General features: G+C 47.8%; 4 protein-coding genes, 1 long non-coding RNA gene and 1 pseudogene across 13 annotated transcripts; 3 read left to right on the top strand and 3 right to left on the bottom strand.

Moving 5' to 3' along the window:
* Window positions 1-85,978: 85,978 nt before the first annotated feature.
* On the bottom strand, window positions 85,979-203,329 carry LOC140427466 (nuclear factor NF-kappa-B p105 subunit-like). The gene is made up of 13 exons (XM_072512988.1): window positions 203,219-203,329; window positions 189,906-189,996; window positions 168,593-168,633; window positions 154,615-154,713; window positions 143,467-143,615; window positions 133,321-133,484; window positions 123,550-123,708; window positions 122,052-122,156; window positions 119,352-119,443; window positions 113,222-113,360; window positions 92,844-92,915; window positions 91,185-91,317; window positions 85,979-87,162 (listed from the first exon to the last, which is right to left on the bottom strand). The coding sequence occupies exons 2-13, from the start codon at window positions 189,994-189,996 to the stop codon at window positions 87,144-87,146; spliced, it is 1,263 nt and encodes a 420-aa protein (XP_072369089.1). The 5' UTR covers window positions 203,219-203,329; the 3' UTR covers window positions 85,979-87,143.
* Window positions 203,330-238,702: 35,373 nt separating this feature from the next.
* Window positions 238,703-292,378, bottom strand: LOC140426931 (uncharacterized). Its single transcript, XR_011948347.1, has 3 exons — window positions 292,281-292,378; window positions 246,713-246,776; window positions 238,703-239,204 (listed from the first exon to the last, which is right to left on the bottom strand). It is a non-coding gene; the product is annotated as an uncharacterized lncRNA (long non-coding RNA).
* Window positions 292,379-292,596: 218 nt separating this feature from the next.
* LOC140426929 (protein phosphatase 3 catalytic subunit alpha-like) lies at window positions 292,597-896,179 on the top strand. 5 transcript variants are annotated; one of them, XM_072512223.1, is made up of 16 exons: window positions 292,597-292,824; window positions 507,524-507,658; window positions 523,324-523,404; window positions 595,784-595,984; window positions 714,502-714,626; window positions 736,030-736,141; window positions 751,484-751,629; window positions 757,308-757,447; window positions 810,386-810,463; window positions 812,277-812,371; window positions 822,580-822,705; window positions 830,845-830,922; window positions 838,851-838,935; window positions 844,152-844,249; window positions 893,056-893,103; window positions 894,560-896,179. In XM_072512223.1, the coding sequence occupies exons 1-16, from the start codon at window positions 292,770-292,772 to the stop codon at window positions 894,742-894,744; spliced, it is 1,788 nt and encodes a 595-aa protein (XP_072368324.1). In that variant the 5' UTR covers window positions 292,597-292,769; the 3' UTR covers window positions 894,745-896,179. The 5 variants fall into 5 exon arrangements, with proteins under 5 accessions (XP_072368324.1, XP_072368325.1, XP_072368327.1 ...); XM_072512224.1 differs by lacking the exon at window positions 893,056-893,103; XM_072512226.1 differs by lacking the exon at window positions 507,524-507,658 and having other exon boundaries at window positions 292,598-292,824.
* Window positions 685,846-712,533, bottom strand: LOC140427235 (large ribosomal subunit protein uL2m-like; annotated as a pseudogene).
* Window positions 896,180-931,904: 35,725 nt separating the features above from the next.
* Window positions 931,905-1,015,113, top strand: sting1 (stimulator of interferon response cGAMP interactor 1). 2 transcript variants are annotated; one of them, XM_072512228.1, is made up of 7 exons: window positions 931,905-932,174; window positions 946,540-946,766; window positions 956,989-957,181; window positions 957,856-957,964; window positions 994,223-994,461; window positions 994,749-994,935; window positions 1,014,417-1,015,113. In XM_072512228.1, the coding sequence occupies exons 1-7, from the start codon at window positions 932,019-932,021 to the stop codon at window positions 1,014,599-1,014,601; spliced, it is 1,296 nt and encodes a 431-aa protein (XP_072368329.1). In that variant the 5' UTR covers window positions 931,905-932,018; the 3' UTR covers window positions 1,014,602-1,015,113. The 2 variants fall into 2 exon arrangements, with proteins under 2 accessions (XP_072368329.1, XP_072368330.1); XM_072512229.1 differs by lacking the exon at window positions 931,905-932,174 and adding an exon at window positions 932,667-932,682.
* Window positions 1,015,114-1,037,804: 22,691 nt separating this feature from the next.
* LOC140427465 (uncharacterized) lies at window positions 1,037,805-1,088,738 on the top strand. 4 transcript variants are annotated; one of them, XM_072512984.1, is made up of 10 exons: window positions 1,037,807-1,038,105; window positions 1,059,882-1,059,998; window positions 1,061,294-1,061,398; window positions 1,073,047-1,073,145; window positions 1,075,922-1,075,996; window positions 1,086,364-1,086,465; window positions 1,086,848-1,086,884; window positions 1,086,998-1,087,065; window positions 1,087,165-1,087,218; window positions 1,088,565-1,088,738. In XM_072512984.1, the coding sequence occupies exons 1-10, from the start codon at window positions 1,037,958-1,037,960 to the stop codon at window positions 1,088,606-1,088,608; spliced, it is 849 nt and encodes a 282-aa protein (XP_072369085.1). In that variant the 5' UTR covers window positions 1,037,807-1,037,957; the 3' UTR covers window positions 1,088,609-1,088,738. The 4 variants fall into 4 exon arrangements, with proteins under 4 accessions (XP_072369087.1, XP_072369085.1, XP_072369088.1 ...); XM_072512983.1 differs by having other exon boundaries at window positions 1,037,809-1,038,105; window positions 1,087,165-1,087,259; XM_072512986.1 differs by lacking the exon at window positions 1,086,364-1,086,465 and having other exon boundaries at window positions 1,037,805-1,038,105; window positions 1,087,165-1,087,259.
* The last annotated feature ends 3,586 nt before the right edge of the window (window positions 1,088,739-1,092,324 follow it).

Here is a 1,092,324-nt window from a genome sequence, read left to right as displayed (position 1 = left end):
CCCATTCTGACCATCCATTCAAATTCTGCCTCTACCTTAGGTTTGATGGCATCATCATTGACTTAGCCATTAAGCATCTTGCCTGACTTTCTTCCTTGATCTTCAGCTTTACTGAGCTATCCTTCATGCTTCGCAGCTCATCATTGAAGACAGTGGCATGGTTCTTTAAGATTTAGAGTAGGCCTGATTTGGAATCTGTCATGAGATTTACTTCGGCCCAATTTAATCTGATCTTTTCCAGCCAAGTTCTTCCCATTAGTGCCAGATGATGTCCTTTGACTATGTGCAAGGACAAGTCTGTCATATGCCCATTTAATTGTACTATTACAATACGGCCCCTCAACGGAACCACTTTTCTCCAGTTTAGGTTCTTAACACTATCTTCGAGGGTTCCAGAGCAATATGTCAGAGCTTTTCTTGGGGCAGCTGTCTCTGGCACCAGTGAGACAGTGCCCCAGTATCCACCTCCGTCTCCATCAACTGACCATCCAGTAATGGAGTGACCCAATAACGGTTTGTTGCACATATGTAGATACATACATAGAAGATAGGAGCAGGAGAAGGTCTTTTGGCCCTTCGAGCCTGCTCCGCCATTTATCATGATCATGGCTGATCATCCAACTCAGTAGCCTAATCCTGCTTTCTCCCGATAGCCTTTGATCCCATTCTCCCCAAGTGAGACATCTAGCTGCCTCTTGAATATATTCAATGATTTAGCATCAACTACTTCCTGTGGTAATGAATTCCACAGGCTCACCACTCTTTGGATGAAGAAATGTCTCCTCATCTCTGTACAAAATGGTTTACCCTGAATCCTCAGACTGTGACTCCTGGTTCTAGGCACACCCATCATTGGTAACACCTTCCCTGCATCTACCCTGTCTAGTCCTGTTAGAATTTTATAAGTCTCTATGAGATCCCCCCTCATTCTTCTGAACTCCAGCAAGAATAATCCTAACCTAATCAATCTCTCCTCATATGACAGAACCGTCATCCCTGGTATCAGTCTGGTAAATCTTTGCTGCACTCACTCGAGAGCAAAAACACCCTTCCTCAGAGAAGGAGACGAAAACTGCACACAATACGCCAGGTGTGGCCTCACCAAGGCCCTGTATAATTGCAGCAACACTTCCCTGCTTCTACACTCGAAACCTCGGGCAATGAAGGCCAACATACCATTAGCCTTCTTTACCACCTGCTGCACCTACATGCTTACCTTCACTGACTGGCAGCATTAGCAATAGCAAATACATTTAATGACAATTTGACTTCAGACTGTGAATCGAGTTTCATCTCACGTGCTTTTTGTACCATTTGGACAATTTTTTCTTGAATCATCTTGCCATTTGTTTTATTTGGCTCTTGCTTTCTCCAACTTTTGCCTGAAACGTGTATCTTTTTCCAACAAGTGTGTGTAAAGTGGCCCGAAGGTCATCCACAGGCCGGCGCGAGTTGGCGCATGTGCGGGTGTGCCAGCATGTGCTGGCGTCATCCCAGCGTATGCGCAGGGAGGTTCTTCCCTGCGCCGGCCATGGCGGATCGTTACACCGGCCAGCGGGGAGAGAAAGAGTACACCCACGGCACAGGCCCGCCCGCGGATCGATGGGCCCCAATCGTGGGCCAGGCCACTGTGGAACCCCCCCCCCCCCCGCCGGGGCCAGATCCCCCCGCTCACCCCCCCCCCCCCCCCCCATTCCCCCCCCCCCGGGACTCCGCAGGCCACCCGCAGAGCCAGGTCCCGCCGTTACGGACCTGGTATAATGCACGCCGGCGGGACCGGCCGAAAACGGGTGGCCATTCGGAAGGCGGAGAATCGCCTGGGGGGGGGCGCTGCCAACGGCCCCCGACCGGCACGACGCAATTCCCGCCCCCGCCAAGCTGTTCCAGTACAGCTGCAAGACTGACACCTGCCTGACAATATGGAAAACTGGTCAGGTACATCCTGTCCACAAAAACAGGAGAAATCCAGTCCAGTTAACCACCGCTTTATTGGTTTACACTCAATCAATAGCATTATGGTGTAAGTTATCACTGACAGTAGGAATAACAACAAAAGGGATTTTGGTAGGAATAACAGCAAAAGGGATTTGGTAGGAATAACAGCAAAAGGGATTATTATTTAAATGATAAAATATTAAAACATGCTGCTGTGCAGAGAGACCTGGGTGTGCCAGTGCATGAGTCGCAAAAAGTTGGTTTACAGGTGCAACAGGTGATTAAGAAGGCAAATGGAGTTTTGTCCTTCATTGCTAGAGGGATGGAGTTTAAGACTAGGGAGATAATGCTGCAATTGTATAAGGTGTTAGTGAGGCCACACTTGGAGTATTGTGTTCAGTTTTGGTCTCCTTACCTGAGAAAGGACGTACTGGTGCTGGAGGGTGTGCAGAGGAGATTCACTAGGTTAATCCCAGAGCTGAAGGGGTTGGCTTACGAGGAGAGGTTGAGTATACTGGGACTGTACACGTTGGAATTTAGAAGGATGCGGGGGGATCTTACAGAAACATATAAAATTATGAAGGGAATAGGTAGGATAGATGCAGGCAGGTTGTTTCCACTGGCGGGTGAAAGCAGAACTAGGGGGCATAGCCTCAAAATAAGGGAAAGTATTTTTAGGACTGAGCCTAGAAGGAACTTCTTCACCCAAAGGGTTTTGAATCTATGGAATTCCCTGCCCAGTGAAGCAGTTGAGGCTCTTTCATAAAATGTTTTTAAGATAAAGATAGATAGTTTTTTGAAGAATAAAGGGATTAAGGATGTTGGTGTTCGGGCCGGTAAATGGAGCTGAGACAACAAAAGATCAGCCATGATCTCATTGAATGGCGGAGCAAGCTCGAGGGGCCAGATGGCCTACTACTGCTCCTAGTTCTTATGTTCTTATGACAGTGTATTATGTGACATTTACTCAGCAATAACCTGCTCACCGACATTCAGTTTAGGGTCCACAAGGTGCACTTAACTTCAGACCTCTTTAAAACCTTGGTTTAACATAGGAAGGGGAGCTAAATTCCAGAGGTGAGGTGAGAGTAGCGGCTTTTGACATCAAGACAGCATTTGACTGAGAGTGGCATCAAGGAGCTCCAGCAAAATTGAAGTCAATGGGAATCGAGGGGAAACTGTCCACTAAATGGTGACATATCTATAACACGGTGCATGGTTGTGGTAATTGGAGGTCAATCATCTCAGTCCAAATACTGTCCTAGGGCCAAGCTTCTGCTGTAGATCATCAACGACCTTCCCTTCCTCATAAGGTTAGTAATGTGGGGGGGGGGGGGGGGGCGGGCGGCACAGTGGCACAGTGCTTAGCACTGCTGCCTCACAGCGCCGAGGACCCGGGTTCATTTTTTAAATTTATTCAAGAGATGTGGGGGTGGCAGACTGGGCCAGCATTTATTGCCCATTCCTAATTGCCCTTGAGGGGGCAATAAATGGTCAACCACGTTGCTGTGGATCGGGAGTCACATGTAGACCAGACCCAGATAAGGAGGGCAGATTTCCTTCCTATAGGGCATTAGTGAATCATAATAATAATAAAATAATCTTTATTGTCACAAATAGACTTACATTGCAATGAAGTTACTGTGAAAAGGCCCTAGTCGCCACATTCCAGCACCTATTCGGGTACACAGAGGGAGAATTCAGAGTGTCCAATTCACCTAACAGCACGTCTTTCAGGACTTGTGGGAGGAAACCAGAGCACCCGGAGGAAACCCACGTGGACACAGGGAGAACGTGCAGTCTCTGCACAGACAGTGACCCAGCCGGGATCGAACCTGGGATCCTGGAGCTGTGAAGCCACAGTGCTAACCAGCTACCGTGCTGCCCTCAGATGGGTTCAGGTGGGTTTTATGACAATCAACAATGGCTTTATGGTCATCATTCGATTTTTAATTCCCAATTTTAATTGAATTAAAATGTTGCCATCTGTTGTGGTGGGATTTGAACCTGGATCCCCAGAGCATTACTCTGGGTCTCTGGTTTACTCGTCCAGTGACAATACCACTTTGCCACCGCCTCCCCATTCGTCCCAAGCTCCGTGTCACTGTCCGTGTGGCGTTTGCACATTCTCCATGTGTCTGTGTGGTTTCACCCCCAGAACCCAAAGATGTGCAGGGTAGTTGTATTGGCCACACTAAATTGCCCCTTCATAAAAAATAAAGTTGGGAATGGGGATGTTCCCTAATGATTACACACTATTCACTATAATTTTCAGATACTGAAGCAGTCCATGTTTATGTGCAGCAAGACCTGGACAACATTCATGCTTGAGCTGATGTGTCGTTAAAATGTTACTTGCCACTTAAGTGTCAGACAATGACCATCTCCAGCACAAAAGAGTGTAACCATCTCCCCTTGACATTCAATGGCATTACCATTGCTCAATACTCCACTATGAACAACCTGCGGGCTTTCATTGACCAACAACATAACTGGGCCAGCCACGTGAAGCATGCCAGATGCTGGGAATTCTACAACATATAATAAAGCATGTTCACCACCTACAAGGTACAAGTATGAAGTGCAATGGAATACTCTCCAGTTGCCTGGATGAGTGTAGTTTCAACCACATTCAAGCTCGATATAATTTAGTACAAAGCAGTCCAGCTCATCTGCAACATATTTACCACCTTAAAAATTCACTCCATTTGATAAGGCACCACAATAAATGTTATTGTGGAAAATAAAACCTCATGGTGTAGGGGGTAACATATTGGCATGGATAGAAGATTGGCTAGCTAACAAGAAATGGAGAGTTGCCATAAATGGGTATTTCTCTGGTTCGCAGGATTTTGCCCTTCTGCAAGGGTTACAAGAATGGTATAGTTGCTATTAGAGTAACACATGTTGCTTTCTCAGGATTACAGAACATTGGCTTTTTCACAACTCTATCGGTCAATATCTACCATCGTGTCAGCTGGGCCGAATTGCTTCGGCAACAGCCTAGGGGCAACAGTGTACAAGTTTTCTAGCCAGCACTATTGCCTTCCACTAATTTTGCTGAATCCATGAGAGTCCTCAAGGAGGAACCAGAATATGGAAAGTAACCTTTTGGATTTACTTTTTAAAAATACATTTAGAGTACCCAATTCATTTTTTCCAATTAAGGGTCAATTTAGTGTGGCCAATCCACCTACCCTGCACACTTTGGGTTGTGGGGCCGAAACCCATACAAACACGGGGAGAATATGCAAATTCAACATGGACAGTGACCCAGAGCGGGGATTGAACCTGGAACCTCGGCGCCTTGAGGCAGCAGTGCTAGCCACTGTGCTTCCGTGCTGTCCTGACCTTTTGGATTTACAAGTCCATTCATAAAGTTGAGACTTGGGTGAGAAAATAACTCAAGGCAATTGTTATGTTTGCCATTAAATGAATCACTCATCAAATTGGCACTTGAGTCTGCAGTATGGTTTCATAGCTGCCTTTGAGTACATATTGTCAGTACATAGCTGACATAGAAGCTGGCTGAATAGTTTCAATGTTCTTTAATGCAACGCGAAGAGCGTGATGAATGGTGGAACAAGGACTTAATACAAAGTAACTTTGTGTAAGGTTTTAGGTAAGATGAATGAAATGATCATTGAAATCACTGAGCAGTTTATATTTTTTGCTGCAGGGGCTGAGGTGGTCCATCTATTCTGATTCCTCGCCTTCACCCTGGCTGAACTCGTCCAACAAAGGCTGCCGCTGTTGCTGTACTTCCTCCAAATGCCAGCCTTCTGTATGTCAAGCTGCAGGATGCAGCAATGAGGAAAATCTTCTGTTTACTGTAGTGTGCTCAAATATGACCCTGATGGTCTCACAGTTTTGCCTGTATGATGCAAGTCGTGGTCTGGTTCCAAAAGGGTTTTGGGTTCTGAATTTGTAGGGGCTGTGCCTTTTCCCCCAGAAACAATACCTTCACGCCCCTGGACTGGTTAAATATTGGGGGATAACTGAGTACCATAGAAATATTAGTACACTGGGGAGGGAATGCACTGTCAGAGGTGCTGCCTTTGAGATGAGAAGTTAAACCAAGGCTCCATCTGCTCTATCATGTGGATGTAAAACATCTATGACACTATTTTAAAGACGAGCAGGGAAGCTATCCCTGGTGTCCAATATTTATCCCTGAATCAATATTACTAAAAATATATTATCTGGTCATTATCACATTACTGTTTGTGGGAGATTGCTGTGCACATATTAGCTGCTGCATTTCCTAGAACAATTATAATGTTGACTTACAAAATTACCTAATTGACTGTAATGTGAGTTGGAACATCCTTAAAAGTGCTATATAAATGCAAGCCTTTATTTTTAATTTTTTTATCATGCCCTGGACACAAGGAAGCTAGCCATTATTTCAAGCTCCTTACCATTAGAATTAAAGTACAATGCCTTTGTTGACCTTGGCAGACTGACAACTCGGCAATCAAGAGCGTGCTGCCGACTGCGTACAGGAAATGTCCCCTTGTAGACCAAGCTTGTGGCAAAAGGTTACTTACAAAAACCTGGCACAGCAGGAAATCAGGGGGAAAATCTCCGTAATCGGCGCGATGTCCGCCGACCGGCGCCAAAAACGGCGCAAATCAGTCCGGCATCGCGCCGCCCCTAAGGTGCGGAATCCTCCGCAACTTGAGCGGCCGAGCCCTAACATTGAGGGGCTAGGCCCGCGCCGGACTGATTTCCGCCCCGCCAGCTGGCGGGAAAGGCCTTTGGTACCCCGCCAGCTGGCGCGGATATGACATTGCCAGGCGGAGCATTCGCGGGAGCGTTAGCGGCCGCTCACGGCATCCCCGTGCAGGCACAATGGAGGGGGTCTCTTCCGCCTCCGCCATGGTGGAGACCATGGCGAAGGCGGAAGGAAAAGAGTGCCCCCATGGCACAGGCCCGCCCGCGGATCGGTGGGCCCCGATCGCGGGCCAGGCCACCGTGGGGGCACCCCCGGGGCCAGATCACTCCGCGCCCCCCCCAGGACCCCGGAGCCCGCCCGCGCCGCCTTGTCCCGCCGGTAAGAGAGGTGTTTAATCCACGCCGGCGGGACAGGCATTCCAGCAGCGGGACTCCGGCCCATCCGGGCCGGTGCGGAGAATTCGGCAACCGGCGGGGGCGGGATTCACGCCAGCCCCTGGCGATTTTCCGACCTGGCGGGGAGTCGGAGAATCTCGCCCCAGATTCAGAGGGTTTGGGGAGCTCCACATGATGTAAATGTCTATTCTTGACCATTCATTGCCTTCCTTTGCTCTTTATCCCTCTAACTCCTCTTAAACCTCCACTGGGTTTAGTGCATGTGAATTAGTTTTAACGGCCTCTGCCTGTTAGTTTAGATCCCCATCCTGAACCATGTCCTTTGTTGGTTAATTCTGGAAAAGATTTGGATCGGGTCTACTTTCAATCTTCATTTCACATTCCTGTACCGATATGAACATCAAGGCCTCACTTCTCTACTGGATTATTGGGCAGTACATCTCAACGACTGTCTTGGGATCTGCGTTTTGCCATATTTTAATTAAAATAACACTGATCAGTTTATGGCCCTTCGCCTACTGCTGCTGTGACTGGGGGACCTTTCTCCTGCTGTGCCTGTGACTGGTCACTTGTTATACTGGTTTTTCAGCTTCAGCCTGTGCCTGGGCACAAACTTACCTGGGCTGAAGTACAAACCTCTGCTGCTTCTGTTTAGATCCCAGATGGTGTTACTACAGGACAGTCAGTGAAAGCCCGTTTGACAGATCCTAGCTTTTATCTTTTGTTTAGAGACATGGATGAACAGAGTCTCAGAACTGTCGATTAACTCTTAACAAAAGAATAAAACATTTATCAAACAAGAGGAGATTAACTATAATATACTCCAGCCCCTGGACTTTCAAGGTCCAGGCCCCCAGTGGAAGTCTGCTTAATCCATCTCAGGCAACAGGGCATGAAAGACAGCAGACTGCCTTAACCTCAACGGTAGATCCTGGGCAGATGCCTAGGTGAAATGTGAGGGTTAGGAAGTGTAAGAAACTGTAGGCACCTAGTGGGGACAGGTGAACAGAGGCACTAGTTAAGATAGGTCACCACTATAAAAAAACTCATGTAAATAAACATCATTTTTTTTACCAGCTGATCCTCCACCCTACTATTTCATGGTGCCATGCTCCGCAATACCCTCCACACACTCAGTGCTTCATCCCTGTGCAGTGTGAGAGTGACAGCACTATGTCTCTCCCCCTCCCACACCGATAACTCAGTGAAGATGTGTTGCTGCTGGTCAAGGCACTGAAGTAGCATGTTGAGCAGTCCAATCGCCTGACCGACCAGCACACATATTGAAGCATGAGCCTCATTGTAGCGAGTTTCTGCCTCAGTTTGTGGCCTCTGCACTGGCGTCAACAGCCACCTCCTTAGTGGGTATCTCTTGTTCCTGAAGAACCATCCCTCCAGACCAGGGGTTCCCAACCTTTTCAGTAACACAACACTCTTCAACGAGACAAGCTACAATGACACGTCACATCCACTTTTTTTCAGCTGGCTGGATTGCTCATAAACATAATTAAGTAGTGAACCGACAGTGGCCAATCAGATACATGTGTCCTATATCCATGGAGATGAAACGTTGGCACTTACATTTTTGGTGGGTTTTGTGAGGGCAGAGAGAGAGAGTTCAGGGAGAGATTGTGGAGGGAGAGAAAGTGGAGAAATAATAGAGGGAGGTGTGAAGGTAGAGAGTGGAGAGGGTATGTTCAAGGAGAATGTGGAGGGAGAGAGTGAGTGTAGAGAGAGAGTGAGTAATGGGAGAGAGGGTGGAGGGAGAGAGTGACTGGAGATAGGAGTGCAGGATCAGAGGATTTCAGTGGTGGTGTGTTTATGGGAGCTGTTGAAGGGAGTTTGGCGTAAGCACTTTACTTATTCACAGATCTGCTAACGAATGGGATGCATTTATAAAACATCTTTAAAGCAAGTAACCACTGGTGGTTGTGCCATTAACTACATCGGCCTTAGATATGAAATTCTCTCACTAAATCTCACCTGCACTGTACTTCTCTTTCCTCCCTTAAGATGCTCCTTAAAAGCTACCACTTTGACCAAATTTCTGGCCATCTGCCTTCATATCTTCTTGTGTAGCTCAATGTCATACTTTGCTGTATAATGCTGCTGTGAAGAACTGGGGGACATTTTGTTCCATTTGCCACGGGTACCGAGGTACAGTGAAAAGTACTGTTCTGATTGCAGCTCAATATATTTTCTTCCCACTCCTTTGCCATGAATTGTTACCTCTGGAGGTCCCAAAATCTATCCTTAGCCCATTTTTCAATACATGCAATCGCTTGGTGACAGCATCCGAAAACATATTGTCACGTTTCACATGCATATTAATCATAGATGTTTACAGTGTAGAAGGAGGCCATTCGGCCCATGGAGTCTACACCGGCCCTTGAATGAGCACCCTACCCAAATCCACACCTCCACCCTTCCCCCGTATCTCAGTAACCCCACCTAACCATTGGACACTATGAGGCAATTTAGCGTGGCCAATCCACCTAACCCACGCATCTTTGGACTGTGAAGGAAACCGGAACACCCGGAGGAAAACCACCCAGACACGGGGAGGACGTGCAGACTCCACACAGACAGTGACCAAAGCCAGGAATCGAACCCGGGTCCCTGGCACTGTGAAGCAACAGTTCTAACAACTACCATGCCTGGCTAAAGATAGCCAGTTCTATTTTACCACTATTGTTCTCAACCCTCTACTGCTTTGTTACACTATTTTACCAACATTCGGTATTAAATATTGAAAAGACCCACAAGGGAGGTATTTTGGCACAGTGGATAGTGTCCCTGCCTCTGAGCCAGAGGCTCTGGGTTCTGGGCACATTCCAGAACTTGATGGCCAAGGAAAGTGTGTTCATAATGCAGCCAAACTGGTTGAGTGTCAACTCGTAAATCCCTCCAATGTATGCCAATGATTGGCTCTGTTGGATGGTCGATTGGTGTGGGTCAGATTGGCCTGGACAGCATGTGGTTCAGTCCCCATTCCAGCTGGGTTGGATTTGGGGCCTCCCTCCTTGCCCTACCCAGGGTGTAGATCATAATGCTGTGGACCTGCCTTCAGGCAGAGAATTGAAGCATAGGAATGTTTCCTATTTTACCCTCTGTAAATTTGAACTCATTGAATACCCTTCTCTCCACATCCTAAATACTTCAAGTTTCATTCACTCATCATCTCCATACTTGCTGCCAGTCTCACTTGATTTAAAAATTCATAGCCTTGTGTTGTAACCCACATGCAACCCACAGGGTTGGGCCTATTAGGCTCCCCATGAGTCTTGTGGAGTGTGGTGAATGGAACTACTGTTAATTCACCAGTGCACTGTGATATCATGTTACTCCTGTATCGTGTTACATGTGTTTAGCACTGTGGGCTCCACCTATGGGCCATTGTACGGCTTCACCCACAGGGGGATATGTCGGGGCATGTACGGGCTCGCCCATGGCTCCACCCCTTACAGGAAGTATAAAGGCAGCTGACCTGCGGGGCCGCATTCATTGTTGTACCGGTCACAGACAGGCTCAGTTGTAAGCTGATTAAAACCACGGTTTACTTCTCAACGTGTCTCTCAGTGAATTGATGGTCGCATCAATTTACTCAGCTTAAAATACTACTGTGGAATCAGCCCTCAAACCTGATAGACTGGAACTCGATCCACAGGCCGCGGAGGCGAGATAAATTTTTCCGCACTGGCTTTGATGCTTCAAGGCCTATCTTGCTGCGTCGTCTCCGCCATCCGTCACGGACGAACAGAAACTGAGTCTTCTCCACGCACAGGTGAGCCATCGTATTTCTGTCCAGCTCGACGGCGCTGCGTCCTATACAGAGGCCCTCGCACTACTCGAACGCATATATGTACGGCACGTGAACGAGGTCTACGCGCCACACATCTTCACCACTCGCCGCTAGCGCCCCGCAGGGGGAGTCGCTAGATGACTACCTACGCGACCTCAAAGCCCTTGTGCGCAACTGTAACTACCAGGCTATTACGGCCCCTCAGCATATGGAGCTCGCTATCCGAGACATTTACGTGGCGGGGGTCCGATCGAACTTTGTAAGACAGCGCCTGCTCGAAAAAGGGGCCCACGACCTGGAGGACACGGTAACACTAGCTACCTCTCTGGAGGACGCGTTTCAGAGCCTTACTGCGTTCCCCGCCGATCACGCGACCCCCTCGTGGGCCCCCAACCAGAGACTACCCCAGGCTTGTGCCACGCGGCCGCCCGCCCAATTTAGGGGGCTGCCCTCCTATTTTTGCGGTCAGTCCCAACACCCCTGACAGCACTGCCCAGCCCGCAACGTGAACTGTAGTAACTGCATGTGAAAAGGACACTTTGCCAAGGTCTGCCTGGCCAGGTCTAAAAATTCGAACTCACAGACCCGATCCACAGACCCTCAGGCCCGCAGATCCTGCAAAGTGGCAGTGTGTCTGCCAACTCCGCCTCCGCACAACACGTGCGACTCATGGGGGCCGCCATTTTGGCCAACCTCCCCCACACGGCCGGCCACGTGCGCTCCATGGGGGCCGCCATCTTGGACGCCATCATCCTCTCCGCCCGCCACGCTCGACCAACGGGGGCCGCCATCTTGGCCGACATCTGCTACACCGTCCGAGGTGTATGAATGACATGGACAGCAGCCATCGCGGGGCCGCCCCAGCACCTCCGATCACGCCGCCGGCTACCCACACCTCAGCGCGGTCACCCTGGACCAGTCGCGACCGAAGCACCTCCGGAACTCCATGATGGCCGTCCGGGTAAACGGGTACGAGACGCCTTGCCTTTTCGACTCCGGGAGCACAGAGAGCTTCATTCACCCGGACATAGTAAGATGTTGTTCGCTCGCAATCTTCCTGACGCGACAAACTATCTCCCTCGCCTCTGAGTCGCACTCGGTGCAAATCCAAAGGTGCACTATTGCAACCCTAGCGATCCAGGGCACTGAGTACGCTAATTATAAACTATATGTGCTCCCAGACCTCTGCGCTCCTCTCCTCTTAGGACTCAATTTTCAGTGCAACCTCAGGAGCCTAACTCTTAAATTCAGGGGGCCCTGCCCCCGCTCACCATATGTAGCCTTACAACCCTAAAAATCGACCCTCCCCCCACTCTTTGCGAACCTCACCGCCGATTGTAAGCCAATAGCCACCAGAAGCAGGCGGTATAGTATGCAGGACAGGACGTTCATTCGGTCCGAGGTCCAGCGTCTCTTGCGGGAAGGGGTCATAGAAGCCAGCAATAGCCCCTGGAGAGCTCAGGTGGTGGTCGTCAAGACTGTGGAAAAGTTCCGGATGGTGGTTGATTACAGCCAGACCATTAACCGCTTTATGCAACTCGATGCGTACCCCCTTCCCCGGATTGCAGACATGGTAAATAAGATCGCGCACTACCGCGTGTTCTCTACGGTAGATCTGAGGTCTGCATGTCACCAGCTCCCAATCCTCCACTACACGGCGTTTGAGGCAGATGGCCGCCTTTTCCATTTCCTCCGGGTCCCCTTTGGCGTCACAAACGGGGTTTTGGTGTTCCAATGAGCAATGGACCGAATGGTGGACCAGGACGGGCTGCGGGCCACGTTTCCGTACTTGGACAATGTAACCATATGCGGCCATGATCAGCAGGACCACGACGCCAACCTCCACCGATTTCTCCAAACCGCCCAAAAACTCAACCTCACCTACAACAAGGAGAAATGCGTTTTCCGCACAACCAGGCTAGCCATCCTCACCTACGTCGTGGAAAACGGGGTCCTAGGGCCCGACCCTGACCGTATGCGCCCTCTCCTCCAATTCTTTCTCCCTCACTGCCCCAAGGCCCTGAAGAGGTGCCTTGGATTTTTCTCCTATTGCGCCCAGTGGATCCCCCAGTATGCGGACAAAGCCCGTCCACTATTTAAGGCCACCATTTTTCCACTGGCAACCGAGGCTCGCCAGGCCTTCAACTGCATCAAGGAGGACATCGCCAAAGCTGCAATGCGCACGGTGGACGAGTCCGCCCCCTTCCAGGTGGAGAGCGATGCCTCAGAGGTCGCTCTCGCCGCCACTCTCAACCAAGCAGGCAGACGGTAGCGTTCTTTTCCCGCACCCTCACCACCTCTGAAATTCGACACTCCTCGGTCGAAAAAGAAGCCCAAGCCATCGTGGAAGCCGTATGGCACTGGAGGCACTACCTCGCTGGCAAGAGGTTTACCCTCATCACCGAACAATGATCGGTTGCCTTCATGTTTGACAATACGCAGCGGGGCAAGATCAAAAATGACAAGATTTTGAGGTGGAGGATCGAACTCTCCACCTATAATTATGATATAGTATATCGTCCTGGGACGCTCAACGAGCCCCCAGATGCCCTGTCCCGCGGCACATGCGCCAGCGCGCAAGATGACCGATTACGTGCTATCCATGATGACCTCTGCCACCCGGGGGTCACCCGGCCCGCCCATTACATCAAGGCCCGCAACCTGCTCGACTCCATCGAGGAGGTCAAAGCTGTAACCAGACACTGCCAAATCTGTGCGGAGTGTAAACCGCACTTCTATCGACCAGATAAGGCCCACCTGGTAAAGGCGTCCCGGCCCTTTGAACGCCTTAGTATCGATTTCAAAGGGCCCCTCCCACCAATAATCGCAACACATACTTCCTGAATATCATAGACGAGTTCTCCCGTTTTCCGTTCGCCATTCCCTGCCCCGATATGACCACTCCCACAGTCATCAAAGCCCTGCAAAGTGTCTTCACCCTGTTCGGTTTCCCCAGCTATGTCCACAGCGACAGGGGCTTGTCGTTCCTGAGCGACGAATTGCGTCAGTACCTGCTCAGTAAGGGCATTGCCTCGAGCAGGACTACCATCGATAACCCCAGGGGAAACGGGCAGGTGGAGAGGGAGAACGCGACGGTCTGGAAGACCGTCCACTGACCCTACGGTCCAGAAATCTCCCGTTTTCTCACTGGCAGGAGGTCCTCCCCGATGCGCTCCACTCTATTAGGTCCCTCCTTTGCACAGCCACAAACCAGACCCCTCATGACCGCTTGTTTGTTTTCCCGAGGGGAGCTACATCAGGGGCCTCGCTTCCGCCCTGGCTGATGACACCGGGTCCAGTCCTCCTCCGAAAACATGTTCGGAGCCATAAGACCGACCCCCTGGTAGAGAGGATCCAGCTCCTGCACTCCAACCCACACTATGCGTATATCAGACACCCCGTTGGCCGGCGGGATACCGTCTCCCTCCGGGACCTGGCGCCCACAGGCTCCGACACCACGACCACTACTGCATCCCCCACACTAGGTCTCGTCCAACCTCCTATGTTCAGCGCCCCTACCCCTTTCCAACCTCCCATGTTCAGCGCCCCTACCCCGATATGGTTCTCGCGCTCCCTCCCACCCGCCGCACCGGTCCACAGGAATGAAGCTCCGGAAGAGCCGCTCCAGGAGTCCACGCCTGTGCCTGCTCCGGGCCCAGCTCCACAGCCACCCAAAACGGCTGCAACACCAGTGCTTCGGCGGTCGCAACATACGATCCGGGCACCAGACTGACTGAATCTGTAAACCCGTCACCCCTGCCGGACTTCATTTTTTAAACAGGGGGTGAATGTGGTGAATGGAACTACTGTTAATTCACCAGTGCACTGTGATATCATGTTACTGCTGTATCGTGTTATGTTATGTGTTTAACCCTGTGGGCTCCACCTATGGGCCATTGTACGGCTTCACCCACAACGGGATATGTTGGGGCATGTACGGGCTCGCCCATGGCTCCACCCCTTACAGGAAGTATAAAGGCAGCTGACCTGCGGGGCCACATTCATTGTTGTACCGGTCACAGGCAGGCTCAGTTGTAAGCTGATTAAAACTACGGTTTACTTCTCAACATGTCTCTCAGTGAATTGATGGTCGCATCATGGAGTACGAGCTTCCCCGCTGCGGGTAGTGCCTCCTCATCAGCGGGAGAGGAAATCAGAGTATATAAAGCTGGCCCGAGTGTGAGTCGGTGCAGGTAGTCACATCCTGTATACATAGTCTTTCTGTATCTCTGCAAATAAACCTTTCATTCCCAACACTTCCCGTGTGGCTGCTTCTGCGAACTCAATACTGCCAATGAGGATTAAGTGGAGCTGCAGACATTGCCATTTTCGCTATACCCAGCCACCTCTCCATGGACCTCTGGAGGACAGTTCACTCGCTATCACGATGCTGCACTTCGGGAATCTAGATGCATTTGATGCAGGTATTGAAGATTGGTCCCAATGTGCCGAGCGGATCTGCTATTTTCTTCGGGCCAACGCCATTGTCGGGAATGAGTGCCAGCTAGACCGTCATCCTCTTGATGGCCGCTGGGGTGCCCACCTTTAGTATGATAAAGAGTCTGACATAACCCACACCCCAGATTCAAAGTAATTCGTGGATCTGGCAGCGCTAGTGGCAGATCATTACAATCCCAAGCCGTCGGTAACCATCCAGCGCGACCGCTTCAATATGGCCAAGAGTACCCCTGGAGAGTCCAAAGCAGAATTCTTGACACATCTCAGGAAGCTTGCAGAATTCTGTGAATATGGTGCCACCCTCTCCTAAATGTTGTGGGATAGATTGGTCTGAGGTGTGAATAACACAGCAACCCACCGTACGTTGCTCACCAAGCCATAGCTGGACCTCAAATGGGCCGTGGAAATCACTCTGTAGTGAGAAAGTACAGAGCAGGGTGTACAGGAATTATAAAAGATGAAAGTTTTCAACTTGGTGCGTATCACCCTCGGTTTGTGGCGCCCCCTCGGCCGGGTAACCCCGATTCTCCACCGTGGGCAGGAGTCCACCGGGGGTCGTGCCTGAGGACCCCGACGACCAGGCGGGTTCCCTCCCTCCCCATGCGGAAGAGGAAGACCCTGAGTGCTGTGCGATGGGTGGTCGGAGAGGCCACAGGGAGTGACGCCCGTAGGATGGTCCAGCCGCCTGCCTCTCCACTAGAATTGGCCACCCACCCCATTCCCATGCTGGTTGAAGAGCCCACGGATCATTGTCTTCAGTTGAATTATGTTGCATCCCCCAATGTCGCCCCCATTGGGGTCACAGTTCAGCTCATTGGCCACCCATTGCTAATGGAGTTAGACACAGGTGCCGTCATCTCAGTTGTCGGAAGGCATGCTTCTGAAAGGCTCAGGTTGGGAGTCTAGCTCCTGTCACTGTGGGACACCGAGGCTCAGATGGCCATGTACACCGGAGAACCACAGCAGTCCACTTGCTTGTCCCTGATTGTGATGAAAGGTGACCACTCCAATTTGCTAGGTCATGATTGGCTACAATGCCTCTGCATTGATTGGCAGAAGGTTTTCCAAATGGGCTCAGAAGGCCTCAACGTGGTCTTGGTGAAGTACCCCAAAGTTTTCTAGACCGGGCTGGTGACGATCGGCGGCGCAATGGCAAAGACCCCCTTGGACCCTGCAGCGCAACCGAGGTATTTTCGTGCTCACTTAGTTCATGCAGACGAGTGGAGAACGCCATACGCGCTGTCCCATATCACCCGGCTTCGAGAGGGTTGGCTGAAAGAGCGGTCCAGACGTTCAAACGTGGCATAAGCAAGCAGATCTTGGGCCCCTTGGCACACACTTGGCGCTTCCTTTTCTGTTGCCAGTCCACGCCGCCACAGGCATGGCACTGGCAAAACCTCTCATGGGACATCAACTTTGAACTTGCCTCAGCCAGGCATTGAACGATATCGGCGGGAAGGTACTCCATGGACTGGAACAGCTGGAGCGTTGCTCTGTCGAGCATGCCCCACCCAGACGATTTAGACCAGATGACATGATCCATGTGCACAACTTCGGAGATGGCGCCTGATTTGTTATGTTGTAGGTGTAACATAAGCGGCTTCCTTGTGGTGCACTTGACAAACGAAGTTTCAGACGTGGAGATAACTTCAACACGTTTATTAAACTATTTATACTTCTATTACTCGGGTTCAACACTACTGCTAATCCTACTATAGCTACCCGGACTGACTAACCAGTTGCTGCAATCCACGTGGTGGGTGTAATATTGAATCAACCCTGTGTCTCTACTCACTGACTGTCTCCACTGGAAAGAGGCCGATCATGTGTGTGGTGTCCTTTATATATGGGTTAGTGTAATGCCCCCCTGTGGTCGCGTCACCTCCTTGTGTATCGTGAAAGTCTATTGGTCCTGTCCTATCTAACTGATCTATTGGTTGAGTGTGTGTGTGTGATGTTTCTGGTGCTCCCTCTAGTGTCTAGTTAGCCTACATGCATTTACATTGATGCACATCACCACATCCCCCCTTTTTTATATGTTCATATTTTCTGTACACTTTAAGAAAATTGAACAAAGAACAGGTTGATAAGGGAAGGTATAGTGATTAAACAATTAGTCCAAATCAGTCGTGTGAGTCAAAAAACCATCAATCATCATGGTCAAATGTCTCTCTTGGTTATGAACGCCATCAACGTCCCTGTGCCACAGGAACCAAGAAGTGGTCAAATCACTTCACTGTCTGATTTGGAGTCTTTTTCTTTTTTCGATGTTAGTGATGGTGCTGTCGGATGGCATTTTGTTATTGATGAGGTGTTGACGTTGAAGAGGTGCCATTTGTTGAAGTTGGATAAGATTGTACATACTGGTTCTGGCCACATGCTGTGCAGGAAGGGTGATCCTGCTGAGAACCTTTGAAGCTTGTCGAATTGGAAACAGAATTGCTGCTGGCATAAATATCTGGTGATGGTGTGAAACTAGAATCTTGCATCTGATAGGAATATGCCCTCTGGCCAGGCTGTGGTGCAGCAAATCCTGGGCTGTAACTAAGGCATCCAGTCTGTAGTGCAGATTGCGCTTGCGGTAGTCCTCCTTCGGTCTTGATTCCATTAGTGGGCAATCTGTAGTGCTGGCCTGTTTGAGAATATGCTGCATAGTCTGCTGCATGCCTGAATACTGGGTGTGTCCAGCATGAGCTGTCATTGGCTGCACTGCTGGTGTGGAAAAAATGTGTGGATATTGCTGTGGTGAATATTGGTGTGTTCCTCTTGGACTGTAGCCGCTGCTTGTTATTACTGACCCAGTGTAATTGTTAAGTGATCCATGTCCTGTCGTTGTGGCATCTGCTGTCACCCTGAGCGTGCCATCACTGAGGTTGCGGCACTCCCTGTCTGGAGTAAAGTCCGGCTTACGTGAATCAGAGGCGGCGTTTGGTTGCTCCCCATCTGGAGTCTGGTCTGTTTTAACTGAGTCAGTTTTGGTTTGTTGATGCTCCCCGTCCGGAGTCTTAGCAGGTTCACTCTAGTCAGCTGAGATTTCTTGAAGCTGCACGTCTGGAGTCGGAACATGCAGGAATGCATTGACTTGTGGAGAGGTTCGAGCGAATGAGGGTGGAAGTATCATGGTGTCACCGGAGTCACCAGTGGTCTCACAGTGATCGTCAAATGCCTCTGTACACACTAGCTGAGGTCTGTCACTTTGCACATCTTGCATGGGAAGTGGGATGCTGTCGTCACTCGTCTCACATGCCGTGGGTAGATCCTCAGTAGCTGCTTGTTGTTCACTTGGGTTGGGTAAATTTTCAGAGTCTTCATCTGGTGGCGCAAACAATGTGGGTGGACTGTCATTGTCTTGCTGTTGCCCTTCATTTGGGCTTGGACTGTCATTGTCTCTTTGTTCTTCACTGTAGCATGATAGACCACCATGGTCGTCCTGCTGTGCACTGGAGCGTGGTAGACTGTCATAGTCATCTTGCTGTTAACTTGAGCATGGCAGACTTGCATCGTCTGCTGCTAGTTGGTCAGAGGAGGTTGCTAGATCCTCATGGTCTTGTTCCTGCAAGGACTACGCAACAGAGTCTTTCGTTGCTTCTATCATGGAGGCTGTCCACGAGCTCGCTGCGGAGGCTTGTGACACTGGAGTCACGTCTTGTTCGTGCAAGGACTGCGGTGTGGAGTCTTGCATGTCTTCCTTCGTAGAGTCGGGAACCCTGAGCCGTGCGTGGACCACGCTCTGTGTGGTAGCAGGCCGCTCTCTGTGGGCTTGTACTGCTCGCTGTCTCTTGGTTTCAGGCTGCAGCATCATCCTGCACTCACGAGTTGGGATGTCATATCTGCTGGGCTGAAGATCCTCAAATCCGAAGAACGAATCCGCGTCTGCGTCGGATTCAATACGGGAGTCGCCAATGTGCAACACGTCTAGTTGCGGTTCGGATTTGGTAATGGGGTAGCCTCCCAAGGTGAAAGGTTCATCTGAATCGTTGTCTTCTCGGACCATATTATCACTGTTTGCGTCGGAGCTGGCACTGGGCTCGCGAGGTCCAGAGAAAATGTAAAGGTCGGTATCGAAGTATTCAAGGTCGGAATCATCGGTTTGCACGTTGGTAACTGCTTGTTGCAGGGTTCTTCGGAGGTTAATTTCATTCCCTGGTTCAATGTGAGGCATTGTGCTGTCATACCAGGTGAAGGAAGGTTGTTTTGCAGCTTTAAAAGATTTTTTCTTTGATTTTGGACCTTTCCCCTTTAAATGGGCGTGGTCCGGGGCCTCTGATGTCATGATGCATGTGACGTAGCACGTAACAAGCGATTGCGCATGCGCAGATCGCTGTTCCTTTACTGATGGCCGTTTTCGCAATCGCGCATGCGTGGCTTCTCGCGCATGCGCAAATGGACCTTCCCGTTCTGCGCGCTTCTTGCGCGACTACGCAAGTGCAGTCCCTTTAGAAAGATGGCCGCCGACCAAAATTATTCCCTGCTCCGGGATTTTGGCCTCGAGGTGAGTACTGGCGCTTCCCTTACCTTTTCTTGCTGGCTGGAGTGTGGTTTCCTCACAGTATTTGCCGAATTTGTCCAGGACTGCCTGGAAGTCGCTCCTGTTTTGCCCCTTGGAGACCTTGAATTTTTAAAAGATTTCTTCTGCTCTGGCACCGGCAATGGTGAGGAGAAGCTCTATCTTTTCAGGATCGGCCACTTCTTCTAGTTCGGCTGCCACCTGGAAGATTTCAAACTTTTGCCGGGATGCCCGCCAGTTTTTGCGGAGATCGCCGTGGCACTGGAGCTGCCACGGAAACCGGATCTCGAACATCTTGCCTGGGTATCGTTGCTGGTTGTCGCTGTACGCTGAGGTATGGCTATCTGGATTGAACCAGTTCACTTCTGGTACCATGATTTGTTATGTTGTAGGTGTAACATAAGCGGCTTCCTTGTGGTGCACTTGACAAAGGAAGTTTCAGACGTGGAGATAACTTCAACACGTTTATTAAACTATTTACCCTTCTATTACTCGGGTTCGACACTACTGCTAATCCTACTATAGCTACCCAGACTGACTAACCAGTCTGCTACAATCCACGTGATGGGAGTGATATTGAATCAACCCTGTATCTGTACTCACTGACTGTCTCCACTGGAAAGAGGCAGATCATGTGCGTGGTGTCCTTTATATATGGGTTGGTGTAATGCCCCCCTGTGGTCGTGTCACCTCCTTGTGTATCATGAATGTCTATTGGTCCTGTCCTATCTAACTGACCTATTGGTTGAATGTGTGTGTGTGATGTTTCTGGTGCTCCCTCTAGTGTCTAGTTAGCCTACATGCATTTACATTGATGCACACCACCACAGCGCTAAGTGGGTTCCTGGCACTATTATTTGGCAGACCGGGCATGTGTTGCATGTGCAGGACTGGATAGCGAAGAGGCACCTCGATAACTTCCGTGGTAGGAGCCCTGTGATGTGCAATCCTCTTTTGGAGGAACCGGCACAACCCCAGGCTGCCTCATTGACGGCGACACAAGGCGCCAACCCACTGGGGACTTGACATCGAGATGCAGGATGCGGAGAATTCTGACTCTGCAATGGAAGTTCCGTTGCCGGACTTTTCTGATGAGGAATCTTCCGACGACCAACCGCTGACGGTTGTGCCGCTGCAATGGTCGACGAGAAAGCGTTGGTCGCCAGCTCGCTATACGCTGCCTGGCCCTGCTCCACCGATGCCCGAGAGGCAGCCACGGGCTAAGAGGTGCAGGCCTCCTCTTCCTCCTCCTTTGACGGACTAGTTTTCGGACTTTGGGAGGAGATAAACGTTGTAACCTATATGGGACCCACGGGGCTGTGCCATCTAGGCACCCTGTGAGTCTTGTGGAGTACGAGCTTCCCCGCTAAGGGGCAGAGCACCCTCATTTAGGGCAGCACGGTAGGACAAGTGGCTAGCACTGTGGTTTCACAGCACCAGGATCCCAGGTTTGTTTCCCCACTGGGTCACTGTCTGTGCGGAGTCTGCACGTTCTCCCCGTGTGTGCGTGGGTTTCCTCCTGGTGCTCCGGTTTCCTCCCACAGTCCAAAGGCGTGCAGGTTAGGTGGATTGGCCATGCTAAATTTACCCTAAGTGTCCAAAAAGGTTAGGAGGGGTTGTTGGGTTACGGGGATAGGGTGGAAGTGAGGGCTGAAGTGGGTCGGTGCAAATTCGATGGGCCGAATGGCCTCTTTCTGCACTGTATGTTCTATGTTCTATTAGCGGGAGAGGAAAGCAGAGTATATAAACTCGGCTCGAGAGTGGGCCAGTGTGGGTAGTCCCTCTGGGACCTGTGAACATGGACTTTCCATATCTCTGTGGATAAATCTTTTGTTCCCAACGCTTCCCACGTGGCTGCTTTTGTGAACTCAATACCTTGTATTCAAACCCCTCAGTTACCTTGCCCCTCCCGATCATTGTAACATCCTGCAGCCCTCTAACACTTTGAGATCCAAGTACTTCTCCAATTCTGGACTTTCATACATCAGCATTAGCAGCCTAGACTTCAGTTGCCTTGGCCCGAAGGTCTGGAATTCCCTCCCTAAATCTGGTCACCTCTCAGTCTCCTGATTTAAGATGGTCCTTAAAACCACTGAGCTGTGGTAATATCTCCTTCTGTAGCTTGGTGTCAAGTTATATTTCATAGCAGTCCTGTAGTGGTGGTTTTTTATAAATTTAGATTTTAAATTTTTCTCCAATTAAGGGGCAATTTAGCGTGGCCAATCCACCTATCCTGCACATCTTTGGGTTGTGGGGGTGAAACTGATGCAGACATGGGGAGAATATGCAAACTCCACACGGACAGTGGCCCAGGGCCGAGATTGAACCTGGGAACTTGGCGCCATGAGGCAGCAGTGCTAACCATTGCGCCACCGTGCTTCCCGAGCGCACCTTTTAAATAGCACTTCTAGAAGGCCTGCCAGTCAAATTCTGCAAGTTATTTTTAGTCAGTTGGGTGCGTATAGGGCTTCCAGAGATTTGCATTAGCATCCCAGGGTCCGAAGGGGGGGACCTCTGCCAGGCCAGGAGGCGGACAACACGGGTGAGCAGCCGATGGGCCGTGGGGTCAGGGTGTGCTCCCCATGGGACTGGGGCACCCAAGCATGACTGCCATTGCCGCAGCCTCCACGGCAGCTATCTTGCTGTGCACCCCACTGACTGCCCACTTTGGCCCCGGTTGTGCAGAGTGACACCGGCCATATGGGTGCCCCCACACCACCACCCCCGCACCCCAGCTCCCATCCTACACCCCACCACTCCCTCACCCCACCCCGACCCTCCCCCCACCATCCCATCCCTCACCCTCCGCTGTACAAACTCTCCTCCCCCCCCCCCCCCCCCCAAACCGGTCGGCACCTGCAGGTGGGGCAGCAAACGGCCCACCCAAGGACAATGTCCACAGTAGCCTCTGCAGAAGGGGGCTGGACAGGGGCCGCGGAGACTGCCGCTAGCATGGGTAGCATCAGCCAACGGTGCCCCTGGCAGCAGGGACGGGCACCAAGGCCTGAGGCCCCCTCAGTGCCAAGCACCAATGGGGCCATGGGGGGTGGGAAGAGCAGCAAAAGGAACAGCCAGGGATGAGTGCGGGGATGGGGGAGAGGGGGGATGGGGGAAAGGGACATGCGGAGGCAGGGTCGGCAGTGCAGACCGGGGCCACTGTGTAGCCTAGTGGTCAGCGTTACGCACCATGCTAACATGCCTGACTGTCACTTCCTGCAGACAATGGACTTGGGAATTCAACCAGAAATGGCGGCCTTTATCCTAGTCACTGCAGCCCAGGGGGATGCAATGAGACTGAGTGAGCTGGAGCTCGATGGGGCCCTGCAGCAGCAGTGCCTGCCCCAGAGAAACAGGAGCCAACCGGCGAGGGTGGAGAGCCGGTCGCCCAACAGGCCGAGGAGGAGGAGGTGGGAAGGGGCCGCCGGACCATTGAAGAGTCCATCTGAGCAGGGGGTCAGTGCGACATATCTATCAGATCAAGGTGACGCTCACCTTGACCTTTTACGCCACAAGGTCCTTCCAGTGGGGACCTGTCCTGAAGCTCACAGACTTCAGTGCACAGGTGCATCTATGTCATCACAATACATCAAATTCAATGTGGACTGAGCACACCAGGATGCCCAGGCAGCAGGGTTCGCCGTTATTGCCGAGATGCTCCAGGTCCAGGGGGTGTTCGACGGGATGCATGTCGCCCTACGAGTACTGGCCCATGACAGGACAGTCTTCACAAATCGAAAGGGATTCCACTCAATGAACTTGCAGCTGGCATGTGACCATAATCTGCACATCATGCACGTCTGCACCCAATACCTGGGCAGTGTGCACAACACCTTCTTCCTGCCACACTCAATGGTTCCTGAGCTCTTTGAGACGCCCTCCCTGGTTGGGGGGTTGGCTCCTGGATGACAGGGGTTATCTTCTGTGGTCGTGGCTGATGATACCTATAAGGAGGCCTCACTCTGACGCGGAGACCGCTACTACGACGCCAATGCGACCACCAGGAGCATGACCGAGCGGTGCTTTGGCATCCTGAAGATGTGGTTCAGGTGCCTGGGCTGTATATATATGAGGAGAATAAAGCCAGGCCTTATCCGACGAGGAGGATGCAGAGGAGGGAGAGGATGGGCAGGGCATGTGGCCCAGGGATGCACGGAAGACCACAAAACGTGTGCGCCAGGGCCAACACGAACGGGATGTTCGGATCGCCTCTAGGTTTACCAACTAGGGGGCTTGGTCAGCGGCAAAGACATCCCATCCCACCCCCACATCCTTCCCAACCGACCACCTCCTCCCATGAACACCCTCCCTGTGCAGCCCCACCTTTTGCAAGCCCCTCCATGATTCATACCTGCCTCACAATGGGGTGCGGGTCCTGGGTTGGCAGGTGTGGTCCATGGGATTGAGGAGGATGACAACCCGCTCTGCAATGAGCTCTGGTGCTCCGTACCTTTTGACTACGTCCAACTCCTGCCCACGGTAGCACTTTCCACCTGGGTGACCCCTGCATGCGAGCTGGCCATTCCATCACACGGTCCCACCGAACCCATGGGGTGGCGGAGGTGGGGAAGGGGTGTGGGGGGGCTGGGAGGAGAGAGGGATGGGGGTGGGACACCGGAGCAGTAGGCGCTGTCTGAACTGGGGATGCTGGGCCAAGCCCACCCCCAACGTCTGCCCATCCCCATCCCGACCTCCAGCACCCAACTGCGGCCAGACCAGAGCAGACCATCCTTCACACCCTTCTGACAGAGCACCGAGGCAAGTTGTAACGTTGTGAACATGTGTTTAATGTTAACAAGTGAAAAAATATATATATACAGCCTTGCGCCCTAGTCCCTAATGCAATCCTATATGCTGCACCCTTGCCAACTTAACTGGTGTCTACCTTTCTGGTCTTACGGGCCCTAATGCTACACCTAGGTGGATCTCCAGGCAATACATTAAGGGTGGAGGCGGCCTGCTGCGATTTCTGCCCTGTGACCTGGGTCCCCTTTGGCGGTCATCTTCAGGGGCGACTAGACCTGGTTGGGCCCGGCTACTGCTCAGGTGTTCCAGGTGGCATGGTGCCGCTCCGTTCTGCCCACTGCCCATTAGATGAGCCAGTAACAAGAGGGGGGAGTCTGGGTTGCTGTGATGTACCGACACTTCCCTGCGGGACTCACCGGCACAGACCTCCTCACCACCTTCTCCCTTGGGGTGCCCGATGGCGCCTGGGCAACTCCATGGCAAGCGGAGCTAACCTCTGAGGCTCCCCCACCACCTAGCGCTGCCAGCCCTGGTGGCTCGCACCCACCCACACCTGGGTCTCAATACTCGTGGCCATGGAGCACAGGGAGTGGACCACCTCCCATTGGGGCTGCGCCACATAGTGCTGTGCCACCACCTTCTGGTCTGTGCTACATCATCCAGTAACTGCACCACCCCCATCTGGGATTGTGCGATATCGGCCAGCACTTGGGCAATGCTGCCGATGCCCTGAACCATGGCCCGGTGTGACTGGGCCACGCTCTGGACCGTCGCTGCAATGTCCAGATGGCCCTGGTACATGGCTGCCTTTGATAGGGCAGCTCTGTCCTGGTCCTCAGCCACCGCCTGCATATCGTGATCCATGGCCATAACCTTCGCCCCCAAGGCCTCTACCGCGGATGTCAGCCATGCGTTATTGGCCTGGGTGGCATGCATGGTTGGCACCCCTCCTGCTCCTGCAAGCAGGAGCTGCAGGGGCTGGTTTAGCACAGTGGGCTAAATAGCTGGCTTGTAATGCAGAAGAAGGCCAGCAGCGCGGATTCAATTCCTGTACCAGCCTCCCCGAACAAGTGGCGGAATGTGGCAACTAGGGTTTTTTCACAGTAACTTCATTGAAGCCTACTTGTGACAATAAGCTATTATTATTAAACAGTTGGACTCTCCCAATTGCACCTGCAGGCACTGGGTGGTCGTTAACACCCCCTCGTGTAGTCCCTGGCTCTGAGACGGCATCTCCACAATCAATGGGACCGCCCTTTCCAGAAGTCTGAAACCCATCGGAATAGGTTGAGGGCCCCCGTCGCTGTTCATATCCTCCTCCTCCTTGCTCTCCTTCTGAGGTTGTGGTTGGGATCGGGGAGGCGGGGGGGGGGGGAGGGTTGCGGGGACACCAGACAGGCCCGCCTCATCGCCAGGAGATCCTGCAAGACACAAGACAAGACGTATGATTGAAGTGGTGGGTGGTGGCATGTGGTGGTGGTGGAGTGGGATGTGGTGGAGGGGGTGGTGTGGGGGTGGTGGTAGTGGTGGACAGGATTGGTGGAGAGGGGGTGTGGGAGTGGTGGTGGTTGTGGAGGGGGTGCGGGGGTAGTGGTGGAGGCAGAAGTGTGTAGGGGGGGGATTGGTGGAATGTGTGGTGACACACGTGCCATGGGGAACCACGGCACTTGCTTGCCTGATGGCGACCGCCTCCGTTACTGCTTGTCACTGGGCCCGCTGATCAGGTCCAGTGCCCACTGCTCTGCTGCGGTGAGGTGGTGGTGGTGGTGGGGGAGGGGGTGACAGAAAATGTACAGTGTTAGACAGTCAGGCGCATGCAGCACAGAGGGTGGGTAGCTGATGGCCTTCATGGCCAGGCCACCTGACCATAGCAACCTGTATGGAAGTTAGCAGGTGGTGTGGGGGGGTTTGATCGCCCTCCAGGTCGGGGGAGGGTGTTGGAGGGTGGCTCTGGTTATGGGTGTTTGGGACGGGGGTCAATGCCAGGGGCATAACAAAGAACAATGTTCTTTGTTCTTTTTTCTCACTCCGAGTACAGGGTAGCCAGACTCTCCTCCACAGCATCCAGCAGTGTCTCCAGTTCCGCGTCGGTGAAACTGGGAGCCACCCTTCTTGCTGTCACTTGTTGGCTGGGATGAGTCTGTGTGGGGAATGGAACATTAATGTGCGGCTGCAGCTTGTCAGCCTCTCGAGTGTCAATCCTGACTCCGGCGAATCGGTCACCATTTTCCATTAAGAATCGGTCGTGTTTCAAACTGAATTTCAAACAGAAAAGTCAGTGTTTTAAATGAAAAACGATTTCTTAGCAAACGTAAGGCAATGATAGAGCAATAAATAGTTAAATTAAAAAAAAGAGTAAGCAATAAAAATGACCAGCCTGTGAGAGGGTCATGAATGTGGGTGGGGAGTGTGAGTGGTGCATCCATATGTGTTTGTTAGTGCATAGTGTGAGTGAGTTGGAAACCTGAGATTCACACTCATACCGCATTCGCTCAGGGCGGGATTCTCCAATCCCGCGGTACAGTGCCCACGCCGTCGTAAACGGCGTCGCGTTTTATGACGGCGTGAACGGGCCGCTCCCACGACTAATTCTGGCCCCTCCACCGGCGCAGAACTGTGCGCCGCGGGATCCGCGTAAGTACAGTTGTGCCGGCGCCAACAAGGACTTGCACAGTGGCACCGGCACCAACGTGCGCATGCGCAGTGGCCTCCTTTAACGCGCTGGCCCCGACACATGGCGCAGGACTACAGGGGCCGGTGCATAGGAAAGGAGGCCCCCAGCCACAGAGGCCGGCCCGCCGATCGGTGGGCGCCGATCCCGGACCAGGCCACATTGGAGGCCCCCCCAGGGTCTGACCCCCCCTCCCCCCAAAGGCCGACACCCGACCTTTACACGCCGAGGTCCCACTGGCCCAGAGCAGGTTAGAACGACGCCGGCGGGACTCGGTTCTTTTCTTACGGCCGCTCTGGGCCGGAGAATTGGTGGGCCTGCCGCATAGAGCAGCCTGCGACCGGCAGCACAGCGCGATTTGCGCAGCCCGCCGGTGATTCTCCGACCTAGCGCGGGGTCGGAGAATCCTGCCCCCAGTCTCTAGCACTCACCCCAACTCACTCCCACTCAAACTGACTACCACACTCACACATACTCACACAATGGGCGGCATGGTAGCACAGTGGCGGGGCGGCACGGTAGCACAGTGGTTAGCACTGTTGCTTCACAGCGGCAGGGTCCCAGGTTCGATTCCCGGCTTGGGTCACTGTCTGTGCAGAGTCTGCACGTTCTGCCTGTGTCTGCGTGGGTTTCCTCCGGGTGCTCCGGTTCCCTCCCACAAGTCCCGAAAGACGGGCTGTTAGGTCATTTGGACATTCTGAATTCTCCCTCAGTGTACCCGAACAGCCACCGGAGTGTGGCGACGAGAGGCTTTTCACAGTAACTTCAATGCAGTGTTAATGTAAGTCTACTTGTGACAATAACATTATTATTATTACGCTCACTTGCACTCTCACTCTCACTTGGACTCTCTCTCACTCAAACACTCCAACACGAACACTCTTTTACCCTCATACTAACACACTCTCTCTCTCTTACTTAAAAGCTCGCACTCACCCACACACACATATTACGTGATTCTCCGGAATGATTTCTAAGTGCTGTAGCGAGCAGGAATGGCTGCGAGCTTCCCGGCGCTCAGCCAAGCGAGACCGGCAATGCTATTCAATGTTAATTTTCTTTGTTAAAAATAAATTTAGAGTGTTCAATTCATTTTTTCTAATTAAGGGGCAATTCAGTACGGCCAATCCATCTACCCTGCACATTTTCCGGTTGTGGGCGTGAAACCCACGCAAACACAGGGAGAATGTGCAAACTCCACATGGACAGTGACCCAGAGCCGGGATTGAACTTGGGACCTCGGCGCCGTCAGGCAGCAGTGCTAACCAATGCACCGCCATGCTGCCCTCAATGTTAATTTTCAATGTTAATTGGTCCACTTAACGAGGCCTCTCGGGCTTATCGCCACAAATGAAGGCTCGCCAGCTGATTCGCCGGGAACGTGCTCGCCAGCCCCCCGCTAATAAGGTCGAGCTGAACTTTCATCAGGTGATGAAGGAGCTGCGCTCCAAAAGCTAGTAATTCCAAATAAAACTGTTGGATTTTAACCTGGTGTTGTAAGACTTCATGGTCATCGTTAAGGTGAGAGGGGCAAGGTTTATAGATGTACGAGGCAAGTTTTTTACGCAGAGGGTAGTGGGTGCCTGGAACTCGCTACCGGAGGAGGTGGTGGAAGCAGGGACGATAGTGACATTTAAGGGGCATCTTGACAAATACATGAATAGGATGCGAATAGAGGGATATGGACCCAGGAAGTGTAGAAGATTGTAGTTTAGTCGGGCAGCATGGTCGGCACGGGCTTGGAGGGCCGAAGGGCCTGTTCCTGTGCTGTACATTTCTTTGTTCTTTGTTATACTTTTAATTCCAGATTTTTTATTGAATTCAAATCCCCCATCATTTTCACCATCTGCCATGGGGGGATTTGAATCTGGGACCCCAGAGCATTATCGTGGGTCACTGGAGTACTAGTCCAGTGACAATACCACTGCGCCACCACCATCCCCACGAGGTACATCAGGTAGAGGCAGGAAACCCCAGGCGAGACTGCAATCAAAGAACAAAGAACAATACAGCACAGGAACAGGCCCTTCGGCCCTCCAAGCCTGCGCCGACCATGGTACCTGCCTAAACTAAAACCTTATGCACTTATGGAGTCCGTTTCCTTCCATTCCCACCCGATTCATATATTTGTCTAGATGACCCTTAAATGCCTCTATCGTACCTGCCCCCTATGTCCCAAGGTGAACCCCAGGGCCCTATGGGCCCCGACTGGGAGGAGGGGGCACTGAATACCAACCTGGACTCATCCCATGGAGTGGGGATGATGGCCATCAGCTCCCCCAAATTCTACCCCTCTGATGAGGTCACGTCTCACAGCCAGCACACGGGACAGGGTGGCACGGCTGTGCATGTGCCGCCGACAAGTGAGCCGAGACCCTCTGACCCTAGAGTCTCCTGCCAGGGGCATCAAAGGCCATGGGATGGGGTAAGCAGCTGGCTGCCTCCACCTCAGATGTGCATCCTGGGGACACACCTAGATGTAATGGTAGAGCTTGGAGGGGAAAGCGCATCGAGGATCACTGAGGGCACTGGGGTGAGGGGGCTGGGGAGGGGGAGGGGGCAGCACAATCGGGAGGGTGGGGAATTGTCAAACACAATAAATTTCTTTGTGCATAACCAGTATGGTGCCTCTGTCACCTTCTTCCGCAATGCAGGCCAACTCCCAAACCCTAGGCCCATCTCCCCTTCCCCATGGAACCCACCCACCCTCCGGCCGTGGACATATTCCCGGAGCTGTGTCCCATCCCCTGAATGTTGGCTGTTGCATGTGTGGTGTTGCCTCCTGCAGTGTTCAAGCAGTTTCCATTCATCAAGGTTTGATTGGGATGCCAGGCAAAGACTCCCACATGAGTCGCTCCAGTGCCATGCTGGCCCCCTGTGAGGTGCGGGATCGCTCATCCTGGGGACCTGTTGACGACCTCATGAAGTGCGACGGCATTTACGACAGTGTCAACACTTAACCTCAGGATCAGAGAATCCCGCCCCTAATGTTTCGAGCCCAGATGACCCTTTGTCAAAGCTAAAAGACAGAGAAAGTGGGGGATATTTATACTGTGGGGTGAGGGAATGAAAGATGAGCCTAGCTACAGAAACCAAGGGAACAGAGTGCTAATAGCTACCAAGACAAAAGAGTGCTAACGGCAGTCCCCAGAGAGAACAAATGGTGCGAAAGGCAGAGAACCTAAAATCAGAGGGTAAGCTATGACTGATGTAGATGTGGGGGGAGGGGGGCTCATGGGTGGGAGAGAGGGGAAGGGAGAAAAGGAAAGGAAAGGGGGATGAGAAAAGGGGGAAATAAATATAAAGAAAGACAAGAGAGAAAGAAATGGTAAAAGACAGTTCATTGAAGTGGAATGAAAACAAAGGGGTCAAGGTGGGTTAGAGGTGGTGACAATAGGTTTCTTGTCACGTTATGGCGATACCCCGATTTTGTCTACGGGTGCCGGCTGATTGCATTGCAAACTGTTCAGCACCTAGTGTGGGTCTCGTTTTGTCCTCCTCTGCTATTCACTGGCCTCGTTTTGCTGGAGAATCACACCCACACACTCAAACTTCCATACCAGGCAGTAACCACGTCCACTTCAACGTCTCACACATGGGCCTTGCAGCAAATGTCTTCTCAAAGTGGCTCCGGCTCACTGATTCACCCTCGCCTCACTCTCCGGCTCACTGCATCACACGGACCCACTCTCCAGCTCACTGCTTCACCCGGGCCCCACTCTCCAGCTCACTGCTTCACTCGGGCCCCACTCTCCAGCTCACTGCTTTACCCAGGCTCAACTCTCCAGCTCACTGCTTCACCCTCGCCTCACCCTCCGGCTCACTGCATCACACGGAACCACTCTCCGGCTCACTGCTTCACTCGGGCCCCACTCTCCAGCTCACTGCTTTACCCAGGCTCAACTCTCCAGCTCACTGCTTCACCCGGGCCCCACTCTCCAGCTCACTGCTTCACCCTGGCCCCACCCTCCAGCTGACTGGTTCACCCTGGCCCGACCCTCCAGCTCACTGCTTCACCCTGGCCCCACTCTCCAGCTCACTGCTTCAACCTGGCCCCACTCTCCAGCTCACTGCTTCACCCTGGCCCCACTCTCCAGCTCACTGCTTCACCCTGGCCCCACTCTCCAGCTCACTGCTTCACCCTGGCCCCACTCTCCAGCTCACTGCTTCACCCTGGCCCCACTCTCCAGCTCAATGCTTCACCTGGGCTCCACTCTCCAGCTATCTGCTTCAACCTGGCCCCACTCTCCGGCTCACTGCTCACCCGAGCCTCACTCCCCGGCTCACTGCTTCACCCAGGCCCCACTCTCCAGCTCACTGCTTCACCCTGGCCCCACTCTCCAGCTCAATGCTTCACCCTGGCCCCACTCTCCAGCTCACTGCTTCACCCTGGCCCCACTCTCCAGCTCACTGCTTCACCCGGGCCCCACTCTCCAGCTCACTGCTTCACCCTGGCCCCACTCTCCAGCTCAATGCTTCACCTGGGCTCCACTCTCCAGCTCACTGCTTCAACCTGGCGCCACTCTCCGGCTCACTGCTCACCCGGGCCCCACTCTCCGGCTCACTGCTTCACCCGGGCCCCACTCTCCGGCTCACTGCTTCACCCAGGCCCCACTCGCTGGCTCACTGCTTTACCATGGCCCCACTGTCCAGCTCACTGCTTCACCCTAGCCCAACTCTTCCGCTCACTGCTTTACCATGGCCCCACTGTCCAGCTCACTGCTTCACCCTGGCCCAACTCTTCCGCTCACTGCTTCACCCTGGCCCCACTCTCCGGCTCACTGCTTCACCCTGGCCACACTCTCCAGCTCACTGCTTCACTCTGGCCACACTCTCCAGCTCACTGCTTCACCCTGGCCCAACTCTTCCGCTCACTGCTTCACCCTGGCCCCACTCTCCGGCTCACTGCTCACCCGGGCCCCACTCTCCGGCTCACTGCTTCACCCTGGCCAAACTCTCCAGCTCACTGCTTCACCCTGGCCCAACTCTTCCGCTCACTGCTTCACCCTGGCCCCACTCTCCGGCTCACTGCTCACCCGGGCCCAACTCTTCCGCTCACTGCTTCACCTTGGCCCCACTCTCCGGCTCACTGCTCACCCGGGCCCCACTCTCCGGCTCACTGCTTCACCCGGGCCCCACTCGCCATCTCACTGCTTTACCATGGCCCCACTGTCCAGCTCACTGCTTCACCCTGGCCCAACTCTTCCGCTCACTGCTTCACCCTGGTCCCACTCTCCGGCTCACTGCTTCTCCCGGGCCCCACTCTCCGGCTCACTGCTTCACCCGGGCCCCACTCGCCATCTCACTGCTTTACCATGGCCCCACTGTCCAGCTCACTGCTTCACCCTGGCCACACTCTCCAGCTCACTGCTTCACCCGGGCCCCACTCTCCATCTCACTGCTTTACCCGGGCCCCACTCTCCGGCTCACTGCTTCACCCGGGCCCCACTCTCCAGCTCACTGCTTCACTGGGTCCCCATCTCCAGCTCGCTGATTCACCTGGGCCCCACTCTCCAGCACATTGCATCACCCTGGCCTCACTCTCCAGCTCACTGCATCACCCGGGCCAAACTCTCCAGCTCACTGCTTCACCCGTTCCCCACTCGCCATCTCACTGCTTTACCATGGCCCCACTGTCCAGCTCACTGCTTCACCCTGGCCACACTCTCCAGCTCACTGCTTCACCCGGGCCCCACTCTCCATCTCACTGCTTTACCCGGGCCCCACTCTCCGGCTCACTGCTTCACCCGGGCCCCACTCTCCAGCTCACTGCTTCACTGGGTCTCCATCTCCAGCTCGCTGATTCACCTGGGCCCCACTCTCCAGCTATCTGCTTCAACCTGGCCCCACTCTCCGGCTCACTGCTCACCCGAGCCTCACTCTCCGGCTCACTGCTTCACCCAGGCCCCACTCTCCAGCTCACTGCTTCACCCTGGCCCCACTCTCCAGCTCAATGCTTCACCCTGGCCCCACTCTCCAGCTCACTGCTTCACCCTGGCCCCACTCTCCAGCTCACTGCTTCACCCGGGCCCCACTCTCCAGCTCACTGCTTCACCCTGGCCCCACTCTCCAGCTCAATGCTTCACCTGGGCTCCACTCTCCAGCTCACTGCTTCAACCTGGCGCCACTCTCCGGCTCACTGCTCACCCGGGCCCCACTCTCCGGCTCACTGCTTCACCCGGGCCCCACTCTCCGGCTCACTGCTTCACCCAGGCCCCACTCGCCGGCTCACTGCTTTACCATGGCCCCACTGTCCAGCTCACTGCTTCACCCTAGCCCAACTCTTCCGCTCACTGCTTCACCCTGGCCCCACTCTCCAGCTCACTGCTTCACCCTGGCCCCACTCTCCGGCTCACTGCTTTACCATGGCCCCACTGTCCAGCTCACTGCTTCACCCTGGCCCAACTCTTCCGCTCACTGCTTCACCCTGGCCCCACTCTCCGGCTCACTGCTTCACACTGGCCACACTCTCCAGCTCACTGCTTCACTCTGGCCACACTCTCCAGCTCACTGCTTCACCCTGGCCCAACTCTTCCGCTCACTGCTTCACCCTGGCCCCACTCTCCGGCTCACTGCTCACTCGGGCCCCACTCTCCGGCTCACTGCTTCACCCTGGCCACACTCTCCAGCTCACTGCTTCACCCTGGCCCAACTCTTCCGCTCACTGCTTCACCCTGGCCCCACTCTCCGGCTCACTGCTCACCCGGGCCCAACTCTTCCGCTCACTGCTTCACCCTGGCCCCACTCTCCGGCTCACTGCTCACCCGGGCCCCACTCTCCGGCTCACTGCTTCACCCGGGCCCCACTCGCCATCTCACTGCTTTACCATGGCACCACTGTCCAGCTCACTGCTTCACCCTGGCCCAACTCTTCCGCTCACTGCTTCACCCTGGTCCCACTCTCCGGCTCACTGCTTCTCCCGGGCCCCACTCTCCGGCTCACTGCTTCACCCGGGCCCCACTCGCCATCTCACTGCTTTACCATGGCCCCACTGTCCAGCTCACTGCTTCACCCTGGCCACACTCTCCAGCTCACTGCTTCACCCGGGCCCCACTCTCCATCTCACTGCTTTACCCGGGCCCCACTCTCCGGCTCACTGCTTCACCCGGGCCCCACTCTCCAGCTCACTGCTTCACTGGGTCCCCATCTCCAGCTCGCTGATTCACCTGGGCCCCACTCTCCAGCACATTGCATCACCCTGGCCTCACTCTCCAGCTCACTGCATCACCCTGGCCTCACTCTCCAGCTCACTGCTTCACCCGTTCCCCACTCTCCAGCTCACTGCTTTACCCTGGCCTCACTCTCCGGCTCACTGCATCACCCAGGCCCCACTCTCCAGCTCACTGCTTCACCCGCGCCCAACTCTCCAGCTCACTGCTTCACCCGGGCCCCACCCTCCAGCTCACTGCTTCACCTGGGCCCCACTCTCCAGCTCACTGCATCACCCAGGCCCCACTCTCCAGGTCACTTCTTCACCCGCGCCCAACTCTCCAGCTCACTGCTTCACCCGGGCCCCACTCTGCAGCTCACTGCATCATCCGGGCCCCACTCTGCAGCTCACTGCTTCACCCTGGCCTCACTCTCCGGCTCACTACATCACTCGGGCTCAACTCTCCAGCTCAGTTGCTTCACCCGGGCCCCACTCTCCGGCTCACTGCTTCACCCTGGCCTCACTCTCTAGCTCACTGCGCCACCCGGGACCAACTCTCCAGCTCAGTTGCTTCACCCGGGCCCCACTCTCCAGCTCACTGCTTCACCCTGGCCCCACTCTCCAGCTCACTGCGTCACCTGGGCCCCACTCTCCAGCTCATTGCATTACCCGGGCCCCACTCTCCAGCTCACTGCGTCACCCGGGCCCCACTCTCCGGCTCACTGCATCTCCCGGGCCCCACTCTCCAGCTCACTGCTTCACCCTGGCCTCACTCTCCGGCTCACTACATCACCCTGGCCCAACTCTCCAGCTCACTGCTTCACCCTGGCCCAACTCTCCAGCTCACTGCTTCACCCTGGCCCCACTCTCCGGTTCACTGCTTCACCCGGGTCCCACTCTCCAGCTCACTGCTTCACCCGGGCCCCACTCTCCGGCTCACTGCTTCACCCGGGCCCCACTCTCCAGCTCACTGCTTCACCCGGGCCCCACTCTCCGGCTCACTGCTTCACCCTGGCCAAACTCTCCAGCTCACTGCATCTCCCGGGCCCCATCCTCCAGCTCACTGCTACACCCGGGCCCCACTCTCCAGCTCACTGCTTCACCCGTTCTCAACTCTCCAGCTCACTGCTTCACCCTGGCCTCACTCTCCGGCTGACTGCATCACCCAGGCCTTACTCTCCAGCTCACTGCTTCACCCTGGCGCCACTCTCCAGCTCACTGCTTCACCCGGGCCCCACTCTGCAGCTCACTGCTTCACCTGGGCCCCACTCTCCAGCACACTGCTTCACCCGGGCCCCACTCTCCAGCTCACTGCTTCACCCTGGCCTCACTCTCCGGCTCACTACATCACCCGGGCTCAAGTCTCCAGCTCATTGCTTCACCCTGGTACCTCTCTCCGGTTCACTGCTTCACCGGGGCCCCACTCTCCAGCTCACTGCTTCACCGGGCCCCACTCTCCAGCTCACTGCTTCACCCGGGCCCCACTCTCCAGCTCACTGCTTCACCCTGGCCCCACTCTCCAGCTCACTGCGTCACCCGGGACCAACTCTCCGGCTCACTGCTTCACCCGGGCCCTACTCTGCAGCTCACTGCTTCACCCGGGCCCCACACTCCAGCTCACTGCATCACACGGGCCCAAGTCTCTGGCTCTCTGCGTCACCCGGGCCCCACTCTCCAGCTCACTGTTTCACCCGGACCCCACTCTCCGGCTCACTGCTTCACCCTGGCCTCGCACTCCAGCTCACTGCTTCACCCGGACCCCACTCTCCGGCTCACTGCTTCACCCTGGCCCCACTCTCCAGCTCACTGCTTCACCCGGGCCCCACTCTCCAGCTCACTGCATCACCCGGGCCCCACTCTCCGGCTCACTGCTTCACCCTGGCCCCACTTTCCAGCTCACTGCTTCACCCGGGCCCCACTCTCTGGCTCACTGCTTCACCTGGGCCCCACTTTCCAGCTCACTGCTTCACCCTGGCCCCATTCTCCAGTGCACTGCTTCATCCGGACCCCACTCTCCGGCTCACTGCTTCACGTGGGCCCCACTTTCCAGCTCACTGCTTCACCCGGGCCCCAATCTCCAGCTCACTGCTTCACCCTGGCCCCATTCTCCGGTTCACTGCTTCACCTGGGCCCCACTCTCCAGCTCACTGCTTCACCCGGGCCCCACTCTCCGGCTCACTGCATCATCCGGGCACAACTCTCCAGCTCACTGGTTCACCCGGGCCCCAATCTCCGGCTCACTGCTTTACCCTGGCCCCACTGTCCAGCTTTTGTAAGGGCCACGAAGAATCCAGCACGACTTTCAAGGACACAAAATAATAACGTTTATTTACTATAACAATAAATACATAACAGTAGCAGTAACTTCCCTTGCTACCTTCTCCTTCCTGCTGGTTCCTGAACTGGCCAGCTTATTTATACTAGGAGTTTCTCCGCCCCCCTCATTGGGGAAGTTCATACTCCCATAGGATTGTGGGATAGTCATTAGTCCCCAACCAATCGTAAGTAGGCAGGTTATAACATTCCTCCCCCCCAAAGTCCAAGGAATCCACCGAAGACCCTGGCGAAGGAAGGCGTTGAACCCGTTTTGCCGCAGGCCGGACGCCATTTGCACGCGGCGCTGGATCAGGCGGCGTATAACGAGACGGAGACCGGCGCTTCCGTGATGAACGGCGCAGTTGTACATCCACGGCCTGTGGACCCGAGGATTCCCCCATCTGATGTATCCTGTGTCTCCATCTCGGAGTCAGAGTCTGCTGCCTCCGTCATGTCAGCGTCTCGATCTCCATTCGGTCCCGTAACGACCTGCGCAGGCTTCGAGTGAGGCACCAGTGGAAGATTTTGAGGACTACCTTCCCTTGTCTCTGGTCTTTGCGGCTGTTGAAATGAGCTCCGGGGGCGGGGAATCTTTTGAGGGGATGATCTTCTGGACCGGACGTGGTCTACATGTTTTCGCTGGAGACGACCCTGGGCTTGCACTTGGTAAGATATAGGGCCCGTTTGGCGAACGATTACACCAGGAACCCATTGGGCACCACCAGCAAAATTCCGCACAAATACTGGGTCACCGGGCGCAAACTGCCGAATCGGACGATGCCGAGACAATCCCTGTCCCTGCTGCTCTTGTGTGCGGCGTACTTTTGCGCCAATGTCCGGGAAGACCATACTAAGGCGGGTGCGAAGTCTTCGGCCCATTAGGAGTTCTGCGGGAGCTACCCCAGTCACTGCATGGGGGCTGGTCCTGTACGTAAACAAAAAGCGAGCCAGTCTCGAGTCCATTGATCCGGAAGACTGCTTCTTTAGGCCTCTTTTGAATGTTTGCACTGCACGCTCTGCCAACCTATTTGAAGCCGGGTGGTCAGGGGCAGTGCGGATATGGCGGATGCCGTTCATCTTTGTAAACCTAGCAAACTCCTCACTCGTGAATGGAGTGCCATTATCCGTGACCAGCACCTCGGGGAGGCCATGCGTACTAAATGATAAACGCATCTTTTCAATTGTTGCGCAGGACGTTGTCCCCTGCATCTTATGTACCTCCAGCCATTTGGACTGGGCGTCAATTAGTAGAAGGAACATGGATCCCTGAAAAGGGCTTGCGAAATCTGCATGTAAGCGTGCCCAAGGCCGCCCTGGCCATTCCCAGTGATGTAGGGGCGCGGCCGGCGGAAGCTTCTGATGCTCCTGGCAAATGGAGCAGTTTTGGGCCACCTCCTCAATGTCGGTGTCGAGGCCTGGCCACCAGACATAACTCCGGGCCAACATTTTCATCTTGGTCACGCCCGGATGCCCATTGTGCAAGTCTGATAATATCAGCTCCTGGCCTTTTTCCGGGACAATCACACGCGTCCCCCAGAAGAGGATGCCGTCTTCCACGCTGAACTCTGACAGCTTGGAGGAAAATGCCCGCAACTCGCCTGGGAGCTGTCTATGCTGCCCACCACACAGGACTATGTGCCGAACCTTTGACAAGACTGGCTCCGTCTGGGTCCACTCACGGATCTGTGATGCCGTGACAGGCAAGGTGTCCATAAAATTTAGCCATGATGTACGGATAACCTCATGATGCTCCACTTCTCCAGCTTCCACCCGAAACACATTAAAGAAGCGATCCCCTATAGACAAGCGCTCCGTATACACAGGATCTGCTCAGACGAGGAGGAGCGTAACAGACATCTACAGACGTTGAAAGATGCCCTCGTACGAACGGGATATGGCACTCGACTCATCGATCGACAGTTCCAACGCGCCACAGCGAAAAACCGGACCGACCTCCTCAGAAGACAAACATGGGACACAACCGACAGAATACCCTTCGTCGTCCAGTACTTCCCCGGAGCGGAGAAACTACGTCATCTTCTTCACAGCCTTCAACACGTCATTGATGACGATGAACATCTTGCCAAGGTCATCCCCACACCCCCACTACTTGCCTTCAAACAACCGCGCAACCTCAAACGAACCATTGTTTGCAGCAAACTACCCAGTCTTCAGAACAGTGACCACGACACCACACAACCCTGTCATGGCAATCTCTGCAAGACGTGCCAGATCATCGACATGGATACCACTATTACACGTGAGAACACCACCCACCAGGTACGCGGTACATACTTGTGCGACTCGGCCAACGTTGTCTACCTCATACGCTGCAGGAAAGGATGTCCCGAAGCGTGGTACATTGGCAAGACCATGCAGACGCTGCGACAACGAATGAACGGACATTGCGCAACAATCACCAGGCAGGAATGTTCCCTTCCAGTCGGGGAACACTTCAGCAGTCAAGGGCATTCAGCCTCTGATCTCCGGGTAAGCGTTCTCCAAGGCGGCCTTCAGGACCCGCGACAATGCAGAATCGCCGAGCAGAAACTTATAGCCAAGTTCCGCACACATGAGTGCGGCCTCAACCGGGACCTGGGATTCATGTCGCATTACATTCATCCCCCACCATCTGACCTGCGAAATCCTACCAACTGTCCTGGCTTGGTACAATTCACACCTCTTTAACCTGGGGTTACCCCATTTCTGGATCTGTAAAGATTTAATCACCTGCTAATGCTCGCATTCCAAACATTGTCTGGCATCTTTGAATTTGTCTATATGTGTGTTTCTGGAACAGACCTCTTCATTCACCTGAGGAAGGAGCAGCGCTCCGAAAGCTAGTGACATCGAAACAAACCTGTTGGACTTTAACCTGGTGTTGTAAGACTTCGTACCATAAAATTTAGGGTTGCAATCACCTCACTGGTCGTGGGGGTCGACATGGGGCCGGTCGATAAAGGCAATCGGCTCAGTGCGTCAGCATTTGCTATCTGTGTACCTGGTTTGTGCTCCAGAGAATACTCATATGCAGCAAGCAACAAAGCCCAGCGCTGGATCCGTGCAGAAGCAATGGGCGGTATTGGCTTATCCTCTCTGAAGAGTCCCAGCAGGGGCTTATGATCAGTCACGATAGTGAAATGGCGGCCGTACACATACTGGTGGAAGCGTTTCACCGCGAAAACCACTGCCAGGCCCTCCTTCTCGATCTGCGCGTACTTTTTCTCCGCTGCAGTCAATGTGCGGGAGGCGAAAGCTATCGGTCGCTCGGCCCCGTTCTCCATCTTGTGGGACAGGACAGCCCCAATACCATACGGGGATGCATCACATGTGACGAGCAAAGGCTTTCCCGGATCATAGTGGGTTAGTAACCCAGACGACGACAATTGTTGCTTTACCCGCCGGAAAGCGGTTTCTTGCGGCTGACCCCAAACCCAGGTGTGATTTTTCTTTAGCAGCAGGTGCAAGGGGGCCAGCGTAGTTGCCAGATTGGGGAGGAACTTCCCGTAATAGTTTACGAGACCGAGAAAAGAACGAAGATGCGAAGTGTCAGTCGGGGTGGGGGCATGTTGAATTGCACGCACCTTCTCTGCAACGGGGTGCAGACCCTCGCGGTCCACCCGATAACCTAGGTAGAGTACTTCTTTTGCCTGAAATACGCACTTTGTGTGACGTAAACGGACTCCAGCCTCCGAAAGGCGTCTAAGGACAGCCTCCAGATTTTCCAAATGCTCTTGCTCCGACGTCCCTGTAATCAACACGTCATCTAGGTAGACAGCCACACGTGGTAAACCTCTCAAAATGCCCTCCATAACACGTTGAAAAATTGCGCAGGCAGAGGATACTCCAAAGGGCAACCGTGTATATTCATACAGGTCCCGGTGTGTGTTAATTGTTACATATGGTCGGGAGGCAGGGTCCAGCTCCAACTGCAGGTAGGCGTGACTCATATCTAATTTTGTAAATGAGAGTCCACCTGCAAGTTTCGCGTAGAGATCCTCTATGCGAGGCATTGGGTATCGGGCGAGTCGGGAAACTGTATTCACTGTAAGTTTATAGTCGCCACACAAGCGAACTGTGGCATCTGGCTTCATTACTGGTACAATTGGTGCTGCCCAGTCAGCAAAACGGACGGGCCTGATAATACCCAAACTCTCCAAACGAGTGAGCTCCCCTTCTACCTTCTCGAGCAAAGCGTAAGGCACTGGGCGCGCCCGGAAATAGCGCGGCGTGGCTCCTGGTTCAACTTGGATACGGGCTACGGCCCCTTTTATTTTCCCCAAACCAGGCTGGAATACCTCTGGGTATCGTCCTAGCACCTCAGTCAACCCTCCAGAAACTGTTTGGAGGATGTGCTGCCATTGCAACCGCAAATGGCGCAACCAGTCCCGACCCAACAGGCTGGGCCCATGGCCACGCGCTACAATAAGTGGGAAACGCCCCTCCTGGCATCCATAGACAACAGGGGTCATTGTAGTTCCTGCAATGTCCAGTGGTTCCCCCGTGTAGGTGGCCAACCTGGCCTGTGAGTCAGTTAATGTAAGGGTCTGTATACCCTGCTTGATGCGGTCGAATGTCCTCTGGGCGATCACGGAGACCGCTGCGCCAGTATCCAACTCCATCTCCAGCGGGTGGCCATTGACCTGTACTGTCACCTTAATGGGGGCCACACGGGGAGCTGCCATACAATGCAGCTGCAGGCAGTCGTCCTCCGTCTCCACGTCCTCAGGAGTGGTCGCCGCAGGTTCATCCACATGGAAGGTACGGCCTCTGGGCTGGTCCCAGTTACGGCCCCTGGGCTGGTCCCAGTTTCGGTCGGAACGACGGCGCCTCTGGCGTCCCCAGGACCGCCATCCGCGACGGGGTCGGCGCCTACAAGTCTGACACGGGCATGGCTCCTCATCCATTGGCTCTGGAGAAGGCTCCCTTCGGAGAGGAATGTCAGATGGCCACTGGCGTCGGTCTGGTCATTGCCTCGCCCAAGGTACCGCAGGAGTGCGGGGGGACGTTTTTGGGCGGAAAGGGTTGTGCCCCAAGGCATGCACTTCCATTCCCTGTAGCTCCTGTACTCCTCGCTCTGCGCTCTCTCGGGACAAGACTATTTGTATTGCCTGTTGAAAAGTCAATGTTGGCTCCGCTAACAACTTTCTCTGGGTTGCTGCATTGTTAATACCGCAAACCAAACGGTCGCGTAACATTTCTTACAAGTTCTCACCATAGTCACAGTATTCCGCAATCCCGCGTAGCCTGGATAAAAAATCGGCAAGGGATTCTCCAGGGGTCCTCTCAGCGGTATTAAACCGGTAACGCTGGACTATCGTTGACGGGGTTGGGTTAAAGTGTTGCCCCACTATATTCACAAGTTCGTCAAACGTTTTGGTGTCCGGCGCAGCTGGGTACGTAAGGCTCCTAATCACCCCAAACGTATGCGGCCCGCAGGCGGTGAGCAATACGACCACCTGGCGCTCGTTTTCAGTGATACTGTTTGCCCGGAAATAGTAACGCATCCATTGTGTGTACTGGTTCCAGCTTTCCAGCGCAGCATCAAAAACATCCAAACGTCCGTACAGAGGCATGGTATAATAGAAAACAACTTCCAACCTGTATCCAACAAAAATCGAGGGAGGTGGCTTCAGCAGTGTAGACAGCTATTCACTTTTACCTTCGTCGCCAGTTTTGTAAGGGCCACAAAGAATCCAGCACGAGTTTTAAGGATACAAAATAATAACGTTTATTTACTATAACAATATATACATAACAGTAGCAGTAACTTCCCTTGCTACCTTCTCCTTCCTGCTGGTTCCTGAACTGGCCAGCTTATTTATACTAGGAGTTTCTCCGCCCCCCTCATTGGGGACGTTCATACTCCCATAGGATTGTGGGATAGTCATTAGTCCCCAGCCAATCGTAAGTAGGCAGGTTATAACACCAGCTCACTGCTTCACCTGGGCCCCACCCTCCAGCTCACTGCTTCACCTGGGCCCCACTATCCAGCTCACTGCTTCACCCGGGCCCCACTCTCCGGCTCACTTCTTCTCCTGGGCCCCACTCTCCAGCTCACTGCTTCACCCTGGCCCCTCCCTCCAGCTCACTGCTTCACCCTGGCCCCACTCTCTGGCTCACTGCTTCACCCGGGCCCCACTCTCCAGCTCACTGCTTCACCTGTGCCCCACTCTCCAGCTCTCTGCTTCATCCGGGCCCCACTCTCCGGCTCACTGCTTCACCTGTGCCCCACTCTCCAGCTCTCTGCTTCATCCGGGCCCCACTCTCCGGCTCACTGCTTCACCCGGGCCCCACTCTCCAGCTCACTGCTTCACCCAGGCCCCACTCTCCAGCTCACTGCTTCACCCGGGCCCCACTCTCCAGCTCACTGCTTCACCCAGGCCTCACTTTCCAGCCCACTGCTTCACCCAGGTCTCACTCTCCAGCTCACTGCTTCACCCAGGCCCCACTCTCCAGCTCACTGCATCAACCGGGCCCCACTCTACAGCTCACTGCTTCACCCGGGCCCCACTCTCCAGCTCACTGCTTCATCCGGACCCCACTCTCCAGCTCACTGCTTCACCCGGGCCCCACTCTCCGGCTCACTTCTTCTCCTGGGCCCCACTCTCCAGCTCACTGCTTCACCCTGGCCCCTCCCTCCAGCTCACTGCTTCACCCTGGCCCCACTCTCTGGCTCACTGCTTCACCCGGGCCCCACTCTCCAGCTCACTGCTTCACCTGTGCCCCACTCTCCAGCTCTCTGCTTCATCCGGGCCCCACTCTCCGGCTCACTGCTTCACCTGTGCCCCACTCTCCAGCTCTCTGCTTCATCCGGGCCCCACTCTCCGGCTCACTGCTTCACCCGGGCCCCACTCTCCAGCTCACTGCTTCACCCAGGCCCCACTCTCCAGCTCACTGCTTCACCCGGGCCCCACTCTCCAGCTCACTGCTTCACCCAGGCCTCACTTTCCAGCCCACTGCTTCACCCAGGTCTCACTCTCCAGCTCACTGCTTCACCCAGGCCCCACTCTCCAGCTCACTGCATCAACCGGGCCCCACTCTACAGCTCACTGCTTCACCCGGGCCCCACTCTCCAGCTCACTGCTTCATCCGGACCCCACTCTCCAGCTCACTGCTTCACCCAGGCCTCACTTTCCAGCCCACTGCTTCACCCAGGTCTCACTCTCCAGCTCACTGCTTCACCCAGGCCCCACTCTCCAGCTCACTGCATCAACCGGGCCCCACTCTACAGCTCACTGCTTCACCCGGGCCCCACTCTCCAGCTCACTGCTTCATCCGGACCCCACTCTCCAACTCACTGCTTCACCCAGGCCTCACTCTCCAGCTCGCTGCTTCACCCAGGCCTCACTCTCCAGCTCACTGCTTCACCCAGGCCCCACTGTCCAGCTCACTGCTTCATCCGGACTCCACTCTCCAGCTCACTGCTTCACCCAGGCCCCACTGTCCAGCTCACTGCTTCACCCAGGCCTCACTCTCCAGCTCACTGCTTCATCCGGACCCCACTCTCCAGCTCACTGCTTCAACCAGGCCTCACACTCCAGCTCACTGCTTCAACCTGGCCCCACTCTGCTGCTCACTGCTGCGCCCTGGTCCCAGTCTCTTTCTCACTGCTCCACCCGGGTCCAAGTCTCCTGCTCACTGCCCCACTCTCCGGCTCACTGATTCACCAAGGCCCCACTCTCCGGCTCACTGCTTCGCCCGGGCCCCAGTCTCCTGCTCACTGCGTCACCCGGGTCCCAATCTCTGGTTCACTGCTTCACCCAGACCCCACTCTACAGCTCACTGCTTCACCCTGGGCCCTCTCTCCGGCTCACTGCTTCACCCTGCCCCACTCTCCGGCTCACAGCATCAACCGGGCCCCACTCTCCCGCTCACTGCTTAACCCGGGCCCCACTCTCCGGCTCACTGCTTCACCCTGGCCCTCCTCTCCAGCTCACTACTTAACCCAGGCCTCACTCTCCAGCTCACTGCTTCACCCGGGCCCCACTCTCCAGCTCACTGCTTCACCCGGGCCCCACTCTCCGGCTCACTGCTTCACCCTGACCCTCCTCTCCAGCTCACTGCTTCACCCGGGCCCCAATTTCCGGCTCACTGCTTCACCCTGGCCCCACTCTCCACGCTCACTGCTTCACCCAGGCCCCACTCTCCAGCTCACTGCTTCACCTGGGCCCCACTTTCCAGCTCACTGCTTCACCCTGGCCCTCCTCTCCAGCTCACTGCTTCACCCGGGCTCCACTCTCCAGCTCACTGCTTCACCCTGGCCCCAGTCTCCGGCTCACTGCTTCACCCGGGCCTCACTCTCCGGCTCACTGCTTCACCCGGGCCTCACTCTCCAGCTCACTGCTGCACCCGGGCCCCACTCTCCGGCTCACTGCTTCACCGGGGCCACAATGTACGCTTCACTGCTGCACCCGGGCCCTACTCTCCGGCTCACTGCTTCACCCAGGCCCCACTTCCGGTTCACTGCTTCACCCAGACCCCACTCTCCAGCTCACTGCTTCACCCAGGCCCCACTCTCTGGTTTACTGCTTCACCCAGACCCCACTCTCCGACTCACTGCTTCACCCTGGCCCCACTCTCCAGCTCACTGCTTCACCCAGGCCCCACTCTCTGGTTCACTGCTTCACCCAGACCCCACTCTCCGACTCACTGCTTCACCCGGGCCCCACTCTCCAGCTCACTGCTTCACCCAGGCCCCACTCTCTGGTTCACTGCTTCACCCAGACCCCACTCTCCGACTCACTGCTTCACCCTGGCCCCACTCTCCAGCTCACGGCTTCACTCAGGCCCCAGTTTCCGGCACACCACTTCACCTGGGCCCGGCCAGCAACGCTCCGCCCCCTCTGAAGTGGTGGAATCGCACTGCACGCCGCACACCATTGCAACGGCGTTGTCGCATCATTGGCTGACCTTCCCGTGCTACTCCACTCCTCCACTCCTGATGGTCTGAGTTCCAGACAGCGTAGGCCATGTGTGGTTTCTGTGGTTGGGAATCTGGCGTGGCGGTCGCGCACTCTGTCCAGCTTCGCCACACTCAGACGGGATCCGCGCCGCTGGCCAGGGGGCTTTCCAGGAGGGCTGAGTTTCTGGCGGGGAGTGGCTATGCGTGGCCAGAAGGTGGCCTGGGGGGTCGCAGATGGCTCGTCATGTCCATGCATGGCCGGCAGCATGTTTTACCGCGTGAGTGCTGCAGTTCATCGCCGTGTGCATGCATGGCCAGGGACCTGGCCATTCTCCTGCCATTATCGGCGCGGGAGCCGGGTGTTTCACCTGGCGCCGCTGCTAGCCCCTCAGTATGTAATGGAACCTACGAGGGAACAAGCGGTCCTAGATCTGGTCCTGTGTAATGAGACAGGATTGATTCAGGATCTCATAGTTAGGGATCCTCTCGGAAGGAGCGATCACAATATGGTGGAATTTAAAATACAGATGGAGGGTGAGAAGGTAAAATCAAGCACTAGTGTTTTGTGCTTAAACAAAGGAGATTACAATGGGATGAGAGAAGAACTAGCTAAGGTAGACTGGGAGCAAAGACTTTATGGTGAAACAGTTGAGGAACAGTGGAAAACCTTCCAAGTGATTTTTCACAGTGCTCAGCAAAGGTTTATACCAACAAAAAGGAAGGACGGTAAAAAGAGGGAAAATCGACCGTGGATATCTCAGGGAATAAGGGAGAGTATCAAATTGAAGGAAAAAACATACAAAGTAGCAAAGATCAGTGGGAGACTAGAGGACTGGGAAATCTTTAGGGGGCAACAGAAAGCTACTAAAAAAGCTATAAAGAAGAGTAAGATAGATTATGAGAGTAAACTTGCTCAGAATATAAAAACAGATAGTAAAAGTTTCTACAAATATATAAAACAAAAAAGAGTGGCTAAGGTAAATATTGGTCCTTTAGAGGATGAGAAGGGAGATTTAATAATGGGAGATGAGGAAATAGCTGAGGAACTGAACGGGTTTTTTGGGTCGGTCTTCACAGTGGAAGACACAAATAACATGCCAGTGACTGATGGAAATGAGGCAATGACAGGTGAGAACCTTGAGATGATTGTTATCACTAAGGGGATAGTGATGGGTAGCAAATGGGGCTAAAGGTAGACAGGTCTCCTGGCCCTGATGGAATGCATCCCAGAGTGCTAAAAGAAATGGCTAGGGAAATTGCAAATGCATTAGTGTTAATTTACCAAAATTCACTAGACTCTGGGGTGGTCCCGGCGGATTGGAAATTAGCAAACGTGACACCACTGTTTAAAAAAGGAGGTAGGCAGAAAGCGGATAATTATAGGCCAGTGAGCTTAACTTCGGTCGTGGGTAAGATGCTGGAATCTATCATCAAGGAAGAAATAGCGAGGCATCTGGATGGAAATTGTCCCATTGGGCAGACGAAGCATGGGTTCATAAAGGGCAGGTCGTGCCTAACTAATTTAGTGGAATTTTTTGAGGACATTAACAGTGCGGTAGATAACGGGGAGCCAATGGATGTGGTATATCTGGATTTCCAGAAAGCCTTTGACAAGGTGCCACACAAAAGGTTACTGCATAAGATAAAGATGCATGGCATTCAGGAGAAAGTAGTAGCATGGATAGAGGATTGGTTAATTAATAGAAAGCAAAGAGTGGGGATTAATGGGTGTTTCTCTGGTTGGCAGTCAGTAGCTAGTGGTGTCCCTCAGGGATCAGTGTTGGGCCCACAACTGTTCACAATTTACATAGATGATTTGGAGTTGGGGACCAAGGGCAATGTGTCCAAGTTTGCAGACGACACTAAGATAAGTGGTAAAGCAAAAAGTGCAGAGGATACTGGAAGTCTGCAGAGGGATTTGGATAGGCTAAGTGAATGGGCTAGGGTCTGGCAGATGGAATACAATGTTGACAAATGTGAGATTATCCATTTTGGTAGGAATAACAGCAAAAGGGATTATTATTTAAATGATAAAATATTAAAACATGCTGCTGTGCAGAGAGACCTGGGTGTGCCAGTACATGAGTCACAAAAATTTGGTTTACAGGTGCAACAGATGATTAAAAGGCAAAAGGAATTTTATCCTTCATTGCTAGAGGGATGGAGTTTAAGAATAGGGAGGTTATGCTGCAATTGTATAAGGTGTTAGTGAGGCCACACGTGGAGTATTGTGTTCAGTTTTGGTCTCCTTACTTGAGAAAGGACGTACTGGCTCTGGAGGGTGTGCAGAGGAGATTCACTAGGTTAATCCCAGAGCTGAAGGGGTTGGATTACGAGGAGAGGTTGAGTAGACTGGGACTGTACTCGTTGGAATGTAGAAGGATGAGAGGGGATCTTATAGAAACATATAAGATTATGAAGGGACTAGATAGGATAGATGCGGGCAGGTTGTTTCCACGGGCGGGTGAAAGCAGAACTCGGGGGCATAGCCTCAAAATAAGGGGAAGTAGATTTAGGACTGAGTTTAGGAGGAACTTCTTCACCCAAAGGGTTGTGAATCTATGGAATTCCTTGCCCAGTGAAGCAGTAGAGGCTCCTTCATTAAATGTTTTGAAGATAAAGATAGATAGTTTTTTTTAAGAATAAAGGGATTAAGGGTTATGGTGTTCGGGCCGGAAAGTGGAGCTGAGTCCACAAAAGATCAGCCATGATCTCATTGAATGGTGGAGCAGGCTCGAGGGGCCAGATGGCCTACTCCTGCTCCTAGTTCTTATGTTCTTATGTTCAACGGTCCCTGAATCGGTGAGGGCCGCCGGCGATTTCTTTTGTCGTAGAACTCCCACAAATTCTCCAGCACTGAGCCACTGAAATGGAGAATCCAGCCTCATGTGTTTGATTTTGTGTTGTGAAAATGAGCTGATATACCTTTGTGTTGGTTCCTATGTGGAACGGTGACATTTCCTTGTTGTTTAATGGTTTGTGTGATGTGTGGAATGTTACGTAGTTAATTTTCAAATCTTTGTTACTGTTGCCCATTTAATAAACAAAATATTCTCAAGTGGATTCTCATGGGTACACACACCATATCTCAAGTGATGATTATTGCATCGCATTTCAATCAAACTTTGAAGCCTGAATGAACAGTGTGCCTGAACTCTAGAAGTTCAGCACCATAGAGGCAGCAGCCAACAATCAAACATTCAAGAGCTGGGTTTCAGCACTGGGAATATCCTTGCGATCAAAGGGTGAGTGTGTGGGTCAGGGGTGGGCACCTGAACACTGTCTCCCCAATGTTCCCGGCAGGGGTCTAGGAAATCCTGCCATGGCTGGAGGTGAGTGTGCAGAGCGAGGTTTTCCAGCACAACTGGCTTGATGGATGGCACTTTGAAAGAAGACGGGACACATAAGGGTGGGGGAGGCTTTGGGGATTTGATGATCCAGGGTGGAAGCCCTAACTGATTGTCGGTCTCTCTCTTTCTCCAATTCCTGACTAAAATGGATGGTGGATCAACCCCGCAGAAGATGCCCTCACGCTGCTGGTGGCAGCCAGGTGGCCAGACAATGGAGAAGGCAGCAGGATTGATGCAGACTGGAGGTGGCACCCTCAGGGGCCAATGCATGCCCTGAAGAACCATCAGATCGAAGAGAAGCCCAGAGGGAGGGTGCAAGTGACAGCCCAAGGTGTACAGGCGCTGGTGGTCTTTGAAGGACATGACAGACATCATGTGCCATAGAAAACTGCGTCTCAAGAAAGAGACAATGTGGCAACAGTGCCACATCCTCACAGACATTACACCCCGTGGAGGAAGAGGACACCCGATCCCGGTGACCATGAAGGTCACCACAGCACTGAATCTCCATGCACCTGGTTCATTCCAGGGCATACGTGGGGCCTTGTGCGAAATGTTCCAAGCTACAGCCCACAAGTGAGGTCACGGATGCCCTGTCTGCCTGGGCATCAAATCATATAAACTTTGAGCTGGTCCAGGCCCACCAAGATGCCCGATTGCAGGATTCTCCAGCATCGCCAGGATGCCCCAGGTCCAGGGGGCAATAGATGGCACACCTTGTGCACACCGGACATCAGAGAGTGCCCTTCATTGACAGGAAGGGGTTCACTCCCTGAATTTTCAACTCGTTTGCGACCCCTACCTCAGAATCCTATACATGTGTGCATACTTCCCAGGGATCATGCATGACAGCTTCATCCTGGGACACTCGGAGATCCCCGGCATCTTTGAGGTCCACCCCAGGATGGCGGGTTAGCTCTTGGGGGATAAGAGATACCTGCTGAGGTCCTGGCTGATGACACAGTGTGGAAGCCGGAGACCTAGGTAGAGACTCTATATAACAAGACCCATGTTGCTACCTGTGCTGTCATTGAGCTGTGCATCCGACTGCTCAAGATGCGATTCCATTGCCTGGACTGCTCTGGTGGTGCCCTGCAGTACACCCCCACAGAGGGGTCTCTGCTTTGTGGTGATCTGCTGTGCCTTCCACTACCTCGCACAGCAGCAGGGCGACATGCTGGAGGAGGAGAAGGAGGGACCTGCAACTTTGCCTGAGGAGGAGATGGAGCCAGATCAGGAGTGGCTGGATGACAAATCCAGAGAGGAGCCACAGGAGGTGCTGGAAGATGGAGGACAGGTGGCAGCATGGATCTGGCATGCCTGGAGGACCAGGGAGGCCCTCATTGATGCCCAATTCCCGTACCAGCCCCCCCGAACAGGCGCCGGAATGTGGCGACTAGGGGCATTTCACAGTAACTTCATTTGAAGCCTACTTGTGACAATGAGCGATTTTCATTTCATTTCATTTCATTCATTGTCCGCCTGCTCACCGCCTTACCCCACAATCCCCCCTCCCTCAATGCCTCTTCCCCCCAATCCCTGCAGTGCCCCTCAATCCCTCCTTTTCCCAATCCCCCCTCCCCCCATACCTCCAGTCCCCCCAACCCATCCTTTACCGAATACCCCCTCCCCAATCTCTCCTCCCCCCAATCCCCCCTCCCTCCATTCCCCTCCTTCCCCCTCCCCCCCATTTCCCTCCTTCCTCCCACCCTTTCCCTGACCCTCCCACCGCCACCCACCAAACCACGACTACTCTGTTCCACCTTCCTAGGGTCTGAGTAACATCACCCCAGGGTGGTAGGTCTGTGTTGGCTGTCAGCAGGTCGCTGTGAGGTGAGCTCTAGTGCTCCTCAGTTTATGACAAGTCTGACTCCTATATCTCTGCTGACCGTGGGCTCACACTCACACCCATTCTCTGAACAGGGTCTGCATCGGGAGCATTTGATCTTGGACCGCTGTGCCCGGGGGGAGGGGGTTGGGGGGAGTGGAGGGCAACAGGGGGTGAGGGTGCAGGCAGGCCCGCTGTGAAGATTAACGTGACAGAGGCTTCACATGTATCGGGGTAACATGTTTTAATTGTGAACATTTGACATTTACATTTCCCTTTGCTACAGATAGCGCCCGCTCCCCCCGCCCCCCTCACCTCTGTGCCCACTCAGTGATCCTCTCTCTTCTTGATCTTTCGTGGTCTAGTGCTACGCCTAGGCCTGTCCCCAGGATGCAAATCAGAAGTGGAGACAGCCTACTTCTTTCCACACCATGTGGCATTTGATGCCTTTGGCGGACGTTCTCTGGACAGTCTGGAGCCGGAGGGTGCCAGCTAACATACCGGTGTCACTGGCATCGCTGTACCATCCTGTTCTGCCTGCTGCCCTTGAGATGCGCCGGTCTCAGGAGGTGGGGATTCGGAAGAACTGGAGACCGCCATTATCTCCTTGCTGGCAGCCTCAGGTTGGCCTCCAGTGTACCCGTAGGGCCCTGGGGACTCCAGGGGATGGAGGGGCAGCTGGAGTGTGCTCCAGAGGCCTCTGGCAGTCATGGTGGTTCCCCATTGTCTGCACCATGGTGTTGACACCCCCAGCGATGCTCCTCAGTGACTGGGAGGGAGGCGGGAAGAGGAGGAGGAGGAGGAAGAGTGTCCGGATGGCTCTGCCCCATCAGATGGATATCCTGCGAGAGAATGGACATGTGGTCAGTGAGAGGGAATGATTATATTGTCTGAAATGAACAACTCACTTGAGACAGGTCACCTTGCTGAAGGGATAGTGCATCCTCACCTCTGCGGAGCAGGCCAATCTCACTGTCAGTTACTGCTTTCTCTTTGGTCAACCCCCTATTTCCAGGGCCCCGCCTCATAGGGGGTGCTCCGCCCCCGTTTGGCTCTTTCCTGCCGATTTTGGGCTATCTTCTCCTGCGGGGACAAAGAGAGGGCATTGTGAGCCGCATGTTTGATGGTCGGGGGTCTCTAAAAGGTGGCATGTGTGGGAACCGCACCTTGACATCAAGAAGTTGTGCTGTGGGTGACGAGGTTCTGAGGAGCAAGCACAAAGATCAGATGTCGGGAGGGTGCGAGGTGTTAGTGATTTGCAGGGGGTGTGAATTTGAGGGGGGGGACGGGGAAACTGATGCCAGAAGAGAGGTGGTAATTTACCGTTGCAGATTGCTGGAGGTCATTGGTCTCCTGACATTGTATGCCGGTCCTCCTTGTCATGCTGCCCGCACTGACAGCCGCTACTACTGCCTCCCATGTGGTATTGGTGACTCTGCTGCTGGTCCTCCAACCCCCTTGGGGGAACAGGATGTCCTGTCTCACATCCACAGCGTTGAGAAGCCTGGCCAGGCCACCATCCCTCTTTTATCACTTCTCCTTTGAACCTCCATTTCTTGCTCCTTCCAAGCTAGAAATAAACACCTTACAGTCCTCTGTACGTAGAATGAGATAGACTAGCAAGAGGCCAGTGCCAAGTTTTTAAACAGCTATCCAATTAGTCCTATCCCTTCGCCAACTCTGCCAATAGTCTTGTGCAGATTTCCCTTCAAGTATTAGCCTAATTCATTTAAAGATACTTTTGAATCAAGCCGTGCAATCCCAATCACATCAACTTGCGTCAAAATAAACAGTAATCCTGGTTACTGCAATTTGTTTGTTGAAATCAGAGAGTAGACATGGTCCTGGGACTCTAATGGACCTTAAATGAAGAGTAAGAGACTTGAGACAGCCATGGGGGGCATATAGCTGTGCTGTATTGTTAATCATGGTGCTCAGCTTGTAGAATCCTAGTATTTACAGTGCAGAAGGAGGCCATTCAGCCCATCGTGTCTGCACTGGCCCTTGGAAAGAGCACCCTACCTAAACCCACACCTCCAACCAATCCACGTAACCCAGTAACCCCACCTAACCTTTTTGGACACAAAGGGCAATTTAACATGGTCAATCCACCTAACCTGCACATCTTTGGACTGTGGGAGGAAACCGGAGCACCCGGAGGAAACCCACGCAGATATGGGGAGAACGTGCAGACTCCGGACAGACAGTGACCCAAGCCGGGAATCGAACCTGGGGCACTGGAGCTGTGAAGCAACTGTGCTAACCACTGTGCAACCATGCCACCAGGGAGGGACAAGGGATGTATGCTCTGTGCTCATATGGGATACTGCACGGCTTGGTGTCCAGAGTGCTTTCAGAGTCGCTGTCCCTGGGTTTGTCTGTCTCTTTACTGAGCTGTTGATGGGATGTTGATGGTTAGGGGAGACATCTGCAGCTTGCAAAGGGGGAAATGATAATTAAAGGGGTGGGGGTGGGGGGGTTATATGTATGGCGTTCCGCTCTCCTTTATTGTAGAAACAAAAGATGAAAAGGTTGCCGCACTGTAGATTACTTAACCAGCTAGTCAGAGTTTATTACAAAGCTGTTGCTTGCTTACAGTCCCAGGTGTAAGAGAGGAAAATATCCCAAGTGTTTCTGATGGTGTCACCATGAAATCATGTGACACGCTACACTAACATGGATTGGTTTACAATACAAAATGGGGGGGAAGGGGGGGACAGTATTTGAAGCTTTCCTGGGGACGTTCTAGAAGTCCACATGGGGAAGGGCTTGTAAGGAGGGTATGAATTTCAACCACAACAATGGGAACCAATGTGGCTGGGGGAGGCCGGAGAATAATAGGAGCGAGTTCTACCTTCAAATCGTGAGGTTCCAGGCAGGTTTCTGAGACTTGGGCGGGGGAGCATCAAATTTGGGGCGAGATTCTCCGACCCCCCGCCGGGTCGGAGAACCGCCGGGGGCTGGCGTGAATCCCGCCCCCGCCGGTTGCCGAAGTCTCCGGCACCGGATATTCGGCGGGGGCGGAAATCGCGCCGCGCCGGTTGGCGGGCCCCCCCACGCGATTCTCCGGCCCGGATGGGCCGAAGTCCCGCCGCTAAAATGCCCCACAGTGGCCTGGCCTGCGATCGGGTTCTTATATACCCCTGTGGCCACTCACCCATATCCACCGTGGACAGAACTCATGAGCCTTCTAGTAACATTGGGAAGTCTTTGAGATGCTCATGAAATAGCAAAAATAAACAAACAATCTGAATCCAATTAAGTGGTCATAAAACTCAGAACAAATAAACCACCATTCAAAAACCACTTCAAAAAACATAATCCTTTTAGGAGCTCATGATCTGCCAATGAAAATAAAACTCACAGTTCCCTTGTCAGCTATATCAACATCCCCATATGATTTGAATCTATTTGTGGCATTTGCAACTCAGCCAAGCATTCATAATGAGATTCAATTGCACAACTGTCAAGAAACCTCTAGAGCTGAATACATTAAAACCTTTTGATATAGCCTGAACAGATGGTCATCTGTTCCACTGTTTCGATTGATGAACAGGTGGCTGGCCTGTCAATCAACTGAGCCAGCCATCTGTTTAGATACTTCAAAGGCTCAACAGATGGCTAAACTGTCAAATAATGTAACAACTCACAACACAGTGTGATTGGCACATTAAAATCTGAATACAGAGGAACATGTTAACCATTTGTTAAAGTACTCTAATGCATCTAAACACTTTCACAATGCTAGTCAATTTAATGGTCACGTAACTTTGATGAAGAAAATTCTAACTTAAAACATAGAACATGCAGTGCAGAAGGAGGCCATTTGGCCCATCGAGTCTGCACATCAATCACTGCATTAAAAATATATTTAAATTATTATTCAGCATTTAATTGTGACATGTGAAGCTGCTAGAGCTTTTGAAACTTCCCTGTCAAAAGGCTTCTGATCCAGAACAGGCTTTCCCATGGTACAAGACCCCTCTGACCAGGCCTGAAGCCTTCCAAAGTTGGCCTGGCTCCATGAAAATTGAGGAATTGTTGAGTTTGCGTTGTGGCCTGCACTCTTAACTGTGCACATGAAAACAGCAAACGGTTAGAACGGGGTATGGAATTCCCCCCTTAATTGCTTCCCCCCCAACCCTTTCTCCCCACACCCAACTTGTGTTTATCCACATTTAGATGGCAATATTTGGTCCAATCTGGGTTTTTTCAACATAACTGTTGAAGTCAACAACACTTACAGATAGAATTTACAGTGCAGAAGGAGGCCATTCGGCCCATCAAGTCTGCACCAGCGCTTGGAAGGAACACCCTACCCAAGCCCACACTTCCACCCTATCCCTATAATCCAGTAACCCCACCCAACACTAAGGGCAATTCTGGACACTAAGGGCAATTTAGCATGGTCAATCCACCTAACCTGCACATCTTTGGACTGTGGGGGGAAATCGGAGCGCCCGGAGGAAACACACGAACACATGGGGAGGATGTGCAGACTCCGCACAGACAGTGACCCAAGCCGGGAATCGAACCTGGGACCCTGGAGCTGTGAAGCAATTGTGCTAACCACTATGCTACCGTGCTGCCCCTTACTTAGAGTACTTAAAGTAACCAGCCTCAGCCCATAAATGTAGATAGTAAAAATATAAGTGATAGTTTTTGCTATCATCCAATATCAGTGTATATTTGTGCCAAATACAAAAATGAGGATAAAATCTGCCGCTCAGAGCGAAGTGCACAAGATGTTCCAATTGCACTCTGCTTATGCATCTAGATGCCTGTATTAGGCCAAGTGGTTCACCAGTCTGCATTTTCAGTTGTATCACTTTGCTGTACATAATTTGGCTGATGCATTTCCTTCATTGTAACACTGACGACACTTCAAAGGTACTTCATTAGCTGTGAAGTGCATTTTGGTGCCCGAGGATCTGTACTCTTGTATTCTCCCTCCTTAAAAGTTTCAGTTTCTCACCGCGTTTAAAACACAGATCCAAAATCTACTATTCTGGCTAAGTTTTGCATCATCAGTCCTACTATCTCCTGAAATGACACAGTGTCAAATTTTGTTTTGTAACCCTCCTCGGACATTTTATTAACTTATATACGCGGTATAAATGCTATATAATAGTTGTTGTTCTGTAAAGCGTAGGTCAATCTGGCCAAGTGACTGACGCAAAACATAATTTTCTGGAATTGCTTCCTGTGCAGGGATATAATACCATCTAGTGGCCAGAGTGTGTTACAGGTCAGGCATTTTTGACCAGTGATCAAAATTACTTCGGAACTCCTTTTACCGCTCTAATCTACAAGATGTGGGCTTCACTTGTGAGGCCAGCATTTTATTGTCCATTCCTAATTGCCCTTGGGTCGGTCACCTTCTTGACCTGCTGCAGCCCATGTGGTGTAGTACACTCACAGTGCTGTTAGAGAGGGAGTTCCAGGATTTTTATCTAGTAACAGTGATGAAATGGCGATATAGTTCCAAGTCAGGATGATGTTTGGCTTTGGGGTAACGTGCAGGTGGTGGTGTTCCCGTACATCAGCTGCCCTTGTTCTTCTAGATGGTAGATGTTGCAGGTTTGGGAAGAACCTTGGTGAGTTGCTGCAGTGCATTTTGTAGATGGCACACATTTATGTCATTGTGAGTCAGTGGTGGAGAAAGTGAATGTTTATGGAGCTGATGGGTGCCAATCAAGTGGGCTAGTTTGTCCTGGATGTTCCTGGTTGAGCTTCTTGAGTGTTGTTGGTGTCATGATATACAGACACACACATAATGATATACAGACAAGCAGCTAATGGATACAGAGAAGTGCAGATGCAAAGCCAGGCAGGCTGTCTACAGGCTCGGGATCAGCCAGGACATCGCGAACATGGTCCTTAACTGTGCGACCTGTTAACGCTTCCAGCCAGTGCAGAATAAGGAGACACTTCAGCAGCATGAAATCGAAACCTCTCCTTGGTCCAAGGTTGGCATCGACCTCTTTCATGCAAGTGGTCGTGTTTATGTGTTAATCATTGATTACTTTTCCAATTACCCTGAAGTCGTGAAGCTCTCAGACCTCACATCTTGGACCGTCATCAAGGCCTGTAAGGAGACATTCTCGAGGCATGGTATCCTACTCACTGTCATGAGTGACAATCGCCCGTGCTTCAGCAGCCATGAATGGTCTCTGTTTGCCCAGTCGTATCAGTTCAAACACGTCACTTCCAGCCCACACTATCCGCAGTCAAACGGAAAAGTTGAGAAAGTGGTGCACATAGTGAAGCAGCTCATCTGAAAGGCCGCGGATTCTGCGTCTGACAGTCACCTTGCGCTGCTTGCGTACAGGGCGACCCCACTGTCCACTGGCATGTCGCCGGCTCAACTCCTGAAGAACAGGGACCTGCGAACGATACTTCCAGCCATACACGTGCCCAACCTGGATCATTTCCCGGTGCTGCAACTCCGAGACCGGCAAAAACAGGGCTATGATGCTCATGCCACCAATTTGCCCGTGTTATCCCCGTCAGACAATGTTCGGGTCAAGATCCCCGAAGGAGGCTGGTCAGCTCCAGCTGTCGTTGTTCGACAGGCTGTCCCACGCTCGTATGTTGTGCGTCTGGCTGATGGTTCTGTTGTGCGATGAAACAGACGGGCACTGCGCAAAGTTGCCTGCCCGCAACCACATTCTTCTCCGTTTCCTTCTGTTGTTTTGCCACCTCCTGATACCTCGACTCATGAGGCCACCAGTCAGGTTTCAATCCCGCTCTTCAAGGCGCTGTCGTCCCCACCACCAACTGTGCAGCGGTAGACCAGGATCAGGCGCAAGCCACAGAGACTGGACTTATGAACATTTGTTCTGTTTGCTATGTTCTGTGTTCTCGCATTAGACAGCTGTTTTCACATGTACATATGTTCACATCCACTGCATGTATATATGTTAATATTGGCCTATTCTTGTAAATACGTTCATATATGTCATCCAAACATAAAAAAAAGGGGAGATGTCATGATATGCAGACACACACATATTGATATACAGACAAGCAGCTAATGGACACAGAGAACAGGACATGACCAATAAGCAGGCAGGACACTCAGGGGTGAGATCTGACTATAAAAGACTCAAGGCACTCACACTCCGCCTCTTTCCACTGATGAACATCTAGAGAGTCAGTCAAGGGTGTTGTTACAATCTCACACCTCCACCACGTGGCTTAGAGCTAGTCTGCTTCAGTCAGACAGAGTAACCACACTTAAGTTAGCAGAGAGTCGAACTCACAGAGAACTGTGCTAACTGTGTTATTAGTTCAATAAACCTGATTGAACTAACTTCAAGGTCTGGAGTATCTTTCTGATCTGAGCTGCATCCAGTTGCGGCCAGTGTTAGACCAGTGTACCTAACACGACAGTTGGAGCTGCACTCAACGGGGTAAGTGGAGGGTATTCCATTACGTTCTTAGCATGAGCCTTCTTGATGATTGACAGGTTTTGGGGAGTCAGGAGATGAGTTGTTTGCTGCAGAATTCCCAGCTGCTGACCAGCTCTTGTAGCCACAGTATTTATATGGCTGGCTCAGTTTGGTTTCTGGTCAATGGTAACCCCTCAGGATAGTAGGGGATTCAGCAAGGGTAAATAAATCCATTGAATATCAAGGGGTGATGGTTAACTTCTCTCTTATTGGAGATGGTCATTGCCTGGCACCTGTTTGGCATGTATGTCACTTGCCACCTATCTTCCCAAACCTGCATATTGTCCAGGTCTTGCTGCATATGGACACAAACTGAGGAGGTACTGACTGCTATTGAGCATTGTGCAATCATTTTCAAACATCAACCCTTATAAACTCTTGGTGGGGTGAATGCCATTGAGGAAGTAGCTGAAGGTAGTTGGGCCCAGGACACTACCCTGAGGAACTCCTGCAGTGATGTTCAGGGTCTGAGATGATTGTTCTCCAACAACCACAATAATCATCCTTTGTGCTCGTATGACTCCCACCAGTGGCGAGTTTCCCCCCCTCATTCCCAGATTTGCGACTGGTCCTTGATTCCACACTCAGTCAAATGCTTACAGGTTGAAAATTTTCATCCATTAATGTTAACAGGCAGATAATTGCAGGTTGGGGAAATGAAATAATATGTAGCTCGTGTGCACAGGAATGAAATTCGTACTGCAAAGTAATTTCATCCAATCTTCTGAGTTAGCATTTTGAACTTATAAGGCTGCAGTGGGGATTGAGTTGAAAAAAGATGATGTCGTGGCATCTTCAGATTAAAATCCTGCCACGTGTTGATGAGGGAAACATTTCTTTGTCTGATCAAAAAGTTGCCGATGGTATGTTCACAAAATAGCTGAACCAGTCAAAAATATTGTCACAAGGCTTACTTCTGAAACTTAATTTTTTAAATAAATATTGACAATTAACAATCGTAACTCTAAAGGAGCTGTTAGTTTTGGAATGGTGGTTACACTGGGAAGGTTTTTCTCTCTGCCACAGTGGAGAAGATTCTGACTGTCTGTCTGTCCCACATGTGGGCCACTACCCTTGGTCAATTTTTGGGGGGTCAGCACAATCTAAATAATTTGGTTACAGTATGTCAGTGATTTTACTCCCAGTGGATCTCACTTCAATTAGGACAGAAGGAGGTTTCTTGTGATACAAAGAACAAAAGAACAAAGAAATGTACAGCACAGGAACAGGCCCTTCGGCCCTCCAAGCCCGTGCCGACCATGCTGCCCGACTAAACTGCAATCTTCTACACTTCCTGGGTCCGTATCCCTCTATTCCCATCCTATTCATGTGTTTGTCAAGATGCCCCTTAAATGTCACTATCGTCCCTGCTTCCACCACCTCCTCCGGTAGCGAGTTCCAGGCACCCACTACCCTCTGTGTAAAAAACTTGCCTCGTACATCTACTCTAAACCTTGCCCCTCTCACCTTAAACCTATGCCCCCTAGTAATTGACCCCTCTACCCTGGGGAAAAGCCTCGGACTATCCACTCTGTCTATGCCCCTCATAGTTTTGTAGACCTCTATCAGGTCGCCCCTCAACCTCCGTCGTTCCAGTGAGAACAAACCAAGTTTATTCAACCGCTCCTCATAGCTAATGCCCTCCATACCAGGCAACATTCTGGTAAATCTCTTCTGCACCCTCTCTAAAGCCTCCACATCCTTCTGGTAGTGTGGCGACCAGAATTGAACACTATACTCCAAGTGTGGCCTAAATAAGGTTCCATACAGCTGAAACATGACTTGCCAATTCTTATACTCAATGCCCCGGCCAATGAAGGCAAGCATGCCCTATGCCTTCTTGACTACCTTCTCCACCTGTGTTGCCCCTTTCAGTGACCTGTGGACCTGTACTCCTAGATCTCTCTGACTTTCAATACTCTTGAGGGTTCTACCATTCACTGTATATTCCCTACCTGCATTAGACCTTCCAAAATGCATTACCTCACATTTGTCCAGATTAAACTCCATCTGCCATCTCTCCGCCCAAGTCGCCAGACAATCTAAATCCTGCTGTATCCTCCGACAGTCCTCAACGCTATCCGCAATTCCACCAACCCTTGTGTCGTCTGCAAACTTACTAATCAGACCAGTTACATTTTCCTCCAAATCATTTATATATACTACAAACAGCAAAGGTCCCAGCACTGATCCCTGTGGAACACCACTGGTCACAGCCCTCCAATTAGAAAAGCATCCTTCCATTGCTACTCTCTGCCTTCTATGACCTAGCCAGTTCTGTATCCACCTTGCCAGCTCACCCCGATCCTGTGTGACTTCACCTTTTGTACTAGTCTACCATGAGGGACCTTGTCAAAGGCCTTACTGAAGTCCATATAGACAACATCCACTGCCCTACCTGCATCAATCATCTTTGTGACCTCCTCAAAAAACTCTATCAAGTTAGTGAGACACAACCTCCCCTTCACAAACCATGCTGCCTCTCACTAATACGTCCATTTGCTTCCAAATGGGAGTAGATCCTGTCTCGAAGAATTCTCTCCAGTAATTTCCCTACCACTGAAGTAAGGCTCACCGGCCTGTAGTTCCCTGGATTATCCTTGCTACCCTTCTTAAACAGAGGAACAACATTGGCTATTCTCCAGTCCTCTGGGACATCACCTGAAGACAGTGAGGATCCAAAGATTTCTGTCAAGGCCTCAGCAGTTTCCTCTCCAGCCTCCTTCAGTATTCTGGGGTAGATCCCATCAGGCCCTGGGGACTTATCTACCGTAATATTTTTTAAGACGCCCAACACCTCGTCTTTTTGGATCTCAATGTGACCCAGGCTATCTACACACCCTTCCCCAGACTCAACATCTACCAATTCCTCCTCTTTGGTGAATACTGATGCAAAGTATTAATTTAGTACCTCGCCAATTTCCTCTGGCTCCACACATAGATTCCCTTGCCTATCCTTCAGTGGGCCAACCCTTTCCCTGGCTACCCTCTTGCTTTTTATGTACGTGTAAAAAGCCTTGGGATTTTCCTTAACCCTATTTGCCAATGACTTTTCGTGACCCCTTCTAGCCCTCCTGACTCCTTGCTTAAGTTCCTTCTGACTTTCCTTATATTCCACACAGGCATCGTCTGTTCCCAGCCATTTAGCTCTGACAAATTCCTCCTTTTTCTTTTTGACGTGGCCTACAATAGCTCTCGTTATCCAAGGTTCCCGAAAATTGCCGTATTTATCCTTCTTCCTCACAGGAACATGCCGGTCCTGAATTCCTTTCAACTGACACTTGAAAGCCTCCCACATGTCAGATGTTGATTTGCCATCAAACATCCACCCCCAATCTAGGTTCTTCAGTTCCCGCCTAATATTGTTATAATTAGCCTTCCCCCAATTTAGCACATTCATCCTAGGACCACTCTTATCCTTGTCCACCAGCACTTTAAAACTTACTGAATTGTGGTCACTGTTCCCGAAATGCTCCCCTACTGAAACCTCTACCACCTGGCCAGGCTCATTCCCCAATACCAGGTCCAGTACCGCCCCTTCCCTAGTTGGACTGTCTACATATTGTTTTAAGAAGCCCTCCTGGATGCTCCTTACAAACTCTGCCCCGTCTAAGCCCCTGGCACTAAGTGAGTCCCAGTCAATATTGGGGAAGTTGAAGTCTCCCATCACCACAACCCTGTTGTTTTTACTCGTTTCCAAAATCTGTCTACCTATCTGCTCCTCTATCTCCCGCTGGCTGTTGGGAGGCCTGTAGTAAACCCCCAACATTGTGACTGCACCCTTCTTATTCCTGATCCCTACCCATATAGCCTCACTGCCCTCTGAGGTGTCCTCCCGTAGTACAGCTGTGATATTCTCCCTAACCAGTAGCGCAATTCCGCCACCCCTTTTACATCCCCCTCTATCCCGCCTGAAACATCTAAATCCTGGAACGTTTAGCTGCCAATCCTGCCCTTCCCTCAACCAGGTCTCTGTAATGGCAACAACATCATAGTTCCAAGAACGAATCCAAGCTCTAAGTTCATCTGCCTTACCCGTAATACTTCTTGCATTAAAACATATGCTCTTCAGGCCACCAGACCCGCTGTGTTCAGCAACTTCTCCCTGTCTGCTCTGCCTCAGAGCCACACTGTCACTATTCCCTCGTACTCCCTCAATGCTCTCACCTTCTGACCTATTGCTCCCGTGCCCACCCCCTGCCATACATGTTTAAACCCTCCCGTGTGACACTAGCAAACCTCGCGGCCAGGATATTTATGCCTCTCCAGTTTAGATGCCTGAGGCAATGTGCCGTGGGCAGCATCATGGTGAAAAGCAATGACAATTCATTTTAAAATATTTTACTTCACATCTCCTGCCTTGTATGGTGTAATGAATCATTCTGCAGTGATTGAAACCTGGGCTCATTATTATCATGAGGCTGATATTGTAGTTCAGAGGCACAGAATCTGCTGCTAACTGTTTCTCATGCTGATCATGTGGCTTTATCATATCTTGAGTAACTCTCGTCTGACTCAGGTAGGTTATTTCAAATTGCTTTCTTAACAATATTGGATAGATTTGGATAAGAGATTGGATAGACTTTGATTGTTTTCCTTGGAACAGAGGAGACTTGATTGCGATGTAAAAAATTATGAGGGGCATAGGTGGAGTAGGTAGGAAGAAACTTTTCCCCTTGGTGGAGGGATCAATGACCAGGGGGCATAGATTTAAGGTAAATGGCAGGAAGTTTAGAGGGAAAACTTCTTTATCCAGAGGGTGGTGAGAGTGTGGAACCCGCTGCCTGAAAGGGTGGTGGAGGCAGCGACCCTCACATCATTTAAGAAGTATTTCGAGGTGCACTTATGATCCTAAGGCATGCAAGGCTATGGGCCAAGTGCTGGGTAATGGGAATTGAATAGGTAGGTGGTTGTTTTTGACTGGCGCAGACGCAATGGGCCGAAGGGCTTTTTCTGTGCTGTGTGACTCTGTGACTCGATGACATCACTACCATGTTACCATAACTATTAAGGGGAGCTGGTGGTATTGTTACTGGACTAGTAAAGCAGCGACCCAGAGTAATGCTCTGGGGACCCAGGTTCAAATCCCACCACTGTAGATAGTGAAATTTTAATTCTGGAATTAAAAATCTAAAGATGACCATGAAACCATTGTTGATTATCGTAAAAACTGGCTCTCTAATGTCCTTCAGGGTCTGGTCTACATGTGACTGCAGATCCACAGCAATGTGGTTGACTCTTAACTGCCCCCTCAAGGGCAATTAGGGATGGGTAATAAATGCTGGCACAGCCTACTAAGCCTATGTTCCATGAACAAATGTTCTACACTAACCTTGGGCGCTTCATGCATCCAATAAGATTTGGCTAATTTTCATCTGTAATGCTCATTCATATAAATTTTCAAAGACACTGGGGGAGTGCAGGGATTAGAACGGAAGTATTTTGGCATTACCTACTCTAAAAGATTTGTTGGTTACCCTTACAGAGAAACAGGCTGCAGAATTCACAAATGCAGAAGCCAAAGGCAGAATAACATCTCCCAAGGTTCAGCTTTACAAATGCTGGCAGTGTTATAGAGAAAGGTGGGTCACTTTGTAGTAGAGAGGTACTCCCCAGTCATGAGTACTGCCAAAAGAAGCTTGGACAAAAAGTTCTGAGAATATGAATGTTGTTTCATCAGTGCTCCATCCTGGGAGCAGATGAGAAAGTAATTTGCTTCACCGTGAAGGTAGTTGAGGGAAGTATGTTATCCTCCCACTGCAATAACTAGTATTACTATGACGTGCATCTATATGTCATTAATGTAGAAAAACATGTCATGGCTCTTTGCAAAGGCGTAGGAAACAATGGGATTCTGCCACAGATCTATTTCCTTACAGGCTTTAGTTACTACCTCCTTCCTGTCCACCAACCTCCTCATTTGGTTCCCATCCCCCTGCCACATTAGTTTAAACCCTCCCCAACAGCGTTAGCAAAAGCACCCCCAAGGACATTGGTTCCAGTCCGGCCCAGGTGTAGACCGTCCAATTTGTAGTAGTCCCACCTCCCCCAGAACCGGTCCCAATGTCCCAAAAATCTGAACCCCTCCCTCCTGCACCATCTCTCAAGCCACGCATTCATCCTGCCTTTTCTTTCATTTCTCCTCTGACTACCACGTGGCACTGGTAGCAATCCTGAGATTACTACCTTTGAGGTCCGACTTTTTAACTTGGCTCCTAACTCCCTAAATTCTGCTTGTAGGACCTCATCCTGTTTTTTTACCTATATCATTGGTGCCTATATGCACCACGGCAACTGGCTGTTCACCCTCCCCCTTCAGAATGTTCTGCAGCCGATCTGAGACATCCCTGACCTGTGCACCTGGGAGGCAACATACCATTCGGGAGTCTCTTTTTCGACCACAGAACCGCCTATTTACTCCCCTTACAATTGAATCCCCTATGACTATAGCATTTCCACTCTTTTTCCCGTCCTTCTGTACAGCAGAGCCAGCCACGGTGCCATGAACCTGGCTACTGCTGCCTTCCCCTGGTGAGCCATCTCCCCCAACAGTATCCAAAACAGTATACCTGTTTTGGAGGGAGATGACCGCAGGGGACACCTGCACTGCCTTCCTGCTTTTTCTCTGCCTTTTGGTCACCCATTCCCTTTCTCCCTCAGCAATCCTAATCTGTGGTGTGACCAATTCGCTAAATGTGCTAGCCACAACCTCCTCAGCATCGCAGATGCTCCAAAGTGAGTCCATCCGCAGCTCCAGAGCCATCATGGTGTCTAACAAGAGCTGCAGCTGGACACACTTCACATTAGCCACGTCCCTGAGCTCCCACATTGAGCAAGAGGAGCATAAACGATGGCTACATCAACATTCTTGGGACAAGTTCTCAGATGCTCTAGCGTGAGGGTGATGAGGTGGGGGTGGATGGGTGTGGGGGTGTGACAGTACAGAGAAACTCTGCTCCACACAATACCAAAATGTAGCTTTCTTGGATTGGAGGAACATGTAGGTTGAACGTCTGAAGAATTCATAGAATTCCTACAGTGCAGATGGAGACCATTTGGACCATCAAGTCTGCACTAACCTAGGCCCACTCCCCTGCCCTCTGCCCATAACCCCACCTGACCTGCATATCTTTGGACACTGAGGGACAATTTAGCATGACCAATCCACTTAACCTGCACACCTTTGGACTGTGGGAGGATACCGGAGCACTCGGAGGAAAACCACGCAGACACAGGGAGAAAGAGCAAACTCCACACAAACACCCAAGGTTGGAATTGAACCCAGATCTCTGACGCTGTGAGGCAACAGTGCTAACCACTGTGCCACCATGACACATGATGAGCACTTTAAAACAGAGTAATAAGGAGATGAGTAAGAGCAACACATAGTTCATGGGTGGTATGATTGGAAAGACCGGATCTGGCCATAAATTGTCTTCCTGCCCTGTGTGCACAGAATTTGGCAATGGGATTTTCATTGGTGAACACCTTCTCCCATTCATCCTGGTCTGCTCATTTTGGGGGTTTACATCCAAATGGACCCTGGAGCTTTCGCCACATTAGTTGCTCAGGTAAGGTAAAGATAAAGTCATAGTCCCAGATGACTACAGGCTGCTTTCTCTTTTGAGGGGGAGAGCTGACTGGTGGTGATTTAACCTGAGGGGCAAGGCTGAGAAGGCGGGACGGGGTCGTCATTAATAACCTCAGCCGGTACGGGAATTGAACCCTCCGCTGCTGGCTTTGCTCTGCATCACGAACCAGCTGTCTCAGGTATTCTGTTCTCAAAATAGCAATGCTCGTTGCTTACATAAAGAAATTAGGCAAAACAAATGGCAAGATAATTGGCGCATCATTTAACATGCTACAATAAATACATTTTAAAAAACATATGGGAAGAATTTTACAGTGAGCGAGCGGGTTGCGTGAACAGAAGCCAAATCCACTCAGGCCCAGCCGCGTTGCTCCTGCCGCAATTGAATGTCCTTCAGGGTGTCGGTGTTGAGGTTTCCACCCAGATCCGCTGGCCAATCAAATCTCTGGTCACAGCAACAGTAATAGGAGTCTGCCCGTGGAAATATTAAATTATTGCAACAGCATTTTGAATGAATGAATCTGCTCATTTCTGCAACGTTTAGTACTGTCTTTAGGGATGCATAAGCATCACTTTGCTTTAGTTTAGACTACAGCATGTGTTGTCGTGTTGGGTGTTCCGATACACAAACGAACCAACACGGTTGTAGATGGTACAACTCTGTTTTGTTATTCTGTACAATAACAACTGTTAACTTCTGGCTGTGGTTCGTACTTCACCAGTTAACCTGTGGACCCAGCCCTAGCACTATCTTAGAGAGGCACTCAGTACATGGTGTATGTCTGAGTGGCACGCTGTGAGCTCTGTGCTCTGAGCTACCTCCTGGTAGAATGAGCGGGAACTGTGGTGTTCCCTGTTTTATAGTGCGTGTGCTCTCACTGGTGATTGGCTGTGATGTTGCGTGTGTGTTGATTGGTCTGTCTACCTGTCCGTCAGTGTGTGTGTGATTGCACCATGATATGTTAATATAGATATCATGACATGTGTAAGCTGGGGTTTCCATGGCAATCAAGTGCGACTGGATCATTTCCAGTCTTCAGCAGTGTTTGCAGTCTCTCGGCTCACCTGGTATTCAAAGCTACATTAGAACGTGTCTTGAAATGAACACGACACTAAAAAGATAAAATACAAATATCAAGCCAACTTTCTGTGAAACTTGGATCTCATTGATAAATTTAATGATATAATGAACAGCTTTCAGTGTAAATTTCATGTAGTAGTTCAACAACAGGAGGCTGAGTGAGTTTATATTATTTTTAGAATTAATGCCTAATTGTTCTGAATAGTTGTTACCTTTAACAGGTAGATGAAAGGTGAAAGTCATGACGAAAACCTGAAATGTGAACTCTGTTTCTCTTGCTGCCTGACCTGCTGAGTTCCAGATTTCCAGGAATTTTTTGTTTTTATTTCATAATTCCAGCATTTTCAGTAATTTTCTTTGGTTCAAATGGATAAATTAAACCTCCTGGTAAACAGATGAACAATTGGTTAAGTTTTGTTTCCTGTTGTAACAGTGACTGTAATTTTAATCCAGTCTGTCCAACATGAATGTCCTACAATCTGCTCCAGAATATGCGAAATCATAGGAACATGCTGCACCCTTTGCAACCTAGCCATATAGAAACAGCTGCCGTTCTCATCGGATGAGAATCATAGAATTTACAGTGCAGAAGGAGGCCATTCAGCCCATCGAGTCTGCACCGGCCCCTGGAACGAGCACCCTACCCAAGCCCACACCTCCACCCCATCCCCATAACCCAGTAACCCCACCCAACACTAAGGGCAATTTTGGAAACTAAGGGCAATTTAGCATGGCCAATCCACCTAACCTACACAGCTTTGGACTGTGGGAGGAAACCGGAGCACCCGGAGGAAACACACGCACACATGGAAAGAAGGTGCAGACTCTGCATAGACAGTGACCCAAGCTGGGAATCGAACCTGGGACCCTGGTGCTGTGAAGCAATTGTGCTTACCACTATGCTACTGTGCTGCCCCCTAAAAATGTCATAATATCCACGCATGTATATAATGAAGTGCAGACAGGCAGTGATTGCCACACAGGATGACCAGTAAGCACACAGCATAGTGCAGCCAATCACCAGACAGGACACCACCACTTTTAAGCCAGAGGGCACTAGGTTTCCCGCTCTCTCTGGACCCAGCCACTGAGACAGTCAGAGTCCACGAGATACCACAGTGCAAACACCATGCGGTAGCAAGTGAGTCTGGTCAGGCTAGTACAAGGTCTCCAGTCAGTTCAGTATAGTGTCGACCCACTGTTAGTTCAATTGTTCAATAAAACTGCGTTGGATCTTCTACAGTGTTAGAGGTCTGTTTCTCGCATCGCTGCATCAAGTGCAGTCACCACCGAACCGACCTGCCTAACACATCAAAGAAGACCAGGGGCAAGCTGAGGAAGCAGCAAAATAAGCATGATTCTCAACACTTTGCAACAAGAGATGTACGGAATGAGTTAATTGCTCAGCAGTTCTAGAGACCTGCTCATTTCTCTGGCCTGAAAATTACACAAAACCCCTGCAGTAATAGTCTTTGATGCCTCCTTGACCATTCCCTAAATCCTCCATTAAAGAACATTGATACATTTCAGACAACTTTTATTTCAATGATATGCTGATAATGCAAACTCAAAAGATTCTATGAACATACACTCCATACCAAAATGGCAAACATGATCAAAGTCTCTTTCATACCAGCAATAATAATCACTAGGGATTATTTCTCACCCAAGTATCAACCCATAGTGCCCTTTTTATAAGAAGGTTTCTGAACTCTATTACTGCTACAAAGTTCTCCTCCACTGGTCTCAGTAAAGCTAATGGAAGGCTACATTTAATCATGTTGGTTAGTCACGTTAGGATCCAGAAAATGGTTGAGGTCAGTAACTCTGGGTTTGTAAATCTGTAATTCCCTGTCTTCGGGGCAGTCTGGTTCCAACTGACTTGTAAGCTCTATGATGTGTATCAGTTGCGGGGAAGTGCCAAAGAAGTAGATATCATAGAATCCCTACAGTGCAGAAGGAAGCCATTCGGCCCGTCGAGTCTGCACCAACTGTTTGAAAGACCACCTTTCCCAGGTTCAAACCCCGCCCTATTCCTGAAACCTTACCCTCAGGGGAAATTTATCATGGCCAATCCACCTAACTTGCACAGCTTTGGACTGTGGGAGGAAACCGGAGCACCCGGAGGAAACCCATGCCGGCACGGAGAGAATGTGAAAATTGCATGCAGTCACCCGACAGGGTCCATGGCGCTGTGAGGCAGCAGTGCTCACCACTGTGCCACCATGCCTCCCTATGCTGCTCGAATTGCAGCACTGCCACCACCATTGGACTCATCATTTCCACTGGTCTGTGGGTGGGAAAACTGCAGAAGGTGGAAACTCTCGATTTGCTTTGCTTAACCCTCCAAGATGAATATCTATCCTTGTGTGGTATTATCAGGTGTTGCAGTACCCGAGAGGCTGAAGACCATTGGTTAAACCTAGGAGTTTACCATTAACTGTTTTGTATGTAGCTCCGCCCTGACAGGCGGGGTATAAGAACCGGTGCCGTCCCAGCAGCCCTCATTCTGTACCGAAGCTGCTGGGGAACAATTCTAGTCTATTAAAGCCTTCAGTTATGTTACTACGTCGTTTTAATAGTAATTGATCGTGCATTAATTTAATAGACTACTACTTAAGCTGAAAGGATGGATCTCCGAATCAAGCCGGAGTGTCTGCAACTCAGCCCCCATGCGGAGAACTCGGTGGTGATTTTCAAGCACTGGCTGGCGTGCTTCAAAGGCTACCTCGAGACGGCCGGAGGCACAACCTCGGGGGAGCAGAAACTGCATCTCCTGCACTCAAGGGTAAGCCCTGGGATCTACACCCTCATTGAGGAGGCGGAGGACTTCGTTGCAGCGATCAAACTGTTAAAAGGACATTATATCCGCCCTGTAAATCAGGTCTACGCACGTCATCTGCTTGCAACAAGACGGCAAAGCCCCGAGGAATCATTGGAGGAGTTCTACCGTGAGCTACTGGTGCTGGGCAGAAACTGTGGCTGCCCGCAAGTTTCAGGGAGCGAGCACACGGAAGTCCTAATCCGGAATGCCTTCATAGTAGGTATGAGCTCCTCAGAGATGCGCCAGCGGCTCTTAGAAAAAGACACCCTGGGACTTAGAGAAGCACGGGCCCTGGCAGGGTCCATGGACGTTGCCTGCAGGATCGCGCAATCCTATGTGCCCGACCACGCGGGGGCCTCCTGGGCAGCGTGGCATCCCGCAGCGGCAGCCCCGCAGACTTTCCCCGTGTCCCTGCAGGCCGGTGCTGTAAGACGGCCTGCTAACTCCGTCGGGCCCCGCTGTTTCTTCTGCGGGCAGGCGAAGCACCCCCGCCAGCGCTGCCCAGCCCGCACCTCCACCTGCAAAGGGTGCGGCAAGAAGGGCCATTTTGTGGAGGTCTGCCAGGCACGAGCGGTGGCCGCGGTCTCCAGCGGCGACTCCGGACCGCCGCAGCAATCTTATCTTCGGGCCCCAGGCGTCCAGCATTCACCACCACCCCTCTATCCTATGGCCATGTGTGCCCCACAGACGCGGCCATCTTGTTCCTCGGACACTATGCTGGACGGATGGGCGCCGCCATTTTGTCCATCCCCAACCACCATGTGCGACCCATGGTAGACGCCATCTTGGATAGGGCCCCAGGACCCCAGCACGGCCGACTACACGCTGCCCGACCAAAACCCGCAACTAATTCATCTGGCCTCGGTGACTCTGGACCAAAATCGACCTCGGACACTCTCAACGGCTATGATGACGGTCTTCATCAACGGCCACGAGACGTCCTGCCTGATCGACTCTGGGAGCACGGAGAGCTTTATACACCCCGACACGGTAAGGCATGGTGTCACTAACGGGGTCTCGGTCTTCCAACGCGAGATGGACCGAATGGTTGACCGGTACGGATGGCGCGCAACGTTTCCGTATCTTGATAACGTCACCATCTGTGGCCATGACCAGGTGGACCACAACACTAACCTCCGAAAATTTCTCCAGACCGCTAAACTCCTTAATTTAACGTATAATAAGGATAAATGCGTATTTAGCACCGACCGTCTAGCCATTCTCGGCTACGTAGTGTGAAATGGAGTTATAGGCCCTGTGGCTACCTAAATTGGCCAACTCCCGATTTAAAATGGCGAACGGCAAAGGCTGATGGGAAAATCAGCCAACATAGACAGAAACCAGCAGCTGCAGGTTTGCTGTGTATTTACCTCTGCAAAGGCCAGACAACATCGATACCAGCGACCATCAGCATAACAAAGTAGCAGCCATCTGCATATTGATGAGCAATCCCCGGAAACAATAAGTAACATTTTGGACACACAAAGCAAAGCCAGACTCCTCGGCGCCAGCAGGAGCCAACACAAAGGAGGTGAACGAGTACCTCAAGACCGCCCATCGATCAGGGAACTGCTCCAGTATTGGAGAAAATCGAACCAAGCGATTGGGACAAAGTCCAATCACTTGGGACCAGGTACAGGGTCCGCCCCGAAAGGCAGGAAGCCCCTGGGGACTATAAGAGTTGAGCCCCAAGTTCAATTCGCTCTCTCTTCAGCCCTCTTCACCTCTGCGTCCTGCCCGGGTCACCCAGCAACACGAACCAACATTGACTGTGACCGGTGCCGTGACCCCCCGACAGAAGTAAGTCTTAATTCAACGCTCGCTATGAGATAGGCGCTCCTAGCTACCATTCCATACCAACTTTGAATCCCGCAGACTCAGAACCCGAACGAAAGGCCATTTGTTTCCCTGACCTGGTGGGCCAGTCCGAAGTTAAGTATAGGCCTGTTAGTTGTAGAAGTAGCTTAGACGTAGAATTTGTGCATGAGTAGCGATTACTGTGTATAATAAATGTGCTTTGATTTAAATCTTACTAATCGGTGTATTGGGTTATTGATCATTACTAGGACTTGAACCTCGTGGCGGCATCATAATGATATCTGGCGACTCGAGAGCAAAGGTAATAAAACAGAGCAATTGAACCAAGGAGAAAATCAGCAACAGCCCCGACCCTGAAAGCATGCGCCCCCTCATGGAGTTCCCCCTCCCCCACTGCCCCAAGGCCCTGAAGCGCTGCCTCGGCTTTTTCAGTTATTACGCCCAGAGGGTCCCTAACTACGCAGACAAAGCCCGTCCCCTAATCCAGTCCACAACTTTTCCCCTGTCGATGGAGGCCCGCCAGGCCTTCAGCCGCATCAAAGCAGACATTGCAAAGGCCACGATGCGCGCCATCGATGGGTCCCTCCCCTCCCAGGTTGAGAGTGATGCGTCCGACGTAGCTCTGGCTGCCACCCTCAACCAAGCGGACAGACCCGTGGCCTTCTTCTCCCGTACCCTCCATGTTTCCGAAATGCGCCATTCCTCAGTCGAAAAAGAGGCACAAGCCATAGCAGAAGCTGTGCGACATTGGAGGCATTACCTGGCCGGCAGGAGATTCACTCTCCTCACTGACCAACGGTCGGTGGCGTTCATGTTTGATAATGCACAGCGGGGCAAGATAAGAAACGACAAGATCTTGTGGTGGAGGATAGAACTCTCCACCTACAACTACGAGATCTTGTATCATCACGGGAAGCTAAACGAGCCTCCTGATGCCCTGTCCCGCGGCACATGTGTCACCGTACAAGTGAACCTCCTCCGAGCCCTCCACGAGGACCTCTACCACCCGGGGGTCACTCGCTTTTTCCACTTCATTAAGACCCGCAACCTGCCCTACTCCATTGAGGAGGTCAGGACAGCCACCAGGGACTGCCAAATCTGCACCGAGTGCAAACCGCACTTCTTTCGGCCAGAGAGGGCGCACTTGATAAAGGCTTCCCGTCCCTTTGAACGCCTCAGCATGGACTTCAAAGGCCCCCTCCCCTCCACCGACTGCAACACGTATTTCCTGAACGTGATTGACGAGTACTCCCGGCTCCCATTCGCCATCCCCTGCCCAGACATGACCGCAACCACCGTCATCAAGGCCCTCCAGGGTATCTTTACACTGTTCGGTTTCCCCGCGTACATACACAGTGATAGGGGGGTCCTCCTTCATGAGCAACGAACTGCGTCAATTCCTGCTCAACAGGGGCCTCAAGCAGGACGACCAGTTACAACCCCTGGAGAAATGGGCAGGTAGAGAGGGAGAACGGAACGGTCTGGAAGATCGTCCTACTGGCCCTACGGTCCAGGGCCCTCCCAGTCTCCAGCTGGCAAGACGTCCTCCCGGAGGCCCTCCACGCCATCTGGTCACTGCTCTGTACAACTACCAACCAGACACCTCACGAACGTCTCCTTGTTTTCCCCAGGAAGTCCTCCTCCGGGACCTCGCTCCCGACTTGGCTAGCAACACCCGGACCCATCCTGCTCTGAAAACACATGCGGGCGCACAAGTCGGACTGGTTGGTCGAGAGGGTCCACCTGCTGCACGCTAATCCCCAGTATGCCTACTGTTCCCTGACGACCGGCAAGATATGGTCTCCCTACGGGACCTGGCGCCCGCCGGAATCCCTCGCACACTCAAACCACCATCCCCACCCCCCCCCTCCACAGCACCTCACAGGAGGGTCAGCCCTCCCGCTGCTACTGCCTCGGCCCACCCACCCACCGACGCCCCCTACAGGCGCCCCCCTCTCTTGTCAACCTTTTGCTCCACCAGCGCCGTCTCGGGGTGACGAAGCTGCCATGGAGGCCGAAGCCACGCTTCCGGAGTTGCAGACGCCCGGACCCCCACCGGAATCACCACCGAGGCTCAGACGATCCAGGAGGACGGCCAGGCCACCCGACCGACTGATTGCCTCAGTATAACCGATCTGTAACTGTAAATAAACACTGAATGTATATATCTTCCACGATTGTAAATATTGTCTACAACCCTGTAAGGAGGTATCACGGTACATCCATATCTGATCATACCATGTTAAATGCAATTGTAACCACTGGCCACCACCCCCGCCAGACTCTTTTTTAACAGGGGGTGAATGTGGTATTATCAGGTATTTCAGTACCCGAGAGGCTGAAGACCATTGGTTAAACCTAGGATTTTACCATTGGCTGTTTTATATATAGCTCCGCCCTGACAGGCGGGGTATAAGAACCGGTACCGTCCCAGCCGCCCTCATTCTGTACCGAAGCTGCTGGGGAACTGTTCTAGCCTATTAAAGCCTTCAGTTATGTTACTACCTCATTTTAATAGTAATTGATCGTGCATCACCTTGTAAAGCAGAACACAGGTTTGAGCCAAAGTCTACATGGCAACCATTTAAAGTTACCACCAAAATTCCATGCTCATGGATCTAGGGCTCATCACTTCTGTTGATTTGCAGGATAGCTTACTACAGAAGATAACTAGTACTTTGAAAGCTCCTATTTATTCTGTCCACCAATTTCTCTAAGGTAGAAACCTGTCCCTGCAAGGTGGGGAGACAAGAGAAATCAAGGCAAATATTTGAGCTTTCATTAAAGCTACGAAGACTCAGAACACTGTTTTCTTTTTTGAGAGTCTGAACACAGCATCCTAAAAATGGCCATAGGCTTCAATTTAGACTGCAAAGTACTGCTGATGTCATGTAGGATGGCAGCGCGTGTTGGATGTGGACTCCTCCAAACCGACAGCCAAAGTGCTTAATCTTTCCAATACCTGGCTTTGGCCAGTCTCCTGGGCGCCATTGTTACGAGCTGACTGGGGTTGGCTGAGCAAATGCAGCTTAAGTGCTGCTCGACCTTGTTAACGGGGGGCTGGCAGCGCGGTGCTGACAAATCAGCTGGCGAGCCTTCAATTGCGACAAGAAGCCCGTGGGGCCTCGTTAAGTGGACCAATTAATATTAATTAATTCACTGGGCCGAGCATCGGGAAGCTTGCAGCAGTTGCTGCTCACTACCACACTTATAAATTTTTCCGGGGAATCGTGCCCCAAGTCTTCTATCCAGGCTGATGCCTTGGGTGGAGAGGGGGATCTCCGGTTGAGCAAGATACAACAGTAATGGAAAGTTAATTAAGGAAATGCAAAAAGCATAAATGTAAACAAGCAGAACTAAATCATTGAAAATAAAGAAGGAAAATTGAAAATGGAATGGATAGATCAAAAAGCTACTAAAATACCGGTACACAAATAATTCGACACAAGGTTAAAAGGAAGGAATTTACAAAGCTTATTTAATTGTCCTATATTACAGTCCATGAAATCTATTAACAACAATACTTTTTAATTCATTTCAGCCTCTGCCCCAAAATGAAATATTTGATTTTGGGAATTCACACATACCCAATACAATGAAATTTTGATTTAAATGTTCAAAAGAAACACTGGCGAATTTAGCAACTCACTCTTTGATTTTCTGCTGTTAAGCTGTATAAAATGCACCAAGGACTGAAAAGTTGATTCATTTAGTAGCTAGCATTTTCATGGAGTGGCAATTTTCAAGCAGCAAAAATATTCCTTCCAGATGATAGCATTAGTTCAATTAACCACTCCAAGACCACTTCAGAATGAAGTAATTTTAATCTCCCTATTATTGTGCCTTAGAAAGAATCAACAATGAAGGTAGATTTTGATCCAGTGTATTTAAATCACAAAGCTCTATAATAGTGTGTACACAGAAAATAAGATAAGAAATGTTGGCCATTCAAATGGGAATGTGAGGTGTCTGGAGAGTGAGAGGAATGATGCTCAGTCACTTTCATGCAGGTCAGGGAACCCGGAAGAAAGATGCTCATGCCACGAAGTAAAACCTGAGTTCCTTTCCCACTAATAGTCCAGCCTTTTGGCCAGGGACTAGCAGTTTAAAATTATGCCTTAAGGTTGGACAGATCACTCCTGTTAATAGAATCCTAGCCTTGCTGATGATGGAGAGTAGACTGATAGGGCGGTAATTGGCTGGGTTGGATTTGTCCTATTTCTTGTGTACAGGACACACCTGGGCAATTTTCCACATTACCTCGTAGATGCCAGTGTTGCAGCTGTACTGGAACAGCTTGGCCAGGGGTGTGGCAAGTTCTGGAGCACAAACCTTCAGACTATTGGCAGAATATCATCGGGGCCCAGAGCCTTTGCAGTATCCAGTACCTTCAGCCATTTCTTGATATCACATGGAGTCATATTAATGGAAGAAGGACATCTGTGATCCTGGGGACCACTGGAGGAGACCGAGATGGATCATCCACTCAGCACTTCTGGCTGAAGAGTTTTGTGAATGCTTCAGCCTGATGTTTGCACTGATGTACTGGGCTCCTCCATCATTGAGGATGGGGATATTTGTGGAGCCAGTTCCTCCAGTGAGTTTATTAATTGTCCGCCACCATTCACAACTGGATGTGGCAGGACTGCAGAGCTTAGATCTGATCCGTTGGTTGTGGAATCGCTTAGCTCTGTCTGTCATTTGCTGCTTATGCTATTTGGCACACAAGTAGACCTGTGCTTAGCTTCACCAGGTTGACACCTCATTTTTAGGTAACCCTGGTGTTTCTCCTGGTACGCTCTCCTGCACTCTTCAATGAACCAGGATTGATCCCCTGGCTTGGTGGTAATGGTAGAGTGGGAAATATACCGGTTGCAGATTGTGGTTGAGTACAATTCTGCTGCTGATGATGACCCACAGAGCCTCATGGATGCCCAGACTTGAGTTATTCGATCTTTTTGAGGTCTGTCCCATTTAGCATAGTGGCAGTGCCACACAACACTATGGAGGATATCCTCAATGTGAAGGTGAGACTTTGTCGCCACAAGGACTGTGTGGTGCTCACTTCTACCAATATTGTCATGGACAGATGCATCTGCAGCAGGCAGATTGGTGAGAATGAGGTCAAGTATGTTTTTCCCTCTTGTTATAACTTAACTTCACCGAACAGAATCTTTTTCAACTTCTTTCGCTTTTTTCCTTTAATTTAACTGACTTCCTGAGACATTCATTTGTCCACACTCCCTGGTTTTTGGGGCTTTCTTTTGTTCTTTTGCGCTCCGTAATTCCCTTCATTGGGCCCAGCTTTTTCTGGCTCTATCTTACAACTAATTCAAAAGTTATTTCTATCCAAGAGTGACTCCTGGTTGCCAAGCAACAGCATAGTTTTTTACCCCTATAATTATTTTATGTGGTAAATCCTTAATTAATAATAATAATCTTGATTGTCACAAGTAGGCTTACATTAACACTGCAATGAAGTTACTGTGAAAATTATAATGCAGGCGATGTTTAAAATGAAAAGAAAATCCATAGACCTGTAGGCACCTTTGTTTAAAGTGAAACAAATCTAAAGTTTTAACCCTTCCTTAGCACACAAATACAGAAACACAAACTCAGCTTAAATTTATACCTTCTTTCTAATACCCACAGTACAAATATAAATTACTTAAACAATCACTAATTCTGAACATATCACTAAAAATGATTAACTTGGTATATCTGGATCGCCCAAGGCTGGAAGCGTGAGTGTGCCTTTTCTGAATTTGATATCTTTAATGTTTTATTTGTTCTCAGACTTTCCTCAAGTATAGCATGTTTCATCATAATACTCAGTCCTAATACATCATAACTAGCATCGTCTAGTCTGAGTGCACAACCAGTTCAACTGTCCAGTCAAATATCTTTTTTCTATCTTAAATTTTCTTTATTTTTAAAAAAGAATTTAGAGTATCCAATTCTTTTTTTCTCCAATTAAGGGGCAATTAGCGTGGCCAATCTACCTATCCTGCACATCTTTGGGTTGTGGGGCTGAGACCCACGCAAACATGGAGAGAATGTGCAAATGCCATACGGCCAGTGGCCCGGGGCCAGGATCAAACCCAGGTCCTCAGTGCTATGAGGCAGCAGTGCTAACCACTGTGCCACCATTGCGCCAAGCAATCAAATATCTTAAGTGGTCTATTTATTCCTTGGATGCAAGATCCTCTTTGTGGGAGGTCCTGTATTGATTTGTTGTGATGTGACTGACATTTCTAAATTAGACTGTCGATTCAAGGTCAGTCCTGAATTTTTCTGCTTAATTTATCTTTAATTTATTCAATGGTGTGAGTGTCATTGGCTAGGTGCAACATTTATTACCTATCCCTAATTGTCACTGAGAAAGTGGTGGGGAGCTGCCTCCTTGAACCGCTGCAGTTCATGAGGTGTAGGTACACCCACAGTGCTGTTAGGGAGGAAGTTCCAGCATTTTGGCCCAACGACAGTGAAGGAATGGCAACGTATTTCCAAGTCAGGGTGGTGAGCGGCTTGAAGGGGAATCTCCAAGTGTTGGTGTCACCGATGTGTCCATTTATCCTTCTGGAAGGTAGTGGTCAGGCATTTGGCAGGAGCTGTATCAAGAGGCTTGGTGAGTTCCTGCATTGCACTATGTACATGGTGCACACTGCTGCCACTGTGCATCAGCGGTGGAGGGTGTGAATGCTTGTGAATTGGTTTCGAACAAAGCTCGGTACAACATCGAGGGCCAAAGGGCCTGTTCTGTGCTGTACTGTTCTATGTTCTATGGGGTGACAATAAAGTGGACTGCTTTGTCTTGGACAGTGTTGAGCTTTTGAGTGTTATTGTTGGTGCTGCACTCATCCAGGCCAGTGGAGAGTATTCCATCACACCCTAACGTGTGCCTATGAACAGGCTTTGGGGAATCAGGAGGTGAGTTACTGGCCACAGGATTCCTAGCCTACGACTTGCTCTTGTAGCTACAGTATTTCCTTTTGAGAGAGAGCTGACTGGTGGTGGGTGGTGATTCAACCTGAGGGTCACCACACCTCGGGTGAATCGCAAAGTTGAGAAGGTGGGGACTTCATGGATAACCTCAGGGGGTAGGGGAACTAAACTTGCGCTGTTGGCATAGCTCTGCATCGCGAACCAACCTTACAGCCAACTGAGCTAACCAATCCCACAGTATTTGTATAGCTAATCTAGTTCGATTTCTGGTTAACTGTAGCCTCCAGAATGTTGATGGTGGGGGATTCAGCGATGCTAATGCCATTAAATGTCAAGGGACAATGTTTGGATTCTCTCTTGTTGGTGATGATTATAGCCTGGCGCTTGTATGGCACGAATGTTACTTGCCAGTTATCAGCACAAGCCTGTATATTGTCCAGGTCTTGTTGCATTTGGACATGGACTACTTAATGTCTAACCCTACATATTTAAAGGCCCCAGAAGCCTGACATTCAATCTTAATATCCTTCTTTATTTTAATGTATTGTCCATTGTCTAAATTTTGCAGAACCTCCCCTCAGAACATCAACAATGGGTATAATAAAGATGTCTGTTAGTTTCTCCTTGTGATACTAATATAACATTGCTGGGTTTGCCTTTAGCTGAGTACAACCCATTTTCAGCAGGATGGACCTAACTGAGAAATACCATTCCCATGACGGATCATTTAACCCATAAACAAGCCTGTCGAATTCCCAGTTTCCCTTCTATATTGCCAACTTCTTCAGGTGGTTTCAAAGGTACTTACCTTGAAATGTTTCACTCTGCAAAAATGCAGCTTTTAAATCAATCGATTTACATCCCCAGGAATATGTTACTAAAAGAGCTAAGAAAGTCTTCATGTCCACTTTTCTTCCAATGAGGAATCCACTCTAACATGTTGATCACCAAGTCCGTTTCGGAACCCCAAGCCACTAGCCTGGTCTTGGCCTTATACGTGCCATCAGGAAGTAAGTTTTCTGTACATATCAAGCTGTGTGATAAGGCTGGCTGTCCTCTCTCTGGTGTTTCAGTGTATACACCAAATTCTTTCCAACTTTCTAACTCATTTTGTTTGTCATCCTTGAACAATATGTTTTCTAATTTGTTAGTAGCCACTAAAAGTTCCCAACCATTAGAGTTTCTGACTTCCGATGGCGCGCGCGAACGGAGCGGTCTTGTTGGAGAGAGACTCCCACCAGTCTGAGACATTTCGGCGTTTTCCGAGGGTTACCCCGTTGTTTCGCATTTGGGATTTCTTCCGCCATTGGCGCCTGAGGGACGGGCGCCAGTTCGGGCCGGTTTGGAGCCGGTGGGGAGCCCCGTGGGCGGAGGAGCAGGGGCATTGAGCCCGAAGTGAGTGGCGGGGGCGGAGCTTGGCACGAGGCGAGGCCTGAATCCAGCACAAAGGTAGAGGGGGAGCAACGCACATTGGGGGGCCCCCGCTGGAAATGGATGTTTGGGATGTTTGGAGTCCGGTCCCAGTGGAAGAGATTTTTAAAATTTTTATTTGGGGAATTTTAAACTTTAAATTCTTTTAAATTTAAACATTTTTAAAAAATTATTTTTTTATTATTATTTATTTATTTTAAGGTTGAAGAAAGAAGGAGAAAAATACTAAGTGATTAAGGGATGCCAAAACCAGCTGTGAATAAGGGAGGAAACATGGGTTCACCGTCAAATGAGAGGACCAGTAAAAGCGCTGACAAGATGGCGGATGCCGGACCGCTTTCTTGGGCCGCACTACTTACAGTGGCAAGGATGACCGAGGTGACGGCTGTGAAGCTGGAGAAGCAGTTTGCGAGGCACATGGAGGCTTTGAGGACGGAGATGGCGTTTGCACTGAGATCATTGGTGGAGGAAGCAATCGCCCCGGTGAGGGTGGATGTGGCAAAGACATCGGCCGAGATGAGAGAACAAGGCGAAAAGATGAAGGAAGTGGAGGAGGCCGTGTCGCAGCACAGCAACCAGCTCACCTCGATGGGGGACGAGCTGCGGAGGATGGTGGAGGTCAACAGAGGACTCTGAGCAAAGCTCGAGGACTTGGAGAACTGCTCGAGGCGGCACAATCTGAGAACAGTGGGCTTGCCCGAAGGGGCAGAGGGCTCAAGGCCAACAGAGTACTTTGTAAGATGTTGGCAGAGTTGATGGGGGAGGGTGAAGGCCCCTCCTGGTATGAACTGGACCGAGCTCATCGGTCGTTAAGGCCGAAACCCAAAGTAAATGAGCCGCCAAGAGCTGTAATTATCTGTTTCCATAAATACCACGTGAAGGAGAAGATGTTAAGCTGGGCGAAGCAGAAGCGGGAGGTGCCGTGGGATGGTACTAGAGTTCGGATTTACCAGGACTTAATGGTGGAGTTGGCAAAGAGACGAGCAGCATTCGACCGAGTGGAGGAGGCACTGTACAACAAGGGGCTGCGATTTGGTATGGTGTAACCGGCAAAGCTGAGGGTGACGTACAACGCCAAAGATTTTTATTTTGAAACGGTGGAGGCGGCTGAGGCATACATGAAGGCAGAAGGCTTGGGACAGAAGTGAGGAGTGGAGCTTGAAGAGGGATCGGGGAGCTGGAAAATGTCTCAATGTTATAACTTTCTTTTCACTGACCTGTATTGTAACTTACTTGACTTCACATTGTCATAGAGTTTAAGTTTTTGTTTGGTTTGATTGGCATTTTTAATCCTTTTTTTTGTTGCAACTGTTACATATTATTTTATTGCATTGTATGGGTCAGATTGATTTTCTTTTTCTTCGGGGACTGGGTGGGAGGGGACAGTATGCCTTTTGGGGGGGGGGGGCACCCCCGCTTGCTCACTAAAGTCGGTTAGTGAACGGAGATGAGGTGAGAGGAGGGCTGCAGACATTGGAGCCTGGTTAGCAGGTTTCGATGGGCGTACGAGGTGAGCAAGTGGATCGATACTGGGTGAGATTTTCTCGAGAGAAGTGCAGGAGGGGGTTCTGGGAGGCAGAAGTGGTTCGATGTTAATAATGGACAGGGACAGGTCAGGATCATGGGGCAGGGCCTGGTGGTATGATGATGGTGGATAAGAAGGGGGTGGGTGAGAGACCCCCCTGTTAGGATAGTCACGTGGAACGTGAGGGGTTTGGGAGGCCCAGTCAGGAGATCAAGGGTGCTTGCGCATCTTAAAAGTTTGAAAGCCAATGTAGCAATGCTGCAGGAGACTCACCTGAGAGTGAAGGATCAAGTGAGATTTAAAAGGGCTGGGTTAGTCATGTATTTCACTCTGGATTTGATGGAAGAGCTTGAGGGATAGCAATAATGGTCAGCAAAAGGGTACGCTTCCAGATGGAGAAGGTGGTTGCAGATAAGGGGGGTAGGTATGTGATTGTGACAGGGGCGCTGGAGGGGAAGCTAATGGCGCTGGTCAGTGTATATGGTCCCAATTGGGATGATGTGGGATTCGGGAAGAAGATGTGTGGGGCGATCCCTGACTTGGATACACACAAACTGATAGTGGGATCGAATTTTTCATGGTGGGGAAGGCGGTACTGGCTGGGGTTAAAGGGTCGGAGTACTCGGCAATTGTAATATCAGATCATGCTCCGTATTGGGTGGATATGGTACGAGAAGGGGGTGGTACAGAGACCAGGGTGGAAGTTAGATGTGGGACTGTTGGGGGACCGAGGGTTCTGTGACAAAATTGAAAAAGTAATCGAGTAATATGTAGGTTTCAACTGCACGGGGGAAGTGTTGAAGACGTTGTCTGGGAGGCTTTAAAGGCAGTGGTGAGGGGTGAGGTCATCTCGCTCAAGGCTAGGCTAGACAAAGAGGAGAGGTTTGAGTGTCAGAGGGTAATAGATGAGATGCTGGAGGGAGCTAGGAGTTATGCAGAAGATGGGGACCCAGCGAATTTGGAAAATAGGAAGGCACTCCAGGCGAACTTTGACCGACTATCTACCAAGAAGGCGGTATGCAAAATAGCCCCCCCTTCGGCCGGTTCGCACGCCCCGAACCACCCCACCACAGTGCCACAAGCCCCGAATAATGTCCCTCCTATCCGTGGATTGGCCCTCCCCCGACTGAGGCGGCACTGGACTGAGCCCGCAGCCACCACGCTGTGTTCCCGTGAGACCATGAGAGACCCACTCCATCAGGAACTCGGCCAGTCGGGGGTGGAGCATCGGGTGTGGGCCTCAGGCAATGGCCTGAGGCCGTGGATACGTGGTGTGGCGTACTCTCCGGGTATGCCGCTTTGGAAGGGTTGGAGCATCGCGAAAGTGGCGCCACCCTTGATTCTGTTGGGAATTTGGATTCTCTGGCCGTCGGCGAACGCGAATTCGGCGTTAGTGACCGGAGAGTCCAGCCCCTAGTCTCAGATATGGAGAATCCCGCCCCAAATTTACTGGGGAGCTGAACTCAGAGATCGGCCCGTTGTTTTGAAAGGGTGCCCAATCTCTAAGTGAACCTCTCCCACACACATGGGCATTACCCCACCCCAAGTGAGGACACCCCGCTATGGGGCCCCCCCTCTTCAGGCTCCCCCAAGCCCCCTTACAGCACCCACTCCCTTCCAGGATCCCCACCCATCATCCCCCAACCTCCCAAAGGCCCCCAGTTATCTGCCCTGCACATCCCCACCCTTCAAGCCCTCCTTCCACCCTCGTTCCATGGGCATGCCCTCCTCGCTCCTGACCCATGGCAGTGCCACCCTGGCACCTGGGCACTCTTGCACTCCCACCCTGGCACTCGGGCAGTGCTGCTGCTGACTTGGCAGTGCCAGTCAGGCATCTTGGCAGTGCCAGGATGGCAGTGCCAAGTGGAAGCTGGGCACTGTAAAGGTGCCCACGTTCCATAGGGAGGGTCAGGTAGCCACCCTGCTCTGACCCTGGCCACCCAGGGGTCTCCAACGGCCCGGGAGACCCCCTGGGTGCCGTTCTGCCTGGTCAACATTTGTGTGGACCAGTGCTGATTGGTGCCCTGTTCCAGCTTCGCTAGGTAGGCTGGTGGATCCCAGGAGGCCGCTGGATGCTGGGTAAGTTCGCCGAAGTTGGTTTAAAAACGGCTTCGGCATGCCGTTTGGTCCCGCCCTTTGTGGGCAGGACCCTGACTCGGAAACCTCGCAGGAGTTGGGTGAGTCTCCCTAGGCGTGAAGACTGTTGGGAAGCCCGCGAGAGGGCTCTCCTGGGATTTACGGCCGCACCGCTCTCAAGCGAGAGCGAAATGCGGCCGGTGGATTGCGCCCGTTGTTATTTTAAGGTTACGGCTTTTCCCCATTCTTGTTGTTTATTAAGTGCCAGGACATATTACAAGTTTGGAACATAGGAATTGGGAGAGAAGAAAAACAGGTCTATTTAGTTCACCATCTACAATCTTGGTAGCTTCTTGGTAAATGATAATGGTGTTGTTGCCTGACCGTGATAGTCAATATTGATTCAACAGTCCCTGACATGAGTTGACAAAATGCCCAATATGAGAAAGTTTTGGGGAGCATAGATACTTTCTGCTTGCATGCTTCACGCCCGTCACTTCTACCAGTGAAAATATGATCTGCCGGACTTAGGGGTGGGAATTCAATTCCAGGTCCAATCCACCGTTTTTAAAGTCTCCACAACTCCTTGAAAATCTGACCCAGTAGTAACCTATGTGCTCACCTGCCCACCTGAAATTGGTTTAAGGTTAAAATCTACCTGTTTCCTTCCAGCAGCCTTGGAGACAAAATGCAGGAGCATTGGTTGGTCACAAACCAGAACTAGCCTATTAGATTTTGTTCCATTTGGATGTTTGGCCTTAATTAGATTCATGTCATATGGGGCATGATCTATCAGGACGCAGCGAGGCTGGTAATTCTCGCAAGAGGCCTCTCACGAGATTTACCGGCCTCGTCACGTCTCGCAAGATCTAATGCGATCTTGCAACGTGTCATGATCTGGATCTCGTCCATTGAGGTCGGGACCCAGGTTTGAGCAGGTTTGAGCAGTTAGCCTCACTTGAATCTGTCTACACCTGATCCACCCAGTGCCCTAATGGCCTCATCTCAGAGACCCCGAGCAGGTGCCGTTTGACAATGGTTTCCACAAACATAGACCTGGTGTACTGGCACTTGGGATGTATCCCAAATGATCAGGGGCCCCTGGGTGGTTGGGCTATGGGCATGGTGGCACTATGGCATTCCCAATGCCACCTGGGCATCTTGGCACTGCCAGCCTGACACCCTGGCAATGCCTGCTGGGTGCCATGGTGCCATTCAAGCACTGCCAGGGTGCCAATGTGGCACTGCAAGGCTGACAGGAACATTGCCATGGTGCCAGGTTGGCATGCCAAGGTGCCCAGGTGGTATCATGCCTGTGCCAAGGATCGGGCCCGGGGGTGCCCTGCTCTTAAGAGGTGTGGTGCGGGGGCGGGCTCGATGACCCCTTATTGGTGAGTTGGGGCATTGGGGACCATGACACCATGGTGTGGGGTCTAGAGATTTTGTTTTTTTAATTTAGAGTACCCAATTTTTAGTTTTTCCAATGAAGGGGCAATTTTAGTGTGGCCAATCCACCGAGCCTGCACATCTTTGGGTTATGCGGGTGAAACCCACGCAAACACGGGGAGAATGTGCAAACTCCCAGAGCCGGGACCGGACCTGGGACCTCGGCGCCGTCAGACAGCAGTGCTAACCACTGTGCCACCATGCTGCCCGGTGTCTAGAGATTTTTAAATGGCACGCCAATCTCCTCCTGCACTAGCGAATGGAGCTCGTTAGTGCAGGAAATGAGGCTAAGCACGGCCTCGGTGGGGCGTCCCTTGCTGAGGCCCAGAAATGAAACAGAATCCTGTTTAATAGCGGATAGTTCTTGGCGCTACCAGTGTTGGAAACTACTGGCTAAGTGTGCTCGACACGGGACTCTGTTAAATTGTGCCTATAGTCTTTTCTAAGTGATTCAAATTGCACTTAATTTTTTGTTTTTATTTTCAAGATCTTGCTTTGTTGATATTCTGCTGTTATTTGTTTCAGATATTCAGTTTATTACTCTATCACAAAATATGTATTGTATTTCCTCTCATTATATTGATGGAGATTTCCATGCCTGTGGCCCTATACACTCTGGGGAGAAAGCATGTGGTGTCTGCCAGCACCATCGGGGCCTTCCATGTCCCGATGGACACCAAAGGAATTAGGGTGCTTTATTAACCCCTTTAATCACATTTTGATGTACTGTTTTAAGTTTCCTTTGTAATTTATTTTTGTTTAATGCAGAATTCCTCTAAGAAGCTGCCCCTCAGCTGCAAAACTTTAATTTGCCCCTTAATTAGTTTAGTTGGTTCAACCGAAAATAGTGTATACACTCAGTATATAGCTGAACGTTGACTCGTTAAATTGGACTATTCCTTTGAGGCTTTTTTCTGCTTTGCTCCACTGCAACTTTGTAGCAGTAATACATTTATGAAAGTAGGTTGTGATTTTCCTTTTCCTTTTATCATTTTAAATGATTTACCAGACAAAACATTGAAATGTTTTTCAAATTTATTTCTCCCGCTTTGAAATGTTTCATTTTCACAAAATAAACTTAAATGACAAGAAATTAGAAAATAAATAATTTACAAAGATCACTAGATTTGAAAATCATTGCAAAATGCAATATACACAATAGTAATTATAACTTTAGATTATCCAATTTCACAGTCAGTGACACTTGCCCACACGCTTTCTGTAGGCTTTTGCACTGGAACTTGCTTTGATTTAAAAATCCAGGATAAACAACTGTGCATCTCCTTAACAAACCAGATTAAAGTATCATGATGAGCAGTACAGAGTCTGAGCCAGGTGTATCAGTTAAGAATATTGAATTCAATGCCAATTGATGTACAGAAAGTGAAATAAAGAGAGGGAACTGAAGAAAAAATGAGAGAATGATAAAAAGACAGAAAGAAAAAGCGAAAGCCAACATTTAATTTAAATTTTATTTATTTCAAGTCCCAACAACAATTAAAAGCTAAAGGCATAAGACCCCACACATGTAAAAGCTAATTTTCAAAGCCAGAGAGGGTGTTTGGCAGTAATTAAGACTCATCACTCTACTGAGCATTTACTTACATAAGAGAAGACACCCCCGAGCATTTTATGGTGAATTTATTGGGTATCTATCACATAGGTATAGCAACCACATGTAGAACTACATTATTCAATACAAATTATCTTGGCAACATACTGGTATAATTAAGTCTCTGGAGCACTAGGGCAACGGACAGCAACCTCCTGATTTCTGTGTTCAACTGTGCCTGTTCATTTGGTGCAAGTTGCTGTCCGATTTACCTTTTAGTAACAGTCAGTGTAATAACAGCCGCACTATTACTTCTACTGTAAAATTCAGGCTGATGTCACAAAGTGAAATTTCAACTCATCTTTAAAGGAGAAATACCCTCCAGGTTTATGTTTCCTGGCTTATCTTGCCCAGGCATTCAGATATATTCTGCATTTATAGTTCAATATGATTATTTGAATGGTAACATCATTTTGTACAGATTAAACAAGTATACAACTCATCATAGTATATTTGGTGAAAACAGATAATTGGATTCCAGTTAGCTTTCAGAAAAAAATATAAGTTTGTTCAATGAATTTAAATAAAAAAATAAATTGAAGAAGTCTGTACAAGAATTCAGAAGGTTCTGGTACTTCCTTTGCTTTAGACAGTTCCCATGTTCAATACCCAAAACATGCTCTGAGAAATAATTAAAAATTTTTACAAACACTCACAGTGGAAAGATAAATGAAAATCATGATCATACTGTCTTCAAATATAAAACTAATTTCAACACACTTGCAAATAGTATATATTCACAGAATAAATGTTCAAGATTAATTTACTTAAATAAAGCATTTTACCTGCAAAACTACAAAGTTACATTTACAATTGAAACAATTTGGAAAAACTCTCTATCACTAAATGTGCAGAGTAATTGTCGTCATTAACTAAATCAATGTTACAGTTGAAATCACTTTGCAATTTATTTAACACTGCAATCATACTGCAAGCTTAACATTAAGTGCAAAGTTGTTCTGGATTTGCAATGATAATAAACTTGTGGGCTGCTAAGTTGACACCAAGACCAAAATGTCTCTGGCTCCAGTGTTAATTTGCATCCTGACTCCAAATTGCTTTTAGAAAATTGCAGCATTGTTGAGAAGTGAAATGACTGTGAATTGATGCTGCAATTATAATATCAATTTACCCTAAAACATCTTCCATGCTAATGCCACATTTGTACAAGATGCTATCCTTTCTGATTGCAAAAATTGAATGAACACCATTATCTAAAACTTGATAAACTGGATGATTTACAATTAATTCATTGTCATTTTCAGGGTGTAATACTTTTATTTCTTTGCAATTAACATAAAATGCAGGACTGTATACATTTTTCTGATGTCTTTCAAATGGATACTCTCGTTCAGCTCAGGTTTAATTGCCATGTGTAATGCTAAAACTAAGTAAGTATGTGACCGTTGAAATGATACAGGATACATTAAATCATGACTAGGTCTAAGAAGTGCTAATATCCCTCAACTCCTGGTATCATGTTGTGTTGGGTGCTCTGGATCCGTGGAACACATACAGGTCACCAACACTTGAAATAGTGCAACATACTCTGACTGTGGGTTAACATGATACTAGCTTTAACTAAGACCTTTGCCTTGTCCTAACCAGTCGATGCACTCAGCACATGGTGAATGTCTGTGCTGCAGGCTGTGAGCTCTGTCCTCCTAGCTAGCTGCAGCTCGAATGAGCGGGAACTCTGATGCCCCCTGTCTTTATAGTGCATGTGCTCTAACTGGTGATTAGCTGCGGTGTTGTGTGTGTTGATTGGTCTTGCTGTGTGTCCATCAGTGTGTGTGTCTGCACCATGATATACTGGTGTATATTATGACAGTAACCAGTTTAAAATTAAAATTGTGTGCAATGCCGGAATCAGAGACACAAAAACACAATTGGGCCACTGGTCACATAATTCCTGGAGAAATTTACACTAATAATCAATCTGGGATTTCCAATGTGGCAGTCCATAGCTGGACCAAGAGCTTAACCTGTCTGAATTTTAAATAGTGATTTCACCTTGTTAAAGTATCTATCTTCAAGTTACAATAATGGGTCATGAAATAAAATATTTAATTGCACAAAAGTTTATCACTGCCTAGACATAGATATATATATTGTTATACAACCAGGGAATGTTCTTTATTAATGAATTATGAAACAGCGGTCTCACCGCTGACAATGAGATTTCCCATTAAATCCACCCCATGCCATCAGGAAACCCGTGATGGGACTTTTCCTTCGGTGGGATTGGAAGATCCCGCCGGTGAGAAGTAGTGTTATTACAGCCGGAATTCTCCGTTTAGGAGACTAAGGGTGAGATCCTACGGCCTCTCTGCACCAGAAAAGCAGGTGACCAAGGCGCAGCGTGGCCATTAAAAGCTGGAAGACACTGCTCCCTGGGTCTTTCCGGGTTCGCAATGCCTTGTGGGATTCAATGCAATCTCGTGAGATGTTAAAATGTGAATCCCACCCACAAGGTACCAATTTGGGATTCAAGCCCTTAGCCTCAGACACCTGGGTCGGGTGAGTGCTGTTTGGCACTGATCCCCACAAACGGGGACCAGACAGAATGGCACTTGTGGGGGTTTCCAGTGGTTCAGAGGCCCCCAACTGCATTCTCTTTGGGAAAGGTGGTGCCCTGGCACTGCTGGTGTCACCTGGGTAGCCTGGCAGTGCCAGCTTGGCACCCTGGCAGTGACACCTGGGTGCCAGCCTGGCACTGTTAAGGTGCCCAAGTGGCATTGCCAACTAGCATCGGGTGCTTCCAGAGGGCCAGATTGACACTGCCAAGCTGGCACTTTTGCATGTGTGCGCTCAGGCTGGGGCTGCCTGGCATAGGTATTGGGAGGGAGTCCAAGGACCCTCCCTTATTGCATTCGGGCTGGGGAGGAGGTTGGGGATTCTTTCGGGGGCCTCGGAGATCGGGACGACATTTAAAAATGGAGGGCCGATCTCTCGCTACAATGAGGAGTTCTAGCGAGCGAGGCTCCCCACTGTAAAATCGGGGCTATATGTGGCCTTGGCCACGTATTTCCCGTTCAGGCCCCGTATTCAACGCGAGTGCCTAGAAACACGCGGCTAAACGTGCTCGCTCAGGGACCTTGTTACCTTTTTGGCCTATTTGTTGCCGCTGAGACTGAATTGTGTGCAATTCGCACTTCTGTTGGGGGAGCTATCGCGTATTGCGAGCAATTCCTGGCCCAGTGGGTGTTGTAATGCCTGGGGCAGGAGTTAGTGCAAAAGAGCCTGACAGCTGGAGCTGTTTTTAAGTGCTCCACTTATCACACACTCAATGCAGCCACCAAGATGGCACAGAGACCTGTACCCCGAGGTCGGGAGTCTGCGGTGGACCCACAGCTGCATGCCAGTGGGGAGCAGAGGGACACCTTCACACCCTCATCTCCAGGATGGGTCGCAGACTCAAGCCTGGATCCTGAACAGCACCTTGGAGGTAGTGGCAGAGGCATTCAGCACTGCCAGCCTCACCAGGAGGAGACAGTTGGTAATCTGTATGGGTGAGGGTCACTGGTGAGGCCTCTGCCCTGAGAGAGGCAGAGAACCAGGGTGGGTTCCAAAGGCCACGGTACAGGTGTCCTTTGGTAGGAGTGAACTCTGCTGATCCCCTGCTTCCTCTGTAGTGGGGCAGCAGTTCTGAGGAGTGCCAACAGCTGGTGGGCCCAATTGAGTCTGGCCCTTGATAAAACGGCCCTTTATTCCCTTGATAAAATAGCTGGGGTATGAGCCTGTGTGGGCTCCCAGATGACCAGAGGCTTTCTGAGCATTTAAAGGACACAGGCAGCATTCAGCACTGTGAGCAGCCAGGAGACTGCAAATACCACCAAAGATTGGCCTGGGTGGGCTCTCACATCACCAGAGGTTCTGTGAACATTCACAGGACACAATGAGCAATCAGCAGCGTGAGAAGCCAGGAGTCTGTAAGTAGCAGCAAAGAGGTGCATTTAAAACATACTGCAACAATGGTGGTCTGAGCCAGGGCACCCCGGGCCAGAGGGAGACACCCCGAGTCCACAGACTTGGCACCAAATTGTTCCCCTCTACTGCCCAGCCCAGGCAGCCTCCCCCTCTGCCACCTCCCAGCAAGCCCAACAATTAAAAAAAAAATTTAGTGTACCCAATTAATTTTTTCCAATTAAGGGCCAATTCACCTACTCTGCACATCTTTTGGGTTGTGGGGATGAAACCCATGCAAACACAGGGAGAATGTGCAAACTCCACATGGACAGTGACCCAGAGCCGGGATTGAACCTGGGACCTCGGCGCCGTGAGGCAGCAGCACTAACCACTGCGCCACCGTGCTGTCCTAAGCCCAACAATGTTTGAGGGTTTGCACTAATTTGTGTCCGTGAGACTTCTGCCTGAGAGGGGCGGAGCATCACGGAAGGGTTGAGCATGAAGTTTCCAAGCCGCTGATGGTATTGAAATCCATGCAAATATCGGTTTTGCGTGGATCAGCCGGCACAAACATCGATAACGTCACCAACGAGGGACTAGAGCATGGCGTCGGAATCAGCGCCAGCGCCGCAAAATTAAGAATCCGGGCCTACATATTTCAATGATCGTATTTGACTCTGAGCTCAATCATTACTACTTGGAACGTTCTCCAATCTGACTTACACAGTACTTACACATTATTCCTGGTTTCCTGTGTTGTTACCATGTGATTGTAAATTGCCAATGGCTTTTTTATTTCACCATAACCTTGCAGTTCAGCAGTAGGAAAATATGCTGTTATATCATTATCCACAGGAAACTGTAAACCTGCCGATATAAGACACAAATATAAGCTCAATTCATGTCTGCGCTGATAAAGAAATGCATTGTGACAAATTGTGAAATACTAAAAAATCAAGGGCAATAAAAATTATGGTCTAGCCAGCGATGCCCATGTTCCATTAAAGAATAAAATAAAGCACCTCAAACAACAACAGCAAATAAATTACATGAAAAAATTGTTGAGATACTGACGGAGAGTATCATGAGGATATTCACACATGGAAAGTTAAATCGTGTATTTATTCAACGGATCGGAGAGGTTGGGATTATTTTCCTCGGAACAAAGAAGACTTCTGGGTGACTTAATTGAGGTGTACAAAATTATGAGGGGGATGAGATAGGGTGGACAGGATAAAATTGTTTCCCTTGGTGGGGAATTCTAGAAGCAGGGACATAAATTCAAAATAAGTGGCAGAAGGTGTAGAGGGGACATAAGGAAAAATGTTTTTACGCAGAGGCTAGTGGGCTGCCCGAGTTGGTGGTGGAGGCAGAGACCCGAAACTCTTTCAAACGATACCTTAATCTGCACCTTAAGTGCTGTAAGCTACAGGGCTATGGACCGGGTGTAGGAAGGTGGGGTTAGAAAGGGCACTTGGGTGTCCTCAGGCTGGCATGGACAAGATGGGCCAAATTGTCTCCCTCTCTGCTGTAACTTCTCTCTGATTCTATGAACATAGACACACGTTTTCTAATTGAGCTCAAGACGGTTGGGAACCTCAGCTGTTTTTTTTTCCAATAATCAGGGGGAAATTAACCTCAATTTCTTGGACATATGTATTCACGGGGTTCACGCAAAGCTGGCCAATGGAATACATTGAGAGAGCAGTAACATGTTCACCCAGGGAAACAGGGAGCGTGGGGGGGTGGAGAGAAGTGAAAGACAGTGGTCAGGAATGAAGTGAAGAACACAGTTAACAATGGGAAACGGTCGGTAATGGAACAAAGAGATGGAAAGCCTGATGCAAGAGAGAGAGAGCTCCATTAGGTAAGAGAATCAGGGAGTGTGCAAAAAGAGAGTGGGCAATGAAAAAGGACAGAAGGGATATGCAAATATTATTGTGATTCGAGAAAGTGGGCGAGACTGTCCGGTGTCGTTTGTGGTGGGGCCTGTTGCGAGTGAGAGCGAAAAAGTTTGGCGTTCCAGCCAGAACTCCATTCACTTTCAGCAGCATCAGAAAATCCCAGCCATGAATGAGATAGGAAGATTTTGGCCAGTGTGAGAGAGGCAATAGACTGGGAGATTGTGAACATGTACAGCAAAACCACCCTTGAGCTTTCACAAATGGCAAAGTTCAGAGAAATCATACATTCACTTCAAGAATTAAAAAATGAGAAATTGGAACAGGGTCATAGTCACTACTGCACAAATGGTGCTTACATATCTTTACTGGGAGAAAGATTTCATAGAATTTACAGTGCAGAAGGAGGCCATTTGGCCCATCGAGTCTGCACCGGCTCTTGGAATTCATGTACAATCCATGCTATTTTACAGGTAAAACCAATGGACTCACCTGAAGCATTTTCACCTTTGTCTGGATATGAAGGTGCTTTGAAAAATCCAGGTCTTTTCAAAACGGTCATTCCTGAAAGTCAGTTAAAGCATCACTATTGTTACGAACATGCACGTCATACTTAGTATTTTGGTAAACCATTACTTCAGGTTTTGTTTATTCTTATCAGCCTGCTAAGAATAACACTTAGGGCTGGATTCTCCGGTCCCCGAGCCATGTGTTTCTCGGTGCTGTGCCGTTCACTGGAGGCGGGGTTCTCTCTTGAATGATGACATTCCAGCACCTTCTCTCCCCCCTCCCCCATAAAAAGTTCACCTTCATGTCACAAGGGGAAAACAATTATGACTGAAAAGAGCATTTGAATTTTATTGCCAATATAACAGGAACTCAGAAATTACAAGGGATTATCCTGATCTCTTGCTGTACTTTCAACAGGATTTTGTAAGAAACCCGAAACAAATGATCACATTCAGCTGCTTACACTGTTTTCCTCTGGCTCTTCCAGTCTCCCATCAGAGACCTGCTGCATAAATGAAGGCTGACAAAGTTCAAATTACATCAGTTTTAAAAAATGAAATTGATACATTATATTTGAGATATCAAAACAGGTCCAAAACTTGTACATATTCTCCTTCCCTGTGTCAGGCAGTCAGTATTGAGATGATTTTAGCTTTACAACTCAGTGAATATTTGAGAATAATTGGGAGGGATGCTCTGGTCTCCGACACTGAAATCGCGGGCGTCATTCTCCGACCCCCCGCCGGGTTGGAGAATCGCCGGGGGCTGCCGTGAATCCCGCCCCCGCCGGTTGCTGAAGTCTCTGGCACCGGATATTCGGCGGGGGCGGGAATCGAGCCGCGCCGGTTGGCGGGCCCCCCCACTCGATTCTCCGGCCCGGATGGGCCGAAGTCCCGCCGATAAATTGCCTGTCCCGCCGGCGTGGATTAAACCACCTTTTGAACAGCGGGACAAGGCGGCGTGGGCGGGCTCCGGGGTCCTGGGGAGGGCGCAGGGCGATCTGGCCCCGGGGGGTGCCCCACGGTGGCCTGGCCCGCGATCGGGGCCCACCGATCCGCGGGCAGGCCTGTGCCGTGGGGGCACTCTTTCCCTTCCGCCTCCACCACGGTCTCCACCATGGCGGAGGCGGAAGAGACTCCCTCCACTGCGCATGCGTGGGAAACTGTCAGCGGCCGCTGACGCTCCCGCGCATGTGCCGCCCGGGAATGTCATTTCCACGCCAGCCGGCGGGGCAACAAAGGCCGTTACTGCCAGCTGGCGGGGCGGAAATTCCTCCGGCGTCGTCCTAGCCCCTCAATGTTGGGTCTCGGCCCCCAAAGATGCGGAGCATTCCACACCTTTGGGGCGGCGCAATGCCCGTCTGATTGGCGCCATTTTGGGTGCCAGTCGGCGGACATCGCGCCGTTTCGGGAGAATTTCGCCCTGCGTTCGGCGATCGGCCGGGGAATCCCCGTTGGCTCCGCCCCTCCAAAATGGCGTACTCGGGGAGTATGCCGCATGCCATATGGACAGCCTCAGAATGTCACCTGAGGCACTCCCCTGATGCTCCGCCCTCAATTGGCCAAGTTCCCGACGGCGTGGGTCACTCATGCTATTTATTTTCAGGAACACGGCATGGTGACTGCGAACTGAGTCCAGCGGCGCCACAGTTAGGGGGGGGAGCCGATCCACGAGCAGGGGCCGGGCTTTAGTGGTGGCTGGGGGCACTGGTGGGGGGTGGTCCGGGGTGGCGAGCCAAAGGGGGCCACTATTTGGTAGACCGGGTCCACACGTGGCAGGCATCATAGTGCACGGCGTGGCCGCTGCAGGATGACGCCATGTGCATGCCCAGCCACGGATCCGGCAATTCTCCAGCCATATCCGCAGCTAGAGCCGGGGTCTCTACGCTGCGTGCCTGCTAGCCCCCCACCAGACGGAGGATCGGTGGAGTTTTTTCGGGCGTAAAACACCACTGTTCCCACGCCGGCGTCAACACTTAGTCTCAAAATCGGAAAATCCAGCCCATTGTCTCTTGAAAATTTAAACCGTGAAAATTCGTTAACTAGATTTCAAACATGGGTAGCATTTATTTTTTTACAAAACCTAAAACCATTGCTCGTGAATAAAAGTCTTAATTCAAAGATGGGTTACCCTTGATATCCATTTCCAACATTTTCAATTGGCACAGATAATCTCCCAATTCGTTCTTGCTGGATTTCCAGTGGTAGAAGCACATTTCCCTGTTTATTTAATTGTTCAGAATAATTAAAAAACCCAGTTTGACCCAAGAGAGCTAAACCATGTACGCAAAAACATACCTATGTCTGTCAATAATAATCTTTATTGTCACAGGTAGGTTTACATTAACACTGCAATGACATTACTGTGAAAAGCCCCTCATCACCACATTCCGGGGCCTGTTGGTGTACACTGAGGGAGAATTCAGAATGTCCAAATTACCTAACAGCATGTCTTTTGGGACTTGTGGGAGGAAACCGGAACACCCGGACGAAACCCACGCAGACACGGGGAGAACGTGCAGACTCCACACAGACAGTGACCCAAGCCGGGAATCGAACCTGGGACCCAGGCGCCGTGAAGCAACAGTGCTAACCATTGTACTACCAGGCCGCCCTGTGTGCAGGCTTCCAGCGATAGTAATTGGCCTTTCAGTCACATCCATCCACCTTTTAATTAATGCCTTTCCTTGGATTGCCACCTTTCCATGGTGGAGAGGCTTGAATGTTCCATTGATCCCGAGAGTAATGCCGTTGGGAGTCTTAAGTGCCTGGCAGGGTCACCCATAACAGTAAGACTGGAGAGGAGGGACCAGAAGAAGCACAACCCAAGACAAGTCCTCAGTGGCGGATTAGGTGAAAGATACCCGTATGGTATCAATGGCTGTGATGGTGATGAAGGCTGTAGCAGTCGGGAGATCCCCAGTCACCGAGGTTCCTTTGCCACTAGAACTGGACCTACCCTCTGTCAATGACCATGTGTCTGCCGATGTGCAACGGCATACTCACGTTAAAAGATGTCCCACACCAAGCGTCCCACACCAGGCGTCTACCTGGAGGAAACCAGCACACCCTCCACCCGGACAACCCCTGTGGCGATCGATGAGAGGTGACAGGACTTGACTGTGAGATCTGGAGGTCCCTCAATTTGGACTGGCTCATAGGCAATGGAGTTTGGTTCAGTCGTCTCGCTGTGTGGAGAGGAACAGGAGGGCGTTTCGGCAGCTTTCGTCACTGCTCACCCCGCATGGGGAAAGGTGCCCTAAAAAGAGTCTGTTCTGTCATCAACATGGCTGGAAAACCACATCCAACAATCTCATTTACCTGTGGTCAGAATATCAAAGTTAAACCAAATTTTGGAACCTGAAATGTACGAAACCTAATGAATAATGGGCAAAACAATCAAATGGAATGCAGAGCTGCCATTGTTGCCTGTGAACTCAGGCACTTCAACATTGATGTCGCTGACCTGCAAGAGACCCAAAGAGTAGGCGAAGGGCAGCTGAGGGAAGACGGCGGTGGTTATACCCTCTTCTGGAGAGGAAAACCTGAGGTTCAAACCAGAACACTTGAAATTAGTTTTGACATCAAGATCAAACACATCAACTCTCGGAGCTCCCTGTTGGCATCAACAAGTGCCTCATGACCCTCCATCTACAACCTGCCAAGAACCAGCAGGCAAAGGTTGTGAATGCCTGTGTCCCAACCCTTGATGCCAATGATAAGTCCAAAGAAGTTTTCTACTCCACCCTGGGCACCATACTCTCAAACATTCTGGAGGAAGATACGACCATCCTCCTTGGAGACTTCCACCCCAGGGTTGGAAAGAACTCCCAAGTCTGGAATGAACCATCAGAAAGGAAGGAGTTAAGAATTGCAACTACAACGGGGTTCTCCTACTCGCCAAATGCATGGAATGCCAGATTGTCATCACTAACACAGTTCCGCCATAAAGACAAGTTCAAGACTTCTTGGAGACATCGACGATCAAAGTACTGGCACACAATCGACTTTGTCATTGTCCAATCAAGACCAAAGGAATGCCGGTATCACCAAAGCAGTGCAGATGACTGCTGGACAGATCACCAGCTCATCCGCTCCTCTATATCCATCAAATTCTACCAGAAGTAGGGGAAGATGAAGAAACAGCTCAGAAAAAAGATCAATGTTGAGCAGCTTCAAGGGCCAAGCATATTAGTAAACTTCCAACAATGCCTTCACCAAAATCCCCAAAGCGTTCATTCTAATGGAGTGGAGGAAAACTGGAAAGAAATGAAAATAGCCATCATCTAAAAACTGTGAAGAAACCATCGGCTACAGGACTAGGAAATACCAAGGCTGGTTCGACAAGAATGGCCACACCTCCAAGACCTCATTGGCAAGAAGAGGAAAGCTCTCCGCACCTGGCAAAACAGCATCACCAGCAAGGCAAAAAAGAGGGCTCATCAATTAGCCAAGGTGGAGATACAAAGAAGAACTAGGGAAATCAAGAACCAATGATAGAATGAGAAAGCTAAGGAGCAGAAACTCCTCGATGACAAGCATGACACTCAAGGTTTCTTCAGTGCCACCAAGGCAATATATAGATCTAATACGCTAGGCGTCAAACCGATGCGGAGTAAGGATGAAATCCTCTCAAGAGAAAGAGGAAACATCGGCCTTTGATGGAGAGAACACTTCAAAGAACTCATAAACCGTCTTACAACCTTAGATGAGAACATGTTTGAGGCAATCCCCCAACTTTCCAATAAAGATGATCTTGGACTCCCACCAAGCATGGATGAAGCCAAAGCCACCATTAAACTCATGAAAAATGGAAAAGCCGCAGGAGTGGATGGGATTTGAACTGAGATTTTCAAACTTGGAAGAGAAAAGATCACCCGTCATCTCCATCAGCTGTTGCTGACAAACTGGGACAGGGAAGAAATTCCTGTCAACTTTGCGGATACCGTCATTGCCATCACCTTCAAGAAAGGAGACAAAGCAGACTGTGGAAACAACTGAGGAATCTCCCTACTCTCTATAGCTGGAAAGATCATTGCCCGATTCCTCGCTGGCGACATTCTCCCAGTCTCTGAAGAAATCCTTCCAGAAAGCCAGTGTGGCTTCCTACCAAACTGTGGAACAGTGAACATGATTTTCACTGCTCGGCAACTTCAAGAGAAGTGTCAAGAGCAACATCAACCACTCTACATGACCTTTGTTGATCTGACCAAGGCTTTTGAATCAGTCAATCAGGAAGAGCTATGGAGGATCCTGTCAAAAATTGGCTGTCCCGAGAAATTACTCAACATACTCCGACTCCTCCATGACAAAATATCAACGGCAGTCCTCATTGACGGAAATAAGACAGAAACCTTCAAAGTCAAGACTGGAGTCAAACAGGGATGTGTCAACCCCCCCCCACCCTTTTCTTCATCTTCATAACCACCATCCTTCACCTTGTCAAGAGCAAGCTTCCCAGTGGAGTGGACACCATATGCAGGATGGATGAAAAGCCTTTCAACCTCAACTGGTTGAAATCCAAGAAGAAAGCAACACTGATATCACTCGTGGAACTGCAGTATCTAGATGATATCGCCATCTCCACTCTCTCAGAAGACAATCCCCAAGCCGTGCTTGACACTTTCGCAGAAGCAGACCTAAGAATCGGTCTCAGGCTCAACCTCATGAAGACTCAAGTCCTTTACACACCTGCCCCAGGGCAAGATCTGGTCTCTCCCCTCAACAAGATCAACAGAGAAACCCTCCCAAATGTGGAACATTTTCCATACTTAGGGAGCCACTTCTCCTCTAAGGCTGACATTCATATAGAGATCCAACATTGCATCCAATCTATGAGCGCCTCCTTCGGACACCTAAGGCAAGAGTCTTTAATGATCATGACATATGTGCTGATACCAAGATCCTTGTGTACAAGTCGGTCGTCCTCCAAACTCTTTGGCATGTTGGGTAGCTGTCTCTCCATCCTGGGCGGCTGCCACGTATTTCGTTGCGGCATACTCAGCTGCTGCAGCTTCCTCCTCCTCAAGCAGTGCCAGCTTGTACAGCTGCAGAGCATCCTCTAGGGTTGTGGCGACTAGCAGGAAGGCCACCGTTGCTGGTTGAATTTCAATATTGGTTGTCTGCAGGGGGTGAAAGGCCGACAGGTTAGCGTGGCCCGCAACGCTGTGCCTAACCAGGTGCAACGGGCTACATGGTGGCTCTAGTTGGCACTGCGGGCTTTGCCTCTGCATTTTCCCTCCCTCCATCCCCGCACGCCTGGCCCCGTCGATGCCCGGCACTGTGGAGGCCTCTGGCATTGGTGCCTGTCCCTAGGGGTACCGTCGGCTGGAACTGCCCTTGCCAGCAGTACGCTCTGCGGCCCCCATTGGCGCCCCTGTAGGGGCTGCTATGGGCATTGCCCTGGGTGGGCCACTGGCAGGTGGTGAATTACCCCCCACCCCCAGCCCTGGCCCCCACTCCAGCCAGACTGGCCAGTGTCCAGCTCAGCAGCCCATGGTAGCGCCTCTCCATTCCTACCTCCTCTGTCTCTCCCTCATCAGCCACAATGCTGATTTCACATTTTTTAAAAGCACAAGTGAACTACGCCATCGGGAACTCGGCCCATCGGAGGAGGAGAATCGCGGAGGCTCAAGCGAATTCTGGGTCGGGCCCGCTAATAATATGCAAACGGTGTTTACTGTACGTGCGTTCCGGAACGCATTGGCGCTGCGTCGAGGTGACGGAGTATTGCAATTCGGCGACCGCCGTGATTCTGGTGTTGGAGCCGATTCTCTGCCCAATCGCATTTCACGATTTCGCCATCAGCCAATGGAGAATCCCGCCCGATGTTTCCCGCCAGAGATGAATTACCTCTGATTTGTGCTGGCGCTGGGAGCGGTGCCAAGAGGTGATTCACTATCCAATGCCATGCACATTTGTACATGGTGGGGATTGCAAGAGATTCCCTTCTGGATCCCGCTGTCAGGCCACCATTTTTAACGGGCATCCGATAGAGAGGTCCGGTGGCTCTCAGATCATTGGCCTGCAATAAGCTAATTTTCTGTTGGATAACAGTATTACTGGAAAGTGGCCTGTTGCCCCAGATCGATAGGGTATGAATGGCAAGGAAGCTGGGGGGGAGGGTGGTTTTATGGAGCGGATGGTTATGGTGGATCCATGGCGCTTTCAGAACCTAGGGGTCACATGTCTATAAGGTGTATTCAAGGATTGATTACGTTGTAGTGAACCGGGAGATTTTGGCTGGGGTGGAGGGGGCAGAGTAGGCGGGGATAGTTATCTCGGACCATGCGCCCCACTGGCTGGAGATTCGGTTTCAATCAAGACGAGAGCTGAGTCCGGGATGGAAGTTCAACTCGGGGTTGTTGGCGGATGGAGATTTTTGTGATAAGATGCGGGCAGCGATTAAGGAGTATGTGGAGTTGAATCAGAATGGGGAGGTGTCGGCGGCCATTTTTTGGGAAGCACTGAAGGCAGTGGGGTCCGGGAGAAATTAGTTTGTTTAAGGCTCGTGCGGATAGGGCAAGGAGGATGGAACATGACCGTCTAGTGAGCGAGATAGTGGAGGTGGACAGGGAGTGGACAGGGCGTTACTTGTTCGAGATTTTGGGAAGGTTTGGGTTTGGGCCGAGATTTGTGGCATGGGTGCGGATGCTGTATGTGGCACCAAAGGCGAGTGTGAGGATGAATAATATGACTTTGTGGAGCTTTGACTTACACACGGGTACGAGGCAGGGGTGCCCGCTGTTGCCGTTACTGTTTGTGCTGGCCAGAGAGTCATTGGCGATGGCTCTCAGGGAGTCGGCAGTGTGGCAGGGGATTATATGGGGACAGAGAGAGCATCGGGTGTTGCTGTATGCCGATGACCTGCTGCTGTATGTTTCGGATCCGCTGGAGTGTATGGGAAGGATTATGGGCCTGCTGGGGACGATTGGAGGGTTCTCGGGTAAAAACTGAATATAAGGAAAAACAAGGTTTTCCCAATGAATGAGCTGGGACGAAGGACAAATTTAGGGGGATGCCATTTACGGTAGTGAGGGATAGGTTTAGATATTTGGGGAAAAAAGCAAATTACTGCGAATGCTGGAATCTGAAACCAAAACTACCGGTCGTCCGGACCTATCCCAAAGGGTGTCACAGACCCAACTGGGGAGCCCGTACACCGTCAGTCCGTTCCGGTCAAGTCCGTCTGATCTGAACGGGCGCTAATGCTATGAATGGGCTCTGTCTTTTTTTAACTCAGAGTGCCCGTCTGCTGGGCTCTCTGTGGCTTTCTAGGGGCATTGCACTCTCTTGCGAAGTGTCCCAACTGTCCACAGTTGTAACACTCCTATGACTTGGGTGGGGGGCTGTTCTTTCCTTCATTCACCCATGCGGGGTTCTGGTGTGTTTTTACTGCCTGTATATCTGCGGCGGCCTGCTTTTCCTCGGGATTCTTGACTGCGGGTTCACTTTGTATAGATTGCTCCCAAGTACGGGACAATCTTTTCACTTCCCACTTCTCGTTATGGGCCTCCTCTGAGGGATCATAACTCGCGCAGGCTTTCTGTCCTGTTTCTGTGGCATGGGAGATAAGGGTGTGGGTCCATTTGGCCATGTTGTCTGGGGACAAATGGGCGCGGTCTAAGTCTCTAAAGACTGCTGCAAAGTGGATCCACAGGCGTCCAGCAAATGCTGTGGAGTGCTCGGATTTCTTTTGCCTACATTTGTTGAGGCCATCTACGGGGTCACTCCGGTTATACCCGATCGCATCCAGGATCGCGGTATGCAATTCTGCAAGGGTGCCTCCTCCTACATTCTGTGGGTCGGGAAGGGCTGCTGCTACTGAAGGGTCTAAACTTAAAACTGTGAGCTTTACATGCTCTCGCTCATCCAGGCCGTACATGGTCGCCTGATGTTTTCCTGTGGCAAAGAAATGGTGGGGGTCTGAGGTGGGGAGGAACGGTGTGATCTTATCGCACGCGTCCGGTAATTGGGTCACTGTAAAGGGGGTGGAGTATAGAAATTCTGCATCGTCCGATGTTGCTGTGCAGTGGGTGGTGACTGGGTTCATCGGAGCTTGAACTATCTGCTGTGTGGGGGGTTGGGGCACTTTCCTTTTTTGTGGCTTTCCCTGCGCACATGTTCCCTGAACATATCTCTGCGCTGTTTTGTTCAATTCTTCCCAATCAGGGCCGTCTTCCTGATCTAATTTTTCTCCAAAGGTTTCCTGGAAACATTTCTGAACTGAAAGCAGCGATTGCAGCTCTGCAATCTGCTTCCGGCACTTTGCGTGATCTAGCGTGCTTTGTGTTTGTTCTGTGGTGGCAGCATGGAGAGCTCTTAATGCTGCCTTGAGGTCACTACACTGTCTCTGTAATGCTTCTACCTGCTTTTCCGTTTCCTCACATACCAGGACTGCACGTTGCGTGTCCTGATAGGCCTTTTCATATTGAGACTGGAAGCTGCTTAGGTGTGCCAGACAAGACTGGTGTGCCCTTTTGGCATCCTCCATCTCTCCATCTTTTGCTGCCAACTTCCTTCTCAATTCCAAATTCCCCTTTTCTACCTTGCTTACATCGACCTTACTCATTCGACGCATGCCATCAACTTCTTTCCGGAGAGGCCTAACGACCTCCTCTGTGCCTCGCAATTGTGCCAAGCAGGATACGATTCCCATCGGCTTGTGAGCTTTCCCTTTGTGATATTTCCTGATCTCTTGCTCCCAAATGGGACATTGTTCCACTCTACTGCTGCTGGTCGCTGCGACTGCAAATTCCTCTGGGTTCATGAGGCGCTGCATTGCCTGCATTGCCATCTTTCCTATCTGAATGCTGCTCTTCAAATTTGGGACAGGGGTATTAATCCGAATGCTGCTCTTCAAATTGGGGACAGTGGTGTTAAGGTGGTGTTGTAAATACGGGTACGGCTTTCGCTACTTTCCGATACACAAACTTCCGACAGTTTTGTCGCAACAAAAAATCTATCAGTTTTACCTTATAGCCCTGTTAGTTAGGAGGTATGGTTCGAAGTTGGTATGGATTGGTAGCTAGGAGCGCCTGTCTCGTAGCGAGCATTGAATTAAGACTTACATTAATCGACGATCACTGCACCGGTCACGGTCAATGCTGGTTTGTGTTGCTGGGTGACCCGGGCAGGATGAGAGAGCGATTTGAACTTGGGGCTCAACTCTTATAGTCCCCAGGGGCTTCCCGTCTTTCGGGGCGGACTCTGTACCTGGTCCCAAGACTTTGTCCCAATCGCTTGGTTCGATTTTCTCCAATACTGGAGCGGTTCTCTGATCGATGGGCGGTCTTGAGGTGCTCGTTCACCTCCTTTGTGTTGGCTCCTGCTGGCGCCGAGGAGTCTGGCTTTGCTTTGTGTGTCCAAAATGTTACTTATTGTTCCCGGGGATTGCTCATCAGTATGCAGATGGTTGTTATTTTGTTATGCTGATGGCCGCTGGTATCGGTGTTGTCTGGTTTTTGTAGAGGTAAATACACAGCAAACCAGCAGCCACTGGTTTCTGTCTTGTTGGCTGACTTTCCCCATCAGCCTTTGCCGTTCGCCATTTTAAATCGGGAGCTGGCCACTTTAGGTGGCTACAAACCCTCCTTGTGATCCTAACGCGAAGCGTGAAGAATCACATAACTATGTTGCTTTCCATTCCCTGACCTGGGGGGCACTTCTTTCATGGCCTCTACACTGCCCATAACTATGCAAAATATTTTTAACTGACAATTCTAAGGGGCGCTATGTCAAACAGGGACATGCGTTACAAAACAATAAAACTGGGAACCGCTGACTATTCTTAATACACTACACTCACTTAAACATTTCATTATTCTAACTTCCTCAACCATACAAACAAAATCACAGCAGTTTATACACATTTTTCCTGGCTTGGCAGTCAAGCTCAGGATCGTACAATTTGCTCATGAAAGGTTCTTTACATTTCTTTCTTTACAATAAAATCGCAAATGAATGCTCTTTATTATAGATCGTGGGGGTCGGGGGTCTGGTTGTATCCGAAAATAGGGGATCTGATCCTATATACCGGGGTTCGAGCGCGGTAGGCTCTCCTTCTCCATTTTCTTAGACGCATAGTCTGCATGATGCAGCAGAGTATCGCCAGTATCAGTAAGATTTCTATTACATATGACAGAGAGAACCAGGTTATAAACCTGTCGCACCAAGATGGTGTGGTGTCGCTGGTGACTGGGCTCTGGGTACTGTGGGGAAGTGAAACATTAACAGCTGGGGGGGCTTGAGGTCATGGTGTTCGCGATCACTCGCAACCAAATGTCCATAAAGATAAGCCATCCGGAGGATGTCCTCATGGTGCTTCTTCTTTTCTTTTCTTTTCCGGTCCTGGAGCTTTTGGAGTTTTCTGTGGAATTAGGCATAGTGTCTGTAACTATCTTGGTTTAACATCTCGTATGATAGCCTGTCTGTCCTTTAGTGCCAATTACTCTCTTTATAATTGGTCACTATGTGTGACTCGCTCATTTTTTGTTTTCAAAAACCGAATTTTAGGACGAGACACACTTCCAAATAATGAACCAGTGTGAGCCGTCTTGCAGACTGCGCGGTTTACCATCCAAATGTTTCAGGATGTAAATAGCATGTGGTTGGCAACTTAAGGGTTACCTTAAAGAAAACAAAACTTTTTGAACTAAAATTTCCAAAATGAGGTGCGTATGGGCCGCGACGGCTAAGAGTTGGATGGAGTCCCCGGGTAGGATGGCTACCAATGCCGTGTCTCCCCTACCCGAGCGTAGTTGACCAGAGGGGGGGTTCCCAGGCAGGGTGGGTCCCAAGCCGTTTCTCCACTGCCTGAGCAACTGACAAGAACGGGCAAGAAATGTAGTCATCGTGGTGGGGCTGCCGTAGTGGTTCTTTCCTTCGAACCAGAAGGGCAGTTACGAACAGGCGTCTGGTACCTTAACAATTCTCTGCAGACAAGCTAGTTCCTCTGAACTAGTGTCTGGCCAATAGCAAATCTCTGTGGGCAAGTCCTCAGAGGTTTCGGCCGAAAAGGCGTGGGTCCGTGAATTTTCTTTTCGGTCTGACAAACAACATTTAACAAACTTACAAACAACATAAAACATGCTGCAGGTTCCATCAGAAAGGACACCACTTCTCCCAAGCGGTTCCTTTTAAAACATCATCTGGACACCTCAGTTCTCGGTTGCGAACAGGGTGGCAAAGGGGTTCTCGATTTGGGAGTCAGGCCCAAGGTCGTCATTTTCTCCCGGGTGCCAAACTCTTGGGTGTATCAGGGCTGAAAGGGCTGCATGGAGTGAGGTGGGGTCGCTCTCGTCGTTTCGGACGAGTCTGTATGAGTTGTCTCTGTGCCAATAGGTGGTGTCTAGTTGTGTGGGGACAGAATCGGGGTCGTCATGGTAGGTCGGTGGTCGGTGGTGGGGTTTGTTTAGGAAAGTAATCATGAAGGGATCACTCGGATCGTAGTCGGATTCGCTGGGTGTGGGTCCTGTTGCATGGGGATAGTAGGGAGGCGCGCTGTGGCTATCGTCCGAGTCACAGTCGCTGTCTCTGCTGCTGCAGTCTGTGGGCGTTTCGGGGCGGAGTGTATATTTCGGGGGTGGAGTCGAGGTCGAGTCCGTGGCTGGGCTGGACGTGTTGGGGATGGTAGGGTTACGTTGGCTGTGGGCGGGGTGTGGTGTGCTGCGTCGAGCATGACGTGGTGTGCGTGGTTAGACTGTGTTCCATATGCCTTCAGCTGGTTTATATGGAACCACGCAGTCTTACTCTTGGGATACTTTATTTTATGCACAGAAGGGCTTACTTTGTCCGCAATGGAGTACGGACCCGAGTATTTTGGTGACAGGAATGTGCTGGGGTTATATACGAAGAGCATGACTTGGTGTCCTATACTGTACTCAGTCGCATGCACTGTCTTGTCGAAACAAGCCTTGCTCTGTTTCTTTCTGGTGCCCAATTTTACTGCGGCTGCTCGCTGAGCCGTTTTAACATTTTCAACTAATTGCTCCACTGCTTTCTCGTGTGTGAGTGCCGTCACCTCGGGGCTGGTCAAGTCTAAACCTAACAAATATTCTGTGCCTTTCATGGGGCGTCCGGTCATGAGAGTGTGTGGGGTGTAACCTGTGGAAGTAGAAATTGTGTTACGCAAAAACATCAGCGCGAAAGGGAGGACTGAGTCCCAAGTGGTGTTGTTTTGCTGGACCATTTTTATGAGGGTGGATTTTAGGGTCCGATTCATGCGCTCCACGATACCACTCGACTGTGGGTGGTATGCTATGTGGAATTTTTGGGTGATGCCAAATATCGTGAGGACGTTCTGCATGACACGTCCCGTAAAATGGGAACCTTGGTCCGATTCAATGCTGTGGGGGAGTCCCCATCTTGTGAACATGTGGTGGGTCAAAATCATGGCTGTGGTTTTTGCAGTGTTTGTGTGGGCTGGGAATACTTCCACCCATTTCGTAAATGTGTCAATTACCACAAGTACATATTTATAGCCATTCCTGCAAGGGGGCAATGGTCCTTTCAAATCAATCTGGAGGTTAGTCCAGGGGCCATTAATGGGTCGGGTGTGGCTGAGTTGAGCCTTTTTGGCATATCTGTCCGGATTACTCTGGGCACAGATAAGACAATTCTCGATGTAGTGATTTACATCATCCTTTAAATTCGGCCACCAACAAAGCTGCTTGAGATGGGCTGTAGTGGGATCGACTCCCTGATGTCCATGACCGTCATGGAACAAACAAATCAGTTGATTCCTGTCCTTTTCAGGAACCACATAAAGGGTGTCTTTTAATACCACACCGTCATGTGTGCTCAGTGCATTCTTGAACCTCTCATAGGGTGCTGGATATTTTCCTTTTACAATCTCCCTGAGATTGCTGTCCTGCTTCTGGGCCTCCACTAGATCCTCGATCTTTGTCTGTGAGACCTGAACTGCACTCACTGGTGCGCTTTCGGGGGGTGTCCAAAAGTATCCGTGTCTGGAACCTGCCTTAGCCAGTGCATCGGCTTTCACATTTCCAGGGGGGGAGGAACGATGGTGACTACGAGCCTTGACTATCCCAAAAGTCCTGTTCTGTGCTCTCTCTAAAATGTGACGGAGCAATGGGGCTGAGGGGAGAGGTTTTCCGTCTGCAGAAACAAATCCTCTTGATTTCCACAGGGGCAGGAATTCCGTGAGGCTGTTGCAGACATAGAGGCTTTCTGAGTATATGTCTGCTGGGCTGGGGAAGGAATCTGGGTGTTCCACTATATACGCGATGGCCGCGAGCTCTGCTGCCTGCGCGCCTAAGTGGCCTGGAAGTTTTAACGATATTTCCTCAAGGGCGCGTCCTCGACATAGATACCGCAACCTGTTATGCGCTTCCCATCCAAAACTGTGGAAGATCCATCCACATAGATCTTTATGGGCTTACACGTGTCTGTGTGCTGGGGGCTCTGGGTTGAACTACCTATCTTTCTGGGGGGTGTTTTAGCAATAAAGGGGCCTGTGTTGTGGTGTGGAGAGATAATTTCACATTCATTGGGGGTCCCGGGGTACTGTAAGTTGTCGGCTAAAAAGGTGTGCCTCTTTGTCCATTTAACAGTGATGTCCCGTCCCTGCAAGAGAAGGGTCCATCTAGCTGCTCTAATCTGGCTTACTGTACCATCCTTGAGTCGTCCGTCCAGTAAAAGTTGGGTGGGGGTGTGTTCGGTGAGAATTGTGATGGGGTTCAGTCCGGTAATATATGAAAAATACTGCACTGCCCAAAATACTGCGAGCAGGTGCCTCTCACAGGCTGAAAATCCCTGCTCCACAGCATCTAAAATTCTGGAGGCGTAAGCTACGGGCCTTAACTGGTCGTGCCGTTCCTGGAGGAGCACGGCCGGAAGGGTGCGGTCTGTGGTCGCTACCTCTATAGCGTAAGGGGAAAGCGGGTCTGGAACTTGTAGTGCGGGGGCTGCTATGAGTGCCTGTTTTAAAGAGTCCACAGCATCCGTATGCTGCGGAAGCCATTCCCAGGGGGCTCCTTTCTTTAGGGGATCTGAGAGGGGTGCTGCCTTGCTGGCGAAACCGTCAATGTGGTTTCGGCAGCAGCCAACCAGTCCTAAAAACAACCGGAGGGCTGAAATATTCTGGGGACGGGGCAATTTAGCAATCGAGTCAATCCTTTTATGCTCGATCTCGCGTTTACCATGTGTGATAATTGTTCCCAAACATATCACTTTATCTTCCAAAATCTGGGCCTTTTTGGGGTTGACTTTACAACCGAATGAATGTAAGAGTTCCAGGAGTTCGGACAGAAGCTCAATGTGCTCTTCCTTGGTGTCTGTCTGCAGTAGTAGGTCGTCTACGTACTGTACCAGACATTCGGGGCGAGAGAATTTGGCTAAACCATTTGCCAGCTGTCGGTGGAAAATGGAGGGGGAGGTGTGGAAGCCTTGTGGCAGGCATGACCACGTGTACTGCTGTGCTTTAAAGGTGAAGGCAAATTTGTACTGGCACGCCTTTGCCAATGGAATGGACCAGAATCCATTACTGACATCCAAAACCGTAAAGAATCGGGAATTGAGTCCCTGCTTGAGCATGGTCTTGGGACTTGTTGCTACTGTGGGGGCTGCTGCGGGGGTGATTTTGTTGAGTTCCCGGTAATCGATGGTCAGTCACCATGATCCGTCGGGCTTTCTCACTGTCCAAATCGGGGCTTTATTAGTGGAGGCTACTGATCCAAGTACTCCCTGCTCTAATAAGCTTTCTATTACCTTGGAGATTTCTCCCTCTGCCTCTTGGGGAAATCCATACTGTTTTTGAGGTCTAGGGTCAGGTCCTGTTATTTGTACGGAGCCAGTCATCCGTCCACAGTCGCGAATGCTGCCCTGTTCTTTTGCAGAACTGCCCTAACCTGCTTGTCTGTACTAAGCGTGGTCGGGTTGAACCAAAATTCGCCTACAGCGCTAATTTCGTTCACATACTTTCCTATGTTGAGCGTTGCGGGGGCTCTTGCGGATTTTGCCATCTTCCAGACACACTGGTTGACTGGATCAAATGAAAGATTGTGGGAATTCATGAAATCGAAACCCAGAATGTGTTCTGCTGTGTGGGGCAGGTCAACTAAAACTACGGGGTGCTTGGTGGTGATGGTACCGATTTGAATGTGTACAGGGGCTGTGATGTGTCCCTGCTGTGAGTGGCCTGTAAAGCCGCTGAGGGTGATAGTGGCTGTAGTGGGCCACGTGTCCTTTTGGAACATGGAGGAGGAATTTATTGTGGTGTGGGTTGTCCCCGAATTTTTGCTGCAACTACCGGTCGTCCGGACCTATCCCAAAGGGTGTCACAGACCCAACTGGGGGAGCCCGTACACCGTCAGTCCGTTCTGGTCAAGTCCGTCTGATCTGAACGGGCGCTAACGCTATGAATGGGCTCTGTCTTTATCTTACTCAGAGTGCCCGTCTGCTGGGCTCTCTGTGGCTTTCTAGGGGCATTGCACTCTCTTGCGAAGTGTCCCAACTGTCCACAGTTGTAACACTCCTATGACTTGGGTGGGGGGGCTGTTCTTTCCTTCATTCACCCATGCGGGGTTCTGGTGTGTTTTTATTGCCTGTATATCTGCGTCGGCCTGCTTTTCCTCGGGATTCTTGACTGCGGGTTCACTTTGTATAGATTGCTCCCAAGCGTGGGACAATCTTTTCACTTCCCACTTCTCGTTATGGGCCTCCTCTGAGGGATCATAACTCGCGCAGGCTTTCTGTCCAGTTTCTGTGGCATGGGAGATAAGGGTGTGAGTCCATTTGGCCATGTTGTCTGGGGACAAATGGGCACGGTCTAAGTCTCTAAAGACTGCTGCAAAGTGGATCCACAGCCGTCCAGCAAATGCTGTGGGGTGCTCGGATTTCTTTTGCCTACATTTGTTGAAGCCATCTACGGGGTCACCCCGGTTATACCCAATCGCATCCAGGATCACGGTATGCAATTCTGCAAGGGTGCCTCCTCCTACATTCTGTGGCTCGGGAAGGGCTGCTGCTACTGAAGGGTCTAAACTTAAAACTGTGAGCTTTACATGCTCTCGCTCATCCAGGCCGTACATGGTCGCCTGATGTTTTACTGTGGCAAAGAAATGGTGGGGGTCTGAGGTGGGGAGGAATGGTGTGATCTTATCGCACGCGTCTGGTAATTGGGTCACTGTTCAGGGGGTGGAGTCTAGAAATTCTGCATCGTCCGATGTTGCTGTGCGGTGGGTGGTGACTGGGTTCATCGGAGCCTGAACTATCTGCTGTGTGGGGGGTTGGGGCACTTTCCTTTTTTGTGGCTTTCCCTGCGCACATGTTCCCTGAACATATCTCTGTGCTGTTTTGTTCAATTCTTCCCAATCAGGGCCGTCTTCCTGATCTAATTTTTCTCCAAAGGTTTCCTGGAAACCTTTCTGAACTGAAAGCAGCGATTGCAGCTCTGCAATCTGCTTCCGGCACTTTGCGTGATCTAACGTGCTTTGTCTTTGTTCTGTGGTGGCAGCATGGAGAGCTCTTAATGCTGCCTTGAGGTCACTACACTGTCTCTGTAATGCCTCTACCTGCTTTTCCGTTTCCTCACGTACCAGGACTGCACGTTGCGTGTCCTGATAGGCCTTTTCATATTGAGACTGGAAGCTGCTTAGGTGTGCCAGACAAGACTGGTGTGCCCTTTTGGCATCCTACACCTCTCCATCTTTTGCTGCCAACTTCCTTCTCAATTCCAAATTCTCCTTTTCTACCTCGCTTACATCGACCTTACTCATTCGATGCATGCCCTCAACTTCTTTCCGGAGCGTCCTAACGACCTCCTCTATGCCTCGCAATTGTGCCAAGCAGGATACGATTGCCATCGGCTTGTGAGCTTTCCCTAAGCTCTTTTTGTGGATCTCGCTCAGGTTCTCCCACCAAGTATGTCATATACTCCCGGGGCCTGATTCCTCATTGTCACAGAATTCATTCCCTTTGAGATATTTCCTGATCTCTTCCTCCCAAATGGGACATTGTCCCACTCTACTGCTGCTGGTCGCTGCGACCGCAAATTCCTCTGGGTTCATGAGGTGCTGCATTGCCTGCATTGCCATCTTTCCTATCTGAATGCTGCTCTTCAAATGTGGGACAGGGGTATTAATCCGAATGCTGCTCTTCAAATTTAGGACAGGGGTATTAAGGTGGTGCTGTAATTACGGGTACGGCTTTCGCTACTTTCCGATATACAAACTTCCGACAGTTTTGTCGCAACAAAAAATCTATCAGTTTTCCCTTATAGCCCTGTTAATTACGCATGCATACACACACTTCCGAATTATGAGTATTGATCAGAACTGCTTGAACACTTGTGGTTTTCTGTTTCCAATTGGATCTCTGATTCAAATTCTGGGTTCTCCCGGAGTGGTTTTCCACTTCTAGATCAGGTCCCGTCAGTATGTCACCAAATAATGTTGCTGATTTTCTCCTTGGTTCAACTGCTCTGTTTTATTACCTTTGCTCTCGCCAGGTATCTTTATGATACCGCCACGAGGTTCAAGTACGAGTAATGATCAATAATCCAATACACCGATTAGTGAGATTTAAATCAAAGCACATTTATTATCCACAGTAATCGCTACTCATGCACAAATTCTACATCTAAGCTACTTCTATAACTAACAGGCCTATACTTAACTTTGGACTGGCCCACCAGGTCAGGGGAACAAATGGCCTTTTTTTCGGTTCTGAGCCTGCGGGATTCGAAGTTGGTACGGATTGGTAGCTAGGAGCGCCTGTCTCGTAGCGAGCGTTGAATGAAGACTTACATTAATCGACTATCACTGCACCGGTCACGGCCAATGCTGGTTCGTGTTGCTGGGTGACCCGGGCAGGAAGAAGAGAGAGCGATTTGAACTTGGGGCTCAACTCTTATAGTCCCCAGGGGCATCCCGCCTTTCGGGGCGGACCCTGTTCCTGGTCCCAAGTGATTGGACTTTGTCCCAATCGTTTGGTTCGATTTTCTCCAATACTGGAGCGGTTCCCTGATCGATGGGCGGTCTTGAGGTGCTCGTTCACCTACATTGTGTCGGCTCCTGCTGGCGCCGAGGAGTCTGGCTTTGCTTTGTGTGTCCAAAATGTTACTTATTGTTCCTGGGGATTGCTCATCAGTATGCAGGTGGTTGTTACTTTGTTATGCTGATGGCCGCTGGTATCGATGTTGTCTGGTTTTTGCAGAGGTAAATACACAGCAAACCTGCAGCCACTGGTTTCTGTCTTGTTGGCTGACTTTCCCATCAGCCTTTGCCGTTCGCCATTTTAAATCGGGAGTTGGCCACTTTAGGTGGCTATACATGTGACTCGGGCGAGAATGAGTGGGTTCTTTCAGGGGGTACCAGATGAGTGTGAGAGGTGTGGGCGGGGGCCAGCGAATCATACACACATGTTTTGGGGTTGCGAAAAATTGTGAAGATTCTGGGCGGGAGTGTTCAGGTCTTAGCCAAGATAGTGGAGGAGGAAGTGGACCCTGACCCTTTGGTGGCAATATTGTGAGTTTCAGAGAAGCTGGAGCTCATGAAAAGGAGGAAGGCCGATGTCATGGCCTTCGCCTCTCTGAATGCACGGCAGAGAATTTTACTGGAGTGGCGGTTGGCATCGCCACTGAGGGTAGCGGCTTGGTTGGGTGACCTGTATGACTTCCTGCGGTTGGAGAAGATAAAATACGAGTTAAGGGGCTCTGCAGGGGGGTTTGAGACAAGGTAGGGGATGTTTGTGACCATGTTTGGCAAGCTGTTCACCACGGGATGGGTGGGGGGGGGGGGGGGGGGGAGCGGGGGGGGGGGGGGGGGGGGGATTTGTACAGACTGTATAGTTGATTGCTGGTAAGTGTGTTTCTTGGGGTGTTTATGTGTAGTAACCTTTTTTGATACACGTTGGTAATATAATGCATTTAAAAGAGAAATGAAAAGTCGCCAGTTAGTGTAAGACTCACCAAATCAGACACTTGGGTTCCAATTCCCAGTCTGTCTGTTACCCAAATATGTGACATTTTCTCAACAAGATTGTTCAGTAAAAAGCTAATCCATTAGTTCTAGAACCTTACTGTGATGAAATGTTCCATCTTGTAGTGAAATGCTGAAGTGTGCAACTTCTGATAACTGGTTGTTAATGAAAGCCATAGAGAGGTCATGATCTACAACAGCCAAGGAGGGTTAACAGAGCAGCTCATAAAAGGTAGAACGTTATCAGTTTAATATGGAAGCCATATAGAATTTAAACTTTATATGCTTTATAAATTACTCCATATGCTGCAATTCACAAGTAAAAATGACATAGAATGTCAAATTCTATTTACAATTTGTCGGGTATTTAATAACCGCAATTAACAATAGGGAAACAGGACTACAGCCTAAGAATACTTACTCTTCGTATGTGGGTAATATATAAATGGTTTTGGTTGACTCATTTCACCATCAGAACGTCTCCGTAACTGGACAAACACTGAGACAGGTTTTGCGATGTGAATGTCAAAATATTTTGGTGTCTTGAAAACAATAGCAAACTGAAAAACATAACAGAATTTTATAATTTGCTATATTCCCTGAGAGCAATCTAAACGTGAGCCCACATGACTATGAATAGAATCAAGAGCAAGTAGAGCACACTGATTTGAAAGGGTACTGAATCCAATTTTCCTCTAAATTTTCTATTTTCTTTCAGGCTGTTTTGTTATAGGTTCAATATCTATTGTCAAGCCTCTTGGTTTTAAGTGAAATGGTTTCTAAACCAAAGCACATTCCTAAAAATTGAATAAATGCTGGGCAATTCATCATTGATAAATCTATAGCCGACAATATGCAACAAGATATATTGGTGTTGCATTGATTAAAGGGAGAATAAATACATTCTAGGGATTTCTGCAAAACAAAGGAAATTAATATCAGTGCTACATGTGCATGAGAAAGGATAAAGATTATATTGGGACAACTATTGTTAAGAAAAACGTATTTTTGAATTATTGCAGGGATGAAGAATTTCAATTAAATGGATAGACTTAAGAAGCTGGGTTGAATTTATTAGAGCAGAGAAGGTTTTTAATTTTTTTTATTGAGGGGCAATTTAGCGCGGCCAATTCACCTACCCTGCATACCTTTGGGTTGTGGGGGTGAGACCCACGCATACACGGGGAGAATGTGCAAACTCCACACGGACAGTGACCCGCGGCAGGGATCGAACCCAGATCCTCGGCACCATGAGGCAGCAGTGCTAACCACTGCAACACCATGCCGCTGAGTGGAGAAGGTTAAGAGGAGATTTTATGGAGGTGTTTAAAATCATGAACGATTAAATAAGGAGAAATTGTTTCCAAGACTGAAGAGTTGATAACCTGATTTAAGGTGATTTGTAAAAGAATTTGAGGCGATGTAAGCAAAACCTTTTTACATAGGAGCTGCTTTAGCACACTGGGCTAAATCGCTGGCTTTGAAAGCAGACTAAGGCAGGCCAGCAGCACGGTTCAATTCCTGTGCCAGCCTCCCCGAACAGGCGCCAGAATGTGGCGACTAGGGGCTTTTCACACACTTCATTTGAAGCCTACTTGTGACAATAAGCAATATTCATTCATTCATAATAAGCATTTAGGTTTTGGAATGCACGGCCTGATAGGGTTATGGATATAGATTTAATAGTAGCCTTGAAAAGAAAATTGAATAAGTCCTTGAAGGAGAAGATAAAGCTGGGATATGGGGAGAGATCCAGGCAGTGGGGATACCTGGATTTCTCTTTGAATAGGCCTGTGAAGGAGACTTCTGAAGGCGGCCATGGTGTGATCAGTCACACACAAGGTTGCTCCTGTCTGGAGGCGTTGGTTTTGGATCTTCATACTCGATTTTTGGGGGACTCTGGTGGAAAGTTGTGAGGAGAGTGGAGGGTGATTAGTTCTCTCCTGCACTAGAATGACTGTGGGTTATCAGATCTGGTTAAAGGCAGTGAAAGGCTTGGCCCAAGAGTTGGAGGGGACTCGTGGCGCAGCACAAACTGAGAAAATGGCAGAGGGGGAAGGGTAATCGTTAATGGTGAAGCTGCCAATGGAACAGTTTATGAGTTTCATCAAGGAGGAATTTTGGCAGCAATGGAAGGCAATGCAGGAAGACCTTTGAAGGTGATTGAGGGGGCAGTTGCACCTCTTCGCCGGACCTTGATCAGGTGGGGAGGTGCTTGGAGGTGCAAGGAGCAAGGATCCAGAGGTGCAGAAGGTAGTGTCCGACCAGAGTGTCCTTACGCTGGAAGCAGAGATGGTAATCCTGGGGGATGTTAGCAAGATGCTTTGTGCGAGGGTGAAGGACAAAGAGAATCAATCTCGGCAGCAGAATCTTCATATTAGGGGCAGCACGGTGGTATAGTGGTTAGCGCTGCTGCCTCACGGCACCAAGGTCCCAGGTTCGATCCCGGCTCTGTGTCACTGTCTGTGTGGAGTTTGCACATTCACCCCGTGTTTGCGTGGGTTTTGCCCCCACAACCCAAAGATGTGCAGGGTAGGTGGACTGACCACACTAAATTGCCCCTTAATTGGAAAAAATGAATTAGGCACTCTAAATTTATAAAGAAAAAAAAACTTCATATTGTGGGCCTGCAAGAGGGAGTTGAAGGAACCAGTGCCTCGAGCTATGTCGCAAGGATGTTGGCGAGGTTGGTAGAGGATCAGGTTCTAGAGAAGGCCCTGGATGTGGACTGGGACCACAGGTCCTTGAGGCAGAAGCTGAGAGCCGGGGAGCAGCCGCAGGTAGTGATTGTGCGTATGCACAAGTTTCAGGACAAAGAAAAGATTTTGAGGTGGGCCAGGGCGAGTCAGGATTGCAGCTGGGAAAGGAATCGGGTCAGAATATACCAGGACATTGGACCTGGCCAAGAGATGGGCGGGTTTAATAAGGCCAAGGCGGCACTGTATCAGTGCAAGATCTGCTTGGGGTACTGTACCCAGCCAAACTTTCGGTAACCTTTGAGGGCCAGGAATATTATTTTGTGATGCCAGAAGAGGCGAATGACTTCATCAAGGAACATGGGTTGGGAGAGGGCTGAATGACGGACTTTGGTACCAGTTATATATATTTTCACATGTTCTTTCACTCGTTTGAGGAAATTTATCTGTTATATGTTTGCAGAAGTCACTGTGCCTTCCGAGGCCTCTTGGTGACAGGTGCATACTGTTTAATGTACCTTTTGGTACTTTTTGTACCCTTGGTACAGTTTATGGATGGTTATGCTTGCGTTTGCACAGGTCCAAAATTTTAACCTGCGGGTGGACATTTAAAAAAAATTAATAAATTTAGCGTACCCAATTCATTTTTTCCAATTAAGGGGCAATTTAGCGTGGTCAATCCACCTAGCCTGCACATCTTTGGGGAGAATGTGCAAACTCTACACGGACAGTGACCCAGAGCCGGGATCGAACCTGGGATCTAGGTGCCGTAAGGCTACAGGGCTAACTCACTGCGCCACCGTGCTGCCCTCGGGTGGACATTTTTAAAGGCCGGAAACTCTCACAACTCTGCAAACCCAACTCGGGGATGAAAATTTGGGCCCAAATTTACTGCATCAACAAAGGGCTGGATTTTCCCACCTTTATGTGGGGCAAACCCATGTCAAGCAGGCTGAAAAAGAGACAGGCAGGTCAAGCATTTGAAAGCCCCTCTCCCATTCCCATCACCAGCAATTTTACTGGTGTGGGAAAGGGGATAGTACATGAGCCTACACGCAGCATTTCTGACTGCGTGGAAGTGGTCATTTGAGATCCCTTGCAATTTCCATGGAGTGAAGGTGAAAGTAGCATATGTTCAATCAAAGAGGTTGTGAAATATGGGTAACACTACTCTGGAGTCAGGCAGGTTCAAAAGGTGTTGACAACTTCACATAATGTAATGCTGTATGATAAGTTGAACAAGTTTTTAATGTAGTGATTGATGAAAGGACCTCATAAAAGATGTGTAAATGTAAAATTGATCCGTATTGTGAAAGTGGGAAAGTCTTGTGATGCATTAGAATACATTATCCATTAGATAAAGTGCTCTACTACATTGAGCAATAGTGATATTTAGATTTGACTGAATCTGTGATTTAGTATTTGCATTGAGCGATGGCTCAGGTATTTGTCCCCCTGATATAAAGTTTGAGCACATAACAGCTCAGAAATCGATTCTCGCTTGAAAACTTGAACAGATGGCTAATCTCTTTTGATGTCTTTAAAGGATTTAACATATTCAGCTCTGGAAAGTTTTACTTAAATAGCTGTTCAATGGAAACCTATAAATAATGCTTTGCTGAGTATCAAACCCCACTGGTGAATTCATTTCAATTGGTGCTGTTGACAGTTGTCAAGGGAACTGTGAGTTTGATGGTGTTGCCAGTTTTATGACCACATAATTTTTTGAAGTGGTTTTTGAATGACTGTGTATTTATCCCAACAGTCATATGACTATTTAATGGGGTCTGTTTTTGAAGTGGTATCTAATTGATTGTTTATCTTGACAATTTTATGAGCAGTTATTATATGGCTCAATGGTTCTGTACATTGTGGAATTGTGGATACTAGGGGCGGGATTCTCCGAAATGGAGTGTTTGCGCCGTCGTGAACACCATTGAGGTTCACGATGGCACGAAACGGCCCCTATCCCGACCGATTCAGGGCCCGATAATGGGCTAGGAGCGGCGCCGCGTCATTTACACGTGCCAGGCCTTGGCGCCGTGTAAAGGCGGCGCCACATACATGACGCGGCCAGCGGCGCATAACTGGCATCACCCGCACATGCGCGGGTTGGCCGGCGCCAACCCGCGCATGCGTGGTTGCCGTCCTCTCTGAGTCCGCCCCGCAAGAAGATGTCAGACGGATCTTGCGGGGCTGCAGAAGAAAGGAGGTCCTCCTTCAGAGAGGCCGGTCCGACGATCGGTGGGCACCAATCGTGGGCCAGACCCCATTTGAGGCCCCCCCGGTGCAGGATCCCCCCTCCCCCCCCCCACAGGCCGCCCCACCCAGTGTTCCTGCGCTGTTCTCGCCAGCAGCGACCAGGTGTGGACGGCGCCGGGGGAACCCGCCGTTTTGGGCTGGCCGCTCGGCCCCTCCGGGCCTGAGAATAGCAGGGGTGTCGGAGAGTCACCATTTTGGGTGTCTCGGGCGATTCTCCGGCCTGTGCCGCGCGGAATGCGACGGGGTCGTTCTCGCCGCTTGGGAGAATCGCGGGAGGGCGTCGGACCGGCGTCGCGGGAAAATTTGGCGACCCAGGCGATTCTCCCAACCGGCGCGGGAGCGGAGAATCGCACCCTAGGTGAGTGGGCTTGTGGATTGAGGAGCATGCAGGCTGGTTGAGTGCCAATTGGGAGGAGAAGGGGTGAGCGTGGTCATGGGTATTATGGAGATGAGGGGTGAAAGACGGGGAGGAGTGGGCCTCACCATCATATTCATCTATAGAACTGGGTTAATATCCCGGTGACTGGAGGCAGGCCTTCAAATGTGCATGCCTTGGCAACCATACACCTCCATTTCTGTCTTCTTCCTGCTTCAGGAGGTGGCACCCCCAACTCCAGCCCGCCCACAAATCTGTGTGGTTAAAATACGGTGGGTGGGCAAGGTCACTCATGAGGCAGGATTGTGACATTGGGGAATGGTCAGTTATCCGATTCTCACTTCAAATGGAAAATACAGCCCAAGTCCGCCAATACAGTCCACAATTTGTTGTGTATTAAAATAAATGGTCAGAAAATTGCAAGGAACTTACATTTAATCTTTGAGATAAATCCTTCCCTATCAGCAAGCACTTGCGTTTAGATGCTAAAGAGGAAGATCTGTCTTATGACTTTACTAAAAATGATTCACCAATGACACAAGTAGTTTAAGTATTGTTAAAGTATTTGACTTTATTCTTTTAAAGACACTCAGGGAGTTTATGTGAGGAATTATAATCTAGTGAAATCTGCTAGAGATCTGCAGGTTAAGTGGATTGGTCATGATTAATGTATAGGGTTACGGGGATAGGGTGGGGAATGGGCCTAGGTAGAGTGCTCTTTTGGAGGGTCGATGCAGACTCGATAGGCCGAATGGCCTCCTTTTGCACTGGAGGGATTCTATGGAAATCTTACTCAATATTTTACTTACTCTTATTTCTTAAAATAAATTGGTTTGTCGTTTATTGCCTGCAATATACATTCTGCCAAGAGCATTACTTGCCAATCATGGAGAATAGGTGAATGAGAGTTATCTTTTATTAAATTCCAGTGTGATTATCAGCAAGATAAGGCATGGACTGTTTATCTCAGGCATGGTACCACTGAGACTACCTCACATATAAATTCATATTTCAGTTCCTTGGAAACTTGGACTTACCTGTGGAACTGATACTTTCTACTAGATGTGAAGAAAATGACTAGGGAGCTCTTGTGATTAATACCAAATTTAAAATCCATGTTACCATCCGACTAAATTGAAACTGTTTCATTTCATCTTCGTATTAATTTGAAAGAGTGTCAAGTTTTTGCCAGCGGTGAAATATTTTGAGGTATCTACCTGTCTGTGAACATCTGCAGCACCAAATTTTCCAAATGCCTCCCAAATGTGACCACTCTCATCCTCTTGGTAGAAACGTACCTGAATATCATCTGAGGAAGAAAATGTAATGATCCAAACTTTGATAATTATAAGTTCCTTTATTGTGTATTAATAAAAGGATATTGGCCCGCAATTTCTGAGCAGGCGCAATGAGGGTTGGGTTTCCGTTGCATTTGTAAATTCCCCTGCCTCAAAACTGCTGCACCTTTCTTCTGGGCCCCACCAATCCTCGTTTTGACATAAATGCACAGCACCCCTTGGGAAACGTCACCAGAGCAGAGAAGAGTCTGGGGAAGGCGGAACATGCCCCCTTTTTAATGGCACACGCTGCTGTATTGTATGTTTCGAGGTCTATTCCCAATGTTAGTAAATGCGTGAGCAGATGAGTGAGTGACTAGGTGAATGGATAGGTGGTTACATTGGGTAAGGTGGGTAAGTGGGTTAGATGAGTAAGTCGGTAGGGAGTAGGTGGGTAGGTGGGTGATTGAGCAGTTAGCTCGGGAACTAGTCAGAAGGTTGTTGTTGGTAGTTGGGTTGGGTTGGGAGGGTAGTAAGCTGGCTGGGAGCTCTGAGCAGGTCAGGGGTACTAAGCAAGTCAGGAGTAGTCGGGTGGTTTAGAAGATAGTTGAGGGCTGGTCGGCGGCGATCAGTCGGGTGGTTAGGAGGAAAAGCCAGGTCAAAGAATGGTCAGGTCGGGGGGTGGGGGTGGGGGGGGGGGGGTGTAGTTGGATGGTTGGAAAGTATAGCCAGATTGCGGGTAGTCAGGTTGGACTGGGTTTTTTTTGGGTGGTTAAGGCAGCAGTATAGTTATCGAGATGTTAGACTAGGTTTTAATCGGCCTAGCATTTCTGGGTAACTATCCAGATTAGCATGGTGGAACTATCCAACGTCTCCAACTCTAACTCATGGAGACATTCAGGGAGGTTCCTGGGGAACAGTGGAATTGCTCATAAGAAGTTTAAACTACCCTGGCATTTCCGACATAAGTCCGCATATCAGGATTTTCACCGGATCCCGAAACTCATCTTCAGCAGTACATCAGGGGCGGGATTCTCCGACCCCCCGCCGGGTCGGAGAATCGGTGGGGGCTGGCGTGAATCCCGCCCCCGCAGGTTGCCGAATTCTCCGGCACTGGATATTCGGCGGAATCGCGCTGTGCCGGTCGGCAAGCCTCCCCCCGGCGTTTCTCCGGCCCGCGATGGGCCGAAGTCACGCTGCTGGAATGCCAGTCCCGCCGGCGAGTATCAAACCACCTCTCTTACCGGCGGGACCAGGCGGCGGGGCAGGCTCCGGGGTCCTGGGGGGGCGTGGGGTGATCTGGCCCCGGGGGGTGCCCCCATGGTGGCCTGGCCCACGATCGGGGCCCACCGATCCGCGGGCGGGCCTCTGCCGTGGAGGCACTCTTTTCCCTCCACCTCGGCCACAGCCTTCACCATGGCCGACGCGGAAGAGACCCCCCCCTGCGCATGCACAGGGATGACGTCAGCAGCCGCTGACGCTCCTGCGCATGCGAGGACTTCTGCCGGCCGGCGAAATCCTTTCGGCCCCGGCTGGCGTGGCGCCAAAGGCCTTTCCCGTGCGCCAACCACTCCGGCCCGGGCCGAGCCCCTCAAGGTGAGGGCTTGGCCCCTAAAGGTGCGGAGAAATCCGCACCTGTGGGGCGGCCCGACGCCGGAGTGGTTCCCGCCACTCCATCCCGCCGGGACCCCCCGCCCCGCCGGGTAGGGGAGAATCCCGGCCCTGGTCTTTGACTATCTGGAGACTGGTTGATTTGGCCCAATGATTTGTTTGAGCTTACACATAGTAAATTAAAAATGAAGAAATAACCTGTCAAGCAATAACATTTTACAACTCTAACTAATAATCATCAGGATAAGCAGTATATAATTAGTTTTAAAGGCATAAGAAAAAATCTTAGGGCCGGAAGTTTTCCATAATTTGTCAGAGTGTCAGACTGAAAACCAGTGTGAATTTTCAGACCAGATGTTCAGCCACACTGACCGAAATAATCTGGGGGGAGGGGAAAGGGTTTACGCCATCAGTCTGGTGGGGCGGGGCCTGATAGAGTCGGTAAGGGGTGTCATCTTTAAAGGGCAACACGATCAGCGCTGAAGCCCCCCTCTTTAAAGGCGTCAACCCTTTCCCCTCCCCCTCCCACCACACATAAAAGAAACCCCATCCAATGGGGCTCCCTAGAGGGCCCTCCCCTGGCACTACCCCCAGCTGAGGTTGACACTGCCAGGTTGGCCTGGGCATGTGCCTCTTCCTCAGGGACTATACTTACCTTGGTGCCCCCAGAGGGTTCCCCTTGTCTGACTCCTATTGTTCTGAAGCTGTTGCAAACCTTGCCAATGTGACGCCCCTTGCAGCAAGGTCTGCATTTTCAGTGAGGGGGGAAATCATGTGGCGAGGAGGCCCGGTAATTATATTAAAATCCATTTATATGAGGTTTTCGCCCTTTGCAGGTGGGAACCTTGTTACGTCACCCACGCGTGGAGGGGAAAATCGGGAAAATTGATCTCATTGGCAAGAAACTTGTTTCGCAACTCTCGCAAGATTTTGCGTTCATGTCGCCATTTACGCTCACAATGAACACGGGGGCATAATTGCCTCCCTGGAGATAACTTGAAACGTTAATTAAATCATGAAATTGTTCACCTTTTTGAACTTTATCACACAGCAGAAATACTTCGTCCCCGCCCATCACACTCCCAGCTGTTTTGGCCATTCTTACTATTCGCAGACTTGTTGCATTCGGCGCTTCTATAAAAGGAAATATTTAAAGGAAACATGAAATATTTATTTTATGCAAACTGCCACTAACTTCTTTCCAGTGACGGACAAGTAACGCACCAATAAAAATGATGAAGTAACAGAAAATTAAATGTTAGTGTTTGGGGGAGGGCAGAATTTGGAGTAGAACAAGGGTTTGACAGGTTTCTATTCTGTATAAAGTCGGCAACATCAACAGAAAGCTTTATGGGCATGTCTGGGGTATTTTGCAGAGTTTTTCCCATTACACTCTTCCTAAACTCACAGGATTGCCAGCTAACATCTGGGTCTGAATAATACAGAAGGGCGGACGGCATGCCCCATGCCCGGAACCCATGTCAGTGTGAAGCCGACCGACTCCACATCAAGTGGCCCTGTAGCAATAACATGCTACGGGGCTCATTATGAAGATCCGGTGGGTCTCCAACCCCTCACTGGGGTGGAAATACAGCCCTCGGAATTGGCTGGCAGTTTCCATCAGGCCCGGCAATGCAAGGAGAATGTCAGTGGCAACTGCCAGGACTGGAGCTGAAGAGTGAACCCAAGTCCTAGGGTCCCTGGAGCAGGTAAGTACGGGGCCTTTGGCCTGAAGGGTTTGGGAGTGCTGGGGACGTGGCATTGGCAGGGTGGGGTGGAGGGACAGAGTGAGTTTAAGAGAAGAAGGGTGTAGGAAGGAAAGGGAGAGTTCAGTCTCAGGTGGGGTGCGGTGGGGGTGGGGGGATCCCGCAATCGGTAACCCCCCTCCCCAGGATACCTGCCCGCCAGGTGCATGTAAAATTCAGCTCCTGATGTGAGTCCTGTTGCAAGTCTAATAATCGTCTCACAAAGCTTCAAATTGCTTCTCAGCAGCTGAATTATCTTTAGCAGATAGGTGCTGGTATTTTATGGAGCCAAAGATTTAGAAAATGCCCCTCATATCTTTGGCTCTTTATGGGCTTCAGCCTCTACAGTCAAAGCATCAATGTGTGCTCCAATTTTTCCGCTGACTGTCAGGAAGGTGTGTCTGTTGCTGGTAGTCTTGTTGCAGTGCTTTTCTGGAGCCAAATTAGGAATTCTGGAATTTCATAAACTCACAAACAACCTGAATTTAAAAATTTTTTGCACTGTTTAAGATACTAAGAAAATTGAGTGTTGAAGAATTACTTTATTCAAAATTTGGATTTAATTTTCACAGTTCCATAACAGCCATACATTTTCTATCATGCTAAAGGTTTGATGCCATGAGTCACGACTGAAAAGCCCTGCTGTGATATTGTTTGAAGCAGCAAGGAACATTTATTATGACTGCACAGAATAATAATTTCTGATATGAAAGCATAACTTATTTATTTTATTTAAATATATACATATATCAACATATACGGTCCATTTTAAAAGTACTCACTGCTGTCATAGATGGGATCCGATATAACTGAGCTGAGCCTGCGAGTAAATTTGCCATCACTTCCTGGTAGATATGGAGTAAACATCAGCCGAATGACACTGAGATCCATGTACTTAGTCTGCTTCTGAGCTTCCCGATGGATTCTTTCTCTGTCTTCTTCTGACATCAAAACAGATTAACATGGCATTAACCCTAAACTTGCTAGGCAACACCAAGTTGTGTCACTATTATATATGAAGCAATAATTTGCTGCAGTAAGGTAACAAATGGCACCTGACATTAGTTTGACTTGTCCTTGCCCATTTAGTTGCGACCATACCTTGGGAGGGATTCTCTGTTTCAGAAACTAAGGGAGGGTTTTTCCGTCTCGCCGCACCAGCCGTCGGGATTCTCCGTTTCGCCGGCTGGTCAATGGGGCTTCCCATTGTGGGGCAGCCCCATGCCATGGGAAAACCCCTGGGTTGACGGCAAAATGGAGAATACCGACGGCGAGAACTCAGCCCTGGGTGTTGACATCGGGACTGAATCGGTGGACTTCCACGACAACTAAATTGGCGCCAGTCCAGGAGCAATTCATGATTCATTAATGGGCTAGCACTGCGCCATGATCATAGATGGGATCCGATATAACTGAGCTGAGCCTGCGAGTAACCATTGGAACTTGATCGATTCCAATGAAAAACGGTGTCCGATTCACTGGCATTGGGATTGCCACTCGAAAGGCTGACAAGCTGCAGCCGCATAATAGCACTCCACTCCCAACACACACTCATCCCAGCCAACAAGATGACCGCACAGAGACCGGCCCTCAGGTTTGCGGACACAGAGCTTGTGACCCTGCTGGACGCCGTGGGTTCCACGTGGGTGGGAAGCAGGCTGCTACCCACCGCTGTAGACTGGGCCTGGGCTCAGGTGGCAGAGGCGATGAGCGCCGTGGGCCCCACCGCCAGAATCGGACAGCAGTGGTGGATGAAGTTGTACAACTTCCTCAGGACGACCAGCGTGAGTAACCAGCATCATGCCCCTTGCACCAACTGCCATGCCACACACCTGAAATCTCCTCCCCCACCAGGAGAAGGCGGCACATAACTGCAGAGTGATAGAGAATACCCATGGGGGCCGCTGGACATGTGGCCACTCACCGTTGTGAAGCAGCGGACATTTGACCAGGTCGGTGGGCCCAGAGGGAGGGCAGTCGCGGCATCGGACAGGCAAGTGAGCCTCCGCTGAGTTGCGTTGCCCCTATGGCATGCATGGTACCTCCCCCTCACCACCTCCTTAGCACCCCAAGTCGCCCACCCCACCCCACCTCCCCTACACCACCCCATACCATCCACCTCCCTCACAACACTCCACCTATCCCACCCCACTCCACTCCTTCACACTACCCCACCCCACCCCACCCACCACCCCAAGCAGGGATCCAATCATGTCCTGTGTCTTGCAGGATAACTTGGCGATGAGGGCCCTTCTGGTGTCCCCCGACCCCAACCCCAAGTGGATCCCAGCAAGGAGTCATCAACAAATAGCCAACCCGAGACACCCGGAGCACCAGTGTGGAACGACAGTGACTTTCTGTCACAGCTGTCTCCAACAGCCTCCACCATCCCAGAGACACTCACCTCGATTGGGCATGTGAATGAAAAGGCTCCTGGGACACTATCTGGTGTGCACCGATACATGCTGCGGTACATCAAGTAGATCTAAGAATCTCCGAGGGGGTGGACAGTCGGAGGACGCCCAGACAGGTCTCAGGCTTCTGGAAAGGGGGTCCCATCGATAATGGAGATGCAGTCTCAGAGCTAGGGTCTACATGAGAGGGTGTCAGCAACAATCCAGCGACTGCAGGGGCAACTGGAGGAGTCCAATTGAGTGCAGGGGCAGAATGTTTAGCACAGTGGGCTGTTTTACCACAGTGGGCTAAGACAGCTGGCTTGTAATGCACAACAAGACGAGCAGCGCGGGTTCAATTCCCATTCCAGCCTCCCCGAACAGGTGCCAGAATGTGGCGACTAGGGGCTTTTCACAGTAAATTCATTAAAGCCTACTTGTGACAATAAGCGATTATTATTATTATTATTATTATTAGGTAACGCCCATACGTGCCACCCAAGCCGACACCGCAAGGGTGGCGCCCCAGTGGAGGCCTTGGGGGCGAAAGTGTCAGCCATGGATCTGGATATCCAAGGCCTCGGGCACTCTGTGCGGGTAGTGGTCGAGGCACAGGACCCAGGGCTGCCCTGTCACAGGCAGCTATGTACCAGGATCACCTGGACATTGCAGCGGCACTCCAGAGCTTGGCCCAGTCACGACGAGTTATCGCTGCGGAAACAACGGCATTCCCTGGGTGCTGGTTGACCAGAGTCAGTCCCAGGGGAGATGGCAGAGTCACTGAGTGATGTTGCACAGTTCAAGGGGGAGGTGACCCAGTCCCTGTGCTCCATGGCCGTGAGCATGGAGACCCTGGTTGAGACGAGAGCGGGCTTCCAGGACTGGCAGGGGGAGGCCCTAGAGTTCACTCCGGTCGCACCCCCCACCCAAGGAATAACCCGGGGCCAACCGGGCACCCTGAGGGAGGAGGAGGTGACGGGGCTCGTGCCGATGACTCCTACAGGGGAGTTGCTGGAACAGCACAGCACCTCGGTCCTTCCCCCCCTGTTCCTGGCGCATCCGATGGGCAGCGGGCAGAACAGGATGGCACCATACCACCTGGGACACCCGAGCGACTGCCGGGCCCAACCAGGCTCAGTCGCTCCAGAGGACAGCCGCAAAAGTGGACCCAGGTCATAGGGTGAGAATCGTAGCAGGCTGTCTCCACTCACCACCAGGGGATCCAACTAGACGTAGTGTTAGCGCCCGTAAGGCAGGGCAGGTAGACATCAGTTAAGTTGGCACGGATACAGGACACATGATAGCGTGAGGGGCTACGGCACAAACTGTTATAGAGATGTTCACCTGTTATGTCCCATAAGACCTGGTGTTTATCGCCCTCCTCCAGCACGTCGCCTCTCTGCTGTGCAATGTTGTGGAGGACACAGCAGGCCACCACGATGTGGGAGACTCTCCTAGCGCTATACTGGAGGGCCCCTCCAGAGCGGCCCAGGCACCTGGATGCCGATGCACCGCTCGATCATGCCATTGGTCGCTGCATGAGCCTCGCTGTAGCGGGTCTCCGCATCGGTCTGTGGCCTCCACATCAGCATCATCAACCACAACCACAGCGGATAACCCATGTCGCCCAACAGCCATCCCCTCACTTGCAGCTGGGCCTCAAAGGTGTCGGGCACCATTGAGTGTGCCGGTGTCATGTGAGAGTACGTTTAAGACATGGATATTTAAGCAATGTATCTTTAAGAAAACAGTGATGTCAGAGAGTGGGTGGATCAGCCATTTTGAAGTTTCAATTTGAAAAAGCAGCTTGTGTGTGTCTGTGTGTTTCCAGAGAGCTGCAATTTGGAGGAAAAGAGCTTGGGGAGTGTCTGTGTTTTGCAGTGAGCTGGATTTGCTGTGATGTCTGCCATGAAAGACTATCTCTGGATCATTTGGGTGATTTAAACTCATAATAGTAAAGCCTTTAACCTGATGTGATTCTGTTTAAAGGTGTTAAGTCTCTTGGAAGTTTGAAGGAACATTTGAGGAATTATTTACTGTTGCAATATTTTCGGAGTTACCTTTGAAGTAAGGGGTGTTAAGAGAGCCAATGTTTCTTTAATATGTTAAGTTGAGTTCATGGAATAAACAGTGTTTTGTGTTTAAAAGCACACGTGTCCATAATTGTAATCCCACACCTAGGGAACACGCCATGTGCTAGGAAAAGCAACAAATACATTAAAGGGGGAGGTTGGTTGAACTTCATGATACATTTTGGGGTTCTGAAAACGCCTCTCCCATAACAGCAGGATGAAGGCATTGTGCACACTGCCTGTGTATTGGGTGCAGACGTGCATGATATGCAGCTTATGGACTCACACCAGCTGCACCTTCATGGAGTGGATCCCCTTTTGGTTCATGAAGACTGGCCTGTTATGGGCCGGTGCTCGTAGGGGGACATGCATCTCATCGATCACCCCTGGGCCTGAGGCATCTTGGCAATGGTGGTGAACCCCACTGCCTGGGAATCTTGGTGGGCTCGGTTCACATTGAAGCTGATATATTGTGAGGCAGGGGATTTAGGGCCTCTGTGATGGTGGGAATGCAGCTGTGCACCAAGGTCTGTGAGATTCCGGACAGGTCCCCACATGGCACCTGGAAGGACCACGTGAAACGTTGAGGGGGATCGTCACCTTGATGGCGACAGGGAATGTGTGTCCTCCCCCATACTCCCGCGGTGCCAGGTGCGCCATGATCATGCAGACATGCTGTACAGTCCCCCTGCCCAGCCGGAGTCTTCAACGGCACGTCCGTTCCAGCAGGTCCTCGAATGACAGACGCTGCCAGTACACATAAGGCCTGATGCGGCTCCTCCTTCCCACCTCCTCCTCGGCCTGTTGGGCTGCCGGCTCTTTATCCTCACTGGCTGCCTCCTGTTCCTCTGGGCCAAGCTCTGCTGCTGCAGAGTCGTCCCTGAGCAGCTCCTGTTCCTACAGCCTCAGTGCATCCTGGCAGGCCGCGGTAATGGTGATCTTGCCAGGACACCCCGGTCTCGGGATGTCACTCTGACCCCACGACCTATCCCCTGGTCGCCCCCCCAGCCTGTCGAACAGCAGGACTGGCAGCCTACCCATGGGAACATGTCTTACCTCCTCTCTCTCTCTCAGCAGCCAAGGCGCCTGTTGCCCGATTTTTAAAACCACAAGTGAACCTCGCCATCGGTAATTCCACCTGGCAGAGGCAGAGCATCGTGGGCACCCTGGAGAATACCCTGGTCGGGCCCGTTAATGATATGCCAACATTGTGTACTGTACGTATGAAATAGAATGCATTAACTCCACTGTTGAGGCACCGGAGCATGCCATTCTGCCGGACACCTGGCGCCGGCCATGATTTTCAGTTCACGCGAGATTCTCCACCCAATCGCGCATGATTCTGGCATTGCTGGATGGAGAATCCCACCCCTAATGTTCCAATGTTCTGGAAGTGTCAGCTAATAATATTGCAGCAAGGGATACAGGGCAAGCATATCTCCATAACCAATCAAATGGAAGGATCAGGAAGCTCACAGTGCAAGGAATGAGAAGGAAAGATAAATTTGAGTGAAAATTCATGGCCAAATAAGGCATTGAAAGAAAACCAAAGAGAAGGGATGGAAGATTGGATTATGAGAGAAAAAGGAAAAATAAATTATTTTAAAATTTTACATATTTAAAATCTCTAACAACAATTAAAACCTGAAGGAATGAGACACCTCAGGCACATTAGTTAATGTTTGGTGCCAGCGAGGTTGTTTGGCAGTAAATAACATCTATTATGTCATTAAACAGGTACTCAGACCAAAATGGAGAAGAAGCCATTTAGGGGAGGCGGTGGCATCGTGGTATTGTCACTGGACTAGTAATCCAGAGATCCAAACTACTGCTCTGGGGTCACAGTTTCAAATCCTGCCACTGCAGATGGTGAAGTTTGAATTCAATAAAAATCTGGCAATGACCATGAAACCATTGTCTATTGTTGTAAAAAAAACATTTGGTTCACTAATGTCCTTTAGGGAAGGAAGTCTGCCATCCTTACCTGGTCCGTCTAGACATGACTCCAGAACCTCAGCAATGTGGCTGACGCTTAACTGCCCCTCAAGGGCAATTAGGGATGGGCAATAAATGCTGGCACGGCCTGCGGCGCCCACATCCCATGAACAAATAAAAAAATCTTAACTTTCTGTGGCAAGTTTAGTTTGTATCTACTGTGCAAGTACAGTAATTTCATTCTAATTAACACATTTCAATGGCGAGATAGACAACGACATGGAGGTTAACACCAGAATGGCACATCTCAGACAGCAACATCTGGATTTATACATTTACCAACATGTTTGCCCCACCTAAAGTTGCAGTAATAATTGTGCATAAGTAACAGTGAGTGCCATTATCTTGACTGTTATTTTGATACTAACTTACAGCCCAATGTGTTCGCATGCTGGCTATGATTGTACCACACAGCAACATTTTGCAATAATTTAAATTTAAAAGAAAATAGTGTTTTAACCTGCTGAGCAAGAGTGAAAAAATTATTTTCTACTACCATTATTGATAAAAACTGTCTTTCAGTTTCCTTGTTTACTTTTGCTGGTGACAGAGAACTAGTCAGTTTAAAAGGTGGTGGTACAACAAATTTACATTCGCCAGTGTGGATAAGATTTGCCAGAGGCTAGTCTTATCCCTGCTGCAATTTCCTCTTGACTGTTATTTGGTAATGAAGTACTGTTATCAGGAGTTGGATTCTCCGCCGCGTTGGGAGCTCAGCTACTGGCGGTGAGCGGCGGATAATCCAGCATAAAACGAGATCGGCGCCCCACATCCTGTTCACAGGCCAGACACCATGGGCTGGATTCTCCATTCCTGAGACCAAGGGCGTGATTCTCTCCCAAAATTTCTAAGTTAATGTGGGGCGGGTTTTTCTGGGAGTTTCCCGCCGGCTCTGCCAGCGAGTTTCCCACCGCTATTCGATGACACTTAGTAATTTCTTTTGGCCCCGGGGAGTTTCTCACTGGTTTAGCCCACAATACGAATATTGTTTAGCACTGGGAGCTGAACCCAGAGATCGGGCCGCCATTTTGAAACGGCGCCATGATCTCTAAGTGAGCTTGTGGGCCCCCACACCCCAAACATGGGCAATGTCACCCCACACACACATGGGCATTACCCCACACCTCCCATAAGACCATAAGACATCGGAGCAGAATTAGGCTACTTGGCCCATCAAGTCTGTTCCGCCATTCAATCATGGCTGATATTTTTCTCATCCCCATTCTTCTGCCTTCTCCCCATAACCCCTGATCCCCTCATTGATCAAACGTGAGGACACCCTGCTGGGGGTACCCCCTTCTAGGACCCCCACCCATCACCCACCCAACCTCCTAGAGGCCCCTACTTACCTGCCCTGCCCTCCCCCACCCTTCAAATTCCCCTCCACCCTCATTTATTGGGCATAGCCCCCCTTGCCTCTGGCCCTTGGCAGTGCCACCCTGGCACTTGGGCACCCTTGCACTGCTACTCTGGCACCAGGCAGTGCTTCTGCCAGCTTGGCAGTACCATCTGGGCACCATGGCAGTGCCAGGATGGCAATGCCAACATGCCAGCTGGGCAGTGCCAAGATACCCACATTCCAGGGGGAGGGTCAAGGGGCCACCCAGCACTTACCCTGACCGTGCAGGGGGTCTCCGATGGCCTGGGAGACCCCCCTAGGTGCCATTCCGCGTGGTCCACGTTTGTGTGGACCAGCATTGATCGGCTCCCGGCTGCAGCCTCCCTGGAGAGGCCAAAGAATCGAGGGAGCCCGGTGGATCCCACGCAGGTAGGTCGTAGGTAGGTTTGGAACCTACTTCCATGAGCGTCATTCGGCCACGCCCATTTGGGGACGGGTTCCGACTCCGACATTTTGCGGGACTTCAGAGAATCTCGTGAGGTGTGGAGACTGTCGGGAGGTTCGCTGTCGGGAGGCTCGCTGTCGGCCTCTCCCGGCATTCTTCGGCCGCATTGTGCTCTCACAGTACAGGATTTGATGGGTCTGTGATTGACACTCGGGAGGCTGATAAGTGCAGCCACATATACACATCACTCCCCACACACACTCATCCCAGCCAACAAGATGGCACTGGTTTTGCTGGAGCCAACAAGATGGCACTGGTTTTGTTGGAGCGCACCCATACAGCTGATGGGTCGGCTCGGGCCAGAGGGCACCTAGGTGGATGGCCTGGGTTGGGGACCCATATGACCTGTGGCCCTATGTTCACAGCGGGCTGTCAGCAGCATGCACAGCTGCATGGCTGCCTTGCAGGCTGAGACAATGGTGTTCCATGGTCAGACCCGCAAATGATATGCAAACGATGTTTCCTATGCCTGCGTTCCGGACCGCATTGACGCCGCTGTCGAGGTGACAGTGAATTGCAATTCGGCGTCAAATCTGTGCCCGCCATGATTTTGTCGCCGGAACCTATTCTCCGACCATTCGCGTTTCCCAATTTCGCTTCACTGCCAGAGTGCCAGGGTGCCACTGCCAGGGTACCAGATTGGCAGTGCCAAGGTGTCCCGGTGCTAGTGGGTGTGCCAGGGTGATACCTGCCCTTTCCTTGACCACTCAGAGTCTCCAATGGCTTGGGAGACCCCCCCCAGGCACTGTTACAACTGGTCCACGTTTGTGTGGACGAGTATTAAATGGCACCCTGACAAGCTGTCCCAAGCAGGAACATTGACTCACGGGTGCCAGTTGAATCTCGGCATCCTGGTATTTAAAGGATCCGTAAGGCTCATTTAAATATTCAGATATGGATGTCGCCCAATCACGGCAGGCGAAATGAGTCGAGTGACTTGTAAAAGGTTTTGCGCTGGGTGCGGAGTCCGATTTGGTGCTTGCACGCGATTCACCACTGCTCCCGGTATCGCGTCGGGTGCAATGGTGTCTCTGAATCGTGCCCTTAGTCATTTTTTGGGTGAATTCCGCCCACTATATCTGATTGTGACTATCGAAATTTACAACTGAGAGGCTTCCATGCAGCCAGTCAAAACTGGATTTCAAAAGTGATCATTTAGTGATTTCCTTTAGTATACACAGATGTCCATGACAAAACAACTCGCTATCTTCTGCGAAGTACAGTGGGCGTGCATTTAGATTAATGAAATGAGGAGCTCGAAACCTGACCACTGGTGTTGAAAGCAGTTACCATCAATTAACATAAACTTAAGTTTCACCCCCACAACCCAAAGATGTGCAGGTTAGGTGAATTGGCCATGCTAAATTGTCCCTGAATTGGGAAAAAATTATAATTGGCTACACTAAATTTTTTTTTTTAATATTAAAGTCTGCTTTTGGGCGCATTTAGCAGGTTGTTTCTCAGCAACTGCAGCACTGAGAGACCCCCACTATTCAACAACACTTTGCCTTTTTTTTGGCCTCGAGGATTTTCTCCCAGCCGAGTCCACACATTAGTTGATTTCTTGATGACGAGCTGACCTTGCCAACAGGAAAGGTGCCTCACAGATTGGGGCGCCATTTTGACCGGTAGTCCAGATCTTTCCTGCCCCCCCCCCCTTTCTGGCCCTACCCACTTTCTGCCCCCCACCCCCCCAAACCCCATCAACCTTGTTGAGGCTCCTGGGAAACCCCCCTCCCCCCTCCAATTGGCAAGGTCCCCCCAGGCCCAATTACTGGCAGTGCCGACATTGCACCCAGGCAGCCTGGCACTGCCAGCCTGGCACCCTGGCAGTGCCACTCTGGAACCAGGATGCCCAGATGCCATTGCCAAGGTGTCAGGCTGGCAGTGCCTGGGTGCCCAGGTGGCAAGGGGAGTGTCAGGGTACCACCCTGCCCTGTCCCCAACCCCTGTGAGACTCCCTGAGGTGTCATTACACCTGGTTCACATTTGTGTGAACTAGTACTAAACCGTGTCATGGAGAGGTCTCGCAGGTGTGGCCATTGAGTCCCGGGCGCTGGGTGAATCTGGTGTTCGGGTATTTAAATGAGTGATTAAGCTAATTTAAATATGAAAAGATGGCTCTCACCCGATTTCGGGTTCTCACGCAATTCACCTGTTGCGCCCAGATCCATGCCTAGTGCAAAGGGGTCACTGAATCATTCCCTCAAATACAGAATGAACAATACAGTCAAATAATATTAACTCACTCTGCAGCTGTTTGTGTTGCAATTCCATTTCATTTTCATTTTTTCCATCAGGAAGTGAAATATTCCCATTTTGGGTATCTGAAGTCCACGACTTAATCAGCTGTTCTTCTATAATTGCCACAACATCCTTCTTAGGGACATGAAGGATTCCAAGGTTGGGAAAGCTAACCAGAAGATATATTTTTTAGTCATCTTCACAAAGAAATTAAGTATAAAATCAGTTCACTTGAATATCCCATTACATTCTATTTTAAGTCAATAAAGAGATTTTGAAATGATAATCTCATACAAGATGTGTTACTAATTCTTGAGTGGTGCGGTGAATTTGTGCATTTCTCTTTCATCTCTAAAATGTTATTACAAATATTGATCAGGGTCTCTGGATTAACATTTCCTCAATCTACTGTCTGTAAAGGGTTTTGTTTGTTCCTGAATATTTTGCAGCAAAGGTGAGGTTAATAGCATTGAAGTGTTGGCTCAACATCTAAACTTTAATTTTGAACTTGCTTCTTCTGGAGAAGAACCTTGAAAGTTTAAGTCTAGAACATTGATTTATAAACAAAGCTATATCTGCAGTTGTGTGAAAAGAAAATGCAGTCACTGTGGAATTAACTGGAACCTTCTTTTCACACAAGAGGACAGTGAATTTTGAACAGACTGCATTAAAAAAAAGAGGTTGGAAATACACAAGTGAACATCAATGAGAAAACTGCTGCTGCAAAAGAAACTTTGCATTATGATTATTATAAAAAGACAACTCTCAGAAAACACTGCAAAGAGTACTATTTCACATCTTAAATGAGCTCATTTGTGGACAATGGGGGATTAGACCGTGTATTACAGATGGATGTTATGATGTGTAGCATGTTGTAAGTTGTAATATTTTAACTGGGATAACTGAAAGCATATCATAAGATACATACCAATTTCTTAGCCAAGAGTTTCAGCTTATCGTACATTTAGTATTTTAATTGTAAAACTAAGAAACTTATATACTAGAATATATTAATTATGGACTCAGATATTTATACCTCTCCCAAGGTAAAAAGATGCATTTCATATCTTCCTGGGGGAGAATTGCAAATATCTGATTCTGTAATTAATATATTTTAGAACATAGCTTTTAGTTTTAAATTAAAGTATTAAATATGTAAGGGCCCTTCCTGTTGATTCCCTTATTTCCCATTTCTTTTACTCTGTGGTTATCATTTTTGATCCATGGATGTTTATTGGACATATACCTTTAAGTCGAGCAGAGGGAGTGAGGAACTCAAAAGTTGCAAAATGGTACATTATGCTATGGGGATTTAGCTCCTGAACAGAAAAGCTCAGACATTTTGGCATCGGAGAGATAAGAGGGATTCGATTCGATTGGCTGGCTGGTGGCCAATGAATTGGTGAAAGGCCGTTTCCTGCTCGACAACAGGCGGCCATTGGGTCCTACCAGAGTGGTATGGTTTTCAGAGGATGCAGGAAGTTAGAGTCAGATCCTGGATGCTGACGAGGAGAGGATGTTTTCACTAGTAGGAAAAACTAGAACCAGAGGGCACAATCTCAGACTAAAGGGACAATCCTTGAAAACAGAGATGAGGAGGAACTTCTTCAGCCAGGGGGTGATGAATCTGTGGAACTCTTTGGCACAGAATGCTGTGGAAGCCAAATCACTGAGTGTCTTTAAGACAGAGATAGATAGATTCTTGATTAATAAGGGGATCAGGGGTTATAGGGAGAAGGCAGGAGAATGGGGATGAGAAAAATATCAGCCATGATTGAAAAGAGGAGCAGACTTTATGGGCCGAGTGGCCTAATTCTGCTCCTATGTCTTATGGTCTTTAAAGAATTTAAGAATTCACTATCTTCTGTGATAAGAACCCATGTTGAATACCAAAGGGCGATGACCGGTAGACAAGCAGCGATAATGGCTGACGATTATGAGCTGATCCATAAATTTAAACCTTTGTTTCGTCACCCCCATAAGTTTGAAAAGGATAGGAAGGGAGAAGTGTGTCAGGTGGTACAAGTAGTGGAAGAGGACAGTGATGGGAAGGGAGGTAGGAGAAGAGGTCGACAGTTTACAGAGTGACACTCCAGTGGTACGATTAACAAATACGGACATCTTAGAGCAATTAAAGGCCCAGTTTGCCTATTTGAAAGAAAGACAGTGGAAAGATCTAATAAAGATACAGGGAAAATATAACCAGATTTGTCGGAACACATCATGATGCACTCGGTTAGCTAATCATGATGTAGACATAGGAATCTTCGAACCAATAAAGCAACATCTGGATTGGCTGAACCCACAAAAACTGGCTCAGTTAGAAGCAGAGATCCAACATATGCGGAAGAATCACAGAACAACCTGGGGCGGGATTCTCCCCTACCCGGCGGGGCGGGGGGTTTCACCGTAATGGAGTGGCGGGAACCACTCCGCGTCGGGCCGCCCCAAAGGTGCGGATGTCTCTGCACCTTTAGGGGCCAAGCCCTCACCTTGAGGGGCTAGGCCCTCGCCGGAGTGGTAGCTGCTCCACCGGCTGGCGGGAAAGGCCTTTGGCGCCACGCCAGCTGGCGCCAAAAGGTCTTCGCTGGGTGACGCATGCGCGGGAGCGTCAGTGGCTGCTGATGTCATCCCCGCGCATGCGCAGGGGAGGGGGTCTCTTCCGCCTCCGCCATAGTGAAGACCATGGCGAAGGCTGAAGAAAAAGAGTGCCATCACGGCACAGGCCCACCGACAATCGTGGGCCCCAAACGCGGACCAGGCCACCGTGGGGGCACCCCCCGGGGCCAGATCGCCCCGCGTCACCCCCCAGAACCCTGGAGCCCGCCCGCACCGCCTTGTCCCGCCGTTCAAAAGGTGGTTTAATCCACGCCGGCGGGAGAGGGTTGACAGCGGCGGGACTTCGGCCCATCGCAGGCCGGAGAATCGCCGGGGGTGGGCCCGCCGACCGGCATGCCGCGATTCCCGCCCCCGCCGACCAGCGTGGCGCAATTCCCGCCTCCGCCAAATCTCTGGTGGCGGAGAATTCGGGACACGGCGTGGGCGGGATTCACGCCAGCCCCTGGCGATTCTCTGACCCGGTGGAGGGTCGGAGAATCGCGCCCCTGGTTTTGCATGGATTACCAGAAAATAAATGCCATCAAAAAATCACCAGCTACATTTCAACGGCTTATATACCAAGTCGTGGCTGGATTGCTGAACTGTGTGGTCTACTTGAACTGGTTTAGCACAGTGGGCTAAATCGCTGGCTTGTAATGCAGAACAAGGCCAGCAGCGCGGGTTCAATTCCCGTACCAGCCTCCCCGAACAGGCGTCGAAATGTGGCAACTAGGGGCTTTTCACAGTAACATCATTGAAGCCTACTTGTGACAATAAGTGATAATTATTATTATTAAGAGCATATGGAGCAATTGGAGGAGTTATTCAAACAACTGGAGTTGGTCAAAAGCGAGTTTGCCAAGGCTAAAATACCTATCTAGGGCATGTTGTGGGATAGGGTCGAGTGGGGCCTAGAGCAGCCAAAGTAAATGCATTATTAGATTTCCCTGCCCCCAAAACCAAATGGGAGAGTATGAAGTTCCTGGGCATGTGCAGATTCTACAGAAGATTCGTACCTAACTTCAGTACTACTTAACCAATGGCTGGGCAAACAAGCAAAAATGGTGTTGTCCTCAGACGTCCAAGTAACATTTGAGAAGATGAGGGCCATATTAATAAGTGAACCAGCAGTGCTGGCTGCCCTGAATTTTACCAAATCTTTTAGAATGGCCAAGGATGTCGGTGACTTGGGGATGGGGGCAGTGTTACTACAAGATGACGATGCAAAAATAGAGAGGCCAGTGAGATATTGTTTTTAAAAACTAAGTCCGTGCAAAGAAAGTACTCCACCATTGAAAAAGAAACCTTAGCATTGCTAGTAGCCCTTCGACACTTTGAAAAATATGTCCAGCATGACAATAAAAACAGTTTAGTTTATACAGACCACAATCTGCTTGCTTTCATACAAACGTTTAAAACCCGGAATGCAAGATTATTCTGTTTTAAGTTTATTATTACATCAGTTCAATGTTAAAATTGTACACATCCCTGGAAGGGATAATGTGATAACTGATGCTTTGTCACGAGGGTTAAGGGCTGACTAGTTACTAATGTAAAAACTGGGAAGGGAACTTGCATAATGAGGATGGATGAATGGACATATGTTTGTGATTTATGCCTTGCATACCTCATAACGAAACTTCCATGCACTGATGTTTTATTCCTTTTATGGAGGGAGGTATGGAAGGGCCCTTTCTGTTGATTCCCTTATTTCCCATTTCTTCTTCTTTGTGGTTATCATTTTGATCCATGGACATTTAATGGACATATACCGTTAAGTCGAGCAGAATAAGTGAGGAACTCAAAAGTTGCAAAATGGTACATTGTGCTATGGAGGTTTAGCTTTTGAACAGAAAAACCCAGACTTTCTGGCACCCGAGTGATCGGAGGAATTTAGTTCGATTGGCTGGTTGGTGGCCAATGGATTAGCCAAAGGCTGTATTCTGCCCAGTGACAGGCAGTGATTGGGTTGTATCCGGGTGGGGTGGTTTTTACAGGATGCAGGAGGTGAGAGTCGGATCCTGGAAGCTGAGAGGAGCAGTTGTGAGGGCCTGTCTGTCTGTCTGTCTGCCTCTCTCTCCCTCTTTCTTTCTCTCTCTCTCTCTCTCTCTCTCGATACTGCCTATCTGCTGTTTTTCTGAACAACCAGAGAGGTTTTGAGACCTGGATGAATTTACAGTGAAACCCATTACAGACTGAAGGCACAAACCTCCAACTGAAGGCCTAGATTGAAGAAAGATATACTGGAAGATGCCCATCTGAAATAAAAACTCTTATCCTTTTACTTTCATCATTACGCTCCTCTTTCTGCTCTGTGCTTGTCTGTCTTGTGTGTGTGTGTAGAGGATGGGGTGTGTTGAAGAGGAATTAGATATTAGTTAACCAGTTCCTGAATATTTAATTAGTTATTGTTATTAATAAAAATTAATTGGGTTTAAATTTACAAACCTGGTGACTGTAGTTATTGGACAGCCAAAGACCAGAGACTTTAGTTATTTTCCAAGAATTATTTGTTAATTTCAATTGAGTAGTGACTCCGGGTTATGTGAGGCTGGAATTGACCGAGCACTAGCCCAGGGTGTCGTAATAAATGTAAGATAAATGGATACACTTGGCTCAGAAATTTGTGATGCACTATCAATTATGACAAGAGGAGAGTAGAGAGTAATCAAGGCTTTATTAAGCAGAGATGTGTGGCCTCCTGCAGCTGCTACCAGAATGGGAGCAGCTCGGTGTGCACACACATTTATACTCCGCCTACTGGGCAGAGCCAGCAGGCAGGGATCTATCCCCATATCTGTAGTACAGGAGCCTTACCGTATTACCTCTAATAACAACTATTATACAATCAGTGGTGACTACCACATTCACCCCCTGTTAAAAAAGAGTCCAGTGGAGGTGTTGGAAATTTTTTTTACAGGTTTGTAAAAATTTTAAGTTTACAGTCTGGTGAAAATTTACAAATTCAGCCAGTCGGGTGCCTTGATCCTCCGCTGTGAGCGCCTCGGTCCCGGTGGTGATGCAGGTGCCGACCTGGTCGCCTGTGACTCCGGGAGCATGTTGTCCTCATCTTCATCCCCGGGAGGAACCAGTGGGAGGACGGATCATCCTGGGGCATGGGCTGTAGTGAGGTGCGCAGGGGGGAGGGTGAGTGGCGCCGGGGCAATCGGAGGGGGGGCGGTCGGGTGATAGTGGGCCATGGTTGGGGATCCAGCTGGTGCCAGGTCCCTGAGGGAGACTGTGTCCTGGCAGCTGTCGGGGTACGCCACGCAGGCGAACTGCGGGTTCGCATGAAGTAGTTGTACCCTTTCGACCAACGGGTCCGCCTTGTGGATCCGCACGTGTTTGCAGAGGAGAATGGGTCCTGGAGCTGCCAGCCACGTTGGGAGCGAAATCCCGGAAGTGGACTTCCGTAGCGGGGTGGATGAAGCTTTCCGTGCTCCCGGAGTCAAGAAGGCAAGATGTCTTGTGGCCATCAACTTTCACCGTCGTCGTCGCGGTTGCGAAGATGTGCGGCCGGGACTGATCGAGCGTGATGGAGGCGAACTGCGGCTGGTGTTGGTAGGCCCCGGACTGATTGGCGGCGGTGGCGGGCTATGAATGGCCAGATGAAGTGCCCGATGAGCAGGGGTTTTGAGGCGCCGCCCAAAATGGCGTCAAATATGGCGGCGACGACGGCGAATGTTGATGGCCACAAGACATCTTGCCTTCTGATCCGAGATAGCTTTCAAAGCAAGCTAGCCAGTGGTCGAAGGCCGACGTGGCATTGGCTGCTTGCGGGTGCAGCTGTAGGCGATCTGGCTTGATGCGTAGTTCCATCGCTGTAATATCTCTGCTTAATAAATTGATGCACTATCAATTATGACGAGATGAGAGTAGAGAGTAATCGAGGCTTTATTAAGCAGAGATGTGTGGCCTCCTGCAGCTGCTACCAGAATGGGAGCAGCTCGGTGTGCACACACATTTATACGCCACCTACTGGGCGGAGCCAGCAGGCAGGAATCTACCCCTGTACCTGTAGTACAGGAGCCTTACCGTATTTCCTCTAATAACAACTATTATATAATCAGTGGTGACTACCACAGTATGCACCGCATGTAAATGCAAATCAAACAAGCCTGGGTTGATTACATTTGAAAGATAACCTGTATTTATCTTGCAAGGTCACGGTTAGAAGTGAGAATATTAATCATTAAACATTGCTGACCCATCTCTGGACGTCCTAGTGGAACTAGCAAGTCTGCAGAGAGGGCAATAATATCCTAAGAGATGTAATTTATTAATGTGGGTGACAGAGTTGTGTTGAAGATAAAACATAGTTAATTGCATTTCTGTTTTGGAACATCCCAAAGCATGTCATGGTGCCATAGAGATGGCCTGTGGGGGTTAGAAAGTTCCTTTGTTTAATTTATCAAGGTTTCTCTTCACAGGAGGCAGTTGCAGATTTGGTCTTGTGTATGATGTAGCCCACTTAAGATTCTTGAGGGGAAAAAGAGACTGGAAGATTTGCCTAGCTTTGCAAAGGGATCTACAGTGACCCACATATTGAAAACTAGCAGTTTTGTTTTTAAATTTAGAGTACCCAATTTATTTTTACCAATTAAGGGCCAATTTAGTGAGGCCAATCCACCTAGCTTGCACATTTTTGGGTTGTGGGGGCAAAACCCATGCAAACATGGGGAGGATGTACAAACTCCACACGGACAGTGACCCAGAGCCGGGATCGAATCTGGGACCTCGGCACCATGAGGCCGCAGTGCTACCTCCTGCGCCACCGTGCTGCCCTCCGAAAACTAGCAGTTTTAATGGAGAATGCAGTGAAGCTTCAGTTTGAGATTTAAAGTTTATAGTGATGTGGTATTGAAGAAGATTGGAGGATCGTTTAGCCAAAAGCTGATGGAAGGATCCCCATGAAATGTTGTGCCTTGGAAAGCAGCTGGTTCATGGAGGAGAAATCATGGGCATACCTTTGGATTTGCCTCAGGAAAATTGAACGAATCTTCAAGATTTTGTAAGATAAGGAAACTCTTATGTGGGGGTGCGCGTGGGGCAGATAAAGATAAAATAGATTAATAGCCTACATAGTTATAAACAGTAGTGCTAAGCTAGTTGTGCTTGCTTCCTTTAATTTCTTCCATATGTACAGTAAAGTTTGTTTTGTTTAAAAACATGAAATCTTATGACGTAGATCTGTCAGTTAATCATTAAGTATTCAAACGTCTCTTTAGACTTTAATGGTCTCTAAAGGATTGTAACAGTCTGCTTTAGGGGTTTAGGCAATCTTCACCCAATTCCGTGCACTTCAAAAACTGCCCTCAATTTGACAATGCTACTCAAAGTTGTCATACGGATGACATCATTTTTAGGCATTCTAATGTGCAGCAGCGGTTCTTCTTTGTTGATGTTGAAATGTGCCACTGTGATAAAAACAGAGAAACAGTATTCTGCACCTATCATGCTGTATTTGAGCAGGAAGTGCGCAAAATGTTTCATCAGCCATTTCTTTGCAGTGATAACACTTATCCTATGCACAAACATTTAACCCTCCTGGTCTAGCAGGTATGGGGCTGGTGAGAGATTAAAATTGGGTACTTCTAAATTGTGGCCTGACGCAATTTTTAACATTGCAGTTTTTGCACCTAGGATCATAAGGTGTCCACCAGAGATACACTTTGCTGATGTCATCCGATGCTCGACACCATTTAATTCAAAATCGTGGAAACCCCACCTAACCCCTGAGGCAACTGCAAAACCTTGTGGAATTGTGAAGTAAAAGCTTTGAACCTTTATAAAAAGGGCCTCTCAGCTGTAGCTCGGTGGATTATCAGATTTTTTTTGCCATCTTCTGGCGAATTTTCTGCGTCCAGGTAATTTTTGCATGCATTGCGTGAATTCAGTTTTAAAAATCACACCCCAGGAAGGATATATTGACCTCGGAGGACATCAAAAGGATACTGGAGTTTAGAAGATTAAATTATGGATGGGCCCAGGTCGCACAAACTTGCTTTGTATGCTGTCAAGAATAGAAGATTCAGGGGTGATCTAATAAAAGTCTTTAAAATATTTAAAGGATTTATGCGATAGATGCAGAGAAACTATTTTCTCTGGTGGGGAAATCTTGAACATGGGGAGATAACCTTAAGGTTAAAGCTAAGTCATCAAGAGTGAAAGCATTCTTTCACAGAAGGAATAGTTGAAATGTGGAACTTTTTCCTCCAAAAGGCTGTGGGTGGTGGGATAATTAAGGAATTGATGAAGATAGATATTTTGTTAGCTATGGTGATTAAGGAAGATGAAGCGAAGGTGAGAGTTGAGGTGCAGATCAACTGTGATCTAAGTGAATGGCTGAAGGGGCTGAATGGCCTACTGCTGTTCTTACTGTTTCCTGGGTTTGAAATATCTTCTGATGTTCAGGAGGACAATTTTCACATCAAGGCATGTATTTGGTTCACTTTAATTAGATTTAAAGGGCCTAGTTCCCAAATCAATTTACATCTTCTAATCAAATAGCATTTTTCTAAACTGAATTTTAATAGTGTTAGAGCTCATCACTGCAGGACACTCTAGATTATTGGAAATATTTTATTATGTCTCTTTACATGAATAGGAATAGAAATTACATCATTATATACTTGTAATCATCCTCTATTCAATACTTAGAATTTTACTTCAGAGACTGTCAATTTGATCTCATTGGATACAACATTCTCTTCCAATTCAGAATACCTTAGCAAATGAAGTGCATTTGTGCTGCAGTAAAAGCTATCTTATTTGTGCCAGTTGTCAACCATTTCACTATTAGATGCTAGATTTTATTATCTCCCCTTCTACCGCTATAACAAAGCTCTAACTGTTAGTTCCTGGAAACAGTGAAGCTGTGGAATTTGTTCCAGACAGCAGGAACAGTCCAAATTGAGATTGCATTGTTGCCAGGACAATTTTTACTCTATACAGGGAACATTACCCAGAAATATTATGGAGTTTAATCTGACCTTAGTGGGGACATCATTTGGTGATAGTCTCCCTTTCCATCGACTTCATCAGAATGATAAATCAGATGTGATTTATCAGGCAGGCAGGCAATCCACTAATGACTGTTTCGTGCCCCCACCAAAGTTCAAATTCATCACAATTTTAGCCTCACCTGCTCAGTCAGAATTTCTTTAAAAAATCTTTTTATTGGCATTTTCACCATTATGTACATTGATGTTCATGTTTATTTATTGTACAGTGTAACACAAAAAGGCTTTTATCTTACCTTACTTTATTTACAGATTGCTGTTGCTTCGTTCGGCGTGTCGTCCCCCCCCCCCCTCCCCCCCCCCCCCCCCCCCCCGGGGCTTGGTCAGAATTTGACAGGTTTGGCTGTCTATCACCCTGACAAATGCAATGGAAAATTATCATTGAAAATACATCGGCTTACACAAATCTGAAGTGGTCGATACCTCTGCCAATACAGTTCTTCTATAATATTTCTCCAAACTCTATTCATAGATAAGATTGCTTGAAATAAGTTTTCAAATATTTGTATTACTTTAAACCTATATTCCTACCCGGCAGTCATATCCTCAGAGTCCATTTGAATTACACAGATGCCATTTTCACATTGTCTTCCCACGAGGCTGTGCACATGCAGAAGTGGAGGTTCATCAATGGTTACCAACTGAACCACAATTTTGGCAGGTCCAGTGTAGTTCTGGATCTATAATTGAAACAGAGGTTGGGGTTTCTGAACATTTAGAGAAATGGTACAGGGAGAGATAAAATGGAGATGAGAAGAAGCACTTCTTAACATTTTCAGGATTGGCCTGTTAAGACCATAAGACCATAAGACATAGGAGCAGTATTAGGCCACTCGGCCCATCGAGTCTGCTCTGCCATTCAATCATGGCTGATATTTTCTCATCCCCATTCTCCTGCCTTCTCCCCACAACTCCTGATCCCCTTATTAATCAAGAACCTATCTATCTCTGTCTTAAAGACACTCAGTGAATTGGCTTCCACAGCCTTCTACGGCAAAGAGTTCCACAGATTCACCACCCTCTGGCTGAAAGAATTTCTCCTCATCTCTGTTTTAAAGAATCGTCCCTTTAGTCTGAGATGGTGTTCTCTGGTTATAGTTTTTCCTACAAGTGGAAACATCCTCTCCACGTCCGTTCTATCCAGGCCTCACAGTATCTTGTACATTTCAATAAGATCCCCTCTCATCCTTCTAAACTCCAACGAGTACAGACCCAGAGTCCTCAAACGTTCCTCATACGACAAATTCTTCATTCCAGGGATTAAGTGGCAAGTAATATTCGTGCCGCAAAGGTGTCAGCCAAAGGCCACCTCCAACAAGAAATATTCTAACCATTTAACATTAAATGCCATTACCATTTTAAGCAACCCCCACTCCATCAACACCCTGGCTATTACCATTGATCAGTATCTGAAATGAACCAGCTTTATAAATTCTGTGACTGCAACAGCAGGACAGAGGCTGGGAATTCTGTGGCGAGTAACTCACCTCTTGACTTCCCAAAGCCTTGTCCACCATTGACAAGGCACAAGTCCATGGGCGTGATTCTCCACTCCCACGCCGAAGTGGCCGCGCCGTCGTGAACGCCGTCGAGGTTCACGACGGCGCGGAACGGCCCCGGTCCCGACCGATTCAGGCCCTGACAATGGGCCAGGATCAGGGCCGCGTCATCTACACGCTCCAGGCCTTGTCGCCCGCGTAAAAGCGGCGCCGCATAGATGACGCGGCCGGCGCCGCATAACGGGCGTCATCCGCGCATGCGTGGTTGCCGTCCTCTCTAAGTCCGCCCCGCAGGAAGATGGGGGACAGATCTTGCGGGGCCGCAGAAGGAAGGAGGTCCTCCTTTAGAGAGGACGGCCCGACGATCGGTGGGCACCGATGTAAGTTGTCATAGACTGCACTCCGTTTTCAGATTTTTGAATAACCTTTTATTGCAGTTTTGTTTGCATTTCAGCCCCGTGCTCCTTCTCTATGGGCACCCAGTGTAGAGACGGGTGGGAAGGGAGGAGGACCTCCTTGTGAACCTGCTCCTCAGCTTGGCCAAACTTGCCATAAATAGGTCGCGGCAGCGGGCGACCGAAGGGGTCAGCCAACTTGACCGTCTGCCCCTCTACCATGGCTACATTCGTGGCTCAGTGACCCTGGAGAGTGAGCATGCGATGCCCATGGGCACCATTCAGGCCTTCTGTGCCTGGTGGGCACCGCAGGCTCTGGGGTGTCTTATCGACATTTTCAATCAAATTTTGGTTTAATGTTTTAAGTTTCATTTTCTCATTTTGTTCAAGGTAGTAGCCCTTTAAGGAGCTGCGCCTTTTAATTTGTCTCTCAGTTTGTTTAATTTAGTTTATTTGGTTCAATCATAGAACATACAGTGCCGAAGGAGGCCATTCGGCCCATCGAGTCTGCACCGACCCACTTAATACCTCACTTCCACCCTATCCCCGGAACCCAATAACCCCTCCTAACCTTTTTGGACACTAAGGGCAATTTAGCATGGCCAATCCACTTAACCTGCACGTCTTTGGACTGTGGGAGGGAACCGGAGCACCCGGAGGAAACCCACGCATACACGGGGAGAACGTGCAGACTCCGCACAAACAGTGACCCAGCGGGGAATCGAACCTGGGACCCTAACGCTGTGAAGCCACAGTGCTATCCACTTGTGCTACCATGCTGCCCTGTACTACTGTGCTGCCCAATCAAAGTAGTCGGACTCCAGGAAGGAGTAAGGATATGAGTACCCCTCTCCATTTTGTAGCACAGTTCACAGGGGGAACGTAGCTGCAGAGTGGAGGTGGGAGGAGGGGTGATGGTGATGGGGGTTGTGCTGGGGATGAGGGAGTGGTCGGGGTATGTTGGTGTATGTTGCCATGAAGCCTGCTGTGTTTCTGTTTTAAAACCCTTTCACAGCCTGGAGAAGCACTTCACAGCCCAGATTAAATGAAAAGGCTTTTTGTTTACACAGATGCTGACTGCCCTGAGAGATTCTAGAGGAAGGCTTCTTGTCTGAAAACCTTTTACACTGCCACTAATGAATCTTCAGCCTGTGTGCCAAACAAGTGAGAATGAGTTCTCAGATAGCAGCTGCCAATGGTCTGGGGGTATGGGATGTGAGATCGTTATGTGGGGGGAAGGGAGTGAGGAGACTGAATGTTGCCAGCCTAAGGGGCTGGCTGGATGAGACACCAAGAGGAAAGGCAGGACAGTATTGATCAAGATGTGGAGATGCCGGCGGTGGACTGGGGTGAGCACAGTAAAAAGTCTTACAACACCAGGTTAAAGTCCAACAGGTTTGTTTCAAATCACTAGCTTTCAGAGCACTGCTCCTTCCTCAGGTGACTGCCCACGCCATGTGAAGGAGGCGGGCACCTGCTCCTGTGACTGTGAAGGTCAAAGCAGCCCTGAACCTTTTATGCAACAGGATTCACCAAAGATTCACTGCCTTGTCTTCATAACCCCATATCCCCTTATTAATCAAGAACCTATCTACCTCTGTCTTAAAGACACTCAGTGTCTTTGCAGAGGCAGCCAGAGACCAGGTCGAGGAGGGAGTTGGCCATGGTGGGGTGGGTGGTGACCAGGATGCAGTCAATGCATAGCATCAAGTCAGGAAGCAGGACCAAATAGACACTGATTACCAGATCTTTGCTGGCCCTCTGACCCCAATTCAGACAGAATGGATTTTTGTGCATCCAATGCGGAGGAAGAGAGGAACCGACAAAGGACAGCACAGGACCAGATTCAGCAATAGTCAGAAGGACAACAGAGGTGACAGCTGATAGTCCTACAGCTTAGGATGCCTGAAACCAGGTGCTAGTGTGACACTGAGCAATAGTATGTAACCAAATGTACCAGTTGAGTCGTAACTACTTGCAAATGTCAGAGAGGCAATGTCCAAATTGACAAGAATGTTACGGCAGATAGTCACTGACAGATGTCAGTACCTGCAGGAAGACCTAATACTCTGTGGAATGGAATGCAACTCTACACTGGTAGCTTTGAAAGCCACTGTGGCCTTGAATTTTAATGCCACCAGGTTGTTCCAGGGCTCCATGTGGAACCACACACAGATGCTTAAGGGAGTTTGCCAATATCCTGTTCAAGATGATTTTGTGAGATTTACCACAGATCCTGAGAACCAGGTCGCCAGATTTGTCGGTTCTGGCTCCATAAATGGACTTTCTCAAGTGCAAGGAGCAATTGATTGTACACATAATGCAGAGAGCTCCCTGGGAACAGCCAACAACATTCATACACCAAAAGGGGTTTCATTCCATCAATGTGCAGCTGGATTGTGACTTCCAAAAACAAATCCTGCAGGTGTGTACTTGCTTCCCAGGAGCTCTCATGACTCGTACATTCTCAATCACAACTGGGGGCACTGATATTTGCTCCTCCTGTGCAATTGCAGGGACAATGCCTCCCATGCTTCAACAAGGGCAACAGCTGAACTGCTCAGGGGGCCTGCTGTAGTATGTGCCACAGGCAGTCTCAAAGATCAATGTAGTCTTCTGCAACTTGCACAACCTCACACTGCAAAGTGGTGAGAAATTGCCAGCCAGGAAGATGGAGGAGCCAGATTCACTGTCAGACAAGGATGAAGGGGAAGAATCAGAAGACCTTGAGCTGAGGTGATCTGTGGTATGGTTCCAGCTGCGGTTGCTGCTGGGCGGAGAAACACGAGAGAGAAAGACCTGTGACACATTCATTGAATCCTGATTTTAGCCAGAGTTTCCTGCAGGATCTCTTGATATGTCAATCAAGAAATGTTTCAGTGGAAATGCCAGATTGGGTGCACTCCCCCCAGATAAACCTATCGGCCCATGACACCTTGCACCAAGCTCACCACCACCTAGAGGGCAATAAATGCTGGCCCACACAGCGATGCCCACATCGCATAAATGAAATAAAACAAAGAGAAGGGAAAAGGCTACAGGCCCTTAGCATGAACAGATCCCGATAGTTATGCTCTCGGTGGAGCTCAGTAACGTGTTTAGTTTTTTTAAACCCAGAACTTCAGGTACTTACTGAAAGAATGAAGCCACAACATTCATGGTTCAAAATAAATAAATGTTAATGCACAAAAATCAAAGATTATGAATCATAATAAAGACACACTATTTTAAATATTCAGTTATATTAAAGATAATAAAAGTACAATTTACCTTTCCTTCTACACCCATTAGACTTCCACCCCAAAGCGCAATTTAGATGCAAGGTTTACCACTTGGCCTGAGTACTGCTTCAAAGATTTGTATAAGGGTTGAGTTTTTTTGGAACTTCTGCTTACTTCTGACAAGGTTGGTCCTTCAAATCTCGTCCAACCACTCTGTGATTGCAAATTCCCCATTCAACACTGGCACTTCTAGCGTTTTAAGCATAACCACTTCACATACTCTCCGAGATCTAAAATCCTCTCTCTCTTTCACCAAAACATATAATTTCAACTGAACTTTTGTTGAGAGAGATGTTTTCTCTTCTTCAGACAGCTTGGTCAAAAACCTAAACTTCTTGAATACAGAGCCACCCCCTATAATTAACTTATGTTGACTATTTTCTCTACTATTTATCTTCCATAGAACCTGGTCACACGATCATTTACTGGAAGCTTTAACATAAATCTCTTTCAGAGAGACTTGGGGTGGAATTTTAGTTCCCGTCCCCTTGGTGGGATCTTACAGATCTGCTGAAGTCAATGGGCTTTTGAACAGCTTGTTGTATTTGCTTTTTCTTATTTTTTCATGGAGCATCCAGAGGAAACCCACGCAGACAAAGGGAGAAAGTACAAACTCCACACAGTCACCTGGAATTGAGCAGATTAATGGAATGCAGATATGTTCGCATATCCGGCAGCCACTGAATATTCTGATGCACCTAGCTCCCTATGTCGGTCACCAAGTTCTCAACATAGAAACCATGCACTCACACGCCAGAGCCATGACAGAGCCCATGGCCAAGCCTAAGCAGCTGTTCCCCTGCCTGTCTCTGCATCTCCTGCAAGTTCTTGTGGCCATTCCCATACGCCCATGATCAGCATGGGGCTCAGCATGGGCCTGGTCTCTAACAGTCCTCCGTCTGTCAGGAGCTTCAGCTGCTGCACCCTCCATCAGCTGCTGTGATGTGTCTGTGATTTGCTCACCAGTTTATGACCCTGAAAGTAATTGTGAACATGCACCCACTTAGTCACTGCCTCTGTGCTGCTGGAGAGTGCAGGGAAATTATGTATATCCTGTCATGATATTCAGGTAAACATCATGGTACAAACATACATACATACTGATGGACAGATCAACGGACCAATCAACACACACACAACACCACAGCCAATCACAGGCAAGAGCATACACGCTGCAAAACAGAGAACACGACACTTCCCGGACATTCCAGCAGGAGACAGCTCAGGGCACAGAGCTCACAGCAAGCCACTCAGACATCCACCATGTGCTGAGTACCACTCCAATATAGTATTAGGAATAGGTCCACAGATTCTAGGGTTATGATCGAACCTCAGTAACCAGGTTACCACTGTAAATAAATGTTAGTAATAAAACTGAGTTGTACCATTCGCAACCGTGTTGGTTCGTCTGTGTAGCAGAGTACCCAACACATCATAGTACCAGGAGTAACTGTGAGACCAACCTACGAATCCTCCGGAATCTGCCATCCTGCGCCATGGACACCGTCAGCACGCTGCAGCCGCTACAAGTCGCTGGAAATCTCGGCGTCAATTGGAAGCTGTTCAAACAGCGCTTCCAGCTCTTTCTGGAAGCCAACAAAAAGGAGAGCGCTTCGGACACCAGAAAGATCGCCATCCTCCTCTCCACGGCAGGTCAACACGCCATCCATGTCTACAACTCCCTGGTGTTCGCGGAAGGTGAGGACAAGACCAAGTACAAGACGGTCCTTCTCAAACTCGACCAACACTTCAACATCGAGGTCAACGAGAGTTTCGAAAGGTATCTCTTCCAGCAGCGCCTGCAGGGTAAGGATGAGCCCTTTCAGTCATTCCTTATGCATCTCCGCATCCTCGCGCAGTCCTGCGGTTACGACATCACCTCCGATTCAATGATTCGGGACCAGATTGTTTATGGGGTCACCTCGGGCACCCTACGCCAGCAGCTATTAAAAATAAAAGGCCTGTGTCACTGGTCTGGATATCGTTTGGGCACGACTCGTAGTAAGGAGGCTGAATGGTCCGCACGTCCCTGCGAGGTTGTCGGAATTGGGGAACATTGGCAGGTTGAGCTGCTCGACAGCAGGCAGCATAGTGGCCCATCTTGCCACAGCGGAGGCATTGTCGGTTTCTTGCCGGACATTGCCGCTTTAAATGTGCGGCTCCGCACCTTCAACACCCCTTTCGGCAGGTTCTGCTATAACAGAATGCCATTTGGCATCATCTCGGCATCCGAGGTCTTTCACAGGATCATGGAGCAGATGATGGAGGGCATCAAAGGGGTGCGCGTCTACATGGACGACGTCATCATCTGGTCCACCACACCACAGGAGCACATCAATCGTCTCCAGCGCGTCTTTGCACGCATACGGGAAAACGGCCTGCGCCTCAACCGAGCCAAGTGTTCTTTCGGCCAAACCGAGCTGAAGTTTCTGGGGGACCACATATCCCGGTCAGGGGTCCGCCTGGATGCAGACAAGGTGAGCGCCATTACAGCCATGCCGCAGCCGGCAGACAAGAAGGCAGTGCTACGCTTCCTAGGCATGGTCAACTTCCTGGGGAAGTTCATTCCCAACCTTGCCTCCCACACGACGGCTCTGCACCACCTAGTCAAGAAGTCCACGGAGTTCCAGTGGCTGCCCACACACCAGAAGGAATGGGGGGAGCTCAAAATTAAGCTCACCACAGTCCCGGTATTGGCGTTTTTCGACACATCTCGTGACACTAAAATTTTGACTGATGCCAGCCAGTCCGGCATTGGGGCGGTACTCCTACAGCGGGATGACACTGCGTCATGGGCCCCGGTTGCCTATGCCTCGCGTGCCATGATCCCCACAGAACAGCGCTACGCGCAGATCGAAAAGGAGTGCCTGGGTTTGCTGACCGGAATAGACAAGTTCCATGACTACGTGTGTGGTCTCCCCCAGTTTACCATTGAGACTGACCATCGCCCACTGGTCAGCATCATAAATAAGGACCTGAACAAGATGACCCCTCGCCTCCAGCGCATCCTACTTAAACTCAGGAGTTATGACTTGCAACTGGTCTACACCCCGGGAAAGGACCTTAACATTGTGGATGCCCTATCTAGAGCAGTGAGCACACCACCCGATTCGGAGGGGTTCGTCTGTCAGGTCGAAGCGCAGGTGGCCTTCACATCGGCAAATCTGCCAGCTGACGACTCAAGTCTGGCCCGTATTCGCCGGGAGACTGCAGCTGACCCCCTTCTACAACAGGTGATGCGCCACATGACGGGAGGGTGGCTCAAAGGACAGTGCCCGCAGTTCTACAATATCCGAGATGACTTGGCCGTCATTGATGGTGTCCTCCTAAAGCTGGACCGGATTGTGATTCCGCACAGCATGCACAAGCTGGTCCTCGACCAACTACACGAAGGCCATCTGGGGGTCGAGAAGTGCAGATGGAAGGCCCGAGAGGCGGTATACTGGCCGGGCATCAGTGATGACATTGCCAATATGGTGCTCAACTGCCCCACCTGCCAAAGGTTTCAACCGGCGCAACCTCCTGAGACGCTTCAGTCCCATGAGCTGGTGACGTCCCCCTGGGCGAAGGTGGGTGTGGACCTTTTTCACACGCTCGGCAGGGATACTATCCAGAGGTCATACGCCTGCACGATTTGACATCGTTCGCTGTCATAAGGGCCTGCAAAGACACCTTCGCTCGCCACGGCATTCCGATTACTGTCCTGTCGGACAATGGGCCCTGTTTTTCCAGCCAGGAATGGTCATCCTTTGCTGCTTCGTATGGCTTCACACACGTGATGTCCAGCCCTCTGCATCCCCAGTCCAATGGAAAGGCGGAGAAGGGCTCTCACATCGTCAAGCGTCTCCTCTGCAAGGCTGCTGCTGCCGGATCGAATTTCTGCCTAGCCCTGCTGGCCTATCGCTCGGCCCCACTAGCCACTGGCCTCTCACCAGCCCAGCTGTTGATGGGTCGCGCCCTCAGGACCACTGTGGAATCCATTCTGGTACCCACAACCAACCATGCTCCGGCTGCCAGAAGATGGCATATGACACACGGGCAACTGATCTTCCCGCCCTGGCGCCTGGAGACAACGTCCGCATCCACCTATCAGAAGGTGGCTGGTCAGCACCTGCGTCCGACACGTGGCTCCCCGCTCGTTCCTGGTTCGCATGCCTGTTGGATCCATTCATAGGCGCAATCGCCGGGCTCTTCGCCTACTTCCACGGTCGCTACGGGAACTTACTCCGGCACCACGCCCTCCTGTTGTTCCTGATATCGACTTTGTGGAGCTTCCTGCCACCTTCCGTCGTCGCCCGTGGCCAGGCCCATTCCTCAGCCGGTGGATCCAGACCCACCCTTGAGGCGGTCAACCCGAATTCGTCGCCCACCTACTAGACTGGACATATGAGCCTGTTAGTACATTGAACTCATAATACCACTGTGTTAATATGTTTCTGTTCTTCCTTGTCGTTACAGGAATTCGTTTTGTCGTTCAACATTTCCCCGTTCTTTGTTTATGGTACAACCTCGTTGCTATGTCGCACCCGACATCACCCCTTGTATATAGTTTAGCCCCATGTACATGCTGTAGATATTGCACACACACACATCCAGCTGCACTCAGTACACATCTCTATTTATAACCACATAGGCACATGTTCTTGTAAAAAAGAGGGGATGTCATGATATTCAGGTAAACATCATGGTACAAACATACATACATACTGATGGACAGATCAACGGACCAATCAACACACACACAACACTACAGCCAATCACAGGCAAGAGCATACACACTGCAAAACAGGGAACACGACACTTCCCGGGCATTCCAGCAGGAGACAGCTCTGGGCACCGAGCTCACAGCAAGCCACTCAGACATCCACCATGTGCCGAGTGCCACTCCAACATAGTATTAGGAATAGGTCCACAGATTCTAGGGTTATGATCGAACCTCAGTAACCAGTTTACCACTGTAAATAAATGTTAGTAATAAAACTGAGTTGTACCATTCGCAACAGTGTTGGTTTGTTTGTATAGCAGAATACCCAACACATCATATCCAATTATAATATTTCAAAATTCCCTGGACATGAGAAAGGTTCCAGTGGATTGGAAACATGCTAATTTAACACCCTTTATCAAAAAGGGAGAGAGGCAGAATGTAGGAAATTAAAGACCAGTTAATTTAACATCTGTTGCTGGGAAATTGTTAGAATCCATTATTTAAAATAAAATATTTTTATTGCCATTTTCCAACTTTAACAGTGTAACAGTTTAACATATAAAGCACATGATATTTACAAAGTAGCAGCTCAGGTGTGTCTGATATTTATAAGCCAGTTTGTGTCTTATGTACATATGTTTTTACAGGCTTTACCCGCCCTCCTTCTTCTGTTGGAGGCATGCTCTGCCTTTTTCCCCAGCTGGGGTTTTTATTCTTTGCTGTTTGGTGTTGCGGGGTGGAGATGGGGCTGCGTGGCCCTTCCCCTCCTCCCCTTGCCCCCGGTACTTCATTTTGTGCCTTCTTTGGGATCCCTTCCCACCCCCCCCCTCTGCCCCTTTCTCATGTGGGTGCCCTCCCTTGACTTTCTCTCTCTCCGTCCCGTCCCCCCTTCTTTTTCTCATCGCTGTTTGCCTCAAACAGGTCTTGGAACAGGCTGATGAATGGGCCCCATGCATTGTGGAAGCCCTCGTCCGACCCTCGGATGGTATACTTGATCTTCTCCAGGTGGATCAATTTCGCTAGGTCTGCCAGCCAGTTTGCAGCTGTGGTGGTGCTGCCGATCGGCAGCCGAACAAGATTCTATGGCGTGCGAAGGCAAAAGCCAGGGTGTCGGCCCTCTTCCCAATATGAAATTCTGTCTGGTCCGATACCCCGAAGACTGCCACTCTCGGACACGGCTCCACCCTCACTCCCATAACCTTGGACATTGCCTCGAAGAAGGCTGTCCAGAACCCGACAAGTCTGGGGCAGGCCCAGAACATGTGGGCGTGGTTGGCCGGGCCTCCCTGGCACCGTTCACAATTGTCCTTCACTGCTCATTCAATTTTAATGCAGGCCATGAGTGCACAGCACTATTCCGACAGCAGTGTACGACTCTGTTTGCAATTTTAAAGTATAAATGGGTAGTCCGTGGTATTTGCATGCTCGAACCATTTGTACAAGCAAGTGAGCAGTAAAACCAACAATTTCTAAAGGAATTTTTGGAGGCTTCTTCAAAAATAGCTTGGATCATTTTTGAGAGAATTTTTGTATGAACAGAAGTAGGAGTATCTATTCTGTGTCAAGTTCAAAATCACTTCATTGAAGGTTCTAAGTATTGTCACAATTCACAAATGTGGAAGCTTTCATTTGCTCCCAAATATCTTTGAATGTCTCACACTGTTGACAGCTTCTACTTGATGATTTACTTCACAATGAAAATTTGTAAATTGTCTTAAAACAACAAATGTTTAAATAGATTTCGAAGGTTAAGGTTGAATGTTTGATAGATCATAGTTTCTGCAAGAATCGAATACCTTCACTGTTGGATATGTTTTTTTGTTTTTTTCACTTGAGACTCCAGGTAAGCCGCCATGAGATGGTCCTTCACACCCATAACGAAAGCGGAAACCTCGCTTCAAAAGAGAAGTAAAAGGAACAGATTATTTTGTTTCTCAGTTAAAATATTTAACTGCTAATAAATATCAAACCATTTTCACTATAGGAACAGGAGTATTAAACTCCTCAAGTGCACCGTACTTTAACCTGCCTTGGTTTCATATCTCTTAATACTTTTGTTGAGCAAAACTTTATCAATCTCAGTTTTAAAACAACCTAACGTCAACAGCGCTAACATCGAAAACAGACAGGATCTGCTTGCATTGGAAAAATTAGATTTTGTACAGCAGTTGTAGGACTCTGCAATTTGGGGACAGCTCCAAATTTTCACAAATTTTTGTGCTTACAAGTAAGTGCTTCCTGATATCATCTCTGAACGGCGAGGTTCTAATTTTAAGGTTAAGACTCCATTGTTCTGTACTCGCAACAGAGGAACTATTTACTCTCTATCTGTCATATCAAATCCTTTCACCCTCTTCAATACCTCAACTGGATCACCTTTTAATCGACTCCACTCAAAGGAATACAGGCCGAGCCTATGAAACCTGTTGTAACACATTTATCATTTCTAGCCACAGTATCATTCTGTTGAGATACAAACAGAAAGTGCTGAAAAAGACAGCAGGTCTGGCACCATCTGTGGATATAGAAACAGAGTTAGCGTTTCGAGTCTAATATGACTCTTCACCATTACGTTCTGATGAAGAGACATATTGGATTTGAAATGTTGGGCGCAATTTAACGGAAATGAAATAGAGTGCTTTGTCGAACACGTTTAGGCGGGTGTTACCTGGCACTCGCAGCGCCGAGACGGACCCTGTTATCTAACGGGACTCTGTTTTTTTTCAGGGCTTCAGTTGGGAACTCCCCACCGAGGCCGGATTTAGTCCCATTTTCAATCCCCCCCCAATTATGAGGCAATTTAGCGTGGCCAATCCACCTTCGCTGCACATCTTTTGGGTTGTGGGGGGGAGCCCATACAGACACGGGAAAATATGCAAACGCCACAAGGATAGAGACCCGGGGCCAGGATTGATCCCGGATCCTCATTGCTGTGAGTCTACAGTGCTAACCACTGCGCCACCATGTCACCCTTTTTAGTTCAATTTTTAAATGGCACCCCGATCTCGAGACCCACCACCGTGACCCCTGGACCGGCCCAAAGCCCCAACCCATCTATAAGGGGGTCATTGAGCCCCCAGACCCCACCTAATAAGGTAGGGCACTTCCGGGCCTGATCCCCGGCAGGGGCAAAATGCCACCTAGGCACCTTGGCACTGGCAATCTGGCACCCTGGCAGTGCCCCTGAACATACTGGCAGGGTACCCGGGTGGCATCAGGAGGGCCAAGCTACCACCCTGCCTTGAGACCAACCATCCAGAGGCCCCCAATCCCCTGGGAGACCCCGCCAAGTGCCGTTCTGCCTGGTGCCTGGTCCCGCTCCTGGGTAACTCCAGCGAGTGCATGGGTCCCAGGTTCGATTCCCAGCTTGGGTCACTGTCTGTGCGGAGTCTGCACGCTCTCCCTGTGTCTGTGTGGGTTTCCTCCGGGTGTTCCGGTTTCCTCCCACAAGTCCTGAAAGACGTGGGGCGAGATTCTCCGACCCCGCGCCGGGTCGGAGAATCGCCGAGGGCTGGCGTGAATCCCGCCCCCGCCGGTTGCCGACGTCCCTGGCACCGGGGGGCAGGAATCACGCCGCGCCGGTTGGCGGGCCCCCACGCGCGATTCTCCGGCCCGGATGGGCCGAAGTACCACTGCTAAAATGCCTGTCCCGCCGACGTAAATTAAACCACCTACCTTACCGGCGGGACAAGGCGGTGCGGGCGGGCTCTGGGGTCCTGGGGGGGGGGGGGGGGGGGCGCGGGGCGATCTGGCCCTGGGGGGTGCCCCCACGGTGGTCTGGCCCGCGATCAGGGCCCACCGATCCGCGGGCGGGCCTGTGCCGTGGGGGCACTCTTTCTCTTCACCTCTTTCTGGTCTCCACCATGGTGGAGGCAGAAGAGACACCCTCCACTGCGCATGAGTGGGAAGCCGTCAGCGGCCGCTGAAGCTCCCGCGCATGCGGCGCCCGGAGATGTCATTTCCGCGCCAGCTGGCGGGGCACCAAAGGCCTTTTCCGCCAGCTGGAGGGGCGGAAATTCGTCCGGCGCCAACCTAGCCCCTCAAGGTTGGGGCTCGGCCCCCAAAGATGCAGAGCATTCCGCACCTTTGGGGCGGCGCGATGCCCGTCTGATTTGCGTCGTTTTGGGCGCCAGTCGGCGGACATCGCACCGTTTCCGGAGAAGTTCGCCCATGGTGTGAGGTCATTTGGACATTCTGAATTCTCCCCCTGTGTACCCGAACAGGCGCCGGAATGTGGCGACTAGGAGCTTTTCACAATAACCTCATTGCAGTGTTAATGTAAGCCTACTTGTGACAATAAAAATTATTATCATTATTATTATAGCCAGATCATTGTGGCCGAGATCCAGATCATGACGCCTCGCATGATCCTGTTAGATCTCGCGAGGCATGGTAAGCTGGGTAAATCTCGCGAGAGGCCTGCCCTGATTCGGGTGTGGTGCGGCCGTTAGATTTTGCCCATTAACTCGGTTTCTCTCTCCACAGATACTGCCAGACCTGCTGAGTTTTACCAACATTTTCTGTTGCTATTTCAGCTTTCCAGTATCCGCAGCACTTCGCTTTTATCATTCTGGTGAATCTGTGCTGCATTTTTTTTGCAGACCAATATATCCTTCCTCAGCTGTGGCATCCAGAACTGAATGCAGTACCCTATAAGTGGTCTAACTACAGCTTTACAAAACTGTTGGGTAATTTCCACCTGTTTGTATTCCGAGCCCCTTGAAGTACAGACTAACATTCATTCGTCTTCTTCGAATATCTGCCTGCTGGCCTTTATCGAATCATGGAACCCACACCGAGGATTAAATTGCCTGGCTGGTGTCACTCCAAAAGAACAACGATTACATAAAGCGGGATGGAGAATTTTCCAAAAAGGGTGCAATAACTACAAAAATAGTAAAGTCAGAATCTCCACTACTAGAGGAGTTTTCTATTCTTATTTATTTCTATATAAATACAAAATAATAAATATTCTGTTTGTTCCCAAATTCGAACCTATATCAGAAGGAGAGATACTGCCATGATGCAATTAACAGGATGACACAATCACCCAAACAATGTTTGCACCTCCGATCACTACAGCCTTGCCTGGTCAGATTTGGCACTGAAATTAAGTCAATAAATTAAGGCTCATTGAACTCCAATTTTCAGAGTTTAAAAAAAATAAATTTAGAGTACCCAATTATTTTTTTCTAATTAAGGGGCAATTTAGCATGGCCAATCCACCTTGAGTGGCTGCAACTGCTCTCTGTCTCTGTTGCTGAGTGCTGGCTGTTGCTGACTTGCCGGCAGGAAGGGGAGAGAGAGGGAATGCAGGAAGGCGACAAAGCCCACATTGGGGTGGGCGTGGCACTTGCCCAAATGGTCACTCCACCTACGCCGGTGGTGGGGCCGACCAGAGCCACCTATGCGCGGGTGGTAGCCTCCTCGGCCTCCACTGCTCCCGCAGCCCCGCCACCTTTCCGGTTGCTGACCCGAAAGCTGGGCATAAAGTGCTACGCTCACCCCACCATCACCATAGAGGCGTGCGTTCGCGCAATGGCCGGGGTCCTCGGCCATTGTGGCCGCCTCGCGAATGTACGGAAAGTTGTGCTCTTCCTGAGGGCTGAGAGGGCAGTTCACCTCGTCCTTGAAAAGGGGCTCGCGGTAGGCAGGACCTACGTGGCAGTGGACCCCCTTGAGACCACTGCCAAACGGGTCATATTGCCCAATGTCCCGCCTCCTCCTCCCCCATATCCAACTACTGGGGGATGTTTGTTCTGAGGTAGCGCTGCTCCCTCTAGGCCTTAGGACGCCCCCCTCAGGCACATCTACTCCTTCTGGCGCCAGGCTTTCATCCGCTTGGCCCGGGAGGATATATTAGAGGGGGGATTCGAGGTCTCCCATCTAGGGGAGACCTTCCTCATCTTCTGGTCTGCAGATGGCGTGCGGTGCCACGCCTGCAAGAAGGTGGGGCACATGCAGAAGAACTGCCCCGCTTCCAAAGCCACCACCGACACCAAGGTGGCTGCGAGTGGCACCGCCGACCCCTCCCCCTCCATTGGCACTACCACCCTGACCCTACAGGGGGACACCGTGCTTGCGTAGACTGGCTGGTCAGCTGCCGGAGTGGAAGAGGGAGGGTACCACCAGGCCGCAAGGCCCGAAAGAAGGCAAGGCATGGATCGGCTGCAAATACCCCCAACCCCGTCACCCTGCGCCCCAGAACCCTGGTCTGGGGCCCACCGCGGACACTCAAGCTTATCCCGGGCCCATTGACGCCTCAGCGTCGGGTACCGGGCCCGTCGTCGTTTTGACGCGGGTCAGCAAAGTGGGTGGTGGTGATGCGCGTGCTGCCAGGCCGGCGCAGAAGACGGCAACCTCTCGAACCCGGGGGCAAAGTGTTAAGGGAAGGGGGGGCGTTGCGAGAATGGAGATTTCTTCGTCGCAGGGCACGCCCCACAAGTGGCGCCACTCCTTGGAGGGGGGGGGGGAGAGAAACATCATGACCCCCCCCCCGGAACAGGGCGGGTGGCGCCCCGACCCCTGCCCCTCGACATTACACCGCACCCCAGGAAAAGATTAGACGAAGTCCATCATCTGTCGACCCCTGAGCTGTCGCAACCCCCCGAGCAGGACGCCTCAGGGCCGGGTGCGAGCGAGACCCTCGAGGGCCCGTTCCACCCGGTGCCATTTTGAACCCCAGAGGTGTTCCTTTTTACATCGCCGGAGGGCTGTGACGGCTCCCTGCCCTCAGGGTCATTGGGTGGTGGTGGCAAGGAGTGCCTCCCCTCTACATCCCAGTCTCCGATGCTGGCAGTCCCCATCTCCACCCCGGAGCTTATTCCGGAACTATCCCCGGGTCTATCCGGTGGCCCGGAATCACAAGAGGAGGGGGGATCTGAGCCGCCACCTCCCTCTGGCCTGATACAATTAGAGGAGTCTGCGAGGAACCCGTCTGTCGACGATCCGGGGGGTGGCATCGAGGCAGATCCAGGGCTGGTTGGTGGGACTGTGCTGTCCGCCACACTCAATGTGGCAGAGGACTCGGTCCCAGACGGCGACTGCCCGGAGAGGATGGTTGCTCGGTGGGGGGCACGGGGATGATTTTGGGTCCATCAGCAGCGAGACGGTGGGCTCCCTTGTGGCCCCTCATCCCCCGAGGGGATCTCGGGGATTTTCTGCATGTAAACCGCGGTCGCCAAAACTGAGTGCAGCTAGCCCTCGACCGGTGGTCGGATTTGGCGCTGCTCATCCGCTTTTCCCGCGCATTCATTAAACAGGCGGGAGACGCGGATGCTTCTGAGCAGCGCTGGCAGAAATCTTTCCTCGCCGGACTCCTGAGGGAGCAGAGGGGCCTGCGCTCCTCTGCTCCTTCTGATCCCTGAAAAGGTGAAGGTAGCACTTTACTCCTGACATGGAGGTGACCATAGCCAGCCTCAACATTAACGGCAGCAGGGACGTGCTCCGCAGGTTCCAGAACTTCTAGGTCCTCCGGGACGGGAAGTATAAGCGGTGTGCTTCCTGCAAGAAACCCACACCACTCCGGGAGACAAAGCCACATGGCTTTGAGTCACCTAACCTCACATTTAAGCGGGGTGGCTATCTTGTTGGCCCCACATTTTCAGCCAGAGATCTTGGGGGTCAAGGAGCCAGTGCCAGGCCGGTTGCTGCACTTGACCGTCCGCGAGGGGCCGAGGTACTTCACTTTGTGAGTGTCAACGCACCCCAGGCTGGCCAGCAGCAGACGACTTCCTCGAACAAGTGTCCACTCATCTTGGCACCATTGCCGCGGGCGAGTGCATCGTCCTGGAGGAGGGATTTTAATTGCACCCTTGGGACAAAGGACTGCCTTGGTACCCCATGCAGCTCTCGTGCGGAGGTGAAGTTAAGGAACCTGGTCGGGTTCTTTGACTTGGTGGACGTCTGGCGGACTCTCCATCCTGACTCAAGCGTCTTCACTTTTGTGAGGCCTGGGGTTGGAGCGTCCACAATCGACCGCCTCCACATTTCAAGGGCGTACCTGTCCCGTGTCCCGACGGCCTCTGTGCAGCAGGTGCCGTGCTTGGACCACTGTCTCGTGTGGGCGGGACTCGTCCTGTCTCGCGCTCAGTCGCGGTCTGCGTACCGGCATTTTAATAACCTGCTGCTGGAGGAGAGGACGAGCGGTTCCTGGGCTCATTTCGTCACTTCTGGACCGACTGGAGAAGGAAGCGGGGAGGCTTCCCCTCCTTGAGGCTATGGTGGGACATGGGCAAGACTCACGTGCGTACCTTCTGTCAGGGGTATGCGAGGGGGTCGACAAAGAGGCGGAAATCGAGGGTCGAGGAATTGGAAAAGGAGGTGCTCGACCTGGAGTCACGTTGGTCAGCCCGATGAAGACCTGGCCCTACGGCTGGTGCACAGAGAGAAGAAGGGTGCGCTGCGGGACTTGCAACATGTCGGGTCCCCGCACGTGTTGTGAGTGGAGCAAGATGGCGACGCCCACGGGCCGCACGTGGTCTGAGGAGAGGAAGATGGCGGCGCCCACTGGCCGCATGTGGGGGGTTGCCGAGACAATTGCGGCGATTGAGTGGGCCTGGCACACTGCAGTGAAATGTCCCTTCTTGCCACAGGCCTTGCAGAGTGCGCTCCGCGCCGCCCAGCACTGCCTGGGGTGTTTTGTCTGTCCGCAGAAGTAGCGCTTGGGTCCCCCGGGGTTGGTTGGATGCCGCACGGTGCAGGCATGGGGCTGGTTGAGGGCAGTCGCTGATGGGGTCTACAATGGGGTGGCTGCTGGCGGGGTCCACAATGCACAGGGGGGGGTGGGCCATGCGGTCGGGGGCATAAGCCTGTACGTTGCGTGAGGCGACCGCGAGCAAGAGCGCTAGTTTCTTGGTTGCCGCGAGGTCAAGCGGGGCCCTTTCTAAGAGGCGCTGGCGGATGTAGTCAGACCCTATGCCCGTAACAAATGCGTCTCTCATTAGTAGGTTCGAATGTTCAGTGGCCGAAACAGCCTGGCAGTCACAGTCTCTCACCAGGGCGAGCAGGGCACACCAGAAATCTTCCACAGACTCACCGTGAAGTTGGTGCCGCGTGGATGTGAGGTGCCTGGCGTAGATCTTATTGGTCTGCTGAGTGCAATTCTCCTTCAGTAGCGCCATGGCCTCTGCGTAGGTAGGCGCGTCCTGGACGAGGGGAAAAACGTTGGAGCTCAGCCGCGTGTACAGAACCTGGAGCTTCTGTGCTTCTGAGATTGGGTCTGGTGCAGACCCGATGTTTGCTTCAAAGCAAGCTAGCCAATGTTGCAAGTCCTTTTTGGCATTGTCTGCTTGAGGATGCAGCTGCAGGCGATCTGGCTTGATGCGGAGGTCCATCTCTGAAAAATCTCTGTATAATAAATTGATGCACTATCAATTACGACGAGACGAGAGTAGAGCGTAATCGAGGCTTTATTACACAGAGATGTGTGTACAGCAGCTTACAAAATGGCTGCTGTTCGGATAGCACATACATTTATATTCTGCCTACTGGGCAGAGCCAGCAGGCAGGGATCTACCCCCGTACCTGTAGTACAGGGGCCTTGCCGTAATACCCATATATACAATATAATACAACAGTGGTGACTACCACACGGGACCTGCAACTTGGCTGGTCCCGGGACGCGTATGTGAGGTCGCGGATCCAGATCCTTACGGACATGGACCGCCGGTCCCCCTTCTTCTACTCATTGGAAAAAAGGCTTGGGGTCCGTCAGCAGCTCCTTACGCTGCTGGCCGACGACGGGTCCCTCGTCTTGGATCTGGAGGAGGTTCAGGCCCAAATCCGAAACTTATACAGCGCTCTCTTCTCTCCGGATCCTTCCAACGAGGATGCTCGCTCGGAGGGCGCCGGTAGACTTGATACCCCTGTAAGCCTGGGGGAGCTGACCGGCATCTCGACAGCCTGTCCAGGGGCAAAACCCCAGGGCTGGACAGGCTGACCGTGGAGTTCTTCAGGGCGATCTGTGACGTCCTGGGGAGCGACTATGCGGGGGTCCTGGGGGAAAGTATCACAACCGAGGAGATTTCCCTCTCATGGCCTAGAGCCACCCATTACCTTGCTGCCAAAGAGGGGGGATCTCCACCACCTTAAAAACTGGTGTCCGTTCTCCCTCCTCAGCACGGATTACAAGATTTTCGCCAAGGCAATGAGTTTGTGCCTTGGCACCATGCTAGACCACATGATCCACCCTGACCAGTCCTACACGGTCCCGGGCCGCACAATCCATGACAATATTCATCTGGTCCGGAACCTGGTCCATCATTCCCAGAGGGCTGGCATGTTGAGCGCCTTCCTGTCCCTTGATCAGGAGAAGTCGTTTGACAGGGTGGATCATGAATATTTATTCGGGACTCTGCAAGCATTCGGGTTCGGGACACAATTTGTCGCCCGGATCCGACTTCTGTACACTGCCACAGAGCGTCTCGTTAAGGTTAACGGATCTCTGACGGCGCCCTTTCGCTTTAAGAGAGGAGTGCGTCAGGGCTGCCCTTTGTCTGGACAACTTTATTCTATTTGCGTGGAGCCTTTCCTGCGCCTCCTGCAGAGGAGGCTGTCGGGGCTGCTTCTGCACGGGCCGGGCATCGGTGTGGTCCTTTCAGCTGACGCTGATGACATGCTCCTCATGTTCATTGACCTTGCTGACCTGCGGCGGATGCGAGAATGCCAGGCTGTGTACTCTGACGCGTCCTCTGCCAGGATCAACTGGGCCAAATGTTCCGGACTCCTGTTCGGTCCGTGGCAGACGGACCCCCTCCCTGAGGAGTTCAGGCATTTCACCTGGAGCAGGACCAGCCTCCTCTATTTGGGAGTCCATCTTTGCCCGGCTGAGGAATCCTGGCCGGCTAACTGGCAGGAGCTGGAGACCAAGGTCGGCGCTCGCTTGCGACGCTGGACAGGACTGCTCCGAGTGCTGTCTTACAGGGGTCGGGTTCTCGTCATAAACCAGCTGATAGCTTTCATGTTGTGGTACTGGCTGGTCACTTTGACCCCTCCCCCTGACTTTGTCAAAAAGATCCAGAGACTGCTCGTAGAGTTCTTCTGGGACAAGAGACTGCACTGGGTCGCTGCTGAGGTTCTGGGTCTCCCGCTTAGGGAGAGCGGCCAGGAGCTGGTGTGCCTTAACACCCAGGTGGCGACCTTCTGCCTTCAGACCCTGCAACGATACCTTTACATTGAGCCGCCTCCACGATGGTGTGCCCAGGCGACAAATGTCTTCCGCCAGGTGCATGGCCTGATTTATGATGTGCAGCTCCTGTTCATAGATCTGCAGGGTCTTCGTTACCCTCTGCAGGCGCTGCCCGTCTCTTACCAGGACCTGCTTAAAGTCTGGAACACGGTTGCCTCGCGCCACAGCTCCCTCCCTGTCAGGAGTGGTGGCTGTCGTCTGGGAGCCGCTGCTCAGGAATCCACACCTTCACCAATACCATTTCGAGTGGCTGGCAGAGGAGCGAGCTGTGGCTGCCGGGGTGACCACGTTCGGAGACGTGCTGGGTGGTGGAGGAGTGGGCTGGATGACACCCTATGAGTTAGCACAACGTGCAGCGGTGGACGTCCGGCTCGCAGACAATGCCATCCGAGACCTCAAAACAGTTGTGCTCTGACCCGATGGCACTCATGGTTTGAAGGACACGCAGGTGTGTGGTGGTATCCCGTCTGGGCGAACCCCTACCTGGACGGAATTCCACATTGGTCCCTGGCCCCGAAACCTCCCTCGGGGGCTGGTGCCTCACGGAAATACCCTCCGTGCCTTTTCGCACTGCGTGGAGGGGTTTCCTGTATGGGCTGCTGCTGCACACCCTTCACCTCCTTACCCTTGCCCGTCGTCCGGACATGCCATGGCATGCCTTGTTGCCGCCCGGCGGCGGAGGTCCCTACTGGAGGTCCCTCTATGGAGAAGTCCTCCCCCTCAATCTTGGGGACCTAGGGTGGAGGGTGTTCCATGCAGCAGCGCCGTACAATCACCGATTGCACTGATTCACGGACTCCCAAGAAGCCTGCCATTTTTGCAGCGTTGTGGAGTCCGTGGACCATGTCTATGTTATATGTTTTAGGCTGCACTCCATTTTTAGTTTTCGAACCAATCTTTTGCTGGAGTTTTGTTTGCACTTCGGCCCCACGTTCCTAATCTACGGGCACCCGGTGCGGAGAGGGGCGGGGAAGGCGGAGGACCTCCTTGTGAACCTGCTCCTGGGCCTGGCGAAGCGCGCCATTTATAGGTCCAAGCAGCGGACAACCGAGCGGGTCGTCCGGCCAGACGGTCTGCTCCTCTTCCACGGCTATATTCGTGGCCGGGTGTCCCTAGGAAAGGGAGCATGCGGTGTCCACGGGCGCCATCGAGGCCTTCCGTGCTCAGTGGGCACCGCAGGGGTTGGGGTGCTTTATTGACCCCTTTAACTGCACTCTTAATTGATGTTTTTTAAGTTTCTGTTGACATTTGTTATGTTTGGGCAGTGCCCCTAACAGGAGCGACCCTTTTTTGCTTTGTCCCTCAGTTTGTTTTCCTTTCTTCTGTTTTGTTGGTGGAGCTCAAAAGAGGGGCCAATGCACCTACCCTGCACAGCTTTGGGTTGTGGGGGTGAAACCTACGCAGACACGGGGAGAATTTGCAAACTCCACACGGACAGTGACCCAGGGCCAGGATTCAAACCAGGGACCTCAGCGCAGTAGGCAGCAATGCTAACCATTGTGCCACGTGCCGCCCCCTATTTTCAGAGTTGATGCAATCAATACGCCTAAATCTTTATGCATTCCTAACAAGACCAGCACTCACTTAATTTGAACATATGAAAAGTTGTGCGTTGTGGACCTATTGTTGCATCGATGGAACATCAGCATCGAACAGATAATTAGTCCTTCTATTTAATTGAATGGTACTATTATATATTTCCTTTTAAATTATTTTGTCCTCTTCTTAGACACTCTACATTGCTCAATATTTCCCAAATTGGCTGATTCAGGGGGCTGGATTTTCAATGCTCTTGTGACGCTATTATTAACTTTAAATGGTCCAATTGGCCAGAAGTCAAGCTCAGCACTGGGAGATGGGAGCTACCTGCCTGTCGCCAGCAACAAAGGCAGGCAATAGCCATGTTGGGGGCTGCTGCTGCTACCTTGCTGATTTGAGCAAGCAGCTCCTTGGAAGGAGGCCAGGAGGTCGAAAGGAGCTATACACACCAAGATTTGACTCAGCGCTCTTGCCGGCATTCGTTAATCCCTCAAATTTCAACTCAAAGCAACAGCAGAGGAAATTTAAAATTCTCACAATGAATATTTTTCATGTTCATTTTTTCATGTCCCAGAAAAATAGTCAAGATCAAGAACTCACTGATGTGTTGGATGCTCTGGATCTGTGGAACACATACAGGCCACCAACACTTAAAATAGTGCATAACTATTTTATTAAGTTAGAAACTGTTGAACATACTTTCACTGTGGGTTAACACAATGTTAGATTAAACTAAAGACCTATGCCTGTCCTAACCAGGCTTTGCACTCAGCACATGGTGAAGATCGGTGCTGTAAACTGTAAGCTCTGTCCTTCTAGGAGGCTGCATCCCGAATGAACGGGAACTCTGATGCCCCCTGTCTTTATAGTGAGTGTGCTCTAACTGGTGATTGGCTGCGGTGTTGTGTGTGTTGATTGGTCCCGCTGTGTGTCCATCAGTGTGTGTGTATCTGCACCATGATATACTGGTGTGTATTATGACACTCACCATACATTCTGCAACCAACCTTTCTGTGATACATCATGTAGATGACAGCTACATGCTGGGCTTCTATGGCACAATCAGAACAAACTAACTTGCACAAAATTGGAAGACTAACTACCATTCTTTAATAATAAAGGGGATTCAGAGGTGAGGTGGAGGGATGAGGGAAGAATAAACATATTGGATGGAGTGGATTTAATGGGCAAAATGTTTTTGTTCTCACTTGATTTTCTTATGTTCTTGTTAACAAATTATTATTTATTAAGATAATGATTTTACTCGGTGGAGTAAGTTGTTGCCGATTTCCATACACATTATTCTGCAACATTATTGACCCAAGTGTTACATAAGGATTTATGTGTGTAGTCCTACAAACTATCAACATCCTGGTGGTTACCATTGACCAGAAACTGAACTGGAATTGGCCAATGATAAATTGCCCTTAATGTCCAAAATTGCCCTTGGTGTTGGGTGGAGGTGTTGAGTTTGGGTAGGGTGCTCTTTCCAAGAGCCGGTGCAGACTCAAAGAGCCGAATGGCCTCCTTCTGCACTGTAAATTCAATGATAATCTCTGATTAATCGAGGACAAAGGTTCGGCACAACATTGTGGGCCGAAGGGCCTGTTCTGTGCTGTATTTTCTATGTTCTATGTTCTATATAAGTATTTTTAAATTCATTTATGGCCTGAAGATGTTGCTGGTGAGGCAGAATTTATTGTCCATTCCTAATGCCCTTGGGAATGTGATGGTGAGCTGCCTTTTTGTGCCATTGCAGTACATGTGGTGTAGGTACACACACAGCACTCTTAGGGAGGGAGTTCCAGACTTTTGACCCAGTGACAGTGAAGGAACGGTCAGATATTTCTAAGTCAGGATAGTGAGTGACTTGAAGGGGAACTTCAAGATGGTGGGTTTGAAAGGTGCTGCCTAATAAGTTTTGTGAGTTCCTGCAGTGCATCTTGTGGATGGTACTCACTGCTGCCACTGTTCGTTGGTGGTGGAGGGAATGAATGTTTGTAGAAGTCGTGCCAATCACGCAAACTGCTTTGCCCTGGATGGTGTTGAGCTTCGAGTGTTGGAACTGCACTCATCCAGGCAAGTGGAGAGTATTCCATCATACTTCTAACTTATACTTTGTAGATTCTGGACAGGCTTTAGGGAGTCAGGAAGTGAGTTACTCGTCACAGGATTCCTAGCCTCTGACCTGCTGTTGTGGCCATAGTATTTTTATTACTTGTCCAGTTCAGTTTCAGATTGATGGTAACTCCTAGGATATAAATGACGGGGGAATCAACGATGGTAAAGCCATTGAATGTCAAAGGACAATGGTTGGATTTTCTCTTGTTCGAGACTATCATTGCCTGGTACTTGTGTGACACAAATGTTAATTGCTAGTACTGTGGCTACAAGGGCAGCTCATAAGCTGGGATTTATGCGGCGAGTAACTCACCTCCTGACTCCCAAATCCTGTACACATCCACAAGGCACAAGTGTGAAGTGTGAGGAAATGCTCTCTACTTGCTTGACTGGGTGCAGCTCTACCAACACTCAAGAAGCTCAACACCATCTGGGACAAAGCAGCCGACTTGAGTGACACTCCATCCGCCACCTTCACCTTCACCATTCACTCACTCCACCACCGACACAAAATGGCAGCAATCCATACAACCTGCAAAATACACTGCACCGCCTTCCAAACTAGTGACCGCTACCACCAAGAAGGACAAGGGCAGCAAATGCATGGGAACACCATGCCATAAACTATCCTGACTTGAAATATATTGTCACTCCTTCACTGTCGTTGGGTCAAAATCCTGGAACTCCCTCCATAACAACACTGTGGATGTGCCTACGCCACATGGACTGCAGAAGTACAAGAAGGTAACTCACCACCATCTTCTCAAGGGCAATCAGGTATAGATAATAAATGCTGGTGGAGCCTACAACACCCACATCCAGTGAAAGAATAAAAATAGATCCAAATAACTTATATGCATGCTTATTGAAGCATAAATATTTGCAGTTCCAGCAAATGATATTTTGCATGATTTGTTGTAGCTCACCTGTTTCGGCTGTTCAATGATTTCAATGTAAGGATCACATGCTAAATAGAAAAAAAAGGCAGTATTAGTAGTCAGTCAGCAAGTCACTGAGGTTACGAGTAAAAAGAATGGGATGCTGTTTATCTGCCTGCCCCTTCATTCACACTGAAGAAGGGGTGAAAGGCAGATAAAAGTTTGGATAAACAAAAACATATACCCAAAACAGATAAGAACCTTAATAAAGTGTTAAACTTGGTGTCTGACACCAGTATTAGGAACCTGAGCCAATTTTCAGACTCTGATGGTTAGATTGTGTGCATGCTCTGCCCACTATTCCTGGATATAGATCAGATTAAGCAGTAGTTACTAAAGATTGAATGCTCTTCTCGGTCTCACAAAACCTTGCTACTGAATGCAAAGTGTTCAGTTTCCTTGTCACTGAGATTGCGTCATCCCTCATTGAGTGCTGGCAGCTCACCAATCCCATTCAAATGAGGCCTGACCATCAAAATGGTTCCTACCTCTCACTGGAACTGTTGGAGTTGCGATCACTTTACCCACTGCTTCCTCGATACCAGGTCTTTAGGATAATTAGCACATCATTTTCTTATAATAGATTAAAATCAGACCCTACATGATTTATTTTGAACCGAATACAAAGGCTGACACAAATTCATTTAGCTAATCAATTTTCAAAACAAGTCTTCATTAAATAATATCGTATTATTATCCTGACAGCCCTAACAGACAACTCACTGACGGCAGCAGAATAAGGTGGGAAATCTGGCAAATCCCTCACAGAGCCAACACAGCTGTAAGCAATTAAAGGCGAGAGATAATCCAAAACATGGCATGTAGGGGGGTGCATTGCAATGAAATAGGATCCAGCAAGCCTTGGGTAACAGATATTTTAGAAATTATTGGGCTGGATTCTCAGTTTGGGAGACTAAGGGCACGATTTAACGGCCTCGTCGAATCAGGCGCAAATCCGCACAAACCAGTTAAGATCGCGGGAGAGGCCGAAATTGGGAACCGCGCTGGGCCCCGATCAGTTTCCGATCTAACCGGCCCCCTCCAGTTGGTGAGACCCGGATCCCGCCGCGATGGTAAGAGAATGGCAAAAATAGACATTGGACCACTGGAAAATGTGGCTGGAGAAGTAATAATACGAAACAAAGAAATGGCAGACAAACTGAATAGTTACTTTGCATCAGGTGGAAGACACCAGTGGGATGCCAGAGCTCCAGGAGAACCAGGGGCAAAGATGAGTGCAGTGATCATTACTAAGGAGAAGGTTCTGGGGAAACTGAAATGTCTGAAGATGGATAAGTCACCTGGACCGGATGGACTACACCCCAGGGTCCTAAAAGAAATGCCTGAGGAAATTGTGGAGGCATTGGTGATGATCTTTCAGGAATCGCTGGAGGCAGGAAGGGTCCCAGAGGACTGGAAAGTGGCTAATGCAACACCACTGTTTAAGAAGGGATGGAGGCAGAAGATGGGAAATTATGGGCCGGCTAGCCTGACTTCGGTCATTGGTAAGATTTTAGAGACTGTTATTAAAGATGGCGCAGCACAGTGGTGCAGTGGTTAGGACTGTTGCCTCACAGCGCCGAGGTCCCAGGTTCAATCCCGGCCCTGGGTCACTGTCCGTGTGGAGTTTGCACATTCTCCCCGTGTTTGCGTGGGTTTCGCCCCCACAACCCAAAAATGTGCAGGCTAGGTGGATTGGTCACACTAAATTGCCCCTTAATTGGAAAAAAATAATTGGATACTCTAAATTTATTTAAAAAAAAGATGAGATCGCAAAGTACTTGGAAGTGCATGGTAAAACAGGACTAAGTCAGCACGGCTCAGAAGGTAGAGTGGGGATAAAGGGGTCTTTTTCAGTATGGCAGCCGGTAACTAGTGGTGTGCCTCAGGGGTCTATGCTGGGACCAGAACTTTTCACAATATACATTAATGATCTGGAAGAAGGAACTAAAGGCACTGTTGCTAAGTTTGCAGATGATACAAAGATCTATAGAGGGACAGGTAGTATTGAGGAAGCAAGGGGGCTGCAGAAGGATTTGGACAAACTAGGAGAGTGGGCAATGAAGTGGCAAGTGAAATACAATGTGGAAAAGTGTGAGGTTATGCCCTTTGGAAGGAGGAATTTAGGCATAAGCTATTTTCTAAATAGGGAAATGCTTAGGAAATCAGAAGTACAAAGGGATTTGAGAGTCCTTGTTCACGATTCTCTTAAGATTAATGTGTAGGTTCAGTCGGCAGTTAAGAAGGCAAATGCAATGTTAGCATTCATGTCAAGAGGGCTAGAATACAAGACTAGGGACATACTTCTGAGAGTAAATAAGGCTCTGGTCAGGCCCCATTTGGAGTATTGTGAGCAGTTTTGGGCCCCGTATCTAATGAACGATGTGCTGGCCTTGGAAAGGGTCCAGAGGAGGGTCACAAGAATGATCCCTGGAATGAAGAATTTGTCATATAAGGAACGGTTGAGGACTCTGGGTCTGTATTCATTGGAGTTTAGAATGCTGAGGGGGGATCTTACTGAAACTTGCAGGATACTGCGAGGCCTGGATAGAGTGGACGTGGAGAGGATGTTTCCACTTGTAGGAAAAACTAGAACCAGAGTCCACCATCTCAGACTAAAGGGACGATTCTTTAAAACAGAGACGAGGAGGATTTTTTTCAGCCAGAGGGTGGTGAATCTATGGAACTCTTTGCCGCCGAAGGCTGTGGAGGCCAAATCACTGAGTGTATTTAAGACAGAGATAGATAGGTTCTTACTTAATAAGGGGAGCAGGGGTTATGGGGAGAAGGCAGGAGAATGGAGATGAGAAAATATCAGCCATGATTGAATGGCGGAGCAGACACGATGGGCCGAGTGGCCTAATTCTGCTCCTATGCCTGATGGTCTTATGGTCTAAACCAATAATCACCATAAAGGCCAATCTCCATCTTATTAATAGGATTGAATGGTCCTATCGAATGGTCGCCCGTGATCTAATTGGCTCTCCAGTGAGTGGTCACGTGGGTGCCCTTTAGCACACCTATTTAAAAACATGAAGCTAGCGCATGGCTGCTGTGGGGATCGGAGGAGGTGGGTAGCCATCTTTGAAATTGGGCTCTAAGCCCGGGGACACCGGGGCTGCTGCCCCAGTGCTCGGGAGGGAGCCCACAGGAGGGGGAACAGACCTGGTCAGAGGGTCGACCGCCATCGGTGGGGGTTCGACCTGCACTGGGGGGGCAAAGGGCTCTGGCCCGGGGGTGCAACATGCCACCCCCCGGATCGTGTATTCCCAGACCGTGAGGCATGGTAGCACAGTGGCTAGAACTGTTGTTTCATAGTGCCAGGGTCCCAGGTTGGATTCCCGGCTTGGGTCACTGTCTGTATGGAGTCTGCACGTTCTCCCTGTGTCTGTGTAAGGTGGGGGAGGCTTGGGATACCCAAAGGTACCGGGGTGGAAGCCATGCCGATTGTCGGTCTCTCACCCTCTCCAATTCCTTACAGATATCACAGTCTGGATGATATTGTGGATATTGCAGCTGCCCTCACAATGGCGGTGGCGTCCAGGCGGTCAGACGCCGGTGAAGGTGGCAGCAGCATCAACTCCACACCCTGGGGACCCAGCTGCCCTTCAGGCCAGGGAGCGACTCAGAGGGAAGGCGTCGCTAGTCATTTGACAAGATTTCGGACAGCATGTCCAAAGAGGGCTCCGCTTCAACAAGGGAACAGTGCGGTACTTGTGCCATGTCCTTGCGGACTTCACACAAGGGGAGGAGGAGGACCCCTGCTCCCAGTGGCTGTGAAGGTCACCACAGCCCTGAATCTTTACACCTCGGATTCATTCCAGAGCTCGTGCGGGGACTTGTGTGGCATATCCCTATCAACACACTACAAATGGATTTGTGACATCATGGATGCTCTGTTTGCCCGGGCAGCTGACTATATAAACTTTGACCTGGACCGGGATGGCCCAGGTCCAGGGGCTAATGAGACGATCTGGGAGCGCCCTTCATTAACAGGAAGTGGTTCCACTCACTGAACGTTCAACTTGTGTGCAACCGCCACCTCAAGATCAGGCACGTGCCCACACGCTTCCCAGGGAGTGTGCATGACATCTTCATACTTGGGCAGTCGGAGATCTCCAGATGCTTCGAGGGACACCCCAGGTTAACCGGTTGGTTCTTGTGGTATAAGGGTTACTCGCTGAGGTCCTGGCTTATGATGCCAGTATGGAGGCCAGAGACTGATACCAGCTTATGATGCCAGTATGGAGGCCAGAGATTCATAGTGCCAGGGCCAATGGTCAATGTGGCCACCCGGGCTGTCATTGAGCGGTGCATTGGACTGCTTAAGATGCGATTCCAATGCCTTGACCGCTCTGGTGGTGCACTGCAATACACCCACCTTATGATGGTGTGCTGTGCCCTCCACAACCTGGCACAGCAGCAGGGCGACGTGCTGGAGCTGGATGAGGAGGAAACATGCGGCCTCGTTAGAGGAGGATGAGGAGGATCCGGAACAGGAGGGCTGGAGGATGAGCCCTGGGAGGACCTGCGGGAGCAACCGGAGGACAGGAGGTGGAGGCAAGGGCTGGCATGCCAGGAGGCCCATGGAGGCCCTCATCCTCGCCCGCATCTTATAGGCCATGGGTTCATCCGTCAACTTGCCCCTTCCCCTACCCATACCTCCCTCCCGCCATCCGATACACCTCACCCTCCACCCCACCCCTCCAACCACTTCCCCACCCACCCATTCTCCCCCACCAGGAGTCGCCCTGTTCCACACCCCCCCCCCCCAGGATCTGTGTAACATCACTCCAGTGTGATGGGCCTGTGTCAGCACTGTCAGCGGGTCAATATACATGGCAGGAGGGTGATGATAACCCGCTGTGAGCTGAGCTGTGGTGCTCCTCACTCTATGCCATCATCTGACTCCTGGCTGCCTGCTGAGAGAGCGCTCAACTGCACGTGGTATGCATGTCAGGGGGAGGTGCCCAGATCTAGGATACCTTGGCAAAAGGGCTGGGGCTGGGTGAGGGTGGAAGGCAACTGGGGGAGGCGTGCAGGCCAGCTCGGTATGCGGAATAACGTGGCAGAGGCTTCATATGTCTTGTGATTTAATGGCAAACAATCACTAACAGTCCCTAGCTACCAATGGTGTCACTTCCTTCTCCCCCCCAGTGCCCTCTTAGCGATCCTGTATCTTCTTCGCCCTCCATGCTCTGCCACTACATCTAGATGTGTTGCCAGGATGCACATCAGAGGTGGGAGCAGCCCGATGCAACCCGGGTGGGGTTCCACATTACCAGAGAGTCTGAACATTTATAGGACGCAGTGAACAGTCAGCAGTGTGAGCAGCCAGGAGAATGTAGATAGCATCAAAAGAGTGCGTTTAAAGCATGTTCTGCAGCAATGGCGGTCTGAGCCAAGTCACTCCGATCCCGAGGGGGACACCCTGAGTCCACAGACTTGGCACCAAGCTATCCCCAGCTACTCCCCTAAGCTCAGGTAGCCCTCCTGCAGCAAGCCCGACAATTGTTAAGAGTTTTTGAGAGTTCTTTTACCCACTCGCTCCCCCTCAAGAGCCGTGACACCCGGACCCCGCTTGTAAAAACTTGCAGCGAGACGTTCACCTGAGGAGGAGCATCGCGGTCCAAACTGCGAATGAGATTTAAATCCATGCAAATGATGGTTGTGTATGGGCCTGCTGGCGCGGGGCACAAATTTTGTTAATGCCACCAGCGGGGGGACAGAGCATGGCGTCAGAATTGGCGGCGGGCACAAATTGTGATTTTTCACTTACGCGCTATGAAAAATGAAATGAAATGAAAATCGCTTATTGTCACAAGTAGGCTTCAAATGAAGTTACTGTGAAAAGCCCCTAGTCGCCACATTCCGGCGCCTGTTCGGGGAGGCTGTAACGGGAATCGAACCGTGCTGCTGGCCTGCCTTGGTCTGCTTTCAAAACCAGCGATTTAGCCCTGAGCTAAACAGCCCCTGTATTCTCCGCCCAATCACAATTCTCGCTGCCGGCGGTGGGAAGCGGAGAATTCAGTAGGGTGGGAATGTAATAACCCTCATGAGACCCACAGGGACACCTCAATTAATCTCTCCATGGGACTTTTGGAATGATCTTTATTAGTGTCACAAGTAGGCTCACATTAACACTGCAATAAAGTTACTGTGAAAATCCCCTAGTCATTCGGCGGTAGCCAACACTCCGGCACCTGTTCGGGTACACTGAGGGAGAATTCAGAATGCCCAATTCACCAAACAATATGAGCTCCCCCCATAGTGGGCTGAGGCCCGCCCAGCTAGGGCTCATAGATTTACCTTGTAAAAACCGACCCGGACTGGGACCGGTGTGATCGGTAATCCCAGTTGGGACTGTTAAACTGTAAACTGCGATTTGGCCTTTACTTTATGTTGGTTTATAAAGTTTACCTTCTCGGGTCTCCTGGGCTTTTATTCTGGCGATGAGGCAAACAGTGGCTGTGATTCTTGATGTCCTGACTGCACTGGAATATCCCAGTATGGGAGCGAGGTCAGCGGGATTTTGAAAATGCCACTTTTTGGAAGGCTGGAGGCCTTTGGCACAGACATAGAAAACTGGACCCGGTATACCGAACAGTTGCGATATTTCTTCCAGGCAAACGGAATTGTTTTTAAAAATATATATATTTCTATTAAGGATTTGCAGAATTTTTCATCATAAAACAGTAGCAACAATAATAACAATACAAACTAGAGTGAACATTAACATAGTGAAAAAAGAAAATATATACAACAACAATTAAATAGACATAACCCCGCGCAACTCAGTCTTCCCACACCATCCCAATGAAGCACTCACCCCAACCCCCCCCCACCACGGATTGCTGCTGCTGACATTTTAATTTTCCCCGAGAAAGTCGACGAACGGCCGCCACCTCCGAGAGAACCCTAGCGTAGATCCTCTTAAGGCAAACTTTATTTTCTCAAGGCTGAGAAACCCAGCCATGTCATTAACCCAAGTCTCTACACTCGGGGGCTTCGAATCCCTCCACATTAATAAAATCTGTCTCCGGGCTACTAGGGAGGCAAAGAACAAGACGTCGGCCTCTTTCGCCCCCTGAACTCCCGGGTCTTCTGACACTCCAAAGATCTGGACTCGGCACCACACGTGTGTTAAGCACCTTGGACATTGCCCTCGCGAACCCTTGCCAGAACTCTCTAAGCTCCAGGCATGCCCAAAACATGTGGACATGGTTTGCAGGGCTGCCCTAGCACCTCATACAACTGTCTTCTACCCCAGAAAACTTGCTCATTCTCGCTGCCATCATGTGTGCCCGGTGGACCACCTTAAATTGAATTAGACTGAGCCTGGCACATGATGAGGAGCAATTAACCCTGCCTAGGACCTCTGCCCACAGACCCGCTTCCAACTCCTCACCTAGCTCCTCCACCGGGGTTTCCTCCGCCTCCTGTAGTCCCTGGTAGATATCCAACACCTTCCCCACCCAGGTGCTGGAGACCACCCTGTCCTGTATCCTCAGTGGCGGCAGCATCGGAAAGGCCACTACCTGTTTTTTCAGGAAGGCTCGTACTTGCAGATATTCAAAGGCGTTTCCTGGCGGCAGATTAAATTTGTCCTCTAGCGCCTTCAAACTGGGAAATCTTCCGTCTATGAACAGATCTCCCATCCTTCTGATGCCTGCCCTCTGCCAGCTCTGGAACCCACCATCCAGCCTACCCGGGACAAACTTGTGGTTGTTACATATCGGGGTCCAGACCGACACTCCCTCCACCTTCTTGTACCTCCTCCACTGTCTCCAGATCCGCAGTGTCGCCACCACCACTGACCTGTGGAGTAACGGGTCGTCGAGAATGGCAAAGGAACCGTTATCAAACCCCCCCCCCACCTCCATTGCCCACTTCCTAATCATAGCTATATTGGCCGCCCAGTAGTAGTTTCAAAAGTTCGGCAGCGCCAACTCCCCCCACCCCCCGCCCACCCTGCGCTTCAACAGCGATCTCCTTACTCGCGGGGTCTTATTCGCCCACACAAAGCCCGAAATGACCCTACTCACCCGCTTAAAAAAGGCCTTAGGGATGAAGATGGGGAGGCACTGAAAGACAAACAAAAATCTGGAGAGGACAGTCATTTTCACGGTCTGCACCCTCCCTGCATGTCCCCCCTTCCATTTGCTCCACCAACCGGGTCAGGTCATCCCATTTCCTGGCCACCTGTATACCTAGGTATTGAAAACTTTTCTCTACCATCCTGAGCGGCAACTCTTTCAGTCTCTCCTCCTGCCCCTTGGCCTGGATCACAAACAACTCGCTCTTTCCCATGTTCAGTTTGTACCCAGAAAAACTACCAAAATCCCTCAGGATCCGCAGAACCTCCCCATCCCCTCCACAGGGCCCAAAATGTACAGGAGCAAATCATCCGCGTATAGCGAGACCCGATGTTCCACCCCCCCCCCCCCCGAACCAGTCCCCGCCAGTTCCTCGAGGCTCTCAGCGCCATAGCTAGCGGTTCTATAGCTAGGGCAAATAGTAACGGGGCGAGGGGACACCCCTGCCTCGTTCCCCGGTGAAGCTCGAAGTATCCCGACCTCAGCACCTCAGCCAGTTTGTACATACACTTGCTACAGGTGCCTGGTACAGCAATTTCACCCAGCCAATAAAGCCCTCACCAAACCTGAACCTCCCCAGCGTTTCCCACATGTACTCCCACTCCACCCGGTCAAAGGCTTTCTCTGCGCCCATCGCTGTTACCACCTCCGCCTCCCCTCCCTCTGAGGGCATCATAATAATAGTCAAAAGTCTCCGGACATTGGTATTGAGTTGTCTGCCTTTAACAAGCCCAGTCTGGTTTTCCTCTACCACCTCTGGGACGCAATTCTCAATTCTTGTGGCCAGAATCTTAGCTAGCAATTTGGCATCCACGTTTAAAAGCAAAATCGGCCTGTATGACCCGTAATGTTCCGGGTCCTTCCCTCGTTTAACAATGAGTGAGATCAAGGCCTGTTACATTGTTGGGGGGAGGGTTCCTTTCTCTCTAGCCTCATTGAAGGTCCTCATCAGGAGTGGGCTTAGTCTTTCTGAAAATTTCTTATAGAATTCTACCTGGTAACCGTCCGGCCCTGGGGCTTTACCCGATTGCATGCCCTCTATACCCTTGACAATCTCCTCCAATTCAATCGGGGCCCCCAGCCCCTCCACCAGGTCCTCTTCCACCTTTGGAAACCTCAACTGCTCCAAAAATTGCCTCATCCTTTCCGCTCCTGTCGGGGGATCTGACTCCTTAAAGACTCCGTTCACCCCGCCTGGATCCAAGACCATGTTACCCTCCTTATTCTTTACTCCCCCGATTTCCCTGGCCGCCTCCCTCTTTCGCAGTTGGTGTGCCAGCATTCTACTCGCTTTCTCCCCATACTCATAGACTGCCCCCCTTGCCTTCCTCACCTGTGGTCAGCAGTTCAAACTCCGCCTGCAGACTCCGCCGCTCCCTCAGTAGCCCTGCCTCGGGGGCCTCTGTGTATCTCCTGTCCACTCGGATCATCTCCTCCACCAGTCTCCCCCTCTCCACTCTTTCTCTCTTTTCCCTATGGGATCGAATTGAGACGAGCTCCCCTCTCACAACTGCCTTCAGAGCCTCCCAGATCGTTGCCGCTGCTACCTCACCCGTGTCGCTTGTTTCCAGGTAATCCTGGATGTTCCTGCTAATCCGCCCGCAAACCTCTTCATCCGCCAGCAACCCCACATCCAGTCTCCAGAGTGGGCGCTGCCCTCTCTCCTCACGAAGACGCAGGTCCACCCGGTGCGGGGCATGGTCCGAGACTGTGATTGTTGGGTATTCTGTCCCCGCCACTTTTAGGATTAATGCCCTGCTCAAGACAAAGAAGTCTATGCGGGAATAAACCTTATGAACGTGGGAGAAAAAAGAGAACTCCTTCGCTCTCGGCCGCGCGAACCTCTGGCTGACCCCATGCACCCTGCTTACGAAACTGGAATACGAATTAAGCCAGCTAGAGAGCTTGGGCATTATATGTCTGGTCCAGTTCACAGAGCGGGCAGCGCCAGTGGTCCCTGTGCTGAAGCCAGCCAAGTCTGCCCACCTGTGTGGCAATTATAAGATGACAATAAACAGGGCCTCTCACTTGGACCGGTACCTCATGCCACGAATAGAAGATCCGTACGCAAAGTTGGCCAGGGGTCACTCATTCACGAAGCTTGACGTGAGCCATGTGTAACCCCAGTTGGGGTAAGACGTGGCATAATGAAAAATTGTCACCATCAACGCTCAAAGGGTTGTACGAGTACACCCAGTTTCCATTCGAGGTGTCACAGCATGTGCGAATTTCCAGTGGATAAAGGAAAACATTGGGCTTCCCAGGGTGGCTGTCTACCAGGAAGATATGCTTGTTACAGGGACCACCGAGAAAGAACACCTGGGCAACCTGGAAGAGGTCCTCCAACGTTTCTCCGACGTGGGTGTCTGCCTGAAGAGAGACAAGTGTGTTTCCAGGTGAAAGAGGTCACATACCTTGGATACCGTACCTATAAGAATGGGCTGCACCTGGTGGAGGATAAAGGCCAGGTTATCAAGGGAACCCCGACACCTGAGAACGCAACAGAGCTGAGGTCATTTTTAGAGTTTGTCAATTATTATGGGAAGTTCATCTGAAACTGGTTACCTTGTTGGCGCCCTGCATGCACTATTAAAGAAGAACAGAAATGGGCATGGAAAACGCCGCTGGTGTAAGCATACACCAGAGTGAAACGACAATTGGTATAATTAAAACTGTTGATGCACTACAATCCGTCAAAGCCACTCGTCCTCACACGTGATGCATCTCCATATGGCATTGGGGCAGTGTTGCTCCACCAGTGGGACGATGGGATGGAACGGCCAACAGCAAATGTGTCCAGAACACTGGCCAACCCAGAGCGCCGTTATGTGCAAACTGAGAAGGAAGGACCTGCCGTGATATTTGCAGGAAATAAAATTCCACCAGTACGTCGATGGACATCATTTCATGGTGATCACAGACCTTAAGCCCTTACTTGACCTCTTTAAGGAAGACAAGATAATACCACCAAAAGCTCTGGCCAGAATCCAATGATAGGCACTACTGTTGGTGGCGTATAAGTACACTTTTGAACATCATCCATGGGCACAGATAACACATGTGGATGCCCTAAGCAAACTCCTGCTGCTTGTATGTCGTCACCATCCCTGCCAGTAGTGGACAAAGTTGTACTGACATTGAACCTTTGGGACACCCTACACGTGACAGATGCCCAAATGCAGAGGTGGACCCAAAGGGACCCTACATTGGCAAAATTGTGCCACAACGCCCTAAACGGTGGCTGCAAGGAAAACCCCTAGAGGAACTGTGGGCCTTTCTTGCAAATCAGCAAGGGCTCAGCGTGGAGGATGGCATCCTCCTGTGGGGAGCCCGTGTGGCCATCCCACGGCCAGGTCAGCAAACAATGTTGCAACATTTACATAACAGACATCTGGGTGTTTCCAAAATGAAGAGGCTCGCAAAGAGTTTTGTGTGGTGGCCAGGGCTCAACGGTGACATTGAGTGAATGGTGCAGCAATGTGCAAGTTGTCAGAAACACTAGAAGCTCCTTTCATCAGCCTCGCTCCACCCTTGGGAGTGCGTGGGGCGGCCCTGGGTGCGCTTGCATGCTGACTTCGCCGGGTCCTTCATGGGGTCAATGTTTCTGCTCCTTACAGATACCCACTCAAAGTGGATGGATGTGAACCGAATGCTTCCACCATCATAGAGAATTTGCACCAATCCTTCAGCACTCATGAAATCCCAGATGTGCTTGTCACAGTCAATGGTACCCCCATTACCAACAAGGAATTCCAGGTGTTTATGTGTGCCAATGGGGTGAAACACTTTTGAACCCATCCTGAAATGGTCTGAGCGGCAGCTCAGACGTTTAAACAGGGTATGAAGAAACAGACTGAAGGTTCCATTGAAACAAAGTTGGCACTATTTTTATTCTATTACCAAACAATGCTGCATATCATAACTGGGGTAGTGCCATCACAATTACTGATGTGCGAATGCCTCCGGACTGGCCTAAGTTTAATGTTCCTGAGCCTTGGCTGGAAGGTAGAAAGGAAGCAGGACCTCCAGAGTGTGCAACAGTGGTTTTAAACCAGGGGTAGCAGAACACGTTCGTAATTACAGGGACAGCTCCCAGGGACTATAGTGGCCAGTTTCATATGGTCAGGACTAGAGACAGACCGTGCAAAAGCATGTGGGCCATCTGAAGGACAGGGAGCCCACCCCAGAGGAAGCCACACCGGATGAATCTGTACCTCAGCACACCCTGTCTGCTGTCCTTTAGCCAGGAAGCACGTCCCACCAGGTACCTATGCCGAGGCCAGCAGAATGTGGATGACTCGGCATCAAATATGGATGCAGAATCCTCAGTGCTCTTGGAGGACATTGTAATCAAAGTCAGGCCCCCGACAGAGCCTCTTTGGTATCCTGCACGAAAAAGGTGCCCCCCCCGACACGATACACGGCCCCTGGCCCGGCCCACACCTGCTAGAAGAACAGCCATGGGTGAAACGGTAAAAGAGACCCCCTCCACAATCTGTTGGAAGGGAACATTTGGATTCGGGCGGAAGTGGGGGGGGTGGGGGGGGGTGGGTGATGTAATTGATCACCTCAACTGATCTCCCTGTGGGACTCATGGGAGCTCATGAATTCATCTTATAAAAGCCGGCCCGGCATGATCGGTAATTCCGGTTGGGGTCTTTGAGCTGTAAGCTCCATTGTGGCCTTTATTTTATGTTGGTTTATTAAATGCTGTTAAATTTACCTTCTCGGAAAACACTGAGCAGGGCCAACTCCACCTCCTCCTGCGCAAGGCTTAGCCTCATGCAGCTCAAAGTGGTGCACAGAGCACACCTGACCAGAACCTGAATGAGCAGGTTCTTCCCAGAGGTGGAGGACAAATGTGAAAGGCGCCAAGGGGCCCAGCCAACCACACCCACATGTCCCAAATGTGCGGGGTTCCGGACAGTCTTCTCCGAGGCAATGTCCAAGGTTGTGGGGTGAGGGTGAAGCCATGCCCAATAGTGGCAATCTTCGGGGTATCGGAGCAGCCAGAGCTACACATGGGGAAGAGGGCCAACGCCCTCGCTTTCGCTTCCCTAATCGCACGCCGGAGAATCCTGCTCGGCTGGCGATGAGCAGCACCACCCACAGCTGCAGACTGGCTCGCTGACCTTTCAAATTTCTCCACCTGGAGAAGATTAAGTACGCCATCCGAGGGTCAGAGGAAGGCTGCTTAAATGCATTGGGGCAGTTTGTCGGCCTGTTCCAGAACCTGTTCAAGGCCAGCAACGAGTAAAATGGGGAAACGGGAAAGATAGTAAGAAAAGGGAGAGGAAAAAGAAAAGTAGAGACGGGGAGGGGGGGGGGGGGGGGGGGGGGGGGGCGGCGGACCATACGCCGAGCCAGGGGGCGACAGAATTTAAATAGTGTAAATTAAGGGAAGGACAAGACAAACCTTTCTCCATAATACAGTAAATAAACACAGCCAGCAATGTACATAACCGTTTATAAATTTTGAAAATCACAATAAAAAGATTTAAAATAAAATTTACCTTCTCAGGCCTCCTGAGCATTTTTGTGAAAAAGGCTGTAGGCAATTGAAAATTACCCCACCCCCAAGAAGATGCTTGCACAAGTTGTTGCCATTGTCCATTTTTTGTGCCAGATTCATTTGTTTAAGTGGTGCAAATACCTTCAGTCAGAGAGGTCAATTTTCTACAAGTCTACACTGGTGTGAATTTGTACAACTTTATCCTCAGGCTGAGGGGGGAGACCAAAATTTCAGAATGCAATACTGGCTGCGTTAAAATGGGAGTTCAAGCCCCATTTATTTTTGGCTCTGTTATATTCGTGTTGGTGATGGTTTGGGCTTCTGGAGAAAAGGGCATTTAAATAAGCATAACATTATGTGAAATTATGTAAAACGTAGCAGGCAATCCTTCCCCTGCGCTTTTTGTGGTTGTTCTGTAAATGTAATATCATTACTGAGAATCAGTATACAATAGGTGCATCCAAATTCACTTCACAGCCTACTGCATTTTTTTTTAAGTGCAAAGAGTTAGTTTCTGAGAGAATATGAAAGGCAATAATTTTTAGTTTTTCACTTTTTGCATTTGGTGTGGCATACTATCACAATTTTGCATTGTACTTCACTTTCCTTTTTTCATTATCAACTGAAGCAGCCTCCACACAAGGGCAGAATGTTGATGAGAAGTCAGGGGTCTCACCGGCCAGATTGAGAGATAGTGAGGGACCCACACCGCCTCTTTCGCAGAAGGCCAGTGGTGGACCTTCCTCTGGAATCAGGTCCCCAGTGATGGAAGTCACATCTAGCAAGAGCTGTTCGGCAATCATAGACTGGCAGCTCTTATGCTTATCAGCAGCATAGAGGAGGCTATGGCTGCTTCTGGAAGAACACCCCCCAAAGTGCTGTTAAGTAATGGGTTAAGAGGCATTCCAATTAGTTCACTCATTTTATGTTAAGTATCCAATAATTGACATTGATATGTAAAGGAGCTTCAGATGGCCTTTGTGTCAGGTGATGTGATGTTAGAGTTTTTTGCAGTCTGTTGAAGTAAATTAAAGGTGTTTGTGGAAAAGGAGTAGTACCTTTGACTCTTTATACAACAGCAGCTAAACGTCTAACAAATGGTGGCAGAGAATGGTTGCTGTGTAAATGTGAAGGGTTGAAAGATGCAACTTTTCCAGACCAAACCAAGGAGTAAGTGAGAAGAAAAAAAAAGAAGATATATGGCTGAACCTAGGATAAAGATGGCTGGATCCCCCCCCCCCCCCCCCTTATTGTCTGAAAGGGGATCGTACGACCAATGGAGAAGTGCCGTAGTTATGTGGACTAAAGTAATTGCCTTGGGAAAGAGAAAACAAGGTATGGCATTGGCTCTTTCTCTACCTTATGACAGTAAAATCCAAAGCAAAGTGTTTTCTGAGCTGGAATTGGAAGAGTTAGACTCAGAAGAAGGTCTGGAGACTCTATTACGTTATATGGATAAGATTTATAAAAAGGATGATTTGTTAAGTGCAGATGAAGCATGGTCGGATTTTGATAGGTTCCGGAAAATAGAGGATTTCTCCATGGAAGACTATATAATGGAATTTGGCAGACTATATAAAAGGCTGCAGAAACACAACCTGGAATTTCCACAGTCTGTGTTGGCCTTTAAATTACTTGACTGTGCTACAATGAGCAACATGGATAGGCTCCTGGTTTTGACAGGAGTTCAGTTTGCGGATAAGGATACCTTATTCGATCAGATGACAGAAGCTATAAAAAAAGTTTCTGGGGAAATATTCGATTCCGATGGCTCTGATGACCCAAATAGGTCAGTCTGCAATAAAGCACAATATGGAAGATACACTACTAACAGGATGGTGAAATTTCACGGCTCCAAACAGGTTCCAAGACTATAGAAGAAGATTGGGACCCGGAAATTATGAAGACAGAAACCCAGTTAGAACCTACAATAGGGAGGTGAACCCCAGAAATGCCCGGGGTATGAGTGTTTAAAGCGACACATTACATGAATGAGTCAGAAGAGGAAAAAGAGAGTGACCAGAAAGAAGGCATTGTCCTTAACAAGCAGTTTTCCGCCGTTAATGAGGGTGTTGGTTACAGAATCCTTCAATTGTGCCGTATAGGACAGTGGCTGCACATCAACTGTGTGTGGAATTGACTGGTTAAAATGTTACCTGGACTCCTTGAATGCTGAAAATCGTAACAAGGTTAAGGAATTTAAAAGTTTCACAAGTTTCAGGTTTGGGATGATAATACTCTAAAGTCGCTGAAAAGAGTGGCAATCCCTTGCAATATTGCCGGAGTGAATCATTTCATTAGCACGGATGTTCCAAGTGAGATACCTTTGCTTCTGAGCAGACCGTTGACGAAGAAAGCACACATGAAACTGGATATGGAACAGGGAAGTGAGAGCTGTGAAGTTTGTAGGAAGTACAGAAGGACACCAGCACGACCGATAATAACCCAACTTTTGGCCAGAGATTTTAACAACGTTGTGGCCATGGACCTTAAGATCTGGGATAAAGCCAGTAAAATATTTATTTTGCATTTTGTGGATTTAGCAACCAGATTTAGTCAATCAACGATTGTACGAAGTAAAGAGAGTAATTCTGGATCAAATCGTGGGAAAATGGATAGGGACAGGAATGGGCCCACCGGCAAACTTCCTTACGGATAATGGGGGAGAATTTGCTAATGATGAGTTTAGGGATATGTGTGAAAACTTGAATATCACAGTTCTGAATACGGCTGCAGAAAGCCCATTTAGTAATGGTGTGTATGAAAGAAACCATGCGGTAATAGATGACATGCTCCGGAAAATGTTGGCAGATAGACCAAACTGCAAGCTAAATTCAGCTTTATCATGGGCGGTACATGCAAAGAATTCATTGTAGATGGTTGGGGGCTACAGTCCCTATCAATATGTGTGTGGTAGAAATCCTAAAATTCCGTCCATTTTGGATGACCAGCCTCCAGCTTGGGGAGGGACTACAATTAGCTCTGCCTTTGTTGAACATTTAAATGCATTACATAGCAGTAGGAAAGCTTTTTTGGAAGCAGAAGTCTCTGAAAGAATTTGCAGAGCTTTGAGGCATAATGTACACCTTTCAAATACCGTTTTTCACCAAGGAGACATAGTATACTATAAGAGAGGCAATTTTGATGAATGGAAAGGCCCAGGGAAGATGATAGGCACAGGTGGCAAAATAATTATTTTGCAACATGGCAATCAAACTGTTAGGGTGCATTCATCAAGGATAATGGGTACTGATTACAAATTTCCAAATTTAGACAGAGCAGACAGAAACGACGAGGAACCAGGGTCATCTGGTACGCATGTGTTACAGAACTATGAGGACCAGTTAACTGATATAGACAGGGTTTCTGGAGAGGAACACAATACTTCTGATGATTTAGAACAGGCCATTTTTCATAGAGGACAACTGCCAAAAGTTGGTACAAAAGTGACATACTTGCCTGAAGGGTCTAGTCAATGGCAGGATACAACTGTTATTACTAGAGCAGGGAAGGCCACTGGAAAGTATAAACATTGGTTGAATGTACAGCATTCGGGGAGGGAGTCAAGACAATGGATTGGGAACACAAAAGTTCAAAAATGGAGGGCACAGAAACGCAGTGCCTGTTCAGATAGTACATCGGATAGTGAACAGGTCCGCAGGAAAAGGTCGAGAACTACTGAAAGGACATCCCACAGCAGAAGGGAACGATCAAGCATCAAATACTAATAGGAGTAGAAGCCCACATGCACGTGAGGTTTTGGTGACTTCCAATAAGTTAGACGAAAAAGTTATCAAAGATGCCAAACAGCAAGAACTGCATAGTTGGAGTGAATTTGGGGTATGCACGGAAGTACCGGATAGGGGACAAAGAGCTCTATCCCACAGATGGATTTGCACGGAAAAGGTTCTTCCGGATGGAACTTATAAGGCAAAGATCAGGCTTGTGGCAAGGGGATTTTAAGAAAACTTAGAAGATCAGGATTTAAGGGTAGATTCACTTATGGCAGGAAAGGTTATTTTATAGATCTTCTCAGCTCTATTAAGCACACAGGCATGGGGATGCAAATGTATAGATATAAAAGCTGCCTTCTTGCAGCTCCAGAGAGACATTTTTCTCCTAAAGAAGCTGCTAACATGGAAGGGGTACTCTGGAAGTTGAACAAATGTGTATATGGATTAAATGATGCGTCTAGAGTCTGGTATTTTTCGGTAAGGTCAGTTTTGTTAAAGTGAGGCTATTGCCAATTAAAAGCAGATCTGGCACTGTTTTACTGATGCTATAAAGGAAATCTTTCTGGCATCTTTATGATGCATGTCGATGATTTTCTGTGGGGTATGATAGTGATTTTGAAGCTATTGTAATCTCTGGTTTGAGGAATTAATTCAGGGTTGGAAGCTAGGCTTCTGGTGCATTTAAATATATTGGAGTGGAAATCGGACAGACTAAGTTAGGGGCAACTTTACGTCAGCAATCTTATTTGGAAAGCATCAGCCCAACAGCAATTAGCCGTGGCCGGGTTTCACAAAAAGACGCAATGGTTTCAAACATGGAGAAAGAGCAACTGCGAAGTTTAATTGGGCCACTGAATTGGTTAGGTAGACAGACTAGACCGGATGTGAGTTTTGATGTCTTACAGTTGAGTACAAAAATGAATGATCCCAAAGTGGAAGACACAATAAGAGCAACTAAAGCATTGGTCAAACTAAAAATGCAGGAGTGTGTTTTGTACTTCCAGGTTTTAGGTGACCTTAGGCAAATTTATGTGATGGGGTTTCAAGCGCAGGATGTTTTTTAATTTTCCTTTTGGGGAACAATGGTAAATGTTGCCCTCTTGTGTGGGAAACAAAGAAAATAAGGAGAGTGGTCATAAAGCACTTTGGCTGCTGAGATGTTCAGCCTTGTCGAGGCGGTGGATATGGCCTTTTATATATCTCAGATAATGAAAGAAATTTTGGGATTAGGGGATTTGGGTAATAAACTTATTGAATGTCACATTGAAAATAAATCCCTGTGGGAAAATGTGCACTCTACAAAAAGTGCCAATGAAAAAAGGTTAATGATAGACATCGCATGTTTGAAGCAGATGTTGGACAGAGGGGAAATAACAAAAATTAAATGGGTTGACAGTAGCTATCAATTGTCAGACTGTTCTACAAAAAGAGGGGCGAGTTCACACAAACTTTTGATATTGTTGATGAAGGGCACCTGTTTCTGTGACTGTTTTTTTTCTTAAAAAAAAAGAAGGGGGGAAATTGCGTGTGTGTTTTTGAGTTTCTTGTAATTTTGTTTTCACCTAATTATTTTTTCTCCAAGGAAGGGGAGACTGTTCAGTAATGGGTTAAGAGACATTCCAATTAGTTGTCCCATTTTATGTTAAGTATCAATAATTGTCACTAATATGTAAAGTCGCTTCAGGTGGCCTTTGTGTCAGGTGATGTGATGTGAGAGTTTTGTGCAGAGTCTGTTGAAGGAAATTAAAGGTGTTTGTGGAAAAGGAGCAGTAACTTTGACTCTTTATACAACAACAGCTAAACGTCTAATAAGTGCCAGGATTGTGGTACAACCCAGGAACAGTAAGTGATGTGGTGCTGAAGTGGTTCAACTTGATTCAGGTGGAGGCGGGAAGGCAGTGGGGTATGCCTGCAAACCCCTTAAATGCATGCCATTCCTACCTCCAGGCTGCCAAAGCAAGAGTACAAGATTTCGTCCATAGTGTAGGAATTCTGTTGGCAATTGCTTTTGCCATCAGTGAGCTAGAGGGATAAAGAGAAGGAAGGCTGATGGCTTTAAGGCAGAGTGCAGAGATATCCAAGTGTGCAGGTCCCTGGAAAAGTAGGTGCTAGGAACTTGAACGGACACATTGACATCAACAGACAACTTGCAGATTGACATGCAAGTCAAACTGCATGTCAATAAGTCAATGTTTTATCCAGCTAGGTCAGTATGGAACTACAACATGAAATAAGATCCCCTTAAAATAAATGATTATGTAAATCTTCAACTGTACATTCATTTTGAAGGTATACCCCACTGAAGAATGCAAATATATGAGATTAAATGTAAAAAAAACCTATACTGTTGTTGAAGGACTTTGCATCGTTAAACAGTAAATGTACAACAGGTTGCTGGACAACATTTGTGTCATAAAATCCTGGATCAGATACCCAATATATTTTACTGTTGGATAGTCTTATCTTGCCAGATTCTTTAAATGTGCTGTTTCCTTTGCAAATGTCACCAGATTCAATGGGCAGCATTAAGCCTAATACTTAACTGCTGACAACCATGGTGCACTGATGTGCATCAAGGAGAGGTGTTCTGAAGTTGCAAACAGAACAATCCTCTTCCCACAATCTCTATGCAGTAGTACTTCCAATTTTCCATCCACAGGTGTTCTCACACTCCAGTACTTGCAATCTATTTCAAACTACTGCATTGGATTTCGGGTACCATTCAGCGGCCTTGTCATGTCCGATGTGGTGTCGGGCCGAGGCGATTGAATCTTGCAAGAGGTCTCCATCAGAAATCATGGTGCACGAAACATCTCGTGAATTTCAGTGGAATCTTGAGAGGCTTTGCGATCTGAATCTCACTAGGCTTATTTAAATATGCACTCGCTCAATTCACCTAGGGCCCGGGATTCACCGGCCTTCCCAACGAGGCCTCAACCAGGCCCCATTTCGTGCTGGTTCACAAAGTCACAAACCTGTCATGATGGCACCTGGGGGTGGGCGGGGGTTCTTGCTGGGGAGTTGAGGACCCCGGGTGGCTGGGCAATGGGCAAGGTGGTACCCTGGCACTCCCCCTGGAACCTGGGCACCTTGGCATTGCCACCCGGTCACCCCAACAGTACCAATCTGGCACTTCCAGGGTGTACGGGTGGCATTGCCAAGCTGGCTTGGGCATAGACATGGGTGCCAGGCTGGCAGTGCCAAGGTGTTCAGGTTGCATCTGCCAGAGTCGGGCTCGGGGTGGCATTGCCAATTCGAGGTGGGGGGGGGGTGGCTCAAGGACCCCAGAAGAAGTAAGTTGGGTGAAGGGGGGGGGGGGGGCGTCCTGAGGCTGCGGTGGGGGTGCTGAGGTGTTCAAAAGATCAGGACGGTGCCCTGATCAGCGAGTAGACCTCTTGCACTGAGAAGCTGAGCTCATCAGTGCAGGAAATAACTTAGAGAGTGGCCTCGACGGGAGTTCCTTGCCGGGGCCAAAGAAAACAACAAAGTGTCATTGAATGGTAGAGTCTTTCAGCTGAATCGAGCCCTTCATTTCACTTCATTTTGAACGTCACTTCTCCCTTCTCTTCCCCTAGCTTTGATAAAGGCTAACATAATACTTTAAATTCATTCTGAAGCTCTATAAAGGCTGAAATAATGTTGGCATTTACCTTTAAGTCTGCGCTTTCCCTTAGATTTCCCATATTAGCCGCATTTACCTTATTAATCAGCTGCTTGCAAAAGGTCAAAATTGCTGCTCATACTATGACTAATTATTCAAATATGTTTGCCGTAAAAAGTTGGGGACGGTCAGCTGACCTCACTGTTGGCTAAATTTGTGCCAGCATCTCGGCAGGAAGGCCTAATTTTAACCTAGTGAGGAAAATTGCCCTTAAATTTGCAGCGATATTATATTTCTTCACAAGCTAAAAACAGCAAACATGCCTTGTCATTCGGTAACAACAATAGCAGTTACTTACTGAAATGTGAAGTAGGATCTGAATAGTTCAAATCTTGACAGCTGAGAACAAAGTCTATGTCTATATTATTGTAGTGATTCATGCTCTCCATCTGGAAAAAAGTCAAACATGAAGTGATACAGATTTTCTGAGCACATTAAAGCACATTTTAGCATCCTTTTTAATACATTTGCATTAATATCAATATTAAAATGCTCGCCAATATGCGAGCTACCGAATGATCTCTGCAGGGCTTCCTCATATGATGGATTTTATCAGTTCAGTCAAGCAAAATGACAAGGCATCTAACCAGATTGAACACTTACTTTTTGATCCGTGACTCTGCATTGCTATTAGAGATGTATAGACCCTGTCGTTCCGCTTGGCCTGTTCACTGGCAATAGTTGGGCAGTCACAGTGACAAAAATAAAAGGCTCAGGCAACGGAATGAAAATCAGAACAATTAAAAGCATTTACAGTAGCCTTTAAAAGGACATGCCATGGGGTGATTGTGGACAGACTCAGTTGTTGGAAGGATCAGTGAAAGCTACACACAAGAATAACTGAAAATTAGTTTGACCAGAAGCTTGCACTGTACCTCCGACAATAAGTGCTTTGTCAGCTGTTTCTTCTCAAAATGTAACTTTACTTTATAGTTTTGCAACCAGTAGCTTTAGAGTTGCCATAGTGTCATACTATAATAGCTTACACCTAATTGGATTTAGTTGTGCAATATTTTGATGCAAGACATCACCGGAACTGTAAAAACAACTGAATGAACTGAAGATAGTTTCAAAATAAATGTACTCTAAAGGTGCTATTTATCGGAAAAAGAAAAGAGCGTGTATAGTGGGGTGTTTCCTGGTGCTTGCAGTGCCGAGAACGATCCGACTATTAAATGGGATCTCCCAATGCGACTCCCAGATCCCGCCAATGCACCAATCAACCCATTAGGGGGTCCATGAGCCCCCTCAGCCCACCTCCGAAGAGCAGGCACCCCAGGGGCCGATCCCTGGCACGGGCAAGATTACACATAGACACTGACAGCCTGGACCCACTGGCAGTGTCAGAATGGTGTTGGGTGGCACTGCCAGGGAGCCAGGCTGGCAGTGCCAAAGTTCCTGGGTGGCATCAACGGTGCCAGGGTACCACCCTGCCCATAGGCTGACTACCCGGGGGCCTCCAGTCACCTTGACAATGTCTCCTAAGTGCCTTTCCACCTAGTTCATGTTTATGGATTTTTTTTCAAAAAATATACTTTATTCATAAAATCTATACAGAACATTTCGAATTGTCTTGACTGTACATTTCCATCAGAGTTACACATTCCCTTGATTTTCTTCCATTCAATTTTGATAATATTACACACATATCACTCTTTACGTTACAATTCCTTCTTAAATATTTACATTGTCATGTTTCTTTTCTACATTGAAGTGTTGGTGGCCCAGACCGAGGGGGGTTTACACTGTTACCCGCCCCTCGGTGTACATTTGCTGGAAAGACCTTACACAGTGGTCTTTCCCCATTGCGCCTTGGCGGCAGCTGCCCCAAGCTTGAATGCGTCCCTCAGCACGTAGTCCTGGACCTTGGAATGTGCCAGTCGGCAACACTCGGTCGAGGACAATTCTTTGCACTGGAAGATCAGCAAGTTTCGGGCAGACCAAAGAGCGTCTTTCACCGAGTTGATGACCTTCCAGCAGCAGTTGATGTTTGTCTCGGTGTGTGTCCCTGGAAACAGTCGGTAGAGCACAGAGTCCTGTGTCACAGAGCTGCTCGGGATGAACCTTGACAAGTACCACAGCATCTCGTTCCAGACCTTCTTTGCAAAGGCACATTCCACAAGAAGGTGGGTGACCGTCTCATTTCCCCCACAGCCACTCCGAGGGCAGCGTGCAATGTCGCTGAGCCTTCGAGTGTACATGAAGAATCTGACAGGGAGGGCCCTGCTCACCACCAGCCAAGCTAGGTCTTGGTGCTTGTTTGAAAGTTCTGGTGATGAGGCGTTCTGCCAGATGACTCTGCCAGTCTGCTCAGGGAACCGTCCAACATCCTCCACAGTCTCCTTTTCCCTGAGGGCCTTGAGGACATTACGTGCTGACCACTGCTTCATTGCCTTGTGGTCAAAGGTGTTTTTCTTCAAAGACTTTTCCACGAGGGACAGGTGGTACGGCACGGTCCAACTACTTGGTGCGTTCCGCGGCAAAGAGGCCAGGCCCATCCTTCGTAACACCGCAGACAGGTAGAACCTCAGTATAGAACATAGAAAAATACAGCACAGAACAGGCCCTTTGGCCCACGATGTTGTGCCGAACATTTGTCCTAGATTAATCATAGATTATCATTGAATTTACAGTGCAGAAGGAGGCCACCCGGCCCATCGAGTCTGCACCGGCTCTTGGAAAGAGCACCCTACCCAAGGTCAACACCTCCACCCTATCCCCACAACCCAGCAACCCCACCCAACACTAAGGGCAATTTTGGACACTAAGAGCAATTTATCACGGCCAATCCACCTAACCTGCACATCTTTGGACTGTGGGAGGAAACCGGAGCACCCGGAGGAAACCCACGCACACACGGGGAGGACGTGCAGACTCCGCACAGACAGTGACCCAAGCCGGAATCGAACCTTGTACCCTGGAACTGTGAAGCAATTGTGCTATCCACAATGCTACCGTGCTGCCCTTAAGAACAAATTAATTTACACTATATCATTCTACCGTAATCCATGTACCTTTCCAACAGCTGCTTGAAGGTCCCTAATGTTTCTGACTCAACTACTTCCACAGGCAGTGCATTCCATGCCCCCACTACTCTCTGGGTAAAGAATCTACCTCTGACATCCCCCTTATATCTTCCACCATTCACCTTAAATTTATGTCCCCTTGTAATGGTTTGTTCCACCCGGTGAAAAAAGTCTCTGACTGTCTACTCTATCTATTCCCCTGATCATCTTATAAACCTCTATCAAGTCGCCCCTCATCCTTCTCCGTTCTAATGAGAAAAGGCCTAGCACCCTCAACCTTTCCTCGTAAGACTTACTCTCCATTCCAGGCAACATCCTGGTAAATCTCCTTTGCACCTATTCCAAAGCTTCCACATCCTTCCTAAAATGAGGCGACCAGAACTGTATACAGTACTCCAAATGTGGCCTTGCCAAAGTTTTGTACAGCTGCATCATCACCTCACGGCTCTTAAATTCAATCCCTATGTTAATGAACGCTAGCACACCATAGGCCTTCTTCACAGCTCTATCCACTTGAGTGGCAACTTTCAAAGATGTATGAACATAGACCCCAAGATCTCTCTGCACCTCCACATTGCCAAGAAATCTACCGTTAACCCTGTATTCCACATTCATATTTGTCCTTCCAAAATGGACAACCTCACACTTTTAGGGTTAAACTTCATCTGCCACTTCTCAGCCCAGCTCTGCATCCTATCTATGTCTCTTTGCAGTCGACAACAGCCCTCCTCACTATCCACAACTCCACCAATCTCCGTATTGTCTGCAAATTTACTGACCCACCCTTCAACTCCCTCATCCAAATCATTAATGAAAATCACAAACAGCAGAGGACCCAGAACTGATCCCTGCGGTACGCCACTGGTAACTGGGCTCCAGGCTGAATATTTGCCATCCACCACCACTCTCTGACTTCTATTGGTTAGCCAGTTCGTTATCCAGCTGGCCAAATTTCCCACTATCCCATGCCTCCTTACTTTCTGCAGAAGCCTACCATGGGGAACCTTATCAAATGCCTTACTAAAATCCATGTACACTACATCCACTGCTTTACCTTCATCCACATGCTTGGTCACCTCCTCAAAGAATTCAATAAGACTTGTAAGGCAAGACCTACCCCTCACAAATCCGTGCTGACTATCCCTAATCAAGCAGTGTCTTTCCAGATGCTCAGAAATCCTATCCTTCAGTACCCTTTCCATTACTTTGCCTACCACCGAAGTAAGACTAACTGGCCTGTAATTCCCAGGGTTATCCCTAATCCCATTTTTGAGCAGGGGCACGACATTCACCACTCTCCAATCCCCTGGTACCACCCCTGTTGACAGTGAGGACGAAAAGATCATTGCCAACGGTTCTGCAATTTCATCTCTTGCTTCCCATAGAATCCTTGGATATATCCCGTCAGGCCCGGGGGACTTGTCTATCCTCAAGTTTTTCAAAATGCCCAACACATCTTCCTTCCTGACAAGTATTTCCTCGAGCTTACCAGTCTGTTTCACACTGTCCTCTCCAACAATATGGCCCCTCTCATTTATAAATACTGAAGAAAAGTACTCGTTCAAGACCTCTCCTATCTCTTCAGACTCAATACACAATCTCCCGCTACTGTCCTTGATCGGACCTACCCTCGCTCTAGTCATTCTCATATTTCTCACGTATGTGCAAAAGGCCTTGGGGTTTTCCTTGATCCTACCCGCCAAAGATTTTTCATGCCATCTCTTAGCTCTCCTAATCTCTTTCTTCAGTTCCCTCCTGGCTATCCTGTATCCCTCCAGCGCCCTGTCTGAACCTTGTTTCCTCAGCCTCACATAAGTCTCCTTCTTCCTCTTAACAAGACATTCAACCTCTCTTGTCAACCATGGTTCCCTCACTCGACCATATCTTCCCTGCCTGACAGGGACATACATAGCAAGGACACGTAGTACCTGTTCCTTGAACAAGTTCCACATTTCACTTGTGTCCTTCCCTGGCAGCATATGTTCCCAACTTATGCACTTCAATTCTTGTCTGACAACATCGTATTTACCCTTCCCCCAATTGTAAACCTTGCCCTGTTGCACGCACCTATCCCTCTCCATTACTAAAGTGAAAGTCACAGAATTGTGGTCACTATCTCCAAAATGCTCCCCCACTAACAAATCTATCACTTGCCCTGGTTCATTACCACGTACCAAATCCAATATGGCCTTCCCTTTGGTCGGACAATCTACATACTGTGTTAGAAAAGCTTCCTGGACACACTGCACAAACACTACCCTATCCAAACTATTTGATCTAAAGAGTTTCCACTCAATGTTTGGGAAGTTGAAGTCACCCATGACTACTACCCTGTGACTTCTGCACCTTTCCAAAATCTGTTTCCCAATCTGTTCCTCCACATCCCTGCTACTATTTGGGGGCCTATAGAAAACGCCTAACAAGGTGACTGCTCCTTTCCTATTTCTGACTTCAACCCATACCACCTGCAGCTGTTATACTATCTCTAATTAACAATGCCACCCCCCACCTCTTTTACCACCCTCCCTAATCTTATTGAAACAGCTATAACCAGGGACCTCCAACAACCATTTCTCCCTCTCGTCTATCCAAGTACCCGTGATGGCCACCACATCGTAGTCCCAAGTACCGATCCATGCCTTAAGTTCACCTACCTTATTCCTGATGCTTCTTGCGTTGAAGTATACACACTTCAACCCATCTCTGTGCCTGCAAGTACTCTCCTTTGTCAGTGTTCCCTTCCCCACTGCCTCACTACACGCTTTGGCGTCCTGAATATCAGCTACCTTAGTTGCTGGACAAAAATCCGGTTCCCATTCCCCTGCCAAATTAAACCCTCCCGAAGAAAACCTCTCTCCCAGGATATTGGTGCCCCTCTGGTTCAGATGCAACCTGTCCTGCTTGTACAGGTCCCACCTTCCCCAGAATGCGCTCCAATTATCCAAATACCTGAAGCCCTCCCTCCTACACCATTCCTGCAGCCACGTGTTCAACTGCACTCTCTCCCTATTCCTAGCCTCGCTATCACGTGGTACCGGCAACAAACCAGAGATGACAACTCTGTCTGTCCTGGCTTTTAACTTCCAGCCTAACTCCCTAAACTCGTTTATTACCTCCACACCCCTTTTCCTACCTACGTTGTTGGTACCAATGTGCACCATGACTTCTGGCTGCTCCCCCTCCCCCTTAAGGATCCTGAAGACACGATCCGAGACATCCCTGGCCTTGGCACCCGGGAGGCAACATACCTTCCGAGAGTCTCGCTCGCGACCACAGAATCTCCTATCTATTCCCCTAACCATTGAATCTCCTACTAATATTGTAGTGACACTTGGTGTTTGCATACCGGGGGCCCACGGACAGCTTGATGCAGCTGGACACAAAGGTGGCCAACAGGATGAGGGAGGCGTTGGGTACATTCCTCCCTCCCTTCTCCAGAGGTTTGTACATTGTGTCCCTTCGGACACGGTCCATCTTGGATCTCCAGATAAATTTGAAGATGGCCCGGGTGACTGCTGTGGCGTAGGGTTGGGTAATGGGCCAGACCTGCGCCACGTACAGTAACACCGAGAGTACCTCACACCTGATGACCAGGGTTTTGCCCACAATGGAGAGGGAACGTTGCTCCCACCAGCCCAGTTTCTGTCTTACCTTGGCTATGCGCTCCTCCCAGTTTTTGGTGCACGCCCTAGCCGCTCCGAACCATATCCCCAGCACCTTCAGGTAATCTGACAGTGAAGGGGACAAAGGACCGGTCGGCCCAGTTCCCAAAGAACATGGCCTTACTCTTGCCGCGGTTTACCTTGGCTCCCGAGGCCAGTTCAAACTGGTCGCAGGCATTCAAGAGCCTGCATACAGACGCAGGATCCGAGCAGAAGACGGCGACATCATCCATGTACAGCGAGGCCTTGACTTGCATGCCTCCACTGCCTGGGATGGTCACTCCTCTTATACCTGGATCCTTCATGATGGACTCGGCAAAAGGTTCTATGCAGCACACAAACAGGGCAGAGGAGAGAGGGCAGCCCTGCCTGACTCCAGATTTGATCTGGAACTTTTCTGATTCCCACCCATTGATTGAGACTGCGCTATAGATGTTTGTGTAGAGCAGTTTGATCCAATTGCGAATTCCCTCCCCAAACCCCATTTTGGAGAGCACATCCATCATGTAGGTGTGCGATATTCTGTCAAAAGCCTTCTCCTGGTCAAGGCTGATGAGGCAGGTGTCCACCCTCCTGTCCTGCACGTAGGCGATCGTATCTCTGAGTAGCGCGAGGCTATCAGAGATCTTCCTGCCGGGTACAGTATAGGTCTGGTCATGTTTATGGATACTAGAGCTAAATGGTGCCGGCTCGGGGTCTCCAAGGCAAGTGGATTTGATCCCAGGTACTGGGTAGATCTGGCATAGACACATTCAAGTGAGGCTAACTACTCACTTGATTATACAAATCTGGGTCCCGCCCATTGTCCCTTAGACCTTGCAAGGCATAACAAGCCGGGTAAATCTCGCGAGAGGCATCTTGCGGGATTTACCGGCCCTGTCGCGTCCCGAGTTGGGTGTGGCCATTAGATAGTGCAATGTGTTGTCGTTACAAGTTTCAGAATATAATTGATAACATTTTATTCCAATCAGAATCGGATACAGAAAGAGAAATAGAGAGGAAAGAGGGAAGAAAGATTGGACGAAGAGAAAAGAAAAAATCTGACAGGAAGGAAAAGGTTAATACTTTTAAATACCTTTAAAAATCTTTAAGAAGAATTCACCACTTGCAGGAAGAGACTCAATGGTTTAAATTATTTCCTTTCTGAGACGGAGAGTTTAACCAGCATTGAATTAGCAAATATAACATTATTAAATGGATATTAACGCTGTAAAGTCTTAACCCCAACTTTCTGCAGTGTGTTCATTGAGCAATTTATGTGCAAATCCAGCAAATTCTTAAAAATAACGGGAGGTTGTGGCCTCATGGCCAGTGAATTGACCAGCATGGTATCAAAATTCATCCGTCACAGTATATCTTTCTTTCTCCGAACTTGCTGACTAACTTGTACATTAACAATAGTGTGTGTCATGAATGTACTGTTAGTTTTCCAGGAAGATTTAGCCCATTGACATTTAAAAATGATAAAACTATTTATAACATATCCAATGTGTTCTCCAAAGAGGTCTGAAGAAGAGTCATATGGACTCGAAAGTTTTAACTCTGTTTCTCTGCACAGGTGCTGCCAGACATGCTGGAATTTTCAGCATTTTTTGTTTTTAATCCTATTGAATTAGCTTGTCCATTATTGCAGAGCCAAGTAAATAATAAGGTTAAGCAGATGTGGCTGGAGCATGTGGATAACTGTGATTCACTTCTCAAATGTGCATGGGATAATGTTCAACCTTAAATCATAAGACCTTAAGACATAGGAGCAGAATTAGGCCACTCGGCCCATCGAGTCTGCTCCGCCATTCAATCTTGGCTGATATTTTTCTCATCCCCATTCTCCTGCCTTCTCCCCATAACCCCTGATCCCCTTATTAATCAAGAACCTATCTATCTCTGTCATAAAGACACTCAGTAATTTGGCCTCCATGGCCTTCTGCGGCAGAGTTCCACAGATTCCCCACCCTTTGGCTGGAGAAATTCTTCCTCATCTCAGTTTTAAAGGAGTGTCCCTTTAGTCTGAGATTGTATCCTCTTGTTCTAGTTTTTCCTACAAGTGGAAACGTCCTCTCCACATCCATCCGATCCATGCATCGCAGTATCTTCTAAGTTTCAATAAGAACCCCCCTCATCCTTCTAACTCCAACGAGCATAGATCCAGAGTCTTCAACCATTCCTCATACGACAAGATCTTCATTCCAGGGATCATTCTTGTGAACCTCCTCTGGAACCTTTCCAAGGCAAACACATCCTTCCTTAGATACTGGGTCCAAAACTGCTCACAATACTCCAAATGGGGTCTGACCAGAGCCTTATACAGCCTCAGAAGTACATCCATGCTCTTGTATTTGAGCCCTCTCGACATAAATGCTAACATTGTATTTGCTTTCATAACTGGTGACTTAACCTTAAGAGAATCGTGAACAAGGACTCTTAAGTCCTTTTGTGCTTCTGATTTCCTAAGCACTTTCCCATTTAGAAAACCTTGGTGGTAACTTGTGATAGAATATCAACAGCTTTTATAGAAGCCATCCAATTTTCAATCCACTGAAATCAATGTGGTTGATTTTGACTTTGAAGACTGTTCCAGCTGCCCCCCCAAAAAGGGAATTTGAAAAGCCTGAACCATTTGATGGTTTTGTCACTCAATGGCCTATCAGGCACTAGAAAGCAGATTATCAATTAGGAGCGTGAGATTTCCTTCAGTGCCTAAAGAAAAGGAGGTTGCACCACTTAAAGCTTCCATTGAAGTAACCGGGATCTGGCATGATTGAGAAAAGGGCTCTTGGATTTTTAATGCTTCATCTAGCTCTCAGTATTTACGGTACATCATGATGTCACGAGCATATGCATAATCCTTAGCCCCGGTTCCATCCGCAGGAAGAGATGCCATACAACCTAAAAGGAGAGTTACAGAACTGATGGAGAATCACCTTTCTTTTAGCCATAATACCTGTGGAATAGGAAGCACTGAACACACTGAAGATAGAAGCAGTGGGGTGAGGAGACTGGAGGTTTTGGTTGAGTTCCTCGAGGTTACCAATCATGAGCAATTTCAACTCCCTCATTTTAGCGACACTGCATTCATCCAGCCATGATCAAGACAGAGAGACAAATCCATGTAAGAGCACCAGAGAATGTTAACTAACACTTAAGAAAGACATAATTGGTTAACACCTGGGTGAATATGTTATTTAATGGTTGCTGTTGAAACCTTTAAAGAAATAGATCTTCTGCAACCATGTTTCAGAATTAAGTGCTTCTATATTAGCTACATAGTCTGGATTGTCACATGGGATGTGCATGAGCGATCGTCGTTACTTTGCATTTCATCTTGGGAGGTGGAAGAAATAGACAAGATGTTGAGGGAGTCAAGATGAACGTACTGCCAAGGTACCTCTTCCTGTTTAGATCCATTCCAATCTTCATCCCCAAGGCCTTTTTCCAAAACGTAGACAGTCTAATCATGGTGTTTGTGTGTGTGTGTGGGGGGGGAGCACGAGAATTTCCAAACAAACACTGCAAAGAAGGAAAGTCAAAGGGGGCTTGGCCTTACCAAACCTACAATACTACCACTGGGCAGCAATGGCAGAAAGAATGAAGAGATGGGTACAAGAACCCGACAAAGATTGGATACAAATGGAGGAGGCATCCTGTAAAGGAACGACCCTCCGGGCCCTGGCCACAGCAGCACTCCCATCCTCCTCAACAAGATAGACAACGAGCCCAGTGGTAGCGGCCATGCTGAGAACGTGGACCCAGCTGAGACAACACTTCGGGATAGCCAAAATGTCCCCCATGGCTCCCATATGCGGCAATCACAGATTCTCCCCGCCATGCTGGATACCACCTTCAAAAGATGGAGGCGGGACGGGGTACATTGACGGTCGGGGACTTCTATGTAGGGCACAGACTGGCGACACTAGACGAATTGACGAGGAAGTGGAGGCTAGCAAATAAAACACTTCCTTCGCAAAGAGACAGTAGGGTACCCCGGGGCCCCAGAAATCACACTACTAGAGGACCTGATAGGCACATGCAACGAGAAGGGGGAGCTATGTGGGAAAATATACGGACAGCTACTGGACAGAGCTCGGACTTCACTGGATGAGACCAGACAAAAATGGGAGGACGAACTGGGGATAGAGGTAGGGTGGGGACTCTGGAGTGAAGCACTGAGCAGGGTGAACTCCATCTCCTCCTGCGCAAGGCTAATGCAGCTCAAAGTGGTGCACAGACAAGAACCCGAATGAGCAGGTTCTTCCCGGAGTTGGAGGACAAATGTGAACGGTGCCAGAGGAGCCCGGCCAACCACACCCACATGCTTTGGGCTTGCCCCAAGCTTGCTGGGCTCTGGACAGCCTTCTCCGAGGCAATGTCCAAAGTTGTGGGGGTGAGGGTGAAGCCATGCCCAATAGTGGCAATCTTCGGGGTATCGGAGTAGCCAGAGTTACACATGGGGAAGGGGGCCAACGCCCTCGGAAGGAAGGTGGGGAACCACGAGAGATGAGGGGGGGCTACTCCCCTTTTTTTTCCTATTCTGTCCGGAAAATAAAATAAAAGCACAGCCGAAGCCAGGGGGGGGGGGGGGGGGGGGGGAAACAACGGGGAAGGGGAGGAACCATTGACCGATCCAGAGGGCAACGAAATACACCTAGGGTCAGTTAAACGAAGGACAAACTAAACCTCTCTGTATAATAAAAGAAATTAGCGCGGGCGAGAAAAATGTGATGTGTATATATACAACTGTTTATAAATATGGGAAATGCCAATAAAAAGATTATTTTTAAAAATGTTGAGGAAGAGTGAGTGGTCTTGGCAAGGTTGCAAGGGGAGAATCCAAGTGAATTGCTGGACAAGCAGATGGACTGTCGCAGCACAAGCTTCTGTCTGGTGCTGGTCTGCAACATCAGCATCTTCTAACTCCTCTTCTTCAGAGTTATGCAAAGCTTCTTGCTACTCCATGTCCAGGATCAGTTTGTGCTGCATATGGCAATACTGTAGAAAATGTAATATAGTACCAGTATGCACGGCACTCGGAGGACTTTATGGCAGATATATCCTTGGCCAGTTCAAGCACCTTAACCGGTGTTCAAGAATCCCAGTGACCAGCTGGATGATGGTTAGTTTCATGGCTATTAGAGTTATTGTCAGTAGAACAGCGAGGAAAGCAGTGTCAATAGTCTGGAATTTAGAAGTTACCACTTCACACCTCTCAGCCATCTGTACATTGCTTGGTCTTACTGGAAGACTGGTGCCACAGTATAATAGCACTCTGGCATCTCATTGGAAGGTACATATACATCTACTTGATTTTTATGCCTTGATTACTGACAACCTGATGGTGTAAGAAAGCCATCCTGTCCTGCATCTACAAAAATACTTAAAATCTGAATCTCTGTAAGAATTTGTATTTAACCAGAATGTTTTCAGTACAACCTAAGTCTCCATGATTGTGTGAAGTAAAGGAATTGATAACTGGAAGGTTAACTGTACACATCAGTGTACTTTTCTCCATAATATCACCTCGAATAAAAGTGGGATGACAAAGTTACAGATCTTTAATTCAGAGAGAGCTGCAAATCCAATATTATCCCGTGGTTCTGTACATTTTCTATTTTTTGCAAATGTTCAATATTAAAACATTTAGTGAAATATGTGTTATTTGCTAGAAGATGCAGACACATGTTGAACATTTAAAAATTAAAGCAGTGGATTAATTATTAAAATTTTTTTTAGAAAGCAATAAAACAGCTTTATGTTATTGGTAGGCTGCACCTCTACTAACTAAATCACTCACTTCCTAGAGTAGTGTTTACCATTTGCAGGGCAGTTACAAAGCAGAAGTGAAACCTCTGTGATAACAATCTAAGGCTTCCATCTGATCTTTAAATGACTAAAGGATTAAATGACCTTTTGCAATTTACTGATCGTGGATTTTTATGACAAAAGAACATTTATGGCAACTTAGTACCAAATACACATTTCATCCATACACACACACCGAAAAGAGTCAACTTTAGACTACTAGTCCTGGTGGCAAAGAGGCGTCTGCAATTTTGAGGCCCTGGCCTTGTTTACACTGTGCTGCAAGAAGAGCAGCAAGAAGACAAGCTGAGGTCCCAGTGGAGCTCGCCAGATTAAGGCTGACTGATGTCGGTCTGCTCAGCCAGTAGTGAGATAAGTGCAAGGGAATGATTGCGAATACTGAGGGATTTGCTCTGGGCAGCAGTGGTCCAGATTAGATTTTGTAGCTGGGAGGATCACATCTGCTTCTCCTGGTTCGACAAAAATAATTTCAAACCGACCTTTGCTAGGCCTCTGTTTCTATAACACCCATGGAACTGATCAAAAAGTGCATGCTTCTATCAGTTCTCTCCTGGAAACATCTCCTATCTATGTCACATTACCCACAGGGTTCAATATTAAAAGGGGACTACAGCTTTAAACAGGCAGGCCCTTTGACCCATCAGCTTAGAGCTCTTTCAGACAGCTGTGCTGCATGGACCAACTGTCAAAGGGGCAGAAAGTCTGGCTCCATTTTTAAGCTCATAGCCTCCTGTTATAATCAATTTTCCCATGTGAAAATCGGCCCCAACATGCATGTTTTATCTTTATGAAACCATGAATCTGCAATGACAAATGGAAAAGTAATATTGCTCCTTTTACACAAAGGTAAACTGGATCATTTGCTAGACAATATAGAAACCAAAATGACAAAAGATTCTATTATCCATGTTTAAAATTTACAACTGTTACAGAAAATCTGAAACCAAAATTCAACCTAAACAAATGTCCTCTGCCTGCATATAGATTCATAAAATACACAAATACATATCAATTAAAAGAGGAAGCAGCTTTTCATTCTGATATAATTATTTTCTGTCCTGCAGCACCTTTTGTCTATAAGCTCAGCTACAAAATTTAGACTATACCTTTAGCAAATTCCGCCGTAAAGTACAGGAACGTGCAGACTTTTACACTGGATAGACAAATTCATCCGTTGCGCAAATCCTTGAATCACTATCCATCCTAACCACCTAAGCCAAATGACAGTTATGTTCTCTGTTAAGCAAATGATTTTGCGATTTTGAAGTGTGATTGGTTGATAGGCTGACATGCTTCAGTGGCAACAAGGATATTTCTGTAGATGATGTTATCTCACAAAGACTGTAATGGGCTTTCAGGTTCATGTATAAATGTACCTATATATAAATAATTTCTCGTGCTGATTGTCATCAGAAAGAAAACAAGAAAGCGTTTAAATTTTAAAAATTACGAAGTGGAATAAATAAAATCCTTAAACATATTATTTTCAATGCTGCTTAACTGGTTTCTGTATCATCAATAGTGCTTTACATCATTACATTTTCCCTCAGTTGTCCGATTATTGTTCTCCACAATAACAAATAATGACATCACTTTGCAGCTGTCTTTCATGGCATCCAACTCCCTTTCCTGGCTGTGGTGGTATGACCCTTTTAAGGGAGCAGGCTCCAAGGACCACATGACAGGCTTGGGGGCCAATCACGCAAGAGCGGGTGAACGCCAGTGTTATAACCCCAGTGGAGGTCCCGGGATCCGGACCACACAGTTTTCCATGACCTAACCGGAATATGAACTTACCCTTTATATGAACGCCCCCCTTAAGGGCGCAGGGCTTCCCCTTAACAAGGCGAGCCACAGCTCTATAAAAACACCGACCTGGTTGCAGTTCGGGGATGGAGACCCTTAGGGGAGTGGAGGAGTATTTGGAATTGATTTGTAATAAACCTTGTTCGGTAATTTCTACTATCGGTTATGTGTCCTGCTGCTCACTGTAGATTCAACACCCAACCAATGGGGAGTTTGTGCAGAGCCCTGGGAGCAGGGCGCTGGGCAGTGTGGACCAGGCAGCTGAAGTGTAAAGACCTGTTATGTAGTGTTCTGTGCCTGTTATCTAACTGCCTTTGCCCTTCATCCAGTTTGCTACTGGAAGCTTCCAGCATATGTCTCGAGCCTCCACATTGGCGACGAGGTACAACTTTTCGCTCACAACCCACAGTCATCGTGAATTGAGGGAGGAAGGACGGAATAGTTGAGAAGCTCCAGAAAGAGTCAGAATCATTTAAATCGTGAGTGGGAATGCTTATTTGGATTTGGATTTGTTTTATTGTCACATGTACCGAGGTACAGTGAAAAGTATTGTTCTGCGTACAGGCCAGACAGATCATTCCATACATAGGACATACATAAATACACAATGTAAATACATATACACAGTCATCAGGTGAAGCATACAGGAGTGCAGTACGACTCAGCGGAGATGTGTGAAGAGATCAGATCAGTCCATAAGAGGATCATTCAGGAGTTTGGGAACAGCAGGAAAGAAGCTGATTTTGAAACTATTAGTGCGTGTTTTGTACCTCCTGCCCGATGGAAGAAGTTGGAAGAGTGAATAACCCGGGTGGGAGGGATCTTTGATTATGCTTTCCATTTTCCCATGGCAGCAGGAGGTGTAGGCAGAGTCAATGGATGGGAGGCGGGTTCACGTGATGGACTGGGCTGTGTTCATGACTCTCTGTAGTTTCTTACGGTCTTGAATCGATTGTGGCGGTATGCGAATTGCAGTGGATCAAGGCATTCTGGGAGTATGGAGTTGATGTGTCTCATGACCAACCTCTCGAAGCACTTCATATTGATCGATTTCAAGACCACCGGATGGTAGTCATTGAGGCACGTTGCCTGGTTCTTCTTTGACACCAGTATGATGGTGGTCTTCTTAAAGCAGGTGGGAACCTCGGAAGGAGTAAGGAGAGGTTGAACATGTCCGTGAACACATCCGCCAGCTGGTTGGCGCAGGATCTGAGTGCACAACCAGGAACCCCGTCAGGGTCATTGGGAAACTAGACCCAATTTACAAGAGGTTGAGTCATGGAGTCAGTACATCAAAGGGCCCCGTTTCTTCTTTAGCGTGAACGAGGTTGCAGGCAAGGACAAGCAGAAGGTGATACTCCTGACAGTTTGCGGTCCCCCATACATATAATTTGATCAGGAACCTCACGTCCTTGGAGGCACCTAACTCGACGGCCTTTGACCAGACAGTGAAATTGTTGAAAGAACATCATGACCCAAAGCCCTTGATTATCCTCCAATGTTACAGGTTTAACTCTGCAGTGAGGGACCATGAGAGTCTGTCTCAGCCTTCATAGCCCGGCATCACCAATTTGCTGAGCACTGTGAGGTTGCAACCGCGTTTAGCGACAGACTGGTTTGTGGGATCCATAACCTTAATATGCAGAAGAAGCTTCTGGCGGAGACCACAAGTACATTGGAAAAGGTGATTGAAACAGTTGAAAAAGCCGTCACTGAGCTTCAAAGCATAGCTGAAGGGGACGTTATCAAATAGGGGGAAGTAGCGCCGCTAGGTCCACAGCGGAACAACTGGTACAGGTCAGAGCCAGACATAATCCTCGGGTCAAGACTGGAGCCCAAGGAGCAGGTTGGAATAGGGGCATCAAGCTGAATCTGAAGTAGACTGCCAGTGTCGCAGGGGGGGTGGGAGGGAGGTGTGGAGGTGGGGGGGGGGGTGGGGGGGGGGGGTACCATCCCCTGGCGACTTGCCATGTTTGGGAGTTTGTGTGCTTCCATTGCAACTGTTGGGGAACATTCAGGCATGGTGCCATCTGAGGCAAAGAGCACCAATACCAAAAAAAGCAACAGCAGTAGCTGTCCTCAGCGCGACCGAACATAAAAGAACTCTGAAGAAAAGCCGGCAATTTATCGGTTAAATGCAGTCTAATGGAATAAGGTGGCTCTGATTGAAATTGTCTGAAGGAGGTATGAGGACATCTTACACAAAGAATTGGGCCAGATTATGGGCATAAAAGCCAAGATATATGTAAATCTGGATTCATCACTCCAGTTCTTCAGTACCAGACCAGTGCCATACTCATTGTATCAGAAGGTTGAAGCAGATATAAAGAGATTGGAAGAGCTGGGTATAATCAACCGGTTCAGTTTTCAGAGTGGGCGGCCCCGATAAATCCGTCCTTAAATCTGATCGGTCAATAAAGATTTGTGGGGACTATAAGCTGTCTTTAAATCAAGCTGCCCAAGCTTCCCTGAATCAAAGACCTCTACACCAGGCTGGTGGGGGGGCCTCACCTATTCAAAGTTGGACATCAATCATGACTACCTTCAACTAGAGCTGGATGAGGAGTCTCAGAAGCTTGCGACAATCAATACCTCAATACCCGCAAAGGCCTCTTTTGTATAACAGACTACTGTTTAGCATTGTTTCAGCCTGTGCTATTTTCCAGCGCACGATGGAAAATCTCCTCCAGGGAATTCCCAAGGTGATAGGTTACCTTGATGATGTGATAGTCACCGGCAGCACACCAGAACACATGGCTTAGTTGGACAATTGAATTGGCTGGGCACACAGACAAGGCTGGATGCAAGTTCTCTTGTCTTAGAACTGAGTATTGTGTTGAAATATCCAATAGTCAATGACATTTTACGGGCAAAAAAAACATAAAAAGTATTAAAGATGGGAAAATGTGTGTTGAAATTCCTGTCTTTGGTTGGCCGTAAGAATATAAAATGTATTGTTTTTAGTGATACCTTTGTGATGGGTTTTAAAGTGCAGCCAGTGTTACAATATTTCTTATGGGAGAAAGTGTGAAATGTTGCCCCTTGGCTTGAGGAGTCAAGAAAACAAGGAGAATATAAGAAGCATCCCGGCTGCTGAAAATCTTGCACTTGTTGAGGCAGTTGACATGGCATTCTTTTTATCAAAGAAACTAGAGGAAGTTAATATCAGGGAGGTGTCATAGAACATAGAACATACAGTGCAGAAGGAGGCCATTCGGCCCATCAAGTCTGCACCGACCCACTTAAGCCCTCACTTCCACCCTATCCCTGTAACCCAATAACCCATCCTAAACTTTTAGGTCACTAAGGGCAATTTATCATGGCCAATCCACCTAACCTGCACATCTTTGGACTGTGAGAGGAAACCAGAGTACCCGGAGGAAACCCACGCAGACACGGGGAGAACATGCAGACTCCGCTCAGACAGTGACCCCGCGGGGAATCGAAACTGGGACCCTGGATCTGTGAAGCCACAGTGCTATCCACTTGTGCTACCGTGCTGCCCTATGTGTACCAATAGAATGTTATACAAGCATCATTTTCTTTGGGATAATGTGTACTCCGCAAAGTGTGTGAACGAGAAGAAGGTCCATTCATGGTGAGTCTTGAGAGTGTGTGATTTATTTCTCTTCTTTTATAAAAAAATGTTGTCTGTAAATATGTACTTGTTAATTTAATTTTTTGTTCTTCCAAGAATAAAGGCTATCTGTTAATTTGAAATCCTGTCGCAATGAAGTGCATGCTTTAGTTGTGACTGCTGCTCTCAGTCGGCTAATCGATCAGGAGCTAGTTTCTGGTCCACTATGCACTTTCCGTGCAATGTGCATGTGCAGAGCCAGTGCAGTCGCGCATTGCTTTCCCCAGGTAAAGGTAAAAACAAATTTAAAACATCTTTTTTTAAGAGTGCCCAATTATTTTTTTCCAATTGAGGGACAATTTAGCGTGGCCAATTCACCTACCCTACACATCTTTTTTGGGGTGTGGGGGTGAGACCCACACAGTCACAGGGAGAATGTACAAACTCCACATGGACAGTGACCCCGTGCCAGGTCGAACCCCGGTCCTCGGCGCCGTGAGACAGCAATGCTAACCACTGTGCCACCGTTCCGCCATAGGTAAGAATAAACTTTATATGATTATATAGTAGAAACTAAATTATATACTTACTGCTGTGTATTTTTGCAAATTGGGAGAGCTGCTTCACAGACTCGTCAAGAAATAGCTGAATGGAATTTATAGCACTGCATTATATGGATGGCCGAGAATTGTACTGGGCTTTCACTAGTTGCACTAGTTGATCAAAGGATTTTATATCCGGAGCCTCTGGAGATGTTAAGCTTCTTACGAGGTTTATACATTTGTGGGCTGCAAACTGTGGGTAGCATAACTTTTTGTTTGTCCTTCGTGATTTGGTTGGCAGCAAATATGTATCGAAGCCTTTCAATGTATTTGCCCCAACTTTCAACATTCGGGGAACACCGGTGATACAGTTATGGGAAGTTGTTTTAGACAAGATATTTTGATAGAGCAAAAAAGCTGGGTTACTGATGATCGGCACAGGCAGGTTTAACTTTGGATGTTTCAGCTGCACACAGTTAATATAATTCTGTCATGATAGGACCCAGAAGTTTTACAAAGCTAATTTTCACAAAAATCGCACAATTTAAGGTCAAAGCCAAGACCCAAAGTGAAAGGATAAAAAGGGTGTTACAAATTTTAGTGTAACTTTTTGATCTTTACCCCATGGAGTTCTAGTTCTGATTTATCTCTGGGCAGTGACTCTACTAAGGAGATCAGGGGCTATGGGGAGAAGACAGGAGAATGGGGATGAGAAAAATATCAGCCATGATTGAATGGCGGAGCAGACTCGATGGCCCGAGTGGACTAATTCTGCTCTTATGTCTTTCATAATAATAACAATCTTTATTAGAGTCCAAGTAGGCTTACATTAACACTGCAATGAAGTTACTGTGAAAATCCCCTAGTCACCAATTTTTGTGTCGTCTGCGAACTTACTAATCAGACCAGCTATATTTTCTTCCAAATCATTTATATACACCACAAACAACAAAGGCTCCAGAACTGATCCATGTGGAATGCCGCTAGTCACAGCCTTTCATTCAGAAAAGCACCCTTCTACTGCTAACCTCTGCCTTATGTGCCCGAGCCAGTTCTGTATCTAACTCGCCAGCTCTCCTCTGATCCCATGTAACTTCACCTTTTGTCCCAGTCTACCATGAGGTACCTTGTCAAAGGCTTTACTGAAGTCCATGTATACATCTACTGCCTTTCCTTCATCTACCATCTTTGTCACTTCCTTGAAAAACGTTATCAAATTAATGAGGCACGACGTTCCCTTCACAAAACCATGCTCTCCATCACTAATAAGTCCCTTTGTTTCCTTATGTGAGTAAATCCTATCTCTAGGAATCTTTTCCAATAGTTTCCCGCCCACTGATGTAAGACTCACTGGCCTATAATTTCCTGGATTATCCCTTCTGCCCTTCTTAAACAATGGAACAACATTGGCTACTCTCCAGACCTCTGGAACTTCAACTGTAGACAATGAGGATACAAAGATTACTGGCAAGGCCCCAGCAATTTCCTCCCTTGACTCCCGCAGTATTCTGGGGTAGATCCCATCAGGCCCTGGGCACTTATCTACTTTAATGCTTTTTAAGATGCCCAATACCTCCTCTTTATTAATATCGACATGACTCAGAATTATTTAGTGTTGTAATATTTTCGGGGTTATCTTTGAAGTTACGGGGTGTTAAGAGATCCAATGTTTATTTAAGAGGTTAAGTTGAGTTCATGAAATAAACACAGTCTACCCGATTCTCCTCATCGACCAAGTCCTTCTCTTTGGTGAATACTAAGCCAAAGTATTCATTTAGAATCTCTCCCATTTCCTCTGGTTCCATACATAGATTCCCTCCAATATCCTTGAATGGACAAACCCTTTCTCTGACTATCCTCTTGCTCTTTACATATGTATAAAACGCCTTAGGATTTTCCTTAATCCTGTCTGCCAATGACATTTCATGACCCTTTTAGCCTTCCTAACTCCGACCTTAAGTTCTTTCCTACGTGCTTTATATTCTTCAAGGCCTTCATCTGTCCGAAGCTTTTTAGACCTTACGAATGCTTCCTTTTTCTTTTTGATAAGATTCATAATATCCCTCATTATCCAGGGTTCCCTATACTTGCCACCCTTATCTTTCATCCTCACAGGTACATGCCGGTCCTGAATTCTAATCAACTGACATTTGAAAGCCTCCCACATGCCAGATGTTGATTTTCCCTCAAACAGCCTCGCCCAGTCAACACTCTCCACATCCTGCCTAATGCTGTTGTAATTAGCCTTCCCCCAGTCTAACACCTTCACCTGAGGACCACTCTTGTCCTTTTCCATAAGCAACTTGAAACTTAAGGAAATTATGATCACTGTTCCCAAAATGATCTCTTACTGAAACTTCAGTCACCTGGCCGGGCTCATTCCCCAGCACCAGGTCTAATATGGCCCCTTCCAGAGGTGGGCTATTTAGATATTGTTTCAGGAAACTCTCCTGGATGCTTCTTACAAATTCTGCTCCATCCTCACCTCTAGCAGTTGTCATGTGAGAGTGCCTTTAAGAAATGGATGTTTAAGCACTGTAACTTTCAGAAATGCAGTGATGTTAGCGTGTGGGTGGAGCTGGGCTTTAGATCAGCCATTTTGTAGTTTAGTTTCAGTTTGAGGAAAAGAGCTTGGGAATATCTGTGTTTACAGTGAGCTGGATCTGCTGTGATCTCTGCCATGAAAAACTATCTCTGTATCATTTGAGTGATTTAAACTCATAATCGTAAAACCTTTAACCTGATGTGTTTCTGTTTAAAGGTGTTAAGTCTCGTGGATGTTGAAAGGAATAACTGAAGGATTATTTAGTGTTGTAATATTTTCGGGGTTATCTTTGAAGTTACGGGGTGTTAAGAGATCCAATGTTTATTTAAGAGGTTAAGTTGAGTTCATGAAATAAACATTGTTTTGTGTTTAAAAACCCACGTGTCCATAATTGTAATCCCACACCTGGGGACCAAGCCGTGTGCTCGGAAAAGCAACAAATACATTACAGGGGAGGTTGGTTGGACTCCATGATACATTTTGGGGTTCTGAAAATGCCTCTCCCATAACACAGTAATATGTCTCAGTGAATATAGGAAAAGTTAAAATCACCTACCACAACAACCCTATTGTTTATGCATATTTCCATGATCTGTCTGCATATCTGCTCCTCGATCTCCCACTGGCTGTTAGGAGGTCTGTAGTAAACCCCCAACATTGTGACAGTACCCTTCCTATTCCTGAGCTCTACCCAGATTGCCTTGCTGCCTGAACCCTCCAAGGTGTCCTCCCTCAGCACAACTGTGATATTTTCCTTAACCAATAATGCAACTCCCCCACCCCTTTTGCATCCCCCTCTATCCTGCCTGTAGCATCTAAATCCTGGAATGTTTAGTTGTCAATCTGGTCCCTCTTTCAACCAAGTTTCTGTAATAGCAACATCATCATAATTCCACGTACTAAACCAAGCTCTAAGTTCATCTGTCTTACCTGAAATACTCCTCGCATTGAAACTAATATACTTCAGCCCATCTGTCCCGTTGCGTTGACCAACCACTCCTTGCCTGCTCTTCCTCTTAATCTTACTGGCCTTAGTCTGTAGCTCTCCCTCAGTTATTTCTCCAGCTGACCTACTGCTCTGGTTACCACCCCCCTGCCATACTAGGCAGTTCAGTCTGTTTCTCTGCCTTCCACTTTTCTCCTTACTAGCTTTTGTTTCTATCCCCTCTTTACTACCCTCGGGCTTCCTGCATTGGTTCCCATCCCCCTTCCAGATTAGTTTAAACCCTCCCCAACAGCTCTCGCAAACAACCCCCCTCGGACATTGGTTCCAGTCCTGCTCAGGTGTAGACCGTCTGATTTGTAATGGTCCCATCTCTCCGAGAAACGGTTCCAATGTTCCAAAAATCTGAATCCCTCTCTCTTGCACCATCTCTCAAGCCACGCATTCATCCTGTCTACCCTGTCATTCCTACTCTGACTAGCACATGGCACTGGTAGAAATCCTGAGATTACTATCTTTGAGGTCCTACTTTTTAGTTTATCTCCTAACTCCCTAAATTCAGCAAGTAGGACCTCATCCCATTTTTCACCGATATCGTTGTGCCTATATGCACCCCAACAGGAGTTTTCCTGGGATTGCCCAACAATGATTCTGGACCCCATGAAGTCTCATGGCACCAGGTCGAACATGGGCAAGGAATCCTCTTGCTGATTACCATGTACCGTTCCCCCTCAGCTGTTGAATCAGTACTCCTCCATATTAAACACCATTTGGAGGAAGCACTGTGGGTGGCAAGGGCGCAGAATGAACTCTGAATGGGGGACTTCAATGTCCATCACCAAGAGTGGCTCAGTAGTACCACCACAGACCGAGTTGGCTCAGTCATAAAGGACATAGCTGCAAGACTGGACCAGCGGCAGGTGGTAAGGGAACCAAGAGAGAAAATGTACTTGACCTCATCCTCACCAACATGCCTGCTGCAGATGCTTCTGCCCATAACAGTATCGGTAGAAGTGACCACCACATAATCCTTGTGGAGGCTAAGTCCCATCTTCACATTGAGGATATCCTCCACCATATTGTGTGGCACGACCACCATGTTAAATGAGATAGACTTCAACAGACCTGGCAACTGAAGGCATCAGGAGGCAGAATTGTACTCAACCAAAATCTGCAACCTCATGGCCCGGCATATCCCATTATCCCCCACTTTACTATTATGACCATCAAGCCAGAAATCAACCCTGGTTCAATGAAGAATGCAGTCGGACATGCCAGGTGCAACATCAGGTATACCTAAATGAGGTGTCAAGCTGGTGAATCTTCAACACAGGACTACTTGCATGCAAAGCAGCATAAGCAGCAAGTAATAGACAGAGCTAATGGATCAGATCTAATCTCTGCAGTCCTGCCACATCCAGCTGTGAATGGTAGTGGCCAATTAAACAACTCTCTGGAGGAGGAGACTCCACAAATATTCCCACTCTCAATGATTGAAGAGCCCAGAACATCTGTGAAAAAGATAAGGCTGAAGAAACATTCACAACAAGTGGATGATCCTGATGTGTTGGGTGTTCTGGATCTGTGGAACACATACAGGCCACCAACACTTAAAATAATGCAACACTATTTTATTAAGTTAGAAACTGTTGAACATACTTTCACTGTGGGTTAACACGATGTTAGATTAAACTAAAGACCTATGCCTGTCCGAACCAGTCTATGCACTCAGCACATGGTGAGGACCTGTGCTGTAAACTGTAAGCTCTGTCCTTCTGAGAGGCTGCGTCCTGCGTGAGCAGGAACTCTGATGCCCCTGTCTTTATAGTGAGTGTGCTCTAACTGGTGATTAGCTGCGGTGTTGTGTGTGTTGACTGGTCTTGCTGTGTGTCCATCAGTGTGTGTATCTGCACCATGATATACTGGTATATATCATGACATCCCCCCTTTTATAAAAGAATGTATGTGTGTGGCAATAAATAATGTATGGTGAGAATGTTCCGAACTATGTGTGGGGTGCGAAGACATATTTACAGGACTATGTATTTTCATGGGCTATTTTCATGGGAAGGTGCCTGGTGCAGAGAAGCAGTATGCAACAAGAATAACGAGATCAACACTATATACAAACCAGGGAAACGATCAAACAAAGCAACAAAACAATTCAAAGAGTCTATAAGTCCGCAAAGTTCATAAATTAAGTCTCTGAGGTGGGCGACGAATGCGGGTTGACCGCCTCAAGGGTGGGTCGAGAGCCGCTGGTTCAGGAGTGGGCTGGACTGCGTCAGAGTCAGGGGGAGGCAGAGTGACAGGGAGCTCTGCATAGTCCGTGGCAGGGTCAGCAGGAGGGCGAGGCGACACTGGAGGATCACGTGGCGAGCGTGGAACGAGACGAAGGGCGCGTTGATTGCAGCGCAGAATAGAGCAATCCGGTAGACGAACCAGGAATGAGCGGGGGGTCACCTGCCGAAGGACAACAGCGGTCGCAGACCAGCCCCCATCCGGAAGATGGACGCGGACATTGTCATCTGGAACAAGAGCAGGGAGAACAGCTGCATGGGAGTCATGAGCCGCCTTGTGCTGTGCATGAGAGAGCTGCATCCTGCGAAGGACCGGAACGTGGTTGAGGTCTGGGACATGGATGGACGGCACCGTCATCCTCAGGGTACGACTCATGAGTAACTGGGCTGGCGACAGGCCAGTGGACAGCGGGGCGGAGTGATAGGCCAGCAAGGCAAGGTGGAAATTGGACCCAGCATCGGCAGCCTTGTATAGGAGCCGTTTGACTATATGTACTCCCTTCTCCGCTTTGCCGTTGGATTGGGGGTACAGGAGTGCTGGATGTCACATGGGCAAAATTGTACCGCCTGGCAAAGTTGGATCATTCCTGGCTGGTGAAGCAGGGGCCATTGTCCGACATAACCGTGAGTGGGATGCCGTGTCGAGCAAATATTTCTTTACATGCACGAATGACGGCAGACGAGGTGCTGTCGTGCAACCGTATCACCTCCGGGTAATTCGAAAAGTAGTCCACGATCAGGACATAGTCTCTACCCAGCGCGTGGAACAGGTCGATGCCCACCTTGGTCCATGGTGACGTGACCAACTCATGGGGCTGCAGGGTCTCACGTGGTTGGGCCGGCTGGAAGCGCTGACAAGTGGGGCATCGACTTGAGCACTGTGTTGGCTATGTCCTCATTAATGTCGGGCCAGTACACTGCCTCTCGGGCCCATCGACGGCACTTTTCCACGCCAAGGTGGCCCTCGTGTAGTTGTTCCAGGACAAGTTGGCGCACGGTAGCATTGTGGATAGCACAATTGCTTCATAGCTCCAGGGTCCCAGGTTCAATTCCGGCTTGGGTCACTGTCTGTGCGGAGTCTGCACATCCTCCCCGTGTGTGCGTGGGTTTCCTCCGGGTGCTCCGGTTTGCTCCCACAGTCCAAAGATGTGCAGGTTAGGTGGATTGGCCATGATAAATTGCCCTTAGTGTTGGGTGGGGTTACTGGGTTATGGGGAGAGGGTGGAGGTGTTGACCTTGGGTGGGGTGCTCTTTCCAAGAGCCGGTGCAGACTTGATGGGCCGAATGGCCTCCTTCTGCACTGTAAAAATTCTATGCTATGTGGGATGACATGCGGTCCAGTTTTAGAAGATCCCCATCTACTACCGCCAGATCATCTCTGACATTATAGAACTGAGGGCATTTGCTCTTGAGCCACCCGTCCGTTAGGTGGCGCATGACACGCTGTAGCAAGGGGTCAGCCGCTGTCTCGCAGCAAATATGGATGAGGCGTTCATCCGTGGCAGGTAGATTGGAGGCCGCGAATGCCACATGGGCGTCAACCTGGCAGACAAATCCCGCTGGGTCACATGGAGTTTTGACTGCCCTGGAGAGAGCGTCAGCAATGATGAGGTCTTTGCCTGGGGTGTGTACCAGCTGGAAGTCATATCACCGGAGCTTGAGAAGAATACGCTGGAGGCGAGGCGTCATATCGTTCAAGTCTTTCTGTGTTATATTGACCAGCGGGCGATGGTTGGTCTTGACGGTGAATTGAGGAAGTCCGTAGATATAATCGTGAAACTTAACCATACCGGTCAGAAGGCCCAGGCACTCCTTTTCTATCTGCGCGTAGCGCTGCTCCGTGGGGGTCATCGCTGGTGACGCATATGCAATGGGGGCCCATGATGAGGCCTCATCACGTTGAAGGAGCACTGCCCCAATGCCGGATTGACTGGCATCGGTCAAAATTTTGGTCTCCTTTGCTGGATCAAAGAAAGCTAAGACCGGGGCTGTGGTGAGTTTTGCTTTGAGTTCTCTCCATTCGCGCTCGTGGGCAGGGAGCCGTTGGAAGTCTGTCGTCTTCCTGACCAGGTTCCTGAGAGCCGTGGTATGAGAGGCGAGGTTAGGGATGAATTTCCCGAATAAATTGACCATGCCCAGAAATAGGAGGACCGCTTTCTTGTCCTCTGGTGTTTTCATAGCTGTGATGGCAGCTAACTTGTCCGCATCCGGCTGCACACCCAATTGGGAGATGTGGTCCCCGAGGAACTTGAGTTCCGTCTGACCAAAAGAGCATTTGGCCCTGTTGAAGCGGAGGCCATGCTCATGTAAACGTCTGAATAAGCGCTGGAGGCGACTAACATGCTCCTGCGGGGTGGTGGACCAAATGATTATGTCATCGACATAGACGCGAACACCTTCAATGCCTTCCATCATTTGTTCCATAATCCTATGGAACACTTCTGATGCAGATATGATCCCGAACGGCATCCTGTTGTAACAATATCTGCCGAAGGGGGTATTAAATGTGCAAAGTTTCCTGCTGGATTTATCGAGCTGGATTTGCCAGAATCCTTTTGAGGCGTCAAGTTTGGTGAAGAGCTTGGTGCGAGCCATCTCACATGTGAGCTCTTTGCGCTTGGGAATTGAATAATGCTCCCTCATGATATTCTGATTTAGATCCTTGGGATCAATGCAAATTCTCAATTCGCCAGAAGGCTTTTTTACACATAACATGGAACTGACCCAGTCAGTACGTGGTGCGCGCCTGCACAGTACATTCGTCAACGTCGCCGTCCCCTCGTTCGGTGCGCACAAGCGCAGGAGTCCGCAAAAAGCGCGCGAAATGGCCGCCCTCATCCAGGCTGAGGCCCTGGAGTTGCTCGATTGCTTGGACCCGTTCTGCCTCGTGGGGACCTTGCCGCGCCGTTTCAGCCGCTTGGATGTGGGAATACAGACTAGTGGCGTATTCGTGTAGCACGCAGGTCTCGATGGCGGTCGCTAGGGTGAGCTGCTGTACCTTGAGGAGGTGCTGGCGTAGGGGGTCCGACTGAACACCAAAAACGATCTGGTTGCGTATCATGGAGTCGGAGGTGGGCCAGATTCCGTGACTTTGGAAATCACTCTTTGGTTCTGGAGGTCCTGCAGCTGCTGCTTGAGGCAGTCCTTAAGGGGTGCTAGGACTCTGCGAGGTGCATGCACCACAGGCGTGGCATTCAGTTTTAATAAAATCTTGTAGGTGTACGGGACCGTGCCCAAGCCCTCGAAGACTTTGTGGTACTGGTTGATAATTGCGTCGAGCTGCGCCCTGAAGTCGGTATCCTGAAAGGCAGACGCGTCAGCAGGAGAGAGAGAGTGAACTCTCTGAACTAGGTTCAACAGCTTGCATACCTGCGCGCCAAGCAGGGAGGGTTTTGAGGAGCCCACAATTTCAAAGGGAAGGATGGCTTTGCATGACCTGTGCGTCACATCGAGCTGACATGAGCCGCTGGCAGCAATGGCATTGCCATTATAATCTAATAGCTGGCAGGCTGATGGGAGGGTGGCTAGTTTGACACCAAGGCTTTGGAGGTCAGACCGCGCAATGAGATTGGCAGAGGCACCAGTGTCCAGGCGGAATCGTATTTGGGACTGGTTGACCGTAAGGGTGGCACACCACTCATCGTCTGGATTGATGCTGTATGCCAATAGAGGCTGGATTCTTTGCTTGGGGGACACCCTATTTTTTGTAATGATACCGATTCGAAAAGGTGTCTTCGGGTCCTCTATGTCAATATCAGGTAGTAGGTCCGCATCGGACCCGGTGACCGTGGGTTGAATAGCCCGGACATTCCTGCGAGTCTGGCCGGAGCAATATGAATTGGCACACCGAGCTGATCTGCATAAAGCAGCATAGTGTCCAAGGTTGCCACATCTCAGGCATTGTCGGGATTTGGCAGGACATTACCGCTTTAAGTGGGCGGAGCCACAGTTGCCGCACGTTGTAGCATCAGTACGTTTGCTGCACCACCGCGCATGCGTGGTGTGGCCGTACATGGTGCGCGCCTGCACAGTACGTTCGTCGACGTCGACGTCCCCTCGTTAGGTGCGCACAAGCGCGGGAGTCCGCAAAAAGCGTGCAAAATGGCCGCCCTCATCCAGGCTGAGGCCCTGGAGTTGCTCGATTGCTTGGACCCGTTCTGCCTCGTGGGGACTTTGCCGCGCCATTTCAGCCGCTTGGATGTGGGAATACCGACTAGTGGTGTGTTCGTGTAGCACGCAGGTCTCGATGGCGGTCGCTAGGGTGAGCTGCTGTACCTTGAGGAGCTGCTGGCGTAGGGGGTCCGACTGAACACCAAAAACGATCTGGTCGCGTATCATGGAGTCGGAGGTGGGCCCGTATTACAGGACTGCGCAAGGATGCGGAGGTGGGTGAAAAAGGACTGGAAATGTTCATCCTTACCCTGTAAACGCTGTTGAAATACATAGCGCTCAAAACTTTCATTCACCTCTATGTTGCAGTGAGTGTCAAGCTTGAGGAAGACCGTCTTGAATTTTGATTTATCTTCATCATCAGCAAAGGTGAGAGAATTGAAAATGTGGATGGCATGTTCCCCGGCCGTGGATAGGAAGAGACCAACTTCTTGGTGTCCGAGGCATCTTCCCGGTCTGTGGCTTCCAGGTAGAGCTGGAAGCGTTGTTTGAATATCTTCCAGTTGGCCCCCAGGTTACCGGTGTTGCGGAGCGGCGGCGGGCAGATGCTGTCCATTTTGCAGGATGACTGTATGCTCGTGGAAGGCAGATAACTTGGAGGTAGGTCTAAGAAGTTCGAACATCCCTCAACTCCTGGTATCATGATGTGTTGGGTGTTCTGGATCCAAGGAACACATACAGGCCACCAACACTTAAAATAGTGCAACACTATTTTATTATTTTAGAAACTGTTGAACATACTTTCACTGTGGGTTGACACGATGTTAGATTAAACTAAAGACCTATGCCTGTCCGAACCAGTTTATGCACTCAGCACATGGTGAGGACCTGTGCTGTAAGCTGTAAGCTCTCTCCTTGTAGGAGGCTGCATCCCGAGTCAGCGGGAACTCTGATGCCCCCTGTCTTTATAGTGAGTGTGCTCTAACTGGTGATTGGCTGCGGTGTTGTGTGTGTTGATTGGTTTTGCTGTGTCTCCATCAGTGTGTGTGTATCTGTACCATGATATACTGGTGTATATCATGACAGATCCATCTCGGCTTCCTCCGAAGGTCCCCAGGGTCACAAATGACAGTCTTCAGCCAATTCAATTCACTTCACGTAACATCAAGAAATGGCTGAATGAACTGAACCGTGAAGGCTATTGGCCCTGACAATATTTCTGCTATAGTCGTGGAGACTTGGGCTTCAGAACTTGCCAGGCACATGGCCAGCTGTTCCAGTATAGCTGCAAGACTCACATCTACGTAGCAATGAGGAAAATTGCCCTGGCATATCCTTCACACAGGAAACAAGATAAATGTAACCCGGCTGATTACCACCCCATCAGTATACTCTCAATCATCAGAAAATTGGTGGAAGGGGTCACCAACAATGCTATCAAGTGGCACTTACTCAGCAATAACCTGCTCACAAATGCTCAGTTTGGGTTCTGCCAAGGTCACTCAGCTCCTGACCCCATTACACCCTTAGTTCAAATATGGAAAAAAGTGCTGAATGCCAGAGGGGACATGAGAGTGACTGCCCTTGACATCAAAGAGCATTTGACCGAGTATGGCATCAAGGAACCCTGGCAAAATTGGAGTCAATGAGAATCAGGGGGAAAACTCTCCACTGGTTTGAGTCATACCCAGCACAAAGGAAGATGGTTATGGCTGTTGGAGGTCAGCTTCAGGACATCACTGCAGGAGTTCCTCAGTGTAGTGTTCTCGGCCCAACCATCTTCAGCTGCTTCCTCAATGACCTTCTGTCCACCATCAGGTCAGAAATGGGGATATTCGCTTATGATTGCACAATAATCAGAACCATTCATGACTCCTCATAAACTAAAGCAGTTCATGCCCAAATGCAACAAGACCTGGAAAATATGCAGGCTCGTGCTGATAGGTAGCAAGTAACATATGTGCTAAACAAGTGTCAGGCAAAGACTATCTCCAACAAGAGAGAATATGTTGTGTTGCCCTATTATGTATTTTCTTTTATTCCCTTTTCTTCTCATGTATTTAATGATCTGTTGAGCTGCTCGCAGAAAAATACTTTTCACTGTACCTCAATACACGTGACAATAAACAAATCCAATCCAATCCAATCCAATCTAACCATCGCCCCTTGACATTCAATGGCATTACCATCACAGATTACCTCATTATCAACATCCTGGGGTTTACCATTGACCAGAAACTGAACTTGACTAGACATAGAGGGCCCGATTTAATGGAAATGTCCTGTTTTGGGCACAGTTAGCAGGGTGTTTCCTTGGACTTGCAGCGCCGAGAATGACCCCGCTATTAAACGGAACAATGTTTCATTTTGGGACCGCAGCAAAGAACGCCCTGCCGAGGCCGCACTTAGGCTCATTTCCTGGACTAACAAGCTCAGCTCGCCAATGCAGGAAGAGATTGGGGCGTCATTTTTAAGTTTTGAAGTACTTTATAAACTTCTTTTTTCATGTAGGCTTTAAAATTTCCACATTCCATGATGTCAGAAGACTCAGGGTGGGATTCCAACCCCTCCCCTCAGCGGCAGAGGCAGCCCACCATTGGCCGGCAGCAGAGTTTGCTGGTCCCGTCGCTGTTAACGGGGTTTCCTGCTGGTCACACCCTCCGCTGACGGGGAACCCACGGAGGGGGTGTGTTGCCGACGAGACCGGAAAATCCCACCCTCAGTGATGTCTCCCCCTTCCCTTTACCCACACGTAATCAGTTCTTCTCTCCACCACAAACACACACAGTCCTCTTTCCAACTTGACTCCCCCCTCCCCACAACACGCTCACCGAGTAGCCTCACTTCCCAAACCCCATCCCATACACTCCCTCATCCCTCCCTCCTTCTCCCCCATTTGCCTAATCTCGCTGCTCCACCTCACCCGGAGTTACATCCTTGCCTCTTCTGCAGCCAGCCCCTCAGGCTCTTCCTCAGCCAGAGTCGAATGAACTCAAAACAATCAGGGGCCAATGTTGCATCTGGGAGAATCCCACTCCCTTACCTAAGGTAAAATCACAGAAATTACAGCGCAAAAGGAGGCAATTCTCCAATCACAAATTCTTCAACTGCAGAGGTGGGTTAGATCTATACACCTTTGAAAAAAAATCAGAATCACTGCCCAATTACTTCATGGGAACTTCACAAAGTTGTCAAACATGATGAGCCAGGAAATTCCACAGTAACTATGACATTTCGGTAAAATATTCATCACCAGTTTCCACTCTTTCAGCATCTGATCCTCCAGTATCGGGTTCAACTAATTTGTTAAAAGATGTGTTGATCTCAGCAATCATGTTTGCAGTCACCTTGAACACCCGTATTTCTGAAAAGCCTGATAATTGCATTGCCTTTTGAATGTAAAATCTCTAAACACAGCTATTTATCATAATTACTGTATGATTTTTGAACATATACTCTGTTCTTTGAAATTCAGTGCTGATCACATAGATTTCAAGGCTCAGAGTACATGTTTCATCAGAATAAGAATTGAACAGAGACAAGGGCAGCACGGCGGCACAGTGGTTAGCACTGCTGCCTCACGGCGCCGAGGACCCGGGTTCGATCCCGGGTCCGTGTGGAGTTTGCACATTCTTCCCGTGTTTGCGTGGGTCTCACCCCCACAACCCAAAAAGATGTGCAGGGTAGGTCAATCGGCCATGCTAAATTGCCCCTTAATTGGGAAAAAAGGATTGGGTACTCTAAATTTTTAAAAAAGGAATTGAACACAGATGACAAAAGAAGGAACATCCGACTTATTGAACTAACACAGCCTCAGAAACATTGACATAGCATGAAACACAAAGTGATGAGGTTGCAATAAGGGAGAACTATGTCTGAAGTGATCTGTCAAAACGATAGAAAGTAAATTTCACAGAATCTGTGTTCATTCAACTATCCACGATTCCGCAGCTGCCTGTTGTTTAACATATTTTTGCTGGCCATGCTTTAATTTTCCAATCATGGGCATCTTTCCTTTTATGCCTGTACGAAAGGCATTTGTAATGTTGCCATCTAGTGCCAATAAAAAAAATATGCTCGGCATTTTGAAACAAAATTCCAGGTTGCACGTAAGTAGTCAAATTTGTGGATGGCACCAGATCCGAGATGAGATATTGGAACTCACAGAGGAAGCTATAAATAAAACCACTTTTCAAAAGCACATTAACGGCATTAATAGGGTGTACACGGATCTACAGGCCCCACACTACTATAAAGTGTCCAATTAAGAATGCTGGTAGCTGATAAAACAAGAATTAATGAACAGAATTTTAAAATAAGTAAAGAAGGAATTGCATTTGTATAGCTGCTTTCAGAGCACAGGACATTCCAGAGGACTTTACAGCCATAAAAGTAGTTTTGAAATGTAATCACCATTATAACGTGGAAAACGTAGCAGCCAAGCTCTCACAAACAGCAATGAAACAAGGGCTAGATAATCTATTTTATTGATTTATTGCTTTAAGATAAATGTTGGCCGAGGGACTGGGGAGAACTCCCTTGCCAAAGGCTCTTTTATGTCCACTCGATTGGACAGATGGGGCCTAGATTTAATGAAAGACAGCGGGCGGGATTCTCCGATCGCCGAAATCGCGTTCGGCGATCAGCTGGAGCATCCCCGTTTACGCCGAAATGGGGCCGGTGCTGTTTTTGCGATGCTCCGCCCCCTCAAACACTTATGGAGTACGCAGTATGGGTGGCCTCAGGACGTCACCTGAGGCCCTCCCCCGATGGGCCGAGTCCCCGATGGCATGGGACAGGTGCGCTTTTTGTTCGGGGACATCACGTGGCGGCTGCGGACTAAGTCCAGTGCTGCCGCAGTCGGGGGAGGGGCTGCCTTTCCGTTGGCAGGGGGTGCTTCGGTGGGGTTTGGGGGCACTGGTGGGTGGTGGTCCGGGGTGGCGAGGCTGGCTACTGTAGGACAGTTTTTGGCAGGCCGGGTCCATGCCGGGGGCTTTACGCTGTGCGGCTGCTAGCCCCCCACTGGAGGGAGGATCGGTGCGGGGGCAGCGCAGACTTTCCAGACGGATCCTGCGGACATAGCCGCAGGATCGGAGAATCCAGCCCAGCACCTTTGACAGTGCAGGACTTCGGCAGTACTGCAATAAGGTGCTCAAGTTTCTAGGTTAGTAGGACGTGAAACTACAACCTTCTGCCTCAGGAGAATGTGGCACTGCTCAGTCACTCAAGGAGAGTTAAATTAATTAAAACAGAACTTAAAGGTAATTTGGCTTGTTATGTTCTCCGTGGAGAAACTGTAAAGGGAACTAACCAAATTTCTTGAATGACCACCAAATGAAAAATTATAAACAAGGTTCCATTTTTGTAACTTTTATTTCAACACAAAGCAGAACCAACAAAAATGACACATGAATTAATAGGCAAATGATGCTTCAAACAAAGAGGTAAATTTCACATTAAATACTGGATACAACAAAGATATGGGGTGCGATTCTCTCGTTGTGCTATCGCTCGAGCTAAACGAGAGGCCAAAAAGGAGAACCGCACCAGGTACCAAACAGTTTGTGATGCAACCGGGCCGCTCCCATATGCAAAATCAGGATCTCGCCGTAGCGTGGTGAGAAGCCAATTATCACCATTTAAGCCCTATTTCCAGACAATGAACGGACGCGACCCCATATCCAACGGTCTCCAGGTCATTAATTGACCTCCCCAGCAAGTGCTCACCCTGGCACCGATTAGTACTCCTTTTGAAACAGGTGAACCTGGCGGAGGGGCTTCTGCGTGGAGCCGAGGAGATGAGTATCCATCTTTGCTCAGAGGCAAAGAGCCCGGGGGCGTTGAGTTCGTCGCCCCAGTGCTCGACGAAGGGGAGGGGGACCCTCGGCTATGGGGAAGGGGAAAATCTGGCTGGAGTGGGTGACCCTCCGCAGGGGTAGGCTGCCATGGGAGGGTTGGGGGGGGGGGGGAGGCATGGGTGAGTGGGGACAACCATGTGCAGCACCACCATGCCAACTCCTGGATCATGTGTACCCGTTCTGGGGGGAACCCTTGTCCCTGCCCATCTGCCTCACCGACCACCCATAACCCCCACTGACTGCCGAGGCCTCTGGCTGTACGGCTGAAGGCTATTGCTAATAGGGAATTGGTGATTGTGGTTAAGTGAGCACTTCACACAACTCAAGTGGATTTCCATGGGTGGATGGGCAATGTAGGATGTGGGAGTCATTGCCCAGCAACCCAATCAGACCTTGATGCCTGGACACTGTACCTGAACACTGCGGGAGGCAACACCACACACACAGCAGCCAACATACGAACACCCAGGGGATGCGACACAGCTCCGGGGATATGTCCACGGCAGGAGGGTGGGTGAGTGCAACATGGAGAGGGCCAGCGCCAGGTCCAGGTGACGTTATGAGTGGATTTCCGGGATACAGGGTCTGGGGTCCAGTGAGGGGGCCTGCTGCTGCTGGGAGTGCATGGGCTGGGTGTTCCGGGCATGGGGAAGGGGAGGATCTATGGAGGAATGGAAGGTCCTGGGGAGGGAGCCATCACTGATTGTCAGTCGAACACCCACTCCCAATTCTTTACAGATATTGAACGGTATGAACGTAGATGCAAAGATCCTAGCAAAAAGGTGCTGGCACTCAGATTGGAGGAGCATTGTTGGGGAGGATCAAATAGGGTTTGTGAAGGGTAGGCGTTTGTCTTCTAATGCAGCCATTTTCAAAGTCAGGGTTGCAACCTGCGGGTGGGTCACGGGCGGGTGCTGGGAGGGTCATGGGATCATCAGTCGTGGCATTCCCGATCGCGGGAAGAAGTGCCCAATGGCCACGATCGGCTTTTAAAATTGCCAGCCGCAACTGGCTTTCAGAATGCCGGCCATCCCGTGCATGCGTGCCTCCTCTGTAATGCGCAGACCTGAAAGCCAGTGACGTAGAACACCTCCTTCTGAAGTCAGTGCGCTTACCCAGGAGCAGATTCTTTAAAAAAATCATTTAAGTCTCTCTCCAGAAGCAGCGGCAGAGAGGAGGTCACCCGTTCCGTGCACGGACGTCAAGTGGTCTGGGTGCGAGAGCGATTCCTCCATTTTGTAGCTGCCAGCAGTGCTGGTGTGAGCTCCAGGGCCTCTGGTAAACAAGCCATGAAGAAGTTGAAAACAGGATCAAAGCAGGAAAAAGATGATCTCTTGAGTTATGGGTTTATTAATTGTGCCACTGCAAATCATGATGTAAAGTTCGGGTGTGTTTCAAATACAGGGTCGTACTGGCATTTCAAGACCAAGGCTGGTGAGTTTGAGATGAAACCTCTTGATTTTTTTAAAGTGTGCAGTGAGATCTTAAATCATCAGCTGAATCCTCAGCAGAAATGTCACATTGAATGACAAAGCAAGTGAGATCGTGAGGACCAAGCAGGCTCACCTGTCACATTAACGGTAAGGGAAAATGGTGAAGTTCGGCCGGTGTGGGCCGTGAAGTTCATGCGGTGTATGCAGCAAAGGTCAGCCGCCGTGCGTCCCGAAGGATGGCCAGTTGTAAAAATGAGTCCTGGGCAAAAAAGTTTGAAAAATATTGCTCTTATATGTGGCGCCTGTTGAATGTCATCCTATCATGGGCAGCAACTTGATAGCACTGTGGCTTCACAGCGCCAGGGTCTCAGGTTCGATTCCCCACAGGGTCACTGTCTGTGCGGAGTCTGCAGGTTCTCCCCGTGTCTGCGTGGGTTTCCTCCGGGTGCTCCGGTTTATTCCCACGGTCCAAAGACGTGCAGGTTAGGTGGATTGGCCATGATAAATTGCCCTTAGTGACCAAAAAGGTTAGGAGGGGTTATTGGGTTACGGGGATAGGGTGGAAGTGAGGGCTTAAGTGGGTCGGTGGAGACTCGATGGGCCGAATGGCCTCCTTCTGCGCTGTATGTTCTATGTACCCATGCCAGAGGTCAGAGAGCAGGAGGTAACTGTGGTGCTGGATGCGGAAAAGACCTTTGATAGGGTGGAGTGTAGGTATCTGTTTGCGATTTTGGAGCAGTTTGGGATTGGGCCCAAGTTTGTCGTGCATGAGACTGTTATACAAGAAACAGACTAGTGTTTGCACGAATAATATAAGTTTGAATTATTTTCAGCTGGAAAGGGAAACTAGATAGGGGTGCCATTTGTCCCCGCTCTTAATTGCGTTGGTGATAGAGCCTTGAGCCATTGCATGGAGGAAGTCGCGTGTGTGGAGGGGGAGAATGGGAAGAGGGAATGGAACATAGGGTGGTCCTGTATGTTGATGATCCGCTACCGTACATTTTGCGCCCGGCCCCTACAGTGGGTGGCATAATGGCGATGTTGAAGTGGTTTGGTGCACCCTCTAGTATAAGTTGAACCTGGGGAAGAGTGAGTGTTTTTCGGTTACCCCGCCGGAGAAGTGAGCTAATTTGGATGTGTTGGTGTATCGTTTGACGGGCACTCATTTAGGTATTATGGGGTGCAGGTAGCGCGGGATTGAACAAAGAACAAAGAAATGTACAGCACAGGAACAGGCCCTTCGGCCCTCCAAGCCCGTGCTGACCATGCTGCCCAACTAAACTACAATCTTCTACACTTCCTGGGTCCGTATCCCTCTATTCCCATCCCATTCATGTATTTGTCAAGATGCCCCTTAAATGTTACTATCGTCCCTGCTTCCACCACCTCCTCCAGTAGTGAGTTCCAGGCACCCACTACCCTCTGTGTAAAAAAACTTGCCTCGTACATCTACTCTAAACCTTGCCCCTCTCACCTTAAACCTATGTCCCCTAGTAATTGATCCCTCTACCCTGGGGAAAAGCCTCTGACTATCCACTCTGTCTATGCCCCTCATAATTTTGTAGACCTCTATCAGGTCGCCCCTCAACCTCCGTCGTTCCAGTGAGAACAAACCGAGTTTATTCAACCGCTCCTCATAGCTAATGCCCTCCATACCAGGCAACATTCTGGTAAATCTCTTCTGCACCCTCTATAAAGCCTCCACATCCTTCTGGTAGTGTGGCGACCAGAATTGAACACTATACTCCAAGTGTGGCCTAGCTAAGGTTCTATACAGCTGCAACGTGACTTGCCAATTCTTATACTCAATGCCCCGGCCAATGAAGGCAAGAATGCCGTATGCCTTCTTGACTACCTTCGCCACCTGTGTTGCCCCTTTCAGTGACCTGTGGACCTGTACTCCTCGATCTCTCTGACTTTCAATACTCTTGAGGGTTCTACCATTCACAGTATATTCCCTACCTGCATTAGACCATCAAAAATGCATTACCTCACATTTGTCCGGATTAAACTCCATCTGCCATCTCTCCGCCCAAGTCTCCAAACAATCTAAATCCTGCTGCATCCTCTGACAGTCCTCATCGCTATCTGCAATTCCACCAACCTTTGTGTCGTCTGCAAACTTACTAATCAACCCAGTTACATTTTCCACCAAATCATTTATATAAACTACAAACAGCAAAGGTCCCAGCACTGATCCCTGCGGAACACCATTGGTCACAGCCCTCCAATTAGAAAAGCATCCTTCCATTGCTACTCTCTGTCTTCGATGACCTAGCCAGTTCTGTATCCACCTTGCCAGCTCACCCCTGATCCCGTGTGACCTCACCTTTTGTACTAATCTACCACGAGGGACCTTGTCAAAAGCCTGACTGAAGTCCAGATAGACAACATCCACTGCCCTACCTGCATCAATCATCTTTGTGACCTCCTCGAAAAACTCTATCAAGTTACTGAGACACGACCTCCCCTTCACAAAACCATGCTGCCTCTCACTAATACGTCCATTTGCTTCCAAATGGGAGTAGATCCTGTCTCGAAGAATTCTCTCCAGTAATTTCCCTACCACTGAAGTAAGGCTCATCGGCCTGTAGTTCCCTGGATTAGCCTTGCTACCCTTCTTAAACAGAGGAACAACATTGGCTATTCTCCAGTCCTCAGGGACATCACCTAAAGACAGTGAGGATCCAAAGATTTCTGTCAAGGCCTCAGCAATTTCCTCCCCAGCCTCCTTCAGTATTCTGGGGTAGATCCCATCAGGCCCTGGGGACTTATCTACCTTAATATTTTTTAAGACGCCCAACACCTCGTCTTTTTGGATCTCAATGTGACCCAGGCTATCTACACACCCTTCTCCAGACTCAACATCTACCAATTCCTTCTCTTTGGTGAATACTGATGCAAAGTATTCATTGAGTACCTCGCCCATTTCCTCTGGTTCCACACAGTCCCGAAAGACGTGCTTGGACATTCTGAATTCCTCCTCTGTGTACCTGAACAGGCGCCAGAGTGTGGCGACTAGATTTTCACAGTAACTTAATTGCAGTGTTAATGTAAGCTTAATTGTGACACTAATAAAAATTATGTTATTTTCATATTTACCAACATTGTACTCCATTTGCCAGACCCTTGCCTATCCTTCAGTGGGCCAACCCTTTCCCTGGCTACCCTCTTGCTTTCTATGTATGTGTAAAAAGCCTTGGGATTTTCCTTAACCCTATTTGCCAATGACTTTTCATGACCCCTTCTAGCCCTCCTGACTCCTTGCTTAAGTTCCTTCCTACTTTCCTTATATTCCACACAGGCTTCGTCTGTTCCCAGCCTTTTAGCCCTGACAAATGCCTCCTTTTTCTTTCTGACGAGGCCTACAATATCTCTCGTTATCCAAGGTTCACGAAAATTGCTGTATTTATCCTTCTTCCTCCCACATGTTGATTTGCCATCAAACATCCGCCCCCAATCTAGGTTCTTCAGTTCCCGCCTAATATTGTTATAATTAGCCTTCCCCTAATTTAGCACATTCATCCTAGGACCACTCTTATCCTTGTCCACCAGCACTTTAAAACTTACTGAATTGTGGTTACTGTTCCTGAAATGCTCCCCTACTGAAACTTCTACCACCTGGCCGGGCTCATTCCCCAATACCAGGTCCAGTACCGCCCCTTCCCTGGTTGGACTGTCTACATATTGTTTTAAGAAGCCCTCCTGGATGCTCCTTACAAATTCTGCCCCGTCTAAGTGAGTCCCAGTCAATATTGGGGAAGTTGAAGTCTCCCATCACCACAACCCTGTTGTTTTTACTCTTTTCCAAAATCTGTCTACCTATCTGTTCCTCTATCTCCCGCTGGCTGTTGGGAGGCCTGTAGTAAACCCCCAACATTGTGACTGCACCCTTCTTATTCCTGATCTCTACCCATATAGCCTCACTGCCCTCTGAGGTGTCCTCCCGTAGTACAGCTGTGATATTCTCCCTAACCAGTAGCACAAGTCCGCCACCCCTTTTACATCCCCCTCTATCCCGCCTGAAACATCTAAATCCTGGAACGTTTAGCTGCCAATCCTGCCCTTCCCTCAACCAGGTCTCTGTAATGGCAACAACATCATAGTTCCAAGTACTAATCCAAGCTCTAAGTTCATCTGCCTTACCCGTAATACTTCTTGCATTAAAACATATGCACTTCAGGCCACCAGACCCGCTGTGTTCAGCAACTTCTCCCTGTCTGCTCTGCCTCAGAGCCACACTGTTCCTATTCCCTAGTTCTCCCTCAATGCTCTCACCTTCTGACCTATTGCTCCCGTGCCCACCCCCCTGCGATACTAGTTTAAACCCTCCTGTGTGACACTAGCAAACCTCGCGGCCAGGATATTTATGCCTCTCCAGTTTAGATGCAACCCGTCCTTCTTATATAGGTCACACCTGCCCCGGAAGAGCTCCCAGTGGTCCAGATAACGGAAACCCTCCCTCCTACACCAGCTGTTTAGCCACGTGTTTAGCTGCTCTATCTTCCTATTTCTAGCCTCACTGGCACGTGGCACAGGGAGTAATCCCGAGATTACAACCCTAGAGGTCCTGTCTTTTAACTTTCTGCCTAGCTCCCTGAACTCCTGCTGCAGGACCTCATGCCCCTTCCTGCCTATGTCGTTAGTACCAATATGTACAACGACCTCTGCCTGTTTGCCCTCCCCCTTCAGGATGCCCTCTACCCGTTCGGAGACATCCTGGACCCTGGCACCAGGGAGGCAACATACCACCCTGGAGTCTCTTTCACGTCCACAGAAGCGCCTATCTGTACCCCTGACTATAGAGTCCCCTATTACTATTGCTCTTCTGCGCTTTGACCCTCCCTTCTGAACATCAGAGCCAGCCGTGGTGCCACTGCTCTGGCTGCTGCAGTTTTCCCCTGATTGGATATCCCCCTGACAGTATCCAAAGGGGTGTACCTGTTCAAGAGGGGGACAACCACAGGGGATTCCTGCACTGACTGCCTGCCCTTTCTGGTGGCCACCCATTTCTCTGCCTGCACCTTGTGTGTGACCACATTTATATAACTGCGATCTATGACGCTTTCCGCCACCTGCATGCTCCTAGGTGCATCCAATTGCTGCTCCAACCGAACCATGCGGTCTGTGAGGAGCTCCAGTTGGGTGCACTTTCTGCAGATGAAGCCATCCGGGACGCTGGGAGCCTCCCGGACCTGCCACATCTCACAGTCAGAGCACTGCACCCCTCTAACTGACATTGTGTCAATTAATTAGTAAATTAAAATTAAAAGTTAAAACATTTTTTTTTCCAAAAGTTACTGTTAACTATCTGTTAACTAGAATTCTACTATAAATGTGAAAGCTAAATATAGTACTCTCTGATCTCTGGCTTAGATACCCCTCTAAATTATAATTAAGTAATTATGTTTAATTAGTTACCAATGCTTAATTTTTTAAATTTAGTGTAGATTCCCAACCAGCCTCTCACGTCACAGCTTTTCTGTGATGTCACTTCAGTTCCACCCCCCCCCACCCCCCACACACACAATTTGAAAAGGTAATAAAAGTAAAAATGAGTAAAAATCACTTACTTACCTTCTTACCTCCTGAGGGTCTTAGATGTTCTCAGGTTCTCTCCCTGACAGAGACTGCTCCTCCTCCTCCAAACGGCTCCTGAAACTAGGCCGCGATCTTTTAAAATCTCCGCTCCGACTCGCAGCTCCCGCTCTTTTTAAATCTCCGCTCCGACTCGCAGCTCCTGCTCTTTTTAAATATCCGCTCCGACTCGCAGCTCCCGCTCTTTTTAAATCTCTTGGGCTCGGCTTCGTAAGTTAAACTTTATGAGTCTGGTGGGTAGGGTTAAGGCGGATCTACAGAGGTGTGATTGCCACTCTCTGTCCTTGGCAGGCCGCGTGCATGTCCATGAAGATGAACATTTTGCCATCTTTTCTGTTTCTATTCCAATGCTTACTGGTTTTCTTGCCCAAAGCATTTTCTTTGGGAGGGGGAGATGGGGATGGAGAGGCTGATTTTGTTCTTTATTTGGGTGGGTAAGGTTGTCAGGATTTGTTGAAGAGTCCTGCAAAGGGACTGACCGTCAGGGGGTTTGCCGTTGCTGAGCTTGATCTACTACTATTGGGCAAGAACGTGGAGAATGTGTTAGGTTGGTGCGTGGATCAGTATTCAGGTAATCAGGTGGGGGTTGCGACATAAAATCTGGCGTCAATTTCGGCAGCATTTAAAGTTAGGTAGGATGTTGAAGTGAGCGCCGATTTGTGATAATCTTGTTTGAGCCAGCAAAACCGGATGCCAGGTTTCGGGGCTAGGTGGATATGGGGGTGGATGCCATCAGGGACTTGTTTTTGGAGGGATGGCTCGCGAGCCTGGAGGAGCTGTCAGAGGAGTTTGGGTTTTCGCGGGTGGAAAACTTCAGATATCCGCAGGTGACGGACTTTGCACGAAAGGTTTTCCTGCCGTTTCTGGTAGCACCGCCATCCTCACTGATGGGAAGGGTTTTGCCGCTCGTTGGGTTGGAAGAGTGTAGTTTTGCCCCGTTCCGGAGGGAAATTGGTTCACAAACCTGACCAGTCTAATTGTGTTTGACGAGATAATGTCGAAAGCCACAAAAAAGATGGTTGTAAAAAAGATTAGATCCAGAGGGAGTGCAAAGCTCACTGGGAGGAAAGATGGCTGAGGTGACCTCGACAGATGTGGAGACCCTCAAAAAGTCCATTGACGACGCGCTAGGCTCATTAAGAGAGAAGTTGGGAAGGACCCGGAGGCCGTGATCGAGCAAGGTGAGGTACTGAAGGAGGTGGAGGAGATTCTGGTGTGGCATAGCGACCAAATAGCCTCGCTGGAAGCCAAGATGCTGGTGCTGGAAGAGAGGAATAAGGCCCTGCGGATGAAGGTCAAGGACCTGGAGAAGAAGTCAAGGTTGCAGAACCTCAGGATCGAGTGGTTGCCAAAAGTGGTGGGTGGATGGAGGAGGCCTGGGCCGGCAGAGGGGGGGTGGGGGGGTGGTGGTGGGGGGCTTAGCGTTTGTAAGGCATTCAAGCCATCATTAAATACAGTGGAAACCCATAACAGGGTTAACCACAGCTGCAGTCAGTCTGTCCTACCAAACTCTCACAGGACAGAGCCATGCTGCAACTTTTCCAATGAAAGTCCATTTCACCCCCTTGAGATTCCAACAAGCTCTCTGTTTTCAGTGTTGCAGTCTGTTTTCTTTTCTACTTTTGTATTTGGATGTTCACTTTCCATTTCACACTCCATTAACTGTAATCAGCATCTAGCGTGATAGTTGAAGGCTATCTCAAAGGAGGGATTAGTCTTGTTAGTTGTGATAACACTCCACACTCCTGAACTCTCAAGTGGCTCCTTGAAGGAACAAGTGGCCTGTCTAAGAGGATGATTTGTGGACTGGATGTCTGCAACAGTGTGCCTGTACTGTAGGTGTGTCAGCACCATCGAGGCAGCTGCCAACCATCAAACAGTAAAGAGCAGGGGTTAACCATTTTGGACCCTCTCGTGGCCAAAGGGTAACTATCTGGATGAGTGGATGACAACTGAGAATGACCTCCCTTTGTTTCTGGCAGAGGTCTGGGGTCTAGGGACTCCTGATCTTGGTGGGACAGAGTGTGCAAAGTGAAGATTGCCAGCACAGCTAATAGATGAGACTCTGAGAGAAGGCGGGAAAGTATTGCTAAGGGTTGGGCACCTTGGGGGATTTGAGGGTTCCGGAATGGAAGACCTAACCATTTGTCTCTCTGTCTCCAAATCTTTTCAGATACAAGGATGAATGATGCCGTTGACTCTGCGGAGGTTGCAGTTGTTCAGTTTGTCACAGCTGAGGTGGGCAGACATCGGCGAAGGCATCAAAGCCAATGCAGGGTGGAGCCTGCACTATATCTGCAGGGGGTTCTGCCTCTGGACCTAGCAGCCCATCAAGCTGAGGAAGAGGCCACAGAAGGGAAGACCAACAGCTTTCCAGGGTGTACAGAAGTCGATGGTCGCACAACGAGCTGACAGGCAGCATGTGCCCCAGAAAACTGTGTCTCAGCAGGGAGACAGCATGGCTGGTACCTGTGCCACGTCCTCACAGAGATGGCATCCCATGGAGCCTGCTCCCAGTGGCAGTGAAGGTCACTGCAGTCCTCAATCTTTACGCCACCAGTCATTCCAGGGCTCGAGTGCGGACCTGTGTGGCATCCCACAATTGTCAGCGCATAGGTGTATCCATGAGAAGGATGCTCTGTATGCTCGGCTTTCCGACTACATCACCTTAGACCAGGATCAGGTCCACCAAGATGCCCAGACCGAAGGATTCGCCGCCATCGCCAGGATTCCCCAGGTATAGGGGCCATCGATGGCACGCATGTTGCTCTTCAAGCACCGAGGCACCAGAGAGTATATTAACAGGAAGGGGTTCCACTCCATGAATGTTCAGAGTCTGTGCAGCCACCGTCTCAGAATCATGCACATGTCTGCATGCTATCCTGGGAGGGTGCATGACAGCTACACCCTGGGGTACTAGGAGATCCTCGATGTCTTTGAGGAGCACTCCAGTATGGCAGTTGGTTCGTTGGGGACAAGGGCTACCTACTGAGGTCATGGCTGATGATGCTGGTGCAGAGGCCTGAGACCCATTACAATGAGGCCAACACTGCCCCCCATTCTGTCATTGAGTGGTGCATTTGAGTGGCTACAAAAAATGCAGTTCCATTGCATGGACCGCTCTGGCGGTGCTTTGCAATACAGCCCCCAGGATGCCTCCTGCTTTGCACTCTACAGCCTGACACAGCAATGGGGTGACGTGTTGGATGACGCGGAGGAACATGTGGCCTCGTCTAAAGAGTAGGAGGAAGACCAGTAGAGCCTGAAGTTTGAGCCCGATGGAGTTCCGGAGGATGGAGGGCAGGAGGCGGAAAGTGTCCAATATGTCAGGAGGACCAGGGAGGCCATCATTGTTTCCAGGTTCACATGAGAAGAGGCTGTGTGTCCATTGGCTCTACACTGCAACACCCCCCCCCCCTTCATACCACTCCTTCCCCGATTACCCTCTTCCTTGACTACTTTATTCATGTGTCATGCGTGGGCATCTATATCTAGATATTAAGGGGTCATGATGGTGAGTGCTAGGGAATTCTGAGGAACAAGCTTGGAGGTCAGATGTTGGTACGGTGCAAAGTGGCAGCTAGTGGATTTGGTGGGGGGGCACATTGGCAGTGCAGATTTGGAAATTGAAGGGTGGCAGGTGGGACTGATGCCAGGAGGAGAGAGATGGTAACTTACACTTGCAACTCACAGGAGGTTATTCATCTTCTTCCTACATTGGACAGTAGTCCTCCTGGTCATGCTGCCTGCACTAATTGCAGCTGCCACTGCCTCCCAGGAGGCATTTGTCACCATTCTGCTGGTTCTCCTATACCCTCGGGGGTACAGGGTGCCCCACCTATCCTCCACAGCGTCCAGAACACTGGCCAGGTCTGCATCCCCAAATGGAAGAGTTTACTGCCTTGTTCTAATATGCAGATTTGCTCAAAAGTGCCCTTGCAATGTCTCGCGAGATTACGTTGAGTCTCGCGAAGCGTTGTGAGCCGAGTAGAATCCTGGAGCAGGGTCTTCCAGCTTTTCTGGCACAGCGTGACTAGAAGGTCGCGCCCTTTGTCATTTAATGGGTCAATTGCGTTCAATGGGTCAGTACTAAGGATAGTTAAGTGCCATAAGACAAGCATCAGCAATGAGTAAAATCTATCAATAATAGGAAAGGAAAAACTGTGACAAAATCAAATAGCTCCAAATATTTTTGTCCTTAATCCTTCGGGTTAGATTTTGCTTTCGCGACTAAACTCAGCACTTATTACTGGAAATAAAGTTGTAATCACTGAAGACAGAACACTTTTAAAAATGTACTAAACAGTAAATTATCCAGAATTCATTTTTGCAGGAGGTTTTTCCCTTGATAAATTATACAGGCTTGTATATACAGTGTTTATAGTATGTTACTCTTGTAACAAATAAAATTTTAAGTAATGCTGAATTTCAAATGGAATCTTCACATTTTGCATTGCATTCAAAATTGTTCAGTAACTGACTTTCTTGTATTTGTTTATACTGATAGCTCAAAGGCAGTGATTATTGTTCATAGGAAATCAAGTGACAAATTGTATAAGGACTAAACCATTATTCAAATTTCAAAGGGATTGTCAGGAATTTCAAATGTGTTACTGAAAGGTTTGGCTCAAGTTCATTGATGGCTGTTAGGCATGTTTGGTGAAGAAGGAAAGAGGTAAATACCAAAAGTTAAAATTAAAACGTTGTGCATTTCTTGATCTTTATTGCAAAAAGGCACAGCATAAACAGATAGGTCATAAACAGCTGCTTCCCATTTCTCTTTATTTATTGAACTGGTGTGATTTATTGATTAATCTGCTTTGGATAAAAAAACAATATCCCATTGCTTGGTTTTATTTGATTCCTTTCTTAATTCTAATTTTTAATTTTATTGATTTTTCTCCCCTCCCATTGCAACTGCTGGTTTCTAAATTCTGCATGTTGGAGCATTGAGATTGGCAGCAGTTTGAGGGATAAATTTGTGATAACAGGGAAAGGTTTGTGCAAAGCTGATTAACATTCCTGTTAATTGGAGATGATGTAAAAATGTGATGGTTCTTGGATGACCTCGTACACCCTGGCTCATAATGATTCATCTTAGGGCCAGTGTTGCATGGCTGCACTACAGAGAAACACAACCCTAACCTGAACCTTCATTTTAAACACCACATAATATTCTCTGCTTTGAAGAAAATTGACCCAGCATTTCTATTCTTTCATTCTATTTATATTTTCTCACATCAGCTTCCTAGTGAATCTATGCTTATCGTCTCCGTTTCTCCATTCTTGCAATAGTGTGACACTGAACACTGCACAGAATCACAATACCAATGTCACGTAAAGCAGAAACCCTCCACCTAATAAAACCTATTTGTCCACCTTTCCTATCCTTCCCCATAATAACATCTGACCAAAGGAGTACCATTTTTTAAGTCCTTTTCCTCAACCTGCTGATTACTTAAATCTTTTTCACAAGACTGCAGGCTTGAAGGGAGGCGGTGGTGCAGTGGTATTGTGACTGGCCTAGAAATCCAGAGATCCACGGTAACGTTCTGGGGATCTGGATTCAAATCTCACCATGTCAGATGGCGAAATTTGAATTCAATAAAAATCAGGAATTAAAAGTCTAGTGGTGACCAGGAAACGAAATGGCACGGTAAACACAGTGGTTAGCACTGTTGCTTCACAGCGACAGGGACCCGGGTTCGATTCTCAGCTTGGGTTACTGTCTGTGCGGAGTCTGCATGTTCTCCCTGTGTCTGTGTGGGTTTCCTCCAGGTGCTCTGGCTTCCTCCCACAAGTCCCGAAAGACAGGCTTGTTAGGTGAATTGGACATTCTGAATTCTCCCTCAGTGTACCGAACAATCGCCAGAGTGTGGTGACTAGGGGATTTTCACAGTAGCCTCATTGCAGTGTTAATGTAAGCCTACTTGTGACGCTAATGAAGATTATTATAGACCATTGTCGATTGTCGTAAAACCCATCTGGTTCACTAAAGCCCTTTGAGGAAGGATATCTGCTGTCCTTATGTGGTCTGGCGCACATGTGACTCCAGATCCACAGCAATGTGGTTGACTCTTCAGATGCACTCTGGACAATAAATTCTTGCACAGCCAGTGACGCCCACATTCAATGAGTAGAGGAAGGGTTTTCCTCTTTTATGTGATTTGCTCATGCATGAATCAGAATGAGTGGTGCTCTCCTCTTCTATATTTTTTTCCAACCTTTCTAAAGTGTTTCGCGGCAGGAGCTTCCAAACCTGTGACCTCCACGATCCACTGCCTGCGAGGAACAAAAAGGAACCAGTATCCTCCATGTATTGCAAAAGATAACTACTGATGCTCCTGAAGAATTCTTGTCGTCCCGACAGAAAGATGGTGCTTCAAACTTGTTGGTGAGGGTAACATGATTTGAATATTTCTGTTCTAGTTGCTTTCCCCGATCCACAGATAGCTACATCTTCCTCTGCCACTGCCATTTTCTATCTCTCAGTATCGTGAATTTTTCTCTGAACCACTTGCTCAAGCAACCTCACTCCCTCATGAAATATTAACTATCTTCAACTCCACTTCACATTGAGATCTTCAGCTCAAACGGTTTCAGTTGAAGACAGACATGCTTTCTGGGTTAACATCTGTTACTTGAAACTCCCACATCCTGCAGGAACCACACATCACAGCCCTTTCCTGTGCTGTTATTCTAGCTATAAATGGCAAAGTTACAGTTAGGTTTCAAGTTTCTTTTTTAACTTTAATTTCAATTCCAGGTAACCTACTTGACTTCTCCGTTCCCCTCTTCATATCTGAAAAATGCGTTTAAAATTATAAAGAGATTCAATAGGTAGCTACAGGGAAACTATTTCTTCGGCGGGGGCGGGGGGGGGGGGGGGGCAGAACAGTGGTAAATAACATAAGTTAGGGCAAGGTCACTTACAATTGAGTTCAGGAAACACATTTTCAAGCAAAAGGATGTGGTGATTTGGAATCATTGCCCCCCAAAAGGCTGTTGGTGTTCCACGTTTGGCAGCCTTCCGTCTCATGAAATTTTGGTTTACACCTTGGTTGTCAACTCCTCGTCAGATGTAGCCTCTTGAGGATCAGGAGCTCCACTCTACCATGACAGTCTGCTCCATTTGCTGTGGATGAAGTCAGTGAGCTGAGAAGGTGCAGGATTCGCCAGCCTCTGTTTTCTCTGGGACCTACTCTCAGCATTGTTTCACCTTGCCACTTCCAATGTATTATCTAATAATAATTATAATAATCTTTATTGGCACAAGGAGGCTCACATTAATACTGCAATGAAGTTCCTGTGAAAATCCCCTAGTCACTACACGACACCTGTTCGGGTACACAGAGAATTCAGAATGTCCAATTCACCTAACAAGCACGTCTTTCCTCCTTGTGGGAGGAAACCGGAGCATCTGGAGGAAACCCATGCAGACATGGGGAGAACGTGCAGACTCTGCACAGACAGTGACCCAGCACGGAATCGAACTCGGGTCCCTGGCACTGAGAAGCAATAGTACTAACCCCTGTGCTACCGTGCTGCCCGTCTATGCCCAATGTGCTGACATCAGTGAAATACAATTACTAATCTTCCCTTCTATGATGACAATTCTTTCCACCGAGTTTTCTAATTAGCCATTCACCCAGATTTCAGCCAAATACTTAAAATACTGGAAAACATGCAAGGACAAATGTAGACCGAATGTTCACGTGATGACGTGGTGACATGGCTACAGAAAGGGTCACGTGTCGGGAACGCAGGCGTTTTCCCCAAGAGCCTGGGCAGTGTTCAAGCTGCTCAGCTAGTGAATATAGTGTGTTTCAGGTCCTTGTTGTCAATGTTTCAGGAACCCAGTACATTAACAACAAGAAATCACTGGCAAATATAATTTATTCTCACTTTGCTTTGACTTCAAGCTGAGTGAAACTCCAACATACAACTTCCATATTGTTTAACTGCTTCATCTGCTCCTGATGTTTATTGAAAAACTGACTCTGCAAGAGTAATTTCTGTGATGTGCAGAATGGAGTTCATTTTTATTCATTATTCGATCTCAGTGTTGATTTTTTTGCTAAAATTGCTGAAGCCTTTATTGAATTACACCTGTAATGTGCTCTTTGTTCAGCTGAGTGTTTCAGTGATATGAAATTATATTCCAGAAGTGGGAAAACAGCAGACAAACCGAAGAACAGTTGCGGTTTAAAAAGCACTTATTAGGGTAGCCCAGTGATCAAGAATATTGGTCTGCTTCCTGATGTAGGCTCTGTAGAGTCATGCCAGCATTGATCACACAATGTATTATTGATTTGCACTGTGTTGTTGAGAGATGTCAAATGGAGCTGTAAAGAGGGAGAATTTGGCAGATAGATAAGATCTGTAAAAAAAAAAAATCACATTATCTCATAACAAACCAGTTACACAATGCATGTGGCAAAGCCTCAGCCTGAGGACATTTCTCTCGTTGTAAGGAGAATGAATGTTGAGTATAATTTAAAAATAGAGGCGTTAAGAACATGCTCATAGATAACAAATACTTTGAAAAAAAAAAAAAATGCTATATGTAACCAGTTTCATTTGTTAGAAAGTACACCTTTTGGTATTATTCTCACTGGAGTACCTGACCCGGAAAAACATCAGATGCCATTTTACCCTTGTAGCTGTGGATGAGCAAAGCAACTGACATCTTTATTATATTTTGTAGTGAATGGGTTCTGAATTTCAAAAGCTCGCCTCAAATCATATTACATTGCATTGCATAATAGTATGACATAAAAAGGACTTAAAATGTTAAATGCTGTTTACAGAATCATGCCATAAACTTGTTGGCAAAATAATTGGTATTGATAATTAATGTGATTAACTATGTGAAAACAAATGGTTACAGATACCTTTCAACAACAATCCCATGAAAATACTGGAGTACGTTTTGAGGGGATTTCATCAAAGAACTTCTTGCTGAGCAGAGAATGCTGCCAGCAATGTTGCAATCATGTGGAGACGTATGATGTTAGACAAGCCATGCAAAATAAATCTATTTTGACACTGCTATAGCATCTTACATAATTTAATTGCAGTCCTTAACATTAACATTGTCCTTACACGAATATGTGAACCATTAAAGTAGTCACAAACTATTATAAAGAAGTTGCTTCTTTACAGGCTGCACTCTCAAAAATAAAGCTGAACCTCATGGGCAGAAATGGTAAAACACAGGCAACCAAGAAAGAGGGATACTTTGAAATGCAGCAGCAGTTTTGTTCCAACCAATCAATGGTTTCCACATGAAATCGATCTCCGGCACGGTCATGCATAGAATAACACAGGAACAAATTATTAACTCTGACATGGCCATCTGATGCCATCTTTCACAGTGACGGTAAAATGTCCAGAATTTTCAGGATGCTAGGGCTTGGCCACAAAGCATTGGCGGGGAACACACCCCGCTGACTCCAGTGGCTTCAATGTCCTATCACACTCTAAGGAGCGTTGATTGGCATAAGGCAGTGCTTCTGTCCCTCACTCAGGAGGAAGTCCCATCTTGGAGAGCTGTCTGCCAATCAGCTTGGCCAGCAGCTCCCCAATCCCTCAGGCACAACACGACAGTGGTTGGAAGAGGTCTTGCAGGGAGCTGCCTGGCATTAGGTCCCAGGATCCGGAGGACAGGTAAGTGGCAGGCGAGGGAAAGCCTGGGGGTTCTCAAGGGGGGACGATCATAGTTTTGGAGGATAGGCTGGGTTGGGAGGGAGGTATGGAGGTCATTGGGCTTTCAGAGGGGACCTTCCTGCCAGAGGTCCAGCTATGCCAATTTATGAATTTATTCCCCCGAGCTGTCATCCACATGCCAGCCTAAGGCTTGGGAAATGACCCGGAAGTGGGCGTTAAGTGGCCACTTAAGGGCCATCAATTAGGGAAAGGGAGGGCTTCCCATCTGACCCCTGTCCACCCCAGTGTTAAATCATTATTTAACACCCAGTGTTAAGTCGGGGCAGGTGCATGAGACTCCATGCAATTTCATGCTTCCCTGTGTTATGGGCGAGGCGTTTTCAGAACCCCAAAATGTATCATGGAGTTCAACCAACCTCTCCCTTTAATGGGTTTGTTGCTTTTCCCAGCACACGGCTTTTTCCCTAGGTGCTGGATTACAATTGTGGACACGTGGGTTTTTAAACACAAAACACTGCTTTATTCAATGAACTCAACTTAACATCTTAAATAAACATTGGATCTCTTAACACCCCTTACTTCAAAGATAACGCAGAAAATATTGCAACAGTAAATAATTCCTTAAAATGTTCCTTCAAACTTCCAAGAGACTTAACACCTTTAAACAGTATCACATCAGGTTAAAGGATATATATATATTTTCTGTAGAATGGCAGAGATATATTAGCTTGGTTGACTTCAGCTCCAGCACCTTGCTTTCTTCCTGCAGTTCTCTGGAAACACAGACACACACAACCTGCTTTTTCCAACTGCAAAACTAAACTGCAAAATGGCTGACCTGAGCTCAGCCCCATCCACCCTCTGACATCATTGTTTTCTGAAAGGTACATTGCTTAAACATCCATGTCTTAAGGTACCCTCACATGACACCTACCCCCAAGGAAAAAAAACCATCAACTTCAAGATGGTTTCATTTTTCATTTTTGCACCATTCACTAAGAAATGTACATAGTAAATATACCTTTTTGCTTTTTAAAAAAACAACACACGCAAACAGGTATAATAATATAGTCCATTTTTCTTTGTTCTTCTTCCTCCAACCGAAATCCTTCTCGATTGACAGTCTCTTTGAACAAAGTCTCTGCACGATCCATCCAGTCCTCTACTCCTCAGCATTTCTCTTCAGAATCAGATAATTCAGTTCAATCTGACCACAGAGTCCCTTGCAATTCTCCAATACAGGAGCATTGGTGATCACAGCTTTCAGTCAGCCAAATGCCTGTTGAAAGTCCGGTGTCATTGAAATTTTTTTTGGTTTCTTTAGCACTTCCATCAGTGGAGTAATCACACCACAAATCTTTTTGCACAAAGGGTCGATCAAATTCATTCATGCTAAGAGATTGCATTATTTCCCTTTGTCTTGAAGGTAACGGAAACTCCGCAAAGAAAGTGATTCGGGCTTCTCCAAATTCACTTTTGTCTAGTTCATCACCAAACCCTCCTCCTGAAGTAGATCTAAGAACTCCACATGATGTTTTAAAGGTTCTTTCCATGATCCAGCAGATGGCAGTAGAGTGGAGCTGCTGATTGGCTGTTGCGAGGGAAATTTGCATACGTCCGTGTGCTCACCCTAACTTGAAGGTGTACCTGAGCAAGAGACCCTAGCTGTTCAAGTGAAGACAAGCATCCAACAGAGGGCAGTAGAGCAGAGCTGCTGATTGGCTGTTGCGGGGGGAATTTGCATATGTCCGTGTGCTCACCCTAACTTGAAGGTGGTTTGTGGAGGAGCGGTTGTCAAGTGACACTTAAACCCAAAACACTTCTTCAGTGTTTCTCTCCCTACCCCCTCCTCTAACCAAAAAAAAACAACCACTGTAAAGATCAAGAGGAAGGCTCGAGGGCAGGTAGAAATAGAAAGAAGTTGAACCGTGTGATGTCACAGCCTGCAGGTAAGGGTTTGGCTGGTGACTGGCAAGTAGTTTTTCTTTTATTTTCCCTCAGGTGTTATCGTGCGGGGCGCAGAGGTTGCTGAGTGATAGCTTGCTGAGAAGGGGAGTGAATAACAGGTAAGCTCTTTCTTTCTTTTACTTTTTTTAATCTAGAGGGGTTGGCAGGGAAGGTAGTGCAATGTTCCACCTGCAGAATGCTTGAGATGAGGGACGCCGTCAGTGTCCCTGCTGATTTCATCTGTGGGAAGTGCACCCATCTCCAGCTCCTCAGAAACCACGTTAGGGAACTGGAGCTGGAGCTGGATGAACTTTGGATCATTCGGGAGGCAGAGGTGGTCATAGAAAGAAGCTTCAGGGATGTAGTTACTCCGAAGAATAAAGATAGATGGGTGACGGTGAGAGGGGCTGGGAGGAAGCAGTCAGTACAGGGATCCCCCGTGGTCGTTCCCTTAGTAACAAGTATACCGCTTTGGATACTATTGGGGGGGGGGGGGGAACTTGCCAGGGTAAACCATGGGGTACAGGTCTCTGGCACAGAGTCTGTCCCTGTTGCTCAGAAGGGAAGGGGGGGGGGAAAGAGGAGTAGAGCATTAGTCATTGGAGGTAGTATGGGCTGAGGTTAGAAACAGGAAAGGAGAGGTCACCCTGTTAGGGGGATAGATAGGAGATTCTGTGGGAACGAGAGAGATTCGCAGTTAGTGTGTTGCCTCCCAGGTGCCAGGGTGCGTGATGTCTTGGATCATGTTTTTGGGATCCTTAAGGGGGTGGGGGAGCAGCCCCAAGTCGTGGTCCACATAGGTACCAACGACACAGGGAGGAAAAGGGATAGGGATGTAAGGCAGGAATTCAGGGAGCTGGGTGGAAACTTAGATCTAGGACAAACAGAGTTATTATCTCTGGGTTGTTACCCGCGCCACGTGATAGCGAGATGAGGAATAGGGAGAGAGTGGAGTTGAACACGTGGCTACAGGGATGGTGCAGGAGGGAGGGTTTCAGATTTCTGGATAATTGAGGCTCATTCTCGGGTCGGTGGGACCTCTACCATCGGGATGGTCTGCACCTGGACCAGAGGGGTACCAATATCCTGGGGGGGAAATTTGCTAATTCTCTTTGGGAGGGTTTAAACTAGTTCAGCAGGGGCTTGGGAACCTGAATTGTAGCTCCAGTATACAGGAGGTTGAGAGTAGTGAGGTCATGAGTAAGGTTTCAAAGTTGCAGGAGTGTACCAGCAGGCAGGAAGGTGGTTTAAAGTGTGTCTTCTTCAATGCCAGGAGCAGCCGAAATAAGGTGGGTGAACTTGTGGCATGTGTTGGTACCTGGGACTTCGATGTTGTGGCCATTTCGGAGACATGGATACAGCAGGGACAGGAATGGTTGTTGCAGGTGCCGGGGTTTAGATATTTCAGTAAGCTCAGGGAAGGTGGTAAAAGAGGGGGAGTTGTTAGTCAAGAACAGTATTACGGTGGCAGAAAAGACTTTTGATGAGGACACTTCTACGGAGGTAGTATGGGCTGAGGTTAGAAACAGGAAAGGAGAGGTCACCCTGTTAGGGGTTTTCTATAGGCCTCCGAAAAGTTCCAGAGATGTAGAGGAAAGGATTGCAAAGGTGATTCTGGATAGGAGCGAAAGCAACACGGTAGTGGTTATGGGGGACTTTAACTTTCCAAATATGACTGGAAACGCTATAGTTCGAGTACTTTAGATGGGTCTGTTTTTGTCCAATGTGTGCAGGAGGGTTTCCTGACACAGTATGTAGATAGACCAACGAGAGGCGAGGCCATATTGGATTTAGTACTGGGTAATGAACCAGGACAGGTGTTAGATTTGGAGGTAGGTGAGCACTTTTGTAATAGTGACCACAATTCGATTACGTTTACTTTAGTGATGGAAAGGGATAGGTATATACCGCAGGGCAAGAGTTATATCTGGGGGAAAGGCAATTATGATGCGATGAGGCATGACTTAGGATGCATCGGATGGAGAGGAAAACTGCAGGGGATGGGCACAATGGAAATGTGGAGCTTGTTCAAGGAACAGCTACTGCATGTCCTTGATAAGTATGTACCTGTCAGGCAGGGAGGAAGTGGTCGAGCAAGGGAACCGTGGTTTACTAAAGCAGTCAAAATACTTGTCAAGAGGAAGAAGGAGGCTTATGTAAAGATGAGATATGAAGGTTCAGTTAGGGTGCTCGAGAGTTACAAGCTGGCTAGGAAGGACCTAAAGAGAGAGCTAAGAAGAGCCAGGAGGGGACATGAGAAGTCTTTGGCAGGTAGGATCAAGGATAACCCTAAAGCTTTCTATAGATATGTCAGGAATAAATGAATGGTAAGAGTAGGGCCAGTCAAGGACAGTAGTGGGAAGTTGCGCGTGGAGTCAGAGGAGATAGGAGAGGTGCTTAATGAATATTTTTCATCAGTATTCACACAGGAAAAAGACAATGTTGTCGAGGAGAATACTGAGATTCAGGCTACTAGACTAGAAGGGCTTGAGGTTCATAAGGAGGAGGTGTTAGCAATTCTGGAAAGTGTGAAAATAGATAAGCCGGATGGGATTTATCCTAGGATTCTCTGGGAAGCTAGGGAGGAGATTGCTGAGCCTTTGGCTTTGATCTTTAAGTCATCTTTGTCTACAGGAATAGTGCCAGAAGACTGGAGGATAGCAAATGTTGTCCCCCTTGTTCAAGAAGGAGAGTAGAGACAACCCCGGTAACTGCAGACCAGTGAGCCTTACTTCTGTTGTGGGAAAAATCTTGGAAAGGTTTATAAGAGATAGGATGTATAATCATCTGGAAAGGAATAATTTGATTAGAGATAGTCAACACGGTTTTGTGAAGGGTAGGGCGTGCCTCACAAACCTTATTGAGTTCTTTGAGAAGGTGAATGAGGATAAAGCAGTTGATGTGGTGTATCGGGATTTCAGTAAAGTATTTGATAAGGTTCCCCACGGTGGGCTACTGCAGAAAATACGGAGGCATGGGATTCAGGGTGATTTAGCAGTTTGGATCAGAAATTGGCTAGCTGGAAGAAGACAAAGGGTGGTGGTTGATGGGAAGTGTTCAGACTGGAGTCCAGTTACTAGTGGTGTACCACAAGGATCTGTTTTGGGGCCACTGCTGTTTGTCATTTTTATAAATGACCTGGAGGAGGGCGTAGGAGGATGGGTGACTGCATGTTCGAGTGCCTACTTTTAAAAATTCTCATCTTCCTGTTCCTGCACATCTTCCTGCCCAGGTGGTTTCAAGGATCACTTCTTTTGCGGGACCAAATCATGGAGCACAGTAGGCAACCATGTAATTCTGTTGGAGATGTATGGCAGAACTCCTCCAGAATGGTTGAAAGAAGACCCATTGCTTCAGAAGGGAATAGGTCTGCTCAGTCAGAGTTCTGGTAGGCAAATGGCTCAGATTGTAGTGCTCCTCAGGTTCTGTGCTTGGTTCTTGACAAGAATCATGAGCTACACATCCAGGACAAAATCCGTATCTCCAAACAGCTAGCCTGACAATCGATAGTTTAGGAGGAATAAGGAGGTATTGAGAATTGACACAGGATGCAGCCATTCCGACTACTTCAGGAAATGGTATATTCCTGCATGATGCATTGGCCATCATCACATATTACCTGCACACTGAGGTATTGAAATCCTTTTCTGGATTATGGCTGAGTCTTTAAACAGGGCACGAACTGCACTGTACGTGTAGTCAACAATTTATTTCACTGTTGGGAAACCTAAAAGACTTGTGAAACTCCTGGCTCTTTTTTCCTGCCTCATATAGTCCAAATGGAAGATGTTTATTATTTGGAGCCTAGGTAACATCTGATGCAGCATTATGCAACATTGGTATGTCAATGGCATTATCTGTTACAACTGGAATGGTATTGAAACATAGAAATTCAAAGAAACATGAGCTTAATAGTCACAGAAACATGTCCATGTCTTAGTTTTCAGTTTGAATTAATGCTGCGACCAATGACAATGCACCTTCTGAACTGGATATTTTGCACCCAAAATGCACAAAATGAGAGAAATAATTTTGTTCCTGAACATTGTGTGGTGGAAGGCCTCTCCTGTCCTTTCCCTCTCCTTTTCTCTCTCCTTGTAGCGAGTCCAGCTCCAATAACAGAAACTGCAGAACACCCATGACAACAAGAACTGTGCAGCGCTGTGCTAGCAAAAAGCCTTCTGCATCCCCAAACAGAATGGAAGAAACAGTCATTGCAGTCATAACTGGACCAACACTCTCACAACCCAAGATGATTCATCAAAGACTCACCTTAATGGAGGTTAGGCTCTGTTTACATACCATTTGTAAAGCTGGGGTCTTCTATGTGAATCAACTTAATAGAATAACAGAAACAAAATCAGGGAACAATTAGGTTGGGGCACTGCCCAAAAATAACAAAGACTTTTCTTCCAGACTAAGACAGACTAAAACACTGATGAGAGCTGGGTAGTTAATTAGCTAACTGGTTGAATGGTTTCTCCAGCTGCAGTTCAGTTTGCTATAAATTTGGGGTTCTTTAGTGAAGCTAAGGCAACAAGCGCAGCTGAGAAACTGAGTGCGTGCCTGAGAATTTGGTGAGCGGGGAGTTGACGGAGGAACAGGTGTTCATTTCCCTTTGCTTTTTCTACCTTTCTCACCCTATGGGAATTGGTTCTTACTCTGCTACAGGGCAAGGAGCTAGCTGTTTGGTGAGAATCTGGTAAGTGGTCCTAAGGTTTAAAATAGTATCCAAACTGGTGGTTAAATTAATAAAATATATAAAAAAGGAAATAAATAATTCAATAATAAATTAGGTAACTGATTAAAACACAAAGGATGGCAAAACACGTTATGTGTCACGGTTGCAGCTACTGGATGTTGGTGGGATCCAGCCTGCAGCTCGAGGAACTTTGGTTCAGAGTCACTGAGCTGCAGACACTGTGACACCTCAGGGAGGGGGGAGGTTACCTAGATGCTCTGTACCAGGAGGCAGTCACACAAATTTGGATAGAGTCTTCTGATATGGTCAGAGACAGGAGGGTGTGACTGCGTGTGAGGCAGGATCGGGGACCCAGAGGGCAGAAGTGCAGAAGCATCAGTTCAGTAGGGGAGCAAAACAGACTGTAGTGGTAGTGGATGGAGTAGTGAGGGGGACTGATGATGTTCTCTGCAGCAAACAATGAGAGCCCAGGTGGCCAGTGCCTGGTGCCAGGCTTCGGGACATCTGCTCAGGGCTGGAGAGGAAGTTGCATTGGAAGGGGAAGGATCCGGTTGTCCTGGTCCATGTAGATATCAGCAACAGAGGTAGAACTAGGGAAGACATTCTGCACAGAGAGTATGAGGAGCTAAGCGTTAAATTAAAATGCAGACTTTCAAAGGTTATACTCTCTGGATTATTACACGAGTCATGTACAAAACGGCATCAGGTACATAAAATTAGAGAGGTGAATACATGGGTCAAAGACTGGTGTGGGGCACTGGCACCAGTACTGGGAGAAAATGCAGGCTCTACCATTTGGATGATCTATGCCTGAACTGTTTGGACCAGTTTTCTAGCGAGCCACATACGAGGGTAGTAGAGAGGCTTTTCAAGTAAACAGTGGAGGCAAAGGAACACATTTAAGAACATATGGTAAATCAAAGAGTAGAGGCCATTCAATAGCCCACACTCTCAGCCTGCAGGACAGCCTGGTCAATGTGCTCCTGGCAGTATGTCTCAGCCCCAGGGCAGTCTGATCACATTCAGACGCATTCATGAGATAGAAAAAATGCAAATGTGGTTCCGGACATATATCAGAATGAAACTCAACCTGCCTTTAACCCGCCATGAAAATCAAGAGAACAACATTCCGGACTATTCCCACAAGCAGGAAAATGACTTTTAACATTGTGCCACATTTTGTGCCCCTGCGCGCCACGGTTCTCTGCTGGCAGGAGTGAAAATTTTCTGCCTGAGTGTATCAAAGATGCCTGACAATTGTGATGCTGAGAATCTCAGGTGGAGGCTTGTGGACAAACTGTGTTCAGTTCTGGTCACCCTATTATAGGAAAGATATTGTTAAACTAGAAAGAGTGCAAAAGAGATTTACGAGGATGCTACCAGGACTTGATGGTGAGTTATAAGGAAAGGCTGGATCGGCTGGGACTTTTTTGCCTGGAGCGTCTAAGGCTTAGGGGTGAACTTATAGAGGTCTATAAAATAATGAGGAGCATAGATAAGGTAGACAGTCAACATTTTCCCCCAAAGGTAGAGGAGTCTAGAGCTAGAAGGCATAGGTTTACAGTGAGGGGGAGAGATACAAAAGAGACCAGAGGGGAAATCACAGAGGGTGGTGAGCATCTGGAACGAGTTGCCAGAGGCAGTGGTAGAGGCGGATACAATTTTTTCTTCAAAAAGCAGTTATACAGTTACATGGGCAGGGTGAATATAGAGGGATATGGGCCAAATGCGGGCAAGTGGGACTAGCTTAGTATTAGAAATATTCCATGCTGTAAACATCTATGACTATTTGCAAATGTTGGAGGGTGTGGAATGTCAGTGGAGGTGGTAGTGTAACGATATTGTCACTGTACTAGTAATACAGAGGTCCAGAGTTTGGTGACTTGGGTTTGAATGCCACAGCAACAGATGGTGGAATTTGAATTTACTTAAAAGAATTAAAAGTCTAATAGTGACCATGAAACCACTGTCAATTATTTTTAAGGAAAATGTGTCTCCAGACCCACAGCAATGACTTTTAAATGCTCTCTGAAGTGGCCAAGCAAACCACTCAGTTGTATCAAACCACCAAAAAGGCCAGACCACCCAGGATCGACTTAAGCACTGGAAACAGCAACAGCAAATACCACCTCCTGACTAATGTCTGGGAGCTTGTGCTAAAATTGAGAGCGCTGTCTTTCAGACTAGTCAAGAAACAGCCTGACATACACGCACTCATGGAATCATGTCTTACAGATAATGTCCCAGACACCACCATCACAACCCATGGATATGTCCTGACTCACTGGCAGAACAGACCCAGCAGAGGTGGAGTTGCCCTGGGAGTCTGTAATGACTTAGACCAGGCCTTTGAGATTGGCCAATTGGAATAAGAGTTCCCTGATTAGTGGGCCAATCAGGGAACCTCTTCTTTGTAGAAAACGGGGTCTGTCAGGTCCTCTGCACTCCCAATGTAGGCAGCAAGCTGAATGCACATGGTCGTACTGCTGTTGATTTTGTTCATAAAAGGGAATCTTGCCCCCATGATGTCTTGTAGCACAAGGTCAAGTGAACCTCCTGCTGATTACCTTGTATCAACAAGGGTGGCTCAGTATTGCCACTAGTGACCAAGTTGGCCGAGTCCCAGAGGACATTATGACCACTGCACAGTTTTTGTGAAGACAAAGTCCCGTCTTCACATTGAAGTTAACCCTCCTCTCCATCTGTGTGGTACTATCACATTGCCAAATGGGATAGATTTCAAACAGGTCTAGCAACTCCAGACTGGGTAACATGAGGTGCTGTGGGCCATCAGCAGCAGCAGAATTGTACTCGACCACAATCTGTATCCTCAAAGCTGGCATATACTCCACTCTACCATTACCACCAATCTAGCGGATCAACCTTGGTTCAATGAAGAGTGCAAGAGGGTATGCCAAGAGCAGCAGCAGACATTCTTTAACAAAGTGTCAAGTTGGTGAAGCTAAAACACAATAATTCTTGTATGCCAAACAGCACAAGCAGCAAGTGATGGACAAAGTTATGCGATTCCACAACCAACAGGTCAGATCCAAGGTCTGCAGTCTTGCCACATCCAGTCACAAATGGTGGTGGGCAATTAAGCAACTCACTGAAGGAGGAGGCTCCACAAATATCCCTGTTCGCAATGATGTGGGAGCCCAGCACACCAGTGCAAACATTTTTCTATATCCTTTCCAGTGGGCAGCACGGTAGCATAGTGGTTAGCATAATTGCTTCACAGCTCCAGCGTCCCAGGTTCACGTTCTCCCAGTGCGCGTGGGTTTCCTCCGGGTGCTCCGGTTTCCTCCCACAGTCCAAAGATGTGCAGGTTAGGTGGATTGGCCATGATAAATTGCCCTTCGTGTCCAAAATTGCCCTTAGTGTTGGGGTGGGGTTACTGGGTTATGGGGAGAGGGTGGAGGTGTGGGTTTGGGTAGGGTGCTCTTTCCAAGAGCCGGTGCAGACTCGATGGGCCGAATGGCCTCCTTCTGCACTGTAAATTCTATGATGAGGGGCGGGAATCTCCGTTTGCTGATGCCGAAATGCGATTGGGTGGAGAGTGGGTTCTGACGCTAAAATCGCTGCAGGCACCCATTTGACGTCAAATTGCAATTGTCTCTCGACAGCGGCGTCAATGCGTACCGGAACTGTTTGCATGTCATTCTCCGGGGCCTCTGCGATTCTCCACCTCTGATGGGCCGAGTTGCCGATGGAGCGGTTCACTTGTGCTTTCAAAAATCGTGAAACTAGCGCCATGGCTGCTGAGGGAGAGAGAGGTGGAAGGACACAGAGAGGCATGACTGCGGACTGCCAGGACGGACATTGGCAGAGCTGGGGGGGGCTCTCTGGGTAGGGTGTACAGGGAACCAGGCCAAGTGGCCGGGTGCCCTCCCCCATAGGATTGGGGCGGTGCCCTGGCCGTTACCATGCCCATCTTGCTGCACACCCACTGACCGCCCACCATGGTTCCTGGTTCTGCATAGTGACACTGGCCAAATAGGTGCCTGCACCCCACCCTCCACCAACCCGGCCACCACCCACCGACGGCCCACCCAGGACAACACCCCCAGTAGCCGCTACAGGAGCCAAGGTGCATACCCCTGGTGAAGGCAGTGCCAGCCAATGGTATCCCTGGCATCAGGGACGGGCATCAGGGACAGCGCCAGGGCCATAAACCCTCACGGTGCCAGCCTCCGAAAGCGCCAGTGATGCAGGGATGGGGGAGGGGATCAGAGGGACGTGCGGGGGCAGGGTTGGACCTAGTTGGGCACAGGGGTACGCACCATGCTAACATGTTGAGCTATCACCCCCTGCAGACAATGGATATTGGAATTCAACCAGCAATGAAGGCCTTGCTACTGGTCGCTGCAGTCCTGGGGGATGCCCTGCGGCTATACGTGTGGGCACTGCTCGAGGAGGAGGAAGCTGCAGCAGTACAGCATGCAGCAGCAGAGTGTGTCGCAGAGGGACATGTGGTAGCTGCCCAGGTTGGAGAGCCGTTCGGCCAACAGGCCGAAGAGGCTTCACATGAGGCCTTGTGTATATCAGCAGCGTCTGTCATTAGATGAGTTGCCGGACCGGGCATGCCTTCGAAGGCTCCAGCTCAGCACAGAAACAATGCAACATATCTGCCAGATCATGGCACACCTGGCACCGCGGGAGAATGGGGGAGGACACCTGCTCCCGAGGGGTGTCACAAGGTGACGGTCGCCCTGAACTTCTGCATGACGGGGTCCTTCCAGTTGTCAAGTGGGGACCTGTCCAGGATCTCAGACTTCGGTGCACAGTTGCTTTCGTATTGTCACGGAGGCCCTATATATCCAGGCAGATCAATACATCCATTTCACTGTGGACCAAGCCCACCAGGATGCCCGGGCAGCAGGGTTCGCTGCCAACATTGGGATGCCCTGGTTCCAGGGGGCGATTGACAGGATGCATATCCCCCTACGAGCACCTGCAGATAACAGGCCGCTCTACACAAACTGAAAGGGGTTCCACTTGATGAACGTGCAGCTGATATGTGACCAACAGCCATGCATTATACATGTCTGCACCCGATACCCGGGCAGTGTACACAACGCCTTCATCCTGGCACCATCGACGATTCCTGACCTGTTCGAGACACCCCGCCCCTGGCTGGGGGGTTGGCTCCTTGGTGACAGGGACTATCCACTGTGGTCGTGGCTGATGACACCTCTCCGGAGGCCACAGACGGACGCGGAGACCTGCTACAATGAATCCCATGCAGCGACCAGGAACATAATAGAACGATGCTTCGGCCTCCAGAAAATGTGGTTCAGGTGCCTGGACCACTCTGGAGGGGCCCTCCAGTATGAAGCTGAGCATGTCCCCCCGCATCGTGGCGGCCTGCTGTGTCTTCCACACATCATGTAACAGAGGGGAAGGTGAGGATGTGCAGGACTTGGTGCCCAGACAGGCACCGGATGCCACATGACATGTGTGCCAGGGCCAAGAAGCAGGGGCACTCTGATCACCTCCAGGTTCATCAAATGGGGGTTGGGTTGGAGAGGGGGGCAGTGCGGGGAGGCTGGCCAGGAGCATGGATACCGTATGCCAACCCCACATCCCTCTCACTCCAGCAAGGTGGTTCCCCAGAGTGTACAGCAGTAGTGGAGGTGGCCTGATGTGATTCCTGCCCTGCGGCCTGGATCCCAGTTGGCAGGCGCCTTCTGGGGAAACAGGACCTGGATGGGCACGGCTGCTGCTCGGGTGCCCAGGGTGGCTTGGTGCTGCCCCGTTCTGCCCGCTGCCCACCAGATGCACCAGAGACAGGGTCAGGGGGGGTAGGGGAGTCCAAGGTGCTGCGCTGTTCCAGAACATCTCCTGCGGGAGTCACTGGCACAGGCCCTATCACCGCCTCCTCCCTCGGGGTGCATGATTGCCCCCGGCTACTCCAGGGGATGGGGTGCGAGCGGAGATATCCCCTAAGGTTCCCTGCCACCTTGCGCTGTGACTGGAAAATCACAGTTGGCTACATAAACTTACATGTAACAAGATACTTAACAAGCCTAATTTGGTGCCTGCCTCATAAGGGCGGACAGCCCTGCCAGCCCAGAACACCTTTTGGCCAAAATGGTCAATGTCAGGAACAGTCAGGAAACCAGTACAATGGCCAGTTGCAGTATTTTTGGGCTCCATCCGGTGACATTATGAGAAATGTACAAAACTGTTATGTCCGAATCAACCATGAGAGGGAGCTAGATGCAGACCTATATAAAACATCGATGCTAAGCCTTCTGGGGGAGTGTTGAGGAGAAGGTTAGAGAACAGACTGTAGGAAAGCTAGTGTGAGTGAGAGCAGAACCTAGTTGTTGTATTAGTGTAGAAATTAGTGGTAGACAAGTGTAGATTGCATATTTATTGTCAATTGTTTATTATATCGAAGTAAGAGTCGAATTCAATTAAGTATTGTAAATAAATCTTTAGCTTTGTTTAATACAAGAGCTAGTTGTGGTCTTTGTGAACACAACGCCAACCACCCGAGGATCTGAACCACAAAGCCCTTAGTGTTGAGTGGGGTTACTGGGTTATGGGGATAGGGTGGCGGTGTTGACCTTGGGTAGGGTGCTCTTTCCAAGAGCCGGTGCAGACTCGATGGGCCGAATGGCCTCCTTCTGCACTGTAATTTCTATGTAAATCTATGTAAACACCACACATCCGCCTCTGCTGCTGACCTCTGATATACCTGAAAGTCCTGCTGTTAAGTCAGAGGATTCCACCATTTCCCCCCAAATTATAAATTAAACCGAAACGATGGCTGTTTAATGGCATTTATTCTAGCCAAAATTGTAATAATTTAATTTTAATAATGGTAATTTGAAATTGATTGGGTTAGTCATTTAATCAAATATGCACATTTATCAATTAAATGGAAACAATTACAATTTAATTCAACAGGATTCTCACAATACTCACTGGTAAAATAAAGCAAGAAATAAAGTATGCTTCTTGCAGCATTAAAGATTAATCACACCTAATTCCATAAAAATGAATTAATAAAAAACAAAAGAGACAAATGCAAAATTGTTCCACCAAAATGTATTTTGGAATTAATAGCAAGAAATGTTATTAAATCAATTATGCAGCAGGTGGGGTTGGTTAAGGATTATTATTTTTTAAAAAAACGTTACTTCTGCTGCAGCTGGTGCAGTGCCAGGCATACTAGTAAATCAATTTAAATGGATTCATGAAATATAAGCAGTGGGCACGATTAAATTAATTATGCAGCAGGTGGGAGCTGGCTCAGAATATTCTTAAGAAAATAATTTCCCAGCTGCAGCTATGAATGGGGTCTAACAAGTGGTGCCGGGTTTATATTAAAATTAATTTACATCTCAGCTGGGAGTGCAGCTAGGCCCAATAATGGGGTCTGAAGAGCAAGCTGGGCCAGGAATATTTTAAAATCTGTTTTTATGGGAACTGGTAATAATGCTCAGCTTAATTATTTGGTAAAGGCACCCGAGTCAGCAATAAAGAGAGAGCAAGTTTGTGCAGAAATAAGTGCTACACCCGTACATTGGTACACGGTAGTACAGTGGTTAGCACTGTTGCTTCACAGCGCCAGGGTCGCAGGTTCGATTCCCGGCTTGGGTCATTGTCTGTGCGGAGTCTGCACGTTCTGCCTGTATCTGCGTGGGTTTCCTTCTGGTGCTCAGGTTTCCTCCCACAAGTCCCGAAAGACGTGCTGATAGGTGAATTGGGCATTCTGAATTCTCCCTCTGTGTACCCGAACAGGAGCCGGAATGTGGTGACTCGGGGCTTTTCACAGTAACTTCATTGCAGTGTTAATGTGAGCCTACTTGTGACAATAATAAAGATTATTATCCTCGGATTCTACAAAATTATAAAACAGATGCTGGGTGACCTGCAAGCTGTGTGCTCCAGCTTTCCACCACTCACAGGTTGGTTGCCAAATCAGTAAAAATTGCACATTTGGCTGCAATTTTTGACTTGCCAAAATAGCTACTGAATTTATTTTTCCTAATACTGGCTTCTGTTTCTGAAATTCCTTTTCTGTAAAACTCCAGAAGTTAGAACTTTAGCATTCCAAACACAATGCCCAAAGTAGACATTTCATTGGATTTAAAGGAGGGTAGGGGAGTGTAGGAGAGTACCACCTGCAGATGGAGAAAAAGCAGTGCACTTTAAACTCAGGCACCTGGCCCAACCTAAAGGCAGAACAGGTCGTGCATGAAATGAAGACCATAAGAAATAGGAACAGGAGTAGGCTGTTCCACCATTTTACAAGCCAATGGTTGATCTAATGCTCACTAAGTCCACTTTCCTGCCTTATCTCCATAACTTTTAATTCCCCTACTGATAAAGCTTATTGAGCTTAGCCTTGAAAATGTTCAAGGACTTGGTCTCCACAGCTTCCTGGGGTAAAGAATTCCAAAGATTCACCACTCTTTGAGAGAAGAAATTCTTCTTCAAATCCATCTTAAAAGAGCACCCCCTTATTCTGCGATTATGCCCTCTGGTCCTACAGGCATCCTTGATGGTTGTTTACACACCTTTTCATTCCTCATTGGCTTTGTTTGTTTTTATAGCACTTTGCATTCGATTAACTCTGAAGTGCTTCCTCTTTTGAGAATGTGTTCAGTCTATTTTTTCTCCAGTTGATTTTTTCTACTCTGAAGTGTGTGGTGGTATGTATTAGGGGTAGTACGGTACCTGTGAAGCCGAGAGGCTATTGGCTGACAGGTCCCGGGTCCTGGTTGGATCTGCCGCCTGCAGGCTCCGCCCAGAAGGCGGAGTATAAGAGCTCAAGTTCTCCCAGCAGCCGCATTCTGTAACTGAGCTGCTGGGGAACAAGTCTTGCTTCATAAAGCCTCGATTGATTTAATCTCTTCTCGACTTGAGTGAGTCATTGTTGCGCTACAATTTATTAAGCAAGCTTAAAAGACGATGGTGCTCCGGATCGCCCCGGAGTGTCTGCGAACCAGCCCCCATGCAGCAAACTCGGCGGCGGTGTTTAAACACTGGCTAGCATGCTTCGAAGGTTACCTTCGAACGGCCCACGGCCAGACCACGGAAGATCGGAAAATGCAGGTCCTGCATTCCAGGGTGAGCCCGGAGATCTACACGCTCATCGAAGACGCGGAGGGTTTCCCGACGGCGCTCGCCATGCTGAAAGGAGTCTACATTCGGCCCATAAACCAGGTCTATGCACGCCACCAACTCGCGACGAGACAGCAAATCCCCGGAGAACCGCTCGACGAGTTCTACAGCGCGCTCTTGATTTTGGGAAGGAACTGCAACTGCCCGTCGGTGAGCGCAAACAAGCACACGGAGCTCCTAATCAGGGATGCTTTTGTGGCAGGTATGACTTCTTCTCAAATTCGCCAAAGACTGTTAGAGAGAGACTCATTAGGACTCAGAGGCACGGGCCCTTGCGGCCTCCCTAGACGTGGCCTCACAAAATGCCCGCGCCTACGGCCCCGACCGCGCGGCAGCCCCTTGGGCTCCGTGGACCCCCGTTGCGACCGACTCCCCGGCACCCCCACCCCCCCCCCGCAGCCTGCATGGCTAGGGCACCAGACCATCCCGGTGGGCCCCGCTGATATTTTTGCGGGCAGTAGGAACACCCCCGGCAGCGCTGCCCGGCCTGCTCAGCTATTTGTAAAAGCTGCGGCAAAAAGGGGCATTACGCAGCGGTGTGCCAGTCCCGGGGGGTCGCCGCAATCTCCGGGGGTGAACGGGGACAGCAGACTCAACACCCCCCAGCGCTCCATGTGCGGCCCGCAGGCGTCGCCATTTTGGGCCCCAGACACCACACGGGGAGGATGGGCGCTGCCATCTTGTGACCGCCCCCCCCCCCGGCCACGTGCGATCCATGGGGGCGGCCAAAGACCCCAGCATAGACGGCTCCACGGGGTCGGAAGAAAACGCCACGGTGCAGCAACCAAGACTGGCTTCGGTGACCCTGGACCAATCGCGTCTCCGGACGCTCCAAACAGCAACGACAACGGTGCTGGTCAACGGGTACGAGATGCCATGCCTAATCGACTCTGGGAGCACGGAAAGTTTTATCCACCCGGATACGGTAAGATGCTGTTTTCTCTCTATTCGTCCGAGTACCCAAAAGATTTTTCTGGCATCGGGATCCCATTCCATAGAGATCAAAGGGTTCTGCATCGCGAACCGAACGGTGCAAGGGAGGGTGTTTAAGAATTACAGGCTTTATGTCCTTCCCCAACTCGGCGCTCCCACTCTCTTGGGGTTAGATTTCCAGTGTAACCTCCAGAGCCTTACGTTCCAATTCGGGGGCCCAATACCCCCACTCACTATCTGCAGCCTCGCGACCCTCAAGGTTGAACCGCCTTCCTTGTTTGCGAACCTCACCCCGGATTGCAAACCCGTCGCCACTAGGAGCAGATGGTACAGCGCCTAGGATCGGATGTTTATCCGGTCTGAGGTCCAGCGGCAGCTGAAGGAAGGCATAATCCAGGCCAGCAATAGTCCCTGGAGAGCCCAGGTGGTAGTTGTGAAGACCGGGGAGAAGCAGAGGATGGTTGTAGACTATAGTCAGACCATCAATAGGTACACGCAGCTCGATGCGTACCCTCTCCCCCGCATATCCGACATGGCCAATCGGATTGCACAGTACAAGGTCTTTTCCACCGTGGACCTCAAGTCCGCATAACACCAGCTCCCCATCCGCCCGGGTAACCGCAAGTACACGGCCTTCGAGGCAGACGGGCGGCTCTACCACTTCTTAAGGGTCCCATTCGGCGTCACGAACGGAGTCTCGGTCTTCCAACGGGAGATGGACCGAATGGTTGATTAGCACAGGTTGCGGGCCACATTCCCATACCTCGACAATGTAACCATCTGCGGCCATGATGAGCAGGACCACGACGCCAACCTCCGCAAATTCCTCCAGACCGCCTATGCCCTGAACCTCACCTATAACGAGGAAAAATGCGTTTTTAAGCACCAACCGTCTGGCCATCCTGGGATACGTAGTGCGCAATGGAGCGATAGGCCCCGACCCCGAACGCATGCGCCCCCTTATGGAATTTCCCCTCCCCCACTGCTCCAAAGCCCTGAAACGCTACCTGGGCTTCTTTTCGTATTACGCCCAGTGGGTTCCCCAGTACGCAGACAAGGCCCGCCCGTTAATCCAGTCCACTACCTACCCCTGTTGACAGAGGCCCGCCAGGCCTTCAGCCGCATCAAAGCGGATATTGCAAAGGCCACGATGCACGCAATCGACGAGTCCCTCCCCTTCCAGGTCGAGAGCGACGCATCCGACGTAGCTCTGGCGGCCACCCTTAACCAAGCGGGCAGACCCGTGGCCTTTTTCTCCTGGACCCTCCACGCCTCAGAAATCCGCCACTCCTCAGTGGAAAAGGAAGCCCAAGCCATAGTGGAAGCTGTGTGACATTGGAGGCATTACCTGGCCGGCAGGAGATCCACTCTCCTCACTGACCAACGGTCGGTAGCCTTCATGTTCGATAATGCACAGCGGGGCAAAATCAAGAATGACAAGATCTTTAGGTGAAGGATTGAGCTCTCCACCTATAACTATGAGATCTTGTATCGTCCTGGAAAGCTGAACGAGCCGTCCGATGCCCTATCCCGCGGCACATGTGCAAACGCACAAGTAGACCACCTCCAAGCCCTCCACGAGGACCTCTGCCACCCGGGGGTCAATCGATTCTACCATTTTGTGAAGTCCCGCAACCTCCCCATCTCTGTTGAGGAGGTCCATACAGCCACCAGGAACTGCCAAATCTGCGCAGAGTGCAAACCGCACTTTCAGGCCAGATAGAGCTCACCTAATAAAGGCTTCCCGTCCCTTTGAACGCCTCAGTTTGGATTTCAAAGGCCCCCTCCCCTCCACCGACCGCAACGTATACTTCCTGAACATGGTTGACGAGTACTCCCGTTTCCCCTTCGCCATCCCCTGCCCCGACATGACAGCGGCCACAGTCATTAAAGCCCTCAGCACCATCTTTACACTGTTCGGTTTCCACGCATACATCCATAGCGACAGGAGGTCCTCCTTCATGAACGACGAGCTGCGTCAGTTCCTGCTCAGCAAGGGCATTGCCTTGATCAGGACGACCAGCTACAACCCCTGGGGGAATGGTCAGGTAGAGGGGTAGAACGGTACTGTCTGGAAGACCGTCCTACTGGCCCTATGGTCCAGAAATCTCCCAGTTTCCCGGTGGCAGGAAGTCCTCCCGGATGCCCTCCACTCCATCCGGTCGCTGCTGTGTACCACGGCTAACCAAACGACTCACGAGCGCCTCCTTGTCTTCCCTAGGAAGTCCTCCTCCGGAACGTCGCTGCTGACCTGGCTGGCAGCCCCAGGACCCATCTTGCTCCGAAAACATGTGCGGGTGCACAAATCGGACCCGTTGGTCGAGAGGGTTCACCTTCTCCACGCAAACCCTCAGTACGCCTACGTGGCGTACCCCGACGGCCGACAGGACACGATCTCCCTACGGGACCTGGCGCCAGCCGGAAACACATACTCCCAACATCGATCACCCCCCCCCCCCCCCTCCCACCGGCGCACCCAACGACTGCTCCCTTCCCGGGTGGATCGGTCCTCCTCCCGTGCCCGCCCAGTAGTAAAGAAACAGGGACAAACAGCGCAACGCTCCCAGAGACGACGGTGCCCGAGCCAGCACCTGCACCACCACCAGGGCTGAGGCGATCGACAAGGACGACCAGGGCACCCACTCGACTCGTGGAATCCGCGTGACACAAAAAAAACAACTTGTAAATAATTCTGACAACCTGTACAGTTAACTGTTGGACTAAATGCATAGCCACTGTACAAAATTTGTTCCAGGACCAGCCTTGTAAACCCCTACCACCATGCGGACCACCACCCCGCTGGGTTCCTTTTTAACAAGGGGTGAATGTGGTGCTTTGTATTAGGGGTAGTACGGTACCTGTGAAGCCGAGAGGCTATTGGCTGACAGGTCCCAGGTCCTGGTTGGATCTGCCGCCTGCAGGCTCTGCCCTGAAGGCGGAGTATAAGAGCTCGAGTTCTCCCAGCAGCCACATTCTGTAACTGAGCTGCTGGGGAACAAGTCTTGCTCAATAAAGCCTCGATTGATTTCATCTCTTCTCGACTTGAGTGAGTAATTGTTGCGCTACAAAGTGCTTCCTCGAAGACCACGTGTTCTGTCTGACAGCAATTTTTTTTAGACTGGATCTTTTTCAACCTCTTATGTCTGAACAGCATGCCTGCACTGGAGGTACTTTTCCACCATACAAGCAGCTGGCACCACACAAATAGTAAAGTGCAGGGATTCCTCAAGGAGGACCTTCTTGCAGTCACTGTTGAATTGGATAGATAGATGTGATGACCACGCTGGAGTCTGCGGATATTATAGCCCCCCCGATGGTCGGGGATATGGCAGGGAGGCATGGTGAGGCCATTGTAGTACCCAGGTGGGTCGGAGATATGGCAGGGCAGCACAGTGGCTGCGACGTCTGCCTCACAGTGCCAGTGACCCGGATTTGATTCCGGCCCTGGTTTACTCAGTATGGAGTTTGCATGTTTACCCCATGTCTATGTCGGTTTTCTCTAGGTACTCAACAACCTACATTGAGCAGCAGAAGTGAGGAGATACTAAAGCGCCCCCCCCCCCCCCCCCCCCAGGGAGCAGCCACTTTCAACCCCACAGGCGACCCCCCAACTCTGCTTCTACCTTCGTTGGCCCCCTTCAACCCCCCCACCCCAACCGTCCATCCACACACCCCTCCCACCACTGTGAACCATGTGTGTTGCTAATACCTTCAGTGTTTCCTCAGAGAACGCTCTCCCATAATCGTCTGGAAAGTGCCCAGACTTGTGGATGGGTGCCAGACTTAAGAATCCTCACCTCCTTCGAGGAACGGGCCCTGGAGCTGACTGGGGTGGCCGAGGACAGATCAGTCACCCACATGGAAGCTGGCAGATGCCGCAGGGGTGAGGAACCACTGGGACCCACCCGGAGGGACTGTTAAACTGGAGTTGCTATTGCCTTATTGACTGATCCATCCCTCCCACTGACCACATGTCCAGTCTCCCGCAGGTCCTCCAGCCGTCGGCGCTGGCCCATCCTGGGCGGCATCCTCTCCAGCCTCCCAGGAGAGCTCAGTGGATGCAAACCTTATAGTCGTGTCACACCAGTCATCCCCACCGTCTACCAGCGCAGATACACACACCTTGGTGGGAGATTTTAGTGGTCATTCTTCTGTGGCACAATCTGGTGAGCATCAAACTGCTGTTGATGCACGCCAGGTGGAGGCAGGAACCCCAGATGAGACAGCAGTCGGAGGGCTACTGGATCTCAGGACCTAGCTGGGTCCCAGCTTGATGGTGAGCCTGTGATACAGAGGTACCCGGAGCTGATGGAGATGCTAGGGAGCGGCCGGGACATTCAGATGGCGATGTCAGCATCACTCCAACAGATCCATAGCTGATTGGAGGAGTCCCAGAGTCTACGGGTGCAGGCGTTGGCACCGGCAATGTGTGGCGCTGGGTGCCAACACTGCTAGGGTGGCGGCCGCAGTGGAGAGCCAGGTGCACGACATCGGCACCATTAGTGAAGGTGTCCAAGGCGTCGCGCAGTCGGTGACGGCCATGGCTGAGGGTCTCAGCAGAATGTCCGACTCGCTGGGGGATGTCACCCAGTACCAGGCTGATCTTGATGAGATTCTGCAGGATATGTCCAGCTCACAGATGGGCAAGGCCGAGGCACTGCGGAGCTTGTCCTGGTTGCAAATGGGCATGGTTGAGGCACTGCAGAGCATGGCCCAGTCACTGAGGAGCATCACTGAGGGTGTCAACACGATAGCGAGGACCATAGGTTGCAGAGCCAGATGTTGCAGGGTTAGCCAGGGTTCGAACCAGCTGCCCATCCGTCCCAAGGTGAGACCCAGGGCCCGATGGGCTCCGACCGGGAGAAGGGGGCGGTGATGGTGGCCACCAGCTCTCCCGAATTTCACCCCTCTGATGAGGCCCTGTCTCGAAGTCAGCACACAGGATGGGGCGGCTGTGCATGTGCCTTTGACAAGTGAGCCGGGGCCCTCTGGTAAGCTGCGCACATGAAGGAGACACATCCTGAGTGAGACACAGCCAGAGTGGGAATTGGAACTTGGTAATTTGGGGCAGTGTGGTAATTCAGCGCGGAGTGGGAGGGGGTGCTGTTTCCCTTTTTGTTCTGTTTTCTTCGTTTGGCTTTGTAACTGGTAATCTGCAGGGAGAGATCCAGAGTGCATTCCGGGAGGCAGGGAGAAAACCAGGGAGCACCCTGGAAAGGTAGGTGACATGAAATCTTACCCCCAGGTTCCAGCGGCCTTCATTTTCAGAAGCTGGACAGAGAGTGAAAGGGCTTGGGAGCAGCTTGGGAACAGGTAAGTGATAGATATTCTGCTATTCTGAGTGATCCAACTTGGGGGGGGGGGGGGCACTGAAAAGTGACATCACAGGAAAGCTGTGACCTGATTGGCTGGTAGGGAATCGGCACTAAATTTCAAAATTAAACATTGTTAAACTAATTAAACATTATTAATTAATTACTTAATCATAATTTAGAGGGGTATCTAAGCCAGATACTGGAGAGTACTGTATTTAGCATTTAGATTTATAGTAGAAATCTAGTGCTAGGAAACATACAGTTAACAGTAACTTAAAAAAAAAATGTTTCAAATTTAATTTATTAAATTAGTTAACGCAATGTTAATTAGAGGGGTGCTGTGTTCTGACTGGTAATTAGCCTTCATAGTACTCTTTCCGGTAATTAAATAAAAATTGTGCTGATCTCGTTTCCAAGGGTACCATGGACTTTCTTCATCCCTCTTTTGAAGGTGTGCATCACTCACTCAGCTGGCCCGTTTGAGAAAGGGTAGAATGTGGCCGTCTGGATGTGTCTCACGCCATTTGCCTTCATAAAGTGTGCAAACGAGTCACTGGTGAACAGGGTATCATTGTCCATAACTAGCACCTCCGGAATGCCGCGGGTGCTGAAGGAGAGATGTAGCTTCTCCACGGTGGCCTTTGACATGATGGATGACATCAGATGGATGTCCAGTCACTTGGAGTGGGAGTCTACCATGAGTAAAAATACAGAACCTTGGACAGGCCCAGCAAGCTTTGCGTGCAGGTTCACCCAAGGCCGGTCCGGCCATTCGCATGGGTGTAGTGGTTCAGCTAGTAGAAGCTTCTGATGCTCTTGGCATGTTGTACACTGTTGAGGCAGTCATTCGATATCGCCATCCAAGCATAGCTACTGGCCAACATCTTCATTTTCATCACCCCTGGGTGTCTGTTGTGCAGGTTCTGGAGTATGGCCTATCTTGGGATCACGAGCCAAGCCCATTATTGGAGATTGCTCCCACATCTTGGTGTCAAAGGCCTGTAATTCTTTGGGCAGCTTCCCTTGCTGGCCCCCATGCAAATTATGTAGTATATTGTCGCCAATACGGAGTCCTTTAACGTCCAATCGCGCAACTGGGCAGTGGTGACTGGCAAGGTGTCCATAAAGTTCAGTGTGAAATGACCTCGTCAGCCCTTGGTGGGGAAGTGGGTGTGATGGTAATGGGAACCTGCTCAGCGCGCCCGCATTTGTGATCTGCGTGCCTGGGCGATGCTTGAATACTTACTCATACACCGCTAGCAATAGGGCCCATCACTGTACCCAGGCAGACTATTGGCGGGATTGCCTTGTCCTCTTTAAAAAGCCTTAGCAATGGCTTGTGGTCTGTCAAAAAAGTGAAAAGTGATGCTCATATACATATTGATCAAATTTCTTCACTGCAAAGATGACGGCCAGCCCTTCTTTTTTAATTTGGGCCTAACTGCGTCAAAGTTCGTAATGCATATGCTATTGGCCTCTCCCATCCTTCCTCCGTGCGAGATAATTCTACCCCAATGCCGTGCATGTGCGTCGCACATCACCAAAGGGGAATTGGAAGGTTCGTAATGGTTCAACAACCCCAATGATGTTAGCTGCAGTTTTATCCTGATGAAGGGTTCCTTCTGAGGTGCTCTCCATCCCCATTCTTGGTGCTTCTTCAGCATTGCATGTAGCGATGCGAGGGTGCTCACGAGGTTAGGAATAAATTTCCCGTAGTTACGAGAACTCAGAATGACGGCAACTCTGTTGCATTTTTCTGACTGGTGGCTTGTCTCATCACTCGCACCTTCTCTCCACCGGGTGTAGGCTGTCACGATCAACTCGTTACCCAAGTACGTGACTACCTTTATGTGGAAAACACACTTTCCCCTTGTGAGACGGACATATGCCTCAGAAATCCAGTGGAAGATTTCCTCCAGGTTGCTCAGGTGCTCCCTTTCTGTGGCTCTGGTGGCTAGGACGTCGTCCAAATAGACCATTACAAGCGGTAGTCCTCAGAGGATGTTCTCCAGGATGTGCTGGAAAATTGCGCAAGCTGATGACACTCTCAATGAATTCATATATTCATAGGGTCCCCTCTGGGTATTGATGGTCTCGTAACATCTGCAATAGGCATTCAACTCCAATTGGAGATAGGTGTGATTCATATAAAGCTTGGAAAAGGAACAACCCCCAGCTAGCTTTGTATAAAGGTTGGGTTCCTGACCAGACGAGAGGCCTCGTTTAGGGTTAACTTATAATCCCCACACAGGAGTATGGTTTTATCAAGTTTTAGTCCGGGACTACTGGCGCTGCCCTATTGGCAAAACGTACCGCCGGATGATACTGAGGCCTTCCAATCAACTGAACTCGTCTTCGACTTTCACCAGCAACTCAGAGGGGACCGGACGGGCCCTGAAGCATTTTGGCTGGGCCTCAGGGTCTACGTGTATCTTGGCCACAGCCATATTAACCTTGTCCAGGCCTTCCTGGAAGACCTCCGGATACTTTCCCAAGACTTCAAGTCCATCCGGAACATCCATTGCCAGACCAGCCCTAGGCGTTGTCGCCAATTGCTGCTTAGTCGACTCGGTCCGGGGCCCCGCACTATTATTAACGGTAGCCTAATGGACTGCTGTCCATGGTGATGGTGTCATAGTCATGCCTGCTATGGCTAGGAAATCCCCCATGTAGGTTGCTAGTCTTGCCTCAGTGTCCTGCAAGCTGTTGACTCCCTGTCCTAATTTTCTCAAATGACTGTATCCCTATTACTGAAACTGCGGCCCCCGTGTCCAGCTTCATATCCAAAGGGTGGCTATTTACCTGGACAGTTATTTGGATGAGCACATCCCACGACGCAGCAATGCAATTTAATTGCATGCACTCATCTTCAGCAGGCTGCTCCAGCTGGAGGGTCCTGGCTCTGGGACTGCATATTCCTTGGGTAAGGCGGAGGGTTTGCTGGCTGACCTGTGGTTTCCTATCTCTCCGGCTTTGCCGGCCGGAAGTGCTGCACCCCTGCAGATCATCCTCCATCAACTCTGGGAAGATGTCTGAACTGTCTGAAAACAGAACTGTCTGAAGCAAAGTACCGTACACACCCCTGTCAGCATCAACCGGGCCGAGGTGGAGATGGTTAGCAGTTTCAAATTCCTAGGGGTGCACATCTCCAAAAATCTGTCCTGGTCCACCCACGTCGACGCTACCACCAAGAAAGCACAACAGCACCTATACTTCCTCAGGAAACTAAGGAAATTTGGCATGTCCACATTGACTCTTACCAACTTTTACAGATGCACCATAGAAAGCATCCTATCAGGCTGCATCACAGCCTGGTATGGCAACTGCTCGGCCCAGGACCGCAAGAAACTTCAGAGAGTCGTGAACACCGCCCAGTCCATCACACAAACCTGCCTCCCATCCATTGACTCCATCTACACCTCCCGCTGCCTGGGGAAAGCGGGCAGTATAATCAAAGATCCCTCCCACCCGGCTTACTCACTCTTCCAACTTCTTCCATCGGGCAGGAGATACAGAAGTTTGAGAACACGCACGAACAGACTCAAAAACAGCTTCTTCCCCACTGTCACCAGACTCCTAAATGACCCTCTTATGGACTGATTTCATTAACACTACACCCTGTATGCTTCATCCGATGCCAGTGCTTTTGTAGTTACATTGTATATGTTGTGTTGCCCTATTATGTATTTTCTTTTATTCCCTTTTCTTCTCATGTACTTAATGATCTGTTGAGCTGCTCGCAGAAAAATACTTTTCACTGTACCTCGGTACATGTGACAATAAACAAATCCATCCATCGTGCCTGGTGACAGCAGACCTTGCCAATGGGCGGGGTCCTGACAGTGTGGGGTTCCAGAGGTCCCAACCCACGCTGTATGTCCGAATGGGCGGGGCGGGGGGGGGGGGGGGGTCCGACGCTGTTTACCTGCAAACCGCATATCTCCTGCAGCACCTGGACCCCCTTCTGTGTGCTCTCTGGTGAGAGGGAGATCTCAACTGCCTTGTTTATGCACAGCAATGGCTCGGTCAGCAATTTCCGCTAGTTCGCCATATTATTTACCCTACATACAAAGCAGTCCCGTAAATATTTCTGGAAGGGATGGCCCATAATCGCAATACTCTGCCAGTTTGCGCAATTGCATCAGAAATTCGCTAACGGACTCCCCTGGGGTTCTCTTGGCCGTGTTAAATTGGAATCTTTGCACAATGATTGATAGCTTGGGGTCGTGGTAATGTGGCACAAGTGCCACTAGCTCTTTGAATGTCTTGGTGTCTGAAGCATAAAGGCTCTTTATGACGTCGAAGGTGGGGGCCCCACAGGCGGTCAGAAGAATTACTGTCAGGCCATCATCCTCAATGATAGCGTTTTCCTTAAAAATAGTGCATACGCTCCACACACAGGGTCCAGTCCTCCACCCCCACATCGAGTCTGTCAAAGAGCAGCATTTTCAAAATGGTGCAAACCTTATTCCTTCGCAAAGAGAGTTCGCTGTATTTAAATGGCTAGCTGCGCTGACTGCAGTCCAGTTTCATCCTCATTGTTAATATGGTAGGAAAGGAGGAGTCCGGAAAGGGAGTAATAAAAAAAGGTTTATTTCCAAGCCTTGGTTTAGGAAAAATATATACAAGCAACAGTCCAAGTCCCAACCGGGACTATTCTGGAACCCCGGCTCCTACTTGGGCCAGGTTTTATCCTGTGGAATTAACAAGCCCGCTGATGGGCCTCCGCGCCCGAGCGGAGGAGCTCTTACTCCAAAAGGCTCACAGGGAGATTAATTGGTTTGTCCCCTTTTATCTTGTTGGGATTGTAACACTGGGTGATTGCTTTGTTGAACACCTCTGTTTAGACCACAAGTGTGACCCTCAGCTTCCAGTTGCTTACAAATTTAATGCTCTGCCCAGGTCTCCTGTACGGTTCTATTGAATTACAATAATTAAATTGTGTACCTCCTTTTGGTTTAATGTTACCCCTCTTCGCAATGGCATCAAAGTCCAGCATCATTCATGCTGTGGAAATCTGCACTCAGAAGCTGTGATGCTGGCCAGCTAATTGGGATCCGCAGCAAGATTTATTGTATTTCAGCAGGAAAAATGTTTTTCAGCACAAAAAGGTGGAGTCAAATTAAATAAAGATTTTCTGTGCCACCTTGCAGATATTTGAGAACTGAGATTCGCCCAATAAAATTTGTCTAGTTTTTCTTTTTCTGCAGTTTATTTTCATTTAAGGTGGTATCTTAGTGTAAGAAAATGTTCTATTATGACAGACTTTCTCTTTTATTCTTGCATTCTCTGGCTCTCCAATATGCTTGCAGCATTATGCTGATAAGCACTTTGAGAGAAGCTTGTTCCTTACTTTTTCATGATTGGAGGGTGTTAAGGGATCAGTGAATTACAGAGAAAGTGAAATGAAGCAAAGAATGAAGCCAGAAAATTGATTTAGAGGAATACAGTCAGGTCTCTACACGACAGCTGGAATAGGATTTAATGTTCTGACATAATCAAGAATTTGAATCTACATCCCACCTGAGAGCCGGCAGAATTTTCTGTTCATGTTGACACCGGGGCAGGATTTGTGGACTTCTATGGCAGCAAAACTGGCACCGGCTTGGATCAATTCAGCTACAGTTAAGGGGCTAGCACTGGTGTCACGTCAAACACAATCAATTCCAATGAGAAATGGTGCCAGATGTGTGATTTACACTCAGGAGGCTGACAAGCTGCAGCACCATCCCAGCCAACAAGATGGCAGCGAGGATTCAGGGACGCCGAAGTTAAGACGCTGCTGGACACCATGGAGGAGAGATGGGCCACCATATACCCTGGCCCGGGAAGGAGGCTGCCAGTTGGTGCAGTTCGTCGTGCCTGAGCGCAGGTGGCAGAGGCCACCAGCGCCACAAAAAACACTGTCCGGACCAGCCAGCAATGCAGGAAAAAAACGACAGTGTCCTTAGGGCAGCCAGGGGGAGTTGGCAGCATTGTACCCCTGTCACCAATCCCTGTTCCCCACACCCCTAACGCCACCCTGAAACCACCCCCCCCCCCCCCGCCCCCGGAGGCAGCCAAACTCCTACGCTGCACCACATGCCGACCCCATACTTCAGGGTGCCCTGGCCACTGAAGCCACCAGCTACCGACCCCCCGAGCTGCATGCGTCGGACCTAGCACTGTACACTTTGTCTTTTCTGTTTTCCTCTGATCCCCCTTTAGGAGAAGGCTGCCGATAACCGCTGGTAATGGGAAAATACTGGAGGGGAACCACTGGACCTATGACCCCCTCACCGCAGCACAGCAGCGGGCACTGGACGTGATCGGTGGGCCCAAGGAAAGGGCAGTCGCCGGGGTGGAGATTGGCGTTGGGCGATAAAGTGAGACCCCACTGAGTTACGGTTCCCTGTGGTGTGTTTCCCCCCCCACCCTCATTCTCACACCACCCCCACTCTCTTCCCCCCCCCCCCCCCCCAATCCCAAGGTCTAATTACGCATCCTATCTTGTGTCTTTCAGGTGCTCTGGTGATGGGGCGGACCTTCCGGTGTCTCCCGCCCCCAGCCACAGACAGTCGAACAACGATGATGACACCCACACAGATGAGAGACATCAACCCAAGACCTAGGACATCCTGGAGCTCTAGTTGGATGATAATACTGATTTTCCGTCACAGCATCTCCAGCACCCTCCACCATCCCAAAGCCACTCACCTTGGTTGGGCATGTTAGTGAAGAGGCTCCTGGGACACTATCTGGTGCAGACCACACACTTGCTCTGGTCCAGCAGGTGGAGGTAGGAACTCCCGAGGAGAGGGATGGTCGGAGGGCGGGCTGACCCCAGGGACTAACTGCCATCCAGATCTTCTAGAACGGACCTGCAGGCACAGGTGGAGGAGTCGAACCACATGCAGGAGGAGGTGGTGCTAGCGTGGCGTGCCACCCAGGCGAACACTACACGCATGTTCAAGGCCTGGGGCAATCTGTGCAGGCGGTGGCCGAGGCCAGGACAGGGCTGCCCTCTCACAGGCCACCATGTACCAGAGCCACCTGGACATTGCAGTTGCACTCCTCAGTATGGCGCAGTCGCAGCGGACCATGGCTGACAGCATCAGTGGCTTTTACCAGGTGCTGGCCGAGGTGGCACAGACACAGAGGGAGGTGGCGCAGCCCCGGAGGCAGATGGCGCAGTCACTGGTTGATGTGGCGCAGTCTGAGATGGAGGTGGTCCTCTCCCTGTGCTCCATGGGCACGAGCATGCAGACCATGGCCAAGACCAGAACGGGCATCCAGGACTGGCAGCACCAGGTGCCGGGGGAGTCTCAGGGGATAGCTCCACTTGTACCCCTGTCCCATGGAGTAGCCCGGGGGCCATCGGGCACTCCAAAGGAGGAGTAGATGATGGGGCCCATACATTTAACTAGTCATGAACCAGACATTCTCTAGTGCACTTATTCCGACCTGCCAAACACCAGAACGTGACATTGGTGTCCTACGTCCTCTCTCTTCCTCATCAGCCATGGCGCTTGTTTCTCAATTTTTAAAAGCACAAGTGAAACTCGCCGTCGGGGAATTTCCCCCAGTGCAGGCGGAGAATCGTGGAGGCTCCGGATAATACCAGGTCAGACCCGCTAATGATATGCCAGTGGCGTTTACTGTACATGCGGAGTTGAACACATTGACACCTCTGCCAAGGCACCGGAGAATTGCGATTTGGCGTGAAACAGGCACTTATCACGATTTTGCCGTCAGAACTGATTCTCTGCCGAATTAGGTTTCCCGATTTTGCCGTCAGCCGACAGAGAATCCCGCCCAGCAGTGGAACGCTCTCTTTGTACTACACTGGAGCTACAGGCTTGATTTTTGAGCTCAAGTCCTGAAGTGGGATCTGAAAACGGAACTGTCTGATTCAGAGACAAGAGTGCCATCAACTGAGCACAGCAATTATGGGATTTCTGTTTTTCATTCCACCCTGGAGAAGGCACGGCAGGGTTTAAAATCCATTGAGGTGGAAGGACTTGTCAAAGGGTTACTGAGATTGATTGTGAAGACCTTCAGTCATGCATAACTTGGGAGTTGCTGCAGGTATTATTGCATTTATGCTCCTACAATTCAATGTTTTATCCACCAGCAAATTTGTTGATCAAGTGTTTGCTGGGTCTCTGCTTCTTTGTCAACTATCTTAAACTTGTGTCCCCTAGTTACCGACCCTTCTGCCACCTAATAGTTTCTCCTTAGTTACCAAATCAATACCCTTCATGATTTTTGAATGCCACCATTAAATCTACCCTCAACCATCCCTTTTCGAAGGAGAACAACCCCAGCTTCATTCATTTCCCACATTTCCAAAGTTCCTCATCCCTGGTACCACTATAAATGTGGTTTGCAAAAAAACTGTAAAAAGTAGACAGGATGTAGATAAAGGTGCAAACGTTTTTAAAAAATAGATTAGACATATAAACATTCTAATGGGTGAAGGGACTCTTCCAGCGTATTGCTATTCCAATGCAGACCGGAAGGCCCCGGATTCAAATCAGTCTGTGCTGTTAGCGAGCTAAACCAAGCCAGCAGCTAAAGCTGTACTATCGTCCTCAGCATCATTACAGGAATAGAAAAGAAAGGAATGGTGGTTACACCTGATCAAAAGTGTGCATTGGTTCTGGATAGGACAGGGGCTGGCTACAGTGACAAACAGCCTGCTAACATTCACTCTGCAGACTTGCATATGAAGAGTAGCTGCTTGGAAAAGGTACCAAAGGACTGTCAGTACTCATGGCACCAGAATTCGGAATCAGCGATTCAGGTGAGGAAATGAGAAAAATTGGAAAATTAAACTATACAAGGTTGACTTGACTTTTCAGATGGAATTTCAGACTTGGGTGGAAAACAAGTTGGAAGTTAAATTCAAGTGTTTATACTTGGATAACCACAATGCAAAATGAAACTGCAGTAATTTAGTAAGTCATTTTGAACACATACTTACTTTTTGCTGCTCTAACATGACTGCTGCAATCTTTGAAAAATGCCTATGTCCGGCCACTGATCTTTCGTGAACTGACCTTGATCTATTTCTGCTGGAAACCCCAGTTTAATGGGACTTCAGTTGTGTGTCAGAATGACTCCATCACAGATCTGCAAGTGAAATGGTGTAAGCAAACGTATGGAGGTGTAACATGGTAAGGCTGCCCCAACCTCTCTGAGGCTTCCCTGGAGATAATGCCGCAGCCTGTGAGGGCCCCAAGGGAAATGTTGTTCACATCAGAAAGGAGGTCAGCTTCTCAAACAAATCAGGTGGAGCTCAAAGGAATTGAGACTGTCAGCAGCAGGAATATGGTGCTTTGCAGTTGAATACAGTGGCAAAAGAGTTTTGATTATCTCATTAGGACAGGGAAGATGAGGGGCAAGTCATATTCAAGTGCCAAACGACTCACTCTGACTTTCCCAGCCTTCTCCTGCACAACACTCCTCAGACCAACACATTCTCCATCATCTCAGAGACACACAACTCGATTGAGCCTCCAAAGCAGTTAGCTAAGTTGTCCCATGGTGAGTCATGCATCACAGTGAGCAGGGGTAGCAGTAGAAAGTGCCCGTTGGAACACACAGGACACTCCTAGCTCTGCTTAACTGAAGCAGACACGGGAGCAATTAATGTTAACCATGATGACAACTATACTGAAACACCAACAGAAAATGTGAGGTCTGTCAGCATTTCAGAGTCACTTAATTGATAAACCGCAGAAGAAGGCCACTTGGCCCAGTGTGTCTCCAGAGAAACTGCACCATTGGAAAGAGATTAGAGGAGTCTGTCGCTAACATGAGTGTCATGAAGTCTCAGGTATTTGCACTGATGTCCACTTCCAATAAAAGAGTGGTCAACTGTATGGAACATCAGATGTGGCAATCAACAGAGTGCATGTTTACCCTCACCAAAGGCTTGCACACTCAGTCTGCCACTTAAATAGGATGGTGGGAAACCAAAGTGGTTTTGGCTATTTAGCGCCTCATTGAAGTGCAACAAAGTGTACTCCAGCAGGGAAATGTGGGTGGGCCCTGAGCTAAGATGGAAAAAGGGGACATGAAAGTGGGGGCTATGCTCTGACTTTTGGCTATGTGTCCCCTCCTGCAATCAAGCTCCCATATGTGGGTTCCTGTCCTGATGATCAGGTCTGCTTCTGCGCCCAGAGAACACCCACCACAGGCACCTCAGCTGTCAGAGCAGCCTGCCTCCAGCTCTGATTGATGTTATGTAAATGTAATAGGAAGTTGTTTATAACAATAAGAAGTCTTACAACACCAGGTTCAAGTCCAACAGGTTTGTTTCGAATCACTAGCTTTTGGAGCACTGCTCCTTCCTCAGGTGCAGGAGGAAGATTCACCCGAGGAAGCAGTGCTCCGAAACAAACCTGTTGGACTTTAACCTGGTGTTGTAAGACTTCTCACTGTGCTCACTCCAGTCCAACGCCGGCATCTCCACATCATGTTTATAACAATGTCACTGAGCTAATGTTTTTGAAAAAGTGAATGAAGCATGAAGTTTCATTCCAAGACTCCATTATCCGATCATCTCCATTGTTACATCTTGTCTGTCAATTGAGGAGAATAGTACGACACGAGTAGAAGATGAACAAAGCGTGCCAATGAAATGGAACAATTATTAACTGCGACTGATTTATCCTGGAGGGGGTGGGGCCAGGAACAGTGAGTACAGCACTGGTATACGACATGGTTTTACACAATCAGCTTATCTGAATCCTGCTTGAATTAAACTGTTGTGGGCATCTCTGCCAGCAGGTGATCAACAGCAAGGATTCATCATGCTGCTCCCTCTCTTCCTTTGAGTATGAAGTGCAGTCCTCTCTTTCCCCCTCCTGCAGTTCCTGTCCTGTTTGCAACATGATAGTGTGCAACACACCAGACCGTTACCATTCAGGCTACCTTTGGTACATACTCATGGGTGCCCCAGATTAATTCAAGCAGAATACTTTTATCTGCAGTAAACTACTGGCTTTCTCAATGAATGCTCTTGTGATCATGTGGCTCCAGTTGTACATTTCCACTGTATCAGTGGTGGACTCCTCAATGATGTAATCAGCCATATCTTAAGAGTCATCTGCACATTCTCTTTGGAGGTGCAAAGATCTGTGGAAGATGTAACTGGCACATTATGAAGGCATCATGATAGCTTCCAGGATATCTTTTTTTAAATTAATTTATGGGATGTGGGCTTCCCTGGCTAGGTCAGCATATATTGCCCATCACAAGTTACCCTTCTGAAGGTGGTGGGGAGCTGAATGGCTGCAGTCACAGAAGTGTAGCTACACCCACAATGCTGATAGGGAGGAGATTCCAGGACTTTGACCCAGCAACAGGGAAGAAACGGCGATATATTTCCAGGTCAGGACGCTAGTGACTTGGAGGGGAATCTGGTATCTGCTGCCATTGTCGTGGTACACATTGGTACCAACAATATAGGCAGAAAAAGGGACGAGGTCCTGCAAGCAGAATTTAGTGAGCTAGGAAGTAGAGGAAAAAACAGGATCCAGAAGGTAGCAATCTCTGGATTACTTCCGGTGTGCACCCTGTGCTGGGGGTATTGCCTCCTTAATGGTAGGTTCATCAATATTTGTTTCCTGCAGTGCTGCAGGGAGCGGAGGAGAAAGCAGCTGCTGCTGTTGCGCTTGATGCTGCCCTCTCGTTCCTCATCAAGGGCCAAGGTGGAGCTGCATCAGCTCCTCCCATGTTTCAGTGAAGACTGATAGCAGGAGAAGTGCAACTAAAAGAGAGAAAAGTCTAAGGTGGCAAAAATGATTTCCAAAACTCTTCAATTACACTCTTAGGAGAAGTCCCACGAGCAAAAGCTTTGCATCCAGGCAAGGAAGCAGCTGTCCTGTTTCACTATTTAAAGCTGTCGAGCATCTCAATTTCACCGTCTGGACAATCCTGGCTGTGCTCTCACTTTAGTGACCCTGGCGAGTCAGACATCTCCGGAAATCTCTGCGTGGTAGTTAAAGCTAGAATGCAGGATTGAACGTGCTTTCTTTTTTTTTTTTATAAATCGTTTAATTCACAGAACTAACATTCCCAGGGAATTTTCCCCACAGCTTCAAAAATGCAACAGTTAAATGCAGAAGTGAGCGGCAACATGCTGGGATTCTGACATACTGGAATTGTTGATGTTTTAGCCCTTGCTCCCTCAGGCCTCTGTACACTGGCATCCACCTTCCTCTGTGCACCAGTAGAATTTACTGGCTGTGTGTGTATCAAAGGTTGGAGAGTGGGTGGGGGTTGGAGGAGTAAAATCCAAGAGAGCCGCAGGGGAAGTATACTGGGGGAGTGCAGATTGGTTGCCCACTACATGGAGGTGTAATTAGAACAAAGAACAAAGAAATGTACAGCACAGGAACAGGCCCTTCGGCCCTCCAAGCCCGTGCCGACCATGCTGCCCGACTAAACTATAATCTTCTACACTTCCTGGGTCCGTATCCTTCTATTCCCATCCTGTTCATATATTTGTCAAGATGCCCCTTAAATGTCCCTATCATCCCTGCTTCCACTACCTCCTCCGGTAGCGAGTTCCAGGCACCCACTACCCTCTGCGTAAAAAACTTGCCTCGTACATCTACTCTAACCCTTGCCCCTCTCACCTTAAACCTTTGCCCCCTAGTAATTGACCCCTCTACCCTGGGGAAAAGCCTCTGACTATCCACTCTGTCTATGCCCTTCATAATTTTGTATACCTCTATCAGGTCTCCCCTCAACCTCCTTCGTTCCAGTGAGAACAAACCGAGTTTATTCAACCGCTCCTCATAGCTAATGCCCTCCATACCAGGCAACATTCTGGTAAATCTCTTCTGCACCCTCGCTAAAGCCCCCACATCCTTCTGGTAGTGTGGCGACCAGAATTGAACACTATACTCCAAGTGTGGCCTAACTAAGGTTCTATACAGCTGCAACATGACTTGCCAATTCTTATACTCAATGCCCCGGCCAATGAAGGCAAGCATGCCGTATGCCTTCTTGACTACTTTCTCCACCTGTATTGCCCCTTTCAATGACCTGTGGACCTGTACTCCTAGATCTCTTTGACTTTCAATACTCTTGAGGGTTCTACCATTCACTGTATATTCCCTACCTGCATTAGACCTTCCGAAATGCATTACCTCACATTTGTCCGGATTAAACTCCATCTGCCATCTCTCCGCCCAAGTCTCCAGACAATCTAAATCCTGCTGTATCCTCCGACAGTCCTCATCGCTATCCGCAATTCCACCAACCTGTGTCGTCTGCAAACTTACTAATCAGACCAGTTACATTTTCCTCCAAATCATTTATATATACTACAAAGAGCAAAGGTCCCAGCACTGATCCCTGTGGAACACCACTGGTCACAGCCCTCCAATTAGAAAAGCATCCCTCCATTGCTACTCTCTGCCTTCTATGGCCTAGCCAGTTCTGTATCCACCTTGCCAGCTCACCCCTGATCCCGTGTGACTTCACCTTTTGTACTAGTCTACCATGAGGGACCTTGTCAAAGGCCTTACTGAAGTCCATATAGACAACATCTACTGCCCTACCTGCATCAATCATCTTTGTGACCTCCTCGAAAAACTCTATCAAGTTAGTGAGACACGACCTCCCCTTCACAAAACCGTGCTGCCTCTCACTAATACGTCCATTTGCTTCCAAATGGGAGTAGATCCTGTCTCGAAGAATTCTCTCCAGTAATTTCCCTACCACTGAAGTAAGGCTCACCGGCCTGTAGTTCCCGGGATAATCCTTGCTACCCTTCTTAAACAGAGGAACAACATTGGCTATTCTCCAGTCCTCCGGGACATCCCCTGAAGACAGCGAGGATCCAAAGATTTCTGTCATGGGCGGGATTCTCTGACCCTCCACGCCGGAATCGCGCCCGGCAGGAGGGCGGAGAATAGCCATTCAAGCTGGAAATCCGTCAAAACGGCGCTTCTGCGATTCTCCACGGACCCGGCAGTCGTGTGTGCACGGCTGATGCAGCGCCGGTTGGGGGCCGTTGAAAGTGGCCCCTGCAACGATTCTCTGCGCTCGACGGGCCGAGTCCCGCCAGCGTAGTTCACATATGGTCCCACCCAGCGGGACCTCCGCGTTCTGGCTGTGGGGGCTGTCCTGGTGGGGGAGGAGGAGGGGGGATCCGGCTCTGAGGGGCCTCCACGGTGACCAGGCCCACGATCGGGGGCTACCGATCAGCGGGTGCCCTCATTCCGGGGGGGGCTATGTTCCTCCACGCCAGGCACCTGTAGGGCTCCGCCATGTTGCTGGAACCTGCGCCAGCCGTCACGTGCATATGCGGACCCGTGCCTGCTGTGCAGGGCCGCCTTTCGCCGCCAGAGCAGCGCGCAGCTCTCCGGCACCGTGCTAACTCCCTGAACAGCAGTGAATTGCTGGGCCAGGAGGCCCGTTGACGCCGGCGTACACCACTCCGGTGTTTACGCCGGTGTCAACACTTGGCCAGGATTTCTGAGAATCCCGGCCCATATTTTTGGATTGCGGGAATATGTGACATGGGGAGGTCGGTATCTTAATGGAGGTTGCCCCCCCTGTGGTAATTCAGGGGATCATCAGATCCCGAGACCCAGAGGGGGATGTGAGCAGGAAAGGCAGCCCTTGTATCCTCAATGATCCACCGAAGGGGGTTTCTCTCCAAACAGCAGCGGGTGTTACTCGGTGAGTCAGAATTTTAAATTACACTTGCCACTCTGTGGTGGGGATCCATTTTGAGGCACCCCAGACGTTGTCTCGCTGCCTCAGTTGTGCCCACCTCTCTTGGTTGGGTAGCTGAGACGTCAGAGCTGCCAGTCCTTTGCTTGGGCTATAAATATCAGGTACCTGCCCGCTATCGTTAATTGTAAGGCAGGCCTGGAGATGACCAATTAGTAAGCTGTCTCGGCATTTTGGTTAAGATGAGCGTGAGGACAGGTGTAATGCCTGGATCTGGTATGTTTCTCTTGTGGGGACCAAGAATTGGATTCAATTTGAATTGATTTTTGGAGCAAGCAAGGAGCTGGATTAGAGGTTTGCCCCTGCCCATGCTCAGAGCTCTGGTTTTGTAACTCTAATGAAGTAATTTTTAAAAAATCGTCCAACGAGTCCCACTCTAGGCAAGTGTGGGCTCAGGTCCCTTTCTGGGTCTTAGTGTCAGGTTATGAAGCATGTGATAAAATTCAGCCCACTGATTTTGTAGTTCTGCGACAATTGGCAAAAGAGGCACAAGTCTTTAGTATCAGCTGGGCCAGTACTTTGTGCTGAAAAAAATGAACGTTGATTTATGTTCGGATTTATGTTCAAAGTTAATCTGTGTTGCATGAAAATCAGATATCAGAAATTATTCAGTAGGATAATTTTGCAAATAAGAACACTGTGTCCTATTAAAGCTCTAGTACAAAACTAAAATTATATAACTGGCCTGAGGAGTGAGCTGGCTCCCCTTCAGCTCAGTCAGTTGCTACAAAGGTTTTGAAATTTCCTTCTCCTTTTCCAATATAATGTATTTATTTGTTAATAAGGAGCCAATTAAACCAGGTTTTCTTGAGTCAAAGAAAGAGTAATTTTATTAGTTATGAAACACGAGAAAATAGAAGATGCAACAACACAAACATCCGAAGAAAGAAAATTAGAGTTTAATAAAAAGTTAATAGAATATATTATTAAACGGAGGTGTAGATTATTGGAGGTGTTTAAAAGTAATTGGTTTCCTCTAGAAACTTGGCGCTGACTTGGTTCAGGTCTGCACTTTGTTTAAGACACTCTTTTAACTTCAGAGAGGGGGAGGAAAGGAGAGATCTTTTCTGCTCTATTTCAGCAGTGTTTTCAGATGGCTGCCATGTTTCTTTCTCCTGCCTCTCCATATTTAGCTTGGCAGAACCAGGTTTTAAAACTACTGTTTGTATATTCCCAGAAAGGAATTTGATTGCATGTCTTGCAGTAATCATGAGAGACCAAGCAATCCCATTTTGTTATCTTCTCATCTCTGAAACCTCTGATATATTTCAAGATAGAATACAAAGAAGATGGTGTTATTTTTTTCCTCCACGGGGGTTTTGAATGGGTATATGGCTGGTTAGCAGCTCTCATTTTCTTGATAGAACTACAGTAGATTAAAGACAAGGAACTTGTATTTTTAATGCCTCCTTTCAAGATGTCTGCAGATATAGAAAGTCTGCAGAGGGATTTGGATAGGTTAAGTGAATGGGCTATAGTCTGGCAGATGGAATACAATGTTGACAAATGTGAGGTTATCGATTTTGGTAGGAATAATAGCAAAAGGAATTATTATTTAAATGATAAAATATTAAAACATGCCGCTGTGCAGAGAGACCTGGGTGTGCTAGTACATGAGTCGCAAAAAGTTGGTTTACAGGTGCAACAGGTGATTAAGAAGGCAAATGAAGTTTTGTCCTTCATTGCTAGAGGGATGGAGTTTAAGACTAGGGAGGTTATGCTGCAATTGTATAAGGTGTTAGTGAGGCCACACCTGGGGTAGTGTGTTCAGTTTTGGTCTCCTTACCCGAGAAAGGACGTACTGGCGCTGGAGTGTGTGCAGAGGAGATTCACTAGGTTAATCCCAGAGCTGAAGGGGTTGGATTACGAGGAGAGGTTGAGTAGACTGGGACTGTACTTGTTGGAATTTAGAAGGATGCGGGGGGTCTTATAGAAACGTATAAAATTATGAAGGGACTGGATAGGATAGATGCGGGCAGGGTGAAAGCAGAACTAGGGGGCATAGTCTCAAAATAAGGGGAAGTAGATTTAGGACTGAGCTTTGGAGGAACTTCTTCACCCAAAGGGTTGTGAATCTATGGAATTCCTTGCCCAGTGAAGCAGTTGAGGCTCCTTCATTAAATGTTTTTAAGATAAAGATAGATAGTTTTTTGAAGAATAAAGGGATTAAGGGTTATGGTGTTCGGGCCGGAAAGTGGAGCCGAGTCCATAAAAGATCAGCATGATCTCATTGAATGGCGGAGCAGGCTCAAGGGGCCAGATGGCCTACTCCTGCTCCTAGTTCTTATGTGAAACTCAATGCAACAGGTCTGCAGTGCAATTCACATAGAAACTTCCTAAAGTGGTCAATTTACAGTATCAGGCAGAAGATGACTTTTCGCAGATTGGATTAGTGTCTTCTTGTTTTCTTTGTATCGTCTTTAAAATGTTAAAATTTGCCTGTGGTTAATTGGTGAAGTTGTAGGTAGATCTCATTCAATCACAGCTTTCCGTCATGACAAAAAACCCAAATATGTTCAAAACAAGTCCTATAGCAGTGTAACTTCAGCTGATGTACATTTTTCAGCCTTGTAAAATGGTTGAAGCTCAATAATCACAGTGGTATTTTCCATCAAAATACATTATTTAATAATGGAGATGTTTAAAGTGGTTCCTAATTACTTGGTCATTTTTGCTTTCCTATTTTCTATCAATCTGTGGATTGTCTCAGCTGCCTATTTAAACCACGTGAGTTTGCAATACAGGAAACATCGAGCTTGACATCAATTCTTGGGCAGTTCTTACAAATTATAACTGGAATCATTTTGTTTTCTCAAATATCTTATTTATTTAACCATTTTGATTCAACACAATTGTTCATTGCCAGTCCGTTAATGTTCTATTTCAAGTAATTTGATGGATTATGATTTTCTTTCCAGATAACAATAGATTTCATGGGTAAATCAGGTACAAAAATCTCACACCTGTGCAGCCAGGAAGGTAGATTGTGTGCAGTACAAAATTCTCAAAACATCCAACATTATTAAATCCTAAATATCAATTAAGTTGATTCATTATCAGTTTGAAGTGCATCTCCTTATCCTTCATTAGCGAATAGATTAGCATGCAACCAGAAATAGCACTTATTATGTTGCCGCCACTGCCATTTTTTTTAAGCAGTTACCAGCTTCTCATTTGGTTATTGGTTTTAAATAGCCAGTGTAAATTTCACTCATTCTTGGCAGACCACACAGAACTTTCCTCTATACTTTGGATATTAAAGTATAAAACAAGAACTCCATGCAAGTTTCTCGCCTCTTGAAAATGCAATAACTAGATTTCAACCAATAGCTATCCCAAAATACTAACATCAGTTTTACTTCTTTTCTTTTCTGACTTATCTTGGAACCATAAATCACAGTACTGCCAGATGACAACAGGCCATTACTGCTAATAAAGTAAAGTCTCTGGGCAAAATTATACAGTCCCTCCTACCGGTGGGATTTTCTGATCCCACACAAGTCAATGGACTTTTGAATGGCCCGCCACATTTTCTCCCTGCCCCCGCCACAATGGGGCCATACAATTCTGTCCTATGTGGTAGTAGAAAAATGGATCATTGGTTTTGGAAATTTGTCGGCACAATTAAGTTTAATCTTAATTAACTACTGGAAATTCAGAGCTGAGTTGTTCCTTTGGCAGTCAGAAAACTGTCTAGCATAGCACTCATCATCTTCCATTTATGTTATCCTTGGCACCAAAAATAATTCTTAAAATATCCAAAGACAAAATAGTTGAATGCTTAAATAGATGAATGTTGGCCAGAAAACAGTGAAAACTCCCTTGCTCTTTTTTGAATAGTAACAGGAGATATTTTACATTCACCCAAGAGAGCAGATGGATCCTTTGTTGTTAGTTCATAGGCTTGTACAAATTATTTTGCATACTCTTTGATGCAAAAGTGAGAAGAAAACTAGATTGAAATGTTATTTCACAGTTAAACATGCTGCTTATGTGTAGGTATTCAGAAGCAGTTCTGCTGTTGTATAGAGAGAATGCAGATCAATACCCAACTATTATTGTTGGCTAAAATTAACCTCAGTTGAGATGCAATAAGCACCACATAGAAAATTCTAAATGGTTTCACTGGCGGATAAGCGATTCACTCATTACCTCCAGAATTTAAGGTAGAAAATGTTCCAGTGTAACTAACTTGTGCCGTTTCTATTAGTGGTGATAAGGTGAAAGAAAGTTACGGAGTAGTAGTGTCTTCAGTCACAACTGCACATTAAGTTTTGGTCCAGATTGATCCAGTTTAGATAAGAATGGTTAGAAGTGGGTTTCAAGCCAACTCACTGTTTGGATCCAATTTTCTAAGATCGGCCTTTTAAACATTGCTTCAAGTGCAGATCTAGATGAGTGCAAGAATCACATTAATGGTGGGATGGCACACTGCAGGAGAAATTTCCCATTTTTTTAAACTCAAGAATCAACTCAGGCAGAAAAGGGGAGAGCAGCCTGTCGGTGGCATTGGCAGTATTTCCCGCTGTTTTTTTAAAGCACTTAAAAAAAAAAAAATTCACGAGTTCCATGCTGCCTCCATGGTTGGTGTACTCTTGATTCGCCCACCAGCCATCAGCTGATAGCCTCAATCAGCAGGCCCCTCTATTTTAAGGCAGCCCAGCTCTCCCAGTATTTGTTCCAAGTCAGAGGAGAATGGCTACACTGAACTCTGCAACAAGGTTTTCGGAGGGCTCCCACTTCAAAATGCTGGATGCCGCGGAGTAGAGGTTTGTTCACACAGTTCGGGAGGTGACCATCAAGTGAAGTCACCGACCCCGCATGGGAGGCGGTGGCAGTGATTAAAAGCGTCAACTCCCTGCAGAGGACGACGGGCATCCAGTGCAGGAAGAGGATCAATTATCTCCTCTGTTCAGTCAGGTTAAGTACGGCATGGTGGTTAGCACTGTTGCTTCATAGCACCAGTGTCCCGGATTCGATTCCCACTTGGGTCCCTGTCTGTGCGTAGTCTGCACCTTCTCCCATTGTCTGCACGGGTTTCCTCCAGGCACTTCAGTTTCCTCCCACAAGTCCCAAAAGACACGCTGTTAGGTGAATTGGACACTCTCCCTCAAGTGTACCCGAACAGGCTCTGGAGTGTGGCAACTAGGGGATTTTCACAGTAACTTTATTGCAGTGTTAATGTAAGCCTATTTGTGACAATAATAAAGATTATTTTATTATTAAGTCACTCTGATCATCTATCACCACTCACACCTTTCACGCATTCACAGAGAGGTCACTCACTTGCAGCTCAAGGGACGCAATCACTTGCTCTTGCAAACACTTCCTCATCTTCTCTACAGCTTTCTCCTCATCACCCCCCTATTGCTCTAACTCACGAGTCACACATGCCAGGTCTCCTTAACATCTGCCTCAGGGGGGACGGAGACAATTTCTCCGGGAAATCTTGCCAGCGCAAATCCCACTCGTTAGCTCGAGAAATTTTGCGCCCTGTCACCATTTACGCCTGTAGCAAACAGGGGTGAAAAATCTTAGCCTCCCTAGATGTGAAATTTAAAGGGTTGAAAATCATTAAAGGAAAGTAGACACAACAATTTTTGATAGCTCTGGAAATGAGATATGATCACTTTTACCTGCAGATCTGAATTAGAGCAGCATGGTGGCACAGTGAATAGCACTGCTACCTCACAGCCCCAGGGTCCTAGGTTCCATCCCGACCTCGGGTTACTATGTGGAGTTTGCATTTTTTCACGTGTCTGCATGGGTTTCCTCCGGGTGCACCGGTTTCCTCCCAGTCCAAAGATGTGCAGGTTAGCTGGATTGGCCATGCAAAATTGCACCTCAGTGTCCAAAAGATTAGGTAGGGTTACTGGATTATGGGGGTAGGGTGGAGCACGGGCCTAGGTTGGGTGCTCTTTCGGATAATCGGTGCAGACTTGACGGGCCGAATGGCCTCCTTCCGCACTATAGTGATTCTATGAATAAAACCTTATGAGATATGACTTGCTTGACATCTATCATTGGTGCTCCACCTCTTACAAAGATGTCAAAGAGGACCAGCAGTGTGATTTCCATTAGTACAGAAAAATAAACTGTCATAAATACAATTGCTTCACAGCTCCAGGGTTCCAGGTTCGATTCCGGCTTGGGTCACTGGCTGTGTGGAGTCTGCACATCCTCCCCGTGCGTGCGTGGGTTTCCTCCGGGTGCTCCGGTTTCCTCCCACAGTCCAAAGATGTGCAGGTTAGGTGGATTGGCCATGATAAATTGCCCTTCATGTCCAAAATTGCCCATAGTGTTGGGTGGTGTTACTGGGTTATGGGGATAGGGTGGAGGTGTTGACCTTGGGTAGGGTGCTCTTTCCAAGAGCCGGTGCAGACTCGATGGGCTGAATGGCCTCCTTCTGCACTGTAAATTCTATGATAATCTATTCAGCAGAACCCTAGTGAAAAACATCTAAACAGTTCATAAATTACAAAAGTAACACTTATCTTAACAAATATCTGTTCTCTAAATTAATATGAAATCACATATAACCATGGATGCTGGGTTCACCACGTATGCACAATTAAGCACGGAGCATGTTCTGCAGGCCAGAACAGAAGGAAATGGTGCACCTAACATTTCTATTGAAAAATTAGCATTAAAATGGAAGTTCCCAACGATATTATGTAGGTGCCTCCTTTACACATTTATTTCATCATAAAACTCAGATTCATGACGTGTGGTCCAGGGTAGTAGATCTATCACATCCTGTTAATTAGGTAGAACCAATTGAACGTCAAGGCTTTTGTGTATCTGTATGATTCCTGAAAAGAATCTGAAAGTTTCGTTTCCATCTGACAATAATGATATTATTAGATTATTGGCATTATTTGAACTTGCCTCACCTCTAAGCATTTATATGCAATATGTACTTACCATCCAAATATTATTTATTTCAATTATTTAAACACTATGAAGCATTTCATGTGAAAAGATTTCCTAAAGCTGCTTCACTGGGGGTCAGAAGGGGGAAAAAGGACGCTGAGCTAAAGATGCAACTATTTGTAGTGCAAGAAGAAGAATGCTAGGCTTGGGTACCCTGACAAATATTTATGCTGATGTACAGGATAAAACTGAATGCTTGCTGGGAATTGTCGACTATTTACCTTCTAGGGCAGGCCACTGAATGATCCTAACACTAAAAAGTTTGAATTAATTTTCAATTTTAGTTCAATCTTTCATTAGACTCCTTAGAAGCTACTGAGTGAATGAATCATCAAGGAAAATGCCAAACAACTGGCCATGCACCATGAGACTATTCATTGGTTACAAGATCACAATTCAAAGGTTAAAGTTGAGTACATGAACACTTAATAATTATGAATAGATATAGCTCGTTATTTAGAAGTTTGACTAGCATTCAGGGACAGTTCTTGACAAAATGTGCAGAGGTTAGGAAGGCAATTCAGTGCATCAGCATAAATGAATGCTGAGTATTAATTATAGCAGTAATCACAGTAAAAGGTTATTACAATTGTGAGATTATTTAAGGTTAGAACACTAGATACCTAGCCAGTTGACTGCTTTGATAGTTTGACTATTGGATAGATCATCCGCTGGTGCCTGTTGGGCTTCTGACTGTAGTTCATGCACAACCAATTTCTCAGATTTAGTTGCTGCGCGAGACAGGTCTAGCAATCACTTTAATTTCTCCACAACTGGTTATACTCCTCTAGCTATTGTTATGATTAGGGGCTGTTAACATTTAAAGAGGAATCCAAACATCTTGCTTTAACCAATAAAGATTAAACACAAAATGTTTAACAACATCACAAAATTTCCCTGTTTTAAGAACAAAATCAAACTTTGTGGCATGGTAAACAAGCAAGTACAATTCACCTCACAATATGGTTTTATAACTACATATGTTATGCACTCAGGTTTACTTCTGACTTCAAGAAATATCTTACATGATACATCAATCTTAAACGGCGGAATTTTCCCAGAATTTAGCTAAGCATCACTTTTGGTGTGGAAACCGGTGCGAATCCCGCCTGCCCTGAGCCGCAATTTTTAGGCACTTTGAAAATAAAATTTCCATACATGAAAAACACCATGCCTATGGCACAAAGTATCTGATTCACCAGATCCCGTGGTCATCTGAGCACTTTAGTCAAGGAGGCGCTGCATTTAAACGGCTCCACAGCACTAGCTCTCTTCACACAGGATAGCAGCGAGGAAGGCTTCTCTATGATTTACGGAGAGGGCTCTAACCAGAATGTTGGATTCCTGGAGGAGAGAAAGGGAATAATCTACCCTCAGGCTGGCAGAAAACACTCCAGCAAGATCACAAACTCCACTGGGAGATGAGTGCCAGCACCCTCAACAAGTGGACGGGGGTACAATGTAGCAAGAAGATGACCTACTCTGTTCTGTCAGCGAAAGTGCGCCTTGTATCCTCTCTGCACTCCGCCTTGCCATCACCCTTTGGAATGTAACCTTGACTCCACATGCTGCTACCTTGCAAGGCCTCAACACCTGCCTGCCACAAGCTTCCTCACACCCCCTGGACCTCTGTCCTCACAACCCCTCCCTGCTATAATAATAATCTTTGTCACAAGTAGGCTTACATCAACACTGCAATGAAGTTACTACAAAGAAACCCTAGTGGCCACATTCCGGCGTGTTTGGGTACACAGAGGGAGAATTCAGAATGTCCAAATTACCTAACAGTAGGTCTTTTGGGACTTGTGGGAGGAAACTGAAGTACCCGGAAGAAACCCATGCAGACACAGGTAGAACGTGTAGACTCCTCACAGACAGTAACCCAAGCCGGGAATTGAACCTGGGACCCTGGAGCTGTGAAGCGACAGTGCTAATCACTGTGCTATCTTGCCGCCTACACAATAGAGGGTACAGGTATGGAATTAACTCCATCCTAAGTCCTTGCACATCTCTGTCCATTTTTAGACTGACCCTGGTTCTGGGTCATGTGCCTTCATACATCACTATGTGGGCAATACTATATTCAATTCCACATTAACCCTATATGTACCAGACCCTACTAGTACAAGTGCCAGACAGTGTACTTAGGTGCATTGAGCCCGTTCCATTATTCAATGTTATCATGGCTGATTATCCACTTCAATGCTTTTTCCCTATACCCCTATACGCCATTGGTATATACAAATCTGTCAATCTCTACTTTAAATATACTCAATAATGAACAAAGTTAATTGATAACAAGGTAAAACGGTACAGAGGCCGCTGGCCTCGGCTGCCTTGGAGCAGCAGCTCTGGGCTGCTCCAGTCTTTACATGTTACTATATGGCTTCCTGATGTATTCTGCCAGAAAGGTGATTCCACCCTCTACGGTGATCACCCACTCGCGGCCCCATCAGTCCCCAGAGCCCTGTGACCCTCCTCTGCTGTATTGTCTTAAAGAGACAAACATCACAATCCACTTTCAGTTTCAATGAAATCACCTCTCATTCTTCAAAACTCTAGAGAATATAGGTCCAGTTTCCCCAATCTCTCTTCAGAGCACAGTCTGCCATCAGGGAACAAGTCTGGTGAACCTTTGCTGTACTCCCTTTATGGCAATAATGTATTTCCTAAAGTAAAGGAACCAAAACTGTACACTTACCCCAAGTGCGGTCTAACAAAGGTTCTATACAATTGAAGCAACTCTTGTATTAAATTCTCTTGCAATAAAGGCTCACATACCATTTGCCTTCCTAGTGCATGCACCTACATATTAGTTTTCAGTGACTTACTGGCGAGAACACCCAGGTTCCTTTTACACCTACACTTTCTAATATCTCACCATTTGAAAAATACTCTGCACATCTGTTTGTCTTCCCAAAATGGATTGCCTCACATTTTTGCACATTGTATTCCATCTTCCATTTTCCTGTCCACTCGCTAAGTCCATACAAATTGCCTTGACGTTGTTTGCCCCTTCATCACAACACACATTCTCACCACCTTTTGTTTCATCCGTGAACTTGGAAATATTACATTTGATCTCTGCATCCAAATTATTGATTTATGCTATGAACAGCTGGGTGCCAGGTACTGATCCTTGTGGGAACTGACTAATCACAGCCTGCCAACGCGAGATTATTCCTACTGTTTTCTGACTGTTAACCAATCTTTAATCAATGCCAGGATATTACTTCCAATCCCATGTGCTTTAAATTTGCTAACCAACCTCTTGGGAGGGATTTTATTGAAAGCCTTCTACCAAGTTCATTATATCTACCAATTCCACTTTATCATTTATGTTAGTCACCTCCTCAAAAAACACCAACAGGTTCTTCAATCCTGATTTCCTATTCATAAATCTATGTTGACTATGCACAATCAGATCATTGTTATCTTAAGTGTCTATTTATCACATCCTTTATAACAGGTTCCAGATGTTCCTACTACTGTTACAAGGCTAGCATATCTGTGGTTCCCCGTTTCTCTCTCCCTCCCTTCTTAAATCATGGGGTGATATTGCTTCCTTCCAATCTACAGGAACAGTTCTAGAATTTATACAATTTTGGAAGATGATTACCAATACATTCACTATCTCCATTGCTACCTCTTTCAACACTCTGGATGTAAAATATCAGGTCCCAAGGACTTATCAGCCTTCAGTCCGATTCATTTCTCCAATATAACCTTCTTACTAATATTAATTTCCTTCAGTTCCTCATTCACCCATGTCCTTTGGATCTCTAATTTTGGGAGATATATTGTATCTTTCAGTGAAGACAGACAAAGTAATAATTTAGCTTCTCTGTCATTTCTTGGCTCAACATTATAAATTATCTTGACTCTGCGAGTTACGGACCACATTTGACTTAACTAAACATTTTCTTTTTACATACTTATAGAAGCTTTTACAGTCTGTTTTTATGTTTTACGGTCATTCATATTCATATTCTATTCTCCCAGCATCAGTTTCTTTGCCCTCCTTTGCTGCATTCTAATCTTCAGATTTACTACTATTTCTCGCAACTTTATAGGCATGTTCTTTTAACCTTGTATACAATCCTTGACTTCCTTTGTTAGCCATGGTTGACTGATTTTTCTTTTTGGGTTTCTGCACCTTGAATGAATGTATAATTTCTGTAAGCTATGTAATAAATATTTAAAGATTATCCATTGCCTGTGTACCATCATACTTAATGTATTTTCCCAATTGCTCCTCAAACCTTCATAATTTCTATTATTCAAATTTAACACCCTGGCTTCAGATTGAACTAATTTGAAAAAGAATGGAAGATTCTATCATATTATGGTCACTCATCACTAAATGTTATTTTACAATAAGATTAATAATGAGCTATTTTTCATTACATAATACTAGATCTAGAATAACCTGTTCTCGACTTGGTTGCTTAACATACTGTTCAAAAATCCATCCCCAACACTCCAGAACTAATCCTCCACAGCATTAGTGCTCATTAGATTGAAGTTACACACAATTATGTATTACCCATGATACGTGCTTCTCTAATCTCCTGATTAATACCATGCCCCACATTACCACCACTTTTTTGTAGCCTATAAATAATTTCTACCAATGTTTGCTGCTTCTTAGCTCCACCCAAACAGATTGCACATTTTGTTCTTCTCGTCTGAGATCCTCCTTTACTAATATACTAAACCCATCCCTTATTAACAGTTCAATACGTCATGTGAGAGTACCTTCAAGAAATGGGTGTTTATAAATGGATGTGTATATAAATATCTGTAGTGAGAGTACCTTTAAGAAATGGGTGTTTATTACTGCAGTGATGTCAGAGTGTGGGTGGAGCTGGGCTGTCTGTCAGCTTTTTACTTTTGTTTTTGAGCAGGCTGCAGGGTGTGTTTTAGTTTTGTTTTCAGTGTTGGAGCTGAAGCCATAGCAAATGCACTGCTGTTCTCTGCCATCAAAAGACTATCTCTTGATCATTTGGTGAATTCAGAATTATAAATGTTCTCAGTAGTGAATGTAAACCTAATATGCTTCTGTTAAAAGGTGTTTCTTTTGTCTGGATGTTGTTTGGGAAGTTATTAAGCATTACTTAGTGTTGTATTCTTTGGGGGTTGTATTTGAATTAATGGTTGCTAAGATGTTCACTATGTTTTAAAAAGGTTAACTTGAGTTCATAGAATAAACATTGTTTTGCTTTAAAAAACTTTTCCATTTCTGCTCTACCACATCTGTAGAGTGGGCCGTGTGCTCCCCATACCACAATCTCTTAAAAGTTGTGGGCCAGGGGAACTCCATGATACACGTTGGGGTTCTCTAAACCTTGGCCCATAACAAACACCACTTCCTTTTGATTTTTGCCTGTCCTTCCTATATGTTGAATATACTATTCAGTTCTCAGTCTTGGTCACCCTGTAGTCACATTTCCGTAATGACAATTAGATCATACCCATGTAATGCTATTTGTGCCTTTAAATCATCTACCTTGTTACGTGTGCTCTGTGCGTTCAGGTTGAATGCCCTTATCTTTGACTTTTTAACATTATTCAGCATTTTAAGCAGAGTTGATGCTCACCCTGATTTGCCTGCATTTTAATTTTGCTTGCTACTTTTCTACTTCCTGTTACCAGCTTTACTTCCATCCAACATGAGCTATCCCTCAGGTTCCTATCCCCGACAAGTCAGTCAGTTAAACCATCCCCCACAGCATTAGCAAATTTCCCTGTAAGGATATTATTCCTGTTAAATTATAAACTTGTGTTAGTATCTAATAGGTTCTACTGATGGTTATTAAATACCTAGTAGTTTAAGGTAATATGGTTAACAGAGGTTGGGTATTGATTAGTCAATTATACACAGATGTGTATATAAAGAGTCAGCAAGCACTGAGTGGGAAACTAAGTTCTGCAATAAATAATCCCCAACAAAATTAGTTAAGCTTGGAGATTGCTTGAACATTGGTAGCAAAGGATGCTTGCCTGAAAGTGAAGATTGGAGACTGAGAATTACTTCCAGGTAGGTTTTTTGCAATTGGAGATTCTTGGTGAAGAAAGATGACAGGATATTTTCCACCACTGTTTTGTGACATGGAATCTTCTGATCAATGGAAAAATGAAGTTGAGGCATATACATGGGAACCGCCTCACCAAGTGCGGTTCAGTAACGAACTGAAGAATGAAAGCATACCCAGATGCTAGCCCAACTTACAGATCAACAGGAAGAACCAGCAACAGAGCCTACCACTCCAACAGAACTGGAAACAAGATATGGAAGGATTAAGGCCTCCAGACTGCCTGACCCATATAAATTCAAGGACTTGAATGATGGGATTGTGGTAATATAGTATCAAAGCTAATATAGTAACAATGTAAATAGGTGGGACTGATAATATAAGCTGTAAAGAAAACGAGCATAACTCCAAATACATTGGAAAAGACTTGCAGGGAGGTGTAGCATAAGGATCTGACACATGGGGTTAATGGAGGATGGAGTACAATAACGCCCCCCCCCCCCCCCAAGTGTGATGCAAGAAGACACGTGACCCAGGGTCACTGTGGTGTTGAACAAAACATGGAGACAGCTCTGAGCTTGCACCCTTTACTGTAAATGTGTAAATAATTCTAGTAATTTTTAAATTAAGTTAACCTACAGAAGACAGACTTTACTAAAACATACTGATCTGTAACAACACCCTCCGAACACCGACATTTTCTATGGGAGGATTAACAATATAAAAATATAGTACATCTGACAAATGTTATGTTGTCTGGTGCTGACTGTGGTGTTTCAATGCTTTAATAAAACTTACAGATTTGGTTATCGATGTTTTACAATATGTAACCGATATAGAATTGCTTAAATCTAGCAAAAATTTGACATTATGTATCTTTGTTTTATCATCTTTTGTTCTTGGTTGTTTTTAAAATCTCAAGTTCTACATTGACAATTCTTCAAAATGATCAAAACACTTCTGTAAACATTTGAAGGTCCTGTAGCTATATTTATCTTCACTTTCAATGTAACCCTAAATAACTAAATATTCAGGAAACAGCTTTTTATAGAAATAATATTAAACATACAAGATTGACATTGCTGCTTTCAGAAATGCTTGATATATTCAAATGTATTGACTTAAACAGAGCAAATTAAAAATTAGGAAAGCAAAATAGGAATAGTATAGATATTGGAAATTGAATAGTTCCAAACAATTAATACATAAAATATATGGATACCAAGGCAGAAATATTGTACTGGGCACGGTAGCACCATGGTTAGCACTGTTGCTTCACAGCACCAGGGCCTCAAGTTCGATTCCTGCTAGGGTCACTGTCTGTGCAGAGTCTGCACATTCTCCCTGTGTCTGCGTGGGTTTCCTCCGGGTGCTCCGGTTCCCTCCCACAAGTCCCAAAAGACATACTTAAAAAGTGAATTGGACATTCTGAATTCTTCCTGTGTGCCCGAACAGGCGCCAGAGTGTGGTGACTAGGGGATTTTCACAGTAACTTTGTTGCGGTGTTAATGTAAGCCTGCTTGTGACACTAATAAAGATTATTACTACTAGTGCATTTAAATTAAAAATGCATTAGAAGTCATGTTCTTCCCTGAAAACTCCCATAAACAGAATGCAAAAAGCTGCAATTTGAAAACAAAATGTTAGAAACGCTCAGCAGGCAAGACAGGAGAGCACAGAATAGTTGGACGTTTTGGGTTAGATCTTTAGTCAAAACATTCCGGCAAGAAAAAAAAATCCAAGATGCTGGCATCGAAGGAGAAAACGCACGAGCAAGATGAAAAAAAATATGCACCAGCTTTGACTAAGGGGCCAACTAACCGAACGTGAAACGCATGTTCTCTGAACAGATGCTGTCTGCAATGTTCAGTCTCGGCTCCAGCATTTTCTGGTTCTTACGCGCCGCCGGTCCTCCCCCTCGTCTCTCCACCCTTTTCCATTTAAACAGACATGATGTGGAAGTGCGACTACCTGGCCGTCTGCGTTGTACATTTTAATCACAGAGTCTCAATACCGCAGCGTTCGCCTTTCTCCCCATTTACCTGCCGGTGTTGGATTCCCATTTTTTCTTGGAAAGAATTGGAATTTTCTTGGAAAGCATTGAGCGGTGGGTGTGATGAGGGGGGGGGGGGGGGGGGGGTATCCCTGTGCCTCCGTGAGAGGGCAGTGTGAGGCTGACCCTGGCACTAGTTGCGTGGGAGTTCCCCGAGCAGCCGCCATCTTGATATCCCGACACGTGACGTTACCTCACTCTCCCTTTCCCCGGGGAGGCCTGGGCATGCGCGGTTCCGTCACGCGCGGCTGCGCCTCACGGGATCGGCGTGGCTTGACTTTTCCCCTTGGGGCGCTTGCGCGCGCGCGCGCCGGGGGGCGGCGGGGGTTTGCCGTGACGGTGCGCGCACGCGCGCTCGCGCCCTCCCCCGCTCTGAGTGGAGCAGCGCTGCCTGGGTGATGCTGTAGCAACTGCAGCCCTGCCGCACGCTCCATTCCGGGACCACGGAGACTTTGCCTGAACCCCACTGCATTCGCCCATGAAGATGTCCAACAATGACATAAATATATCTACCACGGAGAGGATGGTAAAATGTGAGTACAAGCTCCAAAAAAAATGAAAGTGCACATTCGGCTATTATAAATAAAAGTGTAAATCGGACACTAGGAAAATTACAAACGGTTGAATGAATATGTGATGATGGTGTGATAGGGTTGAGTGGGAAGCTTTAGGAGCTCCTAAGAGATGGTTGGCTACCATTCGGTTTTAAGACACGAAACATGCAGCAGTCCAGATTTGGCACTTAACAAAAATTGGTTGCTGTGTATCATGTTTTCTCGTTGCTAATTACATTTAGGCGAGACGTGTATCTTTATGGTGATTGCAGATTCTAATGTTGCACATTCTGTCTTTGCGCTGTTGTGTAAAGACTCTAATTCTATTAGTTACATTTGCTGCTGAATTTTTTTGAGCATGGCTGTCGGCTTGTTTGATATTTATTGCCGCCAACCTTCATACCTATTCCCGACTATAATTATTTAGGATTTTTTTTTCATATAAAGCAGTCTGGCGCTGTCCAAGTGACAGCTGCTGATCTGCACACACACACACGCCACTTTGGTCAACGTCTGCAAAAATAGATTTGAGTTGCATTGCTTTTTTCACGATTAACGAGACGGGTGAACGAGCTTTGTCTGTTTATTTTTTAAATATAAAGTCTTCCGTTCGTGGTTTTTGATTTTCGCATTTAAAGCCACCGCCCGAGAGGAATATGCGTTTTATTGCAGTGGCTTCTCGGCGACGTCCATTTCAATGAGTGGGTGATTCCCTCGTTTAAAGGTCTCCCCTGGAATTCAGAACATCCACTCAATAGGCATCGCGGCAGATTGCTATTTAGAAGTGGATTTTGGGGGGAAAAAACAATCTGTTTTATTGTGCAAATGGTGTATGTGGTCATCCTGGAATTAGATCACGATTGATGGCTATTAGTGTAAATGAGTCAGTGAAATTACCTGTGCGGCAATAGTGTATTCCACGCCATGGTTGCACACTATTGAGTAGAGTGATGTTTATGGAAACACAGGATACTTTGGAGTTAATTGGAATCTGATTATTAAAAAAATCCCTTCACAGGAGGGTAGAAGACGTCAGAATGTGATAATCTTCACGTGTTGCCTGGAATATTGGCTGCGGGTTCATTCTCTGATTGCACTGTCTCGCTGAATGACTACCATTTTTAAAAACTAACTATATTCTGGCACATTAACATCACATTGAGAATACTCTGATGAATAGCCATATTTTGAGGATGATTTTGGTCTAGTTTGGACTCCCATTTGCTGTATTTCATCCACATTTCTGAGAAAACAGGAACATGTGAAGATATTATTTCCTGTCATTCTGTGATTGATACATCGTCTCAGTCTAAGCAATCATCATTAACAAAGTGGAACTGGAATTTTTTTGAACAGCATATAATACGTGAATTGCATGAATGTTAGCCAATTTCTTTAAAATGTTAATTCATATTTATCTAAGGATCTTCTGAAACATTTGCTCATGAAGTTGTGTTTTGCTATTTCACTGTCTAATATATTGCTAATTGAGGAGTGCAATTTATTGGTTGATTCACTGTAATGTATAGCATTTGGATTTAAAAACAATATATAAATAGAAACTTGTGTGGGAGATCGAGTAACAAAGGGGTTGATTGATGAAGAGACGGGGGTGGTGGGATTGGTTCATTCACACAAAGTACAATTTATCATTGGGATGTCGAAATGGAAAGAAAATCAAATGTTTCTCAAATATGGTGGCTAAAGCAACAGAAAAGATTAGTTGCAAGTGACCAGATGATTCTGTCCATGTAGTAATGATGTTCACCCTGCTCTCAGTTGTAAGCACATGAACAGACATTCCAATATTCACGTAGACTGTAGCTTGGATTCTACCGAACATTGGAATAGGGCCAAACTATTGGACTCAACCGAACGCTGGAATGGGGCCAAACTGATGAAAATAAGACCGTTCCCGACCTATCTCATTCAAACCCTATGATGCTAACCTCAGTGGTATATGCTTTTGTTATGGCGTGTGAGCAAAATGGACAATTGGAGCACCATGTAAAGGAATATGAAGTGTAAATTTTTTAAACATGTTTTTGATTTGAAAAATAATTATATAATACTGATGGCATCAAATGCATAAGAAATCCATTATAGCCTATACCAGGTAGGTCGTAAATGGTCTTATGGTATCCGGTTTAGCTCAGTGGGCTAGACAGGTGGTTTGTAATGCAGAACATGGCCAGCAGCACGGGTTCAATTCCCGTACCGGCTTACCCGAACAGGTGCTGGAATGTGGCGACTAGGGGCTTTTCACAGTAACTTCATACTTGTGACAATAAAATATATTATTATTAATAAACTGGACCATTCATACAATTACCTGACATAATCTATCTTGGATTCTATTCTCTTAAATGTTCATTTTTATGTATGCACTTAAAATTAATGGCTTACACAAATTCATTATGTTAAAACAAAATATTCCTTTTTTGCTTGAAAAATTATTCTAGATGCCAAAACCTCTTCAGTGCAACTTATTTCCAGGCTTGATCTCCATTCAGGTGCACAGTCTATTGTGCCAAAATAGTTGTGCTTGACATCTTACACTGAAAAAGTTGCTAGATACTTCTTGGACATCTATAAACCAAAAGTGAATAGTTTAAAAATCCATGGCAAAAACATACGCGCAGCTACAGTGAATTGCAAGTTTAATACCAATTGTGACAGTCAGCATAATCTATATGTAATTCTATTGTTTGTTTTGTGAAGCCAATTTCAGGTACAAACACAGAAATAATATTTGTATTCTTTGCTATAGTATCAATATAAGACTAAAAGTTACAAAATTATGTACTGTCACTGCTAGAGACATCTTAAAAATTAGGATTCTTTTCATAGGATTATTTTCAGTTCAAAGTAACCTTTCACTTGTTAAGTTGTAACAGATTCCAACAGGAAGAAAATAATTCTGAAGAAAATAATTCTTAAGAGTGTGATGAATGTAAGAAATTGTTATATTTTATACTTTTACTAAAACCTCGGTTAAGATGCATAAAGACAGTATGACTTCTAGAGCTGTGATTACGGTGCCATAAAAGTGAGGTAATAATTGAATAGCAGGTGACGTGTTCTGCTAATAGATTTTGAGAACCATTTGCTTGTTTACAGATAGCTGGCTAATGAAATATTGTTTATGTTTGAAGGATTCCTGGGATGTAGACAATTAATGACGGGTATTCTGTTTGGTCCTGGCTAAACAAGTCCAGAGACACCTTGTAAGAAGAGACAGAAGAATGCCTTATGCTTTGGGTACAGATTATGTAGTTAATGAGAAGAGGCAGGACTGCCTGAAAAGTCGTTTAGTCCTCAAACCCTCATTTGAACAGAGGTATTTCAATTTGGTCCTGAAAGGTTCTCTATCCAAAGCTTCACAGATAAAAACATGTAGAAACCTGGTGGTTAACTTTGTTCATGAGTGGTATTTGAAATATATTGGTTTGCATAATTTGAATATAGTGGCAGGTTTAGGAAATCAATTAAAATTTTTTATTTTACTTAAGAATTGTGTAACTGTTAACTAAAGCTATTTCTTTGTTGCTAATGTGGTTAATTCTGTGTTGAAATTAAAGTTTTTTAAAACATAAAGATCACTCCTGTGGTGCAGCAACACTTCCTTACAGTTTTACAAATTACAAATAGTTGGGTTCTCATCTGAGATCCTAACAAGAGGACTGAAAAAAAAGTCTTCAATATAGCAACATGAACTTGCATTTTTATAGAGGAAAGTGGAGTGGCTAAGAACTGCTTCAGGCCATAAACATTGGGATGCAGCAGACACTCTGTCTGACAAAGTGAAGGTGAAGGTACAAAAATACCAATGTTTATTGCAACAAAAAGCAAAATATTGCAGTTGCTGAAAAATGAAAACATAAAAAGCTGGAAACATTTGTGGAGATAACAGACATGTTAACATTTTCAATTGAGAACCCTTCATCACAAACCTTTGATAAAGGCGCCATACCTGCAACATTAACTTACCTATTTGCTCTACAGATGTTGACTGGCCTGCTGAGCATTTGACGTAAATTGTAAGCTATGCTTTGTTTCTCCTTTTCTCACAGAAATAGGAAAGCCACTTGCTTCACATTGATTGGTGAAAGTAATTTTCCAGCCCTGGTTATGTGATAGAAATAATTTTTTCTTAAAAATGCATCTATATAGTACCTTTCATGATCTCCAGGATGTCTCAAAATGCTTTCCAGTCAATTAAGTACGTTTGTAGTGTAGTCACGTTTGTAATGAAGGGAAGACAACAGACAATTTGTCCACAGCAAGATCTCACAAACAACAAAGTGTTGATGTCCGAGGCGATAAATATTAGTCAATTCCGGTGAGAACATTACTGTCCTTATACTTGTACTCCAAGATACTTTTTTGAAATTGTGCCAGGGGATCTTTGGCATCACCCTGCGAGGGCAAACAGAACCCTGGTTTAATGTCTCACCTGGAAAATAGTACTTTTGATAATGCAGCACCTCAGTACTACACTGGAGTGTCAGCCTAGATTTTGTCCTCCAGTCAACTGTGTCAGCCATGGCTCAGTTGTAGAACACTCAGCTCTGAATCCCAAGGTTCTGCATTCAAGTCCCACTCCCGACCTTGAGCAAAAAGATTCAAGGCTGACACTCCATTGCAGTTCTGAGGGAACATTGCACCGTTGGAGCTACTGTCTTTCAGATGAGATGTTAATTTACGACCCCTGGCTTCTTGGGTGGATGTAAAAGATCCCATGGCACTATCTCTAGTGTCCTGGTCAATGTCTATTCCTCAATCAACATTATCTGGTTATTATCACATTGCTGTTTGTGGGAGTTTGAATGCATACGAGTTGCTGTCCTTCCTACATTACAACAGTGATTTCACTTCAAAAGTAACTTCATTGGCTATAAAGTGCTTGGAGATGTCCAGTGTGTGGTAGTCACCACTAGTAGTATATTACATGTATTACGGCGCTGCCCGTATATGAGAGGTACAAGGGTAAATCCCTACCTGCTGGCTCCCCCAAGTAGGCAGTGAATAAATGTGTGTGCTCTTCTGTGCTACAGGAGGCACAATATCTTGCTCAATAAAGCCTCGATTGTTCCACGATTTTCGTCTTTGTGGTAATTGATAGTGCATCAATTTATTGAGCAAGATTTTTAAACGATGGATCTCCCCATCAAGCCTGATCGCCTGCAGCTGAGCCCTCAAGCAGCCAATGCTATGTCCGCCTTTGACCACTGGCTAGCCTGCTTAGAAAGCTACCTCAGAACAGTCGCTGAAGAACCCTCGGACTCGCAGAAGCTCCAAGTCCTCTATTCATGGGTGAGCCCTGACATTTTTCCCCTCATTCGGGATGCGCCCACCTACTCCGAAGCAATGGAGCTCCTGAGGGGACATTATGTTCGACCAGCGAATCAAGTATACGCCAGGCACCTCCTGGCCACGAGACAGCAACTCCCCGGGGAGTCTCTGGGTGATTTCTGGCGTGCCTTGCACATCCTAGGTAGGAACTGTGACTGCCAGGCAGTTTCGGCAGTCCAGCACACCAAACGTTTAATTCGAGATGCTTATGTCACGGGCATGATGTCTGCGTACGTCCGCCAGCGGCTACTGGAGGGGGTACGCTCGATCTTACAGGAACTAGGCAGCTCGCTAATTCGTTAGAAGTGGCCTCCCATAACGTTCAGTCCTACGCCCCCGACTGCGCGGCACCCTCGTTGGCATCGTGGTCCCCACCAACTGCCAACTTCAGCTCACCACAAGCCTGCGCCGCGCGGCAGCCAGCCAACTCTGGGGGGGCCCAAGTGCTATTTTTGCGGGCAAAACAAACACCCCAGGCAGGGCTGCCCGGTGCGGAGCGTGACCTGCAACGGGTCTGGGAAGAAAGGACACTTCGCTGCTGTTTGCCAGGCCCGGTCGGTTGCCACTGTTTCCAGGCCCGACGTTCCTACACCCCCACGTGCGACCCAGGGGTGCCACCATTTTCCCCCCCCACAAGCCACGTGTGGCCCGTGGGCGCCGCCATCTTTCCCACCGTAAGCCACGTACGGCCCGTGGGCGCCGCCACCTTTGGCGCTATTTTTGACGGTGTCTCAGGACCCCTGCTCGTTTGGCCATTCGTCGCCTGCCGCTACCTCCCCCACCACTGACCAGCCCGGGAGCTCCCAGCATCTGCCGCTGCTCGCCTCTATCACCCTGGATCAGTCCCGGCCCCGCAACCTCGCGACCACGACAACGACGGTGAAGATCGATTGGCACGAGACGACCTGCCTCTTTGACTCTGGGAGCACCAAGAGCTTCATCCACCCCACTACAGTAAGGCGCTGCTCCCTCCCAGTAGACCCCGTCACCCAGAAAATCTCCCTGGCCTCTGGATCCCATTCCGTGGAAATCCGGGGGTACTGCATAGTGACCCTCACCGTCCAAGGCGAAGAGTTCAGCACATTCCGGCTCTACGTCCTCCCCCACCTCTGCGCTGCCCTGTTACTCGGCCTGGATTTTCAGTGCCATCTCCAAAGCCTAACTTTAAAATTCGGCGGACCCCTACACCCCCTCACTGCCTGCGGCCTCACAACCCTTAAGGTCAACCCACCTTCCCTGTTTGCGAACCTCACCCCGGATTCCAAATCCGTCGCCACTAGGAGCAGACGGTACAGTGCCCAGGGCAGGACCTTCATCAGGTCGGAGGTCCAACGGCTTCTGCGGGAAGGTTTCATTGAGGCCAGCAACAGCCCTGGAGAGCTCAAGTGGTGGTAGTGAAGACTGGGGAGAAGCACAGGATGGTCATTGACTACAGTCAGACCATCAATCGGTACACGCAGGTCGAGCGTACCCCCTCCCACGCATATCTGACATGGTCAATCAGATTGTGCAGTATCGAGTCCTTTCCACAGTGGACCTGAAGTCCGCCTACCACCAGCTCCCCATCCGCCCAGAGGACCGCCAATATACTGCGTTCGAAGCAGATGGCCGCCTCTATCACTTCCTTAGGGTTCCCTTCGGCGTCACTAATGGGGTCTTGGTCTTCCAGCGAGAGATGGACCGAATGGTTGACCGGTACGGACTGCGGGCCACCTTCCCGTACCTAGATAACGTCACCATCTGCGGCCACGATCAGCAGGACCACGACGCAAACCTCCAAAAATTCCTCCGGACCACCAAACTCCTTAATCTCACATACTATAAGGAGAAATGCGTGTTCCGCACCAACCGCTTAGCCATCCTTGGCTATGACATGGAAAATGGTGTCCAAGGGCCCGACCCCGACCGCATGCGCCCCCTCCTGGAACTCCCTCTCCCCAACTGCCCCAAGGCCCTGAAACGATGCCTGAGGTTTTTTGCCCAGTGGGTCCATAATTATGCGGACAAGGCCCGCCCACTCATTCAGTCCACAGTTTTCCCCCTGGCGGCTGAGGCCCGCCAGGCCTTCAACTGCATCAAGGCAGACATCGTTAAGGCCACGATGCACGCGGTTGACGAGTCCCTCCCCTTTCAGGTGGAGAGCGATGCATCGGACGTAGCTCTGGCCGCTACCCTCAACCAGGCGGGCAGGCCCCTGGCTTTCTTTTCCCGCACCCTTCATGCCTCCGAAGTTCAGCACTCCTCTGTCGAAAAGGAGGCCCAAGCCATTGTGGAAGCTGTGCAACATGGAGGCATTACCTGGCCGGCAGGAGATTCACTCTCCTCACTGACCAACGGTCGGTTGCCTTCATGTTTAATAATACACAGCGGGGCAGGATCAAAAATGACAAGATATTGAGGTGGAGGATCGAGCATACCTCCCTCCAGCAAACCTCACCGCAGCCCCCACCCCAGCAGGATCCGTCCTCCCACTGGTTCCACTCAGGGGTGACGAAGACGAGGACAACACACTCCCGGAGTTGCAGGTGACCAAGTCGGCGCCCACATCACCACCAGGGCTGAGGCGATCGCAGAGGAGGGTCAAGGCCCCGACAGACTTAACTTGTAATGCTTTCCACCGCCCCCGCCAGACTCTTTTTTTTTTTTTTTAACAGAGGGTGAATGTGATAGTCACCACTAGTAGTATATTACATGTATTACGGCACTGCCCGTATATTAGAGGTACAAGGGTAAATCCCTGCCTGCTGGCACCGCCCAGTAGGCGGTGTATAAATGTGTGTTCTTTTGTGCTGCAGACATTCTGGTTCCAGCTACAGGAGGCACAACATCTTGCTCAATAAAGCTTCGATAGTTCCACGATTCTCGTCTTTGTGGTAATTGATAGTGCATCACAGTGGTTGTGAAAAACACTATATAAATGCAAGTCTGTGGGCGAAATTCTCCGGTATCGACGCGATGTCCGCCGACTGGCACCCAAAGTGGCGCAAATCAGTCGGGCATCGCGCCACCCCAAAGGTGCGGAATGCTCCGCATCTTGGGGGGCCGAGCCCCAACCTTAAGGGGCTAGGCCCGCGCCGGACGAATTTCCGCCCCGCCAGTTGGCGGAAAAGGCCTTTGGTGCCCCGCCAGCTGGCGCGGAAATGACATCTCCGGGCGGCGCATGCACGGGAGCATGACGGCATTCCCGCGCATGTGCAGTGGAGGGAGTCTCTTCCGCCTCCGCCATGGTGGAGACCGTGGCGAAGGCGGAAGGGAAAGAGTGCCCCCACGGCACAGGCCTGCCCGCGGATCGGTGGGCCCCGATCGCGGGCCAGATCACCCCGCGCCCCCCCCAGGACCCCGGAGACCACCCGCGCCGCCTTGTCCCGCCGGTAAGGTAGGTGGTTTAATCTACGCCGACAGGACAGGCATTTTAGCGGGGGGACTTCGGCCCATCTGGGCCGGAGGATCACGGGGGGGGGGGGGGGGGGGGGGACCGCCAACCGGCGCAGCGCGATTCCCGCCCACGCCGAATATCCGGTGCTGGAGAATTCGGCAACCGGCGGGGGCGGGATTTACGCCAGCCCCCGGCGATTCTCCGACCCGGCGGGGGGTCGAAGAATCTCGCCCTGTCTGTTTTTTCAGTCTTGAACCCGCACAATGGCCAGAACTAGAAGTGTATGCAGCCAAACTGATCAATAAGTAAAATCAAAGTGCGAACTTATTCCGAAGTATTAAGGTTAATAAAGTACTGACGGTTTTATTTTCACAAACCAGTAATCGAATGTTAAGGAAACTGAAGGAACAAAAAGTTCAAACACTGCTTGCTATACTTATGGAGATATAGATGTCGACAAAGACTTAATTTTTTTTCACCTATATTTAAAATAAATACAGAATTAAGTTTACTAATATTATTCTAATTTGAGTAAAATGATAACTTTGTGAATGAGTTTCTTTCCAGCTTTAATGGACTGAGAAGCAAAGACTTTCTCATGTAGTTGTCTGCTAGATTATACTATCAAGCACAAGGATTTTAAAAGAATTTCCCATAGATAGCCTGGCATAATGAAGTGTTACTTCTTTTCGCCCATAATTCAGCACAGAGGTCTTTGGTTGAAATGCAGTTGTTAAAGTAATCTTTCCCTCATGTAGAATAATCTAGGGTTGGATTACAAATTTGATAATGCCTATCTGAAAAATGCTGTTGAATAAATCATGTACAATGGTGAAAGAAAGGCCTTTTCTTTGCATTAATCAATGGGCTGTTGGTATTGCTGGCAAGGTCAGCATTTGTTGCTCACCTCTTTTGCTCATGAGATGCTGATGGTGAGCCCCCTTCTTGGAGAGGAACAAAATTAAATGGTTTACAAGGCCATTTCAGAGGTTGGTTCAGAGTCAGCCACATTGTTATGAGTATGGGGTCACATATAAACCAGACAGGGTAAGGATGACAGATTTAGTTTAATGAACAAGGTGGGTTTTCACAAGAATATTGTGGTTTTATGGTTACCATTCACAACACTGGCTCCTTAATTCCAGATTTATTTAATTAAGTGAATTTAAAATTCCCCAGTTGACATGAAGATGTGTGACAAGATCTTTACTCCAAGCCTCTGGATTATGAATCCAAGACATTAACATTACCCCAAGGCTATCATTTTTGAGGTAGGGAGAGAATTACCTTAAATGGGGAAATTACAAAGTAGAATTTTTAAAATAAAATAATTAGAGTTAATGCTTAACAATAATATTTTTTTCCTGCAAACTTAAAACATTTTAATATTTTTTAGCTGCAGCCTACATCAGCATGATAACGTTTTGATGCTTTGTGGATAGTAGTGTCAGCATTCACATTGAAACCACTACAAGCATTGATTTTGGATAATGACACTAAAATATACTGGTATTACTCTAGTCAAATTGGCTGTCATAGTTAAATATTAGCACAAATCATTAAGGATAATCACAATAGTGAGAAAATAAAATTGCATTTGTGTTTGTACCACATTTTTAAGATTCTGGCATGCTACATTTCCCTAATTTATTCATGTGAATACAAGCAAAATTAAAATGACACCATTGTTGTTTAAGCTGAGACACAAATCATAATTTTGATTGACAACCTGCAAAGTGAGTATTTTAATCAGTTATGTAATGTCAAGTACAAACTGGACCGGAGCCAGATCAGATGTAGGCCTGTTGTTCAGTTAACAATGCTGTAATGAACAGGTCATGTTTCCCATGGTAAGGTAATGATGTCTTGCAGTGCACTTGCATGCATTTGATATGCTATTATTTCTCACATATTGATTAATCTTTGCTACATAATCTATGTCGATACATTAACTTTCCCAGCAAGATCGTCTGCTGGTTTACCTGAAGTAGAAATTTTAATACCTGTGTGTGTGAAAGTATGTTAAGCTGCAGGAGGGATTCCCCCACTAGTGCTGTTTAAAAGGCTAGCCATTCAACTTGCATATGAAATGCTATTGACTTGCTGTTGTTGATGAGTTTCTGGATTTGGAAGGAAGTGTTGGCGACATTCTGACAGGGAGAGCAGAGGAGTTTTGTGACCTGTCCGGTGAAAGACTGCAGAAGTTATGGGCACCATAGTTGTAGCGCTTCTGGGCCTGGAGCTGTGACTGCCGAGAGGAGAAGTTCTGTGGAGAGAAAGAAGGAGGGTTTTCAACAGCAGGAGCTACCCACCAAAGATTTTTAGGGAGTACTTCTCCTACCTCCACACCAGGCAAAATCAGTGGCTGAGATGTCTGAATTCACCAAAGAAATGGTCACTGAAATGTGCCACCTCTTTCAACAGGATGTGCAGCCTCGTAGTAAGGTGGGGGATGGTGCCCCTGACGACCAATGTCCCTGTCACTCAACTTGGATATATCCAGGTGGGAGCAGGTAACTTTGCAAACATATCACAGTACACTGTCAGTGGCTATTTCCAAGAGTTGATGGTGCACATGAGGACAGGAGAGTTTATAATCTTCTCTGTAGGCACAGAAAGGCCGGATGAGTCAGCATATGGTTTTTCTCAGCTGAGTGGGATTCCCAATGGTGCAGGAAATCATCAAGTGCATGCATATGAACCTGCAGGCCCTGTACGTTAATGGGGAAAAGACCAGGAACTGCAATTGGTGTAAGACCATACTCAAACATTGTGTCGGTGAATGTCTGCTATCCTGGCAACAGCCATGACGTCTTTATTCTGAGGCAATCTGACATCGCTGCTATCTTTGGGTCACCTTGAACAACAAGAGACTGGTTGCTTAGACAAGGTATACCTGCTTTACACTTGGCTCACGACTCCCTCTGCCATCTAATCTCGCAAGGGCAAACAGCCTCCAATGAGAGCCATATTGCCACACACAAGTGGAACAGACTATTTACATTTTCAAGCAATGGTTCTGCTGACAAGATTGCTTGGAGGGAGCCCTACAATGCGCATCCTGGCATGTTTCCAAGTCTGTAGTGATTTGCTGCATCTGCCACAACTTTGCTATTTTGAGGGCATAGCTCTCATTACCAGGCATTTGGAGGCTACCTTAGATAGAGGAAGAAGAGGAGGCATCTACGACCCCCTTCATTTGGAACAGCCCTCTGAGTTTCTCCTGACACTCGGGTTCCCTTAGCACAACATCTCATCATCATTATTACTCCAAGTTCCCATTTCCCCACTTGACATTCCATCACAGAATTCTCTTGGTTGAAATCCTGCAGTAAAAACTACCCTCCCAAAAAAAACTCCCAGTAAGTACTTTATCCAAGAACACATCCAATTCTCAACAGTTCACCTTTTTCTTGCAGGTGCCTTTGCCTGACCGAGTGTTCCATGAAGTGCTACCCCATTGATTACAGCATGGGGGAAGACTGCTGACTTTCCCTGTTGGAGAATACAGATATTTATCCATTAGCACTGGCCTTTGACTGTTAGGCCTTTGGCTGCCTCAGCATAGGCTGTAGCAGCCTGCCTGGCTAGTTGAGCAACAACAGCAAGGGCAAATGCGGTAGTTTGAGCACTATTATTGAAATCCTGAGCGAGGACAACAGGTTTGTGCACCCCTGAGCTGCTGCCTCACCCTAGGACATTGTCTCAGCAATTCTAATAATCTGTTGGACTATGTCAGCCTGCATGCCCCTTACAGAAATCCACAAGACTGATGATATCAGTCTGCACGGCACCAAATATGGATCTCATGACCTCTGACTCAGCTTCCATTGCATGTCAGTGCTGCAGTGGAAGCTCGGACAGCAGCCATGAGATGTTGGACCTGTAAGTGCTGACATATAACTGGTCAACACTGGTAAGGCTGGGCTCCAATCTCTGTGTGATGCCCTGTCATGTGTGATGCCCTGTCAAAGTTAGACGCAAACTCTTTTCACCTTCCTTGACAATGACCTGAAACTGTCTGGTAGGACTGCCATTGCACTAAGTGGCTTGAGGTACATGGTCATCAGTGTTCCCTGTAGGCTGCCCCATCAAAATTCTTATGAGTTCCTGCAGCAGAATACATCTATGACTTCACCCATTAGGGAGCTAGCACATGAACTGTTCATTCCTTATGACCTGGTTGCACTGCACTTGTGCCTGGTGACTGACCACGTGCAGATCCTGACTATTCTAGCTTTTAAGGTGTGCAGAGTGTTTGCGTCTGAGGTGGTGGCTGTGCGTGTCAGATCGAGTGACGGTTCTTCTTCAGAGGTCTATTGCAGCTCTCACCTTCCTCATGAAGCTGCATTGACGGGCTTGTTGGCAATTCATACAATAGAATCATAGAATCCCTACAGTGCAGAAGGAGGCCATTCGGCCTATCAAGTCTGCACCGACCCTTGGTTGGAAAGAGCACCCTACTTAAGCCCACACCTCCACCTTATCCCCATAACCCAGTAGCCCCACCTAACGTTTTTGACACTAAAGGTGAATTTAGCTTGGCCAATCCACCTAACCTGCACATCTTTGGACTGTGGGAGGAAACCTGAGCACCTGGAAGAAACCCACGCAGACACGGGGAGAAAGTGCAAATGCCATACAGATAGTCACCCGAGGTTGGAATTGAACCCGGGACCATGGAGCTGTGAGGCAGCAGTGCTAACCATTGTCCCACCATGCCACCCCTCTTGTGCATCTTTTAGGTATATGATAGCAGAAAATGAGAGGTGGGGTGGAAAGCAAGAAATTCAAGGTTACATAATCTGCAGTTTGCACTTGGTGGAAGATAGCAGGTGGGGGAATGAAGTTGCATTTTGGAAGGGCCATAAGGCAAGAATGAACCATTAACCTGCTCTTGGTTGTGGCGGAGGGTAGAATGTTGGAAACCAGCCAGGGGTCCATTGAAATACTTGACTTTAGAGATAATGAAGGCATGAATGAGGGTTTCAGCAGCAGATGAGCTGAGATGGGGTTAAGTTGAGTGCTCTTATGGAGGGAACGATGATAGGTGAATATTGTGGGTGCAGTGCATTAAGCATCGCGAGTAGTTGGTGGTCTGGTGGGCAGGAGATGTCATGTAACAGTGCATCACTGATATTGACCACCTCCATAAGGTCATTAAATTTCCTGTGCTATATCTCCCTGATCCTTAAGGAAGAAACTCTGGAATTGATCTCTCTGGCCAACTAATCCCATTTCTTTGAGGGTGCTCCTGGAGGGCCTTTTTCACCCCACTCCACCTGCAGAAACATGGTCTCTTTCATGGTTTTGAATTTATGTCTATGATCTCCAGTGCCGCATCTGAGAACCTCTCCTTTGTTGCTCAATTTGTCTTCCTTTGCCTTTCAATCACTTGCTCTCGAGACAGTCAGTAACAGCTCTCCTTTAAGAGGGGTAGGTTGTTTTTAAGGAGGTGCATGGCGATTTGATTGATTGATTGATTGATATATTGTCACATGTATTGAAGTACAGTGAAAAGTATTTTTCTGCGGCCGCAGGTACGTACAGAGTAGACAAAAAAGAATAATTAACGAATTACATTGACAAAGAGTGATTGGTTACAGTGTGGAACAAGGGCAAAACAAAGCAAATGGATAAGCAAGAGCAGCATAGGACGTCGTGAATAGTGTTCTTACAGGGAACAGATCAGTCCAAGGGAGAGTCATCGAGGAGTCTAGTAGCTGTGGGGAAGAAGCTGTTTCTATGTCTGGATGTGCGGGTCTTCAGACTTCTGTATCTTCTGCCTGATGGAAGGCTCTGGAAGAGGGCAATGCTGCCTGCCTTCCTGAGGCAGCAGGAGGTGTGGACAGAATCAATGGGAGAGTGGCAAGCTTGTGTGGTGCATTGGGCTGAGTTCACCACACTCTGCAGTTTCAAGCTGCTGGGTCCTCTTTTGAGTAGATCATACTCAGCTGAATCCCACAAGCATTCAACTGACGAGAAGTTTGCATGCTGCTTGCCTAAACTGAACTTTGGTATGGGTTAATTGTAAATTGTGACTTTCACACCCACAAACATGAACAAATCAATTTTTGGACCATTATCTTTAAGAATGCTTCAACCATGCTGGATAGCCCACTTCTGTCTTGTGCCTATAGGATCACTTAAAGCAGGAAGAATATAAATGGTTTAGAAGTTCAAGGAAATGAGTTCAACATGGAAACTAAAATGGGGATATACTGGGTACACAAACTTACCCATGTGAGTTTCATCCTCCGATTCATTTTTTTGCAATTTAGTTATTGTTCTGAAGATTAATAAGCAGAAATTTATTTCATTATAACCAAATGATTTTTTAAAACGTAAATTGAACTGAATTTTATCCACATGAGCAAGATATGACACTATTAACCTAAATGCACAGGCATTAAAAGGATTTATCTATTCTTTTTTAAAAAAGGCATTGTAAAATTTAGTTTGTGGCATTTCTCCATAGTTGCACAAAAGTCCAAACAATAAGGTGTCATGTGTGTGTACCTTTAAGAAATGGGTGTTTATAAATGGGTGTGCATATAAATATCTGTAGTGAGAGTACCTTTAAGAAATGGGTGTTTATTACTGCAGTGATGTCAGAGTGGGTGGAGCTGGACTATCTGTCAGCTTTTTACTTTTGCTTTAGGCTGTTTGATGCAGGGTGTGTTTTAGTTTTGTTTTCAGTGTTGGAACTGAAGCCAGACCAAGCAGATGTACTGCTGTTCTCTCTGCCATCAAAAGACTATCTCTTGATCATTTGGTGAATTCAGAATTATAAATGTTCTCAGTAGTGAATGTAAACCTAATGTGCTTCTGTTAAAAGGTGCTTCTTTTGTCTTCTGGATGTTGGTTGGGAAGTTATTAAGGATTACTTAGTATTGTATTCTTTGGGGGTTGTATTTGAATTGATGGTTGCGAAGATGTTCACTGTATGTTTTAAAAAGGTTAACTTGAGTTCCTAGACCAGGTTAAAGTCCAACAGGTTTGTTTCAATGTCACTAGCTTTCGGAGCGCTGCTCCTTCCTCAGGTGAATGAAGAGGTCTGTTCCAGAAACACATATATAGAGACAAATTCAAAGATGCCAAACAATGCTTGGAATGCGAGCATTAGCAGGTGATTAAATCTTTACAGATCCAGAGATGGGGTAACCCCAGGTTAAAGAGGTGTGAATTGTACCAAGCCAGGACAGTTGGTAGGATTTCGCAGGCCAGATGGTGGGGGATGAATGTAATGCGACATGAATCCCAGGTCCCGGTTGAGGCCGCACTCATGTGTGCGGAACTTGGCTATAAGTTTCTGCTCGGCGATTCTGCGTTGTCGCGGGTCCTGAAGGCCGCCTTGGAGAACGCTTACCCGGAGATCAGAGGCTGAATGCCCTTGACTGCTGAAGTGTTCCCCGACTGGAAGGGAGCATTCCTGCCTGGTGATTGTTGCGCGATGTCCGTTCATTCGTTGTCGCAGCGTCTGCATGGTCTCGCCAATGTACCATGCTTCGGGACATCCTTTCCTGCAGCGTATGACCTGGGACAACCGGGACCTGGGATTCATGTCGCATTACATTCATCCCCCACCATCTGGCCTGCGAAATCCTACCAACTGCCCTGGCTTGGTACAATTCACACCTCTTTAACCTGGGGTTACCCCATCTCTGGATCTGTAAAGATTTAATCACCTGCTAATGCTCGCATTCCAAGCATTGTTTGGCATCTTTGAATTTGTCTATATATGTGTTTCTGGAACAGACCTCTTCATTCACCTGAGGAAGGAGCAGCGCTCCGAAAGCTAGTGACATCGAAACAAACCTGTTGGACTTTAACCTGGTGTTGTAAGACTTCGTACTGTGCTCACCCGAGTCCAACGCCGGCATCTCCACATCATGAGTTCCTGGAATAAACATTGTTTTGCTTTTAAAAAATACTTTTCCATTTCTGCTCTACCACACCTGTAGAGTGGGTCGTGTGCTCCCCATACCACAATCTCTTAAAAGTTGTGGGTGAGGTGAACTCCATGATACACTTTGGGGATCTCTAAACCCTGGCCCATAACAGAAGGGAATTGCAAACAATAACAACACTCTGGGAGAGGAATTCCCTCCTCATCTCCACCTTGAATAGGAGACCCCTTATTTTGAAACTATGCACCTTAAGTCTGGATTACCCCACAAAGGGGAAACATCTTCTCAGCATCTAGCACGTTAACTCCCCTCAATTTTAAAAGCTTCAATAAGGTCACATTTCATTCTTCTAATCTCCAAACATAAGCTCACCATGCTCAATCTTTTCTCATTCATATGACAAACCCATCATTCCAGGACTCCGCTAAATGCAATTTCTCTGAGCTCCAATGCACGTGCGTTTGTTCTTAAGTAAAGTGACAATAACTGTACATGGTACTCCAGGCGTGGTCTCACCAATGCTGTGCACAGTTGTACCAAAACTTCCCTTTTTATACTGCATCCCCCATGCAGTAGAAGCCAATATGCCTTCCTAATTACATGCTGTTTCTATCTGTTTAGTTTGTCATTCATGTGCCCAGGTCCCTTTGTTACGCAGTGTTGCTAGTTTTTTTTTTTACTTGGTCTTTTCTGTGGCTCTGTTCCAATTCGGGCAATCAGTGACTTTGCCTTTCTTTCTATATTGTCTATGTCCGAATGCTTCGAGTCGCCAGGTATCGAATGATACCACCACAAGTTTCAACCGGCTATCGATCAAAGAGCCAAACACCAGTTAGTTAGTTCAAGGTCAAGGGTACTTTATTTACACACAATTAGTCATGCAACATAAACACTACTAGTTAACTACACCTATCAGCTAAGACAACCTGTACTTAACTTCGGGCACCTGGCTTAGATCAGAAAACAGTGGCCGCTGTTCAATTCTGGATCTCTCGGGTTCGAAGGAGTAACTGCTGCTCAGCTGGGCTCATTCGTCTGGTAGCAGGTGTTGAACTTGGACTCGTTTCTGGTGTTGCTACGATTGGAGATGGCTGTGACCAGGGTACCAAGGCCAAAAGAGAGCGAACATATGGCGAACTCTTCTTCTTATACTCAGGGTTTTTTTGCCCTCTTTTGGGCGGTCCTTCGATTTGGGCCTTACTAATTGGGTGATCCCTGATCACTCCGTTCGATTCCTTAACCAATAAGTGGGCGGGGATCTGGATGGCCGGGCATGTCCCAAGCGGTCTCTGACCTGATTGTTTGCATTCCCTTGACCAGGGAGTGGCGCCAAAATGTCTGTGACTGTCCCGGTTGCTTGAGTACCAGTCCTTTGTTTTGGGGAAGATGGGCCATCAAATGCTAATCAGCCTGATTAACAAGCTAATGGGACGGAGTTTCGATGCTGTCTGGACTTTGCTGACAAATATGCATTTCAGGCTCTGAGCCTGCCTGATTCTTGGGTGGCCATTTTACCCGCCAGTCTTTGCGATTTCCTCTGCACCTAGTTGGAAGTGGCCATCCCAGATGGCTGCAGCAGCATTCTGCAGTCTCGCTCCATTTAAATGACATTCTGATTTTATATTCCTCCTGCCAAAGTAGAGTCTCACGTTTTCCCACATGCTCCATCAGCCAATCTATAACTCTTTGCCGACTCCTTGACCTGTTTTTCATGGAGTCATGGAGACTCTGTGAACATTTAAAAATGGCAGACGGGAAATGGATCAGGAAAACTCACCCCTTTTCTGGCTGATCCTATTTTCATTGGTAGGGGAAAGAGTGCAAGGGGTGAACCACACCTTTACAAATTATGGGCAGGATTCTCCGGCTGCGCCCACCCCGAGACCTGAAATGCCCGCTTGGGGTCAATGAATCATTAAATAATCCAACAAATTTTCCATCCCACCTGTGATAATTCCCACAGTGGGCGGGACTGGAAGATTTATCCCTATAAATTAGGAATCACTCCAGGAATGGCCTCAGCTCCATGTGAATTTGATGACTTCATAGCGCAGACATAGTGATCTTGAAGGATAGATGAGGTATGTAGAACTGTCAATTTATTTAAATTCTCTTATGCTTAAAATTTAAAACAAACTGCCTACGTGTCCATGAGAATAAAATAATTGATTACATCAATATCAATAGTTGCTTGTTGACATAGCACTAAATACTGGGCGCAATTCTCCCATCGGGAGACTAAGTCCCGACACCGGAGTGAAAACCGGAGTGTTTCACCCCGGCGTCGGAGGCCGTTCCCAGCCCCCTATTCTCCTGCCCCCGGGGGGCTAGGAGTGGCGCCGCGTCATTTACATGCGCCGGGTAAATGACCCGACCTGCGCATGCGCGGTTGCCGTCCTCCCCGCAAGAAGGTGGCGGATCGATCTTGCGGGGCAGCGGAGGAAAGGAGATCCTCCTTCAGAGAGGCCGGCCCGCTGATCGGTGGGCACCGATCGCGGGGCAGACCCCTTTTGAGCCCCCCCCCGGTGCAGGAACCCCCCTCGCCCCCCCCCCACAGACTGCCCCCCCCCCCAGCGTTCCTGCGCTGTTCCCACCGGCAGCGACCAGGTGTGGATGGCGCCGGCGTGAACCTGTCGTGTTGGGCAGGCCGCTCGGCCCATCCAGGCCGGAGAATTGCCACTCGCCCATTACCAATAGCAAGCGGCAATTCTCCCAGCGGCCAGCCGTGATTCGCGCTGTGCCGGTTTGGGGGTGGGTGGGAGAATCACGTGCGGGTGTCGGGACGGCGTGGCGGGACTCGCGTGGCGCCCGGGCGATTCTCCCACCCGGCGTGGAGGGGGAGAATTCCGCCCACTATCTTTATACTATTATAAGCATGTCCTGCAGTCAGCATTGCAGTGAAGAAGTCTGGGAAGAGTGTCCTGCAGTCAGCATTGCAATGGAGCAGTCCAGCACTGGTTTAGTCTAGTTGGCTGGACAGCTGGTTTGTCGTGCAGAGCAAGGCCAATAAAAAAATTATGTCTTACAGGTCCAGTCGGAGCATGTCGCATTACATTCACCCCCCCCACCATCTGGCCTGGGCTTGGGAAATCCTACCAACTGTCCTGGCTTGATTCACACCTCTTTAACCTGTGATTATCCCTCTCTCCAGTTGCTCCGTCTGGACCTCTAAAGACTTAATTACCTGCAGAGACTCTCATTCGAAGTATCGTCTTGCATCATTGACTTTGTCTATATATATGTTTCTGGAACCCACCTCTTCATTCACCGGAGGAAGGAGCTGTGCTCCGAAAGCTAGTGATTCGAAACAAGCCTGTTGGACTTTAACCTGGTGTTGTAAGACTTCTTACTGTGCTCACCCCAGTCCAACACCGGCATCTCCACATCATGGCTAAAAGATTTAAAGCAGAGCACTTGGAAAACAGTGGCAAGATTGGAAAGAGTCAGCATGGATTTATAAAAGGGAAATCATGCTTGACAAATCTACTAAAACTTTTCGAGGATGTGTCTAGTAGAACTGGCAATGGAGAGCCAGTGGATGAGGTTTATTTGGACTTTCAGAAAGCTTTTGACAAAGTCTCACATAAGAGATTAGCATATAGAATTAATGTGCAAGAGATTGGGGATTGTGTATTGAGTTGCTTAGAAACTAGTTGGCGGACAGGAAACAAGAGTCGGAATAAATGGGCAGTTTTCCAAGTGACAGGCAGTGACTAGTGGGGCACCACAGGGATCAGTGCTAGGACTCCAGCTATTCACTATATATTAGTGATTTAGATGAAGGAACTAAATGTGATATCTCCAAATTTGCAGATGACACAAAGTTGGGTGGGAGGGTGAGCTGCAAGGAGGATGCAGAGGTGTTTCAGTGTGATTTGTACAAACTGAGTGGGCAAATGAATGGCAGATGCAGTATAATGTAGATATCTATTAGGTTCTCCGCTTTGGTGGCAAAAAAGAGGAAGCAGATTATTATCTGAATGGCTATAGATTGAGCGAGAGGAATGTGCAACAAGACCTGGGTGTCCTTGTACACCAGTCGCTGAAAGTAAGTATGCAGGTGCAGCAGGCGGTAAAGAAGGCAAATGGTATGTTGGCGTTCATAGTGAGAGGATTTGAGTACAGGAGCAGGGATGTTTTGCTGCAATTATGCCGAAAATGGGGAGACAACACATGGAATATTATGTGCAGTTTTGGTCTCCTTATCTGAGGATGGATGTTCTTGCTATAGAAGGAGTGCACCAAAAGTGATTGATTACCAGATTGATTCTGGGATGGGGGGACTGACGTGTAAGTAAAGTTTGAATCGTTTAGGATTGCATTCGCTGGAGTTTAGAAGAATGCGGCGGGGGGGGGGGATCTCAATTCTAACAGGACCAGACTTGGTAGAAGTTGGAATGATGTTCCCGATGGTAGGAGAGTCGAGAGCCAGGGACCTTTGGGGTATACCATTTTGGACTAAGGTAAGAAGAAATTTCTTCACCTTGAGAATGGTGAGCCTGTGAAAATCGCTACCACAGAAATCAGTTCAGACTAAAACATTATGACTGGAATTCTCCGGCCATTCACTGGCGGTGGATTTCTTTGGTCTGCTGGCATTGTACCCCCGCCCATGGGTTTCTTGGCAGCGTGGATTTACTTCAATGGGAATTCCCATTGACAGTGATGGGAGCAGAGAATCCCATCACCAGTGAAAAGGGGTAAACCAGGAAATACGTGGCTGGAAGGCCGGAGAATCAAGCCCTATATGTTTTATGGAGTTAGATATAGCACTTGGGCTGAATGGGATCAAAGGATATGGGGGGGGGGGGGGCGGAAAGAGAGCGGGAACAGGATACTGAATTGGATGATCAGCCATGTTCATGAAGAACGATGGAACAGGCTCAAAGGACCGAATGGCCTGCTCCGGCTCCTGTTTTCTACAACCTACCATTATCACAGTGGGATGGTGTGGTTGTAAGTTCACATGTTGATAGCTCAGAGAGGTTAGACAATAATATGCTGTCTTTGATGTGGGGTTATGAATACAAATGTTAATTTTTATAAGCTGTGAATGTCCAGTAAAGAAAATGGCAATTAGCAGCAGAACGACTGAGCAGCAGGAGCGCTGAAATTCTTGCCATTGAGATTGCGAGATCTCTCAATGGGATTAACTTTGTGGTCAGTGATATACTTCACCACTGACTGCAAAACCCGGCGCAATATTAATGAAGCCTGACTGCGAAAATTGATTGTGCCTCCTGATGCTTCAGGCAACCAGGCAGATCAGATGCCCCATCATATCACCGTTTTGACATATATCAGAAATGAACATACCCCACACGTTACCTAGACTTGCATATGAAGAGGACTGATTTCCATTAGGTACCTGCAAGCAGCTGCAAACTTTACCTCAATGAGATGAGCAGTTTGGAGGAGAATGAAAATTTTGGCCATATTGACTAAACTGTTATAAATACTGAATGAAGTTGAAGATTATTTGAATGCACTTTTTATATTTAAATAACAACCACTGGACAGCATTTCTGAATGAATAGTACGGTACAGCATTCATATCAGCTTTCTTTATTATTTTCTGATATTTCTGTGGTCAGCCAAAAGGGTGGGCTTGCCGCCTACTCCCAAACATCTATGAATGTTGATCTATAACTCCATGTTAAGTGTTTGAAGGGAATGTCAAATGGCTCTGTCTTATTTTTGCCTGTTCCTGAATTGGGAGGGGGAGGGTGTGGGGGGGGGGGGGGGGGGGGGGAGAGCGCATGCTCACCCTATATTGGGTTCTCCACGAGTGTCATAGTTGAGTGCAGGAATTCACTCATAGGTAGGAGCTTGCATCTTATCCCAGTTGCAGTGGATTAGATTTGGATTCGGATTATGATTGGTTATCCAATCATCAATACGAGTCAGCATTGTAGCTGGTTGAAGAACAAGAGGCCAGCTGCACATTTTGGATTATTGGTGTGAATGAGCACGTGAAGCTAAGGTGGCACATCCACAAGAGAACTTTCGAGGTTAAATAGTAATGCTCGACACATCTGTGTGGAATAAATATGAAACTTGTTGTTAGGAACATTTTTTTAACATATCTATCCATCCCATCTACAAATCGTACTTTAATTTTTTAACTTTACTTTTTACTTATTTCAGTAGTATCAATGCTTGAAGTGGTGACTACACTTGATAATTTAATGCACAAATCAATAAAACTTACTGATTTAGGTATGTTTTAAATATAATTGAGTTTTGAAATAACAATTGAAATGTGATGATCGCTACAGAAGGCAGTTATTTTCTCTTTCCGTTTTAACTCGAGCCTCAAGAAACCTCCCTCATATTGGCTGAGTCTGATCGTGACGTTTGTTTTCTAATTGGTCGCTCAGTACTGAAAATGAATAGGGTGGAATATGATCGTTGTAAACACCTTGAAACAACTATTTCTTCGTGCCCGTTGTACAAAATAGGAGAGGTAACATTTCAGAGTGAGTTGTGTATAGGGGTCTGTACACGGAGGGCAGGGTTGTCCGTTGGCGGGATCCTCCGCTTTGCCAGCAGCACACTCACACCCACCGATTTCCCGACGGCGTGGAGGTGCCCACAATGGGAAACCCTATTGGCCAGCTGCCGGGACAGAAAATCTTGCTGCTGGCGGGACCGTTCTGGTGCGGTGGGACGAAGAATCCCGTCCTAATCTCTGGAATATTTCCTAACATTACTAGTTTAGCATACTAGGCTACTAATGTCAGGTTATTGTTATAATAATGATGCCAATACCATTGATTGCATTTCTTAACTGTCTTTTATCTATCAGGGTTGATCCATTTGGATTAATCTTTTTATGAATATGATTTGTGCCTGCCTGTGTATGATTTTAGCACATCTAGTATAGCAGTGCATGTCATAGACGAATTATAAATGCAAAAATAGTCATAAATTCCACAGAGGAGGTCATGGATAACTTGCACCAAATTAGGGTGCGATTGTCCGACAAGGAAGCAAAGTCTCCTAGCAAACACGTTTAGCCGCGTGTTTCCTGGCACTTGCACTGCCGAGAAACAAGTCACGTTGAATAAGGGACCTGAATGGGAAACTGCCGGCCGAGGCCACAAATAATCTGGTTTTGTACAGTGGGGAGCTCCGCTCACCGGTCTCTCCAGTGTCGTGAGAGATCAGGATGCACGATATCTGAGGCCCTCAAAACGATCCCTGACCCCACCCCTCAGCCTGAGCACACTAGGCCCCCCCCCCCCCCCCCCCCCCTGCCGACGCCGGCACCCCCGGCCCAATTGCACACACACATAAAATGCCAGTTTGGCACCTTGCCAGTGCCAACCTGGCACCCTGGCAGTGCCCATGCCAGCAGGCAGTGACAGGCTGACACTACCAAGGTGCCAGGCCAGATCACCACCTTGCCCAAAGGGCTTGCAGCTGGGTGCCTTCGATCCCCTGGGAGACGCCCACGATTGCCATTCCGCCTGGTCCTCTCTTCTGGGGACCAGTGCTGAATGGCGCTTGCCCGAGGTCTCTGAGGCAAAGGGGTTGAAACTCATAGCCTCAGGTACCTCAGGAATCTACACATAAGAGTGAGGCCAACTGCCCTGCTCTAATATGCAGGCTTGCAAAACGGGCGGGATTTACATCGCAACGTCTCGTGAGATCAAGTTGGATCTCGCGAGGTGTGGCGAGCTGGGTAGATTCTGGAAGCGGGGTCTCTCGGCTTTCATCAGCCACACTGCGTCGCAGCGACCTGCTTTACCGGCGAAGCGTGGCCATTGGATCTTGCCCTTAGTTTGATAAAAACCCAGAGCTCACCAATATCTGGTTGAGAGACAGACTTTTACTTGCCTATGAAGTTAGCATATTAACATCCGCACACTTGATCCTTTGGCATCGACATCTAGGTCTTCAAACAATTGTGTAGGTGAATAAAGCTCCAGTTTCGACACAGAGATGAAAATGGAAATTGGAGCACAGTGATTTAGGAAAAAAGAATGATTGGTGTAGGTAATGGAAAATGGGACAGACCTAGTTGTAACTGAGGAAGCAAACACAAGTGGAGCCCCCTTGGGATTATATATTTATTTTTAGATTACAACCCATTAAATACCTATTCTCAGCCTCTCAATTCTCTGCAAAACACACAAGAGAAAATTCCTACTGACATGTGATTATTGTGAATAATGCTGAAGGTAATTTCAGATTTTAAAGTTATTTTTATGTATTCCGTGCAATCGCAGCAATGTGCAGTCGCTGCAGAAACAGATTTAAGAAAATTGGCCAAAAAACTGGATGAGTGGGTGGGTGAATTGCTTTGCAAAATTACCCACACCCAGTTCAATTGAGGCAGGAAGCAAGGAGATTTTGTGCAGCCTGCTCAGTTCAATAATTATGGCGTGCAGCCCAGCATGAAACATGTTACTGAATGGCTACATGCTCAGCAGGGAGCCCAGAGGTGTGCATGGCTAGCACCGAATACACTTGCATTTAGGAATATATGAATTGGGAGCAAGAGTAGTCCACTCAACCTCTCAAGCTTGCTCTGCCATGTGGGCAGAATGGTAGCACATGGTAGCTTCACAGCTCCAGGGTCCCAGGTTTAATTCCCGGCTTGGGTCACTGTCTGTGCGGAGTCTGCACTTTCTCCCCATGTCTGCGTGGATTTCATCCAGGTGCTCCGGTTTCCTCCCACAAATCCTGAAAGACGTGCTGTTAGGTAATTTGGATATTCTGAATTCTCGAACAGGCGCTGGAATGCGGCGACTAGGGCCTTTTTCACAGTAACTTCATTGCAATTTAAGCCCACTTGTAACAATAATTATTATTTGAAAAAGTTTCTCCTCATCTCTGTCTTGAATGAGCGACCTCTTATTTAATTTTTTTATTTTTATTGGAGGTATTTTCAAATATATATAGAACAGAAACGAGCAAACAGCAACAATTAACCATACACAATTGCCACTATTCCCACATATACCCCCCCCGCCCCATTAATGTGTTACTGTCCATTAAAGAAGACAATGAACAGCCTCCATCTTGTGGAGAACCCTTCCTCTGCCCCTCTTATGATGAACTTGATTTTTTTGAGATGGAAGAACTCTGCCAAGTCACTCACCCATGCCCCCACCTTCGGGGGCTCCAAGTCCCATCATCAGCACAGCAAGATCCGCCTCCAGGCTATCAGGGAGGCAAAGGCAGCACGGTAGCATTGTGGATAGCACAATTGCTTCACAGCTCCAGGGTCCCAGGTTCGATTCCCAGCTTGGGTCACTGTCTGTGCGGAGTCTGCACATCCTCCCCGTGTGTGCGTGGGTTTCCTCCGGGTGCTCCGGTTTCCTCCCACAGTCAAAAGATGTGCAGGTTAGATGGATTGGCCATGCTAAATTGCCCCTTAGTGTCCAAAGTTGCCCTTGGTGTTGGGTGGGGTTGCTGGGTTATGGGGATGGGTGGAGGTGTTGACCTTGGGTGGGGTGCTCTTTCCAAGAGCCGGTGCAGACTCGATGGGCCGAATGGCCTCCTTCTGCACTGTAAATTCTATGATCAGCCTCTCTACCCACCTGCACTCCCGGATCCTCCAACACCCCAAAATATCATTACCCATGGACTTGGCGCCATCTCCACTCCCAAGATCTTCGACATTACATTCGCAAACTCTTTCCAGAACCGCTCCAACTTCGGAAGTGCCCAAAATATATGGACATGGTTTGCCGGACTTCCTGCACACCACCCAAACCTATTCTCCAAACTCTGGAAAAAACGGGCTCATCCTAGACCCCATCATATGAACCCTCTGTACCACCTTAAACTGTATGAGATTCAGTCTTGCACACGATGAAGACGAGTTTATCCTCCGCAGTGCCTCACTCCACAACCTGGCTTGTACTGCGCCTCCCAACGCCTCCGACTTGCACCAGACCTCCTCCACTGAGCACCCTCCCTCCCCATCAGCTCCCCATATGTATCTGACATCTCGTCCTCGCCTATCTCATCCTCGGACAGAAGCTTGTACTGTAGCACAGGCGGTAGCAGCAGGAACAAAGCCATCTTCCTCAAGTAGTCCCTCACCTGCAGGAACCTGAACCCACTCCCTTTCAGCAAGTACACCTCCTCAAGCTCCTGCAATTCCGCCTAGCTACCCCCCACAAGCAGGTCCCGAAAATATTCCATCCCCAACTGCCCCCACCCCTGAAACCTTGCATCCAGCCCTGCCAGAACAAACCTGTGGTTGCTGCAGATTGGCACCCACAGTAACATGCTTCCCATCCTACAGTGCTGTTAAAATTGATTCCACACCCTCAACGCTAACCCGACTTAAATAAAGGGCACCAACTTAGGGTGTGATTCTCTTACACAGTACTGCCATCTTTATCGTCTGGACCCTTCCAACCAACGACAAAGGCAACACACCCACCTCCTAAAGTCCTCCTTCATTCCCTCCACCAGTTTTGCTGTTCAACTTGTGTAGCTGGGCCCAGCTCTGTGCTACACCTATCCCAAGATACCAAACAAATGCCCCTACCAACTGAAATGGCAACTGCCCCCCCCCCCCCCCCCCCCCCACCCGAACCACCCCAGCACCTCGAATAAGTACGGCCACTCCACATGGTCAAATACCTTCTCCACCTCCACCTCCCAGCTGGTCGAAGGCATCATTATCACATTCAATAACCTTTGAATATCGGCCGATAGCTGCAGCCCTTCATGAACCCCATCTGGTCTTCCCCTATCAGCCCCGACACACAGTTCTCTATTCGCACCGCCAGCACCTTTGCCAATAACTTTGCATCCACATTTAACAACGATATTGGGTGTACGACCCACACTGCTCTGGGTCTTTATCTTTCTTTAAAATGAACGAGATAGATGCCTGACACAGCTTAGGGGAAGCTCACCCTTCTCCACTGACTCATTGTATATCTCCACTAACAGGGGCCCCAGCTCCAACCCAAACCTCTTATGAAACTCCGCAGGGAAGCAGTCAGGGCCCAGGGCCTTCGCCCCCACACACTCCATCACCTCCCCCAGAACAATCGGGGCCCCCATCCCCTGTACTCTCACCTCATCCACCCTCAGGAACACCAGCCCATCCAAAAACCGCCTTATTCCCTCATACCCGCCGGGGCCTTCGAACTGCACAACGTCCAATAGAATGCCTCAAACACCTAATTTACCATCTCCAGCCTTGTTACCAGCTTAACCCCACCCCCGTCCAATCTCCCTCAATGCTGCCTGCTTCGTCAACTGATGCACAAGCATCCTGCTCGCCTCCTCCCCACACTTGTACACATCGACTCTGGCCCTGCGCAGTTCTCCTAGCGCCTCCCCCGTCGACACTGGCCCAAACTCCATTTGGAGCTTCTGCCTCTCCTTCAGCAGCGCCTCCTCGAGCACTGTATCTCTGGTCCACTGCCAGAATAGCCTCCACCAGCCACAGCCTCTCTGCCCACTCCACCCTCACCTTGTGTGGCCTAATCAAAATAAACTCCCCTCTAACCAATCAAATGCCTCCCTTAACATAGCCACCGAGTACTTTCCCGTCTTATTGTGCCGCCCATAGTTCTGGATAGCTACCCTTATCTTCTCACAGGCCTTCTTATCGGCCAATAACCCCACATCCGACGTTCATTGCGGCTCCTGGGAGCTCGCCCTCTCTACCCACTAATTATCCAGTGTGGTGCGTGGTCAGACACCATGACTACCGAATACTCAGTCCCTACCGCCCCCACTGGTGGTGCCGTGTCCAGGACAAAATAATCAATCCGGGAGTACCTCATGTGGACATGTGAAAAGAACGAAAATTCCTTCACCCGTGGCCTCTCAAACTGCCACAGTTCCGGCGCCCCCATTCGCTCCATAAAACCCAACAACCTGTTTGCCATTGCCGACGCCCTCATAGCCCAGGGCACGACCTGTCAGCCTCGGATCTGACATCGTATTAAAACCTGCCTTCCCCATGATCGGTCGGTGCATGTCCAGGTTCAGGAACTTTGCAAGGACTGGCTTCATCGTCCCAATTTGGGGCACAAATGTTCACCAGCACCACCTGCTCACCATCACAAATCTACCCCAGGGTCCGCCACTATGCTCCCCAACACTGCCACCCCCCTTGTCTTCCTATTCCGCACCGAATGAAACACCTGTCCCACCCATCCTTTTCTCAGCCCCATCTGGCCCACCATCTTCAAATCAGTCTTTCAAAAACACAATGTATGTCTTCAGACTCCTCCAATGCGCGAACATGCATGACCTCTTAACCAGCCATTTAATCCCCGAACATTCCATGAAATCAGCCAGGTCGGTGGGGGGGTGGGTGTCGTTCCCCCCCCCCCCCCCCCCAATCAGCCATATCCCTGTTTTAACCAGCTCCCCCAGATCCATGGCTCACCCCCCCCCTCGAGCCTCTCCAAGATGTCCGCTGCCATCACCCCTTAAGCAACTGCGCAACACCAACATGGTCCACGTCAGCAACTCACCCCTCCCCCACCATTCCCACACCTCCCCCACCATCCAAAACAAAGAACAAGAGAACCAACCCACCACAACATATCTATTCCCCCCCCCCACCTCACTCCCGCTAACTAGCCTATCCACTAGCAAGGAGGCCTCCACTCGAGGCAACTGCCTTTCCCCAAAACCCCCCCCCCCCCCAATCCCTCACACCTGCTCCTCCACCTTCCCACTTATACCCACAGCCCAATAACCAACATAACATGATACAACATTCAACCCAACCGAGGAACGTCCACTTGTACCTTCAAAGCCCAAAGTTCTTATAAATCCTCAAGTCTATTGTTTCTCGGCGTGTCCATGTCAAACCCCTGGCTTTGGTACGTGACCCACAACCTGGCTGGCAACAGAATCCCAATTCATTGAACTCCTTCATTGAACAAGACCGCTTTGTCTCTGTTAAACCCAGCCTGGTGCTTCACCAGCTCCACACCCAGATCCTGGTAGATCCGAATCACATTTCCTTCTCAGGTGCACTTCCTTGTCTCCTTCGCCCACCACAGAATCTTCTCCTCATCTAGAGATCTGTGCAGTAGTACCACCACCGTTCCTTCAATGCCTTTGGGAAAACCCACAATCTGGATATTCTGCCTCCTCGTTCAATTCTCCAAATCATCCCCTTTTTTCCTACGCTTCCCTTGGCCCTCCGCCATTGGCATTACCTCTGCCCCCAACGAGGTCAACTGGTCCTCATGGTCCACCACCAACTCTTCAACTTTTTGGAGCAGTGTACTATGTGCCTCCAACCTCTGCTTCACTCTTTCAATGGCTGCCTGAATCGGGTCAGCCACCTTAGCCAGGTCTTCTGAGGCCTCCTTACTTTGCTGCCGGAACTTGACTGTGGAAAAACTCCACCAACTGTTCCATCGACCACTGAGCGGGCAGCGACGCCACAGAGCTCCCTGCCATCTCTCCTCCCTGCCATCTGCCCCCTTACAGTTGCACTTCTTGTTTGATAGGGCTGAGATGCGCCCACCCGAAGGAGAATCCTTAGCTCTATCTGTTCCTGTAATTTACACCAGCAAACCCCCCTGTGAATTGGTAACAAGGACCAAACAATTTCACGTCAAGCAGGAACCACCAAATATGCGACCACTCACTCTATGACCGCCACTGAAGTCTAACCCCTTATTTGTAAACGGTGATCGCTAGTTCTAGACTCTCCAACGAGAGGAAACATACTCTCCATATCTACTCTGTCAATACCCCGCCAGGTCTTAAAGGTTTCCATCAGTCACTTCTAAGACAATCCGCCCATTCCTGGTATTAGTCTAGTAGACAGTCTCTGAACTGCTAGTAATGCATTTACATCTTTCCTTAAATAAGAGCTCCATACTGTAAATAATGCTCCAGATGTGGTTTCACCAATACCCTGTAGAATTGAAGCATAACCGCTCCACCTTTGTAATCAATTCCATTCACAATAAACAATAACATTTTATTAGCTTTCCTATTTACTTGTTGTACCTGTATACTAGCCTGTGATTCATGCACTAGAACACCCAGATCCTGCTGCACCTCAGAGTTATGCAAACTCTTTCTCAATTAACCACCCTATCTATGTCCCTTTGTAGCCTCCTTATGTCCTCTTCACAGTTTACTTTCCTACCTATCTTTGTGTCATAAAATTTAGCAGCCATACCCTCAGTCCCTTTGTCCAAGTCATTTATATAAATTGTAAAATGTTGAGGCCCAAGTGCTGATCTCCGTGGCACACCACTTGTCACATCCTGCCAACCAGAACAATACCCATTAAGGCTCAGTTTTCTGTTAGGTAGCCAATCTTCAATCCATGTCAATTTGTTTCCTTCTACACCATGAGCTTTTATTTTACACCTCTGATGTGGCACTTTATCAAATGTACTCTGGAAATCGAAGTAGAGTACATCCACCGGTTCCCCTTTATCCAGTTTTGATTTCCTTTGCACAAAACCATGTTGACTCTGCCTGATTACCTTGAAATTTACAAATGCCCTGCGATAATATCACTAATAATGGCTTCTAACTTTTCCCCATGATGGATGTTAGACTAACTGTCCTATAGTTTCCTGCTTTCTGTCTCCCTCTATTTTTGATTAATGGAGTTACATTTTCCATCTTCCAATATGATGGAACCTACCCTGAATCTAGGAAAATTAAAACCAACGCTACAGCTATTTCATTAGCCATTTCTTTAAAGACCTTTGGGTGACCATCTGGACCAGGGGATTGTCAGCCTGCAGACCCAACAATTTGCTCAGTACTATTTCCCTGGTGATTGTAATTTTCTTGTGTTCTTCACTCCCTGTCCATTTCCTCATTTACAGCTACATCTGAGATGTTAATTGTGTCTTCTACAGTGAAGACAGATGTTAAATACCTGTTTTATTTGTCCACAATAGCTCTACCTTCCATTACCAATTTCCCAAATGCATTCTGTAGGATCAATAGTCACTTTGCTAACTCTTAGTTAAATATCTATAGAAACTCTTACTATCCATCTTTGTTACTGGCTAGCTTCCTCTCGTATTGTAGTTCCTTTTTAGACTCTGCCTTTCCTTCTTAATGGGAGGTGCACTTTGCTACAGCAACTATAGAAACTGTGTCAGCAAGTGTTTGACTGTGGGAATTGCGTCAGCAAGTGTTTGACTGTAGGATTTGTGTCAGCAAGTGTTTGACTGTGGGAATTGTGTCAGCAAGTGTTTGACTGTGGGAATTGCGTCAGCAAGTGTTTGACTGTAGAATTTGTGTCAGCAAGTGTTTGACTGTGGGAATTGTGTCAGCAAGTGTTTGACTGTGGGAATTGTGTCAGCAAGTGTTTGACTGTAGGAAGAAGAGGATTCCAGGTTTTCTGCTGATGCTGCCTTTATGCAGTAGGTCAAGAGGAAGAGAGATGTGGGCTGCGATTCAGCAGACAAAAACATTAAGGGCAGGTTTGGCAGAGTGTTTCTCTGTGGCTGCAGTGCTGAGATTCATCTCGCTATTCACCGACACTTCGCCTGCTTTTTGGGGCCTCTGAGAGTTTCTTCCTGTCGAAGGCAGACTTGATTGCTCGCCAGCAGGAATCGCTCCTCGCAGATTGGGGTGTTATTTTGAACGGCAGCCCCTATCTCTATCTCCCCCTCCAAGGAAAAGCCCCCCTGGGTCTGAACTCTGACAATGCTTCCTGGGCACCCGAGCAGTGCCACTTGGGTGCCAGGGTGGCACTGCCAGACTAGTTGTGTGTGGATGCCAGGGTACTAACCTGCCCTGTCCCCAGCCTCCTGGGGGCCTCTAATGGCCTATGAGACCCCCTGAGATACTGGTCCATGTTTATGAAGATCAGTATTAAACGGTGTCCTGGTGAGGTCCAGCTATTGACTCCCGGACGCTGGGAGAATGCAGCGTCCTGATATTTAAATGAGTAATATGCAGATCTGGATCGCGCTCAGCAAGGGTGAGTTCCAGATCACTCCGGGCAGAGAGAGAATCGGGTGACTTGTGATCAGCCCGGCGCCTGGTGCGGAGTCCGAATTGAGACTCTCGAGCAATTCACCCATTGTGCCCGGATCCGTGCTGGGTGCAACATAGTCACTGAATCGCACCCGTGATATTTTCACAAGAGGCCCCGAAAGTATGGGAAGAGGCGGTCACAAAGGTCAATTCCTGGAGTCTGGCCCAAGGACCCAGTTGCAGTGCCAACAAAGTTTCCATGACCTCACAGTGGTCAAGGTCAGTGAATGTATCTTCAGATTATATTTTCTATACATTGCATCACCAAACTTTCACCCTGCTCGATGCACCTGTGCCCCATCATTCACTTAGCCACAATTAGGAATAGGGCCTAGCATTCACATATTAAATGTTCCATCGCCTCCACGTACATATCAATGCTGCAAGGCTTGCATCCACTTCTCGCAGCTTCTAGTTACATTCATTGCTTCGCAAAATGGGTTCATGAGGGTTAGAATCATCAGTAGTTTCTATCAACGTGCAGGACAATTAGAGACTCTACTGTTGCTCATGGTACATTAGATGACATGATCTAAAGTTTCAGGAATATTATGCAACAGAATATATGTCGCATTATTACACTGCTAAAATAGAACTGTGACTTTTGAAAGTTGGGTGATGAGAAATTGGGCTTGGTAGCAACTGTGTTTTGGAGAACAAATGGCTGGACTTTGACACCCTGTAAGCCCCTTTGAACACTGGTATCCAGAGCGGTAGCACAGTGGTCAGCACTGTTGCTTCACAGCGCCAGGATCCCAGGTTCAATTCCCGGCTTGGATCACTGTCTGTGTGGAGTCTGCACATTCTCCCCATATTTGCGTGGGTTTCCTCCGCATGCTCCGATTTCCTCCCACAAGTCCCGAAAGATGGGCTGTTAGGTAATTTGGACATTCTGAATTCTCCTTCCGTGTACCCGAACAGGCGCCGGAGTGTGGTGACTAGGGGATTTTCACAGTAACTTTGTTACGGTGTTAATGTAAGCCTACTTGTGACAATAAAGATTATTATATTTTGGAAGCAACCTGAACTTGTATGACAACATCTGAGCTTGGATGGTAGCAAGCTGAACCTCGGTTGACTTTAATCTAATCATCCACTGCTAAACTCCGACCTTGGGTGAAAACTGCTTGTGCTGCAGTGGAAACTGAGACATTGGCTATTAGATGCTGAATCATGGTTGGACCTACAAGTGGGTTGATATCAGTTAGCCAACAGTTCCATGTTGGAAAGTAGGGGAGGGGTGGGGGAAGTGGTAGTCAACCTCTTTTGGGGAATTCTGTGTGCCCATTGGAGACACCTCTCCTCAAATTGATCGCCCTCCTTTGACCCTACATACCTGGCCTCTAAGTCCCTGCCGGCTTGACTTTAGGATAATCCCCCACTGCTAAACTCCAACTTTTGGTGAAAACTGCTTGTGCTGCAGTGAAAACTGAGAGATTGGCCATTAGACGCTGAATCATGGTTGGACCCTTAAGTGGGTCCCTGGGGGTGGGGGATGGGTAGGGGTGGTGGGGGGTGGGTGGGGAAGGGGGGGTTAGGCAGGTGGGGTGGGGTGCTCCCACCCAGCCAGGGCCTGCCAATGTATCAGACATATTTTCAGTTTAACGTCAATATCTCCCTCCTCAGGGACTGCCTATAGTCCCAGCAGTCGCCACCACTCAAAACTGGTGCTGCAGGGTCTACAATTGGATTGACTGGCAGCTCTCTATGCAGGACTTCCGTCCCAAATGGGGGTGGAATAATAATAATAATCTTTATTGTTGTCACAAGTAGGTTTACATTAACACTGCAATGAAATTACTGTGAAAATCCTTTAGTCGCCACACTCCGGCGCCTGTTCGGGTACATTGAGGGAGAATTCAGAATGTCCAAATCACCTAACAGCACGTCTTTTGGGACTTGTGGGAGTCTCGCCCTGAGTGAGTTAATGCCCGCCGAGCATAAAATATATTTTTTATGGATGGGCTCCCAATGGAAACTTTAGTTGAGGGGTGGGGTGGTGGGTAGGGGGGTAGTTGAGCAAGAGGGGAACATGGACCCCCATAAAATCTCGGCCAAGATTCCTGATATACTTCCCAATACACACAGCATTCTGTGTAGTAAAGACCTATTAGGTTTCCTCTGTAGCCTAGCCTGTTAAAGTCCTCTGCAACAGAAATCATGTGGAACTTTGCCCACTGGCGAGCTGGCGCCTACACTATTCTTTCACTTTGCCCTGGTTGCAGTGCATTTATGCCTGGTGTCTCACTACGTGTAGAATCTGCCTCAACTACCCTCTAAGATGCATGCAGTTGCCTTCCAATAATGGCTTGCACTTTCTACCCCAGTTGCATCTCTCCCTCTCTGGTTTGTTCCTGATACCTCTGGTTGTGTGCCATCACCTTCTTTAGGAGAGAGTGCAGGATGTCAGTGTGCATGATGCAATATATTTGGGTGATATGGTTGTCATGATGGAATAGCTGGCAGTGCGTGAAAGCTGTGAGATGTGATTTTGCGACTTGTAACAGTGCTAGGTATGTGAATGTGAGGTGAAGCATATGATAGTTAGGTATGAGTCCTGATTGATAGACATTGCTACAGATGGATGAGGGGGTGTGATGATCTGAATAATGGCAGAGGCTAATAGTACCGTTGGTAGGATATGGCATTGAAAGGTACATTCACTGATTTTGACCAGGGTCATTCGACTCTTTGTGATACTGCATGCAGTTCCTTGGAACTGCACTTTTGGCATTGATTTTGTAGCTATCTGCACCTTATGGCCTTCTCACTGAGTCTGGAGGGTCACCTGATCCCTTGTCAATAGTATATCTCTCCTATCTTTTACTCCTTCATCAAGAGATCCAACGCAACGTTGGGCAATCTGGGTGCTCAGACTTTCACCATTCCTCCCCTTTATAGGTCAGATTCAATCGGACACCCAGCACCTGTTGCAGCCATTGTGCACCTTCCCTTTAAGAAGTGCAGACTAGCTTTAAGTGGTGCTATCTGGTTACAGCTTTGGCCCCTCTCCTGATATATGCAGCCAATTAACAGCACTGACCAAATGTCAAAATCATCATATTGATATCACAAAGATGCTAAGCTGCTTGCTTTATGGAGAACGGGTTAATCGTGCATGGCGACCCCATGCCTGTTTATGGGGGCTATGACATTTAGCCCCCAAATTTTCTAATTGTTAAATAATCATGTCAGAATTTACCTTTTTTGGAAAGAATAAGGAATGTCATTTACATTAAATGATTAAACCCTTGAAAGGAGCAGAAACGCAGAGAGGCTTTGGGATTCAGAAACACTAATAATTTAAAGCACGAGAACACACTGATAAAGCTGTAAAATGAAAGAAAATGTCCACCACATTTAATAAATGCCGATTTAGAGTACAAAAGGAAAGGTATAATCCTGAACCTATGTAAATGACAGGTAGGTTGTTTTATTCAGTCTTGGGTGCTTTACGTTCAGAAGAATGTCAAGGCCATAGACAAGGTGCAGCAGAGATTTAATAAGATTGTGCAAAGGATAAAAACATTTAATTACATGGAGGTTTTATAGAGAATGGGGCTCTTTCCTTTTGAACAATGAAGGTTAGTAGGAGATCTAATAAAGGTGTTCAAAACCATGAGGGGTTGGTGAGATTGATAGTTATTTACACTGGTAGGTAAGTCAGTAACCAGAAGGCATAAATTTAAAACCATTGCTGAAAGAACACAGGAAGTGATGAGAAGCTTTTTTTACACCAGGTTATGGCATAAGATGATGCCATATAACAGTGGTGGAAACAAAGATTGTAGCTTTAAAAAGGGAAGCAAATGAATATTTGGAGAAGTTGCATTTAAAAGGATGTGAGGGCAGGGGGGGGGGGGGGGGGATGTCATGGAGTCATATGGAACTAAGTGGGTAGACTGATCAGAGAGTGGGAAAAGATACTCCTCCTTTGTAAAATTCAATGATAACTAGATATTTCTGGGCTGTTTCCTGTTTGACTGGGAGAAATATAAAATATTTCCTGAGTCCTTTTTATTTCTTTTGTAATGTTTGTTGATATGAAAGGGGCTGTGACACTAACAAAAAAATGAAAAAGGCAATATGTATATTGTGAAGTTACACAATGCACTGACATTGAGAGGTATATTGACACTGTGGATACCATGGGCGGGATTCTCTCAGCCCGGGGCCGAGCCGGAGAATCCCCGTGACCGGCGCAAATCGTTCCATGCCGCCGGCATGCGATTCTCCACAGAGTGGAGAATCAGCGCCTTTGGCGCGGCGTGGTTGGTGCGCCGCCGGTCGGGGGGGCCGCTCTACAGGTCCAGCCCACCGATTCTCGGCCCCGGATGGGCTGAGCGGCCGTCGTAAAAACGCTGAGTCCAGCTGGCGCCGTCCACACCTGCTCTCAGTTGGCGGGAACTCGGCATGGAAGGGTCAGGGGGTGGCCTGTGGGCGGGGGAGGGATGGACCGACCCTGGGGGGGGGCGGTGGTGGGGGCGGGGGGGGGGAAGAGGGGAGGGAGGGAGGGGTGGGCTCCGATGTGGCTTGGCCCGCGATAAGGGCCCATTGATCGGCAGGCCGACCTCTCTGGCTAGCGTCCTCCTTCTTCCGCGCCGGCCCCTGTAGTCCTGTGCCATGTTGCGTCAGGGCCGGAACGTTGATGGAAGCCACTGTGCATGTGCGCGTTGGCACCACTGCGCATGTGCGGATCCTGCGGCGCCCAGTTCATGCCCGGATCAGCAGCTGGAGCGGCGTGAACCGCTCCAGCGCCGTGCTGGCTCCCTGTAGGGGCCAGAATTGCTGATCCTGAGGCCGTGTTGACGCCGTCAGGAAACGTGACGGCGTTTCCGACGGCGTCAGCACTTAGCCTCAGGATCACAGAATCCCGCCCCTTAACTTTCTATATAACCTTGTAAACTCTGAGTGATCATTGTGGCATGGTTCGGATAAGACCGTTCTTGTCTTTTAATTGAAGGAGACTTGCTGAGGCTTTGAATTTATGGGTTGGATTTTACAAGCTTGCCAGAGATGGGCTGGAAGGCAGAGGGGATGGTAGAGATGGGCTGGAAGGCAGAGGGGATGGTGAATTGGCAGCGGGTGACCAATGAAACCAATGCAATGGTCTATTATTATCTACTTCCCGTACTTGCTGGCATTTTAGTCGTGTTGGGAGGGGATGCTACCACATGGAGAGACTGTCAATTAATCCCTGAGGGCCTCCCAGCAAAGTCACTGGGTGCTTCACTTCCTGATTTCCGGGCCTTCCTGCCTGGCCCATTGTGGTAACTAAAACAATTTGCATTGACTATTGAGGTTGTGTCATTATGGGGCTGCCTTCTTCCTGCAGCCTCAGCAACAGCCACCTCTATTGGTTACACTGTCATGGTAGCCCATCTGCCAGCCCTCTGATTGGTTTGACAGAGGCAAGCTGCCGCCCTCAATTGGGTGGCAGTTCCAGCAGCGACCTTTTAATTTGTTTTTCAAGTAAAATGCTGGGCCAAGGTCCTGCCTGTGGGGGAATAGTTCCTCCTTTCGGACTACTTAACTCCTAACCATAAGACCTTAAGTTTTCTCTGTCATCTTTAACTTAATGCATGGAACTTATTCATCATTGATTATTTAAGATAGAATATTTTTGAGTTTTTATAATGAAATACAGTTTTATTAATATAGTCGGTGGAATTCTCAGATCCTGAGACTAAGTGTTGACGCCAGGGCAGGGTTAGTGGACTTCCACGACAGCAAAACCGGCGCCGCACCTGGACCGATTCAGTGACCGTTGAGGGGCTAACACCGGTGCCATGTGGAGCACAATCGATTCCAATGAGAAATGGTGTCGGATTTGCGATTGACACTCGGGAGGCTGACATGCTGCTGCCGTAGAAACACACTTCACTCTCCACACACACTCATCATAGTCAACAAGATGGCACTTGAACAAGAAAGCATTGACGCCCATGTCAGGGCACTGGAGAATTGCGATTTGGTGTGAAACCGGTGCCAACGATGACTTTGGCGTCAAAAACGATTCTCCACCCAATCACGTTTTCCGATTCCAGTGTTGGCCGACGGAGAATCCTGCCCAGTGTCTTTGGCAATAGAATTTATCTTATTAGGTCGGTGACCTCTTTGAAAGCTGTTTATGATAAATCCATTGTAACAATATTTTAAAAATATTTTTACTGAAAATTTTCATTTATGACAAACAAACATATCAAACTCATAAGCCGAGTACACAATTGTATCTACCAAAATAACGGATATAAATAAAATACATCCTTGAACTAAATCTACAAGAAATCTGATTCGAATGTACATTTGTCATAGCCATAGTAACAATGTGATCCGTTTTCAAAGTTGTGACAGATGTGGTAATAACTATAACCTAAGGCTACCCAATTGTAACCTGAGGCTTGGAGGGCGGGGAAGTTGCGGCCTTGTTGCAGAGGAAAACTTGTACTTGCAGTTACCGGAGCTCGTTTCTTTCAGGTGCTGGAATCTCTCCATTAATTCCCCCAAGGTTATTACTCTGCCTTCTATGTAGAGGTCCCTGACTGTCAGCATTCCTGTATCCCTTCTCCATGTTTTATATGTGGTGGCTATTTTTACCGGAATTAATCTATGGTTTCTGCAACAGATATGTCTCTGAGTTTGAAGTGGTGTTTGAGCTGTCTCCAGGTTTTAGTGGAGCTACCACCACCGGCTTACCGAATACTTAGCTGGGGGGAATGGGAGTGGGGCGGACCAGTGCCCGCAGGGACGTTCCAATACGGGAGGTCTCCTCCATCCGTACCCATTCCACCTCTGGCTCCCCAAGCCAACACCTGTACCCTTTCTACATTTGCTGGCAGGTGATAGAATAGGAAGTTCGGAAGTGCCAGGACGCCCTGCTCCGCCCCGCGCTCTCTGTAGGACGGTTTTGCGGATCATGTGGGTTCTTTCCAGCCCACATAAAATTCGTAATTAGCTTGTCTGGCTCGGTGAAGAAGGATTTGGGGATAAAGATCGGGAGGGATCTGGATATGAAATGGAACCTTGGCAGTTCATTCATTTTTATCGTCTGTACTTTTCCCGCTGTGGAAAGCAGGAGAGGCTTCCACTTCCACTAGTGCCTCTTCCGCTTCTTCACCAAGTTGGACAGATTCCACTTGTGAAGCCGGAACCGCACCCAGCCATGGGCTATCTGGATTCCCAGGTACCTGACTTGGTTTGGGTCAGTTTGAACAGCAGCGTTCCCAGCTTGGCTTCTCCCCACTGAGAGTTCACCAGGAAGATTTCACTCTTGCTCAGGTTTAGGTTGTATCCTGAGGAGGCTCCGAACTCTTTTAGGAGTTCCATAATTTTATCCATGCTGGCTGGGGGTTTGAGACGTAGAGAAACAGGTCATCGGCATAGAGTGAAACTGTGTGCTCTCTGTCTCCCCTCTAAATGCCTCTCTACCCCTTCGCTGATCTAAGAGGAATGGTCAGTGGCTCAATTGCCAGAGCAAACATCAGCGGGGACAGTGGGCATCCCTGCCTCGGTGCCTCTGTGCAGCTGGAAATAGAGCTGGTGCTGTTCGTCCGTACGTTCGCCGTGGGTGCGCTGTGCAGCAGTTTCACCAATGAGGTGAATGGTTGCCCAAACCCGAACTGTTCCAGTACCTCCATTAGGTACTTCTATTCTACTGGGTTGAAGGTTTTCTCTGCATCCAGGGAGATCACTTCTGGTGTCTCCTCTCCGGGTGGGGACATGACCACGTTCAGCAGACGTCTGATATTCACCGTCGGCTATCTGCCCTTGATAAACTCGGTCTGATCTTCTGCAATTACTTCTGGCAAGTAATTCTCCAGTCGCCTTGCCAGAGCTTTCGCAAGGACTTCAGCGTCAGTGTTCAGGAATGAGATGGATCTGTATGACCCACACTCTGTGGGGTCTTTGTCTTTCCTGAGGATCAGTGAGCTTGAGGCTAGTGCCAGCCTGGGTGGCAGGATCCCCCCTCGATAGTGAGTCATTGAACATCTCCTGCAGGTGCGGGACCAGTGCTGCCACAAACATTTTGTAAAAGTCCACTGAAAACCCGTCCAGTTCCAGTGTCTTAAGACCATAAGACATAGGGTCAGAATTAGGCCACTCGGCCCATCGAGTCTGCTCCGCCATTAAATCATGGCTGATATTTTCTCATACCCATTCTCCTGCCTTCTCCCCATAACCCCTGATCCCCTTATTAATCCCCTTCTCTGATTGCATGGAATTGGCGGATTCCATGATCATCGCCAGAAGCTGCGGTGCTTCCAATCCCTGTCTCTTTTGCCTCCCCCACAGCCGGGATGCCCAGCCCACCGAGGAACTGCTTCATCTTCGTGTCCCCTTCCGAAGGCTTGGAGGCGTACAGTCAAAGAACAAAGAACAAAGAAAAGTACAGCACAGGAACAGGCCCTTCGGCCCTCCAAGCCGTGCCGACCATGCTGCCCGTCTAAACTAAAATCTTCTACACTTCCGGTGTCCGGATCCCTCTATTCCCATCCTATTCATGAATTTGTCAAGATGCCCCTTAAATGTCACTATCGTCCCTGCTTCCACCACCTCCTCCGGCAGCGAGTTCCAGGCACCCACTACTCTCTGTGTAAAAAAACCTGCCTCGTACATCTCCTCTAAACCTTGCCCCTCGCACCTTAAACCTATGCCCCCTAGTAATTAACCTCTCTACCCTGGGAAAAAGTACCTGACTACCCACTCTGTCTATGCCCCTCATAATTTTGTAGACCTCTAACAGGTCGCCCCTCAACCTCCGACGTTCCAGTGAGAACAAACTGAGTTTATTCAACCGCTCCTCATAGCTAATGCCCTCCATACCAGGCAACATTCTGGTAAATCTCTTCTGCACCCTCTATAAAGCCTCCACATCCTTCTGGTAGTGTGGCGACCAGAATTGAACACTATACTCCAAGTGTGGCCTAACTAAGGTTCTGTACAGTTGCAACATGACTTGCCAATTCTTATAATCAATACCCCGGCCAATGAAAGCAAGCATGCCATATGCCTTCTTGACTACCTTCTCCACCTGTGTTGCCCATTTCAGTGACCTGTGGACCTGTACACCTAGATCTCTCTGACTTTCAATACTCTTGAGGGTTCTACCATTCACTGTATATTCCCTACCTGCATTAGACCTTCCAAAATGCATTACCTCACATTTGTCCGGATTAAACTCCATCTGCCATCTCTCTGCCCAAGTCTCCAAACGATCTAAATCCTGCTGTATCCTCTGACAGTCCTCATCGCTATCTGCAATTCCACCAACCTTTGTGTCGTCTGCAAACTTACTTAATCAGACCAGTTACATTGTCCTCCAAATCATTTATATATACTGCGAACAGCAAAGGTCCCAGCACTGATCCCTGCGGAACACCACTAGTCACAGCCCTCCAATTAGAAAAGCACCCTTTCATTGCCACTCTCTGCCTTCTATGACCTAGCCAGTTCTGTATCCATCTTGCCAGCACACCCCTGATCCTGTGTGACGTCACCTTTTGTACCAGTCTACCATGAGGGACCTTGTCAAAGGCCTTACCGAAGTCCATATAGACAACATCCACTGCCCTATGATCATCTTTGTGACCTCTTCGAAAAACTCTATCAAGTTAGTGAGATACGACCTCCCCTTCACAAAACCATGCTGCCCCTCGCTAATACGTCCATTTGTTTCCAAATGGGAGTAGATCCTGTCTCGAAGATTTCTCTCCAGTAATTTCCCTACCACTGACGTAAGGCTCACTGGCCTGTAGTTGCCTAGATTATCCTTGCTACCCTTCTTAAACAAAGGAACAACATTGGCTATTCTCCAGTCCTCCGGGGCATCACCTGAAGACAGTGAGGATCCAAAGATTTCCGTCAAGGCCTCAGCAATTTCCTCTCTAGCCTCCTTCAGTATTCTGGGGGAGATCCAATCAGGCCCTGGGGACTTATCTACCGTACTATATTTCAAGACGCCTAACACCTCATCTTTATGGATCTCAATGTGACCCAGGCTATCTACACACCCTTCTCTAAACTCAACATCCACCAATTCCTTCTCTTTGGTGAATACTGATGCAAAGTATTCATTTTGTACCTCGCCCATTTCCTCTGGCTCCACACATAGATTCCCTTGCCTATCCTTCAGTGGGCCAACGCTTTCCCTGGTTACCCTCTTGCGTTTTATGTACGTGTAGAAAGCCTTGGGATTTTCCATAACCCTATTTGCCAATGACGTTTCATGACCCCTTCGAGCCCTTCTGACCCCTTGCTTAAGTTCCTTCCTACGTTCCTTATGTTCCACACAGGCTCCGTCTGTTCCCAGCCTTCTAGCCCTGACAAATGCCTCCTTTTCCTTTTTGACGAAGCCAACAATACCTCTCATTATCCAAGGTTCCCGAAATTTGCCGTATTTATCCTTCTTCCGCACAGGAACATGCCGGTCCTGAATTCCTTTCAACTGACATTTGAAAGCCTCACACATGTCAGATGTTGATTTACCCTCAAACATCCGCCCCCAATCTAGGTTCTTCAGTTCCTGCCTAATATTGTTATAATTAGCCTTCCCCCAATTTAGCACATTCACCCGAGGACCACTCTTATCCTTGTCCACCAGCACTTTAAAACTTACTGAATTGTGGTCACTGTTCCCGAAATGCTCCCCTACTGAAACTTCTACCACCTGGCCGGGCTCATTCCCCAATACCAGGTCCAATACTGCCCCTTCCCTAGTTGGACTATCAACATATTGTTTTAAGAAGCCCTCCTAGATGCTCCTTACAAACTCTGCCCCGTCGAAGCCCCTAGCACTAAGTGAGTCCCAGTCAATATTGGGGAAGTTGAAGTCTCCCATCACAACGACCCTGTTGTTTTTACTCGTTTCCAAAATCTGTCTACCTATCTGCTCCTCTATCTCCTGCTGGCTGTTGGGAGGCCTGTAGTAAACCCCCAACATTGTGACTGCACCCTTCTTATTCCTGATCTCTACCCATATAGCCTCACTGCCCTCTGAGGTGTCCTCCCATCATACTGCTGTGATATTCTCCCTAACCAGCAGCGCAACTCCGCCACGCCTTTTACATCCCCCTCTATCCCGCCTGAAACATCTAAATCCTGGAATGTTTAGCTGCCAATCCTGTCCTTCCCTCAACCAGGTCTCTGTAATGGCAACAACATCATAGTTCCAAGTACTAATCCAAGCTCTAGGTTAATCTGCCTTACCCGTAATACTTCTTGCATTAAAACATATGCAGCTCAGGCCACCAGACCCGCTGTTTTCAGCAACATCTCCCTGTCTGCTCTTCCTCAGAGCCATCGTGGCCCTATTCCCTAGTTCTCCCTCAATGCTTTCACCTTCTGACCTATAGCTCCGGTCCCCACCCCCCTGCTTTACTAGTTTAAACCCTCCCGTGTGACACGAGCAAACCTCGTGGCCAGGATATTTATGCCTCTCCAGTTTAGATGCAACCCGTCCTTCTTATACAGGTCACACCTGCCACGGAAGAGCTCCCAGTGGTCCAGATAATGGAAACCCTCCCTCCTACACCAGCTGTTTAGCCACGTGTTTAGCTGCTCTATCTTCCTATTTCTAGTCTCACTGGCTCGTGGCACGAGTAATCCCGAGATTACAACCCCAGAGGTCCTGTCTTTTAACTTTCTGCCTAGCTCGCTAAACTCCTGCTGCAGGACCTCATGCCCCTTCCTGCCTATGTCGTTAGTACCAATATGTACAACGACCTCTGCCTGTTTGCCCTCCCCCTTCAGGATGCCCGCTACCCATCGGAGACATCGTGGACCCTGGCACCAGGGAGGCAACATCCCATCCTGGAGTCTCTTTCATGTCCGCAGAAGCGCCTATCTGTGCCCCTGACTATAGAGCCCCTATGACTATTGCTCTTCTGCGCGTTGACCCTCCCTGCTGAACATCAGAGCCAGCCATGGTGCCACTGCTCTGGCTGCTGCTGTTTTTCCCTGATAGGCTATCCCCTCCCCTACAGTAGCCAAAGGGGTATACCTGTTCGAGTGGAGGACAACCACAGGGGATTCCTGCACTGACTGCCTGCCCCTTCTGGTGGTCACCCATTTCTCTGCCTGCACGTTGGGTGTGACCACATTTATATAACTGCTATCTATGACGTTTTCCGCCATCTGCATGCTCCTAAGTGCATCCAACTGCTGCTCGAACCGAACCATGCGGTCTGTGAGGAGCTCCAGTTGGTTCCACTTTCTGCAGATGAAGCCATCCGGGACGTTGGAAGCCTCCCGGACCTGCCACATCTCACAGTCAGAGCACTGCAACCCTCTAATTGACATTGCATCAATTAATTAGGAAATTAAACTGAAATTTAAAAAAAAAAGTTACTATTAACTATGTGTTTCCTAACACTAGATTTCTACTATAAATGCGAAAGCTAAATACAGTACTCTCTGATCTCTGGCTTAGATACCCCTCTAAATTATAATTAAGTAATTATGTTTAATTAGTTCAACAATGCTTAATTTTTAAATTTAGTGTAGATTCCCAATCAGGTCACAGTTTTACTGTGATGTCACTTCAGTCCCCCCCCCCCCCCCCCCCCACACACAAACACAATTTGAAACGGTAATAAAAATAAAAATAATTAAAGATAAAAATAAAAATCACTTACTTTCCCAGGTTCTCAGATGCTCTCTGGTTCTCTTCCTGCAGATTAAAAGTTTCAGGCCAGAAGAAGGAGAACAAAATGGTAGGGAAAGAGCACCTTCTCCCACTCTGTACCGAATTACCTCACTGCATCAAATTACCAAGTTCCAATTCCCACCCTGGATGTGTCTCACTTAGGCTGTGTCTCCTTGACCTGCGCAAAGTCCTTGGAAGAAGGTCACAAAAGCTCTGTTGATCTCCTCTGGAGCTGTGAGCGCCCTACTGCTCCCGTCCCTTATCTGCACTATCTCTCTTGTGGCCGCCTGTTTCCTCAGCTGGTCTGCCAGTCAGTGGCTGACTTTGTCCCCGTGTTCATAGAAGGTCCCCCATGCCTGGCGGAGCTGGCTCGCTGCTTTCCCAGTGGAGAGCAGATCACACTCCCATTTGTAGTTTATTCCTCTCTGCCAGTACCATCGGGGAGTAGTACCTCCGACCCCCCGACCCCCCCGATTACTGCCTTTAATGCCTCCCAGATTGTGGAGGGGAAGACCTCCCCATTCTGGTTACAGGTACATACCTGTTGATGGCTTGTGTCATTCTTTCGTAGAAGGTGTTCTCGGCGACGTGCACCATGTCCAGCCTCCATGGGGGCATTGGGCCCGGCCCGTCTCGAACCTCACATCCATGTAGTGTGGTCCATTTTCCGAGGTTACTATTGTGGAGTATTCTGCCCCTACTATCCTTGGAAGCACCGACTTTCCGACTATGAAGAAGTCTATACGGGAATAGGCTTTGTGGACATGGGAAAAAAAGCAGAACTCCTTCTCCCTCAGGTGATTGAACCTCCATGCCCCCCCCCCGAACTGCTCCATGAAGGTTGTCAGTTCCCTCACCATTCCTGATTTAGCCCCCAATCTTGGGCTGGATCTATCTGCCTTTGGGTCCTCTGCACAGTTAAAGTCTCCCCCCATCATCAGTCGGTGGGAGTCGAGGTCAGGGATCTCTGCCCAGGTCTTTTTAATGAACTCGCCATCGTCCCATTTAGGGGCATAAATGTTGACTAATACAACTGGGGCCCCTTCTAGGACACAGGTAACCATGATGTCCCTTCCCCCCCCCCCCTTCCCCCTGGGTCAGGCACCTTTTGTTAAATAGTGTGGACACCCCCCTTGCCTTTGTGTCGACGCAGGCCTGGTATGTCTGTCCCACCCAACCTTTCCTTACCCTCAGTTGGGTCTCTTGAAGAAAGATTATGTCGACACTCAGGCTTTTTAATGAGTGAAGATTCTGGATCTTTTACTGGTCCGTTCAGTCCCCTCATGTTTCAGGTGACTATCCTGACTGGGGGAGTTTCTGTTCCCCCCCCCCCCTCCCTCACATCTGGTGTCAGCCATACTTACCTCATGGACATGACCCTGCTTCCCCAGGCCCGTCTTTGTTCTTGGGCTGTTCAAGATGGCCACCGCCACATTCCTCTTTTCAACCTACTCCATGTGGCACCTGTGTAGCCAGCACTCGCTCCCCTTCTACCACTTTCCCTCTTCCCTTGACCATTGTGCCCTGCACCCCCCAGCTTGCTGCTCTACCCCCAGGTGCTCCCTTCCTGTCGAGAGGTCAGCTGTGGCCCCTTTCCCTCTTTTTACACCCATACACTAGCTTGTCCGCGAGTGTGATGGCTCCCCCCTGGAAAATGGAACCTTTGGTCTTACCCCTACAAGTCCCCACCCCTGGTCTCTTTCCCTAGATGAACCGGTGGGCATACCTCCCAAGTACAGTTACCCGTTTGCGCCCTCCTCCGCCCCCCTGCCAGTTCGTGTAAGTCTGTACTTTTGTGTTTTCCCACATGATTTCCTCCCGAGTCCATTTTTCTGCACAAACACGTTTGATTCCTCCTGCGTATTAAGATAGTGATCTCTGTTGTTGTGCGTGACCCATAGTCTTGCCGGGTATAACATGCCGAATTGCACGTTTTAAAAAATTGCAGCCTTGACCCCTGGCACTTGGCCAGGTCGGCTCAAATGTCCTGGTAAAGTTGGATGGTGTGTCCTTTCCACTTAAATGACCACATGTTCCTTGCCCACCTCAGGACCCGTTCTTTATCTTGGTATTTGTGGAACTTCACGATTATTCCCTTGGTGGTTCCCCTGATTTTCGTTTTTGGGGGGTTTGGTGAAGCCTTCTTCCCCGATCATTTTTCCGAGCATCCTGGAGATAAACTCCATTGGGCTCCAACCCCCTACGCTTTCTGGGAACCCAGTGACCTGAAGGTTCTGTCATTGGGACCTGTTCTCTTAGTCATCCACCATAGCTCATCCTGGTCGATTGCCGCTTTCTCCAGGTCTCGAACCATTTCTTCTTGGTCCCCCAGTCTCCGCTCCACGCTGCCCATTGTTCCCTTTATGGGGGCCAGCGCGGCTTCTATTGCCGACTTCATTTCTGACATGAGATCCTCTTTTTCCGCCTCTCTGCGTTTGGAGCTCTGTGGGGATAAACTCCATCAGTTGTTCCGTCGCCGACTAGGTTGGCATTGGCAGCCTTGCTGAGTCTGCCATGTTCAGGTCTGCATTGTCACGTGGGTCCCCCTGTTCTGGGGTTGGGGTCTTCCTTTCATTTCTTTTACTGGTCTTGTGGCTTGGCTGCTGGCTCACCGGCATCTCAATCGGGCAGGTTATAGCTGGGGGTTCGGTTGGTTCATTTTGTTCCATATGTTTGGTGCTCGTTTAATGGGTTAAAAAGATCCAATGAAAAGTTTCCAGGAGAGAGCATCTTTCGTGCGACACTCAGCTTATGGCCACCACCGGAAGTAATTGTAGCAATATAACAGCTATTTTCTTTTTCCCCATGTCAGTTACATGATTAGTTAATATATTGTTTTTAATGTTTTAGCTTGAGGATAAATGCAAGTTCTTGTAAGCATTATTGTGCAAGTTGGAGGAAACTGGACATTTTTCAAACTAAGTAGTTCCAATTTTAATTTTACAAATAATATAAAATTGCTTGATTTTTAAAGGGTTTAATTCAGATTTAAAAGTGGTACAGTACTATAATGTGTGCTATAAACTCACCACCAACCTGAAATTAAAACTCAAACGCAATTGAGTGGAAAAACAGTCACAAAGTAAAAAGTACTTTCACGCCTCATTTTCAACTCATTTAGGCATGCTGTGATTTTTATTTTTGGCGCTTGTACAAGTATAACTACTCAGTGCCCATGCCATTGCATACCATAATTCCTTCATTGGAACAGGCCTTTTCTGTATATTCAATTCCACCACCGCATTCTTGAAGGCAATTGTGGATGGGCAACAAATGCTGGCCGAGGCAGCAATGCCCAATTCCTGTGAAATAAAAGAAAAGGTCTGGGCATTCAAACCACTATTGATCACTCGTGATAGTGTTAATGCTATCGCTCTCAGAAGTGAGCAGTCCAATTTCTAGCTAGCTAGAAATCTAGCTAGCTTTGACAGAGGGTCAACTGGACTCGAAACGTTAGCTCTATTCTCTGCCTACAGATGCTGCCAGACCTGCTGAGATTTTCCAGCATTTTCTCTTTTGGATTCAGATTCCAGCATCCGCAACAATTTGCTTTTGTCCAATTTCTATAATGCCCTTTTGGCTTGCAGCTTCATAACAAGCTGTTAGTCCCTTTTTAATTAGCACAAAGGCTGAGATGTTTCTCAAAGAAAATGCTATATAAATTAAATATATTTTGCGACTGGCCAGGAGCTGAAAACAGTAAATAATTAGTTTTCAGAGAATGTTAATTCCTGTCTCTGTTGATATGTCACATTCGCGTCGTAAAGTGTCGGGCAACATGGCTCAACAGTGACCAGACATTTAACTAGACCAGCCACATTAGTACAGTGGCTACGAGAGCAGGTCGGAAGCTGGGAATTCTGCCATGAGTAACCCCCCTCCTGAATCCAGAATGACTCTTCCCCCCCCCCCCCCCCCCCCCCCCCCCCCCATCAACAAGGCAGGAGGGTGATGGAATACCCTCCGCTTGCCTGGATGAGTCCAGCTCCAACACTCCCAAGCTGGAGGCCATCCAGGTCAAAGCAGTCCGCTTGATCGGCATCCCATACACCACCTTAAAATTAACTTCCTCCACCACTGATGCACAGTGGCAGCAGTGTGTGCGATCGACAGAATTCACCGCAGTAACTCACCAAGGCTTCCAATAGCACCTTGCGAATCCATGGTTTTTATTATCTGGAAGAATACAGCAGGTGCATGGAAACACCACCACTTGAAAATTCCTTTCCAAGTCACACATCATCCTGTCTTAGAACTAAATCCCTGTTCCTGCACTGTTGTTGGGTTAAACTCCAGGAAATCCTTCCCCAACAGCACTGCAGGTGTATCTACAGCACGTGGACTGCAGCAGTTCAAAAAGGCAGACCTTCAATACCATCTCAAGGAGGACAGTTGTATGTCTTCACATTAAGGTTACCCTCCATCATGTTGTGTGGCATTACCACCATGCTAAATGGGATAGACTTCGAACAGATCTAACAACTCCAGATTGGGCAGCCATGAGGCACTGTGGGCCATCATCAGCAGCAGCAGAATTATATTCAACCACCATCTGCAACCTCATAGCCCCACTCTTCCATTGCCATCAATCCAGGGGATCAACACTGATTCAATGAAGAGTGCAGGAGAACATGCCAGGAGCAACATCAAGCATACCAATAAATGAGGTGTCGACCTGATGAAGCTATAACACAGGACTACTTGTGTGCCAAACAGCATAAGTAATAGACAGAACTTAGCGATTCCACAACGCATCAGATCTAAGCTCTGTAGTCCTGCCACATCCAGCCATGAATGGTGGTGGACAATTAGCCATCTCATTGGAGGAGGAGGCTCCACACACATCCCCATCCTCAATGATGGAGGAACCCAGCACATAAATGCAAAAGACAAGGCTGAGGCATTCGCAACAATCTTCAGCCAGAAGTGCCGAGTGGATCATCCATCTCGGTCTCTTCCAGAGGCCCCCAGCATCAAAGATGTCAGTCTTCAGTCAATATGATTCACTCCATGTGATATCAGGAAATGGCTGAAGGCCAATAGTACTGAAGACCTGTGCTCCAGAACTTGCCGCACCCTAGCCAAGCTGTTCCACTACAGCTACAACACTGGCATCGACCCGGCAATGTGGAAAGTTGCCCAGGTGTGTCCTGTACACCAGAAACAAGACAAATCCAACCCAACCAATTACCATCCTATCAGTTTACTCTCCATCATCAACAAAGTGATGGAAGGAGTCATCAACAGTGCTATCAAGCGGCACTTCCTCAGCAATTACCTGCTCACAGACGCTCAGTTTGGGCTCTGCCAGGGTCACTCGGCTCCTGACCTCTGTACAGCTTGGTTTAAACATGGACAAAAGAGCTGAATGTCAGAGGTGAGGTGAGAGTGACTGTCCTTGACATCAAGGCAGCATTTGACCGAGTATTTCATCAATGATCCCTAGCTAAACTGGAGTCAATGGGAAGCAGGGGGGGAAACTCTCTGCTGGTTGGAGTCATATCTGGCACAAAGCAAGATGGTTGTGGTGGTTGGAGGTCAATGATCTCAACTCCAACATCACTGCAGGAGTTCCTCAGGGTAGTGCCCTAGGCCCAACCATCTTCAGCTGCTTCATCAATGATCTCCCTTCCATCATAAGGTCAGAATTGGGGATGTTTGCGAATGACTGCAAAATGTTCAGCACCATTCGCGATGACTCAGATAATGAAGCAGTCCATGTCCAAATGCAGCAAGACCTGGACAATATCCAGGCTTGGGCTGACAAGTGGCAAGTTACGTTCGTGTCACACAAGTACCAGGCAATGACCACCTCTTACAAGAGACAATCAAACTACACCCCCTTAACAATCAATGGCATTACCATTGCTGAATCCCCCACTATCAACATCCTGGGGTTACCATTGATCAGAAACTGAACTGGACTAGCCACAATAATACTATGGTTACCAGGGCAGGTCAAAGACAAGGAATCCTACACTGGGTAACTCACCTCCTGACCCCCAAAAGCCTATCCACCTTGTACAAGGCACAAATCAGGAGTGTAATGGAATACTCTCCACTTGCCTGGATGGGTGCAACTCCAACAACACTCAAGAAGCTTGACACCATCCAGGACAAAGCAGCCCGCTTGATTGCTCCCCCTTCCATAAACATTCAAAACCTCCACCCCCGACGAACAGTGGCTGCCATGTATACCACCTACAAGATGCACTGCAGTAACTCATCAAGTTTCCTTCGACAACACCTTCCAAACCCACGACCACTACCACCTAGAAATACAAGAGCAGCAGTGACCTGGGACCCCACCAGCTGGAGCTTCCCCTCCAAGTCACTCACCACCCATATATCGCTTTTCCTTGACTGTCGCTGGGGAAACACCCAGGAACTGCCTCCCTAACAGCACAGTGGGTGTACCTACACCTCCAGGATTGCAGTGGTTTAAGAAGGCAGCTCACTACCACCTTCTGAAGGGCAACTAAGGATGGGCAATAAATGCTGGCTTAACCAGCATGGACACGCCCACATCCCGTAAATGAATAAGAAAAAGTTAGCAATGGCAATAAATGCTGACCTTGCCAGCAACATTCATGTTCCATGAATGAATTTAAACAAAAGGTTGTGGCAGATACAATGTTCAATGTATACATTTAAAGTATACAGTTTTTTTCTTAAAACTGTTAAACTATTTGGAGCTCAAATATTTCAGGAAAAGAGTGGAAAATAATATTGGAGGTGTGCCAAATCTTTGATTGATTATATAGGTTGCTATTTAATGTTTTTCAGTTCCGTTCCATTTGCTGAGTTTGAACAGCCAAGCATTGATCAACAGTGACACCAAACTGAGAATTGTGGAGACCAAATTGTTGTTCATCAGATTATCAATAAACCCATTTTGTTCATTGTTATTACTTTTTTGCTGTCACAGAGAAGAAATAGCACATAAATAGCATGTATCTTCTGTTTCCATGTCTTTTTTTAAGACTGAAATTTTATTGCTTTATTTTGGATAGAAATTTGAATTTTAAATTGATTAGAGATAACTCTGTGTAAGATTGTTTATTTATTTTCTTTATTGGTCTCATTGGTTATTCAAGAAAACGTAAACAAATAAATTCTCAAAGGCAATGACTAAATAAAATATAATGTATTTTCTCACAATTGTTTGCCATGTTATGATGGCTTCGCACTTTGTACTCAGCATTATGTATCCAATGATAAAATGTGAAGAGTTTTCCTTATAATGTCCACCCTATGCCAGAAGATGTACTCCTCTACTAAAGCAGTGTGCAATTCCATTTTCCCCCTTTCTGCTTTGCATGGAATCTTCGCCTCCTATTGATTCCCCCGGTTTGGGGGTTTTCTTTTATGGAAAATAACCTCTTGAACTTATCGCTGCAACTGTTCTCATTGGCAAAAAAATCAAGAGTGAGAGGACACCAATTTAAGGTGAATGGCAAAAGAAGCAATGGTGACATGAAGAAAAATGATTTTTACTCAGATTGGTTGCCTGAGTGTGATGGAGGTCGATTCAATTTTGGCTTACAAAAAAGTAATTATCTGAAGGGTAATTACCTGAAGATAAAATATGTTGTCTCAGTATCAAAGTAAATTCCTTGATTCCAGTTGTGTTGTGATTCGGAAAAGTATTCCTTCTTTGCAATGTTGCGTTCAGCTGATTTTAAAGAAAAAACCTTGACAAAGAGTCATCCAGACTCAAAACATTAGCTCCCTTCTCTCTCCACAGATGCTGCCAGACCTGCTGAGATTGTCCAGTATTTTCTGTTCTAGTTTACAGAAAAAAGGTAGGGCAGCACGATGGCGCAGTGGTTAGCACTGCTGCCTCACAGTTCTGAGATCTCAGGTTCGATCCTGGCTCTGGGTCACTGTCCGTGTGGAGTTTGCACATTCTCTCCGTGTTTGCGCGGGTTTCGCTCCCACAACCAAAGATGTGCAGGATAGGTGGATTGGCCGCGCTAAATTGCCCCTTGATTGGAAAAAATTAATTGGGTACTCCAAATTTATTTTTAAAAAATTAACTAAAATAAAGAGAAAAGATTTGATTTGGGATATTTACGAAGAATATTTTTAAGTTCTTGGAAATATCAAAATATATGAACTGAATGGAATGACAATTGCACCATTGCACTCACCAGGCAATTTTGCATCCATTCACTTCAATTAACGAAAAATTGTCAGTGAGTTGAATAGAATTTTGCAGCAAGCATTTCCATAGGGATGAAAATTGTATACAATTTGATATGTTTTTGACTGTCGAATATAATTGTGTTGAGGTTGGATGTTTTTACATCTATTTATAAACCTGCAGCCGCAGAGGCACTTTTATTTATAACTGGATACAGTCACATTCAGTTATCGTTGAGTAACCTAATCCCAATAACGTTAAGATCCACTGAATTTACTTAATTTTGATTTATGTTTGCACAATGTAGCGTGTTTGCAAACCATTCAATGGTGAGTTATTTAAAATACTAATAAAAAAGAAAGTTTCTTCTCCATTAATTGGAAATTACATGCTGGGGGTGAACCCCCATCAGGTGGGAAATGGCCGAGCTTTGGGTTGGCTGCCATTTTTACACTTCTCACTTTGACTCAAATAAAGTGTAAAATTGACAAGGCCGTAAAATGGGCAACCCAAATGCTTCTGTTTCACAGCTGGCGGGAAAGCTTAAAATGAAGACTTCGATGATTTCAGTTTGCAAAGAAGAGAACCCAAAATAAAGTTCCTGAAAAATTGGTTTGAATGTTGCGTATGCAGTGCAGAAAACTGATTATTCTACTAAGCACTGGATGAATATACAGATGATTAGGAACAACTGGCTTGAACAAAAATGCGAACAATATCATATATGGCAATTTAGATGGCAGATTATTTTTCATAATAATTACAAACATTATTGAAAACACTGAAATTAGTCAATGTAAGTTATGTAAAATGGTCTGATAGCAAATTAGAATCATAGGCTGGTGTAAGTGAGGAGGAATTTTCACCTGATTTTGCAGGCAATTTCTTGTAATTGCAATAAATTAAAAATATTCTTTTTTTTTTTATTGCGTTGACCTCAACGGGAAAGAAAATCAGTCTTGATGTAAAATATTGCCGATTTGCTGAGAGTGCACATTATTTATTTATTTTTGAAAAATGTAAATTGCCAGGGGCAGCACGGTGGCTCAGTGGTTAGCATTGCTGCCTCACGGCACCGAGGTCCCAGGTTCGATCCCGGCTCTGGGTCACTGTCCGTGTGGAGTTAGCACATTCTCCCCGTGTTTGCGTGGGTTTCGCCCCCACAGCCCAAAGATGTGCAGGCTAGGTGGATTGGCCACGCTAAATTGCCCACTAATTGGAAAAAATGAATTGGGTACTCTAAATTTATTTTTAAAAATGTAAAGTGCCCAATTTTTTTCCCCCAATTAAGGGGCAATTTAGCATGGCCAATCCACCTACCCTGCACATCTTTAGGTTGTGGGGGTGAGACCATGCAGATACGGGGAGAATGCACAAACTCCTCACGGACAGTGGACCCGGGGCTGGGATTGAACACGTGGCCTCTGCGCCGTGAGGCAGGAGTGCTAACCACTGTGCCACAGTGCCACCTATAGACTAAAATATAAAAAGTTGGCTTTCAAGTGTAGTTTGGAGTAAGCATGGTTTGCAATTCTGCTTTGTTGTCAGTTCCAGCACTACTGTTGCACAGGGATCCTTGTTACAAATAGATGGAAAGCCAATGGGTGATTGTCTCCATGTTCGCCTTGTTTATCGCCTGGCAGTTTGTTTGAAAACAGTATTAATGACAGTTTGGGAGTTAGTGATTGGTGTTAGTTATTGTACGGTCAAAGGTTTTTCAAAATGCAGGTCACGACCTGCGGGTGGTTCGTGGAGCGATGGGTCGCGCAGTCCTGAGGTGGTCCCGATTGTGGGAGAAGCGCCCAGCATTTAAATTAAGAATGGCGGCTGCTATCGGCTTTTAATGCCGAAATTAGGTGGTGTGCAGATTTCCGAACTTAAGTCCCAGCAGTGAGGAGGTCATGTGCCCTGCGCATACATTTGATGTCAAGTGCCCTGTACGTAAGTGCTTTTGCCGCCAAATCACAGAGGAGAACTTCTTTCATTTTCCAGCTGCTAGCAAGCAAGGCAAGAGAACTGTTAAATTGGATCATTTTGTTGCAAGGGAGGGACACAAATAGGCAGTGTGGCCAGGATCTCACATTTGAATCTGCTGGGTTTTTTCAATTGTGTCAATGGAAATAAGGATACAAAACCCATGTGTGTTACATGCAGGGAAGTACTGGAAAATTAGAGAAGTTTCAGATTTTGAAAGAGAAGTGGTGGATGAAAAATTCCTTTTGATGTCACAGAGTCAGTTATGAACTGCTGACTCCAAATGGAAAGACTAAGCTTCTGTGCCTGATCTGTGACAGCACCTTAAAAGACGGCAAATGTCCATGAGGCTGTCAGAATTCTGGAGTAGCATCTCCCAGGAGTATCCACTGCTGACTAAAACAAGCATTTTGTTGCTATCGCCCTTCAAGATGACCTACATGTGCGAGCTTGGATTTCCCATTTTCACAAAGATTAAGTTGGTACAAAGGCTGAAGCACCTGATGTGCTCATTATCCTCTCCTTCTGTTAACCTCATTGGAGTGAGATTGTGAGGACAAGCAGGCTCCCCTTTCACAATAAATGTAAGATAACATGGCATAGGAAACAATACTTCCTTTTGAAACGCGAATCGTGGAGGAGAGGAAAGATATGTTTGGTGATGGTGTATCTTGCTGGAGTTGGCAGAAATGGCATAGGATGATGCATTGAAGATAGAGGCTGGTGGAGTGTAAAGTGAGGACAAGGAGACCTCTATTGTGGCCAGGGTAGAAGGTGAGAGCAGAAGTATAAGAAATGGGTCTGCCACGAGCAAGGACCATGTCAACCGTGATGGGGCAAATCCTTGGTTGAGGATAAAGGAAGACTTGTCTCAAACTTTTTGTTGATTCTGTATAAAGTAAAATAATTGAATAGATAAGATAATTTGTTAAAACTATTCTTGGAATATATTCAGGAGAATAGAATTCTTAAAATGTATGCATAGCCAGTACATAGTTAGTCCAAAAGGAAAAGGGTCAATTTTGAACTTTGTTTCAGGGAATGAAGCTGCTCAGGTGGAAATAATATCAGCGGGAGAGCGTTTTGGTGGTCATGATCATAATTCAGTTAAATTTAGTGTCGTTAAGAAAAGGACAAAGATAAATCAGAAGAAAAATTTCATAAGTATTCAGGTGTGGATAGGACAATTTTACTTGGCTGCGATGTGATTTTAAAAAGTAGATTGGAAACAGCTGCTGGAAAATTAATATCTCAGCAGGGGGAGGCATTCAAGGAGGAGATGGTGAAAGTTCAAAACAAATATGGTCATTTACAAAAAGGGTGATGTTCCAAAATCTAGAGCCCCCAAATGTCAAAGAATGTATTGGGTAGAATACGACAAAAAAAGCAATGCTTTTGCCAATATGGAGAGCTCCATACTGCAGAGATCCCAGAGGAGTAAGAAATTGCAGGAGTTAAATTACAAAGGAAACTAGGAAAGAATCAAAATAAAGGTAAATCCAACAATGTTTTATTAATATATTGTTGTGAATGTCTACTTCAAAATTATGTTTGAGAATATAAATGTTAGTTTGGCGGATTGAAGCGTCAAATGTGAAATAAATGTAAATGCTTGGTTATGAAACTATATGTATCTCATGTACATGCAAACCAAACACACTCGAGTTAATTACATTTAAAATATGATTTATGTTTATCTACAAGGTCAGAAGTGAAAAACTTAAACAATGAATGACCCTGGGCTTGTAATGGAGCCAGAAGATCTACCCTTGTCTCAATAAAAGATTTAAATGTAGTTCCCAGGTGAGAAGAAGCTGAAGTTAGTTGGACAATAAAGAGCTCCTTGATGGGGATAGCAAGTCTGGAAAGAGGCCAATGTTATCCATTATAGATATAAATTATTCATACGTGTTGTAGAATCAAATAATTGAGTTGAAGGTAAAATAATTAGTTTACTTTTCTGTTTAGGAACATCCCAAAGCATGCATCATTGTCATGGAGATGGCTTGTGAGGCTAGAAGATTCCTTTGTTTAAAAATGCATGTGTACGTTTGCTAACACTAGCAAGCAGCCAGCAGTCCGTCAATTTAGAACAGGCAGAAAGTACCTAGCAGGTCCTGGCAATCACCTGTGCCACGAGTGACTTTTTTTTTAAAGCTGTGGGAGCATAGTGGGCTATTAGAAACCCGGGGTGTTCCTGATATTTAAATCTGCAAACAAGAATGTAGTGAAACTTAAGTTTGAGCTGAAGTCCACAGTTGTGAAGGTTTGAAGAGAATTTGAAAGAACCGCTTAGCCAAAAGCTAAAGGAAGGATGCCCATGACATTTTGTACCTCCAAGAAAAGCTGGAACACTGGGCAGAAATTATTTTGGAGAGCTGTGCATCCCACTAAAATTGAGTTAACCTTTAAGATTCTTGTAAAATATAAGAGAACGACTGGGTGGCAGTGTGGGGGAAAGTCACAAGTAGAACTGAGTTTATAGCAGAAGTCTTCATAAGCTCTTGTGTAGCGATGCTTGCTTTATTTAATTTATCTTGTGTGCAATCAAGTTTGTTTCGGTTTTAAAATGTGAAGTGTGCTGATTTAATTTATTTCAGTTAATCACTGGGTGTTCTCATTTTTCATAATCGCCAAGCAGGCAACCTGTTCATGGAGGTGGAACTTGGGGCCGTGGTTCTTAATGAATGCTTTATATCTGTCTTCACAAAAATAAAGTGATGATGGAAATTTAGTTAAGGAGAGATGAAATGTTGGATGGGATGAACATAATGAGAGAGGAAATTTTAATGGGTTTAACAAATTTGATAGTGGATAAAGTGCCAGGCCCATATGAAACATAGCCCAGGTTGTCAAGAGAAACCAGGGAGAAAATACTGTAGGTTTTGACTATTTTTTAATCCTCTGATTACAGCCGTATTGATAAAGGATTGGATGACTGTTAATGTTGTACCATTGTTTTACAAAGGAAGAGAAGGATAGACTGAATAACTACAAGTCAGTCAGCTTAATCTCGGTGGTGAGAAAGTTATTGCAAAAGTTCTAAGGGACATTATTAGTTGTCACTTAGTAAGATGTGGATTCATTGATGAAAGTCAGCAAGGATTTGTTCAGAGAACGCCATGTCTGACTAGCTTGATGGAGGTTTTTGAGGGAATAACAAAGGGTAGCACATTTGATGTAGTCTGCATGGAATTTAGCAAGGGTTTTGAAAAGGTCTGAAATGGCAGACTGGTCAGATAAGTAAAAGGCCATGGGATCCAAGAGCAACCCGCAAGTGCGATGCAAAATTGACCCAGTAGCGGATTTCCAGTGAAAACATGTAAGAGCAAGTTGCATGAAAGTTCGCTCCTGCGAGTTGCTCTTGGATCCCATAGCCTTTTACTTTTCTGGCCAGTCTGCCATTTCGGACTTTTTCAAAACCCTCGCTATTGTATTTTGATCCCTTTGCCCAGTTTTTCGGAGATATTTGTGCTCCAGCCCGCAGGTTGGTATGGATGAAGGATAGTCAACAGAGAAATATCAAAAGCCTCGTCGAAAAAAGCCACAGGAAAGAGACCCCCCAGCTGGTAGCCCAGCAAAGGAATCCAGGGGAGGAACGATGGCAGAGGTGATGACGCAAGATTTGGTGAAGTTTAGAAGGCAGATGGATACACAATTTTAACGACAAGGAAAGGAGATTAAAGAGTCGTTCATCAAGGAGGCATTGGGCCCGATATGAGAGCAGCTGTGCAAGACGGCCAAAGCTGTGTAGGAGCAAGGAGAGATGCTGAAGGGAGTGGAGGAGGGTTTGTTGAGGCATGAAGGTCAGCTCGCCTCGTGGGAAGCTGAAATGCTGCTCGTGGCAGATAGGAATAAGGGCCTGAAGGCTAAAGTTGAAGATCTGGAGAACAGGTCGAGGCGCGCTATTTTCAGTGGTGGGTTTGCCATGGGGAGAGTGGGCCCGAGACCAAATGAGAATTTTGCAGAGAGGTTCTCTCGTTTGGGGGGAGGGGGGGTGGTGGTGTTGGGGGAGGTAGGGAAGCAGGAGGGGAAGAGAGAAGAGGAGGAATTGTTCTCACATCCAGAGTTGGACAGGGCTCACTGGGCACTGCAATAGAAGCTGAAAGCACCACCTACAGGTTGTGATCATCCACTTTCAGTTTTCAGAGGAGGGAGCGCGTCCTGGAATGGGCCAAGAAGAATCGGCACTGGGACAGCCTTTAATAAGGCATTATTAAAGTGTGCATTTATCAGGACATTGGTTCCAAACTGGCAAAGCACTGACTTTCACCTTTTAATAAGATGAAGGCAGTACTGTACAACAAGGGTGTGTAGTTCGGGGTCGTGTATCTAGTGAGGCCGAGAGTCACAATGGACTTGAATGATCACTAGTTTGTCACGCCTGGGCAGGCACAGGCCTTCAGTAATGATAAACGACTGGGACTGGCTTGAGAGATTTTGTATGTGAAAGGCAGATTGGGCTGGTTGTAAATATTGCAATATATTGTTTGCCTTTGTTCTTTTTGCTTGGAGGTCAGTGGGAGGAATTTTCTTGAGTCCAGGGTGTTGTTGAAAACTCACCACTATTCTTAGAAGTCCCCTCATACCAAAAAAGGGTCGATATTCTAAATGGTAAACAGGGATTCTCACTCCCTGACTCCGATGCAGGCTTCAGTAGGTGCTATTCAGGTCAAACTATCTTTTCAAGTTATCCCCCGGTATAACCCATACCTTCACCGAAGATTTCATCTACTTACCACTTAGTGGCATCGATCCTGGGTCCCGCATTGCTCAGTAAGTAAAATAGACTTTGGAATAACCACTATTTCAGGTTAAATTAAGTTATTTTATTATGTTTTCTCTTTTAAAAGCTGCAATTACTTTCTTTACAGAAAGGAAAAAGATCTTGCTTCTGGATCCTTCTGGTTGGTTCAAGGGACCTTCAGGCCCACCTTGACAATCAATCTTCTTGAAAGTCTGGTCTTCTTTAGATGTATTCGCTGGTTAGCTCAGTTGCTGTGTCCTATCTTTCCCATGTACCGAGCTATGAGAGCTGGCTCTGCTGGCTGTCTCTGAGCTGACTCTGTCTACTCTTTAAATTCTAGTCTTCCTTAGATGTATTAGCTGTTTTAGCTCGGCTGCTTTGCCCTGTCCCTTTCCCATGGCTGAGCTGACTGTAATCTGACTCTGAGCTGCTTGTTCCTTTTCTGCTTCTCCCTCAGTTCTGGTTCTGCTCCAGTCTCTTGGTTTATATTCTCTTTCTAACAGTTATGAAGTTTTTATGACTTTATTGTAAAGTAACTCTTGATTATCTTTGATTGTAAAAGGTATCTTTGATCTAAACATTCAATCCAACTAATTATTCATTTTGACATAACCTCATCTCATAGATCTGATTACATTGTGTCCTTTGTGATGTTCAAAATGCTTTGACTTCAAGAGGTGTTACTTTTAATTCCTGTGATTTCTATAGCTTTATTTTCCAATTGTGTCCTCAGCTCATAATTTTGACTTTGATTTTGGCTTTAAATTATGTTTCACGGAGACTGATGGTCTCCAGTTTTCTTTAATTTACCTGGTATTAACACATTTTCACACCTAGAACTATCACCAAATTCAACTGAACCTCATCCTTTCCTTTCCAGATGCTTGCTAAGATAGTTACTTTCAATGAAGGTGGAACCATTGTTTTTGGCTTCATTCAAAATCCTGTTTGTCTTGGTTGCTTGACCAAGGATATCTGCATTTTACAATCCTGCTCTTTGCAGGTTAACCCTTTGTGGGATCTTGCCCTGTATTCTCTCATGTTTCTCTCAGACCAGATATTGCCAGACTTCTATGTTTCAAATGACACATCTTTCCATATTTTCTATAACAAGGGTCATGGGTTGATATGGTAATTGGAGGCAAAGAGGAGCATGGTAAGGATGCTGGGATTTGGACAAGGGAATCGGGAGGATGGGTCAGGGGGTTGGTGTTGTTGGCCTTTTGTGGTTGTCTTAGGGCAGGACCTTGAGGGGGAGGTGTGGGAGAGACGATGCTAGCACTAAGGGTAGGCTAATGAATGGGAATGGTTTGGGGACAGGGGCTGCGACTTGTTGCACCAGTTTGGTGAGGCTCAATGAGTCTAGAATGTTTGTTTTGGAGGGGGCTGGACAAAATAGCAGGCAGTCAGCCAGTTCGGGAGTGGCGGGAGAGGGGTGGGGGAAGTCAGGTGGCTGCGGGAGGGAGGTATGGGGGTAGGGAGTTAACAGTGACCAGAGGAATTTATGCCTCACTCGTTGAGTGGGGCTGGTGACCATCTTAGGTGGGCCTGGGGCCTAGGAACTGGCGATAAAGGTATGATGCAAAACGCTGGTAATGGTTGACTCGAGAGTGAGGGGTGGGGGGGGTTGAGTGGCCCCCGATAAGGTTAGTCACCTGGAACGTGCGATGCCAGGGGGACCTGTAAAAAGGGCAAGGATTATTTCACATTTAAAGAGTTTGGGAGTCGACATGGTTGCCACAGTTGTTAGCATTGCTGCCTTATATCACCCGTGTTCGATTCCGACCTTGGGTCACTGTCAATGTGGAGTTTACACATTCTACCCATGTCTGGGTGGGTTTCCTCTGGGTGCTCCTGTTTCCTTCCACAGTCCAAAGATGTGCAGGTTAGCTGGATTGGCCATGCTAAATTGCCCCTTAGTGTCCAACAAAATTGTGTAAGTTCCGTTCAGGGGTTATCGGAATAGGGTGGGAGAGCGAGCTTGGGTGGAGTGCTCTTTCACAGGGTCGGCGCAGACGTGATGGGCCGAATGGCCTCCTTCTGCACTGTAGGGATTCTATGATTCTACATATTCCTGTATGGCCCTCAAAATCCTTACGCAGAATACCAGGTCAGACAACAGCCCTACATCTAACCGCCACCCGCTGTGACATTTCTTTTTTTTTCAATTTGGCGTAGCCAGTCCATCTACCCTGCACATCTTTGAGTTGTGGGGGCGAAACCCAGGCAAACATGGGGGAATGTGCAAACTTCACACGGACAGTGACTCAGAGCCGGGATCGAACCTGGGACCTCGTCGCTGCCAGGCAGCAGTGCTAATCACTGCGCCAACCCTGTGACATTTCTAGCTGACCTCCAACACCAGGTTCACCCAGTGCGGGGCACTGAATTTTATAAGAATTCCCCCACCCTACCGAATAAATATCTCCCACTCATTGGACGGGGCGGTTATGGTTTAGTTAGCGAGAACCAGTTTTCAATACATAGGGGTCCAAGTGGCTGGGGATTGGGCGCCGCTAAGGACCATTCTGGGGTAACGAATTCCACAGATTCACAACCCCTTGGGAGTAATTTCTCCTCAACCCTGTTTTAAATTTGCTACCTTTGATCCTAAGACTATGACCTTTCATTCTAGAATGCCCCACAAGAGGACGCATCTGCTCCACGTCTACATTATGCATACCGTATATCATCTTATATACCTCAATTTAATCTCCCCATATTCTTCTAAACTCTAGATAGGCCTAACTGTTCAATTTCTCTTCATATGCCAAACCCCTCATCTCTGGAATCAACGGAGTGAACTTCCTCTGAATTGCCTCCAATGCCACTGCATTTTTCCTCAAAAAAGGGGAACAAAACTGTGCACAGCATTCCAGGAATGCATGTATGCCAGGAAGTATTTATTTACAAAGGGGACAATCATTAACTGGAAAGGGTTTTGAGACAAAATGGTTTTGGCCAGAAAACTAACCTCCTTTAAGAAACACCTACATTCTATTGTAAATATAGGCGTGAGATTTGACAAGGTTGAGATCAAATGGTGAGAAGAACCTTCTTCACCATGGTTTATTGTGTGGTATATAAGCCATATTAAAGGTAGTAGAGGTCTATAATCAGTTGTAAAAGGTTATCCAAATATTGTGCTATTTGGAGCTGAGAAAAATAAAAACTTTGAATGCAGACAGAAAGAACTGTATGGGACAAATTTGGACTTAATTTCTGAAATTTGGTTGCATCCACACTTTGACTTTGAATTTTGTACTTTATTGCAAACCTTTCCATCCTCTGTAAACCTTAGCTTATCTAAAAGCTTGCTACCTCCCTCTCTGATTGCCTTTGTTGGAGATCTCATGCTTTTATTTAAATTACTTTATAGCCTCACCTCTGCCTATTTCTGCAGTCTCCTCAATCCCTACAAACCCCCTGAACTCTCCAATTTCCCTTTGATCCCCACCAACTCCGTTTTGATAAAACTGTACCAAATTTCATTGAAAATGTGCCAAAACTCAGAGTGAATACTTACATTTCTAATGAAGACAACAAAGAATGAACTAAAATGAGAAAAAAGTTCCACTTTCAGAAAATAATAAAGTCTCACTTCCGGCTATTTCTGAGGTATTTTCAAAACCTTTTACTGGCCTCATACTCCACTGCAACACCATAATTTCAATTTAACAATATCACACGCTATCTTCCAGCTATACAGATAATTGCAGAATAATATCCTGCCAAGTTTTTCTACACTGCTTGTTGAACCAGGGGCAGGATTCTCCGACCCCCTGCCGGGCCGGAGAATCGCCTGGGGGTGGCAGTGTGAATCCCGTCCTGCCGCCCCGACGCTGGCTACCGGATTCTGCAGCGCCGGCTACCGGATTCTCCGGCACCGGTTTTTCGGTGGGGTGGGAACTGCGCTGCGGCAGTTGGGGGCCGTTGGCAGCGGCCCCCCCGGCGATTCTCCGGCCAGCGATGGGCCGAGTGACCGTCTGTTTTCGGCGGTTCCGCCGGCGTAAAATACACCAGGTCCGCACTGGCGGGACCTGGCTCTGCGGGCGGTCTGCAGGGGGGGGAGGCACGGGGGGATCTGGCCCGGGGGAGGGGGGGGGTAGGGCCCTACGGTGGCCTGGCCCGCGATCGGGGCCCACCGATCCGCGGGCGGGCCTGTGCCATACAGGCACTCTTTCCCTCCGCGCCGGCCAGTGTAACAGTCTGCCATGGCCGGCGCGGAGAAGAACCACTCTGCTCATGCGCTGGGATGACGCCAGCACACGCTGGCGCTCCCGCGCATGTGCCAACTTGCACCAGCCGGCGGAAGCCCTTTGGCGCTGGTTGGCACGGCGCCAAGCCTTTCGGCGCCGGCTGGCGTGGCGTCAAGCCCGCCGGCGCCGGCCTAGCCCCTGAATATGCGGAGGATTCCGCACCTTCCGGGTGGCCCGACGCCGTAGTGGTTCACTCCACTCCTCGGAGCCGGTATGGCCCTCCCCGCCGGGTGGGGGAGAATCCCGCCCCAGGATTGGTCATCTGGCTTGGTAAAGTGAGAGATATCACAGTCCATGAGGCTACAGGTTATAGTTGAATGCAATTCCGCTGCTCCTGTTGGCTCCTCATGGATGCCCAGTTTTGAAATGCTACATCTGTTCTTAATCCATCCCACTTAGCACAGAGGCGGTGCAACATCACACAGTGGAGGGTGGGGCCTCAATGAGAAGACATCCCTGCATGGACTATTTGGTACTCATTCCTGCCAGTACTGTCATGGATAAAAGCATCTGTAACCACCTGCAGATTGTAATTACTTCTCATAGTGACACCACAAGGAGATTTTGATTTCCTCTTGTCATCCATAATGGCGACTTCACAGAAGTAGATGTGGCATTTTGAATAGGCAGGAGAAGATCATAAGACCGTAGAAGGTATAGAAAAGGAAAGGGCGGTAGAATTAAAGAATATGCACATGATTCAAAAGTTTATCTCCACCCACAACTTCATATTATCCCTTCCCCCAACAGAGAATATGCAGAAACACATCTAACTTTATAGTGAGGAGCTGTGTGTTACGGGCCAGGGTTTAAAAACTCCAAAGTGTATTATGGAGTTCACCTGACCGATAACCTTTTGTTGATTTTGGCTAGGATGAGCACAAGATCTTCAATTGAGGTGTGATTCAACAGTCTTCCGAGACACTTTAATCAGAATCAGCTTTATTCTAAGAACTTAGTTAACATTTAGATATAACCAAACAGCAATAATTTTTATCAATTACAAACATAAAGACCACACAGCTACAGTAATCTATGTACAACCCTTAATGAATTCCCCCTTAACTGTTCCAATTCAAAAACAACATCCCATAAACCAAAACCTCCTTTTTAAGGGTGTCGCCCAGCACTCTGTATTTTCACTTGAATAAGGCTGGCTTTTCCTGAGATTATGACTCCATCTCATCAGCAGATTTAAACCCTTCCGGAAAGCAAACTATATCTTTTAAGTTACCAAAACAGCAGGTAGCTATAATCAGTGGTACCTATGTTGCTTTTCTGAATGCCTGCAGGCAACTCCTTAGCTCCCTCAAAAGAAGGGGCTTCCATTCCCTGAATATACAGATTGTATGTAATAACATGCAAATGATTCTATTTGTTCGTGCGATATTTGTGAAAGTTATTACAACATGGAAAATCATGGCTTGTGGGTGATATTGTTTACTTAGGGTTTTCAACCCTCCTGATTGTCCTGGAGTTTTTTCGAATGGATATTCAGTTTCCTGGATGCGGTTGGCCCGAGAGAAAAGCTTTACTGCCTTCTCGCTTGTGCACCTCTGTTGGCTAAAAGCATGATTGAGTGAATGCAACAATATGTGCTACTTCCAGTTTACACATTTTGTCACATTAAAAACTTTCACCGTGCAGTCGGTGAACATCATCTCACAATTTCCATTTGGGTGATTATCCAAGGTTGGTGTCCCCTCATTACCGGCCAATGGAAACACTTACTCCTTATTAACCCTGTAAAAAATCTCAAGTAAATCTCCACTTAACCTTCTCTGACCTAAGGGGAACAATCCCAGCATCTCCAGTGTATCATCAACCGTTTCACTTTTTTTCAATGCGAGCACCATTATTTTAGGAAAGTGGCTTTCTTTTGAAGAAAGACAAAGTTTGAGATTTCCTCATCTGAGCCAGCTTTATTCATCTCTTGTAGTAACAGCTATTTAAAAACGTACCCTGGAAGAAGAACTGTACTGTATGTTCTATGAAGCAGCAAAAGTTTCCTGCTTTTCAATCAGCTCAGTGTATCTTTCTTCAGCATAAAAGATGATAGGATTAGTGCAGTAGTCTAAACTTTACAAAATAACTTTTAGCCTTACTTCAGTTTTTGAGTTATACTTTAGTAGAATCAGAGGTAGAATCAGATGGACAATGTTGGAGACCATCTTTTGAATTTTCTTCTGTGGTGTATTATGCTGCTCTTAGCATGGATATGAAAATTCAAGTCATGAAAACGCCAATCAGTAAGTACACTTGTCGAACCAAAATGTCATGTTTCAAGTGTAAATCCGATACCTTTTGACTTAGGTTAACAACATGCGTTGATTGACTGATCACAGAAATAAATAAGTGAAAGGTTTAATGAAATAAATGCCCAGTCATTAAATATCAGGGCGGTTACTTGCTCCTTTGGGAACATTTGTATTGTGACGAATTTTTGTAGGCTCGCTGAGAGCAAAGACACCACTACATGACTCCCAGCCTTTCGTAAAATAGGATCAAGCATCATGTGACCAGGAATATGTGCATTGGCATCCCCAGCAGTCCTGCTGCTCCACTGGCTGATGATCCCCCTAAGGATTGTGTGAACGCACTGCAGAGAAGCATGTCAGTGAAGCATATGCCTGAGCCAGAGTGCTCATTGGGAAGACCATCAGGGTCTTAAAGGGGAGCTTTTACTAACTTGCAGGTTGAGACGGTACCTGCAGGATGCTTACGCTGTGTAGTTTAGATTGTTGCAGCATGCTGTGTCTCTTGTAACCTCACCATACACAAAGGCCTGGACATAGACATTCCTGGATGCATGCTGTTAGTTGCTTTGGGGGCATCACGATGATTTTAATTCAGTGGACTCCTCATTACTGCTGCAAGGAAAGTCACAACACTAAAGCCTTCTGTCCTGTTTAACACAGCTTACCCGCCCCCCACCTCCCTCCAGTGCAGATTCCTATCACTCTCCGAACCAACCAGGCTGCCAGTCTCTTTGTTGATTTTCGCTAATGCTGTTGTGCATGATGGTGCTTGTTCAGAAAGCTTCTCCTGTCTGGGGGTCATTATTCATGAGCTGTGGCTGCTAAGAAGAGCCGAGACTTGAAATGGCACAGATGCTGGGCAGTAACAGATGATATGCATCGCAATGCAGTATGATGTAGTGAAGCAGCAGGTAGTGAGTGGGTGGACAAGCATGATCTTCCACTTTTGAGCTAATTAACTATGTATCAGTGAAGAGTTTGGCAAATCTCGTGGTGAGATGGGTGACCTGCCATTACCTCATGAGGTTGAAGATTCTGGCACCATTTTTAAAGGGCACCCAAACACACGCACATTGCAGGCCAGGAGCTCTGCACTGCTCCACATAGCCTTTGTGGCTGCAGTTCATACTGTAAAGCTGGCAGACATGAACAATCACATCCCAGGACATATGAAAGCGCCGCTAACATAGCCGTTCGCTCTAGATTAGAGCACTGCCAGCAATACACTCATGGTCATGCCAATGCTCACCTTTAGTGTTCTAAGTTTGCCAGTTCTTGACCTTCTAGAGTTTCTGCTGCCTCTTGCTATACAGACCCTTGCTCCTCCTGGCCCTCTTTTTCTTCATCTGGATGAGAGCCATTATCAAGGCAGGGTTGTCTGCAGCTGTATCATCGACGCCTTTGTGGATATGAACAAATCGAAGTGATATATTAAGTGAACATGTCCTTTATAGGTTTCCCTCTATCTCAAAGCCAGCAGGCAAGTGCAAAGCCTTTCACTCTGACTTCTATCTGGACATGATATCCCACCCCATCCCTTCCGACTTGGACTGGAGATAGGTGTTCCTCACATTCATATATAACTGAGTATGAAGACATTGCTCTTCGACGAAGGTGAGGAGAGCCATGTGCAAGAAGCCTCGTATGGACATTTTTCTGAATAGCTCCTTGAAACTCTATAGAGCTTTTATCTTTGGCAGAATAGAAAAACTTTTTTCTAAAAATATTTTTATTGATAATCTTTGAATAAATAGAAAAACAAACCATAAAACAAAATAATCAAAAACAACAGCATCAACCCCGGCACCCCCTGAACAGCTGGCGGTGACTAGCTCTTTAAAGAACACACTAAAAGGTCAACACCATCTTTTGTGTGCCCCTCAATAGCCCACCTTGACGTATATAAAATTTTCTCAAGATGCAAAAACGACATGCAATTCCCCCAGCCACACCGATGCATTGGGTGGAGAAATTAACCTCCACTCCAACAGAACCTGTCTGCAAGTGATCAACGAAGTGAAGGCTAAGTCATCTGACCCTGCTCCCATCTGTACTCCAGCAAGTCTGACATCCCAAATATGGCTGCTGGGGGATTGGGCTCCAAATCCATCTGTAAAATCTCTGGCATGAGTGCTGAAGAAGGAGTCCCAAATCTTACCAGCTCAGGACATGCCCAGAACAAATGCACATGGTTTGCTGGGCCCCTCTCACACCACCCAAACTTATCTTTCACCTCCTCAAACACCTGACTCAACCTAGCCATTGTTAAGTGTGCCCTAGAGAACATAGAACATAGACCATACAGTGGAGAATAAGGCCATTTGGCTCATCGAGTCTGCACCGACCCACTTAAGCCCTCACTTCCACCCGATCCCCGTAACCCAATAACTCCTCCTAACTTTTTTTGGGTCACTAAGGGCAATTTATCATGGCCATTCCACCTCACCTGCACACCTTTGGACTGTGGGAGGAGCACCCAGTGGAAACCCACACAGACACGGGGAGAACGTGCAGACTCCGCACAGACCGTGACCCAGCAGGGAATCGAACCTGGGACCTTTGTGATGTGAAGCCACAGTGCTAATCACTTGTGCTACCGTGCTGCCCATATGTACCACCTTCAGCTGTGCCAACCCCAGTCTCATGCATGAAGGGGCATTGACCCTTCGCAAGGCCTCACACCATACAAAGTGCTTCTCAGCTTTGACAAAGGGTCACCTGGACTCAAAACATTACCTCTTTTCTCTTCCTACAGATGCTGCCAGACCTTGTTGAGATTTTCCAGCATTTTCTCTTTGGTTTCAGATTCCAGTATCCGCAGTAATTTACTTTTATCTCACACATACCCCCTCCTGGCAGGATTGAAAAACTAACCGAATGATCGTTTGTCAGCCATAACCATTCAACCCAGAGAATGGAAGTTTGGAGTCAGGAATTGGCTAACCTCCAAGAGCCATGCCCCTTGGCATCCACCTCCTTCCCTTCCTTTTTCCCTGCCTCTAACTGCAAGCAATGACACATGGCAGAGAACGAATGGCAGCTCCACATCTTGCTGAACTTTTGGTGTTGTGAGACCCTAAGCCTGGAATAAACCTGCAACAATGCAAGATTCACCATAGAGGGTACCTTCACTAAACCCCTCTTCCTCTTTATCCCTCTCTTCCCCTGGGAGAGGTTTGAGTTAATTAAGGCGAGTCAGCATACATCTGGAGAAGGCTGATCCTGTTTGAGAAAAAAAAAGAGTTGCATTTGTATAGCATTATACACCTGGAGATCTCAAAGTGCTTCACAGCCAATTAAATGTTTTTTTTAAAATGTGGGCACTGTTGTAATGTAGGAAATGTGGCAGTCAATGTAGCAAATTCCCCCAATGCAATAATGACCAGAGAATCTGTTTTGTGGTGTTGACTGAGGGATGAATATTGACCAGGAAACTGGGATTACACCCCTGTTCTTCAAGATGGTACCATAGGATATTTTACAGTTGCCTGCAGAGACAGATGGGACTTTGCAGCATTGCCTCAGTACTGCACTGGAATGTCAGTCTTGTGTTTGCTCTCGTGTCTTGGAGTGGGACTTGAACCCAGGACCCTAGGGGTTCAGAGGTGAAAATATTACCAGCTGAGTCACAGCTGACACACAGATGTGGGTGAGGGGAATGCATTGATGTCTATATGGAATTTAAAAAAATAATTTGACAAAATACCACATAAAAGGTAGTTAATACAATTGAGGCTCATGGAAGGGGAGAGGGAGTGGTCAGTTCAACTTAGAAGTTCGGTTTGTGAACAGAAAATGGGAAATCATTTTCAGGCAGGAGAATTGTGGACAGCAATATTTCCCCAGGATCTGTGCTGGGACCAGTGATTTTTATTTATATATATAACTGACTTGAATATTGGAATAGAGGATAACATTTCAATATTTGATACCAAATTTGGAGGTATGACAAAACGTGAAGATGATAACAATCAACTGCAGCAGGATATAGATTGACTGGCAGCATGATTCAGTAAAGTAGTGGAAGGAATTTAATGTAGATAAGTATGTGGTGATACATTTTGTCAGGATGGATAAACGAGGCAAGATAGACTTAATGACATAGTACTAAAAAGTGCACAAGGGATAAGGGGGTTCATGTGCTTAGATCTTTGGATGTGACGAGACAAATTGAGAGAGTAGTTAGCAAAGCACATGGGATCTTGGACTTCATTAGTCGAGGTGCTGAGTACAAAAGCAAGTATAAATGTTGAATCTTTATAAAGCTCTGGTTAGGGGCTTAGACTAGAGCAGTGTTTTTCAAACTTTTTTTGCTCGGGATCCATTTTTACCAACTAACCGTCCTTCGGGACCCACGCCGGCCGACCTTCATGACCCACACCAGTCGACCTTCGTGACCCATGCCGGCCGACCTTTGTGACCCACGCCACCCGAACATCGTGACCCACGCCGCCTGAACTTCATGACCTACCATTTTGCCTTACCTTGAATTTGACAGGTGACCCTGCTTGGTCCTCCCGATCTCACTTGCTTTGTCATTCAATGTGACATTTCTGCTCAGCACTTCATCTGATGATTTGAGATCTCACTGCATCTGTTGAAAAAATTCAAGAGGTTTGTCCTCAAACTCACCATGTTTAGTTTTGAATTGCCTTTGAAGTTTTTAATTTTTCCTTTGCCAGTACTTCGCCGCATATAACACACGTGGGCTTTGCATCCTGATTTGCAGTGGTACAATTAATAAACCCATACCCCAATAAATCATCTTTATTCTGCTTTGTTCCTGTTTTCAACGTCTTCACGGCTTGTTTACCAGAGGCCCTGGAGTTCACACCCCAGAACGGCTGGCAGCTACAAAGTGGAGGAATCTCTCGTGCTCAGAGCACATGACGTCAGCTCTCTGTCGCTGCTTCTGGAGAGAGTACTCCATTGATTTTTTGAAAGAATCTGCTCCTGGGTCAGCCCGCTGACATCAGGAGGGCCGGTCTGCCTCTAGGCCTGGGCACGGCTGAGGGGGCAGGCATGCCGACATTCTGAAAGCCGGTTGCAGCCGGCATTTTAAAAAGCTGTGGCGCACTTCTTCGGGAACGTGGTGACCGATGGCCCCGCGACTCTTCCGACATGCACCTGTGACCCACCCGCGGGTTATGGCCCTAACTTTGAAAATGACTGGACTAAAGTATTGCATCGAATTCAGTTCACCTCACTTTAGGAAGGGTGGGAACGCCTTTGAGAGGGTGAAGAGGAGATTTAGTAGAACAGTTCAATGGACTTTAGCTATAAGGTTAGGGTTGAAGTAAAAACCTCACCACTATTCTTAGAATTTCCCCGATACCAAAAAAGGGTCAAGATATTCTAAATGGTGAACAGGGATTCTCACTCCCTGACTTCTATGCAGACTTAGATGGGTGCTATTCGGGTCAAACTAGTGTTTCAAGTTATCCCCCGGCATAACCCAGATCTTCAGAGAAGAATTTTATCTACTTACCACTTCATAGCTTACACACAGGTCCGGATTGCTAAGTAGAGTAAAGTAAACTTTCTAATAGTAATAATAACCACTCTTTCAGGTTATCAATTTAAACTTAACTTTATTTTCACGTCAAAAAGATAAAAACTACTTTTACAGAAAGGTAAAAAGATCTTTTCTTGTTCGGACCAGTTGTAAGACTTTCAAGTCTATCTTGTCAATCGTTTTTCTTTAACTTTTGGTCTTCTGTTCGCTTCCCTGGGTTGCTCGGTCTTCAGATGCTGTTCGCCCATCACTGAGGAAGAATGTCTTTCTGCTCACTTTTCAGAGTTTTTATAGCAATTTGTGCAGTCTGACCTTCACAAATGACTTCCTTCTGCTGTTTGAGCCTGACAGTTGAAAGCTAGTTTCTATCGGTTAGAAGTGTGGCGCCTTGCAACAGTGCAGCTTCATTCCACCAGCTCGCCATTACTTACTTTGAACTTTTTCACTTTGCTTGACATGTAATAAATTTGTGTCTTCATCAGTAACCTTTCAGATTTATGTCTTTTTTAATGATTTTTCAGTCTTAACCCGGGTCATCTTTGGGTCAAGCTAATGTCATGTTCAGGTTGCCCCCTTTGACTCTATCCTTATCTGGCTTGGCCATTTTCTAAAAGGTTTTAACGTCAAAATGGTGTATGTTATAGTGTAACCTTGTCACCTTATGGGTTTCTTTATTTGTAAATCAGTTGTCTCATCTTATTATTGGTGTCAGCAAGTTTTCACGCTTAACAGTTGTCCCTTATGTCATGTGAGAATACCTTTAAGAAATGGGTGTTTAAGAAATGTACCGCTAAGAAATGGGTGTATATTAGTGATGTCAGAGTGTGGGTGGAGCTGGGCTGACTGTCAGCTTTTTACTTTCATTTTAGGATGTTTGCTGCAGGGTGTGTTCTAGTTTCGTTTTCTATGTTGGAGCTGAAGCCAGACAGAGCAGGTGTACTGTTGGTCTCTCGGCCATGAAAAGACTATCTCTTGATCATTTGGTGAATTCAGAATTATAAATGTTCTCAGTAGTGAATGTAAACCTAATGTGCTTCTGTTAAAAGGTGTTTCTGTTGTCTTCAGGATGTTGTTTGGGAAGCGATGAAAGATTACTTAGTGTTGTATTCTTTGGGGGTTGTATTTGAATTGATGGTTGCTAAGATGTTCACTGTATGTTTTAAAAAGGTGAACTTGAGTTCATATAACAAACATTGTTTTGCTTTAAAAATTACTTTTCCATTCCAGCTGTACCGCACCAGTAGAGTGGGCCGTGTGCTCCCCATACCACAAACTATTAAAAGTTGTGGGTCAGGTGAACTCCTTGATACATTTTGGGGTTCTCTAAACCCTGGCCCATAACAAATTGGGGGCTGGAGGGGAATAAAAGTATATGTATTGAATTGGCTTAGAGAACTTAAAGACAAGTGAGGGGTGAGCATATTGTGGTTGCTTTTCAGGTGTGGCATTTTAGTTAAAGTGGGGAGTGTGTTGTGGACAATGGCTCTTTCAGAGGCTCTGGAGTTTTTGGGGGTGGAGACGATCACACGCAGTACCTTACGGACAGAGACTAAAAGTAAACTGTTAGATTTGGCAAAAACATTGAAGTTAACATTACCTGACAAAATGTGAAAAGGTGAGGTAATTATGGCAGTGGCTAAGCATTTAAAGTTGCCTGAGATACAGTTTGACTCATTGGAAATGGCAAAAATTCAGTTACAAATTAAACAAATGGAACATGAGAAAGAATTAAAGCAGCTTGAATACGAAAGAGAGAGAAAGGAAAAAGAAAAAAGAAAGAGAGAGAGAGGAAAATGAAAAGGAGAGAGAAGAAAGGAGAAAAGAAAGAATAGCCCTAGCAGAACAAAAAGAAAGAGAAAGGGAGATACAGATCAGGGACAAAGATAAAGGGAGAGAGTATGAACTTCAGAAAACGGCCATGAAACATGACAGTCAGTTAAAATTGGCAGACGTAAAGGGAAACGTACAGTTGGATGATAGTGATGAGGATAGTGAGAAAGAGCGTCATAGTTGAAGGCTTGGTGGGGATCTATTTAAATATGTCCAAGCATTGCCAAGGTTTGACGAGAAGGAGGTGGAAGCCTTTTTCATTTCATTTGAGAAGGTAGCTAAACAAATGAATGGCTGCAGGACATGTGGGTATTACTGATTCAAACAAAGCTGATTGGTAGGACTAGTGAAGTATTTGCATCACGACCGGAGGAGGTATCTGGGACGTATGAGGAGGTGAAAAAGTCCATCTTAGGTACATATGAACTAGTGCCTGAAGCCTACAGACAAAGGTTTAGAAATTTAAGGAAAGAATTTGTTCAAACATACATGGAGTTTGAAAGGCTCAAACAGAGTAATTTTGATAGGTGGATAAGGGCTTTGAAAATAGACCAAATGTATGACGCTCTCAGAGAAGTTATACTTTTGAAGGAGTTGAAAAATTCAATTCCTGATGTGGTGAGAATTCATATGGAAGAGCAGAGGGTTAAAACTGTGAGATCGGCAGCAGAAATGGCAGATGATTATGAATTAGTTCATAAATCAAAGCTTGGTTTCCGACATCAGTTTCAGCCTGTGAGGGATAGAAATTGGGGACATGAGAAATACTCAAGTGATAGAGGCAAAGGTGATCTGATGGGAGATAATAAGGAGAGTGTACCTCAGATTAAAAAAGAAACCCAGGACGGTAGAAAAGAAATGAAAAAGTTCAAATGTTTTCACTAATAAACTAGGTCATGTAAAGTCACAGTGTTGGTGGTTGAAGAAACGCACTGGGAAGGCTGATGTGGTAAAACAGGATAAGACAGTGGTGTTTGTTAAAGTGGTAAAGGAAAGCCCAAGTGAAGCGAAGGAGGTGCAAAAGATTGTACAGCCTGATTAAGAGGTGATTGATAAGAAGGTGCCAGATCTCTTTAAAGAATTTACTTGTGTGGGTAAAGTTTACTCATGTGTATCAGGAGGAGTACGTAAAGAAGTCACAATTTTAAGAGAGACGGGAGCTAGTCAATCTTTAATGGTAAGAAATGAGGAATTATGTACTTTGGGAAGAATGTTGCCAGAAAAGGTGGTAATATGTGGAATTCAGGGTGAGAGGTGTAGTGTTCAATTATATAAGGTAAGGTTGGAAAGTCCAGTGAATAGTGGTGAAGTGGTAGTAGGAGTAGTAGAGAAACTATCTCGTCTAGGAATACAGTTTATCTTGGGTAATGATATAGCTGGATAGCAGGTGGGAGTGATGCCTACTGTGGTTGATAAGCCAGTGGAACATCAGACAACTGAAGTGTTGAAGGACGAATATCCTGGGATTTTTCCGGATTGTGTAGTAACAAGGTCGCAAAGTCACAGGTTAAGACAAGAGGAGAAATCAAGGAGTGAAGATGAAGTTAAAGAGCAATTATCAGAATGGATTTTTGATCAGATGGTTGAAAAAGCACAAGATGGAGATTGAGGCAGATATTTTTAGTTCAGGAAAATTGGCGGAGTTACAACAGAAAGATGTAGAAAGAAACCGGATGCATCAGAAAGTATACACCGAAGAAGAATCTGAGTGTTATTACCGTAAAAATAATATCTTGATGAGAAAATGGAGACCTTTACAGATGCAGGCGGATGAAAAGTGGGCAGAAGTTCATCAAGTAGTATTGCCGGTAGGGTATAGAAAGGAGGTGTTGCAAGGTGCACATGAGGTACCAGTGGGAGGTCATTTGGGAATAAGGAAAACTCAAGCTAAAATGCAAAAACAGTTTTATTGGTCTGGACTACATAAAGATGTAGTTAAATTTTGTCAATCATGTCACACATGTCAAGTGATAGGGAAACCTCAAGCAGTGATAAAACTAGCACCCTTAATACCCATTCCAGCATAATTGATTGCGTAGGACCGCTTCATAAAATGAAAAGTGGGAATCAATACCTTTTGACTATAATGGATGTGTCTATTAGGTTTCCAGAGGCCATTCCAGTACATAATATTACAGCTAAAAAGATTGTGGAGGAGTTACTTAAATTCTTTACGAGATATGTACTACCCACAGAAATACATTCGGATCAAGGATCAAATTTTACCTCCAGGTTATTCAAAGAGCTTATGGATAGCTTAGGCGTCAAACAATTTAAATCAACTGCGTACCATCCAGAATCGCAGTGAGCGTTTGAAAGGTGGCATCAGACATTAAAGACAATGTTGAGGGCTTATTGTCAAGATTATCCAGAGGTTTGGGATAAAGGAATTCCATTCATACTGTTTGCAATTAGGGATGCATTGATGAGTCAACCAAATTTTTGGTCATGAGGTAAGAGGACCATTTAAATTCATTAAGGAAAAATTGGTGAGTGAGAAATCGGAAATTGCTTATTGGATTACGTATCAAATTTTAGGGAACGATTGAATAGAGCAGGTGAATTGGCTAGACAACATTTAAAGGTTGTACAAAATGTGATGAAACGGGTAGCGGACAAGAAATCCAAAGTTCGTAGTTTTGCCTGTGGGGATAGTTTTAGTATTGTTACCAGTAGTAGGTGAACCTTTAAAAGCTAGGTTTTGTGGTCCTTATCAGATTGAAAGGAAATTAAGTGAGGTGAATTATGTGGTAAAAACCCCAGATAGAAGGAAGACTCATCGAGTGTGTCATGTGAATATGCTTCAAAGGTACTTTGAAAGGGAAGGAGAGAAAAAGGAGGAGGTTTTAATGATTCTAACTCAAGATATCGAACCAAATCCAGATGACTGTGAATTTGACATACCTCAAATTAAATTGGAATATGAGGATGTTTTTAAAAACTGGGATAAATTGTTGAGTTACCTTCCAGAGGAAAAACAGACTGACCGAAAAAGTTATTGATATCACATGGGCAAGTTTGTGGAGACAAATTGGGAAGTACTAAAATGGCTATACATGATGTCGATGTGGGCAATGCTGTTCCAATCAAACAACATCCATATAGATTTAATCCTTTAAAATTGGCACAGGTTAACAAAGAGATTGATAGTATGCTTAAAAATGGCATAATTGAAGTGGGTTGCAGCCAATGGAGCTCCCCCATAGTGACGGTACCAAAACCAAATGGTACCCAACGGTTGTGTGTGGACTATAGAAAGGTTAATGCAGTTACAAGAACGGACTGTTATCCTATACCACATTTGGAGGATTGCATTGTGAAAGTGGGACAATCAGCTTTTACTTCCAAACTGGATTTACTTAAAGGTTGCTGGCAGGTACCTTTATCCGAAAGGGCGAAGGAGATTTCAGCTTCTGTGACTCCAGATGGTATATACCAATTCAAAGTTATGCCATTTGGCATGAAAAACGCCCCAGCCCCATTTCAACGGTTAACTAACAAAATCGTTTCAGGATTACCCAATTGTGCGGTATACATCGACGATCTGGTAATTTTCAGCCAGGCATGGACAGAACATTTAAAACATCTGATGGAGTTATTCGATCGACTTCAGGAAGCGGGTTTGGTGATAAACCTAGCCAAAAGTGAATTTGGAAAAGTCCAAGTCACTTTCCTTGGCCATACAATCGGACGGGGTCGAATGGTCACACGGGATATGAAACCAACAGTTTTTGAGGAATTTCTGATACCCTCAAGACGAAGGGAAATAATGCAATTTCTTGGCATGAGAGATTTGATCGAACATTTGTGCAAAGATTTTGTAGCGTGATTGCGCCACTGATGGACTTGCTGAAGAAACGTCGAACATTTCAATGGAGAGAAGAATTTCAACAGGCATTTGACTGCCTGAAAGCTGTGATAACCAATGCTCCTGTGTTGGAGAATTACAAGGGACTCTGTGATCAGATTGAACTAAAGTATCTGACTCTGAAGAGAAATGCCGAGGCGTAGAGAAATGGATGGATCGTGCAAGGACCTTCTTGCTCAAAGAGACTGTCAATCGAGAAGGATTTCAGTTGGAGGAAGAAGAACAAAAATGGACTATATTATTACATCTGTTTGCGTGTGTTGTTTTTTGAAACGAAAAGTATATTTACCGTGTGCATTTCTTAAAGAATGCTGAAAAGGTGAAAAATGAAACCATCTTGAAGTTGATGGGTTTTTTTTCTTGGGGTAGATGTCATGTGCGAGTACCTTTTATAAAAAAAAAATAAAAAATGGGTATTTAAGAAATGTACCTTTAAGACATGGATGTGTTTATTAGTGATGTCAGTGTGTGGGTGGAGCTGGGCTGTCAGCTTTTTACTTTTGTTTTCGGCTGTTTGCTGCAGGGTGTGTTTTAGTTTTGTTTTCAGTGTTGGAGCTGAAGCCAGACAGAGCAGGTGTACTGTTGATCTCCCTGCCATGAAAAGACTATCTCTTGATCATTTGGTGAATTCAGAACTATAAATGTTCTCAGTAGTGAATGTAAACCTAATGTGCTTCTGTTAAAAGGTGTTTCTACAGGGATGGTGCAGGAGGGAGAGTTTCAGATTTCTGGATAATTGGGGCTCATTCTGGGGTCGGTGGGACCTCTACAAATGGGATAGTCTACACCTGGACCAAAGGGGTACCAATATCCTGGGGGGGGGGAAATTTGCTAATGTTCTTCGGGAGGGTTTAAACTAGTTCAGCAGGGGCTTGGGAACCTGAATTGTAGCTCCAGTATACAGGAGGTTGAGAGTAATGAGGTCATGAGTAAGGTTTCAAAGTTGCAGGAGTGTACCGGCAGGCAGGAAGGTGGTTTAAAGTGTGTCTTCTTCAATGCCAGGAGCATCCGGAATAAGGTGGGTGAACTTGTGGCATGGGTTGGTACCTGGGACTTCGATGTTGTGGCCATTTCGGTGACATGGATAGAGCAGGGACAGGAATGGTTGTTGCAAGTGCCGGGGTTCAGATATTTCAGTAAGCTCAGAGAAGGTGGTAAAAGAGGGGGAGGGGTGGCATTGTTAGTCAAGGACAGTATTACGGTGGCAGAAAGGACGTTTGATGAGGACTCGTCTACTGAGGTAGTATGGGCTGAGGTTAGAAACAGGAAAGGAGAGATCACCCTGTTAGGGGTTTTCTATGGGCCTCTGAAAGGTTCCAGAGATGTAGAGGAAAGGATTGCAAAGATGCTTCTGGATAGGAGTGAAAGCAACGAGAGGGTTGTTAAGAAGGCGTTTGGTGTGTTGGCTTTTATTGGCAGAGGGATTGAGTTTCGGAGCCATGAGGTCATGTTGCAGCTGTACAAAACTCTGGTGCGGCCGCATTTGGAGTATTGCGTGCAATTCTGGTCGCCGCATTACAGGAAGGATGTGGAAGCATTGGAAAGGGTGCAGAGGAGATTTACCAGAATGTTGCCTGGTATGGTGGGAAGATCTTATGAGGAAAGGCTGAGGGACTTGAGGCTGTTTTCGTTAGAGAGACGTTGTTATGGGGGACTTTAACTTTCCAAATATTGACTGGAAACGCTATAGTTCGAGTACTTTAGATGGGTCCGTTTTTGTCCAATGTGTGCAGGAGGGTTTCCTGACACAGTATGTAGATAGGCCAATGAGAGGCGAGGCCATTTTGGATTTGGTACTGGGTAATGAACCAGGACAGGTGTTAGATTTGGAGGTAGGTGAGCACTTTGGTGATAGTGACCACAATTCGATTACGTTTACTTTAGTGATGGAAAGGGATAGGTATATACCGCAGGGCAAGACTTATATCTGGGGGAAGTCATCTTTGTCTACAGGAATAGTGCCAGAAGACTGGAGGATAGCAAATGTTGTCCCCTTGTTCAAGAAGGGAAGTAGAGACAACCCCGGTAACTATAGACCAGCGAGTCTTACTCCTGTTGTGGGCAAAGTCTTGGAAAGGTTTATAAGAGATAGGATGTATAATCATCTGGAAAGGAATAATTTGATTAGAGATAGTCAACACGGTTTTTTGAAGGGTAGGTCATGCCTGACAAACCTTATTGAGTTCTTTGAGAAGGTGACCAAACAGGTGGATGAGGGTAAAGCAGTTGATGTGGTGTATATGGATTTCAGTAAAGCGTTTGATAAGGTTCCCAACGGTAGGCTACTGCAGGAAATATGGAGGCATGGGATTCAGGGTGATTTAGCAGTTTGGATCAGAAATTGGCTAGCTGGAAGAAGACAAAGGGTGATGGTTGATGGGAAATGTTCAGACTGGAGTCCAGTTACTAGTGGTGTACCACAAGGATCTGTTTTGGGGCCACTGCTGTTTGTCATTTTTATAAATCACCTGGAGGAGGGCGTAGAAGGATGGGTGAGTAAATTTGCAGATGACACTAAAGTCGGTGGAGTTGTGGACAGTGCGGAGGGATGTTACAAGTTACAGAGGGACATAGATAAGCTGCAGCGCTGGGCTGAGAGGTGGCAAATGATGTTTAATGCAGAAAAGTGTGATGTGATTCATTTTGGAAGGACTAACAGGAAGACAGAGTACTGGACTAATGGTAAGATTCTTGGCAGTGTGGATGAGCAGAGAGATCTCGGTGTCCATGTACATAGATTCCTGAAAGTTGCCACCTAGGTTGAGAGGGTTGTTAAGAAGGCATACGGTGTGTTCGCTTTTATTGGCAGAGGGATTGAGTTTCGGAGCCATGAGGTCATGTTGCAGCTGGACAAAACTCTGGTGCGGCCGCATTTGGAGTATTGCGTGCAATACTGGTCGCCGCATTATAGGAAGGATGTGGAAGCATTGGAAAGGGTGCAGAGGAGATTTACCAGAATGTTGCCTGGTATGGAGGGAAGATCTTATGAGGAAATGCTGAGGGACTTGAGGCTGTTTTCGTTAGAGAGAAGAAGGTTACGAGGTGACTTAATTCAGGCATACAAGATGATCAGAGGATTGGATAGGGTGGACAGTGAGAGCCTTTTTCCTCGGATGGTGATGTCTAGCACGAGGGTCATAGCTTTAAATTGAGGGGAGATAGATATAGGACAGATGTCAGAGGTAGGTTCTTTACTGAGAGAGTAGTAAGTGCGTGGAATGCCCTGCCTGCAACAGTAGTGGACTCACCAACACTAAGGGCATTCAAATGGTCATTGGATAGACATATGGATGATAAGGGAATAGTGTAGATGGGCTTTAGAGTGATTTCACAGGTCGACGCAACATCGAGGGCCGAAGGGCCTGTACTGCACTTATGTTCTATGTTGTCTTCAGGATGTTGTTTGGGAAGCTATTAAGGATTACTTAGAGTTGTATTTGAATTGATGGTTGCGAAGATGTTCACTGTATGTTTTAAAAAGGTTAACTTTAGTTCATAGAATAAACATTGTTCTGCTTTAAAAATTACTTTTCCATTTCTGCTGTACCACACCTGTAGAGTGGGCCGTGTTCTCCCCAACCACAATCTATTAAAAGTTATGGGTCAGGTGAACTCCATGATACACTTTGGGGTTCTCTAATCCCTGGCCCATAACACTTAATTTAAACCTTAGATTCTGGCTGCTCTTCTTAATTGTTCAATTAAATAATTAATTGCTTAAAGAATTGTAAAATACTGTTCCCTTTCATATAACTTAAGCATTTAAGTCGATCAAATGACTTTTTAACTTGTAAGTTAGAATGAATTGTTCCTAGCTGTTTTCCTTCACGTCTGTGAAGCTGTCTGCATTTCAAACAAGCAGCTGCTTTTAACCCTTTGTGGGACTTTTCCCTTTCAGTACAAGTCTCAGGCATTTTCAGTGTCACTTTCATGTTTTAAATGTCATATTTTTCCAAATTTTCATTCCACCCCGTCTTGACATTTGAAACATGACATATCTCATCAAATACTTATCTCCCTAATTATTTTGTCAATATCCAATTTCCTTGTTTTAAATTTTGTGCAAATATCCATCGCTCACACCAGTGTTGGTTGACCCGTTATACCTTAATTGTAATTCCTTTGAATCATAGTGGCCACCGTTCAGAAAGGTAACACAATAGCTATTTGCTGCGTGTTCCACTGTCTCCAAAGTATTTGACCTCCTTGGGATTGCCGCACCGGATAAGCCTCCTCATGTCCCTTAGGATCATTAAGCCTCTTAATCCAACAGTAACCAAAAAGGTTGTCTATTTACTGCTGGCAGGCGAGAATCCCATTCCTTTTGCATCCAAATCGCTTACGTTCCTCATTGGTCTCATAAATAATTATATCATGTACTAACCACAATCTAAAAGGTGTTTTTGATCCGCTTCTATCCCTGGATATCTCTCATGAGTTTTCAATATGTCTCTGAAGCCGTGGACATTCGCTCTACATCCGATTGAAACTGATTGTCTTGTCTCATTAAGATCCCTGTCCTCCGTTATCATGTCCCAAAGGGCATGAAGTGTATACCTGCCTTGATAACAGTTACCACACAGCCATCCCAGGGTAGTTGAAAACCCGTTCCTATTACTAGCCCTGAAACATTTAATACATCCAGCAGGTGAGGGAGTAACCCAATCAAACCCACTTTCCTCACATCGAACCATGATCTTATCATTTTCCAGATAAACATCGAAGCCGCCCTATTGTCAAATAAAAAGTTACAAAAAGTAAGTCTTATCTTAACATGTTGACTAGCAACTAATCACATAACTGTTTGTGTGTCCCCACGTTACATAATTATTTCAACAACCATTAAATTCTATGAATAAAAGATAAAATATAACATTGACAGTTCAAATCCTGGTCTGACCAGGGTGCTATTTGAGTTAACATTTATGACTATTAATTCCAATACATAAATCACACGTATTAGCAGCAATGATTGGTCTTGCTTCAGCCATTTAAACATTTTTTTTTTTTACATACATACATAACAATGCTGTATAAGATACATAACATTTCTTAATAACTATCGTAATGCCTCAAGGCAACTACATTTAATACATTGGTTGTATATTCCCCGTTGCAACATTAAGCTTGAATATATTTGCTTCATTAGGTAATAAACAGAAATTTGTCTTCCATGCATTTGTTTTTTTAACTGTAGGGGTTCCTCGTCAGTGACTTGTTACCTGTCCAGACCCTCAATAAATCCATCATGTAATGCACATCCCTGGAGACCTCAGATCATCCATCAGCTGGCTTTCAGGACACATGTCCAGTCAGAGCTGGGTGACCGGAGATTTCACTCCTCATCAATGATTTGATATTTTGGGGCGGGATTCTCCGAGCCCCCGCCAGGTCGGAGAATCGCTGGGGGCTGGCGTGAATCCCGCCCCCGTCGGTTGCCGAATTCTCCGGCACCGGATATTCGACGGGGGCGGGAATCGCACCGCGCCGGTCGGCGAGCCCCCCCCGGCGATTCTCCGGCCCGCGATGGGCCGAAGTACCGCTGCTGGGATGCCTGTCCTGCCGGCGAGTATCAAACCACCTCGCTTCCCGGCGGGACTAGGCGGTGCGGGCGGGCTCCGGGGTCCTGGCTGGGGCATGGGGCGATCTGGCCCCGGGGGGGTGCCCCCACGGTGGCCTGGCCCGTGATCGGGGCCCACCGATCCACGGGCGGGCCTATGCCGTGGGGGCACTCTTTTCCCTCTGCCTCGGCCACAGTCTTCACCATGGCCGGTGCGTAGGAGACAGCCCCCCTGCGCATGCGCGGGGATGACGTCAGCAGCCTCTGACGCTCCTGTGCATGCGCGGACGTCCGCCGCCCGGCGAAGTCCTTCCGTCCCCGGCTGCGTGGCCCCAAAAGCCTTTCCCGCAGGTCGGTGGCGTGCCAAGCACTCCGGCGCGTACATAGCCCCTCACGGTGAGGGCTTGGCCCCTAAAGGTGCAGAGAAATCCGCACCTTTGGGGCGGCCTGACGCCGGAGTGGTTCACGCCACTCCATCCCGCCGGGACCCCCCGTCCTGCCGGGTAGGGGAGAATCCCAGCCACGGTTTATTTATAAATCGAGAAGATTTCTTTCTGGCTTTATCATTTACTTTCCTCAAATATGTAGCCAATTGTATCATTTTTCTCTCTTTTCGTTGAGCAATTTTACCGCAACATTTGCAGCATAAAATTCTACATAGTTTAAAAATTCCCAATTTTCATAGCAATGCAGCAATGATCGCCCCTCCTGCAACTGATACTAGCAAGTACCAGTTGTTTATAATCCAGGTTAATATCGTCCAAAACCATTTAAATGGACTTGCTATAATTTTAATTGCTGTTTTAATCGTTTCTTTAATTTTTAAACCCACGTCTACCAAATCGTTTCCCAAATTACTCCAGCTGGGATAACATGGAATGTTTTCTATTCCAGACACACAAGTGCTGTTTATTTTATCTGGGCTTGTCTTATTCCAATTTCCACCCTTACACCATTCTTCTTCCTTGAAATCCTTCCAGCCTTCCATCAATATCTCATATCGTCCATTTGGCAAACTATTTCTGATCCAACTGTCCTATCCACATACCAAGTGGCTATCGCATCCACCTTTTTGCTCATCCCATATCTGGCTGTCAACTGTTTCATCAGATTCGCCCCTGTTTCTGGGTGTTCTCTTTTTAAACATACTGGTTTTGCTTGACGACTGTCTTTCATTCTCATCATTTTTCCCCATGTACAGCGTTCAGATTCAATCTCCTCCTTAGGTTCCCTCCATTTACTGAATTTTCCTATAAATTTACATCCTCTTTTGGTCTTTACCCAAGGTATTGGAACAACGGCCCTATACCTTGAGGTCACTGCTCTTAATGCAATTTTTATTTCTCTGTTCCATTGGTATCTCCCTCTTGATTGTCTCCCCATCAATGGTATCGCTATTTTTAATGAATTTTTGATAAAGAAGTCACCAAACCATTTTGCCAATACCAACGTAAATTCAGGTGTCCATGTTGTTGGTTTTTCTAATATTTTAATCAGTTCTCCTTCAGTAAACCCAATAAACCTGTAGGCTTGACCTATACTTCCTTCATAGGCCTCACATTGACTAAATCCTCCTCCTACTCTTTGTCTCACTAGATACCTTTCCATTCTTCCTCCGTGTAACCGCTCAGTACAGTATTTTCTTTCAGAGGCATCGCAAGTTGTTGCCCTTTTTGAGAGACTGCTACTGACACATTGTTCTTTACACGGACCTAATATCCATTCCCCTTCAGCATCCTCTGGATGGGTAGCCAAACCCTTCCATCCATTAGTAACATCTTTCTTTTGCCTACCATGCCATAATTCCATTATTTTTCTCATAATTTCTTTTTTTATGTTCTTAATCTTATCCATATCCACGTTTCATCCTTCACGATAAAATGTTCCTAATTTACTCACTTTTAGTTTTTCTCCTCGAATACCAATAATTCCTTCTATACTCGCTGTTTGTCCTGAAGTTTTTTGCCCCCAATCTATTGCTAAACCCCATTCCTCCGTATAATGTACCCATGGAAATGAATTGTTTAGTGCTACTTTTACTTTGTTCTTATCCTCCGGTTTGATTACCAGCCACACCCATCCTCTTGTTAACATGGGAGCACAGGCGATGCCATGTAGTCCATTCCTCCATCTTTTCTTTAACTCGGCCTACCAATCTTTCATTGAATTGTCTGATCCTTTATTATTGTTATTATTTGAATTTGGATCTTCTAACCTAATTTGTGTTGTGACTTCTTCGCTTATTACTTCATAACATGTTCCTCTATCTATTAACGTTACATTCCTGATTATAGTGATTTCATTCCGGCCTTCTAATCTGTCCATTATTTCTTTTACCCATACCTGTTCTTTTCCTGTCTTTACTTTAGTTAACTCAATACTTCCTTCATTCATCCACACATCACTAATGTTCCAACCTGTGAAATTGGATTTTAATTCACATAAACTTCCTTTTTTTGGTGGTTTGAGGCATTTATTCCATCTATTTTGATTCATTCCCCTACTAGTGGTTTTATTCTGTAATGCATTTCCTATCTTAATTTGCCCTTTCTCGGGGTCCCCTTGAGTATCATTGGTTTTGCCCACATACTGTTTAAAAATCTTTAATCTGTCTGATAGGTTCAGTATGTATCCCAGACTGTTTGTAAGTGCTCCCCACATTTTACTGAACATGTTGTACTGGCGCTTTCTCTTGATTATAACATACTGCTATTAAGTCCTATTTCCTGAATGTCCTGAAAATAAGATTTCCTCCGTTATATTTAAAATTTGTTTATTAGTATTTTTATTATGTGTTCTCTGTGATTCAATCTGGTATCTATTTTTCCATATTCCATTACTTCACCTGACTTCCCTAATGCAATTAGCCACACTAATACTCCCAAACTAATTACTGTAATCCCCATTAATATCATTGCCCCCCATTTTAGCCAATCTATTTGACTCTTTGTCCTAATTACTTCCATTCCTTCTTCGACCCTGATTGTTATTTCCCTCTTGACTGTAGTTCTTTTTCTCCTTCCAAACAAATGTGTCTGTATCATTCGCTCCATCTGAAAAACCAAATGAACAGGTCAAAGTTGGGGAGGGCCCTATTTTTTAATTTGTGTTTTCTATTCTTGTCTGGATATTCCAGAAGTGCCCTCTCCAGGACTTCCGAATTTCCTTTGCCACCATCTCTTCCTTGTTTCTTTCTTTGCTGGCGTGGATTTTTTCTCATGTACATACATCATCCAATTAAGGCCGGTTAAGCATGCTCCTTCTATCATTGCACCCCTGAGTGAGATTCGAAGAACCTCAAAAACTTCCTCTTTCGCTCGCACAGTGGTCCAATCTGGTCGGAACTTTCCCTGATACATTTCGGGTATTGCTACTACCTTCACTTCAATTTCTTTAATTCTGATTATGACAGGGTTTTTATGAAAGGTAAGTTCGGAACACGGCATTTGAACTCTATCATGTTTCCTATCAATGCTGCTAATAGGTTTCAAGTCAGCGATCTCCCACTCTGCTTCATCACACAAGACTAGCAAATGTAGTAATCCCCTGACACTCATAACAAAACATTCCTTCCCTTCTACAGCCTGTTTACCATCTGGAGTCTTCAATCCTGCCTCTGGACCCTTTGTCACATCTATGGGTCTATTCTGATGCATATATTTCCCAAATCCATATTCCGGGTCAATCATTAGCTTTGTGCAACACTCCTTCCCTTGTCCGATTGATTTGGGGGTATGATCTGTCCCATGGCACGGTATCATTGCAGTGATACACTCTCTAAATATCGTAATGCAAACTTAGTATCCCTGTGTCATTCCAACATCATGCATAACATACACTCCCTCACTAATTGGGACTACAAGTTTGTCACTCCTCCTCAATCCTGCACAGCGTCTCAGAGTCACGTTGTTGTCGGCCACTTTATCTTTGCAGTAATTACACGTTGTCATTAATCTACCATCCCACTTACATTGACACTTTCCGGAGTCATAATCTACCTTGTGGTAACAAACTTCAATCATTAAAGTTGCCTGATATTTCACAAAACAATCGTGACAAAACGGAATGCCCCAAATCTCCCTGGGGGCTGCAGCATCTCCCTATCGCTGTCGTTATAAATGCATTCTCAAATCTCCCGAATGCCCAGTATCTGACAGTCTCCTGGGCTTCATATGACTACTCCCTGTCCAAACAATTGGGCTACAAAATGCCCCACAGCCTTGACATGTTGTCTCCTGATGCTCACAATGTATCATTTTAAACTAAGGGCCATTAATAACCGCCCTTGGTCTATTGTTCCATATGTTTAATTCCTTACTGATTATGTTTCTTCATTTGTTGCAGATAGGTTGCCTATAGATTATAATAATCCCTCTGTTATTATTTAATTGGGACAGATGTTTTAGTTCTGATACAATTTCTTTTGCTCCAAATGCCATGCTTCTCTAATTCAACTGTTTGTTCACCCAAACCCTGAACGATCTTGTCTTTACCTTTTACAGCTTCACTGATTACTTTGCCTGTGGTTTTAGTTGGTAGCTTCACACAAACTTCCTCTGTGTTACCAATTGGTTTTAACATCCTAATTTTTCCTGCATCTAATTTTATTAAATCTTTCCCTGCCATCAGATTCTTATTTCCTGATATTGCAAGTAATTCTCCTAATCTAACTTCTGGCCTAATATCTTTATTCCCGAAAGCTCCTTCTACAATGTATTTAACATTCTAAACTTAAGGAGCGGGATTCTCTGACCCCCCCCGCCGGGTCAGAGAATCGGCGGGGGGCGGCGTGAATCCTGCCCCGCCGGCTGCCGAATTCTCTGGTGCCGGGAATTTGGCGGGGGCGGGAATCGTGCAACGCCGGTTGGCGGCCGCTGGCAGCGGCCCCCACGGCGATTCTCCGGCCTGTGATGGGCCGAGTGGCTGCCCGTTTTTTGCCAGTCCCACCGGCGTAAATTGGAGTAGGTCCTTACCGGCGGGACCAGGCGGCGCGGCAGCCTCCGGGTTCTTTGGGGGGCGTGGGGGCATCTGGCCCTGGGAGATGCCCCCACGGTGGCCTGGCCCGCGATCGGGGCCCACTGATCCGCAGGCGGGCCTATGCCGTGGGGGCACTCTATTCTTCAGCACCGGCGGCTGTAGCGGTCCGCCATTGCCGGTGCGGAAACAAAGCCCTCTGCGCATGTGCGGGATGACGCCAGCACACACTGGGGCTCTTGTGCGTGCACCAACACGCGCTGGCCGGCAGAGGCCCTTCGGCGCCGGTTGGCGTGGCGCCAAGTCCCTTCCCCACCGGCCGGTGGGGCGCAAACCACTCCGGGGCAGGCCTGGCCCCTGAAGGTGCGGATGATTCCGCACCTTTGTGGCGGCCTGACGCCGGAGTGGTTCACGCCACTCCTCGGAGCCGGGACCCCCCGCCCCGCCGGGTAGGGGAGAATCCCGCCCCATTTCCTCTGCTAGTGACGTTCTTGTGAGTCATCGGGCACTAGGACCCTGGTGGAGCTGTGCCGTGTCAATTTCAACGCGTTAGTTTCAAAGTAATTTCCTGCACAGAGCTCTGACTGCTTGCGAGTAAAACTTCTTTTTGTGTTAATGCAAAGACCAATTTAGTTCTGAACATACTAATTTGCGACCTCATAATACTGATCACATTCCTGCCTGCCATTTATAACTTCTAATTGATGTGAAACTCTTTTTTGAAAAAAAATACACCATTTTAAAAACTAGAAACACCCAAGGAAAATTCACAAATCCTTATTAAACACACACATATTCATTTATCCATTGTGATGTTGGATCTCTATTCTATAGAGTTTTAGGTACTCTAACAAAAATTGAGACCCCGCCATTCTGATAAGCCTCTCTTATGCAGGAGTTTTTTTGCCTCTTTTAATCTCTTCTACTCTCGTTTTGTTGCTTCATCTCTCTTGACCGTGTTTCAGAGCAAGAGGACTTCCCTAATTGCCATTTTTCGGATTTTTAACTTTTAGTTTTTCTGTTACTGGCGGCCCCTTTCAGTCGCGATCCGAAATTAAGGGATAAGTATCCGTCGTGGGTAGTTATCGCAAAGGTACCTAAGGGACTATCTTCCTGTGTTCATTAAGGGTCGATTGATTGGTCCCCAAAGGTTTCTAGGCGTCCCTATTTCTCCAGGTTTTACCCTCACAATCTGCTGACTCCAAGGATGATTTATTTTTAGCCTACTTCTACCAGAGATGGATGCAGGACACTCGGTGCTTGTTACTAAGCTGTCCTACAGACTTTTACTCAGGATTAGTATTTTCTAGTCTACTAACACTCGCACCCAACTGAGTTTTATGTCCCCTCGATCCACAGAATATCTTTCTAAGTCAATCACACGTGACTTTCCAAACTAAACTCGGCCGGTAAAGTTTGACTCACACATTGACTAAAAATTTCTAATATTTTAGCCTCTGTGCCGATTAGAAATTTCTAATATTCTAACCGTTCTTTGGGAACTAGACATTTCTAGTATTCTATTCCCTGTGTCGGTCAGAAATTTCTAGCATTCTAACCTCCACCCGCTTAGCTAGAAACTTCTAATATTCTAGCCTCGCTTTACCTAGAAACTTCTAATATTCTAGGCTCTCTTTACCTAGAAATTACTAATATTCTATGCCCCATGTTGGGCGCCACAAAGTAAAAACCTCACCACTATTCATAGAATTCCACTATACCAAAAAAGGGTCAAGATATTCAAAATGGTGAACAGGGATTCTCACTCCCTGACTCCTATGAAGACTTAGGTGGGTGCTATTCAGGTCAAGCGAGTATTTCAAGTTATTCCCCCGGCATAACCCATATCTTCATAGAAGAATTTTATCTACCTACCACTTAGTAGCTGACACATGGGTCCGGATTGCTAAGTAGAGTAAAGTAAACTTTCTAATAATAATAATAACCACTCTTTCAGGTTATCAATTTAAACTTAACTTTATTTTCACGTCAAAAAGATAAAAACTACTTTTACAGAAAGGTAAAAAGATCTTTTCTTGTTCGGACTTTCAAGTCTATCTTGTCAACCGTCTTTCTTTCACTTTTGGTCTTCTGTTCGCTTCTCTGGGTTGCTCGGTCTTCAGATGCTGCTCGCCCCATCACTGAGGAAGAATGTCTTTATGCTCACTTTTCAGAGTTTTTATAGCAATTTGTGCAGCCTGACCTTCACAAATGACTTCCTTCTGCTGTTTGAGCCTGACAGTTGAAAGCTAGTTTCTATCGGTTAGAAGTGTGGCGCCTTGCAACAGTGCAGCTTCATTCCACCAGCTCGCCATTACTTACTTTGAACTTTTACACTTTGCTTGACATGCAATAAATTTGTCTGTGTCTTCGTCAGTAACCTTTCAGATTTATGTCTTTTTTAATGATTTTTCAGTCTTAACCCGGGTCATCTTTGGGTTAAGCTAATGTCATGTTCAGGTTACCCCCTTTGACTCTATCCTTATCTGGCTTGCCCATTTTCCAATAGGTTTTAACGTCAAAATGGTGTATGTTATAGTGTAACCTTGTCACCTTATGGGTTTCTTTATTTGTAAATCCAATGTCTCATCTTATTCCTGGTGTCAGCAAGTTTTCACGCTTAACAGTTGTCCCTTAATTGAAACCTTAGATTCTAGCTGCTCTTCTTACTTATTCAATTAAATAATTCATTGCTTAAAGAATTGTAAAATACTGTTCCCTTTCATATAACTTAAGCATTTAAGTCGATCAAATGACTTTTTAACTTGTAAATCAGAATGAATTGTTCCTAGCTGTTTTCGTTCACGTCTGTGAAGCTGTCTGCATTTCAAACAAGTTGTTGCTTTTAACCCGTTGTGGGACTTTTCCCTTTCATTAAAAATCTCAGGCATTCTCAGTGTTACTTTCATGTTTCAAATGTCATATTTTTCCAATTTTTCATTGCAGGGTGTAGAAGCTGGTGTTGCTCTCCTTTGAGCAAAGGAGGTTAATGGTAGATTGAACAGGGATGTATTAAGTTATGACAAGTTTAGATAATGTAGAAAAAGGAAAGCTGTTCCCTTAGCTGATGGTTTAAGGACACGAGATATACATAGATGTAAGACTTTGGGCAAGATGTGAAGGGGGAATGTGACGAGAATCTGTTCATGCAATGAGTGGTAATGACCTGGAACTTGCTACCTATGTGGATGTTGGAAACTGATTAGTGATTTGAAAAGGAAATTGCATGGGCACTTGGGGGAAATAAACTTGCAGGGCTACCCGGATTGGGCAGGGTAATGAGACTGACTAGATTACTAGCCAGAATAGATTCGATAGGCCGAATGGTCTCCTTCTGTGCCATGACTGTTGGGCATTCTTTAAAACTTACTTCTTTGATCAAGTTTTCTGTCACCAGTATTAATGTCTTATGTGGCCCTGTGCTATTTGTTTTGCTCATCACTCATGTACATTGGGATGTTCAGAAGTGCTTTATTAAGTTGTAGTGGTGGCAGCAGCAGTGGCATAACCAACTCCTAAATCTCTGTATTCCTAAAAATGGCAAATTTAATTTTGTACTTTTCCATTTAGCCTCTTTTTTTTTCTCTCAATCCGATCTTAATTTGCCTTTCTGCACCTAACATTGAACTTACCCACTCTAATTTGCACTTCCTTCTCAGTCCTGCTATTTATTTGTCAGTTCTTAATTTTTGTTGGTTAAGGAGATGCGTTGTTTGCCCCACTCTTTATCAAGGGCTCAGATGCCCTGTTGGCCTCGTCATGTCATTATCAACTCACACTTCCAGCAACTTTGTGAATCTAGTTTTAAATGTGCATGTGCATGAACAAACTGGGCAAGTTGTAAGATGCCCACCTTCAGCAAAATTGGACCAAGGTTTTTGTACAAAATTCGTCCAGCTTGTGGATAAAACTAGAACCCATACCCAAGAGGATCTTAAGGCCTGCCTCCACCACAACCAGACATCTGCACACGAGTAAAGCAATAAAGAAGCTGCATGGCTTATTGATATATTTACTGTTACTGAGGGCAATTTTGATGTCAAAAAATCAGGAGAGGTGTTTAACAGGTGGCCCACCCCACTGTGCTTTGGAAACAAGAGCAGGGAATCTAACAAAAATTATTGAAATTACTTGAGTTTTGAGGTTACAAACTAGTTACAACCATTTGGCCGGTGCAGCTCGATGATATAAACGATAAGATTTTGTATTGCAATAATTGGACATTAGTTTGGGGTATTTTTTCCGAGAACACTCAGATTGAGTTTGATTTTATCAGTTAATCATTTTGATAATTTTTCACCTGAGGAAGGAGCAGCGCTCCGAAAGCTAGTGACATCGAAACAAACCTGTTGGACTTTAACCTGGTGTTGTAAGACTTCGTACTGTGCTCACCCCAGTCCAACGCCGGCATCTCCACATAATGATAATTTTTAAGTTGAGGGATTCTAGTGCTGAGAAATTGAAGACTTTCCCATTTCAGACCAAGTGAACACAGTAAGTCCTTACTTAGTGGTTGCCTGCTGAAAATCACAACTTTAAACAAAACAAATTTGTGAATCATGGGTTCCTGTAGGAACCAGTGTTAAAGCCGGAGTTGGGATCTTTCTGACACTGTTTTTTCCAGGCAAGGAATATACGAGTTGAAATACTGTGCCATGCATGTGCAGCACTGTGCATTACCAGTTGCAATAGCTTGCAAAATAAATAAATCACTGACTTTAACAGAATATATGGGCTGGATTCTCCTGTCCCTCAACTGCGTGTTTCTTGGTGTTACATTAGTTGGCGGTGGGATTTTCTCTTCCCGCCATTTGTCAATGGGATTTCTCATTGAAGCCACCCCATGCCAACGGGAAACCTGCGGGCAGGGTTTGCTGGAGGCAGGAAAAGAGAATCCCAATGGTCAAAGAATTCTGGCCTATATAATTTCAAATTAGATAACATTAAAACACCCAAACAAGCCTTGAGTAGCACAACTTCTGTATTTCACTCACAGCATTTCTGAAACTCGGCTCAACGTTTGCTTGCTTTTCTGTCTGTCTGTCTCTTTTCCGACTCTCTCTCTTGCTCTCTCCTTTGCCTTCCCAACTTCATTCCCTTCCCAACTTCCTTCCCTTCACATCCCATCTCCCTTCCTGCCCTTCCCATCTCTCTTCCTTCCCTTTCTGTCTCTCATCCTTCCCTTCCCATCGCTCTTCCTTCCCTTCCCATCTCCCTTCCTCATCCCTCTTCAGAGCCTGGACCCTTTCTGACAGTTTGCAGGGGCTGAGCCCCTGACCTGCACAGTACCACTTGAGGAGCTAGAGGGGATTGTGGGTGAAGCTGATCGAGTCGGGTGGGGTGGGGGTGCAGCAGCTATGGAAGAAGCCAGAGGTCTACTCTCATCCCTTCTATCCAAGGTTACTCACACTTCATCATCTGAACGGCAGCCGGCAACTTCCCATCTCTGCCATGTGCTCCTGCTCCTGGATCCAAGGCCTCAATCTCCCTGCAACCGCTGTGGAGGTTGTAGTGATCTGTACATCTGCTGGTATGTAAAGCGTTAACAACTGTATCATAGTGCTAGGCAACTACTCGATGGCAGCACCAGATCCATGTATATAAACTGTACTCAAGAGGAGATTCCCGCCTCTTCGTATAAGGAGTGACTAGATAGAGTGTTGGAGAGATAGCTTTGTTGGCACGTGTAGTTAAACATTATTTATACTTCTTCTTATTTACTTAATTATCAGTTATAGTTGTAGAAGAGTGAACAAATTCATTAAATGTAATTTGCTTAATTTGAAGACCGATAGTTTCATTGAACTACAACCATCACCATTCTGGAAGTAAGCAAAAGAGTAACGATGTATTACAATCGTGCAATATAACATGGTACCGGGATTTGGCTTTGAAAAAACTAGCTAGATAGATTAAGAAAGATCAGAAAAAAAGAAATTAGTTGCAGCTATTCAACTGGGGAAGCGTCGCAGTAAATGGATCCTTTGAAGAAAACTGTCTCGATGAACCACGCACAAGCTCCACGTCACCTCAAGACTACTGGTAATTTGAACTCTAATTGGAAACTGTTTAAACAACAATTTCAAATATATTCAGAAGCTATCGCAACTGATGCTCGAAAAATTGCATTGCTACTGTCAATGGCAGGACAGCATGCAATCAAAATGTATAATTCCTTTCAACATTCTGCTGGTCAGGGGACAAAGCTAAATTTGAAGTGAATTTGAGTAAATTTGATGACCACTGCAAAATACAAACGAATTAGATATTTGAATGATTTATTTTCAACAAAAGATTGCAGAAAACAGGGGAATCATTTACTAGCTTTGTGACAGATTTAAAACTTCCAGCTCAATCTTGCAACGTTGCAACGCTGCATGACTCATTAATTCGTGATCAGATTGTATTTGGAATAAATGATGAGCCTCTGAGAGAAAGACTTTTAAGATAACAAGACCTAACATTAGAATTAGCAATTGAAAAATGCCTAGCACATCAACATAGCAAGAATCAATATAATATTATACCCGTGAAAAAGGTGGGAACATCCACCACGAGATTGAGTATGTAACAATGAAACTCATTGATATTTATATTCGTTATTCATTAAATGTTATTTGCTTAATTTGAAGACCGATAGTTTCATTGAACTACAACCATCAGACCATTCTGGAAGTAAGCAAAAGAGTAACGACGTATAATAATAATAATAATAATCGCTTATTGTCACAAGTAGACTTCAATGAAGTTACTGTGAAAAGCCCCTAGTCGCCACATTCTGGCGCCTGTTCGGGGAGGCCGGTATGGGAATTGAACCCGCGCTGTTGGCCTTGTTCTGCAATTCAAGCCAGCTGTTTAGTCCACTGTGCTAAACCAGCCCCAATTACATATTATGATGAGGAATTTCTTCAGCCAGAGGTTGGAGAATCTGTGGTACTCTTTGCCGCACAAGGCTGTGGAGGCCAAATCACTGAGTGTCTTTAAGACAGAGATGGATAGATTCCCGATTAATAAGGGGATCAGGGGTTATGGGGAGAAGGCAGGAGAATGGGGATGAGAAAATATCAGCCATGATTGAATGGCGGAGCAAACTCGATGGGCCGAGTGGCCTAATTCTGCTCCCATGTCTTATGGTCTAATATAACAGAGGTGGCTCTGGCATCAGGACATGGTGATGACTAGACCTGAGTGCAGCATGGGAGAGGTGAAACTGAAGTGCAGATGGCATATAATTAAAAATGGCGACTTGCCTTGAAAAAAAGAGGTCCTAAAGAGTAAATCATAGAATCATAGAATTTACAGTGCAGAAGGAGGCCATTCGGCCCATCAAGTCTGCACCGGCTCTTGGAAAGAGCACCCCACCCAAGGTCAACACCTCCACCCTATCCCCATAACCCAGTAACCTAGTAACCCCAAACAACATTAAGGGCAATTTTGGACACTAAGGGCAATTTATCATCGCCAATCCACCTCACCTGCACATCTTTCGACTGTGGGAGGAAACCGGAGCACCCGGAGGTTTAATGTTAAAGCAGGGTGATTTATTCTGAGGACTTACTATAGTTTGGTTCACAGTAAGGATGTTTCATCTCTGTTTCAATTATGCTCTTTTGTTTAAGCTCAGCATTAAGTGAACACCACTTTCTACACCAGTGGATCATTTTTCAGTTCCAATACTGATCGTGCTACGGATCTTCAAATGAAACTTGCAATGTATTGCTATCACATTAAAGACATAGCAACACCATGGCAATTGTTGAGGAGAAACCCCCTTCACAGGTTAGCCCATAGCTGCAGTCATGGTCAGGTAGGCTTGGTGGTGAGCTGCTGGGAATGCTGACCCTCCTGTCTGCTCTGTCAGGCTTCCTCCAGGCAGCTGGCATGCTCATGATACAGTGGGGTGCTGGTAAACCAATAGGGAAAATTACCATTGACTTCTGATAATTGGTCTTTAAATTGACTCCTTTGGCTACCTGCCCCTTGTTGTGCCCCCAATTCAGCCTCTGAGAAAATGGCTTGAGAGTGGGATGGTGACAGTAAACCAACACATTGGCTGAGGTATGAAATTCCGCCTGCCTCCATTATTGCCCTCATATCAGAGTAAAAATTCTGATCAACATTTCAAGTCAATGATTAATTAGCATACTAACACTATTGCTGTCAAAATAGTTGTCAATGTGTTGATAGTAATGAAAAACCTAAAAGTTTCATTTCATGTGTAAATGTGTGAATTGAAAAAGAAAAATCGCAGTGTGTTGATTTTGGATGTATGCAACATCTAAGAAGTATCAGCCGTACCAGCCTCCCCGAACAGGCACCGGAATGTGGCAACTAAGGGCTTTTCACAGTAACTTCATTTGAAGCCTACTTGTGACAATAAGCGATTTTCATTTCATTTTCATGAAACGGACTCGTGTTCATTGTGCAGATTTGTGTTAATTAATTTATAAACGCACCAGTTAAGCAAAGTGCTCACTTTGGATTGGGATATACTACCTTTTCAGAAAGTATGGTATTTTTATTCAAGTTCATTCTTCGTTGTAATTTTGATGGCAATAGGTTAAAAGTCTTTTTAGGCGGTTCCGCAGGATCAAGGATGACTTGCTTCCATTCCAGTTTGATGTGTTCTTGGATGGCTGATAAGTCCAATGCTGATTCAGCCAGTGGAGAATGTGGTGTTTGAAGGGTCAGACAAATGAGGTGTTTAAAGATTTGTGCACGCTCTCTGACACCTTGACTTTGTCTTTGTATGCTCCCTACGGAGTCTCTTGATATTTGGTGCCTTCCTGAATTTTTGTTGGTCACAAGTCAGGGACTTCCATGAGTCGTTGAGGATGTTTCATCTCCGCAGAGATGTTTTGAGGACGTCCCTGAATTGTTTCTGCTGTTGTCCTGGCAGTCTCCTGCCACAACCAAGTTCTGAGTAGAACGGTTGCTTCGGGAATTTGGTGTCAGGCATACGAATGACTTGACCCGCCAAGCAGAATTAGTTTTGAGTCATTGGTGCATTGTTGCTTGGTTTTGAGAAGGGCACCGTCCTGCTACCAGATTTGGAGGATCTTGTGAAGGTACTGCTAATGGTATTTCCGCAGTGTTATGAGATGTCTGCTGTAGGTTGTCCAAATCTCAAAAACATTAACCAGCATGGGGATCACTGCTGCCCATTAAACCATGATCTTAATCTCAAGCTTGAGATCCTGGTCTTCAAGTCGACTGAAGGTTGAACTGGCATATTGGAGACTGTGATGAATTCCATTGTCTGTCTACCTTCGTCAAGAGGAGGCTCCCAAAATATGGAAAATTGTCCACATTTTCCAGGATTTTGCCATTGATCTTAATCATTGGGGAAAGGTGTTGTGCTGTAAGAACTGGTTTGAAGAAAACCTTTGTTTTCCATATGCTTGAGAAAAGGCATCGACAATGACCTGGAACTCAGTTGCTGGATGAATGCACACACAACACATCATCTGCATACTGAAGCTCAGTGACTGAGGTTGAGGTGATTTTCGTTTTGGCTTGAAGGCAACATAGGCTGAACAATTTCCTGTTCTATAGATTGTCTCCACACCCATGGATAACTTGCTGGAAGCGCGGTGTAGTATTGTAGCAAGGAAAATGGAGAAGGGGGTTGGTGCAATAACACAATCTTGTTTGATTTGAGCTTTCACTGAGATAGGGTCTGTGGTGATTAACCCGCTTTGCATGCCATTGTGGACTGGGTGGAGCAGGAAGGTAACAGATTTCTGAGGGCTTCAAATTTAAGGATAGTTCAAAGCTTTTGGGTTTAAAAGCCAATAAGGCTTTGTGAGGTCAAAATTGGCCATGTACCATGGTTGATGCTGTTTCTTATTTTCTTGAATTTGCCATGCAGTGAAGTTCATGTCTGGTGGCTATTGATGGGCAATAATCACATTATTACCCTGGAAGGAACTTTTCAGCTACTGGGAGGAGGTGAGTGAAGAAGATCCTTGAAATGACCTTCACTGTTGCAGACAGTAGGGAGACTTCTATGTCGTTGACACATTTGAATTTGTTTTCCTTCTTGAATATATGGTGCGATCTACCCGAATGGGAACAGAGTCCCGAAGCAAGTGCGTTTAGCCGGGTATTTCCTGGTGCTCAGAGCGCCGAGAAATACCAAGCTATTGAATGTCCATTCGGGTAGATACGGGACCTCAACAGAGAATGCCCTGATGAGGTTGCACTGAGCTCAGCTCGCTGGAGCTCTTCATTACAAAATGGCGTCCCAATGTTTCCACTGCCCAATGCGACCCCTGAACCCCACTAAAGCCCCAACTCACCTATAAGGGGATCCTCACGCCCCCTGCACCGGCGCAGGGCACCCCGGGCCCGATCCACACCATGGAGAAAATGCTACTTTGCACCTTGGCAGCACTAACCTGACACCCTGGCAGTGCCCCTGCCAACTGGCAGTGTCATTGGGCACCTTGGTAGTGCCAAACTGGCATCCAGGTGGCAATGCCAAGATGCCCAGGCACTACTAGCATTGCCAGGGTGCCATTCTGCCCAGAGGGAAAGCACCTGGGGGCCTCTGATCCCCTGGAAGATCCCCACGAGTGCCGTTCCGCCTGGTCTCCGTTTGTGGAGAAGACCAACACTGAACGGCGTTTGTCCGAGATCTCCAAGCTCCAAGGTGAGGGGGTTAGATCCCACGCCTTAGGTAGGTCGTGGGACTGCAGTGACCCTCTAATATGCAGATTGGTTAAAAAGTGTTCCCGCCCATAATGGGTGGGATTCACGTCTCAACATCTTGTGAGATCGCTTTAGATCTCAGGAGACATAGCGAGCCGGGTAGATCCCAGAAGAGGGATCTACTGGCTGTGCTGACTTTCAGGCATAACGCAACTGGTATATCCTGTCATAGTCATGATTGGAGTGTCTCTGAGATCTCCGGGCTTACAGTCCCCTTCTCAGATGAGGGTTATGCGGCTGTGCAACTTTGTATATCACTGCCACGTTTCAGAATTTTGGAAGGTATTTCATCTGCTCCAGAAGCCTTGTTATTTTTCCGTTGTCGGGTGGCTTTTACAACTTCATTCTAGATAGGTGTAGTGCCGAGACTGAGCTAGACAAGGTATTGAGGAATGGAGTTGAGGATGTTCAAGTTGCAAACTTGTCTCAGTTGTGGAGTTCTTCAAAAGGTTCTCTACAGCGAACACTCACTGTCTGCCTGTGTTTGTTGAGCTCCTCTCCACGCTTGGCTCTCAATGGAGTGGTCCCTTGAGTACTTGGGTCATAGATCTTCTGAAGGAACCATGCATGTTGCTGATATCTGCAGGTTGTTGGATCTCCCACAGTTTTTCTAGCCACTGTTTGATCTTTATGTTATGGCTTTCATGCTGTACCACTATCTTCAGTCACCTGTGGGATGCTGCTTTCCTCTTTGAGGCGGGGTAAGTTTCCAGTCTGCGAAAGTTTTTGCGCTTGTGCTCAATTAGTTCCTGTATCTCTTGTTTTTTCTGTCAAACCAGTTATGACATTTACTGGTAGAGACCAAGGTGCTCTTCACAGTTGCTTATTATGATGGAGACCGAATTTTAGTTGTACTGGCGTTCACTCCACCCCAAAAGTGCGTGAAATCATGTGATATGACATCGTGCATCCTTCCTGCCATCATTGCGCACTCGTGTAATATTTCAGTCGGCGGCCGTGCCTGAAAATGAGGCAAGCCCATTAAGAGGAAATTTAGCCCATTAAGAGGAAAATTAGACCCAATCTTATTGTGACCCGCCTGCTTCAGTTGCCGGGTGGGCCAGTTGGACAGGCATCCTTTATATTTCAGCTGCAACCTCAATCCAGGGCAGGATGAAATGTCAGGGCTGAAATAAAATTTAAAAAGGTGTCTCGGGTCTGAGGTTTGTGTTTGAATGTGGTGCCTAAATGTTCTTTACAGTGTTTCTCAATCGTTAACAGGTCAGCAGCTCCCTGAGACAGCTCCCCCTGAGGGTGCATATCAGAAGCACCAGCCTGCACCCTCCCTTTTCTTAGTGCCTGTTAATGTGTGAAATTGCGTTCCAGGGCTGACCGCAACTTGAAGCACATTTTGCTCCCCTTCCAGGCCCACCGTGTGTGCATTCCTAACCAGGCACCATGGGCACACTTGTAGCTCCTGGTGGCGAAAGGTTGAGAGGCTGGCAGTGCGATGCTGACTGAAAAGGGTCACTATGGTGGGATCTTTGAGGCCTTTGATAATTTTCTAGCAGCATTGCTTCAGTTGTCTCTGTTTTGTGATCTGCCTGATGGAGATGGTAGATCGGATAAGGCAGTGATCGGTCCAGCAGCCATGGGTACCTGTCATGGCACTGGTGATGTGGACATCTCTGTGGCCCAATGCTTGAATGATAACTTAGTTGACCAAGTGCCAGTGTTTGGACCATGGGTGTTGCCATGAGATCTTGTGATGTCTTGCTAACAGAGCAGGGTGTTTGTTATGACAAGACCATGTTCTAGACATTTCATCAGGCAGAGGGCTGCATTGAAGTTTGCTCTCTCTATTCCTTCCTTGCCTAACTCACCCTTCTAGAGATTTGTTGTCTGCCAGGACTTGGGCTAGGGATTGCTCAAGATGGGTGTTAAATCCCTCCTTGGTCTCATTTGTTGCATTGTGGAGGAGCATATGTGCTGATGAAAGTGGCATGTTAATTCCTTGTTAGGGTAAGCCCAGCAGTCATGAAGCACTGTCTTATCCCACAAGGGGAGTTGCTGAGGCCCACCCTATGGAGATGTCTGTCCTGTTCCAAAAAGTCCTTCCAGAAAAAGGTGTAAGTGCTGCCTTGATCCTTCAGTTGGCCTTCTTCATGATGTATCATACTTAGAGTGGCAAGGTTGATGAAGAGGTGGCTGTGTTCCTGAGTTATGTTGGCAGTGCTGTACTTATGTCGGTAACTGTTGAGGTTGTCCATGAGTATTCTGACATTCCAGGTCCCAAACTTCATTTTGATGACTGGAAGATACCACGCTGACTAGTGCACAGCTTTGATAGAATAGGTCCTTCGTCCACTGGCAAGTGGGTTACAAACCGATTGGAAGTCCAGCTCTGCTTTAAGACATTAGTAATTTCTATGCACGATCATAGTCAGGTGTGTATATCACCTGTGGCCAGGAACAGACAGCTTGGAGACAATTCAACAAAGGTTAGTAGCAGACTTTTTTGAAAGAAAACCCTTTTTAACAACTGTTGACCTTCTCTGTCTTGCAGGGTTCGAGGCTGGTGTTTGTAATGACTGGCAGTTTAATTGTAAATATGTATCTGGCCTTTGTGTCTGGTGGGAGCAGAGGGTGCAGCCAAGTTCCCACGAGAAATTTTCATCAAGTGGTTTAATTTCCTGGGAGGGTGTAATTGAGAATGTTATGGCTGAAATCACGTTCATTCGTGTGTTCAGTTTACCAAAATCAATTCACGCCTAAAGTTTCCACTGGAAAATAAAACTCAGTGTAGGCTAAAGGATACCAATGCACCCATTTGGGGCCTGAGGGAAATGTGGGCCTCAGACCATAAATTACTTCTTTAAATGTGAAAATTTAGTTTCAAGTCATCCTTCATGCACATTGAGCACAGCATGATAAAGAGCATGAAACTATAAAAGGTTTTTAGCTTTAAATATGACTCATACAGTAGTCATGAAATGCATTAAAAATACAGAATGTTGGCCTTAATATGGATACATTAAAAAAAAAGACAAAACAGGAAAATGAATTTATTTCTTGCTGCACCTAAAATCCCAAGTTTAATCTTATGCCCATTTGAGCCAGTATAATTGCAGTAAATTCACCTGCATGGGATGGAGCAATTATGATCAAAGATGCATTCAATGTTCAGCACTAATAAATGGGCATAAAAGAGCAAGAAGGATCGAGCAGAGGATCATTACATGGCCAAAGCACTTTTTCCCATGTCTGCTTAGTGCCTTGATTATGGATGTCTCTGGGCACAAATACACAGGAAATTTCATCCCCAAATTCTTGCTTACTCGTGGTGGCAAGCATTATTGTCCCTGATACTGTCATAGAAATCTTAATTTTAATTTCAGATTTAGCCAGTTTTGAGTTCACAAGGACCTAGATTTTGAAACTAGTGCTAAATAAATTTAAATGGTCATTCCTAAAAATATTCTAACTGAGTATGGAATGTTGTTTTATTTTTAATATTTGTAACAATGCGAAAACAAGGTGTGATGTGCAACTACTATTAATGCCAAATTGGAAATGCTGCCTTTCAGACTTAATTACGATAAGTCCCTGATAGTTTAAAAATAAATCTTTGCCCAGTTGTCATATTGCTGTTATCCTGTCGAATGATCTCGAAAAGATGAACTTAACAAAGGTTAATAGCATCACTCATGATGTTCAACACCTTGGTCGGGTGTAATACTTGATGCCTTGGAATACTGTATACAATTTTGATCTTCTCTGATGTCAGCAGATGTTGATGCTTGAAAGGATTTAGAAGAGGATCAACATCCCAGTATAAAACATTGTTCTTATCAAGAAATGGTTTTCTACACTTTAAGGAACCATGGGATTTAAGTTTCCAGTTGGCCTCAAATAAATAGATTAAGAAGGCCGACAAGCCAAACAATTATAAATTGAAATGACAGACCCAGGTCAGGAGGTGGCTCTTTTCCCAAAGAATAGTTAACCCCAAGTAGAGGCTGGCAGCTTGTCTGGTGGACTCGGACTTATTGGAATCCTTCAACCCAGAGGTGGACATGTTTATGGTTGGAGTGGCTACTACCTTTCACAAAAGATGGGCACAAGAATTTCAGTCAAGAGTGATGTTCTGGTCTAGTTTGGGTCACCTGGGTGGATTGGAGAGGAATTGCCTAGGTTCTTTCCACCAAATTGGATTAGGTTTTTATCTACCTCCCACCTCTCCCGGAAGATGCATGATATTTCTGGTGGGGTGGTGAATGTATCTCTTCCGAAATGAAACGCATCACAATTGTGTGGGAGCGGTTGGATGGACTAGAGAGTCTTTACCTCTCCATTTCTATGAGCATACATTTTTGGCTTACTATCCCTTCTTTAGTCTTGATACCTATCACCTTTATTTGGCATTTGGTTATAGCTTCATAATGCCATTTAACGGTTTATTTTTATGATGGTCAAGTTAACGATCTGTGGAATTATTTGTTTAACAACAAAATTAATGTTTTAAATGAAATTCCATTCATACTTGCTCAATTAAAGAAAAGGTAAGCTTTAAATGATAAAAAGAATGAAAAGATGCAGGTTGTACACTGCTTGGCCGTAAGTCTGTGTTGCTAGGTTTCAGCTAATGGCACTACTTTGTTCTCCAACTGTGGTGTTACCTTGGCAATGCATTTATAATTTGACCTTTTTGTCCCCTCTCCTAAGCTAGCTTGTAATTTCCGGAGCTAAGTCCTCGACATACTGTTCTGAGTTTTATATCTACAAGTGTGTATTCTATTCTGGACTAATGTATATTTGGTTCAGAATACAAGTGTCATGTGTGATACTTTATTGTTATTTATGTGATGATACAGCAAATGTGAATAGTTAGAAACTTTAGTTGAGTTATGCATCATTGGTATCAGCTGAATTTGCATAAATACAAGATTAAATATTGTCCTAGCACTTGAAAGTTTACTACATGCTGAGAAATATGTAATATTTTAGCACTCTACGACAGAGATTAATTTGCTCTGTCAAGATCAGTTGACAGTATGATGAATATCTAGTTCATGGCTCCTGTTAATATTTTAGAGGTAATATTAAGTTCTGGGAAGATTGAATTTTAACTGTAAAAAAATTAGGTAAATGCAACTAAAGCAGCATGGGGTACATTATATTTTTTTTCAGAAAATATTTTATTAAGGCATTTATAATTTTTACATTTTAAACAAAGCAATTCAACAAACACAAAAAACCCACAATAACATATCCATCTCCCCGCAAGCATAAACCCTAACTATCATGGTCCATGTAACTATTCTGTCCCACGGTTCTCCCTTCATTGGTTTTCCCTACCCTTATTCGTCACTTCCATGCCTCCCCTTTTTATGCCCCCACCCCCGCTGACTGTCTAATTTTCCCTGAAGAAGTCGATGAATGGCTGCCACCTCCAAGCGAACCCCTGTAACGAACCCTTTAAGGCAAATTTGATTTTCTCCAACTGAAGAAACCCCTCCATGTTGATGACCCAACTTTGGAGGCTCCGAGTCCCTTCATTCCAGCAGAATCCGTCTCCGGGCCACCAGGGACGCAAAGGCCAAAACGTTGGTCTCTCTCCCCCCCACTGGGCTCCTGGATCTTCCGACAGTCCAAATATTGCCACCTCTTGACTCGGAGTCACCCTCCCTTCCAGTACCTCTGACATGACATCCGCAAACCTCTACGAAAACACCCTCACCTCGGACACCCCAGAACAGATGCACATAGGTCAAAGGACTTCCCCCACACCGCACACACCTGTCCTCCACCTTCTCAAAAAATCTGGGCCAAGGCCATATGAGCCCTGTGGACCACCTTGAATTGGATCAGGCTAAGCCTGGCACACGACGAAGATGCATTGACTCTCCTCAGGGCCCCCTGCCAACTCTTCCTCCCACTTCCTCTTCACCTCCCCAAATGGAACCCCTTCCCACTCCATCAGTTCCTTGTATATTTCTAAGCCTTCCCCTCCCCAACTCCTATTTTTGATCTCATCTGATCCAGTCGCCCCCTTAGTGGGAGGTGCGGGAAGCCCAGGACCTGCCTCCCAACAAAATCCCGCACTTGTCAACTCAAACTCCTCCTCTAGCTCCTCCAAATTCAGGAAACTCTCCTCAATAAAACGACCTCCAAATCTCTCGACCCCTGCCCGTTACCACCTCCTAAAGCTCCCGTCCAACCCCCCCCGGAGTTAACCAGTAGTTGTCACAGATCGATGACCACACCGATGCCCCCTCCAGTCCAATGTGCTGCCTCCCTGCCCCCACACCCTCAGGGCTGCCACTACCACCGGGTTTGGGGAGTACCGAGCCGGCGAGAACAGCAGAGGTGCCATTAACAAAGCCTTCAGACTCGTGCCCTTGCAAGATGCCGCCTCTACCTGCTCCCACACTGACCCCCCACTACTCATTACCTAACCATATGTTAGCCACCCAGTAATAGTTGATAACGTTCGGAAGAGCTAAGCCCCTCTCCCTGCGCCCCTGTTCAATTAGGACCACCTTCACCCGTGGGGCTTTCCCGGCCCAAATAAACCCCAAGATCGCCGCATTCAGCTTCCTAAAAAACACCTTTCAGTTGAAAATTGGGAGACACTGAAAAACGAACAGCAATTTCGGGTAGACATTTCAATAGTCTGTACCCTCCCCATCAATGACAGCGGGAGCGCGTCCCACCTTCGGAAGTCCCCTTTCATCTGCTCTATTAACCTGCCCAAATTTAGTTTGTGAAGCTGACCCCAGTCCCGTGCTACTTGAATACCCAGGTACCTAAAATTCTCCCCCACCACTTTGAACGGCATCTCCCTCAATCTCCTCTCCTGCCCCCTTGCCTGTATCGCAAAAACCTCACTCTTACCCACATTCACGTTATAACCTGAGAACCGGCCAAATTTCTCCAGCATCCCCATAATTCCTGCAATCCCCCCAATGGGTCTGTTGTATAAAAGAGCAAATTGTCCGCATAGAGCAAGACCCTATGTTCCACCACCCCCCCCCCCCCCCCCCACTATCCCCCGCCAAATGTTCGATGTTCGCAGCGCCATTGCCAATGGCTCTATGGCCAGGGTAAACAGTAGTGGGGAGTGTGGACATCCCTGTCTCGTCCCCCAACACAAGCTAAAATATTCCGATTGCACCCGGTTCGTCCTTACATTTGCCATCGGTGCCTGATATAGCAACTGGACCCAATCCACAAATCCCTACCCGAACCCAAACCTTCCCAGGACCTCCCACAGATATTTCCACTCCACCCGATCAAAGGCCTTTTCTGCATCCATGGCCACCACCACCTCGACCTCGCGCTCCTCCGCAGGCATCATTATTAGGTTAAGGAGCCAGCTAATGTTGGACGGCAGGTGTCGTCCTTTAACAAATCCCGTCTGGTCCTCCCCTATTACCCCCAGAACACAGTCCTCTATCCGTGTGGCCAAGATCTTTGCCAGCAATTTTCGATCCCCATTTAGCAGGGAGACTGGCCTATATGACCCCCAGCTTTCCGGATCTTTATCCCGTTTCAAGATGAGGGAAATTGATGCCTGCAATAACATTGGGAGGAGTACTCCCAACTCCTTTGACTCATTGAAAGCCTTTACCAAAATCGGCCCCAACAGCCTAGAAAACTTCTATAGAACTCCACTGATATCCATCTGGTCCCGGGGCTTTGCCCAATTGCATCACTCCCAACCCCTCTATAACCTCCCCGAGCCCAAATGGGGCACCCAGATCCTCCACCAACTCCTCATCTATCCTCGGGAACTCCAGCCACGCCAAAAATTGTTTCATCCCCTCCTGTCCTTCTGGGGGGTTCCGATTTATACAATTTAATATAACCCGAAACACATCATTCACCCCCGCCGGGTTCAAAACTACCTCCCCCCTGTGTCCTTTACTTTCCCTATCTCTCTCGCCGCCTCCTGTTTCCTCAGCTGGTGCACCAGCATCCTGATAGCTTTTTCCCCATATTCATAAACCGCCCCCTTTACCCTCCTCAGCTATCCCACCGCCTTACCTGTGGACTGAAGCCCAAATCGTAGTTGCAGTCTCTGACGCTCTTTCAAAAGCCCGTCATCTGGAGACTCCACATACCTCCTGTCCACCTGTAAAATTTCATCTACCAGTCTGTCCAACTCCGCCCACTCAGCCTTCTCATTTAGGGCCCGAATTGAGATGAATTCTCCTCTGATAACCGCCTTCAATGCCTCCCAGACCACCCCCACCGACATCTCTCCCCTATCATTACTCTTAATGTATCCCCGAATGGCCTCCCGCACCCGCTCACACACCTCCTCCTCCATAACAGCCTCACATCCAACCTCCATTACGGGCGCTGGGCCTTTCCTTTGTTAACTTGCAAGTCCACCCAGTGCGGGGCGCGGTCTGACACCACTATTGCTGAATATTCAGCATCTACCACCTCAGCCAGCAGCGTTTTGTCCATCACAAAAATGTCTATCCGGAATACACCTTATGCACATGGGAGTAGAACAAAAACTCATTACTCCCCGGCCTCCCGAATCTCCATGTGCTCCATGAACCCTCGGAGCTCCTTAGCCATAGCTGATACCTTCCCAGACCTCGAGCTTGACCGGCCCAGCCTTGGATCAAGGACCGTGTTGCAATCTCCCCCCGTAATTCGTCGATGTGAATCTAGGTCCGGAATCTTCCCCAGTACCCATCTCATAAACTCCACGTCATCCCAGTTCGGGGCCTATATATTTACCAACACCATGGCTATTCCCTCCAGTTTCCTACTAACCATATCTACCCCTCGGGTCCGCCTCTATATTCCCCATCTTGAACGCCACCCGCTTATTAACCAAAATTGCCACCCCCCTCATTTTGAAGTCTAACCCCGAATGGAACACTTGCCCAACCCATCCCTTCCTTAACCTAATCTAGTCCCCCACCTTCAAAGGTGTCTCCTGCAGCATGGCCACATCGCCTTCAGTTGCCTCAAGTGCATAAACACACGGGCTCTTTTGATTGGCCCATTCAGTCCCCGAACGTTCCATATGACCAGTCTGGTCGGGGGCCCTCCCCCTCCCCTGCCAATCAGTCATATCCTCTCCTAGGCCAGTCCTCGGCCCATGTCCCGCACCTCCCCTGGCCCGCCCTCAGGCAACTACGGTTATCCACCCTCCTCCTCCATCACCTTGAAAGTCCCCTCCCCATCAGCAGTGCTGTCGTCGTGTCCCCCCCCACCCACACACTGATCTTCATATCACCTCCCACTGAGCATCTGTGAACTAGCCCACCCAGCTAGCCTGGCAGCCCCTGCCCATGATGCCTGATTTCCCTCCCCCACTCTTAGTGCAAACAATCAAAACAAAGGCAAGAAGTAAAAACAAACAAACAATCCCTCCCAACGTCCGAACACAGAGACCAACCCCTCATCCCTTAACAAAGAATTGTAAACCAGCTTAAAGCCAAAAAAACAGAAAAAAGAAAAACAAAGTTTTTTTGCACTATAGTACATTCACTCCACTTCTCCTCCATCAAAGCTCAAAGTCCTCCTTCTCCTGCCAATACATTCTCTTCCATAAAGTCCACTGCCTCCTCCGCTGAGCCAAAGTACAACTCCCGACTCCCATAGGTCACCCATAGGCGAGCCGGGTACAGTAGTCCAAACTTTCCGCCCTTCTTGTACATGACCTTATTGAAGCTCGCCCTCTTTGCCAGGTCTGCTCCCAGGTCCTGGTACACACGGATCTCACCACCATTCCAGTTGCAATGCCTCATCTCATGATACGTTCCTCATGCGGGAACTGATGCAACCATACCACCATCGCCCTCGGTGGCTCGCCCCCCTGGGGCTTGCGCATCACCACCATCGAACCACCACTAACGGCCGTTCAAACGCACCTTCCCCAAGCAGCTTCTCCAGCATCTTCCCGACGTATGCACCAGCATCCGTTCCTTCGCTCCCTTCTGGCAGGCCCACGATGCGATGTTCTGCCTACGAGATCGATTCTCCAGGTCCTCCACTTTCTCCAGCAGTCGTTTCTGCTGGTCTCGCATCAGTCCCATCTCCGCTGCCATCGAGGTGGTCTGTAGCTCATGCTCCACCGCCAGTTCCTCCAATCTCTGGATCGCCTCTCCCTGGGCTGCCAGTCTTGTCTCAACGCGGTCAACCACCGCCTGGATCGAGTCCGCCACCCAAGCCAGGTAAAGATATGGAATCAGTTGAGGAGGCATCAGCAAGTGATGAAAAGCATCAACACTGATATCAAATTGCCCTTTTTCGGCAACAATCTGCTCATCAGTGCACAGTTTGGGTTCCTCCAGGGCCTCGTAGGTCCAGACTACAGAGATGAGGTGTGTGCCCTGCCTTGGCATCAAGACAGCATTTGAATGAGTGTAACATCAAGAAACCTTGGTAAAATTGAAGTCAGTGGAAATTAGGATGAAACCTCCATTGGTTGGAGTCATACCTAGCTCAAAGAAAGATGGTTGTGCTGTTGGAGTCCTATCATCTCAGCCCCAGGATATCTCTGTAGGCGTTCCTCAGGGTAGTGTTCTAGGCCAAACCATCTTCAAATGCTTTATCAATGACCTTCCCACCATTATAAGTTCAGGTGTGGGGATGTTTGCCGATGATTGGAGAATGTTCAACACCATTAGGGACTCCTCAGATGCTGAATATGGACATGGACTGCTTCAATAAGACCTGGGAAATATTCAGATCTGGGTTAATAAGTGGCAAGTAACATTCATGCCACACCAGTGCCAGACAACAAATCATCTCTCCATGACATTCACAACCATTACTGTCGCTGAAACCCCACTATTAACATCCTGGGGGATTACCGTTGACCAAAAACTGAACAGGACCAGCCATATAAATACTGTGGCTACAAGAGCAGGTCAGAGGCTAGGAATCCTGCAGCGAGTAACTCCCCTCCTGATTCCCCAAAGCCTGTCCGGCACAAGTCAGGCATTTATTTTTTTTAAATATATATTTTATTACCAACATGTATCAAAACAGGTTACAGCACATAAACACCCCGGGACTAAATTTCAGTCCAAGTTGAAACACTGAAAAATCACTGCTTTTCACTCATTTGTCACTTGCACCTGCTGCTTCAGAGGTGTAGAAAGCAGCAGCTGGTATTTCATAGAAAACAACAACCACTCCACAAGACTTTAAACCTTCTCAGATCCTTTGATCTGCAAGGCTTCTATTCACTTTCAAAGGGAAAAAGCTTTTAGTAGGCTGAATTGACAGGGCAATAGCTGCCAGACAGGCAGGTGTCTGATTGTTTATTTTAATTTTCCTTCACGCTTGAATGCATCTGAAGGACCTTACTTTGAACCTAACCTCAATGTTTATAAATATCTAGTTTCACTTCCTCTTTTTGTCAGCACAAAGCACTAACTGCTTTTTATGTGGTCAGGAGCTGTCAGTCATAGCTGGATGTTTATAAACATTGAGGTTCGTTCCAAGCAGAATTTTTCACTGGACTGCTATTTAGCTTCCAGACAGAGGTGAGTGATGGGGTGGTCCTACAGGATTTGGAACGGAATCCCTTGCGCTCCCCGCCATCCATAAATTTGCATGGCAATGGAGAGGGAATCGTTTCTGGGCAGCGTTCCTAGAGCCAGCACACCAGAAGCGATTTGGTGCCAATGGGAGAACTTTGTCTCGCAAATGGAGAATTTAGCCAATGGAGAATTTAACCCATAATGTGGGATGCGAGGCCCACCACAGAAGATGGTGCAAAACCCCTGGGTGCATAATTAATGAGATCAGGCCTGGAAGAAGGCATGGCTTCCCGCCGGCCTCCACCGTGGGAAATACTCCTCGTGTTTCCACCACAAAGCTTAGTCCCAGATGGGAGAATTCTGCCTCATGGGTTTGGGCGGGTGCTGCACTGCTGCTCCGATTTCCAACACGTGAAGATTGGCCCCCTCATCCCTGTGTCTTAAGAAAGAGGTTTGTATATTTTACAACTAGCGCATTTATTTGTCGACCACATTTTACTGGAATTTCAGTCAGGTGGGTCCCAGTCTCCAGATGCAGTCAAAGGCCATTCCATATGTGCGGTATCACCTTTTTGGGAAATCCTCAGCCCAGATAGCTGTAGCGCAGCTACTTTTTGTAATCTTCATTAATCTGTTTGATTTAACTGCTGAGATAAATTAATTTTGACATAACCATACTAACCTCTGCTCAGGATCACAGGCATTTAAGGCCAACCAATTCTTTGTTAATTATCCTGATAGGAGATTTAATTTGGGTATATTAAGTGGAATGAATAAAGAATAAAGAAAAAAGGAAGGTCAACAATGTTACATTTAAATCAAGATTCTTTGACTGAGGGCACAGCTCATGCATTAAAATTCTTCCTTCCCTCCATTTTGGACTCTGATGGGTATTATGAATTTGTACAAGCATAATTCTGATGTTGTGTTGAAGGTTTCAAATTTGTAACAGTGAGAATGCTTAAACCACTTATTCATAAGCATTTTCATACCACAGTTCTATGTTTAAACACATCATTTCATAGCACAGTAGTAAACAGATTAATTTATGATTTTGTCAATATGTAAATTGTAGATTATCTTTCAGATTTAATTGAAGGATATATTCCAACCATTCCTATGTGTCGGATGACCAGAGGGCCAATCAACCTCATTGCCGAGGCCTGCTGATCTGGCTGTAGAATCGAAGGTGGTCTCCTGAGAGGGCATTCTTTTTAAATAGTCCAGTTAAAACAGACTATGTGAACTTTAGACCAAGGTCCCATTCTTTACAGTCAATCAGCGGCAATGGGAGCAGGGATTGAATGGGAATGGGCGTGGGTATGTGGCAATATAACAGCTAGGAAACTTCACTGTTTCCTGACCACCAACCAACAAAAGTGAAAGACTAGCTGGGCACTGGGCAGGAAAGTCTATGGCACCCGGAGAGCAGGAAGGAGAGATAATAGACTGGGGAACATCCTGCAGAGTTGGAGAGGACATTTGTGAGGTGGGGGGGGGAGGTTTGCCAGGGCGATGGTAGAGGGGTCATTGGAGTGGGGAAGCAAAGATTAGATCATGTGTTGGAGGGAGGTGGAGGAGGAGCAGCGGGGACATTGAGAGGAGAGGGTTAGGAGGCGAAAGAAGAGGTCCAATTGTGCTGCCACGGAGTGATTTCAATTGCAGTAAGGAAAGCAGGTTGGTTTGATGGACTTTGGTTTCTTCTAGCTCACAAGATTGCTGGAAACATACTTACCTGATGAATCTAGCCATTCTTACCTCTCTTTGGCTGATGAGTTTCCTGAAACCAAGGAAACCTGGCCCACAGCCATTAAGTTTTTAAACTTGCCCTAAAAGCAGAGCCACCCAGCCTCCTTTAAAATAATTAAATGAAGGGCCTCGATCTGGAGAGTGGCTGAGTTGTTTGTCCCCCAACCTGCCTCTGTTAAAAACAGAAGTGCACATGTTGGAGGTGGGCTGGGATCAGGTTTTGCATTAAAAAAAAAAAAATTTAGAGTATCCAATTCATTTTTTCCAATTAAAGGGCAATTTAGCATGGCCAATCCACCTACCCTGAACATCTTTGTGTTGTGGGGCGAAACCCACACAAACACTAGGAAAATGCGTAAACTCCACACTGACAGTGACCCAGAACAGGGATCGAACCTGGGACCTCGGCGCCGTGAGGCAGCAATGCTATCCACTGCGCCACCATGCTGCCTGGGTTTTGCATTTTAAACATTTTACCCACCTCTGTCCCTTCCACCTGTCATGTTGGGTTAAAATGTTCTCAAAAGTCTCTTCGAGGAGCAGATAGTGCTCTGATTGTTATCAGATATTTCATGTACTTTTTATGTTTGGAATATCTTTGAGGAATGGTGCCCACAACACAAGGTTGAATAATTTAAATTTATAGGACATACACATCTGTGTGTACTTAAACTTTATATGCTTAATATTGGTGATTGCATTAAAAAATTAGAAAAATAATTGTTTCAAGATTTCAAAATGTTTAGAAGTAACATATGGGGGTAATTGCCTAATGTCCATGTGGAATAATTTGACTACATTTAGAATATTAGCAAATCGTATGGTGCAATGAGACACATTGCTCTTTGACCTTGAGGGATCTGTGTTTGAATCCTACTCCTAGTGATAAAAGTAAGCGAGTGCTATTTTCCGCATCGTAGTTTAGGTTCTAAAGAAGTTCCCGAGGTGGCTAAGCCTGTGCCTTGAACTGCAGGGCCTGGTTATCGCACCTTTTGCTCAAGATGTCATATTGACAAAGGAGTTTCATCGTACACAGAATGGACACCCTGAGGATTAAGCCTCTGATCACCAATTAAAGTGGCTGCTAAAGCTCATTTAACAGGACACAAGCCATTTTTCTGCCTAGTTCTGCAATTAATGACCTTTCCTAACAGTGACCAGCTGAATAAACATAAAAGTTGCCATTGATGACGTTTCCGATTGCTACCCCCTCAGCTTTCCATGTTCATTTGCGGATGGAGACTGATTGACTGAACTGCCTTTATTGAGTATTTTTAATGTACATTGGGAGACTCTGAGACAAGTCACCAACATTTTATCAACATTCTATTTGGAAATTCTCTTCGGACTTTCCATAAAAAGGGTCAATGCAATGTGATTATATCTTGCTGGAAACCATCTGAGAGTCACCTTGTGAAAGGGAGTGATTGGCTGTGGGATTCTGCTAAAGGTCCCCCATCCGACGCTACTCTTCCTACATTCACATAACCCAAAAGCAATGCATGAGGAGGTTGTGCTTTACCAAGAAGGTCATTACAGAGATTTGTGGCCTCGTGGAACAAACACTTGGATGCTGTGGCACATACTGCACTGCGTTATCTGTGACAGCCAATGTTGAGGGAGTACTTAATTTTTATGTTATTGGTACCTTTAAATTTGCCACAGGTGATGATAATCACGTATCGCAATACTTTGTGTACTTCTGCATAAGGGTGTTTGTGTTCTGAGGAATGGCAATGGTTGCAGAATTTGGCTTTGAAGAATTGGTGGTTTTGGTGCTCCCGGTTCTAGTTTAAAGGTCAGTTAGCTGGATGGCTGGTTTGTGATGTAGTGTAACACCAACAGGACAGGTTCAGTTCCTGTACCTGCTAAGGTTATCCCTGAAGGTCTTGCCTTCTTAATCTTGCCCCTCGCTTGAAGTGTGGTGACCTTCAGGTTAAATCACCACCAGTCAACTCTCTCAAAAGCCTATGGTCCTCTGGGAGTATGGCCGCTTTCATTTCAAAAGCAAAATGGCTGCTGCTTCCACTCACTTCTGAACACCATCTTGAGTGAGGGTATTCTGAGTGTGCAGAGTAGGCAGATTGTAATGTCAGTGTCTAACCCTAATTTAACACTTGCACTGCTATTTTGAATCTCACCACCCTAGCTCTCTCTTAAACATGCACAATTGAACATGCATTCAGCAACACAGATAGTCTCCCCTGCCTCCAATCATAAACATTCATTCTCCAGAAAGTGTGGCTACTGGGCAACAAGGGTTATCCACTCTAGACCTGGTTGATGACTCCCCTCCACAATGCAACCACACATGGCCAGCATGTATACTACGAAAGCTACTAGAAACATCATAGAGCAGATGATTGGAGTGCTGAAGTAATGGTTCCACTTCCTTAACTGTTCTTGAGGAGCACTCGTGTATTTGACAGAGTGGGTGTTCTGATTTGTGAGGTGAGCTGTGTTCTCTGCCACCTGGTGATCATGGGGATGCAACCCTCGACACCATAGATTCAGTGATGGCCTCGAGGAGGAGCAGCAGCAGGGAAGGAGGATGAGAGGAAACAGCGGTACATTCACATTCCGGATCGGCTGTCCACGTGAGCCTATTTGTATCAGGTTCGCATGAGTACAGCCCTGTATCTGCATTATCTATTGATCCCAGGCTTTTTTGAAAATGACACCCCCCTCTGGGCGGCAAACAGCTCACTGTACTTTGTCACAGATCTACTACAGCACCGATCACACTCCACTTTAAATGACCACCGCCCACAGCTCCCAACCTTTCCTAATATTTTTCTCTTTCATCTTTAAAACCATTGTTCTCAAAATCTCTCTGAACTTAACCGTCTTCAAAATATATACTGGTGCAGTTGGTGAGATATGGCATGTGAAGTTGCGTTCACTGTCCTTAACCGCTTTACGAAAGTCATTAAACTGCTTTTGGCGCTGCATCCAGACCCTTCGGGCTATTTTGTTAGCATTGAGCACAAAAACTACCTGTTCTGATTGCCTTTGTTATATCTATCTGACGGCAGCCATCGAGGGAAAACAAAACTCTCTTGTCCTGTGAACTTTCTGCACCAAGGCACCCAGCACCCTTGGGGGACCCTCTCTTGCTCATTGCACGATTCTTGTAGGTTCTTTGTGATCATCATTGCTTCTTTAACCAGGTCTAGCCCCTGCTACAGCCAATAAGCACTTTGCCATTAAGAAGTGCAGGCTAGTTTTAAATGGTGCTAGCCTCACACTAACTTAGGTGCCCTGCTGAAGTGTGTGGTCACTCACTCTGCATTTAGCTCTGGGTTGCTTTTCTCGATCCTTATATTAACAAGCAACATAAAGTTTGCATGTTGCCTGCATCACTTTGATTGGGTGTAGGCTAATCAGGCATCAAGGTCCCTGCACCCAATTTCTGGGGCTAGACAATTGAACCCCTCTATATATTATTCCCAGAGAAGACCGGGCAGAGGGTTCTTGTATTTGACTTGATTCCGTGCTTCCCCATGGTCCAAGGAGCCATTGATTGCACACATGGCCATGAAAGCCCATAATTATAAACTTGAGAAATTCAGGAACAGGAAAGGTTTCCATTCCAAGTGTGCAGCTTCTATGTGACCACACAGCATCTTGCAAGTGAATGTCTGGTCATCCTGGAGCTTCCATGATTCTTTAATGAGACAGTCATCTGTGCCCTAGATCTTTGAGCTGCACCCAATATGCATGACTGGTTTCTGGGTGACGAGATGTACTTTCTGCTGCCATGACTCCCCTGAGAAGGTCCTGGCAAGAGCTGAGAACACAGACAATGAGAGCCAATCTGCCACTAGGAATGCCATTGATTAGATTGTTTGGATTCAACATTCGTGAAGATCACAAATGTCAGTCTTTGGCCACTTTGATTCTCTATGTGACATTAAGAAATGGCTGAGCACACTGGTTATATCAAAGACTATAGGCCCCAACAACATCCCAGTTGTAGTGCTGAAGGTCTTCTCTAGAATGAGCTTCACCCACAGCCAAGCTGTTCCAGTACAGTGAGCCCTTGCAAAATTGAAGTCAGTTGGAACTGGAATAGACTCTCTAATATAAAAGCAAATTACTGCAGATGCTGAAATCTGAAACAAAACAGAAAATCGTGGACAATCTCAGCAGGTCTGACAGCATCTGTGGAGAGAAACGAGAGCAAACATTTCAAGTCTGGATGACAAATAGTGATTGTGCTTTGACAAAGAGTCATCCAGACTCGAAACGTCAGCTCTCTTTTCACTCCACAGATGCTGTCAGACCTGCTGAGATTGTGCAGTATTTTCTGTTTAAATTCCCCAGTGGTTGGGTTCATATCAAACACAAAGGAAGATGGTTTTGGTTTGTTGGAGAGTAATCATCGCAGCCTCAGGACATGGCTGCAAGAGCGCCTCAGGGTAGTACAATGCCCAATCATCTTCAGCTACTTCATTATGACCTTTCCTCTATCATGGGGTTATGGGGACAGGGCAAGGAGGGATAGTAGGTGTAGGTCGGGTGTTCTTTCAGGGGGTTGGTGAAAGACAGAGACAACATTCAGGTTTGTCCTGCTGGCGGCAAGTAATATCTGTGCCACAAGAGGTGTTGGGCAATACCGGTTCCAACAAGGAGATTCTAACCATTTCCTTCACATTCAGTGGCATTATCATCACTGAGTACCCACCATCAACACCATTGATCAGAAACATAACTGGACCAACTACACAAATACTTTGGCTACAAGAACTCGTCAAAGGCTGGAATTCTGTGGATAAACATCAGAGGGTTCCAGGTAGAGGGTCCATACATGGCAGGGATGCTTGCCACTAACTAATTGAAGGTCGCTTTTGAGAGACCATCAGACTATGGAGCATTGTTACCACATGCCTTGCCTTCCAGGACTGAAGATCTATCAAGATGTTCTCCATCTGGATTGGATTTGGAATTTCTTTATTATCAGATGCACCGAGGTACAGTGAAAAGTATTGTTCTGCATACAGTCCAGACAGATCATTCCATACATGAAAAAAAAACATAGGGCATACATAAATACACAATGTATATACATGGGCACAGGCAACAGATGAACATACAGAGTGCAGTACTACTCAATAGAGAAGATGTGTGAAGAGATCAGTTCAGTCCAAAAGAGAATCATTCAGGAGTCTGGTAACAGTGGGGAAGAAGCTGTTTTTTAACCTGATAATGTGTGTTCTCAGGCTTTTGTATTTCCTGCCCGATGGAAGAAGTTGGAAGAGTGGATAACCCGGGTGGGAGGGGTCTTTGATTAAGCTGCCCGCTTTCCCCAGGCAGTGGGATGTGTAGACCGAGTAATTGGGTGGGGGGCGGGTTCGCGTGATGGACAGGTCTGTGGTCACGACTCTCTGTAGTTTATTACAGTCTTTGGCCGAGCAGTTGCCATACCAGACTGTGATGCAGCCAGATAGGATGCTTTCTATGATGCATCTGTAAAAAGCACGAAATGCATTCAAATCCTTGTCCCTGGAAAACACAACAAAAAAGGCCACCAATTTGACCACAATGCAATTGATGTAACCCCTCTTCATCTATACCCAAATCAATGAAAACATTATACCAACCAATAACACGTAAATATTAAACTATTCACCATAGTGCTTACCCTTGGTGACCATCACGTATATCCACTTGGTTACTCTAGTGCTTTTATGAAGTACAACCCACATGACAACAGCATGTGAGGTGGATGACTACAAGGGAAGTTCAGATGTTTTCCTGGGATATTCTCAAGAGGCTGTGTTGTGATGGGACCCAACTTTGACTATGCCGTGTCAGCAAGAGCTTAAGCAGTGTGGGGTGCCTTGCTGACTGACAATTGCAACAACAATGGCGGAGTGCCTGGGGAGAAAACTGGAATGCTTCCATCTGGAAAGAGCCCAATATATTTGTGTTCCATGATTACCAAAATCAATACCTCATAGTATCTGTTCAACCCACGCCGTGGCCTGGTGAAAGGCCGATCTCTGGGCAGCTGAGACACTCTGCAGATCCCATTCAACCAAGAAAGCCAGAGCCACCATGGCATCAGTCTGAGCTTCAATTGGAGTACATTGATGTTCCATGGATGAGGCAAGAACAGGTTGAGTCTGTTTGATCTGAAATCCTTGGGGCTGATTGCTTTTTAAGTATTCAGACATTTCTGGTTTTTGGACTGACTGTACATACAGTAAGCGGAGGCCTACTTGCATCACAATAGCCTAAGGCAAGGCTAGCTATTTTTTTTACAACCTATAGTCTAGGTTATTTCTCCATTTACTAATGTTCACATACCCCTACCTCTTGCGGGTTAACATTTATTACACCTGTAGTATAACATTACATTGCTTTATTAATATACAAATTAACTGCATGGTTTTTGGATTGTTCTAGTAGAGTCAACATTGTCATAATGAATTAAATGGCCTCCCACATTGCTGTTGATGGTTCTATAACTGAACTGCGATTAGAAAATAGTCTTGCCTATTTAGTATCGTGTTTGATTTGTTTTCTACTAGTACCCATATCGGAGTTAAATTGCTTTTATCTTCACACATCTTATTGTTCAGCATAAGCTACGGAGAAACAAGACCCCATTATCAAAAAATGAACATAAAAGCTTCCTATCGCATTTTATATGTTTAGTTTAGTCTTGCAGTAAATAACTGTTCTACCTCACACTGTACGTATTTGTTGATGCTTCTACATGTTTAAAGAGAGATTCTTTTTTTGTTTGTTTTATTTTAAGGCAAAATGTACTTTACTGGTCCTAGACCCAGGACTCACCACACACCACATGCAATAAATTATTCCTTTCATCATTTATTTCTATTTCTTTGATGTTAGAGCCCCACCAAGTTCTGATTTTTTACATCATGACTGGTGTCAGCAGGAAGGCATGCTATCTGTAATTCTGGAGGGATCAGTATACCTACTCCAGGAACAAGTAAGGAAGCTGACTTTGGTTATATAGTGCTATTAGTATTAATATATTGAAATTCACTTTTGAGGAAGGTGGAATTGAAATCCGAATGAGTCTTTTCAGTCTTTTATTCATTTCAAATTATTCTTGGGAAATCGGTTGAGTTAGATTTAGCTAAATTTGAGTTGATCAGATATCAATATTTTAATTCAGTAAATGATGCTCTTATTTAAAATTGTGTTCCATTATATTTTAATTAAACATTTTCAGTGGTTCAAATTGAAGGCACATTTTTTCTGAAACACTATAGATATTACTGTGGCCAACAAAATTACAGCTTTTGCAACTAACAGTACTAAAATATCTCCCGGAAAAAGATTTATGCGAGTGCATAAGGATAGTAGCTTACAATGGCATTAATGGGGCGGCACGGCGGTGCAGTGGTTAGCACTGCTGCCTCACGGCTCTGAGGGCCCGGGTTCGAGCCCGGACTCGGGTTCGATCCCAGACCCGAGTTACTGTCCGTGTCAAGTTTGCATATTCTCCCCGTGTCTGCGTGGGTCTCCCCCCCCCCCCCCCCCCCCCCCCCAACCCAAAAGATGCGCAGGATAGGTGGATTGGCCACGCTAAATTGCCACTTAATTGGGAAAAAAAAGAATTGGCTACTCTAAATTTATAAAAAATAAATTAATGAACATGAATGAAATGAAACCCTGATAAGGTGGTGAGATTGGTGCGAGCATTCTCACTTATCAGCATATTAATTTTAATAATTAACTGCTTTCTAAGAACGAAGGACTATTATATTCATGATGAAAAATGCTTCAATTTACCAGCTCAGAATTAATGAGAATAGTCTTTAATGGAGTTTAGCATCATCAACAAAATTTCAAGCTTTAATCTCTATTCCAATATTAAAATCATTTGTTTAAAAATATATATATGTTAATATATTTCAAAAAAGCAACGGTTCCAGCAGGAAGGCATGTTACCTGTAGTTCTAGAGGGAACAGTATACTGACTGCAGGAGTAAGAGAGGAAGCTGTTTCCTGCTGGAAACTTGGTGGACACCACTGTCCACCATCCTCCAGTTGAAAGTTCACCGCAACATGTTGTTTTCTGCACCTTCACCTGAGTGAATTTTAACAATAAAACTAACTCCTGTTCACTTAAGGGACCTAGCTGGTTTGTTTCTTCCAGACAACAAGACACAATTAGGTACATAGTGTGAATTGGAATTTTACATTGAAAAAAATCAAACTCCGTTACAGCCACTCCAGGAGTAGGGGGCAAAGAGAGGAGTCAATTTCACTCCTCCTAACCTAGTTGAAACACAATCTTTTAGTCCCCTTGCTAACATATTCTTTAGCTCAGTATCATTTTCTCTGATTACACCTCTGAAACTCTTTTGGACAATTTTCTCTTCAAAAAGCCCTATGCAAGTACAAGTTGTTATGTAAAATATGATGGTGCTCAAAAAAAGTCAAGAAAGTGTGCAAATTTTCCTATATGGGAGAATGACATTCACAAGTTGCAGAATCATTTAATTTAGGCATTTTTGATTGCCTTAATGAGCTGATTGCCTTTTGTATAATACTGAGACCTTACCGGTTGTTAAGATGATGGTGAATGAGCTCCAGCAAAAAATTAGAAGTGGAATGAAAGAAATGAAAGCACAAATTCCAAATTCAAGTCAATGAATCCCCTTGATTTAATTCTCATTTCAAATGAACTGAAGAGAAGGGTTTTAAATACTGATAGTAGTTCACATCAATCCTAAAAGAGCATATGTGATGATGCCCTACAAATGCTGATGTGCAGTAAAGCAAAGAGACTTGCCCTGATTATTACTCCATGCCATTTTCCCCAGAGAAGACTTGTCCAAAGGTTTGGCAGGAGATATCTGGCAGCATCATTGTTCTCTGCAACACTCAGTGGATCTGGCTGTAAAAGTGGAAGTGGCAGACCTGAAGGAAGGTGAGAAGGTAATACTATACTGAAAATTCCTAGAGAAAATGGCTAATATTTGTCCAAAGTATGAATGCCAAAATGTGAATATTTTATTGCTCCCCCATCCAAAGGCTGTAATGCCATCTTACAGTTTTCCCAGTAGTCAAACAATTTTATTCCCTTTGGGTGCTCATCCAATTATCTTTTGAAAGCTAAATTGAACACGCCTCCATCACCCTCTCGGGCAGTTCATTCCCGATCCAACCACAGTGCAGAATTCTTCCTCATGTAGCCATTACTTTGATTGGCAACCACTTTGAATTGGTGTCGTCTAGTTCTTGAGCCTTTCATTAGTGAGAACAGTTTCTCCTTCAGTGAGAACAGTTTCTCCCTATCTCGATCCCTCCTGATTTTGCACCCCTCCATTCCACCTCCTTCCAGCTTTCTCTATTCGGGTAGTGCCCTCTTGAGTACCTTGATTGAACTTGCCTCCACCACAAGTCCAGGCAGTTCTTTCCACACCTGAACTACTAGTTGTGTGACAAAGTTTTTTTTCACATTACATTTGCAAATTTGTGCCCTCTCATTCTTGGTCCTTTTATGAGTGGGAACAGTTTCTCCTTATCTATTCTGTCCACCCTGGACAGATGGGAGAAATTTGATAGAGATGATTTTGTTTTGAACATCTCTATCAAATCTCCACTTAGCCTTCTCCTCTCTGGGGAGAACAGTCCCAACCTCTCCAATCTATCCTCATAAGTGAAGTTCCTCATCCCTGGAACCATTCTTGTAAACATCTTCTGCACTCTCTAAATGTATTCACATCCTTGCTGTAGTGTGGTGTCCAAATCTGTATATGACGGATGAAATCTAACTGCCTTGCCGCGCCCGAACCTGGGCGCAACAAGGCCGGTGAATCTTGCGAGAAGCCTATCGCAGAATTTACTGGTTTGCCACGCCACGCAAGATTGAACGGGATCTCGTAAGACGTTGCAATCTGAATTTTGTCCGCAATGGGTGGGATCCAGATCTGGCTAATCTGCATATTAAAGTGCTGCAGTAAGCAGTGCTCTGATAGGGACTCACCGGAGTTACCCAAAATGCAGGATCTAACCCCCCACGTCTGGGAGGAACCTGGGTGAGCACCGGTTAGAACTGGTCTCCACCGAACCGGCATACCGGCATTTGAGGGGGTCTCCCAGGGGATCGGGGCCCCTGGGTGTTTGGGCTTGAGTCAGCTTGGGCACCCTGGCAATGCCACTTGGGTGTCATCATGGCACTGCCAGGGTGCTCAGGTGGCACTGCCAGTGCCTGGGTGGCATTTTGCCCACACCTGAGGTCGGGCCGGTGGGGTGTCCTGCCCTTATTACTGGGGTTTGGGGGGCCCGATGATCCCCTTCTAGGTGAGATGGGGCATTGGAGAAGTCTGGGGTTCGCGGTGGTGGGTCCCGAGATCAGGTGTTCCCGCTGAGGCCCCAAAATGCAACAGAGCCCCGTTAGACAGCAAAGTAATTCTCAGCACTTCATGCGCCGGAAACACCCGACTAAACGTGCTCGCCATGGGGCTCTGTTTCATTTCCGTTAAATCGCACCCAATATACCAACTGAGGCCTAACGAGTGTCTTGTATATATTCAGCATAACCTCTTTGCTCTTGTATTTTCTGCCCCTATTAATAAAGCCCAGGATACTATATACTTGTTAACTTCTCTCTCCACTGTCCTGCCACCTTCCATGATCTATACACTGACTGATGCCCCATATTCTTGGAACCATTATTGTAAATCTTTTATACACCCCCTCTCTCAAAAGTGCTCTGATCCTTCCCAAAGTGGGGCCCAGAATTGGCTGAATTTTAGAGTACTGAGGTTACTGCCGCCCCCCCCCCCCCCCACCCCCTCTCCACCTGACCAAGAGGTCGGCTGGGATTGGTGGGGGTGGGGGGAACCTGCCCACAAACCCCACAGCTGCCCTACAGCACTTTAGTGCTGGGAAGAGTGTCTGTCCTAATGAGTGTAAGATGAAAAGCTATGAAAGCATATGTCTTTTTTCAGTAATACTCAAACAAACTGATTTTTATTCAGATTTCATCACTTTCCTATCTCGGCTGTAGTTGTATGTCTGAAAGTCACCTTGGCTAAGTAATAACATGCTGATTGGTCAGAAGGATGTGGGTCAAAGTTTCATTCAACTTCTTAAGGGCATATCTAAGCTGACGCAGAACAACACTGAGGATATGCTGTATTGATAGATGTGCTGTCCTTTGGAGTAGATGTTAAAGTAATTAAGCCTTAAGTCTGTTCAGATCACTGTAAAAAAACATCCATGATACTTCTTCAAAGAAGGGCAAGGTGTTTCCTTGTCCTGGCCGATATTTATTGTATTTATGATATTATAAAAACAGAATTACTAACCATTTGTTCGTCCAGAGAAGCAACTTGTACACGTTAAACCACCCATATAGGGCATATCCAACATGACAGGACCTCTTCTGTCTTTACTGCTAATATCCTTAATTGGGAGTGGAGATTTTTCTTAACAACTGCTAATTATTTTCTTTAGTTTAGTGCAGGTCCCAATTGATTTACTGTGGTAGGCTATATTAGGGGTATCACAGTACCTAGGTGGGATGTACCTTACACTGTAGTACGAGTGGTAGAACCTGCCTGCTGGTTCTGCCCAGCAGGTGGTGTATAAGAGTCTGTGTTTCACCCACAGCAGTCATTCTGTACCGGAGCTGCTGGGGTAACTACTTGTTCATTAAAGCCTTCAATTGGACCACGATCTCGCTTCAGTAGTGATTGATCGTGCATCATTTACACTTTGAAAAGTGGATCAATTTGGTAGTCATTCTTTGGTGATGATCTTTTGTCCTGGTTTAATGAAATCAATTGATAGAAGCATAGCTTTTTGTTAAAGACACTATGAAAATATTGTTAGCACCAATTAAGATGGAAACTTTAAATTTTGGGAAAGTCCAATACTGTGGCAAAGCAAAAAATGGATTCCATACTCGACATTTTATATCATTTTAATAAATATTGGATGGGAATGCTGCTCATAGATGGAAAAAATGTTGGCTCACAACTTGTTAGGTATAGAAATATATATTTGACTTTTCGGAGGATAGAAATTAATTTGTCATAGCAGCTTTCAGTTGTTATTTTCTTTTTTTGTTGCTCTCACTGTGTTTTTTCATATAGTTTTAGTAGCACAAAGTGAGAGGAAATCAATAGGCACCTGGGAAACAAGGCACCCAGTCTCCTTTTAAATTGTCATAACGATTGCTGCATGTGATTCAGATGCCACAAGGCAAAAGCACCTTCCAGCAAAGAGCTGAGTATAAAGCATCCATTTTAGCAGCAGCAGTGGAGCCAAACCTCTACTGTTTTGTCAAGGTGAGATTGGTTGTGGTCCAGTATGAACTGTAGAATTAAACACTAACTTTCGTTTTCTAGAAATATTCTAAGGCTGTAAGTGGCTCTTATGCTGATTAAATACTGATGTTGAAGACTTTAACGGGAATTTAGTGTCATAGAAATAAATGGGTACGATATGCACACGAATCACTTGCTCTTATCATCATCCTTGCTTAAGTGGATTAACATATAGTTTAAAATTGTATCAAGCAGATCAAATGCTGTCTAATGTAATTGAATCAATAGTAGTTATGGGAGTGATGTGCTGGAATAGTCAGGGGTACGATTTTACATAATAAAATATGTCACTTGAGCAAATATGCTCATTCTTGCCCATTATTTACAAATAAAGTTCCAATTAAAATATTTATTTAATGAAAAAAATTAGGAAGTAAGATTTTAGCTATTGCTAATCTCCGTGGATCAATGATTCTTTAAAGGATTTAAACTTTTTTTAAATAAAGATGCCTTTCCAAAACAGCCAAGGTTTTGTTAAAAGCTTAACAGTTACCAGAACAAACAATGTTGGGTGCGATCTATCGCATCGGCCTCGTCGTGCTCTCGCTTGAGCGCAACGCGGCCATTAGATCGCGGAAGAGGCCTAAATCGGGAACCGCATTGGGCGCCGGTCAGTTTGCGATCTTCCTGGCCCACTCATAGCGAGAAACCAGTAATCACCACTTAAGGCCACTCTCCATACTATTAACGAGAACGATCCCCTATCTAACGGCATCCCATGGGGGGCACAGAGAAACACCCTCAGTCGGGGGGGAATGGACCACCACCAGTAGGAGGGGTTTGCCCCTGGGCCATGCCACACTCTGGATCGTCTGTCCCTATAATGGAGGCATTTCTAGCGACTGCCTATCTCTTCCAACGACCACCCATGACCCCCATTGACTGTGGCCTCCGGGTGCACAACTGAAGGCCATGGCTAATAGGAAATTTTAGCAATGTGAGTACTTAACTGCCCCCAAGTGGATTCCTGTTGGTACATGTGCCACATGGCAGGTGAGAGTTACTGCCTCACGTCACAACAGACCGTGAGGCCTGGACACTCTGCCTGAACACTGGCAGCTTCAACAACACAGAGGCAGAAGGCTACATCCAAACACCAAAGAGCTGGGCCTCAGCACTGAGGACATGCCCAGAACCAGAGGGTGGGTGTGTACACCAGGAAGGGAACCAGTACCCTGTCCAGGTAACACTACCAGGTGGTGTCTAGGGTACAGGCTCTGGAACCCAGGGGCTCCCGCTTCGGCTGGGGATGTTTGTGCAGGGCATGTTGAACGGCACCCTGAGGGTTGGCAGGGGATGTGAGGAGGGGGGGAACCATGGGAGGCGGGAGGGTACCAGACTGGAGGTCATTGCTGAATGACTGTTCCTCACCCTTGTCAGATATAACACGAGATGGGATGGTATCTTGGACCTGGCGGTGGCTGCCCTCGTGCTGCTGCTGGCAGGCCAGGCGGCCAGATGCCGGAGAGGGCAGCAGCAGCAGCACCGACAGAGGCTCGAGGAGATGGTCCATGTGCAGGGCCCTGCCCCACACCCTGAGGACCTTGCTGCCCATCAGGCCGGAGAGGGGGAGGCCGACGATGGTCCAAGGTTCGAGCAGATGTCGGACAGTGTGTGCTGCAGGAAGCTTCACCTCAACAATGGGACGGTGTCGGGCAGCATGGTGGCACAGTGGTTAGCCTGCTGCCTCACGGCGCTGAGATCCCAGGTTTGATCCTGGCTCTGGGTCACTGTCCGTGTGGAGTTTGCACATTCTCCCCGTGCTTGCGTGGGTTTCGCCCCCACAACCCAAAGATGTGCAGGCTAGGTGGATTAGAACATAGACATAGAACATTACAGCGCAGTACAGGCCCTTCGGCCCTCGATGTTGCGCCGACCTGTGAAACCACTCTAAAGCCCATCTGCACTATTCCCTTATTGTCCATATGTCTATCCAATGACCATTTGAATGTCCTTAGTGTTGGCGAGTCCACTACTGTTGCAGGCAGGACATTCCACGCTCTTACTACTCTCTGAGTAAAGAACCTACCTCTGACATCTGTCTTATATCTATCTCCCCTCAATTTAAAGGTATCTCCCCTTGTGCTAGACATCACCATCCAAGGGAAAAGGCTCTCACTGTCCACCCTATCCAATCCTCTGATCATCTTGTATGCCTCAATTAAGTCACGTCTTAACCTTCTTCTCTCTAACGAAAACAGCCTCATGTCCCTCAGCCTTTCCTCATAAGATCTTCCCTCCATACCAGGCAACATTCTGGTAAATCTCCTCTGCACCCTTCCAATCCTTCCACATCCTTCCTATAATGCGGCGACCAGAATTGCACGCAATACTCCAAATGCGGCCGCACCAGTGTTGTATAGCTGCAACATGACCTCATGGCTCCTAAACTCGATCCCTCTACCAATAAAAGCTAACACACCGTACGCCTTCTTAACAACCCTCTCAACCTGGGTGGCAACTTTCAGGGATCTATGTACATGGACACCGAGATCTCTCTGTTCATCCACACTACCAAGAATCTTACCATTAGCCCAGTACTCAGTCTTCCTGTTATTCCTTCCAAAATGAATCACCTCACACTTTTTTGCATTAAACTCCATTTGCCACCTCTCAGCCAAGCGCTGCAGCTTATCTATGTCCCTCTGTAACTTGTAACATCCTTCCGCACTGTCCACAACTCCACCGACTTTAGTGGCATATGCAAATTTACTCACCCATCCTTCTACGCCCTCCTCCAGGTCATTTATAAAAATGACAAACAGCAGTGGCCCCAAAACAGATCCTTGTGGTACACCACTAGTAACTGGACTCCAGTCTGAACATTTCCCATCAACCACCACCCTTTGTCTTCTTCCAGCTAGCCAATTTCTGATCCAAACTGCTAAATCACCCTGAATCCCATGCTCCATATTTTCTGCAGTAGCCTACCATGGGGAACCTTATCAAGCACTTCACTGAAATCCATATACACCACATCAACTGCTTTACCCTCATCCACCTGTTTGGTCACCTTCTCAAAGAACTCTATAAGGTTTGTGAGGCACGACCTACCCTTCACAAAACCGTGTTGACTATCTCTAATCAAATTATTCCTTTCCAGATGATTATACATCCTATCTCTCATCAACCTTTCCAAGATTTTTCTCACAACAGAAGTAAGGCTCACTGGTCTATAGTTACCGGGGTTATCTCTACTCCCCTTCTTGAAAAAGGGGACAACATTTGCTATCCTCCAGTCTTCTGGGACTATTCCTGTAGACAAAGATGACTTAAAGATCAAGGCCAAAGGCTCAGCAATCTCCTCCCTAGCTTCCTAGAGAATCCTAGGATAAATCCCATCCGGCCCAGGTGACTTATCTATTTTCACACTTTCCAGAATTGGTAACACCTTCTCCTTATGAACCTCAAGCCCTTCTAGTCTAGTAGCCTGGATCTCAGTATTCTCCTCGACAACATTGTCTTTTTCCTGTGTGAATACTGACGAAAAATATTCATTTAGCACCTCTCCTATTTCCTCGGACTCCAAGCACAACTTCCCACTACTGTCCTTGACTGGCCCTACTCTTACCCTAGTCATTCTTTTATTCCTGACATATCCATAGAAAGCTTTAGGGTTATCCTTCATCCTACCTGCCAAAGACTTCTCATGCCCCCTCCTGGCTCTTCTTAGCTCTCTCTTTAGGTCTTTCCTAGCCAGCTTGTAACTCTCGAGCGCCCTAACTGAACCTTCATATCTCATCTTTACATAAGCCTCCTTCTTCCTCTTGACAAGTATTTCGACTGCTTTAGTAAACCACGGTTCCCTCACTCGACCACTTCCTCACTGCCTGACAGGTACATACTTATCAAGGGCACGCAGTAGCTGTTCCTTGAACAAGCTCCACATTTCCATTGTGCCCATCCCCTGCAGTTTTCCTCTCCATCCGATACATCCTAAGTCTTGCCTCATCGCATCATAATTGCCTTTCCCACAGATATAACTCTTGCCCTGCGGTATATACCTATCCCTTTCCATCACTAAAGTAAACGTAATCGAATTGTGGTCACTATCACCAAAGTGCTCACCTACCTCCAAATCTAACACCTGTCCTGGTTCATTACCCAGTACCAAATCCAATATGGCCTCGCCTCTCGTTGGTCTATCTACATACTGTATCAGGAAACCCTCCTGCACACATTGGACAAAAACGGACCCATCTAATGTACTCGAACTATAGTGTTTCCAGTCAATATTTGGAAAGTTAAAGTCCCCCATAACAACTACCCTGTTGTTTTCGCTCCTATCCAGAACCATCTTTGCAATCCTCTCCTCTACATCTCTGGAACTTTTCGGAGGCCTATAGAAAACCCCTAACAGGGTGACCTCTCCTTTCCTGTTTCTAACCTCAGCCCATACTACCTCAGTAGACGAGTCCTCATCAAACGTCCTTTCTGCCACCGTAATACTGTCCTTGACTAACAATGCCACCCCTCCCCCTCTTTTACCACCTTCCCTGAGCTTACTGAAATATCGAAATCCCGGCACCTGCAACAACCATTGGCAACCTTAAATTGCCCCTTAATTGGAAAAAATTAATTGGGTACTCTAAATTTATTTAAAAATCAATGGGACGGTGCAGCACCTGTACCATGCCCTTGCGGACTTGTCATCACGTGGAGGAGGGTGATACCCACTCCCAGTGGCCATCAAGGACACCGCAGCCCTGACCATGCCTCAGGATCATTCCATGGCTCTAGGGGGGACTTCTGTGGCAACTGACAAACTACAGCCCACAAATGCATCCATGAAGTCACAGACGCCCTGTTTGCCTGAAGTTAACCATATAAACGTTGACTTGGACCAAGCCCAACAGGAAGCCTGATCAGCTGGATTCTCTGCCATCACCAGGATACCCCAGGTCCAGTGGGTAATAAGTGGTATGCATGTCGCCTTGTGCTCACTGGGACATCAGGGAGCACCCTACATCAATAGGAAGAGGTTCCACTGCCTGAAGGTCCAACTTGTCTGCGATCACCACCTGAATATCATGCATGTGTGTGCATGCTTTCCAGGGAATGTGCATGACAGCAACATCCTGGGATACTCTGAGATCCTGGCACCTGCGAGGGATACCCCAGGGTGACTGAGTGGCTCTTGGGGGATATGGGTAGCCGCTTAGGACATGGCTAATGACTCTAGTGTGGAGGCTGGTGACCGATGCGGAGACCCGACACAATGAGGCCCATGAGGCCACTCGAACTGTCATTGAGAGGTGCATTGGACTGCTCAAAATGTGGTTCCGATGCCTGGTGGTACTCTGCAGTACACCTCCCCGGAGGACTGGCCACTTTGCGGTGGTCTGCTGTGCCCTCCACAACCTGACACAGCAACAGGGTGATGTGTGGAGGAGGAGGAGGAGGAGGAGGAACATGTGGCCACCTCTGAGGAGCAGGACGAGGAGGATGAACCCAGGGAGGACCAGCTGGAGAATGGAGGACAGGCATCAGCAGCGAGGTCCATGGAGGCCCTCATCCTTGCCTGCTTCACAAGTCCGTCATCACCGACCCCCCTTCCCACCGTCCCACCACACTATTTCCCCCAACCCCTACCCAGCCTCACCTTCTCTCTCTTCCCCCTCTCCCGTTCCATCCTCCCACGGAGATGGGACAGTCAGCGAGTCTCTGTCACGGGCAGGAGGATGATGATAACCCAGTTTGAGCTGAGCACTCGTGCTCCGCACTATGCCATGGTGTGACTCCTGTCTGTTTGCCAAGTGTGTACTCACACCCATCATCAGTGCATGATATGCCTTGTGTGTGGGGGGGGTGGGGGAGGGCAGGGTCAGATCCAGGACCATTGTGCCCAGGGGTCTGGGGCAGGGGCTGGGAGGCCAGCCTGCATTGCGGAGTAATATGCCAGAGACCTCACATGTCATGGGTGCAATGTTTTATTATTGTGCATAGTGACTTCAACGGCCCCAAGCCCCCGATGATGATACCCCTCCATCCACCCCTCCCAACCTCTTCCCCACCCCAGTGCCCTCTCAGTGATCCTCTATTTGCTTAACCCTTCATGCTCTGCCACTGCGTCTAGGTGTTTCCCCAGGATGCACAATAACGGTGGAGTCAGGCTGCTGCTTCCCGCGACCTGTGGCCTTTGATGCCCCTGATGGGCGTCCTTGGGGGCCCTGGGGCCAGAGGGCCTTGGCCCACTTGCTCGTGGAACATGCCCTGTTGCGGTGAACATGCATTGTCCCGACTCTGACATGCGTGGTCGTTGGCAGGGTGTGGTGGGGTGGAGCTTGGGGTCAGCACCCAGCGCCCCCTACTCTCGGTTGGTGCCCGTAGGGCTGTGGGAGTCACCTCGGGATGGATGGGCAGCTGGACTGAGCTCCAGATTGCCTGCATCATCTGGCTCAGCACCATGGTGTCGACACCCACAGCGATGCTCCTCAGTGACTGGGACATGCTCTGGAGAGCCTCAGCGATGCTCACCTGAGACAGGGACATGCCGGTGCCCCGGCCAGGTCCACCTGAGACTAGGACACATTAGCGGGGGACTCGCGAGCGCAGTCCTGGTGAATCAGCCAGCAACCTGAACTTTCCCCCATAATATGGCAAGTGATCGGGCACTGAGATTGGCTGCCTGTCCATTTTAAAATAAATAAATAAACATCAATTGAGCTTGCTTCCAGGCCAATTGACCGGAATATTACCCTTCTCATGCCATAATATGACTGGTATTAGCAGGCAGGTGGGAGTAGGGAGGCAGTTTTTAAAATAGAAGTGGTTAAAAGGCAGGAAGGTTGGGGGTGTGAGAAACAACATGTTTTTCGGGGGGGTGCCCTGTGTGCATCACGGGTACCCATCCCTAAGATGATTTCCCCCCCCCCCCCCCCCTCCCCTCAACCCGCTTTTGTTGCTCCCTGCCTGACCTCCAAAACCCACTCTCACACTCTCCCATTCCCCCAGTGCCCGCCCAGACGGTCCGATCTCCCCCACCATTAAAGCAGATGATTTAGCTGGCTCCAGGATCCATCAAGGTTCTTCATGGGCCTTGATTGCAGTCCCAACAGGGCCCATGAGAGTGGGTGCAGACAGTGCCAAACACCAGAGTCTGGGAGTATGAGTATGAGGTGCCTGAGCCTGGGCTCTTGTGTTTCAAAAAGTTTCTTGTTATTCATGCTGAGCAGCTAGAGCTACAAAACTGAAAACCGTTTAAAAACATTTAAAATTAATTTTTTTCCAATTAAGGGGCAATTTAGCGTGGCCAATCCACCTACCCTGCACAACTTTGGGTTGTGGGAGTGAAACCCACGCAGACAAGGGGAGAATGTTCAAACTCCACACAGACAGTGACCCAGGGCCGGGATTGAACCTGGGACCTTGGCGCCTTGAGGTGGCAGTGCTAATAACTGCTCCACCGTGCTGCTCTGAAAACCGCTTTTTAAAAAGAAACGGATCAGTCAGGCTGAGAGTTCTGGGCCGGGATTCTCCGAGCCCGCGCCGGGTTGGAGAATTGGCGGGGCTGCGGGAAATTCACGCCAGGGCCCACCGAAGAATCGCCGCAGGTCGGGGGCCACTGAAAGAGGCCCCTGCGGCGATTCTCCGCGGTCGACTGGCTGAACTCCCACCGGCGTGGTTCCAACCTGGTACCACCAGGCGGGAGCTCAGACCTGCGGCCGCGGTGGACGTCCTGGTAGGGGGATCTGACTCGGGGAGGGGGGGGGGGGGCTCCCCGGTTTCCAGGCCCGTGATTGGGGCCTTCCGATCGGTGACCACCCGTGATCTGGAAGGGGCCTACCTCCTTCTGCTGGACCGCTGTAGGTCTCCACCATGTTGGGCGGCGCCGACAACAACGCGCATGCGCTGGCGCGGAGATGCGCGGAGCAGCCCGCAGCACTCCGGCACCGTGCTGGCCCCCTGAAGACCGCTGAATTGCTGGGCCAGGAGGCCTGTTGACTCCGGCGTACACCACTTGGTGTTTACGCCGGCGTCAACACTTGGCCGGGATTTCGGAGAATCCTGGCCCTGATCTTTCTTTAGCTAGTCAGTCAGCGTACGACCAATTTCACTAGTTGCTGCTTCCAAACTTTGGGCAGCTTCACGATTTTGTTTTTTTGAAAAACCCACCGGAAAACCACAAATCTACTTGAAAGTGAGAAGCAGAAACAGCAACTGAGTTGCGTGAAAACTGGTAAGTCCTATAATTTTACAACCAACTGGATACAGTGTGGAGGGTTTGGAGGAAGTAGTTGAGGGAAGGCTAGATTAAGGGGTTGCGGGGGGAGGGGGAAGGTTGGAGCAGATTCGAGGGAGGTTTGGAGGAGAGGTGGAGGGGAAGTTTGGGTCAAGGTTGGAGGGGTATTTGGGGAAGATGGAGGGGGGACGTTGGGGGTTATTGCCTACAAGTTTGAATTGTTTTTGTAAATATCGGGCCGCATTTTCCACGCTCCCCACGCCATGTTTCGCGGCAGCAGAGGTGACCCACCATTGGTCAGCGGCGGGATCTTCTGGTCCTGCCACTGTCAACGCGTTTTCCTGTTGTTTACACTCCCTACTACTGGAGTTTTCTGTCTGTGGCGCACAAAGACTCCGTGAGACAAACAGAGTGAAGTCGATGAGGCTTTATTAAGCGTGTCTGTTCCCCAGCAGCCCGATAGTAAACTGGCATGCGGGGGAAGGCACCGGCTTCTTATACTTCGCCTTCAGGGCGGAGTATGAGGTCAACGGCCAACCAGGACCCGGGATCTGTCAGCCAATGACATTAGGGCTTCCAGTCCCACATGACCCCCAATACATACTACCACATTCACCCCTTGTCAAAAATGAACCCGGCGGGGTGATGCTTCGTATGGTGGTAAGGGTTTACAGTACTGGTCCTGGGAGGAGAGAACAGTTACATGGTAGGACCGTATTGGACAGTATCGTCCTGTTACAACTATTTACAGAGGATATAGGAAAACAAAATGTTCATTGGACAGTCCATCTTTGTTTTACATCGACGCCACGAGTCGGTCGGGCGGTCTGGTCATCCGTGCCGATCGCCTCGGCCCCGGCGGTGGTGGTAGTGCTTGTACCAGCGTTGTCGCCTCCGGGAACCGCACGGTTTTAGCTGTCGGTGCAAAGGGGAGGGGGACTGATCCTCCTGGGAAGGGGGCGGTCGCGGGGTGCGGCGGTGGCAGGAAGGGGGGCGGTTGGGTTGATGGTGTCGGGGGGGTGTGCGTGGTGCCGGCGGGCGCCAGATCCCGCAGGGAGACCGTGTCCTGTCGGCCGTCGGGGTACTCCACGTAGGCGTACTGGGGGTTTGCGTGGAGGAGGTGAACCCTTTCGACCAACGGGTCTGCCTTATGTGCCCTCACGTGCTTTCGGAGCAGGATGGGTCCTGGGGCCGCCAGCCAGGTCGGCAGCGATGTTCCAGAGGAGGACCTCCTAGGGAAGACAAGGAGACGCTCGTGAGGCGTTTGATTAGTGCTCGTACATAATAACGACCGGATGGAATGGAGAGCGTCCGGGAGGACCTCCTGCCACCGTGAAACTGGGAGGTCCCTGGACCGTAGGGCCAGTAGGACGGCCTTCCAGACCGTGCCGTTCTCCCTTTCTACTTGCCCGTTCCCCCGGGGGTTGTAGCTGGTCGTCCTGCTTGAAGCTATACCCTTGCTGAGCAGGAACTGGCGCAGCTCGTCACTCATGAAAGAGGACCCCCTGTCGCTGTGGACGTATGCGGGGTAACCGAACAGTGTGAATATGCTGTTCAGGGCTTTAATGACTGTGGCCGCGGTCATGTCGGAGCAGGGAATGGCAAAAGGGAAGCGGGAGTATTCGTCCACTACATTAAGGAAATACGCGTTGCGGTCGGTGGAGGGGAGGGGCCCTTTGAAATCGAGACTGAGGCGTTCAAAGGGACGGGAAGCCTTAATCAGGTGCGCTCCATCTGGCCTGAAAAAATGCGGTTTGCATTCTGCGCAGATGTGGCAGTCTCTTGTGACTGTACGGACCTCCTCTAAGGAGTAGGGGAGATTGCGGGACTTGATGAAGTGGTAAAACCGAGTGACCCCCGGGTGGCAGAGGTCCTCGTGGAGGGCTTGGAGGCGGTCAATTTGTGCGTTGGCACATGTCCCGCGGGATAGGGCATCAGACGGCTCGTTCAGCTTTCCGGGCCGGTACAAGATCTCATAGTTGAAGGTGGAGAGTTCGATCCTCCACCGCAAGATCTTGTCGTTCTTGATCTTGCCCCGCTGTGCATTATCGAACATGAAGGCAACCGACCGTTGGTCAGTGAGGAGAGTGAATCTCCTGCCGGCCAGGTAATGCCTCCAATGTCGCACAGCCTCCACTATGGCTTGGGCTTCCTTTTCCACTGAGGAGTGGCGGATTTCTGAGGCGTGGAGGGTTCGGGAGAAAAAGGCCACGGGTCTGCCCGCTTGGTTAAGGGTAGCCGCGAGAGCTACGTCAGAGGCGTCGCTCTCGACCTGGAAGGGGAGGGACTTGTCGATGGCGCGCATCGTGGCCTTTGCGATGTCCGCTTTGATGCGGCTGAAAGCCTGGCAAGCCTCTGTCGACAGCGGGAAAGTCGTGGTCTGTATTAGGGGGCGGGCCTTGTCTGCGTACTGGGGGACCCACTGGGCGTAGTATGAAAAGAACCCCAGGCAGCGTTTCAGGGCTTTTGGGCAGTGCGGGAGGGGAAATTCCATGAGTGCACGCATACGTTCGGGGTCGGGGCCTATTATCCCATTGCGCACTATGTAGCCCAGAATGGCTAGCCGATCGGTGCTAAAAACGCACTTGTCCTCATTGTACGTGAGGTTCAAGGCTTTGGCAGTCTGGAGGAATTTTTGGAGGTTGGCGTCGTGGTCCTGCTGATCGTGGCCGCAGATGGTTACATTGTCGAGGTACGGGAACGTGGCCCGTAACCCATGTTGATCAACCATTCGGTCCATTTCCCGTTGGAAGACCGAGACGCCGTTTGTGACGCCAAAAGGGACCCTTAGGAAGTGGTATAATCGCCCGTCTGCCTCGAAGGCTGTGTACTTGCGGTCACTTGGGCGGATGGGGAGCTGATGGTAGGCGGACTTGAGGTCCACGGTGGAGAAGACTTTATACTGGGCAATCCGATTGACCATGTCGGATATGCGGGGGAGAGGGTACGCGTCTAGTTGTGTGTACCTGTTGATGGTCTGGCTATAGTCAATGACCATCCTTTGTTTCTCCCCTGTCTTCACTACTACCACCTGCGCTCTCCAGGGACTATTGCTGGCCTGGATTATGCCCTCCTTTAGTAGCCGCTGGACTTCGGAGCAAATGAAGGTCCGGTCCTGGGCGCTGTACCGTCTGCTCCTAGTGGCGACGGGTTTGCAATCCGGGGTGAGGTTCGCAAACAAGGACGGGGGTTGCACCTTGAGGGTGGCGAGGCCGCAGATAGTGAGTGGGGGTATGGGGCCGCCGAATTTAAACGTAAGGCTCTGTAGGTTACATTGAAAATCTAAGCCCAGCAAGGTGGGGGCACAGAGTTGGGGAAGGACGTTAAGTTTGTAGTTTTTGAATTCCCTCCCCTGTACCGTTAGGGTAACTATGCAGAATCCCTGGATCTGTACGGAGTGGGATCCTGCGGCTAGGCAAATCTTTTGTGCGCTGGGGTAGGTAGTTAAGGAACAGCGTCTTACCGTGTCGGGATGTATAAAACTTTCCGTGCTCCCGGAGTCGACTAGGCATGGCGTCTCGTGGCCGTTAATTAGGACCGTTGTCGTCGTCGTCTGGAGAGTCCGGGGCCGAGCCTGATCGAGCGTAACCGAAGCGAGCCGTGGTTGTAGTAGTGGGGTGGGGTCCGTTGTTGCCGTCCAAGAGGACGTCGGGGATGGATAAAATGGCCGCCCCCATACCTCGCCCGTAGATGAGGGGTCACAAGATGGCGTCGGGGGTGGACAAAATGGCCGCCCCCATGCGTCGTACAGGTCGGGGGCGGTCCAAGATGGCGGGGCCCCTCCTCCCCTCGTGGTGGTCGGGACCCAAAATGGCGGCGTCTGCGGGTCGCACATTGAGTGCTGGGGGGTCTGGGGGGCGCTAGGACCCCGCGGAGTTCCCGGGCCGCGGGCGCTAGGACCGCGCGGAGTTCCTTTAGTGCGAGCGCCAGGGCCGCGGGCGCTAGGACCGCGCGGAGTTCCCGGGCCGCGGGCGCTAGGACCGCGCGGAGCTCCCTCGCTGGGGACCGGCAGGTCAGTAGTGCGAGCGCTGGGACAGTGAGGAGGTCCCTCGCCGGGGACGGAGATCGGGGTCCAGGTAAGTTGTATTGCCGGCGGGTCAGGCATGGGGCGCGGGACGGGGGTGAGGGCCCAGGTCGGCGGGTCAGGCGTGGGGCGCGGGACGGGGGCGAGGGCCCAGGTCGGCGGCTCCGGCGGGTCAGGCGTGGGGCGCGGGACGGGGGCGAGGGCCCAGGTCGGCGGCGCTGGCGGGTCAGGCGTGGGGCGCGGGACGGGGGTGAGGGCCCAGGTCGGCGGCTCCGGCGGGACAGTCGTGGGGCCGCGAGCGCTGGCACCGCGCGGAGCTCCCTCGCCGGGGACAGCGGTGGTCGGGGTCAAGGTAGGTGGCGCCGGCGGGTCAGGCGTGGGGCGCGGGACGGGGGTGAGGGTGGCGTTCGGGATACGGAAAACCCCTTCCTCTCCGTGGAGAGTGTTGGCCGGCACCCAAATCGGGAGCGCCGGCGGCGGGTCATACATGGGCTGCGGGGAGGGGGGTTGGGGAGCGTAGGCGGCGTGCAGGGCTCCCAGTTCTCCCGGGGCCGCGGTGGTCGGGACCCAAAATGGCGGCGCCTGGGGGTCGCACATGGCGTGCTGGGGGGGTTGGGAGGCATAGACTGCCTGTAGGGCTCCCTGTTCTCCCGGGACGGCGGCGACCACGCGGGACCGGCACACCACCGCATAGTGGCCCTTTTTCCCGCAGCTTTTGCAGATGGCTGCGCGGGCCGGACAGCGTTGTCGGGGGTGCTTCGCCTGGCCGCAGAAATAACAGCGGGCGCCCCCGGTGCGACTCGGCGTTTGGACTGCGCAAGCCTGTGGGGTGTCCGGGGGGGGGGGGGGGGGTAAGGGGGTTTGCCGCGGCGGGTACGTACGGGGCCCAATGGCCTGCCGCGCGGACGGGGCCGTAGGCGCGGGTATTACGCGCGGCTACGTCCAGCGAGGCTGCCAGGGCCCGTGCCTCTGAGAGTCCTAGTGACTCTTTTTCTAGAAGTCTTTGGCGGATTTGGGAGGATTGAATACCTGCAACAAAAGCATCGCGCATTAACATGTCCGTGTGTTCGTTTGCGTTCACCGACGGGCAGCTGCAGGCTCGTCCCAAAATCAGCAGCGCGGCGTAGAACTCGTCCATCGATTCTCCGGGAGCTTGCCGTCTCGTCGCGAGCTGGTAGCGAGCGTAGATTTGGTTAACTGGGCGAACGTAGAGACTTCTCAGTGCTGCGAACGCCGTCTGGAAATCGCGGGTGTCTTCAATGAGGGTGAAAATCTCCGTGCTCACCCTCGAGTGCAGGACCTGCAGTTTTTGTTCATCTGAGACTCGGCCTGTGGTCGATGTGATGTAGGCCTCAAAGCAAGTCTGCCAGTGTTTGAAGGCTGCTGCCGCATTCACTGCGTGGGGGCTGATCCTCAGGCATTCTGGAATGATCCTGAGCTCCATAGTCCTTTTTAGGCACGCTTAATAAATTGTGGCGCACAAAGACTCCGTGAGACAAACAGAGTGAAGTCGATGAGGCTTTATTAAGCGTGTCTGTTCCCCAGCAGCCCGATAGTAAACTGGCATGCGGGGGAAGGCACCGGCTTCTTATACTTCGCCTTCAGGGCGGAGTATGAGGTCAACGGCCAACCAGGACCCGGTTGGAGAATTGGCGGGGCTGCGGGAAATTCACGCCAGGGCCCACCGAAGAATCGCCGCAGGTCGGGGGCCACTGAAAGAGGCCCCTGCGGCGATTCTCCGCGGTCGACTGGCTGAACTCCCACCGGCGTGGTTCCAACCTGGTACCACCAGGCGGGAGCTCAGACCTGCGGCCGCGGTGGACGTCCTGGTAGGGGGATCTGACTCGGGGAGGGGGGGGGGGGCTCCCCGGTTTCCAGGCCCGTGATTGGGGCCTTCCGATCGGTGACCACCCGTGATCTGGAAGGGGCCTACCTCCTTCTGCTGGACCGCTGTAGGTCTCCACCATGTTGGGCGGCGCCGACAACAACGCGCATGCGCTGGCGCGGAGATGCGCGGAGCAGCCCGCAGCACTCCGGCACCGTGCTGGCCCCCTGAAGACCGCTGAATTGCTGGGCCAGGAGGCCTGTTGACTCCGGCGTACACCACTTGGTGTTTACGCCGGCGTCAACACTTGGCCGGGATTTCGGAGAATCCTGGCCCTGATCTTTCTTTAGCTAGTCAGTCAGCGTACGACCAATTTCACTAGTTGCTGCTTCCAAACTTTGGGCAGCTTCACGATTTTGTTTTTTTGAAAAACCCACCGGAAAACCACAAATCTACTTGAAAGTGAGAAGCAGAAACAGCAACTGAGTTGCGTGAAAACTGGTAAGTCCTATAATTTTACAACCAACTGGATACAGTGTGGAGGGTTTGGAGGAAGTAGTTGAGGGAAGGCTAGATTAAGGGGTTGCGGGGGGAGGGGGAAGGTTGGAGCAGATTCGAGGGAGGTTTGGAGGAGAGGTGGAGGGGAAGTTTGGGTCAAGGTTGGAGGGGTATTTGGGGAAGATGGAGGGGGGACGTTGGGGGTTATTGCCTACAAGTTTGAATTGTTTTTGTAAATATCGGGCCGCATTTTCCACGCTCCCCACGCCATGTTTCGCGGCAGCAGAGGTGACCCACCATTGGTCAGCGGCGGGATCTTCTGGTCCTGCCACTGTCAACGCGTTTTCCTGTTGTTTACACTCCCTACTACTGGAGTTTTCTGTCTGTGGCGCACAAAGACTCCGTGAGACAAACAGAGTGAAGTCGATGAGGCTTTATTAAGCGTGTCTGTTCCCCAGCAGCCCGATAGTAAACTGGCATGCGGGGGAAGGCACCGGCTTCTTATACTTCGCCTTCAGGGCGGAGTATGAGGTCAACGGCCAACCAGGACCCGGGATCTGTCAGCCAATGACATTAGGGCTTCCAGTCCCACATGACCCCCAATACATACTACCACATTCACCCCTTGTCAAAAATGAACCCGGCGGGGTGATGCTTCGTATGGTGGTAAGGGTTTACAGTACTGGTCCTGGGAGGAGAGAACAGTTACATGGTAGGACCGTATTGGACAGTATCGTCCTGTTACAACTATTTACAGAGGATATAGGAAAACAAAATGTTCATTGGACAGTCCATCTTTGTTTTACATCGACGCCACGAGTCGGTCGGGCGGTCTGGTCATCCGTGTCGATCGCCTCGGCCCCGGCGGTGGTGGTAGTGCTTGTACCAGCGTTGTCGCCTCCGGGAACCGCACGGTTTTAGCTGTCGGTGCAAAGGGGAGGGGGACTGATCCTCCTGGGAAGGGGGCGGTCGCGGGGTGCGGCGGTGGCAGGAAGGGGGGCGGTTGGGTTGATGGTGTCGGGGGGGTGTGCGTGGTGCCGGCGGGCGCCAGATCCCGCAGGGAGACCGTGTCCTGTCGGCCGTCGGGGTACTCCACGTAGGCGTACTGGGGGTTTGCGTGGAGGAGGTGAACCCTTTCGACCAACGGGTCTGCCTTATGTGCCCTCACGTGCTTTCGGAGCAGGATGGGTCCTGGGGCCGCCAGCCAGGTCGGCAGCGATGTTCCAGAGGAGGACCTCCTAGGGAAGACAAGGAGACGCTCGTGAGGCGTTTGATTAGTGCTCGTACATAATAACGACCGGATGGAATGGAGAGCGTCCGGGAGGACCTCCTGCCACCGTGAAACTGGGAGGTCCCTGGACCGTAGGGCCAGTAGGACGGCCTTCCAGACCGTGCCGTTCTCCCTTTCTACTTGCCCGTTCCCCCGGGGGTTGTAGCTGGTCGTCCTGCTTGAAGCTATACCCTTGCTGAGCAGGAACTGGCGCAGCTCGTCACTCATGAAAGAGGACCCCCTGTCGCTGTGGACGTATGCGGGGTAACCGAACAGTGTGAATATGCTGTTCAGGGCTTTAATGACTGTGGCCGCGGTCATGTCGGAGCAGGGAATGGCAAAAGGGAAGCGGGAGTATTCGTCCACTACATTAAGGAAATACGCGTTGCGGTCGGTGGAGGGGAGGGGCCCTTTGAAATCGAGACTGAGGCGTTCAAAGGGACGGGAAGCCTTAATCAGGTGCGCTCCATCTGGCCTGAAAAAATGCGGTTTGCATTCTGCGCAGATGTGGCAGTCTCTTGTGACTGTACGGACCTCCTCTAAGGAGTAGGGGAGATTGCGGGACTTGATGAAGTGGTAAAACCGAGTGACCCCCGGGTGGCAGAGGTCCTCGTGGAGGGCTTGGAGGCGGTCAATTTGTGCGTTGGCACATGTCCCGCGGGATAGGGCATCAGACGGCTCGTTCAGCTTTCCGGGCCGGTACAAGATCTCATAGTTGAAGGTGGAGAGTTCGATCCTCCACCGCAAGATCTTGTCGTTCTTGATCTTGCCCCGCTGTGCATTATCGAACATGAAGGCAACCGACCGTTGGTCAGTGAGGAGAGTGAATCTCCTGCCGGCCAGGTAATGCCTCCAATGTCGCACAGCCTCCACTATGGCTTGGGCTTCCTTTTCCACTGAGGAGTGGCGGATTTCTGAGGCGTGGAGGGTTCGGGAGAAAAAGGCCACGGGTCTGCCCGCTTGGTTAAGGGTAGCCGCGAGAGCTACGTCAGAGGCGTCGCTCTCGACCTGGAAGGGGAGGGACTTGTCGATGGCGCGCATCGTGGCCTTTGCGATGTCCGCTTTGATGCGGCTGAAAGCCTGGCAAGCCTCTGTCGACAGCGGGAAAGTCGTGGTCTGTATTAGGGGGCGGGCCTTGTCTGCGTACTGGGGGACCCACTGGGCGTAGTATGAAAAGAACCCCAGGCAGCGTTTCAGGGCTTTTGGGCAGTGCGGGAGGGGAAATTCCATGAGTGCGCGCATACGTTCGGGGTCGGGGCCTATTATCCCATTGCGCACTATGTAGCCCAGAATGGCTAGCCGATCGGTGCTAAAAACGCACTTGTCCTCATTGTACGTGAGGTTCAAGGCTTTGGCAGTCTGGAGGAATTTTTGGAGGTTGGCGTCGTGGTCCTGCTGATCGTGGCCGCAGATGGTTACATTGTCGAGGTACGGGAACGTGGCCCGTAACCCATGTTGATCAACCATTCGGTCCATTTCCCGTTGGAAGACCGAGACGCCGTTTGTGACGCCAAAAGGGACCCTTAGGAAGTGGTATAATCGCCCGTCTGCCTCGAAGGCTGTGTACTTGCGGTCACTTGGGCGGATGGGGAGCTGATGGTAGGCGGACTTGAGGTCCACGGTGGAGAAGACTTTATACTGGGCAATCCGATTGACCATGTCGGATATGCGGGGGAGAGGGTACGCGTCTAGTTGTGTGTACCTGTTGATGGTCTGGCTATAGTCAATGACCATCCTTTGTTTCTCCCCTGTCTTCACTACTACCACCTGCGCTCTCCAGGGACTATTGCTGGCCTGGATTATGCCCTCCTTTAGTAGCCGCTGGACTTCGGAGCAAATGAAGGTCCGGTCCTGGGCGCTGTACCGTCTGCTCCTAGTGGCGACGGGTTTGCAATCCGGGGTGAGGTTCGCAAACAAGGACGGGGGTTGCACCTTGAGGGTGGCGAGGCCGCAGATAGTGAGTGGGGGTATGGGGCCGCCGAATTTAAACGTAAGGCTCTGTAGGTTACATTGAAAATCTAAGCCCAGCAAGGTGGGGGCACAGAGTTGGGGAAGGACGTTAAGTTTGTAGTTTTTGAATTCCCTCCCCTGTACCGTTAGGGTAACTATGCAGAATCCCTGGATCTGTACGGAGTGGGATCCTGCGGCTAGGCAAATCTTTTGTGCGCTGGGGTAGGTAGTTAAGGAACAGCGTCTTACCGTGTCGGGATGTATAAAACTTTCCGTGCTCCCGGAGTCGACTAGGCATGGCGTCTCGTGGCCGTTAATTAGGACCGTTGTCGTCGTCGTCTGGAGAGTCCGGGGCCGAGCCTGATCGAGCGTAACCGAAGCGAGCCGTGGTTGTAGTAGTGGGGTGGGGTCCGTTGTTGCCGTCCAAGAGGACGTCGGGGATGGATAAAATGGCCGCCCCCATACCTCGCCCGTAGATGAGGGGTCACAAGATGGCGTCGGGGGTGGACAAAATGGCCGCCCCCATGCGTCGTACAGGTCGGGGGCGGTCCAAGATGGCGGGGCCCCTCCTCCCCTCGTGGTGGTCGGGACCCAAAATGGCGGCGTCTGCGGGTCGCACATTGAGTGCTGGGGGGTCTGGGGGGCGCTAGGACCCCGCGGAGTTCCCGGGCCGCGGGCGCTAGGACCGCGCGGAGTTCCTTTAGTGCGAGCGCCAGGGCCGCGGGCGCTAGGACCGCGCGGAGTTCCCGGGCCGCGGGCGCTAGGACAGTGAGGAGGTCCCTCGCCGGGGACGGAGATCGGGGTCCAGGTAAGTTGTATTGCCGGCGGGTCAGGCATGGGGCGCGGGACGGGGGTGAGGGCCCAGGTCGGCGGGTCAGGCGTGGGGCGCGGGACGGGGGCGAGGGCCCAGGTCGGCGGCTCCGGCGGGTCAGGCGTGGGGCGCGGGACGGGGGCGAGGGCCCAGGTCGGCGGCGCTGGCGGGTCAGGCGTGGGGCGCGGGACGGGGGTGAGGGCCCAGGTCGGCGGCTCCGGCGGGACAGTCGTGGGGCCGCGAGCGCTGGCACCGCGCGGAGCTCCCTCGCCGGGGACAGCGGTGGTCGGGGTCAAGGTAGGTGGCGCCGGCGGGTCAGGCGTGGGGCGCGGGACGGGGGTGAGGGTGGCGTTCGGGATACGGAAAACCCCTTCCTCTCCGTGGAGAGTGTTGGCCGGCACCCAAATCGGGAGCGCCGGCGGCGGGTCATACATGGGCTGCGGGGAGGGGGGTTGGGGAGCGTAGGCGGCGTGCAGGGCTCCCAGTTCTCCCGGGGCCGCGGTGGTCGGGACCCAAAATGGCGGCGCCTGGGGGTCGCACATGGCGTGCTGGGGGGGTTGGGAGGCATAGACTGCCTGTAGGGCTCCCTGTTCTCCCGGGACGGCGGCGACCACGCGGGACCGGCACACCACCGCATAGTGGCCCTTTTTCCCGCAGCTTTTGCAGATGGCTGCGCGGGCCGGACAGCGTTGTCGGGGGTGCTTCGCCTGGCCGCAGAAATAACAGCGGGCGCCCCCGGTGCGACTCGGCGTTTGGACTGCGCAAGCCTGTGGGGTGTCCGGGGGGGGGGGGGGGGTAAGGGGGTTTGCCGCGGCGGGTACGTACGGGGCCCAATGGCCTGCCGCGCGGACGGGGCCGTAGGCGCGGGTATTACGCGCGGCTACGTCCAGCGAGGCTGCCAGGGCCCGTGCCTCTGAGAGTCCTAGTGACTCTTTTTCTAGAAGTCTTTGGCGGATTTGGGAGGATTGAATACCTGCAACAAAAGCATCGCGCATTAACATGTCCGTGTGTTCGTTTGCGTTCACCGACGGGCAGCTGCAGGCTCGTCCCAAAATCAGCAGCGCGGCGTAGAACTCGTCCATCGATTCTCCGGGAGCTTGCCGTCTCGTCGCGAGCTGGTAGCGAGCGTAGATTTGGTTAACTGGGCGAACGTAGAGACTTCTCAGTGCTGCGAACGCCGTCTGGAAATCGCGGGTGTCTTCAATGAGGGTGAAAATCTCCGTGCTCACCCTCGAGTGCAGGACCTGCAGTTTTTGTTCATCTGAGACTCGGCCTGTGGTCGATGTGATGTAGGCCTCAAAGCAAGTCTGCCAGTGTTTGAAGGCTGCTGCCGCATTCACTGCGTGGGGGCTGATCCTCAGGCATTCTGGAATGATCCTGAGCTCCATAGTCCTTTTTAGGCACGCTTAATAAATTGTGGCGCACAAAGACTCCGTGAGACAAACAGAGTGAAGTCGATGAGGCTTTATTAAGCGTGTCTGTTCCCCAGCAGCCCGATAGTAAACTGGCATGCGGGGGAAGGCACCGGCTTCTTATACTTCGCCTTCAGGGCGGAGTATGAGGTCAACGGCCAACCAGGACCCGGGATCTGTCAGCCAATGACATTAGGGCTTCCAGTCCCACATGACCCCCAATACATACTACCACACTGTCGGTGGGACAAAAAGATCCCACCGCATGAACAGCTGGAAGATTCTGACCATGGTGTGTTCCCAGTCAGTTTTCTAGCATCAATTGATTGCTCTGGGATTAATTACCCTTAGGCGATCTATATTGGGCCTCCAATTTCACGATTGCTATCATCACTCTGTGTGTTGATATAATGAGAAAAAGACAAAACCTACATTTATACAGCACCTTCACAATGTCACAACTGACTTGACAGCCAATTAAGTACTTTTGAGTTGCGGTCACTGACATAATGTAGGCAATGTTACTAAACGGCAGGCCAAGCTGAAGAGGCCAAATGACCTACTCTCGCTCCTAACACATTGTGTGTCATTCTGGGATGGTTGAGATGAACTGGGATAGATGGCCTTTGTCATCCATAATTATCTTATGAACCGAGGATGGAATCATGGCTGGAATTCTGTTTATTTTGTTGCATGAAAGTTAAAATGTGAGTGGGCTTTGTGGGTTGAAATTTCCAGAACAGGAGTGCCTAATGGCCTCAGTGAATGAGTAACCTCATTCCCAGTGCACATAATTCTCAAGTGTCTTTTCCATTGACTCCAATCTTGACCTTTTGCCTAGTTACCTATTATCCCACACTGCCTTGATGCTTTTCATAGTTTGAGGAATTAAAATATATTGTAGTGAGAAGCCGCAATCGGCAGAGTCTTCAGACTTGCTGATCAGAACAGATACAATTGTGAAACATTCAGGGCTGGATTCTCCATTATTGGGACTATGTCCCCACGCTGGTGACCAAACGGTGGAGTTTTACGCTAGAAAAACTGGCGTGAAAGGACCACAAATTCCTAGGCCTGCAGGGGGCTAGCAGGGACCCTGCATAGATCTAGCAGCTTTTGCTGCAGATACGGGCCCCTGCACGTCTGGGTCGGAGGCTGCGCATGCGCACGGCGGCCTCCAGCGGCCACGCCGTGCTCCATGACGGACTCAGATTGCGGAGCTGGACCCGAAAAATAAATCCCCCAATCAGTTGCGCGCCCGGCCCTGTCCGCCCGTACAAACATTCCCTGGCCACCTATAAGGCCCCCCAACCCTCCGATCGGCCCGCCCCCGACCAGGACGGCCGCGGACTGAGTCCGCAGCCACTACGTGAGTATCCTGACCGGCTGGACCACATTAGTTCCACGGTGTCGGGATCTTGGCCAGTTTGGGATGGAGGATGGCAGAGCGAGCCTCTGACAATAGCCCCAGGTAGGTCCTAGGCAGCACGGCGTACTCCCCGAGTACGTCACTTTTCTGGGCCCGCAGAATCGGGGAACTGGCGCCGGTCCCGATTCCGTGCGGGAAAATGGATTCTCCGCCACGGCACCGACCGCGAATTCGGTGTCGAGAATCCAGCCCTGAGTCTTTGTTCTCTGGCATCTTTAAAGTTCAGTTGCACCGACACACCTAAAGGCCTGGAAACAGGGGAAGCCCGGGGGCCCATGATTTCCCTCCCTGGCACTGAGTCCGAGTAGTGCCCACTATCGAATTCTGGCATGGCTGGGACTGCTGGCCAATCTGATTTTGCCACAGGGGGATGGAAGTCCCACTCTCGGCTTGTTTAACCTGCTGCTGGTGCGTTCTGCCATGGGCAGGTTTCTCTTGGCCGCTGCCAACTCTTGCAATGGGAGGAAAGGGGAGGCGAGCAGAACATTCCTTCTATGAAATCCGTCCCATTGATTTTGGCAGATAGGAGAAGATCACGGCAATAAACTGGCTTAATTGTAATTTATCAAAGTATTTGCTACAAAACTGAGGCGTTAGGGATCAAGACTTTTCAGGCCTTCAACAGTTAATTCATTGCTCAGTTAGGCAAATCAATTTCTGAATCCTTTGGTAAAATAGCATCTTTTAAATTATAAAATAAATCAATCAAATATATGGGCCAGAATTTTCTGTAGTTTGAGTGGGCGTACCTGCCGACAATTAAGTGGCCAATTAAACCGATTAAGGGGTCAAAATTGATTTTTAAGTGGGCAGCCCAATTCTATAGTTGGTGGATTGGTCAATCGGCCAGGAGGCAACCTCGATCCAGGGCAGGTTGAAATGTCTGGGATGCAATTTAATTTTTATAAAATGTCTGAGAACTGAATATTGCTGTCAGGTGCTAGACTGTGCTACATAGACACACACAGTTCGCTGCATTTTCTTGGGCACTTTTAATTAATAGAGGTCTGCTGCTCTCTTGAGACAGCTCTGCGGCAGCTATCTACCCAGTGATCCCAACAGAAGCGCCAGCCCGCACCCTCCCTTTTGTCGACGCCTGCCCCTTGTCCTCCTGCCAGTACTGAGCTTTTCTCACACACATTTCACACTGGCTGCCCATTATTTAGCCAGCCTGGGCCAATTGCAGCCAGGTTTCGCGCCCTCTTCCCTGCCCACCCAGTGCACGTGCCCAACGGGTGCAGAATTCAGGCCATGAAAATGGCAGACGGGGAAAGACCACTCAGTCCATTCACCCTGCTTCATAAATGTGAGTATCATGAGCCCCAGTCCCCTTCACCCATCAGCAGCTGTGTAATCCTCTAGGAGAACAAAAAAAACATTTTTAAAAACCTGAGACCATTGAGGAAAAGAAAATCTCAGATTCCTCTTCAAGTCCTGAAAATGACCAGAACGAGGTCCAAGATACAATGCTAACTACAGATTGAACTTTAATATGGAAGAGCGGGGTAGGTTTAGGTGCAATCCTTGTTCTTATGTTCTTAATGGGGGTTTAAAGCTGGTGAAATTTACAATGCATCATAAAGCCAACTGCAAACTGACCATCTGAGTTTCACAGGCGCATGATAAACTGTGCGTATACAACACCCTTGGGAGAGGAGGGTTATCAATTTCCCTACACTAATAACTCAATTAATGCAATTGAAGCATCGTTTAACGCTGGGCCGTGCGTTTCCCAAGCTTCCTGAAATTTTCCAGTGAATCCAAGTTGAGAACGCCGTGCCAATAAGAAGATGGAAACCATTTTGGGTAAAGATGCCAATAAATGCAGTACCACAGCTGCATTCTTACCTACTTGTGGGGTGGGCTTTGCTGAGAGCTTACATCGTACAATGTAGGGGTTACACTTTGGAGGTTTTCACTATCACAACAGGAAGGGTGCTGTCTATGCTGTCTTAGATTAGGTCTCAAAAGAGGATCAGGATGATCAACAATAGCACTCGCAGTAGACTGCTTGTCATTGACTTGTGGTTGGACAGCAGACGGGGAACCAACAAAGGTGTGCAGCTCATGAGATGACACAAGATCTAGAGGTAGAGGTTCAGTTTCCCAAGCATGTCTGAACACGGGTGTACCAGGAGGCTCAGGATATCACATCAGGGGGTGGCAGACCATCAGCAGCTTCCTCGTAGAAATCCTGTTATGTGCCAGAACTAGTTGCCGCACGTTACCATTAGTTGGCAAAGTCACCACCTCACTCAACTTTCAGGACTCTTGTTAGTCAACCGTACATAAATGCATAAGATAGGGTGACTGAGGCTTGATTTTCATGGATAAAAATTTGTCAACTTTAGCACTGACGATGTCCGTCAGAATGAGTAGGTGCTTGGCTTTGACGTTCTCCCAGTGAGCCAGAGAAGACAGAGCCAGGAGTGAGACACAGCTAAGAGTGAGTTTGGGAATTTGAATCTAGGTGGGAATTGAATTAAATCAGTAAGGCAGCTCCTTTTAAATTTCAGGAGTTTAAATTAATTTAAATTAAGCTAGTATTGTGCAGTGTGGGTTAACAAGGGCTGCCCCACCCACTCACATAACTGGTTGGCAGTTAAGTGTCAGTCACTTAAATCTACCTTGATCTAAAAGCAGGTGGGGGAGGGGAGTCAATTCAGGACAGTTTAAAAAGAGCAACTTGTAAACTCACTCCCAGTGAGTTCTCCCAGTGAGCCAGAGAAGACAGAGCCAGGAGTGAGAGACAGCTAAGAGTGAGTTTGGGAATTTGAATCTAGGTGGGAATTCAAAGCTGGGTGGGGAGGAAGTGCTTTTTATCCCTGGTAAGTGACTGGTAAGTAGTGTTTCTGTTTTTCTGTTTCTTTTCATTGGTATATTTATTTATTTTTTCTTTGTTGTTTTTTTTGTTGAAATTGTTGAAGTTAACCGAAGGTTTAAGACATGGCAGGAGATCTCAGACCCGTGTCATGCTCCTCGTATGCGATGTGGGAGCTCAGGGACATGCCCACTGTCCCTGGCTCCTTCACGTGCAAGAAGTGTGTCCAGTTGCAGCTCCTGTTAGACCGCTTGACGGCTCTGGAGCTGCGGATGGACTCACTTTGGAGCATCCGCGATGCTGAGGACATCGTGGATAGCACGTTTAGCGAGTTGGTCACACCGCAGGTGAAAGGTACTGAGGGAGATAGAAAATGGGTGACCAAAAGACAGAGCAAGAGTAGGAAGGCAGTGCAGGTGTCCCCTGCGGTCATCTCCCTGCAAAACAGATATACCGCTTTGGATACTGTTGAGGGAGATGGCTCACCAGGGGAAGGCAGCAGCAGCCAGGTTCATGGCACCGTGGCTGGCTCTGCTGCACAGCTGGGCAGGAAGAAGAATGGCAGGGCTATAGTGATAGGGGACTCAATTGTAAGGGGAATAGACAGGCGGTTCTGCGGACGCAATCGAGACTCCAGGATGGTATGTTGCCTCCCTGGTGCAAGGGTCAAGGATGTCTCGGAGCGGCTGCAGGACATTCTGGGGGGGGGGTGGTGAACAGCTAGCTGTCGTGGTGCACATAGGCACCAACGATATAGGTAAAAAACAGGAAGAGGTCCTACAAGCTGAATTTAGGGAGCTAGGAGTTAAACTATAAAGTAGGACCTCAAAGGTAGTAATCTCAGGATTCCTACCAGTGCCACGAGCTAGTCAGAGTAGGAATGTCAGGATAGAGAGGATGAATGCGTGGCTCGAGAGATGGTGCAAGAGGGAGGGATTCAAATTCCTGGGACATTGGAACCGGTTCTGGGGGAGGTGGGACCAGTACAAACCAGACGGCTGTACCTGGGCAGGACTGGAACCGATGTCCTAGGGGGAGTGTTTGCTAGAGCTGTTGGGGAGAGTTTAAACTAATGTGGCAGGGGGATGGGAACCGATGCAGGAAGTTTGAAGGTAGTAAAACAGGGACAGAAATAAAAGGCAGTAAGGGGGAATGTGTAAGGCAGAGAAGCCATAGTCAAAAATCAAAAAGGGCGGCAGTACAAGGTACAGTGACTGAGGGGAGCTCAGTGAATAGGACCAGGAATACTAAAATAAATATAACGGGAAGTGAAAACATTAATGGTAAGCGACGTGGCAGGTTGTTACATGAAGATATGGGTTCAACGACAAGGAAAATTAGGAGAAAGGTTAAGAGGAAATATAACTTACGAGAGGTTACTGATCGAGGTGTTAAGATTCAGAAGAGAGGTAAAAAAGCCAACATAAGTGTACTTTACCTGAATGCTCGTAGTATTCGGAATAAGGTAAATGAATTGATGGCGCAAATCATCGTGAATGACTATGATTTAGTGGCCATTACTGAAACATGGTTAAAGGATGGTCACGACTGGGAGTTAAATATCCGAGGGTATCAAACTTTTCGGAAGGACAGAGTGGATGGTAAGGGAGGTGGTGTAGCTCTGTTATTTAAGGATGACATCCGGGCAACAGTGAGGGATGACATCGGTGCTATGGAGGATAAGGTTGAATCCATTTGGGTGGAAATCAGGAATAGTAAGGCGAAAAAGTCACTGATAGGAGTAGTCTATCGGCCACCAAATAGTAACATTATGGTGGGGCAGGCAATAAACAAAGAAATAACTGATGCATGTAGAAATGGTACAGCAGTTATCATGGGGGATTTTAATCTACATGTCGATTGGTTTAACCAGGTCGGTCAAGGCAGCCTTGAGGAGGAGTTCATAGAATGTATCCGCGATAGTTTCCTAGAACAGTATGTAATGGAACCTACAAGGGAACAAGTGGTCCTAAATCTGGTCCTGTGTAATGAGACAGGATTGATTCAGGATCTCATAGTTAGGGATCCTCTCGGAAGGAGCGATCACAATATGGTGAAATTTAAAATACAGATGGAGGGTGAGAAGGTAAAATCAAGCACTGATGTTTTGTGCTTAAACAAAGGAGATTACAATGGGATGAGAGAAGAACTAGCTAAGGTAGACTGGGAGCAAAGACTTTATGGTGAAACAGTTGAGGAACAGTGGAGAACCTTCCAAGCGATTTTTCACAGTGCTCAGCAAAGGTTTATACCAACAAAAAGGAAGGACGGTAAAAAGAGGGAAAATCGACCGTGGATATCTAAGGAAATAAGGGAGAGTATCAAATTGAAGGAAAAAACATACAGAGTAGCAAAGATCAGTGGGAGACTAGAGGACTGGGAAATCTTTAGGGGGAAACAGAAAGCTACTAAAAAAGCTATAAAGAAGAGTAAGATAGATTATGAGAGTAAACTTGCTCAGAATATAAAAACAGATCGTAAAAGTTTCTACAAATACATAAAACAAAAAAGAGTGGCTAAGGTAAATATTGGTCCTTTAGAGGATGAGAGGGGAGATTTAATAATGGGAGATGAGGAAATGGCTGAGGAACTGAACAGGTTTTTTGGGTCGGTCTTCACAGTGGAAGACACAAATAACATGCCAGTGACTGATGGAAATGAGGCTATGACAGGTGAGGACTTTGAGAGGATTTTTATCACCAAGGAGGTAGTGATGGGCAAGCTAATGGGGCTAAAGGTAGACAAGTCTCCTGGACTCGATGGAATGCATCCCAGAGTGCTAAAAGAGATGGCTAGGGAAATTGCAAATGCACTAGTGATAATTTACCAAAATTCACTAGACTCTGGGGTGGTCCCGGCGGATTGGAAATTAGCAAACGTGACACCACTGTTTAAAAAAGGAGGTAGGCTGAAAACGGGTAATTATAGGCCAGTGAGCTTAACTTCGGTAGTAGGGAAGATGCTGGAATCTATCATCAAGGAAGAAATAGCGAGGCATCTGGATGGAAATTGTCCCATTGGGCAGCATGGGTTCATAAAGGGAAGGTCATGCCTAACTAATTTAGTGGAATTTTTTGAGGACATTACCAGTGCGGTAGATAACGGGGAGCCAATGGATGTGGTATATCTGGATTTCCAGAAAGCCTTTGACAAGGTGCCACACAAAAGGTTGCTGCATAAGATAAAGATGCATGGCATTAAGGGGAAAGTAGTAGCATGGATAGAGGATTGGTTAATTAATAGAAAGCAAAGAGTGGGGCTTAATGGGTGTTTCTCTGGTTGGCAATCAGTAGCTAGTGGTGTCCCTCAGGGATCAGTGTTGGGCCCACAATTGTTCACAATTTACATAGATGATTTGGAGTTGGGGACCAAGGGCAATGTGTCCAAGTTTGCAGACGACACTAAGATAAGTGGTAAAGCAAAAAGTGCAGAGGATACTGGGCGTCTGCAGAGGGATTTGGATAGGCTAAGTGAATGGGCTAGGGTCTGGCAGATGGAATGCAATGTTGACAAATGTGAGGTTATCCATTTTGGTAGGAATAACAGCAAAAGGGATTATTATTTAAATGATAAAATATTAAAACATGCTGCTGTGCAGAGAGACCTGGGTGTGCTAGTGCATGAGTCGCAAAAAGTTGGTTTACAGGTGCAACAGGTGATTAAGAAGGCAAATGGAATTTTGTCCTTCATTGCTAGAGGGATGGAGTTTAAGATTAGGGAGGTTCTTCTGCAATTGTATAAGGCGTTAGTGAGGCCACACCTGGAGTATTGTGTTCAGTTTTGGTCTCCTTACTTGTGAAAGGACGTACTGGCACTGGAGGGTGTGCAGAGGAGATTCACTAGGTTAATCCCAGAGCTGAAGGGGTTGGATTATGAGGAGAGGTTGAGTAGACTGGGACTGTACTCGTTGGAATATAGAAGGATGAGGGGGAATCTTATAGAAACATATAAGATTATGAAGGGAATAGACAGGATAGATGCAGGCAGGTTGTTTCCACTGGCGGGTGAAAGCAGAACTAGGGGGCATAGCCTCAAAATAAGGGGAAGTAGATTTAGGACTAAGTTTAGAAGAAACTTCTTCACCCAAAGGGTTGTGAATCTATGGAATTCCTTGCCCAGTGAAGCAGTAGAGGCTCCTTCATTAAATGTTTTTAAGATAAAGATAGATAGTTTTTTGAAGAATAAAGGGATTAAGGGTTATGGTGTTCGGGCCGCAAAGTGGAGCTGAGTCCACAAAAGATCAGCCATGATCTCATTGAATGGTGGAGCAGGCTCGAGGGGCCAGATGGCTCCTAGTTCTTATGTTCTGCCTGGTTTCCTGAAATATTTAGATTTATTGTCACATGTACCGAGGTACAGTGAAAAGTATTGTTCTGCGGACAGACCAGGCAGATCATACCATACATGAAAAACATAGGACATGTAAAAGATACACAATGTAAATATATAGACATAGACATTGGGTGAAGCATACGTGTGTAGGCCTACACAGTCGAGAAGATGCATGGAGAGATCAGTTTAGTCCATGAGAGGGTCATTCAGGAGTCTGGTAGCTGCGGGGAAGAAGCTGTTTTTGAATCTGTTCGTGTGTGTGTTCAGATTTTTGTATCTTCTGCCCAATGGAAGAGGTTGTAAGGGAGAATATCTCGGATGGAGGGGTTTTTGATTATGCTGCCTGTTTTCCTGAGGCAGCGGGAGATATAGACAGAGTTGATGGATGGGACGGGGGTTCACGTGATGGACTGGGCTGCAAGTGCTGGGCGCCATCAACAACAAATACATGGCAATCTGAACCATCTTCGACAATCAGCAGTATTTATCAACTGAAAGAGCTTCCACTTCATCAATGTGAAGCTTGTGCAGCAGTCATCAAAATATCTTTAGGCAGGCCTGCGCAAAATCCTCAGGCAGCTGCCATGATGCATGCGGAAGTCCAAGCTCTCTGATCTCTTTGACTTGGTAGCAAAGTTAAGGGGTGACTGCTAGGGATTCCCACTGTAGATCAGAAACACCACAACTGAAGCCCATGAGTGCTACAATGAATGCCATATCATCACCAGAAGATTCATTGATCAGGCCACACGTGGGCATGCTGAAGATACACTTAATGTTGACAGATCTGGAGGCACCCTTCAATATACATCAGCCAAGATCTCCATAATGGCTGTGTTTATTTTGCACAATGTACCACATTGTTGGCAGGGTCGAGGCTTGGACTTGCTGGAGGAAGAATGAGAAGAGTGCAAATCTCGCTTGGACAGGTAGAGGAGGAATAAAAAGAATGGGAGGGTGTTGAAGGATACCTCACTCAACATACATAGTTGTGATTTCACTTTGACCTGTCTGCTCATTGCATATGGTCTATTGCTGTTCAGTAATTCTCTTTACTGACAGCGTCTGAGGTACAGCTTCCAGCTCCAACTGAGCAGGGCACACAGAGGGCTGCCCTGTCTGACGTGGACTCTCCACTATGCCCATCTTCACCATCTTGCACACTTGTAAAGTATGGATTTTCAGGTGAAAATCCAACTATCTGCTGGTCCCAGTGAAGTGTATTTATTTGAACTGGTGCATCGTCTGCATGATTTGTGTAACGGTGCATTCTAAGAAGCACTGAACTCCCCCGAAGAATCATCGTTGGTCATTTCCACTTATTCCTCTAATAGGTGGGAAGGCCCTTTGTGAGATATAAACACATGAATTCATCCTGGCAAGGTAAAAAGGCTGCAAGTTATCATTAAGAAGACAATATTTCACTCGCTATTGAAACCAAGTTGAAATGGCTATGTGTATATGATATATGGGTAGCTTTTAATTGAGTCACTAGGTAACTGGGAGATGCCTGATCACAACTCCAACAGCCAGGGATGCCAAAACTCCATTTATCTTCAATACCAGTTCCACTATGCCAGTCAGTTGTGATAGGTTTAGCGGGTCCATTCCAGTTGCCTCTCTCCCCCTGTCCCTGAAGTTCCGTGCTCTCCTCTGCAAGAAAAAGGAAAGGAAAGACATGAGCGAGTGGTTGATGGGTAGATGGGGATGTGAGGAAAGCATAGATTGGAGCACCTGAAGGGTAACTGGGTATGAGGAGTAATTCACTGAAGTAGGCTGGAGCAGGCAGAGTGAGGGGCTGGGATGTAGCTGTCGGACCTGCTTAGGTTAGTAAACTGCTTTCTGGACTGAATCCAAGAGTGTAATGTGACATTCCTGCTGCTGATCTCTTCCTTTAATGACATGCGGTTTTCACATCATGCCCGCTACGACATGATTAATAGAAGGGAGACACTGGAGTAAAAATATCTCGTGGTGGCTGATTTTAAAAAGTCAAACAGACGTGTTGCACTTCTGGGTTTCCCAGACACTTTTGTATGCTTTCACATCTTGCACATCATTAAATTATAATTGGGCCCATGACCCGCATTTCCCTAATTCCGACTCATCTTTTACATCACAATTCACAGCTGGAAACCCCTGCATCTTCATCCTGAATAATTGCAGGGAACTTGCAACCGTCATAACTGCCACCAGCTTGTTCCAAATGTTGCTGACCCTCTGTGACAACCGGAATCTCCTAACACCTAATCTAGTTTTAAACCAAAGGCGCGATTCTCCCAAAGGGGAACAAAGTCCAGTAGCAAGAGCATTTAGCCACATGTTTCCCGACGCTCGCAGTGCCGAGAAACACATGGCTATTCAATGCGACACGCTTTGAATAAGGGGCCTGAACAGGAATGCATGGCCATGGCCACACACAGACCCATTTTGTACAGTTGGGAGCTCTGCTCGCTGGAACTCCCCATTGTAGCGAGAGATTGAGACGCCACTTTAGCCTGAATGTATTGTGGGAGGGTCCCCAGGACCCAGGACCCCCCCCCCGGCAACCCTGGCCTGAACATGCGCACAAAAGAAATGCCAGCTTGACAGTGCCAACCTGGCAGTGCCACCTGGGCAGTGCCAGACTGGCACTACCAAGGTGCCCATGTGGCATCAGCAGTTCCAGGGCACCACCCTGTTCAAAGGGCATGCAATTTGGCACCTCCAATCCTCTGGGAACCCCCATGAATGCCATTCTGCAAATGGAGACGGCGTTTGCCCGAGATGAGGTGGTGGGATTGAATCCCAATGCCTCAGGTTGGGAATCTGCACATTAGAGTAAGGATTACTGTCTTGTTTTAATATGCAAATTTGTCAAAAAGTGTTCCCGCTCACTGTGGACGGGGTTCACATTGCAACATCCCCTGAGGTTACGTTGAATCTCGCGAGGCGTTGCAAACCGGATAGATCCCGGAGCGGGGCCTCCTGGTTTTCAGTGTCCACACTGCGCCGCGATGAGCTGCTTTTCTGGTGCAGAGTGGCCATTGGATTGTGCCCTATGTAACTTTTGCATGTATCCCTTGTTCAATCTAATTCAAGGACGCAATTTTGACTCTGTAAATAGTTGGGGTTTGAATGGGTTAAAATTGGGCCCAAATAGTCTATCCTCATTGACAGAGAGCAGTTTCTTGAATACTTGAAAACTTTCAATCAATCCTTCCTAAAATGTATACTCCAGTCACAGCTCTCTCAGCCCATTGCGGTAGCCGGGTTTTTTAAAGTTGGTATCAGTCTTGCAGCCCTCCTTTGCACCCCTTCCAGGCTCTATGTCAGTGAGGTAAACAAAACTGGGACAAAGATTGAATTGTACATTTATGCTGCACATCACTTCGTAATTTTCTGAAAAAGTGTGAATGACTTTAACTCTGCTAATAGTAGAAAAAAATGGGGATTCATCTTTTAAATGTGGATATCAGTTTTGTAATAACCTTCACTAATTTCAGAGTAAATAAATTAATTTATGTGCAAGATCCTGAGGAAGTAAATCAAATGAGTCAACCTTATGCCAGTGTAAGCAAAGTACTGAACCATGAAATCAATTTCTAATCATGAGTGAGCCATAAGGCAAGAAATTGCCACAAATAACAACATCCTGCACAAATTTATCTGAAAATCTATCTATCTATGAGCTAAACATATGTTAGCTGTAAAATGGTTAAGAATTTACAGGTTCTTTGAAATGCGGCCTTTGTTTGAAACACTCTTGCACTGTATGCGATCAGGTGCATGCATTAAAATGCAGTCGAGTATACAAAAGTACATACACAGAATATAGAATTTAGAAGGTGCTGCATAGTGGGAAATGTCAGGGTAAGTATATGGAACCCTATTGCTAATATTTTGTGTCCCCTTAAGAAAACTTAGAAGTAGAATTTTCAAATTTGTGAATTGCACTAATGTTAAAAAGATTTGGTTGAGAGAGCTCTAGTGGTTAATAATTTCAGCAGACGTTATATGATATTGAGAATTAAGGTTATGTGAATAGCATTAAATATGATTTTACGGTGACATATATCTTAAAATAGAACTGAGAAAAGTAATTGTCTGAAAGATTCATACAATGAATGGCAACTTTTGCTGAAGCAATTACAACGTGAGAGTGCGAGTAAATGCGCAGGTAAGCAAGATGCAATCATAGTACAGTATTGTATGGAATATGCTACAGCTTTAAAAAAATTATTGCTGTTGCCTAGTTAAATTGGACTTGCAGAGAGGCATGATGGACACGAAGGGCTGAATGGTCTCCATCTTTGCTGTAACCATTCTATGATTCTATGAACATGAAAGGCAGTGAGCAACATTAAAAGAGGGATTACCTGGAATGTCTCAATCATAGATAACGATGCCATTAGAAAAAAATTAACTAAGGGGGAAAATGGTACATTTTTTTCCAACCATGAAGGGAAGTGAGACCGTGAACTTGGGAGAATCAAGATAAGGTAGTGGTCAGGATTTCATGGTCAGTGGCGAAATGACGGTGTTTGCTGCTGACCCCAAAGGAAAGCTGCCGACAAAGAAATTTCAGTCTCTGCTTTGAATTTTCCCTTTCCCGATATGTAAATCTGCCGTAAGTCAAATGGATCTCGATGCATCCAGCACACCCACGCCATCAAGCAGAGTAAGCAACTAATGACACTGAAGTATTCTCACAGACTGAAAACCTGAAAGTTTTCACTTTTAATTGAGTATTTTACAGAGAGAAAAATTAATGACTCAAATGTAAGCATGGAATTAAAATTGAAGGTTAAATACACCAACCTTAAATTTGAAACTGTGTGCATTTAAAAAAATCATAATGGGGAAATTCAACATTCTACAGATATAAAATCTGTTGTAAGATTAGTGGTTCAGGCCAGTGACCCTGTTGAACTGTAATTGTATGCTGTTTAAAAATAGTCTCACCTCATTCATCACGATAAAACTTTTTCAAGGAATTTTATAGCAAGACTAATAGTGTAAAACAGTGTTTCTTCTCGTCAGTTCTGTGATTTCTACTTGATTACAACAGAACACCCTATGGTGAAAATAAAACTGCTGGATTCAGGATTTTTGATGTCTAATTACACGAGTGGCCTCCAGACGTTGCTGACAGTTTAGAGGAGTAATGATGATGAACACTGACAGTTTTGCTGTCATTACTAACACAAGATCCAGCCAATATATTTGAAGAGGTCATGAGCTAAATATAACTTCAGAAGTACATATTTGGAATTATTAATTTATGGATAGACAACCATTTAGCACAGTCCTTACTAATTCAAGCAAAACTTTAAGAATGAAAATGGCCTGATTCCCAAGTCAAAAGGGAATGCATAAGCTTGAGCGGGTGGAGATGATTGAAATTATTTTAAAATATTTTTCATGTGTTAATCAAATTGCTGAAATGGACTTGGGGAAGCATTCAGCAACAAAAGAGTTTTAGTAGCTTAAATGAGAATCTCCCTTCATCTATCTCTCTTCCGCCACTATGACAATTTTATAATTCCACTCTCTGACATTCCCTCATTCATGTTTCTGCTTTTACTGAACTCTTCTGCTGCTCCAAAAGAAGAACACTGTGCTCATGAATTTCTAATCTCACAAAAGGATTGCAAGATTCTGACCCACTGCATAGAGCGCAACATGTACTAGGAAGGAAACAGAGCGGTGGTGAGCAGCAAACGAGAACACTGCCTCCTCAAATTGGAGAGATGCAGTAGGAGAGCGAACACTGCAAGCATAAGCTACAGGAGAGAGGGTGCCAGTCTAAAATGGGAGCAATGAGAAGAGTATTGGGGTGAAATTGGGAGAGAAATCTATGGACAATCATTTGAAGTGGCAAGAATGCCAATGTGAAGCAAGGGTAAGGTAAACAAATACCTGCATGAACTGATGGCAAGGTGGGAGAGGGGCCGGGTCAACTGAAAAGGGAGGGAATTTAATATTAACAAAGTGATAATCAGATTTTGGAACATATTTTTAGATTCTCTACAGAAAATGAGACAAAATCATTGTAATTTTGGCAACAGTTTTTTTCAATTTCAGACATTATTAATGGTCAGATGATCTTAAGATGGCCTTATTTTTAATATATGCAATTTAGCTTTGAGTGCTACTTTTAATGCATTGAAGTCACAGTTATGAACATAAGAAGCATAATAGAAGGCGCTGTTGGTGTGGGGGCAAGGGGGGCCGAGCTGGCCTTGCCAAATTTAATGAATTACTACTGGGCGGCAAATATAGCCATGGTAAGGAAGTGGGTAGTGGGGGACGGGTCGGTATGGGAGCAGATGGAGGCAGGCTTGTGTAAGGGCACTAGCTTGGGGGCACTGTTGACGGCGCCTCTGCCGTTCTCGCCGGCCAGGTACTCCACAAGTCCAGTAGTGGTGGCAGCCCTGAGGGTGTGGGGACAGTGGCGACAGAACCTGAGGCTTGAGGGGGCGTCTGCTTGGGCTACTATCTGTGGGAATCACAGGTTTGTTGCGGGCTGGACGTGGGGTTCCAGGGGTGGCAGCAGATAGAGATTGAGTGGTTTGCGGTTTTATTTGTGGGGGCAGCTGCCCAAACTTGGAGGGACTGGTAGAGGAGTATGTGTTGCCCAGCGGAAACAGGTTCCAATATTTACAGGTGCGGAATTTTGTGACAAAACAGTGCCGTCCTTTCCTGATCTGCCGCCCCCAGGGTTACAGGACAAAGTGCTGTCGAAAACAGACATTGGTGAGGGCAGGGTGTTAGAGATTGTGAGGGCACCACGTTAGGAGCAGTGAAGTGGGAGGAGGAGCTGGGGGGAGAGTTGGAGGCCGGGTTATGGGAGGAGGCTCTGAGGAGGGTGAATGCGTCCTCTTCAGGCGCCATGCTGAGTCTCATTCAATTTGAAGTAGTCCACAGGGCGCATATGACGGTGGCTAGAACGAGTTGGTTCTTTGAGGGGATGGAGGACAGGTGTGGATGGTATGCGGGGGGCCCGCGAAACATGTCCACGTGTTTTGGGCCTGTCCAAAGCAGGAGCGATTTTGGCAGGGGTTCGCTGACGTGATGTCAGAGGCACTGAGGATGAAGGTGATCCCGAGTACAGAATTGGCAGTGGAAGGCCCGGGAGTCCAGCAGGACAGAGAGAGCGACCTTCCGGCCTTTGCCTCTCTGTTAGCCCGGAGACAGATCCTGTTGGGGTGGAGGGACACGGAGCTGCTGAAAGCGGTGGGTGTGGGTGAACGACCTCGCGGATTTCCTTAGGCTGGAGAAAATGAAGTTCGCCGTGAGGGGGCCGGTGGAAGGGTTTGCCCGGAGATGGAAACTGTTTATTGATTTCTTCCAGGACAACTAAGACAACAGGAAGTGGGGGGAGGGGGGGAGGGTAAACAAGAAAATGTGGAGGCAGAGAGGGCGGGGGAGCATAGTAGGGAGGGCGGATTGTGGTTTTTGGTTACTTATGTAGTTATGAGGTGATCTCCTATTTGTTCTCTTTTTGATCTTGGTTGTGGTTGTGTTTGATGTTTATTTCTAAATGTCTTAATAAAAATATTAAAAAAGAAGACTTCCAGTGGCGGTGTGTGGGAGGGAGTCGTGCATTGGATGGCTCCTGCTCGAGGCTTTATTTTTTAGAATTTGGTGCCCGGTCCCAGGGGCAATCTTTTGTTAAATAAGTGGGGGCCACGTAGGGAAGGAGGATGTCCAAGGTCCGGGGGAGGGCTGCTGTGGGGAGGGGTGCGGGTGTGGGTTCGCCGTCGAGTGGAGGGGTCTGTTTGGCGGTTGGGGGGCTGGTGGAGGCTGGGTCGCTGGGTGGGGCTGCACTATTCGCTGCGGGGGGGGGGGGGGGGGGGGCTGACTGGGGTGATCACTTTGGAACTTGGGGAGCGGTTCGCGGGGCAGTAGAGGTGGTGGAGAGGGTGGTGGTGGCGGCATTTGGGGTGCTGGTGGGCGGGGCGATTGCCCCGGTGGGAGTGACTGTGTCGGGGACGTCTACCGGGGTGTGGGAGGGTGGGGGTCTGGTGGGGGTGGGGGGGGGGGGGGGGGGCTTTGTCGCATCGCAGCGGTCGGCTCGCCTTGTGGCGGCGGGGGTGTTGCAGGGGTTCCTGAGGCTGGAGGGGGTCTGCGGGCTGGGGTGGAGGACCTGGAGGGCGGATCTAGGTGGCGGAGTCTGGGGGTCGTGGGCCTGCCTGGGGGTAGAGGGTCTGGGGCCAGCGGGTTGTTTTGCCAGGGTGTTGGCGGGGCTGTTGTCGGGGGGGGGGGGGGGGGGTGGGGGTAGGGGGTGGTGTGGTCCCTCCTGGTGCGGGCTGGATCGGGCTTGTGGGGTGTAGAGGCCTGAAATGGGGTGGGTGGGCTGCCGAGGGAGTGATTATTATTTTCCGTAGGTGCCGCATGGGCGGTGGGGTCCTGGGTTTAAGTGGGGCTGGGCAGGAGCGGGTGGTGCGGTGGGCTGGGGTTGGTGTGCGTTGTGCAGCAGTGGTGTGCGGTTCAGCGTGCTATGTCTGGCTGGGTTGGGGGTGACCATTAGTAACAATATAATAAAAGAACAACAATGTATTCAGGAGTTCAAAATATAAATTAATTTAGATTTCAAATCATTATCGAGATATAGCCCATAACCTCTGGGTTATTTGTGGGGTTCCCCTCTGATGCGCTGGGACTCCCTCTCAGAAGGGTTTTACTGGCGGTTGCCCAGAAGGGCTATCTTCCTCTGGACAATTGTGCTGGGCCGGGAACCATTCGACAGAAGCAATTTAAATTGTTAACTCTGGATGGTTTTGCCAGTTTTACCCTGATAGTTACTCTGGAGACGTTTTTTTTCCCCCTTCGAACACTTTCAGATTAACTATTTAAACATCCAGACCAGCCTCGCATGGGATATCCCACACAAACCTGACCCCCCCCAGGGGATACACACCACCCCCGCGCCCAACCCAACATCCCCTCCTAATGCGACCCACTCCAACTACCACGGCTCCCCATCCTAGACTGGCCCCCTCCCAGGGCTGAGCCCCCTCCCTCCCTCCCTCCCAGACTGAGCCTCCACCCTCCTTCCCAGACTGAACCACCTCCTGACTGAGCCCCCTACCGGACTGACCCCCCCCCCTCCTACACTGAGCCCCCTACCGGATTTACCCTCCTCCCTCCCTCTCCCTCCCTCCTGGACTGAGCCCTTTCCAGGACTCACTTCCGCCCCCACCTCCCCCCACCGGATCTGACTCCCACCTCTTTCCCCCCATGCCTCCAAATTAGGTTGGACTTCGACCCATCATCTCCCCATTCTTCAAACTTTAAAACTTACCCGCTCCCTGTAAATTGCCCCTTTGAACCCCCCCTTTACTGCAGCTACTGCCGTAAAAGGGAGAGTGACTTACCTCTTTGCATCCCAGTTACTCCACGACAATTGGGCGGCACGTTAGCATGGTGGTTAGCACTGTTGCTTCACAGCGCCAGGGTCCCAGGTTCGATTCCTGGCTTGGGTCACTGTGCGGAGTCTGCACGTTCCCCCCTGTCTGCGTGAGTTTCTTCCGGGTGTTCCAGTTTTCTCCACAAGTCCTGAAAGACATGCTGTTAGGTGAATTGGACATTCGGAATTCTCCCTCCGTGTACCCGAACAGGCGCCGGAGAGTGGCGACTAGGGGATTTTCACAGTAACTTCATTGCAGTGTTAATGTAAGCATACTTGGGACAACAGTAAAGATTATAATTATTATTATCCTGCCAGGGGTGCACTTCGCTGCTCCTACCTCATTCAACCCAAGTGAGAAAGATTGGGCGTGACAGGGGCATTGAAATCTCAGCACAGGCACGTCTGGCAAGAGTGGCAATCCACCAACGATTGTCCCTCTGCGCAAGTTAGGTGGAGTTACAAAGCCCAACCTCTGCTTTAAATGCATATTTTGCTGCAATATATTACCTTCTTAATCTGTTGCTCAATAAGTTTGTTTGACAGTTAAAGCATGAAAGAAGGTCTTGTATTGCGACATTCTGCCACTTCTCAAATGAGAAGAATCTGTTGAAGCACCAGTTAGGTCAATTATCTGAAGGAAATTTGTAGAAGGGTTTGCAACACTCCAAGATTTTAGGACTACTTCAGTTCTGGCCTCTTGTGCATCCCTCAGCATTGGCGGCCAAGCTATCAGCTGCTTTGGCCCTAACCACTGGAATTTCTTTCCTGAACTCTCAACCTTTTTGCTCCCTCTCCCTCTTTCTGTAAAAATCTAGCATGTTGATTAAATGTGTGGTCACCTATCCGAATATTTCTTTAAATGATTTACTGACAGATTTTATCTGACATGCCTTAGTACATTTTACAACTTTAAATATGCTATATAAATTAAAGTTGCTGTTATTTTCTGTACTTTATCTTGGATAGGCTATGAAAATATCTGTGAATCACAGAAAGTGTAAACGCTTTCTTGAAAAGGAGAGCAAGGCGGGCATACAAGGGTAATCAGAAACACGAGCCGGAAATATAGTGACACGAGATGGCTAAACGACTCGAAACATAAAAGCACCTCGTTCATATCTTGTGATATTAAGGGGACCTGCTTAATTATACAAAGCTACACTTTTGTAGATGAATTGTTCATTTCAGGTGCTTCGATGCTTCTGACTTTTTTTAAAGAAAAGAATTCCAATGGGCAACCACCTGCAGCACTGTAGGGGCTTCTGAGGCTTTATAATGAATTGCAAAGTCAAATATCTTGATAATGTATTATTGAGTTTTGCAATGAATTTGTAAGCACTTTTCTCATAGGAATTATCATGATTTTCTAAGAGTGATTCAGTTTTAGGGAGTTGTCCTGTACAAAATATTTGCATATTGATAGGGAATACAAGGTGATCGGAGGTTACAGGAAAATACAAGCTAAACCATGATAATTAATAGAGTTAAGTGGTGAAATATAGTTAATTTAATCTTGCTCATCTAAGTTGGCACTGACCCAGTGGCACTGAACCAGTGGCACTGAAGAGGTTATCTTGACTTCAATAAATCAAGTTGGTACCACTTTGGATTACTCTTTGCAATAAAGAAGCACCAGTGTCTGTTCTGTGTTGTTATTGTCATTGAAGAGAAGGTGTCGATGAAAATAAGAATTGAGAAAATTTTCATACGAGAAATCATCGTGGTCATGTTTATGGAATAATGGAAGAACTATTAAATAATTTCATAACGGAATTAATACAGTCCCCTATAACTTGTATCTGACAGATAAAATAGCACAGGATCTGGAATAGAAAGGAAATTATTTATAAACACTGTTCATAGAATCCCTACAGTGCAGAAGGAGGCCATTCAACCCATCGAGTCTGCACTGACTCTTGGAAAGAGCACTCTATCTCGGCCCATGCCCCACCCTATCCCCATAACCCAGTAACCCCATTTAACCTATTGGACAATAAGGGGCAAGTTAGCATGGCCAATCCACCTAACCTGCATATCTTTGGACTGTGGGTGGAAACTGGAGCACCCGGAGGAACCCACGCAAACACGGGTAGAATGTGCAAATTCCCCACAGGCAGTCACCCAAGGTCAGAATCGAACCCTGGTGCTATGAGGCAGCAGTGCTAACCACTGTGCCACCCTGCTGCCCGAAGGGATTGGGGTGCCATTGTTAGATTTGCTGATGTACATCTTAATATTAAATTGTGTACATCCTCTGGCATATTACAAGGGATAGTAAAGTTTCAGTAATATAATACAGTACTGGGTTTGTGCTACTTTATTCCAAAAAGACTTTTAATGAGATATAGAATAGTAGAGCTTCTTCAGAAACATAGGCCTGAACCTTTGTGGGCTCAGCCCCTGGGAACATATCCCCGACTCTGGCAAGCCCTCTGGCATTTCACTTTCAAATGGGTATTGATTGGTAGTAGGTGGGACTTCGATCCACACTAGGAAGGAAGTTCTGCTTTGGAGAGCTGTTGGCCAATTCAATTAGCCAACAGCCCATCCAGGCACAGTGCTGCAGTGGTCAGAGAGGCACTGCAGCATTGTGTCTGGTACTCAGTGCAGGTTAGTGTCCCGAGGAAGGAGGGTAGTGGATGCCCTGTGAGGTGGCAGGCAGCGAGTGGGGGCGGTGGATATTTAATCGGGGAATAGGCTGGGCAGATGGAGGGAGATCCGGAGGTGTCCGTAGGTCCATGAGGGGAGGAGCCGCCAGCCCTAGGAGGCATCTGATGGTTGCCCCCCCCACCCCACCCCCCACTCGCGCCCCCCCCCCCCCCCCCTTCCTGCCTGAGATCACGGTCAGTGATTTATTTGCTACTTCCCACCTTTAGCTACCTGTGCTCACCAGCCTGAAAATTGAGGCTGGCAGGAAAAGGCCCTTACCATTAAGTGGCTACTTAAAGTCCTTAATAGGACCAGTGGTGGGCTTCCCGCGGCCTTGCCCACCCCACTGTAAAATTACACCTGGGTCATGGCAGGCCGGATCCCAGAGGGAATCCCATTCATGCAATTCCATATTTCCCTCCGCCTCAAATCCTGCCGAGGGGAGCATAAAATTCAGGCTGTAAAGTTTAGAATTTGCATATTCTATTCAAAATGGAAAAAAATGAAGGGGTGAAGTTTAGCCATATCTGGTTCTTCATTGTTTAAGTATTGAATATTCTCTATTGGGAGCATAAAGGTCATTTATCTTCTGAATGGCAACATTAAACTACCGTTGACTCTTATTTAAAATTGTAAATATAAATATTAAAAGGTTGTAAGAAAGTAATTGCAAGTGATAAGGTGACAGTATTTCAAGCTAGTGATTACCCTAAAATACATGCAGGATTGCTAGTTTAATTCTTTGACTTAATTATTTTAATTATTTGAGACTTATCTGTTTGACGAACAAGTAGCGAACACTTAATTCATTGTGTTCAACTGATGGCAAGGGTTTTCCGACTAGCATATTGGAGAATATTGAGAAATATTTGAGGCTCACACTCATGTAAGTTGCAGATAGCATAAGAACTTTGCCCTGAAGGATTAATATAACAAGAAATCTTGTATGTGTTGTTCACTGTAAGATGAAGGGTATTGGCCTGTATTTTGTCAGCATTTGTCACCATTATTCTACTAAAACTAACAATGGCTTCTGAAGTCTGGCCTTATGCAGAATAATGCAGAAACCCAGAAACTGTAAGATGCACTGTCGAGGTTACCACATTCTGCACGCTCCATAACCATCATGAATTAATGAGAACATCCGGCTTTACGTTTAGTTTCACTGTAAGGACCCTTGAAAAACTCACACTTTGTTGAATGAAGCTCGCTCTGTTTCTAATGGTGTACTAACTTTATAATTACTGCTAAACATCCTACAGGCATTTTGAAGCTAATTGTACATTTAATGAATGCACATTTCTGCACAATGATAATTTATGTAATTTCAGAAAGTTTTTGTTCTTTTCTTAAAAGTCTCTTCATTTATTATTTGAGGCTCGAATAAGAGCATTTGTATTGAAAGGATGGCAAACGGACAAAAAGATGGGTGCTCAAGAAAGCTTGTGTTACGAGGAACTTGTTTGAAGCAGAGATGTCAAGGAAGCTGAAATGTTTTGGATATGTGATATGAAGTGAGGGCCACGAAGAATCCAGCACGAGTTTCAAGGATACAAAGAAATAACATTTATTTACAATAACATATATATACAACAGCAGCAGCTGGTTCCAAACTGGCCAGCTTTATTTATGCAGGGAGTCTGCTAATGATTTCTCCGCCCCCCCCTCATTGGGGAAGCTCTTCATACTCCCACAGGATTGTAGGATTGTCATTAGTCCCCAGCCAATGGTAAGCAGGCAGGTTATAACATCCCTCCTCTTCCCCCCCCCCCCCCCCCCCCCAAAGTCCGAGGAATCCACCGAAGACCCTGGCGAAGGAGGGCGTCAGACTCGTTTTGCCGCAGGCCGGACACCATTTGCACGAGGCGCTGGATCAGGCGGCGTGTAACGAGACGGAGACCGGCGCTTCCGTGATGAACAGCGTAACGGTTGTACATCCACGGCCCGTGGGTCCGAGGATTCCCCCTCTGATGCGTCCTGTGTCTCCATCTCTGAGCCAGAGTCTGCTGCCTCTGTCATCTCGGCATCTCTATCTCCACGGGGTTCTGTAACGACCTGCGCAGGCTTTGAGTGAGGCACCAGAGGAAGATTGTGAGGACTACTTTCCATTGTCTCTGGTCTCTGTGGCTGTAGAAATGAGCTCCGGGGGCGGGGAATCTTTGGAAGGGATAGTCTTCTGGACCGAACGTGGTCTACATGTTTGCGCTGGAGACGACCCTGGGCTTGCACCTGGTAAGATATAGGGCCCGTTTGGCAAAAGATTACGCCAGGGACCCACTGGGCACCACCAGCAAAATTGCGAACGAACACTGGGTCACCGGGCACAAACTGCCGAATCGGCCGATGCCGAGAAAAACCATGTCCCTGCCGTTCTTGTGTGCAGCGTACTTTTGCGCCAATGTCCAGAAGAACCATACTAAGGTGGGTGCGAAGTCTCCGGCCCATTAGGAGTTCTGCGGGAGCTACCCCAGTCACCGCATGGGGGGTTGTCCTATACGAAAACAAAAAGCGAGCCAGTCTCGTGTCCATTGACCCAGAAGACTACTTCTTTAGGCCTTGTTTGAATGTCTGCGCGCTGCGCCAACCCATTTGAAGCCGGGTGGTAAGGGGCAGTGCGGATATGGCGTATGCCGTTCATCTTCATGAACCTCGCAAACTCTTCACTGGTGAATGGAGTGCCGTTATCCGTGACCTCGGGGAGGCCATGCATACTAAAAGACAAACGCATCTTCTCAATTGTTGCGCAGGACATTGTGCCTAGCATCTTCTGTACCTCTAGCTATTTAGGCTGGGCGTCGATTAATAAAAGGAACATGGATCCTTGAAAAGGGCCGGCGAAATCCACATGCAAGCGTGCCCAAGGCCGCCATGGCCATTCCCAGTGATGTAGGGGCGCGGCCGGCGGAAGCTTCTGATGCTCCTGGCAAATGGAGCAGTTTTGGACCACCTTCTCAATGTCGGTGTCGAGGCCTGGCCACCAAACATAACTCCGGGCCAACATTTTCATTTTGGTCACACCTGGATGCCCATTGTGCAATTCTCTTAGTATCAGCTCCTGTCCTTCTTCCGGGACAATCACACGCATCCCCCACAAGAGGATGCCGTCTTCCACGCTGAATTCTGACAGCTTGGAGGAAAATGCCCGCAACTCGCCTGGGAGCTGTCTATGCTGCCCACCATACAGGACTATGTGTCGAACCTTTGACAGGAGTGGCTCCGTCTGGGTCCACTCACGGATCTGTGATGCCGTGACAGGCAAGGTGTCCATAAAATTTAGGGTTGCAACCACCTCACCGGTCGTTGGGGTCGACATGGGGCCGGTCGATAAAGGCAATCAGCTCAGTGCGCCGGCATTCACCATCTGCGTTCCTGGTTTGTGCTCCAGAGAATACTCGTATGCAGCGAGCAACAAAGCCCAGTGCTGGATCCGTGCGGAAGCAATGGGCGGTATTGGCTTATCCTCTCTGAAAAGACCCAGCAGAGGCTTATGATCAGTCACGATAGTGAAGTGGCGGCCATACACGTACTGGTGGAAACGTTTCGCCGCAAAGAACACTGCCAGGCCCTCCTTCTCGATCTGCGCGTACTTTTTTCCGCTGCAGTCAATGTGCGGGAGGCGAAAGATATCGGCCGCTCGGCCCCGTTCTCCATCTTGTGGGACAGGACGGCCCGAATACCATACGGGGATGCATCACATGTGACGAGCAAAGGTTTTCCAGGATCATAGTAGGTTAGTAACCCAGACAATGACAATTGTTGTTTTACCCGCCGGAAAGCGGTTTCTTGCGGCTGACCCCAAACCCAGGTGCGTTTTTTCTTTAGCAGAAGGTGCACCGGGGCCAGCGTAGTTGCCAGTTTGGAGAGGACTTCCTGTAATAGTTTACGAGGCCGAGAAAAGAACGAAGATGCGAAGTGTCAGTCGGGGTGGGGGCCTGTTGAATCACGCGCACCTTCTCTGCGACGAGGTGCAAACCTTCGCGGTCCACCCGATAACCCAGGTAGACTACTTCCTTCGCCTGAAAGACGCACTTTGTGCGACGTAAACGGACTCCAGCCTCCGAAAAGCATCCAAGGACAGCCTCCAGATTTTCCAAATGTTCCTGCTCCGACGTCCCTGTGATCAAAACGTCATCTAAGTAGACAGCGACACGCGGTAAACCTCTCAAAATGCCCTCCATAATGCGTTGAAAAATAGCACAGGCAGAGGATACTCCAAAGGGCAAACGTGTATATTCATATAGGCCCTGGTGTGTATTAATCGTTACATATGGTCGGGAGGCAGGGTCCAGCTTCAACTGTAGGTAGGCGTGACTCATATCGAATTTTGTGAATGAGAGTCCATCTGCAAGCTTCGCGTGGAGATCCTCTATGCGAGGCATTGGATATCGGTCGAGTTGGGAAGCCGTATTCACTAAGTTTATAGTCGCCGCACAAGCGAACTGTGGCATCTGGCTTCATTACAGGTACAATTGATGCTGCCCAGTCAGCGAAACGGACGGGCCTGATAATATCCAAAGTCTCCAAATGAGCGAGCTCCCCTTCTACCTTCTCGAGCAAGGCATAAGGCACTGGGCATGCCCGGAAATAGTGCGGCGTGGCTCCTGGTTCAACTTGGATACGGGCTACGGCCCCTTTTATTTTCCCCAAACCGGGCTGGAATACATCTGGGTATCGTCCTAGCACCTCAGTCAACCCTCCAGAAACTGTTTGGAGGATGTGCTGCCACTGCAACCGCAAATGGCGCAACCAGTCCCGACCCAACAGGCTGGGCCCATGGCCGCGCACCACGCTAAGTGGGAAATGCCCCTCCTGGCGTCCATAAACAACAGGGGCCATCGTCATTCCTGTAATGTCCAATGGTTCCCCCATATAGGTGGCCAACCTGGCCTGTGTGTCGGTTAATGTAAGGGTCTGTATACCCTGCTTGATGCGGTCGAATATCCTCTGGGCGATCACGGAGACCGCTGCACCAGTGTCCAACTCCATCTCAAGTGGGTGACCATTGACCCGTACTGTCACCTTAATGGGGGCCACACGGGCAGTTGCCACACAATGCAGCTGCAGGCAGTCGTCCTCCGTCTCCATGTCCTCAGGAGTAGTCGCCGCAGGTTCATACATGTGGAAGGTACGGCCTCTGGGCTGGTCCCAGTTTCGGTCGGAACGACGGCGCCTCTGGCGCCCCCAGGACCGGCGACCACGACGGGGTCGGCCCCTACATGTCTGACACGGACATGGCTCCTCATCCATTGGTTCTGACGAAGGCTCCCTTCAGGGAGGAATGTCCGAAGGCCACTGGCGTCGATCCGGACGTCGCCTCACCCAAGGTACCGCAGGAGTGCAGGGGGACATTTTTGGACGGAAGGGGTTGCGCCCCAAGGCATGCACCTCCATTCCCTGTAGCTCCTGCACTCCTTGTTCTGCGCTCTCTCGGGACAATACTATTTGGATGGCCTGTTGAAAAGTCAATGCTGGCTCAGCTAACAGCTTTCTCCGGGTGGCCGCATTTTTAATACCGCAAACCAAACGGTCGCGTAACATTTCTGACAAGGTCTCACCATAGTCACAGTACTCCGCAATTCTGCGTAGCCTGGATAGAAAGTCGGCAAGGGATTCTCCTGGGGTCCTCTCAGCGGTATTATCGTGGACGGGGTTGGGTTAAAATGTTGCCCCACTAAATTCATCAAACGTTTTGGTGTCCGGCGCAGCTGGGTATGTAAGGCTCCTAATCACCCCAAACGTATGCGGGCCGCTGGCGGTGAGCAATATGACCACCTGCCACTCGTTTTCGGTGATATTGTTTCCCCGGAAATAGTAACGCATCCGTTGTGCGTACTGGTTCCAGCTTTCCAGCGCAGCATCAAAAACATCCAAACGTCCGTACAGAGGCATGGTATAATAGAAAACAACTTCCAACCTGTATCCAACAAAAATCCAGGGAGGTGGCTTCAGCAGTGTAGACAGCTATTCACTTTAACCCTCATCGCCAGTTTTGTGAGGGCCACGAAGAATCCAGCACTAGTTTCAAGGATACAAAGAAATAGCATTTATTTACAATAACATATACAGCGGCAACTTCCCTTACTGTTTACTCCTTCCTGCTGGTTCCAAACTGGCCAGCTTGATTTATACAGGGAGTCTGCTAATGATTTCTCCGCCCCCCCCTCATTGGGGAAGCTCATACTCACACAGGATTGTGGGATTGTCATTAGTCCCCAGCCAATTGTAAGCAGGCAGGTTATAACATGAAGAGAAGGGGAATGTTTGAAAAAAGAGGTAATGCAAGGCAAAGCACCTGAAAAACTTGGAGAAGGAAGACCCAAGGTGGCATGGATGAATAATATCAGAACATGAACTGCACTCTCTATGGAGATGGGCACTGAGGGCAGCAGAGAATGGAACAGTTCATTTTCATTGCATCTGTTACCTTTTCATCATATGAATCTGAATACTTGATAGTGAGAAACCCTTCAATTCTATTGTCTCATCTGCACATTTTTCTTCGCATTACCTTGTCACAATTTGTTACGATTCAGGTAGAGACTGATGTTTAAAAATAAAAAGATTTGAACTTCCAGTTAGTGGCTAAAAGAATGGCACAAGAAAGTGGCACATATTAGGATGTTTACTGTAACAAAAGACTAAAAGCTCTTCTTGACTAAACAATACCTTTATAGGAAAGTTATATTTTAAACCGCAGAATAGAATACTCGCCTTTTTATTTCAGCACAACCGAAAGGGAGGACTTAGCAGCAGCGGAGCTTGGCCAAGAGGAACAGGAAACAATTGGTGAGGATGGAGAGCCAGCCGCCCAACAGGTGCCACATCAGGCTTCCTGTGTACCGGCAGCACGGGGTTATGGGAGAGGACACCCGCTCCCAGTGGTCATCAAGATGACAGTCGCCCTGAACATTTGTGCCATGGGGTTCTTTCAGGCGCTGGGTGGGGACCTGTCAGGGATCTCGCAGACCTTGGTGCGCAGTTGCATCCATGCTGTTACGGAGGCCATATATGCCGGGTCAACACAATATATCAAATTCAATGTGGAGCGAGCCCACCAGGGTACCCTGGCTGTGGGGTTCGCCACCATTACCAGGATGCCCCAGGTCCAGGGGGTGATACATAAGAACATAAGAACTAGGAGCAGGAGTAGGCCATCTGGCCCCTCGAGCCTGCTCCGCCATTCAAAGATCATGGCTGATCTTTTGTGGACTCAGCTCCACTTTCCGGCCCGAACACCATAACCCTTAATCCCTTTATTCTTCAAAACACTATCTATCTTTATCTTAAAAACATTTAATGAAGGAGCCTCTACTGCTTCACTGGGCAAGGAATTCCATAGATTCACAACCCTTTGGGTGAAGAAATTCCTCCAAAGCTCAGTCCTAAATCTACTTCCCCTTATTTTGAGGCTGTGCCCCCTAGTTCTGCTTTCACATGCCAGTGGAAACAACCTGCCCGCATCTATCCTATCTATTCTCTTCATTATTTTATATGTTTCTATAAGATCCCCTTGCATCCTTCTAAATTCCAACGAGTACAGTCCCAGTCAACTCAACCTCTCCTCGTAATTCAACCCCTTCAGCTCTGGGATTAACCTAGTGAATAATCTCTGCACACCCTCCAGCACTAGTACGTCCTTTCTCAGGTAAGGAGACCAAAACTGAACACAATACTCCAGGTGTGGCCTCTCTAACACCTTATACAAATACAGAATAACCTCCCTAGTCTTAAACTCCATCCCTCTAGCAATGAAGGACAAAACTCCATTTGCCTTCTTAATCACCTGTTGCACCTGTAAACCAACTTTTTGCGACTCCTGCACCAGCACACCCAGGTCTCTCTGCACAGCAGCATGTTTTAATATTTTATCATTTAAATAATAATCCCTTTTGCTGTTATTCCTACCAAAATGGATAACCTCACATTTGTCAACATTGTATTCCATCTGCCAGACCCTAGCCCATTCACTTAACCTATTCAAATCCCTCTGCAGACTTCCAGTATACTCTGCACGTTTTGCTTTACCACTCATCTTAGTGTCATCTGTAAACTTGGACCCATTGTCCTTGGTCCCCAACTCCAAATCATGTATGTAAATTATGATGGATTGTGGATCCAACACTGATCCCTGAGGGACACCACTAGCTACTGCTTGCCAACCAGAGAAATACCCATTAATCCCCACTCTTTGCTGTCTATTAATTAACCAATCCTCTGTCCATGCTACAACTTTACCCGTAATGCCATGCATCTTTATCTTATGCAGGATTGACGGGATGCATGTCCTCCTATGAACAATGGCCCATGACTGGCTGGTCATCACTAAACGAAAGGGTTCCATGCTGCATATAATGCACGTCAGTGTCTGATACCAGGGCAGTGTACACAGCTTTATTCTGGCACATTCGGTTCCTGACATCTTTGAGGCTCACCCCCAGGTGAGGGGTTGGCTCTTGGGCGACAAGGGTTATCAATTGCGGTTGTGGCTAATGACCCCTATTTGGAGGCAGAGACCTGCTGCAGCGACGTCCATGCAGCAACCAGGGGTGTGATCAAGCAGTGCTTCAGCATCCTGAAGATGCGGTTCAAATGCCTGGACTGCTCTGGGGGGCCCTCTTGTAAAACACGAGGAGCGACTCCTACATCGTGGTAGCTGGCTGCATCCTCCACAATGTAACACAGCAGAGGGGCAATGCGCTGGAGGAGGGGGATGAACAGCAGGCTTTGTATGATGAGGAGGATACGGAGAGCCAGGATTGGCAGAGCATGAGACCCGGGCAGGCACAGGAGACTACACAATGTGTGTGATAGGGCTGGCTCACAAGGGATGTTCTAATTGGCCCCAGGTACACCGGTTAGGGGGCTTGGCTGATGGCACAAACATCCCATCCCATGCCATCTCACCCCAGAACCCACTCCCCCTCCCATCCCCACATCCATCCGCGGCCGTTCCCCAAGCTCTCTTCCCTCCAGACTGTACCACTGGCCCCGTTGATGCCTGGCACCAGGGGGGCCTCTGTACCTAGCACCTGTCCCTGCCGGCAGGAGCACCGGTGGCTGGCCCTATTCATGCTAGGACACACTCTGTTGCCTCCGTCCGGTGCCCTCCTGTAGGGGCTACTATGGGCATTGCCTTTGGGTGGGCCACGTGATGCTCTGCTGACCCATGGCGCGAGGTTGTGGTGGGTTGGATGGGGGGTTGTAATGTGCAGGGGTGGTGGAGTGGGGGCATCGATATGGCCGGAGTCCCTCTGCGCAACAACAGGCCACAGTGCATGATCAGTGGGATGCGCAGCAAGTTGGCTGCCTGCAGGCCAGAGGAATGGCGATCCATGACTGGACACCTCTATCCCACGGCGCATCCCCCAGGTTCCCCCCCGGTCCTTGTAGATGCCACCCAGCCATGCCAGCGGCAAGACCGGCAACCTGCGGTCGCGCCACTGGGAACATGTCCTACCTTCTCTCTCCCTCAGCAGCCACGGCGCCTGTTTCCCTATTCTTAAAACCACAAGTGAACCTCGCCATCGGTAATTCTTTCTGGCGGAGGCGGAGCATTGCGGGAGCTCCGGAGAATACCGGCTTGGACCAGTTAATGATATGCCAATGGCATTTACTATCCATGGGGAGTAGAATTCATTGACGCCGCTGTTGAGGTGTTGGGTGCCCTGCACCGCAAACTATTTTCGGCACATGCGTGATGCTCCGTCCAATCGCGTTTCGCGATTCTGGAGTCGCTGGACAGAGAATCGCGCCTGGAGTCCCAAAATTTAACAACGTTCATTCTGTTATTGTAACAAATTAAGAATCAGACTTTCCAATCCTAGTTATCGGCAATAATCCCATGAACAATCCCACAATGGTCAACTGGACAGGATTTGTTATAATGGAAATTGTTCTTAGAAAACACGTCAAGTCATAAGTTTCCTAGCTTTTTTTGATGGTTGGTAATGTTTCTGTACACATTATAATTTGACTTGAAGAGTAAACTAAACACTATACGAACACTCCATTATCCTCGGATAGTAAATTATCCTTTTCATAGCTTTCATATGTTCTCATATTTTGTTTTTTTCTGGGATAATTGGATTGTTATTTTTATTATCAAATGTTGTACAGTTGTATGACTTTCTTTTCCTAGCTTCAACAATAAAAGTTGATAACAGTCTACTGAATCTGATTGTGAGCGAAATTAATTAACATGTGTAGTTGAAGATTAAGCACCATGGATTAATTAACTGCTCATGCTAAAATATCTAATATCAGCAACATTTAAGAAAATGTTCAATCGTTAGCTGCTGTAATATTGTAAATCATGTAAATTTATGCAATAATGATACATTGATCTACAAGAAACTGTGGGCAGAATTATACAAGGCGTGTGATTCCCCAGCCTACAACGCTACCCCTAGCTAAAAGTTTGGGGGGAGCCGACTGAGGGGAAGATCATTGGCCCTGCAGCCACCTAACAATCAGTTGGCTGCTACTAGACTTGAGCCACCTAAACATTTGGGCAAAACAAGGGGCAGTTTAACATGGCCAACCCACCTAACCTGCAAATCTTTGGACTGTGGGAAGAAACTGGAGCATCCGGAGGAAACGCACGCAGACTTCCAGCCTTCTGGATCAGAAAGGCCTGCCTCAGAGAGCTGTGGCCCAAGCAGAGGCTGGCAGCTCTCCAGTACTTTGTGACATATGAATTGGAAGCAAGAATAAGCCACCTGGCCCCTCGAGCCTGCTCTGCCATTCAATAAGATCATGGCTGATCTGCTTGTAACTTCACATCACATTCCTGCCTACCCTCAATAACCTTTCATGCATTGGTGTGCGGTGTTGAATCCATATTTGGGTATGGTTTTGAGGTTTTCGCTGGGTGGCAAGCTGCCAGGCAGTGATGAGGGGATTTGGGGTGGTGGGCAGGGAGCTGAGGTTAAGAGGCCATGGCGGTGGAGGGGGGATTGCACAATCTGGGAGGTGGTAACACCTTGGGGAGAGTGCTCCAAAACGCACATGTGGCCTGTTAAGAAGAGATCCACCCACCCTTGCCTACTACCTGAAGTGGAGTAATTGAAATAATTCAACTTTAAACGTTAATAGCTTTGAAGTAGGCAAATGTAGTTATGATCATTAATAGCTTTCTTGGAGCTGTTTCTTGGCATGATGGTGTGGGAAAGTAACAACCACAAACTTAATGACCTTCACAGGATGGATAAGTAAAAGTTTGATAAGAAGCACAGACCTCAACCTTCACTTAGTTAAATTACAGCTGCAGCCTGCAAAATTCTGCATATTCAGACTGTAACGGTGATAACAAAAAGATATAAATATGTTATGCAGCCTTTGTATCAGGCAGACACCCAGTATAGAATAGAATTTACAGTGCAGCAGGAGGCCATTCGGCGTTTCAAGTCTGCAACGGCCCTTGGAAAGAGCACCCTACTTAAGCCCACGCCTCCATCCTATTCCCGTAACCCAGTAGCGCCACCTAAACATTTGGACAAAACAAGGGGCAATTTAACATGGCCAACCCACCTAACCTGCAAATCTTTGGACTGTGGGAAGAAACCGGAGCATCCGGAGGAAACGCACGCAGACAGGAGGAGAAAGTGCAAATGCCACACAGACAGTCAGCAGGTTGTGTCTCTCATTACCACAACATACTGTGAAGCAAAATCTGCCAGGTAGGGTGCTTGGCATAGGGCTGCCCTCCTGTTAGTTAAATCCCATAATGGCTCGAATACAACTGGCACAATAGATTAGAGAAGGAAGATGTCTTCCAGACTTCTGCTGCAGAAGGAAGGCATCATGACTGCTGCCTGGATACTGGAGATCGATCTGCATAATTCTCTGCTGATGTTCACACATCAGTTGGACACTGAAGGAATGGAATTATTTTCAGTTGTCCTGCAGGTCAGAGATGACATGTGACACTTGCAAATGGTGTGCATGTAATCAGCGGAATCCTGCTGGAAAAGTCTGCAATTCTCATAAGCCATATACTCACTCTCCTTGCTTCTCTCTGGTAATAACTGTGGACAACCAACTGTGAAATGTGGCAAATATCTTCAGCCCCACCATAGATGATATTAAATATGTTCATTACCATGGTCAATTTCACAGGATCTAACAAGGAAGTCCTTGCCTTTGTCATGGGCCAAGATTTGGAGAACACAACAGTATATCATGGAGTTCACCTGACCGAAAACTGTTTATAGATTTTGGTTATGAGGAGCACAAGGGCCTACTCTTCAGGTGTTATGCAACACGTTTAATCAAAACCAAAGTTTATTCTACACATTCAGTTAACATTTTATAAACACACACAAAAGCATTTTTATCAACTACAAACATACATCCCCTACACAGCTACGGTACTCGGTATTTAACCCTCAATAACTTCCCTTTTACTGATTCACTCCAGTAAGAACATCCATAAATCAGACAATCCCTTTTTCCACGAAACAGTAGGTTTGAATTCCTTCCAGAACACAGGTATCACTTTTAAATTATCAAGCAATCTGGACACCTTTTAACACACAGAGAGACCAAAATAAGCCTTCTTTGTCTGAATGCAGCTCCCAACTGTCTAAACCGAAAGTAAAACACAGTGCCACAAACGGCTCCTAGCTCAAAACAAAAGTAAAAGCCAGAACAACAGCCCAGCTCCACCCACACAATGACATCACTGAAGTTATTTGATAAACACACATTTCTTAAAGGGACATTCCCATGACACCTCCCCCCAAGGAAAAAGAATAAACCATCAACTTCAAGATGATTTCATTTTTCCCCTTTTCACTTTCCTTTAAGAAAATTTGACAAGTATACTTTTTTTTAAACAAAAACAAAACAGGAAATCAGTAATAATAAGACAGTCCATTTTATTTCTTCTTCTTCCATCGTTGAACCTGTACCTCTTCATCACATTTGTGCTAAAGCATTGGCTATCATGTTTTCTCATCCTGCCACATGTATAATTTTTAAATGAAATAGCTGTAAAAATAAACTCCATCGAAACAGTCTGGCATTGTTATTCCGTAATCGCTCCAAAAACATCAATGGATTATGATCAGTATATATAATAGTTTCAGACAAATTGCTGGTCACATATATGTGAAAATGTTACAAAACCAGCAACAAGCTCAAAGTCTCCTTCTCAATCATTGAATACTTCCTCTGGTGATTATTTAATTTCTTTGAAAAATCACCAATAGGCCGCTCTATTCCTTCGTCGTCTTCTTGTAAGAGCACCACACCTATTCCCACATCACTCGCATCAACAGCCACTTTGAATAGTTTTGTGTAATTTGGGGTGGCCAACACAGGAGCAGTGGTTAACACAGCCTTCAGGCATCAAATGCCTGTTGACACTCCGCCATCCACTGAAATTTGCTACCCGAGGGTATTGGAAACTCCCCAATAACTTTTGTTTTCACATCCTGTGGACCATTCGACCCTGTCCAATTGTATGGCCAAGGAAGGTGACTTAGGCTTTTCCAAATTCACTTTTGGCTAGGTTTGCCACCAAACCCGCCTCCTGAAATTGATCGAATAACTCCATCAGATGCTTCAAATGTTCTTTCCATGTCTAAGTAAAAATCAACAGATCGTCAATGTATACCGCACAATTGGGTAATACTGAAACAACTTTGTGAGTTAACCGTTGAAATGTGGCTGGGGCGTTTTTCATGCCAAATGGCATAACTTTTAATTGGTATATACCATCTGGAGTCACAAAAACTGAAATCTCTGTCACCTTTTCGGACAAAGGTACCTGCCAGTAACCTTTAAGTAAATCCAGTTTGGAAATAAAAGCTGATTGTCCCACCTTCTCAATGCAATCCTCCAAGCGTGGGATAGGATAAGAGTCTGTCCTTGTAACTGCATTAACCTTTCTATAGTCCACACACAATCGTTGGGTACCGTCAGTTTCGGTACCTCACTATGGGTGAGCTCCATTGGCTGCAACCCACTTCAATTATGCCATTTTTAAGCATACTTTCAATTTCTTTGTTAACCTGTGCCAATTTTAAAGGGTTAAGCCTATGTGGATGTTGTTTAATTAGAACAGCATTTCCCACATCTACATCATGTATAGCCATTTTAGTACTTATTTTAGAGAATCACGCCCAAAGTTTTAAGATTGTTACCAGTGTAGGCAGCACGGTGGCCCAGTGGTTAGCACAGCTGCCTCACGACGCTGAGGTCCAAGGTTCGATCCCGGCTCTGGGTCACTGTCCGTGTGGTGTTTGCACATTCTCCCCATGTCTGCGTGGGTTTCGCCCCCGCAACCCAAAAATGTGCAGAGTAGGTGGATTGGCTACGCTAAATTGCCCCTTAATTGGAAAAAATAATTGGGTAATCTAAATTTATTTTTAAAAAAGCCTTGTTACCAGTGGTAGGTGAACCTTTAAAAGCAAGGTTTTGTGGACCGTATCAAATTGAAAGGAAATTAAGTGAGGTGAATTATGTGGTAAAAACACCAGATAGAAGGAAGACTCATCGAGTGTGTCATGTGAATATGCTTCAAAGGTACTTTGAAAGAGTAGGAGAGATAAAGGAGGAGGTTTTAATGATTCTAACTCAAAGTGACGAACCAAATCCAGATGACTGTGAATTTGACATACCTCAAATTTAATTGGAAAATGAGTATGTTCTTAAAAACTGGGATAAATTGTTGAGTTACCTTCCAGAGGAAGTACGGACTGACCGGAAAGAGTTATTGATAGCACATGGGCAAGTTTGTGGAGATAAATTGGGAAGTACTAAAATGGCTATACATGATGTAGATGTGGGAAATGCTGTTCCAATCAAACAACATCCATATAGACTTAACCCTTTAAAATTGGCACATTGAGAGTATGCTTAAAAATGGCATAATTGAAGTGGGTTGCAGCCAATGGAGCTCACCCATAGTGAGGTACCGAAACTGACGGTACCCAACGATTGTGTTTGGACTATAGAAAGGTTAATGCAGTTACAAGGACAGACTCTTATCCTATCCCACGCTTGGAGGATTGCATTGAGAAGGTGGGACAATCAGCTTTTATTTCCAAACTGGATTTACTTAAAGGTTACTGGCAGGTACCTTTATCCGAAAGGGCGAAGGAGATTTCAGCTTTTGTGACTCCAGCTAGTATATACCAATTCAAAGTTATGCCATTTGGCATGAAAAACGTCCCAGCCACATTTCAACGGTTAACTAACAAAGTTGTTTCAGGATTATCAATTGTGCGGAAACATTGACGATCTGTTGATTTTTACTTAAACATGGAAAGAACATTTGAAGCATCTGATGGAGTTATTCGATCCACTTCAGGAGGCGGGTTTGGTGGTAAACCCAGCCAAAAGTAAATTTGAAAAAGCCCAAGTCACTTTCCTTGAGGAGTTTTCGATACACTCGAGACAAAGGGAAATAATGCGATTTCTTGGCATGAGTGGATTTAATCAAAGATTTGTGCAAAATAATTGTAGCGTGGTTGCTCCACTGACGGACTTGCAGAAGAAACGTCGAAAATTTCAGTGGACAGCGGACTTTCAACAGGCACTTGACTGCCTGAAAGCTGTGATACCAATGCTCCTGTGTTGGAAAATTGCAAGGGACTCTGTGATCAAATTGAACTAAAGTATCTGAATTTAAAGAGAAATGACGAGGCGTAAAGAAATGGATGGATCGTGGGAGGACCTTCTTGTTCAAAGAGACTGTCAATCAGGAAGGATTTTAGTTGGAGGAAGAAGAACAAAAAAAAGGACTATATTATTATACCTGTTTGCGTGTGTTGTTTTTTTGAAATGAAAATGTATATTTACTGTGTGCATTTCTTAAAGGATAGTGAAAAATGAAACCATCTTGAAGTTGATGGTTTATTTTTTTTTCTTGGGGGACGGTGTCATGTGAGAGTACCTTTAAGAAATGGGTGTTTACTACTGCAGTGATGTCAGCGACTGGGTGGAGCTGGGCTGTCTGTCAGCTTTCTACTTTCATTTTAGGCTGTTTTCTGCAGGGTGTGTTTTAGTTTCGTTTTCAGAGCTGGATAGCTGCAGTCACAGCCAGAAGGTGTATTAGATTCTCTCTCTGTAATCTAAAGACTTTAAATCGATCCTGGTGATGTAAAACTAATAACAGTAGTGACTTTAACCTGATGTGCTTTTGTTAAAAGGTGTTTTAAGTCTTATGGATGTTAAAAGGAAAGCTTAAAGGATTACATAATGTTGTATTCTTTGGAGGTTGGATTTGAATTAATGGTTGCTAAGATGTTCACTGTATGTTTTAGAAAGGTTAATTTGAGTTCGTAGAATAAACATTGTTTTGCTTTTAAAAATACTTTACCATTTCTGCTCGACCACATCTGTAAAGTGGGCTGTGTGCTCCCCATACCACAATCTATTAAAAGTCGTGGGTCAGGTGAACTCCATGATACACTTTGGGGTTCTCTAAACCCTGGCCCATAACACTTATGTCCACTTTTCATCCGCCTGCATATGCAAAAGTCTCCATTTTCTCATCAAGACATCACTTTTACGGTAATAACATTGTGGTATACACTCACCCTTTTCCGTGTATGCTTTCTGATATATCCGTTTTATTTCTTTATCTTTCTGTCGTAACTCCGCCAATTTTCCTGAACTAAAAATATCCACCTCATCCTCCACCTGTCCTTGTTATTTTCCAACCATCTGATCAAAAATCGTTTTTGATAATTGAACTTCAACTTTATCTTCACTCTTTGATTTCTCCTCTTGGCTTAACCTGTGACTTTCCGACCTTGTTACTACACAATCCGGAAAAGTCCCAGGATATTTATCCTTCAACATTTCAGTTGTCTGATTTTCCACTGGTTATAAACCACAGTAGGCATCACTTCCACCTGCAATCCAGCTATATCATTACCCAAGATAACTTGTATTCCTGGACAAGATAGTTTCTCTATCACTCCTACTACCACTTCACCACTCTTCACTGGACTTTCCAACCTTACCTTATATAATGGAACACTACTCTTCTCCCCCTGAATTCCAGATATTACTACCATTTCTGGCAATATTCCTCCCAAAATGACATAGCTCCTCATCTCTTACCATCAAAGATTGACTAGCTCCGATATCTCTTAAAATTGTGACTTCTTTACCCACTCCTCCTGGTGCACATGAGTAAACATTACCCACACAAGTAAATTCTTTAAAGAGGTCTGGCACCTTCTTATCAATCTGCTCTTGATCAGGCTGTGCAATCTTTTGCATCTCCTTCGCTTCACTTGGGCTTTCCTTTACCACTTTAACAAACACCACTGGCTTATCCTGTTTTACCACATCAGCCTTCCCAGTGCTTTTCTTCAACCACCAACACTGTGACTTTACATGGCCTAGTTTATTACAGTGAAAACATTTGAAACTTTTCATTTCTCTTCCACCCGCCTGGATTTCTTTTTTAATCTGAGGTACACTCCTTATTATCTCCCATCAGAAACCCTTTACCTTTACCACTTGAATATTTAGCCTTTCTCCCATTTCTATCCCTCACAGGCTGAAACTGATGTCGGAAACCAAACTTTGATTCATGAACTAATTCATAATCATCTGCCATTTCTGCTGCTAACCTCGCAGTTTTAACCCTGTTCTCTTCCACATGATTTCTCACTACATCAAGAATTGAATTTTTAAACTCCTCCAAAAGTATAATTCCTCTGAGAGCTTCATACGTTTGGTCTATTTTCAAAGCCCTTCTCCACCTATCAATATTACTCTGTTTGATCCTTTCAAACTCCATGTATGTTTGACCAGGTTCTTTCCTTAAATTTCTAAATCTTTGTCTGTAGGCTTCAGGCACTAGTTCATATGCACCTAAGATGAATTTTTTCACCACCTCATACGTCCCAGATACCTCCTCCGGTAGAGATGCAAATACTTCATGAGCTCTACCTACCAGCTTTGTTTGAATCAGTAATACCTACATGTCCAGTGGCCATTTCATTTGTTTCGCTACCTTCTCAAATGAAATGAATAAGTCTTCTAGGTCCTTCTCATCAAACCTTGGTAATGCTTGGACATATTTAAATAGATCCTCACCAAGCCTTCGACTAGGACGCTCGTGCTCATTATCCTCATCACACTCCTCAGAATGTACGTTTTTCTTTACATTCGCCAATTTTAACTGACTGTCATGTTTCATGGCCATTTTCGGAAGTTCAAACTCTCTCTCTTTTTCCTTTCCTCTCTTTATCCCTTTCTTCTCGCTTTCTTTTTCTACTCTATCTCTTTCTCTCTCTCTTTTTTTCTTTGTAACTTTGTATCATCAGCAAACTTTGATACATGGCTTTGTCTACTTGTCTGAGACACAAATTAAGATTGAAAATACCTGAGGCACCAGCACTCTTTGTGGTACTCAGTCATTGAAGTCACAAAATCCCTACAGTGCAGAAGGAGTCCATTCAGCCCTTCGAGTCTTCACTGACCTTCTGAAAGAGTGCTAACCACTGTGCCATGGTGATGCATGCTAACTTGAAATTATAACCAGCGCATCTGTCTCTGCAGTTATCATTTTCAGGACTATAGGATGTATACCAACCATCAGGTCCTGGGGATTTTTGTATTTTAGTCCCTTTGTACTATTCTCTGTTAATACTAATTACTTTAATTTCCTCACTCTTATTAGCCACTAGGTTACCCTCCATTTTTGGAATGTAAATTCAAATTTCACACTGAAGGAAAGTATTTGTTGAGTTGCCAGTGAAAGGGGCTTGGCATTATATGTACAGTATTTAGCATCATAGAATTTACAGTGCAGAAGGAGGCCATTCGGCCCATCGAGTCTGCACCGGCTCTTGGAACAAGCACCCTACCCAAGGTCACCAACTCCACCCTATCCCCATAACCCAGTAACCCCACCCAACACCAAGGGCAATTTTGGACACTAAGGGCAATTTAGCATGGCCAATCCACCTAACCAGCACATCTTTGGACTGTGGGAGGAAACCGGAGCACCCGGAGGAAACCCACGCACACACAGGGGGGATGTGCAGACAGTGACGCAAGCCGGAATCGAACCTGGGACCTTGGAGCTGTGAAGCAATTGTGCTATCCACAATGCTACCTTGCTACTATTTATTGCTGGTGTTTAATCATTGCAACAATGTACATTTTTGTGATTGTGTTCTATTGTCATGGTAGTAGTGTTTGCAGGAATTATATATTTTTGAATGGAGTAACGGATTATTTACTTTGTAAAACAAAATTGAAACCATCAGATAGAATAAAATGTTGCAGGTTTTTAATTGCGTTTGCTTGCCTAAAGTATTTTTCTAGCATGGTTTCTGAAGTGCATGTGGGTTAAAGCAAAGCTCCCTCTGGTGGAATATTTATAATTAATTTCTGAAGCATTCTGAGGTAAAATTGATTTTTCACTGAATGTTCTTTGAAGTATATTTTTCAACTAACATTATTTTAAATCAAGTTATATTACCAGTTTTTGTATCATTATCAAAGTTATTGCTAAATGCAACAGTTGATCCAAGAAATAGAAATTAACGTGGCCTCCCCTTTGCTGGTAATCAGTTAATGTGGCCGGTAATCAGTGATGTTTAGCAGTAATCCACTGTGCATATTTATTTTTCACTCAATGGAAACCAGAGTAGATGATGCTGAAAGAAAGATATTGATTGATTGATAAAAAGCGTGATTTTTTTTTTTTGAATACTCAGTTAGTTATTTTTGAATGTTCTTTTATTCATGCTGCAGACCAATTTTAGGTCAAAGTACAAGCAAGCAATTTATTCTTGGGCCTCTTTCTTGTGGTGATATGCCTATGGGCTATATGATAGTTGGATGGTGTGCGACCTCCAACTAGCAGATGGCAGTACAGACACACCATGCGGTCTCTAGACCAAGGTCATGTGACCTGTGACTCGGATATAAAGGGAGGCACATCCGGCCATCTGGTGAAGAAGATTGAGAGGGTAATGAGGGATTGAGACATACATGTGAATGGTCAGTGCTCAGTGCAAGTTCCAGAGGAGTACTTAGCAGATTTCATGATAATATGCTCTGTATCAGATTGCTATCTTATGACATGAAACTCAATAAAAGATTCTGGTTTGGACAAGTCAAAGTGTTTGGTGAGTTCCTTCATGATGTACAAAGGACCAAACACAACATTTCTTTACTGTTTTTACATTGTTCTTAAAAGTGAAAATGTTATCCCTCTCCTCTCAGCCTCTCCTGATGATATACCATCAAATGTACATGTAGATTATTATCAATACATCACTCTTTTGAAGCAATACATTTATAATTTTGAGACTGAACACTACAATGGGCTTCCAATTTATTAAATTTTGTTGTCATCTGTAAATCTTGGAAAGTTTTCATTTTTTTTTCATTATCCAATCTATTAAAGTAATTAGAATCAACCAGGATCGAGGAATATGATCGAGTTGCCCGCTGGGAATGGGTTCTGGTATTTGCAGGTGAGGGATTTGTCTGGAAGCAGGTACCATCCTTTTCTCACCTGCCACCCCAGGGGCTACAGGACAAGGTGTGTTAAGAACAGGGGTCGGGGAGGGTAAAGTGTCAGAAATTTACAAGGAGTTGATGGATTGGGAGGGAGCCCTGATAGGGGTGTTGAAGCATAATTGGGAGGAAGAGTTGGGGAGGCAGGTGGAAGCTGGGGTGTGGGAGGAGGCTTTGAGGAGGGTGAATGCATCCTTGTCGTGTGCTAGGCTTAGCCTTATTCAGTTTAAGGTGGTCCACAGGATGCATATGACAGTACCAGGATGAGCAAGATTTTTGATGAGGTGGAATAACGTCCAAGGGCTGGATTCACCATTGTTGACACTGTGTTGATGCTAGCGGAGGAACTGAGGCATTTTACAACAGAAATATCGGCGCCAACTCCTCGCCGATCCTGCGACAGGTGAGGGGCTAGCAGCCGCGTGCACTAGAAATCCCGGCTCCCACGATATAAACGCCTGGAGATTGGCTGGCATAGTGGCGACCTGCAGTGGTCACGCCATAAAACATGGTGCCGGCCGTGTGCGGACCCGACCTGCCAGATAGTGCCCCCATAGCCATCCCCCACCAGTCCTGCCATCCTCGCGGAAGCCTCCCAGCCAGCAGCATGGCTCCCACCCGACTGTGGCGGCGCTGGACACAGTCTGGAGCCGCCAAGCTGGGTTCCCGACGCTAAGACCACACGTCAACTGCGCGGTCGGGAACTCGGCCCATCGGAGGTGAAGCATCAGGGGACGGCCTTCAGGTGACGCGCTAACGCCGTTCCAATGGCATGCGGCACGCAACGCGATGATGCCAGTTCAGAGGAGGAGGATGATTCAAAACCAAAGTCAGGCAGGTGCCGACCCCGATTGCGGTGTCAGAGAGATTCTCCACCCGATCGCCGATTATGAAACGGCGTGGGTGAACTGTGAGTCCCGCCCCATATGTTTTGAGCTTGTCCGAAGCTTGGGGGATTTTGGCTGGGGTTTGCCGATGTCATTTTGGATGTTTAGAAGGTGAAGGTGGTCCCAAGTCCAGTAGTGCCGATCTTTGGAGTGTCAGAAGACCGGGGAGTCCAGGGGTGAGAGAGGCCGATGTCTTGGCCTTTGCCTCCCTGGTAGTCCAGAGATGGATCTCATTAGAATGGAGGAACTGGGGGTCCCCGGAACAAGGGGTGTGGTTGAGTGACCTGGCAGAGTTTCTTAGGCTGGAAAAGATTAAGTTGGCTTTGAGAAGGTCTATGGAGGGGTTTGTCTGGAGATGCAGCCGTTGATCGACTCCTTTGAGAACAATTAAGATGTCAGCATCGGGGAGGCTAAAAAAGGGAGGTAAGGGAGCTGGGGAGTGGGAGGCGAGATGGTGGGGTGTTAGGTGTTTAGTTGATTTGGTTATTTGCAGCCCTGTTGGTTTGTTTTGCTGTGTGGTTGTGTAACTATATAAATGCCTCAATAAAATATTTTTTTTAAAAAAAGAAACAACAAGGATCAAAGCACTGAACCTTCCACTGAACTTTTATGTTCGCCAGTGATGCCATTATCCCTCTCTGTATCTCCCAGACCTGCAGCCCATTCCTTAGATTATTTCCGGCGGCACGGCCGCACAGTGGTTAGCACTATTGCTTCACAACTCCAGGGTCGCAGGTTCGATACCCGGTGTGGGTCACTGTCTGTGCAGAGTATGCATGTTCTCCCCGTGTCTGCGTGGGTTTCCTCCGGGTGCTCCGCTTTCCTCTCACAGTCCAAAGATGTGTAGGTTAGGTGGATTGGCCATGCTAAATTGTCCTTCGTGTCCAAAAAAGGTTAGGTGGAGTTGCTGGGTTATGGGGATGGGGTGAAGGTGTGGGCTTGGATAGGGTGCTCTTTCCAAGGACTAGTGCAGACTCAATGGGCCGAATGGCCTCCTTCTGCACTGTAAATTCTATGATTCTATTCTCTGACCTGCAAGCCTCACTTCCCCTTTTCCTGCAGCCAGTAAGCCTAAATGATCTCTTCTCCATTCTCCTTTTGTTTGCCTCAGGCCACACTTTAAACAGACTTTTTCCCAGTGTAAAAGTCAAAAGTTGTTGCTTGCGATCCAGTGGCAACATTTCTGAGCTTCTTCATTTTTTATTAATGGTTTAAAGAAACATTCTTGAATAAAAATATGCCTATCTAAAGTATTATGAACTATTTTTTGCACAGAGGTTAGTTCAAAGAGACAAGGTAAATTATTTGAGTACCTGCTTCTGTTTGTTTATATTAACAATTCAAAAGGTGAGACCAAATGTTACTTGCCGCTTCTCAACTCTCACCAGATGCAGATCATGCTAGATGTTGAGCTGTTTAATTGTCTGAAGAATGTTGAGTGAAGTTCAATTATCGGTGAACAATCAACTTCAGACCTTATGAAGCAGCGAAGATTATTGTTGAAGCAACTGAAGGTACTTATGTCCCGGAATCTACCCTGAGGAACTCATGCAGCTATATCTAAGAGTTGAGATGATGAGCATCCAACATCCACAACCATTTTCCCTTTGTGCCAGGTATGACTGCAGCTAGTGGGGAGGTTCCCATCAATACCCGTTCACTTCAGTTTTACCAGGCTCCCTCATGCCACGCCCTGGATGAATGTTGCCTTGATGTCAGGATAGTCAGTACCCATCTTATCTCAGATTCAGCTGTTATGTCCATGTTTGGACCAAGATTATAATAAGGCCTGGAACTGAGTGGACCTGATGGAATGCAAATTGAGCTTGACAAACAGTTTGCTGATAATTAAGTGTAAGCTCATAACTTGCATGTAGGATTTATTTTGTTCTTTGTGGACAGGACGGGCAGCACGGTAGCACAAGTGGATAGCACTGTGGCTTCACAGTGCCAGGGTCCCAGGTTCGATTCCCCGCTGAGTCACTGTCTGTGCCGAGTCTGCACGTTCTCCCCGTTTCCGCGTGGGTTTCCTCCGGGTGCTCCGGTTTCCTCCCACAGTCCAAAGACTTGCATGTTAGGTGGATTGGCCATGATAAATTGCCCTTAGTGACCAAAAAGGTGAGAAGGGGTTATTGGGCTATGGGGATAGGGTGGAAGTGAGGGCTTAAGTGGGTCGGTGCAGACTCGATGGGCCGAATGGCCTCCTTCTGCACTGTATGTATGTTCTATGTTCTAGGACTTACCTGTGCCATTTTGCATATTGTTGGGTCAATGCCATTGTTGTAGCTGTTATGAATCAGCTTGGTTAGAAGCACAGATAGTACTGGAGGATGGATTTCAGCACAACAACTAGGAGTTTGTAAGCATCTTTAGCCTTTGCTGTGTCCAGCATACCCCACAATTTATTAATACTGCATGGAGAGAACCAAACTGGCAGAAGACTGGCAACTGTGATGATATGGGTCTTGGGAGGAGCTCACACATTCCTATACTGTAACCCCAGTGTTTTCTAAGAGTATAACTATACACATTGATCCCAGCCCTTGAAGACAACATCACAAATGAGTGTAGGTTCTAGATCCCTTTTCTAATGATAGATTCCAGGGTCCAATACAATATTTCAAGTAATTATTTCCCCAGTGTTCCTGGTATCTTGAATCTCTTAAACCTCAAGTCAATGAATGGCTGAACAGTGACACCATATCCCAATACTGTCAGATCAAAGGATTAATTTCAATAAATCAATGTCCAAGAAGCTAATTAGTCAATGCCTTTGTAATACTTCTTTGTAAAATACCAATCCTCTGGTAGAACATCCAAGTCAATGTAAGTAATGTCATAGGATCTTTACTGACAAGATTATAACAGTTTTGTATCAACTTTGTGATTTATCTATTATGCTTCCATAAGTCAAATATAACTCTTTGGATATCATATTTTGCATATCACTTTTTGGGGATCATACCTCTCTCCATGTGGAGTTCAGTATCATATCTACAAGTCATTACCTTGAATTTCATACTGCAGCAAATTTGATTTGAACATATAGAAAACATTCTAATCAAAATGAGTAGAATGGTTACTTAAATCTCTATTGGCAAACTACAAAGGCCATGAAACAAGGAGCAGTCAACAAAAGCTACCAATTAAAAAAGACATTAAAATAAAACTTGTTTTCTGAAAAAGCCCCGAATCTTGCTTTCTGAAACCCCGCCTAAAAAGCTTCACTTCAATTATATCCCATGTGATTTTCAAAATCATTTTAGTGGCACTATCCTCAACTCGTACATCATTGCAACTCAATAACTTTTAATTCAATTTGAATGACATGCTAGACTATTTTCCAGTAGTACAATTAATTGCATAATAACATTGTTTAATTTTTTTTTAAATGTATTCAACATTTTTACAGCACAACAGGAGATATCTCAGAATTAAGCCCTCGTTAAAGCTATAATCTATGTTCAAAATGGTTTTATAAATATGTTTTCTATTCCCCTTACTATATGCAGTCAAGATAATTTAGTTCTCAGTAATTAAAACATATTGACCGAGATCTTAAGGTTGTTTACGCTGGGGAATCTTCCCATCCCACCGACGGCGCATCCCCCGCCGCGAGTTTCCCCGCGGTGTGGGGTGGATTCAGTGGGAAATTCAGTGATAGCGGCGGGACCTGAACATACCGCCACCAACCAGTGTCGGCTGCCTCCCACGCCGAGAAACACGCATGGGGAAGCCAGAGAATTCTTTTCATTTGCTTCATAATCCACAGCAGAAGATGTGCAGAGTAAAAAAAGATTATTTGTATTTTCAAGAGAAAAAGTTCCAGTGTGTTGTTGCAACAGTGCAGCCTTTACTGATCTTATTGGAAAATGCATTCTCTAGTATAACCTCATTGACCATGTCCTAATTTAATAGCATGTTAATTCACTTCATAGAGAAGCACAAGAAGATAAATATTTAAAATGTCAGTCGAAGCACTCACCTCTGAGCCAGAAAATTGTTGGTTCAGTCAATTTCAGAACTCGAACAAATAGTGTGTGCGCAAACTTAATAGTAGTACTGAGGGAGTGCTGCATTGATGAGGAACTGTCTTCCTACCTGAGGCTCAATTTGCTTGTTCAAATGAACAGTAATGATCCAACTGCACTGATTGAAGTAAACAGTAGAGTTTTTCCGGTTCAGCCTTTATCCCATCAGCCAGCAGCACTAAAAGTAATTAACTGTCGGTGCTCTTTGTTGGGACCTTACTGTGTCCGAATTGGCTGTGATGTTTGCATACTAAACAATGTTGACTACACTTCAGAAGTGCAAAAGCAAAATACTGTAGATGTGGGAAATCTGAAATAAAAACTGAAAATGGTGGAAATACACCAACGATTATCGACCTGAAACGTTAGCTCTGCTTGACCTGCTGAGTATTTCTCGTGTTTTCTGTTTTCGCACTTCAAAAGTAATTCATTGGGAGTGGATGTATCTTGGGACATGCCGATGATACATGAAGTACTTTATTTCTATAAGTCTAAGCTGCATACTGTTTCAAATAATATTATTATGAAATTCATGAAGTTTATTTGACCACTTATTCTTTAGAACCACTTTTTTATAACATATATCCTCTCGTTGCAGATACACATGCTGTTCTTAAAACTGTTTCACAGCTGCTTAGGGGTTTGCTCATAGCCGTCTTGTTGCAACCTCACTAAGCTCTAATATCTGCAACAGTGGTATTCTCAGGAGAAAAGGTTGAACGGCATCATATATTATGCCTAGCTGGGTGGGTTTGTTTTTCGTAACGATTTTAAAGCAGCTAATTGTAGAGGGTAACCACAACTGGAAGAATAACCGTAGGGTTATAATTCAGTGATGTGGCAAAAGAAGATTAAAGTCTGTGAACTAAGTCGCAATTCAGAGCTTTTGTTTACTTTACCGCAATTGTCTGGACGTTTGAGGGTAACATAGAGAGTGGAGTTGCTCTATGTCAGCAGTGTGAAACAGATTCATAGTAAATCAGCAGCCAATTTCTCACCCTGCCCGATCTTTAATGTATTGAGATTCCAGAACAATTGTTTAAATTCTTTTTGGAGATTGGACCGTAGGCGGCACGGTAGCACAGTGTTGCTTCACAGCGCCAGGGTCCAATTCCTGCTTCAGTCACTGCCTGTGTGGAGTCTGTTCTCCCTGTGTCTGTGTGGGTTTTCTCCGGGTGCTCCGGTTTCCTCCCACAAGTCCCGAAAGACGTGCTTGTTGGGTGAATTGGACATTCTAAATTCTCCCTCTATGTACCCGAACAGGCGCCAGAATGTGGCGATGAGGGGATTTTCACAGTAACTTCATTGCAGTTTTAATGTAAGCCTACTTGTGACAATAATAAAGATTAAAAATCTGGATTTTCGTCCGCAGGTCAGGTGCACGGATGTGGGGAATTCCTATCTCCATCAACCCCACTTCTGCCTGCCCAGACGTCAGGTCTTCATTCCGGGAGGTTGGGCTATATTAGAGTCGGGGTGGGTGACCCTGGAAGTAATGAGAAGTGTGAAGGCAAGCTTGGCAGAAAGCCTGCTTCGGGGCTCCAGCACGGTATTCAAATTTAAAAAAAAGAATAAAACGTGAAACTTCTCTCCAGTTCTCACACCCTTGCCATCCTGCACACTCCACCTGCTTCATTCATACCAACCCATATGCCATAATACCCTGTAACCACTGTCAAAGAACAACAAAGAACAAAGAACAAAGAAATGTACAGCACAGGAACAGGCCCTTCGGCCCTCCAAGCCCGTGCCGACCATACTGCCCGACTAAACTACAATCTTCTACACTTCCTGGGTCCGTATCCTTCTATTCCCATCCTATTCATATATTTGTCAAGATGCCCCTTAAAGGTCCCTATCGTCCCTGCTTCCACTACCTCCTCCGGTAGCGAGTTCCAGGCACCCACTACCCTCTGCGTAAAAAACTTGCCTCGTACATCTACTCTAAACCTTGCCCCTCTCACCTTAAACCTATGCCCCCTAGTAATTGACCCCTCTACCCTGGGGAAAAGCCTCTGACTATTCACTCTGTCTATGCCCCTCATAATTTTGTATACCTCTATCAGGTCGCCCCTCAACCTCCTTCGTTCCAGTGAGAACAAACCGAGTTTATTCAATCGCTCCTCATAGCTTATGCCCTCCATACCAGGCAACATTCTGGTAAATCTCTTCTGCACCCTCTCTAAAGCCTCCACATCCTTCTGGTAGTGTGGCGACCAGAATTGAACACTATACTCCAAGTGTGGCCTAACTAAGGTTCTATACAGCTGCAACATGACTTGCCAATTCTTATACTCGAATGTCATAACAGTTCATATCCTCCATGGCAACTTATGCCCCTATACTCACACTCTATGTCCCTTCATTACTCATGCCAACTTAGTGCCAACTTATGGCAACCAATGACCTCTCCACTCACAATGTCTTGCACTTGCTTTGACAAAAAGTCATCGGACTCGAAACGTTAGCTCTTTTCTCTCCGTACAGATGCTGCCAGACTTGCTGAGACTTTCCAGCATTTTCTCTTTCGTTTCATGACTTGCACTTAGACTTACCATGCCAAATTACCCAGTATCCAACATAGACAGTCTTCAGGATCCATGCAGATATGACAAAGTTTTATAAAATAAAGTTTGAAATATCCATTGCAGACTTCACTATATTGAAAGAAAACGCTCATTCATAAAATGCAATTTACTACATTTACATTCCTTCAACTACATAAAGTCCTATAACAACAAACATTTAATGCAACTTCAAAATCCATTATAAAAACGGTCATTAGAATTCATAGTCCCATTTCCATGAGTCTATAACTGTAGTTGTCAGTCCAAACTGTGAAATGGCATGCACGCTACTGTGTTAATGAATAGTTGTAAAATCAGTAATCCAGTAATGTAAGCCCTCAGACTTATGTCAACAGGGTTGGTTTCAATTCCACCTGTGATTGTATTGTGCTTCGAGAGGGCTTGAAGTGTAAATAAACCGGCAATGGTTGCTGAGCAAATGCGGCCTTGTAAGATGCGGAAGCTTGTAAGTTTTAGTTTAGCTAATTTGATTACAGTTTGAGATAAGCAGTGAGACAGAAGGCAGCTCTCACAGTTCTGCTAGAAGCAATTAGTTTTAGAAAGCTAAGGAGGGAAACATCTCTCTCAGCCTTGCTCGGAGAAAAGCCATACGATGGAGTAATGGTTAACAAAACAGATGCTGGAAAGCTAAAGTTCAGCTAGTTAAGGAAACTAGGGAAATGAAGAGAAGTTTCTAACACATCTGGAGTTAACTGAACAGAGGAAACTGGGAACCAGAACAGATTGCTGTTCAGTAAAGTCACATGAGTGTTGAAAAGGCATTGGATCAAGAGAGACCAGAAGATATCTGCAGTAAGGTTAATGTTTGTGAGAAATTACTACAATTTGGGAGAACTTATTTGAAATACTTGTGGAAATCAGTGGCTGGATTTCAGAATTTGTGTAAAAACCTTAAAGACAAAGGAAACCTGAAGGGAGAGATGTGAAACCTGAGAGTGAAACCTTGATGGAAGCAACAATAATTTAAAAGAACATTGAAAGTGTGACTTTTGAAAGCAAAATTTGAAATCACTCCTGTGGACGCCAGAGTTCAGTGAGACAAGGTGGCTCATGGTAACAAGAATCAACGGGGGGGATTTTGAGGAGGAATCCACAGACATTCACTTGGGTTCAAAGAGGAGTGTGTCTTACCATAGACATCTTGTGTGCTTAAAAGGGAATTTGTGTGTTATTGAGACCGTTGTAGTTTAAGATGTACTTTGTAATCCGTGTTAATCTTAAAATCTGTGTGTACTTGTTAAACTAAGAGGGGAGTAAAGGTGAAATATATAACAATCCAACTTTTCATGTTTCATAATTTAGTTTTCTTGTAGTTAAAACTAATTAGTTGTCTTATGACTCTGTTCCTCCATTTTTTTATACAAAAGAAGTAAAGTTACGGACTTTTAAGCCAGGACTCCATTCTGGGATCTTCCCAACTGGGGTTGTAACACATTGACATTGCTTTTGACAGTTCTAACAGTTCGTTTTTACATGTCTGTTGACATTTCCAATGGGCTTGACAGTTAATGAGCTGAGGCACTTCTGCACATATTTAAATCTACCGATAAGAATTAAAGGGCACCTTTCCTCCGCCAAAGAATGCCAGACCACCCGCAAGGTGCCCTGAGACCATTTTTCGAGCTGTACCTTACTTTTCTAAAGTGGTACCCTGGTTATCCAAAGAAATGCACAATGTTTAGGCTGCCGTTACCAAGTCAATTCTATGCACTTCAGGTTTCACACTCCTGGTCTGCCAAAATTCAACTTGAGTAGAGGCAGCTGATGATTTAAATGGCCAGATGCCTCCGTGAAATGTCCATGTACCGCCACCCATTCCCGTCTCTGCAAAAGTTGGTAACTACCGTGTTTGAGCGTAGAACCACCTGGCAAAAATACAGACCCTTGCCTCACTGTCATTTTTGCTTGTTTGGGCACTAAAATTCTTGGGCAATATTTTCCAAGTAAATTGGAACTAAAAACTGGGCACTGAAAAATCAGCTGCTGATTTGCTATGAGCCTGTTTGCATAGCTGATGTAAACCAATTTCATCCAAAATCGCCAAACCATTAGCTTGCAAAAAATATATATTTGTCAGTGATTGATTGAACCAGATTAACACTTACACAAAAACGGTCAAAGGGAATGGAATAGACCAGTAGAAATAATTAAAGTTTGATTTTAAGTTGAATTGTGAGTGTGGCATTTGAGGGCTAGAGTGAATGGCAGGAAACCTGTAGAGATTTTAATTATTGGGCTTTTTCATGCGCGTAGCAGGCTTTCTGCTCGAATCTGGTGGGAATTGCTACCTGGCTGGGTAATGAGTGCGGGATTTCAGTGACAAGAGGCCACCTGAAGGGACATCAGGGTATAAAGGTTGGTGGGGAGGGGGTTGGATTAGGTAATGGGGGAGGCATTTCTGCTGGCTCAGTAAGAAGCATTGTTTAAAATGTGTACATTCCTGATCCTTTTTCCACTTGTGCGTGCGTCCAGAGCTGCATGACCACTGTAATCAACAGTGTAAATCACTTCCATGTCCTAATTACATTTCAGGGGCAACAACAATTTAAAAATAAATAATGATGACCCTGCCTGCCTACCTGCACCAGGCACCTCAACAATGTTGAAAACCAGACAGCTAAAATGGCATGGGGTGGGAATGTGTCAAGATCACAAAGTGAAGCAGAAAGCTTTAATTTGAATCACTTTCCCATTAATCTTGATCATGCTCAGCAGACATGATTAAAATGAGCCCTCTAGTATCTTTCACACGTACCGGAAAAGTATTTCTATATCTCTGTTAAGTAAGTCTGAAATCTTAGGAGTATGGGAAATAATGCAACAGTTGGATATACAGATTTTCAAGACATGGCATGGAGCCATGGTCAATGTCTTTGATGCCTAATGCTCAACTGTGACTTGACTGCCTTTGTGATCTGTGAGAGTTCTTAGAGAAGCTCAATTCATTGACAGAGATCATTAAATAATGGATGCCAGAGAAACAACATCAGAAGCCTTCTTGGTCTGTGGAGTGCTCAAAGCTGTTCCACTGAGCTCTCCTACAGTGCACAGTGACAAATTGTGTAACATGTATCAAAAAATGCCTATCGGCGCCAAGGTCTTGTTGTTTCTTTGCACTACCTGGAAATGTTCAGCCCAAGAGCAAATCAGAGCAAATTAAAAATCCAGTTATTTTAAGAAGGGTGTTCAGTCCTCTTCCTGTGAGCAACCTAATTTTAAATCACTGAAAATTATTTAATTGGTGTATACCAGTCAATTGCTCAGTAAATTCAACATTTTTTGAATTAAAAAAACTTTTAAAACATGTTTACTAGTGTGGCTGTGAGATCGAGAAAATGAGTGCAGACTTCCCAATTTTGGTCTGGGCCTGATATGAGTAAATTAGAAAAAAAAAGAAAAGAAGGATTTGCAATTGCTTAGTACCTTTCACAATCTCAGAATGCATCAAACCACTATATAGCCAATAAGGTACTTTGGAAGTGTAGTCACTGTTGTAAACATCAAAACCAGATTGTCAGTTTTTGTAATATTGATTGTGGGATAAATATTGGCTAGAATTACCAGGGATAGCTTCAGAATAGTGCCATGGACTCTTTCACATCCACTTATCAAAGGAGACGTAAACAGTACTAATTGCCACTCACTCAACGATAGCCTACTTATCAAGTTCAGTTTGGGTTCCATCAGGTCCGCTCAACTCCAGGCCTCATTACAACCTTGGCCCAAACATAGACACAACAGTTGAATCTGAGATGAGACTGGAGTGACTGCCCTTGGCAATCAATTCAGCATTCACTAGGTATGGCATCAAGGAGCCCTGATGAAACTGATGAGGACTGATGGAAAATTCACCAAAAGTTGGAAGCATACCTGGCAGGAATGAAGATAGTTGCGATTGTTGGGTGCTAATCAACTTAATCCCAGATAAAGATGCAAGAGTTCCTCAAGGTAGAGCCAGCTATCTGCAGTGATGACCTTCACTCTTTAGTGAGTGAGATTGTTTGCTGATCATTGTAGTACTGAGCTGCATTCAAAACTCTTCAAACAATTAAGCAATCAATGCCCGCCTGGAGCAAGACCTGGATGCTATCCAAGCGAGAACTGATAGTGGCAAGTAACATTCGCACCTCACTTCTTTTGAGCGCTTTTGACATCTTAATATAAACCAGCAAAAATAGTTACTCTAATCACATGCCTTGCCTCACTGAGTTAAACTCTTTATGAAAAATGTTAATTTCTTGGGAATTATTTTATTCAAAGGAGCTTTTAAAAATAATGTGTAAAATAATGAAAAGCTCAGAAATGCTGTACAAATTGGAGGACACAAACCTTGGGCTCGATTTTCAAGGAGTCAGGCCAACTTTGGAGACATTTAAAAATGGCCGTAGGCACCTGGGTGCAGAAATGCTGCCACCATCTTTGAGAGATCCAACTTTTGCTGGCAAGGGCAGGAGGTGGGGTGTGAATCAGAGGATGGAAGCCTGAATCGGCAGGGCCAGTTGAACTTTATGCTGAGTTTAGATGGGTCCAATTTTGACTGTTCCTGGGGCCTTAGCCAGCAGTGTGGGAGTCGCAGATTGATGGAGTAGACACAAACCATATTGAAGGGTGGATAGGTTCTATTTTAGTGTCGTGATCACAAATATATTTAAACACCCTGCTCTTTAAACATGGAAAAAAAGTTTAAACTGTCAATGGGAGTTACACAAGATCTTCTTCTGGATTGCTTTGATTGACAGGTCATCCCGGGTAGGTTGTTTAAAAACTCAGCATCTGTTCATGCAGTTTAAAAAGGGGTTCTTGTTGTCATTCCCCTAGGGCTAATACTATGTTGTGAATGCTTGGCTGAGATTTCAATGGTACAATTATCTCAGTAGATGATTCTAAGTTCACATTTTAATTGGCAGCTGAAACAGGCTTTTCAAAATAAGCTGTCTTTGATGTAGAATCTGATTAGAAGGTAGTTTTAAAAGAGATTCACCCAAAAACTTTGAATGGGCTTAATTAATGGGAGTGTTTTTGCCACTATCAAGTGGGTATGAGTGAGAGCAGCATTAGATTATTAGAAGTTTACCTTCCTTTCATCTCCACATAACGCCTGACGTCTTTGCATGGTAGATACTGGGGAGTAGCTATGAGGTGGCCTGCATGATATAAGGCGACATGGGATGGATTGTGGACATGATTTGGCATGAATGTAGAATGGATGATATACATGGGGGATGGTTAGGTGTTTGAGAAGAGACTCCAATGTGTCTTGGAGCTGACTTCATGTAGTTGCTAGGCTCCAAACTCAGTCAGGGACCATCAGATGCCAGGAAACTTCAGCCTCTGCAAAATAATTGTTCTTGATTGGGCCCTCTTATTGCACTTCCTGTGTTGCTCTCTCGTACTGCCTTCCTTATTGAGTTCCCTGTGGCTGCCTATTATTTGCCTCTGGGGTCGGCAGGCCCAACTCTATCCTACCCCACCTCCACAGAGTGAAAATTGTTGCAAACAGGGCAGTTTAAACCAAGGCAGGTCTATTGAGTTGAGACATTTCCAACTCAAGCTACTGACCTCTGTTACGAAAATTCAGGAGCGGGATTCTCCGACTCCCCGCCGGGTAGGAGAATCCCCGGGGGGCGGCGTGAATGCCGCCCCGCTGCTCAGACGCTGGCTGCCGTATTCTCCGGTGCCGGTTTTCGGGCAGGGGATCACACCACGCCGGTCGGGGGCCATTGGCAGTGGCTCCGCCGGCAATTCTCTGGTCCCCGATGGGCCGAGCAGCCGTCGGTTTCTGGCCAGTCCCGCATGCGTGGATTGGAGATGGTCCCAAATGGCAGGACCTGGCTGGTAGGCCGGCTAGTGCGGTCCTCGGGGGGTGGGCACGGGGGATAGTGCCCCGGGAGGGGCCCCCACGGTGGCCTGGCCCGCGATCGGGGCCCACGCCGATGGTTTTGCGCATGCGCTAACTCGCGCAGTCCCTTCGGCGCCGGCTAGCTCCAACTCCTCCGGTGCCGGCCTAGCCCCCAGAAGTGCGGAGAATTCGGCAACTTCCGGTTGACCCAACGCTGGAGTGGTTCGCGCTGTTCTTGGCAACGGCATCGGGCCAATTCCCCCGATTGCGGTGAATCCCACCCCAGATATTTGGCTTTCACACTTAAAAACAACCTGTTTGAAGTTTTGCCTGAGGCAAACAAAGGGAATGTGAAAAAGCGGACAGAAGGGCTTGTAGCTCAGAGAGCAGGGAATAGTCCAAGGAATAAATGTGAGCTGGGAGATGAGAATAAAGATGGTTAATTTCATTACCTCCAAACATTAAGTGGAAGGATTAGTGCTTTGATCACAAACCCTTGAACTGATCTGGTGACATATCACAACACTGAATGTTCCACCTTTGTTACTAGGCAGGGACAACAGGTGCGATATAACGAAAATGAAACAGTGTCCTGTGTCAAGCACGTTTAGCCGGATGTTTCCTGGCTTGGAATGCCAAGAATTACCCCTCTGTTAAACGGGACTCTGCTTCATTTTTAGGCTTCGGTGAAGAACTCCCCACTGAGGCTGCACTTAGTCCCATTTCCTGCACTAATGACCTCCGCAATTTTTAAAAGGCAGCCCGATCTCTAGACCCCCCACTGCAGCACCCAGACCCCTCCGAATGCCCAAACCGACATCATAAGGACAGGGCTCTCCGGGCCCGATCCCTGGTGTGGGTAGGATGCCATTGCCACCTTGGTACTGCCAACCTGGCACCATGGCAGTGCCCCTACTAGCCGGGGAGGGGGGGACCGGGGACCCTCCCTCTTATCGTGAGTTCGGGCATGGGAGGATTTGAGGGTACTTCGGGAGCTCGAGATTGGAACACATTTAAAAATGGTGACCCGTTCTCTCGCTGCACTTGGGAGTTCCAGAGCGCAGAGCAGAAAACAGGGCTGAGTGCAGCCTCAAGGGTGCATTCCCCACTGAGGCTCAGCATCTAACCGGATGGGTGTTAGATAGCAGGCTGTTTCTCGGCGCTGCATGCCAGGAAATACGTGGCTAAACACGCTCGCTATGGGACTCTGGTCCCATTTGATTAGATTGGGCCCAATATGCAATATTAAGATTTATTAGATTGAAGATAATAACATAGATTGAGGACTGGTTAATGGACAGAATAGAGAGTTGAAATAAACAGGTGAATTCAGGTTGGCAAGTTATAACTACAAGGATACTGTAAGTCAGGATTTTTCAAACTCAGGGTCGCAACCCGTGGGTGTGTTTCGGGAGGTCGACAGAGCGATCGGTTGTGACGTTCTTGATCATGGAAAGAAGACCTCCAACAGCCGTGACTGGCTTTTAAGAATACCGGCCGCAGGCAGTCCCCGATTGGTTGCAGCATTTGAGAGGGCGGGGCGGCGCGAGGCTGGGCTGTGTGCTAGTCCCCGCGTGCACGCATGGGTGTGGGGACAGGATCTGATGGGCGTCCATGTGAACATGTGATGCTAACAATGGTGTCCCCAGTTTGGAGCTTCACTCCGATGCTCGTCCTCTGCGCGCTGTTCGGCTCGTCTCCCCCCACAGATCGGCAGTATGCGACCAGCGGCTCAGCGGTCAAGTTGTTCAACGGCTGGTACAACGATCTGTGACTGGAGTGGATGCGGCTACTGGACAGTGAGAGGGAAGCCAGGTTAGGTGTGTCGGCAAGGAATACCGATCAAACGAGGCCAGTCAATATGGCTGATTCATGTCAACACTGGAAGTAATCTACACAGTCATCACTTTGTTTCGCCACTCTCTGGAATCCAGGAAGTAAGTGCACTTGGTGAGGATGGAGAAGGAGATGACTTGGATGTTTGGATAGTGCAATGCAGTGGAACCAGTAAGAAATATTGTGACATTGTATGTGTTTGACAAGTTACACATCTCGTCTAAAATCATGGGGCGTCATTCTCCGCCGGCGGGAGTCTCCGTTCTGCCGGCGCCCGGGGGTTTCCCGACGGCGTGGGGCTGCCCCACAATGGGAAACCCCATTGACCGGCCGGCGTTACGGAGACTCCCGCCGGCCGGTCAGCGCAGAAATGTGGCGGGGCGGGTAGGAGAATTTCGCCCATGGTTTGTAAAGTAGAAACAATAGTGTACTTTTTTCTACAGTTGTTTAAATTTCTAAACAAATGGAAATATATTTGAAACAAAATTTGTGTGTAAATGTGTATGTTCAACTGAAACTGTTTTAATTTTCGGTCGTAAAAAGTCACAGACTTGGAAAAATCAGCTGTTGGAAATAAATTTTCAAAGTAAAAAAAAAAAAAATGAATCGGCCACGACCGACCTTTAAATATGAACAATGGAATCTTTCCGCCGGAGGCAGTGGCAGAGAGAGGGTCATACGCCCAGCATGTACCCTGATGCCACGTACCCTGTACGTCTGTGCTTTGGGTGCAAAATCTTGGAGGGGACTTTCCTCCATTTTGCAGCTGCCAGCAAGCAAGCAACAGGACTGTGAGAAGAACTGAAGATGGATTATTTTGTAATGAGGAAGAGAGGGCCAGAGACCCAACAGGCCAGGATCTCACAACTGAATCTGCTGGAGAGAGCTTCTCGGGAGAGTCCATGGCAGGACAAAGCAGTGCTGGTGTGAGCTGTATACCGAGTCTCAGGGCCTCTGGTGAACAACTCAATAAGAAGAAACTGAACTCGGGAACAAAGCAGTACAAAGATTTATTGAGGTATGTCTTTAATTGTGCGAATGCAAATCAGGATGCAAAGCCCATGTGTGTTATATGTAGGGAAGTACTGGCAAATGAAAGTTTAAAGCCTTCAAATCTTCAAAGGCATTTGAAGACTAAGCATGGTGAGTTTGAGGACTAACCTCTTGATTTTTTTTCAAAGGATGCAGCGAGAACTATCCCATCCTTCACACTTTACTACCACAGTACTTAAGTTTAACTTTTCTTCAATCAAATAGTAATTCATTATCAACTATAGCACCTGGCATTCTATATATGTGACTGAAAGGCACGAAAAGAAATCTAGGCTTATACATAAATATCATCTAAAATCAAGTTACTTCAAAACCACTAAAAATGATTATACATTAACCTAAGAAAATAAAAGCAAATTACTGCAGATGCTGGAATCTGAAACCAAAAGGAAAATGCTGGAAAATCTCAGCAGGTCTGGCAGCATCTGTAGGGAGAGAAAAGAGCTAACGTTTTGAATCGAAATGACCCTTTGTCAAAGCACAAGCTTTGATGTTTCTTGATGTAACCACTCTTTTCCCTGAACTCTGAGATGGCCCTTTGTTCCCAACCAACACCAAATATATATAACTGTATGAACTAAATCCGGCAGATAGTTACCATGCACAGGTTATTTGCCAGGTTTGGGAAATAGGCAAAATCTGCCATATCTTTTTGCTGGGTGTGGCTGTGATGGGGCTGTGTCTGTGTCTCTTTCCCTAGTTATTATGCTGTGGATATGTTATTCCTTTTGATGTTATGCACAAAGTAGTTGGCTTTTAGCATATATGTGTCAATGTCCTTGGGCGGGATTCACCGTTGACTGACACTGGAATTGGGAAACGCGATTAGGCGGAGAATCAATTTTGAAGCCAAAATCATGGCGGGCGCTGGTTTCACGAAAATTGCAATTCTCCGGTGCCTCAACAGTGGTGTCAATGCGTTCCAGAATGCACATACAGTAAACGCCGTTGGCATATCATTAGCAGGCTTGATCCAATATTCTCCAGGGCCTCTCAATTCTTCGCCTCAACTGGGGCGAATTCCCAACAGCGAGGTTAATTTGTGCTTTTAAAAATCGTGAAACAGGCGCCATGGCTGCTGAGGGAGAGAGAGAGAGTATGGAAAATGTTCAACACCACCATAGTTTGCTGACAGTTGTGCTGCTGGCCGGGGGCCTCTGCCAGGGCCGGGGGTGAGTAGCAGTGGGTGGCCAGGAAGTGAGCTGTGGGGTCAGGGTGGACAGGCAAGGCACCTGCTATGGATCTTCAGTTATAAGGTGTTCACCAGTTGGTGACCCAGAAGCCTGCCGACTAGTTAATTCCACCGAGGTATGGGTATCTGCACTGGTGGAGGGTGCGGGTGACAGCTGTGACACTTCCTTGATTCCTGTTTCCAAGATGTCTCCTTCAGAGTTGCTTGGGCCTGTATTGTCCACAGGACTTGAGGATGGTCCAGGTTTGTCGACTGATTGACCTGCAAGGGAAGCGAGATGGGAATAAATGATGGGAGAGGCTTGCACCATGTTAGGAATCCGTGAGGTGGTTGGATGAGAGATCACCTTGGAGGTGTGAAGGGTGTGTAGATGGGTCCAGCATTGTACATCAGGAGCTAAACATACCCTGGCTGCGTGAAGAAGGCCATTCATCTTCTGGCAGTCACCCCATCCTCTTAGGCAGCGAGCAGGCACTCGCTATTGCGGCACTGCCACCTGGGCACTGGTGGTGACCTTGGTTGATGGGCGTCTGCGGTAACGCAGGTACAGGATGCCATGGTTCTGCTCCACACCATTCAGGAGTTTGGCATGGCCCTCTCCAAACGTCTTAGTGCTGGCTTCCTGGCAGTCATCCCCGAATGGAGTTGGGACATGGGAAGGTGTGTGGCTGGGGAGGTGTTTAAAAGGCACCCCCACTAATTGCGTGGGTCACATTTTTCCAGGGTGAGTGAATCAGAGGCAAGCCGCCACGAGCGTGACATGAAACACGTGGGGAAAAGATACATTTGTCGGTGAGTTTTCCCACCGTCGGCACTGATGGGATTCTCGCTGGTTTTCTCACTGGAACCAGTGCTTTGATAAAATTGGTAGGATTCCACCCGATGTCTCCAAGTCTCACAGATAGCTGTTAGGAAAGGTAGGCTCTATTAACAGTTATCCGTTTAACTGTCACTTTCATTGCAAGATGGAATGGAATTTTGGATTTACAAGATAGCTAATCAGGACTTCTGACTGGATTCAAGCCCCGATTGATTCACATTGCTGGACATTGGGAAGGGAAAAATCAATCGACAGCCATTGTGATATTGGGTTGCAGTTTTTCCAAGTATTGTCTTCAAATGTCTTTGAAGTTATGAGCATTTTCAGCTCTCGTTTTCTAGTATTTCCCTGCATATAACACACATGGACTTTGCATCCTGATTTGTATTGGCACAATTATCAAAGCCATACCTCAAGAAATCATCTTTCTACTGCTTTGTTCCCAATTTCAGTTTTCTCTTTGTTGGCTGTTAACCAGAGGCCCTGGAGCTTTGTGTGGTGCCAGCAGTAGCATTGCTTTGTCATGTTTGAGTCTCTGGCCCTCTCTTCCTAAAACAAAATGATCCACCTTCAGTTCTTCATAGTCATGTTGCCTTGCTTGCTCGCATACAGAAAATGGAGGAATCTCTCCTCTAATATTTTGCTAAAGTAGCGACGCGCGTTATGTCAGTGTACCTGTGGGCACATGACCTGCTCTCTGCTGCTGCTTCTGTCTGGAAGACTGCATCATTTCATTTAAAAGCCGGTTGCGACCGGCATTCTCAATTTAAAAGCTGGTTGCGGCTGGTATTTTCAATTTAAAAGCCGGTCGCGACTGTCGGGTGCTTCTTCTGAGATTGGGAACACCACGACCATCCCAACACCCGCCCACGATCGACCCGCAGGTCACAGCCAGCAGTTTGAAATACCCTGTTTTAGAGTATATATTGCCTGCTGAATATTATTTAGACGAGGTTAATTTTAGTGCGCTTGTTGCAGTACAAAATCTTAACTTGCAATATGATCCTTTTAGTCACTGGAAAATCAAATATGTTTTTGGAAGTTACAGTCTTGATGGGGATCTTAACTCTTCCATTCAAATGTATTGAATGGTGTGACATTCCTATATTTGAGTCATAGCCATTTCACAATATTATTGGTTCAGGAGATACACAATTTCATGTCCTGCTCATACAGGTTCCCAATCTCCTGTTGAGTGTGCCAAGCCAAGTGTGCTGTGCCATTTTGATTTCCCTCTTCCACTAATCTGCCCTGCCACATCTCCATAGAAATTAAACAGGCAAGAGCAACCCATTGTTCCTTCAGTCCCAGTGTCTCATAAATTGCACCATCCAGCTCCCCAGGCTTTGTTTCTTTAACAAAAGCAATTAATAGGCTTTCACCCATGTCGCCCGATGTCCTGACCCTTACATTTGCATGTAACATATAGCAGTAAAGTTTATTTCCTTGGTATTTTTACATATTTGACTGTCTTTCACTGTGGACAAGGTATATCCAATTTCCCACCCTGAAACGTTGATTACTGATGCTTTCTCTAGTCATTGCAGGAATAACACAAATGTGGATAATTAGAACATTTATGTCTTTACTGATACTTTAAATAGACGCATGAATTCAAGATCTACAAGCATTTTAAATGTGGTCCAAATGTCAGTTCTACAACAGAAATTACATACTTTTTGAAAGTTTTGTTTTTGATAACTACGTCCTTGGAGGTATTAAGAAAAGGAAAATGATTTTTTATAATTGTTTACCTGCATATAAGTAGCTGCTCAGCCCTACTTGAATTTCACTCATGCATAGCTCAAGTTATATACATCTAATCTTTTAACTTTCTTTATAAGTGTGAACTCTGCTTCATGCTTCCATTTTCATCTTTACAAATGATGTGGAGATGCTGGCATTGGACTGGGGTGAGCACAGTACGAAGTCTTACAACACCAGGTTAAAGTCCAACAGGTTTGTTTCGACGTCACTAGCTTTCGGAGCGCTGCTCCTTCCTCAGGTGAATGAACATACCTCTTCGGAGCAGCGCTCCGAAAACTAGTGACATCGCAACAAACCTGTTGGACTTTAACCTGGTGTTGTAAGACTTCATATGTGCTCATCATTACAAAGGCTAAGCTATTATTTGTTGATTTATCTCGGTATTCGAACAGTGTAAATATTGTAGTGCATGTTTTTTACCGGTTGTAAGCTATTGTGTTGCAGTGCAAATATTAATCGAATCATAAAATTTACAGAGCTGAAGGAGGCCATTCGGCCCATCAAGTCTGCACCGGCCCATGGTGTTATGGGTCAGGGTTTAGAGAATCCCAAAGTGTATCATGGAGTTCACCCGACCCACAACCTTTAATAGATTGTGGTATGGGGAGCACACGGCTCACTCTACAGGTGTGGTACAGCAGAAATGAAAAGTATTTTTTAAAACAAAACAATATTTATTCTATGAACTCAAGTTAACCTTTTTAAAACAAACAGTGAATATCTTAGCAACCATTAATTCAAAGATAATCCCCAAAGAATACAACACTAAGTAATCTGTATGCTGTTCTTTTAACACCCAAAAGACTTAACAACCTTTAAACAGGAGCACATCAGAGTTGACATTCAATACTGCAAACATTTAAATTTCTGAATTCACCAAATGATCAAGAGATAGTCCTTCATGGCAGAGAGCTCAACAGTACAGCTGCTTTGGCTGACCTCAGCTGCAACACACTGAAAAACCCAGACACACCCAAGCTTTTTCTCAAAGTGAAACTAAAAAGCAGAACCTGAGCTCAGCTCCACCCACATCATGGCAGTAACATGAGCTGCCAAACATTTCTTAAAGCGACATTCTCATGACACTGGAAAGAGCACCCTACCCAAGCCCACACCTCCACCCTATCCCCGTAATCCAGTTTTTGCTTATTATAACCTATTATAAGCTCTTTAAGCAGACCCAAACAATTCCATTCTTGTAGCAATAAAGTGGATTTTCCTCGGAAGGGTATATTATATGTAGTTAAATTAGATGTCCAATTTAGGTCCACAAAAAGCAGGACAAATACAAGTCAGCCTATTACCAACCCATTAATCTTCTCTCAAACATCAGCAAAGAGATAGAAGATGTAATTGACTGTGCTATCCAGCGACACTTACTCAGCAACCTGCTCACTGATTTAAGCAAATTACTGCAGATGCTGGAATCTGAAACAAAGACAGAAAATACTTGAAAATCGCAGCAGCATTTGTGGAGAGAGAAGGGAACTAGCGTTTCGAGTCTGGATGACTCTTTATCTAAGCTCACTGCTTGTCAAAACAGCAAAGCATTCTCAAAGTTTACCTGCTCACTGATGCTCAGTTTGGGTTCTGATCAAACCATTCAGCTCCTGACCATGTTGTAGCCTTAGTTCAAACACAGGCAAAAGAACAAACTCAAGAGTTGAGGTTAGAGTGACAGCAGCATGTGACCAAGTGTGGCATCAAGGAGGCTGAGGTCCATGGGAATCAGGGTGAAACCCTTCACTGGTTGGAGTCATACTTTCACCAAGGTTGCAGTCATTGGAGGTCATTTCAGCTCCAGGCTATCACTGCAGGCATTCTTCAGGGTAGTGTCCTCCGCCCAACTATAGCTGCTTCACCCGTGGCCTCCATCATATGGTCCGAAGTGGGGATATTCCCTGATGATTTCACAATGTCCACCATTCGTGACTCCTCAGATACTGAAGCAGCCCGTGTCCATCTGCAGCAAGACCTGGAGAACATTCAAGCTTGGGCTGATAACGGACAAGTAACATTCACATTGCACAAGTGCCAAGTAATGACTATCTCCAATAAGAGTGGCTCTAACCATTTCCCCATAACAATCCATTGCATTACCATCGCTGAAACCCCCACTATCAATATCCTGGGGGTTACCATTGAAACTGGACTAGTCTAGTCATATAAATACTGTAGCTGCAAGAGCAGGTCAGAGGCTGGGAATTCTATGGCTCGTGGCTCACCTTCTGACTCTCCAAAGCTTGTCCACTATCTACAAGGCACCAGTCAGTATCATGGAATCATAGAATCCCGACAGTGCAGAAGGAGGCTACTCGGCCCATCGAGCCTTCATCAGTCCTCCGAAAGAGCACCCTACCTAACCTTTGGACACTAAGAGGCAACTTAGCATGACCAATCACTTAGCTTGCACATCTTTGGACTGAGGGTTGAAACCGGAGCACCTGGAAGAAAGCCATGCAGTCACTGAGAGAACTTGCAAACTCCACACAAACAGTCGCCCAAGCCGGAATTGAACCCACATTCCTAACGCTGTGAGGCAGAAGTGCTAACCACTGTGCCACCGTGTGATGGAATATTTTCCACTTCCCAAATGAGTGCAGATCCAGCAAGAAGGTCAACACCATCCAGAACAAAGCAGCCCACTTGATAGGCACCATCTTCAACACCCATTCCCTCATTCACTGACTCACAGTGGCACCTGTGTATACCGTATACAACATGCATTGTGGGAACCAGGCAAGGCAGCTTCCAAACCCCAAAACTCTACTTACGGGAACAACAAGGGCAGTAGATGTTTGGGAACATCACTACCTGCAAGTTCCCCTCCAAGCCACACACTATCCTGATTTGGAATTATATTGTATTCCATTACTGTCGGTGGGTCAAAATCCTGGAACTCCCTTCCTAACAGAACTGTGTAAGTACTTGCACCACCTGGAATGCAGTGATTCAAGAAGGTGACGCAGCACTTTTCAAGAGCAAATAGGGATGGGTAATAAATGCTGACATAGCCAGTGTCGCCTACATCCAAAAACAGAATAAATTTTAAAAAACTAACCCTGATTTAAGGAAAGGTGCCGAACCAGTTTTAAAGACAGGAAAACACTTAAACTCAAAAAACATTATGGCATAATTAATGATGTGAATTTAATAATGCTGAATGTAACAGTTTGATTTTTAGGTTAAACCTAATAAAAAATAAATCCCATCAAAATCACATGATGGCTGTTGTTCAATGTCAAAATAATACCTTCAAGTGCTTTGCTTGCCAATGATTGCTTTTGTGTATCCATTCTACATATAAGTGCAATATTTTATTTTTTGTAAATTATGTTATGTGTGCAGTCCAGGATGCATTTCAAAAACACAAATGTGATCACTCATGGAACAAATGCTATTTTAAGCGGAAAACAAATCCCCCAACACAAGCGTATGTTAATTGTTTTGTGTAACTCATGAAGCACAGCCACTGCACCTCCTGATTTATCGCATCAGAGTTCTTAGAACAAATGTATATTTTGAATATACCCATTGCACACTATGTATTTTAGATGCATATTATCAACAGGATGCCTGAGGAGTGCAGCTCAAAGAAGTAATCCTGTAATTATATAGAGTGTTGGTCAGGATACAGAATTTGCTATGAGCGCCAAATGAACGCCACCTACTGCTTTGTTAGACTTGCATTTGAACTTCATACTATTTAAATGGGGAGCAAGGCACTGAGATGCTATTTTAGTGTATCTTGTGGAATAACAGCACATCTTGGACAGCAGCTACCAAATTTTCACATTTACATAAACCTCACGGAAGTTGCTGTCTAATTTGTGAGTAAACAACACTGAGTGGCGTTAGCTTCACACTTATTTTCACAGCAAAATTTGCACCACCGTGTGGCATTTGGGCACTTGTACCACAAACATGATGGGAAGAAAGTTGTCCAAAAAAAGTGACCAAAAGGCCTCTCCAAAAACACAGCCAGGTTTTCTGTCCGATCGTCTGGCACCCTGTCAAAAGAAAGCCATTGGTTTGCACAGTCTTCCTGGCAGATTGGGCGTGATAGAGCTGGAAAGCCCAGCTACACCGAAATTTGGCCGCATCTTTAAAGGGCTCCCCGATCAGCGAGAAAAATGAACTCCCTCCCATGCTCCATGGCCATGGAGGACCTCCCCACAACCTTGGAGGCAATTTCCCCCCCCCCCCCCCCCAACACAGAAATTGAGGGGGGGGGGGTACTCTCCTCCCTCTACCTTCTCCCACTGCCCACATATTCACCGGTGCACCCCTCTTTCTCCCCCCCCCCCCCCACACCCATAAGGGGAAGCCCCCCCCCCCCAGTGGAGAAGGGTAACCAAGTGTGCCAGGGGCAAAGTTCAGCCTGTACTCAGCCCCAAGGCCTCCAGGCCACCTCTGCACCCCCGGCATGGTTATCACGGCCGGTTTTCATTTTTGAAAACCAGTAGTGAATCTCGTTGGTGTGACCTCACGCCGCCAGGGGGTGAGCATTTCACGCAGCCAGATGCTAGCATGTAAAGCTGTTCAATGATATTGAAATTCATGTTAATTTAGGGAAATCAGGTTCACGCCCGAACTGATCATGTCACCGGTGAGGAGTAGCGAAGGTTTTAAACCGAGATTTCCCCGGTGCCAATCCTGTTATGGCCATAAATTGTGCAAGAGGACCATAACAAGATTTGCACCTGCAGTCAATGGACCCAAAAAATCCTGCCCGATGAAACTGATTTGGAAAAGTTGGACAGATGATGCAAAGAGTATAACAAATAAAACATGTGAGGATAGGCTGAAATATTTGATCAATAGAGAGTAAAGGTTTTTACATCGGTGAAGTTTAGGGATATGATGATCATCCAGTAACAGAATAAGAGATATGAATATAAATTTAGAAGAGATTAATTCATGAAGGATGAAAGAAAATATTGTTTTACTGAGATGGTGGTTGGAATTTGAACCAACTATCAAGAGAGGTATAGGCGATGTAACTTGGGACTCCAATGTAGAAATTTACAATTTTATTGCGTTGAAACACATTGGGAGGAATTTTGCCATTTTTTGGGAAAGTGGTAGCCAGCTAGTAGTGCACGTAAGTGTTCCTGCTGTATTTTTAGACAGATGAACAAAACAAATGTAAGGGACGGGTCCTACGATGTCACGCTGGCAACTTAGAGTACTGGGCATGCTTTAACAGAAAGAAAATCCCAGAGTCCTGTTTTGGGTGCGAATAGCAGGGTGTTTCTCAGAGTCTACAACGCCGAGAGTGACATCACTATCAAACAGGACTTTGTTTTTTTGTGGGTCCTCTGGGGGGAATACCCTGCCCCAGCTCGTCCGTGCAGGAAGAGATCAGGGCTTCATTTCTAAATGTCGCCCCGATCTTCCACCCCCCCACGTGGTCCCTGGACCCCTCCATGCTAATTAGGGGGTCCTTGAACCCACCTCACCCATCTCAAGGGCAGGACACCGTCGGGCCAGATTACCAGCATGAGTAACCTGGCACCTTGGCACTGCCTGCCTGGCACCCAGGCAGTGCCACTGCCAGCGTGGAAGTGACATCTGGGCACCCTGGCAGTACTTCTGGCACTTTCCCTGGTTCTTCAGTGCCAGGCTACTTCCCGAGCATGTCCGGGTGGAACTGCCAGAGTTTCTGGGTGGTAGTGCCAAGGTGGCATTGGGGGTGCCAGGGTACTTCCCTTCCCAAAGCCTGACCACCCGGGACCTTTGTTTGTGTGGACCAATGCTAAACGGTGCCACAGTGAGGTCTCCTAGGTGCAGGCATTCGATCCCAGGCCTTGGGACACTCCGGCGCAGGCATATTTAAGTGAAGCTAACTGCACACTTTAATATATACATCTGGATCTCAGCAGGCATCCCGAGTGTTGTAAATCTTGCAAGATTTAATGGCCTCACGTCACAGAGTCGGCCATGCCCTCTGTCTTGAAAGGGTGCCCCAATGTAAAAGAATAGAAATTGAAACAACCACTCCCTCCATCACAGAATTTCCACTTGCCCCCCCACCCAACGGAACTCACCACCCTGGCACTGCGGTACTGCCCAAGCATGTCTATCTTTCCCCTGGGAGCTGTATCATGACATGGGGGACCTGTTGTGAATGCATGCCGGCGTGAATGGACAGTCCAGCGCGGGAGAAAGAGGGAAAGGAAGACTGAAGATTATATTAAAATGTATGCAGATAAGAATCCCAACTTATAAAGTCGGGATTCCCATTCCGCCATTGGTGTTGGTGGTTGGTTGGTGGGGGGAAGGGGGGGAATCAATCAGGGAAATCCTGTCATTGGTAAAGCCATTTAAAATAAAAATAAAAAATTTCATTCAAGTTATTAATATTTTAACATTTTAAGCACACAATGTAACAAAGAAAAAAAGCAACACAGACCGCCAACCACCCTCCCACCCCCAGTAACCTCACCCAAATGCCCCACTTCCCCCCCCCCCCTTAACATGGCAGTAACCAGCTCCTTGAAATGTAGTACAAACAAACCCTAACTGCTGTGGAATCCCTCACTCGCCCCCCTCAAAGCAAGTTTCACCTTTCCCAGATACAAAAACTCCATTCGATCCCCCAGCCACACCAAGGCACAGGGTGGAGCAACTGGCCTCCACCCCATCAGGACCTGCCTGCGAGCAATGATCGAGGCGAAGGCCAACAAATCTGCCCTGCTCCAGTCTGCAGCTCCGGCAAGTCTGACATCCCAAATATGGCCCCCAAGGGGACTGGGCTCCAAATCCACACACAAGACCGTTGACTTGTGCTGAAGAACGACCTCCAAAATTTATCCGATTTAGGACAAGACCTGAACATATACATGTGATTGGCTGGGCCCCTCCCACACACCTCACAAGTATCCTCCACGCCTTCAAACAACTGACTTATCCTCGAGGAAAAGTTTTGGGACTCCAACATGATTCTGTGTCCTGGCTGCCGTCCCACCTCTCGAAAGGAGGAGTACACAATCTTCACCTCCCCGCCCCACACGAATATTTGTTACAGCTAAGAAGACCCGAGACAGGCTTGATCTCTTCCTGTCTTGTGATATTCCATATTTTGAGGAACAGAGTTTAAATGCCAAAGGTGGAATAATAAATGATAAAAAGGGAATGGGAGCAGTATTATAAGCTTGGATGGACCTGGGCTTTATATAAGGTCAAATAATGTGATGGTTGGTGCCTGATGTGTTGAAGTTCATTGCGGAGGTCGGAAACCTACAATGTAACTAAGACTCCCTCCATGTTCCATGCAAAGAAAGCAAAAAATATTCTCACAAGCTGTGCACACAACTCATTAGGCCCCCATCACTGCAGGAGTTCTTCAGGGCAGTGACAAAAGGAGCACATGAGAGACTGGTAATTCAGCAGGATATAACTCATTTCTGACTCCCCTGAGCCATTCCACTACCTACAAGGCATAAGTCAAGAGTATGATGGAATATTCTTCGCTTGCATGGACACTTCAAGAGTTTTACACTGTGCAGAATAAAGCTGCTCGCTTGATTAGCTCCACATCCACTGACTCAGGAATTCACTTTCTCAACCACTGTTTGTAGTATGCACCATCTATCAGTTACACTGCAGAAACTCACCCCTTTGACTGCACCTTCCAATTCCATAACACCTACAGCCTAATGGAACAAAGGGAACAGGCACAAGGAATGCCACAACCTGAAAACTTCCCCTTCAAGTCACCAAAAGAACATAAGACATACGAGCAGAATTAGGCCATTTGGCCCATCAAGTCTGCTCTGCCATTCAATCATGGCTGTTATGTTTCTCATCCCCATAAACCCCTGATCCCCTTATTAATCAAGAACCTATCTATCTCTGTCTTAAAGACACTTAGTGATTTGGCTTCCACAGCCTTCTGCAGCAAAGAGTTCCACAGATTCACCACCCTCTGGCTGAAGAAATTCCTCCTCATCGCAGTTTTAAAGGACCGTCCCTTCAGTCGGAGGCTGTGGCCTTGGGTTCAAGTTTTTCCTGCTAGTGGAAACATCCTCTCCGCGTCCACTCTATCTAGGCCTCTCAGTATCCTGTAAGTTTAAATGAAATCCCCCCTCATCCTTCTAAACTCCAACGAGTGCAGACCCAGAGTGCTCAACCGCCCCTCATATGGAAAGCTCTTCATTCCAGGGATCATTCTGGTGAACCTCCTCTGGACCTACATATCATAACTTGGAAATATAACACTGTTCCCTCATGCAACAGTTCAAGAAGGCAGCTGACCATCACGTTCTCATGGGTGGGCAGTAAACTCTGGCCTTGCCTATGATGCTGACATCCCACGAAAGAAAGAAAGAAAAATTTGTAATGGTAATTAGCTGGTTACCCCATAAAGTAGCTAGAGTGCCTAGGCAGTGATCCATTTTCACAACAAGAGAGAGAAGAGTTTTAAAAAATGGAAGCTCGATTTGGCAAGGAAGAGTAAATTGAGCTTCATGGAGGTCGCTTTGGTAATGGGGCAGATGTCCTTTTTGAGGTTGTGGCATAATGAGGCTAAGACTCATGAAAGCTGAAGAAATACAAAGCATGTGTTCTCAACTTCTTAAACTAGCTCCCTGGAGTACTAGAAAACATTTTGCACTCATTGATGAACAGTCATGTCGGGGACTATTCAAATCAAGGGATGGAGCTTTGTAGTAAACTGAACAACCATATTTTATGTAGAACAATTCATTTCTTTAAGAAAGATACTTGCTTTATGAAATGTGTGGTACTAAATCTCCGAATATTCAAATCCAAGACACAGTCACCAAAGTTGAGGCAACATGTACTGTATTGATGTGGCAGTATATTTTGTAGAAATTTTAGCCACCATTTGATGACTTGAACAATTCCAAATAAATTATTTTCAGATGCACACATACATACATCACACAAATTTCTGTTTTAGTGTACACAGCTCAAAGTGAGAACAGAGACCCCCATTCTACGGACGGCAGCACCATCCTGAGCCAGACATCCGCTTATAGCACGAACCCAACAGCTCAGCATGAAGTCACAAAGGATTCTTCCTTCCAACGTAAAAGTAAGTGAATGGTTAAAGTCCTGAATTTTCCTTCATTCTCGTCACTTGAATACTCATGAGAATCACCAATTTTATTTCAAAAAACCCGGCATAAATAGAGTATTATGGGTTAAGTGACTAGAATGCAGAAAAAATCATTTGGGAATGACCTGCATGCCTTATTTATGACATGAAATGTTTTCCATGCCCCATTTGAGCATGTGGCATCTCTTATAATGTTTCCTTGTATAACATTTCACAAAGCAAAAAAGCTTCCCCAGAATTATTAAAGCACGTTGTAAAATAATACTTTTAAAAAAAAACTTTTACAAATAATTGTAAACCTGAAAAAAAGTTTGACTTTCGAATTATCAGTAGACTTAAAATTTAAAGAACAAATCTCCAAATTTCTTTGCTACATTTTTTCTTCTCCCAGTCACTCACTATTTTATATAAGTCAGTCGTAGCTGCGACAATGGATACCAGTAAACAATAGAAGACCCAAAGAGAATGACTTACATTTACGTAGTGCCCTATCATTTCTTGAAGCACTTGCCATGCAATGATTTTATATGACGTGGATCAGCAAATCGCATCCATTTGCACATAGCAACATTGCGCAGACAGCAATGAAGTGACTTTGTTTATGCTGTACTTGGGAAAACAAAATTGCCCAGGTCACAAAGAGAATAGTGTCACGGGATGTATTTTTCCATTAGAACAGGCAGATATCAGTTTGATGTCTCATCTGAAACAAAATAACTCTAATAATGAAGCAGTCCTTTGGTACTATACTGGAAGGTTTAGTTTATGAATGAAGCTTGAATGCATGGCCTCCTGACTCGGAGAAGAGACTGCGATCAACGAACCCACACAGGCACTCAGTTTTACAATAATGCATGATTTGCTACGTCACTATATTGCATGGAGCAAGCTCTGGCAAAATGGAGCTGTGCATCAACCGTGTGGTTGAAATTAAGTAAAAATTAATGTTATGTGTGATAAACTGTAGTGCAAAAGAAATAGCAGGTTAATTATCCTGGTAGTGAAAAATAATCCAGTGGTGCAGTTAGTATTATTGCCACCCTGTTTATTTTATTTGGAGTTATTCCATTGAGATTGTAAAAATTAATATCCCATGAAACAAAAACGAATTGGTAATTTTCACAATCATCATTTTGTCAACCAAATATAATTGTGATGCTTTTGAAAAATTGTAGTCATCCTTAGATTTTTCCACATCGCTATTTGTTGAGATTTAAACCATATTGCATTCTACCCTTCATAAACTTGAAGCCATGCAAAATTTGGCCTTGTTTTCAAATTCCTCTCGTCCTGGCCTTGTGAACATTCCCCAATTTTAATCGCTCCACTATTGGTGGCCATACCTTCAGCTGCCTAGTGACCTAAGCTCTGAAATTACCTCCTCAAAACTCCCTGCCCCTCGTCCTCACTTTCCTCCTTTCAGACACTCCTTAAAAACGATCTAGTATTTTGGTCATCTACCCTAATATCTCCTCATGTGCTACATCATATTTATTTTTAGATTTTCTCTGGAATCCTCGGCATGCATTGTGCTGCAATAACCGACAACTCCGAGGAGTTCTCTTAAACGTAAACAATTGGGACTGTCAAATCGGTTATGTGATCTGGCTCACCTGATGGCATGGCATGCTGCATTTTGTGCTGTTCGTTTTCAGTGTGAGTCAGAGGCTGCGTTGCTATGAAGGGTTTGATTAAATACCAAAATGTACGAAGCAGGACCCAAGCATGATTTCACATAAGATCGCACAAAAACTGATGTGTGGAGAGGCGTGGGACCTGAACTGAGTGGGTAATTCCTTCAATAAAAATGGTGATTTCCCATGCATCCTGTGCAGCAAAATAAAATTTACGTGCTGCACATTTTAAGTACATTGGGTGATTGGGTTTTGCTGGGTTTACTCCAGCCAGGAGTCCATTCAAATTAATGGAAGAGATTCTCATCACAAAATTTGGCATGGTCTACCCCTGAGCTATTGGCACGTATGCTTCTGCATCACAGGGCAGCTCCAGCCTATTTTTATGCTATTCTTACAAATTGGGAGCTAATATTTCCACTCTGCCTGCTGCTCCAGGGTGGATATGAAGAATTTTTCCAGGATTGTCAGCTTGCTTCGCCTCTTTTGTGTAATAGAATCATTGTGCTCTAGTTTACCTGTGATGACACCGGTGTCCTACATTTGGGAACATTTCAGCAAATACGTCAGCTGACTCTCAATTACAAGCTCAGCTATTTTAAAATAGGAGTCGATGGCCTAGATTATCTGACTGTAATGCCAATATTGCAATCAGAAAATCTAGGCTTATGGCTCCAACGCAGGCCATCTGCACATAAATAAGGGAATTCCACCTCAAAATATCCAAAATCTGTTACTTTGCCTGTTCCGGCAAAGATAACACTTGACCTGTAAGCCTTTTCCCCAAAATTGACTCAACAGTCGGTGCCTGCATTAAACAAATTCAAAACCCGTGATGAGAAAGTTATTGCAAAACTAGGCCTCATTTAAGGGCTGGGACTCTCGGCAGTATCCAGATTCTAAGTCACAGAGTCCAGGAGCAGGTAAGTGCAGAGCCTGAGGGTTTCATGGCGGGGAGGGAAGTAAATCCTGTGGAGGTGAAGGGAGTGGAATAGGGGCCTTGATGGAAAGGTCAGGGGGTGAGGGAGCACCCAGGGATGAGGTGGTGGCAGACCTTGTGGGGGCAGGTGGAATGGAGGGAGTCCTGATGTGGAGAGGCAGGCCCACAGCCCTTTCCCACTCAAGGAACGAGCAGGGTGACTGACTGGACTCCCAACACCATCCTTAAATTCCTGGGAAGCAGCCTCTAAATAGCCAATAATTGGCCAATTAAAGGCCTCAATTAACGAGGGTGGGAGGGCTGTGCTAGGCCTTACCTGTCCGATGCACAAACCAATTTGGGGGCTAGATCTAGCCCCACTGCTGGACTCTCCCCCCATAGCGGTGTAAATCTGATCCTATTTCCAGTTTTCTCCAGCTTTGACAAAGGTTAATCCAGACTCAAAACATTAGGTCGATTCTCTCTCCACAGATGCTGTCAGACCTGCTGTGATTGTCCAGTATTTTATGTTTTTGTTTCAACCTTGAAGGGAACTCTCTTTGAAGTGGTTTCGGGAGTAGAGTCTTTTTATTCATGGTGTCTCTGTAGGCGTTTCTATATTTAGGTGGTCTGGGGGGGCTGGGTCTCCTTATTTAGGGGGTCTGTGGGGGTCTTTTTATTTAGGGGGCCTCGGGGGATGGTCATGGGTGGGGGGGGGGGGGGTCAGTGGGTTGGGCATGTTTTGCATTGTGCGGGAGAGGGTAGCCCTCCGGTGGACTTCGGTGGAAACTCTCTGAAAGAGGATGAGGTCCACCATGTCAAATGCACGCTGTCAGGACCAGCACCAATTCACCGCCACGTGGCTCCGGCCAGAGGATGGGAGAATTACTGGGCCTGGTGAATATGGGGCGGAATTCTGTGATCTTGAGGCTAAGTGTTGACGCAATCGGAAACGCCGTCGCGTTTCCCGACGGTGTCAACATGGCCTCAGGAGCAGCAATTCTGGCACCTACAGGGCGCCAGCATGGCGCTGCTGATCCCGGCACGAACTGGGCGCCGCAGAATCCGTGCATGCGCTGTGGCACCGGCGCCAACGCGCACATGTGCAGTGGCGCCGGCGTCAACGCGCGCATGCGCAGTGGCCTCCTTCAATGCACCGGACCCGACGCAACATGGCGCAGGACTCGGGGGGGGGGGGGGCTGGCGGGGAAGAAAGGAGGCCGCCAGCCAGCGAGGCCGGCCCACCGATTGGTGGGCCCCGATCCCGGTCATGCCACATCGGAGGCCCCCCCCCCCCCCACAAGCCGCCCCCCGACCCTTCCATGCCGAGTTCCCGCTGGCCGAGAGCAGGTGTGGACGACGCTGGCAGGACTCGGCGTTTTTACGACGGCCGCTCAGCCCATCCCGGGCCAAGAATCGGCGGGCCGGTCGCGTAGAGCGGGCCCCGACCGGTGCTGCGCCAACCATGCCATTGGCACCGATTCTCCGCTCTGCGGAGAATCGCGTGCCAGCAGCGTGGCGCAATTCGCGCCGGTCGCGGGGATTCTCCGGTCTGGCCCCGGGCTGAGAGAATCCCGCGCATGATGCTCTGCCCGGTAATGGGATGCAAATGGGTCTTAATGATCCTTTTGCATCCTCCCACTGGCACGGGGCACGAACCTTTAAGTGGGCGGAGCATCAGAAACGTATCGGTGCCAATCCCGTTTTCCCCCAATGCTGGATTTTCCGCCGTATCGGCAGCCCCTGTGTCCTTTTAGGTGTATGGACAACCACAAGGTTAATTCATTACACACAAGTTCTTTGGGTATACGGCTGGCATCCATCAGATGAACATGTGCTTGATGAGTTTAGGTGGCATAGCATCAGCACCTGGAGCTTTGCACATGTAAAGCGGTTCAATAGCTTTGCCCAGATCCTCAACTACGTGTTCAATATCCAGCTTGGTCATGACCGGTAGACTTTCTACGGTGTCTGGAGCTTACTCGGTGACAGTGGTCTCCCGAGTCAACAACTCATGGTTCTGTTCCACCCATCTCGCCAACTGTTTACTGCAGTCAGTGATGACCTCCTCTGCCTTTGTTTTCACTGGTGCCATTTTCTTTGCCGTTGGAGGTGTTGCCTTTTTAATCCCATCATACAAGTCCCTGAAGTATCATGTGCTGAAGGACATCTGAATATTCTGGCAGAGTTGCCACCAGTATTCGCTTCCACACCACCTAGCAGTTGTTGGTCCTTCCTTCGAGGGCTTTCAGTACCTTCAGCGTTTTCTCACTCAGAACGCCCTTGTAATTGATGAGAACTTGACTTCAGTGATAGTTCCGTTAATGTTAACCTCAAACCAGTCAGCATTTTCTGCTCTTGCTTCCCATGTGTTGAAAGTTCTGTATTGTAGAAGATGACTCAAAATATGTTCCACTTCACTTCTGTGCTGTGCCTGGGAATGCTGGGGAGCGCCTGTTCAATCAAGCCATAGAACAGTTGTTTTTTATCTGGTTCAGCAGTATGGATGATATTGATGCCAAGATGACATTTCTGTTTTGAATGTAAAAACTTTGAGGGTTGCATCCTCATCCTTGTGCACACTAGGGAATGATCTGTATCAGAGTCAATGCCATGGTTGCGCCGTGCATTGAGAATGCTTTCATAGTCATGTCTGATGATGATTAGATCTAGCTGGTGCCAATTCCCTGATCTTGGATGTCTCCAGGACACCTTGTGGCATGGTTTATTCTAAAAAAAAGTGTTAGTTACACAAAACGCATAGTAGCAGCAAAGTGCAGATAGTCTCTGTCCGTTCTCATTCATTTTTCCCAGGGCAGAATGTTTGAGACAGCAAGGTCATGTCTCCAAGATCTGTGCCCATTCTTGCATTTAAATCCCCCAGTGTGAAGATGTTCTGACTGAGGGATTCTGCTGATAGCAGTGTCAATCACCTCATAAAACCGGTCTTCTGCAGTGCAGCACAACACTGAAGCAGAGATACTTATGAGGTTAACTGACCCTGTTTGAGTTGAGAGGTGAATGGAGAGAGAGCATGTGCGAAATTCCCTAGTATCGTCGCGCTGTCCGCCGACCGGCGCCAAAAACGGCGCTATTCAGTCCGGCATCGCGCCGCCCCAAAGGTGTGGAATCCTCCGCACCTTGGGGGGCCGAGCCCTAACCTTGCGGGGATAGGCCCGAGCTGGACTGATTTCCGCCCCGCCAGCTGGCGGAAAAGGCCTTTGTTGCCCCGCCAGCTGGGGCGGAAATGACATTGCCGGGCGGCGCATGCGCGGGATCGTTAGCGGCCGCTCACGGCATCCTCGCGCATGCGCTGTGCAGGGAGTCTCTTCCACCTTCGCCGTGGTGGAGACCGTGGCGAAGGCGGAAGGAAAAGAGTGCCCCCATGGCACAGGCCCGCCCGCGGATCGGTGGGCCCCGATCGCGGGCCAGGCGCCCCCCCGGGCCAGATCGCACTGTGCCCCCCCCCCCCCCCCCCGGAGCCCGCCCACGCCGCCTTGTCCCGCCGGTAAGAGAGGTGGTTTAATCCACGCCGGCGGGACAGGCACTCTAGCAGCGGGACTTCGGCCCACCTGGGCTGGAGAATCGCGGGGGGGGGGGGACCCGCCAACCGGCGCGGCGCGATTACTGCCCCCGCCGGTGCCGAAGAATTCGGCAACCGGCGGGGGCGGGATTCACGCCAGCCCCCGGCGATTCTCCGACCCGGCAGGGGTCGGAGAATCTCGCCCCTTGTTCTGAACTATTTGTGGGGGTTATATCAACGAGAGTAGCAATTCCCTGACAGCACACCCTGTACCTTGCTCCTGCATTTCCGCTGAATTCTTCCCCTACCAGATGCACGTAAACTATCTTTTGTTCAGTGGTCCTCTCTTGATGAGCCTTGTCTCTTGTTGGGATGCTATATTGATGATCAGCCTATCAAGTTCCATGTTGATCAAGATTGTTTTGCTCATGTTATCAGCCAGCTGTACATTCTCTGTCAGTTCCATACACATGGTCCTGACGTTCCAGCTTGCCAATTGAAGAGTTGTCATCTTCTTTCTTTTTGTTTGTTTTGATTGTTTTCCGGATGTGCTGGATTCCTTCCGCTTGTTGGGCAGGATGCTATGATCCAAACACCTGTTGAAGCAAGTGGACTGTGATTGGTCAGCGCCATACTAGTCAGGGGCTGGTCAACTTGAGGTGGGTGGTGGCACACCAGTGGGACATGTTGGTCCCTCCCATCATCGGAGACAGCCAGTAGCACCTATATTCTATGCCAATCGGGTTGAGCTTATCACTCAGAACTGGGCTCTCCTCATTGTTTTAATGCTTTACAGTGAAACTGGAGTGTCTTTGAGGGCACAAGTCTGGGCAAAATATATGGCAAACTTGAGCTGGGCCCCCTCTTGATCTCCCGGGTCAGTTCAAAGCACTGTTCTTGGCTCCAGCTTGGTTGCCTCCAGTTTTTTGGTCAGGGTTTACTCCCTTAACCTTCAACTCTCCCGAGGTTTCCACACGGCAGTGGAGCTTTTTGCCCATAGCTGTGTGTTTGGTTCATGAGTAATCAGTGCATGTCTGAATGCAGCAGGACCGGGACAATATCCAGGCTTGGGGTGATGAGTAACATTCTTGCCACACCAGTGCCAGACAATGACCATCTCCAACAAGTGAGAATCCAAACATTGGCCATTAACATTCAATGGCATTAATATTGCTGATTCCTGCACTATCAACAACCTGGGCGGCACAAATGGAGACTTGATGAGAGCTGTGACTGCAACTGTGGTGCTCCCCAATCAATGACTCACATCACTGAAGACTACGCCCTGACAAAATTCTGTAGAAGGCTCAGAGAGCTCCATTTAGCCACTGCGGAAGCTATTGCCTGGCAACGCACCAATAATAATAACATTCTGCACTTTCGGCAGCAGCCAGGAGCAGAGCAGTCGCACGAAAGGTAGCTCTCTCTTAGGAACTTCTCGATAGATCTTTTTAGCCCATCAAGCGGGCACCAAACGTACAACAAAGTTCTAACCTCCACTTAGTACCCTACTGACTAAGATGCCATTGAACCAACAGCCAGGCTGCAAGAACAGCAGGAGCAGGGAAAGGAAGACCCCAACCCCAGAACAAGGGGACATAAGTGACGAGCCAAGCCTGGCTGCTGGCTAAGCGCATTGTCCCCCAGTAATTGACATTTCCACCCTGGGAAAAAGCTTCTGACTATCCACTCTGCCTGTGCCACTCATTATTTTCTAAACTTCCATCAGGTCGCCCCTCAACCTCCATCAGTCCAGTGAAAACAATCCAAGTTTATCCAGCCTCTCCTCAGAGCTAATGCCCTCCAGACCAGGCAACATCCTGGTATCCTCTCCAAAGCCTCCACATCTTTCTGGTAGTGTGCCGACCAGAATTGTGTGCAATCTTGCAAGTGTGGCCTAACTAAGGTTCTGCACAGCTGCAGCATGACTTGCCAATTATTATACTCAATGCCCTACCGATGAAGGCTGGCATGCTGTATGCCTTCTTGACCACCTTATCCACCTGCGTTGCCACTTTCCGTGTTCTGTGGAACTACAATCCCAGATTTCTCTGCCTCAATCCTCCTAAGGGCTCTTCCATTTACTGTGTAATTCCCACCTGCCTTAGACGTTCCAAAATGCATTACCTCCCATTTATCCGGATTAAACTCCAACTCCAGTGAGGTGGACTTCTTTATTCTCTCAGCACTTGAGATTAGTATGTTTGCAAGGCCTGTCAGTGTATTGCACATCACTGCTGATCAATGATTCTTCTTTACCATGGATGGCCCCCAAAGGGATAGCATCTGTGCCCAATCATGCAGTGTTTGAAGAGGCTGCACTCACTGATGCGCCCTGTCAACTGCTGTGCCTGTCACCACCACTCATTCACAGTTAATTGCATGTCTAAATGAAAACTCAACTATCTGCCTTACTAATCCATCGATGTGAGAATATCTGAGCTGGGCCTCCTGTGATGGTGCACCATCAGAAGGATTCAGCTTGTCTGAGAAATAGTCATCCACGACCTCCATCAACTTCTATACACGTGAAAATCATGTCAGAGATTAGTTGTGGCAAGGTAAAATGTTGCAAGTTATCATTATGAATATTATTATATTTCACTCACTGTTAAAATCAGGTCAACATGACTGAGTGCCTTACACCATGTGAGCCACTGATATCGATATGCCACCATGTAACTGGGAAACCCCCATCTCCCAAACTCAGTGGGCAACTTAATTTCTCTCCTGGGCTGGCACCTCGGCACTTGTGGACGAGGGAAAGGTGTCGAGGCCCACCTCCTGTTCTCCACTTCTCTCTCTCTCTCTCTCTCCCCCCCCCCCCCACCCCCCACCCCCTTTTCTGTCTTTTTCTAGAAGAAGTTATATGTTCACCCATTGGATGTAATGCATTTGATGAGGGTGACTAGAAGGGAGAGGTATGAAATTGCAAAAGGATGACTGTGTACGGGAGGGGTAGATGGTGATGTAAGGAAGTGCATAAAAAGAGAAGGCTGGGTGAGCATGCAAGTAAATTGAAAATGAGTGATGTGATGAAGTAGATTTGGGATGGTGGAGTGATATGCAAAGCAGAATGTTGGTAAAGGTGCAACTGTACTTACCTGGCCTGCTTAAGTGCTTTCTGTATTCTACTGAATCCACGAGTAGAGTACTATACTCATGCTACCCACCTTATTGGTCACTGCCAGCCTACGCTTTTTGGTGTCACAAGCAGGTTTCTTCCTCCAATTGCTGGGAAAGCAATCTCTTTGTGGCTTCATCGTTCCTCTGGAAGCTCATTAAGGGAGACATTGGGCGAGATTATCCATTTGGAAAACTATGTTCTCGAGCTGGAGGATGATTGTTACTGCTTTTCTGATCCACAGGGACCCCTAACTAAAGGGACACTGCAGAGATCCCCTAACTAATGGGACACCACACAGGGGCCCCCTAGCTAGCGGGACCCCCTCCAGGCACTCCCTGATTTAAGGGAGCACCCACAGGAACCCCTTAAATAGGGAGACACCCCACAGGGAACGCTTAACTTGAGGGACCCACACAACAGATCCCCCCAAAAAAAGAGACCCATGTCTCTTGCTAGAGAGCAATCCAGAAAGGGCAGCAAAAGAAATAACATTTAACACTCACCTGGAAGTACCACGTACCCCTTCCTGTAAGGATAACTACTGCGGCCTGTGTTTATACCACTCCGATCCATTAGCTGCAAACCATTTATTCATTTCTCTAGTGGGCTGTGATTGACAGCTTCCACAAAACAGGTGTGAGCCTTGCTTCATTCACCTTCTTCATGGATGAGTAATTCTAAATGCTGTACCCACAATGTCTACAAACATCAACCACATCAAAGTGAGTTAAGTGCAATCAATTTCTAGATCAGCACTTAAAAGTCGCTCAAGCATGAAGTGGTGTGATTGGAATGCACTTGACTCTCTTTGATATAGTTGATGTTTATAACATAGGTCACAGCTGTTCTCCTTCCAGGAATGGATGTGGTCTTTCCAGGTGAGTGTTACAGCTGCAATTGTTATGACAGCCCCTGTCTGGGCTGCTTTCTAGCTTCCAGACAGGGGTCTCTTTTCTGGGAGCCTGTCGGGGGGGTGGGGGGAGGATGGTGGGGGGGGGATGTCTGGTAGGGGAGGGGTGGGCAGGCCATGCATTTTGTGGGGGGGGTGGCCCCTCGATGGACTTTGGAGACAACTCCCTTAAGAGGTTACCCCCGAGCCCACTGCCAAGGTCCACCACATCAGGTTCACGGTTGCTGATATCTGTCGTAACCCCGCCCACGTGGTTCCCAGCCCAGAGGACTGGAGAATCATGGGCGCCTGGGACTCTGGTGCCTGGCCCAGCCCGCAAAGTGAATGCAAATGGTGATTAGGAGCATAGACATTGTTTCGGCACCCAGCGTGAACTTTGACTTTGGCCGGATGCCTTATTCTCTGTCCGCACAGAATTTGAGATCCCAGAGTTGCCGGGCAGTGAATCCCAGTCATTGCATGGCAGATGAAGTATATGTGGATAAATGTGAGGTTATCTGCTTCCGTGGCAACAATAGAAAGGCAGATTATTATTTGAATGGGTGTAAATTGAGACTGGTGGATACCCAATGAGACATCAGTTGCTGAAAGTAAGCGCGCAGGTACAGAAAGCAGTAAAGAAGGCAGACGGTGTGTTAGCCTTCATAGCGAGAGGATTTGAGCATAGGAATAGAGATGTTTTACTGCGATTGGATGGGGCATTGGTGAGGCCACACCAGGAGTATTGTGTGCAGTTTTGGTGTCCTTATCTGAGGAAGGATGTTCTTGCTCTGGAGGGAGTGCAGCAAAGGTTTACAAGGCTGATTCCTGGGATGGCGAGACTGGTTAGGATTACATTCATTAGAGTTTCGAAGAATGAGAGGGGATCTCACAGAAACGTATAAAATTCTAACATTATTAGACAGGGTAGATTCAGAAAAATGGTTGGGGCGTCCAGGACTAGGGGTCATATTTGAGGATAAGGGCTAAACCTTTTAGGACTGAGGTGAGGAGAAATTTCTTCACCCAGAGAGTGATGAATCATTGGAATTCACTATCCCAGAAAGTAGTTGAGACCAAAGTGTGTTATTTCAAGAAGGAATTAGAAAAAGTTCCTGGGGCTAAAGTGATATGGGGGGGGAAGGTGGGATCAGGATATTGAACTTGATGATCAGCCATGATTATAATGAATGTTGGAGCAAGCTCGAAGGGCCGAATGGCCTACTCCTCTTCTATTTCTATGTTTTATGTTTTAAACTCAGATTCCTCTAAATTATATACAAAAGCAAAAACTGCAGTTACCAGATATCTGTAATTGAAAACCTGTTGTTTTAGTGATGGTGTGGATATGTGGTTAGGTCAGATATTACACCAAGGTTGAAACAGCCTGTTTCAGTCTTACACAGTTCGATGGAGATGAACAGTGTCAGTAGCTAGGCACTGGAATTTGCGAAGGGAGCCATAGGCAATGGCTTTGATCTTCCCAAGATTTAGTTGGGGGAAACTTTGTCTCCTCCAGTACCACATTTAGAGACAGTGGAGGGAATCAAGAGATGTAGTAGAGAGGTAGCACTGGGTGCTATCAACATACATGTGGAAACAAATAGTGTGTCTTGGGGCGATGTTGCTGATCATGGGCATATGTACATGAGAAATAGAAGGGGGCCAAGAATAGATCCTTTAGGGTCACCAGACATAACAGTGACAATGGGAAGAGAAGTCTTTGCTGTTGCTTCTCTGGAAAGTAGGATGAGTAACAGTAGAATTTCTTATTGATTCTTACTGAGGCACAGCTAAAAGAGGAAGCAGAGGTTTCAATGCACTGAATGCAGCTGATCCAATGAGAGAGCAGATTGTATGAGTGCTGATGTTTCTTATTCCAAACTGTCAGTCTTAGTATGAGTGGGCAGATCGTTCCCTGACGTGATTTTCAGCAACTGTGCAGAATAAATTTGTTTAAGAAAGGTCAGGGCACACTGTGATTTCAGTACTATAATAAGGCACAGCATTCAACCTAAACAGAATTGCATACGATGCTGCTGTTTATGTGATTGGCACAGTTTTGTGGGTGCTGGATACAACAAAGTGCCTGTACTCATGGTTTTCAATTTAAAAATTCTATTTTAAAAATAAATATGTAATTTAGCCAGAGTACAGATGTGCATCACACAGATTGGTGCATAGCAAGGGTTGCATCCCAGCATCTGGTCACAGTCTACTTGCGCAGTTCAGTCTGTAACAGCACTCACAGTATATAAGCTTTAATAAGCACTGCATTTTGCAAATGCATCTTTCAAGTACCTTCTGTTGCTACATCTTGTTGCAAGCACAAGGAGTACACGAGTCAATGCATCAGTGTGTGAAATTAAGCCTTGCTTTCAATTTGGTTTCTGAAACCAATTTACTGACTGAAAAATGAGGAACAATGTGGCATATTCATATTAGGTCTACCCCAATGATTGTCTTCCCTGGCATTTTAATCAATGTTGAAGGTAGGTCGTACATTGTGAACAATGTGTAAGTAATTAGGCAGGGAATGTTAAAGCTCAAACAGAGGTGGATTGGGTCCCAAACGCTTAAGGAGGCTGAATACTTCCTTTTTAACTCAGTTTTTATTTTTAATGTATAGGGTTACCTGCTGGGATGCAGGAATCCCGGCAGCTAAAAAGAGGGAATAAGGTCTGGACCTATAAGATTAAATTTTTAAAAAATTGCTGGTGAGACAATTGGAACAGGAATGTTTCCCCTAACCCATCAAGCTTATTCACATGTCTGTCAATCTGAGTGGCTGTTGGGCAGGAAATCCGTTGCAAGTGTTGAATGGGAGTCCTGCTGTTAAATTTAACAGGACATGAGGGAAGCCTTTAGTTCCATGTTTACAGTCCAAAAGTCCTCCTCCACCAACCAACCCCCTGCACTGCCCAACCTTGCTCTCTTCTTGACTTCGAGTAAATATCTGGTACATTGTACTAGAACTGGAATTATGTTTTGCGTTACTGTACACATCAGATAACAATTGCCACAATAGCATTCTGATACTCTGAAATTTGTAAATGATTAGTGATTTTACATTATTTACCTTTTGAGAATTAAATGAGGATTGGTTTTCAATTGACTCATCTGGCTAAATAAAGGTTAAGTAAACAAATACATTGAGATATGGGTGTTACTGGTTAAACCAGCAATTATTGTCATCGCTAGCTGCCTTTCAGAATGTGTTTGCACTTTTTGAACTACGGCAGTCCATGAGGTGAAGAAGGTAGGAAGTTCTCGAATTTTGACCAAGCAATAGTGAAGGAAAGTGATGCATGTTAACTCAGGATGCTGTGTTACTTGAACAGGAAATTGGAGTTAAGGGTGTTCCCAATTGCCGCCTGCTTTATCCTTCCAAATAATGGGCATGTACGGTATGAAGTTGCTCACCAACCAAGGCTTTGTAACTTGAACCTGTACACTCTGCAGCCATTAAATGTTGGTCATCGAGGGAGTGGATGTTTAAAATGGTGGATGGTCTACCAATGAAGTGGGCTGCTTTGCCCTTGATGGTCTTGAGATTCCTAAGTGTTATTGGAGCTGCACTAACCAAAGCAAGTGGAGAGTATTCCATCACACTCCTGAATTGTGCCTTGTAGGTAGCAGAGAGGCTGCGGGTAGTCAAGCAATGACCCACTCATCACAGAATGCATCGCTTCTGACCTACCGTATTGGCCACAGCATTTATATTGATGGCCCAGTGAGTCTCTGGCCAATCGGGAGCAGAGCCTATTGCTTTTGTGGGGATTCCGCCATTCAGTGGTGAGGATTAGAGATGGTTATTGTCTGGCACTTTGTGACATGAATGTTACTTGCAACTTAAGTCCAAGTATGGATGTTGTCCATGTCTTGCTGCATGTGGGACTGCTTAATTATTTGAGAAATTGTGAAGGAAAATGATAAGTGCAACAATAGCTCCATTTCTGACCTTATGGTGACATGCATGAGTTAACTTTATGCCCCCTGGTTGGGATATTAAACATTGTTGGCTATCCATCCAGACTATTAACATGAATATGTCAAGGACTGGCCAGTACCAGCCTCCCCGAACAGGCGCCGGAATGTGGCGACTAGGGGCTTTTCACAGTAACTTCATTTGAAGCCTACTTGTGACACTAAGCGATTTTCATTTCATTTCATTTCAACTCACAATGTTCAGGACAATAATGGATTAAGAGGCAAAATAGTGATAAAATGAGAAGCAGCTTTGCATGTCAAAAGTGATATAAAAATATTGAGCTTGATTTTAACTTCGCTTAACTGGCAGTTTACCTATCACTTTCCCACTGATCTGGCCAACCACACCCAAAGACAACACAGTCCTCTTTAAATATAAAGATTCAGTGCTGATTATGTTATGAGGACCACAACCTGATATCTTTACCTGAGACTGTCATGGGGCACCCGGCAGGGTAAACCTGCTGGACACAGGAGGTAGGGTTAGAAGGGTACCAGCATGGCAGGTTACTTTTAAGGAAATGAAGTCCTTGCGGACAAGGAGGAGCAGGAATCACTTCCATCAAGTCAACCGTCACAGATAATGCCAAGGATTTGTCAGCCCTTTTGACTATTGAGGCACGTTCGGGCTGCTTGACATCTTAATTGCCACGCTTCAGAAATTTGCGTAGCCTTTTAAACCAGTGCAGCACTGAATTCACCTCCATTCTAGTGGTTGGGAACCTATTGGAAAAAATCTTACCATTCCACGTGTATTATAATAACATCAGAAAGAAATTTGCAGTGGGTTAGTGGTGACGATAGAAACAAAGGTGTTAGCCTTGGCTATCTGCTAATGCAATAATGGAAGAAGAATTCAGATCATGTTTTCTTATGTTTAAGTATCCTGCTCTATAAATGTGCTGACCATCCATTTGTAACAGAAAATAATAGAGTATCTGAAAAATTACAGAACATGGTTGACTGGAGTAGGATATTACATAAAAAACAAAGGTCAGGATGTGTAGGGTCAGTGGCCAGGAATGGAATGGATTAAAAAAGTTCCCCAAAAAACACTGAGGGCAGAGGATGGAGGTTAAGAGAAGTTTCTTGGAGCTGCAGGAAGTGGTGTCCCACTCGGGATCTATACTGAAAACACTGTTGTCTACCATTACATAAATGATTTGGATTTTGAAATTGGAGGAATGGTGTTGAAGTTTGTAGATCGTACCAAATTGTGTGATATAGCTAATAATGTAAGAGGTTGCACTAAAATGCAGGGAGACATTTTGGTAGAAGGAGCTAATTTATTCCTTGTAAGGTAGGAAATTTAAATGGAATAGAGGAGCAAATAAATCTGGCATGGTAGATACATATCATTAAATATAGTAACAGAATTTTGATATGATCATAAATAGTGAAAACAAATATAAAAGTGGGAAAACTGACCTACAACATGCTCACTTCCAGTTTTAACTGGGGTGAGTTGGGGCTGGGCACCTAAATTGCCCTGTGGAGACAGGTTGGTCATTAAAATATTTTAATGAGGCTGCGTGCCTAAGATTTTATCTCTGTTGCAGATTTAACGCTGGCCAGCCGGGTTTCCCGAACCTCGGGAAATCCGAAAGGTGAAGGGAGGCGAGAACGGCTGGATGGAACAGGTAAGTGCCTTTCCAGCACTTCTTGTGGGTCAAGAGGAGCAGGAGTGCTTCCCCCAGCCCACTAAGCTTACCTGTTTCCATTCCCTTGATCAAATATCCACCCTCACAATCGCCCTGCATGATCACCCTCTCCCCAGTGTCTTACATCCCCCCCCTCCTCCCCACAAATAACCCATCACAACTAATGTCCAAATCTTCCTTTTAGACGTGGCAGGCGCACCACTGACCACAAAAGCTAATCCTCCACAGCCCATTCTCTTCCTCCTCCCCTTTTCCTTCTTGCTCTCTATTAGTATTGAGTTCAACTGATAGACTTTTTTAAATTGCGAAGAGTTTCAATTTGGTAAATGTGGAAAAGCTGCTCTAATTGTAGGTAAGTCCATAACAAGGAGGAGTAAATGTAGGATACCCACAAACATCAATTATGGAGTTTAGGAGGAATTTATTTACACAGAGAATACGGAAAATGTGGAGTTCGTCCCATGAAATGGTTAACCATATAACATAGATACATAAAGGGTATAAAAGGGTATAAATACATAAATATGCACATTAAAGAAAAATAAATTGAATAGGGTGGGAAGGAGTGATTAGAATGGGAAGAGCTTGTCTGAAGTATGAACACTGGAAAAGATCAGTTCAGCCAAATGATCAATTTCTGTGCTGTCAGTTCTATATATTTCTATGCTTAAATAATTTATTTAATCTGTGCCTAATGGTGTGATATTGCACATTATTTCCGAACCGAAAATACTACCGAATAATAGGAAAATTACTGTGTTCAAGCATTTAAGTGCATTATAATTGTTGGTGAAGATTAAAATTTAAGTGCAGTTTGGCATTTTTGTTCTTTGCTTTGAGATGAAGGATTACAGATTTGAATGGCAATTTACAAAGGTTCTTAACATGCATATCTTTGCGGGAATTAACTTGTTTTCAATTTAAATGTTTGGAATATTTTAATAACTATTAATATACACAATCATCAATAGCCACATACAAATAAAATGTTAATTGCTAAGTTTATGATTACCCGGCAAAAATTCCACTTCTCTATCATTGCATGTTGAAGGATTATTGAAAGTGTGAATGAGTAATCTGATTCAGTGTTAAGACTTGTAGAAATGAGGGTTAGTTAACAAATGCCACAGTAATTGGCAAGAAACAAATATATGGGTACAGTCATGTAAATACTATTGTGTGCTATTGAGGAGCTAAGGAAGGTCAATGGAGTTCAAACACAGATTAACCATGGTCTATTTAAATGTTGGTACAGGCTTGAGAGTCTGACTGCCTATTCATGTTTTCCTTGTGTGTATTCTCTGAAAGATTCTTTTGATAAGTGATTGTTATAACATCATTGTTGTGGTTGTTCAGAAATAGTTTATACAGTTTCTGTTGACACTTATGATTTGTGAATTTCTTTTCCATCAGTCACTTATTTTTACTAGAGGATCAGAGATCACCGGTGGTTTGTGCTACTTCCAATTTAGGGCAGATATGTGGAGATGCCACTATTTTCAAATTCTTCTGCAATCTGGCTGGAACTTTGTGTTTGCAATATCACCTAGTGAGGTTTAGAACATAAGAACAAGGAGCAGGAGTAGGCCATCTGGCCCCTCGAGCCTGCTCCACCATTCAATGAGATCATGGCTGATCTTTTGTGGACTCAGCTCTACTTTCCGGCCTGAACACCAGAACCCTTAATCCCTTTATTCTTCAAAAATTATCTATCTTTATCTTAAAAACATTTAATGAAGGAGCCTCTACTGCTTCACCTGGCAAGGAATTCCATAGATTCACAACCCTTTGGGTGAAGAAGTTCCTCCTAAATTCAGTCCTAAATCTACTTCCCCTTATTTTGAGGCTGTGCCCCATTGTTCTGCTTTCACCCGCCAGTGGAAACAACCTGCCCGCATCTATCCTATCTATTCCCTTCATAATTTAATATGTTTCCATAAGATCCCCCCTCATCCTTCTAAATTCCAACGAGTACAGTCCAAGTCTACTCAACCTCTCCTCGTAATCCAACCCCTCCAGCTCTGGGATTAACCTAATGGATCTCCTCTGTACACACTCCAGTGCCTGTACGTCCTTTCTCAAGTAAGGAGACCAAAACTGAACACAATACTCCAGGTGTGGCCTCACTAACACCTTATACAATTGCAGCATAACCTCCCTAGTCTTAAACTCCATCATTCTAGCAATGAAGGACAAAATTCCATTTGCCTTCTTAATCACCTGTTGCACCTGTAAACCAACTTTTTGCGACTCATGCACTAGCATACCCAGGTCTCTCTGCACAGCAGCATGTTTTAAAATTTTATCACAAATAATAATCCCTTTTGCTGTTATTACTACCAAAATGGATAACCTCACATTTGTCAACATTGTATTCCATCTGTCAGACCCGAGCCCATTCACTTAGCCTATCCAAATCCCTCTGCAGACTTCCAGTATCCCCTGCACTTTTTGCTTTACCACTCATCTTAGTGTCGTTTGCAAACTTGGACATATTGCCCTTGGTCCCCAACTCCAAATCATCTATGTAAATTGTGAACAATTGTGGGCCCAACACTGATCCCTGAGGGACACCACTAGCTACTGATTGCCAACCAGAGAAACACCCATTAATCCCCACTCTTTGCTTTCTATTAATTAACCAATCCTCTATCCATGCTACTACTTTCCCCTTAATGCCATGCATCTTTATCTTATGCAGCAACCTTTTGTGTGGCACCTTGTCAAAGACTTTCTGGAAATCCAGATATACCACATCCATTGGCTCCCCGTTATCTACCGCACTGGTAATGTCCTCAAAAAATTCCACTAAATTAGTTAGGCACGACCTGCCCTTTATGACCCCATGCTGCGTCTGCCCAATGGACAATTTCCATCCAGATGCCTCGCTATTTCTTCCTTGATGATAGATTCCAGCATCTTCCCTACTATCGAAGTTAAGCTCACTGCCTATAATTACCTGCTTTCTGCCTACCTCCTTCTTATAACAGTGGTGTCACGTTTGCTAATTTCCAATCCGCCAGGTCCACCCCAGAGTCCAGTGAATTTTGGTAAATTATCACTAGTGCATTTGCAATTTCCCTAGCCATCTCTTTTAGCACTCTGGGATGCATTCCATCAGGTCCAGGAGACTTGTCTACCTTTAGCCCCATTAGCTTGCCCATCACTACCTCCTTAGTGATAACAATCCTCTCAAGGTCCTCACCTGTCATAGCCTCATTTCCATCAGTCACTGGCATGTTATTTATGTCTTCCACTGTGAAGACCGATCCAAAAAACCTGTTCAGTTCCTCAGCCATTTCCTCATCTCCCATTATTAAATCTCCCTTCTCATCCTCTAAAGGACCAATATTTCTACCGCCCTTCCTTTTTGTTGGTATAAACCTTTGCTGACCACTGTGAAAAATCGCTTGGAAGGTTCTCCACGGTTCCTCAACTGTTTCACCATAAAGTCTTTGCTCCCAGTCTACCTTAGCTAGTTCTTCTCTCATCCCATTGCAATCTCCTTTGTTTAAGCACAAAACACTAGTGTTTGATTTTACCTTCGCACCCTCCATCTGTATTTTAAATTTCACCATATTGTGATCGCTCGTTCCGAGAGGATCTCTAACTATGAGATCCTGAATCAATCCTGTCTCATTACACAGGACCAGATCTAGGACCGTTTGTTCCCTTGTAGGTTCCATTACATACTGTTCTAGGAAACTATCGCGGATACATTCTATAAACTCCTCCTCAAGGCTGCTTTGACCGACCTGGTTAAACCAATCAACATGTAGATTAAAATCCCCCATGACAACTGCTGTACCATTTCTACATGCATCAGTTATTTCTTTGTTTATTGCCTGCCCCACCATAATGTTACTATTTGGTGGCCTATAGACTACTCCTATCAGTGACTTTTTCGGCTTACTATTCCTGATTTCCACCCAAATGGATTCAACCTTTTCATCCATAGCACCGATGTCATCCCTTACTATTGCCCAGATGTCATCCTTAAATATCAGAGCTACACCACCTCCCTTACCATCCACTCTGTCCTTCCGAATAGTTTGATACCCTCGGATATTTAACTCCCAGTCGTGACCATCCTTTAACCATGTTTCCGTAATGGCCACTAAATCATAATCATTCACGATGATTTGCACCATCAACTCATTTACCTTATTCTGAATACTACGAGCATTCAGGTAAAGTACACTTATGTTGGCTTTTTTACCTCTCTTCTGAATCTTAACACCTCGATCAGTAACTTCTCCTAAGTTATATTTCCTCTTAACTTTTCTCCTAGTTTTCCTTGTCGTTGAACCCATATCTTCATGTAACAACTTGCCGCGTCGCTTACAATTAATGTTTTTACTTCCAGTTTAGTATTCCTGGTCCTATTCACTGAGCTCCCCTCAGTCACTGTACTGTCGCCCTTTTTGATTTTTGACTGTGGCTTCTCTGCCTTACACTTTCCCCTTACTGCCTTGTGTTTTTGTCCCTGTTTTACTACCTTCCAACTTCCTGCGTCGGTTCCCACCCCCCTGCCACATTAGTTTAAACTCTCCCCAACAGCTCTCGCAAATACCCCCCCCCCCCCCCCCCCCCAGGACATCAGTTCCAGTCCTGCCCAGATGCAGACCATCCGGTTTGTACTGGTCCCACCTCCCCCAGAACCGATTCCAATGCCCCAGGAATTTGAATCCCTCCCTCTTGCACCATCTCTCGAGCCACGCATTCATCCTATCTATCCTGACATTCTTACTCTGACTAGCTTGTGGCACTGGTAGGAATCCTGAGATTACTATCTTTGAGGTCCTACTTTTTAGTTTAACTCCTAACTCCCTGAATTCATCTTGAGGACCTCGTCCTGTTTTTTTTACCTATATCGTCGGTGCCTATGTGCACCATGACAGCTGGTTGTTCACCCCCCCCCCCCAACCCCCACCCCCCCCCCCCCATAATGTCCTGCAGCCGCTCCGAGACATCCTTGACCCTTGCACCAGGGAGGCAACATACCATCCTGGAGTCTCAATTGCGTCCGCAGAACCGCCTGTCTATTCCCCTTACGATCGAGTCCCCTATCACTATAGCCCTGCCATTCTTCTTCCTGCCCAGCTGTGCAGTAGAGCCAGCCACGGTGCCATGAACCTGGCTGCTGCTGCCTTCCCCTGGTGAGCCATCTCCCTCAACAGTATCCAAAACGGTACATCTGTTTTTCAGGGAGATGACCGCAGGGGACACCTGCACTGCCTTCCTACTCTTGCCTTCCTACTCTTGCTCTGTCTTTTGGTCACCCATTTTCTAACTCCCTCAGTACCTTTCACCTGCGGTGTGACCAACTCGCTAAACGTGCTATCCATGACGTCCTCAGCATCGTCCTCAAGCGGTCTAACAGGAGCTGCAACTGGACACACTTCTTGCACGTGAAGGAGCCAGGGACAGTGGACGTGTCCCTGAGCTCCCACATCGCACACGAGGAGAATGACATGGGTCTGAGGTATCCTGCCATGTCTTAAACCTTCGGTTAACTTCAACAACTACAATTTCCCCCCCCAAAAATAAACAACGAAGCAAAAATAAATAAATATACCAATGAAAAGAAAAAGAAAACAGAAAAACTACTTACCAGTCACTTACCAGGGATAAAAAGCACTTCCTCCCCACGCTTTGAATTCGCACCTAGATTCAAATTCCCAAACTCACTCTTTGCTGTCTCACTCTGGCTGTTTCTTCTCTGGCTCACTGGGAGTGAGTTACAAGTTGCTCTTTTTAAATTGGTCTGAGTTGACTCCCCTCCCCCACCTGCTTTTAGATCAAGGTAGATTTAAAGTGACTGACACTTAACTGCCAACCAGTTATGTGAATGGGTGGGGCAGCCCTTGTTAACCTACACTGTACAATTCTAGATTAATTTAAACTCATGAAATTTAAAAGGAGCTGCCTTACTGATTTGATTTGATTCAGTTCCCACCTATATTCAAATTCCCAAACTCACTCTTTGCTGTCTCACTCTGGCTGTCTTCTCTGGCTCACTGGGATAATTGAGGGATCATCATAGGAGCACAGATGTTTTGGGATGAATTGCTTCCTTGAGCCTTCTGAGTTGTTGTCCAAGGGGACCTTTGTTACTCAACATTTTTTTTAGGTGTGTCAGGTGATGATTTATCTTCGTCTATGAGCTTTATTAGTATTGAAGCCTTTAAATCTGTTCAGTATTTGGCTGCTACATTCTTGTCATTTAAAACACTTTTACATTAGTTCTATGGATCATAGAACATACAGTGCAGAAGGAGGCCATTCGGCCCATCGAATCTGCACCGACCCACTTAAGCCCTCACTTCAACCCTATCCGCCTAACCCAATAACACCTCCTAACGTTTTTGGTCACTGGCTGGGCGTGTCCCAAGCGGTCATTGACCCTGTTGTTTACGCTTCCCTAGTACAGGGAGTGGCGCCGAAATGTCTGGGACTGTACCGGTCGCTCAAGTACCAGTCATTTGACTGGTGGAGATGGGCCATCAAATGCTAATCGGTCCATCAAAATGCTAATCGGTTGGGATTTCGATACCGTCTGGATTCCTCACTCGCAAATATACATTTCAGGCTCTGAGCCTGCCTGAATCTCACATTGTCCTTTTTTCTCGCTATGCTAAAAGGGCAATTTATCATGTCCAATCCACCTAACCTGCACGTCTTTGGACTGTGGGAGGAAACCCGGAGGAAACCCACGCAGACACGGGGAGAACGTGAAGACTCCGAACAGACAGTGACCCAGCGGGGAATCGAACCTGGGACCCTGGCGCTGTGAAGCCACAGTGCTATCCACTTGTGCTGCCCCAAATCAAAGCTATGAAGTTGTCTCCTTTCATTCAATACATCATTGTTGACCATGCAGTGGAAACACCAGAGGGTCAATTTTTCTTCCCTGCACCTGACAAGTGTAGCCATCAGGGATGGCCACTACAGCCAGGAACAGAGAAGGTCGCAAAGCTTAGCGGGAAAAATGGACAATGCGAGATTCAGGCAGGCTCAGAGCCTGAAATGTATATTTGCGAGTGAGGAATCCAGACGGTATCGAAATCCCAACCGATTAGCATTTTGATGGACCGATTAGCATTTGATGGCCCATCTCCACCAAACAAAGGACTGGAACTTGAGCGACCGGTACAGTCCCATTCATTTCAGCACCATTCCCTGTACTAGGGAAGCATAAACAACAGGGTCAATGATCGCTTGGAACACGCCCAGCCATGAAGGCACCCGTCCATTTATTGGTTCGATTCGAACATAGTGATCAGGGATCACCCAATTAGTGGGGTCCAAACTGAAGGACATCCCAAAAGAGCGCGAGAACACCCAAGCATAAGAAGAGAGTCCACCATGTGTTCGGTCTCTTTTGGACCTGGTGCTCTGGCAACGTCCATCTCCAATCGCAGCACCGCCAGAAGCAAGTTCAAGTTCAACGCCCGCTACCAGACGGATGAGCCTAGGTGAGCAGCAGTTACTTCTACAAACCCGATAGATCCAGAATCGAACAACGGCCACTGTTCCTCTGACTTCAACCGGGTGCCTGAAGTTAAGTACAGGTTGTCTTAGTCGATAGGTTTAGTTTAACTAGTAGTGTTTATGTTGCATGATTAATTGTGTGTGTAAATAAAGTACCCTTGACCTTGAACTAACTAACTGGTGTTTGGCTCTTTGATCGATAGCCGGTTGAACCTTGTGGTGGTATCATTCGATACCTGGCGACTCAGCATTGTAATATTGATATCCAAAGGAAGGAGGGCAACCTCACTGACTGCCATAGTTACAGCAGAGCCACAGAAAAGGCAACAGTTATTGGTGACATCTGATGGGACTCGACCCAGAAGTGACTGTGTCACTCCGAGAGAACCCACAAAAGCGTTTGAATGAGAAATGCAAATTGGCAAAGTAAAAGAAACCACAAGCGAAACCAGTATCGATCAAATCTCCAAAATTTGGAAGTGTGTAATTTGCATGCGTACTAATAAAGGGATATAAGGGCAACATGGTAGCATTGTGGATAGCACAATTGCTTCACAGCTCCAAGGTCCCAGGTTCGATTCCGGCTTGTGTCACTGTCTGTGTGGAGTCTGCACATCCTCCCTGTGTGTGCATGAGTTTCCTCCGGGTGCTCCGGTTTCCTCCCACAGTCCAAAGGTGTGCAGGTTAGGTGGATTGGCCATGATAAATTGCCCTTGGTGTCCAAAATTGCCCTTCGTGTTGGGTGGGGTTACTGGGTTATGGGGATATGGTGGAGGTGTTGACCTTTGGTAGGGTGCTCTTTCCAAGAGCCGGTGCAGACACGATGGGCCGAATGGCCTCCTTCTGCACTGTAAATTCTATGATAATCAAATTCCATGATAAGGTAACCTCGATAGATTTTGTTGCGTGAAACTTTCGGGAGTTGCGTAAACCGGAAAATAGTTTGAGCCCTACCCGTGTTTGCACCACCGCTTTATTCCCCCTTGTTCCAAATTCCCGGTAAAGACAGAGATAATTGTAGGGAAGGCAATGGAACGCCTTATGCATCCACAAGAGCCCGAGATCGCAGCGACCAACAGAGCAGAACAGTGTCCCATATGGGAAGAAGAGATTAGGAGATACCTAAAGGGGAAAGGATGGCTCCTATGGTTGGAATTTTGCGCGAATGAGAAAACAGGTCCTGGCAGCATAGGACAGGCTGACCGAGATCCACAAGAGGAATTTGAGTAAGGTTCGTAAGCCGATGGCAATCGTGTCCTGCTTGGCACAATTGCAGGGCACAGAGGAGGTCATGAGGACGCTCCGTAGACAGCTTGAGGAGAAGTAGAGAGCGAAACATTAATGAATGTGAGAAATTAAATGAGCAACGCTGGGAGCAGTTAGCGGCGAAGGACAATGTGATGGATGATGTCAAGAGGGCACACCAATCTTGTTTTGCCCACCTCCGTATCTTCCAGATTCAATATGATAAGGCCTACCAGGACACGCAACGTGCGGTACTGGTAAGAGATGAGACCGAGAATCAGGTACAACAATTGAGGAAACAGTGTGATGATTTGAAGGCAGCCCTTTGAGCACTCCACAGTTCCACCAACCAACAGAGGCAGAGTTCGGTGGATCATGCCAAGTGCAGGCAGCAAATTGCAAGATTGCAATCACTGCTATTCGTTCAGAATGGGTTCAGAGATGCCTTTGGCCCACAGCTAGATCAGGAAGATGGCCCCGATTGGCAGGAATTTAACGGCCCAACGATACGTGAACGGGACAGAAAATCAGAATAGAGCCCCCCAGGCCCAGAAAAGAAAAGCACCCTGCACCACCGACTGCACAGGCAGCACCCAACCCAATGAACCCCATCACTACGCAGTGCAGGGTCACCACGGAAGACCAATCCGATTTTGTGTACACCATCCCATTAACCATCACCCAGTTAAGAAATGCCCGCGATAAAATTGAGACCTTCTACCCCATACCAGACCCACACCACTTTTTCGAACTAGTAAGCAACAGACCCTCATGTACGGTTTGGACGAGCAGGAAGAGGTACAGCACATAGTGCTCTAGACCCATCGGTTAGGTGAGCTCTTCCTTACCCACAAAATGGAGGAGGAAGTATCCTCCAAGACATGAAAACAGCCATTTTAGACACCATTGGCTACAAGAGAGGAGATCCGGCAGAAGGACTCATCCGGCGCAGACAGAAAAAGGAGAGCATCCAACAGCATTTGCTGGATGCCTCTGGATCCACTTTACCGCTGTATTCGGTGAGTTAGCCCACGCCCGTTTATCGGTAGACGATACGGTCAAATGGACCCGTACTCTAGTATCCCATGCCACGGAGACAGGACAAAGGGCATGTGCCAACTACGACCCCTCAGACCCGGCACACAATGAAGTGTAGGTACTGAAGCGATTATCCAGAGCTTGGGAACCGTCCCTACAGAGAAAGACAGAGCAGGAAAGAATAGACGCCACAATGAATCCACTAAGGACACACCAAGACCCCGCATGGGTAAATGAAGGCAGAAGTAACACACAGCGCCCTAAAGTGCAGGAATGCTACAATTGTGGACAGAAAGGACATTACGCACGAGAATGTCAAGCCCCCCCGAAACAGCAACGGAATCAGCCCACAAATGCCCCTCTGAACCAGCAACGACACCAACAGCCCAACCCCCCACCCAGGGAACCATACCCAAGAGAGCAATACACCAGAGTGCTTGCTCCACCTTACGTGCCCCAGGGGTCATGTTACAACTGTGGGCAGTCAGGATACTTCACCTGAGATTGCAGGAGACCACCACCACCAGCTAGACTAGCTCCCAGATATGAAACAGAACACCACCCACAACAGCCACAAGGTCCCAGCTGCCCCATGCAAACTGTGAGCGCTTACCTGCCACTTCTCATGGCAGGGACACCTCAGCAATGCCACTTCATTTTTGTTTCTCTCCTCCTTCCTCTCTTCTTCGGTCACACTACACTGACTGCATATGCTGGTTACACCCCAGGCCAAATGTGATTTACGGTGTCCTATTCCCTGATGGAACCTGCCCGCTTTCTTCTTTAGTTTGTTTTAATGTTGACTGTTCTCTCTCTTGTACGATTTTGTGTGTTGGCCTCACGAAAAATTTCTTGATACAGTAATGACCACTCTTCTGACGCCACATAGCAGTTAAAGAAACAAGTTTGCTGGACCCATATATCGTCAAATTCTTATATCTCTTGGAAGGTCACTCAGGCAGTGGAGTAACGGCACTTATCCCCGCCCTGTCTGATGACACCCTGTACATTTGGTCAGCCAAGCTCGGGTAGTGGAGCAACGGCACTGATCACAGCCCTACCCGGGGATTCCACCCATTCTTGCCCTGCTGCGGATCATACGCACCCCATTCGGGGAATTATTTTTGAAATTCTTTTGCTGTTTTTACAACTGTAGTTTAAAGAATGCACTTTTGTCACAACTTTTGCCCCCTTTCCGGCGACCCGTCGGTTGCTATCCCCCCACCTGCTATTTACAAGTTCAAAACACTTGATTGAAACAAGTTTGCAGAGGACAAAGAAATTGTCTGCCCACTCAGTCCATTAAACACAGGCTGCGAGAGTGCTCGCACGGTGACAGAATTTTTTTTTCGGATGTCTTTTCTCCCAAATGGTTGGTTTAAAAAAAAAAAAAAAAAAATGAGGGAGTCACATATGGTGATGATTCTAAATGGGAAAATTGATGATAAGGAGAAACAGACAGACAAACGAGATAGAATATAGAACATTATAGCGCAGTACAGGCCCTTCGGCCCTCAATGTTGCGCCGACCTGTGAAACCACTCTTAAGCCCATCTACACTATTCCCTTATCGTCCATATGTCTATCCAATGACCATTTGAATGCCCTTGGTGTTGGTGAGTCCACTACTGTTGCAGGCAGGGCATTCCAAGCCCTTACTACTCTCTGAGTGAAGAACCTACCTCTGACATCTGTCTTATATCTATCTCCCCTCAATTTAAAGGTATGTCCCCTCGTGCTAGACATCACCATCCGAAGAAAAAGGCTCTCACTGTCCACCCTATCCAATCCTCTTATCATCTTGTATGCCTCAATTAAGTCACGTCTTAACCTTCTTCTCTCTAACGAAAACAGCCTCAAGTCCCCCAGCCTTTCCTCATAAGATCTTCCCTCCATACCAGGCAACATTCTGGTAAATCTCCTCTGCACCACTTCCAATGCTTCCACATCCTTCCCATAATGCGGCGACCAGAATTGCACGCAATACTCCAAATGCGGCCGCACCAGAGTTTTGTACAGCTGCAACATGACCTCATGGCTCCGAAACTCAATCCCTCTACCAATAAAAGCTAACACACCGTACACCTTCTGAACAACCCTCTCAACCTGGGTGGCAACTTTCAGGGATCTATGTACATGGACACCGAGATTGCTCTGCTCATCCACACTGCCAAGAATCTTACCATTAGCCCAGTACTCTGTCTTCCTGTTATTCCTTCCAAAATGAATCACCTCACACTTTTCTGCATTAAACTCCATTTGCCACCTCTCAGCCCAGCGCTGCAGCTTATCTATGTCCCTCTGTAACTTGTAACATCCTTCCGCACTGTCCACAACTCCACCGGCTTTAGTGTCATCTGCAAATTTACTCACCCATCCTTCTACGCCCTCCTCCAGGTCATTTATAAAAATGACAAACAGCAGTGGCCCCAAAACAGATCCTTGTGGTACACCACTAGTAACTGGACTCCAGTCTGAACATTTCCCATTAATCATCACCCTTTGGCTTCTTCCAGCTAGCCAATTTCTGATCCAAACTGCTAAATCACCCTGAATCCCATACCTCCGTATTTTCTGCAGTAGCCTACTGTGGGGAACCTTATCAAACGCTTTACTGAAATCCATATACACCACATCAACTGCTTTAACCTCATCCACCTGTTTGGTCACCTTCTCAAAGAACTCAATAAGGTACGACCTACCCTTCACAAAACAGTGTTATATTAAGCAACAAGATAATAACAGATATTATGCTTGTACCCCCAGGAAGATACGGATTTACCTGAAGACAGAGAAAAGTACGGACAAGATGAAGATGAACCTGATGATCTGCATCATGATCGTCGTTGGATCAATTCAGTTGCGCGCGTTGCCCACCCCTACATCCCTCACCACACAGGCCCTGAACATTACTACCCCACATGACACCCCTCGCCCGGACACTACACCACACATAGACACAGCCACTGATACCCCCACATGGTGTGAGAATGTCATAAAATGGTACTCCCTGTCATACACAGTAGAAGCCCTACTGGTGATAGCTAAACTGTACAGTATCATCTAGATGATCAGACTTCGGAAATGGAGAAGGAGAGCCTCCCGCCCTCCAGTATATACACTTAGAGCCCCTTTCCTCGGACTCCAGCAAACCGCGCACTCTTTCTGAATCTTTCCTCCCTAATACATTCTGCGGTTGTTGTTTTAATAAAGTTACTTTCTTTGTACATAGACATTAGTGGTAAGTAGGAATGTGATGCTGCTATTGGTTATTTTGTATTATAAGAAATGTTCTTTGGTTATTAGATAGCAGCATGAGTATAGTCTCGTTAGAGACAGTTAGAGGTTCCCCTTTTTGTGTTAAGAGATTTAAATGTATGTTTGAATGTTAAATGCCCCTTAGGATCTTTTAGAATATATGTTGTATGAGGGAAACTTAGGTAAATATTTTGACCCATAGGACAGAGTATGGTAGAACCTGTTCTTGATTGAGGGTACCCGGCATGTCAGAAAACAGGAGAAGATCCAGTAGTGTGATCCTTCACGCTTCGCGTTGAGGATCAAGAGGACGGAATGTAGCCATCTGGGATGGCCACTTACAACCAGGAACAGAGAAGGTCGCAAAGCATAATGGGGAAAATGGACAATGTGAGATTCAGGCAGGCTCAGAGCCTGAAATGTATATTTGCGAGTGAGGAATCCAGACAGTATCGAAATCCCAACCGATTAGCATTTGATGGACCGATTAGCATTTGATGGCTCATCTCCACCAGACAAAGGACTGGTACTTGAGCGACCGGTACAGTCCCAGACATTTCGGCGCCACTCCCTGTACTAGGGAAGCGTAAACAACAGAGTCAATGACCGCTTGGAACACGCCAGCCATCAAGGCACCCACCCATTTATTGGTTCGATTCGAACATAGTGATCAGGGATTACTATTAGTGGGGTCCAAACTGAAGGACATCCCAAAAGAGCATAAGAAGAGAGTCCACTTTTGTGTTCGGCCTCTTTTGGACCTGGCGCTCTGGCAACGTCCATCTCCAATCGCAGCACCACCAGAAACAAGTTCAAGTTCAAAGCCCGCTACCAGACAGATGAGCCTAGCTGAGCAGCAGTTACTTCTACAGACCCGATAGATCCAGGATCGAACAACGGCCACTGTTCCTCTGACCTCAACCGGGTGCCTGAAGTTAAGTACAGGTTGTCATAGTCGATAGGTGTAGTTTAACTAGTAGTGTTTATGTTGCATGATTAATTGAATGTGTAAATAAAGTACCCTTGACCTTGAACTAACTGGTGTTTGGCTCTTTGATCGATAGCCGGTTGAACCTTGTGGTGGTATCATTTGATACCTGGCGACTATTATAATATTGATATCCAAAGGAAGGAGGGCAACCTCACTGACTGCCATATTTACAATAGGTAAAAAAAGGCAACGCAAGAAGGATATGTGGGAGTCAAAATGGTGGCTGTGTCTTTCCCTACAACTGCTCTTTTAACAGCATATTTCTTGTGACGTAAATAAAACCCCAACACAATTATGCAGCCCAAAATTAATGCCAGACTCACTTGAGGAAACAATCAGGCAGTCATGTTTATAAAATATTTGGAACATATGGTCCAAGGCTCCTCTTCCCCAACCATAGCTCCTCCCCTGTTTGGTTTCTCCTCCAAACATAGCTGATGGCACTTGCGGATTGCTAGGATTACAACTGCGGCTTCACAGAGTTTACCAATCACGTACTGACTCCTATTAGGTTCAGGAAGGATATTCATCGATAAGATGGAAATGAGGCCTAATAGTGCAGGCCTCATTCCTTTTTAAAAATAAATTTAGAGTACCCAATTATTTTTTTCCAACTAAGGGGCAATTTAGCGTGGCCAATCCACCTAACTTGCATATCTTTGGGTTATGGGGGTGAAACCCATGCAGACACGGGGAGAATGTGCAAACTCCACACAGATGTGCAGGCCTCATTCCAACCAGGCCTGGCGACCTTTACCCTTCCTCCACTCTCAGTCTAAACCCTTCTCCTAAGTTCAAAACAGGGTTTATTTACTTTCTGTACAACAACCTCTCCCAACGTGTCAACCTTTAATTGGCAATCAGCTTATAGCCACCAAGCCTTCTCCTCATTATTTTTTTTATAAGTACCTCTACATGGTAGACTTGGACAAAATTTCCTAAGTCATTGTACATGACATGTATTTATCCACATCAAATGAGATAGAGTTGCTCTGTCTGCATGCCACTGTTCTGAGCTCTAGTGCACACACATAGTGGCCTTGGACCACATGTCCATCAATTCTTTCAAAGCCTTTTATGATTGTTCATAGTGAAAAGACCATTTGGCCCATCTAGTCTGCACCGGCCCTTGGAAAGAGCACCCCACATGAGCCCAAACTTCCACCCTATCCCCATAACCCAGTAATCCCACCTAACCTTTTTGGACACTAAGGGCAATTTAGCATGGCCAATCTTCTTAACCTGCACATCTTTGGACTGTGGGAGGAAACCAGAGCACCCGGAGGAAACCCATGCAGACACTGGGTAGAATGTGCAGACTCCGCACAGACAGTGACCCAAGTCAGGAATCGAACCTTGGACCGTAGAGCTGTGAAGCACCAGTGCTAACCACTGTGCTACCATGCCACCCACTTTATGGCACTTTCTGTCTTGTAAACAATGATCACTATTTAATGCACAATACCTGCATTGACTCAACCACTTGATTTGCATTAATGCTGCATTCAATTTTTAGTGGCTTTTATCCTGATTGGATTTGACCTTCAGCTCAGTTTCAGTCTACTGTCCAGATGCTCAGTTTCAGCCAACTGGCCAGATTTAAAACGGGTCCATAGCCAGGTTCATTGACCCATTTAATCAAAATCTGCCTGCAACCTATCTTACTCCCTCTTCCAACCCCCCATTTTTTATCATCAGGCAACTTAATCTGCATAATTTCCAGCATGACCTATTTAAATAAGGGCATCCCCCTTTTTTCTACATTTTGATACACCTCTACACTCCCACCTCCCTCTCCCCAATCCTGTACAGTCATCTGTCCCATGCTGCTGACTGCACTCCCCTAGGGGTTTTCTTATCCTCACTCGTATCAACACTGAGAATTGGTTTGACAGTGCAACACTCTTTGTGGATTCCTACTCTGTCTGCCTCTTCAAACGCTTCTAATGACCAACCATTATCCACCTCACCTCTGCAGCTATAGTTCTCTGAAAAGTGATGTGTTGGATACTCTGGATCCATGGAACACATACAGGCCACCAACACTTAAAATAGTACAGCACTATTTTATTAAGTTAGAAACTGTTGAACATACTTTCACTGTGGGTTAATACGATGTTAGATTAAACTAAAGACCTATGCCTGTCCGAACCAGTCTACGCACTCAGCACATGGTGAAGATCTGTGCTGTAAGCTGTAAGTTCTGTCCTTCTGAGAGGCTGCATCCCGAATGAGCGGGAACGCTGATGCCCTCTGTCTATATAGTGAGTGTGCTCTAACTGGTGATTGGCTGCGGTGTTGTGTGTGTTGATTGGTCTTGCTGTGTGTCCATCAGTGTGTGTGTCTGCACCATGATATACTGGTGTATATTATGACATCCCCCCCTTTTATAAAGAAATGTATGTGTGTGGCAATAAATAATGTGTGGTGAGAATGTTCCTAACTACGTGTGGGTGCAAAGACATATTTACAGGACTACGTACATGAGAACTAAGCTATTTACATGGGAAGGTGCCTGGTGTAGAGAAGCAGTATGCAACAAGAATAACAAGATCATCACTATATACAAACAGGGAAACGATCAAACAAAGCAACAAAACAATTCAGAGAGTCCATAAATTCGAAAAGTTCATAAATTTAGTCTCTGAGGTGGGTGACGAATTCTGGTTGACCGCCTCAAGGGTGGGCCGACAGCCGCCGGTTCAGGAGCGGGTGGACTGCGTCAAATTGGCCATGATAAATTGCCCTTAGTGTCCAAAATTGCCCTTAGTGTTGGGTGGGGTTACTGGGTTATGGGGATAGGGTGGAGGTGTGTACCTTGGGTAGGGTGCTCTTTCCAAGAGCCGGTGCAGACTCGATGGGCCGAATGGCCTCCTTCTGCACTGTAAATTCTATGAAAGTCAGGGGGAGGCAGAGTGACAGGGAGCTCTGCATAGTCCGTGGCAGGGTCAGCAGGAGGGCGAGGCGACACTGGAGGATCACGTGGTGAGCGTGGAATGAGACGAAGGGCACATCGATTGCGGCGCAGAATAGAGCAATCCGGTAGCCGAACCAGGAACGAGCGGGGGGCCACCTGCCGAAGGACAACCGCGTTTGCAGACCAGGCACCATCCGGAAGATGGATGCGGATGTTGTCATCTGGAGCCAGAGCAGGGAGATCAGCTGCATGGGAGCCATGAGCCGCCTTGTGCTGTGCAAGAGACAGCTGCATCCAGCGAAGGACCGGAACGTGGTCGAGGTCTGGGACATGGATGGACAGCACCGTGGTCCTCAGGGTGCGACTCATGAGTAACTGGGCTGGCGACAGGCCAGTGGACAGTGGGGCGGAGCGATAGGCCAGCAAGGCAAGGTAGAAATCAGACCCAGCATCGGCAGCCTTGCAGAGGAGCCTTTTGACGATATGTACTCCCTTCTCTGCTTTGCCATTGGATTGGGGATACAGGGGACTGGACATTACATGTGTAAAATTGTACCACCTGGCAAAGTTGGACCATTCTTGGCTGGCGAAGCAGGGGCCATTGTCCGACATAACCGTGAGCAGGATGCCGTGTCGAGCAAAGGTGTCTTTACATGCGCGAATGACTGCAGACGAGGTGAGGTCGTGCAACCGTATCACCTCCGGGTAATTCAAAAAGTAGTCCACGATCAGGACATAGTCTCTACCCAGTGCGTGGAACAGGTCGATACCCACCTTGGTCCATGGTGACGTGACCAACTCATGGGGCTGCAGGGTCTCACGTGGTTGGGCCGGCTGGAAGCGCTGACAAGTGGAGCAGTTGAGCACTGTGTTGGCTATGTCCTCATTAATGCCGGGCCAGTACACTGCCTCTCAGGCCCTTCGGCGGCACTTTTCCACGCCAAGGTGGCGCTCGTGTAGTTGTTCGAGGAGAAGCTGGCGCATGCTATGTGGGATGACAATGAGGTCCAGTTTTAGAAGAACCCCGACTACTAAAGCCAGATCATCTCTGACATTATAGAATTGAGGGCATTGGCCCTTGAGCCACCCATCCATTAGGTGGCGCATGACACGCTGTAGCAAGGGGTCAGCCGTCGTCTCGCGGCGCATTTGGACGAGGCGTTGATCCGAGGCAGGTAGATTGGAGGCCGCGAATGCCACATGGGCGTCAACCTGACAGACAAATCCCGCTGGGTCACATGGAGTGTTGACTGCCCTGGAGAGAGCGTCAGCAATTATGAGGTCTTTGCCTGGGGTGTATACCAGCTAGAAGTCATACCGCCGGAGCCTGAGCAGAATACGCTGGAGGCGAGGCGTCATGTCGTTCAAGTCTTTCTATATCATATTGACCAGCGGGCGATGGTCGGTCTCGACTGTGAATTGAGGAAGTCCGTAGACATAATCGTGTAACTTAACAACACTGGTCAGAAGGCCCAGGTACTCCTTTTCTACCTGCGCGTAGCGCTGCTCCATGGGGGTCATCGCACGTGACGCATATGCAACGGGGGCCCATGATGAGGTCTCATCACATTGAAGGAGCACTGCCCCAATGCCGGATTGACTGGCATCGGTCAAAATTTTGGTCTCCTTTGCTGGATCAAAGAAAGCTAAGACCGGGTCCGTGGTCAGTTTTGCCTTGAGTTCTCTCCATTCGCGCTCGTGGGCAGGGAGCCATTGGAAGTCTGTTGTCTTCCTGACCAGGTTCCTGAGAGCCGTGGTATGAGAGGTGAGGTTAGGGATGAATTTCCCTAAAAAATTGACCATGCCCAGAAATCGGAGGACCGCCTTCTTGTCCTCTGGTGTTTTCATAGCTGTGATGGCAGCTACCTTGTCCGCATCCGGCTGCACACCCAATTGGGAGATGTGGTCCCTGAGGAACTTGAGTTCTGTCTGACCAAAAGAGCATTTGGCCCTGTTGAAGCGGAGGCCATGCTCATGTATACGTCTGAATACGCGCTGGAGGCGACTAACATGCTCCTGCGGGGTGGTGGACCAAATGATTATGTCATCGTCATAGACGCGAACACTTTCAATACCTTCCATCATTTGCTCCATAATCCTATGGAACACTTCTGATGCAGAGATGATCCCAAACGGCATCCTGTTGTAACAATATCTGCCAAAGGGGGTGTTAAATGAGCCGAGTTTCCTGCTGGATTTATCGAGCTGGTTTTGCCAGAATCCTTTTGAGGCGTTGAGTTTGGTAAAGAGCTTGGTGCGAGCCATCTCACTTGTGAGCTCTTCGCGCTTGGGAATTGGATAGTGCTCTCTCATAATCTTGTGATTTAGATCCTTGTGATCAATACAAATTCTCAATTCGCCGGAAGGCTTTTTTACACATACCATGGAACTGACCCAGTCATCGGTTCCGTGACTTTGGAAATCACTCCTTGATTCTGGAGGTCCTGAAGCTCCTGCTTGAGACGGTCCTTAAGGTGTGCTGGGACCCTGCGAGGTGGGTGCACCACAGGCGTGGCATTCGGTTTTAATAAAATCTTGTAGGTGTACAGGAGCGTGCCCATGCCCTCGAAGACGTTGTGGTACTGGTTGATGATGGCGTCGAGCTGTGCCCTGAAGTCAGTGTCCTGAAAGGCAGACGCGTCAGCAGGAGAGAGACAGTGAACTCTCTGAACTAAGTTCAATAGCTTGCATGCTTGCACGCGAAGCAAGGAGGCTTTCAAGGAGCCCACAATTTCAAAGGGAAGGATGGCTTTGCGTGACCTGTGCGTCACTTCAAGTTGGCATGAGCCGCTGGCATCAATGGCATTGCCATTATAATCTAATAGTTGGCAGGCTGATGGCAGGATGGCTGGTTTGACACGAAGGCTTTGGAGGTCAACAAAAGAACAAAGAAAGAACAAAGAAATGTACAGCACAGGAACAGGCCCTTCGGCCCTCCAAGCCCGTGCCGACCATACTGCCCGACTAAACTACAATCTTCTACACTTCCTGGGTCCGTATCCTTCTATTCCCATCCTATTCATATATTTGTCAAGATGCCCCTTACATGTCCCTATCGTCCCTGCTTCCACTACCTCCTCCGGTAGCAAGTTCCAGGTACCCACTACCCTCTGCGTAAAAAACTTGCCTCGTACATCTACTATAAACCTTGCCCCTCTCACCTTAAACCTATGCCCCCTAGTAATTGACCACACAATGAGATTGGCGGAGGCACCAGTGTCCAGGCGGAATGGTATTTGGGACCGGTTGACCGTAAGGGTGGCACACCACTCATCGTCCGGATCGATGCTGTGTACCGATAGAGGCTGGATTCTTTGCTTCGGGGACACCTTGTTTTTTGTAATGATACCGACTTGAAAAAGAGCCTTCGGGTCCTCGGTGTCAATATCGGGTAGCAGGTCCGAATTGGGCTCGGTGATCGTGGGTTCAATGGCCCAGATATTCCTGCGAGGCTGGCTGTAGCGACGAGAGTTGGCAGGCTGAGCTGATCTGCATAAAGCAGCATAATGGCCAAGTTTGCCACATCTCAGGCATCGTCGGGATTTGGCAGGACATTGCCGCTTTAAGTGGGCGGAGCCACAGTTGCCGCACGTTGTAGCGTCAGTACGTTCGCTGCACCACCACGCATGCGCGGTGCGGTCGTACGTGGTGCGCGCCTGCACAGTACGTTCGTCGATGTCACCGCCCCCTCGTTCGGTGCGCACAAGTGCGGGCGTCCGCGAAAAGCATGCAAAATGGCCGCCCTCATCCAGGCTGAGGCCCTGGAGTTGCTCGATTGCTTGGACCCGTTCTGCCTCGTGGGGACCTTGCCGCGCCGTTTCAGTCGCTTGGATGTGGGAATACCGACTAATGGTGTATTCGTGTAGCACGCAGGTCTCGATGGCAATCGCTAGGGTGAGCTGCTTTACCTTGAGGAGCTGATGGCATAGGGGGTCCGACTGAACACCGAAAACGACCTGGTCGCGTATCATGGAGTCGGAGGTGGGCCCGTAATTACAGGACTGGGCAAGGATGCGGAGGTGGGTGAGAAATGACTGGAAAGGTTCATCCTTACCCTGCAAACGCTGTTGGAATACATAGCGCTCAAAACTTTCATTCACCTCGATGTTGCAGTGACTGTCAAACTTGAGGAGGACCGTCTTGAATTTTGATTTATCTTCACCATCAGCAAAGGTGAGAGAATTGAAAATGTGGATGGCATGTTACCCGGCCGTGGATAGGAAGAGAGCGATCTTCCTGGTGTCTGAGGCAGCTTCCCGGTCTGTGGCTTCAAGGTAGAGCTGGGAGCGTTGTTTGAATATCTTCCAGTTGGCCCCTAGGTTACCGGTGATGCGGAGCGGCGTCGGCGGGGGAACGCTGTCCATTTTGCAGGATGGCTGTATGCTGCTGGAAGGCAGATCACTTGCAGGTAGGTCTAAGAAGTTCGAACATCCCTCAACTCCTGGTATCATGATGTGTTGGGTGCTCTGGATTCGTGAAACACATACAGGCCACCAACACTTAAAATAGTACACTATTTTATTCAGTTAGAAACTGTTGAACATACTTTCACTGTGGGTTAACACGATGTTAGATTAAACTAAAGACCTATGCCTGCCCTAACCAGTCTATGCACTCAGCACATGGTGAAGATCTGTGCTGTAAGCTCTGTCCTTCTGAGAGGCTGCATCCCGAATGAGCGGGAACTCTGATGCCCTTTGTCTATATAGTGAGTGTGCTCTAACTGGTGATTGGCTGCGGTGCTGTGTGTGTTGATTGGTCTTGCTGTGTGTCCATCAGTGTGTGTGTCTGTACCATGATATACTGGTGTATATTATGACAGAAAGGTGGCCTCTCCTGAACCTCAGGGACAGGAAATTCTCAGCCGTGAATATGCTGTGCCAGGACTCTAGCCATTCCTCGAGCTCAGGAGGTACTTCCTGCATATATGATTATCCAGGAGAAGATTAAGGCAAGGTTGCACTTCCACTTTGATTTCTACTTGTACAGTTTTAAAATAAATTTTAGCAAAAAAATGAGTCAAGGCATTTTTCTTCGCTTTGCTGATGTTTCCTTGCAAATCCTGGTGGGGAGTTGTGCACATAGAATTGGGAGGATATTCTAAATTTAATGGCTTGCAAAATAAAGTGCTGATGGATTTGTTGCGGGGGTATTCATTGGTTAAATAGTGAAAATAGGGACTTCAGGTGGTGGCATGTAGGAGAAGGTTGCACATAAGGTAGCTCCCCCCAGGGTTCTTGGTTTTTGGTCTTTTCTGCCCGTTTCCCAGGGGGTTTTGGTGGACAAAAATCGCCCATCTAATTGTATACGGCACTGGTCGATGAAAGTATGTCAAAAGTTACCAAAACGGTTGCTGGAAAGACGGGCACGAGTGGTTGTCCTTTGATGGAGCGAGAGAGAGTGCAAGGCTCATTGGGAGGGCAACGACCTTGGTGGGTGTGGCCACTCTTATCACAGTGGAAACACTGACTGGGGTAATGGTGCATGAATTCGAAAAACAATTTGATAAACATTTTGAAAGGCAAGGATGGGAACCCTCAAAACCCTCTATTGAGGAGACGATAGGCCCGCTACAGGAGAAGTTAGGAAAAACTTTGGAGGACGTGTAAGAGCATGGAAAGGTCGCGAAAGGTTTCGATGGGATCTTGTTGTGGCGTATCGACCAAGCTGCCTCTTTGGAAGCCACAATACTGTTGGTGGAGTGGAGAAACATGAGTCTGAGGGTGAATGACGAGGACCTGGAGAACAGGTTGCGGAGAGAGAACCTCAGGATCGTGGGGTTCCAGAGGGGATGGAGGGCCCGAGGCCAACTGAGTATTATTCCCAGATGTTCGTCAAGTTGTTGGGGTGGGGGGCTGGATTAAGCTGGATATGGCCCATTGAACACTCTGGCAAAGGCCTCGGGCAAATGAGCCACCAGGGGCGGTGATAGTTCACTTTCATATTTCCAGAAGGAGGAACCAAAATGGGGCCAAAGAGGGACAGGAGGTGGGAAGGATGTAATATCTGGATTTACCAGGACTTTGGGGCAGAACGCGCAAAGTGGCGTGCAGCTTTTAATAAGGCGAAGTTGCCGCTTTATAAGAGCGGAGTGCGTTTTGGAGTGATGTACCCCACGAGGCTGAGAGTTACTTCTAACTTGAGAGATCATTTTTTCGATACATCGGAGGAGGTGGAGGCTTTAGTCAAAGATCGAGGTCTTGGACCGGGTTTGAATGGGACTTTAATGGGTATGGATGGGAAGGGTTTGCTTGAGGATGTTTCAGTATTCTGAATATATTTCTGGGTATTTGGGGTTTCTTGTTTTGTGTTGGAGGAGCGGGGAATGTCCAATGTATAGGTTGTTTGGGGAGGGTTGTGGGGGCCAATGTATTCGGGGGTAATGGTTAAGGCAGCAATATGGATAATACGTGACCTGTGGTGGGAAGTTGAGAATTGTAAAGGATTTGGTTTCTGTTATTCCTTCGCAGTGGAGGGGGACCGGGGAGCGTCTCTTTTCTTCTTTGCTCGTTGGTTGTGTGTCCTGCTTGGAGCCTACCTCACTAGCAGTTAGGTCTTAGCTAGTGAGGGATCAGACTGGGAAGGATTGAGTGAGTCAGGTGTTCCATTCGGGCTGGATAGCAGGGCTCAGGGTGTGGTAATTTTAATTAACAATAGGGTCCATTTTCTAGCGGGACAGGTTGTGGCGGACCAGGGAGGCAAGTATGTGACAGTTACTGGATCACTGCAAGGTAAGTCAGTGGTGTGGGTCAATGTATATGCCCTGAATTGGGATATTGTAACATTTATGGGGAGATTAATGGCTGCAATAATAGATTTGGACACATATCAGTTGAGTCCAGGGGGAGATTTAAATTGTGTTCTGAACCTGAAACTTGACCCGTCAAGGTTGAAGTTGTTAACCCCTTTGGGAATGGTGAAGGTGTGACATTTATGGAGGAGACTGGGAGAGGGGTGGCGGGGGGGTGCTTATCCGTGGTGGTTTAATGCACTCTAAGGAATTTTCGTTTTCTTCCCCAGTGCATAAAGTATGAAAATCGCTTATTGTCTCAAGTAGGCTTCAAATGAAGTGACTGTGAAAAGCCCCTAGTCACCATATTCCGGCGCCTGTTAGGGGAGGACGGTACGGGAATTGAACCGTGCTGCTGGCCTGCCTTGATCTGCTTCCAAAGCCAGCGATTTAGCCCTGTGCTAAACCAGCCTGAATATATACTGAATATATTCAGTATATTCTAGGATAGACATTTTCTTGATCGGAACGTCTTTTCTTTCTGGGGTGAGGAAAGCAGAGTACTTGGCTATAGTCATCTCATACCATGCTCCACATTTAGTGGACTGGTGCTAAAGGTAGTTTTGGTTCAGCGCTCAGCATGGAATCTGGATATGGGGTTATTAGCAGACATGGGGGGCGGGATTCTCTAAGCCCAGGGTCGGGCTGGAGAATCCCCGCGACCAGGCTACGCCGCCCCAATGCCGGTACGCGATTCTCTGCAGGGCAGAGAATTGATGGCGGCCTGTTTGGCGCGGCGCCGGTCGCGGGCTTCTCAATGCGGCCGGTCCGCCGATTCTCGGCCCAGGATGGGCCGAGCAGGCGCAGTTAAAACACTGAGTCCCGCCGGCGCCGTCCACATCTGCTCGCAGCCGGCGGGAATTCTATGTGCAAGGGTCGGGGTGGCGGCCTGTGAGGGGGGGAAGGGGCTTTGACCCTAGGGGGGGCCTCTGATGCGGCCTGGCCCGCGATTGGGGTCCATCGATTGCCGGGCAATCTGTCCCCCGGCCTCTTTTCCTACGTGATGGCCCCTGTTCTGCTGTGCCATGTTGCATCGGGGCTGGCATGTTGAAGGAGGCCAGCGCACGTTAGCGGCGGTGCCACTGCGCATGTGCGGATCCCGAGGGGCCAAAATTACTCCTGGCAGCGACGGAATTTACGACGGCGTGGACAGTCTGCTACGGGATGGGAGAATCCCGCCCGGGATTCTGTGGTCAGATAGCGAGGGTAATAGATAAGTACGTGGGATTTAATGGGAATACGTCAGTCTTGCCCTCCATTCTGCGGGAGGCCTTGAAAGCAGTGATTAGAGGGGAGATTATATTGCACAGAGCACATATAGATATGGAGGCTAGAGTGGAGCAATATGAAGGTTAGAGAGGAGCACCAGAAATCGGTGGATGACACTTTGGAAGTGGACAGCAGATATTCGAATGATCCAACCCCGGAGTTCATGGGAAGCAGAAAGAAGCTGAAGATGCAGTTTCACCTGTTATCTACAGACACGGTGGTGTGCCATTTGCAGCGCTCAAGAGGGTTACTCATGAATATGGGGAGAAGGCCAGCCATCTCTTGACTTACCAGTTGAGGCGGCATAAGGCCTCAAGATTACCCAGGTCCGAGACTCACCTGGCAGGCTGGTGTCTGCTCCGGATGATGTTAATGGAGCCTTTGAAACTTTTTATGAGAATCTTTATAGGTCGGAGCCACCAGGGGGTCGGAGGGGGTCGGATATCTCAGAGTTCTTGGAGGGCTTAAGAGTTTCCCGAGATGGGGGAGGATGAGAGTGAGGAGCTGGAGGTGGGGATGGGTCCAGAGGAGGTCCTGGTAGCGATAGGGTGGTTGCAAAGAGGTAAGACATCGGGACCAGATGGGTTGCCGGTGAAGTTTTCCAAATGTTTGCTGGACAGTTGGTTCCATTACTGGTAGGAATGTTTGAGGACTTTTTAGCATGAGGCTCGCTTCCAGCGATGCTGGTACAAGCATCGATTTCCCTTCTATTGAAAAAGGTCAAGGACCCTGCAGTACAGGTCATACCGTCCTATTTTGTTGCTTTACGAGGATAACAAGACATCGGCTAAGGTGCTAGCGCAGAGATTGGACCCTGTCTTCCTAAGGTGATTGGGGAAGATCATATTGGTTTTGTTAAGGGCTGGCAATTGTTGTTCAATGTGTGGTGATTGCTAAATGTGGCTGTTTCTCCTTTGTTCGGGCCCAATCCAGAGGTAATCGCCTCGTTAGATCCCGAAAAGGCATTTGACAGGTGGAATGGAGATTTCTTTTTGCGGTTTTGGAGAGGTTCGTGTTGGATCCCAAGTTTGTGTCATGGATACGCCTGTTGTATAAGGCTCCCTTGGTCAGTGTTCGCACCAACACCACGAGCTTGGGTAGTTTCAGTTAAACAGGGGATTCTCCAATAATGGGGCTTTCTGGTTGGGGGTCCACGCATGCGCTCGGCGCGGGCCTGCGTCAGCCGCCACATGCAACATAGTCGGCCCGCACCGTGGACTGGCACCGAAAACATAGCCCCCCCCCCCCCAAGATCACGCCCGCCCGCAGATCAGTGGCCCCCGATCGGTAGCCTGGCCATCCTGGAGGTACCCCCGTGAATGATCTCCCTGCCCCCCAACAGGATGGCCGCGGACTGAGTCTGCAGCTGCCACACCATGTTCCTGACAGGTGGAACCATGAGAGAACCACGGCGTCGGGAACTTGGCCAGCTGCACTCGGTGAATCACCACGGGGACCTCTATCAATGGCCCCCGACCGACGTCGCGTCGACCAGGCTGCGCGATTGCCGGCGATTCTCTGGGGACCGGAGAATCGCGGGAGCAGCATCGGACCTGATCTCTGGTTTGGCACCCATTTTCTGCCCCCTGCACCAATCGCGATTTTGACGCGGAGGCTCGGAGACTCACGCCCCCTCTATCCCCGTCTTGTTTGCATTGGTGATTGAACCTTTGGCCATCGCTTTGAGAGCTTTGGGCTAGTGGAATTAGGGAGGGGTGGAGCATAGGGTGTCCCTGTATACTATTGTCTTTTTCTTTACGGGACGGACCTTGTCCCCACTATGGGTGATAAAAGGGCACTACTGAGGAGTTTTGGCTCATTTTCCAGATATAAATTAAATCTGGAAAAGAGTGAGTGTTTTCCTGGGATTTATAGGGCAGTCCTTCAAAGGGATAGACAGTTGGGGGCCTGGCATTACCGAACCTGATATTTTATTATTGGGCAGCTAATGCAGGGAAGGTGTTGGGTGATCCAGAGGCTACTTGGGTCCAGTTAGAATCGAGGGCATGCAGGAGGTCTGGTCTGGGGCGTAGTGACGGCCTTGCTCCCGTTCCCACCAACAAAGTATTCGTCAAGTCCAGTGGTTGTTTTCACTTTGAAGATATGGAGGCAATTTTGACAACATTTTAAATTGGGGTCAGTGTCAAACCTGGCTCTCATCAGTACTCATCATCTATTTGAGCCTGCCACGTTCGGTGGTTGGGAGGGAAGGGGCTGGAGAGAGTGGACAATTTGTTCATGGAGGGAGGTTTGCCGGCGGAAAGGAATTGACAAAAAAGCTTGGGCTCCCGGGTTCAAATTCTTTCAGATATCTCCAAGTTCGAAACTGTCCGAGATGGATTTCCCCGGCATTCCCCGTGGCGCCAATATCCCTAATGGAGAGGGTTATTTTGCTTGTGGGGTCAGAGGAAGATAGCACTTCTGGTATTTATAGACAGATTTTGTCAGAAGATTTGGTGTCAGTGGAGGGGGATACGGCTAGGTGGGAGGAGGAGCTGGGGTCCAAATTGGATGATGAGGTGTGGAGTGAGGCCCTTCGCAGGGTGAACTCAACGTCTTCATGCATGAGGCTTGGGTTAATCCATCTTAAGGTAGAGTTTAGGGCGCACCTGACCAAATCTAGAATGAGTTCTTTCTTTTTAGGGGTGGAGGATGTGCGAGCTCCTGTTCAGGATGTTCGGCTAACCACGCGCACAAGTTCTGGTCTGGCCCCAAGCTTGTGGGTTTTTGGGTCTCCTTCTTTAGCACCATGTCAACAATTCTGAAGATTGAGCTGGAGCCCTGTCCTTTAATGGCCATATTTGGGGTGTCAGACTTGTCGGAGCTGCAGGTGAGTGCGGGGCAGATGTCCTGGCCTTCGCCTCGCTAATTGCCCGGAAGTGAGTTCTGCTGGGATGGAGGTCTCGAACTTCACCCAGTGCCTTGATATGGTTAGGGGATCTGATGGAGTTCTTATATCTCGAGACAGTACAATGTGAGGGAGCCAGTCGAGTGTTTCTATCGGAGATGACAGTCTTCTATTGTTTATTTCAAAGAATTGTTCACTATTGTTTGGGGGGGATTTAGGTATTGTAAGGGGAGGTATTAGTGGTGGAAGTTCTATTATTTTGTTTTTTATGGTTGATGTACGTAAATTTGTTTATTTTCTATTTTGTAAACATTGATAAAAACATTGACAAAATAGGCAAATAGTGTGTTACAAAATGAAATTTAAACTAGCTTTCTTTCTTCAAAGTGACAGTTAACAGCCAAGTTAGGTCCCTGCTGAGATCTGAATTATTGGCTCTCACAGTTGAGTGGCCAGTTGTAACCAGTGTGTTTCTAAAAGTTCTATATTAATGGGCTGTTGCACAGAGGTGGGCGAATCTGCTAAACAGATTGACGGTGGGAATTTGGTGAAAAGGTGTGAAGTATTTTAAACCAAGAGGCAACAGTAAATAAATTGCAGTAATTAGTTGGATCAAAGGGAATTCACGCAAAACTTTAGTAGATGATACCAATATTAAAGGAGTCAAAAATTCACTAAGTAAAACATTGTTATACATAAGTAATTGAATAAAAAGTAGTTGTAAAGGTGTACAAAACTGAAAACTTAGAAATAGATAAGACATTTCAATAAATTGTTAGAACAGCTGAGATGGGCAGCACGGTGGCGCAGTGGTAGCACTGCAGTCTCACGGCGCCGAGGTCCCAGGTTCGATCCCGGCTTTGGAATTTGCACATTCTCCCCGTGTTGGCGTGGGTTTCGCCCCCACAGCCCAAAGATGTGCAAGGTAAGTGGATTGAACACGCTAAATTGCCCCCTTAATTGGAAAAAATGAATTGGATACACTAAATTTATTTTAAAAAAAGGACAGCTGAGATGACTCTTCATGCACCCTGCAGAATCATATATGCAGGAAGTACCTCCAGTTATTCTAATCAAGCTCAGGATTTCCAAGCTTCAGGAGTAGCTAAAGCCTCGGTAAGCTATATTAAAGGCAGAGAATTTCCTGCAGTGCAGTTCCAGGAGGTGGTCACCCCGCAGAGAATTCCAGCTGCAGAGATGTGGAGAGAGAATAATAAGTGCTTGACCATTCAGGAAAAGGCAGATAGTGTAGGAATTCACCTGGAATGTTGCACTGTCAAACCGATTTCCAATACTAAATACAGAATACCCTGGGGGAGAGCAGTCAGTACCATGGGACATATGGCAGTACAGGATTGGGGGTGAGAGTGAAATGTAGGGACGTAACAATATGCAAAAATTCAGGGGATTTTATCAGGTTGTAAACAGCCATTTTTACAACTGCCAGCATAGCCTCGCATCATGGATTGCATCCCAGGTGCCAGCATAAAGTACTTCACTGAAGGGATGTCGAACATTTTGAATGGGTTGCACCTCAACAGAGCTGGGACCATTGTGCTCGTGAGAAAGTTAGCCCTGGAATAGTCGAAGGGAATTTAGCTCCAAGTGCTGCGAACTATTCAGTGATGTAGCTAGCAGTAATAAGATCTTGTTTATTTGAAAGAACAGATTTATAATGGGTCCATTCCATTACTGGTTAGGAGAAAGTTCAAATGAGAACCTGCAGCCAATTTTCAGTCCTACAAAATCCAAGCACAATGCTAACTAATGCGGACTTTTTGTTTTTAGAAACTTTATTTGTGCTGGTTTCTGAGCAAATGTAGTAAGCTTAAGACGGCATAAATTCTGTAATGATCTTCATTGAAATTTCTATACGATCTACCCTGCAATTTGAGGGAATTATCATTGTCTAAATTTTTTTAAACATCCAAGTGCACACTGGAGTAAATATCAGTACTGATAGAATATTTAAAAAATCTTTCAAGATTATGCATAACAAGAGGCCACCATGAAGAAAAATGTGCAAAGCTGAGGGCGTATTGCAGTTTTTATAGTTATCCCACGTACACATGGCTTCACTCTTTAAGCTTAGCTTATTAAGGCAAGTTTCATTCCTTGAACCAATAAAATCAAATAAATAAGAATATGGAAACATGTAAACACATTTGCTTAAAAGCACTCTGTAGCCTGCTCCGCAGAAACAAAGCATAGATACATGCAGTACGAAAACAAGGATATTACAATGAACCTTTATAAAACATTGGTTTAGCTTCTGAGTATTATGTCCAATTCTGGGCATCACATTTTAGGAAGGATGTGAAGGCATCAAAGAGGATGTAGAAAATATTCAAGACAACGCTTCCAGGGATGAGGGACTTTAGTGGATGGATTAGGATTAAGAACGTACGAACTAGGAACAGGAGTAGGCCACTGAGCTCCTTGAGCTGGCTCTGCCATTCAATAAGGTATATGACGGATCTCAACTTCACATTTTCACCTACCCCCGATAACCTGTCGCTCCCTTGCTTATCAAGAATTTATTTAGCTCTGTCTTAAAAAATGTTCAAAGACCCTGCTTCCACCGCCTTTTGAAGTAGTGTTTTGCCCCCTGCGAAAAGAGATTTTCTCCTCATCTATGTCCTAAATTGGTGAACACTTATTTTTAAACAGTGGCCCCCCTAGTTCTAGATTCTCCCACAAGAGGAAGCTTTCTTTACACATCCGTCCTGTCAAGACCCCTCAGGATCTTGTATGCTCTTCTAAACTCCAGCAGATACAAGCCTAACCTGTCCAACCTTTCCTTATAAGACTAGCTGCCCATTCCAGGTAGAAATCTAGTAATTCTGCTTCCAATGCATTTACATCCTTCCTTAAATAAAGAGACCAATATTGCACACAATACTCCAGATGTGGTCTCACCAATGTCCTTTCGAACTTAAGTATAACCTCCCTACTTTTGTGTTCAATTTCCCCTGCAATAAACAATAAAATTCTATTGTTTTTCCTAAATACTTCTGTATCTGTATATTAAACTTTTGTGATTCGTGCATTTGAACACCCAGAACCCTCTGCACCTCAGAGCCCTGCAATTTCTCACCATTTAAATAATATGCTTCCTTTTTATTCTTCCTTCCAAAACGGACAAGTTTGGAGAAGCTACCGTTGTTTTCCTTAGAACCGAAAACATTGAGAGGGGATTTGATAATGGTGTTGAAAATAATGACAGGCCTTGACATAATACACAGGGAGAAACTGTTCTCAATGACAGGTGGGTTGATAATCAGAGAACATAAATTTAAATAATTTGCTTTTATAAATTTACGGTAAATGGCAAATGAACCGCAGGTGAAGTGAACAAAAGTCATTTCATGCAGCATTTGGTTCAAATCTGGCATGCACCACCTGAGACTGTGAAGGAGCCAGATTCAATTGCAGTTTTCAAAAGGGAACTGGATAGGCACTTGAAAGGAAAAAGGTTGCAGGGCAAGGGAGTGGAAGCAGCTGATTTGCTCTTACTGAGAGTTAACATGGAAATAATGGACCAAATTGTCTCTTTTGGTGCTGTGATCACTCTATAAATATCAGGGATATTCTCTGATGGTACATCTAATCATGTAACAGTCTACAGCAGGGTGTTGACTGTGATCTGGCTCAATTGGCTTAGTCAGCGAGTTCTGAGAATATATATAGACACGTCTCAAGCCCACTACTGAGATCTCGATATTACCCGCGCTAGTGAAAGCGCTGGCTTGGCTGCAATAACCCATGTGGCCGTCACCTTTGAGCCGACAGCACCAGGTCCCTCTCTGCAATGGTTGCTGACTACGTGTTCCGATGTCCTTCTTTTACCAGGTTCTACGAGTGCTGAGTCATGCATGATACACTCACACCTGGGCTGAGTTCTGTTGTCTCGTCAAACCTTAAACTCATTAATAGAAATAAACAGGGTACGCCTGTTTAACCAGGGTGATTCAATCAAGATCCATTGTCCTCAGAAACACTCATGTCTGACCAGATATTAGCCAATTATGGAGTCTGATGGAATCTTTGTTCATTGTTTTTTCTGCTGCAAAGTTCATCTCTTCTGTTCTGTCTCAAATTAGTTACATATTGGTAGCTTGATCTTTTTGTCCTTTTGCTATAATGTGATAAATACTGTTAGTGGGTGATCATAAAGTTCCATTTTGCGATCATAAGTTCTGTGCTGACTTGAAAGGTCTGGCAGACGGCCAATATCGATTCTGGCCAGGGCCTTATTTAGTAGTTCCTGTTTTTAGCCTATATGTCTTGGTCCCTCATGTCGGCCTGCCCCCAATTCCCTCCTTTGATCTCTTGGTGTAAATGCATGTGATCACGAGGCAACCCTATTTCCCTGAATTAGTCCAAGCTATATACTTTTTTTTCACAATATTCAGAGTTTATTCAATTACATATTTGGATTCAAAGCTTATTCAACTACATATTCGGTTACAGTTATTCAAAGCTCATTCAATTACATATTTGGTTACAGCTACTAAAAGCTTGTTAAATTACATATTCACATATTTAGAAGCCAATCCCTGTGTCTCATTGCTGATTCTGCATTTAATTTATCATCCATTTGCTTCTTCCATGTTTTAAAAATAATCATTGTAACAAGAACACCAGCAAAAATATCGAAGGGTGTATTCTACAATAGAGCCCCAATCCCAAATTTCATCCCACCAAGTAGTTTCCTTTATCTGCTTGATTTAATTATCAATCTCCTAAGCTTCTTGTTCGACCTGAACATATATTTTGTGGACCCTTTTTAACTTCTATTCCAATTTCCTCAATTGGTCAGGCAACTTTATTTCTGTTCGGTAGCTCTCTTTGTAATCTTGCAGTTTTCCTTTAATCTTTTCGTAAGGCTCTACTCGACTTCTAATCTTTTAATAAAATAATCTTTATTTACAAGTAGGCTGACATTAACACTGCAATGAAGTTACTGTGAAAATGCCCCTAGTCGCCACATTCCAGCGTCTATTCTGGTACACAGAGGGAGAATTCAGAATGTCCAATTCCCGCCGGAAGCCCCCCCCCCCCCCGCCAGACAAAAGGCTCCCCCCCTGCCCCTGCGAATGTCATGGCGTTTGACACAGTCTGCAGTCCTATGCCAAGTTCACAAAAGTCGGCCCATCGAGGGCGGAGCATCGGGGGCGGGCCTCAGGTGACTCAGGAGCATCTGCAAAATGGCGGCGTACCAGATTTCAGCGTAAAAACAGATTCTCCAGCCGATCGCCGAACCCGATTTCAGCATCGGCAATCGGAGAATCCCGCCCATTATCTCCTCATCTACAGATCACCTCACTTATGAACACACAACATCCCTTAGCCTTTCACAGAAAGTCATTAAGTTCTAACTGACTAGCATTTAACTACATAGAATTAAACCAACCAATTTTATATGTTCACGTATGCATTATTTGAGTTAACATTTACTCAGTATGGATAACACACACAAAAACAAATAGTACTTTTATAAAACACCCCAGATTCAAATCGTGATATCATAAACTGAGAATATATTTGATTTAACTCTTTTCAAACAACAGAAAGGTTCAGAAACTTAAAAAACCCAGACAGACTAACTCCTATTACCCTTTATTTGTCAAAAATTAAAGATTTGTTTATTATCGCCTTAAAACTTTGGGTAACTTCCTCTTTTATATGATTTGCTATTTTCCATGCACTCAATTTATTTAATCAATTAAATATCAAGCGTAATTATATCCAGGCAGGTTAGTTTTAAGAGAAGAGTCTAATTATCAGACTAATAATTGGTATGGAAGATAAGTGTAACCAATCACAAACACTTAAATTCAAAGGGCAACAGCTAAGTCTGAATAACTTAATCTTTACCACAAAAGGCAAAGCCTTAGGTCCCCAATTAACACTATGTTGTGCTAAACAATCTTGAAGTCTTGAGGCTGCTTGATTCAAGTCTGTGATTAATGATCCATCTATTTTAAAACAAAAGCACAAAAATACATTCGGCTTGATGCCAAATGAGTTAATTTGGTTTGGATGTATCTGTCAATTTAAAAGAAAATTAAGATTCATAATCTCCACTGTATAAAAAATTCACAATCAGCAAACTAGATGTGTAATGAATTTAAACAGAAAAAAGTGAAATCTATCCGTTGGACAAAAACAGGGCAAAGATTTTTGAATGTACACTGCCACTTAACAAAGGAGGGAGCAGATAGTCTTCTTAAACAAAGAACACCAGGCATGATCTAACTAAAGGAAAATAGAGTCTATTCTGGGTGGGATGACCCCACTATCAACCCCCCCCCCCCCCCAACTGAGGTCACACTCATTTCCTGCACTAAGGAACTCTGGTGAGCTCTTGACTCCCCAACGCACCCCCAGACCTACCTAATGCCCCAACTCACCTATAAGGGGGTCATCGAGTCCCCCCCAGCACCCCACCTCACATGGGCAGGGCACACTGTGTCCGACCCAGGCATGGGTAAAATACCACGGTGCCAGGCTGGTAGTGCCAAGGTACCCGGGTGAACCCAGCAGTGCCAGGTCGTCACCATGCCCGGACGCCAACCATCCGGTGGCCTCTGATCGTTTAGGAGAACCCCCAGGTACTATTCCACCTGGTTCCCATTTGTGTATCCTAGATCTGGTCCAGTGTGATGAGACCGGAATAATGAATGATCTCATAGTTAGGGATCCTCTCGGAAGGAACAATCACAGTAAGGTTAAATTCAAAATATAGATGGAGTGTGAGAAACCAAAATCCAACACCAGTGTCTTGTGCTTAAACAAAGGAGACTACAATGGGATGAGGGAGGAGTTTAGCTAAGGTAGCCTGGGAGTAAAGACTTCATGGTGAGGAACAGTGGAGGACTTTCAAAGCAATTTTTTCACAGTGCTCAGCAGAAGTATATACCTGTGAAAAGGAAGGACTGTAGGAAAAGGGATATCTAAGGAAATAAAGGAGGCTATCAAATTGAAGGAAATGCATACAAAGTGGCAAAGATTAGTGGGAAGCTAGAGGATTGGGAAATTTTTAAAGCCATGAAAAATGGTATAAAGAAAAGTAAAATAGATTATGAGGATAATCTAGCTGAGAATATAAAAACAGATAGCAAAGGTTTCAACAAATATATAAAATGAAAACGAGTGGCTAAGATAAACATTGGTCCTTTAGAGGATGAGAAGGGGGATTTAATAATAGGAAATGGTCAAGGCATTGAACAGGTATTTTATGTTGGTCTTCACAGTGGTAGACATAAATAACATGCCAATAATTGATAGCAAGGAGGCTATGGCAGGTGAGGACCTAAAAAAATCTGTATCACTAAGGTGTTTGTGTTGGGCAAGCTAATGGGGCTAAAAGTAGACAGGTCTCCTGGCCCTGATGGAATGCTGGTTTAGCTCACTGGGCTAAATCGTTGGCTTCCAAGGCAGGCCAGCAGCACGGTTCAATTCCCGTACCAGCCTTCCTGAACAGGCGCCGGAATGTGGTGACTAGGGGCTTTTCACAGTAACTTCATTGAAGCCTACTCGTGACATTAAGCGATTTTCATTTTCATTTTTTTTCATCCCAGAGTACTAAAAGAGGTGACAGAGGAAATAGCAAATGTGCATGTGATAATTTAATAAAATTTGCTGGACTCTGGGGCAGTTCCGGCAGATTGGAAAACAGCAAATGTGATGTCACTGTTGGGGGTAGACAAAAGGCAGGTAACTATAGGCCAGTTAGCTTAACTTCTGTAGTGGGGAAATTGCTTGAAGCTATCATCAAGGAAGAAATAGCAAGACATCTGGATAGAAATGGTCCGGTAGCACAGTGGTTCGCACTGTTGCTTCATAGCACCAGGGTCCAAGGTTTGATTCCCGACATGGGTCACTGTCTGTGCAGTGTCTGCATATTCTACCTGTGTCTGTATGGGTTTCCTCCGGGTGCTCCGGTTTCCTCCCAGAAGAGCGGAAGACGTGTTGTTAGGTAATTTGGACATTCTGAATTCTCCCTCCGTGGAGCCGAACAGGCGCCGGAACATGGTGACTAGGGGCTTTCCACAGTAACTTCATTGCAGTGTTAATGTAAGCCTACTTGTGACAATAACGATTATTATTATTACATCATAAATTCATGAAAGGCAGGTCACGTTTAACTAATTTGGTGGAATTCTTTGAAGACATTATAAGCGCAGTCGACAACAGGGAACCGGTGGATATGGTGTATCTGGATTTCCAGAAGGCATTTGAAAAGGTGCTGCACAAAAGGCTGCTGAATAAGATAAAGGTTCACAGCTTTACGGGTAATGTATTAACATGAATAGAGGATTGGTTAACTAACAGAAAGCAAAGACTGTGAATAAATGGGTGATTTTCATGTTGGCAATCAGTGGCTAGTGGTGTGCCTCAGGGATCAGTGTTGAGACCGCAATTTTTTACAATTTACATAGATGATTTAGAGTTGAGGACCAAGTGTAATGTGTCAACGTTCACAGATAACACTAAGATGAGTGAGAGAGCAAAGTGTGCAGAGGACACTGAAAGTCTGCAGAGGGATATCGATAGTTTAAGTGAGTGGGCAAGGGTCTGGCAGATGGAGTACAATGTTGGTAAATGTGAGGTCATCCATTTTGGAAGGCATAACAGCAAAATTGGCTATTATTTAAATAGTAAAAATTTGCCGCATGCAGTTGTGCAAAGGGACCTAGGTAACCTTGTGCATGAATTGCAAAAAGTTGGTTTGCAGGTGCAGCAGGTAATTAAGAAAGCAAGTGGAATTTTGTCCTTCATTGTGAGAAGGATGGGGTTTAAAAGCAGTGAGGTTATGTTGCAGCTGTGAAGGGTGGAGCCACACCTGGAGTACTGTGTACAGTTTTGGTCTCCTTACTTGAGAAAGGATTTACTGGTGCTGGAGGAGGTGCAGAGGCGATTCACTAGGTTGATTCCGGAGTTGAAAGGATTGCCTTATGAAGAGAGACTAAGTAGACTGGGACTATACTCATTGGAATTTAGAAGAATGAGGGGGGATCTTATAGAAACATATAAAATAATGAAGTGAATAGATGAGAGCGAAACAGGGAGGTTGTTTTCACTGGCGGGCGAAACTAGAACTAGGGGGCATAGCCTCAAAATAAAAGGGAGCAGATTTAGGACTGAGTTGAGGAGGAACTTCTTCACCCAAAGGGTTGTCAATCTGTGGAATTTTCCACCCAGTGAAGCAGTTGATGCTACTTCGTTGAATGTTTTTAAGGCAAAGATAAATGGATTTTTGAGCAGTAAAGGAATTAAGGGTTATTGTGAGCGAGTGGGTAAGTGGAGCTGAGTCCACAAAAAGATCAGCCATGATCTTATTAATGGCAGAGGAGCCTCGAGGGGCCAGGTGGCCTATTCCTGTTCCTCCTTGTGTACGGACCAGTACTTAATGGCGCCTGACTGGGGTGTCCTCGGCGAGGCCAATAGATGCCCAGTGGCCATTAGATCTGGCGTGAGCACGACTAAAGTGGTTTTTAAACTTACTGAACTGTGCGAGACTGGATCCCGCCAATTGTGGGCAGGATCCAGATCGCAATGTCTTGCGAGATCTGGTTCGATCTCACGAGATGTCAGGAATCCCAGAGGAGGCCTCTCCTGGAACCTGCGTCCACCCTATGGATCTAGGGGGACGCAGCCGGTTTTTCACGCCCACTGTCCTCAAAATCCAAATTAGATCCAATGTGAGCTAAGAGTACCCAGGATTATTCTAAGTTGAAACTCAGCATTTCCAAATTCCAATTTATTTTTATGTGGCCGGTAAACGCCAGGAGACCCCGCTCCCCGGATCTACCCAGCTTGCCACGCCTCGTGTGATTTGAAGAAGAAAAAAAATCCAATTAAGAGACAGTGGGCAGAATTCTCCATTCCAGCGGCTAACTGCTGATGCCAATGGAGAATCCACAGGTGGTTCACAACAGGAAAATCGGCGCGAACCCCTCACCGATTTCAGTACCGGTGAGAAGCTAGCACTGACGCTGCGTGAACCACCCGCAGATTGCGCGGAGAATGGCCGGGTCCCAGGCCGCGCATGCGCAGTGCTGGCGGCCTGCTCCGGTCACGCTGGAAAAGATGGTGGCGGCCGTGCTCGAACACTAACCTGCCCACCCCGATCCCACAGCCCACCCCCTGTCCGCCCCCCACCACTCCCCCAGACCTAGCAGAAGCCCCCCGGCCAGTGGCACAAATCCCGGACGGGTGTGGCGGCCCTGGACACTGTCAGCAGCCGGCACGCCAGGTTCCCGACCGTTGAGACCACACTTGGCCCGTGCCGTCGGGAACTTGGCCTATTGGGGGCGGAGCATTGCGGGTGGGCGGCTGATGACGCTGCAACGGCCTTTCACCGCGCGCAGCACGCTTCCTAATGAAGCCGGTTTGGAGGGGCTGGAGCATCGCAGGGCGGCGTCAAACTGGCGCCTGCCCCAAAACCGGCGTTGGAATCTATTCTCCGCCAAATCGCCGATCCCAATTGCAGTGTCGGGCTACGGAGAATCCAGCCCAATTTCTTTTCGTGTGGCCAATCCCCCTGCACTTCACATCTTTAGGTTGTGGGGTAAGGCCCATACAGACAGGGGGAGAATGTGCAAACTCCACATGGACAGTGACCCAGAACCAGGATCGACCTCGGGTCCTCGGCGTCCTAAGCCAGCAGTGCTAACCACTTTGCCACTCTGACACCCACCGCCGCGCGAGATCTAATGCAATCTCGCGAGACGTCGTGATGTGACACCCGCCTATTGTGGGTGGGATGACTTTTTGGCAAATCTGCATATTAGAGAGAGACTGCTAATCTCACTCTAATATGCAGTTACCTGAGGCAACCGAGGCACTGGGATCTATTTCCTTCACCTTGGAGACCTCGGAGGAGCGCCATTCAGTACTGGTTCCCACAAATGGGGATCAGATGGAATGACACCCGTGGGGTCTCCCAAGGAATCCGAGAACCCCAGGTGCTTGACCTCTGGGCAGGGTGGCATACTGACATTGTTGGTGCCAGGCTGGCACCCTGGTACTGCCAGCCTGGCACCCTGGCACTGCCAGCCTGGCACCCTGGCAGTGTCAGCCTGACACCATAGCAGTGCTACCTGGGTGCTAGCCTGACACTGCCAATGTGCGCAGGTGGCACTGCCAGGGTGCCAGGCTGACACTGTCAAGGTGCCAAGCTGGCATTTTTTGTGTGGTGGTGTTTGGACTCCGTGGTTTCCTGTGAGCATGAGGTGAGATGTGGGGTGGAGGTGGGGGGGGGGCTAATGACCCCCTTATAGGTTAGTTGGGACTTTGGGGTTGTTCAGGGGTCACTTCCCGGGGTCCAGAGATAGGGATGCCAATCTCTCCCTGAACTGAAGAGTTTCGGCGAGCAGGGCTCTTCTGCAGGAAACAGGATTAAGTGCGGCCTTGGCTGCATGTTCCGCATCTTTAGGGGCCAAACCCTCACCTTGAGGGGCTAGGTTTCCGCTCCACCGGCTGGTGGGAAAGGCCTTGGCGCCACACCAGCCGGGGCCGAAAGGTCTTCGCCAGGCGACGCGGTTCCGTGCATGCGCGGGAGCGTCAGCAGCTGCTGACGTCATCCCCGCGCATGCGCAGGGAAGGGTGTCTCTTCCGCCTCCGCCATAGTGAAGACCATGGCAAAGACGGAAGAAAAAGAGTGCCCCCATGGCACAGGCCTGCCCGCGGATCGGTGGGCCCCGATCGTCGGCCAGGCCATCGTGGGGGCACCACCGGGGCCAGATCGTCCCGCGCCCCCCCCAGGACCCCGGAGCCCGCCCGCGCTGCCTTGTCCCGCCGTTCAAAAGGTGGTTTAATCCACGCTGGCGGGACAGGCATTCCAGCAGCGGGTCTTCGGCCCATCGCTCGCAGGAGAATCGGCGGGGGTGGGCCCGCCGACCAGCGCGGCGCGATTCCCGCCCCCGCCGAATCTCTGGTGGCGGAGACTTTGGGCCACGGCAGGGGCGGGATTCACGCCAGCCCCCGGCGATTCTCCGACCCGTTGTGGGGGGGCGGAGAGTCCCGCCCCTCGTGTCTAAACATGCTCGCTATGGGACAGAGTTCGCATTTGGTTCGATCGTGCCCTTTATTTCAAATTACACTTTTAATTCAGCTCACAATTCCCATTTAATTTTAAACTCAACATTGAAATTAGTATTGCAAACTCACAATTTGGTGAAAATAAACATTGAAGCTAGCAACACAAAGAAAATCCGCACAAATCTTTTACTAAATTCTCTCACACATTCATTCATGGAAGCTTCCATTCACACATACCTCAACGTTTTGCTTTCATTTAACTGAGACCATTCAAAGAGACCAAAGGAAATGTTTTAAGACCGTAGTCTTCATTCTTCAAAACTGTAATTAAACTCAAGAAAACTTTAAATTCTCAAGAATTATATAAAAAAGTTTAACACTCTTCCACAGCAACAGCTCGGGGGCTTTTGAAGTTAAACCAAAATGTAAAGCATCATATTCCATTGCCCCAGAATCAACCACTCTCCCGCTAGAACAAAGCAATTACTTTAACAACACCTCTATCATTTTATCATGGCTTATCCTTCCCCTCACTCAAGTTAATTCAAAATGTAACTAAATGCACACATTAAAAAAGAAATTTTAAAAGCAACTAACAGAACCAGGCCACTGAGGGTTGACTCTGCAAGCACTAGTCGTAGATTCAGACAAGGGAAAATCACACCGATACTGTAACACAGACAGCACTTGTTAAAAAAATAAGTTGTTTTATTAATGAATTGATTAAAGTCTGCAAAATACCTTTTAACCTTACATTCAATAAAACCAATCATTTCTCTGAATCAGACGTTTTGTTTCAAATATTGCATTCAGAACGCAGTAATTTAAGCTCTTTTCCAAATTGTTAATTTAGCTTTACCAAACTCAAAAGCTATATCTCCCCAGTCTCTATCTCCGTCATCTTTATCTGTCTCTTGGGTCCCCAAAAGTGCATGTCATACCCTTTTGGGTTGAGAGTGGAGACTCTAACCTCTCTCTCTATTTCTCACCCTTGCTTTTATTTATTAAAGTACACCCGGAGCACCAATTTCCACACTGGCTTCTTGCAAAACTACTATTATAATAATCTAATCATCTTTATCAGTGTCACAAGTAGGCTGACATTAACACTGCAATGAAGTTACTGTGAAAATATCCTAGTCGTCACATTCCGGCACCTGTTCGGGTACACTGAGGGAGAATTCAAAATGTCCAGTTCACCTAACAAGCGCATCTTTCAGGACTTGTGGGAGGAAACCGGAGCACCTGGAGGCAGACACGGGAGAACGTGCAGACTCTGCACAGACAGTGACACAAGCAGGACTCAAACCCGGATTCCTTGGAGCTGTGAAGCAGCAGTTTCCAGGAGCCTTTTGTCACTGGCTACCTTCCACAAAGTGGTTCGAATACCCTTTATCCTTTCCCTATTCCAAAATTTATTTGGTTCCCAGACACTTGCTTTCGGCACTCTCTGAGTACCAAACCCCCTTTTCCTGGACTTCGTCAATAGACACGAGAGGTGACCGGTTGGGGGGGTCTGGTGGTTTTGTTCCTTGGTGGGCTGCACGCAGGGGGTAGGTAGTCACTTAACCAAACCTCGCTATCAAACCCTTATCGCCCGTCTTCCTCACTATATTCCTTTTCTCTGTGCATCCGAGTCGAGCCTAATGACTAATCCACTTCAATTCTGACTTCTTTGGATCACAGACTCTTGCTTTTTGTGTCCCAATCCTTGCTGCTTAGGTAATCTCTGACTACCTGAAATGAAATGAAATGAAAATGAAATGAAAATCGCTTATTGTCACGAGTAGGCTTCAATGAAGTTACTGTGAAAAGGCCCTAGTCGCCACATTCCGGCACCTGTTCGGGGAGGCTGGTATAGGAATTGAACCGTGCTGCTGGCCTGCCTTGGTCTGCTTTAAAAGCCAACGATTTAGCCCAGTGAGCTAAACCAGCCCTGATTCAACCTCTGGAATTAGGCACTCCCTGACTACCTGACTCAATGTCTGAAATGCTCCATACTGTCTAAATAAGGTTTTTATAAGGGGTTCTAACCCTACTGTGGCTTTAAGGCAACCACTCAACCAAATGTTGACCGAGACCCTGCTCGATCAGCTTAGACAGACAAAATAAAGATAGCTGAATTCAATACAACTCTAATTCAGATGAGCTCGCTTATCGCAATTTATGAGAATATAATACAGAGACGACTCAGACACACAACTGAGATCTAGATATTACCCATGCTAGTGAAGGAGCTGGCGTGGATGTTTTGTTCTCTGAGCTGACAGCTCTCAGGGTCCCTCTTCTGCGATGGTTGCTCCCAGGTTTCCATTTTGTCACTGACAATGTGTTTTGATGTCCCTTCTTTTATCCAGGTATGCTAGTGCTGACGCATGATACACACACACACCTGGCCTGAAAACCCATTAATATAAATATAAATAAATAGGTACCCCTATTTAACCATGGTGGTTTAATCAAGATCTATTGTCCTCCAATTATGGAGTGTGATGACCTCTGTTTATCGTTCTTCCTGTTGCAAAGTTGATCTTTACTGTCTGGAAGTTACTCACATTTTCATATCATGATCTTTTGTCCTTTTGTGTTAATTTGATAAATATTGTAATTGGGTGATCATAAATTCTGTTTGGTTCTAAAGGGTTTCTGTGCTGACTTGTGTGGTCCGACAGGCAGCCAATATCGATTCCGGCCAGGGCCTTATTTGGTAGTTCCTGTTTTCGGCCTATATGTCTTTTTCACCCCCTGTAGCCTGTCCCCAGTACCACAAGAGCTTCTACAGTATCTAAGCATGGGTTGACAAGTGCCATTCATGTCACATAAGTCCAAGGTAATGACCATCTCCAACAAGCGAAAACCACTGCAATTTCTCCTGAAACCTCATTATCAAGTTCTCACCATCCGCATTTCACAGATGACATTTGAACAAAAGCTTAACTGGAATAGCCATATTAGCACTGTGGCCCCAAGAGCAGGAAAGAAATACTCTGTGATAATTGACCCCTCAAAGTCTCTTCAGTATCTACAAGGCTCAAATCAGAAGTGTGATGGAATAATTGCCACTTGCCCAGATAGGCACAGCCAAAACAATACTCAGGATGTTTGACACCACCAAAGACAAAGCATTTTATTTGACTAATATCCTTAACACTGAACTGAAAATCCCCTCCTTCCTCCACAAGTGTACTATAGATGTAGTATGCACCATGTCCAGAATGCACTTCAGTAACTCCCCAAGCTTGCTTCAAAAGCACCTGCTCGCCAAGACCACTGAATGAAAAACGGGCTGGAGCAGCAAAATCATGAGAAAATCTTGTAACCCTCCAAGAATCTCATCATCTTCTCATGGACTTGTTCTGCACTGTAGCCAATCACTATTTGTTAATGTGCCATTTGTCAATGTACTCTGTTGATTATTCTTTTGTCTACTATGTACGTACTGTGTACGTTCCCTTGGCTGCAGAAAAATACATTTCACTGTACTTCGGTACATGTGACAAATATCAATTAATCAACAAATAGGGCCATTCCTTTACTGAGGTCTGGTCAAATCCTTGAATTCCCCACCTCACATCATCATGAGGTCAGTATCAACACCCACTGCAGCATTTAAACTAGGAGGTTCACCATCATCGCCTCAGAGTGATGAGAACCGGACACTAAGTACAGCATTGCCCACATCTATGAACAAACATGAAAAAATAATAAAAAGCAAATGTATAACCTTACTCCCACCCTCCAGTAATGCTGTTTCTTCATTGAGGCAAAAAAGGAGAGAAAGAATTAGGAAGACCATATTCTTTCAATAAATGTTGCCATACACTGACATGTTGAAGAACATTTTTGACTCACTAAAAACAGAAGGGTGGATTTTGTGGGGGTGGCAGGTATCCTGCCACCTGGCTGAAAGCTGTTGAGAAAAGCAAAGTTAGAGGTCAGCAATGTACGAAAGTCATCAAGAAATCAAATAGGGAATTTAGAAGAAATTTATTTACGGAGCAATGCGAATGCAAAACTTGCTATTGCAGAGTCTGGTTCAGGTGAATAGTATGAATGTACTTGAGGGAATTTAGGTAAGCATATGCGGGATAAAGGAGTAAAGAGTTATGCTAATAGGGTTAGATGAAGAAGGATGGGGAGGAGGTAGCAGTAGAGCATAAATGCCAGCATGGACTATTTGGGCTCAATGACCTGTTTTTGAATTGTAAATTCTGTGTAATTCTAATTGAATAGTGGAGTCAGAATGTGCCATTTGCCTAAGTTACAGATGTGGCAAAATAGAATCTAGTCTTAATGATGAACAAGTACAGTAGTTATTTTAATGATGACCAATTTTGTTTTAATTTAGTCATATAATGTGCATATTTCCATATGTTATCAAGAGAAACCAACAGAATAAACTGACCAATGATGATCTGATTGTACAATTGTTGTGATTAACTTTTTCCAAAGGGCATTGTGTCCTCGAGCTTGCACATTAATTACAACATTAATATAATTAATGATGAATCAATTTGTTCTGAATTTCAATGTTCCAAACATTTTCATAATACTACATTTGTTCTTTGAAATTTGCTTTAATATGTAAACAATGTATTTCCGTGCCTGTTTTTCTAATGAATCAGATGGCTGTCATTAATCTGCAAGCTAATCTCTCTCCATCCACTTTGTAGTGGCAAAATATTAATTGTGCGTTTGGTGGGCAGTTCATGTGCTTGACAGCAGGCTTTCCTAAACAGTGCATTGGTGGTAGTACAAGCTTGTCAGTGCTTATTGAGTTAAATATGTGTATTGGTAATTAAGTTAACCTCCAGCAGCCTACACGGATTGATCTCCTTCATTTGTTTTAGATGTAGCCATCGTTGGGAAATATCAAATGTTGTCATTTTTTTCTAATGGTATTTGAACAGCGCAGGAACAGGAGGTCACCTTGTGAGGGAAGTCTATCCTGCAGATGTGATTTCAAAGGGAATGCATGAGTCATGATGAAAAGAGACCTTCATGTGATTTGAATGAAAGAGTGCTGGGATGGAAGGCAGTAGGCAAATACCAAGCGTAGGCAGTGATGGAAAATCATGTGGTGATATAACAAATGTAACCTCATAAATACAAACTCTGAACAGTTGTATCTCCTTTCAGCTGATTATCCAGACAACTATGCTTAGACTCAAACGTGACTGATTTTGCAGGGCAATATAGTCTATCAAAACATTCTAAGTACAATTGTTACAAATAATGGAGAACAAATAACTGTATGGAAATTGCTATCACATGGCAAAATGAAAGTGAGAAATATGTGTGTATAGTTGATGATATGGTTATTAGAAACAGAAGGCATTTTGTGTTTGATTTTTAAAATCATGAACTAAAGTGGGTGTAAATGATTAATCTCAATAACCAACAACAATGAGTTACTAGAAATTTGTAATCAATAGAAAGAGTGGGACAAGAAAGAGAATGAGCAGTGTCATTTTGAAGTTCCTAAACTTGTCAAAATTCAATGGCTAAAAATTGTTATTGACTCAGAGTCCTTCTGGTCTTGTGCTATTTTTAGACCGTTTCAATTGCATGATATTTAATGCATGAAAGTAGTGAATGTAACAGTTCCACCGCCTCCACACCATCAGCTCCAATGCCGTGCCGTACCCCCCCTCCCCCACACGCACACACACACATGTACTACCCAACGTTATAATTTCCTCTAAACTGTCCCTCAGTATGTATATGTTGCTGTAATGACAGGTGGTGGGTTAGTAACTTAGTTTCGTGAAAAGTAACATCTAATAGTCTGATTTGGCCTGTCCTACTCACCCGGTCACTGTTAAAGTGCAGATCTGATCCTTTGTAAAAAGAACTATAATTTACGTGAGTTGTCAGCATATCCTCAGGACATCTCAAAGTGCAATACAACCAGGGAGACAACCTTGAATTACTATTATGTAAACTTATGTGTCAACCAATTTGTGCACACCACAGGCTCACAAATAGCTAAAATAATGTGTGAGAAATTGAATTGCTAGCTACCTGTGTGGCATCCATCATTGAGATGGGTGCATGCACCTGCATCCCCAGTAACTAACCCCCCCCCCCCTCCCCAATAGAAAATGTGAAAATGTGCTATCCTGACATCACACAGCCCATCCTGCTTTATGCTGCCAGGTACCAAAATTGGACAATGATGCCCTGGTAACACCTGGGTATCTACTGTTTTTTAAAAAAATGAAAAGTCTGGGGAAGCAAGATGAGCTCTGCAATTATGTTATTTGAGGGACCGGACACCCTGATGGCAGGACAGTAAAATGTATTGAACCTCTTCCACTGGAAATGTCTGAAAGCACTTGGGAGTATTTGTGGTATATATGCTGGAGATTGCAGGGGTTGACCTTCCTGACCAATTCCTTCTTCTCCTTTCCGAGAGTGGTCCATAATAGTATATCGGTCCACGGCATCTCTCCTTCTGCCATCTGCAGCACTAATACCTCCAGTGCCGCACCCATCAGTCTGGATCCTTCTGCCTGTCCTGGAGTTCAATTTTTTCAGATATTTCCACTCTGGCAATCTTTTCCTTATATCTTTCCTTTAAGAGGCAGCCTGCCTTTTAAGAAAAAGCAGGCTGTCTGTACCACACAATGGGGGAAAAAACATTGCTGGTGCCATCTGCTGTGTGCAGACCACGCAGGCAGCAATGTGAAGAGCAGGCTAGAGTTGGATGCCCTGACTCCAGCTGTAATGCTTCACATGAGGTGGGTGTTTCGCCTTCTGTGTGTAGTGTTCTTTGAGGAGTTCCATCGCTTTTGTGTAAGTCGTGGCGTCTTTGATCAACGGGAACACACTGGAGCTCAGTCTAGAGTACAGGACGTTTATCTTCTGAGCCTCCGTTGGTGCGGGGTCCGCCGCGTTGATGTAAGCCTCGAAACATGCTGCCAGTGAGTAAAGTCTTTCCTGGCGTCGGGCGAGTGCGGATCCAGCTGCAGGCGATCGGGCTTAATTCGGATATCCATTCTGTGGAAAATCTGACTGTAATAAATTGATGCACGATCAATTGCACAAAGACTAAAGTTGGGTACAACTGTGGCTTTATTACAGTCAGATGCGAGGACTCCTGCTGTAGCTGGCGAAATGGCGGGGCACTGGAGGTCATGCATATTTATACAGTTCTCCCTGGGCAGAGCCAGCCGGCAGGAGCTACCGGCGAACCTGCAATGCAGGTCCTACCTTACATCTCCAATTACAGTGGATCACCACAGTGGGTAAATCAATTTTGTGTCTTAGCCACTTTGATCTGAATGGGTGTGGTTACATTCTGAACCCAAAAATCGAGGCAAAAAGCCCACAACCAAAAATTGGGCCAATTGAATTTCTAATAAGATTGGGATATCCATTTCCTTGATACATTCATGCCAATTCCTAAATGTTTACTGAGAAAAGGATCAAGGAGCCTTTACTTGTCATTGAAAGTATAATTTTGGTGGGAGCATTTGTGTAGGGTATAGGTGACCACTTGGTAGTGACATATCTGATACCTAATTCTGTATTTAAAGTTAGAAATAGTTTCAAAATATACACATCAGTTTAATGCTTTAACAGGCAGGCAGTAGGATGTCAATCTGATCTTATTCCTTGGATTGCCCTGCAGATTTGGCAGCAACTGTGGAGAGAGAAACAGTTAAACAGGTTAATGGCCTTTTATCTGAACTAAGAAAAGTTAGAGATATAGGAAAGGCGAGGAGGAGAGAGGAAGAAACCAAACTAAAGGGTTGGTCTGTGTTAGGATAGAAGCAGGACAGATTAAGTTATGAAAGGGCTCATGGTGCAAGGCCAAAGCAAGTGTAATGGGACAAGTTGAGAAACCAACAAAAGATGTGTCCAGAGGGGATGTGAATACCAGCAAAGAAAATGGTGACAGAGGTCAAGTTCTGAAATAGTTGAAATCTGAAACTCATTGTTGAGTCTAGAAGTGTCTAATAAAGAGATGAGCTGTTATTCAAGCTTGTGTTGAGCTTCATTTCATTACTTCAGGAGGCCAAGGGTGCAAAGGTCAGAGCAGGAGCACAGTGGAGAATGAAAATGAAGCCCAGGATCATGCTTACATACTGCAAGGAGATGCTCCCCAAAGCCTTCACCCAATCCTCACTCGATCTCCCCAGTGTGGAGCAGAGTGCACTGTGAGCAGGAAATACAGGATGTTAAATTGAAAGAAGTATTGTGGTGATATACATGTACACATTAATGTATATAGTTGTCTATCAGTGCACTTAGTTATCAGTATGCCTTCCGACCAGCAGGTGGCATCAGAGATCTATCGCGTGACTTAGGACACCAGCCAGTTAGTAGTAAGTCGTACAAGAAGATAGTTGCACTCAGAGTGGCTCCAGGAGAATTCACTGAATTCATTTAGTAGCCATCGTCTGTATTATAGTTCATCAGTTATCTTTTCCACCTGCTTGTCAATAAATCATCTTTATAGTTAAACAACTATATGTTCTGTCTACGTCATTACAACGGTTATATCACAGAACACAACCCCAGTACAAGTACTTGAAACAGTGTACCTGGAAGCAGTATTTAGGCCTTAGACAGGGAGAGGGTAAAAGGGGGAAAGGTTGCACATTTACATCTCAGTAGAGTGCCATGGAAAAGGGAGGGAGATGTTGAAAGAGATCACCCACAACTATTGCACTCCCTATCCACCACTCCCCACTGCCGGCTCACAATTGGGTAGGGGTATTCTGGAAATATTTGCAGAAATATTTTCACGTGTAATTTTACAATTTCGGTTGGCAAGCTGTTTGAGGGAGCAAATTCAACATAATTATTCAGAATATACCAGAATATCATTTAAAGCACACGGTTTCAAGTCGATCACCACCACCTGTACTTGGGTATGAAATTCAAGGAGGGAGTTATGACCGTGTGGCCGGTACATTTTTTTCCTCTAACCATTTCCCCATCACATGTAGATACTGGGCGGAATTCTCCGCCTTGCGACGCCACAAACCGCAATCGGGCAGAGAATCGGGCGTCCGACCAAAATCAAGGCTTGCGCCTGGCACTGATTCAAACGGCATCCTCCGGTCCCTCGCTGGTGGCAATAACGAGGTATGACCCCCGCCAGCGGCAGCATGCAAAACCGGCATTTGTATTCATTTGAATGTTATTTGCACGTTTGACCCGCTATGCTCCAGGCCTCTGCAATATTCCGCCCCTCTAAGGCTGAAGTCAGGTGGGCCAAACTTACTACAGGTATTTACAAACGGGACTGGGCTGTGAGGGGGAGAGAGAAGGTAAGCAAAGTTTGAAAAACGTTTCAAAATTGTATCACTTGCTGAGGGGTGGCTGCCAGGGCTGGGGGGAGTAGCGGGGAGCAATTTGGTGACAGGTCTGTGTTTTCGGGGTGTCCCCCTTTGGTTCGGTGTGGCCTGGCTCAGACTGCCATTGCTGCAATACTTGTTTTAAACGCACCTATTTGATAAAAGTTATTGGCCCCTGTCTGCTCACTTGGCTGACTGCTTACTGTGTCCTGTAAATGTTCACAGAGCCTCTAATCATTTGGGAGCTCATCCAGGCCACCCCTCTGGAAACCCTCAGACTCAAGCTGACCCATCAACAGGATGGGCGTGGTCAAGCTCAATCAGTGGCCCACCAGGTGCTGGCACTCTTCACTGCACTCATCAGAAACACAGCCCCACTGCAAGGGAAGCAGGGGAATAGGAGAACTCACCTCAAACAAAGGACACATGCACGATGGCCTTTGGCACCCTCCCTGGCGCATTGCTCCTCTCAGGGCAGAATTCTCACCAGGGACCACCAGCTGTCTCCAAGCCCTGCCTGACCACTGTGCCCCTGTTCCCATCCAATCTTCCCACGGACAGGTTGTCATAACTTGTATGTCACACCCAGGATCCACATCACACCACAGCTATACTCCCAGCAGGGTCCTCCCTGAGCAGGCCCTGTGCCTCCAGTCTCCGTGCATCCTCAACAGCAGCCACAACCAGGTAAACAGCAAGCTTTCCTGGTTGTACTCTGAAATTCATTCTCTGTGGGGGGGGGGGAGAATACATGTTAGAAAGTTGAGTATTCCCTTGCCCATCCAAATCCAAGAGGCTACATGGTGACCCTGAGTTGCACTTACAATAATAATCTTTTTTCGTGTCACAAGTAGGCTTACATTAACACTGCAATTAAGTTACTATGAAAACCCCCTAGTCGCCTCATTCCAACACCAGTTCGGGTACACTGAGGGAGCATTCAGAATGTCAGAATGTCCAATTCACCTAACAGCACGTCTTTCGGACTCGCGGGAGGAAACCAGAGCACCCGGAGGAAACCCACACAGACAGGTGGAACAAAGAACAAAGAAAAGTACAGCACAGGAACACACCCTTCAGCCCTCCAAGCCTGTGCCGACCATGCTGTCCGTCTAAACTAAAATCTTCTGCACTTCCGGGGTCCGTATCCCCTCAGAATGTGCAGACACCACACAGTCAGTGACCCAAGGCAGGAATCGAAGTCGGGTCCCTGGCGCTGTGAAGCAAAGTGCTAACCAATGTGCGACCGTGCACTTCAGCTCCACCCTCCATATGTCCCACTCCAAACCCACCTCTACCCCTCAGCCATTCACTGATACGTTGCCTTCCACAGTGCACCCCTGTCCCTATCAGAGAGTCGCACAGACGTGCTGTTAGGTGAATTGGACATTCTGACACACGTCTCCCCCCAGCTGTAGAATCTGCCCACACACAAGCCTCTAAGCATGGAGGCGATTGGTGGCACACTGTGACCCTCTCCACCACACAACCAGGTGCAACCCAGCTGGTGAGATAACACACAGCCCACCCAATGAGGATATCCACAGTAGATCCCACAGGAGAAACAAGACAGGGATCGCAGAGGCTATCGCTGACATGGATTGTGGAGCCACCGGTATCCCTGTTGATGGTAAGGAAAGAGGCACCCCTGTGCGACTCTCTGATAGGGACAGGGGTGCACTGTGGAAGGCAACGTATCAGTGAATGGCTGAGAGGTAGAGGTGGGTTTGGAGTGGGACATATGGAGGGTGGAGCTGAAGTGCACGGTCGCACATTGGTTAGCACTTTGCTTCACAGCGCCAGGGACCCGACTTCGATTCCCGCCTTGGGTCACTGTCTGTGTGGTGTCTGCACATTCTGAGGGGATACGGACCCCGAAAGTGCAGAAGATTTTAGTTAAGACGGGCAGCATGGTCGGCACAGGCTTGGAGGGCTGAAGGGTGTGTTCCTGTGCTGTACTTTTCTTTGTTCTTTGTTCCACCTGTCTGTGTGGGTTTCCTCCGGGTGCTCTGGTTTCCTCCCGCGAGTCCGAAAGACGTGCTGTTAGGTGAATTGGACATTCTGACATTCTGAATGCTCCCTCAGTGTACCCGAACTGGTGTTGGAATGAGGCGACTAGGGGGTTTTCATAGTAACTTAATTGCAGTGTTAATGTAAGCCTACTTGTGACACGAAAAAAGATTATTATTGTAAGTGCAACTCAGGGTCACCATGTAGCCTCTTGGATTTGGATGGGCAAGGGAATACTCAACTTTCTAACATGTATTCCCCCCCCCCCCCCCCCCCCCCCCCCCCCCCCCCACAGAGAATGAATTTCAGAGTACAACCAGGAAAGCTTGCTATCTACGTGGTTGTGGTTGCTGTTGAGGATGCACGGAGGATGGAGGCACAGGGCCTGCTCAGGGAGGACCCTGCACAAGAGGAGCCTGCCCCAGAAGAGCAGGGGTCAGCCAGTGAGACTTACGTGCCGGCCAAGCAACAGGCAGAGGAGGAGGTGCGAATGAGGTGCCACATCAGGCTATGTGTATGCATCGGGTACAGAAGAGGTTTACCAGATGTTGGCTGGTATGGAGGGCATTAGCTATGAGGAGAGGTTGGATAAACTCAGTTTGTTCTCACTGGACCGACAGAGGTTGAGGGACGACCTGTTAGAAATCTACAAAATTATGAGGGGCATGGACAGAGTTGATAGCCAGAAGCATTTTTCCAGGGTGGAAGAGTCAAAGGGACAGCACGGTAGCATAGTGGATAGCACAGTCGCTTCACAGCTCCAGGGTCCCAGGTTTAATTCCCGGCTTGGGTCACTGTCTGTGTGGAGTCTGCACGTTCTCCCCATGTGTGCGTGGGTTTCCTCTGGGTGCTCCGGTTTCCTCCCACAGTCCAAAGATGTGCGGGTTAGTTGGATTGGCCATGAGAAATTGCCCTTCATGTCCAAAAAGGTTAATTGGGGTTACTGGGTTAAGGGGATGGGGTGGAGGAGGCATGGGGTTGAATAGGGTGCTCTTTCCAAGGGCCGGTGCAGACTTGATGGACCGAATGGCCTCCTTCTGCAATGTAAATTCTATGATAATTCTATGATCTGCACCTGTCTTTCGAGGAAATACCGGACTGCCTGTGATGCCAAAAGCTTCGGCTAACCAAGACGACCCTGCGTCACCTGTGCCAGATGACTGTGGGGTTATGGAGACAGATATCCAATCCCAGTGGACGTCAAGATGACGGCCGCCCTGACCATTTATGCCTCTGGATCTTTGCAGGGGCCGAGCGGGGACCTGTCTGGGATCTCCCAGACATCTGCACACAGGTGCATCTATGCTGTGACGGTTCTCTATGCACCTGGGCAACAGACTATATAAACTTCAGTCTGGACCAGGCTCACCTGGATGCACGGGCAGCAGCATTTTCCACCATCACTGACATGCTCCAGCTCATCAGGGGGTGCCCTTCACGAATCGGGAGAGCTTCCACTCCTTGAATGTACAGTTGGTATATGACCACCAGCTGTGCATCATGCACGTGCATCATGCCCGTCTGCGCCCAATATCCAGGCAGCATGCACGATGCATACGCCCTGGCACATTCATTAGTTCCCAGCACCTTCGAGATTCTCCCTCAGGTGAGGGTTTGGCTCTTGGGTGACAAGGGTTACCTGCTGAGGTCTTGGCTAATGACACCTGTCCGGAGGTGCTAGACTGACACGGAGACTGGCGATAATGACACACATGCAACAACCAAGAGCGTCATTGAGCGGTGCATCTACGTTTTCAAGATGCGCTGCTGATGCCAGGACAGCTCTGTTGGGGCACTTCAATGTAGCCCAGGAGAGTTTCGAACATCGTGCTGGACTGCTGCGTCCTGCACAACATCGCACAGCAGAGAGGGGACATGCTAGAAGAGGAGGAAGAACACCAGGCCTCATCTGATGAGGAGGATAGAACCCCTACAGTACAGAGGGAGGCGATTTGGCCCATCGAGTCTGGACTGACCCTCCGAAACTGCACCCCACCTAGGCCCAAATCCCAGTTTATCTCCCGTAACCTCTTAATCCCACCTAATCTTTGGACATTTAGAGGCAATTTAGCATGGCCAAGCCACCTAACCCGCACATCTTTGGACTGTTGGAGAAACCAGAGCACCCGGAGGAAACCCACGCAGACACTGGGAGAATGTGCAAACTCCACACAGACAGTTATATGAGGTTGGACTCGAACCTGAGTCTCTGGCGATGTGTGGCAGCAGTGCTTCCCACTGTGTCACCTTGCCACCAGGAATGGCCAGGTAGAACCGGGCGTGGAGCCTGGGCTGGCACATCAGGCCACCTAGCCACCTAACATGTGGCCCAGGGCCGCCACACGGGACAACCTCATCACTTCTAGATGTGCCTGCTCGGAGGCCTGGCAACCGACAGCTCCATCACCCTGTCTCACGTCTCCATAATTACCCCCCCCCCCCCGCCTTCCAAGTGATGCTCCCCCATAGCCGCTCACATCCTCCCCTGTCTCCCCGTCCATCCATCCAACCCACCATCCCAGCTTCCCCTGTCCCCTCCGACGATCTGAACAGCATTACTACATGGTGTTGGCCCTGGACAGGAGTAGCATTAGGTCACTCGCTGTGAGATGAGTTCTGGCGGTCCTTATCATTTGAAAAAGTCTGGCTCCTGCCTTCAGGGTCACATTTCACTGTTTGTCTGGGTGATTCCTGCATGTGTGTTGGCCATTCCATCTCACGGACCATATATTCTTTGGGGTTATCGGCGTGGGGAGGCGGGTTGGGGGGGGAGGGGCTGGGCTGTGGTTCTGAGTTAAATATGGAAAACCACTGATCTTGCTCACAACTGCACATAGCCAATTGGACCATGCCACCTTAAAACAAAAATTAACTGGAGCCAGGAAATTCTCATCCACTGCTGACTTTATCTTGAAGATTAAAAATAATTTATGATAATGAGTATTCATGGAATGCAAAGGTGTTACATGTATGAACCCGCCGCAAACACACTACTGACTTTATGTCTGCATCACAACCTGCCAATGAGAAATTGAGATTTTGCATCCCACCTAATTCATCCAACACCCACGCTACTTTCCCACTTTTGCAGGCTGCATAAAATTTCCTCAATGATGTACTTTCAGTGAGATGCACCTCTTTTCCACTTTGAATACTAATTATGTGAGTTTACAATGTTACTTGGCGTATCTATTGTACTCTAGAGAATCTAGCAATGTGACAAAACAGTAATTCCATATCATGCTGTTCACCATGCCCAAAATAGATGAATGACTGAGTTTGCCCAAAAGGTGTGTCAGTTACCTGTATTTGCAGATAGAGTGCTGTTGACACTTCAACAGCTATGGGCAGATGATCTTGGTTGTATTCATTGGCAAAGTGCTTTTGTTGCCTGTTTGGTAGTTGCAGACTTCTCGTAGTGCTCCTCAATGAGATCCTTATAAAGTCTATATTCTGTAAATTCTTTGGGGTGGATAATATATTATACATCGCACCCTCCCTGTATCCGTTCTCAGTCTTCTTTCCTCCTTCCTGTTCTGCTCCTCATTTTTCTCCATTCAAGTTGCAAACAAATGCCCATTTGGAATCCCATATCTGTGGGTGGCCCAAAAATGGTTTGTTGGTTACAAAAATAGCTTTGTGATTTAATAGGCTTTTGGCTGTCTGGTGCAAATGCAGCTATGTGAAGGTAATAACAAAAAAAACCACTTGAAAAGCTATTTCATAAACACTTCCAAAGGTTTCTTCAGGTTCCAGGTTGCAAATTGAAAGACTTCCACCTACTGATGCTGGCAACGGGTATATGTTTTAAAAAATCTCTAATTATCCTTGGTACACTGGGCGTACAAGTGATGGGATTTTGGCTTAAATCAGAATGGAAATTAAAACACTGCCATGATCATGCTAAAACCTGGTAGAAATTCGGCTCTAGATTAGATTTGGATTTATTGTCACGTTGACAAGTTACAGTGAAAAGTATTGTTCTGCGTACAATCCAGGCAGATTGTTCCATACATGAAAAATGTAGGACATACGATAAATACACAATGTAAATAGATAGTCATAGATATTGGGTGAGGTATACAGAGTGTAGTATTACTCAGTAGAGAAGATGCGTGGAGAGATCAGCTCAGTCTATAGGACGGCCATTCAGGAGTCTGGTAACAGCGGGAAAGAAACTGTTTTTGAATCTGTTAGTGCGTGTTCTCAGACTTTCGTATCTTCTGCCGATGGAAGAGGTTGGAAGAGAGAATAACCCATGTGGGAGGGGTCTCTGACTATGCTGCCCACTTTCCCAAGGCAGCGGGAGATGTAGACAGGGGTCAATGGATGGGAAGAGGGTTTGTGTGATGGACTGGGCTGTGTTCACAACTCTCTGTAGTTTCTTACAGTCTTGTGCTGAGCAGTTGCCATACCAAGCAGTGATGGAGCCAGATAGGATGCTTTCCATGGTGCAGCTGAAAAAAAGGAGAAGAGCCAATGTGGACATGCCGAATTTCCTTAGTTTCCTGAGGAAGTATATGCATTGTGCCTTCTTGGGCGTAGCATCAATGTGGGTGGACCAGAACATGATGGTTGGTGATGTGTACACCTAGGAATTTTAAGCGGTCAACCATCTCCACCTTGGCACCATTGATGCAGACAGGGGTGTGTACGACACTTTGCTTCCTGAAATCAATGACCAGCTCCTTAGTTTTGCTGACATTGAGGAAGAGATTGCTGCCGTTGCACCATGCAACTAGGTTCACTATCTCCCTCCTGTACTCTGACTCATTATTGTTTAAAATCCAACCCACTACAGTCATGTCATCAGCAAACTAATAGATAGAGTTGGAGCTGCATTTTGCCACAGTCATGTGTGTATAAGGAGTATTGTTTTTTTTCCAATTTAGAGTACCCTATTATTTTTTTCCAATTAAGGTGCAATTTGGCGTGGCCAATCCACCTACACTGCACATCTTTGGGTTGTGGGTTGCAGACACGGGGAGAAAGTGCAAACTCCACACGGACAGTGAACCACGGCCAGGATCGAACCCGGGTCTTTGCGCTACGAGGCACCAGTGCTAACCACTGCGCCACCATGCCACCCTCGTCTAAGGAGTACAGTAGGGGACTAAGTACACAGTCTTGTGGGGCCCCGGAATTGAGAACTATCGTAGTGGAGGTGACGTTTATCATTACTGATTGTGGTCTGTGGGTCAGTAAGACGAGGATCCCGTTGCAGAGGGAGGAGCCAAGTCCTAGGTTTTGGAGCTTTGATATGAATTTGGCTGGGATTATGGTATTGAAGGCGGAGCTGTAGTCAATGAATAGGAGTCTGATGTAGGAGTCCTTGTTGCCCCGATGCTCCAGGGATGAGTGTAGGGCCAGGGAGATAGCGTCTGCTGTGGACTGGGTGTGGTGGTATGTGAACTGCTGTGGCTTAAGGCAATCTGGAGTTGATGTGTCTCATGATCAACCTCTTGAAGTACTTCATAAATATAGATGTCAAGGACTCCGATGGTAATTGTTGAGGCATGCTGCCCGAGTTTACCCACAAATTACAGGTAACATCTTTTTAACCCTGCTGGATTTAGTCAGTAAATTTAAGGCCTTGGAAAATACCATGTGCTTGACTTTTGTTTTGGGTTTAGTATCGTGATCATGGGATCAAATCTAGATCGTAATCCTGCGCAGTGCCAGAATTAGTCACCCACACAATTTTCAAAGGATTGCCTAAGGCTTCATGATCAGAGGGCACAGTCGCCACTAGGATGCCACCCAGCATTGAAGGAGCTGTAGCCTGCTGATGCAAGTAGGAGAGAGAGAGAAGCACCCTCTTGGAAAAAAGAAATAGCCTTAGCTGCCAGGCCACCATCAGGGAGGAAATCTTTCCACGGTAGTCTGTAGCCAGCCATGGGCATATAGATATGGAGGGAGAGAGGGGTGATCTTCAAACTTGACCATGGAGCATTGCTCCCCTAATTTACTGCCAGGAGGCTACCGTCAGGCATCTGTCAGGTTCTGGACACTGCGGAGAGCTTGCAGGCTGACAAGAAAATTCCTGTCAACCTCTTATCTTTGGCTCTAATAGGCTTTTTAATTATGTTAGCAAGCTATTTGCCACTCTTAGACGGGTAGCCATTGTTGTGATAAAACCTACTTGTACCTTTAATGGTACGTATCTTAAACTGCTGTCAGTACTACCACTGAGATATAGGATGTGATGTCATAGTCACTTGACTTTGTACTCAGTCTGCAGTAAGCAGTTCTACAAGGCAGATGGCCATACACAGCCTCCCAGTTAACATTGTGTGTATATATGTTTTATCTTCAAATAAAGAACATTTTGTTATACTAATTCTTGTCTCACGATTGGTATGTTTACAATGATATAAGAAACGTAACATGGTGGCACTGTGTTTTTTGGTTAGATTTGACTGAGAAGGACACGCGATTCAACTCTTTTACATCCAGCAAAAGAACAGGTGTGGAAATGAGACAACAATTGACTACTAACTTCCATTTGTAAATGATTCTTCAGTATTGTTGGGATCCTATGCACTCTACCTCCATTCAAGGAAGTTTACACCTTGCTCTAGTCTGCAGGCATTGTGTTCCGATTAAACTTGGGAGCTTGTTTGTATGTCTACCTGCTGACATTAAATAGCTGGCTCTGGAGGGTCTATCATTCAGCAGAACGCCACAAAGGGAGGAATGCATTACTGTTGCTTACTAAACCATCAGGTAGTCGGTGAGGGGTGAGGTTTGGGGTGGGGGAAATGATCAAAGACTGGATACTGGGCCAGGGAAGAAGAGTCCTTCCAGTAACAACTCCAAGCAGCTTCTAACAGCCAGTGGTATACTGGAAGTAGTCTTTTTCCTTTGTTTAATTTTCCTCTTCAAGTCTACAGACCAGTTCACGTCAAAATCAATGTTTTGTGGCCAGAGCTTCAGTAACCCCTGAAACAGCTCAACAGTGCCACCATTGCAGCCAAGCAACAACTTATGGCCTGTCAATGCTGTGGCCACTTAAGATACTGCAGTTTAGGGATCAAAAGAAAACCTGAATTGTTGTTCCTATCCCAGATATTCCTAATAATCCTGCAAATGTGCCACAGGATGACCACATTGGAAGACCGTGAACCTTTCTCTGAGTATACTTCATCTGACAGCATGTAGAGCTTTGTTTTCGGGTCCTCTATGTTTCTGAACCAGATAAACAAATCATTAAATTTAAAATTGCCATAGGTAATGAAGGTCTCCATGGACGGAAGAGTTCTGATCTGTTGGGAAATGACCTTTAAAATCCAGATAGAATATGGTCAACACTCAAAGATTAACTACATGTGAAGCTCAACTTCCGAATACACTGTGTGGAATTCATGTTTTTCAGGCAACAACCGACAAAGACCATTGATCAATTGATACATAGATGCATTCACAAGGGGTGTGATTATATCTTTTGGGCGTCTAAAGTAGCCAAAAGAATAATCGAGCTTATGATAGCACCCACTTGTATAGAAGTGTTCTAAAAAGATATCTTGGACCAACCCAAAAGTTACAGCATGGAAAGACTACTATAAAGTGGCTGCAAGTACAAAGCCATACCACTAGGTAGACAAAGTCTACAGCCGATATGTAATGCATCCTTCATTGACACAATAGCCAATATAGACAAGTTGAGTAAGTAATGCAGGCAGTGTGGTCTCATACCTGTACCTTAAAATTGCCAGGCTTTTATCAAATGTATGCAAGGCATGTGGCACCAGAAGATGCTGGAAGAGACTCTGCAGAAAGCAACAGTCTGAATAAGTCATACAAAGCCACAACTAGAACTCAGTCAGGTACATCATTCCAACCAACCAATAGCGCATACCAAACATTGCCAAGTCATGATTCATGAAATGTCTAGCTAATCAAATTATGAGGATAACCAGACCATCAATAAAGCAAGCAGATGCTTCAAAGGATTCCTTGGCACAGTGATACAACAGAAGCCTTTGCCACCGTACAAATTATTTGTCCACAGATGCAGGGAAAATACAAATTGTATGCAAACTGGATATGGGTGCAAACATCTTTCCACTTTGCACACTGAAATGTAATTACCTACAGACATGGCAAGATAATTCAACTAACCACAGCCAAACTCACCACATACAAAGGCTGAGGTTCTGGGATCCATTTCTTTTGAGGTGTTGCTACAACAACTCACCCTGGTCACTCCAGATATTTAATGTTGTGGACACCACAGGTCCAGTGAGATTGCAGGCCCAAGGTGTATAGGGACCTGTCCTCGGTTACCATCCATGGTATAGCCAAGAAAATGACAAGGACCTCCGGCCACATGAAGCACAATTGGAAACCCATGCTTACACTGGCTACCTAACTCTGCAAAGCAAATCATCAGCTGATAGATTACATGGGCACTGTTAGGACCGAACATGCATACTCATTTCAAACGTGCAAACTTCATCGTACTGTGAAACTATTTATTAAAATAATAACAATATAAGTACAGGCAGGACTAGAGATACTAAATAATTATTTTGCTGATTTAATTTAAATTAATTAAACACAATAGAGGTGGTAAGGCAGGTTATAGGTGGTGGCTGCAGAATGTGGGAACCCATGGTCACATGTGTGATCCAAGGCAAACATGTCTCCAGTAAGTATCTGTGGCTGGGGGAACTTCGGCTCAGAGTCATTGAGCAGGAAGCCAAGCTGCAGACAATGCAATGCATCAGGAAGGGGGAAATGTTACCTGGCCACTTTGTTCCAGGATGTTGTCAAACCCCTGAGGAGAGAGCTGTCTGGTTTAATTCATAGTCAGGAATAGGAGGGTGTGACTACAAGTGAGGCAAGTCAGAAGTACAAGTGGAGGAGTCTCAGCCTTTACAATTTCCCAACAGTTTTAACGTTCTTGCAGCCTGTATGGATGAAATTGAGTGATGCCTACCCAGTACCAGGGTTCAGGATATCTGCTCAGGACTGGAGATGAATTTGCAGTGGGAAAGGGAGCATCCTGTTGTCGTGGTCCATGTAGGTACCAACTACATAAGTAAGATTAAGAAAGAGTTTCTGCTTGGATAGTATGAGCAGTTGGGGACTCAATTAAAAAGCAGAATGTCATAGGTGTGTGGCTCAAAGACAGGTGTGGTACAAATGGATTTTGATTCATCGGGCACTGGCACCAGTATTGGGAAAAGTGGGAGCTGTACCTTTGGGATGGTCTTCACCTGAACCATGGTCCTCACTGTGTTCAAGTAAGTGTTATAACTAGGGTGACAGAGAGGACTTTAAACTGAATAATGTGGACAAGGGATCAAGAGATGCGATAAAGAGGGAGGACAAGCAAGAAAGCAAGGTACAATTAGGCAATTGATAATCTGAGCATGGCAGGAAGGGATAGGGTGTACAAACTTAAGAATGAGCATGTAGGTAAGGATACAGATTGCGATAATAATGAAAGGATAGAAATAACTGCACAAATAAAAGTAAACAGGTGTGATCTAATTGTCATGACGGATACGTGGCTGCAGGTTGACTAAGACTGGGAACTGAATGTTGAGGAAAATTCAACATTTATAAAAGACAGACACAAAGGAAAAGGAGTCGAAAGATTGGGAGCATTTTAGAATTCAGCAAAGGGGGACCAAGAAATTGATAAAGAAAGAGAAAATAGAATATGAGAGTAAACTTGGGAGGAACATAAAATGGAATGTGGAAGCTTCTGTAGGTATGTCAAAAGGAAAAGTTTAGGAAAGACTAATGTTGGCCTATTACAGTTCAACACAAGAAAATTAAAAATGGGGAATTATGGAAATGGCAGAGAAAACAAACAAATATTTTGTCTGCCTTCAAGAAGGAGGATATAAAAACCTTCCAGAAATACTGGAGAACCAAGGGACAAGTGAGATTGTGGAACTGAATGAAATTATTGCTAAGTAAAAAAAAAAAAAATACTGGAGAACTTAATGGGACTGGAAGTTGATAAATTCCCTAAACCCGATGATGTATATTCCAAAGTGTTGTTGAAAGAGTTTGGTTCAGAGATAGTGGATGCATTGATGAGCATCTTCCAAAATTCTATAGATGCTGGAACGGCTCCTGTAGATTGGAAGGTGGCAAATGTAACCCCACTGTTTAAGAAAAGAGGGAGAGGGAAAAAAGGAACATCAGACCTGTTAGCCTGACATCAGTAATAGGGAAAATGCCTGAATCTATTAGAAAGGTTGCAATGCCTGAGCACTTATAAAATAATGGGAGAATTGTTGCTGAGTCAACATGGATTTATGAAAGAGAAGTCATGTTGGACAATCCTGATGGAGTTTTTGAGTCACTGAGAGAACAGATGAGGAGGAGCTAGTGGGTCTGGTGTCTCTGGATTTTGAGAAGGCTTTCAACAAGGTCCCATACAGAAGGTGAGTAAACAAAATTAGAGCACATGGGATTGGGGTAATAGATTGCATGGATTAAGAATTGGTGAGACACTCAAATATTTTAAAGAGAGCGCAGGAATTAACTTATCATTCTCAGGTTGGCAGGTAATGACTTGTGGAGTACCACAAGGATCAGTGCTTGGGGCCCCAGCTATTCACAATCTATATCAATGATTTGGATGTGGGGACTAAATGAGGACCTCCTGCTCCCAACCCTCAAAAAGAGCCCCTCCCACCTTTCCTGGATGGTCTGGAGGAGAATCGGCAGCGAGGCTTCGCTGAAACATAGAGCCAAGTATTTGATGCATTCTGGCTCCATGGTAATGCAGATGTTTACAACTCGGTCTGCTGTAAGTGAATACCTGTGTGGATGCCATTTAAATATGGTGTAAGGGACTTGGATCTCATGACGTAATGGTGCACTGGACAAATGCCTGCATTTAACAAATTTCTCATTGATGCATAATTAATTTGGTGGAAAATCGGGCAGATAAATCTGTTCTGATGCACAACAGGATTCTCACTGACTTTTCCATCAGCCACTGCACTAAGTCTCCAAAATGGAAAATTCCTTCCATAGCCTTCTCTTCAAAGAATCCACATTATTGTTTTTCCAATCATTGGTGTAATTACAATGAAGAGGAGAACAAAATAGCTATCACCCCACCTGATCTGCCTCTGTAAAAATTGCAAGGATGTGGGATAATTTAAAAAAAAAATTATGGAATGTGAACATCGCGGTTAAGGCTAACATTTATTGCCCATCCCTAGTTGCCCTAAAGAAGGCGGCAGTGAGCAGCCTTCTTGAACCGTTGCAGTTCCTGAGGGGTAGCTACACCCAAGTGTTGTGAGGGAGGGTGTTCCAGGATTTTGATGAAGTGACAGTGAAGGAATGGCGATATAGGGCGGGTTTCTCCATCCCACTGCACCAGAATTCTGGTTTCGCCGGCTAGTCAATGGGGTTTCCCATTGTGGGGCAGCCCACACCGTCGGGAAACCTCCGGGCTGCCGGCATGTTGCTCTATTAATAATGTTGGTGAACCACAAGCCTTCCCTTGTATCGATCAAATGACCACACAACCAGTTAGTTAGTTCAAAAAATGTTTTTTTTACATACACAAGAGTTATCTCGACATGCAAACACAATATCTACTACGAGTTAAACTACACCTATCAGCTATAATAACCTATACTTAACTTCAGGGCGACCAGCACTGTGCACATGGATAAGGCCTTTATCTGGATTTCACTTGGCTGGTTCGAAGAAAGTGGCTCTGTCTCTGCTGGGCTCATCCGTCAGGTAGCGATCGTTGGTCTTGAACTTGGCTGGCTGTTCCTGCTGCAATTGGGTTGGCACAGGCTGGATCCAAAAGAGACAGAACACACGGCTGTGTCCTCTTTTATCTCTCTGGGATTTTGCGCTCTTTGGGGCGGTCCTTAACCTTGGACCCAATAGTTCGACAGGGCTCTGATCACTGTCTTCGATTTCGGCCAATAAAGGGGCGGGTGCCTTGGTGGCTGGGCGGGTCCTTAGCGGTTATTGACCTTGGCAGTTGGGCTTTCTGGGTAAAGGGAGTGGCGCCGATCAGTCTGTGGCTCTACCGGTTGCTTGATTGAAGTTCTATTGTCCTGGGAAAATGGGCCATTAAAATGCAAATGAGCGGGGGTTTCGATCAGGCCTGGTTACCTGTGTTTCAGATACACATAGGCTCTCTATCTGTCTGAGTCCTGGGTTGGCCATAATTCCCATGGTCCTTTGCAGGTGGCCAACTTAGATGGCTACATTCCGTCCTCTTGATCCTGAACGCGAAGCATGGTGGATCATACCATTGATCCCTGTTCAGCCTTGGTGGACCAATCACCCTTGGTCAAGGCAAGGTTCTCCTCTACTCTATCTTATGGTTTGGGACATTTACCTAATATTCCATTAATACATTCATAAATTAATTCATCTCTAACAGTTACTATAATTTAGGTCACTATAAAACATTTAATTTATCCGCAGTTGATCTCTAGCTAACGCTCTCTAAGCTATTCTCATGCTGCTGATGAATATCAAAGAACTTATCTGCAGTACAAAATTTAAAACAGCAGCATCACATTTCTACTTAATCCTAATAAAGTTAAAGAGGTACATGGTTTATTCTTAGCAGCGATTGGTACATGAGTTTAATTTTGTTGAATTCCAAAGAAGGGGGATCGGACTGTATATATCGGGGAACGGGAGGCTTTTGCTCGCCAATTACGGAGTCGAAGTGTCTGAATGACATTGCAGATTATTGCAATTACTGGAAGGGCCTCTACTATGTATGAAAGGGGACTCCAATTGGCAATGTTTTCGCACCAAGTGGGGGTTTCGATGTCTGTCTTTATGTGTGGTGTAGTGTCCGGCTGGTGGTGGCCTGTTGTGTGGTAGTGTTTGGGGCTGGTGTGAGGTTTTTAACAAAAGTCCATTGCGCGCGCAGTTGCAGAAGTCCAGCGATGATCCAAACGCATGTCAGCAGTCCTTGCTTCATCCTGTGTTTTCTGTTTTCCGGGTGATCCTGGGGGTGCAAGCATAGTATCTGTTATTATCTTTGGTTAATATCTCGTTTTATTAGTCTTTCTCCCCTTACTCCAATTACCCGTTATGATTGTCACCATGTGTGACTCCCTCATTTTTTTTTTTGAAATACCATTTTGAGAGACAAGAAATGCAAATTTTTAAAGTACAGAGACTCTCGCAGCTTGTGGTCGATGCAAGGGGTGGGCGGACAATTTCTTCGACCAGTCTTTTCTTTACTTGCAACCAGTGGTGGTTGAGGCTTATATTAACCAGGTGAATTTCAGGGCGGCCAGTTCTATAGATTTTCGTTAGCCGCAATCACATTTGGCCTGGGGTGTAACTAGCATATGGAGTCAGTGTAGTGTGACTGAAGAAGAGAGGAAGGAGGAGAGAAACAAAAATGAAGTGGCATTGCTGAGGTGTCCCTGCCATGAGAAGTGGCAGGTAAGCGCTCACAGTTTGCATGGGGCAGCTGGGACCTTGTGGCTGCTGTGGGTGGTGTTCTGTTTCATATCTGGGGGTAGTCTAGTTGGTGGTGGGAGTCTCCTGCAATCTCGGGCTAAGTGTCCTGACTGCCCACAGTTGTAACATGACTCCCGGGGCACGTAAGGTGGAGCAAGCTCTCTGGTGCATTGCTCCCTTGGGTATGGTTCCCTGGGATATTGGACTTCTCCTCTACCCTCGTTTATCCATGTGGGTCTCTGGGTAGTTCTAACTGGGTGCATGTTTGCTTCCATATCGTCCTGATCTGTCTGTTGGTGTAGGATTTGTTCCCATGCTCTAGAAAGTTGTTTCAATACCCAAACTTCATTGTGTGTGTGGTCTACGGGGTCATAGTTTATACAAGCCTTTTGACCTGCGTCTGTGGCATGCGAGACTAAGGTGCGGGACCATTTAGTGGTGTCCTCCTCATTTAGGTGTGCGCGGTTCAATTGTCCGTAGACTGCCATGAAATTAATCCATAGGCGACCAGCAAACGCGGTCGGATGCTCTCCCTTCTTTTGCCTGCAGTGATTTAAACCCTCGACTGGATCTCCTTTGTTCTACCCAATGGCATCTAATATGGTTGTTTTCATTTCCTGAAGGGTTCCTCCTGCTACATTCTGGGGTTCTGGCAAAGCTGATCTTAGGGACTGGCTAAGGCTCATAACTATTAGCTTTACTTCCTCTTTCTCATCGAGGCCGTACATAACTTTTTGTTATAACCTCCTCAAAGAAGCTGTGCGGGTCTGCGGTGGGCTGGAATGTACTAATTTTCGTGCAAGCTTCTCTTAATTGTGTTATGGAGAGTGGGGTGGTGTAAAAGTTATGGAGAGTGGGGTGGTGTAAAAGGTATCAGGCTCATCCTGATCCGATGACTTGCGTTGTGTGGTAACCGGATTCATGGGGGCCAATTGTGAGTAGGAATGTGTGCTGCCTGTGCAGTCGCTGGTGCGGGTGCTTTTCTTTTCGGGGCGTGGGGGCTCGATTTTGATTTCCCGTGTCCTCTATGTATCTTTGGCCGCTTTCGTTTAACTCTTGCCAATCGGGAGCATCTTCCTCATCTAAATCCTGCCTGAAAGTGTACCTGAAGCCATTCTGGACTGAGAGTAGCGACTGTAACTTTTCTATCTTCTGTCAGCATTTAGCACGGTCAGCGGTACTCTGCCTCTGTTCCTTAGTGGAGCTGTGGGGCGCTCTCAAGGCTGCTTTTAAATCTGCGCATTTGCTAGTTAGCTGGGCGACCTGTTGTTCTGTTTCCTCTCTTACCAGGACTGCGTGCTGTTAATCTTGGTAGGCTTTATCGTACTGGGTCTGGAAACTACTAAGGTGAACTAGACAAGATTGATGTGCACGTTTTACATCGACCATTTCCTTATCCTTAGCTGCTAACTGTTGCCTGAGTTGCTCAATTATCTTCTCGCTTTCAATACTATTTCCCTCGTTCTTTTCTTCCTTCTCAATTAACTGGCTACGGTGCGTCTTCACGACCTCCTCTGTGCCTCGCAACAGTGCCAAACAGGACACTATAGCCATCGGCTTTCTGACTTTCCCTACATTTTTCTTGTGGACCTCGCTTAGGTTTCCCACCAAGTTTGTCCTATCTTTCCTGGACCTGACTCATCATTAGCGCAAAGATTTGACCAAAGGGGCCATCCTTTCCCCTTTAAGTATTTCCTTAACTCTTCCTCCCATATGGGACACTGCTCTGCTCTGTTGGTCGCTGCGACCTTGGGTTCCTGTGGATTCATCAATCTTTCCATTGCTTTAGTGGCCACGACTTCTCTTATCTTTTTCTCTACTTTTAATTTGGGACAGGGGAATAATACGGCGATTTGAACAGCTGGTATGGCTTAAGCTATTTTCTGGCTCACAATCCCTCGATAGTTGGACACAATTCTAACGAGTTTACCTTACTCTTCCTGTTAGGTACGCATGCGGGTTAGTACACACTTCCGAAATTTGGTTATTTGGTCGATATGGGACTTGCACTTGTGGTTCTTTCTCTTTCTCGCAATTGGATTCAAAGTTTGTGGTTCTCTCGGAGTGACAAGGTTACTTCTAATCGAATCCCATCAGAGTCGCCAATAATGTTGCTCTATTAATAATGTTGGTGAACCACAAGCTTTCCCTCACATCGATCAAATGACCACACAACCAGTTAGTTAGTTCAAAAGATGGTTTATTTACATACACAAGAGTTATCTCGACATGCAAACACAATATATACTATGAGTTGAACTACACCTATCAGCTACAAAAACCTATATTTAACTTCAGGGCGACCGGTACTGAGCAAATGGATAAGGCCTTTATCTGGATTTCACTTGGCTGGTTCAAAGTAAGTGGCTCTGACTCTGCTGGGCTCATCCAGGTAGCGATCGTTGGTCTTGAACCTGGTTGGCTGTTCCTGCTGCAATTGGGTTGGCACAGGCCGGATCCAAAAGATACAGAACACATGGCTGTGTCCTCTTTTATCTCTCTGGGATTTCGTGCTCTTTGGGGCGGTACTTAACCTTGGACCCAATAGTTCGACAGGGCTCTGATCACTGTCTTCGATTTCGGCCAATAAAGGGGCAGTAGTGATGCAAACACTTCACTAGCCCTACCTACCAGCTTTGTTTGAATCAGTAATACCCACATGTCCTGTGGCCAATTCATTTGTTTAGCTACCTTCTCAAATGAAATGAAAAAGGCTTCCACTTCCTTCTCGTCAAACCTTGGCAATGCTTGGACATATTTAAATAGATTCCCACCAAGCCTTCGACTTTGATGCTCTTTCTCACTATCCTCATCACTATCATCCAACTGTACGATTCCTCAGAATGTACCTTTTTCTTTACATTCGCCAATTTTAACTGACTGTCATGTTTCATGGCCATTTTCTGAAGTTCAAACTCTCTCTTTATCTTTTTCCCTGATCTGTATCTCACTTTCTCTTTCTTTTTGTTCTGCTAGGGCTATTCTTTCTGTTTTCCTTTCTTGTCTCTCTTTTTCTCTCTCTCTCTTTCTCTTTCTTTTTCCTCTCTTTCTCTTTCTCTCTCTCTTTCTTTTTCCTCTCTCTTTCGTATTCAAGCTGCTTTAATTCTTTCTCGTGTTCCATTTGTTTAATTTGCAACTGAATTTTTGCTATTTCCAATGAATCAAACTGTACCTCAGGCAACATTAAATGCTTAGCCACTGCCATATTGACCTCATCTTTTCACAATTTGTCAGGTAATGTTAACTGCAATGTTTTACCCAAATCAAACGGTCTGTTTTTAGCCTCTGTCTGTAAGGTACTGCGTGTGACCACCTCCACACCCAAAAACCTCTGAGACTCTGAAAGAGCCATTGTCCACAACACACTCCCTACCTAAACTGAAATACCACCCGGGAAAAGCACCCAAAATATGCTCACCCCTTACTGTCTTTAAATTCATAAGCCAATCCAATGGACAGACTTTTATCCCCCTTGAGCCCCCAATTTGTTATGGCCCAGGGTTTAGAGAACCCCAAAGTGTATCATGGAGTTCACCTGACCCACAACTTTTAATAGATTGTGGTATGGGGAGCACACGGCCCATTCTACAGGTGTGGTACAGCAGAAATGGAAAAGTATTTTTTAAAGCAAAACAATGTTTATTCTATGAACTCAAGTTAACCTTTTTAAAACATATAGTGAACATCTTAGCAACCATTAATTCAAATACAACCCCCAAAGAATACAACACTAAGTAATCCTTTAAGCTTTCCTTTTAACATCCATAAGACTTAAAACACTTTTTACCAGAAGAACATCAGGTTAAAGTCACTCCTGTTATTAGTTTTAAATCACCAGGATCGATTTACAGTCTTTAGATTACAGAGAGAGACTCTAATACACCTTCTGGCTGTGACTGCAGCTATCCAGCTCTGAAAACGAAACTAAAACACACTCTGCTGCAAACAGCCTAAAACAAAAGTAAAAAGATGACAGACAGCCCAGCTCCACCCACTCTCTGACATCACTGCAGTAGTAATCACCCATTTCGAAAAGGTACTCTCACTGCAGATATTTATATACACACCCATTTATAAACACCCATTTCTTAAAGATACTCTCACATGACACATTGCATTATGTTAAACGTGTTCAATGCATTTTGGTACAGAACAAAACAACATAGAACACAAAAATTGTTTAGCAGTCAGATAGAAAATGATTTTTGAATTAGTTAAAATTTAAATTCAGGTGCATTAAATCAACATTACACTTGGAGAGAGAGTGAAAGTGTGTGTGCATGTGGTGGGGGGTGAGGAGGCATTGGGGAGCTGGGAAAGCCAGTCCAACAGGTAGATTATTTTCTGGTTCCAAACTTTCTTCTGAAAATAGCCAATTCCATGTGCATTAGATGAACAATGTAATCACGCATAAGCAGCTGGAGTTTATTTTGTTTTGATGTTAACATTGTACTGAGGGAGGCAGTGAATTTGAGTTCAACCCTTTGAGAAACATTTTTCACAAATAGTAGAAATTAACAAAATTGAAATCTACTTTGTTTATTCCTAATTTGAGTCATTTGTGCATCACTGTGCTGTACTGTGGTATGACATACTCAGCTGCAATTTCTTTGACATAACTCATAGTTGTATTATCAGATGGAGCTGCTAATCAATAACACCACACCTTCCCAGTGAGTAGAGAGAGAAAAAGATGGCAGATGAGGCAACATAAATGGCCTTCAGTACAACCAGTATTTGGTTGCATAACAGCATTAATAGAGACCTTCTAACAGTTTACATATTCCGTATGTTGGGATAAAGTGCATGGCTTACATTTCTGTATATTTTGTGCATGACACCGAATTTACGAAACAAAGAGAAAATACATTTTCAGAATTGCATGACAGAAGTTCAGATTTGGGTTCACTAGGTTCCAGTGGCCTGTCCCTTACATTTCATTGTATCTGAGTTATATAATAAATAATTAAACGACTACATGACAAACATATTTTGCAAAACCTGCAGCGATAGTTTACTTCAGTCTAGCTACCACTTTTAGAATTCTAACATATGAATATATTCAGTTAAAGCCAAAAACCAACTCTGAAATGCTAATATGTTGTCATGACAAATCATTTGGGGATTTTTTATAGCGTTTTGTAATCCACACATTGTTGAAATCATTGGTTATTTTACAATAGTTTTATTAAAGTTAAATCAGTGGTAAATATACTGCAGTACACAAGATATTGCCACTTGTTGGGGACAAAACAATGATCCATAAATCATAGAATCATAGAATCTCTACAGTGCAGAAGCAGACCATTCAGCCCATCGAGTCTGCACCAACCCTTGGAAAGAGCACCCTACTTAGACCCATGCCCCAACCTTATTCCTGTAACCCCACCTAACCTTTTCGGCACAATTTTTAGCATGGCCAGTCTACCTAACCTGCACTTCTTTGGACTGTGGGAGGAAATCGGAGCACCAGGAGGAATCCCACGCAGACACGGGGAGAAAGTGCAAACTTCACAGTCATCCGAGGCCGGAAATGTACCCAGTCTCAGGTGTTGTGAGGCAGCAGTGATAACCACTGTGCCGCCCACAGTAATATAAGATATTAAATCCAATAGGGAATACGAGAGAAGCCACTTTTCCCAGAGTGTTGTTAGAATGCAGAACTCGCTACTCAATGACTATTTGAGGTGAATAACATGGGTAGAATTAAGTGGATATTGTATCAACACAAGAGATAGTAAGGAATAGAAGATTATCTTGAATTGTTAGATGAAGAGGGTTAGGAAGAGGTTTGCGTGGAGCATAAATGCCAGCGAGGACCAGTTGGCCTGAATGGCCTGTTTCAGTGCTGTACATTTTATACTCTGGTTAACTAATTTCATTTATGGAAAAAACACAAATAGTTACGACTTAAAATATGTGCATATTTAGAATATGGAACACGCTATATTGTTTGTTTAAGAATTGAAAACAACAGTGCAACAGGCTTTTTATAATTTTCATAATTTTATAATTTTCACAAATTAGTTTTCATATTGGCTACTACCCAGATGCTGAATCAAAATGTTACTTGTTGTAAATGTATTAGCTTTTCATAATATCCGTAAACTATATATAACTTTATTGTACAACACCCTTAAAATTGTAAATTTAGTGATCTATTTAATGATGTGTAGCAGAGCTTCCCTCAACTATTTTCCAATATGACACCATTTTAAAATTAACCTGACCCCAGATGCCAATAAAAGCAGCAAATATAGCAGCATTCACTATATGATTGTTAAAGTTTGCATATTATAGATAGATGTGTAATAGATCATTGCTGAAATTCTGAGGCAATTGCGATTCATTTTTCCCCCTGGCAGCGCACCATCACCTGCGGGTTTCCCGGCGGAGTGGGGTGACTTGAATAGGAAATATCATTGACTAGCAGCGGGAGTGTACAATCCCGCCACCAGCGAACGACATACCCCCGAGAAACATGCAGCCGGGGGACCGGAGAATCCAGCCCTATATAAATATGCATTTTCAAAGTACTGTGTAAAAATTTCTTTTTTTAATGCATATTTCAGCCCAATCCTCCATATTTTCTGGAGAGAAGACTTCGTGAACCCCCTCTCTGTTCTGCTCCTCGCAACATACATACAAGTTGCACATGCATGTGTACGCACACACATACTCACTCCTCCCCCAATCCCACACAAATCAGCTCCTGATCCCTCCCTCCATCCCGTACACTGTAATGAGCTGCTCTCCCCCACGCAACACACAGGTCAGCCAGCCAATGGCAACCAATGGGACATGAAAGCCTGAGCCCCAGTCCATGCCCCTGTGCATCTGATTCTTCATCTCCATGCCTATGTTTGCCGACCAGCTATTGCCTGTTAAGAATTTCATAGTTTCCTAACATATTTATAATTAATTCTTACTACTCATAACTTTACTCAAGTGGAGTATGGAGGAGTGAAGTAATTCTGGAAAGATCACTGTGTAATTGGTGCTCCCCCCTCCCTTTCAAACTGGATTGTGTAATAATTAGAAAGGTTACTCCCCCTACCAACAAACATCACAACCCCCTCCACCACACCCTTCCCTGGCACCCTTCCCTGACCACCCACATACTCATCAATGTAAGAAATAACACTTCCAAATTCTAGTTAATTTGTTCACATCAGTCGATTTGTTCAAACACCTTCTTACACCGCTACACCAAACACCGCTTAATGTACAGCAGTTCCAATATGGGTCAAAGTATTCTTGAGTTAGTGAGTCCCCTGCATATGTTATTTTTAAATGGTCATGAGAGGAAGGAAAAAAATCCCGGGGACCAGTCCGCTAGTGCCGAGATAGGATCCAGTAGAAAGATTTAATGGGAGGAAGGATAAAGTGGGGAGGAAAAGAATCAATGGCTCGTGCATCAAGTTTGTTGTTCATAATGTTGGCCCCAGGTGGGACTATCTCACTGACTTGGAGAGTGAGAAGGAAGCAGGGCAGTGGCAGGACACTGCCATGGCCTCGGTGTGGGGCACAGTCCCGGAGGAGGGGAGCTCGCAACCCCATTTGTTTACTCTCCAACCCCATTTGGGGGTCGCAACCCACAGTGTGAGAACTACTGATGTATAACTGTTCTTGTGGAGTGCTTGCTCAGAAGTAAATAATACCTAAAGTCTTTTGCCATCTTTTTTCTTCCCTTCCTCTATTACAGCTGTTCCTTTTCCATTAAGCCATCGACTGACCATGAAGGAAGTATTCGATTGTGATGGCAAGCCACGGGTTGACATTTTGAAGGCTCATCTCACGAAGGAGGGACGCGTAGAGGAAATTGTCGCACTTCGAATTGTGAATGAAGGCGCTTCAATTCTTCGCCAAGAGAAAACAATGTTGGATATAGAAGCTCCTGTGACAGGTAGAATTGCACAGATTCATAAATATTTTAAGTCTTGAAACAGCTTTACTACCAAATAAAATTGCAGATTTTAAATGTGAATTTTAAGTTTAGCGATGAACTGTGACTACACAATGCTAAGTGTACTATACAATCCATTTTAGAAATTAACAGAAGACATGCACTCTGTTCTCAAAATGTCCTTAAAAGTTTCAAGAAGACCATTTACCTCAGAAGAGTGGAGCCCAAATCGTGTTCAAGAAGAAATGTTATGAGTCATATCATGCGACAAGTAACATACATCTTTGCCAATGCAGGGGTTTGCAAGAAAACTACAATTACTACAGAAAAAATATCTGTAACTATGATATTCAACTTGAATTGAATAATGAAATGTATTGTGATATGAAAGTGTTGGCCTAATGATGGGGCTTGTGATTCCATTTGTTCATTGTATCTAATCAAAAGATCTAGGTCGGGATTCTCCGAGCTTCCGCGCCGAGAATGGGGCCTCAGACCTGCGATTGGGTCCAATGCCGGGACGTGATTCTCCGGCGACCGGAGAATCGGCACCAATCACGGGCGCACGGTCGACACGGCGCCGGTCGGGGGCCGTTAAAAGAAGCCCCCACGGCGATTCTCCGCGGTCGACCGGCCGAGTTCCCGTCGGCGTGGTTCACGTATAGTTCCACCTGGCAGAAGCACGGAGTCGCAGCTGCAGTGGCCCTCCTGGTGGGGGCATCAGTTTCTGGGGGGGGCCTCCATGATGGCCAGGCCTGCGATCGGGGGCCACTGATCAGCGGGCATCCGTGATCTGGGGGGGATCTGGGGGGACCTATCTTCTTCCGCGCCGGCCCGCTGTGTGGCTCCGCCATGTTGCACGGCACCAGTGCGAAAGCGGCCGCTGCACGCATGCGCGGACCTGTGGCCAGCAGCTTCACGCATGCGTGGACCCGCAGCAGGCCACTGCGCTCATGCGTGGACCCGCGTCCGGCACTGCAGGGCCGCGTATGGCAGCTGGAGCAGCGCAGAGCACTCCGGCGCCATGCTGGCTCCCTGTGGGCCACTGAATCGCTGGGCCAAGAGGCCCGTTGACGCCGACATCAACATTTAGCCGCATGTTTGGAGAATCCCGGCCCTAATCTTGAATACTCTCAAATGCCTCGCAATCTATTTATCAACTTTTTAAACTTTCATATGGTTCTCAAATCGGATTTTTATGTTTATGTCAGAGAACAGTGTTCTTAACGTGTTGGAAATGTAAACCACCAAGTGTGTCCAGCTGGAGCAACTAATGCGGCTCTGCCTCATTGAGAAGGATTTCAGTGGTGAAATAATCATCAGAAAATGTATTTCTTTTTGTGATGATTATTTAGGGATAACTATTAGCCAAAATGCAGGGAAAAATGCCTTTGCTGATCTTCGAATGTGTCAAGAAATCTTTTGCATTCACCTAAAAGTGCAGACAGGGCCTGGGTTTAACTCTTTATTCAATTGACCGAAATCACCAGAGAAGGAAAGAATACCTTGGTTAGGGAGTTAAAATCTCAACAAATCACATCTAGTAATGATGTGATCAGAGAAATCTCCCTCAAGCTAAGAGAAAGTACTATCAATCGCAGCAATGACAGTGGAGGGAATTTTAACCTGCTTGTGCGGTGGGTGGGCTACGAGGGTGCAGTGGTGGATGTTGGTTGGTGCTTGGGGGTGAGGGAGGTAAAGAGGTAAAATACTGGCAAATCGAAAACTCAGCAGAAACCTGAGGGCTTTCACATTGAACTGCTGCGTTTTCTAGCTATGTGGAAAGCCCGTGGAAGCCGCCAGTCTGAGATTTATATATTCCATTAACAAATTGGCTGCAGCTTTAACCCTGCATTCTGGCTTTAACTGGCAGCACAAGAACTTCCCGGGCTATCTGAAACTCAGCAAGTTCCACAAGACAAGAGCACAGCAGTAATTAACGGGTCTAAGTAATTGACAAGCTGGAAAGCTATTAAATACAAAGCTATATCAGCCGCTACTTTTTTTAAACCAAAGACTTTTCCTCTGAGGCCTTTTCTTTCAATGCTTTCGTTGTGACTTCCAACACTTTGGAGACTGTTTCATAGAATCATAGAATTTACAGTGCAGAAGGAGGCCATTCGGCCCATCGAGTCTGCACCACCCTTTACAAAGAGCACCCTACTGAAGCCCACGTATCTACCCTATCCCCGTAACCCAGTAACCCCCCACTTAACATTTTTTGGACACAAAGGCAATTTTAGCATAGCCAATCCACCTAACCCGCACATCTTTGGACTGTGGGAGGAAACGGGATCACCCGGAGGAAACCCATGCAGACATGGGGAGAAGCTTCCTATCTTGAGCTGTGGTGGTAATGTCTTTGATCTGCAATTCTCAGTTGTTCAGCCTACTCAGAAGCTTGGGATCAGCCTCCAGCAACATTACCAGCAGAAGGTCGAGTAGGTGCAGCAGCTGTTTTCACCTCCGCCTTGCAGGACAAACGTAATAAATACACAGCTCCAGCGCACAGCAGGGGTACCCCCATCACAGATATACAGGAGAGAGGATCAGCTTTCCAAACATGTCTGAGCACCAATACCTCAGAAGGTTCAGACATTTGTTGACAACATCTGCAGCCTTCTGGAACACAAACTCCTTCCAAGTCAGTCAGACGGGCATGGATTGCCAGTGGCTGCCTAGGTCATCACAATTCTGCATTTCTTCATCTCTGGCTCATTCCATTGTCCTGCTGGTGACATCTGTAGGATTCCACAATCTGATGCACACAAGTGCATTTCGCAGGTAACCAACACTTATGTCAAAACAGAAAGTAAAGTTTCACTCTAATACAGACTGTCTACCCTACAAATATGATTAATCAATGCATGGGTTTTGTTTAAAGATAAAGGGTGTGATCCAATGGCTGCGTTACGCCGGAAAGGGGGCATGGTACAACCAGTAGATGCCGGGAGATCCCTATTCCAGGATGTACCCAGCTTGCCACGCTTTGTGAGATCTAACATGATCTTGCGAGATGTCACGATCTGAATCCTGCCCATGCTTGTCAGAGTTGCCAATAACATCCATTTTGCTACCGATGAGGTCAGTTGGAATGAGAGAGCTCTCAGACTTGCTGCTCTGGATTGATTCTCACAGGTACATGGAGTCATGGATTGCACCCATCCAGCCATCTAGGTCCCCTCAGACTATCCAGGAATATTCATCAATTGAATTGTATTAATCTCCATTAATCTTCAGTAATGTTATATAACCACTGGAAGATATTTGTACATATCTGAGAAAAATAACCAGGAATCTCCCTTCGTTCTGCGTCAATCAGGTCTACTACAGTTCTGCACACTTCCAAGTAAAGTTAGGGCTGGCTCCTTGGAAGCAAAGGTTACAGTTTTAAGGACATGACTGATGATGCATGTGAGAAGCCCTACTACTTTTGCACAGGAAACAAACAACTGGAGCCACATGAGCAGAAGAGTGATCATCGAGTAAGCCTTTGGGTAGATGATAATGCGATTCAGGTGCTTGGACAAATCAGGAACAGCCTTCAGTATGCACCAGCAAAAGTCTCCAGAGTGAGAGCTGTGGTGGTAATGTAATTGGACCAAACTAGGCTCTGGGGAAATGGGTTCAAATTCTACCACAGCAGCTGGTGGAATTTAAATTAAATTAATAAATCTTTAATTAAAAGGTAGTCTCATTTGTGGGATTTTAGGGTTTTGAGGTATAAAAACCCCTCAATTAAAATCTCTAAGTTCGGAATTATTAACTTCTAATGCTAGGGTCCTCAGTTGTGCCTGACCTAACAAGGTATGAATAAGTAGTATTTATGAATCAAGTAGAATTTATGAAGCAGGATACATATACTTAACCAAAAACAGTGAAGACAATGTTTAAGTCACTCATCCCTCAAGTTCCTCTGATTTGAGTGTTTCTAGCACTTAGTGATGATTTTCTCTTTTTTTGTCTCTGAACTGTGTCTCAGAAGAATCATAGAGCAAAAGCCATGTAGAACTGTGCCAACATAGACTCGGATTTGACAACTTTTATCCCCACTTATTATTCTGGATTCCCTTATTTAGAAATAGTCCAGATTCACCTCTTCCATTGGTTTAGGGTGCAGGCCATCTGGTTTCACCAGACTCATCCTATACTGAAAACAAATTTCCATTCCTGTTTCTGTGAGCTCCCGGAGTTTACATTGCATTATGAATGAATGACACATTTCCTTCAGATACAGAGCAGTTACATACTGTCACATCCTCTCCCAACATATTTTGACTCAAGTACTACAGATACTAACACCATTAAGAACAACTGTTGACAACACTTATGTCAAAACAGAAAGTAAAATTTCACTCTAATACAGATTGTCTACCCTACAAATATAATTAATCAATGCATGGGTTTTATTTAAAGATAAAGGCTGTGATCCAATGGCTGTGTTGCGCCCGAAAGGTGGCATGGTCCAACCAGTAGATGCCGGGAGATCCCTCTTCCAGGATGTATCCGGCTTGCCATGCTTTGCGAGATCTAACATGATCTCGCGAGATGTCACGATCTGAATCCTGCCCATTGTGGGCAGGATCACTATCTGGCAAATCTGCAAATTAGAGTGAGACAGCTAGTCTCACTCGAATATGCACTCGCCAAATCTACCAGCGTCCTGGGACCTAGTCTCTTCGCCTCAGAGACCTTGGGCCAGTGCTGTTCAGTGATGATACCCGCAATCGAGCACCAGGCAGAACGGCCCTTGTTGGGGTTTCCTAGGAGATTGGAGGCCCTGAGGTGCTTGCCCTCTAGGCAGGGTGCCACCCTGACACTGCTGGTGCCACCCAGGCACCTTGGCACTGCCATCCTGGTGCCACCATCTGAGTGCCAGCATGGCACTGCCAAGGTTCCCAGATGGCACTGCAAGCTGGCAGGGGCACTGGCAGGGTTTCAGACTGCCAGTGCCAAGGTGTCAGGGTGACATTCTTTCCGTGGCGTGATCAGTCCTGGTGGTATGCTATGTGCGTGAGGTGGGGTGCGGGGGTGCCCGCGGACTCCTTATAGGTAGGTTGGGGCTTTGGAAGGGTTCGGGGGTCATACCGGGAGTCAAGAGATCGGGACGCCAGTTAAAAGTGGCATCTCCATTTCTTCCTGCACTGAGGAGTTCTGGTGAGCGGAGCTTCTCAGTGCAGGAAACGGGACTAGGTGCGATCTTCGCGGGGCGTTTCCTGTGAGGCCCCGAATTGAAACAGAGATCCAATAGATAGAGTGGTGTTTCTCAGCGCTGCGGGAGACACCCGACTGAACGCGCTCATCACGGGACTTTGTTGCAACTTGGGTAGATTGCACCCACGGTGTCATCCCAAGTTCGACCTTCTTTCAGAGCTGATAAAAAGACTCTTAATTGGCAACAATACAATTAAGGTAACATGCAACTTAAAATCACATCCATTAAGCACAGTTTATCACAAATAACTACCTTCATGTTCTCTAACTAACAGAAATCCAAACTGAAGTATTTAAAAAGTGGTTAAAAATAAAATCCATAGATCATGGGCGCGATTCTCTGAAATGGAGACAAGAGTGCTTGGGCTGTCGTGAACGTCGTGGCGTTTGACAATGGCACAAAATGGGCGCGGGCACTACCGATTCTGGGCCCCCACAGAGGGCCAGAAGGGCGCTGGAGCGGTTCACGCCACTCCAGCCTCCCTTCCTGGCGCCAAATGGGCGCTGCTCCAACCTGTGCATGCGCAGTTGGGCCGCGCCAACCCGCGAATGCGCGGGCGACTTCCTCAGTGCCCCGGCCCCGACACAACATGGCGGGGAGATTCAGGAGCCGGCTGCGTAATAAAATAGGAGCCGGGGCTGGAGTGGCCGGCCCGCCGATCGGTGGGCCCCGATCGCGGGCCAGACCCCATTGGAGGCTCCCCCCGACCGTATGCGCAGAGTTCCCGCCGGCTGCGAGCAGGAGTGAACGGCGCCGGCAGGACTCTGCCGTTTCCACGCGGCCGCTCGGCCCATCAAGGCCGGAGAATCGGCGGCCCGCGGCCGGCGCTGCGCCAAACACGCCGGCGCAAATGACGCCGATTCTCCGCTCCTCGGAGAATCGCCTGCCGCCGTTGGACCGGTACTGCGGGGAAAAATGGCGCGAATGCCGATTCTCCCATACGGTGCGGCATGGGAGAATCCTGCCCATTATGTCAGATCAACAACGAACCCTAAAAATTAATAGTGGGTGTGATTTATCCACCGCATGCCTGGCATGCATCTGGGCATGTTGGTTAAGTAGCGGGAAATGCCAAAATCGAGGGTGCAGATCTGTTTGTTATCAGCAAGACGGCGCTTCAGGACTGGTGCGCGACATTGATCCAAATAGGCCACCTGGTGACACCGTTGCAGAAATTATTTTGTTGTTGGTGTGATGAGTGCTGTATGTAACTGGCACATCACCATGGGTTAAGCACATTGGATGTTCAACTGCACCTTGAGCGCCAGTGGAATATGTGGATGCCAGGATTTGGTTCCGGTGAGATTGGTAAGACCTGCACAGCTGTGGCTCATGGACGGAGAAGGTACTGATATGTGGAACAAGTCACACATTGATGGTTACACGTGCCATATCTCAGACGATACTTTTTGCATTGCATTTCAATCAAACTTTGAAGCCTGAACAGTTTTACTCAACTTGAGAAGCATCAGCAGCATAGAGGAGGCAGCAGCCAACAATCAAACACTCGAGCTGGGATTCAGCACTGGGGATATCCTCACGGCCAAAAGGTCTCCCTCATGTTTCAGGCAGAAGCCTGAGGTCTAGGAGCTCCTGCTGTGGACAGGGGTGAGTTTCAGAGTGAGGCTTCTCAGCACAACTGACTCGCTGGATGGCACTCTGAGAGAAGGTGGGACATGTAAGGGTGGCGGAGGCTTGGCGGATTTGAGGATCCTGGGGTGGAAGCCCGAACTGATTGTCAGTCTCTCCTTCTCCAATTCCTTACAGATGTAACAATATGGATGGTTGTGTCGGTCCCACAGAGCTTGCCCTCGCAGTGCTGGTGCCAGCCCAGGTGGTCAAATGCCAGAGAAGGCAGCAGTGTTGACGCAGGCTGGAGGCGGCACCCCATATGCAGGGGCCACCACACACTCTGAAGACCCGGCTGCACATCAGGCTGAGGTGCAAACCAGATTATGGCCCAAGGTGTACAGGTGTCATTGGTCTTTCGAGGAGATGATGGACAACATAGGCTACAACGGACTCCGTCTCAACAGAGTGCGGCACCTGTGCCACGTCCTCGTGGATATGGCGCCCCGTGGAAGAGGAGGTCACCTGCCGTAAAGGTCACCGTTGCCCTCCTCTTTTATGTAACGTGTTCATTACAGGCTTGAGCGGGGACTTGTGTGGCATTTCACAAGCTACAGCCCACAAGTGCATACGTGAGGTCATGGATTCCTCATGGCATCTGACTTTATTAACTTTGAGCTGGACCAGACCCATCAAAATGCCTGGGCTGCAGAATTCTCCGCCTCCAGCAGAGGGCAGTAGAGCGGAGCTGCTGATTGGCTGTTGCGGGGGAAATTTGCATACGTCCATGTGCTCACCCTAACTTGAAGGTGGTTTGTGGAGGAGCTGTTGTCAAGTGACACTTAAACCCAAAACACTTCTTCAGTGTTTCACTCCCTACCCCTCCTCTAACCAAAAAAACCCAACCGCTGTAAAGATCAAGAGGAAGGCTCGAGGGCAGGTAGAAATAGAAAGAAGTTGAACCGTGACGTCACAGCCTGCAGGTTAGGGATTGGCTGGTGACTGGTAAGTAGTTTTTCTTTTATTTTCCCTCAGGTGTTATTGTGCGGGGCGCAGAGGTTGTTGAGTGATAGCTTGCTGATAGGGGAGTGAATAACAGGTAAGCTCTTTTTCTTTTTTTATCTAGAGGAGCTGGCAGGGGAGGTAGTGCAATGTTCCTCCTGCAGAATGTTTGAGGTGAGGGATGCCATCAGTATCCCTGCTGATTTCACCTGTGGGAAGTGCACCCATCTCCAGCTCCTCAGAAACCGCGTTAGGGAACTGGAGCTGGAGCTGGATGAACTTCGGGTCACTCAGGAGGCAGAGGTGGTCATAGATAGAAGCTTCAGGGATGTAGATACTCTGAAGAATAAAGATAGATGGGTGACGGTGAGCGGGGCTGGGAGGAAGCAGTCAGTACAGGGATCGCCTGTGGTTGTTCCCCTTAGTAACAAGTATACCGCTTTGGATACTGTGGGGGGGGGGGACTTACCAGGGGTAAGCCATGGGGTACAGGTCTCTGGCACCCTGTTCGGGGCATAGATAGGAGATTCTGTGGGAATGAGACAGACTCGCGGTTGGTGTGTTGCCTCCCAGGTGCCAGGATGCGTGATGTCTCGGATCGTGTTTTCGGGATCCTTAAGGGGGAGGGGGAGCAGCCCCAAGTCGTGGTCCACATAGGTACCAACGACATAGGCAGGAAAAGGGATAGGGATGTAAGGCAGGAATTCGGGGAGCTAGGGTGGAAACTTAGATCTAGGACAAACAGAGTTATTATCTCTGGGTTGTTACCCGTGCCATGTGATAGCGAGACGAGGAATAGGGAGAGAGAGGAGCTGAACACGTGGCTACAAGGATGGATCAGGAGGGAGGGTTTCAGATTTCTGGATAATTGGGGCTCATTCTGGGGTCGGTGGGACCGCTACAAACCGGATGGTCTACACCGGGACCAGAGGGGTACCAATATCCTGGGGGGGAAATTTGCGAATGCTCTTCGGGAGGGTTTAAACTAGTTCAGCAGGGTCTTGGGAACCTGAATTGTAGTTCCGATATACAGGAAGTTGAGAGTAGTGAGGCCATGAGTAAGGTTTCAAAGTTGCAGGAGTGTACCGGCTGGCAGGAAGGTGGTTTAAAGTGTGTCTTCTCCAATGCCAGGAGCATCCGGAATAAGGTGGGTGAACTTGCGGCATGGGTTGGTACCTGGGACTTCGATGTTGTGGCCATTTCGGTGACATGGATAGAGCAGGGACAGGATTGGTTGTTGCAAGTGCCGGGGTTCAGATATTTCAGTAAGCTCAGAGAAGGTGGTAAAAGAGGGGGAGGGGTGGCATTGTTAGTCAAGGACAGTATTACGGTGGCAGAAAGGACCTTTGATGAGGACTCGTCTACTGAGGTAGTATGGGCTGAGGTTAGAAACAGGAAAGGAGAGGTCACCCTGTTAGGGGTTTTCTATAGGCCTCCGAAAAGTTCCAGAAATGTAGAGGAAAGGATTGCAAAGATGATTCTGGATCGGAGCAAAAGCAACAGGGTAGTTGTTATGGGGACTTTAACTTTCCAAATATTGACTGGAAACGCTATAGTTTGAGTACTTTAGATGGGTCCGTTTTTGTCCAATGTGTGCAGGAGGGCTTCCTGACACAGTATGTAGATAGGCCAACGACAGGTGAGGCCATATTGGATTTGGTACTGGGTATTGAACCAGGACAGGTGTTAGATTTGGAGGTAGGTGAGCACTTTGGTGATAGTGACCACAATTCGATTACGTTTACTTTAGTGATGGAAAGGGATAGGTATATACCGCAGGGCAAGAGTTGTATCTGGGGGAAAGGCAATTATGATGCGATGAGGCATGACTAAGGATGCATCGGATGGAGAGGAAAACTGCAGGGGATGGGCACAATGGAAATGTGGTCGAGCAAGGGAACCGTGGTTTACTAAAGCAGTCGAAACACTTGTCAAGAGGAAGAATGAGGCTTATGTAAAGATGAGGCATGAAGGTTCAGTTAGGGCGCTCGAGAGTTACAAGTTAGCTAGGAAGGACCTAAAGAGAGAGCTAAGAAAAGCCAGGAGGGGACATGAGAAGTCCATTTACTCACCCATTCTTCTACGCCCTCCTCCAGGTCATTTATAAAAATGACAAACAGCATGGGCCCCAAAACAGATCCTTGTGGTACACCACTAGTAACTGGACTCCAGTCTGAACATTTTCCAAGAACCACCACCCTTTGTCTTCTTCCAGCTAGCCAATTTCTGATCCAAACTGTTAAATCACCCTGAATCCCATGCCTCCGTATTTTCTGCAGTAGCCTACCGTGGGGAACCTTATAAAACGCCTTACTGAAATCCATAGACACCACATCAACTGCTTTACTCTCACCCACCTGTTTGGTCACCTTCTCAAAGAACTCAATAAGGTTCTTTGTATCAAGGATCAAAGATAACCCTAAAGCTTTCTATAGATATGTCAGGAATAAACGAATGACTAGGGTAAGAGTAGGACCAGTCAAGGACAGTAGTGGGAAGTTGTGCTTGGAGTCCGAGGAGATAGGAGAGGTGCTAAATGAATATTTTTCATCAGGATTCATACAGGCAAAAGACAATGTTGTCGAGGAGAATACTGTGATTCAGGCTACTAGACTAGAAGGGCTTGAGGTTCATAAGGAGGAGGTGTTAGCAATTCTGGAAAGTGTGAAAATAGATAAGTCCCCTGGGCCGGATGGGATTTATCCTAGGATTCTCTGGGAAGCTAGGGAGGAGATTGCTGAGCCTTTGGCTTTGATCTTTAAGTCATCTTTGTCTACAGGAATAGTGCCAGAAGACTGGAGGATAGCAAATGTTGTCCCCTTGTTCAAGAAGGGGAGTAGAGACAACCTCCCCGGTAACTATAGACCAGCGAGCCTTACTTCTGTTGTGGTAAAAATCTTGGAAAGGTTTATAAGAGATAGGATGTATAATCATCTGGAAAGGAATAATTTGATTAGAGATAGTCAACACGGTTTTGTGAAGGGTAGGTCGTGCCTCACAAACCTTATTGAGTTCTTTGAGAAGGTGACCAAACAGGTGGGTGAGAGTAAAGCAGTTGATGTGGTGTCTATGGATTTCAGTAAGGCGTTTGATAAGGTTCCCCACGGTAGGCTACTGCAGAAAATACGGAGGCATGGGATTCGGGGTGATTTAACAGTTTGGATCAGAAATTGGCTAGCTGGAAGAAGACAAAGGGTGGTGGTTCTTGGAAAATGTTCAGACTGGAGTCCAGTTACTAGTGGTGTACCACAAGGATCTGTTTTGGGGCCCATGCTGTTTGTCATTTTTATAAATGACCTGGAGGAGGGCGTAGAAGGATGGGTGAGTAAATTTGCAGATGACACTAAAGTCAGTGGAGTTGTGGACAGTGCGGAAGGATGTTACAAGTTACAGAGGGACATAGATAAGCTGCAGCGCTGGGCTGAGAGGTGGCAAATGGAGTTTAATGCAGAAAAGTGTGAGGTGATTCATTTTGGAAGGAATAACAGGAAGACAGAGTACTGGGCTAATGGTAAGATTCTTGGCAGTGTAGATGAGCAGAGTGACCTCGGTGTCCATGTACATAGATCCCTGAAAGTTGCCACCCAGGTTGAGAGGGTTGTTAAGAAGGCATACGGTGTGTTCGCTTTTATTGGTAGAGGGATTGAGTTTCGGAGCCATGAGGTCATGTTGCAGCTGTACAAAACTCTGGTGCGGCCGCATTTGGAGTATTGCGTGCAATTCTGGTCGCCGCATTATAGGAAGGATGTGGAAGCATTGGAAAGGTTGCAGAGGAGATTTACCAGAATGTTGCCTGGTATGGAGGGAAGATCTTATGAGGAAAGGCTGAGGGACTTGAGGCTGTTTTCGTTCGAGAGAAGAAGGTTAAGAGGTGACTTAATTGAGGCATACAAGATGATCAGAGGATTGGATAGGGTGGACAGTGAGAGCCTTTTTCCTCGGATGGTGATGTCTAGCATGAGGGGCCGTAGCTTTAAATTGAGGGGGCGATAGATATAAGACAGATGTCAGAGGTAGGTTCTTTACTCAGAGGGCAGTAAGGGCGTGGAATGCCCTGCATGCAACAATAGTGGACTTGCCAACACTAAGGGCATTCAAATGGTCATTGGATAGACATATGGACGATAAGGGAATAGTGTAGATGGGCTTTCGAGTGGTTTCACATGACGGCGCAACATCGAGTGCCGAAGGGCCTGTACTGCGCTGTAATGTTCTATGTTCTATGTTTTTATGAATGTTCTAGGTCCAGGGGGTAATTGATGGCACACATGTCGCCTGGTGCACATCGGGGCATCAGGGAGCACCCTTCATTAACAGGAAGGGGGTCCACTCCTTGAATTGTCAACTCGTGTGCAATAACCAGCTCCCATCCTGGGACGCTTGGAGATCCCCGACCCCAGGATGACAGCTTGGTTCTTGGGGAATAAGGCGTATCTGCTGAGGTCCTGGCTGCGGAGACCCGATATAATGAGGCCCATGCTGCCACACGTGCTGTCATTGAGCGGTGCATTGGACCCCTCAAAATGCACTTCCGATGCCTGGACCGCTGCACTACATCCATAGAAGGTCTCCTGCTTTGTGGTGGTCTGCTGTGACCGTACAGCCGGGCACAGCAGTGATGCAACATGCTGGAGTAGGAGAAGGAGGGACATGCGGCCTCATCTGAAGAGGAGGGGGACCAGAAGTGGATGGAGGATGAGCCCGCGGAGGACCCACAGGAGGAGCCAGAGGATGGAGAATGTGTTGGGCCAAGGGAGCTGCAAGCCCAACGGATCAGGGAGGCAATCATCCTCACCTGACTGGCATCAGATGAGGCTTTGTACTTCTGCTCTTTCTTCCACCCTACCCCCCAAATCCCTCTTTCTTCCCCTCCCCACCCTTTTCCCTTCTTCCTCCCCCCCCCCCCCCCCCTCCACAATTCCCCCCTCCGCCCAATCCCTCCTTCCTTCCACCCACCCCATTACCCTGTTCCACACTCCAAGGGCGTGTGTAACATCACCCCAGGGTGATAGGCCTATGTCGGCACTGTCAGCGGGTCAATACACAATACAGGAGAGTGATGATAACTTACTGTGAGGAAAGCTCTGGTGCTCCACAGTTTATGCCAAAGTCTGACTCCTATCTTTCTGCTGACCATTCGGTCACACCCATCCTCTGAATGGGGACTGAATCGGGGATGTTTGATCTTGGACCACTGTGTCGGGCGGGTGGGGGTGGGGGGGAAGTGGAAGGCAACAGGGGGTGGGGGTGCAGGCAGGCCAGCTGTGAGATTAAAGTGACAGAGGTTTCACAGGTTTCAGGGGTAACATGTTTCAATCATAAACATTTGACATTTCTATTCCCCCTAGCTACAGTCCGTGCTCCCCACCCCCCAAAGTGCCCCCTTGGTGATCCTCTCTCTTCTTGCTCTTTTGTGGTCTCTTGCTACATCGAGATATGACCCCAGGATGTACATCAGAGCTGGAGGCAGCCTGCTGCTTTCCGCACCATCTGACATTTGATGCCCTTGGTGGACGTCCTATGGAGGGCCTGGAGCCGGAGGGCATCAAACAACTTACCAGTGTCATTGGTATCACCATGCCACCCTGTTCTGCCTGCTGCCCTTGAGATGTGCCAGTGTTAAGAGGAGGGGATTCGGAAGAATCGGAGACCAGGTCCGCTCCTTGGTGGCAGGCACTAGGTTGGCCTCCAGCACTTCCTACTCCCTGACGATGCATGTAGGGCCCTTTAGGGGGCCCATGGGATGGAGGTGCAGCTGAAGTGAGCTCCAGAGGTGTCTGAGTCATCTGGCTCTGTCAGTCCTGGCCACTCCCCATTGTCTGCACCATGGTGTCAACGCCCTCAGCAATGGTCCTCAGTGACTGGGCCATATTTTGCAGTGACTCGGCAATGCCCACCTGCGACTGGGATAATCTCCGCAGCGCCTCGGTCATTCCCATCTGAGAGCGGGACACGTCCGATAGAACCTCATCAAGGTTGGCCTGGTACTGGGTGACATTCCACTGTGAGGCATACGTACTGCCGAGACCCTCAGCCATGGCCGTCACTGACTGCACAACGCCTTCACTAATGGTGCCGATGTCGTGCACTAGGCTTTCCACTGCGGTAGCTTCCCTAGCAGTGTTGGCCTCGGTGCCACTCATTGCCAGTGCCATCACCTGTGCGCGTAACCTCTAGGACTCCTCCAATCGGCTGTGGATCCGCTGGAGTGATGCTGACATCTCCCTCTGAACGTTCAGGTTGGTCCCTATCGTCTCCATCAGCTCCGGTAACCCTGTTCCAGAGGCTCAGTATCAGGCTGAGATGCTGCTGGATCCAGGGATCCAGCAGACCTCCAACTGCTGCCTTGCCTGGGGATTCCTTCCTCCACCAGATGTGCATCATCAGCAGTGTGGTGCTCACCAGATTGTGCCCCTGAAGCCCGACCACTAACATGTCCCACCGAGGTGTGTGTATCTGCGCTGGTGGAGGGTGGGGATAACAGCTGTGCCGCGACTGTAACAGTTGCATCCTCGGAGCTCTCCTCTGAGGTGTTTCCTGGGATGGGCCGGCACCATGGCAGCTGGACCTGCGGGAGAATGGACATGTGGTCAGTGGGAGGGATGGGTCAGTCAGTAAGGCAACCACTAATCACTTTTGGTAGATCCTCCGGGTGGATCCCGGTGGTTCCTCACCTCTGCGGCGTCCGCCAGCCTCCTTGTGGGTGATTTCCCTGTCCTCAGCCACACCAGTCCCCTCCAGGGCCCGCTCCTCGAAGAAGGTGAGGATTCTCAAGTCCGGCACCGCACCGTCAGTATGGGCCCTCTCCCGCCGATTATGGGAGAGATTTTCCTGAGGAGACACAGAGAGGGCATAATTAGCCACATGTGTGGTTCACAGTTGGTGGTGGTGGGTGGAGGGAGGGTGAAGTGAGCTTTAGGGATGGTTGAAGGGGTGGGTGGATGGAGTGCTGAAAGGGGAAGGGGTCGCCTGGGGGGATGCTCCCTTGGGAAATTGGAGGGTGGGATGTTGGTGTCTACTCATTCTGGCTGCCCGGTGTAGGTCGTTGACCTTCTTCTGACACTGGAGTCCAGTCCTCCTGGTCACACTGCCCGAGCTGACTGCTGCCGCCACCTCATCCCAGGCAGCACTGGCTGCCTTGTGGCTCACCCTCTGGACCCTCAGAGGAACAGGACACCGCGTCCAGGAGCTTCCCAGGTTAGCATCGCCGAATCTTGGGCAGGTCTCCTGGGTGCTATTGTTGCGAGCTGCTGGCGAGATCGGTCCTGGCGAATCAGCTGGTGAGCTGGCATTCGGGGCGAGAAGCCTGTGAGGCCTCGTTAAGTGGAACAATTATCGTTGAATAGGGTTGCCAGCCTCATTGCGCCGTGGGCCGGGAAACGCGCGACAATTCCCGCTCGCTAGCACACTTGGAAATTTTTCAGGAAGATAGCGTCCAAAGAAATAGTTCCGTTAAATCGTACCAGTATTATCAAAATCTTAAACCGTAATGGTGACCATGACACCATTATCGATGGTCATGAAAATCCATCTGTATCCCTAATGACCTTTAGGGCAGGACATCTGCCATCCTTACCTAGTCTGGCATTCAGGTGACGCCAAACCCACAGCAAAATTAGGTTGATTCTTACATTCCCTCTGAAATGGCTGAACCAGCCACTCAGTTCAAGAGCAGTTAAGGATAGGCAAAAAATGCTGACCTTGCCAATGATGTCCTCATGCCATAAAATAATAAATTTGTGAAACAATTACAGTGCATACACATGACAACAAAAGTGATCATCTAACACAACTTCAAGCACCTAAATTATTTTCCTTGTGAAATTAACAAGTCTTTCTTCTCTTTTCTTATTACCTCAACATAATGACATAGAACATACAGTGCAGAAGGAGGCCATTCGGCCCATCGAGTCTGCATCGACCCACTTAAGCCCTCACTTCCACCCTATCCTTGTAACCCAATAACCTCTCCTCACCTTTTTGGTCACGAAGGGCAATTTATCATGGCCAATCCACCTAACCTTGCACGTCTTTGGACTGTGGGAGGAAACCAGAGCACCTGGAGGAAACCCACACAGACACAGGGAGAACATGCAGACTCTGCACAGACAGTGACCCAGCGAGGAATCGAACCTGGGACCCAGGAGCTGTGAAGCCACAGTGCTAGCCACTTGTGCTACAGTGTTGCCCGATATCCATGCGGCAGTAGCAGAACTAGAGGCAGGCTGCTCGTACCCCTACTCTTACTGCTCAGATGAGTGAGCCCGACATCCTGTGGAATTTGGAGCTTTTGAGAGCAGCACCAAAGATTACCTCACCTGTCCCTGTGCAGGGACAGATTCAGCCACCTGGACAGGAGCCAGCATCTTGACAGAGAGTGGAAGGAACAAGGCGGGGGGAGAGAATTGGATTGCCTTGAGCAAAGTCTCCACTTCCATGTTCCTTTTCTCTATTTTGCCTCTCATGGCCCACTGGGACTTCCTTGCTGAGAACTGGAGAACACTTTGCTGCACTTCATTGAGGTGTTGAGCGGCCAGCTGAGGCTATCCTTCATCCTATTTAAGCAGGCAGAGTGAGTGTTCAGTCCATTGGTGAGGTCGAGCATGCACTCAGTTGCCTAATGCAGCTGATGTTTCATGCAGGAGCCAGCTCTCCCAGATAGTCCTCTTTGTCAAAGGCACCTGAAACTTAACATTGGTGCCTGAGGCTTAACATTGGTGTGCAGCGGTGCTTGGAGTATCCTGCAAGGATGAGGATTCCCCACTCTGTCCTTGTTTGTAATGAGAGCTTCTGATCACTTGTGATGTGTAACTATAACAACTCGTGCATGTCGTGGAGGCCCCACTAAGGTGCATTTGAGCCGGTGAAGGTTACGCATTAGCCATGTGATGGTGCTTTTGTGTACAATCTCCTCTGAGGAGTATCCATCATTCTCCTGAACCAGTTCCCGCATGATGTTTCAAGGACCTGTAGGAGATGAAAGACATGAATTGGAACTGACAAGGTGAAAGGATTCAAAGTCATCATTGTGCAGATCATCATATTTCAGTAACCACTGACAACATGAATGAGTGTCATATACTATGTGGCTGTCGGTATTTAATATCCAGGTATCTGGGAAACCCTCATCTCTCTATTTCCAATGGCCTTGAAATCCGACACTACTTATCTCAGTGCACCATTCCTCCACGCAGCTAGGCTTTAACTGGTGGGCCACTCCCAATTCCCTGCCTCTCTTTGGTGTTCTGTGCTTTATCCTCCTGCAAGGAGAGAAAGAGCAGAGCTATAAATGTGAAAAATGGAGTGTGTTGAGAGGGTAGATGGTGGGATGGTTGTGTGAAGGTATAAAATGAGTATGAATAATAAAGGCCTTCCCATGTTGGAATTGTTGCTGTATCACTTCTGACAATTATAGAATGGATTTACTTTGTCCCTTCTTGCTTGGGGCCCTGTAACTGCTGAGGCTTGAACAGTCAGGTGTGGGTCATGAATATGCATGCCTGCTCTGTTTGACCAGGAAAACTGGAAGCGGGAATGCTTATGGGCGGCACGGTAGCACAGTGGCTAGCACTGTTGCTTAACAGCACCAGGCACCCGGGTTCGATCCCCGGCTTGGGTCACTGTCTGTGCAGAGTCTATACATTCTCCCCGTGTCTACGTGGGTTTCCTCCGGGTGCTCCGATTTTCTCCCACAAGTCCCGAAGGACATGCTTGTTAGGTGAATTGGACATTCTGAATTCTCTCAGTGTACCCGAACAGGCGCCACAGTGTGGCAACTGGGGGATTTTTACAGTAACTTCATTGCAGTGTTAATGTAAGCCCCCTTGTGACACTAATAAAGATTATTATTAATGCCTTGGTTCAGTTAAAGAGCCACAGCGAATGTTATGTGATGCTTTGGGTTCCTGATTGGTGGTCAGCCTCCTCCCACTGTAGCAAGTCCATAAGTTAAAATTCAGCCCAATGATTCTGAGCATTGATGGGAATCATCAGTACATCACAATGCAATTACCCAGACTCATGAAAACGTAGGGCGACACGGTGGCACAGTGGTTAGCACTGCTGCTTCACAGCGCCAGGGACCCGGATTCAATTCCATCCTAGGGTGACTGTCTGTGTGGAGTTTGCAAGTTCTCCCCGTGTCTGTGTAGGTTTCCTCCAGGTGCTCCGGTTTCCTTCCACAGTCATAAGATCTGCAGGTTAGGTGGATTGGCCATGCTAAATTTACCCTTGTGTGAAAAGGTTAGATAGGATTACAGGGGTATGGAGATGGGGGGAGGGGGGGGGGGGGGGGGAGTGGGCCTGGGTGCTCTTTCACAGGGTCGGTGCAGACTCGATGGGCTGTATGGCATCCTTCTGCACAGTAGGGATTCTATGATATAAACATAATACACGTTAAAATCTGTGAGTGGGGTGACGGGAGAAGGAAGGGAGAATAGGTTGGTGATTCCAATTTGTCAGTCTGCAAATTGGGAAAATATTCCGGGGGCCAATTTTCAGCCCGTGATTGTCTGAGAGAATGGTTACATGGGCTGAAAAGCCAGAGAGAATCAGATAACGCGATTCACTCCGAATAGATCATCGGCTGATTCTCCGCTGTCGAGATTGGCCATTTCGCCTGCAGCCCGGGGATTTCCCGACAGCTTGGGGCTGCCCACAATGGGAAACCCCATTGGCTAGGGGGGGGGAAGTGGGCTCTGAGGGGTAGAGCTTGCAAGCATGGGAGGGGTAGTGCATTGGGGGGGGGGGGGGGAAACCCCTGTGATTCTTCTGTGGTGGGGGGATGGTGGTGGCCATTCAGTATCGGTTTTGATCGGGGCACCCTGTAAAGATGGATTCCAGTCTCTCTCAAGCTGGGTGCAGGCTCTATGAGATCCTGCCAGAGTGATGACATAAGAACTACCCACTCATTATTGAGTGTATCTAAATGCACTTAGTGATTAGAGTGCACTTACCACTCTTTGATGTGGTTAATGTTGGAAATATTGTGGTTTCACCACTTAGAGTTACTCATCTATGAAGGGAGATGAATGAATCAAGGCTGCAGATGATTTGTGGAAGCCGCCAATCATAGCCGATTACTAGAAAGTAATGAAGGGCTTGCAGCTAATGGATTTGAGGGGCCTAAATACAGGTCACAGCTTTTTACCTTCCAGGAATGGGCACATAGATATTCCATGTAAGTGTTACAGCTGTAATTTCTTTCACTGCCCCTGTCCGGACTGCTCTCTAGCTTTCTGACAAGGATCTCTTTTCTGTGGGGGAGGGGGGTTCTCTTTTAGTCCAGTGGTCCCTGTGGGGGTCCCTTTAGTCAGGGGGTCTCTGTCAGGGGGCACCTTTAGTCTGGGGGCTGCAGGGGTCCTCCTGTATGGGGATCCCTAGGGGAGCTCTCTCTATTACAGGGGTCCATGGGAGGAGGTCTCCCTATTACAGGGGTCCACGTGGAGGGTCACCCTATTACTGTGGTCCTGTTATAGGGGTCCCTGAATGGGGCAGGTCACTCCCATACTGTGGGGATGGGGGGGCTGCTTTGTAGTGCGGGGGTGGACGCTGCAGGACTTCGCTATTGGGCTGCCCACTCCAAATGGTGACCCGATAGCAGAATTCTCTTATTAATACTTTGCATTCCACGTCATGCACAAATTTGCATGACAGGGATATGGAATTTCTTATCACCTGTAACGGGTGCAATTCTCCTCCAGCACCAGAACATAGGGCTGGATTCTCTGATTTTGAGGCTATGTCCGGAGGATGTGTCTAGTTTTACAATGAAAAAGTCGGCGCCGGCCCCGCACTGATGCTCCGCCCGGTGGGGAGGGAATAGCAGCCATGCCACGTAAACGTCTGGAGATGTGACGGGTCCGTGGCCCGCATGCGCACGGTGACAACCTGCAGCGGTCACGCCGTACAACATGGCACGGTAGCGTGCAGACCTGGCTGGCCAAATAGTGTCCCCCTGGAAAACCCCTCGCCACCCCACGGACACCCCCCCACTAGTACCCCCAGCCTTCGCCAAAGCCCCCTCGCCAGCAGCACGGCTCCCACATGACTGTGGCTGCGCTGGACATCGTCTGCAGACGCCATGCTGGGTTTACGAAAACTCAGACCACACGTGACCCACGCGGTAGGGAACTCAGCCCATTGAGGGTGGAGCATCGGGGAAGGGCCTCAAAGCGACGAGCTGATGCCGTTTTAACGGTGTGCGCCGTGCACCTCGATGACGCCGAATTGCAGGTGGCTGAGCACCCAAAAAACGGCGCCAGCCCCAATTCGGTTGCAAACTGGGATTCTCGGCCCAATCGGTGAATACGATTTCGGCTTCGGGCAACAGAGAATCCTGCACATAGGACAGGATTCTCTGATTCTGCGGCTATGCCCACAGGAAGGTCGGCGCACCCCTGCACCGATCCTCCGCCTGGTGGGGGGGCTAGCAGCCGCATACCGTAAAGCCCCTGTAACCAGCCTCGCCACCCCCAGACCACCACCCACCAATCCCCAAGCCCCCGCCGAAGCCCCCCTTGCCAGCTGAATGCACCCGCCCGAATGTGGTAGCGCTGGGCACAGTCCGCAGCCGCCACACGAGGTCCCCAAGGTTGTGAGGACTCGTGCCCCACGCCGTCAGGGACTCAGCTCATCGAGGCGGAACACATCCTGAGGCTGTCCCGACGGCGTGTGGCGTACTCCTTGAGTACATCGTTTTTGAGGGTGCGGAGCATCGGAAAAATGGCGCCACCCCTGATTCCAGCATAAAAATGGATACTCCGGCAAATCGCCGAACGCGATTTTGGTGTCACCGAGCGGAGAATCCCACCCATAGTCTCCCAAACATAGAAACTCGCACCTGGTCTGTGCAATTGGAGAGTTACACACCAGTCTTTAGTCTGAACCTGACACTTTGCCAAATTCTGGTGAGATTCTGCTCTTAAAGTTTGATTGGCAAGTTTAAGGATTATTTACATGACTCGTGTAAGAGAATGCAAAAGATATCCATTCTGTCCGTGCCACTTTTATATTGAGGTCTCAAATGTAATTGTTTTTAATAGATGGTGTTAATTTGGAGGAAAATAATACTATCAATTGCTGAATACATTTTTATATGCTGATGAAACAACTAGAAATATTGCTATTGATACCAACAAAATTTAAAAAAAAAAAACTTAGAGTACCCAATTAATTGTTTCCAATTGAGGGAAATTTAGCATGGCCAGTCCACCTACCCTGCACATCTTTGGGTTGTGGGGGCGAAACCCACGCAAACACGGGGGGAATGTGCGAACTCCACACGGACAGTGACCCAGAGCCGGGATCGAACCTGGGACCTCGGCGCCGTGAGGCAACAGTGCTAACCATTACACCACCGTGCTGCCTGATACCAACAAAATTAACATGCACTTCAGTGTGACTGGCTGTGGTTGAGGTGTAAATATCTCTCCAGTCCTATCTCCCAATTGTCAACCCCATAAAATCCATGGGCGGTATTTTCTGCGTCTCCCAGGGCATATTTAGCGGCGGTGGAGGGAGCTCGGAATTTGCCGGCGGGGGATCCGAAGGTCCCACTGCTGTCAACGGGGTTTCCCGTTCCATGCGCCCCCTGCTGCCGGGAAATTTGGGGTGGGGGTCACCGTTGGTGGGGCTGGAAGATACCACCGGCAAAAACAGCTGGAAAATTCCAGCTCATATCTTCTTTAGGAGGTGATGGAAATAATGGGTGGAGTTTTACAGCCAACCCCCAGGAGCAGACTGGGAGGCAAGAGGCGGGATGCCAGTGGGCTGCCCACCCTCACTCAATTAATGGTCAGTTAAGGGCCTCTCCCAACCACTGGTTATATTTTGCCATGCAGGGTATGGGGGAGAAGTTGACCTTGTTATGAGCTGGGATGGGAGCACATCCTATCCAGCCACCTTATGCCCAATGGAAGCCAATCTCTTGTGGTATGACACTCCCGCTCACATTGTGTTACCCAACTCCACATTCCTCATCTGTCCACCCCCCCGCGCGCGCCCCCCCCCCCCCCCCCCCCCCCCACCACCACCCACTGCCCCACCTCTTGCCCACCTCCCTTGCCAGGTCCTGCCAACCTGTGGTGGATTCTTGCTCTGGACCAATTAACAGCACAACAGCCCTAAAATCGGTTCTGGCCACACGGAACTTGGCGCACCCTGTACTTTTAAGATTGGGGGGGGGGGGGGGGGCGGTGCAGTGGTAGGTTGGGCCACCGCCTTTGTGTAAAATTTCACATGTTTATGTAGGTAAACGAGGTTCCACCACACGTCTGAAAATGTTATACAGCTGTGTGGGTGTGCTCCAAGCATGGCCCCAGCCAATGACATTTTTTAGCTGCCCAATTCTGAATCACAGGCTGGAGATAAATTCAGTGTGACAAATCAATTTATTTAATTAATGCACATCGATTTTTCCATGCATTTGGTTTTTAAATGCATCTGATGCAAGTGTTTAATGAGATTTTCTGAGTTTTAAAATTCATCATTATGATTCTTCCACTTCTTGCTTATTTTGCTTCAACCTACTCCTATGTGCTTTTATAACTGAAGAGCGTATGGAGATGAGTTAGTGCTGGGAAACTGGTCAGCAACTTGTGACTGTGAAAGAGCAATCAATTGATATATATATATATATATATTAGTCCCAGGAGTGCCCTCTGGTGGAGATGAATTGACATAGGCTATGTTGTCTGTAATGCCCTGGTCAGGAGCTCTGAAAATAGCTATACTGTAGAGCAAGGAAGCAGCTCTACAGATGGCTGAGGTCTATCAAAAAAAACCCGCGACAAGATCCAGCAGTTATCCAACAACCATGACGTGTGAGGTTTCTTACGCACACTCAAGACCACCCCACTGCTGGCCAAGAGTGGAGAGGTGCTTATCAAGAACAGAGAGGCTGGAAGGAGCACTTTCAAGACTTCCTTCACAGAGACTCTGGGCTGAATTCTCCGCCGTCGGGATTCTCCGTTGTGCCGGCAGTTCGGAGGTTTCCCGAAGGCGTGGGGTGCCCCACCACGGGAAACCCCATTGACCAGCCAGCGAAATGGAGAATCCCGACGGCGTGCCACACGAGAATTCTGGTGCGGCGGGATGGCGAAACCCGCCCTAAGTCTTCAACTCCAGTGTCCACGACTCCATCCCAGCACAATCCCAACCCGGCACAAGGTAGAAAAGGCCATCCGACAGCTAAATAACAACAAAACACCTAGAATGGATGGAATCTCCGCCAAAGTACTAAGATATGGCAGTGAGGTTCGATTGCACGAACACATGACCTAATTTCCCTTATCTGGAAGGAGGTGAACAGGCCAGGAGAACAGGCTGGACCATTATCGTGACCATCTTTTTTTAAAGTATTTTTATTCAAGTTTTTAACATTTGAACATTTACAAAACATTACAACTCAAACTAAAATAAACCCAGCACAAAGCCCCACCCCCACTACCCCGTCCCCCCAAATAACCCCCCCCCCCAAACAGTTGATGGTAACTAGCCCCATCTCTTGTGGAACCCCTCATTTGCCCCTCTTAAGGCAAACTTCACTTTATCTAAATACAGGGACTCCATTAGATCCCCCAGCCACGCCGAGGCACAGGGTGGAGAAGCTGACCTCCACCCCAACAGAACCCATCTACGAGCGATCAGCGCAACGAAGGCTAAAACATCTGATCTTGCTTGCAACTCCAGCAGGTCTGACACCCTGAATATCGCCCCCAGGGGACCAGGCTCCAAATCCATATGCAAGATCGCTGACGTGGTGCTGAAGAACGACCCCCAAAACTTTCCAACTTCGGGCAGGACCAGAACATATGTACATGATTAGCTGGGCCCCTCCCGCTTTGTGACCATCTTCAGGAGAGGTAACAAGTCCAACTGCAGTAACTACAGAGGAATTCTCTGCTGTTGGTCATTGGGAAGGTCATCCCAAGAGTTTCCCTTAATCGCCTTCTCCCTATGGCTGAAGAGCTCCTCCCAGAGTTGCAATGTGGAGGCCTTCTTTGATCTCGCAAAGGCCTTAAATACTGTCAACCATGAGGGATTACGTAGCAACCTTCTTTGCTTCAGCTGCCCCAAAGGCTTTCACCATCCACCACCTGCTCCACGATGCCATGCAAGCCATGATCCTGATCAACGGATCCACCACAGACCCAATTCATGTTTAGAGTAGGGTCAAGCAAGGCCATGTCATCATACCAATGCTCTTTTCAATCTTCCTTGCTGCAATTCTCCACCTCACCCTCCGCAAGCTCCCTGCTGGAGTGGGGCTAAGCTACAGAACAAATAGGAATCTGTTCAAACTCCGCCACCTGCAGACCAGACCCAAAGTCATCCTATCCTCTGTCATTGAACTGCGATGTGAGACGATGCTTGCATCTGCGCATGCTGTAAACCGAGCTCTATGCCATTGTCATCTTCGCTGATACGTTTGAGAGCATGGGCCCTACACTAAACACTCACAAGACAAAGGTCCTCTACCAGCTTGACCCCACTACACAGCAAGTCCTTCCACCCAGTTATCAAAATCCACGACGAGGCCTTGGACAATGTAGACCACTTTCTTTACCTTGGGAGCCTACTGTCAACAAGGGCAGACATCGACTAGGAGGTTTGACATCACCTTCATTGTGCCAGTACAGTCTCTGCACAAGTGTTTGAAGACCAGGACTTCAGATTCAGCTTCAAGCTCATCGTCTGCGGAGCAATAGTGATACCTACCCTCCTCTGTGACTCAGAGACATCGTCTATGTACAGCAGGCACCTCAAAACCTTCGGGAAATACCATCAGCATTGCCTTTGCAGGATCCAGCAAACCAATCACAGGATAGGTGCACCAAAGTCAGTGTAACCATTCAGGCCAAAGTCCCCAGCACCGAAGCAGTGACCACACTCAATCAGCTCCGCTGGGCAGGTCACGTCATCTGCAAGCCTGACACAAGACTCCCAAAACAAGCACTCAACTCAGAGCTTTGATACGGCAAGTGAACCCCAGGAACGCTTCAAGTAGACCCTCAAAACCCCTTTAAAAATGTAACTTTGACACATGGGAATCCCTGGCCCAAGACCACCTAAAGTGGAAAAAATGCAACAAAGAAGCACAATCACCAAAGTGCAAACTATCACTCATTCTTCACTTAAGCAGCAGTCTAAAAATATCAATTCCTTAATGATATGGGTGAGAAGCACATAATGAAGATTTAGCAGATGGAGGAAATGCATCGGAGAAGGAGCTGAATATTTTGAGCTTCACCACCTAGGGCAAGCTAAAGCCAAATGTTGACAGTGAAAGGTGCACAGGTTACCACCCGCTTCTCCAACCACCGTCTGCTTCACTGTGACAGAGACTGTGCAGTGACTGTGTAGTCACCTGAGGACTCATTTTTAGTGTAGAAGCAAGTCTCCCTCGACTCCGAGAAGAAGGAAGGTGTCTGTCACCCTGGTCTGGAGCTCAGAAAAAGCTCGAGCAGTAGTGAGAGCATTCAGAAGAGAGATTTTTATTACAATGTCGACTGTATACAATTCTGGGACCAAAACTACAGTTAACAAACAACAATCCAGACAACCAGCTTTTCATGCCTTATGCTGCTGTGGATCTGAAACCAAGTACGTCCTCAACACCTCTGTTTGAAAACACCTTGAGACAGATAACTTCAGCAGAGGCAATCTCCACTTTCTCTACTTCTTGGCTCCTCAGCAGCCCACACATCTGTTAAGTCTTCATTATGTGTTTCTCACCCATATCACTGAGGAATTGATATTTTTGGACTGCTACTTAACTGAAGAATGAGTGATAGTTTGTACTGTGGTGATTGTGCTTCTGTTGTTGCTTCTCAGCAGCTTGGGTTCTCTATGTTCAGAGATGATAAACAATAGCCTATTATTTGCATAAAATATTATTTGCATAAAATGTACAATTAATACGGCATGTTTCAGATGTTCTGTTCAGATTTGTAATGACCAATCCATGTAGTGTTCACATTTTGTAGAAGGGTTCTCCCTAGATGACTTGGCAACTGTTGCATTCTTTGTCCAGCTGTTCAGTGTAAATTTGGCTTTTCCTTTTCCTCTTTTTATTTTGCTTTCTCAAGATGATTGTACAACCAATTAAATATTCTAATTCATACTTCCCATTTAAACGGGGTGGATATGGCATTCTGGTGAAGTCTTTCCATTTGGGAATCAGAATAAAGCTGTGAAGAGGGAATATTTTTAAAAAAAACTTTCCTTACTTACTATTTCATATATGAAACAGCATTTACATAATTAAAAACAACCAAGTGAATCCCCTTGGGCAACAAAGAAGTATTTCTCTTCGCTTTTTATCACCTCTACATTGAGCTACTGCGGTAGTGCTCGAGTTAGGCTATTGGTTCCCTGATTCTAAAAATGAGGTGCACCTCTGGGCTTTGGAATCTGTCAGGGCCCTGCCAAAGACTGTCTCTCCAGAGTAGGTATTGGCAGCAGTATGTGGGGCACGGGATGGAGGGAGATGCGGGGCGTGGTGGTGTCAAGGGATGAGAAGTGGGAACATCTTGCAAAGAGTTCCATTACTTTTGGGTCCCACCTGCTCTTCTCTATACGCAGTCAGTTGGAAATCACATTCCTGCATTTCATTGAGGCGTTGAGCGACCATGGTGAGGCTTTCAGCCATCCCGTGTAAAGTGGGAGAGAGAGTACATAGAACATAGAACATAGAACAATACTGCGCAGTACAGGCCCTTCGGCCCACGATGTTGCACCGAAACAAAAGCCATCCAACCTACACTATGCCATTATCATCCATATGTTTATCCAATAAACTTTTAAATGCCCTCAATGTTGGCGAGTTCACCACTGTAGCAGGTAGGGCATTCCACGGCCTCACTACTCTTTGCGTAAAGAACCTACCTCTGACCTCTGTCCTATATCTATTACCCCTCAGTTTAAAGTTATGTCCCCTCGTGCCAGCCATATCCATCCGTGGGAGAAGGCTCTCACTGTCCACCCTATCCAACCCCCTGATCATTTTGTATGCCTCTATTAAGTCTCCTCTTAACCTTCTTCTCTCCAACGAAAACAACCTCAAGTCCATCAGCCTTTCCTCATAAGATTTTCCCTCCATACCAGGCAACATCCTGGTAAATCTCCTCTGCACCCGCTCCAAAGCCTCCACGTCCTTCCTATAATGCGGTGACCAGAACTGTACGCAATACTCCAAATGCGGCCGTACCAGAGTTCTGTACAGCTGCAACATGACCTCCCGACTCCGGAACTCAATCCCTCTACCAATAAAGGCCAACACTCCATAGGCCTTCTTCACAACCCTATCAACCTGGGTGGCAACTTTCAGGGATCTATGTACATGGACACCTAGATCCCTCTGCTCATCCACACTTTCAAGAACTTTACCATTAGCCAAATATTCGGCATTCCTGTTATTCCTTCCAAAGTGAATCACCTCACACTTCTCTACATTAAACTCCATTTGCCACCTCTCGGCCCAGCTCTGCAGCTTATCTATATCCCTCTGTAATCTGCTACATCCTTCCACACTATCGACAACACCACCGACTTTAGTATCGTCTGCAAATTTACTCACCCACCCTTCTGCGCCTTCCTCTAGGTCATTGATAAAAATGACAAACAGCAACGGCCCCAGAACAGATCCTTGTGGTACTCCACTTGTGACTGTACTCCATTCTGAACATTTCCCATCAACCACCACCCTCTGTCTTCTTTCAGCTAGCCAATTTCTGATCCACATCTCTAAATCACCCTCAATCCCCAGCCTCCGTATTTTTTGCAATAGCCTACCGTGGGGAACCTTATCAAACGCTTTGTTGAAATCCATATACACCACATCAACTGCTCTACCCTCGTCTACCTGTTCAGTCACCTTATCAAAGAACTCAATAAGGTTTGTGAGGCATGACCTACCCTTCACAAAGCCATGCTGACTATCCCTGATCATATTATTCCTATCTAGATGATTATAAATCTTGTCTCTTATAATCCCCTCCAAGACTTTACCCACTACAGACGTGAGGCTCACCGGCCTATAGTTGCCGGGGTTGTCTCTGCTCCCCTTTTTGAACAAAGGGACCACATTTGCTGTCCTCCAGTCCTCTGGCACTATTCCTGTAGCCAATGATGACATAAAAATCAAAGCCAAAGGTCCAGCAATCTCTTCCCTGGCCTCCCATAGAATCCTAGGATAAATCCCATCAGGTCCCGGGGACTTATCTATTTTCAGCCTGTCCAGAATTGCCAACACCTCTTCCCTACATACCTCAATGCCATCTATTCTATTAGCCTGGGGCTCAGCATTCTCCTCCACAACATTATCTTTTTCCTGAGTGAATACTGACGAAAAATATTCATTTAGTATCTCGCCTATGTCTTCAGACTCCACACACAATTTCCCATCCCTGTCCTTGACTGGTCCTACTCTTTCCCTAGTCATTCGCTTATTCCTGACATACCTATAGAAAGCTTTTGGGTTTTCCTTGATCCTTCCTGCCAAATACTTCTCATGTCCCCTCCTTGCTCGTCTTAGCTCTCTCTTTAGATCCTTCCTCGCTACCTTGTAACTATCCATCGCCCCAACCGAAACTTCACACTTCATCTTCACATAGGCCTCCTTCTTCCTCTTAACAAGAGATTCCACTTCCTTGGTAAACCACGGTTCCCTCGCTCGACGCCTTCCTCGTACGTAGGCCATTGATCAGGGTCAGCATGCACTTAATGGCCTGTTGTGGCAGATTCTCCATGATTGTGGCCACTGTTTTCATGGAGTTAGACGTGAGTGGAAATTGCCTGAGAGGTGATGGCATTCACGTTTGAGACGGGCTCCTCTAATCACTCTCCAAGGTTGCGCATGACCTCAGGAAATGCCAACAGTATTCTGCTGTCGCTTCAGAATCTCTCACTTTGTGGATGACCTTTGAGCTCAGCGCCTGCGTCCAGATGAGCAGAGCTTGAGATGTTCTGTGCCACCTAACCCAGGGATCCTCACTGTTGTACCTATCTCTAGCACCTGTCACTGCTCACATGTGATGTTCACCACGTCATGTGACAGTCTAGTTTCCTGTCTCTTCTGTCATGTGAGAGTACCTTTAAGAAATGGGTGTTTATAAATGGGTGTGTATATAAGTATCTGTAGTGAGAGTACCTTTAAAAAATGGGTGTTTATTACTGCAGTGATGTCAGAGAGTGGGTGGAGCTGGGCTGTCTGTCAGCTTTTTACTTTCGTTTTAGGCTGTTTGCTGCAGGGTGTGTTTTAGTTTCATTTTCAGAGCTGGATAGCTGCAGTCACAGCCAGAAGGTGTATGAATATCTCTCTATAATCTAAAGACTGTAAATCGATCCTGGTGATTTAAAACTAATAACAGTAGTGACTTTAACCTGATGTGCTGCTGGTAAAAGGTGTTTTAAGTCTTATGGATGTTAAAAGGAAAGCTTAAAGGATTACTTAGTGTTGTATTCTTTCGGGGTTGTATTTGAATTAATGGTTGCTAAGATGTTCACTATGTTTTAAAAAGGTTAACTTGAGTTCATAGAATAAACATTGTTTTGCTTTAAAAAATACTTTTCCATTTCTGCTGTACCACACCTGTAGAGTGGGCCGTGTGTTCCCCATACCACAATCTATTAAAAGTTGTGGGTCAGGTGAACTTCATGATACACTTTGGGGTTCTCTAAACCCTGGCCCATAACACTTCCCAGACATCTGAGAATCAGGACTTCAATCGCCATGTCGGCGAAATAGGTTTTCTGCATTCCTTTTTGTTCTAGTTTTAAAAATTCCTGCTTACTTCGCAGCTGAGTACATTTAATTCTCATTTATATTTGCCAATATTGCAATTTTAGATGCTTGTAAAATGTGGTTGTAACATGACGATCAAGATTGGCTAGTTTACTTCATTCCCACTACTGGAATTGAATTACCTGGATATTGAAATTCAGATTGAAAGAACAAGATGGCATTTCCACAGCCATCTAAATTTGAGTTCTCTATTTTGCTATTTAATCATTTATTTGTATAATAGCAAAAAGTAAATGAATATCATTATATTTCAAATGATGAGGGATCAGAACAAAAGGCTTACACATTGTTTCGCCAATCTTCAACTCCTCAGTGTATTACAGGAAATGAAATGAAATGAAAATCGCTTATTGTCACAAGTAGGCTTCAAATGAAGTTACTGTGAAAAGCCACATTCCGGCTCGTATGGGAATTGAACCCGCGCTGCGGGCCTTGGTCTGCTTTACAAGCCAGCTATTTAGCCCACTGTTCTAAACCAGCCTCTAGAACATATCCCTATGTTCTGGTTAAGTTTAAACTGTCTTTGGTAATATCATAGTCTGGTAGCAGCAGAGAGGGAGGCTTTTTGGCTCATTCTGGCCATGGCAGCTCCTCAGCTAGTTCCAGTTCCTTACCCTTTCTCCGTATACTTGCAATTTCTATTTTCTTCAGATAATTATCTAATTACCTTTTGAAATCCACAATTGAATCTGTCACCACCACATTCTCAAGACAAGACAAACCCTAACCATTCACTCCCTAAAACTGTTTTTGCTCATGTCACCTCTGGTTCTTTTGCTCGTCAACTTAAATTAGTGTCCTCTGGTCCTCAACCCATCCACCAGTGTGAACAATTTCTCCCTATTTACTCTGTCAAGACTCCTCATCATTTTGAACACCTCTATCAAATCTCCTCTCAACATTCTCTGATATAAAGAGAACAGCCCCAACTCCTCCAAACTTTAGTTGCTCATTCCTGCAACCATCCTTATGAATCTTTTCTGTACCCTCTCTGGAGCCTTCACACCCTTTCTAAAGTGTATGGCTAGAATTGGACCCACTACTCCAGTTGAGGCCAAACCAGTGCATTATCATGATTCCCCTCCTTTTGTCCTTTATCTTTTTATTTACAAAGTCTGAAATTTCTTATCCTTTATTAACTGCTTTTTCAACCTGGCTTGCCACCTTCAACAATATGTGTACATACACCCTGAGGAGGTCTGTCTCCTCCTGCACCCCCTTTAGAGATGTGTTCTTCAGTTTATGTTGCCTCCTTATTCCTACCAAAATTGAACACTTTCCACTTCTCTGCGTTAAATTTTGTCAGCTGCGTGTTTGCCCTTTGCAGCTGCCTGTCATTGTCCTCTTAAAGTCCATCCAGCTGACCATTCACAACGCCTCCAACTTCTGTGTCATCTGCAGAGCTTAAAATTATGCCCTGTACTCCCAAGCCTCGGTCATTAATTCATTTGATTGAAGTCAAATCCTGAGGGATCAGAATAGGGTAGATAGGTAGAAAGTGGTCAAATTGGTTGAAGGGCCAGAAGCTAGAGGACACAAATCTAATTGGCAAAAGAACCAGGGGTGACATGATGAAGAACCTTTCTTTGGCAGTGTATGACTGGGATCTGGAATGCGCTTCCTGGGTGCGTGGTTGAGGCAGATACAATCGTGGTTTTGAAATGGGATTGGATAATTATCTGAAGACAAATAAAGAATTTCAGGCGTGGGCAGAAAAGGCAGGGCAGTGGAATGAGCTGATTATCTCTTCCAGAGAGCAGGCATGGACACGACAGGTCAGTGGCTCCTTCTGTGCTGTTACCATTCTATTTGATATATTCTATTTGGTGTGTAATCAAGTGCCTTTTGGAAGTCTGGAGACATCACATTAACCTCATTACCCTCATCAACCCTCTCTATTACTTCATCAAAAAACACAAATTTGTTGAACACAATTAGCTTTTAAGAAATCTGTGCTGGCTTTCCTTAATTAACTGACATTTGTTCAAGTGACAGCAAATGTTGTCCCGAGTTATAATTTTTGAAAGCTTAACCTAATTAACCTCTAGTTACTGGGATTTTCTTATACCTTTTTATTACATATGTATAATATATATATATATTATATATTTGTAAAGAGAAATGCAACTGTGTTGACAATCATATAATAGAATCCCTAGAGTGCAGAAGGAGACCATTCGGCCCATCGTGTCTGCATCGACCCTCTGAAAGAGGACCTTACCAAGGACTAATCCCCACCCTATCCCGTAACCTCACCTAGAGGCAATTTAGCATAGCCAATCCACTTAATCTGCACATCTTTGGACTGTGGAAGGAAACCGGAATATCCGGAGGAAACCCACACAGACACAGGAAGAATGCGCAAACCCCACACAGACAGTCACCCGATGTCGGAATCGATGCCGGGTCCCTGCCGCTGTGAGGCAGCAGTGTCACCATGCTGCCCTGCAGGAACAATGTAAAATAGTTAATTTGAATAGTTATAGTACAAATTGATATATTGGCCTAAAGGTTTTACTATACAGCATCTGTTCACAAGCAACAAATAAAAACAGGTGCTATGTGTCCCAATATGGCTTATGGCATGTGCGTTCAGTCACTGTTAAAAATATGCTGCCTGTTATATTTTTTAGAGCACCCTGTGCTCATCACAAGGCTGAAACCCAAGTTAGGGGTTCTGCTTATGGAAATTGGGCATTTGGGCATAATTTTAATCTGCAAAGGTTGACAGGGAGAGGTATGGAGGGGTGATGGTGGCTAAGTGCAAGTGTGAGTAGAAGTTACAACTTCAAAAAATGCCAGCATTCTGGAAATCCAATATGATCCCACTTACTTCCATCTTTAATTGGTGCACGGGAAATGCCAATTGGATGACAAGTCTGATATTTAATTCATTTTTTTTTACGGTATGTGGGCGTTCCTGGCTAGGCCAGTATTTATTTCCCTTGAGAAGGTGATGGTGAGTCTCCTTCTTGAACTGCTGCAGTCCATCTGGTGTAGATAGGGCATTATACAAAGGAACTCTGCTTTTAGAAAGGTAGTTCCTATTTAGAATATATAAAAAATTAGATATATATATATTTTTTACCAATTAAGCCAATTTTACCAATTTTACCAATTGATTTTTTTCCAATTAAGGGGCAATTTAGCGTGTTTGCACCTAGTTTGCACATTTTTGGGTTGTGGGGGCGAAACCCACGCAAACACGGGGAGAATGTGCAAACTCCACACGGTCAGTGACCCAGAGCCGGGATTGAACCTGGGATCTCGGTGCCGTGAGGCCACAGTGCTAACCCACTGCGCCACCGTGCTGCCCTCAAAATAATATATATAAAGATAATATTTTTTTAAATTAAAAAGGCAATTGATTGAAGCTCCAGTGCTTCAGGAGGCTCAGACTTCCCCGTTGATTTTTTCTGAGACCTGCAGCCCCCTGGAACAAGATCTCCTTTAAGTGGACCAGGTGGACACACATTGCCAGTGTGTGCCGTGGTCACCACTTTGCTGAATTTCTTTGCATCCGGCTCCTCCTGCAGGGATTCACAGTTTGCTGCACACAGGTACATCTCCCAGGTGACGATGCTTACTAGGGCCGCCACTTATATTCACTTGGCTAATGATGAGGTCAATCAGAAAAAGCAGGCTCTTAAATGTGCTACAGTAGTTGGATTGCCATGAGCGCAGTTATAGATAACAAGCATGTAGCAGTCAAAGCTCCCTCGCATCAAACATTAGGATTCACCAATTGCCATCACTCCATTAATGTCCTGCAGGAATGTAACCTCAACAAGGTTAATATGTGCAAGATATCTAGAAAACCGCCTCCCACAACAACTCTTGCATGACACTTGAAGGATCTGTGAAAGATGAAAGACATGAGTTTGAATTGTTGCAGACGGGATGGAATTTAACGGACCATTAAAAGCTTTGTGACCTGGGGCGGGATTTTCGGATACCCTTGCGGGTGGGACTAGAAGATCCTGTGGCAGGATGATATCCAAGTCTTCTGCCAGGTATCTGAGAGAATCCCTATCGCTCCATTGCCAATGTCCATATATTCCACTACCCTTTCAAATTCCATGATCCCTTTTGTTGCAGCGGTCAGTGCGGCAATTACTGGAGAACCCCAGTTCACTGCCTCTCATAGGAGCTCGGCACTCTTTTCAGATCTGAACGTTAGAAATAGATTTTGTGGAGAGGGTGAAATAACAGTATCTGCGCAGGGTGACTGTGAGGGATGGGTGTGAGAAGGCAAAAATAAAATTAGGGTGAGCATCAGTATTGGCTGTTGAGATGGGGGTTTGAGGATGCGCCTCGAGAGACAGGAATCTGTGGAGCAGCGAGCTGTGTTGGTATGAGAAGTGTTGCAGCAATCAAAGCTCCCTCGCAGTGGTTGGCACCTGAAAGTGGGATGTCACTCATCTTTCCTGCTCTCATGAGGTTACTGAATCTCTTGCAGCATTGAGTCCAAGTACAAGGCACCTCAACCCTGCTGTTTACCTCTCATGTCTGCAGCTATTTGGAACCATGCCTGCTTGGTTTGAGAGACTGGCCTCTTCCTTCCATTTGCAGCAAACAATAGTTTTCTTTGGGCCCTCAAAGCCCACAGCATGATCTCCAGCAAAGTATTAGAGAACTGTTGGGAGGGAAGGTTGACAGTTGAAAGTGGCAGGGGCAGTCACCTCATGTTGTGCATCATCCTTTTGTTTGCTCAGTCATCAGCGGGAGATCGGTATTGGAGCTTTTCTTACCTTTCTGCATCCCTTTAAATAGAATCCTTTATTGATATCTGCGGGTCTTCATCCTGCCCACACTCAGTGGTCAGATGGGAAATCCAAGAATAGTGTGCTAACAGGCTGGCCGAGTTAGACATCGCAAAACCTGCTCCACTAACAAGAGCAGCAGATAGCTAGGAACCCTACCACCTGGTGGTTCCCCTCCAAGTCACTCACCACCCGACTTGGAAATGTATCGCTGTTCCTTCACACTCACTGGGTCAAAATCCTGGAAATCCTTCCCTAACAGCACTGTGGGTGTACCTACTACACCTGTGGGACTGCAGTGGTTCAAGAAGGCAACTTACCACCACCTGAAGGGCAACTAGGGAATGGCAACAAATGCTGGCCTAACCAGCGACGCCCACATCCTGTAAATGGATTTTAAAAAACTGTCAGGTTCTCAACTCACTCTGGCCCCTCCCTCTGTTGCAAGTGGGTCAATTATGTTAAATCTCTGCCCATAAAGTCTGTATCAGGTCCCTTTGTAATATTAATGCATCATGCAATAATCAGTTTTCCCTGGCGCACAGGTACCAAACCAATGGTCCTAAAAGTGACTGTTGGAGACTGCTTAACCAAAAGATAAGTTAAAGGAATTTATTGACCTGAATGTGGAGCCTGGAAGAATGGGAATGCCCCTTCCCATTTGGATCCATCAGACTTTCTTGGCTGGCATTCCTGCCAATCCGATTTTCTCCATCCCATACCACCACAGCACAACTGGGAAGCTGGGCTTGTGACAAGCTCCCACAGCTCCCAGTAGTATTCAATGAGGATTCCGTAGAGGAGAAATTCCTGGAGTGTATACGGGATGGTTTTCTTGACCAATATGTGGAGGACCTAACTAGAGAGTAAGCCATCTTAGACTGGGTACTGTGTAATGAGAAGGGAATCATTGCCAATTTGGCTGTACGAGACCCCTTGGGGATGAGCGACCATAACATGATAGAATTTCTAAATCAAGGTGGAGAGTGAAGTAGTTGATTCAGAGACTAGGGTGCTGAATCTTAGTAAAGGAAACTATGAATATATGAGGCATGAGTTGGCCTTGATAGATTGGGAAGAGTTACTTAAAGGGATGACAGTGGATAGACAATGGCAAACATTCAAGGAACACATGGGGGGAACTGCAGCAACTGTTCATTCCTGTCTGGTACAAAAGCAAAATGGGTAAGAGGGCCAATCCATGGTTTACAAAGGAAATTAGAAATAGCATCCCATCCAAGGAAGAAGCCTACAGATTGGCCAAGAAAAATAATAGGTCTGAGGATTGTGAGCAGTTAAGAATTCAGCAAAGAAGGACAAAGGGATTAATTAATAAGGGGAAAACACAGTACGAAAGTAAGCTTGCAGGGAACATAAAGACTGACACTAAGAGTTTCTATAGATATGTGAAGAGAAAGAGATTGGTACTAATGTTTGTCCCCGACAGACAGAAACAGGGGAATGCATAATAAGGGACAAAGAACTGGCTGAGCAATTGAATACATACTTTGGTTCTGTCTTCACAAAAGAAGACGTAAATCAAATCCCAGATAGGTTGGCGAATGAAAGGTTTAGTGAGAGAGAAGAACTGAGGGAAATCAATATTAGTAGAGAAATGGAGCTGGGAAAATTGATGGGATTGAAGGCAGATAAATCCCCAGAGCCTGATAATCTGCATCCCAGAGTGCTTAAGGAGGTGGCTCTGGAAATAGTGGATGCATTAGTGGTCATCTTCCAGGATTCTATAGATTCTGGAACAGTCTCTGCAGATTGGAGGGTAGCTAATGTCATACCAATATTCAAAAAGGGAGGTGGAGAGAAAGCAGGAAATTGTAGACCAGTAAGCCGAACATCAGTCGTGGGGAAAATTCTTGAATCCATTATCAAGGACTTTATAGCAGAACATTTAGAAAGCAGTGGCAGGATCAGTCAGAGTCAGCATGGATTTATAAAGGGGAAACCATGCTTGACAAACCTGTTGGAATTCTTTGAAGATGTAACCAGTACAGTCGACAAGGGAGAGCCAGTCGATGTGGTATACTTGGACTTTCAGAAGGCGTTTGACAAAGTCCCGCATAAGAGATTATTGTGCAAAATTAAAGCTCATGGGATTGGATGAAGTGTATTAAGATGGATAGAAAACTGGTTGGCAGAGAGGAAACAAAGAGTAAGAATTAATGGGTCCTTTTCAAATTGGCAGTAACTAGTGGGGTGCCACAGGGATTGGTGCTGGGCCCCAGCTATTCACAATATATATTAATGATTTGGATGAGGGAACAAAATGTAACATCTCAAAGTTTGCAGATGGTACCAAGTTGGATGGGAGGGTGAACTGTGACGAGGATACAGAGATCCTACAGCACGATCTGAACAGGTCGGGAGAGTGGGCAAATTAATGGCACATGCAGTATAATTTGGATAAGTGTGAGATTATTCACTTTGGAAGCAAAAACTGGAAGGCAGATTACTACCTGAATGGTTTTAAATTGGGAGAGGGGAGTGTGCAGCGGGTCCTGGGTGTTCTTGTGCACCAGCCGCTGAAGATAAGCATGCAGGTGCAGCAGGCGGTAAAGAAAGCTAATGGTATGTTGACCTTCATTGCGAGAGGTGTTGAGTACAGAAACAGGGATGTGTTGCTGCAATTATACCGGGCCTTGGTGAGGCCACACCTAGAATATTGTGTGCAGTTTTGTTCCCCTTTTCTGAGGAAGGATGTTCTTGCTCTCAAGGGAATGCAGCGAAGGATTACCAGACTGATTCTATGGGTCGGGCCAGAGAATCCCCGCAGCCGGCGTGAATCGCGCCACGCCGCCCCAACGCCGGTATGTGATTCTCCGCAGAGCGGAGAATTGGTGCCATAGGCACCGGCGTGGTTGGCGTGGCGCCGGTCAGGGGCCGCTCTATGTGGCCGGCCTGCCGATTCTCAGCCCGGGATGGGGCCGTCGTAAAAACGGTGAGTCCCGCAGGCGCCGTCCACACTTGCTCTCAGCCAGCAGGAATTCGCCGTGGAAGGGTTGGGGGGGTGTCATGTGAGAGTACATTTAAGAAATGGGTGTTTATAAATGGGTATGTGTATAAATATCTGTAGTGAGAGTACCTTTAAGAAATGGGTGTTTACTACTGCAGTGATGTCAGAGTGGTGGAGCTGGGATGCTTATCAGATTTTTACTTTCGTTTTAGGCTGTTTGCTGCAGGGTGTGTTTTAGTTTCGTTTTCAGAGCTGGAAAGCTGCAGTCACAGCCAGAAGGGGTATTAGTCTCTCTGCAATCTAAAAACTGTAAATCGATCCTTTGATGATTTAAAACTAATAACTACTCTCAGTAGTGACTTTATCCTGATGTGCTTCTGTTAAAAGTTCTTTTTTAAGTCTTATGGATGTTAAAAGGACAGCTTAAGGATTACTTAGTGTTGTATTCTTTGGGAGTTGTATTTGAATTGATGGTTGCTAAGATGTTCACTGTATGTTTTAAAAGGTTAACTTGAGTTCATAAAATAAACATTGTTTTGCTTTAAAATATACTTTTCCATTTCTGCTGTACCACACCTGTAGAGTGGGCCGTGTGCTCTCCATATCACAAACTATTAAAAGTTGTAGGTCAGGTGAATCCATGATACACTTTGGGGTTCTCTAAACCCTGGCCCATAACCGGGGGGAGGGGGTTCCGACCCGGGGGGGGGGGGGGGGGGGGGGGGGCTCCGATATGGCCTGGCCCGCAATCGGGGCCCACCGACCGGCAGGCCGGCCCCTCTGGCTGGCGGCCTAGTTCCTTCCGTCCCAGCCCCTGTAGTCCTGTGCCATGTTGCGTCGGGGCAGGCGTGTTGAAGGAAGCCACTGCGCATGCTTGCATTGGCACCGGTGCCACTGCGCATGCGCGGATCCCGCGGCACCCATTTGACGCCGGGATCTGCAGCTGGAGCGCCGTGAACCGCTCCAGTGCCGTACTGGCCCCCAACTGGGCCAAAATTGCTGATCCCGAGGCCGTGTTGACGCCGTTGAGAAAAGCAACGGAGTTTCCGACGGCGCCAACACTTAGCCTCAGGATCACAGAATCCCGCCCTGAATATATTCAAGAGGGAACGAGATATAGCACTTGGGGCAACTTGGGATCAAAGGCTATGGGGAGAAAGCAGGATTAGGCTACTGAGTTGGATGATCAGCCATGATCGTGATAAATGGCGGAGCAGGCTCAAAGGGCCAAAAGTCCTCCGCCTGCTCCTGTCTTCTATGTAACTATGATGAATTCTGGGGAATAATTTGCACTCCTCTTGCACGGGTTGACCTCATCAGACATAGTCGCCATTCACTGCTCTGAGTTCACACATCAGTTCAAACGTGATCAAAACTTTTCGCCACTACTACAATGTGAAAAGCAGCTGCACAGAATTTCCTCAGAATTGTTTCCACTCTGTCAGCATAACTCATGGAATGACCAACAGCTCATGGAATGTTCTGGTCTGTTCCATTCTGACACAATCTAACATCTTCAGGTATATTGTGTTAATATTGCTAGATAAATATTTAATATATTTGCTTCAATTTATTCACTCTGCTCTTTTGATCAAAGTGTTAATAATATTCAAAGCAATTTGTAAGAGCAATTTTTCAATGTGGACAGATTGTTCTCAATTTTGTAGGAATTTTTAGAGCCATTATTAGCTTTGGTTAGAGTGGGAGAAAATCGAAGTATAATTATGTTTAAAGGAACTATTTTCTGCATTTGTCATGAGGAATTTTACCTCGACTTCACCAAGATCTCAGAAAATGTAGATCAAGGCTATACCTGGATATGCTATGAAAATTCAGTTTTCCTTTTAAATCAGAAAATTTGAATCTACAAATAGACAAGAGATTTCTCATAAGATTTGCTATTTCGTCCTTTGACAGAAATGCGGTACATAAATAATACAAGTAAATGTGAGATGATGGAGGAACAGTTCCCTCGTATACTTGACTGCCATCCCTCAAAGTCGGTCATGTGAAATGCTACCTTAATGTTAACTAGCAGCAAAGGCCAGATTACAGTAGTGTTTAATTGGAATGTGTGGCTTCTTGCATTCTGCACTGCCCTTTCTCGAAATATAATGGGATGTTTTATGAGATTCTGCTGGCTAAATTTAGTGTCATTGTTACTACGGCTACACAAATGATTCGGATAGGTATTTTGCTATATCTTATTGATTTCTACCCACGTCCTTGCTTATGCAAACAGGCAGTGCAGTATATGGAAAACATGGTCTGCAGAATTTGTTTGCTGAAAGATGAATGTAGCTTCAAAATTGTTTATTCACAAGTTCTTTTAAAATTTTGATTATGATATTGCTGCTCTACATTTATAAGTGTGGTTTTGTTACTGTTCAGCTCTGACTTCCAGTTACTGATTCACCTGTGCAGCTAAAGTAGGTGGAATGGATTTCCTTTTGTAGTTCCAGTACATTCTTAGATTTAGAGGAGCAATAGTTACCTTAAAGAAACTGTGGGCGCGATTTAATGGAAAAGTTTCTAAGTGCGGTAACAAGCGGTAACTGCCGTGGGCTTATCGACGGTCCACCCGGTGAGGCGGTCACTGGTATCAAACATTAATTGGGCCACTTACCGAGGCCCCACGGGCCTCACATCGCAAATGATTGTCCCGCCGGCAGATTTCCTGGACCGCGCCCGCCAGCTCCCCACTAACAAGGGAGAGCAGCACTTAAACCGATGCCCCAGAGCAAACTCCACACAGCTTGCAGCCATGCCACTGTGCAGACCAGCCCCACGATTCAGGGATACCCACCTGGCCAGAATGTTGGATGGGGTGGAGTCCAAACGGGATTCCCTGTTCCCCTGAGGGTCTCAGAGGGTCAACCACACAGCAGGCAGTGCCGCAAGAAGATCAACAACCTCCACCGGGCCCTGACACCGGCCCTGCCTGCCACCCCCAACCCCCTGACGACCGTCCCTGCCCTTGCCCAGCAGCATACCGTGCCCCAGCCTACTCATATCCAACAGTGGTGCCCATGCCTGCCCCCCCACCATGATGTACAAAGCAAGCGCTTCAGGAGGTCCCCGCTGTGTGCCCACAGGAGATGTTGGCTCACAACAGACGAGAGTGATGGGAGAGGGCCCAAACAGACGGTGGGTGTTGGACATCAGAGTCCGTCCGTTTCCCCCCCCCCCCCCCCCCCCCCCACACCGTCCCCCGTCCCCCCCGCTACGAGGAATGGGCCCTGGAAGTCATGGGGGTGGGCGAGGACAGATCAGTCACCGACAGAGAGGTTGGCGTACAGCGCAGAGGTGAAGATCCACTGGCCCCACCTTGATGACATGTCACACGTGAGTTGTTCATGCCAGACCGAATGATCCTTCTCTCCCACTGACTATATGTCCATTCCCCCACAGGTTCTCCATCCGGTGGTACCAATCCATCTGGGGTAGTCCCTCCTTCTGCCTCACAAGAGAACATCTTGGAGGGGAGCTCCGAGGAGACCACCATCGATGCGTCACAGCTATTAATCCCACCCTCCACCATCACAGAGACACGCACACACTAGAGGCTTTTCACAGTAACTTCATTGCAGTGTTAATGTAAGCCTACTTCTGACAATAAAGGTTATAATTACCTCGGGGGTGAAAGTAGTGGACAGGCTTCTGGGGCACAATCTGGTGAACACCCCAATTTGCTAATGCACATCAGGTGGAGGCAGAAATGTCGAGGGGAGACCAGACGTCTGCTGGATCCCAGAACCCAGCTGGGTCTCAGTCAGATGCTGAGCCCCTGGACCAGGTTTACCCGGAGCTGTTGCAGTCGATAGGTTGCGGCTGTGAGATTCACAGGGGGAAGTCAGCAACACTCGCAATCCATAGCTGATTAGAGGAGTCCCAGAGGCTACGGGTGCAGGAGATAGTGCCAGCAATGCATGGCACCGAGGCCAACACTGCTAGAATGGCAACCTCAGTGGAGAGCCTGGTGCACATTGTCAGTGGCTTGAGGTGTGGCGTCCACTGACAGCCAAGGTTGATGACCTTGTTAGCATGTCCGAGACTGTGTCCCAATCCCAGGTGGACCTTTCTGAGGTGCTGTGGAACATGTTCCAGTCTCAGGTGGGCATTGCCGAGGCACTCCAGAGCATGTCCCAGTCACTGAGGAGCATGGCGGAGGATGTTGACACCATTGTGCAGACTCCCAATGGCTGGCATAGCCAGATGTTGCAGGGGATCTGGAGGTCAATCCAGCTGCCCTCTGTCCTGAGGTGACCCCAGGGCCCTATGAGCGTCGACCATGAGCAAACGGTGCTGTTTGCGCAACTGGAGCCTCCCTATGAGGTGACGATGGCGGGCAGCAGCTCCCCCGAGTCCTCCCCCTCCCCCTGACAACAACACTTCTCAGAGTCAGTCTCCGGAACAGGGTGGCACGGCGAGGCATGTGCTGCTCCAAATGGGCCAGGGCCATCAGGCCACAGTGTCACAGAGGACGCCCAGCAGGGGCATTGAAGGCCACAGGCGCGGTAAACAGCAGGCTGCCTCCATGTCCGATGTGCATCCTGGCGACACGCCGAGACGTAGCGGCAGAGCACAGAAAGCTAAGGAGGTCGAGGTGAAAGGGCACTGAGGGGTGGGAGGGGAGAAGGAGTGGGAAGGGGAGGGGAGAGGAGGGGTGGGAAAGCGGGGGGGCTGCCGCACCATCGGGGCTCGGGGCAGTTGGGATCACAATTGTACAGCATTAAAACATGTTGCACCTGGGACATGTGAAGCCTCTGGCACGTTATTCCACAATGCGGGCCAACCTTCAAGCCCCTACCCCAGCCCTCCGGTCCTGTATTTCACTCCCCATCCCCCTACCAAGGCATACCATGTGCGGGTGATGGGTGTGAGTGCGCACTCGACAGACAAACAGGAGTCAGACTATGGCATAGATCGAGGAGCACCAGAGCTCAGCTCACAGCGGGTTATCATCACTGTCTTGCCTTTTACAGTGACCTGTTGACCTGTTGGCAGTGCCGGCATAGGCCCATCACCCTGGAGTGATGTAACACCGACCCTGTGAGGGTGGAGCAGGGCGGGTGGGGGGTAATGGGGGAACTGTGGTGAGAGGGGCGGGGAGGGGGTGAGATGACGGGCGAAGCCACGTCCTATGAGATGCGGGTGAGGATGTTTTCACGCTGGCCCTCTGGGCAGGCCGGACCCTCGCTGCTGCCGCCTGTCCTCCATCCGTCGGCTGTTCCTGCGGGTCCCCCCAAGCTCGTCCTCCAGCCCCTCCTGGTCTGGCGCCTCCTTGTCCTCCTCCTCCTCCGTGGCCGCATGTTCCTCCTCCTTCACCTCCAGCATGTCACCCCACTGCTGTGCCAGGTTGTGGAGGGCACAGCAGACCACCACAAAGCGGGCGACCCACTGGGATTCTACGACAGTGTATACCAGAGCAGTCGAGGCATCGGAAACACATTTTGAGCAGTCTGATGCACCACTCAATGACAGCCTGGGTGGCCCCATGGGCCTCGTTGTATTGGGTCTCCACATCGGTCACCGGCCTCCTTACTGGCGCCATTATCCAGATCCTAAGTGGGTACCCCTTAGACCCCAAGAGCCAGCCGCCCAGCCCGGGCTCGTCCTCGAAGAGGTCGAGGATGTCTAACTGCCCCTGGATGTAGCTGTCATGAACACGCCTTGGGAAACGTGCACACATGTGAATGATCTGCATGTGGTGGTTGCACACAAGTTGGACGTTCAGTGAGTGGAACGCCTTCCTGTTGATGAAGGACACTCCCTGACACCCTGGTGCGTGCAAGGCGACATGCATGCCATCTATTACTCCCTTGACCTGGGGCATCCTGGCGATAGTGGAGAATCCTGCTGACCGGGCATCTTGTTGGGCTTGGTCGAGGTCAAAATTTATATAATAAGCTGCCTGGGCAAAGAGATGCACTTGTGGGCTGTTGGTTGGGATATAACACACAAGACCCCACTCACGCTCTAGAATGAGCCTGAGGCTTAAAGGTTTAGGGCTGTGGTGACCTTGACGGCCACCGGAGCGGGTATCCTCTTCCTCCACGTGGTGCCAAGTCTGCAAGGACATGGCACAGGTGCAGCACCGTCTCCATGTTGAGGCAGAACATCCTGAGGCACAAGCTGTCCGTCATCTGTTCGAACGACCAACGACGCCTGTATACCTTAGGCTGTCACTGGCCTCCCGCTGGGTCCCTTCCTGGCCTGATGGGTGGCCGGTCGTGGGCCGCCACCTCGAGTCTCTGTCGACGCTGCTGCCACCACCTTTTCCGGTGTCTGGCCACCTGGCCTGCCGTCAGGACCGTGATGACAGCTTCTGTGGGATCCAAGATATCATCCATATCGCATAGTATCTATCAGGAATTGATGAGGGTGAGGTACAGTCAGTCAGCGCGGGCTTCCAGCCCAGTACCCTTCAGTCCCCCATGGCTGCTGCCCCCCCCCCCACCCACATCCACTGCCATCCTTCAGGGTGCCATTCAGCACGCCCTGCACATACACCCCCAGCTGCAGCGGGCACCTTAGGCACCGGATCCCAGATCCTGCACCCCAGACACCCCCTGGTAACGTTACCTGTGCCGGGTGCTGGTTCCCTCCCGGGAGCACCCACCCACCTTCTGGTTGCAGGGATGTCTCCAGTGCTGAGGCCCAGCTCTTGGGTGTTTGGATGTTGCCTTCTGCCTCTGTGGTGCTGAAGCCTCCGGCGTTCAGGCAAAATGTCCATGTCTCACGGTCTGGTTGGTATGCGAGATAGTAACGCTCACCTGCGACATGGCATGTGCACCCACGTCAATCCATGTGGGAGCTGTGAAGTGCTCACATTACCACGATTGCTAATTCCCTGTGAGCAGCAGGCCTCAGTTGTGCTCTCGGAGGCTGCCACAGTCAGTGGGGGTTATGGGTGGTGGGTGGGACAGATGGCTAGCAGCCGGAGCTGCCCACCTTATGGGTACAGACTATCCAGGGGTGGCATGGTGGATTCACAGGCTCTGGGACACCCCTCCTGCACTCCCAGGGCACCCCCCCTTCTACTGATGGCAGTGCACGACCCTCCCTCAACCAAACGAGGCCTTTCTCCCCTAGTCTTCCCCCTCCCCGTCACCCACCCCCCGAGCACTGGGGCAATAATCCCAGTGTCCCTGGGCTCACTGGCCGGGTTCAAAGATGGCTACTCATTACCTCTGATCCCCACAACAACTACTCGGCAGGTTTCACGTTATTAAAAAGGTGTACTAGTTGGCCCCTGCGTGATCACTTACTGTGGAGGCGGTTACATCACAGGAGGCCGTTAGATAGGGGTGATTCTCGTTAATGGTATGGGATTGGCTTTAATTGGTGATTATTGGTTTCTCACCAACAAGAGGAGGCCGGTTAGATCGCAAACCGATCGGCGCCCGGTGTGGTTCCCAATTTTGGCCTTCCCTGCGATCTGGCGCCAATGTCGCGCTCAAGCGAAAACGCGACGTGGCTGGTAATTTGCGCCTTTAGACACTTTCCCGTTAGATCACGCCCAGAATCTTTTCCGTTAAATCGCGCCCTGTGTTTCTTCACAATTATAATGAAAATATTGCTCTGGCATGAGGCCAGATGTGCAATTCAGGATCAGGAACCCGATGTGAGGATGAATTGTGGGTCCTGACCCCATGCATTAGCTGTGCTGTTATCGTGACTTAAATCTAACCTGAAATTAAATTTAGATGGCCTAATTGGTCAGGAGGCACTGAGTGGCTCCAGGAGATGGGAGCTGTCTGCCTGGTATCAGCTGCCACCGCTTTGCTGATTTGAGCAGGCAGCTCTTCGGAAGATCAAGAGGTCGGCAGTAACCAGGGACAACAAGATTTGGTGCAACACTCAAGCTTGCACTAGTTGGCCCCTCAGATTTAGTCTCAGAACAACTGTACAACTGTTGAGAATATTGGTTGGGCATCACAAGGCTGTTCTGGCTTGGAGGGAAAAAAAATAAAATTCCAAACTCTAATGGTCAAGCTCCTTGATTCCCTAATGAGCTTAAAGACACAGCTAATTGATGATGACCTTGTTTCCTACTCCCTCCCACCACTAGCCCTTTCAAAATTCAAAGCTGTCCCGGAGGCATCAGGATCCTGAGATGGCCTCCAGGAGTGCGATATTTCAATCCCTCCCCACCGGCTCCCAGCTCCAACCTCTTTGAAAATGTGGCCCAAGGAGTGTAGATTTGGAGGCTAGAGGGAAAGAGCCAACCTTGTTCCTTTTCTTGAGTTTATTTGATTTATTGTCACATGTACCGAAGTACAGTGAAAAGTATTTTTCTGCGGCCAAGGGAACGTTCACAGTATGTACGTAGTAGACAAAAAAAGAATAATCTTACGTACATTGACAAATGGTACATCGACAAAGACTGATTGGTTACAGTGCCGTACAAGGGACCAAACAAAGCAAATACATGAGCAAGAGCAGCATAGGATGTTCTGAATTGTGTTCTTACAGGGAACAGATCAGTCCGAGGGAGAGTCTTTGAGGAGTCTAGTCGCTGTGGGGAAGGGGTATGTCTGGATGTGCGGGACTTCAGACAGTTGTATCTCCTGCCTGATGGGAGGGTCTGGAAGAAGGCAAAGGCTGGGTGGGAGGGGTCTCTGATAATGCTGTCTGCCTTCCTGAGGCAATAGGAGGTGTGTACAGAATCAATGTGCGGGTGGCAAGCTTGTGTTATGCATTGGGCTGAGTTCACCACACTGCAGTTTCTTGCGATCTTGGGCTGAGCAGTTGCCATACGAAGCTGTAATGCAGCTGGATAGGATTCTCTCTGTGCCACACCTGTAGAGGTTTGTGAGAGTCGAATTTCTTTAACTTCCGTACAAAGTAGAGACATTGTTTGGCTTTCATAGAATTTACAGTGCAGAAGTTGACTGTTGCATCAACATGAGTGGACAAGACAGATTGTTGGTGATGGTGACCCCAGGAACTGAAAGCTATCGGCCATCTCCACTTCGGAGCTATTGATGCATACAGGGTGTGTGTCGTGCTACGCTTCCTGAAGTCGATGATCAGTTCCTTGGTCTTTCCGACATTTAGAGAGAGGTTGTTTTTGGTACACCATGTAATCAACTGATTTATCTCCCTCCTGTAGTCTGATTCGTCGTTGTTTGAGATAGGACCCACCACAGTCGTATCATCCGCAAATTATAGATTGAGTTAAATCTTGCCACACAGTCGTGTGTGTATAGGGAGTACAGTAGAGAACTGAGCACACATCCTTGAGGGGCCCAGGTGTTGAGGACTATTGTGGAGGAGGTGCTGTTGCCAATCCTGACAGGTTGCGGTCTGTTGGTGAGGAAGTCAAGTTGTTCTTTGTTGTACCCAAGTCTGATTCTCAAGAATGTGTAGGCTGAAGGTAGTTTTGCTGCTTCCCACCCATCTGACAAAGGTTTTACAGCAATGACTGCAACAATGCTGATATCAATGACCAGAGCCAGGAAACCTGAACGTAAACCCCTCTTCAGTCCACTGTATTTTTTCATTCATGGGATGTGGGCATTGCTGCCTGAGCCAACATTTATTGCCCACCCCTAATTGCCCTTGAGAAGGTGGTGGTGAGCTGCCTTCTTAACTGCTGCACTCCATGTCATAGAATCATAGAACTTACAGTGCATAAGGAGGCCATTCGGCCAATCGATCTGCGCTGGCCCTTGGAAAGAGCCACCCTACCTATGTCCACACCTCCACCCTATCCCCGTAACCCAACAACCCCACCAAAACTTTTGATACTAAGGGAAATTTAGCACAGCTAATCCATCTAACCTGCACATCTTTGAACTGTGGGAGGAAACCGGAGACCCGGAGGAAACCAACGCAGACACAGGGAGAACATGCAGACTCCGCACAGACAGTGACCCAAGCCGGGAATCGAATCTGGATCCTGGAGCTGTGAAGCAACTGTGCTAACCACTGTGCTACCATGCTGCATGTGGTGCAGGTACACCCATGGTGCTGTATTTTTTGTTTATATTGTGTTTATATTTGTGGCATTGTCACAAGGCTCAGCATAATTTTTGGTCTGATGCTCAAAATAATTGAGTAGAATGCTATTATCACTCTCAAAAAATTTGCTTTAATGTTGAAGGACGATTATCCATCTCAAGATTTTCAATTCTATTAAATGGTGCAGAATTCTGTAACAAAGGTTTAAAACAGGTGCTACTAAACTTGCACACACAGGCTATCTGTACTATTTGATATTGGGACTGTTTTTCTCCTTTTGTTTTCTAGGGGGTAATAATGGTCTAATTCATTTTGCAGAGATTCTAGGCCAGTTGTATTTGATGCTCCATTAAACAGCTGAGCACTTGCACTGATATTGTGCCAACTCTGGTTTTATGATAGGAGACAACAGACCATGAATGATAAATCAAATTCAGTTGACCTAGTTATCAATCTAACTTTGAAGCAATCCCACCCGCAGGCTAGTGGATTTGCTCCAATTAGATTGAACACATTTTTATAGATGGATAAAGCAATGTGCACATATTAAAACTCCGACTGTCAGGCAAGTGCGACATTGTAGGTAAAGAAAGTACTTACATTTGTATAGCACCTTTCATGATGTAAGGGCCATTCCTGTTGATTCCCTTAGTTCATATTTCTTTTATTTTGTCTTTATTGTTTTTTATTCCATGGATTGTTAATGGAACCATGGGCGAAATTCTCCGGTATCGGCGCGATGTCCGCCGACCGGCGCCAAAATCGGCGCAAATCAGTCGGGCATCACGCCACCCCAAAGGTGCGGAATTCTCCGCATCTTGGGGGGCCGAGCCCCAACCTAGAGGGGCTAGGCCCGCGCCGGACTAATTTCCGCCCCGCCAGCTGGCGGAAAAGGCTTTTGGTGCCCCGCCAGCTGGCGCGGAAATGACATCTCCGGGCGGCGCATGCGCGGGAGCGTTAGCGGCCGCTCACGGCATCCCCGCGCATGCGCTGTGGAGGGAGTCTCGTCCGCCTCCGCCATGGTGGAGACCGTGGCGAAGGCGGAAGGAAAAGAGTGCCCCCATGGCACAGGCCCGCCCGCGGATCGGTGGGCCCCGATCGCGGGCCAGGCCACCATGGGGGCATCCCCCGGGGCCAGATCGCCCCGCAGGACCCCAGAGCCCGCCCGCGCCGCCTTGTCCTGCTGGTAAGAGAGGTGGTTTAATCCATGCTGGCGGGACAGGCATCCTAGCAGCGGGACTTCGGCCCATCTGGGACGGAGAATCGTGGGGGGGGGGCCCGCCAACCGGCGCGGCGCGATTCCCGCCCCCGCCGAATCTCCGGTGCCGGAGAATTCGGCAACCGGCGGGGGCGGGATTCACACCAGCCCCCGGCGATTCTCCGACCCGGTGGGGGGGTCGGAGAATCTCGCCCCATATCTTTAAGTCGAGTAGAGGAAGTAAGGAACGCAAGTATCCTAATAATACACTGTGGTATAAAAATTTGTATTTTAGGCAAAAGAACCCAAAGTTTATGGCAACTAAGAGATTGGAGGGGTTCATTTTTATTCGTTGACTCTGCACATTCACCCCCGGCCACATCAGGAGCCCCTTGACCCCAGACATCTTCCAGGTACATTAGGCAGAACGTGCTCAGCTTCCCTCTGCTCATCCATACACTTACCCATTGGTGGCGAGAGGATCCTCAGTGCTGAAGCCATGCTCAATAGTGTTTCATTGTTGGCTGCTGCCTCTATTGTACTGATGCTCCTTGAGTTCTGGTACACTGTTCAGGCATTAAAGATTTGCTGGACTTGCAATCATCCTCTGAGGGATCACACTGTGTGCCCTCGAGGAGGCACTGGAGTTGAGGAGCATGAAGTGCTTTCACAAGTAACAAGTCTAATTCCTCATATGAAATAGCCTTCAGCTGTGAAGCTAGAAGCTGCTCACAGTCAAAGGGAGTTAAATTGACTTTCAGGATTGAAGCTGCATGAAGGCTCTGTCCTGGGAGAGTTTGATAGATAGATTCTGATCGAATTTACAGTGCAGAAGGAGGCCATTCGGCCCATCGAGTCTGCACCGGCTCTTGGAAAGAGCACCCTATCCAAGGTCAACACCTCCGCCCTATCCCCATAACCCAGTAACCCCACCCAACACTAAGGGCAATTTTGAACACCAAGGGCAATTTATCATGGCCAATCCACCTAACCTGCACATCTTTGGACTGTGGGAGGAAACCGGAGCACCCGGAGGAAACCCACGTTGATTCGCGTTGAGTGACCCTGCCAAGAAGACCGATTTAAACTTGGGGACTCTACTTTATAACCCCCAGGGGCTTCACACCGTTCGGGGTGGACTTTGGTAGGACAGACAGGCTGTGGCTGTGGTTTCCTCTGTTATGGGACTCCACAATATTTAAAGATGGCTTGAAGGCCTCACAGATGAAAATCCCCTCACATGCCCCCCTCCCAGCCCATGGGCGACCCCATCCTGAAATGTCTTAGCCCCCTGACCAAATCCCAAGCCCAAACCTCTGAGGGGTCCCCTATCCCTCCCGGGAGAACTGGGGCAGCAGCTTTGGTGCCCTTGAGCTGCATGCCGGTAAGTGGAAATGCCTACTCTCCTCCTCCCTTCCCCTCACTGGCCATCTTCCCGTTTTTGAAAAGGAGTGCGAGACAATGCCTGCGTGACTTCTCGCTCAGGAGCCAGGTAATTCCCGGAAGCCACTGCATTCGACTTCAATCTCACTAATGAGACTGAAATGAATGCAAATGAGTGTTAATCATATTCTCACCATTTTTGGGCATGATCAGGAACGTGCCATCTGGAGCAGACCGGATGAATCGCAAAATGATTAGAGTATCCCAATTTTGCCCCCTCCCGCTATTCACCGATCCACACAGGGCGCAACATGGTCATTGAATCGTGCCCAAGGATTCAAAGAGTTTGCCCACAGCAGGACCATAAGATCCAGCTGACGTAAATGGCCAGATAATTCCGAGCATTATGTTTATTTCTTCAATAGCTATCTTCACAGGATTTGATTTATGTTAATCCATTTTCTGGTTTTACAGCTCCATGCTAAACAATAATACAGGTAATTGGAATTGAGCGGGCATGGGTCGAAATAAAAGTAAAACGTCTGAAAATCAGTTATAGATTTGTCATTTCTAAGTTAGGAATTCTTTATCATGTTAGAATAAATTTAATTGGCAATTTATCTTTCTTATAATCTCCACTACAACAACTTCGAGAAACCATTCTTCATGTTAACAGAGCACAAATCACACAGATGGTACTTTATCTAATAAGGATATTATTTAAATGTTAGCCACAAACAAGAAAGATAAGGTTAGCTTTGCATATAGCAGACACAATTCATTGTTACCTTACTATGTCCTCAAACATACGCATATGAAAGGTAAAATAAATGTGTGTTTTTTTCTGCTTCATGAAAACTGAAAGCAGGAGATCAAAAGTCATAAGAAGAAATAGAAAAGGTAAATGGAATACAGAGAGAGGCTAATAGAAACACCAAGGGCGGCTTTCTCCATTCGGTGTGGCATGCCGTCGGGGTTCTCTGTTTCGCCAGCTAGTCAATGGGGTTTCCCATTGTGGGGCAGCCCCACGTCATCGGGATACCCCCCCCCCCCCCAGTCTGTCGGCAAAATGGAGAATCCCAACGACGGAGAATTTAGCCCAATAACAACTTACGTTTAAAAGCAAATTACTACCGATGCTGGAATCTGAAACGAAAGAGAAAATGCTGGAAAATTTCAGCAGGTCTGGCAGCATCTGTAGGGAGAGAAAAGAGCTAACGTTTCAAGTCCGATGACTCTTTGTCAACATTTATACTGAATTTGGACGGCATGGTAGCACAGTGGTTAACATTGTTGCTTCACAGCGCCAGGATTCTGAGTTCGATTCCCAACTTGGGGCACTGTCTGTGCGGAGACTGCACGTTCTCCCCATGTCTGCGTGGGTTTCTTCCGGGTGCACCAGTTTCCTCCCACAAGTCCCGAAAGACGTGCTTGTTAGGTGAATTGGACCTTCTGAATTCTCCCTCAGTGTACCCGAAAATGCGCTGGAGTGTGGTGACTAGGGGTTTTTCACAGTGACTTCATTGCCGTGTTAATGTAAGCCTACTTGTGACACTAATAAAGATTATTATTATGAAGATTATTATTATAATTCAAGGTCATAAAATGTTCCAAGGCAATTAACAGAAGCATTATCAGACCACGTAACTGGTACTGGGAGTCATCGTGGCTCTGTGGACCCCCACATCAATGGGGAGAAGTGCAGGAACTTCAAGGGCTACCATACTATCAATTTATCATTTCAATGTGTTCATGCACAAACTATTTTGTTGGTGAATACATGCTCTCCTTGGAGCAGCCACAATGCCTACATACTGAGGCAGACATCATTGCTCCCAGCTTCAGGCATCCAAAAACAAGAGGGTGGTTACCCCATCTTCACCTGACTGATGATCCACCTACCTACCCGACCACCTGACCACCCACAGACAACGGATGTATAACTTAAAGCTATGAAACCACCAGAAAATTGGAGCAGACGATCAGTGTTCTCAAGCAATGGGTCTACAATGGGTCACCATCATGAGAGTATCTGGCCAGTGCCTAACGCATCTTGGTAGTGTGTGCATCCTCATTAATGTTCTATTTTTACATCCTTACTGAAGTCCTTATCTAAGTCACCTGCAGCAAAATACACCTGCAATCTCTCCCTCCACTGAGCTGGAACATGCACTGTCCTTTTCCTGTGGCCTGGCTGCTGGCCATCATGCCTGGTTACTCATTCTAACCTGATCCTAACTCTACATTAGCCTGTTAAGTTTGCAAAGTGCCAGTATCTGAGCTAGTGGCCGATCAAACAACACTGCTTCATCAACAATGTTTGCTTCTCTTCCTAATACTGTTGTGGTTGGACAATTGGCATTTCTTGGATATCGGAATGCATAAATTCAGAAGGGGAGGGTTGGCCTGAGGTAAGGGGTTTGTGGGTGATGAGCAATATGTCCATTCTCACACCATCTACAGCTTGCACCTCCGGCCAGATACCAGGATGAGTGAAAGGTGGGAGAAGTGGCATAAGGCAACAACCTGCTCTCAACCTCAATGTTTTCAGCAATACCGGATGCAAAAGGCTCTGTCACAGCCAATCCATGACACTGTGCATTGTTTCCTTCATCATGTTCAGTGATTACTGGCGTGCCTGTCCCTGTCACTTCATACCTACTCCCTTATGTTTCACGTAACCTTGTCCTGCGAGAGAGGAAAGAATGTCAGTGATTGGCTCTGTATTTGATTGATGTGCATGTCATGGATGAACAGCTGGGATGTTTGTCTAGGCAGGGAAAGGTGGATGTGAGTTTGACATCATCCTGTGAGGGAGAGGTGGATTATCTGAATGTAAGGCTCAGGTGCCTGAAATACACTGCTGATTGAGTGATGGGGTGTGGGCCATCAAACAACAGGAGAGATTGTGGAGTGGTGATATGAGATGCCATGTGCAGATGCACTCAATGACCTTGAGCACCCAGGTGAGATCATTGTACTTTTACTGGCAGTGCTGCCAGATCCTTGATGCCAGAATTCTTGCATTGACCTTCCTTGCGACCTGCTCCCATTCCCTTAAGGGGGTATTGCTTTATGGCCTCCTGCTGACTTCCCATGACTAAACCGCGAGTGCCCTATCTATGAATCTGGGAGCCCACTCTCTGCAATGTTTCACCATTTTCTCTATTTTCAATTGTGGCCTTGGCAGATAGCAGCAACGACCTTTCAGTTAGTGCAGTTTCCCTTTAAGAGAGGCAGACTACTTTTAAGAGCTGAAGACTAACTGGAGCATACACTAACTTTGCATGCTTTGAGGGCCCCTGTTTGTAATGATATGTATTCAAACATGTAACTAAAGGGTTAATCACAACACCTAGCTGTGGCACTACCACTAGAGGGCATTGCAAGACCCACTATATAATGGAGCTCCCAGAGGCTCAAGCTCTCTTTCCATGCAGGAGTTACCAGATAACAGCAGTGTAGCAGAGAGGATCTCAGCCTAGACACCACATGTAGCTTAGATACAGTTTGTACAGTTATTCATTCTTACTTTATTGCTAGATTTAGTTCAGTGGAGTGTCAAACGCATTTATTAGTTTTATCGTTAGTTAATAAATTCTTTCAGTTTACTTTGAAGACTCGAGTGTTCTTCAACAACATCTACAGTTCGTAACGACATATATTACTTAAACCCAGTAATATAACATGCTACCAGGAGTAGCAATATAATATAACATGGTACCAGAGTGACTACTGAATCTACCTAGTTAAATTTAGTAAGTACGCAGAGAAGAATAGACAGCTATTTGGCAACTGAAGCATCGCCTTCGAAACAAAACCTGATGATTCCCGGCACGATGGACAGACCACAAGCTCCTCGTCACCTCAGGATCACTGGTAACCTCAATGTTAACTTGTGGTTTCTTAGACAACATTTCCAACTGTATTTAGAAGCGTCTGACTTAACAAGTGTGCCAGATGCTCGTAAAATTGCTCTTTTATTGACTATGGCTGGTCCACACGCGATAGAGATCTACAACTCTTTTAACTACTCAGAAGGTCAAGATAAAAGGAAGTATGAGACCATCCTTGAGAAATTTGATAGCCACTGTAAAGTATAGTCAAATGAAATATTTGAGCGCTACATCTTTGCAAAGAGATTGCAAGAGAAAGAAGAATCTTTCAACAGCTTTGCAACAGACTTTAAGCTGCTGGCACAATCCTGCAACTTTTTAATGCTGCATGATTCTAAGATTTGTGACCAAATTATTTGGGGCATAAATGATGAGCAGTTTTAAAGCTACAAAACTCACATTTTTTACTTCAAAAGGCAGAACAATGCCTGAACTTCAACAAACAGTTGAAAATAACTTTTGCAGCACCACAGAACTAGCAATTTGCAGCATATAAAGTGAAGAGCACATTAACAAATCCAAAACTGAAGGAGATGATTTGTTAATTAAAAGTGAAAAGCTCAGTAACAAATCCGAAACCAAAAAAGATGATTTGTTAATAAAAAGGGAAGAGCCCAATAACAAATCCAAATCTGAAGAAGATGCAATAGAGGCTAGCATATTGGGCTAAAGAGCTGGCTTGTAATGCAGAACAAGGCAGCAGCGCGGGTTCAATTCCCGTACCGGCCTCCCGAACAGGCACCGGAATATGGCGACTAGTGGCTTTTCACAGTAACTTCATTGGAGCCTACTTGTGACAATAAGCAATTATTACTATTATTATAATGATTTGTTAATTAAAAGTGAAGAGCTCAATAACAAATCCGAAACCAAAGAAGATGATTTGTTTAGTGAAGAATACTACTCAGACATGGCTGAGTTATTCGGATATGATGATCATAGCATCAGCAACATGGTTGAAAAGCTAAATACGACTCTACTCATGGTAGATAAATCCAATACCACGATGCAATGACAAATCATTGATACATTGGATGACAGCAACCTGTCAAATAACCAAGATGAAAATGATGCCACACAGAGAGTACTGACCAACTCCGTTGAGAGAGCACTGATCGACTCCACAGAGAGAACACTGCACGACTCCACACAGGGAGCGATAAAAGACCACAGAGAGAGCAATGGAAGCCTCCACTGAGAGTTTGTTGACAGACTCCAGAGTGGAAGCAAGTAAAGACTCCAGAGTGACAACCATGCATGAAGAATACTATGAAGGTCTATCCACCTTATTTGAGCAGCCAGAAGAAGACTATGAAAGTCTACCCAGCTCCTTTAATGAACAACAAGAAGACAATGAAAGTCTACCTACCGTATGTGACACCAGCGGCGAAGAAATCACAATTCGCATACAAGCTGTGCAAGATCACAGTGAAACTAACAGATGTCAGCTTGACTATACAGAAGCAACAATCAAAGTAAAACCACTCATGAGTCCAGTGAGACCGCATCAATTAAAACCTCATCTACTCTTGACAACCTACAAGAAACTGAAATCTTGACCACATTGACTCCAAAAGAGGAGCACCAAGAGATCAAAGATGAAGCAGATCAACCAGAAATGACTCCATGTTAGATTATATTGCTACTCCTGGTAGTATGTTATATTACTGGGTTTAAGTAATATATGTTGTTACTAACTGTATATGATGTTGAAGAACATTTGAGTCTTCAATGTAAACTGAAAGAATTTATTAAGTAACGATAAAACTCACAGGTTGATGCCAACATCAGACCCACCTTTTGTTGCCTTGGCAGCATGCTATCATCAGGTTAGTGAGGAGGCTGCATGAAATTTGCATTGTGCCTGCCTCAAGGGAATCTGACTTGGGTGGATCACAAATCATGACCCTGATGCCCACAAACAGACGCATGCAGAGTTTTAGCTCTTTTCCATTTCACCTGAAAAGCCAGTTCTGAATATTTCGAAACTTGTGTATCCTGAAAATATTTAAGGCTGGATTCTCCACCTCCTGATGCTGGAAATGAGAATCGTGATTGGGCGGAGAATTAGGCCAGCAAAAATTGAGGTTAGCACCCGGCACAATTCAAGCACAGTGCCTTCCCTCGGGTGCCATGCTCCAGTCTCTTCCCTCAGGTGCCATACTCCGGTGCCTTCCCTTGGGTGCCATGCTCCGGTCCTTTTCCGGCAGCGAAAACAACATTCGCAAAACCAGCATTTGCGTGGATTCAAATGTGATTGGCGGGTTGGACACTTAAAGCTCTGCTCCTCTCAGGCAAACAGGGGCTGAACGCCATGGCTGTGGAGGGGGAGCAGAGGCTAAAATATCACGGAAAAAAAGGTTAAAAACTGACAGGCTTGCTGGGGTTTTGCTGGGCTGGGGACAGTAGTGGGGACAGTGATGCCGAGCCCATGGATTTGGGATGACCCTCGGGATCGGAATGACCTAGCTTAGACTACCATTGCTGCAGTCTGTTTTTTAAATGGTTCCCTTTGGTTCCCGCACTGGTCCCTGACTGCTGAGTGCTGCCTGTGTCTGGTGAATATTCAGAGAGTCTCTGTTCATTTGGGAGCCCACCCACGTAGCCCCTCTGGACACTCTCACATCCTGCTGTTATGTCAAGGGAATGGGCGTGGCCAAGCTCAATCAGGTATCCACCATGTGTTGGCAGTCCTCAGAAATACTGCCCCACTGCAGAGGAAGCAGGGAATCAGCAGAATTCACCCCAACCAGAGGACAACTGCACTGTGATCTTTGAGCCCTCCCTGGTTCTCTGCCCCTCTCAGGTCAGGCCTCACAAGTGACCCACCCCTCCAGATCACCAGCTGTCTCCCCTTGGTGAGACTGGCAGCGCTGACTTCCTTTGCCACTAACTTCCAGGTGGTGTTCAGGAGGGCATTTTTGAGTCCGTGGCCCACCCTGGGGAAGTGGGCTTCCCTTCACTCCTCACCTGCATGGAGCTGTGGGTTCACATCGGACTCCCGACCTCGGGAGGCAGGTCTTCTCTGGGCCATCTCGGTGGCTGCAGTAAGTGTGTGGCAAATGGAGCACTTTAAGAACAGCTCCAGCTGCCAGGCTCTTTGGCGCTAACTCTGGCCCCAGCTGTTAGAATGCCTATTGGGCCGGGGATTTCTCAGAATTCGTGCCAGCAGAATACTGGATCATTTGCATATCCTGACTCTCTTACCGAATAGCGCCCCCAATGGGAATGCAAAATGCACACAGTTCAGTCCCAGCGTCAACACTTAGTCTAGCAAACGGAGAATCCTGCCCTTAGCCTTTCTCATTCAGAGAATGTGTTCAATTCGTACATACATATATGAGAACACTTAATAACATTCAGTATGCTGATAGACCTTTCATTTGTGATACATTTTAACTAAAATTAAATGTTGGGTTACATGATTTTGCTGTTGGGCGGTGTAATTTTGAGTTTATGGACTGAGAGACATTTGCCAATTATATTTACTTTCAAAACAGTAATTATGATAAGAGCATAGGTTACACAAAGGCAGCCAGACTATCCTCATATAGCTTTACCTTGCATCTCCAAAGAAGTACTTCACCTTGGTCTCCATAGAGTCTTATATGATTATGTTATACCACATTTTCAAGTGTATGAAGAACTAGGTTTTTAAAAATATAAAACACCACAAGTAAAGTTCTTGAATTTGCAGATTGCCAGGGGTAGGAAAGAAGATAACACCATAAGACATAGGAGCGGAAGTAAGGCCATTCGGCCCATCGAGTCCACTCCACCATTCAATCATGGCTGATTTCAACTCCACTTACCCGCTCTCTCTCCATAGCCCTTAATTCCTCGAGAAATCAAGAATTTATCAACTTCTGTCTTAAAGACACTCAACGTCCCGGCCTCCACCGCCCTCTGTGGCAATGAATTCCACAGACCCACCACTCTCTGGCTGAAGAAATTTCTCCTCATCTCTGTTCTAAAGTGACTCCCTTTTATTCTAAGACTGTGCCCCCGGGTCCTAGTCTCCCCTGCTAATAGAAACAACTTCCCTAAGCCATTCATTATCATAGAATCATAGAAGTTTACAGCATGGAAACAGGCCCTTCGGCCCAACCAGTCCATGCCGCCCAGTTTTTACCATTAAGCTAGTCCCAGTTGCCCGCACTTGGCCCATAACCCTCTATACCCATCTTACCCATGTAACTATCTAAATGTTTTTTAAAAGACACAATTGTACCCGCCTCTACTACTACCTCTGGCAGCCCATTCCAGACACTCACTACCCTCTGAGTGAAGAAATTGCCCCTCTGGGCCCTTCTGAATCTCTCACCTTAAACCTATGCCCTCTAGTTTTAGACTCCCCTACCTTTGGGAAAAGATGTTGACTATCTACCTTATCTATGCCCCTCATTATTTTATAGACCTCTATAAGATCACCCCTAAGCCTCCTACGCTCCAGGTAAAAAAGTCCCAGTCTATCCAGCCTCTCCTTATAACTCAAACCATCAAGTCCCGGCAACATCCTAGTAAATCTTTTCTGCACTCTTTCCAGTTTAATAATATCCTTTCTATAATAGGGTGACCAGAACTGCACACAGTATTCCAAGTGTGGCCGTACCAATGTCTTGTACAACTTCAACAAGACGTCCCAACTCCTGTATTCAATGTTCTGACCAATGAAACCAAGCATGCCGAATGCCTTCTTCACCACCCTGTCCACCTGCGACTCCACCTTCAAGGAGCTATGAACCTGTACTCCTAGATCTCTTTGTTCTATAACTCTCCCCAACGCCATACCATTAACTGAGTAGGTCCTGGCCTGATTCGATCTGCCAAAATGCATCACCTCACATTTATCTAAATTAAGCTCCATCTGCCATTCGCCGGCCCACTGGCCTAATTGATCAAGATCCCGTTGCAATCCTAGATAACCTTCTTCACTATCCACTGTGCCACCAATCTTGGTGTCATCTGCAAACTTACTAACCATGCCTCCTAAATTCTCATCCAAATCATTCATATAAATCACAAATAACAGTGGACCCAGCACCGATCCCTGAGGCACACCACTGGGCACAGGCCTCCAGTTTGAAAAACAACCCTCTACAACCACCCTCTGCCTTCTGTCGTCCAGCCAATTTTGAATCCAATTGGCAACCTCACCCTGGATCCCGTGAGCTTTAACCTTCTGCAACAACCTACCATGTGGTACCTTGTCAAAGGCTTTGCTAAAGTCCATGTAGACAACGTCTACTACACTGCCCTCATCTACCTTCTTGGTCACCCCCTCAAAAAACTCTATCAAATTTGTGAGACATGATTTTCCACGCACAAAGCCATGCTGACTGCCCCGAATCAGTCCTTGCCTCTCTAAATGCTTGTAGATCCTGTCTCTCAGAATACCTTCTAGCAACTTACCTACTACAGATGTTAGGCTCAGCGGTCTGTAGTTCCCAGGCTTTTCCCTGCTGCCCTTCTTAAACAAGGGCACAACATTCACCACTCTCCAATCTTCAGGCACCTCACCTGTGGCTGCCGATGATTCAAGTATCTCTGTTGGGGACCCGCAATTTCCTCCCTAGCCTCCCACAACATCCTGGGATACATTTCATCAGGTCCCGGGGATTTATCTACCTTGATGCGCTTTAAGACTTCCAGCACCTCCTCCTCTGTAATATGCACACTTCTCAAGACATCACGATTTATTTCCCTTAGTTTCCTAACATCCATGCCTTTCTCCACCGTGAATACCGATGAGAAATATTCATTCAGGATCTCACCCAACTCTTGTGGCTCTGCACATAGATGTCCTTGTTGATCCTTAAGAGGCCCTACTCTGTCCCTAGTTACTCTTTTCCCCTTTATGTATCTGTAGAATCTCTTTGGATTCTCCCTTGCATTATTTGCCAAAGCAATTTCATGTCCCCTTTTTGCCCTCCTGATTTCCCTCTTAACTCTATTTCGACAATCTCTATACTCTTCAAGGGATCCACTTGATCCCAGTTGCTTATGTACGTCATATGCCTCCTTTTTCTTTTTGACCAGAGTCTCAATATCTCGAGTCATCCAGGGTTCCCTACTTCTACCAGCCTTGCCCTTTACTCGAAAGGGAATGTGCTTACCCTGCACCCTGGTTAACACATTTTTAAAAGCCTCCCATTTACCAGCCGTCCCTTTGCCTGCCAACAGTCTCCCCCAATCTACCTCTGCAAGTTCCTGTCTGATACCATAAAAATTGGCCTTGCCCCAATTAAGAATTTTAACTCTTGGGCCAGACCTATCATTCTCCATAGCTATCTTAAAACTAATGGAGTTATGGTCACTTGTCCCAAAGTGATCCCTCACTAGCAGTTCTGTCACTTGCTCTTCCTTATTTCCCAAGACGAGGTCAAGTTTTGCCCCCTCTCTAGTCGGTCCATCCACATACTGAATGAGAAATTCCTCCTGAATACACTCAACAAATTTCCCTCCATCCAAGCCCCTAATGCTATGGCTGTCCCAGTCAATGTTGGGAAAGTTAAAGTCCCCTACTACTACCACCCTATTATTCTTGCAGCTATCTGTAATCTCCTTACATATTTGCTCCTCAATTTCCCGCTGACTATTTGGGGGCCTGTAGTACAGTCCTACCAAGGTGATCTCTCCCTTCTTATTTTTCAGTTCCACCCATATAGACTCAGTGGGCGAACCCTCGGATATATCCCCTCTAAGTACTGCCGTGATGTTCTCCCTAATCAAAAACGCCACTCCCCCTCCTCTCTTACCTCCTGTTCTATCCTTTCTATAGCATCTGTACCCCGGAACATTGAGCTGCCAGTCCTGCCCCTCCCTTAGCCATGTTTCAGTCATAGCTATAATATCCCAGTCCCATGTGCCCGTCCATGCCCTGAGCTCATCCGCTTTGCCCGTCAGGCCCCTTGCATTGAAATAAATGCAGTTTAATGTAGACCTTCCTTGCTCTCTGCCCTGCTTTCTCTGGTCATGCTTTACACACTCTCCCTTCCTGCCTTTTGTTTCTGTCCCCACTGACTTCCTACATCGGTTCCCATCCCCCTGCCACATTAGTTTAAACCCTCCCCAACTGCACTAGCAAACACACCCCCGAGAACATTGGTTCCGGTCCCACCCAGATGCAGACCGTCCGATTTGTACAGGTCCCACCTCCCCCAGAACTGGTCCCAATGTCCCAGGAATTTGAAACCCTCCCTCTTGCACCATCTCTCAAGCCACGTATTCATCCTAGCTATCCTGTCATTCCTACTCTGACTATCACGTGGCACTGGTAGCAATCCTGAGATTACTACCTTTGAGGTCCTACTTTTTAGTTTAACTCCTAACTCCCTAAATTCAGCTTGTAGGACCTCATCCCGTTTTTTACCTATATCGTTGGTGCCTATATGCACCACGACAGCTGGCTGTTCACCCTCCCCCTCCAGAATGCCCTGCAGCCGCTTCGAGACATCCTTGACACTTGCACCAGGGAGGCAACATACCAACCTGGATTCTCGTTTGCGTCCACAGAAACGCCTGTCTATTCCCCTTACAATTGAATCCCCTATCACTATAGCTCTGCTATCTTGTAAGTTTCTATTAGATCTCCCCTCAACCTCCTAAACTCCAATGAATATAATCCCAGGATCCTCAGACGTTCATCGTATGTTAGGCCTACCATTCCTGGGATCATCCGTGTGAATCTCCGCTGGACCCGCTCCAGTGCCAGTATGTCCTTCCTGAGGTGTGGGGCCCAAAATTGCTCACAGTATTCTAAATGGGGCCTAACTAATACTTTATAAAGCTTCAGAAGTACATCCCTGCTTTTATATTCCAAGCCTCTTGAGATGAATGACAACATTGCATTTGCTTTCTTAATTACGGACTCAACCTGCAAGTTTACCTTTAGAGAATCCTGGACTAGGACTCCCAAGTCCCTTTGCACTTCAGCATTATGAATTTTGTCACCGTTTAGAAAATAGTCCATGCCTCTATTCTTTTTTCCAAAGTGCAAGACCTCGCACTTGCCCACGTTGAATTTCATCAGCCATTTCTTGGACCACTCTCCTAAACTGTCTAAATCTTTCTGCAGCCTCCCCACCTCCTCCATACTACCTGCCCCTCCACCTATCTTTGTATCATCGGCAAACTTAGCCAGAATACCCCCAGTCCCGTCATCTAGATCATTAATATATAAAGAGAACAGCTGTGGCCCCAACACTGAACCCTGCGGGACACCACTCGTCACCGGTTGCCATTCCGAAAAAGAACCTTTTATCCCAACTCTCGGCCTTCTGCCTGACAGCCAATCATCAATCCATGTTAGTACCTTGCCTCGAATACCATGGGCCCTTATTTTACTCAGCAGTCTCCCGTAAGGCACCTTATCAAAGGCCCTTTGGAAGTCAAGATAGATAACATCCATTGACTCTCCTTGGTCGAACCTATTTGTTATCTCTTCAAAGAACTCTAACAGGTTTTTCAGGCACGACCTCCCCTTACTAAATCCATGCTGACTTGTCCTAATCCGACCCTGCACTTCCAAGAATTTAGAAATCTCATCCTTAACAATGGATTCTAGAATCTTGCCAACAACCGAGGTTAGGCTAATTGGCCTATAATTTTCCATCTTGTTCCTTGTTCCCTTCTTGAACAGGGGGGTTACAACAGCGATTTTCCAATTCTCTGGTACTTTCCCTGACTCCAGTGACTTTTGAAAGATCATAACTAATGCCACCACTATTTCTTCAGCTATCTCCTTTAGAACTCTAGGATGTAGCCCATCTGGGCCCGGAGATTTATCAATTTTTAGACCTCTTAGATTCTCTAGCACTTTCTCCTTTGTGATGGCTACCATATTCAACTCTGCCCCCTGACTCTCCGGAATTGTTGGGATATTACTCATGTCTTCTACTGTGAAGACTGACGCAAAGTACTTATTTAGTTCCTCAGCTATTTCCTTGTCTCCCATCACTAGATTACCAACGTCATTTTGGAGCAGCCCAATGTCAACTTTTGCCTCCCGTTTGTTTTTAATGTATTTAAAGACACTTTTACTATCATTCCTAATGTTACTGGCTAGCCTACCTTCATATTTGATTCTCTCTTTCCTTATTTCTCTCTTTGTTATCCTCTGTTTGTTTTTGTAGCCTTCCCAATCTTCTGACTTCCCACTACTCTTTGCCACATTATAGGCTTTCTCTTTTGCTTTGATGCATTCCCTAACTTCCTTTGTCAGCCATGGCTGCCTAATCCCCCCTCTGATAACCTTTCTTTTCTTTGGGATGAACCTCTGTACTGTGTCCTCAATTACTCCCAGAAACTCCTGCCATTGCTGTTCTACTGTCTTTCCGACTAGGCTCTGCTCCCAGTCGATTTTCGTCAGTTCCTCCCTCAGGCCCCTGTAGTTACCTTTATTTAACTGTAACACCTTTACATCTGATTCTACCTTCTTTCTTTCAAATTGGAGATTGAATTCTACCATATTATGATCACTGCCTCCTAAGTGCTCCCTTACTTTAAGATCTTTAATCAAGTCTGGCTCATTACATAACACTAAGTCCAGAATGGCCTGTTCCCTCGTGGGCTCCATCACAAGCTGTTCCAAAAAGCCCTCCTGTAAACATTCAATGAATTCCCTTTCCTTGGGTCCACTGGCAGCATTATTTACCCAGTCCACCTGCATAGTGAAGTCCCCCATGATCACTGTGACCTTGCCTTTCTGACATGCACTTTATATTTTGTGGTGCATTTTGTGCCCCCGGTCCTGACCACTGTTAGAAGGCCTGTACATAACTCCCATTATGATTTTTTTGCCTTTGTGGTTCCTCAACTCTACCCACACAGACTCCACATCATCTGACCCTATGTCGTTTAGTGCTATTGATTTAATTTCATTCCTTTTTTTCCGAAATATTTCATTGAAAATTTCTGTTCAACCAACACAGTACATTGTGCATCCTTTACACAATATTACAACAACACAAATAACAAATACCTATTTTATAAACAAAAAATGAATAAATAATAAATAACAAAAATGAAAACTAACCCTAATTGGCAACTGCCTTATCACAAGTAACACTCTCCAAAAATATAATTTAACAGTCCAATATATAATTATCTGTCGCAACGACCTATACATATTATACAGTATATATTAACAACCCTGAGAGTCCTTCTGGTTCCTCCTCCCCCCCCCCCCCCCGCCCCCCGCCCCCCTCTCTCTCTCTCTCTCTCTCCCCCCCCCCCCCCCCCCCCCCCCCCCGATCCTGGGCTGCTGCTGCTGCTGCCTTCTTTTTTCCATTCCATCTATCTTTCTGTGAGGTATTCGACGAACGGTTGCCACCGCCTGGTGAACCCTTGAGCCGACCCCCTTAGAACGAACTTAATCCGCTCTAGCTTTATAAACCCGGCCATGTCATTTATCCAGGTCTCCACCCCCGGGGGCTTGGCTTCTTTCCACATTAACAATATCCTGCGCCGGGCTACTAGGGACGCAAAGGCCAAAACATCGGCCTCTCTCGCCTCCTGCACTCCCGGCTCTTGTGCAACCCCAAATATAGCCAACCCCCAGCTTGGTTCGACCCGGACCCCCACTACTTTTGAAAGCACCTTTGTCACCCCCATCCAAAACCCCTGTAGTGCCGGGCATGACCAAAACATATGGGTATGATTCGCTGGGCTTCTCGAGCACCTCGCACACCTATCCTCCACCCCAAAAAATTTACTGAGCCGTGCTCCAGTCATATGCGCCCTGTGTAATACCTTAAACTGAATCAGGCTTAGCCTGGCACACGAGGACGACGAGTTTACCCTGCTTAGGGCATCTGCCCACAGCCCCTCCTCGATCTCCTCCCCCAGCTCTTCTTCCCATTTCCCTTTTAGTTCATCTACCATAGTCTCCCCTTCGTCCCTCATTTCCCTATATATATCTAACACCTTGCCATCCCCCACCCATGCCTTTGAGATCACTCTGTCCTGCACCTCTTGTGTCGGGAGCTGCGGGAATTCCCTCACCTGTTGCCTCGCAAAAGCCCTCAGTTGCATATACCTGAATGCATTCCCTTGGGGCAACCCATATTTCTCGGTCAGCGCTCCCAGACTCGCGAACTTCCCATCCACAAACAGATCTTTCACTTGCGTTATTCCTGCTCTTTGCCACATTCCATATCCCCCATCCATTCCCCCCGGGGCAAACCTATGGTTGTTTCTTATCGGGGACCCCCCCAAGGTTCCAGTCTTTCCCCTATGCCATCTCCACTGTCCCCAAATCTTCAGTGTAGCCACCACCACCGGGCTTGTGGTGTAGTTCCTCGGTGAGAACGGCAATGGGGCTGTCACCATAGCCTGTAGGCTAGTCCCCCTACAGGACGCCCTCTCTAATCTCTTCCACGCCGCTCCCTCCTCCTCTCCCATCCACTTACTCACCATTGAAATATTAGCGGCCCAATAATACTCACTTAGGCTCGGTAGTGCCAGCCCCCCCCTATCCCTGCTACGGTGTAAGAATCCCTTCCTCACTCTCGGGGTCTTCCCGGCCCACACAAAACCCATGATGCTCTTTTCAATCCTTTTTAAAAAAGCCTTCATGATCACCACCGGGAGGCACTGAAACACAAAGAGGAATCTCGGGAGGACCACCATCTTAACCGCCTGCACCCTCCCTGCCAGTGACAGGGATACCATATCCCATCTCTTGAAATCCTCCTCCATTTGTTCCACCAACCGCGTTAAATTTAACCTATGCAATGTGCCCCAATTCCTGGCTATCTGGATCCCCAGGTAACGAAAGTCCCTTGTTACCTTCCTCAACGGTAGGTTCTCTATTTCTCTACTCTGCTCCCCTGGATGCACCACAAACAACTCACTTTTCCCCATGTTCAATTTATACCCTGAAAAATCCCCAAACTCCCCAAGTATCCGCATTATTTCTGGCATCCCCTCCGCCGGGTCTGCCACGTATAGTAGCAAATCGTCCGCGTATAAAGATACCCGGTGTTCTTCTCCTCCTCTAAGTACTCCCCTCCACTTCTTGGAACCCCTCAACGCTATCGCCAGGGGCTCAATCGCCAGTGCAAACAATAATGGGGACAGAGGGCATCCCTGCCTTGTCCCTCTATGGAGCCGAAAATATGCAGATCCCCGTCCATTCGTGACCACGCTCGCCATCGGGGCCCTATACAACAGCTGCACCCATCTAACATACCCCTCTCCATAACCAAATCTCCTCAACACCTCCCACAAATAATCCCACTCCACTCTATCAAATGCTTTCTCGGCATCCATCGCCACTACTATCTCCGTTTCCCCCTCTGGTGGGGCCATCATCATTACCCCTAACAGCCTCCGTATATTCGTGTTCAGCTGTCTCCCCTTCACAAACCCAGTTTGGTCCTCGTGGACCACCCCCGGGACACATTCCTCTATTCTCATTGCCATTACCTTGGCCAGGATCTTGGCATCTGCATTTAGGAGGGAAATAGGTCTATAGGACCCGCATTGTAGCGGGTCCTTTTCCTTCTTTAAGAGAAGCGATATCGTTGCTTCAGACATAGTCGGGGGCAGTTGTCCCCTTTCCTTTGCCTCATTAAAGGTCCTCGTCAATACCGGGGCGAGCAAGTCCACATATTTTCTATAGAATTCGACTGGGAATCCATCCGGTCCCGGGGCCTTTCCCGCCTGCATGCTCCTAATTCCTTTCACCACTTCTTCTACCTCGGTCTGTGTTCCCAGTCCCACCCTTTCCTGCTCTTCCACCTTGGGAAATTCCAGCCGATCCAAGAAGCCCATCATTCTCTCCCTCCCATCCGGGGGTTGAGCTTCATATAATTTTTTATAAAATGTCTTGAACACTCCATTCACTCTCTCCGCTCCCCGCTCCATCTCTCCTTCCTCATCCCTCACTCCCCCTATTTCCCTCGCTGCTCCCCTTTTCCTCAATTGGTGTGCCAGCAACCTGCTCGCCTTCTCCCCATATTCGTACTGTACACCCTGTGCCTTCCTCCATTGTGCCTCTGCAGTGCCCGTAGTCAGCAAGTCAAATTCTACATGTAGCCTTTGCCTTTCCCTGTACAGTCCCTCCTCCGGTGCTTCCGCATATTGTCTGTCCACCCTCAAAAGTTCTTGCAGCAACCGCTCCCGTTCCTTACTCTCCTGCTTCCCTTTATGTGCCCTTACTGATATCAGCTCCCCTCTAACCACCGCCTTCAACGCCTCCCAGACCACTCCCACCTGGACCTCCCCATTATCATTGAGTTCCAAGTACTTTTCAATACACCCCCTCACCCTTAGACACACCCCCTCATCTGCCATTAGTCCCATGTCCATTCTCCAGGGTGGGCGCCCTCCTGTTTCCTCCCCTATCTCCAAGTCTACCCAGTGTGGAGCGTGATCGGAAATGGCTATAGCCGTATACTCCGTTCCCATCACCTTCGGGATCAACGCCCTTCCAAGCACAAAAAAGTCTATTCGCGAGTAGACTTTATGGATATAGGAGAAAAACGAGAACTCCTTACTCCTAGGTCTGCTAAATCTCCACGGGTCTACACCTCCCATCTGCTCCATAAAATTTTTAAGTACCTTGGCTGCTGCCGGCCTCCTTCCAGTCCTGGACTTCGACCTATCCAGCCCTGGTTCCAACACCGTATTAAAATCTCCCCCCATTATCAGCTTTCCCATCTCTAGGTCCGGAATGCGTCCTAGCATCCGCCTCATAAAATTGGCATCATCCCAGTTCGGGGCATATACGTTTACCAAAACCACCGTCTCCCCCTGTAGTTTGCCACTCACCATCACGTATCTGCCCCCGTTATCCGCCACTATAGTCTTTGCCTCGAACATTACCCGCTTCCCCACTAATATAGCCACCCCCCTGTTTTTCGCATCTAGCCCCGAATGGAACACCTGCCCCACCCATCCTTTGCGTAGCCTAACCTGGTCTATCAGTTTCAGGTGCGTTTCCTGTAACATAACCACATCTGCCTTAAGTTTGTTAAGGTGTGCGAGTACCCGTGCCCTCTTTATCGGCCCGTTCAGCCCTCTCACGTTCCACGTGATCAGTCGGGTTGGGGGGCTTCCTACCCCCCCCCTTGTTGATTAGCCATCCCCTTTTTCCAGCTCCTCACCCGGTTCCCACGCAGCTGTATCTCCCCCAGGCGGTGCCCCCCCCCCCCGCCCATCCCCTCCCATACCAGCTCCCCCCTCTCCCCAGCAGCAGCAACCCAGTAATTCCCCCCTCCACCCCCCCCCGCTAGATCCCCCGCTAGCGTAATTACTCCCCCCATGTTGCTCCCAGAAGTCAGCAAACTCTGGCCGACCTCGGCTTCCCCCCCATGACCTCGGCTCGCACCGTGCGACGCCCCCTCCTTCCTGCTTCTCTATTCCCGCCATGATTATCATAGCGCGGGAACCAAGCTTCTCCCTTGGCCCCGCCCCCAATGGCCAACGCCCCATCTCCTCCACCTCCCCTCCTCCCCCCATCACCACCTGTGGAAGAGAGAAAAGTTACCACATCGCAGGATTAGTACATAAAACTCCTCTTTCCCCCCTTTTTAACCCCCCTCTTCGCCCCCCACATTCGCCCCACCACTTTGTTCAAACATTCTTTTTAATAACCCGCTCATTCCAGTTTTTCTTCCACAATAAAAGTCCACGCTTCATCCGCCGTCTCAAAGTAGTGGTGCCTCCCTCGATATGTGACCCACAGTCTTGCCGGTTGCAGCATTCCAAATTTTATCTTCTTTTTATGAAGCACCGCCTTGGCCCGATTAAAGCTCGCCCTCCTTCTCGCCACCTCCGCACTCCAGTCTTGATAAACGCGGATCACCGCGTTCTCCCATTTACTGCTCCGAGTTTTCTTTGCCCATCTAAGGACCATTTCTCTATCCTTAAAACGGAGGAATCTCACCACTATGGCTCTGGGAATTTCTCCTGCTCTCGGTCCTCGCGCCATCACTCGGTATGCTCCCTCCACCTCCAACGGACCCGCCGGGGCCTCCGCTCCCATTAACGAGTGCAGCATCGTGCTCACATATGCCCCGACGTCCGCTCTCTCCGCACCTTCAGGAAGACCAAGAATCCTCAGGTTGTTCCTCCTTTGTTGATCTCCAGTGCCTCCAACCTTTCCACACATCGTTTCTGATGTGCCTCATGCGTCTCCGTCTTCACGACCAGGCCCTGTATGTCGTCCTCATTCTCGGCTGCCTTTGCCTTCACGACCCGAAGCTCCCGCTCCTGGGTCTTTTGTTCCTCCTTTAGCCCTTCGATCGCCTGTAGTATCGGGGCCAACAGCTCTTTCTTCATTTCCTTTTTGAGCTCTTCCACACAGCATTTCAAGAACTCTTGTTGTTCAGGGCCCCATGTTAAACTGCCACCTTCCGATGCCATCTTGGTTTTTGCTTGCCTTCCTTGCCGCTGTTCTAAAGGATCCACTGCAATCCGGCCACTTTCTCCTTTTTTCATCCGTATCCAGGGGGGATTCCCTTCTGGTTTACCGCACAGTGTTTTTAGCCGTCAAAATTGCCGTTGGGGCTCCTATCAAGAGCCCAAAAGTCCGTTTCACCGGGAGCTGCCGAAACGTGCGACTCAGCTGGTCATCGCCGCACCCGGAAGTCGATTTAATTTCATTCCTAATTAACAAGGCAACCCCGCCCCCTCTGCCCACCTCTCTGTCTTTTCGATAGGTTGTGAATCCCTGGATGTTTAAATGCCAGTCCTGAACCCCCTGCAACCATGTCTCTGTGATGCCTACCACATCATACCTGCCAGTCACAATCTGGGCCACAAGCTCATCTACCTTGTTCCGTACACTGCGCGCATTTAAATATAGCACCTTTAATTCTCTATTGACCGTCCCTTTTTGTTTTCTTAGTGTGGTGGACCTTGGTTTACTGAGCCTTTCCATACACTGTGTCATAATTTGTGGGATGGGGACTATCGTAACCTCTCCTGAGTTTTGTCTTTTCGTGCTTTTTTGTATTCCTAAGCAGCTACGCTTCCCACTGATTACTTCACCTCTTGGTTCCCTGACTTTCCCTTCCCCCCCCAATCTTTAGTTTAAAGTCCTATTGACCACTCTATTTACTCTTTTCGCCAGAACACTGGTCCCAGCTCGGTTCAGGTGGAGACCATCCCAACGGTATAGGTCCCCCCTGTCCCAAAACTGATGCCAGTGTCCCATGAAAAGGAACCCCTCTTTCCCACTTCACTCTTTCAGCCACGTGTTAACTTCCCTTATTCTTGCCTCCCTATGCCAATTTGCACATGGCTCGGGCAGTAATCCGGAGATTATGACCCTTGAGGACCTGTTTTTTAATTTGAATCCTAGCTCTTTATAATCTCTAAACAGGTCCTCTTTCCTAGACTTGTGTATGTTGTTGGTACCGACATGGACCACAACAACTGGATCCTCCCCCTCCCTCTCCAGTATCCTTTCAAGCCAGTCAGAGATGTCCCGCACCCTAGCACCGGGCAGGCAACATACCATGCGGGACTCTTTATCCTGCTCACAAAGGATACTATCTATCCCCCTGATAATAGAATCCCCTACAACTACAACTTGCCTATTTACTCCCTCCCCTTGAATGGCCTGCTGAACCATGGTGCCTTGGTCAGCTGACTCATCCTTCCTTCAATCCTGTTCGCCATCCACACAGGGAGCAAGTGCCTCATACCTGTTGGACAGAGTCAAGGGCTGAGGCTCCTGTGTTCCTGACTGCTGGTTCCCTTTACCTGCCTGACTTGCAGTCACACCCTGCTGTCCCTGGCCACTGGCAGGATTTAAACTACTTACTCTGACAGGTGTGACTGCCTCCTGAAACACAGTGTCCAGGTAAGTCTCCCCCTCCCGGATGTGCCTCAGTGTTTGAAGCTCAGACTCCAGCTCATCAACTCTGAGCCGGAGCTCTTCGAGCAGCCAACAATTACTGCAGATGTGGTCGCTGCAGCTCGCAATGGGATCTGCCAGCCCCCACATCAAGCAGCTCAAGCACATCACCTGACCAGCCATCACTAATTAATTAATTAGTTTAATTTAAGCTTACGAGTTTAGCTGTGTTTTTTTTTTAATTTGGGGCAGATTTGCTATCAACCAATCAGATCACAGCTTCCCTCTAACGTCACTTTTGGGGGAAAAAACTGGAAAACAGGAAGTTACCGTTAGGTTTTTATACTCAGAGACTGCTCCTCCTCCTCCGAACGGCTCCCGAAATTAGGCCCGAAGAAAGAGAGAGAACAAAACAGTAGGGAAAAAGCACCTTCTCCCACTCTTCACCGAATTACCTCACTGCACCAAATTACCAAATTCTCACTCGGTCTGTGTCTCTCTCACTCAGGCTGTGTCTCCTTGACCTGCGCAATGCTTACTAATGTGCGCTTTCTGTCTGTCTTTTATACAGACTTTAGGATGACTCACACTAAAACTTCAAAGAGATAGATCTGCAGGTTTTTGCACAACAATTTGCAGCAGTTTATGCAGAATTATTTGGGACCTGTGAGAAGATGGTCCATCTTTTCATTCAGGTGCACTGGAAGATAAAGCAGGAGACAGTAAAGTACTTATAATGCTGCATTTACACTTCACTGGTAATTTCACTTTGCGCTGATATTCAGAAGTTGTATGGTACAAGTTTGATTGGCAGAAAGAGTGGAGCTTGTCAATGTTGCAGCTCAGAGAGCCATAACATGGTGAATTTTGCATTGTAAGGTATTGACTCTTGGGGCGCGATTCTCCAAAAAGGAAACAAAGTCCCCCAGCCAGCGCCTTTAGCCGCATGTTTTCCAGCGCTCACAGTGCCGAGAAACACAAGGCTATTCAACGCAACTCATGTTGAACAAAGGGCCTGAATGGGGAACGCGCAGCTGAGGCCGCACATAGCCCCGTTTTGTACAATGGAATTCTCCCTTCATTCATTTTCATTTCATTCATTTTCATTTCATTTCACCTCATTGTAGCAAGAGATCAGGACACCATTTTTAAATGGCATCCCGATCTCCGAGGCCCCCCGAATCAATGGGGTTTCACATTGCAACGTCTTGCGAGATCACGTTGGATCTCTCGAGACTTTGTGAGCAGGCTAGATCCCGAGATCGGGGTTTCCCCGCTTTAGCGGCCATGTTACGCCTCGGCCGTTGGATCGCGTCCCAGACTTGAAGAAGTTACTCTCAAAACAAAATCTTGGACAAAGATTTTCCTGGAGCTGGGTGGATATAATTTGACAAGGCATTGTGGTGTTGGGTGCTCTGGTGCACAGATGAGCCAACACAGTTGTATGTGGTACAACTCTATTTTATTATAACTCTTATAATACAGTTCGTTCTGGATACTCTGCACGTGCTGTCTCCCTGAGTGTCTTTGGCAATAGCTCTGTCCTGGTTCTCCTCTGCAGCTCTTACTAACCACCAGGGGTCGTGTCTGTGCTTTTATATCTTTCTGTCATTGGTTGTGGTGTTGTGTGTTCTGATTTGTCTGTTGGTGTGTCTATCATGATGTGTGTGTTTGAATATCATGACATCCCCCCTTTTTACAAAGACAAGTGCCTACGTGGTTATAAATATGATTGTGTCGTGAGTGCATCTAAGAGTGTGCGTTTGTGTTGTGTACAGCGTGTGTTTATGACGTAACTATTTACATGGGGCGATGTCGGGTGCGTCACACTAACAAGGTTGTACCATAACAAAACTTGGATGCGAGAGAAAAAAAACTTGAACATTGGTCCGGTCAGACGATATCTGGAACAATAAACAACAACAGGTTATAATACAGAAGTGTTTGACTTTTTGAACGTATTAACAGCGTTATAAGTCCAGTCTAATGGGTGACCGCCTCAAGAATGGGCTGGTCCTCAAGCCGGTTCAGCTGTGGAGATTTGGGGTCACACTGGTTCACCTTGGACTGTTGGAGGTGATGCTGTTGCCGAAGTCTCTACTTTACCATTTGTCGTACTTCATGCAGTGCTTGGTTTTTTTCATTCTTGCAAATATAACATTCAACATCTTTGTTAGTGGTGCCCTGGCTGTGGTTTGGTTCTGGTGGCGATGGAAGGGGCATGATCCGTGGCATCTCCACGAAGTCATCCTTGGGAACCAGTGGAGGATCCGGCGTGTGCGTACGGTGCAGTTGCGAGCGTGGAAGGCGGCACAAAGCCCGCTGATTGCGCCTACGCACCAATCCATCCGCCCTGCATGCCAGGAACAAGGTGGAGTCTGTTTTCTTTTTATGTTTGTGGTGGACGGCATCTTGTAGCCGATGGGTCGTTGCCATCGAAGTAGCACCATCACTAATGTCATGCAAGGCGATGACTGTGCCAGATGTGGAAGTTGGCCAAGACCGTGTCCGCTGGTTCCGGCCACTTGCTGTGCCGGAAGGGCGACTCCGCAGAGAAACGTCGAAGCATGTCGCCTTGGAGAGAGAATTGTTGCTCGTATCAACGTCTGGCGATGGCGCGAGTTGGTGTGTCCATCTTGGACCGCCGGTGCTGGTTGCCACTGCCGACCCAGTGGGACTGCCACGCGATCCATTCCCTGTCGCCGTGGCATCTGCCGTCACCCTGAGCGTGCCATCACCGAGGCCGCGACACCGCCCGTCCGGAGCAAGGTCTGGCGTGCGCAGATCAGAGTCGGCGCTTGGCTGCTCCCCATCTGGAGTCCGGTCTGCCTTCCGTCGATGCCCCCCGTCCGGAGTCCCAACAGGTTCACTGGAGGCAGCCGAGATTCCCTGAAGCTGCACTTCTGGAGTCGGAACATGCAGGAATGCACCAACCATTGGAGAGGCTCGAGCCATCGAGGGTGGAAGCGGTGCGCCGCCACCGCAGTCGTCAGTGGTCCCACCGTGATCGTTGAGTGCCTCGGTACGCACTAGGCGAGGTCTGTCACCTTGCACCTTTTGCATGGGAAGTGGGATGCTGTCGTCACTCGTCTCACATCCCGTGGATAGATCGTCATTAGCAGCTTGCTGTTCACTAGGGTTGGGTAAATTGTCAGAGTTTTCATCTGGTGGTGCACACCATGTCGGTGGACTGTCATTGTCTTGCCATTGTCCTTCATTTGGGCTTTTCTTCTTTGGAACTTTAAATCTTCCCCCAGACATTGCAGAACCTTGTTTATTACCCCCAAATTCTCCCATATGTATGGTCTCGAATACAGGATCCACTGTTTCTATCGACATTGTACCATTTTCCAAAGAACATTCCGTTTCACTTTTCTTCTCAGGTACCTCATATGTAACTTTGTTTAATGTACATGCCTTCATGGTCTCTGGGTCTGATTTTGCTGGGACTGGCATGGTCACAGTCTCTCTTTTACTGTTCTCAATTGCCCACATTATACTCCCCATACATAACTGCTTAATCACTGGGGTTAGTGTGGTACAATGGATAATCGGGTCAACCTTATCTGCATCTTCACCATTAGTGGAAAGCACACTTGGTTCACTTGAAACTGCTGTGGGTTTTAAATTCGTTATCTGGCTACTCGATGTCGGTGTCCTCAGGATTCTTGCTCCAATGTTCTGCTCAATAATCAGTGGAGTGTGTATAGGTTCAATGCAATTAATGTTCCCCTCCAGGTTTGAAGAGTCATTACTGACGAACTGCTGGTCTCCGAAGTTGGGATTTTGCGGCATTGTGTTGAAGGGAGACATTTGTCCCTGCTGTAGATATGATTCAGGTTGTGTTATTTCCATTACCTGAGGATCAATGTCTTGTCCATTTTTTCGATCCGTACTAAAACACTGGCAATTCTCAGTCTGCTCCTTGCAAGCTAAACATTCAATTAATTTCGTTAGCAAATCCTCAGCATCCTTCTGTGGCCGTGCTGCATTATTAATCTCTGTTCGGCTACAATGATCCTGAAGGTCAGCGCATAAACCTTTTTTCTTCGGGCTTGGACGAGGCGATTCCTTTGGCTTGTCTTCAGTTGGGCTTGAACAGTCTTCAGCGCTGTGCCCTTTATTGTAGCATGAGAGACCGTCATGGTCATGCTGCTGTGTAGTGGAGCATGGTAGGCTGTTATAGCCTTCTTGCTGTTCACGGGAGCATGGCAGACTTGCATCGTCTGCCGCTGGTTGGTCAGGAGAGGTTGCTAGACCCTCATGGTCTTGTTCCTGCAAGGACTGCGCTCTGGAGTCTTGCGTTCCTTCCATCGTGGAGTTCGTCCACGAGCTCTCTGTGGAGGCTTGTGACACTGGAGTCACTTCTTGTTCGTGCAAGGACTGCGCTCTGGAGTCTTGCGTTGCTTCTATCGTGGAGGCTGTCCACGAGCTCTCTGTGGAGACTTGTGACACTGGAGTCACTTCTTGTTCGTGCAAGGACTGCGCTCTGGAGTCTTGCGTTGCTTCTATCGTGGAGGCTGTCCACGAGCTTGCTGTGGAAGCTTGTGACACTGGAGTCACTTCTGGTTCATGCGAGGACTGCACTCTGGAGTCTTGCATGTCGTCTTTCATAGAGTCGGGAACGTTGAGCGGGACGTGGACCACGCTCTGTGTGGCAGCAGGGCACTCTCCGTGTGCTTGCACCGCTCCCTGTCTGTTAATGTCAGGCTGCAGCATCATCCGGTACTGATAAGTTGGAACGTCATATCTGCTGGGTTGAAGATCCTCAAATCCGAAAAATGAATCCGCATCTGCGTCGGATTCAATGTGGGGGCCGCCAATGTGCAACACGAAAGGTTCGTCCGAGTCATAGTCATATAGGACCACGGAGCTATCATTGGGCTCGCGAGGTCCGGAAACACTGTAAAAATCGTCATCGAAGTATTCAAGGTCGGAATCATCGGCTTGTGCGTAGGTAACTGCTTGTCGGAGGGTTCTTCGGAGGTAAAATTCATCTCCTGGGTCAATTTGCGGCACTGTGCTGTCATTCCAGGTGAAGGAAGGTTGTTTTACAGCTTTAACAGATTTTTGTTTTTTTGATTTGGGACGTTTCCCTTTTAAATTGGATTTGGGACATTTCCCTTTTAAATTGGTCCAGTCTTGGGCCTCTGACATCCTGACGCTCGGTATGTAGCACGTAGGAAGCGACTGCGCATGCTCAGATCGCTGTTCCTTTACCGATGGCCGTTTTCTTAACTGCGCATGCGCACCATATTGCGCATGCGCAAACGAAACTTCCGGTTCTGCGCACTTCTCGCGCAACTGTGCTAGCGTTATACCTTTAGCAAGATGGCCGCCGACCTCGACCCAGCCTTTTCTCAGGCCCGGGATTTCGGGCTCCGGGATCCCAGCCACGAGGTGAGTACTGCAGCTTTTCTTACCTTTAAGTCCCCATTGGATTGCGTATTCTTCACAGTACTTGGCGAATTTGCCCATGACTGCCTGGTAATCGTGCCTTTGCTGCCTCCTGAAGAACCTGAACCTTCTGAACATTGCTCTTGCCCTTGCACTGGCGACGACGAGGAGAAATTCAATTTTTTCCTTATCATCCAGGTCCTTGAGTTCAGCTGCCGCCAGGAACAACTCGAACATTTGCCGGAATCGCCGCCAGTTTTCGTGGAGGTCGCCGTCGCACTGGAGCGTCTGCGGAACCGGGAGCTCGTACATCATGCCTGGGCACTGCTGGTTGTCTGTGTACACTGAGGTATGCCGGCAGGTATCGATCCACTCCTGTACCATGTGGTGTTGGGTGCTCTGGTGCACAGATGAGCCAACACAGTTGTATGTGGTACAACTCTATTTTATTATAACTCTTATAATACAGTTCGTTCTGGATACTCTGCACGTGCTGTCTCCCTGAGTGTCTTTGGCAATAGCTCTGTCCTGGTTCTCCTCTGCAGCTCTTACTAACCACCAGGGGTCGTGTCTGTGCTTTTATATCTTTCTGTCATTGGTTGTGGTGTTGTGTGTTCTGATTTGTCTGTTGGTGTGTCTATCATGATGTGTGTGTTTGAATATCATGACAGGCATCAACTCTTGGAATGCAGCTAATGATTACATTTGTGGTGGTACTAAATATTTACAACATCGCAGGGGATTTAGTCACTGAGTTATCAGGGAATTTAATTAGTCAGGCTTAATATTGCGCAGCTTCATGGAAGCAACTATATTTCATATACAGATTTGATTTAATTTATTAAGTAATATCCTTTCAATATTGTCAAATATATTAACCAACTGTAAAATAGAAACTACTCAGTTCAAAGTGATGGTAATTGTTTCAGGGAGAGCCTCCTTCATGATCATGGAGGTAGTGTCTCATGAAAAGATGAAACTGTATGCTTGGAATAAAAGGCATGAAAATTTGATGTACTGTGAAGAGAAGTGAGTCTGAAAGAAATTGGGGCGGAATTAAAGAAGAGAAGATTTCCAGGTAAGAAGCAGCTGAGTAGATCTCTAAAGTGTGTCGTAAATAGTCGGCCCAAAATACGATCATAGAAACTGGATAATAGATGAAATAAAGGAAGAAGAAACATACTTTAAAGAAATGTGCTGAGGGAACACTGAGAGAACATTGCTAAGTGGGCCAACATGCCCACGGAAGTGGAGATTTTTTTTAAAAATCACATTTTCAAACTTTCTAAAACAAGTAGAATTTTCTTCAGTGTTTAAAAAAAAAAAAAAACATTTAGTTAAAAATACATGTCCTAATGACAGATGGGGGACTGCAGTGAAACCACGGTCAACAGCACTGTGGCCTTGACCTTGTCTCAATCTGTGCTTGACAGTACCAGGACAGAAGAGTGGTCAAAATCATACAAATAGACTGAACTGGCTGACCACCATTATAACTCTGGAGTTGACTCCTGTGACAGATTAATCCACCAGAAACAGCTGGATGCCTCCTGAACACATTTAGGGGGCTGTACAACATCAATGTTAAACTGGTCTGAGACCACAACAGAAGGAGAATGCAAGTGTGTGCCTGTTTCTTTATCAGCTGTCACAATGCCTTCATTATGTGGCACTCCACCTTCATCCCCTCACTTCCCCTCCTAATCCACAGTGGTCAGAGAATGGATGCTGGAGCATAAGTAATTCACACTTCTTACCTGACTGGTGACAACTCTCCTCCCATCATATCTGAACACCGTTACAATGAAGGATGTGAGACAATCGGGAAAATAAATCTAACCTGGAGCACATCAAAAGGATGATTCTTTAAAATTGCTTCAAATCTCATGCATTTCTGCTTAGACAGCCAAAAAACTGTATTGTTCAATAATATTGAGCTCAAAAAGGTAAACTTCACCATTTTCACTGCTGACACATTTGATGGAGTTTTCATGTGCAAGCTGTGTGCAGGAATTAAATCCCTTAAAAGTGACATTGGATTGAAAACCTGTCACTTTTGAGTTTCAAGTGAGAGAGGCACCCTCATCTAGCTTTGGATAGGAAATTGAAATGTTCAAATAAGACATTGGGTAACGCTTTAATCTTCAGCTCTGGTTTGAGCAGCAGCATCTGTTTACAGAGCAATCAGCAACTCACCAGGGTCAACGAGGTGAGTGCATAGAAGGAAGAGTTTCTTCAGTGAAACTGAAGAGCTCCAGGAACAGCCAGAAGAGAGGCGACTGTTCAGAGCACTTCTTCTCTAAAATAATGCTATCAGTGCTTGACAGGAGATTACCAACTGCTTCAAAGTCACTTCACCTGTTTAGCACTTGCACTTCGTTCCCCTTCAGCTGCCAGTATTTAACAGGGCGTGGGAACAGCTTCTGAACCCCCACTTTCCATCTCAGATGCGGAAAAAGAGGAGAAATAGCATGACCAGCAGTATAAGCTGCTGGTATCTTCAGCCTTCTGGAACAAGACCTTCCTCCTTTTGGAGTATGTGAGTCTACATTGTCAGTGCCTGAAACTGAAGGCTACCCCACTGTGCCCCCCCCCCCCCCCCCCCACCACCACCTCCTGCAAGGGTCTCTACCTTTCCCCAAGGCAGTGTGCTCTCTTCCCCGAAGGGAGGGAAAGCAGAGTGATATGAGTGTTTGAAATGGCTAGTAAAGAGAGGAAGGAAGGACAACATTTGTGGAAGGTGACTGTGAGGCATGGTTAGTAGAGGGCAATAATATGAGTGTGTGTTTTCCTCAGGACTGCTGTGGAGGAGAGACAGGCTTAGGCAGAGTTTGGGACTTGGCATCTGAAAATGCTATTCCACTCACCAGCCATGACTTTCTGAGATCCTGGTCCTCTTGGTGCACTGTCTGCAGGTTGGACGGACTGCATTCCAGCGGTTGACTTTCCTCGGCCCATTCCATCCACATGTGCTTAGTTGGAGAGACTGTGCTCTTCCTTTTGTCCTTGGGATGGCTCAGTTTAATCCAGCAGGACCTCCAAGAAAGAGTGAGAGATCGGAGGAGTAGTCTCCCAAGTGCTGCTGAACCATTTTAACCCATGTCCTGGTCCTTTTAATTAAAAATCCTTCCTTTGACAGATACAGTGCACCATCCCACCCACTCTCCCTGATTGGCCAGGAAACCAAGAAGCAGAATGCTAATACTGTGACTCAAAGTCCCATCTTCACATTGAGGATAGCCTCCATCGTGTTGTGTGGCACTACCACGGTGCTAAATGGGAGACTTCGAACAGATCTAGCAACTCAAGACTGGGCATCCATCAGGTGATGTGGGCCATTAGCAGCAACAGAATTGTATTCATCCACAATTTGCAACCTCGTGGCCTGACGTATCCCCCACTCTACCATTACCACCAAGCCAAGGGATCAACCTTGGTCCAATGAAGAGTGCAGGACAGCACGCCAGGAGCAACATCAGGCATACCGAATAATGAGATGTTGACCTGGTGAAGCTACGCCGCAGGACTACTTGTGTGCCAAACAGCATAAGCAGCAAGTAATAGACAGAGCTAAGTGATTCCACAACAAATGCATCAGATCTAAGCTCTGTAGTCCTTCCACATCCAGCCATGATTTATGTTGGACAATTAAACAACTCACTGGAGGAGGAGGCTCCACAAATATGCCCATCCTCAATGATGGAGGAGCCCAGCACGTATGTGCAAAAGGCAAAGCTGAGGCATTCGCAACAATCTTCAGCCAGAAGTGTCGAGTGGATGATCCATCTTGGTCTCCGCCAGAGGTCCCCTGGATAACAGATATCAGTCTTCAGCCAATACGATTCACTCCTCATGAAACGGCTGAAGACACTGGATACTGCAAATGCAATGGGCCCTGACAATAGTACTGAAGACTTGGGCTCCAGAACTTGCCGCATCCCTAGCCAAAGTTATTCCAGTACAGCTCCAACACTGGCATCTACTCGGCAATGTGGAAAATTGCCCAGGTGCGTCATGTACACAACAAACAGGACAAATCCAACCCAGCCAATTACCGCCCTATCAGTCTACTCTCCATCATCAGCAAAGTGATGGAAGGAATCATCAACAGTGCTATCAAGCGGCACTTGTTCAGCAATAACCTGCTCATGGATGCCCAATTTGGGTTCCGCCAGGGTCACTCAGCTCCTGACCTCATTACAGCCTTGGTTCAAATATGGACAAAAGAGCTGAATGCCAGAGGTGAGATTGACTGCCCTTGACATTAAGGCAGCATTTGAGCGAGTATGGCGTCAAGGAGCTGGAGTCAATGGGAATTAGGGGGAAAACTCTCTGCTGGTTGGAGTCATACTTTGCACAAAGGAAGATGGTTGTTGTGGTTGGAGGTCAATCATCTCAACTCCAGGAGATCACTGCAGGAGTTTCTCAGGGCAGTGTCGTAGGCCAAACTATCTTCAGCTGCTTCATCAGTAACCTCCCTTCCATCATAAGGTCAGAAGTGAGGATGCTCACAGGTGACTGCCAAATGTTCAGCACCATTTGAGACTCCTCAGATAATGAAGCAGTTCATGTTCAAATGCACCAAGACCTGGACATTATCCAGGTTTGGGCTGACGAGCGGCAAGTTACATTTGTGCCACACAAGTGCCAGTCAATGACCATCTCCTACAAGAGAGGATCTAACCACCACCCTTGACATTCAATGGCATTACCATCACTGAATCCTTCACAATCAACATCCTGGGCATTACCATTGATCAGAAACTGAACTGGAATAGCCACATTAATACTGTGGCTACCAGAGCAGGTCATAGGCTAGGAATCCTACAGCGAGTAATTCATTTCCCAACCTTCCAAAGCCTGTCCACCATATACAAGAAACAAGTCAGGAGTTAATGGAATACTCCCCACTTGCCTGGATGAGTGGAGCTCCAGCAGCATTTAAGAAGCTCAACACCATCCAGGGCAAAGCAGTCCTCGTAGTTTCTCCCCCTTCCACAAACATTCAAACCCTCCATCACCAATGAACAGTGGTAGCCGTGTGTACCATCTACAAGATGCACTGCAGTAACTCACCAAGGTTCCTTAGGCAGCACCTCCCAAACCCATCTAGAAGGACAAAAGCAGCAGATACCTGGGAATCGCACCATCTGGAGGTTCCCCTCCAAGTCACCTATCACCCTGACTTGGGAATATATTGCTGCTCCTTCAGTGTTGCTGGGGCAACATCCTGGAACCCCCTCCCTAACAGCACAGTGGATGTACCCACACATCAAGGACTGCAGCGGTCAAGAAGGCAACTCACCACCACCTTCTGAAGGGCAACTAAGGATGGGCAATAATGCTGGCCTAACCAGCGAAGCCCACATCCCGTAAATGAATTTTTAAAAAAAAGTTAATGAGCCTCAGAAAATCCTTCTCCAGCTGTTAATGCTTTGTCAACCCGTGAATGGTCCCGCCATTTGGCCAGGGACTACTTTGGGAATATTCCATCTGCGATTTTTGTGCTGCTGTTTAATCTGTACGAATACTGATATTGTAGCCAAAAGAATTGCTGGAACAGAATTACTGCCTAATTGATTAGTCACTGAAAAGCGCACTATGCACAGATGCCCCCAGTTCACAATTGGGGAAAGTAGTGCTTCAATGGCATATTAAATGGAGGCTGCCCATTAAGAGGAGGTGTGGCAACGTATTGTAAAAATGAGCCCATTTTCTTATTGTAAAAGCAAGCCGAAGTAATCATTTAATAACATTCAGGAAATCAATCCTTAAAGTCAATGTTGAATTGATTGTGTTAACATTTGGACTGTTTAGAAGCTACTTAAATGAACAGGATGCTCTATATTTATGTGGTTAAATGTAGGATTAAATGCTCATGTCTTTATCACAAACAACTGTGTTTAATTTTCTCCCTGTGCTGTTTTAAATATATTTTTATAAGCTCCAGATTGTTATTTGAATGTAATATATTTTAAAGAGGTTGGGAACTGTGGTAATATAGATCAGACAAGTATTTATTCACAGAGAAGAAAATATACCCAATGTGACATAGCTGGAGAACAATCCCCTCCTTACCTTGGCCGTGCATTGTTTTTAATTTTCAAATCCACTGATTGTATTTCTCAACCATTCATAGCCAGTGGGTGGAAAATCTAATTCCGTGCATCTTGTGATATAGTTGTTACAGCACAATCCTCTTACATTATAACAATGCTGAACTGCAGTATAGCATTACTGCCATTGCATCTGGGCTGACTTTTCAAGCTTTTAAATTGAAAAAGGTCTTTGAATAGATTGTAATGGTAGAAGAGAGCTTAACTACCTTTATCAACTATTTTCTATCTTTGAAAATGCCACTGGCAGTCAGAGGTTAGCGAGCCTCATGATTGTGTTTGCGTATGCAGCTGTGGAACTGCGCTTCATTTGAGAGCTCTAAAGCAGCTCAAGCAACTGTGGCTGCCTACCCATACCATTGTTTAATTGCTATGGGGCGAGATTCTCCACTCCCGCTCTGGTTGGGAGAATCGCCTGGGGCGCCAAAATTTCCCAGGACGCCGGTCCGACACCCTCCAGCGATTCTCCCAAGCGGCGGGAACAGCCCTGTCGAGTTCCGCGGGCCGAAGGCCGGAGACACCCAAAATGGTGATTCTCCGGCACCCCCGCTATTCTCAGGCCCGGATGGGCCGAGCGGCCAGGCCAAAACGGCGGGTTCCCCCCGGCGCCGTCCACACCTGGTCGCTGCCATCGGGAACAGCGTGGGAACGCTGGGGGCGACCGGCGGGGGGGGAGGGGGGATCCTGCACCGGAGGGTACCTCAAGTGTGGCATGGCTCGCGATCGGTGCCCACAGATCGTCGGGCTGTCCTCTCTGAAGGAGGACCTCCTTCCTTCTGCGGCCCCGCAAGATCCATCCGCCATCTTCTTGCGGGGCGGACTCAGAGAGGACGGCAACCACGTATGCGCGGGTGACGCCAGATATGCGGCGCCGGCCGCGTCATCTATGCGGCGCCGCCTTTACGCGGCAACAAGGCCTGGCGCGTGTAGATGACGCGGCCCCGATACTAGCCCATTGTCAGGGCCTGAATCGGTCGGGATAGGGGCCGTTTCGCGCCATCGTGAACCTCGACGGCGTTCACGACGGCGTGGGCACTTCGGCACGGGAGTGGAGAATCCCGCCCACTGTGCTTGACTGGTATGGCTTTTATAGTAAATCATGGGTGCTATTCTCCCAAAAGGGAACAAAGTCCCCTAGCGAGCATGTTTAACCGCGTGTTTCCTGGTACTCGCAGTGCTGAGAAACACATGGCTATTCAACGCGACTCGAGTTGAATAAGGGGTCTGATTGGGCAACGTGCAGCCGAGGTCGCACATTAGCCGCGTTTTGTATAGTGGGGAGCTCTGCTCGCTGGAACGTTAGCTACTGCAGTGTTTCTCGGCACTCTGAACGCCAGGAAACATCCAACTAATCGCGCTACGGGACTCTGTCCCCATTCGATTAGATCAGGCCCATTATTATGAACATTTGAAACATGGGTAAGGTAGAAATCACTGTTACAGCTGTTAGGGAGGATTCCTGTCACACTGGCCTATTCCAAGCATTTACATTTATAACAAAACAAAAGCACCTCACATTGGGTTTTCTTCAAACAAAGGGTGGTAAAAATGAGAACATTGTTTAAAGGAGAGGATTAAAAAAAGAAAATAAATCTTTCAGAGAAAAGAAATGGGTTCCAAAATAAAACATTACTCGAACTCCACCTAAATAAATCAGCACGTGCTGAAGGCATCCACTGCAGACTGATGACAGGAATCGGAGAGGAGGCAATGAAGCTCTGGCACAATTATTGAATTCTTATTTAAATTATACTTTGAGACTGGAAGAGTGGTCAACCTAATGCCTTTTTTCAAGAAGAAAAGAATGACAAACCAAAAATTTGCTGTGGGCAAATTCTGAGACTTCATGATTCATGATAAGATTAGTGAGCATTGAGAATTGTGCGGGATAATTAAAGGCAGCCAGCACCAACTTGTTAAAGGAAGTCTACCTTTAATTCTTTATTAAAAGTAATCACGGATATTCAAATCGGCACCATAGTAAGGGTAGATGGTGCTTCCTGTGACCAGTTAATCCTGACTACTGGGTGACAGTAAACTGGCCACATCCAGAAGGAGCCAATAGTTTTGGGTGGGGGATTGCTTGGAGGAGTGAATGAGGCCCTTGTTGGAGGAAATCCCATCAAAGGCTGATTGAGCTAATCCTCGAATTACCAGATACATGCACATCCTGCAATGTGAAGCAACTGTAGTACATAACTACTCAATGAGTGACCAAACATGAGCAACAACAGCAACAATGTGCATTGATATACCACCTTTAACATTGTCAAACATCCCACTAGGCTTCAAAGAACTGGAATTAAGAAAAACTTGAAACAGAGTCACATTATTAGATATTAGGATGGTGATCAACAGCTTGGTCAAACATTTCGGTTTTAAGGTGTATCTTAAAGGAGGAAAGAGAGGTGGAGAGACTTAAGGTGGGATTTCCACAGATTAGGGCCTATTCAGCTGTCCAAAACACAAGACTCTTCAGGCATGTAGGACTGTCACAGGAGCTGCAATGATGTTTGATCGAAACCGAGGAGCCAAACGGATGAAATTGATGCTTTTCTATTATGATAAATCTACACTACTGCATGTGGTGTATCCAGTCAACAAAAAGCTTATTGGGAAAAAAGGATTATGGTATAATAGGAGGTGTGGGCTTGGGTTGGGTGCTCTTTCCAAGGGCCGGTGCAGTCTCGATGGGCCGAATGGCCTCCTTCTGGACTGTAAATTCTATGATTCTATGACAGAAACTAATCTGTTCGTGTAACCTCATACTGCTTGGGCTAGTGATGGTTGATCCCTAGAGATTAGTACTGGCTGCACTTTTATTTTCAGTGTAAAAAGATGATTTAAATCTCGGGTTAAGGAATACAATCTTCAAAATTTCTATTGACGCAAGTGACCAAGTTGTGGGTTACAGGTGGCCACTGTAGAGGCTGGAAGATGAAGGAGCGGGTGCTTCAGTGCTGAGGCACCATCAAAGATGACTAAGTTTGTTTGAAACAACTGGAGGCAGGCCCCAGGGCTGGGGAAGTGGTGGCACCATTGCCTTGTGGGAAACTATTGCCACCCTCTGTGGGCCATGGAGATGAAGAAAGAATATCCATTCCTCAGGGAACCGGCTAGGAGGCCACCATGGCTTAGCTGGCAGTATCCCCACAAGGTGGGCTCTCCTGACAGAGAAATGCAAGTTACGAGGGTGGTATCCTTTAACTGGGGACTTGAATGGCTCCGGGTGGCCACACTGCTGAGGTGCCCACCTCTGTTATTTTCCATGGCAGCGGGAAGACTTTGGACTTCCCTCCTGATACTTTCTTCCTCCGTATCCAGTCCTTCAGTTTCCCAGCTTGTCATCACTGGGATGGAAAAATTGAACCTCAGGTGAAAAACCTGCACACATTCAAGAGGACTGTAGACTACTTCAGGAAAATGTAAACAGGTTAGCAGCACGGTTGCATAGTGGTTAACACTATGTCTTCACAGCTCCAAGGTCCCTGGTTCAATTCCCGGCTTCGATCACTGCCTGTGCTGAGTCTGCACGTTCTCCCCGTGTCTGCGTGGGTTTCCTCCGGGTTCTCCGGTTTCCTCCCACAAGTCCCGAAAGACGTGCTGTTAGGTAATTTGGACGTTCTGAATTCTCCCTCTGTGTACTCAAACAGGCGCGGGAATGTGGTGACTAGGGGATTTTCACAGTAACTTCATTGCAGTGTTAATGTAAGCCTACTTGTGACATAACATTATTATTATTATAAACCTTTTTTTAGCGTATCTTCTCTTTTGTTTTCCTTTGGGGAAGTGTTGGAAGGATTCCTGAGCTGATTATCATCCCATTGAACACATTATGAACTTTCCTTCCATAGCCAACAAATCCCGGTGTTGGATTTAAACTTGGAGTTTCTGATCCAGAGGCACGGATGCGACATTTGGCCACAAGACCAATGAATAAACTGGTAGACAATGCAATTTAATAGAGATAATTGTAATGATATATTTTGGGAAAAAAGCAAAGATGGGAGTAGATAGTAAGAGCATTACCTTTTGTGCATAACTCTTAAGAGTTCATGTACTGTATATTATTCCCTGAACGTACAAATGTAGATAAAATAAGGCAGTAGTATTTGAGTTTTAAATAAAAATAGATGCCCAGATTCTCCTGGAGTCATTCTGATTCAGGTCATTTAAAAATTGCAGGCAGAACCTGGGGCGAAATTCTCCGGAAACGGCGCGATGTCGGCCGACTGGCGCCCAAAACGGCGCAAATCAGACGGGCATCGCGCTGCCCCAAAGGTGCGGAATGCTCCGCATCTTTGGGGGCCGAGCCCCAACCTTGAGGGGCTAGGTCGGCAACGGACGAATTTCCGCCCCGCCAGCTGGCGGAAAAGGCCTTTGGTGCCCCGCCGGTTGGCGCGGAAATGACATCTCCGGGCGGCGCATTCGCGGGAGCGTCAGCGGCCGCTGACAGCATTCCCGCGCATGCTCAGTGGAGGGAGTCTCTTCTGCCTCCGCCATGGTGGAGACCGTGGTGGAGGCGGAAGGGAAAGTGTGCCCCCACGGCACAGGCCCACCCGTGGGGGCACCCCCCGGGGCCAGATCGCCCGGAGCCCGCCCGCGCCGCCTTGTCCCGCCGGTAAGGTAGGTGGTTTAATTTACGCCAGCGGGACAGGCATTTTAGCGGCAGGACTTCGGCCCATCCGGGCCGGAGAATCAGGCGGGGGGGCCCGCCAACCGGCGCGGCGCGATTCCCACCGAATCACCGGTGCCGGAGACTTCGGCAACCGGCGGGGGGTCGGAGAATCTCGCCCCAAAGTCTGAATTCGGGAATCTTTTGAGAGGGTAGTTTAAAAGGTCTTACCCATGTCCCCCATGCCCTTCTATTTTAACTGAGTGCCCCTAGCCACTCCCCATGGCTCTTCATACTGTCTGTGATAACTCATGCCCTCCCAACCACCTCCGTCTGGCTTCTCATAATGTCCACAAGCCATATAATAACAATGGCATGTATGGAATTACTGAGGGGAAAAAAACCAAATCATTTCACAAATTATCTTTCAAGAGAAAAACCGCTGTTCCCACAACCTTATCAATCAGTTAGACCATTAAAAAATCAATAACAGTCTTAAAACACTTCACATCACTTAATTCTGCCCAAATAAACATTGAGACATTGACAAAGGAACAACTTGGTGAATGGCAATCAAGCAAAGTCAATAATTTACTTCAGTTGCCAAAGCTAATGCTTTTATTGGTCACAACCTCGCCTCGTTATGCATGCACGATGCCTTTTAACAGTTTTGCACATGTCCTTGTTATTATATGGCTCGTTGATTATGTACATACAGCCTACAGGGTGAATGGGCATGCAAGAGCCATGAGTTGTCATTGAGTTAGTATGGACAGTATGTTGCTGGAGGGTTTGAGTTGGCATTGAGTTGCGGTGGTGGTAGAGCACCTAAATTCTTCCAACACAGCTGGGACTGAGGGAGGCCTTCTCAACAGGCTGTCCCAGCACTTGCCCACATCAGTGGCCACCAATGCTTGGCCTCTGTGGCCAGTCGCCTCTATTTCAAAGGGAGCAGTAATTTATTCCGCATGATAAAAGGGGTGCTATTGGTTGGAAATGTGTCAACCAGTCAGACTGAATTTGCAAACCAATTGGCACCCCTTTTCTCCTCCAGTAGAAATGTTTGTTCCCTTTGCATCTGTTCTAATTTTTTCTTATTCATTTATGGGGTGAGGATATCACTGGCTAGGCCAGCATTTATTGCCTACCCCAGTTGCCCATTAGGGAGGGAATTCCGAGATTTTGACCCAGTGACAGTTTTGCATGGACTCCCTCCTTTACTCCACATTCAGTCAAATGTCGCCTTGATCATTTTGCCTCTGGAGTTCAACTTTTAGTCTATGGCTGAACCAAGGCCTAAATGAGGTCAGAAGCTGAATGACTCTGACAGAACCCAAACTGAGCATCAGTGAACAGGTTATTGCTGAGTAATTACCACTTGATAGCACTGTTGCTGACCCCTTCCATCACTTTACTAATGATCGAGGGTAGACTGATGGGCCGGTAATTGGCTGGGTTGAATTTGTCCGGTTTCTTGTGTACATAACATTCCTGGGCAATTTTCCACATTGCCGGGTAGATGCCAGTGTTGTAGCTATACTGGAGCAGCTTGGCTAGGGGTGTTCTGGAGCACAAGTCTGCAGGACTGTTGTTGGAACATTGTCAGGGCCCATAGCCTTTGCAGTGTTCAGTTTCTTGATATCACATGGAGTCTGTGATGCTGGGGGCCTCCAGAGGAGGCCAAGATGGATCATCCACTCGGCACTTCTGACTGAAGATTATTGTGAATACTTCAGCCTTATCTTTTGCAATGATGTGCTGGGCTCCTCTACAGTTGAGGATGAGGATATTTGTGGAACCTCCTCCTTCAGTGAGTTGTTTAATTGTTCACCAGCGTTCACAACTGGATGTGACAGGACTGTAGAGCTGAGGTCTTAGATCTCCAATGGTTACATGGAACATACAGTGCAGTAGGAGGCCATTCGGCCCATCGAGTCTGCACCGACCCGCATTAAGCACTCACTTCCACCCAATCCACATATCCCAATAACCACTCCTAACCTTTTTGGTCACTAAGGGCAATTTATCACGGCCAATCCACCTAACCTGCACGTCTTTGGACTGTGGGAGGAAATCGGAACACCCGGAGGAAACGCATGCAGACACAGGGAGAATGTGCAGTCTCCGCACAGTCAGTGAATCGAACCTAGTGCTATGAAGCGACAGTGCTAATCACCTGTGCTACCGTGCTGCCCTAGTTCTACTGGTTGTGGAATTGCTTATCTCTCCTTATTATTTGCTGCGTATGCTGGTTGGCTTGGAAGTATTCCTGTGTTGTAGCTTCACCAGGTTGACAATTCATCTTTAGGTATGCCTGGTGTTGTTCCTGGCATGTCCTCCTGCACTCTTCAATAGATTGTTCTCCTGGCTTGGTTGTAATGGTAGAATGGGCCATGATATGCCAGGCCATGAGATTACAGATTGTGGTTGAATACAATTCTATTGCTGCTCTCAGCCCACAGTACCTCATGAATGCCCAATCTTGAGTTGCGAGATCAGATTAATGTCTATCCCATTTTGTATGATGGTAGTGCCACACAACACAATGGAGAGTATCCTCCGTGTGAAGACGGGATTGTGCGGTGGTCACACCTACCGATACTGTTATGGACAGATGCATCTGTGACAGGCAGGTTGGTGAGAATGGGGGTCAAGTATGTTATTTATCATCTCAGGACAATTCCCTCATCTCCAGGGCAAATTTAACGAACCTTAGCTGTATTGTCTCATATAAACAGATGAATTGAATTAGGAACAGTAGGCCATTCAGTCCCTCGAGCCTGCTCCATCATTCAATAAGATCATGGTTGATCTGATTGTGGCCTCAACTCCACTTTCCTTCCTATCCCAGTTACCCTTTGACTCTCTTGTAAGTCAAGAATCTATCTAATTCAGCCTTAAAATATATTCAGTGACACTGCCTCCATTGCACGCTGGAGAAGGCAGTTCCACATGCTCACAGCCCTCTGAGCAAAATAAATCCTGGATCTCTGCTTAAATGGGAGACCCTTATTTTTAAACTGTGTTCCCTATTTTTAGTCTCTTCCACACGGGCAAACATCCTTTCATCATTCACCTTATCAAGTCCGCTCAGGACCTATTTTTTCCCATCTGCACAAGATTTTTAAGCTCCATGTTCTTCAGTTCGGAGTCGCTCACGATGATCGGTTGACGTAACTCTTCATTGGTCGAATTGGTCAACTCTTCCTGCCTGCTCAGCGAACTTTCCCCTGCACAGGCCACTGGAGGGTTGGATCCCCAGCCAGCGATTATGGCCAGCTTCATCGATCACTCGTTTGCTATGGTCAACATTGGATACACGGCCCACAGTGACAATGCAAGACTGCAGGACCTGAACTTGGCATTTGGATGACAGTTGAATAATTGCTGTGCCATTCACGTTCCTGAGCAAAGCTCCACCGGTCCCGATTGCTCGGATGTACCAAGCTCCTTTCCCAGGTTGCAGCTCCAGGTTATTTACCAGTGGTCCCATGGGAAGTGCTCCCAGTGGATACGCATCTCCCTCTTTGGCAGAATCTGCCATTTGTCCCATCTGTCCAGAGGTCTTCACAATATTACCAGATTCCATATTCTCTATGGTGATAATCTATTGTTTCCGACTTGCACCAGCAAGCAGAGGATTTCAGCAGATCTGCGTGGGTCATATCCTTCTCCTTCCTTCCCAGGCTCAAAGCGTAGGTGCTGGAAGTCAATCATTTAATATCTCCCCTCCAATCCCATGAACTTTAATTTTCTCCGTGTGATCCTGGGGTGGCACGGTGGCCCAGTGGTGAGCACAGCAGGATAGGTTCTGACCTGGGGAGTGGCAGCAGATACAGTGGGGGCTGCAAAGCCATGAGCAAGGGCTGAAACTGCCATGGTGGGGGTTGGGTAAGCGTGTATGGTGATGTGGGGAGGTGCAGAGGGTCAGCTCAATCCCAAACTCCAATGGTCCCTCCTGTCACCCCATCCAGTTCCCAGAAGATGCTGTGTTGCAGGTTAATGAACTGCATTTTTAAATACGAATGCCTTTCATTCTTCTACATGGCTAACCTTTCAGCATAGTATAACCCCCTCATCCCAGGGTGTTTCTATTGCAAGTACCCTTCCTGAAATTGTGATCTCACCAAAGCCCTGTACAATTGTACTAAGACTTTGTCATGGCTATACTCCAATCCACTTGCAATAAAGGCCAACATGAAATTCAAAATCATTTGTAAGAGGTTATTTCTGCTTAGTATGGCTAATTAATAAGGTCACAGTCCATCTTTCCAGCAATTTGAATTGTACTTTAAAAAGGCCATTTGATATATTGAGATGACTTCAGAGAGGACTGGGAATGATGATTTCAAGACTTGAAGTGCTAATATATGAAAATGAATTCATAGAGTTGAACTCGTTTCCATTGCAAAAAAAGACAACTGTGAGTGGACATGATGAGCTCTTGAAAATGATGAAATATGTGGATAATGTAGAGGTTAGAAATGATTTAATTCAAATTGTGGCTGGAGAATAGCGTAGATGAAGTATAAAATTAACAAGCTTCAAGCAAAATCAAATATTTGAAATTTCCTCCATGGTATATAAACACTTTTCCAGTAAAATTAATTATTCATATGTCCTTTTAATAACATCTAGTTAAATATCTGGTTAAAACGAACGCAAAATGTATAAAAATAGATTTTGTGAAATGTGATGGTTCTGTGTTATGGTAAATGGAATCTGCAGGTGCAACTGGTCCAAATTGATTCATGTAGCTTGCGAGTTAGATTGATATCCTGGACGTTCACAAGATTACTCGGGCGATGGGTTGGATGAGGAAAAACATTAATTTTCCTCAAGGAATTATTACTTGTGGTTAGTCAACTTCTTTAAGAGATTAAATGAATTGCCTGCCACACAAGTGACAGGCAATGGCCATCTCCAAAAAAGAGGATCTAACCATCACTCCTTGACATTCAATGGCATTACCATCACTGAATCTCCCACTATCAACATCCTGGGGGTTACTATTGACCAGAAACTGAACTGGACTAGACACCTAAAAAATGCTGGCCTAGCCAGCGATGTCCACACCCCCCAGTGAGTTAACGTTTCAAAAATGAGAGGCTGAGCAAATGTGGCCCATGGTCTTTGATGCCAGAAGCATGAGAAGCGATCTCATTGAAACATACAAGATTCTAAAGAGGCTTGATAGGGTAGATTCTGAGACATTATTTCCACTGAGCAGGGAATCTGAAACATTGGGCACAGTCTCTGGATAAAGTACCAATCATTTAGGACTGAGATGAGGGGAACTTACTTCACTCAAATTGTTGTGAATCTTTGGGATTCTCCACCCCAGAGGGTTGTGGATGCTGCAGTATTGCTAAAATAAATATTTATTGTATCGCTATTTCTATGATCTTGCTGTCTGACATTTACGTGACATTACTTAAGTGATAATGCTCCCAAGAATATACTTTAGTTACTTTGAAATACCCTCTGATGATCTAAAAAGGCACGAGAAAAATGCAAGTTTTTGCTCTCTTTTCTACTACGCCTTAGGTTACATTTGTTACATTAAAATATTGCCCAGAAAATCTACTCCTTGTTGCTGAATTCTGCCACTGAGTCGGCAAAGACACTGGAAGTTAGACAAAACTGCTTGCATACAGGATCATTCCAATGGGGCTTCTCCTGCCATCCCCTTGTGTCCTGACTAGTTTGAATGTATCTTGGGGGATCGTAGGAAACTTTGAGAATCCTACAACATGTACTGTGTTAATTTGTAACAGTCTGTATGCAAGCACTGACATCTTCAAGTTCAGAGTGGCCAGCTTTGTTTCTTGTTGCATTGCCAAACATGTGGTCTTCCAATATGTTTATGGTCCTGTTCCTGGGATTCGTGACAAGGTCCTAAAAGGTTTATGTTGGGTGGAACCCACATGCCATTGTATTTGCGCTGGCACAATGGTGCTGTAACTATTTTTACATTAATTTCCTTTCTTTTCCAAGATGCTTTTGGATATTTTTACAGTTTGTCAATTCTGGTTTGTGCAGAATTTGTCTGAAGTTAATCAGAACAAAAGAAATGTACATCTCATCTCAGCAACAGAGGTGGGTGGGGGTAGGGCAGCACCATCAGGAGGGTGGGGAAGACAATAAACACCTTTGTGCACAGCCAGTATTATGCCCCGTCACCTTCTTCCGCAATGCAGGCCGACCGCCGAACCCTAGTTCCATCTCTCCAGGCATCCCCCCCCCCCCCCCCCGCCATGTCACTTACGCACCCTCTGATCATGGACGTGTCTCCGGATCTGTGTCCCATCCCCTGGGTATTCGTATGTTGGCTACTGCGTATGTGGTAATGCCTCCTTTGTGTCTAGTCATCAAAGTGTGATTGGGATGCTAGGCAGTGACTCCAACATGCTACATGGCCCGCCCACCTACGGGGATCCACTTGGGTTGTGTGAGGTGCTCACTTAACCACAATTGACAATTCCTATTAGCGATATCCTTCAGCCGCACGTCCAGAGGCCTCGGCAGTCGCTGGGGGTTATGGGTGGTCAGTGGGGCTGGCAGGCAGGGACAAGGGTTGTCCTAGGAATGGGTACACATGATCTAGGGGTTGGTATTGTGGTGCCGCACGCGGTTGCCCCCTGGTTGCCCCCCCAGCACCCTCCAACCCACTCATTGCGGCCCACCCCTGCAGAGAGTCCCCACCGCCAGCCAAGGGTCCTCCACTCCCCCCCCCCCCCCCCCCCCCCCCCCCCCGCCGAGCACTGGGGTGGAAAGCCCAGTGCCTCGGGCTCTTTGTCTATGAACGAAGGTGGTTACTCACCTGCTTGGATCCCCATGGAAGCCCTTCAGCTCTTCACCCATTTTTAAAACGGAGTACCAGTCGGCGCCAGTGTGACCACTTGCTGGGGAGGCCGCTGAACGATGGGAGACCGTTGGATATGGGGTCGCTCTCGTTAATTATATGGAAATGGGCCTTAAGTGGTGTTAATTGGTTTCTCGGCAGTCTATGGTGAGATCCCGATTTCACCCAAGGGAGCGGACCGGTTACATCGCAAACTGTTTGGTGCCTGGTGCGGTTCTCGTTTTTGTCCTCCCACTGTTCAAGGCCTTGTTTTGCTTGAGAGAGAGTGTAACGATTCCGGAGAATCGTGCTCAAGGCTAACCCCAGGAACATTAAGTGCTCCTCTTAAATTTCTCACTACATGCTTCTATTTGGTACTCCACCTGTGCTTACAGCTAAGGTGGAGGCGGCTGTTGGTCTTATTATTCGTAGCTGCTGTCCTTTGGCTGCCTGAAGCCTGGCAAGGTAAGGGCATAGCTGCAGGAGCCTCCTCGATAGTCACGTTCACTGGTAGAAGGGCTGAGATGTCACTCTCCACGTGGAGAACCTTGAGAGGAGCCCCCAGATGCCGAAGGCAGCTGCTCCTTTTCCTTCACAAGGCACATTTGCACCTTCCTGCTGACCTAAGGAGGAGCTAGGAGCACTCCCGATGCCTCATTCACCTCTCACCTTGCCACTGCTTCATGCAGTGATGTATGCATTTCCAGAATCCAATTGCTGCTCTGCTGGATCTGGCTGTCTCAGGGTTCATAGAATTTACAGTGCAGAAGGAGACCATTCGGCCCATCAGTCTGCACTGGCCCTTGGAAAGAGCATCACACCTCCACCCTGTCCCCTACATCCCAGTAACCCCACCTGCCCTTTTTGAACACGAAGGGCAATTTAGAATGGTCAATCCACCTAACATGCGCATCTTTGGACTGTGGGAGGAAACCGGAGCATGCGGAGGAAACCCACGCAGACACGGGGAGAACCTGTAGACTTCGCACAGACAGTGACCCAAGCCGGGAATCGAACCTGGAACCCTGGAGCTGTGAAGCAACTGTGATAACCACTGTGCTACTGTGCCGTCCACAGGTTCTCTGTCTCTCAGTGGACTTCCTTTCTGCATTTATGTTTTTAAATACACAAGAGCAGCCACCTAGCAAGCCACTGCAGCTCACGATGAAGGAGATGAGTGAAAGCACACATCTGTTGAAGAAAGACCGTCACTTGATCTAACATTCACAGCGACCAACTCAGATATTGGAAGAGCAGATAGCTTGGAGGGTAGCATAGAGGCAAGGTCAGCATGTGGTAAGTCATATGACTGGACTGCAGACCAAGGGTAAGAACTATAATTATAATAATCGTTATTGGTGTCACAGGTAGGTTTACATTAACAGTGCAATGAAGATACTGTGAAAATCCCCGAGTCGCCACACTCCAGCGCCCTGTTCGGGTACACTGAGGGAGAATTCAGAATGTCCAGATTACCTAACAGCCGTCTTTCGGGACTTGTGGGAGGAAACCGGAGCACCCGGAGGAAACCCACCAGCTCCGGCAATCAGTGGCCTTGTTAGATGCTGTTAGCTGCTTGGTGTGTCTGTGCTGTGCTCACCAGATTGTGTCCTTGAGTCTGCACAAATAATGTCCATGCATTAGGGGAGAGTTCAAAGGAATAGTGTGACAGTTCACTCTCTCAAGGTCCCTCCTCTTCCTCCGAGGTGGGCAATTAGCAGCCCCTCTTTTGAGCTCTCTGCTCTTCACCTGACCCTGATCTGCAAGACAGAGCAGATATATTAATGAGCTTCCAATGTGGCATTCTAACTATCCCGCTGTGAAGCTCTATTTGTCCAGTGGTTGACAGATGAGCACAATACATCCTTGTGCCCCTGCACTTGTCCCTCATCCACTAGGGTGAGCACAGTTGCCCACCATCAGCAATGGAGCAGCTGCTGTGCTGCCTTGCTAGTGAAAAGGCCTTTTCTTCCATGGGGAGTCAAGTTTGAGTAAAATGGCAGCTCTCCTCCTGCCCTTTTCCATTATGCTATGGTCTGCATTCTCGCACAATTATATGGGTGAACACAGACCAGCACAATACCCATGTTTGTGGCAGCCCAGCAGTCCATAATGGGGATACACAAATGCCTTCTGCATATGGTCATTCTCGAGTGACCTTATGTGGTCCGCAATAACAGACAGGACGCAACAACCTGATTCCATTGCCACCAGGTGGATGGTGACTTATTTGTGACCCTGGTGGTGACCTCACAGCTGGAGACCACCTCTGTAATCTCAGTCTCGGCTTGCTTTGTGAGGCAGGCTGATCTTAGGTTCCCATTGCTGGGGAAGAGGACCTCCTGCCCTGCCTTGCTCTTGCAACCTGGAAGAGAGTCTGCAGGGAGGTGTGACTACACCCTGGGTTTTTCTTCTCTCATTTTGATTGCATATATCCTTTAAATTATTATTTTTACAGACAGGCAGTCAGCAGTAAATGCAATCTTCTGCAGTGTCACCTGCCTTGTCCCCCCCCCCCCCCCCCCCCCAATGCTGTTACTGGATGGCTCCTGTGCCTCCCACAGCTAATTGGCTGTCTGCTGGAAGATAGCTTCTGGCTGGCCACTCACTGCCTGCACAGAAGTGACTTCCATTTCCAGTCCCGACTTGTGGCCTAGTCTCAAACGTTAGCCTCTGTCATAGCTAGGTTTGTAAATGCTGTCATGGATTTCATGCTGGAAAGGATGCGTTCCAATCTCTAAGTTAGGCATGAGGTCATGTGCCAAGTTGGAGACGGACTCTTCCATACTTATTGACCTGAGGAAGGAGCAGCGCTCCGAAAGCTAGTGACATTGAAACAAACCTGTTGGACTTTAACCTGGTGTTGTAAGACTTCCTACTGTGCTCACCCCAGTCCAACGCCGGCATCTCCACATCATACTTATTGACAGTGGTAACGGGCTCTCTGACATGCCTCTGAGTAACAAGCATCTCTGTGTGCATCCCCATGAATCTTTTTCAGCATGCTGCCCCACCAAAGTTGCCTTCTGAAACAGAACTAAACTGTGACATTATCCTTCAGGAGGCTGGCACACATATCATTCTTTCCTTTTGGTCTGCAGTCCATTCATGTTTGATGACTCACCACGTGCTGATTGTGCCGTTCTGCAACCCGCAAGATATGCGCTGTTCCAATATCTGAGCTTGTAGCTGTGATGGTATTTCTTCATCAGAAGTATGTTCTTGCTCACCTCCTTCATAGTGAGGCTGCAGTTGTTGGCTAAGTGGAAGCTCTTGGATATCTAAAAACATATACGCAGAAAGGGAGGATTGAAATAAGGCAGAGGATGTTGGGTGGAAAGCAAGAGGCCCGTGGCCAGTTGCAGTTGTACTTCATCCCAGATTATAGGATGTGGGTGAAGTGGGTTTTGAGAAAGTGTCTAATCAGGAATGCACTGATGTTCTCGGCAATGCTGGTGGCAATGGCCTCAGTCAGTGCTGTCCTAGTAATTTGCAGCACCATCTTCTCTGAAGGGCTCAGGACATGCAACCATGCCTGTCACTTGCCAGTTCTCTGCTGCTGGCTCCTATTGCGTAGCAACTCACCCTACAAGAAAGGGGGCAGCGTGTTAGTGACTGGGTAATATATCTGGCACAGCTGAACAGCTGGAAACATGTTGAAGCTGCAAGAAGCGGGTATGAGGCTTGCAACAATGTTAAGTGTGGGAGAGTGAGGTGCACCCTCTGAATGTTAGCATTAGTCCTGAGTGCTAGAGATTGCTGATGGATGAGTGACTGGGGTTTTGTGTATTGAACGGTGTGTAAAGTTGGTGATGCGGTGGTGGGAGAGAGTGTTTGAAGATGCATTGACTCACCTTGACTATATGTGTAAGAATATTGAACTTTTGCATCGCAGTTTGACTTTAAGAAGTGTAGGCTAGCTTTAACTTCCAAATAGTTGGGCCTCATGCTGAATGTGCAACTAGTCAACAGAATGTTTTGCACTGGGTTACACTCCACAATCATACAAATATTAGGGTTAGGGTTAGGGTTAGGAAACACAAATATTGTGTTTCCTGCATCACCTCAATCGTGCACGGGGTATTTATGCATTTCCCTCCCCACACCCAAAAACTGGCACTATCCTAAAGTTGACCAATACAACTATTGAGTCTGAAATTGATGAATACCAGTAGGCCAAAACAAGCTCACAGCAAATTGGCTGCCAGCTGTGCCCAAACTTAATTTTGATTTCAACCAATGGAAAACAAAAATGACTGGTGGTGTAAAACTGGCCGCCAATTTATTTTTAGCCCATTTTATAACCATTTTATAATTGATAACCAATTTTACCCCCAGTGTTTATATAATTGGTATGCAATTTAATCATTTCACAATCCTGCCGAAATATACTTTTTCTTTAACAAAATAAGCTCTCTCATTTAGTACTCATTAATTATATTAAAGTTAATATTACTCTTTAAAATCCTTAAGTATTTTTTATTAACAAAGATATCTGTGTCTGAAAATCAAAGACTACAAAACATATTAAACAGCAATTTAAGCAAATTTATAGAAAATATAGGTTACATTTCATATTGTTTTGTAATAAAAATACTTTATTTTAACAAAGTGAACAGAAGAAATAATGATCTGTCAAAATATAATGGGCAACCAAGTAGGTTTTCTATAAGATTTCAGTCTATGTGTGGGTGCGTGTGGAGGGAGGTTGATGAGAAATGCCAGCAGCAATAAGCACTGCCAGCTCTTTGCAAGAACACAGATCAAAGGCCTAATTTACTAGATACATCCAAGCTTAACGTAATTACAATTCTGACAGTTGAGCACAGTTACTGAAAGTAGCACATTCATTAAAAATGGATGAGAATTCTGCAGCTCATATAGAGTTCACACAAGAATCTTTTTTTTTAACCACTGCATTATGTATTTTACCTCCAGCTACATTGTTATGCTTAGCTCATTACTTGTATAAACCAAGGCTGCAAATTTGGGCTCCGAATCCCCAAAACAAGAAAACGGTGGGTTACATGTTTTTGACATGGTCAGCATGGCGCACCACCCTGGAAGGACACCAGCATGGCCATGCCATGTTTGCGCTGGAAGCACCAGGAATGATAGGATCATAACACCAAACAGCTGTTTCAGCTGATTTGATGCACAAATCTTCAAAACCGTGAACTGTGTAGATCCAATGTACACATGTGTTAAATTCTCTCCGTTGATAGTTTCTTGAGGGACCTTCCTCTAGCATTATTTAATGGGATGGACAAGCAGTATGTAGATGAGTTGGTTTTGACTTACTTGTACTGTGCCTCAATTTGGGAGGTACTGGGACTTGTTCTGAGAGGTCATTTGGTGAGTTGGTGCATCTAATGAAGAAGCAAAGAAAATTTGGTCTGCGGCATTCATCAAACCTGCAAGGCTGTCAGGGCTGTAGTTGCACTGCCTCTGGATTTGCAACATGACCAAACAATGAGAGGGAAATCTCTGTGACGAAGAGAAGGAGGAGGCCTCTTCTCCGAAGGTCCAACTCACCATCGTTTTTCAGAGAGAAATTCTCATACCTCCCCCTCACTCATCAGCAATACCTGAGGCAACTCAGATTCGGCAAGGAGGTGGTCAAAGAACTGTGTCGCCTCCTTCAATAGGATCAGCAGCTTCACACCAGGGTGAGGATGGTGTTGCTGAAGGATTGGGCTCATCAGCCACACAAGAACCCATGACAAGTAACATAGAGTTTCATATGTGGGCAATCATATTCGTTAGCGAGTGATCACCAAAGAAGAAGAACGTAAAGCTATGAAATCACCAAAAACATAAAGCAATCTGTGTTCTCAGGCAATGGATCTTCTACCTTGACCACTTGAAGGGAGCCCTACAGTACTCGCCAGAATTTAAGTTTCTGCTGTGTCTTCCACAACCTCACTATTGTGAGAATATCTGGGCTGGGATTCTCCGAACCCCCGCCGGGTCGGAGAACCCCCGGGGGAGGCCCGAATTCTGCCCTGCCGCCCCGACACCGGCTGCCCTATTCTCCAGCGCCGTTTTTCGGGCAGCGGCGGGATTCTCGCCATGCCGGTCGGGGGCTGTTGACCACGGCCTCCCTGGCGATTCTTCAGGCCCCAATGGGCCGAGTGGCCGTCCATTTTTGGCCAGCCCCGCCAGCGTGAATTACTCACCTCACGCATGACGGGACCTGGCAGGTGAGTATGCAGGCGCGGTCCTCGGGTGGGGGGGGGATCCATGGTGGCCTGGCCTGTGATCAGGGCCCACCGGTTGCGGGTGGGCTTGTTCCGTGGGGGGACAACTTTCCTTCATGCCGGGGCCCTGTACGGCTCCACCATATTGCCTGGGGGCCGGCGCGGAGAAGAGAAATCCCGCACATGCGCGGAAATACGCCGGCCAGTCTGTGCATGCGCAGGAATACGCCGGCCGGTCCGCGCATGTGCGAGATCACGCCGGCCGTTCCGCGTATGCGGAACCTAGCTCCCGAAAGTTCAGAGAATTCCTTACTTTCGGGGGCTGTTGATGCCGGAGTGGTTGGCGCCGGTTTTCTCGCCGGCGTGGGGACTTAGTCCCCAGAAGGGAGAATCCCGGCCCTGGTCAGCACACAAAGCATCTTGGTGGTACGTGCATCCTCATTAATGTTCTACTTTCACACCCTTACTGAAGTCTTTATCTAAGTCACCTGCAGCAAAATACACCTGCAACCTGTCCCTCCAGTGAGCTGGAACGTGCACTGTCCCTTTCCCCTGGCCTGGCTACTTCCCATCATGCCTGGTTACTCATTACATCCTGATCCTAACTCTACATTAGCCTGTTAAGTTTGCACGGGACCAGTATCTGATCTAGTGGCTGATCAAATGACACTGCTTCATCAGTAATATACTGGCTCTTTTTCTCTTCCTAATATTGTTGTGTTTAGACACAACAAGAAATTGGCATTTCTTAGCTATCAGAAAACATAATATCAGAAGGGGAAGGTTGACCTTAAGGAAGGGGATTGGGATGACAAGCAATATATCCATTCTCACAACATCGACAGCTTGCACTTCTGGCCAGGAATTGTCATCCGGGCATCCCGGCAGTACCAGGATGCCAAGTCCAGCATGCCAAGCTGGCAGTGATGGGGTGCCCAGGGAATGCCAAGGTACCACCCTGCCCTTCCTGACCACCCAGATTCTCTAATGCCCTGTGAGACCCTCGAGGTGCCATTACGCCTGGTCCATGTTTGTGTGGACCAGTACTAAACGGCGCCCTGATGAGGTCTCACGGGCACAGCCAATGAGTCCTCGGTGCCTGGTCTGCCATCCGGGTATTTAAATGAGCCATTGGGCTCTGATGACCGGAGCTCCTCAGTGCAGGAAGAGATTGGGGCGCCATTTTTAAATGGTGCCCCAATCTCTCACCCTCTATGACCCCTGGACCCCTCCAGTACCCCAGCTCACCTGCTGGGAGGGTCCTTGAGCCCCCTACCCCCGCACCCCTCCACATACCAGCAGGACACCCACAGGCCAATGACCAGCCCGGCAGCCCATAGTCACGCATCTCTGTGTCCAATCTTCTCTCTCTCCCTCAGCAGCCACTATGTCGGTTTCACGATTTTTAAAAGCACAAGTGAACCCCGCCATTGGAAACTCGGCCCATCGGAGGCAGAGAATCACAGAGCCACCGGAGAATACCAGGTCAGGCCCGCTAATGACATGCAAATTATGTTTACTGTACGTGCGTTCCGGACCGCATTGACGCTGCTGTGAGGTGATGGAAAATTACGATTTGACATCAAATCGGTGCCCGCCGTGATTTTGGAGTCAAAACCGATTCTCCGCCCAATCGCGTTTTACAATTTTGGCATTCGCCAATGGAGAATCCTGCCCATCGAGTTTTCAGTTCTGCAAACAGAGTTGAATATTTGATATCACATAAATGTATCCTTTTAAATAAAGACCTACAAGGTGCCCATGAATCTAAATATGATTACCAAAAATGAATGAATACTTGGATCCTTTTGTTACAGAGTGGCGGTGCAGATCTGCAGAGGTTCAACTGTATTGTCCACCATAGGCCAGATTATTCCTGTAGCTCATGGTGCATGAATATAAAAAGAAATCTTAGCATTGAGACCCTGAAAGCTTATGGAGAGACCAACTTAAATATTTCGCACTGCCAATGGTTTATTTCTGAGATAAACTGAGGTTGCCAATTCCAACTGGGAAATTGTTAAACATCGCTCTTGTGTGCCTTAATGATAACATGGAGATTCTAAAATAATGATTATCATTTTAGTCCAACCACTTGTATTTATAGTAATGTCACAATTGAACAGCAGATGCTAGACGTAACATGCTTCAACAAGATGCAGGGTAAATAAATGTATTCAGGAGTGTTTGTGTATGAAATATAATTTAGGAATATGATATATGGTGAAAAGTGGAGGTTTTCCAGGGAATATGCCACAGTGGGGGGGCGAGAGCTGAACTGATTAGATAGTGATTCGCACTGAAAGCATTTCAGACAAAATTGGAAATTCGATTTTCTTATGTGCCAACCTTTTTAATAAAATTTTTTACATCATTTCGATTTTAAAACAAACAGTTTTATTATTTTGGTAAAATACATAAAGAACAATATGGTATTCTGCAGAGCAGACATCAGATTGCAAGATCATTGAATCTTAAAGTGCAGGTAGAGGCCTTTCAACCCATCATACTTGTGCTAGCCCTTTGAAAGAGCTGTCCAATTTAGTCATATACTCCAGCTTTTTCCTTACAAACATTAAAATTTAGATGTCAAGATGCCGATGGAAAGTTACCATGGAATCTGATTTCAGCAGGTTCTCAGGTTGTGCATTCCAGATTTTAACAATGGTCGGTGTGAAGAAATCTGATTCATGTTCCTTCTAGTTCTTTTGCTAATTATTTTGAATCCATGATCTCTGGTTCCTGTTTCACCTTGCCAGAAAAAATAGTTTCGCCACAGTTGCTTAATCAGAACTGCTTGTAATTTTGAATATCTCCATTAAGTCTCTTAAACTTGTGTGCTCTCAGGAAAACAACTCCAGTTTCTCCAGTTTTTCAATACAGCTGAACTCCCTCATGCTTTGGAACAGACTCATTTTCTGTGTGAATGGTGAAGAAATGTAGTGAGGGGTGATTTTGAGCCCATATTAGCTGTTAGTGATAACAACGATGCAGGTGGAAAGTTCGGTGAGAATTGGAAAACACAATTCCGGCGAGATTCCAATTTCCAATTCTCCAGGCACCTCACCAGCAGCGCGATGAGAAATCCACCGGGGAAGGAAGGGAACCTCATTTTCATAAATTATAATGTCATTAGCAAGCCCTTCCCCCGGGACTTCCCCACTCACTGAATATTCATCAGTCGCCAGGGAGAAGTCGTCACGGCGCGAGTTACAACAGCTAAAAATGCGAACCTGCCAATCTCACTTCCTAAGGGGATATCGGATGTGACGCTCAGGTCACCATTACCCTCCAGGTTGCCAGTGGCAGAGAGGGCATTGGAGCGAATGCGGGTTCAATGTTGACATCTTCAGGGTGGGATTGCTCACAGGAACTCTTCATGTCTGTGAGCCTCTCGGTTTACAGGAGCCTGGCGGCTTGTATGCGCTTCCTTTGCCCTCATTGCTGGGATTGTGGTTTATAACCGATGAGGATTTGCCCTTCCACATTGGCAGTTGGAAGTAGATGGCAGCAAGTAAATCCATAGGTTCATCACTGGAGGTGACTGAGAGGTTCTTGGGACCACTGAGGCTCTCAATGATCGAAGCGCTTCATTCAAATGGAGTTGAGAGGGACACTGTGGGGAAGTGGCTAGTGTGTGACAGGGAGGGAGTGAAGCTTAGTGGAGAGGTGCTCACCAAGGGGAATTGCAAGGGGGGGTGATCCAGATGCTGAGAGAGCTGAGGATCAGAGTTTTGTAAGATTCATTTACGGGATGCGGGCTTTGCTGGTTCGCCCAACATTTATTTCCCATCCCAATTGCCCTTCAGAAGATGGTGATGAGCTGCCTTCTTGAACCACTGCAGTCCCTGAGGTGTAGGTACACCCACAGTGCTCTTGGGGAGGGGGTTTCAGGATTTTGACCTTACAATAGTGAAGGAACGCTGATATATTTCCAAGTCAGTGTGGTGAGTGACTTGGAAGGGAACCTCCAGGTGGAGGGTTTCCCAGGTATCTGCTGCTCTTGTCCTTCTAGATGGTAGTAGTTGTAGGTTTGGAAGGTGCTGTCTGAGGAACCTTGGTGAGTTACTGCAGTGCATCTTGTAGATGGTACACTCAACCGCCACTGTTGAGTAGAAGGATTGAATGTTTGTGGAAGGAACAATCAAGCGGGCTGCATTGTCCTGGGTGATTTTGAGCCTCTTGAGTATTGTTGGAGCTGCATTCATCCAGGCAAGTGGAGAAAATTCCATTACAATCCTGGCTGTGCCTTGTTGATGGTGGACAGGCTATGGGGGGGAGGTCAGGAGAGAGTTCTTCACCGTAGGATTCCTAGCCTTTGACCTGCTCTGATAGCTACAGTATTAATATGGCTAGTCCAGTTCAGTCTCTGATCAACGGTAACCCCAGGATGTTAATAGTGGGGGATTCAGCGATGGTACTGCCATTGAAAGTCAAGGGTCATTGTCTTGCACTTATGTGGCACAAATGTTTCTTGCCACTTGTCAGCCCAAGCCTGGATATTGTCCAGGTCCTGCTGCATTTGGACATGGACTGCTTCATTGTCTGAGTAGTCGCAAATGGTGTAGCACATTGTGCAATCATCTGTGAACATTCCCACTTCTGACGTTAGGATGGAAGGGAGGTCATTGGTGAAGCAGCTCAAGATGGTTGAGTCAGAACGCTACCCTGAGAAACTTCTGCAGTGATGCCGTGGAGCTGATATAATTGACCTCCAATCACCAAACCAACATCGTTTGAGCAGGTATGACTCCTACCAGCGGAAAGTTTTCCCCCTAATTCGCATTGACTCCAGATTTGCTCGGGCTCCTTGATGCTATGCTCGGTCAAATGCTGCCTTTATGTCAAGGGTAGTCACTTTCACCTCTCCTCTGGCGCTCAGTTCTTTTGTCCATGTTTGAACCAAGGCTGTAATTCGGTCAGGAGCTGAGTGACCCTGGCGAAACCCAAACTGAGCGTCCGTGAGCAAGTTATTGCTGTGTAAGTGCTGCCTGATCATGCTGTTGATGACTCTTTCCATCACTTTGCTGATGATAGAGAGTAGCCTGATAGGGCGGTAATTGGCTGGGTTGGTTTTATCCTATTTCTTGTGTAGAGGACACACCTGGGCAATTTTCCACATTGCCAGGTAGATGCCAGTGTTGCAGCTGTACTTGAACAACTTGCCTAGGGCTGCAGCAAGTTCTGGAACACAAGTCTTCAGTACTATTGCCAGAATATTGTCAGGGCCTTGCAGCATCCAGTGCCTTCAACCTTCAGGGTACAGTCAGGAATCATCATCATTCACTTACTTGTTCTCTTCCTTTTAGTTCATGATTCTGGAGAATCATGCAGCCAGTCGAGTTCACAATTGTATTGATTGTGATCGTCCAGCCGCAGCAACATTGACGTGCCAATGCACACGGCCAGGAACAGCGAGCGCCCTACAGAGGAGGGGAGACAGATGGGGAGCGTGATGGCGGGTGTCCTGCTAGGTCAGCTGGCGTTGAAGTCTGGCATGCATGGGACTGGAGTGGGAGCGGCTGGGGATGTTTTGAGCAGATTATCTACTGGAGGGAACATGGGGAGTGGGGATGTGGAGGGAGGGGGGCAGTGGGAAAGGGCCACGAGAAGTGTTGGGAATCCATGAGGTGACTGGGTGAGAGATCACTGTGGAGGTGTGAAGAGGTGCCGCAACATCCTTCAGGAGCTAGATTCACCCTGACTCCAGAAAGAAGGTTATTGATCATTTCTGGCACCGTTGCCCCATCCTCTTTGCAGCAAACTGGCATTCACTATTGCGGCTTTTGCCTCCCAGATGGGGGTGGTGACCTTAGTTGATGGGTGCCTGCAGGAACACAGGTAGAAGTTGTCACATCTCTGCTCCAGATCATCAAGGAATTTGGTGAGAGCTCCCTCTGAAAAATTTGGTGCTATCTTCCCGGCAGCTATCCTCCCGACTGGACTCTGACCTGTGCAGGGGACTGCTGGCGAGATGTTTAAAAGGAGCGCCCCCTGATTGCAGAGAGCACGTTTTCCCTGGGCGAGGCCCATGAGTGCGACGTGAATCAAGTGGGGAGGAAAAAATATTGTTAAAGAGATTCAATATTTTAGTGAGTTTTCCTGCCATCAACGTCGGTGGATTCTCCCCGGTTTTCTCACCGGAACCGACACTCTGAAAAGAATAAGGTAAGATTCTATCCATTGAAAGGTGTTTGGAGCAGAGAAAATTAACTGTGTGTTTGTTAGCAACGGTATGGGGAAGTCATCAGCAACATTAGAAGCCTCAAAGATGGAGAAATTATACCCGAGGTGTGAATAACATTGCAATATCTTCTTAGATATTGATATCTTGAATGTTGTTGACGAATACCCTGCTAGCTCTCGGGCAGTATATTTTGGGGCTAGCCCAATGCTGTGCCGGGCACCCCCCCCCCCCCCCCCCCCCACCACCAGTCTGACTCAGTTGCCACTCCATCAGAAGTTATAGCCCATTGTCTTTCAATTAGAGAACCACAGAATCCTGTGAATATTCCCAATATGTTCAACTGACATATGTAACTCAGTGATTTTTTTGGTGCAATGCAAGGGCAAAGTATATGAATGTATCAGATTTTCCTGAAATCTTCAGATTGTCTTCTGGATTAATCAGATTCGCCTTTGGATGTATCCTAGCTCCACAATCCCTTGTAGCTGGCAGAGACAGAGGCATATTTTCAACTGGTGGCCAGACCATAAAACTGGCATTGTGGATTGGCCACCTATTACAGAAACTGCTTGATTTTCATTTCCATAATGAATTTCCATAATGGTTTCTCAATTCTTTCAGTTGGAAAATGGTTAAAACTATCCTGAAGCATGACATTGACTATGGCTGGGGCAATAACCTTTAATTGCACATACATAATGGCTGATAAAGTATTGCTAAGCAAGTAAAAGTACTTACAGCACAACTGGAAAATGCCCTGCAAAAGTACTTTGCCAAATGACAGTTCATTGTAATGTTAGTGTGGGTTAGGATTTTGGCAGACTGACTATGTAGCAATTTACTCTTCAAAAAGTTAATTTTATTAATGAGGTCACCACTCAGTGGATATTGTTTTAATCATAATTATTGGATAATCAATGTGTATTAACTGAAGATCATTGGATTTGGATATTTTTGAGCAGTCAACTAGATGCCAAGAAGGTCATTGATGATGTCGACACTGCATTAGGGGTCAACAACTTTCATTTTATTTCATGATTCAAATTTACAATTCATAAATGTATTTGTAATGAATACATCATTGGCATTGACATTATTACACTTCAGTGCAGCACCGTCAGATGTACCGTCAATAGGATGGGCTGTTAAACCAAAATCCTATCTACCAGCTTGGGTGGATGTAAAAGATCCCATGGCACTATTTCAAAGAAGAGCTGGGGAGTTAGCCTCAGTGTCCCAGCCAATATTTATTCCTCAATCAATATCACAAAAAATAGATAATCTGGTCGTTATCACATTCCTGTTTGTGGGAGTTTGTGTGCACAAATTGGCTGCCGTGTTTCCTACGTTACCAGTGACTGTAAGGTGTTTTGAAACAGCTTTCTTTTTTTTTTATCTTTAGTTGCTAAATGTGTAAATTGTCCTGCAAGGTACTACTTTAATTCACTCAAATCTAGAAATCGAAGAGTATTCCACTAAATGATAACGTACTTATTAGTCTTGCAAGACTTCTTCTTATTTTCCATTTCTAACTTGATTTTGTTGTCTGATTATTTTATCTTTGAATTTCATATTTGAAAGAATAATAGAATCAACTGGTCGTGTGAAAACTGGCATTATGGTATACAGTAAGATTGGGGAGACTATGTTGGGGCGGCACAGTGATTAGCATAGCTGCCTCACAGCGCCGGGGTCCCGGGTTCAATTCTGTCCTTGGGTGACTGTCTGTCTGGAGTTTGCATGTTCTCCCTGTGTCTGTGTGGGTTTCCTTTGGGTGCTCCAGTTTCCTCCCATAGTCTAATATCCAAAGGTGTGCAGGTAAGTTGTGGGGTTACGGGGGATAGGGCGGGGTTGACTGGGGAGTGCTCTTTCAAACGGGTGGTGCAGACTCGAAGGGTCGAATGGCCTCATTCTGCACTGTCGGGATTCTATGAAACCAGCGTTCAGAAGAGCTGTAACTTCAGCTGTTTCTGAAGAGAAACTCATCAAATAGGGCAGACAGTATGTACTGTAGAAGAGGGAGCCCTGTATTTGTGCAAATACAGATCTCTGTGGCATATATAAAATGCATGCACTAAAGTACTTTTATCGCTCTGTATGGATGCCCCATTTTCTTCCGTAACAAAACAATCCATCCTATTTTCTTAAAAGAAAAACAAAAGATGCAGCAGAATTATTAAATTGTTGGTCATTACCTTTTGGCTTTCTGGATCATCCATTACATCCAGAATAGTTCAAAATTTAGGTTTGATAAATTCAGTTTTTGAAACTGTCAATGGTTCAAGACCTCCTGAGCATTGTGTGAACAGGGTAACATTTCTGCAATATTTCTTGCAATCTATTAGGTAATGCCAAGCAGTTGTGAGCACATATGAAGCAGTCATTGGAGTCCGGGAAAGTCCCAGAGGATTGGAAAATCGCTGTTGTAACCCCCCTGTTCAAGAAGGGAACAAGGAAAAAGATGGAAAATTATAGGCCAATTAGCCTAACCTCGGTTGTTGGCAAGATTCTAGAATCCATTGTTAAGGTCGAGATTTCTAAATTCTTGGAAGTACAGGGTCGGATTAGGACAAGTCAGCATGGATTTAGTAAGGGGAAGTCATGCCTGACAAACCTGTTAGAGTTCTTTGAAGAGATAACAAATAGGTTAGACCAAGGGGAGCCAATGGATGTTATCTATCTTGACTTCCAAAAGGCATTTGATAAGGTGCCTCACGGGAGACTGCTGAGTAAAATAAGGGCCCATGGTATTCGAGGCAAGGTACTAACATGGATTGACGATTGGCTGTCAGGCAGAAGGCAGAGGGTTGGGATAAAAGGTTCTTTTTCGGAATGGCAACCGGTGATGAGTGGTGTCCCGCAGGGTTCAGTGTTGGGGCCACAGCTGTTCTCTTTATATATTAGCTATCTAGATGACGGGACTGGGGGCATTCTGGCTAAGTTTGCCGATGATACAAAGATAGGTGGAGGGGCAGGTAGTATTGAGGAGGTGGGGAGGCTGCAGAAAGATTTAGACAGTTTAGGAGAGTGGTCCAAGAAATGGCTGATGAAATTCAACATGGGCAAGTGCGAGGTCTTGCACTTTGGAAAAAAGAATAGAGGCATGGACTATTTTCTAAACGGTGACAAAATTCATAATGCTGAAGTGCAAAGGGACTTGGGAGTCCTAGTCCAGGATTCTCTAAAGGTAAACTTGCAGGTTGAGTCCGTAATTAAGAAAGCAAATGCAATGTTGTCATTTATCTCAAGAGGCTTGGAATATAAAAGCAGGGATGTACTTCTGAAGCTTTATAAAGCATTAGTTAGGCCCCATTTAGAATACTGTGAGCAATTTTGGGCCCCACACCTCAGGAAGGACAGACTGGCACTGGAGCGGGTCCAGCGGAGATTCACACGGATGATCCCAGGAATGGTAGGCCTAACATACGATGAACGTCTGAGGATCCTGGGATTATATTCATTGGAGTTTAGGAGGTTGAGGGTAGATCTAATAGAAACTTACAAGATAATGAATGGCTTAGATAGGGCGGACGTAGGGAAGTTGTTTCCATTAGCAGGGGAAACTAGGACCCGGGGACACAGTCTTAGAATAAAAGGGAGTCACTTTAGAACAGAGATGAGGAGAAATTTCTTCAGCCAGAGAGTGGTGGGTCTGTGGAATTCATTGCCACAGAGGGCGGTGGAGGCCGGGACGTTGAGTGTCTTTAAGACAGAAGTTGATAAATTCTTGATTTCTCGAGGAATTAAGGGCTATGGAGAGAGAGCGGGTTAATGGAGTTGAAATCAGCCATGATTAAATGGTGGAGTGGACTCGATGGGCCGAATGGCCTTACTTCCACTCCTATGTCTTATGGTCTTATGATCATGATGGCCTGCAGTGGAATGATTCTTAACTGCTGTCTTGCGAAATGATTAGATTTTTGCATTCCATTTTTGTCTTTCAAGTTAACACTGTCTTTGAAATGCTAATTGGTACTACAAATAGTGCGACTGGTAAATCTTTACACCGTATTCAATTACTGATTATTGGGGGGTGGGGGTGGAGGGAGGGCGTGCTCTTCAGACATATTTCTTTTTTAAAATATATTTTTATTCAAACAATGTTTTCATTATAATAAAAAAAACAATAATACAACAAATCCCAACCCTATACTACACCAAAGTACACCCACCCAGTCCTCCCCTCCCCTCACCCTCCATAGAGAAAACAGAACCTTCATAAAGAATAAAAAGACCCTCTCCCAAATAGCTAACGGTAATCAGTTCCCTGAAAAGGGAGATGAAGGGCTGCCATCTCGAGTAGAACCCTTCCACCGACCCCCTAATGGTATACTTGATCTTCTCAAGGTGCAAAAATTCCATTAGGTCCCCCAACCAAGCCGAGGAAAAAAAGACCCCTCCCCCTCTTCCCTGTTCCCGCACCCAAATAAAACAGAAACTAAAAGCCTAAGCTCATTACCTTAATAAAACAAAAAAAACACCCCAATTCTAACAAGCTGCAGACGTCTCCCCTTCGCTGTTCCCATTGACTAGCTATGCTGCTGGCAGGGTGGCCCCCGTAGTATAGGCTAGAAATCAATGTCAACTAAATAGTATATCAACGATCAGCTCCTTTCCACATACCAAACTTTAACACAGAACCATAGAGGAAAATCAACACCCAACCTCAAATAAAATTCCCAAATGTTTAATATACCACCCCCAACTTCACCCAATAACAAGCCCAGCTACAATCTCAAACCCTCCCCCACATTATAAAAATCCCCCACAAAATACAAATACAGATAAACTTAACAATGAACAAACAGCAAACTCCATAGTCCTTGAACACTTTAGTTCGCCCCCAGTGGGTGCTTCGTGACAAACTCATTTGCATCCTCCACCGCATCAAAGTAATAGTTTCTGTCCTTGAAAGTCACCCGAAGACGCGATGGGTACAACAAACCTCATGTTGCTCTTGTATAGAACAGTCTTGGTCTTATTAAACACCGCACACATTCTCATCAGCTCTGCACCAACATCTTGGTATATTCAGATGACATAGCCCTCCCATCTACAGTCTCGATGTCCGGTACGGGAATTGAATGCACGTAGCTGGCCTTGCTTCACGTCATAAGCTGGTTAGTTAAGTGAGCTAAACCAGCCCCCCAAAGTAAATTTATTACAAGAATATACATAAAATAAGATTCCAGGCTAGTAGCAACTAAGATGGCTGTCAGGTTACTATATTTCTCATGTTTCTGGCAGTCATAGATCCATAAGACTGGATAAATATAATTTTCTTAATTGTTACAGAAATATTTTTTTGCTGTATATCTAGTTTGCATTGTAGGGTCCATTTAACATAATGGCTTAGATTTTTTGACTTCCCTTGAAAGTGTTTTATCGGGCCTGCTTTCGGGCTGAAAGCCGAGGAATTTCTATAAAGGGCAGGTGATCTACTCGACTCATTACCATTCAGGCCGTGAAGGCAAAAGGATCTACACCAGTGTCTCGTAATTGATTTATAAACTGACTAAAGGACTCAATTGGTGTAAAATATTTGTGCAGAAACATAGACAGGACCAACGGCCCATTTTTACTCTGAAGAGTGTGTTTATTAATATAACATGTAGCAACCTGTGGTTAATTACTGTCTATTTGTGCAGAAGAAAATATTCTCACAGACTTTAATGTCTTTGTGAAGGTATGTGGTAAGATAAAAACCATTCAGTTTTGAAATATCTCACACACAGTTTCAAAGCTAACTTTGTTAAGTTGCATGGTTGGAGGTGGTAATGGTGGTGGAGTAGGGACAATATTCAGTAAGACCTGTTAAGGGGCTTGTGCGTTATGAGGCTTGGTTATACCCAATTATGCAGGCTGTACGTAAACTGTGTAGTTAAGCCAGGTACAAAGAATAGCCTATGTGCTAGCTCTCTGAAGGGTGAGGCCATAAATAAGTTATGCTGCAGAGTGCTCAGATGGGGGCTTTGATGGGACTGCAAACAGGAAAGGCTAATTCACTGAAATGCTTGATGCAGTCTCTGTCAAGAATCACAGAGGAGTCTAGCTCCAATTTGAAAATCAGCTTTGTGCTGAGCTTGAAGCTCACGCCATCCAGCAAGGAAGTATTGATCAACCCCATGAGAATATTTCTGAACCTATCAGCACCTAATGGCCGATGACTTGGCTTCCATCACAACACAGGCAGAAGTGACTGAACATCTGAGTGTTACAATGCAAGTTCAAATTCAAGTCATGAGACCACTGCTTATGTCATGCAAGTTTAGCTTGGTGCCTTGGTACCTTGCAGTCATAGACTTGGACCATTAATAGTTGCAGATTGCCGTGCTCAAAGGAGCTTGGAGTGTCCCACATCAGTCCAGCAATCTGTGCTCTGCCAGAAACCAGAATTCCTGAGGTGCTGGCCCAGGGAATGGGAATAGCCCACTGTACATAAAGCTGCTGCTATTTCTCAGGCTCCCATGACATTATCCATTACATCAGCATGCCCTCATGCCGACATGAATTACGATTGGTCTCTACCAGCATATATCTAGTGGGTAGACTCGCTGGGGGAGCTCAGGTGAGTGTGTCGTTCAGTGGGGAGAAGGTCATGTCTGGGCAGGACCCAGGTACTGCCATGACACTATCCCCGGCACTCTACGTTGCTAGCAATAAGGCAGGGTAAGGCACTGTTGGGGCCAGCAGCTTTTCCCGCCCACTGCAATGCTTTATCTCAAAGAGGGAAAATTCCACACAATAAATTCGTCCTGGCACGCAGAGCCTCCATGTCCTCCCCAATGCACAGCGCATTGTACTTCGTGGATGATGTCATCATCTCCAGCCTGGAAGGATACGCTGCCATAGAAATTGAGGGCAACAAATACTTTGATGGTCACAGGCAATACTGTCTTCTCGCTGGCCTGTTGCTGCAGGTCTGAGTTGAGGAGATGCCACGATTCTGTGGTGACCTTTTCTTGTGACCGAGAACATTTTATAGCTGTCTGGTTTGTGATGTAGCTTAGCGTGAATTAGATACAGCTTATTAATCAAGTGAAAGACAAATTCCCACTTGTTTGGATGCTTTATCTATGAAATAGTGGTCACAAAAGACAGAATGTAAATCTTTACTTATGCATCTGTATCCATATAATTTTCAAAAATTACTGGTTCTGCAAAACCAAATCGGAAAATACCTGTCCAAACATCGGATCTTCAGAAAAAAAATCAGTGTCCTGCAAGTTGAAGAAAAGTAAAATCTAGAAGAAAGTTAGGCTACCTTTATCTTGCCAGTAGGATCCAGTTATTTTTGGAGAAAATGTTTCTGATGATCAATCAGGTTATATTTGAGATTCATTGCCTGAACATACCACAGCAATAATGACAGTCTAAGCAAATGGGTAGCGGTAAGTAACAGCAAGACAAGGCATGTGGTTTACAGGTGGCAGATTGACTTCTCTACGTATGTATGAAACCATCATAGCTAAAAATAACATAGCTCAATATGATTTAGCATTGTGCGGTGAAATGTTCAATTACAGCTGTGGGTTGCTACAAACATTATTTGACAATTGCACGCCTTTTTAATCTGTTACAGTACTGATGATTTCAAATGTTATCTTGATTAACACTGTCCCTATTTTACGTCCATCCATGTTGTTATTGAGGTTAAAAGTTCAGATTTACCCCGGAGGAAATTTTCATCTAAATATTTGAAAGAGTTGCCGTGTTAGGCAAATTATTTTTTAACTTTTACTACTGTAAATCAAAATACAATTTATAAAAAAAGTAATAACATATAATTACTTCCTATGATTTTAAATCTGCATCTTTTGTTTGGCAGTGAGGATAATTGTCCAGTTAAGTAAGCTATTTTTAAAAAGATTGTTAATGCACAGAACTGGACCAGTAGCTGAACATTCCTGTGACTTGGATATAAATAATACATTGGAGACGTTATGTATAGTTTGTCTCCATTGTGTCAATGCAGTCTCTCTGCCTCCCATGAAAATCATTGCTAATATTACATTAAGCAAGTGGACAACATTTGGAACAGGCTTCCAAGGGAGTTGGTGGAAGTAATTTGTATTTCTGCGTTCTATTGCAAATTAGACACTTGCCAAAATAAATCTAATATTTTAGTATAGAGTACATGAACAGTTTTGGTCCTCTTACCTAAGGAAAGATATAATGGCATGACTGGCAGTCCAGAGAGGGTTCGCGAGGTTGATCCCAGGTATGGAGGGATTTTCTTAGGAGAAGTTGAGTAGGTTAGCCTACACTCATTGGAGCTAAGAAGAAAGAGGTGACCTTATTGAGACATTTAAGTTCTCAGGGGGCTTGACAGGGTAGATGCTGAGATGATGTTTCCCTTGTGGGAGGATCCAGAAGCAGAGGGCATAATTTCAGAGTAAGGGGTCATCCATTTAAGTCAGAGATAAAGAGGAATTTCTTCACTTAGAGGTTAGTGAATCTGTGGAATTCTTTACCACAGAGAGTTGTCGACACTAGGTCGTTAAGTGTGTTCAAGGCTGAGATAGGCAGATTTTTCATCAGTAAGGGAATCGAGGGTTATGGGGATAAGGTGGGAAAGTGGAGTTCCATAGAATCCATAGAATTCATAGAAACCCTACTGTGCAGAAGGAGGCCATTTGGCCCATCAAGACTGTACCGACCCTACCAAGAGCACCCTAGCTAAGCCCACTCCCCTACCCTATTCCTGTGACCCCATAATCCCACCTAACCTACACATCTTTGGACACCAAGGAGCAATTTAGCATGGCCAATCCACCTGACCTGCACGTCTTTGGACTGTGGGAGGAAAGCGAGCACACGGAGGAAATCCATGCAGACATGAAGAGAACATTCAAACTCCACAAAGACAGTCACCCAAGGTCAGATGAGACTTTTATAAATCACACATGGTTTGCGGCTCTGGGAAATTCATGTTTCCTCGTCCAGGCATTTTGTAAATCTTCAGCTTATGAATTTACAATGGTAAATCTACTTGTGTATCAGCAATAAATTTATTGTAATAATGTTGCACAGTGCAAATAAATTAATGTGTGAAAATTATCCCAAACAATTAGAGAACATTTTAAATACTCTCACTTTGTTTTTTTTATCCTGCGATGTCTTCTCTTCTCCATTCTCTTCTATGTTTTGCGCTTTTTGAAATTTATTACAAACACACCCTACTCTATTTTATATGATTCAGAAGAGATGCTGAATCCAAAAGTGAAATATTGAAGGTGGTCTTTCACTTGACCATGTTAATTTAAGATTTGTGCAACTATCTGCTGAGTCAATATCATAATTCTCTCATGGTTCGTATGCCAAGTTTACTAACCTCGTCATAGTGGACCACATGATGAAAAACGGTGATTATATTTTGCTCCAGAAGCATAAAAAATTTTGCATGATCTTCCTTTCTGCTTGGAACTTGCAAAAATAGACAATACCACACGGCACAGTATCACAGTGGTTAGCACTGTTGCTTCACAGCATCAAGGTTCCAGGTTCGCTTCCCAACTTGGGTCACTGTCTGTGTGGAGTCTGCACGTTCTCCCTGTGTCTGCATGGGTTTCCTCCAGTTGCTCCGGTTTCCTCCTACAAGCCCCAAAAGACGTGCTTGTTAGGTGAATTGGACATTCTGAATTCTCGCTTAGTGCACCCAAACAGGTGCCAGAGTGTGGCGACTAGGGGATTTTCACAGTAACTTTATTGCAACGTTAATGTAAGCCTACCTGTGATGTCATGTCATGTGAGAGTACCTTTAACAAATGGGTGTTTATAAATAGGCGTGTATATAGATATCTGTAGTGAGAGTACCTTTAATAAATGGGTATTTATTACTGCAGTGATGTCAGAGAGTGCATGGAGCTGGGCTGTCTGCCGGCTTTTTACTTTTGTTTTAGGCTGTTTCTTGCAGGGTGTGTTTTAGTTTCGTTTTCATAGCTGGATAGCTGCAGTCACAGCCAGAAGGTGTATGAATCTCTCTCTGTAATCTAAAGACTGTAAATCGATCCTGGTGATTTAAAACGAATAACAGTAGTGACTTTAACTTGATGTGCGTCTGGTAAACGATGTTTTAAGTCTTATGGATGTTAAAAGGAAAGCTTAAAGGATTACTTAGCGTTGTATTCTTTGGGGGTTGTGTTTGAATTAATGGTTGCTAAGATGTTCATTGTATGTTTCAAAAAGGTTAACTGGAGTTCATAGAATAAACATTATTTTGCTTTAAAAAATACTTTTCCATTTCTGCTGTACCACCCCTGTAGAGTGGGCCCTGTGCTCCCCATACCACAATCTATTAAACGTTGTGGGTCAGGTGAACACCATGATACACTGTGGGGTTCTCTAAACCCTGGCCCATAACAGTGACAACAAATATTATTATTATTAATAATAAAACAATCCTGAAGTCAAGTTGAAATAATGAGGGTCACATCTGGAATGGTTAGGGATTCTGTAGCGTCATTTACTGAACTCACCTAATTGGGTCTTGTTGAGAGGATTTCCCTGTAAAGTACATTAAGTGTTCACGCGATGGAGTTTCAATTTTTGTTTTCATGGCAAGTTGAAACTGCTGAAAAGAACTGAGAATATCAGTACCAAATCCATCCATCCATTATACAAAGAGAAGCCTTGTGAATTCTCTCCAGTTTTCAGAGTTCTGCAACAAGAAAAATTATAGTTTCCTGACTATGTTACTGTCTTTGAGCATCCTTTATAGATTACGTTATTAACTGTGATGCTGTACTCTTGTGCTATTACATAACCTATAGACACAGGAATTCTCCCGTGATACTTCAGAACTTACTTCCACAACATTTTTCATATCAAATTATACACTAAAAATATCAATGAAAATTATTTGTGAGTTATATTTTTAGATTAAGCAACACCATTCTGTTCTTTCTCTGCTATTATTAATGTACTTAAACCAAAGAGTTATTTATGTTTTAAGCAAATTTGAAACTAGGGTCCTACATCTCAGTTGTTTTTTTTAAACTTTGATAGTGCAGGATTTAATTCATTTCTTACATGCTTGCCAGATTGATCTCTCTTCAATCACTGGCCACAGTCATAGAGCAGATGAGTTGACATAAGAACGTATGAAATAGGATCAGGAGTAGGACGCACGGCCCCTCGTGCCTGCTCCGCCATTCAATAAGATTCTGACTGAACTTCCATCCCAACTTAATTTTCTTGCTGTATCCTCATGTTCCATTGGTGCGCAAACAGCTATCAACCCCTGTGGCAGGGATGGCACTGTGCTTCATTTTGGGGCCTCAACGAGGAATGCCCTGCTGAGGCCGCACTTTGTCTCCTTTCCTGCACTAACGAGTTTTTTTAAGTGGCTCTCCCATCTCTAGATACCCGCCTCTAACCGCGGCCATTGGACCCCCCCCAACATCTTAACTTGCTTATACGGGGGTCCTATAGCCCCCCCCCCCCCCCGCACCACATAAGAGCACCCCCAAGCCTAATCCCTGGCATGGGCAAGGTGCCACCTTGGCACTGCCAGCCCGGAGTCCTGGCAGTGCCCCGCCAACCTGGCACCTTGGCAGTGCCAAGCTGGCACCGATGTGGCACTACCAAGATGCCTGGGTGGCATTGCCAAAGTGCCAGGCTGGCAGTGCCAATGTGCCCAGGTGGAATCAGCAGTGCCAGGGTATCGCTCTGCTCAGAGGCCGACCACCCGGATGCCTCTCAGAGGTTTACGGGCCACGTCGCATCCCGAGTCGGGCGCGATGTGGCGGTTAGACCGCGCCCTACGATCCTAAGTTCCAGGCTGTCCAGCAGGGGAAACAGCTTCTCAGCATATTCCCTGGCAAGCTCCTTAATAACTTCATATATTTTAATGAGACCACCTCTAATTTCTCTAGACTCCAAATAATACAAGTCTATTCGATGTTTCCTCGTAGGACAACTCTCTCACCCCAGAAATCAACCTAGTGAACCTTCATTGTACTTTCTCTGAACCAATTATATCCTTCTGGAGGTAACAAGACCAAAACTGTACACCATATTCCAGGAGCGGTCTCACCAATGCGCCATATAATTGCAGAAAGTCCTCCCGCTTCTCTCGGATTGCAGCCCACTTGCAATAAATGCTAACACACCAGTTGTTTTCCTGATTGCTTGTTTTACCTGCATGTTATGTTACTTTTAGTTTCTAGTTAATATGATTCCAAAACACCATGTATCCTGTTTGAAACAGTGTTAGCTTTGAGACAATTTTTAAAAATGCAATGTACTAAAACATTAGCTGGTGGTCTCATTAATTTACCTTGTACAGTATAAGTAAATTACTATTCAGCACCAAAATCTGAAGAGGTCCATGGGAAATGTTCTTAAAATCTAATGCAAGGCTTTGTTAACCCTTTATAAGCACATAGAAAGTTAAGTTATCGCAAAAAATTACAAATGAAAGGATAAGCATTCCATCTTTTTTAGGCAAAAATGTGGACAATAGCTATCTATGCTATAAAGGAAACAATTGAGTGAAGCATGATATTTAAGTTTAACCTAATTTCACAAAAGTTATAAAGCCATGTAGTTATGTAAACTCCTGTATTTTGTTTCCTAGTTTGTGGAGACATTCATGGTCAGTTCTTTGACTTGATGAAGCTCTTTGAAGTGGGTGGGTCACCAGCCACTACTCGCTACCTCTTTCTGGGAGACTATGTGGACAGGGGCTACTTCAGTATTGAGGCAAGTACTCTAACTGTGTAGAAAGCATTGGATAATGTGGAATTTGTATCCACACATAGACACACACACACTTACTTCAAAAATGAATATGTTCTTTTAATAGCATTTACTGTATCAAGAAAGTATGGCCTAATTTATGTGCAGACCATTAATCTATGCATGTCATATTTTTAGATGAAGCAACACCATTCTGTCCTGTCTTTGCTATTATTAATGTGTTTAGATAAAAAAAAGAATGTTTTTGCATCCAAGTAAAAGTTACATAGTGACACAGTCACACTTCTAGTCAGTAAAAGAGACCTGTGGTCCATCTAACTCAGTTTTCAAAAATATTTCCTTGATGTGTTCCTAATAACACTGAATTTTAGGTTGATCGCTCTCAAATTCACCTTTGAAATGAAGCATTCAAGGAGCCCCCTTTTCTTGACATGCTAGTTGAGAAATACGCTCATAGGTTCTCCACAACTGTCTACTGCAAGCCTGCCCTCACTCGTCAAAATATACACTGGAAGCCCTATTGTTCCATAAGATTGGCCTTATCAGCAACCTCATAGAGAGGGCCTGATGCATTTGCTCACCATACAAGCTTGATGCCACTATAGGATGGATCAAAGTTTTTTTAAAAAGTTTTCCCAATTAAGGGGCAATTTAGTGTAGCTAGTACATAGAACATAGAACAATACAGCGCAGTACAGGCCCTTCGGCCCACGATGTTGCACCGAAACAAAAGCCATCTAACCTACACTATACCATTATCATCCATATGTTTATCCAATAAACTTTTAAATGCCCTCAATGTTGGCGAGTTCACTACTGTAGCAGGTAGGGCATTCCACGGCCTCACTACTCTTTGCGTAAAGAACCTACCTCTGACCTCTGTCCTATATCTATTACCCCTCAGTTTAAGGCTATGCCCCCTCGTGCTAGCCATTTCCATCCGCGGGAGAAGGCTCTCACTGTCCACCCTATCTAACCCTCTGATCATTTTGTATGCCTCTATTACGTCTCCTCTTAACCTTCTTCTCTCCAACGAAAACAACCTCAAGTCCATCAGCCTTTCCTCATAAGATTTTCCCTCCATACCAGGCAACATCCTGGTAAATCTCCTCTGCACCCGCTCCAAAGCCTCCACGTCCTTCCTATAATGCGGTGACCAGAACTGTACGCAATACTCCAAATGCGGCCGTACCAGAGTTCTGTACAGCTGCAACATGACCTCCTGACTCCGGAACTCAATCCCTCTACCAATAAAGGCCAACACTCCATAGGCCTTCTTCACCACCCTATCAACCTGGGTGGCAACTTTCAGGGATCTATGTACATGGACACCTAGATCCCTCTGCTCATCCACACTTTCAAGAACTTTTCCATTAGCCAAATATTCCACATTCCTGTTATTCCTTCCAAAGTGAATCACCTCACACTTCTCTACATTAAACTCCATTTGCCACCTCTCAGCCCAGCACTGCAGCTTATCTATATCCCTCTGTAACCTGCTACTTCCTTCCACACTATCGACAACACCACCGAGTTTAGTATCGTCTGCAAATTTACTCACCCACCCTTCTGCGCCTTCCTCTAGGTCATTGATAAAAATGACAAACAGCAACGGCCCCAGAACAGATCCTTGTGGTACTCCACTTGTGACAGAACTCCATTCTGAACATTTCCCATCAATCACCACCCTCTGTCTTCTTTCAGCTAGCCAATTTCTGATCCACATCTCTAAATCACCCTCAATCCCCAGCCTCCGTATTTTCTGCAATAGCCTACCGTGGGGAACCTTATCAAACGCTTTGCTGAAATCCATATACACCACATCAACTGCTCTACCCTCGTCTACCTGTTCAGTCACCTTCTCAAAGAACTCGATAAGGTTTGTGAGGCATGACCTACCCTTCACAGCAGAAGGGTACCCTGCGGACAGCAGAAGCAGGCTAGTCCACCTACCCTGCACATCTTTGGGTTGTGGGGGTGTATTGGAGGGAAGAGTCCGTTTGCGACCGCGTGGTGTTGGTCAAACTTTTGTTTATTTGCAAAATGGCTGTGTGAACAACAGGAGAATTTTTGAGATGATTAAATTATCCTATGCAGGTTTTCTTAAGGTTTCTGGCTGACCCAACAATTCAACCCTTTTGCCTAACTGTTTACCACTCCCCATGTGCTGCTTTTAACCTAGAACATCTTTTTATCAATATATATATTATTTTCTCGCTAACAGGGTGAGACCCACGCAAACACGGGGGGCATGTGCAAACTCCACACGGACAGTGACCCGGTGCCAGGTTCGAACCCGGGTCCTCAGTGTTGTGAGGCAGCAGTGCTAACCACTGCTCCACAGTGTTGCCCTCGGTGTGGTGGACCACTGTACACCTGTATTAGGGGATGTAAGGTATGACTTGTACTACAGGTTTGCCGGTAGCCCCAGCCAGCTGGCTCCGCCCAGTAGGAGGAGTATAAATATGCGTGTCCTCTATTCAGCTGCCATTTTGCCAGCTGCAGCAGGAGGCCACGCATCTGACTGCAGTAAAGCCACAGTTGTACCCAACCTGAGTCTTTGTACAATTGATCGTGCATCAATCTATTGCAGTCAGAATTTCTACAGGATGGACATCCGTATCAAACCAGATCACCTGCAGTTGGATCCGCAATCGACCGACACCAGAAAAGACTTTAATCACTGGCTAGCTTGCTTTGAGGCCTATATTGACTCAGCGACCACCCCACCGACGGAGGCTGAGAAGATATAGGTCCTGTATTCCAGATTGAGCTCAAGCGTGTTCCCGCTGATCCAGGACGCCCCAACTTACGCGGAAGCCATGGCACTCCTCAAAGAGAACTACGTGCAGAAAGCGAACTCACTCTTTGCCAGGCACGTACTCTCCACTCGCTCTCAACTCCCTGGTGAGTCCATCGAAGACTTCTGGCGGGCCCTAATCCTACTCGTACGGGACTGTGACTGTCAGGCCGTTACGGCCGCCGAACATTCTATTCGCCTCATGCGCGATGCTTTCGTAACGGTGATTGGATTGGACCTCATCCGACAACGATTGCTGGAAGGGGCCACGCTCGACCTAGCGGAGACAAAAGAATTAGCGCTCTCCATGATGGTCGCCTCCCGTAATGTTCAGGCCTGCCCCTCCAGCCGCACGGCCCACCCCTCCTATCCCTCCTGGACTCCGCAACGACCGCCCCAGCTGGGGCCCTGCCTAGCCAATACGCCTGCGCCACATGCAAAACCGTGCACCCGGGGGTCCCCGATGCTATTTCTGCGGACAGCAGAAGCACCCCCGCCAATGCTGCCCGGCCCGCGCCGCCATTTGCAAGGCTTGCGGCAAAAAGGGCCACTTCGCCGCAGTGTGCCAGGCTCGCACAGTCGCCGCTATCGCCCCCTCCCCCCTGCCAAACACGCAATGGGTGCCGCTCTCTTCAACCCCATGGACCACGCGTGGCGAGTGGGCGCCGCCATCTTCTCCCACTCAGTCCAGGTGCGGCCCATGGGCGCTGCCATTTTGACCCGCCCCCGCAACGTGCGCCCCATGGGCGCCGCCATTTTGTTCCCCGCAGGATCTCCAGCCGCCGCCATCTTGCCTTCCCCACGGGGCATGGACGCCAATGATCTTCCACGACCAGGGCCCCCAACGCTCTTCGTCTGAAACCAGTGACGATCACCCGCAGCTCGCCTCGATGACGCTGGACCAGTCTTGTCCACACAACCTGGCCACCGCTTCGACAACGATGAAAATCAATGGCCACGGGACCTTTTGCCTGCTGGACTCCGGGAGCACCGAAAGCTTCATACACCTGGATACAGAAGTCCACATCCGGGGTGTCGCTCCCGATTTGGCTCGCAGCTCCAGGACCGGTCCTGCTCCGTAGGCACGTCCGACTCCACAAGGCGGACCCGTTGGTGGATAGGGTACTCTTGCTCTACGCCAACCCCCAGTATGCCTATGTTGCGTACCCCAACGGCCGCCAAGATACTGTCTCCTTCAGGGACCTGGCACGTCAGGTTCCAACCGAACACACTCCCTCGCCCCGGCGCCATCCCCCCCTTCCCCGGCGCTTCCATCATTGTCACCACCAGGCCCATCCCTCCTTCCCCTGCCCACGCAAGAGGTCGATTAAGATTTTGTCACGCTCCCGGAGTCATCTAACAGCAGGCCAGCACCGCCGTCACCGCCACCGTTACGTCGCTCCCAGCAGAATGTCAAGACTCCAGACAGATTGGACCTTTAACTGAACCTTCAAAACGGACAATTTGTTTTCCCCTCCCTCTTCATGTTGTTTCTACAACACTTTAAATAATGTTCAACACTGTATATAGTTCCACACCACCCCCGCTGGACTCATTTTTAACAGGGGTTGAATGTGGTGAACCACTGTACACCTGTATTAGGGGATGTAAGATAAGACCTGTACTACAGGTTTGCCGGTAGCCCCTGCCGGCTGACTCCGCCCAGTAGGAGGAGTATAAATATGCATGTCCTCTATTCAGCTGCCATTTCGTCAGCTGCAACAGGAGGCCACGCATCTGACTGCAATTAAGCCACAGTTGTACCCAACCTTAGTCTTTGTACAACTGATCATGCATCACTAGGATGGATCAAAGCTATCGTGCAGGATAATGGCTAGCCCGACCATATAATTGCTCTCTGTGTGCTCATGAATGAGCCTAATGCCACCACATTTGGAACCAAAAGTGCCCAATCTACATCAAATTACTCTGAAAGGGTGAGATTTCTCCACAATCCGAGCAAGAAATTCATGGAGCTAACTTGCTTTAACACGCTGCTGCTGTCAAGTCAAAAAGACGTTCTGTCTATCACACAAGTGTGCTAACAATTACACCAACAACCAAATTAGGATTATCAGTCGGGCTTGCAGTGTGGCTCGCTTACGCTTGATAGAAACTACATATATTCATAGCAGGACCCTGACTCTACAAACAGAAAGAATCTGTCCGTGTAGTGTGCCTTTTGTCAACTAAACAAAAACATGAGTGACAATGGGTTGGATTCACCGCCCCGCGATGCCGGAAACACGGATCGCGATCGAGCAGGGAATCGGGGGTCCGTCAAAAAATGAGTTTCGCGCCACACCATGCTCCGTCCGGGACCCTGCTGGTGACGACAACACGTGCCAGTGTCGACATGCAAAACCGTCATTTGCATGCGTTAACATACGATTACCGGGTTCGACCCAGTATTATCCGGGCCTTCGCGATGCTCCGCCCCTGACAGGCGGAAGTGACACGGGTGCAGTTTATTATAAATAATTAAAACGGCAACTGGCCACCATGACCCCTGAGGGGGAGAGGGAAAGTCAGAAAATTGTAAAATTGTTATAAATCGTTAAAAATTGCAGCGCTTGCTGGGGTGTGGCTGCCTGTGCAGGGGAGAGTAGCGAGGTTCAAACTTGTGGCAGTGTAGTGGATTTGGGGTGTGTGTCCTGGGATCAGGATGGCTGGGCACTGATCGCCATTGCTGCAATATTTGTTTTAAAAGCTGCCATTGTGTAAAAGCTACAGGCACATGGCTGCTCATTCTGTTGACTGTTCACTGTGTCCTGTAAATGTTCACAAACCCTCTGGTCATTTGGGAGCCCACCCAGGCCACTCCTCTGGAATCCTTCAAACCCCAGCTGACCCATCAATGGGATTGGCACAAAGAGAAAATGCTGGAAAGTCTCAGCAGGTCTGGCAGCATCTGTAGGGAGAGAAAAGAGCTAATGTTTCGAGTCCAATGACTCTTTGTCAAAGCGGATAGGCATGGGATAGGCATGGCCAAGCTCAATCAGTGGCACACCAGGTGCTGGCAATCCTTAGTGCACTCATGAGAAGCGCATCCCCACTGCAGGGGAAGCAGGGGAATAGCAAAGTACACCCCAAACAAAGAACACAACACCTTTGGCACTCTCCCTGGCTCACGGCCCCTTTCAGGGCAGAGGTCTCACCAGTGACACTATTAGCTAGCCCACTCTGCAGGACCACCAGCTGCCTCCTAGTTGTGCCTGTCCACTGTGCCCCTGCTCCCATCCATCCTGCCCCCGGTCAGGTTGTCACAACCTGTGTGTCACACCCAGGCCCCACAGCACACTGCAGCTACACCTACCCCCCTTGCCCTGCCACATCTGTAGGACCTGCCTGCACAGAAGCCTCTAAACATGGAGGCGGTTGGTGGCACACGGTGACCTCCTCCACCCCACACCCAGGTGCCACCCTGCTGCAGGATAACATTGGGCCTGCCCAGTGAGGGAATCCACAGTAGGCCCTACCAGAGAGAACAGGACAGAGGCCACTGAGCTTATTGCTGACACGGGTTGTGGAAGCCGACAGTAGCCCTATCGGGCTCCCTGGTGACACTCAACAATGGGGTCAGGGGTGCAGTGTGGAAGGCAACGTATTGGGGAACAGCTGAGGAGTATGGGTTGGGAGGGCATGCGGAGGGTGGAGCTGAGGTGCAAATCAGAGTCATCACGTAGCCTGTTGGAATAGGGTGAGCAAGGGAATACTCATCTTGCTAACATGTCTCCCCCCCCCCCCCCCCCCGCAGAGAATTAATTTCGGAGTACAGCCTGGAATGCTTGCAGATTACCAGGCTGCAGCTGCCCTTGTGGAAGCACAGCGGCTGCAGGCACAGGCGCTGCTCAGGGAAGATTCTGCACAACAGGAGCCTGCCCCGGTGAAGCTGGAGTGCTGGCCGTCCAACAGATCGAGGAGGAGGTGCGAAGAAGACGCTGCATCAGGCCACGTGCATACTGTCGCCGCCTGTCCTTGGAGGACCTCCCAGATCGAGCATGTCGCCGAAGGCTTCAACTAACCAGGGAGACCATGAAACATCTGTACCAGTTGATGGTTCACCTGGAGCTGCAGGGGATGGAGGAGGATACGTGCTCCTGGTAGCCATCAAGGATTGCCAAGCCCCCTATTTGGTGAACCATGAGGCGGTTAGAGCGTCCTTTGCGTGGCAGCACTGTGCGGCCCTCTGTGCCTGCCCCGACCCGATGCCCTGTCCATCCTGGCCTACCTCTGCACCCTCCTCCCCATCCCTATCCTTAAACACGTCACTCCTCTGCTGTGCAATGTTGTGGAGGATGCAGCAGGCCGCTATGATGTGGGAGACTCTCCTAGCGCTGTACTGGAAGTCCCCTCCAGAGCGGTCCCGCACCTGAACCGCATCTTCAGGATGCCGATGCATTGCTCGATCACGCCCCTGGTCGCTGCATAGGCATCATTGTAGAGGGTCTCCACATCTGCCTGTGGCTCCAGAAGGTGTCATCAGCTACAACCGCAGTGGGTAACCCCTATCGCCCAAGAGCCAATCCCTCACCCAGGGGTCTCCTCGATGGTGTCAGGAACCATTGAGTATACCAGATGAAGGCGTTGTGCACACTGCCCGGGTTGCAGGCGCAGACGTGCATGATGTGCAGCGCATGGTCACACACCAGCTGCACATTCATCGAGTGGAACCCCTTTCGGTTTGTGATGACCAGCCAGTCATGGGCTGGTGTTCGTAAGGGGACATGCATCCCGTCAATCACCCCTGGACCTGGGGCATCCCTGTAATGGCAGTGAGCCCCACTGCCTGGGCTACCTGCTCGGCTTGGTCCAGATTGATTTTGATATATTGTGCCATGTGGGCATATAAGGCCTCTGTTACGGCACAAATGCACCTGTGCACAGAGCTCTGTGAGATCCCGGAGAGGTCCCCACTCGGCACCTGGAATGACCCCATGGCGTAAACGTTCAGGGCGACCATCACCTTGACTGCCACTGGGTGTGGGTATCCTTCCCATAACTCGAGGTGCACCATTATCTGGGCAGATATGTTGCACTGTCTCCCTGCTCAGCTGGAGTGTTTACTGGCATGCCCAGTCCGACAGATCCCCGAATGGCTGCTGCTGCCGGTACACACAAGGCCTCATGTGGCATCTTCTTCCCAACCCCTCTTTGGCCTGTTGGGCAGTCGGCTGTCCTTCTGCACCGGATGCCACCCTTTCCTCTGGGGTAGGCTCCGCTGCTGCAGGGTCCTTACCGAGCAACTCCAGCTTGTACAGCCTCAGTGCATCCCCCAGGGCTGCGGCGACCTGAAGGCCACCATTACTGGTTGAATTACGTGGTCCATTGTCTGTGGGGGGTGAAAGGCAGACATGTTAGCGGGGTTCCCAACCAGGTCCACATGGCTGTATGGTGACCCCGCCCTGCACTGCACCCCCTGTCCTCGTATGACCCCCTACATACCCTCCCCCATCCCACATCCACCACTGGCCGTTCCGCTGGCACTCCGCCTCCGCACCACACCCCTGGCACCATTTGTGCCTGGCATTACAGGGGCTTCTGTCCCCGGCACCCATCCCTGCAGGCAGAAGTACTGGTGGCTGGCCTTACCCATGCCACTGGTCTGCTCTGCAGTGCTTCTCCTGTGCTCTCTTGCGGGGGCTACCATGGGCATTGCCCTTGGGTGGGCCACATGATGCCTTGTTGGCGGATGGCATCCAGTATTGGTGTGGGTTGGAAGTGGGGTGGAGGGAGACTGGGGGAAGTGGGGTGGGGGCATCCATATGGCCGGTGTCACTCTGCGCACCCATGAACCACGGAGGGCGGTCAGTGAGGTGCACAACAAGATGGCTGTCTTGCAGACCGCAGCAGTGACAGCCCGTGCCTGGACACTCCACCACTCCCTAGTCACCCCCCGTTACCATCCACTACTCCCCACTCCTCACTCACCCCAGCAACCCCGCTGGTCGTGGAAGAAACCCCCCGGTCCCCAGGCCAGCTATGCCAGCGGCAGGACCGCCAGCACACAGTTGTGTCTTTGGGAACCTGACCTACCTCTTCTCCCTCCCTCATTGAAACTCGCCATCAGTAAGCCCTCCTGTCGAAGGCCGAACATCACGGGTGCCCTGGACAATACCGGATCAGACCCTTTGATAATATGCCAATGACACTTGGTACTCACGGTGTAGAGTACATTCACCCATTCGTCAGGCTTCTGGCGGCAGCCACGATTTTCACCACAAGCATGATTCTCCACCCAATGGCATTTCCCAATTCTGGCACCTCTGCACGGAGAATTCCAGGTAAGACACATGGTGAGATCTCGGGTGAGAGTGGTGTAGGAGAGATGGTCGACTCACTTGCTATAGGGACATTACTATGCATTAGGGTTGACCCATGCAGACCACCCTCTGGGAGATAGCCCTCTCTCCCACCTACCCAGTTAGCTCCATTGCCCTCTGCTCAGTGGCTGACAGAACCCGCAGATTCAGCGGTCCCGCTCTGCACTTCTCCTGCTCCCGACGGTTATGGGCCATCTTCTCCTGGGGGACAGATAATGGACACTGTGAAACACTTGGACACGACACCTTCCAAACCCATGACCATTATCATCTCGAAGGACAAGAGCAGCAGGTACCTGGAAACCCCACCACCTGGAGGTTCCCCTCCAAATCACTCACCACCCTGACTTGGAAATATATCACCGTTCCTTCACTGTCGCTGGGGAAAAATCCTAGAACTCGCTCCCGAACAGCACAGTGGGTGTACCTACACCTCAGGGACTGCAGTGGTTAAAGAAGGCAACTCACCACTACCTTCTGAAGTGTGATTAGGGGTGGGAAATAAATGCTGGCCTAACCAGTGACACCCACATCCCGTAAATGAATTTTAAAAAAAAGATTTACACGGAGTGGGGGGGAAAGTAGCTGCCGGCCTGTGTGTGTGCAAGGCACCTGGCCAGAGTGGACAATACAGGTGTTGGGGTTAGGTACAGGGTGAGACATAAGGGGGATTATGGCAGATGGGTTTTTATTGACCTCTAAGGCGATGAGGGAGCGATGCAGGGTGATTGGCAGAAGTGATGCCAAGGGCACAAAGATGGCGTCACCCAGAGCTGATCTTTTTTTGGCACTGAAGACCGGTCCACCTGGTGAGGCCCATGGCACACACGGCCTCTGCCACCTCCGCCCGTGCCCAGTTTATGTCTGCGGGTGGTAGCCTCCTGCCCACCCTGGGAAAGAGGGTGTTCCGCCTCTCCTCCACTGCATCCAATGTCCACTCAAGCTCCATGTCCGCGAACTGTGGGGCAACCTTTCTCAGGTCCATCTTCTTGGCTGAAATGAGAGTGTGTGGGGGGGGTGTACCTTTCAGCAGTTCTATCATGTCCAGCTCTCCAGTGCCAGTCCTGATGCCAGCGAATCCAGCACTGGCACTAATGAGAATGGCACTAGTTTCACATGGCTAGAGTGTTGGTCCATTAGCATGTCCAGAAATGCTCCACAAATAGTGCTCCCAACGAGAAAGCAATGCTCATGCAATTCAGTCTCGGCGTCAACACTTAGTCTCTCAAATGGTGAATCTTACCCAATATTTTCCTGGTGCATTCCCCATGGTAGCCCCACAACTAATCCGACTCCACTTGCCAACAAATCAGCACCCTTTTTTCATGCAGTATTAATTGCTGTTCTGTTTGAAATTTGGTATTCTTGTAATTGTCCTGATGAGTGTGAAACAAAAAGCTTTAACAGCATGCATGTTTCTCCTTTCAGAAATTCTTTAAACATATAGATATGCAAATTAGGAGTAGGAGTAGGCCATTCTACCACTCGGGCCTGCACCACTATCCGATAAGATTATGACTGATCTGTTTGTGGCCTCAACACCACATTCCCACCTACCCCGATATTGTTTGACGAGAATTTATCTACCCCTAAAAATATTCAAATACCGTGCCTCTAACACTCTCTGGGAAAGAGAGTTCCACAGACTCATGACCTTCTGAAAGAAAATGAATACTCCTCATCTCGGCCTTAATGGAAGACCACTTATTCTTAAATTCTATTCCCTAGTCCTGGTCTCTCCCACATGGGGAAACATCCACTCTGATACATGTTTCAATAAGATCACCTCATTATTCTAAACTCAAATGAATGGAGGCTTAACCTCTCCAACCTTTCCTTAGAAAAAAACCCTTCATCCCGGGAGTAAACTGGGTGACTCATCTCTGAACAAATGCAAAATTAATTAATCTAGCAATTGAATGGCTGTCGGCAAAAAGAAGACAAAGAAACCTGCCGGACTGTCACAAAGATATAAAGCTGACATTGGTAAAAATGACATCTTAAGCGGTTAGATTTTTGTAAAATCCCAATAAATTCACTTCTGACATCCAAAGATTGAAGTCTGTCACTTTCACCTGATCGAGGATTTATGTGACTCACCCTACATGATTGACTGTTAATGGCCTTTGAAGTGACTTGGCAAAATAGCAGCTATAAATAATCACTGCAAAGTACGATATAAGAAAAGTTTAGAAAGATAAAAATTGAGTGAGTTAAGGCCAGTTGAACCCACAAAACGTTCCCAGTAACACATGGAACGGGATTCTCGGTTGGCTGACTCCAAAAACAGGGCTTGCGATCGGATGGAGAATAACTCCCGACAACGAAATCGCGGCAGGCGCCAGTTTGACACATTATCGCGATGCTCCACCTCCTCGAAAACGGCGTCAATGCGCCGCACGTAGCTGAAACACTGTTGGCATATCATTAATGGGCCCCCCCACGATTCTCCGCCTCCGATGGCCCGAGTTCCTGACAGCGTAATCCACATGTGCTCTCAGAAATCGTGAAACTGGCGTGGTGGCTGCTGAGAGAGAGGGGGGCGGGGTGCACGGACAGTGTCCAGCATTGGCATACTTCGCCGACAGCCGTGCAGGTGACCGGGGGGGGGGCTTCTGTCAGGCCGGGGGGAGTAGTGGGGGGTGGCCAGGAGGTGGGCTGTGGGGTCGGGGTGGATGGGTGTTCAACGCCATTGCCGCAGCCGGCAAGGCAGCCATGCGGCTGCACATGCCGCTGACAGCCCGATTCAAACCTTGTGCCCTGGGTCGTTTAGGTGACCCCCTTCGGGCACCCCCCTGGGTGCCCTCTAGCCCCAACCAACCCATTAGCTGTGCTGGCGCTCCAGCACAACCTGTCCCATCTTTTCGGCCTCGATCAGTGTGTGTGTGTGGCGGTGTATTTAATGTGGCTGCAACTTACCAGGCCTGTGAGTGTCCATCACGGACCCAGCGATTCTCCCACCGTATTTTGTGAGTTTCGATGCTGGTCCATGCGGCGCCGGTGCTAGCCCCTCACCAGTAGGAGAATTGGTGCAGGTGTGGCGCCAATTTTTATGACGTGAAAGTCCACAGATTCTCATTTGGCGTCACCACATAGACTCAGAAACGGAGAATCCGGTCCATGGTACTTGAGTTCTGGAAAGACGTTTCACAGACCAATCAAGGAACAAACTGTCATTGATGCTCTGAACATCCCCATGCTCAACTAAGATTGATCTCAGCATGTCCATGAAAAATAACAACTTTGGGTTACACCATTGACCAGATGCTTAACTGGACTAAAGCTATCAACAGTTTGGCTAATAGGCCGTGACAGAAGCAGAGTTCTCTGCCACGTGTGGCTCATCCGCTGATCCCTTGAAACCTCTGCTAGCTACAAGACTAAAGTCAGAATTGTAATGGAATAATTAGCACTCTTCTGGATGGGTGAAGCCGCAATATCACTTGAGAAACAAAACACAACACAGGACAAGCAGGACTTCATCAGTTTCCCTATCCCTAGACTTAACATCCTTCCTGACACTAACACACTTTGACTGCAGTACCCATGATCTTTTTCAATCTGCTGCATCAACTAACTAAGGCTACCTGGACAGCACATCCCATCAACAACAAAAAAATATATTTATATAGCACCTCTAATGTAATCATAGAATCATAGAATTTATAGTGCAGAAGGAGGCCATTCGGCCCATCGAGTCTGCACTGGCCCTTGGAAAGAGCACCCGACATAAGCCACATTCCACCCTATCCCAGTAACCCCACCTAACCTTTTGAACACTAAGGGGCAATTTTAGCAAGGCCAATCCACCTAACCTGTACATCGTTGAACTGTGGGACCCAGAGGAACACAGGGAGAACGTGCAAACTCCTCATAGACAATCACCCAAGGCCGGAATTGAACCCGGATCCTTGGAGCTGTGAGGCCGCAGTGCTTACCCCTGTGTCACCGTGCTATAATGAAACATCCCAAGGCACTCCACAGCATTAAAAAACTGAGATTGAAATGAAGCCACATAAGGAGATATTAGGTCAGATGACAAAACTTTGGTCAAAGTGATAGGTTTTATAAAATGTTTTAATGGAGGAAATCAAGTCAAGAGACGTTTAGGGAGGAAATTCCAGGGTTCGGAGCCTAAAGGCTATAGGCTCCATCACCGATGGTAGAGCAATTATAATTGGAAATGCACTAGAGGCCAGAATTAAAGGAGTGCAGATATCTCAGATGTTTGAGGGGTTGGAGGAGATTACAGAGATGGAGAGGGGATTTTGAGGCCATGGAAGGATTTTAAAACAAGGATGAGAATATTAAAATCAAGACATATTTTGACCCGAAGGCAGTGTAATTCAACAAACACAAGGGTGATATGTTAATGGGATTTGCATCAAGTTAAGACACGGGCAACTGAGTTTATCATAGAATTTACAGTGCAGAAGGAGGCCATTCGGCCCATCGAGTCTGCACCGGCTCTTGGAAAGAGCACCTTACCCAAGGTCAACACCTCTACCCTATCCCCATAACCCAGTAACCCCACCCAACACTAAGGGCAATTTTGGACACTAAGGGCAATTTATCATGGCCAATCCACCTAACCTGCACATCTTTGGACTGTGGGAGGAAACCGGAGCACCACGCACACACGGGGAGGATGTGCAGACTCCGCACAGACAGTGACCCAAGCCGGAATCGAACCTGGGACCCTGGAGCTTTGAAGCAATTGTGCTATCCACAATGCTACCGTGCTGCCCTAAAATGAAAATCGGTTGTCACAAGTAGGCTTCAAATGAAGTTACTGTGAAACGCCCCTAGTCACCACATTCCGGCGCCTGTTCGGGGAGGCTGGTACCGGAATTGAACCGTGCTGCTGGCCTGCCTTGGTCTGCTTTAAAAGCCAGCGATTTAGCCGAGTGAGCTAAACCAGCCCCTGAAATTGCTTATTGTCACAAGTAGGCCTCAAATGAAGTTACTGTGAAAAGCCCCTAGTCGCCACATTCCGGCGCCTGTTCGGGGAAGCTGTTACGGGAATTGAACCGTGCTGCTGGCCTGCCTTGGTCTGCTTGAGCTTAAATTTATAAAGAGTAAAATGTGAGAAACCAGTCAGTAGTGTGTTGGAATCGTCAAGTCTAGGGATAATGAAGGCATAAATAAGGGTCTCAGCAGCTGATCCGAGATGGGCAAAGTCCTGCAATATTACGGAGATGGAAATAGGCAGATACAGTGATGGGGCAACTGAGCTCATTTTAGGATCAAGTGTGACAAAACGACTGGCTCAATCTCAGGCTGTTGCTAAGGGGAGTAATGATGTTGGTAGCTAGGGAACCGAGTTTGGTGCGGGGACTAAAAATCATGGTTTCAGTTTTCCGAGTGCAATCTCTTCTGCCAAAAAGGACAAGAACCAGAATGTCATGAGAAAGCGAAGATCATCAATTTTCCTCCGAATCACACAAGATCCTTATTTGCAAATATATCACCACTTCTTCATGGTTTTGGGGTCAATATTCTGAAATTTCTATCTAACACGAGCACAAGGATTGCGGCTGCTCAAGGAGAAGACCCACTGCAGCTACCTTGGGATGTGAGAAATGGATAATACATGTAGCTTTGTCAGTTATGCCTACGTCCCATGAAGACCTTTTTGTTAAATTCTTGCTCTTGGGTTTTAAATAAATTTGTATACCCTCTTTATTCTGAATAACAGCAGCCAAAAGGTTGGCCGGTTTAGCTCAGTTGGCTGGACAGCTGGTTCGTGATGCAGAGTGAGGCCAGCAGTGCGGGTTCATTTCCCGTACCGGCTGAGGTTATCCATGAAGGCCCCGCCTTTTCAACTTTGCCCCTCGCCTGAGGTGTGGTGATCCTCCGGTTAAATCACCACCAGTCATCTCTTTACCTCAAAGGGGAAAGCAGCCTGTGGTCATCTGGGACAATGGTGACTACTTACTGTCAAAATATACACCAGTATATCATGGTGCAGCCACACGCACTGATGGACACACAGCAAGACCAATCAACACACACAACACCGCAGCCAATCACCAGTTAGAGCACACTCACTATATAGACAAAGGGCATCAGAGTTCCCGCTCATTCGGGATGCAGTCTCTCAGAAGGACAGAGTTTACAGCTTACAGCACAGATCTTCACCATGTGCTGAGTGCATAGACTGGTTAGGACAGGTCTTTAGTTTAATCTAACATCGTGTTAACCCACAGTGAAAGTATGTTCAACAGTTTCTAACTTAATAAAATAGTGTACTATTTTAAGTGTTGGTGGCCTGTATGTGTTCCACGGATCCAGAGCACCCAATACATCATGGTACCAGTAGTTGAGGGATGTTAGAACTTCTTAGACCTACCTGCAAGTGATCTGCCTTCCAGCAGCATACAGCCATCCTGCAAAATGGACAGCATCCGCCCGCCGCTCCGCATCACCGGTAACCTAGGGGCCAACTGGAAGATATTCAAACAACGCTTCCAGCTCTACCTTGAACCACAGACCGGGAAGCTGCCTCAGACACCAGGAAGATCGCTCTCTTACTATCCACGGCCGGGGAACATGCCATCCACATTTTCAATTCTCTCAACTTTGCTGATGGTGAAGATAAATCAAAATTCAAGACGGTCCTCCTTAAATTTGACAGTCACTGCGACATCGAGGTGAATGAAAGTTTCGAGCACTATGTATTCCAACAACGTTTGCAGGGTAAGGATGAACCTTCCCAGTCCTTTCTCACCCACCTCCATATCCTTGCGCAGTCCTGTAATTACGGGTCCACCTCCGACTCCATGATACGCGACCAGGTCGGTTTCGGTGTTCACTTGGACCCCCTACGCCAGCAGCTCCTCAAGGTAAAGCAGCTCACCCTAGCGATTGCCATCGAGACCTGCGTGCTACACGAACACGCCATTAGTCGGTATTCCCACATTGAAGCGACTGAAACGGCGCGGCTAGGACCCCACTAGGCAGAACGGGTCCAAGCAATCGAGCAACTCCAGGGCCTCAGCCTGGATGAGGGCGGCCATTTCGCGCGCTTTTCGCGGACTCCCACGCTTGTGCGCACCGAACGAGCGGACGGCGACGTCGACGAACATATTGCGCAGGCGCGCACCACGTACAACTGCACCGTGCATGTGCGGTGGCGCAGCGAACGTACTGACGCTACAACATGTGGCAACTGTGGCTCCGCCCACTTAAAGCGGCAATGTCCTGCCAAATCCCGACGATGCCTGCGATGTGGCAAACATGGCCACTATGCTGCTTTATGCAGGTCAGCTCAGCCTGCCAGCTCTCGTCACTCCAGCCAGCCTCGCAGGAATGTCCGGGCCATTCAACCCATGGTCAACGAGACCGATTCGGACCTGCTACCCGATATTGACACCGAGGACCCGAAAGCGCCTTTTCGAGTTGGTATCATTCCCGTAACAGCCTCCCCGAACAGGCGACGGAATGTGGCGACTAGGGGCGTTTCACAGTAACTTCATTTGAAGCCTACTTGTGACCTTCATTTCATTTCATTACAAAAAACAGGGTGTCCCCGAAGCAAAGAATCCAGCCTCTATCGGTATACAGCACCGATCCGGACGATGAGTGGTGTGCCACCCTTACGGTCAACCGGTCCCAAATACAATTCCGCCTGGACACTGGTGCCTTCACCAATCTCATTGCGCGGTCTGACCTCCAAAGCCGTTGTGTCAAACCAGCCATCCTGCCATCAGCCTGCCAGCTATTAGATTATAATGGCAATGCTATTGCTGCCAGCGGCTCATGCCAACTTGAAGTGACGCACAGGTCACGCAAAGCCATCCTTCCCTTTGAAATCGTGGACTCCTCGAAAGCCTCCCTGCTTGGCACGCAGGCATGCAAGCTGTTGAACCTAGTTCAGAGAGTTCACTCTCTCTCTCCTGCTGACGCGTCTGCCTTTTAGGACACTGACTTCAGGGCGCAGCTCGACGCCATTATCAACCAGTACCACGACGTCTTCGAGGGCATGGGCACGCTCCCGTAAACCTACAAGATTTTATTAAAACCGAATGCCACGCCTGTGGGGCACGCACCTCGCAGGGTCTCAGCACCCCTTAAGGACCTCCTCAAGCAGCAGCTGCAGGACCTCCAGAATCAAGGAGTGATTTCCAAAGTCACGGAACCGATGACTGGGTCAGTTCCATGGTATGTGTAAAAAAGCCTTCCGGCGAATCGAGAATTTGCATTGATCACAAGGATCTAAATCACAATATTATGAGAGAGCACTATCCAATTCCCAAGCACGAAGAGCTCACATGTGAGATGGCTCACGCCAAGCTCTTTACCAAACTCAACGCCTCAAAAGGATTCTGGCAAATCCAGCTCGAAACTCTGCACATTTAACACCCACTTTAGAAGATATTGTTACAACAGGATGCCGTTTGGGATCATCTCTGCATCAGAAGTGTTCCATAGGATTATGGAACAAATGATGGAAGGTATTGAAGGTGTTCGCGTCTATGTCGATGACATAATCATTTGGTCCACCACTCCGCAGGAGCATGTTAGTCGCCTCCAGCGCGTATTCAGACGTATACATGGGCATGGCCTCTGCCTCAACAGGGCCAAATGCTCTTTTGGTCAGACAGAACTCAAGTTCCTCAGGGACCACATCTCCCAATTGGGTGTGCAGCCGGATGCGGACAAGGTAGCTGCCATCACAGCTATGAAAACACCAGAGGACACGAAGGCGGTCCTCCGATTTCTGGGCATGGTCAATTTTTTAGGGAAATTCATCCCTAACCTCGCCTCTCATACCACGGCTCTCAGGAACCTGGTCAGGAAGACAACAGACTCCCAATGGCTCCCTGCCCATGAGTGCGAATGGAGAGAACTCAAAACAAAACTGACCACGGCCCTGGTCTTAGCTTTCTTTGATGCAGCAAAGGAGACCAAAATTTTGACCGATGCAAGTCAATCCGGCATTGGGGCAGTGCTCCTTCAACGTGATGAGGCCTCATCATGGGCCCCCATTGCATTTGCGTCACGTGCCATGACCCCCACGGAGCAGCGCTACGCGCAGATAGAAAAGGAGTGCCTGGACCTTCTGACCGGGGTTGTTAAGTGTCACGATTTTGTCTACGGACTTCCTCAATTCACCGTCGAGACCGACCATCGCCCGCTGGTCAATATAATACAGAAAGACTTGAACGACATGACGCCTCGCCTCCAGCGTACTTTTCTCAAGCTCCGGCGATACGACTTCCAGCTGGTATACACCCCAGGCAAGGACCTCATCATTGCTGACGCTCTCTCCAGGGCAGTCAACACTCCATATGACCCAGCGGGATTTGTCTGCCAGGTTGACGCCCATGTGGCATTCGCGGCCTCCAATCTACCTGCCACGGATGAACGCCTCATCCATATTTGCTGCGAGACAGCGGCTGACCCCTTGCTACAGCGTGTCATGCGCCACCTAACGGACGGGTGGCTCAAGGGCCAATGCCCTCAATTCTAAAATGTCAGAGATGATCTGGCGGTAGTAGACGGGGTTCTCCTAAAACTGGACCGCATTGTCATCCCGCATAGCATGCGCCAGCTTGTCCTGGAACAACTACACAAGGGCCACCTTGGCGTGGAAAAGTGCCGCCGACGGGCCAGAGAGGGAGTGTACTGGCCCGGCATTAATGAGGACATAGCCAACACAGTGCTCAACTGCCCCACTTGTCAGCGCTTCCAGCTGGTCCAACTACGTGAGACCCTGCAGCCCCATGAGTTGGCCACGTCACCATGGGCCAAGGTGGGCATTGACCTGTTGCACGCGCTGGGTAGAGACTATGTCCTGATCGTGGACTACTTTTTGAATTACCCGGAGGTGATACGGTTGCACGACCTCACCTCGTCTGCAGTCATTCGTGCATGTAAAGAAACCTTTGCTCGACACGGCATCCCACTCACAGTTATGTCGGACAATGGCCCCTGTTTCGCCAGCCAAGAATGGTCCAAATTTGCCAGGCGGTACAATTTTGCCCATGTGACATCCAGTCCCCTGTATCCCCAATCCAATGGCAAAGCAGAGAATCATAGAATTTACAGTGCAGAAGGAGGCCACTCGACCCATCGAGTCTGCACTGGCTCCTGGAAAGAGCACCCCACCCAAGGTCAAAACCTCCACCCTATCCCCACAACCCATTAACCCCACACAACACTCTGGGCAATTTTGGACATTAAGGGCAATTTATCATGGCCAATCCACTTAACCTGCCCATCTTTGGACTGTGGGAGGAAACCGGAGCACCCGGAGGAAACCGACGCACACACGGGGAGGATGTGTAGACTCCGCACAGACAGTGACCCAAGCCGGAATTGAACCTGGGACCCTGGAGCTGTGAAGCAATTGTGCTATCCACAATGCTACCGTGCTGCCCCTGAAGGGAGTACATATCGTCAAACGGCTCCTATGCAAGGCTGTTGATGCTGGGTCTGATTTCTACCTTGCCTTGCTGGCCGATCGCTCCGCCCCCCTGTCCACTGGCCTGTCGCCAGCCCAGTTAATCATGAGTCGCACCCTGAGGACGACGGTGCCGTCCATCCATGTCCCAGACCTCGACCATGTTCCGGTCCTTCGCCGGATGCAGCTGTCTCGTGCACAGCACAAGGCGGCTCATGACTCCCGTGCAGCTGATCCCCCTGCTCTGGCTCCAGATGACAACATCCGCGTCCATCTTCCGGATGGTGGCTGGTCTGCAACCGCTGTTGTCCTTCGGCAGGTGGCCCCCCCGCTCGTTCCTGGTTTGTCTACCGGATGGCTCTATTCTGCGCTGCAATTGACGCACCCTTCGTCTCGTTCCACGCTCGCCATGTGATCCTCCAGTGTCGCCTCGCCCTCCTCCTGACCCTGCCACGGACTATGCAGAGCTCACTGTCACACTGCCTCCCCCTGACTTTGACGCAGTCCAGCCCGCTCCTGAACCGGCGGCTCTCGACCCACCCTTGAGGCGGTCAACCAGAATTCATCGCCCACCTCAGAGACTAAATTTATGAACTTTTCGAATTTATGGACTCTCTGAATTGTTTCGTTGCATTATTTGATCGTTTCCCTGGTTTGTATATAGTGTTGATCTTGTTATTCTTGTTGCATACTGCTTCTCTGCACCAGGCACCTTCCCATGTAATAGCTTAGTTCTCATGTACGTAGTCCTGTAAATATGTCTTCGCACCCCACACCTAGTTACGAAAATTCTCACCAAACATTATTGATTGCCACACATATACATTTTTTTTAAAAGGGGGGATGTCATAATATACACCAGTATATCATGGTGCAGACACACACACTGATGGACACACAGCAAGACCAATCAACACACACAACACCGCAGCCAATCACCAGTTAGAGCACACTCACTATATAGACAGGGCATCAAAGTTCCTGCTCATTCGGGATGCAGCCTCTCAGAAGGACAGAGCTTACAGCTTACAGCACAGATCTTCACCATGTGCTGAGTGCATAGACTGGTTAGGACAGGCATAGGTCTTTAGTTTAATCTAACATCGTGTTATCCCACAGTGAAAGTATGTTCAACAGTTTATAACTTAATAAAATAGTGTTGGTGGCCTGTGTGTGTTCCACGGATCCAGAGCACCCAACACATCACTTACTTTATTATTTTAAGGTAACTTTAAAATTGAATTACAATAATTTAGCAACAGCTATTTCAGACATATTTTCTGACATAGTATCCTGAAAAAGATATTAAAAAATAGCCTACCTGCACATAATGATCTAACTGTGTCACTATGTTCCAGTTTAACAATCAAAAGGCAAAATGACACCTATCATTGTGGAGAGTGTGTAGAGGATCAAATATTTATGGTTGCAAACTACTGACCTCGGAGACTGTATTATTCACAAAGAGAGATAGGCACCATGTTTCTTACTTATATTAAAAATGATTTAAAATATGTGATTTGTCTATCTTATATTTTTGTGCACATGACATTGAAGAAACAGTTGTTGTACAAGATACTCAGTAGATTTTTAATGTATTTTCAATATGTTAATGCTTTATTACCAATTGCATATTTGTTAAACATTATTTCTCGCAATGTGACATTTGATAAAGAAACTTTTTCAGATATGTGACAAAATATGGAAATTATGAAAATTACAGGGAACACTAAGTAATTAGGCTTAAGACAAGCTGGCATGCTGACTGATATTGGAAACATGTGCTATTTATTGTCATGGTATGTAAGCACAAAGTTATATATGCTTTTTATTACTGTCCTAAAATTAATTCCTAAATTACATGTTTTTATACAGTGCGTTTTGTATCTGTGGTCGTTGAAAATTCTGTATCCAAAGACACTGTTTTTACTCCGTGGAAACCATGAGTGCAGACATTTGACAGAATATTTCACTTTCAAACAAGAATGTAAGTGACTCTATACCACAACTAACGTTTTAGTTAAAGTTTAAACCTATGAAATTGAAGGCAACTTATTAGCCTGGTTAAGAAATAGTTTGATGTGGAGATGCCGGCGTTGGACTGGGGTGAGCACAGTACGAAGTCTTACAACACCAGGTTAAAGTCCAACAGGTTTGTTTCGATGTCAAGAAATAGTTTGAAGGACGAGCGACAGAGGGTAGGAATAATGGGAAGGATTTCTATTGACAGGAGTGACTCGTGCTGCCTCACAAGGACTGGTGTTCAGCCAAAACTGTTCTATTTATAATGAGTTAGATAATGGGACAGAAAGATATATATCCAAATTTGCCAGTGACACAAAGATAGGTGGTGTTGAGTCATAGAATAGTCACAGCACAGAACAAGACTGTTTGGCCTAGTGCATACGTGTGGCTCTCTGCGAGAGCAAATTGGCTGGTCCCACTCCCTCGCCTTTTCTCTGTAGCCCTGTAAATTTAGAAACGTATAGAAGCAGTAAGCATTGTAATCAATGTCACTGGGAGCACTAAATTATAAAGAGGTGTTGATAGATTAAATTAATTGGCAATACTGTAAGAAATGAATTTCAGTGTCGACAAATGTGAAGTCATCTACTTTGAACCTAAAAAGGATAGAACAAGGTAGTTTCTTATTGGTGAAAAGTTAAGAGTGAAAGTTCAAAGAGACTTGTTATAGATCATTAAAATGTCATGAGCAGTTGCAGTAAATAATCAAAAAGGCTATATTTAGGGGACTAGAATGCGAGAGGGGTAAATATAATGCTTCAAAACATTGGACGTGATCTACCCAAATGGGGACAGAGTCCCATAGTGCGAGATTAGCCGGGTGTTTCCCAGCGTTCAAAGTGCCAAGAAATACCCTGCTGGCTAACGTCCATCCAGGTGGATCGAGGGCCTCAGCAGGGAACTCCTAAATGAGGCCATACTTAACCCTGTTTTCTACACTGAGGAGATCCGCTCGCTGGGGTGGCGTCACGATCTCTCAGGCCTCTTACATGACCCCTGAACGCCCTCCCCCAAGCCCCAACTCACTATAAGGAGATCCCTGGGTCCCCTCGCCACCCCACTACCCCCATGCAGAGAACACCCTGGCCCAATCACCGCAGTGTACAAATAGCCAGTTTTGCACCTTGACAGTGACAGCCTGGCACCCTGGCAATGCCCCTGCCATCTGGGAACCTTGGGAGTGCCAGGCTGGTACACAGGTGGCACCAGCAATGCCAGTGTACCACCCTGCCCAGAGGTCATGCACCCGGGGCCTCCACTCCCCTGGGAGACCCCCATGAGTGCCGTTCCATCTGGTCCCCATCTGTGGAGACCAGGGGCGGGATTCTCCCCTACCCGGTGGGGCGGGGGGTCCCGGCGCCGGGGAGTGGCGTGAACCACTCCGGCGTCGGGCCGCCCCAAAGGTGCGGAATCCACCAACCGGCGGCGAAGGGCCTCCGCAAGTTGGCGCATACATGGGAGCGCCAGCATGTGCTGGCATCATCCCAGCGCATGCGCGGGGGGGATCTTCTCCACGTCGGCCATGGTGGAGGACCACAGCAGCCGACACGGAGGAATAGAGTGCCCCCACGGCACAGGCCCGTCCGCGGATCGGTGGGCCCCGATCACGGGCCAGGCCACCGTGGAGGCATCTCCCGGGGCCAGATCCCCCCGTGCCCACCCGAGGACTCTGGAGGCCGCCCGCGCCGCCAGATCCCGCCGGTAAGGACCTACTCTAATTTCCGCCGGCAGGACCGGCCGAAAACGGGCGGCCACCTGGCCCATCGCGGGCCGGAGAATCGCCGGGGGGGGACCGCTACCAGCGGTTGCTGACCGGCACGGCGCGATTCCCGCCCCCGCCAAATCCCCGGTGCCGGAGAATTCGGCAGCCAGCGGGGGTGGGATTCACGCCCCCCCCGGCGGTTCTCCAACCCGGCGGGGGGTCGGAGAATCCCGCCCGAGCACTGAACGGCACTCACCCGACGTCTCCAAGATGAGGAAATTAGATCCCGCGCCTTTGGTAGATCTCAGGAACACATATTAGAGTGAGACTACCTGATTCACAGAAAGATTTGCCAGAAAGTGATCCCGCCCACGATGGGCAGGATTCGCATTGCAACGCCTCGCGAGATTGCGTTAGATCTTGGTTTCCTCTTTGTTGTCTGGTCGCCAATTTTAATTGATACCTTTACAATTGATATAAACTTTAAAAAATATTTTCAAACATTAAAAAAATACAAATTCACTGTATCACTATAAAATTCCTTTACTGTTAGTGCATCCAGGTCAAAGGCCGTCACACGATGTAAAGCTGTAGTTAGACCGTAACCAGGACACTGTGAGCAGTTCTGGGCACCACAACTTAGGAAAGGTCTATTGGCCTTGGATGAAGTACAGTTTAGGTTTGCCTGAATAACTCCAAGGCTTAAATTATGAGGAGAAATTACACAAACTAGGGATGATTTGATTGAATTTTTCAATTTGAATTGAATTTGATTGAATATTAAAGGGTTCAGATAGGGTATATGGAGAGTAACTATTTCCCCTGGTTGGGATTCTAGGACAAGAGGAATAGTTCAAACAATAAAGCTAAACCTTCCCTGAGTGAAATTAGGAAAGATTCCTACATACAAACTGTGATAGCCGTTAGGAATTCTTCCACAAATAGCAATTGGTGCTAAATCACCTGTTAATTTTATATCTGATATTCATGGAGTTTGCTTAAATAAAGGTATTAAGAGATATGGACCAAAGATGGGTATGAAGTTATGTACAGATCACCTGCAGCCTCATTGAGAAGTAGAACAAGCTCAAGGGATAAATGCCTGACATGTTCCCACAACACACTCTCCTAGTTTAACATCTATTTACTGTAAGTTCGGTTCAATTTATTCTAACAAGGTTGATCACTGTATTATTCTGGCCAGCATGTTAAGCGTTAAGGTGTTCTCGTCATTCTTTTATTAATTTGGCTTTTCACAGTACATTCTTCAAATGTTTCAAATATAGGAATTATGTGTGTGGCTCTAAAACAAAATTTAATACAGGGACACTGAAACAAACTGATACACAACTGGAAAGTTTCAAGGTAATCTTCTGTCGAAGTATTTGAATGGATTAGGGTGTTGTTCCCAACTGTATGTAATTTATTTGTAGATAACGTTATTAGTATACTCATTTTAAGGTAAGAAATTGAAGCGGTCCTTGCCATTAATTTACTGCTATTTTATTATACTTTAATCTTTTTATGTCAGACCAGTTTTTGGGATCAGACATATTTATTCAACAGTGACAGGGTGAAAGATGATAAACAATAATTATTTTGTTGCTGAAAGCAATTAAAAAGCCTTTAGTCATATATGTGTAACCCATCATGATATCACTATAAGTTGTACCACAGGTTAGCAAGACCATTAAAAAGCATACCAAGCATTAGGTTTTATTTCCAGAATGGCCGTGTTTTGTGGTGAGATCGGAAGATCGCACGAGAAGGCCCAAGGTGCGTTTCCCGGTCATGGCAGCACAGACTGAAGGTGCACACAAACACATGCCTCAAGAGGAGGCGGGGTTGAAGAAAACAGCCAGGCAAAGAGAACAACATGCCAAAAATGAGCAGCTTTCTGAAACTGAGACAGTTTAGCCTGAGCTCAATTGACATATTTGGAGACTGGCTAGTCAAACTATTGTGCCACTGAAGCAGCACCAATTCTTTAAAGTTAACCCCTCGGGCGCAGACTTCAAAATCATATGAGTGCTAAGGTGCTGCAGAATCATTGGGCCACTGGGCAAACTTCAGGATCCCCTTGGGAAAGGTGGCCATGGAACACTCCTGGGTGGATCCACTCCTAACCCCTCATAGTCCAAGCAAACCATAAAGCCTTGGAGTGCAGGTTAGGACATTGCCTGCACCTGAAATGAGAATTCAGGATACAGTTGAGTGTTAAAAGCTATCACCACTTTGTTATTTGGTATGGGGAAGTGGTGGCTGGAGTTTTGGGCAACTGTCATGCGAAACACTGGGCATCTATATATTGGTTAGATCTCCCCAACATGCATAAAGGGGCCTTACAGCTGCAGTCGAAGACATGACCAAGAGCGGTCCTTAAGAGAAAATTCCTGACCCTCATATCTGCAGTATCAAAGGAGACCAACAGGAAGATGGAGCCTAGTGATCTCACTGTCTACTTCATTGCTTATAGGCAGGAGAGAAGAAGGAGAAGAATGAGATGGAGGTGCGTGACTCACCAAAGGGAGGAACAGAACCCTCAAGACCAAGAATTGGCAGGGCCTCTTTCACACACAGGGGATGAACCTCAGAGAGCAGTTGTTTCTGGGTGCATCACTAGATCCAGGGTCTATAGATGTCGCATATGTTGTCTGCAGTGGAGCGGGAACCGGTGACATCGACGACTGTACATGTCAATGGAACTGGTCAAGCAGATATCATACCATCTGCAAGATTTTGTTCCTTGGGGACTCAGAGGCCATCCACTGCCTGTGATAATGGAAGTGATTGCCACGTTCAATTTCTGCAGCAGTGGCTCCTTCCAGGGCTGAACTAGGGATCTCACAAGCTTCTGCCCACAAACCTATCCAAGAAGTCACCAGTGCCATTTTTGGCAAGGCACACAACTTTGTCAACTTCAATAGAGATCAGGCGAACCAGGAAGCAAGAGTGCTGGGATTTGCTGAGAATTCCATATTGCCACAGGTGTAGGGTACCATTGATTGCATTCACAAGGTTCTTAAATCTCCCTAGCAACAAGTCAGTCAGTATGTGAACCACAAAGGCTTCCACTCTCGCAATGTTCAGCTAGTCTGAGACCATAACAAACGGATCATGCAGCTTTGTGCAAGATACCCGGGAAACATCCATGACTCGTAGATGCTCAGCAGGTCTCCAATTCCTGACATCTTCCAGAGACAATACAATCTGAAGGGATGGATCCACGGGGACAAGGGCTACCTACAAAGGACATGACTGATGACATTCACACGGCAGCCTCAGACTCCTGCTGAGAGAGTGTGCAAGGAGGCTTTTGTCACCATCTGACGTTTGGTGGAGCACACCATTGGCATCCTGAAAATGAGGCCCTCGCGCCTCGACAGATCCAGAGGAGCATTCAAGAAGAATCCCCAGACGTTGTCGCGCAACATCGTGGCTTGCTGTGTAGTACACAGATTGGCAATGAAATGGTGGGGAAACCTGGATGATTAGGGGATGAACGAACTTCACGTCTCCTCTGATGAGGAGAAAGTGAAAGGGTATGATGATGATGGCGAAATGGAAGGCAAGGATGCAGGTGAAGAGGCCAATGTGCTGGAAGATGAGGCAGGCATGCTGGTGAGGCCCTTATTGCCACAGCATTCCAGGAGAATGATGACAAAATGCAGTGAGGACATCCCTGACACGATATTGCAGCTGGGAATGCCTGACTAAGGGCAGCACACAAAGGCTCTGTGAAGAGGGTCATTTTATGGAGATGCTGCTGAGATACAGCAGGCACATGGATGTTAAGAGTATTTGGTCCTTTGGCAGGTTTCAACTGCTCTTTCTTTCAGCACCACACCTCCACCTGTCAGGAATGCTGGCGAGATTGGGGTAGTCTCACCTCTAAGGTGCTGAGAGCACACAGAGAACATCATGGAAATCTGTGAAGCTTTGGTCGGAGATTCTTGAAGCAAACAAACCACCTCACGATGCAGACTTCACTGACCTGCACAGTGACTTTGAAATGGGACAATCGCTCAGAATGCCACACTGCACAGAGGAGAGGCCCTGGGCTGCCACACTTGCTTTCAGTTTGTTACATTTTGGTGCATTGCTGACAGTGCACAGCGGAGGTGTGCGGACTATTACACCCTGTTGTCTGTGGTGAGCTTGGTGGGCATCCTCTGGTGGGCTGAGATCTGCAGGGCCCCAGCCTGCTCTCCAAGTCCTGTGTAGCACTGCCACTCTGCTTGGTCTCTAGAGCTGGAGTTGCAGGGGTAACAGGAAGATGGGATTCGGAAAGGCGGGACACTCTCAATGTTACCTGGGTGGATGACCCCAGGGTGTGCACCTATTGATCTCTTTCCTATGGATGCCCGAGGAACCTTGGCTGACACCTTGAGAGGAAGGACAGTAGCATTGTGGATAGCACACTTGCTTCACAGCTCCAGGGTCCCAGGTTCGATTCCGGCTTGAGTCATTGTCTGTGCGGAGTCTGCACATCCCGTGTGTGCGTGGGTTTCCTCCGGGTTCTCCGGTTTCCTCCCACAGTCCAAAGATGTGCAGGTTTGGTGGATTGGCCATGATAAATTGCCCTTAGTGTCCAAAATTGCCCTTAGTGTTGGGTGGGGTTACTGGGTTATGGGGATAGGGTGGAGGTGTTGACCTTGGGTAGGGTGCTCTTTCCAAGAGCCGGTGCAGACTCGATGGGCCGAATGGCCTCCTTCTGCACTGTACATTCTATGAAATCTATGAAAGAGGCAGCTGGAATGAGATTGAGATGCCCCACCCTCCTTGTGTTGCCACTGATGGATGCCACCAAGTGCCTCAGTGATGGAGTGCACCAGTGCAGGACCGATATCCTGGACCAAGTGGTCCATGGTGCTGCCATCCTCCCGGTGTTGACCTTGGCATGTCGCACTATCACTTTGGTCTGCAGGTGGATGGATTCCTCCATTGTGCCTTGCAATCTGAGAAGTGCAGCAGACATCCCTTCCTGATGTTTCCAGGATTGTCTTTTCAACATCAGCAACTGAGGCATGACCAATTCCAGCAACTCCTCATTTGATCAGGATTCAGCAGATTCTTGGCCTCCAGCAATCACCTGAATGCCAGCACCCTGGGATTTCCCTGCCCCCACCTGCTGTGGATCAGACAGTGTGATGTGCTCACCAGATTGTCACTCCAAGGCTACTCAGATCTAGGTCAAATGAGGTGTCTATATGGTGGTGGAAGGTGTGTGTGAGCACTGTGAAGGGTCTTCAATGGTCATGCCCGTGGATTCCTCTTCCTTGGTATTCTTGGGGCTGGAGTCAAGGTCCTGGCTTATGAACCCGCTTGTTTGCCTCCCAGATGTACCTGTGAAAGAAAGGATAGATAACTAGCACTGCAGGGGCCTGTGAACCAGGAGACGTCATTCACACCAAGGTTGTCTAGGATGCTGCAGTGCTCGATTCTTACTTGGTTGAGTGCCGCTGAGCTCAGTCAGCACATGAATGATCCACTTCCTCACTGGCCATCTGAATTGCTCTATTTTCAAAGTCTGCCAGGACTTTGATGTTGGCCATTCCTCCATCAGTCTGCCCGTCTGTTGTACGCCAGTGTGTGAGAGATAGATGGTGAGAGTGTAAGCAGGACACTTGCCAGGCTAGACGATAAAGATGCCATTGACGGGATGAGGACACAATCTGCAGGTCAGATGAAGGTGTGCTTAGGAAAGTGTGTGCTGCTGGCATTGAGTGAGATCCTTGTGGATGTATGATGGGTTTTTTGAATGCGCGAGTTAAGAGTATTGAGAAGCGGGACTTACCCTGGTAGAACACAAAATCATCCATCCTCTTTCGGCACTGGGTGGCTATTCTCCTTTGGAGTGCATTGGCACTCACCACTGCTGCCATCATCTCCCATGCTGGATTGATGTCCTTGCTTACTGGTATTCACCCACTGCGGGGATAGAGGACATTGTGGTGGGCCTCAACTGCATCCAGTAAGTTCTCGATAGAGAGGTATCCTAATTTGGGGACAGCATGTCTCCTAGCTTTGCCAACCACCAGTTCCCAGCAGCTTCTGAATTTCTTGAGAGTGCTAGCTTTGTGCAGGGGCGGCTTTTAAATATAGTGCCTGGATTACTGAAGCTTGGAGGTCGCGATGGGGTGGGAGAATCCGAAGCTGATGATTATAATGGTAGATTTAGGTGAGAAAAGATGGGAGGAGGATGGGAGCACAAACACCAGTGTGAACTCTTTCTGCTTCAGTCCTGCATATCCCATGTGACCCTGTGATTGCATAATTTCAGTGCAATTATTTTTGACCCTTCATTACTTATGTGGGATTGTCTGTATATCCTAAAATTGAGTAGTAAATGAAAGCGACTTGTATATCTCAAAGATAGCACACAAGTTGTAAAGGGGAGGTGCATTGTAGTTTGAAATGCCACGCAAGAAGTGAATGTGACCTGTAAATCGATGAAGAATGACACAACATGAGAAAGAACAGGCTCTAAGATTTTCAAACATGTTGCTGGAGACCTTGCTGGAGGAGGTGGAAAGTTGCAGAGTTGTCCTTTATTCACAGGGCCCACAAAATCCTCCAAGCACATGTTCAAAAGACACTTGGAGCAGGTATCCATGAAGTGCAGTGCTTGGGGTCAAATCCTGAGGGCCTGGATGTTGTGCCTCAAGAGGTTCCATGATCTTGCTCAAGTGGACATAGTCAGTGCATACATATTTGAATGCCATATGCTATCAATTACACCACTAGCCTCAAAAATTGCTCAAAGTACAACAATCCCATCACCCATTATCAGTCAGGACCAGTTCCTAACATCGACCTGTTTACCTATCCCTCATTCATTCAGCACAACTGCAAATCTCGCATCCACATCTCGCAGCTTGAATGCACTGCTAACTATTCAACCAAAATAGTCACATCAGCCAAACAGTTTCAAGACACTTAAGTGACATGATTCCCTCTGTCTTGCAGGACAAGGTGGTACATAATAGCAGGAGGAACTAACAGAAAGGGGATTGGCGTACTTGCATGATCTCACCCCAATGGAGAAAATGCCCAACATTGTGACCATGGTCAGCAGTCACGCTCAAACCATTGAAGATGACGACATCCTCATACCTAACAGCTTTCTCACATTCTACCTCCCCCTCATCTCACTATCTTCTGATGGGCAAACACCTCCTACGTTTCCCTACAATCTCATCACGACTATAACTTTGCGCCTCTCTTCTTTCAGATAATCAAGAGGTACGACCTGTCCAGTCAGGCAAGGAACCACGAGAAGAGATAGATAATGGAGGTTGCACCATCATCCTTGATTTAATAAATTGCAACCACCAGCTCAGACACTGACACTGCACGTAGTTAGAGGCAAAATTAGATATGGGATTTGCATGTGGTGAGACTTTGCACTTGTGTTCACTCAGGAGAAGGATGATGTAGGTATAGAAATCAGGTTGGTGCAATGTGATTTACTTGAACAGCTTAACATTGAGAGAGAGGAGGTATTAACAGTTTAACCAGGCCTAAAAGTGGATAAATCCCCTGGGCCAGATGAGATGTATCCCAGGCTACTGTGGGAGGCAAGGGAGGAGATTGTAGCGGCTCTAACAAAACTTTTCAAATCTTCTCTGGCCACAGGAGAGGTGCCAGAGGACTGGAGGACAGCTAATGTGGTGCCATTAGTCAAGAAGGGAAGTAGGGATGAACCAGGAAATTACAGGCCAGTGAGTCTAACTTCAGTGGTAGGGAAACTATTGGAAAAAATTCAGAGGGACAGAATTAATCTCCACTTGGAGAGGCATGGATTAATCAAGGATAGTCAGAATGGTTTTGTCAAAGGGAGATCTTGAGCTGGATTCTCCGTTTCAGCGGCTAAGTGCCGTTGCAACAGTGTGCGGCCCGCGATGTGATTACGCCATTTCAGAGGGAGCGGAGACTCAAAACACCGGCGCCAAGCCGGCACCGCCCCTGATTTGGCCATCGGAAGGGATTCTCTGCCCAATCGCCGATTACGATATCAGCATTGGGCAATGGAGAATCTTACAAATTTGCTTGAATTTTTTGAGGAGGTGACTAGGGTCTAGATGAGGAGGGTAGTGCGGTTGATGTTGTCTAGTTGGACTTTAGTAAGACTTTTGACAAGGTCCCACATGGGAGGCTGATGAAGAAAGTAAGAGCCCATGGAATCCAGGACAATTTAGAAAACTGGATCCAAAATTGGCTTCATGGTAAGAGGCAGAAGGTGATGATTGAAGGTTATTTTTGTGACTGGAAGTGTGTTCTGCAGGGATCTGTGCTGGATCCCTTGTTTGCAGTATACATTACTGATCTGGATGTAAATGTAGGAGATATGATAAGTAAGTTTGAAGATGACAAAAAAATTGGTGGTGTGGTAAATAGTGAGGAGGATAGCCTTACAGGACGATATAATAATATTAATAATCTTTATTGTCACAAGTAGGCTTACATTAACACTGCAATGAAGTTATTGTGAAAAGCGCCTAGTCGCCTCATTCCGGCGCCTGTTCGGGTACACTGAGGGAGAACTCAGAATGTCCAAATTACCTAACAGCACGTCTTTCGGGACTTGTGGGACGAAACCGGTGCACCCGTAAGAAACCCACGCAGACATGGGGAGAACATGCAGACTCCGCACAGACAGTGCCCCAAGCCGGGAATCGAACCTGGGACCCTGGAGCTGTGAAGCAACAGTGCTTCCCACTGTGCTGCTGTGATATAGACGGACTGGTGAGATGGGCTGAAGAATGGCACATGGAATTTAACCATGAAAAGTGTGAGATAATGAATTTTGGAAGGACTAACAAGGTAAGGGAATATACAATGAATGGTTGGACCTTAGGAAGTGCAGAAGGTCAAAGGGACCTGGTGTGCACGTTCTCTGAAGACAGCAGTGCAGGTTGTTAAGGTGGTTTAAAAAGCCTATGGGATTCTTGCCTTTATTAACCGAAGCATTGCAGATAAGAGCAATTAAGCTGTACACAGTGTTGGTTAGGCCCCAGCTGGAGTAGTGCGTGCAGTTCGGGCAACCACACCATAAAAAGGAAATGATTGCACTGAAGAGGGTTCAGAGGAGATTCACCAGGATGTTTCCTGGGATGGACCATTTCAGCTATCAAGAGACTGGATAGACTGGGCTTGTTTTTGGTGGAGCGGAGAAGGCTGAGGGAGACCTGAGTGAGGTGTATAAAATTATGAGGGACATACATATGGTGGACAGGTAGGTACTTTTCCCCTCAGTGGAGGGGTCAATAACAGGGGGCATAGATTTAAGGTAATGGGCAGATGGTTTAGAGGAGATGTGAGGAAAAACCTTTTCACCCAGAGGATGGTGGGGATCTGGAACTCACTGCCTGAAAGGATGGTAGAGGCAGGAACCCTCACAACTTTTAAGAAGTATTTTGATGAGCACTTGAAAATCTACAGGGCTACAGATCAAATGCTGGACAATGGGATTAGAATAGTTAGGTGTTTGATGGTCGGCGCGGATGCGAGGGTCCGAAAGGCTTACTTCCGTGATATTAAATTCTATAACTCTATGGCTCTAGTCGTCTGCAGCCGGGACTGGAATCAAGGGCAGCACAGGTGCTGGCTCACTGGAGGGTAAAGTTGCACATGGGTTCAACTGAAGAAGATTCCACTGACACTTGGCGGCATAGCCAAAAAGGCTGTTCGGTATGCACACAAAAATACTTGGTCCATTGAAGAAAGCATGTAGTCAATACCAAGGAGTATGGATGAGTCCAGCGCCAACCTAGCACAATTATTTGTGCAGAATCCATCTTCTTCAGTGTGGTGGCTAGCTCCATCAGCGCACTTGAAGTTCCAACTGTGATGCAGTGTCTGATGGTCAACTGTCTTAGCTTCCATGGTGGCACATCCATCTTCCACAAGAAGCCTGATTGCTTCATTGGAAACTCAGACTGAAATCATGAAAGGTTACTTCATTGACAGGCAAGCACACACTGTTGCTGGCATGGCTGTAAATGACAGTGTGCAAACTGTTACAGCAGTCCAACAAACTGTCCTCGGATTGCTATGGTGCTGCTCGAGGGGAGTGGCAGTGGCTCCAGGGGGCATGAACCTACTGACCTTTCTCAGATGACAGCATGCATTCCTCCATGCCTGCCACTCCACGAGTACATGTTTGGTCATCAGTTAGCCAACCACCACAGCCTGCTATTAACAATAACTGCTATAGCTGGCCTTCTCAGCACTGACCTGCTCGACATCCTCTTCCGTGACCATCTGCAGACGCCTTCATTGAAAGTCAATAGTTTTCCACCAGCCTTGCTGTAGCCATCTGGATGCACCATGTAGAAACACCAGGATCGGTGAAAGCACATGAAAGACGGGCACAAAGAGAATGCACAAGGGTGATTTGTAGACTTGGTGTGTATTATGGCATGGTTCCATTGATATCTTTGGCGTCATTATATTAGTCAGTTCTTGCGCATCCTCGAAGACTGACTACAGAACCTACATGTAGGTCTGATGTTCCTCAAATATCTCTCAAGTCCAGAGCTTTGGACAATTTTCTTAGCTGCTGCCAATGGGAAGACGCACATCCTTATCAACGTCCCATGTCTCTGGCTCCCTTCCACAGGATCTACAGATCCCTACAGTGCAGAAGGAAGCCATTCAGCCTATCACGTCTGCACTGACCCTCCAAAAGAGCACCTCACCTAGAACCATTCCTCTACACTATCCCGTAAACCTCACGCATTGATCATGGCCTATCCACCAAATCTGCACATCTTTTGGACTGTAGGAGGAAACTGGAGCACCTGGAGAAAGCCCACACAGACAGGTGGAGAATGTACAAACACCACACAGTCACCCAAGGCTGGAATCGAACCCGGGTCCCTTGTGCTATGAGATGCAATGCTAACCACTGTGCCACAGTGCCGTTGCTTGTGCTCCATAAATCATCTGCAGACACATCCTCTCTTGTACTTATTTCCCCTTTGTGAAATGACCTGATTTTGTCCATGGGAGTAAGAAAGCAAGTGATGTTGATGCTAAGAGCTGAAAGAGATTGTGGCAGAGGAATGTTAGGTATGATCGTCCTCAAGTACTTACTGTGTAACCATCTCCTCAATATCCTCTCTTGTTGTCATCAGCATTGTCCATGAAGAGCAATTTGCTTCTTTCCTGCCCTTCCACCTCATGTTTGTCATCATCTTCCTTTTCTTTGTCATCTGCAGTGCACAAGTTTGCAATGCAGGATGATAACACTCTTACAATTATTGAGCTATATTTTACCCCACGTTTCTCTTCTCACTAGCACCCCCCCCCCCCCCACAAGATAAAATAAAAGGGTTGGTTTATTTCACGCTTCTGCGCTCATACAATGAAAGAGGGATAAGGAACAGAAAGGGGTTACAGGACCAGGGGCGGGATTCTCTCATCACGCGGCAGAGTGTCCACGCCATCATAAATGCCAGCGCGTTTTACGACGGCGTGAACGGGCCGCTGCCAGGACTAGGGGCCAGCACGGTGCTGGAGTGATCCACGCTGCTCTAGCTGCTGATCCCGGCGCGGACTGGGTGCCGCGGGAGCCGTGCATGTGCAGTAGCGCCGGCACCAACGCGCGTACGCGCAGTGGCCTCCTTCAACCCGCCGGCCCCGACGCAACATGGCGCAGGGCTACAGGGGCCGGCGCGTAGGTAAGGTGGTCTCCAGCCAGAGAGGCTGGCCCGCTGATCGGTGGGCCCCGATCGCAGGCCAGGCCGCATCGGAGGCCCCCCGGGGTCGGAGCCCCCCCAACAGGCCGCCATCCGACCCTTCCATGCTGCGTTCCCGCCAGCTGAGAGCAGTGCGGACGGCGCCGATGGGACTCGGCGTTTCCACAACGGCCGCTCGTCCCGAGAATCGGCGGGCCGGCCGTGTAGAGCGGCCCCCGACCAGCGCCACGCCAAACACGCCGGCGCCAAACACGCTGGCGCCAATGCCGCCAATTCTCTGCTGTGAAGAGAATGGCGTGACGGCGTCGGGGCGGTGGGGCCCGGTCGCAGGGATTCTCTGGCCCGGCGCTGGGCTGAGAGAATCCCGCCCCAGATCCCAATAAAAAAACAAGTTATGGTTTTGCTTGAATTCAGAATCCAGAATCAAATTCTAATGGAGGGTTTCTTCAGAGGGTAGGTTGGTTGACTGTCACAGGTGAGCTGTCTTTCTAGAAGTGAGGACCACGATGAGGAGAGAAGGTATGTAGAGTTGATTTTGCCTTGAAGGCACCAGTTCCTGTGTTCCAGTAGTTCACACTGGAGATGAGGGTCATGGAACTGTACCTGTACATAGCTCTTTTCCCTGCGACCTGTTTGATGGTGAGATGATGGACAGCCTGGAGTTACTGTTCTCTTTGGAGGTCAGAAGCCAACTGATTATAACAGTGGTTCCCAAATTGGGGTCAGGGGACCCCCAAGGGTCCACAAAGGCTCCCCAGGGAGTTCGAGAGGCAGGCAACCGCCACATCACGGGCAAACAATGGTTCAAATGTCAAAAGTTTTAAAATAATTAGAGAAATCAAATAGGCCAATCAAAGCAGGGCCTCTTGGAGCATGGATGATGATAGGCTGACACGTTTGCCCACGAGCATCTGACACTCCAAGAGGCCTTGCATCACTGTTGGTTCATTTGATTTTATTAATCTCGCTGTTGCTGGGCAGAAGACTACAGTCAATAACAAAGATCGCGCAGAGATGGGCGGCGTAATGCGGCCTTGGAGTGAGCGAGCAGACCTCAGAGCGAGTAGGCAGGAATGTCTCACAACCAGCTGGGTCCTCAGAGTGAGCAGGGGGTTCTTAAAGTGAGCGAGAAGGCTATGGAGCAAGCGTGTGTTCCACAGATCAAGCAGGCAGTCCTCAAAGTGAGCGGGCAGGTTTTGAAGCATATGGGTGTGCCTTATAGCAAGTGAGCAGGCTTCGCAGCGGGGTTAGTATGTGTATGTGAAAGAGGGGTGCGTGTTTGTATGAGAGACATCTCGAGTCTTGGTCATCTAATAGTATGGCTTTGGGTTGACTAACAAGGCCGTTGGCTGAAATCCATTAACACCACATTGGTGCCTTTTCCACAGCTGTCCATGGCAAACAAATCAACTGCTAAGCCATTGTGTTGGCTTAGCTGGAATGTTTATGTGATGCAAAGTATGTTACATTCCAATTGTTGTGAGGTGTTAGCCTTAATTCACTTTCAAACTGCTCAGAAACTTCCAGAAGCTAGCATGTGATCAGCTGGAGTCATTTTATCAGGCCAGCAATTGCTCATTTTAAAAAACAGAGAAAAAAATAATTTTATAAAGTAGCCAGGCTGTGGAGACATATACATTCCATCCCGACTGAACTGGGACATGGGCACTGCACAAAAAACTATTCCTGCAAAATATAAATTAGAGGAAGTGATCTCTGGGATGCAAATTAGTCGGGTTCTACAATGGATGGACAATCCACTCTATCAATTCCAGGTGTTGAAGTTGAAAACTACCTCCTAAAAAGTCTTACCTAATCTTACATGATGGTTTATTATGCTGTTAAAGAATGTTATACGCGTAATATACTAAAATCAACATGGAACTTTTTTCCTCAGGTAAAATCAAGTATTCGGAACAGATATATGATGCATGTATGGAAGCTTTTGACTGTCTTCCCCTTGCTGCACTGATGAACCAACAGTTTCTTTGTGTACACGGAGGCCTTTCCCCTGAAATACACACCTTGGATGATATAAAAAAGGCGAGTTCCTCAATGTTATGGTTTAATATTTTATAGCGTGACAAGCTTCCAGTTTTTGAAACAAAAAAGGTAAAAGTTGAACAAATGAAGACAAAAAGAGAAGACAAGAAGACAGAAAAAAATAAAGAATTGATGAATATGTATGAGACAGAGAATGTCTGAATCGTGAAAGCATGTGAGCTAAGTTAGAGAGAGCTAGCATGCAAACCTGCAAAATCAGTTTCAGCAGTCCTGAAGACTGGTCATGCAGACCATCCACCAGCAGTGTACAATGAGGGATCTACATCCCAAAACATCAATCCACTCCTTCCCCATCCCAAAAAGTGCTGTCACATTCATCCTACTTTGCCAGCACCTATAATCAGACAGAAAACAAAAAGTGAAATTAAGCATGAAAGTTTTTAATTTATTTTAAGGTCAAGGGGCTGCAGAGTGCCCAGTAGAAAGATGAGGTGCTGTTCCTTGATCTTCCATTGAGCTTTATTGTAATTCTGTGGAAGACCGTGAACAGAGCAGAATCAAAGCTGGATAACTGAAGCAGCAGACAGCAAGGATCTCGGGATTAGGCTTCTCAACATGTGCAGCAAAATGATCACCAGATCTACGTTTGGTTTCTCTGATGTGTAGGATACTGTGTCGAGAGCAATGAATGCAGAATATTAGATTAGAAGAAGTACAAATAAATTATTGTCTCACTTAGAGGTTTGTTTGGGGGTCTTGGACAGTGATGTAAACTAAGGTGAAAGGACAGGTATTGCCTGTGCTTCTACACCAGAGCTTTGGTGAGAACGAAGAACAATACAGCACAGGAACAGGCCCTTCAGCCCTCCAAGCCTGTAACGGCCATGATACCACCCTTGGCCAAAACCCTAAAGAACAAAGAACAATACAGCACAGGAAAGTGTGAGTGAGAGAGCGAGCCATTGCAGTGAGAAAGTGAGCATGTGAGAGAATGAGCAAGCTTGCATGAGAGAGCATGCGAGCTATGTGTGTATATGTGTATCTGTCTGGCTCACTCCCAGTCTCAGAGTTTGCACTCTTCCTCGCCCCTACACACGTATACACTCACACCAACTCTCACAGTGGGTGTGAGTGAGGGTCAGTGAGTAAGCATCCTGAAACTGCGGGTGAGCTGGACAAACACAATTTGATCCTCACACGCTCGTTAGTTTTACCAATTGCTCTTTTTAAAATATCAATTTATTGCTCTGACATTGCTTTTTTTTGCTCAGCAAGCTATTTATTTTCCTCATACCTCAACCTTTGATTGAAATTCATATTTAATGTTGCGCCAAACCTTATCTTTCCGAAATATGCTCGTCCCCTTGAGTGGAAAGAAAATTGAAATGTGGCCCCTCACGAAAAGGTTGGGCAAGCCGAGTCTGGAAGAACTATCAATAACAACAATAAGATCATTACTAGCTGCCATTGTAGAATGAAAAATAAATGTGAGCATTGGATGTGATCAGAAATTTTTGAATTTAGTGTTGAGTCAGGCAGCAAAATGTTGTTCAGTGTGAGAACAGGTTTAGCGAGACAGAGGAAGGTGGTGTTGTTGGCTGATTTTTTCAGGCCATATGGACCATCTTTATTAGGGATGGAAGTGTAGAATGCGTGCACATCCATAGTGTATAGCCATTGTTCCACAAAAAGGATCTATGCAGGAGTTATTTTAAAATGCATTTTGAACAGAAAGCTTGCATTAGCAGGGGTTGCTTTGCAGGACAGTCCCATTTTAGGTTATAAATCCAAGGTCAAAGGAGAGATAGTTCATGCACAAAATGGGAAGCAGCTTTTAGCAGAGACTGAACAATGGATGATTCATCAGCACATATGCACATTCAAAAATAAACCTGCACTTTGGTCCTGGGAGACCCGTGGATCTCATCTGTCAGAGAGGAGTTTGAAAATCTTGAATCAATCAGCAAAAAGGCAGTCACATAAGCATAATGCTGCTTGAAGATTCCTTAAACATTTGATGTTCTGACCACTAATAGGAACAAAACACCACTGATTTGGCAAAGTATCACTGGCAAACCCAAGTTCATCAAATAGGCTTTATTCTTTCAAGATTGACATTCTCAACAAATTTAGATCTTCACTTACATCGATAACTCGTTTAATTCTGCTCATCCCATCTACAGATATACATTCAGGGCAGCACGGTGGCACAGTGGTTAGCATTGCTGCCTCATGGCACCAGGGACCCGGGTTCAATTCTGGCCTTGGGTGACTGTGCGGTGTTTACACTTTCCCCCAGTGTCAGCCTGGTTTCCCCCAGGTGCTCCGGTTTCCTCCCACAGCCCAAAGATGTGCAGGTTAGGTTGACTGACCATGCTAAATTGTCCCTTCGTGTGCAAAGGTTAGGTGGGGTTATGGAATTGCAAGGGGGTGGGCCTAGGTAGAGTGCTCTTTCAGAGGGTTGGTGCAGACATGATGGGCCAAATGGCATCCTTCTGCATTTTAGGGATTCTATGATTTTATTCTATGAAATGCATTGATTTTGAATTCTTAATTTACTTGACTGCCTCATTTTCAACCTTTTTAATCATCTGCCATAGATGGTTTGTTTAGGGTGTGTGGTGGTATGTATTAGGGGTCATGTGGGACTGTGAAGCCGTGATGCTATTGGCTGACAGATCCCGGGTCCTGGTTGGCTGCTGACTCCTGGCTCCGCCCTGAAGGCGGAGTATAAGAACCCGAGCTTCCCCCCGCCGCTTCATTCTGTTGCTGAACTGCTGGGGACAAGTCTCGCTTAATAAAGCCTGAATCGACTTCATCACTTCTCGTCTCTCTCGTAAGTCATTGTGCGCTACAGTAGGAAACATTTATTTGCCTTTCCTGAAGACACCACTGAATTCAGACCTTTGAAGAAGTAACTGCATCCAAAAAGCTCCAGAGATATCAAATTATTTTTTCACAAAGGCGTAATGCGGCTTGCAATTACTGTCCATGTTTCTTTATTTTACACAGACGTACTCTCTAAACATTCCAATGTCGAAAACAAGTCATTTTTTTGATCTGACCACAGTTTTTCTATTTTCGGAAAATTCTTTAAGGCATTCACTTTCTGGCATAAGACATACTTCCAATCACATTCCAAACAGGTTGAACGGTAGGCATGTATCCTGTGAAAGCAGCATATGTGTGTTTCCTTTTTGTCCATGTGCTTTGTGTGAGGACTTTTACACTCAGAACTGTTGTCCCAATTTAAATAAACCCAGCACTAAGCCATTTTGTGAGTTTTAAAATAAAGAAGGTTATTTATTATCCCACACTTGCCTCAGAGGTTTGAAAACATAACATCTCATGCACACTGTAACTCACACAAAGACTATATACAAAGAAAGAGAAAAACAATACAATTACAATGTATAATTGATACAGTCTCTCTTGCAATGTAGGCCTATAGTTTCTTAAATGACTTAATGTTTTTAGTTCAAGTAAATGTTTTGAAAGCAAAGGATACTCAGTCAGTTGTGAGGCTTCTTGCAGTTGAATTTCCAGGACATTAATTCTCAATTAAGCTTGAAGTCAGAACATGTTGCATAGAGTCCTTCTCCCACTTTCAATGTACTGCTGTTTATTACTTCATTGACTGTACCTGGTTCAATGATTTTCTGATGCTGTATTTGTTCAGAGCAGCTCCTACTGTTATTTCAAAAGCAGGTAAAAAAAAACATTATCAATATGTTTTATATGGAAATAAGTGTGTATTTTATTGCCCTTGGAGTGAGTATTCCAATTAAATAAAATCAACAGCAAGCTTTTGTGAGTTTTAAAATAAAGGTTATTTATTCTCTCTCACTTACCCTTGTGACCTGTTCCAAGTTCAAAGGCCTGAGGCAAATAAGAGGGTGGGGTTAGACCAATAAACATCCTGTATTTATTCTCACTCACTTACCCTTGTGACCTGTTACAAGTCCAAAGACCTTAGGCAAATAAGGGGGCGGGGGTTAGACCAATAAACATCCTGTGTTTTGGCTTTTCACACGTTGAGACTTTGTGACAGTCAAGATTTTTGTTTTTTAATGATAGGCTATCACAATACAAAAGAAGGTCGATGAGATCCATTTCACATTTATCTATTGAATTTTGATGTCTCTTTTGTCCCTTGTGAAACATTGAGGAAATTTGCTGCAAATCCCATAGTCAGTAGGTTTTGGTACATCCTCAAACAATGAGATGTGTGAATTTTACAAGAGCTGTGAAGTTCCTTCACTTAGCTCCATATTTAATTCGTCATTGATCACTGACTCCACTGTTCAAATGCCAAAAGTCAAATTGTATGCTATAGCCATCTTAAAAGCTTTGGTGTTAACTTTTCAAAATATAGCTTTAAAATTTTAAATATCTTCGTGCCTCTACTGGGCATGATAATCTTTATTGTCAGGGACAGATTATTTGTGCTGCCTTTATCCATTACCAATATGTTTTATATGGAAATAGGTGTGCATTTTATTGCCCTTGGAATCGGGGTCGTTCCTGGTGCTATGAGCACAGGAAACAACCTCGCTAATCCTGCCCAGAATGGACTCTGATTTTTTTTGTTGTATCGTGCCCTACACCAAATTTGATACAGATTAGATGTACCGTGGCTACCTCTGCATGAAATTGTTACTGCCTTATGCTGTGAAGCTTCTTTCATTCTTAATGGCAGAAGAATAAAATATCCCTTAGATCAAATTCTCACTTGACGTTTTGAATGTTTGACTGAGGTGGAGGAGCATGAGAAACTCTAGCTGGAAAGGTGAGGTTTTATTTACCCTCTAGTGGAGTCAAAAGGAGCAGGTGTTCTCTACCCAGCTTCATATTAAATTTACAAACCACAGCCAACCGCTGGCCCCACCACCTCTGCCCCTAGTCCAACAAAGCTACCTAATCTCAATGGCCCCTGAAACAAGCAAATTACTTCTGGGACCATGGTGGCTGCTACAGCTCACTGATAATAGACAAATAATATGTATACAGAATGCAGTGCAATGAGATCATATCCTTATCACATCCATGTTTGAGGTCAATGTGCTTCAATTAGCCAACTGTAATACAGATGGTGGGAGATGGATAAGAACAGGTAGGAGCAAACTATATAAATTGTGCATCAAGTGTATTTTCTCTTCCCCACACAATGTTTGTTAGTCATCCTAATGAGGAACAACATGTTACAAGGGATGTTTAATCATGGTTCTCCCTGCTTTACTAAGCTTTGTGCAGCGAACCAGGAACATGTCCCTTCATTGATTTGGGAACAGGGTTGTTAAACTTGCAAGTGTTGCTCAATCATTCAGGTCACTCGCAAGGCTGCTTAATATGCTGGGACTGGAATTCCTTCCTGAACCCTTCAACCTAACTTCCTCCTTTTAAGATCTTCCTTAATACTTAATTCTATGACCAAGATTTGATCATTTCCCCCATTGCCTCCTTGTTTGATTTTCTATTAATTTTTCCTTTTGTTGTGCTATAAAGCACTGCATTAAAGCTCATCCATCAATGCAAGTTGTTAATTTTTCACAAAATGTAGACACATAGAAAACAGATTTGGAATGAATTTAGTATCAGAAAAAGAGTTGAGTCGAACATCCTATGGGTGCCCATTCTAATGCATTAACATCGAAAATATGATTTTTTTTTCTCATGATGCACAGCAGGATGACGATGAAATGTGCTTCTTTTCACAGTTAGACAGATATAAAGAACCACCAGCATTTGGTCCGATGTGTGACCTCTTGTGGTCAGATCCTTTGGAAGACTTCGGAAATGAAAAGACACAGGAATATTTCAGTCATAATACAGTGAGGGGATGCTCTTATTTTTATAGGTAAGCCCTTAAGATTACATTTACTGATTTACTATATGAACATGACAGAACTGATTATGAAGGACAGTAGTACTTGAGCAATTATTAGGAGTGTGATTAATGTACAATTTTCATATGGATCCAGATGATGAAGGGTGAAGTCCTTTTAACTTTTTTTCTTTAAAACTCATGCATGTTTGCTCAGAGGCAGCTTGTTGCTATATTCCAAAATTAATGGAACACCTTCCTGTCATGATGTTCAGGTAAACATCATGGTACAAACATACATTCATACTGATGGACAGATCAACGGACCAATCAACACACACACAACACCACAGCCAATCACAGGCAAGAGCATACACAGTACAAAACAGGGAACATGACACTTCCCGGGCATTCCAGCAGGAGACAGTTCAGGGCACAGAGCTCACAGCAAGCCACTCAGACATCCACCATGAGCTGAGTGCCACTCCAAGATAGTATTAGGAGTAGGTCCACTGTAAATAAATGTTAGTAATAAAACTGAGTTGTACCATTCGCAACCGTGTTGGTCGTCCTTTGCTGCTTCGTATGGCTTCACACGCGTGACGACCAGCCCTCTGCATCCCCAGTCCAATGGAAAGGTGGAGAAGGGCGTTTTTGGCAGATCCAACTGGATCAGTCCAGCCGAAAGCAGTGCGCCTTCAACACCCCTTTCGGCAGGTTCTGCTATAACAGAATGTCATTTGGCATCATCTCGGCCTCCGAGGTCTTTCACAGGATCATGGAGCAGATGATGGAGAGCATCGAAGGGGTGCGTGTCTACGTGGACGACGTCATCATCTGGTCCACCACATCACAGGAGCACATCAATCGTCTCCAGCGCGTCTTTGCACGAATACGGGAAAACGGTCTGCGCCTCAACCGAGCCAAGTGTTCTTTCGGCCAAACCGAGCTGAAGTTCCTGGGGGACCACATTTCCCGGTCAGGGGTCCGTCCGGATGCAGACAAGGTGAGCGCCATTACAGCCATGCCGCAGCCGGCAGAAAAGAAAGCAGTGCTACGCTTCCTAGGCATGGTCAACTTCCTGGGGAAGTGCATTCCCAACCTTGCCTCCCACATGACGGCTCTGCGCCACCTCGTGAAGAAATCCACGGAGTTCCAGTGGCTGCCCACACACCAGAAGAAATGGGAGGAGCTCAAAATTAAGCTCACCACAGCCCCGGTATTGGCGTTTTTCGATACATCTCGTGACACAAAAATTTTGACTGATGCCAGCCAGTCCGGCATTGGGGCGGTACTCCTACAGTGGGATGACACTGCGTCATGGGCCCCGGTCGCCTATGCCTCGCGGGCCATGACCCCCACAGAACAGCGCTACGCGCAGATCGAAAAGGAGTGCCTGGGTTTGCTGACCGGAATAGACAAGTTCCATGACTACGTGTATGGTCTCCCCCAGTTTACCGTTGAGACTGACCATCGCCCACTGGTCAGCATCATAAATAAGGACCTGAACAAGATGACCCCTCGCCTCCAGCGCATCCTATTTAAACTCAGGAGTTATGACTTGCAACTGGTCTACACCCCGGGAAAGGACCTTATCATTGTGGATGCCCTATCTAGAGCAGTGAGCACACCGCCCGATTCGGAGGGGTTCGTCTGTCAGGTCGAAGCACAGGTGGCCTTCACATCGGAAAATCTGCCAGCTGATGACTCCAGTCTGGCCCGTATTCGCCGGGAGACCGCGGCTGACCCCCTTTTATAACGGGTGATGCGCCACATGACGGGAGGGTGGCTCAAAGGACAGTGCCCGCAGTTCTACAATGTCCGAGATGACTTGGCCGTCATTGATGGTGTCCTCCTAAAGCTGGACCGGATTGTGATTCCGCACAGCATGCACAAGCTGGTCCTCGACCAACTACACAAAGGCCATCTGGGGGTCGAGAAGTGCAGACGGAGGGCCCGAGAGGCGGTATACTGGCCGGGCATCTGTGATGAAATTGTCAATATGGTGCTCAACTGCCCCACCTGCCAAAGGTTTCAACCGGTGCAATCTCCTGAGACGCTTCAGCCCCATGAGCTGGTGATGTCCCCCTGGGCGAAGGTGGGTGTTGACCTTTTTCACGTGCTTGGCAGGGACTATGTAATCGTCATTGATTACTTTTCGAACTATCCAGAGGTCATACGCCTGCACGATTTGACATCGTCCGCTGTCATAAGGGCCTGCAAAGACACCTTCGCTTGCCACAGCATTCCGATTACTGTCATGTCAGACAATGGGCCCTGTTTTGCCAGCCAGGAATGGTCGTCCTTTGCTGCTTCGTATGGCTTCACACACGTGATGTCCAGCCCTCTGCATCCCCAGTCCAATGGAAAGATGGAGAAGGGCATTCACATTGTCAAGCGGCTCCTCTCCAAGGCTGCTGCTGCCGGATCGGATTTCTGCCTAGCCCTGCTGGCCTATCGCTCGGCCCCACTAGCCACCAGCCCAGCTGTTGATGGATCGCGCCCTCAGGACCACTGTGCCATCCATTCTGGTACCCACAACCAACCATGCTCCGGTACTACACAGAATGCAACAGCAGCGCGTTCACCAGAAGAGGGCATATGACACATGGGCAACTGCCGCCTGGAGACGACGTCCGCATCCACCTACCAGAAGGTGGCTGGTCAGCACCTGCCGAAGTTCTCCGACGCGTGGCTCCCCGCTCGTTCTTGGTTCGCATGCCTGATGGGTCCATTCGTAGGCAAAATCGCCAGGCTCTTCGCCTACTTCCACGCTCGCGACGTGAACTTACACCGGCACCGGGCCCTCCTGTTGTTCCTGATATCGACTTAGTGGAGCTTCCTGCCACCATGCCCCTTCCGTCGTCGCCCGTGGCCAGGCCCATTCCTCAGCCGGTGGATCCAGACCCACCCTTGAGGCGGTCAACCCGAATTCGTCGCCCACCTACTAGACTGGACTTATGAGCCTGTTTGTACATTGAACTCATAATACCACTGTGTTTATATGTTTCTGTTCTTCCTTGTCGTTACAGGAGTTTGTTTTGTCGTTCAACATTTCCCTGTTCTTTGTTAATGGTACAACTTTGTTGTTATGTCACACCCAACATCGCCCCTTGTATACAGTTTAGCCCCATGAACATGCTGTAGATATTGCACACAGACACATCCAGCTGCACTCAGTACACATCTCTATTTATAACCACATTGGCACATGTTCTTGTAAAAAACAGGGGATGTCATGATATTCAGGTAAACATCATGGTCCAAACATACATACATACTGATGGACAGATCAACGGACCAATCAACACACGCACAACACCACAGCCAATCACAGGCAAGAGCATACACAGTACAAAACAGGGAACACAACACTTCCCAGGCATTCCAGCAGGAGACAGCTCAGGGCACAGAGCTCACAGCAAGCCACTCAGACATCCACCAAGTGCTGAGTGCCACTCCAAGATAATATTAGGAATAGGTCCACAGATTCTAGGGTTATGATCGAACCATCGTAACCAGTTTACCACTGTAAATAACTGTTAGTAATAAAACTGAGTTGTACCATTCGCAACCGCTTTGGTTCGTCTGTGTAGCAGAGTACCCAACACATCACTTCCCTTCCACAAAATCTTGCGTGGTGAATTTTTAGTTAAAGTGGAGCTGAGATAAATCAAATGCACTTCTCTAGAGGGAGGAAAAGGTGTACTTTTTTTGGTACCATGGAAAGAGAGCTGAGAGTACATCACTTGCCTATCCTTTTGATTCAGAAACAAATGTGAGTTGAGGAATTCAATGAAATAGGAAGATAGAGCAGCTAAACACGTGGCTAAACAGCTGGTGTAGGAGGGAGGGTTTCCATTATCTGGACCACTGGGAGCTCTTCCGGGGCAGGTGTGACCTATAAAAGAAGGACGGGTTGCATCTAAACCGGAGAGGCATAAATATCCTGGCCGCGAGGTTTGTTAGTGTCACACGGGAGGGTTTAAACTAGTATGGCAAGGGGGTGGACACAGGAGCAATAGGTCAGAAGGTGAGAGCATTGAGGGAGAACGAGGGAATAGGGACAGTGGGGCTCTGAGGCAGAGCAGACAGGGAGAAGTTGCTGAACACAGCAGGTCTGGTGGCCTGAAGTGCATATGTTTTAATGCAAGAAGTATTACTGGTAAGGCAGATGAACTTAGAGCTTGGATTAGTACTTGGAACTATGATGTTGTTGCCATTACAGAGACCTGGTTGAGGGAAGGGCAGGATTGGCAGCTAAACGTTCCAGGATTTAGATGTTTCAGGCGGGATAGAGGGGGATGTAAAAGGGGAGGCAGAGTTGCGCTACTGGTTCGGGAGAATATCACAGCTCTACTGCGGGAGGACACCTCAGAGGGCAGTGAGGCTATATGGGTAGAGATCAGGAATAAGAAGGGTGCAGTCACAATGTTGGGGGTTTACTACAGGCCTCCCAACAGTCAGCGGGAGATAGAGGAGCAGATAGGTAGACAGATTTTGGAAAAGAGTAAAAACAACAGGGTTGTGGTGATGGGAGACTTCAACTTCCCCAATATTGACTGGGACTCACTTAGTGCCAGGGGCTTAGACGGGGCAGAGTTTGTAAGGAGCATCCAGGAGGGCTTCTTAAAACAATATGTAGACAGTCCAACTAGGGAAGGGGCGGTACTGGACCTGGTATTGGGGAATGAGCCCGGCCAGGTGGTAGATGTTTCAGTAGGGGAGCATTTCGGTAACAGTGACCACAATTCAGTAAGTTTTAAAGTACTGGTGGACAAGGATAAGAGTGGTCCTAGGATGAATGTGCTAAATTGGGGGAAGGCTAATTATAACAATATTAGGCGGGAACTGAAGAACATAGATTGGGGGCGGATGTTTGAGGGCAAATCAACATCTGACATGTGGGAGGCTTTCAAGTGTCAGTTGAAAGGAATTCAGGACCGGCATGTTCCTGTGAGGAAGAAGGATAAATACAGCAATTTTCGGGAACCTTGGATAACGAGAGATATTGTAGACCTCGTCAAAAAGAAAAAGGAGGCATTTGTCAGGGCTAAAAGGCTGGGAACAGACAAAGCCTGCGTGGAATATAAGGAAAGTAGGAAGGAACTTAAGCAAGGAGTCAGGAGGGCTAGAAGGGGTCACGAAAAGTCATTGGCAAATAGGGTTAAGGAAAATCCCAAGGCTTTTTACACGTACATAAAAAGCAAGAGGGTAGCCAGGGAAAGGGTTGGCCCACTGAAGGATAGGCAAGGGAATCTATGTGTGGAGCCAGAGGAAATGGGCGAGGTACTAAATGAATACTTTGCATCAGTATTCACCAAAGAGAAGAAATTGGTAGATGTTGAGTCTGGAGAAGGGAGTGTAGATAGCCTGGGTCACATTGAGATCAAAAAAGACGAGGTGTTGGGTGTCTTAAAAAAATATTAAGGTAGGTAAGTCCCCAGGGCCTGATGGGATCTACCCCAGAATACTGAAGGAGGCTGGAGATGAAATTGCTGAGGCCTTGACAGAAATCTTTGGATCCTCACTGTCTTCAGGTGATGTCCCGGAGGACTGGAGAATAGCCAATGTTGTTCCTCTGTTTAAGAAGGGTAGCAAGGATAATCCAGGGAACTACAGGCCGGTGAGCCTTACTTCAGTGGTAGGGAAATTACTGGAGAGAATTCTTCGAGACAGGATCTACTCCCATTTGGAAGCAAATGGACGTATTAGTGAGAGGCAGCATGGTTTTGTGAAGGGGAGGTCGTGTCTCACTAACTTGATAGAGTTTTTCGAGGAGCTCACTAAGATGATTGATGCAGGTAGGGCAGTGGATGTTGCCTATATGGACTTCAGTAAGGCCTTTGACAAGGTCCCTCATGGTAGACTAGTACAAAAGGTGAAGTCACACGGGATCAGGGGTGAGCTGGCAAGGTGGATACAGAACTGGCTAGGTCATAGAAGGCAGAGAGTAGCAATGGAAGGATGCATTTCTAATTGGAGGGCTGTGACCAGTGGTGTTCCACAGGGATCAGTGCTGGGACCTTTGCTCTTTGTAGTATATACAGTGAATGGTAGAACCCTCAAGAGTATTGAAAGTCAAAGAGATCTAGGAGTACAGGTCCACAGGTCATTGAAAGGGGCAACACAGGCGGAGAAGGTAGTCAAGAAGGCATACGGCATGCTTGCCTTCATTGGCCGGGGCATTGAGTATAAGAATTGGCAAGTCATGTTGCAGCTGTATAGAACCTTAGTTAGGCCACAATTGGAGTTTCGTGTTCAATTCTGGTCGCCACACTACCAGAAGGATGTGGAGGCTTTAGAGAGGGTGCAGAAGAGATTTACCCGAATGTTGCCTGGTATGGAGGGCATTAGCTATGAGGAGCGGTTGAATAAACTCGGTTTGTTCTCACTGGAACGAAGGAGGTTGAGGGGAGACCTGATAGAGGTCTACAAAATTATGAGGGGCATAGACAGAGTGGATAGTCAGAGGCTTTTCCCCAGGGTAGAGGGGTCAATTACTAGGGGGCATAGGTTTAAGGTGAGAGGGGCAAGGTTTAGAGTAGATGTACGAGGCAAGTTTTTTACGCAGAGGGTAGTGGGTGCCTGGAACTCGCTACCGGAGGAGGTGGTGGAAGCAGGGACGATAGTGACATTTAAGTGGCATCTTGACAAATACATGAATAGGATGGGAATAGAGGGATACGGACCCAGGAAGTGTAGAAGATTGTAGTTTAGTAGGGCAGCATGGTCGGCACGGGCTTGGAGGGCCGAAGGGCCTGTTCCTGTGCTGTACATTTCTTTGTTCTTTGTTCTTTGAAATAGTACAAAATAACTGAGGAGGCCATGGTGATATATAACTGTGGCAAGGAAATTCTTGTGCTTCTTCAAGTTAGAAATAATTAATCAAGTACAGTTACTTAATTTTGAAGTTAGAATTTGGATAACTTTTCACCTTTCATAATTATATTAAAACAATATTCATCCAAAAAGAATCTATGCAAACAATTTGAGGTTCTTTAACTTTGGCAAACAGCCTTGATGCTTGACATTGGACATTAGAAGTTTAGATGGCTATCACTCACATTTTCCCAACCATTGCAACTAAAATGAACTAAGGGACATGTCTTCACAAGCAAAGTCAAGCCTGGCACAAAGAAAGATGAGATTCTGAAGAATAGCCCTACTGAGCTTGAAATGTTAACTCTGTTTCTATTTCCACAGATGCTGTGACACCTGCTGAGTTTCTCCAGTACTTTCTGGTTTTATTTTAGATTTCCAGCATCCACAGCATTTTGCTTCTGTATTACAGAACGATGGTTGTGGTTGCTGAAGGCCAATCAGCTCAACAATAGGGCAACACTAGGGGTTCTAAGTCCAACTACCTTCAGCTGTCTCATCAATGACTTTCTCTCCATCATAAGGTCGGAATGGGGATGTTCACTGATGATTTCACAGTTCCATTCGCAACTCCTAATTGAATGAAGCAGTTCATGCCTGCATGCAGAAAGACCAGGAAAACATTCAGGCTTGCACTGATAAGTGGAAAGTAACATTCACAGCACACAAACAGCAGGCAATTACCATCTCAGATGTGAGAGAGTCTAAATACCTCCCCTTGTCATTCACTGGCATTGCTATTGTTGAATCGGTCACCATCAACGTCCTAGGCATCATCATGTGCCATAAACTTAACTGGTCCAGTCGTCTAAGTACTGTGTTTAAAAAAGCAGGTCAGAGGTTGGATATTCTTTGGTCAGTGAGTCCCCAAAACATGTCCACCATCTGTTAACATACAAGGCACAAGTAAGGAGTGTGATAGAATACTTTACATTTGCCTGGATGAGTGCAGCTCCAACAGCAGCCCAGAAGCTCGACAGCAGGTAGAAAAAAGTAGCCCATTTGTTTGACACCTCGATAACCACTTTAAGCATTCACTCCCTCCACACTGGCGCACCATGACTGCAATGTGTACCATCTACAAAACACACTGCAGCAACTTGCCAAGGCTTCTTCGACAACACCTCCCAAACCCACAACCTCTACTGCCTAGATGACAAGAAGATCAGGCATATGGGTAAACTACAGCCTTACAGGTTCCCCTCAAAGTCTCACACCAGCCTAACTTGGAACTATAATGTAATTCCTTCAGCATTGCTGGATCAAAGTCCTGGAACTCCTAACTTACGACCATATGGACTGCAGCAGTTCAAGAAGGTGCCTTCCCAATAGGCAATAAATGCTGACTTTGCCCTCAATACCTACATTCCATGAATGAATAAATAGGTTTCTTCCAAATAAATTTTTACCTATTGCACCTTCAACTCTGAAAAATTAATAAATGGGTCCAAATTGTGTAACGCTGGAACAGGTTGAGGCAGGTGTTTGTGGTTCGAGTTTGTGGGGGTGGTGGTGGTGGTGGTTGGGGGCATAAATTGTGCATAAATGGGTGCCGTTACAAATGTGTACCCACTTGCCCTTGACCCCGCTGCAATGTTGGGTATGTCAGGGGAGATGTCGAGTCGCCCGCCCCTCCTTGGGCCAGTTGAGGCACTTGGCCAATTAATCTCGCCACCGGGTTAAATGGCAGCAGTGCAATCTGCCGGCAGCTTTTTCACTGGTGGGCGTAAGGAGGGCAAAAACCCTGGCGCAACATAAAATGCTGCCCATCGTGACTTTTTTGCGTTGAAACGTTTCAAAGGCCAATGCAAAGGTAACACATTATTATCACCAGGAATCCAATTACCTCAAATCAGAAAATTTGCTGTCCCTCTTGCAAAATGTTTGGTAAAATAAGTCACTGACAGAGAGAAAATGACAGAAAGTCAGCTGAAAAGGCTTTTTGTCTGACACTAAGATTACTGTCATCTTACAGTTGCCCAGTTGGACTGCTGGTTTCAGGGAAAGCTTTTAATACTTGCTGAGTGTGATGTCATAGCTTCCTCCATTCTGAACATGAATATTCTCCTCATCACTAAATTTATCTTGCTATTCACTGTTGCCACACCTGGTATTGTAGTGTCAAAACAACCCATCTTACAGCGGCAATTCAGCAAATTTGTAGACGATGCAATTCCCTAGGAAATTTACCTTTTATGCAAATGTCTACTGACTGCCAGCCTATTTGTCACATTGTGAGTGTTTTATAATGGCTCAAAACACGTCTTAAGCTATTTTCTCAGGAGAATGCAATTTATTACATTAACATTATGAAAATAGCACACATGGGAGGATATGAGAAAGGACACTGAAAAAATAGAAACATAAACAGCATTATAACAAGATTAAGAAACTATTGTTACTTTGAAACTGGAAATCACGGTGATCACAACTGCACGCAAAATGATATTTGGATTAAACATTTTAAAACGTAGAATATATTTATAATCTTACAACCTGAAGAAAAAAATCTAAGATGCAAAACTCCATCCTATTTGTCATAAATTGTGGAGAATTGTACACCATTGTTGTGAGGGAACAAAGGAACCTTTAAATGCCAACCTTCACATTAATTACAAATAATTATCGGGGAACAAGAAAAACATCGGAGAATATAAGCAGTTGACTAGAATAGGCTCTTTGTTCTCTGGAGTTTTAGAAGAATGAGAGGTGATTTCATTGAAGTGCATAAAATTCTTAGAGGGCTTGAAAAAGGTAGATGCTGCGAGCATTGTAGAGTCTTGAACTCAGGGTCACAGACTCAGGATAAGGAGTAAGCCAGTCAGGATTAAGACGAGGAGAAATGTATTCACTCAGAGATTTGTGAATCTAGCCCACCAGTGGTCTTTGCCTGTTCAATCTTTGAGTCCATTCAGTACTGAGATTGATAGATTTTTGGACACTCAGGGATTTGGGGATGGCAGAAGAATGAAGTTGAGGTAGAAGAGTTAGAAAATCAGCTATGATCTTATTTAATGGAAGAGCAGGTTGGAGGATGAACTCGTGCTTCTATTTCGCACGTTCCTATGCACATACTGGGAAAGGATCCAGCACCAATGACATTTTTAGAAATCAAGTTAGTTGATACATCTTCAAGCAAATGTGCAACTGTTTGGAATTAAGTCAGTATTTTTGAAAAAGCTGTGTGATACTTCAGTTTGTATATATCTAAAATTCTGGAACCACTGAACAACTTCAAATGTGAAACTCAGTCGCTGCTTAGCTGCACCCTCAGATTTTACACTGCTATGAATAAAAGTTGAAAACTAATTGATCTGAATAGAATCATCAAGGCTGTTTGGTCCATTGGGCTCATGCCAGTTTTCTCCAGAGGATTCTGGTCTGTCCCATTCCCCTGCTCGTTTGACGTAAATCTGAAAGTCTATTTCCTTCAAGTGCCAATCCAATTTCCTTCTGAAATCACTGACCACCTTCACTTTCACCCCCTTCATTGGCAGAGAGTTCCAGATCATTATCACTCTCTACTTAAAACAGAGTCTTCTTTACGTCACTACTGCATCTCTTGCCCAAATCATTCCCCATAACATCCTGGTTCCCCAGCATTGCATTTAGGGGGTACCCCAATGATGCACTGGAGAATCCGTTTAGGGCGTTCCCATGCAAAGGTTTACCCGGCCAATTGTCCAGAAGTGCTAACTTCCCCTGGACATTTGCGCTGGGAACCACCTGAGAGAGTGATTTAAATAACTAACTTCAGATGGTTCCGCCAGTTTTACCCTGATAGTTACTCTGAAAGAGTTAGCAGGGGAAAAAAAAATCACTGCTCACTCCAAAGTAATTATTTAAACACCGAGACCTCACCTCGCGCAGGACACTCTGCACACATACACAACTCCCTCCAGTGATTCCCAACTCTTCCCCCCCCCCCCCCCCATCTCAGCCTGACCCCTAACCTGGTGTGACCCGGCCTAACCTGACACAAACCCCCCGCATCTTTCCCAGTCTGACCCCCCCCCCCCCCAACCTTTCTGGTTTGACACCACCTCCCAGGCTAACCTCCACCCCCTCTGGTCTGATCCTCTCTGGTCTGTTTCTCCCCCCTCTGGTACAACACCACCCTCACAACCACTTCTCTCCTACCTGGTCTCTCCCTGCACTCTCCCTCCCCCCCCCCCCCCCCCACCCCCTCCTCCCCTTCCATTGTCTGAACCACTTAAATTTGAAACTTACCATCTCCCTTTAGAATGTCCCTTTAAACAGCCCTTTTACTATTGCCATAAAAAGGGATCATACCTTTCTTCCCTGCGCCCCAGTTATTCCATGGTATGCAGCCAAGGGATGCTTTTCTGCTTCTGTCTCACATAGCCTGAGTGAGGAAGGTTGGGCGAGACAGGGCTTTGGAATTTAACAAAGGTAATTCCTTTGAGATTGCCACTCTGCGGAAGTTACGAGCATTAAGTCTGCATCCCTAGCCCTGAAGGAACTGCTAATTGGAACAGCTTTTCTTTGTCCACCTTATCTAATCTTGTCATAGTTTAGCACACCTTTATCAAATCTCCCCTTCTGGTTCAAGGAGACTAACCCCAGCTTTTCAAACCTAGCTAACCTTGTGCCTAAACTCCTTCATCTCTGGAACCATTCTGGTAAATCTCGGCACCCTCTCCAGGACTCTCACATCACATTCTGCGATGGCCAGATTCAATAATTTACTGTGGCCCAACCAGAGCTTTTTGAAGGTTCCGCAGGGCATCCCTACTTTTGTACTCAATACCTGTATTTATTAAGCCCATAATCACCTATCCTTTGCTAACTATTCTCTCAATATGTCCTGCCACATCAAAGACGTATGCACATGAAGCCCTAGATCCCTCTGTCTCTGGACATTCTCTAGAACTGTACCAGAAAGTCTATATTACCTCTCCTGCTCCCTCTATCATAGTGTATTACCTCACGGTTCACTATATTAAATTCCAACTGAGACTTATCTGCCAATTCCGTTGGCCTAATTGTGTTCTGCAAAGTAGCGGAATGAAACAGCTAGCTTCACTGGCTGTCCAATTTTAATTCAAGATTATCAGTCAGGCTAGCACTGTGGTGCACGTGCATGCACTAGAAGCTACATACACCAATACACAGGGCTTTGTTCTTTATAGTGCATTTATACACATTGGGTGGAATTCTCGCTCTCTCTCCCCACCCCCCCCCACCCCGGGTAGGAGAATCGCCTGGGCGCCGCGCGAGTCCTGCCACGCCGTCCCGACGCCAGAAGGCGATTCTTCCCCCCCCCCCCCCTAAACCGGCGCGAATCAGGGCTGGCCGCTGGGAGAATCGGCGCTTGCCGTTGGTAATGGGCGAGCGGCGATTCTCTGGCCTGGATGGACCGAGCGGCCTGCCCAACACGACAGGTTCCCGCCGGCGCCGTCCACACCTGGTCGCTGGCAGCGGGAACGCTATGGGGGCGACCTGTGGGGGGGGCGAGGGGGGTTCCTGCACCGGGGGGGGGGGGGGGGGCTCAAAAGGGGTCTGGCCCGCGATCGTGCCCACCAATCGGCGGGCCGGCCACTCTGAAGGAGGACCTCCTTTCTTCCGCTGCCCCGCAAGATCGATCCGCCATCTTCTTGAGGGGTGGCCGCGGGGAGGACGACAACCGCTCATGCGTGGGTTGGCGCCGGCCAACCCACGCATGAGTGGGTGACGTCATTTACGCGGCACCGCTTTTACGCGGCACTAAGGCCCAACACGCGTAAATGACGCGGCGTCGCTCCTAGCCTCCTGGGGGCGGAGAATAGGGGGCTGGGAACGCCCTCCGACGCCGGAGTGAAACACTCCGGTTTTCACTCCGGCATCGGGACTTATTCTCCCGATAGGAGAATTGCGCCCCTTCTGTCCGTTTCAATTACACACGGCTTGTCTCCGTCGCTTTTCAAAGAAGCTTTAGGACATTTAAATTCTTTGCTAACCAGTATACAGCACATGGGGCGGGATTCTCCAACTCCACGGCGGGTCGGAGAATCGCCGGGGGCTGGCGTGAATCTCCCCCCCGCCGTGTCCCGAAGTTTCCGCCACCAGAGATTCGGCGGGGGCTGGAATCGCACCGTGCCAGTCGGCGGGGGCGGGGGCAGGAATCGCACCGCGCCGGTCGGCGGGCCCACCCCCACCGATTCTCCGGCCCGCGATGGGCCGAAGTCTCGCATCTGGAATGCCTGTCCCGCCAGCGTGGATTAAATCTCCTTTTGAATGGCGGGACAAGGCGGCGCGGGCAGGCTCCGGGGATCTGGCCCGGGGGGGTGCCCCGACGGTGGCCTGGCCCACGATCGGGGCCCACCGATCCGTGGGTGGGCCTGTGCCGTGGGGGCACTCTTTTTCTTCCGCCTTCGCCATGGTCTTCACTATGGCAGAGGCGGAAGAGACCCTCTCCCTGCGCATGTGCGGGGATGACATCAGCAGCCACTGACGCTCTCGCGCATGCGCCGACCCGCGTCGCCCGGCGAAGACCTTTCGGCCCCGGCTGGCGGGCGCCAAAAGCCTTTCCCGCCAGCCGGTGGAGCACAAACCACTCCGGCTTGGGCCCTAAAGGTGCGGAGACTTCCGCACCTTTGGGGCGGCCCGACGCTGGAGTGGTTCCCGCCACTCCATTACGCCGGAACCCACCGCACCGCCGGGTAGGGGAGAATCCCGCCCAGAGTGCCGTAAAAATTTGGAGTGGCTTCTGTGTAGATCCTCTCCATTGAACCTCCAAGGTTTCCTGCCCTGATTCAGTTTGCAAGGAACCTTTATCAGAGGGTTGCCTAGAAAAGTGGATGGAAGTTAAGTGGTTAGTTTTTTGTCTGATCAGGTTTGGAAATCGAGGGTGCATTCTTGCAGCCCCGCTAGCTCGAGCGCGGGTAGAAGTGGGATTTGCACCGGCGCAATCTCAGTTTGAGATCTTCTCAATCCCCCCCGTCGGTGATAAGGCGTGTACCTGATTTCCATAATTACTACGCTTGATGAACATAGCGCCCGCCCGTTGGGCGCCATTCTCCCCTGCCGCGCCGTACCAGAGAATCGATGTTTACGCCATTTTTCCGCTCAATGCCGGTCCGACGCCGTCCCGCCATTCTCCCAACCGGCAGGAATGGCTGAATCGTGGTCTGCGCCGTGCACGTCGGAGAAACCGCAGAGAGTGCAATCGAGGCGCTTCATACAGGCCCCTGCTATTCTCCAGCTCGGATGGGCCGAAGTCCCGACGGCGTACAGGTTGTGTGCGACCAGGGGATGAGGATTATGCACGTTTCCGCCCAGTATCCGGGAAGCGTGCATGCGCCTTTATTTTGGCAAAGTGGTTCATCCCCGCAATTTTCGAGGGTCACCCACCTCGGTTGAGGGGCTGGTTACTGTGCGACAGGGGTTATCCATTGTGGCCGTGGCTAATGACGCCCATACGGAGGTAACAGACCAACGCAGAGCGCCGGTACAACGAGGCGCACGCAGCAACCAGGGGTGTCGTAGAGAGGTGCTTCGGTCTCCTCAAAATGAGGTTCTGGTGCCTGGACCGATCAGGGGGCGCCCTACAATACGACCCTGACAGGGTCGGACGGATCGTCATTGCATTCTGCGTTCTGCACAACATCGTCCAACAGAGGGGCGATGTCATGGAGGAGGAGGACTCACGTGAGGCCGAAGAAGTCGCCGACGATGATCATGAGGAGGGGGAGGAGGGTGTGGTGGGGGGAAGAGGAGGGGGGGGGGAGGTGGGCGGGAGGGCGGCAGCGGGGCATAGACACCATCGAGGCGTGGGATACGGCCGAGAGGCCGCACGGGGCAGCGGGCACGCGATGCGCTGATCAGCGCACAGTTCGTTCACTAGGGGGAGGGCATAGTTCTTCAGGGCACTGGCACCGTTGACCGCACGCGTTGGCACCACACAGCACCCCCCTCACACACGTCCCACACCAACGCCCAACCCTACCAGACACAGCACCACCATCACGCCGCACTGCACCTGCGGCACCTCGTCACCGTCGGTAGACTGATACGTCCGTAAGCGTGTGTGAACACTGCCATGCTGGATGATGACAACCCACTCTGCGATGAGCTGTAAGCCACAAATCTCTACTGACCGTCTGACTCATGGTCATTTCTGAACACCGCCACCTCGGTGTCCCCTCTATGCGTCAGGGACACTCCATCACATGTCCATGTGGGGCCACGGGCGTTGTCGCACGGAGGACAAGGCGTGTTTGGCGTCGGGGTGGGGTCCACTCCCGGCCTCACCCTTGCGATGATCCTCGGCCAGAACCGTCAGTGGGCACCCCCACTTCCCCCCCTAACCCGCCCCTAGCCCCCCACACCTACTTCCCACCCCTAACCTCCCTACACCGCCACCCCCGCTTCCGCCCCTAACCCCCCCACACCCCCACCCCACTCCCAGAAAAAGGGCAGACGTATGGAGGTTTGGAGTAGCAACATTTTTTGTGACAATGCAATACACGTGTCCTAGCCCCTATAACTAATCAGTGCCCTGCACCCGTGCCAACTTACTATGTGCCTAACTTTTTTGCCTTACGGGCCCTACCACTACGTCTAGGTGTTCCCCCAGACGGTACAGCAGGAGTGGATGTGGACTGCTGAGAGTCCTGCCCTTCGACTTGGCTTCCTGTCGGCACGCGTTTCCTGGGGCGGCCCGGCCTGGATGGGCCAGGCTGCTCGGCGTGCATGCAGGATGGCGTGGAGACACCCTCCTCTGCCTGCTGCCCACCAGACGCACCAGGGACATGACAGGGGGAGTGCGAGTGCCCCGGTCCCTCCCTTGCTGTGGCTACAGGGACAGGCACCGGGACCTCCTCCTCCCCCGGGGAGCCAATTGGCCGTGCCTCTCTAAGGGACGGCGGTGCGCACGGAGGCACGCCCCATACCACCAACACCTGGCGCTGCCAGTCCTGGAGGCCCGCTGTGGTATTGACCAGGGTCTGCGTTGCCGGCAATGGAGCTGAGGGAGTGTGACATCCCTGTCAGGGACATCGCTACCTCCCGCTGGGTTTGGGCGACGCCGTCCGTCACATGGACAAGGCCGCCGATGCTCTCAGCGATGGCCTGCTGAGACTGGGCCAGAGCCCGGAGCACGGCGGTAATGTCCATGTGGCTCTGGAGCATGGTTGCCTGTGAGAGGGCAGTTCTGTCATGGGCCACGATGACGCGTGCGCACTAAGACCCACGTCCTGAAGAACCTGACCCATGGCCGAAGCCGTTTCCCCCATTGCCTCCATCGCGGAGGCCACCCGTGCGGTGTCGGCCTGGGTTGCAGCCATGACCGGCAACACTCCCTGCTCCTGGACGCGGATGGACTCCTCCAGCTGCGTCTGCAGTTGCCGGAAGACAGCCGTCATCCCGTCGTCTGGTCCTTGAGGTGCCAATTGCATCGGGTCTGTGGGTGAGCCTGGGATGGCCAGGAAAGCGGGAGTCGTCTGGGCAACAGCTGGGTGCTGGGCCTGGCCTGCCCTCCGACCGTCTAGGCCCTCGGCTTCTCCTACCTCCACCTGCTGTTCCGGTTTGACTGTGTGGTGCGCACCAGAATGTGTACCAGATGCCTTGCCACTAACTTACCCAACCAACGTGAGTGTACCTGTGGTGTTGGGGCGTGTGGGTGACAGCAGTGCCGCGGCCACTAGGTCTTCGCCTGTCCCCAGCTCTGTCTCCTGTGTGGAGCCGTGGCCCGCTGGGTTTCGACCACGGCCAGTGCGAGGTTCCCTGCCCCCGTGCCTCGAGTGCTGCGACGTCCTCTGTGCGTCACTGTCTGGACTAGCTGTCCCCTCCCCCTCCGTCAAACTTTCATATGAGTCGTTATCGTCCGTCCTGACGTCTCTGTCTGTCCTCTGTGCGTCAGGGCTCGGTGTGCCAGCCTCAGAGGATGGCTCTCCTGCCTGTTGTCGTCCCCGTCTGTCTGGTTGGACACTGCGGCCGGAAGAGGTTGGTGCTGCTGCTGCACGTCGGCGATGTGAACGGTCGGTCCCACGCCGGTGCTCGTGTGGCCCTGGATAACACATTAAGGCAGGTCTCGTTAGTCTTGCGTCGTCGTTTGTTTGGGGTTGAGGGGGTGGTAGTGAGGGCGTTGACTGTGGGGTGGTGCAGTGTCAGGCGGTGGGGTGGTGAGGGCGTGGACTGTGGGGGTGGTACCCTCGCTGCCCTCATGAGGTCATGCAGCTGGAGGAGTCCATCCGCATCCAGGAGCAGGGAGTGTTGCTGGTCATGGCTGCAACCCAGGCCGACACCGCACGGGTGGCTTCTGCGATGGAGGCAATGATGTGCCCCACAGCGCTGACTGCGGCCCCCACCTCTCGCCATCCACGCCTCACGGTGCTGCTTGACTGCCGTTGTCCTCGTTGGGGGTAGAGGATGGCCCTGCGCTCCTCCACTGCATCCAACAGTGACTCCAGGTCTCTGTCCCTGAAGCGGGGTGCGGCGCGACGGGGCTCCTCCATGTCCCCCCCCCCGGTATTTCTGTGCACCCTGCGCACTTCCTTATACGTGGCGCGGCGTCATTGTAGCGTCGCGCGATGACGGCGCCACTCCAGCGCTCTGCACACCGCGTTCCTCGCGGTGCCGCTGCTGGCCCCCTCTCAGGCAGTGAATTGGCCGCGGCGTAGGCCCGTTCGTGCCGTCGTGGAACGCGACGGCGTTCACGACAGCGCGGTCACTTGGTCTCCATATCGGAGAATCGCCCCCATGATGTTTCTTCCCCTTCCATTGGTGTGACGTCATGCTGGCCCGAATTACTACTGATTTTCAAAATGAAAGCCAGTCACAATGACCCTGCCTGAGACGCGGAGATACTTGTTGCACCCGGGGGTTTAAGGACATGCCTGGAAATTGCCCCCTGGCAGAAGGGAGGTGACCTTTCTCCTTTTGGGGGGGGGGGGGCTCCCCTTCTGCGAGTGGGGGTTGGAGGTTCGTTCCCCTCATCCGCCGGACAGTCCTGATGTCCGTAGGGAATGGGGGGACTTAAATTTAACTTTGAGATCGGAGAGCGCTTTAAAAAAAGTCTCCCCATTCTCAGATTCTTGGCGTTGCCGGCGTGTATTGTATAGCACTGTGCCCCCCCAATCTGGATGTGTGATCCCCATCAGCGCTCTGAAATTGCACAAATCAGGCGGGAAAAGGAGGCTGTGAAGCCGGAGTTTCACACAGCTTTTCCCACCTGTTCCAACCTTGATCGTAAGATTGGGCCACTATAATTTTATCCAAATATGATGAAATGTCTCACATGATTTATAACTAAATACACCATAAATTTGTAAATGATGGAGGAAACTAAAAAGGTAAATGCCAATTTATTACTCTTCCCATCTGTGACATTTAAAAGTAATTTCCCAGTGATTTTCCTTTGTTTACTTGCCTTCCTTTATTTCATGCTGGGCAAGGTTTGTCATTTCTAATTCTGTACAATATTGTCACCATAACCTACTTTCATCATTTCTGGAGGATACAGATGCCCATGGGGATAATATTTCCAGGTTGTTCTATTTTTAAGTGCAGCGTTAGTTAATAGAAGCTATGGTAAAATATTGGACAAAGTAACAGCTGAGCTTTCAAAAAGGTCAGTCAGTACTCTGCAGATTTGGGCAGACGTTTGATAATTAGTTTCACCAAAGCAAACCACTTGCGATGCTGGAAATCTGCAATAAATTTTTAAAATGCTAGCAGGTCCGGCAGTGTCTGTGGAGAGAAAAAGAGAGTCAATGGCTTGGATTTTCTTTCTCGAGGGGAATAGTGGAACTTGGGAAAATTCCCAGCTTGGTCCACGTGCCTGAGGAGAAAATGCCCAGTAGGATGTGATTTTTGTATTGGGGGTGGGGGCAGTTGTAGATTGAAATCAGATCAGCCTACCCGGGGAAAAGTTTTATGTTAGCCAAGACCTGCCGTGTGCGGAGGTGGGTTGTTTAAAATACCTGCCTTGGTGCTGTGAGTCTTTGTCCCAGTTAAAATAAAAACTGGAAGGCATTCCACGCCTCACCTCTAGCTCACACCCCATTACTTATACATGCTGCCTCATGCCCTCCATCCCTCTCCTGGCCTCTTATGCCACCCTACTCCAAGGTATGCCTCCCCAAACAACAGCTTTGACCCATCCTGCCCCCTCTGCCAAGATATGGCATTTCCACGTCCATTCATCCACTATACTTTGTATAGAACATTACAACGCAGTACAGGCCCTTCGGCCCTCGATGTTGCGCCGACCTGTGAAACCATTCTAAAGCCCATCTACACTATTCCCTTATCGTCCATATGTCTATCCAATGACCATTTGAATGCCTTTAGTGTTGGCGAGTCCACTACTGTTGCACGCAGGGCATTCCACGCCCTTACTACTCTCTGAGTAAAGAACCTACCTCTAACATCTGTCTTATATCTATCTCCCCTCAATTTAAAGCTATGTCCCCTCGTGCTAGACATCACCATCCGAGGAAAAAGGCTCTCACTGTCCACCCTATCCAATCCTCTGATCATCTTGTATGCCTCAATTAAGTCACCTCTTAACCTTCTTCTCTCGAACGAAAACAGCCTCAAGTCCCTCAGCCTTTCCTCATAAGATCTTCCCTCCATACCAGGCAACATTCTGGTATATCTCCTCTGCACCCTTTCCAATGCTTCCACATCCTTCATATAATGCGGCGACCAGAATTGCACGCAATACTCCAAATGCGGCCGCACCCGAGTTTTGTACAGCTGCAACATGATCTCATGGCTCCGAAACTCAATCTCTCTACCAATAAAAGCTAACAGATAGCAACAATGAACCCAAAAGTGACAGTAAGAAAAATGTATGGGCCTTATTACGTATTCTTGGCTGAGAGCCCAGAAATCTATTAGAGTGCTGAGAAAACACTGGGGTTGTTTGGGGCATCATACCTTGGAATAGGGCGCATGAGGGGACATGAAGTTGTTTGGGGGAATACCTTGGCATATGGGAGCATGAGGAGAATCTTTTAAACTTGCCTTTCAAAAGGTCCCCTCATGCAGACTATGTTTAATGACATCTCTGAGGTTCCCTGAGCCACGCCTCTTTTAAAACCTGGTCCAACTCTTGTGAAAACTGCGGAGGACTAGGACATGCTTATTCCTGCAATGAAACCAGCCAGGTCAAGAATGCTAACTGTAGACTTTTGATTCAAACAAATCAACACTCTAAAAAGGCACTCTTGAAAATCGGATACTGTGGGAATTGGGTTAGGAATCCAGGAATAAAGTCCCACCCGCCATTTTTAAAGGGCCACCGAGTTATCCCAACTCGCTGAAGTTCCAGGCCAATGTTTCAGGTCAATAACGTCCCCGAAAGTTCTGATGAAAGGTCTTTAACCTGAAATGTTAACTCTGTGATTCTTTTCAAAGATGCTAGCAGACCTGCTGAATATGTCCAGCATTTTCTGGTTTTGTTTTACATAAGAACTAGGAACAGGAGTAGGCCATCTGGCCCCTCGAGCCTGCTCCGCCATTCAATGAGATCATGGCTGATCTTTCTGGACTCAGCTCCACTCTCCGGCCCGTACACCATATCCCCGAATCCCTTTATTCTTTAGAATGGTATCTATCTTTTTCTTAAAAAAGTTTAAAGAAGGAGCCTCAACTGCTTCACTGGGCAAGGAATTCCAGAGATTCACAACCCTTTGGGTGAAAAAGTTCCTCCTAAACTCGGTCCTAAATCTACTTCCCCTTATTTTGAGGCTATGCCCCCTAGTTCTGCTTTCCCCGACCAGTGGAAACAACCTGCCCGCATCTATCCTATCTATTCCCTTCATAATCTTATATGTTTCAATAAGATCCCCCCGCATCCTTCTGAACTCCAATGAGTACAGTCCCAGTCTACTCAACCTCTCGTCATAATCTAATCCCCTCAACTCTGGGATCAACCTAGTGAATCTCCTCTGCACTCCCTCCAGTGCCAGTATGTCCTTTCTCAGGTAAGGAGACCAAAACTGTACACAATACTCCAGACGTGGCCTCACCAACACCTTATACAATTGCAGCATAACCTCCCTAGTCTTGAACTCCATCCCTCTAGCAATGAAAGACAAAACTCGATTAGCCTTCTTAATCACCTGTTGCACCTGCACACCAACTTTTTGCGACTCGTGCACCAGCACACCCAGGTCCCTCTGCACAGCAGCATGTTTTAACATCTTACCGTTTAAATAATAATCCATTCTGCTGTTATTCCTCCCAAAATGGATAGCCTCACACTTGGCAACATTAAATTCCATCTGCCAGACCCTAGCCCATTCACCTGACCTATCCAAATCGTTCTGCAGACTTCCGGTATCCTCTGCACTTTTTGCTTTACCACTCATCTTAGTGTTGCCTGCAAACTTGCCACATTGCACTTGGTCCCCAACTCCAAATCATCTATGTAAATTGTGAACAACTGCGGGCCCAACACTGATTCTTGAGGGACCTCACTAGTTACAGGTTGCCAACCAGAGAAACACCCATTTATCCCCACTCTCTGCTTTCTGTTAGTTAACCAATCCTCTACCCATGCTACCACTTTACCCTCAATGCCATGCATCTTTAGTTTATGCAGCAACCTTTTGTGTGGCACCTTGTCAAAAGCTTTCTGGAAATCCAGATATACCACATCCATTGGCTCCCCGTTATTTACTGCACTGGTAACGTCCTCAAAGAATTCTACCAAATTAGTCAGACACGACCTACCCTTTATGAACCCATGCTGCGTCTGCCCAATGGGACAATTTTGCTCCAGGTGCCCCGCTATTTCCTCCTTAATGATAGATTCCAGCATTTTCCCTACAGCCGAAGTTAAACTTACCGGCCTATAATTACCCGCTTTCTGCCGACCTCCTTTTTTAAACAGTGGTGTCACGTTTGCTGCTTTCCAATCCTCTGGGACCACCCCAGAGTCTAGTGAATTTTGATAAATTATCACTAGTGCGTTTACAATTTCCCTAGCCATCTCTTTTAACACTCTGGGATGAATCCCATCAGGGCCAGGAGACATGTCTACCTTTAGCCCCATTAGCTTGCCCAATACTGCCTCCTTAGTGATTACAATCATCTCAAGGTCCTCACCTATCCTATCTTTATTTCCATCAGTCACTGGCATGTTATTTGTGTCTTCCACTGTGAAGATGGACCCAAAAAACCTGTTCAGCTCCTCAGCCATTTCCCCGTCTCCTATTATTAAATCTCCCTTCTCATCTTCCAAAGGACCAATATTTACCTTAGCCACTCTTTTTTTGTCTTATATATTTGTAGAAGCTTTTACTATCTGCTTTTATGTTCTGAGCAAGTTTACTTTCATAGTCTACCTTACTCTTCTTTATAGCTTTTTTAGTAGCTTTCTGTTGTCCCCTAAAGACTTCCCAGTCCTCTAGTCTCCCACTAATTTTTGGCACTTTGTATGTTTTTTCCTTCAATTTGATACTCTCCCTCGCCGCCTTAGCTATCCACGGTCGATTTTTTCCCCTTTCTACCGTCTTTCTTTTTTGTCGGTATGAACCTTTCCTGAACACTGTGAAAGATCGCTTGGAAGGTTCTCCACTGTTCCTCAACTGCTTTACCATGAAGTCTTTGCTCCCAGTCTACCTTAGCTAGTTCTTCTCTCATCCCATTGTAATCGCCTTTGTTTAAGCACAAAACACTAGTGTTTGATTTTACCTTGTCATCCTCCAACTGTATTTTAAATTCCACCATATTGTGGTCGCTCCTTCCAAGAGGATCCCGAACTATGAGATCATTATTCAATCCTGCCTCATTACACAGGACCAGATCTAGGACTGCTTGTTCCCTTGTAGGTTCCATTACATACTGTTCCAGGAAATTATCCCGGACACATTCTATAAACTCCTCCTCAAGGCTGCCTTTACCAACCTGGTTAAACCAATCGACATGCAGATTAAAATCTCCCATGATAACCGCTGTACCATTTCTACGTGCATCCGTTATTTCTTTGCTTATTGCCTACCCTACCATCCTGTTACTATTTGGTGGCCTATAGACTACTCCTATCAGTGACCTTTTCGCCTTACTATTGCTGATTTCCACCCAAATTGATTCAACCTTGTCCTCCATAGCACCAATGTCATCCCTTACTATTGCCCGGATGCCATCCTTAAACAACAAAGCTACACCACCGCCCTTACCATCCATTCTATCCTTTCATATAGTCTGATACCCTTGGATATTTAACTCCCAGTCGTGACCAACTTTTAACCATGTTTCAGTAATGGCCACTAAATCATAGTCATTCACGATGATTTGCGCCATCAACTCATTCACCTTATTCCGTATACTACGAGCATTCAGGTAAAGTACACTTGTGCTGTTTTTTATGTCTTTGTTATGAATCCTAACACCTTGATCAGTAACTTTTCGCAGATTATTTTTCCTCTTGCCCTTTCTCCTAATTTTCCTTGTCTTTGAACTCTTATCTCTACATAATAACCTGTCACGTAACCTGCTGCCTTGCTCTCCATTAACCATTATACTGTCCGTAGCTTTACCCTTCCCTTCCCTCCAACTTGCTAGTTTAAAGTCCTTGTGACCAACCTATTTATCCTATTCGCTAGAACACTGGTCCCAGAATGGTTCAGGTGAAGACCGTCCCAACGGTACAGGTCCCTCCTACCCCAGTACTGATGCCAATGCCCCATGAAATGGAATCCCTCTTTCCTGCACCACTCCTTTAGCCACGTGTTAACTTCCCTAATTTTCTCAACCCTATGCCAATTGGCACGTGGCTCAGGTATTAATCCAGAGATTATAACCCTGGAGGACCTGTTGTTTAATTTAGTCCCTAGTGTTTGATAATCCCCAAACAGGTCCTCTTTCCTAGTCTTACCTATGTTGTTAGTTCCAACGTGGACCACAACAACTGGATCCTCCCCCTCCCTCCAAAATCCTTTCAAGCCGATCAGAGATGTCCCTCACCCTGGCACCGGGCAGGCAACGTACCATGCGGGACTCACGATCTGGCTTACAAAGGATGCCATCAATCCCCTTAATTATAGAATCCCCTACAACTACCACTTGTCTTTTTGCTCCCCCCTCTTGAATGGCTTCCTGTACCACGGTGCAGTGGTCAGTCAACGCATCCTCCCTACAGCCCTCTTCCTCATCCACACAGGGAGCAAGTACCTCATACCTGTTGGACAAGGTCAAGGGCTGAGGCTCCTCAACTCCTAAACTCAGGATCCCCCTACCTGCCTCCCTTGCAGTCACACCACTCTGTCCCCGACCACTGACCGAATTAACAGTACTTATTCTACCGGGTGTGACTGCCTCCTGAAACAAAGCGTCCAGGTAATTTTCCCCCTCCCTGATGTGCCGCAGTGTGTGCAGCTCGGTCTCCAACTCATCAATTCTGAGCCGAAGTTCCTCGAGCAGCCAACACTTGCTGCAGATGTGACGGTCTCAATGGGATCCACCAGTTCCATCATCATACAGCAACAGCACATCACCTGTCCAGCCATATTCAACTAGTTAATTAATTTAAATAATTAAAAAAAAAATGTTTTTATAGAACCTCAAGGATAAACCCGAACACCAACAAAAACACAGCCCTCTCTCGCCACTCACCCGAACTCAGTCACTCACCTAAACTCAGATGCACTCTGTTCCAATCAGCACTCCGTGACGCCCCTGCCACACCTTTTGTACCCTGCCTGATTTCCACTGAGCCAATAGGCCCGCTCCAGGAAGTGAAGTCTCCAACTGCCACTCGACCTCTCCCAGCAACCAGCAGCCTTTACATTTCGGGTACGTGCAATAGGCACCAACAAAGTTGGTTAACTCGCTCTGCGGCTCATTACTTTGTGGAACCCTGCTATGCATAAATTGTTTGCTGTATTTGACTACAGAATCAGCAATGACTGCTCTTGAAAATATAATAATAATTAGCCTTATTATTATTAGTTAAGTAATAATTTATTAGTACATTGGGACATTCTGAAGTTATGAAAGAATCCATATAAATGCAAGTATTTCTTGGTATGTAAATCATAAAAAGCTAATTAATTACCGGCTTTCTGAATATCATTTTAAGTTTTACAACTAGCACCTAAATATGTTTAAGTCTGAATACAGTACTGGTAAATCCTGTTGGGAGCTTTTCACACAACAAGGGTCTGTTTATTGAAACCATGGTGTTACTGTCATTAAGATATTTTAGTGTTTTTTTTCTGGTGTTAACATTAAGTCTGAAATTCTGGAGGAAATCTGTGTTTGAATTTCTTTAAAATTGCAATTACAGGAAAATAGGTGATTGGGTGTGGTTTTGAGCCCGCGTTGCCATCAGCGAAAAAGGTGGCACGGGTGGAAAATTTGGCAAGAATCTGAAAACGCGATTCTCACCGGTGAGATTGTGTTTTCTGACTTTGCAGACCCCTCACTGGTGGTGTAATGGGAAAATGGCACGTATGGTTGGGAATCTCATTTTAATACATTAAAATATCATTAGCGAGCCCTCCTACCAGGACTTCCTCCCTCAATGAATATTCATCAAAATGACAACCTGGCGACCGCACCTCTGAAGGGAATGTCGAAGATCAGTGCTCAGGTCCCCATTACCATCCAGGTGTCAGTTGCAGAGGGGGCAACAGAGAGGACGTGGGGGACTCACATAAGTTCAACTTGGGGGAGGGGGGGTTCAGTATCGGAATCTCGGGGGGAGTTGGGGGAGGTGTTCGCAGGCCCTTCATGTCTGTGAGCCTCTAGGTTTAAAGGGGTCTGGTGTCTGGTTTGCAGGCAGTGCTCCTTTCTGGGCTTGTGGTGATATTACCGCTGAGGATTGCCCTTCCAGAGTGGCAGCTAGAAAGTGGGTGGGAGCAGATGAATCTACAAGATCAGCGCTGGAGGCGACTGTGAGATCCTTGGGTGGTGTCCCAAGTGATGCCACGCTGCATGTGCAGAATGGGGGACTCTGACAAGGGTGTTTTCGAGCCTCATGAGGCCTGCAGACCCTCACCCAGGGGAGAGGACAACTACAGTGAGAATGAGCACCCTGACTCAGGCAGCACTGTGAAGCCAGATCGCAAGAGCTGTAGGAACGTTCAAGGCCACTGGTTATGGAGGCCGGGCTGTCAGAGATTAGTGTCTGGGTGTCTGGCTGTTCTAGTTGGAAGGCTCGTTTAATCCACAGCCCTTGAGATATGGAGGAATGGGGCTACCCTCTAAGGATGCAGTTGACATGTTAATTGCAGTCTTCACACATATCAGGTGTACTCCTATCACAAGGTGAAGCCAGTTGCTTAATCAGCTCCCTGACACTGTCTTGACATATCAATTGTGTCATTGTCATCAGCATTGCAATGCATGAGTGTGCCACTGATTGGGGCCCAATGTTTAACCCTTTGAAAGATGACACAGATGTGGCCCCTCCAATGCAAGACATTATGGTGAAATTGCTGAACAGCCATCCCTTTCAAGGGATGATGGGCAATTAACAGCTTATCCCCCCCCCCCCCCCCCCATGAGGTTAGAATGCAGGTCCATTGAATGCACTCACCTGCCCTTACTCTTCACCCTTGGGGGGAGTTACTTGGCCCGCTGAGTTTCTCAAGAGTTGAAGCACTTCATTCAGGTGGAGTTAATAGGAATACTTGTGGGGAAGTGGCTATTGTGTGACAGGGCAGGGAGTGAGGCTTAGTGGAAAGGCACTCACATAGAGGAATGCACATGGGTGGATGTCCAAACTCCTGAGCGGGCTGTGGGCCAGGGCATTGTCAGGATTCCTCATCGCTCACTTTGATGTTTTTTCCTTTCACTTTGTGGTTATGGAGAATCATGAAGCCATTTGAGCTGGCAGCGACGTTGGTGTGCCACTGCACACAGCCAGGAACAGCACCCTGCAGAGGAGGGGGGGACTGGGCCCATTGAACATCCAGGAGCAGGGTCACAGATAATGGAGTCTCAGAGGAGACACTACTGACCGCAGGTATTCCAGTGTAAAACTTCCACCCTCCAGATGTCAAATGTCCAGTGCTGGAGAAGACAGCGTCTGCCTGTGGGACAGTGGACCGCCTGTGACAGGTGGTATAAGAGTTTGCAGGCAGGTCACCCATTGCCTGTGGCCCTGAAAGTTACTATTGCTCTGAACTTTTATGCCAGCGGCATGTTTCAGGACTGGACAGGCGACCTGTGTGGCATCTCCCAGTCAGCAATGCACAAGTGTATAAGGGAGGTCACAGATGTGCATTTTACGAGTACATCATGTACATCAACTTGGACTGAGACCAGGCAAGCAAGGACACCAGGGCAATGGGCTTCACCCACATAGCAGGCATGCCAGAGGTGCAGGATGTCATCGACTGTGCCCTCATGGCTCTGTGCTCCCCATGGCAGTATGTGATGCCATTTGTGAACCGCAAGGGATTCCACACCCTCAAGATCCAGATCATCTGTGACCACGCGATGCACATCAGGTAGGTATGTGGCCATTTCCCGGTGAGCATCCAGGATTGTTATATCTCGGGATGCTCACAGATCCCAGTTGTTTCTGAGGGAGAGCAGCAGCTGGAGGGCTGGCTCCTCAGGGACAAAGGGTATTCACTCAGGAGGTGGCTGATAACGCCAGTGCAGAGGCCACAAATCCCCACTGTAGCTCGTTACAATGAGGCTGATACGTCAACGCCAGTGCTGGTCAAACAAGCAATTTGACTGCTCAAGATGCAGTTCCTGTGCTTGACCGATGTTGGGGAGCTCTCTAATACAGCTCTCAGAAGGTGCCCTGCATCATATTGGTCTGCTGTGATCTGCAAAACCTGGTACTGCAGCGGGCAGAGCAGGAGGACATGGAGGAGGGCCACATCTCCTCGGATGAGGAGGATGCTGAGAAGTGCGGCAAAGGACAACCACGGAGGAGGAGGAGGAAGGACCTTGTATGATGGCTAGGGCCTACAAAGGGTGCAGGGCTAGGGACACCCTCATTGGCTCTCAATTTGGTGACATCCAGGACTAGGCTGTGAAGACCTCTCCCACCATGGGGTCTGACATACACTCACCATGAGGTGCCTGTAGGAGATCATCGAGAATGGTGGATTCATTCATGGGCTAAGGCAATAGGCTGGGTGTTTCAGGCAGATGATGACTTGCAGTGAGGACAGTGATGCTCCTCTCATCCTTAGCGATATGTATGACCCCTGCCTGATAGAGAGCTAAATGAGACCTGCCAGTGAACAGGTTTATCATGGGGCCCAGAGACACTGGATGACAAATCTCAACTGCTACTGCCTCCTCCAAGGTCAGGGTTCTGGTATTTCTCTCCACCCATGTATGAATTGGACAGGCTCAGAACATGTTTTTTTTCCCTTGGAATCCTCATCACTAGAGAATACTGTCAGAAATGAAAGGCTAAGAGTTGATGAACACCCCCGGATTTAATCTTTCATGGATGGAAAGTTGGGGAAAAGCGATGTGGCTGGGGGTCCATGCCAGCAGCAGCGTGTATTTACTGCATGTCAGTGTGGGAGGTGGGAGAGACATAGGACTGTCATTCTCACACTCCACATGGATGAATCGCCGAGTGTACGCGGGGGTTTCCGGAGCATGGCACCATCACGTGACAGCGTGGAGCATCTGTATGGGTGTATAAAGTGATTTTTAATACAAGTACGATATTGCAACGCTGACTTATCTCTACTAGTGCCTTGGTACACCCATGCCGACTAGGTGCCTATAGTTTTTTACTCTTCCGCACCCTCCTGCTACATTTAGGTGTATCCCCAGGATCCACAGCTGAGGTTGAGGTGACCTGCTGCCTTCCACACCAGTTGCCTGAGATGACATTGGCGGGTGTTCCCTGGGGGGCGGGGGGGGGCTGGACCTTGAAGGTCCGGGCCTATATTTGGACTGCATTGGTGTTGTAGCACTGCTGTCCTTTGTGTATGGGGCTGGAGATTTGTGATTCACAGGGAGGGGGACTGTCAGTTGGGCTGGATACCTCCAGGGTCTCCGAGGTGAAAGGACCCAGGCTGCGCTCCTCTTCCTTTAGGGTGCCCAGGGGGCCACTGGGCCCCTCCATGGATAGAAGGGCAGCTGGAGTGAGATCCAGAAGCCTCTCTGTCCTCTGGAACTGACACTCATGGGTTCAATGTGCAGTTGAAGCCCTGCGCCATGGAGCTCATGCGCTCAGCTATGTAGGTAATGAGGTATATCACGGAGTGGACATCCCCGCCATGGAATGCACATCCTGGGCAAAGGTGGTCTCTGTGGATGCCACCCAAGCACTGTTGGTCTTGTTGCATTGGAGTGATGGCACCATCTTCTCTGAAAGAAGGCAAAGGGATTTCTCCAGTTGTAGTCCGAGGTGGGATGCTGTCATCCCTTCCTGGAAAACCTGCCTACGAGTTAATCCCACTGAGGTGCGAATATCTGGGCTGGTGGAAGGTGCGGTTGACAGCTGTGACGCCTCATCGATGCTTGCCTCCATTATGTCTCCCTCAAAGCTGCTGTGGTCTTCAGAGGGTGCAAGGATAGTCTGGGCTGGTTGAATGATTTGCCTGCAAGGGAAGTGAAATGGCATTAGTGTACCACAGGGGATAAATGATTGGGGAAAGTTAACTCACGTGAGCCTTGAACCAGGGCTGCATGCCTTGAGGGTTTCACTTTTGTCTGCTGCCCTCACCAGAATGTCATTCCTCTGGTCCACACTATCCAGGAGTTTGGTGAGGGCGCCCTTTGTGAATCGTGGTGCTGCCTTCCTGGCAACCATTCCCCCGACAGGACAAGTGTTGGGGAGGCATTTATAAGGAGTGCCCCACTGATTACAGAGATTAAGTTTTCTTAGGGCAAATGTATCAGAGGCAAGCAGCTACAAGCACGGCGTGAATCACGTGGAAAAAAGCAATTTTAAAGAGGCTGAATATTCCCACCGGTCACGCCAACTGGATTCTTCCCGGTTTTCTCACCGGAGTCAACACTGGAAATATGTGGTAAGACTCCACCCAGTCCTTGAGTTCTGTTTTTAACTACTTTTTTGTTATATTCAGGAAGTGAATGTATTTCTAAATTAAAGACAGATATCATAGATGGATGTGGGCATTCTGAATATACTGCAAATACCACCAAGCAATAGATGTTCAGACATTGAAACATTCAAGTCAGAAATGGGTAGATTTTTGGATGCTAAGGGAATCATGGGTAATATCGATATTACAGAACGTTGGGCAGCACGGTGGCGCAGTGGGTTAGCCCTGCTTCCTCACGGCGCCGATTTACCAGGTTGGATCCCAGCTCTGGGTCACTGTCCTTGTGGAGTTTGCACATTCTCCCCGTGTTTGCATGGGTTTCGCCCCCACAACCCAAAGATGTGCAAGCTAGGTGGATTTGCCAAACTAAATTGCCCCTTAATTGGAAAAAAAAATGAATTGGTGTAATGGGAAAATGGCACGTATGGTTGGGAATCTCAAAGGTATTGCAGAAAGTTTTAAATCAGCCATGATTTCAATGAATGGCAGAGCAGTGTAGAGGCTGAATAGCCTATGTCTGCTCCTATTTCTTATATTCTGGCTTCCCTATGGCATCCTGCTGTCTCAGTGGACTGCAATACAAGTGCAGCAACCAAATGGGAATTGCTCTTTGCTTCACAGACCAGCAATTTCTTCCTCAATGTTTCTATATGGAATCTGTGCCAGCCAATAACCGATACACTTGGTTCATCTGAGCAGCCTCTCTTTCTCTTAACATCAAATGTTTTCAGAAATTCCAAGTGACACTTTAACTTTCAACTCGGGAACTGTGATAATGCTGTCAAGTACATCTTTCACCGATGCTTCTTTGTACTGAAGATTCTCCCTTTCATCAAGAACTTGGAGCTTCAACTGCTGCTTTAAAATGGAAAGATGATAACTCCATATTTCTGAAATAGATGAAAAATATATCATTTCATTGGTGCATTTTGAAAAACATTGTCAAAAATCTGTCGGGTCCCTTTTGATTTTCCTTATGATCAATCAAATTACAGGCATTAATTACACCTAATAATCTCAGGAGAATGTAACTACATAAATTTATTACGTTGTTTTTCCAACATTTCATCCAAGTTTTCATTCTCATTGATTCACTGTTACCTCTTAAAACTCAGAAGTGTACACAGGTCACTTCTCCCGCAATGGATCTGTAATTTCCACATTCTCACTTATTCTTTTTTGAAAATGATGAAATAATTCTTGTAACTCATATTCAAAATGATTGAGGGGTCTCAGCATTTCCTTTTTAAAAGCTCAATCAACAAGCAAACATTCTGATGGGCAGGCATGGCATAGTGGTATTGTCACTGGACCACAGACCCAGAGTAATATTCTGGAGACCCAGGTTCCAATCCTGCCAATGCAGATGGTGAAATTTTAATTCAATAAAAAAAAAAATCTGGAATTAAAAGTCTAATGATGACCATGAAACCATTTTTGATTGTCATAAAAACCCATCTCGTTCATTAATGTCCCTTAGGGAAGGAAATATGTCATCCTTACTTGGTCTGACCTGCATGTGACTCCAGACCCACAGCAATGTGGTTGACTCGTAACTGCCCCCTCAAGGCCAATTAGGGAAGGGCAATTAGGGATGGGCAATAAATGCTGGCACAGCTTGTGACGCCCACATCCCATGAACGAATACAAAAAGAAATTGATGAATGGTAAGGTCGAATCTCTCCTACCAAAGAATTAGAGTTGTTCCAGAATTTAACATTAATTGTTCAACATTAAAATGTATTCAACCAAAACAGTCTTTAATAGTGGGTGAAACATGCATCTTCAGGATGCAAATATTACGTAATCTCAAGATGACCATTTTCAGGATTAACTTTCTAGTCAAATAAGAGCAATAGGCGGGATTCTCCGATTCTGAGACTAAGTGTTGACGCCAATGCAGAATCCGTGGACTTTTATGACAGAAAAACTTGCGCCACACCTGGACCAATTCCGCTACCATTGATGGGCTAGCACCAGTGCCGCATGGAAAACAGTCGATTCCAATGAAAAACTGTACGGGATTCGTCGGGTCCGTGATTGACACTTGGGAGGCTGACAAGCTGCAGCCGCAGATACACATTGCAAGATAGCACTGGTTGCGCTGGGGCGCACTCATACACCTGATGGGTTGGCTGGTGGGGTGCCCTGGGGGGACACTTATACAACTCACGACACTACATTCAAAGTGGGCTCTTAGCGGTGTATGCAGCTGCAGGGCTGCCTTGCCGGCTGCGACAATGGTGTTCCCTGCCCATCCACCCTGACCCCACAGCCCACCTCCTGGCCATCCCGCACTACTCCCCCTGCCAGCCATGACAGAAGCACCCTGACCAGCAGCACAACTGTCAGCAAAATATGGTGATGTTGGACACCTTCCATACGCCCTCTCCCTCAGCAGCCGCCATGCCAGATTTACGATTTTTAAAAGTACAAGTGAACCACACCATCGGGAACTTGGCCTATCAGAGACAGAGAATGGTGGAGGCCCCAGAGAATACCGGGTCAGGCCCGTTCATGATATGCAAACGGCATCTACTGTACGTGCGTTCTGGAACACATTGACACAGCTGTCGAGGTACCGGAGCATTGCGATTTGCCGTCAAACCGGAGCTGCCGTGATTTCGGCGTCGGAATCGATTCTCCGCATAATCACCTTTCCAGATTTCGGCATCGGCTAACGGAGACCCCGCCCATTGTCTTTTTTGAGATTCTCGAGATTAAAGATCAGGGGCGGGATTCTCCGTTTGCCGACGCCGAGATTGTGAAACGCAATTGGGCGGAGAATATTTCGAACAGGGTCTGCACGTTCGCGGCCATGGAGCACAGGGATTGGATCATCGCCACCTGCGACTGTGCCACCACTCTGAGGGTCTGTGCCACATCAGCCAGTGACTGGGCCACCACCCTCTGGGTATGGGCCACGTCCCGCTGGGTGTGTGCCACCTCCCTCTGGTACTGGGACATCTCCCTCTGGGACTGGGCCATCTCCCTCTGGGACTGGGCCACCCCACCCAATGTCTGTGCCACGCCGGCCAGCGTCCGGGGAATGCCGCTGACGTTCTCAGCCATGGCCTTCTGTGACTGGACCATGCTGTGGAGCGCCGCTGCAATGTCCAGGTGGCTCTTGCACATGGCTGCCTGTGAGAGGGCAGCACTGTCCTGGGCCTCGGCCCCCGCCTGCACTGAATGCCCCAGGCCTTGGATGCGCTGACCCATATCCGACACTGTCGCCCCCATTGCCTCCTCCGCAGATGCTACACCTGCGGCGTCGGCCTGGGTGGCACACATAACCTTACTCCTGCACGCGAATGGACTCCTCCACCTGTGCCCGCAAGTGCTGGAAGCCCGCCGTCATCCCCTCCTGCAGTCCTTGGGTCTCTTACTGCATCTCCACTGTGGCTGGGACTGCATGTTCCAGGAGCCTTGGACCTGTCTGGATGGCAGCTGGTTCCTGGGGCCAGCCTGCCCTCCGACTGTCCGGCCCCTCGGCTGCTCCTAGCTACACCAGATGCAATGTGATCTGTGGTGCGCAAGGGGGGGGGGTGAACGGGTTGAGGAGCGGTGTGGGAGGATGAGGGGAGTGCATGGTGTGGGTCGAGAGGGATGTGAGGGGGGTAAGGGTGAGGGGTGTGGGTCGAGGGGGGGGTGGTGGGGACGGGAGTGGAGGTTTGTGTGGTGGGGCGGTGCCCGCACACGTGTCATGGGTATCCACAACTGCGCAGTGTCTCACTTGCTCGCCCACCGCCATCCTCCATGTCGGCGACCTCCCTTTCCTCCGGGCCGCCGACCATGTCCAGTGCCCTCTGCTCGGGCATGGTGAGGGGCCACAGGTCTGGTGGACCCCATCTGGTTTTATCCCGCTCCCACACCCCTCACCCCTCTCATTCCCCCACACCCCTCCTCACTCTCCCCGCTCCCGGCGGTTGTGCGCGGCCTTCCCCTGGTGGGGGTGGGGGGGGGGGGGGGAACCACAAACAACGACCCAAGCAGCCCAGGGGTTGGGTGGATGAAGTCATCAGTGGCCAGTAATTTTGCGCTTGCGCACCAATGATCAGGCACGTATGCGCAGTGCAGCCAAATTTTTTTTTATCCTGGCCATTTTGAAGGCCGCTTGCAGCCGGCATTATTAAAAGCCGGCTGCATCGGCTGTTGCACATGGATTTGCAAGATCGGGAGCGATGGACGGCTCCACGACACTCCCGACACCCGCGGGTCGCGCCCCTGAGTTTGACAATGCCTGCTGTGGTGAATGGAACTACTGTTAATTCACCAGTGCACTGTGATATGTTACTGTTGTATCGTGTTACGTTATGTGTTTAACCCTGTGGGCTCCACCTATGGGCCATTGTACGGCTTCACCAACAGGGGCATATGTCGGGGCATGTACGGGCTCGCCCATGGCTCCACCCCTTACAGGAAGTATAAAGGCAGCTGACCTGCGGGGCCGCATTCATTGTTGTACCGGTCACAGGCAGGCTCAGTTGTAAGCTGATTAAAACCACGGTTTACTTCTCAACGTGTCTCTCAGTGAATTGATGGTCGCATCACCTGCTCCACGGCGTCCAGGACGGTGTCCAGGTCAGTGTCCCTGAACCATGTCGCTAGTCTTCTTCCAGCCATCCTGTTGACTGGGACGGTGTGTGTGGGGGGGGGATGGATCATTTAAGTGTGGCTGCAGGGTGTGAGCCTCATGTGTGCCAATCACGGACCCGGCGAATCCGGCGCCGTTTCGCATGGAACCAATTGTGTTCCACGTGGCGACGGTGCTAGCCCATTCAGAGTTGCTGAGTCCGTGCAGCTATTGCGCCATTTTGTCTGTCGTAAAACACCACCGTTCGCACGCCAACGTCGGCACTTAGTCTCAGAAACAGAGAATCCAGCCCCTGAGTCTTCACATCAGAGAAAAGTCTTTGAATTATATCAACGCTTTTATTATATCTCCATGTATTCAGGTCAATGGTAGTAAGCAGAATTCTCAGTTGTCCGACGCCAAAATCAGGAGCCGCTATCGGGCAGAGAATAGCTCCCGATGCCAAAATTGCGGCAGGTGCCAGTTTGACGCCATGTCACGATGCTCCGCCCCCTCCAAATCAGCGGCATTGGGCCGCACGCTGTGCGTAGTTGCAACCGCATTCGTATCTCATTATCGGGCCCACCCGTGATACTCTGCCTCCAATGGGCTGAGTTCCCAAATGCTTGGTCCACATGTGGCTTCAACAGTCGTGAGCCTGGCGTGGTGGTTACGGACAGTGACCAGCACCGCCATACTTCGCCGACTTTTGTGCCGCTGGCCAGGGCGCTTCTGCCAGGGTTGGGGGGAGTAGTGGGAGGCGTGGCTGTGAGGTGAGCTGAGGGGTTGGGATGGACGAGTACGTGGACCAGCAGAACCATGCCATCTTTTTGGGCACGATCTGTGCCTGTGTAGATGGGGTGTAAGTGTACGCGCGGCTCTGCAGCTAGTCAGCCCTGTGCGTAGCCAGCACCGACCCGGCAATTCTCCCACCATTTTGCGCATGTTCCATGGGTGTTTCACACGGCGCCCGTGCTAGCCCCTCACTGGTAGTGAAATCGGTGCGGGTGTGGCGCCGATCTTTGCGTCATGGAACTCTACGGATCCTCCGTTGGCGTCAGCACTTAGGCGCAGGAATGGAGAATCCAGCCCAGTGAATATTTTGGTTTGTTAGCAGTCTTGCTTCCTGCTCCTGCATGAACTCGCCAAATCAAGACTTGTCCTACAGGACAGTATATCGAAAACGCACGACCACTGTGGTTTGTCCCCAGCTGAAATTCAATATTAATTCACTATTTATTTTGTTTTCTTGAAGCCCTTTTTGTTGAGTTAAACCTCACCAATAACGGTTTGGGTGTCTTGTTTAGCATTCTGCATTATCATTAAGGCTGAAGACAAAAGGGAGAAAAATTCCCTTGTCAAAATTTCAGAACTTTTCTAGAGATCCTAAGAGTCTCCTGTGTTCAAGAAAGCTCTCATTCAAAGATTGTGCATGCATATCGTAATGACTGTCCTCAGCAGAAAATGAGGATAGTCCGAGAGTTACCTCCAGAATTTGGAGACCTACCATCCATTTAAATGTTGAAGATGGATGTGCCTTCTCAAGGCAAGAAATAATAGCCTGTCATCTCTGCAAGAGGGAGTTGTGTTTTATACTCTTTCACAATGGGAGGCATGGTAGCACAGTGGTTAGCACTGCTGCTTCATAGCGCCAGGGACACGGTTTCGATTCCCAGCTTGGGTCACTGTCTGTGCGGAGTCTGCACGTTCTCCCCGTGTCTGCGTGGGTCTCCTCCCACAAGTCCTGAAAGAGGTGTTTGTTAGGTGAATTGGGCATTCTGAATTCTCCCTCAGTGTACACGAACAGGCGTCGGAGTGTGGCAACTAGGGGATTATCACAGTAACTTCATTGCAGTGATAATGTAAGCCTACTTGTGACACTAAGAAAGATTATTATTATGATAAATGGTAAGGTCTGACTTATTGCAATTCAACTGATTTTTTTGTATGCGGATACCACTGAAAATAACCTTCACCTGTTTCCAGTGTTCCTGTTATCTAGATAACCTGGGAAGATGCCAATGAGAACAGTCATTGTAAAATCATATTACTTTTGTACACTGACCCTCTAGATTTGTTTTAGTTATTTCCGAGGCTCCAAATATTGGCAGTAGGCTGGACGTAAACAAGATGCACTCTTCCTTAGATTTCTCAACTCTAATATTAACAACGATCATTTCAGGGTTTCTGATTATATCTAGTCCCTTGCTTAGAAATTCATCTCCAATGGTAGTGCAGAGCAGGGGGTATCGGCTTGACCATCCTGGACAGGAAAGCAAAATGAGCACCTGAGAAGTACCAATGAAACAGACTGATCTTGAAGCATGCAGAAGTGCAGCCTCTCCCCTCGTAGGTAGAATAATTTAAACTACAGATATGACCCCCCGCCAGGCGGAGAATCGCCGGGGGGTGGCGTGATTCCCGCCCCCGCCGGCCGCCGAATTCTCCAGCACCGGAGATTTGGCGGGGGCGGGAATCGTGCCGCACCGGTCGGCTGCCACCCCTCAGCGATTCTCCGGCCCGCGATGGGCCGAAGTCCCGCGGCTGCTATGCTGGTCCCGCCGGCGTGAATTGAACAAGGTCCCTTACCGGCGGGACCTGGCAGTGCAGGCGGGCTCCGGGGTCCTGGGGGGGGGGGGGGGTCGTGGGGCGATCTGGCCCCGGGGGCTGCCCCCACAGTGGCCTGGCCCGCGATCGGGGCCCACCGATCCGCGGGCGGGCCTGTGCCGTGGGGGCACTCTTTTACTACGCGTCGGCCGTGTAGGTCTCCGCGATGGCCGACGCGTCGGTGACCCCCCCCTGCTCATGCGCGGGGATGACGTCAGCAGCCGCTGATGCTCCCGCGTATGCATGGACTCCCGCCGGCCGGCGGAGTCCCTTCAGCCCCGGCTGGCGTGGCGCCAAAGGCCTTCCACGCCAGCCGGCGGGGTACCAACCACTCTGGGGCGGGCCTAGTCCCTAAAGGTGCGGGCTTGGCCCCTCAAGGTGCGGAGGAATCCGCACCTTTGGGGTGGCCCGATGCCGGAATGGTTCACGCCACTCCATCCCGCCGAGACCCCCCGCCCCGCCAGGTAGGGGAGAATGCCGCCCATTCAGTATGACGTTCTTAAGAAATTTCAGCAGAGGGAAAGGATTAGCATTTTTATCTGTGCAGCTTTCAAGAGAACACAGCAACTGCTGCTTTCTACATTTTTATCATGTTTTTTTTTAAACCAAGGTACAATGCAAGTTTGTAATGAACCTGACTTCTCTAGCCTGGCAGAATTTCATGGTGTGCCAGTGATTATCAAACAGCAGGACTGCCTTTATGCAGTCAGCTATAAGTCAAAATTTCTTTCGTGTTCAGTTGGCTTTGATCCGGTTGCAGAGAACCCTCAGTGAGATCCTTTTGTTTGGTGGCAGCCAGTTCAGACTAAGGCAGCTATAATTAATGGTGGCCAGTGTTTCGTAACTAACTCATTCTATGTAACACATCTAGGGGTGTAGTTCAAAATCGTGTGCACCAAATAGTAAAATCATACGCAGTTTATAATTGATAGATGTGCGTTATACTGGAATATCATTTCAATGGTTGTACAATGAGGTAATATACAGATTTCATGCACACTACATTGAATTATACATTTTCTTTGCAGGTTAGTAACAAATCGAACAAAATAACAACATACATAAATATATCACACAGTAACTATGAAGACCCAGTAGGCAGTAGGAAAGACATTAATGGAGGTAACTAAAACTGCAGACATACGGTTTGGAATAGCAGCAATATGATTAATTGCTTCAATTTCAATAGCAATTAATTATTTGACAACTTGCTTATAAATTGCTGCAAAAAATGCTGTTTGGGCAATCATGTAACAATACTATGGTTAACTATGTCACAGTAGTAATATGTTGCGTGGGATTTTGAACCCACGTTAGAAAGAAAAAATAAATCAGCGAGAAGGGTGACTTGGGTGCACAATCCCGTGAGAGTCGGGAAACGCGAATCTTGCCAGTGAGATCACTTTTCCCAATTTTTCAAGCTCCTCGCCAATGGCGTAATCAGGTTCATGCCCAGGAAGGTCGAGAAGTTCATTTAAATGAATTAACATATAATTAGTGAGCCCTCCCGTCAGGACTTTCCCTCCTCATTGAATATTCATTGCGTGCCAGTTTTGTGTCACGCTGGCGTGATTTACAATAGCTGTATAAAAATCAAATCCAGACCATGCCCAAATATGGCTAGCATATCATTAACCCGCATTTACATTAATTTCCATCTCATCAGCGAGATTGAAGGCGAATGCAAGGGTCTCCCGGGATTAACCAGCTCCTCAGCAGTAAATCACTTGGGCATCGTTTAGCGCTCCTTTCTAAAAACATGAAACGGGCACAGTAGCTGCTGATGGAATCTGAGGAGGTGAGTAGCCATTTCCATTTTCCAGCATGCAGCTCAGGGGCACTGGGGGGTTGAAGCTTTCCAGGTTGAAGCCGTCCCTGGGCCGGGGAGGGGGCGTGGAGGGGCTTTTCCTCTGTGAGATCTTCAAGCCGTCTTTAATTATTGTGGATACCCATAACAGGGCAACTACAGCTGCTGCCTGTTTGTCCTACCAAACAGTTCCAGGACAGTGCGCTGCTCTTGGTTCTATGCTGGACATCACTCTAACTCCCTTTGACTATGAGCAACCTCTAGCTTCACAGTTAAAGGCTATTGCTAATGTTAGTTGTGAGAGCACTTCACAACTGCAGGTTGTGTTTGCTGCTTGCTCCTGCTTGTGGCAGCAAATGCCTGGAGGCTGCTCTTGCTGTTTCCTTCCTTTTCTGTAGATGGAAAGAAGGACAATTTTTTCTAAGATACCTCTGTCCTGGAAACTGGGGTCAGGGGGCCGAATGAGTCCAGAAGACAATCCTTTTTGAAGCAAGATGCTGCGGGACCTGGTGTGTGACATTGATCTAAATGGGCCACTAGATGATGACGTTGAAGAAATGCTTTCACAGTTTGCTGGTGCTTTTGTTGCCGGTGTGGTGAATGCTGCATGTAATTGGCACATCACCATGGGCTAAACTCGCTGGAAGTCAAGGATGTTCGACTGCGCCTTAAGTGCCAGTGGAATATGTGGATGTCAGGATTTAGGTCCGATGAGATTGGGATGTGTGGGCAGGCCTGCACAACTGCGACTCCTGGACAGAGAATGTCACTGGTACATGGAACAAGTCACAAATTGATGGACAGATGATTTCTATGACAAAGTTCTGGACATGATAACACATGTCATGTTAGTGTCCCTTTAAGAAATGTTTTTGTCTTATCACATGGCTTCAGTGATGTCATTGTGTGGGTGGAGCTGTGTTCTGAGCTTTTCTTTTCGTTTTTGAGTTCGGAGCTGGCTGTGGCTCTGAATTTGACTTTCGTTTTGAGTTTGAACTGGTTTTGTACTGCACAGGTTGACAGCTACATTCTGGGACACTCGGAGATCCCTGTCATCTTTGAGGACCACCCTAAGATGTCGGGAAGGCTCTTGGGGAATAAGTGGTACCTGCTGAGGTCCTGACTGATGATGTCAGTGCTGAGGCCGGAGGCTGAGACAGAGACCCAACATAAAGAGGATCAGGTTGCCACCCATGCTGTCATTGAATATGTATCGGACTCCTCGAAATATGGTTCCGTTGCCTGGACTGCTCTGTTGGTGCACTTCAGTACACCCCTATCAGCTGCATCAACTCTGGGATAATCTTGCCAGAGGCTCGGCATCTGACTGGACTCAGCTGAGTGATGGAATCCAGCAGAACTCCAACTGATGCCTCCCTTGGATTTTCCTGTCTCCACCTGATGTGCATCAGCAATTGTGTGGTGCTCACCAGATTGTGCCCTAGAAGCCTGTCCACTAATGTCGCCCACCGAGGTGTTTCTCTGTACGCTAATGGAAGGTGGTGGTGACAACTGTCACGCCTCGAGGTGGTCTCCTCCGAGCTCTCCTCCAAAGTGGTCTCTTGGATGGCAGGGCGGGAAATGACTCTGGATGGCCCAGCCCCATTAGATCGAGATCCTGCGTGAAAATGGACATATGGTTAGTGAGGGAAGGATCATTTTCATTCATAGATTCATAGAATTTACAGTGCAGAAGGAGGCCATTCGGCCCATCGAGTCTGCACCGGCTCTTGGAAAGAGCGCCCAACCCAAGGTCAACACCTCCACCCTATCCCCATAACCCAGTAAACCCCACCCAACACTAAGGGCAATTTTGGACACTAAGGGCAATTTACCATGGCCAATCCACCTAACATGCACATCTTTGGACTGTGGGAGGAAACCGGAGCACCCGGAGGAAACCCACGCACACACGGGGAGGATGTGCAGACTCCGCACAGACAGAGACGCAAGCCGGAATCGAACCTGGGACCCTGGCGCTGTGAAGCAATTGTGCTATCCACAATGCTACCGTGCTGCCCCACTGATTTTGTCTGATATGAACAACCTATTTGAGACAAGTCATTTGAATGAAGGGGCAGTGGATCCTCACCTCTGCGGCCCAAACCTGCCTAGCTGTCAGTGACTACTTTCTCCTCAGCCAATCCCCGATTTCCAGGGCACGTTCCTCATAGGGAGTGAGGACTCAAATCTTTGGTACTCCGCCCCATGTCTTGGCCGTTTATTATAGGCTATCTTCTTCTGTGGAGACGAAGAGAGGGCATTGTGAGCCGTGCACTTGATGGGTCGGGGGGAGAGGCAGGCCTTTAGCAGGTGGCATGTGTGGGAACCGCACCTGGACATGAACAGTTGTGCTGCTGGGTGCCAGTGGGAGAGTGTGAGGTGTCAACAGTGATTTTGGGGGTCGAAGGCAGGGAGGGGGGTTGAGGGGTGGTAGACGGAGGTGATGCCAGGAGAGAGGTGATAATGTACCCTTGCAACTTAGTGGAGATCGTTGGACCCTTTCCGACATTGGACGGTGGTCCTCCTCGTCATGTTTCCCGTACTGTCAGCCACTGCCACTGCCTCTCAAGTGGTATTGGTGACCCTGCTTCTGGTCCTTTCGACCCCGCGGGACAACAGGATGTCCTGTTTCGCATCCACCAAGTTGAGAAGCCTGTCCAGGTCACCAGCCCTGGTGCTTGGCTGCGCGCCATGCTTGTGTGTTGACTGGGAATGGGTGGTGAGGGAACGTTTAAAAGCAGTTTCCCCTTGCTGGCAGTGAGACACTGAGGGGTGAGTCTGGCGAATCAGATGGCGAGACTGCCAGTAATGGCGAGCAGCTCCTGGGAGCTAATTTTTGGCACTAAATGTTGTTACGTACGGGCCATGATCTCGCCAAAGCGGCTGTCGAGAGACACCCCGCCAATTGTGGCCAAAGTGACACTTAGAAATGTTTCCACTAAATCGTGCCCATTATTTTGTGCCTCAGCATTGAAATGCATCAAGTGTCCTAAAGTTGCTGTATTTACATGGGACATAAAAACTCAATTTGCTGCAGATATTTAAGTTGCGTTATCATAAGCTTAAAAACCCATGTACTGACATGGAGGCCCAGATCTTTTGCTTTCCGGAGAATCGAACCCTGAAGGTATCCCAGCAGATGAGCTGGAGGACCCCATCCAGACGTCCCCACGGAGGCTGCATGAGAATTGCCCAGGAAGTTTCACCTACCTCTGGAGCTCTCCGAAACTCCAATTTGAAATCGTAGACTTCAGATAATTCTGATTCTCTTAACAGAAGAACTACCCAGGAAAAGTTAGAAGGAGTAAAACCAGTTGTAACATCTGGGTAACTATAAAACTGATCGCCTTCGACTAACCCTCCCACGATCCAACTACCCCAGCCATACTCCATGACCATGTAATTCTGCTCCTCGCCCCCCCCCCCCCCCCTTCCTCCCTTGCTGGCCATCCTATTCCCTCTTAACCTTTCAGCCTTCTCTGCTGTTAGTGACTGGAACCTTTAAGCTTACCGGTTTATGACAAATGGTGCCATAGAAAGGGATGTGGCTTCACTTCCCCCAACAATTTAAATAGGGAGAGACATTGGGGTGCTCTGATGCAGAGGGATCTGGGAGTCCACATGCATGAGTCACAGAAAACGAGCATGTAGGTGCAGCAGATAAAAAGGAAAACAAATGGAATGTTGGCATTTATAGCAAAATAAATTGAATGTAAAGTAAGGAACTGTTGTTGCAACTATACAAGGCATTGGTAAGACCGCACCTGGAGTATTGTGCATAGTTGTGGTCCTCCTATTTGAGGAAAAGTGAGTGGCATTGGAGGCATTTCAGAGGAGGTTCACTAGATTGATTCCAGAGATGAGGGGTTTGTTGTATGAAGAGAGATTGAACAGTTTAGGCCTATACTCTCTGGAGTTTAGAAGAATGAGACGAGATCTAATCAAGGCATACAAAATGCTAAAAGGTATAGATAAAGTAGAGTTGGAGCTGATGCTTCTGCTTGTGGGGATTCTAAAATGAGAGGTCATAATCTTCGAATAAGAGGTAGCAAATTTAAACAGATTTGAGAAGAACTACGGGTGGAATTCTCCATTGCCCGCCGGCAAAATCGTATTCGGCGATCGGGCAGAGAATCCCCGTTTGCGAACGAATTGGGGCTGGCGCCATTTGTCGGATGCTCCACCCCATCTAAACTGGTTTGCGTCGCTTTGAGGCCGTTCCGATGGTATCAGCGCATCGCTTTGAGGCCCTCCCCCGATGCTAGGCCATCTTCCCGACCGCGCATGTGGTCTGAGTTTCCGTTACCCCGGCGTGATGGCTGCGGAGTTGCGGGGGTGGGGGAGCTGTGCTGCTGGCAGGGAGGGGTTCGCAGAGACCTGGGGGAATTGTGGGGGGTGGTCCGGGGATGGCGAGAGGGGCACTATTTGGCCGCCGGGTCCACGTGCGACCAGCGCCATGATGTACGGCGCGACCACTGCAGATCGTCGCCGTGCACATGTGCAGCCGCGGACCCGGCAATTCTCTAGCCGTTTATGTCGGGAACATCGGGAGTTTTACGTGGTGCAGCTGCTGACCCCCACCGGGCGTACCGTCGATGCGTGGGCGGCGTCGACCTTTTCATTGTAAAACTAGACACTTCCTCTGGACATAATCGGAGAATCCAGCCCTACTTCTCCCAAAGGGTTATGAATCTGTGGAATTTGCTACTCCAGAGTGCGGTGGATGCAGGGATAGTGAGTAAATTTAAGGCGCAGTCAGACAGATTTTTAATTGGTGATGGGTTTAAGAGTTCTGGAGAACGGGCAGGACGGTGGAGTTGAGGCCAGGATGAGATCAGGCATGATCACGTTAAGGGTGTTAGGCGCGGGAGGCTAAATTGACTACTCCTACTCCTAGGTCATGTGTTCTAGGGAGGAGATGCTCTGGCTGATTTCGCAATCCAGCTCTTGGCCTGTAACATTGTAGATAGCAGATGAGGAACATATCAGCCATGATAGAATGGTGGAACAGACTCAATGGGCCGAATGACCTAATTCTGCTCCTATATCTTATGAACCCATGAACCATCCTGAACTGCACTGAAGGAACTATCGGAGCAAGTATGCCGTACATGTCTCAGTATTTTGGGGTCAGATGTCTGGGGAAGAGGTGTGCAACTTCAGAGTAAGCGATGTATAAAGGTGTGGAGTGGCAATCGAACAGTAATTGTCACTTTACGGAAGATTCAGTCTGATGAGTGTAAATGAATGCCAATCAATCTTTCCGCCACACCAAACTGCTATCATAATTGTTGAGTCTCGGTGCTTTAGGTTGGAATTGTTTGAGGAGATTTTAAAGCTGCCAGTTTTTTCTTTATTTTCTGTCTCTTTTTCTCTCTCTAACTCAGTTTTTCCCGCCTTTTGTACCTGATTGACATAGAATTCGCCCCCTTTAATTCATCCTACAATTTTCCACTGTTTATTTCCCAAAGCCCCCGATTGATAAGGAAAATGCACTGTTAGTTGTCCTGTTCCCCCACATAGCATTGCATCTGCTTGAACTTTCAGCAACTTAATAAACAAACATGTTTTTGACCTGAAGTATTCAGGAGCGAGTTGAACGAATGGCTGACACCAACAGATACCTTGCTGCAGCATAATCTGCCCAATAATTTACTGAGCCTGAAATCATTTCTATTTTTGCCTTCCTGTCCCATTGAAATGATGTTTCAGTCTTGTGGAAAGCTATTGATAAGAGTAGCAATGGGCTGGATTCTCCTATCCCTGATGCAGAAATTGCGTTCGGCAACGTGGCGGAGAATCTCCGATGACGACAAAATCGGGGGCAGCGCCGCTTTCACGATGCGGCGCCCCTGAAAACCGGTGTACTCTAAGTGTATGCTGCGCGCCGTATCCACGACCTCAGGCCATTGTCTGAGGCCCGCCCCGCAATACTCCATCCCCGACTGGCCAAGTTCCCAACAGCGTGGGACTCGCGTGGTTTCACCCATCGAGAACCTCGCGAAGCGGCTACGGACTCAGTCCAGCGCCGCCACAGTCAGGGGAAGGCTGATACGGGGCTGGGAGCACTATTGGGGGGGGGGGGGCATTCCAGGATGCGCGTGCCGGCTGAAGGAGGGGACTATATTTGCATTCTTGGTCCGTGGGCTGCATCCGTATTGAAGCACAGTGCGGCCGCTGTAGGCCGCCGTATGCATGTGCGGCCATGGACCCAGCAATGCTCCGGGACGTATCGGCAGCTAGAGCTGGGAGCTCTGTGCTTCCTGGCTGCTAGCAGCACCCCCCCCCCCCCCCCACCTACCCAGAGCAGGGAATCGGTGGCCGTTTTGCGCCAGTTTTCCTGGCGTAAAACACCACCGTTTTCACGCCAGTGTGGGGACATAGCCCAATGTGTTCGTCAATTCTAAGTTTCTTATGACAAAGGAAGCTGAAAAGTTAGGTCTCTATTAAAGTACCAACTAATTACTTTTGTGACACATTCTGAATTAAACATTTGAGATGTTGTGGCACCTATAAGCCGTAAATCAACCGCATTGTGACAGGTCATTATAACATTTTTAAAATCAGGGGCTGGATTCTCCGCTGTCGGGATTCTCGGTCATGCTGGCAGCACACCCTGGGGATTTCCCGACGGCATGGGGCTGCCCACAGTGGGAAACCCCATTGGCCGGCTGGGTGGACAGAGAATCCCGCTGGTGCGGCGGGACGGAGCATCCCACCGCAGATCATTCACTATTAATTAGATCACCAACATTGATACTGGTACAGTGATTAGCTATTATGTTAAATTATATAATATCTTATAAATAGTTCAGAATGTTGATTATAGAATTTGCATTGTGTCTTCGACAAGCTTCTTTGAAATAATAATGTACGTGGATTGGCCATGCTAAATTGCCCCTTAGTGTGCATAAAGGGTGAATGGTGAGGGCACGTGGGCTTCGGTGGGGTCCTCCTTTGGAGGGGAGGTGCGGACTCGATGGGCTGGATGGCCTCTTTCTGCACTGTGGGGATTCTATGATCCTGCACAAAACCTGTCAGCGATATTTACCCACTTTAGTGTCAACCATTTCTTAATATAGCAACTGAACACCGGAAAAAGAATCAATTTCAGTAGGAGAAAGCCATTGAAGCAGATAACATGCAGCATTGAAGAGAGAACTAAAGGTGTTACTCGAGGGATTGAAGAAAGAGTGATATAATGAGATGGAATGTAGGCTGAAATCAACAAAAAAGGAATGACTTGCTAGATTTAAATGCAATGATTTTTTGCTAACATTTCCTATGGTTTCTGGACGTATCCTCGTTTCAGAAGCATTTAACTTTTTAAAGGATGACGTAGAATTAACCTGATTCCATTGGATGACAGTGTATTATATATTTACAGGGTAATCTAAAAGGCACTGACATGCAAAAAATCATGACACTCTTTATCCTTTCTGACTCCTTCAATCTATATTGGGCCGTTGCAAATTGAACATAAGTGTCAAAGTTTCAAAATTTTCACAAAGTTTCAAAATTCCAGATGAAAAGGTGTCATGCTCTGGTTCATTAAATTATTAATCATAAACAATAAATAATTGATCACACATAGCATCAACAGACCATGTGTGGCCTTCAAATGCTGGGATTAGAGGGTATGGAATAATTGGACCAAGACAGGCGGATGTCATTCAGTACCCAATTTAAAGTCATGAATTCTGTCCCTTTTCTCTCTATTACTTTGATTTTTATAAATTTACTGATGCTTCAGTAGCAAAACTGACAGCAAAGTAGGAAGCAGGAAAGTAAAGTTGCTTGAGGCACACACGTTCCTCTGCAGTATACGATCAGGACTAAGAGACTTAAACATGAGGCAAGATATGACTATCCCTGATGGGACACTGCAAAAACAGCACAAAAACGTGACATAGGTAGTTTTCAATCAGAGTGCAGACATAGGAAGTTACAATGGGAAAAGTTAATACAAAAATGTAACAGACAGAAGGTTTTATCGAGAGGAATTGTGCACAAATGTATTTAAAAAAAAACTTTTACAGCCATATAATGCTTACATATTCATGAAATTATTAACGATTACAACCCTAAAATCCCACAGTTATGCCTGAAATGGCCCCATTTGGATTCCAGAATCAACCCACCACGGTGTATAGGATCGGTGGGACAGCACCTTATAGCCTGGTGCTGACAGATGCAAGAAGTAAGATGGGTACATCGCTGACATGTTTGGCCCATGTCAAAGGAAACATTGATGTATGCCACCCGTGAGTGAAGTTGTCCAGTGTTCCACCCAATCCTAGCCACATTCTCCCGAGTAAAGGGGCTGCTCTGGAATTTAAAACAAAAATCTTCCTTTGGAAGTCCAGTCCCCCACAATTCCTTGTAGAGAGCAGTTACCTCCCCTCATTTGGTGCACCATCCTCCAGAAGATATGGGTCTCATATCCCAGCCTTGAATCTGTCCCCTGGCTGTAATTTGCCTTGTAAATGTATTTAGAGATTCTCTCCCTTAAAAGTAATTTTGGAAACTCATGGACCGTCTGGCAATCTGCCATTTTATTGAGATTCTACCCACCAAGCCCTGAGGAATTTAAAGACATTTGCCAGAATTTTCAGCAGCAGCAGCCCCCCCCCCCCCCCTGACCACAGGTAAATCCACGGCGAGGCAGGCAAGCCATTGAAATCTCAGTTCACATCGGCAAGACTGGAAGATCCCGCCGATGTCCAGGGCTGGCAAATTGTTTTTAATAACAGCTCTCTAATTGTTTTAGTATCGCGAAAGTATTTTCTCTGACATCAGTAAATTATGTAACCATTTTCTTGTTACATTTCATTTTCTATGTTATAACGTTGACTACACATCAAAAGTACTTCATTGGCTGTAAAACATTTAGCTTGTTCTGAGTTTGTGTCTGGTGCTAGATGAATAGATTTTCTTTTCCTCTTTGCATCACGCTTGCAAGGAATTGTAGTATTGGAGTAGCCAAGGATACTTTCCAAAAGGGCAGCACGGTGGCACAGTGGTTAGCATTGCTGCCTCATGGCGCCGAGGTCCCAGGTTCGATCCCAGCTCTGGGTCACTGCCGTGTGGAGTTTGCACATTCTCCCTGTGGGGTTTCGGCCCCCACAACCCAAACATGTGCAGGGTAGATGGATTGGCCACGCTAAATTGCCCCTTAATTAGAAAAAATGAATTGGATACACTAAATTTATTTTTAAAAAGGATCTTGTCCAAAAGTATCGAAATTTTAAGGAAACGGGGGAGTAATGCTTCCAATCCATGAAGCAGTGGACCCTTTTACCATCAATGGATGCAAAGAAAATGCAGAGAAACAAAATGCATTTTGTAAATCATTCAGCTCCTCTAAAACAGACCGTGCTAAATAATCAAAATCAGCAGAAAGTCAAGAGTTCCAGTAACTTGCCTCCTGTAAGTTTCTGAAGCTGCTTCACCTCATCTGCCTCCCCAAAGAAAATGAACACCTAGAATCCTTAGGAAAGCTGATCCAAGCATACTTAAAAGAAGCGACGTGAAACCCTAAATCGTGTTGATCTAATTTACAGATAATCAGAAATATAAAAAACAGGAGGGTTCTAGTGTAGCAGAGAATTATAACAAAAAACATATCTAGGACTGAAACTCTGGTGAACAGACTCAGTTCAGACTACTTTATATTAAGACCTCTTTTAAAATTATTCCAGAATCAATCTCTGTGCAAAAGTACTTCCACTTTTGAAAATTATGGCAATCATATGCAACTCCGACAAAATATGCAGAGTTAAATGATAAGCCCTGTAGCATTTTGAAACCATTTTGTAATTTAGTCAAAATTATTTGATTTGTTTTATTGTGCACAAGAACATGCACAGAATATTGGTGAAAGAGGAAAGTTAAGAAAGTCGAATAAAAACTAATCTAACTGATAGAAAAATTATGGGAGGGAAAATTTCTACAAAGTGAAGTAAACCACTGTTGCAGCTTCTTAAAAGAAATGTTGCATCCAGAGTGGTCTGTAAAAGGAGGTAAAGTGAGGTTTCCTAGGTCGTCTAATTAGCATACTAATTGGAGCATGTGCACTGGCATAAAATGGGTGTAAATAGCTAAACTGCAGGGGAAGTCATGCAGCCTTTCAAAATGCTGTTCAGGAGCAGTCTGGGGGCCAACTAACCAAGAAAAAAGTAATGATACGTTCTCTCACCTCACTTTTGCATAACTTCACAGCAGGTTTTATCAATATTTTTTATCATACTTTTCCAAAAGTATGACAACTTCAGCAACATCTACAGCAGGAAGGTATGGCGCCAAGGCAGAGAAGAGGAATGCAGTATAGTCTTTATTCAAACTTCTGTTCTTGGAGACCAGCAAGGCACCAGAAATGTCACTCATTCCACCTGGAGGGAAGTGGCACTGGCACTGTGAGACAATTCCTTGACCCGAAAACTACAGAGCATTATTGCAACAGGTTCCACATACTCTGCAGGACAGGCAAGGTAAGACAGAAGACACCTCTACATTTCCTTCCTTGTCTTTCCTGGTCATCAACACTCTCTTCGCCCTCAAAGAAACCTTACAGATCCAACATTTTGCAATGCTCTCTGATTAAGAAAAGCTCTTACTTCCCATCTTGCATGAAGTCTATCCAGCTACCCTTGAGTAATTGTTTACATGCACAGCCCAAAAGTGCATCGTTCATTCACTCTTGTTCACCCTAACTTCTTGCAGGACCTATGGGTACACAATACCTGCCAGAGACAGGGCAATGAGAGGGCTTCCCATGTTTAAATGCCTCAACCTTTTTGAGAAGAAAAACATGCAGCATAAGGGACATTACTTGGCTATTGCAGTAGGAGATGGTGAAGTTGGCAGAATCTTGGCAGTACCAGATCACTGACTAAGCAACTATTCTGCTATCCCGAAATCCTTGCGAGGCGTCACATTACATTCCCTGATTCTAATCCTAAGGGAGTAATGCTCATCATTCTCAGTTTCCACCCCCCTTTCCTGCTCATGTCCCTAAGTTGTTCCAGTCCCCTGCCTGATATTGTTCTCTTGTCTGAAGTCCGCTCAGAAGAAATGTACCACAATGTATGGTACAAAAATGCATTATGTGTTTATAATACAGAATTATACACATGTGCCTTTTAAAATCTCGAGACAGGAATCACGTGAGCTCAAAGAATTCCAGCGTAAGTCAAAACTTACTTCTCATTAACGGTTTGTAAATTTAATAAAATTTTGATTAATTTGATTCCAATTCATGATTGGAGATTGAGACTCTGTAAGATATAAATATGCAGCTGCTGCTGCATTTCAGCATAGGAATAGTTCATGTGTGCCTGAAGTTAATATTTGTTGTCATATTTTGCTCATTCATGCTAACCTACATTATAACAATCCAAATTGAATTAAAATACATTTTCAAATAACTTCTTCAAAGTTCAGCATTGCTTGAAAAGCATATAACTCTTGACTGACCCCAGCTATCAGGAAATAAATAGACCTTGATAAAACGGCAAATCGGGCAAAGTGTACAACGGATGGCCAATTAGCCACTGTCCATTTTTGCTCTCTAAAATTGAAGTGTGACTCCTGTTACTTAGTTTTCTGCAGATATAAAGGGCGGGATTCTCCGTTGCCTGATGCCGATATCCTAATCAACGATCGGGCAGAGACCGAATTTATGACCAAATCGGGGGCACCGCCTGTTTTCAGACGCTCCGCCCCCTCCAAAACGGCGTCATCGAGGAGTATGGCACACACCATTGGGACGGCCTCAGGACGTTCCCTAATGGCTCTTCCCCGATGCTCCGCCCCCGATGGGCTGAGTTCCCAATGGCGCGGGGGACGTATGCTCGCAGTTTTCATGAACCCGGCGTGGCCGCTGCGGACTGTGACAAGCACCTCCACAGTCGGCGTGGTGCAGCTGGCCAGGGAGGCTTCGGCGAGGGCTGGGGGACTGGGGGGGGGGGGGGGGGGGGGGGCGGGCGGTGGCCTGGGGGTGGCGATGGAGTGTCCAATGGGGCATTATCTGGCAGGTCGGGTCCGCGCATGGCCGGCGCCATGTTGTACGGCGCGACCGCTGCAGGTTGTCGCCGTCCACATGCACGGCCACGGACCTGGCAATTCTCCAGCCGTTTATATAGGAATGGCTGTGCATTTTATGTGGTGCTAGGCTCTCACCGGTCGGAGCATCACTAATTTTTTGGTGGTAAAACCAGACACTTACACCGGACACAGCCTCAAAATCAGAGAATCCAGTCCACAGAGATTCTGATTAACAACATGATAATCATAAGTTACAATTGTTTATTTTAACATAGTCAAGTTTTAACCAAATCAAGAAAATAATTAATTCAGGATTATAGGCCTGAATTCTCCAGCCGTTGCGATCCACTTTTCCTGCCGGCAGCGCATCTCCACCTGCAGGTTTCCCGGTGGTGAGGGGCGGCTTCAATGGGCACTCCCATTAACAAGCGGCAAGAATATAGAATCCAGCTGCCAGCAAATGGTGCACCGCCGAGAAACACATGGCTGGAGAACCGCAGAATCTAGCCCATCGTATTGTCAGCACTGTAATTCAATACAATGTTCTTTGGTTAGGTTTTAATATTACACCATAGGTTGTCTTTCTAGTTTCTACACTATCATAATAAGTGCTACCTTGTATGTTTTTTTTTTATTATCTATTCTAACAGAAAAGCTTATTCTTATCTTCCACCAGTAGTCACACATACAGCCAAAGCTAAATCTCTCTGTGCAGCAGGTTATTTCTGCCTCTCAACATTATGCCGATTGTAGTTCTGTTTGAGCCTTGCTGGTCATGCATTGAGTGTTTGCCTTGCATCTCAATTGTTCTTCACTTCTGTTTCATTGGGCATCTTCGTGATTTTTAAACTTTTACTCTATATTTCTTAAACTGTGAGTGTTTTGATAATTGAGTTAGCTCACCATGTCACCTTCACAACTATCGCAAGTGAATGAAGAGTAATGTTTTAAAGGCAAATGCAATTTGATCATTTATCTGTGTCCAGGAAAACTAAAACCTCAAAAAAGTTAAACGCATCCTGCCCTTTATAGTGCAAGAAGAAAATCAAGTAATATTTCCTTTGTTTTGATATGCCTGTTAAGATAGTTCCTCTGTCATTCTAAAAGAACATTGAGGCGTGTTATGTTCATGCCTATGTATACTTTTTATAATGTCAAAATATATTTCCACTGTTTCAAGTATTTCTGATATTTTCTCCATGCTTTGGTGATTTGCGAGGGATATTAATGCCAGAGAAAAGAGCATTTTCAATTTCAAGCATACATTCTCAGCACACAACATGAGATTTCTTAGCTAATGTTGTGATAATTTCATTATGTGCAATTTTGTGACAGGTTGACGTAAAGGGCAGCACAGGAACCCACTGTAACAGCCCATCCTCTTCTGTTTTCATCATCAACTTGTTTATTGGCAGAAATAAAAAAATGTTTAATGCAAGTTCAATTGTCGGATGTTAGTATACTTGATAGGAAATTTTGCAGAAGGGCCAGTTTGCAGCAAATATTTGCGATATATATCACTATTTATATTTCTTAGCCAGGTACTGGAGCAATTTTCTTTTAGATTCATATGGGGGTAAACAAATTGTTGTTGTTGGGTGCTGAGCTGCTCCTCCAATTGTGTTCAGACACGTGTTGCATCTTAGGTTTCCTTGCCCTTTAATATTGTTACACACATTTTGAATTTCTAATCTTCCATATCGCCAAAGGCTACTCATGAATTGAAATTCCTTTCGACTGCTTTGAAAGATTTTTCAGAACTGTTGTCTTTCAATTACAAGCTTCTCATTAACTTATCCCTATCCCTTTAAATTCTGGATATGTGTAATATTCTGCTCTCATTTATAAAAGTCCATATCTGTCATAATTAGGTGAATGGACCATTCTGGTGTGGGCTGTAGCATACCAAAAAATCTAGGCTGCTCCGATCAGACACCTAGAGTGCCACGGTCAATTATTTCATGGACTTTTATCCATTCCAAGGGCACAAGGCTTAACTAAATTGCACCTGACTATTGTTGTCCCTCAGTTTTCCAATTACTGTTACTATTGGACAAGTTGACTTCCAGTGATACTGTTCTACATGTCCTCTTTTTCAGTTATCCTGCTGTTTGTGAGTTCCTGCAGAACAATAATTTATTATCAGTTATTCGAGCTCATGAAGCGCAAGATGCAGGGTAAGCTTATAAACATTTTCAAACTCAGTAAATGCTGTTTTAACATTTTAGCCTGATTTTCCTGATCTTCGATTTTGCCCATTTCTCCCAGTGAAAATACTGGAGAAGCCTGCCATTCACAGGTAGCCCAGAAACCCACACCAACATAGTACTTTGGCATGAGGGATGCAAGCTGAAGACCACCACGAGCAAAATTGTGAGATCTGTAATAATTTGTCAGAGTTTCAAAAAAGGTGGTTTCTGCTATGTGGCTATGGCTGATATTAATAGGCTGCGATCTAGCAGACTTGAATTAAACTCCACTAAGCAGCGCCGAGAAAGACCCTGATATTCAACACCACATTGACGTTTTGTTTTGGCATCGGTGAAGATCTCCCATTGAGATAACTCTTTCAATTATTTCCTGCACTGCTGAGCTCACTCACTAGTGCAGGAAGATGACTCGCGGATTGGAGATCCATTTTTAAATGCAGCCACGATATTTTGACCCCCCCTCCACCGTGGCCCCGCACTTCACCCTACTTACCTCTTCCAGGTTCTTCGAGCCCCACCCCCCGCCAACCTCACCTCTTAGGGTTAAGGCCCCTCGCCCAGCCCATGGCATAGGCAACCTAGTACCTGGGCATCATGACATGGCCAGCCTGGCACCCTGGCAGTGCCCATGCAAGCCTGGAAATGTCACCCAGGAACCCTGGTAGTGCCAAGGTGGCATTTCCAGGGTGCTCAGGTGACAGTGCAAATGGGTCAGGCTGACAGTTCAAAGGTGCCCAGGTGCTAGGAGGAGTGCAAAGTGCCATCCTGTCCTGTCCTTGACCACCCAGGGACATCAACGCCCCAGCGAGGACCCCCTCCCTTCACCCTCCCCCCTCCCCCAGGTGCCATTACGACTAGTTCACGACTTTGTGAACCAGTACGAAACGGAGCCCGATTGATGCCTTGCTGGGGAGGCTGGCGAATCCCAAGCCTTGGGTGAATTGGGCAAGCGCATATTTCAATGAGGTTCTGCTTAATCCCACGAGATGTTTTGAGCATCACGAATCTCACGAAAGGCCTCTCGTGTGATTCAACGGCCTCGTCATGACACCAAGTCGGTCGAGATGAAGCCGCTACATCGCGCCCATAATCTCTCCAAATCAGAAATTCTGAGGCCTATTATTTAAAATGAATTAATAAAAATTTACTGTCTGTGCCAGATGTAGTCCAGTAACTTTTGCTTATATTCAGAATGAAAAGCTCTTGTACTAAACTACAACCTACACAAAACAGTTATTTATTTAAAAGTGAATATTATAATGTTAAAACTTGAAAGCATAAACTGTCAATTTTTCCTTCTATTCAGTTTGCACTTGTTTGACTTACTCTGCAAAAAATCCAAATATCGCAGTAATTTTCATCGGGCGAAATTCTCCGTCTCGCAACACCGCAAACGCGAACCAAGTTTGGGCATCGAATCAGGCGCCTGGCCAAAATTGTGGACCTGGTGCCGTTTCGGGTACCATGCTATGGTCACTCACTGATGGCAATAATAAAGTTTGCGCCCTGTGCCAGCATGCCAGAGTAATGCCCAGTCATTTTTCTTTGGCAAGATTCTGTCAGAAAACTGGTCTGTGCAAATGGAGAGTTCCACACCAGTTTCTGCCTGAGCCTGACACTTTGTCAAATTTCGGCAAGGTTCCGCCCATTACTTCTGTTGACACATTCTTATTTGCTTGATATAAATTTATTTTGCATAGCTGGCAAGTATGGGAAAGCATAAAGGACAAGTGCAAACAATATTATGTTACTGTGTATTATTCTTGAATTTGCCTTTCAGCTATCGCATGTACAGGAAGAGTCAAACTACAGGCTTCCCTTCACTTATCACAATCTTTTCAGCACCAAACTACCTTGATGTTTACAATAACAAAGGTATGGAGTTGAACTGTAAATTAAGCCAACATAGAGTATATGCCATTGAAAACATTTGTAATTCTATACGAATGATAAACACACATACTTTCTCAACATTGCCACCGTGGTTCACATGAACGACCATCATTTCTTCAACCCCAAAGGATGTGTGGATTTACTTGTTTCCAAAAAGCAGTAGAGGAGGATAGGGAAGACATTTTAACTGGGAGCAGATGGCATATGGGTAAGGGCTGGAGTGAGGCATTGGACATTGACCACTGGCAGTATCAAACTGGCAGAATCCAGAGAAATTTTAGCTCCCATGCCTAATTTATATTGTACCAAGCAGCTGCTCGCCCGAAACAGTGAGCCGGAGGCGGCCTCCCATTAAAAGCTAAGTGGTTGGGAAAGGATTTTGGCAGTGTGGTAAACCACTGTTGCATCTGTATTTGGTGATGTACGGTAGGACCTGTACTACAGGTTCGCCAGTAGTCCCTGCCTGCTGGCTCCGCCCAGGTAGCGGGGTATAAATATGCGTGTCCTCCAGCCAGCAGCCATTTCGTCAGCTGCTGTGGGAGGCCACACAACTTAGAGCAATAAAGCCTCAGTTGGATTCAACTATCGTCTAAGTTTCTAAGGATGGACCTCTGTATCAAACCGGATCGCCTGCAGCTGGATCCGCATTCACGCGACGCCAGAAAGGACTTCCAGCGCTGGCTAGCTTGCTTCGAGGCGTATATCAACGCGGCACCAACTTTGTTCAGGAGGCTCAGAAGATTCAGATTTTATATTCCATGTTGAGCTCCAAAGTCTTTCCGTTAATCCAGGATGTGCCGAAGCCATGACTCTACTGAAGGACAACTACCAGCCGCCCCATTATCCGACACCAGCGACGACCAACCAAGACTCGCCTCCATGTCAATTGACCAGTCTCGTCCGCATAACCTGACCAACGCTTCCACCAGCGTGAAAGTCGACGGACACGCAACCTCCTGCCTGCTGGACTCCGGGAGCACCGAAAGCTTCATACACCCGGATACGGTAAGGCGCTGCTCCCTCACGATACACCACACCGACCAAAAATCTCCCTGGCCTCCGGATCCCATTGCGTAGCGATCCGGGGGTACTGTACGGTCATGCTCACGGTCCAGGGCATAGAATTCAGCGGATTCCGCCTCTACGTCCTCCCTAACCTCTGCGCTGCACTAATCCTTGGCCTGGACATCCAGTGCAACCTCCAGAGCCTAACTCTGAAATTCGACGGGCCCTTACCACCCCTTACTGTGTGCGGCCTCGCGACCCTAAAGGTCGACCCACCTTCCCTCTTTGTCAATCTAACTCCAGATTGCAAACCCGTCGCCACCAGGAGCCGACGGTACAGGACAAGACCTTCATCAGGTCCGAAGTCCAGCGGCTGCTTCGGGAAGGCATCACCGAGGCCAGCAACAGCCCCTGGAGAGCTCAAGTGGTAGTAGTTAAAACTGGGGAGAAACACCGAATGGTCGTGGACTACAGCCAGACCACCAACCGGTACACGCAGCTCGACGCGTACCCCTCCCACGCATATCTGACATGGTTAACCAGATTGCGCAGTACCAGGTCTTCTCAACGGTAGACCTGAAATCCGCCTACCAGCAGCTCCCCATCCGTAAATTGGACCGTCCACACACCGCCTTCGAGGCAGACGGCCGCCTATACCACTTCCTTAGGGTCCCCTTCGGCGTCACAAATGGGGTCTCGGTCTTCCAAAGGGAGATGGACCGAATGGTCGACCGGTACAGATTGCGGGCCACCTTTCCGTACCTAGGCAACGTCACCATCTGCGTCCATGATCAGCAGGACCACGATGCCAACCTCGCTAAATTTCTCCACATCGCTACTCTCCTAAACCTCATTTACAACAAGGAGACGTGCATGTTCTGCACAAACCGCTTAGCCATCCTCGGCTATGTTGTCCAGAATGGAGTTCTGGGGCCAGATCTCGACCGCATGCGCCTTGTCATGAAGCTCACCCCCCCCCACTGCCCCAAGGCCCTCAAACGCTGCCTGGGGTTCTTTTCATACTACGCTCAGTGGGTCCCAAACTATGCGGACAAGGCCCGCCCACTCATATAGTCCACCCAGTTTCCCTTGACGGCCGAGGCCCAACAAGCCTTCGCCCGGATCAGAGCTGATATTGCCAAGGCCACAATGCACGCTGTAGATGAGACACTGCCCTTCCAAGTAGAAAGCGCTGCATCAGACGTCGCCCTTGCCACCACCCTCAATCAGGCAGGCAGGCCCGTGGCAATCTTTTCCCGCACCCTTCATGCCTCAGAAATTCGTCACTCATCCGTCGAAAAAGAGGCCCAAGCTATCTTTGAAGCTGTGCGGCATTGGAGGCATTACCTGGCTGGCAGGAGATTCACTCTCCTCACTGACCAACGGTCAGTAGCCTTCATGTTCAACAACACACAGCGGGACAAGATCAAGAACAATAAAACCTTGAGGTGGAGGATTGAGCTCTCCACCTATAATTACGAGATTATGTATCGCCCGGCAAACCCAACAAGCCCCCAGACGCCCTATCATGAGGTACATGTGCCAGTGCACAGATAGACCGACTCCGGGCCCTGCACGACAGCCTTTGTCACCCAGGAGTCACACGGTTGTACCACTTCATTAAGGCACAAAATCTGCCCTACTCCGTCGAGGAAGTAAGGACAATCACCAGGGACTGCCAGGTCCATGCGGAGTGCAAGCCGCACTTCTACCGGCCGGACCGCGCGTGCCTGGTGAAGGCGTCCCGCCCTTTTGAACACCTCAGCATGGACTTCCAAGGCCCCCTCCCCTCCACCGACCGTCACACATATTTCCTCAGTGTGGTCGACGAATACTCCAGATTCCCCTTTGCCATCCCATGTCCCGACATGACCTCTGCCACCGTCATTAAAGCCCTCAACACAATCTTTGCTCTGTTCGGTTTCCCCGCCTACATCCACAGTGACAGGCGATCCTCATTCATGAGTGATGAGCTGCGTCAGTTCCTGCTCAGCAGGGGTATCGCCTCCAGCAGAACGACAAGCTATAACCCCCGGGGAAACAGACAGGTGGAAACGGAGAATGGGACGGTATGGAGGGCCGTCCAGATGGCCCTGCGATCCAGGAAACTCCCGGCCTCCCACTGGCAGGAGATCCTCCCTGATGCATTCCATTCGCTCATTACTGTGCACTGCCACTAACAATATACCCCGTGAACATCTTTTTGCCTTCCCCAGGAAGTCCACATCCGGGGTGTCACTCCCGACTTGGCTCACAGCTCCGGTAACCGTGCTTCTCCGTAAGCACGTCTGACTCCACAAAAGGCGGACCCGTTGGTGGAGAGGGTGCACTTGCTCCACGCAAACCCCCAGTACGCCTACGTGGCGTTCCCCAACAGCCGCCAGGATACTGTCTCCCTCAAGGGACCTGGCACCAGCAGGTTCCACCCCCACACCCCCTCCGCCCCCGGTGCCACCATCCATCCTCCCCCTGCCCATGCCCGATGATGAAGAGGATTTTGGCACGCTCCCGGAGTCACCATCAACCAGATCAGCACCAACATCACTGACACCACTGCGTCACTCCCAGAGGAACATCAAGGCCCCGGACCGGCTAAACCTCTGACCAGTCCACCGGGCATCAAAGGACATTTGTTTGCTCAAATATTGTAAATATTAAATCATTGTTGTATATAGTTATTCACCACCCCTGCTGGACTCAATTTTTAACAGGTGGTGAATGTGGTAAACCACTGTAGCACCTGTATTTGGTGATGTACGGTAGGACCTGTACTACAGGCTCGCCGGTAGTCCCTGCCTGCTGGCTCTGCCCAGGAGGCGGAGTATAAATATGAGTGTCCTCCAGCCAGCAGCCATTTCGCCAGCTGCTGTGGAAGGTCGCACATCTGATAGCAATAAAGCCTCAATTGGATTCAACTATCGTCTTTGTGTAATTGATCGTGCCTCAGGCAGTTGTACAAATGGGCAGGTAAGGAGGTGCCTGAGGCAGCAGAATTTAAGACTTCCCTTGTAAGGCCCAAAGGAGAACTCCTGCTGCCTCACAAAAGAGAGTTTAACACTTCCCTTTTTCAGGCTTTCTGATGTTCAAAATGGCCTGCTGATCAGTGAAAGTATCAACTTGCTGTTTTTCAAATTAATTCCACTTACTTCAGACATCATTAAACAGATCTAGCCACTTTTGTGATCTAGCTAATTTTTCTAAATTAACTTTTTTTTAAAGAAAGTTGACATCATAGAAAAATACAGCAAAGACAGAGGACATTCAGCTCATCATTCCTGTGTCAGTTCCTTCTTAGAGATACCCCTGCTGTTTGCCCATAGCCATGTAAATTTTATGTATGTTATTTTAAAATGTATCACTTGGATTATATTGCTTCTCTTCTTCACATCAAAATGTACCACTTGGTACTGCTGAACATTAGTTTTCATCAGCCAGGTGTCTATGCCCATTTCAGGAGGATTGTGTCTTCCAGGAGTTTGTTATTATTCCTCTTTTATTTGGCCCGCAATGGAAGTTACATCTTGGAAGTTCCCACGTAAAGATTTACCTGACCAGAAGCGCTAACTTCCCCTGGACAATTGTGCTGGATTGGAAATCATCCAATGAAGCAATTTAAATAGCTAACTTTGGATAGTTCTGCCAGGTATGCTAATAATCACTCTGAAAGAGTTAGAAGAAATAAAAACACTTCTAACTATTTTTAATACCCAGACTCTGCTATGGACAAGACATGACCGTGCCATTGCCCACCTGCACGGGTTTCCACCCTGACCCCTGACCGAATGGACCTGATCCCACCACCTGACCTGACCCCCATTCCTCAACCCCCCGATGCAGCCCGCATGCCCTGCCCCCACCACAATATCCTTACTCACTATCCATTCCTGATATCTGTGCCCTCTCCGATGTCCAGAACCCTCCCCTCTGAAGTCTGACTCATCGCATCCCAAATATCTGACTCCTCCCACCTCTTTGCCCCTCGATGCCTGAACCCATACCCCCACATGCCATTCACATACCTTAGACACGTACCCTCTCCCTAGCCTGTTGCTTTCAATGGAATGTTTAAACTCACCCGCTTTACGGTAGCTAGTGCGGTAGAAAGGGGGGCAGGTTCTCCTTTGCTTCTTTTACACTTCGATGTTGGAATTATGGACCCCGCTGCACTGCCTGAATCCCACCCGGCCTGAGCCAGGAAGGTCGGGCAAGACAGGAACTTAGCAATTTAAGCACAGGTGAATGGATACGGGAGGAAGTTATGGCCTTTGATGCTTCTGTCACCTGCAAACTTTGAAATTAGCTCTCAAGTCCAGTTTATTAATAGACATCAACTAGAGCAGTCGTCTGTTCTGCACCCCTAGGCAATACCCCTGTTTACTTCTCTCCAGTTTAAAAACAACCATTCAACCCAAGTCTTTCTGTCCCTTGGTCAGTTTTGTACTGCGCTGCCACTGGCTCATTAATCACATAGGCTTTAATTTTGCTCAGAAGTCTATTCTGTGGTACTCTGCAGAAAAAGTTACATTTTGTGGATTAATTGTACATCTGGCCACATACAATTTCTAGTAATATATAAAAAGTTTAAGCGCCTCCTGTAACACTTTGTGACACAATTTTGTGAGATTTTATTTCTGTAGTACTATTTCCATCGCACTGTGTATTTTTCTGCAAAAGTTTGAATTACTAATCTATTACACTTGAGCTCAAATCCAGTCCTCTTGTCTTCAGACGAGGTGATCTTGGGACATTGAATGTTGTTACTGAATCATATTTTTTCCCATGTGACTGAATCCTGGGCTACATTCTCCAAGCTCCATATCCCAAAAATGTTCGAACTGGACTCATATATATATATATATATATTTATATATATATATAGCGAGCAAATTAGGAAATTAGAGATTTATAAATGTACTGTGCAATATTCAATTCCCACTCTTTTGTTTCTTAACCAAAAAGAAACTCTGAAAATTATCTTTTTTTAAACTCAGGTTCTATCACTTGCTGGCAGGCAACTGGATATATGGGTCTTGGGTACAAAACAATTAATGAAATATTCCAAGTTTACAACATTTTTCTGGCTGGATAGTATCCATCACACTCTGCATAAATCACTCTCTTGTTTGCTAAAACTACTGAGTCTGCACGTTCTCCCCGTGTCTGCGTGGGTTTCCTCCAGGTGCTCCGGTTTGCTCCCACAGTCCAAAGACGTGCAGGTTAGGTGGATTGGCCATGCTAAATTGCCCTTAGTGTCCAAAAAGGTTAGGAGGGGTTATTGGCTTAGGGGGATAGGGTGAAAGTAAGGGCTTAAGTGGGTCGGTGCAGACTCGATGGGCCAAATGGCCTCCTTCTGCACTGTGTGTTCAATGTTCTATATTCTATTGCAGGATCATCCTCCTTAGTTTCTCTTCAGCAAACAATCTTTTTAAACCCGTCTCCTTTACCCTCATCTCTAACAATCAAGACTCCAAAGAAGAGTCATATTGGACTTGAAACATTGACTCTGTTTCTCACTCAATGGACGCTGGCAGACCTGCTGAGTTTTTTTCCAGCATTTTCTGTTTTTATACATGAGATATTTTGGGCGGGATTCTCCGTTCCCCCAGCTGCATGTTTCTCGGCAGCACACTGCTGGTTGGTGGCGGGATTCACTACTCCCGCTGCTTATCAATGGGTTTCCCATTGAAGCCACCCCACACCGCTGGGAAACCCACGGGCAGGAAAAGAGAATCCTAATGGCTGAGGTATTCCAGCCTTTATCTCTTTTGAAAAAGTGGCGACAAAGCTGGAGTGGAAAATGACACATGGACTCTTATTTTGCAGAGTGTCTTGGTGGGAAAAGCAATGGATGCTTATTGTTGTCATTTTGAAGAACAATCATCAGATTATGAGACAGTTAAAATTTCAATAGTTAATGCTTATGAAGGTGTTTCCAGAGCATATCCATAACATTTTTAGACTTGAAAGAAAAGATCGAATATAAAACGTATGTAGAATTTGCCAGGGAGAAAGACATTTCTTGGAGGCATGTCCGACGCCATCACACCAGCAGGACAGGGCTTGAAAAAGCCGTAACTTCGAGTTTCCAGAGATCGGTGCACTTATTTTAAAGGGTTTCCTGATTTTTGGTTTAAAAAAAAAGAGGAACCCCCTTCCCTGCCTAAGCACACGGGAGACCCATCCATGTATACTTGGAACCACCTCCCCCCCCCCCCCAATATACAGGGGGACATCCCTCTCCTCCCCTTCCCCTAGGAAGCCCCTTTCTCCCACGGAGTTCCAAGGTACAGTGCTGGGAGCAGTGCCAGGCATGCCGTTCTCCCCGCCCCCCCCACCCCCTCCCCCCCGGAGACTGTCCTTAACTGTGTAACCCCTGTCGATGTCCCTTCACATTGCTGAAGACCTGCTGTAAACCTCACCAACGTGACGTCACATCAGCGCAGGAGGTGGTTCCAATCTGGGGGACAATACAGTGGAGAAGGCCTATAATTGTATATTTATGCATTTTAATGAAGTTCCTGCATTACATCAATGGCAGGGGGTGGGAACAATTGCGGCATGAGATCTTGTAGGCGAGATTCTTGTTTCTTCACTCTTGTGGGATTTTGAGCCCGCATCATCAGTTGGACCCGTGGCGTACCGCAGACACAAAATCCCAACCTCTCTTTCTGAGTGTCACTGTTCCCTGGGGAGATAATGAGCAGTTAGATCATATACTTCTCCACAAAGCCGTGGACCTGTAATCAGTGACCCATTAGCAGGGCAGAACTTATATTTGCCGTTCAGTACATCATAGTCAGTATTGTGCTGTTTATTTTTATTAAATCTTTGAAAGATATTGGGCTGAATTTTATGGCGCTTCCCGTTGGTGGGATCTTCCAGCTCTTCCCATCAGTGGGATCTTCCGGTCCCACCAATGGTGACCCCGCACGATGGGTTCCCTGGCAATGCGGCCGGCGAACAATGTAAAAGGCGGTAGACATCGCCATGCTGGATAATGACGAGTTGCCTCCACTGCCGGAAAACGCCGCCGGAGGAGGGTGCGGAAAATCCTGCCCATTGTGTTATGGGCCAGGGTTTAGAGAACCCCTAAGTGTATCATGGAGTTCACCTGACCCACAACTTTTAATAGATTGTGGTATGGGGAGCACACGGCCCACTCTACAGGTGTGGTACAGCAGAAATGGAAAAGTATTTTTAAAGCAAAACAATGTTTATTCTATGAACTCAAGTTAACCTTTTTAAAACATACAGTGAACATCTTAGCAACCATTAATTCAAATACAACCCCCAAAGAATACAACACTAAGTAATCCTTTAAGCTTTCCTCTCAACATTCATATGACTTAAAACACCTTTTACCAGAAGCACATCAGGTTAAAGTCACTACTATTATTAGTTTTAAATCACCAGGATCGATTTGCAGTTTTTAGATTACAGAGAGAGAGACTAATACCCCTTCTGGCTGTGACTGCAGCTATCCAGCTCTGAAAACAAAACGAAAACACACCCTGCAGCAAACAGCCTAAAACGAAAGTAAAAAGCTGACAGACAGCCCAGCTCCACCCACACTCTGACATCACTGATAACCACTCATTTCCTAAAGGTACATTTCTTAAACACCCATTTCTTAAAGGTACTCTCACATGACAATTGTTTTCAATAATTTTATTCAAATGTGATTCATGGCTTAATTGTTTGCAGCAATTATTGATCATACCCTTTAAGCATCTGATAAATGTGAAGCAAACAATAGATTTGGTAGCATAGTGGTTCTGTTACTGGACTCATTCTCTAGTTGTTGGACTAATAACTTGGTAACGTGAGTTTAAATCCAACCACGGAAAGGGACTTTAAATTCAGTTACTTAAATATGGAATAAAAAAGCTGGAATAAACAATGGGTGTTGATCTTAAGGTCATTGAATTGCAATTCGAATAATTTTAAAAATCTGGAATTGAAAGTTAATCTCAGTAATAATCAATAATATTGATTGTTGTAAAAACCCATCTGGCTCAGTAATGTCCTTTCGGGAAGGAAAACTGTCGTCCTTACCTGTTGTGACCGACATGTGACTCCAGATCCACAGCAATGTGGTTGACTCTTAAAAGCCCTTTGAAATGGAAAAGCAAGCCTCTCAGTTCAAGGGCAGTTAGGGATAGGCAATAAATGCTACCCTTGCCATTAACAACCACATCCATTAAAGAATACAGGAAAATACTGCAATCCGTAACTAGTCAGGCCTGCATGTGACTGCAAACCCACAACAATGTGATTTACCCTTAACTATCCTCTGAAATGTTCTAACATGCCACTTAGTTGTCTCAAGGGCAGTTAAGAGTGGGCAATAAATGCTGGCCCAGCCAGCATATCCACATCCAATGAATGAATGAATAACTGATGAAAAATAGGAGTTGATCTCAGTGGTATTGGATTACAATTCAAATGCTAGGCAATTCTGCATTATGGGGCTGAATTTAATGGATGTCACCACCGGAAATGATGGCCACTGTTCAAACTACAAGAGACGTGGAATAGCCGTGGAGACTTCAGAAGAGAATTAAATGGAACAGCGTCTCCAGGGTCAATCAGGCTACCCTGATGATGGGGAATAGGTGTGGAAGGCAAGGATAACTTCCCTTGGTGGTGGTACTTCCCACGGTAGTAGTCCATCCCACGACGTGCCACCTGATTCAACTGAAACGGAGCAACTGCCCTCCCCCTCCATTACCCCATGCCTCTCAGCCTGCTCCTGATGGGATCATTAAATTCCATATTTATGCTACATAGAACTGAAAGGAGCATGCAGAAGTCATTCTAAACTTACTTTTATTCGAGGAAATTAACCGAGAGAACATTGATGCTAGCTTTAAAACAAAAAAAGGTGTTTTAGTAGTAAACTATTTAACTTGTACAATGAGCCTAGAACTGGTGGACAGTTACATAATTAACAAGCCGTGGACAGATTTACTTTCCAAAATGTCATCGTAGTTAGTCTTTGAAGCGCTTTGACATTCTTGAAAAATTTTAAGTGATTGATCAATACTTAATTAACCACAAGATTAGCCCTGCTATAATTAGTATGAGGACGCTTTTGCAGTTGCTATTATGGTCCTTCCGGAAGTAACTGGTTGTGGGTTAAATTGTTTGTTACTGTCTCTCTCTCTCTCTCTGCTTCATTATAGCTGCCGTATTGAAGTATGAAAACAACGTTATGAACATTCGGCAATTCAACTGTTCTCCACATCCTTACTGGCTACCAAATTTTATGGATGTCTTTACTTGGTCCTTGCCTTTTGTTGGTGAGAAAGGTATGTGATTGGAATTATGTTTCAATTTGACATAGTCTGTCAATTTTAAAGACTACTATATAGTTATGGTAATTTCCAATGTCATATTAGTCATTAAATTACATGGATTTAAATTCTTAGCATTTTAAACTTTGTTTTTAATGAATCCAAATTATTTCAATTATTTATGAAACCCATTCTAAAAGTCTTCATGAAATTATCGATGAAAATTCGAATTTTCACATAATTAAAGAAATGTTTCTTCTGAAATTAAGTAATGGCCTGGATTCTCCACCGGCAGTGGGGTTCCTGATGCGGTGGAGAATCAGGTGACCGGAGGAAATCGTCCGGTGGGCATTGATCCTTTTGTGATGTTCCGGCTCCCTGCTGACGGTGGGATCAGGCTTCGTGCTCACACGCCCATTTGCATCCACTTAGCAGGCCGGGTACCAGGTATGGTGACCCCCCACAGAGACCCCCTAGATAGAGAGACCACTTTAGAGACCCCCCCCCCAAATAGGGAGCCACCCTGCACTCCCCCCCCCCCCCCCCCCCCACCACAGATTCCCCAGAAAAGAGACATCTGTCTGGAAACTAGAGAGCAGTCCAGACAGGGGCAGTGAAAAAAAATATTGTTGTAATACTCACCTGGGCATAAATCTGCTGGCTTAGACAAGGGAAGCAGCAGGTGTCTATTCCTGGAATGAGAAAAGCAGTGACCTGTGTTTAAGCCCCTCGGATCCTTTAGCTGCAAGCTATTCATTCATTTCTCTTAGTGGGACTGCGATTGACACCTTCCATAAACACAGCTATGAGCCTTGCTACATTCATCTCCCTTCATGGATAAGTAACTATGAAGTGCTGTAACCACAATGTTTACAAACATCAACCACTTCAAAGAGAGGTAAGTGCTGTCACTTTCCAGCTAAGCATTTCAAATTTAGAACAAAGAACAAAGAAAATTACAGCACAGGAACAGGCCCTTCGGCCCTCCCAGCCTGCGCCGATCCAGATCCTTTATCTAAACCTGTCTTCTATTTTCCAAGGATCTACTTCCCTCTGTTCCCCACCCGTTCATATATCTGTCTAGATGAATCTTGAATGATGCTATTGTGCCCGCCTCAACCACCTCTGCTGGCAAAGCGTTCCAGGCACCCACCACCCTCTGCGTAAAAAATTTTCCACGCACATCTCCCTTAAACTTTCCCCCTCTCACCTTGAAATCGTAACCCCTTGTAATTGACACCCCCACTCTTGGAAAAAGCTTGTTGCTATCCACCCTGTCCATACCTCTCATAATTCTGTAGACCTGAATTAGGTCCCCCCTCAACCTCCGTCTTTCCAAGGAAATAATCCTAATCTACTCAACCTTTCTTCATAGCTAGCACCCTCCATACCAGGCAACATCCTGGTCAACATCCTCTGCACCCTCTCTAAAGCATCCACATCCTTCTGGTAATGTGGCGACCAGAACTGCACACAGTATTCCAAATGTGGCCTAACCAAAGTCCTATACAACTGTAACATGACCTGCCAACACTTGTACTCAATACCACGTCCGATGAAGGCAAGCATGCTGTATGCCTTCTTGACCACTCTATCGACCTGCGTTGCCACCTTCAGGATACAATGGACCTGAACTCCCAGATCTCTCTGTACATCAATTTTCCCCAGGACTCTTCCATTGACCGTATAGTCCGCTCTTGAATTAGATCTTCCAAAATGCATCACCTTATATTTGCCTGGATTGAACTCCATCTGCCATTTCTCTGCCCAACTCTCCAATCTATCTATATTTTGCTGTATTCTCTGACAGTCCTCCCCGCTATCTGCAACTCCACCAATCTTAGTATCATCTCCAAACTTGCTAATCAGACCACCTATACCTTCTTCCAGATCATTTATGTATATCACAAACACCAGTGGTCCGAGCACGGATCCCTGTGGAACACCACTAGTCACCTTACTCCATTTTGAGACACTCCCTTCCACCACTACTCTCTGTCTCCTGTTGCCCAGCCAGTTCTTTATCCATCTAGCTAGTACACCCTGAACCCCATACGACTTCACTTTTTCCATCAACCTGCCATGGGAAACTTTATCAAACGCCTTACTGAAGTCCATGTATATGACATCTACAGCCCTTCCCTCATCAATTAACTTTGTCACTTCCTCAAAGAATTCTATTAGGTTTGTAAGACATGACCTTCTCTGCACACAACCATGCTGCCTATCACTGATAAGTCTATTTTCTTCCAAATGTGAATAGATCCAATCCCTCAGTATCTTCTCCAACAGTTTGCCTACCACTGACGTCAAGCTCACAGGTCTATAATTCCCTGGATTATCCCTGCTACCCTTCTTAAACAAAGGGACAACATTAGCAATTCTCCAGTCCTCCGGGACCTCACCCGTGCTCAAGGATGCTGCAAAGATATCTGTTAAGGCCCCAGCTATTTTGTCCCTCGCTTCCCTCAGTAACCTGGGATAGATCCATCCGGACCTGGGGACTTGTCCACCTTAATGCCTTTTAGAATACCCAAAACTTCCCCCTTCCTTATGCCGACTTGACCTAGAGTATTTAAACATCCATCCCTCGCCTCAACATCCGTCATGTCCCTCTCCTTAGTGACTACCGATGCAAAGTACTCATTAAGAAACTCACCCATTTCCTCTGACTCCACGCATAAATTCCCTCTTTTGTCTTTGAGTGGGCCAATCCTTTCTCTAGTTACCCTCTTGCTCCTTATATACAAATAAAAGGCTTTGGGATTTTCCTTAACCCTGTTAGCCATAGATATTTCATGACCCCCTTTAGCCCACTTTATTGCGGATTTGAGATTTGACCTACTTTCCCGATATTCCTCCAAAGCTTCATCAGTTTTAAGTCACCTAGATCTTATGTATGCTTCCTTTTTCATCTTAGCTAGTCTCACAATTCCACCCGGCTTCCATGGTTCCCTAATCTTGCCATTTCTATCCCTCATTTTCACAGGGACATGTCTGTCCTGCACTCTAATCAACCTTCCCTTAAAAGACTCCCACATTTCAAATGTGGATTTACCCTTAAACAGCTGCTCCCAATCCACATTCCCTAGCTCCTGCCGAATTTTGTTATACTTGGCCTTTCCCCAATTTAGCACTCTTCCTTTAGGACCACTCTCGTCTTTGTCCATGAGTATTCTAAAACTTACGGAATTGTGATCGCTATTCCCAAAGTAATCACCAACTGAAACTTCAACCACCTGGCTGGGATCATTCCCCAATACCAGGTCCAGTATGGCCCCTTCCCGAGTTGGACTATTTACATACTGCTCTAAAAGAACTCTCCAGGATGCTCCTTACAAAATCTGCTCCATCTATGCCTCCAATACTACATGAGTCCCATTCAACGTTGGGGAAGTTAAAATCTCCCATCACGACCACCCTATTGCTCCTACATTTTTCTATAATCTGTCTACATATTTGTACCTCTACTTCACGCTCACTTTTGGGAGGTCTGTAGTAAAGTCCCAACAATGTTACTGCACCCTTCCTATTTCTTAGCTCTACCCATATTGCCTCAGTGCTCGAATCCTCCATAATGCCCTCCTTAATCACAGCTGTGATATCATCTCTGACCAGTAATGCAACTCCTCCACCCCTTTTACCTCCCTCTCTATCCCTCCTGAAGCATCTATACCCTGGGATATTTAGTTGCCAGTCTTGCCCTTCCCTCAACCAAGTCTCAGTAATATCAATAACATCATATTCCCAGGTACTAATCCAAGCCCTAAATTCATCTGCTTTACCTGCTACACTTCTCGCATTAAAACAAATGCACCTCAGACCACCTGTCCCTTTTTGTTCATCATCTCTTCCCTGTCTACTCTTCCCCTTAGTCACATTGCGTTTATTATCTAGTACCTTACTGGCTTTAGTTGCTACCTCTTTACTGACCTCTAACTTCCTAATCTGGTTCCCATCCCCCTGCCACATTAGTTTAAAACCTCTCCAACAGTGTTAGCAAAAGCACCCACGAGGACATTGGTTCCAACCCTGCCCAGGTGTAGACCATCCGATTTGTAATGGTCCCACCACTCCCAGAACCGGTTCCAATGTCCCAAAAATCTGAACCTGTCCCTCCTGCACCATCTTTCAAGCCACGTATTCATTCTGACTGTTCTTGAATTTCTACTCTGACTGTCTCGTGGCACTGGTAGGAATCCGGAGATTATTACCTTTGAGGTCCTACTTTTTAAACTTATATCCTAACTCCCTAAATTCTGACTGTAGGACCTCATCCCATTTTTTACCTATATCGTTGGTGCCTATATGCATCACGACAACTGGCTGTTCACCCTCCCCCTTCAGTATGTCCTGCAGCCGATCTGAGACATCCCTGACCCGTGCACCCGGGAGGCAACATACCATTCGGGAGTCTCGTTTTCGACCACAGAAACGCCTGTCTACTCCCATTTCAATTGAACCCCCTATGACTATAGCCCTGCCAGTATTTTTCTCGCCCTTCTGTGCAGCAGAGCCAGCCACGGTGCCATGAGCCTGGCTACTACTGCCTTCCCCTGGTGAGTCATCTCCCCCAACAGTATCCAAAACGGTATACCTGTTTTGGAGGGAGATGACCGCAGGGGACACCTGCACTGCCTTCCTGCTCTTTCTCTGCCCTTTGGTCACCCATTCACTGCCTCCCTTACCAATCCTAATCTGCGGTGTGACCAACTCACTGAACGTGCTATCCACGACCTCCTCAGCATCGCGGATACTCCAAAGTGAGTCCATCCGCAGCTCCAGAGCCATCATGCGGTCTAACAGGAGCTGCAGCTGGACACACTTCCCGCACATGAAGGAGTCAGGGGCATCGGCCGCGTCCCTGAACTCCCACATTGAGCACGAGGAACATAACACGGGTCTGGGATCTCCTGCCATTTTTACACATTATCCTAACTGATTAAAAATAAAATATCAAATAATGAATAAGTGAAAGGAATAAAGATTTTACTTACCAATCACAATACTTACCAACACACGAAGAGTTAAATTTCTCCCAGCTACTGCTAATTGGAACACTTTCCTTACAAGCCAATCAGGTCACTGCTTTGCTGTGATGTCACTCTTCAAGGTAAGTTTTTAAAGAGGTAAACTTACCTTCCCGACAGACCCCTGGCCACTGCTCCCGCCGAAAATCTGAAGGCCGCTTCTCCGGCAGCTGTGCCCCGCCGCTCTCCTCGCGTTCTTTTATCCTGTGTCCCCGCCCCTCTCCTCGCGCTCTTTTATCCTGTGTCCCTGTCGCACTCCTCGCGCTCTTTCACTGTGTCCCCGCCGCTCTCCTCGCGCTCTTTCACTGTGTCCCCGCCGCTCTCCTCGCGCTCTTTCACTGTGTCCCCGCCGCTCTCCTCGCGCTCTTTCACTGTGTCCCCGCCGCTCTCCTCGCCCTCTTTCACTGTGTCCCCGCCGCTCTCCTCGCGCTCTATTATCCTGTGTCCCTTCCGCTCTCCTCGCGCTCTTTCACTGTGTCCCCATCGCTCTCCTCGCGCTCTTTCACAGGAAATTACTCGAGCATGATTGGATTGCACTTAACTCTCTTTGAAGTGGTTGCAGGTTGTAAACATTGTGGTTCCAGCATTGGTTCATCCGTAACATGCAATAGAGTGCCAAAATGTGGGAACATTATGGTTGGGACTTTCCAGGGTCCACCCACTAGGAGCAGCATTCGCAATTGGCTGCAGAATAGCGCGTTGGGCCAAAATTGGGATTTGCGCCGGGTGTCAGACCCTTCGCGTGTTTCTGGGTCCGGCCCACCCACAATAACGGGAATCCAACCCCGAGCCAGTGGGAACATGCAAAGTACTGATAAGCATGTGGACATTTGAGGATGTTTCCAGAGATCAGGCATTTCATTGAGTCAGTCATGAGTTAAGTGATCCCAAGCTTTTCGCTAGAGCTTCTGCAGATTCCACAGGGTTCAGACATCACAAGTGGCCTCATCTATATTCCCTTTAAAGCTTGGATAAAGAGTTGTCCCAGTCTTATCTTTTGGGTGCGATTCCGAGCATAACGGATGAATTGTGTGTCAGGCGCCATGCCGATTGCGAGTCTCCCAACTCGCTCACCTGGCACCCGGGAATGGCCGCACCTGGGAGACCTCTCCAGGGCATCATTTAGTACCATCCAGCTTTTCATGCTGGCGAGCTGATGTTCGCCAGCAGGAAATCCCTCTGAAGGGCGGCTTGGGTGGAGAGAATCTCCCCAAAGCCGAAAAAAACAGCAAATGTATGGCGGGATCTTTATCGACAGTGCGGGCTTTGACTTGAGTCCGCTGAATCTCGTCCTTTATTTGGGTTTTGTCATCGGGAAAATTAAGTTTGTGAGCCTTCTAAACATCACAATCTAAATTCCTTTTAGTAATTTTAAGAATTTAGCTGCACTAGGCTATAGTTAATGGCCTAGCAAATTAATAAAACTACACTTCCATTATAAAAGCTGTAAACTGGCAATCTTGGTAATAAGTTTGCTAATTATTTGTTACAATTAGGATAAAGCATGCTAATAAACAGACTTTAATTGGAACCTGTTGTCATTAAGGCCCTTATGTCATCACCATGGAAAGAGAAAAAAATTGTTAAAATGATAAAATGGACTTTCCATGTTTCTGATTTCTGGGGTATATCAAAGGAAGCTCAAATCATTTTCTGTGTAATAGACTGGACAATGCCAATCTAGGCAGGTGTAAATGCTTGTGCAAGAGGTGCCATACCTACAATGCAAAGGACAATTATAATCAATAATGTAATCCTCAGTTATTAGGGCAGCACGGTGGCGTAGTGGTTAGCACTGCTTCCTCAAGGTGCCGAGGACCCAGGTTCGATACCGGCCCCGGGACACCATCCGTGTGGGTTCTGCACATTCTCCCCGTGTCTGCATGGGTCTCATCCCCACAACCCAATAAGATGTACAGGGTAGATGGATTGGCCACTCTAAATTGCCCCTTAATTGGGAAAAAAAAGTAATTGGGTACTCTAAATTTATTTAAAAATAAATAAATAAAATAATCCTCAGTTGTGAACTGCTGCTCAATACTATAGTGGACGGGATTCTCCAGTGCTCCAGCTGCATGTTTCTGGGTGGCGCGCCATTCACTGGCAGTGGGATTCTGTCTTCCCGCCACTTGTCCATGGGATTTCCCATTGTAACCAGCCCACGGCACTGGGAAACCCGCTGGCTGGGATACACTGCCGGCGGGAAAAGTGATTTGCAACAACCAGAGAATTATGGCCAGTATATAAAGTCTCACATATCCTTCAATAAAATCATAGCTGTGACCAATATGAATTCAGCTGCAAACTATTGAACAGACAGTCCCAAGAAACTTCAACTTTTACTCACACACTAGACTCGAATTATAACATAAAGATGTTATTAATTGAGCCACACAACATGGTTTTTGATTGATACTTGTATCCTACAATTGAGTTGATTGACTACATAGAGAAAAATCAGTACTGCTATTTGTGACCATTAGGATTTGACTCCAACTGATCTCACAACCACAACCCATGAAAAAGCAGTTAATAAGATTTAAGATGTTAACCTTTTTTTTTCTCGTGGTAATTTATTTTTTCTTCCATAGTCTTTAATTTTGTCTTTCTGGCCCATTTGCAATTCCCCAGGCTCTAATGGTTTGGTTTACTTGAATATGAAGTATCCAAATTCTTTCCCCCTCTTTGATTTTCATTTACCTCATTAGCGTCTTTCCAAATAGAGAGCTTGTGCTCAAGACTTAATTATATTTTTAAAAAATAATCTTTATTGTCACAAGTTGGCTCACATCAACATTGCAATGAAGTTACTGTGAAAAGTCCCGAGTCGCCATATTCCGGCACCTGTTCGATTACACAGAGGAAGAATTCAGAATGTCCAAATTACCTAATAGAACGTCTTTGGGACTTGTGGGAGGAAACCGGAGGATCCGGAGGAAACTCACGCAGACTCAGGGAGAATGTGCAGACTCCACACAGACAGTGACCCAAGCCGGGAATTGAACCTGGGACCCTGGTGCTGTGAAGCCATCATGCTAACCACTAGGCTACCATGCTAGATGAGGCTCATGGTTAGTTTGTGGCCTTGTTCTGAAATTTTTATTTAACTCTTTCCTTGTTCCAGTGACAGAGATGTTGGTGAATGTCCTAAATATCTGCTCTGATGATGAACTCATGACAGATGGAGATGAGATATTTGATGGTAGGAGAATTTTTAACATTACAATGTACTGAATAATTAAGAAAAAAGAGTTGCCTTTGCGTGTTTGAGACTTTGGCTGTCTATGAATGTTATGGCCTATGCACTAATCTGCATTTGTTTAAGACCAGCCACAACATTCTTAACATAACACTTTTAACTGAGTAATACCCCTGGCACTTTGTAACAAGGCAAAAAAGGATACAGAGCCAATGAAGCATATTTAAAAAAGTGTTGATCAAGAGGTAGGATTTAAGGAAGATGATAAAGAATTGGGGTTGGGGAGGTTAACTAGTTAAGGACAGGATTCCAATCTGTAGGGATTAGATGGCTGGATGTAAAGCCACTAAAGACACAGGAATGGGAGTGCACAAGAATTCTGGGGCGAGTAATAGAACTAGAGGAGGCTAAAGAGATAGTGAGAGATTGAATCAAAAATATGACAATGTCAAATTGGGACTTGTTGGAGGGATGCATCCTATATATATCAGTAAGGGTGAGCAGGTCTTAGAGCAGGATAGGCTATGGGCAGCACAGTTTGGATGATCTGAACTTTATGGAAGGTGGAGGATAGGAGGCCAGCATGGATATATCCAGAGATGACCAAGGGTTTCAATGAGAATTACCACAGGAGATGAGCTAAGGGTGGGCGTGGGTAATGGACGTGGAAATATATAGTCTTGAGATGGAAATAACATGGGTCAAATAGGATCCTTAGGTTACCAAGGGTGGTTCAGCCTGAGGAGGAGGTAGAATGAGTAGCAAAAGTAGAATTGCAGGCGGCTGTAACCAAAGTTGATAACTTTAGTCTTCCCAATATTTAACTTGAAGAAATTACACCTCTCCCAAGATTGGTAGCAAACAAACATTCTGAAGCAGTCAATCTGTGTGGTTAAGAGGTAGAATTGGGCATCACTAACGATATATGGAAACTTACCCATAAGCGCAGGTTCCCACCATGATGTGCCCAGCGCCGAGCCATGCGCGATTCAGCTGGTAGGCTACACCCGTGCAAACTGGATCACGCCCTCGCTGGGTCTGATACAAGTAATAATGACCTATTTAAATATGTGCAGCTCATATGAGACCGCTCATCCCAATTCCTTGTAGTCACCAGCCACCTCGGTGAGCCCTCACCAGTGCAAATTCATACGAGTTTCCAAAAAATAGTGGCCACATGTGATGACCATGCCGGGGGGCTCGGAGACCATTGGAGCTGCCATGTGACCGGGGACAGGGCAAAGCAGTATCCTGGCTCTGTCGTTGGCACCCAGGCAGTGCCAACCTGGCACCCTGACAGTACCAGGTTGAAACTGCAAGTGTTCCGTGCTGGGGTAGTGCCCGGGTGCCAGGTTGTCACTGCCAAAGGGTGGGGCATTAGCCGGCTGAGCCCATGAAGAAGGGGGGGTATGAAGGATGGGGTCCTGAAGGTGGGGGGACCTTCAGCAACTCTACAGTGGAGTATGCACATTTGGGGGGGAATGCCATGCCTCGATGCCTACGAGGGCGGATTGGTGTGGGGTCGGGTCACCATCATGCCTGGGTCGTGTGGGTGGGGGGTTATGCAAACTTTTAGTGATTGGGGGGAGTTACTTCTCTGGTCCACGTTTTGGGGGTGTTGCCCACGTCCGCAGGGGGTGATGATGTCAGTGGGTTGGGGTGTGGGGGATCCTCAACCTTACTGTGAGGTCTGGGCACCCTTTAAAAAGGGTGCCCCAATCTCTTGAGGAGCCTGTCTTGCCAGTGACTTTAGTTTCCCACTGCAGAAAATAATTTTAAGGGTGCGATTTAATGGAAAGGTCTAGGTGCTGTATCGGACGTGACTTCCCAGCTGCTTTCCGATAGCCGAGCCGGCACTTAGAGCCTAAAATGATCATCCATGAGCTTCACGGCGGAACTGGCTGTCCCACCAGCTGATTTGTCTGGACGGCGCCTGGCAGCTCCTCGCTAACAAGGGAGAGTTGCTCACAAACTGCTCCCTCCGAACTCACTCCCAGGCAGCACAGGACCATGGCACCATGTAGACCTGCTCCACGCTTGGGGATGCCAACCTGGCCAGGCTTCCGAATGCCGTGGATGCGAGATGGGACACCCTGTTCCCCCAATGGGGTCGGACTACCAGCAAGAGGGCTGCCAATGCAGCACGAGAGGCAGTGGCAGCGGTCGTCAGTCTGCGCAGCTTGGGCCAGGAGGACCGCCGTCCAGTGCAGGAAAAAGACCAATGACCTCTACCAGGTTACAAGAGTACGTTAACATAGGCCCCCTATCATCAGTCCCGCCTGCCACCCCCTGACCCCCCCCCCCCCCCACCAACCCCACCCCTAACGCAGCAAGTCGGCGGTTGGCACCTTGCACACACGCACCCCCCCCAGACATATTACTGCGCCTCTGTCCCAGCACACCCTGGCACCCACCAGAACAACCCCTCCATTCCTTGGAGCAGTGCCTGCACATGCTACCTGCCATAGAACCCCCCAATGCATCAAACGTGTGGCTTTCAATGCCTTATCTCGTCCCCGCAGAAGGAGGGCTCCAAGGAGACCACCATGAAGGCGTCACTGCTGTAATCCCCACCCACCACAAGCGCAGAGACACACACCTCGGTAGACGACACTAGTGGACAGGCTCCTGGGGCACAATCTGGTGAACACCACGCAGTTGCTGATGCACATCAGGTGGAGGCAAAAACATTCAGGGGAGACATCAGTCGGAGGTCTGCTGGATCCCAGGACTGAGCTGGGTCCCAGTCAGATGCTGAGCCTCTGGACAAAGTTATCCCGGAGTCGATGCCGATGCTGGGACATGGCCGTGAGATTCAGGTGGGGTTGTCAGTCCATAGCTGATTGGAGGAGGTGCAGGAGATGATGCCGACAATGCGTGGCACCGAGGTCAACATTCGTAGGGTGGGGACTACAGTGGAAAGCCTGCAGCACGAGGCCTGCATCTTGAGTGGCGATATCCAAGGCATGGCTCAGCCTGTGTTGACCATGGCTGAGGTCCTCAACAGCATGTCCCAGTTCCTGAGGGATGTGACCCAGACACAGACGGACATTGCCGAGGCTATCCGGAGCATTTCCCTGGCACTGAGGAGCATCACCGAGAGCGTCAAAACCATGGTGCGGAAAATGAGGAGGCGCCAGTACCAACTAAACCGGATGGCGCAGAGGCCTCTGGAGTTCACTCCAGCTGCCTCTTCATTCCATGGAGTCTCCTAGGGCCCTACAGGCACCGTCCGGGAGGAGGGAGCACTGGAGACCAACCCGGGGCCTACCACCAGGGAGACGAGGCAGTCTCCACATCATCCAAATCCCCCATTCTTGACAGCGGCATATCTCATGGTCAGTGGGCAGAACGTGGTGGCATGGCGGTGCCAGTCACATTGCTAAATTGGCCGAGGCCCTCCGGCTCCAGGACCCCCAGAGGAGGTCCGCCAAATGCATCAAAGGCCACAGGGCAGGAGAGGCAGCAGGCTGCCTCCACCTCTCATGTGCATCCTGGGGACACATCCAGGTGTAGTGGCAGAGCGCGAAAGATCAGGAATATTGAGGATCACTGAGCGAACATTGGGATGGGGTGGGTGGGGCCATATGTAGCTCGGGGAAATGAGGATGTTGAATGTTCACAATTAAAACATGTCACACTTGATACATGTGAAGCCTCTATCACGTCATTCCTCACAGCGGACTGGCCTGCATCCTCATACCCTAATGCCCTCAGCACCCCCCCCATCCCCTAAACCCTGGGCACAGTGGTCCGACAGCAAGAGCTCCCGATGCAGACCCTGTGCAGGTCATGGGCATGAGTGTGCTGTCAGCAGAAAGACAGGAGTCAAACTTTGGCATAGATTAAAGAGCACCAGAGTTTACCTCAAAGCGGGTTATCATCACTCTCCTGCCATGTATATTGACTCACTGACAATGCCGACACAGGCCCATCACCCTGGGGTGATGTTACACGGACCCTGGGGTGTGTGTGTGTGAGACGGTCGGGGAATTGGGGGTGTGGGAGAAGGGGGGAAATGGGTGGAGGGAGGTGAGGGTGTGGGTGGTCAATGGGGGGAAGGGGTGTTGGGGGGTAGGAGGGATTGGGGGAAGTTGATACTGGGGGGAGGGATGAGGGAAGGAGGGATTGGGATGGGGGAGAGGGGGAGAAGGGGTGATCTTATGGACAAAGCCTCATCCTATGAGAAGAGGGCGAGAATGGGGGCATCCCTGTCCCCACAAGCACACTAAACCCTCGCAATTGCCTGATCTCCTTCCTCCGGCTGCTCACACAGGTCCTCCCTGGGTTCGTCCTCCAGCCCCTCCTTGTATGGCTGCACCTCCTCCTCCTCCTCCCCCTCAGACAAGGCTGCATATCCCTCCTGCTCCTCCTCCAACATGTTGCCCCACTGCTGGGCAAGGTTGTGGAGGGCACAGAAAATGACCACAAAGCGGGAGACCCTCTGGCGGGCGTACTGCAGGGCACCACCAGAGTGATCCAAGCATCGGAACCTCATTTTGAGCAGTCCAATGCACCGCCCAGAGACAGCACGGGTGACAACATGGGCTTTGTTGTAACAGGTCTCTGCATCAGTCTCCAGCCACCGCACTGGTGTCATCAGCCAGGAATTCACGGGGAATCCCTTATCCCGAAGAGCCAACCCGACATTCTGGGGTGGTCCTCGAAGATGCCAGGGATCTCTGGATGTCCCAGGATGTAGCTGTCATGCACACTACCTGGGAGGCGTGTAAAATGTGCGTGGTCCAGAGGTGGTGGTCGCACATGAGTTGAACATTCAGGGAGTGGAGCCCCTTCCTATTAATGAAGGGTACTCCCTGATGCCCAGTGCATGAAAGGCGACATGCGTGCCATCAATTACCCTCTGCACCTGTGGCATCCCAGCGAAGGCAGAGAATCCTGCTGCTCAGGCATCTTGATGAGCATGGTCCAGTTCAAAGTTAATATAGGTCAGCTGCCTGGGCACACAGGACATCTGTGACCTCACGGCTGCACTTATGGCTGTAGCTTGGGAAATGCCGCCCAAGTCCCAGCTCGAGACCTGGAATGAATCCGTTGCATAAAGGTTCACGGTTGCTGTGACCTTCATGTCCACCGGGAGCGGGTGTCCTCCTCCAAGGGGTGCCAACTCCGCAAGAACATGGCACAGGTGCCGCACCGTCTCGTTGATGAGATGGAGCCTCACTCGGCATATGCTGTCCGGCATCTCCTCGAACGACTAACGACGTCTGTATACCTTGGACCATCGCCGCTATCCTCCATTGGGCCCTTCCCCGGACATGATGGGTGCTGTCTCGAGCCTGCGTCGGCACTGTTGCTGCCTGGGCTGCCACCAGCACTGGGAGGGCTACCTCTGCGGGGTCAACAACACAATCCATCTTGGTTGCTGTAAGGAATTGGAGAAGGAGTGAGACTGACAATCAGATAGGACTTGCACCCCAGGACCCTCAAATCCCCAGACCCTCCCCACCCTCTCGTGTCCCACCTGCTCTTATAGTGCCAACCAGTTATAGAGCCAGTTGTGCTGGAGGACCCCGCCATGCATGTTCACCTCCAGCCACATCAGGAGCCCTTAGATTGCTGCCGAGAACACTCGGGAGGCCGTGCTCAGGTACCTTCCCCAGATCTACACACTCCCCCTCTGGTTGCGGAGTTATCCCCAATGCTGAAGTCCAGCTCTTGGGTGTTTGATTGTTGGCTGCTGCTTCTGTGGTGTTGACACTCCCAGGGTTCAGGCAAAATGCTCAGGCCTCACAGTTTGATTGGAATTCTATGCAATAAAAGTCATCTGAGACATGTCATGTATACCAATAAGAATGCACTTGAGAACAGTAACAAAAATTTGAAAATTAACTATGTAACATTCCACATTTCACACTAACCATTAAACAATAAGGAAACATCACTGTTCCATGTTGGTAGCAATGGAAAGCTATAGCAGCTCATTCACACAAAAACAAACAAACACATAGTATCACCCCTCACAGGCTCCTCAACAGAAATGGAGGATAAGCGTGAGAATGTGTTATCACGTCCAGGACATTGTCGTAGAAATGATCTATTTTTAAATTCATTTACGGGACGTGGGCATCACTGTTTGGCCAGCATTTATTGCCCATCCCTAGTTGCTCTTCCCCACCCTTACATGGTGATGAGTTGCCTTCTTGAACCACTGAAGTCCCTGAAGTGTAGGTGCATCCACTGTGCTGTTAGGGAGGGAGTTCCAGGATTTTGCCCCAGCGACAGTGAAGGAACGACAATATATTTCCAAGTCAGGGCGATGAGTGACTTGGAGGGGAACCTCCAGGTGGTGGGCTTCTCAGGTATCTGCTGCACTTGTCCTTCAAGATGCTAGTGGTTGTGGAAGGTGCTGTCTAAGGAACCTTGGCAAGTTACTGCAGCGCATATTTTGGTGGGACACCATGATTGTGTTACTTGTTCCATGTAACAGTGCCATTCTCCGCCCAGGAGCTACAGTTGTGCAGGCCCTCCCACGTGGCCCAATCTCACTGGAACCAAATCCTGGCATTCACATATTCCACCGATGCTTAAGGTGCAGTTGAACATCCTTGTCTTCCAGCATGTTTAACCAATGAGCATGCCAGTTACATGTAGCACTCACCACACCAGCAGCACAAGCATCAGCAATTCTCCGAAACCACAAACAGGACTCTGTCCTGGAAGTATTTGGTGGGACAGACAGGCAGCAGCTGTAGTTGCCCCTGTTATGGGTGTACACAATATTGGACAGTGGCCTTTCGCACCCATAGGCGCTGAACCTGTCATTCCCCCCAGCTCAGAGGCCATCCCCGATGGATGGTGCCCTGCCTCCACCCCGACCTGCTTCCCCCTTGCCCCCCCCCCCGCCCCCTCCTGGGACTACTCCACCCACCAATCCCTCTGTGCACTGGGGCACCAACTCCAGTGCCCCTGGGCTGCATGCCCAAAACTGAAAATGGCTACTCGCCTCCGATCCCCCCATTTTTAAATAGGAGTGCTAAACACCTCTTGCTTGACCTCTCGCTGGGGAATCAGTTCATTCCTGGGAAGCCGTTAGATTGGGCTTCCATCTCGTTAATGAGATGGAGATTTGTCTTATTTGGTGTCAGCTGGCGTATCGTCACATCTAGGAGGGATCCGGAACTTGCCAATTGGAGCGGGCCGGTTAATTCACAAACTGACACGTGCTGGCATGGATCCCAAATTCGACCTCTCCCGCAATTTACTCGGTGTGCACAGATCCATGCCGGGCACAGCACAGTCATTAAACCGCACCCTAAGTGTGTGTGTGTGTGTGTGTGTGTGTGTGTGTGGGGTGGGTGGCGGAAGGGGGGGGGGGTTCCAGTGAGAAACTCCCCAAGCTCCAAAAATATGACTTAAGTTTGGGTGAATTCCAGTCTGGATCGCTGAAGGGGGTAGCATGTTGATGGCGTAGAGAAGGCTAATAATGAAGGACTCTAATGGTGCAGGTGTAAGAAGGGGAATCATTACTGAATAAGTGCTGGCTATAATTATCTTGGTAATAGGTGGAGAAACTAAATGAGAGCATTCCTTTTGAGCTGGACAATAGCAGTGGGACATTGGTGAGAATTATGTGCTTGATGGCTTCACGGTGTATCTTGATAATAGTCACAGAGGACGTAATCTGTTGGTGCTGTGGCTGAGGCTCTTTGAATTCTCTGACCGTTGGGAGTCTCTTTTCGAGCTGGCAACGCAACCCCGCCCGCGGGTTTCCTGGCGGCGTGGGATGGTTTCAATGTAAAATCCCATTGCCAAACGGCGGGAAGAGAGAATCCGACCCCCAGCGAACGGCGCACCGCTGTGAAACACGCGGCTGGAGTCCGGCCCCTGATTTGAGAGTTTGGCATTATGTTATTCTAAAAAACGTTGGCATGTATTTTCTGAACCAAATTGATTTTTTTTGTTCCAAGCAAATGCAGCTGCAGCACGTAAAGAGGTTATCAGGAATAAAATTCGAGCTATCGGCAAAATGGCTCGTGTATTTTCGGTGCTCAGGTAAGAGTTCACAAGGTCATATATTCTCATAGATTTTTCAGCTAGCCTTCTGTTCTTATTCAAGTACTTTTCAGTAATCTGTAAGATGTTCACTCTAACACTGTAATTGTTGAGGGGTTCAAAAGATGCAACAAAAAAAAATCACAAATGATGATTTTAAAAATTGTTCTGTCATTTTATTAATTATTTTGTAGTTAACCCACTAATTGGATATTATTTGAATATCATCTTTGAAAATTACACTCGAAGCATAAACTTGGTATTGAATAATTTAAAAATATTCTGTTGTTCACTCAAACAAATGTTAAGAATTTTGAAAGTGGCAGTCAAAGTGCTGCTTGGAGTTTAGCACGCTATTATGAATTTTAATCTTATATTTGAAATGGACTGCTCTAACAGACTCCTAGATAAACACCTTAGTCAACACAAATCAATGTTTTACGCATATTCAGTGGGTGTGTGTGTTTGTGTGTATAGCAAGCAGAACATTTAAAAATGAACTTGTATGTATTTTTCATGTTCAGAGGTGCAGATGTTTATTTTCCTATTTCTGATATGCATACTGTTATAGAAATTACAGCAGGAAGACATTCTGCTGCTGCAGCCAGTGTCAATTCCTTAACTGGAGCTATTTACTATTTCCCTGTCGTGTCACTCTATCTACATTTTACTCTTCAATTACTTATCCAGTTCCATTTTTAATGATATATGGGGAAGAATTTTAACTATCAAGGGAGATGGGTTCTGGTGTGGACCCGGGTTAAAACTGAGAAAAGTGGCATCAGATCAGCAACCCAATATGACCCCACCCACTTCGGGTTTGACCACAACGCTTTTGGAGGCAAGTAGAAAACCAATGTGTAGCTGTTAATCAGTCATTTCAATATAGAAATAGGCAATTGGTTGCAAATTTGACCCAGCAATCATAAGACATTGGAGCAGAAGTAGGCCATTCAGCCCATCAAGTCTGAAACAGCCAGTGAATTGTGTGGAATTCACCAGGGTCGACACAGTAAGAGCAGAGCAGGGAGTCATTGTCCAATGAAACTGACACCTTTGGAACAGTGAAATGTGATAGCTTCTGCGCTGTCTATATGAAAAGTTTGTGTTCACAGCATTTGTTCTATGAAATAGATTTCACTGCTTTTCACTTGACTGTCAGGAAAACAGAGGTAGTTTTAAGGGATTTATATTTGTGTTGTTGAATATTAGAAATAAGGTATAGATTTAGGTGAGTTGTATTTAGTGTTTCTGTGTAAGAATGGCTAAACCTTTTGTTAGATTCATGCTAGACTAAGGTGTTTGTATGTGTGGGGTTTGGTCAACCCAAACTATGTTTCTATTGTGCTTGGAGAGGGTTACAACATGAAAAGTAAACAAGCTGGGAGTATAAAGTCATTGTTTAGGAACCAGGGTCACTTTTAGGGTAGGAATGCTTTTTGAGTTTAGTTTTACTTGAATATATGGCAGTTGGGGCTAGGACAGGAAAAGTGATCAGTTCTCAGCTCTGCTGGAAGCAGAAAAGCCATACAATGGAGTAAAGTGCACAAAAGCAAGCTCCAAAAGAACTAAAGGACAGTTAGTTCTAGAAACCAGGAAATGGAAAAGAAACTCCAGGAATATTGAAGTTAAAGGGATCATAGGGAATTGCCTTTGGAACAGATACTGTTTATGGATGTTAAAGTTAGACCTGGGAAAAGAAGAACAGATGAGGTTGGCTACAGACAAGCCACATATTTGAAGCAATTGTAAGATTTGACGTCCTTATTTCCAGTTTTTGAAGCAATAATATTCTGTTGGGGACTGAGTACCTGAGTTTGTGCAGAATTTTGGATGTATGTTGCAATTCAAGATAAAGGGAGCCTAAAAGGTGAGCTGGAAAACCTGGTGCTATATTCCTTGTTAAAGATGGAGTAAAAGATTTGTTTGAAGGGATAGTTGGAAAACCTGGAGTGGATTCTCAATTCAAATAGCTGATGGAAAACATTATTTGAAAGAAGACTTTACACTGTGTCTTTTGGGGGAGTGGCGTTTGGAAACCCTCATGTGACAGTCAGCTGGGGGGGAGGGGATTGTGAAAGAAATCCATGAAAGATCAGTTGAGTGGCATCGGCCATTTGGTTCAGAGTGGGATGTTATCTTCGAAAACTGCATACTTTGTGAAACTATGGGGGGAGCTAAGGAGTATTGCACTGTAATCCAACTTTCCATGTTTAATATATGTTTTTTTTGTTATTGTTGAAAACTAATTAGCTGCCCTGTGGCTCTGTTCCTCCATGTCCTCTTAAAAAAAAGATAAAAGTTACGATCTTTTGAGCTACGGTTCCATTCTGGAATATTCCCATCCAGCAGTAGCACCAACTGGAATCGTAACATGACTTCAAACTTTCTGAAGTAATTGCACGTATCTCACACTTTACTCACCTTGATTTGCACTTCCCTGCTGTCAGCTTTCACTGCAGCATGGGAACAGGTTATGCAGTTCTAACTTGGACTTCCGATGAGTGACATAGCAGCAGTAGCAACAACACTGGCAGCACTTGAAGCAGCAGGAGAGACAGCAGCAACTACACCAGATTCCTTCTATTCAGCCACATGGTCCTCCCACAGGATATAGAAGATGGGTACAGAGATCCAACCCAAAGGAGAAAAGCCCAAATCAAAGAACCTAAAGGCAGCGGATCAGCTGTCTCAGCATGGTTGAGCACCAGTGCCTTAAGAGGCTCAGGTATTCGCAGCAGGTCTCCATTGACACTTGCAAATTTCTGGAGTAAGACCTCCTTCATTCTGGCCCTGGTGGGCATGCACTGTCAATGGGTGGGAAGGTGGTTATCACTGGCTGGTCACATCTTACTTCTCTGCATCGCCCTGGAGCTCTGTTTCCTTTTGAAAAGAGAAAGCAAAGAGTTATAAATGTGAGACATGGAAGAGTTAAGAAGATGGAAGGACAGAATTTGTGAACGGTAACAGTGAGGCATGGGTGTGAGATAGCAGTAAGATGAGGGTGAGCAGAAGTAGCTTCTGTGCGGTGTATGCACCTTCTCCCTGTGTCTGCGTGGGTTTCCTCCAACAGTCCAAAGATGTGATGGTTGGTGGATTGGCCATGCTAAATTGCCCCGTAGGGTGGGGTTACAGGGCGGGGAATTGAGCCGAGGTAGAGTGGTCTTTCGAAGTGTCGGTGCAGACTCACTGGGCTGAATGGCCTCTTTCTGCACCATAGGGATTATATGATTCTTTGCTTTTGCCTCTATTTAGATATTATGCCAAGGATCCTGTGTGTCATTTTTTAATAACCTTCTCAATTTATCCTGTTGCTTTCAAAGACTTGAGTACATACACCTCCGGTTTCTATGACCTCGCACCTCTGTAAAAATTGTACCATTTGGTTTATATTGCCTCTCCTCATTTTTCCAACCAAAGTGAATCACTTCATACATCCCTGCTTCAAATTTTATCTGCCATGTGTCCATCCATTGCACAAGGCGATCAATGCCTTCTTGATGTCTATTACATCTTTCTCCCTGTTCACTACACTTCCAAGTTTCATGGCATCGGCAAATTTCAAAGTTGTGCTCTCTACTTGCCAGTCCAAGTAACTAAAAAACAACAATGGATCTAGTACTGAACCCTCTGAAATACCACTTTATACCTCACTCTAGTCTAAAAATAGCAATTTACTTCAGCTCTTTTCATTCCGTTAGCCAATTTTGTCTCCACATACTCACGATCTTCTTCAATTTCCCCAGCAGATGTTCTGATCTGTTCTAATTGGCATGGTGGCACAGTGGTTAGCACTGCTACCTCGTACACAAGGCACCCAGGGTCGATTCTTGCCTTGGCTGACTGTCTGTGTGGTGTTTGCATGTTCTCCCAGTGTCTGCGTGGGTTTCCTCTGGGTGCTCTGGTTTCCTCCTACAGTCCAAATATGTGCAGGTTAGATAGATTGGGCATGCATGGGAGGGTGGAAGATGGTGACCGCACAGTCTTCCTCAACCTGTCTTGATTAAGTCTGGTGCTGGGCCTGGAAGGCTCGTGGAAGACCTTTCTGCCCTGCTACCAGTTGAAGCCCTTGAGTAGGCAATAAATGCCCACTTAAATTCTTCATCCTGCCACCGGAAGGGCAAGGCAGTCATCATGCAGAATGCCCTAAAAGCAAGCCTTGATGGGTTAATTGTGAGCTCCCAGATGGATCCCTTGTTGTCAGGCACTCGTTGCCTGATTGAGGGACCCAGCATCAGCAAGGCAGGAAGAGGCCTCTGAGTACTATCCTCTTGCACTTGCTCCTGACCTCCTTTCCCCCCCCTCTCTGGTGATCCGTGCCCCACAAGTTCCAGCCCGCCCTCACTCACCTCTGGGCCTTAGACCCTCAGTGATCCTAAGATTTTCCCCACGCACTGCCGGCAAGGTTTGAGGCTGGCACTTTTCGCCGGGCGGGATTTCAGTCCCGGAGTCCTTGATCTCCAGGAAGACGATCAATGCTCTGATCTTAATTCCGGTGGGCCTTACCCAAAGGAGTAACCCCATCTGGGAAGGTGGCAGGCAGTGGTATTGTCACTGGACTAGTAACCCAGAGACCCACACTAATGCTCTGGAGTCCCAGGTTCAAATCGCTCCATGGCAGATGGTGGAATTTGAATTCAATACAAATCTGGAATTATAAGTCTAATGATGACCATGAAACCATTGCTGATTGTTGTAAAAACCCATCTGGTTCACTAATGTCTTTTAGGGAGGAAATCTGCCTTCCTTACCCGCTCTGTCCTGCATGTGACTCCAGAACCATACAGTGATGCAGTTGACTCTTATCTGCCCCCCAAGACACTCAGTTCAATGACAATTAGCGACGGGCAACAAATGCTGGCCCAACCAGTGATGCCCACATCCCAAGAACGTATTCAAAAAAGGCTTAACACAAAGCCTTTGCTGGCTCTCCAGCTGGCAGGGATTAAATGCCACCCATATGATATGCTCAGTTGACAAACAACTTGACTTTGCCCTGTTATTCTGAAACCAATTGGCTGAAGAATTCATGAGTGGGATTCAAGGGGATGGACACTACTTTTGTAGTAATTATTCTCAGTGCAATCACGGATTCAGGAGTCTAATTTTACAGTAAGTGGCTCACTTATATTAAGAGTCTATAATTGAAGGAGGTTTAAAGAAGAAATTTATGGGTGAACGCAGTAAAAAACATACTTGTTTGGTCTATTTTTCAGAGAGGAGAGCGAGAGTGTTTTAACTTTAAAAGGCCTGACGCCAACCGGTATGCTGCCCAGTGGAGTGCTGTCTGGAGGCAAACAGACCTTACAAAGCGGTTGGTGTGCTTAGCAGTCCATCCTTCCTAATGCTTTACTGTGCCTAAGTAATTTGTACCCTGATGACAAGAAACTTTTATTATTGTTTGTCGATTCTTATTGGGATGACTTAAAAATTCTCTTTCAGGTTGTCTTTTGAGGATTTTTCTTTTATGAACTTAATGCTGTCCACAAAGTAGTTGTTCCCTATTATAAGCAGAGTTAAACCAATGAGGGAAATTTGTACAGTTATTTAGTGTTTTGAATGCCAGTAATATTTACATTGGATATGAAGTAACTTATTGACTCGTACAAAATATGGACAATTAAAAAAAATATTTGTTGCTTTCTTCAAGCATATTGTACACAATTATGCTCTGAGGAAAGGCCATGCAGAAGTTGAGATTTCACAGTTTAAGGAACTGTCGAAACAAACCCATGTTTTGCCACTCTGTGGTACAGCATGGCAGCATATTATTGCATTATGCCGCTGGGCTGTCCCAACATGATGGGGATTTAAGTACCAATGGAGCGTAATTATTCTGGGGGTCGGACAGTGGGTGATAGCTTTGGAAAGATAATTTTTTATTAGTGCAGGTTGTTGGCACAATAGTCTACTGGTAATTTATTTTATAGTAATGCATAATGTAAGTCAGCCACAGGGTGCCTTTACATCTTAGAAATGAACATTAGATCAGGACCATAAATTTAGTTATTGACAACTGGCATTGCAAATGCTAAAACATGCTAAAAAATTTAAATCAGTGATGCAAGGTTGGAGCTCATTCCATCAATATTGGTGTAATCTGTCTCTCTGTTGTACATAAATGGAAATTCGCACTCCTGACTCCAGTCATTGCTCTTCTCCTAACTCTAAACCATAATACTTTATTTAAATGCCATTTCTTCCCCTTGACTGAAAAAGTAAATGGGTGGTCACATTACTCTTGTTTTATTCTGTTTTCATCGTAGCCATCAGTAGGGCGTCGGAATGTGGCAACTAGGGGCTTTTCACAGTAACTTCATTGCGGTGTTAATGTAAGCCTACTTGTGACAATTATTATTATTATCTCTGCTAAACTTAAGCTCACCTGAATGGCCAAATAACAGATCATTTATTAAAATGACCACTGTCTAACAGTTCTCATTAAATTACGTTTAATGTTTCCTGTACAAATGAACTTCACTAAAGGTTCTGCATCACAATTCTGAGATCTTGAAATGTGTAATATGACTGAGAAATCTGGATGTTACTAAATTAGTTACTCAGAGGCAAAAAGGATAAAAGTTTATAAGAAGATCTAAGGATGTGAAGATTTTTCAAACTTTTCAAAATATTGATTTTTTTCCCCCAAACTGTCCTTGTGTTAAAAAGAAATGTAATATATTGAGACGAAAGGTAGATATTTCTGACAATACAGGAGAGTAATTTTATGACAGTTATGCAGCATGCCACAGAATCTCATGCACCATTCTGCTGTTTCACAATGCAGCATTATCATTGTGTAAGACAAGGGTGGCACTGCTGTTCACAGCACCAAGGACCCAGGTGCGATCCCGACCCCGGGTCACTGTCCGTGTGGAGTTTGCACATTCTCCCCATGTCTGTATGGGTCTCACCCCCACAACCCAAAGATGTGCAGGGTAGGTGGATTGGCCACGCTAAATTGCCCCTTATTTGGAATTTTTTTTAAAAACACCACAGATTGTTTCATTTTAGACAAACATATATTACAATTGACATTATATGAAGGAGTATCAATTTTAATTTCCCAAATAAATTATAAATGTTTTGATTTGATGAAGTAGACTTGTCCAACTCATGGGCAGCATCAGGCCCCCAAAGCCCCTCGAAGTGGCCCCTGGAGCCAGTTTTCAAAATGCCGATCAAACAGATAAGTTGGAGTGTAAGGTTCGACAAGGAGTTGCTATTCCAATCACAGGCGACTCCTCTCTCGCCACAAGCACAAGAGAGAAACAGTCTATGATTGGAGGAGCAAATAACACTAGTGGCAGTGTGTTTGCTGGGAGAAAGAGATGTTCTTTCAGGTGGGGTAGGGAGAGGGACAAGAGGGAGTGCCGATGCTGGCGGGATGGAGAGGCTGACTGGCAGGGCCCGAGACTGGTTGCCGGGGCCCCGGGAAGGCAAGGCTAGCTGCCAGGGTACTGGGAAGGTGAGGCTGGCTGCGAGGCCCAAGAGTGAGATGCAGCAGAGCCCGGAGAAGGGGTGGGCAGGGGGAAAGAGGCCTGCTTGCATGTGTGAGAGATTGAATGAGTGAGTGGGATTGATTGAGTGAGTGTGTGTGTGTATGGGAGTGATTATGTGTTGTGTGTGGGAGTGACTATGTGTTCGTGGGGGAGTGAATGTGTGTGTGTCTGAGAGTGTGGGTGTGTGTGACTATGTGTGTCGGTGTGTGTGTCTGTGTGGGAGTGAGTGCGCGTGTGTGGGAGTGAATGCACTTGTGTGGGAGTGAGTGCGTGGGAGTGAATGTCTGTGTGTGTGGGAGTGAGTGTGGGAGTGAATGTCTGTGTGTGTGGGGGAGTGAGTGTGAGAGTGGGTGTGGGTGTGTCTGGGAGTGAATGCGTGTGTGTGGGAGTGAGAGTGTGTGTGAGAATGTGTATTTGTATGCGAATGAGCGAATGTGAGTGTGTCTCTGCCTTACTCTCAGTCTCTGGTTTCTCACTCACTCTCATCAATACACACCAACACACATTAGTACCCACTCTCACAGTTGGTGAAGGTGAGTGAATGAGCACCGTGAAACTGGAAGAGAGCCCGACATGCACACTCTGAACTACTCACACTCTGGTGAACTTTATTCATTACTCTTTTCTTAATTTTACAATTTATTGCTTTCACAATGCTTAACTTTTGTTCAGCATGTCGTTACTTTTCTTAATAATGCAAATTTAAAAAAAATTCAGTTTAATGTTGTGCATTTGAGATTTGTTTGTCAGCCTCTTCTGTGAGAAAAATGGAAATATCCTCCCTCTTCCCCCCCCCCACCCCCTCCCCAGGTTGAACAAGTCTGTAAAAAATAGTGATTGCATAATCTACAGTTAGAATATAAATGCGAGGACAGAGACTGCAGAGTCTGAGACAACTATTGTAATTACCTCACATTTTCACATGGTCTCCCAAAACAGTCATTGAAACCTCTGAAGGTTGCGCTGCTACTCGCTTTGCTTTGTGGACAATGCCAGTGTTAAATATCTGCCCCGAGATTCCTGGGGCGTCATTCTCCGACCCCCCAGAGGGTCGGAGAATGGCCGTTGGCCGCCGTGAATCCCGCCCCCGCCGAAGTCTCCGAAGGGAGAAAGGTCGGCGGGGCGTTAATGGCGCCGCTGCCGCGGAGAATGTCACGGGTCTGCGCAAGGCAGCCGATTTTCGGCCTGCCGATATTCTCCCTTCCGGATGGGCCGAAGTCCCGTCGACGTGATGACCGTTCACGTCGACGTGAATCAAGCCTCCTTTTCATCGGCGTGACCCGGTGCTCCAGGCTCACGCCGACCAGCGAGGAGGTGAGTGACGGCCTGGGGGGTTGGCTCTGGGCAGGAAATGGCGTGGCCGCAGTCCGATTGCGTGAGGAGAGGTGTGTCTCGGGTTGTGTGTGTGTGTGTGTGCGGCGGGGGGGGGGGTGGTTAGAGTAGGCTGGGCTCCGGGGGAGTGCCGGGAGGGGGGTCCGTGCCGGGAAGGGGGATGGGGGGGGGCTCCGTGCCGGGGTGGAGGTTGGGGGGGGGGTCCGTGCTGGGGTGGAGGTTGGGGGTTGGGGGGGGGGGTCCGTGCTGGGGTGGAGGTTAGGGGGGGGTCCGTGCCGGGGTGGAGGTTGGGGGGGGGGTCCGTGCTGGGGTGGAGGTTGGGGGGTGTCCGTGCCGGGGTGGAGGTTGGGGGGGGGGTCCGTGCTGGGGTGGTGGTTGGAGGTTGGTGGGGGTCCGTGCTGGGGTGGAGGTTGAGGGGGGTCCGTGCCGGGGTGGAGGTTGGGGGGGGGGGTCCGTGCTGGGGTGGAGGTTGGGGGGGGTCCGTGCCGGGGTGGAGGTTGGGGGGGGGTCCGTGCTGGGGTGGAGGTTGGGGGTTGGGGGGGGGTCCGTGCTGGGGTGGAGGTTGGGGGTGGGGGGGGTCCGTGCTGGGGTGGAGGTTGGGGGTTGGGTCCGTGCTGGGGTGGAGGTTGGGGGTTGGGGGGGGTCCGTGCTGGGGTGGAGGTTGGGGGGAGTCCGTGCCGGGGTGGAGGTTGGGGGGGGTTCCGTGCCGGGGTGGAGGTTGGGGGGGGGGGGTCCGTGCTGGGGTGGAGGTTGGGGGGGGGTCCGTGCCGAGGAGGGGGATGGGAAGGCAAGTGAGCTGGTCCACCTGGCCAGGTGCCAGCCTCCAACAGTTGGACCCATGCCGTCCATGCCACCTGGCTGGGGGGAGGAGGGGATATGGGCAATGATGACATGTCGTCGTTCCCCTCCCCCCCACCAGGCCGTCATGTTTTCAGATCATCCAGCGATGTTGGCCGCCGTGGTGGCAGCCGCTCATGTCTATGTTGCCCTGGATGAGGAGGAGGAGGAGCGTGCCAGAGAGGCGGCGCAGGCTGCCGCAGAGGGGCAGGCGGCAGCCACCCAGGCTGGAGGGTCACCTGACCGACAGGACGAGGAGGGGGAGGAGGACGTCGCGGCCCCACGGCAACGGAGGCACCCGAGGGCGCCCCGTGTGTACCGGCCCCGGCAGTCATACCAGGACCTCACGGACCGGGAATGCAGGAGGAGACTCCGGATGAGCCGGGAAACCGTGGCACACATCAGCCACCTGCTGGCACACCTGTCACCGCGTGGCACTGGCGGGGGACACCCTCTCCCCGTGTCCGTCAAGGTTACGGTGGCCCTGAACTTTAATGCAACGGGGTCATTCCAGGCACCGAGTGGGGACCTGTCCGGCATATCGCAGACATCGGTGCATCGGTGCATCCGGGCAGTGACAGATGCCCTATATGCCATGGCGCACCGCTACATCCGCTTCCCCGTGGACCGGGCCAGCCAAGATGCCCGGGCCGTGGGCTTCTCTGCCGTGGCCGGGTTCCCCATGGTCCAGGGCGCGATCGATGGGACGCACGTCGCCGTGCGGCCACCTGCAGATAACAGGGCCGTGTTTACTAATAGGAAGGGGACCTATTCGATGAACGTACAGGTGGTCTGCGACCACCGCATGATGATCCTGCACGTCTGCGCCCGTCACCCAGGCAGTGTACACGACTCATTCGTGTTGTCGCGGTCATCCATCCCCGGCATGTACGAGGGACGCCATCCCCGGCTGAGGGGCTGGTTGCTGGGCGACAGGGGCTACCCATTGCGATCGTGGCTGATGACGCCTATACGGAGGCCACGCAATGAGGCGGAGAACCGCTGCAATGAGGCGGAGAACCGCTACAATGATGCCCATGTAGTGACAAGGGGAGTGATCGAGAGGTGCTTTGGCGTGCTGAAGATGCGTTTCAGGTGCCTGGACCTCTCTGGGGGCGCCCTCCAGTATCTGTCAGATAGGGTCGGCCGCATCATTGTGGTGTGCTGCGTCCTGCACAACATAGCCCAGCAGAGGAGCGATGTGCCGCAAGCAGAGGAGGGCGGAGTGGAGGAGCAGCAGGAAGAGGCGCAGTCCTCCCCAGATGAGGGGGATGGGGGCAATGGTCAGGGCAGACGGGGTAGACACAGGCGGGTGGCTGTCCACCGTTACCGGCTGGCCCAGCGGGCACGGGACAGACTGATAGACGCCCGCTTCACTGACTAGATGGGCGTGAGAATCGGATAGTATGGCCACAGACCGCACACCATGGCAACAGCCGACCACCCACACCCCCCACCCATCCACCCACCCAGCACCCTCACCCACCCCACCCGCATGCACCCCCCCCCCCCCCCCCATTGCCGATCCACCTGCGGCACAACGGGCCGGGCTCACACAGTTGCGGGTGGACGCGTGTCTATCGCAGGCCATGGAGGATGATGACAACCCGCCCTGCGATGAGCTCCTGGCTCTCCATCGTTGGACTATGTCTGACCCATGGCCACAGTACCACCATCCACCCGGACCATCCCTGCATGCGGCTGTGACACTGCAGCGCACGGTCCCGTCCTCTGCCCGGGGGATGTTGATGGCGGCCCAGGGGGAAGGGGGCAGACTCACCTGGGGCTGAGGTAAGACCACCCCTCACACACACACTTGCGCTCAACGTACATGACACCCCCGCACACTTTGGACAGAGCACAAAGGCAGCTTCGGTAGGTGTAACATTGACTTTAATAACGAAAGGAGTTCATGCACGTGCCCTAGCCCCTAAAACTCATCTGTGCCCTGCACCCGTGCCAACTTACTCAGTGTCTAATTGTTTGGCCTTACGGGCCCTTTGACTATGTCTACGTGGTTCCCCAGACGGTACAGCAGAACTGGAGGTGGACTCCTGTGATTCCTGCCCTCTGACACTGGATCCCTTTGGCGGCCGTTTCCTGGGGCGTCCTGGCCTAGATGGGCCAGGCTGCGGCCCTGGCGACTGGGATGGCGAGCTGCCAGCCTGTCCTGCCCGTTGCCCACCCGATGCACCTGGGACGGAAGGGGGGGGAGTCCGAGGTGTCGTGATGTACCGGGACCTCCCCTACAGACGGAACCGGGATGGACCACACCACCTCCTCCTCCCTCGGAGTGCCCGATGGCCCCCAGGCCTCTACATGGGTGGGGGATGCGAACGGACTGGCCATCCGACGCCCCCCGGACATCTGGCGCTGCCAGTCCTGGAGGCCCGTGCTGGTATCGACAGGGGTTTGCAGCCATGGAGCCCAGGGGGTTGTCAAACCCTGTCTGTGACAGTGCGACGCCGGCTCGCACATGGCCACTGGCGCCGATGCCCTCAGCGATGGCCTGCAGAGACTGGGCCATGGCCTGCAGAGACTGGGCCATGGCCTGCAGAGACTGGGCCATGGCCTGCAGAGAATGGGCCATGGCCTGCTGAGACTGGGCCATGGCCTGCTGAGACTGGGCCATGGCCTGCAGAGACTGGGCTATGGCGTTGAGCGCCTCTGCCATCTGGCGCTGGCACTGGCTCATGGCCTCCTGTGAGAGGGTAGCCATTTCCTGGGCCACAGACGCCGCCTGCACGGAAGGCCCCAGGCCTCGCAAACCGTTCCCCATGTCTGACACCGTCGCACCCATTGCCTCCACCGCGGACGCCACCCGTGCGGTGTCAGCCTGGGTGGCACGCATGACCGGCACCACTCCCAGCTCCTGGACGCGGGTGGACTCCTCCACCTGCGACCGCAGCCGCCGCAAGCCGCCCGTCACCCTCTTCGCTCGTCTCCGGGTCGGTGGTTGCATCGGATCTATGTGTGGGTGTGGTAACTGCAGGAACCCGGGATCCATCTGGGCGGCAGATGTTCGCTTGGGCTGGGCTGCCCTCCGACCGCCCGGCTCCTCTGCTGCTCCTACCTCCACCTGCTGTACCGGGACGGCTGTGTTGTCTGCACCAGTGAGTGTACCAGACGCCTCATCACTAAAGTGCCCAACCGTGGTGAGTGTTTCTGCGATGGTGGAGGGTGTTGGTGACAGCAGTGGCGTTGTGTCGTGCTCTTCGTCCCACTCTGAGTCCATGGCACTTTGGGGTGGGGGTTCGTCTCCACCCATCCACTCTGACTCACTGTCCGGTATTTCGTCTTCCTGGGTAGTGCTGTCCCGGGTAGGGGTGTCCTGGGTAGTGCTGTCCCGGGTAGTGGTGTCCTGGGTAGTGGTGTCCTGGCTCGGATGTGACGGGGGCCTGTGGCTGCCCCCCTCATCGCTGGGTGGTCGCACCCGCACGTGACGGGGGTGTCGTCTCCCTGTTACTCCAGGTCTTTCCGTCTCCTGTGGTCTCCGAGGGGCATCCTGCGGGCGTCGCATGCTGGAGGGTCCGGGTCTCTCCGTCTCCCGTGGTCTCCGAGGGGCATCCTGCGGGCGTCGCATGCTGGAGGGTCCTGGTCTCTCCGTCTCCCGTGGTCTCCGAGGGGCATCCTGCGGGCGTCGCATGCTGGAGGGTCCGGGTCTCTCCATCTCCCGTGGTCTCCGAGGGGCATCCTGCGGGCGTCGCATGCTGGAGGGTCCGGGTCTCTCCGTTTCCTGTGGTCTCCGAGGGGCATCCTGCGGGCGTCGCATGCTGGAGGGTCCGGGTCTCTCCGTCTCCTGTGGTCTCCGAGGGGCATCCTGCGGGCGGTCTGCATCTGCGGGGATGGGTGCCTGGACGTTTGGTCCTGCGATACACAATGAAGCATGCATGGTTAGACATCAGGCAGTGATCAGGTGATACGGGGGAGGGGGATATAGGGGAGGGGGGATATGGGGACGGGCTGTCGGTGGCTCACTTGCTACTACGCCCTCGACCTCTGCATCAGCAACCTCCCGGTCCTCAGGTCCACCAGCCAGTTCCAGGGCCCTTTCCTCATGTACGGTCAGTGGCCTCTCATCAGCGGGGCCTCCTCCAGTCCTCACATGCTCCCTATTGTTGTGTGCGCGCTTCTCCTGTGGGTGGGGGGGGGGGGTGGCAGGGGTAAAAGGCAACACTGTTAGGCAGGTATATGAATGCACGCCATCGGTTGCGCGTGCATTGCAGAGGTTAAGGTTAGGGCTATATTCACTTGGGGATATGGGGGAGGGGGGATATGGGGGATATGGGGGAGGGGGGGATATGGGGGAGGGGGGATATGGGGATGGGGGGATATGGGGAGGGGGGATAGGGGGAGGGGAGATATGGGGGAGGGGGGATATGGGGATATGGGGGAGGGGGGATATGGGGGATATGGGGAGGGGGATATGGGGGAGGGGGGATATGGGGGAGGGGGGGATATGGGGAGGGGGATATGGGGGATATGGGGGAGGGGGGATATGGGGAGGGGGGGATATGGGGAGGCTCACCCTGCCTGCTCTGACGAGGTCGTTCACCTTCTTGTGGCACTGGGTGCCTGTCCGTGGTGTCAGGGCCACAGCGGTGACGGCCTCTGCCACTTCCCTCCACAGACGCCGGCTGTGGCGTGGGGCAACTCTACGGCCGTGCCCGGGATACAGGGCGTCCCTCCTCTGCTCCACCGCGTCCAGGAGCGCCTCCACATCGCGTGACTCGAACCTCGGGGCTGAGCGACGGCCAGCCATCCAGTCGGGTGTTGCGGTCGGGTGTTGCAGTCGGGTGGGGGGGAGCAGCGCGGCCTTATGAGCCGTCACGCTGTGCAGCGCGTATGACGCTGCACGGCGTGAACCACTGCGCAAGCGCGGATCCCGTTACGTCGCTGCTAGCCCATTTCGGGCCGGAGACTATCGACCCATTTTTCCGACGTGACGCAAGTCGGATTTGCGCCGTTTTTTGCACCGATCGGCGGACTTTCCGCCGATAACGGAGAATTTCGCCCCTGATGTTTGTAAAAAAAAAACCATATAAGTGCACTGTGGATTGAATTCTGTTTCACAAGTTTTGCATTGGCATAGATGCTGTCCTGCTGTGGATCACAGTGCCAGTTATGCTGTTCCCTTTATTCAAACCAGCAGCATGAACAATTTCAAACTGCAGAGTAAATATTTGTTATTTTCTATTGATTTCTGCTGTGCATAAAGGCTGCATGTTGCAACTTGAGCGGGGTGCCAGGAGGAAATTGCTTCACATGCCACTGTCCAGTTGCTGAGTTTATTTCCTTTCAAATATAAGAGAGGATCTGATTTTATTACAATGAAATCTGACAATCAAAGACATGCAAGTTTGAAACAATTAAGCCAAAAAATGAATTTCTTGTCTCTCTGTGCTGTTGGTGTTTCACTCTCTGTACTGTAGGTCTTGTAAGATGTATTACGATCCCCATAGAGACTGAGGAATTTTTGAAAAAAGGTATGAATTCCGAGTGACAGGCGACTCCTCTATCGCCACAAGCACAAGAGAGAAACAGTCTATGATTGGAGGAGCAAATAACACTAGTGGCAGTGTGTTTGCTGGGAGAAAGAGATGTTCTTTCAGGTGGGGTAGGGAGAGGGACAAGAGGGAGTGCCGATGCTGACGGGATGGAGAGGCTGACTGGCAGGGCCCGAGTCAGGTTAAGTGAAGATTAACCTTAAATTAATTTCTTACTTAGTGTTATGGGGCAGGTTTAGAGAACCCCAAAGTGTATCATGGAGTTCACCAGACCCACAACTTTTAAGAGATTGTGGTATGGGGAGCACACGGCCCACTCTACAGGTGTGGTACAGCAGAAATGGAAAAGCATTTTGTAAAGCAAAACAATGTTTATTCTATGAACTCAAGTTAACCTTTTTAAAACATACAGTGAACACCTTAGCAACCATTAATTCAAATACAGCCCCCAAAGAATACAACACTAAGTAATCCTTTAAGCTTTCCTTTTAACATCCATAACACTTAAAACACATTTTACCAGAAGCACATCAGGTTAAAACCACTACTTTTGTTAGTTTTAAATCACCAGGATCGATTTACAGTCTTTAGATTACAGAGAGAGACTCTAACAGACCTTCTGGCTGTGACTGCAGCTATCCAGCTCTGAAAACAAAACTAAAACACACCCTGCAGCAAACACCCTAAAATGAAAGTAAAAAGCTGACAGACAGCCCAGCTCCACCCACACTCTGACATCACTGATAAACACCCATTTCTTAATGGTACATTTCTTAAACACCCATTTCTTAAAGGTACTCTCACATGACACTTCCCCCAAGAAAAAAAAACCATCAACTTCAAGATGGTTTCATTTTTCACCTTTTCAGTATCCTTTAAGAAATGCAGAGAGTACTTTTTCGTTTCAAAAAACAACACATGCAAACAAATATAATAATATCGTCCATTTTTTTCCCGTTCTTCTTCCAACTGAAATTTTTCTCGATTGACAGTCTCGTTGAACAAGAATGTCTCTGCACGATCCATCCATTTCTCTACGCCTCGGCATGTCTCTTTAAAGTCAGATACTTTAGTTCAATCTGATCACAGAATCCCTTGTAATTCTCCACCACAGGAGCATTGGTTATCACAACTTTCAGGCAGTCAAATGCCTGTTGAAAGTCCACTGTCCATTGACATTTTTGACATTTCTTCAGCAAGTCCATCAGTGGAGCAATCACGCGACAAAACCTTTGCACAAATGTTCGATCAAATCCACTCATGCCAAGAAATCGCATTATTTCCCTTTGTCTTGAGGGTATCGCAATCTCCTCAATAACAGTTGGTTTCACATCCCGTGTGACCATTCTACCCTGTCCGATTGTATGGCCAAGGAAAGTGACTTGGGCTTTTCCAAATTCACATTTGGTTATGTTTATCACCACACCCGCCTCCTGAAGTCGATCGAATAACTACATCAGATGTCCTGTCCATGTCTGGCTGAAAATTACCAGATCGTCGATGTATACCGCACAATTGGGTAATCCTGAAACGACTTTGTTAGTTAACCGTTGAAATGTGGCTGGGGCGTTTTTAATGCCAAATGACATAACTTTGAATTGGTATATACCATCTGGAGTCACAGAAGCTGAAATCCCCTTCACCCGTTCGGATAAAGGTACCTGCCAGTAACCTTTAAGTAAATCCAGTTTGGAAATAATAGCTGATTGTCCCACTTTCTCAATGTAATCCTCCAAACATGGGATAGGATAAGAATCCACTCTTGTAACTGCATTAACCATTCTATAGTCCACACACAACTGTTGGGTACCGTCTGGTTTAGGCACCATCACTATGGGTGAGCTCCATTGGCTGCAACTCTCTTCAATTATGCCATTTTTAAGCATACTCTCAATCTCTTTGTTAACCTGTGTCAATTTTAAAGGGTTAAGTCTATCTGGATGTTGTTTCATCAGAACAGCCTTTCCCATATCTACATCATGTATAGTCATATTAGCACTTCCCAATTTATCTCTACAAACTTGCCCATGTGATATCAATAACTCTTTCAGGTCAGTTTGTTTTTCCTTTGGAAGGTAACTCAACAATTTATCCCAATTTTTAAGAACATCCTCGTTTTCCAATTTAATTTGAGGTATGCCAAATTCACAGACATCGGGATTTGGTTCGTCACTTTGTGTTAGAATCATTAAAACCTCCTCCTTCTTCTCTCCTTCCCTTTCAAAGTACCTTTTAAGTATATTCACATGACACACTCGGTGAGTTTTCCTTCTATCCGGCGTTTTTACCACATAATTCACCTCACTTAATTTCCTTTCAATCTGATAAGGTCCACAAAACCTAGCTTTTAAATGTTCACCCACCACTGGTAACAATACTAAAACTTTATCTCCACAGGCAAAACTACAAACTTAGGATTTCTTGTCCGTGACCCGTTTCATCACATTATGTGCAACCTTTAAATGGTGTCCAGCCAATTTACCTGCTCTATTTAATCGTTCCCTAAAATTTGGCACGTAATCCAATAATGTAATTTCCGATTTCTCAGTCACCAATTTTTCCTTAATCAATTTAAGCAGTCCTCTTACCACATGACCAAAGGTTAGTTCAAAAGGACTGAATTTGGTTGACTCATTAGGTGCATCCCTAATTGCAAACAGTACAAATGGAATTGCGTTGTCCGAATCCTCTTGATAATCATGACAATAAGCCCTCAACATTGTCTTTAATGTCTGATGCCACCTTTCTAACGCTCCCTGCGTTTCTGGATGGTATGCAGTTGATTTGAATTGTTTTATTCCTAAGATATCCATAACTTCTTTGAATAACCTTGAGGTAAAATTTGATCCTTGATCCGATTGTATTTCTGTGGGTAGTCCATATCTAGTAAAGAATTTAAGTAACTCCTCCACAATCTTTTTAGCTGTAATATTACGTACTGGAATGGCCTCTGGAAACCTAGTAGACACATCCATTATCGTCAAAAGATATTAATTCCCACTTTTCGTTTCAGGAAGTGGTCCTACGCAATCAATTAGGACCTGTGTAAAAGGTTCCTCAAATGCTGGAATGGGTATTAAGGGCGCTGGTTTTATCAATGCGTGAGGTTTCCCTATCACTTGACATGTATGACATGATTGACAAAATTTAACTACATTTTTATGTAGTCCAGACCAATAAAAATGTTTTGTATTTTAGCTTGAGTTTTCCTTCTTCCCAAGTGACCTCCCACTGGTACCTCATGTGCAACTCGCAACATCTCCTTTCTATACCCTACAGGCAATACTACTTGATGAACTTCTGCCCACTTTTCATCCGTCTGCATATGTAAAGGTCTCCATTTTCTCAGCAAGACATCTCTTTTATGGTAATAACACTCTGGTATACACTCAGATTCCTCTTTCATGTATGCTTTCTGATACATCCGTTTTATTTCTATATCTTTTGTTGTAACTCCGTCAATTTTCCTGAACTAAAAATACCTGCCTCATCTTCCACCTGTTCTTGTTCTTTTTCAACCATCTGATGAAAAATCATTTCTGATAATTGCACTTCAACTTCATCTTCACTCTTTGATTTCTCCTCTTGTCTTAACTTGTGACTTTGCGACCTTGTTACTACACAATCCGGAAAAATCCCAGGATATTCGTCCTTCAACACTTCAGTTGTCTGATTTTGCACTGGCTTATCGACCACAGTAGGCATCACTCCCACCTGCGATCCAGCTATATCATTACCCAAGATAAACTGTATTCCTGGACAAGATAGCTTCTCTGTTACTCCTACTACCACTTCACCACTGTTCACTGGACTTTCCAACCTTACCTTATATAATGGAACACTGCTCCTCTCCCCCTAAATTCCACATATTACCACCTTTTCTGGCAACATTCTTCCCAAACTACATAACTTCTCATCTCTTACCATTTAAGATTGACTAGCTCCCGTATCTCTTAAAATTGTGACTTCTTTACCTGCTCCTCCTGATACACATGAGTAAACTTTACCCACACAAGTAAATTCTTCAAAGAGATCTGGCACCTTCTTATCAATCATTTCTTGATTAGGCTGTACAATATTTTGCCCCTCCTTCGCTTCACTTGGGCTTTCCTTTACCACTTTCACAAATCCCACTGTCTTATCCTGTTTTACCACATCAGCCTTCCCAGTGCTTTTCTTCAACCACCAACACTGTGACTTTACATGGCCTAGTTTATTACAGTGAAAACAATTGAAACTTTTCATGTCTCTTCCACCCTCCTGGATTACTTTTTCAATCTGAGGTACATCAGATCACCTTTGCCTTTACCACTTGGGTATTTCTCTATCCTTCACAGGCTGTAACTGTTGTCGGAATCCAAGCTTTGATTTATGAACTAATTCATAATCATCTGCCCTTTCTGGTACTAATCTCGAAGTTTAAACCCTCTGCTCTTCCACATGATTTCTCCCGACATCAGGAATTGAATTTTTAAACTCCTCGAAAAGTATAATTTCTCTGAGAGCTTCATATGTTTGGTCTATTTTCAAAGCCCTTATCCACCTATCAAAATTACTCTGTTTGATCCTTTCAAGCTCCATGTATGTTTGACCAAATTCTTTCCTTAAATTTCTAAACCTTTGTCTGTAGGCTTCAGCACTAGTTCATATGCACCAAAGATGGATTTTTTTCACCTCCTCATACGGCCCAGATACCTCCTCCGGTAGTGATGCCTACCAGCTTTGTTTGAATCAGTAATACCCACATGTCCTGTGGCCATTTTGTTTGTTTAGCTACCTTCTCAAATGAAATTAAAAAGGCTTCCACCACCTTCTCGTGAAACCTTGGCAATGCTTGCACATATTTAAATAGATCCCCACCAAGCCTTCGACTATGACGCTCTTTCTCACTATCCTCATCACTATCATCCAACTGTATGTTTCCCTTTACGTCTGCCAATTTTAACTGACTGTCATGTTTCATGGCCATTTTCTGAAGTTCAAATTCTCTCCCTTTCTCTTTTTCCATGATCTGTATCTCCCTTTCTCTTTCTTTTTGTTGTGTTCGGGCTATTCTTTCTTTTCTCCTTTCTTCTCTCTCTTTTTCTATTTTCTTCTCTCTCCCTTTCGTATTCAAGCCGCTTTAATTCTTTCTCATGTTCCGTTTGTTTAAGTTGTAACTGAATTTTTGCCATTTCCAATGAGTCAAACTGTATCTCAGGCAACCTTAAATGCTTAGCCACCGCCATAATTACCTCACCTTTTCGCATTTTGTCAGGTAATGTTAACTGCAATGTTTTTGCCAAATCTAACAGTCTGCTTTTAGTCTCTGTCCGTAAGGTACTGCGTCTGACCGTCTCCACCTCCAAAAACTTCAGAGCCTCTGAAAGAGCCATTGTCCACAACACACTCCCCACTTAAACTGAAATACCACACCTGAAAAGCAACCACAATATGCTCACCCCTCACTGTCTTTAAGTTCACTAAGCCAATCCAATAGATAGACTTCTATCCCCCTCGAGCCCCCAATTTGTCATGGGCCAGTGTTTAGAGAACCCCAAAGTGTATCATGGAGTTCACCTGACCCACAACTTTTAATAGATTGTGGTATGGGGGGCACACGGCCGACTCTACAGGTGTGGCACAGCAGAAATGGAAAAACATTTTTTAAAGCAAAACTATGTTTATTCTATGAACTCAAGTTAACCTTTTTAAAACATACAGTGAACATCTTAGCAACCATTAATTCAAATACTACCCCCAAAGAATACAACACTTAGGTAATCCTTTAAGCTTTCCTTTTAACATCCATAAGACTTAAAACACGTTTTACCAGAAACACATCAGGTTAAAGTCACTGCTGTTATTAGTTTTAAATCACCAGGATCGATTTACAGTCTTGAGATTACAGAGAGACACTCTGATAGACCTTCGAGCTGTGACTGCAGCTATCCAGCTCTGAAAATGAAACCATAACACACCCTGCAGCAAACAGCCTAAAACGAAAGTAAAAAAGCTGACAGACAGCCCAGCTCCACCCACACCCTGAGATCACTGATAAACACCCATTTCTTAAAGGTACATTTCTTAAACACCCATTTCTTAAAGGTACCCTCACATGACACTTAGTTATGGACTTCATTGTATTTTTAGTGATTTGCTCAATCGCTCCATTACCTTGATGCCTTTCCCTCAGCAAAACCTCCCCAATCCTGCTAATTTCCTTTGGGATGGACCCTATCTTCACTCTGTCAAGGCCACGGGACACAAACATCAGCAGATCTGATGCAGAACCAGATCTGGCTAGGCTACATCAAGAGTAATGAGCCTCATTCTGCCAAAACCCCGAATTCTCAATGGTTATCCTGAAAAGCATCCTTCTCTCTACTGGCAAATGTCGGCTTAAGGAACTCCACCCTCATTTCTAATCACAAGTGCACGAAGCTTGTGCGGATTGTTTTGCCACCATATTAGGGCCATTCATTTAGCTGTCTTTTTTGCTTTCCTTCTTTTCCTCTCCTATCACTTTTTGCTTCTTTCAAAGCTCACTTGATTCCATTGTGGGCAGCATGGTAGTACAAGTGGATAGCACTATGGCTTCACAGTGCCAGGGTCCCAGGTTCGATTCCCGCTTGGGCCACTGTCTGTGTGGAGTCTGCACGTTCTCCCCTTGTGTGCGTGGGTTTCCTCCGGGTGCTCCGGTTTCCTCCCACAGTCCAAAGACGTGCAGGTTAGGTGGATTGGCCATGATAAATTGCCCCTTAGGTTAGATGGAGTTGCTGGGTTACAGAATAGGGTGGAGGTGTGGGCTTAAGTGGTGCTCTTTCCAAGAGCCTGTGCAGACTCGATGGGCCGAATGGCCTCCTTCTGCACTGTAAATTCTATGATCTATGATTCCCAAAAATGATCGACTCCCTGACTACTCCCTACGGTCTCGAGGCAGAATTCTGCCATAATGTGTGGTGGTGGGTGGCTCCAGCGACGCTTGTCCCACCAACCAGAATGGCGGGATCTTATGCCAGATTCTGAGCTTGTAACCCAATTAATTGTTCAAAGGCAAGTTCCTCTCTGACTCCAGGCAGGCTGCCAGCTGATTCGTCTGCCTGCCCTCAGCTGACTGGTTTGAAGTCCAGGCGCCATATTTAAATAACGGTTTAGCACACTCATGTCGCTCTCTCCAGCCCATCTTTCCTCACCAGATCATGCAGAATGTCAGTAACCCAGAGGGACAAAGCTAGCAGCCTCAAGAAGAAGTCTGTTCCTCAATTCAACATCCCATTGCCCCCGCCTGCCCCGAGCTCATCAACTGCGAAGAACCCATGTCCAACTTGAACCTCTACCTAACACATCTGGAGTTTTTGTGCATTCCCTAAGTATGTGGTATCCTTTTGACCCCCTTGTTTGTGAGCTTTTCATACAACTTTGTTGGACTCCAGCTCCCTTCCCGGGGTCTTCCCTCTGCCTTCCATTATTTGTCGTCTTTATCCATCTCCTTACCCCTTTGCCTGCCATCATGAGCCCTCAACCTACCCCACCCTTCTTGCACAACACTCCTTCCACATTGCCCCTCTTGTCTTGTTCAGGCACCCCTCTTCTCTCATCTTGCACTCTTCCCCCCCCCCCCCCCCCCCCCCCAGTCGACCTTTAGACTTTTGTTGCCGCAGTTGTATGAGCGCCACAGCACAGTGCTGTCCAGATAGACACTGTTATGTGGCACCAGGAGAAAGGACACCCATTGCATTTTCCAACCCCAGGCGCAGTACTGAACTGAAAGGGTGACACAGAAAGGTGCATGGCAGCACGGTGCTGTCCATGAAGACCAGCACGGCATTCAGATGGAGGGTAGGAACCTGTCTGCCCTGGTAAAGTGGCGTACAGCACCATGACAAAGCCTTTGTTGCACTCATCTCAAAGTCTCTGGTGAACCGTATACTGTCTTGTGTACGACAATCTTTAGCAATAGGGTTTGACACCAACATGATTTCCCAATAGCGTGACACAAGATTGAAGGCCTGACAGCACACCAGCAGGAAACCATATCAATGAACATTCATGAAATGCAAACGAGCAGCAGAATGACCAACCTGTCTTTGGGAGAATGGCAAGGTTAATTTACGCCAGTGAGTTTCTGACTTTTCTTGCTCTCGACAAATTCTCCGTGCCCACCCGTCAACAAACCTGCCATGGTCAGGTTGGGAGAATTCATTCCACCCATGCTAACTAGCACTGTAAATGGTTCCCTCTCTTCAGTCCCCCAATGTCCTCCACTCGCTTCAACCATCATTATTACACTCCTAAAGAATCCGCTTCAATCAATTCTCACTTGCAAAGCACTGCTCCACCTGTAATCTCCCTTTCCCTCAAGTCCTTAAATGCATTGCTGCCTCCAAAATCAATGTTTATCTTTTCCACAGTTACATTTTGCACTCTCTTCAATCTGGTTGTTGTTCTGTAGCACAACCTAAGTGGCTGTACCCAAGATCACAAAGGGGAAGCAGGGTGGCACAGTGATTGGCATTGCTGCCTCACAGCACCAGGGACCCGAGTTCAATTCCGATCTTGGGTGACTGTCTGTGTGGAGTTTGTGCATTCTCCCTGTATCTGTGTGGGTTTCCACTGTGTGCTCCGAATTCCTCCCATAGTCCAAAGATGTGCAGGTTGTGTGGATTGGCCATGCTAAGTTGCACCTTAGTGTCCAAAAGGTGTGCAGGTTAGATAGGGTTACGGGGATAGGGTGGCGGAGTGGGCCTTGATAGGGTGCGTTATCGGAGGGTCAGTGAGACTCGATGGCCCGAATGGCCTCCTTCTGCACTGTAGAGATCATATGATTCTACCTCCTCTGTGTTTGCATCTATTGTGCAATACCCCTTCTCATTCTTGTCAACTATTCCTAATTTTAGACATGCTCAACCGCACCATCTCCTCTATTAGCTGTCTTCTGTTCTCCAGCTTAGTAGAATTACAAACATTTAATTTCTCACCCATCCAATCATAGCCATAATGCCTCCAGCATAGGTTTATCTTAGCACAGTGGGCTAAACAGCTGGCTTGGGATGCAGAACAAGGCCAGCAGCGCGGGTTCAATTCCCGTACCGGCCTCCCCGAACAGGCGCTGGAATGTGGCAACTAGGGGCTTTTCACAGTAAATTCATTGGAGCCGACTTGTGACAATAAGCTATTATTATTATTATTATTATTATTATTATCTTCCTGCCACTGATCTTTTCCTGGATTTCTCCGAGGATATATCACTCCCATTTTGGGTTGAAAAATCAGAAAAAGAAAAATGCAGTCTTTGAATGATTCTGAATATCTTACAGAAATAGTTACCCAGAAAAAATTCAAAGAATTAAAACCACTTATAATTACCGGGTAACAATAGTATTGATCACCCCGCTCCCTCGACCAAACCTCTACCTTCCGGCTACTATCCCAACTTCCTCCAGGACCGCACAACATCCTGTTGATGAGTTCCCCAACCCCAGACCACCACCCCCCTGCCACTGACACTTTGCGCCCCAACCACCCACTGACCACCTGGCCCCCTTGACCTAACTTGATTTCACCGACTCAAATCCAGCACCCCCCAACCATCCCATGCCCCTCTCTCATTTGTCTAAAACACAGACCTTCTCCCTGGCTTCTCAAAGTGGTGGGACCTTTATAGCAGCTAGTGCCAGACAAAAAAGGGCTGTGTCTTCCTTTCCTCTGACTCTGTTGCACTCAACACAAGACCTCAGAAGCTATTGCACTGCATCTTCCTCACCCAACTCGAGTCAGAAGGTCAAGCGAGAAAGCACGGTCGCATTTTTGTATAGGAGCGGATTGGCATTCTGACCATAATTACCACTCCACAGAAGGTATCGACATGTGTATTTTCATTCAGGATAAATAATTTAGTTAACTTTAAGTTGCTTTTGTCAGAATGCCACCTAAATCCGTGGTTTGCGCAGTTCTTCTTTTGTTGATGGCATTAATATTAGTTTGCAATTGCAGCTACAATTGATTGCATTTATTGTGGCGAAGGACATTAGTATAACCTATTATGATGCATAAAGCCTTTAGAATAGACTTAAGACCACTTCTATAGCCAAGGTGAGAATCGTTTGCCAATTATAACTCAAATATTACCAGATTTTGAAACAAAATTTTGTGATCATAGTTTACAATAAAGTGCTATTTTTGACATTTGTTGGGAAGATTTAATGAGTGCATGTAACACCAGAAGCCAGTGGATACTCTGTCACTGCCACTGATTCCACTCACCCATTCTCTGATGTCTGCTGGTGCTATTGGGGTACAACAACAAAATTATTTCTAATATTACATTTTGGTAATTCCATTACATACTTTTCTCCCAATCTAATCATATATAGATTGGTAGCGAGTTGGTAGTCTTTGTGATTCTTGGGTTTCATTAAACTCATCACTCATTCAACTTTTAATGTCACAAGAAATTGTCCTAAACATGCGCTGACAGGAGCTTTTAGACCCACAGTCTATATCTCTTGAAATTTGTGGGTTTCAGTTGATGTCATAACAATTAAAAGTACAAATTTGAATTTTTGAGTCTTTCACAACATGGTTTATCTTTGAGAATGAAGTATTTTCCTGCTACTGATTTTGGTCATTGCTGGTAATTAGAAAATTGATAACAGAAGAAAATGTATCCAACATTGTTTAAATGTTGATGATAAATATAAATAATGTAATACTAGTTACGATCCCAGCTGGACAAGTCAGATTCCTGAGGGAAACTTGGCTTGAGCTTGATAGGTACAACTTCTATTTTGTTTACCAGAAACTGTGGAGGTAGGTTACTGAGCAAATTCACAGGGACTGTTGATGAAATTTTAACAGAAAGAATTAAACATTTATTAAACAAGAAAAATTGAACCAAGTTACAGACAAAAAGGTTGGAAATATCTCAATACAAAAACAAGAAAATGGTTCAAATATTCACTATTTTACAGGCGGGGACTGGTTTCACTCAGGTGGCTGGACAGCTAGTTTGTGATGCAAAGTGAGGCCAACAGTGTGGGTTCAATTCCCATAGCGGCTGAGGTTAATCATGAAGCCTTCTCAACCTTACCCCTCACCTGAGGTGTCTCTAGGTTAAATCACCACCAGGCAGCTCTCCCCCTCAAAGGGGAAAGCAGCCTATGATCATCTGGGACTATGGTGACTTTACTTATTTTGCTTTTACCTTTTCAGACACATGCAAATTCAGAGATATAAAACAATTAACCATGGCGTGAATTCTCTGCCGCCCGCCGCCGGTAGCGGGGCTCCCGATCTTACGTAGAATCAAGAGTTGGGCTCCGGTCCACCACCGATGGTGGAATCGAGGTACATGCCCCGTGCCAGCAGGTAGACCCAAATGGTTGCAAATAACCCATTTACAACTGATTAACGGGCTGGAAGCCCGATTGCCCATGACCCCGTGATGCTCCCGGCCTCTCAGCCGGGATTCACACAGGCATTGTTTGCTGCAAGTATTTCTTAGTGTGGCCCTGACCCAGTGGATGCCACAGTGGGTCAAGGGGATAAGTGTGTAATGCAACTGACCCCCAAAGTCCTTCTGAGGGCCCCCACCCCCCCTCACAATGAAAATCCTGCCCCCACCAGATCAGAACAGAGATGCCTGCCTGAAAGCTGAAGAGCAACCCAGGCAGTAGATTGCAAAATCACTGCATTTTCACTTCCTAACATTTACTGCCTCAGACAGAAGTGTTCAAAGCAGTAGCCGTTGCAAGTGTCAGATGCTTCTTCAAAAATCAAGTAGCTTCAAAAGGCTTGAAATCCCTTGTCAGCCTTTGAAATGTAGATCTTCCATTCAATTTCACACAGCAATATATGGCATCAGCCATTGATTGACAGTTTTATTACTCTAGTGACAGCTGCTTGGTGGATTGTTCATTCATCTTTCCCTTCATGCTTGAATGCAACTCCATTACTCTGCTTTGATGCTAACCAAAATGTTTCTAAACACTCTTGCTAGGATTGACAGGTCCTTACCACATAAAAAGCAGCTAAGTGCTTTAACTTCTTCGTCACAGCAGGAAGCACTAAGCTGCCTTTGCTGGAATGAGGTGCTGTGCACAAGGCATATCTCAGTCGCTTGAGACTTCAAGATGAGTGCTATATGCACAGCCTTCCTGCCATAGCACTGCACTGCCCCTGTTGTGCTGAACACCACTCTGCTGGGCAGACCGGTTCATGACAAAGTGATTATTATGGACAGCACTATTCTGCGGGACTCCTGGACCCTCCACTCCAATGGTCTGAAGTTCGACTGGGGGTGGGGTCTGAGGTGGGGTGGGGGTGTGTGGTAAGGGGCGGTGAGGGCTGACAAAGACAACAGGAGAAACATAGAAGGAGGGTTCTGCAGGACTGGCAGGATGTGAGGGCACAATGGCAGTCAGAGGTGCAAGGAGATGGATGAGAATGATGAACAATGGAAGACTGAGGGGCGAGAAGCTAGACCCCAATAAGCCTGCATACAAAGCTCACATCCAAGGGTATTAAAGATACCACATTGTTTTCTGAAAAGCAGATACACAAAGACTCTAGAAGCAGTGGGTAGAGGTCCAAGTGGGGCATGGGCGTCGGCCTGCAGGTGATTCGGAGGGGAACTCACCTTTGCAAAACTAATGCGGTTCGAAGTGCAGAATCTGACGCGGGATTCCACCATTCTGGCCAATGGGAAAGGCATCGCTGGAGCCACCCTCCACCACACTTAGTCTCAAAAATTGAGAACTTTCCCCTCTGTCTTTCTCCCGAGGGTTTCCCATCCCATGTTCGAAGAACCTAACTTGAAATTCTTGCCAAACGTCGCACCTATGAGCCTCAACAAAGATCCACCTCTCGGATTTCAGTTTCGCCTTCCAAGTTTCCTTTCCCCATGATCTTGGAGTACACGCAATCTGCACCTTCCAAACAAAATTTCAGATGTTTGACCATGCCAAACAGTACTCCAAAAGGCCCACATTAAGAAATTATCACCTGCCGGCTGCCTCCTCAGATTTACAGGGCTTTTTTCAAGCCCACTTTGCTTCAAGTCTACTCCCTGCAGCTCCTTCTTTAACTTGGAGTCTTTTTATCTGCTCCTGTCATTTGTCTTTACTCAATGAGATCTATTTCTGATCCCTGTCTTATACGTCTTTCTGTTCCATTTCCTGGTTTAGACTTCTTGGTTTAAGACCTTCTTCTTAGTTTAAGACCTTCTTCTTAGTTTGGGACCTTCTCCCTTCCTTTTCCTCATGTCTGCTCTTTGAGACAGCTTCTCTGCAATGGCGTGCCAGTACACGTCACCTGATCTTGAGTTTCACGCTGTTTCACTTTTCTTCTTTTCCTTCTGTACATGTGCCTGTTCCTGGCCTGAAGACGGTAAAATTAACAAACAGCGCATGTGTGTGTCTGTGTGGCCGTTCTCCAGCCAGCGAATGCACAGAAGACCCAAAAACATAAAAGAACACAAACTGCATATGTGCAACCATCTCCTGGCCACACATATGCAGGAGGCCTGAGACCTGCTGCTAAATGTAGTTCCTGGCCTCCGATCTTTAACTGTGATTTAAAATTAAGGTAAGTATCTGGCGTTCAGTAACTAACATTAATTCTCTGCAGATTCCATGGGCGGGATTGTCCGGTCCATGAGCGGCGTTTTCCAGCATGCGCACTCCAGCTGGCAGCAGGATTCTCCGTTCCCGCAGCCGGTCAATGGGGTTTCCTGAGCTGGATTCTCCGCCGCGCCACCTTTCTGCCTTGACCTGCCGGCGGGATTCTCCGTTACACTGGCCGGTCAATGCGGTTTCCCATTGTGGGGCAGTCCCATGCCGTCGGAAAATCCTCGGACTCCGGCACACTGGGGAATCCCGCCGGCAGAGAATCCCGCCCCTATTCCACTCCATGCCGTTGGGAAACCCGGGGGCATGGGTGTGCTGCAGGTGGACCAGAGGATCCTGCCAACGAAGAACTCCGCAGCATATGTTTTGGGTTAACAAATGTGATTAACCATTCTTGAAATCATTCAAACAGAAGTTAGTAACCTTCCCTTGAACTGTATTATAACAACTCCTTTCTGTTCTTTCACAGTCTTTTGTTAGCAGAAGTATTTGCAAAAGCAATAAAATGAATAAGGGCACAGTTCATTGGACATTATAAAAACAGACACAATTTCCTACAAAGAAAAGTAAAACATTGACGGGTATTAGAAAAGTAAAACATTGACGGGTGTTTGTATTCTGAATCCAAGAAGAAATAAAGTTTTATTGGTCGAAAGTGTTCTTATTAAAAACCGATTCACTTTGGACCTTAAGACAGTGATAGGATCAAAAATGGAAATTGCTCAAATATCATCAATACCTAAATCATCCATTGCTTCAGTGTTCCATTTCAGTGAATAATGTGCATTCTAAAACATATGTATCAATGGGATTACTTAATTACATTTCTAATTATATTTCTGATTAAACAAAAGTCACACCCATTTTACCTGTGGATGCATTAATATTACATATTATTTTCCTTCACTTGAAAATAATCCAACTTAATTGATTTCTGCTAATTGCTTATTCTCCACATCAATTAGAGAGGAATGGCTGTCTGCATTGCACAAAACTGACCAGCAAAATGTTAAAATGTCGTACTGATCCGGATACATTATAATGAATAGTGCTTCAGCTGCATCAAACAACTTTTACTCTTTCCTGTTTCTATTATAAATGATACGGAGCATAAAAATAAATACTAATTATTAATACTTGTTTTATATCTGCCTGATGTTTACTTAACAAAAGAACTTGAAAATGCTTGCAACGTGTATGAACATCAATACTGAATTGTGAAATGAATGAAAGGTGGAAGAAATATTGGGACTACAAAGTTATTCTAAATGTTAATTTAATTCCCTATTAAGACTAGCTCCAAGAGACGTTTCGGAAGTGATAATTTTATCTATAGTATAGATAAGCCAGTGCCCTTAAAAATGCTATTTGTTGATTTTCACCATTGCTACTTAATCAAAACTTTTGATGACCATGTCCACTGAGGAAGCTGTTTAATCCATCAAGCATCAAGATTTAACTTGCACATCTTACAGTCTGAAGCTGTTCAGACTGGGAAAATTAACTTTTAAAGCAAACTTTAAAGCCTGACTAGTGTGATGTGAAGCTGGCAGAATGGGATTTCGTTGTCAGTTCTATTCTCATCTCCCCGCCTACAAAAATAGCTCTTCCACTCTCTTTCTAATTTAATTTTAATGTTCTGAGAGCATGTGCTTTTTCATTTCAATGAAAATTAGTTTTTAAAGTTCTCTGGACATCCAGTGGACCTCCTGGCAACTCTTTAAGGAATTATGTTGACTCCCACTTCTTGGCCTCCGTGCAATCCACAACCAGGCCACTAACTTACCTTTGATTGATACTATTGCCTTTCTCTCAGTTTGCATTGAAAAGCATTACTCTGTTCATATGAAAGTAGTAGTTTAATGTCCGTATCTGAAACCTGCGACTGAATGTTTCCTTATTCAAAATTAGCTCAATTAGTCTTGCTTTGTGCTGATTCAGCAAAGACACAAATTTTCTATTATTTGTTTTGAAAGATCAGGATTAAGAGTAAATAATCCCTGATATATTTGAAAAATGTGTGTTGCTATAGGATAAGAGTTTGATAGGTCCGATAAACAGAATTGTTTTTTTTATACTGGTCAATATTGTTTTTAATGTATGTTTGTTAATTATAATTCAGTGTTGCACAGACCTTTTTCTAAATTAGCTTATGCATGCCTTTATTAATTTTATTGACTTGTTAAACTTTCTTCCCCTCCCTGCTAAGCTGTTTTTGTCATAACTGTAATATTTTCTCCCTTTCTCTTTCTCTGAACTCTTTCTCTCTGTTTTCTTCTGTCATATCTTCCTTTAGAACAAACAGGTATTCTCTCTTTTCTGCTTCCATTTGTCACTGTCTTTTGTCTGTCCGGTTAACCATTCAGAATTTAGATTTGCAGTTTTCTCCATTGCAATTAGTATTCACCATACAAAGGGCTGAGTTCCCACTCATTGGAAGATTGAGGACAAGCAACAAACTGTTGAGTCCTTTGGTCACTGGTTCAGGTGATGGCCACAAAATTGGACATGTCCCCAAAATAGGCATAGGTAGCAAGATGTGGCATTACCCCACGCTCATTACCTCTGATGCAGGCCACAAACAAACTTGGTGCTGCCTGCGAATTTTAATGATTTTGCACTAAAGGCGCTGTTGAGTGTTTGCCTGAGCAGAGGGTGCAAATTGTGAGAGGCTAGCACCAGTTAAAGCTAGCCTGCACTACTTAAACCCTGTCTGTATCTCTTAAAGTGGCTGGTTGCAGCAGGTGCTGAAAGTTGTGATTGTGACTTGCGAAAGACAGAAAAATTACAAAATATGAGAGAGTAAGCTTTTCAAGATCATCTGAAGCTGAACTGGAGGTCTTGGTGCCAGAGGGGAGGAAGAGGAGAGATGTCATCTATCCACAAAGGAACAGGAAGCCTGCTAGAAAAACTATGCATATGCAATGAGCCCATGTAGCTGTGGCAGCCAATGCCAGGGGTCTAGCATCCTGGACATGGATGTAGTGCCGCAGACGTTTAAATACCTCCTATGAATGGTCACGGTCAGTGAATGCATCTTGAAATGCCATATGCCACTAGCCTCACAGACTGTTCAATACTCCACATCCTCATCACTCACCTACCAACAATCTCTATCAACCACAACTCATACCTAGCATTCATAGTTTCACCTCACACTTAGGCACTTAGCATTGCTGCAAGTCTCACACTCATATCACAGCTTGAACACTGTCAGCATTTCAACCCTGTCACATCACCAAACCCATTGCACCACATTCACTGACACACTTGCCTCTCAAAGCACTGTATAACAGGAGGCAGCAGCACATAACTGGCAAAGCTGGACATCCTTGTTCCAATGGAAGAGATACCTATCACTTTTACAGGCGCGACCATGACTGAGGATGTAGAAGAAGCTTGAAGCTGGTGTTGAAATGATTGAAAATGATGGTATCTTCATAAATGACCCTCCTTAATCCTACCCTTGTGCCTTTCTCCTTTGTTTAATCAAAGATTGCAACTTCGTCAGGCAGGGACAGCGAGAAGACAGTGATGAAGACGAAACACCATCACTCCCTTTCATACTGGCAACCACCAGTTCAGATACTGACAGTGCATACTTCAAAGAGTAGCTTGGAGATGGGATCTGCATGGGGTGAGATACAGGGCATGAGTGGGCTGCAGCAAAGGTTGGGAGAAGGGATTGCCAACTCGTCCGAGAGAAGGGTCACCCACCAGCTCTGATGTCTGAAATGAGGACCCTGATAGGGCAGTTTGCTGCAGCAGGCTAATAAATATAATTAAATGCTTGGTGTGTTGACAGGCCTACGAAAAAGCCTGCAGTCAATTTCAAGGATCATGGAGAGGTCTGGCACCAACTTGGCACAAGGCTTTGCACATAACCTGGAGCCCAAAATGGTGACCACCTCCATTTGCACACTTGCGGACCCAACTAAACTGCAGCAACTGAGAGCTGATGTTTCAGCTGGTATTCCAGCACAAGCAGAAGCCACCCAACATTTGGGTGCTGCAGTGAAAACTCAGCTTGTTGCCTCACAAGCACTGACTCCTCTCGTGTATCATAGAATTTACAGTGCAGAAGGAAGCCATTTGGCCCATCGAGTCTTCACCGGCTCTTGGAAAGAGCACCCTACCCAAGGTCAACACCTCCACCCTATCCCCATAACCCAGTAACCCCGCCCAACAATAAGGGCAATTTTGGACACTAAGGGCAATTTATCATGGCCAATCCACCTAACCTGCACATCTTTGGACTGTGGGAGGAAACCGGAGCATCCGGAGGAAACCCACGCACACACGGGGCGGATGTGCAGACTCCGCACAGACAGTGACCCAAGCCAGAATCGAACCTGGGACCCTGGAGCTGTGAAGCAATTGTGCTATCCACAATGCTACCGTGCTGCCCTGTAAGTTTGGCTTGCAAGCTTATATCACAATTACAATTACCCATGTTCAAACTGGCTTGCAGGCTGTCATAGCAGCGAACAATCTGTCTTCCAACATTTATTGCAATAAACTTAGATTGCTGAGTTACCTCACTTGGCTAGGGGCTGCATGGAGCATGTTTGTCCTCCCTCAGAATGACAGCATTTTGTCCTTCCATCACTGACACTTCACCAGCGCCCCTGCTGTTGTCTGACAACCAGACAAATAAGACAGCTGCCACCACTGCCAAGATGGTGCAGTCTGAAGCTGGGCCTTCCACGGTAAGAACTGCTTGAGTTTGTGCTGCAAGGTCATCTGCAGTCTGCCCCTCTGAAAGTTGTCACCTGTGCTGGGGTAGCACTATGTAGAAGCATTGGAAGAGACAAAGTCACACGGAATACAGGTACTAAGGAAATGCATAGGTGTGATTAGTTAATGTGTGTATGCAATATGGCATAGTTTGATTTATAAATTTGGTTTGCAATGTTTACTTTTTGATTTCTTTTTGAATCTTGATCAACGAGACCCTCGGATAGTCAGTGACATAGGGAGAATAAGGCATAGGACTCATGGTGAATGGACAATTGGGGTTGTGCTTACTGGCCTCACGGTACCATGAGTCGATCACAGCTCGGCCAGAAAGGGACTGTTGATTTCCTCCTCCCACCCTTCTCCTCTCTTTCCTTTGCTGTTCACCATTTAGCTGGTGAGAAGGCTCCTGACCACATGATGGCGACGTTGTGTAACAAGCAGCAGACCACTTGCGATGTGATCCAGGCAGTGGAAGCATCTTTTTTGATCCCCAATGGTCTGTTCTATCGTATTGTATGCATTGGCATGGCTTTGATTGTATATATGCTGATGACGTATGCATGGATTGGTCACACGAGTCATGAACTATGTGGTCAACGGATGATCCTTGTCACCCAATAGCCAACCTCTGGTTTGCTTTGGTGGCTCAAATGCATGGTGCAGAGGATTGCAACAGAAAGAAGATCAAGACTGCTGCCAGAATACCAGGTATTGACCTGCATGATATGCTTGTCTGTGGCAACACACTAGCCAGATGTTGAAGTGGTGGAAAACTTTGGTTGCAGTAAATCTAGGAGTTGACATGCAGCGCCCACAAAGCAACTTTGTGAATCTACATGTTCACTCCGTTTGCTTCTCTCTGGCAAGAGAGAAATCAGTTCTCTTGCCATACAGAGTTTCAGTGATCTCCATTTTTAAACAGTGGACTGGAAAAAGTTGCAAATACTGCCTGCTCCAGCCTGGAAGGAGCCAGAATCGTAAAAGTTCCTGCCAATCATCACCTTCGCAGCTACTGGCAGTGCCATTTTTGCCCTACTCTGCGGTTGCAGTCATGGCTACAGTGGGTGACAGATCTCAGAAGGAAGTCTTTACTGAAGCTGAGATATCTGATAAATGGATTCTTGCTGAGATTGATGAAAAATTGAGGATTGCACCCTGGGCAGATATGGCCTCCAGCTAAGAGCCATTCTTCTCTCCTCATTCCAGTTCTATGTGTCCTCTTCTCATACTCCTTGTCATGGTATAGTCCAAGGCAGGTTCATGCTGCTGCTCTGGGAGCATTTGGTTTGTGCAGAATCCCTGAAGTCAGGAGAAAGTCCTTCAGTGCCTGTCACACCACTACCTGTAGACTTCAGAAACTTTCAACAACTCTGAAAACCACTAAATACCTCCACAACCAAAGCAACAGCCAGTAGAACTCAATCAGTTACCAATCTGAAAGTTAATACCCTTTTAAAGGGGGGCCTTCTTGCTGCAGAACACATATTCAGCTGTGCAAGATTAAGGAATTGTGTTAGTTCCAGAATTGAGCTCCAAAATGGCAGCTCTGGTGTCACATGTTGATGTAATCCTCTTACTTCTGGGTCCACACTCCCTGCATACACGTTAATGCCCACACAAAAATGGAACACAGTGAAGCTAGCACCAGAAGTGTGCACTGTGGATACCATTTTGGATGCAAAATGGAACAGACTAGGTCCGGAATAAAATGGGTATTAACAAGCCAAATCTCGCTGCCGATGACTTCTGTCTGTTCTTGACTGGACCACTAGATGGTGACAGTGTGCAACAGGGGGAATGTCTCATCTGATCACTTTCTGCAGTCTGCTTTCAGATCTGTCAGCTGAACTTGGAAGGACAGGCTGCAGAGGAATCAGTGGCTTTCTTGTCCAGGCTCCCAACTGATCAAAGAAATATGATGCTGGAAACACCAAGAGAATGAAACCAGTGAAACAGAACCCACTTAATTATCATTCTATTTCATTATTGTTTTACACACACTGAAGTACAAATATTTGTATACTGCTTCAACTCCTGATTATTATACTGTAAAATCAGAACATCTTGCACTAAGGGAACAAAATGTACAAACATTCATGAGAATAATTGTTACGTTCCTCACATATCTGTGGCTTTACTATATTGCAAATGATATTTTCATTTAAGTTCAGATTTACCGAAGGTTACTTTTGTTTGTACGGTTACTTAATGACTAAATGTGAGTATTTTAATCTGATGCCATTGTATTTATATTTGTATGCAACAAGAACTGTCTATCGTTTGATTTTTTTTTCTCTGTTAAATGCAGCTTATCACAGAATACAACTATAGATACGAAGCTCACTGCCATCAGCGATGGCACTGAAATTTCAGCAGTTAACTATAGAATGGTACAAGTTATTTTGAATTGACTAAGATTTACTGAAGGAGTTGATTGCTTGTCATGGAAATGTGCAGATAGGAGGGTTAATATTACAAATTATACATCTTCAAAGGTTTTACTGCAACAATATTGTTTATTTTAATTCAAAACAATTTTAATCTGAATGTTCTCCTATTATAGTTGTCAACTATGAATCCGGTTTTGTTTAATTTACATACCTCACTTGTGTTACGATCCTAGCTAATGTTACTACTGGACAGTCAGGTCCCAGAATGGAACCCTCGCTCAATACACATTGACTTCTTTTTTGCTCAGAGACGTACATAAACAGAGTTACAGGACTGCCGATGAACTCTTAGCAAAATAATAAAACATTTATTAAAGAATTTTTTTTTTTTAAGGGTAATACATTACTCCCTCACTCCCACTATACATTTACAGCTATATACAGATTTCTAAGGATTACACAAGTTACAAAATATCTTAACTTCCAATGTTCTCAGTAAGTGCACAATCCATGTAGGTGTAAACCAGTAGGCAAAATGAGATCAGACACACCACACTCTGAAACCAAATGGCAAATGCTAAATCCTAAAACAACTACTGTGAGTTTCTTATCAAACTCCTCCAGATGCTTGTCATACTCCGAGCCAACTGGCCTTACTGGAACTATGTGCTCCACACGAGAATTTCCAAACTCCACTTGAAAAAACACACCTAAGAATCTTCTCCCAAACAGTGCTTTCCCTCCGATGTCTTTACCAAGAATCCACTTCCAGGATTTCAATATCTCCTTTCAGTATTCCTCTGCCTTGGATTGCCAAGCTTCCACATTTATCTCTCGGGTATCTAGGCATGCCAACAAAAGCCTACCGCATCGCAGGCTGTATTAAATCATCACCAAGCTGTTGATTTATCTCTGTCCAGTTTCTCACTTTAAATCTGTTTTTTGCAATTGTCTCATTTACTTAAAAAAACTTTCTTTGCATTGTATTGTAACTTCACCCAACAGGACCTTGTTCAACTTCTGGGGCGGGATTCTCCGACCCCCCGCTGGGTCGGAGAATCGCCGGGGGATGGCATGAATCCTGCCCCCACCGGCTGCCAAATTCTCCGGTGACGGGGTTTTGGTGGGGGCGGGAATTGTGTCGTGCCGGTCAGTGGTTGCTGGCAGCAGCCCCCCCCCCGGCGATTCTCCGGCCCGCGATGGGCCGAGTGGCTGCCCGTTTTCGCCGAGTTCCGCCGGCGTAAATCACACCAGGTCCTTACCGGCGGGACCTGGCTCCACGGGCGGCCTGCAGAGTCCTCGGGGGGGGGGGGGGCGCAGGGGGATCTGGCCCCGGGGGGGTGGGGGGGTGGGGGGTGCCTCCACTATGGCCTGGCCTGCGATTGGAGCCCACCGATCCGCAGGTGGGCCTGTGCCGTTGTGGCACTCTTTCCCTCCACACTGGCTGCTGTCAAACTTCCCCATGGCCGGTGCGGAGAAGAACCCCCCTGCGCATGTACTGGGATGACGCCAGCACACACTGGCGCTCCCGCACATGCGGCAACTCGCGCTGGCCGCGAAGGCCTTTGACACCGGTCGGCATGGCGCCAAGCCCTTCCGCGCTGGCTGGCGCGGCGCCAAACACTCTGGCGCCGTCCTAGCCCCCTCCGCACCTTCGGGGCAGCCCACGCTGGAGTGATTCACGCCACTCCTCGGCGCCGGAGTGGCCAGCCCCGCCGGTTCGTGGAGAAGCCCGTCCCTTGTTCTTTGTTCCCTTAACTTAACTGTTTTCCTGAAACATACTTTTTTGTCCCAATTCACTGGTTTCTGAACTTTCTTTTGGGAAGTCTGACTTTTCCCAGTTCTGATAAGCGTTCATCAACCTGAAAATTAGCTCTGTTTCTCTTTCTATGGATGCTTCCTGAATTGCTGAGTAAATCCAGCATTTTCTGCTTTCATTCCTTCATTGCACTAATTGGCTGCCTGCGTCCTTGCAGTGGGTCGCTGGCCCTTGTCCCAGTCATGGAGATGGGAATTCATTGGAAACTCACCTGACAATGACCCCTACCACCCCCCCCCCCGCCCATTTTCCTGCCCCTCCCAGTTCCAGCCCATCTAAATAAGATAATCAGAAATAAAAGCAGATTATTTGCCTCATTGTTCATGTTCTGCCATTCAATAAACTTGGCTGATCTGATTCCGACCTTGGCTACAAATTCCTACCTGTACCACAATCCTTGACTCCTTTGTCAATCAAAATTTTGTCAAACTTAGCCTTGCATATATTCAATAACCTATCCTCCACTGCTCTCTGTGGAAGTGAATGCCAAAGACTATTGTACCTCTGAGAGAAGGAAGTATTCTCATCACTCTCTTAAATGGGACACCACTTATTTTGAAATTGTGCCCCCCTGTTCTAGATTCACGATGAGAGGAAATGTCCTCGCAGCATCTACCCTGTCAAGTCCATTTAGAATCATATACCTTTCAATAAATCACCTCTCGTTCTTCTGAAATCCAGGGAGTTAAGGCGCAACCTTTTCTCTTCAGACAATTTTTTCATCCCAAACTTAACAACAGTGCCTTCAGTTGCTTCTTCCAGACCATTAATTTGTATTGTGAAAAGTTGTGGCCTCAGCACCAACCCTTGAGGCACACCACTAATCACCTGAAAAAGACCCCTTTTTCCCACTCTCTGCCTCCGGCCAGTCAGCCAATCCTCTATCCATGCCAGTATCTTACCATTAACACCATGGGCTCTTAACTCATTTAACAGCTTCCTATGCGGTGCCTTGTCAAAGGCCTTTTGGAAATCTAAATAGATCATGTCCACTGATTTTCCTTTGTCCAACCTCCTTATTACTTCCTCAAAGAATTCTAAAAGATTTGTCAGACATGACTTCCGCTTGACGAGGCCTATTTTATCATGCACTTCCAAGTACTCCGCAATTTCATCTTTAACAATAAACTCTAAAATGTTACCAATTAACAAAGTCTGGGGCTAATCGGCCTATGATTTCCTGTCTTCCGCCTCCCTCCCTTCTTAAACAGGGGTGTTACATTAGCCATTTTCCAGTCCTCTGGGACCCTTCCTGCCTCCAGTGATTCCTGAAAGATCACCACCAATGCCTCCACAATCTCCTAAGCTGTCTCTTTTAGAATACTGGGGTGTAGTCCATCCGGTCCGGGTGATGTATCCACCTTCAGACCTTTCAGTTTCCCCAGAACCTTCTCCTTAGTGATGGCCACTACAGTCACATCTGCTATCTGGTTCTCCTGGAGCCCAGGCATCCCACTGGTGTCTTCCACCATGAAGAATGATGCAAAGTAACTATTCAGTTCCTCTGCCATTTCTTTATTTCCTATTACAACTACTCCAGCCTTGTTTTCCAGTGGTCTAATGTCTTTTCTTGCCTCTTGCTTACCTTTTATATATTGAAAAAAACACTTCCTATTTTTTTAATATTACAGGCTAGCTTACACTCATATTTCATCTTCTCTCCCTTATTGCTTTTTTAGTTATCCTCTGTTCGCTTTGTAAGGCTTCCCAATCCTCAGCTTCCCACTAATCTCACCACTTTGTATGCATTTTCTTCTGCTTTTATGCTGTTCTTGACTTCCCTCGTCAGCCATGTCTCGTTCTTCCCTTAGCATGTTTCCTCCTCCTTGGGATGAATTTCTGTTGTGCCTCCCGAATAACTCCCCCAAACTCCTACCACTGCTGTTCCACTGTCTTCCCTGCTAGGCTCCCCTTCCAATCAACTCTGGCCAGTTCCTCCCTCATGTCTTTGTAGTTACCTTTATTTAATTGTAATACCATTACATCCGATTTCAGCTTCTTCCTCTCAAGCTGCAGGGTTATTCTGTCATATTGTGGTCACTGTCCCCTAAGGGTTCTATCACCTTAAGTTCACTCATCAAGTCTGCCTCATTACACATCACCAAATCCAGAATTGCCTGTTCCCTAGTAGGCTCTGTCACAAGCTGCTCCAAAAAAACATCTCTTAGACATTCCACAAATTCCTTTTCTTGGGATCCACTACTAACCTGATTTTCCCAGACCATCTGCATATTGAAGTCCCCTATGATTATTACAATAGTAATGCCTTTCTGACTGCTATATAAAATCTATATATGTATGTATTTTGTTTTCTGCAATGAATGCACCCCATTCCCACTTCTTAATTTTTAAAAATCCACCCTCACATTCTCTTTCTTATAGGAAAGACCCCGCCCTCTTTAACAGTTTCTAATACCTTCTTCAAGATAGTCCCTTTTTTCATCAGCCAGATAATTGATAACTGCTGTCAACCCACTTGATCTTCTCAGCCTTCCTGTTCATTTGTTTTAGGCTTGCTATGCCAGGTCGTAGTCTCTTTTCATTGACGCTTTTCATAGAATGGACATTCTCCCAAAGGGACTTATTGTCTATGTGCCCCTCTATAAGTACTGTTCCTGAATACCTTGTTCCAGTCAGGATCCTGCATGTAAAAGAAATATGCCATATCTACTGCTATCCACCAGGGCAAGTGCCTCCACTGCGAATATGCTTTTTACCACTTTCACGTATCTTTATAGTTTCCTGTGCCAAAGGTAACATTTATCTTTCTCACCCAGGAGAAAAAATATAAATTCTTCCACACTTGAAAAGCCATCACAGAGATTAGCATAAGATGCATCCCCATAAACAATAGTTTCAGTTGTTTAATATCACCTACAGATGGGAATTTAAAGACCCAATTCTCCAATTTTATTTTACCAATGTTTTGTTTGCTCTTACAATTTCTTCAACTTTGGGATCGCTCATTTTCATGCCTAGTTCGAAAACATCAAAACTGGTGGTCGGTTCAATTTGTCTAGATAACCGATTCAGCTTCCCAATTAAATTTCAGTGTTCCTTTTTTTCCATTTCAAAATTCACCATAAACCTTTGTGAGGTCCTACCACAAGTAATTGCTGTGGATTGATATTCTCCAAGTAAGGCTGTTGGTGGAGAGTGGCATGCGAACCACTCTGCCTGATTTCTAACCCAATATATTTGAATGCCCCCGACTTCCAAACTTGAACTCCATTCTAAGCTCGTTAATAACAATATGTTCAAATTTGCAATTACCACCCCATAAAAAAAATCATCTACATGTATGCTAAAGATGCCCGAAAGCTTCCCTCCATGGTGCCATTGAAACATCGCATGGTCTGCTTTCAACTGAAGACAGATGAACTTTAACAGAACTAATAAGAATGAGAACTAATGAAAATTAACATAACATTGAGAAATACCAAACTCTGGAGGTGCCATTCAACCCATATACACATTTATTTAACTTCCCGAGTACCCTTTCTGTGTTTGGCGCCTCTTTCGGAGGACGAAGAAAAATTTCTCTTTGAAGCTGATGTCTCTGTAAAAGAGCAGCTTTAATATCTATCGACTTGAATTCCCAAGCATTTGTGGCTAACAGAGCCAAGAAGATCTTTAAAATAATCATTCCTGCCGTAGGCAAATCAACCCTTACATCTTGGTCACCCAAGTTTTCTTCAAAATCTTATGCCACCAGCCTTCTAAGTTCCATCAGGAAGCACCTTTTCCGTACATATGCATTTAGGAGGTAACATTTGTTATCCACTCTCTGGGACCTCCGTCTATACCCCACGTTCTTTCCAACTTTCGAGTTCTTGCTGTTTTACGTCTTTTATCATTTTGTCATTTAATTTGTTGCATGCCACCAAGGTCTCTCGAACATATGGACTCCTGTTGCTTGTAGCATTCCTAGTCTATACTACATTACTTGACCTTGTTAAGCTGTGCCCTCTATATCTGCCTTATATCTCTTTCCAATCTGCCATTGCTTGATCTCCCCCTCCTATTATGAGATGTTCTTTCAACGGGCATCTCTTCCTATGGGCATGTTCCCTGCCAGATCTACTGGTCCGAAAAGACACTGTTTCTGTGTTCTTCATTTTTGTACTTCATGTTCCCAATCCATGGGCCAAATGGGCCTAACCTCCTTCCCTTTATCTTATATATTCAACCAGGTTTATATTTTCCTGTGGCCTTACCTGCCCTACCAACAATAGTTGCATCCTCCCAATGACTGGCTCCGTCTGGCAAGTATGTCACTTTGGTGCCAACTTTTGGCAGTTGTCTAGCCTCATCCGGTTCGTATGGATACTCTGTCAATTTCTGCGATCTGATCCTCATTATTCTGTAACATGTGTATGAGAAGTACCTGGTTCCTCAGCACGTTCAATAATCCCTTTTGATTCTGCAAACTTGTAATCTGCGCACACTAATCTTTGAGTGTACCCAAACAGTCTGGTTTCCATGCTGCAAAATCATTGTTTTACCAATGTATCTATTACCTTTCCTGTACATTTCCACTTGTTAAATCCATCTCTTTCATAGTATCCATAGAATTCCTACAGTGCAGGAGAAGGCCATTCAGCCCATCGAGTCAGCACTAACCCTCCGAAAAAGCACTCCACCGAATCCCACGCACCCTCCCTTTCCCCATAACCCCGTGCATTGATCGTGGTCAATCCACCCGCACATCTTTGGACTGTGGGAGGAAACTAAAGCACCCAGAGGAAACTCACGCAGACAAGGGGCGAACATGCAAACTCCACATAGACAGCCACCCAAAGCCAGAATCGAACCCAGGTCCCTGGCGCTGTGAGGCAGCAGTGCTAACTACTGTGCTGCCCCATGTATAGAAAACCATGTCTCTCTGTTTGAAAATAGTTTCTGATGGTTGTGCATTGTGCCTCAAAGCCCTCCGAGATCATTCTGAGATTTCTGCTTTCAGGAATACTCTTCTGCCTGTGTGCAGTGCATTTAAATGTTCAGAAAAGGTAGAGCTAATCGGAGTCCCCTCCCAAGCTAGAGGATGATCATTCATGACTGAACGAATTTGGTATTTCTACCAAAAACCAACTGAAATAGACTGTAGCCCCCCCTGTCATCTGTAGTGAATTATTTTGCATGGACGGCCCAGTCTAAAGCCAAAGTTAATTTACTATCTAGTCTATCTGTCCAAATTTTATGAAGCATTTAATCTATCACAGTATGATTTCTCTCGCACATCCCATGACGAATTGGGCTTTCTGCAGCTGTATTCATAACTATTATGTTTATGTTCCCACACATATCTCAAAATTCATCGTCAGCAAATTTCCCCATTATCAGTGAAGAACTTTTACAGTGGTCCCAATCTAGTCCCTATCCATGTTTCCAATATCTGTTCCACAATTATTTTCTTTTCTTTACAACGTATAATGTCAACTGACTAAAACTAGTTGCCAAATCTACAAAGTGTAAACTGAAAATGTTCTTTTCTTTATCGCACACCTTAAAATCCATAGCCACAATTTGATTAAATCTGTCGCTAAGGGCATACTCACTCTGGGGTGTGACGGTGTTCTTCTATATTTATTACATATATCACATCTATCCCTTATCTGTATAAGTTTGGTGTATTCTTCATCTCTGATACCAGCATCCCTAAGCAAACGTTGAAATCTTTCGGAAAATCGATGGGCAAATTGCTGATGCAACGTTAACACAATCGACTTTTTGTCTTCTCAACTGCTGTTCTCTGATGCTAACAGTACTTCCTTAATATTTGTACAAGAAAAATTAGGATTCATTAATGGAATACTATAGTGCCCAGACTATGTAAATTGTAAGTCCACAGTATTTCCAAATACGATGGCCTTGTCATTTTCCATGTCAAGTTTCATATGATTTCTTCATCGATAGTTGGCTCAATAATAAAGGTATTTCGCTGGATACAACATCCGTGCTAATAAAATGATTCCTATCGGTGATTTCACCACTCTTTTCAGTAATTTAAGAGTATTATCATCCCCAAATCATGGAACTTCCAAGTTCTTTAACCTTGTTCTGATCTTTGTCACTTAAAGAGTCCAGGTAACATCTCAACCAATCCATTCCACATACCGTAGATGTACATCTGCTGTCTAATACAGAAAATACCTTGCGTCTTATTTTGCTTTTGTATAGTAACAAAAGTGCCAAGGCCATTCCTTGTTTTTTCCCCGAGCAAAGATGTAACCTATGTCCACATGGTAACTTCATCCTTCCATTAGTCACAGGGTTGACACTCATCAAACGATAATGGGTAGTCGTAACCCGACGCTCTGCACTTAGATTCAGCAATTTGCTTTCCAAATTTATCTAAATCACTCTTCTAGGTTAGAATTCAGAATCTTTCAGCCGAAGGAATTTTAGGTTCCAATCCTTTTTGCTGACTAGCAGGAATCTTCCTCTGCTACCCTTGTTGAGCTCCGATGGCATCTCTATAATCAGAACTAGAAAGCAAGTCTTGACTTCTTCAACTCCAATTTTATTGTGTTCTACAATCACTTTTCCACTCACAGTGCCACCTGTAGCCTCTATATATCATATATATCTAACGGTTGGAAGAGAGAATAACCTGGGTGGGAGGGGACTTTGATTAGGCTGTCACTTTCCCAAGGAGCTTGAGTCAACAGGAGTCTGACGTAGGAGTCATTGTTGTTGAGATGCTCCAGGGATGAGTGTAGGGCCAGGGAGATAGCGTCTGCTGTGGACCAATTGTGGCAGTTTGTGAAGTGCAGTGGATCAAGGCAATCTGGAAGGTTGGATTTGATGTGTCGCATGACCAACCTCTCAAAGCAGTTTTTAATAATAGATGTCAGGGCCACCGGTCAGTAGTTGTTGAGGCACATTGCCTGGTTCTTTGTTGGTACCAGTAAGATAGGGGTGTTCTTGATACAGGCGAGAACCTCGGAATGGAGTAGGAAGAGGTTAAAGATGTCTTCAAACATACCCGCCAGTTGGTCCATGCAGAATCTGAGTGCACGACCAAGGGTTCCATCAGGACCCGTTGCTTTCCGTGGGTTAACTTTTGAGAAGGCCGACCTAACCTCTGAGACTGTGATGGTAGGTATGGGTGTGTCCAAAGCTATTGGGGCAGGTGACATCGGTTCATTGGCTTCCTGCTCAAAACAAACATAAAATGCATTGAGTTCATTGGGGAGGGGTGCTCTGTTGCCAGAGATTCTACTCGGCTTTGCTTTGTAGCCCATTATATTGTTCAAGCTTAGCCACAACCAACGAGAGTTTGTATCATTAGTCTGGGACTCTAGCTTAGTCTGGTATTATCTCTTGGCATCCCTGATGGCTTTGCGGAGATCGTACCAAGATTTCTTGTATAGGTCAGGGTCACCTGTCCTGAATGCCTCACCTGGATTTCAGTAGAGAGTGGATCTCACGGTTAAACCATGGTTTTCGCGTTGGGGAACGCACGTACTAAGTTCTTTGTCACGCAGTCCTCAACACACTGTTGCTCTTTTTAACCTTAGTCTATTTGCTCTGTTTAGGTCACCTTTGCTCATGAGTCGCCAGGTATCTTTATGATACCGCCACGTGGTTCAAGTTCAGGTTATGATTAATAACACAGCACACCGCTTAGTAAGGATTAAAACAACGGTCATTTATTATATACAACAAGCAATATTAATACCCTAATACTACTTTCTATATAACAAACCTATCACTACTGGCCAATACTTAACTTAGGAAGAGCCCACCAGGTCAGGGAAACGAATGGCTTGTCCAATCAAATCTGTCCCGCGGGATTCAAAAGGCTGCTACAGGTCTGTGGCTAGGTGTCTCTACCGGATAGTGATCATTGGATTCAAACTTACTGCTACCGGTGGCTGGTCTTGCGAAGGTCTCGAGCAGGCGAAGATGAGAGAGAGAGATCTTATCTTGGACCATTACTTTTATAGGGCCCAGGGGCTTCCCGCCTCCCGGGGCGGCCCTTGACCCTGAGTCCCAAGTGATTGGATTCTGTCCCCAGTCTCTGGGGTCGATGTGTCCAATGGTGAGGCGATTCCTTGATCGGGGGGTGGTCGCTCACCTGTCTTTGTTTCGGCCACTGCAGGTGCCGACAGGTCTGGCCCGGTATTCAATTGCTAATATGTTGCAATTGTTTCCGGGGATAGCCGATTTAACTGTGGATGTCTGAGTAGATTAGGTGTAAACAGTCCTGAATGCAACTGCGGATACCTGGGTTGATGGGCTGTTGAAAGCCTTGAGTATTGATCTGGGCTATGTTCCCCGAGCTGAAGCTGCAAACCTGTCTGCAGCTGCCTGCTTGTGTCTTCTTGGCTGCTTCTGCTTTTCCCAGCAGTCTTTCGGTTTAGCCATTTTAAACTGAGTTTTGGCCAGATTAATCGGAACGCAGCCATTTTACATGGCTACAATCCAGCCTTGTGATTCTAACGCGAAGCGTGAAGGATCACATAAATTTTATCCTCTTCGTTTTCCGACTGGGGGGTGGGGGGGGGGGGGGGCACCTCCCCCATGGCCACTACTCTGACCCTAGCTATGCACAAAAATTTACCTAAACAATTCTTGAGGGCGCTATGTCAGGCAGGGGCATGTATCTGTAAAAAAAATAAACTGGGAACCTCTAATTTTACCTAAACACTCTATACTCCTAAACATTGCATTATCCTATCTTCCTAAAACATACAACAACAATCACAACATTTAATATACTCTTTCCTGGCTTGGCAGTCAAGCTCAGGATCATACATTTTTTTTAAATGAAACGTTCCGTATATCTCTTTATTTACAGGAATAATGCACATGAATACTCTTTATTCTTTATACGTCCCGGGATCTGGGGTCTGGTCATAGCCGAATATCGGGTATCGGATCCGATATACCGGGGTTCGAGCGCGGTACGCTCTCCTTTTCCACTTGCGGAGGCGCATGGTCTGTACTGCACAACTGAGTATAGCCAATGCCAACAGTACCTCAATGATGTATGATAGAGAGTACCAAGTTATGAACTTGGCACACCAGGATAATGCAGCGTGGTTGGTGACTGGGCCCCCGGTACTACTGGGCAATGAAGCGTTAACGGCAGGGGGGTTTGGAGTAATGGGGTTCGCGTTCCCGCGCAACAAAAAGTCCATCATAAATATGTTGAGCACGAAGAAAGGCGTCCTCATGGCTGTCTTCTTTCTTTCCTTTTCCTGTTTTTGCTGGTTTTCTCTGGACTTGGAGCTTCTGGAGTTCTGTAAGACAAGCGTAGTGTGTGTAAATACTTCGGTTTAATATCTGGTGTGTTAGTGTGTCTGTCCTTCTTGGGGCCAATTAAACCCTTATAATTGGTCACAGCATGTGACTCTCCCCCCATTTTTTTTTTTTTTCAAAACAAATGTTTGGACACTGACAACTTCCCAATGGTGGACCAGTGCTAACTTTATCATCCAAATGATGTAGGGTGTAAATAGCATGTGGCAGTAACCCAAAGGTTGCCTAAATAAAATAAAACGGTTTTTGAAAGTAAAGTTCGAATGAGGTGCGTGTGGGCCGCGACGGGTAAGATTTGGGTGGAGTCCCCGGGTAGGACGGCTACCAATACCGTATCTTCCCTACCCGAGCGTTTTTGACCAACGGGGGGGGTCCCCAGGCAGGGCGGGTCTCACGCCGTTTCTCCACTGCCTGAGCGACCAAAGAACGGACAAAAATGTAGTCATCATGGTGGGGTTACTGTTCTGATTCTACCATCAAATCAGAAGAGTAGCTACGATCGGGTGTCTGGTCTGGTGGGCCTCTGAGGCAAGTCCTCAGAGGTATCGGCCGAATGGGCGTGTGGCGGTGGTGTGTGTCTGAGGCAAGTCCTCAGAGGTTTCGGCAGAATCGGCGTGTGGCCGCGGTGGGTGTCAGTGGGAAAAGTTTTAAAAGTTCAGGTGAATGGGTGTGGGGCAGTGAGAAAATTCTCCTGTAGGACGAACAACATTTAACAAACGGACAGACAACATAAAACATTTAACAAACAGACGGACAACGTAAAACATTCTGCAGGTTCCATCAGAAAGGACAACACTTTTCACCAAGTGTCTCCTTTAAATCATCATGTGGACACCTCAGTTCTCGGTCGCTATGGGCTCTGCCTTTTTCTTATCGAGAATGCCTGTCGGTTGGGCACTCTGTGGTTTCTTAGTGCCATTGCATTCTCTAGCAAAATGTCCCAATTTTCCACAATTGTAGCACTCTTGCGGTTTGGCTGGGGGGCTGTTCTTTCCCTCGTTTACCCAGGCGGGGTTGTGGAGAGTGGTTCTTACTGCCTGCACGTCTGCGGCGGCTTGGTTTTCCTCGAGTGTTCAAGTGGCTGATTTACCGTGAGCCGCTTGTTCCCAAACGCGGGACAATCTCTTGATCACCCACTTCTCATTATGAGCCTCCTCCGAGGGGTCATAATTGTTACAGGCATTCTGTCCTGCTTCCGTGGCATGGGAGATAAGGGTGCGGGTCCACTTGGCCATATTGTTTGCGGACAAATGGGCGCGATCTACGTTGCCGAAAACGGCTTCAAAATGAATCCACAAGCGTCCTGCGAACGCTGTGGGGTGTTCAGACTTTTCTGTCTGCATTTATTCAGACCGTCTACGGGGTCGCCCCGGTTGTACCCGATCGCATCCAGGATCGCGGTATGCATTTCTGCAAGGGTGCCTCCTCCTACATTCTGTGGGTCGGGAAGGGCTGCTGCGACCGATGGGTCTGAGCTGAGGACCGTGAGCTTTACCTGCTCTTTCTCATCCAGGCCGTACATGGTCGTCTGGTGTTTGACGGTGGCAAAGAAATGGTGTGGGTCTGAAGCGGGGAGGAACGGTGTGATTTTGGCACACGCGTCCCGTAATTGGGTCACTGTGAGGGGGGTGGAATATAAGACGTCCGCCGCGTCTGCTGTGGTGGTGCGGTGGGTTGTTACAGGGTTCATGGGAGCCTGTATTATCTGTTGTGTGGGGGGTGGGGGTGCTTTCCTCCTTTGGGGTTTTCCCTGCGCACATGCTCCCTGAACATATCTCTGCGCTGTCTCTTGCAATTCTTCCCAATCAGGGCCGTCTTCCTGTTCTAAACTTTCCCCAAAGGTTTCTTGAAATCCCTTTTGGACAGAAAGCAGTGCTTTCAAGTCTGCAATCTGCTTTCGGCACTTAGTATGGTCTAAAGTACTCTGCCTTTGTTCCGTTGTTGTGGCGTGGAGCGCTCTCAAGGCTGCCTTGAGATCACTGCATTGTTTCTGGAGCTTCTCTAACTGGTTTTCTGTTTCTTTCTTTACCAGGACTGCACGCTGCAGGTCCTGATAAGCCTTCTCATATTGTGACTGGAAACTACTCAAGTGCGCCAGACAAGATTGGTGACCCGTTTGGCGTCAGCCACCTCTTGGTCCTTTGCTGCTAATTTCCCTTTCAATTCCTGGTTCTCTTTCTCAATTTTGCATATATCGGTTTTCCTTATCCGATGTATGCCTTCTATTTCCTTGCGGAGCATCCTGACGACCTCCTCTGTGCCTCGCAATTGTGCCAGACAGAACACAATTGCCATCGGCTTGCACGCTTTTGCTAAACTCTTTCTGTGAATCTCACTCAGGTTCTCCCACCAAGTATGCCCTATACTTCCAGGACCTGAGTTGTCGTTACTGCAGAAATCCTTCCACATGGGCCATCCTTTGCCCTGCAGAAATTTGCGGATTTCCACTTCCCAAACGGGACACTGTCCCGCTCCTTCGCTGCTGACTGGTGCGACAGCAAAATCTTCGGGGTTCATGAGGCGCTGCATCGCTTGCATTGCCTGCATAGCTCTCTCTTATCTGCTCGTTACGTTTGAATTTGGAACAGGGGGCTAAGGTGGTGTGGTAGATGTGGGTACGGCTTGCGCTAATTTCCGAAATACCAACTGCCGATAGTTTTGATGCAACAAAAAGTCTATCAGTTTTGCCTTATAACCCTGTTAGTTACGCATGCATATACACACTTCCGAATTGTGAATTATTAACCAGAACCGCTTGAACACTTGTGTTTTTTTTTTTCCGATTGGATTCTAATTCAAAATGTTGGGGTTCTCCCGGAGTGGTTTTCCACTTCTAAGTCGGGTCCCGTCAGGATGTCGCCAATTATGTTGCTCTTTTTAACCTTAGTCTATTTGCTCTGTTTAGGTCACCTTTGCTCATGAGTCGCTAGGTATCTTTATGATACCGCCAAGTGGCACAAGTTCAGGTTATGATTAATAACACAGCACACCGCTCAGTAAGGATTAAAACAACGGTCATTTATTATATACAACAAGCAATATTAATACCCTAATACTACTTTCTATATAACAACCCTATCACTACTGGCCAATACTTAACTTAGGAAGAGCCCACCAGGTCAGGGAAACGAATGGCTTGTCCAATCAAATCTGGCCCGCGGGATTCAAAAGGCTGCTACAGGTCTGTGGCTAGGTGTCTCTACCGGATAGCGATTGTTGGATTCAAACTTACTGCTACCGGTGGCTGGTCTTGCGAAGATCTCGAGCAGGCGAAGATGAGAGAGAGAGAGATCTGAACTTGGACCTTTACTTTTATAGGGCCCAGGGGCTTCCCGCCTCCCGGGGCGGCCCTTGACCCTGAGTCCCAAGTGATTGGATTCTGTCCCCAGTCTCTGGGGTCGATGTGTCCAATGGTGAGGCGATTCCTTAATCGGGGGGTGGTCGCTCACCTGTCTTTGTTTCGGCCACGGCAGGCGCCGACAGGTCTGGCCCGGTATCCAATTGCTAATATGTTGCAATTGTTTCCGGGGATAGCCGATTTAACTGTGGATGTCTGAGTAGATTAGGTGTAAACAGTCCTGAATGAAACTGCGGATACCTGGGTTGATGGGCTGTTGATAGCCCTGAGTATTGATCTGGGCTATGTTCCTAGAGCTGAAGCTGCAAACCTGTCTTCATCTGCCTGCTTGTGTCTTCTTGGCTGCTTTTCCCAGCAGTCTTTTGGTTTAGCCATTTTAAACTGGGTTTTGGCCAGATTAATCGGAACGCAGCCATTTTACATGGCTACAACACTTACTGATCAAGTCTGTGATGGTAGTGGCATACACATCTAGGTTGGCTGCCGAGTTTTTGAAAATGGACCAGTCCACTGACTCTAAGCAGTCACGTGGGAGCTCTTCCGTTGCTTCGGACCAGCATTGCACAATATTCTTAACTGCATCCTCCCACTTAAGTTTCTGCTTCTAGGGCAACACGGTGGCGCAAGTGGTTAGCACGGTTGCCTCACGGCGCTGAGGTCCCAGGTTCAATCCCGGCTCTGGGTCACTGTCCGTGTGGAGTTTGCACGTTCTCCCCGTGTTTGCGTGGGTTTCATCCCCCACAACCCAAAAGATGTGCAGGTCAGGTGAATTGGCCATGCTAAATTGCCCCTTAATTGGAAAAAATGATTTGGATACTCTAAATTTAAAAAAAAAGTTTCTGCTTCTTTGCCGGGAGAAGGAGCACCTTCTTGTGGTCTGATTTTCCGAAATGTGGTCGGTGGATGGCACAGTAAGCGCTCTTGATGGTTGTGTAGTCGTTATCAAGGATGTTAGGACTTCTGGTGAGACAGGAGATATGTTGGTGGAATTTTGGCAGGACACTTTTTAGGTTGGCCTGGTTGAACTCCCTGGCCACGATGAACAAGGCCTCCAGGTATTCAGTTTCCAGGTCGTGTATAGTGGTGTACAATTCATCAAGCGCCTCCTTTGCCTCCGCATGGAGTGGAATATAGACCGCTGTGATGATGGCAGAAGTGAACTCCCGTGGAGGGTAGTATGGGCGGCATTGAGAGAAGTCTGACCGTGTGAACAGTAAAAGGTTGCTTCTGGAGTGATCCTGGGCTGTGGTTGCAATTTCAGGGTCGCCCAGGGGAGGCATGTTTGCAATCCGGTCGGGCCCCAGGGTTCTGCAAGGTTGGTTCTTCCTTCCGAAGCATTCAGGTCCCCTCATGGCATATTCTCTGCTTTGGGGGTGATTGTGTTGCATTTGGGACGCTGGCAGCGTCTTCCTGGGTCGGGTCAGGTCATGTGGCCAGATCCAGTGCCGGTGGGCACTCTTGTGATCAGGCCTCCAAATAGGCCTGGTCGGTCCTCCAGATCGATTTCCTTCCTTCTCTTTCGGTGAGATGGGGCAATGGGCAGTCCTCTCTGGGTCAGGTCGGGCTGGGTCACATGGCTGGATGCCGGGTCGGGTGCTTCAGTTGCTGGGTCGGCGTTTCGGTCACCAGGTTGGTCGCTCCAGATGCTGGGGCGAGTTCCAAGCGAGGTTGGGGTCGGGCCTCTTTGTTGGACCTCTTCCGCTTCCAGGTCAGGGTCAGGTCCCCATTCAAGTCCTGCCAGGTCGGTCCAAGTCATGTGGGTCACTCCTTGGAAGTCGGAGAATGTCCAGATCTGAAGTAAATGTATAATGTAACATCTCTGTTCAAGAAAGGAGGGAAACCGAGAGCTGGGAATTCTAGGCTAGTTAGTTTAACATCTGTCATTAAGAAAATGCTAGAAATCATTATTAAGGAGGCAGGAGCAGGACGTTTAGAAAATCACAGTACAATCAGGTAGAGAATTTGTGAAAGGGAAATCATGTTTGACAAATTTTATTGGAGTTCTTTGAGGATGCAACAAGTAGGGTGGATAACCCCCAACTATAGTATTCCCCCTACTACAACTACATTCCTTTTTGCTCCTCCCATTTGACTGACCCTTGCACCATGTTGCCATGGTCAGTTGCTCATCTTCCTTGCAGTTCCTGCTTTCGTCCACACAAGCTGAAAGAACGTTGAACCTTTTGGTTAATTGCAAGAGCTGAAACTCCTCCTTGCTAACATTTGGATTCCTGTACTACTTACTTGTAATCACACCCTCTTGTCCTGACCACAGACCAAATCTGAAGTACCTAGCCTAATGAGTGTGCCTTCCTCCCAGAGTAATGTATCCAGGTAATTTAGTTTCTTACTGTTTTACAAATCTCATGTTCTTTGTAAACAGCAAAAATGGGAAAGGTTTTATCTGATGGCATTAATTACTGATCAGATGAAAATTCAAAAGCTCTGCCCACCAGGAAGGAACCAAATGCTCTATTTATGATTATATGAAAATTTTTCGACAAAACAAATGCTCACTATATATTGATAGAGTTGCACTTGTATTTTATTGATTCTGTTAGCATATTATAGCTTTTAATATTGTCAAGATGCACCTCGGTCCTTTCGCTAGTAAACATGCTACAGAATATTTTTCCCTTCATGAGAGTCCTATCTAATTGCACAAAGAAAACAAAAAATAATTGAAGTATTAAGCCTCCAACCCATGCAGTCCACAACTGACCTTATTACCAAAACAAGATAGTGATAAATAAACATGAAGGAAAAATACTGTGGCGTTGCTACTTGCTTCTGGACCAGGCATGGAATCCATTTTCTTACTGCAAGTACATTTTTTAATGTAAGTAGGAATATGATAAGGACAGAAGATGCAATTAGTGTTCCATTCATAATACTTTTTCCAAATCCATGGAATAAGGTATTGTAGGTGATTCATGTAAATGATGTAATATGTTTGCAGATCATGGTGTAGATAATTTTAATTATCATACAGTATAATATGAAATTGTTGTTACGCATAAGCGCTTAATTTTGATGGAATGAATGATTACACTTAAGATAAAATGAATAGCATTAGTTTACCTATTCATAGTAATTCTACAGAATATGGAGAATTTACAAGGATTTAAAAGATAAGATTTGGTATTAATTTTTCAAATATCAACTTTCAGTATTACTCACCTCTAAGATTGAGTTGCAAATACTCCACATGATAACTAACCTGATGTGTTTCCTCAAAAAATGCGCATGTGTACATGTATCAGACAAAATTATCATGATTACAGTATAATGCTTATATCTGTTTTTCACACCAGGGGGAATAAAAAACAAGTTTTGAATCTGAATAATGTCTGGTTTTACAGTATATATATTCAAAACATGCAAAAGAACTTTACATTTTTTATCTATTGTCAGCCATCCCTTCTGCCATATGAGCTGCCTAAAGGTCATTTTATAGTGTTGTTTCATAGTACCACGTAAGTCTGAAGTTGTCCATTTTGTGAAAATAAATTAAATTTTCATATCATTTTATCTGCCCATTGATTTTTTTCCCATATCCTTTTATACGCTCAAGAATTTGGCTATATTTTTGTTGAAACTATGTTAATGCTTTCGTTTGAGTGTACTGTATATGCAACTGCCGCTCGCACACTGTGCTTAGTGGGACTTCCTGTTTTCAACGTGTTGGATATTTACTACACTGGAAACCCACTCAATTTTCTCATTCATTTTGCATGCAACCCTTCTCTTCTCTTCAGCTACTGTTGAGGCTATTGAGGCCATTGAGGGTGTTGAAACTCATGAAGGTAATATGCGGTATTTGCTCACTGTATTTGTTGTGATAGCTTTTAGTGGTGTTGCTGTATTTTACGTACGTTCTTCAGGTTCAAGAGCCATGGGCGTAAATAGGCTCTTTAATGCAAGAGAACCAGATTCCACAATGTGAAAGAAAAGAGTTTTGATGTATTTACAATATGCCAATATATTTTTTACCCTAACTCCTCTGCTGTTGAAAAAGTAGGATAATGGAATGTTTTCGCTTTGCCTTATTTACGCCTATGAAAGTAGAAAATGCGCTATATGCCATAACCGTAACATATTGCAGCTTTAACAAACTCCATCATTTTTGTGTCTTGATCCTGTCCATTATTTAGCTGCAGTTGCACAGTTTGTTCTTGTTTACGTCTAAATTTAACAGTACAATGCTGAGAAATACAGCTGAACAATTTGTACAGATAGTCAAGCATTCCTCTTTAAATATATGTTTCCAATACACAAGAGCTAAAACAACAACTGTTGGCTAAGTGGTTGTCTGGTGACTGGTGATGTTTTGTTGTACAAAGGAACAGCAAGTGCTCCTCAAACCCTTGCTGGTCGCAAGAGTTTGTTTACTTTTGATTTTAATTTCCTTTTGAAAATCTTACAATTTTCCATGTTTATGACATTAACCTTTGCCTGTCCCCATGAGATAAGTTTTTCTTTTGTTTTACAACGATCCTAAATATGTTTAGTTCTAACTTCCCCCCCCCTTCCTTTCCGGTTCTTTAGCAGAACGTTCTCAGGGCAGACAAAGTGTTTTGTCATTTTTCATATGTAGGACTTTCGTCTACATCTAGTTTCTAACTAAAATATTACTAAGTTACAGAAGTATATAGGAGTGACCTCTGCTACAGTAGGTACTTGTATGTTTGTGTCAGCTCTATGTTATAGTTTCACTGTAGATAAGTGTAACATATTGTGATATGTTTTTGTACCTTTTCGTAACATCCAGGTGTAAGAAATATCGCAGATAGCTGGAAATAAAATCTGTCTAAAGAAAAGTCTTCAGCTGATGGTATTTAGTAAAGGAACTCTATTGTTAAAATCTGCTTACAAAATAAATATGTTGTAAACCACTGAAACAATGATACAGGTTAAAGTGATTGTTGCTGAGTTGCAAAACAAAATGTAAGGTAAATACAATTACAATTCTACGTCAATTTAGTGGTTGAATTTCCACAAGGGGTGAGATAAATATCCACTGTAATGTTAGTGGAAGATCTGCAAAATCCCCAGAGAATCTGCCTTTCTACTGCAATCAGGAAAACCTATCCTCAGAAACCTAATCCCAAATTTGCTGCAGGAAGTGAAACTAAATACTGATCAGACAAGACTTCAATTTTTCTTAACATATATATGCCTGAAATTATATAACCAACAAGTTAATTGTTTGTTTTTCTTTTTCTACTTCTTAACCTACACCAAACAATAATCCAATTCTAGCCATCCGAGGGTTTACACCTCAGCATAAAATCAGTAGTTTTGAAGAAGCAAAAGGCCTAGACCGTATCAATGAGAGGATGCCTCCTCGAAGAGATGCAGTACCCAATACTGGCAGCGTTCATTCCACTGGGAAAATGAATGTATCCGAGTCTAACGGGACAGATGACAACAGCAACATCCAGTGACCTGCTTTTAAGTCTTCGACAGTTCTGCAGTTGTACTGTGTCAACTGTTTGGTATTCCAGCCTCTCATATCCAAGACAGCGTACTGCTCATTCGGAAGCAAAGAGTTCGAATAAATTTATAAAAGAAAACACAAACCCCATAACTTCCTCACAGAAAATTAGTGATAGAAAGCTGGAAACCTTGGCCATCTTGTTTAGAGGGACTGCCACCAGTGCTTATAGACAAGGTGAGACTCAATGCAGATTGTGTATTAAAGCGTGATCTGAGGCTGTTCAGTTGTTTACTTGTTTTCCCTAATGAAAGCAAGGATAGACATTTACAAAGGTCTCTTGTAAACTTGGGTAAATTGTTTCACATTGATACATCCAATGGTGCATTTGAGAAGTAGCACCACACATTTCAAAACTGTTAAAAAGTAAAAATGTTTCATACATAAATATAGTTATATGATTAATATAACTTAATTTAAAATAAAAGTTTTGCTACTAGTATTGAAATTCTGCAATTATATAAGTCTTAGAAAATCAAATTTGAAGTTGCAAAATGTTTTAAATGCCAAATACCAGATAATTCTGTTTTGTACAAAGACCCCCTGCCCGATTTCTGCGTATTTGGATGCTATCAGGACTGTTTGATGGTAACTTACTATCCGATCATGTTGCTTGTAACTGGAATCTAAATTACTGGTATTTATCTTTTTGTTGCTAAGTTTCAACATAAAATAACTAGGTTTTGCTTGTCACTTGCCTGTAATGAACGGTTACAAATGGCACAGTATTTTTTTGTAAAGTAATTAACGTGCACCACTATAGTGCCAGAATTAGGATTTGTACAGCATCTATAGAATGCATCTATGCATGTGGTTAAGTTTCTTAACAATATGTGGAGCTATATTTGTGCTGTGTTTAAAAAAAACCTGGCTGTGTTGTATTCTTACTTGCTTTCTCTTTGCAGAATTGGTAAAGCTTTTGAGTTATTGCAATTGATGTACAAACATTGCAGTTAATTTGACAGTTAAAATTATTTGTATTTTTTAAGTTCTCTGTATGTAAAGGAGTGGCTGATAGCACGAATGAGCATATTCAGTGAAACGTTGATTAGTCCAAAGCAACATGTTTGGCTGCCAATGCATGATAGCATGGGTATCAAAACTATTAAAATGAATGAAGGCACAGTGTGGTGCCTCACTCAAAGTTAAATTAAGCATATTATCCATTTTCTTCCACTCTTTGTTGACTCTTTGTTTTGTCAAAGCGTGAAAACTTTTTGAAGATTTTCATGGATATGATCTTGTAATTCCTCTTGTCATTTTCTCACCTGCAACTGAGGCTTCATATTTCACTTGTTATTTGAAACACCGACATTGTAAGCATGCCCTCTGGAAACTCAGAAACACTTTTTTACCATTCAATAAAATGTGCATGAACCCATCAATTTCTTGAAGATACTGTTTTGTAAAATCATGAATAAAATTTTACTAACTGTTAGAATAGCAAGTAGGCAATTGTGATGACAAAAGTAAACACGGCCCTATATTACATTGCCATGAAACTCACTGCATGTTCAAATGTTGCCATGGCAGATAGTTCAATATAAATCTGGAATTAAAAGTCTAATGATGACCATGAAACCATTGTCAACTTTCGTAAAAACCCACCTGGTTCACTGGTGCCCTTCAGGGAAGGAAATCTAGTCTACCCTACATGTAACTCCACATCCACAACAATGTGGTTGATTCTTCAATGGGCTCAGGGATAGGCAATAAATGCTGGCCCAGCCAGCGACGCCCACATCCCATGAATGATTTTTAAAAATACCATCAAACTCTCAAATTGTCACTGGAAAACCTCGGTAATCACACAATTCCATTTAGCAAAACAAAATAGCAAGTAGTTAATCAGTTTCTAATTGCGGTTTGAGGGTCAGGGCAATAATCTGGTTGAGAAGGGCAGAGTTTTTGTACCTTGAGGTGGCAAGGTGCTCCCACTCGTTGGTGAGCTGAGCAGATATACATTCGGGAAGTCAGAAACATGGTTAGCAAAAGGGGGGAGCGCACACAAGCTCTGAGTATGGGTCCATAGCATGAAAGTCCTGCCAGATGACAGAGAGCACATATACTTGCATGATATATGACAAAGAGCTTTGACAATGAGTCATCCAGACTCCAAATGTTAGTTCCCTTTTCTCTGCACTGATGCTGTCAGACTTGCTGAGATTGTCCAGGATTTTCTGTTTCTGTTTCAGATTCCCGCATCTGCAATAATTTGCTTTTATATTATATGTGCACAATATATGACCCTGCTCCATGCGTCAAAATATCTCTCCTGTACACTACATCTTCACCTTTCAAGAATGCAGACAAGATGGGAGAACAACTCTGTCTTAATTATACACAGCCGACAATAAATATAACGTTGTATAATGCAACGCATATGAATGATGTTCCTTCCACCAGCACGTTTTAACATTAAGGTGGAGGTATCACTGATGTCGAGAATGATCTAGAAAAGCATCGCACACTGTGGTGATATGGAAACACACAGAACAGACTAGAGAACCATGATAGCGACATCTGTGATAAGTGTGGGACATCTGACTAATAACAACACAACACAATATAAAAAGGAAGCATATACACTAGGAAATGTGAAATGGGTGTGATTCTATTTACATTTTTGAATATATATATGTTGTGAATACATGTGCCAGCGTTGTGCCCCTAATTTTTATCTTTCCTAACCCTACTGCTCGGTCTGGGTATATCCCTGGCACTCACTGCAGAGGTGTAGACAACCTGTTGACGGATACGCCCTGTTGTCTGTGATGATTTTGCCAGTAGTCCTCGAGAGGGCCAAGGCCTGGAGGACCCTGGCGTGTTTGTGTCTCCTGCTGTGGGACAGGTGGACCCTGCTCGGCATGGGGAGTTAGAGGTTATGGTTTCACAGGAAGAGGGAACTATGATTGGGATTGACTGGACACTCCGAGAGTAACCTGGGTGGATTGACTCGTTTAGGAAAAGGGGCAGCTAGAGTGAAGTTGCGTTGTGTCCCCCCCCCCCCCCCCCATACACACACACACTTTGCATAGCCACTGATGGATGCCACCAATGGCTACAGCGATGGAGTGCAGCTCCTACACTAGTACAGGACAGATGTACTGAACCAAGGTCTCCATGTCGCCCATCATCCTGCTAATGTTGACCTCAGTGCCCTGGCATGCCGGCGCTAGCACCTTAAACTGGACGCAGACATACTCCTCAATCGTCCATTGCAATCTGAGGAATGCAGCTGACATCCCTTCCTGATGTTCCAGTGATTGTTGCAGCAATTCCAGCAACTGATTTAGGACCGAGTCCAGTGGCTCGTCAGCTGACTCGGACTCAGCAGAATCCTGGCCTCCAGCAGGTCCTCCGTGTCACTAGCCTCAGATGGCATGCTTCCGTTTGCTATGGACCAGATGGTGCATTGTGCTCACTGGATTGTGACCTGAGTTTGCTCTTGAATTCGGTCCCACCGCGATGTGTGTCTCTGCGCTGGTGGAGAGTGTGGATGAGCGCTGTGATGGGTATTCTGCTGTGTTGTCCTAACAATTCTCATCCGAGGGGTTGTCGGGGCTGAAGGTGAGGGCCTGGCCTGTGGTTGCCCTCTGGAGATTTCCTGAAATTTCTCTGAAAGAAAGGAGAGATAATTATTGCATGGCAGGCGATTCTAAAACTGGACACTATGGTTATCTGAGTGATGAGCTGGTGCATGATCCTCATGTGGGTGTTTGCCACCGACCTCACCATCGCCGAAGCCATGATCCACATCCTCTCCAACAAAACTCACCAGCTCAGTTTTCAAGAGAGGACCATGAATTCCAGCACATCACCTCCTGTCTGGACCCTATCCCTGCGATTGTGCGCGAGCTTGTCCTGCAAAAGACAGATGGAGAGAGTGTGCGCAAAAGACATGCCAGGGCCGATTATAAGGATGTCTCGCATGGGTTGGTGCTGAGAGGAACCATGGGCAGGATGGGACGTGATCTGCAGAGGAGATGAGGATGTGATCTCCAGAGGAAATGGGTCCAGATGTGGGGATGTGTGTGGGAGTGGCTGGTGATGTCCTTTGAGGTGGCAGTGTGTGAGATGCCAATGAATGTGTGACAGGCTTGTGAATGTGTGAGTTGAGAGTGATGAGAAAGTGAATTACCCTGGAGACACGGATGGGATCATTCATCCTCTTCTTGCACTGGGTGCCTGATCTGTTCTGTGCAGCGTTGGCACTGATCACCACTACCACGGCCTCCCAAATCAGATTGGTGAGCTTGCTGGTAGAGGACATTGAGTGGGCCTCGACTGCGTCCAAAAGGCACTGAATTTGGGGTCTTCCATCTTCTTGGCTTTTGGGGCCATATCCTCAGTGGAGCAGTCCTCGGCATTAAGAATGCTGTGCGCGGCTGCACTTTAATTATAGCGCTCAGGATGAGGAAGCAGTGAGCTTACGGTGGGGCAGGTGATTCGGAGGCTGCCTGCCAGAAATCTGGCATGTTTCCCATGCATGCATATTTAATGAGGCGAGAAGCAGACGATAGGGCATCAAAACCATGGCAAGCCGATAAAATGTCAATTTTCTGCCTGCCACCCCACTTTTGCACTGATTCAAAAATCCCATCCTAAAATTTAAAATCTTGCAATGTGCTTGCTTGCATTATGTATTATTTTAAATTCAAACCCAACTACAGGATGCAGCACGATAAACTCGGTCAATAGACAATAACAGTGTTGTCCTCAGTTCTTATAAGAATGTGAAACTTCTCAAATGCTCACTCTATTTCCAGTTTGGAATATTTAACATTTTATCCGTGAAATCGATTCTACGATTCTATTGGTGCAAGCACTGTTTCAGGTTTTGTCTATATATCGATTGTTTTGACATTTAACTTAACTATGCCCAAGAACTGGCGTAGAAAGACCTTAATACACAAATATCAATCAATGTTAGTTACTGTTTGGGAACTAAAATGGTTAATTTTACATGATTCAATAGGACCTTTTAACAAAAGAGAATGGATTTGTGTGATTGTTCGCAATTTTCTGAAAGTACCCAGCCAACATGTGCTTGCTATTTGCAAGATTAATAACCACCACGATGCATCTTATGTCTACTTTGGTTATCAATTGAAGCAATTCATTAACTTATTGCTAAGACCATGGCAAGGATTTTACGACCCTTTCCACCACGGCTGATTTCCCAGCGGCAAAACGGGCAAGCCATGAAAAACAGCGTAGACATCAACAGGACCAGAAGATCCCACCAGCGGCCAATGGCGCACCACTTCCGTCGCCGGAAGAGACACCGCGTGTGCAGGAGGGAGAGGGCTGGGAAATCCTACCCATTATGTTGAATTTTGTGTCTTATTTTGGGCAATCTTCCTTTAAAAAGACAATCGTCCATTGAAAGGGTTGAGAAAAAAATTATCTTCATCAGTTTTAGATGCATGAAAACGATTAGTGTAACCTAATAATAGTGAAGTATTACTTATCACAAAGAAAATCATACATTAAATTGAATCTTCAGTAACCCTCCAGGTTTCCACTCATTCAGGAAAAGTGCTTCTTGTATCAGTTGATAACCAAGTCGCGAGATCTAGGATTTCGCATTCACAAACTGCCTGAGGCAGGACAGAAAATCGGTCCAAGTCAAAATGAAATAGGAGATTATGATCTTAAAACTTGATCTTAATCAACCAATCTTTTTATGCAAAAATAATATTCCATTGAAGAGAAGCAACTTTTCCACAGGAAAAGCAGCATTGCACTTAATCTCCCAAATGGGTCTGTGCTATTTTGGAAATGGGGAATTCACCTTTTAAGGTCTCATCATCTCAATGACATGCCAAATTTGAAAACAAATTCTGACTTTTACTATTTTGCTCAACTCTAATGGTTCATTTTTGAGTGTTTTTAACAACACAAGCTATTTGTAATTCATTGGAACTGTTTTAGTTTTAAAATGCTGTTAAAGTAAATTGGAAGCTGCATTCTCAATTTTGAAAGCATGGTGTTAACATCTACTGGAACATCATTTCTGGGGAATGTGACGTTTTTCATGTTTCCACTTATGTTGCCTTGCTCCAAGATCAGGTACAGCCAAACCATAAGGTAAAGTAACTATCTGTTACACAACCCTAATAATCAACTTTAATCCACATTTACAGGAGCATTCCTTCTTGTGTCAGATTAGTGTGTTCCATTTCCCACACCTGGGGCGGGATTCTCGGCAATTGGCGCGATGTCCGCCGACCGGCGCCAAAAACGGCGCGAGTCAGTCCGGCATTGCGCCGCCCCAAATGTGCGGATTTCTGCACATCTTGAGAGACCGAGCCCTCACCTTGAGGGGCTAGGCCCGCGCCGGACTGATTTCCGCCCCGCCAGCTGGCGGGAAAGGCCTTTGGTGCCCCGCCAGCTGGCACGGAAATGACTTTGCCGTGCGGCACATGCGCGGGAGCGTCAGCGGCCGCTCACGGCATCCCCGCGCATGCGCAGTGGAGGGGGTCTCTTCCGCCTCCGCCATAGTGGAGACCATGGCGAAGGCGGAAGGAAAAGAGTGCCCCCACGGCACAGGGGGGCAAGATGGCCACGCCCGTGGGTCGCACGTGGCTCTAGGATATGGGGGTGGCAGTGAGTGCTGGCCGGTCGGGGCCTGAAGAGAGGGTTGCCGCGGCGGTCCATAGTCGCTGGAGACCGCGGCCACGGCGCGGGCCTGAAAGATCCCCACAAAGTGGCCCTTCTTGCCGCACCCTTTGCAGGCGGCGGTGCGGGCCGGGCAGCGTGGGCGGGGATGGCTCGCCTGCCCGCAGAAGAAACAGTGGGGCCGGGCAGCGTTAGCGGGCACTCTCGCCGCTAACGCTGAAGGCTTTAATCTACTAGAACCTTTTCCCCAGCAGCTTCGATACAGAAAGTGAAGGCTGCTGCGATGGCACCATCTCTTATACCCTGCCTTCAGGGCGGAGCTACGTAATACAGCCAATGGTAGACTCCTGGGTCTAACCAATGGTCATCAGCCTCTCAGGTACCGCAATACCTGGTACTACCACATCCCCATCATTGAGGATGGGAATAATTGTGGAAATGTCACTCAACTAGTGATTCAGGGTCACTGTCGCTGCTCCATCCTGTCATCTGGAGTGAGTGGGCAGGTTGGCTGCTTATCGAAGTGAAGCGTGTGACTCCTGGCATGGCGTTTCGGGAGGCCGGCAGGAAAGCGAGCTCGATAGCAGTGGAAGCAGCCTCTGCCCAGCCCCGGGGAAAAACTGCGGCTGAGCGCCTCTTGCCTCCGTCTGGGACAGAGCGGCGCTGCCGGCACCATGGAGACACCGAGCAGCACCAGGGCGATTGAGTGGAGCGGCGTGACCAGACCGCTGGATCTATTGGTCAGCACATACCGGCTACCACAGCTCATCAGGTTGGAGAACGGGGAAACTGTGGAAGGGATTCGTGAAAATGATTTGGTTTTGCTTCATTCCTGTCGGCAATGGACAACTATTACTGCTCGCAGCTTGGAAGAGGGTCACTATGTGATAGGACCAAAAACAGAGATTCCTGTTCATTATGGAGACCTCGGAACCAAGCAGAAAATTACAAGGCCAAGCATTGGACAAGCTTACATGCAGCATGGAAGAGAGTAGCTAGCAGTTATTTATCTTTTTGTTGGGCAAAATTGCCCCTGGTTGTTAAAAAGTGTAAAATGTTTATTTTTTGTGCAGACAAGTAAATGAATCCATTGCTAACTATGTTCATGAACTGTAATTTAAATTACTCAATCTGTATCTGGTTTATTCTTGCCATCAGTTTCCTCAGTCCTTGGGAGTTTAGAGAAGCCGCTGAGGCTGTAAAGACATGATATTGAGTTTAAATCACAAGCGAGTACTAATGTTAGACCTCTAAATTTAGTTAGATATTTAACAACGCAGCTTCAATCCTAAACCTGTAACTAGAACTGTAGTTTTTACAACACCATATAGCTGCCTCAGCAGAGGTAGGGATGGAAAGTTTTATTTTTCCTTTCATGTCAGCCTGCCTCCTCCATTATACGGGTGCATTGTGGAATTTGTGGGCAGGTCTTTTTATTTGCTTTGAATAATTGAGACTTCTTCCCAGTCTTGAATGGAGGTGAAAAAGACAGCCACTGTGTTTGTGTGGGTTTCGCCCCCACAACCCAAAGATGTGCAAGGTAGGTGGATTGGCCACACTAAATTGCTCCTTAATTGGAAAAAATGAATTGAGTACTCTAAATTAAAAAAAAAGGAAATAAAAAAGACAGCCACTGGAAAAGGATCAGGAGATACTCGGAGTAAGGAGGTGGCGAAAAGGGGAGAGTGGAATGAATCGATAGGGAAGTGATGGAGCAAGGGAGTGTTACAAAAGTGGGGAAGGAGATGGTAAGAACCTGCCAATGTCTGGAAACTGTTTTCTGCATAAAACATTAATAGGAAATATGACCTGCAACCTCAGCAGCTGCAATCCATATCTAAATTTGGGTGCTTTACATTTGTCAAAAGATTCATTCATATTTAACCAAACCTATTTCCATATTTTTGTTAGCTTTAGGTATGAGGCTTACCCTTCAAACGCAGAGGCGCTCCCCTCTGTGAGAATCGGTATGGTTGTTTAGAGATTGTATCTGACAAGTCTAATTAAATATATTTTTCCTGAATTAACCCACTGTGATATCAAGAAACAATAGTTTAGAATCTAGCTTTGAATGTGTTTTTTGTTTCCATGCACAGATTTGTTTTTCTATTTGTTTTGTATTGACATGCCTACATTGTTACCTGCAGCTGCCACCACAGTACTCTGTCATGGTAGAGAGTTCACTGTTAAAAATGCTGTTAACCTAGTTTAACAAGGAAGTATCTTTCGTGGTTTGAGATTGGGAAACAGACTAAAGTGCAGCCGTACTGTGTGTGGAGATAATCAATCTTAAAAATATGGGTGGACATTTTGCTATATCTGTATGGTATGTTTGCATGGTGCATAATGTGTGCATTATTGTATGCAAACATAAATTCTATGTACTTTGTGTAGATATAATTGTAGGAGTATACATAATATAATGCCTGTATATATGTTTGCTGCATTTATGACTGTTGTGTGTGCGCTCGTATGCATGTGGGTTTGGATGAATGACTGGAGAAGTAAGCTCATATGGATGGAGGGTCTGGGGGATGGGGATGGGGGTGCTGGTGAGTGTAGGGATGAATGGGTGGGGACAGAGGGGTGAGCATGTAAAGCTAAATAGGTTAATTCAAACTGTGGTATAATTTTATTGTTTTAAATGAAAGATTGAGTATTCTGGATTGAAATTATGAAATTGCAAGATAACATGTAGTTAATCTGTCATTTCAATTTTATGTGCCAGGTCACCTATGTAAAATTTTAAATAAATGCAAGTATTTGGAAAAAAACAACAACTAGTGATTCAGAGACCCAGGTTAGTGCTCTGGGGACATGGGTTCAAATCCCACCATGGAAACTGGTGGAATTTTAATTTAATTAACCAAATCTGGAATTGAAAGGTAATCTCAATAATGCTGGACATGAAACTATCATCAATTGTTGTGAAAATCCATCTGGTCCACTCATGCCATTTAGGGAAGGGAATCTGCCGTTCTTATGCGATTTGGCCTATAGGTGATTCCAGACCCACAGCAATGTGGCTGACTCTTAACTGCCTCTGAAATAGCCCAGCAAGCCATTTAGTTCAAGGGCGATTCGGGATGGGCAGCAAATGCTGACCTTGCCAGTGACACCAACATCCCATCGCAGAACAAAGGAAAGCTGGTTAATTGCCCGCCCACATTTATGACAGGGTTACAGAGCTTTAAGCTGATCTGTTGGTCTTGGGATCGCTTAGCTCTGTCTATTGCAATCTGCCTTTGTTGTTCAGCATGCTAGTAGTCTTGCGTTGTAGCTTCACAAAATTGGCACCTCAGTTTTAGATATGCCTGATGTTGCTTCTGGCATGCTCTCCTGCACTCCTCAAAGTTGATCACTGAGCTTGTTGAAAATACTAGAATGAGGAATAGGCTGGGCCATGAGGTTACAGATTGTGGTAATACTTGTGATGACATTTGTACCACTGCAAGCAGATTAATTTCATTACAATATATATGAGAACCAAGATATAAAGTGAGCTGAGGGAATGTCATTTGGAGCTGTTTCTGGTGCCTGGTTATTTCATTGACATAATGTATTGAAACATAGGGTTGAACTTGAACTTTCAGATCCACTTGTAGCAGGGCAGGCTGGCAGCTTGTCAGAAACCTGGGAGCTTCAGTAGTCTTTGCCAGTGGCTACTTAACACCGCCACTGCATTTGTGTCTGTCTTTCAGGCTTCCCAACTAATTATAGCAAACAGGCACAATGACGGTCTGCATCAGTTTCTTTCAGCCTCAAAATGTAAATGGGCCCTGTGAGAAACATGTTTGAAAAATTGTATAGGTGCAAAACCTGCGCGCATGGAAATTCAATGTAAAAAGGCAGCACCGTGCTTCTCCAATATGTCTCAGGAGATGATGCTGTGAGATTTAAGGGCCCACGATGTCGGAAAGGAGGAAGAAGGCTGTTATCAAAAAGAAATGTGATTGGAAGTCGCTGAGGAGGACTATGTTACCTCACCTCCTGGTTCAGAATTGGAAGAGGTTGAATAATTTAATCACGGCAGGAACGTTGAGTGGTATGGTACATTCGAGCACAAACACTTTCACTCTGTTTTCTCAGCTTTCTCCTGCAAATCAGAGCAACGTATCCTGGAGGTGCACCCACTCTTCTCTGTCGAGATACCGCCTCACATCCCAATCTGATGAGCCACCATTGACACTTGCCCTCATTGCAGTGTTACATCCATCATTCACAAGTACCCACCACAAAGCCCATTCTCTCAAAACATTCCACTTCTCACACCAGACGTCTCTTTCAAGAAAAAGAAGCACAGAATATCAAGGAGAGGCAGGGCACCAGAGGTAGATCTCCAATTACCTCCACCGTGGCAATTTCAGAGGAGACGACACTAGAGTTAGGATGGGTTTCAGATGGAGACATGGGTGTTTCCCAGCTATGTGGTGACCGAATTAAATATCACACAACCAAAATGACACACAACATTTTTACCTTGACAGTTCTAAAACATACCTTTTGTGATGAATAGTCACTGTACCCTTAACACCATGTAGGTGATGCCCCTTTAAGACCAGGTTTGGAACCCTGAGGGACTCCGCCTCCGGCTCCACCCACCAGGGAGCCGAACATAAGGTGCCGCCCTGTAGATGGCATTCAGTGAGCACTCATCTCTGTTGCTGGCTGTTTTTCTGCTTATTAAAGCCTTCATTTACCATTCCACACTCTCGTGTCGTTATTGAGGGTACTACACCTTTCATCTCGCAAAAGTCTTTCAAACATCCCTTGGCCTAGTGCAGGAAGAGGGCAAATACTCCTTAGACTAATGTTTTTCAAACTTTTTTTCCAGCGACCCACGTTTACAGAATGGCCGCCAATCGCGACCACGCCACATTCACAAAAGAGCCTCCATAATTATTTTTTAAAAGGTCACTGTTGGCACTTCTGTATTATTGAATGTAAACATTATAAATTGAGCTGCTATTTCACCTTAAAAGGACAGCTCCACCCTGACACCTTGCTAAAGGGTGTAACTGAGAATTATTTGATTATTTTATATCTTCACACCCATTGTTAGCATTTGGAAAATTGCGTGCAAGCGCTGGAAAGATTAGCCGGCTCAATATTGTGCAATTTCTGGGCAGCACGGTGGTGCAGTGGTTAGCACTGCTGCCTCGTGGTGCCGAGGTCCCAGGTTCGATCCCGGTCCTGGGTCATTCTTCATGTGGAGTTTGCACATTCTCCGCGTGTTTCGGTGGGTTTCACCCCCACAACCCAAAGATGTGCAGTGTAAGTGAATTGGCCATGCTAAATTGCCCCTTAATTGGAAAAAATGAATTGGATACTCTTATTAAAAAAATATGGCACAGTTTTAAATACGTCATGTTCATGCGTTCAAAATCTAACACGACCTCAGGTAGGAAATTAAACTCAAATCTTTAACTTCAGAAACAGGAGCCCTAACGGCTGAACTAAAAACATGGTCAGACAGAAAGTCACTGGACACCTGTCAGTACCGTTTCCCAGTAAAATGTATAACAGACTGAAAACATGCTAAAAAAACATTGCTGGGCACAGCTCAGCTGACCAATATGCAAAACGTGCAGACCCATTCCATACATCTACAACATTTTACCGGCTCCTGCATATATGAGTGGAGTTTAGTCGCCAGCCAATGCCATCTTTGCCGAACAATCAAGCCCCGATAAAGGTCGGTGAAAAGGTCCTTGCGGTAGAGGAGCCTAATCTGCTGATGGAGTCCAAGTAGCCACACGGACAGAGACGGATGCTTGGAGACGAGTACCTGGGAACAGGGGGTGAATAGCGGCGGGGGACGTGATGAAAAAAAAGAAGTGTCCCTGAAGGACAAGAGCCTCGGTGTGGAGAGTCATTTTGAAAGTGGAATGAGTGGACATCGGAGCTTGTGGTGGTGGAGGAGGCTGTATTTCCAGGTTAACTGAGAGAATGATAAAAGACACACAGGGTTTGCTAGTGACACACTGAACTCAATAAACAATACTGATCCTGACGCTGAACACAGCAGCAGGAAATGCCACACAAAGAGAATACTACAGGTCTTTGACTGCAGACTGCCCAAGCACGCTCTGGCCCAGAGAGGCAAGGAAGTCCATGGCACCGGCTTCTACATCAGCCTCGTGTGGTCATACATGGTACTGCAGTGAGAATTTACCTTGAGGAAAAACAGTAAACATGGGCTGGGATTCTCCGACCCGGTGCCGGGGGGCTGTCCTGGAGGGGGTGGCGGGGTGATCCGACCCCGGGGGGCCCACGGTGGCCTGGCCCGCGATTGGGACCTACCGATCGGTGGGCGGGCTGGTTCCGTGGGGGCCTATTTTACTTCGCGCCGGGACCCTGTAGAGCTCCACCATATTGCCCAGGGGTTGACGCCGAGAAGGGAACCCCCGCGCATGCGCGGAAATACGGCAGCCGTACCGCGCATGAGCGGAATCACACCGGCCGTTCTGTACACGCGTGAACTCGCACGGGCATTCTGTGCCTGCTGGAGCTGTGGGGACCACTCCGGTGCCAACCTAGCCCCCTAGGAAGGGGGGACTTCCTCACTTTCGTAGGCCGTTGACGCTGGAGTGCTTGGCGCCGATTTTAGCCCCATTATTAGAGAACCCCGCCCAACGTCATGCGATCTTTGGGGATCATTTTGGTGACCTTTTGGCGACCCATTCTGCACAATCTTGCGACCCATCCAGGGGTCACAACCCCCCCTTTGAAAATCACTGCCTTAGAGTAGGTTGCGCATTGTTAGAGTACACCTTCACACAACTCAAGTGCAGCTGGCATCAGCTCAGACACACGCACGCACACAGACACACACCATGATGGGACTGTCAATAGATGGGACAGATATCTGGGTTGCCATATCATATCTCCTTCCTTACAAGTGAGCACAAGCAGGCACTGGAGACAGGAGAGTCTCTGTTCGCTGGGGCAGGACTCTCCAAGCTCTACTCAGCTGCACACAGATGCTGAGCTTAAGGGGCTGTCCATGAAGAGAACTACTCTGGATCAACTACTGTAAATGTATGTGATTTAGTAGGCCTTTCTGTTGGCTGGGGTTGGGGGTGGGGGGGGGGGGGGGCACATTGGATATGGAATGGTTGTTCTACCTCAGTTGAAGTGTGCCAGAATCAGACCACTCCAGACATCAGTGAACATAAGAACTAGGAACAGGAATAGGCCACCTGGCCCCTCGAGCCTGCTCCACCATTCAATGAGATCATGGCTGATCTTTTGTGGACTCAGCTCCACTTTTCGGCCCGAACGCCATAACCCTTAATCCCTTTATTCTTCAAAAAACTATCTGTCTTTATCTTAAAAACATTTAATGAAGGAGCCTCAACTGCTTCACTGGGTAAAGAATTCTATAGATTCACAACCCTTTGGGTGAAGAAGTTCCTCCTAAACTCAGTCCTAAATCTACTTCCCCTTATTTTGAGGCTATGCCCCCTAGTTTTGCTTTCACCCGCCAGTGGAAACAACCTGTCCGCATCTATCCTATCTATTCCCTTCATAATTTTATATGTTTCTATAAGATCCCCCCTCATCCTTCTAAATTCCAATGAGTACAGTCCCAGTCTACTCAACCTCTCCTCGTAATCCAACCCCTTCAGTTCTGTGATTAACCTAGTGATCTCCTCTGCACACCCTCCAGCGCCAGTATGTCCTTTCTCAGGTAGAGACCAAAACTGAACACAATACTCCAGGTGTGGCCTCACTAACACCTTATACAATTGCAGTATAACCTCCCTAGTCTTAAACTCCATCCCTCTAGCAATTAAGGACAAAATTCCATTTGCCTTTTTAATCACCTGTTGCACCTGTAAACCAACTTTTTGCGACTCATGCACCAGCACACCCAGGTCTCTCTGCACGACAGCATGTTTTAATATTTTATCATTTAAATAATAATCCCTTTTGCTGTTATTTCTACCAAAATGGATAACCTCACATTTGTCAACATTGTATTCCATCTGCCAGACCCTAGCCCATTCAATTAACCTATCCAAATCCCGCTTCAGACTTCCGGTATCCTCTGCACTTTTTGCTTTACCACTTATCTTAGTGTCGTCTGCAAACTTGGACACATTGCCCTTGGTCCCCAACTCCAAATCATCATTGTAAATTGTGAACAATTGTGGGCACAACACTGATCCCTGAGGAACCCCACTAGCTACTGATTGCCAACCAGAGAAACACCCATTAATCCCCACTCTTTGCTTTCTATTAATTAACCAATCCTCTATCCATGCTACTACTTTACCCTTAATGCCATGCATCTTTATCCTATGCAGCAACCTTTTGTGTGGCACCTTATCAAAGGCTTTCTGGAAATCCAGATATACTACATCCATTGGCTCCCCGTTATCTACCGCACTGGTAATGTCCTCAAATTCGTTAGGCACGACCTGCTCTTGATGAACCCATGCTGCGTCTGCCCAATGGGACAATTTCCATCCAGTTGCCTCGCTATTTCTTCCTTGATGATAGATTCCAGCATCTTTCCTACTACCGAAGTTAAGCTCATTGGCCTAGAATTACCCACTTTCTGCCTACCTCCTTTTTTAAACAGTGGTATTATGTTTGCTAATTTCCAATCCGCTGGGATCACCCCAGAGTCGAGTGAATTTTGGTAAATTATCACGTGTGCATTTGCAATTTCCCTAGCCATCTCTTTTAGCACTCTGGGATGCAGCCCATCAGGTCCAGGAGACTTGTCTACCTTTAGCCCCATTAGCTTTCCCATCACTACCTCCTTGGTGATAACAATCATCTCAAGGTCCTCACCTGTCATAGCCTCATTTCTATCAGCCACTGATATGTTATTTGTGTCTTCCACTGTGAAGACCGACCCAAAAAACCTGTTCAGTTCCTCAGCCATTTCCTCATATCCCATTATTAAATCTCCCTTCTCAGCCTCTAAAGGACCAATATTTACCTTCGCCAATCTTTTTTGTTTTATATATTTGTAGAAACTTTTACTATCTGTGGTAGCTTATATGTGTGGCTCCAGGTGCCTCCGCCACATCACATTTCTTCTTGCTGGGGCTGCAGATCTTGGATTACATAATATTGTACAGGGCACAGTAGATCATGACCTTCATGTACTGAAGGCTGTCCCAAATCTGTTCAGGCACCAGAATCGTATCTTCAGCATCTGCTCCATTACAACTCTGGTACTCACAGGGCAGGATTCTCCGGTCCCTCAGCCACGTGTTTCTCGGTGGAGTGCCATTCATTGGCAGCGGGATTCTCTGTTCCTGCCGCTTGTCAATGAGATTTGCCATTGAAGACATGCCACACCACCGGGACACCCTCAGGCGGGGGTGCACTGCCAGTGGGAACAGAGAATCCTAACGGTCGGAGAATTCTGGCCATAGTTTATTTTGTGAGATTCCTGGATATTTGAGCTGCTCACAGGTGTCATTGTTGTCAGACAGTAGCCCTCAGCTTCAAGGTGTGAATATCTGTTGATGACTTGACTGGCACAGGAAGAAGGATTGCCGCATGTGTGCAATGTATGACTCCATGAGCCTGTGGGAATCCAGCTTTGGTAGCATGGCTTAGCACCCGCCCATTCTACCTAGCCTCACCAGTAGCAAAGTGCACATGAACCTGGAGGAATATTATTCCATCAGAGTTTGGTTGAGATTGGCTTCAATCTACTGGAAATGCGAGAGGATGTTTTGTTTTACTATTTGGTTTGAAGCATCAACCTAAAACATTGACTTGTTTTATGTTCACCTATAATTTTGAAGCTTTGCTATCAATAAGGAATCTACTTCAGGGGGTGGGGAAAGAGTTAAATACAGCTGGTGATGGAATGTCAAACCCTCTTGGCTCTCTGCCCCCTCAGCTAGTTCCTTTTATTCTTGTTCTTTTTTTTCTGTTTTGCTGTTACTGCTTTCGTTAAAGTGACTGTTGTTCTATTGTATATTTATTCCCTTTCTATACATCTCAAACACGGCAGCAGTGCTAAGCTATGGCCTCTAGACATACAAACGTATGCAGTTGTCCCAGTTGCTTCTGATGGTACTCAAGGTATGGACTTTCCTATTGAACCAAAGCAGTAATCAGAAATTGATTGTGTACATTTGAAAGGGGTAACACTGTAATGAATCTGTGAGTTACCAATTCAGTGAGACTCCTATAACACAAGACAAATACAGACAAATACTTTGGATGCTTGAAATCTGAAATAAAAACAGAACATGCTGAAAAAACGAAGCAGCTGGTCTGGCATCATCTGCAGAGAGAACTAGCTCATCAGAACTCTCCATTCTGGTCTCAGGCTATTCTGATCAATGATCAGCTGAGTATGTCTATGCGTTTACTTACAAGTGCAGTTACTATACTTCCTCAGTCAACTAAGGAAATTCAACATGCCCACAGTGACTCTGACCAATTTTTACAGATGCACCAGAGAAAGCATCCCATTTGGCTGCATCGCAGCTTGGCATGGTAACTGCTCGGCCCAAGTCATGAACACAGCCCAGTCCATCACACGAACCCACCGCCCACTCTGTCTCCACCTCTCGCTGCCTGGGGAATGCGGGCAGCATAATCAAAGACCTCTCCCACCCGGGGTATTCTCTCTTCCAACTTCTTCCATCGGGCAGGAGATACAAAAGTCTGACAACACGCACTAACAGGTTCAAAAACAGCTTCTTCCCCGCTGTTACCAGACTCCTGATTGACCCTCTGGTGGGTTGAACTGATCTCTTCACACATCTTCTCCACTGAGCAGTACTCCACTCCATATGCTCACCCGTTGCCTGTGCCTATGTATTTACATTGTGTATTTATGCATGTCCTATGGTTTTTTTTCATGTATGGAATGATCTGCCTGGTCTGTACACAGAACATACTTTTCATTGTCCCTCGGCACACGTGACAATAAAAAAATCCAATCCAATCCAAGGTGTCATCAAGATCCGTGCTGAATATGTTGTGGGTGGGTTGGTCAAATGGTTCTAGTTGAGACAGGCTCAAATAAGAATTAAACTAACAAGATACCTAAGCAATAGCGGAGTGTTTCTTCGTGCCCAATGACCCAATTTGATATTTGCTGGTCCCTGGCTGTTCCATGAGGGCGGGGGGGTTTCCATCATGCTCAGGGACACCCAGGGTGTGTACATGGTTCATGAACCCTGGTGGCACTCCTCTCAGAGATCTACTCTCATTGGGGAAGATGAGTACTGTCAAAGCTAACAACTTACAAACACTTTTTATTTTAAATTGCAAACACTTTCTCCAACAGATGTTCCATGTTTCTGCTCTAGATTTTTTAATACCTCTCATTTTACCTCTCATTAAAGTCCCTTTTCTATTGTGATTTTAAAGGTCTCAGTCCTTGGGTTTTTTTCTCGCTCTTCTCCCCAATTGTTCAGCTTGTTACACACATCACCTCTATACGAAAAGGTTAAGTGTGGAGGCGGTTCCAAAAGAACATGCTTGCCTCAACAATTACATCACAAAGTTCCAAGCTTTTCATAAAAAGGCGAATGTTCAAAGTTAAATATGCATGACAGCCAGTTAAGTGTAATTTTGTGGTGGTTTGCTGTAATTTGTGTGGGTTTTTTTGCTTTCTGTTTTCCGCAATGGATTTTGTACAGCTGTGGCCAAGCTGTTTTATTCAAAGAGATTTGTGAAGACAAATGTAGAATGATATAACCTCAAACACTGCTTCACAATTGCAGTAGCTTTCATTCACATGCACACATAATTTTCTTTTCCCAGGGAAGTCATTTCTCTCCGCTTACGCATCATGCTGAGGCCCATGAATGAACAGAATCAATTTAAGGAAGTGGCTGCATTTCCTCTTTTGCAAATAAGTCATGAATCAAATTATCAGTTGATTGAATTCAGCTGTTAGTTTAGTTCTCATTTGAGCCTGTCCCAACTAGATCCATTTGACCAACCCCCCCACCCCATATTCAGCATTCAGCTGCTCCCAGCTCAACTGGAAGTCCCATGTGGCCAGAGTTTTTAGCGAGATGTTTCTGTTTCTGTTTAGTTGTAGCAGCATCACAGACTAGTATTGTATTCTGCCATCCTTTAAAGAGGTATCGATGGCTAAACCAAGCATGATCTGCTGATGTGGTAGTCCTGATAATGAAATCTTTTAACGGAATAATCTACAGGTGGATCTTGACGATTTAAAATGATGAAGTTGTCACTCTTTACATTAACAGCTTGTTCCATTGCGGGATTGTTCTTGGGAATAAAGATTATTTATATACCATCTCGGAAAAAATGGTCTTTGTAGTTTATGTGGGTAGCTGTTGTAGGGAGTTGATTACGTTTCAGGAGGTCTGAAGTCATATTAGGTTGAAAGTCTTTACTGACCCTTATAACTATCTACAGATATAAAGGGTATAAGCTAGGAGCTGTCCCCATGCTTGCTCGTACACACAGCTCTATCCAACACCAGAGTGTCCTTAGGTGCAGGTCATGTGCTTTCTTGCATCTCTGTGTGGGTGTACAGCATTATGTCCCAATTAATCTTATATGTGCTAGACCATTATGCTGCAGTGCATACCTCATCCTTTGTTACTGTCAGGGTAAGGGTGACCAACCAAATAAGTAAGGGACTCTTCAACCATGGGAATGGGAGGGTGGAGGGTGACCATGAGAGGGCAAGGAAGGAGTGGTTGAAAGTAGTCAGAACCTACAACTTATCTTGTGGAGTCACAACATTATCATCTCTTTGATGATTCTTCTCAGTGATGGGGTCCAATGGCTGGGTCTGGCATAATAATTTTTTTTGTGTAAATGGGGATGGTGCACTGCTTGGGTGTGGTTAGTAAGGTGCAGGATCAGCTGGGGTGTAGGTTTTGGGTGTGCTGGAGCTCCGGGGGGTACTAATTCCTGTGTGTCAGAGTGTGCTGGACTAGGCCAGGTCCTGTGCCATAGCTGGTATCATGTTGCCCCCGGAGCTTGGGATGTCCCTTCTCAAAAACACTTATTCGGGATATCCCGAGAGGCTGGGTTTGGCTTCTTCCGTGCATGGGGGCCTGGGTTTGAGCCGAGTCCTGTACTTTGGTTGATATCCTTTTCGCTCTCCCCTCTGATGGTCAGGACGCTTTCTTTTTTGAATAAACAGCTTGTTCTCTTCTTCATTAATGGCTGATGGCCATGTGCGGGGGGACTATGGACCTATGGTGGAGCCCTGGGGCTGAATTCTCCACACCCCGACGCAGAAATCACGTTCGGCGACAGGGCGGAGAATCTGTTTCCCCGCACAAAATTGGGACCGGCACCGGTTCCACTATTCCCTGTCCTCCGAAAAGCAGCATACCCGGGGAGCACTCCGCGCCGAGTATCCACCACCTCAGGCCATTGCCTGAGACCTGCCCGCTATTCTCTGTCCCCAACCGGCCGAATTCCCAACGGCGTGGTTCAAACATGGTCCAGCTGTTCGGGAACCTCACGTGGCAGCTGCGGAGTCAGTCAGGAGCCGCCACAGTCGGGAAAGGGCTGATCGGAGGGCAGGGTGGGGTTTCATTTGGGACTGGGTGCTATGTGTGCGGGCAGTCTGCGACGAGCGAGCGGCCTATGCGGGGCACTATTTTGGATGTTGTGGTCCGCGGACTGAGTCCACCATGGAGCACGGCGCGGCCGCTGGAGGCCACCACCGTGCGCATGAGCGACCTCTGATCCGGAAATGTGGGGGGCCATATCGGCAGCTAGAGCTGCGAGTTCTATGGCAGCTGCCTGCTAACACCCTGCAAGTACTAACTTGATAGTGTTTTTCAAAGAGGTCACAAAAGTTGATGCAGATAGGGCAGTGGATGTTGTCTATATGGACTTCAGTAAGGCCTTTGACAAGGTCCCTCATGGCAGACTGGTACAAAAGGTGAAGTCACACGAGATCAGGGATGAGCTGGCAAGATGGATACAGAACTGGCTAGGCCATAGAAGGCAGAGAGTAGCAATGGAAGGATGCTTTTCTCATTGGAGGGCTGTGACCAGTGGTGTTCCACAAGGATCAGTGCTGGGACCTTTGCTCTTTGTAGTATATATAAATGATTTGGAGGAAAATGTAACTGGTCTGATTAGTAAGTTTGCAGACGACACAAAGGTTGGTGGAATTGCAGATCGCGATGAGGACTGTCAGAGGATACAGCAGGATTTAGATCGTTTGGAGACTTGGGCGGAGAGATGGCAGGTGGAGTTTAATCTGGACAAATGTGAGGTAATGCATTTTGGAAGGTCTAATGCAGGTAGGGAATATACAGTGAGTGGTAGAACCCTCAAGAGTATTGAAAGTCAGAGAGATCTAGGTGTACAGGTCACTGAAAGGGGCAACACAGGTGGAGAAGGTAGTCAAGAAGGCATACATTGCCTTCACTGGCCAGGGCATTGAGTATAAGAATTGGCAAGTCATGTTGCAGCCGTATAGAACCTTAGTTAGGCCACACTTGGAGTATAGTGTTCAATTCTGGTCGCCACACTACCAGAAGGATGTGGAGGCTTTAGAGAGGGTGCAGAAGAGATTTACCAGGATGTTGCCTGGTATGGAGGGCATTAGCTATGAGGAGCGGTTGAATAAACACGGTTTGTTCTCACTGGAACGACGGAGGTTGAGGGGCGACCTGATAGAGGTCTACAATATTATGAGGAGCATAGACAGAGTGGATAGTAAGAGGCTTTTTCCCAGGGTAGAGGTGTCAATTACTAGGGGGGCATAGGTTTAAGGTGCGAGGGGCAAGGTTTAGAGGAGATGTACGAGGCAAGTTTTTTACACAGAGGGTAGTGGGTGCCTGGAACCCGCTGCCGGAGGAGGTGGTGGAAGCAGGGACGATCGTGACATTTAAGGGGCATCTTGACAAATACACGAATAGAATGGGAAAGAGGGATACAGACCCAGGCGAGAGTGCCCACGATACTGTCGCGCTGGGAGGGGGGGGTCACCCCAGTGGTTGCAGGGGTGTCCTCCTTGTCCGTTGGCGGGGGTAGGGTGCTGGGAAAAACTTAATTGCAGCGCTGCTTGCTTTAAAGATCTCTGTGGAGCCGGCCTTGCCAGCTCTCTCCGGTCCCAACCTGCCAGAGTGACAGTGTAAACCACGCCCCTTGATTTTGTTTGCATTAAGTAACTGAATATCTGGTCTGAAAACTCAGCTCTGCATTTGGAGATATGCAGGCCGGCTTTCTGGCAGAACCTGACACCTGGCAAATTATGGTAAAGTTCTCCTCATATCTTACAGAACATGGTCGGTCTATTTTTCTCTCTCCTTTACTGGTGATTGCCATTTCAAAATCAAGGCTGTGATATTTGCCATATGGATTCATGCAGAATTGTGCATCATGTCTTTGGATAGATTCAATCGTATTTATATGTCTCAACTTACAAGGATCCCGCACACAACTTGCAAACACCAGGGGCGGGATTCTCCGTGAATCGGCGCAATGGCCCGAACCCAGCGCCAAAAATGGAGCGAATCACTCCGGCGTCGGGCCCCCCGAAACGTCGCAAATTCTTGGGCCGGGAATGGGCTAGTAGCGGCGTGACGCCATTCGCGACACCCGTCACTGCACAAAAGACGCCCCCCCGGAGACACGGCAAAATGGCCACCCGCCACTTTCCCCATAACCCCCTTCCCCCCATATCCCCCCTTCCCCCATATCCCCTTCCCCATATCCCCCTTCCCCATATCCCCCTCCCCAATTACTCCCTCCCCCATATACCCTTCCCCCATATCCCCCCTTCCCCCATATCCCCCCTTCCCCCATATCCCCCCTTCCCCATCACCCATATCCCCCTTCCCCCATATTCCCACTCGACCCATTTCCCCCATATCCCCCTTCTCCATATCCCCCTTCCCCATATCCCTTCACCCATATCCCCCATCCCCCCAAACCCCCCTTCCCTGATTCCCCCTCCCCACATCCCCTCCCCATATCCCCTTCCCCATATTCCCATCCCCCATATCCCACTTCCCCCATATCCCCCCTTCCCCCATAGCCCCCTTCCCCCAAATCATCCCTTCCCCCATATCCCGCCTTCATCCCTATTGCCCCTCCCATATCCCCCTTCCCCCATATCCGCCTTCCCCCCATGTCCCCGCATATCCCCTTCCCCATATCCACCTACATCCCCCGTTCCCCCATATCCCCTTCCCCCATATCCACCTATAGCCCCCGTTCCCCATATTCCCCCTTCTCCCATATCCCCTTACCCATATCCCCCCTTCCTCCATATCCCCCTTCCTCCATATCCCCCTTCCCCCATATCCTCCCTTCCACCATAGCCCCCTTCGCCCCTATCAACCCTCCCCATATCCCCCCTCCTCTATATCCACTTCCTCCATATCCTCTCTTCCCCCATATCCTGCCTTCATCCCTATTGCCCCTCCCATATCCCCTTCCCCATATCCCCCTTCCCCCCATGTCCCCGCATATCCCCTTCCCCCATATCCACCTATATCCCCCGTTCCCCCATATTCCCCCTTCTCCCATATCCCCTTCCCCCATATCCCCCTTCCTCCTTATCCCTTCTCCCATATCCTCCCTTCCCCCAAATCCCATTTCCCCCCGTCCCCCATATCCCACCATATCACCCCCTTCCCCCACATCCCCTTCCTCCAAACCCCCCTCCCCTTATCCCCCCTTCCCCCGTATCCCCCTTCCCCCAAATCTCCCTCCCCATATCCCCCTACCCCATATCCTCCCTTCCCCATATCCCCCTTCCCCATATCCCCCATGTCCCCCAATATCCCCTTCCCCCATATCCACCTATATCCCTCGTTCCCCCATATGCCCCTTCTCCCATATCCCTTTCCCCCTCACCCATATCCCCTTCCTCCATATCCCCCTTCCCCCATAACCCCTTCCTCCATATCCCCCTTCCCCCATATCCTCCCTTCCCCAATATCCCCCCTCTGCCCCTATCGCCCCTCCCCCCATATCCCTCACCCCCCCATCCCCTTCCTCCATATCCCCCCAAATCCCCTTCCCCAATATCGCCCTTCCTCCATTTCCCCCCTTCCCCCATATCGGGGGATATAGGGGAGGGGAGATATGGGGGAAGGGGGATATAGGGGAGGGGAGATATGGGGGAGAGGGGATATGGGGAGAGGGGTATATGTGGGAGGGGGGGGACAGACCTGGCCCATCAGGCATACAACGCCCCCAGGACGTTCCAGGGCGGCCATGAGCCAGGGACAGACCCAGAGCACCAGGCGGATGCCGCCCACATCTAGTGCGAGTGTGGCGACGCCGGCGGGCCACACCCAGCGACGAGAAGGGCAGCCACAGCAACAGGCTCCCGTCACAGCCAACCCAGGACACTGACGCACACAACACCCACACACAGGGGACAGATGGACAGGAATAACCACTCCAGGAGACCCCGGACTTTGGGTCGGATGAGGAGCACACCATTACACCACTGCTATCTTCTACACCCTCCACCATCGCAGAGACACTCACCTCGGTTGGGCACTTTAGTGATGAGGCATCTGGGATGCGTCCCGGTACAGCAGGTGGAGGCAGGAGCAGCCGAGAGGCCGTAAGATCGGAGGGCAGCCCGGCGCAGGCAACCATCTGCCGCCCAGACGGGTCCCGGGTTCCTGGAGTTACCATAGACCCGATGAAGTCACGGACCAAAGGAAGACCGAAGGGGGTGAACGGCCGGCTTGCGACAGCTGCAGACGAAGGTGGAGGAGTCCACCTGCGTGCAGGAGCAGGTAGTGGTGCCGGTCATGCGTGCCACACAGGCTGACACTGCACAGGTGGCGTCCGCGGTGGAGGCAATGGGTGCGATGGTGTCAGTCATGGGTTGCAGTATGCAAGGCCTGGGGCTTTCTGTGCAGGCAGCGTCCGTGGCCCAGGACATGGTTGCCCTCTCACAGGCAGCCATGAGCCAGAGCCAGCAGCAGATCGTAGAGGCGCTAAACGCCGAGGTCCAGTCTCAGCAGGCCATGGGCTAGTCTCTGCCAGCCATCGCTGAGGGCATCGGTGCTATTGCCCAGGTGCTGGCCTGCGTTGCCCAGACACAGACAGGGATGGCCAACTCCCTGAGCTCCATGGCAACAAACTTGCAGACCCTTGTTGATACCAGGGCGGGCCTCCAGGACTGGCAGCACCAGGTGTTGGGGGGGGGGGGGGGGGGGGCGTCCGGTGCTCGGTCCAGTCGCATCCCCAATCCATGTAGAGGCCCGGGGCCATCGGGCACTCCGAGGGAGGAGGAGGTGCTGGGGCTCGTTCCGGGTCCCCCTGTAGGGGAGGTCCCAGAACACCGCGACACCTCGGACTACCCCCCCCCCTTCCGTCCCAGGTGCATCTGGTGGGAAACGGGCAGGACAGGTTGGCAGCTCGGCATCCCAGTCGCCCGAGCCGCAGCCTGGCCCATCTAGGCCGCCAAAGGGGCCCCTAGTCACAGGGCAGGAATCACAGGAGTCCACCTCCAGTTCTGCTGTACCGTCTGGGGAACCACCTAGAGGTAGTCATAGGGCCCGTAAGGCCAAAAAATTAGACACTGAGTAAGTTGCAGGGCACAGATTAGTTCTGGGGCTAGGGCACGTGTATGAACTGTTTGTTATTAAAATCACTTTCACACCTACAGAAGCTGCCTTTGTGCTATGTCCGATGCGTGCAGGGGTGTGGTGTGAGGTGAGCGCCAGTGGTGATAAATAGCTGGCTTTGATAGCAGACCAAGGCAGGCCAGCAGCACGGTTCAATTCCTGTACCAGCCTCCCCGAACAGGCGCTGGAATGTGGCGACTAGGGGCTTTTCACAGTAACTTCATTTGAAGCATACTTGTGACAATAAGCGATTTTCATTTCATTTCAGGTGAGTGTGCCCCCCCTCCCCCCGTGTCGCCCTCGCCACCCCCCCGGCAGACGACGGGACCGTGCGCTGTAGTGTCACGGCCGCATGCAGGGACAGTCCGGGTGGAGGGTGGAACTGTGGCCATGGGTCTGACATTGTTCAACGATGTAGAGCCCAGAGCTCATCACAGGGCGGGTTGTCATCATCCTCCATGGCCTGCAATAGACACGCTTCCACCGGCGACCGTGTGAGCCAGGCTCGTTGTGCCGCAGGTGGATGTGCAATGGAGGGGTGGTGTGCATGCGGGTGGGGTGTGGGTGGTTGGAGTGGGTGGGTGGGGTGAAGGTGGTTGGTGTTGGGTGGGTGGGGTGAGGGTGGTTGGTGTTGGATGGGTGGGGTGAGGATGGTTGGTGTTAGGTGGGTGGGGTGAGAGTGGTTGGTGTTGGGTGGGTGGGGTGAGGGTGGTAGACTGGTGCCGTGGTGTCCAGTCTGTGCCCATACTTGGCGATTCCCACGCCCCCTAGTCCATGAACCGGGCAGCTATCAGCCTGTCCCGTGCCCGCTGGCCCAGCCGGTAATGGTGGGCACCCTCCCGTCCATGTCCAGCCCGTCTGTCCTGACCATTGTCCCCATCCTCCTCATCGCGGGAGGACTGCGCCTCATCTTGCTATTCCTCCCCTTCCACCTCCTCTGCCTCCAGCACATCGCCCCTCTGCTGGGCTATGTTGTGCAGGATGCAGCAGACCACAACGATGCGGCCGACCCTATCTGACGGGTACTGGAGGGCCCCTCCAGAGTGGTCCAGGCACCTGAAGCGCAAATTCAGCAGCCCAAAGCAGCTCTCTCTCACACCCCGGTCGCTGCATGGGCATGTTGTAGCGGTTCTCCGTGTCAGTCTGTGGCCTCCGTATAGGCGTCATCAGCCACGACCGCCCAGCAACCAGCCCCTCAGTCGGGGGGAGGGGGCGGGGGGGGGCGTCCCTCGAACATGGCGGGGATGAAAGTTTGTGCCAATACAAATGAGTCATGTACACTGCCCGGTCATCGGGCGCAGACGTGCAGGATCCTCATGCGGTGGTCACAGACCACCTGCACGTTCATGGAACAGGTCCTCTTCCTATTTGTGAACACGGCCCTGTTATCCGCAGGTGGCCGCGCGGCGACATGCATCCCATCGATCGCCCCCTGGACCATGGGCATCCAGGCCAAAGCAACGAAGCCCGCTGCCCCGGTATCCTGGCTGGCCCGGTGCACAGGGAACTGGATGTAGCGGTCCGCAATGGCATATAGGGTGTCTGTCATTGCACGGATGCACCTGTGCACCGATGACTGCGAGATGCCGGACAGGTCCCCACTCAGCGCCTGGAATGACCCCGTGGCATAGAAGTTCAGGGCCACCGTAACCTTGATGGGGCGAGGGTGTCCTCCCGCAGTGCCACGTGGTGCCAGGTGTGCCACCAGGTGGCAGATGTGTGCCACGGTTTCCCGGCTCATCCGGAGTCTCCTCCTGCATGCCCGGTCCATGAGGTCCTGGTACGATAAGCGGGGCCGGTACACACGGGGCCTCATCGGGTGTCTCCGTCGCCATGGCACCACCACCTCCTCCCCCTCCTCCTCCTCCACCCCGTGCTCCTTCTTCTCCTTGTCCTGTTGAGCGGGCGGCCCTCCAGCCTGGGCGGCTGCCACCTGCCTCCCTGCGGCACGCTCCTCTGCGGCAGCCTCTGCCGCCTCCCTGGCACGCTCCTGCTCCAGCTCCCCAGGGCAATATGCAGAAGTGCGGCTCCCGCCACGGCAGCCAACATCGCTGGGTAATGACCAGACATAAAGGCCTGCAGGGGGTGGGGGGTGGGAGTGGGGGGGGATAGACGACGACATGTCACCAGAAAGGTTATCAGAGGGGGGATTAGGCAGCCATGGCTGACAAAGGAAGTTAGGGAATGCATCACAGCAAAAGAGAAAGCCTATAATGTGGCAAAGAGTAGTGGGAAGTCAGAAGATTGGGAAGGCGACAAAAACAAACAGAGGATAACAAAGAGAGAAATAAGGAAAGAGAGGATCAACTATGAAGGTAGGCTAGCCAGTAACATTAGGAATGATAGTAAAAGTTTCTTTAAATACATTAAAAACAAACGGGAGGCAAAAGTAGACATTGGGCAGCTCCAAAATGACGCTGGTAATCTAGTGATGGGAGACAAGGAAATAGCTGAGGAACTAAATACGTACTTTGCGTCAGTCTTCACAGTAGAAGACATGAGTAATATCCCAACAATTCAGGAGAAGACATGAGTAATATCCCAACAATTCAGGAGAGTCAGGGGGCAGTAATATCCCAACAATTCAGGAGAGTCAGGGGGCAGAGTTGAATGTGGTAGCCATCACAAAGGAGAAAGTGCTAGAGAAACTAAGAGGTCTAAAAATTGATAAATCTCCGGGCCCAGATGGGCTACATCCTAGACTTCTAAAGGAGATAGCTGAAGAAATAGTGGAGGCATTAGTTATGATCTTTCAAAAGTCACTGGAGTCAGGGAAAGTCCCAGAGGATTGGAAAATCACTGTTGTAACCCCCCTGTTCAAGAAGGGAACAAGGAAAAAGATGGAAAATTATAGGCCAATTAGCCTCACCTCGGTTGTTGGCAAGATTCTAGAATCCATTGTTAAGGATGAGATTTCTAAATTCTTGGAAGTGCAGGGTTGGATTAGGACAAGTCAGCATGGATTTAGTAAGGGGAGGTCGTGCCTGACAAACCTGTTAGAGTTCTTTGAAGAGATAACAAATAGGTTAGACCAAGGAGAGCCAATGGATGTTATCTATCTTGACTTCCAAAAGGCCTTTGATAAGATGCCTCACGGGAGACTGCTGAGTAAAATAAGGGCCCATGGTATTCGAGGTAGGGTACTAACATTGATTGACGATTGGCTGTCAGGCAGAAGGCAGAGAGTTGGGATAAAAGGTTCTTTTTCGGAATGGCAACCGGTGACGAGTGGTGTCCTGCAGGGTTTAGTGTTGGGGCCACAGCTGTTCTCTTTATATATTAACGATCTAGATGACGGGACTGGGGGCATTCTGGCTAAGTTTGCCGATGATACAAAGATAGGTGGAGGGGCAGGTAGTATGGAGGAGGTGGGGAGGCTGCAGAAAGATTTAGACAGTTTAGGAGAGTGGTCCAAGAAATGGCTGATGAAATTCAACGTGGGCAAGTGCGAGGTCTTGCACTTTGGAAAAATGAATAGAGGCATGGACTATTTTCTAAATGGTGACACAATTCATAATGCTTGTGGTGGTATGTATTAGGGGTAATACGGTACACCATGTGTCGACAGGCTATTGGTGGAGGGATGCCAGGTCCTGATAGGATCTGCCACCTACTGGACTCCACCCAGAAATGCCGGTATAAGAACCCAGTTTTTCCCTCCATTTCCCTCAGCAGCTGCATTCTGTAACCACGCTGCTGGGGATAAAGTTCTGCTTAATAAAGCCTTCAATTGACATTACCTCAACCTGCCTCGTGTCATATTGACGGTACTACAATGTGGCAAAGAGTAGTGGGAAGTCAGAAGATTGGGAAGGCCAATCCAGCGGAGATTCACACGGATGATCCCAGGAATGGTAAGCCTAACATACGTGAACGTCTGAGGATCCTGGGATTATATTCATTGGAGTTTAGGAGGTTGAGGGGAGATCTAATAGAAACTTACAAGATAATGAATGGCTTAGATAGGGTGGACGTAGGAAAGTTGTTTCCATTAGCAGGGGAGGCTAGGACCCGGGGGCACAGCCTTAGAATAAAAGGGAGTCACTTTAGAACAGAGATGAGGAGAAATTTCTTCAGCCAGAGAGTGGTGGGTCTGTGGAATTCATTGCCACAGAGGGCGGTGGAGGCCGGGACGTTGAGTGTCTTTGAGACAGAAGTTGATAAATTCTTGATTTCTCGAGGAATTAAGGGCTATGGAGAGAGAGCGGGTAAATGGAGTTGAAATCAGCCATGATTGAATGGTGGAGTGGACTCGATGGGCGGAATGGCCTTACTTCCGCTCCTATGTCTTCTGGTCTTGCCCATGCCCCCCACCCCACAGACAGGTGCCATGAGCTGCATGGCCGCTACTGTTGCCAGCTGGCACATGTCCAGGCAGACACCCCTGCCCCCCCCACTCCGAGGCACGCACCGTCCCCAAATCCCCCCTCTCCTCCCCGGCACGCACCTTCCCCAAACCCACCCCCCCTCTCCTCCCCGGCACGCACCCTCCCCAACACCCGCTCTCCTCCCCTGCACGCAACCTCCCCAACCCCCCCGCTCTCCTCCCGGGCAGGCACTCTCCCCAACCCCCCCTCTCCTTCCCGGCACGCACCACCCCAAGCCCCCCCCTCTCCTCCCCGGCACACACCCTCCCCAACCCCCCCTCTCCTCCCCGGCACGCACACTCCCCAACCCCCCCTCTCACCCCCGGCACGCACCCTCCCCAAACCCCCCCCCCCCCCACTCTCCTCCCCGGCACGCACCCTCCCCAACCCCCCCACCCTCTCCTCCCGGCACGCACCCTCCCCAAACCCCCCTTTCCTCCCGGCACGCACCCTCCCCAACCCCCCCCTCTCCCCAACCCCTCCTCTCCTCCCCGGCACCCACACTCCCCAAACTCCCCCTCTCCTCCCGGCACACATCCTCCCCAAGCCCACCCTCTCCTCCCTGGCCGCACCCTCCCCAACCCCCTCCCCCCCACTCTCCTCCCCGGCACGCACCCTCACCAACCACCCCCTCTCCTCCCGGCACGCACCCTCCCCAAACCCCCACTCTCCTCCCCGGCACCCCCCCTCTCCACCCCGGCACGCACCCTCCCCAACCACCCCCCTCTCCTCCGGGCACGCACCCTCACTAACCCCACCCCCCCTCTCCTCCCCGGCACGCACCCTCCCTAACCGACCCCCCCTCCTCCCGGCACGCACCCTCCCTAACCCCCCCCCTCCTCCTGGCATGCACCCTCCCCAACCCCCCCCTTCTCTCTGGCATGCATCCTCCCCAACACCCCCCCCCTCTCCACCCCGGCACGTACCCTCTCCATCACTCGCCCACCCCCGTCTCCTCCCCGGCACCCCCCTTCTCCTCCCTGGCATGCACCCTATCCAACTCCCCCCTCTCCTCCCCGGCACGCACTCTCTCCAACACTAGCCCTCCCACTCTCCTCCCCAGCACACCCCGCTCCTCCCCGGCACGCACCCTCCCCATCCCCCCCTCTCCTCCCTGGAACGTACCCTCCCCAAACCCCACCCCTCCTCCCGGCATGCACCCTCCCCAACCCCCCCCACCCCTCTCCTCCCAGCACGCACCCTCCCCAACCCCCCCCCCCCCTCCTCCCCGGCACGCACACTCCCCAAACATCCCCCTCTACTCCACGGCATGCACCCTCCCCAATTCCCCCCTCTCCTCCCGGCACGCACCCTCCCCAAATCCCCCTCTCCTCCCGGTCAAACATCCTCCTCAACACCCGCCCTCTCCTCCCCGGCATGCACCCTCCCCAAACCCCCCCTCTCCTCCCCAGCAGGCACCTTCCCCAACACCCGCTCTTCTCCCCTGCACGCACCCTACACAACCGCCGCCCCCCCCCCCCCCTCCTCTCTGGCACGCAACCTCCTCAACCCCCAAGCTCTCCTCCCGGGCAGGCAACATCCCCAAGCCCCCCCCCCCCCCGCCCCTCTCCTCCCCGGCACGCAGCCTCCCCAAACCCCCTCTCTCCTCCCCTGCATGCACCCTCCCCAACCCCCCCCCCCCCTCCTCCCAGCACGCACCCTCCCCAACACCCCCCTCCTCCCCGGCACGCACACTCCCCAAACCCCCCCCTCTTCTCCACGGCATGCATCCTCCCCAAACCCCCCTCTCCTCCCCGTCACACACCCTCCCCAACCCAACCCCTCTCCTCCCTGGCACGCACCCTCCCCAACCCCCCCCTCTCCTCCCCAGCAGGCACCCTCCCCAACACCCGCTCTCCTCCCCGTCACACACCCTCCCCAAACCCCCCCGTCTCCTCCCTAGCAGGCACCCTCCCCAACACCCGCTCTCCTCCCCTGCACGTACCCTCCCCAACCCCCCTCCTCCTCTCTGACACGCAACCTCCTCAACCCCCCCGCTCTCCTCCCGGGCAGGCACCCTCCCCAGCACCCCCCCCCCTTCTCCTCCCCGGCACGCACCCTCCCTAACCCCCCCCCCCCCCAATTCCTCCCAGGCACGCACTCTCCCCAACACTCGCCCTCCCCCTCTCCTCCCCCCCCCCCCATCTCCTCCCCGGCACGCACCCTCCCGAACCCCCCCCCTCCTCCCCAGTAGGCACCCTCCCCAACACCCGCTCTCCTCCCCGTCATACACCCTCCCCAAACCCCCCTCTCCTCCCCAGCAGGCATCCGCCCCAACGCCCCTCCCACTCTCCTCCCCGGCACGCACCCTCCCCAAACCCCCTTTCTCCTCACCGGCACGCACCCTCTCCATCACTCGCCCTCCCCGCCCCCTCCTCACCAGCACGCACCCTCCCCAAACCCCCCCTTTCCTCCCGGCACGCACCCTCTCCAACCCCCCCACTCTCCACCCGGCACGCACCCTCCCCAACACCCCCCCGCCCCCTCTCCTCCCCGGCACGCACCCTCCCCAACCCCCTCCCCCTCCTCCCCGGCACACACTCTCTCCATCACTCGTCCTCCCCCCTTTCCTCCCCGGCACCCCCTTCTCCACCCCGGCACGCACCCTCCCCAACACCCCCCCCCTCTCCATCCCGACACGCACCCTCCCCATCACTCGCCCTCCCCAGCCACCCGGCACGTACCTTCCCAACCCCCCCTCTCCTCCCTGGCATGCACCCTATCCAACCACCCCTCTCCTCCCCGGCATGCACTCTATCCAACACTCGCCCTCCCACTCTCCTCCGCACACACCCCGCACCTCCCCGACATGCACCCTTCCCAAAACCCCCTCACCTCCCTGGAACGCACCCTCCCCAACCCCCCACCCCTCCTCCCGGCATGCCCCCTCCCCACCCCCCCCCCCTCCTGCCCGGCACGCACACTCCCCAAACCCCCCCTCTTCTCCACGGCATGCACCCTCCCCAATGCCCCCCTCTCCTCCCGGCACGCACCCTCCCCAACCCCCCTCTCCTCCCCGTCACACACCCTCCCCAACCCCCCCCTCTCCTCGCCGGCACGCAACCTCCTCAACCCCCCCGCTCTCCTCCCGGGCAGGCACCCTCTCCAACCCCCCCCCCCTCTCCTCCCCGGCACGCACCCTCCCCAAATCCCCCCTCTCCCCTCCCCCCCCTCCTCCCAGCACGCACCGTCCCCAACCCCCCCCTCCTCCCCGGCACGCACACTCCCCAAACCCCCCCCTCTTCTCCACGGCATGCACCCTCCCCAATGCCCCCCTCTCCTCCCGGCACGCACCCTCCCCAAAACCCCCTCTCCTCCCCGTCACACACCCTCCCCAACCCCCCCCTCTCCTCCCCGGCACGCACCCTCCCCAAACCCCCCCTCTCCTCCCCAGCAGGCACCCACCTCAACACCCGCTCTCCTCCCCGTCACACACCCTCTCCAACCCCCCCCTCTCCTCCCCGGCACGCACCCTCCCCAACACCCGCTCTCCTCCCCTGCACGTACCCCCCCCCCCCCCTTCCCCCCACTCCTCTCTGGCACGCAACCTCCTCAACCCCCCACTGCTCTCCTCCCGGGCTGGCACCCTCCCCAACTGCCCCCCCTCTCCCACCCGGCACGCACCCTCCCCAACCCTCCCACCCCCCTCTCCTCCCCGGCACGCACCCTCCCCAACCCCCTCCCCCTCCACCCCGGCACGCACTCGCCTTCCCCCCTTTCCTCCCCGGCACCCCCTTCTCCACCCGGCCAGCACCCTCCCCAACCCCCGCCCCCCCCAATTCCTCCCAGGCACGCACTCTCTCCAACACTCGCCCTCCCCCTCTCCTCCCCCCCCCCCATCTCCTCCCCGGCATGCACCCTCCCGAACCCCCCCTCTCCTCCCGGCATGCACCCTGCCCAAACCCCCCTCTCCTCCCCAGCAGGCATCCTCTCCAACGCCCCTCCCACTCTCCTCCCCGGCACGCACCCTCCCCAAACCCCCCTTCTCCTCACCGGCACACACCCTCCAGAACTCCCCTCCCCCCCCGCCTCTCCTCCCCGGCAGGCACCCTCCCCAACTCACCCTCTCCTCCCGGCACGCACCCCCCCCCCAAACGACTCCTCTCCTCCCCGGCACGCACCCTCTCCATCATTCGCCCTCCCCGCCCCCTCCTCACCAGCACGCACCCTCCTCAACCCCACTCTCCTCCCCGGCACGCACCCTCCCCAAACCCCCCTTCTCCTCCCCAGCAGGCACCCTCCCCAAACCCCCCCTCTCCTCCCCGGCACCCCCCTCTCCTCCCTGGCACGCACCCTCCCCAACCCCCCCCCCCTCTCCACTCGGCACGCACCCTCCCCAACCACCCCCCCTCTCCTCTCGGCACGCACCCTCCCCAACCCCCCCCACTCTCCTCCTGGCACGCAACCTCCTCAACCCCCCTCTCCTCCCCGGCACGCACCCTCCCCAAACCCCCTTTCTCCTCCCCAGCAGGCACCCTCCCCAACACCCCCTCTCCTCCCCGGCACGCACCCTCCCCAACCCCCCCCACTCTCCTCCTGGCACGCACCCTCCCCAAACCCCCCCTCTCCTCCCCGGCAGCCCCCCTCTCCTCCCCGGCACACACCCTCCCCAACCGCCCCCCCCCCCCTCTCCACCCGGCACGCACCCTCCCCAACCACCCCCCCTCTCCTCCCGGCACGCACCCTCCCCAACCCCCCCACTCTCCTCCTGGCATGCACCCTCCCCTCCCCCCTCCCCCTCCCCCCACCCTCCAGCCCGGCACGCACCTTCCCCAACCCCCCCCTCCCTTCCCGGCACGCAGCCTCCCCAACTCGCCCCCTCTCCTCCCCGGCACACACACTCTCCATCACTCGCACTCCCCCCTTTCCTCCCCGGCACCCCACTTCTCCTCCCCGGCGCTCACTCTGCCACCCCCGCTCTCCTCCCGGGCACGCACACACTCCATCACTCATCCTCCCCAACACACCCTCTCCTCCCGCCTCCCGGCATGCACCCTCCCCAAACCCCCCCTCTCCTCCCCAGCGGGCACACTCCTCAACCCCCCCTCTCCTCCCAGCGGGCACCCTCCTCAAACCCCCGCTCTCCTCCCCAGCAGGCACTCTCTTCAACTCCCCCATCTCCTCCCGGCACAAACCCTCCCCAACCCACCCTCTCCTCCCCGGAATGCAGCCTCTCCATCACTCACCCCCCCCCCCCCCCCCCTCCACGGCACGCACCCTCCCCAACACCCCCCTCTCCTCCCGGCGCGCACCCTCCCCAAACGCTCCCTCTCCTCCCCGGCACGCACCCTCCCCAACTCGCCCCCGCTCCCTCTCCTCCCCGGCACGCACCCTCCCCAACCCACCCCCCCCCCCCCTCCTCCCCGGCACGCACATGCTCCATCACTCACCCTCCCCCCTTTCCTCCCCGGCACCCCCCTTCTCCTCCCTGGCATGCACCCTATCCAACTCCCCCCTCTCCTCCCCGGCATGCACTCTCTCCATCACTCGCCCTCCCCAGCACACCTCCGCTCCAGCCCGGCATGCACCCTCCCCAACCCCCCCTCTCCTCCCCGGCACGCACCCTCCGCAACCCCCCCCCCCCCCTCCTCCTGTCAAGCACCCTCCCCAACCCCTCCTCTCCTCCCCGGCTCGCACCCTCCCCAAACAGCCCCTCTCCTCCCGGCACGCACCCTCCCCAACCCCCCCTCTCCTCCCCGGCACGCACCGTCCCCAAACCCCCCCCCCCTGGCATGCACCCTCCCCAACCCCCCCCTCTCCCCCCCGGCATGCACCCTCCCCAAACCCCCCCCGCTCCTCCCCAGCACGCACCCTCCCCAACCCCCCCCCTCCTCTCTGGCATGCACCCTCCCCAACCTCCCCCCCTGGCACGCACCCTCCCCAAACCACCCCCCCTTCTCCTCCCTGGCACGCACCCTCCCCAACTCCCCCCCTCTCCTCCCGGCACGCACCCTCCCCAACCCCCCCTCCTCTCTGGTACGCACCCTCCCCAAACCCCCCCTCTCCTCCCCGGCACTCATATTCCCCAACCCCCCCTCTCATCCCAGCACACACCCTCCCCAACCACCCCACCCCTCTCCTCCCGGCACGCACCGTCCCCAAACCCCCCCCCCTCCTCCCTGGCACGCACCCTCCCCTCTCCTCCCGGCACGCACCCTCCCCAACCTTCCCTCCTCTCTGGCACGCACCCTCCCCAACCCCCCCCCCCCCTCTCCTCCCCAGCACGCACCCTCCCCAACCCCCCCCCCCCATCTCCTCCTGGCACGCACCCTCCCCAAACTGCCCCTCTCCTTCCCGGCATGCACCCTCTCCATCACTCGCCCTCCAGGCCCCCCCCCCCCTCTCCTCCCCAGTTCCTCCCCTCGCCTTCCTGGCCGCTCCCCTCCTTCCCAGCACGCACCCTCTCCATCACGCACCCTCTCCATCACGCACCCTCTCCATCACGCACCCTCTCCATCATGCACCCTCTCCATCACGCACCCTCTGCAGTCCCTCCTCCCCTCCCCCCAGCACGACTGGTTGATGCCGTTAATTAGGTGGTTTGATTTACGCTGGCGTGACCTGTGGTCACGTCGGCGGGACTTCGACCCATCCGGCCCGGAGAATTGGGGCGGCCCCGGGGCCCGTTGCGTCGCGCCGGTCCTCGACATCCTCCGAGGCGCGCGTCGTGTTTCACATCGGGATTTTGGGGGAACCCTCGTGGATCGGCCGGGCGGGATTTGCGCCGCCCCGCCCGTCGATTCTCCGATCCGCCGGGGGTCGGAGAATCGCGCCCCAGGACTGGACGAACAAAGGCTTGGTCACCTATAACTCCGATAAATTGTTCTTGCATAAACCATAGGTTCCTCCTCAGAAATCCAAGAACCCGGTTGGCTTCGGGGTGTTCCCCGCTGAGTTTGGAATCTCCCCTGAAGATTGTTTTAAGGATGAAACCAGGGTATGATTGCAAGAATTTTATCGTAAAGCTTTACACTATCCAGTTGGGGAATCCTCTCTGGTGGTGATGCACGTGACAACATTTATTTTTTGGCATTTGCCATTGGTCCAGCCATTTTGGCCATCAATTATTAATGACAGCGCCATGAAACGAGGAAGTAAATTAGAAAAAAAAATCAATTGTCAGCGTGACCATATCCTGCCCACATTGGCAATTATTGCCTTTCCATAGTAATCTCTGTGCAGCCAGACATTCATGTTGGTGAAGCAGTCAGCTGCGGGGAAGGACAAAAGTGAATCTCAAATGATGAAAGAGGGAAGAAAAAAAAAATTCCCCCCCTCGCCAAAGATACCAATCTGTTGCGTGAAACAAAGTTTCAATCTTGAAGGATGTGTCAGAGAACCGGAGTTTTACAGACATTTTACTCGAGAAAACTATACAAAATCTTCCGACTGAAACTTTAGATTTTTTTAAAAATGCAAAATTTGTAAACGAAGAGAAATATCTCCCTTGGAGCTGTGAGGCCCGAGAGAAATCCCCAAGTGTATATCCCCAAACATGCCCCCCCCCCCCCCCCCCCCGCCCATTTAACCCTCAGTAGGTGCTGCTGAGTTTTCGTTTTCAGCAGGAGGGGAAGGGAAAGCAGCCACTTCACTTCCCAGGTACAGGATGCTCTGGGCGCCCTGTACTCCCACCCGGGCAGCAAAAGCGAAACTTGCCTCCCTCGTTTCTCGGTTTCCTATTCCACTAGATGGGAGTGTACGGTTTCTTATTTCCGGAACTCGGGCTGGTGGGGGCAGGCCCAGCAGAGGAGTGCAGTGCCGGAGCGACTTGGAGGATCTTCGCCCTCAATCACTATCATCCACTCACTCACCCCGGGGAGCCTTCCAACAGCGCTGACTGCAAGGTGAGTACTGCACACTCAGCCACTCAGCTCAACATCTGCTTCATGCAGATTGTCTTCCCTTGAACCTTCTGATGGCAATACGGGTTCTCCCACTTACAAGAGGCTTCGAATTAGTTTATGCTATATACATACATACATACACACATATATATGCGGGTATCTGACAGCAGTAGGCAGGGGTTGCGAATTGGCGCCCGAATTCCTATCGTGGCTCACTTGCATTGACAAGTTTTAGACCGAGTAGATTTGTGCAAAGTTATAACAGGACAAATGCTTATAGCATGACGCGTGTTACAATGGGCAGACACGAAACCAGTGTGAGCTGCACTGACGGTGCTCGGTGGCAGACAACGTTACAGAGGCAGAACTCACTGCTGAGTTTGCAAATCCGAAGGTGCTGGAAATACTCAGCAAATCTGGCAGTATCTGTGCGAGACGAACACACAGTTCCTGTTTAACCAGAACTGGGACAAGTTTCGAGATGCGATAGGATTTGAACAAGTGACAGGTGAGGATGGACAAAAGGGACGGTCTGTGCTAGGGTTCATCATGGGACAGGTAAAGAAACAAAAGGCAGGCCTGGAGGAAGCGTGAATGGCGGGATTTACATAACTGCTATCCAAAAGCCAAAAAAAGAGGGAGGGAAAGAAGAAAGAATGCAGCAAAGATAAAGGAAACAACAGGCAGGATTCTCCGTTGCAAGACACCAAAATGGTGGGCGTGATTCTCCGCTCCCGCGACTAAGTGCCCACGCCATCGTGAACGTCGTTGAGGTTCACGACGGCGCGAAACGGCCCCGATCTCCACCGATTCAGGGCCCGAAAATGGGCTAGGATCGGGGCCGCGAGAAACTCGGGGGGGCATGTCGCGAAAGCAGCGTCGTCAGCGCGCACCGGGCATTGGCGGCGCGTATAAGCGGCGGCGCTTAAATGACGTGGCCGGCACTGCGTAACTGGCGTAACTGGTGTCACCCGCGCATGCGCAGGTTGGCCAGCGCCAGCCGGCGTCAACCCGCGCATGCGTCATTGCCGTCCTCCCTGAGGCCGCCCCGCAAGAAGATGTTGGATGGATATTGCTGGGCGCGGAGGAAAGGAGGTCCTCCTTCAGAGAGGCCGGCCCACCGATCGGTGGTCACCGATCGCGGGCCAGACCCCTTTTGAGTCCTACCACGGTGAAAGAACCCACCTCTCCCCCCCACTGGCCGCGCCCCCCAAGCGTTCCCGCGCTGTTCCTGCTGGCAGCGACCAGGTTTTGGGCAGGCCGCTCGGCCCATTGACGCCGGAGAATAGCGGGTGTAGCGGAAAATCGCCATTTTGTGTGTCCCGGGCGATTCTCCGGCCTGCGCCGCGCAGAACTCGACGGGGCCACTCTCGCCGCTTGGGTGAATTGCGGGAGGGCTTCAGACCGGCGTCGTGGGGAAAAATGGCGCGCCAGGGGATTCTCCCAACCGGCGCGGGAGTGGAGAATCGCGCCCGGTATTCGGCGATCGGACGGAGAATACCCGTTTTCAACCGAATCGGGGCCGGCGCCGTTTTCTGGATGCTCCGATCCCACCAAATCAGCGTAATCTAGGAGTACGCCGCACGTCGTTAAGACGGCATCAGCTGGTCGCTATGAGGCCCTCCCCCGATGCTCCGCCCCCAATGGGCCGAGTTCCCGACCACGCGGTCCCATGTGGTCTGAGTTTTCGTAAACTCGGCTTGGCGGCTACGGACTGTGTCCAGCTCCGGCACAGTGGGGGGGGGGGGGGCGTGCTCCTCACAGGGGGGGGGGCTTCAGTGAGGACTGGTGAGGGGTAATCTGGGGGTGGTGGGGGGGGGTTCAGGGGGACAATATTTGGCCGACTGGGTCCGCGTGCGGCTGACGCCATGCTGTATGACGCGTCCGTGCAGGTCGTCGGCATGCGCATGAGTGGCCACAGACCTGGCAATTCTCCGGCCGTTTATGTGGGAACGCAGGGAGTTTAACATGGCACAGCTGCTGGCCCCCCACTGGGCGGAGCATCGGTGTGGGGGCGTCGCTGACTTTTTCATTGTAAAACTAGACACATCCTTCGGACATAGCCTCAAAATCGGAAAATCCAGCCCAACGTGTGGGCAGAGGTTACAATGTAAAATTGTTAAACCCATTGCGTTCAAAAGGCTGTCAAATGCCCAGTCGAAAGATGAGATGCCATCCTTCGAGCTTGCTTTGAACTTCATTGGGAGACGGCAGGAAACTGAGGACTGAGATGCCAAAGTGGGAGCAAGGTGGAGAACTCAAATGACAGGCAGCTGGAAGCTCGTGGTCACACCTGTGGACTGAGCAGAGCTGTTACCCAGTCTCTACTCGGTTTCCCCAATGTAGAGGAGCAAGTAAATCACTTTTTCTCTTGGAAGGTGCTCTTGTAGCATTGGATGGTGACATGGGAGGAGACAAAAGGGCAGGCATTGCATCTCCTGCACTTGCATAGCAAGATGCCAAGGCAATGAGAAGAGCTTTTGAGTGTGATTAAGAAGTGGACCAGCGTGTTTGGAAGGGAATGGGGCCTTTGCAACGCTGAAAGGGGAGGGAAGGTGATGTTGTGTTTGGGAATAGAATCACAGCGGAAATGGTGCAGGATGATCTGTTGAAGACAGAGACTGATGTGGTGGAAGGTGAGGACAATGGGACCCCTATCATTGTTCCGGGAAAGAGCTGAAGGGATGAAAGTAGAAGTGGAAATGGAAAATACAGGGTGAAGGTCAACCATGGTGGGAGGAGGAGTCTTTGTTTGAGGGCAAAGGATGACAAATTGGAAGTGTTTGTACTGAAAATTGAATCATCAGAACAGATTCAATGAAAACAGAGAAACTGGGAGAGTGGAATGGAGTTCTCACAGGAAATGAAGTGCTCTTACTGGCAAAGGGTCTCATGCCACTATTTAAAGAAGGACAAGGAAGCTGGGAGTTCTGGTGGCTTAGTTAATGTTTACCCCTCAATCAACATCTAAAACTCAGTTACCTCAAACTGGTTATTGCTTTATTGCTGTTTTGGGATCTTTCTGTGCTCTGAAGTGCCATCTCAAACAATGCACTTGTATCGAGTTGAATTTCTTTTGCCAATCTTCCGTCCACTTTGCAAACATGTGTCTGTCATTCTGCAGCCTTCCAGACTACTAACTATAGCCCCCATCTTGGTACCACCTTGATAATCCAATACCATAGCTCCAATCCCTAACTCCATTTTTTAAAAGTTTTAATTCTCATACCTGGCATGCTAGAAATAGGTAACACCGATCTCGGTTGTGCACCATAGTTGTAATGAAACAGAAACTACTGTAAGCAGAGGAATGTGTAGTGCTCAATCTAGTCCAGAGGTTATATTAATAGACCCAAAGCAATAGCCATTTGTTAGAAAAATAACTTTCTACATTTTATATAGCATCTTTCACAAGTTCAGGATTTTCCAAATGCCGCACAAGCCACGATGACTTTGAAGCGTATTTGGTTACAGTTGTAATAAAAGTAAAGATTACAGGTCTTCATGCAACTATAGAGTTTTAATTTACATTCTTTATCAATAGCTCATAGCAATGCCTTTACAGGAAGACATTTATAAAAATTCATTCATGGTATGTGAGCATAATTTGCAAAGCCAACATTATTTCTCTGGAGAAGGTCATGATGAGCTGCCTCCTTGAACCCCAGCAGTCATGTGGTATCAGTATACCCGTAGTGCTCTTAGGGTTAGGAAGGAAGTTCCAGAAAGGATAGCAATATATTTCCAAGTCAGGATGGTTCGTGGTTTGGAAAATAACTTGCAGTGAAACTGCTGTCAGTGGAGCTTTGGAGGGTGGGGGAGTGCAGGGCAGGTAAGTAGGGGCCTGTGGGAAGTTGGAGGGGTGTTGGGTGGGCGTCCTGGAAGAAGGGGGAGGGGTGCTGTGAGGAGGTTTGGGGGCGCCTGAAGAGGGGGGACCCCCAGGGACCCCATAGCGGGGCATCCTCACTTGGGGGATGTGGGGCAGTGCCCATGTTTGTGGGGGACCCACAGGCTCACTTAAAGATCAGGACACCCTTTCAAAACGGTGGCCCGATCTCTGAGGTCAGTTTCCCATTCTAAGTGTGGGCTAAACTTTGAGAAACTTCCCAGGGCCCCCAAAAAGTGACTAAATCTAATTGAATAGTGGTGGGGAACTCGCTGGCAGAGTGGGCAGGAAACTCCCTGAAAAACCCGCTACAAATTGATGCACGATCAATGACCACTAAAGCGAGGTTGTAGTCCAACTGAAGGCTTTAATAAGCTAGATGTTTCCCCCAGCAGCTCAGTTACAGAAAGACGGCTGCTGGGGCGGCACGGGCTCTTATACCCCGCCTTGCAGGGCGGAGCTACCATACAGCTTGACAAATAGGAAACGTAGAATATCTACCAATGGTGTTGCAGCATTACCACGTACCGTAATACCTCTACACAAACTGCCACACAAATTAACTTCAAAATTTTGGGGGAGAATCGCGCCCAGAATAAACTGTACTGTGGAGTGGGCGGATCAATCGGCAAATTAAGTTCCATTAAAGTGTGGGGTGGTTTCCTTGAGCAGAATTGTGCAATCTCCCTTCAGAAATGTAAGATGTTCCCTCTGGTTTCATTACAATAAATCTATGCAACACCTATCCCATTCTTAGGTTTGTTGTGAAGAACCTCAAACAGGATTTATTACGCTACCGACTTTCCGTTCCCTGTGTTTACTGGAAACCATTTATTTTTTTAAAAAATATTTTAATTCTTTTTCACATTTTCTCCCAAATTTACACCCACCAACAATAAACAATAATCAGTAACGAATGCAGTATCAATCCCCATATCAATAACAACAATCCCATCCTCCCACCAAACCCCCAAACAGCAGCCCGCATGTTCACATAAACAAATAACAAAAAGGAATCAGGAATCACCCACAGTCACCATTAACACAGACAGTCCCCCTCTCCCCAACCCTCCCAACGCCCCCTCCCAATGTTTGATGTAATCCAATGTGCGTAATGAATAACGCCCATGAATTGTAGAACCCCTCCATCCTTCTCTCAGTTCAAGTTTGACCTTCTCAAGAGTCAAGGATTCCAGCAGGTCCCCCCGCCATGCAAGGCACAGGGTGGAGAGGTTGATCTTCATCCCAACAGACCTGCCTTTGGGCAATCAACGAGGCTATGACATCTGCCTCCGAACCCGTTTCCAACCCCGGCTGGCCCAACACCCCGAATTTGGCCTCCCAAGGGCCCGGGTCCAGTTTCACGTGCACCGCTTTCGAGATTACCCAGAAAACCTCCTTCCAGTAATCTTCCAGCTTTGGACAGGCCCAAAACATATGACCCCCCCGCAACGTTCACACACATCTTCTACCCCTCAAAGAGCCGGCTCATCCTCGCCCTTGTGAGGTGTGCTCTATATACCACCTTCAGCTGTATCAGCCCCAACCTCGCGCATGAGGTGGAGGCGAAGAACCTCTGGAGAGCACCTCACACCAGAACCCCTCCTCCATACCCTCTCCCAACTCTTCCTCCCACTTTGCCTTGATCCCATCCAGCGGTGCCTTCTCCTCTTCCAAAATAGCCCCGTAAACTGCCCCATTATCCAGTCCCCCTGTCGTCAGCACCTCCTCCAGCAATGTGGAGGCCAACTCTACCGGGAGGCTCTGTAGCTCCTTTCTGGCAAAGTCTCGAACCTGTATGTATCTAAATATTTCCCTCTGCTCCAGCCCAACCTTCGCTCCCAGCTCCTTAAATCCTGCAAATCGATCCCCAAGAAACAAAATATTTTAGTGTCCTAATTTCTTTCTCCTCCCATCTCCGAAAATTTCCATCCCACTTCCCTGGCTCAAATCTATGGTTCCCCCTAATCGGCATTTCTCTTGACCCTGCCCCCAACCCGAAGTGCTAGCAAAACCCCCTCCAAATTCTCAACGAAGCTATTACTACCGGACTCGCTGAGTATTTCCCCGGGGCCATCGGGAACAGTGCTGTTGAGAGCGCCTTCTGTTCTGACCCCCCCCCCCACACACATTCTTCTCCATTTTGGCCCCTCTGACCCAGCTCCGTACCTACTCCACATTCGCTACCCTGTAATAATAAATTAGGTTCGGAAGACCCAAACCCCCTGCCTGCCTCGCTCTCTGTAGTAGCACCTTTCTAATTCTAGCCACCTTCCCTCCCCTAATTCTGGCCATCTCCCCATCTTACTGGAAATCATTTATATTTCAATATATATTCATTTACACATCTGTAACTACTCAATCCTGCCAAATCAGTCATAATTATAGGTGGGACCAATACGGTTATTGACTTTAGAGCCTTTGCTTATAATAGCAAGCCTTGACTCATCAAGTGTTCACATAACCTGCTTAGTTTCGATATGTTGAAGAAATAAATATAAAATACTTCAATATCCATTCCAGACCACCAGAGGGTGCTATTGTAACATCCTTGAGTCCGGCTCGTATAAAAGTAGTTATTGTACAAAAGTGAATCCACTACCATGTAAAATTTTCAGATTGCATAAAGGAGCAACTTACGCTTCTGAATTTGAGAACGTGTTTACTGCGAATTTTCTGTCAGCTATTTGTTAATTTTTAATAATTCTATCATGAAATATGTAATTTTTTTTAAATACAAGCCTTATGGGGAGAGTTTTAACCTCAAGAAATGGGTGGGTTTGGGTCAGGTGGGAGATAAAAGATTAAAAAATCTGAATCTCAACTTGTATCCAACCTTTCAATTACTGATCTTCCACTCCCGGGGGAAAGGTTGGCAATTTAAGTATAACAATAATAATAAATGAGACCACGTGCCTCATTTTTTGCCAGCATTTCTGATTTAACTCCGGACAGTCAGGCCGAAAGATCGGACAGCTACAGCAAGGTGAGGACTGCTGCATTCAGGGATGAAGTGCCTTTCAACTTACCTGCTGGATTCAGCATATCTGCTTCACCAAACCCCTGCTGCTAAATATTGTCCCTTGCTCCGCAGAGGCCTCTGATTCCCCCTTGGGCTCCTACCTCCCTGACTACCGCTCCTTCCTGAGTCAGTGCTTGGACCTACCTGGTTTTGAAGCCTCTTATTCAGCACTCCCCATCAACCAGGCAGCCACGCCTTTTAATCAGGCTGACTTCTAGACAGGGCACCTATTGCCGACATCGCATGCATGCTGTGTAGTTAAAATCTCACAACATGTAAAGAAATCCCAACTTCCGGTTTTCCTGCCTATTACAGCATCTAGAGTACAGGTAAAAGAATGTCATATGTTATGGGAGAGGTGTTTTCAGAACCTCAAAATGTATCATGGAGTCCAACCAACCTCTCCCTTTAATGTATTTGTTGCTTTTCCGAGCACACGGCTTGTTCTCCAGGTGTGATATTACGATCATGGACACGTGGGTTTTTAAACAAAACAATGTTTATTCCATGAACTCAACTTAATCTTTTAAAATAAACATTGGATCTCTTCACACTCCTTACTTCAGAGATAACCCCGAAAATATTACAACACTACCCAATCCTGCAAACTGTTCTTTTAAACCTCCAAAAAACTTCAACCCTTCAAAAATAGGAGCACAACAGGTTACATTCAATATATTTATAGTCTTGGATTTGCAGAAATCACCAGACCAGCTCTTTTCCTTCCTGCCGCTCTCAGCAAACCAGCCAGGCACTTTTCAGCTGCTCTCTCAAAACTGAAACTTCAAAATGGCTCAGCTAAAAGCCCAGCTCCACCCACACTCTGACATCACTGCACTTCTTAAAGGTACATTGCTTAAACATCCATTTCTTAAAGGCACTCTCACATGACACATACTACAGCTGTACAGGGCCTTGGTGAAACCACACCTGGCGTATTATGTGCAGTTTTGGTTTCCTCATCTAAGAAAGGATATACTTGCCAAAGAGGGAGTGCAACAAAGGTTCCCCAGGCTGATTCATGATTGTTAAATGAGGAGAGATTCGCTCAACTGCGCATGTATTCACTGAAATTTAGAAGACTGAGTGGGGTCCCATTGAAACATGAGATCCCCACTCATGTTTCAATGAGTGAACAGGGCTGGACAGACTGGATGCAGAAATGTTGTTTCCTCTGGCTGGGGGTGTCTAGAACAAGGGGCCACAGTCTCAGGAAATTTAGGACTGAGATGAGCAGAAACATCTTCACTCAGAGGATGTGGAATGAACCTGTGGAATTCTCCACCACAGAAGGCTGTGAAGGCCACGTCATTGAATATATTTAAGAAGGAAATAGATTTCTAGACTCTAAAGGCATCAAAGGACATGGGGAGAGCGTGGGAGTGTGGCATTGAGTTAGAGGATCAGCTATGATCATATTGAACAGCAGAGGAGAATTGTAAAACCAAATGGCCTAATTGTAAAACCAAAACTCCTGCTCCTATTTTCTATGTTTCCATCCCCTTCTCCACTCCCATCAGAACAGAAATTTAAAATTTCACCCCCCCCCCCCCCCCATACACACACAAACTTGAATTACAAAGGGATTGACATAAAACTGCTTTTGAAATTTTTAAAAATTGTGAGTGATTTCCCTGGTTTACCTTTTTATGTTGCAGGTACATACGAACATACGGGGAACAGCAGTCGCCCACAGGGCCCCTTGAGCCTGCTCCACTATTCAATAAGATCATGGTTGATCTGTTGTAACCTCAAGTCCACATTCCTATCCTTGCTTATCAAGAATCTATCTAGCTCTGTCTTAAAAATATTTAAAGATTCCAGTTACAATGCCTTCTGAGGAAGGGAGTTCCAAAGACACAGTAAAGTCAGAGAAAACAATCTCCTCATCTCTGTCTTAAACAGGCCACTCCTTTACCCGCCGAACCTGCACATCTTTGGGTTGTGGGGGTGAAACCCATGCAGACATGGGGAGAATGTTCAAACTCCCCACGGACAGTGACCCAGGGCCGGGATTCGAACCCGGATCCTCAGCGTCGTAGGCAGCAGTGCTAACCACTGTGCCACCATGCCATCCATCTCAATTACTTTTAAACAGTGATCCCTAGTTCCAGAGGGTCCCCTGAGTGAAACTTGTTGGTTAAGTATAATATATATGTGGTGGTATGTATTAGGGGCAGTACGGTACCTGTGAAGCCGAGAGGCTGTTGACTGACAGGTCCAGGGCCCTGGTTGGATCTGCCGCCTGCTGGCTCCGCCCAGAAGGCGGAGTATAAGAGCTCAAGTTCTCCCAGCAGCCGCATTCTGTAACTGAGCTGCTGGGGAACAAGTCTTGCTTATTAAAGCCTCGATTGACTTCATCACTTCTCGACTTGAGTGAGTAAGTGTCCGGATCGCCCCGGAGTGTCTGCGAATCAGCCCCCATGCAGCAATCTCGGCGGCGATGTTTAAACACTGGCTAGCATGCTTCGAAGGTTACCTTCGAACGGCCCCCTGCCGGACCACGGGAGATCAGAAAATGCAGGTCCTGCATTCCAGGGTGAGCCCGGAGATCTACACGCTCATCGAAGACGCGGAGAATTTCCTGACGGCGCTCGCCATGCTGAAAGGAGTCTACATTCGGCCCATAAACCAGGTCTACGCACGCCACCAACTCGCGACGAGACGGCAAATCCCCGGAGAATCGCTCAACGAGTTCTACAGCGCGCTGTTGATTTTGGGCAGGAGCTGCAACTGCCCGTCGGTGAGCGCAAACGAGCACACGGAACTCCTAATCAAGGATGCTTTTGTGGCAGGTATGACTTCTTCTCAAATTCGCCAAAGACTGTTAGAGAGAGACTCGTTAGGACTCACAGAGGCACGGGCCCTTGCGGCCTCCCTCGACGTGGCCTCACAAAATGCCCGCGCCTACGGCTCCGACCGCGCGGCAGCCCCTTGGACTCCGTGGATCCCCGTTGCGACCGACTCCCCGGCAACCCCCACCCCCCCCCCCGCAAGCGGCTAGAGCACCAGACCATCCCGGTGGGCCCCGCTGGTATTTTTGCGGGCAGGCGAAACACCCCCGGCAGCGCTGCCTGGCCCGCTCAGCTATTTGTAAAAGCTGCAGCAAAAAGGGGCATTACGCAGCGGTGTCCCAGTCCCGGGGGGCCGCTGCAATCTCCGGGGGAGAATGGGGACAGCAGACTCAACCCCCCCCCCCCCCCCTAGTGATCCATGTGCAGCCCGCGGGCTCCGCCATTTTGGGTCCCAGACACCACGCGGGGAGGAAGGGCGCTGCCATCTTGTGACCCCCCGGCCACGTGCGATTCATGGGGGGTGGCCATTTTGTCCACCCCCTACCGCGTGCGATCCATGGATGCTGCAATCTTGGCTGATAGCCAAGGACCCCAGCATAGACGGCTCCACGGGGTCGGAAGAAAGCGCCACGATGCAGCAACCAAGACTGGCTTCGGTGACCCTGGACCAATCGCGGCCCCGGACTCTCCAAACGGCAACGACAACGGTGATGGTCAACGGGTACGAGACGCCATGCCTAATCGACTCTGGGAGCACGGAAAGTTTTATCCACCCGGATACGGTAAGACGCTGTTTTCTTTCTATTCGTCCGAGCACCCAAAAGATTTTCCTGGCAGCGGGATCCCATTCCGTAGAGATCAAAGGGTTCTGCATCGCGAACCTAACGGTGCAAGGGAGGGAGTTTAAGAATTCTAGGCTTTACGTCCTTCCCCAACTCTGCGCTCCCACTCTCTTGGGGTTAGATTTCCAGTGTAACCTCCAGAGCCTTACGTTCCAATTCGGGGGCCCAATACCCCCACTCACTATCTGCAGCCTCGCAACCCTCAAGGTTGAACCGCCTTCCTTGTTTGCGAACCTCACCCCGGATTGCAAACCCGTCGCCACTAGGAGCAGACGATACAGCGCCCAGGACCGAACATTTATCCGGTCTGAGGTCCAGCGGCAGCTGAAGGAAGGCATCATCCAGGCCAGCAATAGTCCCTGGAGAGCCCAGGTGGTAGTTGTGAAGACCGGGGAGAAGCAGAGAATGATTATAGTCAGACCATCAATCGGTACACGCAGCTCGATGCGTACCCTCTCCCCCGCATATCCGACATGGTCAATCGGATTGCACAGTACAAAGTCTTTTCCACCGTAGACCTCAAGTCCGCATACCACCAGCTCCCCATCCGCCCGAGTGACCGCAAGTACACGGCCTTCGAGGCAGACGGGTGGCTCTACCACTTTTTAAGGGTCCCATTCGGCGTCACGAACGGAGTCTCGGTCTTCCAACGGGAGATGGACCGAATGGTTGACCAGCACGGGTTGCGGGCCACGTTCGCATACCTCGACAATGTAACCATCTGCGGCCATGACCAGCAGGACCACGACGCCAACCTCCGCAAATTCCTCCAGACCGCTAATGCCCTGAACCTCACCTATAACGAGGAAAAATGCGTTTTTAGCACCAACTGTCTGGCCATCCTGGCATATGTAGTGCGCAATGGAGTGATAGGCCCCGACCCCGAACGCATGCGCCCCCTTATGGAATTTTCCCTCACCCACTGCTCCAAAGCCCTGAAACGCTGCCTGGGCTTCTTTTCGTATTACGCCCAGTGGGTTCCCCAGTACGCAGACAAGGCCCGCCCGTTAATCCAGTCCACTACCTTTCCCCTGTCGACAGAGGCTCGCCAGGCCTTCAGCCGCATCAAAGCGGATATCGCAAAGGCCACGATGCACGCAATCGACGAGTCCCTCCCCTTCCAGGTCGAGAGCGACGCATCCAATGTAGCTCTGGCGGCCACTCTCAACCAAGCAGGCAGACCCGTGGCCTTTTTCTCTCGGACCCTCCATGCCTCAGAAATCCGCAACTCCTCAGGGGAAAAGGAAGCCCAAGCCATAGTGGAAGTGGTGCGACATTGGAGGCATTACCTGGCCGGCAGGAGATTCACTCTCCTCACTGACCAACGGTCGGTAGCCTTTATGTTCGATAATGCACAGCGGGGCAAAATCAAGAATGACAGGATCTTGAGGTGGAGGATTGAGCTCTCCACCTATAACTATGAGATCTTGTATCGTCCCGGAAAGCTGAACGAGCCGTCCGATGCCCTATCCCACGGCATATGTGCCAACGCACAAGTAGACCGCCTCCAAGCCCTCCACGAGGACCTCTGCCACCCGGGGGTCACTCGGTTTTACCATTTTGTGAAGTCCCGCAACCTCCCGTACTCCGTCGAGGAGGTACGTACAGCCACCAGGAACTGCCAAAACTGCGCAGCGTGCAAACCGCACTTTTTCAGGCCAGATAGAGCGCACCTGATAAAGGCTTCCCGTCCCTTTGAACACCTCAGTATGGATTTCAAAGGCCCCCTCCCCTCCACCGACCGCAACGCATACTTCCTGAACGTGGTGGACGAGTACTCCCGTTTCCCCTTCGCCATCCCCTGCCCCGACATGACAGCGGGCACAGTCATTAAAGCCCTCGGCACCATCTTTACACTGTTCAGTTTCCCCGCGTACATCCATAGCGACAGGGGGTCCTCCTTCATGAGCAACGAACTGCGTCAGTTCCTGCTCAGCAAGGGCATTGCCTCGAGCAGGACGACCAGCTACAACCCCCGGAGGAACGGTCAGGTAGAGAGGGAGAACGGTACGGTCTGGAAGACCATCCTACTGGCCCTACGGTCCAGAAATCTCCCAGTTTCCCGGTGGCAGGAAGTCCTCCCGGATGCCCTCCACTCCATCCGGTCACTGCTGTGTACCACCACTAACCAAACGCCCCACGAGCGTCCCTAGGAAGTCCTGCTCCGGAACGTCGCTGCCGACCTGGCTGGCAGCCCCAGGACCCATCTTGCTCCGAAAGCATGTGCGGGCACACAAATCGGACCCGTTGGTCGAGACGGTTCACCTTCTCCACGCAAACCCTCAGTACGCCTACGTGACGTACCCCGACGGCCGACAGGACACGGTGTCCCTGCGGGACCTGGCGCCCGCCGGAAACACACGTACACTCCCAACACCGATCACCCCCTCCCTGCCACCGGCGCACCCCACGACTACGCCCTTCCCGGGTGGATCGGTCCTCCTCCCATGCCCGGCCAGGAGTAAAGAAACAGGGACGAACAGCGCAACGCTCCCAGAGACGACAGTGCCCGAGCCAGCACCTGCACCACCATCGGGGCTGAGGCGATCGACAAGGATGACCAGGGCACCCACTCGACTCGTGTAATCCGTGTGACACAAAAAAAACTTGTAAATAATTCTGACAAAACCTGTACATAGTTGACTGTTGGGCTAAATGCATAGCCACTGTACAAAATTAGTTCCAGGACCAGCCTTGTAAACCCCTACCACCATGCGAACCACCACCCCGCCGGGTTCTTTTTTAACAAGGGTTGAATGTGGTGGTATGTATTAGGGGTAGTACGATACCTGTGAAGCCGAGAGGCTATTGGCTGACAGGTCCCGGGTCCTGGTTGGATCTGCCGCCTGCTGGCTCTGCCCAGAAGGCAGAGTATAAGAGCTCGAGTTCTCCCAGCAGCCGCATTCTGTAACTGAGCTGCTGGGGAACAAGTCTGGCTTAATAAACCCTCGATTGACTTCATCACTTTTCGACTTGAGTGAGTATTTGATGCGCTACAATATAATAATAATATAATTTATAACATAATATAATATTAAGTATAATATAGTAATTTCACATTAGCAGTATTCTAGCTCTTTCCCTTGCTTTTGGCTTACACATTCCGTACCTTTTTGAGAAAATCACTTCAAAGTAAACTGTCTAAATAGGAGACTAGGACACATGGTCACATGAGCAAAATGCAGGTTTAAGAGTGACATCAGGAAACCCATCTTCACACAGAGGGATGGATCTTGACTTTGTGCAACAGTGTAAGATGAGTGATCGTGAATCGGCAGCCGGTTTTACATTTTTAATTCCACTATGGGAGAGCTATGAAGTGGGCTGCCAATTTGCTATCTACCTTTCCAAGAACTGCCCCAAAACGTGATCAATACATAGAGTGGTTTCATATAGATTGGAGGTAGTGAAAACCCTGAACTCATTTAAGAACAATTTGAATCTATAACGGAAGTCCTACAGGATGGTTCCAGATCACGGAACTAAAATGGGTCAAATAACTTCCCCCTTCTGTAATTACCTTGTGAATATTTATTTGCCATTTGTAATTCTTCTCTTGATCCGTCACTAATTCCTTCAAGGTATGATCAAGTCATGGCTGAAGAAGGAGTCTATTCTCAGCAATTATTTAAACATTTGCAAAGCAATTTCATTAACCTTAATGCCCTTTTTAATTTTTTTGCATTTCTATCAGGTTTTTATGTGGGATGTTCTCTAATTTAAAATGTATGATACTGAATATGAGCGCAATCAAAGTAATTAAACCACAGTGATGGTCTTGTCTTGAGATTAAGTTCTGTTATTTTTCTCATTTTGACAGATGGTCCTTTTATCGCAACTGTTTGCAGAGGACATACCATTACCTCGTGGAAATTCAGCCACATGGGCTTCCATCATTGTTATGTTTGCATCTCTCACCTGTATGCTTTGTTCCACTGAAGTAAATATCGTGCAACAAATCATATTTCAGCTTTTCGTGTCGCTTCTAGCTGGAAGTATGATAAAGCTTTGTGAATTTCTGGAGGAATGCCGGCACATCCCTTCAAGGTATGTACGTGTCATAACTAAAGAAGGACTCTCTTTTCCGGCAATTATCGAAACATAACATTTGCAAAGCAATTTCACTAACCTGAATGCCCTTTTTAATTTCTGTGCACCTCTATCAGGTTTTATGTGGGATATTCCCTCATTTTTTATATAAGGCGGGAACCGGAAGTTCGACCTGGAACCGGAAGTTCGACCCACGGACTTCTGGGAAGGTTCCCCCCCCCCCCCCACCAATAAATTCTGGTGGAGAGGAAACCCGAGACACTACACGTGTAGTGTCTCCTACCCGCCCTCCTCCTCTAACCTAATAATAAGACCCATTGGTGTGAGGTAAGTGGCATATTTGCATTATTTTATTTTTTTTAATTAATTTATTAATCAGATCTTGGTTGGAAGTTAGAGGGATGGCAGGGAAGGGAGTGCAATGTTCCTCCTGCAGGATGTTTGAGGTGAGGGATGCCGTTAGTGTCCCTGTTGATTTTACCTGCAGAAAGTGCAGCCATCTCCAGCTCCTCCAAGACCGAGTTAGGGAACTGGAGCTGGAGTTGGATGAACTTCGGATCATTCGGGAGGCAGAGGGGGTCAAAGATAGCAGCTTCAGGGAATTAGTTACACCAAAGATTGGAGATAGATGGGTAACTGTAAGAGGGACTGGGAAGAAGCAGTCAGTGCAGGGACCCCTGCGGTCGTTCCCCTGAGTAACAAGTATACCGCTTTGGATACTTGTGGGGGGGGGACTTACCAGGGGTAAGCCATGAGGTACGGGCCTCTGGCACGGAGTCTGTCCCTGTTGCTCAGAAGGGAAGCGGGGAGAGGAGCAGAGCATTAGTAATTGTGGACTCGATAGTCAGGGGCACAGATAGGAGATTTTGTGGGAGCGAGAGAGACTCACGTTTGGTATGTTGCCTCCCAGGTGCAAGGGTACGTGATGTCTCGGATCGTGTTTTCCGGGTCCTTAAGGGGGAGGGGGAGCAGCCCCAAGTCGTGGTCCACATTGGCACTAACGACATAGGTAGGAAAGGGGACAAGGATGTCAGGCAGGCTTTCAGGGAGCTAGGATGGAAGCTCAGAACGAGAACAAACAGAGTTGTTATCTCTGGGTTGTTGCCCGTGCCACGTGATAATGAGATGAGGAATAGGGAGAGAGAGCAATTAAACACGTGGCTACAGGGATGGTGCAGGCGGGAGGGATTCAGATTTCTGAATAACTGGGGCTCTTTCTGGGGAAGGTGGGACCTCTACAGACAGGATGGTCTACATCTGAACCTGAGGGGCACAAATATCCTGGGGGGGGAGATTTGTTAGTGCTCTTTGGGGGTTTTAAACTAATGCAGCAGGGGCATGGGAACCTGGATTGTAGTTTTAGGGTAGGGGAGATTGAGCGTATAAAGGTCAGGAGCACAGATTTGACTTTGCAGGAGGGGATCAGTGTTCAGGTAGGTGGTTTGAAGTGTGTCTACTTCAATGCCAGGAGTATACAAAATAAGGTAGGGGAACTGGCAGCATGGGTTGGTACTTGGGACTTCGATGTTGTGGTATTTCGGAGACATGGATAGAGCAGGGACAGGAATGGTTGATGCAGGTTCCGGGGTTTAGGTGTTTTAGTAATCTCAGAGAAGGAGGCTTAAGAAGGGGAGGTGTGGCGCTGCTAGTCAAGAACAGTATTACGGTGGCGGAGAGGATGCTAGATGGGGACTCTTCTTCCGAGGTAGTATGGGCTGAGGTTAGAAACAGGAAAGGAGAGGTCACCCTGTTGGGAGTTTTCTATAGGCCTCTAAATAGTTCTAGGGATGTAGAGGAAAGGATGGCGAAGATGATTCTGGATAAGAGCGAAAGTAACAGGGTAGTTATTATGGGAGACTTTAACTTTCCAAATATTGACTGGAAAAGATATAGTTCGAGTACATTAGATGGGTCGTTTTTTGTACAATGTGTGCAGGAGGGTTTCCTGACACAATATGTTGACAGGCCAACACGAGGTGAGGCCACATTGGATTTGGTTTTGGGTAATGAACCAGGCCAGGTGTTAGATTTGGAGGTAGGTGAGCACTTTGGGGACAGTGACCACAATTCGGTGATGTTTACGTTAGTGATGGAAAGGGATAAGTATACCCCGCAGGGCAAGAGTTATAGCTGGGGGAAGGGCAATTATGATGCCATTAGACATGACTTGGGAGGGGTAGGTTGGAGAAGTAGGCTGCAAGTGTTGGGCACACTGGATATGTGGAGCTTGTTCAAGGAACAGCTACTGCGTGTTCTTGATAAGTACGTACCGGTCAGGCAGGGAGGAAGGCGTCGAGCGAGGGAACCGTGGTTTACCAAAGAAGTGGAATCTCTTGCTAAGAGGAAGAAGGAGGCCTATGTGAAGATGAGGTGTGAAGTTTCAGTTGGGGCGCTTGATAGTTACAAGGTAGCGAGGAAGGATCTAAAGAGAGAGCTAAGACGAGCAAGGAGGGGACATGAGAAGTATTTGGCAGGTAGGATCAAGGAAAACCCAAAAGCTTTCCATAGGTATGTCAGGAATAAAAGAATGACTAGGGTAAGAGTAGGGCCAGTCAAGGACAGGGATGGGAAGTTGTGTGTGGAGTCTGAAGAGATAGGCGAGATACGAAATGAATATTTTTCGTCAGTATTCACTCAGGAAAAAGAGAATGTTGTGGAGGAGAATGCTGAGACCCAGGCTATTAGAATAGATGGCATTGACGTACGTAGGGAAGAGGTGTTGGCAATTCTGGACAGGCTGAAAATAGATAACTCCCCGGGGCCCGATGGGATTTATCCTAGGATTCTCTGGGAAGCCAGGGAAGAGATTGCTGAGCCTTTGGCTTTGATTTTTATGTCATCATTGGCTACAGGAATAGTGCCAGAGGACTGGAGGATAGCAAATGTGGTTCCTTTGTTCAAGAAGGGGAGTAGAGACAACCCCGGCAACTATAGACCGGTGAGCTTCACGTCTGTTGTGGGTAAAGTCTTGGAGGGGATGATAAGAGACAAGATTTATAATCATCTAGATAGGAATAATATGATTAGGGATAGTCAGCATGGCTTTGTGAAGGGTAGGTCATGCCTCACAAACCTTATCGAGTTCTTTGAGAAGGTGACTGAACAGGTAGACGAGGGTAGAGCAGTTGATGTGGTGTATATGGATTTCAGTAAAGCGTTTGAAAAGGTTCCCCATGGTAGGCTATTGCAGAAAATACAGAGGCTGGGGATTGAGGGTGATTTAGAGATGTGTATCAGAATTTGGCTAGCTGAAAGAAGACAGAGGGTGGTGGTTGATGGGAAATGTTCAGAATGGAGTTCAATTACAAGTGGCGAACCACAAGGATCTGTTCTGGGGCCGTTGCTGTTTGTCATTTTTATAAATGACCTAGAGGAGGGCGCAGAAGGGTGGGTGAGCAAATTTGCAGACGACACTAAAGTCGGTGGTGTTGTCGACAGTGCGGAAGGATGCTGCAGGTTACAGAGGGACATAGATAAGCTGAAGAGCTGGGCTGAGAGGTGGCAAATGGAGTTTAATGTAGAGAAGTGTGAGGTGATTCACTTTGGAAGGAATAACAGGAATGCAGAATATTTGGCTAATGGTAAAATTCTTGGAAGTGTGGATGAGCAGAGGGATCTCGGTGTCCATGTACATAGATCCCTGAAAGTTGCCACCCAGGTTGATAGGGTTGTGAAGAAGGCCTATGGAGTGTTGGCCTTTATTGGTAGAGGGATTGAGTTCCGGAGTCATGAGGTCATGTTGCAGCTGTACAAAACTCTGGTACGGCCGCATTTGGAGTATTGCGTACAGTTCTGGTCACCTCATTATAGGAAGGACGTGGAAGCTTTGGAACGGGTGCAGAGGAGATTTACCAGGATGTTGCCTGGTATGGAGGGAAAATCTTATGAGGAAAGGCTGATGGACTTGAGGTTGTTTTCGTTAGAGAGAAGAAGGTTAAGAGGAGACTTAATAGAGGCATACAAAAATGTGCCTCTACTGTTCTTGTTGTCTGATTTAAATGTTGCTAACTGAAAAATATTCCTTTGAAAGTGGTCAGATTTTCTTTCACAGGTAAATCCCATAAAAGAGTGGATTCTAATTCTTCCATTAAAACAAAATTTCTGTTCTTGTGACAGTGCTTGAGGTTACCCCATAATTGCTCTGTTTAAGAAAAGAAAACCAGAAAGGCCATGGTACAGGGCTATAACAAAAACGATCTTGTGAGGGCGGCATGTGGTGCAGTGGTTAGGACTGGGACTGAGGCGCTGAGGACCCAGGTTCAAATCCTGGCCCTGGGTCACTGTCCGTGTGGAGTTTGCAAATTCTCCCCGTGTCTGTGTAGGTTTCACCTCCACAACCCGAAGAAGTGCAGATTAGGTGGATTGCCCTTTAATTGGAAAACAAAAAATTGGGTACTCTAAATTTTTAAAAAAAGATCCTGCAATCATATTTTGATGCTGAAAACTGGATATTAACATACAATTGCTATACAATGGCGTACAATTCATCACACCATTTATGCAGATATTTTATGTAGTTACACAATATAGCACTATAGTAATATAGTAACATGCAAATTACCATGTGGGACTAAAATATACCAAATGTTTTAGCCACAGTTGCAATTGTTTAACCTGTCACTTACAATTCCATTGAAAAATAGATGCTGTCAACTTAGAATGTGGCCATTTGGACCGCCTATTTGTGCTGTCCCGCCACTGATGACATTGAAAACCAGACTGTGGTGTCTGGTCTCTTTTAAGGGGTGATCGGCTGACAGGGTCACATGACCCAGAAACCCACCCGGGGACTAGGGTAGGGGTTCACCCGAGCAAGTGCGAGCTTTTGCCTCAGATCGATTCTGAACACTGGCTGGCAGCCTCAAAGCTGCAAGACTCTGTAAGACAGACTGTTGTAAATAAATATTAGTTGTTTCAAACCTAGCTGGTGAGTCAATGTTATTATATTGGCAATGAGAATAAAGTAGTGGATGGGTCCCAAGACTGTGAGTACAGAACTTGTTGAAGTCAAAGTCAGGTTGCAAAACAGAAGCGTGCTGCAGGAAGAATGCCTCTATTCGGTCCATTGGATCCCTTTGATGCCTCAATTGAGGATTGGACAGGGCATACAGAACGTCTATGTTATTATTTTATGGCCGATGGAGTAGAGGAGGAGGGAAGAATAAGCAATCTTTTTAAGCATGTGTGGGACCCATGCCTACAGTCTAATTTGTAGCCTTAAGTCCCCGAACGCACCTGATTCTAGTTCATTCACAGACTTGGTGGATTTGATGAAGGCAGAGTATCATCCAAAGCCCTCAGTCATCTTGCAGCATTTTAAGCTTAATTCCATGGGGAGAGTCCCTGGAGAGACCATTGCAACCTGTGTTACGAAGTTAAGGCAAATTGCAGAGCACTGCAACTTCGGGGCCATCCTGAATGATATGCTGAGATCGCTTAGTTTGTGGAATCATTAATGAGGCCATCTAGAGAAAGCTGTTAGTGAAAACAGGTATCAATTTTTTAGAAGCTCAGGAGGTAATTCTCGCAATGGCGAGTGCCGTAAAGGGCACACAGGAGCTTCAGAGTGCACGGAATGGCGACACGGTTCATCTGATGGGGAAGGGGGGGGGGGGGGGGGGGGTTGCAGTCAGCAGTGGTGCCAAAAGTAAAGATGCTAGTTTTAAACGGGAAGCAAATGAGGCAGCAAGTACATCCAGAAGAGTTAGGAGAGTGAATGCAACACCAAGGATCGAAGCAGAAGTGTTACCGTGTGGGGGTATTAATGCCCCAGTGGTTTGCAGATTTAAGGAAGCAGAATGCTATTCATGCCACAGGAAGGAGCACATGAGGCACTGGTGCATGATCAAGCCAAGCCTGCTTAGCACATTTCAAATACACAGTGTGGAAGATTTCCCTCCAAATTATTTTGAGTGTTCATTCATTGAACAACGTGGAAGCAGGCATGGTAACCCCCATCACAGTGGTGCTTTTGGTTAATGGTAAACCTGCAGCAATAGAAGTAGACACAGGACCACCCGCTGCCGTAATAGGGGATCACACAGACAGGTACTTGCAAGAAGGGGTTCAGCCTTGTGGTTTAAGGAATACGTGAGAACAATTGGCGACCTATACAGGAGCGGCCATCAAGATCATAGGTACAAACACCGTACAAGTGTGGCGAGGACCAAGTCTACTGGGCTGTGACTGGCTGAAAAAAATTAAATTAAATTGGACAGAAATTTTTCAAGTAAAAGGAGGTCTGCCAGAATTAATAATAAGAATGAGCTAGAGAAAATTCAGGGCCTGCAGGCGAAGATCCATGTAGACGCAGAGGCAGCCCCACAGTTTTTCAGGGCCAGACACATGCCCTATGTCTTGTTAGAAAAATGGAGACAGAATTGAAAATGTTAGATTAAGTGGGAATCATCCGGCCTGTCCAGTTCGCAGAATGGGCAGTCCCCATAGTCCGTGTGATAAAGTCAGACAAGACCGTTCACATCTGTGGGGACTACAAATTGACAGTGAATCAGGCTCCCAGACTACACAAATACCCCATTCCAAAGATAGAAGGTTTGTATTCAAAGCTGGCTGGAGACCAATCTTATACAAATTTGGACTTGAGCCATGCTTATCAGCAGCCTGAGGTGGATGATGCTTCCTGAAGTTATGTTACAATTAACATGCCGGGGTTTGTTTCTGTATACCACCTGCCTTTGGGTGTGTCATCAGCTTGTGCCATATTCCAGAGAATAGTGAAATGTTTGTGCAAGGATTGTCACCTGTAATCGTATAACTGGATGAGGATCGACGGAAGCCAAGCACTTAACTAACATGAAAGAGGTGCTAAGAAGTTTTCAAGAAGTTGGAGTTCGCCTCAAGAAGGAGAAATACGCTTTTCAGGTCAATGAAGTGGCTTACCTAGGTTACCGGGTCGATGCACATGGGATGTACGCCATGAAAGACTTGGTTGGAGCAATAAAGGAGGCACCAGGCCCCAGAAACACATCTGAGCTTAAGTCCTTCTTCGGAATGGTGAATTATTATGGGTGTTTTCTGCCAAACTTTGTCAACATTGTTTGCCCCCGTACATGTGTTACTAAAGAGGCTCCAGCAATGGTTTTGGAGGATGCTTCGGAGAAAAGCTTTTAACAAGGTAGAGTAATCATTACAACAGAAAATGCTGGCCAATCTCAGCAGGTCTGACAGCATCTTGAAACAAAGCTAACATTTATAGTCTGGATGATTCTTTGTCAAAGCTAGAGAGAACTGGAAATAGGATGAGATTTATACTGTGTGGGCCAAGGGAGGTAGTTGGAGAGGGGAGCATGGAGGAGTGGGGCTGGATAAAGGGCCAGCGATAGACAAAGATTGACAAAGATATCATGGACAAAAAGACAAGGGAATGTAACTTGTGGTGATAATGACTTAGAAGGAATCTGTTAGTGGCACATTAAGAGATCAGAACATGTGAATAGTAGAACAGAGGCAAGCAGTGTATTGAAAGACAATTTGAACATGGGAACAGATGGCCTAACCAAATGGTCCTGTTTGTGGATTTTGGAGAGGAGGTAGAAGCAGGCTTCCTGAAGTTGGAAGTCATGGAGGGAAGATTTCCAGAGAAGATGAGGTCAGTGAGGAGTGACACTCCTGGAAACAATGGCTTGATGCTCAGTGGTGGGGTCATGGTCCAGGGGGAGGTAGGAGGAAGTGTCTTGGAGTTGGTGCTCAGTCTCTGCGAGATAGAGGTCAGTGTACCAGACAACAACAGCCCCTCCCTTGTTGGCGGGTTTGATGATGAAATCAGGATTGGACCTGAGCGAGTGGAGTGCAGCACGTTCAGGAGAAGACAGGTTAGAGTGGGTGAGTGAAGCAGAGAAATTCAGACAGTCTATGACAGCCTATGCCAACAGTTCTCAATGAAAAGATCAAGAGCAGGTAAGCAGCCAGAGGGAGAGGTCCAGGGAGAGGGAGAATAATGGAGACGGGTGAAAGGATCTGTTGAACAAGGACTCCTGCGCGAAGAAGTAAGCATGGAGATGAAGGCGGCAGAAGAAGAGTTCAGCACCGTGTTGAGCCAGAAATCTGTTGAGATGGGGGTGTAAGGGTCTGAAGCTGAGCCCTTTGCATGTTCAGCCTCAGAGAGGGGAAGGTCTGAAGGTATTGTGAATACATGGAAAGGGCTGGGGTTAGAAACAATGGAATCTGAGGGACGGGGAGTGGTGGAGGGTCCTGGATGAGCGACAGTATCGAATAGTTGTTGGAGATTGAGTTCCTTAAGGCCTGAAAGGAAGAGAAATAGTTTCTTGTTAAGGCATTGGATGAAACAAAGAATTAAATAAAACTGGGGCCAAGGACCTTTTGAGAGAGGGTGAGTCGGTGCTGCTGGGGTGAGATATCGGGTGTGTGCACATAGCGATGCTAGACACTGAGCGTGGATCTCATGGTGTGACAAGAACAGAAGTCCAAGGAACGTTGTATGTCCTGAAGATGCCTGTAATCCTGGGCTGATTCAAAACATTAATGGTGGAATCTGAGTTGGAATTCACGTGGGGTAAGTTGGAGACAGAGACAATTGCTGAGGAAGGAAATATAGCTGTGAAAGCGAATTCTGGTAAACACTTTGTCAAACACCAGGAGGGAAATTGAGTGGACGGGGTGAAATAGACAAACTGAAATGCTGTCCAAGAAGAGGAGTACTTCTTCAGAGTATGCATTCCTGGAAGAGAAGTGGGAGTGAATTAAACATTAAGATTAAAGAAAATTACTGCTGATGCTGGAATCTAAAACAAAAACAGAAAATGCTGGACAGTCTCAGCAGCTCTGACAGCAGCACTTCACGTGCACCTCTTTCAATCTGGCCTGTTGCATCTGCTGGTCCATGTGGTCTACTCTACATTGGAGAGACTAAACCCAGACTGAGTGACTACTTTGCAGAACACCTTTGGTCCGTCCGCACGCAGGACCCAGACTTTCCTGTCGCTTATCATTTCAACTCACCATCCTATTCTCATGTCGACATGTCCGTTCTCGGCCTGCTGCAATGTTCCAATGAACCCCAACATTCCCTTCACAACATGCAATGGTCTATGTTTCATCCACTCTCCATGGCAAAGCATTGAATTCTATAAAAACCCTCTGCAAAAATAAACCACTTATTCTCGGATCGTGAACTCTCCAACTAAGTTCAATCATCTTACCCTGTTCAAAAGAGGAAGATTAAATGGTTTACAATGCTGTATCTGCAAAAACAATATTGATTTGTAATAAGGTACATTATAGTCTCAAGACTTTTAACCCCTTCCACATGATATTGGTTAGTTTATGTAGCAGTGTGCAGAATTAACTGAATAAATATAGACGTTATATAATTCTTAATGAGCTCAGTAGTTATTTAAATCATACAATCACAGAATTCCTACAGTGCAGAAGGAGGCCATTCGACCCACCAAGTCTGCACTGACCTTCTGAAAGAGCATTCCAGCCAAGCCCACTTCCCTGCCCAAACCCAATAACCCCTTAACCTAACCTACACATCACTGGTCACTAAGGGGCAATTTAGCATGTCCAATCCACCTAAACTGCACATCTTTGGACTGCGGGAGGAAACTGCAGCACCCAGAGGAAACCCACACATGCATGGGGCTGGATTCTCCAACTTGGAGACTATTTCCTGATGCCGGCGTGGGAACGGTGGCGTTTTACAACTGAAAAAGTGGCGCAAAATGGCCACCGATCCTCCATCTGGTGGGGGTCTAGCAGACACGCAGCGTAGAGCACCTGGCTCTAGCTGCTGATACGGCCGGAGAATTGGCGGGTCCGTGGCCGTGCATGCGCACTGCCTGCCAAATAGTGACCCCCTTTGGCCAGGCTCGCCACCCCCGGACCACATCCCATCAGTGCCCCCAGCCCCTGCCAAAGCCCTCCCTGCTTGCAGTTCGACTGTCCTCTGAATGTGGTGGCGCTAGACTCAGTCCGCAGCCGCCAGGCCGAGTTGCCGAAAACAAATAGCATGAGTGACTCACGTCATCAAGAACTCGGCCCATCGGGGGCGGAGCATCGGGGGGGGAGGCCTCAGGTAATGTCCAGGTCCTTGGTGCTGTGAGGCATCAGTACTAACCACTGTGCCACCGTGCCACCCAAAGCGTAAAACTGGGGTGTTCAATTCTTGTTGGAATAAAGCAATTTAGATTTTTTTGTTACTACTACTTGAACTTTCAAATCTAAACTTATTTTGTAGATATAAAAATGCCTGGGAGGCTTTGAATGCATCATTTAATCTCAAGCGACATGGCTGTGGAATAATATTACTTATACTATTCTACATAGTTCACGATAGCAAGATTGGTGGCATAGGTTTTTCAAGTTCCTTGGCAAAGCAATTGAACGTTTGCTGTTTCTGCTATGCATTCCTGAAGGTTTTTGGATTTCTGGTAAGTTTTGAATTAAAATTTAAAAATCTATATTTTACATTGTTTATCCCACAGTAATATTTAGATAGCCTAGCCTTCTTTTAGGTTTCTCTTAGACGCCAGCTAGACTGGTGGATTCGATCACATGTTTGAACGAGGCTGGGCTGGAATCAAGTAGAAGTATGAGAATGATACAGGAACAACAGCTTAAATTAACTTTGCAGTAATTTAAAGTTGGCTAAAGTAGATTTACTTTGTGAATTTGTTTTATTTTGCTTTATTATTAACACATTTATATGCAAAAAGTGAAAATCAATCAAATGGTATCATAGTGTTTAAAACGCCGAACTGTTTAGTTGAGAAATAGTAAGTTTCTGATATAAAAGCAAAGTATATTATTTTGTGAACTTGTAGAAATATACTATACTTAAGCTCAGATTTTCTGAATTTAGGAAAATTATTTGCACTCCTTGCCACTCTGGTTTAGGTGCTGATTAATTGTCTCGTCAGTAGGAATTAGAAAACAATCACATTTTCAAGTTTTGGAACCAATAGTTTTGTCATCAAATTCTTTAAATTCAGACTTTACAAAACTCTTCTGTTAAATCTAATAAACACAACTGTGCCTATAAAAGATATCTTGGGCAAATATGTTTATTTAACAAAGTAACACATGCTTAGACATTTCTCTACAGGATCTCACTCCAGCTGAAATTTCAGAAATCTGCGAGAAGAATAAATTTAATGTTGCTCATGGATTGGCTTGGTCCTATTACATTGGTTACCTGAAGTTAATTTTGCCAAGTGAGTATTTATAACATTTATGTTGTAAAAATGTATTTCTTCTGATGCCATTAAGTCAATATGTGCTACTTTAGCTCAGTTGGTTAGACAGTTGGTTTGTAATGCGTAGCGACGCCAACAGCATGGGTTCAACCCCCGTACCGGCTGAGGTTATTCATGAATGTCCCGCCCCGCCTTCTCAACCTTGCCTGGGGTGTGGTGATCCTCAGGTTAAATCACCACCAGTCAGCTCTCCCCCTCAAAGGGGAAAGCAGCCTATGGTCATCTGGGGCTACGGCGACTTTAATGGAGGAGTTGAACACTTTATTTCAAACACCAAAATAAAGAAAGGAGATATTTGATAAATGAATTACCACGGAAGCAATCTGTTCACGGTCAACATGACCTGAACAAAATAAAGAAAGGAGATGTTTGGTAAGTGAATTACAAAGGAAGCAACCTATTCACGGTCAACATGACCTAAACAAAAAGGATAATAGTTAGCACGGCAGTAGGGTGGGGAGTAATTAGGAAGTTACTTTGTGCTGTCCAAAAACAATTGGCTGTTTATCACAACAGAACAAGTAGGGGAATGGAGGTCCCAAGTGTGCTTGATTCACAAGTACTATCCTAAACAGCAGTTGTAGTGCAAGAGTTCTGCAGTGTGACCTGTGACCATACTGACCACCAGCTCATAGCAGAGGAGCAGTGCATGAGGAATTGTCAAGCTCACCAGACAAGTTCCGAATAAATGAATGAATCCTATTTCCTCAGGATCAGACAATGCACTTCCAACAGTTATCATTGGCAGTGAAGGTAATTGCCCTGAACATTTATAATACAAGAACCTTCAAGGAAATATTGAATAAGTTGATCTTAATGGATGTTAGCTATATGGATTTGGGAAGGTATTTGATAAAGACTCTCATAACACACTGTTAGCTAATGTTGGCATTCATGAAAATGAGGGAAAATTATTTACCTGATTAGGAAAGGGGGCTGAGTGACAGAAGGTAGGGAGTTTCAATAATTGACAGGTCCTCTAATTGGCAGGATGTGACTAAGTGTGTTTGTGAGGATCTGTGTTGGTGCTTCACATTTCACTGTATTTACTAATGATTTAGATCAAACTAGATTCCGCGAATCCCCAGAGGTCTATGGAGTGTAGCCAGGGGGTTAACCAAGCTGGCAGCCGCCACGTGACCAGTAAAAACTGGTTCAAACATGCAAAATTTTTTAAAAATTAGAGTAATCAAATGAGCAAGACCTCTCACTAGATGCTGATAGGCTGACTAGTCACTGACTAGACTGATGTGTTCGGTGCTTTGGATCCGTGGAACACATACAGGCTATCAACACTTAAAATAGAACAACACTATTTTATTAAGCTAAAAACTGTTGAACATACTTTCACTGTGGGTTAACACGATGTTAGATTAAACTTAAAGACCTATGCCTATCCTAACCAGTCTATGCACTCAGCACATGGTGAAGATCTGTGCTATAAGCTGTAAGCTCTGACCTTCTGAGAGGCTGCATCCCGAATGAGCGGGAACACTGATGCCCTCTGCCTTTATAGTGAGTGTGTTCTAACTGGTGATTGGCTGCGGTGTTGTGTGTGTTGATTGGTCTTGCTGTGTGTCCATCAGTGTGTGTGTCTGCACCATGATATACTGGTGTATATTATGACATCCCCACTTTTATAAAAAAATGTATGTGTGTGGCAATAAATAATGTGTGGTGATAATGTTCTGGACTATGTGTGGGGTGCGAAGTCATATTTACAGGACTATGTACATGAGAACTAAGCTATTTACATGGGAAGGTGCCTGGTGCAGAGAAGCAGTATGCAACAAGAATAACAAGATCAACACTATATACAAACCAGGGAAACGATCAAACAAAGCAACGAAACAATTCAGAGAGTCCATAAATTCGAAAAGTTCATAAATTTAGTCCATGAGGTGAGCGACGAATTCTGGTTGACCGCCTCAAGGGTGGGTCGAGAGCCGCCGGTTCAGGAGCGGGCTGGACTGCGTCAAAGTCAGGGGGAGGCAGAGTGACAGGGAGCTCTGCATAGTCTGTGACAGGGTCAGCAGGAGGGCGAGGTGACACTGAAGAATCACGTGGCGAGCGTGGAACGAGACGAAGGGCACTTCGATTGCGGCGCTAAATAGAGCCATCCGGTAGACGAACCAGGGACGAGTGGGGGGCCACCTGCCGAAGGAAAACAGCGGTTGCAGACCAGCCACCATCCGGAAGATGGACGCGGAAGTTGTCATCTGAAGCCAGAGCAGGGAGATCAGCTGCACGGGAGTCATGAGCCGCCTTGTGCTGTGCACGAGACAGCTGCATCCGGCGAAGGACTCCCGGAACGTGGTCGAGGTCTGGGACATGGATGGACGGCACCGTCGTCCTCAGGGTGCGACTCATGAGTAATTGGGCTGGCGACAGGCCAGAGGACAGTGGGGCGGAGCGATAGGCCAGCAAGGCAAGATAGAAATCAGACCCAGCATCGGCAGACTTGCAGAGGAGCCGTTTGATGATATGTACTCCCTTCTCTGCTTTGCCGTTGGATTAGGGGTACATGGGACTGGAGGTCACATGGGCAAAATTGTACCGCCTGGCAAAGTTGGACCATTCTTGGCTGGCGAAGCAGGGGCCATTGTCCGACATAACCGTGAGCGGGATGCCGTGTCGAGCAAAGGTTTCTTTACATGCACGAATGACTTCAGATGAGGTGAGGTCGTGCAACCGTATCACCTCCGGGTAATTCAAAAAGTAGTCCACGATCAGGACATAGTCTCTACCCAGCGCGTGGAACAGGTCGATGCCCACCTTGGTCCATGGTGACGTGACCAACTCATGGGGCTGCAGGGTCTCACGTGGTTGGGCCGGCTGGAAGTGCTGACAAGTGGGGCAGTTGAGCACTGTGTTGGCTATGTCCTCATTAATGCCGGGCCAGCCGTCCCGTCGGTTAGGTGGCGCATGACATGCTGTAGCAAGGGGTCAACCGCCGTCCCGCGGCGAATTTGGACGAGGCGTTCATCCGAGGCAGGTAGATTGGAGGCCGCGAATGCCACATGGGCGTCAACCTGGCAGACAAATCCCGCTGGGTCACATGGAGTGTTGACTGCCCTGGAGAGAGCGTCAGCAATGATGAGGTCTTTGCCTGGGGTGTATACCAGCTGGAAGCCGTATCGCCGGAGCTTGAGAAGAATACGTTGGAGGCGAGGCGTCATGTCGTTCAAGTCTTTCTGTATTATATTGACCAGCGGGCGATGGTCCGTCTCGACGGTGAATTGAGGAAGTCCGTAGACATAATCGTGAAATTTAACAACACTGGTCAGAAGGCCCAGGCACTCCTTTTCTATCTGCGCGTACCGCTGCTCCGTGGGGGTCATGGCATGTGACGCATATGCAACGGGGGCCCATGATCAGGCCTCATCACGTTGAAGGAGCACTGCCCTAATGCCAGATTGACTGGCATCGGTCGAAACTTTGGTCTCCTTTGCTGGATCAAAGAAAGCTACGACCGGGGCCATGGTCAGTTTTGCGTTGAGTTCCCTCCATTTGCGCTCATGGGCAGGAAGCCATTGGAAGTCTGTCGTCTTTCTGACCAGGTTCCTGAGAGCCATGGTATGAGAGGCGAGGTTAGGGATGAATTTCCCGGAAAAATTGACCATGCCCAGAAATCGGAGGACCGCCTTCTTGTCCTCTGGTGTTTTCATAGCTGCGATGGCAGCTACCTTGTCCGTATCCGGCTGCACACCCAATTGGGAGATGTGGTCCCCGAGGAACTTAAGTTCTGTCTGACCAAAAGGGCATTTGGCCCTGTTGAGGCGGAGGCCATGCTCATGTATACGTCTGAATACGCGCTGGAGGCGACTAACATGCTCCTGCGGGGTGGTGGACCAAATGATTATGTCATCAACATAGACGCGAACACCTTCAATACCTTCCATCATTTGTTCCATATTCCTATGGAACACTTCTGATGCAGAGATAATCCCAAATGGCATCCTGTTGTAACACTATCTTCCAAAGTGGGTGTTAAACGTGCAGAGTTTCCTGCTGGATTTATCGAGCTGGATTTGCGAGGATCCTTTTGAGGCGTTGAGTTTGGTAAAGAGCTTGCCTCGAGCCATCTCACATGTGAGCTCTTCGCGCTTGGGAATTGGATAGTGCTCTCTCATAATATTGCGATTTAGATCCTTGGGATCAATGCAAATTCTTGATTCGCCGGAAGGCTTTTTTACACATACTATGGAACTGACCCAGTCGGTCGGTTCCGTGACTTTGGAAATCACTCCTTGGTTCTGGAGGTCCTGCAGCTGCTGCTTGAGGAGGTCCTTAAGGGGTGCTGGGACCCTGCGAGGTGCGTGCACCACAGGCGTGGCATTCGGTTTTAATAAAATCTTGTGGGTGTACGGGAGCGTGCCCATGCCCTCGAAGACGTCGTGGCACTGGTTGATAATGGCGTCGAGCGGCGCCCTGAAGTCGGTGTCCTGAAAGGCAGACCCGTCAGCAGGAGAGAGAGAGTGAACTCTCTGAACTAGGTTCAACAGCTTGCATGCCTGCGCGCCAAGCAGGGAGGCTTTCAAGGAGACCACGATTTCAAAGGGAAGGATGGCTTTGCGTGACCTGTGCGTCACTTCAAGTTGGCATGAGCCGCTGGCAGCAATGACATTGCCATTATAATCTAATAGCTGGCAGGCTGATGGCAGGATGGCTGGTTTGACACGAAGGCTTTGGAGGTCAGACCGCGCAATGAGATTGGCAGAGGCACCAGGGTCAGGCGGAATCGTATTTCGGACCGGTTGACCGTAAGGGTGGCACACCACTCATCGTCCGGATCAATGCTGTATACCGATAGAGGCTGGATTCTTTGCTTCGGGGACACCCTGTTTTTTGTAATGATACCGACTCGAAAAGGCGCCTTCGGGTCCTTGGAGTCAATATCGGGTAGCAGGTCCGAATCGGGCTCGGTGACCGTGGGTTGAATGGCCCGGACATTCCTGCGAGGCTCGGTGGAGCGACGAGAGTTGGCAGGCTGAGCTGATCTGCATAAAGCAGCATAGTGGCCAAGTTTGCCACATCGCAGGCATCGTCGGGAGCTGTTGGCGTCAGGGGTCCGACTGAACACCAAAAACTATCTGGTCGCATATCGTGGAGTCGGAGGTGGACCCGTAATTACAGGACTGCGCAAGGATGCGGAGGTGGGTGAGAAAGGACTGGAAAGGTTCATCCTTACCCTGCAAACGCTGTTGGAATACATTGCGCTCAAAACATTCATTCACCTCGATGTTGCAGTGACTGTCAAACTTAAGGAGGACCGTCTTGAATTTTGATTTATCTTCACCATCAGCAAAGTTGAGAGAATTGAAAATGTGGATGGCATGGTCCCCGGACGTGGATAGGAAGAGCGATCTTCCTGGTGTCTGAGGCAGCTTCCCGGTCTGTGGCTTCAAGGAAGACCTGGAAGCGTTGTTTGAATATCTTCCAGTTGGCCCCTAGGTTACCGGTGATGCGGAGCGGCGGCGGCGGGTGGAGGCTGTCCATTTTGCAGGATGACTGTATGCTGGTGGAAGGCAGATCACTTGCAGGTAGGTCTAAGAAGTTCTAACATCCCTCAACTACTAGTACCATGATGTGTTGGGTGCTTTGGATCCATGGAACACATACAGGCTACCAACACTTAAAATAGTGCAACACTATTTTATTAAGTTAGAAACTGTTGAACATACTTTCACTGTGGGTTAACACGTTGTTAGATTAAACTAAAGACCTGTGCCTATCCTAACCAGTCTATGCACTCAGCACATGGTGAAGATCTGTGCTGTAAGCTGTAAGCTCTGTCCTTCTGAGAGGCTGCATCTCGAATGAGCAGGAACACTGATGCCCTCTGTCTTTATAGTGGGTGTGTTATCGTAGAATTTACAGTGCAGAAGTAGGCCATTCAGCCTATCGAGTCTGCACCGGCTCTTGGACTGATGCAGACTGGTTCTAACTGGTGATTGGCTGCGGTGTTGTGTGTGTTGATTGGTCTTGCTGTGTGTCCATCAGTGTGTGCCTGCACCATGATATACTGGTGTATATTATGACATAGAATACTGACAGCGGTGGTGGCAGGGTCTCAGGAAAAGAGTGGGTGAGGTTCAGGACTCGGGAAAGGAGCTGGTGGGGTTCAGGCCTCGGGAAAGGAGCTGCTGGGGTTCAGGCCTCGGGGAAGGAGCTGTTGGGGTTCAGGTCTCGGGAAAGGAGCTGCTGGGGTTCAGGCCTCGGGAAAGGAGTTGCTGGGGTTCAGGCCTCGAAAAGGAGCTGCTGGGATTCAGGCCTCGGGAAAGGAGCTGCTGGGGTTCAGGCCTCGGGAAAGGAGCTGCTGGGATTCAGGCCTCGGGAAAGGAGCTGCTGGGGTTCAGGCCTCGGGAAAGGAACTTGCGGGTTCGGGCCTCGGGAAAGGAGCTGGTGGGGTTTGGGCCTCGGGAAAGGAACTTATGGGTTTGGGCCTTGGGAAAAGAGCTGGTGACGTTCGGGCCTTGGGAAAGGAGCTGGTGACGTTCAGGCCTTGGGAAAGGAGCTTGCAGGTTCAGGCCACGGGAAAGGAGCTGGTGAGGTTTGGGCCTCGGGAAAGTAGCTGGTGGGGTTTGGGCCTTGGGAAAGGAGCTGGTGGTGTTCGGGCCTCGGGAAAGGAGCTGGTGGGGTTAGGGCCTTGGGAAAGGAGCTGGTGGGGTTTGGGCCTCGGGAAAGTAACTTGCGGGTTCGGGCCTTGGGAAAGGAGCTGGTGACGTTCGGGCCTTGGGAAAGGAGCTGGTGACGTTCGGGCCTTGGGAAAGGAGCTGGGGAAGTTCGGGCCTTGGGAAAGGAGCTTGCGGGTTCGGGCCTCAGGAAAGGAGCTGGTGAGGTTTGGGCCTCGGGAAAGGAGTGTTGCTCGTTTTAGCCTTAGTTTACTTTATTCTTATTCTGTCACCTTTGCTCATGAGTCGCCAGGTATCTTTCTGATACCGCCACGTGGTTCAAGTCCAAGTAATGATTAATAATGCAACACACTGCTTAGTAAGAGTTAAATCAACGCTCATTTATTATATACAGCAATAAATACTTATACAATAATCCTACTTCTAGACTAGTACCTACCACTAAAGGCCAATACTTAACTTTGGAAATGGCCCACCAGGTCAGGGAAATGAATGGTCTTTCGAATTGGTTCTGAGCCTGCGGGATTCAAAAGCTGGTACCAGTCGATAGTCAGGAGCGCCTATCTGGTAGCGATCGCTGGAGTAACACTTACAGTTTTCTTTGTCGAAGAGTCTCGAAGGTTGCGAGCTGGAGAAGAAGGGTCGAGTTGAACTTGGCCCCTATTCTTATAGTCCCCAGGGGCTTCCCGCCTCTCGGGGCAGACTTTGTACCTGGTTCCAAGTGATTGGACTTGGTCCCAATCACTTGGTTCGATATGCTCCAATACTGGAGCGATTCCTTGATCGGGGGGTGGTCGTTTACCTTTCTTTGTGTTAGCCCCTGCTGGCGCTGAAAGGTCTGGATTGGCTTTGAGTTGCTAATTTGTAGCAATTGTTCCCGGGGATGGCTGATTAAAATGCAGATGGCTGGGTTGTTGTGATGTTGATGGCTGCAGGTATCGGTCTGGACTGACTTCCCCAGAGGCGAATACACTGTTTTACCTGCAGCTGTCCGTTTGAGTCCTGTTGGCTGATTTTCCCATCAGCCTCTTTCGTTCGCCATTTTAGATTGGGTTTTGACCATTCTAATCGGGAGTCAGCCATTTTACATGGCTACATCCCTCCTTATGATCCTAACGCGAAGCGTGAAGGATCACATCCATTTGTTACTTTCCATTCCCTGACCGGGGGGACACACCTCCTACATGGCCTCTGCTCTGACCATAGCTATGCACAAAATTTTTTTAACTAACAATTCTAAGGGCGCTATGTCAGACAGGGACATGCATTACAAAACAATAAACTTGGAACCTCTAATTTATCCTTAATATACTACCCTCGCTAAACATTCCATTATTCTATCTTCCCTAATCATACAACAAAAAAATCACGACATTTCATATACTCTTTCCTGGCTTGGCAGTCAAGCTCAGGATCATACAATTTTTTTTTTTGTTCATGAAAAGTTTTGTACATCTCTTTATTTACAACAATAAACGCAAGTGAATGCACTTTATTATTTTATTATAGATCGCGGGGGTCGGGGGTCTGGTTGTAACCGAATATAGGGGATCTGATCCTATATACCGGGGTTCGAGCGCGGTACACTCTCCTTCTCCATTTACGCAGGCGCATAGTCTGCACTACACAGCAGAGTATCGCCAACGCTAACATGGGATAAAAATGTTGATCGCGATGAAGGAAGTCCTCATGGCTGTCCTCTTTCCTTTTCTTTCTTTGAGTTCTCTTGATTTTCTCCGATCCTGGAGCTTCTGGAGTTCTGTAAAAACAAGCATAGTATCTGTAACTATCTTTGTTTAATATCTGGTATGCTAGTGTGTCTGTCCTTTGGTGCCAATTATTCCCTTACAATTGGTCACTATGTGTGACTCCCTCATTTTTTTTCAAAAACAAATTTTAGGACACAGCACACTTCCCAATGACGGACCAGTGCTGATTTACCATCCAAATGTTCCAGGATGTAAATAGCAGATGGCGGCAACCTAAAGGTTTCCTAAACAAACGAAAACTTTTTGAAATGAAAAATGTCAAATGAGGTGCGTATGGGCCGCGACGGGTAAGATTTGGATGGAGTCCCCGGGTAGGACGGCTACCAATGCCATATCTCCCCTACCCGAGCGTGATTGACCAACGGGGGGGTCCCCAGGCAGGGTGGGTCTCACGCTGTTTCTCCATTGCCTGAACAACCGACAAGAACGGGCAAAAATGTAGTCATCGTGGTGGGGCTGCCATAGTAGTTAGATCCCAGAAGAGCAGTTACGATCGGCGTCTGATACCCGAACAAGTATCAGCTGAAAAGCTAGTTCCACTGAACAAGCGTGTGGTCTGTTGACCAGGTATCTGCATTAAGTTGGTTCCGCTGAACAAGCGGCTGGAAAAAAAATTCTCCTGCCGGACGAACAACACTAAACAAACGTACGAACAACATAAAACATTCTGCAGGTTCCATCAGGAAGGACAACACTTTTCACATCATGTGGACACCTCAGTTCTCGGTTGCGAACAGGGTCGCAAAGGGGTTGGCGGTTTGGGAGTCAGACCTGAGGTCGTCACCTTCTCCCGGGTGCCAAACTCTGGAGTGGGTTATGGCTGAAAGGGCTGCTTGGGGTGAGTTGGGGTTGCTCTCGTCGTTGTGGACGAGTCTGTAGGAGTTGTCGCGGTGCCAATAAGTTGTGTCGAGTTGTGTGGGGACAAAATCGGGGTCGTCCGTGTGGTTCGGTGGTCGGTGGTGGGATTTATTTAAAAAAGTGATGAGGAAGGGATCACTTGGATCGTAGTCGGATTCGCTGGGTGTGGGTCCTGTTGCATGGGGATAGTAGGGAGGCGTGCTGTGGCTATCGTCCGAGTCACAGTCGCTGTCTCTGCTGCTGCAGTTGGTGGGCGTTCCGGGGCGGAGTGTATATTTCGGGGGTGGAGTTGAGGTCGAGTCCGTGGTTGGGCTGGACGTGGTGGGGGTTGGTCGGGTTATGTTGGCTGTGGGCGGGGTGTGGTCTGCTGCGTCAAGCATGACGTGGTGTGCGTGGTTCGACTGTGTTCCATAAGCCTTTAACTGGTTTATATGAAACCACGCAGTCTTACCATTCGGGTACTTTATTTTGTAAACGGATGGGCTTACTTTATCCACAATGGAATACGGACCCGAGTATTTAGGTGACAGGAATGTGCTGGGGTTATATACAGACAGCATCACTTGCTGGCCGATATCGTACTCCGTTACATGCACTGCCTTATCGAAACAAGCCTTGCTCTGTTTCTTTTTGGTGCCCAATTTTACTGCGGCTGCTAACTGAGCCGTTTTTACATCAGCAACTAATTGCTCCACGGCTTTCTCGTGGGTGAGGGCCGTTACTTCGGGGCTGGTCAGGTCTAAACCTAACAGGTATTCTGTCCCTTTCATGGAGCGTCCGGTCATCAGACTGTGTGGGGTGGAACCTGTGGATGTAGAAATAGTGTTACGCAAAAACATCAGTGCAAAAGGGAGGACTGAGTCCCAAGTGGTGTTGTTCTGCTGGACCATTTTTCTGAGGGTGGTTTTTAGGGTCTGTTTCATGCGCTCCATGATACCACTCGACTGTGGGTGGTACGCAATGTGGAATTTTTGGGTGATGCCAAATATCGTGAGGATGTTCTGCATGACACGTCCCGTAAAATGAGAACCCTGGTCCGATTCAATGCTGCGGGGGAGTCCCCATCTTGTAAAGATGTGGTGGGTTAGGATCTTGGCTGTGGTTTTCGCGGTGTTGGTGCGGGCTGGAAATGCTTCCACCCATTTTGTGAAGGTGTCTATGACCACCAGTACATATTTATAGCCATTCCTGCAAGGGGGCAATGGACCTATAAAATCAATCTGGAGGTTAGTCCAGGGGCCGTTAACGGGTTGGGTGTGGCTGAGTTGGGCCTTTTTGGCATATCTGTCAGGGTTGTTCTGCGCACAGATAAGGCAATTCTCAATGTAATGGCTTACATCTTCCTTGAGATTTGGCCACCAACAAAGCTGTTTGAGGTGGGCTGTAGTGGGATCGATTCCCTGGTGTCCATGACCATCATGGAACAAACAAATCAATTGGTTCCTATCCTGTTCAGGAACTACATAAAGGGTGTCCTTTAACACCACACCGTTATGTGTGGTCAGTGTATTTCTGAACCTCTCGTAGGAGGCGGGATACTTTCCTTTCACAATCTCTGAGAGATTGCTGTCCTGCCTCTACTAGATCCTCTATTCTAGTCTGTGTGACCTGAACTGCACTCACTGCCGCGCTTTCGGGGGGTTTCCAAAAATACCCATGTCTGGAACCTGCTTTAGCCAGTGCGTCGGCTTTTACGTTTCTAGGGGGGGAGGAACGATGGTGGCTGCGGACTTTTATGATCCCAAAAGTCCTGTCCTGGGCTTTCTCTAAAATATGGCGGCGTAATGGGGCTGAGGGGAGGGGTTTCCCTTCTGCGGAAACAAATCCTCTTGCTTCCCACAGGGGCAGAAATTCTGTAAGGCTGTTACAGACATGGAGGCTGTCCGAGTATATGTCTGCTGGGCTGGGGAAGGAATCTGGGTGCTCAACGATATACGCGATGGCCGCAAGCTCTGCTGCCTGCACCTCTAAGTGTCCAGGTAGTTTCAATGCTATTTCCCCGAGGGCGTGTCCCTGTGCGTCCTCAACATAGATCCCGCAACCTGTTATGCGTTGCCCATCTAAGACTGCGGAAGATCCATCCACAGAAATCTTAATGGGTTCACATGTGTCCGTGTGCGGGGGGCTCTGAGTTGAATTTCCTATCTTTCTGGGGGGTGTTTTAGCGATAAAGGGGCCTGTGTTATGGTGTGGCGAGATGATCTCACATTCATGGGGTGTTCCGGGGTACTGCAAATTGTCGGCTAAGTAGATGTGTGTCTTTGTCCGTTTTACTGTGATGTCCCGTCCCTGCAAGAGAAGGGTCCATCTAGCTGCGCGTATTTGACTGACGGTACCGTCCTTGAGTCGTCCGTCCAGTAAAAGTTGGGTGGGGAGGTGTTCGGTCAGAATGGTGATGGGGTTCAGTCCGGTAATATACGAAAAGTACTGGACTGCCCAGAAAACTGCGAGCAGGCTGAAAATCCCAGCTCCACAGCATCTAAAAGTCGGGAGGCGTAAGCTATGGGTCTTAACTGGTTGTGTCGTTCCTGCAGGAGCACGGCTGAAAGGGTGCGGTCTGTGGTCGCTACCTCTATGGCGTAAGGGGAAAGTGGGTCTGGAACTTGTAGTGCGGGGCGGCTATGAGTGCCTGTTTTAACGAGTCCACAGCATCCGTATGCTGCGGAGGTCATTCCCAGGGGGCTCCTTTCTTTAGGAGGTCTGAGGGGGCGCTGCCTTGCTGGCAAAACCGTCAATGTGGTTTCGGCAGTGGCCAACCAGTCCTAAAAACGACCGGAGGGCTGAAACGTTCTGGGGAAGGGGCAATTTAGCGATCGAGTCAATTCTTTTATGCTCGATCTCGTGTTTACCATGCGTGATAATTGTTCCCAAATATATCACTTTTTCTTCCAAAATCTGGGCCTTTTTGGGGTTGACTTTACAACCAGTGGAATGTAACAATTCCAGGAGTTCGGACAGAAGCTCAATGTGCTCTTCCTTGGTGTCTGTCTGCAATAGTAGGTCATCTTCATACTGTACCAGACATTCGGGGCGAGAAAACTTTGCTAGTCCATTTGCCAGCTGTCGGTGGAAAATGGAGGGGGAGTTGTGGAAGCCTTGTGGCAGGCATGGCCACGTGTACTGCTGCGCTTTAAAGGTGAAGGCAAATTTGTACTGGCACGCCTTTGCCAATGGAATGGACCAGAATCCATTACTGATGTCTGTAGCGCACAAAGACTCCGAGAGACGAATAGAGTGAAGTCGATGAGGCTTTATTAAGCGTGACTGTTTCCCCCGCAGTTCAGTAGTAGACTGCCTGCGGGGGAGGACTCCAGGTACTTATACTCCGTCTTCAGGGCAGAGCTAGAGGTCAACGTCCAACCAGGACCCGGGATCTGTCAGCCAATGACATCATGGCTTCACAGTCCCACATGACCCCTAATGCATACTACCACATTCACCCCTTGTTAAAAATGAACCCGGCGGGGTGATGCTTCGCATGGTGGTAAGGGTTTACAAGGCTGGTCCTGGGAGGAAAACTTTCACATGTTATAACAGTATGTACAAGGTTTTTTTTTTGTTTCAAACTATTTACAGTAATCGTCAGGGAAAGACAAAATGTTCTCGTTAAAAGTCCACATTGCACTGTTAGATCAACGCCACGAGTCGGTCGGGCGGTCTGGTCGTCCGTGTCGATCGCCTCGGCCCCGGTGGTGGTGGTGGTGCTTGTTCCGGTGTTGTCGTCTCCGGGAGCCTTACGGTTTCAGCTTGGGCTTCATTCCTGGTCGGGCCTGGGAGGAGGACTGATCCTCCTGGGAAGGGGGCGGTCGCGGGGTGCGGCGGTGGCAGGAAGGGGGGGGGTTGGGTGATTGGTGTCGGGGGGGGTGTGTGTGTTGCCGGCGGGCGCCAGATCTCGCAAAGAGACCGTGTCCTGTCGGCCATCGGGGTACTCCACGTAAGCGTACTGCGGGTTCGCGTGAAGGAGGTGAACCCTTTCGACCAACGGGTCCGACTTGTGCGCCCGCACGTGCTTTCGGAGCAAGATGGGTCCTGGGGCCGCCAGCCAGGTCGGCAGCGACGTTCCAGAGGAGGACTTCCTGGGGAAGACAAGGAGGCGCTCATGAGGCGTTTGGTTAGTGCTAGTACACAGTAGTGACCGGATGGAGTGGAGGGCGTCCGGAAGGACCTCCTGCCACCGTGAAACTGGGAGGTCCCTGGACCGTAGGGCCAGTAGGACGGTCTCCCAGACCGTGCCGTTCTCCCTCCCTACTTGCCCGTTCCCCCGGGGGTTGTAGCTGGTCATCCTGCTCGAGGCTATCCCGTTGCTGAGCAGGAACTGGCGCAGCTCGTCACTCATGAAGGAGGACCCCCTGTCGCTGTGGACGTATGCGGGGCAACCGAACAGTGTGAATATGGTGTTCAGGGCTTTAATGACTGTGGCCGCGGTCATGTCAGAACAGGGGATGGCGAATGGGAAGCGGGAGTACTCGTCCACCACATTAAGGAAGTATATGTTGCGGTCGGTGGAGGGGAGGGGTCCTTTGAAATCCAGACTAAGGCGTTCAAAGGGGCGGGAAGCCTTAATCAGGTGCGCACCATCCGGCCTGAAAAAATGCGGTTTGCACTCTGCGCAGATGTGGCAGTTCCTTGTGACTGTACGGACCTCCTCTAAGGAGTATGGGAGGTTGCGGGACTTGATAAAGTGGTAAAACCGAGTGACCCCCGGGTGGCAGAGGTCCTCGTGGAGGGTTTGGAGGCGGTTAATTTGTGCGTTGGCACATGTGCCGCGGGATAGGGCATCGGACGGCTCGTTCAGCTTTCCGGGACGATACAAGATCTCGTAGTTGAAGGTGGAGAGCTCGATCCTCCACCTTAAGATCTTGTCGTTTTTGATTTTGCCCCGCTGTGCATTATCGAACATGAAGGCTACCGACCGTTGGTCCGTGAGGAGAGTGAATCTCCTGCCGGCCAGGTAATGCCTCCAATGTCGCACAGCTTCCACTATGGCTTGGGCTTCCTTTTCCACTGAGGAGTGGCGGATTTCTGAAGCGTGGAGGGTTCGGGAGAAAAAGGCCACGGGTCTGCTCGCTTGGTTAAGGGTGGCCGCTAGAGCTACGTCGGAGGCGTCGCTCTCGACCTGGAAGGGGAGGACTCGTCGATGGCGCGCATCGTGGCCGTTGCGATATCCGCTTTGATGCGGCTGAAGGCCTGGCAAGCCTCTGTCGACAGAGGGAAGGTCGTGGTCTGTATTAGGAGGCCGGCCTTGTCTGCGTACTGGGGGACCCACTGGGCGTAGTATGAAAAAAAACCCAGGCAGCGTTTCAGGGCTTTTGAGCAGTGCGGGAGGGGAAATTCCATGAGGGCGCGCATACGTTCGGGGTCGGGGCCTATTATCCCATTGCGCACTACGTAGCCCAGGATGGCTAGCCGGTTGGTGCTAAAAACGTGGCCCGCAACCCGTGTTGATCAACCATTCGGTCCATCTCTCGTTGGAAGACCGAGACCCCGTTTGTGACGCCAAATGGGACCCTTAGGAAATGGTATAATCGCCCGTCTGCCTCGAAGGCTGTGTACTTGCGGTCACTTGGGCGGATGGGGAGCTGATGGTAGGCAGACTTGAGGTCCACGGAGGAGAAGACTTTATATTGGGCAATCCGATTGGCCATGTCGGATATGCGGGGTAGAGGGCACGCGTCTAGTTGTGTGTACCTGTTGATGGTCTGGCTATAGTCTATGACCATCCTTTGCTTCTCCCCTGTCTTTACTACTACCACCTGTGCTCTCCAGGGACTATTGCTGGCCTGGATTATGCCTTCCTTTAGTAGCCGCTGGACTTCGGACCGAATGAAGGTCCGGTCCTGGGCACTGTACCGTCTGCTCCTAGTGGCGACGGGTTTGCAATCCAGGGTGAGATTTGCAAACAAGGACGGGGGTTGCACCTTGAGGGTTGCGAGGCCGCAGATAGTGAGTGGGGGTATTGGGCCGCCGAATTTGAAGGTAAGGCTCTGTAGATTGCACTGGAAGTCTAATCCCAGTAATGTGGGGGCGCAGAGTTGGGGAAGGACGTAGAGCCTGTAGTTTTTGAACTCCCTCCCCTGCACCGTTAGGGTAACTATGCAGAAGCCTTTGATCTGTACGGAGTGGGATCCTGCAGCTAGGGAAATCTTTTGTGCGCTGGGATGGGTGGTCAAAGAACAGCGTCTTACCGTGTCGGGGTGGATAAAGCTCTCCGTGCTCCCGGAGTCGACTAGGCATGGTGTCTCGTGCCCGTTTATCAGCACCGTTGTCGTCGTCGTCTGGAGTGTCCGGGGCCAAGCTTGGTCCAGCGTTATTGAAGCGAGACGTGGTTGTAATAGTTGAGCGTCTTCTTCGAACCCCGTGGAGCCGTCGACACTGGGGTCCGTTGTTGCCGTCCAAGATGGCGTCAGGGGTGAACAAAATGGCTGCCCCCATGCATCGCACATGGCTGGGGGGTCACAAGATGGCGGCGGCGGTGGACAATATGGCCGCCCCCATGCGTCGTACAGGTCTAGGGTGGTCCAAGATGGCGGCGCCCTTCCTCCCCTCGTGGTGGCCGGGACCCAAAATGGCGGCGTCTGCGGGTCGCACATGGGGCGCTGGGGGGGTTGGGGAGCGTTAGGAACGCGCGGGTCTCCCTCATCTCTGGGGACTGCGGTGGTCGGGACCCAAATTGGTAGCGCCGGCGGGTCATACGTGGGGCGCGGGGGGGGGTTGGGGAGCGTAAACGGCGTGCAGGGCTCCCTGTTCTCCCGGGACCGCGGTGGTCGGGACCCAGAGTGGCTGCGCCTGCGGGTCGTACATGGGGCGCTGGGGGGGTTGGGGAGCGTAAGCGGCGTGCAGGGCTCCCTGTTCTCCCGGGACAGCGGCGACCTCGCGGGACCGGCACACAACCGCGAAATGGCCCTTTTTCCCGCAGCTCTTGCAGATCGCTGCGCGGGCCGGGCAGCGCTGCCGGGGGTGTTTCGCCTGGCCGCAGAAATAGCAGCGGGCGCCCACGGTGCGACTTGGCGTTTGGACCGCGCAAGCCTGTGGGGTGTCCGGGGGGGGGGGGGTGGGTTTGTCGCGACGGGTACATATGGAGCCCAATGGGCTGCCGCGCGGTCGGGGCCGTAGGCGCGGGTATTTCGCGTGGCCACGTCTAGGGAGGCTGCTAGGGCCCGTGCCTCTGAGAGTCCTAGCGACTCTTTTTCTAGAAGTCTTTGGTGGATTTGGGAGGAGTTCATACCTGCCACAAAAGCATCGCGCATTAACATGTCCGTGTGTTCATTTGCGTTCACCGACGGGCAGCTGCAGGCTCGTCCCAAAATTAGTAGCGCGGCGTAGAATTCATCTATCGATTCTCCGGGACTTTGCCGTCTCGTTGCGAGTTGATAGCGAGCGTAGATCTGGTTTACTGGGCGGACATAGAGACTTTTTAGTGCTGCGAACGCCGTCTGGAAATCCTCTGCGTCTTCGATGAAAGAGAAAATCTCCGTGCTTAACCTCGAGTGCAGGACCTGTAGTTTTTGGTCTTCTGTGACCCGGCCGGTGGCCGTTCTGAGGTAGGCCTCAAAACAAGTCTGCCAGTGCTTGAAAGCTGCTGCCGCGTTCACTGCGTGGGGGCTGATCCTCAGGCATTTCGGGATGATCCTGAGCTCCATAGTCCTTTAGTCACGCTTAATAAATTGTAGCGCACAAAGACTCCGAGAGACGAATAGAGTGAAGTCGATGAGGCTTTATTAAGCGTGACTGTTTCCCCCGCAGTTCAGTCGTAGACTGCCTGCGGGGGAGGACTCCAGGTACTTATACTCCACCTTCAGGTCGGAGCGAGAGGTCAACGTCCAACCAGGACCCGGGATCTGTCAGCCAATGACATCATGGCTTCACAGTCCCACATGACCCCTAATGCATACTACCACAATGTCCAAAACCTTGAAGTAGCGGGAATTGAGTTCCTGCCTGAGCATGGTCTCGGGACTTGTTGCTACGGTGGGGGCTGCTGCGGGGGTGACTTTATTGAGTTCCCGATAATCAATGGTCAGGCGCCATGATCCGTCGGGCTTTCTTACTGGCCAAATCGGGGCATTATTAGTAGATGCTACTGATCTTAGTATGCCCTGCTCTAATAAGCTCTCTATAACTTTTAGGATTTCTCCCTCTGCTTCTAGGGGGAATCCGTACTGTTTTTCGGGTCTAGGGTCAGGTCCTGTTACTTGTACGGAGCCAGTCATCCGTCCACAGTCGTGCTTGTGGGTCGCGAATGCTGCCCTGTTCTTTTGCAGGACTGCTCTAACCTGCTTGTCCGTACTAAGCGTGGTCGGGTTGAACCAAAATTCGCCTACGGCGTTAATTTTGTTCATGTATTCCCCTATGTTGATCGTTGCGGGGGCTCTAGCAGATTTCGCCATCTTCCAGACACACTGGTTGACTGGATCGAATGATAGGTGGTGGGAATTCATAAAGTCGATTCCCAGAATGTGTTCTGCTGTGTGGGGCAGGTCTACTAAAACTACGGGGTGTTTGGTGGTGACGGTTCCGATTTGAATGGGTACAGGGGCTGTGATGTGTCCCTGCTGTGAGTGGCCTGTAAAGCCGCTGAGGGTGATAGTGGCTGTAGTGGGCCACGTGTCCTTTTGAAAAAGGGTGGAGGAATTTATGGTGGTGCGGGACCCTCCTGTGGCCCAAAGAAATTCGATAGGCTGTCCCCGAATTTTCGCTGCGACTACGGGTCGTCCTGACCTATCCCAAAGGGTGTCACAGACCCAACTGGGAGAGCCCGTACACCGTCAGTCTGTTCCGGCCAAGTCCGTCTGATCCGAACGGGTGCTAACGCTATGGATGGGCTCTGTCTTTTTCTTAATCAGAGTGCCTGTTTGTTGGGCTCTCTGTGGCTTTTTGGGGCCATTGCACTCTTTCGCGAAATGTCCCAACTGTCCGCAGTTGTAACATTCTTGTGACTTTGTTGGGGTGCTGTTCTTTCCCTCATTTACCCAGGCGGGGTTGTGATGGGTTGCTTTTACTGCCTGCATGTCTGCGGCGGCTTGCTTTTCTTCGGTGGTTTTAGCTGTGGGTTTACTCTGAACAGATTGTTCCCAAACGCGGGACAATCTTTTAACTACCCACTTCTCGTTATGGGCCTCTTCTGAGGGATCATAACTAGTACAGGCATTCTGTCCTGCATCTGTGGCATGGGAGATAAGGGTGCGGGTCCATTTGGCCATATTGTCTGGGGACAAATGGGCACGGTCTACGTCTCGAAAAACGGCTGCAAAGTGAATCCACAGGCGTCCTGCGAACGCTGTGGGGTGCTCAGACTTCTTCTGCCTACACTTATTGAGGCCATCTACAGGGTCACCCCGGTTATACCCGATCGCATCCAGATTCGCGGTATGCATTTCTGCAAGGGTGCCTCCTCCTACATTCTGTGGGTCGGGAAGGGCTGCTGCTACTGATGGATCTAAACTTAGAACCATGAGCTTTACCTGCTCTCTCTCATCCAGGCCGTACATGGTCGCCTGATGTTTGACGGTGGCAAAGAAATGGTAGGGGTCTGCGGCGGGGAGGAACGGTGTGATCTTTGCACACACATCCCGTAATTGGGTCACTGTTAGGGGGGTGGAATATAGTAATTCCGCCTCGTCCGATGTGGCTGTGCGGTGGGTGGTTACAGGGTTAATTGGAGCCTGAACTACCTGCTGTGTGGGGGGGGTTGGGGTGCTTTTCTCCTTTGGGGCTTTCCCTGCGCACATGTTCCCTGAACATATCTCTGCGCTGTTTCTTGTAACTCTTCCCAATCAGGGCCGTCTTCCTGGTCTAACTTTTCCCCAAAGGTTTCCTGAGATCCTTTCTGGACAGAAAGCAGTGATTGCAGCTCTGCAATCTGCTTCCGGCACTTCGCATGATCTATGGTGCTCTGTCTTTGTTCTGTGGTGGCAGCGTGGAGTGCTCTCAAGGCTGCCTTGAGATCACTACATTGTTTCTGTAGCGTCTCCACCTGCTTTTCTGTTTCTTTCCTTACTAGGACTGCACGCTGCGTGTCCTGATAGGCCTTTTCGTACTGGGATTGGAAACTGCTTAAATGCACCAGACAAGACTGGCGACCCCGTTTGGCGTCAGCCACCTCTTCATCCTTTGCTGTCAATTTCCTCCTTAACTCTAAATTCTCTTTCTCAACTTCGCTCACATCGACTTTACTCATCCGATGTATGCCCTCAACTTCTTTGCGGAGCGTCTTGACGACCTCCTCTGTGCCTCGCAATTGTGCCAAACAGGACACAATTGCCATCGGCTTGTGAGCTTCCGCTAAGCTATTTTTATGTATCTCACTCATGTTCGCCCATCAAGTATGCCCTATACTTCCGGGACCTGATTCGTTATTGTCGCAGAAATCATTCCACATGGGCCATCCTTTGCCCTTGAGATATTTCCAGATTTCCTCTTCCCAAATGGGATACTGTCCCACTCTACTGCTGCTGGTCGCTGCGACCACAAATTCCTCAGGGTTCATGAGGCGCTGCATTGCCTGCATGGCCATCTTTCCTATCCGCTTGCTTTGTTTAAATTTGGAACAGGGGGCTAAGGCGGTGTCGTAGATGCGGGTACGGCTTGCGCTAATTTCCGAAAATACAGACTTCCAACAGTTTTGACGCAACAAAAATCTATCAGTTTTACATTATCGCCCTTTTAGTAACGCATGCATACACACACACTTCCGAATTATGACTATTAATCAGAACCGCTTGAACACTTGTGTTTTTCTGTTTCCAATTGGATTCTAATTCAAAATTTCTTGGGTTCTCCCGGAGTGGTTTTCCACTTCTAGATCGGGTCCCGGCAGAGTCGCCAAAATGTTGCTCGTTTTAGCCTTAGTTTACTTTATTCGTATTCTGTCACCTTTGCTCATGAGTCGCCAGGTATCTTTCTGATACCGCCACGTGGTTCAAGTCCAAGTAATGATTAATAATGCAACACACTGCTTAGTAAGAGTTAAATCAACGCTCATTTATTATATACAGCAATAAATACTTATACAATAATCCTACTTCTCGACTACTACCTACCACTAAAGGCCAATACTTAACTTTGGAAATGGCCCACCAGGTCACGGAAACGAATGGTCTTTCGAATTGGTTCTGAGCCTGCGGGATTCAAAAGCTGGTACAAGTCGATAGTCAGGAGTACCTATCTGGTAGCGATCGCTGGAGTAACACTTACAGTTTTCTTTGTCGAAGGGTCTCGAAGGTTGCGAGCAGGAGAAGATGGGTCGAGTTGAACTTGGCCCCTATTCTTATAGTCCCCAGGGGATTCCTGCCTCTCGGGGCGGACCTTGTACCTGGTTCCAAGTGATTGGACTTGTTCCCAATGATATGCTCCAACACTGGAGCGATTCCTTGATCGGGGGGTGGTCGTTTACCTTTCTTTGTGTTAGCCCCTGCTGGCGCTGAAAGGTCTGGATTGGCTTTGAGTTGCTAATTTGTAGCAATTGTTCCCGGGGATGGCTGATTAAAATGCAGATGGCTGGGTTGTTGTGATGTTGATGGCTGCAGGTATCGGTCTGGACTGACTTCCCCAGAGGCGAATACACTGTTTTACCTGCAGCTGTCCGTTTGAGTCCTGTTGGCTGATTTTCCCATCAGCCTCTTTCGTTCGCCATTTTAGATTGGGTTTTGACCATTCTAATCGGGAGTCAGCCATTTTACATGGCTACAGGAGCTGGTGAGGTTTGGGCCTCAGGAAAGGAGCTGGTGACGTTCGGGTCTCAGGAAAGGAGCTGGTGAGGTTCGGGCCTCAGGAAAGGAGCTGGTGACGTTCGGGCCTTGGGAAAGGAGCTTGCGGGTTCGGGCCTCGGGAAAGGAGCTGGTGGGGTTCGGGCCTTGGGAAAGGAGCTGGTGGGGTTTGGGCCTCAGGAAAGGAGATGGTGGGGCTCGGGCCTTGGGAAAGGAGCTGGTGGAGTAAGGGCCTCAGGAAAGGAGCTTGCAGGGTTCAAGCTAGCAGCTGCGCCATGTAATGCCCCCATCTTTACCTGCCGATAATGACGCACAATGGCTGGTCCCTGGCCGTACATGCGCCTGTGGCGGCGCGCCGTACAACATGGCACCGGCCGCGTGCATACCCAGCCTGCCAAAAACTGCTCCCCTCGCCACCCCTGGACCACCCCCCAGCAGTCCCCCCAGCCCCCGCCGAAGCCCCCCTGCCAGCAGAATGGTGTTTTGGAGGGGCGGAACATCGGAAACCTGGGGCGTAATACTCCGGTAACGGCGCGATGTCCGTCGACTGGCGCCCAAAACGGCGCAAATCAGACGGGCATCGCGCCGCCCCAAAGGTGCGGAATGCTCCGCATCTTTGGGGGCGGAGCCCCAACATTGGGGGCTAGGTCGGCGCCGGACTGATTTCCGCCCCGCCAGCTGGCGGAAAAGACCTTTGGTGCCCCGCCAGCTGGCGCGGAAATGTCATCTCCGGGCGGCGCATGCGTGGGAGCGTTAGCGGCCGCTGACAGCATTCCCGCGCATGCGCAGTGCAGGGAGTCTCTTCTGCCTCCGCCATGGTGGAGACCGTGGCGGAGGCGGAAGGGAAAGAGTGCCCCCACGGCACAGGCCCGCCCGCGGACCGGTGGGCCCCGATCGCGGGCCAGACCACCGTGGGGGCACCGCCCGGGGCCAGATCGCCCCGCGCCCCCCCCAGGACCCCGGAGCCCGCCCGCGCCGCCTTGTCCCGCCGGTAAGGTAGGTGGTTTAATTTACGCCGGCGGGACAGGCATTTTAGCGGCGGGACTTCGGCCCATCCGGGCCGGAGAATCGAGGGGGGGGTCCGCCAACTGGCGCGGCGCGATTCCCGCCCCCGCTGAATCTCCGGTGCCGGAGACTTCGGCAACCGGCGGGGGCGGGATTCACGCCAGCCCCCGGCGATTCTCCGACCCGGCAGGTGGGGTCGGAGAATTTCGCCCCTGGATTCTCTGGCCAATTGCCGAACGCGATTTCACCGTCGGTGGTCGGAGAATCCCGCCCCACATGTCCAAATTTGCTAAAGACACAAAACTAAATAACTTTGTAAGTAGTGCAGATGTAAATGGTTCCAGAAAGATCATGATAAATTAAGTAAGTTGGCAAAACTCCAATGCATCGGTTTCAGTGTCAGCAAATGCGAGGTCGTCAACCAAAAAATATAGAACAGAATGTTTGTCACAGCAGAACAGGTGGGAGAAGAGGGGCCCAAGATGTTAGAGGGCACAGAGATGTTTGATTCACATGAAGTCCTATCGTTAACAGCAGATGTAATGCAAGGATCATCAGTTAATGTGACCTGTGACCACACTGACCATCTGTGCATGGCAGGGGGTCAGTGCATAAGGACCTCTCAACTCACCTGACAATTCCTGATTAAGTTGATAAACCCTGCTTTTTTTGAATCAATTGGTGAGAAGCAAGAAACAGGTGAAGTCCAAAGAAACTTAGGTCTGCTGTGAGGAAAGAGTTCACATCAGAAGCACTTGATGCTGGTGCAATGATGATGTAACATTACATGATGGAGTAACAGAGATCTGGGTGACGGAGAAGTTCCAAAATCATGCAGAGATCTGAACATACATATAGTCACTGTAAATAAAAAGTTATGGAGCTGGATTGTCCGATTTTGTGGCTATGTGCTGACGCCGGTCTGGGAACAGTGTCGTTTTACGACGCCAAAATTGGTGCATAACCTTCACCGATTCCGGGACCGATGAGGGGCTAGCAGCAGCGCCGGGTAAAACTCTCGGCTCCTGCGCCAAAAAGGGCTGGAGAATGGCTTTGTCCGTGGCCGCGCATGAGCACGGTGACGACGTGTAGCGGTCATGCCATACAACATGGCGCCGGCGGCACATGGACCCGACCTGCCAGATAGTGCCCCCCTGGACCCCCCTCGCCTCCCCGACCACCCCCCACAAGTCCTCCTAGCCCCCGCCAAAGCCTCCCCCCCCCCGGCCAGCGGCACGGCTCCCCCCCCCGACTGTGGCGGTGCAGGACAAGCCCCAACAATCATTGGGGTCTCTTTGTCATCGGACTCGAAACGTTAGCTCTTTTCTCTCCCTACAGATGCTGCCAGACCTGCTGAGATTTTCCAACATTTTCTCTTTCGTAATGTCAAAGGGCAATGGTTTGATTATCTCGTATTGAAGATGGTCAGTGCCTGGCACCTGGATGGCGTGAATGTTACTTGCTATTTGTGAGCCCAAGCCTGAATATTGTCCAGATCTTGCGGCAATTGCATTGGATTGCTTTAGTGCCTGAGGAGTTGCGAATGGTGCTGAACATTGTGCAGTCGTCAACGAACATCCTCACATCTGATCTTCTGTTGGAAGGAAGGCCATTGATGAAGCAGCTGAAGATGGTTTGACCTAGGGTGCTACCCTGAGGAACTCCTGCAGTGATGTTCCTGGACAGGTGACTGATTCCCAACAACCACAGCCATCTTCCTTTGGAGTACAGCTCTTTTGTCCACGTTTGAACCAAAGCTGTAATAAGGTCAGGAGCTGAGTGACCCTTGCGGACCAAACTGAGTGTATGTGAGCAGGGTATTGCTCAGTACGTGACTCATGATAGCACTGTTGATGACTCTTTCTATCACTTTACTGATGATTGAGAGTAGATTGATGGGGTTGGACTTGTCCTGTCTTTTGTGTACAGGACATACCTGGGCAATTTTCCACATTGCCAGGTCGATGCCAATGTTGTAACTATACTGGAGAAGCTTGGCTAGGGGAATGGAAAGTTCTGGAGCACAAATCTCCAGTAATATTGCTGGGATATTGTCAGGGCCCATAGGCTTTGCCGTATCCAGTGCCTTCAGTCATTTCTTGACATAATATGAGGTGAATCGAATTGGCTGAAGATTGCTTATGTTGCTGGTCATACAAATGACCGAGTGTTGTAGCTTCACCAGGTTGACACCTCATTTTCTGGTATTCCTGGTGTTGCTCCTGGAATTCCCTCCTGCACTATTCATTAAACCAGGGTTGATTCCCTGGCTTGTTGGTAATGATAGAGTGGGGGATATTTTGGGCCATGAGGTTACAGATTGTCAACACTTGGAGTGAAAGGATTTGGCTGAAGACTAGCATCTGTGAAGCTGATGACCTCTGGGAGGCCGAGATTAATTATTATCGAGGCAATTCTGGCTAGAGATCGTTGCAAATGCCTCAGCCTTAACTTGTGCTGAGCCCGTCCATCACTGACGATGGAGATATATGTGGGGCCGCTTCCTCCTGTGTATTGTTTAATTGTCGATCACCATTCACAACAGGATGTGGCTGGACCGCAGAGTTTAGATCTGATCCTTTGGTTGTGGAATCACTTATCTCTGTCTATTACATGCTACTTATGCTATTTGCTACACATGTAGTGCTGTGTTGTAGCTTCACCCAGATGACATCTCATTTTTAGCTATTCCCGGTGCTGCTCCTGGCATGCCCTCCTGCACTCTTCGTTGAACCAGATTGATCCCCTGGCTTGGTAGGAATGGTAGAAGGGGATATGCCCACCCATGAGGTTACAGATTGAGGTTGAGTACAATTCTGCTGCTGCTGCTGCTCTACAGGCCCTCATGGATGCCCAGTCTTGAATTGCGAGATCTGTTTGAAACCTATCCCGCTTAGCAGTGGTATTGCCACACAACACAATGGAGGGAATTCTCGGTGTGAAAAGGGAACTTGGTCTCGTCTCGCAACACTGTTCTTTTTATCTAGAGACTAGATTAAAAGCAGATAAAAGTCTGCTGGATTTTCTGATTCTGGGACTATGCCCCCACTTACAAAGAAAAACTGCCGTAAAGCGGCCACCGATTCCCCGTCTTGCTGGGAGCTAGCAGGAAGGCAGCGTAGAGCACCCGGCTCCAGCTGCCGATACGGCGTGGAGAATTGCTGAGTCCGTGGCCGCACATGCACACAGCAGCGGCCTACCGTGGCCACACCGTGCAACATAGCGGCTGCCGCTTGCGGACCCAGCTCGCAAAATAGTCCGCCCTCTTCAGCTGGCTCCCGCGCCCAGGACCACCTCCCGACAGTGCCCCCAGCCCCTGATAAATTCCCCCGTGCCCGCGGATCGGCCCTCCCCCGACTGTGGCGGCGCTGGACTGAGTCCGCAGCCGCCATGCCGGGTTCCCGACGGATGAGACCACATGTGTCCAGCACCGGAACTCGGCTGGTCGGGGGCGGAGCATCGGGGGCAGGCGTCAGGCAATGCGAGTACGCTGCTTTCGAGGGAGCAGAGCATCGCAAAAGTGGCGCTGGCCCCGATTTGGTTGGGATCGTTGAATCTCCGGCCAATTGCCGAACGCGATTTCGATGTCGGCGACCGGAGAATCCAGTCCCATGTTTCTACTCTGCATTGCTCTTGTTAGATCACACCCAGTGCACTGAGGGCAGTTCAGGGCTCATGGATTTAGGAAGGATAACGGCCAGGATGACCAACTTCTCCATATTTTGCACAATTATGCCCTAGTTTAGCCATTTGTTCCATGCCATATTTTAAAAAATCATTTTGTGATCCATTTAAGCCCAATTTGCGCTGCAGTGATCTGGGAGGCTGACTCTTTTGCACCTGTGTTGCGCTCCCGCTACCGTCCACTAGGTGGAGCAGCAGGAGCAGGAGGGCAACTGAACTGGAAGAGGCTGAACAGGCTGGATTCTCCAAAAATGGGGCTATGTCTCCACGCCGGCGTAAAATCGCTGGCGTTTGACGCCAGACTTTCCATATAAAAATTTACAGTGATTCTCCCACCTGCAGGGGGCTAGCAGGGCCCCGGAGTGTTTCTCGCAGCTTTCTTCCGGTCGGGAGTCCGCGCATGCGCATGACGGCAGCCTGCAGCGGCCACGCCGTGCACTATGGTGGACTCGGACCGCAGACTGACATCAACAATGTAGGTCCTCCCGAGATGGTGCGCACCCGCGGATCCGAGCCGTCCAATCGCTGCCCCGGCCGCCCATGAGGCCCTCCTCCAGTGCCCGATACCCCCCGCCCCCCACCAGTGCGGCCACAGACTAAGTCTGCAGCCGCCACCCGCGGTTCCCGACCGGCAATACGTGGTTAGAACCACGCCGTCGGGAACTCGGCCAGTTTTGCCTGGAGAATCGCTGGGGGGGCCACTGTCAATGACCCCCGCAGCTGGCTGCGATTCCCCCGTGAACACCGATTCTCCGCCCCCGCGCCAAATCCGATTTCAGCGCAGGGCTGAGGAAAATCCCGCCCCAGAGGTTAGCTTTCTACTTCCTTCGTTTATTGAGGTGATTGTCATTAAGCACCACCCCCAACCACCCCAGCTCCGTCACACCGTAACACCTGCCCGCCGCATCTCACTAGCAAATAAGATGAAGAACAGGATATTTCCACAGTTGGCACAAAATGCAAAAAGTAAATCAGAATTAAGGTATTCATTAGATGCTTCAAAGTTAATGTTATGTCTGCTGGTTCCCATGGGTGGCATGGTGGCGCACTGGTTAGCACTGCTGCCTCACTGCGCCGAGGACCCTCCTTCGATCCCGGCTCTGGGTCACTGTCCGTGTGGAGTTTGCACATTCTCCACTGTCCGTGTTGGTCTCACCCCCCAACCCAAAGATGTGGAGGGTAGGTGGATTGGCCACGCTAAATTGCCCTTAATTTTTAAAAAATGGTCCCCGACTGCCCAGATAACAAGTCGGTGCTGAGACCATCCACCACACTGACAACTGAGCAGTTTGTCTCTGGGAGCAGCACTAATTTCATAAAGGCAAGACGTCTGGCCTTATTTTGGAAAGAACTCCTGCCTTGAAGAGCTGCCAGCTAATTGGATGGCCAGTAGCTATGTTGCTCTTGCAGCGCTGTGTGCGAGCGATGGCCACTGCTGGGACTACAGGCAGACAAAACAAAGAGGAGTGCGCATTTAAGGTATATCCTGATATTGCCAGCTGGCACTACCGAGAAAGGGGTTGAATCCAACTGAATGGGTTGGCCAGGTGGGGAGGAAAAGGACAAAGTGTGATCTTGAAGGGTGGGAAAGGCCTCCGATGGGCACAGCCTACCTATAATAGAGGTCTTCCACCCCCTCAATTCCCCCTGGCCCATCACCATCTACTGAGCTAAAACAACTGGTCATAATAGAGAAAGTTAGATAGAAGCCGTTTCAGTAGAGCTGATAAATGATAAAGACAAGAAATCATTTACGGGAATGTGTACAGGCTTTCCTAACAGTACCCACACAGTCGGGTGGGGAATAAAGGAAGAAATAATGGGAGCATATCAGAAAGGTTCAGCGATTAATCTATAAATATTTCATTTTATATTTATCGTATATAGTGCAAAATACATGGGCACAATATTAAAAACAAGAACATCAACAGCATCAGACAATACATACATAGAAATCAAGCATGTAGACTGAAAAAATTAGATGGGGAAAGGTAACCAAGCTGAGGAATTGGTAGATTGTTTTCGGGATAGTTTCTTCGAGCATCTGGTACCAACGAGAGAGCAGGCTATACTTGACCTCGTATTGTGTAGCGAGATAGGATTACTTAATGATCTCATAGTGAAGATGCCCTTAGATGGCAGCAACCATAATATTATTGAATTTTACAGTCAGTTTGAGGGAAAGAAGAGCGGGTCTACGACTAGTGTTTTCAACTTAAATAAGACAGTTATGAGGGCATGAAAGCAAAGCTAGCTGAAGCGAAGAGACAAATTAGGTTACGGGATAGGTCAATCGAGATGCAGTGGCAGACATTTAAGTGGTTGTTTCAGAATGCACAGAAGAGATGAATTCCAAATAAAAATTCGAAGAGGAGGACCCACCATCCGTGGTTAACTAAAACTGTTATTGGGCTTAAAGGGAAAGCATATAATTTTGCAAAGATGGGTAACAGAAGGCATTTGACAAGGTGCCAATTCAAAGGTTATTGAGGAAAATAAAAGCTTCTGGTGTAGAGGGTAGCAAATTGGCATGGAGAAAAGATTGGTTAGCTGACAGGAAACAGAGTGGCCCTTCATCTAAATGATTTAGATGAAGGGACGAAAAGTATGGTTGCTAAATTTGCTGATGGCACAATGGCAGGTAGGAAGGTAAGTTGCGAATAGGACACTGGGAGGCTACAAAGAGATACGGATAGGTTCAATGAGTAAGCAAAGATCTGGAAAATGGACTGTAATGTGGGAAAATGTGAAATGGTCAATTTTGGCAGGAAGATTAAAAAAGAAGCATATTATCTAAATGGTGAGAGATTGTGGACCTCTGAGCTGCAGCGGAATCTGGACATCCTAGTGCATGAATCACAAAAGGCTAGTACACAGGTACAGCAAGTAATTAAGAAAGTTAATTGAATGTTATTATGTATTGCAAAGGCAATTGAATACAAAAGTAGGGACGTTCTGCTTCAGTTGAGACACAATTCGAGGACTGTGTACCGTATTGGTCACCTAATTTCAGGAATGATCTAAATGCATTGGAAGTAGTTCAGAGAATATTTACCAAACTATTATCTGGAATGGATGTCCTGTGAGGAAAGGTTGGGCAGGCTAGGCTCATGTCTGCTGAAGTGTAGAGGTATATGAGGTGATCTGATTAAAACATATAAGATCCTCAGGGATGTTGACAGGGTGGATATGGAAAGAATGTTTTCACCTGTCGAAGAATCGAGAACTCGGGGTCATTGTTAAAAATAGGGGATGGAATTTTCAAAATTTTCTTCCAAGTGCGAGAGCAGGCAAGAAAAATGATGTGCAACACATTGGCTGCACAGACCGCTTTTGCTGCCATATTGTCCAGCACTTAGAAGAAATAAAATCCTGGAGGTGTGTCCCACACTGCCACGTTGGTGGGGTGGGGCCTGGTAGAGTTGGCAATGTTGGCTTTCCAGAGATCGGAACCCCATTTGTAAGGGTCAAAGGGCCCCGCCCGGGCAGTGTCACTGGTGAGTGCCAAGGGGCAGTGCCAGGACGCCATGTCCTTGCCTGCCCCCCCCCCCCCCCCCCCAGGAGCTGCACTTATCTGTGGTCACTTTGCCTGGTTCATGTTGCTCCAGACCTGTTGAAATCTCAATGAGGAGGGACAATACATTGGGGATGTCCGCTAATGCGATGATAATGTGTTTAAATGAGGTTCCCCATCTTCCTGGGCCACACAACAAGATCTTGCCAGTGAGGATCTTGCTTTTGTCCTCTTGTGGGACTTTACGCCCAAGTTGCCATTCGCTCCGGGTGCAAAACCCTGGCCAAGGGGCCATCCAAAGTGTGACAAAGAAGTTTATGGTTTAATGTCCCAGGAGAGAATGACTTGGAGCTTAGGGATGAAAAAGAACATGCACATTGACACATTTGGCACTTGTAGTCATTGTCCTTCAGTTCAGTGTTTTTCAAACTTTATTTCCTGGGCCCACTTATACCAACCAGTCGACCTTTGAAACCCACTACGGTCATGCCGCTGACCTTCACTTACCTTTAATGCGACAGGGGAGCCTGCTTGGTCCTCACAATCTCACTCCAATCAGGTCCAAAGGAGTAGAGGGCAATGTGCATATCAGGTACAGAGTTCAGCCAGGTCCTTTGTGCCACCTTCATCATTGTGAAAACAGAAAATCTAACTTCATACAAGTAGGTTGTCGTGAAGGGTCATAGCAACAAAATGCTTGTTTTACTCAGCACTGGACACTCCTGGGAGATGCTACTCCAGAATACTGAAAACCTCATGGGCTTTTGGAGTGTTTCTTATTGTGGTAGACAGTTCAGATTTGGCTGCGTAGTCTTTTAATCTTGAGTGAGCTGTAAGTTAATAACGGACTCTGGGGTGTCAACCCCAAAAGTAATTTTCACACGCCGCTTCTCTTTCAAAATTTGAAACTTCTCCTCTCATTTGCCAGCACCTCCCTGCACATGACATACATGGGAATATTGGGGACCATGATGCAGTGGAGAATTGCAAAATTGGGTTCGGCGCCCAGCGTTGGCAGGTGCCGATCTTAACGTGATGCTCCAACCCCCTGGTGGCGGGGGGGGGGGGGTTTGTTTAGTTAAGTGGTCCCTGGAGGGGGGCCTCCCTATTGCAGGTGTCCCGGGGGGGGGGGGCCAACTGCAGGTGCCCCAGGGGAGAGGAGTTTCTCTCTATTTCAGGTGCCCCTGGAGGGCGTCTCCTTATTACAGGGGTCTCTTGGGGGAGGGTCATCATGTTGCAGGTGTCCTTGTGGGAGTCTCCATATTACAGGGGTCAGTGGGGGTGGTCTCCTTGTTGCAGGTGCCCCAGAGGGGAAGGGGCTTCTCGCTATTTCAGGTAACCCTGGGGCAGTTTCCTTATTACAGGGGTCCCTGCGGGTGGTCTCCCTGTTGCAGGTGTCCCTGGAGGTATTCCTATTACAGGGGCCCCTGGGGGGGATCTCCCGATTTAGCATTACCAGTGGGGGGGGGGGGGGGGGGGGGGGTGCTGCAGGTCACCCCCGTTCTTGGGGGAAGGAGGGGGCTGCCGGGCGGTCCAGGGATGGACAGCTGCTTTGCGGTGTGGGGGGGGGAGGGGGTTTCTAGGCTGCTTTGCAGTGTGCGGGAAGAGTTTTCCAGGCTGATTTGCCATATGGCGGGGGGGGATGGCCGGCCGTGGGACTTTGTTATTGGTCCGCTGGCTCAAAATGGCCCGATAGCAGAATTTCCTCCAGCATCCTTCATATTTCCTGCCATGCATAAATTTGCATTGCTTGGGATACGGAATTGCATTCCGATTTGAGATCCTGTCCAGTAGGCACTCTGTACATTTGTGTCTCTGACCATCTCTTACTTGTAAGAAGATAATTCATCTTCACAGTCCTCTTGCCTTGTTTGCTAGCAACTAGAAAATTGAACCAGCTCTCTTCTGTGATTTGGCACCAAAATCAGGTAAACGAGGGTGCTTGATGTCAAGTGTGCGTACAGGGCGTGTGACCAGCTCACTGCTGCGGCTTCTGGCTGGAAGACTGTACACAGCCTTATTTCCTCTCAATTAAAAGGCCGCAGCAGCCGCCATTCTCAATAAAAATGCCAGTGTCGGCCATTTGGCGCTTCTCCCGCGATCAGGTGTGCCTCAGGAGTCTGTGGTGGGATCACAACTTTTCACAATATACATTCATGATCTGGAAGAAGGAACTGAAGGCACTGTTGCTAAGTTTGCAGATGATACAAAGATCTGTAGAGGGACAGGTAGTATTGAGGAAGCATTTGGACAAGCTAGGAAAGTGGGCAGTGAAGTGGCAAATGAAATAGAATGTGGAAAAGTGTGAGGTTATGCACTTTGGAAGGAGGAATTTAGGCATAGACCATTTGCTAAATGGGGAAATGCTTCGAAAATCAGAACACAAAGGGACTTGGGAGTCCTTGTTCACGACTCTCTTAAGGTTACCGTGCAGGTTCAGTCGGCAGTTAAGAAGGCAAATGTAATGTTAGCATTCATGTCAAGAGGGTTAGAATACAAGACCAGGGATCTACTTCTGAGGCTACATAAGGTTCTGGTCAGACCCCATTTGGAGTGTTGTGAGCAGTTTTGGGCCCAGTATCTAAGGAAGGATGTGCTGGCCTTGGAAAGGGTCCAGTGGAGGTTCACAAGTATGATCTCTGGAATGAAGAACTTGTCATATGAGGAACGGTTGAGGACTCTGGGTTTGTACTTGTTGGAGTTTAGAAGGATGAGGGGGATCTTATTGAAACTTACAGGATACTGCCAGGCCTGGATAGCGTGGACGTGGAGAGAATGTTTCCACTTGTGGGAAAAACTAGAACCAGAGACACAATCTCAGAATAAAGGGACGATCCTTTAAAACAGAGATGAGGAGGAATTCCTTCAGCCAGAGGATGGTGAATCTGTGGAACTCTTTGCCGCAGAAGGTTGTAGAGGCCAAATCACTCAGTGTCTTTAAGACAGAGAGAGATAGGTTCTTGATTAATAAGGGGATCAGGGGTTATGGGGAGAAAGCAGGAGAATTGGGATGAGAAAATAACAGCCATGATTAAATGGCGGCGCAGACTTGATGAGCCAAGTGGCCTAATTCTGCTCCTGTGTCTTATGGTCTTATAATCTTATGGTCTAACATTTTGGGAGTAGTGACCACAATTCCGTAGGTTTTAGGGTACCATTAGACAGGGATGAGAGTAACCCTCGCATTAAGGTGCTAAACTGGGGAATGGCAAACTACGATAACATTAGACAGGAATTGAAGAATTTGGATTGGGTGCGGCTGATGGATAGTAAATCAACATCGGATATGTGGGAGTCTTTCAAGCGACAGTTGATTGGGATTCAGGAAAATCATGTTCCTGAGAGAACGAAGGATAAGTATAGGAAGTTTAGGGAGCCTTGGATAACGAGGGATATTGTGAACCTTGTCAAAAAGAAAAAGGAGACTTTTGTACGGTCTAGAAGGGTGGGGACAGTTGAAACCCTTGAGGAGTATAAAGAAAGTAGGAAGGTATTGAAGCAGGAAATTAGGAGGGCTAGGAGGGGTCATAAAAAGTCCTTGGCAAGTAGGATTAAGGTGAATCCCAAAGCTTTTTATTCATATGTAAAAAGCAAGAGGGTGGCCAGGGAAAGGATTGGACCACTTAAGGACAGTGGGGGGAATCTTATGTGTTGAGCTGGAGGAAATGGGCGTGGTACTAAATAAGTAATTTGCATCAGTGTTCACCAAAGAAAGGGACTTTGTGGTAGATGATTCTTGGGTAGGGTGTGTGGACAGTCTGGATCATATTAACATCGAAAAGGAGGAGGTAGATAAGTCTCCTGGGCCGGATGGGATTTACCCCAGAATACTGAGGGAAGCAAGGGAGGAAATTACTGGGGCCATCTTTGTATCCTCATTGGTTACAGGTGAAATCCCAGAGGACTGGAGAATAGCAAATGTGGTACCACTGTTTAAGAAAGATAGCAGGGATAATCGTGGAAACTATAGACTTGAGTGAGGTTTATAAGATAATCAGGGGAATAGGTAGAGTAGACAGTCAGAGATTTTTTCCCCGGGTAGAACAAACCATTACAAGGGGACATAAATTTAAGGTGAATGGTGGAAGATGTAGGGGGGATGTCAGAGGTAGGTTCTTTACCCAGAGAGTAGTGGGGGCATGGAATGCACTGCCTGTGGAAGAAGTTGAGTCGGAAACATTAGGGACCTTCAGGCGGCTATAGGATAGGTACATGAATTACGGTAGAATGATGGGGTGTAGATGAATTTGTTCTTAATCTAGGACAAAGGTTCGGCACAACATCGTGGGCCGAAGGGCCTGTTCTGTGCTGTATTTTCTATGTTCTATGTTCTATGTTCTATGATCAGGAGCACCGCAGGAATGCCACAGTCTTCACATGTGTCACCAAGAGTCTAGGTCAGCTGAATTAAACCATTTGGTTTGGCCTGGATTTAAACATTCTACCGCAAATCCGTGCCATCTCCAATACTGCCTGCTTCTTCCTCCATATTATAGCCTGACTTCACACTTGCCTCAGCTCAGCCGCTGCAGCAATCCTCATTGAAGCCCTTGTTGCTTTTAAATTGCAATCCTCTCCTGACTGACCTGGAATACAGTGTACAACTTAGATCTCCTTACTTGAGAAAGGATGTCCTGGCACTGGAGATGGTGCAGAGCAGATTTACTAGCTTGATTCCAAAGTTGAGAGGGTTAGCTTATAAGGAGAGACTGAGTAGACTGGGACTATACTCATTGGAATTTAGAAAATGAGGGAGGGATCTTATAGAAACATGTAAAATTATGAAGGGAATAGATAAGATAGAAGCAGGGGGTTGTTTCCACTGGCGGGTGAAACTGGAACTAGGGGGAATAGTCTCAAAATAAGCAGGAGCAGATTTAGGACTAAGTTGAGTAGGAACTTCTTCACCCAAAGGGTTGTGAATCTGTGGAATTCCCTGCCTAGTGAAGCAGTTAAGACTACCTTGTTGAATGTTTTTAAGGCAAAGATAGATAGATTTTTGAACAGTAAAGGGATCAAGGGTTTTGGTGAACGGGCGGGTAAGTGAAGCTGAGTCCACAAAAAGATCAGCCGTGAACTTATTGAATGACAGAACAGGCTCGAGAGGCCAGATGGCCTACTCCTCCCCTGGTTCTTATGATCTCCCATCATCCACCCCGCCTCAATTCTGCTGCCCATATCCTAACTTGCACCAATGCCTGTTCACCCATCGCCTCGATGCTTGCTAACCTACATTGGATCCCAGACCAGCATTGACTCAATTTTAAAATTCTTATCCTTGTTTCAAATCCCTCCATGTCCTCTGCCCTCCCTCTCTCTGCAACCTCCTCCAGCCCTACAACCTTACAAGATATCTGCAATCCTCGTCATCTGGCCCCTTCACCTCCTAATTTAATTGCTGTGCCTTTGTCAGCTGAACGTTCAGCTGCTGAGGTTGTAAACTCTAAAGTTCCCTTTTGTAACCCTGTGCCCCTCCCTACCTCTTGTTCTTCAAGCTGCTTCATAAAACCCATCACTTTAAATATGTTTTCGACCACCTGTCTGAACATCTATGTCACTCAGTGTCAAATTTTGTTTGCCTTGGATTGTTTTACTGTGTTATAGGAGCTAAAAGGCCAAGCATGCTCACTCTAATCAAGCAAAGATTGGTTTGGGCATCTGCGCAGAAACAAAGATGGCAGAAACCCCAAGGATATCCCACACCGGGAGATAGCCCATGTTGAGAGGATGCAGGGTCCTGAAAGGATGCTCTAAAAGAGACATGAACAAGCCTCAACATGATAACGATCAGTGGGAAACTTATCAGAGGATGGATGGCATCAACTATGGGCAGGGATTCGCCACCGTGCTGCACTCATTCCAAATGTGTGGAGTAAGGAAGTGCACATTTTCTCACCACAGAATGCCAAGCTTCTAACCTGCTTTAGTAGTTTATGGTCAGTGGTGACCTCCTCCTGTCCTCCCCTGGCATATTGACATTGGGGAACTTTGCAACATTTACACCATTGAACATCAAGGGAAGGCTGTTACCTGCTCATTTCTTGCAGATGGCTACTTTTGAGGTGCCAAGTTCCATTCCACTAATTAACGCAGGCTGGATGTTGCAGCAATCTTGTATGTGGGTTTGGATTGCTTCATTATCTGATTATTAAGAATGGAGCTGAATACTTTTAAATTATCAGTGAACAGCCACTCTCCTAGTATTCTGATTGTGAGAAGGTCATTCATAAACCAGCTGAATGTATTTGGGTGTAGGTTATTGCCCTGAGGAACTCTTGCAGACCTTTCCAGTAGCTGAGATGATTGGATTCAGCAACCACATCTTCCTCTGTGTCAGGTATGACTCCAACTAATCTCCATTGGGTTTGCTTTTACTGAGGTTCCTTGCTGCCACACTCATGTTAAACGCTGCCCTGATGTAGAGAGCCGTCATTCTTGCATTGCCTCTGGAATTCAGGTCTTGCATCCAAAGCTATAATGAGGTCTGGAGACCAGTGCAGAAGGCAAACTGAGCAAGACGGACACTTCCCTATTTGCTAGTTAAACCGCTATTGCAGGATTTCTGACTAAAATGTTGGAACTGGCATAGGAATTGAGGAAGATCATTTTAGCGTGGTGAAGTAACAGTGGCTCTTCGGGAGATGGTTCCTCTTCGGGACAATCACAAACTTTTAATCTGAGAGGAAACGCCAAACCAATCAGGCTGGGAGATCAGGTTGATTCAGGATTGGATAAGTACTGAATTTGTGAGCAATACATTTACTCACTGAGACCATGTTACATTTTTGTTAGGAGGATACTCTGAATTTAAAATTCTTTCTCTTTACCTCCAATAACATCAACCTATCAAAATAGTACAAAAGCATGTTTGCATAATTGCATGGATAGCACTAACACCAATGTTGTTAATGGTAGTTGTAAAACTTAAGTGAAATGGTCATATTGACAACTGCATTTTAATGCTACATTTACAATTCCAAAAGTTCCATCACATTGTTTGTTTTGGGTCACTTTTTAAATTGACAATGTTTTGTTGCATTGATCAGATCTGGAAGAAAGAATGAAGGAATACCAGTGCTCTGTAAAATATGTACCAGATTGCAAAGAAAACTGGAAATTGTATATTCTGATCCCATTCAACTGTAAGATTTACGATAAACTGGAAAAGGTGGACAGCAGGATTCAATTTTTTGGAAACCTACCAGAGCTCTGTATTGACAGAGCTGGGATTAAAGGAAGAAGTTACAAGAACAGTATTTATGCCGTTAAGGATCAATGGGAGAGGGTAAAGATTGTATTCTTTAATAACTGAAGATTATATTTTGTGTTCTCGAATTGAACTTCATAAAATGTTCAAGATCAAAGTTTTATATAGTTTCAAGATCTGTTTCAAATAAGTTCTAGATTTTTTGATGGCGTGCATTCTAAAAATTAAGGTTCAGATAAACAATCAAATGTACAGCTATTTAAACTATAGTACAAATTGTCTACAGATAGCAATTTCAGTACCTTTTGCTCCTTCAATTTACCTTCAACCATAACACTAATACTCCATCCTGCTCCCTGTCACAGCCTCATCACTGTATCCTTGAATACGCCACACCACTGCGGTCCCTGCTTGAAATGTCCAATGATGCAACGGCAGCCTTTAGCAAAGAACAGCGTCTAGAGCAGGCCAAGTTGTTCTACATCACCTTAGAGAATATCCTGAACAACTCCCAAGAGTGTGCAGGTTACTTCAAATTAATTCCATATGGCGGTAAGTATGAATATTCATTTCAGCACTGTTCGGTTGTAATTGATATGATTTGCCTTTCAGAAGCAACTGTTTATTTATTTGAGACATTCATCATATGACTCACTTTGAATGCCGAGGCCAGTGTACAAATAGGTGCAAAGCTCTATTATCCATCAATCTTCAACATGCAAAACAATTCTTCCAAATGCTGGAAAGAAGCATTAGGCCAATTCTAATCGTGGAATGTGTGCAGAGTTTCACTGCTCAAATGATCATTCTTTGTTTTTTTCAAGAGTGCCCACCCATTTGCTGCATTTCTGACTGGTTCATTTGTCCATTTCTGACCCAGCCTTTTTTCATACAAATAAAAACATCAAATGCTCACCGAATTGAAATCATACCTAAGAGAACACTTGTTCTTTGGATAGTCAGGGGACTGGATTTTCCCTTCCCGACACTGAGCAAATCCACATCAGGAGGACCTAATGAGAGGCATGTGGGGCCACAGTTTTATACTTTACAGATCATTCCTGCTGTCCACCATTTTTCCTGGGTTGGGAAATGTTTTATGTGCTGTCATGCACTTAAGGTGATGTTGTGTTTGCTGTTCAAATGCTTGTCCCAAACATAATTTTCACTTGGGTACCACACCAGGTCAGTTTAAAAGCACTCGGGCTGGATTCTCCCTTTTGGAGACTAAGTCCCCATGTCAGCGTGAAAACGGTGGTCTAACCTGGCGTAAAACGGCCACCAATTCCCCGTTTTGCTGGGGGCCAGCAGGGAGGCAGCGTAGAGCTCACAGCTCTAGCTGCCGATATGGCCTTGAACATTTCCGGTTCCGTGGCCGCGCATGTGCATGGCGGCGGCCTGCAGCGGCCGCGCCATGCTCCGTGGCGGACTCTGCCTGCGGACCTGGACCACCAAAGTAGTGCCCCCCTTCGGCCGCTCGCGGGCCCCGGACCACCCGCCCACACTGCCCCAGCTCCGAATGTAGCCCCCCCCCCCTGCCCATGGATCGGCCCTCCCCCGACTGTGACGGCCCCGGACTGAGTTTGCAGCCACCATGCGAGGTTCCCGGACGACGTGAGCGAACGTAACCCACGCTGTCGGGAACTCGACCGGTTGGGGACGGAGCATCGTGGGGCGGACCTCAGGCAATGGCCTGAGGCCGTGGATAATCGGTGCGGCGTACTCCTAGAGTAAGTCGCTTTTCAGGGGGCGGAGAATACAAAAAACACTGCCGCTCCCGATATTGGCGCCAAAATGGATTCTCCACCCTGTCGATGAACACGATTTCGCCTTCGGGGAATGGAGAATCCAGCCCTTTGTCAACATATTGTTATAATTAGATGCTGCTTGACAAGTAAAATGTTACTAATGCCATGATTGTTCTTTGATAGGGTTTTGTCCATAAAAGGTGGGAAACCGTTAACTTGACTAATACTGTGTAAAGGTTCAGATGTGTTAGAGTCTTTTATACAGTGGATAAAATCACTTTCTTCATTCAATAGAATGCAGTATTTCAATATTAATGCATGGAGGGGACTCTGTGGTTTGGTTTTCAGTGACTTAATATCCAAATACTTGCTGAGCTGTTGAAGCACTCCTCTAATAGAACATACAACATACAGTGCTGAAGGAGGCCATTCAGCCCATCGAGTCTGCACTGACCCACTTAAGCCCTCACGTCCACCCTATCACCGTAACCCAATAACCCCTCCTAACCTTTTTGGACACTAAGAGCAATTTAGCATGGCCAATCCACCTAACCTGCACATCTATGGACTGTGGGAGGAAACCGGAGCACCCGGAGGAAACCCACGCAGACATGGGGAGAACGTGCAGACTCCGCACAGACAGTGACCCAGCGGGGAATCGAACCTAGGACCCTGGCGCTGTGAAGCCACAGTGCTATCCACTTGTGCTACCGTGCTGCCCCCAAAAAAGAGAGAAATTGAAGTCTGAAAGAAAACTAGCGAAAAATATACAAACATGGCAGCCTTTTTTTTTTACAAATTTAGAGTACCCAATTCATTTTTTCCACATAAGGGGCAATTTAGCGTGGCCAATCCACCTACCCTGCACATCTTTGGGTTGTGGGCGGGCAAACACGGGGATAATGTGCAAACATAGTATCCACTATGCACAGAACCAGTGAGCCATATAAACGCCGGGAAGTCTGAAATGCTCATGAAAAGAAAAATAAGCCATTCAAACTTCCCGTGACAAGATTGCCCCCACTTACAACTGTATAAAAATCTAATTCAAACACAGCCATTCATATTTTCATTGTGAAAAGGTTTGCTCCATTTAACATCATCTATCCAATATTGTCGAAATGATTATGAATTTCTGAATGTCCTACTACCTCTTTAATAATGGATTATGGCATTTTCTCAATGACAGACATTAGGCTAAGTAGTCTGTAATTTCCTGCTTTTTGTCTCTCTTCTTGAACATGATACTTTCTAATCTGCTGGAACTGTTCCAGATTCTATGGATTCATGGAAGATTAACATCAGTGTACTCACTATTGCTGCAATCATATCATTTAATTCCCTATAATCCAGGCTCTCACTCCAGCTTTAAGTTTAAAAAAATTATTCAATTGGATGTGGCTTTGTTGCCTATCCCTAATAGCCCTTGAATGCAAAGCTATTTCTGAGGGCAGTTAAGAGTCATCCACTTTGCTCTGGGTGCAGAGGTCATGGTAGGATTTGAACCCATTTCCCCAGGGCATTTGCCATTTTCTCCTCCTAACTTCCATTAATTTTCTGATTACTTTTTCTGTACTGATTAAGATTATTTTAAGTTCCTCCTTTCCTTTTGCTTCTTTGTTTGATTTCTACTATTCTCGGGGTGTCTTTTTCGTCTTCTACTGTGAAGATAGATAGAAAGTTGAAAGTTTCTGCCAATTCCTGATTTCCCATTATTAATTCCCCAGTCTCACCATCAGAGGGACAAATGCTCACTTTGGCTACTCTTTCCCTTTTTAATATGCGTGGAGAAAACATTGCCATAGGGCAGCACGGTGGCTCAGTGGTTAGCACAGCTGCCTCATGGCGCAGGGGTCCCAGGTTCGATCCCGGCTCTGGGTCACCGCCCGTGTGGAGTTTGCACATTATCCCCGTGTTAGCTCGCCCACAACCCAAAGATGTGCAGGGTAGGTGGATTGGCTACGCTAAATTGCCTCTGATGTGGAAAAACTGAATTGGGTACTCTAAATTTGTATAAAAAAAGGTTGCCATGTTTGTATATTTTTCACTAGTTTTCTTTCAGACTTCAATTTCTCCCATTTTTTACAAAGAACAAAGAAAAGTCCAGCACAGGAACAGGCCCATCGGCCCTCCAAGCCTGTGCCGACCATGCTGCCCGTCTAAACTACAATCTTCTACACTTCCTGGGTCCATATCCCTCTATTCCCATCCTATTCATGTATTTGTCAAGATGCCCCTGCATCTATTGTCCCTGCTTCCACCACCTTCTCCGGCAGCGAGTTCCAGGCACCCACTACCCTCTGTGTAAAAAAACTTGCCTCGTACATCTCCTCTAAACCTTGCCCCTTGCACCTTAAACCTATGCCCCCTAGTAATTGACCCCTCTGCCCTGGGAAAAAGCCTCTGACTATCCACTCTGTCTATGCCCCTCATAATTTTGTAGACCTCTATCAGGTTACCCCTCAACCTCCGTCGTTCCAGTGAGAACAAACCGAGTTTATTCAACCGCTCCTCATAGCTAATGCCCTCCATACCAGGCAACATCCTGGTAAATCTCTTCTGCACCCTCTCTAAAGCCTCCACATCCTTCTGGTAGTGTGGCGACCAGAATTGAACACTTTTTTGCATCCTTTGCTGGTTTCTAAAACTTCTCGATCTCCTGGCCTATTACTAATCTTTGCAGCATTTGTACATCTTTTCTTTCAATTAGACACCACCCTTAACTTCCTTTGTTATCTCCAGATTGTGCATCCTTCCAGTAGAGTCTTTTTTCCTCAATAAAATATATTTTTTGCGAGTTGTAAAATATTACCGTAAATATTTGCTACGACTGTCTTCCATTTCAACCAATTTACCCAGCCCACTTTCATCTACTCTGTCTTCATACCTTGCAGTTGCCTTTATTTAAATTTAAGGCACGACTTTTAGCCCAAATTTCTCACCCTCAAACCAAATGTTGAATTATATCACATTATGATTACTATTACCTTGATGAGCTTTTACTATGAGATCATTTATTAATCCTGTCTCATTGCACCTTGCTAGGTCTCAAATAGCCTGGTAGGGTCCATAGATTATCATAGAATTTATCATAGAATTTACAGTGCAGAAGGAGGCCACTCGGCCCGTCGAGTCTGCACCGGCTCTTGGAAAGAGCACCCTACCCAAGGTCAACACCTCCACCCTATCCCCATAACCCAGTAACCCCACTCAACACTAAGGGCAATTTTGGACACAAAGGGCAATTTATCATGGCCAATCCACCTAACCTGCACATCTTTGGACTGTGGGAGGAAACCGGAGCACCCGGCGGAAACCCATGCACACACAGGGAGGATGTGCAGACTCCGCACAGACAGTGACGCAACCCGGGATCGAACCTGGGACCCTGGAGCTGTGAAGCAATTGTGCTATCCACAATACCGTGCTGCCCCGTGCTGTCCAGAATGTATTATTCTAAAAAAACAGGCCTGAATACACTTTATGAACTCATACTTTGCCAACTTGATTGGTCCAAGCAATATGAAAATTAAACTTGCCCATGATATTTCAGTACCCTTCTTACAAACCCCCATTATTTCTTGATTTATACTCTTCCTATAGCGTAACCCATTCCCACCAGTGACATCTTTTCTTTGCTATTTCTTATCTCCACCCAAAATTATTCGGCTTCTACATCAGTGTGAGGGTTGTGGAGGAGACCAGGAAGACATTTGAACTCGACAATAATGCAGCCACCTGAGAGGATTAATTCGCCATTGACCACAATATTATACTGCCTGTGTGATTTTTAGGTCGGCGGATGGGTAACATGGGCATGCGGCCAATACGTTTTTGCAGTTCATTCATCCAAGGGATGGATAAAAGGGGGCTGGAGCAGCGGCAGGCAGATGAGATATGAGTTTTTGGGAGTTCATTTAGGGGTTGTTTTAGAGCATTTTGAGTGTTTTCTCTGCATTCTTTGGAGGATTCAGCATGTAGTCTGGAGCCTTCACGACATTGCTGTCCTCTGATATCTGAGATTTGCATCCCTCTGGCATCTTCTGTGCATGGGTCAGCCCCATTTGCATCTCTGCAGAACAGTATAGTCTGCTCAGGTACAAGCACCTCTTCTGAGTAGAAATATGGGACAAAGCGGAGACCAGGTCATCACAGACATCATTCAGAGAAGAGATACAGGCACAGGGAAAGGAGGACATCCCCACTATTCAGCTGCCAGGCTGTTCAGGCGGCGAACTAACTACCTTGATGTTACCGAGGTCCAGTGCTGCAGGAGGCTTCATCTTTCAAGAGAAGCTGTCATGACCAGATGATTGGGTGTGAGTTAGCCCCCAATTATGTGGGTGGACACCCAATGCTCATGGCTCAGAAGGGCACTGCTTTTATGCCTCCAGATCGTTCCAGGGCTCTGTGGGTGATTTTTATGGAGCTCCCAGTCAACTACACACAGCTGTGTCAAGCTGGTGACTGACGCTCTGTTCAGGCAGGTGAGAATATTCATTCACTTCAGGATGGGTCATGTCAGCGAGGTTGAGCAGGCCAGAGGCTTCACTACAATTGCAGGGTTCCCCCGCAACCTGGGTGTCATTGATCACACCCATGTGGCCATCAAGGCACCAGTCGGACAGCCGGATGCCTTTGTTGACAGGAAGGGTTTCACTTCATGAATGCTTAAATAGTTTGTGACAACAAGATCCAGATTTACAGATCTGTGCAAGGTACCCTGGCAGATCCGAGGATGCCTTCATTCTACGCCACTCACAAGTGCCAAGGCTGTTCGCGGCTTCAGCTCACCTCGATGGATGGTTGATTGGTGACAAGGTCTATCCTTTGTAAAGGTGGCTGACGGCAGAGGAGAGATACAAGCGCGGCCATGTATCTGCAAGCGCGGTGGTGGGGAGGACCACTGGCCTGCTGAAAATTAGATTTCAGTGGCTGGACCGTCCAGGTGTGACCTGCAGTAACCTCCAGAGTGAACGTCTGCTGTGCTCTTTACAATTCCCCTCTCTCTCTCACTCTCTCTCTCTCTCTCTCTCTCTCTCTCGGGGAACCACTGGAGCAGGAGGATACTGAGACAGGTGCACCAGCTTCAGTTGAGGAAACCAACGACGACTCAGATGCAAAGCCTGGGCAGGCTGGTGGCAAGGACGAAGAGGCTGATCTAAGAAACCTTCCGGGAGGCGGAGACACCAGGGAGGCCTTGATGCAGTGTTCCTTCAGCTGGTCTGGCATGGCCTACCTTCTGTTCAAGTCCATGGGCATTACCTCCCTCCCAAACATCTCACATAACACCATCCCATTAGCCCAATGCAGCATCATAGCCTTGGTAATAATGTATTTTTAAAAGCTCACAAATTATGTTACAGTTATATAGAATGTTGGTTAGGCCACATTTGGAATACTGTGTCCAATACTGGCCACCGCACTACCAGAATGACTTGGAAGCTTTGGAGAAAGTACAGAAAAGGTTTACCAGGATGTTGCCTGGTATGCAGGGTATTAGCTATGAAGAGTGTATTGTGTTGGGTGCTCTGGATCCGTGGAACACATACAGGTCACTAACACTTGAATTAGTGCAACACTATTTTATTGAATCATTAACTGTTGTAACATACTTTGACTGTGGGTTAACACGATACTAGCTTTAACTAAAGACCTTTGCCTTGTCCTAACCAGTCGATGCACTCAGCACATGGTGAATGTCTGTGCTGCAGGCTGTGAGATCTGTCCTCCTAGCTAGCTGCAGCTCGAATGAGCTGGAACTCTGATGCCCCCTGTCTTTATAGTGCATGTGCTCTTACTGGTGATTGGCTGCGGTGTTGTGTGTGTTGATTGGTCCCACTGTGTGTCCATCAGTGTGTGTCTGCACCATGATATACTGGTGTATATTATGACATCCCCCTTTTATAAAAGAATGTACCTGTGTGGCAATAAATAGTGTATGGTGAGAATGTCCCTGACTACGTGTGTGCGAAATATTTACAGGACTATGTACATGAGAACTAAGCTATTTACATGGGAAGGTGCCTGGTGCAGAAAAACAGTGTGTCACAAGAATAACAAGATGAACACTATGTATAAACCATGTAAACGATTAAACGGAAGAACAGAACAAATCAGAAAGACCACAAAGTTCACAAATTAAGTCTCTGAGGTGGGCAACGAATTCTGGTTGACCGCCTCAAGGGTGGATCGGGAGCCGCCGGCTGAGGAGCGGGCTGGACTGAGTCAGAGTGAGGATGGTGCAGAGTGACCGGGATCTCTGCATAGTCCATGGCAGGGTCAGCAGGAGGGCGAGGCGACACTGGAGGATCACGTAGCGAGCGCGGAACGAAACGAAGGGCGCGTCGATTGCAGCGTAGAATGGGCCATCCGGTAGACGAACCAGGAACTAGCAGGGGGCCACCTGCCGAAGGACCACAGCGGTTGCAGACCAGCCACCATCTGGAAGATGGATGGGGACGTTGTCATCTGGAGCCAGAGCAGGGAGATCAGCTGCTCGGGAGTCATGAGCCGCCTTGTGCTGTGCACGAGACTGCTGTATCCGTCGAAGGACCGGAACGTGGTCGAAGTCTGGGACATGAATGGACGGAACCGTGGTCCTCAGGGTGTGACCGATGAGCAACTGGGCTGGCGACAGGCCGGTAGACAGTGGGGCAGAGCGATAAGCCAGCAAGGTGAGATAGAAATCGGACCCAGCATCGGCAGCCTTGCAGAGGAGCCGTTTGACTATGTGGACGCCCTTCTCCGCTTTGCCGTTGGATTGGGGGTACAGCGGACTGGATGTCACACGTGCAAAATTGTACCGCCTGGCAAAGTTGGACCATTCCTGGTTTGCGAAGCAGGGGCCATTGTCCGACATAACCATGAATGGGATGCCGTGTCGAGCAAAGGTGTCCTTACAGGCACGGATGACTGCAGACGATGTTATGTCGTGCAACCGTATCACCTCCGGGCAATTTGAAAAGTAGTCCACCATCAGGACATAGTCTCCACCCAGCGCGTGGAACAGGTCGATGCCCACCTTGGTCCAAGGTGACGTGACCAACTCATGGGGCTGCAGGGTCTCACGTGTTTGGGCCGGCTGGAAGCGCTGACAAGTGGGGCAGTTGAGCACTGTGTTGGCTATGTCCCGGGCACGTCGGCGGCACTTTTCCACGCCAAGATGGCCCTCGTGTAGCTGTTCCAGGATGAGCTGCGCATGCCATGCGGGATGACAATGCGGCCCAGTTTCAGAAGAACCCCGTCTACTACCGCCAGATCATCTCTGACGTTATAGAACTGAGGGCATTGGCCCTTGAGCCACCCGTCTGTTAGGTGGCGCATGACACGCTGTAGCAAAGGGTCAGCCGCCGTCTCACGGCGAATTTGGACGCGGCGTTCATCCGTGGCAGGTAGATTGGAGGCCATGAAGGCCACATGGGTGTCAACCTGGCAGACGAATCCCGCTGGGTCACACGGAGTGTTGACTGCCCTGGAGAGAGGGTCATCAATGATGAGGTCTTTGCCTGGGGTGTATACCAGCTGGAAGTCGTATCGCCGGAGCTTGAGAAGAATACGCTGGAGGCGAGGCAGCATGTCGTTCAAGTCTTTCTGTAATATATTGACCAACAGGCGATGGTCGGTCTCGACGGTGAATTGAAGTCCGTACACATAGTCGTGAAACTTATCAAGACCGGTCAGAAGGCCCAGGCACTCCTTTTCTATCTGCGCGTAATGCTGTTCCGTGGGGGGTCATGGCGCGTGACGCATATGCAACGTGGGCCCATGATGAGGCCTCATCGCGTTGCAGGAGCACTGCCCCAATGCTGAATTGACTGGCATTGGTCGAAATTTTGGTCTCTTTTGCTGGATCAAAGAAAGCTAAGACCGGGTCCATTCGCGCTCGTGGGGAGGGAGCCATTGGAAGTCTGTCGTCTTCCTGACCAGGTTCCTGAGAGCCGTGGTATGAGAGGCGAGGTTAGGGATGAACTTCCCTAAAAAGTTGACCATGTGCAGAAATCGGAGGACAGCCTTCTTGCTCTCTGGTGTTTTCATGACTGTGGTAGCAGCCACCTTGTCCGCATCCGGCCGCACACCCAACTGGGAGATGTGGTCCCCGAGGAACTTGAGTTTCTGTCTGACCAAAAGAGCATTTGGCCCTGTTGAGGCGTAGGCCCTGCTCACGTATGCGTTTGAATACGCGCTGGAGGCGACTGACATGCTCCTGAGGGGTGGTGGACCAAATGATTATGTCATCGACATAGACGCGAACACCTTCAATGCCTTCAATCATTTGTTCCATGATCCTATAGAACACTTCTGAAGCCGATATGATCCCAAACGGCATCCTGTTGTAACAATATCTGCCAAAGGGGGTATTGAATGTACAGTTTCCTGCTGGATTTGTCGAGCTGGATTTGCCAGGATCCTTTTGAGGCGTTGAGTTTGGTGAAGAGCTTGGCGCGAGCCATCTCGCATGTGATCTCTTCGCGCTTGAGAATTGGATAATGCTCCCTCATGATATTGTGATTTAGGTCCTTGGGATCAATGCAAATTCTCAATTCGCCGGAAGGCCTTTTCACACATACCATGGAACTGACCCAGTCGGTTGGTTCCGTAACTCTGGAGATCACTCCTTGGTCCTGGAGGTCCTGCAGCTGCTGCTTGAGGCGGTCCTCAAGGGGTGCTGGAACCCTGCGAGGTGAATGCACCACAGGCATGGCATTCTGTTTCAATAAGATCTTGTAGGTATATGGGAGCGTGCCCATGCCTTCGAAGACGTGGTGCTAGTGGAGGATGGCGTCGAGTTGCGCCCTGAAGTCAGTGTCCTGAAAGGCAGACGTGTCATCAGGAGAGAGAGAGTGAACTCTCTGAACTAGGTTCAACCGCTTGCATGCCTGCGCACCAAGCAGGGAGGCTTTGGAGGAGCCCACGATTTCTAAAGGAAGGATGGCTTTGTGTGACCTGTGTGTCACTTCAAGTTGGCACGAGCCGCTACAAGCAATGACATTGCCATTGTAATCTAATAGCAGGCAGGCTGATGGAAGGATGGCTGGTTTGACACGAAGGCTTTGGAAGTCAGACCGCGCAATGAGATTGGCGGAGACACCAGTGTCCAGGCAGAATCGTATTTGGGACCGGTTGACGGTCAGGGTGGCACACCACTCATCGTCTGGATCGATGCTGTATACCGACAGCGGCTGGTGTCTTTGCTTCGGGGACAGCCAGTTTTTTGTCACAACACCGACTCGAAAAAGCGCCTTCGGGTCCTCGGTGTCACTGCTGTGTGGGAGGTCTGCATCGGACTTGGTGACCGTGGGTTGAATTGCCCGGACATTCCTGCGAGGCTGGCTGAAGCGATATGAATTGGCAGGCTGAGCTGCTCGGCAGAAGGCAGCACAGTGGCCAAGTCTGCCACATCTTAGGCATTGTTGAGATTTGGCAGAGCATTGCCGTTTTAAATGGGTGGAGTCACAGTTGCCGCACGTCGTAGCGTCAGCACGTTCGCTGCGCCACCGCGCATGCGCAGTGCGGTCAATCATGGTGCGCGCCTGCACATTCTGTTCTTCGACGTCGCCGTCCCCTCGTTTGGTGCGCACAAGCGCGCGAAATGGCCACCCTCATCCAGGCTGAGGCCCTGGAGATTCTCAATCACTTGGACCCGTTCCGCCTCGTGGGGACATTGCCGCGTCGTTTCAGCCGCTTGTATGTGGGAATACCGATTCGTGGCGTTTTCGTGTAAGACACAGGTCTCAGTGGCGGTCGCTAGGGTGAGCTGAGTTGCTGTCGTAGGGGGTCCTACTGAACACCGAAAATGATCTGGTCGTGTATCATGGAGTCGGAGGTGGGCCCGTAGCTGCAAGACTGCGCAAGGATGCGGAGGTGCGTGAGAAAGGATTGGAAAGGTTCATCCTTACCCTGCAAACGCTGTTGGAACACGTAGCGCTCGAAACTTTCATTCACCTCTACCCTGCAGTGAGTGTCAAACTTGAGGAGGACCATCTTGAACTTTGTTTTATCTTCATCATTCGCAAAGGTGAGAGAATTGAAATTGTGGATGGCATTGTCTCCGGCCGTGGAGAGGAGGAGAGCAATCTTCCTGGTACGCGAGGCGTCCTCCCTGTCTGTGGCCTCAAGGAAGAGCTGGAAGCGTTGTTTGAATATCTTCCAGTTGGCCCCTAGGTTGCCGACGATGCGGAGCGGCGGTGGCGGGCTGATGTTGTCCATGTTGCAGGATGACGGAATGCTGGCGGAAGGCAGATCACTTGCAGGTAGGTCTAAGAAGTGCTAATATCCCTCAACTCCTGGTATCATGTTGTGTTGGGTGCTCTGAATCCGTGGAACATACAGGTCACCAACACTTGAAATAGTGCAACACTATTTTATTGAATCATTAACTTGTAACATACTCTGACTGTGGGTTAACATGATACTAGCTTTAACTAAAGACCTTTGCCTTGTCCTAACCAGTCGATGCACTCAGCACATGGTGAATGTCTGTGCTGCAGGCTGTGAGTTCTGTCCTCCTAGCTAGCTGCAGCTCGAATGAGCGGGAACTCTGATGCCCCCTGTCTTTATAGTGCGTGTGCTCTAACTGATGATTGGCTGGGTGTTGTGTGTGTTGATTGGTCCCACTGTGTGTCCATCAGTGTGTGTCTGCACCATGATATACAGGTGTATATTATGACAGAGTGATTGAATAAACTCGGGTTGTTCTCTCTAGAGAGACGGAGGCTGAAGGGTGACCTGATATAGATGTTTATAAAATTATGAGGGATATAGATAGGGTGAACAGTTGGAGGTTTTTCCCAGGGCGGAAATGACAATTACAAGGGGGCACAAGTTCAAGGTGAGAGGGGATAGGTTCAGTGGAGATGTGCGGAGGAAGTTTTTTACGCAGAGGGTGGTGGTGGCGGCCTGGGATGCACTGCCAAGTGAGGTGATTGAGGCAGATACATTAGCGACCTTTAAGACTTATCTGGATAGACACATGAACAGACAGGGTATAGAGGGATACAGGCGTTTGGTCACGATAGGACACGTGATCGACGTAGGCTAAGAGGGCCTGTTCCTGTGCTGTATTGTTCTTTGTTCTTATTGACGTTTTACATTTTGGAGAATAACACAACAAAGTTACAAAATAATACATTGCTGTAAGAGAGAAGAAGAAACTGGCTTAATATACACGAGTACAGAATGGAACAGGAGAACAACATCACAACTGGATCAATATAATCATTAGACAAAATTAAGTACTCATGTGGCCCCACGAAAGACCAAGGGTGGAGCAGGATAAAGGTATGATAAAACGGTGCCCACCCTCCGACGCCGCACAAGTCCACAACCATCACAAGAAATCAGGATAAATTTCCCACGGCATAATCGGGCACGCAGCAATGTACAACTCCCTTGACCCTAGCATCGCAAGAGGCATCAATGACCCAGTGCCGCTTCCTCTCGTCTGATATCAGATTTATCTGCACCCAATGTAGAAGCCAAGAACAGAGTCATCATTCCCACCCTTTCAAAAGAACAAAAGAAAATACATGAAAACTCCAGTTCTAAGGGGATTTATATTCATGCCACACAATAATAATAATAATCTTTATTGTCACAAGTAGGCTTACATTAACACTGCAATGAAGTTACTGTGAAAAGCCATCACATTCCGGCGCCTGTTCGGGTACACGGAAGGAGAATTCAGCATGTCCAAACAACCTAACAGCACGTCTTTTGGGACTGTGGGAGGAAACCGGAGCACCCAGTGGGAACGCACGCAGACACAGGGAGAATTTGCAGTGTCCGCACAGACAGTGACCCAAGCCGAGAATCGAACCTGGGACCCTGGCAATGCAACTTAGCCCCAATCCAGGCCCAAAGCAAAACAAAAATCATTCCGTACATTTATGGAGAGAGGACCGGCAACAACATAATTGGATTATGTTCAAACCTTCCGGGCCTCCCATAGAAGAAAAACAAGGAAGAAAGAACAAGAACCACCAAAACTAACCCATTGGATATCAAAGGATCAGGACCCAACCCAGACTACATACTTTCCTGGTGCCCACCATGCACCCACCAACAAGGAGACGAACAGGCCGCTCAATCAACAAGAAGACATCCCACCCCTCAGGGGAATAACAGGATACCCGATCCCAGGATCCTGCACACCCGGGAAACAAATCCCAACCTCTCCGGCCCCCGCAGAAAAGGAAGCAACTGGTTATTAGCCACTGCACCAGGCCTGGCCCAGCCCAGCAACACCCAAAACACAAGAAACTATACCACCAGGACCTCCAACGCACCCCAAAAAACCTACACCTCATTCAAGCCAGCACTCTTTCAACCCCATCCAAGGCAATGCACCATCCCCACTCACATTAAAGAGAAAAGGATAACTACTCCAGCCCTAGCCGGAGGGGTCCCGAACCACGGGAGAGGAAGAACTGACAAGGCATCTAACAATTTGATGTCCTGGGAGGAAGGGCCGATTCCCTCCTCCCCGGCACCACAAGAACACCCCCCCCCCCGCCCCCTTCAACCTACTGGGCCAGAACAGGATAAGAACCAGCACAATGCTCACCCAGATGAAGAAAAGAAGAGACAAAGAGCCCCAAGGAGGGAATGCCAAGACTAACTCAAAGCAACCGCCATCGCAGAAAGGATCCCAGAGCAACCTTTCTTCCCAACAACGAACCATAATTACTGGTCATACCTGTGCCAATAATACACATCACGTTTGAATAGTTCATTCGAGCAGGCATTGTCGAACCTGGGGGCGCGACCCGCGAGTTGGTCCGGGCGGGTGTCGGGAGGGTTGCGGAGGCGTCCGTCACGGTGCTCCCAATCGCGCAAATCTGCGCGCAACAGCTGCAGCAGCCGGCTGTTAATAATGCCGGCTGCAAGGGGCCTTCAAAATGGCCACGAACATGTAAAAAAATGCGACTGCACTGCGCATGTGTGCCCGATCATCGGTGCGCATGCGCAGTGCGGACACTTCTTTTTAAACGGCGACAGCTTTTTGTTTTACAAGTTCGGGGCAATTTTCATTTTATTCATTTTTTTTTTACAATTTCGGGGGGGGGGGTTTATTTGATAAAATTTTACAGGATAAAATGCATAACTTTGGACAGATGGAGACTCCATACTTTCCGACACCGGAAGGCTTTACCTTCATCCAACAGGTTCCATTGGGGGAGCGTGTACGAGGGCCAAAGGGACCCAAAATTATTTCCTCCATTTTTGTCAGCAGCAAACAAGGTAAGAGAAAATGGTGGGGCACACAGGTTGGCCGGCGTGGGTCGCGAAGGTCGGCCGGCGCGGGTCGCGAAGGTCGGCCGGGTTGTGTCCCGAAGGTTGGCCGGTTGGTAAAAATGGGTCCCCGGAACAAAAGTTTGAAGAACACTGCAATCAAGGAGTAAATAGAGAGACACAATCGGAGCAAGAAAAGTAACTCAACCCCACGGAAGAGTCAGTAGGAACCCAATGCATCCCAGGTTTAAAATAAAATTCTGCCCAGGCCATCGAAGGATCAAGTCCGTGTTCTTAAATTCAGCATAATAAATAAATCCCAAAAAACCTCGAGACGAATTAGCTCTAACTGGGGCGGCTATCCTCCATCACAGACAAAACTAACCCTACCAACCTTAACATTCACCCCAACCCAGCTCCACTCGGCTTCTTTGAAAGGAGTGACACTGCACAAATAACACTTCTCATAATTGACTCAATATGATTTAGATAGATCAGGATAATCAACGAACGGTACAGCCCCTCACGGACTCATTTCGCACTTCCTGCAGGAAAAAATACAGGAACAATATTCAACAACATGATTAGCAGGGAGTAATGTCCAGGATAACAAAAGAACTGCAGGATAAAAGCATCTTCCATGTTACACGAGAAGGCAAAGGGTAAAGTAGAATCAACAAGCACTCTTCAGAATCTTTCAAGGATTCCAATGATCAAAGCAAGAGACACTATCACTTCCACCATGCCGTCTCACCGACGTCCACCTGGCCCACAGCCTAGGCCCTGGCCGGGGGGAATGACGAAACCAGCCCAGCCATCTCCGAACCCTCATGACAAGCATCAAAAACAGGACAATACAGGACCAGTGATCGGTGGGCCCAATGGACCACCGGCCTCAAAGGCAGATTACGCAGTGCTCCATCAAATCTGATGCACCCCACCTTCAAATCAAGATTACTTGAGCATGGCAGCCAATTTTCAAACTCAATCAGAGAGTCACTTTCCATCTCTCACCAGGTTCCAGGGCACATCCCGCCAGTCCCCCATTTCCTGAACCAGTCAGGATAGGCGACACACCATGCAGCAACAGCTCGACGACACGGACGCAGGTCTTCACCAAGGAAAGTGCTCTTTAAGCATAAAAACCTTCTTATGCCTCTTATGCACAAAAGTGAACTGTGATGACATGCAACGCACAGCCAAGATCTTCAGCCAAGACTGCATTTTTGACAGCGTTTTCAATGGCGGCCATCACCTGATGCACACAGGCCCCACCAAAGTGAGAGCTCTCTCAGCAGCGACCACACCACTGCAAGCTGGGCCCTGCCTCAGCCCATTCTAACCACTACAGTCAAACATGGATTTTAACATTTTACTTTTGCTCTTCCTGGAAAAAACACTAGTCAGGAACTTCCAGGAACATAGCACAAGCTATGTAGCCCAAGAAAAGACAAATATGAAATGTGCACCAGGATGTAATAACGGATTAAAAGACAAACAGAGCCAGAGTTCGCGAAAACACAATCGCTCCTGCACTTACATCACGTGATTCTCCGGTAATAATATTTGATGTCCCAAAAATCTTTAACCAGGCATTGAGGAGGCAAACACTTATCAAATACACAGGACACACATGGCTTGAGAGCAAATAGTAACTTATTGTGATAACATTAATGTGAGACAAAGCAAAGACATCCAATCGGATCATTTATGAACTCAAGTGAAATGAAAAGAAAACATAAGCATCCAGTGCGAACCCTTGGCTGCATTCACAGTTTCGCTGCTGAAGAGATCTTGCATGGGTGGGGCTTGTGTGCACCACTGTGCACACTAACTGAGCCGATGTGCTATTGCGCATGACTTGCCAGTATCTGTGCTGTTGCGTGGTGCTGAGACATGGTGTGTTGTGGTGCATCTTCCACTGTCGCCCATTCCAGTGTCAATGGAAGGTCATCAGCCTGCTTGCTGGCTCTGGTGGATGACTCATCTGAGGGATGAAAACAATCGGTCAGAACTATTAGTCATAACACATAGAATCAATGTCCATGATATGCTGTGCAGTGCAATTGGTATCAATGGTATCACAATGGCTCTGTGATTGGTGCATCAATGAAGTCCTTAGGAGGGATGAGACGGCCATACTTTCTTTTTACTCTCAGCCTGTCTCGTATCAGCCCACTGGGCTCTTACTTTCCTCAGAAAGGGCAGCCTCTTTGTGACTTCCCTTCCTGCTCGCATCACGTTCCAGGGCTCCTAGATCATCGCGAGTGAAGACTGCTAGGTTCAGCACACCACCATCAGTGGGCGGTCTCTCCTTGTTGTGGCTCTGTTTCTTCTGCAAGTAAGTGCAGAGTTCCATTGAGTGCTGAACCCTTCACCTCCAGCAACATACCATGCTTTTGCCAACCCCAGATTACCCCCTGAGTGGCTTGTGTGCATTCCCATCCCTTAGCACACCTGATTCTTTGATGGATCCAGGACTTCAGATCTTCTCCCCAGCCTTGGGACCCGCAGGCAGATGTGATTTGTGAGATTCCCTGAATTCCAGATGCTTGATTGCAACAATGACAGGCATTTCCCTCAGTCCCCCGCGCTGGATAATGCCCACTCCGAACTTACCCTTGCCGACTGCAGAAGATCGTTGAGCCTTTTCCAGCACTGGATGCCTGTGCACTGGATCCACGTGTGTCGGACCAGGCTCAGGCTATGTCTGCTGGCCTCAGCTGCCACCTCTACCCAGGCCTTCTTGGTGAGGTTGGTTGACCACCTGCTTCCATCTCTCGGCCGCTTCTGGCTGCCAATGCCTCCACAAGGGCTCACAGACAATTGAAACGGAGGACTTCTAGCCCAACTGAGCTTCCATCTCACCTGATGTGCTTTCCTGCTGCTGCCATTAACTCCCTCTGCTTCCTGCAATGTCTTCAGCAGTCTCTGAGGGCTGTCTTTAAACATTTTACTGGGCTGCCATAGGACCCAGTGCTTGCCACACACCCCTACCCTGACCCAATGCAGACATGATTCACGTTGGCGGCACTTAAGTGGCCAGCCGGCTTAATATTGCAATCCTTAATTGATCTTGGGTGGGACTGGGAAATGCTGCTGCTTGCAATCCCCAGTGAGATGCACGCATGTTGCACGTGAAATTCAGGCCTTAGAACAGAGTGGATATAAGAATAGAGAAGAACAAGAGGTGGTCATGGGTTCTGGAACTTTGAAAAGGGTGATATTGAGTGAGAAAGAAAGGGGAGCGAAGGGCTAGGACCGTTCAAACATAGATTGAAGTCATCAAAGATAAGGAATTGGAGATTGAGGGTAGGCTTATGTGAGAAATTGGCTTGTGAAAGAACTAGGATTTTGAGCAAGGTGAGGAAAATGGAAAAGATTGAGGTGCTTGAATTAAAATGCTGCCAATGGTGTTGGGTGAGGGACTGAGTAGAACGTGACAATAAGTGGTATGACACACATGACAGTCTGGGTTGGTGTCATAACCCCCACGGGGAAAGCATTGTTGATCTTTCCGTGGGATTCATGGAGTGTGAACTTTCCAGGTGGGGGGAGGGGGGGGGGGGCAGAGGCCACCCAGCTGGATCTCCTTAAAGCCAATAAGATGGCTAGGTTGACAATGAATTTTCCATAATAATTGACTACGCCTAGAAACGACCGGGGTTCAGTGGTATTCTTCGGTGTTGGGCCCTTTTTATGGCCCAAACCTTGTCCTCCACCACCCATCTCCGAATTGGACAAAGCAGAATCCGTGCAGACGGACGACGTTGTTTCGGGGACCGAGGTCCCGGCAATAACACTTTGGAGGTCGGCCAGGAAGAGGAGGTCGACGAACCGCTATACAACGCCCAACTCAGAACTGAAGCATAGCCTTGGTTGAAGCAGCACAGAAGGCCCCCACTGTTGGCAGCTGAAAGGGAACTTTGGGGCTTTTGGGGGGGGGGGGGGGATTTCATAACCCGCATGAGGACCACGGATAAACCATAGTCGATCTCCCGTGGGACACTATGGAGTTTGACTATGGCAGGGGGCAGAGGCCACCCAGCTGGAGTTTGCTAAAGACGACACATAGAAGCCGGCCCAAGCAGGGCCCAGAGTTGTTGACTGTCCCAACAAGGATATGGATTGGGAGAAAGTTACTGCCGTAGGCAGAGTTTTGTACATAGTTCAATGAACCCTTGTTCCACTACTGCTGACTTCCTCAAGTTACTAAAGTGGGATAGTTAATGGCATGTATACAAAAACAGAAAATACTGGAGCATCTCAGCAGGTCTGACAGCATCTGTGGAGGGAAAAGGGAGCTAACGTTTCAACTCTGGATGACTCTTTATCAAAGCCATCCAGACTTGAAACATTAGCTCCCTTTTCTCTCCACAGATGCTGTCAGACCTGCTGAGATTGTCCAGTATTTTCTGTTTTGATTCAGATTCCAGCATCCGCAGTAATTTGCTTTTGTGGCATGCATAGCCAGGTGGGGGAGGCTTCAGTAAAGAGGAAAAACGCTACCTGTGAGTCAAGTTACTATTAGCACTGAAGTGCCAGTTGATTCATCCAAAATGGAGTCATGAATAGCAATGGAATTGTTAGTGAGGGTGCAAACCTCTTAGATGCAGGCACGAGATTGCAATAATACAAAATGCACCAAATGGAAAGTGTTTTTCCATTGAAGTAACATATCCTGTTATTGTCCACTGACAGAATCAAATGTTCTTTGATTATGGAAAAAGAAAATTAAGATTCTCTTTCGTATAGTTATGAGTGTTGTAATAACTCTCACAAGACCCACAGGATGCCCCAATTGATCTCCCTGCGGGCTCGTGGAATATGAGCTCCCCCGTTAGTGGGTGGGATACCCATCAACTAGGACTCATGAAAATCAACTTATAAAGGCAGCCCAGACTGGGACCGGCTGTAATGGTAATCCTGTTTGAGACCTTGGAGATGTAAGCCCCTCTGCTGCCTTTACTCTTGTTATCGAATTAAACCTCTTTTCAATTTACCTTCTCGGGTTTCCTGAGCTTTTATAAGTGTATGCATTTTATATTGCAGATGATTTAGAAGAAGGAAACGTGGGTTCAGAATTTCTATCCACAAAGATCCTTCAGCATCTGGCACAGGAGAGAATGGAATATACTGTACCAGAGCAATCCACTTGGGATGCAACTTTAAGTGAGGACCAATTAATGATCAGCGGGAGTGAAGACCCACAGACTTTACAAAGTATAAATCATTAAATGTATCTTTACATTATATGTATTTTGTAATTCTCATGGTTCTTTGTTTCAAGATTGCATTGCAGTACCCTACTGGTATATTTTTAGGTGCCTGTGGTAAAATTTGCAGTTGTCCATGTTACTTTTGAGAATTGAAATGGTATATCAAATACAAAATTACCGATGTCAACCAAATTTCTGCGTTGTTCCAGGGAATGCTTATCCCACCAAATATATAGGAAACAATTTCAAAATTAAGAGTAGTTTTGTTTTAAATAATTACAGTCCTACACTGAGGACAGCAAATGGCTAGCGGTAGTCATTTTTTATTGTAATGATAAACTCCGTGCATGAAGCTTTAGTAATGAATGCATGCCAGTAGAACTTGACAATTAAACTCATTACCTTACTAACTGCTAGCTAATTATTTCTAATATTTAACATATCATTTGCTTGTTTTGCTTACTATCTGGTTTCAGTATGTTTCAGAACTAGGGTCATAAATACATTAAATCCACTATTAAATCTAATAAGGAATTCAGATGAACATCTTCATCCAGTGATTGTTTGGAAAGTAGAAGCTTGCCAACACATTCAGTAGTTGAGGCAAATAGTAGATGCACTTAATAGAAAGTTACATAAATGCAAGACTTGGAAAGGAATAGAATGTGAACTGAATATTTCCCAAATCGGGAGCATTTTCCACCTGCGGAGATGTATTATTGGACGTGATGATGTTGGGTCACATTCCCGATGTAATCCTGCCAGTTTTGCATAATATGGCAAATTATAATAGGTTATTTAAATTTCATTTGTGGATATTTAAGGTAGTTCATGCCTGCCGAGCCTGATTTATGCCATGTGGTGTTGCTGTTTTTTTACGAACAAGCTTGTCAGGGCAGGTATAAAAGGTTCAGCTGAGCCTCAGTCTTACCTAAGTTGTTTAGAGACCTATAACTGATCGGTGTGCTTCATTAAAGAAGCAGTTTCCATTTCAAACTTGGATGAATGAAAGGAGTTTATCCACCCACTGTGTGCTCTGTTGAGTGATCTATTTAATTCTTGTCCATCATCCAAAGCTATGAAGTAGCTGACAGAAATGGACATTGGAGACAACCTCCAGTGAGGAGGATAAGGCGGAGAGTGAAGAAGAGAAGCTCAGAGTGCAAGGTTCAGCGCACACTGTTGATGCATGAAGGGGCGAGAGCTACACCAGATCCTGAGGGTCACAAAAGGCATCATAAGTACTCAGCAGAGGTGCGGAAGCCCCTCAAGTATACAGGCAAAGACAGACTGACCTGCAGATATCAGAGACTCAATGCAAGATAAGGCACAGGCTATCAAGAGGCACAGTCACATCATTCTATAAAAGGCTCACAGGGACAATTTCCTCCAACTGTATTTGGGGACCTGACACCGAGAGCTTTGAAGGTCACTGTCACGCTCAGCGTTATTGCAGCAGTGCTCTGAGGAGTAGGTGATCGCAGTGCCCATGGTCTGGAGAGACATCTCCACCGTCTGAGCCACAGCATGCAACCTCTCTGACATACCCGCCAAATCTTCACAGACTCCTGTCTTATGGAAACTCAAAGGTTCATCATCTGATTCGGAATCAGTCTCTGGATCACCCCAGGCACTCCTTTGACTGCCCACGGTCTGCTCCACCACACTCTGCAGCAGCTGCACATACCAAGTGGAGTTCCCTCACTAGTCTGTGCATGTCCCAGTCAAACATGCAAATCCCTGTCAAAAGTGTCAGGATCTGCGATGACACTACTTGGAGCAGAGAGAGGATCTGATTCTGCATCCTCCAAAGCTTTTCCACCTCCTCAGAGGGGAGTGGTAGCCTGGTATTCACAATAGGGTCCGCGGAAGAGGCTTTGCCTGTGACAGTGGACAGAAGTAAGGGGGTTAGTGGGCATCACAGACCTGGCCACATCAATGCACATATACTGTTTTCTGCAACATTACTCATGTCCAACGTGAGAGATGTGACCATGCAGACACAACGTACACCTTCACCAACATTTGACGCTTCCCTTTATAAAGCTTGCCAGAGTTTCCGTGTCAGAACTACAATCACGAGCTTTATTGCATCGTATCAAACCTCAATTCACCTTCCACTTGCCCTGCCCCCTTTTCCATCTGTGCCCTTTGCCATCTCACCAGACCCAGGCCTTCCTCCAGGCTGGCCTCTGCCAATGGTCCTGGATGACTCTGTGACAGTGAGCGCCAATACCCCCTCTTCAAATTGACTCAGGATAACTAGGTTTGGAACACTTCCTGCAGTTTGGCCTCATTCTCGGAATTGTAGCCTTGCTTCTGAAAAGATGTACAAGATTGCACTCATTAGCAGCTTCAGATTTTAATGGCATGCTGCCAACCCTTTATTCGCAAAATGCATGGCATGCTGTGCTTATGCGCTATCTGCACAGTCTGCCAAAACGTCATGCGCCAACTTGACCAAAGGTTTAAGAGCAGACTGACATTTTTCTGATCGCCAAGTCTTTGTTGAATCATGCTGCTTTAGTGCTCCAGCCAAACTCACTTTCTTCCTGCCATTGTGGCCAGGCCTTATAGCACACCGGTATAAGATTGCACATACTGAGGCCTTACCCTTGCTCTTCTCCTCATGAGGAAATTGAGCCTCTTGTGGCAGGTTCTCCTCATCAGTCCAACACTGTTGACCCATCTACTTCCCAGGCAGCACATGTTTGGCTCAGCTTCCTCTTCTTCCCCCGCCTCCCCCACCTCCCCCGATTGAATCACGCTGGTTGGACACCGCAAGCAGGAGGGCACTGAGGTTTTGCCCTTCTCCCCTGCCTCGCACTTGCTCCAATGGCTCAGCCATTTACAGAGAGAAAGATGCAGCAACTAAACAACTCCTCCATCCAAAGATGTGGGAAACTTGTTCAGGTTCCAAAAGAATGTTACCTATGCTGATTGGGTAGGATGAAGGCCTCAAACCAGCTCTGTAAATTCAAGTGCCCAATTAGCACATTACCGGGTGCGTTTCGAAGGTGTGCCTGGATGTTGGAAGGCCGCCAACTTTCAGGTGCAGAAGCTGCCCCTGCTGCTACCGCATATTATTCAGCTCAGTGATGCTGATATGAATAGATGAAGCAGGATGGGAGGAGACTTGCTTGGCGAGCGTGAACAGCAGTATAGATCAGTTGGGTTGAATGATCTATCTTGGGTCGTAATTTCAGTGCTGGGTGTCGCGTTGGGTGCTCTGCCACATAGACGAACCAACACGGTTGCGGATGGTACAACTCAGTTTTATTACTAACAATAACAACATCTGTAAACTGGTTACTGTGGTTCGTTCATTACCCTCCAACCTGTGGACCTAGCCCTAACACTAGCTTGGAGAAGCACTCAGCACATGGTGAATGTCTGAGTGGCTTGCTGTGAGCTCTGTGCCCTGAGCTGTCTCCTGCTGGAATGAGCGGGAAGTGTCGTGTTCCCCGTTTTATAGTGTGTATGCTCTTGCCTGTGATTGGCTGTGATGTTGTGTGTGTATTGATTGGTCCGTTGATCTGTCCATCAGTGTGTATGTATGTTGGCACCATGGTGTTTATCTGAATATCATGACACTGGGTACTGCAAGTTTTTCTTCCATTTTAGTTTCAGCATTATGGCTCACAGGTATGTCACTCATATTAGATAAAGTTGCCAACATACTCCCAAAAGTCCCCTTTTGCTTCAATAGCAGAAAAGGACCAAAGTTATATTACCATTTTTCAAACCAACCACCTGGCTCTGACTATGAATAACAATTTAGTATTAGCTGTTAGTGAATGGTGGGTAGTTAAAACTCTTGTAGCCATTAGAGAATGGATTTTCATCCAACTATTAGGCAGACCTGTTGTATTTCTGAATACTTCCAACCACCATAGCATTGGTCATCCTTTTTGATTTATTCTCTGATGGAAAGGAAGTTGCATCTTCAAGAAACTTCATGCATCTCTGCAACAATATGTCCCCCTGCCTCCCCGATTACTGTGGAAAAACAATGCACTGCATATTATAGTTAAATTCATATAATATTGAATATTAACTTGCTTATATCTTTTAGCAATAATCGTAAACAATCAAACAAGTTTGTTCATAAACAGTAGCCCAAAATACCATTTGTATATATTTAGATTAGAGTATTTAAATTGATTTTCATACTTTAGCATTTTGTATCTAAAATATTAGGAAACAAGTAAAATATAATTGTAAAAAATGTAATAATTCAAGCAAATTATTAAGACCAAGAAGAATGTAAATCACTAGAAGTCTTCATTTATCGATATCAGCTGGATACGTACTGTGTCTAAGTCAAAGCTCCAGAGATTTTAATATTAATAGGTACATTTTATAATGATAGATCTGGATATTGTTAAATATTTGGATTCATGCCCTTTCAAATATATAAATAATTTCTTATAAAGGTAGTTACCTTCATTTCCAATATTGTGAAAGACCAGACTATGGACTGAATTTTACCATGAGGTAGGTTCAGGAGCCCAATATGGGTTAATTTCCAGGTCATGAACCCACTCAAGTTTGCAACATACATTCGGGCAGCATTTTATTCAAAGCGACCAATTAATGGGTCCCCTCGGCATTCACCTTCCAATCAGGGATGGCGGGTAGGTTCCGGAAGAGGGAGCTACAGTCAGCATGCCCTTGGGAAACCAGCAGCCCTCAATGTGTGACCAGCGGGAGCACTGCTGGGAGTGACAGCTCACATTTCATCACGATTGAAGACACCCATCTTCAGGACTTCCACACTCAATGGCAAGGTTGTGACATGGGAAGACAGCAACCTTGCCATTTTATGTAGAAAACATTTCCCTCAGCTGTAAAACACACTGGATCTCCCAGTGTCCAGCAACCCTTTTCACTTACTAGGGGACAGGCACAGAGGGAGTTTGCAGGGTGCCAGAACAATTGCTGTGCTGCTGCAATAATGACTGTTAAATGGCTTCTTAATTAATTGGATTGCACTGCCAGCGCTTCCAGGTGCAGTTACCATGACCACTGCATACTCACCTCTGTGCAAAGTAGGAGAGCATATTGGAATGTATTATCTCCACAGTCCCACCACACCCAACCGCCTCTGAAGCTGACTCCAGAAGGCTGGGAACATTCTGCCTTATGTGTCAGTATTGAATATAAAATGTTGTTCAAGTATTTTTGTTTAGGGATTTTACGTATTGGTGACTTATTGAAAATAAAGATACGGGGTCAGAAAATGCTGAATATGATCTAATTTTTCAGACACCACTTGAAAATGTAGAAAGTGTTAACCAAAGACTTACAAGGTAAACCAAAGAAAAGAGGAGGACATAGGTTTTGATTATTCACCGACCTGGAAATGTGCAAAAGTAGCCTAAGGGCTAAATTTTTCACCTCTCCACCAACAGATGGGTGTGGCAAATGGCGGGGATGGTGGGTAGGTGGGTGGTTGCCCATAACATTGCCTGGATGGACTTTCTCCCAACCTCTCTGCACTTTTACAATGGGAGAGTTGAGGCTTGCCCGCCCTTATCCCAGTTGCCGACCTTGTGGGCCATTTCCTGCCTGACCTTTATTTTCAGGCAGCTGGGAGGAATTCAGGAGCAGGGGGAAGGTCTAGAAGGTCACTCTGCTCAGGCATCAGGTGAGAAGTGGGCACCTGCTTCAACAGCCTCCTTTCCACATCAGATAGATCGCCCCCCTCGCCCACCACAATGGCATGCCCCCCATGGATGCACCTGACTCATGGAAGCAGGAGTCCTGTGAGATCAGTTGGCTCACGGTGTAACAGTCACCTGGAAGAATTTGAGCAGAAATCCACAGAAGTCTGACTGGGTGACATCTATGACTTGGCTTCAGAGTGAGGTGTTGTCTGACCACAGTTAACCTGTTCAGTTACAGGGAATGTGTGTGATGCACGATCAATTAAACTCAAAGACGAGGTTGTAACATAACTGAAGGCTTTAATAGATTAGATCTGTTCCCCAGCAGCTTCGGTACAGAATGAGGGCTGCTGGGACGGCACCGGTTCTTATACCCTGCCTGTCAGGGCGGAGCTAGATACCAAACAGCCAATGGTAAACTCCTAGGTTTACCCAATGGTCTACAGCCTCTCGGGTTCTGCAATACCTGATAATAACACTGTGTGTTTACTGAAAACATTATAGCATAACTTGTGTAATGTGTAACCTGTGTTATCCTTCAAATCTGTGTACATTTATGAAGATATGGGGCTGGCTTTACATTATTGAGACTATGACCCCAAGCCGGCGTCAAAATGGTGGAGTTTTACTCCTGAAATTCCTGCAAAAAAGTTTTAGCCCTGCAGGGGCTAGCAGGGACCCGGAGTGAATCTCGCAGCTTTTGCTGCAGATATGGCCCCCCATACGTCCGGGTCAGAGGCTGCGCATGCGCACGGCGGCGGCCTACAGCGGCCGCACCATGCTCCATGGCGGACTCGGACTGCGGAGACAGACTCAAGAAAGAGACCTCCCGATTGGCACGCGCCCGACCCTCCAACCCCGCACATTAATTCGCCGGCCACCTATAAGACCCCCCTGGTCTCCGTCCCTGACCAGGGCTGCCGCGGATTGAGTCCGCAGCCGCCATGCGAGCATCCCGACCGGCAATAGCAGGTTAGTTGCACGCCGTCGGGAACTCGGCCGGTCAGGGGGTGGAGGATTGCTGAGCGGACCTCTGCCAATGACCACCGGCGGCGCAGCGTACTCCCCGGTGACACCGATTTTCAGTGCCCGGAGATTCGCCGAACTGGCACCGGCCCGGATTACGGCATCAAACTGGTTTCTCCGCACTGGCGCCGTCCGCGATTTCAGCGTTTGAGTGCGGAGAATCTAGCCCATGGAGTATTGCACCATCACTAAAACCGCCTCCCTCTCCCCCTGTAGCATCAATTGGCCGGCCGATCTCTGTAAACACGAGGTCTTCTGTTGCCTGTGTCCTTACTCGCACCAAATATTATTGGCCACTACTCACTGACTATGGGCGGAGTTTTCCATTCCTTCCTGCCAGCGGGATCTTCCAGTTCTGCCGATGGGGACTCCTGGGTCAGGTTCCCTGGAGGTGGGATGGGCGAGCCACACAAAAGGCTGCAGACACCAGCAGGACTGAAAGATCCCACTGGCGACTAATGCTGAGCCGCCTCCCCCACCGGAAAACACGCCATGGGGTAGGGGCTGTAAAATCCACCCTTATGTTAATAGTTAATAATTGTAACTCAATTAAATAGCGCCTTGATTTTAAATTCTTGGGCGTCATTCTCCGCCGGCGGGAGTCTCCATTTTGCCGGTGCCCGGGGGTTTCCCGATGGCGTGGGGCTGCCCCACAATGGGAAACCCCATTGACCGGCCGGTGTTACGGAGACTCCCGCCGGCCGGTCGGGGCAGAAATGTGGCGGGGCGGGTTGGAGAATTTTGCCCCTCTTATTCTTGTTTTCAAATCTGTCAATGGTCTCACCCCGCCCTATCTCTCTAATCTTGTCCAGCTCCACTTCACTAAGGTATACACTTTCCTCCAGTGCTGGCCTCTTGAGCACACCAATTTTAATTGCTCCACTGTTGGTGGCCAAGATTTAGCTGCTGAGGCTCTAAGCTCTGGAATTCCCTTCCTAAACAGCTCTGTGTCTTTTTTGTTTTCCTGCTTTCAGATACTTTTTACTGCTTAAAATCTTTGACCAAGTTTTTGGCTTCCACCGCTAATATCAACTCTGTCAAATTTTGCTTCATAATACTGTGAAGCACTAAGAGATGTTTTATTGTGCTCAATATGCTCTATAAATACACTGGAAGCAAGGGGATTCTCCCAGCCCCACGCCGGGCCGCAGAATCTCCGCATCCGCACCACGCCGCCCCGACACCGGCACACAATTCTCCGCTCTGCCGAGAATCTGCGCCATTGGTGCCGGCGCGTTTGGCGCAGCGCCGGTCGCGGGCCGCCAATTCTCCAGCCCGGATGGGCTGAGCGGCCACTCTAAAAAGGCAGAGGCCCGCCGGCGCCATCCATACCTGGTCGCAGCCGGCGGGAACTCTGCACGCAGGGTCAGGGGCGTGGGTGTGTGGGGGGGGGGGGGGGGCTCCGATACGGCCTGGCCCGCGGGGGCCCACCCATCGGTGGGCCGGCCCCTTGCTCCCCAGGCCTATTTTCTTACATGCCGGCCCCTGAACACCTGCGCTATGTTGCGTCGGGGCAGGCACATTGAGGGAGGCCACCACGCATGCGCGGGTTGGCGCGGCGCACCTCTCCAGCGCCGTGCTGTCCCCCTGTAGGGGCCAGAATCGGTACTCCCAGCGGCTCGTTCACACCATCGTGAAACGAGACGGCGGTTCCGACGGCGTGACACCCTGCCACCGAATGGGAGAATCCCGCCCAAGGGCTGTTGCAATTCTTTATCAAAATGTGAATTTCTACAGAGTAAATCCATCCGAGATTTTTAAAAAGTGCAAATGAAAAATCGAAGCGTTTTAATTCTGCCTATACTACTATAATGCTTTTCCTCCAATGTAAACCAAAACACAAGAAAAAAGTACTGCGAGAGGGTTATGTGATCAGGGCATAGAACTGCTGGAATCAATGTAGAAATACACTTTTTCAAATGAATTTGCTGCTCAAGATGTGGTCTCTTCTACATTGGGGACCAAATGCAGACTGGGTATCCAATTTGCAGAATACATACTCCTGTATGGTTCCAAGCTTCCAGCCACCTGTTATTTTAATTCCCTCTCTTGCTCCCACTCTGACCTTTCTAGTCTTGGATCCTGTGTGGGATGGAAGGCCAACAGTGAAGCAGCTGTCGGTGGTTGGGCCTTGGATGTCAAATTGCTGTCAGAATCAGTGCGCCTTAAATTCCTAAAACATGTTCAGAAGGGCTAAGCAGCTAAAATATCCCACCCAAAGGGCATGCCCTTGTTCTGCATTGTAAAAGAAGAGGAGCAGCATAAGCAAGAGGATCTGAGAGTGAGATGCAATGGCAAAAGACAATAGCCAACTCACTAGCAGGGCTGGTTTAGCTCAATGGGCTAGATAGCTGGTTTGTGATGCAGAACAAGGCCAGCAGAGCGGGTTCAATTCCCATACCAGTTTACCCGAACAGGCGCCGGAATGTGGCGACTCGGGGCTTTTCACAGTAACTTCATACTTGCAACAATGAAAGTATATTATGTTAACCCAGCTCTGAAGAAAAGTATTTTGGACTCAAAACGCTAACTCTGTTTCTGTCTCCACCAATGCTGCCAGACCTCTGAGGTTTACAAGCATTTTCTGTTTTCATTTCATTATTAACCTGGTTGCACTTGGGCTTGTTTTCTGCTTGCTTTGCCAATCTGGTATGAGAAAGAAAGTTGCTTAGGAACTTTCAGCACAGATTCTTATTTGGTCGATCAGCACAAAATATGGCACAAATTCTGGTACGTTTCCTGTTAAAGTGTAACCCAGGAAAATCCATGGACGGGATTCTCCAATAATGGGGCTAAGTCCCCACGCCCGCCAGAAAACAGGCACAAATCACTCCGGACTTTTTTCTAAAAAGTCCAGAGTGATTCTTTCTTAAGGGGGCTTGCAGGGCCTCGGTGTGCGCTGCGCATCTCCAGCTGCCGATACGGGGCACTGCACTTCCGGCTGCGGGTCCGGCCCCGCGCGACATGGCGGACCCAAGCAGCGGGCAGGTGCGGAAGAAGGTAGGGCGCCCGCCGATCGGTGTTCTCCGATTACGGGCCTGGCCGTTGTGGAGGCCCCCCACCCCAGAGACTGATCCCCCCGCCCCCCCCCCCACCAGGACGGCCACCTCAGCCACGATGCCGAGCTCCTGCCAGGTAGAACCATGCGAGATCCACGCCGGCAAGAACTTGGCCGGTCGACTGCGAAGAATCGCTGTTGCAATGGCCCCCAACCGGCGCTGCGCGACCGTGCGCACGCAGCTGCTGGTGATTCTCCAGTCGCCGGAGAATCGCTCAAAGGTGTCCCAGGTCCGACGCCCTATTCTCCGCCCCTGCGCCGGGCGCGATCGCGGCGCGGGGGCTCAGAGAATCCCGGCCCATATTTTTAAAATTAATTTTACAGAATATGGGCGGTACTGGTGTTAAGATGCTGGACCAGACTCCAATATGTGTTAGAATACCAGACCAAAACGCCAACCCTTTTTAAAAAATTTGTAAAACTGTGAGGAAAGTATTCTTCACCCCAGGAGTGATGATTCTGACCAATATGTAGCTTTTATGTTAAACAAACTTTAATTTAATCACATAATTTACCACATTAACATCACAGAAAATAGCTTTACAATTATCAGTTGAACAATTCTAAAACAGAAGGAAAAACGTACCTGTGACTAAATCCAATTAAGCAAGCCATTGCAGATCAAATGCCACTTATAAAGTTAACAGAACAGACTAACTTGCTTATCTGTGAAGACCTTTGGAGAGAGAGGCTCTTTTAAGAACAACCTGAAAACCATTCTGTCTGGTCAGACTCTTCTGGCTTGCTAGGCCATTTCAGAGGTAATTTAAGAGTCACCCACATTGCTATTTATCTGGAGTCACATGTAGGCCAGACCAAGTAAGGATGGCAGATTTCCTTCCCGAAAGAACATTAAACTTGATCCTGCCTGCTGTCGAGTAATCAAGGTCTTTTAAACGTGTAATTTGATCCAGTTGATGTTTGGCATAGTGATAACACTAAAATAAAAACAAAATATTTCAGATGCTGGAAATCTGAAATAAAAACAGAAAATGCTGGGGAAACACAGAAAGTCTGGCAGTATCTTTGGAGAGAGTTAATGGAAAAGGATTTAACAGCTCTGAAGAAGTCATATGCACTCGAAAAATTAACTCAGGGCACAATCGAGTGGCAATGTCACCCCCCCCACACACACATGGGCATTACCCCGCCCCCACACACACAGTGAGGACCCCTGCTATGGGGTCGCTGAGGGCCCCCCTTTTCAGGCCTTGCGAGACGTTGCGATCTGAATCTTGCCCTCACTGGACGATACCCAGTTATACATGTTTAAATGAACCATTAGGCTCATTTAAATATGTCGGCGCCTGATTTTCCGAGACCCAGGAACAAAGGTGCGTGAAGACTCGATGGGCTCAATAACAGGAGTTGAAGTCCAACTCAAAATTAAGCCAAACAGTGCGCTGAAATGTCTCAAAGCCTGAACTGTACCATACACCATCAGGCCAAAAGTCGAAGAAGAACTAGAAAGGCTACTCAAAACAGGAGTCATTGAACCAGTTACTACAAGAGATTGGACAACGCGAATAGTTCCTGTACTAAAACACGATGGCTCAGTAAGGATATGTGGAGATTTTATAACAACTATAAACACAGTATTGTGCACAGAACACTCTCAACTGCCGCTGAGAGAAGACTTGTTTGCTGGACTTTCTGGAGGTCAGAAATTCAGTAAAATACATCCATGAAATGGCCAGCACAGCCATGGCAGAGAATACCCATAGACTACACGAGTCCAATTGAGAGACACATGTTCCCGGTGATTGTGGATGGACCTTCTAAATAGCAGGAAGTAGTGATTATGAAACCCACAATGACAGAACAAATTACTGAGAAATTGGATGAAATATTTGCCAGATTTTGTAGACCAGAGCAGGTTGTAAGTGACAATGAACTCAGTTCACTTCTATCAAGTTCAAAAACTACTTAAAAGGAAATGGTATACAACACAAAGTCAGCTCCCTATGAATTGGCCGAGCAATTCGTACAGTCACTGAAATATTCCATCAAGGCATCAAAGGACTAATGTACATTGTCAAGACAAGTGAATAACTTCTTGATGTTATATCAAAACACCGTGAACACAACAACACAGATTTCACCAGCAAAGCTGCTGTTCAAAAGAAATCTAAGGACAAAATTTTACCTTTTGAGACCACCTGAGATTGTCAAACGACAACAATAAATACAGATGGCTAGGAGGGATTAAAACTCTAAAAAGCAAGTATTCACTCAAGGAGAGTGAGTGCTAGCAAGAAATGACACTGTAAATGAGAAATGGGTACCTGCAGTTATCCTAGCAAAGGCAGGTTCAATATCATGCACTGTACAGGCAGATGATGAAAACATTTGGGAATATCACACTGACCAACTGCTAGCTTCACAAAGCAATATCAGTGAAACTTTCCAAGAAGTACTTCCATCAGGAAGTCGAAGCAGTGATCCTTCTGCACAGAGACCAAATGCAGAGACAAGTTCAGATCCTGTTTCTGAGGACTTTTCAATACCTATGGAGATGGACACTGAAGTAACTTTGCAGGAAGTATCACCTACTGAAGAAAATTAAGACACTTCACGGTTCCCAAGTAGCCAGGCTCCAGAACCTCGAATTCAGCCCAAAAAGAATAGGCGTCCACCTGAGACTGTCTTATTAAGTCATGTACCTGGAAAAATATAATGGGCATGATTTAACGGGACAAAACCAAAGCCCTTTAACATGGTGCAATTAACGGCACTTTGCCTTTTTTTTGTCTCAGCGAGGAATACTCCGCCGAGGTTGCACTTACGAGTTCAGCTCGCCAGTGCAGGAAGGTGAATCGCAGATCAGGGTGCCATTTTTAAATCCCGCCCTGATCTTTCATCTCCCTCAGCCAACCCAACATGGCCTCCAGACCTCCCACTGCACACAACTTACCTCTTAGGGGACCCTCGAGCCACCCCTCATCTCAAGGGCAAAACACCCTCGGGCCCGATCCCTGGCCCAAGCAGCCTGGCACCTGGGCGCCTTGACACTGCTAGCCTGCCTCCCTGGCAGTGCCCCTGACAGCCTGGCAGTGCCAAGGTGTCCGGGTGCCAGCAGGAGTGCCAGGGTACCACCCTGCCCAGAGCCCGACCACCCGGCGGTCTCTAATGGCCTGGGTACCGTTATGCCTTGTCCAGCTTTGTGTAGACCAGTGCACCCTGGTGAGGTCTCCTAGGTGAGGCCGTTAGTCCCGGGCCCTGGGAAAATATGGCGCAGACATATTTAAATGAGCCTAATAGGTCAGTGCTCTCCATCAGTGAGTCTCAGGAAATGTTTTAGCCACTACTTAAGGAAGCTGCACATCTTGTTAGCCAGTCAGGAAATTGTTAGCTGAAAAATGTTGTTAATCAAAAGTTTAAATAATTGGAGAAATATCATAGAACATCTCTGTTGCAGTGTCGGAAGTGCATTTTCAGACGGTTTTGAAAAGTGAACAAGGGAGCAGATGCAGAAAAAGTTTACTAGCCTCAGCCAGCTTCTCTCTGTTCGAACTAAATGGGTAAATCATGTATGCTATAAAAAGCCACCCCTTGAGTTGTTATACCATGGCTACTTTTGATCAAATTTAAAGCCCAGATATTGTCGGAGTAGAGCTTCTCTCAGAGCGGGTGGGTCATGAAATCAGATACCACAGGCAAGCATGTCCAATTCACAGCACAAACCTCATTAAACATTTCAAAACTATTTAAATTAATCCTATGTCAGGTTCTCTGTTTTTCCCAAAGACTGTGATACGTGTCCAATTTGAAACATATGCAGCATACAAGTGGCCTAACCTGTAGAAAGGTTTCACTTGTTCATTGGCAGTTGCAAAGTTAAATTCAGTGTATTATTAAATTGCTTTATCTCCAGGAATCTTCATTGCTTAAACCTTAATCTTTGTTGAAACCCGAATCTTTGCTTCACAGACTTTTATTTCCAACTCCTTTTCTTATAACCTATCTTTCTTCCATCTGCTTCGTGTTTGCAACAATCAAAGTGACCAGGATGGAAACACTGATCCATTCCAAATATAAATTGTTGTTCTTGGTCATTGGCACAGCCAATCGGCCTAATGGTGTCAACATATTAATCCAGTACATCCAGTGCCAGTTGATTTTCCTGGAATGTTTTATTTTGTTTTGTGCAACTTTACCCATGAAATACACCTCGCTTTTGAGGACTTGCACCAAATCCCCGAGAGGATCTCCTGAATGGCCATAAATCTACAGGATAAACCTCATTTGCACATAAACCTGAGAACAGGAATAGCATTTCAGTCGCGCAAACCTGTATTGCCGTTCATTGAGACCATGGCTGATCTATATCCTAACTCTATTTCTCTGTCTTGGCTCCACATCATGAGGGTTTAGTTAGTGAAACTCTTTTCAATGGCTGAAAGATCAGTAACCATAGGGCATAGTATTAAAATGATTGACAAAAATCAGAGGCGATGCCAAGTTTAAACTTGTTTGTATGCAACAGCTGGTAAGGATTTGGAATATACTGCTTTACAGGATACTGGAATCAGATCTAATAGTAGCTTTCAAAAGGAATTCCATAGAATCCCTACAATACAAAGTAAGCCATTCGGCCCATTGAGTTTGCACTGACCCGCCAAAAGAACACGCGATTAAGGCCCACTCCACACCCCTATCGCCATCGCCCACACATTGATCATGGCAAATCCACCTAACCTGTGCATAGTTGGACTGTGGGAGGCAACCGGAGTACCAGAGGAAAACTTTCAAGTAGAGTTGAGTGCAGATGGGACTAACCTAATTTATTTTCAAGAGAGTTAGCATAGATTTGATGGACTGAATGGCCTCCTTCATGCGTTGGGCACCATTCACCAGTTTTGCGTCCAGGAGAACCTGCCAGCTGGTAATCAGGACTGTTTCCTGCTGGCACTAGCAGCGCTGAAGAGGCCCGATTCAAGTCATGCAAATAGGTCATCTCCCCTCCTCCACGTGAATCACGCAGGATTCCCAACTCCCCAGGTGCGTGATTCTCTGCAGTTGGGAATCAAATGTTAGCCATTGACATGCGGGGACAGCATTTAAAAGCTCCCCGCAGCACTGACCGTCATTTCAGCCAAGAAGATGGCTGCACAAAGACCTGCACTCTGGTTCCTGGATGCTGACATTGAGAGGATGGAGAAGAGGAGGACCATCCTATTCCCCAGGGATGGCAGAAGACTTCCAGCCCATGTGATGTCCGAAGCCTGGGATGAGATGGCAAATTCTGTAAGTGTTGGCAGCATCATGATGAGGACTGACCTCCAATGCCATAAGATGATGAATGACCTCCTTCGAGCTGCCAGGGTAAGTACCCACCTGTATGCCCCTGGCACCACCACCGTTGCTAACCTCTAGCACTGGGCGCAGGTGTCCTCCTTCTCCTCCTCTTAGTGGCAGGTCTGTGAGAACCTGGCAAAGTGCCACATGAGCCCCTTGTGAAGTCAAAATTTTCGCTGGCACTTGTTGTTCGACAACTCATTGATAGACTGCGCCTCATGTAGACATGTGACCTAAAGTATCGCAGTTTTCGGGCCCCCTCCTCAGCCTGATTGAACCTCACCGGCAGCCCCATGATGTTCGAAGACAGGCTCGAGGAGTGATGGGTCAAGCCTGGGCTGGCCTGGTGCTCTCACCACCATCTTGTCACCTGAATTCAACTTCTTCCCACCAACATGAGCCCCACTATGCCCAGGTCATTAGAAAAAGCCCCCACTATATCCCAGAATACAGTCATGAAGGGCGCTTACCTTCTTGCTCACCCTCCGAGTCCATGGCACTTGGTCCCTGCTTTTGAGGACTTGCACCAAATCACACCCACGTGACTCCCAGCTGAGGGATGCGGGAGCATCCCAGGAGGGTGGTGAATCAGGCTTCTGGCCCAGTAATGAGATGGAAATTAAGTTTAAGTATGAGTTTAGGAGAACCTCGCCAGGGCAGCAAAGACGACTAATTCAGTGGGCCATCGCGATTTCCACCCGGGCTAGGGGCCACAAAGAATCGCTCCCATTAAATCCATTGGCTAGAGTCATACCTGGCACAAAGTGGTTGTTGGAGGCTCATGATATCAGTCCAAGGACATCGCTGCAGATAGTGTTCTATGCCCAACCTCTTAATCAATGACCTTCCTTCCATCATAACGTTGTTGCTCTGTTTATCTGGTTATAAATATGGCGGTTAATATGGTCGCCTTCCTTAATCCTAATTATGTTTCTTTTCTTAGAGTCTCCAGGTATCTCTCGATACCGCCACAAGGTTCAACCCGAATATCGATCAAAGAGCCAATACACCAGTTAGTCAGTTCAAAGTCAATACTATTTATTTACACACACAGTAAGATCTACTCATGCACAACAGTACTACAAACTAAACTATCTCTAACGCTAATGCCTATACTTAACTTCGGGTGCCCACTTAGAGGAACAATGGCTGTTTTCGGATCTGAGGCTGTTGGGTTCGACGAGAAACAAGAGAACAGCTAAGGTCGTCCATCTGGTAGCGAGTGTTGACCTTGTACTTACTTGCTTCTGGTGATGCTGGTGGATGGGTCTCTCCGCCTGAGAGCCAAATCCAAGAGCGTGAATCTCTCATGGGAGTTCCTTCTTATACTCGGAGGGGCTTTGCACGCTTTTAGGCGGGCCTTAAACTTGGTCCCAATTAATTGGGCAGCTTCTCGATCATTGTTATCGATCTTAACCAATAAAGGGGTGGGTGCCCTGATGGCTGGGCATGTCCTAGGTGGGCGTTGGCCTTCCTTTGTTTGTGTCTTTCGGTTGGGATACTGGCACCGGGATGTCTGCAACAGTATCATTAACTGAGCGTTAGTCCTTTGTTCCTCGGAGAAGGGCCATCAATATGCTAATTGACCCAGAGTTTCGATTCCGTCTGGTAACTGCTTCCCAAATATACATTCAGGCACTGTGCATGCTTGTTGTCTAGCATTGTCCACATTTCCCTACATTCTTTGTGAGCGTCCATTTTGTATTCTGGAAGTGGCCATCCCAGGTGGCCACAATGTCAAAAGTTGGGAGATTGCACAATGTTCAGCATCATTTGTGACTCCTCAGACACTGAAGCAGTCCGTAACTGTATGCAGAAAAATTTGGATAATAGTTAGGCTGGGCTTATAATGATGAGTAGCATTGATGTCGCACAAGTGCCAGGTAATGACTGTCTCCGACAAGAGAAAATATACCATCTTCCCATGACATTAAATTACTTTACCATTACTCAATCCCTTTTCATCAACATTCTGGCAGGTTACTGCTGAGTAAAAACTTAAGGAAACTTAATAGTTATATAAATACTGTGGCTGCAAGAGCAGGTCAGAGGCTGGGTCTTCTGTGGTGAGTATCTAAACTCCAGACTCCCCAGCCTGTCTACCATCTACATGGCACAAGTCAGGGGTCTGATGGAATACGCTCCACTTGCCTGGATGAGTGGATCTCCAAAAACATTCAAGAAGCTGGATAACATGCAGGACAAAACAGCCTGCTTGATCGGCATGCCATTCACCAACTTAAATAGTTACTCTCTCCACCACCAAGACACACTGGCAGCAGTGTATACCATTTCCAAGAACTCCAGCAACTGACCAACTGTTACTTAGAACAACAAGGGCAGCAGATGCATGGGAACATCATAACCTGCAAGTTCCCTTCCAACCCACTGTTGGAGGCCAGCAACTTTAAAAAAAAAATCAAACACCCAGTTATTAACAGAAAGAATTTTGTCACAAGGTTTCATGTTTTAAACGAAAACCCTCATGGTACAAGAATTAAACAAAGCAATAACTACTAAGTTAGCACTATATATCCCATAAACATTTATTCTTTAAGCCCATAAATTGCAATAGGACACTCCCTGTTTTACTTTTATTCTCAGCCAAAATTTCCCTATACTTTTCAGAGTCCTGAAATTTACTTCACTTCTCCTGGGACCAAACCAAGGAGAGTCACAGCTTTCAGGAATTCACTTTAGTTCTCCTGAATAGTCCTGTTATTCTCCGATGTATGAGATTTCTTGGCTTCCTTCCACTAGTGTCTGGCTGGGTGGCAGGCCAACTCTCATGAAGCTGCTCACTATTGTGGGGTATCCACAAAACCTCATGTTTTCACACTCATTGAATCTAAAATCAGACAACAGCCTTGTTATTTATAACCCTTTGCTTCTGGCCAAAGATCCTGGGAAATTTCTCTCTCTGCTTGTCCTAAAGCTACTTCTAGGCTCCAACTGACTACCTGTTTTTGTAAGAAAATGCACAGAGAAAACCCCAAGCCACGAAAACAATCTCCCTGCAATCTATCACTATGGTAATGTGGCACACCTGCGATATCCTAGATAGAGATCCAAACTAAGTAGCTTTACCTTCAAATTATCCCTGTCATTCTTAGATCCACATGAATAATTTTCACCTCTAATAATAATAATAATAATATTTATTGTCACAAGTAGGTTTACATTAACACTGCAATGATGTTACTGTGAAAAGCCGCTAATGGGACAATTACAGTCTTACCAGACTCACTGACTCCCTTACAAAGATATTGTTACATGTTTTCCCACTTCCAACTCTGATCTTATTAAGTAAACACAGGTCACTCTTTGAATGGATATTATGTTAAACTTGGTTACCAGCCTCCCAAACAGATGCTTCCATTATTTAACATTATAAAAATTAAAATGCACAAGCCAGATGTTACACTCCTAAACAAATCAATCATGAAGTTAGACATTTCACAACACTCTTCCTCCTCCCTTTTGTGGTAGCGAAGGTGGCCCACAGTTGGCTGTTGGTGGGATCTTCCGGTCCGGATGGGATTTTCCAGTCATTCCCGCCAGCAGGATCAGAAGATCCTGTCGGTGGGAACTGCTGGAAAATTCCACCCGATGTCTGTCTTTGTGGGAGAGACTAGAACTAAGGGACATGATTTAAAAAGAAAAGGTCTCCTATTTAAGATGGAGTGCAGCTACAAAAACCTTTTTTAAAATTATCAAATTGTATTAGCACATAAATATCGCTATTCAATACTCTAAAGTTTATTACTATAAGGTCCTTTTTTTCTTAGGTCTGTTCTGTAATGGAATATACACAGTGACACAGAACATAGAACATTACAGAACAGTACAGGTCCTTCGGCCCTCGATGTTGCGCCGACCTGTGAAACCACTCTAAAGGCCATCTACACTATTCCCTTATCGTCCATATGTCTATCCAATGACCATTTGAATGCCCTTAGTGTTGGCGGGTCCACTACTGTTGCAGGCAAGGCATTCCACACCCTTACTACTCTTTGAGTAAAGAACCTACCTCTGACATCTGTCCTATATCTATCTCCCCTCAATTTAAAGCTATGTCCCCTCGTGCTAGACATCACCATCCGAGGACAAAGGCTCTCACTGTCCACCCTATCTAATCCTCTGATCATCTTGTATGCCTCAATTAAGTCACCTCTTAACCTTCTTCTCTCTAACGAAAACAGCCTCAAGTCCCTCAGCCTTCCCTCATAAGATCTTCCCTCCATTAGGCAACATTCTGGTATATCTCTTCTGCACCCTTTCCAATTCTTCCACATCCTTCCTATAATGCGTCGACCAGAATTGCACGCAAAACTCCAAATGCGGCCGCACCAGAGTTTTGTACAGCTGCAACATGACTTCATGGTTCCGATATTAGCCCAGTCCTCTGTCTTCCTGTTATTCCTTCCAAAATGAATCACCTCACACTTTTCTGCATTAAACTCCATTTGCCACCTCTCAGCCCAGCTCTGCAGCTTATCTATGTCCCTCTGTAATTTGTAACATCCTTCCGCACTGCCCACAACTCCACCGACTTTAGTGCCATCTGCAAATTTACTCACCCATCCTTCTACGCCCTCCTCCAGGTCATTTATAAAAATGACAAACAGCATGGGCCCCAAAACAGATCCTTGTGGTACACCACTTGTAAATGGACTCCAGTCTGAACATTTCCCATCAACCACCACCCTTTGTCTTCTTCCAGCTAGCCAATTTCTGATCCAAACTGCTAAATCACCTTGAATCCCATGCCTCCGTATTTTCTGCAATAGCCTACCGTGGGGAACCTTATCAAACACTTTACTGAAATCCATATACACCACATCAACTGCTTTACCCTCATTTACCTGCTTGGTCACCTTCTCAAAGAACTCAATAAGGTTTGTGAGGCACGACCTAGCCTTCACAAAACCGTGTTGACTATCTCTAATCAAATTATTCCTTTCCAGATGATTATACACCCTATCTCTTATAAACCTTTCCAAGACTTTGCCCACAACAGAAGTAAGGCTCACTGGTCTATAGTTACCGGGGTTGTCTCTACTCCCCTTCTTGAACAAGGGGACAACATTTGCTATCCTCCAGTCTTCTGGCACTATTCCTGTAGACAAAGATGACTTAAAGATCAAAGCCAAAGGCTCAGCAATCTCCTCCCTAGCTTCCCAGAGAATCCTAGGATCAATCTCATCCAGCCCAGGGGACTTATCTATTTTCACACTTTCCAGAATTGCTAACACTTCCCCCTTATGAACCTCAAGCCCTTCTAGTCTAGTAGCCTATGTCTCAGTATTCTCCTCGACAACATTGTCTTTTTCCTGTGTGAATATTGACGAAAAATATTCATTTAGCACCTCTCCTACCTCCTCGGACTCCACGCACAACTTCCCACTACTGCCCTTGACTGGCCCTACTATTACCCTAGTCATTTTTTATTCCTGACATATCTATAGAAAGCTTTAGGGTTATCCTTGATCCTACCTGCCAAAGACTTCTCATGTCCCCTCCTGACTCTTCTTAGCTCTCTCTTTAGGTCCTTCCTAGCTAACTTGTAACTCTCGAGCGCCCTAACTGAACCTTCAAGTCTCATCTTTACATCAGCCTCCTTTTTCCTCTTGACAAGTGTTTCAATTGCTTTAGTAAACCACGGTTCCCTCGCTCGACTACTTCCTCCCTGCCTGACAGGTACATACTTATCAAGGACACGCAGTAGCTGTTCCTTGAACAAGCTCCACATTTCCATTGGGCCCATCCCCTGCAGTTTTCCTCTCCATCCGATGCATCCTAAGTCTTGCCTCATTGCATCATAATTGCCTTTCCCCCAGATATAACTCTTGCCCTGGGGTATATACCTCTCCCTTTCCATCACTAAAGTAAACGTAAACAAATTGTGGTCACTATCACGAAAATGCTCACCTACCTCCAAATCTAACACCTGTCCTGGTTCATTACCCATTACCAAATCCAATGTGGCTTTGCCTCTCATTGGCCTATCTACATATTGTGTCAGGAAACCCTCCTGCACACATTGGACAAAAACAGAGCCATCTAACGTACTCAAACTATAGCGTTTCTAGTCAATATTTGGAAAGTTAAAGTCCCTCATAACAACTACCCTGTTACTTTTGCTCCTATCCAGAATCATCTTTGCAATCCTTTCCTCGACATCTCTGGAACATTTTGGAGGCCTACAGAAAATCCCTAACAGGGTGACCTCTCCTTTCCTGTTTCTAACCTCAGCCCATACTACCTCAGTAGACAAGTCCTCATCAAACGTCCTTTCTGCTACCGTAATACCCTCCTCCTCTTTTACCACCTTCCATGAGCTTACTGAAATATCTAAACCCTGGCACCTGCAACAACCATTCCTGTCCCTGCTCTAGCCATGTCTCCGAAATGGCCACAACATCGAAGTCCCAGGTACCAACACATGCCACAAGTTCACCCACCTTATTTCGGCTGCTCCTGGCATTGAAGTAGACACACTTTAAACCACCTTCCTGCCTGCCGGTACACTACTGCAACTTTGAAACCTTACTCATGACCTCACTACTCTCAACCTCCTGTATACTGGAGCTACAATTCAGGTTCCTAATCCCCTGCTGAACTAGTTTAAACCCTCCTGAAGAGCATTAGCAAATTTCCCTCCCCAGGATATTGGTACCCCTCTAGTCCAAGTGTAGACCATCCCGTTTGTAGAGATCCCATCTTGAGAGATAATTTATAAAAGGATATAATAGTGTTGGGAAAATGGTTTGGTTCGTGTATCTTTAGAATTCTCTTCCCCAGATTGCGGTGCTGGCAGGATTGATGAACATTTTAAGGTGGAGGTCGATAGATTATGGACAAACAAGGGAGTGAAAGGTTATTGGGGATAGGCAGAATGTGGAGTTGAGGCTATAATCCGAGCAGCCATGATCATATTGAATGGTGGAGTATGTTTGAGGGACCAAATGGCCTACTCCTATGCCTAATTCAGATGTTCATATGTTTGTCCACAAGCCAGCCAATCTTGACAATATTACATTGTTACATCCATAGTCAGGAAGCATGATACAATTAAAATTTACAATTTTTCTTCTTGCAATGTCTTCTTTTGTTCCTCCTACGAATACAAAAATCAATTTTTCTGCTAGTGTTATTGTTATCCAACGATTGATGGTGCTTGCCAGTTTTTGGGGTGATGCAATATCTGCCCAGAACCTGTTGGGTTGGCAGTAAGGTAACCATATGACAGCCATCAATTTCCTCTGATGCTCCTTCTGACAGTATAAAAATGATTTTTCCGATCTTTGAAGGCCTTTGCTTCTTGGCTGACAGGTTCTACTGAGTAGAGTGTCCACAGCGGCAATTTCGTCTGGTCGGCAGTAGAAAATCGCTTTGGTGTCCCAGCTATGTAATAGAGCCATGATTTGAATGTATTCATGAAGCTGGTGCCTGGGTTATTTAAGTAACACAAACCCCTATTGAACCAGCAGCGGGAGGATGGCTGCTTGGCGCACAAAATGAGCAGGAAATCTACTGTGTTTATTTTAATTCCTGTACCACCTGCTTTCCACTCGGTGCATAAAGTTAATATCCACACATTTTAAACCGGCATGGTAATACTACATAGCAAAGTTTTGTGATTCAAAAGACTCTGTGGCAGACACCTCATGAGCTGGCATCCTATAATTAGTTGCTAATTTTGGAATAAGTTCAAAAATGGATTGTGCATGTAATGGCTGCCAAGCCTCTGTTCTATGCAGCGCAGTGCAACTGAAGCTTTACTGGTTTTTGATCTGAACACAATGCAACGAAAAGCAGAAGTAAAGTAAGTGTATAAAGGGAAAATGAGTGAAGAAATATTGGCGAATATCTTGAGATAAGAATTTTCAGCAAGAGAAGGGATCAAAGGGAAAACAGTCACATCCAACAAATGATGGAAAGCAGAGTCACTTATAATTTACTTTCCCAACACAATTATTTCCATTTCTAAACTATCTCTAAATGTCACTGTGTATATTCTATTACAGACAGATTTAAGAAAAAAACAACCATATAGTAATAAACTTTAGAGTATCAAATGGTGATATTTATGCGCTAATATAATTTGATAATTTTAAAAAAGGTTTCTGAAGCTGCACTTCAACTAAAATCCAAATGCTGCCAATCCATTGTGAATTTTTAGATGTACGATTCCCACACCCTGTGAATCAGAACAGAGCATTATAGAAGCAAATGGTCAATGGAGTTCATTTCCATGTGATTTCATGCTACTTCCTCCCATTCTTTGAAAGGAAACACCAGAAATAATCAGTGCAGACCCATGCATTTGTGCATCTTTTCCATTTCCAAACTAAGCCAAGGTTGGGAAAACACATTTCAGTCAATCTTTCAGCATAAAGGCAGCAGAAAAATGGCAACTTTAAAAGTCACTGTCTTCCTGTTTTTCATCTTGTTTCATGTTCTAAAAGGTAGGATTGTTTTATTCATTGCTTCTGTTGTTGGTTAAAAAAAGAAAGAATTTCTAAAAGTGTTGAAAGTTAATTCGATGACATTTTAACTGGCAATAAAACACCATTTTGTGTCTATCCACATATTTCAAAAAGTCCACAGACTACAGCTCGGTAACGTATTGATGGGGAACAATAGAAAATGTTCAACCTTCCTCACTTATTACTTTTTATACAAGCAAACCCCTGTTTATAACATTTTCTATGTTTCTTAACTCTCAAACATTAGGTAGAGAAAGGAAAAATTATTAGGTTTGTCCTGTCAAAAATGTTTGTTAAAATGTAAGATTTTTCTTAAGTTCCCCTCAGCTATTTGTGATTTTCTGCTGCTGCTCTTACTTTTTTTGCAGTTTTATTCAGATACTTTCCATCACGGAATATAACTGTAACAGTATGCTATTGTTTCTGTATCTTGGTGCTCTGAACAATACAGTTTCTTATTTTGTTACAAATCAGTGAATAACGTTATTGTGAATGGTGAATATTTTCCTGTGTATGTGCTTGAGTAAGCAATTTTTTACAAAACTCTTTTCTTCTTTCAACTTAGTTTTCATTTTTCTGTTTGTGAATTTGTGGCTATAAGGTGTGGGATGAATAAGCCTTGTTCGCTGCTTAACCGGGAAGCAACACCTTATTGTGGAAATTGGAAAGGGAACTGTAAATGGAAAATGACCTTTAAAGAGAAAGGAAAAAAGTCTCATCTATCATACCTTATCATATCCTTAGGTCATCCTAAAGTACTTTACATGCAATTAGTTATTTTTTGAAGGACGGTCACTTGTAGCCAATTTGTGTCCAGGAAGCTCCATAAATAGCAAATGAGATGAATGACACTTCTACACTTTTATGGTCTTGACTGATGACCAAAGCATATGGGAAACTCTCTGCCTTTCTTCAACTACCAGAAAAGATATTTTATACTCACCAGATCAAAGTGATGGAGCGTCGGTTAAGAGCTCATCCGAATGATTTTGGCCAAGGCTTATTGGCTTAATCTCCCTGATCTCTCAGTAAATCTAGATAGACAGCCCAAAAATGTGCTAAGCACGATTCCCAGTCCTCATGTCCCCATGGAGGGAAATCGCAGCAGCATTACATGGGCTTGCTCACATGCAGTCAAATAACTTAGTCACTGCTATTTGTACAGAGAGGTGCCGGTGTAGAGTGCTCACATGTGGTTGCAGGGAGCCTCACCCCAAAAGAATAAAGGGGGCCTGTGCAAGTCCTATCAGAGCATCAAAAAAGGTTGAGATTTAAAGATCTGAAAACCATTTTTACATAGGCCGCTAGTTCCTTGGGACTTGCCGTTACATATTTCACTTCCCAAACTGGCATCATTGTCTGGCAGAGGACAGTGAGACCACTTCCTTTTTCTAGTCAACACTGACAAGAGAGTTTATTGTCCATCCCCAGTTCCCTTCAAACCAAGTCACTTTCACCTAACCCCTCTGTGCTCGCTGACCATACTGGCTCCTCACCTGACAACGTTTTGATTTTTAAATTTAAAATCACTCCATGACCTCACCCGTCCCTGTCTCTACAATTTTCTCCAGCAGAATAATCCTCCGAAATATTTGCTCTCATCTAATTTTGATCTCTCGATCATGCCCGATTTTAATAATTCCACCATTGGTGATCATTTATTCAGTTACCCAGACTCCGGGCACGATTTAGCGGACTTGGGTTAAAGTCCACTGAACGGCAGGTTTAGCAGGGTATTTCTGCTAGCTAGCTGAAGCAGGAAAGGTTCCTCTCAGATCAGGGTACCATTTTTATTGACTGCCCCAATCTCTCTCCCCCCCCCCCCCATTTCAGCGCTGCCCCCCTTTTCGAATGCCCTCCTAGCCCCGACCTTGGGGAGGCCCTCGGAATCCCCCCTCAACTCCCTTCACCTGCCCCTCCGCCTGATAAGGCACCTCTCCCCCCCCTTGCCGGGCCCGATTGCTGGCAGTGCTAACCTGGCACCCTGGCAGTACCACCTCCGGTGGTTGGGCAGGTAGAGGAGGGGGGAGTGCCTCCATCAGAAGCCCCTTTCTGACTTCAAATGATATCGACCTATAGGTCCAGTGATCGCGCTCCCCCACCTCAGTCTCTCCCCCAGCACTCCGACTGTCCACTTTGCGTCCATCCCAGACCTTCACTAGCTTCCTTGTCCTGGGACCCTTTAAACTTAACTTACCCTCTGCTCTTGGGAGGCCCCACCACCTGAGAAATTCAGGCCAAGAGAAATTTTCAATTTGCATATTTAACTTGCTGGTGATATTACTATTGCTAAATGCTGGAGGGCCCTTATCGCTGCTGCCAGAGTGAATTTAACACCATGGGAAAGGTAAAAATTACACCATAGAGCTCGCTTTGTATTTGTGGGCAGCTTGTACGTGACAGAATGTACGGCTGTTTCATAACCATTGGAAGAAAAATGTAACTTAAGACAGCCCATGTTTCTGGCAGAAAATCAGTGTATTAACTATGTACAGTGCTTATCCCACCAGTTCGCTGTGTGTTTTTCAGCGGCGGAGGCGGTCCCGCCATTGTCAATGGGATTTCCCATTGACAGCAGCCCTCGTCGCCAGGAACCCAGCGCACCGGCATGGGACCGGAATTTCCATACAGGCCTGCTGCTTACCAAATTCTGTTCTAGGCTGTCCTCTGACCCTGTGAATATATACATCACTCTGTGAGTGGTTGATGCACAATCAATTACACAAAGACGAGAGTTGGATGCATTCGAAGCTTTATTACACTTAGATGTGTGGCCTCCTACAGCAGCTGGCGAAATGACTGCTGTACGAGGAGCACACATATTTATACTCTGCCTGCTGGGCGGAGCCAGCAGGCAGGGAACTACCCCCGTACCTGTAGTACAGGGCCTTACCACAAAGCACCTAATATATACCTCAGTGGTGACTACCACATTCACCCCCTGTTAAAATTGAGTCCGGCGGGGGTGGTGGAGAACTATATACAAGTAGATGTTTTAAAGTACAGAAAAAAAAAATTGAGACCAGCGGGGGTGGAGGAGAGTTATACAGAAGGATGATGTTTTTTTAAGAGTCCAGATCAAGTTACAGGTTCAGTCGGTCCGGAGCCTTGATCTGCCATTCGGAGCGCCGCAGTGATGGCGGCGGTTCCGGTGTCGGTCTGGTCTTTGGTGACTCCGGGAGCGTGCCAAAATCCTCTTCATCCTCGGGCGTGGGCAGTGGGAGGACGGATTGTCCTGGGGTGGGGGCTGCGGCTGGGTGCGCCGGGGGAGGGGAGGGTGGCGCCTGGCTGGAGGGGGGTGTGTGTGGAACCAGCTGGTGCCAGGTCTCTGAGGGAGACAGTATCTTGGCGGCCATCGGGGCACGCTATGTAGGCGTAATGTGGGTTGGCTTGGAGTAACTGTACCCTCTCAACCAACGGGTCCGCCTTGTGGAGTCATACGTGCTTACGAAGGAGTACGGGTCCTGGAGCTGCGAGCCAAGTCGGGAGCGACACCCCGGAGGTGGATTTCCTGGGGAAGGCAAAGTGACGTTCATGGGGTGTGCCATTAGTCGCAGTGCATAGGAGCGACCGAATGGAGTGCAGTGCGTCGGGGAGAACCTCCTGTCAGTGGGAGGCCGGGAGATCTCTGGACCGTAGGGCTAGCTGGACGGCCCTCCAGACCGTCCCATTCTCCCTCTCCACCTGCCCATTTCCCCGGGGGTTGTAGCTGGTCGTCCTGCTCGAGGCAATACCCTTGTTGAGCAGGAACTGACGCTGCTCATCGCTCATGAATGAGGATCCCCGGTCGCTGTGGACGTAGGCGGGGAAGCCGAACAGAGCGAAGATGGTGTTGAGGGCTTTGATGATGGTGGCAGATGTCATGTCGGGGCATGGGATGGCGAAGGGGAATCTGGAATATTCATCGACCACACTGAGGAAGTACGTGTTATGGTCGGTGCAGGGGAGGGGCCCTTTGAAGTCCACGTTGAGGCGTTCAAAGGGGCGGGAGGCCTTCACCAGGCACGCACGGTCTGGCTGGTAGAAGTGCAGTTTGCACTCTGCGGAGACCTGGCAGTCTCTGGTGATTGCCCTGACTTCCTCGACGGAGTAGGGGAGATTGCGGGCCTTGATGAAGTGGTACAAACTTGTGACTCCCGGGTGACAAAGGTTATCGTGCAGAGTCCGGAGTCGATCCACCTGTGCGCTGGCACACGTACCTCGGGATAGGGCATCAGGAGGCTCGTTGAGCTTACCGGGGCGATACAAAATCTCGTAGTTGTAGATGGAGAGCTCAATCCTCCACCTCAAGATTTTATCGTTCTTGATCTTGCCCCGATGTGTGTTGTTAAACATGAAGGCTACCGACCGTTGGTCAGTGAGGAGAGTGAATCTCCTGCCGGCCAGGTAATGCCTCCAATGCCGCACAGTTTCAACGATGGCTTGGGCTTCTTTTTCGACGGAGGAATGCCGAATTTCAGAGGCATGACGGGTTCGTGAAAAGAATGCCACGGGCCTGCCTGCCTGGTTGAGGGTGGTGGCTAGAGCGACGTCTGATGTGTAGTTCTCGACTTGAAATGGTAACGTCTCGTCGACTGCGTGCATCGCAGCCTTCGCGATGTCGGCCTTATTACGGTTGAAAACCTGGTGAGCCTCGGCCGTTAGGGCAAAATGAGTGGATTGAATGAGTGGGCGGGCCTTGTCCGCATAATTTGGGACCCACTGGGCGTAGTAAGAAAAGAACCCCAGGCAACGTTTGAGGGCCTTGAGGCAGTGGGGGAGGGGAGTTACATGTGGTCGGGATCGGGCCCCAGAACTCCGTTCTGGACCACGTAGCCGAGGATGACTAAGCGGTTTGTGCTGAACACGCACTTCTCCTTGTTATAAGTTAGGTTGAGGAGAGTGGCGGTTGGAGAAATTTGGCAAGGTTGGCGTCATGGTCCTGCTGATCGTGGCCGTAGATGGTGACATTGTCTAGGTATGGGAAAGTGGCCCGCAGCCCGTACCGGTCAACCATTCGGTCCATTTCAGGAGCCCCCACCCAGGAACCCTGCAATAGGCAAGTCCCCACCGTACCACTGTAATTGGGCGACCAACCCCAGGGACCACTGTTAAAGGGGAATCCCCAAAGGGACCCTCTTCCTAAAGGGACACCCCCTCATTGACCCCCCCCCCCCCCCACCACACAGACCCCCCCTGCAAAAAAGTGACCCCTGCCTGGAAGCTATAAAGCAGTCCAGACAGAGGCAGTGAAAAGAATTACAGCTGTAACACTTACCTTGAAGCTCCATGTGTCCATTTATCAAAGGAAAACAGCTGTGTCCTGCATCTGGTTCCCACAGATCCATTGCTGCAAGCCATTCTTAGCTTTCTAGTACTAGTAGAGGTCCGTGATTGACAGCTTCCACAAACCATCTGTAGCTTTGATCCATTCATCTCCCTTCACCGTTCAATGGGCTACGTGGTAAAACCTTAATGTTTGTAAACATTGACCACATCAAAGAGAGGTAAGTGCAGTGCAGTCACAGGTCCCCGGACGGTAACATGGTAGGAATTGCAGAAGACCACCTCCACCCCTGATGTACTGTCTGGGGATCCACCTAGAAGTAGTGTTGAGGCCCGTAAGGCCAGACAGGTAGACACCAGTTAAGATAGCAATGGTGCAGCACATAGGATAGCATCAGTTGGCTAAGGCACATGCCATTATAGAGATGTTCACATGTTCTTTGTAAAATTAACACCTGTGCACAAAAGTTCCAAACAGCCTTGGTGCTCGGTCAGCAGAGTGTAAGGGATGGGCTGGGCCGTGCTGAGCTGGGCTGTCTGAAGAGGGGGTGTTGGTGGGGGCGGGGGGGGGGGGGGGGGGGGTGATGGACGGATGGTGGAGATGGAGGTGGTCATGGGCTGAGGCCCCCAGGTCAGACCCCGCACATACACCCCGCATCCTGTCCTCACCTCTCCACCCAAGGGTTCAGTGGCACTGCATGGCATGGCATTCTGTCGGGTGCTGTTGGTTTGACTCGGTTTTCTCAGTTTTCTGGGCACTGTTCACAATAAAACTTCCTGGTTCCCCAGCGTTGCAATTAAGAGCTACCCTTATGATGCATTGGGGAATCCCTCTCGGAAGTTCCCAGGTAAAGGTTTAGCTGGCAATTGTTCAGAATTCCTCTGCACAATTGCGCTGGGCTGGGAACCATCCCTGATAGTTACACTGAAAGAATTAGAAAAGAAATTATCAGTTTTAACTCCAGAGTAATTGTTTAAACACCCAGGTCAAACCTCCCATAGAACACTCCCCATACACATGACCTCCCAGCAGACCCCTCATACTACCCCCTCCCCCTTCTGACCTTATCTAACCTGGCGGCACCCCCCCCCCTCCCCCATATCGACCCAACCAGACCACCCCACCTAGTCTGAACACCCCTCCCACCACCACAACCCGAATCCCGCCTTCCCAGGCCCAATCTCCCCCACCCAACAAGCCAATCTGACACCCTCCCCTCCTGGCCTGACCCGACCTGACTGTTCCCCCGATGGGCAACCCCCCCAGCATGACCCCTACCCCCAACTCACCCCCCCACTTCTTCGCCCCCTAACCCCTTCCAGACCCAGACTCCTGACCCCCAGCCCCCCCCCCCCCACACCCCCTGGTCCGACCTGATCTGATAAGCTTTGGAACTTCAACGAGGGTAAGTCCATCCAGAGTGGCAATCAGGTGGAGATTGTCACTCTGAGGAAGTTATGGGCCAAGTTTATAGCAGGCCAAATTGTGCCATAGCAATGAATGTAAAACTAGCTGCGTCTGTCATCATGACTACCCTAAAACTGACAGCAACTATTGGTGTCTGCACATACTCAGCTAAATGCAGCAATCCAGAAGCTGTTGTGGGGGATTCTTTGCTTATTATGACGTTCCTCCAGACCACAGTTAAGCAGAAGTTATAGAACTGACAAGAACTTCTGGGACATAACTTCCTGGATCCCCAGCATAGGGGGTGGGGAGCGGGTGGGGGGGGGGGGTGGCAAAGATGCGGTGGGGAATTCCTTTTGGAAGTTCCCATATAACTTTAGACTGTTGAATGTCAAATTTCTCTATTATGATAAAAGTTGGACACTTTTTTAAAAATTATATTTCTCCCGTAATGTCATGAGTGTGTTCAAATGATTTATTTTGCTTTCTGTAAAATTTTAATTAAAAGTGAAATATCTAGTATCATCTGTGTACCTCCTGGTTTGGTTTCCATGGGAATACTTCAAGTTAATTACCCTGTTTGATGGCATCGCTATTATACTGGATACCTGAATCCAGATTCAAACTGACATTGGGAAAGGGGAAATCCACACCACAGAAGTTGATCAATGTTTGTTGGCAGCTTTGTTTGAGGTCAGTGGTGACACTGTTGCTTCAACATTGACTGTGGAATCCGACCCAATATGATCTTAATAAGAATTGGGGATGGCACTTTTCACTGAAGCACTGACATCAATTCCATAAGATCATCAAAAATAAAAGCAGTAGGCCATTCGGCCTATCGAGCCTGCTCCATTCAATAAGAATCGCTGATCCGATTGTGGCAATGACTCCACTTCCCTGCTGTCCCCTATAACCCCTGGGTGCTTTGTAGATCAAAAATCTGCCTCAGCTTTAAACATAATGACTTTACTCTGGAGAAGAGTAAGGGAGAATATGAAAAGAAGAATAAAAGGAAGTGAGGACTAGACCGCCTGCTTCTTCTCTGCTATGGATCTTTAATACAACATCCTCAGAGTCTTTGCCTGGCAAAGATCATGGAGCGATGCATGCAATGGTGTGAACATCCCTAGCAGAGGTACAGTAGATGGAAGCGTTTATCAGTGATCCATTATTGAAAGTTGAAGGGATACCTAGTTTAGAGGAAGCTGCTACAAGTGCACAGTGCTGTTCAGTGAAGCCCTCCAGGGATGGGATTTTCCACCCCCTCCGTGGTGAGTTCCTACGCGGCAGAGGGTGGCTCGCCAGTGGCCGGCAACGGGGTCTTCTTGTCCTGCCGTTGACAATGGGGTTTCCCGTTGAACGCACCCTTGCTGCTGCAAAAGCTATGGCGGGGTGCGGCATCGGCAGGAGCATAAGATCCCACCAGGGTGAATGGCCATCAAATTCTACCCTATGACTACGTCGATGGAAAGTAATTACATACCATTCAGATGTAGTAAGTATTATATCTATGTTGTAATGGAATATTAAAATGGAGTTTTGGTGGATTTTTCTACTTCGTACAACTTGTGAAATCGTTAACTATTAGTAATATATGTTGTCACCGCTTCCCAGGCATCCTGGGCCACTTGTCTTGCCAGCTGTCAGAAATCTGCACAAAAGCGGCTTCCCTCCTCTGATACACTTGTTGCGAAAAAGATTTCCATTGAACCATCAGTAAATCAGGGTACGCTGCTACTATTAAGAGAAGATGTGAACATGGTTGGTCTTTGACAATATTGTTGCATGATTGTCATTTGTTCAAATAAACTTTCAGGCCATATTGTCCTGCAGCAATCTAACAGCAATATATCTTACCAATGGGTGAATACGAATTCCCCAAAACTGATGGGTAGTGAGTGGTATTGTGAGACGTAAAAATTTTAAAGCGGGTGGGATTCTCCATCCAGTGAAGCTGGATTAGGGAAATGCGATTTGGCGGAGAATAGCGCATGAGTTGAAAGTCGTGGCTGGCGCTAGGCACCCAATGGAATGCCATGCTCCGGTGCCTCGACAGCAGTGTCAATGCATTCTACTGTTGGCATATCATTAAAGGGCCCGACCCGTTATTCTCTGAGGCCTCCGCGATACTCTGCCTCCGCCAGGAGGAATTACCGACGGCGAGTTTCACCTGTGTTTATAAAAGTCGGGAAACAGGCACCGTGGCTGCTGAGAGATAGAGGAGGTGCAGCCATGGGCTGGATCATGGCACACCAGGAACCGCGGGGGTATGGGGGAGGACACCCACTCCCGGTGGCTGTCAAGGAGATGGTCGCTCTGAACCTTTATGCCATGGAGTCTGTCCAGGCGCCGAGTGGGGTCCTGTCTGGAATCCCACAGACCTTGGTGCACCGGTGCATCCACGCCGTCATGGAGGTCCTATGCATCCAGTCGGCACAATATATCAACTTCAATGCAAACCGAGCCCACCAGGATGCCCGGAAGCTGGATTCACAACCATAGCCTGGATGCCCCAGGTCCAGGGAGTGATCGACGAGATGCATGTCCCCCTATGAGCACCGGTCGATGACAGTCTAGACTTCACCAACCTAAAGGGGTTCCACTCAATGAACGTGCAGCTGGTGTGTGACCATGAACTGCACATCATGCACGTCTGAGCCTGATACACAGCTAGTGTGCACGACACCTTCATCTTAGATCACTTGATGGTTCCTGACACCTTTGAGGTGCACCCCCAGGTGAGGGTTGGCTCCTGGGTGACAGGAGCTATCTGCTGGGGTCTTGGCTGATGACGCCTATCCGGAAGCTACAGACAGACGATGAGACCCACTACAGCGATGCCCATGCTGCGACCTGGGGCGTGATCAATCGGTGCTTCAGCATCTTGAAGATGCAGTTCAGGTGCCTCAACTGCTCTGGAGGGGTCCTCCAGTACAGAGCTAGGAGTGTCTCCCACATCATGGTGGCTTGCTACATCTTCCACATCGTACAGCAGATGGGTGAGTGTTGGAGGAGGTGGATAAATGCAGGCCTCGTCCGGTGAGGAGAATGCGGGGGAGGCGCGGATGGGCAGGACATGGGGCACGGGAGTCCGCACAGCGTGTGCACCGGGGCTGGCGAAAACTGGACGCTCTAATCATTTCCAGGTTCACTGACTAGGGGGCTGGCCACCAGCACGAACATTCCATCTCATGCCCAAACACCACCCCTCCTTCCTGGCCAACCATCCTCCCCCATGACCACCCGTCTTATGCCAACACCTCCTCCCTTCAACCTGCGGGTACGGCCCCTGGGTTGGCAGTAGCAACAGCAGGTCTGGTCCATGGGATGGAGGATGATGATGACCTGCTCTGCGATGAGCTCTGGTGCTCTGCGTCGTTTGACAACGTCTGACTCCTGCCCATGGTAGCTCTTTCCACTGTCCACCTGGGTGATTCTTGCATGCAAGCTCGCGATTCCATCACGTGGTCCCACCAAACGCTTGGGGTGGTGGAGGTGGGAATGGGGTGCGATGGAGTGGGGGGGGGGGAAATTGGGCGAGGGGAAGGATAAGGGGTGGGGTAGAGGGTGATGTGCGAGGTCTGACCTGGGGGCCTTGGCTCGTGGCCACCCCCACCGTCTGTCCACCTCACTGTCCACCCCACCCCAGTGCCCCCTCTGCAGCCAGCCCAGCCCATCCCTCCTACCCTGCTGAGGGAGCACTGAGGCAGGTTGGAACATTTGGGAACAGTGTTTATTTTACAAAGAACATGTAAACATCGCTACAAAGGTTTGTGCCCTAGCCTCTAACACTTTCCTATGTGCTGCACCCGTGCTTTCTTAACTGGTGTCGAACATTCTGGCCTTACGGGTCCTAATGCCAGAAGTGGAAGTGACCTGCGGTGATTCCCGCCTGTGACCTTTGTCCCCTATCTTGGTCGTCCTCTGGAGCGAACGGCCTGGATGGACCCGTTGTCGCTCAGGTGTCTCAAGTGGCACAGTGCCACCCTGTTCTGCCCGCTGCCCATCTTTTGCGCCAGGGACAGGAGGGAGGGTGACCGAGGCACTGTGGTATTCCAACATCTCCCCTACGGGAGTGACCGGCACGGGTCCCATCACATCCTCCTCCCATGAGGTTCCTGATGGCCCCGGGCTACTCCGTGGGATGCGGGTGCGACTGGAGCGAACTCCTGGAGCGAACTCCTGGAGCTCCCCTGACGCCACCAGTCCTGGAGGCCCGCTCTGATCTCGACATGGGTCTCCATGCCCGTGGCCTTGGAGCACACGGACTGTGCAACCTCCCTCTGAAACTGTGCCATATCACTCAGTGACTCTGCCACCTCCCTCTGGGACTGGTTCAGGTCAGCCAGTGCCAGGGCAATGCCGACGAGGCCCACAGCTATAACCTGTTGTGCCTGGGTGAAGCTCTGGAGCGCTGCTGCAATGTTCAGGTGGCCTCTGGTATATCCCTGCCATGACAGGGCAGCACTATCATTGGCCTCGGCCACCGCCCACACATGATTGCCCCAGGCCTTGGACAGCTTGACCCATGGCTGATACCTTCGCCCCCAAGACCTCCACACATTGTCGGCACCGCCTCCTGTCCCTGCAGGCGACTGGACTCCTCCAACTGCACCTGCAGGCGCTGGATGATTGTTGACAGCCCCTCCTGTTGTCCCTGGCCCTGTGTCTGCATCTCCACTCGATGGGACCGCCCTTTCCAGAAGCCCGAGACCAATTTGGAAGGCAGCTAGTCCCTGAGATCGGGCCGCTTTCTGACCGCCTGACCCCTCAGGGTTTCCTACCTCCACCTGATATTAATGATTTGGATGAGAATGCAGGAGGCATGGTTAGTACGTTTGCAGATGACACCAAGATTGGTGGCATGGTGGATAGTGAAGAAGGTTATATAAGATTGCAACAGGATCTTGACCAATTGGGCCAGTCTGCCGATGAATGGCAGATGAGTTTAATTTGGATAAATGTGAGGTGATGCATTTTGATAGATCAAATCAAGGCAGGACCTATTCAGTTAATGTTAGGGAGTTGCAGACAGTTACAGGATAAAGAGATCTAGGAGTACAGGTCCGTAGCTCCTTGAAGGTGGAGTCGCAGGTGGACAGGGTGGTGAAGAAGGCATTCAGCGTGCTAGGTTTTATTGAATACAGGAGTTGGGACGTCTTGTTGAAGTTGTACAAAACTTTGGTAAGACCACACATGGAATACTGCGTTCAGTTCTGGTCACCTTATTGTCGGAAGGATATTGTTAAACTAGAAATAGTGCAGAAGAGATTTACGAGGATGCTACCAGGACTTGATGGTCTGAGTTATAAGGAGAGGCTGGGACTTTTTTCCCGAGAGCGAAGGAGGTTTAAGGGTGATCTTATAGAGGTCTATAAAATAATGAAGAGCATCAATAAGGTAGATAGTCGACATCTTTTCCCAAAGGTAGAGGAGTCTAGAACCGAGGGCATAGATTTAAGGTGAGAGGAGAGAGATACAAGAGAGACCAGAGGGGACATTTCTTCACACAGAGGGTGGTGAGCATCTGGAATGGGCTGCCAAAGGCAGTGGTAGAGGCAGGTACAATTTTGTCCTTTAAAAAACTGTTAGACAGTTACATGGGCAGGGTGAGTGGAGAGGGGTATGGGCCAAATGCGGGCAAGTGGGACTAGCTTAGTGATAGAAACTGGGCGACATGGACCAGCTGGGCTGAAGGGCATGTTTTCATGCTGTAAACATCGATGACTCTATGTAAACATCTATGATGTACTGTAGCATGTGTGTTGTGCACAGCGATAGTCCCCAGGCGTTCTTCACCAACATGCCAAACCGAGGCGAGTGTCTCTGGGGTGGTGGAGACAGCTGTGACCGGACGTCAGTGTCATCCCTGGACTGGTGCTCCAGGGTGCCTCTGGTTGGCATTTAGGAGCTCTTTTCGCTATCCGTTGCCTCCACATTGCTGGAATTTGCTTGGGATAGGGGCGGGGGACACCAGACGGGCCTGCTTCATCATCAGGAGATCCTGCAAGACCCAAGACATAACGCATGATTGAATTGCGGGTTGGGGTGGTGGGATGTATGATCTCAGACCAGCAGGTGGTGATGATGATCCACCATGAGACAGTTGGTACTAAGTCGTACTAGAGGACAGTTGCATTAGAAGTAGCTCCAGGGGAATTCACTTATTCGTTACCGTTTGTATTATAGTTCGTTTGTTTTCTTTCCACGTCTTCGCTTTGTTAATAAACTATCTTACTAATCAAAGAACTCGATGTTCTGTGTGTATCTTTACCATAGCCACAGCACAGAACATAACAGTGGATGGTGGTGACTGGGTGGTGTGGGAGTGGTGAAGGGTAGTGTGGGGGTGGTGAGGGGAGGTGTGGGGATGGTGTGTGGTTGGTGTGGGGCGGGTGTGGTCTTGCCACACATTTCATGGAAAACTGCAATGCAGCGGGGTCTCTCTTGGTTGCCCAATGCCATCCTCTGCTTTGGTGACTGCCCTCTCTCCGAGCCCACGCCTAGGTCCAGTGCCCACCGCATCGCTGCGGTGAGGGGCAGCAGGTCCAATTGTCCTCCTCTGGTCTTCTTTCTCCCTCAGCGATTGTGGGCCGCCTTCTCCTGTTGGGGATGGAGGGTGGGGGGAACAGATAATGCACAGTGTGAGATACTTGGATGCAGGCAGCACAGGGGATGAGCAGCCTGTGGCCTTCGTGGCCAGGGCACTTGGCTATGGGGGTTTGTATGGGTGCTGGTATGTGGTGCAGGGTGGGAAGAGAGAACACTTCCGGCAGGTGGGGTTAAGGGTGTGAAGGGGCGAGGGTTGGTGCCAAAGGCTGCCTACTCAACCTGGCCGCCCTGAGGAGGTCGTGTAGCTTTCTCCGGCACTGCTGGTCGATCCTGGCGGTCGGGCCCATGGCCTCTGCCACCTGTGTCCCGTCCCAGTGTATGGTGGTGGGTGGCAGCCTCCTTCCCACCCTGGGGAACAGGGTGGCCTGCCTCTCCTCCACGGCATCCAGCAAGGTCTCCAGCTTGGCATCTGCAAACTGGGATGTTGCTCTCTCTGCTGCCATCTTGTCGGCTGGGATGCGGGTTTGGGGAGTGGAGCGTTAATATGCGGCTGCAGCTTGTATGCCTCTTGAGTGGCAATCCTGGTGAATCGGACACCATTATTCAATGAAATCAATCGTGCTCCAAGTGGCGCCGGTGCTAGCCCTATGACAGGTCCTGAATTGCGTCGGGGCTGACGCCAATTTAGTTGTCGTAGAAGTCCACACGTTCAGTCCAGGCATCAACACTTAATTTCTGAAACAGAGAATCCCACCACTCATTTCTGATCCCAAATTGTCTCCAACCTATTAATTTCCTGGGTCAATGGAGGCAAAATTGGGTTTGCTATTTATATGATATAATGTGGCTAGGATCCTCACATGTGACACCTTTCAGCCATCGGAAAACACAGAAGCTCAAGGGAGTGAAGGACAGATTTGGGGAAATGGTAAGTACTTTTGAAACAGTGCTTGGAGGCCAGGTCAGCAGGATTGCTTCTCCCTGACCCACTACAAGCCTGCTTTACTGAGATCGGGATTTAGACCATCAGAGTCTCCCCATCCAGAGCCTCACTCCTCCTCCTCAATTGGGAACATCTTGCTCCCCAGAAATGGGCCACACTCAGGGTTGGAGATCAGACACATCTCCCACAAATCCCCTACAAACAGTTAGAATCTGTGGCTGTGACCTGCTCCAAAAGGCTAATGCCTGACTGGAAGCTCCACAGTATGTGGGGAACCACAAGCATTTACCCCTGACTCAGGAAACCCACCTCTGTCAATCGCAGTGTTGGTTTTCTCGGTCTGCTTCTCAAAAGACTGAAGAAGGACATGTGTGAAAGGTATAGGGCAAAACCTCATGGTCCTTTAATGGTGGCATTGAAAAGGGCAGCAGGGTGGTGCAGTGGTTAGTACTGCTGCCTCACGGCACCGAGGTCCCATGTTCGATCCCGACTCTGGGTCACTGTCCGCGTGGTGTTTGCACATTCTCCGTGTTTGCATGGGTTTCGCACCCACAACCCAAAGTTGTGCAGGATAGGTGGATTGGCCACGCTAAATTGCCCCTTAATTGGAAAAAATTAATTGGGTACTCTAAATTTATTTTTTTCAAAAATGGTGGTATTGAAAGTGGGGCAACTCATAAAATGCCACACGAGGTTTGCCTGATGTCTACCCACACACCCTCAATCTGTTTTGCATTTTACAAGGGGATAGTTTGGAGATGGCTAACAACCTGCCGGCCCTTGGGCTTTCTGAGGCCCTTAAGTGACTAACTAATGGACACTTAATGCCTCGTCCCATTCCCGGGGCTATTTTACCCGCAGCAGGGGATAAACCTATGTCAAGCTGGTAGCCTGGCAGCTTTAACTGTATGAGCACATAGTAGGTAAGAGGGAACCTCCTTTGGGGGCCCTCTGTGCTCACTTTACTCACCCCCAATCAGCTTATCAAGCCTCCCCCACACCCACCCCTTTCTCCTCCCCCCCCCCCCCCCCCTTGCTCTAGCCTCCATAACCTCTTCTTTGGGGACTGGCAGTAGCAATGGTCCCCACTCAAACTGGAGCTGGTGGAACTACAGAGCTTCTTGTCATTCGATTGGAATTCCCGCCATTAATCAATTAATGCTCCACTGAATGTTAAATGACTGTGCGGCATTAACTGGTGGATTAATTTGACTGGTGGGATAGGAAACCCAACCACCCGAAATCAATTTCTGCCAACCATGAGTTTGAAGGCAGGGTTCTCACAAAATTAAGTGTGTGAACTGAATTCAAGGTCAGGATGTTTTTGGACCTGCTGCCTACTAGCCCATCTCCAAGCTGTCTCCCATTTTATGTGAGTGGTGGAGGCATCAGATAGCCCACTTGCCCTTGGGCTTTTTGAGGTCCTTGAGTGGCCAATTATTATTTTACCCACAGCAGAGGAGGCCCACGCCAAGAGGGTAACCCTACAGTTTTAACTGTGTGGGCTGGTGTTGACAATGGTAGGGAGTCTCCTGCGCCCATTAGAGGCATAAACCAAGATCATATCTCCTTTTAAACATCCATGGGCCTCTCAAATCTGCCCCTCTGTTCTCAATCGCCTCACTGGTGCCAGTAAGCCAAGTCCCACCGATATCCCCGACTTATCTCCAGTCTGGCCTCCATAACGTGCTCTTCCTCAGGCGCTGGCTGAGGTCCCAGGAGTGGCCATTGCTTTAACCTTATGCTGCTGAGACAACAGAGTTGCCAGCCATCTGGTTGGTTTGGAATTCTCTAATGGGGGCACCCTCCCCTGACAGGGATGGAAGTCTCACCATTATTTAATTTACGTCTTGCTGGATGTTAATGGCTCCAGGGTGGCCAGTATTGGCAGGAATGCATTCCCCGCCAATTCCTCAGGTAGCATCCAAAAACATCCTGACCTTGGGTGTTCAGTTCAGGTCGCAGTTAAGCTAACATAAAGGTATTAAACAGTACCATCACACAGTAAACATAGCATGCTCAGAATGCTGATGGCAGTGGCTAATACTTATAAAAGCAAGGGAATATTTAGGACAAAATTCCAATCCTGTAACACACATATTTGCTGCGATTTTGCACCCGCATTCACCGCGAGTTCAAATGGCGACATGGGTGCAGAATATCACGAGAGTTGAGAATCTCACCTGTTTCTCCCCTCAGCCATCACTCTTGTGCAGAGAATGGAAAATTCTATCCATGGTCAGCAAAATAATTCAACAAAAGAAATGTATTGTACATTTTACCCTTGCACATCATACGGTTTGCGTAGCACAGCGTACATTGCCTTGGATTACTTACACTCATTCTGTCTCCTATGTTTAGCTTCTTTGTGAAAAAATAATCCAATGTTAAATGTCAGATTGTGTCTTAGGTTATTCAGTTGTTGCCTTCCTCTCGGTAGCCTACATCAGCCATGCCTAAAGGCTACATGAGTGAGAAATAGGGAAACAGCATTGGACGACTGATTCTCCATTCCTTGCTGCCCTCAGTGCAAGTGAAGAATCAGTAAACTTACTCTTCATAACATTGGAAAATTCCATTCATGCAACCTTTCAAATTCATCTATCTGCACTGAGAAATTGTGGCACCTTTTTGAACTCTATTTAATAAAAACATATATTCACCTTACACAATCCGAGAACTTGTTTTCATATACTCTCAAAGCAATGAATTTAGCACTGCATTATAATTAAATACATTTATGCAGGAAATTTTCAACAACAAAGAAAAAAGACTGACTATTGTATTTTAATAAAAGAAGTAACAATTGAATCCTCTGGGCACTTGGTTTATTTTGTATTTATGATGCACTTAATGCTGAGCCCTGCCCAAGACGGAAAGTAGTCGCGCTAAGTATAGTACCGAACAATAAAACAAAACAGCACAGCACAGTCTTCAACATGTTGGCATACATATTCAGAGGTTAGATTTTATTCATCGGACAGCAATTAATACCTAACATCAGCATCCTTTACTGGGAAACCACAGAAAGATCATTTCATTCGCCATGTGCAGAATTTTCAGAGAGCTGGAAAAGAATAAATCAATGTGACGTAACAAGGGTTCCAGCGATAAACTTGTGATAAAGAACTTGATAATGTGTTGCCTGTCATGTTGCACTGAGGCATGGGTTCAGCTATTATGTACAAATAACATTGGAATATAGTTCTAAAGTGCCCATGGCACTCTCAAGAGGAAGTTCCTCATGATGGAGTAGGGGAATTGGGAGAAGGTTCGGACAAGTCATATTCAGCTTTGTTCATAATCCTCCATAACCTCGAAACTTTTTTGAAATGCACCAGATGGATATGCCACTAGATGGAGGATTCTGCTGCAGAATAGAGATTGGCTATGCACATTAAAAGAAGCCAAACAAAAAATGAAGCCAGCTTGAAGAAATGATTCTCACAGATGAACCACCGCTGTCCAACAATCACTTAAGCCATCACCTTCAGTTCATCCCCATGACTACTGCCGATACCCCTACCCCCTTCCACCAAGCCATGCAATCTCCAGCGAGAGTAGAGGGTAAAAAAGTTCTGGAAAATAAAACTCTGGGAAATTTCTCATCAAACCCCACAGGAAGCTGAGGAGATGAAAGTAACTCATGCCACTGGCCTTTGAACCTTCCCTAACTGGAGACGTCTCCCACTCAAATACATGTTCAATTCTCTTTTGAACACTTGTAGTGAATCTGCACTCACCACCTACATTGCCATCTAACCTAACCCTATGTTTCCATGGTCTATACCGATGCTGCCTATGTCTTCTCTGCTTATCTGAATCAAGTAACCTACACACTCGGGCAGCATTTTAATCACAAAATCACAGAAAGTCACATCACAGAAGCAGGCCATTTGGTTTATTGCACCTTTTCTGTTTCTTTGAAAGAGCTTGGTCTCACATTCCCAATTTTGGTCTAGAATATTTTTGAGGCTCTTACATAGTTTCATGTTTCATTAATGCTGACCATTAAATGAAAATGATCAGCCCTATCAAATGGGTTCTCTCATCCAAGTCCTTCCATGTCCTGCCCTGCCAGTCGTATGTCCTTTCCCAGAATCCATGCTGAGAAAACCATACAGCAGTTCCTTTGAGATATTTGTGTCGTATATCTCAAATAATCCTCTCTCACACCTTGTTGGTAACTCATATTAAACAGGATAAAATTTTCTGCTTCAAACTTAATTCCCTTTTTAAATAAAGCCATCATATGGTTCAATGCCCGAGAATAATTCCAGACTTCAAAAAATAATTAAATATCTGAGTCACTGATTTCTTTGCTCATCCTAGGATGAATGTTATTTGACCTGACTCTTCTGCTTTTCTTCAAAGGCTATAGTTCTATTAAGGACTTTAGTTCTGCGTCCATATTTTATTCTTCGATCCTCTGCTGCAATATAAGTAACGATGAATCATCAACCTCAACCACATCTTGGGATGTACTCAAATCTGGCTGTCGAATTCCTTAAAGGGACAATACATTCTTCAATGGCCCTCTGAGTTCTAACATACCATTGGTGTTCGTGTATAAGTTCAATCTTTGAAGCCTTGAAAAGTCCCTTCAAATATGCGGGTCAACCTATACACTAAGTGAGTCACCAGCAGAGGTGTAGCTGGTCACCACCTTTTTTATTTGCTACATGGGAGTTTAACCAATGTGGGTGGGTCATACAAAGATACATAGATATATAGAAGATAGGAGCAGGAGGAGGCCTTTTGCCCCTTCGAGCCTGCTCTGCCATTTATCACGATCATGGCTGATCATCCAACTCAATAGCCTAATCCTGCTTTCTCCTCATAGCCTTTGATTCCATTCGCCCTAAGTGCTATATCTAGCCGCCTCTTGAATATAGTCAATGTTTTAGCATCAACTACTTCCTGTGGTAATGAATTCCACAGGCTCGCAACTCTTTGGGTGAAAAAATGTCTCCTCATCTTTGTCTGAAATGGTTTACTCTGAATCCTCAGACTGTGACCCCTGATTCTGGACACACCCTTGGGAACATCTTCCCTGCGTCTACCCTGTCTAGTCCTGTTAGAATTTTATAAGTCTCTATGAGATCCCCCCTCATTCTTCTGAACTCGAGCGAGAAGAATCCTAACCTAATCAATCTCTCCTCATATGACAGTCCCGCCATCCCTGGAATCAGTCTGATAAACCTTCGCTGCACTCCCTCGAGAGCAAGAACATCCTTCCTCAGAAAAGACCAAAACTGCACACAATAGACCAAAACTACACACTGTCTTTGCAACACAGACCATATTACCTGTTTGATCCCTTGCACCCAGTTCAAAGGTGCCAGAGCATTAAGGGGCAATTGATCATGGCCAATCCACCTAACCTTCACATTTTTGGATTTTGGGAGGAAACCAGAGCACCCAGGGGAAACCCACGCAGACATGGGGAGAACCTACAAACTCCACACACACAATCACCCAAGGTCAGAATCGAACCTGGGTTCCTGATGCTGTGAGGCAGCAGTGCAAACTACTGTGCCGCTAAATATGAATATATGATGCCATGTTATATGCCAAGCATATGCAAAACAATGATCCATGGTAACTAAAAATGTACAAACAGTCATTATCACAACTAATAAAAGATATCATCAGAGTTTACCCAGTGTATTTGACAGTGAAATTATTTATGGAACAGTATCACAGAGATCAAAGAGAACCCCAGAACAAACACCCAACCAGGTTCAAATCCTAAACTCAAGGAAAATTAATTATTAGCTAATATTAAATTTTTTTGTGTTTTCTGGCAAAACCATTGTGAAAATAAACTTTCAAAGACATCTGCCTCACTTCATTATATTACAGAATAGTGTAATTAAACAATGAAATACAATGGGCGAAATCTCTGATCCTGGGGCTAAGTGTTGACGCCGTCGTAAACGTTGGAGCGCTTTACGACGGCATCAACAGGCTCTTAGGATCAGTGATCCTGCGCTGCACAGGGGACCAGCACAGCACTGGAGCGACTCACGCAGCTCCAGCTGCCGATACGGGCGTCAGGACGGGCGCCGCAGGTCCGCGCATGCGCGCCACGGCAGGCATGAGTTTGCACATGTGCGTCACAGCCGGCACGAGTTCACGCATGCGCATGGGTTGCCATCTCCGCGCCGGCCCCGACACAACATGCAGGAGACTTACAGGGGCTCGGCGCGGAGGAACATAGGCCCCCACCAGGCCACCGTGGAGGCCTCCCCCGGGGTCGGATCCCCCCTCCCCCACCCACCAGGCCGCCCCCCGCAACACGAACGGCGAGGTCCCACCGGGTAGGACCATATGAGAACGGCGGCAGCGGGACTCGGCCTAATGCGGCGGGCACTCGGCCCATTACGCGGAGAGAATTGCTGGGGGAGGGGGCCACGTTGAGCGCCCACCAACCTGCGCCGCGCCAATCGCGCCGGTGCCAATGGTGCTGATTCTCCGGTCGCCGGAGAATCGGCGGAGCAGCGTTGGAGTGGCGTTGCGTGATCCGCGCCCCCCCCAGCCCGGCGCGGGGTCGGAGAATCCCGCCCAATATACTCTGTAACATGAATAATATCATGTCAAGTAAGCCATGGTCTCAGCTTAATGTCTTTAAGATGTTTTTGCTTCCAGACCTCATTACAGTTCAGTCCAATCATGGATATAAAAAATGAATTCCAGGTGGAACATAAGAATGATTGTCCTTGACTTCAAGGCAACATTTAACTGAATATTGCACCAAGGAGCCTCAATGAAACAAACGTCATTGGGATCAGAAAAAATTCCAATGGACGGAGTTATATCTGGCGCAAACAAACTTATTTGTGGTTGTTGGAGATCAATCATCTTAAATTCAACCACTAAAACAGGTCAGAAACTCACCCAGATCCTGATGCCCCAAGACCTTTCTCCCATCAACAGGGCAGAAGCCAGGAGTGTGATGAATTAATCTCAGAGAGTCACCATGATATTATGAGAAGAAGCCTATTCGATCCATTGTGTCCATCTGGCACCCCATAGAGCAGTCTACTCAGTCCTATTCCTCCAATTTACCAACAAAGCCCTGCAAGTTTATTTCTCTCTGGTGCTCCATCCGATTTCCTTTGGAAAGGATTTATTGGGCACCATTCAGCACCCCATTTAAAATTGCTTCAATGTGCTTCTAGCAGTCTGTTAAATCTATCTGTATATATATTTGGGCAGCACAGTAGCACAGTGGTTAGCACATTTCCTTCACAGCTCCCGGGTCCGAGGTTCGATTCCGGCTTGGCCCACTGCCTGTGCAGAGTCTGCAACGTTCTCCCCATGTCTGCGTGGGTTTTCTCCGGGTGCTCCAGTTTCCTCCCACAGTCCAAAGATGTGCAGGTTAGGTAGATTGGCCATGATAAATTGCCCTTAGTGTCCAAAAAGATTAGGGGGGGTTACTGGGTTACGGTGGAGATGTGGGCTTAAGTGGAGTACTCTTTCCAAGGGCTTTGAAAATTATTTGTGTGTTACCACTGAAGCTAGACACCAATCTTTCATTAATGGATAATAGAAAATAATTCTATGAACGCTATGCTCTAGCAACAATGAACAAAGGAGAGACTGCAACTGTTTATACAGACTATCCAAATTCATCAGTCACAAGAGTTGAGACAACGTCACAAGATGCAGGTAACCTGCAATCTACTGCAACTACACGTGAGTATTGTTTCTAATTCAATTCCATACATGATAATTTATTAATTTTGAATAATACAGATCTATATCCATAGAATCCCTCTTGTGCAGAAGGAGGCCATTTGCCCCATTGAGTCTACACCAACCTTCTGAGGGAGCACCCATCTATGCCCAATTCCCCGCCCTATCCCCATAACCCCACTTGACCTACACATCTTTGGGCACTAAGAGGCAATTTAGCATGGCCAATCCACCTAACCTGCACATCTTTGGACTACGGGAGGAAACTAGAGCACCCGGAAGAAACTCATGCAGAAATGAGGAGAACATGCAAACAGTCACCCAAGTCCTGAATTGAACCTGGGTCCCTGGTGCTGTGAGGTAGCAGTAATAACCACTGTGCCACCATGCCATCCCTGTCCATAAGGAAGTTAGACTCCAAGGAAGAGATTGAGTGCATTATCGCAATGCACTAAAGAGTCCGGGCAGGTAGAGTAGAAAAACAGAATATTATTTAATTGGAGAGAGATTATCAGGAAGTTAACAGTTTGCCATCAGGGTTCCTGTGCCTTTAAGGTCAAAGATCCAGCCTCCAAGAGCTGCTGGTCAATCAGGGTGGAATTGAAAAAGACACTCCACTGTCAGCCTTCACTCCTGATCCTATGGCCTTTCCTTTGCCTCCCATCCCACTCTCGGGGGAAAATTAAATTCTGCTCGTAGGCATTTAATTATTTTTCTGACAAATAAGAATTTATCTTTAATATGTTTTCTGTGCATGAAACAATGGAAAAAACATTAGATTACAAAGTAACCATTAAGTTAATATATAACAGTTATTTGGAAGTGCAAATTTTGAATATCTTAGGCAACCAGAAGTTGGTGGCTGATGCAAAAAATTCACTCTGGTTCTAAGAGGATTTGAAGAATTTTGTCAATACAAATTACAAGGAGTTTTATTCTGCAATCAAGCAGTAATTTTACAATTCTGTGTTCCTAATGGGAAGCCATGTTTGCAGGGAAAGCAGGTCAGAGATTTGAAAGTACAATGTTGCAGTCTCTTCACTGATGATACTCCCTGCAAGCACACTCCCTGCTGGAAAACAAGGTTCATGGAATGACGCCTCTACTCCTGATGTCAAAACTTCATGGTGCTATCATTGGGCCTAAATGGAAACATTTTCCTGGTCTCAGCTAACTGAGGAGTCAATTTTGCCCCAAAAGTATTCAGTGAAAGAGAACAACTGCCTTGTTATTTGCTAATACGTGCTTCTAACTGTTGAGATATTATCATAATCATAAATACTTTTTATTTATAGTGTCAAGTAATACTTCAATGGTAGACACCACCAACATTGTATTGTCTGCAGGAACTGAAAACTTTGCATCTGAAATGACAACCTCTGAGAAGAATGAAACAAGAGGTAAAACCTGTCACAGCATTTAAACATTGGTACTTCTATCTATGCAGTATAAACAATCAGTCTACGGTGGTCAGTTTAGTTTTGGAATGGAGGTAACTGAGGATAAAGAGTTTTCCAAATAGATGGTATTTAATAATGACACCCTGAGGGCAGTTAATCTTTGATGAAATGAATAGCCATTCTGGGCTAGATTGTAAATAGTATGGGGTTATCATACAACTTTACATGACCCCGTTCCAGATTTTGAAGGCACCTGTTTCAGATCTCACACTAAAGGCAGTTGCACTCATATCATCATGAAGTAATTGCATGATTGTGATAAAGTTTCCTGGACATCCAAATTTTTGGAGCAAAATCCTCAGAGTCTTGTGATGTACAGAGTCAAATGCATTAGTTAGATCAATGAATGCAATGATGAGTTCCTGCTGACAGTTTTCGTGAATACATCTGGCAAGAAAGACCTGGAGCCACACTGCATCTCTGGGAGGATTTCCTCAGCAACAGGGAGCAATTGGTTCAGGAGAATATATGTCAGGATAGATATACATGATCTACACTTTTCAGATTACTGCATCGTTGTTGCCCACCCTGCACCAGATTTGCAAGCCATTCTCGATCTCTTATTATGTTCTGCATGCAAGAAACTTGACAGGTTCTTGAACGTTGCCAAAACAGAACACAAATATCAACCCATACCTGGTCAGTCAAATATTCCACTCATATATATTGAAAGAGAGACTCTGCAACAGGTTGAGCAATTCCCACCCCTTGGCAGCCACCTCTCTCAAAAGGTCGTCAGCATCAAGGAAATCCAACTCCAGACCAGCTACACCAGTTCAATCTTCCGCAAATTACGGCAATGACTTTTTGACCACAAAGACCTCCTCCAATCAACAAAAGTCCTAATTTACAGAGCACCACATTCCTATAATGCAGCGAGACCTGCACTGTGTATCAGTGACACAAAAGAGTGCTAGAGAAATTCCAATATCTCAGCATGCATTCTCCAGTTACAATGGAAGGACCATCAAATAAACATAAGTGTCCTTCTGGAAGTCTGCTCTACAAGCATTCCGGTAAAACTCATGCAATATCAACTTCAAAGGCTTAGGCATTGAGCGGGATTTTCCCACCTGCCCCGCCCCCCCGTGCTGTGGTTTCTGGCGGTAGAGGTGGCTCGCAATTGGCCAGCGGTGGGATCGTCCTGTCCCATCAATATCTATGGCGTTTTGCATTGTTTACCAGCTGCGCCGCTGGAGAACCCACCAAAAAGGGTTGCCAATAGTGACGCGAAGGTCCTGCAGGCAGAAACAGTTGATAATTCAACCCATTGTGTCCATCTTTCCAAAATCTGTATCCCCCAGAAGATCCTGTTTTCTCAATTTTCAACAGCCAATGTTCCAGAGGGGGACAAAGAAAACACTTCAAAGAGACTCTGAAGCTTTCCTTGAAGTGGGGAAGCATTGGTATTGATGATTTGGGAGGAACTCACTGCCAATTGTTCAGCATGGCAACAGCCTGTCAAACTGCATCACGCTTTGAGTCACAATGTCTGAAAGGTGAATCAGAGTGGCTGCAGAGAAAGAACGAAAAGGAAGAAAATCCTGACCCTGAATCCCACCACCTTGTAGAATATCCTACCTCTTGTACCCAAAGATATATGGATCGGGGATTGGCCTGTTCAGTCACACAGAGACCTATGCCACAAACCCACGAGGGGAAGCCACCAAAAGAATCAATATTGTCTGTAAATGTTTGTGTTTGTGTGCATGTATATTTAAGGAAACATAATAATAGAGTGAATCTGGACATAATTAAGACAAGGACAGAAAATTCACAAAATTGGCCCTGGTTCTTGCTGGAAGCTTAGAAACGCATGAAGAGATCATTCTGAGTGCAGGCATTGAAAATGTAGCATGTGTATAATGAAAGGAAGGGTCAAGAGTTACATTTTGAGGCATTCCACAAGTGATGATGAAGCCACAGAGTAAGAAGGCATTGCAGGAAATGTTAGTTGTGTTGCTGGTTATGTTGGTACAAATTAGAATGGAATAGATAAAGATAGAACATCATCAACCTCGAATAGGCCCATCCCTAACGTGCTGTGGGCAATTTTGCACCCATGTCCACTATCGTGAGAATAGCGATGTGGGCAAAACATCCCGTGAGAATCAGGAAACGTAATTCTCACTGGCGAGATCTAATATCCCAATTTTCCATGCTCCTTGTCGGTGCCATAATGAGGTTCATGGTTCATGCCCATAAAAGGCGAGAACCTAATTTTAATAGATTTACATACATTTTAGTCTCATTACCAAGCTCCCACCACATGATACCCCTTCACTGAATATTCAAACCTTGCCGAGATTTGCAACAAGTTTGGAAAAACGGTAATCATTTTAAAGGTCCCCTCCCCCCACAGGTGCAAGGAAACGTATAGCCCCCAGATGGAGAGAGACAAGCCCAAACAGTGGTATGGAACTGCCCCTTGGCACAGGTGGCACTGCTAACTTGGCACTGCCAACCTGGCACACTAAGTTGGCACTGGCAATCTAGCAGTGCCAACCTGTGCTGGGGCAGTGCCAAGGAAGACAGTCTGGAGCTGCCCATTGGGGCAGGATTCGCATTATGTTTTTTGGGAGAAGGATTCCCCGATGCTGATGCTTGTGGTTGGGGGCGGGAAGCTCGGGATGCTGACAGTGGTGTGTGAGGGAGGGAGGGGGATTGGGGGGGGGGCAGGGGAATGAGAGCCCTGATGCTGATGGTGGTGATGGGGTGAGCCCCCAATGCTTGTGTTTGTGTGGGGGATCCCACATGTTTTTAAAAAATCATTTACGAGATGTGGAGGGTCAGTGGTTAGGCCAGCATTGATTACCCATCCCTAGTTGCCCTTCAGAAAGTGGTGGTGAGTTGCCTTCTTGAATTTCTGCAGTCCCTGAGGTGTAGCTACACCCACTGTGCTGTTAGGGAGGGAGTTTCATAATTTTGACCCAGCAACAGTGAAGGAACGGTGATAAATTTGCACTGGTGGGTGAGTGACTTGGAGGGGAACCTCCCAGGTGGTGGGTTTCCCAGGTGTGTTGTTATGTTACTTTGAGTAACATAAGCCGCTACTTGCTGTAGGTGCTGTTGAAGAATACTCCAGACTTCGAGGTAAGTTGAACATATTTATTGAGCAATTAACAAAGCTCCTAAATGAGTTCTAACTCTACTGATCTGACTCTAGTAACACAGTAAACTTGAAGAATTATATGAACTTACTCTAAACCACATGTGGTGGTATGACGGTGTTACTTGCTACACACGTCTTGCTCTCTAGGTTTCTGCCAGTGGAGGGGCTGAGGGCCTGTGTGTCTTGTCTTTTATAGTGGTCATGTAATGTCCTCTTGTGGTGATGCCACCGTTGGGTGTTCTGATTATCCATTGGTTGTGTCTGGTTCTGATTACCCATTGGTTACATGTCTACATATCATTACACCAGGTATCCAGTCTTTCTAGATGGTAGTGGTCGTGGGTTTGGAAGGTGCGGCATAAGGAACCTTGTGGAGTTCCTGCAGTACATCTTGTAGATGGTAGACACAACTGTCACTATTCATTGGTGGTGGATCGATTGAATGTTTGTGGAAGGGACAGCAATCAAGTGGGTTGCTTTGTCCTGGATGGTGTTGAGCCTCTTGAGTGTTGTTGGAGCTGCACTCATCCAGGCAAATGGAGAGTATTCCTTTGCAACGGGCAGCACGGTAGCATTGTGGATAGCACAAATGCTTCACAGCTCCAGGGTCCCAGGTTCGATTCCGGCTTGGGTCACTGTCTGTGCGGAGTCTGCACATCCTCCCCGTGTGTGCGTGGGTTTCCTCCGGGTGCTCTGGTTTCCTCCCACAGTCCAAAGATGTGCGGGTTAGGTGGATTGGCCATGCTAAATTGCCCTTAATGTTCAAAATTGCCCTTAGTGTTGGGTGGGGTTACTGGGTTATGGGGATAGGGTGGAGGTGTGGACCTTGGGTAGGGTGCTCTTTCCAAGAGCCGGTGCAGACTCGATGGGCCGAATGGCCTCCTTCTGCACTGTAAATTCTATAATTCTATAATTCTATAATTCCTGACTTGTGGCTCGTAGATGGTGAACAGGCTTTGGCGGGTCAGGAGTTGAATTACTTGGCGGAGGATTCCTAGCCTTTAACTTGCCCTGGTAGCCACAGTATTAATATGGCTAGTCCAGTTCAGTTTCTGATAAATGATAACCACCAGGATGTTGATTGTGGGAGATTCAGCAATAGTAATGCCATTGAATGTCAAAGGGCCTTGGTTAGGTCCTTCTTTCTAGGAGATGGTCATTTTCTGGCACTTGTGTGGCTCACATGTAACTTGCCACTTGTCAGCCCAAGCCTGGACGTTGTCCAGGTCCTGTTGCATTTGGACATGGATTGCTTCAGTGTCTTTGGAGTTGTAAATGATGTTGCACATTGTGCAGTCATCTGTGAACATTACCATTTCCGACCTTGTGATGGAAGTGACGTCATTGATGAAGCAGCTGAAGATGGTTGGGCCTTGAACCACTACCCGGAGGAACACCTGCAGTGATGTCCTGGAGCTGCAATGATTGATGTCCAACCACCACAACCATTATCCTTTGTGCCAGATATGACTCCAACCAGTGGAGAGTTTCCTCCGTGATTCCTATTGGCTCCTTGAGGCCCAACTTGTTCAAATGTTGCTTTGATGTCAAAGGCAGTCACTCTCACCTCACCGCCGGCATTCAGTTCTTTTATCCATGTTTGAACCGAGGCTGTAATGTGATCAGGAGCTGAGTGACCCTGGCAGAACCTAAACTGAGCATCCGTGAGCAGGTTATTGAAGAGTAAGTGCTACTTGCCAGCACTATTGATGACTCCTTCCATGACTTTGCTAATGATGGAGAGTAGACATATAGGGCGGTAATTAGCTGGGTTGGATTTGTCCTGTTTCTTGTGTACAGGAAGCACCTGGGCAATTTTCCACATTGCCGTTTAGACACCAGTGTTGTAGCTGTATTGGAACAGCTTGGTTCGGGGTGCTCAAGTTCTGGAATATTGTCAGAGCCCATAGCCTTTGCAGTATCCATTGCCTTTAGCCATCACTTGATATCAGGTGGAGTGTATCGTATTGGCTAAAGACTGACATCGCTGATACTGGGGAACTCTGGAGGAGATCGAGATGGATCATCCACTCGGCACTTCTGGCTGAAAATCTTTGTGAATACATTAGCCTGGTCTTTCGCACCGATGTGCTGGGCTCCTTCATCATTGAGTTTGGGGATATTTGTGGAGCCACTTCCTCCAGTGAGTTGTTTGATTGTCCACCACCATTCACGACAGGACGTGGCAGGACTGCAGAGCTTAGATCTGATGTGTTTGTTGTGGAATCGCTTAGCTCTGTTTATTATTTGCTGCTTATACTGTTTGGCACGCAAGTAGTCCTGTCTTGTGGCTTCAGCAGCTTGGCACCTCAATTTTAGGTATGCCTGGTGTTGCTCCTGGCATTCTCTCCTGCACTCTTCATTGGAACCAGGGTTGATCCCTTGGCGTGGTGGTAATAATAGAGTGGGAGATATGTCAGGCCATGAGGTTGCAGATTGTGGTTGGGTACAATTCTGCTGCTGCTGATGGCCCTTAGCGCTTCATGGATGCCCAGTCTTTAATTTCTAGATCTGTTCGAAGTCTATCCCATTTAGCACAGCGGTAATGCCACAAGGACTGTGCTGTGGTCATTTTTACCAATACTGTCATGAGCAGGTGCAACAAGTTGGTGAGGATGAGGTCAAGTATGTTTTTTACTCCTGTTGATTCCTTCATTACCTGCTGCAGCCCCAGTCTAGCAGCTATGTCCTTTAGGGCCCAGCCAGCTCGGTCTGTGGTGGTACTACCAAGCCACTCTTGGTAATGGACTTTGAAGTCTCTCACCCAGAGTACATTCTATGCCCTTTCTACCCTTAGTGCTTCATACAAGTGGCGTTCAGCATGGAGGAATACTAATTTATCAGCTGATTATAGAATCATAGAATCCCTACAGTGCAGAAGGAGGGATTTATTTTCAGTGCTGATTGGGGCGTCCTTGCTGGCTCTGTCAGGCCCCTCCCTGCCACAGTGATGGTGTAAAACACGCCCACTGATTTATTTTCCAGAGTGGCTCAAACTTTGGACTAAAAGCTCGGCAGTGCAGCTGGAGAGGCCCATGCCGGATTTCAGTCAGAGCCTAACACTGAAAAATTATGGGAAAACTTTGCCCATTTATCTTAAATTTCTCACATACAAAATCAGCCTCTCTCTACACCATAAATTTTCAACTTCTTCCAATGCTACATGCCAGTTCACAACATGTACATACCTGAGTTTGGACAACCGTGTGAATGTCTTCTATTCCTCCATTGCAAGGGAACAGTTCCAATGATGTAGTTATCTAAGTGTCGAAGTTGGGAAGAAATGAATGGCAGTATAGAAGGGGAACAGAAGGTAGTGAAATAGGGTGGGGGATTGATGCCTGTGTAGGGGAGTAAGCATGTTAATAAAAACAAAAAATGGATACCAGTGGGAGCCAAGAAAATTGATGACAGTGAAAGACAGCAAGAAGCAGCAGCATTACAGGGCATTGATTAGAACAATGTTTTTCAAACTGTTTTGCCCGGGATCCATTTTTACCAACCGACCACCCTTCGGGACCCATGCCGGCTGACCTTCGGGACCTACACCGGCCGACCTTCGGGACCCACACCGACCGACCTTCGGGACCCATGCCGGCCGACCTTCGCGACCCCCGCCGGCCGACCTTCACGACCCACCATTTTCTCTTACCTTTAATGCGAGAGGTGAGCCTGGACTTATATTCTATAGTCTAGAGTAGTGACGAATGAGAAATGACCTTATTGAAACAGGCATTATTCTCTCAGGACTCTACAGAGCAGATGGAGAATGTACGTTTTCCTCAGCCTGGGAATATAGTCTGCAAATTACAATGCGACGATTTTAGACATAGATGAGGAGGAATTATTTAACTCAAAGTATTGTGAATCTTTTTAATGTCTAATATACACTATCAAAGAGAGTTCTGCAGGCTCAGCCATTGAGCATGTTCAAGACAGATGCAGGAAGACTGAATTGAATTTTAAAAAAAGTCCTCTCCTGGGTCAGCGCACTGATGTCAGGAGGAGGCGGTGTTTCTCTCTGGACTCTGGGCATGCGCACTAATGAGTGGGTATGCATGCGCAGCGTATCCGCATTTTTAAAGCTGGTCGCAGGCGTCAGTTTTAAAGCTGCTCGCAGCCAGCATTTCTAAAAGCGGGCTGCTGCGGCCGTTGCGCCTGAATTTCCACGATTGGGAACGTGGCTTGGATAGAAAATTGCCTTCGCAACCCTCCCGACACCCGCCCGTGGCGCACCCGCGGGTCGCGACCGCCACTTTGAAAATGCCTAGATTAGAGTGTAACGGGGAAATGGATGCAAGGAAGCTCAATGAATGATAGTGAAAAAAGAAATGGAGATTAATGCGGAGTAAGTTGGATGAATTAAATGATTTAATAGAGAGGAAAGGGACAGAAGCTAGGGTTGGTGCTTTCCGTAGAAAGAGGAAGAAACTAGGAACTTGGAGAAGGGGGGATTCTGGACTGGGTCCCTTGCATATAATGCCACCCCAAGGATTTCCCACAAATGTTTCATGAAAGGGAAATTTTGTTTGACTAATGTATTGGTTCTTTGAGGAAGGAACGAACAACATGCATAAAAGGAAACCTATGGATGTGGTATACTTGGTTTCCAAAAAACATTTGATAAGGTGCCACCTCAAATGTTACTATTCAGAACAAGAGCTCACATTGTATGGGGCTAACTTATTGGCATGGATAGAAAATTGCTTAGCTAAAATGAAACAGAGAGTAAGGATAAATTGGTCATTTTTGGGTTGTTTGTAACTAGTGAAGTGACACAGGAATCAAGGCTGGGGCCTCAATTATTTGCAATCTATATCAATGAATCACATAATCACAGAATTGTTACAGCGCAGAAGGAGACCATTTGACCCATTGTGTCTACACTGATTCTCCAAACGAGCATCATGAATTAGTGCCGTCCCTTGCCCTTTCCCCCTACCCCTGCACATTTTTTCTTTTCAAGTAATCATCTAATGCCCTCGGAATGCTTTGATTGAACCTTCCTCCAACACATTTCCAGGCAGTGCATTTTAAACCCGAACAACTTGCATGGAAAAGTTTATTCTCACATCACATTTGCTTCATTTGCAAATTACTTCAAATCTGTGCCGTCTCGTTCTTGATCCTTTTATGAGCAGAAACAGTTTATTCCTATCTATTCTGTCCAGGCCCCTCATAATTTTGAACATCTCTATCAAATCTCGTCTTAGCCTTCTTCTCTCCAGTGAGAACAATCCCAACCTCTCCAAGCTATCCTCATAACTGAGGTTTCTCATACCTGGATCCATTCTTGTAAACCTCATCTGCACTCTCTCCAATACATTCCCATCCTTCCTATAGTATGGTGCTCAGAACTGCACACATTAAAAAGGTAAATTCATCATAGTCCCAGATGACCAAAGGCTGCTTTCCCCTTTGAGGGGGAGAGCTGACTGGTGATGATTTAACCTGAGGATCAGTGCACATCAGGTGAGGGGTAGGTTGAGAAGGTGAGGACTTCATGAATAGTCTCAGCTGGTCCGGGAATTGAACCCGTGTTGTTGGCCTCACTTTGGTTGAGAAGGTGAGGACTTCATGATTGATTTTAGCCGGTACCGGAATTGAACCCTGTGGTAGTATGTATTGGGGGTCATGTGGGACTGGAAGCCCTAATGTCATTGGCTGACAGATCCCGGGTCCTGGTTGGCCGTTGACCTCAAGCTCCGCCCTGAAGGCGAAGTATAAGAAGCCGGTGTCTTCCCCCGCAGGCCAGTTTACTATTGAGCTGCTGGGGAACAGACACGCTTAATAAAGCCTCATCGACTTCACTATGTTCGTCTCATGGAGTCTTTGTGCGCTACAAACCCGCGCTGTTGGCCTTGCTCTGCATCACAAACCAGCTGTCCATAGTTCCTCATCTGAGATCGAACTATTGTTTTTTATAAGTTTAGAACTTGCTGTTGTACTCTATGCATGTATTATTAAAGCCCAGAACACTATATGCTTTATTAATTTCTCTCTCCACCTTTCCTGACACCTTTAATGATATATGTACATATGCACCCAGGATCCTGTGTTCCTGCACCCGCTTAAGAAATTTACCCCTTATTTTATATTGTCTCTCCATGGTCTTACCAAAATGCATCACCTCATACTTCTCCACATTGACCTTCATCTACCACCTATCTGCCCACTCAACTTGTCTGTTTCCTGTCAAAGTTCTATACTGCCCTTTTCACAGTTTACAATACTTCCAAGTTTTGTGTCATCCTCAAACTTTGAAATTGTCAATGACTTGGGTGGCAGGACCGAAACATGGTTGCTAAATTTTGCTAATGACACAAATTAAGGTAAAGAGTAAGTTGTGAAGAGGATATGTGGAGTCTGTAAAGAGATATAGATATTTTAAGCGAGTGGGCAAAACTAGGCAGTTGGAGTATAATGTGGAAAAATGTGAATTTGTCCATTTTGGCAGGCTGAACGGGAAGTTGAGCATTTTATTTAAATGGAGAGATTGTAGAACTCTGCGGTACATAGAGATCTTCATGTCCTGACACATGCATCACAAACAATTAGTATGCAGGTACAACAGGTGATTAGGAAGGCAAATGGAATGTTGGGCTGGATTCTCCGCTCCACGATGCCGGCAACATGGAAATGAAAATGAAATGAAAATCGCTTATTGTCACAAGTAGACTTCAAATGAAGTTACTGTGAAAAGCCCCTAGTCGCCACATTCCGGCGCCTGTTCGGGGAGGCTGGTACGGGAATTGAACCGTGCTACTGGCCTGCCTTGATCTGCTTTCAAAGCCAGCTCTTTAGCCATGTGCTAAACCAGCCGGAAAGTGATAGGCAGAGAATCGGAAATCGAGGAACAGGGAGGGAGCCAAACCGACCATTATGCTCCAGCCCCTGCTGGTGGCGGGATCGGGCTTCACGCCCGACTGCCAGTGGGATGTTACAAATGGATGCAAACAGGCCCTAACGACCCATTTGCATCTACTTAATGGGCCTGGCACCAGAATCTCCAGGCCCTCGCGATTCTCTGGTACTCCGGGCCAGGAATCACGTGGGCGGGGATCACCACTGGCATTTACTAGCGTGACTCTGATGTGGTGGACCTTGCTGTGGGACAAGGAGGTAATCCCTTAAGGGAGTTGTCCCAAAATCCACCCGAGGGCCACCCTTACCCCCTCAATGCACAGCCTGCCATCCCTTCCCTGCCAGATTATCCCCCACCGCCACCCCCCGAGACCCATTTAAAACAGGAGACACCCTAGAGACCCACTAAATGGGGAGACCCACCAGAGACCCCCTAGATTGGGAGAGCCCCCCACAGAGACCCTCTAACTAGAGGAATCCCGCTCCAAATTGCGGCCCAATAGCAGGATTCCCTCGGGAATCGCTCGCATTCCTCGCCATGCATAAATTTGCATGGTGCGGGATGCTGAATTGCTTCCTGTCAGAGCATGAATCAGTTCCAATTCCCTCCTGCAGGAGAATTCTCTGGTTGTTGTGATTAAATTTTCCTGCAGGCAGAGCAGCCCCACCAGCGGGATTCCTGGCTTCATGCGGTGGTTACAATGGGAAATCCCATTAACAATTTGCAGGAAGATAGAATTCCGCCACCAGTGAATCGTGTGCGGTTGAGAAAAACATGGCTTGCGAACTGGAGAATCCCGCCCAAAGTCTCCCAAATGGAGAATCCTGTTCCTTGATATTTAATTTAAGGGGAATGGAATATAAAAGTAGGGATGATTTGTTACAGTTGTACAGGAAATTGGTGAGACCACACCTAGAATACTGTGTACAGTTTTGGTCTCCTTACTTAAGAAAGGATATAATTGCATTAGAAGAAGTTCAGAGAAGGTTCACTTGATTGATTCCTGGTTTACGGGGCTATTTTATAAGGGAAGCTTGAACAGTTTGGGCTGGTATCCATTGGAGCTAAGAAGAATGAGAGGTACCTTTACTGAAAAATGATTCTGAGGGGGCTTGACAGGGTGGAAGCTGAGAGGCTGTTTCCGCTTATCGGAGGAACTAGAACTAGGGAACACAGTTTAAGAATTACAGCCTCCCATTTCAGACAAAGATCAGGAGGATTATTTTTCTCTCAGAGGGTTGTTAGTCTGTGGCATTCACTTTCCCAGAGAGAGGTGGAGACTGGGTCATTGAATATAATTAAGGCTGAGCTGGAGAGATTCTTGATTTACAAGGAACTCAGGGTAAACAGAAAGTAGTGCTGAGGCCATAATCTGATGAACCAAGATCTCATCAAATGGCAGGGTAGGCTCAAGGGGCCAAATGGCCATCTCCTGCTTCTAATTCATGTAGTCTTGTGTATCGTGTTCTTGTGTTGTATTCAACAATGATGATTCCAGAGAGTTCTGACAATCTAGATCCTTGTTCAAGTTCCCTGTCTCCAGTCATTATTTGTCAGTGTTTGCAATTATTAGTTACATTGCACCTGTTTATACCTGATTTTTCTTTACAGTTAACACAAGCACTGCTGCTCAGCCACTGTTTACCTCTGTGCTATCCACTGTACAGGGCGCATATTCCTTAACATCAACCAGCAAGACTGAAGTAACAGGTAAAGACAGTCACTGGATTAACTCTATATTCGCGAACACAGGCATACATTTATATTCAGAATGGCATTAATTGATCCTGTTCATTTACTCTTTTAATTTATTTAAATATTTCTTAATTGGGAGTTATTTTAGGGATAAGGAAAACATCAGCAAAAATATCTGCAAAAGACAGAAACAAATTAGGAACATTATTTCCTGTTTATGAGACCTTTTTCATGTCTTGGGTATAGTGATGCACCTAGCTATGGCTGGTGAAATGGATGCAAACATTTATCCTATTGAAATATCTAAACTAGAATGAATTGTCATTCTTAGTTTGTCCAACTGACTCACCTCAGGTGTGGTTACAGCGACACTCTTTTAGCCACACACAATAGGCTTAATTGACAATACCTTATGTAAAGGTATGTGAAACATGTAGATTTACTTAAAAACATCAATCACCATTCAGTAACCATGGAAAATAAACACTCATGCTGATCAGCCTTTGCATATGGCATGTATGGACGACAAGCATACACCTAAACTGGCTATCAACAGCCATGGCCAAGGGTTAAGATTCATTATATGAAGAAAATCGCTCTTGCCAGCTCCAAGAAGAATCTAGCATAAATCCAGAGGTGACAGAATGGCCCTGATGTTTATTGGAGATGGAGAGCATGCAGGGAATCTGTAAACAACAGAAGAACCTGAGAAAGCAAGGGATGCCTGCTCCTGTTATACCAAATTATTATTTTTTCTTCTGTTCCCAAATGGCTAGTAAATTAACAGCTTGAGATTGGTCCTTGGCGATAAGGGCGGGGAAGACGGGCAGTTGGGCTTGGAGTTGGGTCAGGCAAGAGGCCATTGTGGAAAGAAATGTCAAAGGTCAGGACTTTAAGTAGGAGGGGCTATCAAACGAATGGAAGGATTTGGGGCAGAAGGTGAATAAGGGGTGGGGTTGGTCTAGGTCCGATTAGAGGGAGAGACCATCATGATCAGCAAATGGGCTGTTGAAGGCTTCCTTGAGAAACCAGGGAGTATTCCTGCTCCTCCTGGCTCACAAGAACTGCTGTAAAACCATGTGGAACAAACTGCTCCTAACTTATTTTTATTTATGGCTTCCAAACAGCTGAGAAACTCACACTGCATCAATGAAGGTTAAATCAGGCTGGCGTGTGCATTATAAAACTCCAATATAGATAGTAAATGATGTGCCCCAATTGTCCATGGAGGGATACTCACATGACATGAAATCTGTTATTGTAAAAAGGACAGCAGGCAGATAAATGACAGTTTGGTGTCGCATGTCCCATTTCTTCATTTTTATTTCCTTTCCTCTTGGCCTTGTGGGGATGTAAATATCGAGTCTCAAATTTATGGCAAGTTTGTACCTACCGACAGTGAAAGAGGAGCTCATCTCAGTGTCCCAGCTGGAACCAAAGGCCTGGACACCTGAAAGCAACTACAATTTGAGACTGGACCACCTGAAAATGTAGACCCGGGGCTGGATTCTACAATTCAGATTCTGACACCAGCGTGGGAACGGTGGCATCTTACGACAAATAAAACGGCACAAAACGGCCATCGAGCCCCCATCTGGTGGGGGCTAACAGGCATGCAGCACACAGCACCCAGCTCTAGATGTGGATACCGCCGCAGAATTTCCGGGTCAATGGTCGCGCACGTGCACGGCGCCGACCGCACGTGGACCCGGCCTGCCAAATAGTGACCCCCTTTGGCCAGGATCGCCACCCCCGGACCACCCCCAGCCTCCGGCAAAGCCCCCCCCGCCAGCTGATGGCACCCTCCCAACTGTGGCGGCGCTGGACGTAGTCCGCAGCCGCCACACCGAGATCCCGAAAATTAATACCACACGCAACTGGCGCCGTTGGGAACTTGGCCCATCAGGGGCGGAGCATCGGGGGAGGGCCTCAGGTAACGTTCTGAGGCTGTCCCGACGGCATGCAGCTTACTCCTAGAGTACGTCGTTTTGGAGCAAGCTGAGCATCGCAAAAGCGGCGCCGCCCCGATTTCAGCACCAACATGGATTCACCGGCCGATTGCCGAATGTGATTTAGGTATCGGAGACCGGAGAATCCTGCCCAGGGTTTCTCATCTGCCAGCCCAGGCTAGCCATTTTCCAGACAAATTTTCTCATCAGTTTTTTTTAAACACAGGTCACCGATATGAAAATGGGTCCTGTGCATCAGTAAAATTACATCATTATGCCATTTGCCATGTGTCATAAAGGCATCCACATACTGCAGCTCTGAGGACTGATTATATATCTGTCAACCCAGAGACAACAGGTTTCAGCAGTTATTAGGTTTACAGGCCCGGCAGGTATCCTATTGTTGTGCAGCTGATTGAGCAGAATCCCATATAGTAAAAATTCCCCTACTTTCTGTACTGACTCTTACACACCATACTTCAAGAGAGGTATGGAACTAATTAGTGAACCAATGGGGGAAGATTTCTGTGTCTAGAAACATAGACAGACTCCATTATGGAAAAACCTGCCTCAAGACACAACCTGTCATTGCCATCGTCATTTGCAAGTGTGAATTTAATGTAGTATTAATGAACCAGGTGTTTCATACTTATTTGTGACTGTGAAAGTCACACGTCTTTGAAAATGAACAATAAAAGTTCACAAGCATGAGAAGTGAATGTTTAGAGTAACTGCCTAAAATTAACACAAATCGAAATACCCTGGTTCGAAGGTTTTTATTTCAACTGTGTATTCAATAATTAGCATGGTATTGGTTATATGTTCTTGTTTTCTGTTGCCAGATTCTGCATCTGGGTTAGAGCCAAGCACAGCTCCTGCAGCAAGTGGATCCAGTTCTTTGTCTGTACTAGCCTTTGGTAATGTTCTGCAGTTAAATATTAAGTTAATTTAGTCAATCTAGCTGTGTCTTTTACATCTCTGGTCAATGCAGATGTTAGGCAGGGTAAACGTAAAGTCATGGAGGTGCTCAAAATAGAAGTGGATTATGTGATGAGGTTGCCAATTGATTCCATGTTTTCACCTTGCCTTTGTATTCCATGTAGGGATCATAGATCATAGAATTTACAGTGCAGAAGGAGGCCATTTGGCCCATCGAGTTTGCACCGGCTCCTGGAAAGAGCACCTTATTTAACCCTACACTTCCACCCTATCCCCGTAACCCTGCAACCCCATCTAACCTAAGGGCAATTTGGCATGGCCAATCCACGTAACCTGAACATCTTTGGACTGTGAGAGGAAACCGGAGCACCCGGAGGAAACCCACGCACACACGGGGAGAACGTGCAGACTTCGCACAGACAGTGACCCAAGCGGGAATCGAACCTGGGACCCTGGCGCAGTGAAGTCACAGTGCTAACCACTATGCTACTGTGCTGCCAGCCCAGGCGAGCCATTTTCCAGTCAAATTTTCTCATTCGTTTTGTTTAGGGGATTCAGGGGTAAATCCTGCTAAGTTCCTCTCTTGATAGAGAGAGTCAGATTATTATTGCTCTGATGGATTGGTCAAGTTGAGAAATTTCCTGACTTGCTGGACCTGCTGTAGTTAAAAGGTGCCCTAATATGCTCAGTATTTGCTGTGGGTTGGGTTGGCTTGGAATGGGATAGAGTCAGGTCCACCAACCCAGAAGCAGAGTGTGGTGATCACAAGGATGGACGTGTGCTGTGGCGGGTTGGTTAGCAGGCCCATGTGGTTTTCTGAGACTTTGTCCCAGCTGCTTTACAAGCTGTGAGGCCTTCTAGCCCTCACTCCCTCACCCACTCCCATGCCCCCTCAAACTCACCCAGGCCAAATCAATGCCAGCTCATGCCCACCCACATGTCCTGCATCACCCTCATGTCACTTCCACAGCCTCTCATCCAACATCCACCATTGGAAGACTTTGTGGAGATTTTAAAAAAGTATTTAACTATCTAGCAGCGAGGAGAAACCAAGGTGGGCCTGCGTTGCCGGCCTAGCTGGGCCGAGCGCCGGGAAGCTTGTGGCAATTCCCGCTCGCTACCACACTTCGAAATGTTTCCGTTGAATCGCGCCCTAAGTGTTGACACCGGCGCAGAATTTGTGCAGTTCCACGACAGCAAAACTGACATTGCACCTGGACCGATTTTGCTACTGTTAAGGGGCTCGCACCGGCGCCACGTGGAACACAATCAATTTCAATGAGAAACAGTGCGGGATTCACCGGATTCGCGATTGACACACAGGAGGCTGACAAGCTACAGCCACATATACACACTGCACTCCCCACACACACCATCCCAGCCAACAAGATGGCAGCAAGGAGAGCAGCGCCATGCTTCACTGACACCGAGCTGGAGACCCTCCTGGACCCAGCAGAGGAGAGGCAGATGGCCCAGTACTCCAGCCCGGGGAGGTGGCTAGCAGCCGCCGCTGTTCGCCATGCCTGGGCACGGGTGATAGAGGCAGTGAGTGCCATGGGAAACACCTAACGGACCAGCCAGCAGTGTCGGAAAAAAAAAATGACCTCCTCAGGGCGGCCAGGGTGAGTAGGCAATACTGTGCCCCTGGCAGTAACCCCCATCCCACAAACCCATGACCCTACCCCCTCCCAACCCGGAGGGCAGCCGAACCCACACCCTGCACCAAATTCAGCACCCATACTGGCCGCCATGGCCGGGTGCCCTGGCTACTGAGGCTACCAACTACCCACCTCCTGGGCTGCATGCGTTGGACTGTCTAACATTGTAATTTTTCGATTGCCCCCCCCCCCCCGGCCAGGAGAAGGCCACCCATAACCACCAGGAGTGGGAGATGACTGGAGGGGCACCGTCAGACTTACGGCCCCTCACCATGGCAGAGCAGAGGACCCTGGATGTGGTTGGTGGCCCGGAGGAAAGGGAGGTCGCTGGGGTGGAGTTCGGCCGTAGGCAAGGAAGGTGAACCCTGCTGAGTTGCGGTTCTCCATGACACATGTTTTAAACTGCACCCCCCATCCCCACACCACCCCCGCACCACCCTAACCACCACCATCACCATACAACACCATCACCTCACCACCACACACACCCTCACCCTCATCACCCCCACTCCCCCCCCCCCCCCCCCCCCCCCCAGACCGCAGTCTAATCATGTGTCTTGTCTTGTGTCTTGCAGAACCTGCTGGTGATGGAACGGGCCCATCTGGTGTCCCCCGCCCCCAGCCAGTGCCACAGCTGGAGTCCCCCCCGAGCGAGCACTGACTATGAGAGCAGCCCGGACACCAGCCCTCCACCCGAGATGCAGGACATCCTGGAGCTTGAATCTGAGGAGGACACTGACTTCCCGTCACAGCTGTCTCCAACACCCTCCACCATCCCAGAGACACTCACCTCAGCTGGGCACTTTAGTAAAGAGGTTCATGGGACACTGTCTGGTGCGTACCACACAGCTGATCCAGTACATTAGGTGGAGGTAGGAAGTACCGAGGGTGCAGGTCGGCCCCAGGAACTAGCTGCCGTCCAGATGGATTACAGACAGTTCCATCAATGGTGGAGATGCAGTCGCAGAGCCAAGGACTCCATGAGGAGTTGTAGGCGAGCATCCAGCACCTGCAGGTACAATTGGAGGAGTCCAACTGCATACAGGAGGTGGTACTGACCATGCATGCCACCCAGGCCAACATCGCACGGGTGGCGTCCGCAGCGGAGGCATTGGTGGCGAAGGTTTCGGAAAGGTGCCATCAGCCACAGCCACAGTGGATAACCCCTGTCACCCAGGAACCAAGCACCTAGCCGATGATGTGCAGCTGATGGTCACATATCAGCTGCACGTTCATCGAGTGGAACTTGTTTTGGTTTGTGTAGAGTGGCCTGTCATCTGCAGGTGCTCATGGGTGCCACCAACCCGTCGATCACTCCCTGGACCCAGGGCATCCCGTCGATGGGTGGTGAATCCCGCTGCCGTGCATCCTGGTGGGCTTGGTCCACAATTAAGTGGATGCATTGAGCCATCTGGGCATATAGGGCCAAATGATGGCACCGATGCACCTTTGCATTGAGGTCTGTGAGATCCTGGACAGATCCTGGAAGGACCCAATGGTGTAAAGGTTCACGGGACCGTTATCTTGACGGCCACCGGGAGTGGGTGTCCTCCCCCATACTCACGCAGTGCCAGGTGTGCAATGATCTAGCAGATATGTTGCACTGTCTACCTGCTGAGCCAGAGTCTTTGATGGCATGCCTGGTCCGGCAGGTCATCGACACGCAGGGGCTGCCAGTACAATCAAGGCCTCATGCGACGCTTCCCTGGCACCTCCTCCTCCTTGGCTATTGGGCAGCTGGGTCTCCATCTTGGGCGGCTACCTCCTGTTCTTCTGTGGCACTCTCCGCTGCTGCTTGCTCCGGTGCTGCACGCTCACTGCTACGGTTTCCTCCTCCTCGAGCTGCACCAGCGTGTACTGTCGCAGGGCATCCACCAGGGCTGCAGCGACTAGCAACAAGGCCACCATTGCTGGTTGAAATCCAATATCCATTATCTGCAGGGGGTGAAAGGCCAGTATGTTGGAAATGGTGCATACCCACATGCCCAACCCAGGTCCATCGGGCTATCTGGTGGCCTCGGTTGGCACTCCAAACCGAGGCCACTATATGCCCCCCTCCCCCCATCCTCGCACCTCTGGCGCTGTTGGTGGCCAGCACCATGGGGGCCTGTGGCCCTGGCATCTGCCCATGATGTCAAGGGTACCGTCGGCTGGCACTACCCTTCCTAGTGTTTTCTCTGCGGCCCCACCCGGTGCCCCCATAGTGGCTACAGTGGCCATTGCCCATGGGTGGGCTGACTGGTGGCCCGCCGGCGGGTGGCAGCTGGTTGGGTGGTGGGGGCGTAGGGCTGAAGGTGGAGTGCGGGGGTGGGACACCCATATGGTCGGTATCGCTCTGCAAACCAGGAATCATGGTGGGTGGTCAATAGGGTGCGCAACAAGATGGCTGCCTTTCAGGCCACGGCAATTGTGGCCGGTGCCTGGACACCATCCCAGATCCATATCGGCCACATGGCCCGTTCCCCCATCACCTCCCTCACCCCTCCGGCTCTGGCAGGTTCCCCCCAACCCCAAACCGAGCCCCCCCGGCCAGTGTCCGGCCCAGAAGCCCACAGTCATTCCGCTCCGTGTCCTACCTTCTTTCTCTCCCTCATCAGCCATGATGCCGGTTTCACGATTGTTAAAAGCACAAGTGAACTGCGCCATCAGGAACTCGGCGAAGGTGGAGAATCGCTAATGACATGCAGACGGTGTCTCCTGTACGTGTGTTCTAGACTGCATTGACGCCACTGTCGAGGTGATGGATAATTGCGATTTGGTGTCAAATCGGCGCCTGCCGTGATTTTACCGTCGGAACTACTTCTCTGCTCAATAGCGTTGTGCAATTTCGGTGTCAGCCAACGGAGAATCCCGCCCATGGACTTTGAGGCAGAAGTATGCACAGAAGTGCACTCGGAGGACTTAGTTTTAATCACTGAAAGGGGGGACGTGATTCTCCGACCCCCCGCTGGGTCGGAGAATCGCCGGGGACTGGTATGAATCCCGCCCCCGCTGGTTGCAGAATTCTCCGGCACCGGATATTCGGCGGGGGCAGGAATCGCGCCGCGCTGGGCGGCGGCCTCCCCACCCCGGCAATTCTCCGGCCCACAATGGGCCGAAGTCCCGCTGCTGGAATGCCTGTCCCGCCTGCGAGAATCAAACCACCTCTCTTACCGGCGGGACTAGGCGGCGCGGGCGGGCTCCGGGGTCCTGGAGGTTGGACGGCGCGATTTGGCCCTGGGGGGTGCCCCCACGGTGGCCTGGCCCGCGATCGGGGCCCACCGATCCGTGGGCGGGCCTGTGCCGTGAGGGCACTCTTTTCTCTCCGCCTTGGCCCACAGCCTTCACCCTGGCCGACGCGCAAGAGACACCCCCCCCCCGCGCGCATGCGCGGGGATGACGTCAGCAGCCGCATGCGCGGACTTCAGCCGGCGGGCGAAGTCCTTTCAGCCCCGGCTGGAGTGGTGTCAAAGGTCTTTCCCGCCAGTCGGCGGCGCGCCAACCACTCCGGCGCGGGCCTAGCCCCTGTGGTAGTGCCAGGTATTGCGGTACCTGAGAGGTGGATGACCATTGGTTAGACCCAGGAGTCTACCATTGGCTGATGTACATAGCTCCACCCTGAGAGGCGGAGTATAAGAACCGGTGCCGTCCCAGCAGCCTTCACTTTCTGTATCGAAGCTGCTGGGGAAGAGTTCTAGCAGATTAAAGCCTTCAGTTATGAATCACTTTGTCTAGAGAGTAATTGATTGCGCATCAATTTAATCTGCTACAACTTCAGTTGAAAGGATGGATCTCCGTATCAAACCGGAGTGCCTTCAGCTCAGCCCCCACGCGGACAACTCTGCTGCTATTTTCAAACATTGGCTGGCGTGCTTTAAGGGCTACCTCGACACGGCCGCCGACACCCCCATGGAAGGACAGAAGATGCATCTCCTACGCTCACGGGTCAGCCCTGGGATCTACCCTATCATCAAGGAGGCGGCGAATTATGCTGCCGCGATCGAGCTGCTAGAAGGACATTATATCTGCCCTGTGAACCAGGTCTACGCTTGTCACCTGCTGGCGACCAGGAGGCAAAGCGCTAAGGAAACTTTGGAAGACTTCTACCGGGCGCTGCTGGTGCTGGGCCGAAACTGTGGCTGCCCGCCAGTTTCGGGGAACGAGCACACGGAACTTTTGATCAGGCATGCTTTCGTAGCAGGTATGACCTCCCCCGATATCCACCGAAGGCGCCTAGAAATGGACACTCTGGGACTTGCAGAGGCACGGGCCCTGGCAGGGTCCATGAATGTTGCCTATAAAAAAGCGCTGTCCTTTGCTCCCGATCGCGCGGCGGCCCCCTGGGCTGCATGGCACCCCGTAGCGGCAGACCCTCAGATCTTCCCCGTGACCCCGCAAGCCTGCGCGGCGAGACGGCCTGCTAACACCGCCAGACACCGCTGTTTCTTCTGCGGGCAGGCGAATCATCCCCGCCCACGCTGCCTGGCCCGCACCGCCACCTGCAAAGGGTGCGGCAAGAAGGACCACTATGTGGGGGTCTGCCAGGCCCACGCCGTGGCCGCGGTCTCCAGCAACTATCAGCAACCCCCCTTTCAGACCCCGACCGCCCAACGCTCACCACCACCCCGCTATCCTAAGGCCATGTGCGACATGTGGGCATGGCCATTTTGCCCCCCCGGACACCACGCTGGACGGGTGGGCGCCACCATTTAGTCCCTCGCCGCCGCCATCTTCTTCATCCCCGGACACCATGTGCGACCCATGGGTGGCGCCATCTTGGATGGGGCCCCAGGCCCCCAGCACAGCCGACTACACGCTGCCCGACCAGAACTCTCCATTACTTCAGCTGGCCTCGGTGACTCTGGACCAGAGTCGGCCCCGGACGCTTGCGAAAGCTACAACGACGATCTCCATCAATGGCCACGAGACGTCGTGCCTGATTGACTCTGGGAGCACGGAAAGCTTTGTTCACCCTGACACGGTAAGGCGCTGTTCTCTTGTCACCCATCCCGTAAATCAAAGGATCTCCCTGGCCTCCGGGTCACACTCGGTGGAGATAAAGGGGTTCTGCCTAGCGAACCTCACTGTCCAAGGCAGGGAATTCCACAATTTCCGCCTGTACGTCCTTCCACACCTCTGCGCAGCCACCCTCCTTGGGCTGAATTTCCAGTGCCATCTGCAAAGCCTGACTTTTAAATTTGGCGGCCCTATACCCCCCCTTACTGTCTGCGGCCTCGCGACCCTGAAGGTCGACCCGCCTTCCCGGTTTACGAACCTCACCCCGGATTGCAAATCCGTCACCACCAGGAGCAGACGGTACAGTGCCCAAGACCGGACCTTTATCAGGTCGGAGGTCCAGAGGCTGCTGAGGGAAGGGGTCATCGAAGTGAGCAACAGTCCCTGGAGAGCTCAAGTAGTGGTGGTAAAGACTGGGCAGAAACATAGGATGGTCATTGACTACAGTCAGACTATCAACAGGTTTACGCAGCTGGATGAGTACCCTCTCCCCCGTATAGCCGACCTGGTGAACAGGATCGCGCAAGACAAGGTTTTCTCCACGGTGGATCTCAAGTCTGCCTACCACCAGCTACCCCTCCGTAATGGTGACCGCCAGTATACTGCCTTCGAAGCAGACGGGCGGCTCTATGACTTTTTAAGGGTTCCCTTCGGTGTCACGAACGGGGTCTCGGTCTTCCAGCGAGAGATGGACCGAATGGTTGACCGGTACGGCTTACACGCAACGTTCCTGTATCTGGATAATGTCACCATCTGCGGCCATGCCCAGCAGGACCACGGCACCAACCTCCACAAATTTCTCCAGACCGCGAATATCCTTAATCTGACATACAATAAGGATAAATGCGTGTTTAGCGCCAACCGTCTAGCCATTCTAGGCTACGTAGTGCGAAGTGGAGTCATAGGCCCCGACCCGGAGCGCATGCGCCCCCTCATGGAGTTCCCCCTCCCTCACTGCCCCAAGGCCCTAAAGCGCTGCCTCGGGTTCTTCGGCTATTATGCACAGTGGGTCCTCAATTACGCAGACAAAGCCCGACCCCTGATCCAGTCCACAACCTTCCCCCTGTCGACGGAGGCCCGCCAGGCCTTCACCCGCATCAAAGCAGACATTGCAAAAGCCACGATGTGCACCATCGACGAGTCCCTCCTCTTCCAGGTCGAGAGCGATGCGTCCGACGTAGCTCTGGCGGCCACCCTCAACCAAGCGGGCAGGCCTGTGGCTTTCTTCTCCCGTACTCTCCATGCTTCCAAAATTCGCCACTCCTCGGGCGAAAAGGAGGCCCAGGCCATAGTGGAAGCTGTGCGACACTGGAGGCATTACCTGGCCGGCAGCAGATTCACTCTCCTCACGGACCAACGGTCGGTTGCCTTCATGTTCGATAATGCACAGCGGGGCAAGATTAAGAACGACAAGATCTTGCGGTGGAGGATAGAACTCTCCACCTACAATTACGAGATCTTGTACCGTCCGGGGAAGCTGAACGAGCCTCCTGATGCCCTGTCCCGCGGCACTTGTGCCACCGCACAAGTGGACCGCCTCCGATCCCTCCACGAGGACCTCTGCCACCCGGGGGTCACTCGTTTTTTTCATTTTATCAAGACCCGCAATCTGCCCTACTCCATCGAGGAGGTCAGGACCGTCACCAGGAACTGCCAAATCTGCGCGGAGTGCAAACCGCACTTCTACCGGCCAGAGAGGGCGCACCTGGTAAAGGCTTCCCGTCCCTTTGAACACTTCAGCATGAATTTCAAAGGCCCCCTCCGCTCCACCGACCGCAACACGTACTTCCTTAACGTGATTGACGAGTACTCCCGGTTCCCATTCGCCATCCCCTGCCCAGACATGACCACAACCACCGTCATCAAGGCCCTCCAGGGTAACTTTACACTGTTCGGTTTCCCCGCATACATTCACAGTGATAGGGGGTCCTCCTTTATGAGTGACGAACTGCGTCAATTCCTGCTCAGCAAGGCATCGCCTCGAGCAGGACGACAAGTTACAACCCCCGGGGAAACGGGCAGGTAGAGAGGGAGAACGGAACGGTCTGGAAGGCCGTCCTGCTGGCCCTACGGTCCAGGAATCTCCCAGTCTCCCACTGGCAGGAAGTCCTCCCGGTGGCTCTCCACTCCATCCGGTCACTGCTCTGTACAAGCACGAATCAGACACCTCACGAACGTCTCCTTGTTTTCCCCAGGAATTCCTCCTCCGGGACCTCGCTCCCAACCTAGCTAGCGACACCCGGACCCATCCTGCTTCGGAAACACGTGAGGGCGCACAAGTCGGACCCGTTGGCCGAGAGGGTAAACCTGCTGCACGCCAACTCCCAGTACGCTTACGTAGCGTTCCCTGACGGCTGCCAAGACACGGTCTCCCTTTGGGACTTGGCGCCCGCCGGATCCCCACGCACACCCGCACCATTGCCCCCACCCCCACCCTCCCCACAGCACCTAACTGGAAGGTCTGTACTCCCGCCGCTCCTGCCTAGGCCCGAACACACACCGACGCTCCCTACAGGCGCCTTCCCCCCCCTTTTGCCCCAACAGCACCGCCTAGGGGTGACGAAGCTGTCTGGGAGGACGACATCATGCTCCTGGAGTCGCAACCGCCGGGACCCCCATCAGAATCACCGCCGAAGCCCAGATGCTCCAGAAGGACGACCAAGCCACCCGATCGACTGATTGCTGCACTATGAACACTTTGTTATTACCCTCGACATCACGGTACCTCCATACCTGGTCATACCATGCGAAAGGCGACTATTAACGCTGGCCATCACCCCGCCGGGCTCTTTTTTAACAGGGGGTGAATGTGGTAGTACCAGGTATTGCAGTACCTGAGAGGTGGATGACCATTGGTTAGACCCAGGAGTCTACCATTGGCTGATGTACATAGCTCCACCCCGAGAGGCGGAGTATAAGAGCCGGTGCCGTCCCAGCAGCCTTCACTTTCTGTATCGAAGCTGCTGGGGAAGAGTTCTAGCAGATTTAAGCCTTCAGTTATGAATCACTTTATCTTGAGAGTAATTGATTGCGCATCAGTCCCTCAAGGTGAGGGCTTGGCCCCTAAATGTGCGGATTTCTCCGCACCTTTGGGGTGGCCTGACGCCGGAGTGGTTCCCGCCACTCCATCCCACCGGGACCCCCCACTCCGCCGGGTAGGGGAGAATCCCGGCCGAGGTATCAGAACACAACTGATGCTGGAATTATGATTTCAAATTCAGATAGCTACTTTAATCACCAGTACCTTTGCCCCCAGCATCAGGGATTATTCCTTCAATCCAGTAATCATCTGAGAATATGACAATACGTAGGCCCTTGTGATTGAACAGTGTAAAGTATTGGAATTTCATCATTTTGGTTCCTATTGCACTTTGTCTAACTTAAAACCATTGTAAATTAATGGAAGTCCTTCATTTAATTCTGCCTTTAAACATTTAATATTTTTTCATTGCCATTTCTTCAATAATAGTCTTTTCTCTCATCATAATTACCGTTTTACTGATACTGCATTCATGATTTATTGTTGACTTAATACTGCTTATTTTAATCTTTCTTACCTGTTTATTATATTCACCTCAATTTCACCATTTAATCATCAAGCTCTTTGCTGTCATATTGACATTTATCTTTTTGAAATCTAACATTTCCACCTTCATATGGATAATGTGTAATTATTGTGCTTGTGTTTTCAGTGGTGATAATCCTGATCCTAATCCTTGTAATAGTTGTGGTGATTCTCGTCAGTGTGATCAGTGTGCGGTTTAAATGCTGTGACCTTGAAGATGCATCACATGGTACCCCACCTATTTATAATATTTTTCTGCCAAAATTGCCTAATGTTAGCCAAAAAGTGTACTCTGTCAAAAATCAAACATTTTATTTGTCAATAAGACTATCTTCTAAACTAAATTTGAATGACTCAACTTGCAATTACAAAGTGCAACTTTACACTTCTAGCATGTAGATATCGAGCCATCATTCATAAAGTGATGTTTTATCTGTGATTTATTTCATTATTAGAAGCTATCAGCTGTCTCACTTACTACACTTTCTGGAAAGACATATGAACAGATATTGTAAAAGTATTTTAAAAATTCAATTCAATCCAATGTTTTGCTCATATCTTGCTATTTATTCTTCGATAATTTCAGCTTTTTTTGTCTATTATTTTAATAGGTACAAGGAAGGCAAGGAACACAGCACCAGCAGAAAGGTAAGTTGAGGCAATTAAAACTCATGTTTAATTATTCATTAAAGATTGAAATGTAATAGACAACACTGGTTCTGATTTTTTGAAAATATCTATACATCTGCATTTTCCCTCAGCTCTCAGGTTAATGGAGAAAAGGAGAGCATCACTCTGGTTTCCATGCGGACTCTAAGTACTGAGACTGGTGTGTAGTTGCTGAATACAAAATTCAGAATATTTTGCTCCTGGTGTAAATGGATTCTGCAGTAATTATACATGTATTAGATATTATTTTGTACTTTAGGAGGGCAAGAATCATCGGTGCAGGGGACTCTTCAGAATGACTCAATTGAAGCTGGTGAGCCTGATAAACACTCTCAACAAATAAATCATGCAAAGGTGTGTTTTTTTTAAGGGTAAAATTTAAACTAAACAACAAACTGTGATGATAAGATTACATCCTTGTAAATTACTCCATTTCCTTCACCTCTTCTACATACAAAGAAATTATCTTTTTCTTTGAAGCCACTATCTCATAATTTTCTTCTGAAATTGGAATAGTTTATTGCGACACTAGCCTATCAAGAATCTACCTCACAAAATAATCTGAAAACACACCTTTGACAAATCTTCATCTTATTCATTTCTTTGTTCCCTCCCGTAACTCTCCCGCTTTTTACCATTGGAGGCATTAAAACAGGTTTATGTGAAATATAAGGGAAGCAAGTTATCACTGGGGGGGGGCATTTCCCCCTTTTAAGGTTAAACCTTTACTTACAGAGTTAAAAGAGTACCAATCAAAATGGCAGCCAATTAAGATTTTCCTGAAGGAAAGACGAAAATAAATCGTGGCTGACTAATTGTGTAATAAAGGAGGGAAGGGGGAGAGGTGGAGGACACAGACAAGGAAGAGTAAGGGGAAAGAGAATATGAATGAGAATGGGTGAGGGAGGAGAAAATAAGGAAGGGAGGAGGGGGAGAACTGGTGAGACGAAGAGTACAAAGGCAGATAAATGATATGGGAATGAATGGAAGAAAGGGGTGAAAAGCAACTGGGAGAAGGAGGTGGGGTGAAAGGATGGGTAGAAGGGAGGGCAAGAGGAGGAAGGGGAGAGAAAAGTACAAGCAGAATGAAGAAGTTAAAAGAGAGGGAGGAAGAGGGAAATTCAGGGAAGGAGGAGGACAAGTACGAAGAGAGGAAAGGAAGAAAGGGATGGGAGTGAGAGTAAAGTAAGACTGATGTAGGAACTATGAAGAAGAAAGAGGCGAAAATGGGAAACAGAAAGGGAGGGAGAGAAGAACGTAAAGAGGAGAGGAGAGGGAAGTGAAAGAATGAAGAGAAGGCGAGGAAGGTGCATTCGGAGATTATCATTGCAATGTTAGGTGCTGCCTCATTAGTCTCAATTAGTCACATCGGCTACTTTCATTGGACTCCTACAGGTGCAGCACTGTTGAAATCCTGAGATCACCGACCATTTTAAATATAGAGCAGATGCTATCAATTAAATAAGAGATACTATCATTTAAAAAGAATACTTTCTTTCTTATGTAAATGAGTCTGCACAGGGATTGTTTGGAGATCCAAGACAGTGCAGATCTTGAGTGATCTTATTATTGATTTATCCATATCGACGGTGGCGATGCCATTACTCTAAACTATTTCCCATCACAATTATTTATTAACCTCTTTATATTTAATTTCAGCTGATATAAAGAAATGGACAGAGGCTGATGTTGCAGATAGATAAAAACTACAAAGGAACATGGAGAAACTCTCACAGTCCAACACGGAAAACTTCATTTTCATCTTATCTATTATCACATGGTTCTTATAAATACTTTAAATAAAGCAACTTCTGAAAACCTTGTTGTATGGAATCACGGACTAATGTGTGAGCTATTTTCCAGAATGCTTTACCACTTTGGGTACTAAAGTATACTATAGCACAGTAACTATTAGACAATTTGTAACTTTGTAAATTACATTTTTGTTAATGATCATTTTTGTTAATAAATACCTAAAGAATAATGGTGGAAAAATTGGGTGGAACATTGCCAATTTTAAATACGTTACATTTGAATATGTTTGGAGTACTGAGGAATGTCCTCAGTTCAAAGCATTGATTTGATCATAGGTAACTAGATTCAGAGCGGGACACAGGCTTTAACTTTCCTTCTACCATTCTGTTTCCCTATTCTGGAAAGCCTATATACACATTTCCATCACTGCTGCTATTAAAAAGAATATTGATTACAGATTGCAATATAACAAACACGTTCAGCAAAATGCAAGAAAGGAAATACTATAGCTGTCTGTTTCTATACATTTCTATACATCCAGTTTCCAAGTCACCACCACCACCCCTCCCCGCCTGCCCCCAACCCTGAACACCCCATGACAAATTTGTTTCAGAAATATAAATGAATTTTCCAGAAATGACCCAAAAAAATAATGAGGCCAAAATTTCTGGAGAAGAGCCTGGAATTTTGGCAGGATCTTCTAGACTGGGTCTAGGTCTACACTAGGAGTACCAGCTGGACCTTATGAAGAGCAGACACTACCGCTCCACCCTCTCCCTCCCTCCCCAAATTTGTCAAATCATTGATGCAAATATGAATCCAGGACTGGGAATTTTCTTCCGTTTGATTTCTCGAACACCTGGGGTAAGATGGAGGTTCTGAAACCAATGAGGTGAGACTTACCGATCTCTAGAAAATGGGCCTCACTGAGAGGGATCTAGGATAGAGAAGAATTGTGGATCCTTGAAAAGGTGTTTAGATATTCCGATTTGTTCCCTTACACAATATATCAAGAATGATCTTTATGGAATATCTTATGAGTTGATTTGAGCAGCCCTCAAAGGTGGCCAAGAAGTTTCCATCACACAGCCAGTTATCTGTCATGTGCTGATCCCATTAAAAATTACCCACCCTCCCACTGGTCCTGAAAAGTTCACTGAATCAGTACCGAAGAGCAATAGTTGGTCTAATTCCAGAGTAACTGCCATATTTGACACATGCAGATCTTCCTGGGCAATTCATCTAGCTTTACCTATTTTTTACGTAAGAAATTAAAATTGAATCGACGGGGAAGATGGTGAGCCAACTTTGCTGCTCGCGAGGGGCACTTTATGAGCACAGGGATGAGGCCAAACATCTATTGGGTGACTAGTTGAGGCGGCAGGTGGCCGCACAGGAGATAGTCCAGGTTAAGGATGACAGGGAAGGGCTAGTTACTGCTCTGGATAAGATTAATCGAGCTTTTGAGGCTTTTCACCAGAGGCTTTACACGTCAGAGCTGCCAGAGGGTGGCTTGGAGATAGAGCAGTTATTGGACGGATTGGACTTCCCCAGAGGAACAGGAGGCAGTCGGTGAGGATGGAGAGACTGACGCCCAATGGGCCGAGGAGGAGTTGGGAAGGAGACGCCGCATCAGGCCTCACGTGTACCAGCAGCGCCTGTCATTCAAGGACGTGCTGGACCAGGAATACTGTCGAAGACTCCAGCTGAGCAGGGGGACAGTGCGACATGTCTGCCGGATGATGGTGCACCTGGAACCGCAAGGGTATGGGGTAGGGCACTCGCTCCCGGTGGCCGTCAAGGTGACGGTCACCCTGTATTTTTACTCCACAGGGTCCTTCCAGGCGCCAAATGGGAATCTGTCCGGGATCTCACAGACCGCGGTGCAGAGATGCAGCTGTGCCATCACGGAGGCCACATATGCCAGGTCAGCACAATATATCAGCTTCAAAGTGGACCGAGCCCTCCAGGATGCTGGGCAACTGGTCATCGCCAGAATGCCCCAGGTATAGGAAGTGAACGACGGGATGCATGTCTCCCTACGAGCACCGGCCAGTCTTCACAAACCAAAACAAGTTCCACTCGAAGAACATGCAGTTGGTGTGTGACCATGAGCTGCACATCATTGCCCGATACCCAGGCAATGTGGCCAGAAAGTTAGACACCAGTTAAGTTAGCACGGGTGCAGGGCACAGTTTAGTGATCAGGGCTAAGGCACAAATCTAGATATATATTTTGTCACATTAAACACCTGTTCACACTGTTACAACATGTCTCGGTGCTCTGTCAGAAGGTTGTGAGGGGTGGGTTGGTCTGGGCAGGCCACAGAAGGGATGCGGGGGGGGAAATTAGTGGACATTGTGGATGGCCTGGGTACCTCTCCCCGACCGTCCCGACCACCATCATCACCCCAGGGGTTCAGTGGGACCGTGTGATGGAAGAGGCAAATTGCATGCAGGGTTCACCCAGATGGAAGATGGAAAGTGCTACCATGGGCAGAGGTCAGGCATTATCAAACGATGAGGAGCACCAGAGCTCATTGTAGAGCGGGTTGTCATCATCCTCCACCCCAAGGGCCAGAATCGGTGTTACTGACATCACAGGGCTTGCACCCCGTAGTGCGGCAGGCAGGTATGTATCACGGAGTGGGTTGCAGACCAGGAGGGGTGGGGGTGGGGGGGTGGGGTGGGGTGGGTGGGGTCCGTGTCCGTGGCCAATTTCCACCACCCCCACCCCCAGTCGGTTAATGTGGAGGTGATCAGAGCGTCCATTGCACGTTGGCCCTGGAATACACGTCGTGTGGCCTCCCGTGCCTGCCAGGGCTACATGTCCTGCCCATCCTCTCCCTCTCGCATCCTCCTCATTGGACGAGGCCTCGCGTTCATCCTCCTCCTCCAGCATGTCGATCCTCTGCTGCGCGATGTTGTGGAGGATGCAGCAGGCCGCCACAATCCAGGTGACCCTCACAGCATCATACTGGAGGACCCGTCCAGAGCGGTCAAGGCACCTGAACCGCATCTTCAGGAGGCCGAAGCACCGCTCGATAACGCTCCTGGTCGCTGCATGGGCGTTGTTGTAGCATGTCTATGCCTCGGCCTGTGGCCTCCGGATAGGTGTTATCAGCCATGACTGCAGTGGATAACCCTTGTTGCCCAGGAGCCAACTCCCCCGACCGGGAGGGCATCTCGAACATGTCAGGAATCGTCGAGAGTGCCAGGATGAAGGCGGCATGCATACTGCCCGGGTATCGGGCACAGACGTGTATTATGCGCAGCTGATGATCACAAATCAGCTGCATGTTCATCGAGTGGAGCCCCTTTCGGTTGGTGTAGAGCGGCCTGTCATCTGCAGGTACTTGTAGGGCAACATGTATCCTGTCAATCACCCCCTGGACAGGGGCATATCGGCAATGGCGGCGAACCCCGCTGCTCGGGAACCCTGGTGGGCTCAGTCCACATAGAAATGGATGTATTGAGCCGACTGGGCATACAGCGCCTCTGTGATGGCGCAAATGCACCTGTGCATCAGCTCTATGAGATCCCAGACAGGTATCCACTGGTATGAACGTTTAGGGCGACCATCACCTTGATGGCCACTGGGAGTGGGTGTCCACCCCCATACCCCCGTGGTGCCAGATGTGCCATGATCTGGCAAATATGTCAAA

The sequence above is a fragment of the Scyliorhinus torazame genome, chromosome 7 (assembly GCF_047496885.1).
Source record: "Scyliorhinus torazame isolate Kashiwa2021f chromosome 7, sScyTor2.1, whole genome shotgun sequence".
Lineage (NCBI taxonomy): Eukaryota > Metazoa > Chordata > Chondrichthyes > Carcharhiniformes > Scyliorhinidae > Scyliorhinus > Scyliorhinus torazame.
This window is presented reverse-complemented; position numbering and strand designations above follow the sequence as displayed.

Coding starts and splice junctions, on each gene's coding strand:
- LOC140427466 (XM_072512988.1), bottom strand. CDS start 189,996: ATGGAGAGCATGAATCACTACAATAATATAGACATAGACTTTGTTCTC. Junction 154,714..168,592: donor TCATTGAACAGCCGAAACAG/GTGAGCTACAAC, acceptor TCTCTTTTGAAG/CGAGGTTTCCGCTTTCGTTA. Junction 123,709..133,320: donor GCAACACAAACAGCTGCAGA/GTGAGTTAATAT, acceptor TTTTGATGTCAG/AAGAAGACAGAGAAAGAATC.
- LOC140426929 (XM_072512223.1), top strand. CDS start 292,770: ATGAAGATGTCCAACAATGACATAAATATATCTACCACGGAGAGGATG. Junction 595,985..714,501: donor TATAGAAGCTCCTGTGACAG/GTAGAATTGCAC, acceptor TTTGTTTCCTAG/TTTGTGGAGACATTCATGGT. Junction 822,706..830,844: donor GCCTTTTGTTGGTGAGAAAG/GTATGTGATTGG, acceptor TCCTTGTTCCAG/TGACAGAGATGTTGGTGAAT.
- sting1 (XM_072512228.1), top strand. CDS start 932,019: ATGGGAGTGTACGGTTTCTTATTTCCGGAACTCGGGCTGGTGGGGGCA. Junction 946,767..956,988: donor TGCCGGCACATCCCTTCAAG/GTATGTACGTGT, acceptor CTTATTTTGTAG/ATATAAAAATGCCTGGGAGG. Junction 994,936..1,014,416: donor CAAATTAATTCCATATGGCG/GTAAGTATGAAT, acceptor TTTATATTGCAG/ATGATTTAGAAGAAGGAAAC.
- LOC140427465 (XM_072512983.1), top strand. CDS start 1,037,958: ATGCATTTGTGCATCTTTTCCATTTCCAAACTAAGCCAAGGTTGGGAA. Junction 1,038,106..1,059,881: donor CTTGTTTCATGTTCTAAAAG/GTAGGATTGTTT, acceptor GCTATGCTCTAG/CAACAATGAACAAAGGAGAG. Junction 1,086,885..1,086,997: donor AACACAGCACCAGCAGAAAG/GTAAGTTGAGGC, acceptor ATTTTCCCTCAG/CTCTCAGGTTAATGGAGAAA.